Source organism: Drosophila suzukii, chromosome 3, assembly GCF_043229965.1.
Source record: "Drosophila suzukii chromosome 3, CBGP_Dsuzu_IsoJpt1.0, whole genome shotgun sequence".
NCBI classification, from domain to species: domain Eukaryota; kingdom Metazoa; phylum Arthropoda; class Insecta; order Diptera; family Drosophilidae; genus Drosophila; species Drosophila suzukii.
In genome coordinates, this window is record NC_092082.1 from 7,151,340 (window position 1) to 8,177,319 (window position 1,025,980).

Below are 1,025,980 nucleotides of genomic sequence, written 5' to 3' on the forward strand. Positions count from 1 at the left end.
GGTTTCATTTTCATTTTCATGGCTTGTTTTTTAAATTTTTTATTAATTTGTTTAAAATTTGTCACTTTTGCCGTGGTGCCTCTCAATGGCCACTGATTATGATAAATGAATGCCGAATGATGAAAGCGCGCAGTGGGATGGAAATTTTTGAAGGGTTTCTAGGGAAGGTGGTGAAAATTTTAGCACTTCAGATAGACGAGTTGAGTGCTGGAGCTGGAAATACTTGAAAATGTGATAAAAAATTTAAAAATAATAAATAATAGAATAAGCCTTATATCTGAAAATGATTACAATCACGTTAGCGATTCCAAAATTGAAATAAAATATATGGTCTTAATCCTACAAACCCATTTTTCATTCAATATAGTTTATTAAAAATAATTGGGGTTCGTAATTGTGAGGTTCAACAATAGAACTTTGTTTTTGGATAAACACGTAATCCCTACAACAAACGGTGAAGCCACAAAAGCCCCTAGCATTTCCTCATTCCGGTTAAATTCTCGGAAGGAAATGGCTTAATTTTTGCTTGGCAAGCACATTGATTTGTCCCGTGTTACAGGACCCGAAACCAGTCATCCTGACAAAGGAAGAGTTGCAGATCCCCAAAAACTGGAAACGAAGAGGGAGGACGAACAAAACCAACAACTGCCACAAGGCAAACAGATGAGTCGAGGGACCTAAAGAGTTTGGTACCCGGTCTATTATGACATAATTAACTCCTCGAATTGGCCCGACAAGCGATTACATAACGCGTACTAAACGGAGGGCGGAGGGATTACGCAGCCGATTACGCACAAAACGCAAACTGTTTACATTTTTGGCAAACAAGAAGCGGAAATGCAGGCTCCCGGCCAAACAAATAACCCGTACACTCTACACGACTCCGAAAACTGGGAAGGGGGGGATTGATAGGACAAAGGTCCCCTCACAATGGACATCCCAACATCATCATGAGGCCATCTGCTCCCGATGTCGATGCGACACATACCATGCATCCCATGTATAGATCCAGAAGAAAGCCGGACCCAGAGAAAAGAAAGCAAAACATCGCTAAGAGTGGAGAAACAGCAATAGCAACATAAATAGAAACAGAAAATAGAAAAGCAGTCTTTATCGATAACTGCATTTCGCCCATTGTCAGATTCCGAACAGCTCAATGGGTTAAACGCCACCAGATGGTATGGCCCCTCTTCTGTTAACTGCCAATAGCTTAGGATTATAACTGTAACCCTCGACCAGGCCAGAAAGAAGAGTCTACTTGGGGCAACGGAATTGTGCTCTCTTTTTTGTTAGGCACTAATCACATTTAATAACAATTTTTTTTGGCAACACTTTGGTTGGAAGGGGGGTAGGGTAGGGGCAGAGGGGCGGGGTCTGCTCAACTCATCAACACCTTGACGAATCGTAAACAAAACCAAATTTGAGTAATCAGCTTCATTCAACAAAAGTTGAAAAGAGTTGAGAAACGTGTAGCAAAAACACAGACGGACAGAGGGACTAAGAAACACAGGGCGGAATAACGAAAATGATATTTTTTCTTAACTTAAAGAAAATGGTAGAGAACTGAATACTCTTAAAATTTTTTAAGAAGTGTAACAGGAAAATATAAAATCAATTACTTTTTTGTAACATTAAATAGTTGTAAAATATGCAAGAAATAGAGAGATATATCTGTATTCGGAAATTCGAAGTATATATAATATTTTAGAGAATGATATAAAAGTAAATTTTTAAAAATGTAAGTTTTAAAAAATAGTATAATTATATGTTCTGCTTATTGAAATACATGACTTTATATATATTTTGAAAAAAATCTAGCCAATCCTAGAGATGTTCATGAATATTTGAAGGTATATAACGCCCTAAATTTATTTTACTCCATAAAAATATTGACAGATTCAAAATATATATTATAAGAAAGATTGAAAATAAATATTCTAAATTGTTGAAAATATTGAAAATATTTTTTGAAGTTGTCGGTTTTTCTCACACCCATGGGGAGGGCATTGGGAGGCCAAGACCCCGGTCTTTCCCACCAGTCAACACCGTAGTGGGAGCTGGGTGCGGGGTCAAGGGGCCGGGGGTGGGGTCATCGCCGCTGAGCTGGGGGCCCCACAATAATAACAAAACGCAAACAACAAAAGCGCTTAAATGAAACAAAGCCAGCGGACAATGGGTGCGCATTATTTTCTAATTTATCGGCATTGTCTGGTGGAAGCCCCTCGCTTTGGATCGGTTCGGATCGCTTCGGATGGGATTGGTTCCTATATACTGGGGCTTGTTCGATTTGGTGTTTTGATTTGGCCTTTTTCTTGGCCCGAAAAGCTCATTGTTGTTGCTTGTTTTCATTATTGATTTAAACAAATCGAACAGCAAGTGAAGAGCGGTATTAATGCGGTTTTAATGAAGTAATAAACAACGACGGCGAGTCATCTTTCTTTTTTTTCGGTTTTTTGCTTTCGACTGATGCCTGATTTTTAACTAAATCGCCTGAAAAAATCTGTGAAATAGCAAACCGTAATTAGTTTTTATCTCGCAGAACCTATCTATGAACGGACAATCCCAGCAATTAATTGCATTTTGTCATTACAAATTATAAAACAGAAAAACTGGGGAGATAACCATTTCTGGTTGCAATTTGGCACGCAAAGCTATTTGGCCTAGGTTTTGGGTTGGGTTTTTAGGCTTGCGATTGTCCGGTTCTGTTGGGTTGGGCCAAACACTTTCGCTTCGAGCCGACTCCATTCTCTATCTCTCCATTTGTGTGACAAATGTTACGTTCCAATAATTATGTAAAGAGCAAAAACGAAAGGTTTGGCCAGTGATTGACCCAATTTTTCGGTCATTTATGTCGAACAAGTGATTTCTATGAATAGAAGTTTTGGTTTGCAAAATGTATTCTAAACGAATTTCGATTCAATGCTGAAAGGGGTGAGATATTGTAAAGTGATTGGCATAAAAGCAATAAAGTTTCTATCATCTTAGGCTAAATATATGTAAAATCATAAAAATGTGAAGTAGTAGAAGTATACAGTTAAATACAATACATTTTTAATCTAACTCAAGAAAACTAGAGTGTCTTATGAATATACCCCCAAAAATTATAGTTTCCTTAAATCCCTCTTTTTTTTCTTTACAACTGAAAATTGCTAATTAAAAATCATTAAATATCCATAAACAATTGATATTTGGAATTCAAATGAGCAGTAAAAGGACACCATACAACCAAAGACAAAACCCCTGCAGAGTCCTAAAAGGATTCCAATATTTGTTCAATCTGTGTTGGCGTTACCCATTATCTTTGCACTCCTGTCACCGAACCCTGTGATTACCGGGAAACGGTATGAATTGGTAGTATCTCCAGCGTCACGAGCTGTCTCCCCAGAGGCCAAACAAAGTCGCGACAAAGCCAATTGACAGAGAATCCTGGCGAGCCTTGGAGTCTTGGCCGAATGTTAATTACAGAAATAACTGAACCGGCAGACAAAAAGCGAAGCGACAGATTCCAGTTAATAGTCGAGAAGAGAACAACGCTGCCATCGTGTGTACAAATCAATTAGCAATAGTTTGCGATGCACCCAACTCACGACTATTACAAGGGCCAACTACTGTGTGGATCCGTTCGATATATGTACGCTATATTATTTGACTTGACTGCTGGCCACTAAACGATGGCAAACAGAGGAGCAACAGGCCCGATTGGCTGCCAATCGGCTGTGGAAGCGTCAACTGGATCTTGCAACTGCAGTTCCAAAGTTTTAATAGCCAAAAACATCTATGGGTATATTGGATTTAGTTACAGTTTAAAGGGGGAATGTATTTTTAGCATTCCTATTATGAAAGTTGTAACCTTCAGTTAATTAGATATACTTAAATATAAGGAATAGATTCACCACAGATTTTTTATATTTACTATAATGTACCTATTCTTCTAATCCCACAAAAACTTATGATCATCATCTCCTATGTTTCATTCAATAAATGATCCCCAATCTATTTAAAGAATTGACTGATTATAAATTTTTCTAGTGTCATTCAAGTGGATTCTTACTTTAGGGTGAACAGCTTTATATATACGGATAGTACGTTGAACGACGAGACCCCACTTAAGTAGGCCACAAATTTCAGGAAAACCTAATAAAAACCGGGTATCCTTTAGTCGAGACAATCATTTACACCGCATTTACTTGTTCTTTGCTCTAATATTCAAATGAGCCCCTACAATGGGAGTAGTTTTCTATCTGTTTGTTTTGGGCCATTTGTAGTTTGACTTTGTAATTCGTAGCTTCGCTTAACACTCGATTGGTTTTGTTGTTTAGCACGAGTGCGAGTACCTATACTTATGGTCCGAAAACCCTCAACACTCCATAACAGCTGCCTGGGTGCCCCTGTTCGATATCATTAGGGTTCATTATGTCGATGTCCAGGGGAAAAGGTGTTCTACTCCCCGCTGCATTTCGTTTGATTTGGCATGTTTATTGTTTGATATTGTTTTTGTTTACGCTCGATACCATTGCAAATGCTATGGCGCAAATTCTGTTGCGAACATAATTACGTTAATTCTTTGTGCCCATCATCATCGTCATGAGGGTAGCATCGGATCCGATATCGCTAGAGGCTCTCCACCCCTCCCTCTCGAAAATACTCGGATATATTTTGCTTGATTTATGATATGACGGAAGTGTAGTGTTTCGGAATTTATTAGACAAAACATTACGTCTGTCCGGTTTGGGTTACGCAATATCAAAAAAGATCTCCGACATACCGATGTCCACTAAGATGCGCATTCTACACCTAGGAAAATTGAATTTGTAAGCGAAAAAATCTCTTATATCGTTGGTAAAATGGAGGTAGTTTTTGTTCGAGTGCACGGAATCTCCTCGTAGCTGGAAAACTTTCATAAAAGGACTCGAAACTGTCACAAAAAGGAGCAGCAGCCTGGCAAGGAGCAGCCATTCGGCAAATGCTGTCACACCGAAAAAAGGGCTTCGATGGCATCGCATTCAATCGAGTGCGAGTTCCATGCGAAAAAATTGAGAGAAATGCAAACTTTTGACGAGACATTTTTCGCTGAATTCATCTACAAAATACAAGCAATATGGATGCCAGTGAGGCTGAAAAAAAAATGGGAGGGGAAAATCGTGGGGAGTGACATAAAGGATTGTCGCCAATCGGGGCGTGTAAACCAATTAGCGGCCGACAAAATTGTTACTATGGCAAAAGGTTACACAACGCAAATTATATTCCGCACATGCGAAAATCAAATTGAAGCTGTAATAAATGTCAGCAACGGATTGTGGGTATATGTAATAAAATTGCATTAAAGACTTTAAAGCCTTTGTTGTTTCATATTCACAATAAAAGATTTTAATAATTTTAATATTGCAAATTTTGTATACTATTTACCATCCGCCTGGTCTTAGTTTAATTATTATCACGTTTCAATAAAGTGTGCCTATATTTTTGTGTATTTTAAATGTTGATTTAAGCCAATGACGAAAGTAAACGTAAACAGAAGTCTTTGCCCAGTCCAAATAAAAAATTCCTGTTCAAACTAGTGCTTAAAGCAAATAATACTTTTTAAATAGAAGACTATTGTTTTAGCAAAAAAATGGCACACAATTGGCGCTGTTATTACTATAGAACAATTGATCATTTTAGGGAATTCCGAAGTGTGTTTTATATTTAGCAAAACTTTAAACCAGATGAAGCCCTATTAAATTTATTTGGGTTTTCCTTCATATTTATTAGAACAGCTTTAGAGTTCTTTTGAGTACTGCATTCCTCAAAATCCTTTTGCTTGCAAAGGTTATACTAAAAATAGCCTTGAATAAGATTGTTTTTCCTCGAGTTACTGGTTACTGGGTTAACCTTTGTAGAAACTTTAACCTCCGTGGAGAGTATTACGCAATGATGTGGGTAAACAGAGAAAAAAAATGGGTAACTGCGTCACTCGATTGGAATGGTATGTGGCAGCAGCTGGCGATTGCACAGGTGTGTCTAGATCTGTATAGAGGTATATATATATTATAGCCCGGATCGATGGCGTTGTCATAGAGGGTTTTTTTTGAGCCTCGCCTGTTGCTGCTGTTACGCATTTCAACGGGTCTAAAAAAAGATATAAATAATAGAAATGAAGCACAATTAAATCGAAACAATTGCGATTACAAAACAAGTTGGCATTGTCTGCTCTATGATCGCTATTTGTGTTTGTTTCATTTATTTATTTGTTCTATTTGTTGTTGTTTCATTGCTCAAATGGTGCGAAAACTGCGCTTTCAGTTCTATGTGTTCCAATTCTTTATGTTTTTTTAACCCCTAGAGAGTATAGCCTTAATAAATTTATTTACACTTTGTTGCGTTTTTTTTTCTATTTTCGTTTTTGTGATTTGGGGCGCGAGTCATTTGTTCAAGGATGATTTCCGGACCTACAGTGCAACCCCTAATTGTCGTCCACTTGAGAGAGCAAAGTACAGGCCTTCAGCTGCACTTATCTAAACCGAACCATCAGTTGTTGGGTTTCTCAAGCTAATTCCATGTGTTTATCGCTGGGGTCTCATCGAAATTATGCAATGGCCGAAGGGGCGGTGTGTGTTTTAGCTTTTTGCGGTGGTTTGTCCTTGGCATAATACCCTTATCACACTCCCCGCTAATTGGTAAAATTCTTTTCACACGCGTTTATCACCGCCACTCGCTGGTATTTTGAACGATTAACTTAGCTTGTTTATTTGAGCACTGATCTGGTTTACTGAATGGTCCAAAAATATTCTGTTGGTTCCCATTGAGCAGCTTTTTTTTTCATTCAGCAAATCACATATTTCTGTGTCTATTTTGGGGATTTGAATTTATTTTCCATAATTTGTGTTACCCCTTTTACGTGGTACCTTTTGTGGTGTGTTACCAAAAGCGCTAATTTCTGGCCACATTCTTTTGTTGCTGTAGACCGTGCTATAAATTTGTTTACTATCGTAATCATTGCTAGCTGCTTTAGATTCAGGGCTAATGGCCTTCATTGTCTTAGCTTTGAAGGGGATTTAATTTTTTGGGCCTCAATATTTAAACAGCCTGTTTACAAAGTGCGTAAAAGTATTTTTAGGGTTTCAATGAAATGCTTTTATTCTAAAGATAGAAAAATTTAGCTTTGTTTCTGTCAAAACAATTAAAAAAAACCCTCTATAACAATCTAGTTCTCCAGCGTGTAATTTCTGTATTTAACCCACCTATTTAGTTCTTCCAAATATTCCAATGCTAAGAGCACGTCAAATTCGATTTGCCACCTCCGAATCGATCATCACTTCGCAATTGTTATTGCCGATTGTTGCATTTAAAATTTTCCATATTGTATTGGCCAACGATTGTCGGCGATTCAGACACAAACTGAGTGTGTTTGCCTATGACGATCGCAATTTGCGTTGCCAATTAGCACTGGTTTCGGCCAGAAATGTCTGTAAAGCGATGGCGACAATTGGCCTTTGTGGTCAATAGATAATTTTGCAAGCCGTATTTTTCTCTTTGATTATCTGTATCAATTTCGATTTTCCAACCGCGATTGAGTGGGTATTTATCACCTGTTGGCGCTTTTCATTGAACTTTGTGCTTGGCTCTCGGGTTTACCCAATTTTCAATGGCAATCCGGTTGGAAAATCTGTTCTCACAGGCTGATGGACTTAAGTGGGCGGCTTTATCGGCGGCCCACTTCAGTCGTATGCTCACAATGAAAATGTTTTGCCCCGGTTTTTCCACCCCGCCTTTTCCAAGCCCTGCCACTCCAACGAACCAAAAATCGCTCGCCCATTAGAGCATGTTTAATGTTATTTATTCATTAGGCTCAAGTGTGCGCGAAAAATAACAATTATCAAAAAAGCAAAAGGAAACTCACCATTTTTTTTCGGCTCGCATAAAAAAGTACAAATCCGTTGCGGGGTCAGATTTCCCGAAAAACGATAATTGAGAGGCTGAGCTCAGCAGAGGCTGTGAAAACACGAGCACTTAACACAGGGGCGTATGGGGGATTTTATTTTAAAGGGATTTTTAAAAAAAAATTTCTAGGAAAATTGGCTTGAACATATGAATAAAATTATATTGGATCAATCTTAGACTTTCTACATACTTAATAAATGTTTATCTGGAAATGTATAAAGCTTAAAATTTTTTTCTTATATAAACTAAAGTACCTAAATTAAAGTAACCTAAAAACATTAGTTATTATAGTTATTTTTAATGTTTATAATATTTTTTTTTTATGGCTACGCCTCTGATTCACTCACACTTTCCATCTTTTCCACGAACATATTTTTCGCGTTACTTTGCTGCAGCTGTATTGGTGTCATGGGCGGAGGGGGGTTGAAGTGCAGGATGTGAAATTCGCCAAAAGATTCTGTGGTGTTTTTTCAGGGGCTGCGGCTCGAAAGTCCTTGAAAACTTGAAGGGGGCCAGCTGTGGCAGGCACAATTAGACAGACAATTGCGCTTACTCAATCGGTTAAGCTATAGGAGAACATTTAAGGGTTATATTTTTGTAAAAATGTTGAAAAACTTATTGTTGCTAAATGGGAATAAAAAATAAACGATTCTTAATGCTAAAAAGGCTTTAAAAGAACGGTTTTTAAAAATAATATATTTAAGGGTTACATTAACCAAAACTTGTATGGGATTTTTAATTGCGAACAATTTATTGTTTGCATAAGATTATTGCTTTATGTGGCTATGATAATATAAGTATTATGGTATTGGTGGTAAGAAAATGTATTGTTTACTTAGAATACTAAAAATCGTTGACCCATTTCCGATATCAATAATTCCTTGCATTTAATTTTAGAACTTCCCAAAGAAGTCAACTAACAAGCTACATAAGAAAGGAAATAAAAGCACCGATACTTTCCTCTCATTATTATGACCAAGTTTTTTGTCTAGGATATTGTATAATTTTTCTATTTGCTATTCAAAGCTTAAACTAACATAACCTACCCCAAGTTGGCTTACAGGTATTATGCTCAGGTGTTGGCCACCAACACACATGCCAACACACCACATCCATTTGAGCCAAAGGCTTTTGTAGCCTTTGATAATTATGTGCCCCTGCGAGCGGAAAACAGAAAACCCAGCTATTACCCATGCCACATGTGGCAGAAAGAACGTCAACTAGCGAGAGTTCCAGCACTTGTGGGGCTTTCATTTAATTAGCCACAGCTGACAGTTAGCCGAAGAAAAGAACAACGCACAGTCACCGTCAAAAGTTGACACATGTGAGTTGGTCGCGACTTAACCCGAACTCGACTTAACTCGAGTTGCCGGCGGCGAAATTTTCGCATTGGAGTTGGGAGGTTCGTCGAGTTGAGTTTGCCATTTTCGCCCACTTGACTTGGCAGGCGACCAGCTGGCAGGGTAAACTCAAAACCTTCCACACAAAACTCAAACCCAAGTTCAGAGATGCACTGGGGAAAATTGCAAAAGAAACTTAAGCTTCAGAACCCTGTAGACATTCTAACTTAAAAAGTTATGAATCAATGAGCTTTCATATCTGTTGTGAGAGAAGAATTTTCATTATAATATTTTTAGAAATGGTATAATATTATATGCTACGTATACGGTTTATCAAAAAATTGTATTTGTTATAGTTGTGCTTGAATCCTGAAAACATACAAACAATTTTGTTTATAACACATGGTTTGAGGTTCCAAAAGTAAGGATTAAATTGAATTTCTAGGGTTTAACCTGTGACTAGCATTTTTGAAAGGTATGAAAGATCTTTTTATCGCAGGAATATACAATTTTTATATTTTTTTCGGTATTAAAAGTAAGGTAATTTCGAGTAATGTTTTTGAAATCACCACACCTTTTCTTTCGGTGCATCATTGAGCTTCCGGAACGGGCCGAACCACTTGACGCTGCTTCAATGGCTACAAAATGCAATACATAATGACATTTCACTTTGCAATTACAATATAATATTGCGCGGGCATTAAACGGCTTCAACTCTGTGCCCAAAATGCACTCGAAAACATTTCAAGTGAGTTGTTGAGCATAAAAACGGAAAACGAAAGAATTATAAATCAAAATGTGGAAAAAAAAGGAAAGAGTGAGTAAAAGTAGAGTGAGAGAGTACCGAGGGCAGTCAAGCATTAAAAATTAATTATGAATTTTTGAAATTCTACTGCACTTGGGCCAAGGCATTTCTATGATTTATGGAGTAGGTAGAGGAGTCATAAATTTGACTTATTGAAGAAGAAACCTCTGTGGTTCCTGAAGAGGAAAACACACCCTATTACCAGCCCATTTTCCATTACCATTTGCTGGAAAATTTCCTTGAAGGCGCCAAATGTTTTGGCAAACAAAGCGTAAATTATGAAAATTATGAATTGCCCTCGGCGTAACCATGGATATAAACCATTTTTATGGCTCACACAGACTGCGATCTACCCGTTTAGGATTGTATCTCATGGCCCGATTGTCTCCTATGGCCAATGACATCTTTATTAGTTTCCACAACACTGCATCGCCGACACTCGAAAAAGTGTCAAAAAACTTATAATGAATTATGATGAATTGCTTTTCGTTCTCAGCGATATCAGAAATAAAGAAACAATCCCGACTTGAGGCCAACCGGGCAACAACAATGCGTTCATAACAAAAGCCAATTAAAATCTTTAATTAAGCTTCGACTGAATGGCAGAAAACTTTTAAGCTGACACGGCGGTATTTTAAATGCTCTTTTAGATGGGTTTCTTGTAAATATAGCTTTAAGATCATTAAGTAAATATAATATAAAAGGATTAATCACCACAGTAAGCAAGATCTTTACATATGTATTTTAAAGAACCTTTATTTTTTTAATATCATCAGATCATGGTTAATAATTTATTTCATAATATATTTTTTTTTATAATCAACTGTATCACATATGTGGAGAACTCCTCTCAAAAAAGTCCGAAATCCGAACTTCAGAGCTTCCTCATGCGATGACTCAAGGATTGTCTTCGTGCCAAAATAAGAGCTTTAGACCCAAAGACATTTCGGATCCCTAAAGTATGAACCGCCCGCTGTGAATTATCTGGGGATCAGCTCGGAAGCCGACTGGGCAGTAGCAAAAAATAGTTTTTAACATTCTTTTTGGAGCGGCCATTTTGACTTTACGATTTTGTTCCGTGACATGTTCAGTGACATTTGAAAGCGCTTTAAGGCCCCAATATTCATACGCATATGAATACCTTTTGACATTAATTGTTTGCGTTCCTTAGCCCTTGACAATTCGAAATTCATTTCAGATCGATGCCATAACAATTGCGTCAAATTAAAAAGTGAGCCAGGTTTTCTGAGCTCGGACACCGAATATCTCTTGTGTGCTTTGTTTGAGTATTTTTTGTGTCTTCAAGTGGCACGTGCTTTTGTGATCGGTGAAACCGTTGCTCGCATTTGTTTAGAGAAAGGTTTCTTTTCAAACGAATCTTATCATATACATAACAAACTGTGACAATGCAACTGAATGGCTTGAGATTGATTGGGCCCTGAAAGTGGGGTCTTATTTATAAATAGATTAATTCGGTGGGCTGGCTTCAAAGGGAAAAGATTAAGGTCAAAGGAACTTGGCTTAGCAGCTGAACAAAGATAATTCGATGGGTCGGTAACAATTTTCCCAAATAAAATCCCTAAAAATCATTAGCATTAATTAGCTAAAATCATTAGTGATGCCAAACAACTGACCCGCAATTGTAGGATAGTAAAAGAACAGATATTTGGGATCCTGGTGACCATTCACTAAATGCTGGTAGTCAGATCATCAATAAACTGATTGAAACCATGCTAATGACGATGGTTTTTTGCTGTTCAATTGGATTTCATTTTTTTCCTATATCTGGGACTATTTCAGATGCGGGAAAAAACTCAAGGGAAAGGGAAGCAACAACCACTGACCGTTAAGAGATCACATTGAAAATATAAAAATGAAACCAAATCGATCGATTTGTAACGTTCGAAATAAATTTTTTATGTGCCTGCCGCGCCCCCTTTAACTGCATAAATTTCTGGGGGAACAAAAAAATATATCTTCAAACCGAAAAAGGTAGCGAGGGCCCCGGCAATAAAATTAACATCTTTGACACTAAGCTCTGATTTACTTTTGTTTTAATGTCGCGGGCTTCTTTTGTTCACTTGGCCCGAACTTGATTTTTATTCGATCTGATCGCCGCTGAACCTAACACGCCTACCTGTCTTGATCGCATTGGATTTACATAAGGCATTAAATCGGAAAATATCTCTCTAGTTAAGGTCGATGGAAGCACCACACTTTGATTGGCCAAGAGCGAACTTCAAAATTAACACAAATCTGTTTAGTTAAGTTGATTTCCATGACAGCTGTGTGAGATGGTTTAAATTTGCTTTACATTTTTATTAAAATGGAATATGAACAAGTTGATTGGCTTATATAAATTAATATGGAAGTAACTTTTAATAATCCCTATTATGGTTTTTATATTTTAATGGAATTAAGGAAATGGGTAGGATGTATTTTAAAATAATACTCTTTATAATTTATGAATGTGGAGCAAATGTAGTTTTGGATTTACAAGGCTTAGTAGAACAATAAAGACAAATATTTAAACAGTTTTAAAAATGTTTTAATAAAAAACACAAAATATTACAAAATTTTTGAAATATACAAAACTTTTTTAAGATATATCTTGGAAATCTTGGCAGAAAAGGCTTAGAGCCTTTAGAAGAAGGCTTAGAGCCTTAGAACCTTCGATGCTGACAATTTTAAAGTTTTGGATCTACCCTGCAAGCTTACCAATCAGAATCCTGTGGAACCCTTTGTCATGAGAATGGAGAGGGGGCTCATGAGACAGGGCTAAAGAAAACACGGCAAATCCTTGTTTAACCTTTGCCCTCTAGCCGGCAGCTATTTAACTTTGGCAAACACATAACATGTCCAAATTTTCGCACCGACAAACTTTTCGCACAGCCCGAGATTTCGCCCCGGGCAAAGGTTCGCCTCAACCCAACCTCCCAAGAAAAATGCGAGACGGAACGGGTTGGACTGGAATTTGAATTTGGCAAACGGAGGGGGAAAGCCAAGGGACGTGTCGCTCATAATCTTCACGCAGTCCCCAGAAAACCCAAAGGGGATAATGGAACATTGATTATTATTTTGATACCACCACTCAAAAGTCTTGCAAATTAAGTACGCATTTATCTCAAGTAATTTGGGTTCAAATGTGCCGCAACTGCGGTCAAATTGTTGCACATACTTCCGACGTTCTCAGACGAAAAGCCCGATGACATTAAGCATATCTACAAGATACTTTGCCTGGGCAAAACAGGCTGGCATCATCTGGCCACTTTGCCCCTTTGTGAGAGTAGCCAAATGCGGATCTTCCTGTAGCAAATGGGCCGTCATTGGGTTCGGTTCGGTTCCTATGATAAATGGTTGTTCGGCAGGACCAACGAAAACATCGCAAAAAGTATCAAAGTTTTTTCGTCTTTTTTATTTTTTGGTTTGTGATTTTATGCTGGTCGAGGGTTGTCCCCGAGATTGTTATAATTTGGGATTTTCGTGTTAATTACTCTTCTATTATGTTTATGGGGTGGAACCGGAAGTTTGGTTTTGGGTGTAAGGAGGTACCCTAATGGGGGAAATGGAGACGGGGTTGGACAATTGTTTGTATGGTTTAGTTTTGGGTGATGATTGTAAGAAATGAAACAGTTTTGTATTTCGGGTGGATTTCAGTGGACCAAACATAGTTATTGAACTTTTGTTCCTTAATATATTTTTAGATCAACTTTATTCCAGTATTTCATGTTTAAATTATTAAGATTTTTGGTATAGCCATGTTTTTCCTCCTTAAAGTGTATGAATTGTGTTCTTTGAGATATAGGTAGTTTCGTTATCATTTAATGTCCAGATTGAACTCATTGAATTTGCATAGATCGCTCAACTGGCAATTATTCAATTAGCACGCCGAGTGACGCGTAAAAATAACGCGTTCTAAGCCCCACAACATCAACACGAACTCAAACTCGAACAAAGGTGAAACAAGAGGATGGGAATCAGGAGGATTTATCCTCTCGAAAGCACATTGAACGCTGGCTTAGCTGGGGAGCTGGGGCTCTTAATTACGTCGGACTCATACGGTTATGTGTGGGAAACCAGCATTGGCAAATGTTTCCACATGCTTTGGCATTTCCGTTTCCGCTTGGCGCCATCTCGCTTCTCTCCTGTTGCCAAATCGTTTTCAAAACTCAAGTGGCGTAAATTAATTACAGCACCCACTGTACGACTGTGTGGGGCCTTCCTGATATATCTACTTGTATGGCTTTGTTTTTATACCAGCCAACATTCTGTTGCCAAGGCCTTCTAATTGCTCTAAATGCTAGGTGGGCTTCGTTTCGTTTTCGATTTGGGTTCGCTTAGGTGGCTGGCATTGTTTCAAAAAATTTTAAGAATTGTTTTTGTTCAGCGAAATCATGGCGAAATATTTTAATTGCATATTCGAAAGGGTGGAGATTAGCAGTTGGATGTCATTAAATAATATTAAGAAAATTGCCAGCTACTACTGCATAAGGGGCTATAAAATATTTTCTTTGAACATATGGTTTCGCGGTAGAGTCAAAAGAATGTCATGAATAAAATAATATTTTTTAAGACCTGGTGATTAAAAATGTAATTACGAATTATAAGACTATTTTCTGAAAAAATAATTGAGCTGCAATGTTAATATTGTATTATAATAATCTTATAGATATGGGGATATAAAATAATATCCTTATGAAAAGGTAACATTCTTTATAGAATTTTAAATACCTTTTAACAAACCGCCGCTTATTTAATTTCCATAATCCTTGGATGCACAGGCTCAAAGGGACAATTGGTTTAATCCACTGATGCTTTCTTTCTGCTGACATTATTAACTGTGATATTGAATATGAAGAGACAACTGAAGACCGAACATCTGGCCAGTGTGCTGTGGTCCACAAGTGGTTTAGAAAAGAAGGATTCCCTAGCCTATTTTGATGAGCACTTACCACTAAACGCTGCTCATTGTCCCTTTTGCAACCGAGGACCTCCCAATATGACTTTATGTGGTCTCTTTCGCTTCCTTTCTCCCCGTATACTTCCTTTAGACAAAAAGACAATTCTTTAACGCAAAATTAAAATTTTAAATACGCAATTGTCCTTTTTGTCCTGCCAATGCCGATCCACTGTCTCTATTCCAGTGTCTTTTGAAGCGAACCGCGCGGCACAAAACAACCAAACAATTGACAATGACAATTGTCCTGGCTTGGAACTCGGTACTCGGGGTTCAGTCGAGTCTCCCTGAAATTAGCATTTTCGACCAGGTTGCGTCGCGACCCATTCCCTAGAAGTAGTGCCATAAGAAGTGAGGAACTGAGACCCACCGCAAGGCAAAAATGAGGCTCATAAAACTCTCGCAACGAGACGAGAGTCAGGGCGATGGCAATAAAAGTAAACCAGCTTGAGAATCGCGTGCCTTGCAGCAATATTTGCATTGCCTTCTCCTGCTTCTTCCTCTTCTTCGGCGACCATCACCATCACCCATCCAAGTGTAACTGTTGCGAGGTGTGATTTATAACGTTTGTAAAAATATGACAGACTTGTCGTATAAATTTTCATATTGTTAGCAGCAGTGCAAAAATGCCACCAAAAGCATCTCCTCGAGCACCTTTTGTGTGGCTCCCCCTTTTCAATTCTGGTCTTTATTTTTGGTTTTTTTTGCAGGCATCCTCTTGCGCATTTTTGTCGATTCCCGATGATCTTGGCCGTCGGGGTCACCAGCTTTTTGTTCGCTTTACAGGCTGCACGTGCTTTTTGCGTTTGGTAATAAAGCATTCCCCATTGTTTCTCTTCAACGCCAAGTGTCTGAAACTGAATGGGTCCATAAAAAATATATATATACATTCATAAATATTCTTGTTTAGATATTATTATTATTGCATCGGACGCGAGTCGCAGGAAGTTGGTCTTGCAGTGGGCGTTGAGTTGGTAATACTATTGGCGGGGGTGCTCAGAGATTTTCAGACTGAAAGCTCCTTAAACGGGAGCTGAAATTACTTTGCCTTCGAGCAACTCTAGAAGTGTGAATTTTTCACTTATTTTTGCTTACTAGCTTTCCAGAGTTATTGGGTCTTAAAAGAAGTATTCTGGTTTTGAATATATGTATAACACGTGCTAAATTTAACAAAGAATATTCGTGAATATATTTTCATAATATCTTAGATTATAATTAAAATAACGGCTCATAGGAACCAAAGTTTATTTTTAGTATAAACCTTTCTCGCAATAGAAGTGTCTCGGTTTCATAAATGGAATGTTTTTAAAACATACTGTCAAAATACCATCTATCCTAAGTATAACAACGATAATGAAATGACACAACTTCGATTAGTTCTGCCACTCAGGACTGTCATGATGAGAAGCTGAAACATCCCTCCCACCTTAGCCTCCTACTAAAAGAGGTCTATCATAAAACCCCTATCCCGATTCTGATCCCAGGTCAGTTGTCCTTGATCAGCAGTCAGTGCTTCGGGTAGGAGTGATTTCGAGGCGTTTTCGGTGAGCTAAAGTTATTAGGCAAACAGTGTGACCTTTATGACGGCTCAGCACTCAACCTTTTCGCGATCAGCGATCGCAGACTTAAGATCAGCATTAAGCCTAAGTAGAAACAGACGCGAGAGTCGCGCGATCTGTTGTGGGTATTTCCATTTTTATCGGTTGGGTGGGAAGGTCGCGTGTCCAGGGACAAAAGCTAAATGCCTGGCCCATTCCATTGTCCGGCTAATGCTAATACCACTCGGCCAGTTTCTTCGGCTGTTTGGCCCTATTAGTGCGGCCGTTTTATTGAAGGCAGGAAATTCCAAAATTAACCCAATCCCAACTTCCGAGAAGGCGAACGATTAGCGCTTCTCTGGGCTGATTTTGGCCGTTTTGCCTCTGCGCTTCTGTGAAAATTCCGTGGAAATTTCACACATCCCTGCGAGGGCGGGGATCAAGGTTCGTCCTGGGATATATGCTTCGACCTACAGATGGTTAAGTGTATCCGATATTTGATACTTGATTGCGTAATCTCTGAACTCCGAAGGACCCCCCTGCCCCATCGCCATCGGATGAATAATATATCCTGACATATTAGACAATCCCGGATACAAAAGGTAAAAACGCAATACAAAAACATTAGGAAACAATTGAAAATGTTGAAACATAAATCCCCTGCCCTCCCCACTCGAGACTTTATGTATATCCTTGTGTATCCTGCGCAATATATGTGTTACTCTTGTTGTTGTTTTCGTTATTGTTGCCGCCTTTCATTGTTGTCTGGGTGTTATCTAGTCAGAGTGAGAGGGATAGCGAGAAAGAGGGAAAGAGAGAGGGACAGAGTTCGCGTCATCGTTACGTTGTTTTTTTTTCACTTTGTTCGCGTTCTTTATTTGTTGTACTCCACGGCATTATTATCCCTGATATTTCCTTTATATTGAATGGGAATTGGAAGGCATTATTTTTTATATATCGAGCAACAACTAAGTGCGCATTATGACAGCCTTTGCCATGGGTTAATTGAGCGACTACCCCAACTACAGCTAAATTGCACTGAGGAAAATGTGCTCTTAAGTTGTTCAAAACAAAATACAAACTAAATTTAACACTTTATTTTACGTTTAAATCCTGTACTTTAAATGAATAAAGTATCAAAAAGGTTTTTAAAACTTTAAAAATATAAGAAAGTTAGTTTTTATAACACAAACTAAATAGAAAAAAACATTATTCAAAATTAAAAAATAACATTTTTATGTATTAAAATAAATGATAGAAGAGAATAATATTTCATCCTGTTTGTAATATATTTACAAACAATAATAATTATTGAAAAAAATGTATTGGCAGTCTCTCAGTGTATTGATAAATAGGCATAACTGTACCTAATCAATCGAGACTGACACTCGTGCAACAATGCCACTACCCACTCTCCAAAAGTCTCCTGAGGATGACCGGATGTTCTAGAGCATGTTCCACGCTGATCTAATCTGACATTTGGTAGACAATCAATGCATCGCTGCACAGATTTACCAATAAACAAATTTGCACATGGAATAGATACACGCACTCATGGATGCAGGCCAAAAGATACATAGACATTCTGCGGCGGAGATTAGCGTTTTACGCTCGTTTGAATTTTTATTATACTAAGCTCGGGGATTTAAAACTCCCCATTGTCTGGCAATTGAAGAGGGGTTGTCCTGTCGATTGTTTTCGAGAGAGGAGTTTTCAGATTCTAGGGTCGCTATATCGGGAGGGTGGCTCACAAAAATGTTGTTGGGTGCGGAGATATGCGTCAAAATGTAACTGTCAGAATGGATTGGTAAGCTCTGATCCAGAGATGACACCTGAGTGACCCCGAGAGACCCCTTCTTCCAAGTGAGCAGCCTCAAAAGAGATCCATTTAGTGAATTATCATGGTCCAAAGACATAAGGTGGTTAACAAGCCGAAAGAGACGAGACGACACACAAGGTGACTCGAACCAGTTGGTCATGAGATCGAGATCCTGCCAGACAGTTTGTCGCCACTCCAGGGCCCATTCAACCATTCAGACGGTCTGAAAAACAGAAACAGCAACAGACACAGAAACAAAATGCATATAAAGCATTTAAAAGAAAATAGATTATACCATGAATGAAATGAAACGAAATGAAATTTCAGAATGATCTCAGCAATTCTATACTAATCTACAGAGGAGGGTCCATTGTGTCAGTCCGAAACTGCTGATCTTGCCAGACATGCTGGCGACGGCGATCGTCCAACAATAAACCATCGGGTGGCAGGTAGGTACTCCTACTCCTACTCCCATTCCTATTCCCATTCCCTCAGAAAAAGAGGAAGTTCAGACGTCCCTGGCCATTGTCCATAGATCTTAGTTTATGCGTCTGCCACGGATCCGATCCGAAACGATCCGAACCGAACCCATCCTATCCCATTGTTGGCCACACGCTTTTCGTAGAACAGTGTGTGCGACAAACAGTGGAACAAAAACGAAACACTGAGAGAAACGACTTCTCTACAGTCTTCTATTCAGACACAGAGTCCCATCTTTCTGTTCATATTCTTCCCATTATAAGCATTTATTTCGCTGCCTTTATGCCCAATGTGTTTGCCTGCTTATTAATGTGGAAATGCCTCTCCAAATTGGAGTGTCATTTGGTCTGATAGCTATGGCCAGAGACAAAAGGATCCACCGTCAATGCCCAACCGAGTTGTTAGGGTAGAACTTCGCCCCGCTTTATATCGCCCTATGGATGTATACCACCAGACCCATAAAAAGAGTGTGAAAGGAAATATTCAGTCTGATAACAATGAAATTTGTTACAATTCAAGCGACGTTCACTTTATCGAGGTTGACATGCTAAAAGTGCCACTGATTGAGGGGAAACCATGATAATAGAAAACTAATATGTATGGGGTCGTATAACTATGTGTATGATTTTTCTTTGAAGTTCTACTGCAATGACGAATAATATTTTAGACGTGATTTGGAGCTGCACCGAGAAAAATAAATACTGAATTTACCAAAACCTGATAAAAAAGGAATGGAAAAAATATGTTAGGTCGTTAGACATATTAAGACTTAAAATGGTTTGCAATGCAAAAATAATATATATATAACTCCTTAAAAACGAAAATCGATCTGAGAATTTGAATATATCCTTGCTGATAATATTAAAATTTTTGGTAAGAACTTTGTAATAGATATCTTTTGATAGTTTTTTGGTGTACATTTGGTTTTACAAGAGCAGATGTATGCAAATAACTCTTCCTGTGTCTTGAAACCTTTTTTTTATTTTCTAGTATGTTTATAAAATTATAATTAATATTAAAAAATCCTTTAAAAAAATGTCATGTATGTAGAGATTTCAAGGAGGCTGCCTCGAGGTCCTATTTTCATTCCCCAGTTACTTATGATGTTTCAGGGATTACTTTTGAGTATGAAGTCCATTTATTTCAAACTCATTTGCGGAAGATTTGTGCTGAGCTCTGAACTTCTCTTGCCTCATTTAACAATCGAAGCACAATAAACCAAATCCTGCTCAATTCAGATCAAAAGAATTGTTAGGAAAATACAATTCTCATGGATATCTATAAGAGCACTCGAAACTAAATCAATAATCCCATAATATAAATGATGTCAGATCGAGAAATGGAAAGGAAAGAAAGGTACGGGCGCATTTGCTTATGTAAACTCCTGGTACATAAAAGATCAAGTACATATAAGGTGAAGCCCAGACGCCGACGCGCCAGACAGTCTGTCGCCAGAAGAAAGAAGAGAAGACCCCGAAGAAGAAGAAGCATGGAGAGGGGCTACAAAAGAAAGAACCAAAAAGTAGCAGGCGATCGACAACAACACGCACAATGAGAGCGGGACAAAGGTATGTGCACTGCACAAGAGGATCACTTACAAGAGCGGGAGAGAGATACATATGTGTAGAACAATGGCCTCCTACTCAGTAGTGGTAACTGATCTCGTTCAGATCCCGGATCCTAACTCTACGATCTCTCAGATTCTCGGGCCCGTGCCCCGCGGCCATTTGACTTTTGTTGTGCCCTGCACTTTATTTTCATTTGTTTTGGGAAATTCCCAAATAAAAGGTAGTTAAAGCCAAGACAATGCCAACAGAGGGACAGGTAGAGCCCTCGGGCGAGTACAGTCCTTTGGTGACATCGGGTACCGAAATGGGAAAACACCTGAAGCACACAACGGACTTTCCCAGGCTCGATTTTAGTCCAGCTGGTGTTTCTGCAGGAAAAACAACAACCATCCTTAGACAGGAAGGAGTAAACCGCTCCCTAAGCCGGCTTTTACTTATCAGCCCAAAACGACAGATCCCACAGATAGGATCGAACGGACTTGCCAAGTTAGCCATGGCCAGATTTAAATGACCGCAGCTCAGTGGCGATTTGTATAATTAGAAGCCGCATGCAAATTGTGGGAATTTCTGCCTAACTGAGCCGCCGACTATTCGCCGTGAAATTGGTGGGAGGATAGGAGGAGGGGGCGTTAATATAATACGAACCTAATTCACACTATGCTAACCCAATTCAGACATAATACCGTTATTAAACCAGCAGTATCAAAACTGGTAAGTAGCCTCAGACAGGTCTATATAATGCCATTGATGGGCTCTTAAAAATGAAAACTAATATTTATTTGTAAATTAAAGTCATATAGTTCAAAACCAATCCTAAAAGACAATCGAAAACAATCTTCAGTCCGTGTTATATAGATTTAATACCAAAAATGTTCACCTATTCCTAAAAATTATCAATGTATATTATTTTTATGTGAGAACTAGATCATTTCTCAAGTCACCTTTAACCTTTTATTACTGCCAAAACTCTCATGGTACAACTCCAAGTTCAGTTCCTTAGACAACCCAGTTGTCAAGGTCGGCAATAGGTTAAAGTTCTACAAAAATGATTTATGAGTTCCAAATCGAATTCAAAATTATTTTCGGAATCGAAACAATAACCCAGAAAACTCAGACAAAATGTCAACCGAAATTAAAGAAAATTGCAATATTCGCCTTCGTTAGGGAATCGATTGTCAAAGAAAGGTCGCGGATCGCAAACCCCTTTTTTTCGCATTCGTATTTTTGTACTCGCCGTCAAAAAATCAAATCAATGCGCCCTAGATTCATTTAACCCTTCGGAAGATGTTCGCCAAAGCTGATCCCACCTGAACGTTTGACAAAAATTAAAATTGAAAGGGGAAAAGGGGTCACGCACCTTTTTGCATTTGCTGAAAGAGCATAAAGAAGTGAAAGGGGCCGGGGTCTCGGGGTCGAGGTCTTGGGTTTTCGACTTGATTGAGTTTTTGCGCTCGCTGATCTTCGATCGAGAGTCCTGCCCTTTCGATCGGATCAAAAGGTGCAAAATAATTGAGTTCGAAAGGTTGCGAACAAAAAATTTGCAAGCATGTAATTGTCAATTCTCTCCTCCTAAGATATTTTTTTTGGAAAAGGTCGCACCATCAGCAGTAGACTTGAATTTAACTCCTTTGTTGTTTATTTATTGGCATCAGATCTTGGCCCCGGGATCGAAGTAGAGCAGATCAGTCTGAGAATCGGCAAAGGGTTTGATTTTTGCATTCGAATGCGAACAATGAAATCGTAATTGCAATAACATGCAAAGCGAAAAGAAGAAAAACAGAACTTTGTCCTCGAAAAATGGCGCCAAAGGGAGAATTATGACATTCCTTGGCAAAAAAATGAAAGGATATGAAAGGAGTTATAATTATGATTGGATTGTAGGGGATTTCCTAGGCTGATCTTGGCTTTATGTAGGGAATAATTGTAGTTAATGCAAATTACTTAAATGATTTAAAAATGTAATGGGACTCTGATTTCCAAAATGTAACAAAATGTTCAATCAAATCAGAACCTTAACATTCTAGAAAGATTTTAAGGTAACACCCGATGGCCTTAATTTGGTATGGGGCGGGAAAAATCTTTCGTTACCTCTAGATCAATGAATAATCAAAAATAAGAGATCAATCCAAACGATCACTCAAACTTTTTATAATTCCGCAACCAAGAACTGAAAACCTTTGAAGCCACTTTGAGGATCTATTTCAACTTTAAAATAGATTGACGATCAAGATCTTTGCAATCATTTTTGCGATCACTTAGAATGTCGTTAGCGGTTTTTCCCTTAAGAAATGAGCAATGGCCCTGAGGCAGATGACATTTTACTATAAGAACACAGGAATGCTACTGAAGTATGGCAAAAAAGAGCAATGCTAACTAACAATTCAATAAAGTATCACTTTACCCCCCAGGCTGGAGTCAGAATTTGCATTGATTTCTATGACCATTCAAAACCAATCGAGTGTGAGTGTGCGATCTTGCCAAAGCGATCTATATGCAAATGTTGGTCGAGAAGTTTATACAAAGATTTAGTTTCATTGCACAACAAAGGGCGAATTGCAACCGTGGCGAAAATCAAAGAAAGAAAATCGTCTCAGGAAGGGGAGGGAAACTACCACCCGTCATTCGTTTCAAATCGGGGATCGATCGTGTGACATTTGAACTCGATGCGCAGTGAAGACGGCAATTTTCCCTTTTTGCAAATGCCGATTGCGAATCCAAGACAATTGACATTGGGCTCGCATTTGCATGCATCTCAAATTCATTGACATCGATCGTCTTGACTACTGTTTGTTGATTTTCAATTTATTTTTTTTGATTTTTTACCTTGGCAGCTGGCGTTTGCCAATTGCGGTTTCCTGAAGTGCAGCACACCATCAAAGTGTCATCCATCATTTTGATGGGTTTTTTGCATTTTGCGTAACATTTGTGTTTGCTTGTTTACATGATATGCCTCCTCGAGGCAAAGTCACACGGATCTCTGTAATTGAATCTTTTATCCTGACTGAGAGATCGCTGGGAAACTTTGCATACGCTTTGGGAAAGGAAATGTATCTTGTTGGGAGGCGAAGTTTAAAATACCTTAAATTAAGTGATACAAATTGAGTTGATAGACCTAAATTCATAATGTTAGCCTCCAATAAAATCAAGATAATATATATTTTGATAAGGTATTATTTTTATTTTATTTTTAGTGTATGTATAATATAACTTTACAAGCTAAAAAGTAATCTGTAGGCTCTGAATTCGACCAATAAAAATAAATAAAAACTTATTTACTTAACACCCTTTATTTAAACATGCAAATTATAGTCTCCAAGATATTCTTCTCTGCCCTTTTCAAACTTCTCACCTTAATAACAACACTTTCAACAAGGGCATGCCAGAAAGTCAAATAAATTTGCATGAAATTCGCCCTGCGTGCGTGGATGCGTGGGGGTCTCTATTCACAATGCCAAGGAGCAGCCTAATGGGGCAACTTGAATAATAATTTTCCACTTAGCCAGGCCTGTACGGGTGTCGTGGGTCTTGGCCGGGTATTTTTTGGGATCAGTGCCCCAACTAATCAACTGTCAGGGCCAAAATAACTCAATTAACTTTATCTCGCCGGCGAGTTCCACGGAATTTTCAAATGCAACTGTCAAAATTGTTGTCGTGCGTTGGAAATTCGAACGAATTTCGAGATCAAAACAATATGGAAATGCATTTCTCAAAGACAAGAGCCAGACCGAAGCGATCCAGCCATTGATCAGCCCCACATAAAGTGGCGACTGTCATTTCCACAACGGCCACGATGACTTTGTATGAAATGCGTTTCGATGGCAGTTAAGTGGAGTGCACAGAAAATTAAAAAGGGTAAAAAATGCATAATTTGTTGAGGTATACAAAACTGGTAGCATTTTTAAAGAACATAAAATCAAACATATTCCAAACTTTCATCTTACAATGGTCAAAATATGTTAAAGTATACATCGTTAATATAAATATTTTAAAAACTCATTTTAATAAAATGAGAATTTGAAGTGATGTAATATTTCTTTCTGTGTGATTTGAAAAGGGGGAAAAAATACACACACGCAGCTGGTGGTTCCAGCCTGTCTGGTCTTGGCCAGACCAAGTGGCGACCCATCCACCGACAACCACTTGTCTTGGAATGTTTTCACGGGGGGAAAATGATTTCTTTCTTTCCGCTGCTTGTTGCTGCCTGCCTCGAATTAAAAGGCAGCACCAGCAATCAATATCCAATAATCAATAGAGCAGCAACATTTCCATTTTTCCAACATATATTCATGCATCTGCATCCACACAAATGACAAAAGCGCATCCACAGTTGTTACTGTATCCGTATGGGCAAACAATGCCAATGCCAACAACAACCATACCCGGAGTCACTCCTTCCCAGATACAACAACAATAACAATGACGTTGCCGCAAAAAGTTTCTTATGAAGGCCCCCAGAAGAAGAATCGAACCTAATGAGTTGGAGAGCAGCACTTCGGGGACCGATCGACTGGGACCGGTTGTTCAACATGCAGTGGTATGAAAGGGGTAAAATTATCACAAAAATTCATGATATTAATATATCTCTACAATATACCCCTTTATTCGAGTATATGACGTGTATATAAATAGGTTAAAATTTGTACCCTCTTTTAAAATAATAATTTTAATACAGAATGTTAGAGAATTAAACCACAAGCTCGTAGAGGTATTATTCTTCAAAATCGGGGTAAAATAACCCAAGTTATAGATTTTAGAAGTGCAGTTTTTTGTCCTATTCTGGAACCCAATAGAAATACGGAAAAATCCGACATGTAAATAGGCTAAAATTTGGACCCTCTTTTAAAAGAACAATTTTAATACAGAATATTAGAGAATTCAACCACAAACTCATAGAGGTATCACACTTTAAAATCGGGGTAAAATAACCCAAGTTTTGGATTTTAGAAGTGCAGTTTTTTGTCCTATTCTGGAACCCAATAGAAATACGGAAAAATCCGACATGAAAACAGGCTAAAATTTGGACCATATTTTAAAAGAAAAATTGTAATACAGAATATTATAGAATTGAACCACAAACTCATAGAGGTATCACACTTTAAAATCGGGGCCCAATAACCCAAGTAATGGATTGTAGAAGTGCAGTTTTGGGTCCCATTCTGAAAACCAATAGAAATATCGAAAAATCCGACATGAAAATAGGTTAAAATTTGGACCCTCTTTTAAAAGAATAATTTTAATGCAGAATATTAGAGAATTCAACCACAAACTCATGGAGGTATCACACTTTAAAATCGGCGTAAAATAAACCAAGTTATGGATTTTAGAAGTGCAGTTTTGGGTCCCATTCCGGAAACCATTGGAAATACGTAAAAATTCGACATGAAAATGGGCTAAAACTTGGACCCTCTTTTAAAGGAACAATTTTAATACAGAAAATTAGAGAATTCAACCACAAGCTCGTAGAGGTATCATTCTTCAAAATCGGGGTGAAATAATCCAAGTTATGGATTTTAGAAGTGCAGTTTTGGGTCCCATTCTGGAACCCAATAGAAATACGGAAAAATCAGACATGAAAATGGGCTAAAACTTGGACCCTCTTTTAAAAGAACAATTTTAGTACAGAACATTAGAGAATTTAGACACAAACTCATAGTGGTATCAGACTTTAAAATCGGCGCTCAATAACCCAAGTTATGTATTATTTAAGTGCAGTTTTGGGTCCTGTTCGGGAAACCTTTGGAAATACGGAAAAATCGGACATGAAAATAGGCTAAAATTTTGACCACCTTCTAAAAGAACAATTTTAATACAGAATATTAGAGAATTCATACACTCATAGAGGTATCACACCTCAAAATTGGGGTCCAATTACAAAAGTTATTATTATGGAAGTGCAGTTTTTGGTCCAATTCTGGAAACCAGATTTAAGCCAAAATTTAAGTTTTTCATCCCACTGTATCTCTTGAACGCCTGTGCCCCGGCTGTCTCTGATTGAATCCACTATTTATGCGCTTAAGGTTAATCAAAGCCCATTCCAGCAATGCCTTAACACTTGGACATGGAGAGGGAGACGGCAACAGCGACAGGAGAGAGAGAGACGGGGAGACAGGCGGACTAACAGACAGAACGGGAGGCCGGCAGAAACAATTGGAATCTTTTCGGTCGTGTCATAAATGCCAATGAATATATGGGGGAATATGAAAAGAACGGCCGCAGGATATGCTGGCCCAGTGCCATCCATAAATAATCAAATTTTATGACTTTCGCGGGTTCTTCTGGGGATTAACCAAGAAAAAGAATCCGGTGTACACATATATATTTATATATGGGGCACCATGGGGCGCCAACCGATTGTCCATACTCAACGGCCTGTTTGTTCTTATTAAAAGAGAAGGTGCCCGCTACACAAAAATCTAAAAAATGTTAATGAAAATCCACACCAGCGAGTTGAGAAGTTATGCAGCTTAGGACCATCTCTCAAATATCATTTTATTAGGGATGGCATATTATATTTAATCCAAAGTTCAAGTATGATATTTAACAGTATGGTGAGAACAAATATGAATAACTCTTAAGGTATTTCAATGAAACAATCCAAAAATATTCCATAAGTGTACACAAATGATAATAACAAATACAAATGTTTGGTAATTGATGAGAAATAAAACTCGATGGACAAATTTTAAGACTTGTGTTTATCGTATTTATAATCTAATATTTAACTTAATGTAGATATCGATTGTTCATCCTCGAAATGCATCCCTAATTCTTTGCGACTCCTTCCCCTTCATATCTATAGGTAGAACTATAGGCTGGCACTTATTTATCACAACAAATCAGTGCGAGCACCCACACAAAACCGATTCGACACGCGCCCAAGGTGGGCTACCCTTCTTTTCCCCCCTGGGATCCACAATTCAGGGCTCCTCAAGCCTGTCCACACGATCAGTGCAATTAAGAGTCGAATCGGATCGGATCGGGTTCGGCTTGGGCTTTTAGTTCCCATTTGGGTTGGGTTGGGTTGGCTTGCGCTCCTTTTTTCGGGCTCTGTAACAAGGTGCTAAATCATTGGCACGACATTAACCCCAAGCTATGGCACACTTTATCAATGCAAAAAACCAAAAATGTTGCGCCTATCAGCGCCAAAAAGGATAATGTCTGACTGCAATAACAACACGAACAACGGCAGCATCAACAACAGCAGAAGAAATCTGGGAGGCCTGTATCTGGATCTGGATGCTGCCCATTTGGGTGAGCAGCTAATGAAAGCGAAATGGCTGAATTACGACTGCCACAGAAGAAACCGTGGGTCTATAGAGTTGTTTAGTCAAAAAATAAGTGAGAACCAAATAGCCACTATTTTTGGCTCTTTATATAATTTATTTGTTGACTTTTTCCTGGCCAAAACTCTCTTAAAAGTCTGTACACTTAATCATCCTATTTAGAATATATTAAGTCATATTTAAAAAGCTTAATAATGATAGGAATACAGATCTGGCGATCTTAAATATACGAAATATATAAAAAACATTTATGTAAGGGAATAAATTAAACAATAAACATATAGTATAAACTTAAATTTTTTTAAAAAAACCTTATAAATTTTTTTCTTTGATGTCTGTATATTTATTCCAATGGTTTTACCTTTAAGTTTTGGTTAATCTTGCCCCACTGTGCAATCCCATTTCGCTCCTCATCCGAAGTGCGACAAAATAAAAATGCGCAGCCAATACAACGACAACAACTTGAACGGAAAAATGGCTAGAAAAAATGTGTAAAAATTGTTTGGATTTTTTCACGCAGCCGCTTTCCCCTCGTTCCCGGGTCCAAACCCTTTACCACTTTGTTACCCCACCATTTAATGGATATTTGTAGTTCATATGGCGACCATCGGTAGTTCATACTGGGCCCAGCAGTTGCCAGTTGGCAACATTGTCATGGCTGGAAATTTATGGCCAAGTATGGACATTGAATAAGGGGGATATGCAGAACAGAACCTTTGAGCCAAGTCAACTGCCTTTTTTGCTTAAATAGCAACTTTTTTGAATAGCACATGTTTGAGTGTGTTTGGAAATTGCCATTCAATGCCAAATGTTTGCCAGAAATTGGGTCAAAAAGCGTTTGCAATAATGACTGCCGAAAAATAAACAAATAAATGATAAAATAAATAATGATTGAAAAGTAATAGCAATAATGAGACCGAGCGACAAAATGATCAAAAGATATAACAGAAAAAAAAGAGAAAAAACACATATAACCATTTATAACAACTGTAACAACATTAACAACGAACAGTGGCAGCAGCACGAGAAAGCTTAAGAAAACATAACAACAAATGATACGGAATTCGCAATCAATCAAATATTGCTTAATAATTAAACAATTCAATAAAATCAACAACAAACACGAAGTAGTTATAATAGCAGACACAAAAGCGAGATAATGGGAGAGCTAAAATAGATTTTTCGGAAACACTGACCGAGCTATACTCTTGAAATTTTGCAGAATTAATGAGGTATTATAATAATTATTATATAATAGATAATACAATAGACAGCGCAAAAAAATATATACACTAAGCTAAATATTTTGGAACATCTTGAGATGGAAGAAACGTACAAAGAATGCAATTTTTAAATTGTAGACAGTAAGGATTATATTCTCCCAAAAAAGGGCGAGTTAATTAAAATGCAATGATCTTAGCAATACTTTTTTATTACATTTTTTGTAATTATTCCGAATTTTTCAAAGTTCATGATCTGTTGTTAGTAAAAATTACTTAATTTAGAATAATACACCAGAATAATTGGCTCAGAAGATGATACATCAAACTTTATTGGAGGACACCGCTATAAAGAACGGAACCGTTTTGGGAATCTGTCGAAATCAAAAGTTGTTGCACCTCTGGTTTGAGACCGTTGCTTTCGGGGCTCCAGATAAGAGTTACCCTCTTTGGCTCGTTTCTAAGCAGGGCTTTGATGGCATATTACTGGGCAAAATGACAAATATTTGTTGTTTAGTTGTTGAGCGGCATGAATAGGCTTCCCTGGCCCGCAATCCGATTTGGGGGCTTTTGTCACTCGATTGGTTTGCTGTCGCTGTTTTGTCTTGCCTTTCTCTGCCGGCCTTTGTAACATTCGTTTCGCTACTCTTTCTGGCCGTTTCTTTTCCCAATCGAACTGCCTCCCCTTTCGGGTTGTCGCTTTTCTTCAGCCTTTGTTTGTACCACGAAGTTTTAATTATAAGCAACTTAATATCGAAAGAAAAAGCCAATTGTCATTGTCGTTGTCGCATTGGTAAGCTCATTTATCAGAGCGACCGCCGATCAGGGTTCTCGAAGAAGATAAACAGAGAAATTGTTGAGCTATGGGAAAATGTGGGAAAAGTTTGTGGCTTTATCTCTGGTACCCAATATAATCTTTATGGGTAAATTTTAAAAAATTTTCAATACATTTTTGTATTTATATATATATTTCTTACCATAGGTAATACGATTGAAGTATTTAGTATTAAAATAGTTCTGGGTGAGGGAACAACTATAGATTTTTAGGAAACCTTATTTATTTATATATCGCTAACATTTGTATATTAACAGTTGGATCTAAACTATACGAAACAATGAGCTTTAAGGACCAAAGAAAACATTTTAAGAATGTAAATACAAAATTAATCACACACATTCCTCTTTTGTTTTTATAGTTCCTTAAGAATAGGAAACCGTTTTCCCATGCAAATTCCAAAACTTGAAGATAAATGAATTTCCAAGCTTTAAAACCAGTCTGGTTTGTAACTCTATTTACAGCTACAACCGTTGTCAGACCTTGACCACGTGATCCACCCCACTTCAGTTGGCTTTTTGTCTCAAAAACAGCGTGAAAGATGGAAATTATTAATTCACAGCAGCAACCAAGGCAAATCCGCCACCCTTTTCCCCTCAACAAAATGAGCGCATTTTACAGATACAAATCACTTTCGCGCTGCATCTTTCAGCACGTTCGTACGCATCAATCACAACTACTTAAACAGCATATGAAAATATGACCAAAAAAACAAGACAAAGGCAAGAAACAAAAAACCAACAAAATATTTACGACTTTTTGTTGGGCTTCACGCCTTTAAGCCGACAGATACAGGGAAGAATAAAAATGAAAGAAAAAGGTTGAATAATGAAAAGAAAAGCCCTGAAAAATAACGAGTATATCCCTTGTTACATTGATTCAGAAGTTTCGGCATCTTTTGACTGACTGAAATGCATAGTAATTGTGAATACAATACAATTTATAAGCTTTGTTCATACGTTACTAGAGAATGAAGTGTAAATATTTTATTAAATATTTTTGGAGGTCCCCTAAATTCACAATCTTTTTTAAACAATCTAGTATTCCTTTTGTTTGCCTTGTGTTTTAAAAAATAATGATTCTATGGGTAGATACCTAATTAGAAAAGTAATAGATCTTAAACTTTTTACAACCTCGAGGGAGATAAGTACTAACAGCGTTCATTATCATAAAATAATATTATTTACATTTCATTTTTTTGGTATTAAAATTTGTTATTGATCATTTAGCACATACATAAACACGCAGATGTGTATAAACTAGAAGTTTTATTATATTATTAACTATATTTTAAATGTTTTTTAATATACTAAATTTATTTAATAGTCAATTTACTGGAACATAAAGTTCTTAGCTCTCTAAAAATATTTTTGTAATTCCCTGTAAACATTTTTATTAGTAATACTTTACACCATTCGAAAATAAGCATAACCCCATAAAATTTGCTATGCTACCAGACGGGTTGCTTTTCCCACTTCCTTCCAACCCACGGACATTCAGAGGCCTTTATAAAATTGCTACAAATTTCCTTTACAGTTTTTATCCCTTTTTTTTTTAGCAAAGATGTCAACTTGCCGTTTGGGTCAGTCAGCCAGTTTGGTTGTCTTGTTGGAAACTAAAACTGGGCTGGGCAGCAACCACCGAGGGAAAACACATTTTCTCAGCTTGTAAGTTGAAAATTTTATGGGCCTTGACTTGGGGTAGCAGCGTCATTATCATTAAATTAGGGTAAAAGAAAGGAAATTTATGAAGGCACCGCAATGGGATGCGCTAAATTTTCGTTTGACTCCTTGCACCTCTCTCCTTCCCATTTTTTTTTTGATTTTTTTTTTGTAACATTGGCAAACTTGTAATTTATGAGGCTGAGAACGGAGAAGGGACAGAAAACTGTCTTGGTTTTTTCAAGGTGTGGCCAATTAGTGGCAGCAAATGGCAGGAAAGGAAAAAGGGTCCCAAGAAGCCGGGGAAAACAGGAGGTAATTTTCCAGCCCAACCACCCACAGAATCTGCAACCTAATTGAATTGGGGACAAGTGCCAAAATCGCTTTTGGGCTAATCCGATTTGCGGTGAGGTTTTGTGGGGGGAATGGGATGTATCTGAAGAACCCTCCAAGGAATCCCCACCAGACTGGACACCCGCAAAATCTTGGCTTTTTACTTTGATAGCTCACAGAAAAAAATTGGTCATCGCAAAAAAAAAACTGGACAAATACTCATGTGCACTTGAGTTTCCTTTTTCCACCAGCCTGTCCCTTTGTGCGCAGATTTTCTTTCATATTTTTCCGTTTGTTGTCAGGGCAAAGAGATGGTTGAGCGTAGGTGGAGCTCTTTTGGCTGGTCACTCAGGCGCAAATTATAAAGGAATTAATGGCAGATCCAGGGAAGTAAAAAGGCGGCACAATAAGCATAAGAAAAAACCGCACAAAGGCGGAGATTCGGGACAAAAGGGAGTTTGAGGTTTGGGAGGGATTATGGCCTGACAATCTTGGCGCAAAAATTGCCATTTAAATATGCACATAATCGTAATGAAACCCAGGCTGTCCCGGAGCTAAGCTGATTGATGGCTCTGGCCAAAGATGATGTAAGGACTCTACTCTCTACCTATCCATCAAAACGACTGCCACGATTTCAAATTTCAAATGCAGATATAGTGGCTCGAGTCTGCCTGGAAGACTAACCCACTTAAGACTGTCATTATGATTATTATTGATCATCAGCCGCGAAGAGGATTGAATGGAGAACTGGATCTCGGATTGTCTTCATTTGCATGACGAACAAGTTCTGCAGATTAACTAGCCAATGTTTTGGGAAAACTTTTCAGCAAACAATCCACCCAAGGGCAAACACTATACACACGCACACCCAAGAAATGAAAATGAAATTGAAATGGAAATGGATAGGACATGGCATTCAGAGCTTACCGTTTGACGGGATTAGCGTTCTTGCTTAATTTTTTCTTCGAATACTGTTTTTTTTTGCCATTGCCATCTTGAGAGGGGACTGCCAGCTGTCAGCTTAGATGGCTAACTTGATCTTAAGCTGTTTTGGTCATGTGAAAATTATGGAAAGCAGGCAAACAAACTTCGGACTCTGCCGGCGGACAATGAGTAACAAAAAATTGCACAAGATTGCAGCGATCGCGTTATCGCATAACGATCAACACTCGCCAGGTAGGACACATAAGAAATACGTATAACTACCCATAAGGATTCCCACACGGGACATTGGGACGACCTGAAGTGGTTCAACTAATCAAAACTGACAAGGCAGCAGAGCGGTTCGAGATCAGTTCCCCAGATCCAGATCCCTGCGATGATCCAGATGAGAAGAGGCGAGGGTTACGGAGGCTGGCCGGAAGTGCGAGAGGAGTTCATCAAATGGTTAGGTGACAAAAGGGTTGCTCCGAACTTACAAGGACCAGATCCCGACCGAGGTCAGGTATAAGACAAAGACAAGGGTCAGATTCATTGCCCCCGTTCGTCAGCCGATTGACAGACACGGGGTCAAAGTTTAAATTAAATTAAATTCATAGGTTCAAAAGTTGACAACAACAATCTGGTAGAGCCAAAGGGATAACCTTAATGAAGCTGGGATGCGTGACGACAGGATGGACGAGATATAAACTGGTCAGCTTCACTCGCAGATCAACGCCGATATGGTCTAATAGGCAAAGCAGTTCCTGGGAATGAAAGCTGTTAGGAAAAAATCTGGATCAGGGGTTAGTAATTTAAGAAAACTACAGGGCTTCTTAAAAGTAATAGAACTTGTTTACAACTGAAGATCGGAATAATATTTGTTTTAATTATTTTAAGCTAGGTGTTAGTTTAACACACTCTTAAGTTTTCGCACCAACTTGGAAAATATAGTACATTTAAGCCACATCGTGTTCCGTAACTAGATATCTATTTCTACATTTTTTGGTAATCCTATAAAAATATATCTATATATATGTATTATCAATTTTGGGGGAAACATTGTTTCTGGTTATATTTTATTATATTTTGTCATTCAAGATAATTAAAATGTAACAATCATTTGTAACCCAAATTGCTTTCGATTAACTTTAAAAACTTCCTAATCTTATAATCTTTATTATAATTCAATCAATTGTAAACGTTTCCCTTTTGGTCACAGTATATCCAGAACAAATTTCATGGTGATTTAGCAATGATATGTCTCGAATTCTAAAATGTGCCACAAGCCCCATTCAGTTCATATTCCATTTAAATTCCATTCAATTGAAAGTTTGCTATTTTTTATGTTTTGCTGAGATGCGTATCATAAATTCGCATAAATTATGGCAAGGGATGGCAAAATCGATACGCAAATTTTCCAGCAATGAAAAATTCGCAAAAAAGGCGGCGAGTAAAATGTGACACACGCGGACAAATGGAAAACATTTGTAACGGCCATTAATCGATGTTTGTTATAACCAAATGCAAATTGTATTAGCGAAGGGGTTACAGTTGAAAGGGCAGACAGGGGCGGGGAAGGGGTGACAGGGGCTGCAGGGGGGTGAGTCACCCGTTTAATGAAGCCATTAAAAGGATTTTTTCGATTCTTGACATTTGTCAATCGCTGGGCGTTGCCGATGAAATAAAAAATTTGTGAAATTTAAAAATTGGCAAATTTTTAATGGCCTACAAGGATACGCCTCCTGAGATCGACAGACTTATAAAGGCAGTCATTTCGTTGTTGTGTTTTTGGACACTGCGGGGTTGCTAAAGGGTTAAATGTCGGTTACAACTTTGGTTTCTTGCCATTCTATTTTTTTTTTTGGCCGCGTGTTCATAATGACAAAGTTTAGCCATTAAAATTTGTCATGCGCCCTTTAAAAGTTTTCAACTTTTGTTAAATTATAATTGCCAAGTCTTGTCCAAAAATGTTACAAGCCGTTAGCCAACTCACACTTGTTATAACCAAAATACAAATCTAGATTGGGCAGAGAAACAAAACTGGAAATGGAACCAGAAGGCGAAAATAGAAGGGACTGGAACCGTTTCAACTTTAATTTGTATTCAATCAGACCCCTTCTTCGGGTCTCGGAACTTCAGGTTCCTCACGGTCACTTTTGCCCTGGAACTCCAGATCTTCAGAACAATCGATGCTCATCAGCATTCGAGGATCCTCCGTGATTTGCATATGGATGCGATGACCCTCGGCCCGACAACACAAACAAATAAACAAAGAGTTGCTACACTTATGTCGCCTTGGGCAGTTCATCATTCTGCGGCAATCGGCGGCGAGATGATCATCCAGATTGGAATTGGGATCGGGATCTTCATGGGGATCGAGATGATCGCGATGTGCAGCTGCTGATTCCGCAGTTCCCGGGGTGAGTCAGCCTCATCTCTCAGCTCGCGATGTGTCTTGTCCTTTGGACAACGAGTCCTTCGAAGGTTCGCGCGCTGTCAGAAGCAATCAAGCCGACACACTCTTGACACAAAACGATGCGTAACTCTTCGAGAGCGAATTCATCATCATCATCAAAAGGATCCGTGACCAGGGCCGAGGGCGCGCTAATTTACTTGACTTGATCTCGCCTTCCCCCGGCTCCTCAGTTCCTCTATATCTTACCATCTTCCATCCTCTTCCATCTTCTTCCTCCGCCGATCCTGATCTTATTCGTGGTCTCTCGAGTGGCCTTTTAATGCCTGGCAGCTGCCCGGTGGTTCCGATCACAATGGTGCCCGCTAATTGCTGACTAGTCATTGTGAACTTCGAGGATTGAAATGTTAACTAAGTTTACTTTAAGCCGACCCGGAGAGTGAGTTTTTAAAGGGGGTATAAGAACCACCTTTGGCTCTAAGGTCTATAATAATATAAATATTAAGGTGATTAAATCGTTGTTATTTTACATTAAGTGTAAAAAACACAAAGTAATGTAGTCTAACAAAAATTACTATAGTTCAGTTTAGATGGGCCATAAGATCATTCTAAAGAAGAGAGATCCAGGGGTAAAAAATATTATAATTCTAAAAATAAACATTGACAAGTTATTTTGTTAAAATTAACTCCAATTTTCATTAAGGCCAAAGCCAGAAAAATGACGTTCTATGAAAATCCCTTGACATCTTCAGGATAAAAAAACAAACTTCGCCATAAAAAGGAATAATAACTAGATTATAAAATTCTATTAATTCTTAGATCCTTTTCTTTCACATTTTCTTCACATTCTTTTTTACAATTGGCACTTGATGCCTAATTCGCTTAATCCGAATCAGCTTTAAACGATTCCCGATAGAACCCTCTTCAAGAAGTTACAAAATATATGACCTCAAGAAAGAACACCATTTAACTCAGCCAACCGGTTAACGCCTCCGCCAAGAGTATGAAAACTAAGTGACAGACAAATCATATTATGTACGAACCAAGAAACCCTTCAACTTGCAGATTGTAAAGGAAAAATCAAAGGAAAAAACTGAATAGAAATTCAAAGAATCCGATGAAAAGCGCAACAAGACACAAAATAACAAAAATATAACAAAATATAATACCTGACCGGGCTGCCAGGAGAATGCATGTAATTGACTTTTGTGCCCGACCATTCATGAGGTGAGAAGAGATTCCACAGAGTCGGAGGCGACAATTCATTGAGCATCATCCAGACAAACTGGCGGCAGTGGCGGCGGAACCCAAGGGAACCCACATCCATACCATACCATCGGTTCTTTTCAGCTGCTCATTTCCTTAGGATCCCGAACGAATCTCTCAATGGCGCAACGTCTTTGCACTCGACACACCGCTCGGCCAAGGATACTCCGAAAAAGTGTCAAAATTCCTATAATCCGCTTTAAGGTGTTTTAATGCCCAAAAACCCCGGGACTGGGACGTGGTCAGCACAGCCACCTTGCTGGCCTGCCTCGTTTCACATGAATGAATTTTCAATTTGCTGCATGTCCATTGTCTTGGCAACCGGCCCGCGTCCTGCCATTCAGGCCATTCGAGTCATTCTGTAAATTCTGTCCATTCTGGCCATTCGATTCATTCGGGCACGTAGGTGTTTTTTGTCCGCGTCATTGTTTCTAACCCCGCTGCCCGCTCAAAGGACAATGGCCCAGCGGGTGGGGGCCAAACGGCAGGGAGCGTTACGAATGGCCGACAGGATAATGCCACGAAAGGGGAAAAGGACAGGCTCAGATGCAACTACAGATACAGATACATTTACAGATACAAAAAAAAGAAAAACAGGGAGCCGTGAAAGGCCCTGGAAGACGCAGGAAGCCGTTGAGTAGAGCCACCAATAAACGCTAACAAAGTGCATCCGACGCCTGCATTATGGTCAACAACGCGGGCAAGGTCAAGTGGCCAATGACCAAAGAAAGGACACCAATATAACCCTAAGCTTATCTAAAATTTAAATTTGAATTTAAGGAGGCAGAGCCACATCTGCTCTGAAACCATTTTTAAATTAATTTATTCACTATCATTGCGGTGTTACAAAATGGTTTACATAACGGATAACATAAAATGTCTTTTGGTAAGAGTTGAGTGACTAGAAAATTTTCATTGTGCGCAACATTGTTGCAGAAAAATGACTTTCAACCTTTTTATTTATTTTTAACTTTGTCATAAATGATGAATTTAAAGTCTCAAACAGGTTTAGCTTCCAAATTCCATGCTACTTCCCAGTTATCTCGCCATCTTTCCCATGCATGCAAATCCTATATCATCGTGTCCTTTTCTTGCCGCGTAATCGTCTGCATTCAAATCGATCGATCGACAGGCAGTCTGTCCTGACCAAGGCTACTTCCCCAGACTACCAGACTGCGTGTCCATTAGTAAAGACCATTCGAATACCATTTTTTAAACATGTCTGGGACATTAAGCAACTGTATTTTGTTGTACTTTGAAAGCCTGAGAACAACATGATTTTGCATTTTGATTTCATTGGATATGCAATACAAAAAGAAAGATAAGGTAGCTGCGCTAATCAATTGGTCAGCGCGACAGGCTGTCTGGGTAGATTATAAATTCTTATCGGTGTGATGGAGATATAAATACGCAAGATTGTTTTATTTGAATATATATATATTTAACCAAAAAGGATTTTCATTTCTTACAAGTAAATCTTTGATTTTCTATGTTTTGTAAAACATTTAAAGTTGGTTCTTCAAACTTTATCTGAATTAAAGTAATTTATTTTGTTTAAGGGTTTGTAGATAACTTAAACTCTTGCACAAAGAAAAACATAAAAGAAAATTTTGTTCAAATTTCTTCTCTTTTTTGTCCAATTCTGACAAGATACTTCAATTGCTGTTCCTAATCAACAGATTTTTCCGGAAGAGAATGGTCCAAAAAACCTTTTTGTGGTCTTCCAATGAAATTCTCCACCTATGCTCACATGTCCCAAGACGCAAACCCCAGAAACCATATGAGTTTCTGTTTATCTGCTATCTGGCCTATCAATCGGTATGTCATAACTGCATTTGGTTTTGTCAGTTTCCGTACGGTTTTTTTCCTCCTGCCCTTTATCAATTTGCTGCAAATCTGGGCTTTGTTTGGGATGTGTCTCTGGAAGGATTCGCAAGGATTAAACGCACTCAGGCCCGATGATGGCAATCTCATTTGTTTGCGACAATTGTTCGGCCATCGATGGATCGATGCTGATTTCGATGCTTCGATCGTTTTTTGAGTAAAATCTGTTTGCCTTGTGGCCTATGAAATTGTATCCGATGTTTATCTAAAGGGTAGTGGGAATCCGTATACGGTAAAGGGAGTTGTGGAACGGGGAAGGTGGTTATTTTTTTTAGAAGTCCCAAGCGGTTGCCAAACACGACCGAAAATTTGAATGATTTTCCTCGTGCTTTCTGCTTTTTGATTAACATTAATGAGCGACAAAAAGTGCAAAAATCTACATGGCAACGGCGGCTTCTCTGCCCCCATTGTTGTTCGGGTCTTTAGAAAATTTTCAATTCAGCTTGACAGGAGCTTGTCAGGAGTGTGTGGATGCCCCCATCCACCTCGGCAACCTATCCATCCCCAACAATAACGATTTAGGCATTAGAGCTCCATTGAAATCTTTTTCGTTGGGATTGTTGAGCTTCTTTCTGCATATTTAGGGCCCCGACAAGATGGTGAATCCCCCATCAGGCTGTTCATCACATTATTCTGTATCTAAGTTGCAGTCGGTGCATTGTCAGCGCTTTTTGTCTAACTACTCATTAACATTTATTTGCAAGTGCAGAGAATGCAATGGCAAATGCAAAAGCAACTGCCATGATAAATATGACAAACAAACAATGGCCAGATAGACAAACAGAAAACAGAAACACACAAAGGCGAATATGCACTGCGAAAAAAGTGGGTAAAGTGGTGGCAAGGGAAGGAGAATGGTCGAAAAGGTGGGAGAAAAGCAGGGATTCTAAGTTACCCTGCTATTTTATGGAATATACATTTACCAAAACGTTTGTTTATTAGAAAAAAAAAAAAGAAATACTCAACCAAAAAATCCTAATTCTAAATTCCTAAGAATAAGATATTAAAAACAAAGAGGTATAGATTATTCAAAGGAATTTCAATTAATTTATATTCAAAAAGGTGCCTAAAAGTATGCTGTTCAAAATGTAACTGCTTTCGTTGAGCAAAATTCGTTTGTATTACGGATTCAAAATATTTCATAGCATACTTTTAAGCACCTTTAAAGATTTACGGTCAATCTTGTAATGGTTACTCTCCATAAAGGTATATTAGAAAATCCTTATAGGAAAATCTAATTTCCTTTTAACTCTTATTTCCGACAAACCCCATCCCATAACCATTATAGCCATTTTAGTCATTCAGGTGAGTGCAGTGTATAATTACAATGGCTGACTAACTGAGGAAGAGAGAGGGAAACAAACAGCGAAAGAGAAGGAGACATTGCCAAAGACAATGGACAATGCCGAGTACATAGAGTGCGAGAAGGAGGGGGAGAAGGCAAGAGCGAGAGGCAAGAACCAGGTCCAAATAAATGGAACAGTTGCAGTCCATCCAGCCATCCATCCATCCATCCATCTCCCCCATCGTAACTCACTCAGTTCGTCAAGTTGGGCCTGGAAAAATGTGCACCATTGTTTTCAACTTGCAATTGTTGACTGACAATTGGCAAAAAGGCAGCAAAGACCCCCCACTTTTTCTCAGACTTTTCCTCTATCCGCCATGTAGGAAAAGCTCAGGTCATTAGAGTCAAATTAAATTAGAGTGTTAGAAGGTAGTTTCTTCTTATACTAGATATACATATACTGTTTGCATTTGTCATTAGTTCGTTGTTAATTAAAATGAAGCCCAAGTGCCAGACGACAGAACTCGACTCGACAGAATGAGTGAATGTAAATCAAAATGCGCTAAAAACCGCCCTGAAACAATGGCAACACCTGCGTAATGCCCTCGCCCTCGTTGTCGCCCACCCAAAACCCGTCATACAAAAAGCCCTGGAGAACAAAGCCCGACCAAATGCGACTGGAATTGTTGGGACTCCGCAGTTCGGAGTCCGGAGTCCGGAGTTACGAGCCGTTGTCCTGGCAACGCCACCTACACCAAAGCAAATTAACAAAACAATAATGTAGACATGAAAAATGCAATGGCAGGTACTTTTCAGGACTTCGTACAGCTAGCCGTGACATAAAGCGGATGCAATACTGGAATGAATTATTTGGCCAGTTAAGAAATATTGAAGTTAGGGGAAAGCTTTCTCAGAGGTGTGAGAAAGTGGACCTTTTCTAATTTTGGTAACACCCATTGTGAATTTTTTTTCAAATCTAACGAAATTTTTAACAGGAAAAGAAATGGTAACACACTTTTAACAATACCGTTATAGATATTAGTAAATGTAAACAAATCATTTATGAAAATGTTAAATTCAAGTTGAAAAATTTTTTTTTATTTTAAATTATATACAAATTAAAAATTGTATTTAAAGAAATTTTAACATCATAAAAAGGGTGATTGAAAATAACAGAATATAGATTGTATGTAAAAAATTTAAAGAGTGAAGGATGCTTAAAAATTACTTCATCCCAAAAGTTTGATTTCCGCATCAAAGGAATACCGTACCACATAATCAAAAAAATCAAAACAAATACTAAACTAATGTATTTCAAGATAATAACTTGTTACATTGGGACTAAAAGTAGGAAATGGCTTTGGGCTTTAAAAAAGCTAAAAATAAACATGACCCAAAGTGGTCTGTCGGGACCCATTTTGGTTTGTTCCCACCTTGGCCAACATATCCACCATTTTGAGCTTAGAAATTAGCCAAAGGCGATTCGCAGTTGCGGCCAAGATGTCAGTCTCAGATCTCCACAGTTCAATTCGATTCAGAAATAAATGTCCATTAAGATTAGTTGATTTTGCTTTCGATTTTTTGTTTTTCTCGTCGTTTTTTTAAGCGCTCTTTGCAGGTCTCTAAGCAAATGCGGTAAATAAACGACAAACACCCGAAAAGCTCACTCCCAATGGTGGGCTCTCCTCCCGCTGTAAACCCCCCATAATACCCCCCGATTTTCATGTAACACGAAACCTTCCCCAACCAGAAGCATTCCAATTGGAAACGCCCATCATGGGACTCGTTGCTTAGAGTGAAATGGCTATAATGGGCATGGGCTACTCTGTTTGTCTCGCTCGCACGCCCACGCAACACCTGCTCGTGTTTACTGCCCTCCCTCTGGATTGTCCATCTCTTTCTATCTGACATTCTTTGTCTCTGTTGCTCCGGTTGTTTGGTTTTTTTTCTTCCTCATATCCCAATTCTTTCGATTTTTTTTATACCTTTTCCTTACCGAAATGTCACCTGGTTGTTGTGACTCTCTCTCTCTCACCAATACCAAGGCATTTTCGCTCTCACTTTTGGGACTTTTTTTTGTAAATGTAGTTTCTTTATAAACAGTCTTATAAAAAACATTTAACAAACCAATAAGAAAGAAAGCTCCCGGAAAAAAGTTTCAATGCAGAGCGAGAGAGAACACAAGCTTTTGCAGAGAGGATTTGCTACGTGCTGTTGTTGTTGCAGTTGTGTGTGTGTGAGTGTTTGTGTGGGGAGCGATACAGTTACATAGCAGCTGTCTCAACCGCCCCACCTGCCACGCCCCCCGCCCCTTTCCGGGGGCTAAAAGACTCGTTTTTTGGCTCGTGTGTTTTTGAAGAGAGCGCGCGCCAAGTTTTTAGTTACGCGTCGGAACGGATCCGTTGAATAGCCGCCAAAGCGCGCTTAGATGCAGCAACAGCCAACTTGGCCAAGAAGAGCCGATCAGCCAACAGCTAGCGACGGTTTTAGCCCCCTCACAAGAAACGGCAAAAAATAACAGATAACCGCAAAAATATACATATACAAAAAAAAAAGGTATTGCCCAAAAAATATAAACAAAACTTTTCTCGGGCAATTCTACAAAGTCAAAGTGAAACATCAACAAGCTAAACTCTTCTTCGCCATTTAACAAAATAGTAAGACCTAACCCAATCCCCAAAACAGTGCTCATATGATATCAAATTTCATCGACCGTAAAGTGCTCACAACAAACAAACAAAATAGAAATCAAAACATAGCCCAAGCGTTTAAAAACAACAAACAAACCTAGTAAAGGTTCCCCCCATAAAGTTGTGAAATCCTAAGCTACTTACTTCCTCGTTAAACTTCAAATCAAACAAGCCTTTTGCTTTGTAGCATCAAAGAATTGGAGGCCCTATAAGTATCTTATCACTGAATGGATACCAAACACAACACAAATCAACATTAACTATGATATCCCATATGTAAAGTGTTCGTCAAACATATTCGGTTACGAAACAGCTCAAGATCATAAAAGTCAACAAATTCGACATTTTATGGCAGTTCGGAAAGTGGAATTTATAAACGACAACAACAAACTATAAACATATATTATCCAGATGATTCGGTAGTATATTTCGCTATCGAATATTTGATTACAATCGCCGGGAAACGGGAAAATACAAAGGAAATGCAGAACTTTTCGAGGTAAGATTTGGGGACGAAGAACCTAGCTTTATTTAGACCCCATATCTTGAAAACTGCTTTAAATTTAAATAATTTGTTATAATTTTTATAAGTTATGGTTATTAATTACGTTGCCAAACAAGGATTCCAAAATTATTCATCGAATATGGATTGAAGATAGTTTTTGTTTTTCAGTTTCTTACCTTTTTTGCTAACATTTTGTTTTTGACCTTTGCTTCAAGAGTCTCTTTTCTGATGGCCATTAAGTTATTAAAGTTTTGTGTGTTAATAGTAACCCAAATTATTTTAAAGTTCAAAAACCAATTAAAAACCCCATTCATCTTTTTAAAGACTTGAGTGATTCAATGCCGTTCAGAACGTAATTTGAACAACTTTTCCTGACCATCAATTAGGTAAACACGAAGAGAGCACCTCAAAATGAGTCTGAGTGCCCAAGATACATGCGGAATCAACAGATTTTATTGTTTGGATAATTTCAGGATTTTCCTCTTTTCATTTTCTGCCCAATCATTGTCGGAATCTTTATGCCCCCACTCGAGGTGTGTTTACTTTTGCTTTCGATCTTCCACTTGAATTAAAGCAAGCTCTTTTTCTTTCTCCGAGAATCATTCAACGATGTTTGGTTAACTTAATTTCGAACTATAAATGAAAACCGACTCAAGGAATGTTAAAAGCTGCAATGAAAAGAACTAAAAACCCCAGAGAATAGTAAATGACGCAATTAGGGCAAATAATAGTAGCAGAAATAAGAGAAAACAATATATGTTTAATAATATTTACACGAAATTTGTGACAACAATTGAGTTGAATGTGACTTGCCCTCTTCATATAGAAATCGACTTTGGAGGAGCTCACAAAAAACCAACTGTGCAAACAGGGCTATGCGAAATTATTTTGCAACCAAATGGAATGGAATGGTAGCTGAACCAGATGTCAATCGAATATTTTTGCGCTATTGTTTGGGCCATCGTGTTTGCCTAATGAATTTGCTAATAAAAAACCAAAAAGTACAATCCCAAGAATTCTAATTAATATTCGGCTGTATCAGCATCTGTTTCTGTACCTCCGGCTGACTTTGTATCATTGCTTTTTCTTCTCGATTGCCCTTGGCACGAACTTGACACTAAACCTTGGGGGAGCAGGGGATATGGTGATACTGGTACGTTTACGAGGCGATTGTTGCGAGTGTGAAAGTTCTTAATTACAAACATTAGGGGGCCCAGCGGCTTAGGGCCCTGAGAAGATCCGATCCCAGCGGGCGGTCAAGACGACACTTTTGAATGGAGGGTCTGCTGTTGGGACCGAAAACCCTGTATCTGCGATACATTTCAACACAAAGTGGAGACACTTAAAGCTCTACCTGTATTGAGACTACGTTCGAAGACTGGAAGACTGCAGACTGGAGATTGCAGACCGCGAGACTCCTCTCCGCCTTGGGGAATGAAGAATCTGGCCGGGGGAGAGATCTCGAGCTCAGCATGTGGCTAAGCCGATCATAATTCTTGTTTGACACACCAACAAACGGATGAACAAATGAACGAGAAGCAGCAACAACAAGAAGACCCACTTGGATGGGGGTTACGAGTGGGTCTATATGTATGGCACCCGAAACTCAAGTGGCCAGCGGGTTAATTTTTACTCCTACTGAGATACGAAACAGAAGAACGGTCTCAGCACTCGATTTGCATGAGAAAAGTTGGACATAAACTGTCTGCTGGGTTATCTATTAAGGCTACTAGATTAACACCCTGAGAATACCCACGCTTTTAGGCTTAACGGTCACATTTCCGTTAAAAATAAATATCGCTGGAACATTTTGTCTATATGGAGGAGCGAATCAAAAAAGGAGGAGCTGGCATATTCACAGCAAATAAAAATATCTGGAGTGCAATTTGTGCACAGCTGGTGGTGCAACCGTCGAATCGGACGGTGGCCCTGTGGTGCAACTGAAACTGCAACTGCCACACTGCACCACATCAAGAAAAAATTCCAGTTTCACATTGTCATTTACAGTTTTATTGCATTTTTACTACTGCAATAAACCCAAGTGTGTCATGTTGAGGTAAAATAATAAATAAATAAAAATTCGTAAAATAACATCTTTGTAGTTAGCTAATAACATGATCAGACGTTGATCTGGTCTTAAAAAAAAAGGATTTTCAATTTCCTTTGACTAAAGCATTCAATCTATATAAGTTGTTACCTGGTTACATTTCTTTCTTTAACAAATATTAAGATTTTTTAGATTCCATCAAGATATGACAGTTTGAACATTGTTCCCCAGAATTTTGTAACTTAGATATACTTTTGCCCTCCCGAAAGCTTGTTTGATAAATTCACATTTATCATAATAATGAAAATTTTACAGACTTTAAACAATAATATTTGGCTGTGTACCATGGCAATGCACAACGTGAAAAAGAGGAGCAAAAATAAGGAGGGCAACTTGACAACACAGAAATTTGTTTGCACTCCATAAGGATTACAAATATGCGTGTCCCCGGGCTCCCCGCTCACAGCTCCTCTTTTTCTTTTAAAATAAATTTCATGCTTAATACGCATGCCTGGCAATTTTTACTTTAACACCAAGTGGTAATGCCCGGAAGCAGTACAGATGTCGCCTCGCATAGCCCAACACAAGTTATTGACCACGAAGTGCTGCATGGCCGGGAATGCCAATGAACAGGGCCAAAAAATGGAGAAACTGCGGAATATGGCAGCAGAGAAAAAACAGTCGATTCGGACAGATAAAGATAAATGGTTTCAGACCGGGTTTGATCAGTTCATAAACCCTGGAATATCCAAAAATTATTGGTTAAAAATAAATGTATTAAAGTAATTTAAAAGCCTTTTTGGTTCGAAGTGAAAAATATATTATTTTATTATTATAGGTAATACTGAAATTAGCTCTTGAACTGTTAGTTGGAAACTAATTGACCTCATAAGTCTGTTCTTACAAGCCATGTGTATTAATAGAAAAGAACACAATGGTTTCCTACCGCGCCCAATCGACTCTAATTAGCTGACTAACCACAAAAAAATAATTATAATATTAATTATTCCTGTTTTCACTCCCAGACGTTGCCCCCTCTTTCGCCTTGTGACCCCGTGCCCAATGGGGCATTGTTAATCAATTAACTAATTGATTTGAGCTCTTAAAAGTATGTCGTCTGAAGCCCATTCTTCGGGGACAAAAAAAAAACAATGCCTAGTGGAGTTGTGGACTCCTGGGCGAAAACCCAAAACCCAAAACCCACTTGCGAGCCGCGCTGGCGGTTGCCACCTCAACTCGACCGGAATTGGACTCGAAAAACCCTCTCTCTTACTCCTTTCACGCCCATTGTGTGGGCCAAATGTCAACCCTTAAAACCTACCAGGATGCACAATAATACAGCAACACAACAACAAATGAGACGACTACGACGACGTCGTCCATCCTTTCCATTATGCGACGGGGCACTTGAAACCCATTTCTTTCCCATTTTACATTTTTGTGTACTTTATTTGCACCCAAGCCGCTTGTTTTGGACACGGTGGTATGAGCCGGTCATGTGGCGGTTGATAGGCTTCGATATTCTGGATCTTTTCAATACCACATGTGCGTGCATTATAAGCGGGATTTACGTGGTCCACTTGATGCCCATAACCCCGCCTCCATCTCAATTTCGAACCGCAAACGTGTTAAATATGGCAAGGCAGGGAAAAGGGTCAAGAAGCCAGCGTCCGGCTAAACGCTTTCAATTTGTTTAATGGTCCCTTTCGGATTCGCATTCGGATTCGGATTTCCTCCTCCTCCAGATCCTGGGCAGGATCTCTCGAGGACAATCGAGTCCGGGCGTGCCGGGGACATATGCCCGATGTGAGTGCTAGTCCTCGTCCTACTTGCACATATATGGCCTGCTATTTGCTCGCATTATCCTCAAATGTGTCATCTGCAGTGGATATTTGCATGGATTGGACTCTGGTCTCATCTCGAGACCATTCCAAGCCATTAGGTTAGCCAGATGGCTTTTTTTCAGGGGTGTTAGAAAACATCAGGTAATGGAGCTGAATTTTTGCAGTCACTATCTGATTAATTAATAACAAAGACAGCTTTTTTGTTTCGATTTATTGTTCCTAAAACAGTTTAAAAAAAAACTAAAGAACCTTTCATAACTATTATTAATCGTCATTAAAGATTAATTGTCTTTATTACTTAAGACCTTATGAGACTTTATTAAGGCCTTATGACGTTTGCTGGATTTTTTACTAATTGAATTGATTTTACTTTTAAGAAAAATTGGCAATCCAATCATGGTACTATATATAAATTCTAAAACGTGGTAAAGCTTTAAAACCTATCTCAGAAAGTTAGTACAAAATCATGCTAGTGAATCATGCTTGAAAGTGAAAAAAACAATTTATATTTATAGTTATAAATCTGAAAACTGCCAATCAATCTTTACTTATATTCAAAACTTGTAACTCTTTCCCCAGCTCGACGCATCAACAACTTCTAACCACCACCAGTTCCAGCACCACTAGTTCCAGCACCACCCAGTCCGCCCGCCGACTCGAGGGCCACAGATTGAGGCACCGCGGAAGCCCGGCTCCGTCTGCGATATGATGGAACGTCTGTCCACGCACCTGTCGCTCACCGGCCTCTCGCTCGCTCATCCCCTGCAGACTCACCTGGGCTCCGGCGGCGGATCGCACCACCTCGGCCAACTGGCGGCGGCGGTGCATCATCAGCAGCAGCAGCAGCAACAGCAGCAATCCGACCAGGGACTCGGCCACTCGCACCACCTGCACGGCCAGCAGTTGTCGCTGAACCACCAGCATCACCATCCCCACCAGTCGCCGCAGCACCAGCAGCAGCACCAGCACCACCCGTGCAGCAGCAACAGCAGCAACGGTTCCCCCAACGGCTCCACCGGCCTGGGCCTGCATCCCCACTCGGCGCTCCACCTGGCTCACCACCACTCCCAGCTGCACCAGCACCACCCGGCGGGTCAGCAGCAGCAGCAGCAAAGCCAGCCAGCGGTGTCCTCGTCCTCGGGTTCGCACCACAGTCAGTCCCAGTCACTGAGCCACCAACCGCACAGCAACGGCAGCTCCCAGCTGGGCGGTGGTTCGGCCAGTGGTGCCGGCTCAGTGGCCGGCGGTTCGGCCAACAGCCACCACAGTGCTCCGGCCTCCAGCAGCGTAATGGCCGCCGCAGCAGCAGCCCACCTGCACCACAATTCGCAGGCCTCGCCCATCAGCAATCTCCACCAGAACATGGGCAGCCTCATGAACAGCGGCAGCAGCGCCAGGTAAAGTTCATTTATATTTTAGAAGTACTATTAAAATTCCAAAAACTGTATTTTGTTTGAGATCTAATTTAGAAATTTTGATTTTTTTAGACTTTTCTAAACATAAAAAATATATTTTTTAAATATACCTTAAAGTCTATCCAGTTTTAGGACAATATAAAACACCTATACTCTTACAGTAGCGAAGAAACTATCAGACTATTAAAAAGGTCACAAAACTGATATCAAATGTTTTTTGAGAAAAGGTTTTTAAAGCATTCTTTAGAAAGTTCATTTAAATAGAGTTTTTTTTTCATTTTTTATTAAATTTGAAGTTTTTCACTAAATTCTGTTATTTTCTGATCCCACAGCGATGTCTTCTTCAGTCTGATGATCCAGAACACAACGAAGCGACAGAACGAGGAGCACATCAAACGTCCAATGAACGCTTTCATGGTCTGGTCCCGTCTTCAGCGACGGAAGATAGCTCAGGATAATCCGAAAATGCACAATTCAGAGATTTCCAAGAGGCTAGGTGAGTTTTGATAGAATTTTTGTTTATAAGGAGTGGGCTATGGAAGAAATTCTATCGATAATCTTTGTTATTTTAAATAAATCAAATATTTTACTAGGATTAATGGAAAGAATCTTATGTGATTGAATCTTAGATTGCATCTGATTCTGTATTTTGAAATATTACGTAATTTTAGTGTTTGAGGCTGACAGGCTTAATAGAAAAGTTTTTGTTTCATAGTGCTTTGTATGATGTATGAGTTTTTGGGTTTTCGGCTTGCAGACTTGGAACAGAACATTGTTCAAGAAAACTCAACCAACCATGAGTGCCTCAATTGCCTCCTTCAAAGCTGTTATTTCCAGAACAAACAAACTATTTAAGTCCCAACCAAGCTCACTTCAGTTTCTATTTTTGTGTGTTTTGTGTAAAGTAAGCCGCGAAAGCCCCGGTTATCTGGTGGCAACGTTTCTTTCGAAATGTGTATAATCTGCGGACAACACAAAACGAAATTAAAATGCGGCACACGACCTGCCAATCTCTCGCACCCACTCACTCCTCCCTATCTCCATCTCTATCGCTCGCTTATGCAAGTTAAACTAATCAACGTAATACCCTACTGTACAATGGCAATGACAAACCAAAAACACCCGCCACTCAACGAAACTGTCAAAAGTGACAGGCGGCTGTCAAACAATGAGCAGGAAGAGCGGCTCAGGAAGCTGTTGATTACGCATGAAGAAGGGGTTCGTTCTTGGGATCGACCTTGTCTATAGGGCACCACCCACCCGATTAATTCTGATTTGCCAAATCACGAACAGCTTTGTCTCTCACCCGCTTAACTAGTTGCAAAGTTAAGTAGTTTATTTTTCGGAGGGCTCTGAGCGTCGTCATATAATCCCACGCAAGTCTAATCGGATCTTTGGGTCTCGAGCCTTTTCGGCCTGCAGTTTTTGAGCCAGTTCACTGAAAAAAAAATCTAGTATATTTTTAAATTTGATATATATCTATATTTTTAGATTATATAAAGTCGTTTTTACTAGTTCCTACAAAAGAATTTTCTTAAGGGTATTGTAACTAGCTTTTTTTATTGAAATATGTCGAGTATTAGGAAATATATTTTTAGTTTTTCTTTTACATTCTAAAGTTTTTTAGAATGTATGTAACGGTCTATAATTTTTTTTCTCTCTGTAGCCTTTGTAGTAAATTCAATTTCTATCCAACTTGCAGACACTCGACACGTGGCAGCTGACAGGCAAGTTCTTTAGCATAACAAAGCCAGTTCTTAGGACTACCTTTTTTCGATCAGCTCATGCATATTGGATGAGAGTCCTACATAGATTGGGGGACTAATCAGTGGCTGCTGTCATAACATCGATAACAAAAAATCAAAAGTAAAAACCAAATCAAAACCAAAAGACAAACTCATCTTGGCCATTATCGATCTGAACTTTGAGGATTTTGCCGGCGTTTTGTGCAATTTTTTAATAAAACTCTCTGGGGTTTCCCCTGGTTGAGCAATACACCCAGAACTCCCCCGAGTCAAGCACTCGTTAAATGACTTTTTCTTGCATTTTTATTTAACCATTGTTTTCGTCGAAACAAAAGCAAATTAAATGCGACTCACTTGCCATCCAGTTGAGCGAACCAAAGAGCAACAACAGGGAAGTTCGCTGCATCTGAAGGATGCGAAAAAAAGGGGTCTACTTTTGGGGAGGGTTTTTTCGCCGCCCCCCCACTCCCTGGAGGAACCCTTTCTCCTTATAAGCCAGCCCGTATTGTACTTCCATTTAGCTTTCCTTTCCAATGCCAAGAGTTCAAGTAAACATATCGATGGGATCCTGCAAACTTAAATACAATTTAGAAGCAAACTTGAATTTCGAATTATTTTCTTTCGATTTTTTTCCCAGCCCCGTTGTTGTTGATATTGTTGAGCTGAAAGCTTTTGTTCGCCTTTCACATTTTCCTTTTTAGTCCGCTTTTTGGCAAATCCATTATTCGAATTGACAGCTCCTCTCGCTCGTCCTCTCTTTTTCAGTAATATTTGCTGTCAGTTGCAGTCTTTGTTAAGTTTGTTTAGAGCGGGTGGAAAATGGGGGAGGGGGGTTGATGGAGGGGCGGGAGCTGGGAAAACCCTATTGTTGGAAAAGGTGGAACTGGGACAGAGTGGGGCAAAACTGAATTGGCAGCAACCAGGTTAATAAAAAGTATGACCGCGAGTGCAAAGATTGTCCTTTACAAGCTATTTATGTATTTAACTTTTTGTGGTTTTCTTTTCAAAAAAAAAGGTTCTTTTATATTTTTTAAAATAAATATTTTTGTGCTCCCAAGGGAAAAACATGTACTTTTTCGGCTTATAATAGTTATGTCAATTTAGTAAGTCGAAATCGGAGATTGCTTATATTTATCTCTACTGGATTAGTTCGCTTTTGTAAGGAAATCTTAAATAATCAAGTAAAAAGCGTTAAGGTATATTTTTTCAGAGTGGCCATATATTTTGATGACGCAAATCCCTCAGGCTAATTCATAACCTCAGTTAATCTATCCTCACCAGCTTTCACTGTACTTATCACTTCTTCTATGCCATTAATAATCTCGAGGACAATTTTGAAAACTTTCATTACACCACAAAACCGAACCAAAACGATTTATTTAAATAAACAATGCTAATAAAATGAAAATAAAAAACACAACAGGGGCGGGCATATGAAAAAAGGAAAGCGCAAGCAAACATTTGCCACATTTACACAAAATGTCAAAGTTTTTTGCACTTGAAAAAGTTAAGCCAGCATTCAATTAAATGAATAATTCAACAACAACGACAAAGGCCGCGCTCATTATGAGGAATTGCCAAACAGAAAAGGCACAAAAAGCGGCAAGATGATGGCCGAGCAAGAGGAGGGAAAATAACTGTGGCATAAACAAAGGCGCAACAAAAAATGGCGGCGCGAAAGCTACTTTTTCACCACAGTGCGATAGAGACGGCCAGAGTGCGGCAGAAAGAGAGGGGGCGAACGGGTGCGAGCGAGAGGGCCGCATAGACTGGCTACAGTGGAGAGGCTCTTCAGCTTCAGACGCCGTCGCCGCTGGCGTTGCCATTTATTTTATTCGCCAAACAAAAAACACAAAAAGCCCACAAAAGGCTGTAAAAAATGTTGTATGTATATATATATATGAGTGGGTAAAATAAAATAAAATGAAATAAAAGTGAATGTTATAGAAAACAATTCTGTGCTGCCGCGCGGGCTTAATTGAAATTGTAACTGTCATTAATTACTGTCTGGAAATTTGAATTACCAACACAAACAAAGGGCGACAACAACAACAATGCATATGCCTTTCGTCTGAAAGTCGCTTTTCTGCCGTGTTTTGTATTCTCGCCAATAATTGAAAAACCTGTCGAATCGACAATGTTCTTTATTTTTAATCAAAGCTGCTGCTGCTGCTGCTGCTCCTGCGGGAATATTTAATAATGCAGACAAAGCTGAGGAGAGTTGGATGAATGGGCCGTTAGACCCGGCGGAACAATGGGCACAAGGAGCAGAAACGGAGAAAAAAACAATCACAAAAGGTCGAACTCAAGCCTTTTCCCACCCCCTCGATCACCTTTTGTTGCTCAATAAAATGCAAACAATTGATTAGTTTGCAATTGGAAAAAGCTTTCGAAAGGAGTTTTGCGTGGGCGGGGGGCTGATGAGTGGGCGTGAAGGTTACGACGCTGCCTTGCAACTGACAGGTGGGCGCCGAGTGTTTAATGGGCGGAACCGAAAAATTCAGGGGGATTTTTAGAAACTTTTAACAAAGCTATGATAGGCCCGAAACTCGTTAGGTAAAGGTAAATATAAGTATACTCTGTAATAATACTGTGATTAATTGTCTTATTTAGTGGAGTAGGCTAAATTATATTTTGAATAGGATATTAACGGAATGGGATGTTAAACCTTGATCATAATATGGCATAAGGCCAATCAGTCTTTTTGTCAAACCCCTTTTAAGTATGCTACAAAATGTTGACGTGAAAACTAGAATATTCCATTTTATCATAGAAGAAGAAGTTAAGACAATAATCCTTATATGCTCACTGTACGTAGAGATAAAGATCTGCATAATAAATTATCTAACTAATTTTGTACATGCCCTCCTAAAGTCATAAATATTATTCTTAAAGATCTTTTAAATGTGTGCTGTTTTTAATTTTGCGATTATTTTTATTAGAAATTTGTAATGCTATAGATCACTTTGACAATTTTTCCCCTTTTTTTCATAGTTTCCAGTCGTATGTCGTATAAAGCGTATAATTAGCAATCTATTTGCAGATAGTTAAAACAAAAGTTCACATTCTAAACTCCGTTGGAAGACATTTTTTAGTAAATCACTATATAAATTCCAGACCCAGAGGTTAAGACTTCTTCTCACGATTCCCCCAACAAAGGGAGAGCAAATAAGCCAGATTTCAACTGGTCAAGTGGAGGGTAAGAAAAAATGGAGAAAACTCCCAACGCTCCACCTAAAGCCATTAAATTGCTGGGCAAACAAGTTAATCTGTGGCCGCGTTATGAGTGGAGCACCAAACAGAACCCAGCAGAACAGAACAGAGGCGAAGTAATCCCATAAGTAGCCCGATTGTTCGAATGACTGGGAAGTGTAACTGCAGAGCCCCAAAAATAAAGAATGAAATCCCAAACTGGAAACTGCAACTGGTGATGGTCAAATATTTGCTCTGTGGGTTAGGCGAACGTGCAACGTTTCCAGGCCGGAAAAACTTGTTAATTGTAACAGAAAGAGTCTCGGAAATATCTAGCAACTGCCAAGTGCTGACTTGTTTTTCGTATCAATTATTAAGCCGGTCAACCAGCCGGAGAGGAGAAAATTCTCGGAGTGGTCTATTTGGCCAAGGGGCGCCAACATCATAGACATTGGGCAAACATAGACATTGTCATTGTCATCCTTTTGTGGGTCTAGTTTATTCAACTGCTCAACTTGTATCTACAAGTATGCCCCCCTTTCCCATCGTTTAATGCTGCTGGTCTTGTTTATTATTATGTCCAGGGCGCCTTTCCCCAACCTTTCTTCCCACATCCACAGCCCCAAGTGATCCATTCTCTTGAAGGTGTCGTCCCCAGAAGGAGAGTTGCTCATTTGATGGCCAGTTGGGACTGGGTACTGGGTACTGGGTACTGGGCCCTTGGCTCTGTCAATGTATCTATAAATTAGTATTTTACCATTATGAGTGGGTGGAAGTGGAGATGGAGGTGGAGGTGGGCTACAGCAGGCTTTTGAGCTTTTGTATTGGCCTTATTGTTATAGTTTTCCTTGCCTGTGTGGGCCTCAGTTCAAGTCTGGTTCTGACACTCGATATTCGTTTCCTCCTTTGGCCAAGAAGCGACTTCCAGTTGGCCCTGTCATCGTTGTCTGTCATAACAATGCCTCCGGTGTGTGTGCGAGTGGCTTTGTGGCCCACTGTGTGTATGTGACATTATTCTGGCTTTTTGTCCGCATGACAAGCCACTAAAATTACACGTTATAACTAATTAGCGACTTGCCCCCCACACATACACTTCATCAACCAATTTACTTACAATATGTCAACATTTTCTTGGGTTTTCTTTGGTTATTAGGAAATTACTATTGTTGGCTTGAGGCTTTGTGAAAGCAAAACAAATGTAGGAACTAGAATCTATCTCCCAAAATGTATTAATCACTCAAAATAGTATTTCCTAACTATTCAAACCTATCTTATCTAAAAGTTCTTCATTGGATATTGCTTAACTTTAACTTAATCAACTCTCATAATAAATAATTTTCATAATTTAATTAGTTCTATTAAAACCAAGTCAACCAGTTGCATTAATTTCTATAACCAGCAATTATATAGCTTAATCAGGAAACCAACATAATTTCCTAAACATTCTACCCAAATGGTTAAGCTGCTCAGCCAAGCAAATACAGTCTCACCTTTAAACAAACTCCCCAACCGGTTGAAAGGTCCTTGTTATTGTCACAACTCCATCGTCATATTCTCTCCTTGACACCACATCCCCTCTTCAGACGTCATATGACACATGTCATTATAACGTTTTACATTAACTTAAAAACATTTGCAATTTCCAAACGCACAATGGACGAACCAGAGCCAGAATGGAAGTCCTGGTTCCCCGAAAGCAACCACCATCATGTGCCACTTATAGGATGTGTCCTTATAGTATGTGTCCTTGCCTGTCTATCTGTGTGGCACGTGTATCTGTGTGTGTGGGTGTGCCTTGTACACATCCTGGCCAACGCCCTCAAGAACGTTTCTACGTACCTCCAGCGACCCCTACCCAAAATATAAACCCAAAACCACCTGCTGGGGTTAGCACAGAACTCGTCTGGATCGAAAAGGGGAACCCCGAACAATGGCGGGCCAGAAAGAGACGGCTAGTGGGTGAAGAGTGAGACAAGAGACAACCACTGACAACGACATTGTTGGCTGTTATCCTTCTTGCACAGACAAGACAAGTTTTTGGGGTATCTCCCGACCCGTCCTTATGCCTATGTGCCATAGCTTCTCGTGAGTGCACTCCAATTGTTGTAGCCAGATTTTCGACAAGAGCTTTGAGAGCAAATGTATCTAATGGATTAACGAGAACTATTTCCATTTCCAGGTGCCGAGTGGAAGTTACTCACCGAGGAGGAGAAACGTCCGTTTATCGATGAGGCCAAACGTTTGAGGTGAGTTCTAATTGGATAGTTTTCTAGGATTATTCATTTAGGGATTGCTTTTTCGCAGGGCCATGCACATGAAAGAGCATCCGGACTACAAATACCGACCGCGACGGAAGCCAAAGGCCCTGAGACGCGATGGCTATCCCTATCCAATGCCATATCCTTCGGTGCCCGTTGAGGCGTTAAGAGCGGGTAAGTTCTAATATTAGGACTATAATTTTTAAACAGTTTATATAGGAAATGTTATTGTTTTATTTTTAACATTAGTTAAAAAAAAGTTAGTGTCAATACTATATAATACTTAAAACAAACTAATGAACCCTAAAGACTACAATTTTTAACAGTTTATATAGGAAATGATATTGTTTTCTTTTTAACATTAGTTAAAAAAAAGTTAGTGTCAATACTATATAATACTTAAAACAAAGTAAAGAACCCTAAAGATATCTTTAATTAGTACCATTTCATAGTTAAAGAAATCCCTAAATTATTCCAAAAGCTAAATTCCACATTGAAACCCTTGAAAGCTATAAAGCAAAGCACTAAGCAGAATAATAATTGAGTTTTATGAAAGCAAGCGGCAGAAACCCAAGACAAACGCAAATTTGACACGATATAACTAGGACTTGGTGGTATGAGCTCTATGCCTATGCCAAAACTATCCCCCCAATCTGTTATAACCGCAATATGGCACCACCCATCTGGCTGACAAACTGTGAAGTCATCATCCTGGCTTAGCAACTCATTCGAGTGACAGGAGGAAGGCCAGACAGTCGGGGAAGAGCCATGAGACATGAGCCATAAGCAGGAGCATAAGTTTCCATTCATGATTTTCTATGCTCATGAAACGGGGAGTGGAAGTGGGTGGGTTGTATGTAGTTTTTGCCGCTGGTTGGAGGTTTTAAATTAGCATTTGTCACGTTTTTTGTCTTTCACCCCGAGCGAATGTTATCCCGGTCCTGAGCATGGGCCCTCAATTTAACGCAAGTTTTCTCGGTTTAAGTTAGTCCCACGTCCTCCACCGTCTCCTTTCCCTTTTACGGGGCTGGATGATTTATGCCCACCGGAAATGATAATAAAAATGCTAGGAAATGCGTAATAAATAAACCGAATTAGTCTATTTAGTTGGCTCGTGGCTTCCCCATCAGTGCACTTTGTGAAAAGAATGGGATTTGGAAAGCAGAAAGTGCAGCCAACTGTGGAATTATTTAAACATAAATATGTTTTAGGGAATTTATGGTAAAACTTTATAAAGGATTATTGAAAGCTGAGAAGAAAAAGGCATAATTTTTCTAATAAAGTTTAAGATTCTATAAGAAGATATACACAACTTCAAGTTCTCATAGGATGGAACTCATTCCACTAAAAAGTATTGCTTGAAAATTTTTAAACATTCCTGAGCTTCCGTTTGATTACTGCAACCGGTCATTACAAAAAGTTCCACAACAATGGATCAACTACCTAATCCGCTATTATCATAATAACAATGATGATGGCATACGAAACCGTCGCTACTTGAAATGGCCAAAGAGTTGAAAAGAAAGAAATCTTTCAGATAAATACATTGTATTTCTAGTGGTTGTGGCTGATGGAAACTTTGTTGTCTAAGCGAATTTAATTGCTCGGTGGAAGATCCCAATTCGGTTGGACTCTCAATCAAATCCATAGCGCCATCAATGAAATAAATGCTGAAGTCTTTCAATAAGCGGCGCCTGTAATTATCAACTTGGCCACAAAAGGCCAGGAGAGCAGATGGACGACTACCGTTTAGGGCAATTGATAATGACTTCCAGGCATCGCATCTACCAGATACTCGAACGCACATATGTGGATACTCTCTTTACATCACACGCATTTCCAAGTAAAATAGCTGATTCAGCGCCCAATTAAATGGCGATGGCGACCCCGAAAGAAAAAATTATTATTTAAACGAAATGAAAGAGTTGGCCGAACAAAGAACGCAAATATTTCGAGTGGCAATTATTTTAAACACACACCAAGGCAACCTCAAAACTGATCCAAAACGAAGCTGCATTTTAAGTCCAAGATGTACAGTGGACTTAACTATTTTTCCAAGATATATTTAAATACGAATAGTAAATATTGAAAAAACATTTAAAACAATGACACATTCATATTATGATTTTAGTTCATTTATTGTTAAAAAAAAAAAGTGGAAAAATTCAAGGATAACTCGGGTTTTGTTGGTATTATTATAATATATAAAGGATATATATAAAGGATAGGTTTTAATAAAAAGTCAGAAGTATTATTGTATTAAGTATTATTGGTGTAGCCATCATATGCTTTGTATGTAATGTAGTTACCATTTATTTAATAACTATATTATAAATATTTAATAAAACTCTGCTCCACTGTTCTTGGCTCACGGTGATAATTGGTGTAAACTCTTTTCCTTAACCCTATCCTGACCCCCTGTAAACTGAAAACTGAAAATTGAATTCATCTTGCTCACTTCACTTGCAGGCATTACGCCCGGTTACTTTGCGCCCGGTCCCACAGCGGCTGCCTATCACCTGGGCAGCCATCTCGGCCAGACATCCACGCCAACCACGACGCAGGTGAGTTTCGCTGCCCAGTGCCCTTTCCACCTTTTGACCCCCTCCTCCCTCCTCGCGGGGCTCAAGTGCCACGACGTCCATCAAAAGGGCTGAACGGTAGCGGAGACCAATTACAGACATATATATAGTGTGTGCACATGGGCGGAGGTTACTGCGGGGTTGCCTTAATAACATAATTACAAACTCCTACGGAAGACGCCTACTTTAAAAGGCGGAAAACATGCGGTCCGTTGCACAGAGAAAAAAAAGGTTTAATATCCAATTTCCAGTAAAACTTGATTTTCTACAAATTTTTTCATAAGATAATATTTAACTTTATCATTCATTCACATAAAATTTAAAACCAGTCAATGATCCCACGTCTAGTTATAAACAAATATTTTTCAGAACTTCTTGTATAATTTTATTTAATAATGAATCCCCTTAAAAATATATAACTATTTTTTCTGTGTATCCGTGACTAAGCAGGCGAGAAAGCGGTAGATCCTGGCCCAATTGAGTTTTCTGACATGTCATGCCAAAGGATTTGGCCGGCAAGTTGTCATTACATATTTAGCGGTTCCAAGGAGTGGGGGTACCTCGTTTTGGGCAGGAAGATCAAATTGATAAACAAGGGCAGGCGGGCAAACATAAAAACAAACAAAACTGGACAGGTGGGATGGTTAAACGGGAATTGAAATGTCCTTAAAAGTAGAACAGCTGCCCCGAGGAAAGCTGCAAGGAATCCCGAGAATGTTCAACAAATAGCCAAAAGTTCGGACCTTTGTTGCTCCCATCAGGTGGTCAGCTACCCATGCCCAACTTCAATTGATTAACAAAGCCCATTAAAAGCCATGACTCTCGGTTCGCGACCATTGTCCATTCTGTTCAGGGGCATGTAATTCTCGGGGCGATGCCTATTTCACTCCGTGATTGATGTGGCGTTGCAGATGCGATGCGGGTGTTGAAGGCCTGGCATTAACATGGCCCGATAATAACACACCTCGCTCCTCCGCCATAATAATAGACTAAGTTTAAGCCAAACAAATCTCGATTGAGTGATGGAGTGAAAGACATTCGGGGCCTAAAAGAAAATTGCATAGTGGGCGGGATTCAATCCTCTGACACGGCAAATTGCTGACAGCATTCCTGTTCATATTTGTAAAAGACTTTTTCCTTCGGCTAGTGGTGTTCTGGGAGTCTTCTTTGAGTACTTACTAGTTTAATAAACCAAGAAATATTTTAGAAACATAGAAGTAGAATGAAATCTTTTGGTTATCACTGGTTAAATCTTTTCAAAAGAAAAGAGGACTATACCAAAATTCATTTAAAAGAATGTTATATATTAAATACTTCACAGTTAAGATATTTGACATGTTCGAACACAAACAAGTTCTGAATTTTAATACTCCGGTTAAAATGTGGAACCCTGTAAAATATTTGGGTGAAACATTTTTCCCAGGTAGCTATACCCATTATATTTCAATTACATCCATAGTTCTCTCTTTAAAAAATAATTGTTGACTCAGCTGCTGTGCAATCCTTGACTAAACACTGAACTGTCATTCCCTGTTCACCTGCTCTTTGGAACCCCGTTGCATAACCCACTCAGCCAACAAGGGGTTTTAAATCAATTAACTGCCACACGGATAAGTAACCGGAACCCAAACGAACCGAACAAGACAAACAAAATATCCACTCGTTAATGCGATGGATCACAATATTTACGAATCCACACTAATTCCCAATTGGGTGCAAATCAAATCAAATTGTAATCCAAAACGCTCTCGGCACCACGATGCAGAGACAAGCCAAAGCCAAAGGGAACTGAGGATTGGGGAGGCCAGGATGACGAGGAGGATGGTGATGATGATGTGTTAACAACATAATTATAGCCCAGAGCCAAGTGTTCGGTTCGGAAAAAAAGGGGAGCGCAGTGTACAACCCCTCGGCCAAGAGCAACCACTCAAAACAAAACGGAAATGAAGCAAAACAACCCTCTGATGTGCTTAGTACCCGTTAACATTCACATTTCCATTCCAATTCCCATTCCCATCCCGACAATCTCCCATCATCGTCAACGAGAAGAACTGGCAACTGGTGTAGCAATGAAAAACGTATTGCAAATCAAATAAAATTAAATTGAGACCGTTTCGGTTTGCATTACGGGGGAGGAGGTGAAGGGCGCAGCCGGGGGTTGTTTTCCACAGCCTTAGCCACAATTAGTTGGTCAAATAAAGCCGCAAAAGTGTTAGGCAATTTGCACTAATCAGAAGGTTAAGCACTCCAGGTATCTGCGGTTGAGTCTGTTCGAATTAAGTGGGACAGCTTGAGGTGCTATCAGGGGGCTATGGTTATGGTTTCTATGGTTGCTAAACACATATCAGATATGCTATGCATACACCATTTACCAGTAATCTTTGATTGATTTTCCAAATCAATTGGTAAAAAGGGAAAATTAATAAGGTGGTTTCCATTTGCTCTGATAAAGATCAGGAAAAGAGCTTAGTGGGAAGCTCTATAAGATAAGTGCATGATTGGCGACGAGAACCTTTTCAAATAAATTTTCAAATTATCAGGGGTATCTCAGAAAAGTCTAATTATTTTTGTGTCAGTTGATTTGAAAATCTTTATACATATGGTTCGGCCCCGAGTTAATTTTTTCTTAAGGTTCTTAAGATTTCCTAAGCATAACGATTATCTTTTCGGTTGGTTTTTATTGAATAAGATTTAAGCTTGTATGAATTTTTAAACAAAATATTAAAAAAGTCGGAAGCTAAATATATTATTAGGATTCTAAAGTATGGTAAACTTCTTTTCAAGGTCGAATAAGCTCTGAAAAAGATCTTACTAAAGTTAAAGAAATTCTTTAACACATATATCTTAAGTTACAAAAAATCTTTAACACATATGTATATGGAAATAAATGGTTTGGGAGAAGTTTCCTTTGTAGCTGTTTTCAACTATATCTTTCAAGTTATTAAGCACCATTTAATATTCCAGGCCACCCTCTCCGGTCAGATGGACAAGTTCGCCCTGGAGCGCAGTTCGTATCTGAGCAACTCGTCGCAGGCGAGTGCCTACAGCGCCTACTTGGACCCCAGTGTGCTGACCAAGGCGTACTTCGACTCCAAGATGTACCAGGATCGGGCGGCCAACTATGCCTTCGACATATCCAAGATTTATGGCGCCCAGCAGCATGCAGCCGCCCACCATCAGCAGCAGCAACAGCAACAGCAGCAGCAGCAGCAACAACAGCAACAGCAGCAACAGTTGCTGCTCAGTGGCGGAGGAGGAGGGGGAGGGGGCAGCGGTGGGGGCGGCAGTGCCAGCTCGCACAACAACAACAGCAGCAGCGGACTGGACGACCGCGATGCCACGCCCCAACTGGAGGCGGTGGAGGCTAAGCCCCATCTGCATTCGCCCAGCGATGTGGGTCTGGATTATGCCCAATATGCTGGTCAATATGGCGGTCAGTTGGCCACGGCAGCGGGTGGTGCTGTGGGTGGTGGCGCTGCCGCCGGTGGGTCAGCGGGCGGTGGTGGGGGCGGTGCCACCGCAGCGGACTTCCGGCGACCGCTGACGGTGATCTTCTGACCACCATCTTCCAATGGCAGCGAGGAGTTGAACTTGTCTATGACCTAGGAGAAAGAAAGGGGATCACATTCGTTCCGTTGCCAGTTCTGAATGGGCTTACCAATTACAATTGTTGGCAAAATGTTAATCATATTCCTAACTAAAAAATCCTTAAGCCCTATGGGGGTGAAATAACTTTTCAATAAAGTTTTAAGTGTCTAAAAGTATGCCATAAATAAACCATAGTCGTTTCTCAGAATGAATTCAGTTACTTCTGAGCTTGAAATATTTTGTTGCATACTTTTAGACACCAAAAAGTACTTTAAAAAGTGATTTAAAAGCTCTGGTGATTCGGGTTTCCCCAAAATTCCAGTTTTAACAATTTGTAAACCCTAATATTCAGAAATATGAATGGCCAACGAGAACCATGGTGTAATTACCCCGAAAAGGATATATCGAAAAGGGTAAAACGAATACAACCGAAAATGCGAGATTAAAGTTAAACGTAGCCAACATTTACATTTAAGTCTCCAGTTGTAAACTAAACTTAAGCTTTGTTAAAATAGAGCAAGCAAGAAAATGGAGAGGAAACCGATGGATGGATAAGAAAAAGGATTACAGAGAGGCAAAATCACTTAGCAAAAACGAGAAGAATATTTCAACAAATTGAAACAACAACGAGCGGTGCAATTTTTTTATGTTTTAAACGCAGATAGAAGTGCATAGCATAAATTTAAAATTAAATTTAAATGTATTTAAATTCTACACTAAACACACACAAACAAAGCAAAATACACACAAAATATATACATACATCAGAAACCAGAAAAAATATAAAAAACAAAAAATAAAAGACGCATTGTCATCAGCAGCAAATATTTCGATTGATTTTTGTAACGGTGGGAAAGGGAAATCATATTAAGTTCCGTAATTGGGATGATATTTGTCCTCAATTTTTTTTTATGTGGGTGCATAAGGTCGGCTGGCAAAAGTCAAGAACGCTAAACGCTTCCTAATGACGACAACTTCTGGCCAATCAGGTTGACAGAATGCAGCGGCGCAAAATAAATTGCTCAAGCAGCCGCGGCAACTTAACGCTCAAGTTTGAACCCCGGCGAAATTACCGTTGGCCACTAATTAATGGGCGCGCGCAAGTTGAGGTGCAAAAATCCAAGTAAATTTAATTAATTTTACGCTCTCTTAGGCGCCGGCAATTAGTGGTAATTGTGGAAGTCTCCAACTTTTGGGGGTAGGTTGCAACCAATCATTGTGGCAATGGCATTATTAGACTAATAAATATGTAATTAAATCAATTCAAGAGAACATCATACAGCATTTTAATAAACATTTAAAACTATGAAAAAAACAATACAAAAGAATTTATAAATTTTTAAATTGAATTTTATTTTTTCTTCTCTGCTCCTACACTTTTATCAAGCTCAAAAATGCAATATATTTGAATCAAGGCGCCAAGTGTTCTTCCTCTTCATGAAATGTTAAGATGCAACGTTTTCTAACAGAAATGTTAAGGTGTTCTAAACAGTGCTGCTTAATTTGAATACATCTTAACATTTCTGAGAAATTTTAAAATATGGTTTGTGCCCAGGCTAAGTTTAATAAACTTAAGGGTTTTTATCTACACGGTTTATACATCCCAAACTTACAATAGCGGCACCTAGCGGATTTTTCTCGAACCTGATTAATTTTTCGACAGCGCATCTAAAATTTACTTACCGATTTCTGCCGATAGGTGTCACTGAGCATCATGTCATGTAAATTTAACTTGTTCTGTGCGCCGCCGCAAGGTGTCGCACATTTCATCAATAAACCATGTAAATTTATTTTAAGTACAGTGAACTTTCGATGTATTTGCAAAATTAGCTAATTTTTCACAATTTTAATCTTTTTTAACTTTGTTTTTTAATTTTTATAGCAAACAATATGTTTTAGTTGCAAAAGTTTAAGTTTTGGTAATCACCTGTATTTTAAATGATTATTGTTATTATTATAAAATGTTATTTTGAATCAAAGAATGTTTTCTGTAACAATGTTGCACATTTTGGTATTCACCAAATTATATTTTTTCACACTATCGGAATGTAATAAGAGACAAATGTACTTAAAAATAAGATTTGGTTTTATTCCAAGACTTCTGTAACCTTTTAGTATGACTGTTTCAAATTCAATGGTTTACTTATCGTAAAATAGTTGCCAAAAAACTCGCAGTTCCAAATTATTTTTGTGTCTACCCTATTTTTTTTACCTTTTTTGAGCGCTCCTCTTTTATCAGCCTCCTCATTCGACCGCTTTGCATTTGGCCTCATTTAAAACACAAATCACGATTAGCGCAGGCACATTTCCCACTTTTGGTCCACCCAAACCAAAAAGAAAGCAGGAACAAACGAGATAGAAAGACTCGGGTATGCCAGAGTTTGCAAAAAAATTTGTGCGACGTTATGCTGTTAAAATCCCCGCCATAAATTATTGCAACTAAACGCAGGCAAACAATGCTGCGATGGTCTGCGGTGGGTCATTTAAAAAAACAACCAAAAATTATGAGAGCAGGGAAAAAAGGAATATGGGGGATGTGTTGGTGGAACAGTATTGAGAAGTTAGCCATAAAGCCTTTTGCTAGTTTTTTAACGTTCACAACACTGACAGAAAAAAATAGTTTTGTGTGGCTATGATATTAAAAGAGTAGAGGAAAATAATCTTTAATTTATATTACCACTGCTCTTTATTATCAGCTACTTGTTTCAAATTCCTCCTGAATATCCTTTAGAGGAAGGTATATATGTACACCCAACTATAATTTTTACTGCCGGCACTTTCTGCTCTTCATTGTGCTGGGAGATGACCGCATAATAGGCCAGTCATAATGTCCATTACTAGGGAACAAATAAAGGAGGGTCCAGGGTCCTCGAGCCGAATATCCTGCTGCTCTGCCAGCGGAAGATAAGACGATTCTTTAGGCAGGCTCTCACCAAGGACCACCAGTTGCTGGCGCCTTTGTTTCGGGCCCGTCTGTTCTGGCTTTTGGCCAATAAAATGCATTCAATTCGCATGCAAAACAAAAAGCGATAAAAAATGCGTCACCATTGAGAACGCTTCTAAGCAGCGGGCCCCATTCCCCGGTCCTCACTTCCCGGAGCATTGTCTACGCCATTGGTCCAAAGCGCCTGAAATCGACATGCGCGCAGTTACAAAAGTGCGAGGAGGGGTTGGCAGTGGGTGTTGGGGGTGTATTTTAGGGGGTCTCAGGGTTGGGTGTTTGGGGATTGGGGTTCGGGGAGCACAGACACATTTCCAGAGCGCTGCCATTTTTATTGTTGGTCGATGGAGAAGGGGGAAGCCCGCCAAATGCGTTTCCCACTTAGCATTTGTTTTGGTAAAGTAAAATATGGAGGAGGGGAGGAGAGAGGGGTAAGTTGGGGGTGGCGGGGATTGAAAGTCTACAACAGTTACGACCATTTGGAGAGCGACGCCTGCGCAAAGCAACCCCCTTGGCGAGATATCTTTTTATGGCGCCAACAGTTGTTTTTTAAAAGTGCCGCAGGAATGCTTTGCCAAATTCATAATCTTTCGAGTGTTAACGTTTTTAAAAGTTATTGAAAAACAAAGTATACTGTTTAACAAATAAATAAAATGGATTTTTGATGATAACAGAGCGTTCTATTAAGAACTATTCTATAATAACTCGTATTTTAATACTAATCTAACTATTACAAAGAATCCTTATTTTAGAGCATACCCATTAAAATATATTTATTACTTCAAAGAAAAAAAGTTATACATTTTATTTATTTTAAAGATTTTTAAACATTTTGCAGTCTATTACTTCCGCTTATTATCTTGGTATATTTAAGTCAAATGTATTTCGGCCGAAAAATGATTAGCCCGACAATATTATTAGAACACTTATTTGTGTAACCCCTAGAACATTACATATTGTTTGTTGACACTACACTGTTAACACAAGGAAATATCCGACTAATTTCTAAGTACTCGGAAAGGGAACTTCTCTCTTTAAGGAAAATTGAACCCAATTATAAAGAGGGTCATTTATAAGAAATTTTAGCAAATGTACAAAGGTTGTTCTACTAACGGATCAAGGGATTTTTTATGGTTGCAATTATACAGAAACCGATATTAGTACAACAAAATCGGGAATGGGGAGTTTCCTGTGTGTGACAAACAAGGAGGGCAATTGAATGGAGCGACCCCGCCAACAAAAAAAGGGCCAACCTTACCAGCACCAAAGTTTGTGGCAAACAAGCCAAATGAGCCACCGATCGATTAAGGGAGCAAACACCAAATTAATACACTGTGAAAAATTAAACCACAACTATTAGACTGGAAATTGAATATAACAAACTGTAGATTTTATCTCATTATGTATGAATAGTTGCTTTTATCTCAGGAAAGATTTAAAATAAATTTATTAGGACTTCATAAAAGATCTGTTACCCCATCAAACCAATTTCAAACACGCCAATCCAAAACTGTGACCCTTTTGAAATATTTACTACTCAAAGTAATATTTTGCAAAATTATTAGTTATAAAAAAAAGGATTATAAAGATAACTTTATAAAAAAATTACATTTACACGGTAAAAAAGTCCGAAAATATTATACTGGTACAGTAATCTATCTTAATTAACTTAACATATAATTAAGTGGCTTATGGATGGCGATCGCAAAGACACGAAATTATTTTTCGATTGATATTGATATTATAAACTGGCGAGGAGCGCAAGGAGCAGCGTTCGATAAACAAGAATTGGAAACGCGCACACAAACCGAAAACAAACCCGAGACAATTGTCAACAAGATACAAAACGCAGATACAAAGATACAAAGTAGCAGCAGCGAATTTTTATCACTTAGCCGCCACGTTGACGCGTCCTCCGAAGCGAAGGTGTAAAAAACTCTACAAAAAGTGCGCTCTCTCTCGCTCCCTCGTGCTACCCTTCTCGCTCTCGCTGTCCTATCTCGCTCTCCATCTCGCTCCCACTTAGTTCAACGCAGGAGCGACCAACCACTACAGAGACACCCCAACACTCACACACAGATACACCCACCGCTCTTCTTCTTGCCCCTTTTTGTTGCGTTTGTTTGCCGTTTTTGTCGCAAGTTTTCGAATGTGTTTTCAAATCTAAACTGTCGCGCACTCGAAACGGACGCGTTGCGCTCGGCTAACGGTGAAACGGCATCTAACGGTTAAGATACTCCCCAAGTTCGTAAATTGAGGACTCCAAAATTATTGAACTGTTTGGAAAATATTTAACAATGCAAATCTGTGCACACGTGTATTTTTAAGACTTCAAAAAGTGATCAAAAATTGAGAGCTAAATCTTTATAAATAAAAAATACGATCGCATTATAAACTCTTGTGAACTTTAATAGTTGGTTGAGTGGAAACTATCTACTGGAATTAAAATTAATAAGGTGTAAAAACAGAGCTTTTTTAAAATTTTACGGTAAGTTGGGAAATCTATATAAAGGTTATACTCAAATTAGGGTTTTAGAAACCTCCCAAAACACAAAGGTTTTTGTTATCTAAGGTGCTCTATAAAATCGTGTTGAATACGTTTATTAAACACGGATGAAGTAACTAGTAGAAGATAAGCCATTACTTTTTTAATAAAGTTCCAATAATTTCTCTCATAGGTAATAACAGAAATTAGGAACCTGCCTTAATGATCTTTTAATTAGCTTAATTAAATCAAATTGAACCAAATATAAGCCAGTTAAAAATGGTAATAACCTCTGCCTTCTTTTTTTTTAGATGGATTATTCCAATCAAAAGATATGCATATACATATCGTAATACCGTCTCATTTAAATTTCAATTTGATAGATCATACCTTGTGCAGTTAAGAAACTTCTTATAAAAACAGGAATTTTGTAAAGAACAAAAAAATTTCTTGGCTTTAAAAAACTAGAAGGTATGAAATGTTGAAACGATTTGAACTGGATTACTTTTCTCATAGCTATATTCTGTTTCTTAAAACTATCTGGTCAAATTTGCATACTGTACCCATTTTAATTTAAATCTGAGACCTATCAGAGTTAAACAATAAATGTTTTCTTATGTTCTTATAACCCGAAGTACTAGGTAATATTCAAATGGTTAAAGAAGCATATTTTCCCCGAGATCCTTTTAAGGGAAATCCCCAAGATAGCAAAACCTGGATCAAAAATCAAACAAATATTTGTGTTGATTCGTCATCAAACCGAAATGCCTTCTTGAGCCCCCTTTAATGTACATTAAAAGGGGTAAAAGAAACGACATTGTGAATTTTTCGGAGAACTATTTGCAGTATTTGCCCCACACGAAAAACGTCGAATCAAATGACTCATGCGGGGAGCAGCAGTCTGCGTCCCCAAGCTAACAAGGCATATCTATTGAATACCATTTCCGTTGGCATTTCAGGGCTCGAGGAGCAGCAGTACCACCTGATAATTACCACCTGCAACCCCGCATTGAAGTCCCATTTGGTCCCGCCGCCATTGAAGAGCCCCCCGGAATCATGGCGAGCATCTCGGCGCTGCTCCACCGGAGTCACAGCCACAGCAACGGTTACACGAGCAGCGGGAGTAGCAATCACAGCCACAGCAGCAGTCTCTCACCGCAGTTGCCCGGCATCAATTTGGGTCTGGGCATGGTCGGTGGTTCGGGATCGGGAAACACCACCCCGCCAATATTGCCTCCAGTTGACCTCGCCATTTCCACGGCGGCTGCTCCACCCACTCCAGTGGCACCACCCAAAATGCACCACCAGCACCAACACCCGCACCACCATGCCAGCGCCCACCAAAACTCCCACTCGAATTCAAATCCTGGATCCCATCACAACAACAGCAACAGCCACGACCACATTAAGCGACCAATGAACGCCTTCATGGTATGGTCGCGGGGGCAGCGCCGCAAAATGGCCCAGGACAATCCAAAAATGCACAATTCCGAAATATCGAAGCGCCTGGGCGCCGAGTGGAAATTACTCACCGAAGGACAGAAGCGTCCATTCATCGACGAGGCAAAACGATTGCGGTAAGTGCTGTTCACTGGGCCCTGGTTAAAATGCACTGGAAAGAAACAATCCAGATACTAGGTTCCTAACTCATTTCTAACTTAGCTAAACTTTACAAAGGGATATTAAATTAAGCCATTTTTGTGTGAGCTACCTATTTATACTAAAAAGTTTATAGGCATTAAAAAGAAAGAAAGGAACTACCATTTTCATGCATTACCATATGAATTTATGGGTTGTAGATTCCGTTCTTTATAATATTAGGAAAAATGAAAATTGAATGGGATAAATTCTACTTTTTAGATTATATTCTTCTTTATTGTGCAAGTATTTTTCAAAAGAATAGCTATAGAAAATTAAAGTATTTTAAAAAAGCTTACCACAAATGTAGATATATTAAAAAATTACCTAATAATATATTTCATCTTAAGGAACTTAGAAATTATGTTCCCTTTGAATTGTATTAGATTGGGATATCATTTTCAGAGAAATCGAATTTTCAAGTATATTAACTTAAAACATTTAAGCAAATCTTTTAAAATTAGAAATCCTTCAATTCATATGATTGTTTTCTTATTATTTGTTTCTGTGTAGGCTTAGTTGGGAGTAAAAAAAAGAGGCTAAATGGGAAATTCCAGCTTGGTTTCGGTTACAGTTTTCCCAGTTGGCAGCTCATTCTCTCCCGGTGCCGACTGGCCACAAAATTTGATCGATTAGCTAAGACAAAGGCTCCCTATTGTGAGGAGCTCCTGCTGCATTGTGGAGCTCCAGAGCCGGGGATTGTGTCCGCTCTGCTTAGTCAGAATTTCATTGGCACTGGCATATCTTGGGTAAACATTTCAATTCAAGTTGTCACACAAAAGAGAGACGACACGTCGCATGAAATGCTTCATTCATTTTGCATTTTGCTTCTTTTTGTTTACCCTTAGTGTACCCTATCGAAGGGGTTTTAGCACCTTCAGTTTGGTTTAGTTTTAATAGAGATATCTGTATAGATTAATGTATAACTTAACTACTTATCTCAACAAAGAAACCCCTTTTAGAAAATATGTGAAACATAGTTTTCATAAATTCTTTAAAGACGGGTTTCAAAAGATTTCAAAAAAGGGATACCTGATGTGAAAAATAAAGGATTGAGAAAAAGGACCTTCATAATTGTATTTTCTATAAAAACTAGATTTTTAATGTAGTTGAAGTTCTTTTAGTTCATTCCCCTACAAACAACAAGAATACCTAGAAAAGCTATATCTTAGAAATAAATGGGTAACCTTCTTGCTTTTTTTACACCTTCTTAGATAGTGCGGTCTTTGACGATGACGAACCTCCGTGTTTGCACTGTCATAATCCTTTTATTGATTGGATTGGCCTGCCAAAATGGAAATGTGAAATTTTATGTACATTTTATGACAATAATAAATGAGCAGGGCTCGTCTGAAGGGGCTTAAACTAATGGCCATTCGGGGTTTTCGAGCGAGCATATCGAATGAAAAGAACCAAAAAATTCTGTACAAATATTTGCCAATGCGCGATGATAAGGAAAACAATATTTTTTTCGGGACCCGCGATAAGGCAGACATAACTGACCAAAAAGAAAGGAAAACCAAATAAAGAAAAGCGAAAGTAAAACAAGAGGAGGAGGACCCAAAACACACCTTTTATCAGGTTTTATCGTTTTGTCAAACAAATGTCAACAATTGCGCATTGTTGCAGCTGGGAAATCGGAAAGGGAATCGAAGTTGGTATCGGTGAGGAGGTTCTTTGCTAAATACACAACCACATAAACTTGTGCATTTTGTATCTCCAAGTTGGGGAGGGGGGTTGGTTTATGGAAGGGTTCCGCTTCTTTCTTATGGGGGTTTACGACCAGAGATGGCTCGCTGGCTTTATGATATCATCAAAGTTTAAATCGTTCGATCTTTTGATCAGTGTTTCAACATTTGCTCAATTTACAGGGCCCTGCACATGAAAGAACATCCCGACTACAAGTATCGACCACGTCGCAAGCCCAAGACGCTCAACAAGTCACCAGTGCCAGGTGGTGGTGGTGGTGGAGGTTCCAATGGTGGTGCCAATGGTGGTGGTAATCCTGGTTCTGGAGGTCCAGGATCGGTTGGCTCTCCCAAGGACATGCAGCCCCAGCTATCGCCTTTGGGCCAGAACATGCCCCATCTCCATGGACATCCCCACCAGTCGTCTTATCCACCGCATCCACACCATCCGCATCCCCATCCCCATCATGTCCAGCTGGCCGCCGCCACCCTGAGTGCCAAGTATGGATTTGGTTCGCCACTGGAGTTGTCCCTGCCCCGCCTGCCGAACGCCTTTCCCGGCCTCGCCCACTATCCACTGGATCCCACGTTGGCCCTGGACCTACAGGCCCGCCTCCAGGCCATGTACGCCGGCTCCATCTATCACCCCTGGCGGTATCTGCCGCTGATCAGCCCGGAAACACCACCCTCCCCGCCCAGCAGCAGCGGCACCGGCATCTCATCCTACGGATGCGTCAAGTCCGAGAAGTCCTCTCCCAATGCGGTAGTTGCCACCACGGCCAGTCCGCCCAACATCATTTGACCGACTCCATTGCGCTTCGGCGCCGGCACCTCCTCATCCGCAGAGCATGTGGTCTAGGATGGGTGTAAAACAGAGGATTTGGATGGTAATCTCTATCGATCCCATCCAAAGATCCATTCCGGAATCGGCCACTTGGTCACCCCGCCCCGCAAGTTAAAAGTCCTAATGTTAGAGCCTAGTGTTAGTCGAATATTTGTGCGTGTCTTTAGTTGCTGCAAGAGTTATGTTACGGGTTCTGATTTCAGTTCTGTTCAGCTAAGGTTCTTATTTAAATATGGTATAGGTAAGCGACTATGCCGATTTATTGGTAAATATGTTTTTTCTGGATTTTAATTGAGATCTTTCTTTAGAAGCTCGACGAGAAACTTTCTGGAATGTTATTTAAAATCTCAAATTCGTAAATTTAACTTGTGGAGTTTCTCAGACTTCATCGATTTTTTTAAACGATTATTTTTTTTTTGAAGCTTGACTTTAAAATGTATAAGTCACGCTATAATACTATGAATGAGTTTCGTAAATTTGTTTATACATTTTTTATAAATTATAACATTTACTTTCCTTAAACTATTAGTATTACTAATTAATTTTTCCTTTAGCGCTAAGAATTTGATTGATTTGTTATTTGATTAATAAAATCAAGTTATTGGGCTTAAAATAAATATCCCTATGAGGTTATTAAAAAAGATTACGTTTCGGTAAATCTTTAAATTATTGCCATGAATTGAAATTCATTCATTTTTTAATTATTTTTAGGTTCCTTAAACTTTGTTATCAAATTTCGGAACCCAAACAATTTGCTTTTTAGGTCTTTAGTACATTAGATTTGTTAAGGCATCAAGAACATGTCCAATTTTATGTAATATATGATTGTAAAACTATACTTTAATGTGATAAACGAAAAAGAGCAGAAAATTAATTAAAAACTGTGAGAAAATAAACGATTTTTAACTAGCGCTCTGGATGAAAGTACGGCAATTCAGACAAACAAAAAGCAAAATGCTATATGTGAATTGATGGATGGATACATGTGTAGGATAGCTTAACCCCTGACCCCACCTATCTGGAGACCTGGTGAAAACGTAAGTGAAAATCAGTGCTCGCAATCTGTCGAGAGTCACTGCCAAACGCCACAGGCCTCTGAATATAACGACAATGTTTGCTGATGCGTTGATTATTAGTTTAAATTGCCGACACGCCGCGGGGATGAATGGATGATGATGTGGCGATGCGATGGCCAGGACTGTCTGCCGCTCTACGGAAGGGTGGCGATAGTCCTTAATGGGATTCCTTCACGCCCACTTGTTTAAGCGACCAACTGTGAACCGCTCACCGTTGAGGCGTGTCAATAATTCTCGGCCCAAAAACAATTGACACTTTTTTTTGTCTGAGGCAGGACAAAACAAAGCAGCAACCACCACTATGATTGTACTGGGGGGAATATGGGTGGTTGGGTGGTTGTGTGGTTGGGTGGCTGGGTGACTTATAGACTGGGTGGCGGTACGGAGGAATCGCAACAGCGTCGTAACCAGCTGAAAAGCCGCCCATAAAAGTCACACAAATGCCACGCTGCAACGCAACGAAACTGCTGATAAGAAGTGCCAAATACCAAGGATGGCATACCCAACTCAGTCACCTTACCCCACACACCAACCTACTTTTAACTTTCACTAAAAAAAAACCTTTTATAAATTCTTAGTTTCAAAACAAAGAATTTGGTAATTCTTTGATAGCATAATGATTTTCTACAAAATTTAAATAAATATCAAATAGCAGTCAGATCTTTTAGAGTTATTCTAAAAATACAAGATAGGTACTTCTTCAAAAGCACTAATTTCTAGAAACCTTTAAAAACAAATTGAAAATTGAAATGAATTTTGAAAAAAAAAAAGAAAATAAAGTATTAACAGTTTGAGATTTAAATAAACAAGATTCCGAAAGTTTCGCTTTATAAATATAAGGGAATTTTATTTAAATTTGTATCTACCTCTTAAAAACACAAATCAATTAAGAATTAAATGGTCATATAATGACAATTTTTAAGTTAAGCAGCTATTGCTTGTTTCCTTCAAGTTTTTTACATATATTTTTTTAAGTGTTGATTGTCTGCCCATTTTCACAATCGCACAGACATCGTGGCGTGGTGCCTTGTGCCTTTTGTTGCCCGCAAGGTCGTTTTTATAGTGTCCTGGCCCTATTCACAGAAACAGTCACAGACTCGAACTTGAATAAGCATTTAATGTTTGCATTTTGACCTCACCTAAACACAGACAAAAGAGCTGGCAGCAGCTTCCATTCAGTCCGAAAATCACTTGTGCGAAACTCTACGAAATGCTACAACAATATTTGCCCAATGAAATTGTGAGGGGAAAGTGAGCAACCCCCAAGAGGGCAATCCATGAAGTTGCTGGACTGTGGGAACTTACAAATTGCCGAGATGCTGTGGAGATCACGAGGTAATAATTGAATTAAATTGACTTTTAAAGACAGCCCCTAAAAGTATAATGGATTTTATTTGGAAAAAGTAAGCGTTTAGTTAGGAAGTTTTCTATTGAGATATTAGTAAAAGGTTTTTACTAATCATCATGCATACTTTTTTAATGTATTTGGCATTTCTTTCCATTTTTAAGAGTCTTTGACCTATTTGATGGTATTATAAATGTTCTTCACTGAAATTGGTAAGGTATATTAATTAAAATTTCTTAAATAGAAAATTTCTTTTAAGTCAAAAATATAATTCAAAATTTATCTCCCACCCCAAAAACTCAGAAATCTAATGTAGCAATTATCAAGAAATTTAACGGGTCAACTGCTTGGGTGGGATCCAGAAGCAAAGTCAACTGGCTATCAAAACTAACAGACACGCGCAGCACGTGCGACCCTTCACCTCCGAACTCCGATCATCAGTATCATCTCGCTATACTCACTTGTTTCAAGACAAATAAAAACATTGAAAGCAGTCAGTGAGGGAGAAAAATAGCAGAGCGAAAAACGTGTGAAATAAAAGTTTGTTTGAATTGCTTTGTGTGAAGGAAGTGTATAGAAAGGGGGTTTGAGAACTCTCGGAATTGTGGTGACAAAAATACACAGCCATAAATTATATCAACTTAAATACAGATGAATTTCAACTAGAAGAACTAGAACTTTTCTAACTTAAAGTGTAAATAAGGTGATATAGTTAAATTACCAACTACTTTATGATAATTAGGATAGTGGGTGGGTATGCCTATACAACTTATTCTATATATGTCGGATTCTTCATAACCTAACATTAAAAAATTCAAATTCATTTTTATACAAGAATACCAAAAAGGATCACATTGTTATTATTGAATTTTTTTACACGTTGAGATTAGTAGATTTTTTATCGGTGTAACCGAAAAAACAGCGAATACTATGCTCTTCCTTTCACCATTCAACCGAACCAAGTACTAGAATCTCACTACTCAAGGCGTTGAATTTTTTGTTTTATTTGACAGGATGCTGGCGGAGGTAACCCCAGCCCCCAGACTCTATCACCACTTCCACATCCCAAACCCAACCCCAACCCCACCTCCATCTCCTGTCCTTCCACCATCCTTTGCTATTTCAGTCCTGGCACACTCACATCCGTTGTGATAAAAAGAAATATTTTCTTTTGGCAGCAGACTTTGGCTTTTCTTCTTCTTTTTCGCCCAATGCTTCATTATTACTATATTTATATTTATTTGCTGTACTTTTTCTTTCATTCCGGGCCACCATTCACATTCCATTTCATTTTGCTGACGTCTGACTGTTTAAGGTGGCCCAGAAAGACCATTACGCAAAGGATATTGTGTGGCCATGAATCAATTGGCCAATGTCCAAATGAAAAAAAAAACGAAGAAGTTATGCCCGGAAATATGTTGAAGCGCCAAAGCGATGACATTCCATTTGCATTTTTTAGGCCATTCCACTCTAAAAGGTCGAGAGGCCTTCGTAACCAACTTAATCGCATGTAATAAATTTTAATTTTTTAAGCATTTGTAAGCAGTTTTATCAGCCCAACAAAGGACGCACAATATTTTTAATGCCAAGCCAGCCGAAAAAAAGGAAAACGCGAAAAGGATATAAGATTAAGACGGCAAGGCAAAGTTGAGACATAAAAAAAAACAACGCCAAGCAAATTAGCAGCCCAGAAAGTGGGCGGAGGTGGGTGGCAAAAGGGAGGATGTGGTTTATCACGCCCACAGCTCGTCGAACGGATTTCCGACGCATGGAAGACAAACAAAAAAGGCATTAAATCGCATTTAAGTCAAAGCGAGCGACGACAAAGCCAAAAAGCGAAACCCAAACCGAGTCCCGAAACCTAGAATCTGGAACCCAGAAAAAAGCCAGAAACATCCACCACTTCGACTTGACTTGGCTCAGACTTCAACGGGATATCAAGGACAACTGGCGTTCGAGGCAAGGATGTGTTGTCTATTCTCTACAGCTTATCACTCGGTGTTTCTTGAAGAGGGTTTGCGATGCCCAAATTCAAAGGGGAGTTATATATATTGAGCGGTGGCAATTCTTAATTAAATGAAAAATTCAATGATTCTCCTTCACTGTGTACTAAAATTTATCACAATATAATAAGAAGAATAATTTAATTAATTTATAACATGTTGTTCACCTAATTATAGGATACTTATCGGTTTTGCCTCTATAATAATAAACCACTTGAACTGTTTACTCATATACACAATCACTTGAAAATGTTTGTACTGATAGCTTCTATAACTTCTATAATCCATAACTTGGGTAATTGGACCCCGATTTTAAAGTGTGATACTTCGATGAATTTGTGGTTGAATTCTCTAATATTCTGCATTCAAATATTTCTTTTATAGGAGGGTCAAAATTTTAGCCCATTTTCATGTTAGATTTTTTCGTATTTCCAATGGTCTCCAGAATGGGACCCAAAACTGCAGTTCCAAATTTCATAACTTCGGTAATTGGATCCCGATTTAGACGTGGGATACTTCTATGAATTTGTGGTGAAATTCTCTAACATACTGCATTTAAATTGTTCTTTTGTAGGAGGGTCCAAATTTTAGCCCATTTTCATGTTCGATTTTTTCGTATTTCCAATGGTCTCCAGAATGGGACCCAAAACTGCAGTTCCAAATTTCATAACTTCGGTAATTGAATCCCGATTTAGACGTGGGATACCTCTATGAATTCGTGGTTGAATTCTCTAATATACTGCAGTCAAATTGTTCTTTTATAGAAGGGTCCAAATTTTAGCCCATTTTCATGTTCGATTTTTTCGTATTTCTAATGGTCTCCAGAATGGGACCCAAAACTGCAGTTCTAAATTTCATAACTTGGGTAATTGGATCCCGATTTAGACATGGGATACCTCTATGAACTTGTGGTTGAATTCTCTAATATTCTGCATTCAAATAGTTCTTTTATAAGAGGGTCAAAATTTTAGCCTATTTTCATGTTAGATTTTCCAGAATGGTTTCCAAAATGGGACCCAAGGCTGCACTTTTATATTCCATAATTTGGGTTATTGGATCTGTTTTCATTTTGTTTCTTTTATTTTAGGTTTAATATTCTTTAACTTAACAAATCACCTTAGTTAGTACTCCCTGTAAGCAAGCGCTGTTTTTCAAAAGGTGAACTGCGGACCGTGATAAGAAGCCAATAGGTAAACTGCTTGGTCATACTTTGATAGCCTACAAATCTTGCAATTGCCTCAGCGAAACGCTTGGAAACAGCAGATCTGGGTGTAATGAACGGATAATTGCAATTTCAAAATATGATGAATACGAACATCGAGGAAGGAATTTTACGGGTTGATCAAAAAAAGGATGAATTTCATTTTTTTCAAGCGGAAATCGAGGTCAGACAGTAAAAACCCCGGGTGTCCATAATGTAACTTTTCCATGGATAAAAACGGGGAAGTCCAATGCACAAGTGGCAATGGCATTACTATGAGCATAAAGCGCATTCCAGTCAATGTCCGAGGCCGGGAGCAATTAAACCGAGAGGCAGCAGTCGACTCCGCCGTAAATGCAGCAACTCACAATGCCGGAATGTTTTTTCAGGCCAGGCACAGGGACAGTGGGTGCAAAAAGGACACCCCTGCGGCACAAAGGAGCAATTAATGCGAAATTGTAGCTGCATAATTGCTGAACATGCAGCAAGGGGCGAGCGGCATAAAGAAGCAATTAATCATCACAAATGCGCTTGGCATGCATAAAAATGTCAAGTTGGAAAAAAGCGCGTGTAAAGTGCAGCAGAGGCAAATCAAAGTTGGTTTTACTGCCCATTTGCTGGCAGTAAAAGCTGAAAGCTAAAGCCTGAATTCCCGAAGCCGGAGCTGCCAAACAATTGCAATTACATTAGAAAAAGGCAGCAGGGCAGCAGCAGCAACAATGATTACATTCAGGCCAAGATAGGGATGGCCAAAATGCTCATTTATCATTTACATATCTATATTTAAGGTTAATAGGCACAGGAATTAATATGTCAAGATGATATATTTTATTTGAAAGGGGATATAAAAAATATATTTAATTCAAACGTATTTATTATTCGAGTTCTATCTATCTTGTTGAGAAGTAAACAATCTGGGCCTTATGACACTTGCTTGATTTTTGATAATAAGCTTGTTGAGCTCTTGACCCCTAAGCCAAAAATACTGCAAATGTCATAAGACCTTTCCCAATTTATTGATAATTTTAAATATCATTAAAATGCAAACGTTATTACCTCTTCAAGACTACTATCGATGAATCGAACCCTCACTTTCTTTGCGATATAGTACATCCCTAGGAAGATCTAAGCTATGGCCACCCACGTAGCGCTTTTCACTTCCGTTGCATGCCAGGCACGTTGCAAAATTGTCGCAGCGCAGACAACCGAAAAAAGGCAACAAAAATCGTTTGGCGAACACAAAAGCCACGGACAAACGAATTGCCAATTTAAATGTGAATAGAAAAATTGCATCGACTCGCCGCATTGCTCACCCACCCACAGCAATCCTTTATCCTTTCACAATCGCCAATCACTCACTCACACGAACAATGCCGCTGCCAAATGCTACGTGGCCTTCATTTTGGGGCTCACACTCTGCATTCGATTCCCCTTTTGGTTGCACTTGATGTCTATTTACATGGGAATTTGAAGAATTTATTTTAGAATTTTTAGATAGGATCCGGAGAGACCAGAATTTTTTACAAATTAAAAAAATTATCTCTCCTTAAAAACAATGTTTTATAATACCAGTATATTTACTTAAGAAGAGACATAATTTCTTTAATTATAAAAACAATCTTGAATCTAAATTATTAAAATTTCAGGGGAAATCTTTTTGTATGTAGAGCTTTCAACCGTTTTAAAATTTCTAAATAAATATCATTAAACATACAATTAGCAAAACATGGGGCAAACAAATTAGCTGCATGATTAGCAATATTAATATACTAATTAGTCAAACAGGTCACCAGTACTTGAAATATGCTAATTGTTTTGTACATAAACAATTTCATAAAGTCTTTCTTATCAGCTGGAAGCAGAATTCTTCCATGCTCAAATATAGTCTTCCTTGTCCTTATCAGCAATGGAATTTTTATGATGAAATCCATTCATTTTTTTATAAACCAAAATTTAGTTTCTAATTTCGCTACCTATTGCAACTGCAGCTTACACATTGTTTGTTCTAAAAATATGCCAATCAAAATTGCCAGCAAACACATATGGCAAACAAAAGTCAGAAGATCAGGTGGTGGCTTGCAGAATCGCAGATCAATGAACCAATTAAGATAGGTCGACTGACAAACAGAAACCAACCGGAGTTACGTGCCCGATTTAGTCCGATTCTCAAGTGGCCCCACCGATTTCGGGAACAATCTATGAGAATACATTCTTAGCTGCATAATGAGTGAGCGCTTTTCAGCAGACTGATAAACATATTTTCGCCCTCTCTGAAAGGCATTCAACCCAATCGAAAGTCAAGCGATAGGCCTATGCGATGCATCCTATAGGATGATAGGAACTTTTAGGGTATAAAAGCTGCAGCGAACTCAAAGAAAAATGCAGTTGCCTGCTGGTCTGTGTTTTAGCAAGCTAAATCCTCCAGAGTTCTCCAGTCCTACAATCCCCCAGTTTATCAAGTGATCAGTGATAAGTGATCAGCAAGATGAACAGAATCCTGCTGTTGATGGCCTTTTCGGCCGCTCTTGTGGCTGCTGGAAGGATAACCGTGAATCCCTATGGGGTTCAGGGTATTGGTAAAGTGTTTACACCAAAAAGTAAGGATTTCTTTATGAGTTTGTCACTCTCCCTAACAGATCGCATGTCCTTGGAGGATCTGCAGCGCCAGAAGTTCATCCTGGACATCGTTCAGAACATCCAACAGCCTTTGCAGCAGAGTGATCTTATCCAACTGGACCAGGGTCTGATTGTGGACAGCCAGCGGTATCGCGGCGGCATCGATGTGGTGATGCAGCGCGTCATCGATCTGGATCGCCAGCGTCGCCTCCTGGACGAGCACCAGGTGTACTCGGTGGGTCGTCTGGAGGATGTGCAGCAGCTGCGTGGCATTTACCGCCTGCTGGTTCGCGCCCAGGACTTCGATACCCTGCGCCGGAATGTGGTCTACCTGCGCCGGAACATCAATCCCGTCCTGCTGGTCAATGCCTTGGCTCTGGCCATTCGTGATCGAGAGGACACTCGCAACCTGATTGTGCCCGCCGTACAGGAACTGCTCCCCGAACTCTATCTGGATGAGGAGGTCATTGAACAGGTTCGTGGAGTCCTCAAGGAGCAAACTCAGCGTCCCACGCTCATGGACATTGTGGGTCTGCGCCAGAACACCATGAATCCCATGATGAACATCCTCATGCCCTGGCGGCAGATTAACATGCAGATGGCTCTTCTGAGGCAGCAGCAGCAGCAGAATCGCCTGAATGTTGTGGGCCAGAAGCGAGTGGTAATCCGTGCCGAGAACCAGGGACAGATCGAGGGCACCTCTCTGCTAACCGACGACATTGAGCTGACCAACCTGGTCCAGAATCTCATCCAGGAATTGGCCCTGCTGGAGGATGATTCGCAGGAGGAGCAACAGCAACGCATCAGCAATGTGCAAGGACGTAACCAATTGATCAACAGCCAGCAAGATGATGAGGATCAATGGATTGGCCAGTCGCAGTGGAACACCAGGCAGGGGGAGCTGGGTCAGGATGTGAACACTGGACGTCTGCTCCATGTGAACCGTCGCCGCCTCCAGGAGCAGCAGAACCAGGAACAGGGTCAGAACATCTATGGCAGCCAGAGGCAGCGTTTCCAGCAGCTTCTCCGCCGGGATGAGGACAACGACAACGATGACGATGATGATGATGATATCCGCATGGGTCGTGTCCAACTGCAGCGTGGCATCAGCCAAGGGGGTCTCGGCATTGGCGGTACCAATGACCTACCCACCGTGAGTGTGAACAGTGACCGTCTGCTCCATGTGAGCCGCCGCCGCTTGAATGCCATCCAACAGGAGCAGCAGCAGAATCAGCAGCAGTATCAGCAGACTGGTCGCCAGCGATTCTTTGGTTTGGGAGGTCGCCTTAGTGAGGGTCGCCGAGTGGGTCAGCTGGATGAGGTGCGTCAGATGAACGACTGGCAGATGAAGCGTCAGCGCCAGATGTTGGGACTCCAGGATGACCAGGACCAGGACCAATACCAGGACCAGTACCAGATCCAGACCCAGAAACAAGGTCGTCGCTTGGGTGTCCAACAACAGGGTCAAAGCTATGCCGATCAATTGGAGAGCGTGGAGCGCGATGATGACCGCTTGGTGCACATCAACAGGCGTCGCCTAAACCAGGACATCGAGCAGCAGCAGGAGCAGCAGCAGCAACAGCAGCAGCAGAGGATTACCCCCCGCAGAATCGGCTCCATTGGCGAGGGTCGCCGTGTCATGGGCGATCGTCTCATCCAGGACGAGGACATTCTGAAGCTCATCCGCAGCGATAACCGCTTGACCCAGATGACCGACGAAGAGATCCTTGAGATGCTTCAGAGGAACCGTCTGCAGAAGCAGCAAAACAACAATGACGACGATGATGATGACAACGATGATGATGATGATGATGAGGTTGTGGAGCGTCGCCAGGGACTTCGAAGCCGCCGCAGCCTGACCAATCTCCGCCAGCAGAACAGCCGTCGTGGCGAGATCATCCTGCACAATCTCCGCCAGCTGGTTGCCCGCCTCAACCAGGAGAGCATCTCCCAGGGTGAGACGATCGACCAGACTCAGCAGCAGCAGCAGCAGTTGCTCAACAACCCCCGCCTGACACAAACTCAGAGATACAACCTCCGCCTGAACCAAATCCGCATCGATTCCCAGCGCAACCGTGAGATCCTTGGACAGATTGGCCAGATTGAGCAGCAACTCCAGCAGGTTATTGCTCAGGTGGTGAACCAGGTTAATGTCAACTCGCTGCGTGGCCAAGTGGAGGATCAGCGCCAGGTGGAGACCCTGATTGCCGACGTCCTGCTCGGTCGCCTTGGCCAGGTGGGCATCATCAACATCATCCGTCAGGTGGTCCAGGACAACAAGTACAGTGGCCAGCAGATCGATCGTACCGGCCTGGGCATCCGTCTCAGTAATCCCGTCGTGCAGTACACTCTCCGCCGGATTGTGAAGATCGTGGACCAGCAGCGGGAGCAGATCCTTGGAGCCTACCGCCAGGAGCAGCTGCAGATGCGCGGTGTTACCATCAACGATGTCCGCGTGGACAAGCTGCGCACTCGTATTGAGGAGAACGATCTGGATCTTAGCAACTTGGTGGAGCAGCAGCAGCAGCAGATTCAGGGAGTCCAGCAAGGGATTTTGGGACGCCAGCAGATTCAGGGAGTCCACCAAGAGATTGTGGGACGCCAGCGACGCCTCAACAACAAGGACTTCACCATTGACCTGGAGATTACATCGGATGAGGATCGGGATGCCATAGTTCGCGTCTTCCTTGGACCCGGCGAAGATCAACAGGGCAGGCAGGGTGTTTCTTTGGAGCAGCGCCGCCGTGACTTTGTCCTCCTGGATGCCATCAATGTGCAGCTGGAGAATGGACGCAACCGGGTCCAGCTGAGGTCCATCGATATCCCCTGGACCAAGAACGATGTGACGCCCCTGGGAGAGATCTACCGCCAGGTGATGACACAATTGAAGGGTCAACAGCAGCTGGTTATGGGCGGCATCCAAGAGTTGGTTGGCGAGAACGGACGCTTCCCCCAGCACTTGCTGCTTCCCCGTGGAAGGCCCCAGGGTCTGCCCATGCAACTCCTGGTGGTCGTCTCTCCTCTGGTGGAACAGGAGGTGCAGGAGATCGTTCCTTCCATCAGCATTGGCATTGGATCCGCCTCCCTGCAGGACATCCGCCCCTTGGGCTTCCCCCTTGACCGCCCCATTCGCAACGAGCAGGAGCTCTTGCAGCTGCCCAATGTCCTGCTCCAGGATGTGACCATCGTCCAGGAGAACTAATTCCCCAACCAGGATGTTTCAACCGAACGTCAGACCATCCGCTTTGCCATGGACCCATCTGGAAAACCCTTTACGAACCCTAGTTTAAGTCTATCGAACCTAAAGCAATTTACAATAGCCAAATGTTAAATACTCTTTGTAATCCATTTATCTATATTTGTAATTAAAATCTTTGCAAGAAATGCAAACAAGCATTAAATACCTATGTTTTTATTGAATTTTAGTATACCTGAGGTATTAGGATTCTCTTTAAAGAAATTTTCATTATATTGTCGAGCAGCTTATTACGGAATGTTCATGTATTGTGTGGATTTATTTCTTGAGCAAGTTTGGTACCTCAACGGAAACATTTTAGGCATAAAGGTACTACCTTTCATCATTAATGGCCCTCCCAAAAACTCCAATTTGGTCCTTATTGAAATTGTCACTTTTCTCGATTTTCCCCCACAAGATGGTTTTATCGTTTTATCACACCTCATCATGCCCACCCTCTCGGTTTCACCTGACTGGCTTTTCTAATTTCGAAAAACAATTTCAATGCAAATTGCATGTCCATCGGGGAATGGCGGGGTATGGAAAAAAGGGGGGCAGGAGCTGGTAGGGATTAAAGATAGCAGCCACGCCCCCAAACAATGGCCGCCCACAGAACAAGGATGGCCAGACAATGCAGCGACCAAATAGCTGGCAGGCAACCCATCCTGGGACTATAATAGACTTTTCTTATTCTTGCCACACAACTCAATTTGCAACAACGCCGGGGATATATACACAGATCCCCAGATATATATCTGCCATGGCGCAGACGCCCAGCGAAGCGTCAATTGTCAAATTAATTGGCCGTAAAAAATTGAAAATGAAAATATAATCACACTTTCCGTTGTCGAGCTCACGTTGTCACTGGCTGGCTCGGGTCCAAAAGGCTCTGGCTTTTAACCCTCTATATATGTGTCGGCTATAGAAGCTTTTTCTCATCAGAACGGGATATAGAAGAGGGTCCTGGGGAATGGAGGGCAGGTTGGAGGTCGACCAACCAAGGAACGGCAGACATTTCACCTCAGGCGGTTAAACGTTGCATTTTTCCAGGTTGCCTTTCTCTCACACCTGAGGTAATACCCTGTGGGATTTGTTTTTTATAGGGGTAACATCAAAATATATGCTAAGTAATCCAAAGTATTACAATATTTCGACAAGATTTTACATTTATATTACATTTTTTTTTTAAGATTCCATTTTTGGTATTATTTTTAGTATTTATAATATAAGGGTTCCAGAAAAAGACTTGTTATTGTGATGTAATTTCTGTCATTAACTAATTGAAATTATGTATAATATATATAATATATATAATAATATAAAAGAAACAAAAAACCATAAATAAATTATTGGATTTTAAGGGTAGCGCTTATAAAGGATTTTTCCAATAAAAATATTCGAAAGATGCCCAGATGATAAAAATAAAAAAATAAATACTAATAATAACTCGTATTTTCATTATGAGTTATCATTTACATTTTATAAGGGTCATCTTCACAGTGTTTAATTTTCATAGTGTTGATTTTAAAAACTTGAACTAGAGAAGGATATTTTTAAGTTCATCACTTTTTTTTGTTTTCCTGGTCTACCTCGTCGAATGCCAAAGAATGTGGCACGTTGCATAATGGAAAAATGTTCGCACTCGACCTGATACTGTTTTCCCGACTTTTCCCGCCTCAATGCACTTTCATTATCTTCGAGTGGTTTTGCCGTACATTTCATTTCATTTTGCTGCCACCGTTGTTGCTGCGCCTTTTTTGTATTTTGTAATTTGAAATTTAAAATGTTGTTTTCTTTAGTTTGTTGTGTCTGATGAGCTGATTAGAGGTTTCTGGCAGTTGGGGAATTACACGAGCTATTAGGCAGCCGCTTAATGCGAAAGTAATTATGTCTTGTTAATCAGACTGAGGCTGTGTGGGGCCAAAGGGTATTTAACCCGTAAGTTTATCGGCCCCTTTCCCCCTTTTTCCTTCATCTCCCGGGTCAGAACTGAAGGTGGCTTAAAACCGAAAACTTTTGTGATTAGCAAGCGCCCCTTGCTGCGGCGAAGATAGCGTCTTGAGAAAAGCCAGAATAGGACACTACAAAAATATATCTTATAGATTTTACCAAAGTGTTATTATTATAGTACTTACATAATTTTTAAAGCGACGAAATCTTGAAAGGTTTAGATATTAGAAAAGACAAAAAAAATATAACTTCATATATAAGTACCTAAGTTTCATAAATATAAGAGAAGTATATAGACCTCGTTTCAGTTTTTGCTAAGATTTATTGCAAAAGATTTTATTTATACCGGATCTGAAATATTTTTGAAAATAATTTTTGAAGTGGTCTTATATTTAGCAAAGTAAAACATCTGTCTAGCAATATTATACATTTTTTTCTATGGAAGTCCCCAAAAAAACAATTTACAAATACTTAAAACCACAAAAAGTTTCAAAAATAAAAAAAAACGAAGTTGTCAGAACTCGATAGTATGTTTTTAAAACCTACTTTGAAAAATATTTCATATCTTCCTTATAATATTACCTAAATTTCTGTGTTTTTGCTGAGTGCTCTTGATGCGGAAATGCTCATATAATTTATGTTCTGCCTTGGCGCTCTGGCAACGGAAATGCCGTCGCGTAGTTTTGCCGCGCCTACGAACTCCTCCTGAATTTGGCGAAATTTCATAGCATACTATTCAGCGGCAAAAGTTTTTGGCACGCAAATTAGCGGCCACGTTTGTTTCGCCAAGGGAAATGGCGGGAGGCATCTGGCGAAACTTTTTCAGTTATGAATATAAAGTTTATTTATTAAGCAAACAAGTTGGCGGTCTTATCTGTGCCGTGTTCTCTGATGGTCCTTTCTCCGTCAGTTCTTTTTGTGGTTGCCAAACAATTTCGCAGTTAGTTGAGCTTTCTAGTGGAGAAAGGCAATGGGGGACCTGCTACAATCTGCAAAAATTCGCTTGAGTGGTGAGAGAAATTAACTGGACTCTTTTTGGTAGTTTTGAAGAATGGAAAAGTGAAGGGTTTTCCGTCATTTACTGATAAATTCTTTTCAAAGATTTTTACCGAGAAGTTACTTTCAAACGGAGGCATATTTATTCAACTTTTATAGAAACAAGAACATTTGTACAAATAAAAAGGTTCAAAAAAGTAAATACATTAAATTTAGTTTAAGGTTAACCAAAAGTAATGGAATCATTTATATTTAACAAAAATAGCTTGATTAATCATAAGTGTATGTTTAACCAATGGGAAATAAATCAAAGATAGCAAATTAAAAAGACATCAATATAGCAAGTGACCACCCCCAACCTTTGTAGCATATACAAATTATTAAGAACACCAACCGACTAGATGTGGGCCAAATCAATTCGAGCCTTTTTGCTTTGGCCACCTTTCCTGGGTAGACGTGTGGAAAATATTGGACGGAAGGGTGGAGGCGTGAGCTGTTTCCAAATCAACTTGGGCCAAAACCCTTCCTTCCCACTCCCACGAAAGGCATTCAAAAATATACAATAAACATTTTTACACGCTGCCTCTGGTTGGGAGGCTATCAAGTTGAGCAGAAAACTTTTCGCTATTCATGCAGAGATGTACACGACAAAAAATTGCTAACAAACGGAAATGTGATATACGCGCGACAACCTAAACATACACAAAGGCTAATGGAGCAGGGCGTGGAAGGGGGCGTGGTGGGATCAGAGGCGCCCAAGGGGGTTCTATGGAGCTAAACTAAATCCAACAATCATAAATTGTAAGTTTTTTGAAATTATTTTCCAGAGTACATTAGGCACACATATTTTTTACGGCCTACTTTTTAAGGAGTGCTTATATTAATCACCCCTATATCATATTAAAATTGGAAACATTAAGTAGGTAGTAAAACAACTATTATTACTGAAATATAAATATACATTTTCTCAAGACATTCCCTTTTAAAATAACCCTGCCTACGCCACTGATAATAGACCAATTGCTTCTGAAAAATGTATTCTGAATATAAACGGCCATACTGTATAGGTGAGATCTATGGCTACGTGGCAATCGCCTCGTATTCTTCTCGCTCTCTCTAGTCTATTCAATTTGTTTGTGAATTAAAATGAAGGTAGAAAAAAAACGAGGAACCGGCGTAAAGAAAATACATTCATGCATTGCATTGTCAAAAGGATTTTTTCTCTTCTCTGGCTTTTGTGTGATTGAAAGACACCCATCTCAACGCTTCAAAGCCCCCCTAACCACCCACTATATTCCATCTTAACTGACACGCTTTGGCGCATCGCTTGATAAGCGCAGGAGGGAAGGAGTTCTTACTGGAGGCTTTCCTTCGAGTGGGATTAAAAAAATGTTTACATTGAGACGAGCAGGACATTTTAATACCCACAGGAATTTAGGGTATTAAGGATGGGACTAGATACTACCATGACCATTAGTTCTTACAAAAATATAACATTAAAATATATAATAAAATAACCTTATCGTCCCAATATATGATAGTCATTAGAACCCTAAGGTCTATTTAACATATTCAAAATGCCATTTAATATTAGTATAATATTGAATATGCTATATTATATGCTATAAAAGCCATTTCATTATTATATACAACTTATATTATAGCTACGGTATTTAAAAGTCGTATCCCAGAAAAAAGTACCATCTTAGCATAACAGGAAGATCCGGATCCTGTGAGATGATGAAGAGATTAAGAGAACCGGAAGGGATGCGGACACAGGTGCGGATGATGATTTGGGGGAGAGCTCTACCCCCTTTGACTTGACACATTCCAATGACAAACTAATAGTTAACAACAAATATTTTCAATTACTGTTGCTGTCACAGCAAAATCAATCAATTCGCAGCCACAGACACGAAAGCCATTTAATTTATATTGCCGCACTTTTCCATTTTCCTTATCGGTTGGATGTATTTTAAACGCAAATTGATTTTGTGGCCACAGATTGCAGCGGTAAATGCATTTTACCCAGAATTTCTATTTAATTTTTATTTTTTACAATTTACGTGTACCTTTTCCAGAGCCACAGATGGGTTTTGTGATTTTGCCAACTAATGAGGTGTGAAAATGTGGAAATACAATTTATGCTGCGTTGGCTATGTGGGCTGCAATTAGAATGTATTTATGGGTTGGGGGGATTTTGGATCTCTATGTGGTTAGTGTTAAGGGTAAAGAGAAGCGTCAAAGTATGCTATAAAAATGGGATTTGCTGGAATTGGTTGCGGCTTATTTGCTATTCACACCACAACAATGTAAACAATACCCGGCCCGAGGACTTCCCACCCCAGCCAATCCGCTCGGCTTTATCCCCTATATCTCACCACCCACGATCTACGGAGAACCCAGAGGCGACAGTGAAAAGCAATAAAACGCTCTGCCCAGAGACAGAGAAAAACTCACAATGCCAAAGCAAATTTGTTGCAAATCAAAACAAATTCCAAGCCGTCGACACGCACACAAAAAAGCCACTATCTGGTTTTTTTTTAACTTACCACGAAAACTCTATACTCTTTTACATATTTTCCAGAAATAAGGATTAGTAAAATTTTTTTTTTAATTTATTTAAGAATCGGTCCTTGAGCCAATTACTAAATATTAGAGATTAGTAAAATGCTTTTTTTGAATTCTATCTTTAAAAGTTGTAATGGGGCATCAAAAACCATTTCTAAAATTTTTTAAGATTATCTAAGAAAATATTAACTAACTAATAAAGGCTGCGGTTTATGGCTTGGTCTGTAGACTTAAAAAAAATAAATTTAAATAATTTTCTTGATTTAGTATTGCGTAGTTCCAAATTTTCAGTGTTATGAAAACATTTTCAAAAAAATATTTTGGGATTAAGACACACACTTTTTTATATTTTTAAAAATAATGCGATTATACACAATTTAAAATTAAATTTAAATTAATAAGATAAGTTAAGTTTAAAAATTAAATGTCAAAAACAATCATATCTTGTTTTTTTGTTTAAAAGCAACGAAAGGACTGATATAATACACTTCCTATACCAAGAAGTCCAGTTCCCACCGAAAACAAAAGTCTCACAGTCTAACCGCATTGCCGTCCGCCCACTCACCCTTTATAAAAAGACTTCTTCCATCAACTTGATAAAATTCCACAACAATTTATGCAATCAGTTGGACACAACACAACAAAAAAAAGGGAAAAGGAATAATACAAATATGATGGGTCCACCAAGGAAAAAGCGCTTCATGCTGCACTGCAGGACCAGGAAATCCCTCCACCAGAATACCAACACCCCAGGACAATCCCTCTTAAGCCTTTTTGAATATTTTTGACACGTGCGCTGCAATTATTTTATTACCCAAACCGCCCTTCACCGCCCAACCGCCCACTCTATTGGGTCGTGTGTGCAGTGTGCCACGCCCACTCGATTGCAAACAGAGGGCGGTGGGAGGATATACAAAAAAAAAAAATAATCGTATTGAGGGACCACCAACAATGGACCGGCAATTGATGCAATTCATTGAAAATTTTGATGGCAACTGTTTAGACTAAAATTGCATTAAGTCACCAAAGGCTTTTGTTGCCCAAAAAGTGGAACTGAATGGTAACCCAAACAATTGCCAATCATTTTCGCTTTCGCGCAATTGCATTCACAAATTCTGAACGTGCCTACCTAAATAATAAAAAAAAAATGTCGACCAAAATGTTGTTTTAAATACGCGTCTATACTTCGCGCTTAAATAATCTATGGAAATTATGGTCGGTGTAGGCACACACACATTTATACATATTTTAATAATGATGCCATTTGTTTGGCCATAGAATTTTTGTTGTGGCTGCTTGTGTTGGCAATAAAATTTGGCTTTGCCACATAATTCAAATTGTTAATCGCGTTTAATGGCGGGCATTTATCAATATTTTCTTCATGTTGCTGAATGCAAATTTCTGGCTGAAGAGTGGGACAGCAAATCAGGGGGAAAGAGAAAGGGAATGGGGGGAGGGGAGAGAGCTCAAGGCCTCCTAAAGCCACCCCAAAAATGGGGACTATCAGTCCAATTCAAATGGCTCCTTCATTTGGGGTTTCAATGCTGTGTTGACAAAGCCAAAACAAGAATGGCGGCTAATATGGCTACACAAAAATGTTTGAAGAAAGGTAGGGGTAAGATGAGAATTTTACTGGAACGAGTAATCCTATAGAGAACTTATTTATATTTTCTTAAGATGACCAATCTGCTGGACAAATATTTAGATATTTAATTTAGTGTTGTTTGGTAGTTATACATAATAAGAATGATAGTACCATCAAGAGACTATATAAGTAATCAAAACACATCTTAAAATTCTAGACAAGTAGCTTTGCGATTCGGGATTCCGGTTTCAAAACTAAGATGATCTAAAATTGGAAGAAAATACATTTTTTATTATATAGCATTGTTACTAATATTCTCTAAAATGTACCAATATAACTAAAAATACTACAAATATGGAATAAAATATTTTTAAACCTTATCAAAGTGGATTTTTAGTCAAGTATTTATGGCCAAACTGCAGTTCCCTTAACGTCAATACATCATATCGCCATATTCTTGGCCAAGTACATCCCCACTTAGAACGGGGCGGAAATAAAAGCGCAGCGGTCATAGCTGCAGCTGATTTTGGGGGATGTCCTCAGCTCCCTTCGACATAAACCGCCCTTAGTTGTGAAGTTCGTCCTGCCCCGGACAAAACCCCCTCCCCCAACGTGCTTTTAATGCGCACCATTGTGTCAAGATAAAGAAACGGAAATTAGCACGATAGCAGGAAGTTGCCATCGTCGTCGACGTTGTTCTTGTGCTCCTCCTCGTCCGCCCCCACAAAAAGCCAAGAAAAGAAGGCCAAGACTGGTGCGATAATAAAAAAAAAAGGGGCAGCGGAGACAACAACAACAGAATGGGGGCGTGAACAGCCACTGGGAATCGGAATTGGAGTCAAAGTCGGACGGCCACAAATAATAATGAAAACGGAAATGAAATACAATACCCGAGGAATGCCACAAGAATGGAAATGGCCTTTAAGCTTGACTTTCACTTATCACAACCGAGATTTTACGGCAGAGAAAGCGGAAAAAATACCAGAGGAAAAACTAAATCAAGAACAGGCAAGAAAAAATAAAGTTTAATAAAGATTAAAATATTCCGTTTTCAAACCATTATTTTTGTCCAAAGGTATTTTTTAAAATTACCAATATAATATCTTGAAAGTTGTAATATTTTAAAATTAATAACACTTCAGTAAACTTGAAATAGATTAAGGGAATTAAAGGATTTCCATGGTTTTTATTATTTTAAATACATTTTTATGGCCCTACTCTGTTGGGTCAGCGGAATTCCAAAAGCATTCCAGCTAAGCCTCATCCCGAAATCCCAAACTCAATTTGTTCCTAACAATTGCGAAATTAATAAGCCCTAAAGTGTGAAACAACTTTTCGCTTTTTCTTTTTTAATTGTGGGGATTTTGGTGGGGAAAGAGGCTTTCAGTTTTTTCGTCTTCTGATAAACCACACGCAAATTAGGCGCAAACAGAATGAAAAGAAAGGCCAAGAAAAGCGAATGCTGATTGTCGTCTATTCAGTTCATTTTTTATCGTTTATTATATTTTTTGGGGGCTGTGGATAAAAACGAAGTCTAGCACTCACACACAAAGTCAATTAGGCAAAGCGTCGCTGGCAACAAAGTGAAAACAATTCGCATTTAAATTTGCGCATTCTTAGAAAATTTCGTCGCGGAATGGGCGTTCAGTTGGGTGGTGTGATTTGGTGGGCGGGGCTGTGTGTAAGTTGCCGTAAAATACGTGCATATTATGGCGCTTATCTAGAAACAAACACGCCCAGGACTCCATTTCCCGGCCTGGACCCACGGATGAGGACTGCTCCTTGATGACGATTCCTGTCTCGCTTTTCTCTGCTTTTTGTTAGGGGAATTGAATGGGATTGTTGGTGGTCGTATTGTGTGCATTTGTTTTTATGCGAATGTGCCAGTGACAAACCAGCCACATCCCCATCCACATCCACATCCCCATCCACATCCACATCCTCCACCACTTCAAACACTTCGCACCCGCCTAAGCAAGACATCCTTCCTTAAACGTTTCTTGCCTGCCAAATGTACCCATCGCCTGCACGGAAAGAAATAACTATATACTTCTTTTACCAATTTTTTAATTAAAAAATTAAAAAACAAATTTATTCAACTTAAGCTCTGCCTTAAAACCCCAACACTGTTCTATTATCTAATTAATTACCTACTAAAACATTTGATTTATAGTTTTAATGTTTGAAGCCAGATTGATAAAGTGTTTTTCTGTTAGTCAAAATGGTGACTAACAGAAAAACACTTTATCAATCTGGCTTCAAACATTAAAACTATAAATCAAATGTTTTAGTAGGTAATTAATTAGATAATAGAACAGTGTTGGGTTTATTGCAGTTTCATAAATATTTTTCACAGTGTATTTATGATTGTATGGGACTTGGTTGTGCTGGGTTTGAGTGTGGTTTTATGTGTGCATTGTATTGGCCTGGCATAATAGACACATTTAATTTTACTATTATGCCTTTTTGTTGTCATCGCATTCGTATAATAAACCGTTTTCCTTCGTTTTCAAGTTTCTGTTTTGGGGGCGGTGAAATCCCCATTCTACTTGGTATATCATTTTGTCAGTCATTTATTTGATTTTCAACAAAAAGGATACTAAAATTCTTGTGCGTTTGTGTATGCCTTAATTAGAAATGATCAAGTAGGAAGGTTAAATAGATATTCTTTATTTAACTTAAATAAAATAATTAAATAAATAAATACATAATATAAAAGCAATAGTTTTATTTTTTATAAAATTTGAAGGAACATATACATATATAAGTGCTTTAACTCTTCTGCGATTAGTTATCATTTTATTCGTATTACCATACGAGTATATAATCAGGAATTCGTGCGTGCTTGGAAAACTATATTGATATGGAACCCTCTCCTTCATAATCGTGCGTTCCTATGAGCAATTAAGAAGTTTAAGCACTTAGCATGTATAATCGCATAATAGTTTCAGGCCTGGCGATGAAAGATTATCACATCCTTCAGAGTTTCGGCCAGGACAGGGACAGACACCCCATCAAACTCCAGCTCCGAGCCAGTCCAAGCAGTGAGTTCCACAAGTAATTGAAGTTTGAGGCCATCTCTGGTCCCCCTTGGCAATAAAAGATGTGGGGGAAACCGGCTGGAACTTGTCACATCTGTTAATGGGAAATCGGCCTCATAGAGTTCGCTTAGAGTGGGTCCAGTATTGGCTGATGGAAACAGGCGTTCAAAATGATGTATTCCCTTTTTTAGAGAACATTTAAAGCTGTCCAGGTGTAAACGTGTTCCCAATTGTTTTGGTAGGGTTAAAAACATCCTTGTTTGAAGAGTCATATCATCTGGAGCTATTATATCCAAACTAATACTAAATGGATCGTGATTAAGACGACGTTGCCTGGCTACAAGATGGCGACGCAGGAATTGTAAATTATTTCGATGCGACTGCAGCAGTTGCTGGTCAATTAAGTTTATGAGATCTATGTCAACTTTTTCCTCATAAGTCACCAGGCGACTCACATTAATATTAACTATTTTTGGGGACACCATTCCTTCTTCAACTTTAGATAAATCCAGATGTTTATAACTCTTTAAAATTTCATTTAAGCGAAAAAGCATCGATCGATAGATGGGATCTCTAAGGTTAGCCGTCGACAAGCCCAACATGTTCGGTTGATTTATATATTGTCCATTAACAGCTAGACTTAATTGGCGACAAATATAAAGGTAGTTGGTAGCTATTATTAGTCCCGCTATGGATAAATTACCCATAGAGTGGTTATTATGTTTCACAGCCAAGTCAATTTGGATTTTCAGGTCTTCTATGGTCAAGTCTAAGATGCGTTTAACAGCTTTGGTATTTAAGGAGGTACCTTTATAAGGAACGCCACCGGTTGTCACTAGGGGTGGATCTATCAGATCCAAGGATTTCTCTCCTGTTGCCAAATCTTCCATAGTCAAGACAGCCACAAATTGATGTAGGTTGTGTAGAAAATATTGCGAGTCATGTGGTCCCGTTGCCAAATTATTTATATAGTTGTCTTCGTCGAAGGATCCTCGAAAAGCCATCAAGCGATCGCCATCTATGATAATAGGCTCATTTATCCGCTCCTTTCCTTCTTCTATAGCTATAACCAGGCGATTTATCAGATTGCTCCAGTGTAAGTTAAGTTCCAAGTCCAGACTTAGGTGAGCCAACTGCCTTTCATTATCAATGATCAGGGGATCCGTAGGCAAGGGTTCCTCTTGGGTCCAAGGTTGACTGGGATTGAAATGTCCCAAAAGGATATCCTTCCATCTTCGTTTCGGCGTGACCATCCTGATGGGAGTCAACTGATGCCAGGCGATTTCCTGGGCCGCCAGGATCACCTCCTTCTCGAAATAGAGCTGTGGTAGTACCTCATACATGGCTGGCATTTGCAAATCTTTGGTTTCCTCTCTGTCACTTAATGCCATCTGCAGGGCATTTACGAAAAGCAAAGGATGAAAGTGTATCCTGGCATAGCAGGCGTTTCGCTGAAAGGAAGACCAATCCTTGGCCATGGTCAAAAAACGATAGATTCCCAACAGGTTCTGGGGCATTTCATCATCCAGCTGATTAAGTATGACAAAAGGGCGTGGCACTTGATTTTGTTGAATACGCTGATGAAAGTCTTTTATATATCTCCAGGTGCCCTGTAAGAAACCATATAATTAAATATATTGTTACTTCTTCTCTACGCACTTACTTCTTTATATTCTTTCGGATCCTCGTTGAGTTCATTTCCCATTGCAATGAGTTGTTCATGAAGCAAAGGTTTGTGTACTTGGAGTAGTAAATCTAGGAGAAAATGCTGACGATCTTGCCTCTGATTGTATTCCTTTTTTAATAGCCTTAAGTTCTGTCTAAAAGTGGGCAACATCCAAGGATTGCCAAAACATTTTATTCCATCACTCAGAGCGACTAAACAAAGGCAGACATACGTTAATCTGAACATTTTGTCGCGGAATGGTCAGTGACTTGAGGTGACTTCTGTATATATAAACGTAAAATCTTATACGATGTTCTGCGTTAAAGGTTGTCGTATTGTTTGCAGATAACAAACCATGCACTGAATTATCTCTGTTTTTGCGACTTTTTTGGGCAATCACATTGATTAATGAAAGAATGAGGAGATGAGTTTACTTATCGATTAATAAATGGTATCTAACTGCTTAGTTACCTAGAACTTAAAAGTATGTATACTGCTCCTTATTTATCCTGAAAGGCCTTCAAAATAAGTAGCACTAGAGTCTATTAGCCAGCACTGTAGCATTATCATGTAGATGTTCAGAGACCCGTAATCAGAAAGCTATAGAGACTGCAAAATAGGTACACTTGTATCCTAATAACAAAATAACTTTGTATTAAAACAAATTCGTTTTTATTGCCTCAACATGAAAAATTATAAAATATACAAATCCCAAAGACTCCAAACAGAACATTACTGATATACAAAGAGACATGTGAAGTGAGTTAAATAATGAGGGTGTTAAGCTAACTAAGTCTTTGTCCATAAGCCAAAATCGCGAGTTCTTTGTTACGTTACATGTCTGAAATCGGAAACAAAGTTAGTTTAACACCGCTTCTGCGATAATTTCTTTGGCAAATTTCTGGGATGAATGGCGATGCTTTGATGGGATCTGGTTGACTCGTTGGACTTTCTTGGTTTCCTTAGACTAGGGACTAATTAAACTTATAGGTATACTGGTATCTAAGCGGAGAGGTCTCCCGGAATGTTTCGGCGTCGGAGCCATCGTCCTCATCCCCCGATGAGGGCGGCGTCTCCAACATGGGCATGGAGAGGTCGAGATAGGCGTCGTTTGGATTGCTGCTCGCCTGCTGCAGGATCGCGTCGAAGCTCTCCACAAGCTCCGTGAAGGTGGGACGTGCACAGGACTCAAAGTGCCAGCACTGTCGCATTACCACGTAGATGTTTAGGGAGCACTTTGCTGGTTTCTCCATGCGCTGACCCGTAATCAGGTAGCTATAGAGCTCCTCGGCGGACAGAATGTTTGGGTACGGCTGATCCCCGTAGGTCATGATCTCCCACAGCAGAACACCGTAGCTCCAGACGTCGCTCTGCGAGTCGTACTTCTTCTCCTGCAGCGACTCGGGCGCCATCCACTTGATGGGCAGCCGTCCGTTGGTGTTCTTCCTATAATACTCCGTATCCTGGATATCCCTCGCCAGACCGAAGTCGGCGATCTTCATCACGTAACCATCGCTGACGAGGACATTTCGGGCCGCCAGATCGCGATGAATGCACTAAAAAAGAAAAATCAAATAAATATATTGCACTTTCCATTAAATAATCAATTTAAGAAGCATCTATTCTATAGTTTTGTTTATAAATAAAGGTTTACTTAAGGCCCTAGTTGAATATAAAATAGAATATACAAATAAGTAGACAAGATTATAAGTGTTAGTAAATGAGGTTTTTAAAAGGATTAAGTTATGCAGTCTATCATAATATTAACCCGTCAAGCTTAGTTATCCCCAAAAGCACATGGACTTACCCGTCTGGAAGCGAGGTATTCCATTCCGCGAGCAATTTGAAAAGCGAACTTGGTGAGCTCCTTCTCGCCCAGTTGCTGTGCCGGTATCAGAGGCTTGTCGTCCAGATAGCCATCGCTGTCACTCCGACGCTGTGGTGCACCCGGACGATTCTGCTTGAGGAAATCCTTGAGGTTTCCGTGCGGAGCAAACTCCACTATCACCCACAACGGTCCACCCTGACTGCAGCAGCCCAGCAGGTTGATGATGTTGATGTGTTTGCCGATCATCTTCATTACCTCCATCTCACGCACCAAGCTGGCCATGTCCGTATCCGTGTGCTCCTCCTTGACCATCTTGACGGCCACGATGGTCTCGGCCAGCTGTGGACTCCTGGGCAGCCCTTCCGCCTCCGCCATAACGACACGTCCAAAGGCTCCCTCGCCCAGGATGGAACCCAAGTTGAGTTGCTGCCTGGGAATCTCCCAGTTGGAATCCAGCGGGAACTCGTACTCATTAAAGCCCTGGGCGGGATCAGCACCTCCCGTTCCCGTTGTGGAAACGGTGGTTCTCTGCTTTTCTATCCTGATCACGGGCATCTGAAGATCGCCGGAGCTGCACCCACTTCCTTCTTCTCCACCTGGCCGGTAGATGATTACCTTTTTGGTCCACTGATGAACTGTTTCGATGCGGAGCTTCATCAGCTTCTCCCTCCTCAGCCGGCGCAGCATGAACGTTGTGAAAGCACTGCCCAAGAGAAACAGAGCCACGATAGTAATAGATGCTAGTGTAAACCCAACCGGATGGGCGTGGACCAAAGCGTATATCTCCAAGGGCGGCAGAGGACTCACTACTCTCAGGTAGACACTAGAGTTGCTACTTCCCAGGCCACTAGAAGCCAGACAGGTGTACCAGCCCTCCTGGCTGTAGGTCACATTGTGCAGCTCCAAAACAACGGAATCGTTCGTCACGGTAAAGTTGAGATTTTGGATTTCTACAGATTGAAGACCGTCCAACGAGGCGTTCTTAAGGACAACCCTTTTCCAGCTGACGGTGGGATGAAGATCGGAGTACACTGTGCACTTCATCACCAAGCTGCCATTTACTTTCACTGTCTGATTTTGCGGTACCACGATTATTGGCTTGGATCTGGTGCGATCGTTTATCTGAACGCTGAAGTCAAACTGGATGCAACCCCAAGCATTGCACACCTCACAGTTGTATTTCCCCGAGTCCTCGCTGGTGGCCTCCACGAATCGCAGTGTCCAATTCTTCTGGACATAAACGCCAAGCTTGCGGTCCAAAGGTTTTTTGTCCTTTGTCCATGTGATGTTTGCCTTGCCAGCCACTGGACAGGCCAAAGTCACAGTATTTCCAGACAATGTGTGTTGCAGTGGCTTAAGTTCCTTTCTAAACATGGGCGGACCCTCTCCGACGGGTGCATTCGCATTATCCACCTCCTCATCGTTGTCCTCTCCGGTGGATGCAGTGGGTGTTGGGGTGCTCGGGGTGGTGCTAGTGGTTCCTCGATCAGTTGTGGTGTCCAAAGGGCTGTACAAATTCAAGTAGGCGGCCGCCACAGTGCGTCCAACTTGGTTCTCGGCTATGCAGATGTACCATCCTCCATCCTCCATAAGGACATTTCCCAGCCGAAGAACCTGGGGTTCGTCCATTCGGGTAATCAAGCGGGTAACGCCCACCGGTAGTTGGGACTGCTCTCTCAGCCGCTGCAGGACAAAGTCAATGTTGTCCACTCCCTCCTTATGCAGCCACGTGATCTTCGGCTCCAAGGCAGAGTCCTCCAGGAGACACTCTATGCTTACATTGTCCTCAAGGGGAATACTGGCATTGCGGGGATATCCCGGTTTCAACACGGGCACCGTGTGACTCCGACTTACCACCTCCAACTGAGTGGGATTGCTCTTGTGGCAGTCCTGCTCCACACACAGCTCACAGTAATAGCTTCCGGCATCCTCCGGCTGCAGTTGCCCCACAGTCAGTGACCACCTCTTCAGCTTTATCCTTCCACGTCCGCCCAAGATTTGCTTGTCATTGTGCAACCAGGATATATTCACGCCCGTCGCCTCCGGATCTGTGGGACTGCAGCTCAGCTGGAAGAGACCACCCGCCGTTCGTTGGACGGTTTCGGGGAGTGGCTGCAACAACTTTAGGGATCGGCTTTCATTCAGGGGCTGAAAGAAGAGATCCGTCTCCGGCATTGGTCGAGCAGCATCCACCTTAGCAAAGCTGGCTATGTCATTGTCGACTGGTTCCTTATGACCAACGAGCAGGGAGATATTATACCATCTCTGGCCATCCAGGCAGCCGTATTTTCCGGAATTCTCAGACTGTGCTCTATCAATTCGATAAACCGCCGCCTTAAGTTGAAACTTATCCTGGTAGTACCACTTGGCCGTGGGACGCAGGCATTCCAACGTGATGTCCATGTCGGGGAGAAGGTGCTGCTGGCGGGTACTGTTTTCCGCAGTCACATCGATGGAGCAGCGGTGATGGCCAAAGTCGCATCCCAGGTCCGGAGAAGCAGAGGCGAGCGCAATGATCATCAGCATGATCGGCACTTTTGCCATGGTTCAAGTGGATTCTCTTGAGTTCAACAGCCACCAAGAGATCGTATCTAGATGGGCACGAACATGTATCGATATACAGTTGCGGTTGCAGTTTAGTGTTCCTCAGCTGTAAAAAAATAATAAAAAAAAAAATGTTATAAAAATAATAGCTCGGAAGCATCAAAAAAATTAAAAACGAAAATTTAAAAATATATTATCTATTCATTTTATTGTGGGTTTAACATATTACTCATAAATATTATGACTAAACCAAAATTTTAAGAAATATTGGCATATGCCTTCAATGGTATTTTGAACACTCATCACAGAATATTGCAGATTATAAGCAGTTTCAGGCACTTTCTTAAGTCCAGTCCGGAAGGAGTTATATTAGAAACCAAAATTTCTTAAATGTATTGAGTGATCATGTTACTCAATTTTAGGGAGATTGTTAATAAATCATTTTTCGTATTTTGAAAGTACTGCTTCTTTTTTGACCGCTACTGTATGTGAATCAATAAACATTGCCAAATCTTCGGTTAACTTGTTCACTCCCTCGTGGTCGCCCCCCTTGGATTGCCTTTTTGTGTCATTTTATTTATTTATTATTATTGTTTAATATTTTATTGCCAACACGGCACACAGCCAAGTCAAGTCTGTCCGCACCAATATGCAAAAATCCAAAGGAGAAGCGGCAGAAAAAAACGAAGACTGTGTGCCCTGCCTCCGTAATGAGCTCGAAGACGTGGTCGAAGCCGCTGGATTGCCGGACACACTCGTCGCCACCCACTCCCAAAGGGGATCTCCATTATAACTTGTCTATATTCGACATTCGCCAAATGCTGGTGTTGTTGGTGCGGCATGCGCTTCTCGATTTCCATTCAACAAAAAGCCAAACAGTTAGAAAATCACTTGAAATCACTCGGTACAGTGGGCTCGACACTTTTCAATTATTTTAAAGTACTTGCATTCACAAAACAAACAGTCGAGGTGCTAAAGAATTGCAATAGCAAATGGAGAAATACCCAAATGACGGTACACATTTGGAAATATCAACTAAGGAAACATTTAAATGCTCTTTAACACTATACATGGGTTTAACTTTTTCTTAAAAAACATCTTGTTCGAAATAAAACTAGCAGAGGTTAGCTTAATCAGTTCCTATTATTAATATATAAGTTTAAAATGTAATTATAAATGATCTTAATAGTAATCAGGAAAAGGCATGTACTTCGCTAAAGTTCTCAAATGTTTTCTTAGTAAACTAAGATTTATTTCAGGTTAATGATGTCTAGCAATGATATGCAGGTTAAGGGTAAAGCCCCAGACATATTGACAATGTGAATGCAAGTTTTTTAGAACTAACTAATCTCAGGCAACATTTTTAGAACACCTTAAATATTGAACAAACTAAACAAAGGTATAATGGAAATATCTAATTTGCTTTTATTTTTTTAGATTGCTATTATTTTTAAATTATAAAATAAATTTGTTATAACTTCCAAGCCACTGTGCCGTTAATGAAATGTACTTTATTGTCTGTAAGGCTTGGGACAACCGTTGTGATTGTCATTGTTGTTGTTAATATTGTGCTAGTGCTACCAGTAATTGTGGGTTTTGTTATAGCCGATATTGCCGCTAGCCGTTTGACTTCAGGCCCGATTTATGTATGTATGCACACGCGTCGCAGGTTTTAATTTATTCAATTCCTTTTTTTCCCCATTTGTTGCCAAATACGAGTCGATCGCTGTATTTGAAGTATGTATTATTGCTTTTCTTATTTAATTTTTTACTCAGTTTGTCAGTCATTCAATATTATTCGATTCGAAGCCAACGCGCGCACATGGCCAAAAACGTTTGGCTCACACCTTTTTATCTTGTGAATTATTATCGAGCGAATGAATCTTTTTTAGCATACTCGATTTGACATTTCAACTTGGTTGCTTAGCTATTTCGAGGACAGAATTAATTGAAATTTCGCATATTATTATTAGTTAATTTTCTTTTTGCAAACACTTCATATGACAATCGATTGATGGGGTTCTTAAGCTTTAGAACCAACCAATTGTTAATTATTCAATTGGAAATCCCATTAATATTTTTGTTTCCTGTTTTGTCAAAGGGGTTTTTTTTCTTAAATTAACGAAGCAATTCATTGAATTTCTTCTCTTATAAAATTTTACTTTTATTATTTGATGATTATTGTATTATTTTATTTATCTCCTTTGTCTTCACTTAAGATCTTATTCTCAACATTTGTTTTTTTTTTGTTTTTTATTTCTCTGTTGATTTTGAACTTTTGCGTGCACTTGACATGTTTTGTATTTATTTTACTTCTGGAACATTTCTCTCTTAAATTATTTTTGTTCGACTTTATTTTTGTTTTACTGCTGCTTGTCAGTTCCAGTGGGAATACAATTCTTCGCTGCCAAGACACAACCCCAAATCTTTAACCAAAAAATCACGTTCTTTGTCTTTTATTTGCGAGGAGCCGGGGAAAATCAAATGAGACCACAAAAAAATATTGTCACCATGTTTATTCGCCTGTCAATCGCGAAGGGGGCTTGGATAAAGATCTTAAATCTGGAAGTAGAGGGCAAGGCGCCTTGCATTTCCGCTTCGTTGCCAACTTTTATTTGCATACACCAGGCAAAAGGGCAAAATGTTATATGAAGGGTGGAGGGTCCACTTCCGTTGCACTAACCGTAATCCGTAAAGTTTTGTGGGAGGAATCGAGCGGAGCCAACCGATTGGCTTGAATGTGCGCAAACAACTGAAAGTAACGATCGAACGGAAGAAACTTTTACGAGGTACAATCCGAACGTGCCCGATTCAACCGATCGTACCGATGCGAACCGAACGGGCCTCAGCGGTTCTCTGTGATAATAGGCTTTGCTAGGATCCTTTGCACAGGGTCTGTGGATGGGATGGTTTGGGATCGTATCGGCCATGGCTACCTGATCGAGGTGGTCTCCCTCCCGCATGTTGCAATTGTTTTCGCTGGTAGTTTTCCTGAGCGGTTTCCTTTCTTTTTATTGCCAGGGGTCTTGTTGGTTTTATTCTAAGCATGTTTGCGGTGGCTTCGACTCGTTGAAATTCTTTATTATCTGGCCTTCGGGTTCCCTCCCTGTTTGTTTGCTTGGCTGCTTAATTTATGCAAAAGAAAATGTGTCCATTGTCTTAGTGGTGTGCAGTACGTGCGCATGCGCGGTAATCGCATATCAATAAGGAAATATCCGTTACGTGACTGATATCCAAAAATCTCAGTTTCTGGTTGTGGCCACAACTAGCTCCCGCATACACAGGTCCAAATCCTGATCCAGATGCCACGCACGTAAACTACCCAAAAATAGTTAAATGCATTTTCGTTGCACTTGCTGTGTCTATGGGAACAAAAATTAAAACGGTAGGTAAATGGGAGTGTTAGTTTAACAGTCCAACCTAGCTACCAAGAACTTGGCATAACTAAGGTGATTTCCGGTGAATGCAATACCCAACTCACCTGACGTCCTAATTAAGCCGGTGCCTCCTTAACCGCCATCATGTTTACCGAGGTCGGTATGCTCCGGATCAATCTCAAGGTAAAATCTATTTTAAAATGTTCATTCAAATCAATCAGAATAAATATCCATATCATGACATAATTAAAACAAATTCGTTTTTTATTTCTCAACAAAAAGAGTTTTGAAATATGCACTACCCAAAGACTTACGTCTCCCAACAAAATTTTGCCGATTTACAAATATACGAAATACAATTAAAGATAATGATAATGCTAAGCTAATTAAGTCTTTTTCTTTAAGCCAAGGTCGCGCGCTTGGCTACAAACTCCCTGGAGGTCTTCTCCTTGTTGGTAAAGCGAACATACCTACCATGAGACATTTAAAATAAGTGAAATAAATATAAGCAAATAAGGTAAGGCTACATACGTTTTATGATATTTTGCCACATCGGAGGCGCTCAGCGAAGGCCGTGTGGTTTGGAAGGACTCGACAAGGTGTTTGTGCTTCAACAAGATTTTCTTTGGCAGTTTCTGGGAAGGCAATAAAAAAATCGATGTAATTTTGTTGGTCGTCTGCGACTAAGGACTTATGTTAATAAATAAATATATGTATGTTTCGTGATCCCTGTGGCCGGAAATTGAATATATCACAACATTATTTACAATGCCAAGCACGTAAGCGCACTCTAAAATAGTTGAAAACATTTCGGTTGCACTTGTTACATGAGAAAAAAGCGGAACATGACAAAAAAAGGAATGACATGACTACCATGAACTTCTTATACCAAAGATAGTTTCGGTGCAGAGCGTACCAGACTTACCTCGTGTCCAAATTGGGCTAGCGCCTCCTTAACCGCTGCCATGTTCGCCGAAGTCAGAATGCTCTGGATATCAGCGCCAGTGTAGTTCGAAGTTCTTCCGGCAAACCAATCGAAGTCCACGCACTCATCGAGGCTGAGGGTTGAGCTGAGGGCCTCGAAGATTCGTACCCGGGCCGAGGCATCCGGAAGAGGACACTCCACCATGCGATCAATGCGACCGGATCGAAGGAGCGCCGGATCCAACAGCTCCGGCCTGGAGGTCGCTGCTATGACGGTGACTCCCTGCAGACCCTCAACGCCATCCAGTTCGGTAAGCAGTTGATTTACCACTCGATCCGTGACCCCCGTTGAATCGTGACCACGCTTCGGCGCCAAGCTGTCGAACTCGTCGAAAAAAAGCACACAAGGTCGTGCACTGCGTGCTCGATTGAACAGGTTTCGAACATTCTCCTCGCTCTGACCAATGTATTTGGCCAAAAGCTCGGGGCCCTTGACGGAAATGATGCGCAGGTTCCAGGATGTAGCCAACTGGGAGACCAAGTACGTCTTTCCTGTTCCTGGTGGTCCGTACAAGAGCACTCCGGCTTGATTGCGCAGGGGGGAAGCATTGAAAATGCTGGGATACTGTAAGGGAAATACACATTTTTTAACTACAACCTTTAGTTAAATGTAATTGGCTAAAAACTCACTCGTGATGGCCACATAAGGACCTCCTCCAGCACGCCCACAACTGACTCCAGGCCAGGCAGCTCCTCGACGCGCATTTCATTGGCCTCTCCATCGCTTCCAGTCTTTTGATTGCTCTGAATTCCCTGCAGGCAGTAGGAGTTGGTGTGCTCCAAGGACTCTATAAGCTCATCATTCGTAAGAAGTGGCTGGGCCTTGCCTGGAAAAAAGATAATAAATAAGAAACTTTAATCATGAATACAATAAAAGATGGGTGCCGTAATTGATAGCTTTTCTGTAACTCATAAAAATAGAAACTTAAATTAAGGAGTTTTAAACTTCTTGAAAATACTAAAAACTCGTTTTGTATGTAAATTAAAAATGTAACCAAATACTCACTTATGCGATAGGCATAAAATATTGCACGCTCCACAAACTGGACAAGATCGCACTTCCGGTATCCCTCCGTGAGGTTGGAGAACTTCACAAGATCCAACTCCTTGGAGGCATTGATGTGGCTGCAAAGCTCTCGAAGAATTATCTCTCGATCAGCTCGCTCCAAACTGGGCAGTCGAGCAACAGTCTGAAAGACATGTCGTCCTCTGGGTGAACTCAATCGCTTGTTGAGTGTCTGCAGCTCATTTACAGTGGCTATCACGGCAATAGCATTGTTGCTGGTGTACTGGACAATCAACTGGTGCACGGTGTCCGCCATGCGGTTGTAGTACTCGCCATCCTGACTGGACTGCTCTCCAGCGGAATGGGCCAGCACGTCTAAGTTCTCCAGCACCACGATGGCAGGTGCATGCTGCAGGCAGCTGGTGAAGATGTTGCGCAGATCCTTCTGGATGGACTCTGTTTTGCGTCCCTTGTGTCGCGATCCGTAAAAGAACTCAAAGTAGCAATAATCCGGCTTGCCTGATAACTGGTCCAGGATTCGCTCAACCAGAACGGATTTGCCTGTTCCCGAGGCACCAGTGAGTAAGACATTGCACTGCCGCATTACTGAGTTATCGGCATTTAGGCATAAATTCATTCGCAACTCTTGGACTACCTGGTCCACAATCTTATCATACTCCGGTAGCTGTATGAGATCCTGGACACTCAGTGGCGAAGTCGGCGGCGTCTGCTCCTTGATAATCTCGCCTACCGGGCGCACTAGATCTGCCGCATAGATCTTGGACTCCTTTAAGAACTGAGCGTCCACCGTGCAATAACGAAAGTGTTCTGGTAAAATGCCGACAGTAACCAGCAAATCGTCCTCCAGCCGCACCACCTCCTCCTGGTTGAAGAGCATGGGCTTCTGCTGAGTTCTTTCTATCACAAACCGCTTAAATGCATTTTCCATGATCTTGTAGTGTGTCTTCTTGTTGGCAAATAGCTCAATTTTCTCCACAAAGTTTACCACGGTGGTTTTGGGCCTCAGCACAACTCGCTCCAGTTCCTTGATGCCCAGCAACTTCATTAGATTAGCATTCAGTTCGATCGAGGGATGAATAGTTCCAGGTATATCATCCTCTATATCCTCCTCCATGGTGCGCACCCTCACATAATAATCCTTGTCACCGGCAGTGTGCATGCAATAGAACAGATCCAGATCAAAGAACTCAGGTAGATGCTTGCGGTTGATAAAGACATCCGACTCCTGGGCCTGTTCCCGCCAAAGACCTCGGATCACACGGAACTCGAAGCTGCGCGAGCTTTCCCCGCGCAGATCCTTTTTGAGGCGCTCCATGTGATCCTGTCGCTTGTTGCGCTGCACGGTGTTCTTCACATTGGTCACCGTCGAGGAATGAGTCAAGGGCGTTGGCTTCTCGGAAAGTTCATCCTTAACTTGGGCAGTGGTTTTACTCCTAGAGAGTTTTGAGTTCTCCTCGACAGCACCATTAGAATGCCCATTGGTAAGTCCCTTGTAAAGGTTGGGAGCCACCACGAGTTCGGTGTTGTGATCAATTCTGCCATAGTTCATGTGCGGCTTTAGGCGATCTAAAATGGTGAAATGGAAATGAATATAATATATATTTATTGGATGGCAAATATTTACCCACTGTCAGCGCCACTTGCATGGACTTGTTAATCCAAACTATTAATATCTGGGTGGAGTTCACAATGCGGGTTTGCTCCAGCACACTGCCCGAGATCTTTTCGGTGCTTAGTTCCTGCGAAGGCAAAAATATTTCAATAAAAACGCTGCAAAAAGTTAGACCAAAAGATTTTCTATAACATTTCTCTTGGCAATCTTTTTAATAATATACCCTATACAAAATATGTTGGCGGTTCTTTGTAGAGCTAAAATTATATTTAATGACTAAACTTTCGTCACTATATTACTAAGACAGCCAAAATAAACGGTCGTATTTTGTTACATTTCTTTAAACAAATAGCTTTAGCTAGAGTCTTTTTTACTAAACGGACACTTAAAAACCTCTAATTTAAGTTTATGCATATGACACACATTAACACATTATTAAAGGAAATCTTTTGGTAGTAATAAGAATACACAGTAATTTATGATAAGTTAAGAATTGAGCACTCTTTTAAAGGTTAACTTCTAAGCTCTAAAATCATATTATTGAAAGTAATAGAAGCTATGATAAGGAACGCATTGCAATGTAATCGAAAATCTAATTGGCGCCAAATTAATAATTTTAGAGATAATTTAGCTCGAACTGTTCTATAAGGGCTAGAACTCTTAATACGTCTAATGAAAGCAATTAGGAACATATTCCCATTTAAGCGGAAATCTGCTTAGCGCCTAATTAATTGGTTAATCCAATCAAAATAGCGGGTCAATGGCAATGCCGGCCAAGCAATGGCAGTATAAATAAAGACCAAGCGTACGCCCGCGCCAAATGCCAATCCGATATAAACGGACTTGTCTATTTTAAGCTGACCGCTGATCGCTGACCACGCCGCAAAGCAGCCGAAAACCGTCACTCACAATGATCTCCCAGTCCTTGGACGAGACGGGGGTAACGTGGACGCTCTTCAGGTTGAGAACGTCAGCGATGAGCGCACACTTGACCAGATCATTCTCGTGCAGACCTACGGCAAGAATGGATACATAAATGGATGAGTATGTGAGCATGGGCATACGAGGTACGGGGCAGATGGCCGGATTCCAATATTACGGCACATTGGCAACCGATGCACATCCGGTCGTTAAGTAATGTCTAATGGCTTACCGATCTCCTTGGCCGCCCTGGCATTGATCCCAATCTCGGTGTCTTTGATGCCGCCTCCGCCCGCCTGTGGCGCCCAGGAGGCGTAGTGCACCCGCCCATTGTACTGCAAACTGAGGCAGCCCGTGTCCTAATCGAAGAATGGTTAGCCGGATTAATCTTTCGCTTATCTAATCCGCATGGAGGCGGTTGGTTGTGGACCTTTGGACACTTACATAGGTCGAAACGACGCCGTAGTACTGGTCCGGCAGCACCAGAAAGTTGCTCCTGACTGGTCGATAAACCACCTTAAAAGTGCGTTTGAACATTCTCGACGTGGGCGTGTGCGAAATTGATGTGCTCCCGGTTTAAATCATTTTTGCACTAAACGAACGGCTGCTCTCTGCAGAATTTACTTTTTGCTTTATTAGGGATGGGAAAGTCCGCGACAGCTGAGCCGATATTTGCAACAGGTGAAACAGCTGGTTAGTGATGGACCATTTTACAACCGTTCCCACTGGACGCAGTTGCTGCTGCGGACGTTGAAAACGAACTGTTTCAAGAAAAAGTTGGTCAGGTTCAATGAATTTTTAATATATAATTGGTTTATTTATACCAAATATGAATATTAGCCCCGTGTTTTAAAGCCGGGTATCAACCATTGTAGACATACCAAAGACATCCACATCCTAGGACCTGAAACGTTTAGCAAATATCTACAAGGTCTATAAAACGATTTTACAATTTTCAAAAAAACTTTAAAATAAATTAAGGATTGGTTTTCCTTTCCATAGCGTTCTTTTTTTAGGATCTACATATTGGATTCCTCTTACGTCAAAGACCACAATACCGATAAAGCCTTTACTATGCGAATGTAATTCCACTCTTTTTAATCACTATCCGAAGTTTAAAAAAAATAAAACACAATTTCTTGTTTTGGCTAGTTTATTGGGTTAATAATAATTTATTTAAAATAGTTCGAGTGTTCAATATAGTCGTGTAAATGTGTGTACAAAAAATCTTGCATTTTATATTTTATATATCGTTTCCCTTCTCTTTCGATCGTCGTATACCATGCTGGCGTCTTATTAAAATAAATAACACAATATTTAAGAACTAACAATGCAGAGCGTGCTAATCGTGTAAGTTTGCATTAAAACGCCCTCGTCTTAGTTTGCGCTATTTCCTTCTTTTGGCAAATTAAAGAGAACAAGATATTGAAAGGATATGCATAAGGATGCCGATGGCACTTGTAATATGTAAATACAATAAAACTGTGCTTATAGTTCAACTAAATTCGTTATTGCATTTTTTAAATATATATCTAAGTATATATCGAGAGAAGACACTATCCGAAAGAGATTACAAAAGCTTTTCAATAATTATATTTGCGTGTCTTTTGTTATTTCTTTGCTGCTTTATAGTTAACTGCTTCATATCAGTCTTCGTCAATTTGTTTGTGGCTCGTGAGAATAAATTGGCTTATAAATGGAATATCTGTTAATATAGTTGTATATATCCTTTGTATAAAAGTTCTAATAAAATTTTATAAAATGTGTAGCTTTTTAAGTGTAAAACATTCTAAAAATGATTCATCTGGCTAGCAATATTTTGGCGCTTCGTTTGGACTTTCGTAGCTGGCTGTGTGCGGAGTGGAAAAATACAAATAAAATTAAAGATAATTTAAATAGGAAAATATACAAAAGTTTAATGCATCATCTCTCTTCTCGTACAATTCATTGCTTATATGACTTACTAAAAAGATACAATTAATTAAAGTGCGGAGTTTGGTTCTCCATATTCATGCGGTTTTGCCATCTCGGATGGATGCAGCAAGCTATTCCAAATTTGGTTATAACTTAAGCGTAAGAAAATAAAATTAAATAGAACATATATAGTTATATATATATGCATGTATATATATGTACACAGATTAAAATTTAAATCATTATTTAACAATAAAAGATTTGATAAATACACCATTCGAATTTTCAAGTTCAACTTAAGCTCTAAGCAACCAAATTAAAATGCGTTTTTTAAAACAAAATTTTGGCGATAAAAAATGTCTCTCAAAATTTAAGGCGAGATTCACAGAAGGGATGGATCTTGTGCTTGCGGTTGTCGATGCTAAAAGTTCCATTGGGTATTGGGATTTCGAGATACGGTGGGCCGTATCCTACTGGACTTATAGTTAAATTGGAAAATATTCGAAAGTAAAAGGTTTTGTATGGAAGGGAATGTGAGTTTGTGTTTTGTGTACGAGTGTGTCGAAAACAATTTAATCGCCCAATCACATATTGCAGTATCTGTAAGTTCTCATTTCCGTTTTTCTTTCTGTTTTTTGTTTCAGTGTGAATTTTGATTTTCGATTCGTTGCCATTGCCCCGTCGTCGTCGTCGTCGTCATTGCGTCGATCTTGGTTTCCTGCCTAGCAATCCATTTCCTCCAGGGTGCGCGACAGACGGTTATTGTCGATCCTCCGGCGCTGCGACCGCCGCACTGCATCTGCCCGCCGGTACGGCTCACTCTTCAGCCCCAGCAGGATGTCCTCCAGGGCTCCGTTGTACACCTCATCCTGCTGCAGCAGCTTCTTCTCGCGCACCGAGTGCGCCTTGCTCTTCAGCTCGTTTATGACCGCTTCCTGCAAGGATAACGCGCCGTTTGAGGGCAACTGTTTGCATTTTGGGTTTTTGGGAGCAGAGCATGGTCAAACCGGAAGGGGATTAGAAGAAAAAGAAACAGGTTAGCATTAGAAACGGTAAACCAACACCAAGGAACACAATCTTATAATTTAAAGTGCAGTAGAATAATTTTGGATGGGGGGTTTTAAAACAATTTAAAGATTATATAATATACAAATACTTTTTTTAAAGGTTGGATTGAACTTTGAATTGTCAATAAACTTATAGACTTGCTTTAATTGGTTTCTGTGCCGGTAATTTATAAGTTTATTAATTTATTTGTGTTATTGTTCATAAAATTTAGACCGTTCAATATGTTTTAGCTTATATATTCCCGAACTACATCCGGAATACAATTTGAATGTATTATATAAGTAATTTAAATGCTTAAAGCGTTTAATGTCTTTTGAAATGTTTTAAAAGCATTTTAAGGTACAAATATATAAGCTATAAAAAATATAAATAACATCAAAACATTTGGCTGCGTGCAAGTTCTGGCACGAATCCAAAATGTGGAAAGCCACACATGTGAGGCCACAGTCAAAGTGGATTGGATTTATCAAGGGAATTAGCGGGGATTAGGCAACACAATAGGGGAGGATTAGTTTGAACAAACACAGTGTTAAGAGACAAGTAGAGACAAGCCAGGCGACTTACGCTAATGTGGGAACTTTACACAAAACAAATCCCGTCACATGCCGCCCACAAAGGGCAACAACTAGGTGGTAGAGGATGGTGGTTCGATTTTTTTTTTTTGGTTTTTGTGATGGATTTTACGGGGATTTGGGGCACAGGCTGAGACCAAGTCCCCCTCGAGTTCCTATCCCCAGTTGAGTATTAGACAGAGGTGTGTTGTGATTTGTGTGAGTCAACCAAATAACCAAGTTAACGTGCTTAGACTGAGGAAGTTGCCGGTGGGTGGATGTTACGATTGGGCAAGCTGCTTCTGTTGCTGATTGGCAAAGTCGAGCAGGCAATGTATTGGCTGCATAAATCAAATCAAATGAGATCAGAAGAAATCATAACAGGTTATCAGGTGCAATGAGAGATTAGATTAGATATGGAACCGATTCGAGGGACTTGGGCCACCCTGAGTTGTAGGGACTAATGGCTTTCGCTTCGTGGTCGATGTCCGTCACTCACCTGTTGCTTCTTTTGGTTAACCTTGTTGCGCATAAGCACCTGGTCGCTCTCCTTTTTGGATGCGGCCAACGCAGCGGCCTTCTCCAGTCGCAGGCGCTGCTCGTTCTCCTGGTCGAGTTGCTAAAATTAAAGTTATCGCATAAGTAGGAGGTTTTTAAATATCTCTTCATATATACCCACCTTAAACGCTCTTGTGAAGCGCACGATAAGTGCGAAGAAGGCAGCGGCATCGGCATTCCGCGAGGAGTCGCCAAAGTACTCCACGCACTCCTTGAAGGCTTCCTGTGCATGCCGCAGGTCGCTCTTGATCTTCTTCAACTTGTCCTCGCTGTTATTGAGGAAGTCGCGCAGTATGTGCGTCTGGGCACCCTTCACCCGTAGCTCCGCCTCCTTGCGCACCAGATCCATGCCCTTCTCCAGCTCCTGAACATCGGCCACCACATTCTCCAGTGCCACCGACGCAGCCTTGTCTGTGCCATACAGCTCACTCTCGAAGTTCAGCAGCTCCGGGAACTTGGCCCGAATGGTGGCCACTATATAGTGAAGCAGGGATGATCGCTTATCGGTGGATTTCGTGTCGATCAGCGTGTCCAGCGATTGCAGTTTGAAGCCATAGGCTGGTCCCCGCTTATTGCTGTTGAGATAGTTGCCAAAAGCTAGGACGATTTCCAAAACCGCCTTGAATTTCCGCGATTGTTTCAGGGAAGTCGAAGCTCCAGCTATCGATAGCACTTGCTGAAATAGATAAAATAAAATTAGCAATCGTTTTTTTTTTTAAACAATATTAATTATATCTCTGAGAAGTGCCTGCTGATAAAACTGCAAATTTATTGACTTTTATATTGGCACATTATACGTTTTTCCATATTGTGCAAAAAAAATAATAAACAAACAGATTAGAGAGACAGCTGACAGCTGACTAAGCAAATGGGCCTCAGAAATCTGATGTTTATCCTAGTTTTAGATTTCACAGCTAGGGCTCTTAATATATTTTCTTCATAATAAACCCATATATCTTATTGCTCACCGGGCTAATGAGATGAACGCTATCGACAAAATTGCCCATGTAGTTCATGATGGCCAGCTTGGACGAGATGCGCTCCACCCGCGACAACTGCAGCATAAACTTGTCCTCTTCGGTGAGCAGCTGCTGGTCCTTGCGCTCGATGATGTACTCCTTGTAGGACTTGATCTCGGCATCCGTGGGCACCATCTTCTGCAGCAGCTCGACGTTCTCCAGGGATAGTTTCTTCAGGTCCAGACTATGGATGGCAGCGATGACATCGTCAATGGGCATACCCAGTTTGCGACGGGAGATTGCTAAGGGTAACAAAGGAATTTCAATTAACTCACATATTATAACAGATGTATATCAATTACTCACCAATGTTTCTTAACCTCGTGTGCTCCAGTAGAGAGACATTGTCGGGCCTCTTGAAGCGTTTGCTGGATTGCAGCGACCCATCGACTTCGGTTCCACTGCTGCCATTGCGCAAGGCGCCGCCAATGCCGATCTTGAATCGCTCCTCGAACTCGTTGAAGTCGATTTGCTTGAAGATCTTTTCGTCATCCAGCTCATTGAAGATTGTGCCACGCACCTGGAAAAATTAAAAGTTTATTAGTGGAAGGGTTTCACGACTTGATCATTTTTGATCTTACCTGATTAGGCTTTAGAGCTATCCAGTTTAAGGTAGGTAGCTTGTATTTGGTGGGCACCTTGCGCTTGATGGTCATGGCACCATCGGGAGCGGGCATAGAGCCGGCCACAGGCGGCGGTGGTGGCTGGAAGGAGCCAAGCATAGGCGGGGCATGTGGTGGCGATTGCACCGTCGAGGTGAGACTGCCGTTCGGACTGCCCAGCGGACTGCTGCCCGGCATCATTGGCGGTGGTGGTGGAGCCGGTGGGGCTGGTGGCGGTGGCGGCGGAGGAGCAGCTGACATGGTGGGTGAGGCGGGCATTGGAGGCGGAGGTGGTGGCAGGCTAAGCGAGGCTGCCCCCAATGAGGAACCAGCCTGGAGGCCACCGTTCACCAGAGAACCATCCCCACTTGAGGAAGATCGTGGCAAGGAGCGCGTAAGTGTCTGCAGCTCCATGTTCTTTGTGTGCAGAAGGGTGTCCCGCTTCTTTAACTCCTGTTCGTTGTGCTGCAACATCCGCTGCATGACAGTGAGTTCCTCCTCCAGCTTTTGGCGAATCATCGCCAGCTGCTCTCGCTCCGTCTTCAACGTAAGATTCTCGGACTCCAATTCCGCATACTTGTAGAGGAACTCAGAGTTACGATCTATTTCTCGTTCCAATTGATCCTCCAGCTCCTGGACTCGCTCTAGAGCCGATGTCTTCGTCTCTGAGTCCTCCATCAAGGCGGCCACGTCGAAGACGTTGTCCAAATAGGCCGAGATCTGTACCTTAAGCTCCTCCGACTCTGTCAGTCGAATCCGCTCCAGATACTTGTCCAGCCCCAGAGCCGTGAACTCGTACTGCAGATGCACCCTGTAGTTCATGTCCTCCACCGAGTGCACCACTATGTTCATGAACTGCATGCATGCAACCATGAAATCTATGTTAAAGGCCTCGAAGTTCATGAAGTACTCCATGAGGGTCTGGAAGCGCCGCTTCTCCTGACACACATCCTTGAAGTTGTCGAACGAGCCCAAAATGATCTCGTGTCCGCCCTTCACCAGGCAAATGGCCGCCAGCAGCTCCAGAACCAGGGCCTTCGTCCTCAGCGACTTGTGGATGAGACTCAGTGCGATGCAGTTGATGGCCTCGCGATGCTGGATGACCATGTTAAAGCCATACTTATTGTTCATAATGGCACGCAGGCACATAATGGACACATGGATGTCGTCCGTGGCGGCGCCCATATTCAATTTGGCAATGTGCCTTGACCTCCGCTTCAAACTGGGACTATCGAGGGCATCGGAAATGGTGGGACGCAGGAATCCGTAGGACAACGTGATCCCGTGCTGTTGCCTCGAATCCAGAGTGCCATTGGCCAGACCATGACCCGTACTGCTCCCGTGGGACATGACACCTCCTCCGCCGCCGGGACTTAGGGAACTACTGTTGCCGATCACCATCTCACCGCCATCGCCCCCGCTCGTGAGATTCAAGCGCTCCTCGGAGGCACACAGTTCACCCTGGAGGCGCTGCTCGTGCCGCATCATCTGCAGCCGGAAGCTGAGATATTCAACCAGGGCATCCAGGCCCTGGTTTGTGTCATCCAGGAACTCCTTCACCCACTCGATGTGATTCGTGCGCAGCGAGATCTCCAGATCCCGGAGCACCTGGGTGGACGTGGACTCGCCGACCATTTTTCGTTTCTGACAAAGAAAGTAGAAGAGATAAAGCTGTAAGTGTACAAAGAGAGAGAGTGGAGTGGAGGATGGGAAGATTGGAACACGGGTGGCCGGAAACACAGGCGACAGGATGCGGAATCAACAGCGGGAGGACCATGACGAGGATCGTTTCGGGATAGTGCAGGTGCCAGGAGGTAAACAAATAGAGACAGATAAAGATCGGAAGAAACAGGAAGAAAGGAGAGAAGAGTGTGGGAATTGTGGATCGTGGTGTGTTGTCAGTGTTGTGAGTAGAGAAATGAAATTTACACATTAATATTGGAACAACAGATTTCGATTTTAAGAAGGGGTTATTAACTTTTGGTTTTTCATTAGCTAGGCCTAATAGTTGATTAACAGAGTTTTATGAACTTTCTGCACTTATTTTGTAATTTAAAAGACAACCAGAAACCACACTATAGAAACAACTACAGGAAGCTAGAGATGAAAGAGGCTTGAGAACTTAACGTACCCGATGACTCCGTGATGCCTTTGGGTCCAAATATGTTCGCAGTTTACTCAAGTAATGTGAGGGCGGATCCTTGGCCTGCACCATTTCCTGAAAGTATTATAGAAATGTAGGTGAATTAATAAATTATTACCAGAAGATTTTATAAAACTTAGAATTTAGTACAAGGCAATATTCAAGAATGTGGGTACAAAATGGTACTACCACATTGAGCAGAAAAACTTGTTGAACGACTGAACTTTATATTAATTGATTTAATGTTACACAGTTGACTGACAGATGACAAAGGTCAAATGAATTAAACGAACCACAATCTATCTACGGTAATACCAAAATCCATTCATATTTTGAAATCGCAGCTGGATTGCTTTAGCTGCTTTTATCTTTTAGATTGTATATTTTGACGCTTTTAAAAAATTTTATTAACAGCTATACAACTCCAGAAATACTATATTCGCTTCCTAATTACTAATTGCTCCCCCTATCACATTAATTGCCACTAATATCATCTTCAGCGGAGTTACCCAAGTCGCTGTTCAATGAACTGCCAGCGATCTGGGAGGAAACTGGCGGAGTATCGGGGATTTTCAAGCGATACCACATGCATTAACACTAGACCGAGACTTGGCGGCTTTTACTTTTGTTTTTCTTTCTGTGCTTTAACTGCATATTTTTGTACATGTTTATGGTTACCGCAATCCACACCCCTCTGTAGTATCTCTTGGATTCCCCCCGCTTTCCTGATCAAATAAGCATCGATGGCTTGCCTAACTTTAAACATTTTTAAGCATGAAGCGTGGTATACTTGTTTTTGGCTTTCGTCTGTTTGTTGTTGTTGTTGCTTTGTTTTGGGTTTTGTTTAACTATGCCAACAACTAAGGCAGCCACCAAAAGCCACAAAAACAGCACCAACAGCCAACGCATGACTACAACCGAAACTATGTGTGGGTTTTGGGTTTGGGATTGGGTTCGAACTGCAGCTAGAGCTCAAAAAACCAGTTTGATTCTTTTCCCCAGTTGAGGCAGGAGGCAGGAGGGGTAAGAAAAATATCAGCATTCATACAAGCACAGATACTCCTATACGTATACGGATATGTAAACCGCTGCAAGCGGCTCTCCAACGATTAAAAACTGCAATTTATCGCCGTCATAATAATTTGCATTTTGTCACTGTGAGCACGAAGAGCAACTGGGGAGCAGAGACAGGAAGACGAGCGAGGACCGAGTTCGAGTCCATGGGATTGGCCTCACTTCGTTCCACGTCCTCGAGTGGCTAGCTTCGCCTCCACCAGTCCACCGTTCCACCATTCCGCCATCCCACCGTCATCACCGGACCTGTCCGTCCCATTGTCTGTCCGTCCGTCTGTCAGTGGGCTGCGTTTTCATTCATTTTCATGACTAGACTACGTTAGAGTGGAACAGTGGACCAAGGATATGCAAATCTAACTAATAAAGCTAAACAATATTATAACTTTTTGAAGAAGAAAATCTTTTATAAAAGTTAAGGGAATTATTCCTATGCTAAAAATAAATATGATTGCAATCAATTAGGTTTCTTTTACCTTTATCCCAACACTCAAAAAAGTTTTCTATAACTGAGGTAAACTATCTAATCCTGAAAAACATATGATTCAAATAAAGCACAGAAATTTTTTTCTTAAATAAAAACACCCTATGGTATTTAAATTCAGTTCAAATACTTTGATAAATGTTAAATGTTTTTACATAGTTCATTTTATACTTTATTATTCTTAAAACAGTACAGTATGAATCATACTATAATTTCATACCATTATAAGTCATCGTAATAAAATTGGAACTGAAATTAGTTTATACTGAATCATATAATTAAATTTTGATTGCTAAATCATTGTAATTAATAATTAAACCCTTAATGATGGAATATAAAAACTAATTGAAAAAAATTCCCTTGAAATCATCGGCTTGAAGTTGTTACCCTTCTCCCATTAACAAAATTTGTAAAGCCCAATTTCCCATTTGCTAGTTTCACCTCTATAGATTTAGTTTACCAATTTCCAATTCATGGTCCACAGTGCAGTGGGCCTGAATTATGGAAAACAGGTCTGGGTTGCAGGCATGCAGGCGGTTAAGGAACCGGCGACGTCGACGGAGACAACAACAATAGTCGTAGGAACAACAGCAGCAACAACTTTGGACCGTGTTGGGTGTTTATGATATTTTATCGTATGGCAGAAAATGTTTGACGCGAGTACCAGGTTTTCGAAGAGTGTTGAGCATTCCTTCCTCCATTTTTTGTTGTTGTCTTATTTTTTGTATTTTTTCGAGAGCTACTCCACCAAAATGCCGATGGCGAATATATTATGCTTGGCGTCGCCGTTGTTTTCCGTTGTTATTTTCCTAGGTGCAGCTCTTGAAAATTCAGTGACCCAGTTACAAGTGAGATGGATAGATAGCTGGTTGGTTGGATGGATGGATAGATAGATAGAATCCACCAAAGAGGGGCACGCTCTGGCGCACACGTTAATAGTTTCGTCATATTCCAAAAACAGCAGTAGTGAAAAAAACACGCAATCTAGATTTGTCCATATAGCATATAACACTCGTACATATACAATTTACTGCCCAATTCTAAAGCAATTTAGAGCCGCGATCTCATTGCCGAAATGTTTCGGTGTTTTGGATTCAGCGAGCGAATTTAAATCATTAAACACTCTGGTGTGCGAAGCGGAAAAAAACAACCAAACAAAAAACATCAAAAAGCGCGAGCGACAAAACAGCACGCACTGCATAATGATTGAAAAAGCTGATACACAATGCATATATATATAATTATCTATCTAGACAGACAGAGACATATATTTAAACACATGTCCTACAATTTATAAATGCCAGGTCAGCAATCATTGTTAAACGACTGTCGGATGTTAACAATGCAAAATACTAAAGTTAAGCTTAAAATTGAGATATAATTTAGTCTGTTTTTAATTTTAGTCCAATTATATGTTTAACATATCATCTAATGCTATTTCTTATAAGGCATTTATATTTTTGATCTTCAGTATTTCACAATACAAGTTTTCTTCAACAATTATGAGAACATAATATAAATAAATAAACTGAAATTTCTAAACTTCAATTTAAGTCAACACATACTTCAAGTACAAGTTCGTCAGCTTAAAAGAATTTTTAAATGTTTGAGCTTTCGTAGAAATAAACAGTGAAATACCTGATAAAACTCTATTTACTTCTGCTTGAGCCTATGTTATCATCACATATGAATGTGCATTTCGAAGAAATCAATTGTTTAAGAACAAACTACTGATAGCTTTCCACTATTGCAAATGTTTTACCTTCTGTGTACCTTTATTATCAAGATTTCTCATGCGTTGACCTGCCTGATCTATTCGCAACCCAGTTGGCAGTTGCTAATTGAAAGAGAATTTCGTAAAGTTTCTCAACGCATAAACGCCTTGGGCATTCCAACTGGCCTACGAGCACACAATTTTATTGCGCAAAGCCATTTGGTAGAGCTTAATTAGAGCGGCGCCCGCCCCAACCGACCCTCCCCATCCCCACAATTGTGCAGCCTAAAGGTCAGTGTTCAAGGTGTCGACATCAACATGATCCCCTCTCAAGTCATACCCATGTTTCTAGTGTAACCCCTTCTGAACTGCGCCCAAGAAAGGGTCCAAAGTGCTCAGCTGGGAGTAAAAATACTTATAATCTGCAAAACGCTAGCAGGAAGTTCAGACTTTGATAACAAAGTGTTGTTAGCAAAACTTGTATTTTAATGAGTGTTCTAAATGCCATTCCAGGCAATAATATTTCTAAAGCTCCAAAATTTAAGGTTTTATCGTAATATTTATGATTAATAGTCAAAAACAATAGTACAGTTGTGTTATGAGTAAATTAAGTTATTTTGGGAAACACATTATTTAATCTTGTTTTTCATAGTGACCCGTCATTTGGTTTTTATTTAAAAAAATAAAAATGAATAATGCACTGATTTGTGTTCATAAAAAAGGTTTAGATTCTTGGGCATCTATTCTTAGTTATCAAAATTTAACCGAAAAAGCCCTTTTTATAATATATTTATTATAATATTTAAGGTACATTACTTACTTGATCGCATATCATGTCCCATTTCTTCTCGTCATCGTAGTTACGAAGTAGCTTTGCTTTATCCGGTGGCAAGTCCATCGAAGCCTGCAAAAATATATAGAAAGAAAGGAAAGCAGTTCGTAAGTCTTGATCCTCAGATAAAGCAGATATATGAACAGAGTTATTTCTATAAAATGGTAAAAGCTTGCACTCAGCGAATTGGAAAGCCCATTAAAGCCCTAAATACCCCGCATATTATGGCCCATTAGGGTCTCCAGTCTTGCATCTCTAGAGTTATTTCTCCGGTGCATTGTTTGCCTGCTCATGTAAATATTGAATTACTTCAGCTGCTGATGGTTGATCAGAAGATTAGTGAGGAAGAGTCACCAGCCCATAAAGAAAAGCCAACAAAAAAGGAAAATTATTCAAAGAGGCGACAAAGTTTTGCTCTAATTCCTAATTTTAATTTAAAAGAGAAACTATCGTAAAAGCTTAAACATTAAAATGATCAATAATAAGGATCATAAATTATATATTCTTGTTAATAAAAATAACCCAGTCAATTGTGACATGTTTTCCAAATTGAAGCTGCAGCTCACTGAACCACAAAGAAAAATCCAATACTCAGAACCAATTTACCTGGTCAACTGCAGACAATTGTGTAAAATGGTTAAATGTACCATTTAACGGGAGGGAATGCACAATAATGAAATCGGCAAATATGCTTACGTGACTTCAATTTAATTTTTCCACTTTTTCTCCTTTTTTATGGGTGCAGCTGCAGTTGGAAGTTCTAATTAGAGACACACACACTCAATAATGGGATGAGAGCAGGAAAAGGGAGTGGTACAGATGGAGGGGACTACGGAAAAAATGCAAAATGTATACCCTCACAACATTGGAAGAACATTCTGAATAAAGTGCTATTTAGTGCGTTGAAATGCACAGCGCATCAATAGAATTAATTAGAACATATGAAGCCAACAATTGGAAAACATAAACAAAATCACTTCTTATACTTCAAAAAATGATTTGTTTATGGAATCTTATATTATAAAAGCAAAGATTAAAGGTCAGGTTGAATATTTTAATTTTCATACAATGATTTGATTTATAAAGTTTAATATTAAAATTCCTATTAAGTTCGACAGAAGTGTTTGCGAAAGTAAAATAAAAATATTCCCATAAGTAAGCTTGATCAGATATAAGCCTCTAAAGATTATATAAAGATTAAACCTGTAGCTATACTAAGATTTAATATCTTTTCTCAGACTCTGTACTCAATTTCCTCATTCATTTTATTGCCCAAGTTGATAATGAAATTCTCTTTTTGAACAATATTTTTTCTCATTCAATTACTGCAAATTTACATGGAGCCCCGCAGTTTATCCCAGTGTTAATTAAGCTAAACAATTATTACAATTATCTTAACATTTGGCATTGTTAATTTTTTTATACGTGCTCATTGCTGAATACGGGTATAATATATTTGCCATGGCCAGGGAATTGTGAATGAATGCGAGAATGATTGCAAAATTTATTGATTAATTAATTGTAATGTTATGGGTGAGCCACTGGGTCCCAACTCCCTTGATCCTCCCTGGATTCCACACCCACTCCCAGTCCATTGTCCGTTACGGTCTGAACCCATCAGACTGAGTGATTTGCCTCGACGCGCTTTTCATAATAACAAAACAATAAATAAGTAAATAAAAGAGTGCATAAAAAAGAGAGAATAATAAACAAGGTGACAAAGACGGGAGCTCTCTTCAATATTTATGCCAGGGCAGACGGGCCCAGAAAGCGAAAATTTACTATATAAATTGGACACGATATACATATACCGGTGTACATAATGAATTACTTGACCGTCATACCGGATACGCATTTTAAATTTGTTTTATTTTTTGTATCCCTCTATCTGCGTTTGTGTGTATCTGCATAATGGGGCGCTTCGGATCGTAAGCCTCGCTCCCCCCTTCAATTTCAATCTGTCTACGCTCATGCCAAATGAGTAAGCTCTGAAGGTACTTGTTATAGAAAAACTACACAATAAATGATGTACAGTTAATACTTGGTAGTGACTAAGGGAAATATTATACAGTACATTAATGGCAGTGAATGATTCAAAAAAATATGGATTTGTATTTAAAGAGCAATAAAAAGTTACTCACAATTTCAAAACAAAGAGTGAAGCTTCTATTTTTAAATCTATCTATCAATTTCCTTCCATATAAAGAACAAACCACATGGGCTGTTATAAAGTGATTTTCATGCGAATCATGAACACCAACAGAGAAAAACGTAAACACATGTGCTAAGTGAGTCAATCAAACACGTCATTTTAGTTTACAGTAAAACCCATCTTAAAAAGAATTATGAAATTAAAATGGTAAACCCTTTGGCGAGCAACTATATATTTAGTCATTCTTTTTTTTTCAATTTATAACGAAAATTTTCCAGTCATTTTGTGAGTAATGACTGAAAAATTTTCCAAAAACATTTAATGTGCACACATGGTTTTATAAAAGCAAATACTTTCTTCTTAGAATCTAAAATCTTTTTCTTATTTCCTGTATAAAAAACCAAAAGATACCGATTCTGAATGCACGTGCCAAACACAATGACTAATTTTTTCTTAGGGAAAGGTATAAAAAGGAATATGACAATAATGTTTCTTTAGTTTGGGACGTGTTATCTCTTTAAGTTATGAAAGATCTGCAAACTACCGATTTTCTTTGGTTCACTTTTTTATCACACAAAAGATTCCCATGAAGTCTAAAGTCGATTACCATTTATCCACTATTTTCCGCAAAAAAACAGATGGTCCTATGTTTTTATCATTAGCAGCTCTTTTTCGCTATGGTCTTTTTGCCGACCGCAAAGGAAGTGAAAAGATAAACTTATGTTTGCCCTATAAGGCAGATAAAGAGGCTCTCATAATGTGGAAGCCACATTTTTTTTTGCAGAAGCAAAGCTGCCGTTAGATAAAGCCAATCCAATCCAAATGGACAATGCGTTGAACAAAGCCATCAATTTATGCCATTGAATGGATGTTTCTTGCATCGAGGGATGTCACAAGAGTTTCAGATAATATTCAGAAAATAAGAAATAAACAAACTATTAATATAATAGGACCACAAAAATGTCTAAAGATTTTAAATGTTCTAAAAATCTTTATAATCCAAAAATTGTACCTTTTTATTTGTTCAAACAATTGAACCTGCCCTCGCACGGGCAAGTAGGGCTTAACAATATTAACAATAAGTGTTGTGGTTCACTGCCTTGTGGTTTGTCAGCCATTGAAAATGTCATTAAGAGAGACGGCTAACCCTGAATCACCCCACCTCAACTACGCCCCTGCAGGCAATTGTTTATAGATATAGATTCTAGGCCCAAGTCTCTTGGGCAACAATGATTAAGCGAGTGAAAGTTGGTTCGCTTGGGAAAGCTGGTAAGCGATCGGGGATGAGGATTTTATGCGGTTTAGTCTTTGTGTCTTTCACTATATTTATGCCTATGTATGTGAATAATGACACCCACAACATAAACCGCAGATAAGTCTCTTGAAAGTTAATGCCTCCAATAATGCAATCAAATTAACATTTTTACTCATTTATACATACATTTTAAGCCGGCTCTGTGGCGTTGCAATAAATACGCTTTTACTTTCAATTGGATAAACTATGGGGATTTTATTGGCTTGATGCCAATTTTAAAGCAATTAAAGTGAATAAGTAAACAAACACCGTTAAACTCTCGCCTTTGTGGTATAAATATCTTGATGGGGTATATAATAAACATCACAGCTTGATTCTGGTAGAATTTAAATCTAGGGAAATATTCCATAGAACTTTTTTGGATAGGAATAAAAATCTTTAAACATTCAAGGATAAACTAGTTTCTTACTTTAAAGAACATTTATACTATTTCTTGTATTTTTATTCATCTTCTAAAGGTCATTTTAAATATTTTAAAATATGACAGATCTACATTTCCAAGTATTTGGTTTGTACTTAAGTTCAACCATGATTCTATTGTTGGATCAGCTTGAATGGTGCTCTATATAGTGCACCCCTTGAGCATAGAAGATTTCCTCTCCCTCTTCAAAGTTCAATCAACCCACGCGGCAGAATCGGAATTTAACCGGAAACATATGCAGGCAACTGCGTCTGATTAGATCCAGCCAAACGCAAATTATTAGCGGCAAAATTGTCGGTCCGTTGTTATTTTTAAACCATGAATCAGACAAACAATTGCTTTCAATCGAAAGGCGACAGCGCGAACTTTGGCGCATTGGATCTCTGGCGGTCTCCGGTTTGTCCAGTCAAGTCCACTTCAATGGCAACGGGCCAGAGAGCCAGCTATCCGCACATTTGACTAAATTAAGGTAAACACGAATTAGCCAAGCCGGAGACACAAGGCAAGGGCGAGGCCACCAGGGCCCGGTATAGAGCACCTCCACAATGCTACCGAAATGGCAAACAAACAACAGATGGAGGGGCAAAAAAAAATGAAGAAAACAAAAAATAACAACCAAAGGTAAACAAACGAAAACACACATTTTTTGAGTGCGAAAAGAAGGCAATGAATTTTGAACAAACAATATACCAAGAATACAAATAGGTTAGGGGTAAAGCATTATCTAAGGTCTGTCAATATCTTAAACACCCTTGAATTATCGAATAGTGGTTTCGATTACGACAACGGAATCGATATTACGTTATGTGGTAGATAAGATCTGTAAACATAGATTTCTTTTTGGGAAGAAATATTATAATACAGTTAAAAATATTTCTCTATTACAGATATGCTGGTAAAATACATGTATTCTTTTGAAAAAACAAATGAATTATCAACTTAAAAATAAAGATAATAAATCTTCAAAATGATAATCCTTAAAGGGATTCTTATTTCAACTTTAAGCAATGACGTTATAACTTTTAACGACTTTTACAAACGAATCAATATTTCGTGTCACCACAAATGGAATGGCTGTAATAAAAACGTGCTTCCTTATCGAGATGCGCACGAATATATTTCAGGCCTTAAGATCATATAAAAGATATAATGCCAAACAAAGTAGCAGAGAAATTTACTGAGAAGATATATAATCAAATTAATGTACCACTCAAATCAGCTCAGAACAAAATTTACAGCCGTGACATAAAAACAAAAAAGTTAGTTTTATAAAATATGTTTTTTTATAAGATCTCTAATAAATCCAGAAACAACTTTTCCATAACGATAATGTTAATAACCTTGTCCATATGATCAGGACAGTATTTACAACCTTGATATCAAAACAAAAGATCTTGAGAATGGGTATAATGCCAAAAATGATCAGAGAAGTGGGAAACCCGTTGGGGGAGCATTTCTCATATTACTGACTGACTGACTGCCGATAACTGAGAACCCAAGCTGCGCCATATAAATAAAGATTTCTGCTCTCGTCTTCCCCCTTTTGTTCAGTTCGTCAGAGAGATAAGCCGCCGCAAGATCTCGAATCCATCCCATCCAGCAGCTTTACCAGCCGCAGAGTGCGGGAAAGAGAGGGCAGGCGAGCGGACCCGTACCGGCGGTACTAGTGAGTCAGCACTGCAGTGCGAATGAGAGGGCGACAATCGATCAATTCGCTTTAATTGCCATTAGCATGCCGAATTGGAGTGGCTTTTTAGGGGGGGGGAAATGGGGACGTAGGACCGAGGGAGCCGAATCAAATGGCGGCTGTGGGTCACAATCATTTGTTACAGTTTTATGACGGTCAAAGCTGAAAGCTTTTTCGCTCTATTCTTAGTTTTATTTTATTTTTTGGCAATATGTTTACTCGTAAAATCTTAATTACGCAGTCTTGTTCGGAGAAAAAAACCATCCAGTGGGATGACAAACATTTTTAGATGGCACACGCCTTTTTTAGCACAGTGGTTCTAAAACACATTCTGTGAGAATATTATGGATTCCGATTTAAAAGTCTCTAAATTCTTATTTACATTTATGAATAAAATTACAGAGCTATAAAATAAACAAATTTTGAATAAGATTAGAACATATTATTTTAGAACTCAGATAAAATATTTTGTGTTTAGGGTCGGATTCGGAATACCTTGATGTTTAGAACCTGTTATATAGCTTTTACCACCTGGAAATCGAACTCCCCTTACATATTTCTAAGCAATATGATATGATAAACGAAAACTAGGTGGGGCCTTTGTAACTCCAACTCCTTTTGGCCTTTGAGATCTTGGAAACCTACAATTCCACTGTGCTTGGGGAGTTGTGCAAGCCGGAGCAGAGAACAGAACGGAACAGAATCGAGTAAAACTGGGGAGAGGCGCAGATACAAACCCAGAGATACTCACGAACACCAGCAAACACTCGCGTTCGCACATGTGTGAGTGGCTGACAAAAATTCAAGCGAACAAGTCGCCGCACACTCGATGAGGTCATCAATCACATGCAACAAATGCGAGGGCGGAAGAAAGGGGGACAGGGGCAGGGGCAGGAAGCCAATCCTTAAGTCTCTATATACCAGCCACTGCATATATTCGCTTAGTAAACTCAATTTCCCAAAAAGCTTTTATATAAACAAACATTTCTTCCAGCGAAATTCAAATATTTCACGGCTTTAAACAAAAAGGGTGTATTTGTTTCTAAACATTCAACGTTTGAGGCGAGATAAAAAACATGGAAGCAAATCAACTGGATAGCTCTAAATTAAAAAAAATATTTGCAAAGGTCAGTTTGATTTTTTTTTAATAAATCATTAATACCCTTATAAGTGGTATTTTTAAAATGTTGGGTATACAACTTTTCTGAAAATCTAAGATCCATCTGACAAGCATTACGGCCAAAATAAGAATTTTGTATTACTTTTCGCACATTCCTCCAAAATATAGGCAATGTTTTTTACAAATTTATTGTTACATACTATTTGGTCTACTACAAATATTAAATATTTTGTTTTTATTTTGAGATTGGTAATACTTGTTTCCTTGGAATTTTCAAAACAATTTTTTTGAAAAATTTGTTTTTGAAAATTTTTGATATTGAAAATTTATTGTTTGGATTTTTAAAGAAACCCTGATGATAGATTTTTATAATAACTTAAAAATTCAAAGACAATTTTGTATTTATTACAAAAATGTATAAAACACTATGTACATTCTTTTTTTTAAATTTTTAAAATTGGTTAAAAAAATGTAAGAAGTCATATCTTTCGTTCAATTGCTAGATGTTGTCATCTTAAACGTGTTGAATTAAAAAAGTTTGACCTGAGCCGCGACAGAGGGTTATATCCAACATAAAAAGCAAGAGATTGGGGATCTCATCTTACCAGAACTTTGGCGAATCGCCGGTCCAGCTCGTCCGTGGTCGGCATGGGCTGCTGACTCCGGCTCCGCAAGCTGGGCTGCCGGACGTGTTGGTACTGGGAACTGCAGCCGATGTCATAGCGCAGATCCTGTTTCTGCAGCGTGCCGCTGGAGATGGAACCATTGTGCTGGTGGCCATTGCGCATCGAGTGATGGTGATGTGATTGCGAATGCGGATGGGGATGCTGCAGCTGCTCATCGGCGTCCACATCGGCGCTGGTGATGGTGCGCGACTTAACGGCGCCCATTATGGTGGCAAAGCGACCCGAGCTCGAGCCGGAGACGGAGCCTCCACCTCCTCCTCCTCCGCCGCCGCCTCCTCCCCCTGGATCCTGTAATCCCCTGGATCCGGAGCCGCCGCCGCCGCCGATGGCGTCCTCGATGGTCGCCGCTTGGAGCGCTGTGCTAAGGGACAGCGAGAGGGTACCCCATACAGTCCGGCAAAGGGCACGGGTGCGTTCCGGGCAACTTGAAAGTTGCTCTTTGATTCCGTTGAAGATATCCAAAGCGGCTGCTGCCTGTTTCGCTGCTCCCAAACGCGCTGCTCTCACAACAACTGGGCCAATCGAAAATTACTTTTGTCTGCCTATGATTTTTTTTTTTTTGGTTTTATTTTCTTAATTTATTCTACGTTTTGGAAAGAGTAAAAACTGCTGTGTTCAAATTTTGATAATTTAATTTACTTCTTTCTGACAATGTAAGCAAAAACACAATTTCTTCCTCTTGTTGTTGTTGTTGTTGTTTTTGGTGGTGCAACGGCGGCACACACACAAACAAGCACTACACTCACACACAGAGAGACACACACACGAATGCAGGCGAACAAATACAGACAAAGGCCAGAGATTTCGATGAAAGGCTCCTGCGGCAGGCGACGCCTCTTTTGTGCTCTGTTCGCAGGTTTTTCCGATCGAGGGGCGTGCAAATTTGCTTACATATCGCCTGGCTGGCACATTAGACTCGGACTGGAAGCGTGGAGTGTGGGAACCGAGAGCAACTGCAGTTAAATGCACTTTATTTTAACCGACCGACCGCACGACGACCGCGCTGCTACGAATTATTCCGGAATATTAAAGTGACCGTGGTGGGTCTGTCAAAGGAAGTCAAAAAGTCTGTCATGAAACGTCCTAAATTATGACGAAAATAACGTTTAGCCAAGTTTACCACCATATATTTGCTGTATTTCTTGGCTACTGCAAAACGGTCATACTGAAAACGTTTATTAATTTTGTTTACCATTTTTTTTGACAAAAATGCAAATAGCAACTTAATAAGTCCGTGAAATACTCCAGAATGAGCACCCCTCGCAAAAACTTCAACCACCCACCGCCCTTCTCCCCGCGCGGTGGGCACTATCCATCGCAGTCCGCCGACTACAGATCCCAGCAGTTTGGTGGCCAACAGAAGCCCCAAAGTCCCAACTTTGGCTTTTACGAGGACAAGCAGGGCCAGCCGAATACTCCGCACTTCTACCAGAACAAGTCACCGCAGGAGGCGCAGAGGCATCGGCCCTACGGACAGGGCAGGAACTTCGGACGAGGCGGCAACTTCAATCGCCGGAACCAACCCAACTGGGACCAGAATCAGAGGAACCACCACCAGAACAGGGAGCACAACCAGTGCGGAGGCTCCTCTGGACAGTACTTTCACCCCTCCATGCTAGAGGATCCATGGCGGGAGCTAATGGAGCGCCACGAGGCTATCCACGGATCGAGCACCAGCCAAACTCCACCCAAGGAGGTGGAGGCTTCTTAGGTTGATTATAGTTCAAAGACAAAACTGTATCATACTAGACTCAGGGCTAGCACTTTGGTACATCCTTATAGGATAAGTAGTTTTAAAATTACATACACCTTTTATAACTACTTAAGAAATTACTTGATATAAAGTAAAGTTGTATGTAAATACCAGAAAATCAGCTGGTTTCAAATTGGAATCAGTTACGCCTATCATATATGTAAAGTCCCAAGTCTTAATTAAGGGTTATTCCCCGAATTCAAAAAACAACCAATGCTCCAAAAAACAACGACCGCTTAGGTTGTAACGTTTTATAGAATTAAACAACAGTTTCCAGTATATGAAACTCGTGTATACAAATAACTTAAGGCTACCGCATTCCTTCCCCTGAGTGCAGTGGGGCTCCCCGTTTGGGCAGCTAGAAGTGCTGCTGCTGGTGCCGCTTCTTCTCCAGGTACTTCTCCCAGTCGGCGGCGATGCGATTGTAAATTCCCATGGCGGCACGTGCATCCTCCACAGAGTTGTGCTCGCCTGTCTGGATCTCCTGGCCCAGGACGGCCATGGTCAGGCGCTTAAGGCTGGGTGTGTGGCCATTTGAGACGAGTTTGCAGAGCGGCTTGTAGCGCGACGTATCGCGGATGTCGTCGAACGGATGGCGGATGCTCAAGACGGCGAGATCGTTGCCCAGGGCGTGTCCGACCAGGATGCGGCCGTGCAGCAGTTTGACCACCTCGTTCTGCACGGCGTCGAACTCCTCACCGTTGGCGATGTCCTGCGGACGAATGCCCGAGACGCTGGTGCGGTAGTCGGTGACCTCCATGCGCGGCTTCACATGCTTGTCCAGCAGCACCTGGCCCACGCGATTCACGATCGACACGCGGGCCAGCATGTCGTCCTGCCCATTGTGTCCCACACCCACCATCTCGCAGTCCATGGCCAAGTAGCGATTGCGCTGTGCCTTCTTTTTGATGCGCATGCGTGCCGATTTCGTCAGTGGCGGCGACTCCACACTCGCCTCCTGGTTCTCGCTTCCGGCAGCTCCTCCTCCAGCGGCGGCCATCCAGTTGGACCCGGCCGCCCGGCGACTTGTGTTGGCCTGTTGCACCTGCAGGCGTTCCATGGAAGTTTGAAGCTTGCGCTGATTCGGGGAAACCACATTTTTCGTGCTGACAGCGGCGTTGCTGTTGTTACTGGAACTACTGCTGCCGCTGGCTGTGTTAGTCGCACGGCTGCGGTTCCTGTCGAATTGTTTCTGGCGTTGCGTAGTGGACATGGTGCCGGGTCATCTATATATTCCAGCTAAATATCCTGCTTTTGACAATCTCAGTCCCGAAATGTGTTATTTTGTTCGAATACACCTGCCAGTGTGACCGTTTGGCATGGCCCAAATATTACTGCCAGCGGGATTCTGGTATTTTAATTGCATAAAATGGGCGTGCTCAGCAGAACAGTGACTGGGGAAATAGTCACGGTCTTTTAATATATTTATTAATTGGAAGACCTTAACAAGACGTCGCAGGTTCTTACTCCTCACTCCTCCTAGTAAATTGAACTAAATGCTGCCATGAAAATAACGTAATCATAACGTAGTATAACTGATCCATATTTAAAATTAACCGGAATTTTGAATGAGCGCGGAAAACAGTATTTTAGTGCGAATTTAATTAAATAATAAATAAAGCTGTGCTGAAAAACTCAATAGTCGTTAGAAAGGAGAGTAAATTTCATTTGTAAACATTACTTTAAAGCAAAAAATGTTATATTTTTTAGAAATATCAAAATTACTAATGACAATAAAAACTGATTTGATACATGAATTACTGGAAACTGAGGGCTTTTTACGCGATCTACCATGATCAATTAACAAATAATAAGAAATACGTAATAATTATAAACAAAATAGGTTCCCCCGTCATTATTTTTTTTAGTGTAATTAATAATTAGGAATTCTAACTATCGATATGTGGTGATGAGCTATAAGTTTTTCATAAACATCGCAAAACGGTCATACGAAAAAAATAAATTTATTTATTTGTTTATTTTACTGTTGGAATTTCGTAGACAATGCATAATGCATAGATCAGACATCGGAAACTTCATACCACGCCGTCAGAGGTTGTCTGCCCATCCCCAGAGCCGAGCCAGTGCATCGCCCACAGCCGATGAGCCGCATTCCGCCCGTGTGCCCATTCCGACCGTCCATTGATTTGTACGGCAACAAGCGGCGGCGGAGCCGAAAAGAGCCCATAGAGCAGAACTGGAGGAGCAACCATGACCGGCAGAGAGGCCCAGTCCTTCCACACGCGCTGTGGCCGCTCCATCCGGCTGTACAACAACAACCGGATGGCCCAGCGCTCCATGCGGGATTTCAGCCATGCCCTGGTGTTCAGTGCAGAGCCCCTGGAGGACGATGTGCTCTTCGAAGTCGTCATCGAGAAGAAGGTAAATAACAATTGGCCTCTACGTCGAGCATTTAATAACACCCAATCCGCAGAACACCTCCTGGGGCGGAAGCATAGAGATAGGAGTCACTGCCGAGTCGCCGGATGACCTGGAACTGGTGGCCTGCGCCACTGCCATGCGAAACGGCACCTGGGTCATGTCGGGCATCGATGTGCGTAAGGACGGACGTCGCCTGTTTGAGTTCTACGGCACTGATCTGGAGACCCTCAACGAGAACGATCGGGTGGGCGTCATGCGCACCTCCGGCAACGATCTGGTCTTCTATGTCAATGGGGAGTCCCAGGGAGTGGCGGCCAAAAATATGCCCAAGCCACTGTGGGCCCTAGTCGATCTCTACGGGCGTTGTGTGCAGGTTTCATTGTGTCCCCGCGATGGCACCGGCTCCGGAGAGGTAACTATCAATCCAAGCAACAGCATTCCAAATACCTAGTGCATACTGACAGTACTGATTGTTCCTTTAAAAACAGCTTTTGGATTCACCACTCCAGCAGCCGCTGCAACAGGTTGTCCAGAATCTTGACGTGGCTATGAACGTGAACATCGTCGTCGATTCCGACGCCTGGATGCAAGGCACTGGGGCCAGCTCCGGTGCAGACGACCGACTATGCTTCCACACCCGCTGTGGATCGCTGGTCAAGCTCTCTCCCAACTTCCGATCCGCCGAGCGACGCCGACCTCTGGACGAGTTCAACAACGGCGTGGTGATGACCCACAGGCCGTTGAGGGACAACGAACTGTTCGAGATTCGCATCGACAAGCTGGTGGACAAATGGTCGGGATCCATCGAAGTGGGCGTCACCACGCACAATCCCACAGTACTGCACTTTCCTGCAACCATGACAAACATGCGCTCGGGCACCATCATGATGTCGGGCTGTGGCATTCTGACCAACGGCAAGGGCACACGCCGCCAGTACGGCGAGTTTAATCTGGACGAACTGCGCGAGGGCGATCGCGTTGGCATGATGCGCAAGTCCAATGGCAACCTGCACAACTACATTAACGGGCAGGACCAGGGCGTGGCCGCCACCCGAGTGGCTTCTACTTTGTGGGGAGTCATCGATCTCTACGGTATGACCATCAAGGTCACAATAGTTGACCGCGATGAGCGTGAGCAGCAGAATCTTGTTACGCGTCGAAACAACATAGTGGCCGGCATGACCGCCTGCTCAAGCGGAGCAGGTGCCCAGCACAATCAGCACCAGCAGCATTCTGGAACTCCCACCCTAAGCCTCCTTAGTCCGGAAAGCGAGATGAATGTGGCCGGAGCTGCTGGCGGTCTAAGTGAAACCATTTCAAGTACGCGTGCCATAGCCAGGAACGATGATCGTCTAACCTTCCACCACATCTGTGGCACCCACGCCACTGTCACCCAGAGTGGACGCACAGCTCTACGACCCAAGTGAGTTATGAACCCCTTAATAGACAAAAAAAGGGAACAAATGTATAAGGCTTCCATGATCTTTTCTTTGATGCTTAAGGTATTTTGCAAAATATATTTAAACATTTTTCCCAACCTCTGCAGCGCTGCCGATGATTTCAACAATGGTGTGGTGCTGACAAGACGACCCCTTCGTCCAAACGAACTTTTCCAGGTGCGACTTGAACGCGTGGTGACCAAATGGGCGGGCTCTGTTGAAATGGGCGTGACCACTCACAGCGCCGACGAGCTTGACTTTCCCTTCACCATGACTAATGTGCGGTGAGTTCTGGTTCCCTAACCACTTAAGCTATTTCTAAATGTAATGTATCCCCACCAGTTCCGGCACATGGATGATGACAGGGAACGGGGTCATGCAGAACGGCGTCACAGTAATCGAACAGTATGGGCAAAATCTGGATCGCCTGCAGGTGGGCGATCGGGTGGGTGTGGTGCGCAAGGATGACGGCACAGTGCACTTTTGGGTGAATGGAGTAGATCAGGGTCCAGCTGCCAGCAATGTCCCGGAGCGCGTTTATGGAGTAATCGATTTGTACGGACAAGCAGCACAGGCTAGCATCGTGGACACTTCGGAGTGCGGTAGCCCGGACACCGGAAACTCCACCATCTCAAACACGACTCTGTACAGTGAGGTTCCTCTGCGATTTCACAGCATCCACGGCGCCAATGCGGGCATCTCGAATAGTGGCTTGACTGCATCGCGTCCCAATTCCCTGGCCGAGTTTAATGACGCCATTGTGTTCAGTAATCGACCGCTGAGGCAGCGGGAACTGTTTGAAGTTGAGCTGGAGACAATGGTTCGACACTGGTCGGGCAACATCGAGATCGGGGTGACGGGCACACGTCCCGAGGACATTCAGCTGGCTCCAAACGCCACCGACCTGGAGGCCAGCGACACCATCATCTTATGCGGTCCCATGATTTTTCACAACCGCAAAACCATACGCACGAATATTCTCCTAGACTTGGATACCTTAGGTCCTAGCACTCGAGTGGGTGTGATGCGCAATGGTGACTTTATACACTTCTTTGTTGATGGCATGGATCAGGGACCAGCCTGCGAATGCCATGCACCTAATATTTGGGCTATCATCGATCTGTACGGGCAGTGCGCCCAGGTGAGTCTTACGCAGACCCAGCTGGACATACGGGCTCCGTACGCAACCAGCGAGAATTCGCAGAGCTGCCAAGCCACATCGGTAATCCAGCATCCGGCCATGGAGACGAAACACCGCTGGACTTGCGTTTCGGGGAATGTAAGTCTTACGAAGGACTGGACGGAGGCCTCGCGCTTTACGGGAGCGGCGGCACCGCTTTCCCATTGCCTGGTATTTTCAGAGCATCCGCTTAGCGTGGGATCACCCTTTGAGATTAAGCTGACCTCGATTAATCCCATGTTTGCGGGTAAGTAGCAGGGAGTGACTTCTAATCAGTATTCCAAGAAATGTAAGCATTGAATATAAATCATTCTTAGGATGCCTTAGTATTGGGGTCACGGATCTGAATCTCAGCGACGAGAGTGTACGCAAGAAGCTGCCTACCAGCCTGCGGCGGATCCCGGCAAACGTGTGGTACGTGAGCGGTAACGAGGTGTGCCTCAATTCAAGCTGCCTCCAGCGCTCGCTGGCCTCGCTGGAGTGGCTCAGGGTGGACGATCGAATAACGCTGGAGCGGGTAGAGAACTCGTTAAACATTCTATTGAACTCGGAAAACGTTAACATACAGTTTCACAACGTGCCCAACGATGTGTATGTGGTGGCGGAACTAAGAGGTTCGACAATGGGTATTCAGGTGATTTCTGCCCAAGGTCCAGCCTCACCTCTGCGTCCCTGCAGTTTGCGACTGCAGGACTCCATGGACTTTGGAGTGGACCCACTAAATAAGCAGGACAGTTCCATGTTGGAATCAATTGATTCCGAGGCACAGAACTACGAATTTTTAGATGTATCACAAAAGAACGCACGGCTAAGCGAAGATCGCAGGAGTGTGACCAGGATCAAGTCGTATAACCAGGCCATTGTCTGTCTGAATAAACCACTGTGCAAGGGGGAGAGCATTAGCATCAAGGTAGATGCCCTCAACAACAAGTGGAAGGGCACTCTCAGCCTCGGCGTTTTGTCCGCAAGTCCACAGACTGCGCCCATTTCCCTGTTGGACTTCAAAAGGAGCTGCTGGTTGGCTACTCAAGATTACGTGAACATCAACGGCCAAGTGATGGCCTCCAAATACGGCGAAGCCCTGGAGCAAATCCAAGTGGGAACGGTGATCACCCTAACACTAACCCATGCTGGAATGTTGAGTGAGTTTACGAGAAAATCTAAAACTTTAAGAAATACTCTATAAATGTAATTATTATTTAGTCATAATGGTTGGTTCAACAAATCTCGAGGATCTGGCCAGCGGTCTACCCAACCATGTGTATCCGGTGTTCGATGTGTACGGCAAGTGCGAAAAGATAACCCTGATTACGGGCAATGATGCCGGTCGCACTGGTAACGCCAATGGCACTCCAATCCTGGAAGCTCCTGAGGCCCTAGAGTTGGACAACGGAATGCCCCAGCAGTGCGAGAAGGCGCACCTGGAGATGCATGAGAAGGAGAAGGACACGGAGCAGGTGTGTGAGTCTACCAGGGATGGTCCGTCCACCTCCGGAGCTCCATCAAATGCCATGTAAGTAATAAAAATAAATTAAAATCTGTTTGTACTTTATAGAGACTTTTTTTTAGGACTCGGTCGGTTATGGAAAGCGTTTCGGAGAACTTGCTGCTAAACATTTCTATCAAGAATCGAACTCTAGAGCAACAGCGAAACGAACTGGGTGGATCCTCGTCAACTTGGTAAGCTACTCTAGTCAATCACGGCCAGATAAATTATATTGCAATTGAGATTTTAAATTACTTTCTCTTGCTGCGTTCTTTCAGTTGCCTTCGCGAGTCTCTCCAGCTGCAGCACAACACCAACCTGAATATCCAACGCAGTCAGAGCACCCAGAGATTCCAGAACTCGTTAAACACTTCAGCCACTGCAGCGGGATGTAGTGGACCCAGTGGCTCCGCAGCCAATATTCAACACCTGAGTAACTCGGGCGTCTATGATACGAACAAGGAGTACGATGACCTGCCCAATCCTCCCAACCCGTTGGCTAGTTCCATGGACGAAGGGCCTGGGCCCATAGCAACAGTACCCACAACGATGGATCACAGCGAGAACAATGCGGAGGCGTTGGAACTTATTGCTAGCAACGAACGCGAAATATCCGGAGATCAAATCGCCAACGATAATGTTTTGGAGGACGATGAGATAGACTACATGAACCACCTTTTGCTACTGCAGCAACTACAGCAGAACGAATATACGCGACACCATCTTATGCCCGATCAAGCGTCTCTACTGAATCTCGACCTGCCCTCGCTTAATTCAATGGAGTCCGACTCGAATTCTCTCGGACCAAGGCCAGGTGGTGGAACCGATTCTTTGCGATCCACTGCCACGGGCGTCAGTGTGGAGCAGAATGACTGCGAATACCTGCGACAGGTGAGACGCTTCTGTGCCTCGCTGGTCCTGCCGCAGGCCTTTTTTGATAGCCGACTGGAGCCAGTGTGCTTCTGCCTGAAGTGCAGTGGTCCGAGCAACGGCGGAAATGGCGATAAGCTGGAGGGATGGGTTTATTTCAAGCTAAACCAGCAGACGGTGAATGTGCTGAGCACTTCGACGACAACTGCATCGACATCCTCATCGAATGCGCCCCAAGTGCACTTTGATCTCAACGGCGACTGGCTGCCCTTCTACTACATGACGCGGGTGGACAAGATTAGGGCCATACTGGATCGTGGGCAGCCGCTGCCGCTGGAATCGGATCCGGACGAAGAGCCGGCCGCCGCAGCACTGAAAGATGAGCCTGGCACCCGGCTTGAGCTTTACTACTCGCCCAATGCCACAGTTATCGAGCCCGTGCTGCCCCAGCACCACTTTGCCTCCGAGCAGGGTCTGCACCGCATCTCCACCTCCTTCGAAGTCTACGTCCGACGGCAGTCCATCTCCGGAGTGACCACTGGCAAGGCGGCAGCCGAGGCCAAGAGGCGCAGCATGGGTTCTGGTGATCACGATCACGGTGGATTGGGTCAGGGTGCCGAGGGTGTGGGTGGGACGCCCTCTACAACTCTTAACGAGTCGTCTGTGCATCTACTGAACGATCTCTGCTGGTTCACCAAAGAGGCTGGAGCCTGCATAATCAACGCATTGATAATTAAACTGGATAGGATCGAGGAGCACGAATCTCATTAAGCGCACAACACCACCTTCGCACTAGTCACGGCCGTTTTAAATGCATAGCTCCTGCCCTATATTTCGTAACATGACATTTTAATCACGCTCAGCAACTACCCACACCAAATCGCATTCGCATTCCTCTTTGTAAACGAGTTTGTATTGTATTGTAAGCGCCAATAAAATAATCGCAAAGTTAATCATATTACACTTCTGGTAGGTAATAAATTGAAATTGTCACATAAATATATTTTTGTTTTTATTTTATTGTTAGTGTCGTCTTATTCCCCAAAGAAGATTCTGGAATCTTCCAGAAGCTTGTCAAATGTTTACGCCCTTACCATCCCAAAAATCAAAACACAAAATGAATACAATAAATGCTTAGTTGGAATCATCATTGTTTTTATTTGATTATTTGAATTCCATTCATTTAGTGTCGCATTGTTGATTTTGTTATTCAAATATATGAAAAATGGTCGATTAGAAATTGTTTTAGGGTTGTTTCTGTTCCGTTTTGCATCATCCACAGGGCAGCAGCAGGTGTGTAGGGTTCCTTTTTCCTTCCTAACCATTTCTTTTTCTACTATTTTTTAGCCCGCATCCATTCATCCGTTTCCGGATCCATCAGCGGCTGCAGTTACATTTTATCATATTCTTACACTTGTATATTGGTTGGTTGCATTTTGTTTGTTGTGTTGATTTTGTTGGATTTTTCTCTGCTAGTCCTGAAGCAAGTGCATATACAAAAATTGTTTCATATATGTTTACCGTTTAAGTTATCATTATTATTATCATTAATCGTTAGCCAATACCGTTGATAGCCGGGGACAACCGGATAGCGAAAGGAGCTGGCGGCGCTCACTCCACATCCATGGAGGGATCATTTCCTGCCGCGCTCTGGGCATTGTTATCCACGTCCATTTTGTCGCCGGCATTGGCAGTTGGCTCGCCTCCGTTCTGTTCCGCATTAGCCTCATCCTTGGGCGGTGTCGCCGTTTTGGCCGGAGTTGGCTTTGGTTTCGCCCGGTTGATCACTGAGCTGACGCACGCATTAAGGGTGTGCACCTCCTGGCGTATAGCGGAAACCTGGACGGGACTGTCGGCAGTTCGTGGCGACTGTGTGAACTTGGAAAGATTGGCATCCAGCCACTTTTGCGCCTTGTCCGCCGTCTCCGAGATGTTAATGAACTCGGTCTCCGTTAGGTGATCGTACTTGGGTACACCCTTGCGGAACTCGGCCACCGCCAAGCGGGCAATGGCAATGGTGTTCTTCAGCTCATCGAAGGCAGCCGGGCCCTGCTCGTAGTCGCTGGCACGCAGCTTGATGGGATCCGTCTTCTGGTGCAGGGCCTGGAGGCGGTTGGTGTAAGTTTCGCGCTCGCAGTCCTCTCCATCCTCGTACAGCCAGTTCTCGAGATCATTCAACTGAGCCACAATAGCCTCGCGCTCCGCCTCCACGATGAATCGCTCCAAAGGTCCACCCTACAAACAGATGGTAGGATGTTTAGGAAGAGTTTAACAGAGATGTATTATCTTTTATTTACCTGCAGTTTATTACGCATATCGTAGACAAACTCCTCCAAGGCATTTTTGGCATCGATGCGTTCAGTTTCCTTCTGATCGTTGCCAATCATTTTGGACTCCTGCTGTGTGTAGTTGCCCAGGTCGACGGGGCTGAAGCCGTGAGTAGTGCACTCCAGCGGCAATTCGGTGGCCTTGGAGGCCTTCTTCTTCTTATCAGCGCCCTGAGCAGCAAAAGAGAGGTAAATTGTTTAATCGAAATGGGAAATCAAAGGTGTTTATACTAGGTTCAATTCAAGTTTTCCAATAGAAAGAGAAAATTGGAGCAGCAACAATACATCATCAATAAAGCGAAGAGGAAAAACAGCTCCAAGCGACAGCCTACAATATGAGCACAATAAATTGTCAAGGGTCGGTTGTATAACACAGTTCATAGGACACTGCGGGAATTGGTTTGTTTTTGAATTTTGAGCAAGGGGCGCGCGTTTTTCTCAGGTGTATATGGAAATAATACGAAAAAAGCTTGTGGAAATAATAAAACGAATTGGCAGATTGTGTAAGCTTTTTAAATACATTTGTTTTTTTTGTTGGGAGCACATAGGGTAGGCGGCTTATGAGCGGTCTTCTTCACTCGTTTCATTTTTGATGGAAAGGATAAAACATAAAAATTTCAAAAACCACAAAATTTCTTATTTCGTGCTTTTAATTTTGTTATTAATAATATTCCAATTTCTTGACACACAAATGTGGGAGCAAAAAATTTTGACTTGGTCTTTTTTTCTTTTTTTGTTGGTTTTGTTTTTGAATTGAAATTTGAGAAATTTGAGGAAAACGTACCGAACTAAACCAGCCCTTGACCCGCTGTGCCCACCCTGGTCCGCCAGGTGATGAGGCTGTTGATGTATTATTATCATCCTCATTCTCACAATATGCCTACGAGAGATCAAAACGCGCGCGTTCGCAAACATATCCAAAACAAACAAAAACAAATATTGGAGTGGTATATATTTATATATAAGAATGATTTATATCAAATACACATTCATGTGTCTATATATACGCAAACAAGAGCGATACAGCCCCGGTTTCCACATGTCCGATTATGGTAACGATCGAAAAATCTTAATGAGCAATTTATTGTACTAATGCAGTGAAATAAATCTCTTACTGACATTTAAAATAAAAAGTTTAAAAATAAAAAAGGAAAATAAGATGGTGGGCGAGATTTACTAACCAGACATTGAAAACCGAAGCTTTAAAGAAATTAGTCAAGAAATGTGGGAATATGAATAAAGCCATTTTTCTCATTTACATTGTATTGATCTTGCAAGCTGAAGAGTACCATGTATTATGGCTTGAGTAGCTTATGAAAATGAGAAAACAAATCATCGATATTCTGTTAGCCAATCAAAAATTATTTCAAATGGATGATAAAGTATGAAAGTTTGCATCACTCTACAGTAAAGAAAATAATGTAAAAAATTTTGGTAAAAAAATTCTCCGAAATAAATACTGATTAGATTAAAAAAGCTTTTATATTAAGATCTGATACTAAATTGTGAAAAATACATACAGACGGACAGACGTTATGAAACAGTGTTACAACAAACAAAATCAGCTAGAGGAACTACACCCTATTGGTTTAAGCCAGAAAGGCGGTTAGTAGAATACAACTAGAACAGAAACGAGAACAGCAGAGCAACCCCTATGCGTAACAGAAAATGATGACAGTGATTGGGTTAATTGGGTGGGAGATGGCTGACTCACCTCCTGCTGACCATCTGTAGGTTCGCCAGCGTTGTTTGCCTGCTCCCCTGCCTTCTCCTCACTGGCAGCCTGCTCGGCAGCTGCGGCAGCCTCCTCCGCTTCCTTCTTCTCCACCAAAGTGGCCGAGGAGATCAGCACGATGCCATTGTTGTTGATGCGCACCTTCAGTTTAACATCCTGGCCCTCGCCGCGCTCCGTCGGCTTCACATCCTTGACCTTCCACACGCCAATAGTTTGATCCGGATATGGCACCTGCTGGCCATAAACAATCGAAACGTTGAACGGTCCCTTGCGGTTGATTGTCAACAGGCGACTGAACGGCGACGCATGGTACTGCGGGAAGATCTCGATCTCTCCCGGAGCGGCGGAGCCCTCACTGTCCCACAGCACCTTAACGGCGTAGTTCTGAAGGTCGGTGACACCGAATTCCCGGACGCGCACAGCCGGCGACATGATGGCGCACTGAAGGGCTGCACCGCGGGACACAGCCTCATCCTGGTTCAAAGTGGTGCTGGCTGGCTTGTTAAAGACCTACGTAAAAGAGAGATACAATTATTAAGGATCTTAATTAAGGTCATGGTGTGGGCACGCACCTGCTCAATAAGCTGCTTCACGGATGGAATGCGAGAGCTACCGCCAACGATCTCCACCGAGTGAATGTCGTCCAGCTGCAGCTTTGACTCGGCCAGCAAGCGCTTGAAAGTCTGCTCGACGCGCTGCAATACCGGGGCGCACAACTCCTCCATCTGTGAGCGCTGCATAGACGACGAGACATCGATGTCATCCAGGAAGCATTCGATGTTCAGTGGCAGCTTTGTGCTGTTGGCCGACATCTGCTTCTTCAGCTTCTCGATTTCAGTGAGCAGGCGCAGATTGGCACGGGCATTGGTCTTGGCGTTGATCTTGTAGCGCTCCTGGAACTCCTTGGCGAAGTAATCGCCTAGAGCCAAGTCAATGTCACGTCCACCGATCTGATCCCAGGTGCTGGCCAGCATCTTCAGCTTGCCCTTGGTAAAGGCACAGGCACTGGCCTGCAGTGACGAGTGCCCAAAGTCCACGAAGATCACGTTGCGCGGCTTGTCCTCGAACAGGTCGTTCTTGTAGAAGCCGTAGGCCAGCGCAGTGGCTGTCGTCTCATTCATTAGTCGCAGGACATTGAGTCCGGCGATCTGGGCGGCATCCAGAAGAGCCCGGCGCTCAGCGTTGGTAAAGAAAACGGGACAGGCGATGACGCAGTCGTTCACCTGCGTCTGCATGGCCGCCGCCGAGGTTTCCTTCAGCTTGGTGAACAGCATAGCCGTCAGCTGCTCGGGACCGAAATGCTGATCCTCACCAAGGTAGTTTACCTTGATGCCGATACTGCCGTCACCGCGCGCCTCCACGCGCGCTGGAATGCTCTTGAGTTCGTGTTGTACATGGGGATCGTTGAATTTGCGACCAAGCAGGCGCTTGAATCCGCCAACTGTGTTTTTCATGTTTGTCACCTGCTGGTTCTTGGCCGCCACGCCGATGATTCGCTTCTTGCCATCGAAGGCCACAAAGGAGCTGCAAAAGGCAGGGCAGGGATTAAAATAGAACACCGGGCTAGTGGCTTAGTAATGCAGGTCATATAAGGCTAAAATCTCGGAGTTGTCAGTATTAGGAGTGTATGTCTGACGAACAATCAAGTTTAAGCCAGTAGAGTGGGATGTGGCCTAAACCGTCTTCTATATTAAGTAGGCAATATTTTCGTCCGCATGTTAAATGAAAAAAAACTTAAAATTCGCATGTTCTTTAAGTTTAACCCATCTTTCAAATTAAAAAGACCCGTAAATAACCATGCTTTCTAGGTTTAAGGTTTAACCCTACTTTTAGTTTCATGCGTATTTTGCCTTAACATACTTTTATTTTTAAAGAAATCGAACCTAACATTAAAAAAAAATAATTGCCCATCATGAAAATCTTATAACGTTTTAAAATAAAAAAAGATTATTTTGTATAAGACTAAACTAGATTGTTAAAATCTAGGACCCATTTAAAGGGTTCAACATAGGCGGGCTCCACTGTGTCTGCATACGCGAGTGTGTTTGTGTTCCGTCTGTGTTTGCCGGCTTTGAATTTATTTTTGACAGCTTTGCACACGTTTTTCCTTCTTTTTGCCGTATCTTCGTTGGCGCTCTTTCTCCCTCTCAACCTCTCTCTCTTCGCAACCACAACAGCTGCTCTCACCTTTGATGCTGCCTTCTTGACCGCATGACGCATGCATCGCCAGGTCTTTCTCTGTGTGTGTGTGTGATGTGCCAAAAAAGTAAATTCGGACAAATACAGGAGGAGGAGAGCGGTGGAGTGGGAGTGTGGGGAATTGGATTGGAAATATGTAGGGGCCCACGCAGTCGATGGTATCTGAATCAAAGGCACCCCCATACATAGGCAGCGGCGATAAATTGGAAAAGAGAGGCAGTCAGTGGAAGGGAAAAGATATGCGAGGTGCCTCTGCTGCCTCATTAAAATTGCAATTTGCAACACTTTTTATGGAAGTGCAGTCGTTGGCCAAATTTAGGCCTCCGCCAAAGCACACAAACAACAATTAGAACATAATGAACATAACTGGGGATACACGTACGTATGTTTTACGGAGCGTTACCCATAACAACCATGGAATTTTCTAGGCGCGCTCTCTTACAAACACACAATCGCACGCACACATATGCGGGCCATGACTTACAAATTCGACATAACCCCAAAAAAAAAACGGGCAAAAAGTGGAACGATTATGTAGACCAGACCCTCTAAAGCTTATCACTATATGAACTGGGCCATAATCCGGGACAATTGAATGGGGGGGAGTGGTACTTACGGCGTGGCCCGCAGACTGTAGTCATTGGCCAGCGTCTCGATGCCGCCGGACCTGGCCGCCGCCACATAGCAGCCCTCGTTGCCAAAATCGATGCCAATCACGGACATTTTCTAAACTCCTCCTTGTCGTCTGGCCGCTATTCCAATTCAATTGATTCAGTTGCCGACACACTTTTTGGTGTTTGCCGTTTCTTCTTGTGTTTTACTTTTCTTTTTTTGGGGCGGAACAACGCGATCGCAGAGTTCTCGTTCTCTTTGTGTTCCAGCTACTGCAAAATATACAAGTTTTCAATGTGAGTGACGGAGAATTAGATAAAATGTTTATTAAACACACGGCCACGCACGTGTCGGCTTGCTATCTGCTTGTTTCGTTTGACAAACAAGTCCAGAACATTCGATTCGATATATGCTTTTCACATTCACATCAATTATGGATTCGCTTTTCGCCTGCGAATGGAAATTTCTAGCGTTCGGAATTCGTCGTTCGCCTCTCTCGCTCGCACGCGCAAACACCGAGGAGGGAAAAAAGGTGCGGAAAAGCGCTGGCTAACGTTTGTTTGGCTCTTCTTGATTTTGAGTTATTGGTGCTCGAGCAGATTAGCTACGCACGTTTTGGTTGATAATGGAAAATCACCTTCGGGTTCACGGTAAGTCCTAGCAATTTCAATTCGACACCGCACGTTTTTTTACTAATTGTCCGCAGTATGACCAATGCCAGAAAATGCGATAATACCAAGTCAATTCATAGTACTAAAGCTTTAATCGATAGAATACCAACTGGTTCTTGGATACGGGCACACTCTAAAACGTCCGTTACATTTTAATTAGATGTTATTCGATTTTAAAGTTTTAAAAATTAAGCTTATAGTTTCCCCGGGCTCTATATATTTTTCAAGGAGTTTTAAAGCAAAAAGAAATGTCGTTTATAAACTGACTTCTTTTAAATGACATTTTTAAATCTTACTCCTTAGATCCTTTAAATCCAAATTCTAGTTTACAATTAAAATTTTTTGAAATATAACAAAAAAACCAAATAAACCCTCCACCTTTTTACCCGACGTGCATTGGCTAGTTTTAAGCAAGGCCTGAAAGTTTATTAAAAATTCAAAAAGTATTAAATCCGTTACAATTTATAATGTTTCTTAAAGAGTTGAAAATTTCTGAAAAGACTGAAAAGAAAACTGGCCAAAAAATATTTTTTTTACATTTATCATTTATTTATTCACCAACTAACTTGTTGTAGTAGCCAAATTGAATGCCCTAAGAAACATACATTTATTGCACTTCTTTAAGTATCCCCGTCCCATCAGCAGGTTTAAGGAAACTTCTTGGATCCCTGCGACGGGACTGGCCCCTCCACAGTCTCCTCGATCAGCAGCGGAGAGCTCCAGCGCATTAGGAAGTAGGCCGATCCGGACTTATCGTTTGTCCCGGACAGCCTATTGCCACCGAAAGGAGTCAATCCGTAGTGGCTGCCGGTGCAACGCTCATTAACGTAGAGATTGCTGGCGGACATGCGGAGCTGGTTGAGGCAGTGCAGGATAACCTCATCTCGGCTGGCGAAGATGGAGCCGGAGAGCGCGTATCTGGACTGGTTGGCAGCCAGCTTGAGAGCCTCCCCAAAGGAGTCGTCTGCGTAGACGAACACGGGCAAAAAGGGTCCGCTGCAGGGCTCACAGAGCAGGGGATCTAGTGGATCCACCACCCGGACAATCGTTGGCTGGACAAACCTACCAATGCTGTCGTCGCAGCTGCCTCCGCATAGCACCTCCATGCTCTTAGTGCGCTCCACGAGTCTCTGCATCCGGTGAAATCCTTCTATATTTACCATTGCCCCCATATCCGTTTCCGGCTCGACGGGATCTCCAACGTTCAACTGCTTTGTGGCCTCCACAAGCTCTTCACGGAGTCTTGGCCACATGGATGAGGGCACATACATCCTGGACAGAGAGTTGGCGTACTGACCGGCAAATCCGAATGCCGCCTGGATGGTAGCCGTCACCACGGACTCCACTTTGGCGCTGGCATGGACAAAATGGAAGTTCTGACCCGGACACTCGGCCACCAGGCGAGGAAAACAGATGTATCGATCCATCCGATCGCTCACCAGCTTGTGCACATGCCTGTAACCAGCCGCACTGCCCTGGGTATTCAGACCGGCAAAGTGGACGGCATCCGTGATGGTGTCCAGAAACAGACGCTCGTTGGCCGGCACAAAGTTGACCACACCGCTGGGCAGGCCCGCCTCCTGGAAGGCCCGGTGGATGAGAAAACTGGCTGGTGCCACCTCCAATGATGGATTCCACAGCACCGTATTGCCCATGAGAGCCGGACAGAGGGCCAAACTGGTGGACAGGGCCACCGATTCAAATGGCGCCAGTGCAGCCACAAAGCCATCCATGGCCCGCAAGTGGAAGCTGGGGAAGACATTCATATCGCCCTGGATCTCGAAGCGCAGTTCGGACAGGTGCTCCAAATAATCAGCATTTGCCCTAAGCGAGCTGAGCAGTCTCCTTATGTCCCGCGTGGCATCATCGGACGTTTTGCTGAGGGTCAGCATCAGGAACACTCGTAACCGCAACTCATCCTCCTGGATAATATCCGCCGCCCGGCGCCAAATAGCCAGGCGCTCTGCAATGGGTACCAAACTCCAAGTTCCCTGTGTCGAAAGAGCCGACCTTATTGCCGTCTCGATTTGCTTGCGGTTGGCATAGAACACATGGGCCAGATTCGTCTTGAGGTGATGCGGGCAAGGGACCTGCTGCTTATCCATGGTATAAACGGGATCGTCGCCGATTATGGTGGGTACCTCCAGTGGTCTGTGTTTTATCTCGTGAACGGCATGATTGATCAGCACACTTTCATTTCTCTGCCTCTTTGGAGAATCTTCAGTCGCGTCTACTTCCGACTGCTTCTCTTCCTGCTCCTGCTGTCTGTTAGTTCTCTCCATGCCCACAGAGAGTTTCGCCTCGCCTCTGATCCCAGCCATTCCCAAGTGACGCCATCTGAAGGACCAACGAGTGGGGACCGCGACTCCCAGCTTGAGCATCGCTTTTACAATTTCAATTTGAAGCTTTTAACAGGAATTTATTCTACATCTGCCAGTTTTATATGCGTTTGCTTAAGTGTAGAAAAATATATGTGTAAATCTGTGTTTAAACAGTGCGTTTCGCAGATGTAAGACAGTTGTGGAAAAGGCAGTCTGTGTGCTAAGTTTGAAAGAGTATCAAATTATAAGAGTACAGTCTGGAAACGCACTGCATATTTTAGGATTTGCGTAAAACAAATTGTAAGGATTGGTAAAAAAATATAAATTAGAATAGACATTAAGAGTTTACAATCGTACATGTAAAATTAAAGTATTTCGACACATTTATGAGGACAACACAAATTTTAAATTCTAATTATCACATCAGTTTTGATCCGAATGAGAAAGGTTAAAAATACGAGTACAAATTAAAGATTGGGTATACAGGTTCACAATTATCTTACAGTACGTAAACGCCTGTTTAATTCGTTGCCGCATTATTTAAGTTTGAAACCAAGTGCGCAAAACAAATTGTAATTAGGAATGGCTCAAATATGTCAAAACATACAATTAGTGACTAACAAAACTTAGGACTAGGTGGATTTCGTTTCCGAACATCGATGCTGTTGCATTAGGAATAATTTTGAACACATGGAATTTACGTTGATGATGAGAGGACAGAAGCAGAAATCTGCACTATGCCAAAAAACTCATCTGGATATGTGGTCTCATGGGAGTCGTTGTTTGCTTGGTGCTATCGCTTGAGCATTTTAGTCAGATTTGTGTGAAGGTAACGCGTTTCTAAGGTCACTAAGGTGCTAAACATGCCGAGTCCATGTCCATCCAGCGGGGGAATACTTCGGGGTTACGTCCTGGCCTTCTATTCGAGTCTTGGATTGCAGGTTTCTAGTAAAGTACTATGCAGTCTTGCCGGTTCAATCGTCATCGTCGCTCCTACAACTGTGCCGCCAATCCGGAGGCGGATATGTTGTCGCCAGCCCCAGCAGTTTTCCTGGCCTCGCGGCACACCAGCACCGGGGCCACACAAATCTCCACCTCAAGGCGTTGCCGCTGGCGACCGTACTCGATATACTCCCGCCAACAGGGCACTGGACTGGCTGCACCGATGCGCATCCGAGGAGCATTCGTCTGTGCCGAGGTGGCGAAACTATCGTCCAGGACCTGCAGCACTGCCTCCGGATTGATCTGCAAAACGATAAGAAAGTAATTAGAATACAGAGCGAATTAAAATCAGAAATATAAGACTCACAAACTGGGACTTGCAGACGTATCGGTGAGCAGTGAGAGCCGCCTTGGCCGCCGCAGCTCGGGTGTTCTTCCACTTGGAGTCCGCAGTGGTCAGAATAGCCTGGTAGGCCAAAGTGTGCACGTGGATCCGCGAGATTCGACGTCGCCTGGGATCGGTAACGCTCCGATCGCCGTAATCCTCGAGCAGGCTGATGAAGACCTGCCGCATCTGGTCAAGGGTGTGGGCAATGCGGGGATTCCAGTCGGTGGCCAAGGTAGTCCGTCCGTATGCAAGCACCTGCTGCAGGTTGGACAGCTCCTGTTCGTTCATCCCCAGAGAGTCTACGTAGGGAAGGACATAACGTCGTAGGTGCTGCAGTAGCTGCAACTCCACGTAGGAAGCCATCTCAAAGTGATTCAAAGTGTCTGCGGGCTGGCTGGTTAGTTGTCTTTGTACTTGCTGCAGGCGCGCCTCGCGCTCGCCAGGATTAAAGGTGAACATGTCCATCATCTGCAGTCCGCTGACAACCAGCAGCTGTGGATGATAGATCTTCAGGGCATCCGTTAGCTGCTCTACGGCCCTCAGATGCGGATTATTCCGGTCGTTGTGTAAAATGTACCGATTGGCCCGAGGCGCCACGTATGATCCCCAGGTATCACCGGCTTTGTACTCCAGAATAAGATGTATATCATCGTTTGGGATCTCGTCGCCAGCCAAACGAATCTCCTTTGGCAGCAGGGGACGTAATCTGGATAAAATTTAAGAATGAGTTCGGAGGAACAGAGACTTTAGAGATTGGTTAATACTTCTTGGACATGTGTGCGCCCAGTAGAACTTCAGCTCCCTCCATGAAGAAGCGCACAGCCATCAGCGGAGCGTTTCCACCCATGTACCACTGGATCCGCTCCTTATCCATTACCTTGGCGTAGCCCACAAGCTGTTTGAAGAGAGTACTGTTTGCCATCACCCGTCTGGAAGAAGGTTAAAGAAAGATTGTTGTATTACACGGATTTTTCATTATTTCTTATAGATTTTTTCACTAAAAATAGTTTAAAGGACTTTTATTATGAGAGGGAAACAATTTCCCTAGATAAGGATCAAATTGGAAATGAATTTTATAAGTCTAAAAACTAGAGATTAGAGGTACTTACTCCGCTGCAGCTCCGTTCTGAAAGTAATAGGCAAATGATTGCAGCAGCTCGTCCTCGTTGTTGACGATCTCCCGAGATCCTGTAGTGGCTGCCGGAATGCGACGGCTGTAATAGCGCTCCAGAAACTCGGTGGCATTTATCTGCAGGTCCGTGCAGGCTCCGTATCCGATGGCTACTTTTGGCGCCGGCTCCAAGGCGGGACGCTTAAGGGATCTACAATTCATAGATATATGGTATTTCTATAGATAATATTCCATAGTCCTCACCCCTCGATGGCCAGGAGACCACTTAATAGGACAGTGGTCCTATTAAGCGTCTGCAGCGAGAGAAACGCCTGCCAAATAATGGAAACGAAGGCTGTGAGAACCGAACAGCCGGTGACCCATCCCATGTATCGCAGGGCGGTCATTGTGGGCGTGGTTTGTGTGGTTGCTCCTCCTTAGGTTGCCGTTTTCCAATCGACGACTCCAAGCAAATTTATCTGTGACTTTTCGCTGCTCGGCTACTCCAAATTCCTTATCAGCCGGAATATCGCCCTTTTTCCTTGGTAGTGCTTTCAAGCCAGTGATGACACTATCTACGGGTTTTCCAAGATAGCGATAGTATCGAGCTACCAACGGTTTTTTTTAATTCTATGCTACAAGATTTTTAATTTTATTCATGAATTGTGTTATTTTTACTGGGGGTGCCAATGAAATAGCCGAAAGCTAAATTGGGTCATAATTCTTACGTACATCAATACAAATTTTACTCCATTTTAACACTAAGCCAATATTGTGGTTCCCCAGTACAAATATACATACACAGTCACCGCTTCACATTTATTAAGGTCCATTATAGCTGGTTTTACAGAAATCTCTTTTGAGCAAAGACGATTGGAATTTGTATTTATCTTCCGAATTTCAAGTTTAACGGTCACTTTGTGTAATCGCTATCGATTGCCATCGAGACTGGCACCCCGATAGTGTTACGCAAAGCCCATCGATAGTATCACGAAAGGTTACTCATCTCTATCATCTCTCAGCAGCGTCTGTAATGTGTTAATATAATTTTACTTTTGAATCGCCTTGCCTTGAGACTTTCAACCTCACACAATATATAAAATTCGTGTAGCGTAACAGCCTGATTTAGTCGAACAGCGAGCATTTTCCCCAATTGGTTGCATTGCGAATAGCAGTGAGGTCCGCTAATTGGTAAAACCGATTCGATTCCAGGGAAGGAGGCGCATAAGCAGAAGGGTGAAGAACAAAAGGAGGAGGAAAACAACAGTTAATCGTCAAATTTTACAGGAAAAGGTGAGCAACTACGCCTTGCACACACACACTCGCAAGTACCCGCATCGCCACACACACTGGCCTTATCGCCTGCGTATGGGTGCATATAAAAAATTAAAACAATATTTGCACATCCGATTATTACTATAATATTTCGCGTCCATATATTTAACAAGTGTGCGTGCGCCTGCCCTGGATTTGGTGCCTGTGTGTGTGCGAGCTTCGCGTGTGTGTGTGATGAAATGCAATTTTATCTTGGCATTTTGCGCGCCTCCGAATTTCGTTGCCCCTGTGATTCCTCCCCATTTTCCCCCCGCCTACTTCTCATTTTCCATGTCGCCATTTTCGCACCTTCGCCAATCTCAATCCAATCTCCGACTTGCTTTTGTCCCACAAGGCAGTCCACGATGAGCTCAGCGGAGGAAAACAGCAACAGCCCGGCCACCACGCCCCAGGACAACGAGGCCGCCGAGCAGGCCAACCTCACGGATCTCGAGAAGATCGAGGAGGAGAAGCTCAAGTCCAAGTATCCCAGCGGGATGCGCGTACCCGGCGGGCACTCGGCCTTTCTACAGAAAAGGCTGCAGAAGGGGGTGAGTGTTTAGGACCCCTTTGTGACAACATTTACAGTGTCATAAAACCCATAATAATGAGTGGCATATACTACGGTGTTATACTAATCCCATTTCCAATCAGTTTAAGCATAGTAGCAAAAAATAAAATAATATTTTAGTGGTTAGAGTGTAGTTAACTGTTTTTTAGATCCAATCTTTAAGAAACCTTTTCGTCGGCACGCCAAACGAATGACAAAGCAAACAATAAAAACATTTCCATGGATGGTGTCATAGAATAATCTCATCCCTCGGTAAACCAACCAAAAATCGATTCAAATTCATTTGGAACTTGGTAACAATAGATTCCTTCCTAAAATCAATGAAACTTAACGATTCCCAGAAGCAACTTAGTCGTTCTTTCGGTACACTTTTTCATTTTGTAGACAGTTTCCGTACATTACCTAGGCTTACATTGTAAAAATCAATAAATAAGTAATATATATAGTGATAGCTTTGTCATTTACAAAATGACGTAGACATGTCGTAAGCCGCACTCTAATATGCAACTAATTTCTTCCACGCAGCAAAAGTTCTTCGACTCGGGAGACTACCAGATGGCCAAACAGAAGGGTGGCGGCGTCAAGCAGGTCTTTGCCAACAAGAACACCACCGGGGAGGCCATTCCCACGCCCGAAACCGTGCCGGCGCGCAAGACTTCGATCATCCAACCCTGTAACAAGTTCCCCGCGACGAGCTAATTTACTCACCTCTCACATCTACTGTAGCCACAACCTCAACTGCATCCTGTCCCAAGATCCCACTTCAAATGCTCTGTATGCCTAATTTTAAAGATTACCCTAATGCTAAGATGGCTGCTGCCGGGTTGTGCAGGCATTTCGCGAAAAGTTTAAACTGAGTTTGTAGTTCTCCGTTCCGTGTTACCCCGAAAACTTTAAACGCCAATCGCAAACGCACTGGCCAATCTCAAGATCCATTTCTCAGGCCGGGGAAGCGATGATGGCGAGCCTAGCAACGCGAAATTTTTCTGCAAAAGTTATATATATCTCTATCTCTGTAACATTAACATAACTTACCCTGATCGTACGTAGCTGTAAGTATTACGAGCCTAATAAATTTAAGTTTGGAGCCAGCCACACACACACGGTTCTCGTACATTACTGGGATTCCCTCAACTTCTTATAATTTATAATAGTTTCTAAAAAAAAATTCAATTTTGCATGGGAAATATTTCAATTAAAAAGAGCACCCAATCATAAGCAGTTGAAGGAATTTCTCGAAATAAAATAGGTCGCTGCTGCTTGCAGAGTTAAATTTTTAATGCGAAAGCCAAACTGTCGAGTTAAAAGCAATTTGTAAATCAAGCGGAGCAAAAATAAATGTATGTACGTACTACTTAAAATTGTGATGATTTCCTGGGGCGCTAACCTAACAACTGAATCGGAAGATGTGCCGGGCAAATGTTTACTTAAGTGATAAGTGCCTGGGTGGCAATGCGCCTAATTAGTTGGAAAACATTCGGATGAGGGAATTTGTTATTCAAATTGACTGGCAGCCGAATTAGATTGCCAAAATAATGGGACAGTTGTAAGTTCTGAAGTTTGTTAAATTTATTGAAACAACAAATTATTTGGAAGCCAATATCTCGCTTTTTAACGATGTCATGCCCTATAGGATCTGTCCGAATTACGAAGATAAGGGCGTTATAAAGATACAATCTTTAACTAATTAAAATTTTTTATTCAAATAAAGACTGTTCGTCCCACTGTGGGACCTAGCCAAAGTTCGGAACCAGGAACGAGTCCTAGCAAATAAATGTACCCAAGTTCTCAACCAATTGTTTGTTGAACAATCGATTATTCCAGGATATATCGGATTTGCGCAATTCGGAATATATCGATAGTTTGTAATTAATATCGATTTCGGTTCCAGCTCTAGACGGAAGGCACAGCGGTGATAAAAGAGAAAAATTGAAGTTTAAATGCAATTTTTCCGTTTTAAATTGCATCTGGAATGCACTTCGTAATAAGGACCGTGCCAACGACCGTTTTCCGAACTGCGCGAACGGGTAAAACCAGCGCCAAGACGAGAAAACACGCTGAAATGTAGATGCCCACGAGCAGCCGCCGCACCAGCAATAACAAAAGCAAAAGTGAAATTAGCGCCGCCAAAGAAGTGCAAGTGGCCAAACAAACGGCGGCGCCATGGAGAACCTTAAGATAAGCGAAAAACTGTTCGAGGATGTGATATACTTTGTGCTGGGAAACCTGGACGAAGAGGTAAATCTGCGAAAAGAATCTTCGCTGTTGCTGTACTTGCATTGTGCGTGTGAGTGTGTGTGTGTTAGTGTGCGTGCGTCTGTGCTCGTCCGCACAGGGTGGTTCCAGGCGCGGGCGGACAGGGTGACCCGGGCACCTTGCCGAATGCGCGCCATAAATGTTGCCGGCAAATTGCCGTCTATGTGTCTGTGTACTTAAGGTTGTATTGGTGCGAAATCAACTGATTTTGTTTTGATTTTTCACAGTGAACAAAAATATGGGGTTTTAATATCCATTTAAGGGGTCATAACAGAGGTTTACAGTGCAAGAAAAGAATTGTTTCTTCAGCCTTGATACAATTTTAGCATCTGCAAAAGTCAAAATAACAGAAATAAATCATTTCTCATTGTATTATCAAATGGATTTAAAAATATATCAAACTCAACAACAGAAGAGAAGTAGAAACTAGAATACATGTTTGGAAAAATTTAAGGTTTTAGGCAAATTTTCTCATTTATCTGTCCAACAATGATTATAATTGTTTACTGTTTTCAAACAATTTAATTTCAAAGTTTTGCTTACCATTAAAACTTGTTTTTTACCTTTCAGATCGAGCGCTTCCTCAAAAGCGGTGGCGCCCAGTCGAAGCTCTTCCTATCGGATCAGATTACGCATATGATATGCGCCACCAACTACAACGAGGAGGAGTTGTCCATGAACCTGGACCTGTACAGTGCAATTCCAGTGACAGAGCAATGGATCGTGCACAGCGCCAAACTGGGACGAATGGCCTCGACGAGAGCCTTCGATCCGAGTCCCAATCAACTGCGACTCATGCGGGGCATTCGGGTGGCCATCACCAACGTGGTGGCAGGTGATCGGAGGCGGCTCTACGCCATGCTGACCTACCACGGTGCCGTGGTTACCCACAGCTTTGGGGCAACCAATACGCATCTGGTATGCGGAGCTGCCAACGGTGGTATCTACAACAAGGCGCTGGCGCTGCCCAAGAATGCCATCATTATCGTCACCCCCGACTGGGTGACGGACAGCCTCAAGTACAAGAATTGCATGCCGGTGGAGACGTATCATCCGAGACTACTGAAGCCCATTGAAAAGCAGAGAACGCAGAAACAGCATACCACGCAACAGCAACAGATCCAGCAACAACAATTGCAACACCAACAACAGCTACAGCAACAACAGCAGCAGCAACAACAACAGCAGCAACAACAACAGCAGCAACAACAACAGCAGCAGCAACAACAACAACAACAACAACAGATTATCCAGCAGCAGACCACTGTTTCAGCTACATCCACACTGTCGGACATCCTTGGATTTGGCGAGGACAGCGCAGCTGCCAAAAGTATTGCCAGCATTAAGTCCCAGTTACAAGCCTCAGCCGAACAAATCCAGCAGCAACAACTGCCCGTGCCCGCCCAGCAGCAAGTGGTATTTGTGCGGCCCCAGCCACAGGCACAAGCCCAGCAGCCAGCACAGCCATCCCCCCACCAGCTGCAGCAAGGCGCTCCCCAAGCACCTGGACCAACACCACACCCGCAGCATCAGCAGCAATTAATAATTCAGCAGCAGAAGATTATCCCCGCCAACTTGCAGCAGCATCCACCAAATCAGCAGCAGATCAAAAACATTATACAGCAGAGGCAATTGAAAAACACGCAGCAGCAGTCTCAGCAACAACAGCAAAATCAAATGATTCAGCAGCAGCAACAGCAACAACTCATGCAACAGGAGCAACCGCAGCACTCGCAGCCACTTCCACAGCAGCACCCTCAACCTCTTCCACAGCAGCATCCTCAGCCGCTTGCCCAGCAGCACCCACAGCAACATCCACAGCAGCTTCAGCAACAGCAGTCGCCCAGACTGCCAACAACTCCAACGGGTCGACAGACACCACGTACTCCGTCCACAACGCCACAGCCCGTGCAATCCCCCCAGCACCATCAGCAGATAGTGCAACAGCAACAGGTGGTCCAGCAACAAGTGGGTCAGCAGCAAGCGATAGTGCAACAGCAGCAGATTGTTCAGCAGCAAGTTGTTCAGCAACAGCAACCACAACAACCGCAACAACAATCTGTACCCGTTTCACCGCAAATCATACACCAACATCTAATGCGACAGCAACAAATTTTGAACCAGAATCAAATGCAACTGCAGCAAATCGTTCAAAGCGGACAAGCGCTGACCCCACAACAGCAACAGCAGCAGAGAAACATACAGCAACAGCTACAACAAGTAATGCAGCAGCAACAACAATTGCAGATGCAAATGCAGCAGCAACAACAGCAACAGAATTTGCAGCAACAGCAGTCGCCACGGATGGTACAAAACCGTTCTCCGGTAATGCCACCAAGTACGCCCTCGCCATCGTTGCAGCAGCAACAACATCATGCTACTAGCAATATGTTGCCACCGCAGTCACCGCGCCAACTGCAGTCGCCGGCTCCACAGATGACCCCGCCACCTCCACCATCGCCGCAAAGCGCCCAGCAACACCATTTGCGCCAGCAGCAACAACAAATGCAACAGAATCGCCAGCAACACATGATGGGATCGCCGCAGCAGCCACAGCCGCCCCCTATGATGTCCCCGCAGCAACAACAGCAAATGCAACCCTTTCAGCAGCCCGTTCATCAACAGCAGCGCATGCAATTGCAGCAGCAACAACAATTGGCCCAGCAACAACAGCAGCAACAGCAACAGAGTCCGCAGCACATTTCTCCACAGTCGCCCCAGATTTCGCAAACTCCTCCAATGCAGGCAAAGCTGCATCAGCACCAGGCTGTAGCCGGACATGCCGCACAGCCGCAGCAGTCATTCTCGCAACAGAAGCCTATCGACCCAACGGATCCTGTTCAAGTGGCTCAAGTGCTCAGCCGTTCTGCATTGAGCAGTAACCAGGACTCGTTAATAATGAGGCAGCAACAATTAAAGCAACAACAGCAATTGCAACAGCAACAACAAATGGCACCGCAACCACAGCAGCAGACTATGGCGCAGCAACCGCAACCGCAGCAGCAACCACAACAGCAGCATACCCCGTCACCACGGCAATCTCCACTGCAGCAACAACCTACAACGCCGACCTTACAACAGCAGCCACAACAACAAAATCCCCAGGTAAACTATACAAAATTACCAAAGTCCGTATACATTTTAAAAAAAATTAACTTTTTTCGTTTCAGCAAATTCAGCAACAACAGCAGCAGCAGGTCCTGACACAGCAACAACCTCAGCCTGGACAACAGCAACAAGTTATCACCCAGCGACACGTTATAAACACATCCACGGCCCAAGGACAACAAATCATTCAAAGCCATATGTCTTTGGCTCTGCAAAAGCAGCAGCAGATGTTGCAGGTTCAACAGCAGACACAACAGCAACAACAGCCACAGCAGCAACAACAACAGTTACCTCAAGTACAGCAGCTTCCCCCGGGTCAACAGCAGCAGATTCCTCAGCAGCAGCTTGCTCAGCAACAACTTCCACAACAGCAGCTTCCACAGCAGCACGCGCAACAGCAACAAGTACAATTTACACAACAGCAGCAAATCGCTCTTGGAGCTGGTGGTCAAGTGCGAATAATTCAGCAAACAATTCAACGACCACCAACCAACGTTCAACAACAGCAACAGGTTCCACAACAACAGCAACAGATTATTGGTCAATTTTCACAGCAACAGCAACTGCAACAACAACCTCAACAGGTATGCTTTTTTCAATTTATTATATTCCTAGTATCAACAATTATACTCGGAACTCCGTAAATCGTCTGAGATTTCTAACACACCTCAATTTAACATCTTTTTAAACCGTAGTTTTCTTATTTTATACCTATACTAAGTTTCTTTTAATCCAAATTATCTCAGCAGCAAATTCTTGGAGTTCAGCAGCCGCAACAACAGCCGCAGCAACAAAAAACCTTTATTATCAGTCAGCAGCACTTTAATCAGCTTAGCGTTCAACAGCAACAGCAAATTCTGGCGCAAAATCCGCAAAGCCAAAACGTTTACGTGGTCAATCAGACGCAACAGCAACTTGTGCAGCAGCAACAAATGTTGCAACAACAGCAGCAGATTATACCACAGCAGCAACAACAGCAAAGGATGCAAATGCAGCAGCAGCCGCAACAGATTGTTGTGAACCAGCAAATTCTTAGCGATCCGCAGCGCTTGCAGTACCTACAACAACAGCAGTTGATGCAAAAGCAACAGCAACAGCAGCAGCAACAACAACAGCTTGTGGGACAGCAACAGCAGCAAATCCTTATACAACAACAGCAAGCCCCCCAGCAGCAGCAGATTTTGCAACAGAAGCTTTCCAATGATCCCCAGCAACAACAGCAGCAGCAAATAATGCAGCTTATTACGCACCAACAACTACCGCAACGCACTCCACCCCCGCAGCAGCAGCAACAACAACAACAATTGCTGCTCCAGCAACAACAGCAATCTCCGCAAAACCATCAGCAAATGCAGCAACAGCATTGGTCGCCCCAGGTGATTGCAACTCACAAAATTCTCATTAACGTTGTTATAAGCAAAAAAGTTTTCTTAAAATATCAATCCAACAACATTTTTTAATCGGATTTTAGTTGTTGATATGTGTTTTTTTAACACAGAACAATGTAATTTAAATTTTCCCCTTATTTTTTCAGAGCCCTGCTGGCCAGGTTGCGCCCAGCACTCCCGGAACACCAACGAGCGTGGGGATGCAGTCACCGTTGCCCTTGCCCGGCGGACCAACTACGCCGCAGCCTCAGACACAGCAGCAATTCGTTCCACGAGGTCTGCGCCCGCAAACCTCTTGGCCCGGCCAGCCACAGCAGCAGCAGCCGCAACCTCCTCAGCAGCAGCAGCAGATCGTGCTGCCGCCACCTCAACAACAACAACAGCAGCAGGTTGGCCAGCAACAACATCTGGTATTACAGCAGCCACAGCAACAGAAAATAGTGTTGGATGAGAAAACGCACTCGCACCTGATGTCGTTGGATGCTCTCAAGCGAGCGGAATACATCGCCAAGTTAAATACGCAAAACAAACCACGGGTAATGCTTCGGCAGCAGGTTGCCTACCAGCCACGACCCGGGGCACCGGGCAGCATAGTCGCCACACGTCCCACCGGTCCAGTTCCGCCGGGGCACATTATTGTCCAACACCAAATGCCACCTGGTTTAACACAACAGCAACAGGTGCTCTGGCTGCAGCAGCAGCAGGGCAAGCGACAGGTTGTGGTACGCGCCGGGACTCCTGGTCTGAGTCCGATTCAGCAGCAGCCGGGAGTGGGAGCTCCGCAGCAGCAACAGTCGCCACAGCAACAGGCCTTTAACCCCAATGATCCTAACCAGCAAATGCTAATGCAGCGCCAACAGTTGCGAGTTCAGCAGATTCCCATCCAGCAACAGGGTCCGCAGCAGCTGGGTAAGCAAACGGTGCAGCTCATGACTGCACCCAACGGTCAGCTAATTGAGCAGCAGACAATCGTCCAACAGCCGCAGCAACAGTCCACCCCGGGCACGCCCACCACTCCAGGCGCTGGAGGAGTTCTGTCAGGAAATCCCAACATAATGACACAAACCCTGGTCATGACATCAACAAGTGAGTTCAATTATTAGTTACAACCTATTGCAAGGACCCAAATTTGTTTAGGATGGAATAGCAATAATTTATTATTTTAATGTTCGTATAATAACCCGCACCTTTATACATAGCTCCCGATGGACAGCCGCAACAAACGCCGCAGCAAATGAACCTGAAAACAAAGACGGCCCTGGCCAACATGTTGAGCAATCGATTAGGAAACAATGGAGCTCAGACCCCGCAGCAGCAACTCATTCAACTGACCGATGGGCAGCAACAACAGCAGCCCCAGCAGCAGCAGATTGTGCAGCAGGTTGTGGTAACCGGAGCCATTCAGCAGCAACAGCAACAGTTGCTACTACAACAACAGCAGCAGCAGCAGCAACAACAAATGGTGGTCCAACAGCAACTGGCGCCTCAGCAGCATGTCGAGCCACCGTCGGCAGCTGGTGCCCTTAGAATGATGGGCCAGCAGCACAGCGCCTCTGCCGGAGTGCCTGGACCTCCGAGAACCCAGCAGGAGTTGCTTATTCTGCAGCAGCAACAACAGCAGCAGCAGCAACAACTGCTCCAGCAACAGCAAATGCGCAGAGTTGTTACTCTTCCGCAGCAGCAGCAGGCACCGCAGCAGCATCTGGTTCAACAGCAGATAGTTGTGGCTCCGCCACAGTCGCCGCAACAGCAGCAACAGATGGCTGTGGGTGTGGGCGTAGGTGTGCCAGTGCAGCGGACACCTCACGGATACATTCAGGCCCGTCCCGGACAGCCGCCTATACCGATGCCGCAGTTCTACGGTCACAATCCAAACTTAAAGCTGCCGGCTGATCTGTTCCTGGTGGGATGCACGTTCTTCATCGTGGAATACGACGAAACAGACGGCGATGAGCTTCCAATTTGGCTAGATACGATCAGGCAGTTTGGTGGCGACATTGAGCGAGTCTACTGCCCCCGCGTGACCCACGTTATTTGTCGCACACAGCGGCACGGTGTGGTGATGCAGGCGTTGCGGGATGCTAAGCGCTGTGTCACAGCCTACTGGCTGAGTGATATTTGCTTAAAGCGGCAACTGATGCCTCCGTGGCAACCACTTCACTTGCCTTTCCCCAGCCAGTTTGGCTATCGCAAGCCGTTGGAACGCTACATAATCACCTCTGAGGGCTTCGAAGGCGAGGAGGTGGTCCGGCTGCAGCAGATGGCCGAGGAGTGCGGAGCCATCTACACCTCCTATCTGTCCAAAGTGAACACGGTGGTCGTGTGCAAGCAGCTCGAGGGCAACAAGTTCAATGCGGCCAAGGAGTGGAACATCCCGATGGTCAATGCCCTTTGGCTGAGCGACGTCTGCATCGGAAATCTTAGTGGACTCTCGCAATACGACAATCCAAAGTACCAGCAGTACAATCTGGTCGCTCCCTTCCGCATCGAATGCAATTTGGTGGCCCATCTGCTAAGTAAATAGGAATTTAGTTACTGCCTTGGTGTATTGTAATCTGATTTTGGTTTGATTTTGTTTTAGCTGCTTGGAAAGCGCCAATTAATCTCACGCAGGAGGCGCACGAGCGGGTCAAGCGTCATTTGTCCGATCCCTATGGCAACGAGCACAAACTTAAGCGCCAGAAGATGAACTCGTTCCAACAGGAGCAGCTGCCAGAGCAAATTGTGTGCCTGGAATATCCCACAACCACAAAGCCACCGAAGGTTATTTTCTCCCAGGTCGCAGATGCCGAGGCACTTAAAAAGGCAGTGTTGTAAGTATAACACATAAGTTTGAATACTTTTTTTTGACTTTTTATAACTTCATTTTCTTTCTCTTTTAGGATTTTGGGTGGAATTGTGGTGGACAGCCCCGCAGATGCCACTCACCTGGTCATGACACGCGAGAGTCGTACCTGCAAACTGATTCAGGCCTGCTGCCATGTGGACTATGTGCTCAAGTCGAGCTGGATTGCGGATAGTGCCAAAGCTGGTAAATTTGTACCTACCGATTCATATCGCATCCAGCACATACCGGTGGACGAGAACCTGCAGTTCAATCTGAACACCGTGCTTTGCGCACCCACTCGTTCCACGCTATTTGCGGGAAAATACTTTTACGTGACGCCAGACGTTTTCCCTGCGCGCGAGGAAATAATCCGAATGATTGAATCGTCCGGGGGCAAAGTGGAGCCAAAGCGGAGAAGTGGTGCAGCAGTGGCGGAAACACACATTCAGGCGCCCGACTCCTACTTCATCGTGACCTGTCCCACAGACATGCATCTCTGCGCCGATCTCACGCGTCATGGCAACCCAAAGTGCCACATTGTGTCCACGGAGTTCGTCATGAGCTCGATACTCAGGCAGCAGCTGGAGATCGAGCCCAACCTGATACCCTACTTGTATAACAACAACAACATCAATAGCTGCAACAGTAACAAGTCCTAGCGCCGAGTGTTCTGGTTATTGTAGACCCAAGATATGGTCTCAGACTTACTGTATAGTTACAAATGAATTTATGCGAGCTGTTATATAAGTATGTAAGTGTATGGCAGTGTGAAAACTGAGCTGCTTTAAAGAGGCATCGATCGACTAATGCAAATAATATAGCCTGCAAATTCTTATGATATACCAACACGAAACTAGTCCACAGAATTCGTCAATTCATAAAGGCTTTGCTAGAGCCGTAGAGTTTTTAGGGTCTTGGGCACATAGGCATATCGGTCATCGTAAACGTAATGCATCCCTAGATATTAAGATTATTTTCGTCTACCATTTACCTTTTCTTTGTGTTGTAAATATTTTTAAAAGAATTATCTTCTCGTTTAAATATGATAATAAATAGATTATATGTTCAAATAATTTTAGTTTACTTTCTGACGACTACTTCTTACCATATTAATTTTTGAACAGTTTTTGGACGGCCCTTATCGTTTTGAAAATTATTTTTTAAGAGCTCGACCGATATGTGTAGAAATATATAACGTAGCACGTAACAAAGAACTACCTTAATAAGTGTTAGGATAAAAGATGCATACAATCATTTTATATATTTTTATAGGTTCAGGAACCTTTAGCTTTAGGAAGTCACACAAATATACACATATATTTCCTAGAGTATACGAAACGTTTCACAGAAATTGATATTGTCGGCTATTAGTATGTTAAGTACTTTTCAAATAGGTAAAGCCAATATTTTCCGAATTAATATTAATACTAGTTAGGCATTGTACGAAATGTATGAAAAATAAAATAATGTTAACTCAAAATCTATTATTGTGGGTTTGAATCTATTTTTAAATTGAACAGACTGGTACTTTCTTATCGTTTGCACACAAGATTGAAATTCCCAATAGGTTACAGTGACGCATTTTCCCAAGGATGGAACGGATAAAGAATGAGTCATCTTGTGTTTTGGATTGGCATTAGCCTGGATGACTTGATCTGGCTTTCAAGACTTGCTCTTCGTTTTTTGGAAGAAACTGGACTATTAATTGCTTCTTACCCAGTGAAAATAGGAATCGTAAATTATCATCAGCAAGGTGTTAACTTCTAATCACTTTTCCATTTCCCTTTGCTTTTACCAAAATGTATTATATCTGATGAACATATGCAGCCATATTTTTATTCCAATAAGTATAAATTAACTGCCTAAATAAAAAACATTTTCTATATTTTCATTTTATTTTCGTTTTATTTGTGTTTTTCGGTTTTTTGTTTATTGGTAAAGAATCTTATGAATTCATTTGTAATGTATTTTACAGACGAAGCTTGATTGCCGACTTCTTTAGGAGGCATGCTTGTGTTTGTGTTTAGTAAACAATTAACGTATTTAATTTACATCAGTTAAACCAAGATAGACTTATGACTAAAACCATTATGCTTAGACTTACAATTCAAATTCGCACTTATAAAGAATCTAGGTTTAGAGTAAAAATTATTACGAGTAGGTATTTTTCTTTCAAATAAGTTATAAATAATTTCGTTTATGTTTTATGCTAGAACTATCAAAATCTGTATTACGAAAACTACGAATTCTTCCATCCATATATATGCTTTACAGATAACTATAAATAGGTTTATAATAGGTCTTGTTTGTATTGTACAGCGCTAAAAAAAATTAACAACATACGTTCCATAAAATCGTCTTAGTAAACTTCATTGAATATATTACACTATTAAAGTTGCGTAGGCATATTTACAGAAATAAAAGTTAAATTTAAATTAAAAAGCGCTTCGCCTAAGACCACCTGCATAATTTTCTTATGTGGTTAGTGTAAGAAATAAAATTTCATATGTACAAAGTTATATGTATACACTATTTTTCCACATAGTTCTTAAAAACAGATTTGTAAACACCTTTACAACTTATTCGCAATTTTCTGTCTAGTTTATTCTCAATAACTAATCCTTTCTGAATTGATAGTGACAAAATTTTTTTCACAGGGTCAAAATGAGTTGAATTTCTTTTTTTTAAGTGTGCACATTAGTGACAAATGAAAAATGCAGCTGCAAGGAACATATACAAAACGGTCAATGTACAGAGTTTTCGTATACATTCCTCGATGTGCATTGATCATAATAAAATCCTTTAAAACTAATGACAAGCTATAAAAATAAAATATGTTACTTAAATAATTCGTAAATGTTTTATTTTATACAAAATTCGGAAAAGTTAAAAAAAAAATTAAGCCTAATTACGAAAATGGCTTCGGAAACTGTCCCCTGCTGCCTCTATTTACATTTTTTACGCGTTTCATCCAATTAACCCTCGCTTTGTACTCTTTTTAACTTACATCACTTGCTTAATAAGATAACAAGTATTTTTGTATTTTCTCCATTTGTTTGTATCTGGTATTTTAAAAATAATATTTACAGTGTTTTAGTCCCGGATTCTGATTTCTTGGTCTTGATTAACGTTCTTATTTTATATTGTTTGCCAAGATCTGCTCTAGGTAGTGGATTTTTAAATATTGCTTGCATTTTTAAGTCTGGCTAATTTTATTTGGGTAGATATTGTAGGTTACCGAGTTAAATATATTTTTTCTTTTATTTCTACGATTACAAGTAATTCAAAGTTTAAACGAAAGTAACACAAATTATAATTTGTAGGGATGGACACATCCCGATCTACTTCCGGCTCCTCGGCGATTGAATAAACTTAATAACTAAAAATACATATTCAATTACTAAACGAGCCAAGAGTGGTTTCTAACATCTCAATAACTTCAATTTTGGCTGCCTAATATAATTACATATTATATTGTATTATAGGTGTTAAGCATGTACACGTGCATATATATTGTAGGTTTCTTGTTTGTAAGTAATTTAAGCGGCTTGTTTGCTGTGACAAAAACGATACTATTAAATAACTAAGTAGTTTAGTAGAACGTTTATCCTCCTCTCCCGGATTTCCCAAATGGTTTTGCTAAGCAAAATGTTCTTCGCTTTGAAATATACATCCATTAATAGCATTCGCTTTGCTTGTTGAGCTCAATCGACATGTATGCAGGTCATACTATATGCGCGTTGTTATTTTCTTTAATTTAGTGTTTAAAATCAAGGAACGGTTAGCTTTTGTGTTTGGTGTGGGAAAGGTATCATCTAAAATAGCAAATTGGAATCCTTCTGCAGTTTAGCTTTTGTTGATGTCGGATTATTATTATTTCGTCATCAGTTTGTAGTTTGGTTTTCTGTGGATAATCAAGTGTTTAAAAATTACTTTTCCTTTTTAAGCTTTTTTACTCACCTCTTCAGATGCCATCTCGCCTGTTTGCCGCCGTTGTCACCTTTTCCAAGGCACTCGCAGCGGCGCCTGTGCCCAATCGATCGATAACCCGCGAGTCACACGAGATAGTCCGCTGCAAGCACCGCGATCGCTCGCTCATCTTCTCCTGCTGTTGCTCGAGAAGTGTGGGTGCAGCATTAAAGTGGCCACCTGCAGATCAGAAGCGATTTTAAACCTTACACTTGAGATTTTTAAAGACTTCACTTACCTTTTGGCTTGTCATCAAACATGTGCAGCTTTTGAGCCGTGCTCAGGATGCTGTTGACCGTGCTCAAGGTGGTGGCTGCTGGATCTACTAACGCATTCTTGGACGGCATCCTTCCGCTGGTGACGCCTAGAGCGTGCTGCAGATGGATACCGCTAGTGGATCCGCTCTTGATGCTGCTGCTGCCCTTATTGTTGTTGAGATTAACGTTCAGTTGCGGGTGGTGGTGCGCACTGATTGAGTTTCGCCGCTCCCGGATTGCGGCCTGGAATCGCTCCGGCGACTGCAGAGAGCACTTATTAATGGTCTGCGGCTTGACAAAGCAGCGATCCTTGTTGGTGCCCGTTGGCGTGGTGGGAGTAGTCGGAGTTGTGGGTGTTGTAGGCGTGGTGGGTGCCGTATCCACAGAAGGGCGGTGTCGCATCCGGTACTCGCTGATGGAAAGCTTACGTTTCGGCATGGGCGTGGGATCTGGTACAGTGAGCATGGGATTCAGTCGCGGGTCATGACTGGCGGTTCGCGTGTACAGCTTCAGTGGTGTGGTGGCCGGTGGCGGCATTTCAAGGGATGCAGCTGCCACTGTTGCTGCGACTATGTTGCTACTAACTGGCGTAACTGCTGCAATGCCAACAGGTTTGACTGCCGCTGTCGCTACTGCTGCTGCTGCTGTCTTAGCTTTTGTAGACTCCAGATATTCGGCCAAACTTGGCATGGTGTTAGTGATGGGACTGGGGTTGCTGGTTGGCGTCGGAGGATCCTGCAGCTTGCCGTAGATGGTGTTATAGAATGGCAGCGGCGTAACCTTGGTGGAGCAGTTGTTGACCAAAGGTTGGGGTGGATGGATCGCAGTAGGAGTGGGCTGGGTTATCAATACTGGGATGGGAGCTGCCTTTGGGGTGGTAACCGGAATCGGAACTGAAACTGGAGTGGCAGTCGGCATTGGAGTCGGATTGGTAGCAGTGATTGGAGCCGGTAGTGCTGGCCTCTGTATGTGGTTTGTCTTTAGCTTGCTGTCCTTCTCCTTGTCCTTTTCTCGTTCCTTGTCCTTGCCCTTTTGCTTCTCGTGCTTCTGCTTCTCCCGATCCTTTTTCTTGCTTTTCTTTTTCTCCTTTTTTTCCTTCTTCAAGGCTGCCGCAATAAGTGCCTGTTGCCGGCTGCCACACATGGACTCCCTTCGCCGACTGATGGCAGTCAGTTTTCCGCTGGCAATGGCAGCAGCCAGGCTCATGGGTCCTCCACTGGCGGGATGCGCCTCCTGGTGGTTGTTCTCCTTGCGATGCTGCTGCTGTTGAACCACCGTGGGCATGGGCATGCCAACCACTGTGGGTGGGGCGAGCGGCAGGCCGAGTCCCTTGCTGCTGTTCAGAAGGATGCTGCTGCTCAGGATCTGACTGTTCGGCTTGGTAAGCTCCTGCTCGAAATTAGTCTGCCTCTTCTTAGCTGTGGGCGGCGTACCCAGCAGTGATGAGACCATGGGCACCGGAGTAGGGGTGACTGGTGTAATACACATGGACATGGTGCGACGTCTCATTTGCTGCTGCTGCTGCTGTTGCTGCTGATCAGCATTGTTGTGTGCCATGTGTTTGGTCTTCCCATTTGCCGTAGCAGCCGGTAGACTAGGTGGCAAAAGAACCGGAGCTGTCATCGGTTTACTCTCTGGCTTTGTTGGCTGCGACGTCTTTTTCTTCGCCTCAACGACTGGTAGAGTGGGATTAGCAGCCGCCTTAAGCTTGTCCTTTTCCTTAGACTTTTTCTTGTCTTTCTTTGATTTTTTGAGCTGCTTTTCCTTCTCTCGCTTCTCCTCCTTATCCTTGGACGATTTTTTAGACTCTGCGCCACTGCCGCCGCTGCAGCTATTGCTCTTCTGACTGGAGGACGCGGATGCCGAGACTGCTGTAGCCTTCTTGTTTCTGGACTGCAGGTAGGAAATGTTTGCTGCATGGAAGGATAGCAAACGTTCCTGTATATCGTGTTCGGTGAGATTTTTGGTACTCGGGGGAGCAGTTCCGGTTGTTAATGCTGCGGCCGTTGAGTTGGCTGTCGCCGATGGAGTTGCATTTGATGCAACTGCTGCTGGAACCGGAAGTCCCGAAAGTGGTGGTGCTGCAACGGCTGCCGATTCCAGTTTAGGCTTTTTCTTTTGCGGCTCATCCTCCAATTTAAGAGGTGGCTGTCGAGCTTTGACTGCCACTTTGCTCACGTCGAGCAAAGTGGCTGCCGCAGCTGCGGCCGCTGCCGATGCAGTTACAGTCGCTGTCGTGCGCAGCAGAGATTCGCCCGGCTTGGGTTCCACTTTCGCCGGCTCCTTTTTAGGCGGCACTAGCTCTGGGGTTGCCTCCACTTTGGGCACCGCTGTGACAATGTTATTTTCAACTTTCGGTTCTACTACGGAGGGTTCAACTTTGGGTGCCTGCTGCTCCGACTGTTCAAGCAGCTGCTGGTTTTGCTGTTCACGTTGCTCCTCCTCCTCGCGCTTCACCTTGACCATTTCCTCAAACTTATCGCATGCCTGGCTCTCCTCGCGTTCCACGTCAATCTTAACGTCATCGGCGGCTGCACTCGTGTCCTCTGGCTCGATCTTGACCAGATTATCCTCGGCCACTATTTGATGGGTCCCCGGACTGGGCGAACGCAGGATGTCCACATCGTCGTCCTGCTCTTGTTGATTTTCTGTTTCTACCTTAAGGGCAGGCATACTGCCAGACTCCTCTCCCTCCTCCTTGGGCTCTCCGATAACATCGATGTGCGGCTCTTCAGATTCCACATTCGATCCATTGCTAACGACCACCAGTCGCCGCTTCTTTAGCGGTGTACTGAATCCATTCGCCAATGGCGAGACGGTTGGTGCCGGCTGAGGGGATGGTGTGGCAGGAACTGTCTGGTTTAGCTGCTGCTGAATTTCTTCAACCGGAGTGGTCTCTTCGCTGATAGCCTGTCGCAGCCAGCGCTTCTTCACAGATGAATTGTTCTGCAACGGCAGATGCAGTTGCTCTCGGGCAGCGACTGAAGTCGTGGACTCCGCCTGATGAATAAACTGCTCCACCTTAAGTAGTGCCGGCGCTGGCGAGGATTGGCCTTCGGGTTGATGGTGTAATTGCTCCCGTTCGCCGTTGATTTCGCTCATAGCCGCCTGTACGAGGCTATCCAAGCCAGAGGCATGCTGTTGCTCCGCCTGCTGGAACCAGCTGGACATGAGCGACTTCTTGGTCTTGGCCCCGCCGGGCGGGTACTTGAACTCGCCCAGCGAAGGCGACGCTGTCGCCGGTGCCGGCTGTTGCTCCAGAGGTCCCATGGCAGCCTCGATCAGCAGGCAGGCACTACTCACAGAGGCTGGAGTTGCTGGCAGGGAGTGCGATTGGGATGAGGGCGATTTGAATGACTCATTCGGCGAAGAGTTGTTGTGAGCCAAAGCTAGAAGAAGTCCTGCGGCCTGATCCTCTGATCCACTGTGATGCAAATGTGGATGCTGCACCTGGTCCTCCGATTCCGAATTGGTCAATGCATGCGACTCGCCATCTGACTCCACCAGGATGCTCTTCCTCCGTTTGTTGTTGCTGCCTCCCGGACCCAAGCCATTGGTATTGTTGTTGTAGCTGCGACTCACTTTACGCTTCTTCTTGTTCCGACGCTGGGCAGCTGCCGCCGCGGATGTGGTGCTTGTTGGCGTGTCCACATCCTCGCTGATGGAGTTGGAGCTACCACGCTTGTTGGGCGAGGCGGGCGAGTTACTCGCCTGCCGCTTGCCACCGCTACTCTGACGTGTCTCCTTCTTACCGCGAGCTTGCTGTTTCTCCATTTTTTCAATCGCTCGCAGAATGGCTTCCAACTTGCGATCTTCGCGCGACTGCTTCGGTTTATCCTTGGCCGTCGTTCCCGTGCTGGGTGTCGTAGTAGTACTAGACGAAACATCCTCTTCTCTGGAATCGGCTGACGAAGGAGATGCGGCTGGAACTGAAGCGGCCGAAAGAGGTGTCGATGGCTGCTGCTGCTGTTGTTGTTGATGCTTGGCAGGTGTCTTCTTTCCACCAGCCACCAATGGTTGGCCACCTATACTAACATTGTTGGTGGTAACCACAGGAGCCGCACTCTTCGTGGGTGAATTCAATTTGGTAGGCGTAGTCGCCGGGATTGCCTGGGCTCCGGTTGAAAAGATTATCTGCTGCTGGTGTTGCACTGGCTGAGGTTTTTGCTGACGTAGGGGCGACTGCGGGATGTTCATGTGCTGAGATTGTTGTTGTAGCTGCTGTGGTGATTGTTGTTGTACCCCTTGTTGCTGCTGCGGTTGTGGTTGCGTTTGTTGCTGCACTGTTGCCACTTTGATTGGCGTCACTATATGCGACGTGGGGGCGGCGTGCAGAGTTTGCAATGCACTCACTGCCATTCTAGCCTCATCCGCCATTTTCTGCTGCTGTTGTTGTTTCTGCTGCTGCTGCATGAAAGTTTGCTGCTGTTGAGCACCAGCCACATGTGGCTGCTGCGCCACTACGACATGCGGCTTTGGTGATTGCTGTTGCTGCGGTTGCCGGACAAAATAGGTGGCCATGGGCTGTTGTGCAGCTGCAGCAGCTGCGATAACAGCCAACGGCTCCTGACTTTGCTGTGGTTGGGGCTGCTGCAGCAAAGAAGATTGCTGCTGTATCGGCAACAGAGCATGTGGCTGCTGGTGCTGTGCCTGCTGTGCTGGTTTCGGCAATTGGGGGGAAAGCATCGGCGTAAGCATGGGTGTAGGCAGCGCAGCAAGGATCTGTTGCTGATGCTGTTGCGTGGGACTACGCTGCAGAAGCGACAATTGCTGCTGTGGTAACTGGTGAGAGTGCTGCTGTAAGGTCGGCGACTGCAGCTGGGTGGGTGTGGGCGATGGAATAGACACCGACGGCGAAGAGGACGACGTGCAGATGCCAGAGTCGTGCAGGACACTGGACATGGACACAGAGCACGAGTTGTTGCTGCTGCTGCTGCTTCCACCGCTGTTGTTGCAATGCACTCCGGGTACAGGTGCCGTCAGCGAAGCTGCCGTCGGAGAGGGCTTAAAGCCCAGATTTAACTGTCCAAGTTGCGGACTATTAAGACCCATTTGACTGCTCTCGCCGCTGGATGATGTAGAACGATTCCTGGAGTTTGGCAAAACACCCGCTGCCGCCGCTCCTACGCCCAATCCCATTGTTAGCTGTATGGCTGCCGCACTATTGGCCGCAGCTGCCGCCGCTGCTGCTGCTGCCGCCTTGTTTCGATGACTACTTCTTGGCTGGGTCGGCGGAGCCTGGAGCTGTTGCTGTACGGCCAGCGGTAGGGCAAAGAGACAGTCACTGCCCAAGTCGCAAGCGCAGCGGGTACTCGTCGGCTGGATAACGGCAGCATGCGACTTCTTCTGCTCCACCGCCGCCAGGTCGTGCGGCTCATGGCGGACCGTGATTTCTGTCTGGGCACGTATGTGCGTCAGTGCCACTATGTACAGGTGCAGCGTTCCCTTCTCAAAGTAGTGCTGCAGCTCGGCATTCGGCCGGCAAGAGCGGCGCACGAATCGTGCATCATTGCCATATGTCCTCGTATCCACGCACACCTCCGGTCCCTTGAGATACGAGGGCGGTTGCTGCGCCACTTGTGGCACACTTCCGTCTGGCCGCAGGGTCTGCATGGGCGCCTCTACTCCGGGCAGCTGGTAAAAGAACACAAACTGACCCGGCGTCTTGTGCGCCTTGAAGCTGTTCAGGTAATTACTGGGCGGGGGCGTGTTCATGTTGACGGTGGGGTTCTGGGTGCGGAACTGGGTGGTGAGCATATACTTGCCTCGTAGCTCATGGATGGGGGCATGCGGAGCCAACTCCACACTGCTGATCAGCACTTTGGCACCCGCATACGGGATGAGCTGTGCCCGTTGCTCAAGCTCACTGCTGCCGGCGGTCGACAGTTGTTGCTGAATCTGCCTCAAAGCCTTGTTCTCAGTGTTTTGTATGCTCTGCAACAGACTGGGCTGCTTCTGGATGGCGTGTAGGCGGGCGCGAAGTTCTGGCGAATAGTGATTGGTCACCGCATACTCGTAATTCTCGATCCACTGACGAAGATTGGCGGCATGCTTTTCGGCGGCCGTCAATGCTGGACTGCTGCCACCGCCACAAGATCCATCTCCACTAGACTTGCTCTTGCGTTTGCTGCTCTTCTTGCTGGATTTGCCGCCGCTGCTAGAGGGAGTACCGCTTCCGCTGCCGCTCTTCTCGCCACCCATGCCAACACCGCTCTTCTTTGTTTTCTTTAAGGCGGGGGTACTGCCCGCATTCTCTTTGGTTTTCTTTGACTTCTTGGACATGCCGGTGCCCGTGGCAAATCCGCCATTCAGACCAGAAGCCAGCCGGTGCTGCAACTCCTCGGACATCGGCAATCCACCACCGAGTCCACCGCTGATCGTCGTTCCAGCCGCCACAGCCGCAGCACCGTTTGCCGCTTGCGTAGCCACCAGCAGCATGTGCTCCTTGCGCTTTTGACGCTGCAGGGCTCGAGCTCTCGCCTTGTCCACCGCACGCGGTTGGCAGAGTTCGCACATGTACTCCTCCGGGATGTTCTGGCGGTCAATGCCCATGCAGTCAACATGTTGCCAGGCCCTATTGGAAAATTAAATATTTGATTAGTATTGATAAATCTTGAAACATTTTTAAAATTTTGGCAGTTTGGCAATAGACAATCTTTCGCGTAAAGGTATGTGGATAACTACAGGATACTTACGAGCACTTGTCACAGCAAATCATATACCCATCGTCATGGGTTAGTTCGCAGATGCAGCGCGTCACCGAGTCGTCCTCGGCCTCAGCTTCGGGTGCCGTTTCCGTCTCCTCGCCGGGATCAATGTCCGCGCTAGCCAGTCCCAAACGGGAGCTGCTGCTAATGGCAGAGTGAGCATCATCGTCGGCTTGATGGCGAGCAACTGAGTAAACAAGAGTGAAATAAAGAAATATTAGTGATTGAATTAAACAACTTTTCTTAGAAGACTTTAAATTATAAAAGGTTTATACTCCATTTTCCTTCCCATTTACTTACTTTGCTGTCCAAAGTAGTTGCAATATCCGCCTACCGCCGTCGGTGTTGGTTGACCACCAGCCACCGTGACACCGATTCCGCCCAGTGACCACTGCTGCGGCTGCTGGACCTGCTGTGCTGTTCCAGAAATCGTGGAATCCCCTGCAGGTGCCTGCGCCGGTTGCTGTTGTTGCTGGGAGGCATACGTGTGATCCTGCATTATAGCGTGCAATTGTTGCAGTCGTAGATCCTGCGTCAGCACTGGAACCGGACGCACCTCCTCGATGTACAGCTCCTCATCGTTGGCACTCAGCTGGTTGTGTCCCAAAAGATGCGGCGTCTGTTGTGGTGGTTGCGCCGGCGCCTGAGACGTACCCTTGACCAGAGCTGGCGAGGACTGTGGTGCTGAAGCTTCCACGTGGACTGGCACGTTCAGGGGCGTTAGGTGAAGAGGTGCAGCTGGCGTTGGAGTGGTGGTCGTGGCGAATCCGCTTGCACTGCTACTCCGCAGGGCTCCGAGATTACTCATGCTGGCGCTGTGGGTCAGGCTATTGCTGCTGCCAATTATGCTGTTCACGCTGGAATCAAAGAATTGTCTTGAATAGCTGTCTTGAAAATATCACAACACAATTTACGCTTCGCCATTGACGAGGCTTATTCTCCTACTGCAGTAGAACTGACTAGCTGGCCGATAGTTGTAAATACAAATTGTTTGACAGTAGTAAGAGCAAACTATCGATGCTTTGTAGAAAATTGACAATCGATCATCCTAGACACTCGTGACATTAGACTAACAAATCGATTATGAACGGTCACAATTAAAAGCTGGCAAATCGGTCCAAATATTTTAGCTCTAATGTCACTTATGTCAGTTAAATAGTAAAGGTTTTAAAGTAATTATTATTTTAATCAAAATAATACTTTTGGTAAAGAGTCAGAAATGTAGCTTTTGAATTCTAGAAAGAATCTTTTGACATTTCCCAACATTATTAAGTTTGTTATAATATATTTAACCTGTATAATTAAACTCTCCCTTGAATTTTTAGAATAAATAAAGAGCCCAAACCAGTAAAGATAAAAATTCCAAGATTTTTCTAGGTAATCTTGCTATAGTGTTAATTTTTGCTATTTTCTGTCGTTTTTTATATCAAATATAATTTGTTTTATTCCCAACTTGTTGCACTTTGCAAGACCAATAATTGTACTGCCATGTTAAAACTTACCCGTGCTTGTTGTAATACTCGATGACCGTTGGAGCCTTGCGACCGCCACCAATCACCTCGTGCTGCAGTTGCTGGTGTTGTTGGTGCTGCTTCCGTTCCAAGGACACTGACCTGCTGCTGGGCGCACTCACAGATTGACGTCGCGCCGCCGTCGCAGAGGACATGTAGGAGGAAATGGCCGCACTACCACTGGCAAAGCCATGTGACGAGATGCTCACCGAGGGCGTGGATGCAACCGTAACCGGCGGCGTTCCCGTGACCGTGAGGAAAGAAGCCGAGGATACCGGCTTTGAGCCGGCTGCCTGATAGTGGGCAAGCAGCAGGTTTCCCGGCTGATTTCCACCCGGACTACTGGCGGTTGTCCCATTGCTACTGCTGCTGCTGTTGCTGTAAATTATCTGGGTGGGAGGCGGCATGTTGCTACTGCCCGAAGCAGGAACATGCTGGAATCGCTGCTGCTGCTGGCTAAACGACTTCTGAGCCATGCTCTGCAGGATCCGGGCGGACAGTTCGTCGGTCATCTGAGTGCCGTTGACAATCATCACATCATCGGTGATCAGTGAAGAGTTGGCCACCCCATGCTGTTCATTGTCGCTGCTTCCGCTACTATTGTAATGGGTTCGTTTCGTTGCCTGCTGATGCTGTTGGGGATGCTGCTGGATGACGGTGCCATGGGAGTTGACAAACTTGATAGTTCCTCCGCCCGTGGCCTGACTTTGCTGCAGCAGATATCCTCCTCCTGCTACATTCGGCGACGTTTTTTGCTGCAATTGCGTGCCCTGCGGCAGGCTGATCTGCTGCTGCACATACTTGCTGTTCAGTTTGGTGACCTTCGCGGATGTGGGAGTGGTGACCATTGGCTGTTTCGCATAGGTAGCCGCTTGTTGTTGCTGCTGCTGTTGGGGCAAAGCGGCAATGGACAAGGCGGTCGATTGTTTCACAAACTTTGCCTTGGCTCCCGCCTTGTAGGTTTGCTGCTGCTGCTGCTGCGTGATGAAGGTTTTCAGCTGCTGGGCTTGTAACTGCTGCTGCTGTTGTTGTTGCTGCTGCTGTTGCTGTTGCGACATATTGCTCACGCTCTTGACCGTGATCTTTTGATTGGCCTTCTTCAGAAGAGCAGCATTTCCACCTAACGCTGTTGCCGTGGCATTTACATACTTTGGCTGCGCCGGTTGCACCATAATCTGCGATGGACTTGCCGGCACATAGGACTGCAGGCGGGTAGCGACTCGGGAGCCCAAAGTCACTTTCTGCAGGGTGGCATGCGGATGGTGTTGCTGCTGCTGTTGCGCCTTAAATGCGCTTATGCTGCCGAACTTTTGAGGCTGCTGCTGGCCCTTGGCCGGCGATGCCGTCACATACGGCAGACTCTTGGCTCCCAGGTAGTTAAGCTGCTGTTGTTGCTGCTGCTGCGTGCCTCCTCCTTGGACTGGTGCCTGCTTCGAGAGCACCGTGAGATTGCTAAGCAACAGTTTAGAGTTGTGCGGAGGTGCAGCAGCCGAAGCGTCGATGATGACATTGCTGGTGCTACCGTCAGTGGTCACAATTTTGTAGATCTGGGGATTGATCAGCTCTTGACCGGAGCTGCCCGACGAAGCTGACGTCGCGCCTAATGCTCCGGTTCCGGCTGCTGTACGCACCGCGTACTTTTGCGTCGTGTTCATCGACTGGGACTGGCTGGCGCTAAGGATTTGGCGCGTACTGATGGACATGCGACGCTGCATGATGCGTTGCAGCTGGGCCTGCGTGGACAGGCTGCTGCCATCGATGACGATGTGCGGGGGCGGCGGCTGGGGGCCACCGGCTATTCCCACGCGATTGATGCTGCTGGTGCTGCCGCCGCCACTGCTGCTCACGGCGGGCTCCACGAAGACCGTGTCGTGGCTGGACATGGGCATGGTGATGGTGCTGCTGCGGCAGTTCGGACTGCGAACTAAAATTAGACGTGTATTTAGAGGGGGGAGCCTTGATTCGGCTTGAGAGTTCACTCGCTTGGTAGAGTTCGGTTTCGGTCTCGGTTTTAGTTTCTATTTCACAACACTACTTCACAGGCAAAGCCGTCATGTTGCTGCCGGTTCTGCTGATGCAGTTTCTGCTCCTGCTGACGCTGGGCCTTCGTTGACGTGCCCCCAAAACATTGGGGGCTCAATGCATAACCTCTGGCTCTGGCACGGAGGACGGAGGCTGAGACTCCCAGTGGTAAAAATTGTAGGCGTAGGCGATGGTGCGCGCTTGATTTGCTTAGACGGTGTCCAACTCTGTGCCACATCACATTGTCAGCCATCACAATCATAACGCTGCGAAAGATTAGACGACTTCCTCCGCGTGCTTCCTGGCTCCTTCGCTCCTGATTCCTCTGATTGGCACCCTGTTTATGGATCCTTATCCTGAAACTGATTGTATCTTGTGAAGATGATAATCCCGCCCTGTAGATTTTGCGTTGTTGTCCGTCGTTGTATGTTAAAACTTGTATTTTGTGGATACGGTCTTCACATAAACGATCTTTCGTTGTTTCTGCAATGAGTCAAAAAAGAAAAAACCAATTAAATATATGAAAAATAATTCGAGTTTTATTATAAACATATATTTGCAGTTCAGATTTACTGGTTTTCTTCAAAATGAATTAAATTTCCAGATTTCTACTATGAACTGTAAAAATGTTTATTACTTTTCTAATATCGAGCAAGCAAAAGGTACAAAAACATTTGATTATTGAAAATTGAATTATTCAATTTCAAACCTTATAGAAGAGAAAATTTTAAATTTTATATACAAATTTTCAAAAAACTCCTACTGGTATTATCGATAAAATCAAGGGAGGCGCTCATCTCTAACATCCAGGAGTGGCATTGCCAACTGCAATTCGGATTTGTGTTATGTAATAAAATAAAAAGCACAGCGCTGCCAACGGGCGCCAAAAATACGCATGCGCACTTCAAACGTCAATATCCGCGTTTATTCTGCGTATGTACTTTCGTCTATGCTTTCGGAATGTGCTTCGTGGTGGCTGCTGCACTTGCTGTAAACTTGAACGCAGCATCAGGGAGCGGAAAAGCATTTCTGCGAAACGGCAAAGCGAAAACAGTGCGAAAGGTGCGCCAAAGCAAAGCAAGGGATTGTGCATTGTTTACACTTGTGTGAGTGTGTCTGCTTTTGCATGTGTAGTGTGACCCCCCTGGCCAATAAAAACACAAACAACGTTTGGCACTTGTGCATTTGGCTTTTATGGAAACCAGTTTTTCTCTATTTTGCTTTGTTTATGCGCATCGCTAAATTGCCAATGCAGTTGCCCACTGTCAAAAGCGTCCCAAATTAATTGACAAAGATTTCCATCTTTGAATTTCTTTTGGTATATGACGTTATTTCTAATTTAGATTATGATTTTTAAAGTTTAGGCTATTTTATTTTCAAGACATTTTATAGAATTCGTTTGGTTTTTAGAGTCAAATCCGTGTGACTAGGGCTTATACACAAAATTTTTAACTATCTAATAAATGTTCAATTAAATATAAGTTTGTTTTGACTAAGCATAAAGGTATTACCTCCCTAATACCAATAACAACTTATTGCAACTAACCACTGACCTCCTGCAAGTAGTCAATATTTTGCCATGTTTTGCTAACAATTTCTCTAATTCTCTAATTTATTGCACATTCCGCGCATTTGCCCCGTCTTTCGCATTGCAAAGCAGAGAGCCAAAGCAAAAAAGCAAAGCGGAGCGAAAAGTGAATGCACTAATTTCGCCTTGGCATCCGGCGCGGCATTCATCGCTAGTTGTAGTTGTTGTGGTGGGGTTTTTTGTCGTTGCTTTTGTCGCTGGCTTTTCAGTTTCTTGTATCTATTACACATTGCACTGGCAACTTGCACTTGGATATCCCACCTGCGTGCCTGTGTGTGCGTGTGCGAGAGTGATTGTGCTGGTTGCCAATTTGCGCCTATTGTAGATACAATTTCTAATTGAAACAGAGAACAGGGAGCAGCGCAATTGATTCCCCAATTGAATAGTGAATCTGGGAAAGCACAGCCAAAGCTTATGTAACCTTTTGCCTATTTCCTGTAGATACAATGTGCAATTATGTAAAGGCCGCCGACAGGTTAATCGATAAACGGATTTTACAGCTTCAAGCTGGATTGTATGTGTACGACCCAGGAAGTGGGGCTCAGAACTTTATCGATAACGATGGTAGGCATTTCTCATTTCCGTTTTGCTTTAGATTTCAAAATTGAAACAAAGAGAGGCCACAAGATAACGGCACAAATGGGGGCCTGCAGTAAATTTTGATTTGGGTTACTTACACACACACTCACTAGCATCGGGCGCTATATCTGAACTTTTACAGCAAATCTTACAACGCTGCTAGTTAAAAATACCCAGGCGAGAGAGGGACGGAGGAGAATTTGAATTTGATTCTCTCATCCTCGCAAAGGTGAAATATGTACACGCACACACACGTGTGCGAGAGCCAACCCTACCCCAACCCCAACAACAACATCATCATCGGCGAGTAAAATGCGCGCCATAAACAAATTACACACAAGCTCACAAAATAAGCCCCATTCGAGCCCATTGTCGGGTCGTGGGTGTGAGCAAGACAGCAGCAGATCGCCGTAAATCGTGGCTGCAAATGCACGTTGGAAACTTATCGCACACACACATGTAAGAAGAGGCCGCGGTGTTTTTGAGCAGGGGCGGATCCAGGGGGATAATTGGGGATTGTTTACCCCCAAAAAAATATGTTGTAATATCAACAACCAAAATCATAAAAATAATATACATTTTCAAACAGTTTCCTCTCGATTCATAAAGCTCCCCTTGCGATTCAGCCCCTGCTTTTTCGTGTCATTGTTGTTGGGTTTTTTGTTGCATCGCTAGATGAAGTAGAACAAATACAAAGCTTATCGACAAACACACCTACAGTGTGTCGAAAAGAGAAAGACTCCCATTGTGATCTACTGAATAAAAATGAACCTGCAATTAAAAATAGTAATGTTGCTCATATTAGTTTGTTGACCAATGGACTACGTGACTGCACAATAATATTGGCTGTATGTACTTTCATTGACACAAACGCCGACCGTATAATGGGCATTAGCTTTTGCATACGGGCTATTCGCTAGTTTGTAGTGTCTTATTTTAGTTTATTTTTTTTCTCTATTTCTGCATGGCTAAAGTGTGTGCATAATACGATATATTCCCCTACATTAGTTGAGATTTGATTTCAAAGATTTATGAGTACCATTGAAATACACCTTTTTCAAAATTTGATGGAGGGTTGGGGGAGGTGTTTTTAGGGTTGCTCAGGGGTCGTGATTTTGGAGCAGCGACAACCCTTGGAATTATCGAGTATGAGGAGCTTGCTTTCGCGAATTTACGTTTATCCGATGGTCTGGTCTGCGCTGCGCAGAAAATAACGCAAAACGAGCGCAGTGCAAAAAGTTGTCTATCAACTTTTGCTTTCATTTTGTGGCGAAAATTCGCGCGTACAGAGCGCAAGGCATAAATAACAATTGCAAAAATCACGTATGCGCGAGGAGCAGAACAGGAACCTTCGAGCAATGTCTGTGTGCAAGAGCGGGACAAATAGACCTACCGCTCACACACACACACTAGCCCACTGTTAACTGCGGCCAACTTCGCGGCGTACAAACGTGTAAACGAAGAAACACGCAATAAAATGTTTGACGAAAACAAGAGGAAAGAAAAGCGAATACAATCTATATTTGTGCTAACATTCTGGATAAGAAACCAATATGGCGACGTCAGCATTGTTAAACTGAATTGGAATTATCAAAATGCACTTTTCGCTGCACTTTGTTGATAATTTTTTCCCGAATGTCTTATGCGCATGTCAAAACATTGGAGGAGACAACAAAAACACTCCTCGGCATACACATTGTAATGAAAATGCGGCAAGGGTGTGCCTCTTTGAATTGTGATTCAAATACTGCATTACTTTGGGCACTTGAGCAAAACAAACTGCAAATAATTAACATTTAACAAAACATTTCCGTCGGGCTGGCAACTCTGTGCTTGGGGTATATTACGCACATCTAACTTCACGTTGCACAAAACGGAATCGAAAGCAAAACAAATGAACCCGCGAACGTGTGCGAGCGAGCACGCTATACTGACGGCCAGTGGGGAGAAGAATATGCAATCAAATATGGCGACACACAGTACACAGTATGCAAAAAAAAAAAGAAAGCAAGAAAATCAAGGCATCAACAAATGGAATATTTAACTTGCTCGAATCAACATTGAATCGGAATTACATTAGTTGGGAACTGATTTATTTGCATGACTTATTCGGGGATCTTTTTATCGATTCAAAGTTACTTTTCGATTTGGGCGCGCACTCACACACACAAGCACATTGGTTTTACTCACCGTTTACTTTGTTAATATTTAAGTTTTCACTTCATTTTGCACAATTTATGTAGTTTAATTTGACGGCAAGCTACGTGGTTTATTGCTTCTCAGAGCTATTTATTTCAATTTTTCGAAAACACTTTGTATTGAATTGTACACTTGTTTTTTTGTTCTGTTGCACATTGTTGATTCGCAGCATTCAAACGATGGCGCGACGCTGTTTCGAACGTTTACTACCTGCACAAATCAAAATGTTTCTACTTTGATTAATCAATTTTATTATTATTAATACCGTATGGCACGAGAAACAGAAGACAAAACGCGCAAAGAAAACACATACACGGATGGGGCAAAAGACGTGTGTAGGAGCGAGACGACTGGTCTGTTCGGCCAGGCGCACAGCTAGTGTGACCGTTCTGACTTGTGGCCGAGCCTATTATCGGCTATTTTATTTTGTTCGCCTGCCCTGCTTCTTCCTCTTCTTGGTTTTTGTGTTGCTCTGTATCCCCGCTTTAGCCTATTACCACTGCGCCTGGCCATTCCGAAATGCTGTACGTACATATTTCGATTTCGCCTTTCCGCCTATTCGTTGATACCCACACAAACGTATATCTGTGCATGCCTTTCTACGTAGGTATGTGTAAAATCTATACACACGGATGTTGGCGCACATATACACAAAAAGCAAAATAGTTAAATGTTGTTAACTATTCGGCAACGAGCCAGCTACTCACATTCCTAACAGCAATCAAACTGTGCAGACTACCGAAAAAATGTAACAAAAAAAACAGATACACAAAAAATAGAGAAGAAAATAGACAGGGAAAGTGACAATAAGTCGAATTCAACTTATTGGCCACCTTTCGGCCAAAGACTATGAAATTAATTCAGAAATTGAGCGCACAGTCAAGTAAACTATACTTTTTGTACAATTCTTTATACCTTTCCTACACTCACACAAATACTATATATATGTATATATAGACCGCGGCTAGTACACGTTTAGCGTCATCTCGCTCCCACCTACGCTCTGCTCGTATTTTGCCTCTCACATTGTGTGTGTTTTCCTCTTTTCCAACACGCTAATAAGAAATCGTCAAATTAAAAGTGATTTTGCAGCCAAACTAACACGTTTCACGGGGGAATTTCATAGTTCTGCGATTGCCGCGCTCGCATACTACGCTCCCAGCTATTTTCACAAATTTATTGTTGACGTTTTGAGCACAATTTTCACACGTTTTGCTCACAACTTTCCGCTTCTTAGAAATTAGCGACTGACCAACCGAAGACGGTCACACTACAGCGGGCGATGAATCGTTATCGCGCGACCAGGGCTGCGGAACGATAACGATTGACAAATCGATTGATTTCATAAACTAGTTCCATGAACCAGATCGATTACTCAGCTGGCGGTAAGACCGTGCTTTGTTTTTTCTTTAATTTTAATACTGGCTTAAAACAATGTTTTATAACTAAATTAAAAAGTGAATATTCATTTTTATTTAAGTATCTAAAATTTTTTTTATCGATGTATTTTAAGCGGAATAATAGACAGCCACACTGCTGCAATGCAGAAATAAAATAAAAAAATTATGTTATTTTATATATGTTAACTTTGCAAGATATATTTTATGAACTCAACTTGAGGTACACTTAGAATAGATGAAAACCTGTCCAAGGTGTGGCTGGGAGATAAAATGGTTCCGAAATTCCATCTGGATTTCGAGGACTGACCCTGACACCAGCTGATTATGAAAATATTCTTACATATTTTTGTTGTTACTTAAAGATAGAAGAGAGGTCATCTCCAACTTTCCGCCATGGACACAAATGTCAACCCCCTGGCTGTAATCCTCGTTTACTTCGATAGCAAGGGAGACCGGCTGTTGTATAGATATCCCTACCAAACACTTGGCCAAACGGAGGAGACCAGCGATGAGCAGAGGAAGTCCAGGTGAAGTTACTATTTCAAACCTTTTTCACTTCGATTTCAACTTGTTGATATTGATCCCACAGGAAGCGCAATCCCTATGCCGTGGCCCATGTGGACGACCTGCTGCAGACGCCCACCCACTTGGGGGCTTCCCAGGGCCAAGGACAGCTGCAGGGATTCGCCGATGAGGTGCTGTCGGCTCTATTTGCTGTGAAGCCACAGCTGTGTAACCAGAAATTCGAGCTCAAACTGAACGACGTGCGCTTCGTGAGCCACCCCACGCTGATTCCCCAAAGGAGTGGAGCCATGGCCAAGCAGCAGATGCTCATCAACATCGTGTTCGCGCTCCACGCCCAGGCCAGCTACTCGATTGTGAAGTGCTACCATGAGCTGAGCAAGCGCCTGGGGCTGGCTCTGAAGTTCGAGGAGCAGCGCAGTGGCTATGTAACCGAGCAGACGGCCCACATGGCACGCACCCACGACGAGCAGCAGCAACAGCCGCTGGAACGGACCCTGGAGCTGATTGCAGAACGTTGTAGTTTGGCGCAGGCCCTGCGCTCCATCTTCCACGATCTGTGCACCACCGGGCTACTAAGTACCTCGCTGAATCACAACCTTACGCTGTGTTTCTGTCTGCCGGCCAAGGCACACCAGCTTCACAAGAAGGGAAGCATGGTTGATCCGGAGACCATTGATCGTTGTCTTCGTGCCCTGAAACCCTATCACGGCATGCTGTTGCTGGTCGATTTTGCAGAGCTGCTGGACTGCGTTCCACCGACAGGGGCTCGGATGCTGTGGCAACTTGTGGACGCCTACAACCCACTGATCAGCCTCCAAAGCATGGCCTCCAAGGCGGACTTGAGCATCGAACATGTATACAAGCTGGTCTCGCATTTAGTCTACTGGGCCAAGGCCACTATCATATATCCTCTGTGCGAGACGAACGTTTATGTGATCGCGCCAGATGCCCCATTGCACACAAAATCTCATCTGGTGGAGAAGTTCTCCGCTCGATTCGCTGGAATGTCACTGTTCGAGGTGATCTCGGATTTCTCGTTGCCCACTTCGATTGGACATTTGACCACGCCACTGCAACAGCCGGCGCGGCAGGGTATTCTCGCACAGATGGTCATTTGGATGCTGCAGCACCATTTGCTCATGCAGCTACACACGTACGTTCAGTTTATGCCCAGCGAGGATGAGTTCGGAGACTCGGCCTCCTGCAGCAATCATCTGAGGGATGCCGTTAGCGATGAGGAGGGAGAGCAGGAGCAGGATGCGGATGAGTTGCACGAGGGCTCCATGTTGAGCATGTCCAGTCAGCCGCTTCCCGTGCCAGCGGTCTCAATCGGTGGCCATCGACGTGACGCCTCTGAAGACCACTCTTCCCTGGCCTCCGACAACATCGCCGTGCAACCTTCGTCCAGCCATAAGTCCAACTTCAGCATCACCGCCTCGATGAGCACGGATAACTGTGACAGCCTGGACTCCATGGAGGACGAGCAGAAGCTAAAGGAGCTGCTACAGGTCTTCAGCGATGCGGATCGAGCCGCTATTCGGCGCATTCCCGCTTCCGCCAACGTCGACGATCTCTCGCTGCTGGTAAAGCTCTACCAGATGGGCTACTTTAAGAGCGAGCACCACCTGGAGGAGATCATGTACTTCGAGAACCTTCGCCGTTCGCAGCTGCTGCAATTGCTGGACAAGTTCAGGGATGTGCTCATCATCTACGAGACCGAAGATCCCGCCATCGCATCCATGTATAACAATACCAAGTAGATTTGGTCGAATTTTGCATTCCTAGAAGTTAATGTTGAATGTTTTTGTTAGTTAATTAAGATATATAATCTATTAAATAGAAATGCATACAGTTTGTAAAGTCTTCAAAAGAAAACCAAATTAATTTTCGGTTGCACTAGCAAAAATAAATAATTATTTACTATTCTAAGCGAAATCCTTTGTTCATTCAGTTTGGCTCATTTAAAATAGGATTTTTTTGTTTTTTTATACATATTTTATGTGTCTAGAATACTTTGAATAAAAATAAACAATACAATAAAAGAAAAATTTTTTTTTATTCCATTCTCTTGAAAGAAACAAAGAAATGAAAAATTTCAGCATATTGCTAGATAAAGAACTATTCGGATCAAAATTTTCATTAAACTAAAAATAAAAAGTAAATTTAATCAAAAACAAAGAAAAAAACATGTAAGCAAATAAAAAAAAAAACAATGAAATGCAGTTTTGGTATTTTTGGTATATTTTGATGAATAGTATTTTTTCGCAGCTGGCTTTGGATAGTGCTTATCTTCCAACCTTCCTGGAATTTTTAGAATCATCTCGAATTTCAGCAAGATGGACCTTTCGCAAATGTGCCGCGTTTGCCGGGACGAATCCGACTGTCTGGTAGACTTGTTCGCGGAGTCGTGCGCCCTCCGAAGGGATCAGGGGCAGGAACCGCTATTGGCCACCATGTTAAAGGAGTGCACCGGATGTAACGTGGAGAGGGCGGATGGAAAGCCGCAGTTTATTTGCGTAGAGTGCGCGGAGGCCACAAGGAACGCATTCCGGCTGAGACGGCAATGCCGGAAGAGCAATCAGTACTTTGACCAGATGCTAGAGATGATCAAGGAGCTGGAGAGCATCGAGGATCGCCTGAAAATGGAGTCTGGAGGCAATAATTCGCAGAAACCCGAGTCCGGCGTCCAGGATGGAGAACCTGCAGAACCTCAAGGCTTGGAACATCTCTTAGTAGAACTCGTGGAGATGAAGTACAAGTCGCTAGACACGCAGGAGCAAACCAATGTGAGGAGGTCGGGAGAGCAAGAGCCAGAGGGGAAACGCACTGCCATGAAGAGGGCGAGGTCCTATTCGGAAAGTGAGTCCTGGAGTCCGGAAAGTGACTGCGCCAAAGACGACGATGATGAAAACTGGCCGGCTTCAAAGAAGAGCAAGGTCAAGAAGGGACGCGATTTCTTTGTTTGTCTCGATTGCAATCAGTCCTTCGTGCATAAGGTACACTTGCAGACCCATATGCGTGTTCATACGGGCGAGCGTCCGTACAAGTGCCCCCACTGTCCGCGATCCTTCGCCCAGAAGGGCAATCTGCACACCCATATACGACTCCACACGGGTGAGCGTCCTTACCAGTGTCCGCATTGCCCCAACCGCTTCCGGCAAATCGGGCAACTCCGTGTCCACATCCGGGTTCACACTGGCGAACGGCCGTACAAGTGTCACGATTGCGGGCTTAGGTTCTCACAAAAGAACAGCCTGCAGAAACATATGTTCGTTCATACAGGAGTAAAGTTCCAGCCGCAACAACGAAGGAAAACAAATAAAGTTTAAGATGCATAGATGTTAAGACGTTCATTATTATGTTTCCGTTGTCTTTCACTTCACTACTTGTTTATCAACATAGAATAAGTGGCATGCCCATTGGCATATTATTATTTTATTCGTTAATATACTTACTATTTCTTATAGTACATACTATATATGTATATATAAAGAATGTTGCTCGAATGATTTTTTTTCGAATAATACACAATGTGTAAACGAGTTAACAAGATCTTTGTGTGAATCTATATTTAAGGATAGTGTTAGACCGTCAATACAATTCTCATTTATGTGCGGAAAGCCATTTAAAACAAAGTTTAAATATTGTACATCTTCGAAATTCTCATAGCTTTACAGCCAAAAAACTTGCAGCTAGTGCAAAACTCATCATTAACTAGCTTTAAGTGACTTCCATTCTGTACAACAATAAATCAATATCTTTTGTTTTCAAACTGCTTTGAAACCCTTGCAGAGTTTTTTTCCTATTAAAGATTTTTAAATGTAACTTTTAAAAATGTCTAAATGTAACTACCACATATGAGGTCTCTAGTAGTACCGCTTACCTAAAACATTCAAGAATAAACCAAAGTATTTCGTTACAGATTAAGCATTTTTAATCCACTCGTATCAATGTACATAGTTGGTCATTTTAATATTAGTTCTTATAAAAGCCGATCATAACATGTTTTTATTTTAGCATGTCTTAATGAAATTCTCTTTAACAAGGCTAAGAGTTAGTTTCGTGGAAGTTTGTGTATGTCATAATGTGGTTAACGAGATGATTCTCTTATATATCTAGACGTCGAATGCAGTTGAACATGTAGCAACATGATAATGTTATAAACATGCATTGAACATTTGGCTTGTCAAGCGCCTAACCTAAAGATTCGCGGTCCGGACTGGGTACTACTTAATAGATCGACGTTTTGGCTTTCCTTTGGAGTGGGTGCGGCTGTGCATGGTCAGCTGAGCCTTGCCGGTGAAGCTCTTCGGGCAGTCGGGACACTTGAAGGGACGCGGCTTCTCCTCCTGCTGCTTGGCCTTCTTCGCAGCCGGCTGCAGGTCGTTCTCGTCCCCTTCTTCGTCTTCGTCCTTGATGCGATCCACCAGACTCCAGTCCTCGGCCTCCAGCAGATCGCATGTCTCCTGGTCCTTCTTCTCCGACTTCACGCGTCCCAAGCACTCAACATTCCTGGCGTAGCGCTTTTTGAACAGTAGAGCGTCGCGCAGTTTCTTCAGGCACGGCTCGCAAATCTTCAGGGGGAAGCAGTCGCCGGAAGAGACCGGAACAGAGCTGCAGCTCTGCATCAGGTCGGCCGGCGTGGGTTCCGGCTCCTTGGTCTTCTTCAGCTCGGCGGTCAGCCCGTCTCCGAAGCTCTTGTTGTCGTAGATGTCCAGCAGTTCCTCCGACTCGCCCATGCAAACGCGGCACATTTTCACAAGATCCTCCATGATTCGCTTTCTAAATTCGCGTCGAGTTAATTATTTTTTTTTTTTTTTGACTTTTGGCAATGAAGGCCGGAATCAAATTTTTTGAAAGAAAGAACTGCAGTGGAAGACCGTATTGCGACCGTATAAAAATACCGATTGGCGCCATTTTAGGGCTGCAAAATATTTAATCGATAAAGGTTAGGCATAGGGGCGAAAAATTTAAAAATTTGAGTTAAGGTAAATTATATATCATATTTGAAATATAATTTATATAAATTAAGCAATTCTGGGTAAGTATTATATACTTTTAAAACAATATGTCAATAGCTTGTAATCAAACACATTTATATTGATATTATACATCCCAAGGAATAAATTAAAATACATCTTTTGGCAGTTAGTACCTTTGATAAAAATCAAGTAAGCTGCATTGAGTTTCTGAACACTTGATTTCCAGAAGCAATGGCAAGGACCCCATAAAACTTTTGCAACATGCACAAAGATCAAAAGAGCACTGGTCATTGCCTTCTAAGCTTATCGCAACCAACTAATAGTAAATACTTAAGCAACATCTTGGAACCACAAGACTATAGTACAAAGCTATACTTAGCTGCATCTCTGACCAACCGCAATAGCGATAAGACTCAAAAGACATGGATTACAAAAGAGTTCATGAAGTTTATTGCATATTTAGCGCCCTCGGGGCGTGATAATAGAAAAAATTACATAAGATAAGAAATAAGAAAGTGCGGGTTCATTTACATCTCCACGTAAGTGGGCATGGTCATGACACCGCAGTTGTTCTTCTTTGCCGACATCAGGATGTAGCCATCGTTGCCCCAGTAGGTGGACCACGAGTTCTTCACCAACCAGTAGTCCTCTCCGTTAATGCTTCCATATCCAACTGCCAGTACGGCGTGATCCAGACCATCCACATCATTCTTGCACGTGGGCTCATAGTAAACTCCGTGCGAGTAGAAACTAAATGTCTTTGGAGACGCATCGATGGCCACCGAAAGAGGTCCGTGCTTGAGCAGGGCCAGCTTGAAGGCATTGGGATCGTTGGATGTTACGTTCACGAATCCCTTGATGGGAGCCACCAGGGTCACATTGTTGGCGTGACAGTAGCCATCCTGTCCCAGATAAGGGCCGTACTCCTCCTCCGTGGGCACTCCGCCGGACTGCAGCATCCACTGGTACACGCGGAAGTCCTCGCCACCATCGCAGCCATTGTTGCCGAAGGCCCAGGAGCAGTCAATCAGGGCCTGCTGGGAAAGCCGGACGAGATTGCCGCCGTTCTTCAGGAAGAAAGCGCCCTCCAAGTGGCCAATGGTGCCGAAGGACCAGCAGGATCCGCACACAGATTGATCTGAAAGGAGTTCAAAGATCAAAAGTATAATTAAATTGGTGTAAGATGAAATAGTTGGCTGACTTGCCATGGATTATTGTATAATATATGTACGGTTCCTTAGTAAATAATTAAAATTAGAACTTGCACCCACCTTTCACCGGAGTGACAGCGCCGTATAGTCGCCAATCGTACTGGTCGGGGATGTCATCCTGGTATTTGGGCACATCGTAGGGGAAAGGCTTGCCGGTGTTGTAAACGCCAGAGGATTTGTAACCACGACGAGCCTTCAGCTCCTCCTCGGTCTTATCGGCCAGGTGATTCACGGCCAGCGTGTAGGTGAGCTTGGCTCGGTTCTTGGAGTGAATGTAGCGCAGGTTCTGGCGGAAAATATTCTTGCGGTGCTCGTGCTCCTTGTCGCTGGGATAGGCAACTCCATGCTTGCGCTTGAAGTGGTGGAAGGCCTTGTCCACATGCTCATCGGTTCCGGTTATGAACTCCTGCATGGGATTGAAGGTGGCATAGTGACCGGTGCCGGGACCTGGGAATCCAACGCACTGCAGGCTGTCATCGATCTCGAACACCTCGTTGGGGATATCATCATGTTCGTAGCTGTCGTAGTCCAGGTAGTAATGATCGTAGTGGGATCCCAGCAGGGTGTTATAGCCCCGCATCTCGTAGCGCACGGGAATGGGCATGCGACTGGAGGGATAGTGCGGCGACTTCTTGTACCTCACCCACAACGTATAGACGTTCTTCTTCTGGCCAATGGTCTCCTCCAGCCGGAACTTGTCGCAGGTGTAGCCCAAAAAGCTCTCTGTGCCCACCAGACTGAAGGGCTTCGCGTCGGGCAGGATGCTCTGGATCTCGACGGACTGGTCGGCGGTACCGTTCACTTGCAGGCAGGTCAGCTTGTTCTCCTCCGTCTTGGTGGTGATCGGAGCCAGTTTCAGCAGGGTTCCGTACTGTCCCTCCCCGGCCAGCTGGTACGTCTTCACCATTCCGCCGTAGTAGTCGATGCGGGATCGTTTAGTATTCTTGTCATACCAGGCGTAGAACGGCTCTGCGATCTCGGCGTATGGAATGTATAGGGTTCCTTTCACAATATAGTTGGGATCCCATTTCGGCGGATTCGTGGCATCAGCTATTTTTTCGGCGAAAGTAGGGAGAGATAGAGAAGGGAGAAAATAAGCGGGAGTTTGACAAAAACAAACGGTAAAGGGCGGCCATCAAGGTTTGAGCTCACGCCATTGCTTTGGTGACATACATACATACATATGTATATAGGTAATCGCCAATGTACAGCTTCGTTCAAGATAATATGTGTACTTTGAATAGCACTTCATTTGAATAATTAAAATTAATGCAATTAATGTGTCTAACAAGTGGCGAATAATTATTAAAATCTAAGATATACAATTTTTTTTTTTAAATTAAATTTTTCTACCTAATTTTAAAATTATTTATCTTTGCGTCACAAAAAATTGCTTAATTTAATTAAAACAATAAATTCTTCCCAAAAAGAAAACAAATCCCAATCTAAAGCTTTCCTTTTTTTTTAAATTCATGAATTTTAAATTTTGTAAGGTTAGTTAAAATGCTACTACGTTGCCCTCACTTGTTTTTTCTATGCATTCGTTTTATTCAACACACACACGCACAAGCAATTATTCTTTGTTTTGCAAAACCTTTTTTGCAATCTAATGTTTGTACTCACCCGATAAAGCTAGGCCTGCAAGCAGGGCAAAAGCTAAAAACACTTGCATTCCGGAGAATTCCCTACAGAGTTGTCTGGAATATTATGAACCCGGTTCCACTTTACTTTACTTCCAATCTTTCTGAAGAATTAAACTGTTCTGCCGGCTCCAGAGTCGGACTGCTATAACAACAACTTTCTAAGAGTGAGAAATGGGGAGATAACGTCGTGAGAAACATCGGTATTCATCGGTTAAATTGTTCTCTTATCGGGTGAAAAAGCTTCTTATAGGGTGCTTAGTGTACAGTCTACACTGCACACAAATCCCAGTTTCTAGCAATAAACATTAAGCTTAGTGTTTTGAACTAACGAGGAAAGTTAAGAGAAATGTTGATTTAAACCGCTTTCCAAACGCCAATATAATTTTTTGATGATAAACCATTTAGTCGTTGTTTATAAACAAATATATTTTTGTTCAAGCTTACACCTAAGTCAGGTTTGTAGCCAAATAATAATTGTCAGTACCATAATACAAATAAATTAAAGTGGTTTAATAAAACCGAAATTGCAACTTACAGCATGTATTAACAACTAGATTAACATTAATTTTTTGAAACACTAGCAATCCAGAGCTGTTTTCCAATCTGCTTTATGCGAAACGGTTTTTTGGGCGAACATTTTAAACTTGTGAATGTAACATACTTTGTTTATGGAACTTTCCCAAAGAATACCGAGTACATCTTTTTTCGATTTTCAGTAAATGATATGATTATATAATATTGAACTTATCGGTTTGAAATGTTAAAAATAATATTTTTAAGGCCCATGTAATAATTTAACCCAGATTAACAAGACCGTTTACCGGTGAGTCTTTTCATGATTGGCTAGGTATTCGCCATTATCGAAGTACAAGGGACAAAAAGAGCATTTGTGTGGACCCACTTTCTTATGAGTAAGAAAATGTTTTGTAAGAAGCGAGTTTCGACTAAATATCTCAGGGCAGTGAGGACACTTTTTCGGTCGGTAGACGTTATATGTTATATTTTCTGATTGACTTCTTATGCAATAAGAACGCTTGTACTCCTCCGACAAGTCACTGTGCTTCAAGATGTGGTTCTTAAGAGTGGACTTGTGGGAATACGTCTTATAACATTGTGGGCACTTGAAAAGACCGTCGATGTGTGTACGTATGTGTTGACTAAGAGTATTTGCGTGTGTAAAGCTTTTTGGGCAATAGGAACAGCGGTGCGGTTTATCCTTTGTGTGTCTGTTTGTTGTAAGGTGTCTCCTAAGTATGGATGAATGGGTATTCGGGCAGTAAAGACATTTTAGGTCGGGGGCTTCTTTCGGTATAGGTCTTTTTCTTGCTTGTAAAAGCTTATCACTGCAGCCCATAGTCTCAAAACCATCCTCAATTTTCACTTGGCTGTACATTTCATCAAATCCAACATCTTCCTCCGGGTACTCATCTTCAATAGGTTCGTTTTTCACTTGAGCGTGGATCCATTCCCCATTCCCTCCTGAACCTTCTTCCCCGACATTCACTAAAGATTCCAGAACAGCATGGCTTTCACAATTGGAAGTTTCAAAATCTTTCCTCTCCTGCAGATCGACCTCAATAGCTTCGAAATGGCGGGGTTTCTCATCGAAAATAAATTCGCTTAACTCTTCGTCTTCATCTAGGAACTCTTCCTCGACGGCTTCTTCCTTTACTTGGGCGTAAGAATGGTGGGGTTCCATTTCTGCCAATCCTTGATTAAGAGGATTTCCTCAGTAGAGTTTAAATTACGTTCAAATGCACTTTCCCAGGTAAACTACTTCCTCTATTAACCTTAAATATAGTGCGCATATGTTAGTGTATTACATTGATTATAAAAAAAAATAGCTTTAATTTTTGTAAAGTTAACATTTACCTTTTTGTTTACTTTTATCTAGTGCTGGCAAAAACCTCGATATAACATCGATACATTAAGGTTTTCATCATATGTTTCAAATTTCTAGTGTGACCAGATCATGTTGCTAAAATAGCACCACAAAATTCGTTATTTATTTATCTTTAATAAAAAACCGTTGCAAAAAAATGTTCTAAACATTTTTTATTATTACAATCAATCCTAAATTAGATTTGTTTTGTTTTTACTTATGTATTGACAATGTTTTACCATAAAATATTATGTTTTATTATAAAATATTCTTTAAAAACCACTTCGTTTAGGGGTTCTGAGGGTGAAAGAGATAAATAGCTGTTTTACATGATATGGTTATAGTCAAAACAGCAATATATTTATACCGGATTCTGTAATATTTTCACAAAAATTTAAAAATTGTAAAGTTTAAACATTTTATCGGGAAAATCCTGGTAAACAGCTGACACCATAGAAGTGGACAGGACATTATTCTCTGGACTCTCTATTTTCTCTCTGAGTCCTGGTAAGCGGTATAAAAGTCTCATCCCCCTTTTTGGAATTTAAACCTACGTCAAGTTCTCCTGCATTGGGGAGCTCTTCGCCGAGCCGATAGCTCGAGATCCCGAAAGGACCCCGAACAGATGTCAAGTAACCACCAAAGGAGCAGCATCGTCGTCGTCCTCGCCCACGCATCGTTCTTTACCGTTACTGGTGTGGGCTCGGCTCAGTTCAGTTCCGTTTAGTTCGCCAATCGCACGAGTTCGATTCCCAAATCGCATGGATTTTTTTAACAGCCTGAACTTAGACATCAGATACTATGGCAATGTGTAAGACGTGGATTAATGTACTGCAACCCATACAAGTGCGCGCTGAAAAGTCGCAATTAAAATTGCATTAAAAATTAAAAGAATAGTGTTTGTGTGCGTGTCCGCGATGCGGAAAGTTTCACCCTGCGCCAAATTGGCAAAAGTTAAATGATTAAAACACCAAGTTTGGCGAATTATGTGAAAGTTTTAACTCGTAGGCGAGCACAGTGTTCCGGTAATTTGTAGTGGAGGAAAAACAGCCCCCGAAAAAGGTAGAAACGTTGCTGAAAATCAAATCAAAATTTGATTTATCGCTGATTGGTTCCTGCTTGGCTGTTTGGCAGGCCATTTGAGTCCGCACACAAAAACAAGAACTCCCAGACGAACATGTATATATTTTCCACATAGGTACACTACAATACATATCTGTGGGTATATCCATATACTCTGTACGAATCTGTGTAGTATTATGGGCCTAGAGGAGCACTTCCTGCCCTTGTCACAGTTGTTACGTTTTCCCTATGCTGCTTCTCTCCAACTCACACAGACGGTCATCAAAAAGTCAACAAAAACAATATAAATTATGTTCGTGGAGAGGCACAAGGAGCAGGATAATAGAAAGCCTTGACTGTTTTTTAGGTATAATTGGAAATTGAAGAACGAAAAACGAACGAACATTAGGTTGGTTAAAAGAAGTCTGCTTTGAAAAATAAAAAATTTAAAGCATTTTGGTTCAAGAGGAAATTTATATATTTTGTTTATGACATAAGAATAACATTAATACATAACATTAACCAATAACCAATTAATTATTTTTTTCGTTGATCAAAGCATAAAAAGTCTTAAAATAGATGTATATTTTTATAAAATACCTCATTCCAAAACTTCCTAGTCTTTTATGGATTTAAAATTTGTCTAGGGTGATGTTTGATATTCTGAACACATGAATATATCATGGATAAGTACCTTGATATTAGCCCCATAAAACTAGACAAGTTTTAAATTTGTATTTGGTCCTAAAAGTATGTTCCTAACACTTTCAAGTATGTTTGGTCAGAATTTCTCAAAGAAACAATGAATAGTTCGTTTTTGGTAGCATACTTTTACGGGTCAGAGAGTCCGTAACTTTGATTTTGTGGGAACCAAAATCTGTACGGCCCAGCTGACTAGGGACCCAGCGAAAGACAAAGGCCAAACACACCCAGATGTGTCTATATGTAACCGAAAAATTGTAAAACTTTTATTACCTTAGAGCAGGACCCGCTCCGCAGGGAAAACGGAAAGTCCTGAAAAATATTGCACGTATGCACGTGCAAGTGTGCCCGACTCTCTATGTGTGTGTGTGTGACTGTTAGTGTGATTGTGATTTGTGTGCGTCTGCGGGTGCTCTTTCGCTGTGTGTAACCTACATTTTAAACGGCATCGGCGACACATAAGAAGCCAAAAGCCGTGGCCCAAACCAAGTGGGCGGCAATCGAGGGGGGTGCTTTTCGGCGTATATATGTACGTACGTATGTAAATTTGCCTTTATCAGTGCCTAAAAGTAGAGGAGCCCACACACATACACACGCACACGAGTGCAGTCCTATGTGTCCGCAAAGTCTTATGTACCGCTAGATTCAACGGCACTCTCTGGGGGCAGGCGCGCGGCTCTCTCTAACTTTCTCTTTGAAGCGAGAGAGAGAGAGAGACTGCGAGAGCCGAGCTGCGGCGATGCAGAAGTGCAGGATGATGTTTGCGTTCGTTGCTTCCGTTACCGTTACTGTAACACTACCCCTATCCCTTCCACCCCCTTGCATGTCCTTGCACACATACATACATACAGCCGCACCAAGACGTGCGTTCATTCACATCGCCGTTGCAAGTGTGTGCACTCTAAAATAAGCTCTTTCAGTTTTAGAGAGTCTTAAAAAAGTATATAGTATATTTATCTTGAAGTTTATTAAAAATAGAGATGTAGATTTATTTTGTATCTTTTTAAGCCATTGTTAACTAATTTGATTTGAATCAGTCTATTTTTGCGATTACTTACTTTTAGAACTCTTTTTGAACAGGGCAGAAAAATATATTAGATGGTATTTTCCTAAAAAAAATGGTATCTTTAGTACAGAAAATCAAACGAAAACAATATATTTAAATAATCCTACGTATAGATGATTTATGGAACTATACTGAATCTTAAGTAATAGAAAGAGTTGTAATTTTATTATTTAATTGAATTTCATGAAAAATTTGACAGTTATAAACTGGTTGAAAACGAAATCTGGAATGAAAACAATAATAATAAATACAAGTTCTGCCTCAAACTATTTTTTTTTGAGTGTTGGCAATGTCCACTAAGCTTCTGTCTATCCCTTTCACCGAGAGGGGCTCTCAAATCCTGCCGCTTGTTATTGGACTTGCATTTCCGCTATTTCGCTTTTCAGCCGGTGGAAATTTATATGCAAAGTGCCGGGGCGGAATTGCATTATGCACATTTTAATGGTTCGCCGAGACATAAAAATATCTCGCACTTACATAAATTGCTCTGCTCTTTGCTAGTTACTCGCTCACTTTCTCCAAGCCTTTTCCCTCTGGCCCGCCGAAAAATCCAACTGCCTTACAACGTGTCTGTAATTACATAAACATTTTGCCTACCGTCAGGTTAGAAATATGCACGTATTTTTGTTTGCCAACTAAATGCCTTGTTAGAGAAATTTTCTTTCGAGTGCGGAAACTTTTAGTTTCCCCACTCTCTGACGCTCTGAAGGAATGGAAAATAAATTGCCCTCAAGGAAATGCAAATTGTTTTTCAAATTATACATTCCACAAGGAGGAAGTTTATGTCTTTGTTGGGCGTTTAAGATTGTTATCAAAAAGTGAGCAATGGAACATTCTAAAAAACATTTGATGGATGGGCTAAACATTGCTAGAGATATCAGTTAAGATAGTGCATTAATTGAATATCTGTTTGAGATACCATCTTTAATTATTTAATTGATTAGCTTTAATTTCAAAATCCTTTTAGGAATAGCTTGTTCCAGTACATTGATTGAACGCTTTTATGCCTGGAAAGGATTTAAAACTTTTTTAGGAAAGAAAGATTTATAATAAAAACAGCTTACAGCAGGGCCTAATTACCATAAAAAAAGTAATTTAATATGCAAGTTTAAAAAGTTCCCCAACCAAATATTGAGGTTACCCCCCTCCAAACTGCTCTAAAAAAATTATAATTATAATTTTTTGATTCTCAACATATCATCCTCATATGTCTAATACACTTTATTCAAACCTAACCCAAAGCCTTGTTTAAGGAATCGGCTCTGTGCCAAAGCCTATACATATTTCCAATTCATTTAGCCCCAATCTTTGCTACTTGAAATGTTCGTTGCAAAACATGTAAATGTCAAAAGCAGCAGATACAATCTGACGATCTGCTTCTCAACCATCCCAACCAAACCCATCAACGTCAGCAGCGACACCTACAATCTGCATATATCTGGCACTTGCCATCATCATCATCGTAAGTGCCAACAAGACCAACACCACCACCCACCCGACATCATCCTCATCGTTATCATCCTGAGAGCCAAACACATATTCCATTATAATTCCCGCCGCTACGTCCCACTTCATATCCCACTCCTGGCTATTTTTATGCCATTTCTGCATTGTTCATTGTTTAGCGCACATTATCGCATTTTCCTCTTAAGGCATCAGCCACAGATATTACAGCAGCCATATCCTCCGCCGCCACCTACATTCTACGTTCTACAATTGTAAATGGTGTTAGCTGGGTAACTCATGGCTACCACGGGGATATACCCTGTAGATCCCGCTTAAAAGATTAGGGAGCTTTAAGGAAGCTGGTGAAAGAAAATGGAAAAATTAAATATGTAGATGTGAAAATAAAAATCCATTAGTTCATATGTACCATAAAGAACATTATTTGTAAAAAACTTAGGAACGGAAAAGGGTGTTGAAATAAGGTGAACTTACTCCCTATCCCAAGTGAATTATCAATTTTTATTTATTGTATGTTTCAATATGATTTGAATTCTTCTTTACTAAAACTACATTGATGCATGGAGGTTGATAAGATATTTGTTCAAAACAGTTAGGGTTAACAGTTGGCAAAATAAATAATATATAAACACAGTTCCATGATTTTCTATCATAATAATAATTTAAAACCTCACCCTCCTAAGTCGAGGAATAGAATTTTAAAAGAATAAGTTATAGTCCCAATGATATACATTTTCCATATTATTATTAACCCCTTTGTTGTTCGCTTGATGTTTTATTTCTGGTGCTATATCAATTCTTGTAGGTATGACCTACGATTCCCGACGAACCCACCATACCCTCTTGATCTTGGTGGGATGGCAAGGGGGAAACTAAAACGATGATTCAGATTGTTGCCACACTTGGCTCACTAAGCTGCCACAGCGGGTGTCATGCTGGGATACGTGTGGGTGGCTGTGGGATACCCAGATACATATATATCCACCGCCACCAACACACTGACAGGACGGGTATCTCTCTGGGGCATACAAACACTTGGATGCGGAGTGGCTTTTATGTGCGCCGCAGTGCACTGGATACACGGGATTTCTGTTGGCAATGCCACTGCCAGAATGTCGGCTTTGAAATCGAAAACAAAGGACCCATTGTGGCCGCCGATGGCGGTGTCTGCTCCTCCCTTTTTGTTATCCTTTTGCCATTAAACAATTGTCGCCAGTGCGCATCAGTAATTAAGTGTCCCAGTGCATTTATGTATGTGTACATGTATGGGGGCATAGTTACTATTTATAGATGATATTGGCTTACGTCTGAGCAGCAACACAATGGGCCAAGCGCATTAAAATGCAAATGTGAACGCCTAAAAGTAGGCAGCAAAAAGCGAAGGTGGCTTAAAATCTATGATTATTTTAGCATGCGGGCAAAAACTTGTCTGTTTTTCTCTGCACTGGGATTTCCTTACTTTTTTGGTGTGTCAATCTATGCCCCTTAGGTTTAAAACACAATTTTTTCTTGGCTTTGGTAAAAGATTTGTGCCCAAAATTTAAGTTCTAGTTTTATGTGAATCAACAAATAAATTTTTTCTAAAAATGTGTTGTTTTTAATGGATATTTGATTATTCAGATTATGTAAGCAGACTTTTTTATGGACAGTTTCTTATACGTTTGAGGTAAATATTATTGGTGTAGGTTCTTGTCTGTAGAACCACATTATGTGGTTCGTTATTTTATTAAGGATTTATTAAAGGTATAAATAACATAAGATTTTGGTAATTCGCGGGCTATTTAAGATTTTTTTTTATGGTGAATGTTTTGTATATATCAGAGTGCAGTGCTTATAATGATCTATGTAGTTTTCTTTAAATAAACTTGATCTCAGTTGTGAGACAAGTTTGGTTTACTATTTCTGTGTTCAATTTTTACTATACTGTATAAACAATATAGTTAGGAATGGAATTCTTTTGATTAACCGCGCCTGCGCTTGTTGGAGGCACGATTGGTGTTCTTCTTGGCGGCCACAGGGGAGTTCCTTCTGGCGGCCGCAGGGGGGTTCCTTTTGGCAGCCACAGGTGTTCGCCTCTTGGCTGGTGTGGCAGCTGCTTTCTTGGCAGCGTTGGCTCTGCGTTTTGGAGCCACAGTGGTGCGCCTGCGCCGTCTATTCTGTCGAGCTGCGTTTTTCTTGGACTTATTTGCCTGGGAGGAAGTGGAATCATCAGTGGCGGAACTGTCATCAGAACTGTCATCAGAACCCTCCGATGAGGTAGCTGCAGTGTCATAATCATCTGAATAGTCAACTGTTTCACTTGCATCCTCTACTGGACTGGCCTCAGTAGTGGCGGTACTATTATCACTACCGTAGTCGTAGTAATCGGAATAATAGTCGTCGGAAGTTGCAGTGTCATTAGCACCCGACACGTAGGCAACCAATATGGCCAGACTTAAAACCAGCAACAGCCTCATTTTAGCGAGAGTAAAAGAACAGATCGGTTACTTGAAATATAAACTTCTGAGGAGAAAATACTTAAGCACTGGGTATTTATAGTCAGAAGAAATATAAAAATTTATAAAGCTTTTTTTACATTTGCTTTTAATCTATTTACATTGTACACAGTACATACGCACAATCTACATGTTTGGTTTTCCAGTCGTCATTTTTTTTTTCGTTTTAAGACATGAACACCTGTGTGTGCTCTACATCTTTGTATAATATTTTTGGGGTTTTTAAAAGTTGGGCTTAAGAAATGAAAAAAGTTAATTGGAATAAAAAAATAATAATAAGAACGCACTGAAAAATGAGTCAAGGTTATAAAGCTTAAAATTGCAGCACTTTGTCGCTTCCGTATTAGATCTCTTAAAAAAAAAATTAGGACAAAGCAGTAGTCAAATAATGAAGAAATATATATGCCCCGAAACAAGACTTAATAATCATGAACTCTTTGATTTTTGACAGCATTTTGTTTGAAAATATGATATTCTGATCCCTGATGCATCATTTTAATGTCTTTTGTAACAACACATACAACTTTCTTTTAAAACAATAAGTTTTATTTTATAAATACAACATAATCAATGTGTAATGAAGTAAAACCCACAACCTTTTACGCAATGAAACACATGGTTTTAATTTTTATAGACTGTAAAAAGACGTCAATTAAATAATAATATTTGAATTATCCAGAGCGCCTGAGTCTTTTGGCCCCAGCCTTTGCCCGCTTCCTAGCAGCAACAGGTGTTCGGTTCTTACCCTTCTGTTTTTTATTTTTTTTATTTTTGGCACCGTTGGCCTTACGACGTTTGGGTTTTGTCTTTTTCTTGCCATTCTTTTTATTGTTTTTTTTCTTTTTGGCTCCACCTTTCCTCTTTTTCTTGGCTTTTGGAGCAGCAGTTACTGCTTCCTCATCATAATCGGAATCGCTTTCGGTATCAGAGCTGCTTCCAATATCGTCTTCAGCATCTCTATCGTCTACTGCAGTATCATCTTCGGAGTCACCTGTAGTATCATCTGCAGTATCATCAGCGGTATCATCTACAATATCATCTAGGTTATCATTTGCAGTATCATTTACGGTATCATCTGCCGTATCATCTGCAGCATCATCTGTAGTATCATCATAGTCATCTGCAGGAGGAGTTTCAGTTGTTTGTGCCACTGCCACGTGGGCTATACATAGAGCCAATGCCAGGACTAATAGAACTTTCATCTTCGTATTTGGAAGATTTCTAGCCGAAGAAAGCGCATTTCATTGGCTTTTTATACTCAAATGAAAAGTAAATATGGAGAAATTAAAAAAGCAAATACACACATGTTTCGTGAGTTTACTTTTGGCCAGCTGTGTATCACTTTTCAATTTGTTTTAGAGTTTTTGGATGGTTTAATGGGGTTTTCTTACTAATGTTTGGGTGCATAAAACTGTGTCATTTATGCACTAAAAACTTTATAATTATTCATTAGTTATAGAATTCTTAAAAGATTTTCTTGGTAAGCTTTTGCAGCCTGTCCAGTACGAGTATTTATAGAATTTATATAAATGCCCTAAAAATCTTAACTTAACACTCCACATTCATAAAACGCAAACCCTTAAAAACGTTTAATGGTTGTAATTATTTGATATGAAGGCACGCACTGCTCGAATTATTTATGGTTATTTTAGTGCAAGAACAAATTTATATGTTTGACCTTTTTGCGTGCAATTTCAGCTTGGGATAACGAGGGAAGGAAGACCAAGAAGACCCAGATTTTCAAAGTTCGTGCCATAAATCTGCAGTTTGCATGGAATTAATACTCAGCTAGAGGAAGGGGGCGGCCAAAAGGAGGTGCTGCACATGCAACACACATTAGTGGGTCACCCGAAGATGATGACGCTGCTGACCGCAACAGCAATAACAACCAGAAAATTATATAATATTATCATGCAGGGCAGGCAGCTGGCTAGTTGGCCCCACAACAGCGGCAGGCGGGACAAGGCTAAACATCAGCAGAATCAAAAGCAGAATCAAAAGCAAAAGCACCAGCTAATGGCGACGTATACGTAATATGCGCCATGGCGTATACGTAATGTGCACCGGGGGTTTGGCCAATTTGTCCAAGCGAACACTAAACCAGTGAGCCAACGGAAACGAGAAGGAAAACTGAAACTGAAACTCTAGCTGCTGCAAACTATAGCAAAAAAAAAAAACTGAAACCGTTAACGACGGCAACGAAACTTCTTGGCCAAATGGCGAAAGTTAGCAAACAATTGCCTATGTGTTGAGAGGACCGCCAGCCGGTGCAAAAATGACAAAATGGCGAAGTTAACGTTGCCTTGTCTACTGCGGCGACTGCAGCTGGTGGCGCTGCAACTGCAATTGCAACAGCAACCGCAACAACAACAGCAGCAGCAGCAGCAACATCCACACGGCAGCCACTTGATGGCCATGCAACTGGGCCAGGCCGTGCTCCTCTACGGCTGCCTCCTGCTGCTCCACGCCTCCGTATCCGCCTCTGTGCTGGCCACGTCCTCGGACGCGACTGGTGGCCTTCCGGCCCTGGTTAATCTCTCCAACACGTTGGACCTGAATGGATCACCAACGGACCAGCAGAAGCATGAGCATCTCGAGAAGCGCCCGCGGAAGCGGGATGCCGCCAATGTGCCTGAAGATGACGAATATGGCAGCTATCCGGACGACGTCGACGAGTTGGAGGCCTTGCTTAATAATAAGTCAGGTGAGAAGTCTATTCGATCGAAAACTTCCATAAAATCAGCGAACTCTCTGATATATCCAAGCAATTATAATTTCACAAATTGTTATAATTTTTTAAATTTGATACTTTTTGGTATACAAAAATATAATGTGATAATACTTAATAGCTTAAAATTGTTTTTCATAAAATCGTAATTAGTCTAATCTTAAATCCAATTATGGATCATTCCAAAGGGTTTAAGCAATGATTTTATAAATATTCCGAGGTCTACTTATCGCTCTTATAATTGTAAAAGTGTTGAAATTTTGTTATGATACATATAATATATATACATATAATTTGTTATATTTTGTTATCAAAAAGGATTTATAAATTTAAAGACAAGAGGTATTCTGTCTACTCAAGATTAAGACAATACAACAAATAAATATATATAAAATAATTTGTTTTATTTTGGAATATCCCCAAGCTAATCAAGTATCAACCACTATTTAAGTCTCAACATTTTTTTAACAATTTAAATTATTAAAAGTTCAAAATTAAATTTGTTTCAAAATGGAGGTGTACATTTTAAGGCATGTTCGTACTACCTAACTTTCAACAATCTACTGCAGAACTCGTCGTTAAAGCGATACAAAAACAATTAGTTTAGTTTTCAAACAAAGTTTACGTACTACCTTTATACATTTATTCTGTTTAATATAACAAAAGCTACAATTAATTCAAGCTTAAACAACAGTATCAGCCAAAACAAATTTATTCCATTTATACCATTTAATTCATGAATAAGAGCATTTACTTTGAAAACTTATCTGTGCACTCCTTTGTATAATCCCATTTCCTAAATGAATATTTGTGGCTGCAGCTGCAAACGCAAATAAATGAAAACTGTGTTGATAATGCACTTGGCACGGGGTCTGCGTTTCGTTAGTTTGCATTGACCTTTGGTCAGTGCGGAGTCCCAAACCGAAAGCCCCAGAGAGCATGATAGCCATAAATTGCACAACATCCACTAGCCACGCGGCTACTTCGTTGTTGTTTAACTTTTATTTTGGGCCACCTGGCACTGCAACATCTGCAGCATTCGCATCCCGACCGAAGGACCATGCAGTATGATTCACCAACTCATCCATTTTATTTTGGCCATGATGCGGGAATTACAAAATACCACAGCATGGTTGGTGGCATCATCGTATCTAGCCAGTGGCAAAAGGAAACTCAATGAATGTGCCAGCAGATAAAATGGGATTTTAATGGAATTGCATTGAATATTTTGTTTATAATTAAATATATATTTATCCACGCTGTTGCAAAGATGCAAATCATGTTCAGAGTAATTTGCATGTCGACAGCAAGCTGATTATTATATTCTAATAGCTGTTTATAATGGGACTGCACATAATATTTGAACACCATATTTATGTATTACCAAGAAATGGTAATTGGTGAAATTCATGTGCAAGCAGATAATATTAGATTTGAAGAGGATGGCATTAAATATGTAGAAATATGCACATACTTAATAGTACAAATGTGTTCATCAATTTTTCTGAAAAATATTTAATGTTTGTTGTATAATTATTTCACAAAATAGTTATTCTTTCAGTGAATTTGCTAAAGCAATTTTAATGAATCAATTAATTGTGTGTTTATGTGTACTCATTAGTAAATTCCTTATATATTATATTGAATTCCATATGAATTAACTCGTCAAATTATTAGTAAATTCAATTTACTGATTCCAATATATAGGAATTTCTTTTTCTCTTAAAGTTGATAGGTAAAATAACACAACATGACACTCATTATGTATAAAACTGCAACCATCAATTCTGATTTATCAATGGTTTTTAATTAATAACTTTGTTAGCCCATTTCTAAAGCTCGATAATTTAATGAATTATCCTTTCGGATTTTCCGTTCATTTTGACTGTTTGGCATTCATTTAATTTGCATTCTTTTATACTCGACTTAATTGTTAATGCAAATTGGCTTTGCGCATTGCAGCTAAGGGGAAATATATTGGAGCACCGTGCAACGAGCTGAAGTGTGACGTCAAGCTGCTGCACGTGTCCTGCGACAAGGAGTCGCAAACCTGCAGCTGCGAACGCAACTACCCCGTGCAGCTCGGACTGATAAAGGGTTGCGCCAAACGTAAGTGGCTGCGAAATAACACAATGGATCTCTTCTCTATAATATATTTCTATGTAACCACCCTGGCAGCTAAAAAACTGGGCGATCAGTGTTTCTACGACGAGACATGCATCTACAACGACGAGAACTCCCTTTGTGTTCAGGTGCGGCACAATGCGATGTGCCAATGTGCCAGCGGATTCCACTCCGTTAGCTACGTAAAGCCAACGCGACGCGTCTTTTGCACTCCAGGTAACATATAACGTCCGTATTCCCAAAGGCTTTCAAATTGGGAACCCAAAACTGCACTTCTAGATTCCATAACTTCAGTTTTTGGATCCCGATTTGGTCGTGGGATACCTCTTTAAGTTTGTTGTTGAATTCTCTAATATTCTACATTAAAATGTATCTTTTAAAAGAAGGTCAAAATTTCAGCCTATTTTCATGTTTGATTTTTTCGTATTTCCAATGGTCTCCAGAATGGGACCCAAAACTGGAGTTCTAAATTTCATATCTTGGGTAGTTGGCTCCCCATTTAGACGTGGGATACCTCTATGAATTTGTGGTTGAATTCTCTAATATTATGCATTCAAATAGTTCTTTTATACCAGGGTCCAAAATTTAGCCCATTTTCATGTTAGAATTTTTCGTATTTCCAATGGTATCCAGAATGGGACCCAAAACTGCAGTTCCAAATTTCATAACTTCGGTAATTGAATCCCGATTTAGACGTGGGATACCTCTATGAATTTGTGGTTGAATTCTCTAATATACTGCATTCAAATTGTTCTTTTGTAAGAGGTTCAAAATTTTAGCCTATTTTCATGTTAGATTTTTTCTCATTTCCAATGGTTTCCAGAAATGGACCCAAATCTCCAGTTTAAGATTTCATAACTTGGGTAATTGGATCCCGATTAAGGCTTGGGATGCCTCTATGAATTTGTGGTTGAATTCTCTTATATTCTACATTTAAGTTTTACTTTTAAAAGGGGGTTAACATTTTAGCCTATTTTCATGTTAGATTTTTTCGCATTAACAATGGCTTGAGTGGCAATCGCAAAAATAAATAAATTATAACATGCACTAATTTTAGGTATAAATACAAATAATATATATTATTGCAGATCTCAGCGAACTGAGTTCAGATCTGCCCACTTTGCTGGGCGTATCCACGGGTATAGCCGTACTGGCCGGTCTTATCTGCATGGTGCTGCATCTGTTTAGCAAAACGAAATATCCGCGGCATCGAAATTACGGAGATGCCAGCATTCCGCCGCCCATACTCTTCTCCAGCGATACAGGTGAGTTGGAGTCCTATCAATGATACACTTATTACTATTTGCTGTAGGTATTTTTTATATTTATTGCTTATTGTGCTTTTTCTTACAAAACACTATGTTCGATTGAGTTTCCATTGAAGGCTCTTAAGATTTTATATTGTACCAAGATTATTTATAGATTCGTTAGTCTGTTATAACATATTTGTTAAAATTAGTTTTAGGTTTCTCTAATTCCACCCTAAGGGCCATTAATGTAATGGAAAAGTCAGTTTCTGTTAGGTTTCATCTGAACTCTCATGAAAACTCTCAACTTGAGATCATCTTCTAGTTAAAATTTGTCGAAAAGTCTTAATGCTCTACATCTTCAAATTTATCAGTCCATATTCGCCCATTAATTATGTGATAACAGACTCTCGAACCTAAACATGACATTGAGAAATCGGCTGTTACTTAACCTGCAAATCTCCCTCTGACCCGTTTACTCATGGATCGATTGCCTTGATTTCAGGGATACCGCTCACCGTTCACTCGGCGCGTCCGTCGTCGCGTTCCAGCATCCGGTCGACGGGATCGATTGGATCCTACGGCAATCGACGTGCCTCGTCCGGCGGACTGGTCGGTGGTGCCGCCGGAGGCGTGGCAGGCGGCGCGGGCGGAGGAGGAGGTGGAGGAGGAGGAGGAGGAGGTGCGTCAGGCAGCGGCTCGAAGGGCATCCTGGTGTCGACGTCTCGAACAGGTGCGGCTAGATCGGCCGCCATATTGCTCATATCGTGTCACATAGCGGCGGTGTCCAAACAGAATTCCCGGGCCTCGTCGCGGCACACATCCGGAGCGGGCTGCAGCCAGCATTCGCGGGACGACCTTGACGATGGTGGTGGCGGAGGCGGAGGTGGTAGTGGGAGCGGTTGCCGCAGCTGCGAGAGCACGCTCTCGATGAACCGCCACCTGCAGAAGCAACTGAACCATCAGCGGCATCTGCTCAGCTTCGAGCTGTCGCCGGCGAGGTCGAGGAATCAGGATAGATTTAGGACATTGTTGGGCATGAATGGCATTGACAATTTTGGGGGCAATGAGGATGTGGACGATGAGTGCGGTCCGCATAGCATAGATCCCAGCACCACAACAACAGTCCCTCATGCACATGCCCATGTCCATGCCCATGGCCACAATAGCGATCCGGCTGATCCTGATCCTGGTGGCAATGGCTTTGGCTACGGCTATGGCCATCTTAATATTGTTGGTGGTGGTTACGGCGATGCCGACACCAATGGCGGCGACTCCAGCGGCGGATATGCCACTGGCGCCGAGCTGCATCACCTGCAAATTGGCGCACTGCCGACGCCGGCGAGTGAAACGCCACGATTTGCGGTAAATCAACTCAAACATCAGTCATTCAGCATTCATTGTTCGATCGCGTGGTCTGCTCATCCGCATCCCCATCCGCATTCCGTATCGCCATATCCACCCCAGACAGTTCCACATTACAACAGAAACAAACTCAACTATGTGCTTATCGTATCTGTTCGATCGTTGCATCCTCTCTTGGTTAGAAATACTTTAAAGTCCATGCTAGCCCTTAGTTTGTACTGTAATTTTTAATTTCTCTAAGTTCCAGATCTTGCAGTCCTTAGTGTACGAACTTTAGATCGTTGAAAAGTATTAAATTCTGATAAAATTCGCCCATTCAGCAAAAAAAGACTACCCAAAAATGATTATTCATTATTTTAATTTCACCATAATTTTTTGCAAGAACGATTTTTCTTTATATTTATGTAAATGCTCAACTCATGCCAAATTAAATATCAAAAAAGTTTAAATTCATGGGAAATTCATTAAAACTCATTATAATACCAGCGTTTAGATGGGGGAAATGAAAAACTCGCATCTCTCATTAACATGACCTAATTTAAATACATTTTTTCATAGAATTTAATCATAAATTTACAATGGTAGAGTGAACAGTCCACCCCGCATAATTATCAGACTCTGTATTACAAACATGTCTCATGGAGCCATAATTAAATCTCACAAATTGAGTTATTCATGCAGTCACATATCGTAAATTCAGCTCAGTTTACTTACAGTTGGATACTTATTTTGTGTACATTGGCGTTGGTTATCCCTATTCCCCTGCTTGTCTAATTAGTGTTAAAATTGACAACTCTGTCTAGTTAAAAACGATAAACTACAAACAAATTTTTGCGTTTTCTTGATGATCGATGTTAAATGTGCTTCCGAGCTCCCTCTGTTTCCAAATACCAAGTTGTTACATTGTTTTACTTTCTCTATCGTTACCCAAGAAAACACACACACACACACAAAACACAACGCAACACACGCGCACTAAGCCACAAAATAATTTTATCGAGATTATGATAACACCAATAAATAACTGAGAAGAGAATTAAAGGAATTTATTGTTATAAAACACAGATTCTAAGGATGCTGACAGATACATTTCGACAAGATGATATTGAAGCAATATGGCGGTGACTATGTTCAAAGAAAATCTTTCCCAACTTACACAAAAAAAAAAAACAAAATAATAATATAGCATAACCGTACACGATTTTCTAGCTAATATATTAAACTATTGCAAATTAAGAAAATTATGCCACACACTCACATGGACACACTACACCCACACACACACACACAATTGCAATTGCATGCATCCTGCCAGCAGCAAAGGACACTTGTCTGCCGGCAGGATTGTTCACGTCACTCAACCTCCGGCTGACCTTTGCCTGAACTTATTCGGTTGAGTCCCTAAAGTTTCCACACCCTATCGCATACACACCCAAACACACAAACACACACTAATCGATAAACGATATGAAAATTTTCTTCTATATATGTTAATCCCGCAACTTTATATGTGAATGTCCTTCGCTTCCTGCTCTTCTTCAACGTCTTCTACTTTTCTTCTTGTGCGCCTTGAATTTTCAACTTAAGATGACTGCATTTCGAGACAAACAAACTTTTCGTATATAAAGTTCTTCCCTATCTACATTCTTAACCCATAGACTAGTAAAAGGTTCGCTGGCAAGTTTTGTGTTCTGTAAATAGACATCTCGCGATTAGAACTAGGAAAAATGGTCGTGTTTGTACCACCCGGCGTATGGGTGACATAGAATCACAAAAGTTTAAGTATGTTTGAACACGAAGGGGTAGCAAGATGTTCCCAAGAAAAAAATGGAATAGATATTACAAAATGCACAAACTTACTTTACATCGGATTGTTTAACTGATTAAGAAATCAAGTAAAGTAATAAATATATATATTGCGAGTGAGATAGAGCCATTTTTAGATATAATTTATTGAAACTCATTTTTAAGAACGTTAAGGATTGCTTTGAACATTACTAAGATAAAATAAGATAAGAAATGGTACGGAATAGGAATATTTTACGAAACTAACATAAAATTGATAATAAGGACGGTAAAAGAACATAGTTAGGAATTTATATCAGAATGAGGGCCCCATAAATCTTTTTTAATTGTTTTCCCAACTCAGTAATACTTCTCTACTTAAGACTCTTCAGCTGCTCGCACTCGCTTAGCTTGCTTTCCAATCGCTTCGGAATGATCTTTCGCTGTGGCTATGCATCTCTGTCTCCTTTCTTTCTCATATATATCTTACTACTATCTTTCTCTCCGCCGTTTCTTCTAACCAAAAAACGCTTCGATACTCACTCAGTTTTGATACAGCAACCCCATCCGACAAACCCCATATTGATTAACCTGGCTGACACCTGTATTATGATTGCTTCGTTTATAGGTTCTCGAAGACCAAGTCTAGCGTCGGTGCACAGCACCAGTTCCTCGGTGCGCAGTTACAGCATGATGCGCTTCGAGAAGGAGACGCAACAGAAGGAGATCCGTCAGGAGATGAAGTTGCGACTGGCCCGTTTGCAGCAGCAGCAGCACCTGACGCAGAACAAGCCACAGATTGTCATCGGTGAGGCACTGATGCAACACGGAGCCCTAAGTCGCGTCACCATGGCCACGCCCAGTCCCCTAACGCCCAACTCACTGGACGAGCTGCTGCCGTCGCTGGATGAAAATCAGGAGGTGAGTTATGAAACCTGGAAACAATAGGTGTTCCTGACTAAAAACTATACTAGAGACAGAGATTACAAATTTGTTTCATTTGAAAATTTTACAAATTCAAATTTTCCTAAAGAATTCGCGGCATACAAATTACAAAAATTGGCATATGACCGAATGCTGAAGAATTCGCGGATTAAGTTTGATCGTTTTGATAATGATGTGGCTTGATAAATATATGTATGTATTACAAGATTTTCTTCCACCACACTCAACCTTTATCCACAGTATCCTCCCAGACTGGAGACGACGCTGAAGCAGTTCATACAGCCTCAGGTTGGAGGAGCAGGTTCCTCCGGAGCTGGAGCCGCATTGAGAGCAGCTGCTTCCCAATCATCCCCGGGCAGTTCGAATGGTTATCACGGCCCGTGCAGCTCTTCGACTGAGGCCCTCTAAAGTTAGTTCGTGCATAAGTAGGCCCAAGTTTAAAATTAGCTCGTAAGTAATCAAAGATCTATCATCTAATTTGCGTAGTAGGCAAGGAGTTACGTTATGAGACCGTTGCTAATTAAATTGAATTCAAATTGAACGTCAAACGTGTTGTAGTCAGCTTAGATTATGTGTAACATAGTAAGTAAACCAACTAGGTTAAGTTTAGAACTAATACCAGGTCATAAGCGAGTTCTCAAATTAGACAGCCTTAGTGTGTATCATAAAACGTAGGAGCTAATCGAAACATTTTGTACGTGTGTGTATATTGTCATACAATTTTTTGTAGAAGTTATACAAGCGAAATCCAGCTGTTGAGAAAAAGGCAAGGCCAAGCCAAGAAATGGTAGAGCCCGATTAGAAAGCTACTGAAGAATTGATATACCACTAGGCTTTTCACTTATGTAGATCGACATGAATTGATTAGCTTAAATTAGTCTAGTGTTTATCGTTAGTGTGAGATAGTACTGATAAAATATACGCAAGATGAATTTATACAAAATCGGTTTATACAACAGTAGATTCTTGTACATTGTACTCACGATGATAACTATATCGGAATATGCCAGATTGTTCTAGCTAAATCAATAATTATGTTAAGCCATCGTCACGAAATAAATCAAAAGTGTTAATAGAGAAAAGTAAGTCAGTTTAAGTGAGGGAAGAGAGATACTTATTTCGTTCTTTGTAGAAATAGGAATCTTTAACGCACATTCCGGTCGCTGGAAGTGCTAGGTCAATTTTAGTTTACGACTTACGAATTTTTCTACAGAGGCGTTTCAAGTGAATACAATAATCGAAAATGTGTAGATCAAATGTACATTACTTACTCGATGGCAATATTATTTAATATTTGATACCAAGGTTGTTGACTGTAGTTGATGTTCTCTACATCGTTTGGTTCCATGATTTATCGTATCCTATCTATAGATCCGTTCTCAATAGTACGAAATACAGCAGCTATTAAAAAATCGTTAAATATACACCTATACAAGCGTATACCTAAGTGTATGCAAATTTGTACTTAACTATGCTATACATACGATGAGTAGACACATATCTGGAGTTCAGTGTTGGTTGATGTTGGGAGTATAAATAAATGGAATTTTGTGTTTTCAACAACTAATGGATGATTATTTTTTTTAGATTGTTATGGATTTGTTTAATAAAAATGGTAATAGAAGAAGTATTAACCATGTACTAACATTCTTTACCACCATTGTCTTAAAACTCCAAGAACTTAGAACGTAGAACTTCCATACGTTTGTGGATGTAGTCAAATTCTTGGAAGAAATTGGAAGATTCAGAACTGTATACGATAAATTTATTTGAGCTAAGAAGGATTGTAAATGGCCTAATTTGGACAAGGTTGTTCAGCATCTAAAGATAACAAACAATTTTGAAATCAACGAACAAGAATCCTTTAATCCACCTCCTCGATAGTGGGACCAGAGCCGCCAGTTGCCCCCGAACTGGAGCCTCCGGTGGGAGGCGGAGGTGGAGCCATTCCAGAGCCCTGATACAGTCTCGTGATGATCGGGCTGCAAATCCTCTCCAGCTCCTGCTGCTTGTGCTCGAACTCCTGCCGTTCGGCCAGTTGATTGGCATCCAACCAGGCGATTGTCTCGCTGGAGCGCTGCTGAATGGTCTCCCGATCCGCAGGAGTGAACCGGCTGCTCAGCTGCTCATCATCCAGGGTGGAGCGCAGTTGGAAACAGTAGGACTCCAGTTGGTTCTTGGCATTGATCCGGTCCCTCTGCTGCTCATCCGCCTGGCGATAAGCCTCCGCATCGTTGACCATCCGCTCGATGTCCTCCTTGGAGAGACGACCCTTGTCGTTGGTGATGGTGATGCGGTTCTCCTTGCCTGTTGACTTCTCCAGCGCAGTCACATTGAGTATGCCATTTGCGTCAATGTCAAAGGTCACCTCCACCTGGGGCACACCACGTGGTGCGGGCGGAATCGCCGATAGTTCGAATTTACCCAGGCTATTGTTATCCCGCGTCATGGCCCGCTCACCTTCGAACACCTGGATGAGCACACCCGGCTGGTTATCCGCATAAGTGGTGAAGATCTGCGTCTGCTTGGTGGGTATGGTGGTGTTCCTTTTGATCAACGTGGTCATCACTCCGCCAGCGGTCTCAATGCCCAGGGACAGAGGTGTGACATCCAGCAGGAGCAGATCCTGCACAGCCTCCGACTTGTCGCCATGGAGGATAGCTGCCTGCACGGCTGCTCCATAGGCCACCGCCTCATCGGGATTGATTGACTTGTTCAGCTCCTTGCCGTTGAAAAAGTCCTGCAGTAGGCACTGCACCTTGGGAATCCTGGTGGAGCCACCTACCAACACGATGTCGTGGATCTGCCCCTTGTCCATCTTGGCATCGCGCAGCGCCTTGGCCACAGGCTCCATGGTACCTCGGAAGAGATCTCCGTTCAGCTCCTCAAAGCGGGCCCGTGTTACCGAGGTATAGAAGTCCACGCCCTCGAACAGGGAATCGATCTCGATGCTGGCCTGAGTGGAGGAGGACAGAGTTCTCTTGGCCCTTTCGCATGCGGTGCGAAGGCGCCTCAATGCCCGCTTGTTCTGGCCCAGATCCCGTTTGTGCTTGCGCTGGAACTCTTGGACGAAGTGGTTCACCAGCCGGTTGTCGAAATCCTCACCGCCCAAATGAGTGTCCCCGGCGGTGGCCTTCACCTCGAAGATGCCATCCTCAATAGTCAGCACGGATACATCGAAGGTACCGCCGCCAAGGTCAAAGATCAGGACATTCCGCTCACTGGTGCCCTGCTTATCCAATCCATAGGCAATGGCAGCCGCCGTGGGCTCGTTGATGATGCGGAGGACATTCAATCCTGCAATGGCTCCAGCATCCTTGGTGGCCTGACGCTGGGAGTCATTGAAGTAGGCCGGAACAGTGACCACTGCATCTGTGACAGAGCCACCCAAGTAGGCCTCGGCCGTCTCACGCATCTTGGTCAAGACCATCGAGGACACCTCCTCCGGATAGAAGCTCTTCCGCTCGCCCTTGTACTCCACCCGGATCCGGGGCTTTCCGTTCTCGGCGACCACCTCGAAGGGCCAGTGCTTCATGTCCGACTGGACGGTGGCATCATCGAACCGTCGACCAATCAGCCGCTTGGCATCTGTAAGTCAGAATCACTCAGTCAGAATCCAATAAAACAACATCAGCGCACTTGGACAACAGATTCGCTTTATTAGCTAACATTTAAGGGGGTGGTAGGGTAAAGGGTATGTGGTGTTGAGTCTGGTAATTGGATTTGTATTGTGTGTCTGGGCAGTTCTAGGCTTTCTAGGCGGATTTCTATGCGGACCCTGAGACTGAAAAAAGAGAAGAAAGAAGATTTGCATTAGATCTGCTCAGCAAATCTCTGGGATGGGAACATGGAAATATGTGCAGAAAGGACTGAAAACGGATGCGGAATAACTATTTACAGATGTTGGCATCACTTTTTATTAAGAAGGAGTTTTGAAGATTAAATATGTTATACGGATTAGTTTCGGCTAGCTATACCCTCAAAGTTTCTCGGTAGACTTAAAAATTGAATGAAGATTTTACAGTATTTGAAGTATTAGCTGTTTGGTGTCATATCTAGGAAAAATATTACAATTTCTGAAATACCATGATTTAAAATCGATTCGGAATAAGAGAAGAACGAAGCTTAAAGGACTGTGTTATAAGTTATTCTATAACTTTTTAAAACTAAAAGATCATGATATTTTCGATAGAATATTCAGAATTAAAGCTATCATATTTTAGATTGCAAATATCTAAGTCCCGGTATTCCTCTTTTATGATATATTTTTTTATTTTTCTTAGCTTTCAATAGATTTTCAGAAGTCATAACATAGAAAAATCTGCGACATTCCGCAGCCAGCATGAAAACTATTTATGCGAAAGCAAACGCTTCTGACAATCCATAACAACTTGCACTGAGACTTATTTTCATTATTTCTGCCGACACAAATGATGCCAATAAGCATGGCAACAATTTTTGTTGGCACGAAGCAAACAAACTTGGATGCCATTGGGAGGATGGGGAGCCGCATCAAAGACCGCGCCCCGGGAGGCGGGAAAAAGAGGCCGAAAGAACTGACACAACAAGTGGAGGTGTCATTAGACCAAATTGGGAGAATGGGGGGAAAGCCTGAGGAGGTGGATGTCGACTCAAGTGGGAGGGAAGATTCTCTCGCAATGGGAGGAAAATTGCTCGACCGCAAATGGGACTGCATTTTGGCGCCAGCGAGTGAGAATTTTCTTAAAATAAACCCAAAAGCGAGATAATAAACAAAATGTGCGCACAGTTCATTCATGAAAATTTGGCCAGTAATTAGACGAGATCTTCGCGAATCCCAGGCAAAGATTGCAAGATCTGTGGCAAGGACATGGCAGATGAGACTCACCGAAGATCGTGTTGTTGGGATTCATGGCCACCTGGTTCTTGGCCGCATCGCCGATCAGACGCTCCGACTCCGTGAACGCCACATAGCTGGGCGTGGTGCGATTGCCCTGGTCGTTGGCGATGATCTCCACCTTGCCATGCTGAAAGACGCCGACACACGAGTACGTGGTACCAAGATCAATGCCAACCGCTGGTAATTTGGGCATCTCGGCTGTGGCTTTAATTAGACCCCACCACCACGTCAAGGTCCCGCAGAGAGAGAGATCGAGAACGAGGCGAAACGAATCGGATTCGGAATCGAAAATGAAATTAAAATCACAGTCTCCCCCTTTTTTTTTTTTGTTCTGATTACACAACGGAGTGTTGATCCTCACCCAAGTTCCCCGGGCAGTCAGCGCTTATCCTTTAGAAGGCGAAACGATATAGATACAGGGAGATGATCAGGAACAGCAGCACGAAGGTCAAGACTCGGAAGAATTCGAGCGCCTTCTCTCTTTGCAGCTCCACAGCGTCTTCCGTTTATCCTCACGTTGCCACAATGAAATCCAATTTGATCCTTACTCCCGACCTCGTCTTCAAGGGGGTTTTCTTGGTATATCTCAAAGTATATCGACCTCGGAGAAATTGCAAGATGCACGCGCCACGAATGCCACCAGACAACTGGCGGGCCGAGTGTTGCGACAACCGATCCCTTGCCAAAATCGTTCGATCATCGACAATGCTCATGCTCTGCAACATAACATCGGTATTATTCGGTTCTGGGATTGATTAAGGTGTCTCACCTGGCAGTATGTTGTCCTACATCTAGTAATAATAACCGAATCTGATCTATGCTGAGGAGATTTGGCACTGAGCCCCGAAGACCTACGTCACCTTAAAAATAAATATAAAATGATTTATTATAAAAATTAATCTCCTAAGCCTGGTACCCACAGACCAAAGAAAATACTTAAACAGAGAAAACAAAAGATATACAAAATAAAAACAGAAAATTCATTTTCTTCTTGCTGTTTAGTTTTTCTTAAATTAGTATTGGTCTTTGAATACCCTTTAATATATGTATGTATTTACATGGAAATACTTTTACTCCCCTAAAATATTTTTTTATAATTAGAAAATTAATGTTGGATATATTTTTAAATGCTTACAAAAAATGTATTTAAAATTTTTTAAATCAAAATAGTTAATACATTGAGGTATTACTGAAGATTTGATAATACTTTTTTTCGGTTTCCGGTATTTTGATCCAAGCAAAACTGCATACATGTTTAAATTTACTTTAACTATCTTAAGACATCTGTGTTAATATATAAAAGTACAAAGCTAATACGGTAGTCAAAGTCAAGGTTATGCATCGAGATATAAACTGCTCGGAACATCTCATATCTTACCACAAACCTGCAGAGTCTTGGCCTTGCGAGCAGATGTTATTGTACGTCTATTGTAGTGACAAATAAAGAATAAATAAGATATAAGTACCCGAATTGAGTGGCTTAGAATCATTAATTGTTTTTAAGTCGGTCTACAGACAACACCTGCAATGAAATACTTTGTGATCTGTGCTCTTGCTGCTTTCGTCCTTCTTCAGGCAGCATCGGGTTTCAAGCGAATAGTCTATGTGGTGCCGGTAACCACCACTAACACGACCACCACCACAACTACGCCATCAACATCAACGAACTCCACATCCTCATCGAACTCTACATCCACAACGAACACCACCACAACCGTCGTGACTCAGAGCATAGTCTACTGCTCCTGGAAGAACAACTGGTGCCGTCCGACCTCGAACACCGCGAGTGTTTGCAAATGGGGCATTTGCAATCTCTTCGGTTAAATCAATAGTCAATAAAATACGTTTGCCATGTTTTAGCACAAATTTTCTTGGGTTTTATTTGAAAGTCTGGCTTGGTCAAAAAAGAGACTTGCTGGAACGGTTTCATTCTTAACTTGATACTGGGAAAACCACACGGATCTGACCCGCTGCGTTATAAGGCTCATATATGAAAGCGTTAGCAAAAATAATAATCCATACTAGTCTTAGTGGCTAACTAAATTCGATTCATGCAAATCATCGCCTAATAGGGTTAAAGCTTAGTGGGTTAGCGCTAGGAGATAAAGTAGAGGCGTGATTTGGGTTACTTGTGTGAATATTAGTCAGTTGATGAGGGTGAAACAATACTTGACCCTTCAGAGGACCTTTACAGATTAAACTAATTATACACTAGGGTTAAACGATGCGGACTAAACTTAACTTAGGATATGCATATGTGATGGACAAAAGCTTCGGTAGATTGAAGATTTTTAGGATAATAATTCTCGCACAATGCGGCATAGTTTTATTAAGAAATTTTGCGGGTAACTAACAAAACATTAGTTTCACTTTTTAATTTGGCAACATAAAAATAACTAAAAGTGAATGTTTTCAGATGTTTTACAAAAATGTATATATTATGTACATTTATAGCACATAAGTAGAGCCGAAGTATTTATTTTCGTTTAGGATACAATGGAAATAGTAATATACTCTGCACCTCAAGAAATTACGAGTATATAGCAAAATATAAACATGTCATAAACCTTTTGGTCTAAGTATCTGATGAGACAATGTATATTGCTATCGTTTATTTTTTTTGTTTTTGTATATATATGCGATAATATTAGATAATATTGTAAGTTCGATTTTTAACACGTTTCTCAATACTCTTATCAGTTACTATCAATTTTAGTTTGGTTTCTTTCGTTCTTTTTTTGTGGTTTCGTGGCCACTGAGCAGATCTTATTGTATAATTTTTAATTAGTATTATGTATTCGATTTGCTTTCTTGATTGCCGCATCACTTGGTGCGTCCACTAAGTATAACGTTCGTAGAATTTTTGCATCGCTTTTACAAAAATATACAGTTATTATCATTTCTCGCTTATATCTCCTCCTACTTTTCCCCTCAATCGTTTGTATTATTATGATTCGTAAGGCAAAGTTCGTGTTTATGTATTTGTTCTATATATAAATGTATGGGGTGCCTAATTGTTTTACAAGTCGCCAAGTTCTCTGTTTCTGTATCGTTCAACTAAATGCATAATTTGTCGTAATATTAATTCATAAAAATAATTGCTAGTGCCTCGAAATCACTAGGCAAGTGGAGCTTGTATGCGGGGATGATAAACACATATAGAGAGCTAAACACAAAGTACAAAAATGATAGACTATTTTAGGGATAACATGGAAATTCGGTTCAGGCGGGGGATGTGACATGGGCGTACAATCGGCGGCGGAGAAAGTGATCTGCTGTTCTCAGCGCCTAACAATGCTGGAAGGTCTTGGCAGACCGCTGCGCTTCATTTGCGAGGGTGGCCGCAAACCCGAGGGCTTCGGTATGCCAGTGGCTCCCGTGGTCACCTGGGTAAGCTTCGAGGAGAGCGCCTGCATGTCAAAAGTGTGCTGGGGATTCTGCTGAGGAACATTTCCGCCGTTTACCGGTCGGCCGGAGTCCTTGTTTCCATAGAGACTGCCACGCGAGGAGGCTGACGAGAGGCTCTGGAATGGGTATCATCGAAATTACCAGAATGTTGACATCAATAACTTAACAACTAATAAAAACTTTTATCATATTATTACAAGGATTAAATAAATTTACAGAAAACGAAATCTTCAACCTTGATCTTGATTTTAACCGATCAAAATTGTTTTTCTTATGTTGACCAACCTCAGGAGTTTCCGCCTCTGGAGCCGTTTTAACACTCAGACTGTAATATCCCGACGATGGACGTGCCAGTCCATTTGCCCCTGCTCGTTTCGCACCAGCAAGACCAGGAGCACGCAGTCCGCTTACCAACTTGGGTACTTTAAATACACCGGAGTCATCCTGGAAAAGTAAAAAGGTAAGAATTAAAAAGGGTCGTAATGAAACTATTGCAAACTCACCTCCTGGGTCGGTGTTGCTCCGCGCAATCCGCTCATCAGCTTGCTAGGCTGCGCACCCGGTCGACGTAATCCACCACCCAAACTTGGTCTTGGCAGGGCTCCAGCACCAATGCCGCTCATCGTGGAGGACAAATTGTGGAACGATTTGGACTTAATGCCCATGGGACTTTTCAGCTCTCCGCTACCGGTGGCCGGCACTGTGACAGTGGCTGGCATGGTAGCCGCGGGAGTGGCGTTCAGTCCGGCTCCGGCGGATGTGGCTTTGCTCACCGTGGTAAACTTTTGCAGACCACTGATGTAGCGAGGCCGGGAAAGAGAGCGCGGCTGGGGAAGAGTCGACGCAGGCGCTGGTTCCGCTGGTGGAGGTGCTTCCTGCTGCAGAGGGCGTCGTTGAAGCAGGCTTTTTTCCTTGGGCTTCTTGTAGGTCAGATAGTTACTTGCATTACTCTCTGCCTTGTTGTTTAATACGCTGTTCTGATCTCGACGAGAAAGACGACCAGGTGGAGAGCCCTGCCGCTCCTCCTCCTCGTGCTGAACATCTTCCACCAACTGCTCTTGCTGTCCCTCTAGGTGTTGTGGTTCATCGTCTATACAAGGCACAACAATCTCTTGCTGGAGTCGCATCTCTTTTGAAATCTTAATGGTCTTGAAGCGATCCCGATCCCGTTCCCTTCGCTCCGGCAGCTTATAGCTGGACGGATCAGTCTCTGCAGTCACCTGGGACTTTGGAGGCTCCTCCGCTGGCTCGGGATCGGGTTCGGGTGCTGACTGCTCCGTGTGTGGCATATCTCTCCGTTGGACGATGAATGAGGCAGAGCTGCCGCTGGCCGAGCTGGCATTGCTGCCGTGCATAGCACTCAGGTTGACATCGTCGTAGAGGCGACTTCGACGACTGAGCAGCCGTTCGCCACCTCCACCGCTGCTGTTGCTGCTGGAGTGGCTCTGGTTGAGAACTGGAGTTTCAACCTTTTGAGCTGTCGCCTGTGGCTGCTCCTCTTCCCGTTCCTCTGACTCCGGCTCATCCCTGTGGAAGCGACGCTTGATGGTTTCCAACGACTTCTGCATCTTTAGCTGCTCCTTGTTTAGCGTGTTGACCTTTCCCAACTCGGAAAGCATGTGCTCGAATTGCTCCTCGTCGCCCTGCTGTGCTAACATCTCCACCTCCGCCTCGGCCAAGTCCATTACGCACTGCATCTGCTTGTGCTGTTCGGACATTTGCAGGCTGTAGGTGCCATCCAGCGGCTGTTCGATCTGCTCTAGCAGCTCCATTGTGTCCAGCACGAACTTCTCGCCATTGAAGGGAGCTGTCTTGGCCGCAGGCTCAAAAGTGTTGTTATGTCGCCCTGGTGCTGCACTGACTTGTTTTTGCGGAGTAGCGTTAACAATCGGGGACAGGTTCATGTCACCACGTAACTTCAGAGTGGGGGTATATCCCGTCTTGTTATTATTATTGTTGTTGTTGTTGTGGTAGCAGTGGGAGCGCATGTTAGTGGTCAGTGGGGTGGAAGATTCCATGGTGAGCAAGGCCAGCTTTCGGTCAATATTCTCGGGCGTTTCGCAGCGGCCCTCTGGAGTGTTGCAACCTTCTGTAAAGGTAGTGTTCATCTGCCGTCCTGTCAACACCTGAGTTTCGTCAGCCTGAGCAGAACCCGCATTGGGCTTCTTGAAGGTCGCATTTCCATCCACTGGCAGGGACTCAGATTCTGACTGCAGGGCGGAGGTTGTGAGGCTATCCACCAGGTTAAAAGTGGTGTCGCCAATCATTTCCTCGCCCAGAATCATTGTACGCTGAAGGGCAGGACAAACAACTGGCAACACTGCGGGCATCGTTCGATCCGCTGCCAAGGGGATGGACATGCTGTCTGTGCTGTTGTCCATGGTGCTGCAGCCGGAGGCGGTTTTGCTCAGTGTCAAAGATATTTCGTCGATCTGGCCGATGTGCGAGTCCTTGATAAGGGTGCCATCTTCCTCGCACATGGTCAACGACTCCAGCGCCTTGCGATCCCGGATCATGTCACTTAGCGTATATCCGCCCAAGCCACCGCCCATTCCCATGTTATCTGTCGTCTGGTTGGTAAGTGTGGTGGTTAGGCTAGGCTCTTGCTCCAGGCCGATTGTGGATTGGAGGAAGTTTAGGTTTGTGAAGTCTGCCGATGTGATAAGCGAGTTGTTCATTCGCTCCGTGTTCATGGAGGAGCATATGGAAGACGGGGGCGAGGTGTCTTGCAGAAAGGATTTGTGCATATTCGTCGTGACCAGACCGCCAATTTCCAACTGGAGCATGGCCGGGGTACCCGAGACCGCTCCGGTTCCAACTCCGCTATCATTTCCTGCTCCATTTTGGCTCTGAAAAATTAAGGGTTCTAAATATAATAAAAAGTAATCTAAAATTTGCGATTTCTACTTACGAAATCCAGATTCCGACGCTTTGGGCGGGTGAAAGTTTTCGAATTGTGTTTGAAGGCTTTCGTAAAAAATAAGAGTTTAAAATAAATTAGATTCTTGAGTTTCGCACTCGGTGAACTATATACTAATGAACATGATGATGTCTTAACCTAATCAAACGTTTTTAGCTTTCTTATTGCTATTTATTTGTGTTTTATCCCATGTAGTTGTTAAAAACCATCTCCTATTAGGACATCCTCGTCGATGACGAGTTCAAAGATATCCTCATCTGAAATCAAAGTGTTCTCGATTTCCTGTTCCAAAGAATCGACTGGCGCGGCCCTTAATGGAGTGATGGCAACCAGTGGAGGCATATCATCAAAGTTACTGGAAACTAAGTCCATCTTGGAATTCGACAGTGTCATATTCTCCACCGCTTGGTTTAAAGGATCCACCGCATTCAAGGGGGGACTAAAAGCATTCTTTTGAGCCTTTGTCTTGATGCTTAACCCTTTAACAAATCCGACTGCAGGGTTGGTTGTTTTTTTAATCGATGGAACGCTATTTAACTTAGCTACTTCCGGTTGAAATTCGACTGGTTTTTTCTGCTCCGGCTTAGCCGAAATTATGCACAGCATGTCGTTAGTTATTAGCCAGCCAGGACTATTGAGAAGGCGTAGCACAAAGGTGCGTTGGAAGGGCCTTGGTTCCCAGCCATCGGAGGTGATCTCCTTGAAGTATCCTGTCACAGTAAAGATGCGCAAAGTCGGAGTAAACACCTGGATGTCCAGCCCGGCATTGTCGCGGCTTGTCATCATTGAAGGCAAGCGGCTTAATGCGAGAAGAACAGCCGGGCTGCCCATTTGTAGCCTGGCATTGCGGGCAAAGGTTGAGCAGTGGCGCTTCTGGTTTCTGTTGTACATTTGATAGGCGCACAAAAGATCCAGCTGTACGGGAGCACTTAGCGAGAACATGGCTTCGTCGTGGTAGTACTCCTTAAGCTGTGAGCGATGTGCTGGTTCGTCAAATATATTGTAGTACAAACTAATGAAGTTACTGCAGAACTTCAAGCCATTACTTCCACCACTCTGGAATTGTTGAAACTTGGGTAGAGTTTCAGCCACATTTACATTTTCCTCAGGCTGGACGCAACCATGAACGTTTTTCAATTGGGGTAGCATCTGTCGAATGTCGTCCGTCTTTAGCTTAGCCAGACCGTTTCCTGACAAGTACATGGTTTTGAAATGCAGTCTCTTCAGGTAATTGAGCTCGCCCAAATCCTTGATCCTATTTGCGCTTATATCCAAGCGCTCCAGGCTTGCAAAGTTATGGGCAATGCCTGCAAAGCCCTTCAGAGTGCACAAATAGTTGTTGCTCAGTACAATGCCGGTCAGTTGGGGAAACACGTGTCCTGCTAGGACGAGCACGCTCTCCAGCAACTTGACCACATGAAGCGGACAGAAATGAAGGTGCAGCTCAGAGCTAGCGTGGAATCGGGAGAGATCTAGGGTACGTGTGGCCGGTTCATAGCGCGATTTTATAGCCGCCTCCATGGCAGTGGTGAATTCCTCAGTTATCTGGGCGTTAATCACGGATTTGGGCAGACCCGGTGTTACCTGCACATCGATCTTCTGGCGCGTGTAGAGAACGGCCACTTCCTCTTGCAGGCGCTTCAAACGGTTGGCGCTCAGCAGGTTGTCCACCAGGAACTGACCACGTGCCATCTGGTCCTCCGGTCCGCTGCGCTTGAAGTTGAATATCTCTACCTTGACGGGCATCAGTACCCACTTGAGGGCCAGATAGATGGACGAATTGGAGACGCCGGCGCAGTTGGCTATGTTCACCGTGGACCAGCCGGTGACGGTGGCCAGGCGGTGCTCCTCTTCGGTGGAGGAGATCGTGTCCAGCACGGAGCCCATGCGCTCCTCATCACCGAGCATCTTTTGTACATACTCGCGAAATCGGGTTTTGTCATTCAGATTCTTGCGCAGATCGTTCAGCTGGGACTGCGGATTCGCCTGCGTCTTCAGGGTCACGCTCAGTCGGTTGACCGTATTGCAGGATTTGGAAGTGCCCAGGACTCGCATGGCGGCAGTTTCTCGTAATTATCAGAACACAAAAAGCCTTTCGCAGAAATAAACTTCGCAGTTGCCAATTTCCATGCACTTTGTCTAGAAGTTTACCGTTTGAGCAGTGTTGTCAAGGGACGAAAGGACGCTTTGGCACGTGGAGTTTTGCAACACTGCCGCCAAATAAGATCTGGGATTGTGAATTTTACCGTTATAACCGGAGTACTAATTTAAAGTCCGATAATTTCTTTAAAAACTATCAATAAGAATTTAGTTTAGTGGCAATAATCGATTGTAAAGTGAAGTATCACTTAAATCATTACCTAACAATTATGGGAAAAATATTTGTTTCGGTTTTCAAAGCTTTGCTCGTTTTCTAAACAAACGTATTAATTTTCTAGCTTGAGTAAGTTTTCAACTATCAGATAGCACATAGATAAAAATATATGACGTATTGTCAATGAATATGACCTTCCTATTCAAATCTTATCGTTCAAAAATAATTTCATGGGTTTATAACTATTATTATACTACATGTATTACCCCTGTATTACTACTGAACGTTGAACTTTGAGCATATGATATTATTTTATTTGATTACTGATAGTGCTGACGCTCATTCCTGTTCGAAAAATCATTAAATAAAGCTCGGCATGACCGCATTCGCACGCATTAAATCACGCAATCGATTTTTGATCCTCTCCTCCAGTTCGATAATTGTTTTATTTAAAGTGTTTTGCGTATCGCTCGATTGACTTTCGCTGGCTGGGCAGGAAGTAAATTGGATTTATATAATGTTGGCATATTATGCGAGATTCTTACCATATTAGCATAGCCAGTTTTTTATTTTTCTTATTTTTGCCGTACCACGCACAGCTGTTCGAAATGGGAGCGTGTATGTGTGTGTGCCTTTGAGGCTTGATTAATTACCGTAACAATAACATTGGCGCTGATGCCAATTATGGCAATCGGCCACTTGGAAGACAACGGTAAGTGCTGGCCAAGTAATAAACCGCCCACATGCGACCCGAACTTCGTCAACGTAGCCGCCGGACCGCCAGAGTTTAACCCAAATTTGTTTTTTTTTTAGAAAGCGCAACTGCATAAAAAGTGCTGCACATGTGTGTGACTTTGATTGTGAGTGCCAGAGCGAGTGTGTGGGTGCATCGGTATGCGTGTGGAAAGGCTTACCCTCGTTGTTGTACTGCAAGTGCAATTGCAACGGCGGCTGGTTGTTCGTCTTCCACTGCTGCAATATGTTGGAGACATCGTCGTGGGTCTTATCCGCCAGAAATCTGCCAAGGAGTACCAGGCATATATGAGTATTTATAGCATCGCTGTCTCTGCTGTGCCAGCAACATCAGCAGCAACAACAACACAGAAACAACAGGAGTGCATCACTCACATATATGAATCATCCTTTAGTGCCTCATCGATGTCCAGGATATCCATGTCCAGCGATGGGATAAGTGAATCTTTATGCTTAGTTTAAAACACTTGGGTTGAAGACCTAATTCATTGCGAGGAACGACAACAAAAAGGCCTTCGCTCGCTTGTTTAATACAAGATACCAATTTTGCTCAACGCAGATAGAGATGAGCGATATCCGCGAGTTCGTCACGAGTCACGAGTATTTTTATCCGATGAGTCACTGAAGTGACTGAAAGCGAAAGGGAAGCAACAGAAGGTGAATACAAACACGAAAAATACAAACAAAATACAAATTTGTGTTTTATAAGAAGTTAATATTTAATTTCAGAATTATGTAATTTTATAACAAACGACTGTTTGAGTATGGATAGTAGGTTTTTGTTTCATGCTCTTTTATAGCGAAAAAATTAGTTTTTATATGGGTTAATTTTGTAGACCAGAAAAAAGTTATTTTATTTATATTCCTATTTTATTATTTATTATTTATTGACTATTAGATCTGATCACTTTTTAAATCTGATCAGTACTGTTCACAGTCACAGTTTCCCTCTCGAAGTTACTAGAGATGCAAAATGAAGCGACTGGTACTATCGGCCAATCATCGCGAGCAGCTGACAACCCTGCTCGGATACGTTCACATTAACTATTTGGCAGAAAGTGCAAAACAGTTCTTGAATCTTTTGAAATTCTGGCCGTTTTTGGTTGGAAAATCATTGTGGAAAATGGATAGATCATCGGTGGCCACCATGGGAAAGAACTGTCGCGCCTGCGCCGAACACTCGCCCGTACTGGTGGACCTCTTCTCCACGGATATCTGCGACCCACCCGTTTGGGAAATGTTGAACTCCTTTCTCCCCGAGAACTGCCGCGTCAACCGAGATGCGATGCCGCAGAAGATCTGTCCCTCCTGCCTTGTTGCCACCCAAAACGCCTTTCACTTCAGGCACAAGTGCGAGCAGAGTTTCCAGTACTTTACCCGCCTCCTTCAGCTGCACAATCCCGCTCCCACTAACCAGGGTAGAACTCGGAGCAGAAAGGGTGATAAGAATCAACTAGTGGATTTCGAGATGGTTGGCTGCGAGGATCCGCTGGACACGAATGTTTCTGGAAAGGAGGATGATCGGCTTGTTTTGAAAACGGATAATGATTTCGAGCCAACGGATGGCTTGCCAAATAAGGAACAGGACGGTCAACCGCTGCAGGAAGTCTTTGAAAGTAGGTCTATCAGATATGTAGTGGTAATAACACTGCTTTGGGGCACCCCTTGAATCCTTTTAGGTTAACTAAATAAGGTTGTGTTAGGTAAACTAAAATATTTTCTCTTAATGTTTCAGTAACTATGAGCGATATAAAAACTGAAGAAGAATTGTCCAACGGTGAGACATTCGAAGATGCCTTTGCAGAAGACGACAATAATGTTGAAGAAAGTGAAGAAGAATCTGATGAATGGTCACCTAGCTGGTCGGACCAAGAGGACGAAGAGGAGACCTGGATGCAAGGCAAGGGAGAGCCATTAACGACCGACGACAAAAATCAGTCGCTGCTGTGCACAGAGTGTGGAGTGACTTTTTCGTCGCAGAAGGCGTTGCAGAAGCACATTGCTAGGCACAAGGCGCAGGATGATCCACAAAAGCCGCACCTGTGCGACTTCTGCGGCAGAGGATTCCGTACCAACGCCCAGCTAACAACCCACAGGCGCAAGCACACCGGAGAGCGTCCTTTCAAATGCCCCCTCTGCCCAAAAGAGTACACCCATGGTCCTACCCTAAAGTCGCACATGCTCACCCACGACGAGCAGAAAGCTCACAAGTGTCCACAGTGTGATAAGACCTTTTACACTAGGGGCAACCTTAGGGCCCATATAAAACGGCACACTGGCGAAAGACCATATGAGTGTCCAGAATGTCATCAGACCTTTACGAAGAACTCGGGCCTTAAATTGCACAGTCGGCTGCATAAGGAGGAAAAGCCCTTTAAATGTGAGCTCTGCGGCAAAGGATTTGTCCAGAACCAGCATTTGATCACCCACTTGCGGGTCCACAACGGGGATCGGCCGTTCAAGTGTCCTGACTGCGACAAGTCGTTCTTCGAGAAATCCAACATGATAAAGCATCAGCGCACGCACTCGGGTGTTAAGCCTTTCAAATGCGAGGAGTGCGGCCAAGCATTCTCGCACAACCATCACCTGAAGAGTCACCTACGCATCCACACCGGAGAAAAGCCCTACAAGTGTGATCAGTGTGGCAAGGGCTTCTGTGCGAATCAGTCTCTTGCAAAGCATGTCCTTTGGCATGTGGAAAACAACGATCGGCCCTTCAAATGCACCAAATGCCCCAAAGCCTTTGACTCACTGCAGAGTTTACGGGGCCACGATAAGGCGCACAGAAAGCCCGTTGAGCCGAAAACGCTGCATCAATGTCCACACTGCGATGTGAGGTTTGCCTTAAAGAAGACATTGGACAAGCATATTGGTAGTCATAAGATTCGGCCCCACCCATGTCCGCATTGTGACGAAGGATTTTTCTCTGAGAAGAGCTTTAACAAACACCTCCGCGTGCACAAATCGAAGGAATAAAAGTAGCTTCCATTTTGACACGAAATGTATTATATCATACTACCATGTTCAAATATTCTTCTACAAACGTGGAATCAAAAAAGATAATTTTTAAACCTATTATAAGTTTTAATAAGTTGTTTGTTACAAGTATACCTAAGAATTTATTTTTAATGAAAGGTCAATTGAAAAATGTATGGAAAATATAAATGTCAAAAATAAGGTTGTAGTATACTCGTAAGTTTATTGGTAAGTTATGTTATTTAAACAATCTAAAATTTCATTGTCCGTTCATTAAGGCAAGTTTTGTCTGCTGCACAGTTTCTAACATTTTCTGCGCTCCTTTCGATTGCCAGCATGATGAATATTTCTATTTGCTATAACATAAATGCCTTGCTTACAATTATATTTGCTTACGTACAGATTTTGATTTTCATTTCACTTTGATTTTAATGAATCGCAACAGTTTCTCCCGAGAAGTGCTGGCTTTTTAAGCCTTCAACATAAAGGCGCGATATGTTTTCTTTTTTTTTTGATTATCAGTTAACAGTATAGACCTAAACGGACCCAACAAGTAACGCCTCAGGTCCTAGGAAAAACATAAAATTTCTTTAGCGATTCCGGATTACTTGTGGGGTCCATATGAGGATTTAAGAACAATTCTGGACAAAACTAAATAGAGAGATAGAGGGGTAAAGCGTTCGCATAGACAATTTGTCTTTAAACGTAGGTACAAATACGGTTACATTACAGTAATTACAATAGGTACAATAATCATATCGAATATGCGGTAAGTGTTTAAAATTAATAAAGCGTAATTAGATAGATTTCACTACGAACAGAAGAAGGGCGATGCTTCCAGTATACAAATAACAATAAAGTACAATACCTATAATGCCTAGACTCCTCCGATTTGTGTGTGTTGTTTGTTGTGTATAAATATAAATATTAAAAATATATAGATCTGTCCTACATTAAGAACAGGAGGGTGGCATATACCTTCCAGCGGGTAGTGAGGTTTGTCCAATTACCGCTGAAATAAACTCCAGAGTTTGTAGCTGGTGACCCGCTTGGCCAGATTGGCGGCGGCACTGCTGGGCGGCGATGGGGCGGATGACTCGGCGGCCATCGCCCGCCGGTTGTTGATCAGCTTGGAGCGCATCTGCTCGTCGATCAGCTCATGCATGTCCATCTGCCACTGTTCCAGCTGCTGCGACAGCTCCACCTTCTGCTGAATGGACTCCAGCAGCTGGCTATTGGCCTGCATTAGCTCCACCCGCGTCTTGGCCAATTCCACCTCGGCCTTGGTGCGACGATCATTCGCCGCATCGCGCTCTGTCTGCGCCTTGGACAGCAGCTCATCCCGATCCGTGTTGTCTTCCAGATCACCACGGGCCTGATCCCGCTCCTCCTTGACATTCTGCAGCTCCACGTCCGTCACAGTGACCTTGGCCTCCAGCTGCTGGATGAGCTGGTGACTGCGCTTGATCTCATCCTCCTGCTCCAGGACCAGATTGCGCGTCTGGTCCAGCATCTTCTTGAAGTTGCCGGCGTCCAGGTTGAGCAGCAACCGGGTCAGTTCGTCGGACATCGATGAAAGCATGCCTTGGCGGAACTCGATGGCCAGGTGACCATCCTCGTGGCGCTCCGAGCTCGAAATGGTGTTGTCCATCGACTCCAGCTCCAGCGATATGTCGGAGTTCAGACCTGGAAAGGGAATACCCATTTAAAATTTGAGATTTCTTGTTCTTAGGGAATATTTAATATTTTTATTTCAATACTATCCTTAAGATATATTTACCTTTAAGATAACTAACTATCTTTAAGACATTTTATTTTCGACTCAAAGAAGTCTATTATATCAAAGTTAATCTTTGTTCGAAATGATATGAATAATTTGATATTGATATTATCCTTGAAACATGGTTTAAAGTGCTATTAGCATCAAAAGTAATCTTGAGTTAACGATTTATCATGAACATACACTAAGATAGCAACGGATATTGATAGTATTTTTATGAGGTTAAAATATTTATCTACAGTTAACATTTACCCACCTGAATCGTCGTCATGGCTCACTTTCAGCGAATCCACCAGGGATTTAAGTTGTATGTAGACGGATCGGGCCTCCACCCACATATGATTGGGCTTCCCCGTTTCAGTATAGCTGCCATCGTCTTCGTCGCATTCCATTTCGAATTGCAGACTTTTTCTGCCCGGCGTGCTCGAGTTTGTGTCCTGTGGGCAAGGATTGAAAACGGGATTTTATTTTTAAATCAAAGTAAAAGTAAAATTTGATCTGAGTTTTTCAGTCAGAACCGATTGATGTAAGGAAAAAATGTATGTTGTTCGGATAGGCCCTTAACAATTTCCTGTAGACGAATTTAGATGAGGTTAGTAGTACTTCCTTAAGGAGCGCATAATGTTTGGTTAATAAATGAGGAATTATTAACTTAAAGAAAGGGACAACTTACGGCACCCAAACGTTCACTGAGTACATTGTTTTCGCGCTGGGAGCGTTCCAGTGCTTGTAAGGTGGTCTGTAATAAGAGAAAGGTATTTTATATGAAATTGCTGCATATAAAACGAAGTAAAACTATAGAAGAACATTATTAATAATTTGTATTACCCTTGACATTGTTTTTAATCTTTTTAGTAATTATTGCAAATGTGTTTTCTCGTATAAAACTGATTAGATACCTTGCCTGAAGACTTCATTAATGAATCCGTGTTAGGAAATATTTATAGAATGGAGTTTAGTCTTTGCTCTTGGTAGAGAAAAAAGAAAGTTGTTGCCGGGGAGATAAACCTGGAATAGGTACTCAAGAAACTGCGCAGTTGGCTTTGCTGGCCCATAAATAATCTTCGGTTGGTGGGTAAATCACGATTCCGTTGACGCGACGTGATAAAGCCAATTCTTATTTCCCTCCTCCGTCACCATTTCCCAATAAAAACTGTTGCTGACTTACCTCTAATTTTGTTTCCTGCTCGCGTGCATGGCGCTCCAGCATGTGAATTCTGTCGGAGGACTCCTCCAGCGATGAGGTGAGGCTCTCCTTCTCCTCCTGGGCCTGCTGCAGGCGGCGCTCCAGCTCCTGACGCTTGCCCGTCGTGAGGTTGAGTTCTGTTTTGATGGACTCCAGGCTGTTGACATGTTCCTGCAGGGAAGATATTATTTAAATTGAATTATTATTTAATATAAGTGCTCAATAAATAAGACGTTTCATATGAGGCCATTCAAGATAATATCATTTATATTTAAGGAACCCAGATTAAGGCTGATATTTTGTAAAAAAAACCAAAAGGGCATCCGCTTCAATACTTATAAAGATTGATAGAATATTACAGATTTGAATATGATTTATGTTCTAATTTATTCCCGTCATCTGGAACCATCTCAATGGTTTTTTTGTTAATAAAAGTTTTGCTTGTTAAGTTTTAAAATTGATTTCATATTTCTGATGATGTTGCTATATAATGATAATTTTAAAATATTAAATATTGTTAATTTTCATACTTATATGATAATAATTGTTTTGAATATAAAACCCACCTGCAGGCTGCTGTTCCTGTAGTGATACTGGTCCTTCAGCTCCTGGATCTGTGCGCTGAGCTTGAGCTCGGTGGCATGGGCCTCCTGGATCTGTTCGGTGAGGCGTGTGTTCTGGTGCTGCAGCTCGTCGATCAGGATGGTCTTCTCCTTCTCCGCCTGCCTGATGGCCGTGTCCTGGGTCTGCAGCTTGTCCTTCAGCTCGGTGAGATCGGACTGCAGCTCGAGGACCCGCTGATCGCTCTCGTCCTCGGCGATCGCCAGCTTTTGGCGCAGCACATGCTTCTCCTGCTCGAGTTTCTGCAAAGGGGCAAACCAAAAAAAATGAAAGTTAATTGTGTGTTCATTTGGCGTATTGTTGGTTCTATGACGTGTTGTCAATTATATGGCAGTCAGTCAGTCAAGACAATGAAAGTAGAGCCAACAATGGGCACGTACACAGTCGCAAAGCTCGATGCCAGGCAAAACCGCAAGGTTAACTCAGCTCTCAGCTCTCGACTACTAATTGTTTAGTTATTTGCATTTACAATTGGCTGCAGGCCGGCAAAGATGCAAAAATAAAAGATAAAAAACAAAACAAAAAAACAAAAGAGTTGCTAGGCACCACCTCTCACTTTATTTGCCATATGCACCAATTTGCCGCACTGTGCCGGCGGCCAAGAGACTCCCAAGCCCCCAAAACAATGCCAACGACTTTTGACACCAACGACTGCAAAAAGCCAGCCGTCAAAAAGAAACAAATTCCCATTATTCAAATTAAAATGCAATTGAATTTTCACTTCTCCGCTTTGCTGAGATGCGGTTTGCAGACAAATGGCTGGTGAAAAATTAAAAGCGCATCAGCCACCAAGCGTTTGGTAGTTTTCAGCCAATTGTGGATGCACTTGGGAGTTTTAAGAGGGTAGTAAACATTCTTCAATGTAAGTAACTTCCACTATTATTTACCCGGCAGTAAAAAATTATTAAGTGTATATTTGATTGTATTATTTTTTGCCAAAGCAATTCATTAGGTGCAGGTAAAATAAAGTAGCATCTGAATTTTATATTAATAATCGTTTATTGCTATTTTTAATTGAATTTATGTAACATTTACTACAAAATACGTGTGTCACAAATAATTTATTTTAATTTAAAACAATAAATATATTTTTCCAAAACGTGACAATAATTGTTTTAAAAAAAATTTAAATAAAATGTTTTTTTAAATTAAATGTATTTATTTCTTGACAAGGATTCTTTTGTATTATATTTAAAATCACTATTTTGGTTTTAAAAATAACACCAAAGAGAAAAAAAACCCCAAAGCTCAAATTGGATCAAAGTTCTTTTAAGATCAATAAGTGTTAGATCATAAGGGACCTAAGTACTTTTGTATCATCCCTCTTTATTCTAACATCAAACAAATAAAAACGAAGTAGAGATATCCTAGACCGTTTCAAGCTATCCATTCACATTTTTAATAACCTTAATTGGATTAATGTCTTTTCAGATCGATAAGTGTTAAATCATAAGTGACCTTAGCATTCTTTTATCATAAACCTCTTTATGCTAACATCGAACCAATAATAACTAAATAAAGACATCGTAAACCGTTTCAAACTTTTCAATCACATTTTCAATAACTTAAATTGGATCAAAGGTCTTTTCAGATCGATAAGTGTTGGGCCACAAGTGATCTAAGCCCGCTTTTCGAATGCCACTTGGACTTATCGGCGCGAGAAACGGCAGCAATTAATTTGCATAATTGACAGGCGTGTGTCAGTCTTCGCCAGGTAGCTATGAATAAGAGGCTCTAGCTCGGGGCTATTTGTGTTTTTATAACCCGACCTTTTTGGATCAAGGCTTGCGGAGACATTGAAAATTGCATGCAAAGTTTAATCGATAATTGGACCTTCAATTGGCAAACACTGGCTAGCACAGGCCAAAAGGCCTGCAAAAAAATAAAAAGTAAAGAAAATAAAGACGGCGATAGAACCCGTCAAGCCTTGTAACCAATGCAGCTTCTTTATTTCACCGCAACAACTCGGAAGGCGGAAAAGCCAATGCGACCACGTATCGAGCTGGGGAAAATCACGAGTTGGCAATAAATCTGAGAAGTCAACGCGATTGTTTTGGCCTATCAGCGAAACAGCTGCAAAACCAAAGAAACAGCACAAGATACATATAAGCGACAACCTAATAAATTGGAGCGACAAAACTGTAAATGAAAAGCTTAAATAAAATTACGGGCAATTTGCATAAAATGCAAAAGACGCCAACGATGCCGAAAAAACCACAAAGTAGTTGTCGCTGCACAAAAGCCCAAAAGCAAAAGGAAAACTGCAGCAAGTTTGCAACAATGGAAAACTTTAATAACAAAACACAATTGCACTCGCAGAGTTGGATTTTTAAAGTCAGAGGAGACTGAGCAGCCAGAGATAAAGCGAGGCACAAATAAAATTATTGTACATATTGTACTTTCTCTGTTTCTATTTCACGCTCAATGAAATGTGTTGATGATGGCAGCAGCACCACTACAACTGCCACCAGCAGCAGCAGCAGCAACAGCAACAGCGGAAGTTGCCATCAGCAACTACACGGGGAAACAAATTTACAAATACTAATTAAATATCTTAAAGTGTCACAGCTTAAATTAACTAAGTTTAGTTATTCAAAACCATTTATTATTAAATTTTACAAGAATCCCAACCTACTACAAATAACCAAAACATTTTGAGAGCTCTTTTGTCTTGATATCAAGAACGTTTTTTTCGATAAAATGTGAGAAAATGTTCTTAACTTGACAACAAATGATCTTGGCTTTATTCTGTTCACATTATTTCAGGGTCTTCTTCACTTCGTCTTTCTAAGTAAAGTATCTTATAAAATAATAAATTGAGAGCTCTTATGTCCTGATATCAAGAACGTTTTTTTTATAAAATGTGAGAAAATGTTCTTAAATTGACAACAAATGATCATGGCTTTATTTTGTTCTCTTATCTTATCTTATAAAATATCCATCTGAATGCTTGTATCTCAAAAATTAATGAACACCTAGGCATGTACATAAAAGTTCTTACTGTGTTAAGCAGACAAAAGGCAAATTAATATATTTATGCCTTAAAATTGTGTTTACTTAATGATGGGACATTGGGTTTTTGTTAATTATGGGACATTTCAAGTAAATTTTTCTCTCTGTGCATAAACTAGCCGCCACAACAGCAGCCGCTGTGCCGCAAAAAAAATGAGTTCACATATTCAAAAGCAAAATCATGTGGCAGACTTTAATTGTAGGAAAACTGAAGACGAAATAACAAAACAAAATCAGCCTCAAATTTCATGATGGACAAGCCAGTTTTGTTTTTGCGTTAATTTTATTACGTATTTGTATTTCGGATCTCTTTTTCATCCACGGCTAATTGCATTGCATGATCACCTGAAATGGGATATATGTATGGATCGCATCCAACTCTGTAAACAAACCCGCCCATCCAAACTGGCAACATGTTGCCAGCTCTTTTTTTGTATTTTGCCACCCGTGGTCTATGTGTCTTATTCAAATGCGACGTAACTCGACCCACTTTCCAACTAAACGTTCCGCGGCAATTGTTGTTCATTCGCTGCCATTTTCGAGGTATGAAAATTATAAATATTTGTGCAGCGAAATTTTGTGCAGGAAATGTCGTAGCAATTGACACGCTTAGCGGCATAGACAAACCGGGCGACAGGTGCTCAAAATGCTAAATGACTCATCAATGGGCCAAGTGCTTTCAGGTGCACTTATGCAAATACCTCTCTAATGCTGCCTGAAGTGAGCCAGGTAAATAAAAGGAAATGAATGTGGAGGTCTGATGGTCTCTTTGTTTTGACACTTTATCGCTGAAGAAGTAAGAACTACATTTGATTGCTTTAGAATATAAGTAAATATTTATTATATATTTTTTAAGTGCATGAGGGGTAAGTAAAAATACGCCTGAAATGTGAGCTATTTATATCATTACTTTGAAAAAAATGTATAAAATAAAAATTAAATAAAAACCATCCCTATTCCTAGAGTATTGAAGAAAACTTTGGATGCTGTAGCTCTAGAAGTTTGATTTTTATATATATATGAATTTGAATTTTATATTTATCTTACAGATACATTTTTATAAATTCTATATTCTAACTACCGGAAATAGTAAAAATGATTTTTATCGATCTCTGATTGCTTCTTTATTTTAAGTAACCTCAAGTTATTTTTCTTGCTTGTCAGACTACAATTTCTGGATATTAATTTTCAGATTGCAGAAAGTTGTTTTGTCTATTCTTCAGATGTCTAAAGTGTAGAAGTCATCAGCTTCAATAGCTCCACTGATGAGTTTGGTGTTGAAAGCGGCGTGCCGCCATGTCGGCATAATGCATTCGATAATTGTTTTAAAATAATTAACTAAATTGCCAGCCAAGTCATGTTGGCCCGGCCAGAATCGTGCCAAGGGGCGGCAGGAAGGTGGGCGGGGCTGCTGATGACTCGCTTGAATGCGCTTTGCCGAAGCGATGAGTTGACAAGGCTCGCTTCTTGAGGACGGATGCAACAGGTAAACTGCAGTTTCGAATGTCAAATGAATGGGAATTACCTCAGAAGTAAGAGGGTATACAGAGAAATAAATCACTGCACAACTATAAAACAAAATTAATTCTACAACTTTGCTTAATCAATTCAACAGAAGACTTTTCAAAAATATTTATAGATTTTTATTCATTTAAAATATGCAAAAAAAAAAGAGGATTCAAATGTCAAATGAATGGGAATTACCTTAGAAATTATAAATTATAAAATTAATATAAGGTACTATTTAACAATATTAATCCAACAATTTTGATTACGAATCCTTTTTAGTTTTTTAAGAGCTTAAAAACATTTAAAACATGAAAAAAATAACTGTTCAATATTTAAAACTTAACCAAATAAAGAGATTTAATTTTAATGAGCTATAAAAATAGGAATTCATTTATGTTTTCTCAAATTTGTTACTTAAATATTCTAACTATTTTGAATTATAGGTAATAAAAAACCTTAAGGTAATAAGTAAGTAATAACTAGGTTTTACAGGTTTTTCTTGAATTTTAAAGAACCTTTTTCCCAGAATTTCATAATAAACTTTGAGTATTGTCAAGTTACTTGAAGTACTAAACCAATTTTTCTGAATTTCGTTCTCTGTGCATTAATAAACCTTCGGCTGGCTTAGCTTTTGAATTGCTAAACACTGCAAATAGCAATGACTCAGGCCGGTGAGCTCAGCCGAGTCCGGATCTTTTGGGCGGTGAGTCAATGGCCCGGTTAACATTGGTAGATGAACATTTCCAAATGCATTTTCCACATGCCTAGCCAGCATTTTTCGCAAAGGCAATTTTCTTCGTTGTGCGTATTTAGTCTGGCCGTCTAAAACAAAAACCAGAGTTCATAGATAAATCAGCTGCACTTCGTTGCACAAAATTAACTTAGACGGCGGGTGGAAAGCGGGCTGGCCGCCAGGAAAACTTGCAAACTTTCCGTTTTCACAAGAGTTTTCCACAATTACAATTTTAATTGGCGGCACTCACACATTATTGCAAATGCCATAATGCATTTCATTGGCATGCAAAACGAAATGTAGCGCAAAAATTATGCAAATTGCACGATTAGCCGCAAGCATTTTGACTAATTTCAGCTCATTTAAATGGAAACCGATTAATGATCGCTGATAACAAAGAGGGAAGTCTTGTGAAAAAGTCTCTACACTCGACTAATTGTTGCAGCTCAGTTGCAAGTTGGCCAAGAAGCGAGAGCAGCCATTTGGAGTGGAGTGTGAAATGCAGCCATTAGCGAGGATTGGCCCACAATGCAGTTGCATTGCACATCGGCCATAAATCAATTCGGGTGCCAAGCACTATTGACCAACCAGCAATTGAATTGTCACCAGTCAACAAAGCATGGCAGATGGCCAAAAGTTACACTTAAGAAAAAGGAATGTCAAAAAATTAGATGTTATTAGTTTTAGATTTGAAAATAAAACATTAAGAGCTATTAAGAACGCCCTTTCAAATGACCAAAAGTTACACTTTACAGAAAGGAATATCAAAAACATTACAAATTAGTTTTAGATTTGAAAAGGAAATAAAATCAACTATTATAATAGTGATCTTAACTCTTTCTTCAGTGAAAGTTAAAGAGAAGATTTATTAATGAAACCCCTTATCACTGGTAATTATTTACTTATGCATGTATAAATTGATAAAAATGTACTAAACTTAAGTTGTTAAATTTAACCGCCAAAATGGTGAAAAGATAATTCAAAATTCGAAATGTCATGTCAGATAAGATTGAAATAATGACAAGAATTGGTTGTATATTACTGAGATATCTTCAAGCTTTAATCTAAAAATATTTCACAACAGTATGATCTATTATTGTGAAATTATATTATATTATTACAGATACAAGGATCGTTTTATTGAAGTAATGAAATCCAAAGGAACCTTCTGGAATATACGAGTATCTCTGTTCCCCAAACCCATTGACAATGCACCAAAGTGCAGCATTGACCCCACCAGCCCCATTTTATAGTGTACCCCAAGCACATTGAGAGCGTCGCAAACTGAATTTAAGCTTTGCAGCCATAAAAAAAGATTATAGACCAAGTCCTAAAGAGCCAAATCGTGTGCTTGTGCCAAAAGTTTGTTTATGCGCCTAAGGTCATGTCGCAGTCAGCGGTGGGCGTGGCACAACTGGAGCCTCCGCCACACTTGACTGACTTTCAGAGCTCTCCCCACAAAAAAAAAGAAGCAACTAATAAGTATAATAATAAAAATAATGCCACAATAAGGCAAAAGCCAGATCTTTGCCATTGTATTCGGTTCGGTTTGCTCGTCAGGCAGTGCAATTTCGACTGCCCTTGGAAGTGGGGGAGTGTAAGCCATGCAAGACCTTTTGCCAACTTGGTCATGGTGAGCTGCCGAGGGATGACAACTATTGGGGGACTTACTTACAGATTATTACTCCACACAATTGCCCAGATGAAAAGGCAGTTGACACATTAGTTTCGAGAAAATAGATATCGTATTCAAGTGTGTCAATAAATTAACCCTACTTCGAACTTACATAAGTATTTTAAAATTGATATGTGGTATATAAGTATATCATTTTTAAGTCAAGATATAAACTAGAAATACAAATGGATCAAAACTCTCCCGATTCGTTTAAATATTAAGGCTCTTAAAGCTTATCTGCCTTATAAGCATTTAAGTTCATAAAATTCAACAGTAGCTAAGTACATTTGCCCCACCTTTTAAAACTACTTTAAGTATCGATAAACCTATTTTTTTTTGCTACCTATTTTCTGCTCTATTTTAAAATTGTATTATTTTGCAATTACATGCCAAAGAAAAGCCCTCGAATTACAAAGAAAAATGCAAAAAAAATCGGCATTCACCGTCTTTAATTTCAAGTGTTTGGCATTGACAATATTGTGTGCCGATGATTTCCAGACATTCCCCTAACCATTGTTAAGGAAATTGTGAAAACGTCGAAGAATTGGGCAAGCAAATATTTTGTATCTTTTATCTCAAACCAAAACGAAAACGATTTCGAGAGCGTAGAGCCGCAAGACAGTTAATTAAACTGAATTTGGGATGAGGGGGCTGGCCTCAGGTGATTGCCATTTTTGTGGGCTTGTTTTGATTGGCAAGACGGAGAGCAGAGCCAAAACTTTAAGTGTCGCAATTTTCGGCCGGTCCTAAAATGTGACAAAAATGTCGGAAACGGTAATTATGATTAATTAGCGCCTCTTCGTGAGACACAAAGAGGGAGTGTTTTTTGTTTACAAAATATTTATAAAAAATTATTTCCAACCAGAGACTGAATGATTCATTCGTGAAATGAAATCGCTGTACTTGCTTAGGGGTTTTCGCTTTTATCTTATCACCGGCACACGCAAAACATGGCCAAAATGAAGTGGAAAACTTATCGCACTTCCACCGATAAGAGCTATACAGATAGTTGCTCTGCAGTCGGAATGAGGTAAGCAGTTATAGAACTGCACCAAAATTAACTCATTTCTAGATCTGATTGTGCTGCCACGAACGCAGGCCAAAAATTATTAGGCCATAAATACTTACGGCAAAATGTAACGCCCACTGCGCATGCGCACACATCTGAGACGATGAAATGGGGCAGGGAAAGGGAAATACCCGGGTTACGTTGGATCCCAAAAATTTCTTTCACTCGGAGCTACAGTGCGTGGGTTTCTTGACTTGTAAAGTCAACAAGACTTACAAAATAACAAAATAAGCTTTCGAGAAGAGTCATCAAATGCGAGGTAGAAAAGATGCTGGAATTGTAGGCAAAGACACCTGAAGAGGAGGTCTTAACAATTAGTCACCGTTGCGCATAAAACGATTACAAAGTCAGGAAAGTCAAGATCTTTAAAAGAGGTAGGAGAAAAAGAATGCTATAGCATCTAAAGACTCATAAAAAATACAGTCAAACTTCACTAAGATTTCTCATCCTTAATTCGAAAAACTTAATCAGGTAAATTAAATCTTACCTTACTTAATTATTACAATGTCAGTTTATAGCTCTTTTTTTATTACCAGACATTATTAAGACTAATTTTGGAATTATAATAGCTTAACCTCCCGCTATTATTCTCTAACAGAATCCATAAAAATATTTGTATTGCTTTAGACATTCTAATTCCCCAACAACTCATTAAATATTTCAAAATAAAATACAACTAGTGTTTTTCAGCTGTTGTTCTCTAGGTTGTTTACGCAATTTGAGGTCTCTTGTTTTTCGACCACAATTCTTTTGTCTGCATCCCCAAATCCCCCCGACCAAAAAGAGCACCCTCGACTTGCCAACTAAGAGTTTTTTAATTATGCTGCCTCCGCTAATGACGCGCTAGGCCAAAAAAGATTGCGAAAAAAGTATTATTAACAGCGAATATATAAAAAACATACTTGGCTATATAAAAACAATTATCACTGTGGCACAAGTGGCCGAGTAAATGAACTCCAGACCAGACAAAGGAGAAGTTTATTTAAACAGTTGTTGGAATAAAGCAAAAAATTGATGATTATTCAATGGCCAGAAAAAGTTTTAAAGCTGACGAGCTGAAAAATCTCTTAAGGTTGATAACCAAGCTTACCACTGATTTATTTGAAATTTATTAATATCATTAGTTGGCAAATAAATTAAAAAGTATTTTATAAAATTACTATAATGCAAATCACTGCTGTGATTTAAATTAAATTATCACTTGGCCTGTGCTTCCTACTATTTAATTAGTCTTTCCCCACACCTCTTTTTCTTTGGTTTCTTTTGGTATATTTACAACTTCCGATTCAGATGTAAATTAACCATTGGAAATCTGGGGACGCTCCCCAATCCGTAAGTGGAATTAAGCACCTGTGAGCCATCGGCTTAATTTCACTTTCTCAGAGAGTTTATAAGAGCTAAAAATGAAACGTTTAAAAGTTAAGATATATTTCTCCCCAAGCCAACTTCCTAGTTATACGACAGATGTTTTAAAAAAATGTCATTAATCTTGCAGTGGTTAACTAGCCAGAAGCATACGAAAATTTAACTATGACACAGAAAATAACAAAAATGTAAGCAAACCATTAAGCCAAGAGCAGCGAAGCGGTCATCTCAGGGCCAGTCAAAAAGACTTCAAAAAAAAGAACCATCAAGATCCCAACTATATGACTTGATGATGAGCGAGGGTAACTAGTTGGAGATTTAAGAATTAAGATTATGACTCCCCGGCTACTGTTGATGATGAGCTCAGCCCAAGAACAATGCCACCATTTGCCAAAAGATTATTTCCATATAATTCCTTGGTTGTACTATAGTTGAAGGAAAATCTTTAAATTTATGGCCCAATTATGTACGGGTAAGACATGTTTTATGGCTCTTTTTGTGTCTTTGGCTTTGTTTATGTTTTGCTCGTCATAAATACAAATAAATAAACATTTTTTGTGGTGGCAAAGAGTTTTCATGAGGGTTGAGCAGCCAGTCGATATTGATTAATTTATGGTATCCAGAGGAAGGTTTATTTTCGGTGCTTTCGTCATATGAAGATGGCTTAAATTATGACATATAAATAACCTATAATATTGCAACAGTTTGGCTGTTTTCCCAGGTAATATAAACGGTGTGTTTATGCATCTCCATTAAAAACTCAGCACGGTAGTGTAATTTTTTGCCAACTCGTTCAACACCTTAAAACTTAAACCGCAAAAAATCACAGAGAGAAAGACTCCACTTACAGTTAAAGAAATATATGTGGCAATCTGTCCATAATTCAAACTGTTGGGCTTACATGATACCCGTAATACTGCAACAGCAGCAGCAGCGGAAAAAGCGACAATAACAGTCAAGAGCCGCCACCTTTTACCCGGTTAAAGCCAAATTGGAGTGCAACAAGACAAAGTGACAGGCGACTTAGTTCTCAGGCTGTAATGCTAAATGGTTTCCTGGGAGCAGGGCATCACCATTCGCACACCTGCAGAAAGAGACACTCACCTGGGCAAAAAAGGCTTGTGGGTGAAACATTTACGCAAACAATGGCACAAAAAATGCAAGCGCTAATTGCAAAAGCAGGGTAAGGTGCAAGAAAAAGTGGGAAAAGGCGATGCAGCGAAATATAAGGGGGATTCCAGAAACTGAATGGCACAAAAGAAATTAAATTTAAAAATTTTAAATAGCCGTGTTGGGCTCCACAAAGAGTTTCCAAAAAACAAAGAAAACTATGTAAATAATATAAATTTGTAAGCTATTAAACCTTGAACAAATTAAAAGTTGATGACCTAATTTCTTTTGACTACTCCTAAAATGGGCAATAAAGAAATACCATATAATTAAAAAAAATTATACCATATAATTAAAAATATAAACATCTTCAAATCGAAGTCAAATTATTTCTGTTTAATCTAATATTTATATATATATTTATATTTATACTTATTCACTTTTTAAATAAAATATAAATTGGTTTTAAAAATTAAAATAAATTAAAATACTTAGTTTTTAAAGCTGTATAATTTTATATCATTTTTTAAAACTTAAATAAAATAAAACGATATTAAGTAAAATGTTCATTAGATTTACAATGCTTGAAGCCAATTTCAACATAATTTAGTATATCTATCTTTGCCAATTACTTTTAATTGAACGCTTAGTTAGAGTACCCACAATGTACTCTAAAATAGGCGAGATACTCCAAAAAAGATACAAATTCGCAAAAATAATTCCGCTTAGCCGAAAGAGCCGTTACATAACACCTGGGCACACACACACAAAGGCACTCTCTTAAACAATCAGATACAAAAACTGTTTCGATTGCAGCTTAAAGCATTTCTACTTCTATTGCTCTAAGTCCCTCTCTTTCCATCTCCATCCGATTGTCGTTGCGCATGCGCAGTAGATCGTCCCACTATTTCTATCTCTTTTTTTGGCCCAATCTCAACCTGAGTCATTCACCAAATAAGTCGAATTCGATTTGTGCGGATGCTCAGCTAATTTTAATACGATTGTGCAAGGCAAATGATCACAGAAATGTGTAAACAAAATCAAAGATTCATCTTAAACTATGTTTTGGTTGGGGTTTGTGACTGATGACATGATAATTGGCCATTAAATTGGCTATTAATTGTATCTGTCAATGCTGACCTTGTAAACTAAAGTTTACAATCGGTTTAAACCGAAAAGTTGTTGAAGTCGTTGATCTTGGTAGATATGAAGTTTAATTGTGCGATTAGCTAAGGTGGAAAATTGTAAATAAATGTAATTGATGTTTAAATAAAACACTTAAAAAAATATTCCCACTTAAGGAATAGCATTAACATAGTCTTATATTATGCTATATGATATTATAAAAAATGTTTCATGTAAAAAATCCATATTTTTGTCATTGTTTTGAATTGTTAGGTTCAGAAAGCATCAAAGTTTGACCCACATTTCTGGTACATTCTGGTTTCCATTGATAACTCCCTTTCCCTCTATTGAGTCCCACATACATATGTATCTATGGGCGATAACACACTCCCATCGGACAGTTTTGCAATTAACAGATCCCCCGACCGTAGTTATGGTTTAGTCATTTGAATCGAAAGTTGGGTGCATAAATTACTGCCATTGGCAGGAGACTGCTGTACCAAAGAGCCATCCTCTAACACCCTCTACCATCCATAGTGCTCCTCCATTTGCGATGGGCACATTGTTTATGCCACTTGGTCTGACACTCGAATTTGTTATCTGATTTGCGTGAGCCTCTGAAAAAGTTTTCGCCCTGCGGCTCGACTTTTGGCCTTTTGGGTGGGGGGTGTGGTTCGGGGCCATATCGTATTTTGTGAAATCGTCTATTATTGTCATCATGCTAACGTTCGATGGCCATATACATATATGAATATTTTCTGTATATTTCATTTACATTTGTATTGGCCTTTGAAATTTGCCAATTGGCCGTTTCGATGGCTGGCTCTTAGTCACACAAAAATCGTCTAAATGTGACTCTGTGTGTATATATTTTTATTGTTGCAATGAAAGCTGCCCAATTAGCAATGTACATACATACTTATATCCACATATAGATATGACAGATATATGACAGCGAAGGGAGTGAGTTTCTGTATCCACATGTAGGCTCTGGGGATATTGTTAATTAATTGTCAATGAGTCAGCTGGCAAGTAAAGGGCAAATTTTCGTTTGTGGTTAATGTTCCAACCCATTGGCTGTGGTACTTTTCCCTACTCATCAAAAATGTATCAAACAATTGATTTTTGTAGGTTGATATCGTGAAGTATGTATGCCGGAATGTCCATCCATAAAGTAGTAAAGTAAATTTATTCCACAAAAGGTTATATTTTTCTAAGTGCAATCGAACTTTATAAACTCGATACTTTGAAGATATAGACTACATAGAGTCTTACATATAAGAATATCTTTTTTATCTGCTAAACAACGATTTAATATTATTGAAAGATTAGTTAGAAAGTTAGATATAATAAACATCAAATTGGATACTAAATATAAGAAAATTTTCCTTTACAAATTAGCACGAAAAGTAAATCACTTCTAACAGTTTAATTTTTAGTAAGGGTTACAAACAATTTTTGATTCATTTTCTTAAAGATTTCACAGTATAATAACCCAGCTCAACTCGCAGTAGCTACTGACTCGATTTTATTTAATTTTGTTTACGATTCAGCTCAGACTGTGACTTTGGCGACATTGCCAAGTCGACTTCTATTGTTCCCAAGCATCGCTTTGACACCGAAAATTGCTTTTGGAAAGTGAAATTGCTTTCACCTTCTGCAATTCATTAAAAATCATCATTTGTGAGTGTGTGTAGGAAAGAAGATGGTAGAAAAAAAAATTTAATAAAATTATACCCATGCAACATACAAACATACAAAGGTTTAGGTATGACAACAACAATGGGTTACTCGAAGATGCCGCATTGTTGCGGTAGTCTCAGACTTCGCTCTCTTTAAGATCCCTAAGTCAAAGTCGGGGAACCCGATGGATAATACTTGCAATTTAGCTGTCAGTCGCGGTAAAATTCGAATTAATTTCCCAGCAGTTATTAATTTTCAGTTGTTAGCAGTAATTTGCACATCAATAGACTTTGACAGTGAGGCGGTACCGTTTGCTCACGGACTCTACCGCATTTAACCATGCAGCGATTATGTAAGGCCTGAATCAATAGCAACTATAATTTGAGCTAGATTCGCTTCCTGCCAACTGCTCTTCGAAACGATTAACTAAGATGGTAATGGAGCCGTGATTACCACAGTTTGTTGATCGTGAACAGAGCCTGAAGGCCGTTGCCTCACTTCTCAACTTACCCAAACTCACGCTCAGGACGACCAAGTTCCAAATGACCAAAAATTTGAGTTAATTATCATCGCTAAGCATAAAAAAATATTTTTTTTTGGAGACTTTGATTTTTAAAGAAAAAAATGAGTACAAAATTTAATTTAACAAAACTAAACCTAAGTTCATATTTTTTTTATTAGTTTTACATAGTTTTATAATTTTTTTGTACATTTTTGAAGGTTACATCTTGTTATATTTGTTGGAACTACGTCCTTATATGCTGAAGTGGTATCTTAATTTAACAAAGCTAAACCTAAGTTCATATTTTTTTTATTAGTTTTACATAGTTTTATAATTTTTTTGTACATTTTTGAAGGTTACATCTTGTTATATTTGTTGGAATTACGCCCTTAAATGCTGAAGTGGTATCTGCTGGGCGTCCCCTGCTATGGATCTTGATCACTGAAAGTACTTTGGTGGTAAAGGCGAGAGAACGTTCCTCTTAAATCCGTAGAAGTCCTTTACCATCTGCGACTGAGATCGAACCTACTCTCGCATTGGTACAACCAAGCAAATTCTGGCCGCTCTGACGATTACGCCATGAGCGGCCGAAAAACGGCAACGTAAATTGGTAACATCAAGTAGGACAAAATATTTGTTCTTCCATACACTATTTGTTATGAAAAATAACCCTAAAACCTATTACACACTATTTAACTAGGTGTAAATTTCATAAAATGTTAAGATAAAACACAAGTATGAATGCTACTTTATACCTTGCCAGGGATCGAACCGGTATAATTTTCGTATAATTACTTTGAGAGTTTGGCATTCGACAGCTTAAGCACGTTTACCAACACTGGATTAGCTCAAGATGTTTTGCAACACTAAATTACGGTAATTTGGCCACACTGATCAGAATTGTGGCGGTCAAGTCAAATACATTTGATTTACAACTAAAAAAAAGAATGTCAGCTTGAGAACACGCACATACAACCACTACAGAGAGAATTTTATGACCGTCCAAACAATTATTCAATTTGATTGCGGAAACCGCTAACGTTAAAAAAAATATTGGGTGGGTCAATCAATATCTTTTTTCTGATGTTTCAAATTAAATCACCTTTTACTAGACATATTTTCCTAAAGGAATGAAGAAATATGAATAGGATGTAACTTTATTCTTGAACTAAAATTGATTCAAATTTTAAAACTTTGAAATTTTATTATAACTTTTGTATATTTGGCATTTGGCGGCTTTAGCGTGCTTACCAACACTTGACTTTCTTCGGAAGCCGAAATTTTGTAATACTTAATGGCGTACTGATTCTTCGCAATTAGCCAACACTGCACAAACTTAACATGTGGCGGTTAAATGTTAAGTTTGAATTTGAAGCGGTTCTTCTGTGAGCTAATTATTTATTTTTAGAACTTTATTCTTGTTCAATCATTGCAGTCTTTATTTAGTGTGTTCAGTTGCCAAACTTCTAAGTAAAGAATAAAATAAACGAAAGTGAAGGCTAATGTTAAATGGGGTGATCATTAAATGAAATTTGAATTTCTAAGAATATTGTAATTCTTGGAAACCTTTTAACGGAAGAGCTCGAACCCCGCTTAATACAGTTTCGTTTTTTAGAATTTCCATAAAGCTCATTACCAGCTGAGGAAGCTAAATACAACCTCTGACGCCCCCGGAAAATCCGCATAAAAAACTCATGTTTCCCTGATGACACAAAAAGCCAAACGAAGAAGGTGGGAGGAAAATGGTGACAGGCTGGCCAATAAGGAAAGTAATTTCCCTGGGCAAAAAGTCACAGAAGAAAACAAAGCACTCACCGTGACATTTTGCAGACCCCATCCATGCAACATGGCCAAAGAAATGCTATTACTGGCCAAGAGCCAATGCGAATGCGAATGCGAATAGGGTGACGCTGACGACTAATGTCCAATAATAATCGTGGCACACTATGTTGAACGACCTCAATTTCCCGCCTAAATGGGGGCCAACCCCAGATCATACACCCCCATTTATGAGGAAAGACCAGAATTTCATCGACTTCGAATCTGAAAACCTTTTGGCCTGACCAAAATGAAGGCCCAACATTTTTTTCGTTTGCAAACGAATGAGCGAATTTGCATACCCGTCCAGCTAATGGGGCCAAAAACTTGTGGATTGGGATTTAACTTTGGGGTACTCGAAGAAATGCTTAGCAGGTAAATGAGCTCCACTCAGTCTCAGATTCACTTTGTGACTCACCAAAGAAGATTACAACAAATAAACACTTTTCGTTGTTGTTTTGAAGATCAATCAAACTGGTTTTCAGCAAATGAGATGGACACGGTTCAAAATATATATGTATCTTGCTATATAAACCCGTATTATTCGCATGCAAATTGGTTGATTTTGAAATGCTTTTTTTGCAAAAAAAATCAAAAGCAACAAAGCCAGCAGTCGACAATGTGTTGATGACTTCACCTCAAGCCAAAAATAAAAAAAAGTTGGTCCGCAAACGTGAGGAGAGTTTTATTTTGATTTAATTTTTACGTTGGGCACTCTGGTCGAACTTTTTTCCTATTCACATTCGCATGTAGAACGCGTTTGGTTATCTAACTCTAGATGAAGTAGGCGTCCAGTAGGTGGCTTCGATTGAGAGGTAACCATTATGGGTATAATATGTTCTTGGGCGCCTCGAGAAGTCCGCCCACCTGGCATGGTCAGTTGAGTGAAACGATGGGCATTGTGGGCGTGGGACTTGATCGAAAGGCGGAAGATACCTTTATTTGCATGATTCATGTGGATTGGTGGATAAATAAATATAAATATAACTTGGATTGTTGACGGTTATTAAAATAACACAAAGGAAAAATCATATTTGAAAGACTTTGTTTTAGTTTTTGCTTTGTTTTGAATTATATGTTTTAATTATATAAATTAAATTTGATTGAGTAACATTTAAGGCATTGAAATTAAAAGCTTGGTCTATACTAGGAAATGTTTACCCTAATTGTAAAGCTTTTTAACTACTTCGTCATCATTTCGTTCTTAGTGAAACTACAGTATGGTATGTAAATATTCCCATCTCTCAGATCCCGCAGCATTTCCTTTCATTAAGCACAAACCATAGTTCTTCACTTCCATTTTCTATGGTTAACCATATCCTGTTTACACAAAGACCTCAACTAACAACCATCAAGGCTAATCAAAGAACGTTTAAATGGAATTACCTTTTCATTAGCATTCTTTGATCGGGGAAACGGTTGAAAGTTTCAATTTAATATCGTAATTGATCAGAGAACAAATTGCCATCGGTTGTGACTTGCCGTTCTACTAAGAGCTCTTAAAATAAATTACTGAAACCAGTTGGCCCAATGTCAGAAATAAATAAAAACCAAACAACAAAAGTTATTAAAGCCGTAAATTCAGGGGTGTAGACTTTCGAAAAGGCCAAAGGGGGTCTAACCCAATAGTAATGTGAATTATTTAAATGCCTAACCGTAACAGACGCCTACGTACCAAATTATATATTTTACTCTCGGCTGCCATTTGCAACACTTCATCCTCTCAAGTTGGGTTTAAATTTCCTAACCAGTAATAGCAACAATTGTCTGCAGATCGTGATAAACGAGCGACTTAAAGCGAACTACAATACCGCGCCAGATTCCAATTGATTTCCACTCAATTGTTCTCCTCGACCAGAGAGCTGAAAACTGGGCTTGTAGTCGAACCTGGGCGAAGCAAACACGTTTTGGCAGTCAGACAATGACAATGGTCAACTATTTGGTCGATTGTCTGTGAACTAGATAATATGGAGTGGGCTTGGAAAATTCGTAAACGAAATGAAATATGGCTGAGAACATATTGAGAATAAAAGACTGATTCAGAGCGGGGTATTTATAGTTAAAGGTGTTTTGGTCGAGATTGAAGAGGTTGAAAACTGTGAGACTTCGTTTATAAGGTGGTATAACAGTTATAAAACTAAATTAACAACATGAACATATAATCGAATTTAGTTACTAAGTAAACGTGAGATCATGGAACCCCTTTTATATTTAGCTCAGGATTACAACTTGAATATATTTGCGCAGGAACCATTTTCCAAGTAATCCCACTCCCTTGTCCATTGCGTAAAACCCTAAAACTGACCACTGCTCAAGCCAAGGCCTCTGAACTCATTAGCATGTGAGAATTGGGCACAGAACTATATTATATTATGGCGTATATAAAAGTTAATGCAAAAACAAATCGGAGCTAAAAATACAAGCCAATGCTCGTAAATTGGCACACACGCTTCAACAGACCGCGAAATAAAATACAAAATATGGGCGAGCTTCGGACCACGACAATAACGAAAACCCGGGCCAAAACTACTGCCATTTTAGCCAGAACCAAAACACCTACAACGCAGCAGTCTAATTACGTCAGTCCGCAACAGACCGGACTCATATATATATAGTATATATACCATGGGATGGGCCTGGTTTAGCTGACCACTGGCTCATCCAGTGACATTGTGCGCTCCAAAACGCTGAGGAAATTAATTAGATACGCGAACAGCAATTTTGCATATTGCCAAAAACACGCAAATAAAAGTGAATTTTGGCAGACGCCTCACGTCACATGCTAAACAAAGACCAGAGGTAAACTCAAGGTGACCAAATCCAAGAGATTTATGCGACAGGCCCACGACAGAATTCCCTAAACCATCATCATGACTTAAAAAACAAAAACTAAGCAAATAATTAAAATGACAATTGGCGTGGTTCAACTGTCAGGAGTTGACCTTTTTTGTTGGCCTGGCCCAATTTCATTAGGCTAAAGCGATTTCCGTTTAATGACTAATGGAAAATGGAACATGGGAATTCCTAGCTTTTTGGGTTTTTAATTGGAGCGCTCTATAATAAACCTAATGGTTTCTGAGATGGCAAATGATTTTAATTTAAATTGTTAATGGCTATGGAATGTGTGAAGTAAAGTGAGGTGAGGAAACTATAATTTTTATGGGAATAGGGTTTGAGATACAGAAAATTTTTAATCTTATTGGATTTCGTTTTGGCTGAGTTTTTGATTTGAAAAATATTAATAACTGTTGTTGTAAATTTTAGGCATTTTAAACTGTCTATTTTTTTTGAGCCTTTTAAAAATAATAAATTACTGTTGTTAATATGTCGAGTTATATACCCCTAATTTAATTAACATTTTTTTAAAATGAATATCAAGTTTAGGGTTACAATTCCCGAGATTTATGACTTCAATTCAGTTTCCAAACTGGTTGAAATTATCATATCGATTCCCCGGTGACATCATCTGACAGTTTTACCAGGATATTACGCGGCTAGCCCCACAGCAATTGGCCTTCGCACTTTCATTTCTCAATGAAGATGAAGTCACTCAATGTGCTTAAAAATAAAAACAAAACCAGTGGGAAATAAGGCGAATACCAAAAGTGAGTAAAAGTGACTAAGCCAACTATGTAAATATATCTCAAACCCACGGAAAAATTTTGTACCAACGAAATTATTCAAGTTCAACGCATTGCCGTGTCCTCTGTTTGGGTTACTGACACCATCAGGTGGTCCCCGAACCATTCCAGCATTTCCTGGTATTTCCGTGCATTGGATGGCCATTAAACGGTCGGCGGGAGCGTAATTGATAAGACTACATTGTGTCGGGTTTGGTCAACAAAAGTACATTAGCCTAACTATCGGTTGTGGGTGGAAAAGCTAGGAAAAGCCAGCTAATCGGGGTAAGTTTGAGGTAATGTCGTTGCTAGCAATATGCTAATGAACGGCCACGAACTTGAGCCTCGGCTTGAACTTCACTTGGACTGATAGCTGGAACGGGTGCTTTATGTTTACCTATCGGAAATTCTTTCTCTTGTCAGTTCCCCCTGAAACTATGTGTATGTGTGTGAACAGGTGACAGGCGAACGAACCGCACCCACCCACACAAGCCACCCATTTCAAGCGGTTCAAGGTCGAGCGGCAGACAGAAACTTTGGAAACATTAGGTGGTGTTAGGAGCGGTCTAGGCTTTTCTACCATGTTATCAGGAAAGTGCTTGATAAAGCCAATTTTCGGAGAGAGACTCCAGAAAGAGCTGCAACTACAACATACATCATTTTTACAGTAGAACATGTGCCGAGGTAGTAGATAGACACTGTAAAAAATCGATACCCCTACGTGATATATGTAGTTTAGTAGTTTACTGCGCACACTTTGTCACCGTCCAATAAAATGACATGACCCGTACACTCGCAGTCCCAGTTCCAGTCCCTTTTTTGTTTGTCTAAATAGTTAAAGTGCCCGCTCACCTTTCTCCCCCTGCCATTAAATTGCAGCTGACAGTTGGGGAGAAGTTGGGTTTACAGAGCTGCATTGGATGTGCGGACAGGTGCCGTGTTTCAGCTTAAAAAATCAATATCCATATGTATTATTTAATTCACGACCTGGGAATGCGAGCAATGCGTGAGGGGTCATATTATAGATATGTACGGACACATGTCCGCAATAATCAATGCAAATCACCAGGTGAGTCCATCAAAATTCAGATAATACGGTATAACTGCCATTTCCAATTTGATAATTGCGAGGGCTTTTAAGGATAACCACTTGATTATTTAGGAATTTTTAAAATGGCAGAGTGAAAATAGAAACTGTGAATTATTTAGTAAATAAACTTATAGACAATGCATATATTTTTTCAGCTCTGCAAATAACACTGTTAAGAACTCTCGTTTTAAGAAAAATAACTGCTGTATAGATAGCAACAAAGTAATTATTATATTTATTGCGCACACTTTGCCAAATCAGATAGCAAAGACGTATATAGAAACATGGAAGAATTCCATTAGTAATAATGGCTAGGCAGCTTACATTTAAAAGACCTCACATATTATATCTCAATATTAAAGAGAAAAAATTATTTTAGGAAAGGCAGCTTAAATGAATTTAACTGTGGATATGATAGATATGCTGAAAAATATCTATATAATTCGATTTTAGATACTAGTATATTATTTTAGTTAGATCTAAATTTGAGCCTTAACTCGAAAGAACTTATGACACTGGTTTGATTTTTGTGTAACTGACTGGATTTCTTTTTAAAAAGTCCTGGTAAACTAAAGATGTTAAAATATATAGATTCACAAAAAGTTGAAGACTCTTTTTTCTATGGGTTGTCCAGACTTAATTAAGTAAGTCCTGTCAGTTCGTCAAAAGTGAAAATTAAAGCAGTGTCATAAGGCCTTAAGCCACTTGGTTTCCAACTCAAAATTCTCTATAATTTCCAGATTCTCTTCCCCACAAATAGGTATAATATTTACTCCCATAATGGGTTTTCCACCTGTTAACTTTTTAGCACTCTAGGTAATACACGTTCATGACTCACCTCAATTTTGCTGGAATAGTCCTCGATGAGCTTCTCCTGCTGCTTGACCAGCTCCTCGTTCTTCTCGAGCAGCGCCTTGCCCAGTTCGGCGGCCAAAAGGATGTCCGACTCCTTCTGCTGCAGCTGGGCCCAAACATCCGGCTCCTGGTCGTGTCGACGTGCCTCCATGGCGCTGATGTAGTGCTCTAAATCAATCGAATCCCCAATTAGTGACGAATGGTCGAGGTGGTCGAAGCCGGAGTCGTCCGGCCGGTGGAGGAGACCCAGGCCCCCAGCTCCGGCTCCAATCGAGTGTTTGCCAAATTGACGTGGTCTCTTGGACTTGTTGCCACCGGAGCTGCTGCCGCTGTTGTTGTTGTTGTTGGTGGATATGGATGAGGCAATGGCGGCAGCGGTTATAGCATTTGCTAGCTTTGGTTTATGCATGATCGTTAGCGGGCAGGCTTTTGGATTTGGTATTGGTAGGTGTGGTGTGTGGTGTGGTATTACGGGTACGGATTATAACAACGAACCAAATTTACAGACATAACACACACACAGTAAGTAAGATGCAGTTTGTTTTGCAGTTAGATTATAGTTTTAATGCGATGCAGAGATCGTTTATTTCGGAGGTTAGGTATTCAGATTGCTCTGATCTGGTCGTAGTATTAGCTTTAGCTGGCGCGGCATTACGATGATATATCCGAGCATAGTTCCATGGGCACCATCTGCCCCCAAAAGAGCAGAACCGATGTTAAAGCGACTGATGTTTGAGCTGCAGTTGATTTCGGTTAGATATATAGTATAGTAAGTACACAGGCCGTAATGAGAATTAGCATTAAATGTGGGGTATATATGCCCGAGAAGACGGGTCTAATCATTAGCCAAAAGGGAGCGACGGTCACGTTGAGCATTTTCCAGCACGTTTTCAGTTACTTGTTACTGCGTTTTTTTTCGTTTTTTTCGGTGGGGTCGGGGTTTGCTTGGTTAGGGGGGGATGACATATAACTACAGTGTTAAGCAAGAGGGTTAATATAAACGGAATTTGCCTTTAGCCCGTCTTTAGTTCGTCTTTAGTTAAGCTCCATGCGGTTTGGTTATCAGAGGGTTAAGCTTCTTGGGGGTGTATTTACATGCGGGTATATTTACAAAATGTTTGGGAATTTCCATTGGTGGAGGGTTATGTATTATAAGGATGTTTCGATTATCCAATTTTGGGGCAGTTCTATAGAACTAGAATTAATTTTTAGTGGTTGCCTTAGTAAATGTGGAGGTTAGTTTATAGATCCGCAATTGGCTCATAATATATACAAAAGATGTTAAATGCTAAGTGCATTATTGGCAAGCTATACACGTCAATAAAGCAAAAAAACCATGGGAGCCAAAGTCCCCCAAAAGTCAGCATATATCGTCTTAATTTTAGACACAAATTTCTAACTGATTTTTATATATGTTCCCTTTTTAAGTAGTTTCGCATTTGTTATATAGAAAATTCATTTGGCAAGCACTTCACGCTTTGCTGCTTTTGGTAGCAACAGCAACTGTTGTTATAATATATAATACGCTTCAGGCTAAGCTTTTAGCCAACATTTATTTATTTATTTATGTACTTTTTGTGCTTTTTATCTTATTTTATTCGTTTTTTTTGGAAGTAACACAGACACAGTTCACAAATACACAGACTTTTGGTTGTTCAAATTGTTGGTATTATTGTTTTGCATTTCCGCTTTTGTATATGTCGGTTTTGGCCAGAGTTTGGCATTATTATTGACAAAACAACAAAAATAAACGCGCGGATTGCATGGGATATATTGGTCTAATTAATTCCCCCAAACGGAAAGTATCCAAGTATCCAAAAGATACTTTCCACTTTCGCGCTAGAGTCTGGCCCTATATTTTTAGTTAAACATATAACTATATATATATATAGCAGTTATCCGTATATGTATGAGGGCAGAAACCTCGGTCACGACGACGCTGCTCCACTCCAAAGCAGAACTTCCGATGTCCGATTCGATTCTCCGCTTCTCGGATTCTCCGATGCCGTATAACGCGCGCTCGCTTCGCTTCGGTTACGATTTTCTGGCTTTCCCCAGCTTTTCAGGGGGCGGCAACGCGTGGGCGTGGTATACGTCTGTCTGGCGCGAACGTTCGTTACTAACTGAATAGCTGTAGCGCCGTGCTACGAAAATTGGCAAAACAAATGAGTAACCAAGCGACGACTGACCCGACTGGCTAAGCCTCGTATCTTGGCAACAACAACCAACAACGGCGGTTGCCTCTCTTAAGTTTCGGTTAAAAGAGAGTTACTACTGCCCCAGCAGGGTTGTCGAGTTATCGTCCTATGCTAGATAAGATTATTGCAGTGGAGTATTAATGGTTACAAGGTAACTCAGATAGCAAGGCAGTATTAAAATGTAATGTAGGGGGTACAGATAACTGATGGTTAAATCTCTGTGCAAAGAGTCCGGTTAAAGTTATCTTCTTAAGGTCAGTGGGAGTTTTGGGTTTTGCTTTCCTGGCTTCTAGGTGATAACCAAATCATAATAGAAGCAGTTATCGGAGTCTACCCATGTAAAATGTCATGTTTATAACCAGGTTTTTAAATAGAATTATCGTCAAACTACATATATTCAACGGTAGTCGGTTCTATAAAATAATGTTAAACGACTACCACAAATGCTTTGATGAAAAACACGTTAGTAAAAATTGTATAAAATAATCTTATAATAAACTTATTTTTAACCGTTCTGAAACGTACTATTCACTTGGCAACCCTGGTAAAACCATAACACAGCTCCAAAGGTAAGCTCCATTTGGCGCTCTCTTGCTGCGACTTCCCTTTTAACTGGCATATGGTTGATTTGGCCTCGCAGTCGCTTTCTCTTAGCCGAAATACGATTTGTTTATTCTCCCATCTCTTGACTGCTCTTCGCCGTTTGTTTTGCATTGAGACTGACTTACGAAAGCGGCCAAGTGAACAATAATGAAACGGAGTGACGCTTCGCATAGGGCAGGGGTACGGTACTGGAACTGAAGAGGGGGCTAAGGGGCCAAAGAGGGAGGGCAGGAGACCTGGACCTCCAAAAACCACGACGTGCATACACACATGTACCCAAATGTACATATTTCAATGCAAAATTTACATACGGCAAGAACACAAACAATGGGTACCCAAGAATGGCAATAACAATGGATGTACACTTAAAAACACAATCATGATTGGAAAACGAACCCAGAAATAATTAAAATTATTTAGATTCTTAATTTTTAATATATTCTGGATACCTGAGTTTTAAGATCTGAAAAATAGAATAATAATAAGAATGGGCCTGATAAGATATGATATCCCAATCTTTTAGGATATTTATAAATATTACACATTTTATTTGGTTTATTATTGAACTTATTTTGTATTAACTTTATTAATCCTAAACTCAACGATTTTTGAAAAAATAGAAATTGGTTCCAACGTTATTCACTTTTTCAATACCTTACCAAGCAATTTAAAAATACCAAATATAAAAGGAATTCAATATTATAGGTTTGAGGATCTAATGGGCCTATGGTATTTTATATAAACAAAGATCACTTGATAGAAAGGTTAACAAAGTCTTAGTAATAAAAAAACCTCTTAATAGGTTCTACTATAATCCAATCCTATTTATTTCAGTGTAACAAAGGGGGAAGATTTCTAAAGGGGGCTATAGACATGGTCAGACCGTCTAGTGCGTGGTACTAAGACATAGTCTTTCTAGACCTCCTCCTGCTCCGCCCCTCTGCTCAACTTCAAACAACATGCACAATAAGACACTCAAGTGGCCGGGCCAAGTGAAGATGAAGATGAGCTTCAGACCGACACCAGACCATTGTTCTTGGTGGCCATCACCATCTCCAACTCCATCTGCATCGCCGTCTCCGCCTTCTGATTTATCCATAATGCTGATGTTGCGTGGCCGCTTGTTTATGTTGGCCACTGTATGGGCCACTGTTTGGCCATTTCCCAAATTGAGCTTTCGGATGGCGGCCTAACCAGGCGTAACTAACTTTTTGTGTTTTACCTGGTTTTCCTAATCACAAGTGAAACTTCCGTGCTTCCGCCGCAGCCCGATCTATAGTTTTTTTTGCTGATGTGCCTAATGAGGAAGGGTTAGTGGAGTCTTCCTTGAACATTTGTGGGGCATCTGCATGGAATTCTTCGTGGATCTTTTCCATCTCCGGTTTCCATTCCTCAGTTCTTCAGATCTTCAGTTGGCTGTTCACCTGCAATCGAGTGTTCTTGAGCTGCCTTATTGTCTTACACTCTCGCTCTTGTTGGGGTCCGGACTCCGACCATCCATTCATCCATCTTGGGGGTACGGCTACCATACCGATCCGTACTATAGCATACCCCACCTAAACTGGTTTCGGTCTTGCTCTTGCTCTGCATTGTATCGCAGTTTTTTTCTTTAATTATTTCTGTTATTTTTTGCTTTGCTCTTATGGGAGGTTGATTAACTTTTCTGGCATGTTGGTGTCACTTTTTTTTAGAGCTAATCGGAAAGAACAGAGAGATTCCAGATGACCATGAAGGTTGTTACACTTGAATAATTTTTAATAAAATAAAAAACTAGATATAAGAAACAAATTAATTTTTAAAGGTTACGTAGATATTAATAGTTGGACAAAAAAGTTTTAATTATATAGTGGTTTTGCATAAGAAGTAATCTTAAATGTGACCTTCACAAAAATAAAGATCCAAGGATTCATGGTATTCGATTAAAAAATATGTCAAGAGAATAACAATATTGATAGCTCTGAAAATATCACTTTGATAACAGTATATTTTGTGACGTTTATAGAATTTATCCCTTATATAATATGAACACAGTTGAGTGTTACTGTATAACGAACATGTTATTAATGTTCTTAAATATCCATATATTCTTTCGACTTAGGGTATACCACTTTTCGTTTTAATTACAATTTGGTGCACACATACATCAGGTTTTTAATATGTACAATAATTATGTTGTTTTTAGTGCTCGGCATGAGTCAACAGCAACAAGTTGGGGCACTACCGGGCGTTTTCTGGTCAAAAGTTTTGGTTTCTGCGGCCACAAAAGAACTGGAAGTGGAACTGGAGCTGTAGAAGAATAGTTACGTTACCAGATATGTGTGTCAGTGACAGTGGTAAACTGGTGACTTGGTGAAGGATCTGTCACTTTGGCGGTCGCTGCAAGCAGAGCGCGAAGTCCGGCTCTTTGAGCCGCTTGTTGCGCTCTGGCCCCTCGAAAATGTTAAAGCCCCAAAAGGTAAACAGCAACCGTATTACAAAACCCAGTGCCAGGCCATAAACGAAAAGGCAGGCGGACAAACTACCGCAAAAAGGTCAGCCCCTGGCCGAGTGCTGGGCGTGAGAATGGCTTTATGGGCCGATGGGGTCCGCATCCAAGGCGACACACATCAGAAGTCGCTCCATAAATGTAGAGCAATCGGAGCGCTTGGGAGCTAATTCTAATTGTTTGGCTATTTTTTCCACGCTTAAATACCAAGCTTTTTTTACGAAATAAATGTAGTATTTGTAATATTATCTGGAATAATAAACAAGAAAGTCTACAGATTTGATTATGAAAAAATGATATATATATAAATAATTAACATTATAATATCATATCATCTTTCAATCAATTTTATGAGGGAATTACCTGCCCTAAGGGTAAGGTTTAAACCCTTTATTTATTTAGTGAACTAGAGATACAGTTTCTAATATTTCGATAATAAAGAAGCAATTTTTGATACCTATATACCTTAGCGTTTTGGCTTACTATCTTTATTAGTTTATTTTCTGAAGTCGAGATTCAGTTAGATACAATTTTATACTTAAGATTAGATTTTTTATGAGAATCACATATTTTAGCGTTCCAATTCAAACCCATTTTCAGTTTGTTTTGTGAACTCGTGGTCTAGTTGGTTAAATGTTAATATAAAAGATTACATTTTGCTTATTTAAATCTCTTTATAATTGCAAATGTTTCCATCTTCATTTATGCTTGCCGCGGAGGAAGAGCTAAGCTCGAGAGGTCAAGCCACAGAATGGGGTCAAAAGAAGCACCAATTTCTGGCCAAAAGGGCAGTGGCGATGCCAAGGAAAAGCCCAGAAAATGAAAATTATTTTCAATTTACATTTCAAGCAGAAGGGGTTGTTGAATGGCCAGTTGACCGAGGGGAGGGGGAAGGTAAAGGGGGCGGCTATTTTGGCCATCATGGTTTATGGCCTGGTCTAATGTAATAGTTTCTTGCTATTGCAGCTGTTGTTGTCATTGCTGGCAGCAATTGTTGTTGCTGCAACCGAGCGGCATTGAAGCATATTGCCTTTGTAGTTGTTGTTGGGCAAGTGGACGGAAATGAGTTGTAAGAGAGTTGCATTTAAGAGAGCAGAACTCTCTCTTAGAGCGAGTGGATTCCAAGTGGATCTCATTGGGATCGTATCTTTCTTTATGGTTCTTTACTTGGCTTAAACAAATTTCAGTTGGCTCTAAAAAATTCAACTAAGCTTGGCTTGTGATTAAAATAAATTAGGTATATTATCTTGAATGATGTGAAACGAGAATATCTTTTTGTTTGGGGAAGGAATTTTAAATATTTAAGTGCTGGAAAACAGCTGGGTAATTATAATTACCTTGATGGTACTTAGAAGGAAGTGAAGCATATGAATGCTTTTCTTAACCGGTATTACAAATCAATACTTTTTAAAGGAATTATATTAATAACACGGATTAATTATTTAATTTTTTATCTGAGTTTCCATCCTTAAAATTAATAATGAGTAAATATAATCCAATAATCATTTTTATAACATCTTCATTCACCCATATCCCAATAAAATGCATCTTTATTTTAAGTTATACAACATCAGCAAAATATATTTACTTTATATATATAATGTATTTATTATTCTCATGTATGCAAATTAGATTTGTTTCTCTGGTTTAGTTGTGTCTTTCACATATTTCTCCCCTGCCATAGACTTCATAGATAATACCGGTATTAGTTCGCTTGAGTTTAGTTTCGAAATAGGCTTTTTTGGAGTTAAACACAAAGTTAGTATTACAATAGGAATATAATCTTTATACAAAAAACATAAATTAAGTGTAGAATTATAATTTCTCAGTTGCTCTTTGTTTAGCTATCATGTTAAGGTCTCATCACAGGAGCAGGGAGTCTTGAGGAGTTGTGTGTTTTGGGTTTTTGGGGAAGCTGCTTGTGCGAGGGAAGATTGCCCCCGGATCCGAAATTGTGCTAGCAGTACAAATAACATTATAATCTATTCAGATTGCCCCTGGCCGCGATCCCATTGCCATGATGAATCCCATTTAAATCTGCAGCACGCGCTTCACATCGACGGTGGGAAAGGAGGCGAACTGTCCGTGGGCTGCGCGATGCGGCTTCCGTTGCAGATACTCCGCCAGGATATCGGAGGCTAGCTGAGAGGCCTTCGAGCTAATCTCACCCTTGAGGGGCACTGGCTGGTTGCGCCTTTGCAAAGCCACCGTGTCGATGCGTGTTCCGGCATTGACAGAATCCTGAGAGCGCACTTGCAGCAGAGACAATACCCAGGCGTGCTTCATCCTGGTCAGCTCCGACTCCATGGCAGTGATGCGCTGATCTTGTGGCTGTGGCACATATAGCGGTTCAAACTGGGACAGCTTGGCACGCATATCCTGAGCCTGCAGTCGCAGTCGTTCGTTGCGTTCCTGGTTGAAGGCGTTCTTCAGCAGTTGCACCTCTTCCGCCACAACTGGAGCAGTGCCTGCGGGAGCAGTGTAAGATACAGTGGTGATGCCCGGAGCACTGGAGGCTGAGCCAGTGACCGAAATATTGTGCGGGGAGTGGGAATCCGAACCAGACTGAACCTTGCCCGTGGTCGAGTTCAGCTTCAGCTTGTCGCGCAGATCGCTCTTCTCGCTTTCCAAGGCGTCGATATCGCTTTGCAGGTGGTCCATCGTCTCCTCGAACTCCTTCTCCTTAAGCTGCAGCTGCTGGCGCGTCTCTTCGTACTGCTGTTTCCACTTGTCCACCGCGTGCTCGTACTCGTTCTGCAGGACGCTCAGCTTCTTCTCGGCGAGATCCTTCCGTATCTGCATCTCGCTCAACTCGTTCTGCTTCATTTTGGCGGCCAGTTTTAGCTGTTTCACGTCCGCCTCGCGATTTTCCAGCGTGGCGGCCAGCACGTTCTTCTGCTCCAGCTGTTTCTTGATCAACTGCGCCCGCTGAGTGATGGGCGTGCTGTGGGCACCCGATTTCTGTTGACCACCGGCATTGTTGGCTGCCGAGATAATCTCGTACTCCTTGTCCAGCAGGTGTTGGGCAATGTGCTGCAGGTCGGAGTTAGCTTGGGCCAGCAATGTCTTAAAGTTTTGCGTTGGTCCACGGTCATCCTGCTCGTAGATGCGTTCGCACGCTGCGGACAGCAGGGCCCAGTACTTTTCCTGGGGCAGCGTATGCTCTGCCGCATTGTCGCTCTCGATGGTAGTGACAATGGCGGCCAAGGATTGCTTGGTGGCCTGATGCATCGCCGACATGATGCGACTGATGTTCTGGGCAAGACCACGCATCGCCTCCACTTTGTGCTGCGACAGACCGCTCTTGATCACATGTTGGTCGCTCGGCAGGCGCCGCTTGATCAACTTAACCTGTTGCCGCACGCTTTCCATGTTCTCGTTCAGGAATTGTATCAGTAGCACCGAGTCGCTGGTAGCACCCGCCTCCTGAATAATCACCTTGGCTATGGCCGTATCGCTGAGAATGCTCTCACAAGCTGCGCCCAAGGAAGCCACACAGTCGCGAATCATCTGGATCTCGTTGAGGAGCTGTTCTCCGGCCAGCAACACGGAGTTCATGGCATTGAAGAAGGCCACACATTTCTCAATATTATCCGTGGTACTGTTCTCGTCCAGCTGATTGGATTTCAGAAGTTCAATAATGCCGTCCACTATCTTTTCTTGGGCAACCATTTCGGGAAGAGAACTTCCAGCTCTCAGAAGGGTATCCGGTTGGCAGCTATTGAGGCCGTAAAGGATCTGATGAAGGGCACACTGCAGGCTGTGGACGTAGTGCAGCAGGCGGCACTTGAAGGCATACTGCTGGACAGCATGGCCCTGGGTCACTGCCTCCCTGGTGATGGCCTCCACAGCTGGGAATCGCTCCCTTGTTTGCGAAACGACAATGCCGCACTTGAAGACAATGCGTGAGATGAGCAGGACCACCAGGATGGAGTCGTGGTCGCCGCCACGGCTCATGAATGATTCAGGCATGAAAGCGGTCAACATCTGGACATGTTCGTTGGCCTGACTGAGCTCAATCTGGCGCAACTGAACGTCGATGGCTCGCGTGTATGCCTTGGATTCGGCGAACATCTGCTTGTAGTCGATGGTTTCGGTGGCCAGCTTCAAACTGGGGTCCTGCAGCGACTCCTTTTCATTGCTGGAATTGCGATCCCTCAAATCAGTTAGTTGATCGTTCAGCTTCTGCACCAGTTCCCTAAACTTTGTGATGGTTTGGTCGCGATCATAGATGGTCTCAATGGCTGCATCTCGCTCCCGCAACACTTCCTTCTTGGCCCCATTGGCCAAGTCCAGTTCCTCGCGCAGATCCAGCTCCAGTTCGTGGTTGCTCTCCACCAGCTGTTCGTGAACCTCCTCCAGAGCCTCCAACTGGGCGATTTCCTCCTCGAGCAGCTTAACCTTATCCTCCAGCTCCATTTTCTTCTCGGCTAGCTGTTCAACCATTTCTTCGGCTCCAAGTGCAGCATCGACTTGTTCCTGGGACAAAGATAATTTATTTATTTTGCTCATTTTTCAAGTTAATTTTAATGCGAAATGGTTTGGGAAAATGTTTTAAATTTTGCCTGGGGAAATGTTAGAAATATACACAATTTACCTCCTTGGACCCCGATAAATATTATTTTTAAGGCAGGCCGGCAAAAAGAAATGCAATGGAAAAGTTTATGTTTAGATCGACCTTGAGCAAAATATATTACACATGTAAAAAGTAGATACCGGTCAAAAGATGTTTGAAATTCCAGGCTATAAAAGCAATATATGTACTAGGTCTTAAACCAAATGCTTTAGATTAGGAAAAAACAAAATGCGAAGAACTATGAATGGATATACCATTTTGATTAAGCTTTTAACCGATATGTTCTTTTTTTAAGCAGCGAACATTTACGTAAACTAGCAGAGCAAGGAAAGCAAAAAGCGAAAGGAGCGGTAAAGCTGTGAATTTTCATTGCAGTGTGGATTGTGGAAAAACCAATTGGTGGCGGGCAGTGAGAAGGGCTTATGTCATATATTAAGACTAGGATGCTCACCTGCAAGTCGGCCACTGTGGCCTCCAGATCATCGATCTTGGCACTAAGCTTCTCCTTGGTGCGCTCCAATTCGGCGACCTCGGATCTCTTCATGTCCAGCTCCTTGCTCAGCTTCTGGATGTCGTGCTTGTCGTGGGCAGAGAGATCCCTCAGTCGCACCAGTGTTTCCTTCAGACGGATGTTCTGCTGCTCCAGCTGTTTGAATTCATAGGTGGAGAGGCCGGGGGAATCGCCATCGCCGGAGATGCCACCGATGGCGGACTCGGCCTTGTTCTGCATCTCGGAACGCAGAAGCTCTAGGTCCACCTGCAGCTCTTCAATCCGCTCCTTGGATGACTCCAGCTCCAGCTGAAGCGTGTCGGCCTTCTCCTCGGCCATCTCTTTGTCTAGGGTGATCATCTCCACGTTGTCCGAGAGATCTGCCATTTCCTGAGCATGCTGCTCCTTGGCTTCTATTGCATCCTTGGCCTCTTGCTTGGCACGTTGCAGCTCCTTCTGCAGCGAAGCCTGCGCGGCCATGATCTTTGTGCGGAACTCTTGCAGTTGCTCGAATTGAATCTTCATCTTGTCGAACTCCCGCAGCCTTTCCTTATCCTCGTTACGGCGCTGCTTGAGAGTCTCTAGCTTCTCGGTGAGATCAGCCAGCTGTGCCTGCAGTTCGGCGCTTGTTTTCTGCGCCTCCAACAAGGCAGTCTTGTCCTCGGCACTGGAGTTGGAGGGCATGGTGAAAGAGGGCGAGCGCAGAGGCTGCGATGGCGTGAACTGTGGCTTCAGGATTTCCAGGAAACCAGTTTCCACAAAAGAAGCCCGCTTGGAGGAGGCATGCGAACCAGCTCCGTTGCCACCGACAGCTGATACTGGTGCTCCCTCTGCCAACGAAGTGCTGGAGGATTCCTTATCCTTGCTGCTTTGCGGGGCCAAAGATTTCCTCGGACCAATGCTGCTGCTGGAGGCAGTGCGTTCACTCAGAGAGTTGGTCAACTGGGTGCGAGAGCCCAGCAGCGATTGGCGGCTGGAGGAGAGCGAGGTGCGAGAACTGCTCAGCCGCGCCTTTGTGGGTTGGGCAGCCGTGGGCGTGGCACCGCTGACATCTTCGATGCTGCGCCTGCTGCCAGGAGCCGGCTCCAGCAGGCGCAGCTGCGTGGGACGCACGAACATGCCGCAGTTCTCCTCGCACTGGAAGTACTGCTGGCCCTTGATGGAGCCACTGTTCTTGCCCTTGGGCTCGTCCAACACGACGCCCACCCACTTGCCGACGGCGAAGCTGGTCATGCCCACGTAGGCCACCGTGCCGAGCAGATCCTTGCCGGTCAGCTCGACGCGGGCGCCCACCTTCAGGTTCTTCTCGGACATCTCGCTCTCGGTGTGTGCGTGTATGTGACCAGGATGTGGGTTTGACTGATGGGTTTATGAATGCTGTTCGATGGGAATGAAGTTGTGGTTAGCGGGTTCCTGGCCCTGGAATTTTAAGCCCACTTACTGCGCTGCACTTGCTCGGCTTTCTGGCCAACAGTCACGTCTTAGCTAGCAAAAAATGGCCGTCGGCTTGAGGAGAGAAAACAGAAAATGTTGACATCATTAGTCACCCATACAGACAGCACAGGTAGCTCCAGTCTGCCTCTCCTCTAACTGGTCTTGTTCTCCGTATTTACCTGCTTTTCCAATCGGACAGGTGTTCCTTTCTTTGTCTCCGCCGCCACGCTTACCATTTGCACTGAATTCCTTTATTCCCCTTGGAGGCTAATAAAAATTGCAACGAAATAGTTTTCCTAAAATATTTGCTATGTCTGCAGTGTGACCGTGTGATAAAACTAGAGATGGGAACAGCCACTTGTGGTAATTGCAAAAAATATCGTGACCCGAAGCCGTGACTGCTAACGTGCAATAAGAATATAAAATATTAAAAACAAAAAGTTGATAAAAACTAATATGATACAAATTAATCAAAACTAAACTATAGAGAGATTTATAAGCAACAGTTAAAAAAGTAATTCAATATGTTTGATTCAAATAAAGTATTCTAACTACTTTTAAGCCTTTTATATTTTCCCAGTGTTTTGTTTTGCAATAATTCTCTCAAAATATATCGTGACTCCTACCGATGTTAAAGGAACTTTTTTCTAATAAACTGTGACCAATAAGTGGACAGCCCCATCAGCTGATTTAAATACCTTTTTGTGGTGTGCACACACTGGCACCCGGACCAAACAAATTATTTCGCCAATATATGATTTTTATATTTTTACATTAAAATGGACGAGGAAGAACACCTGCACAGGTTTGGCACACCACTGCCGGCTCTAGAGAAAGGTAGGTATTTTTAAAACTCAATTGGAACCCTGACAGTAGTCCCAAACCCCTTTTGCAGATGTTGTGCCCGCCAAGAAGCCAGTGGCCATCGAGGATCAAATTGTAAAGGATGAAAATGGCAAACGACGGTTCCATGGTGCCTTCACCGGCGGCTTCAGTGCTGGATTCTGGAATACCGTGGGCTCTCTGGAGGGTTGGACGCCGCAGACCTTTAAGAGCTCGCGGGCGGAGAAGGCCACGCCGAGGGTTCAGCTGAAACCGGAGGACTTCATGGATCAGGAGGATCTGGGTGAGTTTGGCATCGCACCGCAAGGAATTCGCACCCGCGACGAGTTCGCCAAGGAGGACGAGCAGGAGCAGCGTTCCGGTCAACGGCGTCGCAAGCTGATGCAGCCGGAATTAGGATCAGGACCCATACCAGGAGTTCCTGTGCTAGAGAAACTACTTCGTCCGGTGCGAGACAAGGTGGCCGTTCGCATACTCAAGAGCATGGGCTGGAAACCCGGCCAAGGTGTGGGACCGCGGCAAACTCGAAAGGAGAAACGCCTGGCCACCGCTAGGAACACTAGGGAGCAGTATCTCCTTGAGCACTACGGCGCGGAGGGCTTACCTCCCCAAGCAGAGCCAACTGAAGAAGATAGCAATGACGAGGATGACGACGACGAGGATATTACATTTGCGCCTGACGACTACGAACCCATATTCTTCACGCCCAAGGAGAATCGCTTTGGCATGAGCTACTCCGGACTCAGCCGCGATCCCATCCTCTCCAAATCTTCCTCTAGCACTGCCAAACCCATGGAGCACATTAATCTCTTTGGCCAGTTGGAAGAACAGGCCAACAAAAAGCAGCTCTCCATTCGGGGTCAAGCCTTTGGTGTGGGAGCCTTTGAAGAAGAGGACGACGATATCTACGCCCGCGATGATATGACCCGCTACGATTTCTCACTAGCGGACAAGAAGCCCAAACAAAAGAAGCAGCAACACGTCCAGCAGCGTCACGTCATCGATGGCTTCAGTGAGGATAAATCAGGGGCAGCTCTGCAGAAGCCCTATGCCATTGATTTACCAAGAGATTTCCAGCCCAGGAATTGGCTACAGCGAAAAAGCCGCTTTGCTCCCATGGACAAGGAACGAGCGAAAAAACTGGAAACAGCCACGGAGTACAAACGTTCGGGTTTGGGAAGGCATGATCTCAATCCTGATCAGCGGGCGAAGCTACTTGGAGAGCAGAAAATAGAGGAGAAAGCACAGGAAGAGCAGCCCAAACGGAATCCTTTCAAGGATCGAGGACAATCGCTGCTGGAACGCATCAATGCAAGGACTGCGGGTTTTACCAAGGGCGGAGTGATCACCGAAAGTGGCGAGGAGAAACAAACAGAATTGGTTAAAGAAGTAAAGGAATCGAATGCGGCCATACTGGAGAAAGCTGCTCTCAAGACCAAGGATTTGGGTAAGAAAACATGTCGCCATCCCTCGATTATAAAACTAAAATATCTTTATTTTTTTAGCTCCCGCAACATCATCTTCAGGGGCTTTTAAACCCTTTTTGGCTGATGAGGCGAAACAGCTTCGCTATGAAAAATTCGTTGCCTCAAAGCTTACAAATGACACAGAAATAACAGAGCTTCTGGCTACCATGCAACCTGTTACACTTTCCCTGTGGGATAGAGAGATGGAAAAAAAGGAGTTCATCCAGGCGGCAAAGATCTATCGTCCATTGGACGGCCTTATGAACGACAGATTTATATCGGAAGGCAATGTACAGGAAGAGAAGGTCAAGGAGCAACAGAAGACGCCAGAAGAGCGAAAGATCGTGATGGAAAGGACAAAGACCATGTGGAAACCCACCTCGTTGCTATGCAAGCGGTACAATATTGCTGAGCCCTTTGGCGGCGCAATGCTAGAACCAGAAAAGGAACTCAAAACCAAGCCGAAGATCTCGGTATTTGATTATCTGGAGACGTCAGTTAACACGAAAGCGAACTTTCAGACTCCTTCCATTATACCCAAGCACATAGAAAAGCCCAAGGAAGTGAAACCACCAACTCCATCTCCAGCTCCTCCTCCGGCAGTTGAGGAACAGGATAAACCCACTACAAAAGAAGAGCCATCCAAGTTTACTTTCGTGCCCAAGACTCCCTTGGAACAGGCGGTGGATGAATCGCGCAACAAACCCATTTCAGAGAAAACGGACCTGTTCAAAAGCATCTTCGATGACAGCGACGAGGAGGAGACAGTTGCAGAACAGCCAGAGAATCCAGCTCAGGATAAATTGGCTGCTCTTCAAGAAGCTCTAGGCTTACCCTCAATGTCCACAAAGTCAGCTGCCGCTCATAATGTCCTGCGGAATACTTCTCCCCCCAGAGGAATATTTGCAGCTCTATTTAAGCCCAAGGAAGTGGCGGCTTCCGAAGAGCCAGCTCCACCCAAGTTCACTCCTATTGAGGGAAATAAGTTGAAAATCTCTTACAAATCAAGAGAAGAACGACTGAGAAACGATAAAGAGTTGGCAATGGCTGAGGTTCCGCCCGAGGATATCTACGGGCCAAAATTGCCAGGAGCAGTTCCCCAGAAACCTGAAGCCCCAGAGGACCATGCAGAAGTCAACATTGATGAAAAGCTACAACAGCTTTGGCAGCAGCACGCCCCTAAAAAGCGGAAAGCTGAAAAGTGGGTCGAAAAGAAGATCATCTCCAGCAGCGAAGACAGCGATGATAGTTCCAGCAATGACTCTTCATCTTCAGATTCCTCGGACGGCAAGGCAAAGAAATCCAAACTTAGCAAAGCCAAGAAGTCACACAAGAGCTCCAGCTCAAAGAAGTCCAAGAAATCAAAACTGAAATCCAAGAAAAAGTCCAAAAAGGGCGAAAAATCCAAACATAAGACCAAGAAGAAGAAAAGCAAACACTGATTTTATATACTTAATAAATAGTTACCGATTTCTCTTTTCTTAAGTCAATCACTTAATGGTTAATTAAACATTGTGATCGGTTAAATTTTTTTGCAATATCCAAAAAAGCCATTGGAATTACGGAAAAATCGAACATGCGAATTGGCAAATATTTGACCCTATTTTTAAAGTAATATTTTAATGTAAATTCACAGAGGTTTCCCACGTCTAAATCGGGGTCCAATTAACCAAGTTATAAAATTTAGAATTGCAGTTTTGGGTCCCACTCTGGGAATCATTGCAAAAACGGGAAAAAGAGCTTGAAAATAGGCTAAAACTAAAGAACATTTTGAATGCAGAACATTAGATAATTCAACCACAAATTCATAGAGGTATCCCACGTCTAAATCGGATTCGAACTACCCAAGTTATGAAATTTAGAACTGAAGTTTTGGGTCCCATTCTGAGTCCCATTGGAAATACGAAAAAATCTAACATGAAAATAGGCTAAAATTTTGACCAACTTTTAAAAGAACATTTTGAATGCAAAATATTAGATAATTCAACCACAAATTCATAGAGGTATCCCACGACTTAACAGGAATCGAATTACCCAGGTTATGAAATTTAGAACTGCAGTTTCGGGTCCCATTCTGGAAACCATTGGAAATACGAAAAAATCTAACATGAAAATGGTCTAAAACTTGGACCCTCTTATAAAAGAATTATTTGAATGCAGAATATTAGAGAATTCAACCACAAATTCATAGAGGTATCACAAGTCTCAATCGGATTCGAATTACCCAAGTTATGAAATTTAGAACTGCAGTTTCGAGTCCCCTTCCGGAAACCATTGGAAGTACGAAAAAATCTAACATGAAAATGGGCTAAAATTTGGACCCTCTTATAAAATAAATTTTTGAATGCAGAATATTAGAGAATTCAACCACAAATTCAAAGAGGTATCCCACGTCTAAATCGGAATCGAATTACAAAAGTTATGAAATTTAGAACTGCAGTTTTGGGTCCCATTCTGGAGACCGTTGGAAATTCGAAAAAATCGAACATGAAAATGGGCTAAAATTAGGACCCACTTATAAAAGAACTATTCGAATGCAGAATATTAGAGAATTCAACCACAAATTCATAGAGGCATCCCACGTCTAAATCGGGATTCAAATACCCAAGTTATGAAGTTTAGAACGGCAGTTTTGGGTCCCATTCTGGAAACCATTGGAAATACCAAAAAATCGAACATGAAAATGGGTTAAAATTTGGACCCTCTCATAAAAGAAATATTTGAATGCAGAATATTAGAAAATTCAACCACAAATTCATAGAGGTATCCCACGTCCAAATCGGGGTCCAATAACTTAAGTTATGGAATCTTGAAGTGTAGTTTTTGGGTTACTATACTGAAAGCCATTAGAATTCAGAATTTACTTGTATATAGCCAAGAGATTTTGGAATATCTTTACTAGCTTTGCAATATCGCTTACGATATTCGCCGGATTGTTTTACCATGGCTCTGTGGTGCTGTTCACCCAGGTAGATCGTTTGGTCAACAAATCTGAGCTACCACGATTCGCTCAGTACCTGATACCTGGCTCTCTGCTGCAGCGGCTCTCACCTGCCATTGTTAACTGGCGAGAGAGAGGCTCTTGGCCGGGCCAAAAAGACGGGACCAGCTTCAGTTTTGAGTTCGGCGTGTGTTTCGCCAGTTGCTCGCACCTCAGTCGCAAACTACGTGTAACCAAAGATAGACGAGTCCGAGTTCCGATCCCAGTAGTCCCAAAACCGCTCCAACCATTTTCAACTACCGCAGCAACACCCGCGAGCAACAACAATATATAGATAGATATAGCCATCATATCGCTGCTGGCGGATTGCGGATGTGGATTGGGGGTCGCGGATGCGGAGCGTGGCTCGTAATGTCTGCCAAAGCGTAACGAAAATTTCCAGTGCTCAAGACAACAACATCGTATCATTAATGGCATTTTCTGTTTCGAGTTTGTGTGTGAAAAAAAGGTGCACAAAAGTGGCAACAACAAAAAAATAATCAAGCAGCATGAAAATCTAAAAGGTATACAGCAAAATCCCTGCCTTTTTTTGTGGCTTATCGAAAATACCCAATCAAATAATTACCATTAATTGTGCAAATTACTCGAAAGTATAAATGTAAAATTTTAACAACAAAAAAGTGCTTATATATAGTATAGTGGAAAAAAATTGGCATTTACACACCTGCAACACTTATTTGCTTTTGTATTGGTGTCTACCTAGAGACGCTGGCAAGTGTGTGTACATAAATATATAGCCGCGAGTGTGTGTGTTTGCCGTTGCATAGCTGTAAACCAGTTGCCAATTGCAACGTGTTTTTTTGAGTTGTTGGCCCAAGAGATAGCCAACAAAAAAGTATACAACAAATAACTAGAAAATTGTGAAGCTGTCGTGGAAAAATCAACGGGAGTTAAGCATTACTAATTTGGTGTAAAATACATTATTTGATCGAAAACAAGTTCATAACGCTCAAAAGGATTTCTAAAGAAGAGAAATCTCAAATACCTTGTGTAATTAACGGAATTTTGCTCCACCTTAACGACATAATAATAAAGTTAGAAACATGACAAAATTCATCAGAAGATAAATTGGTATCAAAAGCTACCATTTTATAGAGCTGCTTGCGTGTTACCGCCGAAAAACACGTTCGAAACGAGTGTTAAAGTGACAAAGACGAAATCACAGAAATGGAATCGAACAAAATAGGGAAGACAACGAAAACTACGAATTAAAAAAACTTTACTCGGCAACGTTCTTGCCTCTTTTTTTTTGGCTAATAAAGCAATTCGATATCGTAAAGCTAAAAACACTGAGAACTACAACAGAGTGAGATCATGATTGCAATAGTAAAAAAAGAGAGAGGTAGAGAAAAAGATACGAACGGCAACAGCAACAGAGAAAAAGAGAGTGGGAGAGAGTTAATTTAGTTTAAGCCAGGCCAAAAAATAAATGGCAACGAAGCAACCGACTCAGAATTTCCATTTGTCAATACTGCCCAGCAGCAACAAAAGCAACAAAAGGTAGCCCATATATCACCGGGTCTGGAACATATATAAATATTTTTATATCGTTTATGGATCCAAACTCAGCTGTGTGGAGGTGTAAGAAACAAAAAAGCGAAACGAGAATACAAAAAACAGCAACCAATTTCGCAAAAAGCTCGCCAAGTTGACAGAACGGCAAAAAATTGGAAGAGAGAAAGAGCGAAACGCTGACGTAGAGCAGCTTGTTTTAACTTTTGTTTTAAATTTAAAATGCTAATGAATTGATGATGTCTTATGGTTCTAAGAACTAACTAAGGGGAGAGGGGGCGTATACAGGGATTGAAAGAGGGAGATCCACAACTTATAATTAAGAGCTTAGCTTGGCATTAAAGCTGCACAGTAAGAAATTTGGTATGCATCAGGTACCATACAATATTTGTTAAATTATTTTTGTATTTCTTCTTTAAACTTAGTTTTGTTTTGAATATTAAGATACATTTTAATATTACTTTAAGTTCACTTTTAAACAAGAAACAGTAACTTCAATATTTTTCTGTGTACCTCATCTTTTTCTTCTTATTTATGGGGTTTTGAGAAGGGTCACTCACAGCTCAAGGTAATCAAGGTTGATTATACTTCAAGTTTTGTTTGTGTTTGAACAAACAAACTTGCCCCTAATGACACTGAAATGTGAATCTTAGGATCTTTTTAAAAAAACTTTTTAAATTGAGCATATTAATGGGCGCTCCAAATATACTAAATGTTAGAAGAAATATAATATTAAAGTATGGGTTATTAAAGTTATCTTCAAGCCTACAATGAAAACTTGGTCAAGAAGTTATAGAAGTATAACTTTATTTTTTATTATAATACTTTTTAAAACAATAGGTGGTTATTTGCCCTTTGGAAATTCACTTATAGTACCAAACTCCGTTTACGATATTCGTTCCAAAAACATCTGATCGGTTCTGCGTTCTCTCTAGGTTCTCTCAGATTTTGTATCTTATTCCGATTCTCCCTGTGCGTTTGGCAGGCCCCTAAGTGTTGACGATATTCGTCTACCTGTTCTTCGTTTGTTTTGTTTTGTTTTCTTTGGCCAGGTATTGTCTGGCCAAACATTTTCCGCATTTTTTCATGTGTGTCTGAGCGAACTATCCAGAACACATACCATGCCAGCGATCCAATGCGAACAGGTAGAAGAGCATAAACTAAAAAGACAACAAGCTGCAAAAACTTTCATTAATGTTTTTGTTTCGCGTTAGCTAAATATTTCGAGACGAGCCGCTATCTTTTGCCCGGCTCTTTCCCCTTAGAAAAAGGGGTAACTGCGATTACGAGTCGTAAAAAAGAAATCCATCATTAGGTGCTGTCAGGTCCACAGCCAATGTCACTTGCTTAGATTGGCACAGTGGGATGTGCAGAGCTTCTTCCAAAAAAGAATTGCAATTCCTTCGGATTTATCTTACCCACTTTTCCAGAACGTCGTAAGCAATATATTTTGGACTTATGAGAAATATGGTGAGAGAATGCACTAATCATCATAAATGTCTGCAAAATAAAGGCAGGGAACAATTATAAAATAGGTCCATAGTACTGAAAAATACAAAAAAAAATGTTAGTTAAACCTTCTAAGCGTTATATTGAAGGCAGGCTCACCAACATAAGTCAGAAGAAGCGCAGTCATAAATAATTCGATAAGATATTCATCTTCCTTAAGCAGGCCTCGTGGGAAATTCACATAAGTAACTAACTGCAGTATACACAAAAGAATCCCAAATACCAGGGCAGCCCACAAATAGGCTTTAACCAGTGTAGAGTTCTCCTAAAAATATTGATTGTAACAGTTTAGTTGTAAAATATCAAGTTATACTTGCCCTTATCACACCCACCAGCAGGATGGTGTTGAAAATGAAAACCACTACCCAACAAATCAATATGGCGAATATAAAGCAGTCAAATACTCTTATAGCCTTGTATATATATATCAACTCGAAGACTCGTATGCCGAATTCCAGAGCTCCTACAACATATATAAAAAATATGGCGACATAACAATTACCTCTTTTATCAAAGCACATCCCTGTAATAAAAATATTTTTCACTTCAATCCAACAAAATAAATTTATGCTAAATGTGACAGAAAACTTTACGACAATGAGACGTGGTTATAGGCTGGCATTATATAATGTAGGGTACTCCCTAATAAAAATCTTGGATGATTAGGCCAAAATTAGGAAAAATTGAAACATTTTTTACGCCTATAGCGAATACCGAAAAATTATTTATATTTTTTACTTGCATTGTAGTATTATATATGAGACTCTTTATAAGTCCTTAAATAGTAGTATATCTGAGCAGCAAACCCAAATTGAAAGATAGATTTTTGGCGAAAGTGGTTTTGTTGTGATACATTCCACTGTGGCCGTGCAGCGAATATCGTAAATCAGTTGCGCGCCACGCTCAAACCGCATTCATGATATTCCACTTCGGGTTAGTTGTTGCTGGGCGGTCGATGGCGCTTGGTCTCCGCGGTCTTGGCTTCTAAGTCTCTGGAATGCCAACAATTTGTGTGCTTTGGGTTTTGATTCATTTTTGAGTGGTTTTTTTTCTTGTAAACTTTTATTGACCGTACTGTCGCACTTTCCATTGAGCTGATATGGTTTTCACCCGAATGTTTTGTCGCTTTCTTGCAGTTTGTTAACGTAATGGAAAAGAAAACTTGAAATTTGTGTGCCGATACGATTGCAAGTTTGGTCGCGTATCTTGCAGATACATCCGCTTGGCCGAGCGAATTGCACAACCCCAAAAGAAATAAATAAGTAAACGCGTTACACGTGTCTGCCAAAGTGTGTGTCTTCGAGTCTTTGTTCGTCGTTAGCTGTGCCAAGCCAAAATGCGCGTATCCAACAGATACCAGTCATCACTATCATCATCCGCATCTACATCACCACCACCATCGGCAATTGCATCGCACCAGATTTTGAGCAGCACGCACCTTGAAGTAATTGCAGCATCTGGCCATCGTCAACGCTGCGGAATATAATGAGTCAAAATGTGGCCGATAGTTTGGTGAGTAGCTAACATATTATCTCGTACATGGTACTCTCTAGTATATAGCGAACGTAGAAAGTAACAGGGAAATGCATAGAAAGTCATTTTGAAAGTATCTCGCAGAGCGCCGAACTTTGTGTGGAAGCTTTTGCTCAAGTCTGCTAATTACTTGATCAAATATTTGGTAGACCGAATCAATGTGAACCCGGAATTGTGGCCCTAATAGCTGTAACATTTTTATTGAACCGATTTCGAAAAATCAAAAATTACTTATAAAGTGTACAAGAGTGAATAAGCAAAATAAATTGTGATACACTTACATAAAAGTATATTATAAGAACACTTTAATTCTAATTCCATAATCTATTTTTGACATTTCATGTAGGGTTTTTTAGTATTACTAATTCAAGTTCACAAGAAATCTTTTGTTATGACTAAACTTTTTGAAAAAAATTGGTCATTTAAAAAATATGCTCGTTATGAGACATTTTTATTTTTAAATTCTATTCCTCGTTGTTTAATCTTAAATTTCGTTTTTTAAGACGGGTACAATATATGTTTAAAGTTATATAAATTATGAATGAAATAAACTAAATAAATTTTAAGCTTAATAACGGAGTTCCAACTTAATAACTCCATTACATCTCCATCTTCACTTGATCTCTTTTGATTGCGTTATGCAACAATCGTTTTCAGCATCCCCAAGTGCATAACTCATAGATATGTATACATATATCACCGCCCTTTGTCCTAAAACTTGTTGCATTCGCTAATTGATCAATTGACGTGCTTTCGGGGTCCAATGTTTATCCAACGTCTACGAGCAACAAACAAAAAAGCAGACATCGTTTGATTGGCGCTTACGTAAATGTACGTTTTATTAATATTTCTGCTTATTGATTTCCCCGCCAGCTTTCTTTATATCGTTACCAAATACCAGACAAAACTCAGGTATTCCCATTTCCATAATTATGTCATTCCTGTTCACATGTTTGGCCGGCTAGTCAATAGATAAACCAAAAAATCAAACAAAACAAGTAGGAAAATTATTTAAATGTCTTCTTTGGCATTAATCAAAGACAAGGCAGGTATTAAAATTTAAAGAGGATCATAAATTGTATTGATAAATGTGAACAGATAATGAAAACAAATGATATTGTGGGGGTCAGTGTGAAGTTGCCCCAAAAAATACTGAAAAAATACTAAACGTAACTGAGAGAGAGTGGGTGAGAGAGTTCTGATGAGAAACAAACAAGCCATTCAATTGCTCATCAGAAAAAACATAAACAGAGCGAGAATGGTTGGAACAAGCTAAAAGTTTTTTGTATGGGTGAACCGACTACGAGATACCCTTTACATATATTAATTTAATTTAAATAGAAAGTCAATGTCGAAACTCAAGTCAAGACGAATAAGTTTAATTTTTAATAGAAAAATAATTATTAAAAATTTTATAAAATAAGGACTGTATTGAAAAAGGGGTTGTCTATTTACTGGCAATGGATATTGGAAAAAATACAAGTTACGTGGTTTTTGAGAAAGGACTAAGGAATTCTTTATTACACATTAAAAACTTTAAGACTTAGTGTACCTCTTCAATTTCTTCATATTTTTAAGCGTGTTACAAAAACCGTAACACTTCCAATATTCCCTTATATAAGGTGATGACTTAAAAATTCCCACGCTTCAAAACTGGAATACCTGGGAGAACGCGAAGAGAGCGCGCAGTTGGGAGAGCGCATCACGGGGATGCTACAGTTACATCCGCCGAGCGTCGAGTAAGAACAACCCTCGCCAACTACTTGTGTTCTTGTTGGGAGAGAGTGGATCCACCAGAGATGGAGAGAGTAATAGAGAGGGCTGGATCCCAGCGATGGGGTTTCGGGCGGTCGTTTATTCTAAGCGGGCAGAGTTCGTTTTCGACTGTTGTTGGCGGCGGTTGTGTCGCGTGTCTCTCTGCTGAGAGCTTTGTGTGTTTGTCTCGCGCGCGTTTTGCGCCCCCCTCATTTCCAATTGGAGAAACCACCGAATGTGAATTTTGTATAATGTTTTTGTAATTACATACATGGATATCTCATGTTGAGATTTTCAGCCAAGCGAATGAAAATGCAAGCGGTATCCCGAAAATCGGTGTTTACCTGTGTGCGAGTGCAAAATTAGCAAAAAGAAAAAAAGATAAAAGTGAAAACAAATAAATAGCAAGGAACGGCGTGCTAAAGCACGAGAGCAAAAGGAGACTGCAAAGCAGACGCAGAGGCGTAGTGCAACGAACCCTTTCTCGCGGACCAAGGATTCTCCACTTACCACTAGCCAGTAATAATAGAAAAAATTTACCAAACCCTCCCCCACCTACAAATATTGCTCCTGGGTGTGTTTTCCTATGTCCCGTTGACTCATCGTTCCCAGGAAGCTGAACAACGGTATAGCTGCTATAGCAGCCCACAGAAGCTCAGAATAAAAAGAGCAGCAGGAATATCGATTTTACTTGCCTTTACTTATACACCACCCCCACTTCCCACATCCATTGAACTGCACTTGGGTGTAAAAATAAAACATCAGAAGCCATTAAAGGAGCCGTGTAAATTAAGGCAAACAGAGGAAAGGAGAAGAGGATAACGGATAGGAAAAACCTAGCAGTGCATCACCGGGAATCTCAGCCACATTTCTCAAGGAACAAAAGCCAATCTCAAATGGTAAAAAAATAAAGCATCGTAATCCATCAGGGCTAATAAAAAGGGGCGCTCTCAAGATCTATGGGTTCTTATCCTGCCCTTACAGTGGTCACTCATGTGTTGATTCAACGAAATCTTTTAGTTCCCAATATGTTGAAAACAAATATATTTTGTATTATAATATTCTATTCATTGATTCAGAGTTGAAAAGTTAAGATAAGATAAGTGCCACCACTGTGAGGGCATGTCAGTTGTAGGTGGTTTATCTGGTTCATTACTATTGACCCTCGCCCCTAAATCAACAACATGGATACTTATCGATAATGCGCACCTTTTGTAGTCCAACAATTCTCAGCCCTCAAAACTAGTTGCTTTGTACTTGATCTGATTATGTGTGTAGAGGGATTACTGTAGTGTCTTGAGTGTCGAATCACAAAGAAATGCCAACAACGATTATGGGTAAAAGGCAATGGCATGGAAACTTTACGCCTTAGTGGAGTTCAGAAATAAAACTCGTCTCTGGGGGAAGGACTTGGAATCGATAAAAGTTGATCATTTTGATAAGTTAAAAATAACTCACATGAGGTCTGACACAACTAAAGAAACGTTCTTATAATCCTGAGTATCAGGGGATTAGAAAATGTATGATTTTTAACAAGCATTCAGTATAGTAAAGTTTTGTATAAATGTATTTAGGGTATATTTAAGTGATGAATAATGAAGGTATGAAGTTTCTGTTGTTCCCAGGCACCGAAAGTTATGAATTTAAAAATGAATCATTTGAGAACATGCCACATATTATTTCAGTTGCAGTCTCGGTTTGGGTTTTGTTTCTTTATCATTCGTTTATGTTGGGGGCTCGGGACCCCTTAAAAACATTTATCAGCTCCCATTGTATGCAAAACAAAAGCTCCGCCCTCTTCCTCTGGAAAATGATGGAGAGTGCATAAAAATAATTTACGTGGAGAGCTATGCTCAGTGGCTCAAGCTTTAGTTCAAGTTGATATGTAGGTTTTCGTATTGTTTGTACATCATCTCTGCCGGCCGACGGATGTGGTTTGATAATAGTCGAAAGAGCGGGACGGAAGCTGAGTAGTAGATACAAATAGGTGCACAAGCAGAAAAGATTATTCGGATATAATTGTTTTTGAAATTAAAAAAGTTTCAAAACAGGATGTGGTAGCGGTTAGTACTTGGAAGTATTCAAATTGCTTCAAATGGAGGAGCATGAAAAATGGTATTGTATCTACCCAGGATAGTATGTTGGTATAGGTTCCATTCAAAAAACATGTTTAAATTTGAAAAATATATTTTTTAGATTTCTTTTTGAAAAATATTTTTTTTTTAGTTTTTGTAGGAATGTAAAAGTGGAATACAGCCATAAAAATATGTCGAAATTCCCTTAAATTTTTTACTGTATACCGGGGGGAGCAACAAATGTTGTCAAGCTGACTGCGTCGGATGCAGTCACATGTAACTGACAGTCAGTCAGAGTCATTTAGCCAGTCAGTCAGAGATGACAGAGGGGAGAGTGGTGTTTAGTTTCAGTTTCTTTTTCCTTTGGCGTTTTCAATTTGGTTTTGCGTTGTTTTTTTGCCGCTGCTTCTGTTGCTGCAATTCACAAACTCGTGCCAGGGGTCGTCCATTTAAAAATAGATATTTGTGCCTACAGTTGTGGTCAATATTAATGATTTCTAATATTTTACAAAATAAACGAAATTTGTTCTTAACTTCTGTCACCTAATTTATAGCTCTAGGAATTGGGCAATCATTTGGAAACTAGTTTTAAATAGCTCCATAGTTACTCAAAAAATGTAAACTCTAAACTAAAAAAAGTAAAAATTACTTACCATTAAAGTTTAAAATTTGAATTTTTACATTGTATATAAAATGCCTTTAATATTATTTCAAAATCTCTTATATTTTTTTGACCTCGACTGTATAGATGTTTGTTGAAAAATTCACCCCAAAATGCAAATGCAAAACCAATGGCCATCCGCTTTGATGTTGTTGTTCGAATCCCCTTTGTTTTGGTTTCTGGCTTCTGGCTATTTTTGCAGAAATCTGTAATTGAAAGAACCCCCCCTGCAGAAAACAGAAATCCCACCACCCACACGCTTTTCTGGAGTAAAGGTCACCTGATCTATATATAGACAGATGATGTGGGCCGTACCAATTAGCCGCCCCATCATACTTGGATGCTATTTCTTTATAATTGAGCGGCTTGTATACACAAACACGAAAAGTTTGACAATTGCACCGTCTGGCATTATAATACTATAATATTTCAGTACTTAATGAGCTTTATTTCTGCGTCTGTTTTTTTACTGGGCTGGGTATTCTCTGATGATTCATTCGGACGCAAAAGGTAAAAACTCAGGCGTATGCAAATGTCGTTTCCTCCCAGAGTCGTGTTCTGTTTCCATCGGTCTCGTTTGGCATTCGTTGTAATAATAATCGTGAATGAAATGAGTGTGTTCAGGTTCTGGGGCTTGGTACGAATCGAGTGCAATATATGTGCATATTGATTAGACGAAGGCATCTCAAACAAAACAATTACAAATATGTATGCGCCTATATGTATGTATCTAAATATGGGTCTGGGCTGTTGGTTCTGAAGCTTTGAAGGATTTTCTCTAATCAGTTCTGCGCTCAAAGTTCGACTTGGAAAAGCTTTGTTGTTTTCTATTCGAGTAATAAGCTAGCATATTTTCTTATCGCCTATAGTTTAGCGGGAAATATTTCATGGTAATTAGTATGCAATCTTTAGGGTAAGCGTTGCTAGTGTGGGAAAATATTGAAGGTTTTCTTTAATAGATATCTGTTCAATTTTTACAAAGTGTTTTAAAATGTTTTTATTATTTTCTATAAATGAAATAAATTAATTTAAACAATAGGTATATGATAATAATTAACATAAATGTGTTGCCTTCAATAATCAAAATATTATTTTACTTCATCTTCATAGGAGTTTTGAATTGTTAAAAAGAACTACAAATGTTATGTACTCATAGATATATTTGCTAGTTTTAATAGAAATAGAAAATGTTTCACTTTGTTTATAATCCACAATTCTCAAATATTTCATGCTCGACTTAGGAGATTGCATCTAGTTTATGGCTTCGCCTCCGGGAAGAAATCCTAGACCTCCCCTTGAAGAGTGAATCATGCCAGACAGACGTGCCTCAATTATCGGGTGGCATTCGGATGTGGGTTATATTCGATTGCTGCTCGATTTGATTTTCGTGATGCGTATTTGATTGTTTGGTTTTCGCTGCATTTCTTGGTAATTTAATTTCAAGGCATCACAAATAATTTGATACACTTGGCCACGCGAGGCACGTTCCAGATTCGAGACCTCTGGACCCGACCTTTTCCCCCTTCCTCACGCACGACCAACCACTGACCTCTCTCTGAATAATGTGTTTTCCTCCTAGCCGAGATTAACTGGCTCAAAGACCTACCGACCAAATGACATTTCTCTTCGCACGAATTTGGCCAGAAACAAGTTATGTAATTGGCAATGTAGCCAGGCCGAGCTGTAATTGAGCAAAAAAAAAGAAATACTGCAAAATGGTCGGAGTTGGCCTGAATTTATGGCTAAACTCAACATGAAATGGGCTGGGCCAGTTCATCTCTGGCGAGGTAAATGCCATAAAACTGATGGAGAAAAGGAAAGCGCAACGCAGTTTCCATACCAGAAATAAGAAAATATTTATCTAGGCAAAATATTGCAGAGTTACGGTTGATTTGAACGAAGCGGAAATACTCTTTGAGACAAGAAGTATTTAGTTTTATCAAAAAACCAAAGCAGATCTGATAGATTTATTATATGTATGATAAATAATATGGATTTTTCTCCTTATAATATGATGTAGATTTTGTAATATCAACTTGATCTTGATTATTTTGTGGGTGGAAAATCTTCCGGTCGCTTTCCTTTGTTAGAGTATTTTCGGATGAATATTTCCTTGGCGAAAACTGTGCGCAGCTGTCAATAGGCGTGAAATACTAAGGCCTAAAAACAACAAAAACAAACTAGTTGCCCGTAATAACTTCCTGGTAAAAGTTGAACACATCTTGAATGGGGGGGCCTGAATGATCATACTTGGGATGTTGTTTACGATTAAAGGCCGGGATGAACAACGCGCCTAACTCAATGTGAAATTGTTAAACAAAGATTGCCGGTAAATTTGCCCCCGGGCATTGGGGGTTGCGATAGGGGTTTTTAGCCAAATATGGAGGGGATGAGTGAGTTGTGAGCGCCACTTGAAGTACAAAGTCGCTTGTCAAAAATACACTTTTCGTTTGTTTGTTTGGTGGATTGTTTCTTGTCTATTTTTGGGTGTTTTTTTTTTTTGGTTTTTGTGAGTAGCTCATAAACATCAAATACAGCTGAACAATGCGAGTGGATTGTGTTCGTGTGTGTTTGTCTTTGGAGTCAAATCGTAGCCAAGGTCAGGGGCTCTGTGAACGAACTGTGAAGACAACTCAAGTGGGTTGAGGGTCGCAGTCAATCAATGAACCGCAGCCGGCTGCCAAGATCAAGTACAAAGCAACCTCTTGAGAGTTTAACACCCCCCAAAAAACTATTTGAATCTAAAGAAACCCCCAAAAAACTTGCAGAATTTCACAAGTCGCGCCAACTGCAAATGCCCGCATAGCCAAAAGCACCAGCAGAAGCCCACTCTGATCAAGAGTCACACCTGCGCCTATCAGCTGCAGGATCTGACAGGATATAATCGCGCCCTAATGCCTCCGCTGGATAATACCGATTTTAGTAGTGCCTGGCGGCTGGTGAATAACAACACCACCAGCCAGTCCTGCGCCTACCATCAGCAGCAGCAGGAGGATACAAAGGATCAGAAGAGGCAGTACCACCATCACACTTGTCCAAGGCAGAGGAAAAAGTCCCTGATCACAGCTGAGCCAACTCACAAGTGCCAAAAACACCAGGAAACGCCGCAGCGTCGATCTCGATCTGCATCGGCCAAACCGCGAAGGAACAGCTCGTATCACTCATATGATGATCTGGATGTTTCATCAGCAGTCCTTAATGCGGAACGAAAAGTGGTGGCCAGTTTGAAATACCTGTGTGCCTGCACGGGTGCCACCCTAAGGAATCTCTCCAAAAAGACCAAGGATCTGCACGCCAAAAACTATACCTACACGAAGGTAAATTACATACAAAGTTATGATTCATCCGGTTTTCCCAACCATATTTTTTAAATATCTAAGCAAGCGTATATGCTTAGGTATATTTATGCATGCCCAGACTTTTATAACCATTTGATACTAATTTTTACAAATACTATAAAAAATTTCACATTTGAAATGAACCTTATTTTGCAGCATTTTAATTATCGGATTATGTTTACCCACAAATAATTGTATAATACACTTAATTAGGTTTATATTTATAAAATTCTTTTATCTACAAATTTTTTTAAGTTCCGAAACATAGCTATATTTTACCGGATAGAGTTAGAAAAGTGTTAAGCTTAAAAACTTTTTTTGACAATATTAAAAAACAAAACAATTTTCTTTAAAAGGTCACGTATACAATACAATTTTCTTGAAAACACCTATTAACATATCATGTCTTTATTTGGTGTGAGACACTCGTTGAGTTACAGATACCTGAGTCACATCCGGCTTAATTATGTTTGCCCAATTGATTAACTAATTGACACTAATTAATTGCTTGAATTGCATGCAAGAATTTCAGTCATGTAAGTTGATGCAATAGACTTCTAATTGAAGCAAAATTGCTGGTTCATTTTATTTGCCAATGACCAGCTTGCGTTGAGACATTTGCGTAAATAACGAGTAGCTCAGAAAATGTCTTAAAGCCACTATTTTAAATACAAAACCTCAAATTTAGTTATTTACTTATATACAAATGTACCAAGCCAAACATTTGTCTGATAGCAAAGCATATCACTTAATTGTCTGTGAACTTGAACCTGGTGATAATAATAGACATGTGCGATTCACAGACGGAAGTGAATGAATGAAATTGGCGCTTGAAAACCGTTTAATCTTATTTTCCCAGGAAATGCCAATAAAGCTAAAATCTTTAGAAAATAATTTGATTGCATAGTTAACACTAATTGATAAAGATCTTAAAATTTTTCAATCCTTGAAGGACAACATTTGAAAATTACTCAATTTTTCAGCTTGCAACTAATAAATCAATGTCTATTAAAACATAATTTACTACCGTATATGTGCCTTTAAATCATTTTTAAGTATCAGTACTAGTATTTCCTTCAGTTTTTGACGCAAATGGGGAATTGAACTGAGCTGCCATAATGCGTCATTAATTAAACAGTAAAAACCAAATGATCGCAGCGCGTATAAGGCATCCGAAACAAAAAATGCCAAATAAATAACAAATAAATTAAATAAATACGTATTCGCTATATGTACGTGTATCTCAACAATGCGAATCAAGAAGAACAGCGGCAAAAGTTTTTTTGGCAGATGCTGCTAAGCAAAAGTCGCCGCCGGCGTCGATGATCGTGGATCGGAATTGATTAAATGTTGCCTTCACATTGTACATATTTATATTATATACATACACTGATAAAAACAAAAACGTAGTAAATCCAGGGATTTTATATTTAATTGAAATATTTTTTGGTATATTTTTCAAAATATTTCATATAAATATGACTAATGTCAAAGTAATATTTTTTATCTTGGCTAAATATTTTAAAATTAAAATAAGCACTTTATTCTGCTGTATACTGATTTAATTCAAATATTTTATTTTTAAATTTCGAACTCAAAATTCAGATTTTTATATTTTATAATTCATTTTTTATCAGTGTACATTGTACACTGTACATATATGCCAAATGATTTGGGGAAGGGGAAGTGTGTGTAAATCAGTCAGCCGAAAAATAAAACAGAGAGCGGCAATTAAGCTCAAGCATGCTACAATTGGTTAAAAACAATTGCAATTTTGTTTCTTATGTTTTCGAATTTTCAGCAGGAAGCAGTAGTTAAACATCATTTTTCCCAGCTGTTGTTATTGAATTTTGTTTACTAATAGCCGGCAAACTTTTTTTTTAATGCAAATGGATTGCAAGATAGCGCTACTCCAAATGCCCTTACATTGCCACATCGTGTCTTCTATTTTCGCAAGGCCTTTTCGAAATGTTTCAGCTGTTTCCAGATTCATCTTAGCGCAAACAAAAATGTATGCACAATTACACAGAGAAAACAAATGGCCCTCCCATGTCCGCCACTTAACGCCCTGGGGGAAAAAGAAGTGTGGGCTCATTTTGTAGTTCCATGTTTTTACGAAATATTAAAGTACTTCAATAAAAAATTACGAAATGCTGGCGAAGTGAACTAAACATTGAAGCAATTTGGTTTCGACTTTGTTTGTTGTAATCAAAGCGCATGCGGGCAATTAATTGGATCAACATGAGATTCGTGTCTGTCTGTCTAGGATGGATGACCCCGTGTACGTGTGAGCCCCCCCCCCCCCCCCCCCCCCCTCTCCCCACCCATTAAAGATTGTTTATGTTTTTGCATTCCTTTTCACATTCTCATTTGGGGTCAGCTGGATGTTGTTGCTGTTGTCGCCCTGTCTGCACGGGGAAAAAATAATTGAATTTTTTATTTAATATTCAATAAATATTTAGCCATTTTTGTATGTATTTGCTGAATTTATTACATAAAAAAAATATTTAAATTTTGTGATCCTTACGGAAAATAAGAATTTATCTGTTATTTATGTGGTTATTTATCTAATACAACTTAAGATTATAAAAGAGCATGAAATTTTTTGAAAATAATCTTTTGATGCCTACAATACATAAATAATGTAAGATAATAACTCGATGATAATAAGTTTTGTTTTCAAAAACATGAAAAACTTTAATTTCTTTTAAAAAATAATCACTTTTATGTTGAATACGTATATATTTTATGTAATGTTCTTTTTATTTTTTATTATTCACATATTGTTTTCGTATTACAAAATTAATAAAATGTCTTTTGTATTTTAAATACTGTCATGAATAATTCTTGGAAGAATACTTATTTTTGGTTTATTTATAAAATGTAATACGACGAATACATCTCATTATATTAAGCTTTCGGGGCATGAATGAACATATTTATTTATTTATACATCCATTATAAAAACAAGTATCATTTAACATTGACCCAAAGAAATATTAACTAAATAACAATGCATTAAAAATATATTATTAAACATAAAGCAGAACAATAAAACCCCCCAATTGATAGGGATTTTCCGATAGTATTTTCTCTCTGTGCAGGAAAATCTTTTTATAGTGACTCGGGTTAATCCGCAGCTTTGTTGTAACTTTTGTTGCTGTTTATTATTGGGGGGCGCCAACAGTCACAAACGAACTTTGCGTGCCTTTCTCCTTGTGGTTGCTGTTGCTACTCGTTTATTCATTCACTTCTCGTTTAATGCTTTTTCACGCTTTTGGCATTGCTGCGAGTAAATTTCAATTTAAACACTCATGCACTCACTTTATGTGGGCCCTTCTGTGTGTGTGTGTGTGTGGTATTTACATAGTTTTTACATAAACACAAAAGGTATTTTGTAAAGCGCTGCCATTGTGTGTTGCATGATTTTCTAATTAGAATTTTAATGCTTTGGCGTTGATTAAGCGAAAATATGTTAGGCATTTTTCCGGACGCCTAGGGCCTTGGGAAAATTAGTGGTATAAATACAAAAATAAGTGCGTGTGAAATTAAAAAGATATCTTGGCAGCACAACTTATTGTCTTCACATTTTAATAAGCTATTTGGAACTGCAATTTGAAATTGCGCAATTTTTCATGTCGCCTGTTCGCCTGCCCTTTCCAATTAGGCCAAACAATCGTAAAAACATTCTCGTTTTCATCTCTTTTGAAACACATTTAGTTTTGCTTTGTCCAACAAATTAGCAAAGAATTTATGTATCAATTAAAATACCACGACTAGACATGAACAAATGTTGTTTGGGCCTTAACATTGCCAAAGATGCCACACGAAACGGAAATGGAAATGCCAGACAACCGAATTTCCACAAAAACAAACAAATTTCGGATTGAAAACAATTTGCAAATATCTAAAGACATTCTGTTTATATTGGAAATATTTAAAAATTGTTGAACTCGAATTAAGGGGAAATAAATTAAAATTACGTCGGAAACTAAAGCTAAATTTAGATGCATGATACATGTGATTGCCTATAAATTAGTAATGATCTTTGGCTTTGACACAGATTCTAAATATTGTTTATATACGTTTTTATTGAATTTTTATTCATATTTTATTAATAGTTTTCCTAAGGCTTTCAAAAAATATTAAACCTGTTTTGGCACTGTCAAAACAAAGTTTCCACACAAAGTTCAAGGAAAATCAGACAGCTTAGGAAACTAAAAAGCAATCAACAAGACGAAGACTAATCCACTTTCTTTTTCCATTATTTTGCAGCCCACGTGGCGCCTTTGGGGCGAAGAGCACGAGAAGAATGCAATTTTCACCGTGTACCTGAAAAAGGTGCGATACCACCGACCCACGCCAACCGCCAGCAATGTAAGTAATCCCCAATATCAATTACTTAGTAGGACGGAAACGTTTGGTGAAACCAATTTAAGATAGAAAAAACAATATCAAGCATTTAATTTCATTTTCTTGACTTTAAATCACAAAGCAATTAGTATTTCAACTTTAAAAAAGAGTTTCAGAATTAATGCTTTAAAATAGATTTTTTCTTAATTAAAGTATTAATTGTGTTTGATATTTGGTTTATAATAGAAACGATTTTTCAAGTTAAGAATTTTTATTTTTTTGGCATGGGGATTATTTTAAAACTAATACATTGAGTTATAATTTTAAGGGTTCAACATTTTTTTGAATGGTGGTGTTTATTCAAAAAAATAAATATTGAGCTGGGATTTTGAGGATTGATATATTTATTATTTTTAGAGTTGTACGCCTTTAAATATAAGTAATTTTGTAAAATTTATATATGAAATAACTAAATAATACGATTTTTCTTTCTCTAACAGGACTCGGATGATGAGATTTCCCATTTGGAGTGGGAGACAGTGCGAGTTCGCTTCGTGAAGGCTGCCACATTGGCCCGATTGGTAGAGGCCCTGGCCACCGACGATGGGGAGCTGGAGTCCACTTTCATCAATGTCTTCCTGTCCACATACCGCACCTTCTCCACGCCCAAGCAGGTGCTCAGTCTGCTGACACAGCGCTATGATACCCTGCACGAGAAGCACCTGGAGGAGGTGGAGCAGGCGCAGCAGAATGGCCAGGCCATGGATCCCGCCTATGATCCCCATGCGTCCATCCATGAGCAGCACAAGAAAACCCTAGTCTCGGCGCTGCACGTATGGCTAGATGGATTCCCGGAGGACTGGCATCAGGACAATCTGCAGCAGGTGAGGATGTAGTAAACTGTATTTAATAATTGTTATTTACTTATTATATATTTGCATCCATAGATCTTGACCTTTGCCTCCAAGCGACTGAAACGATCCGATCTGTACGTTAAGGTGGTTAATCGTCTGGAGCGGCTCCTCCGAACTGCCTATGGAAATGGAGGAGGCGGCGGCGGTGGTGGCTCAGAGGGCAATGGTCTTTCATGGCTCTCTGCGGCGGGTTCGCAACAGATGCAGCAGTTTATGATTCCCACGCACTATGGCTCATCTTATGACCTGCCGGATCAGTTCAACGGCATGTATCTCACGCCAATGGTCCATGGACCCATCTACCGCGGACCCACCCACTTCCTGCAGGCCTTCCGTTTCCCACACGTACCCGTGCGACACTTTGCCGAACAATTGACCCGGATGGACTCGGAACTCTTCAAGCGACTGATCCCCCACCAATGCCTTGGGCACACTTGGGCCCGACGGGATAGTGGAGGATCGGAGACTGTGGTGGCCACCATAAACCAGTTCAATGCGGTGCTCTTCCGAGTGGTGTCCAGCATCCTCATTGATCGCCTGAAGCCTCAGGTGGGTGTCTCTATAAGCTCTCAAGAATTTTATTGTATTAATATATGGTTTTTATCTAACAGGAGCGCGCTCTAAATATTTCACGTTGGATTGATATTGCCCAGGAGCTGCGCATGCTCAAGAACTTTAGTTCGCTCAAGGCCATTATATCTGCCCTTAATTCCAATTCCATATACCGCCTCTCCAAGATCTGGGAAGTGCTGCCTAAAGAAAGGGTTAGTTTTGGTTACTTACCTATAAATAATATTCTTAATACTAACCTTTTCTATTTTTTCCTTAACAGATGGAAGTCTTTACGGAGCTGGCGAATATTTGCTCAGAGGACAACAATGCGTGGACCCTGAGGGAAGTGCTGAAACGCGAGGGTACTGCCAAAAATCCCGATCCTGGAAGACAGAGTGACCAGAGCGATAGGCACCTTCAAAAGCTCATTCTGAATTTAGGAACTCAGACATCCCACGGAACGATACCCTATCTGGGTACTTTCCTCACCGATCTGACCATGATCCATACGGCCAATCCGGACTACCTCACCGAGAATAAGCTTATTAACTTCGACAAGAAGCGCAAGGAATTCGAGGTGCTGGCCCAGATAAAGTTGCTACAGGGAGCAGCAAACACTTATAACCTCCAGGGAGATGCCCTGTTTGATCATTGGTTCAACTCGATGCCGGTTTTCGATGAGCGGGAGGCTTTTGAGCTTAGTTGCCGACTGGAACCACCACCGCCGGCGCCCCGGAAATCGGTGGTCAGCACTAACACGTCGTTGACAAACACAACCGCCTCATCGACGGCCTCTATAATAGGCCACCGGAAGACTGACTCCATACACTCCAACTCGAGCAGCGGCGCGGGATCGCAGTTCTACTGCGAACTGAACAGCAGCACCAGCTCCAGGCACAATTCCCTGGACAGGGATGCCCACCATCAGCACGCCTCCTTGATGTCCGCCTCGAGTAGTGTGTCCAATCTATCTTTGGATTCCAGTAACTCTGGCGGTCGTCAGTCCGGCAAACTGACGCACTCCCAGTCGATGGGAAACGGCCTGAAATCGCATGGGAATGGCACTACGAATGGAGGATCCCCCCATATCAACGCCCAGTTGGTGCAGCCATCAAGTGGAACTCCCCAGTCCGCTCCGGATTTCTATATTATCCGGGTGACCTACGAAACGGACAACATCGAGCTAGATGGAATTGTGTTGTACAAGAGCATTATGTTGGGAAATAACGAACGAACGCCGCAGGTGATACGAAATGCTATGCTGAAATTGGGTCTGGAGGATGATCCGGATAGGTATACGCTGGCCCAGGTTCTACCCGATAAAGAACTGGTAATGCCGAAGAATGCGAATGTCTACTATGCGGTAAACACTAACTACAACCTCAACTTTATCTTGAGACCGCGAAAGGAAGAGGGCGTGGCCGGAAGCTAGTCCACAGCCGTGCCCCTGTCCCAATTATGGTGTCTGGGATACGAGGGCGAGGAGTGAGGTTTAAGGATTACATTTTGGTAGGATGGCGAAATTGTATGTAAATAGCTAGAGCTTGACTCGCCCCTGACAAAACTGGATAAACCAATTTCTATTTAGGTTCGTAATTTGTTTAAGTTATTTATTGAGAAGTGAAGGAATAGTAGAAGAAATTATTTCGAATACTGATTATATTTCGATTTATGTCTTTCGATTCAAACCTGTCAATTAGCACTTAGCAAACTTTTGTAATCTCTTATTTTTCCCAGCCCTAGAGTTTATTGTATAAGTATATCGAAAATCCAATCCAAAACATATATTATATAGAGACTCTACTGGAATATTTGCTGATATTTACAAACACACACAATTGATATTCTAAATGTGGTACAATAATTTGGGATCTTGAAACGGATATTGAGTTGGTTTAAGGATCCTCCTTGTCAGAACTTTACTTTGAGGTCTTTCAAACACAAACAACTAAGCTTATTTGTATAGATGTTTTTACCCACTGTACGTGTATTATAAATACAAATTAAACAATAAGTACTATTAGTAACTGTTTCCGTGTGGAGTGCACAAAAACAAATAATAATTATCGATAACTTTAGCCGGTTAAGATACTGTATTTCAGATTTTGTAAGTTATCTACATTGAAAATTAGTGAGAGAGTACGAAACAATTATACATTTATGGTATACCCTAAGAATCTATTTTGATTTATACATATTAAATATGCTAGTTATTTAAATGCAAAATGAAGTAAGCAAAAGAGGAAAAGCAGAGAAATATTGTAAATACATAAAGGAAAAGCTATAATTTGCGTTCTTCTGAAAAATAAATTGTACCAAAAGAAAACTTAATAATTTACTTTTTGAATTTATGATAAATATTGCGGGTAAAGTAAGTAACAAAAATCAAGGGAATGAAGGTAAAAGTATTCTAGGCTTATTTTATTTTAGGATTAACAAATCCGCATAGTAAGGTTTACCAATTTGATTCGAAACCAATGGAAATATATCAAATTTAAGTAAACCTTTTTAGGTGTCACACCATCGATTTCAGGGCTTTTCTGATGGTGATTTAGGATATCCCCAAGAATCTTTCCAACCCATCTTTGTCAGGAAATTTGTCATTCCATTAAAGGTATTAGTAGTCCAACCAAACTGATTCCCAACTTTGATTAGCCTGGCTTGTCTATGGGAAAACTTAACCCCCAACAAGTCGACGGAAAAAGTTTAACCCATTTCGATGTGAAAAGCGAAGGAGGACGGAAAGTGGAAAAATCTGATTATCAAGCAGCCGATGCCAAGAGAACTTGGCCAAGGCTTCAAACCAAATCAGCGTCCGCAAAGCTGAAGGAAGGGGTTAGAAGAAAGGACCAAGTTAGCGGGTCAAAACATCTCATTACATTTGCAGGCTGACACACACAAACTCACACAAAAACACACAGCCGAGATGAAGGCAGTAAAAGTGAAATAAATTACTTTTTTTTTGTTTTGGCTTTTTAACAACTTTTTGGTCGGAAACGAAAACAAGTTGCACCTCCGACTGGCGTGACTCGCCCCCAAAACTTTCGCTGAAAGCAAATTTCGTTATCCTTACCCCTTTTTCGGCGCGTATAATTTGTCGGCCCACACAAACTTTAATTAGATCACTTGAATGACAAATAATAAATCTCCTGCCGCAATAATAAAATTCACAGAGGCCAACGAATGGAGACTTTAGGGCGAGGGAATGTGGCAGTGTGGCGGGAAGAACTGGAAAAGCTCTCGAAAAAAACAAACTTTCTCAAACTAGTCGGTGAAAATCCGCATCAAGCATCAAATGGAAATGGAAATAAGTTGACTTGACTTCAAGTTGAGGCTGCTCAAAAGGGCTGAAAAGTGGGTGGTGACATCAAAATTAAGCGCTGCCAAAGGGGGCGTGGCGGGGCGCAGGATTGGGCCATAGTGAAAGCTCCGGGGTTAACAATGACGTCATAGTTGTGCAAGTCATGAGCACACAAAAAAAATTAGAGGTAACGAGAACTATTCTACAATGAAATCCATTTTTTTTGTGGTTGTATTAGCTTACTTTAAGAATTTAAGAATATCCATCTTAAACCACATTCGTTCTAAGTAAAATCGTATGTTAAAAATATTTTAAGGTAAATCTAAGGAACTAAAATCTATGTTAATTTTGTTTTATTTAAATTTGAGAATTCTTATTTACATGTGTAAATGTAATATAATATGGATGTACTAAGCCAAAAAAACCCCACAAATTATTTTTCTATGCATTTTTAATGACATTTTTCTCCGTGCAACGGAAGCAAAATTTTAGGGGGTGGGGATAGTGAACGGGGTACAACCAATTTCTAGCGTACAAACGTGTTTCGTCATAACTGAGAAGGAATAATCGATAACCTCAAGCAGACACAATGACGCAGTTGGAGTGACATAATTCAACACATACCCACAGAGAAAATTGATAAGACAGGGTCACAACTGCAGGTCAAAACAAGAAATTCAATTAGAAAGTCCTAGAAGTAAGAGGGGGATTAAGGGTGGGCTATATCATGACGACAGTCTAGTTTGGCCTTCTCCATTCCTTCACACCACACACAGGCGCCCCCCACCCTCTGCGGGTTACACCCTCTTCCTTAACGATTCCCTCGACCATATACCCACCATATAGCACGTGTACATTTCCATCGACACCAGGTGAAACCTTCAAACAAAAAGCAGAGGAACACAAAAAATACAACAAACGGGAAATTAAGACATGGGGTCTCAAATACCCTTGTGAATCGAATGCTTTTGTTGTTCGAATAATCTAATAAAAAATATTGGCTGGATATTTAACTAATTTCTTTAAGAGATGTTAAAATTCATTATTATCTACCTAAAGTTTTTCAATACCAGGTTAAGGTTTCAGGTAAAGTTTTTTTGAATACAAATTAATTTTAGGTAGAATCATATCCTATCATATCATACAATTTTACCAAGTAAAGACTAAAACTATATAGTTTTTTATCACTTAAATTAATATATTCAGTATGACTTAAATCATTTTTTACCCTCTAATTTACTTTAAATTTAAAAGCTGCTTTAAGAATGTAAAACAGAAACCTATTCCAAAGGAGTAGGAATTTAGATATTACCAGCTAGAGTGTGAAAGCACCAAACCATAGGAATCAAACCGTTATTTTCAGTTGCCTGCTTTTGAGCATTTTTCTCTGGCAGGCGAAAATGCAACAACGTGTCGGGCCCTCACTCACACCTACATCTCTCCCCTTTCTCACACTTTCTCCTTATCTCCTACACACACACACAGATACAGCCTCCCCAGAGAGAGAGTAAAGGACCTCTGGTCTTTCTCTGCCTCTTCTTCAGCACGAAGCTCCTGTCACACATTTTTGACGTTTCTTCGCCAGCTGTGTTGAGTTCCTGCGTGGGAGAGTTGGCCAACAAATGAGAGAATTCACGCAAGCTTTTCTGCAAAGCTCTGGCATTACCTGGTTCTTTTGGGTCTCAGCGGATGGGCCTCAGTTTGCTTTTCGGACTATTGAGTGAGTTGCCTCTCTTCGGGGAAATTGGAGAGGGACAGGAAAATAAAGGAAAAGGTGGGGGCGGCTGGGAGGGCTTTTGTTGGGCGCGGGTTTGTTGGATGGTTTTTATGGCTACACCAAGACACTTAATTGGGCAAAAGCTTCAATAAAATGTTGCATTAAGCCATTGAAGCTACTAGACCGTAAGCCGAGTAATTGTAATTTGAAACATTTTATTTTAATTCTTTTTATTTTGCTTTGATTTCGGACATCTGAGAAGCTTTGATCATTCATTCAATTATAATAAATACTACCACAGTAAATATAATAATATATCAGCTCATTTTATATAAAAAAGGTATTTAAAGTCACATTTTTCATAATGCTTTTTAGTTTTTCTGTGTATTGGTAGAGAGCATTTGAGAAGATTTCGAAAGACTAATATTTTATTTTCCTAATACTTAAGCATATTTTAAGAATTAAGATTTTAAGTTTGAGGAATGTATTTACTAAACTATCCTAATAGGTTCATACTGTTCTTTGTAACAGTTTAAAAAAATGATATTTTATACCACACATTTTTTGTAGTGCACAATTACGTCTACATTTTAGGTGCATGTGGACCTGGTGCCCATAACAAACGTAACAAACGTAACGAAAACAATTACACGAAAGAAATCCTCCAAAAGCACACGGGAAACGAGACTGAGAATACACACCCCCTCTCTCGTATTCCCTTTATCCTGTCTTCCCCTCCATTCGTCCACCTGCTCAGGGACTGCTCAGTGAACATTAAAATAACAAAATCCAAACAACGCAAACTTTGAGTGCAAGACCAACAAGAGAGCCCTAGGACCCAGGGCCAGAAAGAGATATACCTAGAAAAAAAGGATACAAGTTCAAAGTTTAATGGAAGATTAAACAATAAAACTAAAATTCCGAACCAAGTATTAAATCATATATCTCATATATCATATCATGTTATATCATAAAATATTATTATTTTTGTTTGCCACATTATTTTATTTGTGTAGGGAATTTGGGAAGGATAATTATGTTTCTACTGAAAAAGCTTATTCAAATGTTTTTAGATTTTTTCTAAATTTATTAATAACGCTTTTGGAACAAAGCTGAGATATGATATTATAATATTTTGATATAATGGCTAAACTTAATCGTTATAAGCAGGACAACAACATAAAATAACGTGTTTATAGATATATAATAAGAGAGTTTTGATATCATTGCTAAAACTAATCTTTATAAACAGGGAACATTTTAAGAAACATTTTTCTAGATGTAGAATCAGAGAGAGCGAAGCTCGCCAGGACGTCGCCAGTCAGTCTCGGCGGGGATTCCGCTCTCGCTGCCCTGCTCTCTCTGTCTGCACGGAAGCCTACAAAATCGGGGAAAGCTTTTGGGCCGAGGCCTCTGCGAAAGCGAAGCCTCCAAAGTAGTCGGAGAAGTGGAGCCAAACGGTCAAGACGCGGAGCTCCGCTGAAAAATTAAAACAAAATACACAAGGAGAGAGCGAAGGGAAAGAAACTACAAAATCGCAGCCCAAATCGCGCTTCGTGGAAAAGAAAAAAAAAGTTGGCTAAAAAATAATTGCACAGGGCTCAGCCAAATAACCCGAAAACAAAAAACAACCAAAGTAAAAAGTGTTTAGAAATGCCAGTTAGGCAAATACGCCAATTATGGGCTCCCTGAGGCGAAAGAAGGAAAGAGACAGGGCAACTCTGGCTCTTCCATGTTGTTGTGTGTAATGTGTGAAACGATTTTCCTCCTCCAACAATTTTTTTTTTTGGCAATATGCATGGGGCATGTAGATACAGCCAAGAACAGGCCGAAATAGAGCTAAGGGCTCTTCATTAAATTGGTAACAGAAAGAAAATACAAAAAAAGAAAAACAGAAACCGAAACAGTAAAAGATGAGGGTTACAATTTGAGGCAAACCACCAAGGAAATAATAACCTTGAAGGCTTCTGGCCAAGGCTCTCCAAACTCGAACTGTTCGAGGGCTCGCGTACACCATGGCGTATGCTTAATAAAACCAAAATAATCGCAAATATGAAAACATGTGCAACAAAGTGTGCGTGCGCGTGTGTGGGTGCCAAATAAAATATTAAGCAAATAAATAAGCGATTCGAGACGACTCCTCCACTCTACGCGATTCCCGATGACGCATTCGAGAAGAGTAGGGCAGAAGGTTAAATTACACAAAACGTCAAATTCGCCACGTACGACAGTCGTTTCGGAGTCGCCAGTCCGAAAATCGGTTTGGGTTTCGGACTCCTCGGTCGGGATACGGAGTATCCAGATTATAGGCGTGCAGAGAGCACAACCTATAGAGCACATAACATTACCAAAAACTTTCCAACTACTGCTTACCAAAGATCTATAAAAGAAATACAAGATATGCAAAATATATATAATAATCTAATAAACAAGCCTTAAACAAAGTGTCTCTGTTACGGGAGAAATATCAAGAAAAATATTATAAAGATTTACTCAACCAGAAAATGTGCCTAGCTCTCTGAGCGAGGGAGAAAGCTTGGGGCCGAGCGAAAGAGAGAGCAGAGCACCCCCAATCCGAAATTCACCACGATAAAATACAACAAAGGAGCCAAGAAGAAGAAAAAAACAGAAAAAAATACTTTCACTCTCGCCACAACGTGGCGGCATCGAGAGGCAGGAAGCGCATAGAGTGACAAACAGACAGACACACAGACAGACGAACGGCGTTGGAAAACTCAAAGGGAAAACTTTTTGCATGCCACAAGCAGCAGGAGCCTCACAATCAGCATCAGCTGACTGCTGCAGGAAGCCTGGCAGCGGGACAACTGTGTTGCGGACAGGACGAGCATCCTATCCAGTTGCCATCCATTCAATAGAGGCCTCCTCCATCCGCAGGATCCTCTCACCAACACACACACACACCGCGCCCAAGCAAACGGCACTTTTAATGTATCCTTAGAATTCCAAACAGGTGAGCTTGCAACCCGAAAACTGAACACAGATAAGGCACAAATAATGTGCGGTGAAAGGACCTGATACTCGTATAATAAACCATTGTGATTATAGTTTTGAGTGGGCGATAAGTTTGAATGTCCCGGCTCGCAAGAGTGGGCTACATAAAAAGTTGCAAACTTGTCGCAAGGATACAGTGAATAAAGTAGTCTCATTGTTTCAGCAATTACTTTTTGCTCGCTTTTGTGGCATTTATTTGGCAGAGAACTTTCCCGAGGAGCGTACGATTTTAGAGATTTTAATAGCTGATTTGTCTAGTAAAAATGTTAAAAGATACTTAGTGATAAGTTCAGTGCCTGGGAAAAGTAGTGAATATTCTTAATACTTCAGTGAACTTCAAAATAATATTTTATTCATCAGTATCACGATAAAAATGTGCTAATTAAATGATTTTTTTTACAGTTTTGAATAAACTAAAACTATTTATCATATATAAGAAGATATTTTAATGAGAACTATTAAGTTTTCTTATCGTTGTCGTGAAAATTTATCTTTTGAGCATTCGTTTTGTTTTCTTTTAAATCCATACATACATAAGAATTCCCATTACAATTTTGGTAGAACTAATATTAAATGAGTTAGGCAATATCATTAATATTGAAATAAATAATAGGTAATTTAAGTCATTGAATAGGTTTGTAAAAGTGTTTTTTAAAGAATTAAACCAGATTTTATTCCCAGCAATATAAGTATTGCCAAATAAATATTGAAATATTTTGCTATAACATTTATTTCTTCAACGGATCTATTTTTTTGTGCTTTAATATGAATGCATAGTCTTCAATAGGTTGATCAAATGTTTTGTCTATATAGCCTGACTCTATTTCTAATTGTCTTGGAAAGATAATCGAGGGCTACTTTTATTGTATGCCTTAATCAGACGTATCTAAAAATACTTCTTGTTATAATAATGCCCAATTAAATGGAACCCAGTTCATTAGTCTAGTTAGGGACTATAAAATGAATGTCAATTGTGAAAGGTCGTGCCAACTTATTCTCGGAAATCTTATTTTCTCCAAATAATTAAAGAATATCCAATCGGCTAAGAAATCCTCGACCGAAAAAAAACTCCCACGCCTTCAAGGACGCCCTTTCCTTTGCTATCTCAAGCAGCGTTCGGCACTCGCACCCTTCAAACGCTCTTCAATTACAGCACTTTCATTCTCTTTCTCCGCTCCTCAGGATGCAATTTTCCTTTAATTGCGACCGCCCTCGGTGTAGTCTTAATTTGCATAAATTTCTCCGCGATTCAGCCCCTTCTGTGCGTTACACTCATAATAACCACAATTCAGTTTCAATTAAAAGCTCAGCCATCAATTATGCAGAGCTAAAATGATGGTAACGAACCGAAAAAAATTGAAAAGCAACAAAAGTGTTGCATACTTTTAGGCTGCCCAGCGCTTGGTAGGGCTTAAAAATAATAATAATTCTGGCATAATTGAGAGAAATTTAAACGTAGAAATCAATGATGCAAACTGCATATTGAATGTGCTGACCACAGAAATGCGCAAAAATCAAATTTTCATTTTCAATTAGTGTGCTGAGCCCCAATCAAACAGCAGAAAATTTAAACGGACAAACATCACTCATACGCCACGTACACCCAATGTCCTGTCAGGCTGTGCGCTTCCATTTCGGGCATTTTTCGGTAATTAATTAGGCGCAAATTTTAATTAAATGGCGTCAGTGGATGGAAGCGTTCTCCCGATGACGGCAGTTGGCACTTGGTTCACGGCCAAGTTACTTTGTTCCCCGCAACAACGCCGAGCTGTGACACAAACTCATTAAATAGTTATTACTCAGCCTCAGCCCATGTCGCCGGCAAGTGTCAACCACGAGTGTGTTTTTTGGGTTATTAATATCTTACTCGAATTTTTTGTTGACACTCTGTCGTTAATAGTGGCTATAGTGAATAACTATATATCTTTAAGGTCAAGGTGGGCGAGTTTGAAGGTCTGCAATTTTTAATCGCTACTTAGATATTACAAAGAGTTAAAGTCATTGCTGTGGTAAACTTTTTATCTAATGAGTTCTAGCATTTCAAATTATTTTCTTTAAATTACACTAAAATACCTATTTTACAATATATTGGAGATCGCAAGAAATAATAAAGTGATTTCTCATATTTTGTTATATTGGAAAATATACAAAATATATTCAAAAGTATTCGGTAGGAATTTATATTTATATGTAAACCTTTAAAATTATTATTTCATGATATGTTTTTTATTATTTATTTTGTTAATACGATTTTTTTGATACCTTTTTTATAATATTAGCTAAATTTCTGTTTATATTATAAAGTATTATAAAAAAGGTATCGAAAAATCATCATATCCAAAAAATCATATGATATTATAGCACTAGTATTATGTTAGTTATGGTATGATGATTTCTTAAAACCTTTCTTATAATATTAGATAGACTTTCGTTTATATATTATAAGGTATTATCAAAAAACGTATCAAAAAATCATTATATCAAAAAAATCTGTTATAGACCTTGTTAACACATTGTTAGTTCTTTGACAGTCATAGGTTAAAATGTAAATCCATAATTGCTTTTTATGCTGATATATCTGCTATCGATTTGAAGTTACGTGACCCGCTTCCCATTCCCCAACTTTAATTACACCCATCATATACTAAGCCCAGAAAAACCCAACCCTACGCAACGAAAAGGGAAGGTGAAAGAAAGAAATTCCAATAATTGTTTTATGGTATAACTCAGGGTGTGGGTGACACCCCCCTCCAGAGAAAGCACTCCTCACACTCCAACTGACCTCTCACCATCCACAATCTTTTGGCTGGCAATCATTAAGTGGCCCCAAACCCAACTAAAGCAAAACCAAGGAGCCGAGCCCTTTCTGCGTTTAGTTTTCGGTGGCATAACAATCAATCTTGAAGCCTAAGGGTGGGTGGATAGGGTGGTTGGTGGACACAGGTGTCCAGCCAGAAGGAAATGCTTAAGTGGGAGGAGGGGCTGCCATATCAAATAATCCTTTTTTGTTCATGCTCGCACAGATATATATGTATGTATGTATTTAGCCAACTCAAACTTGAACACTTCAAGAGCTCATTAAGTGGGCTAACCTTGATGGAGGACGGTCGGGGTGGCTTGGGGTTGTCTTAGAAATGTTGCAAGTTTTCCTCTTAATTCACTTAAGACTTTCGGTTTGAGTCCTGCCAGGATACACACACACATTATAAATGGCATATCCTTCATATCCGAATGGTGGCAATTGAATGTCGGACTCCGCCTCTTTCTGCGACCGTGTGCGAGTCCCTTAAGTATCTTGTATTAAGAAAGTTTCTTCCACCTCTAGCCATTGAATTGCGTCGAAAAGGAGGTCTTGATAAAGTAAGGACCATTCAGCAGTTTTCCATAGGCAAATAGAAAAATATTCATAAAACTGGAATTGCGATTTGTCCTTGCAACTTTTCTTCCTTCTCTTTTTCTTTTTCTTTTTTTTTCCAATTTCAATTTCTACCGTAGAAGCTAAAAAGGATGTAGGATAATAGATTTGCGTCTGTGCGAGCGCCTCGCTTAACCTTTTTTTTTTGTTATTCTCTGCATTTTCAAACCAGGGAAAATTGCTTTAAATGGGTTGAAGGCTTTAGCTTTAGCTTTGGCTTTGGGCCATGTTTCTGTTTGAGTCTTCAGCGAGTCTATGGTTGACACTAATTGCTGGCTTATTATCCTTATTTGTGGTGGAGCTCCTCGTCTGGGGCTTTCCCACGCAATTCAACGATTATGATGACTCCGATAAAACGCTCTATTATTTATTGCATTGCTGGGTTGCCAAAATTCGAGAGGCAATTCTAAACTGCACAAACGTGAAGGATATAAATAATAAATATGGTTCTTTATGTTCTCCTATTAAATATGCCTCTCAAGATAAATTCAGAACACTTTAAAATGTTTCAACAGATTTTATTTTATAAATAAATATAGAAGTTTCCGCTTATGTGTGTTCTTCTGAAAGCCACTTAAAGTAGACAAAGCTTCTTATGGCATGGAACTCTTTTGAAATAAATAAATAAATATTTTCCTAACATATTTTTCATAGAAGTTTTAAGCAGAATGGACATTTTAATGCACACTTTTCTAAAGAGTGTGTTATGCATTTGAATTTATTAGTTTTTGCACTTATATTGAAGAGTATTTCATAGCTCATCGTGGTAATGGTTTTTCTTCTGTCTTTCTTCTGTGCACCATTGTTTGGCCTGTTTATGTATTTATTATTGATTTGGGCTCGTGCCCCATTTGGTCTGGCAGTTTATTTTTGGATTTTATTTTCATGACAATGGCTGGTTTATTAACTTTCAGTTAGCTGACACAATAATTAAGGAGCTTACAGGCTGTAGTTTGGCATGCGAAATCCTATAGATTTATGGAAAAATTAATAAAGCCCATCAGCACTTTAATGCAAAGACAAACGAATGACAGGCCAAGGGCTGAAGTTGTCGATAAAATTGATTCATAATTGAGATATATGGTAATTTAACCCTAGGTCAACATATAACTTATATCACACTCTCAACGCCTCACCGGTTCCTATGTAGGTCTCTTGTTATTTATGATTATTTATACCCGTCATAAATTTTAATTTTCAAATGCACCAATTTTGTAGTACCAGCGCAACATCGTAAACATGGCCAACGAGGCAAAGGAAAACAACTAGAATTCCTTGCCCGGCATAATATGTTAGTGGGGTGTGTGTTTTTTACCCCACCTTTGGGTTTGGTGTGTAAGTTGCGTGAGTTCTTCATTCAACTTGAGACTTTGTCGACTCGAGAGCTTCTTGCTAACCCGAACCCAGGGCATTCAGCGGTACGTGTGTATATTGCGCTGCTTTTTGTTAGTTTTTTCTGGCTTTTTTGTCTTTGCCTAGACCAAACTTTTCGTGACTGGACAAAATGCTGCTCGGCGTTTTGTAGGAAATGCCAGCCCGTCCCGGCTGTCCTGTCTCTCGTTGGCACACACACTCCCCGGTTAGTCCCCGGTCCTGACTTCCCCAGTTAGTTTCATTTGCCTTTTACATTTCCACACATTTCCGACTTTTCGCCCCTGTGCACTGAGGGAAAACTATAAGTATGTCGAAGCTAAACTTAGTTTTTCAAACCTAAAAGATTTTTTATAGGACCTTCCTTGTATAAGAGATAAATGAATTTGAGATAGATAGAATTTGAAATTATTAACTTTGAAAGTTATATATATATAAATTTGTTAACTATGTATCTAAAACTATTTCTAAGGAACTTACATTTTCATTGTCATAAGGTAATGTTCTATGAAATTTTGGCTTGCCTACGACTAATCAATATATTTGTAATAGGTGGTTAAAATAGAATACTAGTTATACTTATAAATGATAAATTAATTTGCTAACAAAAATATCAGTTTGTTTTGATTGTTATTTTTTAATTTTACACCTTGTCTAATTTATAGACATTTTCTAGAGAAGAGTAAATAGAGTTTTGATGGCTTTTCATAAGGCTATCTCTTACACCATTATTAAGGAATGACAAAATGTTATTCTGTACTTCTAAAAGTATAAATCCTAGTAGTCCTTCAAAAATGATAATGGCTAATAATGATTATTTCTGCTTCCTTGCTTAAATTCTTCTGTTATTAAGTTTTATAAATATTATAATATTACCGAAACTCAACATAATTTTGTTATCAGTGTAGTTGCGTGTCTGTGCATAGACGACCTACTCAAAAGAGGGAAATATGGGCGGGAAAAAGGGTGGGGTGGTGGTGGTGGGGACAGCGAGACGACGCTTTGCATATTTATTTTATTTGATTTCTCTTCGCTTTTTCCTACTTTATTTTTTTTTAGGTTTGGCGGGGTCTTGATATTCCCGCTTATGTAACAAACGCGACGTGTGATTAAAAATTCGTAATTTGCCCGTATATTTTGTATACCCGACCCCCCCCAAGCACACCTGCTACCCTCTTTGTGCGTCATGTTTTTTGTAGCATACCTAAAGGCGTTCCACTTCCCTGCTCAACTTTTTCCCTTCTGCTTTTTTCGAGCGTGTTTTGTGCCATTTTTACCGTTGCTGTTTGCCGTTCTTCGTGCTTCATTAATATTTAATTAAAAAATCAATAGTTGACATGTAAGTCAACTTGGTTTGTTCTTCTTTTGGGCCTGGTTTGTTGTACCTTTTCCACGTTTCGGCTTTCTTTGGACGATTTTCCTACGGTCCGTCCTAACTTATGCATGTGCATTTGTGCATATCTTATTATAGCAGATTTTCTTCTGGCTTCCATGTCGTCTACGTGACGCTTCAGTTGAAGGAATATCTTAAGAAAACCACACCCTCAATGCTGGCGAAAGAAAATTGAAAGCCACCAAAAGGGGCGAAAAGACATGTGGACAAATTCTTATGTGGTGGATGTACATAGTATACATACTAAAAAGTAGCTGACAAATATTTGGGCTTTCTTGTTGATTTATCTTTAACGAAAAATCATATTCGATAACTTACCAATTTCTCTTTAATTGAGATAATTTGAAATCAAATTTGAATCTTTAATTTTTAATCGAACAGGATTATACATAAGGCGTACACATTTTCAAAGACTTCAGGTAATTGAGCCACAGCATTATCAAAGCTGATTCATAAATGAACAAGTGCATTGCCATTATGTATGCGAAGCTTTGTTTTGTTGTACTACTTGGCATCATTGCACAAGGAGCAAAGCCATTGTTCAGAGTTGAGTGGGTGATGTCCTTGGAATATCTTCCATCTGCGGGCCAATCAATATGAGTTTATGTTGGTATAAATGTACATGAAACTTTGTCTTGAACAAGGCTATGATTTACGGAATGTCCCACTTTAATTGGATCAAATAATAATTTCAAAATCTAGTAGAGTACAATGACAATATATTATTGATCAATACTGGAAATAGTATTAGAGTATGCAAATCAGGAAACGTAATTCCTGATTTAACATTAAATACAAGAGGCAGTGGGAAAAATCATAAAAATTGCCTTAAAACATTATAAATTATAAAACAAAAAACTTTCAATATTCCAAAACCATGTTTTCATATAAATTTTTACAGTGCAACTAATTTTTTACCATATTTTTTTTAAATCTCAAAATGACATTAAAGTGAAATGATTCATTAATACCATAGCATATATTGCTCATTTATCAACCAGCACGCTGCTTTCACTTATCACCAATTTAACAAGAACAAAGCTTGCGGAATAAAGTGAAAATGCACATATATTTATTCAAGTCGGTACGCAGAGTAAACAAGACAAAGTCACGTAACTCAAGTCTTACGCTTTGCTTATCAAAATGCCCCAAGATCTTGTGTTCAAGATTTATTGACAGCAGCACCGGAAATGGGAAATGGGAAATGGGCGAGGCACATGTTCCCCGTGTGCTACCTGCCTTTTATTTACGCGCAATTAACCCAGTTACAAGTTCGACATGCCGCTTCGGCAAACGGCCCCCGCACTCGTGTATATCCTGCATTTATCATAATTACTTCCCCAGAAATTTACCGCCAAAAAAAACAGGGAGGAGAACAAAAACAAAAAAAAAGAGACCGCTGATGATGATGATGAAAGTTGATGAATGCCCTGGGCCTTAGCGAAATTCTGCAGCTTTGGTTAATGTTTTAATATGCCTCAGGCACTATTAAGCGCACTTGAAAAGCTGAACGTTAAATGACAGGCGCATATTAAACATCAATTATTAATGCCAAAGTGAAAAAGGGTTCGCGCTGAAATAAAGTCTTTTGCATAGCATACATTTGGGGGCCTTCCTTTCTTCCTGCTCCTTTCAGTCTGTGCATATGAATGTGTGCACTTCGTATGCAAATACTCAAACATCGAAATGTGCTTAGCAATTATTTTAAAAATGCACACAACTCGAGGGAGAACAACAACTACCACGACAATTGCAATCGCAGTTGAGCTTTGGACCAAAAAGGGCAATGCATAAAAGACACATGCCCACAAGGACACAGAAAAAAAATGTAAAACCATTTTTCCTAATTTGCATTTGGTGTATAAAAATAATATAATATATACATGATACATAATATTCTTCGGAAATTTTGTTTGCTGCCAAAATAACATTTGTATTCAACATGTTATAAGATCGTCTTGACCCTTATTTAAAAGCTTTTTTCCTGTGTAGACCCAACTAGATGGAACATGCAATGCAACATGCAAACTACCTAGGCTCGAGTGCCATAAAAACTGGAGTGAACAATATACAAAACTTATTTTCAAATCAAACAACAGCAACAGCAAAAACCAGAGTCCATGTCGGAATAGGGGGCGAAGAGCAGGGGGCGTGGCAGTCACAACAGCGAAACAGTTACAACAAAGTGCCAGATGCTGGTAGAAGACAAAAAATGTGAATTGGAATTCAGAACAGTGGGATTAGACTTTAAAAAAAAGTCCGAATTTTTAGAAAACTAATAAGTTTACATAAAACCTATCAAAATTGTACACTTTTACTGAATGACATTCGATATTAAAAGGGATAATTGGTCTCACGATTTTAAGTACAGCTTATAGGCACTTTAAAATATGATAATTTAAAATATGAATATGATAATATCATAATAACAAGTAACAAATATGATAATATCATACTAACATTATTTAAAACCATTATACTTGGTACTAGGATTTAGAGTTAAGCTTATCGGAACTTTCAAATGGGATGTGGTTTTAAAATAATCATAATTTATTTGAGCTTGATTTCTCATTTGATATGTGTTATATTAATTTCGCTATTGTAAACATTTTTATATACCTTTTTAAAGTTGTAGTTTCTTAAGAAGGGTCTGAAAATAAATAACAAAATATTTTTGACCGAAAAATCGATATTTACAGATAGATATTCCTTTCAAAATATGTATCTTTTAGATATTTCTTGAGTGTTTAAACCATTTACTGAGTTCACCACTTCATGACACGGTCCATCCATGCACTCTCGACTGCCTTTCACAAACCAGAGTCAGACTAACAATTCCGAAAAATGTCACATTGCGCACATGAAAAATGTCCTTGTGACAAGCGCCAACGCCAAACGGCGGCAACTGTGGTTGTGAATTGTGTGTGTGGTGGTGTGTGTGTGGTGGTGTGTGTGTGTGTGCGATCCTTGGACAAGTGTGTGAGTGCTGGCTGTGCTTCAGCAAGGTCATGAGTAAATACGTTTGGAGCATGCTGTTTTTGCCGTTTATTCCCTAACAAAGCCAAGGCAGCAACAAGAACACAAAGAAAAATAAATAAAATAAAAATGAAATACATGAAAAAAAAGAAAGTGGGAGAAACAAAAGATATGGTAAGAGGGAGAGAGAGAGAGAGCAGAGAAATTTATTGTCATATCTATATAATATAGGGAAGCTTCTGCTGATGCTTCTTATTGATATTTATACAAAATACATTGGCACAAACACATATGTTTTCCATTGCTGCCCGTGTATGTGTTAGCCTTATTTGTAATGGCGTCTGCTTGCCAATTTGTTGTGTGGCAGAAAGAAATGCAAATGTGTATCGGTAAATCAAAAAGGACATTATTGGCTGCTTGTTAGACGTAAGCACAATTGCCAGCCATTACGTAGTTAGGTGTCCCTGTGTGTGTGCGTGTGTGTGTTAGTGACTTAGCTGAGCAAGTGTGCGTGTTTGGCATGTCCTGTTTGTGTGTTTGTATTTGTGTTTGCCAATGGTCGACCGCTAAGTGCGCTTAAGCGTCAAACCAAATTGGCCGGCGCTTTGTTCTTCGGCGCTTAGCTGAAAGTGCACTTTACCTTTCTCCACCCCCACCCACATTTCCCACCCCTTTAACACACCCCCACAACTTTACAACTCACACAAATGCAAAAAAAAGGAAAAAATGAATATAAAAATAACTGCAAACACACACGCACGAGTATTTGAGTACTCGAAACTTATTTGCTATTCACACTCGATTAATCGAAAGCGTTTCGTTTATGGCTTTGATGCAACTTTTATTGGCATAATCGATGGGCAAGTTTTTTAATTGAACTCGACGGCCTGATGGAATGTTAAGGAACTTTCCTTTAAACCAGCTAGTTTCCAACTGCTTATTTATGTATAACATTTTAACTTTAACTTTTAAAAGTAAATTGTGCCTTATTTGAGGGTCTCGTAATAAATATTAAATTAAGAATTCGGTTTATATAGGGTAGACCTTATAAAGAACTTAAGAGTTTGTAAGAGGTTTAAGACGAGTTTAAGCAATTTTAAGTTAGGGATCGAAATTTCCAGAGTGAAAAATATATAATTAAACATTAAACTAAAGCCTGTTTTATCTTCCTTATGTTAAACTTAAAGTAGATTCAAAAATGTAAAATTCAATACATTTTCTAGGTTAAAAGTTAACTAACCATTTTTTTTAAATATTAAAGTTTTAAATAATAATTTCTTAAAATACTATTATTTTATTATACACAAATCGTATCTTTGACTAAAATCTGAATTTCGTAATCTTGACCAAATTGGAATCCGAATTTTTCACCATTAAAATTCAGTTTTTTGGCTGCCTTATAAAAACTAATAGTCAGATCGAGGAATGTCATACCTCGTTGAGTTCGTTGCTTAATTTCCAATCCACTGACATTCAAACCTGAAAATTTTTAATTTTTCGCATTTTTCGCAAAAAAAGACGATGCACCCCCTTACAAAAAATGCGAAAATTGGTCAAAAAATAAATTTTTCTTAAAGTGATTGGGATCGTTAGCATAGGTAGCAAGCTGTTCAAAACAGTCGGTCTTTTGGATGTACTCCTTGATTTGACTTAACTACGACTGAAAAACTGGAAAGAAAAATCGTATTTTTGACTGAAATCTGAATCTATTATTTTTTACCAAATTAAAACCCCAATTTTTCGCCCTAAAAATTAAGTTTTTTGACTGCTTTAAAGAAAATAAGCATCAGTTTGAGGAATGTCATACCTCGTTGAGCTCGTTGTTTAATTTCCAATCCATTGGCATTCAAAACTTGAAATTTTTAACTTTTCGCATTTTACGCCAAAAAAGACGATGCACCCCCTTACAAGAAATGCGAAAATTGTTCAAAAATAGTTGTATTTCTTTAGGCTTATAATTTTATCTAATGGTGAAATTTTTGAAAATGGAAAATATCTTATATAATTCTTTTAGTAAGAGATGTTACACCTGTTTTTTTATCCCATTGATCTTTTTTTGGAATAGCACTCACTTCTTAAGGGTTTTTTTTGGTTTCATCCTGTAAAATTGAAAATATTTTATGGCCAGTGCCGCAGAATGGCTATCGTGTGCACGTCATTCCTGATCCTAATACCAGGGCCATGGCTAAGTGAGTGGCAATGTGTGAGCACGGCAATTTTCAACTATTTATGAGTACAGAGCTGGCCCCATACCATCGGAACGGTGTGAAAATGTGTGGATGGTATACGGGGAAAGCTCTCCTCCTCCGGGAGTGTGGTTCGTGTAGCTGGTGTTGCCTTTGTGCTAGCCTGTTTTTGTTTTGCCAACCAAAGTTGGCACATAAATAATGAAGCACGGGGCATAAGTTCCCATTGATTTCGCAGTGTGTGCAAATGAGTATGTCTGTGTGTGTGTCTCTGTTTTTACGGCCATGATGGAGGAGGATGAGGGACGGCAGTATACCATATGACTCTGGAGATTAAGCCATTGTTTGCACTGAATGTGGCGCTCAGTCTGAGCCGCGGCTTAGCGGCCTGCATACGCAAACAAAAGTTGTTCGAGGGATTGCAGATTGGATGGAGGAGCGGCTGTGTTAACCCAATTCCGGATGGATGGTACCTGTTACGAGAGCAGGGGTCGATTAGGCCTTTATAAACGCATACTGAATAGACTCATGTTTGGGAATCCTAATTTTAAAAGGTTTCCTTGGTTGTAGTAAAATGGGAGATGAGGATATTAGCACTTTTGTCCTGGGCAATAAATATAAATATATTTTTTTATGAATATATACTTACAAAAAGCCCGATTTTTAAGTTAATTTACCTATCAATAGATACAAATTTAAAGTTCATTACCAAATTATTTTAACAATATTTAAATGTCTTAGATTTTAATAAATTCAGCTGAAAATTCTTCATTCTAGAAAACTACTACTATCTTTTCTTGTTGCATTTAAAAAAATATTTACCTAATAAAAAAATATTTAGAAATGCTTACAGTGTTCTTCAATATGTTAAAAATATTTAGAAATTAATTCAGAACTTATAAATCTTAATATTTGGGGACCTTGAAATGCAAATTCCAATAGATATAGCTTAAAAGTCTTTATAAACTGAGATAGATCGATGACAGCTGCATTTAAAAGACACTTTATAGTCAGTTTACCCTATATTTAATGATATCCTCTCTGTTCCAGCTCCAGCAGTGTAATGCGCCTTGGGGGCAGTGGCATTCCATACGACGGCGACCCCCTGACAATGAGCGCAGCTGGCAACGACTATGCCGAACTCTGTGATCTTGGACCCTCGCGATGGAGTGCCCGACCCTACGGATACAATGCGACCGCAGCGGCAGCCGCCGGCTTTGGCCTTGGGCCCAATATGGGCGGGACGCAGTCGTCGTCGAGCGTGCCGACGGGCGGTTCATCGGGCCTCAGTGGTCACCACCTGCGCGGTAGTGGAGCGCCGGGTCCGAGCAGCTTCGAGGCGGAGGATATTGGTCTGGCCTTCGGCATGATCAGTCCGCCGCCGGGCAGCGGACCCTATGGCGGATCTTCGGCGGCTGCGGCGGCCGGAGGATCACGCGTTGGCAATAGCACCAGTTCGCTGCGCGGTGCCGGCGGTCGATCCGGACTCTATTACTCGCCGCCGGGCACCTCCTACACGATCATCGAGCGCCCCCACTCGCCGCACTACTACTTCAACTCGGCGGGCGTGCCCACGAAGGGCGGTTCGCTGCCGGGGCGTGGCAGCGCCTATCTCAGCTCCTCACCCGCCAGCCACATGGCCGCTGGAACGGCGGGCACCCTGCCCACCTCGACGGCGGCCAGCGGACGGTCGATGGGCCAGCACGCCAGCAGCAATGGCAACAAGAAGCGGCCCATCTCGCCGGAGCAGGTGCTCCGCATGTTCGGCGCCACCCAGTCGTCATCAGTTCCTACGAGTAGCTACCACTACAGCAACGGCGGCACGCGGGATCGGGATCGCACCGGCAGGCGGAGCCCCGCCAGCAGTCCGCCCTCCACCACCCACCAGGTGAGTGTCTGTCTTACCATCTTATCCAAAGCCATACGGGGAAAATTTCCAAGCTAATCCCTTTCAAATTCTGAACAAAGAGTATTACAAAATTTTAGAATGATATCATTCCCAATTCTTAAAGAAAAAGTGGCACAAAGAATATATGAAAAGGGTTAGCGCTATCATGAAGGAACTTGCAATCTGTGAAGCAACGGTAGTTAAAAAGTTATAGTACGATAGATTTTCGATCTTTAAAGGAAGATTGTTTAAAAAGTTCTAACATGAGATCAGTATCAATCTATTTAGAAATCTTATATTAAGTGGTATGATATCAGTTTCAACCTCAAATAGAATGATATTTAAAAAGTTCTAGCATAAACTATAGGAATCCCATAGATTGAAGTCTGAAAACAATAATATCATCCTGATTATACTAATTATATCAAATCTTTTAGTTCGTATGTACTTGTATGACATTTTAATAATTCCCCGTGTGGACTTTGGTTTTTCCTTCAAGAGGGTTTTATATGTTTTTCTAATATTTCTACATTTTTCAGATTTATCGGGATCGGGAGCGGGAAAGGGATCGCAGTGTCCCGAATATCCACGAACTTACGACGCGAACCGTTTCCATGTCGCGCGACCAGCAAATCGATCATGGATTCGGGATTTGCGTCAAAGGAGGCAAAGACTCAGGTGAGTAAGGGGAATATTTGATAGACCTTGATATCAATTTACAAATTTTGGTTTGGTAAAAAGTTAATATTCATTAATTATGAAAACTATTTGAGACCTATGTGTGATTTTAGTCTTCCGTATTAGTCCTTGGTAGACATTTTTTATGTATTCAAAAATGTTATTCGGGAACTTCAAGGTTTATATGTACCACCTCTTGGTATTTATTTTGGGTTTCGTTGATATATTATCATCTAATGCTAGCTTAAGTGAAAACGATATGTTGAGCCCTCCGCGTCGCATAAAATCCATCCCACTGAAATTTCCCGAGACCTCTTTACCCATTCAATCTATCTGGTGGCACGCCCCTTGATGTTTGATTCGATGTCACGCCCAGTCGGTTTGGGTTTCTAGTTCGTTTTTGGCCTGGGAAGCTCTTAGGTGCAATTTAGTTTTCAATTTCGTTTTATTGTCCGGGTCTCCGAGAGCCGTGTGTCCGTCCGTGTTGCAGTAACCACGTGTATTGGCGTGCATGTTTGTGTGTGACAAACCGCCAGCAGCTTTGACATTTCCAAGTGCATTTTGCACCTGACTACCTTTTTGGCTAACCAGCTTTTCCTGCCCCTTTTCCTACATTTCCACCTTTGCCTACCTCTTCCTCTTCATTCCCATTTCCTGCTGTAGAATTTATTTTTAGTTTGCAATATGCGGACGGCTTTAAAATCGATAAAAATCTATTTAAGTTGCCCCCGTATGCAGGCCTTTCTTTTCTCGCCTCTGCAGCACCCCTTTCTCCCACTCTCTCCTCTTTGGTTTTCCCCTCCTTTCTTTACCTCGCCGCCATTGTGGCACACTCACACTCATTCACACAGACACACGTGCTTTATAAATTAAACATAAAATGGCTGCCGCACTCCATCCTCAATCCCCTGCAAAATGGCTGAGCTTAATGAAAAACATGGAAAAAAAATAGGAAAATCACAGAGGCTCTGGCAGAAAAGGGGTCTGGGTAATTTTGGCCTGCGGGGTTTTGGGGGAACTTTTATTAAAAATTGAGTGTGTGAGCTGGGCTGGCTAATTGATTTCCCATCCTCTTCTATTTTTCAAATTTTTTTGTTGGTCTAGGCTTAGGCGTCTACATCTCACGCATCGAGGAAAATTCGGTGGCCGAGCGCGCCGGTTTGCGACCCGGTGATACAATCCTAGAGGTGAATGGCACCCCCTTCACCTCAATCAATCACGAGGAGGCGCTGAAGGTGAGCATCCAACAGAATATTTACGCCCGCATAAACATTTATATCTCTTTTGATCTTTATTAAATATTTTGTAGTAGCTAATGTTATTTATACTTAGATAAAAATCGATCAAAGCATACAGCAAAGTGGGAAGTAGAGTAGATCCTTTGAACATTTAAAAATAAATGTTTGTCGTATATTAAAATGTATTGACTAGGGGATTGCTTTTCCTTTGACAAAATATTACCAAAAAATGTCACTCTAATATTTCTATAAAATATGTATATGGAAAAAAAAGTGTACATGGAGAAAGTTATTATATAAAAATCCTTGCAATGTACATGGACTGGAACCAATTAAATTCAAGTTTACTTTTACAAATTCTCAGGAGAAATAAAAATGAATATAAATACGGAGAGCAATTTTCAATATTTTTAGAGAGTTTTGGCAACCTTAATCTCTCTTTTTGTCCACCCTAAATCTCAGCTGCCTTTCGTTCGACCCTGACAGCCTTGTCAAAATTATTTCTTCCATCAAAAAAATATCTAATTTTATTGTACACTTTATTGATTTTTAATGCGATTTTCTAGCCAGGCCGTCCTGGTGTATCGACAGCCTCAGTTTGTCAATCGCTGGCTCTTAATAGTTGCCCATAATGGGGTTCTATCCATCAGGCGTGCAAGCATGCCACACATTTATATACCCGCACAAGGAGTAAACTGTATTCAGTAGGCCACCATCGTCTTTTATGGCCGACACTTGACAGAGTAGCCAAAAGAATGGGATTTTCTCAGCCCACCGACGGTGGCAGCTGCCCAAGAACGAAAGTCAATTTATTGTGGAATATTTTATGTGACACGTTATGATAGTCAATATAATTCATTCTCAAACATATTACTATCTGGCCAAAAGGACGATGGGCTTTGGCATGGCACATGGTGTGCCATTTCTCACGCTTTCTATCAATTTAAACTTTAACCGTTTTCGACAGAACTTGTTTTGGCAGCCAGCAAACACACACACATCGAAGTTAAGCACAAATGCAAATATATAGATTGACATTTTCCCCATTTTCCGGATCGATTGCTGTATGCTTTGAGCGATTTTTCGTAGTTGTTTCCTATACAAGTATATAAATCTTTATGCACTTGATACAGTTTTGTATGAATATTACTAAACCAAATACGAACATACATTTGAGAAAAACCATGAAAATAAAATCAATAATACACTAATACAAATATACACCGAGAAAAAATTGGCAATAGATTAGTCGCATTTTGTATTCGAATTTTTTTAAGTATATTTGGTTTTTGGTTCTATATTTTTTAGACTTTTTTCAGTTGGTAGTTTTAGTTGACCGGACTGGCAATTATTTTGGCAATAAAGTAGACGACTTTGCTTTGCTTTTGGCTTTTAAAAATTCCATTTGAGCTACACACATCCTTTTAAATAGAAAACTAAGCTGAAAAGGATTTCACAATAAATTTATATCCCTGCTGAATGACAGGGAATTCAGCCATAAAAGCTTATGGTGCTGCATTTTAGATTGACAGAACTTTACAAGATTATCAAAAATGGGTGCAGTGGGGTGAAAAGCCCAAGGAAAGCCGACCGCAAACCGAAAAATCAAGACTCTGACCGAAGCTTGAAACCCCTGAAAGCGGACAACACCTGTGGGGATTCACAGACCAATTTGCACACAGCACCCGCACCTGCCCCCTCGTCCACGTCCTTGGACCAAACACAATTTTGCACATTCTCACATTAGTTTTTTGGTCAGAAACAATTAAAATAATGACGGCAAATTGTGGCAAGCTATAGTACACCGAAAACTGACAACAAAACTAGACCACGAAAGCCCGACGACAAATAAAAGTCAGGGGGGGCCTTGGGGGTTTGTCGAACGGGGAAACGAGGATTTCAGAGGTCACGTCCACCGTTAAAGTTAATTAATAATTTCGAGAAATTTCCGAAAATTTCGCCACCACTATACGTACACGTTTTTGTCCTAGCAATTTGCGAATTTCAATTTAATTTTATTAATTTTCATTTAGTACTTTGCTCCTTTTCCTCGCTCTCTATCTTCTTGTTGGTTCATTCCGTTCCGTTCTGCTCGCATCTGTCCACTCTTTTTTGTGTCTCTTCTATTGCCACATTTTTTCTTAACGCAGAGATGTGTGCAGATATTGAAATCGTCACGTCAAATCAGTATGACGGTGCGAGCGCCGCCCACTCTGAACTCGACCGCCCCGCTCCACGGCTTCGGTCCGCCCTCCCGCGATCCCATGTACGCGTCGATGGCACCCCCCCTCCACCCACAGAACCAGGCGGCAGCAGCGGCGGCAGCGGCGGCGGCCTCCGGAGCGGGTCTGCCCTTCCGCCAGACCTGCTCCTGGATGGACCGCCACGGAAGACCCGCCTCCCCGCCCATGGAGTACGGGGGCAGGCGCAGCGAGCGACGGGATCGGTGAGTACCCTAAATAATACCTATCATTTCTATGTTACCACACACATATCTCTTACAAACCCAAATCGGACCTATACATGATGGGTTATTTTGGAATTCTTGAATACTGCATTGAGGACTTAAGTCTTTTGAGTTCATTTCTAACTTTCCACATGCGTATCTCTTGCAATCCAAATAGGACTGATAAATTATTGGTTACTTTAGAAATCATTAACACTTTATTGGGAACTCAAATCTCTTGAGATTAGGAACGATTATTTGTTTTAACATATGGTATCAAGAGATTTTTAAAACCATTGAGGTTAGTATTCCAGTGGTCACCAGCAGAGGCAGAACAATTAATAAGTATGATGTTTTGACATACATTGGTGTGAGGAATTTCGGTGCCGCGTATGCTGTACACTGTGCATGTGTCGGCAGAGCGTCGGCATTGAAAAAGCGTAACCCCTGATATAGGGCTGCTGTTCTCGCTGGTGACTATTTTAGTATTCAGAAGTATATGCTCTAGTATGAAAAAAAACGAACTCCTAAAAAATACCCTTAAAAACAAAAAAACAAGAGATTATTAAGGACACCGAATCCAATATCGCTAGGATATCTTAAAAAACCTAACCCCTTACCAACCCATCAGGATACGTCGTGTGGAGCTGCTAATCGAGCCGGGTCAATCTCTGGGTCTGATGATCCGTGGCGGCGTGGAGTATGGCCTGGGTATCTTCGTCACCGGCGTGGATAAGGACAGTGTGGCGGATCGATCCGGACTAATGATCGGCGACGAGATCCTCGAGGTCAACGGGCAGTCCTTTCTCGATGTGACGCACGACGAGGCGGTGGGTCAGTTGAAGTACCACAAGCGCATGTCGCTGGTGATACGTGACGTGGGCAAGGTGCCGCACTCCTGCACCTCCATCGAGATGGAGCCCTGGGATGCCTATAGTCCAACGGGCACAAGGTGGGTCCATCTGAGGAGCTTACGAATTCTATTAGATAAGTTCTTTTGATACCATACAGAGCACGCCGAAAAGGTCAAATTGCGACCATGGTGGAGGAGAAGGCGCGCTCTCTGCTGCCCCGTCATCACTTTGCAAGCCTTTCCTACTATATTGCCGAATATAGTGCGAAAGCAATGACCATAGATGCCTTTGTTGCCGTCTTATTAGAGATGTTAGATACGTACGAGAAGGTGAGTTTTCAAGAGGATTTCTGAGATCTTGGGGAAATGAGAATTGAGAAGGGGTACTTGTTACCCTTTTATGACAAATATTTTAAAAACAAAATTGTTTCTTTACTTCCAGCACACGCTAGTGACGGAAATACGGGAACTGGTGTTCCCCGAGGATCGCACGCGATACGATGAGCTCGTCTATCGCAGAGAACGCGATCCTTATAGCGTGGATAGGCATAGGGTAAGTCCCAGTATAACCATATTTTCGAGTATACCCTATGTAAACCCCTCTATCTTTTACAGCGTAAGGGAGACCCCGCCCGTGATTTGCCGGTAAGCTTTTTAGAAGATTTATTCTACGACACAGACACAATATATACTTAGTTAGGAGAGACACTTCTCTACCCCAAACTATACACACTGAGCATGTTCAGCCAAATAAACTCTAACTAAACGTTGACTACTGTTCAACCGGTCCACTGTCTACTATTCTTCTATATCTACTCTACTTATATCTATCGCCTACAAAATGTTTATTGTTTAGTATATCTTTCTCTTCTTGCTGTTGTCGTTGATAATTGTTGTCACTGTATGTTTGTAACTCTTACATTTAATTTATCTGTTTCAACTGTAGACGAAATACAAATAACACTCGACAAAAGAAAATCCAAACAAAACTTGTAGTTTAATTGTTGAACGAGATACACTTGATACTTTCTTTAGCCACCCAACTCCAAACCAGTTAATGCTTCTTTCATTTCCCCAAATGTTGCATGTAATTTTCGTTTATTTTCTTTTCGACAAAGCTTTCAGAATTTCGCTTTCATCTGATTCGGCCCTTTGCAAGTAAAATTGCATTTAAAAACAAAAACAATCAAATCGAATGTCAATTTTTCCAAAACAAAAACACTTATACATAGAAACAACTTTAGTTACATTGTAGTGGCAAAGTTTTTACATCATTTTTAGCCATAAGAAAAGAGGCCTTGGCGGATTAATGTAAATTAAGCAAAAACGAAAGAAATTCGATCGCAAACATTGGGAAATTCGAGCCAATTTGTGAATATTCAAACGTACAGTTGACTCTCATTGAGCTAAACTGTAAGTGTAAATACAATTGTGGGCTGTGACAAAGTGTCACTTAGATAAAATAGTTATTTTTAAATTTAGTACTACGTTTAAGTAACAAAGTTACTGTAAAATATCACATCGAATCTATGTATTCCCACACCGAAAATGCACCTAAAGGATAACAAAGAAACCACAACAGTCACCAAGAATCAGCACCAATATATGCATATATACCAATCAATATAACTATCGACCGAACTACGAATGCACTCCCAGACACTCTATCTCTGTCGCTCTTCAGCTCTGACTCCTAGACGCTATCTCTGTCTAGCTCTCTTTACCTCTTTCTGTCTCTGTCTATGCTCGGTAGAATTCTACGGAAGCCTAGATTAGAACCCCTCTCACTCACTAACTCACTCTCAAACTGTTCAGCTGTCACTGTCTCACTCACTCTCGCTCTGAATCGTATGCAAAACAAATCGATCGTTTCGTTCCATTCCGTACCATTCCGTTCCGCTACCCAACAGGTAACAGCCGACGATTTGGAAATAATAGCCGCCACCGGACGGAGTCCTTCGTCGGACTCGGGCCTGGGCATGACCGTAACGGATATACACAAACGGTACCTAGTCAATAACCGAAAATGCCTATCCCATATTCCAAAGTATCCCAATCCCAAAGTATCCCAATTCCATCCTGAACAGTGTTGGAAAAGGTAGTTATTATTATATCCAAGAACTATTATCCCAGTAATAATGAAGAAGCTTAGAACTTGAGTTAGGTCAAATGATGAAGCTAAAATTTAATTCAACTACCTATTTCTCAGAAAGATCTTTTTTATCTCAATACGTAGTGAAGCTAGTTTCCACGGTTATTTAAAGTCAGTATATTGTTTCTCAGTTTAGCTATATAGCTAGGAAAATATATCTATATAGAATCTCCAACACTGATCCCGAACCACCCACCATCCCACCATAACTGTTAACTGACCTGTGTATATGTATACGATAGACCCGCACTACAGTTGCCCCATCGGCCCATGTCGGCGGGACCCATACTGCATCGCTCACAGCCAGCATCACATTATCAGACAGCAAGCAACCAGTCCTCATCATCATTATCGCCTCCACAACAACAACAACAGCAGCAACACCAGCAGCAACATCTGAAACAGCAGCAACATTATCCACCCCATCATGCCTCATTGCGTCATCTGGGCGGAATCGGAGGCAACGTGGGATCTGGTCGTCATCATCACTATCCGTTGGGACCAAGTCAATTGAAATTCAAACAGGCCAAAGACAATCAGCAACAGGTCAGGACCGAAACGAGTAGGGCGAATAGGGTAGCAAAGCTATTTTCACTGTTCCTCAAGCTGTTCTGTTCTGAAATTCTCAGATCTGGAATAGATCTCTGTTCCAAAGCATTCGATTTTACGCTTCTATATAAAAAGTACTTACCGAGTCTTCTAAGAAAGTTTTCCAAAACTTACCTATTTCTATAATATATTCCGTAGGGTTTTTATATATTATTTTTTTATAGGTTTTTAATTAAGCAAAAAATTGACATTCGGCTATAAAATCGCCGAGATTTACGTTTTCCAGCTCTTTGTCTGTCTGGTGTATCTGTTTAACTTTATTTTGTATCTTTAGTGTGTTTGTCGCTCTATCTCTATCTACTTTTTGTATCGTTGTCTCTCTTTGTGTGTAACGTCTATTGTCGTTTTTTTATAGTTTTAAATCTTTTTCCATGTTTGTCCAACTGCTCAATGTGGTTTATGTTTACGTTTTCGTCTCTGTTTCCGGTTATGTTGTATTTCCTTTTTAAATGTTGTCCAATTGGCTATTGAGTGTTGTAATACTGTTAAGTCGCATTAAGACCAGTGCCAAACTGAATTGGTCAACAGCAGAAAAGCATTTAAGCCGCCGAACAATATATATACTATGTAAATTCTTTTATCCCGGCTTAGGAATACGGCTGTGATGAGCACAGAACTCGCCGGGGTAGCGAAACCCTTTTACCGGAATACGAACCAGATGCGGTGAGTAAGCGAAGCGATCGCGATTTTATTGTAGGATTTCCATGGGGATTACATAAAGCTAGAAAGATTCTTTTTTCTTAACTCTACACTCTCGAAATCTTCCATAAGACCATTTCATGAAGTTTCATTTCATGATCAGCACACACTTCTTTGAACTTACCTCTTGAAACTGTACCTTTAAGGAAATGTCCACTTATTTTTGTTGTGTACTTTATTCTTTGTATCTGTAACTGTATCTATAATATGTTAATCTAACTATCACTAGACTTAAGCACTATAACCTATATGTGGGTTATATGGGGCAGCATGTTTGCCTAGCCAGTAAGACCTCCTCACATCTTGTCGTGCATGGAGCCCTCGGCCACCATGGGTAGATGGTAATCGCGGGGCGGCGTAAAGGGTCGCACAAAGTGTCGCCACTGGCGGTGGTGCAGGGGCGGGGGCGGCTGGATGGGCGTGGTCGCGGTGGTTGCCACCGCATGGTGGTGCTGCTGATGGCAACTGTTCGGCTCGAATTTCGGGCGTGGTATGCGCAACTGTTTGATCTCCGTCAAATAGGTTTCCATGTTGTCGCCAGTCGCCTGTTGATGTTTGATTTGTTTAAATGATTTGTTGTTCTTTGGCCAAGTTGCAATCAGTGTGGAGTGGACTTTGTTTGACGGTCTGACATTGCACTCGATGGGGAAAAGTCAGGGAAAATAAATAAAGGGTTTGGGGGGTCCTAGGTGTCCTAGGACAGCGAGCGTAAAGTTTGCCAACCAGTTCGATTCTAATTGCAGTTCTAATGAAGTGGTATTTTAAGCTGATATTTACATGGTTTTATTTATGACCCTCCACTAAGAATACTTACAAAATACTGTTAAAATGAGGTTATTGTTTTGAAATATCTATAGGATACTTCTAAAATTGCTACTTCATTTTCTTTATAAATAATAAATGCGAAACAATTTTAAAGTAAAACTAATTTATTCGATTATTTAACTCACTGCTAGTCATGACATTAATAAATGATGGAAAATTCCAAAAGAAAGTGCTTAGTAACTCAAAGAATCCCCAAAGATTCCGTAATTTATTTGCAAGCAAAACTCCGTTAAAACTCTTTCCTCAGAGCAAGAATCACTCTGCAATGAAGAACTATTTTAATGAACAGCCAACTTCAGTTATTCACTTAAGTTCTTATTTGATTTAGAGGGAAACGTTTCGTACTTGAATCTTTTGATGAATGTTTCCCCTTTGAGCAAACTTCGCCGACCAGGCCACTTGGCTCTCACCCACAACTTGTTGAGTAAGTGCAGGAAAAGTGAAAGTAAACTCACCGCCAAAACCCCAATGTACGGTATGTGGTATATTCGGGCTAGAAGACAAGACAGGAAAATTGCAATAATTTCCGCAAAAGGCGTTCAACCGTATCACATGCAGGCAGTCAAGTTCAGGGCAGGATTTTCATTTGGTTCGCACGAAAATTGATTTGGATTTGGTGGTGGGGCAGTCGGGGAATCGGGGAACTGAGGAGCTCTAAACGGCTTGCGATCCGCTTGCTTAGCCCTGTTTACACAGCTGACACCATTTGGGCCAGCTTGACCGACCGATGAACGATGGTCCAATGGCCAATGGTCGATGGACGATGGACGACGGACGATGGACGGAACCGACCCAGACGGCAGCTGAGTAACCAGTTTGATTTCAACTACAACTGACAAACAACTTTTTGTTGGATGTCGCTTGTCTGGCTTATGGGACACTCACTTTTTCGAATTTACAGGGACCCAGAGAAGGGGGGATAGAAATCGAGGTGGAACGGCAATGGGAGCGGGAGATCAGCCGGAGACCAAAAACTCAAAAGTGGGTCATTAGAGAAATGTACTAAATAAGGTACAAAACTTTGTCAAGACCAAAACGAAAACGTAAATGGAAAGTATAAATTGTTGTAGCTTGTACATGCTTCAAAGTTGTTTATAATGTAAATAAACCATTTGGATGCGTAGCGAAAACCAGTAAGAAGCTGAAAACAAAAACAAACCCAAATCCGGTCTACAAATTCAATGGGTGTGAAATATAATTATGAGATTGGGGCCCAGTTGGTTGGCTGTCAGATTGAAGACCCATTCTGTCAATGGAGAACACTCTCTTACCCATCATAATGAGAACCTTAATTGAGGCGAAGGGAAAGGTTTGGGGAGGTAGGGAGGTGTGAAGTCTTGAATCTTGATTAACCGTTATGACAAACTCTTTTACGTCTATCCATTATGTTGTTTTAGCAATCCGGACAGCTTGTCATCTTTGACATTATTCATTATACTCGACTGGGTTCCCCGGGGGTTAGGTAATTAAGTTACCTTTTAGATACCCTAAGAAAATTTTCAGTTTTTGGGTTGCTTCAAGGGGGAATTCGAAGATAGAAGGTTATATTTATAATCATTCATTAAACAACAATTCAAATATTCTTTAGCTATTCATATACTTTAATTATTTATTAATCACTTTAAATTTAAAAACTAAACTCCAAATAAATATAGCCACTCTCTTTGAAATCCTATTAATTAAAGTGGTTAATCTTTAAATATTTTTAAATTGACTTGTGGCAATATCTTTTATAGCATTTGACATTTTTCATTAGGTGACAGTTTCGCAAGCCTCAATTTTATTTGAATTTAAAAAACCTAATTTGTTCGACCTTGCAATGGCATTAATAAAATCCAGCTTTGGGGACTGAAAAACGTTCGGCAACTCCATCGATGCGGTGGACCAATGTTGAATTCGAGTTCGGTTCCCCCCTCTATCTTCATTGCGTATCTAATGACAGGTCCCCAAAAACCCCGCCAGCCTCCGATTGAACAACGAGGTCAATGGCATGTGCTTTGAATGATGATTGCCAGCTTTTCGATTCGAGTTACAAAAATTGAGCTACTACCAATAAGATGTGGCTACAAAAAAAAACATCATCATCAAACACGACAACACAAATCTTGGCTGCAAAAGTTTGCAAAGTCATAGATTTGATTGATTTTGAAATGGTTGCCCTGAGCAGCTTACCAAGAGACTCCAAAAATGATTGAAAAATGCTACGAAAATGATGTGTGCGTAGGGAAAATACAGTTAAATGGTCTGACAACCTTACAATTGACTGAAAGTTTTCATTATTGTCTGGAAAATTCTCTTTCTCTTCCACGTGAAAGTTGTGCTTCCCGGTTTTTAAACGTTGAAGTCGAAGTTGTTCCTTCTGGTGAAATTTTTCTGGTTCTGCCAGTCGGAACCTTTTTTTCTCTTTAACTTTTCCAAACACTTAAACAAAAGGTGAACATTTAATTTGTTGTCGTATTCACACTATTGTTATGCCAGCGATGAAGTCAGAGATGTTGGAGCTCTTTGTTGTGACACTGGGATATGAATAATTTTGGTTCACATTCGGGTCTAGCTCATTGACCTAAAAAGCAACTGACAGGTGACCGAATGTCTAAGAATAATTTATAAAATCTCTTAATTTGATTTTGTCGATCGGCCGGGATGAGAAGTGGGTCAGAGTTGGCTGGAAATGATTGGTTAACTGAAACCAATTTTGATGAATGCCTAAAGAGCGGTCTTTCTGTGAATATGCGGAACAACGTTTTTTATTGGAGCAATCTCCATTAAGTTTCTCCTCCGGAAAAAGGGGTATTCTTATTTATGCCTTTTCCAATGGCAATTACTTTAGTCAGTTGTCAGTGCCCTTAGGCCCAGAGACACTCTGAAAGGCTGTCCAAAAAGCCATTAAAAGCATTTCGTTCGTTCTGTGTTTTATGCGCATTTCTTCTGAACCTTTTTGGCTTTCCCTTACAGCCGACAGCCGATGTTCTTTTTTTCTGGGTCGAAATGTTTAGCAACTATTTCGCAGTCTTAACCACCTAGAATCCCCCACCCCCCTCCTCCATCATTTCCGTCAGCAACTTAATTGCAAAAAAGAAAGACAACAGATCAACCAAAACGATTCAACTTCATTGTGGCAATTAAAAAAGGTAACAAAAAAAATGGAAAACAAAGGAAATTAGCTCAGCCGAAAAAGGTGAGAAATAGAAGTTAATTGAATGCAAAATGCAAAGCAATAAAACAGTGTTTGTCTTCTGACAACAAGGCCCCAAAAAACGAATTGCGATGATATAATCAGACAAGAGTCAGGCAAAACTTCTGCTGGCTTACTATAATAATATTTATGCAATAATTCGGTGGCAAACAGAGCGCGAAATGTAACGAAACGCGAGATTTGTCAACTCCACAGGCAACTTGTTTCTCGTTCAATTTAAGCCTGGTTATACGCACTTTTAGCTGATGCTCGTTGGCCGCACAAAATTGTGGTAAACGTATATTCAGAGCCCTCTGATGACTGGGATTTCAACCTCACGCTCGAACCGACGACGCGCGACTGAAACTGCAGACTTTTCTGAAGGTAGAGCTGCGGCTCAGACCAAAGTTGCTGCTGCCGGTTGTAGTTGCTCATGTTGCTGCTTTGCTGTTGCTGCTGCCAAAAGCCAACGATGCCCAGCCAGCCGCAGCAGCAGAGCTACTCTTTTTTGGCCAGAGTCGTGGGCAGATGGTAAATGGTTTGACCAAAATATCAGAAGACCTTGCAATATGATATAATTAGTAGTGGAGTTGAACTTCCACACTGTAATATCCCAAATAAATCGAAAAAAACTAACTACTCAAGAAAAAAGAACACTTTCCTATCTTTTAGAAAAGGTATGATAATAATATTAGTACATTTAAACGTATTCAAAATTAAGCTTAGTAATTAAGCTTTTCTACAAAAATAATTGAATTAGCATTCAGATTTATGGCATCAATTTCTTTTTCGCTTCTTTTTCGGGGTATAAAAAAACTTCTGGAAACATCAAAATTAAGAGTAGGCTTTCTAAACAAACATATGCACGTAAAATAAATTCAGAAATTTTTGAACCCAACAAATATAAATTGTGGACACTTAATGAAAACATTTTAAAATGTAGCTAAATTAAAATGGAAATAGGTCTTAACTTAATTTAAGTACCACATCATTTCGATTATTTCAGCTTACATTATAAGAACGACACTAACACCCAGTGAAATGCAAACATTTAAATTTGCTAGAGCATTTTCGAGTTGGCTTGGCATCTACACAATTTTCATCCTGGGGTTTTCGTTGTTGCGTTGGATTTTGCTTTCTTTGACGTTTTGCCACTGAACGTTTTCCCACTACTTTTTATGGCCTAGTAATGTAAAAAATTACCCGCAACGACGACAGAAACAATGGCAGGCGATTTGATAAACAAAGACTGTCAATATTTATGACTAAAAATTATACTGCAATTATATCGCCAAGATATAAGTGCGCGATTTACGCAATGCTCGAACTGGAGTGACAAATAAATAAAATGTATCCGTGGGATACTGCAGCTGACATCGACTGCAGCTGTGCGGGGTTTTTAGTTTCTTTCCTCCGGCCCCCTATTTTTTTTTGTTATTTATTTTTCTGTTTACCCCTTGGGCTTTGTATTTGTTTTGTTTTGCTTGAACATGACGTAAATGGAAAATTTGTATTTTCTGCCTACTGACTATGACTGGCGGAGTTGATGGCCAGAAAGACGCTTGCATTTGGCATTGAAAAGAGATGATGCTCATTAGCAACTAAGCGGAGTAATTAATTTTTCTTTTTCGGTTTTTCAATCTTCTTTTTTTTCGCCACCGTTCCACGCTGCGTATGCGCAATGGATGGAAATCGCATTAATTGGATACAGGAACAGGTAAGCTCGATGTTCGCTGCATTCGCCGTTTGTTACACTTTAAGCACTTTTCGAAACTATCTTTTCGACACACTCACACACACAGAGCCAAACACACACACCAAAACACATATAAACATATAAACTCCAATAAATATATATACAAACGTACATACTTAACAAAGGAAAAACAAATAAGGAAGCAATCGTAACCAAAGAGCAACAAAAACTCTTGTAAATATTTAGCTCGCTACTCTGTTTTAAACCATTTCTTTAACTAATTTCGCCTCTGGTGATTCGTGTGCATAATTTTCCGAATGCAAGAGGTGGGGACGTGTATGTGGGCGTATTGCAGGCCCAGGCAATGGAGCTTTGGTGAAGATTACCTCACAAAATTTTGACATAACCAAAGATAATAAGCAAATAAACGCGTTATAGCGGGTGTAGTTTAAAACCCAGATTATTCAGTTGAGCGAAGGAAATTTAAATTGAGGCCTGAAAGTATGCTATTAAAATTTACACGAAGCAAGCAACATTTTGTTTTAAGCAACATGTTGGTTAGCAACATTTGTTGCCAAGAGCTACAAGGAAAATATAGAAATTTCTTTGAAAACTCATAACTTATCCTGAAGTTTTTAAATCATAAAACTAGCTAATTTAAAAATTAAAAAAAACGTAATTAGACCTATAACAGCGGTAGCGATTGTAGAGAAACCCCATTCTATAGTTAAGACATTAGTTATATAGTTAGGTACTCATTTTCAAATGGATCATATAAGTAGTTGTGGTTACTACGATTAACAGTAACTTGTAACCTCCCGTAAATCTTCAATAAGTATCCAGTTCAACTATATAACCAGTAAAATACTTAAAAGTAGCTTGACTAGTTGAATACAAATATATAACCTAGGAACCCCACAAAGACCCACAGAATCCTCCTGTTCTCTATTACTTTCTCTCTCTATTTAAACCCAGCACACTGATTTCCCCCTTGATTTCCCACTCGAGTCTTTCATTTCACCCCGGCACCCCTCACCACTTTTGTTGTTCCATCAGATCCATAGACTTCCAGATCGCTTTTGAGTTTGGATTTCCGTGACCTCTTGTCCCGTACTCCCCGAAATTGTTCTTGTTTGTTCATTTGTGTGCATTTCAGGGCGGCTACTTAGATGGACTGCGTTCACATTTGGGTGGTTTAACACAACGTGTCAAATCATGGTATTGGGGACGACCTCTAGTAAGTGCCAATGTATTTTTCGTTAAAACGTTAAAAACGAAAACAAACAAAAAACAAATACCTAATAATAAAAACGACACCAGCAACCACAAAAATAGAAATTGTGTTCGCAAGTTGAGTGGAATAATATTTGTCTGCGAAATGTTTTCACCAGTCTGCATTTTGTTTTTCTTTTTGGTACAGACCGTTCAATTTGCATCTCGTTGCATTCAATTTAGCCTGAACTACTTAGTATTGTTGCTATCTCACTATCTCACTCGCTCTCTATATCTCTCTCTCTCTATCTCTGTAACTCTGTCTCTCTCTATTAACTAACTAACTTAAATAACTTAACCGTTTTGAATGTGCATTGCAACGAAAGCCACTGCAACTGCAAGTGCAAGTGCCATTAAAATAACAAAATTAAAAGATTTCTTTTCTCGAATTCGGTTGCATTTCAAGCATTTTGTGTTGTATTCGTAGGAACTGTGTTTTAGTTTTGTGCTCTCATTCCAAGTCAAATTTTGCTTGCCCCACAAGTTAAACAACCACATTATTTCCATTGTGTTTCGTTTCTTTATTTCTTTCATTTTTTCGTGGCGCACTCGAAAACGTTTCATATAGATTTCCTTAGTCTCTTTGTAAAGTAATTGTCAATGTAAGTATTTTAAAACAAAAGCTAAACAAGACACAAGACTAAAAAGCCAACAATGCCTTAAAAAGCGAAAGGTCAAGCCTTTAAGACAAAAAAATGAACAAAAAGTGAATATAAAAAGAGAAAAAAAACAAGAAAAAGAAAAGCTTGAAAAATACATTTGCACATTTACGCATGAGTCACCCCGATTTCTAAACACACGCAAAATATCAATATCAATATCCGTATCAGCATCGAATAATTTGGTCATGGTTCACCGCCAGCCATAACTCACCGATTCACCTCTCACACATCGATTTGTAGTGTTTCTACCATTTCTTTTCATTTGCCCTGTAATTAGTGTAAATCCCGATTTATGTTGGCCTTCATTTTAGCTGCTGCTCTCCTACACAACGACACCAATTAACAAAAACAACACACGCACCCCAATATCCTAGTTGTAGTTAGCAGCTCTTAGTCCTGTAAAATACTCGTAAGTTGAAGTTTTGAAGTTTTAGTTAGCGCTACATTTGGTCCCACCTAGTCCGACTTAGTCTAGTTACCAAAATCTAAGTGTCTTAGTTGCCAACTCTTGCCATTAGCTTTTATAGACTGTATAATTATTGTACTATATAGTTGCAAAGCCTTAAATTGCACAAACTCGAAGACAAAACACAACCCAGCCAAAAACACAGACAAAATCCACAGATACGCACACAGCACTCGCATATTCATAAATTGCACTCTTGAATTTAGTCCAAAATATTTAATAGGTGAAAAGCCAATTATCCAATAATAAACAACAGTGGCTTAAAAAACTCATTTTATTCGGTGTTAACTTAAAAGTGCTGAAAAAAAGGTTTATTCAGCTCAAAAAACTACCCAAACCGTTTTAGGCTTCCCAAAGTTTTAACCCTTTGTATGGTAACAAAAAAATGTTTGTAGGATGTTATAAAAAATATTTTGTGCTTTTAATGTTCACTGCTCTTTTAAAATTGATTTTTATAAATTGGTTTCCATAATAAATATAGGTTAAATTAAGCTTACAATACTGGTGTTTGTTTCAAAAATCTTTAACAATAAAAATAAATGTTTAAAAACTTAGGATTCAATTATAAATAATACTGAGATTAAGTAGAATGTTGAAGCTATGCAATATTGTCATACAAAGGGTTAACAACCACAGTAAATTTAAAAAATATTAAGTATTCATACTACTTTTTGCCCTTCTTTTCCGATTGTACGATAAAATCCGAAATATAAGATAAGCTGCACTCTCGCCAGTGACAAACTGAAAAAACCACTGCCAAGCCAATCAAGCAATCAAAGCTTACATCAACGAATAGTCCAAAATGGTGAAAGGTAACCAAAAATCGAATGCAAAAGGAAAAATGACAACTCTGCAATCCAAAGCAAATCAGCTCAGTTCAGTTCACTTCGAATGCCAATCGATATCCAGAATCTCAGACTGTCCCCCTCTATCTCTATCTATTTCTCTCTCTGTTTATCTCTCTCTGAAGCACGCTTTGGCATATGCTGTCCCACAAGAACCACCCATCCACCGACCCAAAAACAAACCCACCACTCAATTTAACCCACCGTATAGTCAACTTGTCATACTTTATTCAATTAAATTTCTATCTGTATGTTTGCAAGTGAGCGAAAATCAAAGCCAAAAAAATAAAAAAGAAACAAGCAAACACTTTCTAAAGCGGCCACAATCAAGAACCTTATAAATATATTCTAACCATATTTCACACGCAACCAATACAGTCTACCAAGAAATCAACTATGTTTTTTATCTCTACTACAAGCAACTACAACGAATTCTTATGCAAATATCTCTACTATTTTCATTTTACATTCAACTTATTGTACGACCAAAAATCAATCAAATGTTTGCTCACTATGCAAAACCCAAACAAACAAACAAACTCATTGCCAACATACAATGTGGCCAAATCTGAAAACCGAACATAAAATTAAAATGAATAGGAGTTGGCCACAAAACTCTCACGAAGTTTCGATATGAAGGAAGAAGGCGGCACATTGCTGGGCGATAAAGGTGTACGAAGGCATCAGGTGAGTGCTACTCCAAAACTAGTGCAATCACACTAAAATAACAGATATCTATATCTACAACTAATAACTGAATACAGCACTTGAATGCCAACAACAACTTTAATATAACTAAAAACAGAAAACAAATGTATGAGAAACCAAATCAGTTACGGCTCGAAATGATCAGAGTTAATATTTTCGTCGGTTTTTCTAATTAAATTTTTTACAATTCGGTCACCCCAGAACATTTCATGATTCATTCCAAACAAATCACACAAAAGTTTCTACTTTCTCTCTATCTCTCTTTAGCTAACTCCAAAATATACAACTATGCCATTGAATATTTTTAACTAGAAATATTTGTAAATTTGAATTGGCCTACCTTTCCATAGCTTGAACCGTTTTCTATTGTTTGAACCACACGTAAATAAGTACAACAACCCAAAACAATACTTACCAAAGTCCTTGAATCAACCAAATGTTAAATTGCTTGCCTTAACCAAATCACAAAATCTATTTTACCAGCTTGAACCAAGTTTTGATTAAACCCAGACACAATTTGAACTTTAAGCTAAACTTAGAACTAATGGATATCAAAGAAGTTTTAATCAAATGGGAAATATTAAACAAAATAGTTTACATATTTAATTGATATTTTATGAATTCAATTTATTTGTATTTCAGTCCATGCAGCGTCTGTCAGCGGAGCAGAATGGTGGTTCAACGACTGAACAAACACATGAACACAATCCAAACGTCGTACCTGATCATAGAGGCAACTTACACATTACAGTTAAGAAAACCAAACCAATTTTAGGTATTGCTATCGAAGGTGGTGCTAATACAAAACACCCGCTCCCTAGGATAATCAATATCCATGTGAGTATGCCAACGATCATTTAGATTACTTTTATGCTAATGTTGAACTTGCAACAGGAAAATGGTGCAGCATTTGAAGCGGGCGGCCTAGAAGTCGGGCAACTCATACTGGAGGTAGATGGAACCAAAGTGGAAGGTCTACATCATCAGGTAAAGTTCAATCTTGAAAGGAGTATTTCTTTAAGCCCCTAGTGTTTTAAAATCACAATAAAATGTCATTAGGTGTCCAAAAGTATGCAACAATATATTATTAACTCAGAACTTCAATGAATTCATTCGGAAGACAACTATCCTTAAATCGTTGCATACTTTTAGGCACCTAAGACTTCATTTAAAAGTGCTTGCAAAACCCTAGTGATATTTAATACATCTCTGCTAACTATTTCCTTGCTTTTCCAGGAGGTTGCTCGACTTATAGCCGAATGCTTTGCTAATCGTGAAAAGGCTGAAATAACCTTCTTAGTTGTCGAAGCAAAAAAATCAAATTTGGAACCGAAGCCGACGGCGCTGATATTTTTAGAAGCCTAACATTTGCTTGCCCTGCCGGCCAGTGACCCATTGGAACGCCAAAAGCTGGAGTTCCTCTACGAATGGGGCATCGATTTAACGGAGACGCCAAAACCAATGCCAACACCAATACCGCTAACGAAAGCCAAGAATCCGCCGCCACTGCCCCATGAGATGCACAACAACATCAGTGCCCATTATGGTGGCAGTGCGGCGCTCAGCAATCATCAACCTCATCCGCATACGCATCCGCATCCACACACTCACCAGCAGCAGCAGCAGCAGCAACAGCAGCAACAGCAGCAGCATCAGCAGCATCAGCAGCAACATCCAAACACTAAAACGCCCAACACGAACAACAACACACAAGCAACACCAACCGGAGGAGCAGCAGCAACAGCTGCCAGCAAACAACAACCACCGGGAAACACCAACACACCAACAAAAGCTTCGCGTGAGGCAACTCCCACAAGGGATCAGCATCAGCAACATGCCACGCCCACACGCGAACACCAGCAGCAAACGCCCACCCGCCAGCAGCAACTGCAACGCGAACAACGCGAGCAGCAGCAACGCGACCAGCAGCAACACCAACGCGACCAGCAGCAACATCATCGCGAACGGCAGCAACATTATCGCGAGCAACGCGAACAACGCGAGCGGGAATACCAACACGAACACGAACACGAACAACACCACCACCACGAACAACACCATCACCAACACCATCGTGACCACCACGAGCAACACCAGCAACACCAACAACACCACCACCACCATCATCATCATTCATCTGGATCACAGCAGCAACACCAACGCTACAGCAGCAGCAACAGCTACAAATCTCATAATAATTCCGTTTACCAGTAAGGAGAAACCGAGAAACAAGAGTCAAGAAATGCAATTCTAGCAATTGGAGCAACAATTTTTTGGAAACATTCTTTCAAAACTGCAACAGCAATTCAATCAGTAAACAGTTTAATTGTGCTACCTATGTTTAAAACATAAAATAAGACCTCTGCCCCTCATGCACGCCTCTTTCTTCACCGAACACAACGCGCTTGACAGAATATAAAAACAAAATTGACCCAAAAATATTCCGGCTTTGTCCTAATTAAACTGTATTCTATGAGTCGCCATATCCCGCTTTAGTAGGCCCCCTAGAAATGTGTTTATTTGTTGTAGCTGAAGAGATGCCCTAACAAAAAAAAAGAATGTTCAAAGAAAATGGAGTCTATGAGACCTGTTTGTAAGAAATCCTATATAAGTTTTTCTCTTTTTGTTAAATATATTAAACAATTTCAGAAATATCAAATGTAAAATTTTAACACTGCCGAGGTTAAAGTAAAAAAAAAACCAGGGCATCTCTCTACCTCACTTGGCTTTCCGTTCTGCATATGTGTCTCCCTACGAAACTATCCTAATACTAGAACCAAGAACCACTCCGATCCTCAACTAGAATATCCAGTGACAAGACCTATCCAGACCTTAGGTATCCTAAGAACCTCTATCGAACCACGCGCTAGTCGAATTGTGTAAATCTGTGTAAACTCTAAAACATATTATTGTATGATTATAATTACTATTGATTATCAAGCGAGCAACGTAGCTTAGACCGTTAGTCATTACTTGTTTAAACTGGTGACAAGACAACAAGTTTTGGTTCACGAGATTACTGTAAGAGCAATGTTATTTGATGATAAACCCACAAAAGCCCCCAAAGGAAAAGCAACCACAACCCAATAAGGCATACATTAAGAAAATCAAGAGCTTAAAATGTTTAAAATGAACAAGTAAAATATCTAAAAATCCCTTAAACAGTAAGCAAGAAGAAGATGATGCAGAGATGAAATATGAAAACAAAGATTAAAGGCACAGACACTGTAAAATATAAAAATAACCAGAAAACTAGTAACGAATTATCGCTTTTGTTAGATTCAAACACACACTAACACACAAACATACACGCATGCACGGCACTCACACACACACACGCATGCATATTGCCAAATTGATTGTATTTACAGCAGCAAATTGAAGAAAACTATAAAAAAATACCAACAACAAACAAAAATGAAGCCCACCTAAGCAAAAAGATAATTTGTAAAAATTAAAAATAATCTTAAAATTAAATCACAAAAAATGTAAAAAGCTATAAATATATATTTAAAGAAGGAAGCCACAAACACACACACGATAACACTTACACTAACACCCACTCAGAAATAATTAGCCCAAAAAGCGCATCAATTCTAAATTTTAACCAAAATATCAAATTATATACCCGCAGTGTTGTAAGGTTAATCGAAGTTTCTACATTTTGACATCGACTGAAGTTTTCTTATGTTTGGAATTTTTTTCAAGACTATATTTATAGTCCATCCATCATATTCCTTGATCAATCTGACAACACCGCAAGGCATATCCCTGTTATTAGTACAACTTAAACTGCACACTGCACAATTTTTGAATGTTTGTTAAATGTTTTAAAGAGCAAAAGCCGACACCAGGAAAATCCGCTGCAAAATTGTATTCTCCTCACCACCAAAATAACTAAGGAAAATCCCTTGCACCCCAAATCGATCCCCAAAACCAACTCCAACCCTGAAAAAATGGTAAACGAATTATGAAACTGCTAGGGCAGAAGGACATCTATGTCTGCTCTGCCACTAAAAATGCAAAAATAACATTAACGCTGTAGAGACAAGGAGAAATTAACGCTTAAAATTTGAGGTTGATTGGCATTAAGTAAAAGTTAAACGATGTTGAAGCAGGAAGAGCCGAGCCGACAGGGCGCGATCACGAGCAAGTAAAAAATTATATAACAACTTAAAAAACAGGCACGATGAACAACAGATTGTGCTGACTATAACTTCATACGTATTGTGTAAAATATTAGCAAAAGACGAATTCCTTTTTATAGATCAAAAACAAAAAAAACCAACGTATTTTTCGCTCTCTCTATCTTTCACTTTCGATTATACGATCTACGACCTACGATCTACCTATTATATCTGTCACTCACTCATTCAGTCAATCGTTCAGTCAATCGTTTCGGCAAGTTTGTTGATTTCGTTTGTTGTGTGTGATAGTGTTTGGAATTAAAATGAAACTTTTGCATGTCACAAGAGCAATTTGTTCACCCTAAGTCCCCCAAAAAAGTTAACTTTGTGTCTAATGATATGTATAGGGCATGGTTTCTATGCCGGGCTTGTTTTTATCATCTCAAATCTACGAAACGACGACTATTCCTCTGCTTAACTCTCTCTTATTAACTCTCTTTATGTATGTGTCTGTGTGGAAAGTAAATATACAAAATTATTAAAATTGAAATTGAATCGTTATATGAGGTATTGTACTTGTATTTTTGTTGACTATTATGTAATTAAACGCTTTACTGAATATCAGTTATGTACATTTTTTAGCTAAAAGTAAAAATTAAAAACCAAATTCAAGCAAAGAAGCTTATGCTGTTACTTATTGTTAGTGAATTTACCACAAAAAGAATGAAACAAAAATCTAAGAAAACCAAAAAACTCAAGTTAAATTTTCAAAAATTTATAAAAACTATAAAATCATTTTGCAACGTTTATGCGTGACGAAAAGTATCAAGGGGGTTGCCTTGTGGACGCACTTACGCCTTTGTATATTGCGATACATTTTGATGAGAAGGCTAAACTTAAACTTTGAGAACTACCAGATAAATATCTATTTAATATAATATTTATTAAAAATATACCGTATATAAAACGTATGCTAAACTATATCCAAATTGTAAACGACAATGAGAAGCAATTTTAAGCAAAATGAAGAAACCATTTCAATTTCAACTTCAATACCCCCACATGCAAACACACTCGGATGATGATACCATTTATGTGAATTAATATGTATAGAACTATATATATAACTATGATTACAAACAGCAACAAGGCTATCTATATGCTATGCTAATGAAAGGGTAAACGGCATTTAAACTCATTCAACCAAAACAAACAGAAACCGCATCACACGGGAAAGAAATGAAAGCTTATAAATACCATATAGAACCGTATATGTACCATACCATATAGATCCACAAACCATGTACCACGTAAATATCGTATCGTAAATAGCAATAGCAGTTAGTTATAGTTAATATGGATAGCTATATTACCGAATAGCAAAGCCTCAGCCGAAGCAAACTTGTTGTACGATTAAGATTGAGCTAGACTTTTAACCAGAGATAATCCAACTTGTAGATATATCGATATATCACATATAAAGTGTATGATTGTGTATATTACCGGTTAACAAAAGAACTCTTATGATTTCCAGGTCTCGCTTTTGAGTTAATCCTCCTTAAGGGCCCCAACAAATATATATCAAGTCCCCAAAAACCCTTAATGCATTCAGACCAGACCACAAAAAATACTACTAATAACCAAATACAACCAAAACAAACTGTGCCACCTAGTACATACATAACAAGAAATGCTCACTTTTATATTTTTTATCATACATACATACTTATATCGAGAATGCTAATGAAAAGTACACATAAAGAAGCACCTTAAGAACCACTGAACCACAAAACCGAACAAAACATAGAAAAATTCTCATGCCCAAAAGAATATATTTATATATAGTGTACAAGTTCTATACGCCTAGATATTCGTTCCATTGCTTTTTAGAGCCAATTTGCTTTGCTTGCGAGACAAAATCCCCTGGAAAGACCCATACTTCAATTTTATTTCCACCTCCGAAACCCATTCAAAATGACAATTAGGAACGATAACACCAGGCATAAACGCAAAAGATCGAGCTAAACTAGTGCTTAGTGTTTAAATATAAACAATTTCAATAAAGGTATTTCAGTTGTGTATATTGTAAAGAACAATTATAAATGAACAAATATAAAGTTAAACATTTAAAAAATAATTCAACAATTTATTGAAACATTAATAAAAATAATTGTATTTATCAAAATTAATACAAAACAAATCTAAGGCATTAGCATAGCAAAAGATAATGGTATACATAAATTGAAATGAAAATGAACACAAAAAGCGCTGATTTAATATTATATTATTAATTATATTATTGCAAACAACAAAGTGAAAAACAAATGATATTGTCCTTGGTATTTACATATACATAAAGAAAAACAGCAAAAAACAAGAAAAATAAAAAGAAAACGTTTTTTTATATAACCGATGGGTTGGAATTGTTTCATTGATTTAATATTATTTTTGATGGTATGGGTATCCTAAAGATTTCAGGTTTTGATTTTTAACAAAAAATACTAAAATATAGATATTTTCTAACAGAAACCTTAGATCATTTGGGGTAAGCAAAGATAACTATGGAAAAATATCTCAAATGGGTATGGTGAACTAGTTTATTAGCAATAAACAATATTTTACAAAATATTTCAGTAACATTACGTATTCTGAGTATTTTATTCGAATATTTTTTCAAACTATGGCGCCTTAACGCTCTCATATGCGATGAAAAATCGTCTTATCGATAGAACCGAGCGAGTTCGAATTCCCAGAGAGAGATGGCAAGACATGCCGCACTGTGTGTTTATAAGCGAGAACAAAACTTGGTTCGGCAACAATTTCAAACAAGACGTTAAAGGCGACCGTGCCTGCCAGCGACTGTCCAGGAGTTCAGAAAATCCTGCCAGGACATACAGCCCAAACACCCGGTTCAGTTTCAAACTAAAGAAAAATCACTTTCATTTTAAAAAGTGCGCGCTTCCTAGCCGAGTTTAAATAACCAAAAACAAAATTAAAAATAAATAAATATCTTTAAAATGCCTTTCGCAAACGAGCAACTTAACTTGGTGGCCAGCGAGCAGCTAAGCAAATCGGAGACCATCCAGCTGCGCAACCAGCACATCGGGTAAGTCATATCCTTCCGTAGTCCTTGCTCCTTGTTCCTTGTTCCGTAATCCGTAATCCCTGGTCTCCGGGTCGTGAGCCTGCGACCTTGCCTTGAATTCGCTGTGGCTGTCAAGGTCAGGCGGCATCCCCCACCCGGCCCACTCATCGCCTTCCCTCTCTGTTGCTCGCCCTACAAAATAGCCAGCCCGCTTTTCTTGTATTTTTGGCACTGTTGCCAACAGCAGCCCCCCAGCCCCCAAAAAAAGAAATAATAAAACAAAAAGTACAAAACACACACCGAAAAACCAAAACATGCAGCAGAGCGGCTTTTTTAGATTTTGGCTTTATTGATTTTTATCGCCTGACTGCAAAGTAATGGGAGCCCTATATTAGGAAGGCTTATAAAAATAATTTGAAAAGTTTTACAGGTCAAAATAGGAGTTTTTTCTTGATATAGGCTTCAGAAAACCACTTAATCGAATTTAATTAGCAATTTTGGATTGATTGGGGGCACATTATCTAAATTGTCAATAAAAAATATTAGGTTGGTCAAATTTTTAATTTCGCTTTCCCATTTTATGGAAAGTGTTGTAATTTAACAAACCTAGAAATTAAAAAAACAGGAACAATATATGGGTTTGTTTTTATGACTTTGTACTTTTACTTAGTACGTCAGCTAAAAATTGAAAACTTTCGATTCCCCAAACAACAAGTAAAAATTTTATAGGGACAATTTAATTTTGCTCTTCTTAATGATTTGCAATTTCCTTAGTTATAAGATCAAAGTGCATTTATTTGTCCCCGTTAAATTGTTAGCAGCTGTACCCCCGTTTTCTTTGTTTGCCTAAAGTCAACCATAAAATGTTTATCAAACACGGCAAGAGGCCTTGTTTTTGTCTGGCAAACACAAATACAATAACCATTAAATTCGGGAGTGGGCACGGGAATAATCTTAGTGATTATAGCCACAGCTGAGGCAGATAGTTGTGAATTGTTGAAATAGGCCCCGGTTAATAGTGTAACTAGAGTGCCATATACGTCATTGCATTTTACACTGTCTCTGGGACTTTATGGGTGTTATTAAAACTTAACTATTACCAAGTTAATACATTTTAATTTTTTCTCTCTAGGCAAGCCTGTCAGCTTTTCTATCGTTCTGACCCCCTGAAAATTGTACGCGGCCAAGGTCAATATATGTTCGATGAGGAGGGCACCCGGTATCTGGACTGCATCAACAATGTTGCTCATGGTAAGTGACTCTACCTATTACTAATATTAAGAGTAAAAAATATCACAGTGACAAATTTTTAGGGATTTTATGGAAAAAATAAGTATTACTAAGATATTGTATTTTTAAAGATGGTATAATATTTTAGAAAGATGATCTTAAAAATTAGTATGATACAGAAAATATGAAAATAATATTTGAAAATTGAGTCTTATAATCTTATATATTCAAAATCAGTTGGGTTTTTTTAAGATTGTTGCTATGGTCTCTCGATCGATTGCCTAGGCGGCAAATTTGGAACCGGGGCCTGATGACGTATTATTTTGGACCTACCGTCCGGACGTCGACACTTGGTCGACGACAGATCCTATTTCTGTTTATGCTGATTAGCAGCGGCACACGCCCAACAAATGGCAAAAACGCTGGGCTGCAAAGTGCATACCATATACGAGTAGTAAAAAGCATACTGGGGAACTTGAAGAGGAATGGGCGGACTCTCGCATTTGGCAACAAGTTCAAGGTTGGCCGCACAAATAGATATAGAACGAGTGGCGGGCCAGACGTCGGCGGCATGTTCAGGCCCCGATTGAGAAGCCCTCTGCCACTGAGTCAGCCTTATCACATCGCCCACCGGGCGAATTTTAGATGCTGCCTGGGAATAATGGGAATGTGAATGGGAATAAGGCGGGCGGGCCTGGCCACTTGGTTCTGATTTCAGATTTCGGGCCCCGACACAGAGCCGCAGAGCAATAACTGGTGATTAAGACAACAGTGTCATCGAGACAATCACAATAATAATAATAGCAAATGACCACGGGCCCATTTGCGTATAAAATATACAACGCGTATTACGGGCACATATATCATCATGGGGGGCCAGTCAAATCCAGTGTAACCATATCAACAATAACAACAACAACGAAGATTGACGTCGGCAACCAATTTGCCAATTTGCTTACTCTGGAATCTAGGTAGCTCAAATTGTTTGCGTCTTGTTTGTATTTTTCCAAAACACTTCCTAGAACGGAATTTTCCATTTACAAGGTTGAGTCGACAGGAATTTCCTTAGCCGAAATGGACAGTTAATATTAATACAGTGCCATCGCAAAGAGCTTACTATTATTACAACGTAATATTTTCAAATCAGCCGATCTATTTTAATCAGTTTAGGTGCAAGCTATTTATATGAAGCTTGCCTTTTGTTCATTTAGTTTTTCCGAATTAGATCTACCCCTTGCTGATAAGCTGAGGCCATTGGCATTGCGAATGCACTGAAAAATCATGAAATAGAATTAGAAGTCCAATGAGACTTGATAACGCCAGCCATTGTGCTCTTCAAATAAATAATAGCGTCCCTTTGGGTTCTGCCTACCTATAAAAGGGGGCTCATCAACCAATCAAAGGGTTATCATGCCCAGGGCAAATGGTAAAGTTGTTTACAACTGAGTGATAGTCACCTGATGATGTTTGCCCCTTTTAGCGTTATCAAGTGAATGGATGGAATAGATCATAAATATTTTTGAAGCATTAATCAGATAAATAAATGGATACCTTGTTTTCAAACAATGGCCACTTTTATGAGATGAAAACTGGGTCAATTCTAAACTAGAAATCAGTTGGAAATAATTGATAGTCCCCCATTTGCTCCACTAAGCACTAAGTAATCGTAATATATCCCTCTGATTTGGAGACCCACTTAGACGTTTGCACATTTCTTGAACGATCGCAAAACTTAATCAACCCCGAACTGACGTCTGATAGTTTGCCACTCCACCTCCAGAACGTAGTATTTCTAATACCCGTGCTGAGTCTCGTAACTGACGGCTATACCCATAAGTCATCAATAACAAAGTAAGAAATCAGTCCGCAAGCAAACATAACATGGAACTGGCACTATAAACCAGATAACGAGTCGAGTGCACGTGTTGACGATCTACGATCTGAATAACAAGATGTTATGAAACTTGGAACCACGTTCCGCGTAATCTCGTGCTACTTTTCTACTCCGGGGCTCCGAGAACCAGCAACATGTGAACGTCTCGTGCGAATGGAAATGTACTCGAGATAGCGGCTAAGCACAATGCAGGAAAAAAGGGGGAGGAACCGCCCCGGGGAGAGTCCACATCTATAAGGCGTACAGTCTGCCCATCCAACCGTCCATTGCTCTGTGCCCGTAGTCTAGTTCCAATATTTGTCTTAGTGCCCCTACCCCATGAGATCTGAGCAATCAGCTGTGCCACTCGGCACACATTGCGAGTGGAAAATTCTGACCAGATAGTCGGAAAAACACTCCGAGCTGTGAGAACTCGTACAAACAGCCGATATAAAAGCAAGAGCAAGTGGAAGTGATCATGTCATAGCGACCACTTGTAGATTGGCGACAATGTCGCGAGGTGCTTAGGAAATTCGCACATTTTGGGTACACAAAGGGAAAACGAATAAAAATAAATAAACAAGTGTGCTGTCTTTGTAGGGAACATAAAGATCATCTGGGGAATGCTCTAATTTAAAGATTATTTTAAGGATATTATAATTAAAATATTCCACTTTTAGTTTGAACTTAAACTTAGCTTAAGTCAAGATTCTTTATAATTAAAAAAAGGTATTGATAACGAAGGTTCTGAGATATTATTCCCATAGTTCTAAAAAAAGATTGTTTATATCTTGGGAACTTCATGTCACTTCAGTTAGTAACCTTTAGTTAGTAAATACCTAGTCTTTCCCAACACAACTGTACTCTTGTCTACTTAAGAAAATAAGAAACCCAAGCCAAAAGACTCCCCCATGGTCACTTGCAAAACTAATCAGCAATAGGGGAACATAATACTGCATTTCAGGGCACTGATACAGAAACTAGAAACGTGAAGGCATCGCGTGAACTTCACGTGATTTCTGGCTCGCCGAGCACTACGTCTTATCAGAAGGCGTGAGTCCAAGTCCAAATACTACTAATGAGAGTACGCGATAGAATTAGAATTAGTTGACCCCCAAACGACGCAATCTGTTGCCCGTGTGGACGGTGGCGGAGTGGTCTGGGTCCGGGGCTTATCGCCCATCAGTCGGGGCCTACGGAAAAGTGATATACTCATGGGTGGCGACGCCGTTTCAATTGGATCCGGGCCTGTCTGAAAGCGTTTTATTCTCGGTGCCGAGTCGGATTCGCCTGCTTATAGGCGGTGCGATGCGCAAACGCCCGGGCAATAAAATGGGCGGAGGAAAATCACGTGCGCGACTCTCTTATTTTTAGGCACGCCCGAAGACTGGCAGTACTTAAGTGGGTGAAGTTTGCCCAAGCTAATCGCTAGTTGGCAGACCTATAAATAAGATTTGATAATCGACACTTCAAGTTGACGACCACCAACAAAATAATTATTTCTGGGGGTTTTCAGCACCATAAGTTTGACTGATGGTGCCCTACACGTGCCTGATTTCACTGTTAAAATTATTGGTAATATTAAAAGATTTATTGGAATGATTTCCAATTTGGGCACTTATAGTTTAGTGGCTCATCATTAAATATTAAGTGCAAAAGTACCCAAAAACGTCATAACATTATATTCTTTATGAGTTTGCTAAATTTAAACTTCACTCTTTAAGACTTTTAATGATTAGATCAAAACCTAAGATAACCATTTAAATATATTTTAAGCGGCTTTCTTTTCTTCTTCCGTTTCCTGAATTAGTTAAGTTGTATGCTTAATCTTAAAATGCAGTTATTTTTTGTGGTTTAAATCTAAGATATTTATAAACCACTTTTGATGTATATGATACAAAAATATAAATTTACATTTCACTTTCCTTTCTTGCAGTGGGTCATTGTCATCCTGAGGTGGTTCGTGCTGGAGCCCTGCAGATGGCCACCATCTCGACCAATAACCGCTTTCTCCACGATGAGCTGGTCCAATGTGCCCGTACTCTGACCAGCAAAATGCCGGAGCCATTGTCCGTGTGCTTCTTCGTCAATTCCGGATCGGAGGCCAATGACCTGGCCCTTCGTCTGGCACGTAACTTTACAAAGCGCCAGGATGTCATTACTCTTGACCAGTAAGTTTCTTTTCTTACTTCAATACTAAAATATATTAAATTTTATTTAAGCAAACTTACTGATCTTTAATTTTCTTTTTTCTTATAGTGCCTACCATGGTCACTTGCAGTCGGTGATGGAGGTGTCACCATACAAGTTCAACCAGCCTGGTGGCGAGGTCAAGCCCGACTACGTGCATGTGGCTCCGTGCCCGGATATCTATGGCGGCAAGTTCACCGACAAGATGTATCCGGATGCGGATATGGGTGCACTGTATGCCCAGCCCATTGAGGAGATCTGCCAGAAGCAGTTGGCCAAGGGCCAGGGCGTGGCAGCCTTCATTGCCGAGAGTCTCCAAAGCTGTGGTGGCCAGATTTTGCCACCAGCTGGATATTTCCAGGCCGTATACGAGGCAGTACGCTCCGCCGGTGGCGTTTGCATCGCCGATGAAGTCCAGGTGGGATTCGGACGCGTGGGCAGCCACTACTGGGCCTTTGAGACCCAGAACGTCATCCCCGACATCGTGTGCGTGGCTAAGCCCATGGGCAATGGTCATCCGGTGGGTGCAGTGGTCACCACCCCGGAAATCGCCAAGGCTTTCCATGCCACCGGAGTGGCCTACTTCAATACCTATGGCGGCAATCCGGTGTCTTGTGCGATTGCCAATGCCGTGATGCGTGTCATCGATCAGGAGGGTCTGCAGCAGAATGCTCTGGTCTTGGGAGATTATCTCTTGGAGGAGTGCAATCGGCTGAAGCAGGACTTTGAATGCATCGGTGATGTTCGCGGCGCAGGACTCTTTGTGGGCATCGAGCTGGTTCAGTCGCGGGAGGAGCGGATTCCGGACAAGAAGGCCGCCCACTGGGTGGTTAACCGGATGAAGCAGCTCCACCGGGTGCTCGTCTCCTCCGACGGTCCCAACGACAACGTGATCAAGCTAAAGCCTCCGATGTGCTTCAGCCGGGAGAATGCCGATGAGTTCCTCCTGGCCTTCAGGGAGTGCCTGACCGCCGTGATGCAGGATCGACTGACCAGTGCCGCCTCCGCTGCCATGGCTGCCACCAGTGGCGTCATCGCCACCGCCGCCGAAACGCTGGCCAACAAGACGAAACTCTTCGAGCGACAAGATCGCCTCATCAAGTCCGTCTGAGGCAGTGCCTGCTGGTTGGCCAATGCCACCATCAGTACCACCAACGCCTCTCCGCCCGGGCACAAAATAGCTTTAGCCACCAAGGATATTTAAATTATTCCATGATCCCCTTAATGTCCTTTTGTCCCTTGTCCATTTAGCATTGACCCCCCTATTCTCTCAAAAATTTTGATTTGTTTAGCTGTAATGCCAAAATTTTGATTTGATTAGCATTAGTGCCATTTATCCGTAATCTACATATATATATTTTACGCTGTATAACCATTATTCTGTACGTCAAATATCTTCTAGTATCTAGAAACGTAGGGAGCCCCACACGAATTTCTTCCATTGTAATATGTATATATACAGTTTTGACTATATTAAGTATATTATGTTAAAAAATGTTATTAAAAAAGTTACGTATATTTTGTAATCTTACGATGTTTCAATTTGTTACATGGTTTCTGTACTCTTAGACTAAAAAAAAAAGAAAACGTTTCAGACTCTTCAAGTTATATGTATATGAAAGTATATTTTCTTGATCGGGGATCTTTTCAATTTTGTCCGTGTTTCAGTCCGTCCATGTGAATTTCAATTGCGTTTCCGTATATAAACAATAAGCCTATGAGTATGCAACCCTTTTCTTCGGTTAGCGAGCTGATAATATTTTTGAGGATTAACCCATTGTTAAAACCAGTTTGATTTTTTTCAAATTTTTATTTTAAATGTTCGCTTTGCCTAAAACTAATTAAATAATTTTCCCAGAAAATCGATTATTTGTTAGTGCCCGTGGTTGCCAAGTAAGTGCAGAAGTGGGGACTGCACATCCGGCTGCATTCGCACATCGATCACGGCATCCGAGAATTCCGAACACGGCGAGCAGCCACAATTGGAAGGCACCTCGTGCTGAAATAAAAATATATTTTAATTTGTTGATTAATTTTAAATGATACTCCTATACCTTCTGTGTAAACGTGTGGCCATCCTCACAAATCATTTTCACTGAGATCGGATGATAGGATTTAATGCTGCAGCAGGTACAATACTTTTCGTGCATGTCGGTGATTGTATTGTACTTGGAACCAGAGGAACAGGCACCCTCGCAGTCGGTGAAGCCTTGAATAGGTTCGGCATTCACACAGGATCCATGTCCTTGCACCGGGAACTTGAGTATCTCCTTAGTGTGTGACTCAGCCAAAGAAACAGGTAGGCAAGTTGCTGCATAAACCGAAGAATCTTTTTAGATCGATCTAAGGAATTAGGAATCTACTTACATTTATCCTCAATAAGTGGCTCCAATTTGCATCGCTGACAGCAGCCATCTTGGTACAACAAGTGGGAAAGGCAATTACCAACATCAGGACACACTTCATTTGAGGTGGTAACCAAAAACTGATCATCCTTCTTCAGGCAACTATAGGTAGTGCAATTATCAACCGATTTCCAAATGGCATTGACTTCATATAGCTTTTGCTCAAAAATGCAAGATGTCTGGACACATTTTCCACAGCACTTGGTCTTGTCCGAGTTCTGATAGCTGAATCCTGGGGCACAGTCTGTAATGCACTGCTCCAAGGTGCTAACCACCTGGGCATTGCCATCGGGACCATAAGAACATGTCTCCTGCTTACAAACATCCTTGGCATGCGTCCATCTATCCCCAACCTGCTTGGTGAACTTAGAGGACTCCTCGAGCTCATATTGAACAATGCACAGGTCCTTGGGAGGTACTGAAAAATAATATGGGTATTTTTAAAGATAGGAAATTGTATCATAAACGATCCCTTGCATACCACATGTGTGTTTGGGGCAACATGCTCCGCCTTCCTTGGTGGTCTTGACCTCGTAGAATCGCTCTTGACAGTTAACAGGTGGTTGGGGACACAACTGTGGTTTACATTCAATGCTCTGAGTGGGACAACAACCTTCTTCAACCTTGACAACCACTTCGCCTGGTAGCAATTCTCGAAGCTTGACAATCTCACACTCATCCTTGGGTTTGCACTCTAAAAGCAGTTAAGATTGATTTGAGATCTTATCTGTAGCGATACTAACTTACCGCATATGTACTGGGCACAGCCATTAACATCCATCTTCTGTTTCTTAAACTGTCCAGGACCACAGATGGGCATTAGAGGAGCCAGACACTGCTTGGTGGGGTTCTTGGTCTCTGGAACACATCGATATCTTGGGCAGCATTCCTCCACGCTGACAATTGTCTCTGGCTTGTAGCCCTCGGCACAGATATTCTCCTCCACCTGGCACTTCCTCTCCACACAAGAGGTCTTTCCTCCCTGATCGCACTGGCATTCGGTGCATTTATCCTTCTGCCATTTGTCGTTAGGTAAATGAATTCCATCATCGCATTTCGAGCAGGCTATCTCAGGGACACACTTGCCACCATCCATTACCTTTCCAGGGGGACAGAAACAGCCCTCAAAACGCTCCGAGCTCAAACACATTTCGTCACTCTTAACGGTGTGAATCACCGCCTGGCTTTTAAGACTCACTGCATCGAATTCAGACATGGCCTTAATGGTATCACAGTTTTTGGCACAACCACATGGCTCGTAGACCATATCACTTGGGCACTCATAGGGACAGAGCTGGGGCCTCCTCCAATTGGTGCATATGCCATGCTGGTTGCACTCCTTGGCATAAGCAGCCAAGGCCACGCAGACTCCTTGCTGGGTGTTGCCAGGCTTGCAGATGTCCTGCTGACAGGCGGAGACATAGGAAATGGGATCCACCGCCAAAGGACACTTGCCAAACAGCTCTGCATTGTAGAATTGCAGGCAGGGATCCTTTTCAGGCGGCAGGGGAATGCAATGCTCCTTGGGCACATTCTCACTAAGACACTCTTCCACCAAACCCAACTTGGGTTCATCCGCTTGCCAGCTTTGGATCACATCTAGCCCGGCTTTCTTCTTTGCCGGATTAGCCTGAAGATCATTGGCCGCATTGCCATTACAATCGCCACAAAGTCCCTCCATCTTGCTGCCATACTTGATACTTGGTACGCCCAAGGAGAAGATCAGATCTTCAAAGGAGGCAGTCAGCTCCACATGGGATTCGGGAAGGGAAAGGACCAATTCCTTGCCCACCACCTGCCGCAGACTAATCCAACTATCCTTGTACGGTATCTTCTTAACTTCGAATCCATCGACCAGGACCTGTAGCGACTTCGGTTTCTCTGGAACGCGCTGGACATGAATCACATGATCACCATTGAGGATGTGCAGGGATTTGGCGCAGCTGCCGCCCTCCACGGGAGTGGGCTGCCCCAACTTCTTGCAGTCATCCATGCTGACGTACACCTGGAACGTGTGGACACCAGGGAGAACCACATCTCGCGACAGAAGGTATGTGCAGTTTCCATTGAAGCTGAAGCTCTTGCGGTCGTAGGTCATGTACTTGGAGGCACCCAACGCGTTGCACACACAATCCTTACATTCCGAAATGGGTACGCAGTTGGGACCCTTACGAACTGTTCCCTCTGGACAATAGCATCCCGGGAAGCAGGCATCTGGAAGCACCGGACAGTCGTCCCCGTGAACATTGTCGCAGGATGGCTCACAGCGTCGCTTATAACAGTCTGTATGAACCAACGGCGCAGGACAATTGATCTCGCATTGGGCAACGGCTCGCCAAGTGGTCAACTGCACCAGCGGATTTACGCTGAGGCACTTCTTCACAAAGCTCTCCAAGATGTTGCACTTGCAGGCCGCTGGATCCCCATTGTTGGCCATCATGCAATTGCAGGCAGCTTCTAGGCAGTAATTGTTAAGGAACTGCTTGTAATTAACGGCCTTGTGGCACCGGGCAAAGGTTGGATGACTGTGGAGAAAAACGGCCATATATCAAATCTCTGAAAATCTTGAGTATTGGAATTACACATAAATTGTCTTGAACACAGTTGATTCAAGCTGGGTTCTATTAGTTACTTACTGGATGATATTACACAGCTGCAAAGCCTTAGCCTGCATATCCCTGGAGCACTTGAGATCTCCACACTGGTTCTTGGGAATCCGTTTGTCATACCAACTGTCGCCGAACTTCTCAGTATTCGGAATAATTTCACCCTCCGGCGATCTCTTGTCATCCTTTGGGTTTCCATTGTAGTAGCCACACAGACCGTCGACAGTGCGCTTAAATTTGGATGAGATGCCAACCTTGACGATTCCGATGTCATCGAGCTGTACCCAGAAACCATATTTAGTGGATACGGCCAGTAGGGTCTTGCCCGGCTGGGAAACCACGAAGGAAGCCTTGCAAATCGGTGAATTGATCAGTTGCTGAACTGTGAACTCGAAGCCATTGAACTTGAGCTTTAGATGGGGCAAAAGAATCAACTCGTTCCCCGCCTCAGTGTCCTGAATGGTGATCACTTTGTGGCAAACCTTGCGGCTCTCATCGGTACATTGCTGATGGACTGGAAAAATATGAAATACATAAGTGGTAGGACAGTAAAGAAGTTAAGTAATAAATCCTACCCGATATAGACCAACTGCTCTTGTGAATATCTCTGGCCAGGATGTGGCTGCAGGGTCCATATTTGAAAACAGTTCCATCGAAGGTGGTGAAACTCTTGCCGCTAATCTCACATACATCATCTTTGTTTGGTCGAAGGACACAGGCGTATCTCATGCAGTCACCCACCTTAGCCGCACTCATGTCCAGCTCCACATCGTATTTCTCAGGACATTTGGGTTCCGTACATGTGATTGTCTCGGTCTTGTTCACTTGCTTGTTGGGAGTGGGTACACATGTAAACTCGTCGCACTGCTCCTCCAGTTGGAAGTCCAATTCCTGGCTGGGCATTGCCAGAATTTGTTCGTTGGACGAGATGAACTTGGTCTTGGTGATGGTCGTTCCATCGTCCACTATCGACACCTGCTTTGAGAAGGTGAACATCTTTGACATTTTTCTAGACTTCTTTTCGGTTATTCTGATCGTCATTTGAGGCGGGCAAATGGGCACGGGACATGTGATGATCTCAGCTGGAGAAGAATATACAAATATATTATACAGATCATATGGTATTATGGTTTACCCAGCTTAAACTTACACTCATTCTTTTTATGTTCGAATTCGGGCTCCACCGTAAAGGAGTCACTGCAGCTGGAGTCCTCATCGTCAGCACAATCCCTCACTCCGTTGCACCAAAGCACCTCGGGAATGCAATCTCCACTGGATGGGCACAATCTTTGGTGTTTGGGACAGGCCTCGCATTTACAGAAACAGTCGCTGGTAATCACAGGCCGCAATTTGGGATCCTGACAGGGCGGGCACTTCTTGGGCTTGCAATTCTTATGACCACCGAGCACGCAGACGCAATCCTCGCAGGCCGAGTTCTCAAACTTGCTACCTATTGGATAGCTAACATAGTTCTCTATACAAGGACAGAGATTGTGTTGAACGCAGTCACTGCCATTCCAGAATTCTTGATCCTGGCACTGGCATACGGTGGTCGAACTGGGAGTAGAGACCCCATCACAGATGTTACACTTTGTTGGCTTGCTCTCTTCCACAGGCACTTGTCGTTGAATTTCAGCTGTTCAGAAGGATAAGAAGGATACGAAACATATACACCCAGAAAAATTGAGAACGGAAAAAATGCGAGATCAAATGATCTCTATCTGAGAATTCATCTCCCCACTTATTATGAAGAAAAGTCCTTCAAATCAAGACCTAAGTACTTTTGAGTCAAAGCGCTTCTGAAATTGAGACGAACGTATTCTTGATATGTTTTTTCGAGGCGAAAGTGGTGTTTGCGAGATCGAAATCCTTTTAGGGACGCGCTTATCTGAGATCCTATGTTAGCAAATACTTACGATATGGTAAGAAGCATCCCAGGGGCTCAATGCGCATATTTATGTTTCTCTCCCAGTAAGCCGGTACAATCTTTATGTACTGCGTCAGTATAGGGTTCTTAAAATGATGTCTGCGCTCAGACTCAGCATCGATATTGGCCTCGAAGATGCGTGGCTGTCCGTTAGTTGAGAGTACTGTGTTCCAGGTGGGTTTCTTCTTCGAGAACATCACCTTGTAGCCAGTTACCCATCCATCCGGACCACCTTTGGTTACGAATCCAGAAATATTTCGTGGCTCCAAGAAATCAAACTCAATGAACTGGTTTTGACTATTTGCCAGGGGACGCCAAGCCAATGGTGTTGACAATTTTAGCAATTCCAGTAGCTGTGGTTTCTTGCCAAGTTTGGATTGCTGCCACAAACTGCTCGATTGCACCTGGTCCTGATGCATCTTACCCTCATCCACTCCCATGAGATCGATGCATTCTTGATCCACCAATTTAGCTGGGCTCTCGGTTATGGGTGGGCTTGTTGGAACAGTGGGCAATGGTGTAGGTGCCACCTTATCTCCGCATACCAGCAGTTCCACACGCATGGCGATAGAACCGTGCCATTTAAGGGGATAAATGCGAAGAGAGCTCGCTTCGATGGGAATCTTAAATAGAGTCTGTACTGGAGCCCGTGAATCCAAGGGACCATTGAACATCTGAGGTTTTTCTGTTTCGTCCACCAGATAATGATAAGCGATTCCATCATGGCTGTGAAGGATCTGTAATTGAAATCAATAAAAAATAGGATTTATTTACATTGTAAGGATGGACTCACCTTAAAAAGTGTAACGTAGTTATCGAAATCAGGGCTGCCGGCCATTATCACACCGTAGAAGGGTTCTGGCTTTCCAAAGTTCAGTTCCAGATATTGCATTTGATCGTTTATGCTGGGGGACCAGCTGCCCTTCGGATGATCCTTGGTCAGACGAGCCATTTTCGCGCCGTGTTCGGGTGCCAGCTGAGAACTTGCGTTGAAAATGCTGTCAGGCTCAGAATTTTCCGAGTTTTCTATCTTGGAAATGAGGCTGAAAAGGAAAATATCTTAGCTGGCTGGGGATTCTAATAATGATAGGGATTTCTCACCGTTCTGGGGCACACTGTAGAGGTGGGGTGAGGGTAACAGGCAAAATGGGAACCAGAGGTAACACATCCCTTTCACCATCTTAAAAAAAGCATTGAATATTATATATGATATATGATTTTTAGCCAGTTACAAACCATCTTCCTTGGGAACGGGTTCCGGTTTATTGGGCACACAGGTATAGGAATTGTCGATGCACTGGCATACCTCAAACTCCCCGATCACGGGTTTGTGAGGCTGAACGTAGTGCTCAGCCTTGTCCATACAAGGACATTCATCGGCATGAACACAGGTGTCCTCATCTCGCCAGAACTTTCCAAGTTTAGGACAATCTGGTCGGAGTTCATCCACACAACCTGGCTTACAGTGCTCGCCGATCTGGCAGAGACCACGCTTCTTCAAGATGCTGCCATAATAATGACAGGTGTGTTCACATTGATTGGCACAATCTGACTTTACTTTGCCGGGAGGACATTGTTTAATGGGTTCGGGCTCAGGTTGTGGTTTGGGTTTCACGCCGCAGCTGGGCTTTATTTCTGAGACAGTGGCTATGTGATCACATATAAACATAGTGGGGTTAAACATCATGTACTCCCCGCAGGTTTGCTCCACATAGATCCAACCACCCTCGACTCCTTTGGGCTGGCAGTGCAGGAACTTGTGGCAATCTCCAGGGAATTCTTTGTACTCCACAATCCCTGCATCGCAGGCCAGGCCGAGTTGTGGTTTCTCGGTGGGTTTGGGCAAATCAGGAACTTGCTCCTCATCGCACTGGCAAAAGGCACGCAGCTCATAATCGTGGCACTTGCCAATGCACCTCAAACCCTCCTCCAGATTGCAAATCACATTCTCGTCCATTTGTTCAGGGGCTTCATGGGTTCCCTTCACCCTGCACTCCACCTTGGTCATAAATTGTTTCAGACATGTTCCATAGACATTCTCCATACGATCGTAACGAGGCACCTTCTCCTCATCATTCAGCCGCACACTCTTATCCGAGGCATCCCGATCCTTGTCGCACCATCGTGTCCATCCCTTGACGCACTTGGTCTGATTTTGGGTGGCCATAGGAGTTGGTGCTGTGGTGCCCTCGATGAGGGGAGCCGGATGTGCTGTCGTCAGGGGAACATCGCATTTTACTCCGCTGCAAATCTCCTTGCGCTTGGAGCATCGGCAGGTGGCACATGAGTCCGTGAAGGTAATGTCACCCTCGTAGAAGGTCTTGCCCTCCCTCACCATGCAAATGGGCTTGCAGTCGGCCTTTGGTACACAATCCCTATAGGTGTCGTTCAGATAGATGAATCCATCCTCGCAAGGCTTGATGTGGCAACCCTCCAGACAGTTCTCCCGGTTGCACATGCGCTCTGCGATTCCCTGATCGAGGAAGTTGTCACAAGTCTCCACAGCACAAGCTGGGGTACAGGCCTTGTAGTCCGAGCAGTGGGGATCACATTGCATGGCTAAATGTAAAACAAGTAAACGGTTCAGGTTGAAATAAAGTATTATATAAAGTATAAAATTAAAAGAAAGTCAATTCAAACTGAATTACTAACGGCAGAAATGCTGGGACCTCCATCGAATATTGATTCCCTTTTGGGCACAGGCATCCGCGTAGGCTGCCATGGCGGTGCACAGGCACTCGCAGTCGCCGCCCTGATCGCAGGCACAGGTGTCGAAGATGCAGCGCTTCCAGTAACGCTCCAGGGGGACCTCGGCATGGCACTCCTTGAACAGATCCGACTTTAGAGCTCCGCACTTCAGTTGAGCCCAGGTCTCACGCTCGGGATGCTGTTTGCAGGCGTCGATGGGAGCCACCGGAGCCGAGCAGTGGGGTTGCAATTTCCAGGCATGGCCAAAAAGCATGGGACTAGTCTCCAATCCCAGCGAGGGAGTTTGCATATCATCCAGACTATTGCCATTATAGTTGCCGCACAAACCACTGACTTTCTGACGCCACTCATTGCCCAGCTTTACGTAAACCCGAGTTCCCTCGTCCCATTTCACTTGCAATTTAAGGGGAATCACTTCCACCACAACGAAGACTCCAGCTTTGTAGATGTGGAAGGCATTGTGACCTTTCGAATTGACACTATCACGAAGTTCTAGGGAAATATAAAATAGATATCACTTAAGATGTAATATAAAATGGTATATACTCACTCTTAATAGGAGTCTTGTTGGGATCGATGCTGTAAGCAGAATCCGCGCTCAAAAGCAGGGACTCTTCAGCATGGCCAGTCAGTGTGATTTCCAGTGACTTGGAGCAAGTCACACCCATGGTGCCACATAGAACATTCTGGATGGTTATGCTGAAGCCATCACCATTGTCGAAAACTCCCTTGGCCAGAACATAGTCGCAGGCTCCCTGGAAGTCAAAGTCATGGCCATCGAAGCTGGTGAAATGGGAATCGCCCCAGACGCTGCACGTGGACTCGCAGCCATTCTTCGAGCATTTCCAGTTGCCTGCCTGGCACTCGCAAAGATTACAGTCCTCCTTGATCTTCTCGCCGTCATCGTAGCTTTTGCCGGCATGATGACAGGAACAGTTGGAGGGCTGGACGCAGGTCAGGCGGGAGGTATCATAGACATAACCCTCCATACAAACGCATCCGGGAAGACAGTCCGAAGAATCAGCCACATACTTGTCCATGTTCTTGCACGTTTTTGGCTCCTTGGGTGCACATTTTGTGAACTCGGCGAAAGGTTGCTTGGCACATTTCGTGCGCAGTTCCGATGAGGGTGGATATTTATCCTTGTCACCTGGCTCCGCGTCCTGGCAATCCCACACACCATCTGTACAGGTGCAGAGATCCAGGAACTTCTGTCCTGGCCGCACCTCTTTGTAGCCCGGCCGGAAGGACATTCCATCAAAGTTGCAATGGCACTTCTGCTTGGGCACACATTCACCCTCCTCGTTGACATATTCGCCATGGGGGCAGCGACACCCCTCAACGCACTCCCGCTTGCAGGATCCTTTGCCAGGAAGATCGTCACAGGACAAGGCGCATCCGTCGCCGCACTCGTCGTAGATCTGGCCCATGGGACATTTCACAGCTGGGGAAGGAGTACAATGGAATAAGTTGTATTAAATATGGGCTCAGTTTTGTTCAAGGACTAAGGCTTATAAAACTCACCGCATTCCTTGACCGTCATGCGCCAGCCCGTCTTAACACCCTGTCGCATGCATTCGGTACCGTAGGCCGACAGGATGGGGCAGAAGCACTTGGACAGATCGTCCTTGCAGGCACAGGTGTCGTACAGGCAATCCTCGTAGAACTGCTCCGGTTCGACCAGAAAATGGCAGTCCTGGAAGATGTCCTGCAGAATCCAGTCGCAGTACTTCTCCGCCTGAGCTTTTTTCTCCGGACTTAGAGTGCAGGGATGAGGGCCCTGATGGGTTTCGGCCTTGAAATCGCAAGTGTCCTTGGTGCGCCACTTGTCGGCAAAAGGCTCTACAGCCGTCTCCACATCGCCCTCTGGTGTTAGGAAGTCATCCTGTGTGTTCGAGTTGAAGGTTCCGCACAGACCCTGCGTTTGGCCACGCAAACTGGGAGGGGCATCGATATAGACCCGCGAAACTCCATCCCACCAGACGCGAATGCCATCTGCAAACTCCACGGTCAGGAAGGTGGAACTTGCCCGACGGATGAGGACCTCGCCCAGCCCCAGCATCTTGGGCAACTTGACAATCGGTTTGTCGTTCACGACGGTGGTCAGTCCCTGGTCCAACTTGATCACCGATGGAGTACCATCGCGGAGGACGAATCGGATGGTCACTGACTTGGTGCACGATGGGTCATCGGGAGCGGCGAAGTTCATTCCCTCAGAAACGGCTCCCGAACAGGCCACATTCTCCGCCTCCACCGACATATTTTCGGTCTTCAGCAGATGGTACGAGCACTTGCCCATGAAATCGTAGCGTTTGCCATCGAACGTCTGATAATGCGGATCTCCAATGGCCCCACAGCGGGCGCCACATTTATCCTCCGTGCAACGCCATTGACCGTTCTTACAGGTACATGTGTTGCAATTTTTCTTGACCGTCGACTCCGGCTTGAACTCCTTGCCGCGCAGGGAGCAGGGGCAAAGTTCACGGGTAATGCAGGCCTCCTTGTACTGGACAGTTCCTTCCGGACAAAAGCAACCCTCGTTGCAGGAGCCCTTTGAGGCTGGTATGGCCAGTTCCGTGTCACAGGTGGGTTCCACATTGGGACCGCAAGCCTGATAGACGCGTCCAAAACCGCAGCTGATGGCTGAAGAGCACGAGAATAATTAGATTATATTCATTTTTTTTATAATTATCCCGTTTTACTTACGACATATCTCCAGATTTCGCCATCCATGCTCCAGCTTGATGCCCTTGAAGGCGCACTCCTTGGCCAACATGGCGATGGCATCGCAATTGCAGCTTTCCGGATGCTCACGATTGGCACAATTGCAGTAGTCCGCCATGCAGGTGCGGATCAAGGCGTCGTAGTTGAAGGGCTTAATGCAATCCCCGAGCTTCTCGTTGCCCAATAGACGCTCGCAGACGGAGACAGCCTTTTGGAGCTTAGATTGCTCACAGGAGTCAATGCCAAATTCTAGCTCAGCACTGTTTTCCACCTGGCACAAATCACTGTGATCCTCGACGCGCCAGGCATCTGCGAAGGCCTTTACAGTTGCCAACTTTTTGCCCGTTCTGGAGGACAAGTCCGTGTTGTAATCACCGTCCAGGGATCCGCATAGACCACCCACTTTTCCCCACATCTGGGGGCCAGCCTGCACGGCGACATACTGATGATGATCCCAATCCAGCTTCAGACCAACGGACTCCAGGTCGATCTGGACATGCTGGGCCACGGGCATGACCTTCATGCCCATAACCTGGACGGGCATGGGTAGTTTTTTTACGGGAGTACTCAGCTGCATGGTACCATCTGTAAGAAAAGTTTGGGTGTACATCATTTTAAGTGATCGCTTCTGTTTATAGACTCTTACTTAGATTCTCGAAAGTGTACAGAACCGATTGCCACAGAATTTTCAGGGTGTGGGCGCAACCATACCCGGAACCATAAGGACAAGCCTTCAGGATAATGTCAAAAGTACCCGAAACCTTGTCTGTAACCAGCGTGTGGGAACATGAAAGAGGAGCCCTGTGGGGAATATATGATTTGAAAAGTGCCAATCATTTAGTTTTATCACCTGCACTTACTTGAAGACCAGACCATCGAAGGTCTTCATGTTAATACCACCCCAAGTAGTACAAAGAGCCGGTCGCGGGGTCTTGTCAATAACGACTTCTAAGTCGTTGCTTTGGTAGAGGGAATAACTACTGAGGGTGACAACCGATTCCTCCGATGACCACCATTCCTAATTAAATATTACTCAATTAGTATAAGTCGAGACCACTTTATGCACATTTACTATTAACTTACACTTCTTCTTTCCAGATCTCGATACTTCGCCAGCAAAGCCAAAAGCTTTTCCCGTTCGGTTTGGATTTCGTAAGACATTTCTCCACTCACACCGTGTTGATAGATCCCTGTCTTATGCATTACACCATGCATGGATGATTTCGAGCGAATGGTATATCCAGAAGCTGTAATAATATTTTTTTTAAAATAATTTTTTTTATATTTTGGTAATATAACTTTTATAACGCACGACAAGAACAACGTCGCATAGCTTGTGCTATGTTCAATCGTCCTTATAGTTAAGAAGCTTATTATATTCATAGAAAAATAATTGAAACTTACGAAATATGCACTTTGGAATTGGTTTAGGGAGATACTGTCCTTGCTGATAGCTACACTTGTACTCAATGTCTAAGCGACCTTCGATCTTTAATCCCGCTACCTGGGGGCAACTGAATGTGCAACGAGCCTCCTCCATTTCATAGGCACACTTATAGTTGCCATTAAAGTTTGTATTATTCACACTGCATGCATTAATATCTGTAGAATTGTAATAATGAATTGAAGTGTTTAATATTAAAGAAAAATAATACAAAATACGATTTCAACAGAGAGTGGTTCTCTAAGAGTATTATTCGTCGAGTACCCAAAGTACTTATTTGCAAAAAACCTATAGATTATATACTAACTGTATTGACAATTGGCTCCCCGAAACATCTTGGGGCATTCACAGACATTGAAGCTAATGCATTGACCTCCGTTCTGACAGGCAGGCGAACAAGTAGCTGAAAGATTAAATTAAAATCAGAAGAGTCCCAACTTTTCAGTGGCTCTACCCACGGGCACAGTCAGGGGCCTTGGTCAACCCTGTTTTGGTGTGGACCCACTGGCCGTTGCGGCATTCAATGTTGGTAATACCACTGCCATCTGGGAACTGGAATCCTCTCATGCACACGGCATTGCACATACTGAAATGAAAGTAATTTTTTGGGACCCATAGCGCATATAATCGTATAAGAACTCACTTATTCATGCAAGACACTTTGGAGTTCTTTGGCGGACTTGGAAGGGAAGCACATACTGACTTCTTTTGCTGGCAGAAAGGTCCATAGAAATTCTCCGGACACTGGCAAACTCCTGCGGAGATGCATATACCATTGTTCTGACATCTGGGTTGGCATTGGGCTTGGCAAGGAGGCACCTCTGTGTACACAGAATTGCCTATGATCCATCCATCATTGCTGCAGAACAACTCCAAGAACTGTGTGTCCTGGCCGAAACTGTAGCCAGCTGGGCAGAAGACCTTGCAGCGTCCATTGTGGCACTCGGACTGAACATTGGTGGGCAGTTGCATGGCCGAACACTTTCCAAAGGCTGCCAGAAACTGACCACCACCTCCGTAGAAATTTCCAGGATTTCTATATAATACAGAAGATACGATACACTAGGTTGTATAACCTTCATGGCTCCTACTTACCCCTTCCCAATGCCAAACATTCCCAAGGTCTTGGTTAGAAATGCTCCACTGTAATAAATTGTTGTTTTGAAGAAAGTTCACCCGATTGGCAGATTAGGCTTACCCAGCTCCAGCAGAATGAGACGTCTTTATAGCGCCGCCATATCCTGCGCTGCCGCCATATCCTCCACTGCCGGGATATCCTCCACTTCCGGGATATCCTCCACTGCCACCATATCCTCCACTCCCGCTATATCCTCCACCTCCAGTGCCTCCACCACCGTAACTGTATCTCGCACTATAACATAACACAATTAATCGAGTTATATAATTCCCGCTGAACTTGGCGAATTATCGCCCTTTCTTCCGACTTATCATTACCTAACTGCGGGGGCTTGGAGGATGTTGAAGCTAATGTGGCGCTGGTCGCGTTCACTCTCCTTATCGACGGCTTCCGGTGCGGCCTGGACCAGCGGGCTAAATTTGCGAATAATATATGGGTTTACTAAGGCACAAAGCTTATTTTTAAACAGATAAGAATTTTAAATCTTTTCGTTTTTGTTTTTTAAAGTTTATTTTTAATTCCAAATATATATATACATTTGAGCAGTTAAGTTTCAACGACATATTTAAAGGACTAGGATAAAAAGGATATTTAAAGGAATGCATTTTGTTAGACCTCGCTAGATGTAAAATGCTAGTACTTATATTAATTGAAACCTAGGAATTAAAGTCAGTTTTGACCTAAGCCATTCATTTAAAACTCTATAAAACTTTAATAAATCTTGAATACGTTATTATTATGGTTGCTTTTAAAAAATAAGTTTACTATTTAACGAAGGCAAGGGTTGATATAATTGGCATTTTTTAAAAGTTTCTAGACTTCTTAACTCAAATTTAAAAATATTTTTTTCGTGCGACTGTCTAGTACATAAATAAAATTAGTTATGAAAGGAGTTGAAATAATGTACTTTTATATATTTTATGTCAAAAAAGACCATTTTTCTTCACTCAATTTATGTCAAAACTTTTCATTATTTTTAAACTTGTTACAATTTTGTAAGGAGAAACAAAGATCACATTCCATTAGTAAAATTATTGTACTTGTGGCATTTTAGTAAGTTTTTGAATGTAAATATGATTATAATAAATTTGGCAATCCACCATTGTACATTGCTAATCACATTAATTGATTAAATTCACATAATTTTCCACATTCGGTTCCACTCACTTTATATCCTCGTCATCACTCATTATAATGTCTCCATCCTTGGCCCACACAGAGCACATAAGTAGCAGCCACAAGGATACGAAAATCACTTTGTTTGCCATTCTGTTTGGCTAATAAGTACGTTTTATGCTCAATTTTTATATACAGGATTATCCTGTTAATAGTTAGCACTGGTAATCCATTACTGCCAGGACACTGCTGAGTTGTTAGTCCTTCCTGAAGATCTGGCTCCAGACTATTAACACTTGTAGGCACTTTTCACTTTATATGTTATTATTTATATCCACTGAACTTGACGATTTCGAAGCGCGATCGCGACTAATGGTGCCTATGGCTGGGGATCGCCTTTTATAGCCTGGTGGCCACGCTGTTTTATCAAACGACTCTGAAAAGTTAGGGTCAAGCCCACCACTTATCCAGAATCCGCAATTAAAAAAGCACCGTCTTCAGCTTATCGGCGTTGCTGTGCTTAAATTAGCATCGCGAATGTACCATAACTGTGCCAAGTTTATGCTGATGCCAATGCCTGGTTGATAATGCCACTTCCGGGACCTATATATGTCATAACTTTACGGCGGTCCACATGGGGGGTAAGACTTTGCTGCCTTGGGGAATTCCAATCTAGTGTTACGTCGCCACTCAAATTATCTGGTCTAGCAGCAGCCTATGAATGAAATACGTACTACGCAGAAGAATGCATACTATCATTGAACTTGAATGCTGGACTATAAAAGACTTAATTTAAGACAAGGCAAGTCTTTTGATTTGAATTCACAACGGACCGCGAGACCGTTAAATGTTATCGGTTCAAGCAGTTTAAGTTATAGTAAGCAGTGCATCTATTTGCTATCTACTTGAACAATAGGGGGCGCCACTGTATCCACGTTTTTGGAGGAGCATAAAATTCGTTTTGGCCCATGACCTCCAAAAAATCAAATAATTATGTTTAAAAACTGTAAATATAGTTTTTCAATGAAAATGTATTTTCCTAAAAGAACAAAATTAATAGATGCTCTAGGAATTTTGTAATAAAACGAACGTTTATTTTAATTTTTCTCTAAATCAAACAATTTACAATTCTCTCATTAATTTGTTATATAGCTACCATATTAGAGTAAGTACTAGTTAAAATTAAATATATTCTGATAATTAGAACTGTATATCCGTAACCACGAAAGTTAAATAAAGAATATTTTATACAAGTCACTTATTCTGTCAACTAACTTACCTTATTAATTATTATTGAGCGGTATTACTTTTTTAAAGGTACGTAAAACTCTTAAGTTCTTATATTAACCCATGGACAGTAAAAGTTTACACCAAATAATTTCTCATTTGCGGTGGACGGTCGACAGGAATGGGTTTTCCTGTGCCCAAATGGTGTTGTCTGTACAGGTCCCTCGGCTTAATGTACAGCTCTTTGAAATCCTCACTGCTGACATGCCGGCTAGCTGGTCCCAGATATATTCCTTCGATACTGTGACTGGAATTTTCCCTGAGTTCCACCTCGGGTTCGTATATGTTTTCTATCAGAGTTTGTCGAGACTTCACCTTTTGACCTCTTCTTTCCTGAGTGGGTTTCTTGAGTCTGGCCCGTTTTGAGGCCAAGCCAGTGCAGCTCATGATAATTGCCAGCAGGACACAGAACTCAATGAGGGCCAAAATTAGACTGCCACCAAGGAAGACGCTATACTGTTCCCGGTACCAGTTGTCCAGATGGGGGAGACAGGACTCTGTGTTGCGCTCCCTTTCGTAGGATAATCGCTCTAGAGACTGGCACATGGACTCATTGGCCGGCTTGGGATCCAGAAATGATAACGGGTGTTCCGAATTTTCCAGCACACAACAGCTGAGAGGAACTGGCCAATTTCTTTGTCCATAGCCCTGCAATCGCCACAATGATGTGTCGTAGTCCAGGGAAGTCTTCATCCCGCAGCAGCCGAAACGTGCCTGTGCCAAATCCATGGCATTGGTGAACTGTTCCTGTCCAGGAACTCCATAGTTCACCTGCAAGGATCGCACCATTTGACTCTCATCCAGGCTAATTCCCAGGCAATGGGGCCATAATGTAATGGCCAGGCACAAAACCGATTCGGTCAAAAGCAGCACCACAACGCTCAGGAAGTATATGGTCAGGAAGCAGTAGGTGTGTAGACAGCTGGCCCAGAAACCCACGACCGCAGCCAGAGTGGCCACAAATCCGGCAATGGCCACGCCCAGGGCTATATAGAACAGCAAGGGCTGGGGAAGTGAGCTCAACCGATCGCTGGAGGCAGCCAAAAGCCTTGAGAGAAGAATGCGCTTGTTATCCGAAAAGATATACAAGCCTGATGCAATCAGCAGCAAGCCACATATCTAAAAAAATAGTTAACATCAAATATGATTTACAGGATTCACCGGAGAAGGATTCCAAACGGAGGAACCAATGAAACTTTCACTTCAACTCACCAAAAACAGAAAGTTACATAGATTGAGTACCAATTTATAATTAAAACAGCAGCCCATGTTTATATTAAAGCGGGCGTGGTCTTTTTTAAATAAATTAGAACCAAATCTGTTATGACGAAATGCAATAATTGCGACATGGACAGCGATCAGTAAGGGCAGTGCACTGCATGCTCAATTATGTGGGTATGCATATACTCCAAAGCCTAAACTTATAAAACGTATTTAAACTCGCTTTTACTCGATCCGGCACCGTAGACAGTAAAATTTTAACTGAACTGTTGGGAGAGGCAACATTCTGTGGCAAGTTCAAAGCAGCGAAAGTAAGAGACCACAGAGAATACATTTAAAACTCTCTACGAACCCCTCTATGGGTTACTCTCATCGAAACTTTTCAAGCGTCTCGCTTAGCTTAGCAAAACAAAACTGAAAACACTGTCCATCCACCAAAAATTTTAAAACAGAGACTGGAAAAAGAGAAACCCATAGATGGGGGCGCAATGTTCGTTACTCTTATTTGATCACTAGCACCATCTCCAGCCATATGGAACCGTTTTCAGACAATAGCACCTACGAGCAACAAAACAACTCCACCAGTTGAAGTTTTTTTAGACCTCGAAGTTGTTGTAAAATTATCTTTGTAATTGATGAATTCAAATGTTTTTGGATTAAATTATATGGATGGGACCGCTTTTGGTAGTTCTTATCCATTCACACTTATTGTAAACATGTTCTGCCTATATCTAAATTTATATATATGCAAGTCAAAGTAGGTTTTGCTAAGCACTTCACCTCATTAGTCTTAGCCTCGGCATTTAAAATTTTTTAAAAAATATTTTGCAAATAACCTATATCATAAATCATCAGTAATTATAGTGGCTTTTGGAACGCATACAATTCAAAATTATGCTTAAGATTCCAAACCCGCTCAAGATGCCTATTTCTGAACAACAGCCTCGTATCACCAAGATTGAGCGGCCAACTCCAGGAAAAAGACTTAATCCCTTGAAACTATCAATGATTCAACCATACAGAACAGTGGCGAAAAACAACCCAAATGTAACTGAAGATCTTAAAAGTCGGTTACTGGTTCTTCAGAAGCGAGTCAAGGAGTGGAAAGCTACAAACAACGTCTAAGATACAATATAAAGCTGGGGAGTTTGCAGAATAAACTTTTAGTAACTAATTGGACAATCAAAATATATTGTTTTAATTTTCTAGCAATATTAAGTGATATTCAGTTTGAATTTCGCTTAACCTCAACGGCAACTTAACCTTAGGTTAATGAGGTGTAGCGTTAGTTCAAAGCTTTGTTTGGTATTTTATCGCTAATCTAACGTAGTTCCTAAAAGTCAACAGCGGAGTCATTTGAAGTGACCCACTTTGCGGCGCGAACTCGCAGCAATCAATAGTGTGTTTATTGCTATGGCTTCTTCATAAGGTGGTTGTGTTCTTTAACGATTAGAAGCCCAGCGGCCAGTCACTCAAGTTTTAGACCTCGGTTGAAAGGTATCATATGGAGCGCTGGTGCAACAAAGTCGCCGTGGTTAGCGGAGCCAGTGCCGGAATTGGTGCGGCTTGCACCAGGACTCTAATCGGGGCAGGAATGGTAGTTGTGGGCCTGGCAAGGCGACAGGAGCGAGTGGAGCAGCTCCGTAGTGAACTGAGTCCCGAACAGCAGTCCCGGTTGCATTCAATCAAATGCGATATTACGCAGGAGGATCAGGTACTAAAAGCCTTCGACTGGACAAGCCAGAATTTAGGAGGTGTGGACGTCTTGGTAAGCAATGCCGGTATTATAGGCACCGGAGAACTCAGTGAGCGGAAAGACGGTGCCGCTATGAGGTCCACCATAGAGACAAACATTATGGGCACTGTTTACTGCGTTCGCGAGGCCTTTCATTCGATGAGAAATCGGGGATCCGAAGGTCACGTGGTTATTGTCAATAGCGTGGCGGGTTTCCAGGTGCCCAACCTTGGTCCCCAGCTCCCTTCGCTCAATATCTATCCGGCCACCAAGTTTGCCCTTCGCGCCATGAATGAGATCTACCGACAGGAGTTCCAGCGGCACAAGACCCCGGTTAGGGTTTCGGTAAGTTAATCCTATGATCCTTAGGACGAAATGCCTAATTTGTACTATTTTAATAGACCGTAAGTCCTGGCATGGTTGACACGGACATCCTACCGGACCAGATACAGGATGTTGTCAAACAGCACATGCCCATGCTGCGAAGTATTGACGTCGCTGATGCGGTAATGTGGGTTATTGGCACTCCTCCTAACGTTCAGGTAAACTCTTTGCGATGACGTGTTTTTTGTAATCAAACATTTTGTTTTGTTCATCTTAAAAATTTCTTGTTAATTAGTATTTTTATTGCAATTGGTTGATATTAGCGATATTACATGTTGTACCCATGTTAATCCAATTAATTTTTTTACCATTGCAGGTCCAAAACATAACCATCAAGCCTCAAGGCGAAAAGTTCTAATCCGATCTATAATTTAGAAAAATACAATCGACAACAAAAAGCGGAAATTTATCAAGCTGTAATTTTTTATGTTTATAACTGCTTCCCAGCACCTTACATATAATTTTTGGAAAATTTTTTTCAAAATTGGTCATGTCATTGTTGCTTCAACTCGTACTTTTCTCACTTGTAAGGTTTTAGCCAATAATGCAATATTGTTCAATAGAAGGAAAGGAATAAAAAGAGATTGCCATATTTTAAATTTTTCTTAAAATGGGTTTATGTTATATATAGTTTTGGTCCTATTTCTTGCTAGGGTAATGAATCATCTATCTTTAATATGGGTAGCTGCTTTGGTGTCTTTATCACATTTTCGAAATAAGACTATAAAATTGGTCCACTAACCATTTCTCGGCGAATTCAAATCCCCAACTGCGGATCTTACCCCACTGCAAACACCATTTCCCACCTTCATTTCTGTTCTCTCTGGCAAAGACTCTCCACATCGTTTTCAGAGTGGATTTAAGAGAGCTTCGGCTTGAAGGACTCGAAGTTGTGTTTTATACGGTCCTTTACCATATCGTTCCGAAGCGGTTTCGAAATGCTCAGCACCGCATCCTGGCGATTCAGTTGTGTGGAGCCAGTCGCTCTGTAAACATCGTCCTTTGTTCGCTGTGGGCCCTTTTTATCATTTCGCTTCATATTTTGCATCATTCGCCATCTGTTGTCGCGTGCATCTGTTGATTGTGTTTTTACAAAAGTCATTGAGTACGAATTGTATACTCTTGCTTTCGTTTTTAAGTCAAATAATTCCATTTTACAAGACTTAATACGAACTTTTCAAAATTGTGACAAATTAAATATATTTTTATATAGTTTTTGTTTTTATACTTTCAATCTATATTTAAATCAGTCCACATCAGATGGTTTTAAAAATCCAGTCCGCAGGATGGGAGACATTTGTATACCTACTCCGTCAGTTTTAAAGATATATGCCTGGAACTTTCCCGAATATCTTATTTTTATTGCAGGTAGTATATAACACGAAGGAGAAGGGATTGTAAAACTTTATATTAAGTCTGGGTATATACAAATTGCGGTATTAACCTAAACCTGAAATCAATAAAGTAAAATTTTTGGACTCATTAAAAGAACGTAGTTTTAAAAATATATTTTAATATTGTAGGTACCTGTCTCTGTACCTCTACCAGTAATTTTTTTTTGTTCATACCTGTATCCCACGATATAGTTAAGAAACTCAATTTAAATGCACATATTACATTTAGTCCAAGCTGACCAACCGTTCAACTGGAGTTCCCGCGTCACATCATTTGATTTCGTAGGAAACTCCTTTTATTAATATTCATGAAAGCTGAAAAGTTTTTCGGTTATTTATTTAATGGGTACTGGATTCCGCTGAGTCCATTGAGGATTTTCATGGTTCTGTGCTTAAAGAAGCGGGTTGACCGTGTGCATACATATAAATTACAACGCTTTTATATATGCGCCTTTCGTGTTTTTATAAATTATTCAGGGTAATCGTAGTCCCATTGCGTTAAGTTCGCGAGCCAAAGTTTTAATCGAATTGTTTAGGATATTTACATAAATAGATTTTTGTTATTTTTAATAAAAAGATACACTCGACTTCGACTGGATTAGAATAAATCAATCAAATTTATCTCAAAAATATTTTTACCCAACAAGAACTAGAGAAAATTTTAAGAATTAAATAGGAAAGCAATAAATTTCAAGGCTTTAAAAAACACGTTGTTCGCTCCAATAATAAAATTCAAATAGAATTAACCATAAATAAATGCTTAGCGGCTAATTGGCAATGTAAGCCTAAATTTCAAATATATTAGCCTGTTTCCATATAAATTAGCGTAAGTCCCGTCAACGATAAGGCAATCAATGTGTGGAGAGCAGCAAGCCGCTATGCAAATGGTCATATGTTAAACGCCAGCCACCGAAGTGACATCCATGCGAGATTATAACCCAGGGGAGGTCCGCTCCTGTGGTCGATGGCAATTCGAGTACTATTAAAAGCCATGCCGATGAACCTCTGTTCCCATAAATCATAAAGGAGCGCTTTCTCAGTGTCTACCACGGCCTTAGACCTTGCCTTTATTGTTTTGAAATTTATGTCCTGGAGTGGCACTACGTATTCGGCATTGTCTTGGCTTGGCTAACTTTGGTCCAGAGCTCCTGGTTTTGAGGGATATGAAAATTAATTTGGAAGACAATTTTTATTTGATTTTGTTTTATGCCTATTGTCTTAGTGATTAAATATGAAGGCATTCATTAATAAGATAGCATCATAAGCTTGCATGAAGTTGTGAACATCAATCGATTAAGATTTTTGAAATCTGTATACGAGCTTCAGTCTGCTGCCTTTCGAGACAATACCTGGTACACTACGTTTGTGTGCATATAATAAATTCACAGGATAAACGAAGCTGACGTCATTGACTTCACAACAAAGACAAACCGATTGAATGGAGGGGGTGCATTCAGGACACTTGCCTTGATGACAGGCTGGCTTTACACCCACTGCGTTGGGCTCAATTCATTCAATCAAGTTAAATAGAATCGGTAGGAGTTTCTGGAAGCATCAGCTGTAGCATGCTTTCACTATGGGAAATGCAACCTTATTGTCTTCTTGGTCAAATATAAAGTGCGGGGATCAAGAATGAATTTTTTAAGGAGTGTCTTGATAAATACCTTTAATAATTCGACCTATTTTACAAAATTTCCAAAGAGGATAACATAATTTAATCTAACGACTAACATAGTCTACTAAATGGGTTCTATTCGAAAAGTTCTCATAGATTTCAAGAAAAGTAAGATATTAATAATCTAAAAAGATATTAACATCGTTGATTTAAGACTATTAAGGCCAAATAAAGTAATAGGCCAAAATAGTATAAACTTGAAGTAAAATAAATTGGAAATTCTCTGTGAGAAAAGCCTAATTGAATTCGCCCAGCCATATTCTGGGAAAATAAATTCTGTTAAAGTTTCAGATTACGAAAACAAGGATGTTTATGGCACACTAGATTTCAATAAATAATGGTTGATTCGGCAGCACATAATTTGTGTGGCCTGCACAAAATTCCCTGACTCTTCTCATGACCGCTCGCAACGTCCGCACCACGGCTCATATGCTTTTCATTTTCATTGGTTATTTGTCGCTTGAGTTGTTTTTCGGCCATAAAGATTATAATCTTTGTATGCTGTATGGACAACAACAATAACAATAAAAAAGGAATTTGTTATACTATACCCAAAGCTCTGAAGGAATATTTTCCAACCAAATCGGATGAAATTTCTTTTGGGATGATGAAAGAAAGTCGGGGGAAACGGTAAAAGATAGTGGAGCATAAAGTTTATCTCGCATAAACAAACATAGAGGCACTTTGGAGAATGTTTCTCATCTATGATTGAATACATTTAAGCGTACCTAATAGTTAAAATATTGCCCTTACCCAGTAAATGCTTTACAAATAAATGCCATGTGTTTTAATTTGCGTAAATTTTGTTCTTTATTTTATAAATTTTGTTTTAAAATTAATTTAATTATATATAATTTTGAATTGTAAGTTTTTGGTGACTCGATTTTTTCTCCTAGTATCATTCTCAGGAGGATTTTTTTAAGATTCCAGTAACGGAAATCTTTTTATAAATTGGATGACATCTTCCGACTGGCGATTTATACGTTCGGCTCGTAGCTTTCGGTCATTGGTTATGTCCCTTAAAAATGTGGACCAGTTTGAGGCGAGATTTGGCAATTTCTCAATAGATATCTCAATTGGTGTCATCGTACTGTTCTTAGGATTCTTCGGCTGTCCAGCGGAGGAATTTTCAGCAGATGAAACGTTTACGGCATTCGTCATTTTAAAATTCTTTGAAGTGATGCGATGGGGAGAAACTCTTGACGCAGAATGATTTGAAACTATCCGTGCATTGCTTTATATAGATCTAAGCAGGTAAATTTCTATAACTTTCCTTCATAACTCTTCTCTTTGGTGCAGGTATAACCGGTGGAAAACCCCACGGATCCAAATCCATACCTAGAAAGGTACAGGTAGGGTAATGCCATCTGGAATCGAAAGCCTGCTCAATAATCTCCTAACAGATGTAAGAGTTTAATAATGCCATAAAAGCCCTAGAAAAATATACCCAAAAAGAGGTACCTATGATTTACTAAAATAAAATCTTCTGAAGATATACAAAAAAAGAACAGGCGTTTTTAGGAGTTTTTGGTTCAATGTTTTAATATTCAGCATTCAAATGTTCTTTTATAGAAGGTTCAAAATTTTAGCCCATTTTCATGTTAGATTTTTTCGTATTTCCAATGGTCTCCAGAATGGGACCGAAAACTGCAGTTCCAAATTTCATAACTTCGGTAGTTGGATCCGGACTTAGACGTGGGATACCTCTATGAATTTGTGGTTGAATTCTCTAATATTCTGCATTCAAATATTTCTTTTACAGGAGGGTCAAAATTTTAGACCATTTTCATGTTAGATTTTTTCGTATTTCCAATGATCTCCAGAATGGGACCCAAAACTGCAGTTCCAATTTTCATAACTTCGGTAATTGGATCCCGATTTATACGTGGGATACCTCTATGAATTCGTGGTTGAATTCTCTAATATACTGCATTCAAATTGTTCTTTTATAGGAGGGTCAAAATTTTAGCCCATTTTCATGTTAGATTTTTTCGTATTTCCAATGGTCTCCAGAATGGGACCGAAAACTGCAGTTCCAAATTTCATAACTTCGGTAGTTGGATCCGGACTTAGACGTGGGATACCTCTATGAATTTGCAGTTCAATTCTCTAATATTCTACATTCAAATATTTCTTTTATAGGAGGGTTTAAATTTTAGCCCATTTTCATGTTAGCTTTTTTCTTATTTCCAATGATCTCCAGAATGGGACCCAAAACTGCAGTTCCAAATTTCATAACTTCGGTAATTGGATCCCGATTTAGACGTGGGATACCTCTATGAATTCGTGGTTGAATTCTCTAATATACTGCATTCAAATTGTTCTTTTATAGGAGGGTCAAAATTTTAGCCCATTTTCATGTTAGATTTTTTCGTATTTCCAATGGTCTCCAGAATGGGACCGAAAACTGCAGTTCCAAATTTCATAACTTCGGTAGTTGGATCCGGACTTAGACGTGGGATACCTCTATGAATTTGCAGTTCAATTCTCTAATATTCTACATTCAAATATTTCTTTTATAGGAGGGTTTAAATTTTAGCCCATTTTCATGTTAGCTTTTTTCTTATTTCCAATGATCTCCAGAATGGGACCCAAAACTGCAGTTCCAAATTTCATAACTTCGGTAATTGGATCCCGATTTAGACGTGGGATACCTCTATGAATTCGTGGTTGAATTCTCTAGTATACTGCATTCAAAATGTTCTTTTACAGTAGTGTCAAAATTTTAGCCCATTTTCATGTTAGATTTTTTCGTATTTCCAATGGTCTCCAGAATGGGACCGAAAACTGCAGTTCCAAATTTCATAACTTCGGTAGTTGGATCCGGACTTAGACGTGGGATACCTCTATGAATTTGTGGTTGAATTCTCTAATATTCTGCATTCAAATATTTCTTTTACAGGAGGGTCAAAATTTTAGACCATTTTCATGTTAGATTTTTTCGTATTTCCAATGATCTCCAGAATGGGACCCAAAACTGCAGTTCCAATTTTCATAACTTCGGTAATTGGATCCCGATTTATACGTGGGATACCTCTATGAATTCGTGGTTGAATTCTCTAATATACTGCATTCAAATTGTTCTTTTATAGGAGGGTCAAAATTTTAGCCCATTTTCATGTTAGATTTTTTCGTATTTCCAATGGTCTCCAGAATGGGACCGAAAACTGCAGTTCCAAATTTCATAACTTCGGTAGTTGGATCCGGACTTAGACGTGGGATACCTCTATGAATTCGTGGTTGAATTCTCTAATATACTGCATTCAAAATGTTCTTTTACAGTAGTGTCAAAATTTTAGCCCATTTTCATGTTAGCTTTTTTCTTATTTCCAATGATCTCCAGAATGGGACCCAAAACTGCAGTTCCAAATTTCATAACTTCGGTAATTGGATCCAGATTTATACGTGAGATACCTCTATGAATTTGTGGTTGAGTTCTCTAATATTCTGCATTCAAATTGTAATTTTATAGGAAGGTCAACATTTTAGCCTGTTTTCATGTTAGATTTTTTCGGAATTTCCAATGGTCTCCAGAATGGGACCCTAAACTGCCGTTGTAAATTTCATAACTTGGGTAATTGGATGCCGATTTAGACGTGGGATACCTCTATGAATTCGTGGTTAAATTCTCTAATATTCTGCATTCATATTGTTCTTTTAGAAGAGGGTCAATATTTTAGCCTATTTTCATGTTTGATATTTCCAATCACTTTCCTATTGAAAAAAGGAATGACTCTCTCATCCGCGGTGTTTAAAAGAAACTGATGTCCATTGTTTATTTTTTGATATCTTGACTTCTTTAAATAGTTGTGTGCAGACAAAAGTATTTTGGAAGGTGGGTAAGTTGTTTGATATACTGGAACAACCACATAAATTTACAGCTTAAGATGGATGGAATTCTTTCAGGAATGCAACACATTTTTTTCCACGACGCTATCATTTTTATTGTTTTTATTTTTTGTCAGAATATTCATACGCATTCCATTCCAGCATACTGTCGCCTGCGAAATTGAGCAATTTAATTATACTCGTATGGAAAAATAATGATGCTGCCTGTGCACATTCCCTGGAAAGGTAAACATTGACATCCAATGAAGGCTTCAAACTGCCGGGCGACAATTGCAATTAATTGCATATTTTAAGCCATTCCAGATTGGAACCGCAGACACCGTGAACAACAACAATTGCTCTACAAAAAGAAAAACAAGATATATATATGTTTAATGTCCATAATAAAATGTAAAAACAAAAGGATCGGCTTGGGCGTTATCAAAGGAAAGAAATTAATTGGTCTTTATGCCAAAAATTAACAATTATGACAATAAAATGCATTCTGTTTATTATAGGAATACCCAAACTGTAATTTTAAATTAATCGTGGCAATAAAAGTTTTAAAATAAAGTTTTAAAGGGGCATGCAATTGTCCGAACACCAATGCAAGTCTCATATTTTTTGAAGGGAACGAAAATGTACTGTACGAATTTTGACAAAATTTAAGTTTGGTTAGTTTTTGTGGGCCCCCAGATAAAACGAGTCCTCGCACATAGACTGTGCAATTGCCTATCTCATTTTCCCACACAATTTTTGGAGAGTCCTCTACGTGAATATTCGCGACTTTTACAACTTTTTGGGGAGGCCCAAAAACAGGAAACAAATAACAGATCGTAAGGGAACTCAGGAAAGGAATCATAGCCAACTTGGCGTGTGTGTGCCACTTGACAGTCGTTTAAATGCATTAAAATATTACCTTCTTCAACATGAGCAAAACAAAACAGAGGCAAGGGCAAACATGACATCCGCCAAATTTTCACATGCGATAGACTTTTGGAAAGTCAGGGAAAAAGGGAATGGAGGAATGGAGGTCTATGGGGATGTTACGCCCACTAGCAGGCCGGGAAAAATCAAATCATCAGCCAAGGACGCGCCAGCCAATGACTACAACAATGGTGAAAGGATAACTTTGGCGTGGCTGTCTGTCTGCCCGGACAGGAAAAGGGTTTGCCACAGTGTTGCAGAGGAAAGGGCCGAAATGACTGAGTCGACTAGTTAACACAAATTGAAATTTTTGAACCAGCAGACCGAAAAATAGGAATGCTAGATTAAAGCTGTTGGCCACGTTCCTGTTTTCGAATACTTTGTAAAAGATTTCAAGCTACATTTTCATGAAATTTTCGTTTACATTACCTGCGTAATTTTAAAAGTAATGATGTAATCTAAACATTTTCGTAACTCTATATTAAGGTTTTTTGTGAGTTGGTTGAAAAAAGTTTACCACATATATGAATTTGTTCACTTATGTATATTTAAACTAATAAATACCGAATACAATGTCCTTGTAATAAAGAGTTTACAAGGCACCTTGTAAATTTGATAGGACTTAAGTACTCCATGAGAACCAGAACCAAGTAAAAGATTGAAGCTACCGAAACTGAGCGGAAGAAAAATAGAGGAAGCACTAGAAGAGGCGGGCGGAATCGGGAGTGGCCGCCGGAAAACAAAATATTCATGAACACAGCAGTCTTATAAATAAATTTCAGGCCCCAACACAGAACCCATCATTGGCACTTCCACCCCTAACCTCAGTCACACCCACATCGCCAGCCTCGCTTGTCCTCTGCCGCTGCATCGTCTGGTGGCCACCAAAAGTGGGTAAGAAAGTGGCATTGGAACGGCTCGAAAAACTTAAAAATATGCTAGCAGAGAAAGAGAGAAAGGGGAACAGAGCATCAAGCTTTTATGATGGTTCGATTTCGTGGAATTAGCAATGAGCAAGAATTGCAACAGGATGGAAGCAGTAAGAGGTCGACCATTTGCCACCGAAAGGTAGTCGCTTATGCAAGAAGCGAATTTTTAATAATACCAGCGAGGTTGGCCAAGGACTCGGAATGCTGGCAAATGGCTGTAGAGTGGCGAATACATAATGCAGCGGCCATCAGGGTACAACCAGTAAATACACTCGGCAGAATAGGTTCAGTATCGCAACTCTGCGAAGCCTTAAACAATAAGTGGGGCACTTTCAGAAATAAACAAGCTTTCATGTTCCCAAATATGGCACTGGATCTTACATAGATACGATTTAAAATTCTATGTAGCTTTTAAATCCCTCATTAGTGTGCCTCCTAAGAGGATTTAAAAGCTAACTTAGTTGTGTAGTACCTATAGATACAAAAAGATCAGTATTACTAAATCTTAAAAAAAATATGTTATTTATTATTTTTATTTCTAATTACCTTAATAAAATAAGATTCAGGACTAATAAATCTAAAAAAATTATTTACCTATTGTAAATCTTTTATAAAACCTTTTTCCAACTCCAATCAGTGTAAATCAAAGTGAACGTGTTAAATCCATTCTAATTAATTTAAGCCATTGACATTGACAGGAAATCCCGATTATATGCAATTTGCCGAACTTTCAGTTCCAGTAAGGGATCGTTAAGTGAAGAGAATCGTCAGCCGGAGGCGGTTGGCGACAAAAAGCCATAAAATAAATTATTTCAAGAATCAATTACAACTAATAGCACAGACCAGCTGGAAACCAATTTAATTCACTTGAGCTGCATACGTAGCGCGTTTGCCAAAAGGACGAAAGGGGGGGGTTTCAAAATCGAGGACCCAGTGGTCCCAATGCCTTCCGTTGATTTCCAATGTCTCCGGGTGGGTGGATGTGTTCGTTCTCGGGTCTGGCCGCCTTGGGTGTATGTATGTAAATCACATATGCGATGATTTAAGCCAATGCATAATTGATTGTAATGCCTGGGAAGCCGATTTCGGTTTGCATAAGCACAAGGCCAAGCACAGCATCCAGTTTTCGGAAATTAGCCTGTTTTCATGTGGCCCGGGGTGGGGTGCAAGGGTTATTTGAAAGCTTTCCTTTGTAAATTGACCAAATACTAATCAGTGACTTGGTCCAGTTGAAGTACGGCTGTGGAACTTGGAAATAAAAATTACGATTAGGAGTGGTTAACCATCTTGACCTGAGCTTGCCAGTCATTGATATGTTCATAGTAGTATGCTCATTACAAACTGTACAGTAGACTATATTAATGCTAGGAATTTAATGACGTGACTTAAGATCCCTTACGAAAAAACTGTTCCTCCGACCATGTTTATTTTTTAATGCTTTAAGGAAAAGCATGGAAATCATTTAGAAAGATGATTAGTCAAACTCTGCCTAACGCAGTTTAGTTTTATATCTTTTATTCCTCCCTCTGGAGTTAGTGTCAAAGTTTACCAGGATGCTGGACATGCTTGGTTTAGGTAGGAGAGAAAAACCTGGCTAAAAATACGTTACGGCTGGCACGTGAGATGGAAAATTCATAGATAAAAACAAACTTTTAATAGTCAAAACAATAAAATACCCTAGCCCAAAGCTATTATATCTATACTTCTAATTTTTGAACTTTATGGAATATTTTAAGCTGAAAATTTTTTGATTTTCTGCACAGATTAGAATTACATCTTTTAAGGGAGGCATAAAACTATTTCGACAAGATTTTTTATAAAATACTTCTTCAACTGTATCGTAGTTAAAAACCAAAACCTCTAAAAAATGTTAATACTTTATTAATATAATTGGCTCTTTGGTAGTTAAAAAAGATATGTTTCCAAAGAAAATAAGATTTGTGTGGCACCCAGATTTGGTTTTTGGTGGGAATTCGGTAGCCGTGATTCTGGTGGCAAGCAGGATATAATTGTTGGCTAAGTCTGAGTGTCCTTTTTACCTCTTTTTCCGCAGAGTACGTTGGCCATCCGTTAATGACTCGGTGGAGCTGCTGACTTCCGACTTTAAGCTGCTGGACGACACGATTGCGTTGCTATGTGCACGGAATTCTCAATTAATTTTAATTTCATGTCAACACCTTCGCCCGACAATTGCAGGATGCAGTTGTAGGCAGAAAGCTGCAGTTTCGGAAGTGTAATTATCCTTATATTCCAATCCGATGTCCCTGCTGCCTTCTCCTATCTCTCTCAATTAACCAAAAGAATGTGAGGTGGCACTCAGAGTTTCCCCAGGGAGCGTATGTAGGTGGACATGTCCATTTGAGGACATTAACCTGGCAGCAAAGGTACACGCACGTGTGCGGAATCTGCAAGAGGTAAAAACCTAGAAAAAAGGACAACAGGAGCAGAAGGATTCACAGGACGGCCGACGATGACAGCTTGGTATTTGACATTTGCGTGATGCACATTAAAATCGAACAGGACAACAGAATTTCTGGACAGACCGCAAGTGTAAAGGTGGCATTTTAATAATTTGATGAATTGGCAGAGGTTCCGCTTATGACAATCAATCTCGTTATGATTAAATTGCCTGTAAATCTGTATATCAACTAAGGTGTATTCAATATTCATATTCTGAAAGTTAAAGGTAAATTCAGTTATATCTTTAAAGCATTCTTTAGAATTACACGTCAATATCATACCATATAATTTTCTCAATTTGAAAAATTAGAACTATAATGTTTATGGTAAAATATCCAATCTTTAAAACTACAACATTAAAGGTCCATATCATACATATAATATTCTCAGTTTCAAAAACTAGAACTATAATTTTACGTTTAAAACAAGTACTTATAAGTAATTACCATTTAAAATGCCCTTTGCAAATCGACCTACATTTATAAGTAGGCTTTCCATTTACTTCCGTTGTTAAGTTGAAGGGACAATTCATTTAAAATGTGCTTACCATTAATACTTAGTACCTCTGCAAGGGGAAAATTCTGAGCAATTTGAAGTTAATTTATGGCAATGTCCGCAACGGTTGAATTTTCTCTGGCTGCCCAGCCATTCATATTGTTGTGGCACCTCTCCTTATGATAAGTTGACTCCCCATGAAAAGTTGGCGGACTTCTGAGTCCGACTCTGCTCTTAACCGTCCTTGCATTTGCATTTCAATAATTAAGTGTTATTGTGGGTAGTTTGCTTTTTGTTTGCTTTTATTTTCCCCATATTCACATGGACTGAAGGTGCATGCGTGCCATTCAGCTGCAGACAGAGGCACATTAAAAATATAACAACAATGAAGTTCTGTGGCTGATATTAATTCAGTTGCAATAACTTGAACAATAAAAGCAGGGTTTGCAAAAGAAAGAAGCCCGCCGGCACTGCACTTACATATATGCCGGGCAACTTTTTCACATTCTTGCCATTTTATTTATTGTATGATTCAACAATTTACCTAGGTTAGGCGACGTGAATATTAAATTATCCTTTTGTGCGACGGCCAAGAAAAAGGGAAGGACTCCGGCGGAACAAAGGAACACGTACTATTTTAACCGGCACAACTAGCCAAGTGTAAGCAGTTATAGCCGTCTTTATTTTTGCCAAGATATGCATAATTAATTTGTCTTCGTTTAACTAGAGAAATTTATTTACTCAACTATGTTCTTGAATAGAAATGGACGTTTCGATGTAACGTTATAATTTGTCTGGGTAAATTCTCTAAAAACGTAAATTTCTGTGCCAGTCAAACAAGGAAAATAATACGCCTATAGGCATTATAAAGATCCTCTTCTATTTTGGTCAATTTGTATCCCCAGGGTTATATATTCACCCTCTATTTAAGAGGTATAACATTCACATAGACAGACCAAAAAATATAACTATAATTCTTGCAACAAAAACGGCAATAACAATAAGAGCCAACAACACAAAACCCAAAACAAGTAAAACCCACAAACTGCAAACTTAACGTACAAGTTTTTTGCTCAAACACAAAATTCTATATGTATAAGGAGGAAACTCCACCATGTGATAATGCAATTGTTATTGTGGTCGTAAATGTGTTGCCTTTGTTGTTAACTCTTCACGTTGTTTGTGGCAAATTTAAACAATTTGCACATTGTTAACATTTATTTATCATTGTCGTTACAATTTGAAAATTGTGTAATAGTTGTGTTATAGGGTAACTATTTTAAGTGGTGAGAGCGACAAAGTGCATTTGTGACATACACTTCAGGCCAGTCAATCAAATAACAATAAATATCCACATTTAATGTTATGGTACTGTGAAAGTGAGTGGTGGGAATACCAAATCAATAAGCACATCCTAACTTTTTCTAGGTTTTTTTCGTTTCCCTCACCCTTATTCCCTATCTTACCAACATCACTGACAACAGCTTGCTCCAAAAAGCATTGCAATGGAATTTTGTGCATGCGAAGAGATAAAAGCATAGCATATGTACGTACCAGTGTTCGTACGAATTTGCACTGAAAGAATAAACTAGGGAATATGTATTTTTATTATAAACGATTTAAGTGTAATGATGAGTCAAGATAAGCCAACTTAAATGATCTGAACTTAAAAAATTGTGCATATAGAAAGTGCAACAACTTAATAAAGACAATACACGAAATACGAACTTTTCCTTTAAATTTTTACGTGCAATTTTAAACTTTGATTTTTGGATATATTTTTAGCTATTTAAAAACCTCTGCTTTTTAATAAGAAATATTTTGACATATTTTTTGAAATATATTTAAGTTTATGGCAATCCTTTATCATCTTGTTCAAGTAATTTGATCCTTTGAACGGGTTCACTCTTTTGCATATTAAAGTCATTTACAATTAGCTATAATTTAAGAACTTTTTATTATTTACAGTTAGAATTAAGCTTTTAGACTTACAACTTAATTATGCAAATTGTTTCAAACACTTATATTTCTCTCAGTGTACACGAATGTGCGTGATTTAGGTGCTCTTCGTGAGTGTGTGTATTTTTACTATTTATTTATCAAACAATATGCAGCTGTTGCACTTCCCATATGCGTTTCCCACGTATTTTGAATTTAATGGCAAACTTAATGTGTCTTGCCTCTCGCTCTTCCAAACTTCCCACCGGAAATAGGCACCCACGTGTGTGTCTGTGTGTGTGTGGGTGTCTGTCTTAAGTACAAAAATGGCAATTCAGTCAGCAGAAGCCACAAATTTTCTTGCATCCTTTGAATTGCCGGCAATTTAACAGTTGCAACTCGGTTTTAGTACTCGTAATCCTTGTGGCTCAAAATGTGCACCTTGAAGTATGCCAAACTTTTTCGACCAATGCCCATAACTGTTATCGTTCTGTTGGGGGCAAAGGCAATTGCTAGAATGCCAGTTCGAGCCCATACCGTATAAATCATATTTGTGGTCTTATCTCCAGGGGAATGCCTGTGATCAAAAGGCAAAAGTCAATGACCGATGGCTGGTTCGGAGTTTTGAGAATTCAGGTGAAATGCCCAACTAACCAGCAGTTTTCATATGCTGAGTTATTTAGTCTGTCACATCGAAATTAGATAACCAGATGAGCTTAGAAAGAATTATTCGAAAAATGCTGGCCAAGGCGAAAGCAATGACTTTATGGCTGCGCATTTGTAAGAGCAGCTGTTGCAGCTGCATAAGCAGAAGTACCCCTATCTAAACAGGCACTATATAGAGTCGAGAGTACTGAGTCTGTGGAACAGCTGTTGCTGGCGACGAAGACTTAAAACGTCGCTCGACATAAATCCCACCCAGAGCCAGGGCACCCTTGCTTTTTGAACTCCTCCCACACCGAAGCACATTTGTATTAAATCGAACGTGTTCGCTCCCAGCCTTCCACTTTGCCATTTCCAAGACTTCCGGCTGCTGCCTTTGCTACTTTTGGAGCCAGTGGCGGAACAGGGTGGCTCTAGGGGTTCTCAAAACAAATATATGAGATAATAAATACATTACCAACTAAAATTTATGCTTTTAATAACATTTTTGATCACCTAGCTTGGGTTATAATTTTGTCCCGAATTCTTTAACGTATCTTATCTTAAGCAATGTTAGGCAATTTAAAATATATTTTATAAAGTGATAAATAAAAATATATAGCAGGTCCTAGACACAAGAATTTTAATTGGAAAATGGTTTAGAGCTTACAGATGGTTATCCTGGTATATGTGCAACTTTATTTGTATGTTATGTTATCTCTAAAATATATTCTGAGTCCGCTCCTGGCACATGGTTCTTCTTATTTTGGTAGCAAAACTGCACAACTGTTTTATTTATTGACTACACGTAGCACATATCCTTATAATTTTTGTATGTGAGCTCTACATACGTCCGTCTGGAGGTCTAGAGAGAGAGCTAGGTCCCATACCATCCCGAAAGATTGGGTGAGGTCTGTGTTCTTCTTTGCGCTCGACTGCACGTCCAAATATCAACAACAACTTCTTCATCTTTGTGCCGCTTTCTACGTATGCAATCTTCTGAAATTGAACCTGCAACAAATGGCCATGTTTGACTTGGCCGAGTCCTACTCTTTTCCCACTTCATTTCACTCCCCACCACCACGGGGCTCCAGTCCTCAAGACGATGCCCATTTGTACATTTTAACGGCTCTTGAGCAAATAAACGATTTTTGCATTTTAGATTTTTAAGCGGCATACGGCACTCTACCTATCTACATGATATTTAGGAAAATTGCATATCGATTGAATCTCATGCCGCGTGTGTGTGCGCTTGCATCTCATGTATCTCAATAATACGCTTTTATATTCTTGGGTTTGTAAATATCTGGTAGAAGGCCATTTGGTTCGTCATTTCTCGCTCAAGATTACAAAATGAAAAAAAAACCTGATGCAGGATAAAAGTGGAGGTAAAAAACCTCCACAAGGTAGACGTCATTGGAGCTTTTTAATATATGTAATTATTTAACTGATTGAATTAAATTTCGGTCGGAATTAAAGGCTCACTTAATAAGGCGAATATTACAAAGTTAAGAAGACAAAGCTTTAACTTTAATACATAAAACTTGTAAACATTAGTAGTTGTCATTGTAACTTTAATATTAATCAAATCTTGCCCCCTTCTCATTTCATTGTGTTATTTTAAGCGCTTGCCCCAATAAACAACATTTATGCATGTTTACAATTTAATATGTTGGGTAGTCATGTGTGAAAACCGTGTTTGCTGAAAGCCGCCGGCTGCAGAAAAACAAAAAACAAACATTTCTGAGCAGGAAGGATAATAGCCCTTGCAGATGTCTTAAAGTTCCTGCTTATGGCTGGAAAATGGCCAAGAAATGCTTTCCACTTTTCCTGTTGTTGCATTGACCACAAATGTGAGATGTATGTGGTTAAATTGTGGCCAAAATGAGTGTTTATGAGTGAGTGTGAGTGTTCATCATCTTAATGAGGAAACTGAGATGCGTTTTAATGATTTATCATTTAGTAAGCAGCTATTAGCAGGGATATGTTCTGGCCTACACATATATGTTATGTCAAGGCCATTTTTGGCGATGATATAAGTAGCCAATTAAATCCATATTCATTACATTAAGCAAAGGATAAATAAGGGAATTTCTTATAAATAAAATAATATATAGCTTATTTACCTGATTATTATTATTTTGAGAAACAAATTTAGAAATGCGCTAAGTCGGCATTCAAATTAGATTCTAAAATTTATTTTCGACGGGACTTAGCTTTCAAGCTGGGTTATTTATTCGAAAACAAACTGGGAAAATTAGAAGCCATTTATAAAAGTCGCAGATAATATTGACAAATGACTATCCTAATTAATTACCTCGTGGCGTCTGAAAGATTTTGCCTTCACGTATAACCGTTGTGTAGACAACATTCAACTTTGCAGCCACTTTTGACTTTTCGTGGAAGGTATTTCAGTTTGCCACAGATTGCGGGTTGGAGGCAAAATTTCTAATTTGGCTGAGGCGGCTGCTTATGAGCACATTGCGCCCAACTAAGATGCTGGTAAGAAATTCATTAATTTTCGCTTATGATTGTAATCCGCTTTGGGCAAGGTCCACGACGACCAGGCTGGCGAAAGGACGAAGGCGAATCCTTGTGCTATTTGCACAAGCGCACGAAACTTTAGTTAAACATAGATGCAAAAGGCAAAGGCCCCCTGGCTTTCCATCTGCGGCTGCCACGCCCCCAATTTCCACGTAGGCCCACCGCCTCCAACCCACCAAAATGCCCGCCCGAGTTTAACTCTCGGAAAACGGAGTGCAAATATTTACAATTTCAAATTTCCACTATTGTTTACTTAAGCCAACTGTAAATGTGAGAGTGGGCGGTCGGGTTTGGCCTCTTTCGTGGGCGTGGCCAGGCTTGGGGGGTTATCTTTTGTTTAAAGTCTGTAAGCCTAAAACTGGTAAAAGAACAAACTTGCCATGCGTCTGGTCGTGTGCCACCAAAGGGAATGACCGAAAAAAAAGGAAGTGCCAGACAGACCAGTCAGTTGGACATACACCCCACCATCCACCCACCATCTAGCCCCCATTTCAAGGTCAAAAGTTTTGGATTAACTTTAAAGCTTAGGCGGCTACGCAAATATGTCTAGCTAACATGCAGGCGCAGGATTGTACAGCTCATGCGGGTGAAATAAATTAAAACACACACACGGATTGGCAGTGCGAGTGAGGCTCAGGGAATACGTGAAAGATATGCGCTGGAAGGATGTTCGAATTGGGTCTGTGCGCACTTTTGGGACAGTCAAATATATCGTGTGCGTCCTAAACCCAACTCAGGCTTTACGATTTACAATCGGCGAGCAATCGAATGGGTATTTCCGTTCCAGAAGGTTTACTTTGGCTTAAGGGTTGGGGAAGAAACAATTCAACTCGATTCTGAATTTTCAAATAACTTATTGGGGTTACCTTAAAAGAAAATGTTATAATGTTACAATAATTTTTAGAGCTCTGAAGAAGCTTTAGTCATTTCATTTTATTTTACTTAAATTTCGTTTTTAGTTTCACAAATCTGTATGGCTCTGAAATTACCTTTGAATTTTGTTTAGGTGTCTAAAAGTATGCAATGAATAATCGCCTGATTGAATTCATTAAGCATCTGAGTTAAAAATATATAGTGAAGCATACTTCTAGACACCTTAAATTAATTAAAAAAGGTATTTAAAAACCCTAGTAATTTTCATAAAATATATATTTAATGCCAGTCTAAAAAGTGTTTAAAACATCATTTACTATTTTATAGGCCTGTTATTCCCCTTATTAACTTGTCAAGATTTTTATTATTAATTGAAAAAATGTTTTGACTTGCATAAATTATTATGTGTTAACCTGTCACTTTATAGGCAATATTTTTCATAATTTCCGATGGTCCCCTGCTGGCCTGTCCTTTCAGCGGGAAGGGCGTCACATGGCAAGGGCGTCAAGCCACAAAAATTTGCCAGCCAGCCAGTCGGCTTGGGATCAGAAAAAAAGCTGAGGCAGACGAAGCAAACGAATAAAAGCAGGCACTCTCGACGATGTCCTGGAGCGCATATTTGCATCAGTTTTAATGTCAACCAGGACGAGGACAATGCCTAGGCTGGCTGTTCAACGAGTTGAACTTTTGCGCTCGGCCGTGTTAAGCCTAAAATCGAAAATCCCTGCCCTGCCCCACCACGTTCGCCTGTGGTCGGTGGTGCTCCCTAGCAATCCCAGCCGTCCTGGCAGGCCACCCCATCCGAATCCCAAACACCACCGACACCACCTACACCACCGTTCATACGATGATGCCTGGTGCTGGTGGTGCTGCTGATGCACAGACGGCTGTTGCAGCATTGGTGGCAAACTTGGCACTTGGCCAACGGAATTTTGCTGGCATAAAATACAAAATATTTCAAACTGCCTGACTATTGGCGACCTGTTACCCCTCGATGCTCGCTCCTCGAACATCCTTCGGCATCCTTCTGCTCGCACAGATCCACCATTTGAGGCTTAATTCTGTCCGCTTGACACTCGCAGCACGAGCTGCAAAATTTGTAGTATGTGAAACTCGTTGTGGCATCGGACTCTATTGCACATATTCTGTGGACGGCAGGGTGCCTCCTCTGAGCACCCCAACCATCAATGCTTTGGCACCAATTTTCTGGGGGAGGGTGGTCTTTAAGGGGGCCTGGCAACTTTATAATATGCAAAATAATGTCATAATTAAGGATTTATATGAAAAGTTGAGCAATAAACCCTCCACCACACAAATACACACATTTGTCACACATTTTGAACTTACCATCCAACACCCACAAGCCACCTCCTTCCTTTGATAGTATGCATATCAATCGCCTGTGCTCTTCTGTCTCACGCCGAATACCATCAAGAAATGCTAGCGAAAAGTTTTTCTTTTTTATTTTTCTCTATTTTTTTTGCAAGTCTTCTGCGCCCGCACGCATTCGCGGAAATGACACTGTGGGGCATGAATACTAATTCTTAATTTCGTTGCCCCGGCATTGCTTCTAACTCTGCTGCCGCCGCAGCTCTGCCTCAGCTCTGTTTCCCGGCTGCAACACGTTAAGTTGCCTCCAGTCCTGGGCCGCAAAAACTTATCTTCTTTACCCATTCTTTATACCCGGCCCACGCAAGAACTCCAACGACGACGACGACTACGACGAGTTGCAGTAAACTAAACCAGAAGAAAAATGAAATTTTCCCTGCGCAGAGCATATTTTGTGGTTGCTTAGGGGGAGTGGTTTTTCGGTCCTTGGGAACGGGATGTGGCCGTGGCGGGGAGTTACGGCTGCAGTTGACAAAAGTTATGGGTTTGCAAGCCCGTCAACTACAGAAACAAGCAAAGCGGAAAAGAACTGGACATGTTTGCGAGTCTGGGAGAGGACTGGATTAAATGGTCTTAGAGGTATGCCATCCCCCTTCCCATCCCCATTCCCATCCCGCGCAATGTCCTTGCTGATTTCCATGGAAAATGAATCTGAACGAGTTAATTTCCCGATGCACTGCATAGCGCTCATGTGCCTAAGCAGTCCAGTAAAAAGATTTTGACAGTATATTGTAAAAGCTGTTTTCGAATCTTAGACGAATCATAGAGTCGAATCATAGAGCCTAATCATCGACTCGAATCACAGAGTCGAATCATAAAGTCGAATCATTGAATCGAATCATAGAGTCTAATCATAGAGTCGAACCACAGAGTAGAATCATAGAAACGATTCATAGAGTCGAGTCTTAGATTCGAATCATAGAGTCGAATCATAGAATCGAATCATAGAGTCGAATCATTGAATCGAATCATAGAGCCTAATCAAAGAATCATAAAATCACAGAATCGAACCATAGAGTCGAATCATACATATAATCGAATAATAGATTCGAATCATAGAGTCGAATCATATAGACGAGGCATAGACGAATCATAGAGTCGAAGCATAACCAATTAGAATTTTAAAAGACTTGTAGTCGCCTTCCTATACTCTCCTGGTGCGCTTCGTCACTATGTGGACTGCTGTTCACAGTGATTAAATAATTATTGAATTGTATGTTCAATAAAATATATTCAAGTTTTATACCAAAAAATATAGAAGACTTTAAGCTACACAGTAATGTGCGAATTGATATCGTCTTGTCGATACCTTACAATCAATTATGCATTAGCTTAAATCGTCACACATGCGATACATATACGTTCATTGAAAACACAGCATATATGTAGGTATATATGTTCAGGAGGAAGCGACGAGGCTTGAACTTATTCCTATCCGCTGTGGTCCTCCCTGAGTGCTGCTGTGTCTGCCTGTCAAGTGAATTGAATTGATTTCCATTTGGGCTATGCTATTAGCAATAATTGAATCTTGAAATAATTTATTTCATGGCTTTTTGTGGCCAACCGTCTCTGGTTCTCCCCACCAACATGTGGATATTATCAGTTAAACAAAAAGTGAGAAAAGATATTAAGTAATCTTTAATGATTTTGGGTTGACTAGGTTTCAAGTTCCAAAAATTAAATTCAAGTTTGTTTTCGGCAGATTAAAAAATGTTTTTTAAGGTTTTTTGTGTTGGAAAAATATTTTCTTATACATATACTATTTTGTAATCCAATTAAGGTTACGGCTTACATGATTTAGACCCATTTTCAGTGACGTGCCAACCAAACATGAAATTCATCATAATATAAACTTTTGCCAGTCCGCTGCAAAATATTTACATGCTAATTCAGTCATTTAGGACTGAAAGACCTGTGTGTTCCCAGGCCCCGAAGGCTATTCGTAACTTTTTTCTCACCTCTTCATATATTGCCATGGAATAAAGCAATTTTTGCAGGTTACATGAACAGACTGCAGCGGGTCGAAAACAGAATAGCACAGAGAGTGAGTCATATGCAATGGAGGTAATATTTTTGTACGGCAATTTGGTCGCTAGACCCGTTTCAGCCTGAACGTGGTTATGGACTTGGTTAAGCCTGCTTGGGCAATTTTAATGCAAAGGCGTCCACAAGCCATAAATAATTGAAAACTGCAAAGACGTGCAAAAAATTGCAAGACCAAAGGTCAGCGCAAGTCGGACATCTAAAAAATGTCTGCCAGTCTCGCTGGTAAAGTATGTACACACGAGTATATATGGGGAAAGTTTCCGTAGTCAGGCATGATAGTCCCATTAAGGCTAATAGGCCCAAAACGATCTAGCATGAGACAGCCTCGAAAAGCGGGCCAGGATCTTAAATAAGTAATGGGGAGGGAAGGTAATTGGTTTCCAGCGACGACGGGATAATTAAGCGCAGATGTAAGCCTTGAAAAGTCTAAGAGCTCTAAAAAGTACTCAACATTTTTAAGAGCTTTTGGCTGCATATCTGCGGATTAGCTAAAATATATATGGTCTAGAAGGACGCGAGGCGTTCACCCACTTTGTGATGCGCCATTAGTTGGCAACATTTGGAATACTTGATTATTTCCTGGGCAAGGAAACGCAACGCATTCCTCATGTTTCACTTCCTTAATTAGTCTGTGTCTGCCTTTCTGCAAAAATCGGAAATTATTTTGCTTGCTCAGCGCAGATTAACTCTTTTCCTGCCTTGTCTCTTGGCAGAACCCATGCAGCCCATTTTCGGTTTTATTTTTATGCAATGCCATGAATGAAAATACTCTTAATTTAAAAAGCTGAAAGTTGAGTTAGTCAATATTTTTTTTAAGTTATAACCATTTGGTTTTTTATAAGTTTAAAGGAATTTATATATAAGACACTATCTCTATTCCCAAAAATGTAGAGCACTATTTAAAAAATACAGCACAACGATGTACAAAAAAACATTTTAGGTTTAGGTATTTACTTAGGAAATCTCCTAAAACTTCATAACTTTTGAATTATAATCTAATATTGTTCAATAAATTTTCGTTACAATACCAACTTTGCATATTTGTACTTTTCCCTACAGTTAATCTCTTAATGTTACCAGGATACAACAGTACAAAAGTGAAAATAAAGCCTTAAAAAGTGAAAGTGAAACTGAAGTAGAACACAATACAGAAACCAACATAATAACTATATTTAAGAAGGCGAAAGGCGAAGGAAGAAAATACTCAAGCTGGGATAAAACAAAAAGGGGAAGGTCAGCACTCGCATTTATTGAAAAATCGTTATTAGTGACTTTCCGGAGATGACTCTTGCAAAAAGTCCTTGTTTATTTCTGTTTTTTTTATTTCCGTGGCCAGGTACATTTTCGACAGGGCTTTCGCTGTCGTTGTTTATGCCTTAACAGGTGATGTATGTATTTATGTTTGTGCCAGGTAGTTTTTGTTTCGCATGCGGGTCACGATTCTCACCTGTCACCTGCTTTTACAAAATGTCTAAGTTAACTCGACTCGTCTGGGACTTTTCACTCAATTGTAAAGGACATTATGAAAATGGCAAGAAATTCGTAAAACGTTATTCACATTTTAACAAGTGTTCTGAAAAAATAGGGTCTCTCTTTTAAAATGTAAACTTGAGATAATTGGGTACTACATCTCATTAGCCTGTAATATGTTTATCCTAAGGCTGAAAAATAAAAGTTCGTGCAATAAATCACCTTAAATTTAGGGTTTCAATTATACTAAAGTTTCTTTTCTTGTTAAGATTGCCTTCTTTGGATAGTAGGTTTATTTTCAAAAATCGTTGAAGGGCACTCTAACCATGTAATTATAAAAATGTCACACGAAAAGCACAACGCCTTGGGCTGTTGACGATTTCCTATGGTCCGGTTGGAAAATGTAGTTTTTTGTAGGAATTACTTTCACTTCTTTCATTTCGGTTATATTATAGATTGCATGCTAGTTGCTCGAAAGTAATTTTTCTTGATAAATATAGAGCTTCTTCAACTTTATTTCACGGGATGGCAGTCATGGCATTTCAATGGTAATTATCACCTTTCATGCGATTCAAGGTATTTTAATTTGATTATGTACTTAAAGACCGTGTAAGTCCTGATTCTAGATGGTATTTTCTTAATGGTAAGACCATTAATCAAATGTGATTCACCCTGCTTCTTAATAATTCAATTAGAAGTCAAGATTTTGTTTGGTTTGGTCATGTATTAATTAGTAAGTCCTTCCGTTTCTAAGTATAGCTGTGCTAATAACTTTGAACTACGAATTCTCACAAACACAAGTAGGGAATTTCACTAAAGAGAGAGTTCCGCAGAGAAATTTAGAAAGCAAAAGAGAGAAAGCGATTCCAAAGAGACTCATGTGCTTTTGGCTACTGCTTTTGCCTCTAATTTGCCTTTGTTTTGGTTTTGCATATTCCGCAAAGTGCTCTAAACTTTTGCCTCCTCAGCATTTCTGCCTGGTGGGGTGGTGCCACCCCCTAAAGCCACCCACCACCCACCACCCACCTATAAACCATCACCACCCACATCCCCTTTCTTTTTGGCAGCGACTCAAGCGGCGTGTGTGGGCTGCACTTCTGCTTAATGTTGATTCGCTTAGGCCTATTTTCTAGTCTAGGCCTTTTCGTCCTAGGACGAAACTATATGTGTGAGGTCCTGGCGCAGGCGCAGGATAGCCAACTATATTCGTGCAAGTTTGAATAATTCATTTGGCTGTTTTCTTATCTTTATGTTTACAAGTTCTAGAGTCAGAGTTTTTGCGGTAGGTTAGTTAGCCGTCGAAGCGAATTCCCCACGACCAACCCCAAAAAAAAAAGAAAGGGCTGGGGGCACCCACCAACCTCGGCCGGCGAATTCATTTTACCCAAACCCTTTCCCGAAATAAACCCCACTACCACCTAATTCGGAAAAGCCCCGCACCATCACCATCGCCATCACCATCCAACCCATGAAGAGTCCTTCGGAAAAGCCGAAGTCGTGTTTTGACTGCTCCAATTCCATTCGTTCCACAGCCGCCTGTTCCAGCCAGCCAGTGCATCCTGTCGCTTCAGTTGTGTGGCAGTAGCCGCTTTGTAAACATTTATCGTCGTTCACCCACCGCGTCGTCCTTGTTGTCGCCTCCTCCGTGTTTGTGCTACGAGTTTTCGTCATCGGCGTCATCGGTCTCCTCTCGGTCCAGATCCTGCATCACTTGTTTTGGCCAAACCCATATATATATATATATACCCGTGTACCCATACCCATATACCCATATAGCATCTGCCATCCCGACGTTTCGGGTGTTGATACATTTTTGGCCCGTAACTTTGACGAGCGTCAAAGAGAATTAAAGCCCCTCCGCCATTACGACCCCCCAGTGCCCCCCCTCCAGTGTTTTGTGATTCCAGTGAAAGTTCTGTGCTCCAAAAAAATTCGACAACATCTTGCTGATGGAAAGCAAAAGTATTTCGGAAAATGCAATTAATTACCAACTCATTTTAATAATGCTGATTCGCAAAAGCTTTTTACAACATTTTCCAAATTGAAAGCATTCCCGCTTTGGACTGCCATTAATTTAATATTAAAGTTGTCTTATGTTTTGCATTTTTATTTGTCGCTTTTTCTTTGTTGCTCTTTTATTTGCATTAATTTAAGGCTTTATAAGATGTTTATATAGCCTCTTAAGTTAGACTACAAAAGTGATTCAGTTTGATAGAAGTCTTTTTTGGTTGTCTTCACTTAACTAAGCAATTTCGAGTGGCTTTCAATTGAACGCTATAAAAATGTACAATTTAAACAGCAAAGAAAACATATAAATAGTTTTACTATGTCCAAAAATGGCAGCCACTACTTTTTCGATTGAACTCCCACCTGTTAAACAGACATTACTCATACGCACAGTGGTCTGCAGTTTAAGTTAGATGTGAAAGAACCCATAAAAATGTTGATTACATTTTAAACGCTGACCTATGACCGTGTCTACTTCGGGGGTCCTTTCTTCCTGTTAGCACTGAACCTTTTAAAGTTGTCCACCCATGGACTTACTATAAGTTTTATGTGTGAGTGCGGCAACTGCTGATTCTCTCAGCCGCCACAGCCATTATTTCTTCCACTTCCGCAGCTTCCTTGGCCAGCATCTTAGTTTAGGTGTGTGGGTGTGTATGTGGGTGTGTGAGTGCTGTGTGTGCCCAGCTGTGCAATTGTTGACACCCATAGAACATATAGCCACGTACACGTGCGAAGGCGCTTGTTTTTCGATACAGCTGCAGCTGCCGGCCTGAAACGCTCCATTTGTGCGGCCAATCGCTACAGGCGGCGGCCTGTTATGTATACCCTAACTTGTGATGATGGAATATGGATTATCCCAAACCAGACTTCCAGAATATAACCACATACCACTTAGTCAAGGCGTGACATCATCTTAAGAATGGGTGTTCTGTAATAAAACCAATCATATATGGTGTTAGAGTATTAAAACCATATACCACTAAGTCAAGGAATATCAAAATGGTATTCAGGCAGTAGAAGCTATCACATATTGAGCTAGAACAGAATATCCTGATAACTTTTTAGATTAGGAGAAAGTGTATTATAAGTTCGATAAATCTCGTTGATATTTTCCTAACTTGTTTTAGCCTACCCCTTTAACGTGGGCTTTCCCGCCCCCGGCTAACTCCCGCGCATTGAGTTCATTACCCCGTTGTGGCTAAGAAGGAGTGGCCAGCTTAGGCAGGGGTTAATGTAATATTTAAGCTAAAGAAATATTCACACAAAAGTTGTTTTTATCGCCAGCTGCATCTGTTGCTATATCAACTTTTTCTGGGCATTTAAGTATAGCATCAAAATTAACCGAAAGCTTCGGAGCCTGCCCCAGGGGAAAACCAAGCCCGAAACCACTTATTGCCAAAGTTTCGGGAAACTCCTTCATTTTATTATTGATTATTTTCAACCTTTATTTTCTACGCTTCATTTTGATACAATGCCCTGTTCAAGCTCCGTAACTCTGAACTCGGTTTTTTACGAGTGCTTTAAAACTCCTCAAGCTGCTCTGACTTTTTGCCAACTTTGAAGGCTGAGAATCCACAGATGGAAAGTGTGGAGATGACTAATTAATGTTATAATTTTCTCTTTCAAGGATTTTAATAAGTAGATGTGCTCAAAAAATTAGTAGAAAAAAATGGTTTAAATTTTTATTTAATTCTTTAATTTAATTGTTGATAAATACTAATAGAAGCTTATGTTTTCATAATAATTTATTTAGTAAAAAAAATAAATTAGAAAGTAAGGTAAAAAAGTAATCTGCTTATTTTAAAATTAACTTTAGATGGGGTTGTAAATTCAAGTCACTTATTTTTGGTTAGTAAATATTACCATCAAGACAATGGTTTCTTTAATCAATTTAAAAAAATATGTATACTTTCCGTATCTGTTTAAGGCTTTTTAATTATTAAAGCTTATATACTTAAAGCTTATAAAAACGATCGAGAACATTAAAAATCCACAAAACAAGATACGATTATACGCCCATTTCCTAGTAATTTAATCATAAAATAATCTTTAAAATATTTTAAAGATCTAGTTCCTTCTACCCTTAAACTTAGCTTCAAGACATTTAAGTAACACAATAGCGGGACAATTTTAAAGGATTCTCTCTCAATAAATCTCTCCATAGTAGTGTGATCTAAGCTCGTTTTGGAGTTTACAATGCAGCAAATGTCGTCAAATCCATACACAGAAGTAAACATCCACAAACACAGACACTTATGGGCAAACTCAAAAAGCCACGGGCATTGCCTTCTTAGACTCGTCCTTTTTACCCCACTGTTGTCCTTTTTATTTATCTCGCTTGCTCATTTTTTGTATTTTTGTTTTGCATTTTCAACGAGGCCAAACCGCACACACGCACGCCCCCATGCAAATAGCGCCGCACACATAGACATGGTGAATGAGAAGAAGACAAGGCGTGACAAGTGCAGGCTTCATCCCAACGTGCCCCCTGACCCCTCCTCCTCCTCCTCCTGTTACCCCATCCCCCCCCTCCCCCACCCACCATGACACATCCAAAAAGAGGAAAAACTTTAACTAGATGCATATATAGATTGCGTTCTATATATTTATGCCCTGACACATATGCAAATGCATCATGACTGCTGGCACAGCTTCTATTAAATATGCTTATTATGGCACAAATACATATCTACTTAATATTTATTTATATTTATATCTTGGCGCTGAGTTCGGAAGAAGATAAAAAATCTTTAATTGATAAATTCAATTTTTAAAAATAAAAACCGATTGATTTATTGGCCTATTTAAAATGGCTCGAATGAAATTGGTTTACGTTGTTTTTCAGCTTTTTATTATTATAATTAAATTTATATGACTTATTTATACTGATTTATTTGCACAAAGAATACGATGATGCATGTTTAACTAAGGCTTTTATGTTTCTTTACTAAAAAAAAAGACCAAAATAAACATTTATATTTGTTTTTGCCTAGCTTTTTGAATTTTGCAATAAAAATAGGCCTCTGATTAATAGCTCCTGTTTTCTGCAGACAATACTCGTATATAAGCTTATTTTAGGCATTTTATTTCCATGGATGTTTTTGTGTTTAACTTATCCTCTTCCTCTTTTGATGTTTTCTGCCTAAGGCTTTGGTCCCATCTTAACTCACAGCATTCCCTTTTTAGTTTTACTGTCTCCATTCGTTTTCCCTTCCATAAATAAAATAAATGTAGGTGAAAATATACATAAATAATGGGCACAAGCGCGGCTTTTTTATGAAGTGTTTGAATGTGCGAGTGTCAACCCAGGGCACTTGAGAGTGGGAGATTGCGAGGGCGACGTCTGTGAAAATTATAAAACAGGCGACGCAGCCATTCTGGCGGGTAGAAGATATTATGGCCTCTGAAGGTTGAGGTTCGCCACCCGCCATGTAGGCGTGTGTAAATAGCAAAAACCTAGTCGGGCGTACACAAGCAAAGTCATCATGGAAGATATATATATATATATATCTGCTATATGGCTAAACAGAGAGGAACCCAGGGAAGGAAAGATGGAAAGATAACAGGATAGAAGGCATGACAAATACGTTTTCTTTGCCTTTTTTTTATTACAAGAACAGGCCCTGAGGTAGTGGGACGTCTAAAGTTCGACCTCCAATCAATAAATCACATTAAAAGGGGATTTCCGAAAAGTGACAATGGCGAAAAAGATGGCCAATAACTGACCCATAATTGTTCAGTGTCACATAATTGTCTGCATTGGGTTTTCAAGATGAAGAATTATATGATACACCTCTAAATTTAGGCTACTCTAAAAGCAATAACTTCATCAAGACAAGATATCATAATTTCCACCTTGGAAGGAGTATATACTGAGCAGCCAAAATGAACACTTCCCCTTTAATGGGTGAGGTATAACCTTTTTGTATCATTTTTATCCGGGCTTTCGCCGCTTTTCTCTCCATTTTCTTCTGGGCCAGTCAGGTCTCATCATCCGCTCGACTTTGTTTTGCTTGCGCTTTTTTTGCTCAGCTCTTGGCTTGATTTTCCTTTTGTCGCTTTAGCCAGAGTCCTTTTCCTGCGCGTTTGCCTTTTACCAACCCAGACAGCTCCCACATAGACACATGTACATACATATATGTTTTTCCAGCTGCCAAAAGGCTGCGCTTGGCTTCTTTGCGTCTTCTCGCCATCCAGCCAGTGTTTTGTTTTTGGCTTCGTCAGCCAACTTTAGCTATTGACAGACCTTGCCCGCCACCTCATGTTCATGTCCTTGCTGAAAACATTTCGCTTTCAACGTTCCGTTTTCCGGGGAGTGGGGAGGAAAAAATTTTAAGATATTTTCTGTGGCCTACACTTCGTGCCCAAAGGCCATAATTATCACGCGTCCACGTGGCGTATACGCGATTTTGCTGTTGTTTCACCATTTTAAACTCTTAACCGAAAATTTATGCTTTTGCTGTTGCTAATTGTACATTTTGTTGTTCTTGCTGTTTATAATGTAAAATTTATTGTGTTTGTGCATGTTTATTATCGCGTCCCTTAATTCATATGGCTGCGCAACACCACCACTCTTATCCTTTTTAAACATCACTGTGCATTTATGTTTTACAGCGTCTGCAAAAAATATTATCAAAAGTAATAAATGAATAACAAAATACAAAACAAACGCCATCAATAATTCATGGAATAAAAAACAACACAAACAGAAATAACCAAAAATAAAAGCTTGCGGCGCGTCGTTCTTTAAATATTTTATAAATTAATTCTGCAAACAGCATAAACGAAATTACAAAAAAAAAAAGATTACAACAAAAACATCAGGAATTAATGTAGTGCCTAATGCAATGTGTAATAAAACCGAGTAGACCAGGAGGTGCAGCAGATCATTAAATACCCGCAAACACAGTTACAAGGAAAAATATGAAATACAAATTTATATTTATTATTGAATAAATGAGCAGAGTAAATATCGCATATGCTACCCGTGAAAGCAAATTGAATTATACAGCAAATTAAACAACAAATACTTGCCGTCGTGTTATTGTATGTTTGGCTATTAAAGTGTATACAACTTAATTGGGGGTTACAAAGTGGTAAGTGTATTTTAAGGATTTTTTCCTCAATGTGATATTAAAAAAACAAAAATATTACTATTTATATTTATTTACCAAAAGGATGGAAGAAATGTAAATATACATTATATTATTCGATTGATTTAATAAATTATGGTGCGGGGGGTGTTGACTTCGATTTTAAAAATAATTGTGGTAAATAAACCAGGTTTTGACTGTTTACTTAAATTTACTAACATTCTTGCTTATTAATTTAGTTGATTTACCTTAAAAAAAAGACAAATTAATTAATGTCAAAATATTCTAGAATTTAGTACATTTGAAAACCAAACAATATACAGAGATGAGTATGAAATCTATAAATCTAGCATAACTATTGTAATAATTAATAAAAGTATACATTAAAAACCATTCTATAAAGTTCTACCCCTAACACTTTCTCACCTTAAAAGAAAATTACCAAGTACTAACAAATCATTTTATTTAAATAAGAATGCAAGTCACCGTATCTCTAATTCAAACACGCATATAAAACCTGGTTTATTGCTTTATCAGCAGACGTTGCTGATGCAAAGATATCTGTCTACCCTCATCCATCAACAAAAACTCAACCACAAATGTCACATGCAAATTCTGTTCGCCTTGTAACGGAAGTGCAAGCAAAAAATAGCGAAAGATTTTTATACATAACTTTTTATGCTACTCATTGTTGGGGGCCAGAAACTTCCTAGGACCGGTGTGTGGCATGGTGCACTTTTGCGGTGAGGTGACTGGGTATGTGCACGTTTTTGCATTTGCACCACTTTATTTCAATTTTATTCGCCATTTTCCTCCTTTTGCGTGGGACATTTCCTGGGGACGCGACGCAGCAGTGACTTTTGCTCTGCAGCCGACTCGACTCCAGTTTTCCCCATTTTCCTCACTTTCCCCATCTTTTCCCGCTTTCCTCATTACCCTCTTTACATTTATAATTACACGCTCATTTTAAACTTGAAACATTTGCAAACGGATGCTAGGTTCTGGAAGAGTCTGCGATATTTAGGTAACAATTTTCCATTCCCCATACCATGAGATTGTAGAAATATTCCTAGGCTCTTGGGTCAGAAATGAAGCTGCCCAGACTTTCTATTAAGGGAGCCTAACTAAACGTCTGACCACAAATGTCTGCTGTTGTGTCTGGATTGCAGAAAAGGATTGCACAGGACGTCATTCGAATTGGCTTCAGAGAACACGTACTTTATAAAGAAACCTAAGCTCTGTTTCAAGAAAATGTTGTTATCCCTATGTATCTTAGAGATGTTCAAAAATAATTGCAAATACATTAGATATGTGCGATTTTCTGCTCAGCATTTTCAGATTTTAAAATCGAAAAAAGGGTCTACGAATTTCCCGCTCCATAGACATACCAAAGGCGTGTTCATTTTGCTAAGTAAGTTACTCCAGAAGGCTGTAAAAATGAAAACAATGTTGCATGTCCTTCGTGCATGTAAGGTAGCATTTGCACCCTCAGTTAATGCGTGGGTGAATGTGAAGTTTTGCCCATTTGCGGACTGCACTTTGTTGGAGTTGTGTTTTAATTTCCATATTACGTGCAGGCCAGGGATTTATCAATAGGATTTACACAAGCCATAATTTCACCTTTCTGGAAGTAAGTAAGTAAATAATTGCAAACATTTGCAACACCAGTTTGGAATGAAAAGTGCAAGCTAGTTAAGCAGACTAATACAATGTAATCTTAGGTTTTTGCTTGGTACATAGTTATACCATTTTATTGGAAAAAAAATTGAGAAATGGGCTATTGATCTTTTTTCTTTTATGCTTTCAGACATAAGGTCCTCAAATTTCCAGGTCAAGCTTGGGACCGATAAATCCAACTTGTGGATATTCTTTATTTCCGACTGCCTTTCTATTGTTCATTTTTTCTGTCAGCCAGTGCCACAACTAAAAATCAACTCAACAGACCAAGAAAAATCTTTCCGTGCTTTTTGTCTTTATATGGTGAGGTTTATTTGATTTCTATAAGTAAGGAGCAAGCGTTGACCTTCCGTTGTCATTTGACCTTTTGAGGCGGCCTTAAAAGGGAACTGAAAATCACTAGATTAGCCATTGCAAATATTTTATTTAGTGTTGATTTTTGAGAAGTTTTTTTCTAATTGGTACAACTTTGCAAAATTTATTGAAAAGTTTATTTAAATAACCTATAACACTAAGATAAATAGCCACTTTTCGGATATACATGTTTGAAATATGGCTCATACGCAGCGTGTGCCCATTTATTGAAGTTGTAGAACTCATGCCAAGTTAGTCCACACCAAGTTGGCCCAAATCAGCCAATGTAGGATGCAATTCAAAGACATAAATCTTAAAGCCATAAGGCGGAGAAGGTCCCAGCATGGGACCATTTTATTTAGCATACCAAGCTCCTAAAGCCAAACTGGTAACAAAAAATATACTTTTATTCCTTATATTGGGAGACAATAAAGAAATTATCCTATAGAAATAATAGTGTCAAATAAGACGGAGAAAACTACTTTAAGAAATTAAAAATTTACTTGCTTCATAATCACTTAAATGGCTTAAAGTATTTCAACTTCCTTTGTAGCACCTCTACTTAAACATTATTTTATTATTTATTTCTTTCAATCTTTATCTAAATATTTTTTCACAGTTTGAACTAGTATAGTTGGTGCTGATCAAGAAAGGTCGTATAAATGAAATCATTTATTTAGCTTTAAAAAACATTTCCCTAGTTATAAATTACCCTTCCAATCTTCGTAAAACAGTGTTAAAAATACAGAAGTATTTTTATTTGGTACACCAATACTCTCTGAGAGTACCAGGTAAAATGAAAAACAGCTTTAAAGAAAACAAACTTTAGAGCGGCTATCAACTACAGATTTCGCTGTTGGTATTGCCAATTTAAGCGAAAATTTAATTGGAATTCGCAATGAATATTTGAACAAACGTACACAGACCAAAAACAGAGTGTGGTAAGCGAGCAGTGGTAATGGGATCGAAACGCGGGGCTGGGATAGGCTGCATAAAATGAACACAAGTGTTGAGCAAAGTGAATGCGTAATGCGTTTTTGCACCCAGTAGAGGACAGGAAGGCCAACAAAAAAATGTCGGACGCTGTCAGTCACCGAGGTTCGTAATTTTCAGTTCTCGGCATCCCGTTGAGTTTTTCCCGTTGCGGTTTTCTTTTGATATCCTAACAAAAAGGATGAACCTGTCGTGAAAAGGATTTGTGGTTCTACAGAAATAATAAGCTTTTAATTTAATTATTAAAACCAAAGTTATGTATTTATTGAGCTTTATTAATTATGAACTTTTTTTTGAAACCACAGTTTTCGAATGTCATCTATAGTATATATAGGGATGTTAGTATATAGGGATGTAGACGACACTTTTCTTAGAACAAGAACTTTTGTACAATTCAAAACCAATTAATAATATTTTTGATATTCGTAAAAAATAAAAAATATACCTATACCGTGTAGTACACTTTTGTTTCAATTTATAAAGAAATTTGGGTAATGAAATTTTACTTACTAAGACAGAATTGTATTGAATGAGGTCGCTATTGCCCGAAAGTTTTGTTTCGCGTTAAGGAAGTTCAAGTTATGAAAGTTCGAATGTGAATGGAAAGGTCTTCAAACTCAGGAAGTCCTGTTCTTTAAATTTGAAGCTTGTTCAATAGAAATTGGAAAAAGTGCACCACTCCCCAGAACGAATCCCATTTTCGCTGCTGACCTCTTTGGATCGAACGCCAGTTGCAGTGGATTTGATTTTTCCCTACTTTGCCATTGAGCGTGACAACCACGTGGGCCTTCACGCTTTCTCCCGCTTTCTCCCGCTTCCGCTTTTCTGTCACATGTGAAATTGGGCGGCTGACATGTTTGCCGCTGCTTTTTTCCTTTTCCATTGCTCATGTTAGAGTAGGTAATTTTTTAATGCATTTAAACGGCTGTCAAGTGGCCCACACACGCCACTTCGCTTCTGAAAACCCCTCTTTGCCCTTTTTGCCCCCTTTTTGTTAGCAGTTTTGCAAAGTGACGCGAGTTGCCCAAAAATATGCAAAAACCCGCGAGCACTTACGACAAGCTCGTTCCGACGGCAGAAGGACTATATCAGGTTGCGGCCCTCCAAAGCAAAATTTAGACATTCAGCCTACAGTTCTGTGTTCGCTTTTCATTCACCAAAAAGTGAAACCAAATAAAAAAAAAATATTTTTCCAGGGAATAGGGCACAGTCGATGGGAAAGCGATGGAGAGTTTTGGTTCTGTGATGGGTATTATAAATTTTTCAATGATCTAAAACTCTTTGGTGGGGTTAAAATATAAAAAAAATTTAAAGGTAGGGATAGTACATATATTGGTTCCTTATTGGGTATTATTTATCTCTGTCTTGTAGGGGGACCTTCAGTTCGGGTCAAAACAATATGTTATGTGTGGAAACTCATCTTTGGTAAGGGAAAAGTCGATTGAAATCCGAACGGTAGGGATAGTACATCATGGGTTCCTTGATAGGTGTTATACGTCTTTCTGTCTTTCGGTTCCAAACAATATGTTAAGGGTACAAAACTCATGTTTTTAGTTAACGAAAGGTTGATTGGCAACTGATTGGATTGGATACTACACATGTTCAAGGACAGAACATCTAGGATTCGTGGTAAAATGCTATCCCACATCCCTTTGTTTTGAGCACTCACAACGTTGGCTGGCTTGTCGGAGCGGAGTCAAGTAGAGGACATACAAAATTGAAATAAAGAACAAACATGTTGCCAACTTTTTGCACAGCGGCAACAACAATAACAACCACTGTCTGTCATTCAGTCTGTCGGTCTGTGGGATGGTTTAGGCCCATAACAACAGTGGCGGAGAGGCAGGAAAAAGTTTTAACTGATTACGTTTGCTGTTGATAATGTTGAGTGACATTTGGTTTGCGTATTAACTTAAGTGAGCGACAGCAGCTGTCCCCCCCCCCCCCCCCCCACCAACATACACATATGTACATATATGTATGTGGAGCCACCCCCCTTGGATCCACCCCATTGGGGAACTCTGCGGATTGCCAGGAGGTTTGTATTTCAATTAAAAAATTAATTTTTTAATGTGACCCGCTGATGTGTAGCTGCAATCCAGTGAATGCCAAGTGCTTTTAGAAATTAAGTTTGGATGGAAAAAAAAAATGGTGGCATAATGGATTGTAAAAGAAATTTATACTGGTATCATATTACCGATATTACCAGGTTTTCAGCACATTAAAAGGCTTACCCTTTACCTTAGACCTGTAATTGTATACATGAGCTCCGGCTAGAATCGCTCAGGGTGTATTTTTGTCGCGTTGCCAAATTCAAATATCTTTTAAGTCCTTTTGCCAAGCCAATAAACCAGCACTTAACCGCAATTACCCCCCGTTTTTCGGCAAACAAGAGCGTCGGGCAAAGAGCAGCGTTTTTTATGCCACTCTGGTACTCGTAACCTCTCCTTTATCCTGGGCCCCCCTCTTCATGTGCACTGCAATCAGTCTTCATTTACACTTTGCACCTGGGGCGCTTGGCTTGCTGTTAGTCTCTCAACTCTCGGCTCCCAGTTCCTCACAGTTTAGAGTTCCCATTTTCCACTTTCCACCTCCCAGTTCCCAGTTCCCAGCTCGGCAACACGAACGGGGTGTTTTTTTGGGAGCTACGGGAGATGGAATGGGGTTTTTAGGTGGGCCATAGGTAAACCTAAACCAGGGACCCCAACAACTTTAAACTCGCATGCAAGCTCGAAGGCCAGACCAGAGACACAGTATGAGTTACACCGAAAAGAGTTTGCAAAAAGCCGGCAAAAACAAAAATCTCTGTTCGCCCTGAAATCTGTTACAAGCTGTTTACATGTTTATGGAGAGTATAAGTGAATGGGGCAGGATGGACTGACTGCACATGCCATTACAATTTCGGGGCGATGATTAACAGTCGGGCGGTGATTTTTGATATTACAAGGCCAACAAGCTGAGGGGTAGCTCAGCCGTCTATCAACACGGTTGCCAGTTGCTGGTTACTGGTTACTGGCTGGATTGCTTCTGGTTTTTATTATAAAACTGTGTACTGGGTTTTGTTGTTACAAAGTTGCCCTTTCATGTAACGAACAACAACCAGCCAAACCAACTCACGCCAAATACAAGTCCGGTGTTAAGGGGTGAGAGGTTGCCATTCTGATAATAGGTGTAGTCGTATTTCCGTTTCCCCTTTTCTACCCCCTATATATATGGTCGCACTCTGAGTGAGTGAGTTTCATGTTTGGTTTGCCGCTTTTGCCTTTGCTGTTGTTGTTTTTCGAAGCCATTGTATTCACTTGACTTTTATTTCATCATTACAATTGTTGCTGTGGCATTGTTATTGTTAACATTCAGCCCCAGACTTTGCCCAGACCCCTGCCCTTTGCCCCAGCCAACTACCTTTTCTCATTTCAATTGTCTTTCGAAGCCACGTACACGTTCAGAATGAGGAAAACGAGGTGGTAAAGGTACATGTTAAGGCCAAAATTACATTGTTAATTACATTTGCAATTCTTTGTGGTTTTGCATATGAGTTATAGTCAGTCCATTTAGACAGTGGTCAAAGATTCTTGCGGTTAGGGTTCCAATAAATGTAGAAAAAAAGGAATGCCAGGAATGACAATCGTTGACATTCTCCTTTTGAACCCAGAATTCAACTATTGATATGGAAAGAGAATTGAGTACAGAGAAGTTCAGACTCTGCAAGTGACATACACGACAGTAGAACCATCCTTTGTTACGTTGTTACAATATGTCAAATTTATTGGACCCGATTCCTCTTTGCTCTCTTCTTGCTATCTAGTATACCTATTCCTACATTTTGGGTCCAGAATTTTGCCTCAGTTCTGGCCAAATGGAAAACCGCAAGTTAGTTACATCTCCATCTAGCCCGAATCGTGTTTGTATGTAGGTGTCCCTTAAATATTCATGTGCACCATCATCATCCCTTTGGCGTTGACTGTCTGGGATTCGTCTGCTTTTAGCCAGAAGCGTAAATGACCAAAAGGTCATCTGGCCATAATGTCTGGCCTGCCAAGAAAGCAAATTACAGCATGATTAATTATTAATTTTCGGGTATGTCTTGAACAGACCTGAGTGACTTCGCTTCGTGAGCCCAGTTAATTCCATTGGCTTGAATTGGGTGCGAAGTTATTGAGGTATTAAGTGAATTCTCATGAATTTGTATATATATATGCCATAAAAATATTATTATTATTAAAATTGGCTTATAAAGATAACCACTAAACGCATGAAAAGAACAATAAATCAATTTTTGAATCAAAAAACTTATTATTAGCACAGTTTTTGTACTTCTTTTATGCGAAGTGTATGTTTATGCCATACTTTATAGCATTGTACTCGTTTTAAAGCATTTTCTTTCGCTGCCACATCTTCAGAAGCTCAAAACTAAAGTCTTACTACCCACAAAAGCACCATTATCTCACACTTTATACTCACATAAATGGTGAGATTAGATGCCATTTTGTTTGCTTTGTGGCTAGCCAAGTTGTTAATGTGCATCATCATATTCTTGAGATGAAATTAGGTGGCAAGAATAATGCGCAAACAAAGAGAGTATTAAGGTACACTTCCGCTTGAATAGAGGCATTTAGTATCAAACTCAAAACGTATTGGATTGTGAACAAAATGTCTTTTTAAACTGTTTATAACTTTGCCCTTCACTTAACAATATTTAAGGTAAATGGAGAAAATAAAGCAAATTACTGCACTCTTTCCTTCTGTTAGCCTAACCTTGTTTTTCAAATATTTACTTAATTAAGACTTAATTTTCATCCTACATGAACTCAATTAAAATGCTTTTAAAAAGTACTTTTATGTGGCACCTGCCATCTTGGGCATGCCAACAAAACTAATTGCAGTAATGTTAAGCCTTTATATGGAAACGCTTTAGAACTAAATGCCTTTTCGCTTTTCTAATTAAAAGGAAGCCCACCAACACAAAACACATTCACCGACACGGCTTAATAGTGTAGTGTTTATATATGTATATATTTGCAGGTATGGTAAATAGGAAAGCGAAATGAATTTAATTTAAATTCATATACCTACATATATTTCCGGGAACAACAGCTAAATAAGCATATGCCAGACAATTCTGTTTGGGGCAGGAGTCAAATCTAGACCGGGGAACTGAGTGGCAGCGACACTACGAAATTTTTAATTACTCGTACTCAACTTTCAAAAACTGAACCGTGGGCTTGGAGAGCTCAGGACGAGAGCTCATTTTGAAAATTTTCATAATTACTCGCCGCCCCAACGACGACGACTTGTTAAGTCAAACAGAGAAAGGGAAAATCGGTAGAAAGGTGGGGGCCCACGGAGAAAGTCAGTTGAGTTTCGTGGACGATTGCGGACGAGGTCCTGGTGGCAGGATAAAAATGAGGGGTGGGTAATGGGGATGGGGGTGCTCCTGATTCAGAGCACCACTCACATGAACGGCGACCAGGACTAAACGAACTTGCACACAGGAGCCCCACTCTCACACACTAACACAGCATCCAATGCATAAGTGTGGCTTCGCTTGAGCACCTGCACCCTGTGGGTAGGGGGATATAAAACCCCCCTTATAAAGAGGGGGTTCCGGAGAGGCCATGCACTTGAAACTAAAGGCTAAGTAGGCGCATTCACACAAACATTCCGGCACAACAACTCGGTCTATCTACGTGTTGTGTGGGTAAGTGGTTGGCAGGATGGGCGGTTGGAAGGATGTGCGGGTGTCCTGTGCCACACTCACACAACCGCACAGCCACACACACACCCACACACTCACTGGCAAAAGTTGAGTATCCGGCTTGATGGGACCTCTTCTGGCTGGCATTGGGCTGGTTATGTAATTAAATTTATTTAATTTGACTTATTATGCCCATGCATGTACACCCGCAGATACACAGGTTACAGTTGTTGAGATCTAATTGGAAACGCGAGTAAGCTGCTACCTTCTGCTAAACAGAAATGGAAATATTACCTCTTTTTAAGCTTTATAAATAGATCAAAAAAGTTGAAAAAAATATTTAAATCATCAGTATTAAAGTAATTCTTAAGTTTGTGAGTGAGCTCAGCTCTTCTGTTTTGTAAGGAGGTATGTAGTTAAATTTTTTTGTATGGCCAAAGAAACGGCCTTCCGGGCTTTTAAATTTTTTGGCCGAAATTCTGGGCAGCTTTTTTCTTAGCCAGTCAAACTAATTAAGTTCAGTTTGGCTTAAGTAAATTAACACCTGGACTTCAAGTGAAGCTCACATTTTTTAAAGAATTTATAAAATATACTTCAGAGCTTTAGTATTTTTTTAAATGCATTTATTTTTCTCCCAGTGTTTGTGTTTATATGCTCATCTACTCGGCAATATCTCTTCGCCTCCTATGTGAGAGTGTCCTCGCTTAAGCTCATAAGCCTGACAAACAGTTTCACACAAGGACAAAAAGGCAAAATGAGGGTTTACGGAAATTAATGGAAAGAAAGCTAAGCAAAAAGGTGACCAACACATTAGGGCGGGTTATTCGCAAACAAATGATTAAAATTGCTCTATCCCAGATCTCTCAATTATAACCTAAACTTCTACAAAAACTTGATGTGTTAATTGATTAAGTCAATTTTTCACTGCAGAGATTCTTTCCATTTACCAAACCATGTAAAATAAGGTGAAGCTGAAAGCATGCAAATTGTTTACACGAAAATTCCATTATGTTTGCCGAAATTCGGCGGATGGGAAATGAGAAGATAAATGCGGGCTAAACAGAAAGCCAAAACAATGGAATTTGTTTGCCATGCTAATGGGCTACGGTAAGGGCATACTAAAAGTATTGCAAACTTCATTTAACATAATTCAACAGTAGTTAGCCAATAGCAGGGCAATCAAATTGCCAATTTATGCGGAGAAGAATCATAGCTATCATCATTAGGGTTTTTTAAATCGAATGTCTACTGCAGGGGGCGTCCTAACATCCAGACACATGTATGCCCCAGCTTATATACAGATAAACCAATTGCTTAGGCTTCTGCATGGGTAAAGTGAAATGGTTAGGGGAAAACGGGCCTGTAGACTGGTAAATGCAAATCTGAATCCTACACCCAAAGTTTTGTGTTCTGTACGAAGAGCCAAACAAGCATGAGAAAATACATAGACCGTTTCTTATCGAACCAGAAGATACCCTGCTTAGATAAGCTGATCTGACTTTGCTTAGTCCAATATACCTTTTTAAAGTTCACAGTGGTGGCTTAGAAAAACAGCCAGCCGAGGCAGGAAACTCAGCAAGTCAGGAAGTCTGTCGACGTGAACGTCGTCATCGTCATCGTCATCATCAACCTCATCCCCACAGTAGCAGTCCTTATAGTCCTTGGGAGCCCCCTCCTCCACTCCCTTTGTTTTTGCTACAATGTCCCGGACTATTTTGGTTGAATGGTCAGAAAAGTTGCAGACAACACAAACATAGCCGGGCCAGCAGAAGGAAAGAACGAGCTGGAAAGCTCATTGTTTTTTGGTTGAGGACAAAAAAGGAGCAACTCAACACTGGCCCACGTGTGTGCTGTCCTGTTGTTCGGGGGCAGGAATAGCAATAACGAGCAGAAAATTAGCAAGAAAATAAAATCGATATTTACTTGGAGTGCGTTCAGGTCCCTCATTAAAGATTTACCAGACGCATTTAAGGGGCGGCAGATGGAAAGGCCCTATTTTCGTCACACCTTTTCGACTATTATAAACAAGTTTACAGCTCTTTAAGCTTTTTTTGTTAGCTTACAAAGGTTTTTATAATATTTAGATTAGGTTGCGAATTAAAGCAGAACACATGGCAATATTTAAATTCCAGACACAAACTTTGTTAGCCACATGTAAGAAGGAATTCTTTATGGCCCTTTATTTATTTAAAAATGGCTTGTGCATTGTTTTTCAATTCCAGCTTGGAATTTCCAAGTCATTTGGACCCTCGCAATTGCTCCCTTCCATTTCCATTAGCTTCCGTTGCGGAAGCGGAAATGCCACACAGTTGCGCAGTCAAACTTACTGAGAGTCTAACTAAAAATCAAAGGGTGACTACTCCCACCCTGGTAATGGCGAGCTTCATATTTGTACATATACGATGGTTTTTGGCGGGATCTTAAAAGAATAACAAGATTTAAAGTCAACCGAATTGAACATACCCTGAGATTGGCGGCGAATAAATTGCTAGATCTAAGCGAATTTTTAGAAAAGTATTTTTATTACCTAAATTAAAAAAATATAATACATAATAATATATTTTAAAACTGATATTACAAACAGACCATAATAAACTTAAATCTCCTTTATTTTTTCAGGTCTTAGCAACGACTAAATTCAGAAAAAATCGAAGTGTGATATTGCAGGCGCTAGAAATATCAGGAACAATCCTAAACATAATTTCGGCATCGGAAATCTAAGAAACAGTACCAGAAAAAATATCGATCATGTTGGCCTTTCACAACGAACATATTGCCAGTAAGTATAAAATATAATTTAATTTTCAAACTCTGTAATAAAATAATTATAACTTTTTTTACGAATCTGGGAGTTAAAAAGCTTAAGCTACCCTAATACTAGATTTCAGTATAACTACTAAGTGAGATACCATGTTGATATGACCCAAAATCCATCAGCAAAATCAATTTGCATTTGCAAATTTGTTAGGAGAGCTGTAATTGCTACAATGCGCACTCTGTGCCCGAGAATCGGGTGGTTAGGGACTTAACTACTTGTGAGCCTCAAACTAATCAATTATTAAGCGGGCTCCATTTAACATTTAAAGGTTGCCCACTTACCTCCGACGGCCATAGACTGGGAAAAACCCATTAAGTATAACAATTTCCTGTGTGATGGAAATGGAAGGCAACGAAGAATAACAGCAACTCGAGGCTGCACTTAAGATGTTTCAACGAAGGCAGCACTGCTCCTTTGTGCTGCCAGAGTGGTGAGACAGTTAAATCGGCCTGTTACATGGGCCCAGCTCTCAATAAACAATAAAAGCACAGCCACGGCTGGCGTTCAACATCTGAAGCCCCTCGGCATTATATTTAGGTTTAAGCACATAATAACTTAATACCATAAAAAGAGGCCAAAAAGTACACTGGCGACGGGCTTCCTGCCTCTTCTTGAAAAAGTGGTATCAATTATTTACCTAGCCGCCTGAGCCATACATATTAGAAAATTTAAGCTACCCTTGTTTGCTGCCTTTGTGGTTTACTTAGAAGTGGTGTATAATTCAGTGGTGGCTAATAAGTCTGCAATTTGCTTAAGAATAGACACACGACTTTTAGGGCACTTGCCAAACTTTGTTCACGAAAAATATGGCATGGAAATATGGTAGGGAAATCGTTTGTGGCTCTTCTAAGTATATATTTTCTTACAAAGCGCCAAAAATTGAGTGGAGGTAACCGTGTCTTTAAAATTTCTTTCTTTCTTACAAATATCAAAAATGAAATTTTCAAACATCGTCAGATGTTGATGAACAATCGATACAAGAAACAAACCGCCCCAAAAAGTATGCTTTCATTTTCTTAAGGACACTTGAGTTAAGTATCATTTCTTAGAATTCCAAGACAAAGATGAGAGTTGACTGTTTGTATTTGTCGGCAATTTCGATATCCTTTGGTTTTTCTTTTTTTATAATTCACTTTCATTCAACTTGTTTTACCATACTTTCTGCTTCTTTACTACTCCGTCTGAGCAAGTTTAATAGGAAATGTGCAAAAAATAGTGATAATTAAATTTTGCAGTCAGACCTCTAGTCCTTTTTCATATCCGGTCTTTCATGTTCAGTCTTGTTTATTGCTTGAACAAGCCGCAAACATAAATTTGGCCTCGCCAAGAACCACTAATAAATGGTGTGGGGTGGACCAACTACCTTTACCGACTGCGGTCAGTGGGCTGGCGAAAATGATTCATTAGCATTCAGTTTGAAAGTTGATTTGCCGCAAAAGAGATACCAAACCGCACTTTCCTCTTGAAAGTGAAAAGTTTTAAAAGCCTAAAGCAACTTATAATATTGCTTCGGAGGCACATTACGAAGGCCCCATGAGCAACATTCTGCCAGGAATGTGGTTAATGTGGGTTAATAAATTTAAGTAAATTAGGGGAGGCGAAGCAAAGAGCAAGAGTTTGAGATTTTCTCTGGCAAAGTGAATTGGCAGAAATAAGGTGCAATTAAAATATATTAGTTTAAGGTCGTTTAATGAACGACGACTGGAAATATCTTGACTCGTTATTAAAGTTGTTAAAATCTTTTCATAGACGTTAATCGTATTTTGAATTATATTTTGAAAGTAAGCGATCTTAATTATAGAGTATATAATTTTTCTTTTTTTCTTAGTCTTACTAGGTTCCTAAAATCTAAAACAAGCTTTACGAATTTTCAAAACATATCATTTGGTATACAAAAGAAACAAATATGATTATGATAACCAATTTTTTGTAATTTTCTTTAAACGTTACCAAAATATTTCAACTTTTTTGTCTTTCCTGCACCTTTGCTATTTCACTGCACGCAACTGTACATTCATGTATATATGAGAGTGATTTTTAATTAATAAACTCATTAGGCGCGAGGTCTGGTCACTGTTTTTGCCGCTACACTGTGTGAATTGCTCATTTTAATTACTGGCAGCTGTTATCCCCCACAGCTCTTTCGGCTTTCCTTTCGCCATTCGTCCTGTGGGGCTGCACATAATTTCCTGGCATTTCAACAATGTGCCGACAATTTTTATGTTGTTAGACGGCGCTGACGTCGACAGTTGGCAGGTTGTTCAGTTGCTCGGTTGTTCGGTTGTTGCTCTTGCACTTGTCCCTACAGTTGTTGTAGCTGGTCGCTTGTCGTTCAACTTTTGACGTGTTGCATGCTGTGGCCTTTTGAGTTGCCCAGACAAAAGGCCACGGGAAAAGGCTGGGCGACAGGGAGACGGGCTAAAGGACTACTCCTGGCCTAAACGTGCGCGCGTTTTGGGCTAAAAGTTAAATATAATTGTTGCTGTTGCAGTGGTTACACGGTTAAAAAAGATCTTACTTTGATATTCTGATTTTTTCAATGAATAAAAACTGTTAAAAATAATCTTATTTCTCAAGTAATCCATGAATAGTTGTAGGGCTATACTCCGAGCCAAAAAAAAGGTCCAGGTTCGATCACCACTACTGGTATATATAGTTATACCTATAAATATGGTTCATTATCACCACAAAGTAGTGCAGTGAGTAACAAAAAGAAAACAAATGTTTTATAGATTTACTAAGGCACCTATAACTCTTTGTGGAACCTATTCTACTATTTCAATTTTTTTTTATCAATTAAATCAATTTACAGTAATAAAATGTATGGATAAGAAACATGTATATTGCCATTCTTGTGTTGATTCTTAGTTTCGAGTAGATAGTCTTATACCAAAATTTACATACCTTAACAAACCAATTTAATGTAAAAAAAAAATTACATGACAGGACATTTTAATAGTGTCATTTAAGTGGGTTCTGCTAAGCAAGGATTCTCAGTTTTGAGAGGATAGCTTAATAAACACATATTTTAGACTAACATTTTCAAACATAGTGATACCATTGCTGAAACTATACGAGCAATCGTTATAAAGATCACCTGAATCATATTGTATGCCTTATTTTTTCCCGTGTAACCCGGGGTGGGAACAGACAGTCAATGGGGGAAGGCAGGGTGCTCCTGGTATGACCACATGTCAGGGGCTGGCTTCGTGCTGGTGGAATATGTGTTGCTAAATCGGTTTAGGCTGACACGAGCCTGTCGCCGTGCAGGTGAAATACGGGGCGGCAGTTGAGCAGTTAATGAGGAGCAGAGACAGGAGGATCCCCCTGCCGTCCTTTAAAAACAACACCTAGCGGGCCACCACAGGCAAACAATGGGAAAGCAAGCGGTGGGGAAAATTACACGGATTTATGAAAATGGCCACAAAACTGTGCTAAACACGTTGACGCTTTGCACACGCAAACCGACATGTGTGTGTGTGTGTGGTGGTTAGTCCTTGCAGTCCCTTTCACCAGGACATTCCACCCGACAGGGCTTTAATTGTGAAATAAAACGAACATGGATTTAGCGGGTAAAATAGATAAAATTAATCTAAGAGATAGTTTGGAAATCATCCTTTAAACCATGAATATACCCCGTTTTACACTTGCGTTTATTGATTGATAATATAATGATTGTCATTGCAGGTTGCGCTTTTCTGACTTACTTCAGTCCGGAGACCTCCGCCACGCCTGCCACATCGCCCACTTCGGGGGCACAGGCTTCGCTCCACAATGACAAGCAGTCCATTGCAGGGGTAAGTGACCAGGGGCAATGCCCTCAATTTCATCAATTAAGTAGCTAGACATATAATTTTCCCATAAATGCACATTGTTTGAGTGTTGTTCTTATAATTTGTTGTGGTATCTTTCACTACTCTTTCCCCCCCAACTAAAATATTTAGGGAAATAAGAAAAATATATGTTTACCACAAGGATTTACTCTTTGATGTATTTCTACCTGTATGTTGTGCTCTCAAAAAAAATTCGAACTTGCATGCCCAACTGAAAATTGTGCAAATCCCCTTTGATTGCTTTCGATTTCGATGTTTGTGGATTTTGCTGCCACTGTGCTAAATTATTTCTGCAAAAACTCTGACAATCCTTAAATGCGTTGGTCGGGGCAATTTTATGACAGGCCGACAAAAGAGGGCTTGAAAATTGATTGCAATTTTCACTGTCCAAAATATATAGATATATTTCTGTTTTGTTTTGTGATTTATGTTTGTTAATGTTTGCCCTAATTGAGTTTTAGTTTTAAATGCCGAACATGTGTAGCCATGTAAAAGCGTTTAGGGAACACATGTTTCAGCGTGTTGATTATCCCCCCACCTGCTGGGTATTATGGCCATGTGGTTGGAAAAGTAATTAAAATTTTGTAAACTTATTTGAATAGCCCAAAGAAAATAAATAAAACATAATATTTGTTTCTCTGCAAATTGGTGGCCCTTTCTCCTGACCCCCACAACTATTTCGATTGTTGGAAAAAACAACAAATCTTGATTGTGTGCCCGCCTCTAGTTGTGCCTGGTTCTGGTCTAAAAACTCATAACTGAAATTTAATTTTGCTTAGGACGACACAAAAAGAGTCTTCAAATAGAAATCAAACTAAACACAAGTCGGCAAGAAGCAGTTTATTGAATATGCAAAATGTTGTGAACTGCAGCCAGAGTTGTACAAACCGGAGGACACCCTCTGCCATTGCTTTTCCAAGATAGAAGAATATAGATAGGCTGGTCCATTCCATCCCCAGCCATCCAAGTATTCTTCTCTCCTTCAGCCTTTTGTTTTCATATTTTCCTTTGTTTACTCTGACAAACACTGAGAGGGAAATTTGTGGCTGTTTTTGTGTGGAAATTTATTACATTTTCTTAGTCTAGGCCCGGCTTGGATGCGTTGGGAAGAGTTTATCTTTCTTCTCTTCGGCTTCTTTCAGAACTTTCAGACCCGACTTTTTCTATACTTGTTCTTGTGCTTGTTCTTGTCTCTGGTTTCTGTGCACTTGCCAATGTGCCACTGTGTGTGGCAAGAAGTCGACTGTTGCTGCATGTGTGCTACTTATTAAAACTTGGGGGCGAGCCGGAGGAATTCCACCTTTGTTCTCCGCCTTTGTTCAGCCGAAGGAAGTCACTCTTCCTGTTGCATAATCAAGAGTTGTTTTATTAAATCGAGACGGCTTCTAACCCGTTCAAGGCTCGGAGAAAATCCCCTCCTGATCTTTTAATTAACGTATCGAGTGCTTTGATAAGTGAAGGATCCTTCAACTCGAGGCCCCGGAGACTTCAGACCACTTCAACAGGGGCAACAACTTGCGCACAGAAAGTGCAGTAATCATCCGGAGGACGATATAACTTCCGGTTTCCTCTTTGTGCCACAGTTTGGCAGCCAGTTTTTTGCGCCAACGAAATACGGCCTTTTGCAGAGAGGAAACAGTTTAGCATAAAAATAAAAAGTCAAGCTGCGGCCTCACAAGGCGGCGGTCATGGAAAAAAGCCTGAAACACCGCTCAACTTTTCATGGCAACTGGCAGTTTAGCTTTATCTGAATCTTATGCGCCGCTTTGTCGTATTCAAATTTCCCAAAACGAGGCGAAAAAGGGGGCGGTGCCGGGCATTGGGTGGGAAAAGTCATAATTTTCTTTTTTCAAAAATGAAAAATATCTGCTGCCAAGTAGATAGAGAAGGCAGCAAATACGGCAAGTGGGCAGAAACTTTGCACATATGCCGGGGACTGGCCGTCGCTGATAATTCAAAAGCCTTAGGAACGGAAGTCGAAGAAATGCCAGGCGGAAAGGGTCAAGACTCCCGGTCTGGATTTAAATTAAACCTCTTGTTCTTTCCTTAAAAAAGCGTTACGATTTTTAATTTGTAAAAGATTTGTATTTATTAAGTCAAAAAATACATTTACAAACCTATCCTAATTTTCTGTTCTTCCTGCTTTCTTAATCAAACTAACTTCAACTGCTTTAAATTTCCCTGAAAAAGCATAAAATTAATTGAACCTTTCTTAACGTGGAATTTTTGTTTACCTGGCCACAAGGGCTGTTGTATATTTTTTCCTATGTCGCTACACTTACCCAAAGAGGAAGGGAAAGTAAAAAGAACTAGTCGAGTTAACCTGGAAAATTCCGAAATCAGGACTAAAAAGGATTTAACCACAGCCTGCAATTAATCACGCTCGCCCATGATGTAGCACAATTCATGAATGAATGGATTTTGTGGTTAGTTGTAGCTCTTCCGCAATTAATGAATTCTGAATACCCTTATTATAGATGAGAAATAACTATAGATATTTGTAGTCTCTACTTTTAAGGTGCAACTGAAACTAGAGTTTAGCTCAAGATAAGATTGCTTATAATATAATATTATAACATTTGGTCCAACACTTGTTATCCACACTTGTTTTAACTTTGGAAAGTGTATCTCTGTGCTGATGAATCCCTTTGATTTTATAGCACACCTTTCGGATGCCACTCCTCTTTTCATTATTCACCTAAACTTTGTTTCGGCAGGGAAAAAAGCAAAAATTTGTGTTGTTATTCCAGACGAGGGCCAAAGCTGACCATACCATCCATTGCAGGCCTCTGCCGAAACGAACTGAATCGAACCGAACTGAACCGCAACTAACTGAGCTAAAAGCCAAGCCATTCCTATTGGGCCCGAAGCCGCTTTTGGTGCTGGACGCTTCAGTTTGGCAATTTATCTGGCCCCATCTGCATTTGTTGACTTTGCGCCAGCGATTGGGCCGCAGTGTACACTATTGTCCCGCTTTGCATAAGAGCTAACGAACTAGATTTTTTCCGCATTCTTTCCTTGGATCTCTCCCGTATATCGTCTCTGGTCCCTGGTCCCTGGACCCTGGGATCCAGATATGTCTGGCCATGGAATAGGAGCCCTGAGCTCGGCGTTCGCTTCATTGGCATATCAATCAACGGCCAAAAGCGGGAAACGAATTCACTTACTCACACCACTGGACGCGCCGGCGATGGATGGTCTACATATACATCCATATAGAGGTGGACGATGACGGGGAAGGCAGTGGCATGCTGGGCCGCTCAGGATTTTTTCCGCCTCGGCCGGATGCCATTTTAATTAAGTGTTGGCGGATGCCAGTTTCCAGAAAAACAAGGACCACGGCCACTCTGCCCATGGCCAGGATAGCAGGAGAGTAAGCGAGATGGTCCCGTGTCCTGGCCAAGAGGAATTTGAGATAAGAAAAAAATATATATATATTCGCCACATAGTATGTTGAATCGGACAGGAGATTTCAGTCGACTCTCTCTTGCGGCTGACAGTTTTATTATTATTTTTGCAAATCAGTTAATTAATTAAGATAGCCAGCTGTGCCAGGAAGAGTGTAACGAAAGATTTAGCAAGTCGGAGGGAATCAATCGTCAGACCTTAGATCTAATGCTCTTGGTATTTAGTTACATGACATCTAAAGACTTTTACCATTAATAGAAAAAAAATATTCTATATATAGATTTTTTTAACCAAGAAAAACTAGTCATTCTTGACTTCTTTATAATAACAAAATTCAAAAAAATATGACCAAAATTATGTTTTCAAGCAAATTTATACTAATACCCCCTAAAAGTTGGCCCCAAACTGAGATAAAGAATTTGATTAATGTTTGAAGAACCAGCCTCCGACTATACTCTTCTGTGGCCATAAAAACTGTCTGAGCCATAGAAGGAACAATTTTCAACTTTATAAAGCCCATGAAATATTGCCGACACCGACTACAAAGAGAATATTTTATGCATGCGCATGTGTAAAAATATATTTTATTAGAAAACTGGTAGCTCCTCAACTCGAAAATGTTCCGTCACAAAAGGATGGAGTGGGAACGCTTGAACATTTTTTTGCATTTCAAAGCCGAATGCGCGACATTTTTATTGTGGAGAAAGGAGCATGACGTATTCCAACACCGTAATAAAAATGTCGATTTACATTGCAGTCGTATATCTGGCAGTGCGTCTTTGTGGGTGTTATGCTACCTCGTCACGGCATTCAATCTCCAACCAACAAAATAAATCCGCAATGATGACAGATCATTTTATGGGGATTTAGGAGTTCTAAAAACATGTTTGAATAAATTTGTAGTTCCTTGTTAATTTTTTTTTTAATGTCACTACGCTTTGTCGGAACTCTTCGTAAAGGGTTTCTTTCTTATTTCATTTACATGTTATATTTTTTGATAGTATATGTATTACCCCTTGATTGCAGCACCAATATCATTTGTTTGGTAAATGTTACTACTTGTGCATGAGATAATCTAGTTGTACTTTTAGCACATTATTTACGTCGCCTATTTATATATATAAGTATAACCTTTAAATAAACTAACCTGTATTAATAGGAAAAGGTAAGTAAAATATATATTTTTAAGTGTGTCGGAATGTTCCTTTCTTGAATGTCTCTAAGTCTCTACTCAAATCCTAAAGTGTGTGTATGTCTATTCTTTCAAGCTGGGTAAGAAAAAGAAAGACACATATCAATTTATATTAATTCCATTATATACTGTTGGGGAACGCAAATAAGTTATAAATTATAAGAATCAATGTTGTTACTGACTCCAATATATTGATGTTGTTCTATAATTGATGTTGTTGTTGTTGATGTTGTTTCTACTACTCTACTGCTACTACTACATACTCATAAGCCTCTCTAATAACGCAAGACCACTATCTGTAATCATGATTTCCATTTAACTCATAAATATAACCATTTACCAATCGATGTTGTGCTCCCTGCTCATTGATGTTGTTGTTTCTTGACAGTAAATATGCATTTGTGTTTTTTTGTATTATTTTCCGTGTGACAGCTTCTTCGGATGTCTGTCAAACAATTCGTGTTGTGTTGTGTTCTTTCTTGAATCTCTCATCAATTCTCTTGCAGGTTGCCTATCCATGTGGCGCCCTAAACGTGCGGCGCTTGCGCTGGCAGCAAAATCCCCAATCCCTTGGATATCCCTACCCTCGTCTGCAGCTGCAACGCCACCAACAGCAATTACTACAAAATCAGCCATCCAGTTCCGGCCGCCTCAGTTTGAGCAGCCGACACAATTTGCGCGATTTCTGCAAGACCCAAGCAATTTGCTAACAGCAAGTGCATTCCGCTGCCAGCGATGCAAGTGCCACTTCAGCAACAACATCATCAACAACATCATCATTAAGAAACCCAACATCAAGCAGTCCAGGAACAATGTCAGGCCCAACAGGTCAACTCCTGCAATCGCACAAGCTGCAAGTGCAACTGCAGCAGATTAGTCACAGAAAATTGGTAGGTGACTCACAGTCTAAGCCAAAACCCTGAATCACATAGAGCAATCACAGTAAAAATGGGGACTAATAATCATAAGAATGAGTAATGGGTGTGTCACACAAATGAGGTGTCTAAAAGTATGCAATGTATAAATGATAGTCGTCTGTCTGAATGAATTCTTTGTACTTTTGAGTTAAAAGAATAGTGTTGCATACTTTTTGACACCTAAAAAAACAATAAACTGATTTTAAGGTGTTTTTAAATTATTGGATGTGACCTAAACTTTAAAAAAGAGGTTTTAAACCCCTAGAGATTTGATGGCACCACGAATATCTGACTTAAATATGGTTGAATATTTTTCATTCAAATGTTTCAACTTGTTAATTTTTGTGAAGCATATTTTCATTAGGTGGGTTAAAATCTATTCTCTCTATAATCTCAATATTAAAATGGTAGGACAAGCCCTTTTTAGTTGAACACTTTTAAAACAAATTATGAAAACAATTTTTAATAGAATTTCTAGGTCTCCCTAAACATTTTAAACCTTACCTGAGTGTTGACTGACATTCTTAATACATAACCAAATAATTGCTTTATGATCCTTTTATCTGGATGTTAAATGACATTCTTAATCCATATCCAAATGATTACTTTCATAATTTATTTCATTTTCAATAGCTTGAAAAATATTTAACAGCCCAATCCAAGCCACATTATAAATGAGCCTATTAAACGAATGTCAAAATTTTTGGCATTTCTATCAGTGTTCTGCAAAATGATATGTACAAGGCTTCTTAGCCAAAACTCTCGATAATAATTCAGCAATGCCGGCTGGCATTTCCGCTCCCATTTCAGGCTCCAGCATATTTGTTCTCCAATGTGTGCGGCAAACATTTAATGCCTTAATACAACGTGCCACAAACTGACTGGGGGCGTTCCATCTTCATCGTCGCTTCGTCCCCGGTTTGTTTGAAGTGGGTGTTTAGGTGTGTGCTGCTCTCGTCATCATTTCCATCAGGCTGGATAGCTTTTCAAATTCCAAATTTATGCAAATTTTGTCTGAGCCGCGCGACGGGAGACGAGCACACGGCATTTTGCTCATGAATATTTGTGCCAGCCCGAAACCACCTAAAACCCCGCCCACACATTCAGCGCCGCCCACTCAGAAACGAGTGTATATGTATGTACACATGTGAAATTGCGCTTTTCTCCCATTCGGTTTTCCCTCTATATCAGTATGTGGATATGGATGTCGATGTGGATGTGGATGCACCTTTCCCCGGGAAACGCTCATGTGCGGGAGGCATACGTCGCCCTTTTTGTATTGCCATCAATCATCAATCAATTTTTTCAGCAGATGTGCGATTCCCTGCCGCTGCTCCCAGCATACTTATAGACCCGTCGCAGTCGAGCCAGAAATATTGGAGGGCGCGCGCTCACCTAGGCGTGCCTTTTGCCTTCAGTCTGGCCATGCCAATTTAGCAAACTGTTCGAAAATCCCATACCCATACCATCTACCTCTACCATCCCCTCAACCCAATCTGTGAACTCCCAGAGCTGCAGCAGCTCCAGACCCGGTGGACGCATAATTCCGGTTGCTCACCCGCGTTTAAATGTACATCACGTAAATTCCAAGCAAGATGTTGTTGCCAACAGGATGGGGCTCATCTGCCACCTCCCAATCTCCATCGTGTATGTAGCGCCGGAGCACGGAACTGCCCTCCAGAAGCGCTGGACATGACCAGCTCAATGCAGTTTAAGCACTTTAAGTTCGTTGGACACTCGCCCTGACTTCTTTGTTTTTAAACACACTTAATACATTGAAAAAGGTTTTCTGAATTAAATTGCTCTATGTTTTTAAGACATGTTTATAATGTTGCGTTAAACATTTAAATATCCGTATCCAAACATCGATATATTGATGATTCATTGACTGGTAACTTAAATAAGATAAAACTAATAAAATGAATAGGTAGATAAGCGACAGTTTTCTAAATATGTTCAAGCTATACGAATAAATGATCCATATGAATAGATTACATCTTTATAATCTATCGGAAACTATTCATAATAAAGTAAATCTAATATCCACTTACTACAAGAAATCGAAACCCAAAGTAACACATTAAAGCCCTTCTGAAATTATTGGTTCCTTAAAAAACATTAGGTTCTAACAATTCCCACATCATCAACAATTGACAGCTCTTGCGGCATATTTCTGGCATGCGAAGAACAGATCCAGAGGTGAACAAATGGCAAATATGCATAACGGCCCAAACCTCGAAGTATTTCCGTCTTTTCCCCTTTCCATTTTGGATATCCCCTTTCTAAGACGAAAACAAAAACCGATCCCAAGAAGGGATGGCACAACGATACATGTATAAAAATGAGGAAGGTAGGATTTCTGGCACAAGGCCAAACTTGAGGCATCCACACGGTCCCAAACAACCAGACAAACACGTCACGAACCAGGCAGGGAATAAATACTGGCTGAGGGGCAAAGGAATTCCTAAGTATTTTGTATTGTTTTCAATTGTTTGTTGGCAGCCGAGCATTAATATGATATTGATGAGAGTGCACACGGAATCCTTAACGTTGCTTTCAGGAAACAGAGTTAGACCTTTGGCGACCCTTGGGACACTGGTGTCCCTGCCTGGGACAACGCCTAACTAATGATTTGTTTACACCGTATCAATATATTCAATAAACCATAAGGCAGGCAAAAAGTATAAGTGCAAAGATACCACTGCTCTCTTTAAAAGCTTAAAAAAAAAAACTTTTTTGGTATAATTTGTTAGAAAGGTGTCTAATCAACACATTTATATTTATTTAATAATTTCGTCAAATTGACCCAAAGACCAAAGGCCTAAAAATAAAATGTGTAATCTTATCAATAATAGATACATTCATTACATATTTATCAGGTTTTAGGAAGTGTGAAGCTTTTTAAATTTCCTGCTGTCAAACACGCTCCATTATAAAAAATTCAATGTCACAAAACCGTGCTTGTCCTACACAAAAAATTTAAACAAAATTTAAAGCCTTAACCAAATAAGTAATATTGGTGTAAAATTGTAAAGAATTGCACAACAAATTCATAAAGGTATCCCATGTTAGAATCGGGATACAATAACTCAAGTTGTGAAATCTAGAATTGCTGTTTTGGGGTCCCATTAGAAATACGGAAAAATCGAACATGAAAAGGTTTACAATTTTGACAGTCTTTAAAAAGCCTAATTTAAGTGCAGAATATTAGAGAATTCAACCACAAACTCATAAAGGTATTCCACGTCTAAATCGGAATCGAATTACCCAAGTTATGAAAATTAAAAGTTCAGTTTTGGGCTCCCATACCGAAACCCATTGGAAATACGGAAAAATCAAACATGAAAATGGGTTAAAATTTTGACCCTCCTTAAAAAGGAAAATTTAAATGTAGAATATTAGAGAATTCAACCACAAACTCATAGAATTACCCAAGTTATGAAAATTAGAAGTGCAGTTTTGGGTTCCTATACTGAAAACCATTGGAAATACGGAAAAATCGAACATGAAAATGGGTTAAAATTTTGGCCCTCTCTTAAAAGAAATATTTAAATGTAGAATATTACAGAATTCAACCAAAAACTTATAAAGGTATCCTACGTCTAAATCGGAATCGAATTACCCAAGTTATGAAAATTAAAAGTGCAGTTTTGGGTTCTTTACTGAAAACCATTGGAAAATCGAAATGAAAATGGGTAAAAATTTTGACCCTCCTTTAGAAGCAAAATTTAAATGTAGAACATTAGAGTATATATCCACAAACTCATAGAGGTATCCCACGTCTAAATCGGGATCGAATTACCCAAGTTATGAAAATTAGAATTGCAGTTTTTGGTTCTTTACTGAAAACAATTGGAAAATCGAAATGAAAATGGGTAAAAATTTTGACCCTCCTTTAGAAGCAAAATTTAAATGTAGAACATTAGAGAATATATACACAAACTCATAGAGGTATCCCACGTCTAAATCGGGATCGAATTACCTAAGTTATGAAAATTAAAAGTGCAGTTTTGGGTTCTATACTGAAAACCATTGGAAAATCGAACATGAAAATGGGTAAAAATTTTGACCCTCCTTTAGAAGCAAAATTTAAATGTAGAACATTAGAGAATATATCCACAAACTCATAGAGGTATCCCACGTCTAAATCGGGATCGAATTACCCAAGTTATAAAAATTAGAATTGCAGTTTTTGGTTCTTTACTGAAAACCATTGGAAAATCGAACATGAAAATGGGTAAAAATTTTGTCCCTCCTTTAGAAGCAAAATTTAAATGTAGAACATTAGAGAATATATACACAAACTCATAGAGGTATCCCACGTCTAAATCGGGATCGAATTACCTAAGTTATGAAAATTAAAAGTGCAGTTATGGGTTCCTATACTGAAAACCATGGGAAATACGGAAAAATCGAACATGAAAATGGGTTAAAACTTAGACCCTCTTTGAAAAGCAAAATTTAAATGTAGAATATTACAGAATTCAACCACAAACTCATAGAGGCATCCCACGTCGAAATCGGAATCGAATTACCCAAGTTATGGAATTTTTAAGTGTAGTTTTTGGTTCCCATACTAATAGCCATTAGAAATACGGAAAAATTAAACATGAAAATGGGTTAAAACTTAGACCCTCTTTGAAAAGCAAAATTTAAATGTAGAATATTACAGAATTCAACCACAAACTCATAGAGGCATCCCACGTCTAAATCGGAATCGAATTACTTAAGTTATGGAATTTAGAAATGCAGTTTTGGGTTCCTATACTGAAAACCATTGGAAATACCGAAAAACCGAACATGAAGATGGGTTAAAACTTTGACCCTCTCTAAAAAGAAATATTTAAATGTAGAATATTACAGAATTCAACCACAAACTCATAGAGGTATCCCACGTCTAAATCGGAATCGAATTACCCAAGTTATGAAAATTAGAAATGCAGTTTTGGGATCCTATACTGAAAACCATTGGAAATACGGAAAAATGGAACATGAAACTGGGTTATAATTTTGACGCTCTTTAAAAAGGAAAATTTAAATGTAGAACATTAGAGAATGAAAACACAATCTCATAGAGGTGTCACACGTTAAAATCGCGATCCGATAACACAAGTTAAGAAATCCAGAAGAGCAGTTTGATGTTCCATTCTGATAATAAATATGTTTAACCTAAGCTGGATCTTAAATATTTAAAACCTCGCATATCCCAATCTGCTAATCCAGCTAGTTCCTATTGGTCGACACTCAGACTCAACTGACTTTTAGTCCGCCGGCATTATCTGCTCAAGCCCATTCCTTAGCTGCTTTCAACACTTGTAAAGTTACGCAGGTAGGAAACTTGTGCCTGGATTCATTTGCTGCCCGTAGTGAAGCTCGTGTGATTTGTCGAGCAAGTCAGTTCAGCGAGTTGCATGGCCAACTGAATGGCGAAATGGGAAGGTGGGCTGGCTTCACACGAGTGAGTGCATTAGTTTGTTGTCCATGCTGTCTTAGGAAGTACATACTGCCGCCAGTAGTTGTTGTTCCATGTGCAACATGCAACAAACTACACGGCCAACTTGCAGGCACTTCATTTATGTGCGACCGTGTGCGTTTCCAACTTTTGTGTGACAGTCCTTTTTGCTTTTTGCTGGCTGCTTATCACGCATGCTAAACAAGCAGAGGACTCTTACTCGAGGACCCGGCGACGAGCAACGAAATACAATTTGAATTTTGATAAAATGCAGTTGACTTTTTGCGGTGCTCTGTGGAGTCCTTGCATGTGCCAAGGACATCCCGCCCACCATCTGTGCGCTTTCTCTCTGGGCGACATTCATTGATATTTTGGGCAAGCGTAGCGTAAATTCAATTTAATTTTGTGTAAATTGGCTGCAAATGCAATTTACAAGTCCAAAGATGCAGCTGCCTGGATTGCGTGTGCAGGAGTTTCCTCTTTTTTGTTTTGGTTTTTTTTTGTATGCTGTCCAGGATGACGAGGACTTAAATTTTATTTTTATTTTGGCTAGTTTCTCTTGGGCCAACAAGTTTTTTTTTGGAATAGCATGGCAGGGTTCCTGCTTGAATAAATATTTAAGTTACTGGCAGTTGTATGACTTTCATGTTTTAATAGAAAAGATCTCAGTTGTGTGATTTACATTCATCTTATTTTTATCCCTTGATACTTAGTTATTTTCGTGATACCAACTAACACCAAGTTTTCGTTCTCCGCCTGGGCCAATACAATCGATCACAGGGGCTTAATAAAACGCCAAGAAGGTCTTTTGCAAGGTACCTGTAAGACCGCCAGTGAACTTCGGGGAACTCCTCAAGCTCCCATTAAAACTTTGGCTTAGGTACGAGTTAACGCGTTAAGCTGCAACAAGAAGTTAGAGGACTTGGAATGGCTTTCAGGTTTGCGGGGTCATAAAGCAGCCAGGAGTATTCGCAGTGCGGCTCTGGAAATAGTGTTGCATATTGCCCTCTGTGATTTATGCCAGTCATTCTCAGACGACCAACCCACTCATACACTCATTCACTCCTACTCCTTCAACTCCTCCGACTTTAGTCCTTCCTGGTCTGAGCTATAAATGCCAACGCAGAGTAGAGTCCAACTAAACGAAAACTGTAGGCGGGACGACTCAGAAGCCAAGTAGGAAGTTAGCCAAACAAAAAGAAAAAATGTTGATTAAATATGCAAACACGCAGACAGTTTAGTTAAAATGGAAAACTAAACGCAAAGGTAAAACAAACTTTAAAAGTCTGTAATTAAAATATAGCCACGAAATCGACGGCCACACGTATACATGGGCAAAACACCTTTTAACCAATTTGTTTAGTTGCTCACGAAAGTCATTTACAAAGTCATATCTATCCAATCGAAAAGCGCCAGACCACGAATTTTCAGGAATTTAATGAACTTTCCACTAAACCTAGTCGTTCGAGTAGACTCCTAATTTCTTTAACTTTTCATGGAAATATCTAAAGGTGAAAATTCGTGAATTCTTTAGTTTTACACCAAAAATTTAATATATTGATCGATATAATATTTGTTGTATTTATAAAAACCTTAAGACGATATCAATACCGAGAGATTTATTATTCCTATTAAAGGGACGAAAATAAAATATTGCTTTCGTGTGACTGACCTTCGAAGTCTACGTCAAGTATTCTTTATATATCCCCCTTCAATATCATATTTATGTTTGGGTGCCAACAAACAATTGAAATCAATATAAAACACTTGGAAATTCTGTTGCTCCCCTTGTCCATTCAGAAATATTTTATGTCTTGCCTGTGGGGAGATTCCACTCTTGTCTGTTTTCCTTGGCTCTGTTTGGGTGTGTTTTCTCGGCATGTCCTTGTTAAAGAACTTCAACTTTTTCTGTATATGGTTTTGTTATCGCCTTTCGGGTTTTTTCCTTACAAGTGGAGGTCGATGTGGTGTAGGCATTGTTTTTGTGATCGACATCGACTGTAATACATTATTGTCATTGGGATGGCCTTTCTTTGGTTCTTTGTGTGGAGCAAATAGGCCTCATGTGCTGTCAAGTTTTTGATGATGTGGAAATGGGTTTTTGTAGGAATATGCAAGAAGCTTTAAGATTGGTTTTGGTTTAAGAACAAATTATATATTTTTTATTAAAGAACTAATTCTACTTTTCTCCTTTCTTTTTTTAGGTAAGTATAGCTCACAAAAATAAATTGAAACAAGTGAGTAGCTATTAAATTAATACCTTAAAAGTATCTGTTTGTGTTGCTCTTAAGTTCTTAAATTTCCACACATTATTTCCTAATTGCTGAAAAATGTGCGGGCTGGCTAACACATTTTTTTCTTCCACTTAAAAAAAGCCAAAAAATAACGTTAAGGAAAGAGTCAGTCCGAAGGCAATAAATCAATCCATATCGTGGCTTAATATGTGGTCTGTCAATTTAGGGCCTGGCTTTTTATCTGCAACTGAAGACTCAGCATCTCTGCGTCTATGGTTTTGCTGCTTTTTCCACTGGCATATGGTATATCGTGGCATTTTTTTTTGCGCCCAGAGCTTCTATTCCGCTTTGAACTAATTTTTTGCAAAAGGACATTGATAAACATGTGTCCTCGTGAACCCTGCAGTTGTCTTTTGTTTACCGCAATGATTGCGGGCTGAGCCTTTTATTTGCTCGTCTCCTTCGGCAACTCAGACAGGGATTGCTCGACAATGCGTTCTAAATCAAATGTCAAATGAAATCGAGGTGGCAGACAGAGAATAATGTTCAGCTGGCTTTAAAGGACATTCACAGTGCTGAATTGTGATTCCAGCGGCTGTATTAAACGATTGAACGGGAAAAGAGCTATAAATTGGCCGACTCATTAATTTGCTTTTATTATTGCTCATTTTTGGCGAGTTCATTGTCCAAATCCTCTGACAGCGGTTACATGTTTTCGGTCCCAAGCGCATAATTGATTTAAATTACACACGCACAGAGCGAGTAGAACAATGGACATGTTTCGCAGGACCCTGGTCAGATCAGTTTCTATCGGGCCAGATAATAAAGTCATTATGGCCCCAGCTCCACCTCCTTTCGTCCTGCCAACTGTTGATTTGCCACATGCATTTGAGCCCGGCGGAGTATGTATTATATGCCACAACCAGAACCAGAACAAAAACAAACAGCCGGGAAACGCTATAATTATGTGGTGATTGCGCTGAAGGGGAAGTTAGAAAAACGAACATTGATTGAATGCCAAATCACTTAACCCAATTGAAAGCCATTGGCAAGCATTTGGCAACAGGAAGGAAGGAAGGAAAAAAACGATTCTTGCCATGGCCTCCTTCTTTTTTTCTTTTTTTTGTCGTGATGGTCAGAGCTGACAAATGGCCTATTGGAAGCTTATTGGCAGCCACGCTCCACGTTTCATTCTTAACCCAGTTTTTCAGCGAAATCGACGAGATGCAAGAAGGCATGCTAAGTACCAAAAATTCAGAGTTCCCCAAACCAACAATGTGCTGAAGTCAGCATCTGCCGCGTTTGGGCTGGCTATATAAATTTTAATTTCCTCTGTCTGGCGGCTGGCCAAAGCCCAGTCCTAAGCCCAAACGGAGTCACAGCGACGCCAAAAGCCTGAAACAGATATGAGACCAGCTTCCAATTCAAACAATTGTTGCTGATTTAACACAAACTGCAGGCAATGCCGTTTGGGCAATTGTGCTCTGCCTCCGCTTTGAATATTTGTCAATGTCCGATCTACAGTGGTCTGAATCGAAACTTTGTCATATCATTTCCGTAACTTAAAAATATGCAGAAAAATATTTTGTCATTGCCGCAGAGGTAGATGTTTGCCAATCGAAAAGCCATTTTCCCTATCAAATTCATTTGCCAAAGTGAAGTCTTGACTGCGACCACTGTCAATGGCCAAAAGGCCGTGCCAGCAACCTCCAACCTCAAGGAGAGTATATTTATCCGGTTTTTCCTGGCAGTTTACTTAGAAAGTCAATTGCAATAAGTAGTGTATTTTATCTGTAACTGTGGCCAAGAAGTAGCTTATAAATAAGACATAATTTAATTTCACTTTGATTAGTTTTCTTTAGTTAGATGCTGTTAAATATTTAAAATCCTTTAAAATAATTTTAGTTTAACCTACATTTTTTTAATAACCTTAAGTAACTATCCACAGGGTATCTTGCAGTCGATCGTCTCGAAAATATCCCTTCTATTTGTTTTTCCTGTTTTTCATATGTAGGCGGAAACTCCATCTTTCGCTGGTTTCTGGCCTGTAACTTGCAGCATATACATAAAACAAACTTTGTCGGTATTTAATGAAGCTGAAAAATGCCTCGGTTTTATTATTTTATTTGAACTCAGTTTCTTCTCAATGCTGTTGCATTTTTCTCCACTTTTTTTTCGCTTTTTCACTCTTCCTGTCTATTTGTTCACCTAGCATTTTTTTCACTGTCAGATTTTAAACGTCGGTTTTTATGTGCGTAACTTGTGAAGTACATGGCTATATTGCACTGGTGCAATTTTATATAACAGGCGGAAAAAAGTTGTCGGGAACTTGTCCCTAAAAAATGGGAATGCCAAAGTCGAATTTCCGATTGGCGGTTCCGATTGTTACCCCATAAATTAATTGATTTGCTTGAGAGCTTTAAAAATACCTGGGTCATATGTCTTGTTTTACAATAATAAATAGATTAGTCATTTTTTATTTTGGAGGATTATGGCAATCATTAGCCCTTTCCAAGTTTTTAAATAATACCTATCTGACTAATTTTACACCTCAACAAATCTTACAATACTTTGAAACTTTATTGAAATATGTAATGACTACCTATTATTTTTAGAGGCTCTTCATTTATTAGATCCCTTGAAGCCAGTCATTGCAAACTTTTATCAATTCCCTCCACTTATTATATGGGTATGCAAACTTCGGTAAAATCTGATTAAGGCCCCTCATGTGGCCCCACTGACGTTGTGTGTTTGAGGCCAATAAGTAATGACTGCTGATTTGTAAATGTCAGTAGCCAGTCGTCGCCTCCGAACCGGACTCGGCTGTAAATCGGCTGGAACTGTCTGCTGTGTTTGCCACTTCATTCATCTGTCTTAAGGGCTTACCGCACTGACATTATCGTGGATGTCCTGCGAGTCCTGCGATTCCAGCGATTCCTGCGACGGCGTCGTCTTGTCGCCATGCAAAGAGCAGCTGTGCGGTGTATGCTTTGCTAATTGGCCACCGACCACTGGCGCCATCCTTCTGCCCAACATTTTCCCCCCGTGATTGATTTGTTTGACTTAAGCGACGAGTGTATGCCCGTGAAACGCAGCGATAAACGGTGTAAAATTAATTAGCCACTACCTAGAGTCCAGGACGAAAACGAGTACGAAAACGTGGACGTGGCACGTAAATGGATTGCCCCAACAACGCTTCCTGTCTGTGTGCCCCTGCTCGATTGTGTGCTTATAAATAAATAAATGACTCAGCTTACGCCTTCCATAGCCGTTTTAAGGACTCCTTAGGCGACTCACCCATTAAATTGAATCTTTTCACGGATAAATATGTGAGCTTCGGCACCTTTAAGTTAACTGGTGTATCAGAAACATTTCTCAATGTCATGTTAACTTTTGACGTTGGGTTAAATTGTTTTTTTTTTTTAAAACAATAATGTTGCAACTTAAAGTTAGTTATTTTGTAACTCGAAACTCGTAACTTTAATAAATAACCTATTGAAATTTCAAAATTACAAGTGTTTACAGCCGATTTTCAACGTCATGTTAACTTTTGACGTTGGGTTAAATTGTTCGTTTAGAAACATTCATGTTGCAATTGAAAGTTAGTTATTTTTTAAATCAAAACTTTTAACTGTATTAAATAAACTTACAAAATTCCAAAATCAGAATTATTTACAGCAGATTTCCCAATGTCGAGTTAACTATTGACATTGGGCTAAATTGCTTATCTGTAAAAATTCAATTCACTATAAGAAATTTTTAATAAATTTAATTGAATTAAAGGTAACTAAAAATTAAGAAATTCTTAAGTTACTTTTCAATGTCATGACAATTTAAAATGTTAATATTTGTTTAACCTCTCGAGCTCGGACTGTGGTAGCACCAAAGTACCCTCCGGAGGCAAATACTCAAGGTAGATCTGCAATATAAAAGCCTACTCTACTAAACTGGGTATCTGGGAACGACTGTCCGTGGGGCAAGCTCCTAAACGTGCCTGCCGACGATGAAATGTCTTTTTTTTAGCGTAAAGTGGAATACTAGAGTAAGTACACCTCTTAAGTGCTTTTTAACTGGCAGCAATTTAGTCAACTAAAGAAGAAAACTGAGGCATGGACCTGGCTCAAGTGAAAAGCCGCTTGGGGCTCTTAGGTACAGCAAAACACAAGTAAGACCGCTGATGTCGAGTGGATTAACAATAAGATACTCAGTAGCCAGTTTGCGAAATAGAGGATAAACGGTAGTGATTTGGTTGCCAATTATGTTACATTTGAATGCACTCTGTTTTGCATTTGCAAGAGTTTTTAAAGAAATAAATACCAGACAGAAAGAATGACTTTAGGAACCCAAATAAGTTACTCAAATGGCTATATTTGACCGTCTTCTAAAGCTTATAAAAATATATATGTTCACTTTAATATTAAAAAAGAAGAACACATCCCTCTTCCTTCATTGGGAAAATCTGATTGAGTTATTTGACTATATTAAATAAAAGTTACACGTTTCTGTGAAAAAATGTGTGCTTTTCATAATATTTTAAAATAATCCCATGTAGATTGCCACATCCATCCACTGCAGGGTTTTTACTCCTATCTTTAGCCAAACTTGACAGCTTGGCATTGTATTATCGTGGCAATAAATGAAAATGAATGAATCTGATTGTGGAACCAGATGCATGCTTTCAGCCTCTCATACAGAATGAGAATAGGAAAATCGAATTTTCCTGCCAGATAAATTTCTGCGTCTGCCTTTTCTTTCTGCCCTGCACTCCCCCATACAGCCTCTGCCACCCACTCGTTGCCACCCTGGAAAATCAGTGAGGCGTGTTCCTGACATTTAACAAGCCAGTCGTCCAGCAATGGATTTGACATCAGCTTGAATTGCACCAACTGACTCTTTTTCTCCGGCTGGCTGGCTCTGCCTGGATGGTTCGAGTTGAGGCGGAGCAACTCAAGCCAAAATCCAGTTAATTAAAAAATAGTTCCTGGCCAACTTTCCATATTTCGAAGCGAACACATTCCCGCATCCAGGGACTTAAACAACTGGTAGTTGGGAGCCAGACCTCGGGCTGAGCCTGCTGATGAGGACACCGGATTGCAGGCGACGACATGTGACATCTCATCGGGACACGCACGCACAGGGATGTGTCGTTCGATTTGTTATCCGGATGTTACAGGGCACGTCCTGTCCCACTCATTATCGTAGTTTGCAGTAGTCGAGGTATACCTTTCTCTAGTATCTTTGGTAAAATATGTCCATATAATTGGTAAAATCAAGGGAAAACATTGAAGTAATTAAAATAATGCATATTAAAATCATTTGAGCCTCAACTGTATAAAAATACTTACTGTTATGGCATTTGTATTTTAACTTCATTACTTAATCTTCAAATATTTAAAAATATTATCAAGTAAATATTAATAATATTTGATATGAATAAAGTGATCCATAAATTGGAACTTCAATTGCTTAAAAATACATCCACTTAGGTGGTTTAAACTTACCCTCACTGATTCGCTATTTAATTATTAAGAAATGTAGCTTGTACTTTCAGATTATATTAAATTAATTTCATACCATTGAAATTTACTAATTTTTTGTCTAACTTCAGACTTTAAATGCAGTTTGCAACCATATTTGATCTTTAAATTAGATGAAGTTTGTAATTTACATGCAGACAGATAGTGGCCCAGAATATTAATTACCTGTTCAATTGGAAATGCTCCCCTAACTACTATAAATCTAGTATGCCCCCGAACAACCCGAACTCACTGGGTAAAAAAGCAAAGCAGGACAAACGTTGGGAAAAAAAAAGAAAACATATTTTTGATGTTGAAAAATATTTGCAAATAAATTGCCAAAGCTAAGAGCGTCAGATGGAGGGGTTTTTGGAATAGAGCAGCCGAAAATGGCCGGCCAACGCAATTGCAGTTGCAGCTTGAGCCCCCCAAAAACCCGTACCACCCCGACTTCCGAATCCGTACTACCAAATGCCGTCGTCTGGCAGTGACGTAAATCTATTTCAGTTGAGGGATTTGTGCATCAAACACACCGGACAGTTTTGCATTGCAGAGCTGCCATTGGAACGGCATTGTTGCTGTTGTGGGCTGGCCAGCAGTCACAGTACGTATGTGTAATTTTTTGGTCGTATTCCCCCAGACCCACGCCCACACTCCCCAGTGGTGAATTTTTAGGAGGAATATTTTGGTTTTTTGATCACACTTTTGCTCCAACGCAGCTTTTTCCCTTTTGATTAAAAATCTCAACAAAAACGTATTTTATTTAATCTCTGACTGCACTTGTTAGTCCAATATGCAGATATATTGGAATTTTAATTTGCTCTGATCGCATAGATACCACTCGCCTTTGCAATAAAGTTTAGCTCTCTACAGTTTTATTTCAAATTCAATAGCTTTTGGTGGTCTATTTTGAAAGCCCGTTGGCTAGTTGCGCCTGCTGGGGATTTTTTGTAAGTAATTGGTTTTTATTTAGCCAACCGGTAGGGCCAGATGGTTATGTTGATGGTGGAAACTGTTTCGAACGCGAATGAACAGCGTTTACTGTGAGCTGTATATAAAGACGGGCCCTAATCCAATTTAAATCAAGAATTAATAGCGGATGGGTCTGTCGATTGGAAACCATTTTGTTTTTGTATTAATTTATAAACCTAAATTTGTTTTCTGTTGTTAGAAAGTTTGATCTGTTAGCTTTAAATGGGACTCCAGCTGCAGATTGGTTACTTTTACGTAGTATTTTAAAAGATTTTATTACAAAATCTGATCTTCTAAAAGAATTTCTTAATGTTATAAATTTAGGTTCTTACACTATTATTTACACTATTATATTACGTTTGTTTATTAGAAATGAATGAAATATTATTAAAGAATGGATAAATGGTTAGCCATTAAAAAGGTTAGGTCTTTCACTGAAAATGCTCAACTCCTATTTCTGTTCGTTTTGTTTCATTTGGGGACTTCCAAAAATAGCTTGTGATATAAATATAACCAGGAATCATGCCCGCTGGTTTTGTTAGCTAAATTGCCTGTCGAGTCGCCCATTGGAGAAGCCCTGTCTGACCCTTGCAAACTTTGATCAATTGTTGATCAGCCAGGTCCTAACCCCCGGCAGTTGCTAATTTGTCACCTTGCGCTCCTTCAGAGGCCATTTTGCCAACCCCACTGGCCACCCAACCACTCTGTGTTTGGCTTTGGCCCAAGGACCTGACTGGCCCATGTTATGCACTCGATTTCGAATGCTTAGCGCGTTACGGCTTTAATAGAATTGCCAACCAGCTGGCCGAGCCCTCGTCCTGGCCGAGTCATGGGCCCCCTGGTGACTAAAATGGCAAATAGTTGGGCATTTTTTGCCATTTCCATTGCCGTTGCCGTTGCCACTGCCTTTGCCTCTTTGCATTCACACAATCACACCGAGATAGACGAGGGCGTAAATTGCGTGTCTGACCATAAAATTGCCTGCCCGGCGCCTTCCTTTCCCTGACCACCGCTAAAGGACCTTCTCCGACCATTCCGAGTCCTGTTTGCAGCGTGGCAGTCCTTTGGGCATTGGCACTGATTTCTTCACATTTATTTCATACATTGCTTTTGATATTCTTCGCTTTTCCTCCTCTCACCCCCTGCAGTCGGGTGTTTTCGTTTTTGTGGTTTGGCAAAACTAATTTATTTTAAGTAAGTTGCTTAAAAAAATCGAAACGAGTTGGAAAATTTAACTACGTGACCCAAATTTCAGCATATACAACCGTCTCTCTCTCAAAAAAAAAGAAAACTAAGCTGCACTACAGGTTCTGCTTTTCCAACTGGGGGTCCTTTTTCACTCTTTTTTTTCTTTTGTGGTTGTCACAATCGCATACAATTTGCTCATTTCAACCGCACCAACAGAGAAGGCAAAGGGGCAAAGGTTGAACTGCGAGGGGGGGGGGGGGGAGGCACTCACATAAATAGCAATTTGTGTAGTGCGTTTTTGTGGGCGCAGGTAGGCGTGTGCTTACCGTTTTAGCCAAATTGCCGCCGTCCGGGGCAGTTTTCTCACACACACACAGCGATACCCATACAGAGAACACCCGCACTTACAGGGAAAAGCCGCTTAAGTTGCAGCCCAAACAGACGGTGGCGAAAATCGAGGGGGAGGGTGCGGATGGGGGGTCATGGGTCATGGGTGGCGAAACAGGACGATGACGAACTCTGATGGCGACGACGACTGCAAAATGTACAAAATCGAAAATGTAATGAAAACCGCAGGACGCCTACGACCAACTGTGCCGACCAGGCCTACAGGCAACTTGAATGGATTGAAAAACAGACGTTGCACGGTGGGGTCACAGGTGAAATGTGGGAATATCCCCCAAATAGAAGTGCTGTGTTTCTTCAAACACTTAAAACTTACGTTTATTGCTCAATTATTGACCATAAAATACCAGCACTCGGTTCGTTAAGGCTTTGCCTTCCTTTTGGGTTTCTACGAGTTTTATGCAGTAAAACTTAGTGGGAGTAGGGTAATGTATGCTTCATCGATTAGAAATGAATGTAGTTGTGTCGAACACTTAAAAACAAATGTATTCCTTTCACTACTTTAATCTCTTAAAGTGAAAAAATAGTTAGAAACATTTTTATGGCACATTTCAATAATCTCTCTGGGGTGATCAAAAATCTCTAGTGCTTAAACCTACTTTTATAATGGTACTTAAAAGTATGCTTTGAAAAATAAATTCGAAACTTTTCGGTACAAGTCCATCAAGAATTCCAACTAAACTTTATTTTAGCATACTTTTAGGCATCCTTTTAAAATCGCTTTATGTTTCTTTAGATGCTACGTTTATAAAAATGACGAATGTCAATTTATTTTAAAGATAGTTCATTTTAATTACATTATCCTCCCTTTGTTTCTCTAAATTTAGGAATTAGGAATTTATTTTAAAGATAGTTCATTTTCATTACATTATCCTCCCTTTGTTTCTCTAAATTTAGGAATTACTTTATTGAATTCGCCTTCTTCAAATATACGAATGGCAAATAACAGAATAAATCTCATAAATTCATAAATATCTAGCTCATTGCTGCAATTGCATTGCCAAATTCCGAAATGCATAAATCAGCCAATCTCATGAATGCAATTGTGTAAACTCATTAGTTGACCCACTGTCCACTGTCCACTGACCGCAGGCAGGGCGGCCAGCGTTTTGACAGGTGGTCCTACTGACAACACCCTCATCAACCGACGGCCAACTGGCGTAAAATAAACCATAGGCCACAATTGATCAAACCTCGAGTGCCGAAAATTTGCGCAAATTAATGCCAGCCCCCAAATTGATAGTAAAATATTTTGGCCCTTTTTTTTTTTGGTTGGCTGCTACTGGCTGTGGCTTTCGTTTTTTAACTCTCCATGCATACTTTAGCCGTAATAAAGTTGGCCGCCCTAACCACAAATAGAATTTTTGGCGCTTTCGGTGGCTCCTACGTGGGTATTAGTTTGTGTGCGAGTGTGGTAGTGTGCCAGTTTATGTGTGTGTATCTGTGTTTGTGCAAATTGCACTCCCATCGTGGCATCATTACATATTCAAAAAGGCAGCGCACGTAGAGCATTTTTATGAAATTTTACTCGCTTCTAATGTAATCGTTATGCCTCAGTTCTCCGTTCTGGGTTCGCCTCGCCGGCTGCTGGTTGGTCCTCATCCTGGGACTGTCATTTAAGAACACATAAAGTAAATGTCCTGTGTTTAAGCTACGGCTACAGACGCACTAACGAGATATTGGCTGCCGGGTGGTAGGAAGGGGGATGTAAGATGGGGATCCACATTCGGGGTTCCAGGGGCTACGCACAATTTGCTAATGTCTGTTAGCCTTTTTTCAGTGCTAACAATTTTAGAACACTGTTAAAAAGCTCATGATAAGTTGTTAGAACAGTGTTAAAAAGCTCAGGTTAAATTGTTATACAAACTGAAAAGATTTTAGAGCCAGGACTAACACTTTCCGAAACTTTTAAGGACACTCCCAAAGTTTTAAAAAGCTTTATCCCGTCCAATGAGCTTATGGGAGCTTTATCATTTGTTGGAAGTCCTTGTAAAGCTTGCTTTACTCTACTTCAACATATGTGCCACTTAATTTCATTCGTTACTATAAAAGTTGTAGGTACTTTTTATGGATTGAAGCCAGTTACAGAGAAAGCTAGTCTTAACTATTTTTTCCTACCCAACTAAAAAAGCTCTTAGAGGACTTTTCCAAATAACTTGGACGCTTCCAGATTAAGACAAAAGATGTCCTTTTTATGTGAAAAAGGTACTTATAACTATTTATAGAAATAATTTATTAGCTCAGCGTGCTGCCGGAAATATATTATGTACGTTGTTTTTTCTATTAAAGGGTTATTGGGAATAAGTTTCAATTGAAAAGAACAAGAACACCCTTCGGTGGTTTTCTTGACATCAAGGCTCAAGGACGGTATTTGGGTTTCAAATAAAATCGGCAATAAATTAAATGAAGCGCATAAACACCCTCTGAGCCAAGCAACTGGTTTTCCAGAATCCCCGAGACCCCCCATATAAGGACACGCGTGCCAGGCTTCACTCCCTCAAATGATGCGAAAGCAGCAGCTACAATAAATAAATATGAAATCCCCACTAATTGAGTGCGATTTTCGAGCATCAATTTCATAAGGCACACACAAAGCAACAACAAAATTGGAAAAAAGTTTATTTTTATATTTTCTCCTCATGACAAAAAGCAAAGCTGGTTGATGGGTGGTATGAGGTGGAAAACATGGAATATAAAATACAAAAAAAGGGACTCACTGGCACTAAAAAGCTGTTGTTGCCAATCATATATATATATATATATATACTTTTTGCGGAGGCCTTTCTCGGACCCAAAACCAACAACAAGGATAAGGGCACTTATGACACAGGATCCCATACTCTATCGCTAGAAGTTTTCACCCCTGAGGTATGATTAAATTCTCATGAACGAAAGTTCGGCAAGGGGTTTCTACGAAATGCTGCCTATTTTGGGAGGTGAAAACCCATGTTTATGGGTAAGGGTAACTGCTCTTCGTATATGAAATAAATGCCTTTGCGATTTTTGTTTACTTTTTCGCATATTTCCCACCGCCCCAGCTCAAACTCTCGTTTCTCGTTTTTTCCTGCATTTTTGCAGCTGCTCTGAAGAGAACTCAATAACAAATTATAACGTATTATAGCCATGGCAAACTGTTGCGTTGCTAAGCAATCGGCAAGAGCGCCCTCAGCTCCCCCCAGTTCCCGGCCAAAAACCCAACCCCAAGGAACTTTTTTTGCTGCTGCCAACTATGCTGCCAGCAACAAAGTTGCCATGGGTGATGTGGATGATGATGATGCTGGGCCACCCAAAACCCAACCCACCTTTTTTTTCTACCACCCACTTGTGATATTTTTGCTCTTAAGCTGGAGTTGTTGACGAGGTCGTTTTGTGTTGATTGCCCAAACCCACCGACTTTGGTTTGAGTTTTTGGCTCGAAAACGAACGAAACGTTGGAGGAGATAGGAATATGAAGTGCTTCATAATTTGTACCTCTTATTTACCTTGTTTTTTAGTTGTTTACCTCGATGTTTTTTTCTCCACCTCCCCTGATGATTTTTCTCCTTGTTTATCTGCTGATAAAGTTGGGTTTTTAATTATGTGGCATATATAGGTTTTTAGCCAACAAAGCCGGACAAATGATTTTACAAAGTTAAAATTAACTGAGAGTTAAGTTTCGAATTGAGAAGGATAATGATTTGTTTGTGATTTGCAAGAGGCAATTTTCGTAGAGGGGGTAGAAAAGAGGAAAATCCAACGCTTTTCCAAATCCACAGCCCAAACAAGCAAAACGCGCTCAATAAATCTGCCAGCCAGTGAGCCGTAAAACGATGCTCGATGCTATCGATGACTTTGCCACCCCTCCTGCCGCCGCCCCTGATTAAATGATGAATTTATGAGTACGAGCCCACAACACATGCACAAAGGAAATGGGGAAAAGCAAACTTTAACTATGCATTTCTTTTCTCGTCTCGTCTGCTGGAAAAGCCAAGCTTTGGGCATCGCTTACCTGGATTTTACCCCCCCTTGCACCCCACCCATGCCACACATTTTCCAACTGCCTTGCAATCCTTCTTTGATGCAGTTATGCGTGAAAATCGTAGAAATATGAGAAATATTTGATTTGTTTATGGCACAAGTGGCCAGCACTTTAGGTTTTCGTTTCGAAATGCCCCTTCTCCTCGTCGCTATTTCGATTTAGATTTGCAGAACCCAGAAGCGGAGAGTCAGAGTCAGAGTCGGATTTTTACTTAAAATCAATAAGCCGAGGAGCTGGCTGGCTGTGCGCAATTTGGCGTGTAATTTAGCATGTAACGATGATGGCCATAAAGGACGATGACGTTGGGGACAAGGACGAGATCGCTGAATACTGCCCCTTTCATTGTTGAACATTTATTAGTTTGACTTGCCTTTGGCATTATGCATTTATGCTTCATTGATGCGCGATTTCAGTACAACTTTTTCGCTAGTTACTCCCCGGTTTTTGCCTCTACTGTGCCATCCCAACTTAAATTGTCAATTTATGGACGTCGTAGTCGGCGAAAGTATTTTCTCATAGTAATTCTATGCTCGGCTGGCTTTTAGACAACTTTTCTTGAGCTGAGCAAAAATTTTAATAAAGTTAACAACTTTATTGAAATCATAAAAAGTTGAGCCCCCCCCCCTTTCTAGCCTCATCTCTTCGGCTGACTTTTTTCTCTATAATTTTTGATTCATAACTTTTCGTATTCCTCTGTGAGTTTTTATTGCCGGCTTTTTCAACACTTGGTTGGCTGTTTGGACCATTTTGCACATTTGATGAGAAAATTCTTTTGCTAATTATGTCTGGTTAGTTGTGCATACGCCGTCCCAGAAAAGGGATGGTGTATATCCTCATATTTCCACTGGCTTTACCTCTCAATAAAATAGCAATTTGTAAAATTTCAAACATTTTTGCGGCTTGTTTGCCGTTGGCCGTTCCTTCTATTTTCTCGGATGTTTGGGCTTCTCGAATGAATGCAAAGGCTGGAAGCAATACGAGTGACTGGAGTCTGGTCGTTTTAAGTTTTCCCCGTTCAATGGATGTTTGCAGATTGAAAATAGAATTTTTAAGGAAACCAATAAATGTGTTTCTATTGGTCCTTATCGCGGGGATCTTGACTCCTTGGGCAGAAAATTCTAGACATATATTCCCAATTAAAGCAACCCGTCAGGGAGTGACTTCTTCTACTATCAACTGCCAACTCTGAAATGTGCCACAAAAATTTAAATTCGATCAATCAGAGCTGCGCAGACAGACGGGAATAAAATGCCGAGTTGAATAGAACGATGCGCGTCAAGGCCAGAAATGCTGTGAGGAAGATGGTGCTGGAGCTACCAAGTAACATTTGAGAAAATTGATTTGATTTGATTTTAGATTTGCCACTCGCCCTATATAGCAAACACAGAATACTCGGCTATATACATGAGTAATTCGCATTTTCAATCAAATGAACAGACAGAGGGGTTGGCTGCGGGAATCGGGGAAAATAAATTGCTGCATATTTTCGTGCGCCTTCGTCCGGGCCCAAGAAATTTCAAATAAATTGATTTAATTTACAAATATATCTCGCATTTGTGTGCATTTGAGTGGAGTATGTGAGTGTGGTTTGTCAAAAGAAATTAAAGTAATATGTGTCTGTGGGCGGCAGATGAATGAGGCGTTGCCACTTGATGACTTTGTCTGTCAACACTGCGTATGTGTAATAATCTCAGTTCCAGTCAGGCCTAAGCAAATGTAATTAATGTACAATTGGGTTTTTCATTGCATAGAGTGCTCATGCATCGTTCATTTCCTGTTCGGAATTTTGTTTACCTTTGTTGTACAAATGAAAATGCATTTAATTCATTTGTATTCTAAATTCTCTTGGTTGTCTGAAGCCCGAGCAGCTCGTTAATTTGCGTAAAAGTTTTGTATTAAGTTTCACAAATTAAATGAAATTCCCTGTGTATTTCGAATTACAGTTGATCAGTATTTATACATCATTTTCATTTATTATGACGGTTATTTAATATTAAAATATAAGGACAACAACTTAAAGCTTTAATAGCTGCTCGTAGTCTGAAAACGAACCGAAATGCTTGCAACTGCTAAGAAACATCAGATCACTATTTTTGATAATGGTAGAAGAAAAGTAAAGGAAAGAAGAAAATGAGAAATATTAAAGAATAAATTCAGAAACCCAAGATAACCCAGGCCTTATTAAAAATTATAATTTTTAAATATCAAAAGTCAGCTTAAATTCATTTTTATCGAAACACTAAATGTTAAATTAAACATAAAAGACTTACTTTCACCAGTATGTATTATGATATATGTACATTGGATTTCATGTTTATCTGTAATTTTTCCGAAAGCTCCGCATAATTATGCTGACGAGGATTTTTCGTTGATGAGTCAGTCGCATTTCATTTTGTAATTGATCTGCTCCTGCGAAGGCAGCCCACTGGGTAATGGCACTGTAACCGCAGCCATATGGAATAAGGAATAAGGAATATTTGTGGCAAACAAATCTGCATGTCACTTTGGGGTCATGTCAGCCCGGCAGGTTGCAGCTTCCATTGCTCAACTCATCTGGCAGTTGCTTTTAGCCAGCTTCCTCCCTTACGCAATTCGCCTTCCGTTTGCCAGCTTTTTTCGTACTTTCCCTCAAACGCCTTGCAATTTCTCCTGGCCCCAGCCCCCCTCCCCCCCAGACCAGCCCAAGTGCCCTCCGCAAAACCCATCTTCATCTGCAGCTTGGCTGTTGCTTTATGCATGACATTTAATCAAGTTGACGACTGCATTTGATGCCACAAATATTTCAAAATGACGCAAGACAGCTAGAGGTAGGTAGGTGTGTGTGTGTCGTGTGGAAAGTTGCATATTAAACGCAGACAGCAAACCCAAAGGCTGCCAGCGACTTTTGCCACAGTTAATGCAATTTCCCGTGGCCCCGCCCCCCGCCCCCAATCGCCTGCTGTGCGCGATAATTCAAGCGGAAACGGAAGTGCCAACGTCAAAAGCCGCAGGCAGCAGCAGAAATTTAACAAAATGGAAACTATTAAATGCACTGAACTCCAGACCTCTGAGATGGTCCATCAAGGTCTTCGCTTTTTGGCTCACCTTTTTTGGCCTCATGCATTAGCCGTGACGAACTGAAGATGCCCTGCCCGAAAAAGGAGATTGACCACAGAAGGATCTGGCCAGGACCCTCAATTCGCCTTGTAGTGCATCTCCTGGTAACTGGGGTACGAGTAAGCTTATTCAAATGCCTGCTCCTGCATTTAATGACAGCTGTCCCAGCGAGTCCTGCAAGTCCTTTGCTCCTGGCATGCCACTCGGATAAATTATTTCATATAATAAACTCCCAAGTTGCCAGTGCAAAAGGGGCGGGGAAAGATGACTTAATGAAAACCGCAAATTGTTTGAGTTTGCCTCCAAGCACCCACCCACCTTATACCCACACACACAAGCTCAGTTTACCTCAATGCAAATTAAAAAATACCTGCTAACAACAACAACAACTGCAGGCGAAGGACCATTGCCAGGACGAAGGAGCAACTGTTAGCTGCGGCTTGTTATTAATATTTATCTTTGGTAATTTTAGGAATTTTTTAATAACAAAAGCCAAGTGAAATGTTTTCTGCATTTTGCCTTTTGTTTGATACCAGGAATTGCCCCCATCCCCCCCGCCTGCAGAGTTGCATAGTCCTACCTTCGTGCACCTTGAAGTAAATGCGCCTGCGGCCTCTCCACCAAGAACCGCCTGATCCTGGACCCGAGCGGACTGCAGATGCTGTTGCCAAAGTCGAAGGGCAAATATTTGCCCAGTTTTGCATTGGGCAAAGTTTTGCGGCTGCTGGAAACTTACTTTTCTGCGGTTTAAAATTTAAATTCTGCTCCTGAGGGCAGGGAAAATCGGAAAATGGCCCTGAAGGTGGTGGGTAAATGAGTGGTAAAGCGGTGCAACCTTCTGACTACAGGAAAAAAAATGCAAGTTTTCCTGATTGCGTTTACGCTTTTTTTTCACATCATTTTCCACTTGACTGCAACCTGCCACTAATTATCCACGGCATCTGCAATATCAGTTTATCAATACTTCGGTTTGGCTTAGCTCACTGAGTTGGCAACACACACACGCACACACACACATGCAAAAAGAGCCAGCATTTTCCACTGCACTGCACTCTGCCAACCCAAATTTACTCGAAAAAAAATGCGATAGTTAATTTTAGAACTTTTTCGGATGGGAGGAAAATCGTAGACACTCATAAACTCAATCATATCACCACCACTTGCCTGCTTAATGTGCCATGCAGTAAATATTCGCCACGCAGTTCAGGGAAAATTTGAGGGGGTGATTAAGGGGTGTGAAAACCGCAATGCACTGTGAAAAAAATTGTATTACACTCAGTGCGTTCGAGTGCCGCATGTGTGGAGTATATATGTATGTGTGTGCATCCTTCGGCGGGGAAGGACGAGGAGCCGCATGGAAGACTTCACAAAGCGCTGCAATTAACGTGGCCGAGACTCATTCGAGCAGCAACCGCAGTCCAGTCATTGGCATTGGCTTAATTTCCATGGACTCCATGGACTCCATGGTCTCTACGGCCTGGCCTGTTTATCTTGTGCGCTGAGTTTTCGTCGAAAATACGCATGGCAAAAGAGCCATTGCGTATACGCAATGTGCGCCAGCTTCCGGCGGGGCAATAATCCATAATAACAATGGTTGCGACGGCGATTCGGCGGAAAAAGGGTAAAGGGTGTGTGGTAGTACGAGGTCAGAAAAACAATACTCGGCATTGATTGTGCGTTTCTCTCGTTGATTTTAAATGCCACACAAGCCACCGAAGAGCACTTGACTTTTGTTTCATAAACAAGCCAGGCGGAATGCCAGGATCATATCAATTATATGCACTGCTTATTAATTAAGTTTCGAACTGTCTGCTTAAGTTCGCTGGATATATTCCCTGAGTTCCCTTACTCAGTCTCAGACCTTTTCTAATTAACCCCTCCTCTCCTTTCCCAGAGAAAACTATTTGCGGCAATTATTTCGGTATTAAAATCTAACCGCACATGCAAACTGAACTATTTTGGCAAAAATCTGCAAGTTTATGTGCACCAGATCAAGGGCGGCTCGTAAATTATTCCCAGTGAGCAATCCTATGAGTACTAAACGCCTTCCCCATTGAGAGTTTTCAACTCGACTCGACTCGATTTGGCAAGTCGAGCAGACATTTGGGTATGAGCCAGAGCAAGCATGTTAATAGGTCTTCATAATAATTCAACTTTTGTTGCAGAACTACCGAAAAAAGGAGGGGATAAATGTCTAAAATAATATGCAAAACAAAATTAGTAGGAAAAATAGTTAAGCCGCTTTCTACTCCACTGCGTTTCGAGTGGAGAGAATGCAGGAATTGTTGTGGCTTGGGAAAATCTAGCTGGGTACTAAATTATGGCTGCCACATTAGCACATCACGATTTGTCTTGAAAATCTGGGATATTTGAATATATGATTTGGGGTTTAAATATTAAAGAAGAATGAGCTTATTTTTTGGGGTATTTGTGCTTCACAAGGAATTAATGGTTTCAGCCCTTTTCAAAGTATTTTAGAAGTATTCTATTTTAAGTGGGTCCTAAAGTTAAGCTTCTGATTAAAATTATATCACCATCTAAACGAATATCTTATGCAGTCCAATCTATTTATGTCGGTCTCACAATTGAGGCTATTTCGGCTTATATACTCCACTTTCGAGCTTAATAATTATTTTCCCCAACTTTTCCATGGAATGACCTACCATAAGACATTCATGAATATTTCTATACCTATACCAAACTTGTTCTTTCCTTAATGTTCAATGAAAATGACAGAACAACTTTTGTAATCGCCCAAAACCTATTTCCGTTTTCGTTTCAGGTAAGTGCCGCGCCGTGCCTATTCATTAACAAACTGTAATTAGTGGCCCAATCGTTGGACTCGGTTTATATGGATGATATTGTTATGTCCCTCGCCAGGCCTCTAAGTATATGCAAATTAAAAGGCAATTGAAAATTTATGGCCCACAGTCGCGTTAAATTTATAGCCGCAGGAACTTATGGGACCGATTCGGTTACCATCCTAGGTATTGCTCTTCTTTTAGCGAAAATGTAATTAAAAGACAATTGAAAAGTGCTTAAGCACATGAGACTGGGGTGTATAATTAAAGGAAAAGCCCGGAAAATGTTGAAGGTAAAAGGAAATCGAAGCCAAAGACAGCAAGAGAAAAACAATTCGTGAGGGACTGCAACTTGACACGCCTCGAATAAATAAAATATTGAATATGCCAAAGTATTTATGGGGTCTGCCACCCACATTGTAAACATGTCTAGTCTTATCGGAGTGTTGGAACGTGTGTGTGTTTAGTAAATTAATTACTTCACTCGAATATCAAACAAATGGAAAGGGATTCCATAGAAATGAACGCGTGAGTTGATCATTCTAGTTTGTGAGGGATCACGTTTATTTGGAAAAAGGAAGATATTTATTCAGATATAAATAGAAGTAAAAACATTTTGTTAAACTGCCAAACTCCCATTGTTGGGGCATCCCAAGAATAAGAGGAAGACCAAGAAGTTGGACCATAACAAGCCCAAGCCAACCAAAGCCATTGCAATTAACTTGTTTTTCAATCTCGAGGCACGCCCGGCTTCTATTTGCTTCCTGCTGTTGTTGTTTTTTGCAACCCAACCAGCCTTCTCTCAGTCTATTTCTATTGTTTTACAGGTGCCTCTTACCCTGTGTTTTTTGCCATTGTTTACCTACATTTGGGGGTGGCGAAGGAAAAGGGATTCATGGGGATTCGAGATGGGGAAAATCTACAAAAATAATTGCCACGGCAGGCAGCCATTTGCCATTTGGTGCGCTTTTAAGCTTCACTTAAATGAAATTGTAATGAAATAGAAATGAAAATGAAAATGTATTTCTATGGCTTGATGTTTGGCCGCCTCCTTACGGCAGGCCGACGCCTGCCCTTCTCATCCACTCCCGTAATTGCTGGGGATAAAAGTTGCATTTAGTTTTAATTCAATTAGTTCTGTTGTGTTTTCCATTGGAAGTTTTTCGGTCCTCTCCCCGAGTCTTGTAATGCACTTTGTTTAAGCCTTCCAGAGTAAAGGCTTCAAGGTGAGTGCAGAACGTAAGCCGACGCTTATGCTTAGATAATAAAATTCAAAGTTCAAAGCCTTGATTGTCCTTCAGATATTACAATTGTTGTAAAGAAAACAGTCTGGTATTTTCTAAATTGCGATAACAGCAAAATCCAAGTATGATAAGGATATCATACTTGGATTTTGCTGTTATCACCTGGTAGGAACCAGGTATTATTATATAATTATTATTTGAACATTGGAAATTGTGTAGTTAAATTATTTAAGTGGGGGGATGTTATATGGGGAATAGAAACCCCACTCGGGGTAATAATATATATTCCAAATATTTTATTTCTACTCAACCCATTTATTTTGTACCAGCCACAACCAAGTTATGGATTCGCTACTGTATGTAACCATAACATATTTTAGTACTAAACTTTTTATATTATTTTATATTGGGTGTCAATTAATTAAATTATGTGTTTAGAATAGGATAAATAACCTGGTAAAATGAATTACCTTGGCAAATGCAACTGAGCATTAAATCATTTTTGGGTGTTCCAAAAATGGTTTATATAAATGATGTAAGGCTGTTGGAACAAGATATATCTAGATATAAATCACATAATAAATGATGTGATATAATATATGGATATGAAAGATAAAACAATACCTGATTAATGGTCTATGGAATTGAACACTTCATATAAAGTGCGCATATGAAGCAGTTGGTAGAAGCATACATTTAAATTAGATTTCAGGGATCAATTGGGGCTGCCTTGTCTGAATTAAACTCCATGAGTTGCCTACGTGTGCAGTTATTAACATACACACATGCCACCCCATCCTCGCACACTCACACATGCAAGCGCCGCACCCACACAGATGTACATCATTAGCATGGCCATTGTTTTCGCACAACAATATGCTTATTATCTCCAATTTCCGGGCAAAATGCATAACAAATAAAAACAACAACAGCACACAAGAGCGACAGAGAGGGGAGAGTGCAGGGCGGCAGAGGGAGACGGCACGATGGTTTATGGATAGTGGCAGTCGAAACGTAAAGTTTGCATTTCATGGCAAGCGCCTAACTTTAGGTACTTAAGCCTAAGCCTCCTCGCAGTGGATGCCGGGCAGATCCGCTGAAAGTGGGGATGTGCCGGGGACTTTGGGCCAACAATAAGCGCGCTAATTGAGGATAATATGTGCGCATGCAATCCTGGCGAAGGATCCTACACTGACATCAGGCCAAAAGACTACTCCCAGATATAGATATACGTTGTATATATGGCATGCATTTCATGTACTCGTGCGTGCGGTAGATTTGGGCCACCCTAATCCGCCTTAATTAGCTGCAAAGAAATTTGTTTGATGTCGATGGAGATGGAGCCACCAAAAAAAAAATTAAAATCCCATTAAGTTTGCTCGCCAAAAAAAAAAAAACCAAAATATGAAAATATTTGTAGCGACTAATTTGCGTCTGAAAATTTGAGGAGCTGCCACCAAAATTCCTGAACATCTGCCAGAATTCCCAGGAAATCACACGAACCTTACATAGCTTTCCTCTAAAGTAGACACACACAAGATGGTGTCTCCCACCTCGTCGTCAATATCTCATTTTTCCAGCCCATGGGCGACAGGCTCATCAAACTGTTTTACAGCTCATGTGACATTTTAATTGAAAACCATACGCAAATTGGCTTTCCAAAAAATTTCCACCGGCCGAGCCTTGTCCATTAATATGACGCATACGCCGTGTTGTCTCCACCGTTGCCAGCTGCCCTTTGCTGTTGTCATAAATATTTTGGCAGACTCCTCCCGGGCGTTTAATTTTCAACGTTTTTGGGCCGCCCCGTACAGGGCCATGTTTGCTGGGTTATCATTGCGGTCAGGGCATAAATCATCAGTGGGCCAGTGGGCCCTAGGGCGCAAAAAGCTGGACCAGAATCGAGGGTCGGATTTCGTCGTCAACAGGCCTCTCGCATCATTTTATTGCAAAATTCTACCTGATTTATTGGCCAGAAAATCGGGATGAACTTCAAGCTCATTCCTGGTGCTCAATTTGATATTGAATAATGCTTTTCGGGGCAGCCTGTTTAATTTGGAAAATAAAGAAATAAGCTAAGCAAACTCAATATTTAAGTCGATTAGGCCCTGGAGAGGCCTTACTCCTTCGACAAAGAAATAATAATTGATATGATTAAGGCAATGGCGTGGGCAGAGGTTGTTTCAAGGGCCTGATAGTCGAGTCATGGCACTCCAGGCTGCACTTATCGTGAGGTAAATAAGCCACTTGTAACTCAAGTAGAGCCCAAAACGAAGCTCTCGTATGCTCATGTATTTTTAATATACCACCTCAAGTGTCTTGTTCAAGGGCCACAGATATGTGTGGGTTGCTTACCCAGGAAACACATCCTTTTCCTCCTTTTTTCGGTGGTCGTTTATGGGCCTTAAAGTGTTCCCAGTTCCTAACCAACGAATCGGAGAAGCTAAAGGATCCAGCGAATTGTTCTTCCTGCGCCCACGGGACTCATAACCATAAACGCTTCATTGTGCGATGTCCTGTTTGTGGCTTTCCCCACGCAATTGGTGCATTTAAAGGCTTCTGGAATCGGCCTTAAGATCTGTTTGGGCTAATGCCGTGTTGAGTGGGGGTAATATTTAGCAATCCCTGGCTAAATGACAGCCCTTACACTACTTATATATATATAAGTAAATGGCTTCCCTTTGTCATTATGAATCAATGTTTGGCCCCAACTCGTTGAGTTCTTAGCCCACCTTGACATTTGGCTTTGGCTTTGGGCTAACAATTGCAATGGCTGCACCGACTGCCAACACAAAAGCCGGCAAAAAAATTAAAAGCAACGATAATATGGCAGTTGATGAAGGCAATCATCGCTACTGTAGTATACTATGGTATAATGATGATGGAGATAATGCTGTTCTCAGCAGAAGCGCTGCCAATTGAAAAGTCTGCTCCTGTCTATTTTTCTTGCTTTCTTTCTAACGTTTTTTTTTCCATATTCTTTTCTTTTTCTTTTTTTTTTGTGGTAATACTCCACGACTTGGCTTTGTTGGGCGAGAGCTCAATTATGAAAGAAACGTTTATGCGAAAATTGCTGGTTAATTGCGCTCCGAAAGCCAGTCCCCCCTCCCCTCAGCCATTACGAAATTGAAGTGGCCCGAGGAGTTTGGCTCAATTAAATTACTTGTGATTTAAATTTTAATTGTAGACGATGCAAATTGTCCCGCGGCTATCACTGTCAGTTTTCTACGCTTTTTTTTTGGGGGGGGGGAAAAAGCGAGGAGAAGTAGAGGAAGCTCTGACAAAATTTGCATAATAAGCATTGAAAATGTTGTAGCTGCCAGGCATTCGGAAGGGAGTGGAGCTCCTAAAATATATTCCTTCGATGGCGACACACGACAGGTTTTTTCGCCAGAAGTCTGGGAAGATCTTCGATTATGGCAGACTCGCTGCCGGTTGCCCATGTGCCTTCATTTTCCAGCGGACTGAGCAAGTGTGTGGGGTGTGTGTGGGGTGTGTGTGGGGTGTGTGTGTGTGGCTCCTGAGTGGAGTTGCCACTGACAACAAGTGGCTGGCTGGCGGAAGGCTGGGGCAAATTCATTATAATTTATAATAAGCAACAACGCTGACAGGGACGACAAAAATACACATATATGGCGGCAACAACAGCGGGTATATAACCAATAATGAAGCTCATCATTATCCTGTGCACAAATCCAATTTGATTATGTTAATACACGTGGAAAAGGAAAATGCTTTCGCAATTGCAATTGCCATTGGCGCAGCTCTCTAACCAACAACCCACACTGCCATTTGTAAGCAGACGCGATTCCCCAGACACGAGATTTACTTCAATTTTGAGCTTTGATTGAAGTCGGACTGCCAATCGAGAAATCGAGCAACAATCCGTTGTAGCGGAAAAATAAAAAACGTAGAAAATGTTTCAAAATAAATGCATGGCTTTGCCAGTGACCCTTTCAGCCAAATGGCCTGGCCCAAAGGCACCAACCGCATTCTAATTAAACGCCCTGACTTTGGAGCCTAGACACATCGCAGGATGTGGCTGTGTGACCAATGTGACAGAGCCTTAAATGTCAGACAGACAAAAGCTGCAGACTGCAGCCGAATTGCACTTTGCCTCCATGGGCCAGGCTTATATAATCCTGGAAGCCTTCTCTGGTCCTTTGCCGTTGCGTAAATAAATTATATTTACGCAAATTCGCACTCCAAAAGCGTGGGACATTGCAACTGGACGTGGCCCATTTGCTGGTGGAAGATGGGGCTTTTGCGGGGAAAAGTGGAGGACTGGGTGGCACAATGACGACGACTGCGAGTGACATGATAACATTTTGGCCTAAAATTGGCAACTACAACGAGCCAGGCTCAGACAATGGATGGGTGGGGTTTTTGGGTGGCTGAGTAGGGGGTATAGGGGAAGTAGCCTTCATTGTTAGTGCCCGTAATTGGGTAGCAGCAATTTATGCGACGGCTGTGGCGGTGGAGGCGGAAAATGCGACGGCCTAACATGAATTACAATTCTGTTTTCCACATGTGACGCACAAGTCAAAAGGAGCTCAGCCTCTAATCGCCCATACCTTGCTGCGATTCTAACTCATTTAAGTCCGATTTCTCAATGTCAGGTTAACTCTCGTCATTGAGTTAAGTTAGTTTTTCGTAAAGAGTTGGATTCTCAATATCATGTTAGGTGTTGTTTTTTCTCATTTGTAAGAAACTTTGTCAAAAGTAACATCACATTGGGAAAACGAATTTGTATTTCCAACATTTTAACTGTCAGTTAACGTTTAGGTACCAAATTAGAACTAAAACATGACATTGAGAATCCATTTACCCTTCTCATAGCTTATTCCCCCTCAATTACTTCTAGCAATTGCTTTCCTGGTATCAGTTTTTAGGCTTTTGCTTTTATTTTTTAACGACTGCCTATCTGCGGGTTTAAGAAAATTTTTACATTTACCAAAATTAAAACTTTAAACATATCTTTCCCTTTTGCAGCTGCTTGCGACAGTCTATAGATATCTTTCATGGTTGAGCTTACTCAATATATAGACCAAAATTGATGTCAAAATTGCAACTGCAAGACTTAGATGCTGTTTGCGTTGTCTTTAAGCGAGTTTTGTTTGTGACACAGTTCCATTTAATCGCTTCTTTGGCGCCAACACTGCCATTTGAAGCAGCCGGCGGGCGGATTCTGGCTGCAGGATGGCAGTTGGGCGAACCCAGCAATTGGAATAATAATGAATGCCTTCATTATCATAGCCCTTGTTGTTGTTATTGTCCCTGTAGCCCCCCTGCCTCCTGCCACTGCTTTTGGCTTTGTTTACCCCTTTTTGGTGGCGTCGCTGCTGGCCTCATCCTGTCTGCATTTGCTCCTGGCGATGCGACCGCGAGGGAGGACATGGTAAGGGTTAAAGGCCGCCGGGGTTCCGGTCAAAGTAAATACATATCTGATTTTGGTCGCTTCTATGGCGCCAGATACACTGAGAAAAAAGTATATGATTCTAATAATTAAATAGTTATTTTTTAGGTTTTAATAGGTCCCACTAAAAGCACTACAGACGACAGCAGAGGCCACAAAATTAATATCAACTAAACTTTTAACTGCAAAAATTGTATGATTGTTAAGATATTTATTGTAGTTATACAAGTAATAGAGTGTCCACTGTAGAGCCCTGACTTTGGCTGAGATATGAGGGTCCTCCGAGGAAACTGCCTATCAAACCGGTGTGCCCAAAGACCCCTGAGTCCCCGGCTTTACCCCCCTCATAACCTCAGCTGCGACCAATGCATTTAATTATAATTCAGATTGCCGGAGTGTGTGGGTGTGCGTGTGTTGCCTTAGTGGCATTTAATATATGCACACGATGCATCACAGCAACAAAAGCAGCAGCAACAGCATCAACTGCAACTGAGGTCGGGGCAGCCAATGCAAAACAACGCGAAAGGCGCAAGCGGATGCAGCGGAAACGGATGTTTGGGTGTTGCACATTGTTGGTGAGTCCCGTGAGTGTGTGTTAGTTTCCTTCGGCATTGTGGGTAGAATTGCTTACTAGGTGTTAAATTTATGCATTTCGGATGGATGACAATACAACAATGTAAACGATGCATGGCCATACATATGCGATGGCCTGGTATGCGTGGAATATGAATATGTAGATCTATTATATGCCAGCATACCCATTGTCACTTAAAGAACTTAATAAACTGACAGGATATGCGGCGGTGGTGTGTTAGGGTGGACCAGCCGATGGTAGCAGTGATCCTGGTACGTGTGCTTTCAATCATCAAAGAGATAAAAAGCAAAAGACGCCGGCGTCTGCCAAATTGCAAATAAATTGCAGAAATTGAATCAAATACGCATGCAATTGCAAACAAATGGAGGGGGGCGGATGGAGTTGGACCAATAGGAGTAGCAAATGGCAGAAGAAAATGGGCGAGCTGGCTGCTAGACAAACATGCCGGGTCTCTCGGCCGTCCTGCCTGCCAGGATATTTGTTGCAAAAAAGCAATTTTATGCTTGCAAAGGCATGAAAAGCCTTTGTTCGTGTCTATTTCACGTTAGTTTGGCGTCTGCGGCGGCGACTCGCATCCTCTGCCCACTCCGTCTTGTGCCGAATGCCTCTGACTGTTGCATATGTTGCGCATTCGCCACGTAGCCACAGGAAAAAGAAGGGGACCTGGTTACCAATTTGGACTGAAAGGTACCTCTCTTGGAGTAAAAGGTAACCCTTTTTTAAGTACAAAAAAAAAATCTTACTTATTTATTTAATAAATTTCTGAACATTTAAAATTCAGTAAAATCAAAAGACCATCCTATTATATAATCAATTAATTTAGGTCCATTTAAGATTCAGTAAAAAACTTTGTAAAAGATTTTCAATCAAGTTCAATGACTATCCATTAAGACTAGGTCCTAAAAAAAGAACAAGAATGGCTAAGGACAAAGATTTTAAGAGCATTATAAGCCATAAACATCCATAATTCCAATGAACCAAATATAGCCACTAGCTATTCTCCTGGAAAAAAAGCAGATCCTAAGGGTTTTCCATCTCATCTCTGCTTCGAGCACTCCCCTCGAATACAGGATATCCTCGTAAAAAAGGCTGTTCAAGTTAAGTTAGCAGGCGGGAAATGAATTATTTATGAAGTGGTTGGCTTGCTCTGGTTTTCTCCGCTGCCTGCGATACCCATGCTGCTGTTTTTCCCCACTCAACACTCGACTCGACTCGCAACTCACTCTTCGGCGGAGTTTGTGCCTTTGTTACAGGAGTGGGCCCTGCGATGCCTGGGGGCTGGTGCAGTTTGAAGTGTTTTTTACTTTATCAATTGGTTGCTTTGCACTTATTTGCTATTTGTTCTTGTACACATACACATAGACACAAGCGCACACACACACACACGCACTCAGCCACACGTACACAAACACACGCTGCATTTCCGCTTCCGATTTGTTAGACGAGCCTCGTTCTTCCTTTTGCCCGTTTCCCTCCCAGTTTATTGGCAACTGTTGCGCTCTTGGGGAAGTTATTTATTTTATTTGCCCTGCTCCACCAGCGGCTACTTGCCCACTGCTCGTTTGCTAAAAATCAAAGAGGAAATTGAATTTGTTGTGGAAATTTATGTGTTCGAATGGAAATGTTGTTTGCCGTTGTTGCCGTCAATTTCCTGGACTTCATCTGCTCATATTTTCCCAAAGCCCTTCTCCCCCCCCCCCCCCCCCCTGATTAGTCGTTTGGCCAGCGAGTCATCATACTGGTTCAGCCATCCTTTTTCCCCTTGAAAAGGACCAAGATAGAGGAGCAGTCTAATCTGCAAGTCGCCAACAATTTTTCATGCCAACGCACAGAGCCTTCTTTCCCGCGTCCCATTAAGTTGACAGCAGTTGTTGCTGGCATCTTATTGCCGGGGAATTTATGCATGCAGAGCGACAAGTGCAAGGGCACATATCGAGGGTCCACAGTACGGGCTTCTGGAGTTTAATGGCTTGTGCCTTGTTGGATGTCATGCGATAGTATGTTATCGATAAGCCGCTTTAGTCAGCTGTGAAAGGCTTTAAGGAATGGGGGTTTTCCTAGGAACTCCAGGGAGTAAGAAGGAAAAGCTGGCTTCGATGGAGAAGGCAGATCAAGCTGTGTGTCATCATAGCTTTAAGGAATTTTCGACTAATAGAGGTTTTTTTTGAAGTAGGAAATTTTTTTATAAATTGATATGCATATTTACAAATAAAGTGGACTTAAAATAAACAATACATTATACATCACTTAACTTTTATTTTTTTTTTTTATCGAAAATTATTCTTTAAAGTGATTTTAATAAAATGCAATTATTTTGTTTTCCTTTAAATTTGACCAGCCTTGATGAATTTATGTAAATCAGTCATTTGTCATGCATCACTCGTCAATTACTGTACCACATAGCAATATTTTTTCCTGCCGCCTGGTTCTGTTTTTTGTTCGCAAAATTAATTAAACTAAATTAAATTTGATGGCGTTTACGCAACAAAATTACATAAAAAAACAAGGAAGAACGCTATAGTCGAGTACCTCGACTATCAGATACCCGTTACTCAGCTAAATGGAGATATGCAAGCAGCAAAGCGAGATTAAAATGCGCCACCTACCGGCGGTATACAGATTTAAGCGTTATGGGCGTTAGAGTGGGCGTGGCAAATTTTTTTTTGGATCAATCGATAGGTATCGACGAGACCAATACATTTCAGTTACAATTTTTTATCTAGCATGAAAATTGTGGGCGTCACAGGTTTTTGCGGTTTGTGGGCGTTAAAGTGGGCGTGGCAAACTTTTTTTTGAGTCAATCGATAGGTAATGACGAGACGAATACATTTCAGTTAAAATTTTTTATCTAGCATAAAAATTGTGGGCGTCACAGGTTTTCGCGGTTTGTGGGCGTTAAAGTGGGCGTGGCAAACTTTTTTTTAGGTCAATCGATAGGTATTGATGAGAACATTACATTTCAGTTAAAATTTTTATTCTAGCATCAAAACTGTAGGAGCCACAGTTTTGGGCGGTTTGTGGGCGTTAGAGTGGGCGTGGCACTCTACTGAAACAAACTTGCGCTGCGCAGGAATCTCAGGAATCTGCGTGCCTAATCCCAGTATTGTAACTCTCATAGTTTCCGAGATCTCAGCGTTCATACGGACAGACGGACAGACGGACAGACGGACAGACGGACAGACGGACAGACGGACAGACGGACAGACGGACAGACGGACAGACGGACATGGCTAGATCGACTCGGCTAGTGATCCTGATCAAGAATATATATACTTTATGGGGTCGGAAACGCTTCCTTCTGCCTGTTACATACTTTCCGACGAATCTAGTATACCCTTTTACTCTACGAGTAACGGGTATAAAAATAATCGAGTCGACAAACTTTTGCGATATTAAATTAAATTAACATGAGGCGAGCTGAGGCTAGGGACTGGGATGGGTATTGGGAATATATATTAAATTACTTATTTATCATTTTGCTGCAATTTGTAAAATTCACTCATTAATTTAATTAAAACCAATTAAATGAAATTGTCACTGTCATTTCGGGCATCGATTTTCATCGCTGGCTTTTGCCGAATGCGGTTTTTCGGTCGCTTCTTCTGCGCGCTGCCCAGCCAGTTGGTTTGTGTGATTAAACATGAAGCCAAAAAGAGACGGACCGCCAAATGGACAGACGCCTTGACAATTACATATTTCACATTGTGCAAATTGCAGGCGACTGTTGGTCGGCTCGATGGTTGTGGTAATTTAATAACTTTGCCGTTTAATGAAGCGACATTGGCGACAAACAAGAGTAAACAGCTGATGTCGAGAGATACTGGATGCTGTCAAGGTATTTGCTTCATTATTTATGACGCTGCATTTGCGAAAGTATTTAAATAAAATCGAATTAAGCCCAGGCACCTTCTCGCGCACACATTAAGTATACGCCGCGTGCGCCGCGTGCAATTCACACTCGATTTAAGTTTATTACAAATGTAAGCGAGTACAAACAATGCCCCGGGTGCAGACTTCGTTTGCATTTTGATGGCAGCGGCTGGCGAAACGTGAAATCTGCTGCATAATTCAATTTCACATGAAAGGCGAAATGTGGAGAAGAAATCAAATCGAGTTGGAGCCAAGGAGAATTTCCTTTTATTTTATTTTTCTTTTTTCTTCTCACCTACCAGCTTTTTGGCACTAATGCTAAGCGAAAAGGTTCTCTTAGTCAGGGATAAGCTTACCCCAAAACGCCAGCTTAACTCAATTAAGCTCTTGGTAAAATCCATTTCCACCCCCTGGTTTTTTTGTTTTTTAATTTTTTTTTGCACAATTTGATGTCTTAATTGAATTGTACAACTTTTAATACAATTTTGTGCCCCGGACATGGCAAATAGTTTTGTTGCGGCATTCACATTTATTTGCTTATTTATTGCATTGTTTATTTGCTCGGTACTCTTTCATAGAGAAATTCAGCATTTTGATTTAATTAATCTAATTTAGCGAGCTCGCTACATGTAACCATATTTGCACCGCAATGAAAGCTAAAAACTGTCAGGCGGGGGAAAAAAGTGAAAAATAAAATATGCTTTTTTACAGAAATACTCTCTTTGTGGAAAAGAAAGATACGCAACAGAAATATTCCGTTTAAAGGGGGTAAAATCATTGCAAAATGTATGACAACTAATTGAAAGGAATTTATTTTCGACTCTTGTTATCATTTAACTCCTGCATAGGTTATTAAATATTAAGTAATACTTAAATTTATAACTTATACATTTTCTAATTTTGATAAAATGCAATACATGCTCTGGCTCTTAAGGGTATTTTATTGTCGAGTCACTTGACACCAGCGTTTTTCTCCTTTTTTCTGGCAACACCCTCATTACGTGGTTAGGGTATTCAACCTGGGGAAAAAGGGCTCCAACTGCTGCTCTAAACCCATTTGGTGTTTGCCTGGCTGTCGTGTGTCAAGATGGCGAGGGAGTTGCTCCAGGAGCAGGCCCTCAAAGGCAGCATTGCTTGTGGACACACAGACAGATTGGGGGGCGGGATGGCTTTGTTTGTTTGGTTGCCCCCCAAGGATGGGTTATGCATGCATTTTTTTATTACGCTGACAGAACATAAAAGAAGAACATACATAAAAGTCGGCGAAGGTGTTTACTGATGCCTTCCGCCCGGCTGCCTGTGAGGCGGCTTTTGTGAGGTTACCTTTGCATCCAAAGAGCGAAGTTCAAGCTGCGGCTGCTAGTTTGCCTCTGACTTTTTCCCGAAGCCTTTAGCATACACCCCAACCCACACACATACACGCAAACACACACGCACACTCTAGCATGCTGAAAATGGCCGCCTCAGTTGCACACTTCCGCCACCGGAAGTTGTATATGTTATTAGCCAAGCGAAGAGCCAAGTTTGCCCCTTGACAGCTGGACAGACGGAAGCGTCAAGCTAAAATTATTGAATGAGCCCTATGAGATGGTACTATGGGTACATGTGTGTGTACACGCCTTAAAAGATCAAAAGTCCTAGTCCTTGACTTGCCTTGACGCTTTTGTCAAGCCAAGGATGCCTCCGACTTTCCCCTGCCTGCTATAAAATTAATATCCGGTGTAAATAAAAAATAAATTTTTGGCCCCCTGCCGCAACGCTCCCCTCGCGTTTTAAACAAGCAGCGGCAACTTCCGCCGACGGAGATGCTCCGCTCGCACTTTCGCAGTACATTTGTTTGTCTTAAGCCGGAAATTGAAAAAAATTGCACAAATTCTGGTGTTGTTCTTTGCTGCTGCTGCTGCTTTGGCAAAAAGTTTTCGGCTTCAACTTGGCCGCCTGCAAACGCACTGACAACGTTTGGCCATATAATTATAAAACCACTTTATTGTATTTTTCAATTACCTTTAAAAATTGACAACAAAAGACCCTCGTGGGAGACAGCGTGGTGGAGTTGGGCGCCCAAAGAGTCGCGCATAATAAAAATGCAAGAACGGCGAATGCAAATTACAAGGAATATTTAATTACGAAAAATTCGCATAATTATGTGGACTGGCCAATGTGTCGTCCCTCCCACTCCCACTTCCCCTCCCAACGAGGGACTATATGGCCACATAAATAAAGCGACGTTGCGGCCACTGTCGTCCTTCGTCCTTCATCCTGGCCGCCTTCTGTGGGCCTGACGTCAGCGTCAATAAAAATGAGCAGCAAGCCATTGAAATGGTCAAGGGTTCCGATGGGTCCGGGTGGGGGTGGGGCAGAAAATCCGGGAATCGCAGCTCATAAAGCATATGTGGGGCTCAAAGTTGTGCTCAGAGAAAGACAAATAATATAGGGTATATAATGTAGTTGCCAGCTGAGATAAAACAGCTTATACCATAAAATTTAGGTCTTAAAAGTCCTTAAAAATGGATCTCTAAAATATATCACTTCCAAAAGATTGGCTTTATCAGTTTTTTATAAATCATAATATTAAAGAATTAATTAATCAATCAAAATGATACAATATAGTATAAATAATTTCAAATGTAAATTAGGGAACCTTTATTTGTTAGATTTTTTAGAAAATTTAATTTTAAGAATAAACCTTGCAACGAAACCCCAAAGCTCCAGTTTCGACTTGCTGCCTTTTCTCTGTTGGCCCACGCGTCGTATGCGCAATAATATATCAAGTTCGATTGCTCGGCCCGGCCTGTTATGGTCATCTGTTCGAGTGCTGGAGCTCATTATGATAATTTTGCGGTGAGGACGAAACACTTTCGGACTGGCAATTAAAAATCTGCCATTATGCAGACATGTTACAATCTCATTCGCTTGCAGTTTCTCTTCGATTTTTATGCAATTTTAATTTGCGTACACATTGTCATATAGTCCATATAGCCCATATAGTCCCCAAATGAGTAAAAGCGGCCGAGAAGATGCAGATGCAACGATAGGAGGGAAAATTATTTAAAAATTTAATTAAGGCAGCTGCAGGAACCACAACAACGATGGCGCAGAACAGCAATCACGTTGTTGACGAGACGTAAACAACGTTGATGTTGACGTCGACTCTATTAAAATTTTCGCTTGATCAACAAGACAACGACAAGACGAGATGAAGAGAAAGCCTTTCCCCGTGTTGTTATTGTTACTTGTGGCGTCTGCCGGCGACGCCATTTTGTTGTTTGTTTGTTTCACCTTGTGAGTGTGCTCTCACCATTGTGTACACAGAGGTCACGGGACACGGGGACACAGGTCACGGGGGAAAAGGCGGGCTCGAACAAATAATTATGAAATTTCCCTTGCCTTTGAAGCCCTCCAAAAGGGTGTTAGCTCCGCCAATGTTGTTTACGTCGGCAGCGTGAAAAACAACACGACACAAAAGTCAACCATTTTCGGCGACTGATAGCATTATAAACCCCAAACAAATGGATGGGATAACATGAGCTTTTTGATAAAAAAAAAAGGTTCACATGGCAGCAGATTAAATATGATCCTTCTGATAACAATCGTCTACAAGGATTGGGTAACATTTAAAGAGAGGTAAATTCAATTATATTTTTTTTTTTTTTTGGTATTTATTATTTACTGGTTTCGATTTTAATTATATATGAACTTGATTTTTAACATCTGTTGGCAGTTTATATACCACGAGTAATCAAATACCAACTGCTTTATTTATATATAATTCCCTTTTTTTTATAAAATTGTAATTAATTTGAACCTTAAATCTATTATGGCTTCATTAAAATATGTTTAACCAGTCAAGGTTCTCGGAAAAAAGGAGATTTAAATAGTATTTATTACTATTTTCAAATATATTGGCACTCAGTATTTTATAAATATATTGCTTAATCCGACGTCTAGCTATTACTCGTTGCTAACAATCCTGTTTCATTTTATCTGTGTAGACGGGTTCCCCTAAATGTCGAAAACCAGTGGTAAATCATGCCCAAAAAGCCGGGGACAACTTGTCAAAAGTGTTGAGCTCACCCTTGAGCCGCAAACCACTTGACAGCAAATTGTTTGCCTTCCTACGTTTTTCGGCAGCATCACAAATGCTGCAATTGCCGGTCACATAGTGTGCCATTCGCCTCAAATCCATTCCCTCATTACCGATCCGGGGCCAAAAAACAAATTCCAAAGGCGAAGAAGCCCGACAAACAACTTCTTCTGGCCAATAAGTAAGCGAAACTTTTTCCTTATGTTTTGTGCAAACAAATGTGCAAACGGAAGTTCTGCTACTTCTTTGCCTTGCAGGTAGCCAAAGTTTGCCAAAGGCCAAATTGATTTGCAACATTGCAGGGGTCGCCCCTGAAAAAGGGGGTGTATGGTATGGTTTGGGCGTGATTGTGCGAAGGGAAATTCCGAATACCGTCTATAATATTTCTTCATTTTGGCTGCCTTTGACGTGGCGGGTGGCCAATTAAATGGCTGCCATAAGTCAGGCAATCAAAGACGATGTCGGGCGAAACTCTGCAATTAACTGGAATTGCCAATGCAAATAAAAACAGAATGGAAAATACTCGCTAGATCGCAGAAGGTTGAATGCTCTTTAAAAGGCAGTTCAAAAACAGGTGTTCCCAACAGATATAGCTCTCAATTCGCCGTCGACTCTGTCAATTGCCAATAACTGTTGAAAAGAAAAATTAGAAAAAATGTGGCAGATTAATGCAGTCGCCTCACCTTGGCCAGGTGCTACTGCCTCTGACAGCCAGCCGACTTTTCCCCCTCAACCCAATCAATTTAATTAATTTTTAATGTCATTTTCTGCAATTTCAATTCAATTTCGAAAAACACACTCGCTGCTCGGCTAGTTGGATTGTTGCACACCTGAAAATCCATTAAATTGTCGCCTTGGCAAATTGAGAATTACGATGGCCGCCTCGGCCACGCCCCCACTTCCCAGCCTGATCCACGCCCACTTCCGTTGACTTTGGCAAAAAGCTCAAGACAAAAGCCAAAGTGCCATAAAAGCTGCCAGGCTATATAAATGTGGCAACAATGTAAACTGTGTCAACTCTGTGGTGGCGGTGCACTCGGAAAAAGGGGGGGTGCCGGTGGCCAAGCCACAAAAATGGCCAGTGGGCGGGGTGTCCTGGGATGGGTTCGTGAGCAAGGAGCCACATACACATTCTCCCCTGACGATCGTGCCCAGCGTGACAAAGTGGGTCCTCCCTACACCGATGAAAAAGATTTTGATGTCAACTTCACACGTGAAATTCACCAAAAGGTTTCCCACCTTTAAAATAACTTCAATGTAATTTAATTGTAGTTTTGAAGAAATGAACTTGAAATACTGTAATAAAACGGTTGACACTTTGTCTATAAGGTTCTTTATGATAACAAGCACTCGGGTACTTACTTTCTTATGCTTAGAGTAACAAAGTAATCCTAAGTTTTTTGCAAAGATAGGGAATTGCTTTCGAGAATTAGTTTCAAGTTATGTCAGAAAAAAATATTAATTCTCTTCTGATTTTTTACCAAACAATGTACCATTGCAAAGTTCTTTAAATTAAAAAAATTCTATTATAAAAAAATTCTATATTATGTAAAGTTAAGGGAAAATTCTTTTAAATGTGTGTTAATGGTAAAAAAAAACCTTGTTTCCTTGATAGTTAAAATATATGGGTTATCGGTGTTCCAAAGCACGGATATTCTTGATCTTATGAAAGAGAGAAAAGTTCGCTACCCACTGCTGTAATATATATTTATTTTTCTAAACTTTTAAGCCACAATTTTCTTTAGTGTATCGCATCACGCACCCATCCCTCGCCTCGCAGACGCAAAGTAATTTCTTAACGCTGCGCTGGAGCTGCGCGAGGAGGACAATTTTGCAATCGCCATTTTGTTGACTAAGAAATATCGAAGCCATCTTGAAGTGCGAATATGCTGGCATGTCAGAACGCACACACACACACCAAACATAGTGACTGGCACACCCACAGGATACTCGTCCTGGCTCGCAGGAGCGTTGGTCTTGGCCTGCGGTTGTCGCTTGTAGCGGTCTGCGGATTCCACGAGTCCTGGGAACCCGACCCCCCGACCACTCGAATTGTCCTGCCTTTGGCATACATTTCCTTGGCTTCCGGCGACTTCCTCTCGGTCCCTCGTGCGCCTGTCCTTCTGGTTACAAATTAAACTTCCGTATTTGTTTAGAAATCCATTTGTTAAATTACTTTGCCCAACAAACACAGTACAGCACATCACATATATTCCGAGGGGCCAGGCAGGGCATTTTTCTCTTGGCAAATATGAAAAATGAATTGCATTTGACTGCTGCCGGATCAGGATAGGCCCTATATATAAGCCGATTCCTTCAACTATTTGCTAAACAACAATAATTTATTGCCCGGCCATAATGCCTAAAATGCATTTGATAACTCCACAAAAGCCTCGTCGCCATCCATTCAACCACTCATTCCCATCGATGTGTGAAAATTGAATACTTTTTTCCTCGACTTTTTGCTGGATGAAAAAGTTATAAAGCATAACTGTAAATAACAAATAGAGAATGAAAATGAAAACAAACACAAAATGGTTACACAAATGTTCACTGAACGCGTGTTTAGGCCCCGATAGCAGACCAGTTGGATTTTCCGCGGGGCGGGAAAATGGAGGGTCGAGGTTTTCATGGCCACCCAAAATACAACTGCAGTTGGTCCATATGTTTTTATAGATTTTTTTGTGCCACCACTCTGCAACGCAACTTTTTTATGTGGAAATTGTTGGCACAGCCATTAAATAATTCAGCTTCCAAGTTGGAAAATTATTAAAGTTTATCAAAAAAAATAAAAGAAGAACGTAATCAGGAAAAATGCTATGCTCAGAAGTTATCTAATAAAATTATTCGCGTTATCAATCCGCTGGCAGAAACAGAAACCATTTGGTCCATGGTCACACTCTGCTGCAAATTCTTATTTTCGTATGCAGTAGCCGCAGATTTATTCGCAACATTTGGGGGCATTTGAAGGGAAAGGAAAGCGGTCGCAACGCTTCCATTGTTTTGGGCGAGATGGGGTTTTATTTTTCAAAACGGCTACGACAAATGTCCAAACATTGGCACGAACACAAACACACAGGCAGATGACAGGGGACAGTCGGAGCCATGGGATTTACAGCGCTTTGACCCCTCTCACAGTTCACGGGCTTGCGTGTCGGTTCAAATTTCGTTTAGAAATAAACACCATTATTATTCGGGTGTAGAAATCGAATGCATTTCTATAGCAGATCTAAAAAATCAGTGAAATCGAGATGAAAGTGCTTCCCACATTCCCGAGCTGCTGGGCAACCATCACTTTAAAAAGGGTAAACAAACTAAAAAGTGATAATTTTTTTAGAAATAAGCTAGTAAAGATAAAGAAAATACTTTTTAACAATAAAACATCGAGTTAGATTTCTTCAAATTTCATATTAAAAATTAAATATAATTTGTTGATATGAAGGAACTATAAAATATAATAGTAAAGAGTTATTATGTGCAAAATACTACAAGGTTTGATTTGATATCTTTAAGATACATAAATTACAGGGGTATTCCTGCTTCGACTACCAGTATTTCGGTTTCTATACGCACGGCAAAGTATTTTTCTAGAATACCCGCAGGATCACGGTATTCACATATAACATTCATTTATCTTCCATACCGGTATTAGCGATTTAAAATTATATGTTAGATGTGCTTTCATCACCAGCTAGGGCTTAAATTGGTCCTGTGACCTTTGACAATAATATATATACTTGGCCCATTCTACGCGATTGGGGATTATTTTCACATGGATTTTGGTTATCGTTTTGGTTTTGAATATTTTTTGTTGTGGAGTTGGGTTTCACTATTTCGACATTCCCGTTCATGTTTGCCCATTGTTGGATACGTGACTAGAGTGATATGTGCGAGGCGTGTCTACAAATGGTGTAAATCAAATAAAACGTATGAATTTGCGTATATAAATTGCATTTGATAAATGCATTTGAAAATATCGAATGTTTGTCCGCGGCAAACAAGAGATCGCGTGTGTGCCGAAAATACCTGGAATGGATTGTCGGGGATTTGCAGAGCAATTGATGGGAAAATCATTTTAAGCTCTGGTTGGGTTTTCCTGGGCTGCTGGGCTGTCTTCAAAGGATCCCTCACTCGATTGGCAGTATGTCTGACTTGTTAAGAACCACGTCGTTTACTTTCCCATATATTGCAGCTGCCGTTCCGCCCCGAACCGAGAAACCCTTTGATGGCCTCAGCTGGTTGGGCTCTTTTCTTTCCCATCGCTGTCGTTTTCGCCGCGTGAAAATGGTCCGCTTTGTTTGCTGTTTGTTTGTCGACATTGCTCCTAGTGCAGGGGGTCCTGGTACAGGTCCTGGAAAAAGGATCTCCTCATCCTCACCACCCGCCCCTCGAATGCGTTGGCATTTCACTTAGAGCAAACACCTTGGCTCAGTCCTTTCCGCTTTCTATCGGTGGCTGTGTGCATTTTTATGCTTTGACATTTTTACGGTCCGCTTTTTTACGGCACTGGCAGCTGACTGACTTCAGACTAACTGCTGCGAAACTGTTCCAGCTGGGATAAAAAAAAAGATATAGAAGAGTTCATTCTAAGGACTCCGGAGTTGCTCCCCGTTTGCTAATAAAGTCCTTTCCGTGGCCTTCGGATGGGTTTCTTTACTCATTTTTGGTCTGGTTTGCATTTCTTGTCTTTGACTTTAATGCGCTTTCAATAAAACTTTATGCGATTTTTGCTTGCATGCAAGTTTTATAGTCCTAAGGACTTTACAATATAAAAAGAGAATAAATACTAAAAAAAAATGACAATGCAATTCCTACATTCTGCTTGTGTTTGTCCCCGCTGCTGCTTCTGGTTGTTCTATTTTCTTTTCTTATATTTGGTACCTTTAGATTATAAAGGGTATGTTATATTTACATTTCATTATAGGACGATGTAAGAAACATGAAATACTTTAAGTTATTTGAAGATATCAAAAGGACAAGCCGATGTATTTGTTGAAATAAGATGAAATATGGAAAGCGACTATTCGGCATGTTTCGAGGTTTGGAACAATCGTAGGCATAAGTTTATTTTATCGGGAGCGGATTACTTTAAAGGGGATGAAATTGATTTTAAAGAATATTCATGTTAAAATTCACCTTTCTTTTATATACCACAACAAAATTAAAAAAATATTTATAAATTGGCTTATGAAAAAGTGGCCTTCAAGGGTACCCCTGGAATCGGTTCCAGAGATGTTACACACCCTGTGCCCATTTTTATTTTATTTCGTTTTCTATCGCGAACAAATTCATTGCAGTTGTAACCTTTTTTTTGCTATTGTCGCTTTCCTCCTTGCTGTTGTTGTTGTGCGACTGTAAATTGCGCTTGTTATCGATAAATCATGCAACCATTATTTATGGTGTTCTCATATGTGTGTGAGTGTCGGGATTTGAGTCTGTGTGCAGCTGCCTGCATATGTGACTGCCACCCCCTTTCCACAGGACCAAACCCCCAACCTATCCCCACCAACATTTGGCGCTGTCTATGCTTGAAATTATTTTTCAGTTTTCGATTTTTCGCTTTGAAATACCCATTTCATGTATAGCCGTGTGTTTCGTTGCCTTGATTCCACCTCGTCCTCTTTTTTTTCCTGTTTTTCTTTTTTACTTTTATTTTTATTTTTATTTTCCTTTTCTTATTTTATGGTTTTTTTCCCCCTCGTCCGAATTTTCCGTACTGCATGCTCTTTAGCATATGCCATTGGCCGTCTGTTGGATATTTTCCCCCACACCGCCGGCAGTCACCAATCTCGCAGCTTTTCATTGTGTGTAAGGTTTTTCACTTTGGATTCGCCCCTTTCTCCTCAATTTTTGTTGCTGTTTTTTAGCATTTAATACAGTTGAGTGTCTGGCACAAATGTTTGGTAGAAATCGATAAACTGACAAATTGCTTGTTGGCCATATGCATGTGCATGTGTGCGTTGGATGGTGTGTGGTAAAGAGCCTTGGTCCCTGGGTCCTTGGTCCTTTGGCCACATCGAGTGCAGCTGGAATGCCAAAAGGGGACAAATTGTACAACTGTAATTGTTGTCATATTTAAAATGGAAGGCATTTGTTACATTTTTGGGGCAGGAGTTTTCAAAATGCGAAGTCGGAGAAACTGCTTAAAGAGGGCATTAAAGTTTTTGCAGCCAGCAGCCAGCTTATTTGTTTTGGGCAAATCGTTATCAAAGCTTGATTGGCAAACAACAATCGCATTTGTCAAATTGCTTGCCACCTAGGCATGCTAATCCCCTGACCAGCAACTCGAATGCCATAAATTCCACTTTATGCAGCATCATTAAAAGAAATTCTCATTGAATGTTGCACAGTTCGTTTTTGTGTGCGCTTCGGCTCCCAATATTTTCATTAGGAATTATATTGAAATTTATTCAGCAGGCTGAATTCATCTGGCTATATTGGTATCGCATAGACTTTGCAAATTTGACATTCAATGCAGTTCAATTCACCATGCAGTTGCAGCCAATGCAATGTGAAACATTTTCTTGCTAAAAGCAAATAATAAACAAGCAGGCTGTCTGTCTGGATGGTTGGTTGGTTGGTTGGGCTGGTTGGCAAGGGGCAAAGGAGATACCGAAATTAATATTTCAATATTAAGCATGCATCGAAAAAGGAGAAGGCACAAAGCAATACGTGTCCTGCATCCTCGCATCCCCAGGACACCCACACCAATGCGAATACCCGAAAGGAATGCATCCAGCATCCTGTTTCCTGCATCCCTGCGTGTCTGTCTATATGCGAGTTGTCAATGTTATTGACAGCTCTTCGATGGCCGCTGGTGATTGTCACCAATGTATTGAAGACAAATATGATATGCTCGTCAAGGTAACGACTGTCTGCCCTCGCCCCCGGATCTGAGCCATATTTTAATAAAATGCATGCTTGCGTGCACAAACAAAGGCCGCAATTTCCACCTGATAAAAATGCGAATGGCAAAGCCAATATGTTTTTGCCAGGCAAATATTTACCATTTGCTGCTCTGTCATTTCACCGGCTGCCAGGCATCTAATTAAAGTGAGTCTATCAGTACAAACTGAAACCGCTTTACATGACATTTACATATTTCATTCTTCAAATTCATTCAGAATTTCGGTTTTAATTTTAGATTTCTATGACAAACAGTTTTTGCTGACGATTGGTCCTCCCATTTTTAAAGTCTTTATTTTATAAAAGTAAAACTAATTAATATAGTTTGATAGGTCAAAAGATATCCAAGTTTTCTGCTTTGTCATTTTTTCAGCTACCAGTCATCTAATTAAAGTGAGTCTAACAGTTCAAACTGAAACCGCTTTACATGATATTTACATATTTTATTCTTTAAATTCATTCAGAATTTTGGTTTTTATTTTAGATTTCTAAGGCAAACCGTTTTTGCTGACGATAGACTTTCTCGTTCTTAGAGTCTTTACTTTATATTAGTATAAAATGAGGAATCAGTTCCAACGGAAACCAAAATTTCATTAAAAAATAAACTTAAATCACATATCCACTCCTTGTTTTCCTTTTGGGACTTTCGCTGGCGGCAAGTTCAATGCTTCAGCTGGGATTTATATGCCAAACATGCCCCAAGTAGATTAATCTATTATCGATAAGTGCAAGCATCGAGAATTTATAACCGTAAAAAAGGAGGAAAAAAGGATAAAGGAGCCGGAGCCGCCTGCCTGCGGCTAGAAGAAATCCCCAGTCAGACCCAGCCAGACTGCACTTAAGTGCTCGAAAATTGTTTTCGATATTATTTGGCTGTTTGTGCTGGCTTTCAACACATTTGGCCGTTGGCATTTGTCTCCTGTCTGAAGGCCAGTGGCCGAGCGCAGAAAAACCATTTGTTGCTCGGCTCCCGGCTGCTCGAATGTCCTGCGCTGTCCTGTCTCAGCTGCACTGGATTTAATTTATTTGAACGGGCGGCCAGTGTTATCCTTAGGCCAGGCCCAAGGACCTCGTCTTCGTCGTGGGCCAACAGGCCTTAACTGTTATTTATGTTTATATTTTTGACTTTGCACTGCATTAGCCGCTGCTCCGTCATTGTTGTTGCGGTAATTAGGCAGCTTTTCCCCGCTGTAAATCTCATTCAACAGTTATTGGACAGCTTTCGGGGCTGTGTGTGTCTTAAATGTGGTAAATGGACAACAAAGGCATCGGGATAAGTGGATCCTGGATTTTGATGCATTAGCTGCTAAAGTGTTTTTTATTCCCCGTCGGTGGCTTAACGGGCAGAGACAGGAGCTGCTGCAGCTGGCGGGATTAAGATAGCACTGCATTTACGGTTAGTAAAGTTTTATGGTGCGGCCATGACTTGATTTAGCCGTTTTACGATCGTTTCATTTTCGGTTCAGCAAGCCCGATATGAGGTGCTGATGGAATGGAACTGGCTACGTGGGATCGTTTCTAGCAGGGTTAAAGCCATAAACTCCATTAGGTACTGCCTTTTTTTTCCAGTTCCAGCCATTCCCTCACTTCCTTTGAGAGCTTTCAATCCCATTCTGGCCAGCTCCTGCAGAGGCATTAATTAAGAAATATTTTTAGGGCTTTTCCGGTTCTTTTTTTAGGACCCTTTCATATTGATCCCCAAGCCAAAGCGTAGCTCTGGACAGAGAGGCTTAACTTTTTTATTTACACTACTTAATTCCTTGCATATTCAGCACACACACTCACACACACACACAGGATCAGCGGCAGGACCAAAAACCAGTTGTCGCCGGGTAACCACAAAACTAGACAAGAGTCAATGAAAAAGGCATTGCATGGATATCGGGGTTCGGGAGTACAGGACTCCTGGCCAGGACTACGTGGAACGGATTTGGCTGCACTCTCATTCAAGTTGTGAATTTTCCCTTGGCCCTAGTCCGACTTTTTTCCAACCAGTATATTGAAGTGTTAAAGAAAAATGCAGTCGAGTGTGGCGAAAGGACATTACTGGCTTTTAGCGACCGTCGGGGAATGGGAACGGGAATGGGATTGGGAATGGGAATGGGTATGGCTATGGTGAAGGGAGCGTGCACATGGGATGGCTGGATGGCAAATAAAATGAATGTTGTATGGCAGTCAGCGAGCATATTGAAGTGTTGAAGTCCCCCATGTTTCCCCACAGTACCCCCAATGTGCCCCCAATGGAATGGCATGGCATGGCATGGACTGGAATGACCGGGCGGAGGACTCTGGGTTCACGGACAGGAGCTGAACCGGACGGGGAACTGGAACTGGGCCGATGTCGATGAGTCGATGACGATGAGCACACGCCCCACTGAAGTAGTAAGTGCCGTTCGCCAGTGGATGACAATAAATTTCCATTTAATCGGATTTATTTGAAAATCTTATTCCTCTTGCTGCTCTCTGGGCACTCGCCCTACCCATTCCCTTCTTGAGGTCCTGCGGTTTTCACTCCGCCTTTTGCCATTTGCCCGAAAAAATGTCCTCCCAATTTTATTGTTTTTACGATTCCTCTTCTCATCGCCGAAAGCCAACGACTTCGTTGAGAAATTGTATTCCGAGCTCGTCATATTTTCTGTGATTTCAATTTAATCTCGTTCGATGAAGTGTATAAATTCAAGCCGCCTATTATTAAAATTCGATATATGCTGACTTCGGCAAGCCAAGGTTGTTAAGCGATTGTAGTTATCGATGGTTTTTTAAGAATTCTGGTTATAAATATCCCATTATTAATTAGTATACAAATTTTTCGCTTGCACTTTTGTCCTTTAATGCGTCTTAGAATTGATATATTTTAAAAATCCAAAAAAGAAGCCAAAAGAGTTGTTATCGATAATATCGAAAATCTATCGATTGTTTTGCAAATAGAATTAAGTTGAGATCTTAACTGTAGGTTTCTTAAATTTTTTAAAAATGATACTTTAATATAATCGATATGAAAAGCACAAATCATGTCGAAATAATCGAAATACTTTCGATTGTTTCTCCAACCCAATTAAGCCTAATCGAAATGAAAAGGTTACCTTAAGAAGCCATTAATTAGACTAATTAGAAAGCCATTATAGCCAAGAGCCTTGAAGCTTAAACCCGCTTAAGGAAATTGTCATCCATCAAATTTGCAAATGACGGGCGGAAAAGAGCAGCCGAACAACAAAAGAAAAGCGAACGGAATTATATGCAATCAACTTTGAAGTTGAGCGTCACTTTCAGTACAAGACAAATGACGAAGGCGTTAATGGAAGGATGGTTGGTGATTCTCTGAACAAGTATGTCAACGCGTTGTCCATGAAAGTTGCCTTGTTTTCCCACCGAATGGCGCCAACTCAAAAGGGGTATATCAGACATTCTGGTAAACCAAAGCAAACTGAATGTTTAACACCAGTACATTTCAATTTCCGTCCATTTAATGGTCATCATTTAGCCGATGTTCTTGTGTGTAATGCATTTTTGCTTTTAGTTTAATTAAAATTGTTGTTTGTACTTGGCTGATGTTTGCTGTTTGCATTAATTACCGTGTTGTCCATCCATTTGGCGAATTATGCACATGGCAAGTTTTTAATTAAAATATATAATGTAACCTTTGATTGGCCGAGGAATACGTACTTATTGAGCGGCCTAACTCCCGCTGCCGTAAAACTAAATGAAAACCCATCAAATTGATGGGTTGATGGGCAGACAGGCGCACACTGTAATTAAGTCTAATCAGAAATTGCAACAAGCAAAAATCATGCGTGTCCAGTGCAGTCAAGTCGAGTTGCGTTGCTGATGCCGATGCCTTTCCCGCTGCCGTTCCCCAGCTGAGCTCGCCCCAGGGCCAGATCTCTCGGATCTCACTCACGTCCCCATCCCAGGACCCTGGTAACATGAGCTTCATTAGTGTATGCAATAATGGCAAACATTTTTTGCCTGCCAGGCCTGAATGGCGGCGACGCTGACGAGCACTGTATAGTCTGTCAGTGGCCACTCGTGGCGTATGCGTAATGCGAATACGTATACGCAACGTTACTTTCAAGGGATAACTAAAAGTCACAAACTTTAAAAATATTACATTTTATTTACCCCATTTTTTTAATGTAAAAAAAATTAAAAATTAAAAATATATATAATTCTTTTTAATTTGATCATGTATTTCCCAATGTTTTTATTAAAAAATATTTATGAAAGTAATAAAAAAATGTTGATAAACAGAGCATCAGAATGATCTCGTCTAGTCAAGCACCTACTTTAATCCATAACTTAATAACTATTTAAAAAAGGAATAATTTTGAAAAAAAATTTGACAATAGCTCTTAAAAATAAATCATACTATTGGTTGACTGAATAGAGACAAATTCTTAGTTTATAAAGAGTAAAAAATCTGGAATAATACTTTTACCTATCTCCTCTATTCAAAATTGCTTTGAGTTCTTTGAGTAAATATTTCCTTGATTCACAAAAAGGTAAATATTTTTGTGAAGCAGTCACCGTGACTGGGCCTTGCCATCATCACCGCTTCGAGTGGAGAACAGGACACGCCTGGACGTGGGCTGATATTTGATAGCCGAATATGTGAGTTGGCTTGGATGGGCTGGTGGGATGGCAGCATGATGCATGTGCATTGAGTTGCATGCCACACAGCAGTAGCTGTGCAGCTGCAGTTGCGACGACAGGGCCTTGTGATTTTGAATTTCGTATTTTTCGAAATTTGAATTTGGATATGATTCAGGCAGATGGACTGCAAGTGTGCAAAGGGGGGTGTGTGGGCCAAACCTGTCATGGGTTTTTAATTATTTTGTTTGGTTTTGGGTCTGCGTGCTCCAGTGTGTGTTCGTTTGCCCAGTGCGTGGGTGGGTTTTGTAATGCGCAGTTAATTGATAGCCAGAACAGCACGTGTCACACCAGCAACAGTAGCGACTTATTATCCCCAGACAATGGCCAGATATCGAATGGCGAATTCACTGCCAAGCTGCAGAATTTTACATTTTGTTTGGCAGGCAGGCTCCTCCAACTGGTGATTATTATTCGGTATACGTAGCCTCTAGACATTCGTATTTCTAATTTAAAACTGAGTGTTTTCTTCAAAGAATTTTTTATTTTTAATTGACAGCCTTTGTGTTCTAGTTATAATTTTGTAAACCTCTTGAACTACAATTGTTTTTAATTCAATTGTCTTAGTGACAAAATTAAATCACCTGCCTAGAGTTCAACCCCAAATAAAGCTTTCTTCTTATATATAGTATAAAACCAAGTTCCCCAACGATTTCTTTCGTGGGCGGATCAGTTTGCTGTGAGCTGCCAAAGTCTAATTGCACGGAACGAAACAAACGACTTGGATAAGAAGTGCAGGGCGGGCAAAAAACTATTTTACATGCCAAGTGCGTGATGCTGGGTGGTTGCTGCGATGCCATGGCAAACTTGGGCCAAACCCACTTGGCATGTCACTGCCAGGAGACGGGGAATTCGGCAGGGGATTGTCTGGCTACATATCCTGATATCCTCCCAACCAGCCATCCTCCCATCCTGCCATCCTGACTCTGCCTTCGACGTTTCGGCGTCGTTTCGCTGGCGAATTGTTGCATAAAAGTCAAAAATCTTCAACTTGCAGCATCAACTATATAAACGACGCGACTGCGCTGCTCAAGTCGTCAATGGCAACGGGGCACTTGAGCTGGTGTGCGTGTGTGTGTTTGGGGATGGCAAACACACACACGTACAATCACACCAACACAACCAAACGGTCACATCCTTGGAGAGTCTCAGTTGGAATCATTGCCGTTCTCCATTTCTGCACTCCGCAGCCCTCAATCTTCTGTCGTCGTCTATCATGGCACAAAAAGCGCTCATATTTGCTCAGCCCTCGCATCGCATGTCCTTTTTTTGTCCTTCGACTTACCGAGCAGTAGCTGGTTACTACTCCTCCTCCTCCTGCTCCTGCGACTGGTTATGGATATGCCTTTGAGCGTTTTAAATTTCATATTGCAACTGCATCGTCTTCTTTCCTCATTGAGCTTTCGCCTCGTGTATTTGCACAGAGCCACTCAGCAAGGAGAAATGGAGATCAGGGGAATCGATTCGAACGGCAGCTACCCAGCAATCAGTAGGACTCACGAGATGCATGGCCACCGGATACCATTAGGTATCAGCGGTTCGTTTATCCCATACTCGATTCTGTGGGGTACATGCAATTATGCTGCCGAACCAAATGAAATCACACTGACCAGGCCCTAGAATCATTTTTCAAAAATCATTCACAGCCAAGTGTGCATTCAATCGTGCACCACTCTTTGCCTCCCCCGAGTTCGGCGAAATCTCCTGCCCCATCCTTTGGCGTAGAGTGCCAATAAAACGTGTGTGTGTGTGGATGGGGTTGGGGATCCCTATCCCTATCCCTATCCCCCTGACTGTGGACATGGAATATTCAATTTTTCAATATCTCATGCCCCCGTTACGCCCCCTTTAGCCCGTAGGCAGACTTTGCAAAAATCAACTGTATCAGTCGAGCCGACTCACTGCAAGGACACCCAGGACATTCAGGACTCCACTCCACTCCACTCCTCTGCACTTCGGGCTTGGGTTTGGTATGGTTTGGTTTCGTTTGGTTCGGTTTCGGTTTGCTGCTGTCCTGTCCTGTGCATCACAGTGATTAATGTCTGTGGCAAATGCATTAAATTCTGTTAAATGTATTACAATTTTGCCAGTCCCCCCCATCCAAGCAGCTTCATAGCCAGCTGAAATCCCCCTTAAGGCCCACCTCTGCCCGACTACCCGTTTTCACACCAATATCTGCGTCTGGCTGATTGATGGTCGCCTCGTCTGCTCCAGTTGTTGTGTTTGTGGGCGGACCTCTTCCATGTAACTGTTCTTGTCTGTGGCTGGATCTCCTGGCTTGGCTACCGTTTGCCAGGAGAAAGCTCCTTCCGCCCTGAGTCGGCTTATGAATTTGAGCATTTTTAATTTACAGTGCTTAAAGTTCAAAGTGCCTAGAGGTTTTTGAAAAACTTCGTTTTTTAAAGTTAAGAAAAATGTTTTAAGTCTATATTTTTCTATTGCATTCTAAAGAATTCGCGTTTTAATTTATGTCTCTCCCTTTGGTCGAAAAAATCTATCGAATCTTCAGAAAGCTCTCAAATCTTGGTGAACCATATAAGGACGAGTTTTCTTGAGATCTTTTTTATAAACACAGTCGTTATACGTTGTATCGAAAGCGTGAAAGATGTAAAAGCTGATTTGGATAAGATAGTATTTTTCTAAAAAGCAATGCTAATTGAATTGAAAGTCTACCATTTATTAGCATTCATTTTAGGAAATATTTTCAATGGCGTTCTTATTTTTAAATTCCAATGAAATGTTTTTAAGTATAAGTACTCTTTACTTTTTGTAATGCCATTTATATTTGTTTTCAGCATTCTTTTTTAATGCTTTTCAATCTGATACGGAAAAATATATAGAAAGATAGTCATATACTCAAGATAATTATAAGCCCCTTCTTCCTTTTAAATACTATTAAAATAATATGCTTTGTTTAGCACTTAAATTGTTTTATTTGTTTTAATACTCTCTATAAATCCAACTTAAGGGGATTTATTTATTATTTTCCGATCAACGTTATACCGTATTAATACGATTACACCTTTATCCGAAGCAATTTCAGTCTCGAGTTGGTCCTGCTATTTCACTCTCAGTTCTGGCTTAGGATTCAAATCCGGCAACTTAGACCTTCGAGCTCCCCTCCGATTCCGATTCCGATTCGGAATCCTCACCCAAAATCCCGGACAGGCACTTCAAATGCCAAACAGCACAACAATCTCCGTTTCTGACAACCCAGGGAGTTAACTCTTTTTATAGCATACTTACCAGCGCAGCCTTATGCTTAATGCCAATTCAATTTATAAATTTGATTCTCTGCGAGTTTTAACCCTCCGCCGCCGTTGCCGCCGCAGCTTTTTGGCAAACAAGTTTTGCACACTTGAAATTTTTGTGATTGATGTGCTTTGCTTTTGCTACATTGCCACTGCTGCCGCCGCCGTTTGACTTTGATGTCTTATTTTCTGCCAATCCAACTGCAGCATCCCCATGCCCCGCCGAGGAATTTCTTGGAGCCAAGCGCTGTGGGTAGGTATGTGCATCTTGGAGTTGGCGAAAGTTTTAATTGCTTTTTGCAATTAGAACTATTAGTGAGTGTGGCCGGGTTACAACTGCGTAGCTGCATCAGTTGACTGCACAGCCGCAGAAGAGTAGAGTAGAACTTTTAGACCCCCTTACCCCTAGTAATATCTAAGCAATTCATTTAATTGCTTTGCAATTTCCATGTGAGAGGGTGTGCGGTTCGAATGATTTGTGCAAATATTTTCACTCTGCATTGGCCAGCACAAAACATTTTAAAGAACACACTCACTGGCTGCCATTGACGCTTTCCCAATTACATAGGGGGTAACTCGGATTTGGTATTATTTTATTTCACATTTTTTATAAACGACGACCCCCGTTCCCCTACAATTTTTTGTAATTTTCACACACAAATCATATTGTGCTTGAAGCTGAAGCTGAAGCTGCATTGACATGGCCAAAGCGGGGACTTCCTTTTGTGGCAAATCGAACCCAACTCGACTCCATTGCCACAGCAAACGATTTGTTGTTGACTCGCTCTGGTCTCCCATTTTTCCCCCAACATTTTTTCCCCTGTTTCTTTGCAATCTTTTTTGCATGTAGCAAAACAAATCAACTTTCCTGTTTGCCGCTGGGCAAAAGAGAACGCGTTACAGAATCGAACGCTGAGCTGCATTCAATGGCAATCACAGGGCCAGAAAAAGGGGCGTCTGCGGTGGGGAGTTGGGGATTTCAAGAGGGGTTCGGTCACCTGGCAATCAAGGGACACTCAAAAGGGAAAGTTATCCCAGAAATCATACTCTAACCACTCAAATGAAGGGAGCTACAAGTTAAGTTCTGCTTTTAGCTCCCCCCTTGGAAACCATGCCACTGTTTCCTTATTTTAGTTCCTTCCCTGCTGACCAAAGCCCCTTTGACTGTTTGTATTAAAAAATTAAACTAGATTTCCCTTTAGCTTTGCATGTTTCCCAGCCGCCGCGGGCAGTCGCTTACTTTGTGCCCAGAACCCAGGACCCAGGATTCAGGACCCAGACCCAGACCCATTTTCAGATCCAAATCCATATACCCACACCCCAGATGGTGCCAATGTCGATTGCATTTCGAAGAAGCAATTTCAATACGCCTCAGAGCTGCTGAAGGCGGCCAAAAGCGCCACAAACGCGCAACGGTTTTTTAATTGCTATGTGCCAGGATCCCGACAGCCCGACGGCCCATCCAGCATCCAACATCCGCAGGAGTTGGCAGGAGTTGAGTGTCCTGGCCGAGCCAAAGGCTCTAAATATGAATCATAGCTGCTGCTGCCGGGGGACACGGCCAATGCCAATGACTAATTATGAAATGTTTGATTTCCCCGGGGACGGAAAAGCGCGACGGATATTTTCACACAGCTTTCTACCTGACTGGCTGGCTGGCTGGCTGGCTAGATGGCTGGCTGTCTGGCAGGACGATGAATATCCTCGATATTGCGCTTTTTTTTTCGTTACCATTTTTGTTATGCTGTGATGAATTTTTGGCGCAGGGAGACAATCAACAAGGAAGCGCAGATGGCACGTGCCTTTTTCGGAAGGGAATGTGGGTGGCCTGGGCCGCTGCGCGAACAGCGAGCTCAAATTCGTCACATAAATTCGTGATGAAATGAAATGAAAAATCAAAAACAAATTGCACAGAAATGTAATGAATTTTAAGCATCCCACATGCACATGCATACATATATGCTGGATCTGTTGGATCTGGTGGGGGTAGTGCTTTTGACAACTGTCTACTAAGGCCATGTCACACTGTACGGTCATGTCTCTTTGCGGTTGGCCACAGGGTGTCTCTGACGATGATGACGACGACGCCAGCTCAGGCGTCGCACAGTGGGTCGAGATATGCTGATCTTATGGCAAAATGTTCCTTAGGCTAATGTAGAAAAAATGATTATAATTGATACACCATTTTATGAACCAGATACAACTGGCAAAATTTGGTATGTCTAAATATTAATTTTTATAAAGATGGCAAAATTTATGAAAAATAAAAAAAATTTCCATTGAAATTACTTGATTTGATACTTAATGTAAAAGAAAATATTCATAAATCTCATAAAATGTTATTAAAGTTTTTGTTTTAAAATCTGCTAATAAAAGAATTCACCCAGAATTCAGAATTTTTACACCTCAGCAGTGGGTATCGAACCCAGAGCTTCTTGAAAAAACTGGTGTCCTTTTAATTGTATTCACTCCTGAGGCATTTCAACTGAAAATATATATTCGAACTGAGCTTATAATATTATTATAGAGCTTTCTTTGTATCATGAATACATTTATATTAGGTTTCTTTGGACGGGTTCACACTGTCGACCACGGAGACTTCTTCGTGTGTCCTGTGTCCGTGCCAGGCATGACAAATATTTTGCAACTTCTCCGCAACCCGCTCTATCTAACTCCGAGTCCGCCTCCCTGTCTGTGGTTTAAGTTTAAAATATTTGTGTTGAAATTGCACTTGATTTAATTGTTGTTGCTGTTGCCGGCCATAGAGGCCTGTTGACTCTGCTCGCCTCGTATCATTTACAGGCAAACGCCTTGTGTTTCACTCATGTCTGACTGCTGTGCGGTGACTTAGGCAAAAGTCACTTGCAGAATTTATTGGGAAACCGTATTTTGGAAAAAGCCAACGCAAATCTGGAGCCTTAGTTTCTGGATGTGAATGTGATGCTTTAAGCACGGCAAATCTGGACACAAATCAAAGTGGAAAAGAACCGCAAACAAATGCTGCCTGCCCTCGAGTCGTAAATGTCTAGTCCAAGTTTGGTGGCTGGGGGGACTGGGACTTGACCAGCAAATAAGAGCTCAACAACTGCTGATTTGCAGGGGCTTTGATTGAATTGTTAGAGCCACGCCCCCCAGTCGTCGGCCCCTTTTTCACCCAAACACAACGATGACATTTTCCAGTGACTGAATTTTATGTTGATTACAGATTAAGATTGCAACATTTCGTATTTGTCAATAATGCCTTTGAGCACTGCCCTTTGGCCTGAACAGCCGTAGAAGGGCTATCCAATTGTCAATGCTATCCAATCCTAACCCGAAGTCCCCCCACCCTGCCGAAAGTTCACTCCCATGACGCTGGTCTAAAGTGTTAATTTGGTTGAGTGGGTTTTTGGTCGCCCGATTTGAATGGAACGCATTGAACGGAGATGGAGCCAAAACCCAGCCCAAAGTGTCGATAATAATGAGCTGACAGCTCGGCATTAGTTGTATCGAGGGTATTCCCAGACCACTCCCATCATCGCAGCCAGTGTTTAAGTAAATGTCTCGGGCTTAGTTACAATGTTGTCAACATTTCATGTTCGTCTGAGGAGCAATCCCAACATCGATGGCACTCTGCCTTTTGTTGCTCTTGTAGCTCTGGTAATTAATTTTAAAAAGCGCCCCGGGCTAGTCAAACAAAGTGTAACAGGATATTACATTTGATGACTGAGGAAAACGGAAGTGTTAAAGTGTGTCTACAGATGATACAATTGATGGAGCGACACGATAAGAGCATCAGGGCACTTTATGTGTGAGGGTGGGGCTACATTCCTCCCAGGAAGCATCCAATTCATCTCTTTGTCTTGCCTTTATCACCCAGAATACTCTGTTAAATATAGGTACTACACCGGTAAAACAGGATATTGAAGCCTCGCCAGGTGTTCGCGGACATTGCTGAAATGGAGTGTCCATACACAACTTTAAAATTCGATTATGTCAACACACACACAACAACAGGCTACAAAGGAAGCAGATGGGGGGAAAAAAAACCAAGAGCGAATTACAAAACTTTTACATCTCGCCGTATAATTTTTTTCCTTCAGCCCCGTGCCGGGCGTAATGAAAATTCAGTTTTCATGTACTCAACTGCTAATGACAGTTTTTTAATGATGTTCGGATGCTGACCAGCTACAGCTACCGGGACCAGCAAAAGCGGGGAAAAAGGCAACAAAAATATTGCAAAATTAAATGGCTGAAAGTTTTGCGAGCAACAAAAGCAAGGACTCACATAACAAAACGCCAAATGGACATTTAATAGGATAGACGTCGACGTCGCCGCTGATGCTGCACTCGCGTAATTCTATTTTATTTAATTTTCGTATTTTTTCTCTAAATTATTTCAAACATAAATCTGGTTGAGTGTTGTGTGCCATGCATTTACCCCACGTGTGCGGAGTGCCCTGCATTGTAATGGTGAGGTATTTGCGAACTTGCGAAAGGGTTCCCGAGTCTTTATAACTCAATTTATTATGGTGACTTTCCAATAACATTTTACAGAATAAATTTAAGTGTCCTTTAAAGACATCTAAAACTCTTAAATATTTAAAAATTTTAGAAAAGTTTTTAGAAAGTAAAATTAGAAATTCATTTTAAAAATCTTTTATCTCCTAGATTTTTGGTTTTTGAAGACATTTATCCTGTTAAAACAATTAAAAATTTAAAAAAGGGTTTCTTAAATTAAACATTTGTTGTATTTATAGTCACATATTTTGAAAAATCAAAAAACTGATTTAAAATTATATCTCAAAGTAGATTTTACAATCTTCTGAATTTGTTCTTCATATTTTTTATACTTAAGCATTTTAAAATCAATTTTTATACAATGATCTTGTTCTAATGGAACCAACGATCTTAGTCTAGTGCTGTTGCCAAGGCTACGGGTTTGATTTGACCACTCTTGGCGGATTTCCTTCGTCCTTTGGCAGGACACTCTCTAAAAGGGCCAGGTATGCCCGCTTTGGCAGCGGCGCAGTCAACCTCAGCGCAACTAAGCTGCGGTCCGCACAGCACTTACCCAAAGCAGACCTCAAAAAGTTTTCGCACCCACACATACGGGGGACTGCTCCGTAAAAAGGTGCAAACTGCCAGGAAAAAGGACCAACGCAGGACCTCGGCGGCGTCGCCGTCTCCGTCGCCGTCGACCGACACTAAGCCTGAGTGCATTTTCTTGTTGTTTGTGTACGCGCGCGTAGTTTTCTGTTTGCCGTGCGTAAAATCCGCAACGTTACGCCATTTTGTGTGTGCTTTCTTTTGTGCGCTGCCCCAGCACTCATCCCCATTGCCACGCCCCCGCCTCCGCCCCTGCCTTTTTTATCACGCCCCCCCTGCAATGCCTGTAAAATGCAAAAAAGGTGCGAAAAGTGCGGCCAGGACCAAGGAGCGCTCTCTGTTGTGCGGCAGTTTGTCGATGCTGACGCTTTGATAGCGCCACAAGGAGTCGAAGGGAAAGAAAGGTGCCCCAGATGTGGGTGCGCATAAGGAATATCACCCGGCTAGGGATGGCAGCGTGCCTGGGAGAATTCGGGATTCCACAGCGATGTTTTGAAGCTTAAGAATTGGGAACTGTTGGAAAAGAAACATCAAACAAAATTAATAGCTCTCAATGCAGAGAAAAAACATTAAATGAGGAAAGACCACTTAACTGGGAAAATCTATATTATAAAGTAGTTTGGATTATTTAAAAAAATTCATCTTTACAAAAAAATTAAATTTCAGATTTTTATTACTATTATAATGTAATGGATTTTATCTTAAATATTCAGGAAATGGTTCAATCACTCAATTTATGTTTTTTGTTTTAAAACTTATGATGACTTAAGCATTTGATGATTTATATGACTAAAATTAAGGACGATAAGAAAATGAAATCGTATCCAATGCGTGTAAATATAAAAAGAACTCTTCTGAAAATATATTTCTCGAAATTTTATCGACTTCGATTTGTTTTTGAATCCGTTTTTATAAATAAATATTTTAAGTGTTTTTAAGATGAAAAAATTGGTTGCCATCAGTAGATGAAAATTTTTGCAACTCGAATTTAAGAAAAATACTCGAAAGTAAAAGCCGAAACAGGCCTGAGACGTTTAAACATTTTTTCTTTGACCTTCAACTTGATAACCAAAAATCCTGAATAGAATTTCACTTTCAAAATATGGCCGCGAATTGAATACCATTTATGTGCCGGATATTGAAAGCGAGCTGCTGCTGCTCCTTTGCGATTCCATCTCTGTGGTCCTGCCCCAACTACCAACTACCATACCAACTGCCTCATGGAAACCTGCCCCTTGCAATCCTGCCTCATCCCCCCTCCTGGCACCGTAAAAATAAAAGCCACGTTATTAAGTTGAAAGCACGTGCAACTTGTTGTTGCTTTCCTGGCGAGTCGCAGGCAGGCGCAGGGTCCTTTTTCTTCCACGGCCAGAGCCTGTTGGCAGTTGCTTTTATTGTTATTACTACAATACATTTGCCACTTGCCACTATTTTTGCCTGCTCAACTACAGGCTTTCGGTTGTATTTCTTCGCCTTCCCTTATTTTGAGCGAATGTATTTCTCACCTTCGCCGGGGTCGCTTTTTAATGGTCTTCTGGTGCTCCATGGGTCCTAGTCTCTGGCTGTAGTACTATTTCATGATTTCCATGGCCACCGTATCGCAATATTCATTTGGCGATCTTAAATCAAAATGTTGGTGGTTCGTTCTACTGTAAATGTTTATGCCTGCGCTGGAGCCATAAATCTGGTCAGCGGGTATATTTGGTGGAATGGCAGTTGGTTCTCGATTCCTTCTCCAGGGTATTATACATTCCAGCTCCTCTAATAATCAACGTAAAGCCAACGATGGCAGCATAAACAAGAAGTGCACAAACAAAAAGCCCAAACTGAAGCTGAAATTGTTTTGCCCTTAATGGCATTTTAAATAAACTACGCTAAGCTGTAAAAAACCATTTCCATATATGTATGCATAGCACTTTTAGCCATTTTAATGGAGCTAAGTAGATTATTGCCCTGTGTTAATGCGCAAATAAAAAGCTTCGAATGGCCGAATATATGGGCCTGGATAGGCTGGCGGATTTCGGGACTCAGGGACTAATACAAATGCCATGAAAATGTTTTAATGATCGCGAGTAAAACTAGTGGGATCTGTTGTATGAAAACTCTCATATGTTATGACACATAAAAACCATCTGAGTTACAAAACCAAAATGCATTTCATAGAGACTTTAGAAATTTAAGGTAACCTATCTTAAAGACTTCATTTAAATCAAGTCGCTGACGCGTAGCCATTAACAAGTATCCCCAAACTGCCAGTTATCGTTTCGATCAATGGCAGTGGCATTGATGGAGCTCAAACAGTGCAACTGCATAAACAAATGCAAGACTCCGATTAAATTGACAATAAAAGCAGCAGAGATAGGAATGGGTATATACCACCCGTTTTCCCCAATCGAATGATGTTGCCATTTGCTGATAGCCATCTGAAACCGGGTGGCAAAACATGGCCAGGAAAGCCCGAGAGACGGAGAGTTGGGGGCCTTGAATGGGCTCCTCTTCAATTGATGATGATTATGAAGCGATAATAATTAAATTTGCATAATGTTAAGTGATTAAGTTGTTGTCAACTCGGTGCATTGAATGTCCTGGCGGGATTCAAATGCAAAATCGAAGCCAAAGTGCAGAAAATTTTGTGGCCAATGGCCATCCTTTCCTCGAATCCTTGCCATGTCCTGGCTGTCCAACGAGTGTGCTCTGCGCCGTGGGATTAATTTGATGATGTTTTTCTAAACATTTGGGATGCGTTTCGTTGGTTGTTAAGCTAATTGAAATGGTGACAGTGTCGTGCAACAGGCGATGCGATACGATGCGATGCGATACGACACCCTTGCCACCTTCTAAACCGCTATGATGGCCCCATTATGACTCATCAAGTTTTCCCGCCAACCAACCCATGCCAACGCGTTGAGGTCTTCTAATTACAGCGCTTATGTATAATTGATTTGCGGCAATTTAATTAATTTGAATTTAACTATTTAATGAGGATTACCAGGACCTGTTCCCAGGACACGGCTGCGTTGAAAGCCGCATTTTAGTAGCCAGTCAACTAATTAGCTGTTGAATTTTAGATTAAGCCTGTCCAGCCTCCAAAAAAAGAACACAGCTTGGTTTATGGGTTAATTGGCAGGCCTCAAATGAAGAATCGGTGGGAATACAAGGACATAAGATTCCCGATTTAATTTTAGATCAATGCACAATCAGGTTTGGCTCCATCTGGCATTAATGTTAATGCATTTTGGTTGTTTGCTCTCGAAAAACATTATTCACTTGATTGGCCAGCAAATTAATTGTCATTTAATATGCCAGATAGTTTTTAGGTGGTTTTATACGTTTTTTTTTTTGCTGCCTCCACTAATTGCATTTGAAAAGTGCATTAAGTTGGGCATCGAAATGGATTTTTCGCTGCGGTTAGTTAGTTAAATAGATTGATTAGGGGCAAATAGTGACACGCTTAATTAAAATTGAATTACGTTGTTTAACGAAAAGAGGTAGCTCGCTTGTGGGCGTTAATTTGCCATGATGATGTGTTCTGACACCAAGTTCGAAAACTCTCCAATAATGGGTTTCGCATGTTTATAGGTCAGCAACTACGTCATCCGCTTTCTGCCAACTCAGCAAAGAGTTCACCCCTTCTTTGTGCCATCGCCACAATCATCATTGTCAGCATCCGCAACATAAGGCAAACAAAAACTATTCTTTCGCCACCGACAAAAGAAGGCCAAAGCCGGAATAAACTTAGATCCTAACAGACCAACCGACCGGAGAGAACCCAACCCAACCCAATCAACCCCTAGCACATTTATTTGCTTAAGTATGAAATTTACATTCCATTAAACAAATTATTTTCTCAAACTGCAAGGATACGCAACAGTGCACAGGGGGTTGTCTATATGTGTGTGTGTAGAGAGGGGGAGGACATCTAATACTTTTTGCATGGCAATTATTTGTTTACTTCCAAACCCCACTCCCTGGAGAAAAGCTCTAGTGTCTCCCCACATTCTCGCTATCCTTTCTCTTCTGTTTTAATAACTTAAGCCAACACGTCGCCGGGCGGTGTCCTTCGTCCTTCGTCCTTCGCCCACCCCTCCGCCCCCTGCCGTTGTCCTTTCTGCGCCATTGACAACACAGCACGGCTAGTATGGCGCACCTGTAATGTCAACATGACCACGCCCATTTTGGCGCCCACTGCCCACCTATGTCATGTCTTCGCACGCCTCAACGGTTCAATTGTCTTAATTTCTTGTCTGGCGTTTTGTTTGTTTCCACTTTTGCCAGGGCCACACATTCGCATTCACATTTCGACCCAAACCCCATCTATAGATCCACTACCATACCCATCGCAATCCTTCGACGACGACGACGTTCGTTGTCATCATCCTTGCGGTAAACGCCGGCATCTGCAGCTGCTTCCCGCACCTCGGCCCATCCACGTCCTGTTCCGCCGGCAGGTCCTGCTGCCTTTGCTGCTCCTGCGGCTCCTCCCGTACGTTTTGTGCTGCGGACAATGTGGCTCCAATTTTGACACATTCAAGCGGCGCCAGTCAGCAGCAGAATCTCTTCTGGCCAAGGACAGTGGCTAAAAGGATGCCACGAAAGGTCCTTCAAGGCGGCAAAGGGTTAACTCTTAAGGCGAGATAGCAAAGCAGACCATTATCAGTTCGATATCAGCAGGTCTAATAGGTATGAGGAGTGCAAAACAACTTATCTTTCTATAGAAAACTCTCCTAAGTCGAAGAATGTTGGTACGTAGGCACTTAGTATTTTTGAACATTTTATATTCAGCAAAAAAATTTCAGATATGATTTTGAACTATTGTAATTTTAGGTGATTTATTTTGAATATTAAAATATTAAATGTAATAATTAATGCTAGTTTAGGGACTTACAAATTCAATTTTAAAAAAAACCTAATATTACATGTTTTAAAAGTGTATAAAACACTTTAACCAAATATGACTAACAAAGTATCTTGAATTTAGCTCTATCCACTTTCTTTTTATCATTGTTGGTATAAGTATTTTCCGTATTTTCCTGTATCAACTGATGCGAATTTCCAGCAGTTTCTTGCTATCATTGATCCACTGTGCCGTTCTCATGCGTTATGGTCCTGCTCCTGCTCCTTTTTGGCCCTGGTCCTGGCCAGCTTTCCACGCTCCCCTGGCTCTGGCCATTCATTATTTGTCAATGTCAGTGGGAGTCAGTCCGTCAACTGTCCTGGTAACCCCCAACCCTACCCCCTTTCTGCCCGCGCTGTTTGCGTTTTGTCAAAATGGAAATGAAGAAAATTTGCACGGTCGCTGCATTTGTGGCATTTTTCCTCCTTCGCGACGTTTTAGGTGTTTGCATGTCCTTTTTAATCATTTTTGTTTTCCCAGTCCGCATTTCCCTTTCCCATTTCGCCTGCATTTTTTGTGCAGTTTAGCACATTCTTGTCTGCGCTTCCTTTGGTCCTTCCCCTGGTCTCCTTTGGCTGGCTCACCATTTGTCTTGCATTTTTATGCGTATTTCAGAATGTCCTGGCCCGTCCCGTTTGGTCCTTCGCTCGTTTGTTGCGTGCAACCATTTTTGAAATGCGACAACTTTTTGCCAATGGACAACAACAATCGCTTCCCCCTCGTTCTTGCCACGTTGTTGTTGCTACGTGCAGTTCATTTATTATGTTGACACTTTGAAATTAACTAAGGAAATGAAATAAATTGATGTGACTTTATGAAGTGAGTGCGCGGAAACTGTACAACTGTCCCTTGCTTCGCCAAGTCAATTCCCTCTGCCAACTTCCTGAACCCTCCGTGTCACCAGCAGACCCCTAGAAAATGATCCTTGGGGAGGGGAGAAATGTATGTAATTAAAGATTCCGATGCGCAAGATGGGGTAGCTGTTCTAAAAGGATTTCCCTCCCAATGAGCATCAGCATTGGAGGCCGCCGCCCTCCAATCATATCAATAACTGGAAAAAAGTCTCAAGTTCAAAGTCAAAGTTCAAAGCGAATGAGAATGGCAACCTGGGAAGCTGAGGCGGTAAGTGGGAACTTTGGGGTCTGGGTTTGGGTCAGAGGTTCTGCAAATGCCACAGCAATTTCCCGTTGCGAGCTTTTCACGCCGAAAAACAGGAAACCCACGGAAAGCACGCGTTACTAATTAAATTCGAACAAGGCAAGGACCCAGCTCCTTTCTCCGCCTTTCTTCACCGGCAAATGTTTGAAATTTAAATTAAGCCAAAAGATGTTGAAGCTGGCAAACAATGCCTCACACGTGTGGGCCAAACGGGGGACCAAAGTCTGAGGTTAAGTTTTTGAGCTGACAAAGCAATTGCAATTGCAGCGAAGACGGCGACGACGTCGGATATCCTGGCAACGTGCGCGGGATACTCTGCCGTAGCCAAGGATATGCAGGACCTCACTCCCCCCCCCATCCCCCCTTAAGTGATTGTGCTGGCAAAAGGAAGATGAGCAGGGGAATGGGGGCGGTGGGAAGGCAGCCATTAATTCACGACTTGTAATTTCCTCACTTCAACTGCAGCGCATCGAGGGGTTGCGAATTGTGATGACGATGACGATGACAACAGCACCGCCGCCGAACGAGACAGTTTTTGACTATCAATTAAAGCCAGGAGCGGAGCCAAAAGGCAGCTCCCGTGCTCCCTGTTTATCCTGGCTGAAAATTTTGCATGTGTCTCCTAATTAAAATTTTGCTCAAGCGACCATTTCAAGTCTATTAATTACCTACACTTCCAGGAATCCTGGCCAAGGAGAAAGACAAAAGTTTTGAAGTCCCTTTTGTTCGGCTTTGTGGGTGGAGTTGGGAGGTTGGGAGGTTGGCAAGGGGCAAATGCAATCACTCGCCTTCAATTTTCACACCCATTGTCAACAAAAATCTGTGCAACGACTATACCGACGACCATCATTATGCCCCTTGATGAATGTGTGTGTGTGAGGGGGTGGTGGTGTGGAGGTGTGGGTCTGGGTCTGGGCAAAGTCAAAACGTCATTGTCCTGCACTCTCACATACACACTCACACATCCTTCTCCGTGTCTCCTCATGCAATGCATGCAACATTTCAGTCGTCGTCATCGTCACTTGCAGAAGTTGGCAGTAATTTTGAGTTGCACACCCGAGAGGAGCGGGAAAAGAAAGGCTGAAATCGGGGTCGGGTCACACACATAGGCCAATGCGTGCAGCCGCAACATTTACGCAGGCGGACAAGAAGGAGCTGCAAGTGGGTTCCTCATGCACTGAGAGAAATATTTTAGGAAGGTGATCCTACGGAACTGCTATGAACTTGCTCTTACCCTTCATTACAGACCTTCAATAGGATGGTTTGAGCTCTAAGTACATGATTTACAATCTGAAATATCCAAAGAATTATATTATAGGACTTCTATAGGATGTTTTTTTGAAATCATCTACCTAAAAATGCAAAGATGTTAGTTTAAGATGAAGTTCTTGAAATATTGGTATTTTTACCGAAATGCTATTTCAAGTACAACCAGAAGAAGAACATTTATATAAGATTATTTTATTACTGCCAGTTTGTCGATCAAAAATCGTACGTGTCCTGCATGCGTTAAAAAATTAAAAAGAGTATTAGCTTCTTAACCTATTTAACAAATTTTAATGCTGACATATACATGTTCAGCCTTTTAAAATTAATAACAAAATATTTATTTTAATTCTTGCTTTCTGTTTATATTATTCTCTACATAAGACTAGGTAATGCAGTTTTATGGACTCTAGGAATTTCAGGGAAGTCAGGAGTTCAATTGAGCCTATGGGATGTTTGATCTTGATCTTTCTGTAATATCTAAATAAATTTTTACAGTGCCCTTGTGGCAAATAGGGAGCATAGGGTCTTGTATGGGCCTCGGTGTTTGTGTTGCCAGTTGAAAATGTGTCGGTGATTTACAACAATGTCGCCTACACAAATTTTCCAAATGTGTTTTTGCCACGAAAGCAAACCTAGGCCAGTCAGTCGCCGCACACACAGGACCTCTTCTGCCTCTTTTTCTTTCCCTTTCCCGCTGCTCGTTTCCTTTTCCTTTCGCTCTCGCATTGACACGCATGTTGCAGTCGGCCTGCAACTGTGTGCGGAGTTAGAGGTCCTGGCACGATCCTGACTGCCAGCTCCTGCTGTTGTCACCCACAGAGCCGCCACCCCGCCTGCGATAGAGAGAGCTGCCGAGTGCGACTTTATTAGCGGAAGTGCTTTATTTAAGCTACAGAGAATCGGGCAGGACACCTCTCCACTCTGCCAGGACAACGCATACTCGTTTGTAATACGGCCACGTAGCTAGGGGCGCCCTCGGAGGGGGGTCATGGGGGTTGACAAAAGCGCATGGCAGGCATTTTACTTGAAGGAAATTGCATTTTCGACATTTTTCACACTTGGAGGGGAGCTCCTGCAGCAGACAGGAGGTGGAGGACGGCACAAAGCATGGCAAAAAGCACAACAAACGGCTAAGCAAGCAGGGGAGGGGGTTTATCCACCCACCTGATACTTTGCATGCAGCCTGTGGCCTCCAGGACAACGCCAAATCAGTCCAGAGGTGCGGGCGTGACAGGACTCCACGGGCCGAGGAGCAGGGATCCTCCACGTGGCTGCATCACGAGCTCATCTCTGACTGCGACTCCTTACCTGCCTTACCGCCTCCCTTTTTGTCACACTTTGGCCGAAAGGTGTCAAAGGTGCAGTCGTCCTTGTTGTTGCTGCCGTTGTTGTTGTTGTCCTGGGTGCGTGTGTGGCATTTCCGTTCATTTGTTTTACTTTTGCCACACAACCCACCGCCGCCCTGCGGAAAAAGCGCAATCAAAGCGGAAATGAAATTTGCAGGAAGTCGAGGCAAAAAAAAAACAGGAGAAATTCTCCTTTGCCATTTTGTTGTTTCCCCCTTTGAATTTTAAAATCACACACACAAAAGAATCGCGGAATCGAAAGAGCGGGGGTCCCTTGGGATTTAATACAATTGCGGAATGGTTTTGCACTAGGCCAATTTGCGTAGTCGCAAGGCGGCGTTTTCCTACTACCGACTGTCAACTGCATGACAGCGATAAAGGATTCGAGTGGCGGCTGCATTGTTGCTAAAATTGCAGTTGCATTAGAAACTAGTGAACCGTTTTCTGGGCTGGAGATCCATTTTGGAGGAACCCTTTTGTCCCCGGGTCTTAATGCCTAATCGAAATTGGAGTCCAAATCTCCGGCATTCATAAATCACATATTCAGCCTTCCCTAGTTGGTACACAAAAGCAATTTGATGTCGTGAGGTGTCCTGTCAGCAGCATGAAAATTGCATTTAGTTTTGTCGGACCAAACAATAAACAATTTTATAATTCCAAGCAAACTGACAATTTCGCCCTATTATTCTCAGACCCCCCTCCCCCCCACTCCTTGGGGAGCTGAAGAAAAGAGGAAAAGCGAGGGAAAAGTGAGAACAATAAAAAGTTATAATGAAAATGTCACACGCATTAATGACACTCAAGGTGTCAACCCAATGTTTGTTATAGCAACAATGCAGTCAGTCAGTTAGGGGGTGGCAAAGGACGAGAAGGGGGATGTAACCCTGTCTCTGACAATATTGCTGCCAAAAAGAGCTTTTTGTGATGGCCTGTCCCCCTTCGGCGCCCTTTTCTTTCCTCGTGTGTTAGCATTAAACCCAAAAGATAAAAGGATTTCATAAATGCAACACGATGTTGTTGCTGTTTCTGCTGCTGACAACAAAGTTACACGATGCGCCCGGAGTCTTCTTCGCCCCTTAACTCCCCTTATATGGATAAATAAATAAACGTTGCAGCTTTGAAAGAGAATGTCCAACCGACTTCAACATGCCTGTCTGTCGTCTGTCCGCCTTGAATTCCCCTAAACAATGCAACCCGATCCCCCCTTTTGTGTCAGTTTGTTTGCCATTTAACTGCATATGAATTTTATGGCCGAGAAGTGAGGGGTAAGCAAATCCAGTCCGAGGCTGAAATCAGGCTGAAAGCAATATTAGCAAACCCATTTCATTACTTTAACATAATTTTTGTTGAGATACTAGTCATACAGCGAGAGTACACGCAAAATTCGGATTCTTTAGAAAATATATTTCATTCATTTGAACCATGAACAAAGAAAATTTTTTATATTTTTTAAAACTACCTACACTTTTTACTGTTCCTGAGATCGAGAAACTAATATAGATGTCATGAAAAAATGTATTAAATTATAAATTTAACCTGCTTTAAGTTGATCAAATACTGACTATTTACTAATTTAGTTGTTCATCTCTTTATCTTTTCAGGTGAGTTTAAAAAACATTTTTCCTTCGTAAGTATTAAACTCGGCAATACTTCCTATTTTTTTTACCTTTAGAAATTCATTCATCATTTTAATTGCTCTAGACGGAGTGTCCTTTACGCTTTATTCTTGGCACTCCTTTCAGTCGTATATATGTATAAAAACTTAATTAGCTTTTTCACAATGATGGAAATCAAAGTGGAATGCATAAAGTCCCATAAATAATGCATAGTGGGAACATTCAACTGACCGACCAATTACTCTCCCAACTCCGCTTGGCAGCATAGTACCCCGTTCCCCCAGCCGATGGCAATCTGGATCCCAATCCCAATCCCAATCCGAATCCGAATCCAACTGGATTCATCCATCAATAGGTGAAAGACTTTTCAATAGCATACAAAAGGCATTTAGCCGCTGTTTGGCATCGCCCATTGAACCTCGCATTGAATAGGCTTAGCGACGACTCCGCCACCGCGACCACTTCTCCTTTGGATTTGGATTTGGAGCCAGTTGAATGGCAGTTGGCAGGAGGGTCGAGTCGAGGATCCCTGAACCCCTCAGCATTCAATATGCGATGCACTGCAAGAAAATGGGTCGTTTTATTGAAGACAATCCAACTTACTAGAAGTTAAGTTGGGCATTACACTGATGATAAAGTGGGAAAAGTGCATTAACGCCTAGTGAAATAACGCCCATATGGTACATATGTGTGATTTTTATGTTTTTGAAATGCCAGATTAAAAAATGGGCGTTATAAAAACGAAAAAAATGGCAGGGCTTACTGTAAACAATCATATATATATTGTGTACCAAAAAAGTAGATAGAATATTATCATACGGGGTTTTTCATACTTTTTTCTTAAATACATTATAGAAAAGAAGAGAAAAACTTTTATTCTTTTTATCATTTACTTATTTTCAAACATTTAATCTGTTTTTTTCTGTGCATAGATGGGTTGTAAAGCTGGCAATCAGTAGATGAGATGTTTCTCCGGGTGCACGCATCGCATTTCCCTCTCCAGGACCTCATGAATGGTTGTTATCGTTACCCGCTTTTGCCTTATACTTTATGATTAAACTATTGACGTCGGCAGTTCAGTTTGGTTGTAGGTGTGGGCCTGAGTTCGGGTTGGCTGGGTGACCATTATGCATGGGCCGCAGAGCATTAAAAACGATGATGCTCGGCTAATTAAAATGGCCACTCACCCCGTGTCTACGTGCCCGTGTCCAGTTTTCCACGATCCTGTGCGTTTTTATAGCCCACTTCGGTGCAGTATTTTTTCCCAGCTAGCCATTGCCTTTGCCATTGACATTTGAAAAGCGGCACTGAGCGGGAGATATAGATATGATGCCTTCTCTGCCGCTGTGTGTGTGTGTTATACATTTGTTAATTATTTCGCTTTGATGCGCACAAGAGTATGCGAAAAAATTGTCATTTCAAAGGACACACAAACACACACAGAGAAAGAGTTTTTGCTGTTAATCAGAGTTGAAGCTTAATTAGTTTCCTTATCATGTGAGTGTAGCATGAAATTAATTAGCGTTTTTCTCTTGCTGCTGCTGTTTTTCAGCAAGCAACAAGCTAAGCTGCCGAAGGACACATCTCGCCGGACTTCAATCCTTTCTCCTTTCGGATTCTCTAACCCCATGGATATGCACACATGAATATCCCGATGGATTGGACGGCCTTTTTCGGGGCGAACAATAAGAGCCTTGATTTTGCAAAAATGAAATTTAATTATGACTCGACTCGACTTTTTATGGGTGAGGACTTATGGCTACGTGCGTGTGTGCGGTTGATAAATTTGTTTATTCAATAAAAATGCATTCCTCACGCCCGGAGAGCGACTTTAAAATGTTGTCGCTGTTGGCTGTCAACCGCAGCAAAGGAGGAAAACCCCAACTCCAGTTCAGAGTCCGACTAAAAGAAAAGTTTTCCAGCTCGGAGGAGTAAGAGAGATGGCATGTCAGATGCCACGGGCTTGTCAGATTTTCATGCATTTGTCCTCTTACTCTGCCCGCTCCATTTCCCCCGAATCCTCTGCTCCTGATGAGTCCTTTGTTTTTATTTTCTGCAGCAGCTGTTCCATCCAGTGGGCGTGGCTCTGCAGGAGAAAAAATAAAAAAAATTAAAAGAAAGAAAGCCAAAGCCAGAGAAAGTACGGGAAAGGGAGCATTTTCATAAAAATTGCGGCTGTTAAAATGCTGCGGTCACTCTTCCTTCAAGCTGTCAACCCCCTTGGCCCCACCCATTTCGTTCTGTCAAATTAATAATTTCATTTTTATTGTCTTTTCGTGGCCAGTACTGGCCAAGTTCGGTGCCCCTTCTCGGCCAAGTTGGAGCTGTACCAACGCGTAACTGTTGCTGACGCATATATGCTGGACACTTTTATTTCATTTTATTATCACGTATGCAATATATATTGGCATACCCTATTTTTGGAGGGTGCTATTGATTTAACCAGAGGCTGATTTGTGATCTTATTGATCTACAAATAAGTACTAAACCAATTAAACTTAAATTATATAGACTGGTTATTATTTTCTTTATTAAGTATACATGTTATTCATTAAAAATTACGACGAATAAGGAAAGAAAAAGCTTTCATATTAGGCTTTCCCGATTAATCTATATTTCCAGGAGTTGAAAGCTTACTATATTTCTAATAAAATATTTCTAGAACACATATTAAGTTCAAGTTCCAGTTAAATTGGATTAACGAGAGACCAACTCAGGCTGAAAGTATAAGATGAGAATTCTATTGGCAATAAATTTAGTTCAATTTCTGCTGTAAAAGTACCTCCATTTAAGGGAATTCGAACTTCACTATACAATTTCGGTAGTTTTCATTAATTTTTATATTTTTTCCTTCATATTTTTTATTTCCTTGCACGCTGTTGTAGTTATATTTGTGTCCTTTTTTTGCCTTGGTCACTCATACGGCATGTTGTCAGCGGCGTTGCTGTCGTCGCGTTGTTGCTTTTGCTGCCTTGGGTTTTATTGAAAAATAATTACATGTTACAGTCATGTCGTGCGTGGGCCCCTCCAACTGTCTGATTGTCCATCCAGCCCCCATCCCCCTCCCCCTTGCCACTTGGTGCGGTCTATTTGTGCCGCCTTCTGTCCGTCTGCCTGTCCATCCGGTGCAGCAGATTTACCACCCACCACCCACCGCCCATTTACCCAACCACCCACCACCCACCTCCCATCCGCTGCCTGTCAAGTGCAGCCAGTGTGCATGTGTGCGTCCGTGTGGGAGTGTCCTGCGCTGACAAAGGGCTATCATAAAATAAAACACGTTCATATATATGTTTTCACAGCAATTTTTCTTCTTTCCCCCCGAAAGCCACCCCCTTCCGCTTTCCTTTTCTGTAGATGTTGCATAGTTTGTGACAATTTTTATTTAATTTTAATTGCTTGTTGTATATTAAGTTATATTGTCAGCAAAAACGGTTCGCCTGTCGGGGGTTTCTGGTTTGGTTTTTTGTGCCACTGCATCAATTGGCATTTCCGTTTCCGGTTTGCTTCAGAGCAAGATGAGAGGTTTTAATCAAAATACGTTTTGAGATGATTTATTGTAGAATCCCTAAGGCAGTATAACTAATATTAATATTTAACTTAATTAGTGACAGCTTTTAAAATCTGTTTATTCTCAGTAAAAAAGAACAAAAAGTAATAAAAACCACACTAAAATATTTGACACATTTGATCTTACCCCTGTGCCCCTAATTATTTGAGTGACCCTTGTATTGCCCAACCAATTAATAAACTTTAGAACATAAAAAAGGACTTCAGCAGTGATTTCCCAATATGCTACATTTGAATTCATTAAAGAGAGTCTCCTTTGCAATTAACACAAAATATTTTGCCATGCAAAAGGCAACTTTTATGGAGATGTTTATGAACCTTTTTCGGCAAACCCAACCCCGCCCCTTTCACCAAAATCGTATTGCATTCATTTAAATGTGTTGAAATGACCGAAAAAGATAAACAAACATCAAAAATACAGACAATCTCTGAGCTTTTGCCAGGTTTGTGTGCATGTGTGAGTCACAAAGTGAGCAATACGTAAGTGTGTGTGTGCGTGTGTGTTTGAGGGGACAAGTGTGTGTGTCATATTTGAGTGTATCAAAAGATAAAAACGTTAAAACAAACAAGCTGGCAGGGGTGGGGGAGGGGGTACAAGGGTCAGGGGACACAAACACGTAGCAAACAGTAATAAGCATGCAGCAGAGCATACAGGAACTGACCCCTCTTCGCCATCCCCCCCTCAAGCACGCCCCTGTGCGGGTGCAAAAACCACAGAAGGAGGTGGGTGGATGGGTTGGGTGGCTTTGGACTCCGCATCACATCACTGCCTGTGCCTGTGATGAATGACTCTTTTAATTAGTTGCCGCAGGAAATGCATGAATTGCAAAATGACTCTGTTTGTTTACCCAGCGACGTCGACGACGACGACGAATCCTGTCGCTCCTGCCATCGCTCTCTGGGGCACACACACACACACAAACACACCCTCGAACACCCAGCTCTCCTGTATCTCACATGGTCGTCCTGTTCCTGCTCCTCCTCGGTGCGCTCATTTATTAAATAGTAGTTTTCAAGTGTCCTTCAGTGACATGTTGTTTGTTTGTTGTTGCCCGTGGTTGCCGTCCCCTAAGCCAAGTCCATGTCCTTTCTCCAGTGTGTGTGTGTGCCAGAGTCCTTTCTCCTTCATCTTCTCCCCTCTTTTTTTATGGTTTTACTTCATTATTGTGCATACATGAGATGTTCCTTCGTCCTTCGGTTTTTCTCCACTCGCTTGGCCATTTATTTGCCCGCCAGTCGCCCGGCAAGCTTATTAATAATTTTTGTCAAGTCGTGTTGAAAGTATAGGGACAGCTAAAATAACTGGTTGGCATTAAGAAGCTGGCTACAGGATACATGATATATGCCTGAGCCGAAGGGGGAAAAGCTTTAATTAATACTAATGAAGGAATTTAGCCAGCAGAGCACAGAAGGCATATGTTTCTTTTATTTATATTCAGAACATATACTGATAGGTATCTATTTTTAAAAATATTTAATTTTTATTAAGAGCTATTGACTTGAAGTGGGTGAAACTTGACATAATGAATTCCATTTATTTAATATTAAAAATACTCAGAACCAAAAGTTAATACGAAATCACCACGCGGCTGCAGGCCATCCAAACAGAAAAAATATCACGCATACGTCATGTGTGACCTTAGCGAGAACGGCATAAAATTAAATTCAGAAAAAAAACAGAATCAAGCTGGCCAGCGCCACGCCCACCTCAGACAGCTCCGCCCACCTGATGCAACAATGCAAAAGAAGAAAGGGCAAAGTGCGGCGAATAATTTAAGTCGACTTTTGCGGCTTTAAATTCTGGAAAACTTGAATGCGGCTGTCGCTCTGTTTAATAAAACTTTCAACAAACTCAATTAACAAAACTTTCTGCTGGCCGCAGCAAGAAATGCAAGAAAAGTGGCATAAACAAGGCAAACAAACAAGGGGCGACTGGCTATGGCCAAAGGACGAGGCATCGGGATTCCAGTGAAAAGGATTCCCAACTAGGCGCTGATTTATTGTAGAAGTGTAAACGGATATTCCGAGGGATAAAGAGAGAGGGACTCCGCTGCGGAGTCATCTTCGCTTTGGCATTGAAAGTCCATTTAACATTTTGTCATTTACAGTTTTGAAATAGTTTTTGAAAACTTGACACCAAACAAATCTGCACCCGACGAATGCAAAAACGGGGGGCTGGCGGCAATAAAATGGCAGGAAACAATTGCTGACAGACGGGCAGACTGGACTGCTGAAAGGACTCTGGGAACTCCGTATTAGGATTGTCAACAAGCGCGTTATAAACTTTTATTGCAACAACAAAGGAGGCAAACAAATCCAGGATAAAGGGGGCAATGTGCCGCAGGATACCCTCTTTTTTTTACAGCCAAAGTAATCGAAAATGATGCGTCCTGCAGGACAGCGATGGTAGCTTAAATTGGCTGCAAAATAATAGAATGAAATGAGGCTCTTGATGCAAATTGATTTGGATTAGAAACTTGAACAAACACATGGGGAAAAACCAGTGGAAAATTCTGTCTCCCACATGAGCTCTAAAAACATTTGAAGTCTCGTCTCGAAAGTGCATAAAAATTTATCACCAAACAAAGCTGGAAGTGCAACCAATGGATTCGGACTCGGAATTCGGAACTCAGAGTGACTTTTATGCAGGTGATTTGATTTTAAGGATATCGCATGTTCGAGAAACGGAATGGCTGAATTTAGCTGAGTTTCCAATCCAGCTACGAATTGATTCATTGTTCAATCTGGTAATTGAATCTTTAAGTTGGACTCGCAATTTATTTATCTCGGGTGCACTTAATTAAGCTTTATAACAAACAGACAGACCATTTACATGGCAGCGGGGTTTTTCGGGTTAATAATAATACACAGGTTGTTTATAAATCAACAGCGGCATAAATCAGAATCCAAACGAATTTACCAAACGAGGTTGGCAAAATGTAATTTCATCCGCACGCTTCAATTGCCTTGAGCATTGCCATTACCACTCCCCCACATTTGGCCGTGCAAACAAATTGATGTGCGAAATGGGAGCGACTGACCGACCATCAATATAAATAAATAAATCTTTGCCAAGCCATAACAACAAAATCAGTTGCAATGGCACGCACAACTACAGACAGCCGCTGCCACTGGTACTGCAAAAATAATAACAATTTAATTAAAATATTCAACAAAAACACACGTATCCACATGCCAGATAGCGCCACAGAGAAGGAGCAAAGTTGACAGCTTATGAAAATGCAATTTTTATTTTTTAATTGATTTCTTGTTCGGCCAATATTTACTTATATATCTCTGTGACCCCCGACACCACCTCACCTCCTCACCACCTCACCCCCTCTTTCCCAAAAATTCTTTATTGCACTTTTTTTGCGCATCGAGGGGTTTATTTATTATTTGCTTACGCGTTATTATTAACTCCCCGGGGCATGCATACTCGTAAATATTCTCCATCCATATGCTACCCCAGTGTATCTATATGTGTATGCGGTTGTGTTGGAAATGTTTGCCAACTTTTAAAGAATATTTGCAACATTTTTGATTAGGGGCTTGTTTACAAAACTTTGGTTGAGTACACAAAACCATTTTATTGAAAATACCATCCCCCCGCGCACTTGGCCATTTTTACCTAATTTCGTCAGTGATTCATTCGGTGAACCTATCAAACCAGCAACAGCCATGGCTACAGAATGTGTCATTGCGAGGCTCTGACATTATTTGGCTGTTTTATGAATTTTGTGGCTTTCGCATTGTTCCCAGGACTCGCATGTCCTTGGTGGGGATGCAAATGCAACTGTGGACTGACCGCAATATCCAGGACGACAGCAAATCGCAACAGAGCAACAATGCCTGGGTAATGATGACAACCAAAAACCGCAGTCCCGCTACGTGTGCATGTGCGTGGATATTATAATTATATTAGGGGTCCAAAATGTAAGCAATCAATTCAAAATTAATGCAAATGCAGCAACAATTTCCATCCCCCCCCCCAAATTTCGGAAAACACCCAGCCCATCCGGATACATGGTTGCGTAGATGGCGCAGATGGAGGAGATGGCGTAGATGGCGATCCATGGGCAAACAAGCCCGGTGCACGGAAGTCCTTGGTTGCGGTTTTCCAGAGCTGTCGATGCAGTGGCTGCGGCCTTCCCGCCCATCCGCAATTGCCATGGCAACTCTGTATGTAGCCAGCTGTCAGCGCAAACGCCCACAAACTGTCAAATTCATCAAAATCACACGATTGCAACCAAGCGGGCAAAACTAAGGGGGTGCGGGGGCAGCATTCACATGCACAGTAACACACGAATATATATATATGGATATATGGACACAGATACAGATACAGATAGATAGACAGGTGGACAGTTGTCGACTGTCAGCCACCTGGAAATGTTTGGTACTGTTATTCTTGTCTTTGCACGCAGAAAAACCAGGGTTGACTTGAATGTATTTGAACTATATAGTATATAAGCCATTTCAAACGAAGAACATTTAAACATATTGTGCTCTAGAGTATAAATATTTTCTTCGTACATATATTATATCTGAAAAACTATCATAATAACAGGATTTTAAGACTAGTTTGCTAATAAAACTAAGAAAATGAAAAAAAAACTTAGAAAAATATCATCGCCTGTGGGAATTGAACCCGGCACACAGAGGACATTCTTAATTACGATGTCCAAAATGTTACATTAAAAATATTTTACGTCCCAAGAAACTTCAATTTAATATTAAGCACTCAAAAAATTACATCTATTTTAGTGAAAAACCTTTTAAAAGATATCTTTTTCCTCCTCCCAAAATTACTAGATTTTTTTTGCAGTGCATTATGGGTCACTGGTCAGAGGCTGCACACTGAATGCTCTGTCAGCTGAAGCGTTTTAGTTAGTTGAAGTGATTAGCATCGTTAGTGGCTTTTTCGTTTGCACCAAAGCGGAAATACTGATTCAAAGGCATTGGTCAGCTAACCATTTATGAGTATGTTAATATAGCCACTTCCCTATCTCTCTATCTATCAGTCTGCTGACTGCCCCAATACCCCACTCCCAAACCATATACATATCTCATGCTTGGCTTGCTTTTGTGGGAAACATTTTCTAGCTAATTAAATGAACTTTAATTTGGGTGAAAATTAGTTTTGGCAGTCCTTTGAAGAGCTGCCACTGTGCACCGAAAGCTAATTTTGTTTGTCCTCTCGGCAAATGTTTTTCTGCTTTTCATCAACTGGCTTATTGCTTCGGCACTGGCTTTTTCTGTAGCCAAGTAATTAATATGTCACATGTCACCCAGGCAACGTCGCCCGTAGCTATGCAACGCTTTTATTATCGCTTACCGAGGTCACAAAAATTCGTTTGCCCGACATATATCCATCCGAAACTTTGCGAAAGCTACATTTTCGCTTAGATTGACTTAATGATGCAAAATTATTGTGGCTGCCAGCATTTCAGTGCATGTCGACTCGCTTATATCCTCTATCTATTTGGGTATTGAATTAAGCACAGCAATTTTTATACTATTTCAGCAATCAAAAATTCAGCGTATTAAGCTGTAAAAAAATTTAAATAATTATTTCCAGCTCTCATTTTTGAATTGAAAAAAACATTATTAAATTTATGCATTTAGTACTTAATTTTTGGAGTTTTGATATGATTATAATTTTTTCATACCGCTTAACACACATTTTATGGCCCAATTGCCTCGAAAATATTTTTAATTCTATTTAAATGGTAGTCTAATAATAAGGATTACATTTTTAATCTCTAAATGCAAATGATGATGATTATATATAAATCTATATAATATTGATTCAATGCAAGTAGACTAAAGCTTTCCCTGCCAATCGAGACCTTATTGTTCCCATTTAGCGCACCTCTTGATATAAAAATGCCCCCTGGTTCCCTTCGATCTGCAGTCCCATATTCCCCAAAGAAATTTTCTTTTGATTTCCCGCCGTAATTGGGTGTCAAACGTTACTTTGTTACTGGGTTTCCGTGCCTTTTTTACGCACTCTGTCTCTCTTCCACTGTGGCACTTATTGACATCTGCCACCTTGTCGCTTTGTCTCTGTTGCACACGTATATAAATTTATATATGTATATATATTTTTTGCACAGATTTCCCGGTTTCGCACACACTTTAGATGGAAATCAGCTGTATGGGGCCGGGCAGCAAATGATTGTCAGGGCTTCGATAGAGACAAGCAAATTGACAACGAAAAGGACGCCAGAGAGCACCAAAGACAGACGGAAAAAAAGATACGGCAAGAGTGGGGAATACTAGATCAACATTATTCGATTTTGAATGAGTGACAGTCCAACTGACAGAGTGACACGCATCGTGGCCATATCGGTTGCCGCCTGATAATTCGATAAAAACTGGAACAGATTCTTAACTTTAATTCGGGGACAACCATTAAATTTGGCTTTGAGTGGCCAGTGGTGGATGGAGCTGTTGGCAGGACATGGTAATTTAAGCAGCATTCTCCGGCAGCGGATGCTAGCCCCAGAAACAGGAAGTCATAAATCATATATGTGTGTGCAGCGGGTCTAGAAATCCTCCCATGTATTTGCGCTTGTGAACACCCTTCTGAAGTTCCACAACCGCAGGTGTTGGCTTGCTGAGCTCCAAAAAAGGTTGCAACAAAAAGTGGGAAGTAGAAGAAAGATAGGTGGGTTTGAGTATTTTTTCAAACTATTTTGGGATCTGTAGAAGTCTATATTAGTATGATAAATATCAATAAGGAAGGGATGCAAAAAGAAAAGATAAAAAGAAACTTAAATGAAAAGTTTTGCTTAGGTTATTAGTGAATACTAACATATATTATATTAAATGAAACCAACTTTAAGGAAGTAATCATACAAGGTTGGAAATCCATACCATTTAATTAGTATTATACTTTAAGGAAGCTTTCAGCTAAGATTTTAAATCTAAGGTGTAAATTACAAATAAAATTTTGTAAACTTAAAAAGAAATATTTTGATTTATTTAATCTTTGAAGATTTCTAGTAAGGAGTGTTTTTGATATTGGGTATGCAGTGTAGGGTATTTTATAGTCGCTTACTCCCCATTTGCACCAAGTGCTGAGATTCGGGCACAATGATTTCAGTTGGTTGCGCAGTTAGTTTTAAATTTAATTTTCGTTAGCATATTTTAATGCTCAGCCACTGTTTGTCGTTGGGGCTCCAAACTGGACGGCAGCCCCCTTCGGCTTACGCCACAAACGGAAGCACTTTAAAATTATATGAGGCCTCTACCCGGGACAGTACCCAAGCCCCCACACTCCAAGGATCCCAATCCCTCTCCCACTCATTCTGTGAATCCTCTTGTGTCCTTCAAGCCACAAGCCGGTAACCAATGAAAACTCAACTGAAAAAGTTTTCCCTGCACTCGCCTGTTTGTGTGTGTGGTGAGTTGAGGCGACACTTCTATCGCTTGGCTGGGTCGTACCCCTATACCTCGGATCCTCGTAACCTCACATCCTCGGCACCCATTTGATACCATCCACTACTAGTGCATTCTTTTCTGCTCTCTCCTTTTTTTTTTGGGGTTGGCCAACTATTTTTCGGTTAGTGGCACTTTTTGATGCAACTAAGCGTATTTATTACTTATTTATACACAGAAGTGCCATCCAACTGTGGGCACCTGGGACGACCAGCCACGCCCACACGTATGTAACGTAAATTATTGAAAAGCCAAAAGCGAGTAAACAGTTGTAACAGCAAAGTGTATTCGAGTGTTTGCCTCTATTTACAGCTGGGCGAAATGAAATTTTCAGTTGCTCGAAATATTAGAGATGAGATTAGTGTACGGCTCTGGGGCACTTAAAATTCCCCAAGTCATCTTCCTTCTGGTATCATTCCAAGGACTGCCATGAAAGACAATTAATTAACTAGACTTTGGGCCATGCATTCCTTTTCCATCAACAAACCTCTCCACCCCAAGGTTTTTATTGTGTAAACTCGCAAATAACTGGATTAAATGGCATCAAATACTTTTAGTTGAGTCTTAAACAGGTGCAACCTCTGTTCTACACCTCGAGTCATTTGAATGTAGACACTCGCAGGAAACCATGCCCACTATATCAACTGGGCCTAGACTTGTGGACGGCACTGTGCTGGACGAGCAGAGGCGAAGAGCATTTACAAGCCAGCGAGCAACAGTGTTAAGCTGCTTAAAATTTATTACCTTTTGCTTGAAATAACTTGCCAGGAACAACGCCAACACGAGCACTCATACACCGACAGCCGGAAGACACACACTTAGAAAGAGACGTAAAACAATGCACAATGATAGTACAATAAAATTCCGACTCAAAGGGATGCCAGCGTGGGAGGAGCGTGAACTATTGCCATTGTTATAATGCAAACAGGGCTGCGAATAATTCTCTGGCAACCGAAGGTAGAAGAGGATTTTGGAACCGAGGGTCAACTTTTAGTCCGATTATTTTTCGATTTTTCAGTATTTCCAACAGTTTTCAGAACGGGACCCCAAAACTGCACTTCTAGGTTCCATAAATTGAGTAATTGGATCCCAGTTTTGAAGTGGGATACCTCTCTGAATTCGTGGTTTAATTCTCTAATACTCTATATTCAAGTATTCCTTTTTAAAGAGGGTCAAAATTTTAACCCATTTTCATGTTCGATTTTTCCGTATTTCCAATGGGTTTCAGAATGGGACCCCAAAACTGCACTTCTAGATTCCATAACTTGAGTAATTGGATCTCGATTTTGAAGTGGGATACCTCTTTGAATTTGTGGTTTAATTTTCTAATATTCTGCATTCAAATTTTTCTTTTTTAAGAGGGTCAAAATTTTACCCCATTTACATGTTCGATTTCTTCGAATTTCCAATGGGTTCAGAATGGGACCCCAAAACTGGACTTCTAGATTCCATAACTTGAGTAATTGGATCCCGATTTTGAAGTGGGATACCTCTTTGAATTTGTGGTTTAATTTTCTGATACTCTACATTCAAGTATTCCTTTTTAAAGAGGGTCAAAATTTTAACCCATTTTCATGTTCGATTTTTCCGTATTTCCAATGGGTTCAGAATGGGACCCCAAAACTGCACTTCTAGATTCCCTAACTTGAGTAATTGGATCTCGATTTTGAAGTGGGATACCTCTTTGAATTTGTGGTTGAATTCTCTAATATTTTGCATTCAAATTTTCCTTTTTTAGTAGGGTCAAAATTTTAACCCATTTTCATGTTCGATTTCTCCGAATTTCCAATGGGTTCAGAATGGGACCCCAAAACTGCACTTCTAGATTCCCTAACTTGAGTAATTGGATCTCGATTTTGAAGTGGGATACCTCTATGAATTTGTGGTTGAATTCTCTAATATTGTACACTAAAGTTTTTCCTTTTAAAGAGTGTCAAAATTTTAACCCATTTTCATGTTCAAATTCTCCGTATTTCAACTGGGTTTCAGAATGGGTCCCCAAAACTGCACTTCTATTGGATCTCGATTTTGAAGTGGAATATCTCTATGAATTTGTGGTTAAATTCTGTAATATTTTTCCCTTCACATTTGCACATAATCATTAAGCTCATGCGCATATCAATCAGTTGATCATTGTCCGACATTACCCAGCCTGCGGGCATTATCCCAAAGGAAATCTTAGAGCAATCATCATAAATTATAAATTACCAACATCTCAGCACGGCTTGCCGGGATGGGAGTGCCACGCAAACGCGTTGTTAATATCTTATTATTATCTATAGAATAATTTTTTGGCACGCACTTCCGCAAGAAAATGGGGTCTTTACTCCCCCAAGTAACTGTCAGACTGAGAGAACATTTTGCAGTGCATTTCCTGCCCCACTCCTTGTTTAAATAATAAATTTCAATTTTTAAAGATTTTAACGTGTTATTGAAAAGCTTTGGCTTTGTCTTCTCTCACTTTTGTTCCCTTCTGTCTTGCCATTCTTTTCCTTTTTAGCCTCGCTATCTGGGGCCACCCTGAGGGACATGATTTTCGCTTTATTATGTGTTCCGTGTACTTCCATCATGTATATTATTTTTGCTTTTTGTTCATATGAACATAAATAACTTATATATTTGCTACACTTTGCTGAATCCTCGGTTCCTGTCGTTTTTAATACACTTTGTTTGCAAACTTTGCTGGGGTGACTTAAACCAAAGAGAAACAATATTCTTTTTTTTACAATACATTTTTTTTACATTTTTATTTTTCTTACTTCCGTCAATTTTGCTTTATTGAATTTGATATATTGATTTTTCAATGCCAGGCTCAGAATAAAATTAATTAAAATGTGTAAGGCTCAAGGTAGAAATTGTAGTAAAATTGCTTGTAAACCAGAAATTCTTTGTAAAAGCTTCAAGCCAAAATAAAATAAGAAGAAAGCGAATATTTCTGTCATTTGCTTGCATTTAATGTAACAAAAGCGTTTTGTCATGCCAACTGCAGAATGCAAATACTTTTGCAGAATACTGTACAAAGTGCAGATTGCAAAGGAACTTGGGGAATATAAAGAAGTCGAATTTCAGAGACTCTATCAAACATGATATAATTCGAAAGGTGGTTTAATATGCGTGATAGAAATAATTTTATTTATTTGATGGCATAGGAAAATTTTCAAAATTTTATAAGGCAACTAAAGTTAGGAACACTCTCTATTTTAAATGGTTTTTATGGTTAGTGAATCTATCAAATTTTTGCCTGAACTTGGAATGCCAAGAAGCCGACTGAATTATGCACGAGTATTGGATGGTTTTTAGCTTTTATTTGTCATCGTTTTGCCCTACCCTCGCCAAAAAACGAGTAGAGAGAGATGTTGTTGTTGTTAACTTATGCCAACTCCGAGGATAATTTGCCATGGTAACCAACTGAGTAGCTGGCCACCAAAGGGAGGTGGATGTATAGGTATGGTTTATAAAGGGGGTGTGGAGCACCCAGCAGCACCAGGTAACTCTTAAGCTTTCTCCACGCTGCGGTTTTTACGTTTGTTGTTGACGCTGCCAGCAGTTTGCGAGGATTGCGGGAGGGGGGGGATTTCAGTGGGTTGGGAACTCTTTTGGTAACGCTTATCCACTTGTCTTGTGATTTTAATGCAGTGGGCGGGCTTTGTGTGAACATGGCTAAAGATTGCCAAGGGCAACCAGAAGCACGAGCAGCTGCAAATACTCAGTTGTTGTTGTTTGTCTCTTTCAGATTTGACGGAATGGGCGGTAAATGTGTGGGCTGAGCCCTCGAAGGCGGTCCCTGGCTTAACCCCAATGAAAATTCTTATGCAAAGATGGTTGCGAAGTCAAGGTCTGGGGTTTTTGAGAAGTTATTAAAGGGGTTTTTTATGCTTTCTATCGGTAAACCTTAGCTTTACCGAGTATCTGCAATCTGCAGCTGACATTTGTTTGCTTTTATTTGTCCTGCCATTATGTCTTTATGCTTTTGGCTAATTTTCAACAACAATAAGTTGCGGAGGAGGAGCGAACCGAAAGATAATCAAGTGCATCAGGAACGATCTCTTGTCATGGCAACGAAAAATTGTTCATAAATCGCCTTAAGTCGTCCTTGGCTGCGTTTCCGTGTCCTGGGCCAGGACCTTCATGGCCAGCCATTTGTATGGAATTGGCTTCTTGAGGCCAGCATCCTTGCTTGTTGTCCTGGGCACGTCGTAACTTGAATTGAAATTGAAGTTCGCTTATGGAATCGGAAAAATATATTTCGGCTCCTCGCTGCGACTCTTGTAATTTTCCTCACACACTTCATGTCCAGAATTAATTTAATATTAATTTTATTTTGTGTGGAAACGCTCTGTTGCTCCCTTTGCTGCCCGGTTGCAACTTCATCTGCCACTTGAGTGCTCATTTCAAGATTTCCTTCCCTTGGCCCTCCATAAAGTGGGTGGTGGTGGTGGTGTAGGACCTTGTGTGGACACCAGTGGAATTTTAAATTGTATTAGCTGAACATAATTTCGAATTAAATGTAAGTAAGGGCCTTGGGTCGACAGCGAAAGTGTTCAGCGGAATTGGCAGAACCTTCAAGAATAGTTCTGGGCAAACATCGAACTTATCGATACTTAAGGCCATGATATTGCCCTAGCTTAACCATACCTCATTTCACCCCGTAATAAGGATGTATTCCCCCGCCAATCAAATCACATTTGGTCCTTCCTCTACCTGTATCCACATTTAGCCAAACCAAACTAACCCGAAAACCCCCATTCAATGGCCTAAAAAACCGCAATCAACGTTAGGCCTTTTATGTATTTCGGTCACGTGTTCTGTCCATCCAAAAACACTCCTTGGACATGTTCAATGTCTCTGGGCAAAAAGTGTCATTTGATAGTTGACCAGAAAGTCCAGAAAAATATATACAGATACATTTGCGGAAGGCAACTTAAAGCTTTTCCCCAGATTCCAATTTCCTTGAGCCCCAAAGTTCAAACTAAGCCAATTAATTAGGCCGGCTTTAGTTTCGGGTTCGCCGACCAAATATGTCAAGCAAATTGGCCTCGTTGCGCCTGTTGCATTCGTCTGAGGACAGAAAAAAGGTAACGAAATGCCAGAGCCAAAAGGCCAAGAAAGGAACTAAATAAATCAGCCACCGAGTAAAAGTGGCCCACGCACAAATTAAACCCAATGAACTTGCATAATAGCCATCAGACCAGGCCGAGCAAACTTTCCCCTTTCTCCCAGTCCCCCCGATTTTCCCTTCTCTGAGACAATATGGCGGCATTAATTAAAGTAATTTATCATTTGGGGTCAGGGCGAAGCCAAGGGAGAAAGAAAGGCAGCCAGGCCAACCTTTGATTTCGCCAGGAAGCTGTATAAATATTTGCCTTTTGTGACGATCAAGTAACAGAAAACCCACAGAGAAAAAGTATATTTAGATGAGAAAGCTGGGGAAACTAAACTGTTGGCATGCCATATGGAAATCAAACCCACACAACCCCCGATAATCAACCCCCGCCCTTTCAGGGCTTTTGGCCACGCTTCATTTCGTGTCAGGCTTTAATCTTTTAGCACGCATCCTTGGCATTTTTATTGTAATTTGTTTCGATTGGTGGATGTGTGGCTGACGAAGAGGGAAATTCCCTAACCGAAATTCTCAAAATGATAGCTACATGGTTGGTCTAAGCCCAAGCAGAAGTCACGATACCTTTTCGGGAAACGCGGCAGTCTGCGTTCCGTTCGTCAGCACAGGAATAAATTATGCGTGTAATTCAACATTTTATTTAATGAAAACCTAATGAAATGCAAAATGCTAACACAAATGAAATAAATTTTCCTCGAGCTCGTTCTTTCCCCCACATTCCGCTGCCCCGAAAAACCCCGGAGTTCTGTGACGTTTTCGGGGAAATTGATTAGGCGCAAAAATCGTTGTTACAGGGTGAATTTTAGGAGCAGTGGGTGTGGGAGTACTTGTGTGATGGTGAAATCGTGGTTCTGGGTTCGGAGGGCATTGCTGCATTGACTTTGATTAATAATGTACGCTTTGGGCCAGGTACAAGTTATTAGTTCGCAGAGACAGGGGGTAGCTGGCAAATGAATGCGGCGCGTAAATGAGCTGCATAAATAAAATTAAAGCATTTTCCCCATATACCAATATGCCATTAGATGGCCAACTTGTACGGAATCCTTCTGCATAACTGCTCGTAATTTTGTTAATTGTATTATCCAATTGCATTTCCCTGTGACTGAAAGGTGGCCAAGTGGTCGAGCTGAAATGTAAAATTCATGCTGATGCCACATAATAAAGCATGCGAGTGCGCAGCTATTGTTTAAAAGGCGGCGAGTTGAAAAATCCCAAGTCAATTAGAATTAACAACAGTTTTGACCACTGTATGCCGAAAAAGTACGGAAAAAAGTCAAGATAAAAAGTCGATGCAGTGATACTCTTCTAACAAAAAAGACATATTTTTTATTGTAAAAACAAGGAAGAACGCTATAGTCGAGTACCTCGGCTATCAGATACCCGTTACTCATCTATATGGAGATATGCAAGCAGAAAAGCGATATTAAAATGCGCCACCTACCGGCGGTGTACAGATTTAAGCGTTATGGGCGTTAGAGTGGGCGTGGCAAATTTTTTTTTTGGATCAATCGATAGGTATCAACGAGACCAATACATTTCAGTTAAAATTTTTTATCTAGCATGAAAAGTGTGGGCGTCACAGGTTTTCGCGGTTTGTGGGCGTTAAAGTGGGCGTGGCAAACTTTTTTTTGGGTCAATCGATAGGTATTGATGAGAACAATACATTTCAGTTAAAATTTTTATTCTAGCATCAAAACTGTAGGAGCCACAGTCTTGGGCGGTTTGTGGGCGTTAGAGTGGGCGTGGCACTGTGCTGAAACAAACTTGCGCTGCGTAAGAAGCTCAGGAATCTGCACGCCAAATCTCAATAGCCAAGCTCCCATAGTTTCCGAGATCTCAGCGTTCATCCGGACGGACAGACAGACGGACAGACGGACAGACGGACAGACGGACAGACGGACATGGCTAGATCGACTCGGCTAGTGATCCTGATCAAGAATATATATACTTTGTGGGGTCGGAAACGCTTCCTTCTGCCTGTTACATACTTTCCGACGAATCTAGTATACCCTTTTACTCTACGAGTAACGGGTATAAAAAATACGAGATAATTATACCCGTTACTCGTAGAGTAAAAGGGTATACTAGATTCGTCGGAAAGTATGTAACAGGCAGAAGGAAGCGTTTCCGACCCCATAAAGTATATATATTCTTGATCAGGATCACTAGCCGAGTCGATCTAGCCATGTCCGTCTGTCCGTCTGTCCGTCTGTCCGTCTGACCGTCTGTCCGTCTGTCCGTCTGTCTGTCCGTCCGGATGAACGCTGAGATCTCGGAAACTATGAGAGCTAGGCTATTGAGATTTGGCGTACAGATTCCTGAGCTTCTTACGCAGCGCAAGTTTGTTTCAGTAGACTGCCACGCCCACTCTAACGCCCACAAACCGCCCAAAACTGTAACTCCTACAGTTTTGATGCTAGATAGAAAATTTTAACTGAAATGTATTGTTCTCATCAATACCTATCGATTGACCTAAAAAAAAGTTTGCCACGCCCACTTAAACGCCCACAAACCGCGAAAACCTGTGACGCCCACAATTTGCATGCTAGATAAAAAATTTTAACTGAAATGTATTGGTGTCGTCAATACCTATCGATTGATCCAAAAATAATTTTGCCACGCCCACTCTAACGCCCATAACGCTTAAATCTGTCTACCGCCGGTAGGTGGCGCATTTTAATTTCGCTTTGCTGCTTGCATATCTCCATTTCCCTTTGAGTAACGGGTATCTGATAGTCGAGGTACTCGACTATAGCGTTCTTCCTTGTTTCATGTTAATTTTGATTGTTTCTAAAAACACTTGATTTTTATTCGACTTTACTAATTAGCGACTATACCCTTGAAAAGGGAATTGGCTGAGCCCCAAAGAACCGGCAAATATGCTGCCATAATAACTGCTTCCGACAGCCATGAGAGGCAGAAAGGCAGTGCGGGTGGTTGGGGCATGGCAATCACATTCATTTCATTTCGCACAGAAATTTATTTACACACACCAACAAAAGTCAGCGAGAGGGGCGCGCGGGGAGATCCCCGGAATGCGCTGTGGCAGCCACTTCCGGCGGAAACTAGCTTTTAACCCCATGAACGAGTCTAGGCGTTAATACGGCGCCCAGCTCTCCAGCCCCACATCCTTATCCCCATTTCAGCTTCGGTCCCAAACCTAGTCTGTGCGTAATGAAAAATGCAAATTCCCAACGGCTAAATTCTAACAAACAAGCAAAGCGACGCGCCGCGTCGAGAGCAACGCGTTTCATTTTTCCGCTCTACACTGCAAGAAGCTCTAGAGGTTGAATTACAAGTACAGAAAAATATAGTGATTTGTTCCTTAATAGCTGTTGCCAATTATAAGTTAACCCACCCAAAAATGCCATTTATTTTCATCTCCAAAATGGTTTAAAATGTTAGATGGATAGCCAAATAAATGGACTATTATTAAAAATCATTTTTAACTTTAGCCTATAAAATTTATGAAAGTTTGGAGTTCAAAGCCAAAATGACACTTAAGATATTTGATAAGATATTTAAAATGTTTAACCATTAGATGGCAAAAGCGGACTTGAAAGTATTTAACCAGAGGTTAGTAAAAATCTCCACCATCTCGATTAGTTTTGAATGCTTGGTTCATTAAGTGGATCATTGGTGGAGTAAAATTCCATATATTTTCAGTTATAATATATTTTATGGATTTTAAAGAGTTACACTGGTTCAGATAATGTTGATTAAATTTACATCTACTCCCCCTATTTCTGCAAGTGTACACAAATAGACTTGCCTTGGCAGCAGCATTTGGCCAGCCCACTTCCCCAGCTCCCGACCAAGATGCAGCAGCTGGATCCTGGGCAAGTGCAGCTGTTGGAAGGAGCACCACCTTCTGCTCCTCCGGCTCCTCATCCTGCTCCTGATTTTATTCTCTGCCCAACCAGCGTCCTGCTCATCGTCGTCGTCATCGTCGTGGCCGCTCTCTGGCGTATTGTGTGGCAAATGACAGGAAATTTAAAAGGATGCCTTTGTGCCGAGTCCCGTGCTGCCCCAGTAGCAGCGGCAGCAAAAACAAATACACTCGCAATAACAAAGTCCTGTGTTCGGTTGTATTCTGTACTGTGTAGTCTCTGGTATCCTGGTATCCTTCGCTGGTTGTGCTCTTGTGTCTAGCTCGCGGCCATAATTTCAATGCTCAACTTGATAAGCAGCTTAACCCACCAGTGCCACTGCCAGTGGGCCTCCCACTTGACTTGACCCTGCTCCACTTCCACTCCCCATCGCAGCCCGTGAATCCCATTTGCCTGTTGTTTGCCGAGCCTTGGCATTGCTTCAAAATTTCACGCATTTTAATTAATTAACCAGTCCCAATAGCCGCTTTTCTCCGGGAAGTGGGTGGCAACCTTACTTGGTTTATCCTAGGTTTTTCTCCATCTGGAGCTGGTTGTTTTGGCAGGAAGAATGGTTGGTGGAGATGCGTTGATTGGGTTTTCGAGGCGGAAACCGTGACAAAGGGTACTTCCTGTTATATTAAATACAATATCTGAAAACAATAATCAACACTAGGGTGTTCTTTAATATATCTAAAATAAAACTTAAAACTGTGGTTGGGTCTTTCAATGTCATGTTAACTTTTGCCGTTGAGTTAAATTGCTAATTAAGTTAGGTTTTATCTTATTGAAAATTCTAAGCTGGAGGCATTTATCATGGCAACTTTATCTGACATATAACAAACTATAACCTTAACTTGACATTGAGAAATCGGACAAAACCTATTGTTCTTGCACCTGTTTTTTAGCCATCTAACTAGCTAAAAGGAATACAAATTAAGAATAGTACAAGCTACAAATGTTTTATAAATGATTTAAATTTTGTCTTGTCTGGCTGTGGTCTACCGCCCATCTTCTTGCCCCATCCCGACCTTAAACGAGGGAACCTGGAGAAGAAATCAGAGCTTGCCATTCGTTGTGTTTTGAATTATTTTGAATTATGCATTCTGCGAAATTTGGTTCCGCGTTCGTTCGCTGCACAAGCTAAATTTATTATTAGATGCCGCATTACGTGGAAACATTTTTGGGTGGATGCCGCCTGCACCACCTGGCATCCAAAAGGTGCAGTGATTCATCAGAATTTATGCAGCCAGCTGGCAGGGAAGGGGAATCCTGCCAGTGGCAGTTGCTCCTCCGGTGTACTGTGCATACACACACACACATTATTTTTTTGTGGCCGCCCATATAATTTGATATGCTGCCTTGGCAGTTGCATTTTGCTGTGGCTCATAAATTTGCGAAGCCAGGCAGCAGGATCTCTACAGGATCTCCAGGAGCCGAATCAGCTGGTGTGGGCGGGGCAAAACATTTGTCTGCTGCTCTGACATGCATGGCATTAACTGCGAGCTTTGGATTAATGAAGTGCCGCCCAGATTAGGTGGCTGAGGAGCAGGGGGATGGGGCATAAAAGTTATTGACAAAACTGTTGTTGGCCATAAATTTAGTTATGGCCTCTAGCTGGCGTGACTTGGAACTGCAGTTAAATTAATTGCCTGGGCTCGTAAACACCTCCGAAAGTCCACCACCACTATCGCAGCACTCACATGCATGTCGTCTGCATATTATTCAGGCAACAATTTCATCATGGCTGCTCTATAACAGGGAAGTTTGGATGGGACTATCATTTGGAGACTTTGATTTGCAAATATGAGAGCCATATTTATAAACTATATATAAACGTATATATAAAATAGGTGAAGTCACAGGCTACTGTGAAAGTTCTAGATGCTTTCAAAATTATTTGCTAATGTGAGTAACTGAAAAACAAAAAAGATTATGTTTTATTATAATATTTATATCATTTTTTTAAGCTTAGAATATTGACAGGTGTATAAAAAGTAAAAAATGCTAGATTAAGTTAAGCAAAAATGCATGTGTGAAATTATTTTCATTTATTCACAAGGAACTCTTGTAATTCAACTAAAAAAATGGTTTTTTCTGTTTATAATTAATATTTATGATGCTGTAAATCATTTTTACCTCACAAAAAATCGTTGTTTTAATGAATTGCATGATAATAATATTTTTTTGACTGGATCACCATAAAGTTGTCTTCATAAAGGGTATCCCCACATATCATAGACCTTTCCCGCTCGCCTATTTAACGGCTTTTTAACACTTTTTTGGCTAAACAGCTCACGTGCAAGTGCCGCACGCAACTTTTCCGCCCGAACGCGGCACATAAAATAATAATTATAATAAGCGAGTCGCTTGCTGCATAGACCACCTCTCTAATCATAAATCCCGGGGCCGAGGGAAGGAGCTGGCAGGCGGGAAAAGCATAGCCTTTGCCAACTTCCGCTGTCGAGTTGTTTTATGCTTCCGGCCAGCGGAAGTGTTTGCCTAGTTGGCGCGCTAGTTTTGTCGCCTCGCCAAGGGGAGGTCCTTAGATTGACGACAACTTTGATTTGCATACTCCTCGGGGCTGGGTTTCAGGCCACCCACTCTGCACAACCCACTCCCAGTTGATAGTTCCAGGCCCAGGATCAGTCCATGTCCCAGTCACAGTCACACAGACAGTGGGAAAAGCGTGACAACAATGCAGAATCTTGTGTCGAGCCAATTACCCAGGACACATTAGGTCCTGCGTGCCATTGCCACTCCGGAGTCGAGGAAATCAAAATGCAATTGAAGCCGCCCGGCAGTCAGTTTAGCTGCAAAAGGCTAAGCCATCTTTGCATGACACTGGTTTGGCAGCTGCAGCCCGGCTTTCGAGTCCCAGTTCCTGTCGCCGTGAGTGGGAAATCTTGTTGAGCTGCTCCCAACTGGATATCCCCTCCTTGAAATGATGCGTTGTGCGATGAGGAGATCCTTCTTCTAGCTCTAGCTTTTAAGAGCGACTCATTTAAAGCCCTGGGAGTCGTCGTCGTCGTCTCGCACAGAAAAAAATAAGTAAAACGGACAACTTTTTGACGGGAACACAGTAGCGCGAACAACTTTGTAAGTTTTTCTGCAAAATTGCTTGGAAAAAATTGAAAATTATTTATGCTGTGTGCAGTTTGAAGCTGTCAATAGCCTTGCAACGACCCCCCTTGCACCACAGCCCCCCCTTAAAAGTATACAAAGTTGTCAGTGCCCGCTGGCGGCATGCGCTTGCATGCAAAAGTCTACTTTGTTGCCTTAAGTACTTATGTCGGGGCCAGGGAGGGGGATGACAGGGGGAACGGGGGTGGGAAGTCAGCCAGGACGAAGATGCATTCGCCTGCCCGCCATCGTTGAATACTTTGTCTTTGTCCGGGCTAGAAATGGTCTGTTTTCACTCCTGCTACACAGATAAAAAATCCAGCTCTGTATCCTTAAGATATTCGATGGTCAACTATGTCATTACATATGCGTATCTCAAGTCAACCACTCCTAAATACCACTGTAAGTTTTTTTTAGTCATTTAAAATAATAATATTTTTTCAGACGCCAACTTTTATGTGTAAAAAAGTTTGTAACTACTTTTTACCTAAAATCATAGTTTTTATTAACCCTTAACAAATCAAATGTACATATGAAAAGTAGAACTCTCAGAAATCACTGGTAGTTTTTTATATGTTAGTCAGGGACCGTACTGATTATAAGTTTTATAAGAAAAATCATATAATATTATGTATTAATCTAAAATAAAAAAAATTAATATAATACAATTTGTTTATCATAATATATTTTGTAGATCTCGGGTTTTAGTTAAGTGTCGAAGGGTCATATAACATTTTTAAAAAATCCTAATTGCTTTCAGTTTTAAATAAATCATGGTTTTATACAAAAGAATTTTTACCAGTCAAGGAAAACGGATTTAATGGATATTTAAAAAATGATATAAATCTACTCCATCTCTTAAATGTAATTATATTTTAGTTATTATATAAAATGACTTTGATATAAATCTATTAAATTTATCTGAAACCGACAAAAAAATATTTCAAAAAACCATATATCTCCTAAATTTCTCTCTGTGTACTGCTCTTTTCTTAGCCATGGCTGGCACGGCTTAGCATAATTTTAGGCAAACTCACGTTGCTTAGTTTATAGGCAGCTGCTGCTGCTCCAGCTCGTCACCGTCGCCGTCTTTGTCCCGCTTCAGTTTGCAGAATGTCAACTGTTTTTAATTGCCAAGACAGGACAGCCAACATTGTCTGGGCCCCACACCCACACCAACGCACCAACACCCCTTCAACTTTCTCCTTTCTCCTTGCCTTTCTTCGGTTGCTTTGGCACGTCCGAGACGACAAAATTAGCCTTCCCTCGCAGCCCCTTTCCTGCCCCCTTAAAATAACTGTAAAATTGTGTAACAAAAGGATTTTCATAAGCTGCGCTCATAAACTATTGGAAGGGATCGTGGGTGGATGGCTGCGGGGCTGGAAGTGTTTGGAGGCTCGATTTAATGGCGTCGAACTTTGTAGAAGGCGACTTGCCGAAAATGCTCGCCAGATTTCAGCATAAATATTTTAAGGCCACTGCTAATGCCTTTTGTGTAACGAAGCTGACCAATGAGGGTGGTACAGATATGGGTAATAAACTTTGTAGGCATTTGCGCCGATAGACTGGTAATATTCAATATAAGGTCAGCGAACAAAAATCAGTTAACAAGAAATTGCTAACTTCAAAAATAGGATTGTTTTTATTGTATCATTATATCATTAAGTCAATCTTATAAATCTGTTTGAGCCTTTTCAAAATATTGTTCTTTTAGATGAATTTGAAATTTGCCGTCTCCAAAACAAAACAATTCTTGATAAAAAGTTCTTCCTTAAAAAATGTTCTTATACCTTTTTTGTTTCATGGGATTTTTAACAACTTTTATTTCTTAGTCATGAACATTTTTAGAGTTTAAAGTTAAATATCGTCCTGCAGTACTTAATAATTAAGTTAAATTAAGAACCATAAAAAGGAACCTTGCAAACGTCTTTCATTATTTATTACTACCGACCATCGACAGTTTTTCTTTGCATCCTCCCCGATCGATGTAATTGCAGCACTCCACCAACGTTTCACATTCACTGATTTAACTTGCATATGGCTAATTGTTTTATCGTTTGCTTTTTTCCTTGCAGGTAAGTCTGGCAATTCATTCGGCATTCGGTGAAATGATTTCCTTAAACACTTTTGCGATTCCCGGGTGAGTTTTTCGCTCGTCCGCTCCATCTCGAGCCCCAATTACGAATATTTACAGTGGGATCAGAGTAATGGTCGATGATGACGTTGAGGCAGGGTCGAAGGTGGCTTGCGGTTTGTGGCAAGCTCTCCCTACGCGATATACTTACTTAATAAAAATTTCCAACAATTCAATATCATTTTTATTTGCACAGCCGTAATATTGAATTTCGGCCGTTTTCAGTGGTATTTATTCCCATCTACTCCGGGACCGGAATAACCACGGCCAAAGACCCCCAATGCCACCCTCATGTAATCACACAAACATATAACTTTTCACTCAATTATACACAACAATAAATATTGAATACAAACAAACATGGCGCACAGTGGGCACTTTATTTAATAATAAACTCCTCGGGAAAGCACACATCTCCTGCTCCCAGAATTTTTCCACCAGGCATCCTTCGCATTCGCTTAATATGCATTAAAGTGCAATTCATATTTATTTGTGCAAATTTTTCACATGCTCCGTGAATCGCTTGCCAAGCCGCGTTTCATTTCACTCCATTCCCTACGATTCCGTTCCGTTTCATCTGACTCCCACCGCCCACTTTCCACGTTAATATGTTGGCAGGAAGAAGTTCGAAGTCCTTGATGGTGATTTCGTAATACCCTTAAGTCATAAGGATACGACTAATATGGGAAGCTGAAAGCTATGATTCGAAAAAATGCTTTTTTTTTAGGTTTATTTGTCATATCTGGTTTTATAAAAATGGTTCTGAAATTGAAAGGTTTAGGTTTCAATATAATACAAGGATTCAGATAGGATCCCGTTGCTATAGCTATAGTTCAGTTCTCTACAGCCGAACCAAGAATAATAATAATACTAATAACTCAAACAAGTGGTTTCCATTCCCGCTTTAAATTAGTATATTAGGTAACTCGCAATATTTTAAATACTATCGTATAGGTGTTTAAGGATTATGTTTTCGATGAACTCCTTAACTATGAATTTTTATATTGTATCATTATCATATCATTGATATATTTCAATATCATAGCTTTGCTTTAATATTTGAACCATAGTTTTGTGATGAACTCGGATCGATCATCTAGCTGATCTATCCCTATTTGCCCTTCTTGAAAGTGGATGGACAAAAATTACAAGTCCTTCCACTGGCTCCCACTTTCGAGCGCTCTGCATGAGCTATGCGCACGCATAAACAATAAATAAGGCTTCATAATTTTCCTTCATTGAACTTGCCGAGCTGAACACACTCGTCCTCCGGCTACGACCGCCGCCCACCGCCCACCGCCCACCGCCGTGACCCCTGACCCCCGCTCCCCCCCGGCAGTGCTTCATCATGCCTTCTGCTGCTGCTCCTCCTTCTTCTCCTCCTCGTCCTGATGCCTCCTCCAATGGCCCGCATTGTTGTCATTGGCGACCCGGAGAGTCCGTAGTGCCGATCCGTGGGCCGTGCCTTGCACTGGAGTCCGTAGTTGCTGCTGAATCCTGTGAACGTGCTTTTGTCGTAATCCTTTGAATTTCGTTGCAATAATTCCACTTGAATGTTTATTTGTGTATACAGGCACCACGCCCACACCCCCCACAACCCACCGCCCACAATGATAAGTGGTGAGAGGGGGAGGGAGGGGTTCGGGGGTTTGGGGTTTATAAGGTTATTGTTTGCGTCATGGGCGTCAGTTTAAAACGCACTCTGCCATCGCCTTGAAATCGTAGGCCATCGTAGCAGTTGCCGTGTAATCTTAGCCATTTGTTTGCTCTCCTTTGGGGAGGGGGTTTCGAATGCTGGTGAATATCTGCAAATACGCGAAATGACAGGTGGCCTGTTGCCAAGAGAAATAGGGAATGAAATCCATAAATTTTTTGCCATTCCCATTTGCCATTCGAAAAACTCGAATCCATAAGCCATTGATGCTTTTTCCATTAGTGACAGCACCCCGGTGTCCTTATACTCTGGGATCCCCTGCATTCGTATTTCCAGGGTCTTAGATTTCGAAGTGGTTAGACAGTAGACTGCTCTTTCCATATTCAATTAGCTGGGCATTAATTTTTGTAGTGCCGATAAGGAGGAACTCCCACGTGCAGCATGCATGTAATTAAAATTGGTTTAAGTAGGACCTGCAGGAACCAAAAATGGGCCCACAGAGATTAGAGAGTCCTGCAATTGGGAGATTGAGGGGTACGAAAGTCGGTGAATAACTTTCTGGGTGCTAAACAGGACTAGGACTGTCTGGTGCATCATCCAGCCATTTAAGCCCCCAGCTTTTGCCCTTCCTGCTCTGGAGAGTGTTCATTTTTCGATAGCTTCAAAGTAGCTTAGTTATCTGCCGTACCCCAAACCCCACATCCTATATGTCTGCCAGTCAAATAATCCAAGTCAAGCCTAAGCAAAGCGCATTCCATGAAAGTTGGCCAGGCGTTTGGCTGGCTGGATGGCTGGCTGGGCTGTGTTGTTGGGCCGAGCAAATTAACAAAACAAAAGCCATTGCCCAACAATAGGCGCTGCAGTTCGGCTGTTCTGGCCCTGTTCTGTTGGCAGTTGGCGAAACAAGCCAAATCCAAATACAAACAGACAGTCTTGACCAAATACCAAAGCGAAAACGAAGAGCTCACCGTTTCTGAGAGGGGCGAGGCTGGCCAGACTCGATGCCTGAATTTATGCAGTGTTTGGTTTGTTATTACCAAGCGAAGGTTGCACTCGGTTTTGGGGTAAATGCATCAGCAGCAGAAGCAGCAGCAGCAGCAGCTCATTTCCTCCTTTATGGCCGGGAGGATTCCACTGGAGAGGGCTTCGTTAGAAAAACCCGCATGCAAAAGTTGCCCCGTGGCCGGTGTGAAGGCCATGCCAGCTACAGGGTAAGCACTGCGAGAATCGAATGGGTCAATCCATCTTATTGCCAAATCAAGAAAATTACGTTTCCTATAAGGCCATCTTATTTCAAATGGTTCTTTGTGTTCAAGTGCGCAACATATGGAGCTCGTATAAAAATAAATAAATAAACCAGAGTAGTCTTCAATTCCCTGCACGATCTTGTTCATTTTTGTGGACTTAAAGACATAATATTAATCAAATTGGTGGAAATATCGGAATTGATTGCATTTAGAAACCAAGAATTTTTTAGTTACCAATTTTTGGTTAATTAGATCATTTCTTACAACCCTCTTACGGTTAGGATTTCAATTGATAGCTAATGGGGTACAATCACAAGGGCTTTGAGATTAATTTCAAAATTAATTTAATTTATGTCTAAATGTATCCAGTGAATAAAGGATAGATGCTTTTCGGAATGAATTCAATATACTTCTGAGTTTTAAATATATTGTTGCATACTTTTAGACACCTGAGGTACAATTGTGATGTAAAGATCTTTGTGATTTGATTAAACGATCCCGTACTTTTTTGATAACTGGTTGTATTAGCTCCTGAATTTCTCCCTGTGCTGCAGATTGAACGCCTGTTTGGATGCAATCCCAATCCCAATCCCGATCCCTTTCCGCCCATCTCGGCGCTTGCAATCTCAGTTTGTGGTTAATATTATGCTGCATTTCTCATTTCGCGCAGGTTGCCGTTGTTGCTGGGCCTTTTGCTACCGTGTGATGATGTTGCTGCTGCTGCTGGTTTATTATCGCTGGCATTGCCAGTGCAAACACCTTCACTTCACCCCACATCCGGCACCCTTTTGGGACTGCATTCAAGGGTTTATCTGTGCGATGGTTTTTGCCTTCCTCCTGTCATACACCCCCCCGATCCAGGACCTGATCCCCCGATCCTGATGTTGGTCCTGCTGCACTCGGCCTGTTGTCCCTGTTGTTATTGCAATGTTTTTGACAAATAGTCAGGGAAATGCACACGGATGTCTGTTTATTGTGCCGTGCATGCGGTTTACGTTTATCTTCAACTTATGCAGACAGTTCGCTTCAGTTCAGTTGAGTTCGGTACGGTTTGGTTTGGTTTGGTTTTGCCCGGGTGCAGTGTTTCTAGGACAGGCTGTGGTCTGAGACATTTTTGGGGCAGATGTGGGTGTGGTGTTTGGTCCAGACATATTTTGTTGTGGTTGCCGCTCCTCTATTCTCTCTGGCCCCAGACCACAAGATCAACTCACTGCGACTGTGGACTGGCTTAGCTTCTGGTCCATTGTTTGTTCCTTTCGTGCCTGCACATTGCAGTAATAATAATAATCTAATTAGGACCCGAATTTATCGGAAATGAGATAGCAACACATCCAGGGTTTTTCCAGGGTAATTAACGAATGTGAGATAGAAGCCATTCGAGTTATCAGCATGTGGAATGTGAAAGGACGTTTTGGGGCAAAGGAATTCTCGGAATCAATTCCCAAAAGACCCGCACTCAAGGTAATCCTCCAGTGGGCTTCACCAATTGTCTCTGGCAGTTGGAGATGCAAAAATTAATCAAACGGCAGGGAAATCCTTCAGCTGGCGTTGCTGCTAATTAATAAACTTTTAAGACTTTCAAAATCCGCTTAGAGTGCAGCTGAAAGGCGTAGGCTTTTAAGGACTTTTCCCTAGGATCCATCGGAAGTAAGAGCTTGTTCGCTCTTGTTCGGCTGCCTAAAAGTGTGCAATAAATCATTGATGCCGACTAATTGAGTCGGAAGTGGAAGTGTGTGGAGGCACTGGACTGACTGCAACTAATTGGCAGGTCGAAAGTATGCAGGACGAACCGAAACTAATGCAATTAGCCAAGAAATGTGAGCATCTTCGAGGCAACCGAGATACACGTACTGAAAGTATGCAACAAAAGCCAATTACAGCATGAACAATGGCAAATTATGCACAGAATTTGACATTAGATTAGACCTTATGACAGCAGCAGCAGGGCCATAAACAAAAGGTTCGAAATTCTCGTCGCCCGAAAGTATGCTAAAGTAAACTTTCTCTTCGTCTCTGTGTGTGTGTGTCACTGTGTGTGTAAATGCCATGCCTAACTCAATTATGGCAGGGCAAATGTTTTGGCGCAAAAAGCTCAAAAGCCACAGGAACACGGCCCATAAACAGAAACACAAACGGGCGACCTGGGCTCGAACACCAACCCACTTTCTCTCCACCTTTCTCTCCATGCAGCAGCTGCGCCTAATTGCAGGCAACATCAACAACACTCACCCATACACACACACACACACACAAACAAAGTGGGGAAAACTCATTTAATACATGCAATAATTTGGTTTATTATTGGCTTCCCCCCTCACCATTTTGCCCCTTTGCTCTACATTTGCCATAACTTTTAATTAAATTAAAATGCACAGCTCAATGGAGGCAATAAGGGGCATGCCGTTTGGCCCCAAACGTTAATAACCAATTCGCTTTGTAACCGCTCGAAATGTTGTCCTGCGTTAACGGCAAACATATTTATGAATATTTGAGCAAAAGGCCTCTGGAGTGGGCGAATTAATCAAGTTAGCGCTGCTAAATGGACTGCCGAATGAGCGCTTAACTATCGAGTGTGTTTTCCCAGGGTTTTCCCCCCAATCTTGTCACCACTGCCATCTCACACCTTGAGTTTTCCCCTTCCCAAAAATACTCAATTTCCATCTGCTTGGCCAAATCCTGCTGAAAACCCACGCCACTGCACTTGTGCCATATGGTTAGCCAACTTCATAAAAATGCAAACTTATGCTTTTCGCAACTTTCACTGTGCGCTGGTGTGTGTGTGTGTGTGTGTGTGTTGGCCAACCCTCGTGGACATTCACACACGCACAGCCATACACCTGTAATCCAATTAAAGGTAGCATAGTAGTTGGCTTTTAGCGTGCGGTGCCCTCCTTTATCTGGGCACCTTAAAAGCTTTTACCAATCGACAACTCGCCTTGATTTTCAGCTGGTGGAAGAGATGGAGCCGCTTCGGTTCGGTTCGGTTGCTGGGGATGTCCTGTCGCAGCTCGCGTTTTACGTATACTTAATTTGATTTTTCACACAGGTCCCACACCGCACTGCCCCCCTCCCCCTGACACACACACACACAGCCAGTGGTCATGCTCTGATTTTTCCGGGAAAAACGAGCGGGGAAAAGAGAAAGAGCGGTGCAGGGAAAGTGAGCGAGGGAGCAAGAAAAATCTAATTTCTGTGCAATTTAACGAGACATTTACGTTTTTTCATTTGATTATCTCCACAGTCAGTTTGGTAACTGGGCAGCTGCCACGCCCCCTCTAAAAAACATATAAAAAAAGCGACGGGGAACCCCAGCGTTGATTGTAAAGATTTGCAGCGCGCTCCTTTCTTACCCGAAATGGTCTTACCTGGTCATTGTACACGGATTCTTTGGCATTACCAGTGCTAGGATGGACCAGATTTTCTACCCCCCTCCCCACTAAATTGCTGCATTTTGGGCATCCAAACCCAACCAAAGCGAACCCATCCTGTAATGCAGTTGGGTACTTGCATTTTGTAGCATACTTTTGTGGGCTTTTGCAGCTGAAACTTTTCATGTAATTTGTTTTATGTGATTGTCCATTGGCTCCATTTTCGGATTCGCATTAGCCACGGCACTCGGCATTCGGCCTGTAAGCCGCAAAAGCGCACACACGCTGTCCTGCCGCATCCTTTTGCACCTCCCCCCTCCCCCCTGCACATCCCTTTGACCCGAAAGTATGCAACAAATAGCATATGGACTGGCGAAATAAGAGGAAATAGGGCGAATGGAACACTGGCAGCCCCCCAAAAAAGCACACACACCTTTTGTGTACGTGATGTCATTATGGCCAAAAGGTAAATTTCAACTGTCAGGGACTCTAAACGACTCTTTCGATCTGCTTGCCACCACCCCTTTGTGGCTGGTTGTGCCACCAAATCGCAACTAACCCCAACGCAAATGCACGTTTAATGTATTTGACATTTTGAAAGTCAAACCGAAAAGCAGAGCAGTGAATACAGCCAGGCAGCATTTAAACATATTGTTCACCGGTAGCTCTTGGGCGGAAAATGCATTGCCCACTTTCCCATTTCGGGAAAAACACCCACCTCCTCTTTTGGCCCAGCACATTTGTCATTTGAGTTGACCCGATTTTTGTGGTCCGCCGTCTGTTTTTGCGCCTGTTTAGAGTTTAAATTTCCAGCTAACCCTCCTGGCCGAGTGTCCTTGTTGTTGCTGCGAATTTGTAATTTGAATAATGCGTAATTACAAACTGCCCAGTGGAAGTCATTAGAATGGCCAATGCCAATCGTGTTTGTGTACTGATTTTTTTTCTCTGCGGTGAATGCACTGGAAAATCCACTTTTCGAAGCTTCTCACTTGTTTGGAAATGCGTTAATTTGCCCCAATTCCAAGGCTCGTTAGTAGGCTCTATAAGGCTGAAAAAAAATGACAATGGGACAGAACATTTTGTCTTAATTAGAAGCAAAACAAATGCAAAGGACAATTAATAAGCCACACAAATTTGACATTCATTGTGGCCACATCAGTCCCGGTTTTTGCCCCCCGATGAAAACCACCACTTTTCCAGGCTAAGAAAACATTTGTTTTGTTTATGACCGCCTCATAGAGAACAAGGCTTGAGCTTCCATTTCCCACCTACCCACACCGCTTTTTTGTTTCTTTTCTACATGCTGTCATTTATTTGCTTTTATTTATGCATTATTTTTATGGGCCGCGCTTTTTTATGGCCAAAGTCATTATCCGGACTTGTTGTTGTGTTTGCCTTGACTAAACAAATATTATGGCCATTAACCAAATTGGTCAAAATGTTCGGGAGGTATGGCATTCAGTGGGCGGGGCAGATCGACCCCCTGTCAACCATAAATGTCAGAGACAATTAAAAAGAAGGCGGCGCTTCGATCTCGCACATGTCCATAGTTGTCCGGCAAATGAACTCGCCTAATTGCCGCCTAATTGAGCCTGGCACCGCGGTCGAAAGCAATTAATCAACGATTTTGTCAATTAAAAGGGCGATGAAAAACACTGAGCCGCCGCCGTCGAAGACGAAGAAGAAAAATCGGTGCAATTATGCAAATTGGTGACACTTTCTTTCCTTCGTTTCTTTTCTAATCTTGGCAGGCCAACCCTTTCCGCCAACTTTGACCAACTGTGACCTTGCTTTGTTGTCTCATTAGACGCGTAATTACGGTGCTCTGGCCGTTTGAAAAATGCCTATATGGATGGAAATTAAAAATAAATTACATGGAAATCCGTGGCAAGCCAAAATCGAAGAAAAACTCGAAAGAAAACAGCGCGAGTGAAGAGGAAAGCAAACCCAACCTCCAGGATCCTGTCAAAATTAGCGAAATTAATGCGCCAGCGTGGCGAAACTGTCAAACGCATAGAACAATTAATGTGGATGTTGGATATAAGTCGACTTTGAAAGTTACCTGTACATATCATTTTTTCACAGATCAAAAAAGATCTGTCTGTTAGTTTACGGGTCGATTTCTCAATGTCATGTTAACTTTCGAAAAAATGTGTCTCTCAATATCGTGTTAGGTTTTATCTGATTAAAGATTCCTAACTAGAGAGAATGTATATTTGTCGGTCGCCTAAAGGAAATAAACAGCAACAAGTTCGCATACTTTTCTTCTTAGGTTTAACAGACAGAATTAACCTCCAAGTCTTGTGATAACAAACTATATAAAAATGTATCATTCGTAAAATAATCATCAGTGATATTACATCACATTGAGAAAATTAATCTTTTTTTCTGAACAATTTAACTTCATGCTAACTCTTCCTGGCAGATAACAAGCCAGAACCCTAACCGGACATTGAGAAATCGGCCCTTAATAATAGATTTCAAGATGTATTAGGTGTGCTGTCATAATGCTTTCTTTTTACAGGGTACTTGTGGTATATAGGGTGCACATAAGACCTAACCCCGCAAACAAAATGGCGGCTTATGTGTCAAATACTTACCGGAGGCAAACAGGCGAAAAAGGTTCTTTCAACAAAATTGAAACATTTGCCGCGTCGCCTGAAAAATGTCCTCCTCTCATTAAGCGCGACAACCCAAAACTCGGTCTTCCCGCCCCCAAGGCCCTTTTCCCATGCAGATTGAAATCCAATTAATGCCGCTCAAAGCTTTCAACTGATTTCTTTCCCCCCGGCCTTTCTTTTCACCCACCTCCACCCAATACTCTTTCATGAGCAAACGACTTGGAAAAAAAGGGAGTCGTCAACACGTCCACCTTGTGCTGAGTTAAAATCCTTTTTTCAACCGCTTTGTTTTTCTTTTTTGTGTATTTTTTTTATGTAAATGCAAAACGCGTCGTTGGTGGCCCTAATATGCAAAATTTGTCAGAGGCCGTGGAAAAAATGGGGAAGGTTGCCCACGGCGAAAGGAAAGGAAAACCCACGTTGGGTACGGAAACTGTCAACGCGGTGATTGCGACCGCACATGCTGGAGGAGTAACTTCGGATCGGGCGAAAAGTTCGGTAATGCGATAGTCGCGGGCCAATCCAATTGGGGCTTAATTAGAATGGGGTGGACCATTGCGTTGGCGAAGGCCCAGGCAAATTGGATCGCAAAAAGTTGCGGCCCACGACTATAAGCTCTTTGGCCGAATCAAAAGTTATCGATGGCTGAAACGCAAGGGGAAAGTTTCCTTTTCCCCGGTTACGTGATAGTTATCTGTCATTCGAGTCCAATTAGAAAATCCCACCTGTAAATATTTGGCAGCGGAACAATTAACTTTGACCACGGCACTCCAATTACGTAAACAGCCAGGAAACAACCACTCCAGGATATACGCCAGGATACACCGCACCACCACCCCCGAAAAACCCATTTACCAAAAACGCTCTGTTGATTTAGTCAGCGCTTATAATACAAATTTATGTGTGTGCTTAATAAATAAACATTTTCTACGCTATATAAACTCAAATACACCGAAATAACATCAGTAACAAAAAGGCAGGAAAAAACAGGAGGAAAATGTTCCACTTGGCAGCGAAAATATTATGCTAAAATAATAACAACAAGCGAAGCGCCGGCAGAAACAACAATTAGTGAGGAATGTTTACACTGTATGCAACTTTACTTAATTATTGACAAATGCATTAGCACAGGGAGGTGCGGGCGGGGAAAGGGCCTACGAAATGGAGGAGCATTCCAGGAAAGAGTTTCCGCCAAAATCTGGTTTAAAACTTCGCTAGGACTTTGAAAGGGATAACAAATAATCTTCTTCTGTTAATATAAAGTTTTCTTTGCCTTTTTAAAATCCACAAGCTCTTCTTTTTCGATAGGAAACTAATCTTTTAATACCTACGTTTTTTTCAGGATCCTAAAACATCATATCAGAAAATTTACTTATAAAAGCTTGGTTTTATTTTACTGATCTATGCCTGCTTGAAATTCAATTTCTCTTAGTACTTAGAAGCAAACTAATCATTAAGAACCTTTCTTATAATAGAGCAGTTTTCTTTTATAGAAATGTTAGCATTCGAAATCCATAATACCTCTTAATACCGAAAACCAATTTTCGTTATTTTACTTTTTTAGGAAACATGAAATGCAATTTCGCTTTGATCCGTTTGCTCTTTTTGGAAACACCTTTCACAGGTTACTCTCATTAGCATACTCCACTCCCATACGATTTTATCTACTTCTGCAGTGTTGCAACAAAAAAATGTAAATTATTTTTCCGCTAGCCAAGCGTATTAATAAACAGAAATTATATGCATTTAGTCCCCTGCTCCAGTCTGCCGAAAAATACATTTCATATTTTGTTTGCAGTTTGTAGAGCATAACTTTTTTGGCTTTTGGTTTGTTCAAGTGTGAAAAGTACTGAAATGAGAAAAAAAATGGAAAATGGTTGCATGCGTGACTTTTTAGTGTGAGCTCACAATTTATCTGCTCCTTTCTCCTTTCTCCGGCACTCCTGCTCTACATACATATACGATTCCAATCAGATTTTATTGTTTTGGTGCGATGGCTGTTTGAATTGTTTACGATTTCACTGCTCCTCTGCAGCGCTCTCTTTGCAACTTTCTGTCTTTTTTAATTGTTATTGTTGTTGTAATTAGTGAAGCGCAAACAAAAGTCGCTTAATAATGGATTTATGAAAAAATGTATGGTGCACTCAAAAAAAAACGATTGTAGAAACATTATAATAAAATAGTTAAAATGCCAAAGTTATTAAAAGGTTTATTCTACCTATGAAATATTTATAAGATACAGTATATCATATCTATAAGATACGCACATCATTAATTAATATTTAATAGAACATTTTCAATCAAAACAAAATTTATAACTACTTCATTATGTGTAAAGCCCCAGAACACTGAAGTTTGCATCAATCAAATCTCTTATATAAACTAAAATAATATTTAATACATGTGTGGCTTAATAGTTTTTTCGTCGAGAAATGTTTTTTAAACATAAAATTATGTTATAAAAATTAAAGCAATAGTTGTAACCGGAATTCAATTATCATTAAAATAAAATTAAAAGGTTTCACACTCAAAAGAGCAGTATAAGGCTTTACATTAAACAGTTATCTTTTATTAATATGTTATTGAAAATATTAAATAAGAGATTCATATGAATGCTAAATATAAACATCCTTTTCAAACAGTTCTTATATGCCTAAACATCTAAACGATATAATTCGATGTCCAAATGTGATAGTACAAGTATAAATGTCATTAGTCCTGGGAAACTGCATTAGCAAAGACGTTGCCAACTATTATTCCTTTAAATAATTATAGACACAGTGTAGCCACTTTAATGGCTTCCGGCTTTAAGGCCAACCCTCTGATAACCTTGACGAAATTTCGTTTGATTGAGCGCTCGGCAAATGACCGCAGGGAAAGCCACACAAACACAGTTATGCCGATACGGACACGTACATACATATATGGATAAGTCCGCCCGGCCCAAGTTCAATAATAATTAGTTTGAGATTTAATTTTAATTACTTTGAGCTGAGCTGAGGAATTTGCTGGGCGCTTCCTTCTGTTCTAGCCCAAGGCCTCCTCACATGGACTGTAATTAATATGAGCGAAAGCAGGACATGACAGGATTCCCGAGTGTGTGTGTGTGGGAGAGCTGTTTATTTACTTATGGCCAAGGCTATCTGGCTTTCGACGAAGGGTTTCTTGGTTTTAGTTTCATTAAATTTCACTGCTTTTGCCGGACAAACAAAAAAGTGCCTCAGGGCTGGCTTGGGCTGCTCCTTGGTAATGGTCATGTGAAGTAGGGGGCGATTTCCTCGAGCAAACTTCCCCCACATGTCAAACATCTAATAATCGCTTACACCTCTCAGTATTTACGCCTTGACATTCCCTTTGACCCAACCCTACCCTCAAGTTCAACCACTCAAATCAACTTGGCCAAGGCACCGAGCATTTATCCATCCATCTACGTCCAGGACTCAAGCATTTCATTAGGGAAACTTTTCCCTGACATCTTCATTCGCTTTCTGGGACAGCTGTTGGCGGACCTTTTCATTATAGTTTTTCTATATGCTCATAATGAGGCGAGGTCCCGACCTCCTTGATGATGATCGGACATATTTCACTATGTTTCGGCACAAATTTGCTGCAATTTGCACAGACACAATCCGCATACCCCCCATCTCCCTCATTTTCTGATGAATTATTATGCGTTACATAATTTTCGCCAGCTCATGACACGACCTCGATTCGATGAGGGAATTTTTGGGGGCAGGGGGCGGAAAAAAAAGAAAGCACGGAAGCCAAACGGAAAAAGTTTTGCCGGCTCTGCCTTATTTATGCATGCCTAATTTATGAAAATTTGATGTACTTGTAAGCTATTTCGGCGGGATACTTTTATATTTGTTTGCTCATAACCGCAACACATGCTTTTGGGGGCTGAAGCTGTCGATGTGCCATCATCCCCCGGCTTTACATCCTTTCCCTGTCTCTTTTTTTATACACATATTTCTTTTTTTCACGGTCTGACCGCCTGCGAGATGGTGGAGCTCCGGGAGTCTCAAAAACTTGCGCCTATATAAATTACTTGTAAAACTTTTCAAATACTCGTAATTCTACATGATGTTGTTGAGGTCGTCAACGCAACAACGTTGGATGCACAGAAGCTGGGCCATCAGGCCGCCAATCGTCCTTTCCCAGGATCCGGATCCTGCAGCCGGCTCTTGAACCATTCAGCGTTATCGTCAAAGTTTACTAAACCAACATAAATACCATTTACTGCAGAAAGTTGCCAACACCAACAGCAGCAACAACCAACGACAACCAAAGGAGGCAACTTTGGTAAAAACTGCGAAAAATGAGTGGCGATTGTTGGAATGGAATATGGGGTGTGTCAAGCGAAAGCTTAGATGCTCTTAGATACACAGAAAGAAAAATGATGATCGATTGGTTTTTAATAAGGTTCTTGAAGGCCTTTCTGTTTACGATAGGAATGGAATAGGAATGGAATCGATTGACAATTAAATATTGAATGGATATGTGAATGAAAATGGCTAGAACCGGAAAAATAATCATGTATCTTAGGAACTTTACAATGATGATATTCGTATATTATATTAAAATACATTCAACTAGGTGTAATTATAGTAATCGTCTAACATTTGTACCCCCTAATGTTGGGTCTTCATCTATAAACAAATCTTATTAATTATCCAACAATCCCCAGATTATATATTGATTGTCGATAAACAAAGCTCACTGTTTCCTTAAAGTATTATAATATTCGGACTTTTCCCAGATGCCAGGGTATTTCAGGAACGCATTCCCCGGAAAGTATTAAACTTTGATATGTATGCATAATGTGTTGCCTATTTTTGGTATGCCACCCCTCCCCCAAAACTCCTCTTACTTTCTTTGCCCGCAAACATAGAACGTTTATTTTATTGACTTTCCACGCACACACCCACGCAGATATCCCTGATTGCGACTGTGTGTGTGTGTGAACTTTCTAATAAGTTGCCGCCATAGCCTGCGACAGCAACAAACAACTGTTCATCAATACTTTTGGTCTCGGCAAACACGGGAGAAGCACTGAAATTGTGGGGTGACTTGAAGGAGAAATCGCTTTCGAGCGCTTTTGTATTTGGGGATCCGGGCAAAAAAGTAGCAACAAACTTGTAAATTTGTGTGTCAAAGTGTCCACATGAGTGTCTTTCTTTCTTGGTCCGCCACCCCCGCACTTTCTCCTTTTCGTAGATTTTCATATTTGTATTTGGACTACCTTTTAGACCCCATATTTACCCCTCGGCCAGGGTACATTTTATATTTCAGTATCAATATTTCTCATTGTGTTTCGACGTTCTTGTTGTGAGCCTTGTTTGAGGAGCAACAAACTTTTTTCCCAGCCCCAAAAAAATGGGAGATGAGGGGAAAAACTTTTCCAGCACGCACCCGAAAATGTGAGTGGGCAGATAAAAAAGGTGGAGGTGGTAAAAAGGAGCTCTGCAGCTGAGAAAGCACACTTAAGACTCCTATGTTTTGTATGGAAAAGGAAAATCCGAAGATGGGAAAGCGGACTTTGTTGCACAAATGAGTGCTTAGGGGGGTCGAGAAAATAAGGAGAAGAGTTTTATTCTTGGACAGAGCACGGAAATGTTTCGACTTCGAATGCAGATCAGCCACGTTCTCTTTTCTATGAGCCTTTAAAAGAGTTTAAGATGTGAAGGTATCCCAAATTTGATTTTAAACTAGCTGTTTTCATCTTTATATTCTTTAAATATATACCTTTTTGCAATAAATATATAACCTTCATTCCTGTTTTGAAACATCCCTTGAGGTGCAGAGCTCTTAGCCTTTTCTCCCATACAAAATGTGGCATTCAGATTTCCTTGACTTAGTTTCCACACCCAGCCTGTTGCACAACTCTTGAGCAAATAAAATTCAATAAAACCGAACTGTCACCAGCAGGCGGATGGAGGACCTGCCATCCAAGTCGATGGCACAGGGCCAATAATAACATTAAAACATTTTCTACATCAATGATGCACAACGTTCATCCATACATCATTGTTGGTGATGGTGGTGGTGGGGAGTTGAGATGGGTCCTCGCTGAGAACTCTTATATAAGGCAGCGGCCTTTGAGAAAGGCACGCCGAACTGATTGATTTACATGGTTTGCCACGCGCGACTCCATCGAAGTCCTTTGACTTTGACATGAAGGAATGTGAGCCTGGATGAACCAAAACTGGGGGGGATGATATCTTGAGGCCTGCTCGGGCGCATAATGAACTTTGGATTCTGTGGAAGGGAAAGGGAGGTCAGCTAAATCTTACTCGGATTTCAGTTGAATTTAATGTCAATTTGGGAATGAAAGAACGCCTATTAAATATCAATTTTCGTTTATCGGCGAACGCGATGGCTCCCACTTAGTTTTATTAGACACACCGAGGCTTTTGGAGCCACAAAATTGCCCAGCAATTTCCTTTATTATCCTGTAGCCCCCCGTGTATGTGTGTGTGTGTGTGCGTGCCATCTGCTTACAGCAATGTGTTGCCTAGCCATAGGCGTATTACTATAAATTTTTAAACCACTTCCCTGCCACGGACTACAGGTGCAAAAAGGCTCTTTAAAGAGCGGGAGGGTTTTTTGGGGTTTCATTTTATGGCTGCCCAAACAATATAATAATCTGTTTTGCTCGCATCCTTCCCCCCCTCACCCCACTTCCGGTCCTAAGAAATCACAATTTTATTGACAACTCAAGTTGTTGCTGATTACATGACCGTGCGTATGAGTGGGCGAGCTTGGGTATATGTGTCAGGCACAGACATCCTCACATGCGCACCCTTTTAAGTTTATTAAATTTGGCAATTTCTTAGACCCCCGAAAGTCTCGAGCTTAAGGTAGACTCTCGGCCTGGCCCATCTTATCCCATTCTGACCAGTCCGCACAGATCCAAGACCCTCACTCCACCCAAATCCCTAGTGAGTGCGTGCTTTATTCTCTGATGTCCAATTTTTTTCAACGTTGATACTCTAACTAGATTTTTGGGGATATGTATATTTTGACCAGCTTAGTATATACATTTATGTGAGTTTTTAGGGGAAAGTCCGTCATAATATATTTCATATTTTGTCCTTTAAGTATTAATAAATTATGTCTAGAAGTACATAAATTGTATTTTATAACTGGCAGGGTAGTTATCCCTAGTCTTTAATAGTCATGTTTCCTGATTTCTGGCCTTCTACATTTGTTTTTCCTCTTTTTTATCTTCCTACCTCTGACAACCCATCTTGACTGACTGACTAAGTGGGCAAGGGTCGAGGTTGAATGAGGGTGGCTGGCTTAGAAAATATTATTAAAAAGGTTTTGCCTGCTGTCATACGTACATCTCAGACAGACTTCACTTTGTGTTTGATTGATTAACGCTTGTCAAATAGTTCTTCCTGCAAATTCAGTCAGGAAGCAAGAGTGTTCGAATTTTCCAGAGGTGTTGACAATGGAATTTTTCTCGGCCTGGACTCAGCAGTGCATTCCGAATGGTTGATGCTGTTCCAAAAAATACCTGACAGTCATTCAGTCAAGAAGTTTCACAGTCGGCGGAGTTTTCAAGGCTTTAGAGAGCTGCTAATGTGGCTACACTAATCAAAGGCATTGAACTGAGTCCCCCATATATTTCCTCCTTTTCCACCTCTACTTGTCTTCCTGTTTTGACTTGGCCCAGGTTGCTGACCAATTTGTGCCGAGCCAGCATAAAGTATCTCGAATGTCGCCTTTTGATTTATATGCTTATTTTTGGGGCAAAGGATGAAAGTGTTGAATTATATCTTTCTGGGAGACAGATAGGAGGAGATGAAACTATTTATATCAAAATAGTTTGAGGACAACAACAAATAATAAACGTACTCGATAGCAGATCAACAAATTGGTAAAGAAAATTTCTTCAGTGTTATCTGAAAAGTTTGTAAAAATTTAAATAAAATTTACATCATCTTTTCAGAATTATTAAAAATCTTTACCTCAAGTTATATAAATCCTTTTAATGCTGCAAACTGAAAGTGCATTCAAAATGTTTAAGTAAGGGATTTTCCTTTTACGCGATGGTCAAATTGTTTACCCATTTTCATGTTCGATTTTTCCGTGTTTCCAAGGGCTTTCAGAATGGCGCCCAAAAACTGCACTTCTAGATTTCATAACATGAGTTATTGGATCCCGATTTAGACGTGGGATACCTCTATGAGTTTGTGGTTCAATTCTGAGTTTGTGGTTAATATTCTGCATTCAAATTGTTCTTTTATAAAAGTGTCCAAATTTTAGCCCATTTACATGTTCGGTTTTATTCGAATTTTCAATGGTTTCCAGAATGTGACAAAAAAGTGCAGTACTAAATTTCATAACTTGGGTAATTGGATCCCGATTTAGACGTGGGATACCTCTATGAATTTGTGGTTAAATTCTCTAATATTCTGCATTCAAATAGTTATTTTTTAAAAGGGTCCAAATTTTAGACCATTTTCATGTTAGATTTTTTCTCCAGAATGGGACCCAAAACTGCAGTTTCAAATTTCACAACTTCGGAAATTGGATCCCTATTTAGACGTGGGATACCTCTATGAATTTGGGGTTGAATTCTCTAATATTCTGCATTCAAATAATTCTTTTGTAAGAGGGTCCAAATTTTAGACCATTTTCATGTTAGATTTTTTCGTATTTCCAATGGTCTCCAGAATGGGACCCAAAACTGCAGTTCCAAATTTCATAACTTCGGCAATTGGATCCCAATTTAGACGTGGGATACCTCTGTGAATTTGTGGTTAAATTCTCTAATATTCTGCATTCAAATAGTTATTTTTTAAAAGGGTCCAAATTTTAGACCATTTTCATGTTAGATTTTTTCTCCAGAATGGGACCCAAAACTGCAGTTTCAAATTTCACAACTTCGGAAATTGGATCCCTATTTAGACGTGGGATACCTCTATGAATTTGTGGTTGAATTCTCTAATATTCTGCATTCAAATAATTCTTTTGTAAGAGGGTCCAAATTTTAGAGCATTTTCATGTTATATTTTTTCGTATTTCCAATGGTCTCCAGAATGGGACCCAAAACTCCAGTTCTAAATTTCATAACTTGGGTATTTGGATCCCGATTTAGACGTGGGATACCTCTATGAATTTGTGGTTAAATTCTCTAATATTATGCATTTAAATAGTTCTTTTTTAAGAGGGTCCAAATTTTAGCCCATTTTCATGTTAGATTTTTTGGTATTTCCAATGGTCTCCAGAATGGGACCCGAAACTGAAGTTCTAAATTTCATAACTTGGGTAATTCGATTCCGATTTAGACGAGGGATACCTCTATGAATTTGTGGTTGAATTCTCTAATATTCTGCATTCAAATAGTTCTTTTATAAGTGGGTCCAAATTTTAGCCCATTTTCATGTTAGATTTTTTGGTATTTCCAATGGTCTCCAGAATGGGACCCGAAACTGCAGTTCTACATTTCATAACTTGGGTAATTCGATTCCGATTTAGACGAGGGATACCTCTATGAATTTGTGGTTGAATTCTCTAATATTCTGCATTCAAATAGTTCTTTTATAAGTGGGTCCAAATTTTAGACCATTTTCATGTTAGATTTTTTCTCCAGAATGGGACCCAAAACTGCAGTTTCAAATTTCACAACTTCGGAAATTGGATCCCGATTTAGACGTGGGATACCTCTATGAATTTATGGCTCAATTCTCTAATATTCTGCATTCAAATTGTTCTTTTATAAGAGGGTCTAAATTTTAGCCTGTTTACATGTTCGATTTTTACGAATTTCCAATGGTTTCCAGAATGTGACCCAAAACTGCAGTTCTAAATTTCATAACTTGGGTAATTGGATCCCGATTTAGACGTGGGACACCTCTATGAGCTTGTGGTTTAATTCTCTAATATTCTACATTCAAATTGTTCTTTTATAAGAGGGTCGAAATTTAAGCCTATTTTCATGTTAGATTTTTTCGTATTTCCAATGGTTTTAAGGAAGGGAACCCAAAACTGGACTTCTAATTTTCTTAACTTGGGAAGTTCAATTCATTAAAATATTACTCTTAAGAAAGGTGCTATTTTATATAAGAACTATATCGTGGAGGGCAAACTTAGTAATGGTAATAAAAAATCATCATTAAAATAAAATCTGGGGATTCTTCTTTAATATCGCCTTTTAGAAAAGTTTTTCTTAAAGTTTATTGTCCCTTGGATACTTTCTGACTTGGTCTTCTCCAAGAGCCAGCCGATTTGACTCTTTTGTTTATATTTATCTGCGCGTGCTTAGCAGCTATGCAACGTGTTTTGGCTTAATAAAGTCAAAATAACCAAGGCTAAGTGAATAGAAGAAGCCAACATAAATACCCACGCACACAGTGCCACACCCCCTTTTGCCGGGCAAACAGTTATAAATTTTAGCAATGTTGTTGATGTGATTTAGTTGCACACCTCGCTTCTACATGCCTCTTACCACCCACCGCCCACTGCCCATCGCCTGTAAGATGGCAACAAATATTACAACAGTCGCAGTCTCTCCATCTGTCTGTGAGTGTGTGAGTGGGGGTGTGCCAGTGTGTGTAAATGACTTTATCTATGTCTGCGTCTGGGCCAAAACAGTGGGGGGTGGTGGAGCTCTATGCGTGCAACATGTGCGCTGAATGTTGACGTTAATATTAAGAAAAATAAATAACCAAGCTGTTTGTTATCTAAGTTTATATAAACCGAACACACAGCGGGTGAAAGCGAGAAAGCAGAAGTGGGTGGTTGACTGGTTTGGTTGTATGTGTGTGTGCTTTTGTTTTATTTATAGCAACTACAAGAATTGCGTTTGGGGGTTTTCTCTTAAATAACAACAAAAAGCATCGCAAACTGGCGCAAGGCGCTTATAAATTTTTGTGGCACGAAGGGCAGACACCATTCCACCACCGTTCACGCAGTCCCCGTGCGGTTGTCCAGGTGAAAAATATCCTTTGCCGCCCACCCACTCCCCTTTTTTGGCCGAAAACAAATGTGATGAAGGAAACTATAATATGAGATGCTGTGGCTGCGTCGACCAAATGAAATGGAAACGGCAATAAATTCAAATGAATGCTAAAATGCTCGAGATGGATAAAGTCCCGGAAGTAATGAAAAGGCCTATAAATCCTATGAGGAAAGTAGAACGAGTAGCAGATATAATAATTGGGACGAAATCGTAGCTAGGTATATAATCTTTAGTCAAAACTGTTATGGAATATTGTAGCAAAAAATAAAACCATTTAAAATATATGATATATTTATATTATTTTATACCATTTACTTGCTAAATGTGGGCTATACCATCATTATACAATGTTGTTGCTTCAATAACATACATATGTTTTTTTGAGTATCTCAAAGATAGATCGGGTAACAAAGATCATTTAAATATTGTCTTAAATTTTTTTCCAGAATATTTCTGTACTGCGTTCCAAGGATTAGAATTATAACAGATCATGTGTTTATTTGTAAACAAATGTTGCAAGCAGTGTTTTGAGAATTGTCGGTGGGCTATTCAGATCCCTAAAGTATTTTTTGATTCTTTAAGAATCCACTACATTTGATACAGTTATCCTTAGATGTAAGGAAAACATAAGGCATAAATTGGCCTGTGATGGTCCCCTGATGGAACGAAAGCTGGCCATCTTTTGCTGCCATCTCAATTTCTAATTGGATTGGCCCCTACCTGCCGTTCCCGGTGCCTCCTTTCCCGCCCACGGAGGCTGTCCCTTCATTAATCTTGCTCACTTCGCCTGGAGAATCGCCTCGGCCGGAGGCGCTAACTATTTGCGCACTCACGCATCCAACCGAGAAGCCATCAGGAATGCAAAGGCAGAAGCTAATTTTTCATCATCATCGGACGCTGAGGACGCTGCAGGCTGATCCTGGTGCTGAAGGATATGCAGTTTTCCCCTGCCTCAGACCCTTCCAACCACGTTTCATTGCCATGTGCAATTCATCAATATCATTTTATCAATTTTCACCGCTGTCCAACGGCAGCAGGGAGCCAAGGACAACGCGGCCATCAACTCAACTGTATATCACATTGCAATTTGTTGTCTATTTGCTGAAGGATATGCAGATTTGACTCGCCCGCCCCCAAAAAAAAGAGGAGCCTTTTCCCCGCCTCCTGTCGTTTTTCATATGCGTTGACTTTTCCACTGTGTGTTTGTGTGTGTGGGTGGAAGGGCGGTGTGACGCCCTGGGGGGCGTGGCAGTGTTTGCTCTTTCAGGATTCAGCGTTTTGCAACTGTAATTCAATTTTAACAATTTTTCAACTGCGTTCGTTATTGACGTGACGCATCGTCAGATGATGATTTGTTGCCCCTTGCAAAAGGATGGGGATTCCCCATTTCCCTCTCATCATTGCCCTCTGTTTGGGTTTGTTTGGTCATTTGTTATTTGCACTGATTTTTTGCCTTGTTCGTGACCTGGGCAGGTGTATATATATCCCCCCGTATATCTGCCATATCGCTTTCCATAATCAAATATTGAGTTGCAAAATATTGAATTTCGTGTGACAGATTCGCTTAATTACTGCTAGCCAAAACGGATTTCGTGGCTAATTTGATTGGATATTATTTAGAGTGGGGTGATAAATGTGTACATATATACCATGTGTGTGTGTTATCTATTTTTTGATAGATGGCAACAGCAGAGCAATTTAAAGTTCTAGTTCACCATTTTTGAGTGCATTAAAAGCGAATTTAAAAGCCGAAAAAGTCGCTGACCCACAAAAACCAATCTGTAAGTAATTTATGTGTTCGGCGGGAAATATTTTTTTGTTTCTAAACCATCTCATGGCTCATTTCACGTTTTGTTCAACAAATTTCACGCTTCGTTCTTCCTGGGCTACCTACATACAAAAACGAAAGAAATAAATAGATGGGTGAGGGTAAAGACTTCAAAAATGACAGCCCACAACTTTGTTATACAAAATACTGGCAATTTGTTGTGACGTTGTTGTGATTTGTATGCTAAAAGTATCTGCCAGATACATTCCCACTCGCTGTTTGTTGCTGCCTTTCCTTTTACTTTTGCTGCAACCGCAACCATATGGTGTATCTTTGTATCTTTCAGTTGCCTTCCCTCGTTTGCATCCACCGACTGGGGTCAACAGCAGTTCAATTGCTCTTGCCTGCCTGCCATTCCTATTCACTATTCCCATTCCCAATGATTAGAATAATTAGCCGCCTTCGTGGTAGCACGTTCCCCTGCTCATTTTACCCATCTCTGCCTGTATTTCTGGTGTAAACAAACCAAGGCAGCACACAAAAAACGATCTATTAATAGAGCCCAAAGTACTTCCAACTTCCAAACAGGCCAGTGAAATGCGCGCTAGTGCGTGCAATTGCTCGTTTAATTGTTCTCGTTGCCGCCTGTGAAATATTCATGGGTGCCCGTCCTCCCCCCAAAACAAAAAAATATAACCCACTAGCCAATATCTTTTGGGGCCAACTGATAAGACTGATTTTGGTGGTAGGGTAAAGTAAAAAAGTAAAACCAAAGTCACAAATGAGGGGTAGCAAGGAACATTCCAGCAGGGGTAAAAGAAAGGAAAAGGGGAAATTTCCCAGGAATCATTTTACGAAAATTATATTTTAAAGAAAAGTAAATCATTTTTTAAAATATATTATTTTTTACTCCTATAATACTAACAATTTTATCTCATAAACTTAATAAAAATCCCTTAAAACACATCTTAAGTGAGGAAATTATGATGAAAACACCCCTCTTGAAACCAATTCGCCTCGACAGAATCCCTTCAAGTTGCGGCGAATTGAGTGCCATGGCTACAACACATGCGCATTTTTCCGACCACTTTTCCACGATTTTCCTAAGAGCGTTTTCCGCCCAAAGAGAACGCGGGGCAGCGACAAACAAAATATTCGGATGGGGAGTCAAAAGCGAACAAAGGGAAACAAACTTTTATTTTTCTGACGATTTTCGTTTTTCTTTGATTTTCCTTCTACGGTTTTTCTTTTTGATTTTTTTTTTGCAAATTCAGCAAAAACATGAAACGACATAAGTATGTCAAAATGCATGGAGAGATAGCACAACACGGATAGGGACAGGAAGTCTGGGAAGCGGGGCACGTACTTATATAAGGGCCTAGGAGTACTTTTCGCACACATATCCGCCTTCTCTATATAGGGATATATCACACACACACACATAGACACATTGTAAGGCAGACGAAGGGCAAAATGAAATGTGAATGTTTGGCTGAGGCTTTGGTTGCCGCCCAGATGATTTGGCCTCAGTTTTTTGGGGAGGCCGAGGGATCTGGCTCGGGATCTCAGTAGCCGGGTAGCTAAGGCAACGTCAATCACAGGGCCGAATGCTGCGATATATGGCCAAAAGCAAAGCAAAAGCAAAAGCAAAACAAGGAGCGAGCGAGAGCGCAGACAAGACAAATAAAAATACGGAAATGTTGGGCTAGGGTGGGCCACACATGCATGTATGTTATATGTATATATTTTATTCAAGCAAAAATCCATATAATTCAATGGATTGGCTCCCCGAAGAACCGGAGAGTTCTTTGAAGAGGGAGAGAGACCAGGCGACAAACACAAAATGAACACAACAAAAAGCAAACCGCAGATTATGCGACAACGAGGGGAGTGGAAGGAGCCAGGACCTCGGCGAGCAGGACGACGCGTCCTGTGGCCAGTCAGACATATTAATGACAAAATGATTATGATGACACTAACTGAGGTCTGTCAATCCAGATAGATAGAGAGACCGGAGCCGAGGGCCCCTGCTATATGTAAAACAAGATTGACAAACAAACCAAATACTTTAAATGATGCTTAAAGTTGACACAGCTGTCGACCAGAAGGACGAATCTGTTCAAGTGAGATTAATGGGAAAGAAATGGTAGCAGGAAGATGAGAAAAAGTGTGCTATGAAGTAGGTGGAAGATGAGGAACCAAATCACATGCATACCTTTATTGTTTGCCCATTATCCTTAGATCTGTTCATATGTCTTGGCGAAACCTTTAGGTACTTTACAATCAGTAGGTCTGTAGAATCATACAAAATCTCATTGAAATATAGTTCTTTAAAGTCTTTTTTTAATCTTTTCTTGGTACTTGCACAAGAGGTTCTTTATCTTCTAAGTTAGTTTTTATTATAAATATTTTTATTTCACCTCATTAAAGAATCTTATGTAATATACCACATTTCATTACTTATTCGACTTAGTACAACATAACAAATTTCGATGTCAATTTAATGAATATAATAGATCAGTTGTATATACATTCAAAGGAACAACAGGTCCACATTTCTATAATTTCCTTGTTTCTCGCTAACTTAATGTAGAAAATTTAAGGAGATATAAGACACCTATCAATATGTTAAATATAATAATGATGCCCCCGCTTATTTTTGGAACTTAAATAGAATTTGAAACTAAAGTTTCCAAAAATCTCCTTAAACATAATATCCCTGAAGATGATATTCAAAGAAGTTTGCACGTCATTAAAGAAGACATCGATCCTGTGGCTTGGCAGCTTGTTGTTTGGCAAGGTTCTTGGTTGTCACCTGCTTGGAAAACACTTTCGATTTCTGGGAATGCCTTTTAAAACTGCTGCTCAGCTCCTCTTTCCTCTTTTGGCTTTTCCTGTTCCAGCGGCTAAAATGAGAAGAAAGCGGGAAAGAAAAGGCCCCGAAGCCAAATGCCAGGAACAGCAAAAGAAAACCCGCGCTAACCGCGCCACCTCACAAAACTACCTCCGCCCACAATTGCCGCCCCCTCGGGCAGCCACGCCCCCTTCTCCAATGGCAAGACCAAGACCAAGCGCCCCGTTAATTAGATTTTGCGGTTTTTGTGTTGTGCAAACTTCAAAAGCAACAGCAACACGCAGATGATGGGGACCAAACCCCCTACCATCTACCCTCTAACCCCACCCACTTAGTCAGTGGCTGCCAAACGCCAAAATGTATGCTTTAACAATTTTTGATACAACATAAAATTGGAATTGAAATGAGGCATGGGTGGCGAGTGGAAGGGGGCTCTTTGGTTGCTGCGGGTCGCAAAACAAAATCGATAAATAAAACTTTTTACAATGCGGCAACACTTTCACGCACTTTGCAACCCCCACCTCTTTTGCGATCCTTTCTCGCTTGCGGTGGCATTGAAAAACCGCCTGAAAGTATGCAGCTACAACAAGTTTTTTACGCAATTAGTGTACAATTTCTTAATTTATACCCTGTCGCCAATTTATCAACACAGAGCAGACCAAAAAAAGGGGGAGGGGGGTTTGGAGGAAGCGGAAACCTTCTCTGTGGGACCAAAGTGAAATATTATTATGAGTACGTGTTTGGGCGAGTGAACTGGTGGTGCCGCCCTTAAGTTTCCGAGAGCCAGTGCCCCAAGGGTCCGAAAGGGTTGCTCGACGGCCTTTAATCCACCACCCCCCCTTTGGCCCAACATATGCTACTTTGACATAGTTCTTTGGGTCGAGAGCGTTGGTAGTGAAATATGAAATACTATTTATAACTTGATCAGCCCTAGATGGGTCAGATGCAAAGCAGGGGATGACAGCGAATCATGCCCAGTATCTATCACTGCTCCGGGGTACATGGGGTCTTCGAGGGGGTTGGGTTCCAGATTGGATTGGATTGGATTGGACTGGCTGTTGGGATTGATATTGGCCTAGGGTTCGGGTTTGGGTTTGGGCTTGGGCCTGTGCTTGGGCTATGCGGCTGTTAATTAAGTTATGATGGCAAACCGCAAACACTGCGATGGCTTCTGGCTTGCCTGAGACAGATAACACAGATACATATACATATACATATAGGCCCCGTCAGTTTATGAAATTTTCATTAATTTTCGACCGCAGAGAATTTCTGCTGATGCCCAGGATGCTCTGGTGGTGTGCCCTCTGACCCCTCCGGCTGACAGCGTAACGAAAACTTGACGACACAGCACTAGGATCGAGCAGCAGTAGCAGCAGTAGTAATGAAATTTTGCGACATGTATGACAGGACACTGTTCGGTGGCCAACTTTTGACAGGCATCTGGAAAAGTATTCCTCTCGGCGACCTTTGCCCCCGCCCCCACTGCCTACTGCTGATGGATCATGACAAATGTGGACCAGCTCACACGAAAGTTCTCCTAATTATATGATAATCAAAATCTATCAGCATTGCCTCTCGTTTCGTTTTTAATTAGGCCATTCGAAGGATGCCTAATCATCATAATAATACTCCTTGTGTGGCTGGGTTTTGGGGGGGGGGGATGTGCGCTATAAGGCTGGAATCAGGAGGAGCAGAAGCCAAGGCTGCCCCGTCATGGCATTAGCTTTAGCACTGGCATATAATTTAGATTTATCGCTTGATTTTCGCATAAATATCGACCATGTGGTGTGGGCAGGGGGCCTCCACACTTTTGTGTGCTCGTTGATGCATAAAGGCAATGGCTCTGGAGCTGAGTGCCCGACTCGGCCTAACGACTTGTTGTACGTATAGAAGATGTAAAATCCAAATGACATTGAGGCGGTGTCGGTGTAAGTGGGCATGTGGGTGTGCCAGATAATGTCCGACTGCATAAAGCCCAAGTAAATGGCAGAAAAATCATTGGTGATTTTTCGTTTTATTGAATTTATTGCCATTTCTGGATTTAATAATGTCGTATGGTAAAGTTCCTCGGCATGGAGGGGCTGAATATATGTTAAGAGCGATAAGTTGAGTGTATTTAGCCCATAACCGGTTGGCTTCCGTTTCATAACCGATACGTAAAATATCGTAAGTCTTCGGTTTTCATGGCAGCTCAGTTTCGCGTTTACGATTATGTTCCATTTCCTTTACTTCCTCTCCATAATAATAAGTTAATGCATATGGAACTAGATGTTTAATACTTATTCCGGGTAGTCTGGGAACTAGGTCGAATATTTTATTAAAATTTAAAAAACAATTTCTACCCACTTATCAAAATCTTATCAGTAATGTGCAAATATTACTGATACAGAAAAGATTATAAATACCCACCCCATTATACCCATTTTATTTGTATACTTTGTATTATAAGCCCTCCATTTGAAGCCCTTTCGTAAAGTTAAGTCTTTCAATTTTCTGTTACAATTCTGTGAATGATGGATTCACCGCATATCTTCTGTTACCAACGCATAGCCAAGAATTTCTCTGTCAGCTTTGCGCATAGCATTCCATCAACTAGCTTCCTCTCCTTGTAAAATTGATTTCATATCATCGTCGCCATCTTGACACTGATTATATGCCTTAACACTTGACTGCCTCCCGGGGGCCAGGAATCTGGATTCTCTGGCTTGCAAAGCTTGGGAGGCATGGGAAAAGCGTTAAAAAAAAGGAAAATATCAACACACCATTTAGCGCTAAATACACAGAAAACTCGGACCGACGAGGGCCTCTCGGGATGGAGGGAGTAGCGGCTGTTGCTGTCCAAAAATTAACGCAAAATCAAAGTAAAAATGCGATAAATTGGCGACGACAAGCGCAACGCGGAGAAACAACAACAACAGCGGCGGACTGACGATGCTGACAACGTTGTCCCGCGCTTGAAATGAGCGAAAATCGGTCGAGCATATCAAATTGAAAAACTCCAAGACAACGCGCCACGCTCATCGGGGAGGTTGGTGGGATGTGGGATGTGGATAAGGATGAGGTCCTGACGGGTCCTGAAGCTCCGGTTGCGACTGCTCTAGTGGTTGTTCGGCGGTGCAGGGGGTGGTGGCTTGGCGCGTGATGCTTTTTGCGTATCCTAGTGACACACAAATACATCGAGAGATAGAAACAGACACCCACGCACAAAAAGAAGCGAGAGCAAAAAGCGCGTAGCGAAAATAGCAGGGAAAAAGAATAACAGCTAGCTACAATAATAACGCTTGAATGGAGTGCCGTGGGGTGGTTGGGTGGTTGGGTAGGTGGCAAGTGGGCGGTGGTTCGTGTCACGTGGGGTGGTGGCAAGGGGCAAGGGGCAAGGGGCCACGGGACACGGGGAAGCGGCCCAGATGGACAGGCAACTGAGTAGACGACATTCATTGCTGCTTTGGCAGGTTGTTAGGTTTCCGAGTCTGTCAAGGGCGGAGATTGTTAGCAGCTTGAGTGAATGACTGACTGAACTCAACCGAACCGAACGCCACTGAATTGAGCTGACTATTGATGTATTTTGGCATATTAGCTGCCGGATTAACCGACCTGGCCAGCGGTTTTGGGAGGGACACCATGAGTTCTAGCCACAAACGTTGGCCAGCCTATACGGAATCCATAAAATGGTGGTCGAAACATTTACGGAAACGTTAGAAATCATACCTGTTCTATAAACAAATCTCAGCGAAGGTCCTTTTAATAGTCTTATATCTAAAATTCTTGATAACTCGATCCTTACAAATTAACATCCTTTAATCTTAACTTTTTTTGATAGGAAAAACATTAAGTTTTTTGGAGAGTGTTACGTGTAACTTAATTCACTTTCACTCACAGTAAATATCTTAACTTTAGTACAGAAAAAAATTCCTTAAGGAAAAAAAACAAAATCAGCTTTACTTATTGGGATCATAAGTTTTCTTTTTTATAAAAAACATCTATTCTTAGGTTTATCGATAATATTAAAAAAAAAAAACATTATTATATATAATATGATATGATACTTTTCTGTGGTTTCCTTAAAAAACACTTCCTTCTATTTTACCTTTCACCACCAATAAGCGCTTTAAACAGTTTCGTGACCGAATCATTTTCCTAAGTAGCCGTTTTTAAGAAATTACCTTGGGAAATCAATCACAGCCACAACCGTTTCGGAGTGCAAGCCAAAAAAGTGTGTCTCGACCATAAGGGGGAGTCTCCTCCCCTTCCCGGGAGAAAGCACAACAAGCCGCGCCCCAAACTTGGCTGGCATTATTCAATGCCTCGCAGATGTTTTCCCTGCTGCTGTTATTTTTGCCGGCTCTGAGCCATACTAAAAAAAGTGCTCCTCCATCTGCTGCTGCTGTTGTTATTGTTGTTGTTATTGTTGATGTTGTAGTTGGCAAAAATTGTTGCGTTTCGCATATTAATTTCTTCCTGTCTTCGTGCGTCGTCATCAGCATGGAGTTCATGATGATGAATTTGCCAGCGATTCGGTGAATGGGGTGCTAGTGTGGGTGAGTTCCTGCGTACCAACCCATTCGCTCTTCGCAAAAGGACTCTCTCTTCGTCCTGGGCAAAGGACTCTCTTCAGTGCTCTTATTGGCGTAGCTTTCCAGCCACGTTGTGTGTGTTTTTGCCTTTTGGGACACCAAGGAGGCAGCCTTAATCACATTGTGAGTCATGTGTTTCATAAATATTCAACAGAAAATTATCATCGCAATGATGAGCACTTCCAGTCAAAACAGAAAATGCAAAAACAAGTTCTCGAGCCGAAGAAGAGGGGCAGTGAAACGCACATGTTTTTGCGATTCTCCAACCCGCTCGCGGTTCGGCCTTTCCTCATCATCATAACACCCTTGGCCACCCCCTAGAATATCAGGGTCCAACCATCCCGACCCCCCCAAGCACCCTATGAATACCCCCTACAATCGGCGGGCAGACAACCAGCCAGTAAGCCCGGCACATGGCTCTCGCGCTCTCCCACTCAGATGCACTCCGCTCCACTACACAAGACACCTTACATATCTAGGGCCCAAAACTAACCGTCTGGCCGTCTCGCTCCCACTCGGTATTCATACGATGGGGGGTCTTGAGAGCGAGAGCGAGAGGGCGCTAGCGAGAGAGCCTCGCCTGCGCGTGAATCGGCTAACACGAGTCACGATTTCGACAGTTCGGGGATTTTCCCTTTAGGCCTTGTTGGGTTTTCCAGCCTGCTCTGCTAGAGTGCCGCTATTCGGTGTGATTTTTGTGTTTTTGTTATGCTCTACGAGGGTTTCGGGAGTACTACGATTGGGTCTCGAAGTCTTCGAAAGGGGGATGGTTGTAATTAGGGATCCTTAAGGCGTACTATCGGAACCCTTAGGATAGAGGTTAACAAGCAACAAGCTAGCCATTATCAGTGGGAATAGTTAGGTTTACCCACACCCCTCCTGGGTGAAACCACTCCGGATCTTATAGAGCATACGAAACTTCGTCTATGGACTGTGGCCGGTTCGACAGCACACATGTTCGATCCAACGCTCGGAAAATGAGCCGAGCGGACGTGGGGGTGGACCACCCACCCCCACCACCCATCGCCCACCAAGAACCTGAGAGCGTTGTTGTTTTGCCGGCGAGTTTGGCTGTTGCGTTCGCTGGTTCGAATTGGTCGGGTGGGCGTAAGTTCGGTCGGAATCGGGTTCGGGCTCGGACGAGGAAGTGGTTCGGGCTCGGTTCGGATCTTTGGGGCTCCGGACGCCGTTGTAAGCGCCGTCCTTTTTCAGTATGATATTGAGTTCTGTGTAGTTAAGTCGGAATATTTCGTATAGTTCTCGTCGACTGTCGTGTGACATTTGTTCTTCAATTCAGAAACGCATATTGAAACACAGCGATAATACAAATTACGAATATTCAATAAAAAAAATTACAAAAAATTGAAAAACAAAACAAAAGAAAACCAACCAATTAAAATTAAAAATTCAAATTCGCTTCAAAAATATATTACAAATATAACAACCAATTTAATCAAATCAAATTCGCCACAAAATCCCAAACAAAGTTTACAAAATTCGTTTACTCAAACCCATAACACAAAAAAACAAGCTACAACTAATTCAAATATATAACTGTTAAATCTGTAAGCAAGGGCAATTACCACTAAGATCATCCTGAACTTATGCTCCAAAATATTTCACATAGACCTTCTCCCCGACTCATTAGAACTCGATTTCTGTTAAATCTCTCCATCAGCCTCATTAAAATTAGCTCCAGAAATAGACCGACTGCCACGATAAACAATGCCGAAAATAATTAGAAACAATTTGTAAACAACGAGATTTCCAAACAGAACTGGGCGGAGAGGAAACCCAAATTGCCGATCAGGATGTTTTCCTCTCTTTGCCTGGGGTTTACAATACTTTTTCCGATATTTATCCACGCTCTGTTTTATTCTCGATGTATTTTTTTCAATTTGCCTAGATAAACAAACGAACGAAAATTGTTTCACGCTCGCAGCACACGAAAACATTTTCAATTAAAATTTTGGCCCAAAAAGCCAACCAAACTAAAGCAAAGCAAACCAGAGCGGAGCACCGAAAACGTTTCTCACATCGAATTTGAATTTGAATATTTTGAGCATTCCATAATTTCGTTTCCATCTCCATGGCATTCCGATTCTCCAGCACTCGAAAACCATTTTTCGCCAAAAATCTGTTTTGTTTGCTGTATTTTGTTGTATTTTAAGTGTAGTTGTGCCAGTGCGAGCTGCCAATATATATGGCCCTGTTAATTGAATATGCAGTGCTCTTAATGATTTTTGGCCAGCAGAGCATGATTTTCCTTTCTTTGGCCTGCGATTTGCCACATCGGTATATGGCTAAAACGTTTTACGGCCGCTTTGATGTGGCCGGAATGGCCTATATTTACAGTAAATTATTTTCTCTGGCCCAAAATCGAAATTATTTTGGTTCTCGATGAGTGTTAAAACGGTCGTAAATCGCTTGACTAATTTTTTTTGATATTAACATCTGGAGTGATTGAAAAAAACTGTTAGCAAATGAGAAGTTTTGAATTTTTTCTATGCTGCATCTATGTGAAATTTTTTTACCCAAAATGCTTTTTTCATATTTTCTTTAAAGTGCTTGAAATTGTTCGCTTGGTTTTTATTAAAGTGTTTGGAAATTTAATTTTGTGCACTGTGATAACTTTTATATAATTTACACCTTTTCGAAAAATTTCCATATTTTCCAATTTGACCTTCCAGAAAGCAAAACCATAAATCATTTGCTTTGCCAACAACAATAAATATTTACCTAGATAGATTTTATTTCCATTCCCGGCGTTCACCTCAATTCCAAGCAATTTAACTTATAGCCAAAGATACATTTTCCAAGCGAACTGTACTTGGAAAATCATTAAATTACCCATGCTTACAGCAAAATCAATTTTCACAACATTTTAATTCGATTTTAGAAACGAGCAGAAAAATCAGAGAGAGAGAGAAAGAAGAAAAAAGAGATAGAGACACGCGTGTGTTTAAATACTGGAAAATACAGATAAGATAAATTATTATAAACACTAAGCCATACACACATTAAAGCAGGCTAACCACACGAAAATACATTGAAATCCAATAAGTAACAAAGTACAGAGAAGACAGTTCAAGTGAAAAACCGAAACGAAACTTTCCAAAAAAAAGTGCTTAAAAATTAACCAAAACAAAAAACTTAGACAAATAAACAACGGCCATTTTTCCAGAGGAAGATAACCGAAAAGCTTCCAACAAAGAATCGGTGAAAATCGTTATAAAATTTTTTCTCGCAAAGGCGCCACGTCCAAGAGCAAATCGTTCCATATGGTTCATATTATTGAATTGGTCGGCCAGCCGAAGGTTGAGTTTGCTCAACAAGTTACTGTGAGTATCAAATCGAGAGTCAAAATGAATTTCCACACCGCAGGATGTGGGGATTGGGGAGGGGGGGGAGTGCTGGGAAAGCGGGAAAATGTGCCCGAAAATGATAATAAATCTTGTTGTCCGCAGTCACGTAATGACAACTTAATACAAATACATATGCATACATCGCCCCGCACACACTAACGCACTTTTTATTATGTTGTTGTGACGCTTTTCCTCTCTTTTTTTTCATTTTCTTTTTTTTTCCCTTGGCTTTGCTCAACATATTTTGACAATTAATCATTCCCTATGTCTGTGTGTGTCCTCCACTGCGTGAGTGTGAGTGCGAGTGCGAGTGTGTGGGTGATTGCGGTTACATTTTTTGTGCGAAAATTCGAAATCAGTGCGTCTGTGTGTGTAGGTCAATGTGACTCTCGTTTTGACTGTCTGCGTCTCTTGGCCATTAACACACCACAATCTTCACAATGACCAACATCTCCGTTTCTTTGTTACGAGTTTATTGGACCCGGCTTTAAGAGCTCGGCTTTTTTTGGTACTCCAGGGAAAAGAAATGCCAGAAAATCCAAAAAGTAGACTACAATTCGAAACATTATCAAATTAAAGACAAGAAAATGCAGATAAAATGAAATATGTTCAGATTAATTTATTGTATTTCAAAAAATTAACAACAAAAAGACTTTGGTTACTTATTATAACATATTCTGTAATTAAAAGTCAGACTTCTAAAAATCCGATGGCTTATAGATTATCAAAAAAATTAACCAATATGTATTACCCTTTTTCAAAAGATTTTAATTGCCTAAAAAAAAATTTCAAAATTACAATTTGGTTAAAAATAAATATAAAGCTTAATCTTCTTTAAATGTCCAGTTTGTTTGTAAAGTAAAGGAAAAAAAGGTGTTTAAACAGAAAATCTGAAAATATTTTATTAAAGTGCGCTCTGTTCTTCTTAACATAATGGTTTAGTGTACCAATTAAAGAAAACGAAAATATCTATAACTAAGATCATAAATCTCGCAATACATCTATAAAAGATTAGCATTTATTTATGTTCCGCTCTCTAGATATCCTTTTATCTGTCCGTCTATTTCCAACCTGATAATTCTCTTTAACCATATGGACGCGTCTTTAACCCACATATTGATTTATCAACTTTTTCATTCACTTGCTGTTTAGTCTCTTGATTCCCCCAAAGTTGTCAACCAGCTTTGTGGAATTTAGGAAAAAGAAAAAAACTAAAAATTCTAATCGGATTTACATTTATTTCTGTTGCGTTGAGTAAGTACATTCGGCCCTCTCATTTTCCCCCCATATAAAGTAGATATATCTATGTATCTGTTTCACTTTCAGCTGACTGCTTTATCAGTATCTGTGTGGCTCACATGGTTTTGTTGTTGTTGTTGATGTTGCTCCAGTTGTCACCCTCTTTTCTCTTATTCTCTATTTTATATATTCTATATTCTCTATTTTTTTTTGATTTTATTACAACGCCAAGGCAGAAAAGTCTGTTACTCGGGTAAATTGCGTAAATTTCATTGTGTATTTCAGTTTTATGGTGGTGGCTGTCTAGGATCGGGCTTACATGGACGTAGATGGGGGTTGCACAGAGGGTGGTGTTGGTGGTGCTACATGGATGGGTGGGTGGGTGTAGTTGGGTGGTGCGTTCTCCGTGCTGCGTTATATGACGTCGCCGGCGTTCTTTGTTGTCCTTTGTGCGTGCGTCCCGCTTTTATCCTTGGCAGGGATGTTCGAAAGTCCTCTCGGTTATCCTGGCTCTCCTTATTCTAATGATGACACATGCGTTCTCTGTTGCTTTCCTGCTCTCCCCCATTTGCTGTTCAATATTTTGTGCCACTTGTTTTGAATTTTTCCACATCCTTTTGTTGTTTTTTTTTTTGGTCTCCAGTTGTTGTTGTTGCTGGCATTACGTGTTAGCCAACTTGCTCGTTAAATGGTTAAGTGGAGCAAAGTCGTTGACACAGTTCTTTTGGGGTCCTTTTCTTTTCATTTGATTCGAGCAAGGCGCTTGCATTTCGGGCCATGACTCAGAGACACGAACTTTCCGCTCGAACTTGTATCCTTTGGCCGAAACTAAGTTTTCCTTTGAGCAAGCAAGGCAACTAAGTAGTCTGATTTTAGTGGAAAACTGAATATATTCACTTAGTAGATTGGTGTGCAAATAGTCTTAAAATTTACATTTTAGTCATAAAATTAATTTGGATTCAACTTTCACCCTTAATTTTTATAGACAAAGAAATTTTTTGACGTTCTTATCTGAGTTGAAAATGTTCTTAACAAAGAGAAAAACATTTTTGAAGTTGAAAATATTTTCATTTTGCTCGAATCAAGTTGAAATGGCGGTATACACATTGTATATCTCGCCAAATAAACTTTTAGTCCCGTCAGTAGTTTATACTTATCAACAAGTTTTTAAATAAACACAATTTAACTTTTCTCTTCTCACCATTTCTTTCTACTATTGAGAACATTGATACCAAAATGTACATAGGAGGTTATTAAGAACGAATGTTCTCAATTTAAGAACAATGTACTTGAATAATTCCCTTTGTATAAAGCTTTTAATTTTTCCGAGTTCTTATATGTCTATAAAATCGATATCTGCTCTTATATCTTTCACCTTTTACCCTTTAACCTCCACCCTTTAATTTCCTTTCATCTTTGCCGTTCCACTCCTAATCGCCTGTCCTTTGGCGGCGCTTCCTTGAAACTCGCCACTTGGCACAATCATACACTTAATTTTCCACTTCATTTCATAATTTTACCCTTGAAACCAATAATCTTGAGGAGCGACCGAAGGAGTCTCTGGCTTGTCAGCCGCTGGCATAATATACCTTTTGACGACCCCACCCAAAACAGCCCACCTGGGGGCGCATTCAACAGCTCCACTTGGCCAACACACACACACACATCAGCGCTATTAAATTACATGCCACTGCAAATTACTTGGGAAAACAAAGCGGGAGAAGAAACAAAAAGTCGCTGGGAAAACAAGACAGACCGCATAGCGAGAACGCCTTGACGTATGCAACAATAATAATAACGGGTTGTGGTCGCCTTTGTTATGCTTGGCTCGGTGTTTTGTAAGCCGTCAAGCATTTACATACCATTAGACGGGTTGGCCAAGCGAATTGGGTGTGGTGTGGGCGACAGGCGTATAAATATTGAAAAGCGCCAACGCCTTTTGTTGGCCTGCTGGTAATTGCTTAAGTCGGCAAATTGCCCAGCCTAATAATCATAAATACTACCTAAGAAGGCAGGGCGAACGACGAAGCGAAAATTGCTTTGCCAATGGGAATTTCTTAGGAAGACTTCGTACAGGGTTAAGACGGTGCTTCAAATTGATTAGGGAAAAGACATGGAATTAGTGCTCTGTAAATTAAGTACAATGTCATCTTAGTGTATAATAGAAATGCAATTACCCGAACCACAATCTATCGTAATTATCAAATACTTCAGAAACTAGTTTGACTTTTGAGTCAGGAACATTTGTTATATAAAATCCAACTGATTTCATAAGATACAGTGAAATTCTAAAAGAATTAAATCACGTTTCACCATCTCAAAAGGGTTTTTTATCAACACTTTTAGTTCACAAATTTACTTCCTTTACTTTGATATGCAGTATTTTACGATTATATATCTCAAGAAAGAAAGTGTTGGTAGAAAGTTGTTATATTGATATTAGTAGAAACCATTTTTGATAACATTACGATGATAACTTTTATAAATGATCCAAAGATCATTCAAAGAAGTTAAGGAAGTTCACATCCAAAGTTATTCATCAGGTTGATTACTTTTTTTAGAGATTCCCCCTTTGAGGACTTTTAATAAAATCCTTTTTTGTTCTCAATTCCGCTATGCTTGGCTGAAGTTACGTGAATTTTTACTATGTATGTCAAAGGGCACGCGACTCGGACTTTGCTCCGGGCCTTAATTTGAGTTTCTTGATTATTAGAGGTGACAGTTTTATAGCTTTGTTAACAGGGAATGCTGAATGCACCCCGAGTATCAAGCTAACCAACAGTTTTTGCTTCTTTTGTTGTGCTTGGCATGTTCAGTGCTGATTATGCTTTGTGCCAGGGAAAATGGAAAAGCGGGAAACAGGAAAACTCACCCCCAGGCAGGGGAAAACTTATCGCAAGGGGGGCACGAGGGTCGGGCATTAGAATTACTTGCGTGATTAACGCACACCCTCGAGCGTGTCCATACCCCCCGCCCCATAAGGCCAGGTCTTATCTATGGCTGCCTGCCTTAATTGTGGGTCTTCCATTTGACTATCGATCGATTTTCGATTCCATTCAATTCGATCACCGTAATGAGGCAACTTCAAAAGCTGCACAGCTCATTAGGTTTCCCGCTGAACAAGTATATGGCCAGCTATATATATATTAGTTATATATTTTCCGACTTTCGACTTTTCCCCCCAGCTCCGATTTCTTACTTTTTCTTGGGCTTCTGCACGTTTTCCTTTGTTTTGTTTATGGCTTCTCAAAATAGCTGAATCAAAATGTAAACAAAAGCGCAAAAATACCAAAAACGAAAATGGGCAAGCAAAGGAAAATCTCGCACTTCCCAGCGGCGGCAGCTGCGTGCGTCATCATGTGAACAAATTTTCCAGATGCTTTTCCCAGTACCAGTACCACCCCTTTTCTCCCTGTGCATCCCATATATACATACATATATCGTATATACTTTGCATACTTTTTAATGCCTTCGCCAAAGTGCAAAACCGCATGAAGAGGCCTTTAGCTTTCGACTTTTCGCTCTCTTTTTTTGCCGGTTGAACAATAAATTGTATTTCTGTTTATTATTTATGTGCCCCAGCAGAATGTTTACGGTCTTCTACGTACATATATAGCCCAGTTTTCCTCTGCATTTTCCATTTCCAGCTTTGTACACTAATTATTTCCTCTCACAACGTCCTTAACCTTATTGATATTTGCCACTTCGAGTGGCTAGCTCCTTGAGAATACGGCTTATTGTTTTTCTACAGAAGTTTACTTGCCAAATAAATCAACAAGGCACAAAAAAGAAAGAGAGGAAGCCGGGTTACATTATGTTTACATTATGCAAAAGGAAACTCAGCAAACAAAACCGCTAATTGTCGATAAACAACCAATAAAATACAAATTTCCCAAAAACATTTATCAAAAATAATATAAATAATAACAATAACCGCACAACCACACGGGGCACACACACAAAACCCAAAACCAACCAAAACCAACACTCGGGGGCGATAAATAAAAATGGCAAAAGGAAACTTGGAATGAGCCTCTCGAGTGGGTGAAAAGCGGCCACCGAAGGAGAAGAAATGTATGGAAAATAGTGTTTGACAGCTCATAAAAAATAATGTCGTATTCATTAAGGGTGGCACAACCTGTCCCCGTTCGTGGTGGGGGGTTGCCAAAAGCGAATTCGTTTTATTTACGACAGGAAGTGGGCCAGAACAGCAACAGCCACTTGAAACGCACGCATGCAATGCGAATGGGAAGTGGAAGTGCCCCAGGTTGAGGTCGAGGGTCTGGTTCCAGCCAGGATATAAGGAGTGGGCCTGACAGTCCAAGTCAAGCCAGAAATATTTAATTGAAACCCATAGAGACACTTGGGGAACCCTCGAAATACCCTAACTGGAATGGGGAGTTTTGGTTTTAAATGATTTTAACTTAAATGTTTAAAAATCTTAGGGATACATATTATTTTTTATATTTACCTGTGTTTATCATAATTTTATAAAAAGGCATTTACCATATTTCGGAGCCAAGATATGTATTTAATAATATAAACATAAAGACATCCCCAAATTTATTTGTTTCTTATATAATAAAAATATTTGTTTTACAACTTGGGGTTAACTTTTACTACAACTCCCTAAATATAAAGCTGTTCTCTCGAATCAACCAATAAATACCAGTGAAATCCCCTGAAATGAGGGTAGTTTTCTAGTAATCAGAACTATATTCTATATTTGGAAACCTTTTCAATGGAGTGACTTTCTTATAAACCCAACCCAAACCTTTTTTCTATAAATGGTCCTTTAAAGTCCTTTTATTTCCTTTGAAAAATGTAAATACCCTATACTTAAACTACTATCGAACCACGCCTCATGACATTGACAATGTCAGAGACTGAACTAATGAGGGAATGATTGAATGACACACTGACAGAATGACAGAATGACAGTTTTCCCTTTTTTTTGGCCGGTGAGTGTGCAGGTGTTTTACGTTTGTAGTAATTTCTGTTGTTGCTGCCACTGCTTTAGTATTCAGCGTTAGTTGTTAAAGGTTTGCGTGCTGAAACTTTTTGAAAAGTTGTTCAAGTAAACACGATTCGAGGATGGGATGGCAAATGAGGGGTTGCAGGGGCAAGTTTGTTGGTTGAAACATGCAAATGTTACAAGGTGTTATGCTTTATGTACATTTAATTGAGACTTATTAGGTAGTGAAGTGTGCGATAGTTAAATGCGGTTGCTGTTGTTATTGGTTGTTTGGCTTGTTGATGGTGTCGTTAGTGAGGCAAAAAGAGGGGGTTTCCGAACTTAAAGATACTCCCCGGATCGATAATTCCAAACTTCTCAGTCTGTCCTGAAACTCAAACCTAATCAAAAGTGTATCTTCTTTGTAATACGAAGAACAGCTCTTGCAAATCTTTCACAGGGAAATTGTGCTACCAAAGTGCATATCTTACACTGCAAACAACCGACAATATTTTTGGGGGAAAAAAGAAGCCGGGGAAATAACTCAGAAATGTGTATAGTCAGTCCGTAACCTCCGCCCCATTCATTGCCCCTTCAGCTGCATTAGACGCCTCCGCCACTTCAATGCGCATTTCAAGTTTATTTTCTCGATTTTCTGCGTTCGAGTTAGTTGCATTTTTCTATTTTTGGGTTCAGAAATACAAAAGCACGAACGGATTCCCCGACCCCGCGGAATGCCTTTCAGCATTTTGCTTTCTATTTTCAATAGACGTCGTTGTTGTTGCTGTTTTCTTGCAGCCGACAAACAATAAAAATGATGCGTTGTATTGCAAAAGCGCTGCTGTCCACACCAGACCTGCCCCGCCCTCCCCTTTGGAAAAACACCCCCAACCGCCCACTTTTGCAGCATAGCATATGTTGCAACTCTGTTGGTGAAACACAACAAAAAAAAAGCGGAGGAAAAGAATGAGAATGGTGGGGAGTGTGGAGGAGATTTTCACCCATTGATATTGATGAAAACGACGTCCAGTTACAGTTCGTTGGCTTTTGCTGCATTTTTCAAGGGAAAATGTACGAAAGGATGGGAAAGGCGGAATTCTGGGGGCCTTGCAACAGCTGAGGATATGCAAATGGTATACATTTTGTCAAAGCATAAAGACTATGTTTGGCAGGGGATATAAAAAATACATGACACATGTACCTCCCAGATACAAATGCCGTTCGCGACGGCGAGCTGCACAGATGCAGATGCATAAGGAGATGGAGATAGAAATGCATATGCATCATTTATCCACCGACAGTGGCAACGAAATAGTCTGAGATATCCCATCCGAGGCGAGCTGACTCTCCAATCTCAACTAATGTTGCATTCCTTTTGATTCCGTTTGTCCTGGACAGGGCTGTAGAAGAATAAGTTTGTCTAGCTGGGAACCGAAAAATAATAGGGCTTAGTGTGTCCCATGATTTTATTTTGAATATTATTTTGAAAATTGTAAGTCATATACTTAAAGCTTTAAAAATCGTTTCTAAAAGTGTCTAAAAGTAGGCAACAATATAGTGACTACAGAGTCTCAAAGTCACAGACAAATTTTGCATTGCAATCTTTTAAGCAGCTTAATCAAAAACTTAAAAAATTAGAGCTGTTTTTGTTTACACACTTAATCATTTTAAGATTAAATAATTTTAAAGATAAGAACTATTTAAAAAAATGTTTGCATGCATTTGAAAAGCATCTTAAAGTATGCAAATGATATGTTGAAGGTTCATATACCGAGATTTTTATTTTTCACAGCATACTTTATCTCAAAACTATATCTCAAAACCCAGCTCTTTTTGCTAAGAACTTCTTGTTCTGACATTCAAATCCTCGGAAAAGAATAACCAAATTTTATGTGATCTTGGCATAGAGCATTGAGATCATTTGGTAAGTCTATTCCCTTGGACTCCAAACCTCATCCACTGGCTCACACCTAATCCACATTCAATTTTCCGGCTTTTTTGCCACTAATCTTGGGTCCTCTCTCGCACCTTCTATTGTCCTGCTGGCGGGCTTAATTTAACGCTAGACGCACACGCACAGCCGCCTATTTTCCTCGTCCTGGCCCCAGGACCTTCCCGCTAAATTGTCACTAATATGCCGCCTTGTGTTCGGCGGTGCATGCCCTTGCACATAATTCACACGGAGCGGAACCTAGTGGGCTAACAACTGCAATTGTTGGCAAGAAAAAGAGAGAAAACTTAATAATTGCCAGGGCGCAACACTTTAATGCCACACATCCACCGGCAGTCACATGTGCTGTCCGAGACCGAGAATTTTATGCAAATCTTGTGCCATTCGCTGGAGGTGGAGACTTGCCAAGTGACAATGGGGCACCAACACAGATACACAAAAGCAGGACACTCTAAGCCGGGGAACTCCTCCTCCTTTGCTGGTAGTCCTTTTTTTTTTGCTCCCCTTACATTTCATGCCTTCGTTTATATCCTTTTTTTGTGCTCTGTGCAAGTTTGTGCAACTATTTTCCATGCGCATGGGCACAAAAAGGCAACCACTAGTGCTGCTGCCAACTATGAGACTGGGGACTTTCCCGGAGCCCCCGAAATGCCCCCTTGCCACAACCCTTAGAGCCCAGAATGTGGCCAGTGGCAGGCAGCCAACCAGAGCGTAGAGCAAACTGGAGCATTGCAACTATTTATTTGTTGTTCGCCTCCCCAGGAGGCAGGGATTTTTTCTATTACGCGCTCGTTTATTACGGGAATTCCAGCTCACGCCTAAGTGAATGCAGTTCTGTTTCCTTTTTTTTTTTTGTTAGTCTGGCAGTACCAGGGGATTCCCTTTAATCAGTTATCAGCCACAGAGATCTTGAGTCCTTTTTGGTCCCTTTTAAATTCCTGGGCTCTGCCTTTGCCACCGATTGATGGCCAACTGTCAATTGCTAAGCTCCCCAGTCAGAGCCTGAATCACAATCAAAGTCGAAGTCAGTCTTTGGCCGGAAAGTTGCCGAGAAAGCCCCGGGAAGAACTGCAAAACCGGAGACAGAGACAGGGACTGAGAAAGAGAGCAAAAAAAAAATAGCGGAGAAAGCGAAACTTTTTAATGATGTAAAGTACAAAGTTTTCTGTCTTGTCGCTGGCGCAAGTAACTTGAGTAAACTTTGAGTTATGCCCTCCCAGCCTTAAATGCGAATTGCGAAATCCGAGGCAGCGGCGGCGGCGACGACGACGACGACCTCAAAGCGCAGGACGACATCCTTTTGCACCCACAGGCAGGACATCGATCGATGGCAGGGGGATGGTAAGGGTGAGGGGATTGCGGCTGGTATTTGGTCGTTTGTTAAAAGTTTTCAACACTCATTTTTATTATGACATACGCGAGAAGTACGAGCCAAATTAGTGGTGTATACTGTGTGTGTGGCAGCAATGGTTGCGCTAATAAAATGCCAATTTGCTGCCATTGAATGGCTGCTTTATTGGCCGCCATTACAACTCGTACGCATAAAGGGCGATGTTACATCCTGAATGAACCCATACCATACCAACCATCCATTTCGTACTCCCACCTACACACATGCGTGCGAAAGGACCTCTTCGAGGAGGCATTTTATGACGGCAACATTTACACGCATAAAATATGCATGATAAAACTTTGTTGTTGCAATAAATCAGCCACCCCCGAAAAATGTTGCAACTCCTTGGCCAGCCTGATGTGATTACAAAACCATTCCGAGCGGAACAGGGTTAGTATATCCCTTCTTATTTATGTCCTGCGTGATCCGAGTTCATCGCGATGCGGTCGTAATGAGTTCCTGGCGCAAATCAATTTCCCCCGGTCCCTTTCTCTACCTTCTTTTCACCGCTGTCAAACTACTTAAACTGCCATTAAACTATCGAGAGTGAAGGATGCGAAATATACATAGGTATAAAAAAAGAAAGGAAAACTTTTGCGGGTTCCTCAATCAGAAATAATATTAAAAAAAGAAAGTAGGAAAAACCCTGCTTTGTTAGAGGTGCAAATGCCTCACAAACAGACAGAGCAAGTCGCCTTCACCGAACTTTTTTGGCCATTGTGTTTTGACTGCCTTTGTTGCATGCATAAAATATTTATGCTCTGGAAAATATGCAGCAACAAAAAACGGAGGGGTTTCCTTTTAGAGCCCCCCCCACCCCTCCTGAACTTTTCGCCATGTGCGTGCAACTTTTCACACTCAAATGAAATTACGAGTAAAAAAAAAAAGAAGAGGAAAACTTTGCTACTTAAATGTAGCGCTCTCTCTGGCTGCTCCCATTCTCCTTTTTATTGCTTTCTGCACTTTATCAACCATTTTGCCATGGCTCAGTGAACGCTCAATTGCCGGCTTTTCACAGAGAGAGAGCGAGGGAGATAGACGTAAACTTTTCATTAATAACGATTTTCCATTAACTATCGATTGATTTCGAGTCCCCAGGACAGCAGCATCCCAGCAGTCAGCCGCCAGCGGCAACAACAATGGATCCCTAGTAGCAAACGCACTTCAGACAATGCCTGCAACCGGCAGCTACCAACAACACTTGAGTCTATTTAAAACGCAAACAACAATAAACCGCCAGGGGGGTGCGCAGGGGGTGTTGTTGTATTCAAAGGGGGCTTTTGGGACAGTGGCTGCGGCAGGGGGGGGGGGGGGGGGCTCATAACCGAGGACGACGCCGCCGACGCCGACAGGAAAAACTCATTGAAAAGTTTTCCTTTTTTACACTTGGCGCGCTCTCCCGTTTTTCCAGGACCTCCTCCTCCTTTTAGTCCTTGCCCCGCGATCCACACACCTAAGCGGTGTATCGAAGGAGGAAGTTTTTAATTTTTTATCGCGCCACAGCCAACTTGGAACGATATGCAGCGAACCTGGTTACGCTTGTTTAGGGTCGCGGGGTAGTCGAGATTTATCTGGGATAATTTGCAAGTTTTTGGCTCAACGATGGCTTCGATTATCAAAATTGAATTTATCATTTCGTTAGAACATCGAAATAATGGGGTAGTAATTGTGGTTTGCCACTATTACCACTACGAGGGGATTCGAACCTGGGTTCTTTAAAATAAATGGTAAATTATCCTAAAAGAAATACTAAAAATTTAATATTACACATTTATTAAGGAACATATAACATAATATAAGCAGTGGGTCACGAACCTGGGACCATCTTATGATATTTTGAATTATGGTTTTAAAAAAGAGTATCATTAGTCATGAAAAAATGGGGACAATATTTAGTATCCTAGCAAATACCAACATAAGCATCTTACTATTCAAAATACTAAAAAGTACTGACTTAAAGAAACCAAAAAATCATCTGAAATTTAAAGAAAGTCTGATTTTTCTTAACAACCCAAAGTCCCATACCAAGTTCACAAATATCTCTGTTTTCCGGGGTAATGGCCGTAAAGTTTTGCAAGATGCTAGACAATAAAGTTTTAAAACCTTTCAACTTGCCCCAGTTCGACGTTTATTTATATCCATCATCTGTTATCGTTGATGATATAAAGAACTTGATGCTAAAAGTTTATACTATTTGTGAATTCTCCAGAGTATGATCAGTTCGACTTACCAGGTGGATGATGTCTTTCCATCAACTTCTTGTGCAGTTCCTCAACCCTCGTCCTTTTGGCTGTGGGGGTTCCTTCGTCCTTTGTTTGCTTCAGCGACTATTTTAGGTAATGCCTTTTGTGTAGGTCGTCGGCATTGCGTTTTCTGGTCCTATATTTATTTCCCTTTTTTGTATATTGTTTTCCCCCGTTTTGTTTTGCTTTTACCATTTTTATATAGCCGAAGACCGGCGCTCGCCCAATATATATAAATTATTGCATAAAGTTTGGCGCTAAGTTGCAAAAAGTTTCCTTTCATTGCTGCCGCTGCTGCGGCGGCCGCGTGAACGACACACAATAGTCTATAAATCTTTATGGTCAACAGAGATTACATGGGCCTGGGCCCAGACGCGGCGAAGAAAGCCTTCCATGTAGTTTACGGCCCCCAGGACCTCGGACCCCTAACCTCAGCAGCTTTTTAGGCGCTGTGTGCGTTGTTTTGATTTGTGTGCCAGTGCCCAGTTGTTGTGGCTTTTGATTCTGCTTTTGCGTTTTCCCGATTGTTGTTACGGCCATCGAGGGCAGAGTTGAGCATATGGCCATAAAAATGCGCTGCAGACGTGGCGGATGCTAGATAAATCATGCCAAAGCCCCCGAAAAAGTATGCAATGCTGGTCGGCGAATGAATAGGAAATTCTTGTAAAAATCAGCCACGAGAATCCTGGAAGCCCCACACCTCTTCTGGCTCACCTTTAATTGCTTAAATTGTTCTCGTGCCGCCCAGGTTTCGTGAAACACGACCAGCAATTCGATTTCTCGTGGCCCCATAAACAACTTTTCAAAAGTATAAAATAAAAAAGGGAGAAACGTGTATAGGTTTACCGTTAGGATCATTTTACATAAAAATGCAATAAATAGCTGGAAGGAAATTTATGGTTCCCGTGGAGGCAAGGATGTTAGGAAGGAACTGGACTCACTCGTAAATGTCAAATATCGTGTGCCGGGGGCGCTAAGGGCGCCTCAAAGTATGCTTATAAATTGCTCTAAATAGCAATTTTGGGCTGCTCCACCTCGAGAGAGAGCGCCCGGTGTCGTGTCATTTGTTCGTTTTCTTTATTAGTGTCATGTATTTTTATAGTTCAAAGGACATTTGAATGATTGAATGAACTGTTTGCCCCAAACCTACGAACCAACCGTCGTCCATCCACCACTCCCCATTTTTTTTTGTGTGCCGGCTTGCTTGACCGAAAACGAGTTGCGCGCATGATTTCATCCCTTGCAGCCAAAGGACTCGCTCTACGTGCGGTCAGCTCCTCCGGCTCCTGATGTCCTGGCCGATGTCCTGGTCAGCAGTGGCGGCCGTGGCGGTCCCAGGCACGTTTCATCATGGCCAGCTTGTTGTTGGTCTGGCGACTATATCAAATAACGACTATTGACTACGCCTGTGTGGCGCTCCGTGATGTCGTGTCCCCGTGTAGGGTTACATACCACCCAGCCCCCATTCCCTATACCATCCCCATCCCCATTCCAAAACCGAACCACACCAATCCATCCCAGTGACCCTGTGGTGCTGATGATGATGTTGTTGTCGCCAAGCGTCGCCATCGCCATCGCCATCGACATCGACATCGTCGTTGGCGATGACGAATGAAAATCAATATTTATTAGATTACTTTCGAAATTTTATACGAAAATAGAATTTTTATGACATTTTTTTTCTCTGGTTTTCGCCCTGGGCTAACTTTGCCCTGTGCCTGGGCGTGTTAAAGTGTTTGCAATAATCAATTTTTGGTGGAAACTCGAGCTTGAGCTTGGAAATCGTGACCCAGACTTTAAAGGGGGTTTTCTTTCGGTAGTTTATTCCTGGAGGAAATATACTTTAGTCTTATCGCCCATCATATCTAATTACAGTTTTCGTTTTCCACCCCCCAGCACTCATAATGACTTAATTATACTTTAGCCAATTTTCCTACCCACTCACTGCCATATCACTTAATATTAAACATTTCCGTGTTCTCCCTTGTCTGTCTTTGCAGGTAAGTTGCCATCATCCATTAATACCACCAGCCATCAAATTAGTAAGTACACAAAACGAGCTGCTAACACTTTTTATGTGCGTCTTTAACTGTATACACCTCCCAGTCTATCCCAGCTATCTCTCTATATATATATCCTTTTTGCTCCATTGCCATGCCATTTCCTCCACCAGGACCAATATATATATGTTTGTGTACAGGAATATAAAGCAAATGCATTTTAGTGCCCTCAGTTGACCTCGTTTGGGGCTTGTTTTTATGGCGAAGCCCAAGCGATGATGCTACTCACGTGGCTCAAAACTAAAAGCTCCCCCGAGTGTCTACCGTGGACGCCTTGCCCCTTCCCCGGAATCTTGAGCTAGTTTTGGGTGGGGTTTGAACCCATACCATCCCGTAACATCCCATTCCCCACGGGAGTCACTTAATTATGAAGCTGCACATGAAGTAAAACGTCATAAAGCGTCGAGCGGAGGCCATATACGGTTGACTTGGGTAGCATCATCATCAGTCCCCGTCTGTCTGCCAGTGGCTCTTACACATTCTTTTTTTTCCGGGGGCTTGGCAGCATTCTGCAGTTAATTTTCCGTTGCTAAATAAACTGTTTATGGCATTTATGCCAAAAATTTTTGGCCAAAGGAGAGCGGGGGGGAAAATCCCTGGATGAAGGATGAACCGTCTGAGTATGCGTGTGTGAGCTGAGCAATTTCTGCATAACCCACACAGAGGAGCGCTGTGTATCCTGTTTATTCGAAATTGCCTTTTAATTGTGATTTTCGGACGAGTTTAAGCCTGCCAAAAAGGAGTTTTCTCCCTGTTTGATTGAAATGGAATATGGCCATTATTGGCTTGCCTTATCAGTTGGATCTGAAGAATTCGCGAGGGCTAACATTTAGTTCTGCTCGTAAGGCAAAGTGACTTTTGTGTGTTCACTGACCCCTCAAGAGAGAGAATATTTACATTTTATGAACGCACACACTGGCACAGCAGGCACACCCACGCGTATACAGACACACTAACACACTCGCCTTTATCCACTGACAATTTGGCAGTCACCGCAATCATAAAAATTTCCACTTTCAAGGAGAGGAGCGAAATGGGAAATGGGAAAACAGGCCCGTCAGTCAGTCGCCTCTGCGCCTCATTTAAATGCAAATTTTTGACGAGCGGTTTTAACGTTCTGCTTCTTCTTCTCCGCTGGCGTTGAATGAAAACATTAAAATTAAAAATAAAAAAATATTGTAGTCTGCTTTTAGGCGGAACTCTCGCTGGCGTTTCTATATGTGTGTGTGTGTGTGAGTGCCATTGCTCGTGAGAATAATTCAAGGTGATAGCTTAATTGAAATATGCTTTTAGGCGCTTTGCCACACCACCCACAGACTCTACCCAGTTTTCCCTCCATTTTGCATACTTCACTTTGTTGTGTGTGAGTGTTTGAGTCTGGGTGCATATTTTATGGAGCTGCGGTCGACCACAGAGACCCACAAAAATACAAAAAAAAAAACTGAACCCAGAAAGTAAAAGAAGCGAGAACGGAAGGGAATCTGAATCGAAATAAAAACTGAAGTGAGGCTGCTTAATGTTATGCAAAGTGTTTGAGCCTCCGGCATGCGTAAAACCATGGAAAAATGGCGGGGAAATCGGGCGTTAGGACAGCAGATCCTGGCATAAAAATTTACCCACCATCACCTTTAATTGCTAGCCATTTCAGTTCTCATTACAACTTCAATTGACTTTTGCCGGATGTTTTTTCTCTGCCTCTCCTAGGGTAGCAAAGGGTATGCCTTTCGTATGACTTATCGTATCGTAATCCCTCTCGGATCTGCCATAAACATTCATATGCATAAATTTGACATTTGGCTGCTCCATAAAAATACTCGCAGCCGCAGGGCCTTTTGCCAGGCAAAAAAAGTCTCCCTGGAGTCTGGGTTCTGGGGAAATTTATGCACATAACATCCACTTGACTCCTTTTCGAGAGACAGACATCCTGACTGCCGCACCACCCTCAAGTGCAACGTTTCAAGTGGAGTCTCAAATGAAAAGCGACAGCCAGCAAAGATGTTCGCGAAACGAGAGAAATCTGGTTTGCAATTTACAAATTGCGCAAAGGCGGAAGAAAAACAAAGGGAATGCCTTATATTTTATGCAATATGCCACACCGCGTTTTATTAAGCAAATTACGATGAACGAGATGGTGGAGATGGTGGTGCAGATGGGTTGGGGGAATCTCGGCAAGTCCTACTTATGACCTTGGCAAACAGCCCAACGCCTCTGTCCTTAGCCATTTGGCAAACAAACAGGCTACACTCTGCGCCACTCGCCTCTCATTTTGCCGCTCTTAACGCACATTTTCCTATATAAATTATTAATTTCGCATGCCTGCCTGGGCCATCTCAGTTCCCCCTCTCAAAGGACGAAAGAAAACCGCACGCCTAAGCAGTCGAAGGATCAGAAAAGCGGCAGGAAAGCAAATAAGCAGGAGAGTGAAATGCATTTTGTGCTCCATTAAATAATAAAAGCAAACGTGGCAAAGATAGCGTCTGTCTCGGAGTCCCAAGTCCTGAATCCTGAGTCCTGAGTCCTCTGTGTGTACACAATAAAAATCTCACACGAAGCGCATAAAAATAAAGCAAGAGATACCCCAAAGAGGGATTCCCAGACCATATCCCATCTAATGGCAGAGTCAAAGCCCCCATTGTGATTTTTAAGTTGCTAACCTTTATGGGCAAAGGGAGTTCGAGTGCGAGTTCGAGTGTGAGGAGAAAGTGCATAAATAAGTAAACAAATGCCTGTCGCTTAAGATTACATGGCAAATAAGCTGGTGGAGAGCGGCAGGACAACATTTGAATGTGGAGGCCAGAAGGAAAACCTCGCCGCTTACTTACTTATTCATAGCCAGACCTGGGCGGCAAGTGTGTGTCTTGAGGGGGCATAAAAATCAGCATAAACAGCAATTGTTATGGGCTGCGAATGAAGCCCAGATCAGCTCAGAGCTCACAGCCCACATCTGTTTCACTGAATTGTGGTAATTTCGGTCGCCCAAAGCACACAAATCAATGGTTGGAAAATAAAGCAAAGGATTCGAATTGCAGCCTAATGAATTTTGCAACTTCCAAAAAACAAAACCTCTTTCCCTCCGAAATGACAAAGATATTTTTACATTTTAATTTAGCTACGAGAACAACTGGGGGTTGGGTTGCCAAATGCCGGATTTCCAAACACCGGGCTTGCAGCCCGTTTGACACGCACGTGTCCTTGCCAATGACAAGGGAAATTTTACAACTTTCAAGTTTAATTTGCCAAGAGTAGCAATCAACCAAGAGCCAGGACTCTGAACAGAGCGGTAAAATGGGGTGGCTGGGCTTAGAGGACCAACCCTTTCGAGCTAATTGCTTGGAAGTTGTTAAATGTAAAAATTAAAATGTATAAAATGTGTATATTTTATATTAAACAGAGGAGGAACTCTGCAACTGTCAGTCACTCACTCGGGGGCCCCATTCGTTCATCCAGTCATTCACTCATTCAGTCATTCATTTATTCAGGCAGAACGTAGCCGGTTTTATGAGGTGTTAAGTGGGCTTAAATTAAAAGTGGGCGTGGGCGGAATGTGACGAAATGTTTGCATATTTATTTAAGTTATGGCAAAAGGCGAGAAGAGCCAGCCACCCGGAGAAACCAGGGGTGGCTCTTCCACTCATTTCAAGGGGGGGCCCTGCAAACTTGACTTCTGTTTGTTTTCCGTTTGACAAGAAGGGGCCACATGTGCGTGTTATAAATTTATATTTAATAAACTTTCGGATCTCTGCGAGGCTCAAGTGGGTATCAGAGGGAATCAGTGCCAGAGAACTCGAGTTTTAAGAGTAAAGGACGAAGGGCAAAGGACAAAGGGCAAAGGACAAGGACGAGAAGGTGAAAATGAGGCAAAGTGATAAACAAATGTGTACGAGATTATAATGAACCAAATATAATGTTTCTTATAGGGCAACAGCAGGCGGTTCTCAAGTTCCATTTGTTCTCTGATATCTCGAGGAGATAATCTGATTTACCATTTCCCCCTGACTTCTTTGCCTCGCACATTGCACTTTCTCACCGTCTGCACTTATGAGTCCGCCCCTTAATTATAAATACACAAAAAACTCCAGTTTTGTTTGCCGTCGACACACCAACAAAACCCAAAACTAAGACACCATGTCACAGGACACGTGGCAGCATTTTGAGTAGCAACATCGAATTGCTTATTAAAATAATAACAAGGCCGAGCGGAAAAAATAAGTAAAGTTCAAATGCAGTCAACCCTCGTAGAGGAAAAACTAACCCCAGCAATTACAGATGCGGAAACCAACCCCGATAATGAAGGCCTAAGGTCAAAAGAGGGAAAACCTTAAATCTTAAAGTTTTAAAGCCCATCATATCTAAGCCACTTTGATCATAAAATCAAGTTGTACGCACTGTAACGTCCTTAATTTTCCCCACTGAGTTGGGTTTTTGTCTCTCGGAAAAGGAACTATTACTGACCCTAGGGACAGGACTAAATGAAATCTAAATTAATACGATTTTCGGGTCGCTACGCCTAGTTCAGCAGCCTCTTTCTGCCATATTGACAGCCTCCGAGATCAAAGACGTGTTAAGAACTTGTGCTCGCAAGGAATTTTTGGGGATCCTAAAGTTTGAGGAGGAGGAGGAAAATTGAGACATGGACAGGAACCAATTTCGCACATATATGAAGACCGGGCAGCAAGGCATGGCAAATAAAATAAATGGCAATGAATGACTGAGCAAATGAATAAATGAGAGAAATTTTTGCTTTGAAATTCAAATTTCAAAAGTTGTCATGACATTGTGTTTATGACATTTAGTTGCTAAGGCCAGAAAGAGATGACGAGCTGCAGAGTTTGAGATAGAAAATATATAGAAGAAGAGGAGAACTGCTGTCAATGCTTCGTTTTTATTTTAATGTTTGGTCAGGGGAGGGGGTTTCCAGAGGGGACTGCATATTTAAAATTGAATATTTGCACGCCTTGAGCATTTCGGATTACAAAGATATACTTCACTTATGCGCACACAAATACACACTCACACGCACACACACTGGAGAACTGAGCATGTGTGCGTGGGCGTGTCGTGTTGTCATTTGCATGCGCTCAATGCGTTTGTGCTATTTGCACTGCTCAAAGCCATGTTAAGCGGTTTATTTTTTGTGTTGTATGCTAAGCACACAGAGTTTTCTCTCGGAAAATTAAATTTAAAGACCCATGGACAGGGAATGCTGGGGCTGAAGGATCTGGACATAAATGGGTTGGGACTGCTCGAAAGGGTGAATTATTTCAACAGATCCCTTTTGCTGGATATGATGGGAATTTTTAAATTTAAAAAAAATCAAACTGGGTACTTCCGTTTACTCAAACATATCATGTTTTATTTCCAGTTCCAATTTAATAAAAATTTTGTTGGAATATTTTGTATAAATCCATTAAAGATCCAATCGAAATGGTATTCAACCACACTATAAAAATTATATATTTCGCTTAAATCCTGTTCATTACAATTAAAGCTTTAGAAAAAATTAAAATAATTGTAATTTATTTTTGTACAGCCCTAGCTGAATTTTTAAATATTCAATATACTATTACAATTTATTATAAATAATGTTCAAACATACTTTGAATACCTACAATTCCCAAATAATCAATTCTAATTAAGTAAATTCTATACTTTTTCTAAAATAGTTTTCATATTTAACAATTTAAAATACAGTTCATTATATTTAAAAATTAAAAGGTAAAATTCAAAATTAAAGTGTGATTATTTCTGTGCAATTTCCATTTCCCATTTGAGTTGCATTACCTCCTGGGCTATGATCCTTTCTTAGCCGCAGTTTCTCTCGAATCCCCGACCATATCCCTTCATCGCGCCTCGGGGCAGGGCTTTTAAAATTTAATATGAAATATGAATTCGCCTGATTTCATCAACTGCCGCTGCGGCGGTAAGAGTTGCAGTTACACGTACACTATGTGTTCCACAGATACATTTTCAAGTGTACACAGGCGGCCTGCTGAGAAACGTACGCGATTGCTATTTACAAAAACACGCTGCCGTATGCCGCACACGATTTTCCAATTGAACTCACACGTGTACACACAGAGGCGGATACACGGATACAGGGATACGCGGATGCGGAGATACACAGATACACAGATACGAGTCCTGGCGATACGGATACATGCAGTCCTGCGAGTCCTGTGATGCAGTCGTGCATTCAATCGCTGCGTCGTCACCTCGACGAGGAGAGTGCGGACCGCAGGGCGGGCTTCGACTGCCCGAAATCATTTCAAGTTAATAATAAATGTAGCATCATCATCAGACATCAAACCCGTAGAGCAAATATCGAGTATCCTTTTGCTCTGTTTGCCTTTGTATTTGCGTTTGTGTTTGTGCCTGGGCTTGTGTGCTGTTTGCATTGCCATTGATTTATTTTTTTTGGCATGGGTTTTTCAATTTGCTGCAACCCGAGCATCGGCGCCTTCATCATGACATGTAATGAGCTGCCGCTGATGCCACTCCTGCGGCTCCTTGTGCGGCACGAATCAATTAAAATACGTGCCGGGCATTAGGATAGATGGGGGGGGAAAACCTGATTCCGATTCCGATTCCTGACTTGGCAATATTTCAATCAAATTTTTTGTGAGCCTGCGAAGCTGTCCAAATGGATATTTATGCTTATCATGCTTATGAGGAATTCACATTAGACTGAAAGTCAAGAGGCTGCCAACATGCCAACTCAATTGACAGTTGGCCAAGGCGGGGCACATGGAAAATATGTACATGTTGGGGTGGGCGTATGGGTCCACACATGTATAAATTTAGGTATATATAGTATATATACTGTCATTCTGTTGACAGGCTAGGTAGCCCACGCTCAGACACTGACACACACTGGCAAATACACATGAGTGCGTGTTTGTTGCCCTTAACAGACATTTTCACAGTTGAGTGCGTTGTTTGGGCCCAGCTTCGCCCCCTTCCCCTTCGCTTTCACCAATCCCAACCCACCCACTTGAAGGACCCCTTCTGCTCATCCTTCTCCTCGATGCCTTATATAATTTGTAAGCATTTCTAGCGCGCCTGCTGGTATGCAGCAAAAATTCTCCATGTTGCCGTTTCACAAGCTGATGGGTTTTGGATGGGATGTGGACGGGACTTGAGGGATGGGCTGAGCGTTTGTTCGTTCTTCTCGATTGCCCTTAAAGGTATGCGTTCAATGCTGCCCCATCTGAAAACCAAAGCCATCAATTGGGTCATCGCCCCAAAAATACAGGCATTTAAATTTCGACAAACCAGCAAGTGTAGTTCAGGAATTCACTTCCCATGTGGCTTTTAATTAAAGCACGCACCAAGTAACTTACAATTTTTATGAGGTGATGATTGAATAAATACTCCTATTTTAAATTTAAAAATTTGAAGATGGGTTGCTTAAAAATATTTGGGGCTTGAAATCCGCTTTGATTAAAATGTTAAATGTCTAAAAGTATGCAACAATATTTTTAGAACCCAAGTGATCCAATGAACTCATTCAAAAAGAAGCGTTTCATTTATTCCCTGCATACTTTTAGACACCTAAACATAATATTTCAAATGGATTTTTATCTTTTAAAGACCCTTTAACACATTACGCAATCCAAATCGATAATATTAACCCCTCCTAATGGCACCGCACTCAAAAGCAACTGACTCGACCGTTTTCAGGCTAATTAGTAATTTTTGGAAGAGGCTCGTCTGCCCACTGAAAGTATTGATTAGCTTTCGCTGGGCATTCCGGCCTGCTAATAAATTACCAAAACTAATGTTTGTCTGACCTGACATTGGGCTCGAAGTTTGGCTAATTAATGGCGAACCTTTCAAAGGGCTACACCTTGTTTCATATTTCGTTTCCTCTCTCGTTTTCGTATTTTTCGAAAGTAAACAAAGTATTTTTTGTGGGGCAGGACCGGGCCTAGATGGTCATTAGCATGCGTTAAAATGGCGTTAAATGTGTAACGGAAACCCGGAAAAGCCAGTGAAAGGACATGCTCTATATGGAGTTTCCCTTTCGCTTTCATTTCCATTCCCTATTTTTTTTATCATATTTGGCGTAATAAAAATGTCATAAATTTCTGGCACTGCCGCGTGTTTTTCTCGTTTTTGGTTCGCTTTGTCGGTGTGTGTTAATTTTTTCTAATTGTCCGAAATTTAGATAATTACACGCCATTAATTATTTACATAATAATAACGTTCCTTTGCCTATACTTTCTTCTTTGCGGGACGAACGCGCATTTTACAATTTTGTGGTTGACTTGACTGTGGGCGTGGCCGTACATACATATGTACACGTAGTATATACTTACATATAGATGCCGCGGTGGGGGGCGTAAAATTAAATTTACATAATTTATGACTTGCTCAGCAATGTTCATGGGCGTTGTGTTGCATAATTTTAGGCATTTTTGTTTATTGCGGCGTAAAATTTGAATTATGAATCAGGAATACAACTCGCCCCCCTAAAATACCAACTGCTTCCGTGCAAGGGTTACATTCTGAGGTTATTAGTAATTTATTTGCATATTTTGTGTCAGCCAAAAAAGGGTGGGGCGACCACAGGCTGATGGACAGGAGCAGGAACTCAAGTGTCATACGACAGTCAAGTGTCGTGCCTTGAATGAAATACGCTGTGAGTTGGGAAACAGGTGTGGTGTGGGTTTTTTTAAAGATACAACTTAAAGATTTATTAAACGATTTCTGCTCTTTGTTTCTTATTCTTTCGCCACTTATTAACAGCTTTTTGTGTCTGGCCCACTGGATAATATATGAACCAATAAATGCCACAACTTTAATTGCCACTTGCTAATTGCAAACTCCCACCAAGGGAAAGCCCTGCAACAGCCATTATATAGACTACCCATATTTCATACATTGGGATACATAAAGAATATAGATATTTTCCATTGAACGTGGCCCCGACCAGGCCAGACAGCATAAAAAGTGGAAGAAGCAGCCACTGATTAGTATCAAAGGAATGGGAGATGGGGAATGGGAGTTTGGGAGCCTGGGAGCAGGATCACGAAGGATGATACAGTTGCGGTTGTTCAGATGGTTGGATGGTTATGGCTGCTTGCCCTCCAGCTGGAGCTGAATCTCTGTGGCTGAGCAGGCAGTGAAAAACTTTTGATTAAGCTGCAGTTATGGCAGGTTGTTAGAGCGGAGAGTAGCTGCTCTACAAGCTTTTGTTTTCCTAGCTAGCTCGTTAGTTTGTTTTGCTTTTACCTCCAGCTGGTGGATTGTGGGTTCTGCATTTTGGATTCTGGAACAACCTCTCTTTTCCGCCCACTCCGCACACATGACAGATGCTTGAGGCAACATTGTCTACTTTTAGGTGCTTTGCCAGTGACAAATTTCTCCAAAGGGAGATAGAGGAAGAAATAGAGATAGAGAGAGAGAGAGAAAGTATCTGTGTCCACAAGCAGCAGCTCGAAAAAACTTTTGCATAAAACTTTGATGATTTTTGTTAGAAAAGAAGCGAACCGAGCGGCGTTTTCAATAAGCAAACCTATGAAACCACCAGCACCACAGACAGTTTACCCTCAAGCTAACCCCATAAAATATTACTTTTCTATCAACAAAAGTTGCCGGGGCCACTCAATTCGAAACCATTTTCCAAACTATCATCATCATCGAGTGGAGAAAGCATCATAAAAATCGCTCTTCATGTGCGCTCAGTGGAGAAAGGCGAATGGAGAAAGGCGAAAGGACCGTCCGCCATAACAAAGCCATAAAACGTAGTTTTAATTGCATTTTCGTTGTTCCGTTTTATGTAGTTCGACCAGTGAAATGCATAAAAACAACAACACACCACTGACCAAAGCGTTCTGAAAGCTCTTTCTCCGGCTTTTTGTGCTCTGGGTGGTTCAATCCGCCGCATTCTAATTGCAAAGGCTAGTAGTATGGGATGGTATAGGATGGTATAGTATGCACATGGAAAAACATTGATCGGATATGATGAACATTTTGATTGAATTCAGTATTAATTCTTTGAAGATAGGGGTCCTTTTTTCTATTTTGGGGAGTTCATAATATTCCTTTTCTCATTTTAAAGAATTTTCAAGAACAGGAAATCTAGGAAATACCATTTCTCAATATCAAATTTACACTATTCATTAGTAACAAATTTTTGATTTGAGAGTATTTTTAAAGAGAGGAAATCCATGTAGCTACATTTCTCAATATCAGTTTAACATTTTTAGTAATAAATTTGATCCGTACCTGTTTTTTTTCTGTGTAGAGTTGTGTGGGGATTTTAGGAAGGCACTTACGGCTTGACTGGATCTCTGGATCTCTGGCGCTGTCTCTCTGCGTATTTCGCTTTGCTCACTTAGCGCTGGGGCATCATAAACTAACGCAGTTTATGGGTCCATGCACCCAGGGCAGCCACCCAAAGTGGGGAGGGCCCACAGAGCACTTGGCCAAGTTGGCACTTTCAGGCATTGGCATTGCATATGCGTAGGCGGCGACACTGCGGCTAGTCTCGACCCTCGGCCCCTCGACCTCTCGACCCCTCCACGAACCCTCGAACTCGTCATGCTCGACTTGCTGGGGCGCTAAAATTTGCGGTTTAACGTTGCCACTGGCGCCTGTCGACTCTCCACTGTCGACTGCAACATCTTTGCCACCCAAAAGCCACCCACAACGACACTTTGTCATAAGCAATTGTGAAGGCTAATTGTGTCGAGGCAGGCATCTTTTGATTCCCGCCTTCCCCCCCTCCAAAAAAAGAAGGGAGAAAGAGAGAACCAGATTTAATTAACATTTTGACTCTCAAAGGCTTCGGCTTTTGGCAACATTTAAATTTCAAATTATGTGCGCTAATTACGCGGCCAAAAAAAGGAGCAGAGTGTGGAAGCCCTTTCTGGCTCTAATAATTAGCCAGACTTTTGTGCAGAGTCAGAGATGCCTTAGAAGGCAGTCCGAGCAGCCAGAGAGAACAAGTTAAATTTTCAGAAATTTCCACGAAATTTGCAGCATTTTTTTTCTGACTCTTCATAAATGGCCAGAAGTTCATTAGCCTAGGGTAAAGCAGACCAGGCCCAATCAATATGTAGGTATATGTATGTGCATGCAGGCTGCACTGATTTCGCCAGCCAATTGATGTGGCAGCCAGCTGCGGGCTTCCACAGCATTGATAAAGCCTTCACAAAAAATATAAAAAAAAATTCAAAGTCGGTAGTCGAAAGCCCAGAGAATGGATAGTGCTCGTCAGAGGGCACAACCTGCATTTAGCTTAGCTCCCTTTGCCTTTGAGATGCCGAGCTCAAGTTGAGCTGAAAACATTTTCCAATTTATTAAACCGCGCCACATCAATCATTCATCAGCAGCAGCACAAGGACGAGCATCCCTCTTGCAGGACGTGCGACTAAATGAACATTTTTCGGTTAAACATTGGTTTAAATTCTGCGGCGTCACCACGTATCCCCTTTACCATTCCCCGCTGTCAACAACATGGCGTATAAAATCAACAAGGCTTCAGTTCATCGACCACTTAATTTATCCAGCTGAGCTTTGAGCAAAGGCAAAAGCGCATTTGTGTGTTGTCTGGCCAAGAGGAGTGATGGTAGCTCCGACATTCCCCTGGTCAGACAGAGAAATGCACTTAATTGCCGTTTGGCCGTGTTTAGCGGACCCCCAGTTGCAGTTGCCATTAACAAAAAAAAAAAAACGACATCGAAGCACAGGGCCTCCTCTCATTCATTATGCATTAATGTAAATACGGTAAATGTTGTCCAATCATTAACATAATTGAATTACAAACAAGAGAGCCCCCAAAAACTCGGCTCCATGCGCGTGCATAAATCGCAATTTTAATTACTCGCCTCTGACTAATGGATTGTTCCGAAAAAAAGGCACACGAAACGAATCCGCTAGCGAACTACACCATTAAATATTTCATAATACACTGAGGCCCTTCGTCCTCGCCCACACCCACTCACGGTTATATAAAGCAATTGAATTTTGCAGTTAAAAGCTTCAATCATTTTCAATTGCCGCAAACTAATGGCTGATTATAAAATATTCATGCGACAAGCGGCAGGCGATGAGACGACAGACTTCCATGCGGTTCCACGTGGCTAATGACAGGGACTCGAGCCCAGGACCTCTGGTGATGAGCCAATCTAAGGCCAGGAAACAAAGGGGCGTGCCAGTAGCCGCCCCTTTTGGCACTGCCTCGCTGTGTGTGTGTGTGTGGTGCAAATAAATTACACCTGGGAGAGAGATATATGTAGAAAGGGTCTCTCCTTCTGGCTGATTATTGATTTGCTCGGGTTTCTGCGGTTTTTGGGGGGTGGCCAACCAACCAACCATCCGACCAACATACCAACCCATCCGAACATTCCGTATAAAGCCCTCAATTAAGTTTTATTTTAATGCATTTCATTTGAACGTCTTTTAATGGGATTTTTCGTGCTCTGGCACGGGCATATTACTCATTTGCCATAAACCAAAAGGTGACCACAACACGTAGCCGTCCCAGAACCATATCCACCCTACTTTGAGGCCCAATACCATTCTGATTCCCATTCCCTTTCCCAACTCCGATCCCAGATGAGCAGAGAGAGAGAGGTGGACGTTAAGTGTTGGCTGGCCAGAATCGACATGGGTCGCTTGGGTGAGATTTAAGCTTTAATGATGCATGAAGCGGCACAGGATGTGGCTGCCCAGTCGTGGGTAAAAGGCAATGAGCGCAAATGTGCAGGATCGGGATCAAAAGGACGAGGACGGGGCGACAGGAGATGGGCTTGCATATTGAGTGGCATTTAAATGCTTGAAAATGCTTCGCTGGCCAAATGTGTTTTGGGAGAGGTGTTTATGAAGAGGTCCTCCTCTCGACCGCCAACGAAAGTTGATTGAATTTGAGGGGGCCAGTGCCAACCACCATGATTTAATGGACTTGCCAGCTAACACGGCTAACGCAAAATCTCTTTCTACAGAGAGAAAAATATGGATACGATATGATGCTCATTTAGATCAAATTAGGTACCGATTCTTTCTATCCCCGCCATCTTGCTTTTTGCTCTCTTTTCCTTTTCTAGAGAGTTGCCCAGAGTAATTTAGGCGCTATCACGTTTTTTCTCTCTTCTTCAATTTGAGAGAAGTTTAAAAGAGAGGATATCAAAGACATGTCCTTTCTCAATATCAAGATTACATTATTCAGTGGTAAACCGATTACTTCATAAATTACCATGCGAATATCAATTGATCCCTATGTGTTTTTTTCCTGTGTAAACATGTATTAATTTTCTCTCTCTTTTTTGTCTTTGCAGATGAACCGTGCTTTACAGCTGAAGCCAGCTGAAAATGAAAGTCGCAGCGGTAAGTAATCACCTGCCATATTCATGTTTGTCCCCCCACCGTAGAATTCTCGACTCCCCGCCAGAAAATCAATTTGTGAGTCTCCATAGGTGACCCAAAACAAATAATTACGAAAAACTTGACCCGTCTTCTTCGTCTTCCTTTGGGGGAAAGTTTTTGTGCCAAAGCACTCAGCCGAAAAGTGCAGAGCCAGCCAAAGTTTTTCCCACTCACACCTAAAACATGCCCATGCTATTTTCAACACCTACAACACACGTCAGCAAAAATTACGGGCGCACTTCGATAAACTGTCAAAACTGTCTGCAAAAATTTGACATTTCACAAAAAAAAAGAAAGGAGAGCAAGAAAAAAAACCAAAGCGAACCTCGAAAAAATACTTTGGAAAAGGTAGAGAAAATGGGAAAAGCGTATAGCAAAACAACGTTGAACTGTCAATGGCAGTCAGCCGGGTTTGGGTTCGGGGGTGGTGGAAATGGAAAAAGAAGAGGGGGCAGGCCTCGCTGGCCAGGGCGCCATATTGTTTTTACTGGGCCCCCTCACACAGTTGTCGAGCTTCACGCTTGTTTGTGACAGCCCATCGAGCCAAGTCCCCTCGACTCGCTCCCCAAACCCCTCCAAGGGCAGAAAAAGAATGATAAAGATTTGCATAATTTACACAGCACTTCAACTTTGTTTTTTGGGTCAGGCCACGGCCCGAGTAGTTGTTGCTTTGATAAACTTATTGACAGGCTCATTATGCAGCAGCTTCAAAGTAATTTCAATATTTTCCACCCGCTGTGTGGGCGAGAAGCCCTCGAAATCAACCACCCACAGAACCCACAGAATTCGCTCTCCCCAAACTGAAAAAGGTACAATCGCACAAAAGTATGCTACACATTTCGCAATCATCGCAGGATGCCTGTGGGGCTGAATTGGACCGAAAGTCAGTGCACTCCGCAATCTTTTAAGACATTTTGCAGCTGGCAGCGCTTATCACAGAATGGCAGCGCCCGAAAATGTCCATTGCACAAATTGCTAGTGCACACACACATATCTAGGAGGTCCTGCCAGGACTTCGACTTCGGGGGTAGGGTTTTAGAAGCCATTGCTCATAACAGTCGCTGTCGCTGGTGGTGCAAAAAACCTTGACAAAGTTGATGTGTCAAATCAGCAGCGAGCGCAGGACCCTCCTCCGGATGACCTTTAAACTTTGGCAAAGGACATGAAAGCACTAATCGTTACGTTGCTCCCTTTATTCATCCGTTTCTTCTTCTTTGGCTGCTTCGATTTGGCTGCTGCCTTCGCTCCCTGCCGCCTTTTTCCTCCTCGCTTTCTCCTTTCTATCGCCAGCAACAATTTAAACTTTTCTAATCCGCTGAGGATTGGGAACTTGAAGCAACTCTCGACTCAGCTCAGCTCAACTTGCCGGCAATCTGTCCGCACAATTGTGGACCTGGTCCAAAGGACTGAAGCTCCCATCTCGGACTTGGAGTCCTAGAGCCCACCAAACCATCAGCGACGCAATCAAGTCGACATTTTTGTTTGTTACTTTGTTTGCTGCCTCTCTGTTGGAACAAATTTCTAAGAAATTAAAGCGCTAAACTTTTTGGGCCGCTATCAGCAGAGCACTTGGCAACTCGGCACCGAGTCCTGCGACTTTTGACTTGTCCTATTTGTGTGTGTGTGTGTGTGTGTGTGGGAGGGGGGGCAAGGATCTTTGGCTTTGGCCCTTTGGCTTAGGCCAAAATGCAATTAGACAAGGACAAGTTTAATTGCCGGTCTCGAGCAGGCCGGCTGCTGCAAGTTTTCACCCGCTGACATTTGCATTTTTCAGCCGCCGCACAAAGAAATCTAATTTATTTAAACTCAAATCAAGCATGAAATGTTGGGGCTGAAAAACTGTCAGATGAATGGGGTTGAGAGGTATGTATATGAATACATTTATTAGTGTTGACAAGTGCTGGAGGAAAAGTGATTTAAAAGGGTTTCTCGTGCCTGCTAACTTCATCAATTTTAACTTACTGAGGCAGGCATTGTTGACATGTCTGGGCTTTGACCAACAGCAACCCAACCCCAAAAAACCGAAGCCCAAATCCCAAACCAACCAGAACTGTAGTAAAATTTGTTGCCTTTGTCTTTCATCTGGTGTCCTGAGTCCTGAATCCTTCGTCCTTAGTCCTTCGTCCCGAGAACGTTTGTCGCATTTGCAATCTACTGTGCCATATCTAAGTCTGATGACTTTTGTTTCATTGGCACACACACATGTCCTTGCTTAGTTATTTATCTTGATATTCCACCCACACATAGATACAGATACACACACTAGCACACCATGCTTCATCATTATCAAACTCATATTGTCGTCTGCTTTTTCCCTCTCTTTCCCTCCCCTTTACGCGTAATTTGTACTTGTCTAACACGTAATGATGTCACGTAAATTGCATACGTACGCTTACGTTTACGTTGACGTGTTACGTTTGCCATAGAGAGCGACTTAAAGTCAAATTAATATCACTCATACGACCCGTGAGCGCAAAGAATATCTGCCTTTAGCCGGGCAAAGGCAAACATAAATTGTGAAATCCCCGCCATTTCCTGCTGCTGCCTCTGCAAGGACGACGCACAGATTTATGCTTCTAACTACGCATTAATTTCCTTACCTTTATCCTTGACTCCTTGTCACACGTCAGTAAATCAGCTGCTGCTCCACTCCTCTTCCACCTGGGGCACTTCCCGTCTCGCCTCATCCATCATACTTATAAATATTCATTTCCTCCTGCGGTGCTGCTGGGGGGTTTTTGCGGGGATAGCGATTGCGAAAGATTAAAAATCAACTCCATAAAAATTTCCACGCATCCCTCACCTCTGATGATAAATGACAGTCGAAAATTAACAGAAAAAAAGCTCAAAAAAACCCAGCCAGAAAAATTAAAGAGGAACCTTATATGTAGACCGCATATGTATGCATGAAAACCCTTGGTAAAGGCAAACTTTCTGGAGAGCTCATTATAGACAACGTCTGATCAAATTGAAAAGCAATGAGCTATGAAACAGAAACCCCTTCCCTTTGCTAATAAGCAGGCTGCGAAAAGTTTTAGGGCCGCAAACTAATAATAATAATAATACGCCACGTTGGCCGCCCCTTCGACCTCGAAAAAACAAACTTTTCTCATTTCGTTTGCTGCCATTCACTTTCCCCAGTCCCCCAATTCTTACGCCTGATTAGGCATTTGAATTGTATTTTCCCACTTTGCGCGGGAATTCTTAGCCCAAAAAGTGTATATATCCTTTTGACCATAAAGAAGACAACGACACTTTCTTTCTCTACCTGAAATGACGGCCTTATTAGTGTCAACATTTTTATGGCAGCCCTGGCAATTTGATTAGCGCAAATAAAGAGCGACAAATTCAATTGAATTTGTAATATAGATTGACTGCCAATGATGATTGGCTTCAGCTGAGACCGCCACTGTCTCTTTTTATCTGTCCCACATGTGTTTTCCCCTCTTTTTTTTTGTGGGGTGCAAATTAAAAGGACGGATATTCGCCACTAAGCCCCAAATAACAAAGCCTCCGAGCCCAGACAAAAGGCATAAATAAAGCCAAGGCAGCATCTACGCCTAAAAGCAGACATCAATTTCTGCCTTTCTGCGTTTTTCTTCTCGCCTTTCTCCTCTCTTTTTCTCTCTCCCCTCTTCGTTTCCTTTCTTCGGCGGAGGAGCTCAATTCTTTAATCAGCTTAAATTCACACGTACCAAAAGCGACGCACAGCCATTGATTGGAGGCTTACCCTCCTCGCAGGACTTCCTTCCCCTCTCGTTTTTTTTTTTCGTCCTGCGGCTGAGACTGCGTCGCTTTTATCAAAGCCAGTTCAAAGGCTCGTATGTGTATTTAGGCTTTTATTGTTTTTGACCTTTTTTCCCCGAGCAGACGAAATAAAAATCGATTTTTTTCGCACTCACTTTCGCACTGACAACTCACGCACAAAAATGGAAAAGCGAAGGAAAGAAAAGGAAAAGCCAGCTCAAATAAAAGTAAATCACAAGCATCGCTGCTGGCAGCATTCGCAAGTTCGAATAAGCGATAATAAGTATTTATGGGCGGGGCAAACAGATTCGCTTCCCTATATATAGAAAGTATAAACATAGAGGACCCAAAAAACAGCCTGCTAAATGCGTTTTAATGTTTTTTAAAGTTTTATTTCGGTCTCGCACCCCCCGCTCGCTGTTAAATATTTAAGTATACTTTTAGGCGATACCAATGGCCATATAGTTTCCTTTTCATTTTCCCTTCGACAGTTTTCCTCGGCCATTCTGCGCATCATTTTTCTTCGTTGCTTGATTTTGTTTTTACGAGCGACTGAAGCCTGTCAATTGGCTGAATGCCTCGTAAAAATGCCAGAGGCCTACAAGGAAACTTCCCCATTCCTTTTTTTCGCGTCGAAGGGAATACGAAACGGGGCCAGAAAAAAGAAGAAAACGATTTGTTATGTTTTCGTTTTCCCAGCGCAGCGCCAACAGGAAACGGAAAAGCTCACGAAGACCATGCTCTTCGTCTCTTTCGCTCTCTGTTTTGTTTTTAGTTTGTTATTCTGCTATTTTGTTATTTTGTTTTCCTTGGGCCGCTTAGGCCTGCCAAATGTCATCATTAGCGTTTCAATTGCCATTTTAGTCCGTGACACTTGAAGCATTTGCATAAAATACCAAAAGTCAAGTTTGTTGACGTAGACGTTTTTGATGGGAAGAAGCCGGCTGATGTTTACCTCTGACAGGAGACTGAAAGGCAGTGATGAAATAGCCCAGGGAAATGTGCTCTAAAAGGTTACAATGCCTGATTTTTCCAAGACTTAGAAGGTTTACCAACTGAAAAAGGCTTAAATCCAAAAATAAAAATCCAGCTTTAGTGAATTTCAAATGTAGGAAATATTTTTTTTAATTTTATTTAATATAACATGATATAATAAAATATTTAAAGTGATGTTTTTTAAGCTTAACTAAATTTTGATATAACATAAATGTATTTTTAACATTATGTGCCCAACAGATCAAAAACTAAAGCTTGCTCGAGATAATTATTTCATTTAAAGAGCTCTATTTAAAAGGTCTCTTAGGGAATTCGGTCGAATTGTGTCCCCCATTTCCTTTTCCCCATCCAATTTATGAACCATTCCGCCTTATTGAATAGAGTTGACGCGGCTTAGCCACGATTAGGGTCCTTTTGGCCTTCATTTCAGTCAGGTGGTGTCCACGCTGGACACCACACACAAAAACATTTCTCTTTTCGGCCGATCTTATCGGTGCGGCAATTGTCTGACGCTTTTTGCCCTGGCTTTCTGCTTTTTGGGGTGTCTTCATTTTTGTTTTGGCCAAGAGCCAATGATAAGCGACACGCAAACGCGACACTTTCGTGTGATGATATTATATAGGGGGGAGCATGGGGCCAAAAAGGTGAAATTGTGACCGCAATCAATAGACTTAGATGAGTTCGGTGGGTTGGCGGGGTCAGCGGGGCGTATGTGTAATATAAAAAGTAATTATTTCTTATGCAATATGGGCGAGCGGTCTGGATAAACATCTGGAACAGCATTTTATTGCCGTGGAGCCGGCGGGACGCAAACGGAAGATGGAGGCGCATTGTTTTTAATTGTTTGTCGTGGCAGAGTTGCCAGGCTTCTTTTTGCAACACAGAAAATGCAATATAGATCGTAATCTTAATTGCATTTAGAGTGCCCCGCATTGTAGGTTAATAATCATAAATGTTATGGTAATAGTTACGAGTGCTGGGTTGGCTTAGTGGGGAGGGGGGAGGGATATAATACCTGGGGGCGTGGCAGGTGCAGGATATTTCAGTTATGGTCGAGCGTTTCAGTTACAGTTTGTTGTGGTGGCCACAATGTGAGAGTAGGTAACTGATTTAAGGCTTAAAAGGGGAAGTAAAAAGTAATTGATTTATTATTATGGCTTGCATTTATATGTTATTCCCCAAAAGAACTGATTTTCAGCACAGATACAATATTTAATTGAGTTAAAAGAGTCAAGTTTCTTGCTTAACTCTGGCCAATCTAATTTGCCATGTTCTTTTTCAAATCCTGGACCGGCTTCCTTTGCAGAATCCCTATTCCTCCTTACTTTGGCGTGATGTAGAGTGATTGACCTAGCTCAGGGCTATTTCTGTTTATGGTTAGGGGTAGAGAAAAAACAAAGAAAGCAGGACAAACCAAGGAATATAAGCTCCACATACTTTAAATGCAGTTGGCGGGAGGAGCAGAATCCTATAGAATCATGCACATGACTTTGAAGCGACTTTGAGCAGGGCAACTCTGTGGCCAAAGGGACAGGCGCAGGACACGTAAGGAACATTAATCTTTTCTGCACCACCGGCAAGTCAAGACAGTCGCCGCTCCTTGCAGTTATCCCTGCTTAATGAGCTGTGGCTCTCTGACGGGGCATTAAAAATTATGAAAAGATGGGCAACACACAAAAAAAAAATGCATTTAAAATGCAATAATAAAAATGATAATGGCATTATAATAATAAACAGACAGGGCAGCTTTGGCATTTTGAAACAATGGCCATTGAAGGCAGCAGAGCGCATTTGATGACAGCAAGTATGCTACATTACTTGCAGCTCGTTAATTTTTATAGATTTTCCCTCAGTCCTCCTGCTGCTGCCCTAATATAAAATGTTGTTAGAACGCCACCTACGCCACCCAATATTGATTTCACCTAAATTAACACACGCCGAGAAAACTTGTCGCCAGACTAGAAGCAAACAAAATTCGCCCGAAAAACTTGTATCACCCCTGTTGCGGTGGACGTGTCCCCCGTTGTTATTTTTATGAGACTTTTCATATTATTTTACTTTTTGGCTTCTCTGACTCTTACTCTTGGGCTTTAATGTGCCAAAATTTCCACGCAAACACCCTGCCACCCGCCGTTCAGCCATCAGCCAACTGGCCAAAACATGTCTTTGCTTTCTGCCAGCAGCGTCTTCTATTAACTTATCAAGATTTGTAAAGTATATGAGCCGTATATACATGTATTTGGAAGTAGAGTGTGGTGGGGCAAGGAACGCATAAAACTGCTATCTGTCTCCTTTACACGTCCCCCGACTGGCAATGTTTTGAAGATATGGCCAAATGGCGTGTTGGCAGGCCACAAGGAGCTGTGGTCGGTTAATACATTAGAGCCAGAGTTGCACAGGATATGGAAATTATTGGGGCCACCCCGTGTACTGCCCACTTCCCATTGAGGAACCCGATCTCACGTACGTGTCACAAAAACTATGCAACAATATTCGCCAGGGACTGCTTTAAGCCAAGTCTCTCGTCATCGGTCAAGAGTAAATGCACTTGCAACTGCATCAGCACGGCACATCAATGGCCTGACGGATAAGGGAGCTGGACTCTAGACTACATGGCCCAGGGGATGCACTGAAAGAAATCTATAAAATGATTGTAGAATGGAGAAATTATGATTTAAGTATCTAAAGTTGTAGTTACTTGCGATATATATTGCTATTGTTACTATTTGAATCATATGTAATAATCATTTTTAGCTTCCGATTTCCAGTGATACTTGATAAGTTTGATTTTAGAAGGACTTCTAATGCGATGGCTACAGATCAATAATCGCTTAAAATAACTTAATTTCATTTAATCTAAGTTTTTCTGAAAGAAGTTATCATTTCAGGAAATAATACATGACCAATTCTAGTTTGGATATTATAAGTTTTATCTACTTACCTCATTTAAGTAACAATTTATTATTTTGTTTTATGATAAGGAATCAGTGGTAGGAGATATATTGCAAATGAAGTACTACTTCAGTAAGCATTTATATTTAAGATCAATAATACCTTTTATAAGTATTATGTTTCTGTAATCCACTTTGTTTTCCGTAATAAATTCTCTTTTAAAGGAATTTATATTTTGTCAAGTGCAATCCCAGTTCAGATTCCTGACTGACGACCCATGGCTCTGCTGTTGTTTTCGTCTAGCGTTGATTTTACGTTAGATGTGTGTGTTTGTTTTGTTTAGGGGATACCGGATGGGAGGTGTGGGTATGGAGGTTCGGCTCCTGCTAACTAACTCGACTCGGCTGGCAGGACGCTTAAGCCTTCAATAACAGGAGCCGGCAGCAACTAAACTTTTTAGCCTTTTTGTTATGGCGCAGGATCAGGAGAGCGTGGCCAGGACCAGAAGCGAAAAACAACAAGCAGCCAGAAGAATTTATATGATAAGCGTAGGACAGGCAAAAGCGTTACGGGGTCCGTCACTGTGAACTCCGGGGTCGTCCTGTATTTGGTCCTATTCCTGTTTCTGGACCCTCCACGGGAGACTCCTTTCAGCAAGAGTGGGGAATCACGAAATATGACAGCGGCAGGAGGCCTTTTGTTCTCCTCCTCGGCAGACAAACAACATCAAAAATAACAACAGCCAACAACAACTATAAGTCCAATATGTACGCTTTAAGCATAGCATATTAGTTTGTTCTAGAGGACGGCTGTTTTGGGGAGGGAGGGGGGTCTCTGAAAACTGAAAAAGAGGATTTCCAAATAGCCAGCAGAGTCCTGAATCCTGAGTCCTGAGCCTGATGTAGTTTGTTGTGTGAAGACAACAACAACCAGGGCCATGGCAAATATTGTTTGTAAAGCCAAATGCATGCAGGATCTGCAGGATAATGGGAGGAGTGGAGGAGGACCAGGGCCAGCAGGACCAACAAAGGCTTCATCGTGCGGGTCAGCGAGCTCCGCTGCATGACTTGCTGCACTGCATAGATGGATGGATGGATGGATGGATAGATGGATGGCCGGCTGAATGGATGACTTGCCAGCCCACCCTCCAAATAGATGGTTATATAGATGGCCGTATGACTCGATGACTATGTTTTGTTGCCGGCCGGCCACATTTGCCCCGGGCAAATATCCCCATCCAGGACCCAACGAAAACAACAACAGGCGATTTGTAGGAGTAAGTGCATTGCTACCGAGTGGATTGCCGAGCTTTAAGTTTACTTTTGCATAGCAAACAAGCGGAATGCCAACGGCCGGTTCGATTAGCCCACCTTATCAGCTCATTTCGTAAGGATCCAAGGATCCCACGACCACCTGACCAGGCGAAAAACTTATTTAATGAATGCCCGTAGTTTGCCCTCATCCTCCTTTTAACTTTGGCTATAACTTGCAATTTGTGCCAAGCAATTATGAGTTTTCTTCAAAACAGTTTTCATCTTCTGGCCGGATATAATGTTGCCAGGACGAGTCGAGTCCTTTTCTGTGTGCATTGTTTTTAATGTTCTCTGGCAGAGCAAATGTAATGCAATATAAAACAAAAAAAAAGAAGGAAAAAGGACGAGAGGAAAAAATGAGCAAAAGGCATTAAAAGGAAATGCTCACTTTCAAGTTGTTTGTCTCTCTGTTTCCCCAGCCCCCCCTTTGCGCACACAATTGTCGAGCAGAGTCCTGCTTTTCGTCCTCAATCTCGTACTCGTCCTGTTCTATCTTGTTTGCCTCGAGTTGCACATTTTCTTGTTGCACTGTTTGACGTAATTATAATTGAAGTGAAGTCATGAACGAGTTTCAGTTTCTGTCTGGCTTTCTGCCTTTCCCAGGCCATAATGAGCATGTTAACAGGCAGACAATGGCACTCAAATGCGAGTGTGGTCTGAGCCATAAGCTTCATCATAATTTTATTACCCTTCTGTGCAGCGCGAGGGACCGTTTGAATGTCGTTTCAAAGTCAAACGCAAACGCAATGTCGTCTTCGCCGCCTGCCAACTTTCAATTAAACTAGCTCACATATATTTTCAACGAGCAGCCAATAAAATGTAATTTTTATCGCAAGTACTGGAGGGTGACCTTTTTATATACCATATACCCCATATACCCCATAACCATCAATCATTTATTTATTAATTGCCGAACGCATCTTCACTTTCATTCGATTAAGTTTCTGACACTTTCAAGGGGATCAAGTACAAGCACATATTTTTTTTTCCTCATTATCCTAGTAATTTTTTTTTTACTATCAGACAATGTGACGTTCTCGTCCTTCGTAGCTGACTAACGTTATCCTTCATCTCGGCGGGGCATTATCCAGTTTTTGTAATTAAAAACATGCGCGTTTCGCTCGCTTATTTGATGGACTCCTCCTCTCTGACTGACTAAATGGCAAATTTCATTACGCTGATGAGTTTATAGTGCTGCCAGCTTGTCTCTCGGCCAGAAATGATGGCCAACCCCCAGTCCTTGGCAACAGTTGTGCTTTATAGCCACCAAGCATTTGGCTAATTATTATTTGGTATTTAGTTTCCGAAGACCCATTCGATTGGCCCAACAGCTGTTGCCACTCGAAAATTGTCTCCATTATGAAAGAGAAAAACTGAGGCCGAATCCATTTTACCAACTCATCCCCAGTAAGGGACATGTGGGTGGGGTTTTCCCCGAAAGTGACATAAATATGCAAGTAAGCTCCTTAAAACGGCTCCTGCTCGTTGGCCAGCCCGAAGCGAACTGTGAAAACTTATTAAAATTACACAGGAAGAGTGGATGGCAGGACTCGGACTCAGGACCCTCCCTTTAAGCCCGTTCTGCATAAGCAATGAGCCCCACTGGAAAACAGACGATAAATTTCTGCCCAAGAGTTACGTCTGCTGGCAATAATTGCAACTGTATTTTAAAAGAATTATGCACGTGCAATTAAATAAAGCGACAGCGCTTGAAAGTGTGCAACGGATAATGCAATAATAACAACAATAAATGCTGCTTTTAGGGTGGACCAACACCACTGACAGTTATTGTTGTGTATTTAACTGTGGGCGCCTTCCATCGGGCAGCGCATGCAAATTAACTTTCAATTTCCTAGCCCCTCCTCTCACCAACCAACCAGGGACAATCAAAACTAATTTGCATAAATGTTGCCAAAGCAAAAATGCCGAAATAGCCACGTTTGTTGTTAGTTTTGGCCAACGACCCAGAGAACTGAGGAGCTGTAGAGCTGAAGAACTGAAAGCAGGGGCAGACAGACGAGAATTTGCGAAACAAAAAGTCTAAATTAATAAGTTTCGGGGAACAGAAAAGAGGGTCAGGGGGTAGCAATAAAGAAGAGGGTTTTCGGAGGGGACTCCCCTGAAATAAATTACTGCTAGAGATCTTGCCCCGTCATCTCTCAAACTGACAGCAGACGCAGCAGGCAGTCTGCCGGGGCAGGAAATGCAGGCTCTCTCCCTCTTTCCATATTTTTCCATTGTCCGAACCCACTTTGTCCTGGTCCATGGTCCTTGGTCCTTGGTCCTGGCTGTCCTTGCTGTCCTTGGTTCAGAGTGCGGCGTCAAAAGACATCAATAAAATGGCGACCACTGGCGGCATTCGCCGGAATGCAAAAATATCCCTGCTCTTTAAGCTCTGCAGTCTGCTGAATTTAAGAACTGCCAACCAGGTTCACCAACATGTCCTTGGCAAAGGGCGAATATCGACAGCTATCATCATAAATCCCCCGCCAACTCTTGCATTCATTTTCCAATTTCCAATTTTTTTTTTTTCTGTGCTCTTTCCATGGCCGCGGCGCAAAAATTTCACAACTAATTGAATATTTAAAACTGCCAAACCGCAATTTCAAATTTATTACCCCAAAGGGGTGGTCACTGGGCCATTACCTCACTTGCGACTCGGCCTGTAGCTGGGTATAAAATGTCACTTAATTGCAATTTAGTAAATTGTTTTCCATGTTGTATAACAGCAGCGGCAACAAGCCGTCGGTGTGGTGGGTGTGGCACACACACACACATACATGCACGCATATTAAAAACCATAAATTTTGCGGTGATTTATCTTAATTTAAATGTTGCAACAATACATCGGAGCAGCAACGTCGCTGGGCTTTTGTTTAAATATAACAAAGCAACTAAAAGTATGCAACGGTGCACATTTTTTCCCCCACACACATATATATATAGAATTTTCCATGTATTGGTAATGTAAATGTAGCGCATTTCATGTCTACGGAGTGTAGATGTAGATGCGGCCAAAGAATGTTGTAGCTTTTGTTATTTGCCGCCATGCTGTGTGCGAAAAATCAATTAAAAATTCATCAAATAATTAACAAAAGCAGCGCTCTGAGTGCCGGTGGCTCAGGGGCGAGGATGGGGAAAGGGTTTAAAAGCTGGGCCACCAAGGGGTTAAACAATAGCCGTCTTCTTCGCCCCTCTGGGGAGTGTTTAACTTGGCCTCGACGGTGGGTGGAATTGGGCTGTAATGCTTTTGGCTCCTTGTGTTCCATGTGTGCGACGCGCAAAACAAATTAAATTCAATTTAGTCAGCAGCAGCCGAGGAGGCAGGATCCAAAAGGATGGGGCAGGAGCAGCAGCAGCAGCGGCATCAGGAGCAACTCCTCCTGCAAGAAGGTGCAATTTTGATGGATTGCTTTTGCCTCCTGTCGAGTGCACAGGAGGTGGGCAGGACCTTGTTTGTTGCTTAGCTGCAAACTTTGCCTGCCATTTGCATATGTGTGTGCGTATATGAGTTGAGGCCAAGTTAACGCAGCTGCATTTAAACTTTGTTTGCCAAATGGCCAGGAGGGGCGTGGCAGCTACATGAAATTAAAAACTTTCTCCCAGCCTAATGACATTAAGCATTAAAGCATGGCATATTTTTCAAAGATATCAATTTTTTTTAAGTAATAGAAGTAAATATTTATTCAAGACCTAATAAATATACATGATTTGTATTTAATTTTAATTCTTTCATGATGATTAAGGATCCGAAGTCAGGGTTTTCCATTAAAATGAAAATCACCCTTAACCCACATATTCATAATTAATTGTTTGCTTGCCTGGGCAGACTTGTAAGTGAATTTCGTTCCCTTATTAATGGCCAACTACCTGGGGCTGTCTGTTTTGGCCCGAGTGGCTAATTAAACACAAAATCAGATCCCGACCGGAGGCAACAATTTTTCTTTTTACCTCAAGCCCCACCAAAAATCACAAATTTCCGTTTTTTAATGAATGCTACTGGCTGAAACAAAGGGGTGGCAATTGTGTAAAGGGGCGTGGGTAGCAACGATAACTGGAAACGGGGTCTGGAGTTGAAGGCGAAGCGCCGTGACATGTCAGGTTTTCCAGGCATTCGGTATCCCTGCCATCCTTCGGCCCCCCCCTGAAGTATGCAACTTCATTTATAACAGAAATAAAAACCCTTTTCAGTTCTGTGCTCCTGCCTGACTTTTGGCTTTTTGTAATTTATACGCGCTTAAAGGCGTCATGTTGGCAACACCTACACAAATTCCTTCCGCCCCACTTTTCTGAGCTTTTTTGCATAACGTCAACGTCTGACAAATGTGCCATAAGCAGGGGTTTTTTTTTTTGGTTTGGTTTCGAAAAGGGGGTTTTGGGAGGGGGTCGCAAACTTTTGCGTGCGGTTTTTGGTGTTGGCTTGCTGGGCAGCGGTTAAAAAAGTTGTGGCCAAATAAATGGGCAAATGGCAGAAAATGACAAATGACCGTCAATCATGACAGGCCAGACGGACCCAAAAAGGGGGTTTTTGTGGGGGAAAGGGGGGTTTTGGCTGCCGGTGATAACGCTAAGCTCTGTCTGGTCGGCACAAAACACACCTGCTGGTCAATGACAGTCGAAAGCTCATAATTGGCTCAGCCAATTTCTGTTCTTTGTTTCGGGTGCCATCTAAATGAGTGTTTTCAGTTAGATAACTTGACCGTTTCGAATTTGGCTAGAAATAATATATGGCTGGCAATTAGTTGTCCTTAAGATATAAGTTTTGTGATATAGGGGTGTCGCACAAATCACTAGGGTTTTGAAATGCTTTTTAAAAATGGCTAAAAGTATGCAGTGAATTTTTCTTGTAAGCCAAAAATATTTCGTTGCATACTTTTCGACACCTAAAATGAAATTTTAAGTGATTTCAAAACAATAGTAGTTGAGATTTGAAACTTTTTTCTGGAAAGGCAAATTATGGCATTTTTTTCGCATTTCCACCCTGGTATTTGCAAGCTTTTAAAGCTGGCAAAAAAGAAAAACCTCCATAAAAGGGCGGGAGAAAAAAAACAAATTGAAAACGCGGCAAATCACTTTTTAAATTTAATTTGACACTTTCTTTTCTTTCTGAGAGCTGTGAGCATCAAAGACGAGACTACAAAGTGTAAACTTTTCGAAAAGAAATTTCATTTTCGTTGCCCAAGGGCTTCGAGTCTGCGTTTCATGGAGTCGGGGGATGCGGCATTTAAATTCTGTCGCCTCCTTTTTGGCCGAAAGTTAAATGTTTTGTAGTTTTCATTTAAGTGCAAAGTTTTTCTGCGCTGCATAAACTTTGCGTTATTTCACACGCAGGTATTATATTTCCAAAGCAGCGTACAGAAAAAAAAACCAAATGCAATAAACGTTGGACGGAGAAAGGCAAAATGTTTGCAATCTCATATTAAATGGCATCAACAACTTTGTCTCCGTTTGGCAGAGCTAGAGCGCACAGAAACTTTTCCACTGCTTATTATATTCAATAAAATATTTTACAGTGGCACTTTGGGGGATAACCAACCAACCAACCAACCAGCCAGCCAGCCAACCAGCCCCCGACATCACGAAAAACTTCGCCAGCTTGGGAAAAATTTGATAAGATTTTCTTTTTGGCTGTCGGAATTGTCTATCCTGCCTGCGAGCAGCTTCTTTTCTATTCTCTGGCTGCTGGCGAGATTGCAGAAATTGCGAAAACTAAAATTGTAAATTTTAGACGGCGAACGGTTTTGTTTACTCAGTGAAGTTACTTGGTTTTTAGTGCCCCATTACGCATACGCAACGTTGGCCGCGTCGAATTTATGAATGGAAATGCACTGTGTACTATGTGCAGTATGTAAAGTGCGTCTGAGTATCAGCCACTTGAAGCCACTTGCTCTTGAAAATCCATTTTTCATTTTCACAGCCCGAGCTGCAATCTACGCGGCGATCAATAGACATAGAAGGTTCTCCATTTCCATGTCCTTCAGGTGCGTGTGAGTGTAAAGTCAACGTTTTCACGTTTGACTTGATTTGAATGCCAGTGTACCAGTACCAGTAGCAGTACCACTACCAGTACCAGTGGATTTTCCCCGCTGTGTTCTCCATTCATCGATTCATTTATTTCGGTAGGCACTTGTGCACCTCGTGCTCGCTTTCAATGACACTTTTTTGCCTTGTCGCCGGGCGAATCGAACGAACGGCGTTTGATTGAGTGCCTTTTCCATTGGCAGGCAACAAACTTAATCAATTTCAACGCCTGTGTCCAAACAAAAGGCGTGCCCAAAGGCTGGAAAATTGCTCGGTTCCCGATTCTCCACCTCCATGTTGCCACTCTGAAGAGCTTTTTGGGGGTTCTATTGCATAGTTTTCCGAGGGCCAGCGCACTGACTCACCGCCTTTGGTTGTCTGCCATCGTATCTGTGTGTTTACCCAACGCAAACGCCATAAAATAATTTTGTTTCAACACAAACACACAGACAGAGATAGGGTGGGACTCGAACACATAGACATATTTGCCCAGTGCAAATACGAAACACAAATGTATATATTTAATTTGAGCAAATAACTATTTTTGGCAGCAGACAGACAGACGAATCCCCTTCCTAAATGTAAGGGAATATTTACCCATCCGTCAGTTGCCGCCGCCGCCGCATGCAAAATATTTGAAATAATTAGTGTAAAATATTTGCATAGAAATTATTTGTTGACTTGCGGTGGTGGGGCGGGTTGCCGAAAAATTCTTGGCCGCCCTAATTGAGACCCGCTGAGGTGGGTAAATCAAAGGGCAGGGTTAGTTTGTGATTGGGCCATTACTCGTCGGCTGTGTGGTGGGTAATGCCAATATTTCAGGGCAAAACACTCCCGGGGGAGATCAAAAAATCACCTTCGATAAATAGGTAAAACCAATTTTAAAAATATATAAATTTCTCATTTTTAGTAGGTATCCTTTTAAACTAGAACAACTCTTGATATTCAAAGAGAAAATTAAAACATTCCTTTGCAATCCCCGATCAAATTTTTTTTAAAAGATGTTATGATTTTATGGCCTTTAATAAATTCAATGAAAAGAATATATTTATTGAAGTTTAGGCTAGGAGTTCAATAGGGTTGGCTAAAAGGATCGATTTTTTCTTAATATTTATATTTTTAAAAGTGATGTTAAAAAAATATTTTTTTCTTATAAGCATAAGAAGCTTAAATTGTTAAAGTTTCTCTTACTAAAAATCTTTTTTTATTTTAATTAAATATCACTTTAAAACAACCTATAAGGCAGTACTTAGATATTAACCACCAGCACTTTTATTGAAAGATCCTTGGGTTTCAGAAATCCACCTTTGTAGGCACTCTACCTAATGTCGCAACCTCGAGTGTAAGCAGCATGACTGTGACAGTCAGACCTTTTAATTAAAAACTATTTTGCTTTGCATTTTTAAGGCCTGCGGTGGAGCTTGAAAGTGGGTTGGTGGAGGAGGTCTGTGGCGAAGGGGCGTGTGTACCAACGCCCACAGCTTGAGCTGGGAAATTTTAGCATTTTAATTTTAATTTAATGTGGGCGTGGCATGGCGTGCAACAGTTTCTGCTGCCTCTTCGTGTGGAGTCTCCACTTCTCCTATATATATTTTTTCCTTCCTCGCTGCCCGACTGCATTAAGTCAAACGTAATCCGCACATGGCCAGCCACAAACGGGCGAAAAGGAAAGCGGAGAGACAGGACATAGGACGCAGGACACAAAGCAAGGATATCTCACCCTGGCAATGGGCACTGGGTACCAGGACTCCTCTTACTTTTTGACTCTGCTGGTGCTGTTGGTTTTCTGGTTAGCAGCTCAGCTCGGCGCCCCTTCTAAACCTCAATCTCGAGGTCGGTTTGCTACGGTTCGGGTTGGAAAGGTTCAGTTTGGTTTGGTTTTGGCTTTCGGTTTGCTTTGACTGGTTGCCCAGCTGCTGCTTTGGCCGCTTTTGCAGCTCAACTTGGCTCTGCCCAACGACGTTTCATTAAGTTATACAATTTAACGCCCTTTCAGCCAGTCGCAGTTCTATTTACATTTGCTCTGGGTCAAATTACACAAATTCTACGGGTGTTGTGGCGACAGAAAGCCATCGACATCGACCGTCGGCGTCTGGGTTTCATTCGCCGGCTAAGTCTGTCTGTGTTTGTGGCCCGTTCCCCGAAAAATATATAAATGTTTGCCCAACGTCTCTTGGTAATTTAAAACTTTGCTCCTTTGTTTTATCGCCGAGGCAAATATTATTGAACTCGGGGATTCTCCAGCTCTTGCTTCTGGCCAGCTTAGATTTCCTTCCGCCCTGACCCAATTAGACTGCTACCTGGCCTGGCTTTGTCCAGGTCTTCGTAGGCCAAAACTTTTCCAGGCAGAAGACACCGAACCTTTGGCCAATTTTGCATGCTGCCATTATCAAATTGAATTTCGCATGCAAATTGTTTTCGGTCTTTCGAGAAAGCTTTCAAGTTTTATGACACGGAAATTGGCTCTTGCAAGTTTCTGCTTTTCAGCCAGGATGCTGTCTTCCTCGCCCGTGTCCTGTCCTGGCCTGGCCTATTCCTATTCCAGTCGGTGACTCACCGCCACCCCCTGTTTTCCATTTTCCAGCACACGTTTTTGCACTTTTTAACCTTTGCCACACTAATTTCGAGCGCCCAATGCTAATTATGATGTCTTTTACGTGCCAACAAACGCTCAAGTGACTTACCCCAGTGGAAAGGAGTCGTCGTTGTGGGCACAGGCTCCACTTAAATATTTATTTTACTGTAAACTCAACCTAAAAACCGTAGACGACGACGACTACGAATGCCAAACCCCATTCAAAATTCAAGTGGGCGTGTTCTGATGACATGCTGCCTGCTTACCTTCGGCACGTAATGCGCTGGGGATTCGCCAGTATTAGCCGGGCCAACGAAAGAGAGCGACTGGTAGGACTCGCAGGACTCGCAGGACCCGCCGAGCCAGAGACAGAGGGAAAAAACAATATTAATAACAGAGAGCCAGCCCACAGAGCCCAATCTAGAGGGCCATAATAATACATCAGCTGTGGCAATGCCCCCGCAAGGGGTTGTGCCGAATAGAGAGAGGGAGAGAGAGTGAGGACAACGAGGACATCGAGGACATCATCCCAGCTAATAGTCCTCCGCCTCCCGGAATCCTTGACGAACGGAGCTAAAAACGGGTCTGAACGATCCGGCGAACGAACCAACGAGCAACGCTTCATTGAAAAGTTTCAGCGTAATGGCTTTTGTTTGGCGTCGAGTCGCTGGGGGAGATGGGGACTGGGATGGGAATGTTACTGGGAAGGGGGCTTTCTTCCATAGCATTAAGTAATTGATTACATCTCGAGGGACTTTTAAGCAAGCCGAACCAACACGAAATGGCACGACACTATAAACCTCATAAATTTCTATAAAACTGCTCGGCGCAATACAGTGTAAATATTTTCTTTCTCTTTTCTTTTTTGCGCTAAACAGTGGCAGCTTGAAAAGGGGTAGCACAGCAGATTGTGGAGGGGGTTGCACAACCAATTTGACTAGCCGTCGACCTTTACCGTGTTTTACCATAAACAATAACCATAATTTAAGGCTCTTTCCCCTCGAAGTGAGCGTTAATGTGGTTAGCAAAAGCCGGTCGATGGAAGGGAGGTTAATGTTAATGGTATATCTCCAAAGGGGAAACTATAAGTAGCTAAAGTACCATTAAACTGTAATTGCATTTGTCTTTGCATTGCAAACGAATATATGGAGTATATTGTGATTGAATTCTCTAATATTCTGCATTCAAAAATATATTTTTATTTAAGAGTCAAGTTTTTACTCGATTTGTCTGTATATTAAGTAATTTTCCGAAAATGCACTTCTTAATATTCATAACTTGGGTAATTTCATCCCGATTTAGACGTGGCATACCTCTTTGAATTTGTGGTTGAATTCTCTTATATTCTACATTTAAATTTCACCTTTTCAAGATGGTCAAAATTTTAACCCATTTTCATGTTCGATTTTTTCGTAGTTCCAATGGTTTTCAGAATGGGAACGCAAAACTGGACTTCTAATTTTCATAACTTGGGTAGTTTTATTCCGATTAAGACGTGGGATACCTTTATGAATTTGTGGTTCAATTCTCTAATACTCTACATTTAAATTTTACCTTTTCAAGATGGTCAAAATTTTAACCCATTTTCAAGTTAGATTTTTCCGTAGTTCCAATTGTTTTCAGAATGGTAACCCAAAACTGGACCTATAATTTTCATAGCTTGGGTAATTTCATCCCGATTTAGACGTGGGATACCTCAATGAATTTGTGGTTAAATTCTCTTATATTCTACGTTTAAATTTTACGTCTTCAAGAGGGTCAAAATTTCAACCCATTTTCATGTTCGATTTTTCCGTAGTTCAATGGTTTTCAGAATGGGAACCCAAAACTGGACTTCTAATTTTCATAACTTGGGTAATTTCATCCCGATTTAGACGTGGCATACCTTTTTGAATTTGTGGTTGAATTCTCTTATATTCTACATTTAAATTTCACCTTTTCAAGATGGTCAAAATTTTAACCCATTTTCATGTTCGATTTTTCCGTAGTTTCAATGGTTTTCAGAATGGGAACCCAAAACTGTATTTCTAATTTTCATAACTTGGCTAATTTCATCCCGATTTAGACGTGGGATACCTCAATGAATTTGTGGTTAAATTCTCTTATATTCTACATTTAAAGTTTGCCTTTTCAAGATGGTCCACATTTTAACCCATTTTCATGTTTGATTTTTCCGTAGTTCCAATGGTTTTCAGAATGGGAATCCAAAACTTGACTTATAATTCTCATAACTTGGGTAATTTTATCCCGATTTAGACGTGGGATACCTCAATGAATTTGTGGTTAAGTTCTCTTATATTCTACATTTAAATTTCACCTTTTCAAGATGGTCAAAATTTCAACCCATTTTCATGTTCGATTTTTCCGTAGTTTCAATGGTTTTCAGAATGGGAACCCAAAACTGGACTTCTAATTTTCATAACTTGGGTAATTTTATCCCGATTTAGACGTGGGATACCTCAATGAATTTGTGGTTAAATTCTCTAATATTCTACATTTAAAGTTTGCCTTTTCAAGATGGTCCACATTTTAACCCATTTTCATGTTTGATTTTTCCGTAGTTCCAATGGTTTTCATAATGGGAATCCAAAACTTGACTTATAATTCTCATAACTTGGGTAATTTTATCCCGATTTAGACGTGGGATACCTCAATGAATTTGTGGTTAAGTTCTCTTATATTCTACATTTAAATTTCACCTTTTCAAGATGGTCAAAATTTCAACCCATATTCATGTTTGATTTTTCCGTAGTTTCAATGGTTTTTAGAATGGGAACCCAAAACTGGATTTCTAATTTTCATAACTTGGGTAATTTCATCCCGATTTAGACGTGGGATACCTCTATGAATTTGTGGTTAAATTCTCTTTTATTCTACATTTAAATTTCACCTTTACAAGATGGTCAAAATTTTAACCCATTTTCATGTTCGATTTTTCCGTAGTTTCAATGGTTTTAAGAATGGGAACCCAAAACTGGACTTATAATTTCCATAACTTGGGTAATTTTATCCCGATTTAGACGTTGGGTACCTCAATGAATTTGTGGTTAAATTTTCTTATATTCTACATTTAAATTTTACCTTTTCAAGATGGTCAAAGTTTTAACCCATTTTCATGTTCGACTTTTCCGTAGTTCCAATGGCTTTCAGAACGGGAACCCAAAACTGGACCTACAATTTTCATAACTTCGGTAATTTCATCCCGATTTTGATGTGGGATACCTCAATGAATTTGTAGTTAAATTCTCTTATATTCTACATTTAAATTTCACCTTTTCAAGGTGGTCAAAATTTTAACCCATTTTCATGTTCGATTTTTCCGTAGTTTCAATGGTTTTTAGAATGGGAACCCAAAACTGCATTTTTAAATTTCATAACTTGGGTAATTTGATCCCGATTTAGACGTGGGATACCTCAATGAATTTGTGGTTAAATTCTCTTATAATCTACATTTAAATTTCACCTTTTCAAGGTGGTCAAAATTTTAACCCATTTTCATGTTCGATTTTTCCGTAGTTCCAATGGTTTTCAGAATGGGAACCCAAAACTGGATTTCTAATTTTTATAACTTGGGTCATTTCATCCCGATTTAGACGTGGGATACCTCAATGAATTTGTGGTTAAATTCTCTTATATTCTACATTTAAATTTCACCTTTTCAAGATGATCAAAATTTTAACATATTTTCATGTAGGAATTTTTCGTAGTTCCAATTTTTTTCAGAATGGGATCCCAAAACTGGACTTCTAATTTTCATAACTTGGGTAATTTCATCCCGATTAAGACGTGGGATACCTCAATGAATTTGTGGTTAAATTCTCTTATATTCTACATTTAAATTTCACTTTTTCAAGATGGTCAAAATTTAAACCCATTTTCATGTTCGATTTTTCGGAGCCCCTATGGTTTTCAGAATGGGAACTCAAAACTGGACTCCTTATTTTCATATTTAATTGTAGAATTTTGCGATTTCACAGTGATATGAATTTATAAAGCAATCATTCTTGATCATAAAAAAGTGAACCAAGTGAATATTCTGACCTTGTTACCCACTCACCCCACTGTGCGCCACCTAGATATTTCAATGAACTTTTCCACCGCCAACCCATCTGGTCTATCACTCTTTTCTTGCGCTGCTCACGTTTCGTTGTGGATTTTAAATTAAAAATACAGCGAATTTTGTGCGGGTTGTGCGGGCTGCCAAACGAAACAAATAAAAACAACGGAAAGAAGACAAACAGTCCCGCCCATCTGGGGCGGTTAGCCATTTTTATGGCGCCTAATTGCACATCGTTCCCTGGGAGAAATGGGTGGAAAGGGGGCGGTGGTGGAAGGACTCGTGGGCGGGGCGGGACCGGGAAGGACTCGACCGGGCCTCGGCTGTTATAATCATAAAATTGCTTTTGTGGCATACAAACCGGTTATATTGCTCCCGTGTGATATTCGCCCCCTCAGATCCCAGAGCTCCCAAGTCCGCTTCTTCATTTTCTATACGAATGAAAAATGTTGCGGTTTATTTTCATTTGGAGTTTTTCCCCGAGTCCGCGCGGTCTAAACATAATTTGTTGCATTAATGTTGGCCACATGCACAGGAAAATGGGAAATGAGCTACTTTCCCCTCCCCTAAAAACACCCACACACTCATAGTTTTTGTTTAATTTCAATGTAAATTGCTTGAGAGGGATGTAAAGTGGGTGGGTGGTTGGTTTGATATGTGTGTGTGTGCCCTGCTAATTGCTTGGAGCCCTTGAGCTAGAAATTTTGCGCATAATTAGTGGCAAATGTGCATATGGAAAATGTGTTTGCAAATTGCCCCGAAACCTGAACGGGTCCTGTGTTTCGGTCTCTATACATTTTAGATTTATTGCGTGACATGGGTTAAACTGTGGAAGCCCCGAACGAAAAACCCATAGAAGAAGTACAAAAACAATTCCACTTTAATCAATGTTAAACTGCCGCCAAGGAACCATTTTCCCCTCCTCTACGCCAAAGAAAAGTTTTCATTATCATTTTTTAAAAGCGAAACGCAAAGCTCCTGGCTGTCAAATTTGCCTGTCACTCCATAAACCTACATTTTAGGACTTCAAATGCTAAATGCCCCATAAAATATACAGGCCAAGGCAAGGTGAATGGACAAACATAAAAATGAGAAATAATAATGCCATTGACAAATACAAAGCCATAAATTATAAATGCGAAATGCTTACTTATACACGAAATCTACTTTTCCTGCCGCAAAACGGTGAGGGGAAAACAAAAAAAAAAAAGAAAGCCCAACTGACAGCGCGAGGGTGGAAAAGCCCAAGGAAATGGGAAAAACTGAAAACGCAACAGAAATACAAACCGCAACTTGTTATAAAATTAGTAAAATTTTCTCAGCATACATTTACATTAACTACGAGGCCCACACGCACACACAAACACACACAGAAGTACTCCCAGGACCTCCACTCTTCGTCCTTAGCCACCCGCAAGGACTTCAAAAGACCCATAGAAGCGTAACAAGGAATACGGAGAAGAAAGCAAAGCAGTTGCAAAAATAAATAAAAAGCAAACGAGACCTGAGCCTGGTCCCAAAAGTATTAAGAGAGCAAAGCAATTAAAATATGAAAATGTACAACTTTCATCTTTTTGAGCTCATTGCATAAATCATTTCGAATGCCTGACAGGGCATTGTGGGGGGTGAAAGTGGGTGGTTATGGGTGTTACTGGGTGCTTTTCCCCACCCATCCTCTGACATTCAAATTTACTGTGTCGCTTTTGCTACTAATCAGCATAAGTCCTTGCCAAGCGCCCAAATGCTGCCCAGTGAAAAACCGAACCAAAAGTGATTTATTTCGAAATTGCCTCATCTTTCTCCTCGCTTTTCCTTACCTGTAGATACTTTTTTGGGAGCTACAGGACGGCCACACCCACTGTCGCTACAGTGGAGAACATAATTACAATCATTGCAGCCACCGCGGTCTCAATTGTAATTATAAGTAGGAAACTAAGCCAACGGGGAGACCTGCCTTGATGTTGTCAGTTGTCCCCACCAATTTCCAATGCCCTCGGGTCTGTGTGCTCAAAATTATATATATATACATACGTACAGGGGGAATTCCCTTATTCCCTTACTAAGTACATGGATGTGTGTAGGGGGGAAAGTCTCTTCATGTCGTCTTCAATTAAAAGTTTGTACAAATTGCCAGCAATTTGTGCGCGACTCGGTTAATTGCCCAGGCCAACTGCTGGAAACGTATCATTAGATTAGATGGGGGCTTTTCCCAAAAAATAAAAAGGTGTTGCTCTGCAAAGTTCGAAAAACTTGTGGTTCGCATCGCTGAGCCTTAGTTATATTTCAATTTTCATGTGCAGCCCGTGAAAATTAATTGTTATCGAAGAGAATCAACATTTAAATCGAGGCAAATCGGTTAACTCGGCAGAAATTCAACAATTTGCCAAAATCCAGATCAGACTGTTCGAGCACATGACGAATTTGCATATTTCGCCTGATTTTGTTGTAAATTCTCAACTTACATCGTGTAACAAACTAACGAACATGAGAATCAAAAATCAAATTTAAAACCAAAATAATTGAAGTGTAGGCAGCATTTTGAACGATGCAAATATATATAGCTATATTTATTTTTATATATTTTTACAAATAAATACTGTGAATATCGAGGGGGGAGAGCAGTTGAGTCGAGGGCTTGATCCACCCAAACGAGATGTGCGTATATAAACACAAGTATAACCAATCAAAAATCCAATTAAAATTGAGGAAAATTCGATTTGCATGTAAAATATGGAAAAAAAGAGACGAGAAACGAAAGGCGGAGAGAACTCTCGTTTCACACACAAAAACCGGGGGTTGTGGAGGTGAAAACATAAAAAATATTTGGTATATGCGAAATTGAAAAGCCTGAAAAAAGGGCAGCTCGACACCAAGAGAACTCTGTTAGCATTGGATTGATGTGAATAGGGATCTGGCACCAAGCAAAAAAAGCAAATTCGGCAGAGGCGAGCGGTAAAAAATGCAAATAATAATATAAAACAAATTGTGTTACCCATAAACGTGCGGCAATGGCAAATATAGTTTGCTATCTCACAAATTGATTTGTCTGGAGGAGCTTATCCCCATAAATTTATTTATTGTCTAATTCCTGAAATGCTTAAATTTAATTGGAATTTTTCTCTATCTCCTTTCAGGTAAGTTCAAGTTCTCTCTACCCGAAGTTCTAGCCTTAAGCTCGCAGTAAGTTTGTGATCTACTAACAATACCATTAAACAGTTTCATATAGTTATGCCAAGAATATTTTCAACTGAATTCCTAAAATCTTCACTCTGCAACCCAAGAATTTCTGTCTCTCTTTGTTGACATTTTTTTTTTATTGCTGATCCTGTATTTGAGATGCTTTTCCAAAAAGGGTTTAACTTCAACACGGAATTCGGCTTGGTTTGGCTCTCATTTGTGCATTTGACACTCTCATTGAATTGGCCAAAAAGCAATTTATTTAGCAAATTATTAAGCACATTACGTATATAGAGGCCTCTGTCGATTTAATTAGTTTATTATTTGCGTTACTGTGTGTTTGTGTGGTAAAATTGCGAATTATTATTGTTTAGCTGTTGTTAATAACTTTAGCGACTACAATTTTAATTGCATATTTTTGTGTGCCCTTTTTAGAACAATGAGGGTGTGTGTGTGTGTGTGAGTGTGTGTTTGTGTGTGGCTGAGTGTTAATTAATTTTGTGCTTGAATCGCCGTCAGTTGCATTTGCAATTGACTGCAAAAGTGCAAAGTGACCCCAGGATCGTTGCGTCGCCGTTTAATTAGTCCTTCATTTCCAATTAAATATTGCTCTTGCACTAATTAAATTTCACTTTTTGTAGCTCCCCTCCTCCTCCCTTTTGCACGACACCCATGTAATTTGTACAAAATTAATTAGAAATGTCCCCACCGCTCGTTTTTTTTCCATCGAAGTGAAGGCGAGCACGCAAAATCAAATCAGAGACTGTCGCTGAAAGCGTGGCTAAGAAAAATAACTCAAGGTAAATAAATAATTGAATTCATTAGGCAAATGAAAAATCCCGACACGAAGAGCTAAAGGATCTCAGCCAAAGGATATATATATAGATAGATAGATGGATGGGGAAGAGTTAGCTCGCATATTGACCCAAATCGGCAGGACAACAAGACAGTCGGAGCTGTCGGAGGGCTGTTAAAAACGTAAACACACAAATAAAGTACACACACACTGGACACCAGTGACCAAAGGACATTACCTGCGTCACGCCCTTCTCGAGTTCACTGCTCGCCTTTACTACTGCTCATTAGTGACGAAAATCGAACAACCGAGCTAAAAACTAACAACGAAAACAAGCCACACACACACACATGGATACACCCATCAAAGGATCCTGGATTCAGGACTCTGAAGAAGGCGCTGACAAAAATACGAAAAATAACAATGGCAGTGACAAGGAAGCAAACAATACGACAAAAATAATACTGACAGGGACAGGTAGATAAATATATGTGGGTGTATATATATAGAAAAAACAGGACGAACAACCATAATAATAATGAAGCACACACACATAGTCTCACATTAAAGGTGTATGTGTGAGCTGTGGTTAGGAGCTTTTCCCTGGGATTTTTCGTTAGTTTCAGGTTAACAAAAGCAGAGCCAGAGGGTTGTTGGCCGGAAAAAAGAGGAGATTATTGATTCTAGATGAAATGTCACAGCGGTCGCAGCTGCGGATGTGGAAGCGTCGAATATGTATCTCATTAGGTTTAGGTTTCCCCACCCCCACCAACCAACCTGATGGATGTTATCCAATTATCTAGCTTAAATACAGCAAATCCCTGACAAGCACTAAGAATATTTCGCACACGAAATTGCAATGCAGCCCGAAACAAAACAGGAGTTGGGAGTTTCAGAACCCACTACACGCTTCATTATGCAGCAAATTAGGCCCGAGACGAAAGGCAGGAATCCTTGGCAGCCGGCAGCCCCGAGATGATGAAACGAAATTATGCATTATGCATGGAAAACATGCAGTGCCAGCAGGCCAGATCCTGCCAGGACCAGGCCCCATTACACGTCAAGATGCGACGACAAACTCCGCCACTCCTTCGTCCTTCGTCCTTGCAGCGACCCCAACTTTATTATTAAATCCGAAAACTTAAAACCAAGAGGTAGCTCTCCGGAGTGCACTCGTAGCACAGTGAGTTATTAACACGCCTTGCCACATTTGCTGCCGAGCTAATGTGGCTTGGTTTAGTGGCTGCCCCCAGTCGTTGCACCACCCTAAAGCCCCTGAAACCACCCAAAAACCCTCCCAGTAACCCTGTCTCCATTTCGGGGCCATGCTCCTGTGCCTGTCATTATGCTAAACTAAACGGCTGGCAGTGCTAGAATTTGCACCCGCAACCAGGATGCCTCATGCCTCATGCCTCATGCCACCTGCCACGCCCCCATTTTCTGCCCACCGCCCCTTTGCACGTGCTTCTGCACAGGTATAACGGTAACATTTCCGTTGCAGCTTCCGCCGCTGCGAGCGCTTTATAATTATTTCGCCTGGCGGGCCTCCAGTTGATGGCATATGCTGCCTGTTGCCTGGATTGTCAGGACACGTACGTGTTGCACAGGCTGCAACTGTATGGGTGCAGAGAGTTATAAGCTTCATTAAGCATATGTACAGCACGTTGTAAGCTCCTCGGTGTGAGTGTGTGTCTGTCTGCTGCAATTAAGCATATTTAGCATAGGGATTTGTCATCTACGCTAAACTCACTTCCGCTGGTAGATAGTTTTGGCCAAAAATAGATAATAAAATGAGGGCTTAATAAAGCCTTTAATATCCCATAACCAAAGATGCCCATCTTAAAGCCAGACTGTCTGACATTTCTATTAAAATCCACCAGCCCTTGGTAGCCTCAAATTGCTTTGACCTTTGAGCACCAGATGGGTCCCCCCCTCTGATTCATAACTCTCTGGCTCCCCAGGAGCGTAAAAAATTCTTACACACGCACATTAAGTCACGTTTTCGCACCATTAACCCATAAAGAACGAGAGCCTGGTAGCCATTTTGGAGGAGTCGAGCGGGCGACGGCAGAAGATTTACAAATATTGAACTTTTTTTTTTTTGTACATAGCTGCCGCCTTTCAAGTCGTAAAGCAGTCACAAGCATATTTTATAGATTTTAATATGCGAGCTACATAGCCTGACTTTTAAATTCAGGCCTTATTTTCGGGCAGGTTTGCCATTCACCCTTGTCAGACTTCCGCGTTCCGTTTAGTGACTTTTTCCCATCGAGTTGCGTGCCCCCTGACAGAGTGTCAACGTTCTTGGGGTTGGAGTGCAAAGTGTGTGTGCCTGGTAAAAAAGAGGCAGCTTGATAAGGGTTTATCAATGCGACACAGTAACTCAGTGATTTACTCGTGTGTGCGTTGAATTTTCTCGTTTTTTTTTAATTTTGAAAATTGAAAAAGTGACTTTTGCCTTTCTGACATTATATCCTGGGGGCTGCTCCCCAGCTCATCCTTTAAATGTAATTGAATACGCCTTAGACACTGAAAACATAGATGTATCAATACAAGATACAATCCTTACTTTCCCTCTACCTTCAGCAATTTGCTTTAATTGTCATTACCTTTGATTGCATTTACCTGTTCTATATGTACTCCCCATCCAATCCCGCCTCTTTCACTGCCTTCCACTAACATTTCAATCTGCCAACCCACAAAGTTGCCAAAAATTGTTGTGGTTTTTCCTGCCGGCTCGTTCAAACCTCTCCACACAAAATATTGTGGGAAAAGCGCTTTTCATCTTATGAAATCATTTTTGGCTTTCAAGGATTTCTGGGCCAGAGTCGGAAGAGGAAAGATACACCTTGCCAGTGCTATTTAAAATAAATACAGTCCTTCGCCCTCTCTCTCTATCCTGCGCATTGGCAAAGCAAATAAATTGGTTTCGCAACCGCAAAAGCCAAACGAAGGGAGTTGGGGGCGCGGGGCAGTCACTTTCTCACATCAATTCAATTCAATCAGACATCAAGCATATACAATTTTCACTCGCAACACAGGAATTATACAATCAATGGCTTGCCAGCGAGCAAAATCCCCCTGCTCCAAGGATCTGCCACCTTAACCCCCCAAAAGCGCCCGGCCTTAACCCCCTTGAATCCTGGGTATCTGGCTGGAGAGGAAATAAAATGCGGCAGGCACGTTGCAACACTATTACTTATTTCGCCGGCACTCACAGACAGGCAGGCGCAGGACGACAAGGACGACAAGGACGACGTCTGACTGAAATGAACTACGTTTGTTTGTGATTGTGCGGCTGTGCGCAGGTGGAATCCAGCAAGCCAGGTACTTTTCCGGGGCAAAGGGAAAGAGGGGAACCCGAACCCGGAGTCTAAAAATGCAATAATCTTTCAGCGCCGTCGTCGTCAGCGTTTAAACGTGACTTTTAAGCATGATGTTGTAATATTTTAACTTGACTAAGAAAGGCGAAAAGGGAATGAATTGTGGGAGGAGGGCTGAAAGGACCTGGGCTTGGATCCTCCATTGTGTGCGGCTGCGAAATTGTTACAAATGCCCCCAGCGTGCATTTTATGGCCAGTGCGATAAATAAAATGTTGCAACAAACAGGGCCAACACACACACACACACACACACATGCCCAGAAATATGTGCAAATAATATGGGAGGAAGTTCCAGGACCAAGGTACGAATAGTCCTTCCTGCCCGTAGCTGCCAGGCAGTCAGACAAACAATAACATAAATTTCGTTAGCTATTTTATTTTTTACCCTCGTTGTGTGTGAGTGTGTGTGTGTTCGTGCCAAGTAATTGTGCAATATGTTTTAGAGGCTGGCAGGCGAGAGCCTTGACCAGGATGTGGAGTTCCTTACTACTGGTCGCTAAGTAGTTGAAAGTCAAAGGAGATCCGGGCTTTAAAGGGATCCTGATGCCAGTGCTGCATCAGGTTAAATGTGCGTTAAATTGCTAAACGTCTTGCCAACTTTGTCGGCCATTACAATTACCGTTGGCCGCTCTTCATCATCCACTGCCGTTTCTGTCTTCCCCTCCATGCGTAATTGTAATTGCAGGCGAAGCATCTCCACAGGCCCCGTCTATCTGTCTTGGCCGAAAGCTTAGACAAGTTTGCTGCTAAGCCAACATAAGACCCGAAAGCATTTCATATACCAAAACGGGAAAGGCAACAAACTGCAAAACTTGTGTTGCCGTATTTGTCCGAGTGATTGTGCAGCTTAGGGTGGACCTTTGTTAGATTGAATTTAAGCAATCCGCTGGCTAAACTAAAAGTAGGTTGCAGACTGTAATTTTCCATGCGTTTTCTAGGCTTAAAGCCTTCTTTAAGTTTGGGAAAAAACAGCACTGAGAAAAGTAAGTTCTTACCCTTAGTTACCATAAAATGTACACACAACCTACAACATTTTTTTGGATATCTTTTCACTAAATTCGACGAGTAGTGTTAGTGAGAAGTAGTAAAAGTAGTAAAAAAAAAGTTACTCTAAAAACAATTAAAAATATTTTAAGACAAAACGTCAAGAGCTTCTTGAGACTTAAAAAAGTTTCATAAAAAGTCTTACATGAATTGAAAAAATAGGTATATCTTAAATTTCACTTAGAGATTATGTAAGCCAAACTTCTTTAATTGATAATGCAGTGTACAAGTTCTTAAGGTAAAATGTTAAGGTCTATAGACCTAACTTTCCTTAGTTGTTTAAACTTTGTCAGGGGCTTGTGCTTTGTTAGTTGGACAGGGTTCATGTTCGCCTCCTTAATTTAAAGAAAAACTTTTTTTTTTAATTTTTGTTTCTCGTTAAATCAAATGCCTTATCAACTTGGTGATTATTTAATTAACTTTTTAAGTAATAACAGCAGAGCTTATATTTCGCAGACCCAATCTCTTCTTGTGGTATTCCTGTAATTTAACGAATAAGGTCCACCCCATAGTATCTGTGTGTGGCTCAGTCCGTTTCTGTTGTTTTCGTTGTGGTGTTTGTCTTAGTTAAATTCCGAAAGGCGTAACGGGTAACGAGCGGGGTGCATTGAGTGCGGCTTAAGTGTTCATCGACTCAACCGCAGCAGCAGCTCTGCTCCGAAGGGGAGGTCCTTTGGCGCTCCTTCCTTCCGATCTTTGCCATTCCAACGGAACCCCTTTCCACCGCCCCCTCCCCCCTCAGCTGTCAATAGTCTGAGTCTGCTGCAAGTTCAATTAATTGCGCGCAACGAACAAACAAACAAACAGCAACAACTACAACTACAGCAACAAGGAAAAGCAACCACAAAAATTAAATTAAAGTAGAGCGCACCCCCCTCTATATCATTCCGTCTCCCTCTCTCTTAGTCTACCCGTCTCTTTCTCACTCTCTACCCCTTCGTGTAAATGAGTGATGTGCATGAAGAGCGCTAAAACACTTTTGTTTGCCTGTGTGAGTGGGGCTGTGTGAGTGTATGTGTTCGTTTGTGTTTGTATTTGTGTTTGGGGCTAGATGAAGACGTATGGTTATTGTGATGACTCTTGGAAAATTGATAAATATTGCAAAACGCACTAGCACACACACACACACACATGCAGGGCTATAAAGAGTGTGAGAGAGACGGATAGAGGGGTGGAAAATATAATTTAATTAAAATGTTTTATGTAAGACATGTTTATTGAACCATTTTCTGTTAAAACTTCCCAAAGCAATTTGATTGACGAACTTGACTTGGTTGCAATGTCCTTTCTCCCCCATTTCTCCCCCTTTCTCTCACTTTGTTGATTTTGTTTGTTGATTTGTGGCATCAGCTGCTGTCAAGGTGTTGAAGAGTGTGCTACGCCTGAAGTTTTGCATTGATTTGCTACTTGGAGAGTGTTGTTTTCCAAGGGTTAAGTCAGGCAATATGTATTCAATTAAGGCAGTTTCGGGGAGGCATATATGATGGAGGACTTTGTTTTTCAGATCTATAGAGGGCATCTAGTTTAATTCGCACCTAACTTACGAAAACCTATTGCTATTGTGGTAATTCTTTGGCCATAGAACTTTATACTTTGCTAGCATCTAGATTAGATACTTTTACTATTACTATATATCGATATGTAACCACCATTATTTCCGTATATACGCCTATGCCGTCTGTTGTTGTCGTGTATTTTATAATATTTACCTAATTCTTTATTACGTATCAAATAAGCGTAAAATATCTCCATTAAATCAGTGACATATCAAACTTTGATGCTCTTAAATATCAGACAAAATGTACCCGTATATATATCGTACTTTAATAAAGTTTTAGCTCAATTTTTCCGTTTCCATTCTAACACCCATATATTTCCCGACCCCCGCATATTTATCTTAATTAAATTTTCTGTTTATTTTGCCCCCAATAAAATTTTATACCTCTGTGTTGTTGTTTTTCGATGTTGTGCGTACAGTTTACCACTGAAAATAGTCGACACAATTCAAGAGAGACTTAAACGATTATGTTAAATGTTGTGATATATCTACTTTTATTTACGTACCTCTTCAAGCGACTTGCCGCAGAAATTTAAATAGCAATTTTGTATTGTTGTGCCACGTAAACATTTGTTGTGCATTGTTTTCGTGTTGCTCTTTTCCGTAGTATAAAAATACATCAAATTGAAAAAAAGATACTACAACAAATAAACCAATTAATTAACAATATGCAACAACATTGACAAAGTAAATATTTTACTACAATAAAAAACCCACGCCCAATCAGAAAAACCCAAACAATAACAGAGATTATAAAACTTTATTTATTCTTACTTTTCTCTTTCTTTTTTCTGCTCTTCTCTTTTTTTGCAAAAACTTTGAAAAACATCCAAAAATACGAAAACCAAAACCAAAAATCTGTACACGAATTTAGCTACCGCCGTGAGAAGCATCGAAATGAAGGCGTTCAACTAAAAAGGAGTTCACAATGGAAGCTTGGAAAATCTATACGATCCTAAGTACCAGATAACTCGACGATTGCATAAATGCAAGAGGAGATTCCCCGGCAAACGTCCATTCAAATTAGATCTAAAATCTGTGCTTTAAGGGCATCAAAGTTTGTTAATGTCAACAGTTTCATTAGGCCGTGATAAATAATCGTAATAAGCCGTGCCTCAAGTAGACAGAGCTTTAAGCCCACCAGTTCAAAACGAAACGAAGTGCTGAACTACAGGTCAAATTAAAAATAATAAAGTAGCACCTTAATTTAATTAACAATGCTCCGTTACATTCCAAGAATAATAAAATAAAAAGCACGGTACTCAAAGTTACTAAAGCAAAGCAGACAAAGTCTAATCATACAACCAAAAAGTAAGCATAAAATATTAACATAAAGTCTAGCACTAAGATGTATTTCTTATAAGCTTTAATTTGAGTAAAAATTTTAAGACTTCAGTGAGTTTAACGGCCATGTCTTTTGGCCATTTCCAAAAATCCAGAGCCAAGAGTTATAAAACGGAGGCAGACCATATAATTATACAAGCGTATGCAAGACGAACTCCGTCTAGCGCTCATAAACTTTAAATTCCGCTTTATCGTGAGATGCCCCTTATTATACCCACATATCGTGTACATATATAGATGAAATAAAAAACAAATCTGTACAGACATAAACGACAGCCACAAAGGGGACATTCTCCGGCTGACATTTTCCTTTTTCCGTCGACTTTCCTTTATTTTTTCCCTCTTTCTTTAAGCATTTCACGTGAACTGCGGACACTTTTATGCGTTTGAAATGAAAATGCCATGTGCCATTAACATTATCCCTGACGCGTCACTACTTAAAATAAAAATTTCTATATTTTTTACACATTTATTTATATCAAAAGGAGCAGCGATGGCGAGCACCTTTTGGTCGTCGGTTGTCGGTGGCCTTTTATAGCCAATTTCTGGTTACCCACAGTGTGCAGCCAATTTCATGTCAAGCTGAAGCTGAAGCTGCAGCCGCAGCGAAACCAGCGCAAAATGATAATCCCGGGGTCATAAAAAATTTTTACTTTATATTGACTTTTAGTGTGATAGTCAAGCCAGCGGAAAAAAGCGGAGACAAGGTGCACATGAAATGTTAATGGCTTGTCAAGATTGCCATTCCAAGTGGCTGGGGATGCTGTTGGTAAAGAAGAAGTCCAAATTTATCACCGACTGCAAAATGGAATGCAAATGCTTTGTGTCCCAAGAAGGCACGAATCACGCTTAAAATACGGCTGATACTGGAGATTTTAATAGTTCAAAAGGTGATTCAATTACCCAATGAAAACCCTTTTCAATCTTAAAGTAATTCTTTTTTTTTTGTTAGTAATTTTTTCTTTTCAAAGCAACCCCAAATGGCTGTGCTTTCTTCGCTACTCAGCAAGTCAGACAAAAGTTTATCCCTTTCAATATTAATTAACACTTCAATACCACAGCAACGAAGACAAAGTTTCCGCCCTCTTCCTATTTCCGGTCTCGGTCTGCCTTTGACTTTTGGCCCTTTTGGCCAGAACGAAAACTTTTGTGCCTAAAAATGTGACTATGGAAATGTCTGGCACTGCAGCCGCACGCAAATTCACGCTGACACTAATTAACAATTAGGCGCATTTTAGCGACTCCTTTTTAGACCCTTTCCAATTCCCAGAAACTCCGAAACTCAGAAACTGAACTGTCAGCTGGCTTAACTTTTGAACTACTTACAAGGCTAATAACTAATTTACTTCTAACTTTGGCTTGGCTCTCGCTTCTCAGCCAGTTTGTCCCCAGCCTATAGTCGAGTTTTACGCTTATTACGGAAGAATTTCAAACTGACAAATAAACTCGAAAGCTCAAAAGTCGCCGGAAGGAGGCCCAAAGGATTCCGCGACACAATGGCAACAAAAAGACGGGAAAACTGGGGAATTGTTGTGGAAGCTGAGTTATCTCTAGCCATATTTAAACGTCAAAAGACTGAGGGGAGACTTTTGACAATTGCCACACAATTGTCGGGCGACGACGACACCAACTGTTTGCTAAGGGACTCATAAAGGGAGCATTTAGCTTATTTGCCATATAAATACTGACACCTCCATGGGCTCTTCAGGGGGGATGACTTTCAGACTGTCTGGGTGCCATAAAAATGGGATGTTGTCGACTATCCAGTAGCGCCTGCAGGCACACTTGGCCAACAATTCAGGGCAATATTGATGGGGCAGCATAACATTTGCCACAGCTGATGCCCCAGATTGGGCTTTAGCATATGGCAGAAGAATTGATTGCACGCGGAGTAATTTACATTTTAATCAAAGGTTTGGTGGAGGATGAACTACCCACTCCCTTTGAATTTCACCCCTTCTTTTATCTTAAGAAGAGATTCCGGAATATTTTTACATTAGCCTCGTTACATGTCAAATGAGTGTCACTAATTACATATTAATTAGTTTCCTTTTACCAGTCACTCAGCCTCACACTCCCCAAACGAAGCACATCATCAATCACAACGAGTAGAAGAGGGCTCTAATAAAATCTGGAAAAATGCAAATGAAAAACTACTTACTCTAGGCTTAAATCAAAGTATATATATATACATTTCTAATTAAATTTTCATTACAAGCTGCTAAGAAAATCGGGCATATCAACGTGAAGAGCCAGTTGCACAGCATTAAGTATACGATTTGGTGCTCATTTACCCATTTCCTGCCTAAGTAATTAGAATTTCAATAATTTATAGCAAAATAAACGTGGTCAGACAAGAGATACAAGCACATAAATACAGGATACAGGCTATGATTTTGGGGGTTGATTCGGGGGTTTCGTTTTCAATCAGTTTTTGCCAAGCAAATATTATTCCAAGACGGCTCCCACAAAGTTTTGTAATTATAACGGAGAGCTTGAAAATCCCCTCAAAATAATTAATAACTTAAACATATTTACATAGCAGTTTGAGCTATCTGCCATAATCAGATTAAAACATTTTGCAGATATGAATTGGTCGCATTACGGCAGGATCTTCATTTGTAGCTTAGTTAGTTCACAGAATGCTGGCTAAGCTGTGAAAATTAATGGAGTATTTATTTGTTTGTTTCATGATTTATTAGCTGCAATAGGATACGAGAGCCTTCACAAGATTGAACGTAATCCCTGAAGCAAAGTCAGCTTTTGAGTAGAGAAATTCCATCATAATACGCACACCTGATTCATCTGAGATCTATCTACTCCTCTTCCACCGATGTATTTAGATATTCAAATGGGTACTCACACTAGCCGGGAAGAAGAACTAATCCTCAGACGCTCATTAGCAGCCATTAAACGTCAATTTACATGTCAATTGGCAACAGTGCCCAGCCAGCCAGGCAGTCAAAAGGAAGTACAGTGAAAAAACGGCTAGAAGAACGGTCTGCGGAGGGAGTTCAGGGACACATGAGCTTTGAGCTTTGACTTTCGCTTTGTCAGCGACTTTGTGTTTAGTTTTTTCCCCTCTTTCTTTTTTTATTTATCCTCTGGCGCCGCTGTCTCCACAATTTTTTGTATTATTCATAGACGCGACTGGCTTTTTCACCTTTGGCCAGGACTTAAAATACAATTACTCTCCCCCGGGAGGGGTTTGAAAAAGCGTTGAAGATGCAGCTGGATGTTGGCTGTTGGATGCTGTATCCAGGGGATCCCCAGGATGGGAAGATAAGCAAAAACATAACGTGCAACAATTAGTGGCCTGTCCTCGTCGTCTGCCGGCGCAGCACATGTATAGCACAAAAGTTGCCATGTGGTTAGCTAATTTAATTTGGCTTTCTTCTTGCCGCACTGCCCCCTTTCACTTAGGTTGTTGGCATCAAAGACAACGACACGTTAATGACTTCTTTTGCCCGGGCAGGCATAAAAATAAAATCTAAAAACTGCCACACACACATGGCGGGCAAAGGAATCACAGGAGGAGCAAAGGACCAAAAGGACCAAGGACCCAGACCAGGAGCCACTTAACTTGTCTATATGAGCCTAATGGCCTTTAATATTATTTTCACTGCTCTTTCCTTTAGCTCAGAGACCGAAAAAAAAGAAAGTAAAAACCAAAAAAAGAAAGTATAGAAGTGGAGAACAAGCAAAAGGGAATCACTGAAAGCCCGGTGTGCATTTTATCCCTGCCGGTCTGTGTCGTTGTGCCCCAGGTAATTGTAGAAAATTGCTGCAACGCCAGGCTAAACATTGTGCAAATCCTTTTGTCCTGCCTGCCTGCCACCTCCTGACCTTTTTTTCCCCCCTTTTTTTTCGGCTCGGCCGCAACTGTTAACAGCCAGTTGAACTATGCCATTTCATATGTACAACAGCAGGCGCCGCAAAGTATGCTGCACTATTTTTACCTTGTCCTGCCCTCCGTTTCAACGTGCTTTACATTTTTATTAAGCCAACCCTTCCACTTTTGCCCCATTCCTGTTGTTGTTTAGCATGCCAGGGGCGTTGTTTGGCTTATTGCACGTGCTTGGGAGGGTAAGAAGAGAGTGGCCAGAACCTGGAACCAGGAACCTGGAACCCAAATGCCATTAGGCTTAACCCGGACACAAGACAATTGCCTGCAGGCCATGTGTGTGCATGGGGCCAACGTGTCGTATTAGTTATTTTCTACTTCGATTGCTTTTGCCACTTTAACGCGACAGCAGCAGCAGCTGGGGCGGACTGGCTTGGCTTGGCCGTGCTGTCTGTGGCAAGTGTTTTGCCAATTATGTGACGCTCAATTTTCGATATGATACGAGTGAGAGTGCGATTGTGGTGTCCTTGGATCCAGCTTATATGCTTTTGGAAAGCGAAAAATGTGGAAAAGCAATGGAAAATGTGAAATTGAGAGGCAGGAGTCGAGACAGCTGCCGTTTGTGCCAACTTATCCATTTACCAGTAGATATATTGATTAGATTTTAGAGAATCTCCTGCTGATCACCACCATCTATCGCTCACCCACCCACTAACCTTAAACCATAGACTCTAAGTACTTTTAAGCCATATATTTCCTCATGCTCGCCCGTAATTTTACCAATTCTTTTTTCAAGTAGTGGCATAGAGTGTTCAATTACCTTTCAATGTCTATCCTTAACTCAGTAGCTCTGTGCGTGGCCAGCTTGTATGTCTGTGTGTGCGAGATGGTTTGCGTGTGTGTGTTCTATATATACATACAAATATCATACTTATATATTACGTATCTTATGAATAGCTAATTTCAATTCTCGTAAATTGTAAGTTAAACAAAAAACAAATTGTACGACAATTTTAACTAAATATCACCCATTTTATCTTCTTTTCTTTCCTTTTTATGTAACACTTGTTCGTGCTCTATATCAAATATATATGATTGAAACGAAAAAAAAAAAATAAATACATCAAAATTGGCAAAATTGGAAAACTGACAATTCTTCTCTTATTATTTTCTAAAACTGATTTCACTTTTTTTGTGGTCTTATTCGTATTATTTTGATTTCATTCGGTTTTTTTCCTTATCGAAATTTCTACCTTCTTGATGCAACAATTTCAACAAAACAAAATTCGTTCCGCTTATAAAATCAAAATTTGTACTCCCTCTTCCCACCCAAAAAAAAAAAAAAACAAAAACGAAACCTAACCACATTAATAAATGTTGTAATTGTATTTGCTCTATTGGTGCCCAAACTATCCACCCAAACACCAACGAATTTCTTCTTAACTAAATGTTGTTGCTTTTACTTTCCTTTGGGTATTTTGCGCCTGTTGAAATTTTGAACAAATTTACCAAACAAAAAAACAATTACGTAAATGTGCCTGCTGCGTTCGTTACTCGTTACAAAAAAAAAATGTTGCGTAATGTGTAACCCTGTTGCATTTACATCTCTCTTTATACGACACACTTACACATTATGATCGAGAATATATATATATTTTGATTTTCGGTATTCATTTTTCGAATTTCAATATTATTTGATGCGAATTTTCTCTGGCTATGGCTTCTTGATTGAAAACTTATCATTTTCACACACCAAAAAACCAAAAACACCAAACACGATCACACGAAACAACAAAACACATTGCCACTTGTCCATTTTGCCGTCTCTTTTGGTGCAACAATCAAAATCGTAAATCAATCGTAATCAATCAAATTCAATCGGATCGATCGAATCACATGACATGAAACATGAAACATGAACAAACCCGAAACCAAAACAGAGCATTTAGATCGCAAGCTGTTCGTTGGCATGCTCAGCAAACAACAGACCGAAGACGATGTTAGACAAATCTTCCATCCGTTCGGCACTATAGAGGAGTGCACCATTCTTCGCGGCCCGGACGGTGCCAGCAAAGGTGAGTACAGCCCATCTTTCTTATAAATAATTATAGTACTTACTACCTATCTACAGCCTATATATCCATTTGAATCTCCCCCACCTAAGATACTGTTCATATTAAGTATACGTAACGTGTTCGGCTCGTTATCTGTTGTATTTTCCAGTTTTTATGATTACACTTAAGATTCTGTTGATCGTTACGTTTTTTGGCATTAGCTTGGTTGTGCGTAGACGTGCTAAGAGTATATTAGATTAAAAACCCGGCTGTATTTTTGTCGTATAGCTTGTGCAAAACCCTAGCTGGGAGGTTATTAAGGGAAATATTAAGTATACGCAATGTTAACCCTGTAATAAAGAGTATTTTGTACAGCTTCTGCCCTCCCTAGTTGCAAATTCTCTGTGGTCTGGCAACTGATAAACTGGCTTCCAGTCAACTGATAATGTCCCAGCCAAAAAATGTGGGCAGCTGTGCAACGAGCCAAATAATCATCACAAACATAACCATAACAATTACACAGAGTTTGCAGTTTGGGGGCCTTGAGGTGGCATAAAATAAAAATCGGGTAAACAGTTCAATTAAAGTTGTTTGCTTTTGGCAGTGCTGCTCGTTTCACACGCCGGCCATTTGCATTTGTATGCGGCATTTGCAAGTAAAAATACGCGCACACACACACTGACAGAATGGTTCAAAAATATAAAAAATACAGCAAAAATAAATGTGAGATAGAGGCAGTGGGAAGTTTCGTTTGTTTTAATATGCAAGTAACTTTTTTAACAATAACATTCCATTTTATTATGTCAAAAGTTTTGGTTTTACAAATACAGACACACACACACAGCTCACAAATACACTGGCAAACAGTCGGTCTGTGAGTGTAATTGTGTCTTTGTTGTATATTTTTATTTTGCTTACATTTGCAACATTTTTGACTGCCGCCTTTTGTCGTCCTTTCAACTGCGTGTGTGTGTGTGTGTGCGTGTGTATTTCCATGTTAATGTTTGTTATTGTTGTTCTTTTGTTGGCGTTTATTGTTGCCATTTTGATATGCATGAAAAGGCAGAGGCGGTCGGCCTTAGCGGTCGGAAGGGGGCGTGGCCCATTGGCCATGTGACACTTTGCACAGGAAACCAAATGTTCAGGGGTTTATTTATTATTTCTGTTTGTTTTTGTGTACTCTTCTGTGTTTTTCTTTTTTATTTGTTTAGGGGTGGTTTTTAGATGGAGGGGGGTGAAAGCTGCACTTAGGCTTTAAAAGCCTTGAGTGGGGTCCTGAGATTCACGACAGCCATCAATTTCCAATCAAATTGATGCCTGAAATATCCGCACAAATTTGAATAACTGAAATATTTCACGCATATATTTATTTGCCAGCCCATGCAGGAATGTCAAACGAATCGTAGACAAAGCAGCGACATAATTTGATACAAATTTTCATTTCTCATTTTTTTTTATATCCTGTTTTTTTTTTGACTTCCTGTCGAACAGGAAAACTTGTTGTCGATGTCTTCGCCCTTCAATTTCGACAGTGGCTGCGTGCAAAGCCGCGAAAACTGTCAGTCGATGTGGTTAAATTTTAGGTGGAGGGGGTTTGGAAAATTGCGGCTGCGATGCCAACATATCATTCTTCATTAAAATGCGCTTCAAAGTCAGCTCAACTGGCGCTCCCTTTTTTTCGGAGTCGCATTTGGTGTTGGAAAAGTGACAGGCGCTAGCCTGTGTAAGTGCCAAAATCCATCAACGTCAATGCCCTCCGTCTCCGCACTTTTCCCCACCGAATTATATTCAAAGAAAATCGACTTTACTGGGGGGTAAATGGGGAAGGGTGGGGTAATGAGGAATGAACATTGACTGACTGGGCGAACTGCAAATGTATGCAAATGATGATGCATGTGGCAGCGAAATGCGGTGACGCCGAATCCGAGGGCGAACAATAATAACCCAGCCCCACATCCTTGGAACACCGATGTCTGTGCGCCTGACAGGCTGCGGGAATAAGCGCAACCATCATGTTAAATTATGCAAATTCGATTTCAGTGAGTGAATGAAATGAAACGAGGTAAAGGAAAGGTTTTTCTGGCCGGGGACTTGGGCTGACTTTGAAACTTTTGCCCAGCACAAAACACAAAGCATGTGGCGCAGCACTGAGAAAAAAAGGGCAAGGAAAGGAAAGAAAATATTAAATTATTTATCTTAGAAGGTTAGGATATCAATAATAATAATAATAAGAAAATTTTTATAAAAAGTCTTGGCAATCTACAGCACATATGTATTAAAATTCCTTGGTCAGTCTTATACCTCTTTTTCTCTACTCTGCCTTTATTTTTTTAAATCAATCTAGTAAGTTAGTGGAAAGTTTAGCAAGTACTATGAGGCCATTAGGAACCTTTTTTCAATGATAATATATCTATTTGTTTATTATGAAACTTTTATTTATTTTGCATCCCAGCCACAGAACAAAAACCATACAAAAAGGTTTTTCCAAAAGAGCATATAAAATTAAATGTGGAAAAAATGTTTACGAAGTACTATAAATCACAGTGAGCTAAATTTGCAATTTAAATTATACAATTGACCATTTTCAAATAGTTGGTATAATTAATTTTATTTATCATTATTATTTATTGCCTTAGGTAAATATTTAACCACACAAAATACATTTTATGAAATTCTTTATGGGTTAATTTCTTTTTGATGGCAGATAGGCTATTTAGTTCTGAAATTATTATGTTTTTAGACTCTTTTTTGAATGTGTAGTTTTTTTAAGAGAAGATCTAGCCCATTTCTCTTTGTGTAACCATGTGGCGGAGGCTAAAAATTTTACATCTCGACAATGGCAGGACCACAGGCAGAAGCCAGGAGGTAGAAGCCAGGAGCTAGGAGCCAGGAGTCTGAAGCGGCTGGCGGCTCATTTGATTAGAATATTCATGCATGCACTTCATTGTCATCAAGGCTGGCAGGCAGCAAAGTTGTCATCTCGTCCTAGGTCTTGTCATCTGTGCAATCAACACAATTGTGTGTCGCCCACTGTTCCGTTCCCCCCCTGAATGAACCCTGTGTCCCACTGTACCGCCCTCCGTTCGCCGGCAATCAAAGCTCCCATGTGCGTGTATATATGAGCAGCAACGGGTGGTGTCGTCTAGCATTTTGCATAAGTAGCCGCACGAGTGTGGAGGATGCCAAAAGGACTCCAGGAGGACTCCAGAATGCTCCTGTTGCTGACATAAGTTGACATTGAATGGGCGCCCCTTTTGGGCTTAGAGCGCTTTCCGGCCTAATCACCGCCACTGTGGGCTGTCATTAAGTAATTGGAGTGGGAGCCACGCTCTGGAACTCAATTAATTTAAAGAATACACTCGCTATTTACCCAGATTTTGGCATCGAAGACCTTGAGTCAATCGACCCACTCAATTGATGGCATTGTCAAGTTGTGCTGCCAAAAACATAAATTGAATTAAAGCGTCGTTTAGACTTGAAATTAATTCGAAATGTCTCGCTTTGTCAAATTAACTTTTAATTGCCGCAAAAGCCAACAAAGAGCAGAATAGTCGACGTCTTGCAGCTGACACACAAAAACAAATTCCAATTAATACATGGCACACGCACACACACATGCATAAATTTCTGTGCGGCTGACACACGCATACAAGCACAACAATAGCGCGCCGTAAAGTAGACTTCAAATGTTTGGCCTGCATTGTCGTCTATCATATCAAAAGCGGCGCAAACCCCATAAATGCCAATAATTAATGTGACATTTTCGGCGTAATTGAGGCAAGTATGCCGCATGCAGCATGCAGCAGAAGCAGCAAATGCAGCAGCATCGGTAGCCTGTCACAACCGCACAACCAATGAGCAAATGAGTGTATCTGAATCCCAGTGTGCATGCGTGTATTTCAAAGCATTCCCCAAAACTGTCTGGCATGCCAAGTGGCAAACTGCTTCCATTTTACCCCCCAAAAACCAGCCACGCTTGGCTGGCTAATTGAATTTCAGCACATAGCTCTGTCAAACTCTAGAAAAAAAGTGGGAAAAAACACCGAATGTGCAACAAAATTGTGTCGCAGCAAACTCAGGTGCGTGCTCTCCCAGCTCAGTTTAAAGAGCAAATTTATTGCCTGCAAAAAAGTTAAGTAGCCTTCACATAATTGCTCAGAGCAAAAGTTTTAATGCCCCATCCCCTGGCTCACGGGGCTTTTGGCTCAAACTTTGCAATGACAGTTTAAGTTGTTTTTCAGGCTGTTGCTGCTTTGGCTGTGCTCCACTTGTTGTTTGGCCAACAAATTTTTACAGCCAGGGGATCGAGGGAGGGGAGGAAAAAGGCAGCTTCCGCCGGTTGTCAACTCTCACTTGCCCACATTCACATTCACATCCCCCCATTCACATTCACATCCACATACTATATATCACCGTGGCAGCTCTGGCATCATCATTTCATTTCAATTTCAATTTATATGAGCAAAGTTTTATGAAGTGCATGTCAGGCTGGCTGTCGCTTTGCTCTACTCCTGTTTCAACCATCTACCCATCCTCTGGCGCACTGCATTTATTAAATTTCATTTCATTTCAGCTCTATACTCATGTTTATTTTACAGCACACTAAAAAGTTCTATCAAGTGCTGATTGAGTGCGCTGCAAAAACTGTCAAACAGAACCGAACAAAAGCCCCGAACCGCGGGCTCTGTTGTAAAACTCAAATTGAATTTAACGCTTATGACATGCGAGAGCTTTGCTTTATTTGATTCTTTATAATAATGACTGAAAAGTGTGATGAGATTTTGGCTATTCGTCAGCTCAAAGGCTGCTGATTGGATTGGAAATAAAGCGACCCGCTTTGGGGGTATAACAAAATAGCCAACAGATAACTTTACCCAATATTCCAAGCCCTGTCATACCGTAAATCTAATTTATCCAAAGTTTCCTTAATTAGAGCTTCACATCACCCAGTGGAACCATAAAACACTGCACTTAATGCGCCTTAATTAAAACAAAACTTCAAGTGCCCGCCGGAGTCTATAACTATTTATTGCGTGCCAAGAAGCGGCATTTATCCAAGCCTAAGAAAAAATCGGAGTAATAATAATAATGTAAGTTGTGGCATAAGCTCATAAGTGCCATTTAAGCCGCAGTCATCCTTGTTGCTGTTGTGCCGCCGGCAAGCCAAAAGTCCTGGACTGCAAAATGGCACACAGGCTAAGGCATTAAAATACATATCAAAAATGGGGCGGTTGGCAGGGAGTAAGAAACAAACGCGAACTTCTGCGTCTATAGACCAAAAACCGAAACCAGAAAACCCAACAAAACTTTGCCGTCGCCGTAGTTGTATAGTCGCCATGGCCACAAGTCTTTTGTGAGTCCTGATCCTGATCCTTTTCCTGAGCCTCTCCGGACCCCAAAAACGTGTATGTGTGCGATGCAGCTTAAATTTAATTGCACTATAGCCAAAGTTTCATATGCAAGTTGAGGGGGGGTGGACATTTGGGCCAACAGGCAAGTCCAATAAATTTTTATCACATATATGGTACAAGTAGAAAAGGCGTTCCGCTCCTTGCCCTGCTTAATGCTAATTAACATGCAACACGCCCGAAACTATGCAGTGAATTCTGAAACACAGCAACACACATACACAGGCGAAGGTCAGAGCAATTAAACGTGGCCAAGGAAAGGACGAAGGAGCAAGGAGCCGGCTGACGAGCAGGAAGTGGCTGAAATTTGATGCCGTCAAGCCGGGCCAACGAGTCATAAAAGAACCACAAAGTGCCAGCAACTTATGCCACTCGCCACCAGCTTAGAAAGAATAGAAAAGAAGGAATACAGCCAAGCATATTCATACCCTGGCCATATCACTGGAGTCCTGTATCCCTTAGATACCTATCGTTTTCATTGGAAATAAAGAAATATAATGGCTTTTATAGAAAGAAAAAGTTACATTCTTTGTCTAAATATCAACAAACGTTTTTTTTAATACCAAATTCCACAAAAACTTTACCATAGGTGAATTTATATAGGCCTAATCAAAAGTTTTTAGCCTGCAAATAGTTATTTTAATAAATCCATTTAAGTTTCATAAACTATCTAACCTGTGATTTAATATATATCACTCATATTTGGCCTGTGAAATATTTAATCAAAAGAAATGAAACATCAATATCTAAAAATTTAAAATCATTATATGGCTGACTTGTGTACATAGTAAATCTTAGTAATCATTTTTGAATTATTTCCGAATTTCGGTTTTTGTTTGTAGACATCTATGTTGAACCTTCTGCTATATTATCCCCCCATTTTAAATACCTTTTTTATAGTATTAAAAGTGATATTCACGTAAAGGCATCATATAGGAATACTCCTTTTAATATTCAACCCCATGTGATACCCTGTTCCCATGTAGTAGCAGCTATATTGCTGCCGCCCGCAATTTCGTTTCATTATGTGGCCATGTTGGTGGCAAGTGTGCTTTATTAACACATTTCGTGGCCCGCCCGCACTCAAACACCCTACACACACCCATATACGTAGGAACATAACTTTTTTAATACCCATCGCCATTGCCATTGCCATCGCCATCGGCATCGCCAGCTGCCTGGCAGGACCAACAGGACCAAACAGGACGGGCTGGCTTTAGTTGTAATAGTTTAATAAAGTAGTAAAAGCTGCGGAAATTAGATTTGACCGCAACACACGGGCACAGGAGACCGTCGGAGCCCAGACGAAACTTTGCCGCAGCCCAGGAGAGCAAAAAATGTTGTACAAGCCGCACGGAGAAGCCGCTTCCTTGGGGTTCCTGGATTCTTGTCAATAAAAATGTCAAAAAAGTTTCGGCTAAGCATTAAGCACAAAGTTTTTGGCCAAGTGGACGGGGCAGGAAGTCGGTGAAAAGGGTTGCCCGGCGATGGCTGATGAGGATGTATCCAAAGGCTGGATAAGGATGAGGATGTGGATGTGCTTATTAAAGGCAAGCGGATTCCCAGAGGCCGCAGGACCCTCTGCAGCAAATTTAATTAACTCAGTTGAGCGCGCCTTCCCCTATCAATAAAAGATTAGTCCTATCAGCCATGAAATATGCCACTTTAGATATTTGTTATATAGTTCCCAAGGATTATTGAAAAATTAATTCAATAAGGGGCAGGAACTCAGTGTTGTTTTTCTTTAGCTTTTTCTAGATAGTTATTGATAGAGAATAGCTTGGCTAACTTAGGCTTTAATATTTTTAATAAGCCCCATAACGAAGACAGCACTGGGGAACTTATTAAATTTCAGACAAGGAGCTGCTGCTCCTGCTGTTGCTGTTGCCACCACCTGTCAGTTGCACATATTTTGTTATTATCAGGAGGTTATAAGGAGAGGCGCCCAACCGTATGCCACATACATATTCTGCAGCTCATTTTCTAGCTCATTGCCGGGGCCAAGACATGAGCTAAATTAATTTATTCCGCTTTTGTTGTTAGACAATATCCTTTTCAGCCTCCTGGCTCCTTGGATCCTTGCTCCTTGGCTCCTTGGCTCCTTGCTCCCCGTAACAGGATACATGGCAAAGGCAGCTCGAGTCGAGCCGCGAAGGCATTTAATGAAAATGGATACGTCTAAGGCCCAGCCCCCCAGCCAGCTATCCTTTTTCAAAGCTCCGAGGCCAGAAAATAAAATAATATAAAACTGACACTGGGTTTTCTGAGCCTGTTTTGGCTTGTGGGTTGCTAAGCCGCGTCAAGTGTCGACAGCATGCCTAGGGATAGGGTCTTAAGTTCTGGTTTTCACGGAAAGGGTAGCCCTAAAAACATGGTAACAATTCAGCAAATGAGCCGAGAGAGATTTTAAAATTTGCCCCCTTTAGAGTTTCCTAAGTTGATTTTATCCCTTGCTCGATTCTTGCAACCCCACTTATCGAGTTCTCCTTCTTCTTCTCTGTTTTAGGTAAGTGCCCCAGGCTTCATCCTTACAGCAGAACACGTGATCCACGTGGCGGTAAGCAGATGAAAATCAATATATAGTATTTACCTCCAACCCATTCAGAGAATATTTCTAAGAATTCCCCAGTTCAAATTGGCCATTTACCACAGCATATGTTATTCACCGCAGTAGCAGCTCTGTTGAAATGCAAATGATCCCTGTGATGGACTCTGTATCGTTGTTAACCACAAAAAGTGTCGACTATCAGTAATTTGACAGGAAACAATGCATAATAATGAGTACAAACTGCAGTGATACACATATGTGGTAGGCTTTTGTAGATTTTTGAATAATATAATCATTACCCCGTTTCCTCGGTTAACCACTTTGGAAGTTAACTTTGAAATCTCACTTGCAAATCTGATGTAAAATTATGTAGGAAGTGACTTAACCAGTAGAATCACAGTAAGAAAGAAAGTTAACTATACCAATAAAACAGTTAGGGACGATTACTCAATGTTATGTTAAGGTGTACTTTGCTATATGTCAGAGAAAGTAAACCTTAGGTAAAGGCTTTCGAAAAGACAAAGCCACTTTCTCCAGGTGATGTTACTTAAATCTTAGTTGCCAGTTTTAAGTAGAACATTGTCATTAGTGCTTAGTATTTTTTAGAAAATTTTGTTGTTAAAAGAACAGCGATTTAACTTAATTAGAAGAGTTAACTCGACATTGAGAAATCGGAATTAAATGAATAAATATATAAATACTTCAAGTTCATTTGGGATCTTATCAGCCAGAGTTAAGATTACAAGCTTCCCTTGGTGCTATAAATAAAAATCATAGTCGAGTTTGCCACTAATTTTTCCCAGTGAAAGCCCAAGGCGTTTTTGCTTCGCCTCATCTCATATTTTTCCCCTAGCCTTTTGCCACCGTTGGTCGGCACTCAATCAAAAATCACATTTCCGTGTCGGCTGTTTGGCGCAAAAAGCAAATAGCACATACACCCGCACAGATGAAGCAAATGTAATTAAAATTCGATATACTTGTTTTCACAAAACGGCCTGCAGAGAGATCGCCTGGCAAGTGGGGAAAGTGGGGAAAGTGAGGAAAGGAGTTAGGCCTCGGTTTGACCATGTTTTCTATGGCCTGGGGGTGTGGCTGAAAATGGGTAAAATGGGGGGCTAGAGAGTTGCATACATCATCATCATCATCGTCATCGTTGCTGGCAACAGCATTTGGCAAAAATTTTAGCTTCAATTTAAATTTTTGGTCAGATTTGCACGTACTCAGCTTCGCTTCGTGTGTTTTTGTAATTACATATACACACACGCACACAACCACACAATTCATGCAAATTGATGTTGCTTTTAGCACACACACACTCGAAGAATATTGTACTTAAAATTGGGATGGTAAATAATAATACATTTTAAAGGAACATTTTTTTAACGGAGTAAAACCAAAGAATTAGTCGATAATCTTATTTTGAGGAATATTGTTTTTAAGGGAGAGCTTAAGTATTTATTTAAAGGCGACTTACATTTATGTGCTTAAGATATTATTCTTGAGAAACAATAGCCAAGATTTTAACATAATTCCCGCACACACTTGAAAAATATTACACTTAAAATTAGAAAAGCAAAAAATAATAAATTGTTAAATAATAATAATACAAAATAATTCTTATGATCAGATTTTAGAGAATATTATTTTTAGGTAGAGAGAATTTGTTCCTTTTTTAAGATACGGCTTTTGAAACATTTTTTTAGAACATTTCCAAAACTAAAAATCATTTTTTCTGAGTGCACAAATCCTGGAAAAAAGCAGAAGCAGCATAGGAAATTTTCGGCTGCTGCCTGCGCTACTTTACAACACTGCCCCACAACAATGAAGATTTATAATGCCCTTCTGGCCTCTAGCTCAACTCCCGTTGTCATGGCGATGCTCGGGGCCCAAAGTACTGTATGCCATAATAGCCATATATTAGGGTTCAGCGGCGATTTGGCCGAGGCCGACAACAATCGAAGGGAAAAGTGGTAAGCTGGAAAAATGGCAAAACAAGGCAGTTGCGAGGAGTGTGTGGCATTTATAGCTGGTAATTGGAATCAGCTCCACAAAACCAACCTCACGTAAATCAGGCGGATGTATTGCCACAGCACAGAATATTATTCAAAGCATGGTTTTAAGCTGCTGCCGGCATTGTATAAGTTATGCCAATCACATAACAAAATATATGTTTTTGCCCGACTCAAATTAAATAAGAGCCGTACTGCCACCACCACCACGGCCAACAACAGCCACTGCAAATCGCACACTCGAGCGCAGAGCGTAACAAAATTCAATATCGCTTTTAATTGCATGTTGCCGGGGCAACAGCAACATCAACAGCAGCAACAGCAACAGCAGCAACAAGCGACAGACATTGTAAGCCCCTTGCAAACTGAACCGTCGAACGGATGAAGGGCGATGGGCTGGGGATGCTGGCCACTTATATAAGCCTGAATGCCTGGAACGAACCTGTAATTTAGCAAAATGTTATGTAAACTTTAAATCGAGTTATGCATTTTAATTGGTTGTTGTACAATTTTGCAAGCGGCACGTTTTGTTTGCCACATCACAGAGCACGAAGCTGAGCTGCCATTATGCATATATATATCGTATACACAGATACGGAATATGAATATATAGATGGGGCCATGCCATGCCTCACAACAATTGAAAATGCAATGCTTCACAGATTTTTGCGTAATGCAATTGAAAATCTTGTTCAATTTGCAATATTATTTTAGAGAATTTATGCTTTTTCCTCATGGCTTTCATAAGTTTTTCATGCCGCAAGCTTAAGTTCTGTAGTGCATTTTTTATCGAGGAATTATTGTTTTCTGGTTTATGGCCTCAAGGGGCAAATGGAAAATTGCCATTTCTCGTGAAAGGCACTTCTGGTTACAAAAATTTCCGGTTAATTAAATAAATTTCGAAGTGAGGAGACTGAGTGAGAGAGTGCAGATGCAAGTGCATCTATCCCGGCGGCAGCTTAATGTTAATCTACCCTATGGCTTAATTGCTGCCACTGCCACTGCCACAAATTGCGACCAAAAGGTCTCCGTCTCAGTGGCAGTCAAAGTCCCAGGACTCCACTTCCTTCGTCTGGGAAGCTAACTCATTTTAATGATGCTGCTACCTGTATAAGGACCCCAGTGCAGTTGGCCCCGGCTCACGGTGTCTTCGGTCTTCCGCCGGTTTGGTCGAGGCAACTTCGAGGCAATTATGGCCAACTTGGCTGTGCTTACATGTGGCCAAATTGTTGTGGCCGTCTATGTTTGCGTCTACGTCTCGGTGGCATTAAAAATGAATAATGTGCGCGACTTGGGCGCACAATTTATGCACTCACTGTCCAGATGGTTACCCAGCTAGCTGGCCCAAAGGCCCTTTTCAATCATGTCCAAATCCTTGCAATCAAATTCCCTGGCTCTGGCAATACAATTAGCTTCTCCTTCTGCCGCCCGTTGAGAAGGAAAACAAAAATACATTTTTTGCATGCTTTCGGACGGGGCAGTTTATTAGGCTTAACTTAGCCACCTGTCCAGGTTTTGTTCCTTGCTCCTGGATCGTCCTGCCTACGCTTTGATGTCCTGGCTAAGCCCGGTAAAATTGATTTTCCACGCTGCCCCTGTGTTTCTTTCTTTATTTTTATATTTTCCCCCCCGGCAAAGTCAGCAATAAAGTTCAAATGAAGCGAGTTGCCATTAAGTTATGCGGCTTTAGTACTGCCTGCCTTCATTTCTCGAATTTGTTTCGTCCTTCGGCTAAATAAGTGGACGCATAAATCGCCAAAGGATAGCGAATGAAATGCTGCGGAATAAATGCTGAAAACAATAAAGGTAGTAGTAATAGTTGGCCATTCTGCCAGAGAGATTAAAGTTCATTTCAGGCTCCTTTCCATGTTTTTTTTTTGCCCTTTTCCCGGGTGCGGAAAAACCTCGGCGCCCCAAACTGTGCTGCGGTTTTAGTTGCATTTGACTTTGCGGTTTGACGTTGTTGCGTTTGGCTTGTTGTTTTGTATGTTTTTATGTGTGTGTGCTTGTTTTTTTTTTGTTGCCCCTTCTGCAGCACACGCAACAGCTTTTTGTTCACACTTTCGCCTGGCAAAACAATTTTCCTCCCAAATCTGGTTGGGAAAAAGTGGGCTGGCGTCGCCTGCCCCGCATGCATTGCGGTTTCTGTTGCATAATTATTATGTTGCGGTTGCTGTGCCTCCACCAGCAGAACCCTGAACCCTCTCCTCAGATCCTTGCAATTCCTGAGTCCTTGCCACCAGTTTCGTGTTGCTGTTGCAGCAGAAGCATTTACCTTGTTTGTGGTTCGCTGAGCGCTGGCAACAGTTTTTCAGGACCTGAAATTACTTTGGTCAGGAGCGGTAGCGGGGCGAGGGCTTTAAATCTTTGACGGTGCAGTTTATTTAGGCGGTTAAAAGGTACGTTTTCCTCTGATTTTCCCCACTTTAACGAGTTTTAAACTGGAATTTGCGGGCAATCGTCAATGATTTGATGCCAAAAGTAATTGAATTGGTAGCAGAGACAATGGCTTTTTAGCTTTATACCCTAACTATGTCGAATTCCTATGATGTTGGGACCCTCCGCCCCTCTTGACATGGGTCTGTTCGGAATGCCAAGGATATTCGCCAAAGGACGGGGGTAAATAGTAAATAACAACAAACAGCAGAAGGGCAAAACTGACAAGACAGGAAGTTCCAGAAGCAACATTTTTCGGCTGCGCCCAACAAATGTTACACAAAACTGAAGCTGGAGGATAAAAAGGGTTCGGGGGATGGGTGTTGGTGACTATTTGGCTTGTCCTTCGCAGGACGACTGCTTCTTCTTGGTCGTCTGTTGGTGTCATTTGTTAAAGAGGCTTGTCAACATGCCTTATAACAAGCTGGCTCGGACTTCAGGCCCAGAGAGCCACTGTAAAGTGGTCGGGTAGCGAAGAAACTTTTGGCCCGTAAGTCGGAGCAGAAAGCAATAATATTTCAGCTTTTGTTATAGGTTTTTGGCTCTCGCCTTTTGGGATCGTAGAGGCGATGCTGTGTTGCTGTGTTTGTGGTGCCGGTTTGTTTGTTGTTCGTATTTTGTAGCATACTTTTGTGCACTATTTGCACAGCACTTGTACAAAACTAGGGAGACGAAAGCTTTGGCGTTGGCTTTTCAATTTGCCAGAGACATTTGTATGTACACAAAATATTATTTTCTTAATTGGTGTTTATTGTGTGTCAAATGCACACATACACATGCGTTGACAGAGCGAGAGGGAGCATACTTTCCGGCCAACTCTCAAAGGGCCCATAAAAATGTCAACAATTCCAGACCATATCTAAAGCCACTCTCATCTATTAAACGTAAGCCAGAAAATTTTTGCCTTGTTGAAATGTAATTTTCATTTGACCCTTTGCTTGCTTTGGAATCCCCAAAACAGTCCTCAAAAGACAAAAAGATCTTGTCCATTGGCAAATTGCTTATGAAATTGCAATTTGAGCTGACTCTGGGCACTGATTTTTATTTAATTTGGCCTGCAGGATGTCCAGTCCTGTAAAAAATGTATCACATTACACGTACGAAGGGCTACTATTCTGCATAGCAGATCCAAATCCAGAGCCCAACCTAGCATATGAAGTGAGAGTCCGGTCTCGAGTTTTATTTACTGAAGTTGCAAATCCTCAAAATGCCTCAGGCCTGGTGGGCCGAAACTTTTGTTGTTTATCAACTGGCAAAAGGTAGTCGAAAGTTTCACTCTAAACCTCTGAGCCCCCCTTCGAGTGGCCTTTTTTCGGTTCAAAATCAAGAATAATGGTCCCATCGGGCATTCCAACTACGTGTCGGCCGAGTGTGTGTCCTGGGATCCACTCCAAAAAGTCTATATGATTTGTATGCAAAGTGCTGGGGCCTCTCGCCTGGTTGCAGAGTTCAATTTCAGCCGTTCTGGAGGGGGGACTCCAATGTTTGTGTTTTGCAGTTCGTAGTTGGCCATATTGATAAGTTCTGCCAGCGACAGATTTGATTAGACATGCTGGTCAAAGTTTTGGCAAAACCCACACACACTCACCCATATAGTTTTCAAAACGACATTAGCTACCTGCCCCGGACATCATATGTTGCATTCGGATGAGTTTATTTGATTTCTTCTGCCATCTGTATATATCTACATCTCCCGAGATGCATTCAACTGCGAGTGTCATGCCGCAAATGCAATTTGCTTTGCCATGGGGAGATGGACATATAGCCATAGCCATTCCTATTCCATATATGGCCGAACTCTACCTGGCTCCCTGCACATGCATCAAACAAATTCGATAGCCTTGCCATCGCATAATAAGCGTAAACGTTGGCTAACAAGATTCATGCTACGCTTTTGCGCCCAAGAGGCAAACATGCAATGGCCATCAGTGGACCAGGGACCAGAAACCAGGGACCTCCACCTCATTGCCATCCTGGTATCCTGGCATCCTGCCGCCCCCGTCCTACTATCCTGCCAACAAATGACTATGACGCGACCGGTGGCCAGCGAATGTCGCGCGCTTAATGCAACTTTGTTGCTCCTCCTGCCGTCCAGCTGCCTTGGCAGTCCTCTCATCCTGGTCGGCAGCGATTGAAAAATCCCACTAGGGCGTTTTTAATTGGATTTTAAAATACTTGTCCCATGCAGCAGTGCCACTGGAAGCGGCAGGCAACATCAGGCATCACCGGCAGATGAGAGGGGGGAGATCCTGGCTGGCCAGCATTGCTGGCCTGGCCAGAACATGAGCCTGCCCCTCCAGGCGGCGACCGGCAAGGCCAACATATCGACCAAAACCCCATTTGAGGGAAGGGGATGGGGGCCTCAACACGCTCGTTATCCTTGTTTCCTGCTGTAGCTGCTGTCCCAATGTCCTGCTGCCATTGCTCCTGGCTACTGCTCCACATGGAGCTCCTCCTCCTTCTCCTGCTGATGCTGCCGCTCTGCACAATTTGGTTACGTGTTTGACCAGCGGCGATTTTTCATGGCAAGGCATTTTTTTTGAGGGGCGAGTAAGGGAGTTTTTCGGGTTTCCCATACATTAATGGCATTGCAAATTTGTATTGCAAATGTGCAAGTTGTGGCCAAGCATGAATACGGCCCCCTCAGATTCCACCCATAAATTTAATCGCATGTGTTGCCCCGAAATCTCGTGCAACTCAATTGTCGCAGCATATCCTTTTTTTGGCCGGTCAAAAATTGACCCATTAGGGTCAAAATGTCGCCTGGCAAACATGGATGGAAAGGTATGGCTTAAGATTTGGTTGGATTGCACACAGGGAAACGAATTGATAAGATAAGATGATGAATTTGATCATAAGATGATACAGTTCTCAATCTTGTTTGCTCTCTTTTTCTACTCAAGAGAGTTATAAACATTGCTGTCTTGCTCTCACCCAGATTAATTTTAGGCGTTCCCTCGCTCTTTTCTCTCTTTTTCAAATTAGCAGAATTTCCAAAGAGAGGAAATTTAAGACAAGTCCTTTCTCAATATCAAGATGAAATTATTCACTGCTAAACTTTAATGCTTATTAAATTTACCTTGCTTAATCAAATTGATACTTAGGAGTTTTTGTTTCTGTGCTCTAAAAATCGAGATAAAGCGATACAATCAGCAAGCTGGTGATTAATATAAACTTATGCTCGAAGAAGTCTAAAGAGACTTGCCATAACTAAGACAGACGGACTACAACTTTGCCTCACTATAATTTTAATGACAGCTCAACTTTTGCATTAGCATTAGCATATTTGATTAAAAAGTGTCATTAGGCTCGGCTCCTTAGCTCCTCAGATCCTCAGCTATTCTCTCCACCAGGAGCAGCTGGCTGCATCATTTCACGATTCACCGGAAGTTGCACAAGACGCTAAAAACTTGGCGCACTTGCTCACATTTTAATTTCAACTAATTGCCGAGAATCAGGGAATCATCATCATCATCGTTTCGCCTCTCCTGGCCGTTAAGTAATTAAGGCGTTGCACTTTGTTAGCTTTTCAGAGATTGTCCTGCAACCTGTCCTTCTGCACTAATTGTTAAAAGTGTTGTCCGCCGACTTGATTTGTATGTAGATTCAATTTTCCTGCTCCCGACATCAAAGCGACGCTGATGAGGTCGGATTTGGACTTGGCCATCTGAGCCAACCGTCTGAGTCACCTCTTTCGCTGACTAATTTGCTTTTAATTAATATAATGACTCCAAGTTTGACAATTATCCGTGATGTTGAGCGAACGCCTGGAAAGGGTAAATAATCAAATGGTTCCCAAGAAAGTCAACTTAGTCGAACTTCACTCAAAGACATACAATTAGCCGGCTGGCAAAGAATCCACACTGTTTGTTCAAGATGCTAATGAATGTCCAACTTTAGAAGGGGGGGTTAAAGGAAACTTTTCCATAAATACAAAATGAGATATAGAACTTACGCACTTGCGAACAGCTAAGTGATCTGAACAATGGAAACATTTATAAAGCTTTTTCTGATATCTTGTTGGGGCTCTCTTGTTCGAGGTGTTCGAACATTTTAAGCCTGCCAGCCCCCAAAAAGTAAAGTTTCCTCTTTACACAGAAGTTATGCCAAGAAAAATACATTTCACATAAAGCGGAAAAAGCCTTCATCAAAATATATACAGAAAAAACAAAAACAAACACAAAAGAAACAAAAAGGACACAACAGCAACAAAAAAATGGAAAAGTAAAATCAACTTTGATTTAAGTTTACCAAAATGCTTAGCAATTGCCGTGCTTTTTTAACTTTTTGTTTTGTATTCATTTTTTTTCAGTTCGTTGTTCTCTTTTATTTTTCAGCTGTGTGGATTAACTGGCAACAAAATATTTTATTTTTTATTGCTTAGCAGCGCTGATTTGCACTCTTGTGTCCCTCGGATTCAGTCGCCCCCGAAAAACCCAAACCCGGGGACAGGAAAAATTCTGGATTTTGTTGTCACTTCAACACACAAAACATAAAATACACAAGAGTCGCGTCGAGTCGGGCCGAACAAAAATCCACTTGAATTTTTTACACTTTATTTTTTGTACATTTGCAACAAGGCGAATAAAAAGAGGAATTTTCCCTTACAGCCCCCCGTTTCATTTTTTTATTTTTTTCGCTGTTGCTCTTCGCGCTGTTTGCACGCGAAATTTGTGCTTGTCTGCCTTTCGGCTTGTCAGCTCGCATGTTGCATGGTTTTAGGCGGGATTTGTTTTGCCGCACCCCCTTTTTACCCGCCCCTTTGGAATAGCGTCAACTACAAAGGCAACAACAACAGCGGGAATAGCAACAGCAACAGCCCAAGCCGCAATTTGGACACCCATCCTGTCCGAACCCTCGACGGACTGAGGGTTCTTTCTGGTTCGGGTTCGGGAATTAGACATTTGGCAGGGTTTTCAGACCGGGGAACCCCCACCCCCAGGGCTTTCCCAGCTGGAGGGTCTTAATTTTCAGCATTGTTGATGTTTTGCGTACAGCACAGAAACAACAGATGAAGAGCCGTAGAGCAAGGGTTAAGCTAGGCCTTAATTAATTCCTTGGCGGCGGGGTTAAAAGGTAGAGAGAATGTGAACATAGAGGCTGTTGTGCTGGGGAAAGAAAGTTTCAGTTTAAGTATACGAGGTTTAGAAATAATATGCCCGTCAAACACTAAAGAACCTAAAGAATTCGCGTTAGCCCATAAAACTAAAGAATTCGCTTTACCGTCTGGATCTAAAGAATTCGCGCTTTTATTCACAAATGCTTTAACTGAATGAACACAGTTTTGTTTCCACATAAACAAACTTTTTAATCAAGGGTTTAATTATTAAAAATGGCTTTTAACTAAACTTATATCGCGAAAAGTCCATTGAAGCTGTATTTTTGATAAATATGTTATTTTCTAACGAAAATTCCTAGCATTTAAGCATTAAATATATTTTGAATAACATGTCAGTGAACCAATGCAGGCATCTATATAGAACTATACAGAATACGAACTCTCTTAATTTGTTCTCAATTTACAAATGTAAAACAATGCTCGAAGCCATCGAGCATTACCGCATTTTTAAATCGTTTTCAAGCACCGGCTTACATGTGGTATAAGCCCCGTTTATTCCCGCCACACTACGCTCTTTGGCGAGGCCCCTGCTGCCGCTTTTGGCCCTGGAAGGTCCTTACTTTTTGTGGTTATTACTGTATATTAAATTAGCATAAATGATTTTTAATAATTATGCCATTGAAGCCGGGCGCCCTCCACCTCGAGTCCCCCCATTCTCCACCAACAGCTGGCACCCACAAATTACAATATAATGAGCGAACAAGTGCAGCGGAAATTCCCTCTCTTTTTTTCCTGTATATTTTTCGGTTCAGTTTGAATTTTACATTCCATCCAGTAACGGGCAGCGCGGGCCGACTATTATTTTTATATAATGGGCGTTGATGGGCGCTGATTCCGAATCCCTGATGCCGCCCACCGATGTCGATGTTGATTTTCATGCAAGAGTGCACGAAGCGATTCTTGCAAAAATGTTTTTTAATTGCACTTAAAATTTTATTTAAATGCCCCGCACACACATGTCGAGGCAACGCAGCTGTAGCCACACATCTGAACTCTTCACCGAGGCTTTCGAGTCGGTATTTATGGAATGTTTACTGATTTTTAAATTCAATATTCAGTATTGTACGAATTTTCACAAGTGCCACTGATTGAAGTGGCAGCCACACTGAAGAAATAAGTCATATGCAAAAATAAATTCCCTTGATAACCATTGAAACACTAGTCACTAATCATGCCTTATATTTCATTTGCAGGCTGCGCTTTCGTCAAATTTGGTTCGCAGCAGGAGGCCCAGTCAGCAATAACCAACCTACACGGAAGTCAAACTATGCCGGTGAGTAGGGGGATACCAATTTATTTATATAAACGACTTTGATGGTTTATTCGAAATGGGCTTCCAGCACCCTGGTGAAATTAGAAAATTGTGTTTTTCTCTTGGCCCAGGCATCGTTTCTTGATGGCCCTTCTGTGCGAATAATACGAAAATAATGAAATTTCAAACCTGAAGTATGCATACTCAAGTTGTTGTACTCGACGTTTGGTGTTGTTGTCGATTCTCATCGTTGAAAAGTACTTAGCCAACTTCATTTAAGCTTTAAGTGCCCGCCCGCCCCGAGTTTCCGTGATTTATAAATAAAACAAGGAAGAACGCTATAGTCGAGTACCTCGACTATCAGATACCCGTTACTTAGCTAAATGGAGATATGCAAGCAGCAAAGCGAGATTAAAATGCGCCACCTACCGGCGGTATACAGATTTAAGCGTTATGGGCGTTAGAGTGGGCGTGGCAAATTTTTTTTTGGATCAATCGATAGGTATCGACGAGACCAATACATTTCAGTTACAATTTTTTATCTAGCATGAAAATTGTGGGCGTCACAGGTTTTTGCGGTTTGTGGGCGTTAAAGTGGGCGTGGCAAACTTTTTTTTGAGTCAATCGATAGGTAATGACGAGACGAATACATTTCAGTTAAAATTTTTTATCTAGCATAAAAATTGTGGGCGTCACAGGTTTTCGCGGTTTGTGGGCGTTAAAGTGGGCGTGGCAAACTTTTTTTTAGGTCAATCGATAGGTATTGATGAGAACATTACATTTCAGTTAAAATTTTTATTCTAGCATGAAAACTGTAGGAGCCACAGTTTTGAGCGGTTTGTGGGCGTTAGAGTGGGCGTGACACTCTACTGAAACAAACTTGCGCTGCGCAGGAATCTCAGGAATCTGCGTGCCTAATCCCAGTATTGTAACTCTCATAGTTTCCGAGATCTCAGCGTTCATACGGACAGACGGACAGACGGACAGACGGACAGACGGACAGACGGAGAGACGGACATGGCTAGATCGACTCGGCTAGTGATCCTGATCAAGAATATATATACTTTATGGGGTCGGAAACGCTTCCTTCTGCCTGTTACATACTTTCCGACGAATCTAGTATACCCTTTTACTCTACGAGTAACGGGTATAATTAGAATTAAATTAAATGTCGTATTATTATTATGTTTTTTCCTTTTACGCCGCACTTCAATGGCAAATCAAGAAGCTCGTTCTACTCTAATTTTCTAAAAAAAAAAAAAAGGAAAACACAAAGAGAAAGTAAATCAAAATAGCTTTGGGCATAGGAGAAGAAGAGAAAGCCGAGGAGAACGAAGCAGGGTTTCCCGCCAAGTGACTTCATTATGCTCGAATTTTGTAAGGAATCACCATATATAGCCGAGATTGCGGCGCTATATAACCGAAGCCTTATAGAAGAGCCTTTAGCTCTATGACAACGTAGCCCGGGAATTATTTCTCCTTTTTTTTTTTCTTGCTTTGCTGCTTGCGAAAAATAAATGAAATTTGCATGACACTTGAGTTATTTTGCACGTAAATTGCTTCTTTTGACAAACAAACAAGCAAATACACAAACCAGCTGCTGGGGGAATGGCAGTGGTAGTGGCTGAAACGCTGCCATTGTTGTATTTTCGGTGTTTACAGCCAGGCAGGCAGTCAGTGCAATCCCAAGTCTCCTCCAAGTCCCAGTGCCAATCCCAACCCAGTCCCAGTTTTATCCCTGGCCAAGTCCTCGTCCCTTTTCGCTCTTCACTCTTTCAGCAAACGAATTTTACATTTTGGGTTTTGTGTGTTTGCGGGTTGCTCGGCTCACTCAAGTCGACAACTCGTTGGCGCATTTAAATTCAAATTCAAATATTGTTGATGAAATTTGTTGCTTAATTTGCAATTTAGATGCGTTTTTAAACAAACGCCGCGGCGCTTCCACAGAAATCATGTGTTTACTTAGGCGGAAGTTGATGATGATGATGATGACGAAGGATGAACGGCTGCCACGCAATTACAGTCTTTAGTTTGGTTTGTGGATGGGTAGGTAAGCCCAATGACACTTGCCGTTGGCCAAAAGTTACACACTCACCCAAAACGGACTTCAAAAACTTTAAAAATATAGCCGCAAGTGAGGAAAACAAATATGTAAAGATGGTACCAGAACAAACAGAGAACTCCTTAAGTCAATTTCAATTTCAAAGCACAAACCGTCACATTTTATAGCTGATTGCAGTTGATACACAACAAATCAAAGTATGGCCTCCGGGCAAAATTCGATCGAAAAGGCAGGCTAAGATGAAATCTGTGTAAATTGCTATCTACCCGAGCATTACCATAATTTTTGTCTACCCTTCGCACTTTCTCCATTCCACCTGAATGACATTTTTAGGGGGAGAACAGGAGGGGAAATATCCGCTGGAGGCCTACAGCCAACTGCACTTTACCTCCAATTACCCAGGAATGTGCCTCACACACATTCCTGCACCTTTTGCCCAGGGCGTTACACGCTTGGAATGTCCTGTGCCCCTTGACCTGCCACGCCCCCTGGACTAACACAACACACAGCTGCAATTTTTCACCTGGCCAATTTTTAAGATGAGCAGGACCTCCCCAAAAGACGACGCTGGCAAATTGCTGCTCTGGAGGAGGAGAAGAGAAAAAAAGACGGCTGCAAAGCAAGTTGTACATTTTTCTACTTGCTTTTTTAATTTTAAGAGCAAGTAATTTCTTTTTTTGTACCCACCTTTTTTATACCTGCCTGCATTAAGCACTTTAATGTCAGTTTTGCCCTCGGTTCCACCCACTAACCCTCTGCGCGGCTGTAATTGCAATTTGGCATTACGACTGCGGTGCGGAAGGGACTTGGAAGGGGTTTGGAAGGGGTTCTTGGAAGGGGTTTTGGAAGGAGGTAATTAGCGCAAAACGACGCCAGCTGCTGTGTTGTATAAAAATTTTTAGCTGCCACGCAAAAGAATTCCACACTTTTTCCTCTGCGTAGCATAGGTACATATATACATTAATTATATGGCCAAGTGCAGTGGGTATAGAGTATTTGGGGGGTATGGGGGGGTTTGAGGGTCCGAATTGATTGCCTACCTGCAGGCGTCAAAGTTGCGCCAGACAAAACCGCAAGTTAATTTTAAGCTTAACAAAGTCCACTTCCAACACCCCGGCATCCTCTTTGGCTTTCATGTTGATGTTCTGTTCTGTACTGCTCCGTGCTGTTCTGTTACCACAGAAAGCTTTTAAAAAACGAGATGCAGAGGAAGAACATTTTTTGATTACGCCAAACCTTAAGCAGCTTATGAACGCCCCCGGTCCAGGAATGGAATGGACCAAGCGCTCATTAAAAAGGAATTTGCAGGGCGAAAATGGATGGTCAGAATGGAAAACACCTCCTCAGCCCTCACACGTTCAGTCCCTTGTTAATCTCTTGGCACTCAACATGTTATAAGTCGCTTTTAGTGCGGTTGGCAAACGTTTTCTAAATGCAAAAAAAAAAAAAAATAGAAGTAGATACAAAAATTCAACACACTGTGTGTGCGGGGGAGACAGAGCGAAAAAAGTTTACAGTTTACAGTTGTAAACAATAATTTCGTATTCACTCAACACCCACACACACGCACACCGCCATTTGCATAAGCCGCTGATGCGATTTTTTGCTGTCCATGAAGTGGGCGCGGCTTAGAAGTGGGCGTGGCCCGAACACTTGTTAATGAAAGCGCGCGCATGCATTAAAGCTGCCTTTTCCTCTAAATGCTTTTGATTGACGAAGCGCAAAAGCCGCGCAACATGCATAGCCAGCAGGAGGAATAAAAAAGTATAAAACGAAAATAGAATTTAAAATAAAAACTGTCACCCTCGGTGAAAAGAAATGGGAATGGAAACAAAAGCAACGCCCGTAAATAAATTCTTCAAGTTACTGGCAGAGTTACTGGAAATGAGGACACACAGCAGTCCCGCACCTTTGACAGCGTCGGAATTCCGAATAAATTAGTCAATTAGCATTTCTATTTTTATTTGTTCAGCTGGGTGCAACCACAAATAGTGGCCAATATGGTTTGGGTGGGAAGAGAACCTTGTCACACCTTCTTGCCAAACAGAAACACATGTTCCCAGCCGGCGAACGCAGTCACCATCATCATCAAAGACATTCTTCCCCGTTTGCTTGGTGCGCATTTAAATTTCAAATTAATTTCTCGCCATGTGAAGCTGAAGCAAACAAAAAGTAAAACAAAAAAAAAAAAAAGAAAGATTGAAAGAAATAAGAAATCTGCAAGCTGACAACGCACATAGCGGAGTGCCAGATAAATACGAGGAGAGTCCGCGCTGTCCCAAAAAATGATATGCCACCTCCTTCCAACCCATCAAACCTGTTTTCACAGTCATTTCGCAGAACGGGCGCCGTAAAATATGCAAAAGAAGAAACATTTTTGCGCGCAGCTCGATTTTTTCTTCTCCTACTTTCGCCGCCTGGCTCCTTGGTCGTTTTGTTTGCTCTGCTCATGGCTGGATTGACGCAACATATGCCACATGCCAGTGCCATCGTCGAATGTTGTGCGACTGCTTGTTGTTCTTCTCGCTTTTTGTTTTCCTCCCCAGCCTTGATGTGTGTGTGCTGTGTGTGTCTCGCATCAATTATGCTTTTATTTATACAACAATTTTCGTTCTGCTGGCCGTTCAATTTTCGTCAGCAGTCGACGGGCAGAACGAGCAAGTCGAATAAGAGCGCGCTGCCTTAATGCGACTTGACAAAAATGGCGCCCAACGTGGGGCATTGCTGTGCCGTACAAAAATGGCGCCCAACGTGGGGCAGAGCATTGCGGCTGCTCTTGTATATGGTAGATGGGGGTAGCATTATGGTGGAATGGGACTTTCTTCTTCTTAACGCTTGAGCGACGCCCACACACACACACACACTCGTATCGCACCTTGGCGCGTCAAGCTGACGACCAAGAGAGCGTCGGTTGTTCTGGCCCGGCTTTCTATTTTAATTCACACGCCATTGTTGCTCAGCGCCTAAAAGAAGACGAGGCGAAGTTGAATTTCTAATGTGCAGCAGCTGCTAACAATGGAAGTTGGGGCAAATCGGAGTGGCAGGTGGACGGGATTGGAGGGCGAGCAGGGGAGGGGCTGAGCTGATTGTGTTTTGGCTGCTTGTTCTTGCTGTTAGTTGTTGTGTGTGGATGCGTGGGTATTGTATTCTTCTTTCTAAAGCATACTTATGTGCGCGTTTAAGCAATTTTTAAATCGCTGTTGTGCCTGTGTGGAAATGGTCGAATAACAAGCGACGCCACCTTAGACGTGGCAAGTTGGGGGGGTGTGGCATTTTCATGAGATTGTGGCTTCCAAAATACTTGTAAGTGAATTTTAAAGCCAGCTGAATGGGTATACTTACTGTAAGATATTTAACCTAATTGAAAACCATTTCCACTTGCCATTAAAAAGGGCACTTACAATATCTTCAAATGCTACAATTAATGTCTTCCATTTTTAAAAAATGTATCCAAAATTTGAATATTTTCTGATATGAATGTGATTAAACTAGGTATTGTATCAGGATAAGTTCATTATGGTTTTTCCCTAAGTGTTTTTTGGTTTTCCCTCGAGAGAGTTTGGAAAGTGTGACCGGAGCGGATTAAAGTATACTGCTCTTTTGACAAAAACTGAAATAGTAAAAAAAAATAATTTGAGTAGAATCATCAATCTAACTGCATGTTCTGAGAATAGATAATACCGAAAAAAGTTAAACATCTTATTTTCAGAAGATTAGCTCTCTTATTTATCCAGAGTGTGGCACATAAATCATGGATAGATCGGCTAAGCCTGGTCGACTCATCCACCACTAAATCATGCTTGAAGTTTAGCATATTAGACACATGCACAGGGTGGCAATGGTAACCCATGCCACACCGTCTTAATATTGATTTGCAGCCAATCTGATATCCACTCAGTCGCTGGGCCCACCCCTTCTGCTTTCAGGCTCCATCAATTTCAATTTCACTCCGGCGGCAAATCCAAACAACGCCTGCCTCATACAATTTCTGCCACAGCCTGCAGACAAGTCCACACCATCCAACCATCTCAACTCTCTCTTCAGAAAACCTTTGCGTTTACCTTCGCCTTGGCCAGGGCATCGGCGTTTTTAGGTAAACTAATTTTCTTGCTCAATATCTTGACAGTGAAATTGGCACGCGGCAGAGTTGCCAATCAAAGCCCACACACGGGGCTTTCTCCTCTTCCAGAAATGAAGGGAGCCCGCTGTGGCACCTGTTTTGCTATTGACATCACGTTCCATGGTCCATCCATGGACCTCCTACCGACTTCTAGCCTTAACTCTGGATGGAGTGGACATAAATTTTTGGTTTTTAGACGCCGGAAATTGAAGCAAGTCGTCGGTTGGCAGTGCAACGGCTTTAAGAGAAATCTCGCATTTCCTTGCCACATAAAAGAATCACTGGTAATGGCTTTCTTCTGGGGGCCTTCCGCTCATAAAACGAAGTCATGGCTGCTAAAAGCACAAAACTTCCGGCCTTTTTGTGTCCGAATGCGCGTGCATCATTAAAAGCGACATTGGAGCCGAAAAAAGTGTGTGCGAGTGTGCAACATAAAAAGTGCTGCTGCAGCTGCGTCTGTCTTTCCGTGTTATAAACAATTTTAATAGACTTGCTTAAGGGCAAACATTTGCAGGTGACTGGGCCGTCCTGCCTCATTCTCCGGAGGGAAAACACTCCTCCTGCGAAACATTGTGAGCTTGCAGCAGCTGCAGCTCCATCATCATCCATGATGGACCCCCATTGTCTTTTGCATTTCTTCGTCTGTTTCGGCTACGTGCTTCTGCTGCTGCTGCGTCCAATGCGGCGGCTACTTAATTTAATGCACGTCTGTTTGCATAAACCCAAACCTTATTGAATCGACGCCGGCAACATGCAACGAAGCAGCTTGCAGCGTGAAGCTTGCAACGCAGCATCATCAATGTATGGGCACGTTCGGTTGCCATCGAATGATGAGCAAACTTCAATGCTCCTCCTTGTCTGCTGCATAAACTTTAATGAGCCACACGAACTGGCCAGGAGAAATTGAATGCTGACGTGATTTTCGGCACTCGGAAAAGAGCCCTGCGAACTGGGAAAAGTTCAGGGAAATGGCTAAAGGAAACTACAACCTTGCCTTTGTTTGTTGCATACCTTGAGGGGCTCTGTCAACCATTTGGCTTTTGCATTTAAGAGGGAAAACCCTTTCCAAACAACCCCCCAGAAGAAAAAAAAAGAGGAAAACCCTCAAGGAGCAGGAAGGCTGCTTTAGATTTCTATCACACACCGAGACCAAGCCAAACACTTCAAGCCAAAAATGGGAAGCCGGGCCCAGCCTTCTTCCGCCTTACGTGCCAATGATGACAATTGGTTTTCTTTCTTACCCTGGCTTCGATTTCTGCAATTTCTTTCCTTCGTTTCGTTTCCTCTTCGGTGTTTTTGTTTTGCACGTCGTCGTCAGTTTTTCGCCGCTTGTCTACAATTTCAATAAAATTTTATTAACGAATTCCGGCGAATGGTCGGCGGAATCGGCGATGACAAGGCAAAGGAAAAGCCGAGCAGACTGCACAGACTGTGGACACTTTTATACCTCTTATACCTCCGCCATCCCCCCCAAAGGAATCGATATTATTATTACAATAACAACGAAATGGAGAGTGGGGAGAGTTGGTTCTTCGAACTGTAGCAATTGCCTGTCAGCATTGTACTTGTCGATTTTGCAGCTTACTTTGCTGGCATTGCATACTTTTAAGGCGCTTTGACAATTCTTTTTATCTGCGCCCAGGACGATGCCAAGGACTTGGCTTGTTTGTTTGTCATTTACGCCGCCTCAGAACCGCCCTTTTCCTTGGCCTCCCTGGCGGTTTCAGTTCGGTTCGGTTTGGTTAGGGCCAAGTTGAAAGCCCGCAGTTCAATTCTCAATGGCGCAGCAGTTTTTCTTTCCTTCTAATGGCGGCGTTTCCGTTTCCCGCCCCCTCGTTTTCCTTCGTTTTTTTTTTGCCGCCCAAAAGTTGACATCAATTTTTGTTCAATTTTATTATTTTCATCTTCATTTTCACAGCGCCAAATCTATAATTGTATTTATGTCAACCACTTTTTTTTTGCTCGTGAATAGATGATGTGCTTAGGGTCTCCCTTAGTGGCTCTGCGGCATTATAATAATGACTTTGCTTTTGTGATAACGACTTACGGAAATGTTTGGGCATGTCATTAGCGTTTCGTAAGAAATTTGTCTTCAAACGATATTATTAATAGACAGTGGAAAACTGGGGGGCGTCGGTTTATTTATGGGGGCGCCAGCGTGTATGCAAAGTAGTAACTGGCTGCCCGGGAAATTTATATGCAAAGTTATAAGTGCAATATAAATTAAATGTAAGTAGTGTGTGTGAGAAAAGCTAAAGGACAAAGACAACGTTGCATGAGTAATGTCGTCTTGAAAGCCCCGATATGCCCAATATGAAAATGCAATCTCACTTAAAGCCGGCACAACTTTTTCCTCCCTCGGCCTAAGTCTAAACATTTTCGACTTTCAAGAGCATAAAACCAAACAAGCCAGGGCCAAAACTATCAAGTGTAATCAAGTTGGCTAGCCTGGAAGCAGCAAGTACCAACTACCAACTAGCAAAGTAAAAAGCTGCTAAAAAGCATTAGGGCACTGCACCTCCGGGCAAAACTAAAGACGGAAGTCGGCAGACATTAGTGCCAAAAGTGCGTCACAAACAATATTTCCGTATCAGGGCAGTGGAACTAAAACGGAGGCAAAAGCCTAGACACTTTTTAAGAGATTAAATTTTTCGGTCCTCAGTTGTTTTTCCCCCAATCCTTCGAATAAGTGTGTGTGTGTGTGTGTGTGTTATTGTGTCTGCCCTCCAACGAAACTGTAACGAAACATTACGGCCAACACACATACATAAGAGCACATATACGGAAGTTTTCCGAAACAACAATGCCGGGTTTTTGGTTGGGTTTCAGGATTCAGGACCCGGTGAAAGGGGTTTTGGGGTCCGGGGTTTTGGGGACTCCAGGACTGTGAAGGAACCTGCAACTAAAATCGCCAGCAGCATTTTTGCGTTTGCGTTGTTTAAACATGCGCAAAGTTCAGGGTTTTGAACTTTTATCAAACATACGGCAAGCCAAAATGTAGGGGAGTGTGTGTGTGTGTGGGGGGGGGGGGTTTCAGGACCTGCCCAAGAGCAAGGCGAGACATGCAGCATACTTTTGGGATGGCCCGCAAATCTATATCGTCCTGGCAAAACCCACCTCACCCCCCTCTTTCAGGATGTAAGAGCAACTATCAGCGCCCTGGGGCCGGGCTCTTGTTATTCCAGCTTGGCTCGCTTCCTTTTTTGGGGAAATCACCCTGCCAGATAGAACAGCCGAAAGGACATTAAGGAAATTACCAAAATTAGTAATAGCATATAAATTACCCAAGGGCTCTGGCTCTAGCTCCGAGGAGTTATGCAATAGATAGAAATTAAAATTTTACTCTACGCCTTCGCTATTGCATAAATATTTCATGAGACTCGCGGCTGTTGCCGCAAAAAAAAAAAACTTGACAGCTGTCAAAACTTGGCGCGTTCTGTTTCAAAATTTACATTGCATACATTTCCGGGCTGCTCCTTCAGCAAACGGCCTTCAATTTTCATTAAACTGGGAGCCACAGCAGATCCTCGAGGACTGTCAGAAGTTGTCCTGGTTCTGGTCCTTGGTCCTTGGCCCCTCCTTGGGCGCAACAAATAACGAATTTCACAATGGAATCTCTTAATCCCAATGAACTGCGGAGATCCAGGTCCGTGTCCCTGTCTGCTGGCTGGAAAAACAAACGTTGCAGGCATTTACTTAATCGACAAGGGATTAGGTCTGGCCAAGAACCATCCGCTGTGTTGCTTTGTTGCCCTTCGGTTTCGTGCCCACTTTAAACTGAGAATTATTGTCGCAAACAACAGTTGGACTGTCTGGTATTGGGGGTGTTCCAGTTCCCTCCCCCCCTTTCAGATAAGGATATATTGTGTCTCACGCAGTTTGGACAGCTTTAATCTCGGTCCAAGCTGCGGACTGAGCGCGCGTACGTGCTTAATTTTGTTTGCACTTTTAAGCCAGCCCCGGCTTTGGCCATTTGGCCATCTCCTGACTAGCCACGCCTGCAGTTGGCCTGCAAAAATCACGCAATACGCAGGAGGGGTGTCGTGGCTGTGTGGCGGCAGAAGTGGGGCAGCCGCCGCATGCGCTTGGCCAGGGATTAGCGCTGATTGAAATTGCAAATGAAAATTTATTTTTACTGTGCCCGGGTCGAGAGACCAGACCATTTCCCACTCTCCAAGCCCCCAATGTTAGTTTAGCTTAGCTCCTCACCAGAACAGCAAAAATGGTGGACCGCCTGCGGGTCAGAGCTCTCTGACCCCCTCATTCCCTCCCATCGCCTAGCCCATTGTATTAAAATTTAATTGAGTTACTGACATTTTATTTTTGTATAATTAAATTAAGCCCCAGCTTAGCGTTTGATTTTAATTTGTGCGACATTTGCCTGGTCAGTCAGGCTGCTTCCTCTGCATTAATGTGTCACAACAACAGATGCATACCCCCGCCAATTAGATGGCCATAAATTTGTTTTGTATAAATATTAATGCGACTGCCGCAGGATTAGTTGCAGAATTATGTTCGCCAGTGTTGTGTTTTTTTTTTTTGGTTTTTTTCTATATACGTCTGTTTAAAGCCTAGGCGATGTGGCATAATTTATTGGCAGCCAGCCAAAATGGTCAACTGAGTGGTGTCTGTTTGCACAGCTGTGTTCGGCCAGGAGCTTAACAAATTGATTGGGGATTCCCAGCTTGGGGGGATGGGGTCCAGAAATTAATATTCCCTGGAAACACAACACAAACACCGATAGGAATCTTCATTGATGTCGGGCGAAAGTTTCGCTAATTAAGAAATGCCGGGTGGATCACAATGTGAGGGAATGCTCTTCGCATTAGCCATGGCTTGCCTAAGCAAATATTAACCATCCGCCATGTAAGCCGCGCTTTTGCTCAGCCACTTTTTTAATAATAAAAATTTCATTATTTCAACAAAACCAGGGGGTGTGCGAATCGCCCTTTGCATGTACATACAACGTTTTTAATTAAAAAATCCTTTGGTCAAGCAATTACCGGGGCACATTAAAATAAACACGGAGCCAGGAGGATGCCCAAAAGAAAGCGGACCCTTGTTGCCACATTATTAAAGCGAAATGTATTACAAGCTAAGCTTTCATCTTGCAGGGGGTTTCAGGGGTTAGTGGGGAGGGTCAGTTGCCCCCAGTCTGACCTAAGTAAATATTAATAATACATATTAATAACGGGCAGGTCAGGCCAGGCGCTGCCCTTTCGGCTATTTGCACGTAATTCCTGTAGTGCATAATTATGGCCACCAGATGCCAGAGACCAAGGCTTATTGAGGCATTAGGCAATTACAAATATTTGCCATTGCAAGTCTAATGCGGACTAAGCTGGCTGGTAAGAAAAACGCACGGCTTACGACCTCCATCTACATATCTCATACGCCCCGTTGCCACACAAACACACACCTTTTCGCCCAAGATTTATGGCACACTTTTAGGCGCACTGTCATTAGAATCGGTATTAAGCCCACGCAACGTCATTGCTTTCCATAGCCATTGCGGGGCTTACTTAAAAATTACATAAATTTTGCTTTATGTGCCTCGGGGCCGGGCCTAAGCCTAAGCCCAGGCAATCTTTTAAAAACCCATCCATAAAGTATGCAATTAAATTTTCACTTAAACGATTATCACATAAATCCCCACACAGTACACACACACATACACGTATAGAAGGAGAGGCCAGGACGAAGGACCAGAGTCAAACGTGTTTGCATTTAAATTAAAAGAGCCATTTTTCTTCGACACGGCTACGATTAGAGAGGAGTGGAGAGGTCCTGGTGCCGAAGGACCACAAAGAGCCCGCCCACCTTATGATAAGACCATTACAGCGTCTGCAGGAGAGGCCACGTATGTCCTGAACCGCAGCACGCCCCTCACGTACGGCCAGGACATACATACATGCCATACGAACCCCAGCGAACCCGTTGTATATATATTTGCTTATGTTAATTGCCGTTGAATCCATTTCCATTAAGATGCAAGTCCTGCCGCTGACGATAATTCCACACACACACACAGATCCTGAGTCCAGGGCAAAGGACCAGGAAGGCTGGTGGCATAATTGCTTACGGTTAAGGCAAGAGTGGTGGAGGTCCAAGAGGACCAAAAGTATGCCTTGACCAAGGAGCGAACGTTAAGACCGACCCATCCTGGCTGCCGTTGCCTTTCAATATGCACAGCAATATCCTTGGGTAAACACAGATCCTGGTCTCTGGTCCTTCGCCAGCCTCAGCCATTTTATTATACAATAACAAAAAAGCTCCGGCATACCAAGTGGCGCACTAATACCGAACCCAACACCCATCTACGCCTGCCAACCAACTGGAATCTCCGGAACGTGCTCTTACATATTAGTAAACTTCATAATTTTTAATTGATACATTAAATTTCGTGCAAATATTGATCGAGCTGAGTAGTGCTTGGATCGGTTTGGTTTGGTTTTGGTTATGGTTTCGGTCTAGGGGCATCGTCTTAGTTGAGTGACAGCTTAACGATGTAAAGCCCGGTTTATTATGCAGGGCAGGCTTCTGCCGACTGGGATTACTTGGCCAGGGCTCAGAAAGTAGGCAATGTTTGCCTACTGGAAATGGATGTATAATGTATTAATAAACTGTCTTTCGGGGTTCTATTTCAAGTCACACTGGGTTATCCCCCGCCTCATGGGTTTCTTTAAAAGGCCTCCACAAAGTTTACCTCATCTTTGACTCCGACAATTCATATTTCGTAGGTAGACAATCCCTCTGTTTGCCGTCTGGGGGCCAAAACACTCAAAAGCAATTTGCCCGCAGAGCCAGTTTTTCAAGCTTTCCGCTCCTTTTACTTGACTTTTTTCGGCACTCTCTCTCTATCATCGCCAGGCAACGTTTGGCACTCAACCGCAAATGCATTTCAACGTAAAGTTTTTAAACAAATATTTGCCCAACTTGCAGTCGAGCCGTGCTGGGTTTCGTTTTTGGGGTTTCTTTTTCTTTTTTTTGCGGTTTTTTGGGGGCGGAGGCCGTCGTCCTGGCATTCAAACAATGCGCTGGCAGGAGGGCAGGAGTCCTGGCTAGCAGTCCAGTCAGTCAGCCAGCCATAAAATGAGCAACGGTGCGCCGTGCGGTATGCAACAGTTTTTTCTCTGTGAGTGTGTGTGTGTGTGTGAGTGTATCCTTGTGCACGCTCTTTTCATATTTGCAAGCGAGAGCTGGCCAACAAATGGCACAAGAATTTATTTGCAACTGTTGCGGCAGGTCCTTCTGGCTGCCAGCAGGCAACTCTATAAATGAATGTCCTTTTGATTTTGTTCAACGAGCCTAGCGAGCGACTCAATTCAGCGGTGGCTCCTTTGTTTTCCTCCTGGCCCGGCATTCTTTTAGGCAATCCCGGACCGCCTACAACTTTCCGGGGGCTTTCTTTCATTCCCAGCTGGAGAAATGGAGAGCAGGATGGCTGGCTGGCTGGATGGCTAGTGTGTGTAGGAATGTTTTAATTTGTTTTCCTATCCGGCAGCGCTCAGTGTCGCTTTCGCTTCGCTTTTTTATTGCTTTATGCCACAGGCCCTGTTTGATTGTTTGCCTCTGCCACTTGTTTATATGTGCGGCCGCTTCCTGCCCCTTGCTGTGCTGTTTGCATTCATGACACACACGATACGATAGGATGCGATGGGGAAACGCGGCATGCCATGGACATTTTCCGCTTATTTCTACTCCGTATTGTGTTGCGTTGCCGTTAAATTTCTTCCTATTTACACTCATATATATTTCATTTATTGTTTGCCCGAATGATTAATTGAAGTCGCTGGGATATGGCGGGGAATTTCAATTTCATACGAAATATTTAATTAAAACATTTCCCTCTTTTTCTTTCCAGGTAAGTGACGTCGTATTTTGGTGTCCTGACAAAGCCGTAAGTCCATTCGCCTAATGAACACCAGTACCATAGTATATACCCGTTGCCAAGCTATATCTATTGACTGGGATTGTGGACCGCACGCTTTTGTATTTAATTACAGAAGCAACTATCTTTCAATTATTTACACCTGCAACAAAAACCGTGTCTGCTGTGTCTGGCCTCAATGGGGCTGCACTTCTGGCCAAGCCAAACAAAATATATATCCGCTCTTTACATTGATTACCCCGTGGAGCCATATAGCCCTAGACCGTAGTCCTTCGTCCATCGTCCTTTACACTCCTTGCACAGCCGTGCACAGTCACTTACTTTCGCCCACTTGACGACCGCGCCCACTTTCGATAATTAATTGCAGACATCAGTTGCAGTTGCGGGTATTTTCGGGAGTGGGTTTCAGTTTTTGTTGGCTATTTTCGGTTGCACGGCCAGGATGAAGGACGCAGGACGAAACGGGGCAGCAATGAAGCATGCCATCAATTTGTCTCTCCGCTTGTAGCATGCTTTTAGGTGGGCAAGCAATTGTTCTGCAGACGCGCGTCGCGAACTGAACTCAACTATTCCGAACTGGAGTGAAGTGCAATTACAAATGCAACTCAAGTAGCAGCTGAAGACAATAGAGCAAGACAGTTGTTGGGCTGAGGAAAAACGCCTGAGGAAACGCTATTAGTTGGAGTGACACAGGCAAATAAGTGTGAGCAGGTGGAGAGGTGACTCAAACTCAGTTCTGCAGGATTTGTAAATTTATTTATTTTAAATTTTGTCTAGAAAAAAAAACGGTTGCAACAGAAACAGAGGGGATTTTGAATTCACTCCAAAAGGTGTCTAAAAGTATGCAGTGAAAAAAGGAAATTATTTAGAAGTATGATAATATATTCTTGCATACTTTTAGACACCTTTTAATGGGTTTTTTAAAAGTCTAGTGTTAGTTTTGGCCAATGATAATGTTAAATCGTTTCAGACCTAATCAACACTTATACATATTTCTAAAAATATGGAGTTAAAATATATTCTTGCATACTTTTAGACATCAATGAAATTGTTAATTCGTTTCCCACCCAATCAGCCTAAAAGTATGCAACGAAAAATGGAGGTTGTATTGCAAAAATAAAGTATATTCTTGCCTACTTTTATACACTTTATAAAGTTATTTCAAATCCTTTGTGATTTTCGTGTCCCCCTTGATAGAGAAGTCAATAAAGTTGTTTAATCGTTTAAATCAGGCAGTCCTCTGCCAAATTCAGACACCTCTAACCCCGAAGCTCCTCGTCCTCGACAGACAAAGCCAGTGACCGCAAATGCAATGAAAATAAATAACAATTAATAAATGCTTTGTGTCTCGGCTTTGGCTGCCTCGTCTCCCACAACGCTTAGCGCGGTTTTTAAAAGCTTAAACGTGTTGGGATCCCGCACCCCTCGACTCCTACCTCTCGGAAATTAAGTTGGAATTTCAAATTACCCTCGCAGAATAAGAACAGAGACGTGCCGGAACGTACTCCAGTGTTTTGTGCTCGCGGAATTTAATTAAAAGAATTGCAAATGTAGCTTGTGGCACTTTCGCTGGCCAACTATAGTTGGGATCCCCGACTGTCTAGCTGCAGCTTTCTGAGCTGAGCTCATAAATGGCCCAGTGTCCAGTGACTAATTGCATTTTATGAATATTGCATTGCATTTACCCTGACACGACAAACGAGCGGCGAGTGGCCAAGTGACTAAGTGGCCGCCTTCGTTTTTCGTCCTTCGAAAAAGCTAAAGCCAAACCTCAGGTGTGTCCCGCTGCAGTGCATTAGATTAATGAAACGCTGGAACGAACGTTCCAAGGGGAACCCTTTTCCAATAAATGCCAAATTAATTAAAAAATACAGCAGCTAAGTAAAGAGAAGGCCAAACTCAAGCAACCCGAAAAGGAAAAACTTGAGACACACAATGAGGTTTTCCTTCTTTCTGCCCTTTCTTATACTTTCTTTTTTCCTTTTATATATATGTATTATATATATATATATATTTGGTATCTGCGTGTGCCTGTGTTGTATTTTCTTTTTTCCCGCTTCCGCTGCTCAACTTGAAAGTGTTAATTAAAAATTGTTTCACAGTTTAGCTGCGAAAATGAAAATTGAAAAAGGCAAAGGGAGTCAGTAGTCGCCCAGACCTCATATTTTCCCTTTTTTTCGCTGTCCTTGCCTTATTTTTTCATTAGCCGCCTCAATTTAAAGGCCAGACCAGAGCAGAGTGTATTTATCTTGGGTTGCCAACTTGGCCAACTTGTACTTGCAGTTGGCCATATCACGGCACTTGGCCTTAAAGTGCTCCAGAGCTCTATCTGCATCGGTTGTAATTGCAACAACTTAAACCGCTTGGCTGGTCGCTCAAGATGCCAGCTCAGGCAATTGTCCAACAATTAGGTTGCATCTACAGCTCGAGAACCAAAAAGGTCCCATTTCTCTGCACTTCATCCCACACTTTTTGCCGGTAAATCCCGAAAAAATCTATGCTGGCTAAAGGCGGGGTGGTGAAAAAAAACATAGAAGCTTTTTCATCGAAATGGTCGGACTTTCTATTTGAGTTTTTCATTTGATGCCCGAGTATAGAGCTCCAGCCGGAAGATTTGCCTCCGCCCCGCCCACTTTTCCGGCTTGGTTGTTTGTCTTGCACTGCGTGTTTTTAATTTTGCGCGTTTCGCTTGTTCTAATTGAAAGCCGCGTTGTGTGTACTTGATGGGTGAAAAATGGTTGGGGGAGTGGGTGGAAAATGGGTGGAAAATGCTTGGAAATGGGGGGCAATGTATGCCTTGCCTGTCTTGTGTTTGTCTTAACATTTATACGCAACACACAGAGAGCACTTCCTATTTCCCTCGTAGATAAATAATTTACTTTTTGCGCACTAAGGCACAAACAAACATCGAGGACCCAGGATTTAAGGGGCGACAGGAACAACTAAAAGCGACGACGATGTCGGCATATCTTTTCTTTTGGCAAATATTTATATGTATATATGTTTGCTTATAATATAATGTACATACAAACACAAGCCAAAGAAAAGCGAAATTTTTACCAACATTTTTTTGTGTGTTTGTTGATTTTGGGCAAACAAAACTTTGCACTTCCTCCCGAAAAGAAAAACCCTTTTTCTTGCCTCCCCCGGGATTTTGAAAAGTAAGGGGGAAAAGGCGGAACTTAACGCATTTTTCTTTGCTTCTGCTTTTACTTTTCATATTTTTGTTTTCCATCTCCTTCCTTCAGGGGGCGAAATTAAAAATTAAGTTTATTTAGTCCTGGCCCAAAAAAAGAAAAACGAAGGCTGAGGGGTAGACACATCAATTTCGGGTTCGGTTTTTCCTTGCCCTTGGGCGGTGACCTTGTGGGCGTGGCCACATGCACTTAAACCATGTGATTGCCCAAAACTAAAAGTATGCAAAAATTCCAACGCCCAGGCATAATTTATAGTCGTGCAAAAAACACAACAGACAATTTGCCCTGTGTAAGAGCATGTGATTTGTCTTGGTTTTGCGCTGAACTTTGCCAACATGCAGGATGCCAAGGATCCAAGGATTCGCAAAAAATGAAGGGATAAGAGATGGGATGGCTGGCTGTATTTGGTTGGCTTGGTAAATGTCAACAGCAGACCAGACCAGACCAAACCAGACCAGGCTGAAACCCCAAACGCCTGTCGACCATTTTGACGAAATAGACAAATTTGCGTTTTGTTGCAGCCAAATGTCCTGAAACTGGCAGGACTCCGAAACAGTCAGCTTTTCCCACTGCCAGTGGGCACATGCATTTCCCCTGCAATAAATCATATGCAGAGGCGACGGCAAAGGAGCAAAAACAATGTTGCGGCAAAAAGTTCCACTCGACTCGTAGGTATTTTATTTCTTTTTTATGTTTTTTTTTGTTTTTTGTCCCTACAACAGCAATGTGACAAATACATAAATTTGCCAAAAATGTCGCCGCCTTTCAAAAAATTTGAGCTGGCAATTTGAAATTGTTGTGTGCTGGCCCGACTTCGTCCTAAGCCAAGAAGAGTAATTTCTTAGCCGGCAATGTCGCAGCGCAGGCGAGGAAAATTCTGATGCATAATTCACATGCCAAAACAGCACGAAATGTTTTGCATAGTGGCGTTCCGGGTGTCGCGACGACGACAACAACAAAGTGCGAGCCATTAAATTTCATGCATGCAACTGGTAAAAAAAAGAAAATATAGAATATATATATATATATGGAGAAAGGATAACGGTAGGTGCCACGCCCACGCGCTTTTTCCGCAGGCGGGCCCAAGAAATGAGTTTGCACTTTTGTGATGCAAAAATGCGAAAGGAGGCGGCGGCGCAGAAAGGATGCGGATGCCCCATGCAATGTTGCACCTTAAAAAATGCTGCTGAGACAGCAGACGCTGTCAGGCGAAAGGCAGGAGAGGTGGGGGTCGGTGGAAAAGACGTTGCCCTGAAAGTTTTTAGCATGTTTTTCATATTTATCCTGGCAAAAAGGAGCCGGGCAGACACATAAACAGGTAGACAGGCAGCCCGGCGGGCCACGGGACCCACTGAAGGGTTAAGATGCGTGTGCAAAATTATTTAGCCAGAGTGTCAGAATGCCAGCTAGCTGCTTCTCGCTTAAGTACTGCCCCTTCTGCGTCCTGAAATATTTGTCTGCCTTATTTATTGCATACCCCCAGGCGCACAAACACACACACACACTCGTGCAGCTGTGTCAGGTGTCAGTGTGCCTGCAGTTATGAAAATACTTTGTAAACATTTCCTATTTCTATTAGCGATCTTCCCTTTCAAAAAATTGCACCCCCAAAAACTATGCAACAATGTTTTGCCAGACAAACATATATATATGATATGGGTGTTTGTTTGAAAGTTCGCCCATAAGTGTTTGGGGTATCCCTGGGAAAAGTACAAATATCTTGCCACACTTCATGCCACCTTATCGATGCCTTGGCTGAACCCGCGGCTATGGGGCCATAAATTATATTTTTGAAGTCGCAACCAGAGACAAGGGACAACAACAACAGTAGCAGCTGAAAACTTTTTGGCAGTTATTACCAAGTGTTTTGTCTTCCCTTCCCTTTTTCTCCCTTCGAGTTGCATATCTGTAAACATTTTTTGCGACTTTGAAGCACACCTGAAAAAGTTGCGGCGCTCGCTTACCTGGGCCAAAAAACTTTGACTGCACTTTGTGCTAAAAAGTTTTTGAAGGTTGCCTAGACCTTTAATTATTTTGTGATAAATGATGACATTCGAGTGCTTCTAGAGCGCAGCCAAAGGCAAAAACAATTACAAATAGAGCGGGGGAAACTGCCGCGTCAGAGACCAACACTTCATTAGCACCTGTCGTTGCAAAAAGAGCAAGGATCCTCCGTAGAATCCAGGCTTTCAGGGGTCCTTTGACAAAGCCAAACACGAAAATATTAGAGCAAACAACAGCTGAAAATGACATGGGCCCAAAGACAAAGCCTCGTATCGCTCATCTGCTTAAAAGCGCTCTAAACTGAGCAACAAGACCGCTGGAAAATCCTGGCAAGTCCACCTTGGGCAGTCCTGTCGATGATTGATGATGGCCTGTGACACTAATGGTGATTGTTGCTTTTTTGTCACACATCCTAGTCGATGTAAAAAGGGGGGTCCACCTGCAATTTGTTGCCAGACTTGAGCTACTTTTTCCCAGCCTATCCCCACATCCTTTGCCAGTTTACATTATAATAGGGCTTTATGGGTGAGCGCCTAAAACTATGCAACAGCTTTTATGATTTATGACATGACCCCAACATGACCCTAAAAACAATTACTCAAATTTCATATTTACTTCAACAAGGGATTCGTGAGCAAGTGTTTTCTGGTAGATTAAATGTGTACATCCTACGGGCTTCATTTTTATTATTTCGGATTGATTAATGTTTGGTAAACTGAAGAGGCTCAGTAGCCGATGACAGCTGTTGGCCCTTTAATGGTGAAGGTTTGTTGGGTTTATGGCTATAAAATATTGCATTTGCGACTTTATCCACTGCCTGAATGCTAATCCCCAACAAACAATCCATTAAAATACATTCCCAACGAACCGCAACAATCGCTCTGTCTCCATGTTGAAAACAATTGTTAATTAACTTTAGTGGAAAACATTTCTCCGACTGGCTGAACATTGGTTAAATTCCAAAAATTGTTTCGCTCGCCACTGAACAATTCACACAGGCGGAAGTCATGGCTGAGCATTGAACAAATGCTATTAATGTAATTTGGCATTTATTTATGCATTGCCATTAAAACAAATAGACACGCGCGGGCAGCGAATTATAATAATAATATAATAATTATAATTGTGCTGACAGACAAATGATTTTGCACCGCAAATAACAAAAATTCTGCAACTCGATTGATGAGCTGCTGTGCACTTGATGAACACTGAAAATGCATTTTTACAGCCTCATTTGCATTCAGTTGGGGGGGGGGATTTACATAGATATATCCAATCTGCATATAAATCATTTTAATTTATTTGACTACCACTGTTTGGTATTATTCCCCATCAAAGGTTTTTGTTTTCTATGCGAGTTAATCTTGTAATTGGCGGCTTTTCCTTAATGGACTTTCTCCGCCTCGCCGACGGCCATTTTAATTTTAATTAAAAATCAAAAATAATTAGCTATTTGTATAATTACATGAAAATCATTTGCGCCTGGTCGCAGACATTAATATTTATTTGAAATATATTTCTACGTTTTCGCCCCCCGCTCACGGTGTCCATGGCTCCTTGTTTGTTTGTTGCATTATTTATTTACGTTTCAAACATGTGTCAACATGGCCGCTGGCTAAAAATATATGCAAATATAAATGAGCTCTGAGATAAATATATTGAAAATGGCATGGCATAGGCATACATATCGGATATACACTCACACGTGTGCCAGTACTTTTGGCCGTGGCAGATGAATTATGTTCGCGCCAGGCCATAAATGCATATTTAATTACAAAATTAATTAACATGAAAAATAACTAAAGCAAAAGGTATTATGGCGCAAAAACACTGTGTATACTGTGTACGAATAAGGTTATAAAAAGCCGTTTATAATACAGAGTTCAGTCAGACATTGAAAAATTAAAGACAAATAGGCATTTTTTTTCGATAATATTTAATTCAATTAAATGCATTTATGGAAATTTGTTTACCATCTATTCCGGCAAAGTTCTTTGCGCTCCGTTACTCCCGATCCCACACAGCTCAATCAATCCAGCTAGCCTGCTGCCAATGTTCTCTAATCAATTTTAATTAAATTAATCCTTCAAATTGAACCCACATTTGGGCCACAGAACAGTCAAGGGAAAGTTTTTCCTCAAGGGGGAAACCTGTAACCCGACCGAAATGAGTTAATATTTGGCCTCTAACCGAACCCCCTGGGCAAATATCACTTACTTATGTTTAGCCCTGGTTGGTAATAACTTCTGCCTCTTGGCCTCCTGCGTCTTGGCTGCTTTTGGCCAAGGGCTGTGGCGCCTGCTGTTAATGACACAACCGCAAACAAAGTGCGAAGCACACACACATAAGCCCAGCTTGTTGTGTAATGGCAAAGCTCATTAGCTTTGCAGGCAAACAAGTTTTAAAGCATGCATTTAGGCGCGTTGCGGTTTGACAGCCGCCCGCCTGCAGCCTCTCTGTGTGTGTGCGGGTGTGCGAGTGTGTGTGTGTGTTGACACAACAATTAAAAGCATTTAAAATAAAGCATGGCACACTCGTAGGCGGCTGTAGGCGCCAGGACATCCCGACCAGGACATGCCCGACCAGACCGATCCAAACCAAACCTACCCAACATCAGCAAATGCATAAATTCTGCCTTGCAGTTGTGTGCGTGCGAATGTGCGTTGGTGCGTGTGCCTGTGCGTGTGAGCCACTAATTACCATGTCTTTAGCTCTGGCATGGCTTATGGCATCGCCACTAACTGTTGTTGCAGCCATAAACTCTATTGAGCAGGGGCAATTACCACAGTTACATCACATTTGCCGCGAGATGGCAAGACATCTTACATCCGCACTTTAGATTTCAATCGATATCGTTTCAATATTTATCAATAAATAATATTTTAAAAAAATATTGTATTTATGTAAAAATATTTTATTAATTTTTGAAATTAGATATAGGTAAACATTTTTAATTTCTAGAAAATAAGAATGAAACAGTAAGGCGGAGCCTCACAAATTAGGTGTCTAAAAGTATGCAGTAAATAAAGGATATTCGTCTTTTTGATTTAACTTCTACGCTAAGAAATTATTGTTGCATACTTTTAGACATATAATATAATATTAACAAGTGATTTGAAAACTCTTTTTATTTAATTTAAATTAAGTCCTTTAATTCTTTCTAGACTACGTTTTTTCAATAACCAAATGATACATTACATGGGTACATCAAAAAGGAATATACTTTCCATTAAATCTCTATTCTTCAGAAAGAGTAACCACTGTTCGGTCTCTTATAGCATGTCTTGCTGCCACAATTGTTATGGCTGATGTCTAACCAAACATTGTTTGGCAGTCGTAATTATGTCCTGCCAGGAGGCATTTAAAATCGAACATTCGCCTAATGCCTGGCCACCACCCAGTACTCCTCGCTTGTTACTCCTTACTCCTTGCTCCTTACACCTTCTTGCCACGGGGCAGACACATTAAATTTTCAAGCCATGACAAACAGCAAATTTCACTTCAAACAAAAGACAAATTGCTAGAGGGCCAGGGCTTTTTCACCGCTTCCTATCAGGCGACGGCAATCTGCCGTTCTACCTTGGCACTCGCAACTCAACTCGACTTCAGTTCGCGTCAAGTGTTTGCCGTGGAGAACGAGGCGAACTTATCGAGTTTGCCCCGTTGTTTGCTAAATTGCAAACACATGCTGCTGCCAAGGATAAAACTCCTGGGCGGAGTGCAGGACAATGGCCAAAGTTAAATCAGGCGTGAAATCAAGCAGGTGTTTCAATTTTTACCAAATTGACTTGACTCTGCCCGACTGACTGCCTTTGTACCTTTTGAATACACCCGTCAACTTGATGAATCGATCTTGGGGGGCCAGGTACTTTCGTAGTTGTCAGGTCGTCTCATTAAAGCGATTATTATGCATTGCATTTCTGATTATGAAACCAAATTAAAACTTATTTATGCAGTGTATGTGTGGCGAAAAGCAATCATTAAAATTGTTTTAATTTTTATTTTACTGTGTGGCATATAATTTTTCATATTTACTTTCTGACAATGGACAATGGCGAATTCGAATGCTGTCAGTCCAATGTAAAAATCAAACATACAAGCGACAAAAAATTAATTATATAAAAAATACTCAATAATAATAACAATAATCTGGTCATGCGTGTCTCAGTACATGCATTGATTTTCGGATATCCCTCAATTGAAAAAAGTGTAATTATTATATAATCATACGTACATATATGGTCGTACAAAAGGACTGTTTGTGTGTGTTCGGTTGATTTATGAGCGAAAAGAATCGGATTGAAACCAAAAGTTGAATGGAATCATCCTCGCCGGGGATTGTCCATATTATTGCGCCTAGGACTGTGTGCATTCTGTATCTGTTTGCTGTTTGTTGATTCGTTTTTTCTCGGTATATTATGTCAAGCATAAATTGGCATTTTCAACTGGATTTGCATGTTAATTAAAATGGCGCACGCACGGACAGTTGAAAACAAATGCAGACAAGGCATTAAAGCTCCACATCCAGTTATCCTGTTCGGTTCCACCCAGAATCCTTGCCATTACCATTACCATTCTGGTGCGGATCGATGACAGGGCCGCCTGCACTTCACTCGCGGCTGGTTGCATTTCATTCTGAACTCTATTTACTTGAGTGTTCTCGCCGAAAGCGGGAGTTCCGCACAGAGAGCGAGGTCCCTGGAACACACAGGACCATAGGGCCAGAGGACCAGAGGCCCCAGCGGATCCTGAACCCGACCAACGACCTACTACCACTTGACTTAACCAGCATTGTCGATGGCACGATGCCACGCCCCCTTGGCAAAAATGTGGGCGCTTCGGCGGGACTTTAATGATGATTTCTTCGGCGCTTAAGTCGTTTAAACTTCGCCCCCAACTTGGTGTTGCTTTGGGCCGACCCGTCGTCATGGACTTGACGAGTGCCTTTTTGTGTGTGTCTGACGGCGGAGTCCTGTTCGTCCTGCCACTCTTCTCTATTTCTTTTTTTTATTGCTCAAGTCTCCTTTCATGTGCATTACGGCGCACTCGTCCTCGTCTTCGTCGCTCCTTGAGCTGCTTTAAGCACTTGACTTGGCCTACCCCCAGGATGCACGAGGCCAGGATCCACGGAATCCACTTGGTTGACTTAAGGAAAGATTGCGCTCGTCTAGATGGAATTATGGCCAAGTGCATGGTCGTAAAGTTCAATATTTTTATAGCTCAGTGTCTCGGTTGCCTTGTCTAAAAGCTCGTCTCTCACATTGATCCTTTTTGCCGTTTTTCCCCGCAGCAGTTATCAGCTATTGAATAAATGTTCGGCTGCATTTTATTTAATTCATGTGGCTGCCAATTTCATAATTTATTATAAGCAGCCTCTGCCTGTCAGCGATTGTCTGGCCACGCCCACCACATCCCGCCTTCCCCGGCAGCCGTTTAATTGACATATTTAAAATATTAAACTGCATCCGTGTGCGAAAAGTATAGTGTGCATTCTTTTTGGTTTTCGTTTAAATATTTTTAGAGCTAGGATGATGGGTTTCAGTGTGTGCAATTATTAATTTTTAATCACGTACATAACTTTGTGTTACAAATAAAATTTTAAATTAAGGTAACAGGAAGCGAGCTCCCAAAAAAACTACAAATTTAAATTTTGAAAATGGTTTAACTATACTTTAAGGCTATCTTATTTTATATTATTTAAAATATTTTTGTACAATTTTTATTTTTAGCTTTTAGCGTTTATTAGTTAAACCATTTTTTGAAAGTACTATTTATCCCTTTCACTTTCGTTGACCACACATAAAAGCCGTAAAGCCTCACACGTTGATTGGGGTAAAAAGCGGCTGGTTTGGAAAATTAATAACCGAATTTCCAAAGCCATCGACAGGACAACAATCAGCCCGAGGACATCGGCAATGCAATGGCAGAATACCAGCCGGCGGGCTTTGCTGTATTATTAATTAAATGACGCTTAAAAGTATGACAACAAAAAAGCGTTTAGGGCCTTCGGTGGGGCAGTCGACCATATTTCCATTTTTTGCCTCATTTTTAGTTTTTTGACTGCTGCCGGAAAATTTATTATCAGTGACAGGCAGACAGACAAACAGCATCAGTAGCCTTGCAGCAAAAGGACTCGTTGACAAAAAATTAATAAACTAAAAACCGCAGGATATTTACACTGCACTCGATTGCATAAAGGTTGTGTCAGTTTCAGCCTTTCAATGCACATATTACCAAATCGTTGTAAAATTAGTTTGTGTATTTTTGTTCAATTTTATACATTTTATATTTATTTTTTGTGTTGACAGTGAGAACTGCCTGGAAATTAGATGCCTGTTTATCGCATATTTGGCCATGCATAAAATCTGCTGATTTGTGTTGCATAATTTTGGGCGCTCGAGCTGTTTATTTAACGGCTGCGCCTGTAGTAGTGGTAGTGTGCCCCAAAGGCAAACGCTTTGATTTATTATACAGCACTTATGATTGCCACTAGCACTTGAAGAATTTAATTAAATTCATTAAAAAAAATTCTTGTTCCTCCCAACAGCATTTATTTTTTAATAAGCATTTTTAATTTAGCTAAATATAAATTGGAGAGTTTTATAATAAATCAACATTTATCATTTATTTATCATTTAAGGTGTCTAGAAGTATGCAACAATATTTCCTAAGCTCAGTCGTGTAATGAATTCATTCAAAGGGACAACTAACTTTATTCATTGCATACTTTTGGACATAACCTTTAAAAGTGATTTCAAAAACCTAGAAATTAAACTTGTTTTGCTTGCATGTAAATATCTTTTACCAATATTTAGGGACTATGTACTTTTAAAATAGAAATTCTCCAGACTTTTTTAAATCTTGTTCATGCCCAATGTAAAATTTTTATTCCATGTAAATCTGGTCCTGCATTTCAACCCATTCTTCCCATTTTCTGACCCACGTAATCGTCGTTTAGCTTTTTGGATGCCTACTTTAAAATTCAGAAACTCTTTAGCTTAAAGTTGCAGGAGCAATTAGGGCATGCTTCATTGGCTGCCAAAAGGTACATAAACTCCGTGAGTGTGCCTCTGTCTGTGCGAGTGTGTTTGTGACCAGTTCCTTTCTCTTTCCCTTTCCCTTACCCTGCTCCTTATAGATCCCCCACCAAACCCAGAGCCATAGACCAACTCAGCTTTTCATGTAAACGCTTGCTTTGCCATTCGTTCCGAGTCATTTCATTTTCACTTTGTTGTTGGCGCTCTCGCAGATGGAAATGGGCAGAGGGAAAAGGAAAAGCTGGGAAGGGATCCAGAGTTCTACAATGCCATTTGCGCCGGCTGCCTTTGGCCCATAGTTCCACCTCACTAGCCACCCATGCCCCTTACACCATATTCCATACCCATGGCACTGACTTAAAATGACAAACAACATTGGGAGTCGTCGTCGCAGGATCCCTGAGAAGCGAAAAATGCTTTCCCAGCACACACACACATACACCCAGGGAAATGGGAAAAGGGAAAGGGAAAGCGGGGAAGGGGGGACGCGTACATGCCATTGCACAATCATTGGATTCCGAAACATTTCTAGAATATTTAATAAGAAAACTGAAAATCGTTGAAATGCCAGCAACACTCATAATATCATCCCAGGCTCGCCCTTAAAATGGTGTGGGGGATTTCCCGATAGAAGGCTAAGGTCAAAGACAATATTGAAATGCCAATTGAACTTTTTGCTCTTATTAAAATTTTCCAGCTTCAGAGATGAGAGGGAAAAGACCCAGTAAAACTGTCGTTAAGGTTGGACCCTTAAATGATTCGGCAATTGATTTTGGGATATAATCTTAATGGGAGATGGAGTTGATATTTAAAACCATATAATCTAACTATCCCATTGAATTCGAAACTAACCATAATTTTCTTTTCCTCTTTGTCTTTACAGGTACGTACAAAAAAAGGTCTAAGCCCCCAGGATAATCAATCCTTAAAGTGTTCCGTAAGTTCAAGTGCCTTTGTCCTGTCCAGTCCGGCTCAATCCGAGCCAATCCCAGCCGAACCCTTCGAAGACACTGAAAAATTTGTATAGCTTATTATTAATAACATTGTAAGGAGGCAAAACCCCATCAAGTAGCTAAATCTTGGCAAGCATTTAAGCAGCATGTCAGAAACAAAACGATGGAGAAAAACCGCCGGGGCTGCTGTCCTGGCTGTCGCCGTCGACGACATTGACAGTGATTACAAGCTAAAAGTATGAAAAACAGCAGAAACTACTTAAGCACAAGAAATAACAAAAGCCCTGACCGAAGAACCAGGCCAGTTCAGTTCAGTTTTGGTTCGGTTCGGTTAAGTTTGGCTGGTATGGGGCGCCGGCAGACTGTAGACAAATTTTTTGCATAAACACAGACGACAAAGCCAACTACTGACTGCACTTAAAACAAGAGTAAGACGAGCAAAAGGGGGATAAATTGTGGGAAGGACGAAAAGACGAAAGGACCAAGGCGAATCGAAAAGCCATCGAAGCCATGGAGAAGGAATTTGCCTTCAATTCCTGATGTGAGATGCGAATTTTTCAATAAGTGCAACCGTTTGGGGCACGGCAAAAGGACCGAGGGTATTATAATTTCGGACGGGCCAGGACGAGCATCGTTTAAAATATGCCTGGGCGGGGCAGGATTCGCCCCCGACTGAGTCCTGGGACTAGGAGCAGGAAGCACATAAGTAGAAACGGCTCAAAATGCAAAGTAGACGACATCCGCTTTGAGATTGGATGACGTTCGTCCTTGCCATCGTCGTCGTCGCCTTTCGACATCGCCATCGCCTTCGTCCTCGCCGTGAAGTATTATAAGCAAATAAGTAATAAAAATAATAATGGAGCATTTTTACCATTTTTTGCCCCTGCGAAAGGGAGCAGCCCACAGAGGAAGAAAAAAAAAAAAGAAAGGATAAGCATCTTAGCGCAATTTCTTGCTGCCTTCTCAATATAACAAAAGGTCCTTGCGCCCAGGCAAATGTGCCGAAAATATTGGGTAGAGGCAAAGGCGAAGCCAACCCAGCTGCTGGCCCTCGTCCGCTGTTGTCCTTTATTTCCATTTTTCCTTGGCCCGCTCATATTTCGCCCTTCGAACCCACAGCCCCGGCTATATCCACTTCCAGTTCCCAAAAGGGACAACAACATAAATGCAGGAAATTTGAATGGACGAGCGCAGTGAATGAAATTTGCAAATATTTTTCAAAAATTGAACTTTTCTGGCAAATTTTTTTCTCCAATGATGATGGCGAACAGAAGGTGGTTGGGTGGCAGGAAGTATGGTTATGGGTATAAGGGAAAAAAAGGGACTGCGCCGGGGTTTATGAAAATAAGTGAAGAAAATTGATTTGAAGTACTTTGAAGTGCAAAAACGCGTAGCCAGAATCACTGAAGAATGCTTTGGCATATTATTTCGACTTTTTTCATAGTCCGCCCCCCCCCCTCTAAAACTCTTTCAGACAACTTTTGTTGCGATAAGCAAGTCGAGCAGAAGCGGCATGTTTATATAATATGAGGAATACTTGCAGATGCAACTGCATATCTGCTTATGTTTGAATAAAGTTGCAAGGCGAAATGGAAAAATAACTGAGTCCCAAAGCAAATCTCTGTCGGCTGGCGACTTAAAGTCCTGGCTGACAAGTTTAAGGCTCACATAAGCAGGTAAATTGCTTTCTAGGCTTAGCCGCATCCCGACTCAGACAACAAAGGACCAAAGAGGCGACGGCAAGTGTATAAATCGCCTAGAAAACAAGCGACTACCGACTGCCGTCTATCATTTCCTTTGGCAATTCGAGAGTGGCGACGAAAAAAGAAAACTTTACCTGCAGCCGGGAAAAATTGTCAAAATATAAACCGCCGTTCCTGTTACCGTCTGTAACCAGGACTACTCTCGTTTATCAGCCAAGGAGCAGCAGCAGTCCTCCTGGCTTTCCTTAAACACTGAAAAAACGGAATAGTAAAGATAAAAATTTAAAGGAAATACAGAAACATGAAATTTTACACAAAACATATTAAAATGCAGAAAATATTAGGCAGGTAGTAAATCACAGTTACTATAAATCACTTCTAAAATTTATTTAAGGTGCCTAAAAGTATGAAAAGAATAAAGGAGAGACATCTTTCTGAATGATTTCATGGCATGTTCGAGTTTACAATATATTGTTGCATACTTCTAGGCAAACACGTTCTAGTGATTTGTGCGAATAATTGTTAAAAACCACAACGGATGAATACCACAGCGAAAAATGTTTAAATTAAACATGAAGTCCTTACATTATCTACGTTTTTTTTACAAGTGCACCTAGATTTTTTTGCTTTCTGGCAAAGTGAAACGATTCACGCCGCCAACGCCTAGAAGTGTGCAACATTTTTTCGTTTCCCCATATCCTTGGCTTGCTCCTGCCAAATATATTCATTGCAAGATTTGTTGTCTGTGGGTGGAGCAGTTTGCATATGAGGCGAGTTTCCTCTGCAGGATGTGTGTGTGGGCGCCGGAGAGACTTACGCTTGAATTGCAAATAGTTAGAAAAGATTTGCCATGATTTGGGCTGCCACTCTGGCCCCGGAATGCACTGGGATAAAGATGGAGATGGAGATGGAGATGGAGATGGTAGAAATGGAGTCCTGCCTTTCAATTGCGAGGGACAGCAGGCATGCCAGCGATTTGTGCTTACTGCATTTGGGCGGTTCTCTGTGGGTTTTCCGGAGTCCTCAGAACTACAGGACTGCAAGGACTCACTGGCAATGATTAAATCGAGTCTGCCAGACATTGATGGCTTCATTTCGGTTTCTGTTTAAGCGATGGTGGTTTTTTTTTTGGTCGGCGTGGGGTTTAATTTTCAGCTGACATCTCTTTCAATGCGGGGGCGGCCATTTCAGGCATTAAATAAAATGTGAAACAATCAGAAATCAACGCATAACGCAAGCAAATAAAAATATAAAGCATTTGTGGCCAGTTGCCGTTAGCCATTTGGCCCAAACACACACTCACACACACGCATATAGTAGTCACATCCGCACACACACATATTAGTGTGCAATTTGGCCAAATGTCGCCAACGTGGCAGCCTGTCCTCCGTTCGCAAAACTTTCACAATATTTCCGCAAAACAAATTGCGCGTAAAAATGGCAATGCAATTTTTGGTCGTTTGTTGCGGCGGCCGTTGGCCAACTGGACGCCACATTGCATCCACATTCACATATGTCCTGTCGCCCCAGTCTCAATGTGTTTGTGCTCGTGTATGTGCGTGTCCTGGGTCCATGTTTCTGTAATGTTTGCCCAATTGAATTTAATAATATTTTCATTTGGATTTTAGTTTAGTTTTTAGTCTAGGGGAAAAGTCCTGCTCCTGACATGTCCTTCGCCGAAATGTTTTGTGCGTTCTGCGGCTGCAAAATGGCCAAATGGCCAAGGGATCTCTGGTCCTGTTACGGGGATAATTGGGTTCGCGTGCTGTGCGGTTAATTGTGATTTCGACTCGAATTGGAAAACTAATTCTGATTATTATGTTTTCTGCATTATTGGAGTGTCGGACGGAATTTAAGTGGCTCTGAAATCCCTGAAAAGGAACTCCCTCTCTCGGTGTGAAGCTTATCCTCAATCCCTGTCATGGACCAACTATCGCCTCAACAGCTCGTAAAACCAAGGCAGCAAATTAAACTCCAGCCGTAAAAAGTTCCCCGGCTCCTTTTGCATTTCCTTGACCATTACTCTGACCATAAATACAATATTTGATAATTTTATTAACAATTTCGACTGTAAATTGTTTACGACTCGGCAGTGGCTGGTGGTCGAAGAGCTATGGCAAAAAAAAGGGAAGAGCTTTTTAGGCGTCTGCCGGATTGGTGCACTTTTTGTGCTGCCACAGAGCCGAGGCAAATGAAATATTCATGTTCACCGACTATCTCCGTCTTATTCCCAATTCCCCAACCCCGAACCCGAACCCTCGCCCTCAACTCGTAAATTAAATTTAGCTTCCCCCCGAACATTCTGTTCAATCAAGCGCAAAAAACGCCGCAGACAGACATTGCCAGGGGGGGCGGAACAGGGGGCGTGGCAAGTTATCCTTACTATCCTGCAGTAAGGATCCCAGCAGTGGTTTAGTTTTTGTTTGAGCGAGTATGCTATATGTGTGTGCGAGAGGACTGTGATTTTAACTGCATTAGAGGCCCAGTCCTTAGTGCTGAATTCAATTTGTTGCAATGCTATGCTAAAAAGCTGAAATCAGGCGGCCAGCTCGAAAGGATCTTCTGGCAGCCCGGCCAGAGGTCCTTTTTGTGCAGCTTTTCGCATTAAATTTATGAAATTGTGCGCTTCCTCTTTTTCGGTCGTGTTCTCTCAAAACTCAATCATGCTTGCATGCAATATCCTGCCGCCTTTGGAGTCCTGAGTCCTCTTCTCGGTGTCCTGTGTCCTGTGTCCTGTGTCCGCTGCCCCTGCTCGTTGAGCCCAGCCCATTTGTTTGAGTAAGCCAACCCCTCGACTCCTGGAGACATTTATACCCAACAATAACAACAATGTTGACACAAACACATTCAGGACCTTCGAGTCCTGACCCTCCTTGGAGTTCTCGAAAGTATGCAAGACAAATGCAGTCGAGCCGTGAAGCGAAAGCGGGGAAAGGAAGCCACCTTTAACTATGCTCTATCTATTTCCAACTTCTTGGGGCGAAATTACCCTTAAACTTTTCTGTCACATTCCAAGCATATCCTCGGGAAAGTTGCCCTGAGCTCGATTCCAGCCTGTTGATTGCCCATTTAGCAGGCTCTTTTTGGGACCCAAGGATCGATCCTTCAGTTATCCTTTTTAGCAAACCCATTAGATACTGCGCCTTGTTTCAAAGGGTTCTTGAATGGCGATCTGCCGACCAAGTCTTTGACAAATTTCAAAACCGTTGATTGCCTTATTAGGCCCTGTAGGAAAAGGACCCTCAACTCTCAAAAAAGAACTCTCGGCGAGTAATTGAATTAAATGGCCGGCGCTGTGGCAAAAAGCAAAGTAAATTAAATAAGTTTTTCATTTTGGCCGCGACCAAGTTGCATTGTCAACGCCGTCGTCTGAGGCCAGAGTCCTTCGTCCTTCGTCCTGCTTTTTGCTTGCCCGCATTTTACGCTTCGCCGGCGGCCCTTTGTCGGGTCGCCTTTTTTGGTGGAGAGAAGTAGAGGGATGGGACTGCCGATCCCGGCCAGAATGCAATGAGCCAAAAGTTGTTTAATGTATGCATTGCCCTGCCCAGCCAGCCAGCCAACATTCCCCATCCGCCCCGTTGTCCAGTTCAGAGTTGCGGTTAACAGCGCATTGCAACTTTTCCGGGGGGTAAGTAGTAACTTTTCGCATAGTACGTAAATTTCCGGATTTTTTTTTGCCGGCTCCGTTAATGCCGAGCATACTTTTAGGTAGCTTAGTGGCATTTACACTAATTTCAAACTGCGACTCCCACTGGCAATGGTGTGATTTATTTGCCGGAAAAGATTACTTACTCGGTGATGCGGTTTTCCAGGCGGCGGCGGCGATGGCGATGGCGGCGTTTTTGAGCCACCATTTTGACATGACTCTCTGCTTTAGACAGCGAACGGAATGGAAAGCTGGAAACGAATTTGTAATTAGTTTTACTGCCACTTTTACCCGGTTGTACTTTGGTTCTATTGAGAGTTTTTCGGCTACGGTACAGGTTTGTCTTTTAAGTGAAAATTAATTGGAAAACTCGTTGAGAACTCTCGCGCTCATTGTGACGAGTTTGCCATGCAAATGAAGGGTCTATCCTGCTACCGTTTATGGGTTAATTTATTGAAGACCTGGAAAGTCTTTAAAGAATTTCCCGGTGGAACAACAGACGATAATTGAAGTGCACTTCCTTTTAATTTTCACCCAACAAATTACGGCATATCAACAGCATGCACGAGCCATAAACATGGAGGTCCTTCGTCCTTCGTCGTTGAGCACCTCTTCCTTTTCCTGTTCCTGCTTAATTTCATATTTCGAAACATGACACTTTCACACTTTGGCTAATTTAAAAGCATACAAAATGGTCGCTCGACACACACGCACGAGCTCAACTTGGCTGGTGATGTTGATGTTGCCGCTTCCTCGTTTCGTGACGAATGTGCTTTGTTGCAGGATGGTGTTGCATGCGGCACATGCCACATGGCTCCGCGAGACAGGGCCTCCGATTCGGGATCCGGGACCGGGATCGGGCTCGGACAGGGGATTCCTTTCCGCGCATACGTGTGTGCAGCGAGGCTGCTCGTTAAATTGTCGCCTGACACCTCGCTAATGTCATCGTCATTGTGCCACATGCCACCACTGCGAGTCGAGTCTCAGCCACATTATTACTGTAATTATGTTGGCCGTGTAAACGTCATTAGGCGTTTTAGCTGGCGGAACGTGCCGCAACCAGAGTGTTGAGCTGGTTTATCTCCCTCTCCACCATTTTGGCCGAAACTACTTTAGCCGCTCTATTGACTGGCTTTTACACCAGCCCCTGAATCAATTTCACGCATTAAAAAGGCTTAAATCCATTTACTGGCTAAATGCTGTACTACAAAAAATGGAAACACTGACAAAAAAATTGAATAGTAAAATAAATATATGCCTACCTTGGGAACTTCGAATTTCATATTCAATATTTGAATTAAATACAGAAACGCATTATTCAACACTTAACACTTTAAATTGCATAATTTAATTTGATAATATAATAAAAAATTTAACATGTAATAAATTTAATACTATAATATATTATGAAATCTTTGGACTTCCTATATTTTTTGATCAGTGCGCCACACCATCAACAGATGGCCCAGTAAAAAAGAGAAGAAATGTCCATTACCATTAGGTGGAAAATTTATGTGCTTGCATTTTGAATACATTTTCCTGTCGCTGCTTTAATTGATAGATAAAAATGGCTCACCATTAAACAAATGCCGGCCCGGCCTGCTGGACCAGGCCAATTCATTTAGCAATTAAAACAAGCTGCGGCCAAAACGAAAAGAAACTATAAAATGCAAATCAGTTGCATATAAAAATATATATAATTCATTTGTTAAAAACCATTTGCCGGCCATTTGCTTTCGCAGGCAGGGTTTTTTTATACAATTTTTTATACGCTGTGGACAAGAAATATGTTGTCCTTTTAGGCGTTGACAAATAGGCGCTCACACTCGCGCCTAAAAGTATGCAACAAGCAAAAAGCAGCAGGAGCGCCAGAAAAAGCACAGATGCAAAGCCAGGCAGCCAAAGGCATTCGTGGCGAGGCGGGAATAATAATTTTTGGCACGACTGCCATGTTAACATGTCCCCAGACACGTACTACCATCCCATACCACACCACCCCATACCATACGATCCCATACCATACCATACCCACCCATTGAATTCGGTAAACGTTGCATACTTCCCGGCGCGAGTTTATTATGTAGGGTGGGGGGGAAATATATGTGTGTCCTGGCTGCATTTCATCGCCCCTGTCTCCTGTCTCCCGTCCCTGGGCTTACCGGCTGCCCCTGTGGCTTGTAGAACCATTAGTGAACACGGGTTACTGTGATTACCCCGGGTCGACCTCTGAAGCCCCCAACCCCCCTTTTCTGACACCCAAAAACCGACAGGTTCACCCTGGGATTGCAGTATTCTTGGCGCAATTTCCATTCGCATTTGCATTTCGCATTGAAATATATAAATACGTGCGCGGCTTTTGGGGCGGCAGACAAATTACTTTTTAAATGCACTGTAAGCCCCTCAATTGTAATTGGCCGCCGTGCGGTTTCGAAACTTTGCCAAATAAAAAATATAGAAAAGCCCTCCCGAATCGAAGAGAGGAGCAGAAAACTTTGAGTGAGCCGCATTAAAAAACAATAAAAAAATATTGGGCCGAGGAAAGGCTAAGGACTGTGGGCCCATCGTCTAATGGCGTCACGTTTGTGCCGCCCCGAAAAGTGGCATGCAACATGCGATTGCTGCCAAAAGTGCCGCCTGGCACGAGTCCAGGACCAAGGCCCAAGGACCAAGAGCGAAGGACCTCCTCTGGTTAGTTGGCTTGTTAGTTGGCAGCCTGCTGCCTGCTGCCTTCTGCCTGTTGCACTTGCCACTTGCCACTGGAGCACGACTGCCATTCGTTCTGGTTAGGCGTGCTGCCAACTCGAGTCCTTTCAAGGATGTGTCTCTGTGTGCCGTGTTGAATTTTTCATTTCATTTGGCGGCAGCAATCCACTTGAATGGGAATTTCGTGTCGTCGCAGTCGCAGTAGCAGTCGCAGACGTTGTCGTCTTCGTCAAGCGGAAACGGAAGTGAACAGGCCAAACAACTGCACATATAGAGCACATAATAAACGTTCAAATTGAGTGAATGACTGAATCTCGACCCCATAATTCCCCCAGTGAGCCACACAAATTTTGTGGTATTCCTCTTTTTTTTTGGCCATCAGCCAGCAGGCTGACATGAGCCGGGGATTATTAGACAATTAAATTGACGTTAATGAATTAATTTATGAGCTTCTGCGGCAGTCTTTTGGCCTGTTGCATGGTCCTCTCTCTCTGCAAGGCCAGAGAAAGACAATTAGGACCACAGATTAGCCTTCGGTTAATGAAGGTTTATCGCCTCCGATGGCAGGCAATTGAGAATGAAATACCAAATGCACCTCATACTAAATTTTGATGGAATAGTTTTGGGTGTTTAATCTGCCCATAAGCTACGACTACAAATAGCTTGAGATTGAAATTAATTTTCTGGCCAAACCGGATCTCATGTTCAGAGCAGCTCATTAAAACTCATTACAGGATCTACGTAGCATCTCCAGGCCATATAACAGGGTAAACAGGAATAGTTTCGCCTTGACAAGGACTCCCTCCGAACGACCTTTTGCATAATCTCGAGTTTCATATTTCATTAATTAAAATTATGTTCCAGGCAGAGCAGATAGCCGTTATAGTTGAAGCACCTGCTCGGTTGTAGACTCATTAACAGCCCTCCCACACACACATTTATATATATATTTAGCCAAGGGATGAGTTGTGCAACACAATATCATTGTTGCTTTGATTAATGATTTGCACAAAATCATAAAAGCTTTTCTGCTTCCCTAAACCCTGCCCACCCACTCCATCCATCACCATCTTCATCATCGTCGTCGTCGTTGTCGACGGGAAAAAGGTTTCGCATTACAAAAACGTTTCTAATTAATACGAAACAGAATGTTACCGAATATTGAAAATGTCTATTCAATTCGAAATTGTCATACGTAAGTCGAAACCTCTCGAAATGAAAGGAGGGTTGGGGTTGGGGGGGTTCGTACGTAATGTGAAGCCTGCCATTATTATGCTAATTAATTGACATCAAAAGCAAAGAAAATGGAAGAGCCCAGGCCTAGAGGAGCAGCTCTTTGTTAAACTTATTTATATATCAAAATCAATGACAGACGACAATAGATGGAATTGCTGGTTGGTGGAGCCCATAAGCCGCTTTGAATAGAAATGCAAATTGAAGTGCGCGTATGCCAATTATTTTGATATATATTTTTTGTATATAATTATAATAAGATAATAATGAGCAGTCGAACAAAGGAAGCAGGTGCTTTACGCAGGTACCCAACGCTGTCATCGCAAAATAATGGCCTGTAATAGGATTTCCTGTTCCCCAGAGATGATGAAAGATGGCGGAAACGAAAGGAAAGAAGAGTAGAGCGGAAAAGCCGCCTATAAACATGCAATTTCGATACAACTCTTGACTCAACTTGACTCCGTTCACTCCACTTATTTTTCCAGGGAGCATCCTCCAGCCTGGTCGTCAAATACGCCGACACGGAGAAGGAGCGACAAATACGGCGCATGCAGCAAATGGCCGGTCACATGAACCTCCTCAATCCGTTCGTCTTTAATCAGTTCAGTCCGTACGGCGCCTACGCTCAGGTAAGACCGCCACCCCCGACCCCCCTTTAAATGTATACTACATATAAAGCAGCTCCCCTCTCCACCGGAATTGCAGCAGCAGCAGCAGGCCGCCCTGATGGCAGCCGCTGCCACGGCGCCCGGATCCGCTGCCTACATGAACCCCATGGCGGCCCTGGCAACGCAGATACCTCACGGCCTCAACGGCACCGGCCAGCCCCCCTCGCTGCCCTCGCCGACCATGCCCAACTTCAACATGGGCGCCAACACGCCCAACGGACAGCCCGGTGGAGCGGCTGCCGCTGCCGCTGCGGCGGCCGCTGCGGACGGCGTCTTCACGAACGGCATTCCACAAACGGCATTCCCAGGACGTGAGTATATTATGAATTATTAAAAAATATTAAAAAAATATTCCTGTCATTTTGTTTAATTATATACCATCCAAAATATAAAAAAAACGTTAAATATTAAAAATTTAAATTTTAAAACCATTTAAAAGACCCTTTAAAGATCATAGTTTTGCATGTTATTTAAAAATGTTATCTGTTTTGCATTAGCTTTCACAATCTTTGGAATAAATAATCGAATTTTGAATATCTATTGAAGATATATTAGTTTGTCAAATTTGAAAAATGAACTACTTAAGATTTTATTTTAGTCCATTAGTATTTTTTATAAAGTAACAATACGAATTCAAGAAAGTACTTAGTTTAACCCAAGTAAAACCACCCAAAAACAATTTAACATTTAAAAATCTATTTTTATTAACAATTTAGAAGATCCTGATCAGAACCAAAGTTTTTTTATCTACACAAGCAGCATAGGTAATTAATCAATATTGTATCATTTAAAATTAGATTTAAAATTTTTATTTCTTAATTCAACACCAAATTTTAAATAAATACTTATTTATATAGTTCATTTAAGTTAACTATACAAATTTACATGGTTTATTTATTTTTCAAAAACAGAAAAGTACCTTATCATTTTTGTAAACGTAACAATCAAAGTTAAGAAATTCAAGTTTAATAAATAAAACCATGCAAAATAAAAAAATAACTAAGAAGACCCTAATCAGAGGCTATGTTTTTTTGTAACTTACATTAGAAATATATCGAGGGCACTGAAACTTTAACAAATTTTAGCTATACAACGTTTCTTATTTAAAGACGAAATCAGCGTAGAACTACTTAAAATTAAAAAAAATGGAGTTAAGAAACGGGGGTATACTTATACTTTACAGTATAACTTTATAATTTCATTTAATATAATAAATATATATTTTCTATAGCCACTGAACTCCTCCTTGCAGATCCACTGCACTTGACTATACCGCCACAAGGTTTGCCAAACGGCGATGCTGCTGCCCTGCAACATGCCTTCCCTGGTCTGCCACCGTTTCCAGGAGTTGGTAAGTGTTTTCTAGCCGGATAAGAATAAGCTTTAATCCTAAGTATTAGATCCAAGACACGCTTGGCGGCAAAAAACAGAACCGCCAGACAATATTTGATTGCAATTTGCTTAATTTTCAAAATGTCATTGAGACTCCATTCACCCGAAATGAGTAATTTTGCCATGTCATTTGAATCGCGTTCAGTTACACATTTAGCCCCATCTGCATCATTCATGGCATTGTGTACCATCCTATCGTCACCACCATCATTTTTATTATTAGCATCGGATTATGTTCCAATGAACCCCAACCACAACAGCAAAAAACAGCCCAATCATTCATTACTGTTTTTATCGAATAATTAATAATTGTTGTGTCATGCCATAAATATTTATTGTTAGTAAAGTGTTACATAACTCTAAAAAATAAACTTGATATGATTTTTTCTTTGTGCAAAGGAAGACAAGCTTCCGATCGTTGGCTTTTGATTTATTCGATTTTTTTTTAAACCTAAAATATTTTTAGAAATTTGTTTAAATCGGTGAGCTGTTTTGAAAACAGCGTTCTAACCCCATTCTCAAATCCAGCCGATCTACTATGGCTGGTTAACAACATTTAGTTTGATTCTTTAGAAATTTGTTTCATTGTCTGTGGATTACTAAAATATGAGAACTATTTTAAATACCTAAAACAAATATATATATATTTATACGTATTCTTAATTGTTGTGTTGTCTTTATAAATGTTTCGGAATTTGTGTAAAAACCAAAAACAAAATTATTTATATATAATGCAGCCTTTCCCGCCGTCTATGGACAGTTTCCACAAGCTTTACCACCTCCCCTAGCGGCGGTTGCACCCACTCAGCGTGAAGGTAAGCTTTTCATTATAATTTCGTTTATCACCTATATTCCCATAAACCCAAACTTTCCCGATTCCCCCCAATACACATCCGTACGTTTGTTTCAGTTCTTGTTAAGCGATATTGCATTTGACCTTTTTCCCAATATCGAATGATTTCGGGTAAATGCAAATACTTATCTGTTTACATTGTACATGTTTCTCCCGATTCAGAATTTTGTTCGATTCTTTGTCATCGTAAACATGCTATACACACACACACACACAGATACACTTACACTCGGAGAAAAAATGGTGTGATATCGCCTTCGATCTAGCCGACAATGAGCAGTAATTAATTTTATTTGTTGTGCGGAGAGAAATTAAATTTAAAACAAAAGGCCATAAAAATTAATTACTTTGCATACTGCGTTTCCTTGGTCCTTATTTTATTTTGATAAACATTTTATCCCTTTTGTTGCCACCAAACACACCCACTGCCAAAAAGTAGAAAGGATGCTTTTTCGGAATGGAATGGGCCTTCAACCCTTTTGTTTGGGGCTGGCGAGCAAGGCGTAAATCGTTTTTAATGGCTGCATTCAACGGCATTTTATGCGATCGTAAAAATTACATATAAACTGCTTAAAATCATATAAAGACCGTCGGCGTATTTCGAAGACATTTGCTCATAAAATTTTATGTTTCTTTTTCGGTTCGTTTTGCTCATCTTTTTGCCTTTCGGCAGGGCCAGAGACACAAGTAATCCATTCTCTTCCCGTAAAACAAAGTGTGTGGGTGTGGTTGTAGCTCTGTGTGTGTGTGTGTGTGTGTGTGCCTGTGCCATATTCATTTGTATTGGTGTGTGTATACTACCTATATGCTAACTATAAACCTAACTTGAGTGTAAAGTTCGTTTGGTTCCATTTCGATATCTGTGCGCCGTAGTCTGTTGTTTCTCTGTGTATCCTCTAGACCTTACCTGCATGACATACACCCAGTCACACACACACACACACCATCTAAGTGTGGATCCCATATAGTAATAATACCCACACATAATACACCATAATACATCATATGGGAACTTGGGCTAGAGCTAAGCTAACCACTTAAGTATATTCATTAGGCATCTCTAGAGTATATGCATAGAAACCTCCTTAAACAGTATGTCATTTAGACTGTTCGTTTGCTCATGGTTTTGGTTTTGGTTTCCTATATTGCGCCCTTAGTTTTAGTTGATTCAGTCCAGAAACAAGATCAGCCACAGCCACACAGACCACAAATGAGAAATTCCAAAATGAAATCAGACCAAGTCAAACAAAAATCGAAATCAATGCAAACAAGACAAGAACAAGCAAGCAGACATAACTCATAAAATTATGAATTATGATTTTCCTCATTATTAAACTTAATTTGTTCTCTACTTTGTTTCTTCTCTTTAAAATGTCTCCCTTTAAGATTTTCTGATGTTCCCAGGATGTTCGATATCCGGACCCGAGGGCTGCAATCTCTTCATCTACCATTTGCCCCAAGAGTTTGGCGATGCCGAGTTAATGCAAATGTTCCTGCCCTTTGGCAATGTGATCAGCTCCAAGGTCTTCATCGATCGTGCTACAAACCAGAGCAAATGCTTCGGTACTGTGATATATTACTGGGAATTTTCTGAATTTTTTAATTACAACGAATACTTTCCCGGACAGGTTTTGTTTCATTCGATAATCCCGCCAGCGCTCAAGCGGCCATTCAGGCCATGAATGGCTTCCAGATTGGCATGAAAAGACTGAAAGTTCAATTGAAGCGGCCAAAGGATGCCAGTCGACCCTATTAACAATCGGAGTTCCTTAAACGCAATTCACAACAACAACAACAATTACAACTACAACCAACTGGGGCAACAACATCAGCAACAGCAGCTTTGCCAACAACTACAGCATTTTCCGCAGCCACGCCCACATCGGGCGGACTAAGCTCCGCCTCCGCGACAGCAACAACAACAGCCCACTATAATAACCTTAGCAGCAGCTTTAGGCCAACTTTGCCCACTGAGAGCTCCACCCACAATGCCCATATGCCCTACACATTTGCCAGCTGGCGCAGCGGTACCTATTGCTATCGCAACAACAATAATAACGACAACTGCAGCGACAACAACAACAGAAACGATCCAGAGTCTCAGTCCCAAAACGATCCACAACAACCCAATACCAATTGCTCCAAAGTGGAACTGGTCGAGAGACTATTCATGTGGCAACAGCAAAAGCGAAAGGCCTAAATGCAACATCAACGGCAACCACAACAGCAACCAGAACAACTGCAGCTACAATAAGGAGCAACTATTGATGGGGTGAGCAGAACTATAGATTAAAGATCGAAAAGGATTTTAAGAAACATCGATACGGTATTGAAATTGATTGAATTTTGATTATAATATCGCGTTTTTGATTGACATCGCTCATTTACTAAAAGAATAATAATATATGTTATGATATCCATTTATCATACGATCTTAAAAGCTATCACGTTATACTATATTTCAAGATATCTCATATTATTCTAGTAACTGAGCAATATATCATACCTGACCTTTCCATTTCTTATAGATCCCCACTTAAGACTTCCTTACTAATAACATTGCTTTCCCTCCATTTCAGATGGTCGTCAGCCATGCTATGTGAAAACGATTATAGAAACTAAATACATGCAAAGAGTATGTAACAAAAAAAAAAATAAAAAATAGTAAACAAGAAAAATGTAAATTAAAAAAAGAAAACACCTTAGAGCTGAAAAAAATGAATAGATTTATATATATAATATATTTATATATATTTATCCGATTATACATTCAACTGAATGCAGTACAGCAGTACATACAAAATAATAAGAGAAAACCAACCACAAACAAAATTATAAAAATTGAGAAAAACCGAACGAATGACAGAATTTTTGCCAAAATATCGATTTAATAAAAGTATATATTTATAGAAGCAAGGAACAAAAACATTGATATTGATAGTTTTGTTAACAACTAAAGAACAAGAACATTGCACACCAGTACACTCCCCACACAGAACACAAAACTTGAGACAAAAACTGACTGGCAAGAGACCAAAATTATCTGGGTTTTCAAATAAAAAAAAAAAACAAAACAAAAAAGAATAAAAACAATTAAGGACGATAAGAGCAGCAACCATTTTATATGAGTAATTGGTGATGGGAATTTATAAAAATTAACAAATCTGCGCAAGGAAAATTAGTTGAAAAACAAAGCAAACACAAAAGAACAACTATTAAAACTGAATTTGTTAATCTAATGATGAACTCGATCGGAGTTTACAGTTAATCGAGTAATTAGAAGGCAGCAGTTAAAGGAAAGGGTTAAAATATAGATGGGACGTAGAGGAAGTTAGGTGAGAAAGAAGACAAAGTAGGTCTGCAACTTTTTAGCATTTAGTGGTAAGCAAAACGGCAAAGATTCAACAGATGCATAAACAGATTATATGTACACATGAAAAATTAACACAAAAATTCGAATTTAATTAATTTTAAGTAAAACAAAACGGATATAGGAAGTTAGAACTAGGCGGGACAGAGCAAGCCACTTAATATATGCGACATGCTTTGAGGGCTACGTCCAACCCCAAAGGGTTCGACCAGCCTGACCACGAGCAAAGATATCATTTTTTATAATACATAAATGAGTACTAATTTTAGAAATATTATAATATGGATTTGTTAGAACTATTGAAGAGAATCAAAGTGACGAAAGCTAAACAAAAAACATTAAAAAGATTAACAAAATACAATATCTAAAGCGATCATTTATGTTGGCCCATATTCTCGGAGGGAGAAAATTCTTGTAATTGTTTAAACTTCTCAACTTGTTTGATTCGATACCGTTTGGTTTATCATTATATTCAAGAAATCGTAAACGATTTTATAGAATAATAAACAAAATTTTGAATAAAATCAAACAACAACTTTACACTTAAACTTAGCTGCTTTCAACAAAAACAATTACAGGTACTTACAGATATACATGCATATATATATATATATATACATAGAAATATATAATAAAATCAAGAAAAAAGCAAAAAGTAAATAAAAACACAAGGAAAAGGAAAGAAAATATAAATAGGGCTACTGAAAAAATGGAAAACATAAAAAACATTTTGCTATGGAAGTATTCCTATAAAAAATATATACAAAATAGATATACAGAACAGCAGAAAACTGAAAGTTTTGGCCACTTATTTTCACAACCAGCTCCGAGAAAGATACCGATACAGCTAAAGAATCAGATTCCGATCAAGTTGACCATAGCGCGCCCTAGCCAGACTAAGCAAACTATTTAACACTAAGCGTATATTAATTATTATTGATTGTTATTATAAACAAAAACTTACCATTAGAATTTTTATCACAGTCAAAAAGGAAGCAAGTATTTTTTAGCAAAACTAGAGAATTTATCACGGCCTATTAAATTTATTCTAGCCTTTTGTTTCGTTTTACACCCTGACATAGGACGACACAATACCCCCGCACACCTACACTGAAATCTAACTAAATATTATTGTCAATAAAGAAACGTAAAAATGAGATCTTTATCCGACATTTACTCAACTGTCTGTTGAATCGAATCATTAACAATTTAGCAGCAAAATCTGTACAAAAGCAAGAAGAGGAGAAGGACCGAAGAGTCAAATCTACAGCTAAATATGCCAAAAAATAAGATTATGGATAGTGAAAAGATAAAAAGGAGGAGGGTGGAGAAAAATTAACAATTATTTAGAGTTTGTATAGTGAAAATGATAAGTTTAGAGTCGCCTAGTCTGTGGGTCCTGCAGGGGAATCCCCATCTGCGGGACGTATTTGATACTAAAGATATAAAATTTAAATATTAACAAATACAAATATAAAAAATATAAGAAATATTTAAATATGAAAATAAAATTGTTATCAGAGTTAAAGTTAATTTTGTTACCAGTGCAATAAATACTTTGGTGCAGATACTTATGGGTTCCCTCTCAACCAATATCAATTTCAACTTCAGTTCCAGTTTACATTTACGTTGTGAGTATTGCCAGTCGGATCAATGAGACAGTATTAGAAATCTGTGGAAAACATTATATTCAAGGTCAAATCGAATTAATCTGTTTAGTTTTTCCTTTTTGTTTGAATCACAAAATGTTAGGCCTCGACAGGAGAAATATTGTAAATATAGAAAATGAAAACTAAGGCGGATGAAAGTCCCACACTGAGAAGAAACGAATGAAAATGGCAGTTATTTAACGACACATGCATACAAGCATAATTATATACATACCTACAAACATACAAGTACATAACATATATATGAAAATTATCAAACTGATTTTAGCGCCTATTCAAAAGTAGTTCAGCCAGAGACACCCAAGAATTTTGACAGCTTTGAATTAAAATGCTAAACTAGAATTTTACTTCGGAAAAACTCATCCAGATACACGAACACACTACATGTATTTACGATCTTGTATGAATCGATCTAGTCAAATTCAAGTTAATTATTGCATAATGAAAATTAAACCTTAATGATGAATAAGAAGTATAAAAACCAAGTCAAACTATTGAGATAATAATAATTTACTATTATTATGTACTATGATTATGATTAACGAATTATAATTTATTTATGTATTGAAAATACGAACACAAGTATTTAAATTAATATATAAAAAATTATTATTACAATTATTATTATTATTATTATATGCTATTATACAAACATTTTTAGATCATATACACTATACTATAAAACATACGGAATCAAGCAAAATAATTCATTTTGTGCTAAACTGATTTTGGCAAAATTATGCAAATTATATACCAAGAGGAAGGATACTAAAACCCTAAATTATCGTAACTATTATTTCTAAAGCATAACACACAATAAAACTAAACTAAACCAAGAGAAGCAGAACAAATAAAAGAGAAAACAAATTGAAAAACCAAAATACAATGCAACCAACTTGTTTTATTTTCTCATTATTTTCCGCGTCTGTGACATCCGGCTTTTGAATCATTTCAATTGGCAGATACCAGGACAGACTAGGTCACATACCCCCGAAACACACACAATCCCAACTTGCAACAGAGGACTGAGAATTTGGCATAATCCCCAACCCGATTTAAATATCGTTTTCCCATGTTCTCCCTTAAGTATCGTTTGATAAAAACTAAAAACAAAAAACCAAAACACGAAAAGGGCTGTGACACGAACGTTTAACAAAAAGTGTGAACAAAATCAAATTTATTTTTTGTTTGCGCTTAGTTTGATTTTAATGTTAATTTTAAAGAGCGGTGATAACAAGAAACCACTAAAGCCAAATCAAAATTAACTCGATAAACGAATAAAAATACAATATAAACGAACAATTAAGTCGCTTAATTCAAATTCGAAATGAAATGTGATGAAAGCAAAAAAAAAACATAAATAACTAACAAAAAAACATGTCGAATTCATATTAAACATTAACGAATAGAAAAAGACAATTGTACCTTGAGCATAAAGTGTAAAAATTGGAACTCGTAAAAATTATAGTATTCCTAGAAATAAACCATAGATAACAACCACATTAACTGAAAATGGACAGGTTTCGCCCATCTGCTTGAGGGGATATGAAAATTGGCACATTTCTTTGCAAGTTTTGCCAAAATCCAGTTTAGTGCCAGAGAAATCCTTTAGAGCTACAATCTGCATTTAGCGTCGTCATATTCCGCGTTTTCACTGTCTCTCAATTATACGCACACACACAACGAACTCACCACCATATACATGTACACACCCATCATATCAAATGCGCGGATATGCGAACCGTAGTCTATAACTTGGCACCTTTCTCGGCGATTCTCAAGTTGTTTAGCTAACGGCGAAGAGATATGAAATCGAAGGGACCCCATTGGCATTGCGTTTACTCCTGATTTGTTCGGTTTGTTTTAAATTTCCATTTTCCGTTCGTAGCCGGCTAAGCATAGCGCTAATCTAAGAATAAGCATTGTACATTACTAATGAAAATGAAGTCTCTTATCGATGATCGTTCCTTAAACTTAATCTATATGCGAATAGATTTTGTCCTACGCATAGTGTATTTTTATTATACAAAGTGCGGAATGTGGCATTCTTATAGAATGTTTATTACTCTATACAAAGCATTACTAATAAAAACTAACTTCTTTATTTATTATATATACTATACACAAATATATTATATACTAGTTAATGACAAGGTTAGACAAAGTAGTGAATGAAGCTTACAACACTGACACGGAAACAAAAGAACATGAACAAACAAGAAGAACAACCAAAAAACACTGGAGTCCAAGTTTAGAACTTACTAATCAAAAATATATTTAGATACACTTTTCTGCAGGTATTTAAAAGAAAGTAAAAGTAAAGGTAAAACTAAACTAAAGCTAACGATAACGATAAATAACGATAGAGACAAGCACTTAACCCCACCATAACCAAGGACTTACCAAAATTGCATACACTAGTTTTCTAACTACACCTACAAGGACACCCAATCAACACTCCAACTAACACACAGACACAGTTACAAGGGCCCAAAAAGGCGAAGGGACGAAGGATCTAGTGTAAGATTGATCGTTAGAAAAGGAAGGATAGGGGTGCATATCTTTTTGCCAAGCCTAAAACATTTTGCCTTTAATATTTATAACGCATTTTTGCTTTGGTTTTAATAGGAACACAAGAATGACATATTGGATACAGGGTAATACATGCAGTTAAATCTAAATACATAGTAAACTAAACCTATCAAGTAACTATGATAATTTCGTATTGATACCGAAACATTTCAATTCATTTGTAATATAATTTCCCCCCAAAGCTTTCGCACTTTTTTCGATACGATATTTTTAAGCTCGTGACACACTTTTGAAGCTTTGCTTACCAAATAGATTTCGCTTGGATAGGCATAGGGTTAGATCCTTAGAGTATCATCAACCATGGGCATAGATGGGACAAGGAAAGGCGGTAGTAGCCATAGGAATATAACAAAACCAGCAACAATAATTGGCGGCGCTTGTAAGAAAGCTCAGAAAGTGCATTTAAAATACAACAAAAATATGAAAACAAAAGGGAGGAAAGAAAGGAGAAATTTAAACATTTTTAAAAGCAGAAACTAGTCGTACTTATATAGACGATATATTATAATACTATTATTATGACAATTATTACTATTACTATGAACAAAGAAAGATTTATTAGCGAGCTAAGGTCAACCAAGCATTATATAAACCAATTTTGCAATTATACAAACCGAATCGGATGGAATGATATGGGAGGAATAAGTGTACGGCTGGAGATATTGGCGTTGAAAAGGCCCAAAGTTATTTTTTGTAGATAAAACTGTTATCTTTTAGTACTTAGCCAAATGTTAGATCGAGGTACGAGATACAGAGATATAACTCATGTAGTTGGCAGCAGGCTAATCGAATAAAACCAAATGGTCAAAGCGAATTTATATTGTATATAGTATAAAATCCCTCAAACAGAAACCCGAACCAGGGGGTTGAATTATTGCATATTATTAAAAAAAAAAAACATTAAAAAAAAGAAAGCTAGTCTAGATTTTAGCATCAACACATCAGAAAAATACATACTTATGTACACTTGGTATTTTTTGAGTGTAGCTTGAGATGCGTTTTTAGAAACTATTTCTCAGATGCAGTACTACAGCTACAGCTTCTTTATACACTCTATATACTTTTCGTTTAGAAATCCGTCCGTATTTAGCATTATGCAAACACACAGACACTCACACACACGTAAGCAACGGCATGTGTTTTGATTTTGGAAACTTAGCCTCACTTTCAATTGATTTGCTATTGCCCAAGAGTTATGTAATTACATTCGTCTTTTCCGAACCCCAGAACAAGCCCACACAATACAAGTACTTAGCCATGATTACATCAATCCATTATTTGAGATTTTTGAAGAGCACCTTTAACGAAAACAATAAGAAATTAGCAGCAAAATGTGAATGAGAAACACAAACGAAAACTAAAATAAAAACCTAACATTAAAATTCAACAAATGACATTTAAAATTAAGAGAACTTGCACTTAATATTAGTAGCATAAATGTATAAAAAACAGAAAATGCAGATATAGAATTCTTATCAATTTAATTTGAAGCAAAGCAGATTCCAACACGATTCGTGATCAGTTCCTTTAAAATCTGTCAAGAGGAATTTCGAATTCGGAAGAGAGAACAAAACCAAAACCAAAACCAAAACCAAACGAGACGAAATCAAGAATAACAACACATGAATTAAATGTTAAATGTAAAATGGTTTCAGAATCAAAAAGAATAAAATATAAATAGAGCATAAACAGGATCACTGGCACTGTGAGCCCGGAACAGTTCAGGAGTTTTTCTCTAGTCTTTCGTCTATCATTGACTTTGATTTGAATTCTGACATCGAATGCACTTTGTACACAAATCGAGCATTTCTCACTTTACGCATTTTTTCAACTACATCACAAAGGAAACGGATATAAGGCAGAAACATGCACACAGCTATTACATGCATACTCACATATATTAAATATGACAAAATTTATATTTACACACATAAAATGCCGAACTAACGAGATGGATGGTAAGGATGTAATAGTCAAAAGTAGTTGATCGAAACAGACGGACAGACGTGAAGAACAATTAAGTAAATCATTTATAATAGCAACAAAAAGGTCTTTATATAACTATTTATAGAAATATACGCTATATACTATACATATATGTACATTAAATACAATCTATGAATAATGAAACCAAAATGGCGAAGTGTGTAAAATTGTGCATTCGTTCATTAAAACAAAAGGATGAAAGTAAACACCGAAAAAACAATACAGATATATATCTATATATACTCAATCGGCCTTTTCCGCGATGTTTTGCCACGCGGAAATCGGCTGGAAGCCCACAACACAAGTAAATGCTATCGAACAAGAAAACTATTAATTAATTATGGACAAAACTATAAATATTTTAATACTTAAAGCATTATTACAAGAAGTATATTTTAAACATTATTTATGCGACTTACTGCAGGATACCACATAAATAAACCCAGCATAATAATAGACGAGTACATACTACAGTAACAATAACTACCGATCGATTGAGGAAGACACCATCCCCACACCAACCCCAGGTTAATTTCTGATCAATTTCTTTCCCTGAGATCTGCTAAATTCCGGAACACACTGAACCAACCAACTATGAAAACACAAAAACTGATGCAGTAGGTGCAAAAGCCAGATTAGTTAGATGCAGATCGCGGCGAGGGGCTAACAATAAGGAGAGATGGAGATGGTATAAATCGTAATAACAGAAATATCAAACACCCTAGTATTAATTATTGCCAGTTTCAAAATATGGGCAAGCAGTGTACATTTTGTTTCGTTTGCCAAAAAAAACTGGGCGTCGCTGATGGGCGACATTGATGATAAGGATGATAGGGTTGATAAGGATGATAAGGATGCGGGGACTTATAGTAAACGAGGAGCAGGAAATTGGATATAGAGAGGGGGAGGAGATTATAAACCAAGTTATAATTACAACAATTAAATTATTATTAATAATAATTATTATACACAAAAACTTATGCAAATGTGTAATAGGTATATAAACAAAGAACAACTGGCAAGTTAAATAAAACAAAACAAAGCAAAAACAAAAAAAATTATGAAAAATTAAAAAAAAAAATAAACAAAAAAACCACAAACCACAAAAAATGCAGAAATATATATTATATATACTTTATAGACATTTAAACATGAAAACAAAAACACAAAGAAGAAACTAAAAAATAAAGTTGCAAATAATAAACTTTTACCATAAAAATATTATTGAGTTCCCTTGTTTATTATTCTTATTCCAACGATATGGCAGGCCTGTCTTGAAAGTATTGGCCACCTGGCCAAATTGGCTAACAGAACGAAAACGAAACTGATTTGAATGGAAGTCGAATGCGGCGGCAGTTCGCATTTGCATATGGAATCGCGAGTTCTAACCGGCTGATCATAATAAAAAATCGAATTTTGACGGGAAGACTGTGATAACCTGCAGTGAAGTGAAATAATTCCCAGTGGAATGAGAACAACTTTCGATATCGGCGGGAAGAGAGTGAACTTGAGGCAAGGCCAGACTTAAGACCTGGTCGGTAGAATTCGCAATCGACATGGCCAACACACCGAGCAGCGTGGGCGATTGAAGTGGCAGTTATGGCCATAAATACAAATATGTACGTTCGCGTAAGCAGGTATTGACTGTGAGATATCAGCAGCAGCAGCAGCAGCAGCAGTCGCAAAGTCGCAGCTGCCGAATAGATGTGCAATACTCAAGAGCTACCATACGGATCCGTAGGTTGGACGCCGCTGGCCGGTGATGTAAGCTCCGGTTCGGTTCTGGGCTGCCAATTACCGCTTACCGCATACCGCTTACCGCCGTCTAACCGCCGTCTAACCACCGTCTAACCGCCAACTTGTAGAATGTAAAGCTTCTGCAGGTCGCGAAAAACTCGCCCACCCACTGCCGCCGGCAAAGCGTCATCACCATCGTTGCACAGTGATCTCTGCGAAGTTCGATGCGAAACAGTCGAAAAAAGATCGATGGGAAATGGCATTCCATCCAGCTTAAATCGGGTAGGTATTTATTATCAAGTGATCTGCGCTATAAGGCCTCTTATCGACTTGGAACACCCAAATGAGTCGCTTGAAGAACGCTGCCCCAAAAGGCGGGTTTTCGATTGTGCTTTGCATTCTGATATTCCGATATTCCAAGTATCGTCGGATTGCGCAGCAGAGAAAGTGATTAGTAGTGACTTAACCCACTGACTCTTCAGCCCATGACCTACTATAACAATACTGCCCAGAGGCATTTGAAAAAAATACAATCAGAACAACCAATTACCAGAAAAAATAACATTTAACCACAGCTATGGCGTCATACTTGTTTGTACGTTTTTTATACTCAAATTATTTGAATACAATTATGACATCAAGTTTTTTTGTATCAATCATGGTTGTTAACACAGTAAATATATGAAATTAATCAATTTGTTAGTGGAATATTGGTGTGTTATTTTTACTAACCATTTTTGTTTACTAATGTGGTATAGCTTATATTGTTTTGTTAGCAATACAAGTACAGATATACAAAGTTTTTGAGATATAAGCTGTATTTATCTTTTTGGGTTCGGTAGAACACAAACTTTTCACTTTTGGCTTTTACCTAAGGAGTGAATTTTTTTTTTAAATTGTATTATTTCCGCTATTTAATAGTCAAAATTCAAAAAATAAAGATTCTTAGGAAAGAGAAAGTTGATTTTAATTTGTAAAACAATTTAATAGAAATTATCATGATGCGACTATGAGAGATAGCATTTAAGGTCATGCTATCTTTCCAAAATTTAAAATATTTTTTTTTTAATATTTTTAGTATTTAGTGAATCAATTCTCTCTGTGTACCCACTCCAGGTAGAACCGGAGATGACCTATATTGCCATGTGCGCTGCCCGAAATAGAGGACCCGCCTCGATCCGTTGTCTATTTCGGGAGGTGTTTTTCTCTTCCTTTCCTTACCTTACCCGACAAATCATAATCCGAAAGAGGCGCAGGCGATTCTTAGTAGCCCTAACCCGAAGTAGCCAGGTGCTATAAATAAAATGCCATCAAAACTGAGCGATCGCATGTACGCATAACCACCAAGAAAGACAGCTGGCAAACTAAGTGATCGACCAGGTGATACCCTCTATAAGAATTGGGGAAACTGCTACCTAAACACAACCAATTTGTTTTCACCCTGATCCGTTGATACAATAAACAAGCTGGCGGGCAGAGCCCATGAATGAAAAACGTCGGAAAATACATCTTTCGAAATCGCTTTCTTCTTTTTGTTTTTGGCCGCCGCATTCTGCGTGGCGCTGTGGATATGGGATGATGTTTGTCCGATCGGCCAGAGAGGGGGTCGGTTGGGTGTTCTATATGGCCGGCAACAAGTTGGATTTTTCTAAAAATGAACACACACGAAATAGCTTCGTCTTTGGCGTTAAATACGGACCACGACATCCATCGGTGTGTCGAGCAGCGAAAGCGACAACGCATCTCGGAAAAGTCGAAAAAGAGCGAAGGAATTTGATTTGATTTTCCCTCTATTTTCCTCTATTGTGTGTGGGGCGGCGGTACAACTGTGCTCTCCGCGGCGGTCCATCTAAGGAGCATATTCCGAAGAAGCGATGCTTTCCGCGACTCGGCTTTCCCGCAACTAGTTGCGTTTTGGATGTCAACACGATGTACACGCGCACAGCGGCGATTCTGGTCGACCAACTGCCACTGGCAGCGTGAAGTGAACTGTGGACTGTGACGAATTTTTTGGAGGTGATCCGGCTGGGATTACCCGTATATCATCTTGAGCCAAGACTGAGAGACCGAAGACGGGTCCGTCCGAAAGATATACGTATTCATCCGGGGCACCTTGACCGTACAAATCGTGGGAAAACTAGGTAATAGCCATAGCCCATACCACTAAATGATATCCTATAACTGGCTGTTTTAGATTTCATTATCATCCATTCAGGCCTCCTATTTAAACCTTTTATGGGCATGCTTTTGGCCCAGGGAATCGAATTTCATGCACAAAAACAACACATTTCATTTTCGGAGCGCAAATCGCGGTGCGTTTGTGTGTGTTTGGCGGAGAGAGCGCCACTTGCCAGTTCCTCGTAGACATTTTAAATAGAATTCCCGTGCTGGCCACCGATCTAGAGAGAGATCAGGCCTGCTCCTCCGCCTCCGAGTCCATCTTCCCCTTCCCCTGCCGGCGATCATCAAAATAACAACACAACCCGAGGAAAAACGTGTGTTTCTCACATCGCGTATACGCAACGTAGGGCTAGTTTCATATTTAACTCTAACTACTAACTGTTTTTAGGCAGGATGTATGTTATTAAAACTTATTTCTATTTTTTTAAAAATTCCTAACTTACCAGCTTCCTAATAACTCTCGATCATTGGAGCATCCTTTTCATCCAAGTTTCATGTTGATAAACATTCCTCATCTCTTATTAAAATGTTGCATTCCAGTCCGGACCAATGCTGCGTATACGCAACATATTCCTGTACATTACGTATTCGCCTCATCTTCCTTTGCATTTACCAACTAACTCTTCCTTTAACTCCCTCTTTTAGCCAGGATCAGAATGCAGGAACTGACGAGGGTCTGCGACCTGAACGGTAATGCTGCCAAAGCTGAGTTGGATCCCTCAGCTCCGACCGCCAGTAATCTGGAGCAGCTGCTGCCCAACATAAAGTTGGAGCACGATCCCGACCTGGAGTGCTGGCTGCCGCCGGAGCACCCACAACTCCGGCTGGACCTCAATAGCACCCGGCTGCTGCTGCAGGGCTCCGACGACCCACTGATCTCGCATGGCGCCACCAATGATGGCCACGACGAGGACCATCCCTTCAAGACGCTACTGGCCCGCAAAAGCCTTGCCCACGAGACACCGCACAACGGCACCTGCAGTCCGCTGACCAAGCAGCAGCTGAAGGCCAATCTCCTGATGGGCAGCCGGAAGGCCAACAGGCAGCCTGTGCAGCTGGAACCCTCTGCTCCCACGCCACAAAAGACAGTAAGACCAGTGCCGAGCCAAAACCGATCCCAAAAACGCGGCGAGGCAGGGGCCATGAAGCTGCGATTCCACCACCAGGCACTGCCCGCCGAGTACGCCGCCCACTACGAGGCCACCCAGGGTAGGAAGCCATCCAGGCCAGTGCTCCCGCCACCAACTGCTCCTCCTCCTCCAAGTCAGGCGCACGAGAACGTGCGCAGCTGGCTGCGGAAGATTGCCGAGATTCAACGCAGTGCGGAGCGCCAGCAACAGAAGCAGTCAGTCGCTCCTCGACCTCCACCTGGACCTCCCACCTCGCGATCCTCACCTATTGCAGCCACGTCTGCAGTGCCGGTTAAGAGTCCTGAGGTAGCCACCGCCTCCAAGCGCAGCTCCCTGAAGTACGCCGACCTGCCCTACATGGGCGAGATCACGCTGGATAACTACAAGCCACGACGCGGTCGAAAGCCCAAGAAGGCGGACATCTGCCACCTGATCTACAAGAACTACGGCACTATTGTTCCAGCTTCCGTGGCGGCCATGCCAGTAAGTGCTGCTCCGCCGGCGTTAACATCCACGGTATCAGTGCCGCCCGAGGAGCCACTGAATCTCTGTCTGCGGGACCAGAGCGGCGATCGCTTCTCCATCTCCAGCGGCGACAGTGAGAAGCCCACGACGAGGACCACGCCCACAACGACCACGGCCACGACGGACAGCTCCTCCCACAGAACCACGCCACTTGGTTCGGGGAAACCCTTAACTCTAGAGCTGGCCGGAAGCGAGGATCAGTCCTTGTCAGCCGCCAAGTTGATGCTACAGCCAGGAGGACTCTACTATCAGCAGCTGGTGGAATCCTGCAGCCTGGGCGGGATGCCTATGCCGCTGGAGACTATTGAGAAGGACAATCAGCTCTCACTCAAGATACCCATACCAAGTGGTTTCTTCACCAATGAGACTGCGCCGCTGGCCATGCGGAAGCGCAAGCGGTCGGCCATCTTCATACCGCCCATGCCCGCCGAGCACTCGTCGAGTCCCTCCAACGAGGTCAGCATCTGCAAGTTCAAGTTCACCGGCGGGGCCAAGCCCACGTTGCAGGAGAAGAAGATGCTCTCGGTGGACGCGGAGGGCAACTACCGGTACTACAATGGCACTGGGGATAAGACCATGCGGGGCTACGAGTTCATATCGCGCGATCAGCAGCAACAGCTCCAGCAGAACCAACAGCAGGGACAGCAGGAGAAGCTGTTTGTGGATATCCCACCACCATCCACCGATCTCAGTCCAGAGTTGCTGCACATTTCGCCGGAGTCGCCCACATCAACGCTGCTCCTGCCCAGCAGCAACCACTTGATGACTGCCGTGGCGCCACAAAGTCCTGCATCTCAGTGCTCCAGCTCCCAGAGTCCCATGCCAGGCCAGACGCAGGCGAAATCCTCCTCGGATAGCGACCGCAAGAGGCGATCCTCGAGAAGATCCAAGCAGCGCGAGAAACTGGAGAAGACCTTCAAGGAGAAGGGCTTCCTCATCCAAACCCAGCAGCTGCAGTCTGCCGAAGGAGCCACATACTGCAAGTTCAGGCAGCTGAAGAAGTTCACGCGATACCTCTTCCGCAACTGGAAGGATCACATACCGGAGAGCGACCTGGCCAAGCACCAAAGCGGTGGTCGCGAGGACAACTTACCGGGTGGGGAGACGCAGACCACGTAAGCCATCCGGCAGGAGATCCGGGAACAAGCCACACACAAAGCACTGCCAAAGATTTAAGTTTAAGACCTGACCTGATTATGGCCGGTCCATCACCGGTCGGCGTTGCCAGTTGAGGCTGGAGCAGAGCAACCCATGCCGAATCCGATTCCGTCCATGCGGGCTGCACCACAATCCGATCAATGATCCTCAGCCGCGCTTCCTAGTCGTTCATCAGTTTTTCTAGTGCATAATAAAATGTTATTGTTAATAAATAAACTCAATGTTTAACCATACAAGATATAACTTAGTAATTTCATATTAAAAATGGTACAACCAATTGGTTAAAGTATACAAATATTCAAATTATAGGTAGTCTATGGTAAAAAGGCATCGTTGTTTGTATTTTACAAAATATCCGTCAATACAGTAACGTGTTAGTACAAAAGATAAACTCCAAATTGGGCGATAAGTCTTTTAGGGTTATGCTCGCTCTCAAGGTCGTTTCAATGCCATTGCGAATACTTCTCGTTATCATCGTTATGCTTATATAGAAGATGTCATTACATCCCGGTTCCAGATTATCCTAAATGTTAGTTACAGTTAATATATAAAAAATTCCAAAATGTTTGCTGGTATGCTTAGGTAGACGATTGAATTTTGTCTCGAATTCGATCGAAAGATGTTTGGAAGGTGGGGCGAGCCCGTGCTCAGATAAATTCTCACTAATATTGTCGCTCGATTTGGGGATTTGGTTGCTTGATTAGTTCAGGTGGCAGTTCATTCATTTGGGTATCCTGGGCCAGGCTTGGGCTTACAACTAAAAAACACGTTTCCTTTTGCTTGCAATCGATTTGTGCGTCTTTCGTCATCAATTCGAACTCATTGAGCTCTCATGGTCCTTGGCCGTCAACACTAGAGAGTACTCCGGCACCCTGGCATTCATGGGGCACACGTACTCCGTCCAGTCTACGTCGCTCTGGCCCTTGGAGCTCTTGCGGCGCTTCAGCGAGAACTGTGTGCGTTTCACCGGCTTCAACTTTGCAGTGATGTTCAGCGGCTGGTAGCCGGGTGCCGATTCGGCATCTCGCTTGCTCAGGATCACCGGCCGACCCACTAGCTCCTTGAAGTGCATGGCCAAATGGCGGCGCAACAGGGACTTGCTTGGCGGTATCGACAGCAGGTCGGCCAGCAGATCCGCATTGAATCGCGGCTCGTACAGCATCAGAGCCCCGTGGACACCAGCACCACGCAGATTGGGCGTGTACTCGGACAGGTCGATGGTCTGCAACCAGCCCATTATGCGATGGGCTGTCCACAGCTCCACGTTCTCCTTATCCGGACTGGCTGCACCCTCATCCTCGCTGACCACCTTGATCGAGCGCCTTATCAGTCCCTCTGCGTTCCAGGACATGCGGCGCATGCACAAGATGCCCGCTCGAAGCGAGGCTATGTGCAGGCAGGAGCTAACATGCAGCTGGGACAGATCCTCAAGCGTGAGGCGGTGCAGCATTCGGCCGTCGACCTTGGCCACCATAAAGTAATCCTTGTATTGGGGCAGACCAATGTCATCCAACCACCGCAGAACCCAAGCCACATCCAAGCTGGATGCTTTTAAAGTAAGATCGTCGAATTCCTTTCCAGTTAGCTCATCGACGGCCAGCATAATCTTCTTGCGGTGAAGCGGCAGCTTTAGGCTGAGCTCTCGTTCGATATCAACAGGCGAGGCGGTGAAGATTGACACAGAGGGACTGGCCTTCAGCCATTTTCTGGGGGCGAATACTTGATTTAGTTATTTGTTTTGTGATTACGGACTGCTGACTCACCGGCAGTTATCTTCGTAGCATCCCAGGCCCATGTAGGCCAGCCAATTGCACACCTCCTGAACTCCCCAAGTGGTCCAGTGCTTTTCGTTCTCACCGAAGAGGGGCGTCTGGGCACTCCACTCAATGCGTCCACCGGCGGTGGATCTGGATCCTCCGCGTCGAAACTGCGGTTCGGCCTGCTCCAAGGCGGTCAGTTCGCAGTTGCTGCTATTGCTGCGCCGCAACTTGCCGAGTATGTTGCGCAAGCCGCGTGCAGATCGTTCCCTCAGCTTTGGTGAGGGCGTGAACTGCGACATGAAGCTGGAGGTCATAACATCCTCCGCCTGGTGAGGATTGTCCTCGATCAAGATTTGTTCGTTCGAGGCGAAGGCCACGTTCCGCTGTTTGCCGCTGCTGTTGGCATTCACGTCCAAGGCACGGTTGTTATTGTTGTTGGCCAGCTTGCCGTGCGACCTGGGCAGGCTGTGGAACTGCGGCTTGATCTGGTGGCGCAGCGCCGACGGCGGCGTCTTGGGGGAGCCCATGAAGGCCTTCTGGTTGATGTTGCTCAGACTGCCATATGGAATATTGGCGGGAATGCCGCCACCTCCATCGTTGGCTTGCTCCAGGGCAGTGCGATGCAGCTTCAGCTCACTTAAAGCACTCATCAGCTCCAGCTTCTGTGTCTCCAAAGCCGATCGCGAAATCATCTGGCGCTGCAGCTGCTCCTCCTTGTTGCACAACTGCTGGCTCTTCTCGGTTATCAGGCCCTCCAGCTCGATGATCTTGTCGGCCTGCTCCGAGACGCGCTCCGCCAGCATTTGATATTGCAGAGCCAGGCCTTCCTTGTCCCGCTGCAGGCGACGCATCCGCTCGTCGGAGTCCTGGCGCGGTATGTGCGTCTCCAGCCAGTCGCTGATGATGGCCGCCGTCACAGGATCCGGGGCTGGAGCAGCCAGGCCGACCTGCAATGGTAGACATATGAACTGTTAGCTCCCTTGGTTCTTATCTTGTTTTGAGTGACTCACCTGTTGCAGAGCGAGAGCCAAAGTTTTTGCTGTGGACAGTACATTGGTGGCCGAAATCAAGTTGCGTTCGTTGAGGGTCAGGGAAGCCCCTGCCCCTGCTACCGATACCGATCCCGCCTGGGTGGCCGTGCTGGAGATGAGGCCGTCCATCTGCTGGAGCGCCGCCTCGAGCATTTTGCTGCCCTCCGTCACTGACGCCATGGAATCCAAATCGTAAGCCTCGCTAATCCCGGGTGATCGATGTGTGTGGGCCGTCTATTGCGCGGCTAGTGCATCGTTATGTAAGCAGCTCAGGCAAGGCACGTCATTTCGCACACATTGGTGGCAAATTGGCATCTATGGTTATTAATTTTAGGGCTAATGGGGGAAAATATCACGAAAATAGTTTAGGCCTATCGACTTCGATATCGCCAGGCGTTGTTTGTCGAAACCTATCGGTCTATCGGCTATAGCGAATACACCCACCGGATAGCCAGCACACCCACCTTATTGTTTTTATTATAAAGATATTTTGGTATTATCGATAGCCATATATATATCATGCTTTCGAAATTCGATAGAACAGTAAACTGGGCCAGGCGATTACATTTTTGGACAAAAAACTTGTTTATACAATAAAAGCATCAAACATTAATAAATATGTATAAAGGTAATTTTTATGAACTTTTCAAAGCATTCGGTGAAGAAGTTTTCTTTATCATACTTTTTAGAAATTCAATCACAAATTTATAGAAGTACATATCTCACGCCTAAATCGGGATGCAATAACTGAAGTTATGGAATACTGAAACCCATTCGAAATATCCAAAAATCACACATGAAAATGGGTTAAAATTGTGACTCTCTTTAAAAAATAATATTTAAATGTAGAATATTAGAAAATTCCACCACAAATTCATAGAGGTATCCCACTTCAAAATCGAGACCCAATTACTCAAGTTATAGAATCTGGAAGTGCAGTTTTGGGCACCCATCTGGAAGTCATTGGAAATGCGGAAAAATTGAACATGAAAATGGGTTAAAATTTGGACCATCTTTAAAAAGGAAAATTTAAATGTGGAATATAAGAGAATTCAACCACGAACTCATAGAGGTATCCCACATCAAAATCGGGATCCAATTACTTAAGTTATGGAATCTGGAAGTGCAGTTTTGGGCTCCCTTTCTGGAAGTCATTGGAAATACGGAAAAATAGAACATGAAAATGGGTTAAAATTAGGACCCTCTCTAAAAAAGAATATTTAAATGTAGACTATTAGAAAATTCCACCACAAATTCAAAGAGGTATCCCACGTCTAAATCGGGAGCCAATAACTTAAGTTATGGAATTGGGAAATTTAGAACTTCTTTAAAAAAGAATACTTAAATGTAGACTATTAGAAAATTCCACCACAAATTCAAAGAGGTATCCCACGTCTAAATCGGGAGCCAATAACTTAAGTTATGGAATTTAGAAGTGCAGTTTTGGGGTCTTATTCTGAAACCCATCGGAAAAATCGAACACGAAAATGGGTTAAAATTTAGACCCTCTTTAAAAAAGAATATTTAAAAGTAGACTATTAGAAAATTCCACCACAAATTCAAAGAGGTATCCCACTTCAAAATCGAGATACAATTTCTCAAGTTAAGGAATCTCGAAGTGCAGCTTTTGGATCCCATTTTGAAACCCCATTGGAAATACGGAAAAATCGAACATGAAAATGGGTTAAAATTGTGACCCTCTTTAAAAAAGAATATTTAAATGTAGACTATTAGAAAATTCCACCACAAATTCAAAGAGGTATCCCACGTCTAAGTCGGGAGCCAATAACATAAGTTATGAAATTTAGAAGCGCAGTTTTGGGGTCTTAATCTGAAACCCACTGGAAATACGAAAAAATCGAACATGAAAATGGGTTAAAATTTAGACCCTCTTTAAAGAAGAATATTTAAATGTAGACTATTAGAAAATTCCACCACAAATTTAAAAAGGTATCCCACGTCTAAATCGGGAGCCAATAACTTAAGTTATGGAATTTAGAAGCGCAGTTTTGGGGTCTTATTCTGAAACCCATTGGAAATACGAAAAAATCGAACATGAAAATGGGTTAAAATTTAGACCCTCTTTAAAAAAGAATATTTAAAAGTAGACTATTAGAAAATTCCACCACAAATTCAAAGAGGTATCCCACTTCAAAATCGAGATACAATTTCTCAAGTTAAGGAATCTCGAAGTGCAGCTTTTGGATCCCATTTTGAAACCCCATTGGAAATACGGAAAAATCGAACATGAAAATGGGTTAAAATTGTGACCCTCTTTAAAAAAGAATATTTAAATGTAGACTATTAGAAAATTCCACCACAAATTTAAAAAGGTATCCCACGTCTAAATCGGGAGCCAATAACTTAAGTTATGGAATTTAGAAGCGCAGTTTTGGGGTCTTATTCTGAAACCCATTGGAAATACGAAAAAATCGAACATGAAAATGGGTTAAAATTTAGACCCTCTTTAAAAAAGAATATTTAAATGTAGACTATTAGAAAATTCCACCACAAATTCAAAGAGGTATCCCACTTCAAAATCGAGATACAATTTCTCAAGTTAAGGAATCTCGAAGTGCAGCTTTTGGATCCCATTTTGAAACCCATTGGAAATACGGAAAAATCGAACATGAAAATGGGTTAAAATTGTGACCCTCTTTAAAAAAGAATATTTAAATTTAGAATATAAGAGAATTCCACCACAAATTCATAGAGGTATCCCACTTCAAAATCGAGATCCAGTTACTCAAGTTATGGAATCTAGAAGTGCAGTTTTGGGGTCCCATTCTGAAACCCATTGGAAATACGAAAAAATCGAACATGAAAATGAGTTAAAATAATAAAAATAAAAACAACTTTTCTTGAGAAACCACAACTTAATCATAACTGGAGTTTGGACTATTATTGTGAGTATATGCTGGTATTTATCAGCAGTGACCTTGCAATTATTTAATGTGCGTATGTTTTTCTGGCATTCCCTTTGTAGAGTTTTTTTTTATTTCTTAAAACCAAATACATACAAATGTGTATTTTGACAATTGTAGAGCCAATGGAATAGGTAAACAAAAGTGAATGGCATTACTCGATTCCGAGAATATGTTTATGCTATATTTGAACAACACATCACAGATCCGATCGCTACATATGTTGCTCCCACCTGCGTTTCACTGGATGTGAGAATGGGGCATTGCTCCAGTGACGATTTCTCCAAATTGCTCCCCGTTGTTGTCGTGCATCTGGTGGCAGATGTATATGTATATATTCCACCGATCGTGTTGTTCTACGAGGGAACGCAACGCATCGCATTATAGCAGAGATCGTGGATGCCCCTCCTGCTCCACAGCCCACTCCATGGGATGCTCCATCCAACAACAACCGATTATTGGCCATGGAAAACCACTATACGGCTCGTATTCAGTCTCCGGCTGCGAAAGCGAATGCGGCGGGATCCGTTCGGATCGCATTTTATTTTCGCTTTTTCCCATCGTACATTTACAGTTATTTCTAAAAAACAATAAAATACGGGCAGCGGCGTGGAAAAACGCTACATATACTCCAACGATCCGCATATCCCACCAATCGGCCGTATTCGTGTTTTTCCGCTTTTCCGATTTTTGTTTTGTGTGTGTGGCAAGTTCACCGATTCTGGTCTATATTTTGGAAAACGCATCGGCGCAGCCTCGTAGTTGGAACGAATATTCCGAGGCGATCGGTTCGTGAGATAAAGCTGATCAGATCAGATCCTATAGACACGTACACCCCGAAAAAACAGCAGCAACATGAGCAGCGTCGTAAGCACTTGAGATCCCTCCAGTTCCAAAGGATTACCACTAAGGAATACCTTTTTTTTGTTTATGCCAGGATGAAGATCTTACCCCCGAGCAGATTGCCGTGCTCCAGAAGGCCTTCAACAGCTTCGATCACCAGAAGACTGGCTCCATCCCCACCGAGATGGTTGCCGATATCCTGCGTCTGATGGGTGAGTCCTGGAATATGGGCTTCTTGTATAAGGGTTTACTAATCCTTTTGGGTTTGCAGGTCAGCCCTTCGACAAGAAGATCCTGGAGGAACTGATCGAGGAGGTCGATGAGGACAGTAAGTAAAAATCACTATATACATTAATCTAATGATTTTGATTCATTTAATACAATTTTATAAACACCTTCAAAAATAGAATCAAATTTTGTAGCTGAAAAGTGCACTATTTATGTCAAATAGTCTTCCAATTAAAATAATTAGCTGAAAATAGTCTATTTACAATTCGAGTGGCACACATTTAATTTAATTCGGTTTTAAATAACTATAACAGTGTGAGTTTAAATTGCTATAAACAAAGGTGCTACCTAAATAAAATAAAAAGTGCGAGTAAATACTAAATACAAAAACATCAAGACTATTAATAAATTAATATAAAAAGTCATTTAAAAATTATACTTTTAATGTTCCGAAATAATCTAAAATTTTGTTTGTGATTTAATCGATAAAGTATTTTTATAAATAGCCAATTATGCTCAATTGAACTTGTGCAAATGAAATCGACTGTAACAATGTGCAGAAAAATATCATATTACAGCTAGGAACAAGCAAATAAATATTTAAGTACTTTAAATAAATCAGGGAATCTGCAATAAATTAAATCAGAGCATAGTATTCAGCTACGTATACCTTGATAAAGATTCCGCTTGATATATAGAAAACTATTAGCTTAATTCTAGACTATTTTCTATAATCAAAAAAGCTATACATCTTAAGCTCAGTCTAACTTATCTCTTGCTGATTATTACACCAATTCAAAGATGATTCACTATCGGCTGATGATCATATTTCAGTTCCTCACTGTCATTGATTTATGATCATCGCTGTTTCGGGGCCCCCATCATTAGCCAGTGCCTATCATTCCAGTTAGCTAATTATATGCCACCTATTATTTTTGGCTTTTTTCAGAGTCCGGTCGCCTGGAGTTCGGTGAGTTCGTGCAGCTGGCTGCCAAGTTCATCGTGGAGGAGGATGCGGAGGCCATGCAGAAGGAGCTCCGCGAGGCGTTCCGTCTCTATGACAAGCAGGGCAACGGCTTCATTCCCACCACCTGCCTGAAGGAGATCCTCAAGGAGCTGGACGACCAGCTGACCGAGCAGGAATTGGACATCATGATCGAGGAGATCGATTCCGATGGTTCCGGTACAGTGGATTTCGATGGTGAGTCCATATACCATATTCTAGTGGCTTGCCATCGCATCCACCCACATAGAATATTCAGCATATAGTGATCATAAATTGCGATGATCTTGAGATCGCGCGCGATCGCTCGATTATGACAGCTTGATCACCGCTCCCATGGAGCATATCGGTCGCTATTTTTAGTCGCGACACACAAATTCGATTCCGAACATATTCCACACGCATTTTTCATTCCCCTAGCATTCTCGTATATCTACATTTTTGTTTTCGTGTTTATGGAATATTTATTTATAAATGCATATAGCGGTTGCTCTGGGGCTCTGTGGCATCGGTTTAATGTCTGTCATTTTGTTTAATTTACAGAATTCATGGAGATGATGACCGGCGAGTAAATAAACGCACTGCGTCTGCCACCCACTCAAAACACCCACACAACACCCCCTCCCCCCACGGAAAACCCCCTGGAAACACAAAAAACACACACACTACACACACACCTGTTGGGCACACGTTTGTTTGCTCCTATTTGCACACTTGTTTCACTTTTTATTTGCATTTTCCCCCCGTTTTCCTTTTTTTGTTTCAAGGGAGCAAACAAATCCACGTACTTCAGTTTGACAATGCCAAACACGAGTAGAAATAGAACTTTTGTACTACTTTTTTATACTAAAAGAGCAACGGAATACTGTGTATGCGAAAAAATAAATGTTATGCCATAGCAAAAAAAAAAAACCCAAAACATTTTGTTTTCCTTTGTTTTGGGATTACTTTTTCCCACCAGGCAAACAAAACCATATATTTCACTTTGATAATGCGGGTAAACAGAGGGTACTAGTAGCTGAGTCGTAAATCTTATTCAGTCTCAAAATATGTGTAGGATTTCCTCACGTTTATAGTACACTTCTAGGTTTATTCTCCTTATATGAATGTTATTTATACTACCACTGGTCTTAACAAAAATCAACACTTGACAAGTATTAAATGCCAACGAGCAACGGAACTTAAAATTAATGATCAGACAGGCCATTAGTCACACTTTTCTTTTCGGAGACAAATTTTTATTTATTTTATTTTCTTGTCGTACTAGTATTTCCTTTTGCCACAGATTAACAATACCACTTATTTCGCTTTCTTTGTATGAATGAATGTAATAACTTTTTTTTAAATAAGAAGAACCACTGCTGTATTTTTATAAGCCCATAAACAATGATTTAGCATGGCTGGATTAATATAATAGCCAGTTTGGTTTGCTTTATTCTCGATTTTATTATCCAAAAGCCGCAGAGCCTTATAAATATAAAAATCAATACAAACACTTCGATTATTTTTAGTCTAGACTTTTATTGCCCAACAAAGATTTCCCATACATGGGAACTAAAAATGCAATTTATATTAAGGTTGTAAATTCGTTTATTGACAACATCAAATAAAGTTGTAAGCTCAACCGTTAGCTTTTTAAGGCCTAACTATGATTTGTTTATTTTCCTGTTAATATTTAAACAATATAGAGATTTACAGACAGAATAGCTTAATGACTTTTACCTTATAGCAAGTTTGTATATTTGACTGCATCGTAAAAAATGTAAGCCTAATTTGCTTATAGTTTTCCAAGATTTATAGCCAATATTTAATATAAGTTTCCCAGAAAACAACCTAAATTTTAATACTTTCTAAAGATTAGATCTAATATGTCTTAATCATCGTGTTCAAAGTGACAAGACTAACCTCATGGTTATTATTAAGTGGAGCATACATAGTAATCTGTTTGCTCGACCACTTTTCCCTTATTAAATAAATAAATATTGTGCTCTTTACTGACTTCTTGTAGCTTAGCTTCGATCTCTGAAGAGAGACGCCTCTCTCTCCGTCTTAACCACGGTAACTCTACAGGTCTACAGGTCTACAGGTCTACAAAACGAGCATTGGTGGTATTTCGTACCGCTGAGTTGAGCGCTGGGCGTCGAGCGTCGAAGTCGAACGTCGTACCGCTTCTACGATTCTACAACTCGGGGGCTCTCCCTAACGATACGTGAATTGAACCCCACCGAAAACTGAACTATCCGCGAGTTTTCCGCATTTTGACACAGAGTCTCGTGATTCGCGGTTCGCGATTGATAAAGAAAACAAGGCCTCCATATATAATATATATCCAATATGCCGCAGAGGTAAAGAAAGTGATATTTATATAACTAATAACAGTGGCCAAAATTTGTTTGTTTTGGCTTATGCGGTGTGTGAGTGTGTTTGTGTATGGCCAAGAATCAAGAATAAAGAATGTGAACGTGTTAAAAGCCGCAAAGCCAGAGCCAATGGTCATGTCAATAAAAATTTATGATGGCATAAAGTTTTTGGTAGGCACCTGCCTTTCATCGATACTCTCTTGGCCTTTTCATACTTCTTGACATTGGCTTATCAAATAAATTATAAAACTAAATTGGACCTGATAAAGACGTCCAGTCGGGCTGTTGTAAATTTGTGCGTGTGTGAATTGAGGTGTTTCGAGTATTTGTGTGTTTCTTGAGGCGATTGTCAAGTTCGCTTGATAAGCGCTTTTTTTGTGGTTTTTTTGTAATTTTAGCCATGATTGAAAACAAAAGCCATTGCCACCGGTTTGGATGACACGCGCTGCAGTAATTCTGTGGCCAGGGAAGGGGGTTTTATGAATTTTTAGCTGGCTATACGGGAAAATTCTGCAGTTCAGCGGCAGAAACCAGACGCCGACGTCAGCCGCCTGTGACGTGAGTCACAACAATGGGCCACCAATTAGCACTTGACTTTGAATCAAATCAAGCCGAAATCAGTCGCAAACATGATAACGAACAACACAATTGTCCGATGCGAAGAAGAGGCAAACAAATCGCGTGTAATTCGCGTCTAACCAAGACTAATGGGAGTGTTTCTCTGCTTTTTTTGAAGTTCCACGAACAACTGGTCGTTCCAGCCTCTACATCGCCAGCGAAGCAGCAGCGGGTATCCCCAGCATGTCCTCAATACGGTGCCGGAGACCGCAGTGCTCACCACGCCCCCGCCCACGCGAAAACGTAAGTAACATAGTTTTTCTATTCTTTCGTCATTTGAATTTGGCGCCCAAGCAAGCAGTGCAGAAAACAGTTTACAGTGGCTGTTGAGCTTAGGAAACATTTTTGTGTAATTTGGGATCTTGTATGTAGAAAATCATTTTAGAATTTGGTATATGTAAGTCCTTCTTGTAATTCTTTAACTTTCAGTCACCTTTATTTAGTTTTTGTCTGATTTGTACATATTTAGAGGCTTAACAATAGATACTTAACAGTTGACTGTTACACCTTTGCGCTTACCATAACTGTGTCAAGCAGTATTTTAAGCAGGGTTGCTAGGTTTGTGGAATAAATACTAGATTTATCTGGTTACATTTTTAAAAAAATATATTTCTGTGGAAAGTTTAAGGCAAACTCTGTTTTGGTTTAATCCACCCCTTTTAGGTAGGTACATAATTGTATATCATAATTTAATTACTTAATAAACGTCTTTTTAAACGAAAAAAAAATGCAATAAAATATTTAAACGGCTCATGGCAAACGAAAAATAGACTTAATTACCTATTAAAAGAAAAAATAATGTGTAATAAAATATTTGAATTATTAAAATATAAGAATTAATAAAATAGTAAACATTTTTAAAAATATGTTAAGACCATATACTTGAACACATAACACACACTTAGGTTTTTAGTAAAACTTTAAAACAACTGCCATATTTAGTTTTTCGGGATGATGCATAAGTACAACCTTTTTTTTAAATTACGCGCCCTTCTTGCCAAGTTTAGTATTTAAGTAGTATTTTTAGGGGATTTTGCCTACTTGCAACCCATTGAGCGCTTGGCAACACTGTCCACTAATTAAAACAACAACAACTGAAATAAAAACAAAAATTACAGCGCTCACAATACAAATTGCTGGCGTTGCTGCTGCGGAAAGCGGACACAAGCGCAGATTCTTAGCAGCGCGGAAAAAGCCGAAAAGCGCGATGAAAATGCTCGCGGACACAGAGCGTGAGGAGGCCCTCAACTTGGTGAGTTTTCCGCAGGGTTTTTGCAGATATGCGAATGCGAATCCATGACAACGGCATCGCAGCAACAAAAACAATAACAAGCCTGGCGAAAAACCAAAACCAAAGCGATTAATTTCGACCACTCTGAATATTGACTAATTGATTATCGATTATCGCTGATATGTTCTGTTCTTCTTCCTGCTTTTCCTGCCCACCCACCGCCCACCGCCCCCTCACACTCGGCTTTATTGATTTGTACACGGAACGTGCTTTGTTTGGTGGCGCTATCGCAAAAACACCAACCAACCAACCAACCAACCGACACACATATATAATCTCTGGCTGGCGGAACCCATGAAAAACACAAAATACCAAATACAATATATGGAACGCGAAAATATGCAAAACCCACATCATGCCCGCAGCAAATTGAGTTCGAATGGGTGCTGAGGCAAGAAGTACACGCGATACTGAAGCAACTAAGGACCATTCTGGTGGTGAGTAGGGATGGGTTATGACAAATTCCCTATAACTAACATGCATATCTTAACCCACAGGAATGCGCCCATCGGTTTCCGGTGCCCCTGTACGAGAACGAGGGAAAGAAGACTGAGAAGTTCATACTCACCGTGTCGCCCGATCAGCTGAAGGCCGTGCTAACACTCACGGGCGATGCCATCACACAGGCTGTAAGTCCAGTAACCCCCCAAAAGTGTGATAAGAAAACAACCCCCACTGGATCCCCAAGCTCGACCTCATTTCTGGGGAAATAACTGAGCTTGCAGAGAGATTACAGTTGTGGAATAGATTGTAACTACCTTACTAGTTCCCCAAACTGAGAAATAACAGAGGGCTTACAGTTCTAGAATAGATTGTAAATACCCCGAAAGTAACCCCTTTAGATCCCCAACTAAAACCCTATATGTAAACCAATAACTACGGTTCACAGAGCATACGGTTCAAGAATAGTTTATTACTTCCGCCAAGAGTAACGGGGAAATACCCCTAATAGTTCCCCAACCGGAACCACTGCTTTTCTTCAAAGAAACTAGTAAAAGTCTTGTACATCTAATAGAAAAAATGCCTTTAAAGCTCGTTCCGTAAAGATGATTCAGTCGTTAGTATATGGAAACTCCCCCAAGAGCAATAGGAATCACCCCCAGCTGTGCCATTAAACAAATCACATATTAGTGTGAAAGAACTTAACTAGATGAAATTAATGCTTGGAATGTTTGATTGACAGAGATGATTCAGTCTTAACATCAGTTAAGATGGGTAATCCCCTACTCACCCTTATTAAAAGAAGATAGCTAGAAAAATTGTATAAAAAGAAAAGCATCAGAGTTACAATCCTAATAATTTCCCTATGAAATTGTTTAAATTATTTTGTCATTCTATTTTAACTAATTTATTTCTTAGCGTCTTATGTTACAAAGTTTTAAAAAAAAATTGCTTCAATTCAATTAATAACATTCTTTTTCTAAGCAAGCTTTCATCCCTTCGTCCTATTACGTCATTTTGTTTTTAGTACATGAAAAGTTTTAGTAATCATTTAGCAATATATTTATTTTCCTTATCTGGTAATAAAATGACATATGTGTATATTTCCTATTAATCTAATAACTTAGCCAGCCACAACAAGTGATACCTCTCCCATCTGTGCCATAAAATCACCTACCTAATACAGAACTCCCTTCCGCAGGACATTAGCTTTAAGCTGTGCAAGGCCCCGAGCCAAACGCAACGTACCTCCATCACACATGACTCGCCCTGGAAGCTGCAGCAGGTCCAGGATGCGGCCAATCATCTGCAGACCGCCATCAATCACATAGACGATGTCGACGACTCTTATCACTTCAAGTGAGTCACGTTTTGTTTTGCATGAGATTTGCGACTGGAGGTTGTATTTATACACCATGTTTTTTTAGAACCTCCGACGAAGTGCTGCATGTGATAGGCAACATTCTGGATGCCCTCCAGCGCGGAAGAAACAGTCTGCTGGTGCCCAAGAAGAAGCCCATTGACGAGCTGATCAAGGGGCGCAACATGAAGTCGCTGGTGCCCAATCTGCCCGAGGATTTGGCCGTGAGCTTCTACCTGCAGAGCCACAAGCTGATCATTGCCGTCTATCAGCTGCTGAACAACCAGGGCACCATGCGCTTCGATTCCCGCCAGGCGGAGGCCTCCGTCCAGTGGCTAAACGATGTGCTACTGCTGCTGATGAATGGCCAGAAACTGTGCCAGCAATTAAAAGACAAGGTGAGTCGCAGGTGAAGCACCGGAAGTGGGCAAAAGAACGGTCGGTTTGTATGGCTGCACACAAGCCTACAAAGTTGTAGAAACGGAAAGAGGGGCAGTCACGTATAGTAGACAAATATAGAAGTAGTATTAACTAATTATCATTCTTTCATGGCAATAATTAGTATAATATGAAAGTGTTCTGAAGAATGTTGATTTCATCATCCGACTGTCTGTCTATGCTCAAGTTTTGTTTGAAAAATATGAGTATTATATCATGTACGCCCCCCAAGAATGAAATCTTGTTCTCAGCGGGTGAGAAGTATACACAGAAAAAGTCAATTATTTCCTAGCGAAACAACAAATGTATCTTTTGCCTACACAGAAGAAAAACATGTTTTGATATCTACAAAAGACTGGTATAGACTAAAAAAACAATAAAATTTTAAAATCTTATATTTATTATCCTATTATTTCCGGAATCATTCCGCTTTATTCTTAGCTGTATAATAATAGAATAGAATAGAACGAGTCAATAATTTTTTATTTATGATATATCATTGCTTTTCGCTTGGTATATCTTAGGAAAATGTAATAAGAAAGATATTCTGACAGCTGGCTCTTGAGAAGATCAAAGTTTGCCTATAATTTATAGGTCAGAATATCTAGAAAGCATTCAGCAATTACTATCCGCCCACAAAATCACTTCTACTTGAAACACACCCACCCAAGTGACGTCTATTTTTGGAATTAGCCGGCACTGATAAGGCGTCTGGTCTTGAAATGATATCACAGCGATTCGCACCGCCGAAGCACATGTGCCGAGAGCCACAGATGCTGTCCCATTTTCCGCACCCACAAGATGCTGCCAAGTTTTATTTGGTTGCTGGCCAACTGCCAGGGCCACGCTGCAGTTCTTGACTGTGACGCAAGTCGGCAATTAAAGTGGCCAATATGGGGATTGGCACAACTATGGGAAATATGGGGGATTGGGATGGGCCCTCGAATGAATAGTGGGTGTATTTTTAATTCAATATTTCCACTCTTCCGCAGATATCTGTGTTTTCGGTGTACAAAGATTTCACAGTTGGCTCGCGTTCGCCCTCAGCGCTTTCCTATTGAGACGGCGACGGGAAGTGGAACCAAAATGGGAATCGGAATCGGGAGCGGATACCTTGATGGATGGCAACTGTGGAACGGCGACAGAAACAATAACAACAATAATAGCTAATAAAGAACCGTACTTGTAATAGCGAAGTAAATAATGTTAGTTGAAATGTTGCTACTGGAAAACGGCACACCCATAATACCCATGCAAACTATACGATACACTATACAATACTATACCATACCACACTATACTGATACATACAGTACAGAGAGTTATCTATACATACATACATACAACTAGTTTAATGTACACAATCAACATTCATGTTAAATTACGATTACGTAGAACCTGAGTTCATCGCTTCACGTCACTCCAATTATGCATCAAAATGCAACTAAATAGCATTAGGCTGAGAATTGAAAACGGAAAATGTTTGTGAAAACCAATTGTGTTTTGTATGTGTAACTAAATGAAATTGCTAGATAATTATAGTTTACTCGTACGTGTAATTTAATGTAATATATTATGTCCTATTATTTATGTTTGCGAAGATGCAATGTAATCCACCAAGCAGTCGGCAGAGTCAATCGGTACTTACAACTTACAACTTATATACACCCCAATAGGCCTCCATAAACCTAAGTACATACACACGGAAGGGGGCGCCTACATCGGCATTTACATGATATTGTTGTAATAAACCAAACCGAAATGTGAACAGAATTTTTAATTGTACTAAACACCGTTTTGTATTCGTAATTGTATATCCGTAATTGTATTCCCCGTACTCGTTAATGGTTAATGGTTAAGCGCGCCTAATCCTAATCTAATCCAAAGTCATTTGTATCAACGGCCTTTACTTCTCGTTTACTTTATACATCTACCAGAGAGTTTATAAAGATATATAAGAAAGTTATTGAATGAGATGCAACGAAAACAATTACCACTGTACTTATTGAATATTGCAATTGCCTAAGCACCCCCAAAAATGCATGGGAAAAGAAGACAACTATTTATATAATCACTAAGCGTACTTACTGTCCACATTCATTTAATTGTTGTTGAATAAAAATTACCTTTTACCAAAATGCCGTGTACTTCGAAAAGCTTTCGATTTCTGGCGCCAAAAGCACGATTGCTGCGATCGATAGCAGCGATGTCGATAGCCCGGCGGTTTGGCAACGCTCGCTTCGGTCTTATCCAGTTTTGTTTATGGCCAACAAGAGACAGTTTCAAGTCAGCAGGCAAGCCCAAAGGTTTGCCCACCAAATAGAGCTCCCTTCATCTGGTAAGCGGGGTTTTCTCCCCAATTATAGTTAGATTTTCGGTCTTCTAGGTGGACAAGTGCTATTACGTTAAGTGCCCAAAATGGCCAGGCAAAAATGCCAAATTTGAGTGTTGACTTGACGTGCATGTCGAAATAGACACGGAAACCAGTTCGCGGTAATTGTTATGATGCTGTGTTGTAATCTAAAGTCAGCCCTGCGTCAACATTAGCACATTTAGGCATGTTTCTGGTGTTGCTGCTGAGATGTTGCTGCTGCAGATGTTGCTGTTGCAGATGTTGCTGCTGTTACCATTTGTGTTTTGTTTTTTTTTTTAAGTTTGCTCAACGGCCTTAGTCGCTGGACTGCGTCTATTAAAATCATACAAAAGTTGACCGTGGCCAAGTAACACACTAAGGGGAAGTAGAAATCGAAAGCCATGGAGCCAAAGTGTCAATGGACTTTCGGATGTATCTTGATTTTAATCAGCATATGAGTTTTCTTTAACTTTTCCCTTTTTCTAAAACAAGTTAATTGCCAATCTCTGACCTTTTCGGCAAACTTTTTAGGCAGCTTGCAAAACTCTTCTGTTTCCCCATATTTTGGTTTGCTTAATTAGCAAGTTACCAGTCAATTTTGGCAATCTAAAAATATGAATGCAATTATTACCATAATAAATAAGGTCATGTTTAAAAAGAAGGTAAAAAAAATTGATTTGTGATTATAACTTGATCTCAAGTAGTAATTTTTTGATAACAAATTTAATATTAGGAATATTTTTTGGGGTTCGATTTTTGATTTTAAAGTTAAACTTTTGATAACAAATTGTATGTTAGGCTTATATGTTTTTTTTAAAACAAAGTTAATACTTAAAAATGTTTGATTATGATCAATGCAATTCTTTTCCTTAAAAGTTTTGGTATAAATATCTTCTAACAGACTATATATAAAATCTTGGTAAATATTTCCAGTAATCTAAATAATGTAGATTTCACAAATCATGAAGATATATAATTTCAGTAATCAGGAAAACTTTGATTACACCAACCATGAGTTATAAGTGCACACATATGTATATTAGCCATTTTTATAAGCGGGGCCAGGCCTTCACGTAAGCCGAGCATTTTGAAAACGCGCCGAGTCACTCGGAAACCTGCTCCGCTGACCCCCGAAGAAGGTCGCCGGCTGATGATGAGCCAGTTTATGTGTGATATCAAAGTGGCCGGGTTTATGGGGCTGCCGACCATAAAAGCCACTCTCACGGAAACTCCACTTAACTACTCGAGCCAGTTTTAAACTAACCTGCAGTCCGTCTCGTTGCAGTTAAACCAAAAGGCAGTGCACTTTGAACCCCGGACACAATGAGCAACAAAGGCGGAGAAGTGCTGCTCGTAACCGGCGGCAGTGGATTTCTGGGTCAGCACCTCATCAAGCAGTTGCTGGAGCGGAAGGAGGAGCTGGGTATCAAAGAGATCCGCTCGCTGGACATAGTGCCCTACAAGAACAACATAGGGCATGAGGAGACGCCCCTGCTGCGCACCTTTGTGGCCGATATCTCAGGCGATCGGGAGGCACTCAATCCCATTTTCAATGGGGTGGACGGGGTTTTCCACTGTGCCGCTTCGGTGAAAATCGAGTTTCCCCCCAACTACGACGAACTGGAACGCGTGAACATAAACGGTGAGTGAGCAGACAAAGTACCCCATAAGAAAGGTAATTCGAGGTAAAATTTCTTTGATTATGATGGGCCTCAAACCACTTTGATATGATCCCAAGTAGGTGAACAACTAAAATTAGATCAGTGAACCACTAAACCTTTTTTCAAACTCATCATGACACACAATATTTTATTTTTGTCCAATTTTAGGAACCCTGGCCGTAGTAGATCTGTGCATTCAGAACAATGTTAAGCGATTGGTCTATACTAGCTGTACATCCGTTTGTTTTGTGCCCTTTAAGGGACGTAGTACCTTCTCTGCGGTAATTAACTCCACGGAATCCAAGACAGATACTCCCACACTCGACAGTTCCAGTCTGTGGGAGCAGGATAACCAGTTCCTGATACCAGGATACGCCTCCAGCAAGCTGAGGGCGGAGAACATAGTGCTCAACTCAAATGGGGCTCCTCTACAGAACCAGCATGGTGAGTTCGATCAAATAGATACGGAAATACTTAGAAGAAACATAACCCATTAAGTATATTTTAAAGTAAACCAGATAAAATAGTTATTCCCAAGTTTAAATAGTAAACAAAGTTTCAAGGAAATATACAATTTTATTGAGTAGTTTAAAGCCATAGTCTCACATAGTAATTAGCTTGATTAAAGATTTTTTAACACGTTAGCTAGTTTTAAAATATTTTTTTAAAAGATGCAATCATTAAATATATTATATATTTCCATTTCTTATAGAGTACCTGGCCACCAGCGCTATTCGAGCTCCATTGACATATGGCGAGTGTGATTCGCACTTTATTACGGAGGTCTTTGAGTACCTTTCCACCCGAGGATGGGTATTCCCGAGGATCGCGGGCGTAGGAGGCAAACAGCAGTTAGTATACGCTGGCAATGTGGCCTGGGGACATATCTGTGCCTACAAGGCCCTGAAAGTATCCGATAAGGCGGTGAACGGACTTCCCGTCTTCGTCACCGATGACACGGGCATCAACGATGTCTCGCGATTTGTCCAGAAGATGGCGGTGCTGGGCGAGCGTTTCAAGGTGAAGACCAGCTGGTGGTACATTCCCCACTTCCTGTTCTTCTTCCTGGCCTTTCTGCTGGAGGTGGTGGTTCGGGTGGCATATCCCTATACCAAGTACCGCCTGCGTTACTCCCTTCGTGCCCTCGCCTCCTATACCTCCTCAATGTTGATGTACAATCGGCTAAGGGCCTCCATCCACATGGATTACATGCCCCTGTTCGATCCGGATGCGAGTGCCGAGCGAAGTGCCAAGTGGTATGCCAAATGGTGGGATGAACGGCAGCAGGCCAAGAAGCTCAAGAAGTCCAGCTGAGTGGCGCTAATCCCGCATTACGATAGTGTACTACCCGATATCCTGAGTGGATTTGTGGTCACTGCCCCGCTTGATGTCCTGTAAATATCCTGTTAAATAAAATGGTTGTTGTTTGTTTTATAAATCCGTGTTTTAGTTTTGCAAAAGAAAAGGAATCGAAAAAGTTAGGAAAATAAAGAACCTCTGAGCTGTAGCTTACATTATGGAACAACTACTGGGATAAGAGGTTTCTGTTTAATTAAAATTAAATAATATTAGATATTTGACCAAAAACAGACGGCATTATTTTTTTACCTTACCTTTAGATCGTTAAGAATCCATTTAAAATACCCCCTCGACAACCCAGTAAAAAACACTTGGACAGCTTATGTTTTTGAACAATGTTCATATTGGTTTATTTATCATTATGAATTAATTTATTTATTTCTCAGTTATTTCATTATAATTTTTATTTTATATATATATATATATTTGTTTGTCTTGGTTTTCTGTTCTTCTTGTTTTTTTTTTGTTGCTCTAGAGCGTTTCTTGCCGTTTGTTTTTTAAACTTATGTACCATTAGCTTAACTTATTATGCCATTATTTAATTTCATTTTTGTTTAAAATCATGTTTTAGTTTTCTGTTCTTTTGTTTTTTTCATTTTTTTTTCGTTTAATATGCGGTTGCTGATCTCTGTTGTTGCTGCTGATTCTGCCGATTGCACTGCCGATCTTAACCTGATCGAGGGGACAATGGATAATAGTCCCCAAGAACCTCATCTATATCCTCCCTGTACGTGGCACATTGTGAACAAAGTGATTTTTAATTTGCTGCTAAAGTTGTTCGCATTTTTTGTTGCATATACATATTGCGGGTTGAATGTGTGAGTGGGGGTGTTCAATGTGTATGTGTGTGGGTGTGGGTAAGGTGTGTATGGGTGTTTGTTAAAAACTTATGTAATTTTGTGTGTATGTTGAAAGCAACAATTTGCCTTTTGTCGTCTGTTAATAAATGTTGCACTTGCTGTTGTTGTTTTTAAGGATGTTCATGGTATTGTTGTTGGTGGCCGCATAGTTATGTTCTTTTCGGTTCGAGGGTCCTTATACATAATTGAATTTCTTTTGCCACCAATATGCGTGCCTGTCTGTCTGTTTGCTCATCGAATGCTTAACATTATTGAATTTAACTATATGTTATTTGTTGTTCTTGGTTATATAACTATGTATATATATGTATATATATCATTTTGGGTTTTATTCTCATATATGTGTATACGGGCATATTTGCTGTTCTCAGAAAGGTTCGTCGGCCTTCGTATTCTTTTTTGGGTCTGTCCTCCCTTTAATATATATCTTTTTGTATATATTCTGGGATTTTGTTGTCTTTTGTTTTATGCGTTTTCTCGTAGTAAATATACAAATTCGTTACCGGATTTCTTTATAGAAATGAAAAACTGTTTATTAAATTCTCGTTATGCTTCTATTTATGTGTATGTGTCTCCCGCCGTCTGGCTGTTAATTATTATGTTCTTTTACCTTGTATAGTTTGCTGTAAGTGTAGTACTGTACCAGTTTATGTTATGTTTATGCTTATGTACACACATTGGCAATCTCGCATCCCCATTTTCGCATCCAACATTCATCATCAACCCATCCCCAATGTGTCCGATTTCAAATCACCCGAACCCATCGCAACCACTCCATTCCATCTGGATTCATTTGTGTTAAAGTATTCGCACTGAAAGTTGCCAAAGCTCTCGGCTCGGTGACTTCGTAGACAGTATGTATGTTTAATTGATTCTCGTCCTGCGCTCCTTAATTACTTTACTTACATAGTTAGAATACTTACAAACTGGACGCCCTGCTATGGCGCATTTTATAAATGTATCTTCATCTTCATCTTCATTTTCATTTTCATCGTCTTGTTGTCTGTCTTGTAGTTGCATATTCATCTGCCGCCTGGTTTTGTCTCTAAAGATTCCTTTGACTTTTATGTGTATAAAGTATTAAAATGATTTCATCTTGCTTGGTTACGCATTTCTTGTAAATACAATTTTAACGCCACTCACGCCGTTCGTCTTGCCTCAATTATGTATTATTTGTTTTTGGTTTTCCTCATTTTCTTGTATATATTAATATATAATTTTCCATATAGTATAGTGTAAAATATATAAGAGATATTGTCAATATAGTAAAGGTGTTTTGTCAGCAGGAGTTCTGCCACTTCCGACTGACACATTCCTGGGGGGAATTTCTTACTTATAGCAAAAATAGTCAAGTGATCGTTCGTATGAAGGTTCTTTTGTATGTGATCTCCATCGTATATATGCGTGTGCCAGTGTCTGTGTCTGTGGCTGAGTGTGTATTGGTGTGTGTGTGTGTGAGTGTGTGTGGTTTATGTGAGTGCCGTGAGGTGTATGTACACATGTCTATAAAAAAGAACCGAGGATAGAAATGTCTCGTGTGAGTTAAAGGATTGCTATCGTATAAAAGCACGTCAAAGTGTAGAAGGCCCACAAGTCGTAAGTCCTGCCAGGCGCCCTTTTGCGCCGCTCTCTGCGCTTCTCAAAAAGGCCAGCTGGTCGGCTTGTCTTACTCATCTGTGTGGTTATTGTTGTTCTTGGTTTTGGTAAACAGAAAGTTTCTTCGTTCGTTAGCGCTAGATATTAGTTAAATTGTATTTCATTATCGTAATCGTTATCGTAATTGTAATCGTATTTGTTGATGTTGTTGCTATACTCATACACATAATAAGAACTGATATGTTTGTAAGTCAATAATAAGAGAAAAACGGAAAGCAATTCGTATATGTAACTACGTAACTCCGCCTACACCCAATCCTCATCATCATCATCGTCGTCTTCTGGTGTTTCGCCAATTTAAAACTATTTTACATTACACTTTATGTCTTTTCGTTTATATATTTAACTTTTGGCTTCCTACCCGGCTTCGACCACCAATTGACTTTTTGACCGAAAGTTGCGTATAGCTTAAAGTATGGGGTACATTATTTTTAAAAAATCGTTACGGCATACTTTTTATACACTCACTTCTCCGTTCTCGATATAAAAAAGAGAGCCCACCTGTCGAATTCTATAAATTGTTCTCCTTGTTCGTGTTATTCATATTTTGTTCAATTTAAAGCTTTTGCGCCTGCGCCGTCAAGCTCTCGCGATCTCATCCTGTATTCCCTTCGCTCTGACGGCGCATCAGTAAAAAAATAATGAAAAATGTTTGTTTTTTGTTATGTCTTTGTTTGTTCGCTTTTTTTTTTGGTTTTTAAAAAATGTTTTTTTTTGTAGCTTGTTGTTGTCTTTATGTCTCTGTGCCTGGTTGGTGTTGGAAATTCTCTAATTGACTGAAATTGATTTTGTTTACAAGGACGCATTGCTTGTTGTTACGGTATTCTTTAGGCTGAAGTTGATCCGGTATACCAATAGTTATATGTCTCTGATCGGCTATAGCTTCCGCAGAAGGTTCTTATAGAATACATAGAGCACTACAAAACACAAACAGAAAGCCTAGAGTCGATCGTTAGCGGGGAAATGCTGGGGAAACTTCTAGGAAAGACTCAACATTACACCTAAAGCTGCATCGACTTACAACGTACTATAAACGTAACGTGGGACCTGGGATCCCGAGACTATCTGGGGTACCCCCATCCCTCGTCCACCTACACCACAAATAATACGAGTCCAAACGATTGCCGGCCCACTGATCGTGGATCGGGGCTCTAGTTAAAGAAGTGTAGCAACACAGGCTTAGCTGCCTGCGAAATGATTTCTCCAGACTCAAGCTAATCGCTTTCTTTAATATATATATATATCTGGTATGCATGTATATATTTACGTGTAGGTGTATATATCTTTATGTATATTTATATATTGGTGTATATTTTATGTATTCCTTTTGTGGTTTTTTTTTCAATTTTATTCTGCCTCCGCCACGCTGGTTGTTGTTTTGAATTATTGCTTTTAGAACATGTCTTAAAAATATATTTATTTATATATTTATATATGCCTTAGAAGTAGGTTTAATATATATATATATATATATTATGCAAATATAACATGTTTGCCGTTGCTGCCCTTCGCTAGCTTTCCCGTTTAAAAATATCCGCCCCGCGGGGCAGAAGCTGCATCTGGAATTCTCCCCAATGACCTGTGACCTTCTAAAGTAATCCACTCCCGGCAAAGGTCCTCTTCCAAACTCCCATGGTCTGATCTTTGTCTATCTAAAATTGAAGATTTCTGTCTTTTCGCTTCCTTAATTTGTTACCTTCTGTTTTCTTTTGTTTTTTGATTATTTATAAGTGTGATGCACATGGCAAAGTCGCAAGACGCGATCTTTGGAAAATCTGAAATGATCGGTGTGTGTGTGTGGGGGGCTCAACACTTTAGGGTTTAAATGTACTTTATGTTACACTGCAACTATTTCTTGTCCGTCTTTAAACATCGTATATGGTATTTGTCCGGCTCTTTTGGTTTCGGTTCCCGCGATTTCCCTCTACTTTATAGGTAATGTGTAAGTTTGTTGGTCCGAGACTCGACAAAAGTCCTGGAGAGCGTTGGTTTGACAATTTGGCAAAAAAGTTATGAAAGGAACATTTTCACTGTTTCGGCATTTGCTTTGTTTTTCCACTGGCTTTTCCTGTCTCTGTCTCTGCTTTTGTTTTTGTTTAAGTTTTATTTTTTGTATCTGGTTTTTACGTCGCCTAATGCAAAAAATCTCAGACAGAGAAAAAGCGCAACGTATTGTTGTTCTGTCAATTATAGAATATTTCCCTCTCTCTGCTATTATTTTTTTTGGGTTTTTGTGTTGCTTGCAATTTTCCCCCACTTGCTGTGTGTAACAAATGTCGTTTACTTATCTAGCTGATAGGTTTTGTTTGGTTTTGCTTTTCCAATAATTTAATACTCCATATAGTTGTATATAAATATATTTTTCTATTACGCCCCCGATTGCATCGTCGTCGTTATCGTCATAATCCTCAAATATGCCTAGTACATCCATCGTCCGGGCGATTTGCCGGACGGAGCGACTAGAAAAAAATTAATTGCACATTGCGTGGCCTGCATTTCAACTCGACATCATGATTTCCATAACCATATTCGCATTTCCAATTTTCCACTACCATTTTTATGTGGCTCATCGCTCATCGCTCATCTGTGATCCTTTTTACACGCTTGTTTACAGATATATTTAGTTAAGTGTTCAAACATTTGCGATTTTGCGCGTTTGTTTTATAAATATTTTATTTACTTAATCGTACTATATGTTGTATGTATAATAGTTCATTGTTATATTTGCATATGCTCTTACCAACTAATTTGTTTAAGTGTTTCTTTTTGATTTATCCGTAAGATCTGTGTCCTGTCTGTGTGTGTGTGTGTGTCTGTGAGTGTTTGTATATGTGTGTGTGTGCTGTGTTGTATCTGAAAAATGGTGTGTTTCTTACATATTTAGGGAGTTGCTTTCTGCAGTTTTCATTGTTTTGGATTCTCCATTGTTTTTAGCAAATAAATTGATTTATGCCTCGAGCTACGGAAATTCACTCTCTCACTTCGCTTTCATTGTCATATTTAATGCTTTAACATATTTGTCTAACTATCCACTGTTTAATTAGCATTATTTACCATTTTGCTTTCAATGTGAACACAAAAGTTATAGGTTTTCTTCTTTTTTTGCCTCTAAGTTCCCCTGATTCGATTGAAATAATGAGAAAGAGAACCTCAACATAGTTAATAACAAATTGCCTTCGACTTTTGCTCACATTCGCTTTTGTTTCTTTGTTGTTTACTTTGGCCAATAAAGGATTTGTTGTACTTTAAAATAAATTCATAAATATAATTGTAAGCACAATTTTGATTTGATTCACCCCCAACCCAGTCGAGAAATGAAAACTAAGCCCAACCGATACCGATTAACGTTTTCAAGCTCCTCTGCACGCCAGTGTTGCTAAATCGATAATTATCGTTGAAAGTACAATAACTTGTGGTTGGATTTCGCGTTTTGATTCAAGTAATTCCCTTTGTATATATTGCAGTTTAATTTACGTGTATAAGAGTGTATATTCTTGTATATATATGTATACATATATATATATATATATATCGATTTTAACTTTAAAAGTTACAACTTAGATACGTTAAGAATAGCAATAATAATGGTAATAATAATTTGCCTTTAATAATACGCAATTAAATAATAACATTTTCGCTATTATTGCAACATTTTTGCTTTATCTGATTTGTTTTTTTTGTTTTCAACTCTATCGTTTTATTAGTAACCCCCTTGATTTTTTTGTGATTTCCTTTTTTGTGTTTTTTTCATTTTTTGCCTTCGTTTGTTGGTTTCTCATTACTTAAAAGTGGTTACGCCCCTTTTGGCCTGGTTGTCATCCGTGGGCGGTGGGCGGTGAGTGGGCGTGAGGCCTCTGGATTTTTTGCTGTGTGAGCAGGGCCACGCCCACCGGGCCACAGCCGCCCACCGCGATGGCACTCCACTCCAGTTGGACGCGCAGTTTCCGTTTAATTTGCATTTTAAACGATTTTTGCTGCACACGTTGCATCTTTCGGGGCCGAGCGTTGTTCTTGCCGCTGTTGTTGTAGTGGTTGTTAAATTAAAATTAATTTTTTTGTTTGTGTTCGCTCGTAGTTCGTCCTCATCGTTTTTTTTTTCCACATTTTTACTTTTTTCATATTCATTTTTTTTCTTTTTTTTGCCATGCGTTAATATGTACGTATTTGTAATATACGTTAATTAATTAATTATAATATGTGTGTGTTTGGTTTATTGTTTGTTGCTCTTGCAGTTGTCTCGGTTTTTCTTGCTTAACGGATTTCATTTTTGCCATTTGTGGGGAATACACAAATATGTAATATGTACTTTATTTGATTTATATTTTTATATATATGCAGGTATATATAATTTTAAATTATTTTTTCTTCTTTTTTTTTGCGCTCTGTGGTTGCAGCACTGCAGTTTGTAAGTGTGTGTGTGACTGTGTGTGAGTGTGTGTGTCTGTCATTTGTTGCTAAAGTTGCTGTTGCATTTGTTGCTCCTGTTGCTGTTGTTTTTGTTGTTGTTAATAATGCTGTTGTTGCTGCTGCTGCCTTTTGTTGCTGTTGTTGTTGTTCTCATTGCGGTTGTCGGCGCCACCTTTTAATGGTATCCATTTGTAAATGCCGCAGGAATTAGTGGTCCCTGTAAATAAACGTTTCGTGGAGAACAAAACAAGCAAACACCAAAAATTATTCAAATAAAATGCAATTTCTAGTTGCATAACTACGCACACACATACATGTATGTATTTATATAAGTATAGGTATATAAGTATTGATATATAGAAAGTAAACATTAAGAGGTATACATATATATGTACTGAATATAGAAGTAGAAGTGGCAAGTTTTCGGAAGAAGTAAAGTCTGATTTTTAAGAAATTTTCAAATCGATTGTTAAACTAAAAAAGAGATCTAAGAATTTTTAGATACGGCTGGCGAGGCTTGATAAGGTGGAACAATCTGAATTTTCATTGTAAACGATAGAAAAACTTCTCCAAAAATTTTATATTTCATAATAAAATACAAAACTGTTCATAAAGTCAAATCACTTTTTTTCTCTTATCCCCAAATTAAAATTTATTGAATAACAAATCACAGGTTAGATAAACATTTTTTATCAAATTGCTCTTTTTTTCTTACTGCTCTCCCAAACATAAAAGCACTAATTTGATTAAAGTGCATTTTTCCAGAGAATTCCACTGATTGTCAGTCCTTTATCAAACCTCGCCGACAGCCATGGATAATAAATATGCTTCGATATGATTTATTTTAGTTTGCAGCGAGGCATGGGAATATTGAAATACTGAAGTATGAATATATTCATATATAATACATATATGGTGTATACAATTTAAATAAATAATAATAGTTTAATTGAAACGGCCTAGAAAACTGTGCTTGTGACGTGCATACATATTTTTACGTTTATTTATTTTTTCTTTTTTTTTTGTAATATTTTGTTTTTTTTTTTTTTTTGTTTGACTAGTTGTAGTTAAAAGAATTTGATTGTTAATAATTGAAATCGTTTAGTTGAAAAAAGAAGAGAACACGCTGTAGTTTTGTTGGTGTGCCTACCTTGTGCAACTGCGTTTTTGTTTATACTCTTATTTCTTTTGTTTGCTTTCGTTTAGCTTTTATTTTATTTGTATCTTTTTTTCATATATTTTTCGATTTAAATATATAATTGGTTTCTTTTACTTTTTGCATATCTTTTTTGTTTGTTTTTTGTTCTCTTGCATTTATATTTTTGGGTTATCAGTCTTTTATATATTAGCCATCGCAAAGTTCAACGAATAAATCTGTACGAAATGAAAGAGAAATACATACAATATATAGAAGGATAACGCAATAGTTTAGCTCTACATCGGCAGTCTCTCCTTATCGCTACGGTATGAGTATGTGTGAGTCGTGTGTGGGTGTGTGTGTGTGTCTGAGGGATTCAGAATCGAATCGCTAATCTTGAGATTCGAGGTACTTGTTGGATGTTTTCGTATCGCCGGCTTAGACTCTAGCTGTAGGCCCAGGTCCAGAGATCTGTTGGAGATCTCGGAACCCGGCACTCCTGTCCACAGGACCAAAAGGACGACTCACCGGGCTGTAGTTCAACGGGGCTCGGCTGACGGCGATGGGAAAGCCGGACGGCTGCGGACTGGTGGCCTGCACGTAGCCCACGTTGTCGGCGGCCGCCGAGCTGTACATGTCGATGGTGGGGCCGGGCGAGTTGGTCGACGGGAATCCCTGCCGGGTGGCCGTGTTGGCGGCGGCGGCGTGCGGCGAGGCCGACGGTCCATAGCTGTGGGCGGCCGCGGCAGCCGCCTGATAGTTGTTCATCACTGCAACAGGAAAGGGATAACAGGAATATAACATCAGTAAAAAAGTTACACCATTAAGAATTTTTCAAAAATTTAAGCCAAGGCTTTTTCAAAAAAAAAGTATATATTTCTTAAAAGGAACTGTTTAAGCCCGCCGTTTCTTGAAAAAAATATAGTAACTCCTGAAAGAACAGGGTTTACCTATAATTAGATGAAATACATGTAAAAAACTATTTTTGTCAACAATTTTTAGTAATACTTTACTGGTTACCAAATTTTTAGTAAATATTATTTATTTTAAATCTTTATCAAATTATATAAACAATTTGCAACCAGTTGAGAAACGTGGGAAAACAAATGTTTCAGAAATGATATCACATATAATCTGAATTCTACTAATTACATTTTAGTTATGATTACTAAGTTAAAACTTGTATATACTACTTTCGAGGCAAAGAGAAAATTTTTAAATAAATTAACTATTAATTTTGGTACGTATTAGCTATATATTTTAGTATAACGTAGGATAGAAGTAAGTCTTGGAATCAATTCTACTTTAATACAACATATCATTTTATAGATAACAAGAGCTATAAGCAACAATGATAGTACTATGTGTATAGTCTTCAACGAAGTCCAATAAAGTATTTGTCTTATTTTTAGCAAGACCTAAGGAACAATTAAGTCTAATCGAGCAAAAATGTTTGCCAATCAAGTATGATATTTACTTTCTCCCATATTTCACTCCTAAATGATTGACGGACATTTGTTTGTCCAGCACCCAAAGTATTTGATACTAGTAAATAGTCACAGAAGATGACTTTGACTAAACAGGTTCGAACAGCTATTTAAATTAACTATCTCTTCCACTTGAACTTTGGACCCCCCGAACCCACCAAACATTTCGCAATGGGGTCACTCACCTGACAGCGCCTGGGTCAGCAGCGGTGTATTGTTGTTGGGGGTCAGCTGCCCGTTGGTTAGATCAACTGTAAGTGGCAAAAGAGGGCGAGAGGCGTGTCATTAGTGGGGGCGTGGTGGCTAACGGTGGATCGTAACTAGGCGAGTAAAAGTCGGGCACCCATCATAAAGAAAGGTGCCCGCGACACAAGAGTATACGAAAGTAATCAAGGCTGAGCTCTAAGGGGGTATAGTATGTATGCACGAAGGGGAGTTGGGGGATCGAGTATATATAGTGGGCATATATATATTTATAGTGGGTATGGAGTGAGAGAGAGTATTCGAGTATGCGATTGTAATACATGTGGCCATATAGCCATGTAGCTATAGCTCTGTTATATCGGTGTGCCGAGGAAGCAAACAATCAAAAGCGAAAGTAAACAACTCTAACTAGTCCCAGAACAACTACGATGCCAAATGCAAACACAAAAGACGAACCAAAGAGCGAAAGGAAGTACCTACATATATAAAGTATAAATGGATGTCTGGGGGATGGGTGGATGGGGGTTTTCTGGGAGGAAGCGCTAACTGGAACGCAGGTTATGAAAACACAAAGTGCTCGGTTATTAAACGAGCTTTGGTGGGGTTGATGGGGGGGTGGGATGTTGACGCTACAGTGACAAAACAAAGCCAAAGCCAAAAACTAAACCAAACCAAACCAAACCAATCCGAACCCATCCAAACTCAGTTACTACGCTTGGTTTGCCCAGTGATGTGCACTTTCCTTTGGGCGCTCCTGTTCGGATTTTTCCACCCCCTCCCCTACAGTTTTTCCCCTTTTTCGCCCCGTTATCATTGTTATCGTTTTTTTTTACCCCCATTTTTTTGTGTTTTGTGGCTGCTCTGCCTTGTTATGGTCACAGCTGCAACAGCAAGTAAAAATACGCCAGCGCCAATATTGAAATGACAACAGAATGCGAATGTGAATGAAGGCAAGCGAAAAAATGGGTTGTAACGGGTTATGGTTGGGATCGGAATAGGGATATAGTGGGAATATCTGGGGTTCAGAGGGGGTTTCAGAGGGTTTTGAAGGGGGAGGAAACGTAGCAGTTGCATTTCCTGCGGAAACACAAAAATTGATGTAACGTAACGTGACGTAACGTAACGAGGCATGTCCCTGGCAGTCCTTCGCTTATGGCACCCCCTATAAGCCCACTTCCTATCGACCCACAACCCTTTAGCACCCACCCCAAAACTCACCCCCACGACCTTCGCCATCGCCGTTGTGCGTTTTATGGCGCCAATCAACTTTGGCTTACGTTTAGTTTACGTTTTTGTGCGAAATCTCGGTGCGCCATGTTGTTTTCATTAGTGTTGAGTCTGGGAACTCTGATACAAAGAAGCGCCCGAAAAACCCGGATCCCAATCCGAACCGAAATAAAGAGCCCGTAAAAGCAGCAGCAGTTGCAATAGCAATCGCAATCGCCATAGCAGTTGCCTTTTGTAAATAAATAACTTATTTAGCCGGGGATTCTTTCTTTTTTCGTGCTGCCATTGCATGAAATGCGTTTCCGCTGGGAAAAAGAGGTAGGGTTGTGGGTTTGTGGGAAAATTGCAATTGTCAGTCTTGCGGTTGCGGAAAAACAACTGTTACCAGCTGTCGACCTGGCAACCCTGTTACGGCCACAATAAAAGGTTGAATTGAGACATTTCCACAAACAAAATCGGTCAACAGAAGACATTTACATGATCACTACACTGTTTTGAGATAAAGTTTTCTTCAGGCAGCGGGTTTGTATTAAAACTAGGGTATACATAAAAATAGATACTTATATATGTGTGTGGGGGGGTTATACATGTTTAATGGTTACAGCTGTTCGCTACTAATGAATGTGTTATGCGATACATTTTTCGGTAAATTAAATGCTATTTCGAGCTACTTTTTCGTCCGACGCTTGAGCTAATTTGGTATTGTTAGTTTTTGATGTGTGTGTTAAATGTTTCATAAAACAAAGTTTCTCAAACGGAAGAGCACTACACAGGAATATATATATGTGTTCGTCAACTACGACTGGCGCCCAACGTGGGGCGTTCAGTTTACAATTTTGTGTGTTTTTATTGCGCTCTTTGCTAAAACTTTTTCTATCATCTAACAGTTTACATACAGTTAATAATCGTAAAATGTGAAAATTTATTCGGATATGGAGCCAAAAAACGGTTATAGGTTCAATATAAAGATGAATATACGTATATAAAAAGAGTATAATGCTTGTACGAATATGCATTGGAACAATAAGACGACCATTAGCTGACCTTGTTGACTGAAGGAGTGTTCTTTCTCGCAGTTCTTTTCTGGTTCCTGCCGATGCTTCTTTCGTTGTTGCCGCAATGTCCTTGCCAAGTTGCTGTCAGAATATTACGCATACGCCCCGATGGCCACTTTGTCACTCACTTGGCCCCTTCGATGCCACTCCACTCCCCTTTGAATTGCTAATAATCGGGGGCTTGGAAATGGTAGCCAATGCCTGAGGCCCCAAAAGGATAGACTTTTGCTTGGGTTTTTTGGTTTCGGCATTGCATCCGTATTTATTTTATTTTCACTTTATTTATCTTAGTTTTGTGCATTTATTTAGTTAATAACTTTTCGATTTCGATTTCGTTTTCCATTTCGATTTCGGTTCTGCGCAAGCAAATGGTATTCTTGTTCTCGTTTGAAGCGTTTTCTTATAAATCACAGTATATACGTGTAAAATACATATTGGAATATGCGTTTGGGTGTGTGTGTGTGTCTATGTGTGTGTCTTCGTGTCTGTGTTTTTGCTATATAGGTTTTTGTAAATAACTCGCAAGCGTTTGGTAATTGTCAATTTAAATAGTTGCAAAATACCTCGAAGCGGTTCCCGGGCATCCGGATGCCACAGAGTTGCGATAATTGCATTCAATTAACTAAGTAACAGCTTATCCATCTATATAGAGTTATTGACCGATCTGTGTGTGTTTAAATAGCTAGGAGTGTGTGTTTTTGGGTGAGACTTACATGGAGAGGACGTAGAAAAATTGAATTTTTCATCAACATAAGAGAGATTTTTGGTTTTTCATTAAGTTTTTTTTGTTTTTTTTTGGCGCTGCTAAGTTGCTCTTCGAAAATGGATGGACATTAATATTGTATTTTTCGTTATTGTACAAATCAAATCGATTCACGCTTCACGTATAAAATGAATACTCAACTTAGTTTGTAAACGTCGTATATTAAATATGTATATATAAATATTCATGTATATAAGGTATAGTATATAGGTATGTATATAGTAATGTCTATATGTACTTTAAATAGAAATGTCGAAAAATTTCGCTCGTATTTTTGGTTTTCTTGTTAGCCATTTTTGGAATTCTTGCGATGCACCGATGAAGGAAGGAATTTATATAGTTTTGAATGCTTCAAGGCTTCAATTCGTATGTGGGCCAAATGCGGTTTGCAAATACATATGAAACGGAATAGCACATCTACGGATAATGGGCAAATCTACTAATTAATGAACTTTAGCTATGGCAAAAATCTCTGCACGTTTGCTAATTATCTAAAAACTCATGGGACCACCGACAACAACGGAAGCAAAAACAAAACGCAAACAAAAACGGACTGGGAAATGGATATGGATATGGTAAGCGCTGTGGCAAATGGAAAAATTGCATACATAATTTGCAGCAAATTAATTAAAGGATAATAATGGCACTACATGTGACAGGCCTGCTAAAATTTGTTGTTATCTAAATGTTTTTCCATGTGCACTCTCGCTGCTGTTGTGTGTGTGTATGTGGGAGGTAGCAACTAATTTATGCATACAGGGACTACAAATGAAATTTGCATTTAAATGCTACGGTAAAATAGTTTTATAAATAATAGATATGCGTCCCCGAAACGGGACACAAATGGTCACAGGTCAGGGTGTAAAAAAGCGAGACATTCTAAATATTTATTTTCGAGTGGGTGAGTGGGTGAGCATGAGCGCATGAAGATCGAGTATAGTTCGCTATAAACTTTCGTTATACAAGTACTGTGTCACATTTCTAATTAGGGTTCTAGAGACAAATACTTAAGTGTACGCATGTCTGTGAGTATTTGAGTGATTATGCTGGCCTAGATCTAAACGATTCTAAGTACTCGATTACATCCGATTACGGAACTGCACTAGGATTGGTTAGTACGGGTGCTAGCTGCTCTATAGATACGATATTATAGGTTTTTTATAACTTGGGGATGCCTCTAGTCACTACGGATACTGCTGCGGTAATTGGTTAACTGCTCCAACAATACGAGTATATGGGGAATACTTTTTGGGGAGAGTCTAGTACGTTAGTTTCGTATGTGTGGTTGTTTGTGTGTCAGCTATAAAGACTGCACCTCTAAGAGTGTGTTTGCGTGTGTGTGTGTGTGTGTCGAAGATACATTTTCTATGTAGTTCTTTTCAAATCTCTCGTTAGTTCTTTGCATGTTTGCTCCACTTTCGAGTATTTCCGTGGATTTAACAGTGGTTTTTACTTTGGTTGTTGCAGTGGTTATACCATTTACCGTAGTTACAAGCTAAACTAACGCTCTGGGTTGCATATCTCTTCCAGCTGCTGTTGGCATTGGAGTTGTAATGGCTGTACCTACTTGTCACCGTTCAAATGATATAGTTACTTGACACAGAAAAGAAGGCGGCAATGTAAACGGAACTCTGCATCTCACATTCTCATTCTCATTAGCATTCTCATTCTCAATCTCAGACTTGTGCGATTCGATTCGATTCGATTTGGTTTAAGTTCTCGTTTAGAAATTTATGTTGCCCAGAAACTGCGATTTGATGGCCGCGGTTCGAGCCGTGAGCGCCGTGGCCAGCGGCAGGGTCAACGCCTGTTGGTGGTACGCCGACTGGGCGTGGCCAGGGGTGCCACCGGAGGGGGCGACACCCGCCGCCGCAACAGCAGAGGCGGCGCCAGCGGGGGCAGCTCTGCTGCGGCCCGGGGCAGCGCTACAAGCGGTACCATAACTTCTACCGATGCCGCAAATAGTCAAGCCTACAAAATCATACGAGATACAAGATAGATGAAGAGAGATAGACAGAGAGAGGGGGCAAACAGAAAGGTACAGTCTGCACAAAAGGCTGGAGCCGTAAAACTATCGATAAGAGATGAAGTGTATAAAGGCTCAAATTAAAAAACCATACTAAAACATAAAAAGACCTTAGACTTCCTGAAAACCTGTACTCTTTATGTATATTTATTTTTAATTGATGCAAGAAACTTAGGGACTCTTTTATCGATATGAGTAAATAATCGATAACAAAAAACAATGGCTCAAATTCATAAAAGTGATTTCATCTTGAGTAATGAAAAAACTCGTGTAAAATATAACAAAAAATAAATCGATTTTTTCGATATCCCTATCGATAGTTTTACAGTTCTGGCTCGGACAGAGGGTTTTCGAGGACATGGGATCATTTCATATCAGCTAGAAGCCCTAGTAGCCAGTGTTGGGTCAGTGTGTTCAGTGGTGGGCAAATGATAAACTCAAGGCCAAGCAGCGTCAATGACATATATTTGCAGGATGCGCAGGACTCAATTCTATGGGGTACTAGATGTCAAATGTAGTGGCTTATGCTGTGAGAGTTTTCGATTGGTTCCGATCCTCGGCTATTTGTGCATTGATATGACGAACGCTTTGGTATTTTTCTTTTTCTTTGGAAAACAGTGATTTATTTCAATAATGATCATGATCTCTGAGTAATACTCGACAGATAGTCATGGGGCTGGGATCGTCCTAGGCCATGTAGTCGCCAATCAGTATCCGATTCTCCGGCACTACGCCCATCACACCCGCTGTAAAAGCAAACACAAAGACAGAAGAGAAATAATAAAGAGTAAAGCAAGCGAAACGTAAAGAAACATATATGTTCGATTGTATCTGATGATGAAAGAGACACGAATCGGGCAAACACATTAAAGGCTAACGAATCGTCACAAGTTCTAGTTGAGTTAGTAATGCTAATGGTTGTTATCGGAGTGACTCGAGGCCTTTCGTCATATCAAGTGGCACAGACGGTTCGGTTCGGTGGGGTTTCGGTTTCAATGGATAATGTTGGGTTTTAGTAGTCACTGGGGTTGCTTCACACTCTCACTCACATACAAGTAATGAACAGGGGGGCCGAGTATGTACGAGTATGTGTGCAGGTTCAGGCTTGTGTGGGTGTGCTGATGGTTGTCATTGTGTCTATGTGGTTGTGAGCCGCACTTACCAGTTGGATAGGGCAGTCCAAAACTGGGATAGCCCGAATATCCGCGACCAGCGGCATAGGCAGCATAGGCAGCTGCCGGAAAACCTGTTCCAAGATATATACAAAATATATTAGCTATTGGATCATATCGTATATATCATTTGTAATTCTCACCTTCGGGCAATGTCCCCAGTCCCCACATGATGTTATCTAAGGGAGTCGCATGGAAAACAAGAGAGAGCACAGAAAAGAAAGGCATAAAAACAGATAATTACTGACACTCACACGATTATATCATAGCTAATGAATTCAAACAAAAGAGTATCGAGATTATATCAGGACTAATTGTTATAGAGTGTAAATATGAGCGACTGCTTTACTATTCGTAATCGGTATGTGTACTTAGAGTTCTAGTTAAGTAGTGTGAGTGGCAACTAAGGAACTGCCGCTATATGTAGATACTAGTTATATATGTTTCGAGTTCTAAGAAATGTTCTGCGACTGCACTCGATTCTTTTTTAAGTGCATAACTAGTGGGGGCGAATAAATTCAGCCCCATTTTTGTTATTTTCTGCATTAACAGCCTTGATTTGAGCTATGTTTATATAGAGTTATATGTAGAGTTACATTTGTTCGATATACCGTAGATATGACACAATTCTAAACACTTATTAGATATGTACGTAGTTATAATCTAAGACATTTAGTATCTATGCTAAGAGTATAAATTTGAATAATTCGTCTAATTATAAAATGTTTTAGAGTTAATCTTTGAGTGGGGGCAATTCTAAGGCCTGCCGTTGTGCATTTCTACAAAAATGCTCCATATCTCCAGGCCATTGCCCCGCACCGCAACTAATGATTTAGGAAAACTTAGGAAAAGGATAATTAAAATCGAAACTCAATACACAGAAAACTATAAATATATGGGCTAGATAAACACTACAACTCAAGGGGGGCATATAGGAAGGTTGACAGCTATTAGATGTTAATCAAGAAAATTTGTATAAATTTTGCTTCGGCCTGGGGTCAGTTCCGTTCCGCTTTCTCAGCACTTTCCCCATCACTTTCTCGTTCATCTTGGGCATCGAAGGACTGCTGACGGCTCGTTTCCTGTACATATATCATCATCCTTCAACTGTTGCAGCTTAGGCTAATGTTACACTGGATTTAACTAGAGTTGAATTTGAGTTTGATTCGAATTTGAATTTGAATTTGAGCGCTTAATGCGCTTATCGTAATGCAATAGATGTGTGTATGTGGTTATTTATGCATGTATAATAAATAGCTAGTTTCGAGTTTAGTCAAATATTAATGGCTATGGGCAAACAATATGTGTTTGTATATGAGTACTCGAACTGGGAGCTGGGGGAGTTGGCCATCAGCTGTCTGGGCCGTAATTTGCCAGGGCCCTGTAATTGGACCGAATGCATTGCCATTGCACACATCCATTATCCATGATCCATTTCGGAAAATTACACTCCGACAGCTGTCCGGCCGCTACGATGGCATCTGCCCAGTTCGGTCATCAATTTTTCAAAACTATAGTAAACTTCGTTACACACATCGCATTTCTAATACTGGCTCGGCCTCCTTCGGCTGGTTTACTTAATCCAACTTAATCGCTAATTCGATACATTTGCTAGGTTTGAATCCGATTCTCTTTTTTGGCCACGATTCTAGGTTAATACGCCTTTAAACAGCTATTGATATGAGTTTACGTATAAGTTGTAAGAAAATGTTTGATATACAAGAGAATCCGTTTTAAAACATAAATGGAGTATGTTTCCTATGGAGCTGATGACTTTTTTTTTGTTATTTAATTTGAAACATTGTTCGTAATTTGTTACATTCTTAAGTTCTAGAAAAAGTCGCCAGGTGTCTAAGACATATTACGATCGCCGTCTAAGGTCTAAGGTTATCGATGGCCTCGATAAAATCTAAGCAGCTCTCTAGGACCTGCACTTAGCCTAGATATATCTTAAGTAAGTCAAGTTCGCTTAGAGTCTAAGGAAAGAAAACGAATGCGCCGCTATTTGAGTAATTTAGTTAAATAACGCATACGCCGCGTGGCCTAAACGCAGCTTAGACAGTCACAAAATATAAGTTACGATATATATAGTACATGTGGCATAAGTAAGTACATGGCTAATTGTAAGTAAAAGTACACGTAATCCTAGGCCTAGCCGCTTAACATATTTTTTGGACATTGAGACGGAATGAGAGTCATATATATATAGGTGTAGTTGAGTTCTGAGTGTGTCTTGTGGGTGTGTTTTTGGTAGGATAGGGATTGGCAGAACTATCATCTGATAGTGAAAGTGTGGGAGAGCCCTGAAATCTTTAGGGATTTCTGCAGTCATTTAAATTCATTGAAAGTTAAGTTTGCTAAAGCCAGAACGAAAATTTTAACAATTCCTTTTCTCGCCGTTAAATATAAAAAAAGTATTTGTGGTCTATTAAAAATTCATAGAAAATTTATATGGTTGCATTTTTAATGGATATTGATTTTAAAGCTATTGCCTCAAATTTAATTATTGGCCTATTAAATGTTAAATAAAATTGATGAACTGAAACTTATTTCAGTTGATTATTTCTTTAGATATTGCGCATCATTTAATATTTAATTTAATCCGATTACAGGCAGTAGGAGCTTCTAAGAGCTTTTCAATGCAATAAAGAAGGGGCTTGAATAGAGTTTTTAAAACAACATTTTTAGCTTAAAACAAAATTCTAAGATGTTGTTAAATACAAATACTGGGATTGAATATTCCAGTATAAAAGCCTCATGAACTCCCTGAAGTTCCTCACTTCTTAAAGGACTTTTAAATGCTGGCGTAGCTTGAATGTCTTTGGATATTGAAGATTCGAAAGGTATTTCTGTGATAAAGTACACTCTTTAGAGGGCTCACTGTGGCCTGGGCGGTCAGATTCCGGGCAGCTGGTACAGTGAAGCCGCTGCTGCCGCCGCGGAATTGGCGCCCGCCCCCATTTCCATGCCTCCCTGCATGGCCAGCAGTTCGCTGAGTGGATAGTGGGCGGCGGCCAGGGCGGCATTCTGACGCAATTGCGCCTGCTGCAGTTGGGCGGCAGCGGCAGCGGCGGGATTGTTGGCAGCGGCAGCTTGCAGGGCGCCCAAGGCGGTATTGGTCGGTGCCCGAAGACCGCTGCTCACCGCCGCTGCTGCCAGGAGTCGCTTATAGCCCACAACTGCAGCTGCATCTGCATAGAGGGAATTGGCCAGGGCGGCATTGCTCTGGCCCGCTGCAAAGTGCAGCAAAGAGGGCGTGGCAGGCGGAGCGGGATTGGCGAGCGGTAGAAGACCAGGAGCTGCACCAGCTGCAGCGGCCACCACTTGGGCCAAACTCTGCTGTTGCTGCTGTTGTTGCTGCTGTTGGGCGGCCACAACCTGCTGTTGTTGCTGCTGCTGTTGCTGGTGTTGCTGCTGGGCGGCAACTGCAACTGCTGCCGCCGACAGGTGGGCGGGCAGCGGATAGGGCGTGTAACGCAGCGAGCTCAACAACTGACTGTGCGTGTGAGTGTGCGGGTGGTGGGCGTGGGCGTGGCTGTGGGCGGGTGACTGTGGGTGTGTGTGGTGCAGCTGTTGCTGGTGGTGCTGTTGCTGCTGCTGCTGTTGCTGCTGCTGCTGCTGTTGGTGCTGCTGCTGCTGGTGCTGCTGCAGCACGGACGCGGCAGCGGCTAAACTACTCGGCAGCAAGCCTGCGGCGGCGGCGGACGTGGCCGCCGTCGAATGGGCGTGGCTGCTGCCCCAGACTACCAACTCACCGTATGCGGAGCGTCCGGCAGCCCGCGTCTTGGCCAGGTTGGCCGGCAGCATCACCTCCTTCGGCTGCGCCTTCTTGCACTCGACCTGTAAGGATAGAACAACATATTAAAAAATACCTCTTACATTTTCCAAAATAAATTTTTAAATTATAAAGTAAGCTAGGCCTAAGTTTGTCCTATTTCTCAATGTCCTGTTCAATTTTTTCCATATCTAGTAAGGTTTTATCTGACTAAAAGCTTTTAGCTAGACTCTAGCCTCTAGTTAAAATTTGCCTCAACCATGTTAACAGAATGTGAAACGAAAGCAGAAAATAACCTTAACTTTACATTGCAAAATCTTCTCTAATCTAACTGATAGTTGCAAATTACCTTTAAATAAACTTCTAAATTGCCTTGATTTATACAAAAGACCAAGATTCTTATATTTTAATTAAAGTCTTAAAACTGCTTAGAAATTCTATTACCAAAAACAAAGAGATCTAGATTTGCATAGTGTGCTTTTGACCTTGCACTTGCTTGACAATATTGCTTCTATACATTTTCCAGCAAAATTTCAGAGGCACATCTAATCCGCTTTAATAAAATCCCAAATTGATGGCCGATTTAGGGCAGTATTTTCCTCTATATGGCCAAATAAAAACTTAAAGCTGAGTGAGGGGATAAACCTCCTCGGCTGCGATTCAGACCGCCACGCTTCACTTACCATTTTGTTGTTTATCTCGTGGAAATGAATTTCGCAAACTTTGTCTACCACATCTTCGCTTTGAAATGTAACGAAGCCAAAACCTGCAAGAGAAAAGAAGCAAAGTGAGTTTGAGTGAGAGTGGGCAAAAAAGTTTAAGGGCTGCAAAAATTGAACGAAATATGCTTTTGTGTGAGCGAGCGGCTAAATAATTTACTCAAGTGTCGAGACCGAGACAGAGGCGGTGCCCCCTTTGGAAACCCCCCTCCGAACCCCTTCCGAACCCCTTCCAAATCCCTTCCAAGCCCTCCATCCATTTCAGGACAGGATGGCTGTCCTCCGGCTGACCTCAATATGCATCCCCTGCAGGGCCTCAAGTGGCGGCTGGGCGAGTAATTCAAACACTGGCCGCTCCGAGTTTACATAATAAACTTTTGCCAGCGGACACTGAGCCATGGCCCCGCCCCCTTTAACCCGCCTCCTTAACCCCTCGACGACCGCCTTGGGATCGGGCATAATAACTTTGTCCTAATGGCCGGCCAGTGGAGCTATTTTTGATATCTTCCAATTGGAGGCTGACGAAGAACTTAAATTCCAGGAATGTCAAGTCATTCGGGGGGTTTTTACGGCCAGAATTGGTAAAGGATTTATTATGGCTTAATTAAATTTCTTCCATTTGTTGCCGCTGCAGTTTGTGCTGGCGAAAGTTTAAGTTGCTTGACTTTCTTTTCACCAAAGGGTTTTTCTGGGAATGGGTTCTATGGCCATGCTTTTGGCTAACTGTCTTAACTTCTTTAAGTGCAAATTTCTTTTAAGCAATTATATCTATTTTATAATACATTCCATTCTTGGGATGTTAAATTGCTATTTATAAGCTTTTAAATACCTAACTCCATCACATACTATTAAACTTAGTCAAAGTAAATAATAGTTTGGATCCAAAAACGAAGAGGCAATGGCTTAATTATATATTTGATAATTGCTACTCCTTCTAAAACCCGTTCAAGTCACTCCTTGAAAGAGGCCAAAGTAAGTTGCAACTTCCCATCTGATTGGGTTCTATAAAATTCCCTTTCAGGCTTTCGCTATCCTCTTAAGGCCCTGCTCTCTCCTCCGATTTCTCCCACCCACGGATTTCACCACTTCGGTCTTATCGGGGCTTTTCAATTAGCGCAATTGTCTGAGATTTCACATGGCCGAAAAAGAAGGGCTCTGGCTCTCTCTCTGTGCAATTAGCAAGGCCAAGTGCAGACACCTGATGCCCCGGCGCCCGCATTTTGTTTGTGTACGTGTGTTTGCCTTGTCGTGCGGGCGGTGGGCGGTTGGGCGGCTGGGCGGATGGGGGGGCGTGGCCAAGCTGGGCGTAACTGACAAATTAGTTGAAACAAGTAACAGTAAACACGCAGGCTTATTAGCGACATGTGCCGAGCTGAAGAAGCTCCGAGGTCCTTTTCCTTGAGACAACGTGCGGGCTGCTTCCTTAGCGCCTCGGAGTGTGTTTGTATTTGCTTTAATTATATAAAATTAGCGCACGTTGCAATGTTGCACGTTAGCTACACGGTGAAATATTTTTTTTTTAATGTTTAAAGGGATTATTATTTAAAAAATTCGAAGCCCCTCTACAAGGATATACTTATGGAATATAAAATGTTAGAAGCCTTATTTCGCACACCTTGATTATACAAAATTTGGACTTGGTGATTAATTTTTCTCCAACAGTATAAATTGTTTCAAAGCGTTATTATACGGTGGTGCCACACAATTTACTTGGGTTTGAAAATCACTTAGGTGTCTTAAAGTATGCAACAAAATATTTTAAACCCAGAAGTACAATAAGTCCTATATTCACTGCATACTTTTAGACACCTTATGTAACACTCAACATTTCTGAGGTTTCAAAGGTTTTCTAAGCTTTTTGCTTTTAAAGTAACAGAAAGTTCTGAAATTCTTTAAACCCTAATTGAATAGCCCATTTTGCTCTGTGCCTCTCAAGTTTCATAGGGCTTCTATTACGCTGCAACTTCATAAATCAGCAGCGGAACAAATGGAGCCGGCCATTTTCGGTTAGCTCCGCGCTCCACACGTAACTCAATCAAAAATGTATCTGCTGGATACAAATGCGCCCGGGTTGCATGAGGAATGAGGCAATGCTCGTTGCCCAGTTAATTTCGTGGCTTGAGGCTTATGCCTCTTGGCCCAGAGGTAAGTCAGAGTTTTGAGCCCGTCCGCCATTGCCATTTTTACCTGTCGAAAATTTCCCGCAGGACGGCGCTGGAGCGATAGGAGCTGACGATGGTCTTGGCAACTGCAAAAATTGCACACTCATGCATGTTATTGCCAAGAAGCGGACACAGATATATGCTCTAGGCAAAAGGTAGAGGGGTTTTTGGTGGGGGCAGGGCTGAGGGGGGTAGGAGCCAAAGCCAGCTGCTGTTATGACTGCGCTGCGCCGGCTTGCCAAAAAGAAAAATTACAAAATTTTCAATTTTAATATTAGTGGCGGCTGGCGACGCCAACTGCCAGAGCCGGCCCCCAAAAGTTGCCCCGATCCTCTGCACCACCACCAGCCACTCACCCACCCAACTAAAACTACCACTACCACCACCCAACCACCCACAACGGGCTGCTTAGGCGCACGTTGGGCATGTCCTTGGCTTGCCAAATGAAATTCATAGCATAGTTTCGGTCGCAGCTCGGCTGTTTTGAACTCTATATTTGTACAGCGAAGATTGCCTAAGGGGAACTTTAATAAGGACTTTAAAATTGTTCAGCCCGCTGGGAAGTATTTTCTTATTGTAAAATGTGAATTATGTTGTTTTAAATGAAAGGTACTTTTGAATATGTCAATACAAATATTACAAAAAATATGAAGACGTTCCTATTGTATCTCAAATATAAGCTGTTCCCAAAGGAAGTGATTTTTGGTTAATCGCTTCCAATGTTATAAATAAATCTGTTCAACTGAAAACAGTTCAGATGTCCTTTCAAGAGTGACTTTATGATAGGCTTTTGTTGCATTTCAATTTCTCTCAATATACAGATTTTTTCAGTTTAAATGTGGGACCCAAAAGGGTTCCCCATAGCTTGTCTCCACTGTAATTGCAATTGCCCTCGCCCGCGTTGTTGTCATTCCCGTTGTTGTTATTGCTTTTCGGGCCTGCCTATATTGTTTTATGGCATATTCATATATCGCTTCCTATATCTTGTTATTTTTTATCCCTATGAAACGGTTGTAGTTGTAGTTCTGGGCCAACTGCTGCCGCTCTTGTTAGCTGGAAAAACGCCGGTGCAATTTTCAGTGACCAGGCTCACGGATGTACATGTGTGTTGGGTGTTTGTGAGCTTGGGATTCGGGTGAGTTCTGGGCCACCATGTTAGGATGTCTGTCTATTTGTCTATCTGTCTATATGTCCGCTCGTCCATTGGTGTGTGTGTGTGTGTGTGTGTGTGTGTGTCGCTGGGCTGCACACATGATTTATGAATGAGTAACAAACTTGCTGCCGTGTAGCTGCCGGAGCAACCAACGACGTCTTTTCCGCTTTTCTTTTTATTTTCTTTTTTCCGTTGCCCCTTCTTTATTATAGTTGCCGTGTGTGTGTGTGTGTGTGTATGTGTACGTGGCAATTGCCATACACATACAGATGCAGATACATATATAGGGGGCTCTCGGATCGGATCGATAAAATGCAATTACAGGCATATCGCAAGTGCCAGTAGGCAACGGACTCCGACTCCTCATGGCAATAAGGTCGTACATCGTACATCGTCCGACTGTACAAAAAGTCGCCATCGATGTCCTCGTCCTGCTAAAAACCCATCCTCCAGCGAGGGGGCTCCTGCTACAACTAATACCCTTTGATTAACGACACACATTTTCTATTGACTTGGCCGCTGGTCGGTCGCCTGTGAAGTTGGGCAGTTGGCTTTCACCGCTCGCCAGAAGTAACAACCTGCATATTTCATCCGGCGATCGATGCACGCAATTGTAATTTGCAAGGCTGACATGTCCCGGCCAAAATGAATTGCTCAGGCAATGGGTCGTGTCAGTGGCTAAAACTGTCCAGCCAATGCATTTTTAATTGGCAAATTGGCAAATCACAATATGCGCCAAAGCGGGTAATTCGTGGAAATTTTCTTTCAAGTGGTTAGCCAGAGTCATTATGGTTTCTTGGCCAAAACGTTTTGATTTAATGGGGCTTCTTTTTTGTCCTAAGCCATTATGAATTTATATAATGCAAGGGTACAGTAGTAATATACTGGGTACTTTCCTTTTCAATACGGTTAGAATTTAACCAATTCTTACTGTACGATGAAAAAATCTCTGACCATGTACTTTTAATTGGAAAAGTCGAAAAAAGCTGGCCGGAAATTCGTTAAAAATTTGTGGAACTCATTTATATGGCTCTTCGCTGCTGCTTGGTCCCCAAGTGTCTAAATCTTTAATGCGATGACTGGGCGGCCTTCGCATTATTTTTAAAATGCCTCATATTTGTTTTTATTGGCTGCCGACGCCCACTTTCAAGCCTTCGTTTCATTTTTTTTCGGTTTTTATGTATGTATGACTGCATCATCATGCAGTTTCAGCGTACTCCAGCGTCCAATTAAGCGAAATGTTCTGTGGGCCCACGGCTCTATCTCTGTAGCTCCGCCCCCCTTTCCACTTTTCACGACCCCCTTTTTCGACGCCCATTCTTTTTTGCGCTTATCTGCGATGCGGCGCACAGAAGTATGCTACAATTTTTTATGGGCCGCGCACAAGCAAAAATCATGTTTTCTTATTCCCGTGTGCGTAATTTGAAGGGCGCAAAAGTTAACAATGTCCGGTGGGGTGGATAACGGGGGGTGGCTGTGAGGGGGTGGTGCCGGGCAAGTGGCGCAATGATTGTGCACCCACAACTATTGATGCATGCGGCTGTTCGTGTATCCGTGTGAGCTAATTACTTTTGAGCAGTGGCAAGGACCTCTGTGGTTGTGAATGTGGATGTGGGCCCAGCGTGTGTTTTTGGTTTGTGCAAAATTGGGCACATCAATCTTAATGCGCCGTGTCTCAGGTTGTTGTCGGATCCCCGATAGGACCCACCTCCTCGGCCAGAGGGACATGTCAATGGGATTCGAGACGGGTCCCGGTCGCAATGCGAAATTCGGGGCGTCATTTAAAACTTTAATAAGCAAAATTGACAACGACAAGGCTTCGCAGGACACAACAGGACCCCAAATGTACACGCACTGGGGAAAAAGCCACAAAAAAAGAATACCAAGTACAACTTTGTTCACAGCAAGTTATAAATGTGACATTATAACCTATTGCAAGTATACATTTTTCATCTTTCTTTATATCATTTTTCATGTCTACATTCATTGTGAAGACAATATGGAAGTAGCCCTATTGTCTGCTGTTTTTTTAAAGAAAGTTTCATTGATTTAAACTAATTTTATCCAAATATTCCTCAAATGGCCTTAGGTAGTTTATAAAAACGTTCTAAATGTTTGGAAATTTGACTAAAAGAACCCCTGGTTAGCAGATTTATACCGGTTTTCAGAGCTATTTCCAGATCTCAGTCGACTTTTCTGGCAGTGCACGACAAGCCGGACATTCTGACAGCCAGTTGGATGCCGGACGGACAGCTGGACAAACGCAATGGACGCAGTCGTGCGCTACAAGTTCGTGTAGCGGATGTACACTGGAGATTTAAGCCTTCTGCCGGCCAGCGCACCTCAGCTGCTGACCTCGCTCGCCTGCACCGCCCACTGGGCACCTTTGAACCACCCACCATCCAGCCATCCAACCAACCACCCTCATCCTCCATCGCAAGAGGATGGCCCCGTCTCTTATGGCCCTTATATCCGGTTGCATTGGCAGGTAATCTTTTCGGGTCCTTCTACATCCTGTTGCCCGGCCATTTTAATGCCCCGACAACGTTTTAAAACTGTATTAGCCCCTTGCTTATGAGCGTCCTGCCATGCATGATACATTGACATTGTGAAAGAGTGTAGGAGTGTTTGAGTATGTGCATTGCTAAGCTCTCGCACTTCCGGCTCGTTAAAGTCCGGAAACGGGCTAGCAAATGCTTTGTGGCATTGTTGCGCACCACCAGCGATGGCGATAGCGATAACGATATTAAACAAAAACTCACCTCTGTGCCGATTGGTCTGCTTGTCAAACATCAACATGGCATCCTCGATCTGCAAATAGTCAAGTGGAAAAAGGGGGTTTATTAGATATGTCAGATGAAAATATTAAACTTAAATATATATTTTCAACCGTGTTTTATATGCCACCAGTAAAACTTAATACATTTTTCAACTCTACTTTTGAATATATAAATCAGAAATTTAGGTTTATTTTTTTAAAGTAAGCAATATTTTTAATTAGTTATAAAAGGCTTAGATGGTCAAAAAGTTGTATTGATTTGATAAGTATCAAGTATTTTTTAACAGACTTCGAATTGCTCCTTCCACTTTTCCCTTGGCAAAAAGAAGTGGCCATTTTTCATTTCCCAACCCATTTTCCGCGACTTTGCTGCACTTGTTCGCTTCTTTGTTTCAGTTGGTGCATAAGCATTCGAAGTTTGCCTCCTCGGTGCGAGCAACTCAATTAATGGCCTGAATAAATGTTCGCAGCAGACAAAACTGCTGCTAATTGCAAAGTGAGTGCGCACAATGGCCAACACACACACACACACACACATATATATAGAGAAAGGGAAGGAGTGACCAAACCATCCGCCCTATAATACTCAACCCCTTTCAACGCCCACCGCTTTGAAGAGGGCGCAAAACTTTTACCCATTATGGCGCAAAAGAACTTATAATGATAGTTGACTGTCAAACCAGCGCACTAACTAACTAACTAACTGCGCTGACTTTCCACTGGCTGACTGGCTCATTACAAACCCGCTAACTGGACATGAGGGAATGATGAACTCCCCAACTGGCTGAATGACTGGTTGACTGGTTGACTGACTGACCCAACGACTGGCTGTCATTTGATATTTTAATTGACGCAGAAAATGAATGCACCGAATGTGCTGCTAAATTGGCCATCACAATCAGATTGAGGCTCAATTGCATTGGCCAACGGGAATTGTGCATTGGTTAAATTGAGGCATTAATGGTAGATGACAGATATCAAATGCATTTGGTATTCAGACATTAACGTGTCATATTTATTTTCATAATATTTTGTTTGGTCTTAATTAAGGCTATTATTGATATTGTTTAATTGGAAATTATCGAATGCCTTTGATGGCTTAAGCTACTTGTATTTGCAATTAATACCATTGTTCAGATGTTAACTTATCTATGCAACAGATTAGAATTCGCATTACGAATTTGTAATGTAATGTAGTATTATTGTCGAATTGACTTTGATTTCGTCTGACTTCAGCTTAGAGTTTAAATGGTTTTTAATTTGTATATTTTTTTTAATTGCTTACAATTTCCCAATAATTACTAATTAGTTTGTTGAGCTGCTAAGGAGCATCGAATTCTTAGAATTCTAACTTTCAATTAAAACGAATTATTTGTAATGGATTTAAAAATGGTAATATGATAAACCGAAAATAATTAACTAGGTAGTATGAATTTTGATTGCCTAAAAGGAGATATTTTGTAATTCAAATATGATTAATATCTCCTAAAAATATGGTATAGAGTTGCGTCTAAAATCTATAGCTGAAACCTTTGCCTTTACAATACATTGAAATAAGCACATTTAAAAAGGCGTCTGACAAATTGCCCAATTAGCCGATAAACGTATTAATTTCAACGCTTTAAATTTAGTGTGTGTGATTATTGAAATTATAAATGCTTACATTGATTGCATGGGTAAACGTAATCTTTGAGCAATTGAACTAATACTTTAATGACAATTTTAAAGTGATTTCCAATTGATCCGGTGACAATCCGAATAAGGCGAATGTCTTATAATGCCACCTCAATTCCTTTGGCTTCCTTTACTCCTTTGGCTCGGTCCCAAGGGCTTTCTTGTCTGCCATTCAATATTATAATGTGACAACTTTGCCTTCATCCCACTGCTCGCTCGCTCAACTGCTAATTGCACATTTCTTGTCAAAGTTGCGATGCGGCCTTTAACGAGCTGCAAGATGACCCCGGATAACCACCAGCCCCTCCACCTGCCATTTGGCCAATCTCCTCCTGCCTGACTGCCTGCTTATGGGCCATTGATTAAACTTAATCAATGCGCTTAAGGCAACTCGCAACTCCTGTGCACTGTAATTAAAATGCAGCCACGATGCCAGCGAAGGCGGCCTTATAAAAATTAATTAAGCTTGCGCCGCACTTTTCCGCCCTCGACCCCAGCGCTGGGAAATTCTACAGCTTCAGAAGCTGCACAGGAAAAAAGAATCGGTCCCTTGGGTATCAAAGTGCATTTATTAATTTTTATAAATAAAATCGCATTGTATCCTTATTGAAATGATGATGGCAGTTACTCTAAGTAGCCAGAAATATGTATTTAACATTCAGGCAATTTGGAAGAATTAATTAAAGTCTGTTTAAATTATATTTTTGTTTATGTCACACCTTTTTTCTTTTAAGAAAAATAAAATAGGGATAAACAGTTTAAGACTTTAGGTAGATCTATGTATTTTTCTGTATTTTTTAAACGCACATTGTAATATGCTTGAACAGTCGTCTAAAAAATATAATGATATATTTTTACCTAGTCAAAAATTCCGTATAATTCATATTACATACAAAAGGATTATACCCCTTAATCCCATATTTTTTCCCGTGTAGTGCGGCTGTTGTTCGCGCCTCGCAATTCGCAGCTCTTCAAGTGCAGCCGCCGATGAAACCAACTACAACATTGTTTTTCAATTAACAATCAACAACAATGCCGCAACACAATACAAACGAACGGCGAAGGTTACACGCGCCAAATGACACAAAAATTGCCAGCTCAGGTGCTGCAAGGATAAGGGGGCGGTGGGCCGCAGGACTACCGGATGTGGGGGGGGGGGGGGGGGGGGGCGTGGCAGTACAATTGCAATTGTTGTTGTTAATTAAGCGGGCAAAACTGGAAACGCGAACACTGCGCTCGAATTGCGGCCTGTTGTTAATGTCCGCCCATCGATGGCCAAATGGCCGAATGGCCCCTTTCGCCCCATCGATAGCTGTCATAATTACACTGCCCCCGGATCGGTGGCCAGCTCATTATGCCACCCATTTTCCCGATTTTCCAATTTCCCCACTCCCTACCGCCATTCCATTTCCAGCAACCGCAAACTTTAATTCTATTAGCAAACGTTAAATGAACAGCAACAGTAAATGGGGGGAGGTGGTGCCCGATATGTATATAATTTTGTTTACAGTAGCCGTTGATATAGTAGCAAATCCCCGCTGTGGGAATATTTCGCAATATAAACGGCTTACAGAGAAAAAAATATAGGATCCCTATAATATTTTTAAGCTGTTTGTAATGTAAGCATTATACTAAAGAATACCTTATACTTAGGAACAATACAAATATAGAATTTTATGTTTTTATAATAAAATATATATCAATGTGTTTTTAAGTTTGTAGTACTTTTATCATAGTGTTACATATAAGATTTATAAAAAACCTTTTATTAATGCACTTAAAATCACACTTTTAAACAAAAAAGCTTGACACAAGCAACGTTTACTTAAGGGTCCACAGATAATTGACCAACTTTGGCAATTAAAAGAACCCAAATGTGCTATTATCTTGGCCGCAAGTGTATATAAATGTGTGTGCCACTAACAAGCAGGCGCGCGTAATTTTATTTAAATCTGAATTCATTAATTCGTCATAATCCCCAATCATTGCGCCGCCTGCCAGTGCGGAGAACTTCAAAAAGCCATCAACGACAGACGTTGATGCTGTACCGCCATTGCCGCCCAGACCGCCCCCTCCGCCCACTCCACCCCGTCCGCCCACCTCCCATCGAACCGCCCAAAAGCCGGGCCATTCATTTGGCTCATTTTGTGTACAAAAATGCTGCGCTCAGTGGAAACGGCGACGCTTCATTATCGTAATCGTTATATAAAACAGCGGGCAGGCTACAGACTACAGACTACAGACTACAGAATACAGACGGAATTCAGAAATTCAGACGATGACTACAGTGTCAGACATCTGTGTATGTACGTGCCCGTCTGTATGTATTTTATGCGTTTTGTGGCACATTACAGTGAGTCCTAGACGAGGCGACTGCCGTTGACATTAATGAATGTGGCCGACAAAGAGTGCTGCGGGTGATTTTTATTTGAGCCCCCGCCCACCGAAGAATTAGGCAGTGACCACCAAAAAAAAAAGAAAAGCAGGCTGGATAGCGGAAAGGTTAAAGTGCCTCACAGTCACTTTTTCACAGTCAAGGGAAGCAGTTTCACTCTTTGAATATTGGGTAAGTACATACTTTAAGTCAAGGAAACTCTACTGGATATTTTTATCTGAAGGAAAAGAAAGGAGCAGGATTTCTGTTAAAGATTTTAGCATTTCTAATAGCTTTAATCAAAAAGAAAATATGAATTTATCATTATTATATCATTATAGTCTATAGCAAATATTTTTATGAGTAGAGATCGAATCGAAACTCTTTCATGGTTATATATTTAGCTTGGCTTATAAAGTTAATTATTTAAACATTATTTGTTTCCAGTTCTATGATTGGGAAAATTCAAAATGGTTGTTTATTCCTTGAGATTCATTTTCTTTTAACTGGAAAAAGGGGGTAGTGGATAATACGTCGCTCTGTTCTTTCCCGGATGATACCCAAAATTGCATAATTATTTGGTTTTCCCCGGAAATTAAAGCTTTGCAACTCAAGACTTGCGGCTTATGCGAACAATTGTGTTTGTTAGCGATCCAAAGGAATGCGCTACTTTGTCAGATTCCGGGAATGCACATCCTATCTACACCCGTATATGAATGCAGCGGCAGATGGATGAAGCTCTGCCCGGCCACTCGTTAAATCGTCAGCAATTCCCACCCTCTTCCGCCCGTCTGCGGACCGCTTTATCCTGCCCATCCACGCCTTTGGTTTTGTTTCAAAGTCCCCGAAGTTCTAACTGGATAATTTGCAGTAATTCATCTTGCCGGCGGTTTTCTCGATTCTCCTTCGGACGCTTTTTTCCTTGGATTCTACTCATAGCCTCCGTTTTTTGGGCTTCCCGCTTTTGTATGCCTGCTTGATTGCGACAATTTATACGGCGTCGGGCTTGTCAGGATTTGGTTTTTGGTGGCTGTGGTGGCAGCCGCTGCCTGTAAAATTGAAATGAAAAGGGGGAAAACTGGGAAAAATCCCCGAAGCCGACGCTCTTCAAAAATGCTGAGGATAGGGAAGAAAAACGCAAACACTCCGGCGATTTAAAGCTGCAACTGAATAGTCATACATCTAATGATAGTCTGTCCCCAGCACTCGGCACTTACTTATTTTTCGTTTGTGCTAGAGCGAAAAAAGCCCCAGTAGATAGATATTGTTGGGGGGATACATGGTGACTGGGAATGGGTATAGAAAAAGTAAACTTTTACCGAGCTGGACGTGTGCGATGCCGGCGGGGGGAGGAGTTTCCCGGGGGTGGGACATCTTTCAAAAAACTTTCGCAGGGCGACAGCAAAAAAACAGCATCCAGTTCTTATGTACAAAACCCACCGACTACCAAATATACATATATGCGTTATATGTGTGTGTGTAAGCACATGACTGCGTGCGGTTGAAATATAGATAAACTTTTTTAAGCTCGTATTTATTACATATTTGGCTGTAAGTAGAATTTAAGTTGCTTTTTGCTGCCGACACACGCTGCGTATGAGTAATGTCCAGACCCAAACCACTCAATTTCTTCGCTCACACATTCTACACAACTGGGGCTGAGATAATAGTGCTTACAAAATTATATATCTTAAGTTTTTTAAAGTGAAATATATCTTAAAGCCCCACAAAAATATATTTTAAATTGAATTTCCACATCAAATCATTATTTCTCCATTAATGTCAGTATACCAAATTGATTTCCACCATTACATCGATTTCATATTGCTCTAACCAAACTAATTAACATTTTGACATGTCCATTTGACAGGGAAATGCTATAATTTCAACCGCAACTGTGCCACATAGCCTTGCAGTCGGGCGATCTGTTTGCGGTGAACTTGCAATCAAAAACGCATCAATCGAATCCTTTCAGAGACAAAAGCGAGGGAAGGACGGTCGAGTGGCGCATTAATGAGGCGCACTCGTGCGAGTCGAGGCACAGGATATATATTTCAATTAAAAAAGGATTCCATTTATAATCCGCAACTTGATTTGTTATGCCAAAGCAGCAACAGCAGTGGAATTGGCAGTGGCAGTGGCAAAACCGAAACCAAAACCAAACCCCGACATTAGCTGCACGACTGGAACGCAAGTATGAATATTAAATTGTTGTGTATAGAGTTGTGAAATGGGGCAGTCGAGGAGATGAGGGTCGAAAGATATAGAAACAGATGCAGAGATACAGATACAGATACAGATACGGAGAGAGAGAATGGCAAATGGCCAATGATGAAAAACGCTTTTGCATAGCTTATGCCTCTGGCTTAGTAGATCAACTATTAATGGAAAAAAGCAAATGAAATGGCTCAAAATCTAAGGGCACGCACTGTGAGCAAGGGGTTAAGGTTCAAAAGGGACAGGACAGGACACCTCAAAAGGTCAGGGCACACGCAGCACGAAAGAGTTAATATTTACACAAAAAATTCCTTTGTCACAGGGCCTTTGCTTTTTAATTTGATTGGATTGACCGGAAGTCTAATCTAATATTCCCCAGATCATTACATCACACTGTGATGGCCTGCCAGCCGATATTTTAAGCATTTTCAAATTAGTTTCTGGCCCGGGATTATCCCACTTATCAATTTGCTGGACAAGCAAAAGTTTGCTTTGGCCATGCCGAAAGATAAACTTGCATTTTAAGCGGCGTCAATCTCCATTATAACCCTAATGAAAGCAGTTTTCGCACACAGTTTTCTTTTTGGGCCACAGCTTGTCATCACTTTTAATAAGCTGGCCGCAAAAACTTTGTCACTTTTCTCTGCTTTCTCTTGGTTCTTTTTTTGTGTGACGGAGATTTCTTGAGCTCTTCGTGTGAGCTACTAAAATTTAATTAATATCGATTTCGGATTTGAAAAGGTTCGCCTGCTCGACCCAAAGGACCTCCACCCCCCCACACACACACACTCGCATTTTGCGGCAGGCCAAACAACTTGAGCGGGTTATACACATAAAAAAAGGCAGCAGCAGAAAAAAAAAGAAAAGGCAAGGGCGGGTTAAAGGGGGTCCATTGGGGCCATACAAAGATGTTACAGCTTAGGCAAGAACTTGCACTGAAAAACTTTTAATCTTTGCGAGCATAAGTAAGATATATGTACTCCTCCACACAGCGAGTGTGTGTGTGTGTGTTTGAATCCAAGAATGGAAGCAGCTGCTCAATATTTTTGCAGGGACTTGCGAGTGGAATTGAGATTTCTAATGGGATTGGTTTTCTCAGCGAAGGGTAGTTCCCAGGGACCTTTCTTTCTATACCAATCTGGCAGCAGTTAAAGTTGCTCTACGGCCATATAAAACAACTTGCAGAACAATTTTCGTTAATTAAAATATTTTCAATGTGTAGTTATATGCTTTGCGTACTGGCTACTGGGTTCTATGTTCTGTGAAGGTCCTGCTGCTCCTTTTGGTCCTGGCTGGCCCGTCATCGCTGCTAAGGATGCTCGAATTACAAAGCAAATTATAATTTCATGAAAGTTAAACGAGCAACTCTCCACCGCTACTGCTTTTGCTGCTACTGCACTGAACCTGCTCCTTCCGAGGGTCACTGAGCTGGGGATCCTGCAGGAGGTTGCCAAAGGGGGCGGGGCTCTCTGGAGTGCAAAGGTGGCCAGGTCGCCGAGCTGTGCCCGAGATTGGGAATTAAACATGCTGCCAGGGAGCGAGCAATGCAAAATACATAAGAATAAAAAGTGAATTGGGCTGGCTGGGAAAATAGGGGAAAATTTCCAGCGGAAGTCGAGAGCTGAGAGCCCAGAAGCCGGCAACAATAAAAACTTTTTTTTTGGTATGTGCAAGTGCGAATTTATGTCTTCAATTATTCAACGCCTCATTTGTATGCCCCGCTTCCTCTCTTTCTCTCTCTTTTGTGTGTGTGTGTGTGCGGGCGGCATGCTAAAATGGCAGCGTGCATTTCCGTTTCCGGCCAGTGCATTGCATATGGCTGCACATGTGCCATGTCTCTCGCCTCCTCTGCCAATTGAAATTTCAACTGGCGCAAAAGTAATTCAATTCAACGTCGAGAAGCTGGACCCGAAAAAGCCAAGCATCCAGCCGGTCCTTATATAACTTTTGGGGGGGTTTTTTTTTCGTGGGGTTTGGGGGCTTTGAAGATTGGAGGATTGCAGGGCCTTGGCGGAATCCACTCCGAGAGCCCGACGACAGCGGCAAGAACAAAGCATTTAAGAAGTTATTGTCATAAATGTTTGAGTTTGTTTGTTGTCGGCACACCCACACCCACAGGCCCACCCCCACTCAAGTCCACATGACTCCACCCATGGCAGAGAGACACAACTTTTATTTAGCCATGTTGAATGCCACCGCCGCCAATTTGCAATTCTAATGTAATTTTTTCGCGAATCATAAGTTAGAGCCGCAATTCGGTTGAGGGGGATTCACTTGAAAATGTTCCACGGCTTAAGGCCTGACCAATTGTAAAGTTACCCAAAAATGGAAAGGGCGGTCCTGTTTTCTCGTTAGTTACGCGGCCCAAATCGATCAGAGTGCAAACAAAAACGAAGAAATGGCTGAGGAAAACAACGAAAATATGTTAATTTTCCTTCATGTTTATTGCGGCACGATGACGAAGAAAATTAAAACAAAATCGAAGAAGGAAATTCGATTGTGCAAGTAAACGAAGATGGAATGCCCTTTTAGAAAAGATTTATGGAGCTCAGTTGCAAAAATAAATGAAGATAAAATGAGCCTTTAAGTAAGATTTTTTAGATGAACAGAGATTTTTAAAGCATTTTTCAACATTATAAAAATATTTTGCCTTTAAAAATATTTCCTTCTAAAATATAATTTCCAAAAATGCCAGTATGGGCCCTTATTAATTCATTCGATCAAAGAGAAACAATCAAGGAATTCACAATCACGAGACCCACGCAATTAAGGTTGAAATGCCTTTGGCAGCATAAGCAAAATCTCTGTTGTTTTATTAGGGAATTTATTAGCGTGCTGTGCCAACTGCGTAAGGATTCGCCGAAGCCCTGCCATAATTACCAGCTTATAAGGAAAAAAGGGATTGCACGGATACAGAAATCAGCGAGCGGGAAGGACAAATAAATGCGAACTCAAACAATGGCAGCGCATTTACATTTGCATTATTTAGCATTTAAGCGTCACGCGTTGCGTAAACAAATTGTGCAAACAACAACAAGAAAAGGCAGCACGAGCTTCGCGTAATTCATTAAACAATTTGGTTTTTATATTCGAGAAATCGTGGGGGGGGTGGCGTTTTTTTCGGGATTTTGTGGGCGGGCTTTTTGCCCGAGGACGAAGGCTTAGCTGAAGTGAAGCTGCAACTGAGACCGGGGATTTAGTTGGTCAGTTTTTAAAGCCACACACTCGAAGGGTTCGTCCTGGCCATCGTGTATATCCTTTTTATACACACCAATGCACTTATTGGTTTACTTGTTTACATGGCAAGCTGCTCGTTTTCACACTCTTTCTTATTTGCTTTAACATTTTCGCATGCATATGCAAGCAGCCAGGACGAAATCGAGGACGAGGACGAGGACGAGGACGTGGCGGAGGACCTGGTCCAGGTCCCAGGAGTGCAGCAGTTTGTTGTTGCTCGTTGTCCTGCGGTGGTATGTGCATGTGTGTGGGTGTCCGCTTTAAGTGCGCCTGTATGCGTGGCAGTTGTTTGCAATGTTTTTACATCGAATGTTGATTGTACAAAACCACTGAACAAGAAAAATTAATTATACAAAAACGTCACCGCCAAACAGCTACCGAAACTGTTGACCCATTGGTGCTGGCGGGGGCGTTTTGAGGGGGCGGGAATGCACAGAGGAAAATGGGACCCTCTTTTATATATGCATTTTACCTTGATGAATATTTTAAGGTCAGCAAAGGTCGCTGGTATAACGGAAATGGTAGTGATATTTATAAATTGATATCTTTTAATTAAATATTGATTTATTTATATTCTGATTTAAAGAGAAACTGACCTTTAAATTTCACATCAAACTAGATTTTTGGAATATTTAATTATCATTATCTATTAAATCACATTGGAAAAGTATTATATTCAATTATAGTACATTAAAAATATTACTTATTTCCTAATTGAGATGATACTAATATTTTTTGTGAGTGCCTTATAGACAGCAGCTATTTTGGTAACTACTAAATGGTTGATAATTTTTTGCCCTGTGTAGGCAACCTTTGTTTTGATGCAATTTTCGTTTTGCGGCTCCAGATAAAATGAATTTATGCCTAACCAGGAGACAGCCAGACATGCACTCGGTCCACAGCCCACACATATATTTCATTATATTTATTTATTATTTAACGTATTCCGCATTAGGCAGAGGGGAGCATTGTCCATTTTGCTGGCCAGCAACCACAGGGCTCGAAACGAGTGTAATAAATCAGACCCAACTGGCAGGCGGACCAGAAGAATTTAGAAGTGCAGCTGCTGCTTTTGCTGGGGGAATCAATTTATGCAAACGCCTCGCAATCAAATAATCCCTACGAATCGGTCGAAACAGCTTTTAAGCAAATGCGAAATCCTGTAGCATACTTTTAAGCGCTGGCTTAATGTGAGGCGAAGGCTGATGGGTTGATGGGTGGTTGGGTGGTTGGGTGGTTGGGTGGTTGGGTGGTTGGGTTGGTTTTTGGGTGGCTTGTGGGTGGTTTTGGCATTGGCAAGTCGAAGACGTCGAATGCCGCGGGCTCTGTACGTGTTTAAGTGTGAAGCTGGTTTGCCACGCCCCCGCAGTACGCCCCCAAATCGACGCTTACACTTATATTATGTACGAGCATTTTTATTTTATACCAGCTTTCTGCTTTTTCTCTCTCGCTATTTTTGTTTTGCACGGAAACTGCGTTTTTGCATTTTTTCTATGGCATTGCATTTAGATGTTGTACTTGCGTGTGTGTGTGTGCAGCTTTTGTTGCGGTGCTGCAGTGCAATTTTCTCAACCCCCCACCCAGCTTTCCCCCCTTTTGTATGAATCAAGCAAGTTTTTATTTCAAGCAGCCAGCGGAAGTGTGGCCCTTGTTGTTGCTCAGCTAAGAAGTGGAAACTGCCGAAGAAGATGAAGAAAGGGGGCTGGAAAAGCTGAAGGAAAATCTCTGGGAAATATGGGGTGGCAAAAGGCAGCAGCATTCACAGTCGCACTCGCACTCGCAGTTGCAGTTGCAGCTGAAGTTGCCTTCTGTGCAACATTGTGGCACATGGCAAACTGATGACAACGACAATAACTGTAATGAAACCGAGATAAGCTCTGGCCACCCCACCACAGTATCCCTGAAGTTGCTGGGGGCGTGGCATACTACTATGATGATGATGATGATGCTGCGGGGCTCCACTGTACCGCTGGACCTACGCTGACACAAGCAAATCGCTTGCTCATTTGTTGTGCCATTGTTGCCAGTCGACGGGGCAAATTGTGGGAAATTGAGTTTTATGCCAGACCAGAGGCGATTATCGCGGTCACGGATTACAGAGTGCAAGGAGCATTATAAATGGAGCTTAGGGTTAGCTTACGCAGCGGCCAAAATGGAAGCCCTGTTCACGAGGAAAGCTGCCACTCGGGGGTTTGTTTGTAATTAAATTAAACAAAATATTCATAAGCTTTTTGCTCAATAGAGTTTAAAACAAAATTGGATAGCAAGATATAAATATGTATTAAATTCTTGTATATTTATTTACATTTCCTACAATCACAGAAATTATAGGGTTTTACTGTTCCATTTTAGAAAGATTTTCGTTCTAATTTTCTAATTGCTATAATTCTAGTACTTAAGACTTCTAAGACTTCTTTATGGTAAAAGCTTGAGTATGGGGTAAATACTTTTATAACTTACAGAAAAAAATTTGTTAATGACTCCAAATTTTAAAATTAATAGAAAAAACTATAGAAAACATTTCCAATACTTGTTATATAAATGGTTTATAACAGTTGGAATACCTTTTGACATGTCTAAAATACAATGGGTTCCGCATTAATAAGGGCCTTCATAGAGTGTCAATTCTTTTCCAGCTTTTAAATAAATTATTTAGACCTGCCAAATGGCTTGCTACGATGTCTTAACATTTTAAATCCACTAAAACTGCGTATCTAAACTTTTATGGCTAGACAATGATTGATAGGCGATTTTGCTTGATCTCGGAAAGTGCCTAATTTAATATTTAAATTGCTTTCCCAAGATTCAGTCATGCAAATCGATTAAACTCCACTCCGATGGTCTGTCAAACCCACTTGCGTTTATTTTTTGTCTCTGCCGTTTTTGAGAAATCTAACCTCTCGGCTGGCCACTGAATAATTAAAAAAAATTTGCCACTCAGTTGGCTCAGTTCCCGCCCCTCGAAAAGTCAGGCGTTGGATGGATGGAATGGGCTTCAGCTATCCCGGGGAGCAAACAGTGTGACAGCCTCAACCGCTGGATTTTCCCCGCTTTTCCCGCTTTTCCCGGCGTCATCGTTGCTGTCAGTTTCAACTACGCTTTCGTTTTTACACCCCCCCCCAGTCACTCAGGCCCTTTAAACACACACAGACGCAGAATGTTGAAACTGTTGATGTTGACATTGCGCCTGGCCTGGAATACCCAAAATATATATTCTTCCTTCTTTTGTTTTTTTTTTTGGTCGTTCTTGGCCTGTCAAGGCGGCCGAAAAATAAGAGCCAGACCCAAAACCAACCCCCCTTCCAGTAACAGTTCCTGGTACGCCCCTGCAGACGCTCCATTCCTCATGTTTGGCGAGTGATTTATTTGACTGACACTTTTTCTGCGTTGATTGCATCGTAATCCCAACATAATGAGTACTGTTATATTTCATGGCCATTCTCGTTTGGAGCGACCCAAATGAAGTAGACAATTTTTCAAAAACAAAGACTGTGAGGATTTTTTTGGGGGGGGGGGGATTGGGGACTTTCGTTCCATTGTGCATGTGGCACACGTAGGCGGCCACTTGAGAGCGGCCAAGTGCGATGGACAAAACGCTGCTCAAATTCTGATCATTTGTTAGCGTCATCAGCAGGGCAGCTGGAAATGCTAAAGGAAAAGCGGAAAAACAGCGGAGAGCCATTTGGCATAGATCAAAATGGAAACGTTTTCTGTTTCAGTTACCATAGTTTTCTTCTTTACATATTAAGGAAATGAAAACAGAAATATTTGTATTAAATATATATTTCCTAAGAATGCCGTTTAATCAGTCTGATGCATTCCCCGAATAATGTATGCTTTTAATGTTGCACTATAATTGAAATAACGTTCTTTGGAAGTGCTTACGGCCAACTCTGATTTCAATTTTCAAAGAAACCACATGATTAGTAAGTAATGAAAATTCATATTAAGGCAGATGTGAGTTTAGCATTTTATTATTTGATTCAGTTGGTTTTCCTGGTTTTCTTGCAAAATCTTATTTTCTATCGTTTTGATAAATATGCATTCACATGCAAGTAAAATAAGTATGTAAACAGTTTCTGGAAGTTAAATAGAAAGGCATTTTAAGGTTCAAAAATAAATTGTGTTTAAGTTTTATGGGAATTTCGGAGAATTTTTCTTTAACTTCTAGGATTGACAATTGCACATTTAACAAAAATGAAAAAATGAGTCATGATTTCAGAGCTGTGCCTAGTTTACTTGCATTAAAATTTTTCTTTTAAACATTGGTCATATTTTTAACCATAAAAATGTTCGATTTTTTCTTATTTTTAATGGCTTTTAGAATGGGACCCCACAACTGTACTTCCAGATTCCATAACTTGAGTAATTGCATCCCGATTTTGAAGTGGGATACCTCCTTGAGTTTGTGGTTGAATTCTCTGATTACCTACATTTAAATTTTCCTTTTTAAAGATGGTCCAAATTTTAGCCCATTTTCATGTTCAATTTTTCCGCATTTCCAATGGCTTCCAGAAGGGAGCCCAAAACTGCACTTCCAGATTCCATAACTTGAGTAATTGGATCCCGATTTTGATGTGGGATACCTCTATGAGTTCGTAATTCAATTCTCTTATATTCTACATTTAAGTTTTCCTTTTTAAAGATGGTCCAAATTTTAGCCCATTTTCATGTTCAATTATTCCGCATTTCTAATGGCTTCCAGAAGAAAGCCCAAAACTGCGCTTCCAGATTCCATAACTTGAGTAATTATATCCCGATTTTGAAGTGGGATACCTCTATGAGTTCGTAATTCAATTCTCTTATATTCTACATTTAAGTTTTCCTTTTTAAAGATGGTCCAAATTTTAGCCCATTTTCATGTTCAATTTGTCCGCATTTCCAATGGCTTCCAGAAGGGAGCCCAAAACTGCGCTTCCAGATTCCATAACTTGAGTAATTATATCCCGATTTTGAAGTGGGATACCTCTATGAGTTCGTAATTCAATTCTCTTATATTCTACATTTAAGTTTTCCTTTTTAAAGATGGTCCAAATTTTAGCCCATTTTCATGTTCAATTTGTCCGCATTTCCAATGGCTTCCAGAAGGGAGCCCAAAACTGCGCTTCCAGATTCCATAACTTGAGTAATTATATCCCGATTTTGAAGTGGGATACCTCTATGAGTTCGTAATTCAATTCTCTTATATTCTACATTTAAGTTTTCCTTTTTAAAGATGGTCCAAATTTTAGCCCATTTTCATGTTCAATTTTTCCGCATTTCCAATGGCTTCCAGAAGAGAGCCCAAAACTGCACTTCCAGATTCCATAACTTGAGTAATTGGATCCCGATTTTGATGTGGGATACCTCCTTGAGTTTGTGGTTGAATTCTCTGATAACCTACATTTAAATTTTCCTTTTTAAAGATGGTCCAAATTTTAGCCCATTTTCATGTTCAATTTTTCCGCATTTCCAATGGTTTCCAGAAGGGAGCCCAAAACTGCACTTCCAGATTCCTTAACTTGAGTAATTGGATCCCGATTTTGATGTGGGATACCTTCTTGAGTTTGTGGTTGAATTCTCTGATAACCTACATTTAAATTTTCCTTTTTAAAGATGGTCCAAATTTTAGCCCATTTTCATGTTCAATTTTTCCGCATTTCCAATGGCTTCCAGAAGGGAGCCCAAAACTGCACTTCCAGATTGCATAACTTGAGTAATTGGATCCCGATTTTGAAGTGGGATACCTCTATGAGTTAGTGGTCGAATTCTCTTATATTCTACATTTAAGTTTTCCTTTTTAAAGATGGTCCAAATTTTAGCCCATTTTCATGTTCAATTTTTCAGCATTTCCAATGGCTTCCAGAAGGGAGCCCAAAACTGCACTTCCAGATTCCATAACTTGAGTAATTGGATCCCGATTTTGAAGTGGGATACCTCCTTGAGTTTGTGGTTGAATTCTCTGATAACCTACATTTAAATTTTGCTTTTTAAAGATGGTCCAAATTTTAGCCCATTTTCATGTTCAATTTTTCCGCATTTCCAATGCACTATGGGGAATTTGACCACTTTTTTTGGCCAAAACCCATTTTTTAAAAGTCGTTAAAAATAGGTTTTGTTTATCAGAATGCATCACGATAACATCAATATCTAATGTTACTAACAGAAAAGTTTAACAGTACGCACCACTGTTAAGTTATCAGCTGTTAAAGCCTGTTTTTATTTCAACGAGGTGGCAGCGCTGGTAAAGCGCCTATTATTCTTAATAGTTTAAATTGTCAAAAAGTGTAAAATTAAACATAGCTCTGAGGTTTTTGAAATACCATCCAATCAGAGGGACTTGTAACTTGTGTTTGTGACCTTAATATTGTATTTATTGATTGTGGTGCTCGTATATTCGTGTTCTAGTTCTAACCTCAAAAAAATCAAAATCTTTAAGTTAATTTGTATTTTTAAATAGAGCTACAAAGTGATTCCAGCAGTTTCCACCTCTGAAACCTTTTTTATCTTGTAGAGAATTTAATTCTCATTGAGCTCGGTTAGTATAAAAGTGCACTTTTGCGCACTTTCTCTAAAATTTAGCTTTAAAGACCTCTACCTAATATGGTATATTTTCCTCATTTTTGTCTGGTAAATGCCAGTTTCGATGTTATCTTAAGAAAAACAGTGTGCAGTTATATTTCTTATTAAAAAACGATTATTTTAAAATTATTTTACAACATCATTTCACTTACTTAACGTTGATATATAGGATTTTAGTATTTTTGTTAAGAATTATAGTGATCACAATACAAAAAATTACAATTTCACTAAAAAAATGGGAAATAAAAATAGGCAAAATTTTTTTTTCAAATCAGTTTGGTCTCTTAAAAAAAAATTCAAGAAAAAAAATTTTTTTTATTTTATTGACAAGAAAAAAAAATTTTTTTTTCTTAAAAAAAAGGCGGGACTACGCCCATCTTTTTTTAATTTACTTCCTTTAAATTTTATATACTTAATTCTAAAAACAAAACTTTTAAATGTTGCTTTGTTCTTAAGATATTAATTAATGCCACAAAAAGTGAGCAAATTCCCCATAGTGCAATGCCTTCCAGAAGGGAGCCCAAAACTGCACTTCCAGATTCCATAACTTGAGTAATTGGATCCCGATTTTGAAGTGGGATACCTCTATGAGTTAGTGGTCGAATTCTCTTATATTTTACATTTAAGTTTTCCTTTTTAAAGATGGTCCAAATTTTAGCCCATTTTCATGTTCAATTTTTCCGCATTTCCAATGGCTTCCAGAAGGGAGCCCAAAACTGCACTTCCAGATTCCATAACTTGAGTAATTGGATCCCGATTTTGAAGTGGGATACCTCCTTGAGTTTGTGGTTGAATTCTCTGATTACCTACATTTAAATTTTCCTTTTTAAAGATGGTCCAAATTTTAGCCCATTTTCATGTTCAATTTTTCCGCATTTCCAATGGCTTCCAGAAGGGAGCCCAAAACTGCACTTCCAGATTCCATAACTTGAGTAATTGGATCCCGATTTTGATGTGGGATACCTCCTTGAGTTTGTGGTTGAATTCTCCGATAACCTACATTTAAATTTTCCTTTTTAAAGATGGTCCAAATTTTAGCCCATTTTCATGTTCAATTTTTCCGCATTTCCAATGGCTTCCAGAAGGGAGCCCAAAACTGCACTTCCAGATACCATTACTTGAGTAATTGGATCCCGATTTTGATGTGGGATACCTCCTTGAGTTTGTGGTTGAATTCTCTGATATATTAAATATAAATTTTCCTTTTTAAAAAGCGTCTAAATTGTAACCCATTTTCACGTTTGATTTTTCCACATTTCCAATGGCTTCCAGAAAAGGGAGCCCTAAATTGCACTCCCAGAATCCATAACTTTTGTTATTATATCCCGTGATACCTGTGATACCTCTATGAATTTGTTGTTGAGTCTCCTTTCCTTTTTGTAAGGAGGTGCACCTTGTTCATGTCTGTCCTTTTATGAAGATAGTGTTGTAGCCCTCAACTTAATGTTAATTGAATAAGCCAAAAGCTCATAAGCCATTCCAATCTTTTAGAAACTTCCATTTGCTGTATCTTCGATGACTGGCTACCAGTTAGTCAGAGGCCAAAAGTGTTGGCACCTGAGTGCCAGGAGAGGTTTTCGCAGGGGAGGCTCGTGTTATCCTGCTCCTGATGGACAAATGTCCTTTGGGCCATCATTGTTTTGCGAAAGCCCAGCGGACTTATTGTTGTCAGCGGCGGTAGTTGAAATGCGGAGATTCCAACGTTTTGTGTTTTGAAAAGTTTATGGAAGATAAGGGCGAGTATGGGAGATTTTTCTATGCATAATGCGGCAGTCGCACCCGAAACGGGGGCTAATTTCTCTTTGTCTCCAGTCGTTTTCTCCAGTTTTCCCTCCATTTCCCACCCGTTTGTCAGTGTATCTGTGTACCCAGTCGCATCTGTGTGCGGCGGCAATAAAAACTTTTATTGTTGTCACACGTAGCAGAGTGTAGTAACAGTGAAGCCAGCAGTTCCTGTCTCCATTCTCCATTTACCATCTCCTGGCCATTTTGCTGGTCCTCCTGTTGTTGTGTAACCTGCGTACATACTTCCGTTTCCGCCTCCTTTTTCCTTTATTTTTCCTTTTTTTTATTTCGGGGCCAGCCAAATTGAATAAAATGGCCTCAGTTAATGGTTTTCGGGCTGATTCAGTTAGCGCATAAAATGAGCAGAGCTCTATCCACCATCTCCAACTTTTCCTTTTGTGCCCGCACACACTTCCTGTATATTTTCTGTATATATTTTGGTCACAAATGTGGCCGGGCCTAAATCTCGGTTTTACGAGCGCATTCTTTTGTTTCCCAACTGCCTTTCCCCTCGCCATCGCCATTGTTTTGTTTATTATTTGTTTTATTTTTACATACATTCTTCTGGTAGCGTCAGTCTTTAGTTGGCCCATTATGTCGGGGCTTTCGGTACAATGCGAAAATCAATGCTAATATATTAAACATGATTGTTCCCAGCGCGGGTATACAGACTGGAATTTTTATGACGCTTTGACGTTCCGAAATTGCAGCAAAACGCATGAATAAATAGATTTTAAGTTTTGTGAAAAAACAAAAAAAAAATAGGAAAAGCAGTAAGACAACAGCCGAAAAATTGCAAAAGAACGAGCGCTGCATTTAAATGAACGACGGCAAAATGCAGACAGTTGGACATGCAAATGGCAGTGACGAGAGATGTAGGTGCTCCTCCGGAAAAGGGTGGGCTGTTGGGTTTTCCAGGGGGTTTTCCGGGGGGTTTTCGGGTGGCTTTTCGATGGGTTCCTGGGCTGCAGTTTCCCATTTCTGCTGGAATGACGAAATGCCCGTTCGCTCGCTGACTGGTTGTTCGAGTGTTTAAAACGGCTATTGTGCAGCTTGTGGTTGCTTTGCAAATTGAATAAAAGTTCATTCGAGTGTAAGGCAACCGATAGCACACCCACACACATGGAAAACGCTCGTTGGGCTGCAAAAAAAAAAACAAAAAAAAATTGCAGAAAAAAAGAAGAGGAAACTGCGAGCGAACCAACGAACATTGAATGAATGTGAATGTAATCGTTTTGCAAATGAAAATTGATTTTTGAATTGTGGGTGGCCGGACCCGTTGAACCTTTCCCCGGGCTCCAGCTTCCGGAGCTCTATCACTCCGGCAAGCAACTAAATGAAATCAGCGACTGGACACGGCAACAAATGGCAGTTGGCAAAAAAGAAAATGTGCACGGGCAACAATAGTGAAAGCTGATTTTTCACATTTTTTAAAAGAAAAAATGCAATTTTTAACCTTTATTTTTGTTGCTTGAAAATAATTTTTCCTATTTAAAATTATATATGGATTTTAAAACTCTGTTGTTTTCCCATATATTACTAATTAGTGCATTTGTTTATTAAGTAATTCTTTAAAAAAACTTTCTAGCTTAACTTTTCTCTCTGTACAATGTACAAAGAATATATGTGTCCATTGCTCACAGCGATGTGCAATTTGGTTTTTAATTTAAATGCCAAATTTAAATATAAATTTTAATCTCGCAATCGCATAAAAAGACGCGAACAAATGGCGGGCAGATAAAGAAACTAAAAAATTGTCATTAATAATGCAAGGCTTAAATATTTGAATGCCCCTGCGATGGTGTTGGTGCGCTGCTCTAATTGCGCACTGGTGTTGGTGAGCACTAAATGCGATAGTATGTGTGTATGCCAACGCACAAAAGTGCGCTATACATTTTTCATGCGGCCATAACAAAAGCAAAAACATACGGAAAATGCTCAGCGCTTTTCTTATGCCACAACGACCGTTTTCCTCGATTCAAAGACACTGGCTGGGAGAGAAAGAGCAATATATATTCGCAGAAAAAGAGATAGAGAGAGACAGAGCCAGATAGACGGGCAACAAAGTGGATTTGAATTATTCAAAAAATGCGATTGTTATTTGCAAAATGTGCAGTGAATTGAGACGCTCGCAGACAAGCGACGACGACTGCTGCCGCTGCGATTTACGTTGGCGAAATAATGTTGTATTTATGAGCCAGAATAGTTGGCTGAAGAGTTTTATGGCAGCACAATTGATGCAGCAAGGCGATGGAAACTTTAACTGAACGTTTGAGGTTCAGTCCCGTTGGCAAGGGCCGGGAAATATGAAATATTTACTCACATAAAGTGCTGGTAAAATGATATTTTTCACGTTCAACTTGCCATCAAGCCCGCAGCCACATTTGCATTTAGGTGTCTTTGGGAAAATTTACTTTTAAATTTAAGTGAAATCAGTAACTGGCATTTTGGAAGAGACGAAAATTCAGTAGTTCTTGGAATAATTGGTCAGCAGAATTTATTTATTGGAAAATTAATAAAGTTGTTTCTTGTAAAATTCATGAAAAAATTGTAAATGTTTGTTTACGAGCATTCATGTTTAATATGTCCTTTTTTAATTGCTTTTTAAATTGTATATATAGAGTTAAATTACGACGACATAAATCCGGACTAGAAATGACTTTTATGATCCAATACTTAGCATGGAAAAATCACTGAAAACACAACAAATTATATGAGTAGTAAATCAGTTATTATCTTAAAAATATATTTAATATATTTGCACTTGCTCGTCGTTTTTGTCCATATACTAACAAGATATCGGTAAGTTTTACTTGTATGGTTTGTACATTCTCATGGGATTTTATATAAAAACAGTGGCCCAACAAATCCCAGCTGTGGATGGTTTTAACCCAAACATAATTGACAGCTGCATCATTTTTCCTTGGCCCAGCGAAAGCCACTCATGCTGCAGCTATTTATCATCTGCGACCGAGGCGTTTTCAAAGGCCAAAGCTGCACCACCCGAAAGCAACGCACCACTGGTGACATTGCACTCTTCTGTCCATTTTGGCTTCCCAGAGCCGAGTCATTATAAATGAAAGCGCAGCCGGCTATCCAAAACCTATTCAATCCGCCCACAGCTACTGGAAAAAACATAACAGGAAAATAGAGGGAAAATAAAAGGAAAACTCAAACCGAAAATGGTTTTAATCAGTTATTCATGAGACGGGGGCGACGTCAAACAAAAGCCGCTGCCGGTTGACATTGGAAGTCGACTGACTGAAAGATGAGGCTGCAGATGATGATAAAAAAGAAACGCAGTATGTGAAAAAAAATTTATGAGCTGGAAAAAGGCTTCGAAAAAAAGAGAGTCTGAAACTCCAGCCGGCAACAACAATTAGCTGCAACTTAAAAGGAAGGCGCAAAGGGTTTGTTTATTTAAAGAAGGGGTAGGAATGGAGGAAAAGGGGGTGGTTTTTTTTTTCAACCATTTGAAAGGGGGTGAGTTCTAGAGACGACAACATATCTTCTGCTTCTTCGTCTTGGTGTCTTGGCGTGTTGATGGAAGCACTCCAAACTAATGAGTATGCACATATTGTATGCAAGTGGCAAAAAAGGGGTAGCTTTGCCGCCTTTGTTGCAACAACTCTAGATGCACTTGGTGCCCAGGTGGCATGTCTCGTCAAGAGGGGCTTGTCGTCGCTGATTTTGTTTTGTTGCCCGGCCAAAGAGCCTTCAAATTAGTTGGCACAAAACATAAATGCAAATGAATGCATGCATTTTCGCAAAGCCCACACCCCCCCCTCTACTATCCACAGCCTCATTAATGCAGGCCTGATTGGACTTTTGTTTGGGAAGGGGGAAATGGTGGATGGCAGGACCGTATCCAGTGCACTTAAGTAGCTGGGTTTTAAACAATTACATTGGACGCCTTTGCACATTATGCTCTATCTGCTTTCACCTTTCTCCACTCCCTTAGCCGTGGTGTGAATGAATGTTGTCTGCTGATTGAAAATTCTTGTGCAAAAATGTCGACGTCGACGTTGCTGTTACTCTGACATGCTGCTGCTCATTACATTAATTGCTTTGGCTTGTCTTTGCGACAGCCACAGACGATTGCAGTGCACACGGTGCGTATGCGTATTATGCATGCAGGAGTGTGTATCTGTGAGTTGCATCCGTGCGCTGGATGTAACCGTGTGTCTGTGTGTGTGTGTGTATGTGGAGCAGCAGCAGAAACAGCAGCAGTCGCATTTCAATTTCAATTTTGCAATTTTGGCAGCTGCCAGGTGGCACTGTCTCTCCAACTGTCTGCCATCCCTTTCCCTCTCTGCCCGACTGTCTGTCTCGCTGTCCCTCTCGCACTGTCTGTCTGTCTGTCGGACGGGCAGTTTCCCATATCATGGCAGGCAGGCAGGCAGCTTTTCCCATTTCCCATTCCGAGGCTCAGACCAATGCAAAAGCCTTTTTATCGCTTTTGCCCCTCATCAATTCACTGGCTAACAGATTTGCGCAGCTGTTTCCCTCGCCCTTTCTCGTTCCCTATTAAATAACTGGGAGAAAGCAGTGGGTACTGTACCATTTCGATCTCGGAATAACTCTTAAAAATATCTACCTATGAATTAAGTGGCATTACAAATAAGAAGAGATATATCATTATCATATATATTTTCATTTTTATAGATTTTCAAATTTTGTTATATTTAATTCGGACTTTCTAGACAAAGTAAACCCATTTTTATACTTTATACAGAATTAAAAAACCTTATAGAGCGGTATTATTAGTTTTTTCAATGAGGTTCCACAATTCTTATCAAAGGAATAAGATATTTAAATTCAAGCTGAATAATACTTGATTAAAGACTTTTTCATTAGTTTGTTTGTAATATATACCACTTGATATTTTTTATATATGGCTTGAAAAACCATCAAGATTTTCTCCGCGTGCATGGATGTGGGTGTGCGCGTGTGGCTGTTACAGTGCATGTGTGTGCACCCGAAAATGTATGTCGCCTGTCAAATTACTTGAATCTCTGCTCTGCAGTCGCCTCCTCAGCTCAGCCAGCTCAATGCAGTTGGACCCACATTTGTGCGCTTGGTTTGTCGTGTCAGTCAAGCATAATATGATTATGTAGATGCTCGCACACACTCTACTACACACGCACACACATACACACACAGCGGAAACGGAAACTGAGTGGGCGGTTTAACCACCACTACCGATACCACTGCCACCCACACATTCCGCAAAAACTACGAGTATCTATTGGTTACACAATACAGCTGCAGATATCCACAGAGCGCTGTCAAATCGTATTTATTATTTTATGTTTTCATTTTGAAAATTGCCAGTCGCCATTGTTGTTACTTTGGCTGTGATTACAGTGAACAAAAAGCACTATCTGTCCATAATGTCCGACTGTCTATCCGGTTGTCTGTCTGGCTAACTAATCGACTGTTGTCGGATCGCGTCAAGTGCCAGGGTTCCTCGGGTTTCCCAGCTTTTCCAGGCTTTTCCACCTTTCCTGTCCCCTCATTCATTGTGTTTGCGGCTGGCAAACAGTCAAACGGAAAGCGAGAGATATCGAGAAATGGGGGAAAACCATTGACTTTTACCGGCAACTCTCAGGATGTGTGTGTATGTGGGTGCCTCAAAGTCCCCTAGCAATCAGGATTTGGTATGCAAATTTGTAAAATGGAATTGCATAAATATTAGAAATCAATATTGGTCTCGATTCCCTCTGTCCATCTGTGTGTGTGTGTGTGCTCCGGTGTGTGTGTGAGTTTTGCCAGGGTGATGAATTAAGGCAAGTCGATTAAAAGATAAGCGCTCAAAGTGCCCCTAACTTGACTAAATGCCTTCAGTGTCAATTTGCTTAATGTTGATGAGAAAAACACAACGCACAAAGTTTGCCCCCTGCCCCTTTTGCCCACCGAGCTGCCACTTCGACGTGTGCTAAGCATGCAGAAAACTCCCTTGACCTGATGATGATGAAAAACAGTTTGCAACTAATTAAGCTGCACGCACAATCTAACATGCAAGTTAACACCCGGCCAGCAGGAGGCAGCAGCAATAACAACTCAGTTCTCCTCGGCACAGTGCAACAAGGTCCGGTGAGCTGGCCACCGGATGCGGAAATGGCAGTGCGGATATGGGCTGCACTCCATTGTACACTTTGGCAAAAATACGGAATTTGAATTAATTAACTTAAGAACTTGTATATTAATATATACCATTTTATATTCCAGATCTAACTTGTGTTATTTAGTAAATCTCCCTTTAAGCCAATGCTTTATAATCTTAAGTTGCTGGAAATATTTCCACTTCAGTCCTAACAAAGGAAGTGTTAATTTTCATGATATCTATTTTAAACTTTGTAAAAAATTAAACATTTCAAAATAAAGTGCAGAGTATTTTAAACTTTTTTTTAGGATTTAATGTTCTTTGGAAATATTTTTATATATATTTTAACAGGATCCCTAAAAAACAGGATCAGGAACTATATTTATAATATTATAGGACTGCAGATAATAACGCAGTAAATTTTTATTGGTAAAATTAATAAATCGATTAAAATATTATAATATTTTTAAGCATCTGATTCTTATATCTCCTCTCTTCAATATTATCCCTTTTAATTTCTGAGTGCACATTTGTGGCTGAATCGGCACTGTGATGGATATGTGATGTGCACTAATGGCAGCATTATGCAAGCATCGAGCATTAATTCGCTCATTATCCGGACAACCACAACCGCAATTCGAATAACCCTTGCCCCACTGTCCCCTGCATGAGTGTGTGTGTGTGTCTTCGTGTTTGACAAGGTAATATGCAATAAAAACGATACCCCGATCCTGCGTTGGGTTGCGTGGTGCGTTGCCACATTTGACCGCAGTTAACAAAGGCGTCCACACGAAGGCACCAACACCCATTCACCCATCACCCACTCACCCACACAGATAGATAGAGTAGATGTATCACGTGCCCGGTCGCCTGGGGGCGGAAGGATGGGGGCGTGGCCGGACTGGGGGCCCATTATACGTATATATAGGACCGATACCGGGGACCCTAGCTGGGGCACAATAATAAGTGACGCATTTAATCTGATTTGCTTTATGACATGTTCATGACGAGAACAATTAAAATGTGCGGTTGGCTAGGCAGCAGAGAGCCCATGTTTGGCATTTGGTGGGTGGTGCGATGATGATGATGTTGGCCGGCGTAAAAAGCAAATTGTTTAATGTGCTGTGAATAAGTGACAAAACAGCTGAGCCCGGAATAGGCTCATAGGCCATAGGCCTCCGCCTCCGGTCTGCGCTTTCGGTCGTGGAACTTTATCGACGACGCGTGCCGAAATCGAGATGGGAATGGGCATGGAATATTATTTGTAGTTAGGATGGGCCTAAATAACAGGCTTTGTAACATTTTTGAAGGTGTCTGGATTCTTATTCGTGTTATTTTTAGGGTTTTCAAAGTATAATACTTTGGAGTATTTCTGATTTGTAAACTATATTTAATATGTTCCTTGTACTAATACATTTAGACCTTTAAATTTGTTATTCCTAAACATAATTACATTTCTTTTTACATATGAATTTTAAGATCTTCATAGCTGTATTGAATTCTTGTCTTATCAAATTTTTAAAATATAATAAAAATGGTAATTATATAAAAAATATACCTATCAATTATATATAATACTTACTGGAAAATGTTTGCTTGTTAAGATCCTATAATAGTGATTTTACTCGGCTAGTAGTTGAATTCGGGAGCTCATTAAAAGTTGTATTTAATTTTCAGGACCAGTATACCACATAGACTTTTCCCCAAGTGCAGGAACAGGAGTTAAAGTGCTGGTGGTGGTGCGATTGGCTCCCCAGGGGTGACTTTGTCTTATCGCACGTAAGGGTTTATCCCATTAGCCGCAGTTGACTGGATGAATGGTGGGTCAGATCGGATCGGGAGAGGGTGGGCTATATCTGTGTATCTGCTCTTGATTAGCCAGTGGGTTATTAATGATTCGACCATGGCCGCAGTGTCAACAATATGCGATATCCACATGCGATTTGGCAACTGACAATCTGCCCGGTTTTCTATTTATGTGCCAGGTCCTTTTGGCCATAATCGCGACAGTAATTGGACATAATGCGACAAAGCTTTCTCTTCAGCTCCAGTTCTCCGATTCTCCGTTGCCCGTTTCTCCATTTCTCCATTTCTCTGTTTCCCTATTTCGCCAGTTGTTTGGCTTACACACGCCTCACTGGCTCGACTTCTTTTTGCCGGCTAAAACTTTGTTGCAGTTTGTTTTTACCATTGTTTTGTAATGGCGAAATTATAGACCCCAGCGACCCTTGAGCTTCATTTCACTCCGAAAAACCCCATAGACCATTACCACCCACTCCTGGCCCGACTGTCCTGACTGGCAGCGACATCCTTCGCCTTGTTCATCTTTGGCATTATCTACTTCCGCCATAAACAGCAACAACTTTTCATCTTTTGTGCCAAGCAGCAGCAGCAACATTTTCCCTCTTTGTCTTTCGCTTATGTTGCCGTCTCTTTCGCTGGCTTACCACGCGCCACGTTCTGCATTTTTATGATTTTTATTTTGATTTCCTTTAAACTAACTCAAGAGTGAGAGAGAAAGATACGGGGAAATGGAGAGAAATCGTTGCTATTTTTGCAAATTGCCTACAATGATGGCCGCAAGTTCGCGTCCTGTCTTCTTGGCTCCTCGTCCTTCGTCCTTTTTTTCAATGTTACGCTTGAAGTAATGTAACAGCCTCCTGCTCCTCTTCGCCTGGCACCCGGAAAATATTATTTCGCTTGACTTTTACAACAGCCCAGGCATCGAGAGGTTTTTCCCCACACTAGGCCCTTCCAACCCTCGGAAAATCTAGACCCCCCTGCAGCTACTTTTATTTTATGTTTTTTCCGTTTAGTTGTTGTTGTTTATGTCGATGTTGCTGGCGACGTTCCGTCCAAAACTATTTTGCTATTTGTTTTGCCTAACTCGATTTTTCACTGGTTGCCTTTTGTCTGCTTGGCTGGTCCACCCCTCGTTTTCCATCCCTCCGTCGATTTTTCCAAGCCACCCATTTTTCCCTGGCACTGACACATCTGAGACGACACACAAAAACACATTTGACAAAGTATGTACACTGGGCGAAGAAATATTATTAAGATATCAGCATCACTAATAGTTCTTAAGAATAAAATAATACATAATACATGGAATTTCAAGTGATATGGCCACAAAACAATTAACTTAATAAGGGTAAAGGTCTATTTAACATTATATCTTAAAGTGTCTGATCTCTTATGAAGCCTTTAACCTTTACAAGCTCACATATCCCCATTTTCAATTCAAATTTCCGGCGTCTAAGACTTATTTTCGTAGTTTTTATCCCTGTACAATCAGCAACTTAGGCAAAAACATTCAGGACACTTTTGGCTTTCCTATTTTTGGAACTCGCCTCTGTCAACTTTTTTTTTATGTCACTCCTGCCATTTATTTTGGTTGCCGTTGTTGATTCTCCGATTTGCCATTCATTTTGTGTTTGTAATGATTTCCATGCTAATCACAACAATTGACGCGTGTGTGCGGCTTTGACAGTCAGTTCCATTCGATTCGATTCAGTTAGGGCCCGAATATCTCTGGAGTGGGGACCACATAACAAATGATGGCCATAATTGTATGGGAATCTTGCTCCATATTCATTGATGGCCCGCCGACATAATGGATTTCTATGCGGGCCCTGGCCCAAACAATCAAGAAGGAACCAGATAGTTTTTGCCCCCAACTCCAACAGCTGAGCTCGTTGATTATTTTCCGACTTTGATCTATTTTAATGCTGGCGCATTACGTTATCATTTATTTGGCGGGGGAAATTGAAAGTATTTATCAAGCTGCTAATAAATGGATGGCCCGACGGATTCATTCGATTTCGATCCCATGGCCGGGTGCTAAGCTGCTCAACAATTTTTCAAACTTGAAATTAATAACGATTTTTTCTCGCCCATTTTCCCAAGTCCCCCCCCCCCCAACCATTTTCATTTTGCTTGCCTTTAATTTTTCTTTTATCTGCCATTGAACAATGGCCGGGCAATTTCGGTAGAGGAGAAAAAATCGAGAAAAGAAGAGAAAAAAAGATGGCAAAAACGAGGAGCACGGAGGAAGGACAGCCAGTAGCTGGCATAATAAATTAAGCGCTGCTGGCCCGATGGCTGCCACTTGGCCAAAATAAATTGCACTAAGCGAAAAATAACAACTCAATCCATGGATGGTACGGAACGGACGACAAACGACAAAAACTGCCGGCCAGAAAATTGAAGTAGCAGCAGCAGGAAAAGCAGGAAAAGCGGGAAAAGCTATAGCTTCGGCATATAGCTCTCTCCTATGGCAAATGGAAAAAGTGCGCACCACAATGGGCCAAAAGGAGAGGAAAAGGGGATATAAACAGATTACGTCGTTATTGGTGCTGCTACTGCTGGGGCAGCTCCTCCTTCTCCCCCCATTTTTTTTGACCAGCACGTGCCCACACATGTCCCCAGGATAGATGGCGATGGCAGCTCCTCCTGGCCCAACCGGCCACCCACCCAACTCCCCGCTCGATATCCCATATCCCATATCCCATATAGCCCATCGCGTATCTATGCATGACCAGAGCTCCCTCGATTGATTTTGCGTCCTGGCAGCACCTGCGGGCTAAGCTGCTTTCCAGGATTTGCAGGACGACGACGACAGTGGAAAAACCATCGGAGCGTTAACGTAGCCTGTCGCCTTTGTGTCCTGTTCCCCGGCTCCGGTTTCCAGCAGCAGCCAGTGTCCCATGTTCTTCGCCTGCATTAATTTATTTCCGTGTCCTCCGACAATCGTGCCACAATTCACGGCTGCGTTTTGTTAATTAATTTGCTCATTTATTGCCAGGGGCTCACACGCTCACGCAGCAGGACCTGGCAGGATCCTCTTGATTGAGTCCTTAAAAAGGAATTGCAGTTATCTTTGGACAGCAGCTGTCTGCTGCTTCTTTTTTCTGTTTTCTTTAGACTTGTTTGAAACTTTTTTTTGGTTTTAGAAATATACAAACGGAGCTAAGCAGTACCTCTAAAAATTCACTTCTAAGAACCATAGCAAAATATCAATATTGCTTATTTTTACAATATAAATATATTAATGTTTCTAAATTATTATGGCCAAATATATTTTAAGCCACTCTGCTGTTGTCTGGTTCTGTGTTTTTCAGAAATATCAAAAATAAATTTTCCTTAATAATACATTTATTAAGGATCAAAAAACGATTTTTACCATTTAAAGTTTTATTTTCATAGTTTTATAACTTGTTTATCTCCTTAATTTTTAAACTGTAAGCCCAACTGCCTATTTTTTTGCTATTAAATTTTTCAATAAGCTGCAAAAAGGGAAACGGCAGTTATCTTCAGACGACAGCTGTCCCTCCAGCTTTCGTTATTTCCCATTTTTCTTTCAATTTCATACTTTTCACTCTATTCATATTTTTCGTTTAGGGTTTATGGAACACAATAACAAAAACATAAATCAAGAGCATCCCGGGATAATTTCTGTATGGCGTTTGCTATTTTTATTTGCTGAGCTAGCATCTGTGGTTCTCCTAAAAAAGAAGGATTTTCCACTGCTATTATGTGTTGAGAATTCTTTAGCCTAATCGCAGGGCTGGTAGTATTTTCCTGTACATTACCGAGATAGTTTCCATAAGCCACCCTGAACTAGTTGCAATTGCCCTCTAATCCTGCGTAAATCATTGCACTTAAGGGGGTCTAGATGTAGAGCCACCTTGGCCACTAATTTACCATTATGTCAAGTCGAGAACTGCTCAAGATGTCGTTCATTATGGGCCCATTCTTCAGGGGTTTTTGCCCGGTTACTTGCGGCCACTTATTATTTATTGCGCCTTAGGTGAACGCTGCGTTTCGCTTTTGCCTTTCACTCAACTTGCATTTTTCATGCACGTTCATTATTATCATTGCTGGCCCCCAAACTGCCATTCTTTAGGGCCCCAATCTCTGGATTTTTCCATCGCCTTTCTGCTGATTTTACCTCCACCCCCATCCCCAGCTGGCAATTTCTCAAGCCCCGTCCTTTTTTTTTCCGCCCAGCGTTAAGCTGCAGCAGCCGTTGATGATAAGCGACGAAAATGTGCAGAAAGCTGAAAGTTTCGCACAATTTTTTATGCCAACGGTTGGGTATGGGTTCGTTGTAGGGGGCTGGTGCATGGAAAACGCAAAAAAATTTATCACTGCAAGAAGCCGGATGCTGGCTGCCGGCTCCTTGGGCAAATAAAAGGCGAACGAAACTGCAGCGCGCCATTCAATTTGATTACTTGCGTCATAAATACCGGAAGCGTCAGAGTATTGAGGCACTATCACCCCCATATCTCCGGCCCCCCCCCCCCCCTTTTAAGGACCTCCCCCGCATATGTGCGTGCTGCTAAGGAGGCGGGGAATATGAATGCGATGTCGATGAATGACGGCGGTAATATCCTGTGCCGTCAGCAATTGCAATGGCTTGGCTGCAGTGACGCAGCAGCTTGCTCCGGACTTTCGACTTGGCTTTTGGAGGGGGAGAGGGTTTTCGAACAAGGGGTTCTTCGAGGGGATAATGGGGTAGGAGCCTCCACGCTTTTTATGCACTCTAAAGAATCTGCTCGGCAAGAAAAGGCATTAAAATGTCGACAGTGAAAGCGTCGATGGCTGGGGCGAAGAAAACGTATTAGTAACAGACTATTGAGACGCAAAGCGACTATAACGGTGGGTGGGTATCCTTTTTGGGGTGGTCCTTTGGGGTGGTCCTTTTGGGTGGCGGCACGATTGAAGGCCGCAGCAGGCAGCCAGTGCAAATTCTTACAAGTGCCCCGTTGCCGCTGCCGCTCGGCAGCCAAATGACTTATGTGCTACGGGCTAGCACTCAGCACTCGACAGGCAGGATGCAGAATGCAGGACGCAGGAAGCAGGATGAAGGACATGGGACGCAGGATGCACGCGGAGAAAATATGAGACTAGGCTTAAATATGGTCTTTTATGTATAAGACCTTCAACAGTAGCCATCTGGTCGCTAAAGATTTTTGAACATTTTTGGAAGCCTCAAAATATTTAATCTAATCTTATTTTTTAAGCAATTTTATTTAGGATGGCTAAAGCTTTTTATAGAAAACCTATAAGAATTTAAAATGAAATAACTTCTTATCTATGTAAGTTCATGATAATCGTAGATAGTTTTTCAACCTTTTTTAAGCCTTATACTCGTAAAGTGAAAAAGAATGCCTAATCCGTTTATAATATGTGCAAACATGCTTAGATCCTTAAGATGGTTTTGGGATCATGTGTTCTATATCGAGTTAAGGATAAAATATACATTTCTTGATATATATTTTTCTCCGTGCAGAATCCTGGAGCGATGACGGCGACACTATCGCCAAATCAGCAGCGCAGCTTGCATAAAAAAATTGTAAAAGCGCAGCAGTCTCGGCGATAAAAAGGAGCTGCTACAGAGGCTGCAGGATGCAGGAGTCAAAATGACTTTGGGGCACACACAACATAAGTGCTTATATATATCAGATATAAGCGTTCCCGCTTCTGTATGGCTGTGTGTGTATAATGACTGATCGTGTGATTTTTTATGCCACACACACACACACACTCAGAGAATTGCGTTGAAAGACGATTTATCTTGGACTTGGTTGGGTGATTGCCTGGCTAGATGACTCCAAAGAGCACCTACCACCGCCCAGGCCGCCCACAAATCAAACACACACACACACCCGCACACTCTATGATAAAAAGAGAAAGAGACGGGTAGAAAGCATAAAAAGTGGCAGCAAAATAAACAAACAAACGAGTTTTTGCTCAACTCTCTGTGAAAATGTAAGTTGCGGTTGCATCAAAACGAACCCGGGGCCAGAAAGAGACGACGAATCGGGCAGCGAAAGAGATGGCAGCAAAAAATAATAGCAAAATATCTAACCATGGGGAAAAGGGGGCTTCAAGCGGTTGGCAGAGATTAACTTTCGGGTCGCTCAAAGCGACCACAGCAAGTGCTTTACATTTAAAACACGGCAAATGGTAAATGGCAAATGGCAAGCGTGCGACAGAGAGGCGATTACTGCACAGAAAGAGACGGAGACACAGGGCCCAGATGGGATAGAGCTTGTTAGTGGACAGTCGGATGATGGTCGACGGCGTTGACAAAAGCGCATATGCGAAAGCCGCAAGCCGGCCAGATTAACAATTAGCTGGCATTTTAATTTATTTAATATTTATAAGCCAACTAAATGGGAGTTTAGCTATAAAAAATACCAGCATAAATGAGCAGTAGGAGAGCCACATAAAACCCTTTTGAAAAAATGGCCAACATTTTCTTATCGAGCGAACACAGAAAGCAGTAAGACATCAAATAAAACATTGAATAAATGGCTTAAAAATTATTTGTTTAAATAATAATATAGAAAAAGATTTCAATCCCGTGATACTATATATATTTTAATATTATACTTTTAGTAAGATATATATATATATATCCGGGCTACTAAATTCCTCTTAAATTACTTATTTAAACAAGCCCAAATTCGTTTTTAAATTATTTTAAGATGGATCCAACTTTCTTAATGCTTTAAAACACATTTCTTTGAAAATAGGGAACAAGTTTTTCCCCGGTGTTGTACCTTTTTTGAAAACGAGCGTCTTTATCTTTTTTATGTTTTGGGCTTCAGGCCATTACGCATACGCCGCGTTGGCCATCAGTCCGTTTTCTGGGCTTATCAATGGCAAATCGATGGTTATTGCCTTATAGGCAGTCGTGTAATGTGTTCCCCATCGGATCGAACATAACAAAATGCCTAACAAGCCCGAAACGATTCTGGTGTATGTGTTTCTGCCCTTGGCTAGCGAAAATGTTGTTGTTCTCCGTGTTGAATATTTATGTTTTCACGCAGCAGCCAAAAGCAAATAAACCAAATGGAACCAAAAAAGAAGTGAGACCGGGGTGCTGGTGCAGAATAAAACAAGGCAATGAATTATGATACATGTGTTTGCGACTCCAGTGGCCCAAAAGCCAACACCAAAAGCAACGAAAAGGCAGTTAGCTGGAAGCACAGCCAGCACTCATTCATTTAAATGCCATTTTAAACTTAAATGAAAGTTTATGGCTTTTTATTTGCATTGTCGCATATGTTGGCTTATATATATGGCTAAGGCTGTCGCTTGTTGCTGTTTCGTTGCCTAGTTGATCAACAGCCCCCGAAATTGAGGCAAGTGCAACGTACACATGGCCATCGGGTTTGGTCAGAGAGAGAAAATCTGGGTAAGGAATGGTGAAATAAACAAACATAAAGTCAGTAGAGGTGAAATTAGAAATGTTCTAGAGATATTTTAAAAATACATTCATATTTTCTTATGCCATCGTTATTGTAGCATTCAAATCCTATGTAAATAGTTCTTAAATATATATGTTTATTTAAAGAAAATATATTTTTCTGCAGTTGTTTTAATTGAATTTAAAGTATTTAAACTTTTCATAGATACAAATAGGATAGACACTTAATTGATTTACTTTTATCTGTTAATTTCAAAGTTTGTGAAAGAGGTATAAATATATTTTTTAGATTTATTATAATACTGACTCACCCAACTTCTAATAAATATGGTAATATATTTATCTGACGTTTGTTTCGTGCAGTGTAGCTTCTTGTTTTATAGGAGCGACGTGAACACATATGCCACGCAAAACTCGACACTTTACATTTGCCATGGCAATAATTTATTTTTATTTTCGTTGTTTTGCCAGAAATTCGTTACCTGCCAGGACAGGACGGCTGAAACAGCAACAGCTACAGCAACAGAAACAGCAACGAGCCGAACAAAACAGCAGAATAAAACAGAACTGAACAGGTAACACGACATGGCAGGTGCAAAAGGCAACTGCGAACAAGCAACATTCAGATGGAGCGGCGTTCATAAATCAAATTAATTTTGTAGGCGAGCCAACGTGCGCCATTTTGTGGCACCCCCTCTCTCGCTCACACACGCTTTTCCTGTGCCGTCTCACTCGCACACACACACACATGAGATACTTTTGCATGGGGGAGGGGGTTTCGAGAGGCGAAAGTGCGTTTTAATTGCAAAGATGCCGCCGCGTTTGGCATCGCGATTCGAGGCTAATTAGGCGCACAATTGGCACGAAATAAAAAGCCAGAAAAACAAAGGAGCGTACGTGACTATCTCAAGCTGTCGATCCGCCGTTGCCACGCCCCCACGTCCCCCCTCCCAACCGCCAACGCCCCCCCCCCCCAGTGCTGCGATAAAACGTACATTTAAATTGTCGCCAAGGGGGCGGGGCAGTGGGAGGCGGGGGCGGGCGGCAACCACATCGCACGTGTAGCACACTCGTATTCGTATCATCAAATGAATATTCGCTTATTTGCATCTCCCGAGAGGTGGTAAAAGATACCCCCACCCCACCAGCCCACACATTTGCACTTCAGAAAAAAACCTTCTTTAAGTGAGAGCAAATTGTTCTTGAAAATTACATTTTAAGCTTGATAAAAGTGTTTTAAAGTCAAATTTTATTTTTACAACTTATTAGTTTCACATTACTAACTAAAAGTTTAAAAAACATCTAAGTTGCATTTAACATAAAGCTTAGATTCGCTTTTAAACTATTCACAAAATGAACTTGTTCTTGAAAGTGGTTCTTGAAATTATTTTGAACATTTTCTTGCGTTGGTTAATTATTTTATGAGACATATAAAACGTTGTTTTAAATATTACAATATTATTTATATTTTTTTAAACGATGTTAGTAATGTATACTCACTAAATTTATAAACTAAATATGTTTTCACCCTTTTATGAGTATTTAAAAATGGTATTTTGCTATAACTTCGCTCTAAACCCTTTTATAAATGCCTTAAAAATCTCGTTAAGTTCTATATCCTTAAGGTCTAACACCTTTTTCTCCCTGTTCACACAAGCAAATGAGTCTCAGCTGCTGTTTTTTCAAAAAGAGTCTGCATGTGCGACTGTGGATTGATGGCAGTTGGGTGGTTGGCTGATGGCTGACAAAATGAGTTTTCCAGTTATTTTCGTTTTTCTTTTTTTTTTTTGTGCGAGGCAAAAAGGGGACAACTGGGGGCACCGGTGGGTTAACCTTTGATTCAACAGCTGGCTTTTAAATTAAGATTTCGCCTGCCTGCCAGCCCAGGGAGCTCTTGTACAATTTCACCAGCTGGAAATGAGAAAAGTTGCCCCGTTGGCGAGCGAAGTTTTCAGCTGGCTGGCCGCTTGCAAATTTCTCCATCTTGGAGAGTTGTTTGCCGAGAGTTTTTGGCCGGCAGAAGTTTGCTAGTCTGGTAAATATGGGGCTTTTTTAGGATGAGAAGGAGGAGGAGAATCTAATTTCGAATGATTACGCAGGAGGAAACTACTTCAAGCCGGATTATGTTATTACTTGGCCTTGGTCGGCATGCATATCCATAGCTCTGGTATCTGGGCAGCCCAGCATGCGATGCCACCTCATCTGCATCTAATGATATTGAATAAGCACTTGAAAAGCTCATATAAAGTAAACAATTGATTTCCATTACCCCGTTGGGCAATCGGAGATGGGAAGCCAGAGTAGACTTAACAACTTGCCATTTGCTTAGCCACCGTTTACTTGCACATTTTCCCCATCTTTTCCTGTATTTTTTCTCTGCATTTTTCTACATTTTCCCTCATTTTTCCTGCCCACTTGCCGAGCGGATATCTGATGTCTCAGTGTGTGAGTGTGGAAGTTTCTTGCGAGTTATTTTCATATTTGTTTAAAGTCTATTTACCGCAAGTTGACAGTGAAATATGCGAAACTAGCGCGTAGCCAAATAAGTGCGACAGTTTCCGGTTACAACTGTGGCAATGCCAATGTCTTGCGGGTAGCAGCAGGAGATTTTTCCTGGTCCGCAGCGCTTTTCCCATCCCACCCGTGGAATTTTGCAGAGTTTTCTCCCCTTCGTCAGAGTTGCCTGCATGTCATTGCGGTTTGTTTGTTTGCTTGACTTGCGCCCGGGTAAGGATTTCATGTGCTTGAGCCGCCAGATGGGTTGGGAAAAGGGGGGTTTTTGAGAAGGGGTTTTCCGAGAGGGTAGGGGGGGCTTTCCAGAGGGAGATCAGCCCGAATAGGACCAACCGCAGAGCCCTATGTGTGTGTGTGTTTGTAAGACTGTCTGTGCGGGCTGCCTGCCTGTCCGCATGACAATTTGTTGTGCATGAAATCTGCTGCTGCCTCTGCTGGTCGCCCCATCCTGCATCCTTCTTATTCCTGCTTACTGGCACAATGTTTTTTGCGCAATTTGCCAAAGCCATGCCAGGCACGAAGCAGATATGCAGAGCAGCTCGGAGGAGCCAGAAGGAAACCAGCGACTCCGATCCGAATTCGAATCCGACCACGACTGCAGCTGCACTTGGAAAATAGGATTTTCTTAAAATATACTTTCCACATCTTAGTGCTTAAATAAAATTCCAAAATTGATTAGCTGAAGCCATTTAAATTAGTGCTCACATACGGTAAGGTCAGTAAATTAAAATTTTTTGAAGTATTTAGTAAGGTAGGTTGTTCTTTTAACTAAAGGTTAAAATCCGTAAAATTTTTTCGATATGAATCTTTCTTGTACTTATAAAGTTTTTAAAGATTTCGAAGTGCCTTGATTTTCACTTTTAAAAATAGCATTGGTTTCTAACTGCAAACAGGTTGGGGACCGATTTCTCAATGTCCTGTTAAGCTTTCAGTTATACGTCAGGGAAAGTTAACATAGGGTCCCAATGTGATGGTTATTTTACTGACAAACCTTAAAAAGAAGTTTAGGTGAACTTGTTATTGTCAGTTTCGCTTAATCATCCCATAAATTTAACTGGAACATGACCTCTGGTTAAAAGTTTTTGGTTATATAAAAGATATCATGACATTACAGAATGTAATAATATGATGTAGGCTGGCTACTTTCCAAGCAAGAATGTGTAGTGTCACGAGTAATACCCAGAAGGATTACTTTTCTTTTTAAGCCATAGTTACACTATCTTTTTTTCAGTGCCCAACTGTGGCTGTGGCTAAGCTCAGTCCGTTCAAATAGTCTGGGCTGTGTAAACAAACGGTTATCCCTGCCGAGTCGCTCGCTTGCAAGACATATTAGATTTCCCTTCGCCCCTATATCTCCCCACAGCCATGGCTACATTGGTAGTTGTAGTGGCGGTCGTATAGTACAGCCGAGCCTAACCACTGAGACGGAAGTAATGTGTCTATCAAAGCATTAACAACGAACCCGGCCAACGAAAGGAAACCAAAGCGAAACCGAAACGTCTTCGTTTCAAATAGAGTTTTTCGCATACCCTAATCGCAAGTAATGGGGGTGCATCGTATTGATTTCCCATCGGTTTTGAGCTCAGCCGAAGATAAGGCTTTTGTGAAAGGGTATTCGGATCCCAAAACCTCAGATGACAGGCTATGAAAAATGTGTATTGCATTGTTTAAGAAGGGGGTTTTTTAGGGGGAGGGGGGATGGATGGTACTTGTTTGCCAAATGCCTTTTGCATTAAACGCCTTTATGCCAAATTGAACACAATTAAATTAGTTGCGGCCAAGGGATTAAGGTGGAAATTGCCATCGTTGCTGCTGCTGTCTGTGTTTATGTATAACTAATTGGCTATGTAAATGGCAGCTGAGTGTTTGTCCTGTGTGTGTGTTGCGTGTGTGTGTTTGTTCCGCCTACACATATGTACGCTGTTAATTACGGGCAGAGGCAACCGCAGCTTATAGATGATTGGGCCGGTTTAGAGTGGCTCGAAAGGTCCTAGGGTGGCTCCGATTCTGGGTTTGAGTTTGAGTTTGGGCCTGCTGTTTGTCAAGGGGGCTGTGGCACATCAGCCGCCCACATTGACATTTCGAGCAGCGTTGTCATGAAACCTTTTGCTAAGGATTATGCAAATCTGCCACTCATCGTGCACTCACTCACACACACTCACACACACACACACAGCTCAAACACACTCACTCACACACAGAAGCAATGGCGTGCCTTCATTTACATTTACATTCAGCTAGCTGAAGATTTGCGCATCATAATTTATGCCCCTCAAGCCCCACATTTCCCCGAAAGAGACAGCTGGATGGGGCAGAAAAGAAAGAGAGAGGGCGAGACACTTCATTCAGAACGCCTCAAAAATTGCCCACAGTTATGACAGCCAGGTGAACTCTGACAGAATCAGGAACAGCAGCCAGGACTCACTCGGATTCTTATTCACTGGGCTGGGCACTGCGAAAAATATTACCAGGAAATAGGCTTTATAATACCAGGGTTCCCAATAATATAGCTATTCTCATCTAGTTGTCTATTGGAACTTCCAACAATCTTCTGAAAACTTAATAGTATTAAAATATATGAGGTTAACTTAACTCGTTTTTGATCTTTAAATAAAAATAAATTATGAACAAGTTACATTTATCTTAAAGAGTTACGTAGATAACCAGAGAAGTAGAGCTGCTAAAACTAATACTCTCAATAAAATCAGCCCGTTTCGAGGTGATACTTACGGCTCAGATTTTTACTTCGCTATTCAACCTACATATATTTTTTCTATTCTCATGAATATTACGCTACAAGCGTTGTAATAATATTATTCATCACACTTAATCTCGAATTTCTATTTGTTATTTTTCGCTACAGTGTACTTTAGCCATCGCTCACTTGCCTTGCCATAATTAAATCATAAAAAATTGTTTTTTAATGAAATTAGTTGGGGTTTTTTCTGAGCTGCTGTTTTCGTTTTGGCTTTGCTTTGCATGATTTGTCATAATTAATACCGAAGTGGGCGGGTCTCCGCAGGGAGTAAGAGAGTTATCTGACATTTGAGTGCCCTGGCCAACAGTTTGGCCCAATCCCTTTGCCATTCCCCTGGAGATGGTGCACTTTTGGCCATTTGCCTGGCGAGGTTCAGATGGTTTCGGGGTCCTGGCCCCCATAAAATGCTTATGAAAAGCGCTTAAATTTAGTAACCTTTACGGTGCGGAGGACGAGGGGGATATCTGAAAATGCAAACACCGTAAACACCTTTAAAAGCCAGTCCAAAGGAGACCGGACTTGGCTGCCAGATCCTGATAGTTGGCTGGGCAATTTCCATGCGGAGGGACTTTACAAAATGTGTAGTTTATTTGCAATTTTTTAGCCAACGAGCTTTACGTTTCTGTTTTGATTCCCACTCCCCGTTTTCCTCCGTCCCCTGCGAATGTGGAATTTTCGTTATCGCCGAGCTTGCAGCAGCAGCAGCAGCAGCATCTGCATCAGTTGCAATAAAATCAGTGGCCAAAGGTTGCAGCATCTGAGGTCAGCTGGGTGGCACTTTTCCACATTTCCCCATTTCCCCATTGCCAACTCCCAGCCCCCTTTTCCATGTATGTGTGTGCTTGTTAAATAGAACATTTGCTGGGAAAACCTGCGCAGGGAAAATTTGAATTTCAGCCGTTGTGTTTTGCTTATCCTGTTCGTTTTTTTTTCTCAGTTCTCTTAGTTCTTTTGATTTGTTTTCGCATTTAGAAAATAGTTTTCTGATTTGCATTTAAAAGGGGCTTTTTGGTGGGACTTTAAGGGCCCTAGATGGTCTACAGATACAAATGTATAAATTGGATGTCTAAGTAAAATAAATGTTGAGGAATAGTTTCCTTTATAATAAAGGTGTTTTGAGCTATATTTTAAATTCCTCTAGAAAATCAGGAAATTGCATATATGGAGAGGAAACATTTTTTTCTAGTTGTCAGTTATAATTAAGTGAATTCTCCTATTACAAAATGCGTGTTCCACACTAAACATGTTTGAAGGGCATCCGTGAGTGGTATTCCTGCACCGCAAACTGGAAATGGAAATGCAACTAAACAACTATGAAAACATTTGAAAGCGGCACTTGAAAAGATACAATACACGGCAAATGGCATTCGCCGCAAACTGATACAGAAAAGGTTGCCGTGGCAACATGAAATTGGCTGGCAGGACTGCGCCATAAATTTCTATCTGTTATATCTATATAGAAAAACCCCTCTGCTGTTTGCGGGTGCTACGCATGCAACTATTAATCATATTGAATGGCGCACCCTGACTTGTCCGGCTAATCAATCTTGCCAGTGGCAATCTCTCCGCGCTCATCTCATCCAAAAAGCGGAAGAAAAATGGCCGCTAAAGTCATTAACGCTTCGCTGGTCACCTGCCGCCGAAAAACAGGGGAAAATCAGGGGGAAAACTGGGTGGAAAACTAAGCCGCCGCTTGCCAATTTTGCTATTTTGTTTATGGACCTGGCGAAAATCGCTCAACTTCCTCCCCCGCGCATCAGATTGTCCCGCCCCCAGCTTTTCCCAGCTGCCCAATGAGGCGGCAGGGAAAAGCCAAAGGGGATTAGTTGTAATCAATAACTTGGCTAAGGGCAGGGGGGAAAACTGGTCTTGGGCTTCTGTTTTGTTTGCCTGTCGAAAGTTTCGCCGCACAGCTTATGGCCAGGCTTATACACTCGCAGCCAAGTTATTATTATAATTTCCTTTGCCAATGCGGATTAATTGAAAAGTCTTCCATTAAGAATTCGCGCTTGGTTAAATCGACCGCCGCCTTTTGTTTCACCTTTTTGTTGGGGGGGCAGGTACACATAGCAAATCTACCTATATATATAGTATCTTCACTATTTGATCGTTATGAATTTTGACAGGTTGGCCGGGCACGATGAAAATTACTTAAAAGCATTTCGTTACCCAGCGCTGATTTGATTGATGGCCGTTTATGGATGCTTCACCCTCACTCGTCATTATATTCGCATTATCAAGTGCTATCGGTATATATATATATATTTTTATATATAGCTTTAGTGGGCGGGGCAATGGGGCATTGCAAATGGCAGTTGACGTCTTGCGGCGAGGAGCTGACAAAAAGTTGCGCCAATTTATGTCAATTATCGGAAGCTTTACCTGCGGAGTTGAATTTCTTTTGGGGGAAGGGTGCTTTTCGGATGGGTTGCGGGAAATCGAGAAAAATCGTTGAAAATCCCCTCGAGAGCTGGCTGTGTAATTTTCTGGGGAAAAACAAATAATGGCATTTTTAGCTGTTACCCGATACAGCCAATTTTTTTTTCATCATTCAAATTTGTCACTGGGTGACTGGGAAACTTGATAATGTTTAAGGGTAGCATCCTTTTTTCCCTGCTGAGGATATTGAATGTGAAGTTGGAGTTATTGGGATTAAATATTGGCTGGAATTGAATTACCAAACTGTTTTATATTTTTTGCCCAGAAATATACATTTATTTTGGTCACATTAAAGGGGTTCTATAGAGATTGCCGATATTATTTAACCCTATATTTTAAAGGCTTTTAAGAGCTGTTCTCCCCTTTATTTATCTTAACCCTCTTAAGCCCTTCGCTTTCCATATCTACCTAGCACCAACCATTTAGTTCTTAAACTCTTCTCGACATGTTCTATCCTCTTGTAAAATCCCCTTAACATCCGATAGCACATCGTTAATGAAAATCCGTGTTTGGGGCTTTTCCATATTTTTTTTTTGCCTTTCGACAGGATCGACAGGAGAGTCGCTCATTAAAATCGGCGGCGGGAAGGCTGAAGAGCGTCTATCAAATCGATTTTCGTTTAGTATCGTAATCAACAACACGGGATTTCTGTGCTCGTGCTAAAAATTTGTGTTTCGCGCTATAACAAGTCTGGCGAGGGCCCCGTTTCGGCCTTTTGCCCAACATGGCTGAATGGAGAACTTAAAGAGCACTCGAACGGCACTCAGCCGCAAACACACACACATACACACATTTGCACACTCGATATGCATATGTGTGTGTTTAAGTGGAGTTTTCTTCTTTTTTTTTTGGCGGGGGGAGTCCTGGGCTTTGCAGTACTTGTCAAGATTGAATTTGGTTCGATTTTTTTTTTAGAGTTTTTTCTCTTTCATTCGCTGGCTTCGTAATTTTTTCTTTTTTTATTTTTTTGGCGTTTTTATTGATCAAACAAAACGTAGCAAGTGGCAGCCAGTGAAGGTGTCACTGCTTACGGCAAGAAAAAAGAGGAATATATATACAAATTTACCCGTAAAATTGTTGGGGGAAACACGCGCAGTGCGAATAGATTGCATGATTTGCTCCACTGCCTGTCATTCTGATTTTTTATGATTATTATTTTGCTTCATTTCGTTTAGCATTTTGGCATGTGACTGGTTTCTACTTCCAAATATATGTAGCTATGGATATTATAGGATATGGTATATAGCGAAATAGGAGTTCTCCACTTACCGGACCAAACTGTTCGAAGTAACTTTTGACATCCTCCAGTGTGGTGGGCGCCGAGAGGCCGCCCACAAAGATTTTCTTCGTTCTCGTCACCATCTGCAATGGGGCCAAGAAAATGGCGAAAAACGGGTTAATATATATATATGCATAAGAGTAATGAGCGGAAAGGTTAAGTTGGGCGGTATTTAAATATGCATTTTATACGGGACTCTACGCGGGTTACTCCGAAAGTTATGACCCCTCAGACGGGCGGGAGTCGGGAGCCCAGGGACTTTGGGCTTCGACCTTCGAACCCGCCCGTCTTCCACCCAAGTTCCTGTAACTTATGGCCACCAACTTTCGCCATGAGTCGTTCGACCATTTTGTGCATTTTATGTACTACATGCATGGGGCCCTTACTCTCTTTCTCTCGCCTCTGCCTGTGTGTGAGTGTGGGCTTGAGTGTGTGTGTGTGCAGCTGGCATTTTTAAGCTGACAGTTTCAAGTGCCAACTTTACGCAGTTAGTGCAGCAGAAGCAGCAGGAGCAGCAAAAGCAGCAGCAGCAGCCGTCGAGCACCCAGCACCGAAAATGATGGCGAGACAAGGACGAGCAGGCTGCCTCAGGCTTGCATACGTAGGTGCACTCGAAAAAATTAATTTGGAAATAGAAACACTATTAAAACTAAGAAAGATGAAGGTTAAAAGAATTTAATTTCCTCTCAACTATTTTTTTTTAACAACCTTCTCGTTTGGTATCATAATTTCTATACAAAAATGTTGTTTAAATATTTCCCCAGAGAAAAAATATTTTTTCCCTTCCATTTTCAAGCCAAAATATTAAGATATCTAAGGCTATATAAAATCTTTTGTTGATTTGTCAGGGAGAAAACAAACAAGTGATCCAACATGCAGATCTTTTCCTATATTTAAAGGTACATTTTTTACCAAGACATATTCCTTTATTCAATATTTTCTTAAAATGGATCATCTTGAAGAAGGTTATCATAGATGAAAGTATTTTTGGGTCACCGTATAGAAAAGTGAGAAAATAAACATAAGACCGTTTTAAGACCTAATAATATATTAGAAGTAGGTTTTAGATCTAGAAATGGACATTTTGGGGCTAACCCCTACTTTTAATTCAACATGATGATAAGAAAAATAACATTTTGGCTCTAAAATTGTTTGTTCATCTAAAACTGCCATGTTATGTTTGTAAAGCTTTACCCGTTGCATTTTAAAAATCACACAAATCGCGAAAGGCCAACGGTTATCAGAAATTTCCCCGCAGTGCACTCGTGTGTGTTAGCTGCTGGCTGTCTGCTTGTGTGTGCGTGTGTGTAGTGCAACGCCAGCCTTTTTAGCCCGCAGGCAAGCGTAAACTGTTAACGTTAAGTGACGGCAGTTAAGGCACAGTGGGCCCATGGCAGAGCCCCACCAATTTTAATTTGTATAATTTTTAAAAAATTACCCACAAGCTAAGTAAACCCCAGAGACCTCGGCTAAGTTCAGAGGCTGTCACGGTTGGATGGGAAAAGCCGAGTGGGCGGTGTGGCGAAGAGGGGGCGTGGTTCTTGACGGGATCAGCGAGGAGCAAAGGAGGCGGTGCGGGGCCCACGGTTCGAGGGACCCTCGAATAAACCGGATGAAGCTGATGACGCTGATTGCACTGACGCTTGCAAGCTGCAATTTATGAGCACGGCACAGACAACGGGGGCTGAAGGCCCCCCTTTCCCACCCCCTTTTTCGAAGGGGGGTTCCGTGCGGCGGAGGCGATGTGGGATATGTCCGTTAAGGAAGCTAACGATATGTAACAGCGGTGCTGATGTTTCTGCAGTGCCAGCAGTAAAATTCATACAATGTCGTAAAATTAAAACACTTGTGCTGTCGCACTCACTCGCACCGACAGAGACGGGTATAGGAATAGAGACAGAGATAGAAATAGAGAGGGGAGGTTTAGATGTTACTACAAAGTTGGTCGTGCAGCTTTTGGCAAGGCAAATCGCTTTGGCCCAGAGTCCTGTCTTCTTGCTCAGCAGCTCCTGGCTTCTGTTTTTGGTCTCCTACTTCCTGTCGCTTTTAGTTTTTCCTCCTCCTGTTTTCCAGTATCTATTTTTTTTTTGATTTTTTTTTCGTCTGTGCTGCACTTTAGCCAGGTTGAGTTAGCAGTGGGTCCTGTGGTTGGGTGGTTGGGTGGTTGGGTGGTTCGGTGGTGCTGCACTCCGCGGGCGTTCCCTCTAACAATTTGCAAAAGCAAAAAACGAGCAGAAATCAAGTTGAGAGTGCGCTGCAAGAAAGTAACTGTAACAACATGACGTCCGAGACAACGTCGAACCCGGCACTACCCCAGCACAAGCCCGGCTCGCCAGCCAGCCCCCCCCTTGATGCGCCGCCCATGTGGCTCATCATCACCAGCCACAAAATGGGTACAGAAATTGCAGCGTTGTTAAAAAGCGATTCAAACTGCAGTGGCCAGCACTTTGAGTGTGTCTGTGCACTACCAAAAAATTATGATCGCAAATGGGTAGTGCCTTGAAATCACCTAAAAGTGGCCCATGAACTTGGAATAAATTATATAATTTTTTGAGAACCATATATAAACAGATTTGGCAGTAATTCCTATTCAAAATATTTGGGAACCCACTCATGATTAAAAATGTCTAGCCAGCGGAATATTTAATTGAGATTTTACCTTTAAAAAAATCAATCAGTTAGTCAAAAAATAAAAAAAAGGTTATAAGCCTTTAACAAGAAGATATCCTCTGAACTTTACTTGATATTATCATGATCAGCTGATTGATGATAGAAAAGGTATGACAGTGCATTGATATGGCACATCATTTGGTAACCTTTAATACAAAACCTCACTTTTAAGACAAGATAATGGATCACTTTCTGCAAACCAACATTGTTTCTCTGTGCGGTTACAGGCTCTCACTTAACTGTCGACCACAACGCTCTTCGCCCTGCACTAATCACTCCCAAAATGGAGCTACTTAAACTAATAAACTGGAGCCGGGAGTTTGATTGCTCGACCAATGTCGGCAATGTCATCATCAAATATAAATGAACCAGTTTGGGAACACGCCCAGTGCTGATAGCGGGGCATGAATCAAAAACAAAACACACCCAAAACCGAACCGAACGCGACCTCAAGACAAATACACATGCGGCTACGGGGGCAGCACGGATATTCAGGATACAGGAGCACAAGGATACGCAGATACACAGATACTTAGATGGCCAGATACAAATGGCACCACACACGCATACTAACGAAGTGACACGGCATTTTAACGGCCACCGCAGCGGAGCACAGATTAGGAATGTCAATATTAGCCACAAGGACTGCGATGAGCCGCCGGATGTCCTGGGGGGTCGATGGATCGACGGGGTCGACGGGTCGAGTGGGTGGGGCCAACAACTGGCACAATGTTTGGCCATGGCCATGTCTTTTCGGCCGGGTAATGCCGAAAATTTGACAAATGACGTCAGGAGTGGGCGTTATCAAGCGGTGGGCGTGGCATCGCAGGAGGGAAGAAGGACGAAGGCCGAAGGACACACGGAAGCGCAAGAAGGCGGACCAGTTACAATGCAGTTGACAAGAAAGTCGCCCTTTGGATGGATGTCTATTATAAAATAGACGCCACAGGGACAAGGGAACTTGTGTCCACCAAAAAGGGGTGAAACATTTAGATTCCAACTTTAAAATATTTACATATTATCATAGCGACATATTTTAAAATACTTTAAAAAACCGAAAAGGTCGAATATTAAATATGTACGATTAGGAATACTAGAAACAGATGGAAGGACTAAGTCAATCCCAATTATTTTTGTACGTTTTTAAACTAGACCAGTCAATTTGCCACCTTTTAATCAAATGCACTGACTTTCGTTCATGTTTTATAATAAGTTAGAAATTTACAAAATGTTTTCATTGTCTTCTTTTACGTAAATTGAATTACTTTTGTTGCAAGCCCTACTTAATCATTCCATTTAATCCAATCAATAGATCAGATGAGTAAGAGGAATCTCCGCCCATCAAATAAAATAAGAGGCAATCAATCAATTCAACACCTAGACTGCTTATTTAATAAATAGATTTACGCCTTTCTCCTAGCATTACGGATTTTAATGAGGCGTAGCATATAAATAGGAAAATACAATAAAGTCGACACTTTATCACGGCCTTTCATCGATACGCAAGACGGTTGACAAGTCGCATGCATATTTCATTCTGACATCGCTGCCATATCGATAACCCCGACTTATCCGGATTCCAAGATAGCATCTTTGGATTGGAGGATGGGTGGGATGAAAAGCGATGCCGACACGGCCATCATCTCCATCATCTCTTGGGGAGCAGGCGATGTCTGTTGTGTTAGTGGGTAAGGCCAAATCAATTTAACACTTTCAACTAAATTATTCATTTTGCATAATAATTTTCAAATCTGTCAAAAATGTACACACACCCACACTCCCTCAGATACTCAGGATTTTCGAGGCGTCTGCACTTTCACACGCTCTGGAATGGGGGGCGTGGCATTTTGGGGAGATGGCGGCGTTTGCGAAACGCTTCCCAAAAAGCACTCAAATAATTCCCGGGCGTAAGCTAAACCAGCGCAAAGTTGCCGAGAGCTCACAACAATGGCAAACGGAAATTGGGGGAAGGGGTTTTCTGTAAGGCAATGAAATCGGGGGGTTTTTCTGGTGGAGGGGGTTGGGAGTTTCGGGAAAATGGAAAACCCTTTAACCGTGCGTAGGCTCCGCCGCCGTCCGCCAAGCGTCGCAAATTCTGTTAAGCGAAAATTTCATCAACGAGCCAGAATTTTCATTCGCCATTCAGACGCTCGAGCCACCTGCCCTTCCCATCTCCCCCAACCCCCCCTCGTTCGTTGTCAAAATGAAAGGAAAATGTCTCATAAATCCTTTTAATATTAAATGAGCTCGTTCTACGCGACAGCGACAGCCCAAGCCCAGAAAAGTGGGCTGGGAAAATGGTTGGAAATTCGGGCAACGCACACACTTAAAATTATGTGGCTAATGGGAGCAACTTGCCTGGAAATTGCTCGCGGAACTGCGGAGATGTCTCGAATCGGCGACACATGTTCAGCGGAAAAGTGGGAAAATCATGGGGATGGGGGGCAATGCGGGGCACTTTGCCAATTGTCATTAAATGTAATTTTTAAACCTGTTAGCGCATGTGTGCCATAAAATGTGAGGTTAAAAAGGGTTTTTCCTTTTGGGCCTCCCTAGGATGTCCTTTTTTTTCTGTGCTGCCATTTGGTTTTATTGTGAAATTAGTCCGCAAAAGCGGGTTTATTAAAGTTCGCTCCGAAATTCCTGATGCGTTGCCCGAATTTCCAGGCTGGGCGGCCAAAAACGGGTTAAGGGGTGATTTTCAACGACAACAATTTGTAACATTTGCCGCACTTCCCGCAAGAATTTCAGCCGCAGGGTTTGAAGGTGGGGGGTGGGAAGAAAAAAGAAACGGGATTGGTTGTAACCCACTCGAAAAAAGAGCTCCAACATCATTCAAAGTGACAAATTATCCATGCAAATTTTATACAAAATAAAAGGGGGAGGCCAGCAGAACGCCCGCCGCCGTGGGAAAAAGTGTTGCATACTTATGAGTGTTGGCGAAGAGCTCCGGCCTGAAATATGAGCATTAATAGAAAGTTTGACAAATGCCAAAGGATGCCATTTCAGGATGAGAAAAGGAAGGAGACGGAGGCTATATATGTATGGAGGCTGCTTATTCAAGCATTATCTTTGTTCATTTCCTTTTACACTTTCAGAAATAAAATGCTACCAAGATATATATTAATAATGGGTTTACTTTGTCGGGATTCTCAGGGAAAGTGAATTAAAAAATGTTGTAATAAATGCATTGATATAAAATCTTAACTTCTTGAAATTAAATAAAGCACTGTATAAACTTTAATGATGATATACTAACTTAATTGTTCAGCAAATACTTGCAAAGTAAGGAAAAGTAAAACCAACTTAAATCCCAATCCATTTTTTTTGGATTTTCTTTACTTATATCCTCTATCTTCAATTCCTTATCGACATCCCAAAACCCACATTTTCCCAGTGCACGTTTTCGTATCCTTACTTATGCATAATTCGATATGCTCCATCAATGCCGCATTTTCCGTTCTCGGTTTTCTGTTTTTGTCTGGCTTTTAATTGAAATGACCATAATCACACACAGTCACAGACAGGACATAACGCACTCACACCCTCAATACGTACACAGATACACACACACACATGTGGATCTGATCCCAGTGCGTTGAGCCCAAACAAAATTTGTGCAATTTCCGTTACTAATACTTTTTGGTCAATTTCCTTCGAAATTTGCTTGGCCAGTCGAATCGGCTGGACAAAAAGCCTTCGTTCCTTCGTCCGTCTTCCCTGTTGATTTATTGTCCTGACAGAAGGAAGTCCCATCCTCCGGTCGCTCCTTAATTTCGTTGATATTTATGCGGCAAATGTCCCAGCGAACATAGCCAATAAACACGTTCCTGTCCTCCTGTCACTGACAAGGGATAATGGGCCTGGTTCATAGAGAAATCAGCATTTGAATATGCCCCTGGGACGAGGGCCAACGGACTGAGAGTGAGCATGGTGTACGCCCTTCAAAGGGAATGCAAATTCCGACTGAAGTCGTGCTTTTTTTTCGTCCAGCTTAAACTTGTAAATCAAATGAAATATATTGCCGGGCACATAAATACATTTTCCTAGATTGATGTCGAAGAGTTGAGCTGCCCCAACTGATCTGAACTCAGCTGAGTTGGCATTTTAATGAGCTCCATAATGCGACGGTGGGGCCAGAACTAAAATAAAATGGCGCATCGCTCACAAATTGGTTGCGAGTGGGTGGCAAAAAGGATGGCAGAAGTCCTGGCAAGTCACCTTATTTATGCATAACAATAATGAATATTATACAACAAGCCCGAAATGTAATTCTGTGTAATTAATTATTAATTTATGCGCATACATTTAACTCACACGCATTGTCGTCGACAGCAGGAGCAAAAGGAAAGGCAAAGGCAATGGCAGGACCAGGACACATGTGTGTGTCCCTGTCACCCCTTCACTCCTTGCATTCGTGTGTCTGTGTGTGCCTGTGTGTGTTTGGCATTGGCATCCTGGCACAATGGCGGCTGGCGGATACGGAAACTGTTTTGCTGCCGTTGATGCCGATGCCATAGAGAAGCCCCGGCCATTGTTGTTGCCGATGCCAGGCTTACCCATTAATTGGTGCTATTTATGGGTTGATTGGATTTAAACATATTCGAGTTGGCGCTGTAGTTTACCCCTTTTTTTATATCCTTTCGAGTGCACTATTTTAAAGTCTTGATAAAACAGGCAGAACAGCTAGGTCTACAGAAATAGTTTAATTCTAATCTTTGGTGTATTTTGAAAATATTTTGTATTATTTTATTCCTTTTGCCCAACTTATTTTATATTTATACCAAAATATCATTATGATTTAGAAGTTTTTTATTTTTTAAGCAGTTTTAAAAATGTGATTTGATTTTTACTTATTAATTTAATGAAAAGGGTCATCTAATTTTGGTATATTTTCTAAATATAATAATTTGTTTAAACAAAGTTTTAAAATATCAAAATACCGATTAAAAAGTTTTGTACTTGACTAAAATGTAATATATTTTGTTTAGTTTTTGTATAAATTATATGCAATCATTGTTTTATTTTTGAGATACCTATTTCCTATAATATCTAGGGGCTTATTCTATATTATGTTAAAAACTAATGTTATTATTTATATTATATTTTCCAAGGGTATATCCCAGTCGAGTTTGTCTCCTCCTAACCCTTTATTGCCGCTGCTGCAGCGACTAACGACCAACAAAGTCGTTCCTGATGCTGGTCGCATGTTGCTGCCCCTGTCGTTCTAATGTTAAGTTGAATTGTCATTAAAATTGTCGTCCATAATTTCGACATTAAATACACACACGCAGCTAAGGCTGCTTCTGTGTGTGCATGTATGTATGCACACACACACACACACATGTAAATTGTGCGGCTGGCCCCCCGATGTATGCAACACTTTTGGCTTGGCGAGCAGAGCATAAATGCTTGCCTCTGCTTAAGCAGATGTGTGAGTAAGGTCCTTGTGCGCCTGTGTGTGTGTGTGTGAGTGTGCGGAGCGTGGTTAAAAAGTGCCAACGCAGCATGTTTTCAACATTGTTTAAATTTATATGGTAGACAAGCGAGCACACACACACACACATTCTCCGAGGACATGGATGGGACATCCTGGACGGCCGCAACTTGTGCTTAAAGTTTTAAATTTGCATAACACAGCAAAGGGAGCAAAGTAGCAAAGGAGCACGAGGCTCAGAGCATCGAGTCAAGGAGGGTCAGCCCAGGACATTCGAGTCCTGGCTCTCTTACGTAATTGCCGGGCTCATAAACTCCAGGACCAATCATCATTAGGCGCTCGGTCATTACATAATTATCGCAATCACAACTTGCAGGTAATTGAAATTGTGTGTATGTATTTGTGTGTGGTGTCCATTCGGAGTCAATTTCGATAAAGTTTTCCCTCGATTCCGATTCGTATACTGGCTACCATTTAACGCTAATCACTTGCAGTCACACACAGCCAACTCGAAACTCAGCTTGAGCCAAATAATTTGTCTTTCTATTTCCGTTTAATGGCCATCGGAAGCGTAGAGGGCCAGAAACTTTCCCTCCTTCGTCGCTGGCATAGATTGTTTTTGGCCAAGGTCAAAAGCGCGGGCCACTCGGGGCGGGCTAGGTGACGGTTTTGCTTAATTAGAACATTCATTAATCAAATCAAAACCATTTGCCACCCCGGGCTTAGGCCTAGCCAAAAGGAAAAACCAGGCCAGACAAAGAGGAAAAGCGGCCGGCGAACAAAACAAGAAAAAAAAACTGAAAGAGGAAACTTTTGGCGAATGGCGGCCAAACACGCACAGGGCCAAGAACTGGCTAAAAGGAGGAGAGTAGCAAATAAATTCGGTCGCATAGAAAAACGACAAGCGGCATAACAAAGCGCACAGATTCAGACAAGGGAATGGAAAACGGAGCCACAGGATGAGCCAACGTAATACAACAAAGGACGAGAAACGGAAAAAATGCGACCATTAAAACACATTTGTATATCTATTTTTGGGGCGAAACAAGCTCAACCTCAAACTTCAGAGCTAGCGGGCGGTCCGCGAATGCCACAAAAACCCCGAGACCCCGGGAACCCAAGCCCCGAAAAACCCGAAACTCTAACCGAAACCGAAAGATACAGAAATGGAGAAAAACGGGAGCCCAACAATGGCCAGCACACAAATACTTAAAACTACTTTAATTTATGGCGCACGCATTTCTGCGTTTAGCTCAGCCCCTTTTCCGTTCATTTCCGCTACTGTTCATGGGTGGGGTTAGAAAGGGGGAAACGACGAGGTCGGAGACCAAAGCAATCAGTCAGCAAACAACATGGCTTTGAGCCCTGCCTTCAGTCACTCTTTCAAAGGATACTCTCTCTAATAAGTCCTCTTTTTTTGGCCCGCAAAGAAATACACCATTTCAAAGGCATCTCGAGACGAGTATTCCGGGTTTTCTTCTATCAAATTTATAAGTGCAGACCCGCCTCATATATGAACCAGCCGGTTATCAGTGTACGTGGCTGAGATTTGGCTGGGAAATTAATGAGAAATCATAAATCAGAAGATAATTGGAGGGCTCTGGCGGCCTAACAGGATTTTTTTTTATTTTTGGTCGGCTCTGGCGTTTTACAAAGTCAAAGCGATATCGCCAGTCACTGGGCTTCCCTGCGCTGCAGCCAGTTGCAACCGCTTCAGCGCCCTCATGCACTGAGAAAAATGGGGAAAATCAAAAAATATATATACAATCAGTTTGTGGAATCTTAAAGTAATAGGGTGAGTTTTTGAAAATTACAGAACAAATTTGTGTAGTAATTTATTAAAGAATTCTTAATGTATGACAGAAGAAAAATCTCTCTTTAATATATTTTAAGCATATTTAAATAGATAAGATAGTCAATTTTAAGGAGATTTTATATAACACTCTTTTTCTTGTGCCAAGTGTTTACAGGCCAATGTTTTTGGAATCATTTTTAAAAGAATTCTTTCAGGAAGAACTCTCTAAGAAATATTAGCTTTTAATATATCCTAAGACTCTATATATGAGACTCTACAAAAAATTCTTAAAATATTTAGGATATCACAAAAAGGAAAAGCGTTTGAAGACCCAAACAAATTTTAGATACAATTTATTATCGCCATAAAATGTTAATCAGTATAAGCTGAATATAATCTAGCACGCATTTACATTATCTAGCTAAATATATTAAAAACAACTGGATCCTGTTTTTCTATGTTTTTTTTATCCGTGTACGCCCCTTTTCTGGCTTTTCTGCCAACTGCTGAGTGGGTAAATTATGCATAAGCGCACTACGAGCCACATTATGACGAGGCAGGCGGACGTCTGATGCAGAACGCAGCTGCCTGGATTATGTATGAGTGGTTTGGTGGTAAGAGAGCTGGAGGGATGGACGGACGGATGGATGGAAAGGTGCGGGGACTTGGGGGCTGGCAACTCACTTGTCAACGTGCTCATCACATTTCTTCCCAACCAAACGAAACGAAACGAAATGCCCCCTTACCACCGCCAACCAAGCCACCCATTTTGCCGTTTATGCGCACCAAGGCAAACAAACAGCAAAATATTTGTATGCTAAGCCAAACACATGCGAGCGGCGAAGCCCTACAATGCCACGCCCCCCGCTTCCCAGCCGCCCCCCTTTTCAGAGAGTCAGCCCAACGCGGCTCAAGTATTTTGCATTGCTAAGCAGAAATTATAAATCAGGGCAATTGTTGAAGATTTGCAGCCCGCACAACTAAACGGGATGGCAGGCGAGGGCGAATGAGAACCGGAATGAAAATGGAAAATGGGAAATGGGAGCGGTAAAGGTGGAGGGTGGCAGGATGGTGAGGGGAAAGTGGAAAGGGGGGTTCTGGGATTGCGGCACGCACGCCTCGCTGGTTTCCCGCTACACGGGCGCTTCTGCCGCTGCTGTTGTTGACTAACTGACTGGCTAAGTGACTGACTGACTCGCTCAGCTGTCTGTCCTGCACTTCAAAAATATTACACAAAAATTTTAGATATACAGGAATAAATTGTGAAATAATACGAAACTTGATTTCTTATTTAAAGCACCCCGTAAGGTCTCACGAATTTTTTTCGTTCTAAAAAAATAAGATGAAGAGAGTTCTATAAAACTTGATAAAAGGTGATTCGGAATCGATAAACCCCGTAATTAATGGATTCAAATCGATTCTTTTATTAAAACCTCTCTATGTGGAAAATATGATATTATATCTATTTTCCTAATTTCTGAAGTTTATTTATCTTAAAAATACTTTTATAAATTGTTTCCTTTACTAGAATATCTTTATGTTGAATTCATAAAATCTTAAATTGTTCTTAATTTTCTAAATAACTACTGAAATAACTGGATAAATATCTAAAGAACCTTTTTTTCACAATACAATCTTATATTTAGTGCTGAAAAATATATACATCTTTTCATATATTATAGGTATACAAGTATAAATATTAAAACATACTATTTTTTGCTCTAAAATATAGCTTGCTTCCAACCTCAATTCAATCAAGGAACTCAGGCCTGACCAAAATATTTTTCCAAGTGTTTTTTGAGCCTCGTCTGATGAACGTGCACAGGCAGTCAAATATTTTGCAAGGACGAACGTGAAAAAATAAATAAAAAATTCCCACAAAAATGAATTTAACGAATATGAAAGCAGACGCGCGGCGAGACAAGTGGGGCGGGGGGAGCTTCAGGGAGGTGGAGCCAGAAAGCTGAAATCATAATTTAATTTAACGTATTTTTCGTTGCCAAAAGACAAGACGCGAATCACACACACACACACAAACACACCCAGCGAGGAGCGACAAAAACAACAGATGGCAGGACGTTGGAATGGGGAGAAATTGGAAAGCATAACTGTGAGGCAGATTCGGATTCAGGGATCCTGAGAGTCACAATCAGCGGCAGGAACGGAACAGAAGCCGGAGTGGAAGTCCTGCTGCCAGACAGGCTAAAAGCAGCGGAAATAACACGCTCCGCAGCGCCGTTTAAAAGTGTAAAAGCCGTCAAGAAGAGAGAGTAGAAAAAAAAAATGGTATAGAGGAAGAAACAGTCGCGAGTTTTTGCTACTCGCGTGGTATGAGTCACTTTGGTAATAGAATCGCAGCGCGTTTTGCATGGATTTTAATTTTAGTAATGGAAGACAATGGCAGACTAAGTTGCGGAGAGACAAATAAGCTTAGCCAGCAATGCTGCATCGCGATGGGGGAAAGCACTACCAAGATTTTGCCAGATTTATTGCGCCACGTTGCAGTTTGAAGTTGAAGTCGGGACACATAAATCTATGGCAGCGCACAGAGGGCAAATTTACACATGATTGTTATTATTTAATGCTGTTATTGTAGCGACTGTGGCCGCTGCTGTTGCTGTCATGCGGTTTTTTAAACGATTTTTATTAGTGGAAAGGAAAAGCGGAAAGCGGAAATAACAGCCACGCGCCGTAAAGTAGACAACACATTCTGCACACATTTCTCCGCTTTCTCCTGCCCTTTCACCCACACTTTCCGCGCACGACATGCAATAAATGCATTTTGCATGGTGTGCACGTAAATGACCGCCGACGATTTAAATTGTTACGCTGTGGCCGGCCGAGCGTTGTCTGCCATCAAAATGCATTACGTATACGCAATAAAAATTACGTATACGCCACCGATGTGTGCGTGTGCGTTGCACGGGGGAGTGACTGCATTTTATGCGTGCCGCGCATTATCATTTAACATTTCCGGTCCTGTTCGGTTCACGAGGTCTTTTCTGGGCGGTTGTAACAATTGGCTAAATAGTTTATTGTGCGCTGTGCCCGAGTTTGGTATGATGATGCCGGGGCCATCGATTGATTGGCCATTGAAATGCACGGTGAGTGTTTGACCGGGAGTAAATCATGGTGAATTATGCAATTATAGCGATCATCGGGGATTAAATAGGTAATTGTTTTTTCCACCTGCTTTTTTAAATCTCTCACTGTCATTTTATCATCTCTATCCACAGCGAAACCATTTCCATTTCAATTTCCCACTGCCTGATGTTTTTGAGGTAAATATTTACCTTGCCTTTGCTACCTTTTGGCGTTTTTCATCACTCGTCGAAAAATTGCAGTCGTTCTGCTCTGTCAACTAATCATACAGAAAGCATTTCGCCCCCGACCAAGTTGACCAAGCAGCTTGGTCACAATAATTTTGTAAATTATTGCGCATACGCCGCGTGTGTTTGTCAACGCAAAATAAAAACGTCAGCTGGAAAAGTTTTAAGCATATTTTCCTCCCGGGGTTCGCTGAGGTTTATCCCGAGCTTGAGTCAGGCCCTCAGCTCATTTCCAGCTCAAATAAGCGTAAGTAAATTTGTAAGACAAACAAACAGGGGGGGGGAAAGAAAAACAGAGACCTGCTGTTGACGATGCCACCAGCAGCAGCAGGTGGAGATTGGGAGATTGGGAGTGGGCCAATGGATGGTGGTGGAGGCGGAGGTGAACAGGTGGACAGGTGTACAGGTCCTCGAGGAAAGTCTGGCCTGTGTCGCTCATCAGGGGCAGCTCCCAAGCGCCGAAGCCAAGTCAAGCCAAATAGCTCCGGGCACCAGAGAAAGACAGAGAAAAATGAATAGCAGAGGAGCCTCTGCCTCTGGTCCGGGGCAATATTCATTCCGGTGGCAAACAAACACGCAGCAGCAACAATGGCCACAACAGCAGCAGCACACAGGGAGAAAAAAGTGTAATTCTCTAATGACAAAGTATGTACAGGAGCTGCAGCTGCTACTCCTTTAAATGTAGAGACCCTCTGTACAAAATATATTTAAAGAAAAAGAGTACAGAAAGTGCTTATCAGATTATTTGGGCTTTAAAATCACTTTTAAATATAATTTTTGGTGTCTAAAAGTATGCAACAAAGTTGTAGGCTCAGAAGTAATATGGATTCATTCAGAAACACAACCAACCTTTATTCACTGCATGCTTTTAGATATCTAAACTTACGTTGAAAAGTGATCTCAAATCCCATCCCTATTATGTTTAATAGATTTCTATTTTTTTAATATTTAAAATTTGAATAGTTAAGATTAACTTAGGAAATTAAGAGTTAAAGAAACTCCTGTATAGCTCGTCAGATGGAGTATAAGCACTTGATATCAGACATAAAATGAGTTCCAGAGGTACTTGACAAAGGTTTTGTCAAGCTAACCCTTCCCGGATAGAACTTCTTTATATTTAACTTTAAGAATTTCAATCTTAAGGGACTGTAATGTACCAAATGCCTGGTTTTTCCACGGAAATCCTTGGATTTTCCCTCACTGCAGTGGACAACAACAACAAGCTGACTAACGCCTCGGACGCTGCCATTTGTGGCACTCCGCCGCCCATCTCCACCCACTAGCCCAACGCCCCCTCAAGTTAGTTGATGAACTTCGTGTTCAAGTTGTAGCACAAGAGTTGACGCCTCGCAGCCAAAAACTGCGACGGCTGCTGTTGATGGCCTCGCATCTGGATGGTGGTGGTGGAAAATGGGTGGCTGGATAGAGGAAAAGCGGGGGAAATGCCGCCGCCAGCTGTAACACTGATAGCAATTCCAAGAGACAACAACGGGCGCCGAGGAAACTCCTGAGCAGCTCTTTGCTTTTCGTGAGTTTTTGTTTTTCTTTTAGTTTATTTTACTTTCGTGTGCCGTGGCGGCGTCGGCATCTTCACTTTGGTTTGATTTTATTATGTTTTTCTTTGGGACCGCACTGGCCCCCATTTTCCGACCCGCTGACCCCGCCCACCGACCACCGCCCACCGTTGCTTTTCCCTTGGCCACATGCTGCCAAGAGTTTTCTTTGGCTATATTTGACTTGGCCCCGACGACCTTTCGAGAGGTTGAGCAGGTTGGAAAACAGAACAGAAGCAGCCGAAGTAGCAGCAGCATCCCGAGCCCCGTTACAATATCAAGTTAATTGTTTGAAATAAGTGTTGGCCCACCCACCGCTTTTCCATCGCCTGCTTTTTCTTTTCCACTTTCCAGCAGACCTATCTTGTTGCTGATGTTGCGGTTTCTTTTGTGCCGCCTTTGGAAACTACCCACATTTATAGTGTTGTGGTCGAAGCTTTTCCCTTTTCCTCAGCTGGTTGTCAACGCCAGCCGCAGCCCCAAGTTTCCCTTGTTTTTCCCCCATTTTTGGGGGGAACCCTCATCCCATTTCCCATTTTCCTTTACTTGTCTTTTTTGAACTTTTTTCGCATTCGCATCTCTTTGGCTTATTTTACTTTGACTGACTCTCGCCACGCAGTCTCAATGTTTGGAGTGCACTTTACCAGGCCAACTTGAAATGAATCTAATAACTTGGCCCACACACACACATACAAACAGGAAGCAAAAACAATGCCCTCTATTCTGTTTTCTTTTGGGGTTGGGGTAAGGGAAAAGCTTGTTGAAAAGCGGATTTTGTTTTGCAAGTTGCTCGAGTGCTTCGGCGGTTTCTTTTCCACACTCCACACTTTCCGCATTGTTCTCTGGCAATTGGAATATTTTACTTGAGGAATTTCCCGATGCGAAGTTATAAGTTTGCAGCCTGCCAATGTTAACAGCTCTATTAGTTCAATTTATTTGTCTGGCAAAAGGGAAAACAACAATTTCCAGGGCGTAACGAAAAGAAAGCCTGTGTGACATTGCCAAAGACAAAAGTGAAGGCGGGGTGAAGGAATTCAGCTTGATTGTGTTTGCAATTTCATAAAATAACAATTCGCCAGCGCCTTGGCATCTTTCATCCTTGTTATTGGCGCCCTGATTGCCGCCGGCGGTTGTCGCTTTTCCTGGCTTTTCCGCAGGATCAGTGGGGGGATTGGAATGCGTTCGTAAATAGCTGGCAAGGTGTGGGGCCGGCATGCGAAGCCCCAGTCCCCTTCCACCAATCCCATACCAACCAAGGCAGGACCCCAATACGATGGAAAGTCAGGCTCCCGCTCCTGGGGCATGCCAAATTCAATTCACACAAAATACCCGTAATTCAACACCCCACGGATGGAGATGAATATGCCACTCCACTGACTGATTGCTTTTGCCTCCAAAGCAAACTCCCCCAGGGCGCATTGAAATGAGTTAAACCAAAGGCTGCCGCTCAAGTTATCCTCGTTTTCCTCGATTTCCCTGATTTTTCCCACCCATTTCTCGACGACTTTCCCGTGTCTGAGATTTCAGCAGCACTACAGCTGAAGGAAAAGCAGCAGCAGAAGCAGCAGCGACATCTCAAGCGACTCGTTGACATATTTGTATTGTATTCAATCGATGAATTTCTGCAGCTTCTTCGCCGCATGGCCCATAAGGGAAAATGACTTATTTTGCTTACGCACACACTGAACAAGTCCTCAAGCAGCAGCTTGCCATCCTGCCATCCAGGCATCCAAGTATCCTGGCATCCTGGCATCCTGCGCCGGGGTTGATTGCTCTCCCGCTCATTCTTTCCCTCGTATTTTGTCCCTCTCTCTCTTTACTATACACAGAAAACATATTATCTTTATAAAAATTATTTCAAAATTAATATGGAATTTTTATTTCTCCATAATATCTGCCTTTTTAAGCCAGTAAGCTTAAGTTTTGTAAACATCTCTTACATAAAAGAAAAAAAGAATACAATAAATAAAATTTTTCTTCTGGTTCACTAGCACCCCTTACCCATTTTATAAATTCCTGTGACTGTATAAGTATAAAATAAACCATCAATATATTATTTAATATAATATCAAGATTATATTAAATCGAATAAAAATATACAGTTGTAGTCTGTGCCATTTTTATGGTCACCTTAAAAGAAAACTTTTTTTTGGTTTTCCTATATACTATGTATTGTAAATTATATGATCCATAACTTCCCTGGTATATTTTTGCAATAGTTCTTATGATGTTATACCAAGTTTCTAAATACTTTAAGTCTTAAAATAATATTTTTTAAATGGTTGATATTCAGAAAATTTCATCACTTCGAATGTTAATACCCATTTTAAAAATGCAATTTCAATCTAGTTGCCAAGCACATATTTTTTCTCATTGTGTATGCATTGACATTCGTCCTGTTTGGGCTCCCGCTCCGTTTTCCAGCGGAAAAGTTTGCGCTACACATTTTTTACTTGGCTGACTGTCGACATTCGCGTTGATATTAAAATTTTAATAAACCCCTGCACGTTGACTGGGGGAATCTTCTTCTTCAGCTGGTCCTCCGTTTTGAGCTGCCGCCTTTGCTTTTTCAGTTGCTTTTCTTTTGCTTTGGCTCCATCACCATTCGGTTGCGCCCCGCCGTTTTCCGCGCTTTTCCCAGCTTGTTGCACTTGACGGAAACGCGTCAGTTGGGCGCTTTCGCATTTCCCCACCAAACTCACATTTGGGCCCACAGTTGAGTTCCCAATTGGTTTGGCACAACGCACATTTTCATGCGGCGACGAGACGAAGAACGAAAACGCCATAATGCTGGAATTGCCATATATATCCTCGAGCACACACACTCCAACTCGGGGGTCCCAAAACCCAGTCCCAGCTGGCTGACAGCAATGATTTCTTTTGCCTCCACGTGAAACATGTTGATAAATCAAATCCCAGCCCAGTCAATGCCAATGCCAATTTGGTTGACAATTGCTTTTTTCGGTTTTCCCGCATGAATGACAGCTAATTGCTGAGGGGTCGGAGGTTACTCCCTCTTTTTTTTTTGTTTGTTGCGATTTTGCCATTTTGCAAAACTACAACAGGCTGGAACTTTAAGCCCTTTTGAAAAACCAACTGCCTGGCTGGCTTCCATGTCAGGCAAAAGCCAGACATTTGTAATCCATGTAGCTGTCTCCGGAATTGGCTTTGCGGCATCGGACAATTCAGAGAAAGGCTGGCTGAAAAGGAACTAAGCGCGTTGCCCGGAATGAAATCAAATAAAATAGTTAGTAAATAATAAAACAGTCGAGCACTGGATTTGGGCTTTCGAGGATTTTCGAGTGGAATAGGGACTTTTAATGCCCGCTTAGGCAGCCGCTTGCCGCTTTTATGGCCAACGGCAATAGACGAAAATTTTATTATAGAAAACGTCTTTTGGGCTCTCTGAGAGCTGAGTTGCCGAGGCAGTCAACAAACCATTAAACTCAAGTGTTTACCACAAGCCGAAGTCACTAGACACAAATCTAAAATGGCAGTTAGACAACTCGAGCGATGTGGGACAACGGCTAATGTGGTTACGAAGATGGGTTCGGCTAGGAGCTCCTAGGTGAGCAGTCCTGCGAGGTCCTCGATCTCGGGACTAAGTGCTTCTAGCAGTGCAATTTGGCCGTTTGATGGCGAATTTATTGCCAAACTGATGAAAGGCGCTCATGGTTTAAGCTGGGCTTGAGTAGATGGGTAGTTATCAAGAGATATGCTTTTTAAGACCCAGGAAGAAGGTTTATTTAAGACTATACGTAGAAAATTAATAGTTTTCTTAGGGAAATATGAAAAAGAAGTAGGTTATAGAACAATATGATATTATGTTTGAAGATATTATTAGTTGTATAACAGAAAAAAGTTAAGAAATATGGTTTAACGACTTTCTATATAAAGCATACAACTTGATCAGAAAGTACTACATATAAAAACATTTCATGTTACTCAACCCATCCCCTTTTATCCGTTGAAATAAAGTCATTGGCCTATTGAAACATTCATCAACAAAAAGTTGATGGAGGCACGGACCGCTCATCAGAAGTTCTAACCAAGTTGAAACCGCACTATAAATATATTTCAACTTATTTATGACCACTTTTCGATGAGGGTTTATTCGCGTTTACAGCCGGGTTATAAAATTTATGGGTCCGCTGGTCAGAGGTCGAGGATCAGGGCAGAGAGACACGCGAATTCCGATGCCGCGTTTATTTTCCTGGTGCGTAATTATTTTTATGACATTTTTCCCTGCCTTTTTGAGTGGCAGAGGTGTGGGGTCTAGATAGCCGCGGCTATGGGCCATATGACCGAGGTCCTTTTGTCCACCGACCGTGTTGAAGTGTTGGCGTTTGCCAAACAAATTAAAAGCAAATTATAACGAAGCAACGAAAATGAAACGAAACGAAACGAAGCGATATTATCAGGCAGCAAGGACACAAACTAAATTTTAGAGTCCTGCCGGAGGACTTGGACTTGGAGGATTCCGGATTCCGGATTCCCCCCGCTCACTGATGATGGTCGTTGGAATTTTAATTTCTGTGTTGTGCTTTTCACTCGGGCAATGCCACTTAAAGCGATTTACTTGCAAATCTTGGTAATGGATGGCAGGCAAGGTGAGAAACGTGCCCGAGGACCAGAAGTCCTGCGGAGGGTGCGAAACGTGCCTGACGTTGGACATAAATTAATTTATTGCGTGCGCGCCTGGCCAAGAAAACAGAAAAAAAAAACAAGTACTGAACGGAAAAAATGGGAAAACGCTAAGAACAAAAAAAAAGTGCTGAAGAAGGAAGGAAAACAAAAACAAACGGCGCGATTCGTTGAATTGTTTGAGCTGCCAGCATAAAAATAATTCATTGCATACTTTTTCGTTGGGACGGGACCCAAAACTTTCATTAAATAGCATTAATAATTAAGAGATGAGGGTGGCATTTAGAGGGTATTTAGATATTTAGAGGTCTTACAATGGGCTGCTTTATTGGCTCGCTGGCGTTAAATATTATATAACCAAAACATTTAATAAAGTCATTACAATGAGTAATGTTAATGAGAGAGAAAGTAATTTGTATTATTCTTTAGGGTTACGGAATTTTAACTAAAGGGGGTAAAGGTTTTGAAGCATTGTAGAGGATGTTACTTCGATGTTCTTCAAGATTTTTACTTTTTATTAATTCTAAAAAAATGTAACTGTGGTGGGTGTCACAAAAATCCCAAGGGTTTTAAAATTACTTATAAAGGTGTCTAAAAGTATGCAGTGAAAAATTAACGTCACTTTGCGAATTGATTGAAAAAGTGTTGCATAGTTTTGGGGGCCCTTATAAGAGGTTTTAAGACCCCAATGATTTTTGTGGCGCCTTTCACAGCTTTTAAATATTTTTTTAATTTAGCCAAGACTATTTTGTGATAGATTTAGATATCTAAGGGACTTACAACTAGCTTCTTTGTTGGAATTGTGGCGGCGGCGGCTGCTGTCGTCGACAGCGGCGCAAACGTCGACTGCGGCGGCGGCGGCGGCGCTGCGACGGCGGGCGGACTAATCGCTTTAATTGTCGCCTGCGGAAGCGGCGGCTGCTGAAATAACTCCGCTGGCTGCTTCACGTAGAACAGATTTACTCCAAAGTGTGAAATCTTGATGGGTTTTATAGCAACACCTTCGACAGGAAATGTGGTTGTGTGGGCCGACTTAGCTGCGTCGGCTCGAATGGCTAAGATCGGCTGGCTGGCTGATCTTGGCAATATCTTTTGGCTGGCTGGCTGCTGTATCTCTGTGGCTGTCTGCTGTAGCGGATTTTCCCTGTTTTCGTAGGTTCGTTCACAACTTTTTGAGAAGCTCTAGTTTCGGTTTTATGTTTTGTCAGTATTTGCTTAATATTTTGTTGTTTATTTTTTGTGTATTTAATCTTTGTTTTTTTAACACTACTAAAGCTCAACGTTAGACAGCGCGACAAATGTCCTGCTCCTGTTTTGGATTTATGTTTTTTTTGTGGATTGTTGTTGATTGCACTTGAACGCGTTGGTTGCCAAAAGCACACGGTGACAAAAATCTCAGGACGCGATTGCTAGAGAGTTTCTTTACTTTTCAATTCAATTTTTTCAAAGGCGGTTCGACTTTTTGTGGATTAATTACTTGGCTCGATGACTCGATTGGCTGTCGGCTGTGGATTTCTTGGTTTCACACTAGGCTACTTGCACGGTTTCAATTTGCTGAGGAACAGAACGCAACGACTGCTGGACTCGCTTGTCTGATAACGACTGAAGGACTCTCGCGAATTGCGTAGGATTTTTAGCAACAGCCGAGCGCAGCGGGATTCTCCTGAGCGTCGCTGCCGGCGTCGCAGTCGGCGCCGTAGTTGCTGTAGCTGTTGCCTTGCCGCCTTTCCTTTCCGCTCCCCTCCCCTCCCCACACCCCCTCTTCCCGTCCATCGACGGGCGGCCGGCGCAGAAGCATTACAACAGCGGAAGTGGTTAACAGAGAGAGCGAGCAGGACAACGGGCCGGGGAGAGAGAGCGAGCGAGAGCGAGAGCGCAGGATGCACCCCCACTCGGATTGGAGCTCTGTTAACTGCCAGCCCGCATAACAGCCAGGGTTGTCGAGTCGACTCAAATTTTCCAGGATAATACGCAGCAGAAGCGAAATCCTTACAAGTTTAAGGGGGGCATCAGCTCCACATACTAAGTAAATGCAGTAATAACGGTAAAAAGTATTGCTGTGATTTCAAATCACTTTGATTGCATACTTTTAGGTACCCATTAAGGGTTGCCCTAAATAACTATAAAAAATATATAGTAGAAGCGGAATAGTAACAAGGTTTAGAAGGATGATCAGATCAATCCTCGAAATAAATACGCCCAAAAAGAAGTAACTTACGAATCAATTTCAAATCACTTGCTTTCAGCAATCAAAAAATTCATTGCATACTTTCATGAACTATATTAAGTTCATTTGAAATCACAGCAGATCTCTAGGGCTTTTCTGATTTAAAAGAAAATGCTTTTAAATAACAACCTCTTAAACCTATTTAAATACACATAAAAGTTAAAAAATCGATTGCTTTCGAATTTTGTCACATGCAACACATTACTATTTTGTAAGCCTTAACATTTACTTTCCCCAATCCACAAAACTTTTACCGACAATGTTGCAATCGAAAACAAACAAACAACAAACATTAGACATACACCAAACATTCACTTTCAGCAGCAGGAGAAATGAGTTAACAGAGCCTGAGAGAGAAAACTTTCTCATTGCAATGGCAGGAGAGAGAAAGGATAACGAGAGACACTTTTCTCTCTCTGAAGAGAGAGATAGAGTGAAAGGGGAGGGAGCTCAATCGAGAGAGAGCTCGGTGCTCCACGCGCGTCATTGTTGCACCTTTATGTTTGTTTTCGTGGGTGGCCCGCACTCGCTGGAGAGAGAGGGAGAGAGGCGGAGAAAGGACGAGGAAAAGGAGCAGGGAGCAGAGAAGAGAGAGAAAGGGGGGCATGAGACGATGGCGCAAACAAACAACAATAGCGATTCGAGTCGGCAGAATGTCCATGTAACCTCTGCAGAGGGTGTCGCTGATGTGCCGATGATTATGTTGATGAATAAGGATAATGCCGATGTAGCCAGGTGAGCCCTAACTCTTTGTCCGAGGAATACAGGATGAAGGGTTATAATGGATACGTCTCTTATAGCCTGGTTTAATATTACTTGCATAATATAACTTAAGAACTAATGGTAATTATTGTAAGATATTATTAAGCATATAATATGATTTTTGAGCTATTATTTTTATTTTTTAATTTGTTTTTAATTCATTACTAATAACACTAATATTTAAAAGCAGTTATTATGAATGTCTCCTAAAATAACTATCTAAATTTATGTCCCTAGTATTGTTATATAAATTGAAAAAGACTATATATGCCGTAATCGTGTGTAATAGGATTAATTATCTTATAAGTACTCATCGTTGAAACTATCTATGTTCAATCGTCATTGAAATCATCTTCAAGCGAACGAACATCAAAGTGTTCTTAGTCTCAGCCGGATTGCAATCCTCGGCATAAGTATCTTTCCTGGTCGTATCTTCATCATAGGCAGCTGTATCTGCATCATAACCATCCTCATCATCATCGTTATCATCATCATGGGCACCGACGTCCTCGTCGTTCCCAATCTCCTCCATTGTTGTTCGTCGTGTGTCTCGTGCGTTGGTGAAAGTGTCAACTTGACATTGCCTGGAGTGCACGCGCCACCGCTCTCTCTCACACACACACACACGCACTGGCGCACACATACCCATGCAAACGAGGACTCTCCAGGCACACATACAGTTACAGCTACATCCTTACAATCCGCTTGCGTCAAATATTTTGTTGGCCCCGGGGCAATTGTTGTTGTTCCTCGCTGACATGCGAATAATGCTCGCAGCTGGGAATTTTGCTCTCGCCGAAAAAGGACCTGCTTCCGCTCTTCCTGCTCTCTCTTTACCATGATTTTCGGCTCTCTGCCTTCTCCCGCTCTCTGCGCAAACGCAGTGAAAGCCTTTCCCCTGGCTCCAAAAAGGAAAAGGGACAGCGCAGTCGGCGGCGACAGAGGCTGCTGCCATGGCAGCTTTATCAGTGCCATGAAATGTTGTTCCCGGAAAATAACCCAAAGGAAATGCTGCACACACACATGAGTGCTGCGCGGGTGTGTGTGTGTGTGTGGGTGTGCAACCAGCAGCAGCAATAACTGTGTACATGTAAATCCTGGTTTGTTTCATTTGCCGATTTGGAGCACCGTCCTCCACAGCAACCCGCTCATCCGATCTCCCCGCGCCGAAAAGCCCGCCGGCACTAACTTTGTACGCTTGATGATGATAATAATGTTGCCCCTTGCCAGCTTCACTGAGAAAAATAATGTCCTTTCATTGATTATTAGGAAGATTTGGTTTCTAAGAAGGTATACTTTAACAGTTGTATTCCTAGCATGGGAATTAAGCCTTTAGAATCTTGGTCCCACTTTTTGTTTACCTAACTTCGTAGAGCTTCGAACCCTTATATTATGATATCAATTATCATATTAATTATAATATATTATAAAATACAATGGTTACTTAATCAATGTCCTTGGGTCAAAGATATAAATATACACTATTATAACAATCCTAAAGGATTAGAATTGTAATATGATCATATATTTATAACCAAAACCGTGGTTCTTAGATAACTATAATGAGGTACTTATAGAACCCAGTATTTCTTTCCGTGCCTCAAACGAACCAAACCCAAGCCAACTCAGCCCAGTCCCAATCCCAATTCCTATAGCAAACCCAAACCCAAAACCCAGCCCATGCCAATCCAATCCAATCGCACGGCCACACCAGACATCGTCTATGGAAATTCGCATGCCGATTTTCGAGCGATTGCAATTGATTTGTAATGTATTTCATTGTTGTGTGAGTGTGTGTGTGTGTGTGTGTGTCGTTGGGGAGGGGGGGTATAAAATTTGTATTGATTATTTCTATTGCCTTTGTTCGCCGCTCGTCGCTTTGTTCGCCATCTAATGATAGCTATGGGGGCATTAAAAATGTCATATACAATAGTTTTTTGTTTGCAACGAACGGATGGCATATAAAGCAGGACTTAAAGACCAGGAAGTGGACCAAGTGGCAGGTGCATGGCCAGGGATAAATTGTAAACTTGGCCGCAAAACGCCGCATGGACACGCAGCGGCGAAAAATGGACAAAATGGGAGCAAAGGGGCGGACATCAGCTGGGGAATTGGCATGTGTACAAGTCAATTATGGGTCAAAATCCTCACAGGAGTCGAGTTCAGTTGAGTTGAGGCGAATCGAATCGGGCTGAGCTGAGTGGCAAACACTTGAAGATGACGCCAATGCCAATGTCGATGCTTTTCTTAGCTTTTCCTCGCTTTTCTTTGCTTTCCTTGTTATTTATTTTCCCCCGCCACCAGCTTTAAATTCGGCTTCTCAGCGCAGCTCAGCGTAGATTTTTATGAGTTTTTGGCTGCGCTCCTTTTTATGCTCGGTTTGGGGACAATGCAGGGGTATATGAGCTGTATAACGACCACATACTTTTAGCTAATTTTATGAACCCAGGAACTAGCAGTAATAAGAGCAACAAAGTTGGTAATATATTCTGCTTAAATCTTGTTTTAAACCTTTTCTTCACCCACACTCGATGAAATCCAGCCAATTTAAAGCTGGAAGTCAAAGGATTTCTTCAGTTTTGTTATTATTCACAACATAGAATATTATTTTCTATTCAAAGAATCACAAATTGGAATATATTTATATATTTAAAGCTCATAAAATGTAAATATTAAGTTTTTTCTTTAAAATGTTAACCACATATTTTGATACTAGATCATTTTTCCCTTATTCCTGCTACCCTGAATTGATTTTGACTTATTTATGGTTATTGATATTGACAGGATGGGTGCTACCGGGTATCATGCAGTCGTAGAAATATAAAAAAAATATATAATACAATTCGTAATTTCGCATTTTCCTCGATATCGCTGCAAGATGTGTGCGAGATGAAAGAAGGCTGGTAAGAAATTGCGGGTTTTGGATGGAGTGGTCGGGGTAAGCTGAGGCGGCAGCCATTGGCCATTGCAAATGAAACATGTTTGGCTTTATCGCATTTATTGACGACTCCGCTGGGACGTTTTGCTTGCCTTTTTCCTCAGCCACCGAAGCCAGATCAAACAATGCCACATGGGAGGCGCTGAGGGGGGTGGACGTCTGGGAAGGGATTCCGCCTCAAATTGCGCTATCGAACAGCTCCAAACAGACTTATAAAAACATTATTTTATATGCATGGGTGTGGGGCAGATTTAAGCGGCGGCGGGAGAACTAAAATCACTTAGAAAACCAGTCAAAGATAAACAGCAAGAAATGATGAATGTGAAGGGAATCAATATGTTAACGTTAAATATTAAAACGCTTGTGATTTGAAACTTCTTCAAAAAATACTTAAACTTTTAAAATATATAGGCAAAACGGAAGGGATAAGTAATATTCTTTATTATTCATCCTTCAACTTTAAGAAAAGTTAAGATAAGAGTTAAATAGTGCAGTTTTCTCTTAGTAAAATTTGAAAGTCAGCATCAGATGACCTTTAAAAATCTAAAAGATTTAAATATACATTTTCCCTGAATGTTCCATTTTTGTATAGGCAAGTTATTGCTCTAGTTCTTCAATTTCAACTGCATTTCTCAACAGAATATGAATAAGTTATGACCGAAGTACTGGGAAATCCTCCCTGGACGTCCGGTCACATTTAAGCATTCTACTTGTTAAGAGCTTACTCCGCGCACTTGGCTTTAAACCACGCCAACAAATGCCACTTCATTCGGCTGATATTTGTGGCCAACACACACACACACACGCGGCAAAAATAGCAAAATCACACACATCCTTTTACCATCAATTCTCTAAGCAACAAACAAACACACGCACAAAAATATCAAGAGGGGAAAGCAGCAGGAGATGCCGCAACACGCAAAGCTCTTTTCACTACAAAACGGAAGTACATAGAACCAGGAACAGCCGAAAAGGAGGAAAAGCGGTGGAAAACCAAGGGGGAAAAGCAGGCCAACACACACACATGGCCACGAGCTTAGAGAAAAATACTGTGGCAAAAACTACACACCATCGCTGAGGGAACTGGAAACAGGAGAGCACGAGATATTCATTCTATCGTAAAATAGGTGAGCCATGCGAGTGTGTGCGAGCTGGCTAGTGTGGAAAAAACAAGCGCCAATGCTCTGGTCAACGGATAACAAAACATAAATAATAACGACAGCAGAGTCAGCCAAGGATGCTGGGGAGAAGGCGCATGTATCTGGGCTATAAGTCCGGGTATCTGGTGCGAGTGGCCCAAGGGCAGCGGCACCTTCTGGCCCAAATCAGATCGCCACAGATCCACGGAAGTCATATTCAGCAGTTGTAATATCTCTGGGAATTTAATTAACTCATTTCGATATAGATTTGCATCCATTAAAGCAACTTTAATTCGAAGAATGAATTTTGAAGTATTCCGAATCTTAAATAGGCTTGTTGATAGGCATTTTATCAAGAAATATTTTACTGCCAAATTTATGATATATATAGAAATTATTATTTATTAAAAAGTCAACATAACAGCCGGCAATATTAAAATTTTATGTATAAATTCAAGCTCTATGCAAAATTTATTTAAAAACTATCTTACATAAGCCAAACGTTAGAAATAGTAGGTACTACTTAATTAAAAACTGATTAGAAAATAAAAAATCCCTATTATACCTTTATGTTAAGTGAATGTAGGTAAGTTTAATTTACGAAATGTATTACAAAGGTTGTTTATCTATCTTCAATGAACACAAACTGGAGCTTATATGAATTCTCCAAAAAATTGGTTTGATGTAATACAATTGGTTTTCTTTTAGTTGTCCATAAATGCAAATGACAAAAGCCTAATTAAATAATTTAAAATTACTTAAGACGACACTATTAAACAAGTTTAAGAAAGAAGGCAAAGTAGCACTTTAAACCTTCTGAAAATGGGTAGAAGATCGCTTTCATTCATCAGCAAAATACTCCCCGTTCCGGTGGCCGTTCAATTGAAATGGAAAACGCTTTTGGCTCGGCCCGGCTTGGCTTCCTGGAATATCCTTAATCGCCATGTCCTATCGGTTTCCTGTGAGCCAGAACAAAAACAACCGAAAACCCAACCGGACAGGGCCCAAAAAATGGAAAAGCAGGATAAGGATAAATCCCCCCCGAATGGCTGCAGAATAATGTGAATGTGAACGCGCATATAACTCATTTATTCATTTACTACATATATATGAGAGCAGTAAAAGTTGTGGGCAAGGAAAACAGAGAAGAAAATACAGTTTTGTGAGAATTTATAAATACGAAAATATGGAGGGGCCTTTAAAGGGATGCCAGCTTCAAAATTTCGAGCTCCCTCCCCAATAAATATATAAAGGGAATTTGTGTGCTTGCGTGCATTGATGCTTGCGTTTGATTTAATAGTTTATTAAGATACGAGCACCAAGTGCAGATTACGGCAGGCGAATTTGCTTTGTGGTTCGTTCGTTACCACCCAAAATACCCACCGAAAAGCCCTCCCCCCACTATCCCCCGAAACCAACTCCTCTTACTATTACCCCCCAGAAACCCTTCAAGACACTTAAATGCGACGACCACTGGATTTTGGCTGTGGTTTATGGGCTTGAGCTGGGGCATAAATAGATTTCGGGTTTCTCGCTTTCCCAAGGAGTCGCGCGGAGGAAAACGTGAATTTCCGCCCTGGCCGTTAGGTACACGACTAGTTTCAGCATAAAACTGTTGAATTCAATGGATTTCACGCGAATGAAATCCGTTTGAGCATGGCTTCTCAATCAATTCATTTATCCGCCCGTTTAGTATTTATACATCGGTTTTCATTTGGTATTTACGCAGTATTTATTTTCATATTTATCTCATTGCTTTTCCGCTGTAACTGCTTCATTTTCATTGCCAATTTGTTGAGCTCACCGAAACGGGCTCGTTTAAAAGGCTCATAAATTAATATTTTCACGCTTTAAATGCCACAACAGGCGTACAGGATACGGGAATACATATTATACACATTATGGGTTTGTATGTGCCAGCTCGCTAGACGATTAAAATGGCTGTTAATGACAAGTGAACGTTATAAATTACAGCAATGAAGATATATTTTTTTCCTCCACCCTCCACACGATGACGGTGATGTTGGGATGCTGTGATGATGATGAGCATGCGGATGGTTGATGGGTTGTATCTGCCGGAGACACTGAAGTCTGCCTAATTATTTAGGATCAAGCGGCAGGGAAATGCCAATGCCAGTGCTGAACAATGGAAATTAAGGCCAAAGCGTAGACAAAGTCGCAGCTCCAGCTTCGATCTAATGATGTTGTCTTGGCCTGTTCTACGCCTTGCTGTTATTAATGATGCCCTATATGACATACTCCCACACGAGCTATATGTATATATGTATACGTGGGCACACCTTCCACCGCCTGCGGCTAAGTTGGAGTTTTGGATATCATTGCCTTTAAATTAGGTATAGGCTATATTTTCCTTCAGTTCTCTCAAACTCGCTGCACAGAGGAAAATCATTTGAAATAACTTGGATCTTGTCTTGGGGTACTATTTCCCATCTTTCGAAAAAGAAAATACCATATCAGATTCCTACTTATAATAATAATAATTATTTCAAATATTTTAGTTAGGCTTTTTTATGGTATACTAATCGGATAACCTGGAATCGTTTTCACAAAATTTTATGAAATATTGTTTTGGACTCGTTTTAAAGATCTATAATATATAATATCATAACAATATATCTTTACAAAACCTGTTTCCATATGAATAAATAAATATCGATTCCAAAAACAAAGTATTTTATAATATAACGATGATCATATTTTTGGTACACAACTTTGGTGCTTTCTTTAAAAAGATTCCTTAAAGACTTAAAAATGAAAAATCTTTTCTTATTTCTGAATTTCTCGTTCCAGATTAAATCCCATTTCCGGGAACATTTCTTTAAATAAATAGCAATGTTTTCCGGTGTAGTTACTATATTCGCTCTTTACATCTCTCGTCTTGTTCAGGCAGATGTCGGATGTGGTGGGTGGTCGAGAGTGGGTGGGGTTTCTGGGGGGTGGAGTGGGTGGCTGGTGGGCGGGCTGCAGTGAGCGATTGAACCAGCAAACAACAACAACAACAGCGAAAGCGGCAATAAGGATGATGACGAGGACGCCAGCACACGGCAAAATCAATGTGTGTGATTTGCCAATTATGTGGGTTATACTGCCAGCGTTTTGGGTGTGTGTGTCAGGGGGTGTGAATGCGAGTGTATGGGTATGCATTAGAGGAGGGGTGTGCGTGAGTGTGTGTGTGCGCCTCGTCATTACCGCTGTTTCCATTTCCGGCAGACAGGCGAGGCTTCGATGTCAATTTCATAAGCAATTTACCCAGACAGCGAGGGGAGCGCAGGGACATCGAGGTGAATCCCATTCGATTTGCCAACTGTTGAGGTTGAAATATATTTTTCGTGGTGGGAAATTGAGTGGGCCCCCTAATTAACCAATTTTCTCCCGGCTACATGTAAAAGGGAGCATTTCACACGTTCCTCTGGGTGGCGGTGACGACCCCACTGTTTTGTCCTAATTATTGTCCTGCCATAAACAACACAAAGGACCAAAAGGAGAGAGACAAAAGTAATGGCCACCATAATTCACAGTTACTTATTGTTTATCTGTTCGTTTGCCCCGGCTCAATGTGGGCCATAATTTAACTGGCCCAAGCGAATCTTTTGCCTGCTTTTTCTTCGTTCGATTTAACGGCAGCCCCAATGATTTTCCCCTTACCCCCATTAAACTCTCTGTGATTTAAATGATGCGAATTAATTTGGAGAATTTTCAACTCCCCCACATTGGCAACCTGGGCAACAACAACAGCAACAACAATGAAAAGGATAAAGCGGAGGAAAGCAGGAAAGCCGGGAAAACAATTGCCAGGCTGGGAGAAAAAACAAGGCCAAGGAAAATCTCAGTGCACATAACCGAAAGCCAAAATCGTGGCCATAACTATGTGCGGCTACCAGAGAAGGAAATGGCAAACAGACAAAAAATAAAAACACAGCAAAAAGTGTATGCGGGGAAACAAAAGGAAGCGCCCGGAACAAAACAATGCAACTGGGGGCCTTTCGATGTGTGAAGAGGGGGTCTTTCGTAGAGCCACAGCAGATTGCATAAAAAATAGTTGAAGAGCCGGACAGCAACAACGAGAACAGCAACAAGAGCCCACCACATTGGTGGGAAACATCTCTTTTGGGTGGTATAGCAACTGGTGAGGGGGGAGGAGGTTCTGGCGTAGGCGAAAGTTTAAACAACTATTTATTATAAAATACAGAAACTACAAAATACTCAAATGAAATAAGCAAGAGAAGCTCGGCGGAGTTAAGGATTATTTGATGACCTAAAATGGCAGTAAAAAATATTTATGGTAAGAAAACAATTGGATAAATGTACATAAATATTAAAATATGATTAAATTCACTTTAAGGAATTAAAGCAACAAATAAAACAAATTATTTACTTTTTTAATCAGGATTAAATCCAGTTCAGGAAAAATAAATATTCTAATATTATAAGAGTATATAGTAAAATCCTTAAGATTGTAAAAGAAAATATTAATCACCTTAAGAATGTATCTGTTAAATGCAAACAGTTCAAACCACCAGATTAACAAGTAAAGATTCAACCTTCTTGGTATATTACTTAAAATGGGAGAGATAATTTAAATTTTTGAATGAAAAACAAACGTAGAGTCTCCTTTGAAGATCTTTTTTATCTGTAATCTCTCACCTGGCCTCGGCCCTTTTTTACAGGGTATTAAAACTATTAAACTCACACAAAGCGAGATAAATTCAGGCAGACAACAGCTGAGCATGAAGGTGGCATCAGCTTTTTTGAGACAGCAGGAGGTCCGACCAGAAAGACCGAGCTCACCCAAACCAAACCAAAACGAGCGAAACGAGACCAAACCAGACCCAGACCCAGAGCCACCGATCCGATCCGGCCAGAACGGAACGGAGCTGGCCATCCAATCCATCCAGCACAGATGAGAGAGCATGGAAAAGCGGGAAAATCGGGAAAAGCGATGCACTGAAGCCCCAACAGAACCGAGCCGAGCCAAAGGAGCAACTTTTACGTGAAAATGTTCAAAATTTAATCAAATTAAAGTGAATGCGCCGCAGGCGAACATATTTCGCACGCCGAACGAAAGAGACGGATATACGGCGAGTGAAAGAGACAGAGAGAGAGAGAGAGGCGGGCAGGATGTGCGACGAGGATAACAGGCTGGCAACTCGGCGCAAGTTTAATATGTAAATTGTTTTCACTCGGCTTTCGTTGCTTTCGACATTAAGTGGTTATCATAGCCATTTATGAGGCTGTTAAAAAGTATCTCATTAAACATAAATGTCCGCCCGCTCAACTAGAACCGCATAGATAGACAAAGTATTGGAATGGTTTTTCGAAAATTCGAAATCCAGAATTTCGATGGTCGCAGCTGTTTCAGCGGTTTCCGTTGGAAAACCCCACTAAATTTCCCTCATACACACGTGTGTACATAGATATTCTATCCGAATTCCGTTTACCTGTCAAACTTTTGCCATTTGTGGCCAACATATTTTGAAGTTGGCCCGCACACACAGCATTCTTGTTAGCCAACACCACCGCCACCCCCCACCCAAATTCTCCACTCGCAGCCCCACAATTTTCCATCCCCCCCCCACCCCCTCACAAGTTCCATAACCCCTGAGCAATTTTGCAGAGACAGAGCTACGTTTATGCCTAAACTTTGTCAATTATTTGCGGATTTAACATTTGTAGCTGGTGCGGATTTTGATTTTTGATTCGAGTTTAAAAGGCAGCATCACAACAACAACAAGAAAACCAATAACCGTCGGGAAGTTCATAAGCTCTGCCAAAAATTACCATGGCACACTTTAAGAAAACTTTGAGCGGGCGAATACATACATTCTAATGCAAATTGAATGGCAAATTGAAGAAGAAAACATGCAATTGATGGACATTAAAATTCATAGATACATTTTTGGGGAGTATGTTGATTTTTGATTCCAAGTTGAAACTTTGATACTGACAAATCGAAATGGTAATGCAAATGGTAAGCAAACGAATCAATTTTTTGATATTTTAGCTTTAACAAAACGTAGCTTTTATTGGATGATTAAAATAAGGTTAAAACCCAAAATTAAACAAATAAAGAAATTGGAAAATTGGAAAAAACTGAAAGAAAGAAATAACATTTTCTGCTTGGCAATTAAAATCATTTTGTTGTTTTAATGGTGCCAAAAATAACAACTTGTTTATTTTTAATGTCATGCAGACATTTAAATTTCCTGTACAGCCCACCTGACTTTCGCCCGCGTCATTAGTGCCATTTTTTCAATCAATAATTTTTTGCTGATATTCATGCTTGTATTTATTTTTATTCGTATTTATTTTTTAGCGAGCATTTGGAATATGCATATCAAATAACTATCAATGACGTCCAAGGCCTGCCACTTGCAAATGCTGAAGTCTCGCAACAAATTATCAGCACAGACGTCAGCGGCACCTGTCGTGTGCTGTGCCACGCCCCCTTCCCCCCTCCCTCGGAAAAATATCTGCCCGCCCTTTATATCACCCTCTTGAATCTCCGAAACTCACATTTCAATTCTCTTCGCCGTCTGTCCGAAAGTTATAAAAAAGAAAGCAGACAACGAGTATTGGCATAGAAAATCAAAAATAAAACACGAAAGAGATAGGGAATTCCGGGGCAGAAAGAGGTAGATATACAGCTGAAGATTGTCACAGAAAGAGATGGCGAGAGTGAGACAAAGAGCAGATGATATTCGGTTGACGTTGATGGCAACACTTGCCATTTTGCAATTTGATTATTTTGGCAAAGGCTAAATAAATATGTATGCAAAGTGGGTGATTGAGGTGGCTTTATTTTTTTGTGGGTGGAGGTCATTCGGCACCTGGCGACTGAAGCTGTCTCGCTTGCACCCACTTCAGAGCCTCTCGCTCGCACACTCGTTTATTATGCGTAGCTCGGAGAAAGTTTCGCAAAGTAATAACGCCGCAAAAGTTCAACTTCAATTGAAATAAATTAATTTCAACATTCGGACTGACAGCGCCAACTAACTGACAATTACACACACTGCCAGATAGTGTGGGTGAGCCGGGAAAGAGCAAGTGAGATGGGGATATGAGTGAGTGGGACAGACTCACAGCGTGCCGCCCGTCGTATAAAATAGTTGAGTAACTTTCCGATTTTTTATTTTTTTTGGGTTGGCTTTTCGACTGCTCCTGCTGCTATCTTTTGTTGTAAATGTAAAATAATAACGACAAAATTGCACTTTCAACTTTTTGACTTTTTCACATGCCATTGTCTGCAGCAGAAAGTTGAATTAATCGACCCGACCGCCCCCTGAACTTTCACCCCCCAGAACTCAACCCACCAAGAACTGCAGTCAGACGCATACTTGCCACATAGTTTGGCTGCCTCAACGACTGTTCCATCTTGATTGATTACATATTTCACAAGTTATTGCACAGGGCGGCAAACGGAACCGGAAGTGTGTGGGAATGAACCAAAGGGGGGAGAGGGGGTTGGAGTGAAAGGGGTGAGAAACACACGTATTTATTAGATTTATGGCCTGGCTTTCATGTCTGTTCTGTTCAGTTCAGTTTGGCTGGGTTATAATGGATTCTGGCAAGTGTATTCACACAACTTTTAATGTATTGGAAATTTCTCTGTCTCCCCCCCATTTCACTCCACTCTCCACTTCTCCATTTCTCTTTCTAAAATGCGCCAACATCGCATCCGTCGCACACCCGAAGGTACTAAAAAAGTAAAACTCATGTCGAAAGCGGTAAGCTGTGGCAATTGACTGAAACTGCCGGTTTAAATTAGAAAAGTTTGCACAATGTAAGTGTACAACTCCCCCTCGCTCACTCACACAAACACACTCACTCACTCACACACTCATACAAGCAGAACACACACAGATACAGATACCCACACATGAGCAGCACATTTGAGCGTGTTAATTTAATGGAAAAAACGATGCCAGGACACAGCATTTCCCATTGATGGGCCCTCGAATGAAAGAGATGTCTGCGCCTGGTCAGGAATTTGTCACAAAACTAGATCCCCAATGGGATGGTTCAAAAACTATTATTCGTTGGGAAATCTATGGGCCGAAGAACTGCTTACGACTAATTTGTGGGGCAGGATAACTTGACAACTGTGGAAATAAAAGCACAAAATTACTGACAGTTCTAGAAACCTATGATATTAGGGAAAGTTTTTCCAATGATATACCATGTAAGCTGATACACAATATATTTAGTTTTTTCTTGTACTTAATGTTACTTTTGAAAACCTTACAAAAATAAATAATTTTAAAAGTTCCAATAATTTATAATATCGTATTGTAGTTAAGAGAGGTTCGTTAAAATATTACCTACTAAGAAGAAGATTCCTTCGTATTAACCATTATATAACCATTATCATCAGAACGCATTACCTTCAATATCAAAACATTCAATATGTTTTTAATAGTCCACATAATTTAACCTTTTTAAGACAGTGCTATAAAACTTTATTGAATAACTATAATAACATCTTATTCGAGTATGTGCAAAGCCTTTCTGTGGTTATTTATTTCGGCTATAATTTGGTCCATAACTATGCGGTTCAAGTTGATAAAATAACCTAATCTAAGGCAACGCCATTTCCGAAATCCGATCTGTGCGTATAATCCACTTATACGACCTGTTCGTGTACGCACCTCAACTCGACATTAAAGGATTTACCCAACTCAACGAATCCGGTATGTTTTTTGCCCGCACACACGCACTCCAGAGGAATAAGCCAAGAGATTCATATGGGGTCCCTCCACTTTTCTTTTGTTCCGAACAAACAGCCATAAATCCTAGCCAAGTTCAAACTATATCTGCTGCCCCGGACCGTTCTGGAAATTCATTTTTTTTATAGCGCACTTATATGGGACAGGGCAGCGTAGCCCAAAAATCCATTTCACTTATTCCCATGCACTTTTATGGCCCTAGTCCGCCAGCAATTTTGCACATTAAAAGCGAACTTTTTTACATGACATATGTATGCCACTGCCCCTTCCACGCCCCCATTATTCTATGCCTCCCCCCCAAAAAAAAAAATATAACTAACACAAATATACATTTCATATTCATGGAGGGGAGTGCTTAAAAAGCGAAGAAATTAACTCCATCTAAAGTTAGGGGAAGAGTTTTGCGACATGTGTAAAAAAGCCGAAGAGAAAGTAGAAAGCGGAAAAGGGGCGAAAGTAGGGTATGCTGCGAAAGTAGAGGCCTACTTAGCACCCCTCAGCCAGCCCCTAATGCAGAGAATGTCCCCTCTTCTCCAGCTGCGACACTATTTTCTGCTTAGTCGGCTCATCTGCATTTTATGGTCCAAAAATATCATCATCATTTTTTCGCATTTCATTATGGCGCGGTATGCGTGTGTGTGCCAAAACACTGAGAAAAAAGTCTTTAGATTCAATTTTTAAATTTAACAAATTGCCTTAGAACATGTTAAATGCTTTTTTACACTACTTTGTGATGTAAATGCTTTATATTGTTGATAAGAAATGTTATTACTAGACATTATATCTTATTATAATGGATTGTAATAAGACTTTGCAAATACAATACGATCTCTAATTGTTATTTATAAGTAACAAAAAGGATACAGATATTTCTTAACAGAGTATTCAAATCAATTTCATAAGTCCCAGCGAAAACTTAGCAGCGTCATTTAGTATGCTTCATTTCATTATGTTTCTTCCCGTTCCCCTCCGTTAGCCCCATCCAGACCCAGAAAAGTCCCCAACTGCCTACGTCTACGCTCCTTTTTTAAAACTCTTAACTTTCGCTGCAACCGCAAGCATTTTGGGCCGCATTTTGTGGGCAATCCTTCCTTCTTTAGCCCGGTCCTCGTTTTTTTGGTCCTGGCAAACGGTGCGAGAAATTGTCCTCCCTATCATTCTGCCTCCCCCTTTCCCTTTCTTTTCGGGGGTTTCTCCCACATTTTTATACCCGTTACTCGTAGAGTAAAAGGGTATACTAGATTCGTCGGAAAGTATGTAACAGGCAGAAGGAAGCGTTTCCGACCCCATAAAGTATATATATTCTTGATCAGGATCACTAGCCGAGTCGATCTAGCCATGTCCGTCTGTCCGTCTGTCCGTCTGTCCGTCTGTCCGTCTGTCCGTCTGACCGTCTGTCCGTCTGTCCGTCTGTCCGTCTGTCTGTCCGTCCGGATGAACGCTGAGATCTCGGAAACTATGAGAGCTAGGCTATTGAGATTTGGCGTACAGATTCCTGAGCTTCTTACGCAGCGCAAGTTTGTTTCAGTAGACTGCCACGCCCACTCTAACGCCCACAAACCGCCCAAAACTGTAACTCCTACAGTTTTGATGCTAGATAGAAAATTTTAACTGAAATGTATTGTTCTCATCAAAACCTATCGATTGACCTAAAAAAAAGTTTGCCACGCCCACTTAAACGCCCACAAACCGCGAAAACCTGTGACGCCCACAATTTGCATGCTAGATAAAAAATTTTAACTGAAATGTATTGGTGTCGTCAATACCTATCGATTGATCCAAAAATAATTCTGCCACGCCCACTCTAACGCCCATAACGCTTAAATCTGTCTACCGCCGGTAGGTGGCGCATTTTAATTTCGCTTTGCTGCTTGCATATCTCCATTTCCCTTTGAGTAACGGGTATCTGATAGTCGAGGTACTCGACTATAGCGTTCTTCCTTGTTTTGCTTTTGATGTCGCCTGCAATTTTTTTCCACCCAGATATCTTGTTTTTTTTTTTTGGTCCGTGCTGCGTAGGAAAACTCCTTCGGGTGTCCCTGCCATTTGCCTCGCACTAAGCCGCCTGCCGTCTCTTTCTATACCCCATTTGCCGTCCCGCTCTGTCAGTCATTTTTTCCTCGTAATTTTCATAAGCAGCCGTTAGACGTTGGATTTATGTTTTTAAACGCCTTTTAATATGCGAGAGGATATTCGCGCGTAGCAGCAGATCCCCAGCAAAACACAAAGCCACTCGCAAAATGCCGCATAGCCAACGTCCTAGCCACGCCCCCCGGCTCAGCCTCTTTGCACCCTAAAACCTTAAACCACCGAAACCCCCTCCCCACCCTCGAACATCCTTTTTGGCTCCTTCCTTGTGGCTGTCTACTTCTTGGTAACGCCGCGCAAATCCAGTGAGAATGCGTTTAAAAAAATATTATAATAATAACATTACGTAAATAATTGTTGGCTGCTGCTTGAGGGGGTGGTGTTTGAGGGGAGGGGGTGTCGGATGGGTGGTGGGGCTGAAAATTCTTGAGGGGTTGGGGGCCGTGTTTGGGAGGCACGCGCCTCTGGAATAGCAACGGAAATCAGCTGCGTGTTGATAAGCACGCATATAGCTCCAAGGAGAGTTGCCGGCAACTGAAGGATCAGAAGGTTTGGGTGGCCGGAAACAGGAGGCGGTGCCTTCGACTTCGTTTCCTTGTCTTACGAGTGTGTGTGTGTGGGTGTAATATGAGGCAGTGTGTGTGTGGGTGCCATTTGCGTGCGTATTTTTGGTGTGCTTTGCGGTTTGTCGTTCAGCCGAATCGGTGAAAAGTTACTCAGAATATTAGGTCGAATACCTATATATACTGGGTTAGTTTGGGGATTTAATTGGAAAAAAAGTCTTTAAAACATAGCTCAAGTAATGCCAACTTTAACGTCTCTATGAAATGTTTCTAATTCCCCATATATTCCATTTCAATAGATTTAATCAGAATGCTTTTAACAAATAGAACAAATACAGTCTCTTTTAATATTATATTTGAAAGGTTTTTTTCAGCATATCATTTCTTCATAAAATATTAGAAGGTGCAGCCTCCATTCACAGATAACATTACTTATATATATTAATATATATATGACATGATAATGTGATATATGATAATTTAGGAGGTCGTTTGAAACCAATAATAAAATGTACCCAGAAATTATAGTACCAACCAATTAAAGTAATAATATGTGATAAAAAACATTTCCCTTTTCTTAGCTATAAGCCCTTTAAGATTTTCGAATGGATCTGTTCCTGTACAAAGGGTATACCAGCATAAAGACGACAGTAAAAACCGAAAACAGAGGCACATTTGTAACGCGCTGTCTAACCGGTAGAAAATGTGCGTGTGGCAAGTGGAGAAAGAGAGGGGGAATCGGCGGAAGAAAGAGAGGGGGAGTCGTCGAAAGAAAGAGAGGGGTGCGATGGCTGCAGACAGCAGCAGTTCGCAGTGGTTCCCCTTATGTCTTTGCTTTTTTTGCCGAAATTCTGTTGTCATCATCACTTTAAGAAGAGCTGGTGTTAAGGTGGCATTTTGGGTGGCCCAAGGGGGCGTGGCGGTGGGCGGTGGGTGGTGTGATGGGTTTGCAGGAAGCCAACGCAACCGACGCCTGTCAGACACAAAGTTATCTTCGCCTCGTCCTGGCAGCTTTGTTGTTGTTGTCATCTTCCGTTTTTAATTTCATCTGCCATTTACTGCTACTTATGACACATCCTTTTGCCATCCCCACCTCGAACCACACACTCCCGAAAAAACCACGAAAACGGGCGACTTTTTTCAGAATGATTTTTTTTTGATGGTTTGTATCTTCTTTTTTTTATATAGCCTTTTAAGGGAGATTATTTATCTGAGTGAGAACTGAATTTTGTAGGAACTTAAAGAAGGCATGACCAAGGTAGAAAACACTATTTCTTCCAGAATGGATTATTAAATTTCTTTAATTATTATTGTACACTATTTCCAAAAGTTAAAAAGTAAAGGTACAGGGAGGAATCGGTCATAGTTGCTAGGAAATGTCTTTAACGTTGGATATATAAATATATATATGTTTCTTAATGACTGAATTTTAATATTCATATATTATATGAAAAATAACAATCGTCGGAAAACAGTTTTAAATGGTATAAAGAGAAATAAGTAGGGATTATTTGGTTTTTCCAGCAACCCTTACCTTCAAACAGTAAATTTATTTTGCTGTCTTATTTTCTTATATTATTATAAAGGGATTAATATTATTTTTTCGATTTTCTCTGGTACTTACCTTGGGATGTGCTCGGCGCGGAAAAGCTACTTTCGGATCGACCTGCGGGCGAGAGGGAGATAGACAAAGAAAATTTACCATGAGTCGATGGGAGATCCAAAGGAAATCGTATGCTTAATGACATTTAAATGAAAAGAACATTTCGCACAACTCTTCATATTAATAGCCGCGCATAAATCTTGCATAAGCCTGCACTGCACATTAAATGAAATTGCCCCAAGGGGAAAGTGGGGGGGGGGGATTTTTGGTATGGGTTTTGGTTGGATGGTTGGGGTGGTACCATGGGTTGGATGGTATGGATGCTATGGATGGTGTCTGCTAGCGGGTGACTTCAAGCTGAGCACGCACGAATTAACGCGTAACAAATTGCTCGGCCAGCGGGCGTAAGGAGCAAAAAAAAAATCGAGCAGCTTCTACCCAATAAGCAGCGTCATTAAAAATAATTAAAAATCATAAAAATTCAATTTTAAGCATTTTCGCCTGGTCTATCTTTTCAGCTTCTGACAGCGCTTTTCCTGATTTTCCTGTCTCGCCTTTCGCCATTTGGCGTTCGAGCTGCGGCTATCATATTAGTGCAAGGACACAGCTCGTCCTGACAGCCGGAATAAAAAATCTGGTAGCCAAGGGTGGCACTAAATCCTGTCAGCTGAAGTGCTGCTGTTGCATTTATCCGGCTATCTTAAGCCAATGAAGGCGCCGGGAAAGGCGAAGGAAGCAACGCAATATCCTCTGGCGATAATAATTCGCACATACAGTGTATATATATACACAGGGAAAATCTGTCACAGGATAGGCAGGACATGGTGCGACCAGCTTTGGTTGCCATTTCTGTTTCTGTTTTTGTTGGCGTTGTGTTTTGCCGTTTGCCGTGTTGATTTCCTGTGTGCAGGACGAAAAACAAGAGAAGCCGCACGGCGGGAAATTGATTTTTAGATTAAAATTAAAACTAATCAGCGCTGAGTGCCGAAACGGTTTACGGTTTTCGTAGGTTGTCGATGTCGATGCTTTTGCCTTTTTGAAATACATCAGGCCGAAAAACCGTAACGAAATGAAATGAATTCGTTTCGTTTTGCGTCGCTGTGCAGCCAAACGGAAACACGGAAAATCCCTGACCATCCGAAAGTCAGGAAGACGTGTATATAGTGGATACACAATCTATATGCACATAGATATAAACATTACACGTACTCTGCATGTAAATGCAGTTGCGGAACAAACAAAAACGGCGGCTCAAAAAAAAATTTCCACATAAATGCTGGCTGCGCATTTTATTTACAGTTGGCGAGCATAAAAGGATGATCGGATGGACATTGGACATTGGACCGCAGGACGAAGGACCAAAACAGTCCGGCTTCACTCAATTAGGCTAATGCCCATGCGGCGTATGCGTAATGCGTGGGCAGGTATCATTAGCGGGTCTCCACTGTACTCCCGCCGGCAGCTAATCAAATGCGATTTCCACGTATTGAAAATGCGGAAGGAAGGCGCTTTCGGAAATGTATTTATGCAGAGGAATGAACAGCGCTTGCCGAAGCCGATTAATTAAATGGATAAAATGGAGATACGACATCTTGGCGGAAAGTTGACTAATAACGTGGATTGGAAAAGAATTGGATATACCTAACTAAGGTATAGAAAATAATACATTTTATATTCAAATGTTAAAAAATTATAAGGATTTTATCTACTAATTCAAATAAATTCTTATTATTGTTTTTTATCGCTCACTTAATTTTCTTTGATTTTAAAAAATATATGCGTTTATATAAGTTCAAATCTTGTAATTTTTTCATTTTCAAAAATAAGTTTGCTCACATATCTGGTAGAAAATTAAAAACTAAAATTCCTAAAAGTCTAAAATTTCACAAAAGCACAAAAAAATGAACGATTGCAGCTCATTGATGTTCATCGCGCCTGTCATATCAGCTAATTAAAAATTGTTTGGCTTTTTGGGCCCTATTTTTTGGCAACTTTTGCATGCCTCGTTTTTTTTAGCCATACTGTTATGCTTTGACTTTCTAATTGCTGTCAATAGAGGGCTGGGGAAATATTGGGGGTATGATGATGATGCTTTTGAGCAAATATTTAGCATAGTTAAAGTGGAGTTTTGCTGTTTGAAAAATAACGAAAAAAAGCAAAGAGTTCGTGTGTAACATTTACCTTTTTGCCATCCAGCTCGTGTGTGCCTTGGGTGAGTACCTTATCTACGCTATTTGGATCGCTGAATGTGACAAAGCCGAAGCCTCTGCAAGTAGATTTGGAAGGAGATGTAAACAGGAGACGGTTAGCGAGAAGTTCAGCAAATATTTACCCAAGCCAGGAGCCAAGTAACTGAACCTGAACCAGAAACCAGGACCAAAAAACCAGAACGGGGACCAGAAAAACAGAAAGAGCGAAACAGGAGACCCGGCCCAAAGTTGAACCTGCCATCGTCAGTTTAGCACGTGCGCCAATTAGGCGCTCAAATTACATCAAAATATTGCTGGCAAAAGGGGGGCTATAGGGCTAAGAGACGGGGCCAAATGAGCAGTCTAAGTCCCCCGGAGTATCTCCCATCCGCCAAATGCCCCTTTTTCCGAACTGTTCGAAGGCAGACGCTTACAAGCCATTACACGCCGTACCCCAACTCGCTCTACAAAACGCTGTTTCTGTGCCCGTTTCTTTCCTTTCGTGTTGTGATAAACTTATTCTTGTTAAATATTTAATTAAAATGCTTATTATCTCGCACTGCATTTTAATGAGTCTCCCTTGCCAGCAAAACGAAACGAAACGAGACAGGCAAAGACAACAAACCAGCTCAGAGATTTTGGGCTGTGGCAAGGCTGTGCTGCCCCCCTTTTAACCCCACTTTTTGCCACGCCGCCTGTGTGCACGTTTATGTTTATTTGAGTTTTGCCACTTGGCAGCAACGCTTAACGATGCCTCCGCCTCCTTTGCTGCGAAACTCACAACTTCTTTCAGAGCCCAGGACCAGACACATGCTCGTATTTGTCTTGCTCTTTTAAGCCCACCATTGGTGGCAACCACCCACTCCTACCCATCGGAAACCACCCAACCTGCACCACCACCCCACTCAATCCGAGCCCAACGAGAACCGCAAGCACAGACAGTAATTAACGACGATTCTATTGCAATTGTGGCAATTGTTACGGTCCTGATTCCACTCCGTGTGGCCCAGAAACCAGGATGGGATCACCGGCCAGGCCCAGTTAACATATTCAGGTCCAAATGGTCAACTAGCGATGGCTAAGAGCTAAACAACCCGTGATGAAAACACACATATACCTTCGGTTTCAGGTGTGTCATGGGTCAAGATAGAAATGTTTAGTGTAGAAATATAGTATGGAAAGAGGTTCCAACGGAAATCAATTAGATAAAGAAATACATAAGATAAAGAAATAAGTAATACGGAATCCTAGAGATCCAAATCTATTAAAACTAAGACTTATAAAAAGAGAATGATTTAATTAAAAGATTTAATCAAGAACTTTATAGAACTGAGGATTGCACTTCTTTGAAATGTATAACATCCTATATATGAAAATCATTAAATATGCTTTAAATTAAGTGACATTATAAAATGCCAGTGTATCAATATAATTTCGCAGAACAGTTCTATATAACATTTAGCCCTGACCTTGCGATAAATCATAAATACAGGCTATTTCCAAATAATTAACTGGCTAAAAGCTATACTCTGTCATTAATGGCGGAATAAGTGCAGAGCAATTAATTTGTACAACTGAATTTATAATAAGCTGAGTTACTAGTTCAGCTGCTTGCAAATGGATGGAAATAACTCATATAGTAGTTGGCACTTTAAATTGAAATTTAATCAGCATAGAATGCAATGCACTTGCCAAATGGCAATTTCCAAATTAAAAGCACAAATGTAAGCTCAAATGTTTTTCTTTGAAATCCTGAAACGCCAAGCTAGTTAATTCCATTCCAATAATGCATGCGTGTCATAGAAATTCTCGGTAATTTCCATTTACCCCCACCCTTAACCCACCGAACCCCAATCGTATAGCTGGCTTAACCCATCTCAACCCCATTTCTGCTCTACTTTTGACATACAGTTTTATTGTTTGCGTTTTTCCATACAATTTACTTGTCAGTTAAATCATTTGTAATTGAAAGTTAAACAGATAATGCGGACATGTAATTGTTTCATTGAAATTTTATTGCCTACTGAAGGGCAATTATTCATAAGCAAGGATTAAATTTGAGGTTGTGCTAAATTTAATACGGAAAATCAAAGTTTTTCCTGAGGGGATTACCCCCCACACATTTCATAATCCCCCCCCGTAAAATGTGTTTGCTGCTCTCCATTGGACATTCTTTTGGCTATATTGTATCGGTGTTTTGCCATATAAATTGCTATTCAACAACGATGGCAACAAACAATTGCTTGTTGCAAATTTATAAAAACAATTTGCATATGGAAAAGGATTGGACCCAGGACAGGACCGAGTGTCTTTGATTTTCCACCGCCCCCACTTTTTTCCAGCCCATCTACGTGCCATGGATAAGTCATTATTTGTTGCTGTGGCTGTTGTTGTCCTGGTATTGGCTTTCTGGATTCTCGTACAGCTGGCACGGTCTGGTACATATTAAATAAACATTTTATCGTATTTATAGACGAACAATTTGTGCAATGTGCAATTTGCGAAAAAGAGGCCTGCACCTATTAATATTGATTTAAATGGGCGATTTTTTGGGGTGGCTGGTTAGCTGAGAGCTTTTCCCAGAGTGGTTCGGTAGTAGGCGTAACTTCAATCCAATGTTCAAGTGGGTCACACAAAATTGCCGAGCAAAAAGTAGGGGGAGGGCAAGTGCCACAAAGTTGAGGACAGAGATTGTTGCAATTTCTGGGGTGGCGCTGGTGGGGGGGCAACTCAAAGTGAAAAGCCACAAATTTAAAAGGCAAAACTCAAAAATAATGTGTCTCCTGTGTGCAATTTACTCACAAATTCAGATTCAATTTATGCAACTCGAGGCAGACCGGCATCCGCACGATAGACAGAGACAGGGATAGCAGCTGAGCGAGACAGAGCGATTGGGGGGGGGGGGGGGATGGAGTGCTCAGGATAACAACAGAATGTGTGCAGGCAACAACAATGAAAAAACGCACACACAAATACACAGGAAAAAAAGGAGAGTATAGCCAGGACTTGGTTACCGACATAAGCAAACATTTTATAATATTTATCAGAACTTTAGTCCGCCTCCAAAAATAAGAAAACAAAATATAAAACTTTACATTAACTTTTTAATTGCCTTAAAAATCAAATGATATAAAAAAATCATCTATATTTTGTATTAACTTTACTTTGGTATTAATAAATGGAAAATCAAGAAATAAATTAAAATATCGTACGTTGTTAAATCAAATATTTCATTTTAATATTCTGATCAATTATTAAATAAGCCTTACCAAGCTTACGAAAAAAGATAAGTCAGGCGCTCTTCTGGTTTTTACTTTAGAGGGTTTTACTGGAATACGATTTGCACAATTGTCCATATTAAGTTGGCTTAAAAATGTTTTTCTTAAATACAAATTGTTTATCAACTATATTAATTTTATAGTTGATCAGAGAGTATAACAATATTGACAAATGGTTTTCCAAAGTCAAATTGAATTCTACAACATTTTTCTATAATCAAAATCAGAAAAGGGGCGTATATTAAGTTAGGAATTTTAAAAAATATTATTTATAACAAAGCTGCTTATATAGATTCTAAGAAGTATTTAAATATTATGTATATTCATTATTTATAAGATTTTTAAAGATGTAGTTCTTAAGATTTCTTGAACTTAGCAATAGGATTTAGAAAGTGTAAAGGATATTTGTTCGCCGTGTGCAAACTTAGACAAAGAAATAGAAACTAGGCAACAACAAGGCAACAGCAGAGACATGCAGCCTCCGACAAGAAAGGGGGTTTTTTGTGGCGTTGGTGCAGAATGGGCAGTGGGTGGTGGGGTGGCTGTATTACGCCCACCCTCCCCCTACTCCACCCTCCTAGCGAACATGCAACTTGGGTTGCTTGTTGAATTTTATAAAGCCGTTTCAGAATGCTAATGAGCGCACGCACACAAGCTGCCAGCAGCCAAGGATGATGCTGTATATCCCCCCCTTCCCAAGCGAAAAAAAGGGGGTTAGAGTAAAGGTGCGACAGGTGAGCCAAGCCCAAGCCAAAGCCCAAGGAAAAGGGGGCGTGGCAATCATGTAACACATACAAACACCGCAGACACGTACCAAAAAACAGGGCCAAAAGGAGAGCGGGACGGCTGAGAGCGAAATAAAAGTGTTATTTGAATTGGCATGGCAGAGCTTGAGAAACTTTCCCGAAGATCCTTGTTGCTGCTGCTGCTCTTGAGCTTACGCACAATTTAGCAAAACAACTTGCATGTATTTAGCCCGTAGATACTCATACTAATACCCATTCCGGTGAAAGGATGTAGTAGTTGGCCCGAAGGGGCAGCTGGAAAATAAAGGAGCCATGGTATCCTGGCCAACAGAGAGTGTCTGCAGTTAAGTTGGCGGTTGGCTTGTGGCTGGCGTCTTGGATTACCGTAAATAATCTAACTAAATGAGTTACCAAAACGGTCAAAGTTCACATCAAGCTGTTGCCTCGTGTGTGTGTGTGCTTGTAATGGGAGCAGATAACAGTATTAGAAGTCCCAGCATATGTCCAGTGATCAGGTGCACGATGATGATGAGGTTATTCCGCCCCCAGGCAATTGCCAAAACTGTAACCGAAAGCTCATTTAAGGCCAAATGACGGGGGGGAAGGGCTGGCACAGAGTAAATACAATCCAGGATATCCAGGGCAAAGATTATTTGAAATTGAGTAAGGTTTAACGGCACAAAGTGGAACAAGAGGATTGAATTGCTTTCCCACACACGGAGGAGATCCTATTTGAATATCTGTTCCAAACTATGTAAATTTACAAAAGGTTACATTTCAAGCCAAAGGTTTACGCTCCTTATAATTAATTGAAATTCGATTTTCGAAAATCATGTTTGATTTTTCCATCCCAATTGCTTTCAGAAGCGGAACCCAAAACTGCACTTCCAGATTCCATAACTTGAGTACTTTGATCCCAATTTTGATGTGGGATACCTCCTTGAGTTTGTGGTTGAATTCTCTGATAATCTACATTTAAAGTTTTCATTTTTAAAGAGGGTCCAAATTTAGCCCATCTTCATGTTCAATTTTTCCGCATTTCCGATGGCTTCCAGACCGGGAGCCCAAAACTGCACTTCCAGATTCCATAACTTCAGTAATTGGATCACGATTTTCAGGTGGGATACCTCTATGAGTTTGTGGTTGAATTCTCTGATATTCTACATATAAATTTTCTTTTTTAAATAGGGTCCAAATTTTGACCCATTTTCATGTTCGAATTTTCAGCATTTCCAATGGCTTCCAGAAATGGTGCCCAAACTGCACTTCCAGATTCTATAACTTGAGTAAATGGACTCCGATTTTTAAGTGTGATACCTCTATGACTTCGTGGTTGAATTCTCTTATATTCTACATTTAAATTTTCCTTCTTAAAGAGGGTTCAAATTTTAACCCACTTTCATGTTCAATTTTTCCTTATTTCCAATGGCTTCCAGAAAGGGAGCCCAAAACTGCACTTCCAGATTCCATTACTTGAGTAAATGGACTCCGATTTTTAAGTGCGATACTTCAATGAGTTCGTGGTTGAATTCTCTTATATTCTACATTTAAATTTTCCTTTTTAAAGAGGGTCCAACTTTTAACCTATTTTCATGTTCAATTTTTCCGCATTTCCAATGGCTTCCAGAAAGGGAGCCCAAAACTGCACTTCCAGATTCCATAACTTGAGTAATTGGACTCCGATTTTTAAGTGCGATACTTCAATGAGTTCGTGATTGAATTCTCTTATATTCTACATTTAAATTTTCCTTTTTAAAGAGGGTCCAAATTTTAACCTATTTTCATGTTCAATTTTTCCGCATTTCCAATGGCTTCCAGAAAGGGAGCCCAAAACTGCACTTCCAGATTCCATAACTTGAGTAATTGGACTCCGATTTTTAGGTGTGATACCTCTATGAGTTCGTGGTTGAATTTTCTTATAACCTACATTTAAAGTTTCCTTTTTAAAGAGGGTCCAAATTTTAACCCATTTTCATGTTCCATTTTTCCGCATTTTTAATGGCTTCCAGAAAGGGAGCCCAAAACTGCACTTCCAGATTCCATAACTTGAGTAATTGGACTCCGATTTTTAGGTGTGATACCTCTATGAGTTCGTGGTTGAATTTTCTTATAACCTACATTTAAATTTTCCTTTTTAAAGAGGGTCCAAATTTTAACCTATTTTCATGTTCAATTTTTCCGCATTTCCAATGGCTTCCAGAAAGGGAGCCCAAAACTGCACTTCCAGATTCCATAACTTGAGTAATTGGACTCCGATTTTTAAGTGCGATAATTCAATGAGTTCGTGGTTGAATTCTCTTATATTCTACATTTAAATTTTCCTTTTTAAAGAGGGTCCAACTTTTAACCTATTTTCATGTTCGATTTTACCGCATTTCCAATGTCTTCTAGAAAGGGAGCCCAAAACTGCACTTCCGGATTCCATAACTTGAGTAATTGGACTCCGATTTCTAAGTGTGATACCTTTATGAGTTTATGGTTGAATTCTCTTATATTCTACATTTAAGTTTTCCTTTTTAAAGGGGGTCCAAATTTTAACCTATTTTCATGTTAAATTTTTCCGCATTTCCAATGGCTTCTAGAAAGGGAGCCCAAAACTGCACTTCCAGATTCCATAACTTGAGTAATTGGACTCCGATTACTAAGTGTGATACCTTTATGAGTTTCTGGTTGAATTCTCTTATATTCTACATTTAAGTTTTCCTTCTTAAAGAGGGTTCAAATTTTAACCTATTTTCATGTTAAATTTTTCCGCATTTCCAATGGCTTCTAGAAAGGGAGCCCAAAACTGCACTTCCAGATTCCATTACTTGAGTAATTGGACTCCGATTTTTAAGTGTGATACCTCTATGAGTTTCTAGTTGAATTCTCTGATATTCTACATTAAAATTTTCCTTTTTAAAGAGGGTCCAAATTGTAACCCATTTTCATGTTCCATTTTTCCGCATTTGCAATGGCTTCCAGAAAGGGAGCCCAAAACTGCACTTCCAGATTCCATAACTTGAGTAATTGGACTCCGATTTTTAAGTGTGATACCTCTATGAGTTCGTGGTTGAATTCTCTTATATTCTACATTTAAATTTTCTTTTTTAAAGAGGGTCCAAATTTTAACCTATTTTCATGTTCAATTTTTCCGCATTTCCAATGGCTTCCAGAAAGGGAGCCCAAAACTGCACTTCCAGATTCCATAACATGAGTAATTGGACTCCGATTTTTAGGTGTGATACCTCTATGAGTTCGTGGTTGAATTTTCTTATAACCTACATTTAAAGTTTCCTTTTTAAAGAGGGTCCAAATTTTAACCCATTTTCATGTTCAATTTTTCCGCATTTCCAATGACTACCAGAAAGGGAGCCCAAAACTGCACTTCCAGATTCCATAACTTGAGTAATCGGATTTCGATTTTAAAGTGTGATACCTCTATGAGTTCGTGGTAGAATTCCCTTATATTCTACATTTAAATTTTCCCTTTTAAAGTGGTTCAAAATTGTACCCCATCTTTATGTTTGAGTTTTTAGAATGGGAACTGCGATTCTATTAATAACACTACATTTTGATACGAATATTTTGTTTTGTTAAGTATATTCAAATTTGTATTCATTTTTAAGGGACTTCCAATTTTAATGATTTTGTGCTACGTACACTACTTAATATGCGCATCAAATGAAAGCCATTAGATGGGCACCTGAAGGAGCTGGAAATGGAAATCCTGACCCTCGAAACCCCGCCTCAAAGCCCAAACCATTTTCTTATATCTCTTAATTGCCTCAACCTCAACTGACCTCAGTGCCAGACAGAATGACAAACTACTGTGAATTGCTCTTGAAGTCAGCGGAAGTAAGAAAACAATTGTCTCTGTGTCTCCGGCATCCCCCCGTCCACCCCCTCCCTCTTAACCCCTCCAGTGACCCCTCCTGTTGGCCCCGCCCCCTTTTCCCCTCAGTATTGTTAATATACAAGTTGCAGTCAAGGCTGGAAATGCAGGCGAACATTATATTGTCTATGCGCGGCTAAAAAGCAAAGAAGCCGCAAGCCATGCCCTCAACCTTACGGCAAGGGGGCGGAATTTCACCAAGGGGGTAGGAGGGGGAGGGGGCTCAACGAAAGTAGCTGACGGCTAACAAAACTTTCAATCCGAGGAGGTAGGCAACGCATATTCAAATGACTTTTTCGTGTAAAAATTTCGAAACAACAAAACAAAAGCGCCCCAAACGAACAATTGCGAGAAGGAATGCAACTTAAGACGACGACAGTGGAGTGCCGCGTGGGTTGAGAGGGGGGTGGCGGCAAGGTGGCAGGGGGCGTGGCAGGATGAAGAGGCCGAGGATTCTGGGACTGAGGCTGGAGCTGCAAGAGAGCCGGCTCTTCTAAGTCCTGGCTACAGCGAAACGTCAAATCCCGAGCGCACTAACAAGCACTTGCAGGCGGTCCAAGACGCCGCCTTTGAGCGGTTCGTAGAGACTGGTTTAATACCTTTGACTTATAAATTCACAAAGAAATAATAGATAATTCTCAAAACTAGAAAAAGGAATTGTCAAATTTTTTATTTTTGATTTTTATTTTGGGTTTTAGCTGAATAAATTTTGTTCAAGATGATTGAAGAGACTAAGAGACTAAGGGTAGTAAACCAAAATTACCAAAACTTATTATATTTATTTCGACTTGGATCGTTTGTTCTATATAGGATACAAGTTTAAAAATATTATTTATTTAGAAATTATTGGGGATAAAGATAGTACAAGTTAAGACCATTAAGGTTTTTATTAGCTTTTTCAGAAACTTTAAAGTTATATGGTTCATAAAATCGTTACATCAAAATCTTTTTGTTTTCTTTCATAAGCATATATTTTGAAAAAGTGAAGAAGAAAAAAAATGGAAGAAAGTCATACAATCACCTTTCATCTTAGAAGTGCGTGGCATCTTCCATTCGATCAGTTTCCTTCCTAAGATTTTCCTTAGCCAACCCCCCTTGGCAGCGCTCCCGATCCCCTTCGCCACCCCTGGCTGACTGCTGTCGTGTGAAGTGGGGCCGCGTGCATGAAACTTTCACAAGTGGCTTCCTGCCTTGGCTCGCCTCGCACTTTATAAGCCTACACAGGCCGGGCGGAGGGCTCTGCTCTTTCGAGGGGAGCAAAATTGGGATGTCAGAAGCAGGGGCGGGGCCAGGAGGGGCGGGGGATGGGGTAAGGACAAAGTAGAGGCGCCGCCCACGCCCATTTTGCACGTTTTTATGCCTTTGTCTTTGTTTCGTTTCGTTTTGTGTCGTGTCGTTTTCCTGGGCACAAAAATGCATCCTTGAACACGCACACTTAACTGGGCCTGCGTGAGTGGCAACCTCACCCCCTTGGTCTACTTGGGCCCACTACGCCCCTTCTACAGGCGGAAAAAATATTCATAAAATTGGTCAGGATCGCTTTATACATTAGATTCAGTAAGAATGTATTTTCTATAAATATATTTTACTTCGTTATTATGGTAATATCCATATGCAGATAAATGCATCCCATTTATAAGACTGTTTTGAAATATCTATGGACTTTAGATCTCTTGAAATTAGTTTGTGTCTTGATAGTACTATTCTTGTTGATAAAATATGATATGATATTATGATATTATATATGATATGATATAAATATTGTTATAATAAAAATAAACATTGGTTTGAAATACGGATTAAACTTCTATGGAATCTTAGTAATGACTGTCTGATTATTTTATGTTTCAAAACAATATATCATTTTTAAAAAGCAAATCAAAACATTTTCTTTTTAATAGTAGTTAGTAGTATTTTTTTCTCCGTCTTCTTGTTTTATTTTCCTGTTTTCCTTTCTAGCGCGCTGAGGCTACTCAAGCCTGGCATGGAGACATTTAAGACGACTATGTCGCCACCCCGTCAACGATGTCGAGTCCACCTCGAGTTGTGTGTGTGCGTGCCCTTGCGTTGATGTGAAACCCCCAACCTTTCTTCAAAAACCCCCCATAACCTCGACCCCCCACCCATCTATCCAAAAAGAAACCCCCTTGCTCACCCCATTTTCGCTATCTATGCGTGGGTCTTGGGTAATTTTATTAATCCAGACACAAGAACAAGGCGCTGGCGAGGAGACCCGAAAAGGGGTTTTGCCCCAACATTTCGGCTAAATATTTAAATGGCCCGGCCATTATGAAAATTTATCGATTTAGTGACAGTTTAAGGACACACATTATGGCCGGCCATTTGTTATGTTTTTATGGTTTCGTCGTATGCCTGCTGCTAATGTCAATTTTTGAGTGTCGTTGCCACATTAAATTCTGCGGCAGCTGGCTAACAAAAAGTCTCAGGTCCCCGCAGAAAGGTGACTTTATTTTATAATTCATTTTATTATTATTATGTAAGAGTGCGGTGCGCAAAGCAATTACAAGGGAGTGAGTGATTAGGGGAGTCTGTGGGGATCATAAAAATATTCCCTCCTTTATTCTGCACTTTTTTTTCGTCTTTCTTTTATTTTTGGGAGGCTGGGTTTTTCTTTTCATACAAATACGAATACAAACATAAAATGCGCATAAAAATGCGCGGGCAGAGAAAGCGCATGAAATAATCAACAGTAACAATGGCGGGGAAAAGTGAAAAAGTGGGGTTGACGTTGACAACATACAAGTGTGTGTGCACTGGAAATAAAGGATATAAATAAAGGGTTGTTTGCCATAGACTTTTTATTTGAGATTTGTCAAAACGAAAACAAGAATATTTTGTAAAACAACAAAGGTTGTAGATCATATGTTTGAGGATAAAATAGGACTACTTGTTCTGAGAACGCCTGTATCTTTAAAAATTAAAACTAATTGTGATATGAGAACCTAAATAAATTTAATTTTAATAGTGCCTTCAAAACGACTTAAATCTCTTTATAAACCATTCAAAGGTATGAATTCGATGCACACGATAATAAATCTTAGATTTTTTAGGGGGGTTAAACTAATTTACTTTCATGGTATTGATTAAGAACCCTGATTTTGGACCTTTCTATAGGAAAACCCTTTGGGAGATGAAAATAATTAAAAGGATCTTGATCCTTATGAACCATTTTTTGCCGTGTGCGTGTGTGAGTGACATCTCAACCAGCTTGGCCGATGACTGGGACGTCCTAATGGTCTTTTGCCTCCTGTAACTGACTGATGTTTGGCCCACACAGACGCGCACTCACACTTGCCCAGCGCCGCCATAATTAATGATGAAAAATTGCTACACACACACACACACACTCACACACAGTGGACACTCAACATATGCAACAGCAAGGGGAAAAGCGAGGGGGGGGGATGGGGGAAAATATAAAGCCATTTGGTTTTGTACGGAGGAAATTAACATGAAAAGGGCAAAGCGCAGCTGCCATTCGCGTTTGGCCGAATATGTGAGATCGGTCTAAAGTACCAACCCAAACCTACCGGAAACCCCCCCCCCCCCCACAGAGTGGTCAATGCCAGAAGGTCGCCGGGAAACAAGAAAAATCCCCTGCTTCACCCAAAAAAAAAAAAGGAACCCCCACTAAAACACATAAAGTGGCGCACTAAAGCTGCGAGCTCGGCAAAGTGATTAAATTGAGTTAATTATGTCCACCGAGAGGAGTGCGTTAGAGCGAGACAAATACGAGTTTGAAGTTGTACATAAATTATTACAAGGATATTAAATGTGCCGCACAAAACGGGGGGGATTACCCAAGTATTAAGTGCATATTATCAAAGGCCGTTAAATGCCAGATAAAACATTTGGCCTGCGCGAAATTGCTTTAATCAACCCTTAATCTTCATTTGCACCAAAAACACTTTGTCTTTGTTAAATCTTTTTAAAGTTCGCTGCTTGTTCTTTATCCAAAAAAAAGCATTTCTCATTTAAAAACCATTTGGCAGCGGGTTTTTATTTTTAGGGGAGTGAGTTGCCATTTCTATTGAGTTATGTCGCGAAAATTTGCCTTACGAAATCGAACTTCTATCCAAAAGTTTATCAAAGCCAAAGCATTTAATGGTTGTGCAAAATGTTTCCACCATTTTTTTTGCTTTTTTATTTGGCTTATCCCTTTGGACCAGCCCGCTTTTTATTTTATTTTTTTATATATGGTAGCCCGGCTCTTATCTAAAAACCCGTTAAATTTATTATGCAACATTGCGCGCGGGTGGAAAATGCGATTTCTCATTCGATACAGATTCAGGTAAACATTCGCCGTGTGTGTCCGGCAAATAAATAAAAGCGAAAATTTTCTGCTGGCGCGTGTAACGCCAAATAAAAACCGAAAAACATTAACAAGCGGCGGCGGAAAAAAATGTAACTTAATTGTCAAACACACACACACAGATACCCACGCACACACACAAAAGGGTGTTGTGCTGTTGCTGTGGTTGTGTTTTCCGCGTGGGGTTTTCCGTGGGTCGGAAAATGGGGGGCGAACCTTTCTGCTCTTGGCGTGCGTGCGCCGTGCGATATAATTTATGTTTCAATAACTTTCGAAACTCATTGAAAAGTCGCTTATGTTTGCTTCAATGGCAGCAGCAACAACAACACCAAGAAAAACAACAACGTGCACAAGAAGAATGCTAAAAGTACAACAATAAATTGTTTGGATTTACTTATGCGAAGGAGAAAAAGGAGGTGGTTGGGCGCTGAGTTTTCCTTAGCCGGCGCTGCCATTTCCCATTTTACTCAATTTTTTATTGTTGCTGCACTTGAGCGACCCCGCTTTGTCTTCCCACCCGCAAGAAAATTCCCGCTCAACTTGCAAAAGTTTTTCGCTATTTTCCCTTCTCAGTCTTTTTTCTGTGAATGTGTTTTGTTTGCCATTTGCTTTCATTTTGTTTTTCCCGGCTATTGCCTTTTTTCCCAACTTTTTTTTTGGATTTTTCCCCCCGCTGCCAGTGTTGTTCATTTTGTGCTCTTAAAATTTATTTGCAAGTTTTCTAATTTGTACTTCACTCCATTTTATTGTAATATACAATCTCATTTGAAGTGAGATATCTCAGGGCATCTATCTAACGCAGAAATACGCAAGCAGAAAAAGGAAAAGGGATGAGTACAGGGAAAGAAATTAATACATTTCATTTAACAAAATATTAACATTAAAACTTAAGAGAGTTCTTATGAATTTGTTAAATATTTTAAAAGGTTAGATATTTTTTTAATATTCTTAATTCATAATCTGAATATGCACAAGAACTAAAATGAAATGGAAAGAGTACAGAGAACGAAATTAATTTGTTTGAATTTAACATTTAGAACTAACAAAATAATAGTCTGTGAAATACTCAAAAATACTAGAATAGATTTTATAAATATTTCAAAAGGTTTGATATTATATGCTTAAATTGAATAATCCATCTTCTTAGAATTTTGATGTTAGACCATGAACATGAATTTATTATGTTCTTTATTTTATAACTTTTAGTATCCTAAAATATATTATTCATAGGGATTTTTATGGTTACTAAAATTATTAAAATATTGTATTTCTCAACTCTTTTTTAATGAGAAAGTGTTCCAGGGCATAGTTAAAAAGTATCGGTGGTATCGCAACAATAAGCAAATCTAAATCCTCAATGATCTTGCTACCTTTTTCTGGTTAGAACTTTTTATCGCAGTGTAACAAGTTAGCGGAGGTGGCCTATAAGTATGCATTGCCTGCTGATGGCTGATCCTAGCGGCGTATCCTTGTATCCTGTTTCGGGACTGGGGCGCATATTTATTAACCACACTGTTGACTCTCGCTGCGGCAACTTTGCGTGCAGCTTGTTGCTCAGACCCCCCTCCCCCCCTTTTTCCCACCTCTGTATCCTTCCCTGTCTTCCGGTTTTGAATTTTGTTGTCGCACCTTCTCAGGAATTCTGTTTACATTTATTACTTTGCGCAAGTTTAAGTGAAAAATTTCCATAAACATTCTTTTAAGCGACATAAAGTTTTTATTAAATTTTGCTAGAAATCCCTGACACGATGATATCAGGCAACAGAACGGCACAACGGCGACGGCAACAAATAGAGCTGCGGAATTTACAACTACCAGAGGGCAGAGAGCACCTGCCACCCTTCGAGATACTTTTCCACGGGGGTCGTCGGCAGTAGGGGAAGTGCCAACTGTTTTACTGAGCTGGCAGTACGAGATACTGCTTCCAGCTTCAGCTGCACGCAGTTCATAAAAATTTTGCCAGCCAACATGACATGCACAAAGGCGAAAGGACACACGACGCCTGATCCTGCGAGGGGAAAGGAGTCGGGAGCAGCAGGTAAAAATAAAAGGAGAGAAATGCTGGAAGGTGGCATAAACTTTCGTCGCTTGTTAACCTGAAAGCTTCGCCGCCACTCCACTGACATTAGATGAAATTCAATTAAAACAAAGATATATTTCTCGTTGGACGAATTCCAGCAGGAGTTCCTTTAACCAGGCGAACAAAAAATACCAGGAAAAAAGGACTTCCGCGCATTGTGTATACGCCCTATAAAACGCTTAATTAGTGCAAAAAGAAACAGGAACATAAACACTTGCTAGTTGGGCGGTCTTTAACTTTCTTTGTAGAAAATGGAAATAGAATCCCTCAAACATTTAAATAACAAGCAAGTTGTTAAAGGGAATGCTTCTAGATAAATTAAATTAAAAACTTTAGTTAATTTGCATTAAAAAACTTTCAAATTATAGCGTCTGATACAAAAACTTTTAAACGGATTCATAAACAGCTTAATTAGCTGAATAAGAAAGCTGAATTTAATTACTTCCGCGTTGAATGGTCTCAAATTTTATTTGCTGTATATTGAAATTGAAATTGACTCGTTTAAATGCCATCTCATTATTCATACTGTCCGCAAAAACCAGCTAATTTACGTTAAGCATTTTTAAATAAGGTCAAAGTACACGATTGGACGTTGGGGTTCCAGGGGTATTGGCCACGTTCAGCCAACTGAAAGTTGATCGAAACCGCAACAAATGACAAACGTTACGGGGAAAAATACACAACACAGAAATCCAAACACACACACCCACACATGACCAAAGGAAAAGCGGGGGCGGAAAAACGGAGTAATAGGTAGAGGAGTAACACAGGGGAAAAAAAATAAAATCAATGAAAATGAAAACCAATTAGCGGTTAACCAAACTGTTCAAATTTGGAAATGGATGCAGCCGTGCATGGCCATAAACAACAACGGCAACAAAGATGGCACAAACGTATAGGGTCGGCAGATGAGTGATAGAGAGGTCAACAGAAAGGTAAAAGGTTGCCGGGGTTACAAATTTATTACACGAAAATAGGAAATAATTAAAATCAGTTCGTGTTCGGATACTTTTTGGGATAGAATGATGAGGAACTTTTTGATTGATAAATCAAAGGCCGTTTCTAAATGGCCAGGAAAATGTGAACACATTAAAGAGAAACCAGATGTACAATAAAACTTACAAGATTCTTGTAATATATGGAAAAAGGAGATAGTAAGTGGAGATTTCAATGATGTAAATTTTTCAACCTTTGCCACATTTTGATTTTACAAAAGGGTTCTATCTCTTTTAAATCTTTCCTACAAAATTATATAATTATATATTATATATTATAAGTCTTTATAATTATCCCAGAAAATCTTCAACATTTTATAGATTATCCCCCAATTTCCACCAAACTTCTTCCCAAATGACTCACCTGGATCTGCGCGTCGTGGGATCCTTCATGACCATAGCCTCTGAGATATCACCATATCGTCCGAAGTAATCGCGTAAGCTCTCTGAAAAAAATATAAACAAATGCAATGAATAATCAATCAAAGCAGGTTTATGAAATGTACTGGGGTTACACGCAAGTACGGCCATCAAAATCACGATGCCAAAGTTACTAATTTTGTTATACGCTTAATAAAAGTAAACTGAAAACAAAAAATAAAAGGGAGAAAAACGAATTTCGCGTGATGCCCAAATAAACAAACTGGTTGGGGACCCCGAAAATTTCTACTCCCTCCCGACAAAGGGTCGTCTCCTTCCTAAAAACCCCCTTTCCACACCCTTTGCATACGCAACTGGACATTATTCACATGCATACTCGCAGGATGCACTAAGAAAAATATATCTTTAGCATCCCTTAACGATTCAAAATATTTTTAATATTTCTGTTTATAATATTTATAGGTAGATGCACTCATTTTATATTAAAAATAACACCATCCATTCACTTTAAAAATATTTTGACTCTAATAAGATCCATACTAGAGTTTAATTTTCTGAAAATATAATAGACATCCTTTTAGTTTCTGAAACTTTCCTGCCTAAAAATGTTTATTCTACTGATCCTAAGATCAACGACCTTCTATACCTCTAATATTTTTATAACAAAACATGACGGAATAGATTTTATGATATTTCTTACATTTGTACCCTAAGTTTTATCGCATTTCTCTGCCTGTAAACACACACAAAGTACGCAGACCACTTCAGACTCGCTGCTTTGGTTGCCAGCGGCAGCTGTTGTCTGCGGTTTTGCGAGCTAATCTGACTCTGACTCCCGTTCGGAGGATGCGGATGCGGATGGAGGATGAAGGATCACGGATGGTGGATTGGGGATGGGACTCCGTCCGGGTGGAAGCACTTCAGCGGCACGTACGCACACAAACGCAACACTGAAGTTATTCCAACAAAATTGCCAGACAAACGCGACCAGGGTCGGGGTACTGGTATGGAAAGGGGGGGACCGCACGACAGATACCAAGGCTCGTTGGCTGCGATTTAATGCAGCAAAAACAAGCAAAATAAAACCGATAAAGTCATCTCTCTCGCCCGTCGGCTGCTGGCTGAAGAACCCTAATCCAGTCGAGTCTCGACGCTGGCGTCATAAATTCAAACTACAATAAAAATTCAATAAAACAAACGATTTTGCCGCTCACGCCGCGTGGCCAAGACGCTCCGGCCATAAATGTGGTGCGAGAAATCGCACCAGGGAACCAGCTCCACCACCACCACCATCACCGCCATTACCATCGCACCACTACCCCGTCCCAGAAATCGCAGCACCGCCAACACACACGCACCAAAAACAAAGCTAGAGCAACTAGTTGCGCCTTGTGTCGATGCAAAATGCTACACTTAAACAAAGAAGGTATAAAAAATTAACTAATAATATGTATTTAAATTAAGAGGTGACCTTAAAATATTATATTATATATTAATTTAATCTATTTCTGGTTTCTAACATAAGTTCTGGAAAGAATATCATTTTCTACCTATATGAGGTAGTGCTTTGAAAGATGTCTTAGGAAAGGAGAGGTATACCTACATAGATCTAAAGTTCTTGTTGTGTAATTTTTTGATTATGTGTAAACTATTTCTGGATAGCATATAATTTTCTTGCTTTATAAGGTAGTGCTTAAATAAAAGTTTTAGGAAAGGTATACGCACACAGGACCGAAGTTTCTATGGTATTACATTTTCATTTGAAGTATTTCTGGTAAGTATAATTATTTATAAGGTATGATTCCAAAGCAGTTTTGGGAAAAGGTATTTTCTTTTCTAAATTTTTTTCAGAACTATTTACATAGGTTTCAAGAGCATATTTGTAGGATGAACAATGTAAAAACAACATTCGTGTTCACTATAATAATCGATTCTACCAATTTTTAAGTAATTATGACCAAAGAGTAAACCTTACTCAACATTTTTTACAAGTGCATGAATAATGTGGGTGGAGGAAAGGGTTTAAAAACGGGTGGGAAATGGGGTGAAAAATGGGTGGGTAGGGTGCCATACACACCCAGGCAGACAGTCAAGTGGGGGCAATGCAACGCAAAACGCGAAGCTCGTCGCGTGATTTACATAAGTATGCACAATAATTATGAACAATAAAAAACAATTTGTTTGCTTATGACAGTTTTGGAACCATAAATAACAACAGCAACTGGCGCAGCGGTTCGAGTGGCATGTGGATGTGGAAAATGGTAGATGGAAATGGGGAAATGGGAAAGCGGGGCCGAGTGTGCGTGTGTGTGTGTGCGTGTACGGCATGCAAATTGATGGGGCAGCCAAAGGGTTGCGTTCCATTTCGTTACGTTCGTTGCGTATGTGGCGCTGCAAAGTATGCTACACTTTAACTTTTAATGGCCAATTGCCGCTCTATGTCCTTGGAAGAGGGGTCTTTGGTGGTGAGGAGGGGTCAGGTGGGGCGACACTATTCTATGGCAGGACTTGGCCATTAGTTGAAGTTGAGGTGTAAATAAACCAGTTGGAGTAACCCATTCTCCATAGCTGTGATTGAGTGGGTCACCGGAAATGAGAATTCGCAGTTCATTCGTTACGGTCGCTACTGAAGTTAGCAAGTCGTTTGACAGGTCTTTCTTATAAAATTTAAAAGAATTTCAAAATCAATCATACTCTAAATTAATGCTTATTTTATTCAATGATTTTAAATTAATTTAACTTAATATTTTAATTTTTGCAATGCTTTATTAAATGAAAGTATTATCACTTAGTTGTAATTATTAAAGGCAATAGCTTTCTTTTGGAAATATATAATTCCCCTCTGCTTTTTAATCAATTAAGCAGTTTCAATAACTCTCTTGAATCTTTACAACTTTATCTTTAGCATATAATAAACATAATTTTAAGAAATCCAACATGTTTAATAAATTTAAAACCTTTTTTTTAAAGAGGTAATTACATCTCCCAATAAACTCCCATTTGCACTCATCAATCTCCTATAAGAACCCCGATTTATTTTTGATATACATGTGACTCCCTGCTCTAAAACCAGATTCCCGGTGAAATGCCAGAATGAAGTCATCATCAACGTGTCAATCAGTGCGCTATATCCCAGTGCCGCACACAATATTTCACACACAGAGCATACCTTTCCGTCCAATTAACCCCTCGCCGTTTCTCACAGTGCACCCATACCCCTCCCCGTTTTGAAGAGCCCCCTTCTCCACCGCCCTTTCTGTCATCCAATGCGACGTTCAGTTTTGAGTGACAGCTGCAAAGTTTGTTTTGCATTTCATATTTGCGAGCTCGTCTGCAGGCCCCCCGAAAACCCCTTTCACCGCCCATTTAGCAGAGCTCAGTGCCAACTGTCACTTGACCGGCCAAAACCCGCCTCCTGCCACGCCCCCGCCTCCGAAAGACCAACATGGCCAATAGAAAAGCTGGCAAACAAAATAAATGTGTAAATGTGAAGAAGCAAAAAGCTGGTAAAAATGAAATGAGAAACAAAAAAAAAGGAAATGGTCAACAAATTAAAACGCGGCAAAATAAAAATAAAAATAAAATTAAAATTTATTTGCTACCCAACGGATGGGAAAAAAGTACAAATAAAATAAAATACACATAACAAAAACGGAGGGGAGATGAAAGGAAAGACGAAAGGAGCAGCGGCGACAAGAGCGAAATATATTGTAACGGGCCAAAAGCCAAACTTGGATTTAATTAAAATGTTTACCACAGTCATTTCATTTTCATAGCCGGCAAACATAAATTTTGAGAGGGAAAAGCGTGTGCGAGTGAGAGGGAGTGAGAGGGTCCGGGACCGCAGAGCGAAACAGCTGCAAGAAAATGCCAAAAACATTAAAGTTACCACACCAGGCCAACGCAAAAGTGGAAATTTTGATTGTTGCATTTTTGGTTTGGGGTAAAAACAATAAGCGATAAACAAAATAGGTTCAATCTGGGCAAGAAAATGGATTTGCAGGTAATTAGTTCAAGCAGGCACACAGAAATACACACACTCATAGGCAAATTTATCCCGAATCCATTTACTGGGATTATTTATAAGAAAACTCGGTGGCGCCCCCCAGCCATTCCACCCAAGGCAATCCGTTTTGCGGTTGCAGGCATATTAACCCCTTATCGTTCTGGCAGCCCTTAACCCCTCAACGCCACACCGCCCCCCAAAAAAGGTCCCCAATAGGCCACCGCACATGTTGTCAAAAGCACAATGCTGAAACCATAAATTTATGTGCTTTCTATTGTTTTTGCCAAAGAAAGCGGAAGTTGTGTGCTCTCTGCGGTGAGCTTAGGCGGCAGAGGGGGTGGCAGGGGGCGGCAGGGGGGGGCTTTGGAAAATGCTGGAAAACTACACAGCAGCAAAACAGCAACAAAAAACAGAACGAGTGAAAAAGGTGTGCGCAAAGGGATTTCAATCAATTGTGAGGCGAACTGAGGCAACTGGCAGTCAGAGCAACAAAAACTAAAGCTCAGCTTCTGTTCCGTTCGGTTTAGCTCTGCCCTGACCCACACTGAGAGAAAAATTGGGGTAAAATTAAAATTCGAAAGGTATCTTAATATAAAATCATGTCAACCTAACTTCTTTTTCTTTTTATAAAAAGTAAATCAATACTATTCAGTTTTATAAATCAATTTTGAATATAATATATCATAGAAAAGATGTACTAGTAATTATACAAATGTTTAATTTTTATTTATTTATTTATTCTCAGGCTAAGAGGCAATTGAAAAATTACCTAGCTACTGTGGCCTTAAAAAATTTTTTGTATTTTTTTTTTAATAATAAATGTAATATATTAACATACCATATATAGTATATCATAGAAAACTTTGATTAGTCATTATAAAAAATCTTTAATCATAAAGGTAAAATATTACAAAGATATCATCATCTGCCACTCTTATCACTTATAGTTTTCTAAATCCAAATTCAATTCTATAACTTACTAAAATATACCGCTTTGCCATCTTTACTTTTCCCACAGCGTATCGTTTTGTTGGAAAACGCAAATTGCTATTTTGTCTGAACAGCAAACGAGATGGCAATTCACTGGAAGACAGAGATACACAGAACGAAGCGGAAAGAGACGGGGCTATAGATAAAGAGGGAGACGGAACGAGGGGACCAGTAGAGCCTGTTGTAACACATCCCGGTTGTAGCATCATTTTTCATGCGCTCCAACAACTTTTGACAAAGGTCGGTCAAGCAAGTCTTAAAAACTTTGCGACAAGACAACGCACGTTCCGTTCCAGTCCCCCTTTGACCTCCTGGAATCTTCGCCCTGCCATCGGCCTGCCTTTCGCTTAGTGAATTACGCCGGCTTTAAGGGGTTAAGGTTGAGCCCCCGAGGGCTACGGGTAACAGTTGTCGCTGTTTGCTCTTCGCCCTAAGCCGTAAATAATAATATTTGGACAAGTTGCCAGGGCGAGATATCAAAAAGATCGAATATCCAATGCTCTAAGATACTTTAAAATATATAACAGTGATACCAAAAATGTCGATGAAAATATTTTATCTTATATATTTATTTTAAAAGCAAATCAAAGCCAGAGGGAACTTTTATCAAACCATAATACCCAAAAGGTTTTATCTTAAATCTTAACATAGCCTTATTCTAAAACATTACCAACTTTGAAATCCTTAAATAACCCAAAAGCCTTTTTTAACTACATTACGACTTAAATAAAACAATAATTGAAATAGTTTCAGCCTTGGCATTTCCAAACCAAACAATTATACCCAGATAAGACCCACTTTGATCTCTTTACCTAAACTGGACCCGTATAAGGAGCAACTGTTTTAATTATGATATGCTTAGAGGAGTTTCAAGCCCCTTTTGAAACTTTCGCGGTAAACATCTTCATGCATATGAAACTAAGCTCTCTGATTTGGGATAGATAAATATATGGGAAAAACTTTACCATACGCATAGCACTCCCCTCTTGAGAACTCTGCTCCCACGCAAAATCCCATAACCCTACTCAATGGCTCAAGAATGGAAAACTTGTTTACAAGCGTCAACATTTTCACCTGATCTACGGTGAATGTTGGCCCAACTTAGTGCGATTTATGGCAATGGCAAGTCATAGACTTATGGATTGCTATAACTTGCAAACGGCACTTACCATAATTGCATTGGATATTGGAGATTTTTGGGGGGCGGTGGGTCGAATATATCTGAGTCGGCAACTTTGAATAATTTATGTTAGCTGCGTTCAAAGTTGAGACGCACAAATTAAAATCAACGCACCAAATGATTGATGAATGGCCGGGGTGCTCTGGACGAGTGTTCCGTATCTGGATCCACCTTTGTTCGGGTCAAGTCATTTAAATACGGACAATGGGTCACCAAACACAAGGTAGGTAAACTCCAAACTAAACAGAATGTCAAAAATCAAAGTCCAAACTTGATGGAAAACAAAGGCCAGAAAGTAGGCAAGTTGAAGAAGCGCTGGTTAAACAAAAGGCGGTGAAAACTTTCCACGCACACAAAGCCAAAACTTTCGGACCAGAAAGTGGAAGAAAGTGGAAGTGGGTGGTTTTTCTTATCTCTGCACGACACAGGGTCCAGGATTCAGGATCCAGGACCCAGGGCAGCATCAAAAGCATGCTAATGTCCAGCCCTGGCCGCAATACGCCCACCACGTAAACAACGGCGCATAAAAGGGGGTCCAGTGGAGACAAAGATCCAGACAAGAGCCGAGAAGTCAAGCACAAAAAGGGTCAAGATGGTCCTGAAAGGGGGGTCTTAAGTTCCCCCCAGCAGATGTCCTCCACGCAGGATATGCGACGAGGACGACTGTGAACGCATACGAATCAATTGATTTGGGAGGTGCGGCGGCAGGACGAACCGAACCAGGATGAAAGGTCTGGGTCTCGGGCTCAGTCTCCCACTGAATGCAAAGTCTCCTCAGCTCGTTTCCTATTCCGTCTCTGCACTCGGACTTTTTTGTTGCCAATGCAGCCAAGTGGAATAAATTTCCAGAAGTCAAGGTAAATCGTCGTGGAAATCACTGAAAGCAAATTAAAAAGTAACAGCCAGGAGAAAGGGCAAAAGGATGACCAAAGTCAGGTGAAGTATGTAGATAGATATGCCACCACTCACTCAATCACTGGAAAAAATAGAGCCTAACTTTGTGGCGTTCAAAAAGTTATTAAAAAGTTTTAAGTTCTTTTATTAAGCGTTATCTACACTTTCATTGTATTTTCCTTTAAATAATAAAAGCTTACCCCATTTAATAAATATGGGTAACTATTTTCAAACTGTACGTGAATCTATTAAACTAATTTAAAATATGTAAGCTTATTTAAGTAATTTCTAAGTATATGTTATTATAAGTCATACGTTTATCCTTTAGTATATATTATTATAAATTGAATATTAAACGAGTAATAAACCCTTTATTTTTCTCTCAATGCTCGATGATATATTTTCTATATAGAAAGACAGAGTCAATAAGGACGATGGGTATAGAGGAACAAAAGGGTCAAGCGTTCGACGCAATAAACCAAAATGCGACTATCGGGCCAAAAGGAGGCGGTGCCCGGAAAGATGGGGGAGCTCTAAAGGATTTCCTTATAAATTATTGTGAATTTATGCGAATCACTTCCAGTTGGATTGCCACCGCGATGGCGATGACGCAGCCCCCATTGGAAAGGAGGGGGCAACAGGATGAGCAGGAAAGCCGCCGAGGATTTTAACTTTATAATTGAATCCATTACTTAAGAACGTGCGTCCAAGATTTCGACGTATTAAAGTGTTGGCAACCCCATCCCCATACCCTTCTTCCTGCCAAAAAAGCAACCCCATCCATCCAAGGAAATCTCTACCGCTGATTGCCAAGGGTAAGGCGAGTTAAGTTCTTGGTTTGTTGGCTACACAAAAACCCCGAAATAAGTTTTAATTACGGGCATATGATGGTGGCCGATAATAATAATAATAATAACGGCAAGAGAGCGCACGAAACGAAACCAAACCGAACCAAACGAAACGTTGGAAAAACTTTTGGCGCCCCGGCAACGAAGACGGACTGAAAAATTCTATTATAATTAATAGCAGAAAATTATGAAATTAATGCAAAACAACAAAAACGGAGTATGAAAAAAAAAACAGAAAAAGTACGCACAGCAACTCAGCCAGAACAGCAGCCCGAAATTGGATTCATTAAAAATTGAAGTGGGTTTCGTGGCAGCGCCGAGTGGAAAGTGTGCTCGAGCTTATCCCAAAAACTTGGAATGCAGCGAAAGGGTTGCAGAGGGTCGTCCTCAAGGAGGCCCGGCAATAATTGAATCTCCCAGGTCGCTTTGGCCCCCAGTCGGCATAGATTTCTCCAATCACATTTCAGCTGTTGAAATGTTGATGAGGGACAGATTAGAGGTTACAAATTTGACATTCCACCGGATGGATAATCAAGAAAAAAGGATAATAGAGTTGGAATCTTGGCAGATACATTTTAACAATATCAATTTGGTTCTAGAATCAAATCATTTCATCTTGACCACAAAATCTTTATTACAACTCAATAAATAAATGGTACCTTTTTCCTTATTTTCTAATATTATGTTGAGGCTCTTTTAATTATATTAAATATAATATCATATAATTTAAGGCCCAGCATATTTCAAACATCAATTACATTTCAAATTAAATTTAAATTAATTTTAATTTGACATTTGCCAGCGTGAATATTATTCCATTGATTATCGTTTATGAATTGGTATTTGAAGTATGAATTTAATTAGCACAAATTAAAGGGAACAATAATATTTATTCGGTTCAATGTTTGTAACTGAATAATGTTTGCTGAAACTGATCAATTTAATTGATTTTCAAGCTGAGATATATGGGTAAACCAAGTTTGACTAGAGCTCTTTAAACCTTGAAGCTTATGCTATTCCATAACGAGATACATCAAACTAACCACTTTTCATTTCATTTTCCAAATGGATTTTCCCTCGCTGGGTTTTATTTTTTGCCGTTGTTGTTACACGCAATTTTTCATACTAATTACCAAGCAATTTAGTTTTGTGTTTACACTCGCTGGCTGCTTGCCCAGTTGATTGGCATTGGCAGCGGCAGGTGGCCGCCTCATTAGTGGCTTAACTTGCTATACAAAATGTGTGGCACTTATGGCAAACAGAACTGAGCAGGGCCCAGAAGTGGTGGCAACATGAAACATGAAAAAGCAGCAGCATCAAATTGACACTTAACCGGAAAGGCAGGTGGGGGCAACAATAAGCAGCCACACGTTGACCAGCTGAGTGGATGGGGATCTGGATTGGAGATGGGGATGGGGATGGGAAAATGCGGAGTGGAAAAGGGGAAGTGGGTCCAAGGATGGGAGCTTCAGGAGCAGCAGGAACAACAGCATTACCAACTGTGTAAACAAAAACGACGGCGTCGAGGACAAGGCAACAGCGCTCACATACACTCGTGCACGGAGAAAAAAAGAGGATTCGCGTAGGCTGATCCTTAGAAAACTAGAAATTGCATATCTTACTATAAGATGAACCTAAAAAAAATCCCTAAATTTGCAAGTCTATGGGTCAGAAAACAAGTAATCCTTATTTTAAATATAGAAAAAGAGATATAACACATTTTGAAAAGAGGTAGATTAAAGTGTTTTATAAGAATTTAATATCCCAAAATAAATCTTATCAAATTTGATTCAAATTCTAAATGAAATATCGTGTTGTTTTGGAATGTATCCTGTTTATTTTATTTTATATTATTTGTAAAACGTAAGACAATTTAAAAGCATATATCTTACTTGTAGTCTTCTTTTAGTTACAGACCTGTCTTAAAAATATATTTTACACTTTGCTTATAATATTCCATAGCATCCTATATATAATGTAATGTGGTATAATGACAGTTCAAAATAAATATATTAAAAAAAATATGAATGAAAAATGGAATTCTTAAACAGGATATTCTTCTAAGCCTATACATTTCTCCCTCTGCACAAAGTCTGAGGAGAAACCAGGATGGGGAAACGACAGCGACAAAGCCTGCCACATATCAGTCAGAGATGAGACAGGGACACGGACAGAAACGACGGAGAGACTGAGAGACGGAGAGTCCTGGGAGCCCGAAAGCCGGCGAGAGATCCTTTAAAGTCGACCCGGGCACTTGTTGGTGTCCATAAGCTGGCTGGGCAAACAGGCAAACAAACCCAACTAACAAGCCATAAGATGACAGCCTGCCAGTGACAAATTGTGCCAAATCGAAATGGTAAACAAATGCAAGCCAGTGGAAGAGAAATGCCAACGGAGAAATGCCCGGGAAAATGCTGGGGAAACGGAGAAAGCGACAGAACAGAGATCTCTGGTCCCGAATGGAAGCAACAAATATGCAAATTTTGCACATCTGCTAATTTGCTAAGCTGAAAAATAGGAGCAACAGGATGGGGGAAATGGTCAAAGGCCGAGTGGGCGGTTTGGAAATATTGATGCCGAGCAATCAAATGTGCCACGGGGCGTATGCGCAATGTGGGAGAAAGGGGGGCCAGTGGAAAAGTGGCCACAGATCATAGCTCACTTCGGTCCACTTTGTGCGGCATTAGCTAAGCAAATAATCATTACATTTTCCATTTGTTTTTTGAATACATACATATTTATCTGTGTCTGTTGGTGCGTTATTTTCGTTTTGTTTTTTTCGGAAGTGTATCGATAGCCCCGCAAATAAAAATCTCTCACGCATTCCCAGCACGTACCACATGATTCCCATCCCCATCCCCAAGCCCTCTCATCACTCGGGCCCCCCACTTGACGAGCAAACAGCTCTTGAGGCATAAGCCACCCCCAGAACCAGAACCCCCACAAGAATCAACGCCCCCTCTTCTACCATCGACCACCCTTGGAAAATCCCCCGCAGTTTCCTCCATTTAAAAAAGTATCAATTTCATTGTTACGCGAGCTCGTTTTTTTCCCTGTTCCTCTCTCTTAGTGTTTTGGTTCTTTATTATATGGTACATCCTTGGAGAAGAGTCTTATGAATACCATAAGAAGCTGATAAAGAATAACACAGTAAAGTGAAGTGGGTACGGACTAAAGTGTGGAGGAGATTATTGAATAAAAATCAAGCACTTGGGTTGGAAAAACTTTACACAGGAAATTATGATTATGGTGAAAAAGCAAAGTACCAAGATAAAAGCAAAAGTCTATAGAAGATATTGAATAGGTTTTTCTTGTCGTGAAATTTGAATAGCTAAGAATAAGTTTTCTATCAAAGGTAGCTAAGTAATTATCAAGGGGTTTTCTCTTAGGCATACAAAAATTAAATAATAATTAAAGACTTTAAAAAAAGGTAAATTACAACCTCTATATGTGCTACAAACATAATATCTTAAAGGTTTTAAGAAGGAAATAACTTAAATATCATTTAACGAAAAGTAAGTCCAGTTCAATCAACTTTCCAAGTCAGGGTAACAAACATTCGATTTTCTTCCATAGGTTTTCCGATTTTCTCATTTTCATTTGACTGTGCAAAGTGAAATAAATTTTGAAACGGCAATTGCACGAGGGCCCATGGCAATATTAGATGAACATTTTCCGCAGGACCCCGGAAAAGGAGGAAAATTTGGGGCAGGACAACAAATTATTGCCCAGTCATGACATGAGTTTTCATTCGACTTTGAGTTTTTGCATAAAATTTCAATAAGGCCAAGTAAGCAAATGAGTTTTCTTCGAACGCTTTTTCTTTTTGTTTTCCAATAGTCCCTCCCTGCCAAGTTTTCGGGATAGATAAAGTACCAATAGTTTGTTTTAAGACCCTGTCCCTAGTGTCAAATTGAGCTAATCAGGCTCAGGTTGTGCCCGGAAAGTTATCGTTACTGGGTATAATGCATCATTTTGTGGTCAAAATGGCAAAAACGTTAAGTTTTTATGGCCAACGACTTTTTGGATCTAGACCAAAAATAATCTCCTGCTGTTTCAGACCGAGTTTTGCTTGTTTGTTTGTTGGGAGTTTCGCTCGTTTGCTGTGTATTTTATTTTATCGCTGTTGGCAGCCAGACCGAAGGCAAACCGAAAACCAAAACAACAATAAAACCAGTCAAAAAGCACTCGAAATGCCAAATGAGTTGAGTTGGCCCCGCCCACCTTTTGCCTAATGGCCAACCCACCCGCCCCCTTTTGGATGGGCGGGAAAACTCAGGCTTTTCTCTGTGTGTGAGAGAGAGGAGCTCACCTTTTGCAATTAATCCGTGGCTGGAAAAACCGTAGCCTCCTCCGCCGCCTTCGCCTCTGTGTCAATGGAAATTTTTGGCCCAAGAAGCGCCAGAATTTTCCACCTTTCCGGCCCCGCTTGTGTTATCTTCGTTTTTCATAAACAAAATGGGGGAAAATCTGCTTTGGCTGCCAGCGGGAAAAACAACAACTTCCAGCTGCAATTTGGCAGCGTTTTGCGGCGCGGATTTCACCGCCCCCCGGCCCTCCCAAAAAGCCAAAAGCCAACTCCCAAAAGCCCTACCGCAATTGCTACTGCCATTTTTCGGTCTCAAGTGACAAATATTAGAGGAGTCTTTATCGCTAATTAGACTTTGTAGCCGTAAATCTGTTGTCATTTGTTGTGCTTGCCATTTCTGGTATTTTTGGTCGGGGCGCAAAGGTCCTGCTGTGCGAATGCATTTTGAAGTTTGCCAACTGATGCCGGAAACATTCGAGACTCCAAGGAGTTTGGGGATAAGAAGTTAAGCCGGGGAGCTTGAGAGGCTCAGGGCTGCAGGAAGCGCCAAGGGAATAGGGATCAGGACATACAGAAGTAATGGCCTGGAAGTGACTTTTAAATGAGTTCAGAAATTGTCACAATATGATCGAAGCACTCCAGCTGCAGAACATTTTGTTTTTATATGTCCTCCCGCAGCTGATGCAAGCAGAAAAATATTTTATTTATATTTTAAAAAATATTTAGTTTTAATAATATTTCCTTTATCATATATACCAATTCCAATCATTCATTAGTACCTATTAATAGATTTAAAGCTGTAAAAAGATCTAAAATTAAGATGACTTAAGCTTTAAAAAGCACTATAAAAATATATACCAGAAGCAAGAATGAACATAAAATAAGAACAAAATGGCGGCTTTGAAAGTTAAATAATTTATAAATTATAAATTGTCATATAGTTATTAAATTAATATTTAAAAATATTTAATATTAATGTAAAATATTTTTAAAGTAAAAATAATCCTTTTTCGATTCTCAATTTAAAGTTTACTACCTTATCAGGCCCCGTAATACCAGAATTTTTGTACTGTACTATTATGGCTATTTCTGGGGCACCACAGGCGGCCATGGCAGTGGCTAACTATGGAAAACAATGGCCTTGGATTGCATCCAGCTGCCATTTCGAGCGGATGGCAGACGAAAACGATTTCTGCGGATGCGGATTCACCAGCGAGACAAACGACAAGAGACAGCAATGGAGATGGAGATGGTGACAGAGGGGGTGCCGCAGGCTTTCTACGATTATACGAATTTTTATGGCACATATGAGACTAATAGAGATTGGGCGAGGGGCTGGAGCAGCTGGCGCATGCCAAGAAACGAGGCGAGGCCAGTGGCAATTTATGCGGCTCAGTGTTGCATTAAATGTACAGTGAAATGCTTGAGTTAATAAAAAAAAAAGAAAACAAGAAAATATATAAAAAACAGCCGGGCAAAACCCAAAAAATAAAAATGAAAAGGGAAATGAAAATGAAAAAGGAGCCCGGGCCCAAAAAGAAATCCTTCAGCCGCATCTAGCTTGAAGTGTGGCCGGAAATGAAGCGTCCCCATTTGGAGGTAATAAGTGTTTTTGGGCTTTTGTTTCTGACATGCCCATGATGAAGTGGGGTATCAAGGTTTCGTCGTGCAGAATGTGACCAAATGGGGATTTATCTTTAAAATAAACGTGATCAAAATGGATTATTGGCAGCGACTTTGATGACAGGGGATAAACGAAAAGGCAATCCCTGGGGAGTACAAGAAATAAATCATTAGAACCTTAAGATTCAAGTGTACTAAATGGTTTTTAAATAAATTGTAATATATAATTTGTAAATGTTTATAAGATTGTTCTCATCTACCACTTTTTAAGAAGGATATCCCTGTAAGAAACTCTATTTCTGTAAACACTATAAAGTCTGCAGGTTAATTGACTTTCACTTAAATTAATCTTTGGTTAATGAATATAATTTTTTTTAATGTATGTCATCAAAGAAAATATTAAGACACTTAGAATATGGTTTTTTTTGTGAGAGAAACTCAATTTCCACAGTAACCTTGCGTGTAACCCTTTTCCTGCTTAATGGGCGTAATCCCACTGATCAATTTCGTAGCTCCAGCCTTTCATTCCGTGTTTTTCGCTGCTCCGGAATAATTCTCCGAGACGAATTGTGAACGAATCCTGGGCCTAACCAAGCGCAACCAGAAACTTAGTTAACATACGCACGCACACACACAGCCGCACACAACTCACTTTCCCCCGGTGAAAGTGTGTGTGGCATGTGTATGATAAATAGCTTTCAATTTATATGCCTCGAGGGCGGTCAGGCCAAAGTTTTTGGCTCTGGGATTGCGAGTGAAACGGGCGAAGACTTAAAGGTGTTCAAGGGTCATTTATCAGGCAGAGCGGCAACATTTAGCGCTACCTTCGAGCCCCCAAACTTACATATGTATTTGGGTGGCAGGATGTGAAGGTGTGTCTAAATATATACCTGTGCATATGTCTGTAAGGCCGGGAAATTTATGCGCTCCGTCTCCAATGGGAGGCTGCCTGGGGATGGGATGGAGGGCAGCAGCTCCTCCGACTAGTGGAGTATTCATTTCGATCTGAAAGTGAAAATCATTTGCAATTGTGGCAGTTGGCAGTTGCCAGTCGGCGACTTGTAATGGCTTCGTAGAGCGGTCGAAATTACTTTAACCCGCCAGCTGGGTCCGCAACTAACTTCTCTTTCTGTTATTTGCACAGTGAAAAAAGAGGCAAAGTTGTAGTTTAACATCGAACATGAAGGGTTACCAACTGACACTGCTGTTGTGGCAGAAAAATAATTAGTTTTTGTTGCAGCATAGCCTTTCTTATTGCCTAGAAAAGAAACAAATTTAAAGTATAATAGTAATTACTTTATTTTTGCCCTGTGTAGCTCCCTGCCCCCTCTGCCTCTCCACTAAATGAGTGAGTAAATGTGTGTAGCTGTCGACAGGTGTGCAAGTAATTACACTCACACCCATCATCAGCAGCCATCGAAGGGGGCTGGAAATTAGGGGGCTGTTAGTTAGTTAAGGGGGGGCGTGGCAGGGCTCGGCATGGCCTTTTGCATACCCCGGCACACAATTTATATTTGCCAAAGCTGCCGCTGACGCTGATGCTCGGGCATCAGGGCTTCAAGGCAGACAGGCAGTCAGTCAGGAAAAATGGTTGCCATTTCCTTGGTCTCGTCAAAATTAATTAATTTGCAGCGCTGCTGCAGAAACGACTACGTTGTACATCGGCCGACGGCAGACTTAGCTTCGCATTCCATCTATCCTATCCTGCGGTTATGCCTTAGAAAGCCACCTCTCAGAACCCCACCCACACACAGTCCACAAATCAAACCGAGCAGGCAGCAAACGATTTACACTGTCCAACAAGATGATTGACGGTCCGAAGGCACTGAGAAAAATTATGCTTCCCAGTTGAGTAATTAAACTGGAAGATATAAATGGATTACAATTGATATTAAGCTTCAAAATGTGGCAGATAGGTATATGATATGATCTTTAATATTAAATAAAATATATTAAATCAAATGACACTTGTAAATTTAAAGCTTTTAAAAACACATAGATATGGTTTTATGAAAGATTTATTATAAAAGACGCTTGGGCAAGGATAAATATCTGATTAGGTCGTATCTTCTTTTCTTTCTTTAAGAATTCTTTACTTATTGCTTAACAACAAATCCAATGTTCTTCTATTGAGCTACAAAAGCGATTTCATAACAAAAGCCCGGTGTTATATGTATAACACTTGGATTTGTATTGCCAACTTTGTTGCCGAGTGAAATCAAATCCTGGGGTCAGATGCTATTGATTACCAAAGTGCGAGCCAATTGAATTGAATTTGTGCTACAAATCAAGTAAGCAACTTAGCAGCTAAACAACAACAACAGCAACAACAACAGCCCGGGGCACAACCACTATGCCACCCCCTTCCCCAGTGCCCTGCCACTACGCCCCTGTCAATAGCTGACCCCAATCAGAGGGGGCAAGACACGCACACAAACGAAACATGGACGTGGACGAAAAGGGGGGCAGCAATCAATTGCAAGGAATGCGAGAGCAACAAAAAATGCGAAACAGGAACAGCAGGGGTTCGGGGGTTAAACCTGTCTTCAAAGGCCGAACACTCCACTACCCTTGGGAAACTGTGGTTCTCTTGGCCGTCAAGATTATTGCTATATTTTAATATATTTTCCGAATTTCATTTCTAGAAGATTAAAGTTGCAAGATAAGAATTTCTCAGGATTCCATGTTGATTTTATAAGATAAATATATCATATACTATTGAAAAGAAATCATGGATAGTACCATTCCAAAAAGAAAGGGTGCAAAATAGGAGAAACATTGCCAAGAAGAAAATCGAAGCAGGAACAGTGCAGGATCTGCTCGCTTTTTGTGCGTTGGCTGCCCCACGTGGCAGTGAAGTGCAGCTATAAAATACTAATCCGCATCAAATGAATGCTACATCAATCTTGTGTCGGGCGCAGGCGGTGGCGCTGGATGATGCGTCGCCAGGTGCGTGAGGTGAGGAGATCGAGGAGGACCTAGGGATCCTGGGGAGCCAGGACAGCAAGGACAGCAAACGACAGCTAGGAGCCATCAACCATCCGCCGAAAAGGATGCAGGACGCACGAGCGAGCCAGCGACGACTGGTGGCAGGCGCAACTTTAATTTTGTTACTAAGCCCGAGCAGGGACAGTGCTGGTTTCCCAAGAGGAAAACGGGAAATGGGTGCACAGGAAGAAAATGTAATAACATAGGTATCAAATTGTAACAAAACTAATCAATTGGTCCCTCATTTTCTGAATGTACTTATCATCCAACTTCATTTTCTATTATTTCTTTGATGCTGAACTATATCAAACTGAATATCTGAGATATTGTTGTGTGTTTTTTTAAAGCTTAGATTTTAAAATTAAGTGCTAAATATTAAAATGACATTTCACTTAAAACCTTGTAAAATATCTCCCAACCTTACAAACTACAATAATGTTAATATAAAAAGTCCTTTGTGCTCCTTATGTATTCTTTTTCTCTGAGTGTAAATGGTCATAAAAAGGTGTTAATTAAAATTATATTTTAAAACATTTATTTGATTTGTTTTCAGCTAAATTGGTAATAAAAATAAATATAAATCTCAGTTGGTCTTTTAAAAAACTTAGGTCTGCTGAAAGGTCGATACAATATAAAATTCTATGACTTTAAAGACTTCGTTTAAAAAACACTTTTAGATTTAGTTTTTCATTACAAAATTATTATTAATAATTATTAAGGCATTGTGGTAGTCTCTGTAGTGTTTTGATTGATCAAAAAAACATACATAACTACTCAAATATTTCTTTCTCTGTAAGGGAAGCGGTAGGAACGACTGTGGCAGTGTCGGTGGCAGATGCCGTGGAGGAACCGCTCAAAAGTCATTTCCGCAAATGTTGTCGGCATCGTTGTCGGTGTCGCATCCTCGCTTCGAGGATTGCGGATTCCGGAGGCAGGAGACAAACGGGCAGCAAAAACTAGGGATTAGGGATTTGCGTGCACATAAATGAATTTCGTGTACGCATGGGAGGCGCTCTGGTTGCGTTTGGGGGTGTGGAGGTCCTTGAAAGGGGGTTAAAGGGCGACGGCGGGTTGAGTGGTTGAGCAGTAGGAGCCACCTAAGCCCTAAGCAGCTGCTGCCGCAACAGTAAACGTTATCTACACACGTGCAACGTGCAATGTGCAACATGCAAGCAATGAGCTGGTCCCTCATTTTCCCCCAAACCCCGACCCCAAATGCCATTCCGCACCCCCAGCCCATTACAATCCCTCAACTATCCTCCTTTCTATTCTCCAGCCCCATCGTCTGTGTTTGCATTGGTGTGCAATTGTTGGCATTACGTGCCACTCTCGATTGCCATTCAATGCCAGGAGCAGCAGGATCCAGCTTTAGGACGGGAATCCTCGGAATGGAGGATGAGGTACGAGGCTGGGCGCAATCCACGGCCCACGCAGAGCCGCCAACTATTGAATTACTTTCAACCTGCGACTGAAGATTGCACTTGAAATAGGATTCACAGCTCACTCGCTCTCCAAAAGCTTCAGATTTTCAATTTCCGTTTCCTTTTTTGCGCTTTTCCAGCCCCCTCCCAACACCACTCCCCTCGCATTCCCATTCCCCTTTGATCTGTGCGTCTGGGATTTGAACTGGGATTGGGATTGGGTCCTCCGCCTTTTTTCCCCCGTTTTGTTCATGTCTAAGCAAATGGAATAAGCGCGCTCATTGCTCGGGCTTGTTGCCGATGGATGGATAGATGGATGGATGGATGGATGACTCGGGGGCGCAGGATCCGGGAATGGGGAGCGGACGGATGGGTGCACGGATGGATTGATGATTCCCACCATGAAACTATGGCAACTACGGGCATGCCCTTCGCAGGGGTCTCTGCCAGAGGTCAAGAGGTTGAAAGGGAAAGTTTACACCCCTACCTCTTTTATACAAAATTTCGGAAAGCTGGTATTTAACAACACATTTTTTGTTGAGAGCAGCGTTCAGGCATTAGTACTCTTATCATATTACTTCCTCAGGAATAAAACACTTAATTATAAAGTATGCCTATGTTTATTTATTCTACAATATAAAACCACCGAGGTACTAAGGTATACTCAAAAATGTATAAGGCATATTTAAAAATTTAATTGTTAAAAAAGACCATAAAAACCTTTGAAAAATATTTCAAAATCACTTAAGTTTAACATTAAATATTTAAAATTTTTCATATAATATTTTTGTAATCTTCAGGAGATTCTTTTTTGGTACAGTTAGTGCTTGTTAAAATTGCTGTCCTTCTTTCTTATTGTAACTTCTAATTTAATTTAACGAATGCTTGCTTTACTGCTTTCCAACTATAGTGTATCTATCTTTTCAGCCTATAATATTCACGGCAACCATTTTTCACTTAACCATCCCATCGAGGTAGTGTCTTTTTCTGCCCCCTAAAATATTCATGGTAGCCACTAAAAATTCCCACTTATTTGGCAGTGAAAATTGCCGAGTTTTTTGTGACGTCCCGGGCAGAAAAAGTGAGGGGATCGCAGTGCCTTTGCAGTGGCAATGTTGATGGTGGCAGGATAGATGCACGTGCATCGCTGCAGTGGTTGCCCTGGGCAACTGCTGCCCCCACTTTCGGATCCACTTTCTCCACCCTCTCTACACACACCCCTTCTCGGTCCTCCAACGGCAGTACATCAATCCTTTAAGACGCAACATTGAGTGCCAATCAACAAGTGCGTTCCATCTTGGACTCAACCTGAGCTGGAAATTCCCTCTGCCCCGTTTTTTTCAGCACCACCCCACATGCAACAGTACGCTGAACACTTTTATTGCTAACCATTTCTTTCTTTTTACCCACATATTTTCCTCTTTTTTTTTGTGTGAGGTATGGCGAATGTTCTGGCAAGGATTTGTACATACATTTGTACGCTCTACACACGTTTTGCAGTGTGTGTGTGGGTGAGTTGGGGTGGCAGAATCGGATTGAAAAGAACTCGGCACGTATTTGTCACGTATTATATATTTATAGCAACCAATGAACCGTTGAATGCATGGACAGACTGCAGGATAGGATGTTGAATGCATAGAATGCCTCCCTGAAAACCCCTCGGACATTGCTCATACGCCGCGTGTACTTGAGAGTTGGGCTTAGTGTAAATTGAATATTCCTAGGGCTGTCTGCGCCGCAGAGAAATGAATAGTGGCCATACAGAAAGGGGGAACTCTAAAAATTATTATCGTGTAAAATAACCTTGCTGTGGGAAATAATTAAAATACATATTATATTTATTTGCTTTAGTTCTTGTAAGAAAAATATAATCATATATCTTAACTATTGTAATTTCGAATTTTATATTATGTAGATGCCTACTTCAAGAACGATTTCTTCTTAAAAAAGACCCCTTCTTATTTTCCCTGTGCATACCAGAACTGGAGAGTTGGCAAAAGAGGGATAGAGGGACAACCATCACAGTTTAATTATAATTTTAATCACTTTTGCAGCAGCAGGAGCAGCGGCGACGGCGGCGCGGAAATGAATTTTATGAAGCGTGCTCCGAACTGTCGTGCCCAACATAAACTGTTGTCAGTTCCTGGGGATCCGTGGCAGGAGCAGGAGCAGAAGGATGTGGAAGTGGATGTGGAACTGGAGCAGTGAACAGGGAACTGGGAGCAGCAGCTGGAGAAGGGACAACCGACTGTCATGTCAATTCAATTTTTGTGCTTCCGTGCGCGGCGACAAGTTTTAGCCAGTTCTCCAAGGCCCCTACTCCCCCTGTGGATCCCCCTGATCCCCTGACATTTCAGCCAGCGGCACTTTATGTACATCATCATCAACACCTTTTGCCAGGGACCATTTACACGCCGTCGTCTATCCTCGTCTCTAAGTCTAATCAGCCCAGACAGCCATCAGTCGAGGGTTTGCCTTCTCTTTCTGAAACTCTGTCCCCGTCTCTTTCTCTTACTCACTCCATCCCTTTCGCCCCTTCCTATTGTTTGTCCCCTTCCCCCGAAAAGTGGGTAAGCGAATCAATTTTAATGCCGCATTTGTTGCTGGGATTTTCGAGGAGGGCAAAACGAAAAGCTGATAAAAAATTGTTTAAGCCAAAGGGGAGGCTAAGTGGTACCCTAGAAAATTATACAGGTCTTTACAGGAATTTTGTAGAATCACAAAAAAGATAGTGTATAATTTTTTAAAATTTAGGTTTACCGGATATATTAATGAATTTTATAAAATTAATTTTAATTATAGATACGAATTTTGTAAGGAAATTTCAAGATATTTTTAAAAATTTAAAGAAAATGTTTAATAAAAAATATTGTATGTAATATACTTAATTAAAATCCAATTCATAAATCCTGAAAATATTTATCAGTATATTCTGAAATTCATGGAGTCAGAAAAAACTTTATAATGTAAAGTCAGTTACAAAAATCAATTTAATAAATCCCTAAAATAAGATTAATAGATTTGAATCCGTTTAATTACATGCAAATAAAAATATATTTATAAAAGCTTTTTATAGAATTCAAAAATATTTAACTAAATATTAATTACCTAACCCATTAAAACATTTTTCTCTCCGATTTCATAGTTCCATTCAACCCATCGCCCTTTTAATACCCCTTGGTGTGCCAGAAAAAAAATTATGAATTATATTTCTTTCTCGCCTCGTTCGCCGGGGCAGGCAGAACAAATTGAATCATATTTTTAACAGCGACGAAATGGGAAATTATAATTGCCAGCTGAGCATTTGCTTTAGACTCGACAAAGTTTGCACTCGCGGGCCTGCCACACTTCACTTCATTCATAGAGCGTTATGAATTAAGGCAAGTGTAGATACAAATATGAGTGTGTGTATTTGTGTATCTATGTATATATAGATATGCGGATGGGGACGAGGCTGCTGACATGTTTTGTCCACAGGCACGCATTCTCTTGCGGCCTGGCTAACTGGCGAGCGGTTCTTGTTGGCCCAGCTTTTGGCTGGCAACTTTCCCAACGGCACGCGCTGGCTGCTTCCTGAATTTTCACTGTCCCCCCCTCCCTTCTTTGCATCCCTTTTTTGGTGACGACAAGTCAGCCTGGCTGTGTCACTCATATGAGCCGCAAATATCCCACTCAAACCCCAGGACCTCACCCCAGACCCCTCTGGGTGGCATTTCACGTTGATGCCACGCACGAACGCTTACTTTGTCGCATGCCCAACTTTTGGCTATTAAGTCATTTTTTGGCTTTTTAGATTTGCGACAAATTCCCGGGGTTGCGTCCACTAATTGCCCAGAATCTTGTGGCGGCGATACGGAATGGAGATTCAACAGGACAGGATTTTCCGGACAGCACTGCACTGCACTGCCATGTAGCCCTCCATCATCGGTTTGGTCAAGTGTTTGCCACTGGCGCAGACAGAATCGAAGCAGCTGATGTTGCTTCTCTTGGCCACACAACTTCAACTCTTTTATAAGAATTTTACTTGAATGAATTGTGCAGAGTTTCGAGTGGGCCAGACGACGTCGGATGGCAGGCATCCGGGAAAATCGGAGGGAAAACCAGGGTGCCCGTAACAATGACAAGACAAGATGGGATGAATGCAGTGGCTGGCATGGAGTGATGTCCTCGATGGCCACTCAAAACTCTATGGAAATCAATAAGAAGTGGTTGAAGACATTTTCATGGGAGGGGTACTTATATATTGCGAAGATTCTTTATTTAAATTTAAAGTAAAAAATGGGACCATTGATAAACAAAATATATTACTTAAATTATGTATTGCAAAGGTTGTAAACTAACATTTAAAATTAAGAATAATCGGAAACGAGGAACATCATCTGTAAAAAATAGTCTTACGCCTTATTAGGTTCAAAAGATTATTATCAAGACTATATCTTAAACCAACACTATTAAATTTGATAAATCTACAAAGAGTATTGCTAGCAATAAATGAAATTGAACATATGATAAAAACCATACCGCTTTTTTGTACAATATCCACAAACTGCAAAAACCGAATGCAATGTAAGTTTGCAAAAAAGCTAATTTCATTGGCAACAGCTTGTGTGCTTGCTGATTTATAGCTGTTAACATTTTATTGATTAAAAAACGCAGCCAAACAAATGTTGACAGAGCAATGATTTCCAGTTAAAAGTTTTTAACAAAAAGCCAGCTTTGTGGGAGTTTCAAATCGTTTGGTTGCCAGAAAAAAACAACAGAAATCTAAAAATAAAATCCAGTTCGTTTTTTGGCTTTATCTTCAACAGGCTAAAAAGTAAACTTGAATAAAGCCAGTCGCAGTCGAAAACGTATAAGAAACTTAACTCCGCAGAAGGCAAACAATGGGCACGGCCCAGGCTACTTAGCCACTTGACTGCACTTCCACTTCCACGGCCAGTTTTCCTCAACTCCAGCCCAGGGAAAAGTGAAAAGCTAGATTTGTCACGCACTGATGCGTCTTTAAGCGTTTTAATTACCCACCAAACGAAACGAAAGGCAACGAAACTTGAGCATAATATGCAAACCAGGACAATAATTCACATTGTCCCCGGGCACAAAGCCACTAACTGATCTGTCCCTCCTCTTCCTCGAAAATGGGGCTTACCACTGCAGGTGCACTGAAAAAAACTAACTAGATTTGGATAAACATTTATAAACATTTTATTTGTGCATTGGTCAGAAGAAAATATTTCAGACTGCTATTTATAATATTGAAATTCAACCTTTAGGACCGGAAACAAAATAAATGTGTGATTTAAAAAAAAAAAAAATTTTTATTGATTATAACAAATTTTTTTATTCATTTGTCTTTGAAATAATATTTTAAAATTTTCGTTTAAATAATATTTCAATAATTGTTCTTTAATGTATAATGTATAATTAAAATGTGCTAGAATATGTTTAAAAGATTTATATTTTCTAACCTGCACAGTTTTCTGAATTTAATTGATAAAAAATCGGATAAAAAACCTTAAATAATTTCCCCCTTCATTTATACCCAATTTCTTCCAGTGAACCTGCAGTTACTATTGCAGTTGCAGTTGCATTTGCAATTTGCATTTTGGACGCTCGGGCAATTAATAGCGCACACGTAAACAAAACACAGCAGAGTCCAAGGCTGGGAAAAGGGGGCGGCTGGAGAGATCCTGCAAACGGTGGGCGTGGCCGGGGTTGGGCTTACGACAATGACGATACTAAGGTTAGGGACTATCAAAATGCAAAGCAGCAGGCAGGTAATGAAAATGCTTAATGGCTTGCAAAGTGTCACAGTGGCTGAGCGCCTGTGGATAGGCAATGGAAATTGGCAAGAGGGTGGCTGGTGGAAAGCGAGGGAAAGCGGGAGAAAGTGGGGGCAAGCCCAACCAATACGAATGCAATTGGCAAACTTAAAGCGCGTTAAATTCAACTGCTTCGGGGGCAAAGGCGGGCAGAGCGCATAAAAAGTCAATTAAAAGAGGCAGTGCCAGTTGCTTTTGCAGCTGCGCTTCTGTTTGAGTTTTTTGTATTTGTACATCCAGCTGTCTGAGTGTCTGCCCCACGCCCACATTTCCGCCCATTTACAGGCAGAAAAAATGTTTGCGTTTTATAAAGAATTTAAGGTGCCTTTCCTAACAATACCCCCGACTTATGAGAATTTGATATTAAATATAATAGGAATATTTATTATTATTGTAATTGATTGTTCCTATATTTCGGGACCCTATAATGGTTTTTATAGCTTGTAGAATATTGTATCTGGTAAAAATAATGATATACAATATATGATATGTATATAAAATATTATAAATAATTTTATAAATGCAAAAATTATTTGAATTTCAATTTTATTTAAAGAGGTTTGTTATGTGACCTTCAATTCCACATTCTAATTTGCATTTTGTGGTCAAAATCATGGGACCAGCCAAGATTTCTTAAAGGACATTATGACAAGTGGGCAATTTTATTTCTGGTGCACTGTCCAGACTTTGTGTGTGTGTGAGCTGGTAAGTCTTTCGAGTGCATGAGTGTTGGCCAGCGCTTTTAGCAGAATAAACAGTGAAAGTTGCGCAAAAAGGACACGGCCAAGACACAAGTGAAAGAGTCGGAGAGAGACACGGTGGCCAGAAGGAGCAGGAGCAGAAGGAGCGGTAGAAAGAGATGGCCATAAAAATGGGTGAACGAGTCTGAAAGAGTGTGAAGCATGTTGGGACCTTTGAACGTGTTGAACTTTCAAATGGCTTTGCGCGCCGCTGCCAGCTAATGGCATTACAGTTCACCCCGTTCCTGGCCAGCCCAACTCCCCCCCTCGATCCCCCCAATCGTAGATCCACCATTTGCCAACCCCCTTCACTCTTCGCCCATGGCCCATCTCATCCCCTTAACCCCTTTGACTGCATACAAAGGCCGAGAACGAGAGGGAGCGTGCGAAAAAGCAAAGTGTAACTGCAATGTGTGTCCAGTCTGTCTGCACTGTGAGAAAATCACCTGTAATGCAAATTAAATATATATTTACTTGTGTAATAATGATATGATCGTCGTTTAACTGAAAATAGTATCTGGTCACACTTGAAAACAGTCCAGTTTCTATTTGTTTAATCTTAGTAGATACTAACCTTTCAACCTTTTTATTAAGACCAACGATATTAAAAAAGAACTGAAATATTTTTCAAAGTACGGAATTTTCTATTCATTTCGATTATATAATTTTTCTAGCCCAATATAAACCTCCGTATTAATCTCTTAACCTTTGTATTGAATCTTTGGATATTTACAAAATTTTAATAGTTTTCAAAATAGATCAATTAAAATACTAAAGTAAATACTAGATCATTGATATTTTAGTAATCTTTACTATTATATTATAAAAATTTTAATACTGTTTTTAATTATAAATATAAACACATCCTGGACAGCAATTTGTATTACACAATACTTGTTTTCATTTTGTTTTCTTTTTGGGTTTTAAGAACCCCTCCGGAATTTTGTGCACTCTATGGGGGGCAAGTGCAATTAGAGTGACGTACGCTTTATTGATGCCCATAGCCATTTGGCATGCATTAGGGCACAGCACACACACATACATATGTGCAGCCAAAGACGCACATACAGACACACATAGAGGCAACTTGGAAACAGTTCCAAGGTAAAAATATCAAAGTTGAAGTGCACTTTTTTATTCGTTTGTCACGCAGCACTGGGTCTATAAATTATTTCTTATGATAATTGGCTCAAACGTGGGTGAACAAAACAACCAGCAGTAAACTGAGTTTACCGAGTGGGAAAATGGGAAATGGGAAAATGGGTGACGGTGGCGAGAGGGGGAGCAATCAAAGTGCAGCAACAATAACTGCAATCAATGGTTGTTAGTTAGAGCGGAAATCGGTAGAATACTGCCTGACATTTGGCCCGTAATTACCGTTATGCCACTGCAAACTGCAACTGTAAGCCAGGTGAAGTGTGTTTGCTCAAAAAAAAGGAATAAAACTCAATTGTGGTAAGGTTTGTGAGTATTAAAAGACTCCAAGGATGTTCGTGTCCTGTTAAATTAAAGTAAAGAAAGTGTTTATAACCACAAAATGTGTTTACATCCTTGGCAAATAACGTTGATCGGTCTGACCTGGTTTATTTATTCCAGAAAATATTATTTCTATCTATTACAAGGAGTATTTTAATTTGTTTACATTAATTTGAATTTGAATTTGAAACAACGAAAACATTTATATTAACTTTATATTCCTGATAAGCAGTTTAAATCTGAGCTTTGAAAATGTCGCATATTTTTAACATTTAACTACACAACTCAAAAGGCATTTAAAATAATTCAAAGATTGCAGCAAAGATTGAACAGCTTTTGTCTATTGACTGAAAGCTTAAGTCAACTTGCTAAAAATTAAATACATTTGTCGTTTGAAACATTCTTTTCAGTTAACAAAAATAAATCCTTTTTTTACTTAAGATGACTTACACAGATTTGATACTTTGAAATGAAATGAAAAATAGATTTCATTGAATAAAGTGCAGTATTTATGAGAGACTTTTCATAATGGATAAACTTTTGCTGTCGAATTATATTTCTTTGAATATCTATTTTGATGCGTGCGGAACTCACAGATTATTTCCGCTCGCAAAGACAGCAATTAAATGCATTTAGGAGATTATGCCGTACACTTTTCATCTTGTGCCATAAGCCTCGAGCAATTTTTGTGGCCAAACCAATTTTTCATAATCTCTTTTCCCACATATATATTATTCTCAATATGCAGTCAAAGTGAGTCGAAAGTGTGAGTGTGAGTACGAAAAGGGGGAATTATATTCTGGGAAATATGCGAGCTACTGTATCTGTGAGATATGAATTGCATCGTATGAAAATGTGCTTAATTTAACTGCTGCCAGAGTTGCTACTTCGTCCCCCCTTTTGTCTTTCCGTTTCCCTGGGTCTTTGTCGCTGCGTAGATGATTTAAAATGTGCATAATAAGCGGCACTTGGAGAAGAATGAAAAAGAAAAACAAGCTACATATAGACTAGAGAATCAGTTGGAGAAGCTGACTGGCGGAGGGCAAGGGATTCGGGGTCTGGAATACATTTGAATCACAAAACTAACAAATAAATAACACAAGCAACGGGAATGTGTAAGACAAACACACTAAAAAAACAAAGTGAAGGGAAAGCTAGTTTTGGGCACCGATGATTGCTATACTCTTAAAGATACATATTACTTCATGGGAAGAAGTTTTGATCTATCATATATCATAGGTACAAACTGTTCTCGTTTATTCATATATTTTGGGGACAATATGTGGCAAATTTGTTACTAAAACAGTTAAAGATACTTTTTAAAAAATACTTATTTTATGGTTAATTACAAACACATGGTCACATTAAAAACCTGTTAGGGATTACCAACTCCAAAGAAGGCAAGATTTTTGACAGAATAGAGGATTCTTCTTTCCTATTTATAAATTTTATATGAGTTAATAATTAAAAGATCATTACAATACCCACTGGTAGGGCATTAAAACAAGGAAAAAATCCGTAAAATCCAAAACGAGCAGACAAATGGCAAACTGGATCGTTGGACAGCCAACAAGAAGAGATAGTGCGCGGATGAAACTAGAGGAGCGGCGGATGGAGAAAGTGGTAAAAGTAGATGGGTAAGAAAAACATATTCAAATTTAAAATTTCGCCTGATTTTCCCGCTTTCCCCGCTTTAGCTGTTTTCGTTTGCATTTTCGCCAAAAACAGCGCGAGACGTGGAACTTTTCACACATGCAGCCTTGTATCTGTGTGTGTGTATTTATATCGAGTGTGTTAGTGCTATTGTGCTAGTGTTAGTGCCAGTGCCCGTGTGCATATGTATGTGTTTACAGTTAGCGGGCGCCAAACCAAGGTGTCGCCGTGCACCCAAAATCGTTTCAGCGTGAATACATTTGCCCCGTCTCCATGTGTCAAACCCCCGGCCACGCCCCCCTGATCCGACCTGCCGCCCCCTTTTGCATATCCTGCAATTTCGACAGTGGTCCTGGCACTGCCACCACAGGCTCAAGTTAACTCCATTTCTCCCCGGCATAGTAATTTAGTTAAAATATTCAAAAAGTTTGCGCAAGTATTTTTGCAATGCGTACGAAGAAGATGGAAAAATGAATTCGATTTTTTGGGGGCCGTTTTTCGGGAGGAATGGGAGTTCAATTTACCCATAAGTTATTTGTGGGTGGATATTTTTAGGCGGGTGGGTATGCGCTCTGGAATGCCTTCATCGGTATTTATGCTGAAATCTGAATTTATTAAACATGCATTGTTTTCGGGTTAAGTATTTGAAGAATTCGCATTCAATCATTGTGGTTCACAATTTTTGAATGAAATATTAGCTTTAAGGCACTTTCCAAATGGATAAAAATTTACTTGTTTTATATTCTTAATGATTATATATTTATATATGCAGTATTATTACTTATAAAGCCTCAACTAAACCACTTTAAGATATACCAAGAACAGCCTTTTTAAAGCACCTGCAATTTTTATGATTTCTATATGTATATCTGTTGATATTTAAACTTCAGATTAAACATTGGATATACTCGTATAAATCGAATCTATAAGTGTAATACTTTTCCAATTAGGTAATGCTAGACATTTTCTTCTAGCTTTCTTCTACCTATCCATTTCCTCTTACCACTTTATAACCAATTTGGTGTGGTTTCGATCCACTGTCCTTGGCCAGGACATACCTTGAAAACGTTCGTAGCTGGCGAAATGTATTCGCATTTTCGCAAACGCGCTGCATTAATTACCGCAGCAGCCTCCAAGCTTGAATGTGTATGTTTGTGTGAGCTAACACGTTAGCCCGGCATGGTTTGGTCCTTTCCCCCCTTCCCCCTCCCCATCCCCGCCCATGGCAGGTGCTTTAGGCCGCGCAGAGGTGGAGAAAAGGGGGACTAAGAGGGGGCCTTCAGAACTACGGAATGGAGCACGGTCAGCGCTTCACTTTGCTTCGTTTCGTTTCGCTTGGCATCGCTAGCTGGCGCTGATATGTTAAGCTGCATTTTGGCTTACAAAAATATGGAGAACAGTTCGCAGTTACCAGCCAGCCAGCAGTTCTGGGCACCTGCAAATCCTTTTACCTCGTTTGGACATTTTGTGATGTATTACGTAAGTGCGGCATTTGTGGTCTATATAAAAGAGAGTTGCAAAATAGCCTCCCCGTCCAAGCACACAGCCACACTGAGCCATACTCACACACAGGCCTGGTCACACACAGACGAAGGGGGAAGAGGAAGAGTGGAAAAGAGTTGGCATTGGAAATGCTTAAATGATGAAGCGAGTTCGTCCCTTTAAAGTTGGCAATGAAAAAGTTTCATATTTGTGAAATGGATATGGAAAAGGATTGAGCAACTTTGAATGGTTATGATGAATGCCTGTGGCGTGGGGTGGGGGGGGGGGGGGGGTTAGAATTTCGGGGGATGTGAACAAACAGCCGCCAATCCATTAGAAGCCCAGACAACTTATCAAAATAAACAAATTTTAATTCTGTATAAATCCATTTAAATAAGTAAGTTTTGGGTGACTCAATTCGTTTGGCATTAAGTTCGGTTGGTAATTGATTTATGATTTTTTGTTATGGGAGCTTACTTTTGTCAATAATTTAAGTCAGTCAAATACGACTTCAATACTGTTTATAACTTTTACCATCTACTCAATAAGTCATAAAGTAGACTTAAAATTGGTTATTTCAAATTGAAAATTTATGTAAAGGATTTCTGTATCTTAGATGTTTACTAATATTCATTGATTTCCGTTTGCCATTCCCATTAAAACTGATTACAAATGTCTCTCTGCTTAAAAACAGTAACGTTCCATTACCATAAACATTTTTCCCACTATTATTTCCCTAATTTTCCCTATTTTTGATCTTTAAACTTATTTGAGTGGTTAAGCTGAGTTTATCGATTCCCTTGGGTTTTATTTAGAATGCTTGTTCTTGGTCTTTCTAATTGATTCTCTACCATAGCTTCGACAGCACTTCCTCCTGTTGTTTACCACAATATCCGGAACTGGAACTAGAACCACAACCTTGTCACACACATACTTACACACGAGTATCCACACACGCAAGCAAGGAGCTCACACACACATGAGCATACCACAAACTAAAAGGTTTTCGGTGCGTCCAATGCATAATCAACAAGCAGCATATATTTATGGCCTTGCCAGACGATGGCAATATAAATCAAAAGCTTTTGCAACTCCATCCATCATCCGGCTCGCAGCTTGCCTTTGCCACGCCCCCCACCAAAACCCCCTTCGCCAACCCATTCTTGCCACAATTTTCGCACGAATTAAATGCACATTTGCACCTCCCCCGCCCCAAAATCTGATGCTACTCCAATTACCAAGGGCTGCAGCCCCTCGGGCGGTTACATTGCACTTGGTCGCTCTGGGCATAGTTACGTCACATTGGGGGTGTGGGTTCCTACAGAGGGGACACATATTAAGGCTCCATAGGATTTTCAAGCAACCCCCTTAAGTTCCAAAAGATTTTGTATAACATGCCGTTACAGTGAACTGAAAATTAAATAGAAAATAATTTATTCTAAGTTCCGTTTTAGATTTTTAATCTTATGAAAGATAGGGACGAGGTTATAGATTCCAAAAAATATTTCTTTTGGAGATATTTAAAATTTAAAACCATAGAAAATAAATGTAATATTTTGAAAGCTGAATAGGAACAAATAAGATGGTGATTATTGAAATACTTCTTTGAGATACTTCTCCTAGAAATATATTTTTTGCGTTCATTAAGAATTTTTAAATATTATTTTTCAAAGGCAGCTTAAGATATTTTATACAGAAAAAGTAAGCAAGCACCTAACTTTTAGACAACATATTTTTTACCACTGCATATGTAAATAAATACTGCCAGGATAAGCGATTAAGGAAAACCAAAGCGTGAAACTAGGCAAAAAGGATGCAGGAAACTGGCTCAAAGGCAGGTGGCATGCCAAGGCAAGATGCCGAGTCGAGTCTGAAGTTGAATTTGAAGCTGAAGTTGTCCTCAAATTGAAGGCAGCAGGCGGATGCAAATTGGGGAAAAAAAGGGAGTAGAAAATGGAAAATAAGAAAACACATAAACAGCGGCGAAGGCGCTCTGGCAGTTTAGAGAGCATCCTTGTGCTGTTGGCAAATTCAATTCAAATTTTGTAAGCATTAAAAATTGTTGTTGGCCTGACTGCAGAAAAACTTGGGGAAACTCGCCGAAGGAAAGTCGCAGAAAGCGACGCGAAATAAAAGTGATTGTAAGTGCCAGCAGCAGCGGGGGAGAAAGCGAAACAGAAGGGCATGCGGCGGGTTGGGAAAGCGCCAGAGAAAGAGGCACAAAAGCGGGAAAATTTATGAAAAGATAAAAGACGCAGGCGTTCATTCAAACATAACACACACAGATACACACGCCCCTCACACACCGAAAAACCAGGTGAGGACAAGCAATTTTAAATGGCGGCAGGCGGCCGAAGTACACTACAAGAAATATTTTACTAAAAAACATTTAAAGAGCTTTGAGTAAATAATACGATTTATTGAACAAGAGGGTGCATCAAAAGTTTCTAAAGATTTAAGATCCCTCGAACGAGAGTTAAACATATCGTATGTGCTATTAGTTAGACAATTCTACAGATAAGGCAAAAACAAAGGCATATATAGCATACTTGTCGCTACCTCTTAAAAAGGTTTTAAGCCATTGTTGATTTCCGCTTCCTGAAGTGTAAAAAAAAATTTAACAGATTTTATATCTCGAAATATTTTAAATATTTTTAAATTATTTGAAATTTATTTTAAAATTCAGAAATCTCTTAAAAATCAGTGCCTAAAATATTACAATTGTTCTTAAATTTTTTGAGTGTATTAATGGTGAAGAGTGTAGGAGAACGCAAAGCGGATTCTCCCCGTTTGGTGGCTGCCACTTGAGGCCGCATTACTTCAACTCTGAAGATGCTCGAACGCCTTGTGCCTTGCCTTCAACGCGGGCGACACCTAGCGTGCACAGCTGGAAGCTGCATTCGGTGGCAGGACGAGAAATTCTGGTTGGACAACTCCTGAGGGGGGTGGTTCTTGGTGGGGAAGGAAGGTCCTGCGACCCACTGTCCTCCTCCAGCATCCCCAAACATCTATGCTATGTAATATGCAAACAGATTTTTTTCACTTTCATTGGGGATGTTGTAGCTCCCCCCCCCCACCACTCCACCGTCCCCTTTCTCTGCCCCTCCTTGTTGCTTGTTTGCGGCAAACACAACACCCAAGCCCGCTCCAGCCCCTCTTTTAACCACAGAACGTTTGCTGAAAAGAAGTTTTTTAGCAACTCAGCAGAAAAAGAAGCACGATGAATGAGAGGGGTGGAGGGTTTCGAAGGCTTTGTCTGTGGCAGCACATTTTGAAAATGTCCTCGCCAGTGGGACAGTGTTGCCTAATGTCATGTGCACTCCATCCCACAAAACCCCCCTTATCCCCCATAACCACCCCCCTTCGCAGCCGTCCCTTTGTTTGAGGGGTGGCAATAAAAACACGCAACAAAAGCTGAAAGCTGCAACACACAAAACATTTAATCACACTTTGCACAACTAGTTGAAAATGCAAGCTTGCAACTACCCCTCCACGAATTTACCACCATCCGCCTCTTTTCAGCCCCCTTTTCCGCACCCCCTTTTGTGCTGGGAGCTGTGGGACCAATTGGCAAATTAACTTTCAATTCAATTCAATGGCAGCATTTGAAAGATACATTAACACCTGCCCCATAGAGCAATTGAAATTGTGTACAGAGAGAGAAAAAGGTTTGGCAGTACAGACATAAATTTGACAATCAAAATAAAGTTAAAGTTGCATTAGGATAGGGCATTTCCAAATATTTGGTTAGCTATAGGAAAATCGTAATAATATGTCAGTTCTTTAGATGATAATGTTTTATAAGAATGTGAATTCTTATTAAAGAATAAAACTGAGAACTGATTTAGTATTTAGATCATTTGTTTTCTGAGTGTAAAGAAAAAACCGGAAACTGAAAGAGAAGGAGAAACTGATAACGGTATAGATAAAAAGGGGTTTAGTGCATGCCACGCCCCCTTCGGGCGATCTCTCTAGCCTTTTGATTTGGTTTCTTGTAAACTTGATGGCCCGTTTTATATTTCCCCGAGTGTGTGTGTTGAATTGAAAAGGTTAATCGAGTCAAATTTGTAATGATAGTTTTTTTCCACACTTGCTAACTTCTTTTGAAACCAAATGTCAGCTAGCTTTTTGATAAAGCCGTTTAAATAAGCAACAACTAGTATATTCTAATTGTTTCGGCCAAAATTATAATGAATGATTTAAAAAAAGGAATCAATTTGGATATCTTTTACTTTTTCCTACTTTAATGAAACCTATAAAATGTTTAAAGTTCCTTATAGATGGAAAGACTTAAAGTTTCTATTACTATTTAAATATCTTCTCCTAAAAAAATAACGCAAGTCGAGCCTTCTTCTTTGGGCCATTAAACGACGAGTAAAATTAACTTTATTACTTAATAAATACATAAAAATGACCATCTTTAAGTACAATTCTTAACTGATTGTGAGTTATTCCCTTATGCACTACTCTTTATTCCTGTAGTACAGAAATTAGTTTCCTTTCCAGCTATACCCCCCAAAAACTAATATCTTCAACTGTGCGTCCTCAGCCATTTCCGCATGTATTGGCCGTAACTCAATTTCCCTATAGCAGTTATTATGATGGCTCCGTGGAGGAGGCAGTCCGCGCGGCTTATCAACGACTGAGGCACTAAATCAACTTCTGCCTCGGTGCCCCATTAACCCCGCCCCTGGAAGACAGGCACAGTTGTTACCTATCCCAGATAACCCCCAGATGCCCCACCTATTGTGCAATGTCACCAGCAACATTCTGCCAGGACGAAAGATAAAGCCAAGCCAAATCCAGGACCAAATCCACATCACAACAATTTGCCGACGCTCTTAAGCCGTTACGAGAAAGGACTGCGAAAAGCGGCAGGGAAAAAAATAAAGAACAGGATGAATAATTGCCAATATGCCACAAATTATTTCAAATGAAATGTGAGTCCCGACCACAAACGAGCTCGTAAAATATGTATTTATGATTTATAAGCACACACTCATAAAACACAAAAAAAATTCCCCAAAAAAAATATAGAAGGCAAGCTATATAAAAAAACTCGTACAAATATATATTGTGCAGGGCAACCTCGTAGATAAAAGTTTGACAGCATCGGGGGCGTGGTTGGAGGCGTAGTTGCACTGAAATGCAAGCGAAAGAGTTCGGGGTTCGCAGTCAGAAAGTTGGCACAGCCAATGAGATAGATTTTGACATGGACGGAGGCCAAGCAGGAGCCACTTAAGCAACGTCCTGCCGCCCTCGCGTCCTTCGAATCGGAGGGCCACTGATCCGCCGGAGTAGATTGCCAAACGTCAGGACACGGCGGACTCAAAGGTAGCAAAAACCCCAAAAGTAATGGGTACTTGGTTGGTAGACGTTGCGGCGATACCCTGGGGAAGCCTCGGATCAAATGCTTCAATTATCTGAAGGATAGTCGAGGTTTTAGCTGAGGTACAAATCGGGAGATACAATGTTTGCTTGCTTTGTGAACGACTTTTTAAGTGACCAATACAAAGAAATTCAATTGGGGGTACAAGACTATATGTCTAAATTATTTTGTTAAGCCTTTTAAAAATATTTGAATATTAAGAAAAGTAATAAAAATGGTTTAAAAATGTTATATATCATAGATAACCCTGGATTGATTTTATGAATGGAATTTATTCAGCAGTATATTTTCGTTTTAAGATGAATTTGTGATGTTTTTTTATTTCATAAAATTATTGCATCAAAAAGAAAATCAGGAATATTATTTTATTAAAAATTAGTAATGAAGGTACAAGTAAATATTACAAGAAATACATATTTTTGGTTTATATAATGTTCATACTATTTGGTTTATGAGTTTTATGTTTTTTACTAACTGAATGCATTATGGGCAAGTAACTTTGTTAATTAAGACATTTATAGGTCCCTAAATATAAAAAAAAAATTAATTAAAAAACCAATAAAATATTAATGATATATGTTTTTTACTATTTCATAAATATTGATAAATATTATTGACTATGGATCAGAAAGCCCTAAATGGATAGGTCTTACCATCCTAGAGGGTATCAATAACTTAAGCTAAATAGAACTGCCTGCGTTTGCGTTTCCGTTTCCCAGAGGTATGTGCTGCAATGTTTGCGGCGCACAAAAAAGGAAATTTGAAAGGTAGCCAAGGCGGGAAAGTGTGGGGAAAGCAGTCGCCTTGGCCAAAAGGGCAAAAAAGGGACGGCGATAAAGCGGCCGAAACTCGACAGAGCATTTGCAATAATAATAAGTTGTTTACGGCGCGTGAGCTAGCATCAAAACAAGCGCTGACATTTAGGGGCGGACACGAACACGAACACGGACTTGGTAAATGGACATGGAGTTGTGGACATGGCCGAAAGGATGTGCAAGGAGACATGCAGTTTCCTTTCTTTTTTCTATCCTTTTGGCCCATTTCATTTCCTTGAAGACGTCGCCGAAGTGGCGCCAGCTGGCGTGGCTTTTCCGCAACTCGACAAAAAGCTTGACGCCATTTTTATGAATGAAAAGCGCTTTCCACGCGCCAAAGCTTGAAGAGAGTTTTTAAGAGAGTCCTAGAAATAAGAGAGAAAAATGAGCGACACGAGAGAGAGAGAGTGAGAGTGAGAGAGAGAGCTTGGCAGCAGCAGCTGATTGGTGTTGCAGGTTTGCGCGTTGCACGTTGCACGTTGCTGCCGTGTTTTAGTTTTAGTCACGTGCCAGGCTTCAAATCAAACAGGATGATGGCACATTAAAGGACCATTTTCCACCACTAACGAGCTGCAACTTCGTGGCTGCAACTTCGTGGATGCAATGATTGCTGCTGCTGCTGTTGTTGCTGCGGGGTCATGCAACTTTAATATGTAAACAACACCTCCACCTCCCCCCTTGTGTCTGTGTGCCGGTGCGAGTGTGTGCGTCTACCGGAAGCAGACATGTTGTGACACTCTTTGACTTGACCTCAGCAGCAGCAACACTAACAACACTTGCAACACAAGCAACATCTGCAGCAGCAACACCAGCCAGACTAGAGCCATAAACGCATGTCAATCAGAGCCAACTGCCAGCTGACATTATAACAGAGAAGCAAGCAAAAACCGAGCATAAACCCCAGTTAAAAGCCAGAACAACTTGCAACATCAGGAAGCAACAACAGCAACAACAAAACCAACAACGATCCGTGTTGTCTGCAACAACCGAAATAATTTTCGGTTATGCAAAGGAGCTACACAAAATTTTTGGTCTGACCCAGTTTAAGGCCAACAGCGAAATGGAAGGCTCACTCACACAGACATCGGGTTACGTGAGGTCCTGGCCGATTGCGGGTGGCTTTTGGCTAGACTAAGACCCACGTACACATATAAATATATATATATATATAAGGCCATAGGAAGCTCAGGAAGTCGGGAAAGAAGTGGTAGTAGACTCAGCTAGGAAGACACGTAGCGCACAATTTCGTAATAACTTAATCGATGTCGACTCTGGGAGGATTTTTACCATCTCTTCGATATTTTTTTTGTGCCGCATACCCTGAAAGTAATTGAGGGTTCATTAGTTTTTGATGGAGAAGAGGCTTACAGGATAAAAAGGGAACACTTTGGTACCAATTATGGGGAATTTAAAAATGTCATTGAACCCTTTAATATCCTTATTATTACTAATTTACAATTTACAATTTAATAGTAATAAATTAATAAAGTATAATAGATTCTTATACTATATAATTATAATAATAATCAATGCTTGAAAATAAGTAGCTCCTTAATATTTTGAAGTTAAAAATGTAGTAAAAATGTAATTGGTAACATTTAAGAAACAATTTAAATAATTTTTATGTAGACTAACAATAAATAAGTTTTCCGAAGAACAACTTTAAAAGTAACTAAGGATTGTTAAAGAGATACATTTTAAACCGTTCTTTGAACGTTCTTTAACATGGAATTTTTTATAAAAAATCCAATTAAACCTTATCAAAATTCATATAAATTCCTAAGGCAGCCAAGGTAAGGGTATTCGAGTGTTCAATGCTCCCAATCCGTCTTTCGCCGGCATTTCCTTCATTTTTCCGCCGTGTGTGTGCGAGTGTGCGAGGGAAGCCTATCAAGTAGGAGCTTGGCTTTGGTAGCAGGCAGGAAGTTGGCAATATATTTGACTGCTCTGCGAACGGAAGCGCAGCTAAGGCCCCTGACAATGGTGCGGTGACTTGCCCCCTAATGGGGAAAAGTGGGAAAATGGGCAGACTGGCTGAGCTGAGCGGTTAACAACCGTTGGGGAAAATGTCACTTAGAGGCACTGCAGCCGGCAGAGACTCAAAAATAGAAAGGAGAACGGTGAAAATGGGGCTGTAAGGGAAAAAGGGAAAAAACAGGAGCAACGAGCTGGAAACAATGAAGGCAAAAGTTGTCGCTGTTCAGTGGTTTTCAGTGCGAAGAAGTTCGGTTTGCTGGAACTTCTAATGAGACTGTGCTGGCAGCGAAGATATAGAAGTGGCTTTCATTATTGAACTCGGACACTCGAGGATAAGAATATTTACCTTTGCCGTGTCAAAATTGCCTGGCCTGGCACCAAACAAACTGGCCACGAACAGACGAAAAACTAGCAGTTGTTCAAAGAAAATCAGAGCCGCAGAACCAATATAAAGGTTGAAAGGTGCACAGAAAAAAAGGGTGGGGTTTATCCCGTTCTAAGGATTTTCACCGCCTAATAAATACTTCCCATATGGCTTTAAAATAATGAAAATAAATAACTACCAATGTTACTTTTTCTATGAACAGCAAACTAACACTACGTTAACCGTAGGTTAAAATAAACCATTCTGTTAACTTATTGAAAACATAAAAAATATAGTATTTTGAACATACTATTATTTCAGATGATTTCTTTCTTGTGAACTATTGTTAACACCTAAATAATTGATTTTTTTGAAATGAAATTTAACCAGAGGTTAATAAATGCGGTAAGCTTGGTAAACATTTTAAAATACGACTATGGCGTAAAGTATTCTGGCATATAATTGGCTTTAAATCAGTTTAACGATCTCCCAAATCGAATTTACCTGGTGAATACAACTTAGAGGCCAATAATAATGCCTCACCAGGTAGTTCAGCTATTTTCTCTGTGTGGGAGACGTGGTTCTGCAATTGAAATGGGCCCAAAGACACACCGAAGGCACGGCCCAAACAACAAACACATAAAGTCGATAACCCGGCCAGGATGGCGAGTGTGTGTGACGTGAATCGGAGGATATATGGAGGAGGAGCTCCAGGAGCTGTGTGTGCTGCAGTGGCTCGACTTTTGTGCCCGACTGTCTGACTGCATATTTGCTCGTCTGCTTTGCCTATTTTCAGGTTATTTTTTTTTTTGCCTCACTCGCCAGTTCAGAACTTGCGACTTATGACTTCCCGAGCCGACAAAAAGCCAAAAGACCCAAAAAAAAAAAGAAAGGAGGAGAAGGGGGCCGAACAGACACTCACATAGAGGAGGGACTCCCACAAGTTTGGTGTTGACATTCACAGCGCTCATTAAATGTTCTGCACCCAAGCATCTCTCTATCTTTTGCAACTAAAAGTTGGTAAACTTCAGTATTTGCTCGACTCATAATGTTCTTGTTAAGATTTAGCAAATTGAAAAGTTAAGAGGCGGCATGCCGGGCTTTAATCTATATTTTAAGGATACATAACCGCCCCCCCCCCCTTTATTCTCTTTACCGTTATAATAATAATAATAGTTTGTTGTTATTGCATAATTTTAATGTGTCGTCCTTAATTTAAATGCTTCCGCTGCACACGGAGCACGAGGCGAATCCTTGGCAACGTCACGACATGGCCTCGTCTTGTATCCTTTCCACCTACCTCATCGTGCCGTCTCTATCCACTGCCCTATGGCCCTCCTTCTCTATCTATCTATATATCTATCCCTAACCCTCGCTGTCTGCATTGTCGTGTTCCGTTTTTGGCTGCCAAAAAATTGTCTATTAGTTGGGCCAGAATGAACATTCCATAATAATGGCATATGACAAGCGCCACATGCGGCTGCAATTGAAGGAGAAAGCTGGGGGGGGAGAAAGCTTGGGGGGGAGAAAGCTGGGGGGCGGAGATCCTAGATGGTAGGTACAGGATAAGGCTGGATGCTTATTAATTTAAAATTTACGTAGCATGCACTTAGGCGCCGACTTGAAATTGCAAGGCCCCCCAGTAACCCCGCCTGAAAATCTCCGCTTCCAAAACGGTTTTAGGGGCCCAAAGGCTACACGACATTTTGATACTTCGTACAAGTTAATTAATTGTTGGCAGGACCAGAACGAGGAGCAGGTCCTGCGTCCCAGTCCACAGTCGCCTCTCCATGTATATATACACTCGCATACACTATATATATTCAGTGTCACTTGTGTAAATATTCAAACCAGCAACGCCCCCTAAAGTTGATAGCCAACACGAGAAAGCGGCGGAAAGATGAAGGAGCCGTCCGTGCGGGTGAAACAACAACGTGTCTAGGACCAGAGCCAAAGGCACAACAACATGGCCAGAAGTCCAGGACATTCGCACTCACAACGGGAATCAAAATAATAGTTACAGGGATGAGATTCTTTTATCATATAAGATCTTTATAGATCTGTAAAAAAGTTAATTAAAAGTTAAACATGACTTAAATATTATACTAAAGGAATATTTTATTAATATTTGGTTCCGAAAATGTACATAAAAAACCAATGAGAAAGCCAATATATCTAAAACCAATTTTATAAGATTATATATTTGTAAAGCCTTTGAAAAAATAATACTGCGAGCTTCAGTTCTATATTAATATTTCTCCATACAATTTTAAATTAACATTTATCTGTATAGAATCCAAAAACATAATCTTCTTTATGTAATTGTTGATTTGGTACCATCATCTTATCTCTCATTTAATATTGATATTTATTTTAATTTTTTCAGTTCCTTAAGACGACTATCTGAAATCATGAAAACCATTTTATTTTCTTTAAACTTTACTGAATCTAGAAAGTAAAGAGATCTTAAACCATAATTTTAACCTATAATTTAAATTCGAAAGCAAAAGTAGGTATATTTAGTTTAATTAAGAACAATATTATAATAAAACTTTTTGCATAAAAACATTAAAACTTGGCCTGCATTGCTGTTATTCTGACCGCAGCTGTTCAGCTGAAAAACGAGACGTAGCGAGCTGCATGTGTGAACTTTTTAACCAAACTCGTGCCAAAGTCAACAAAACAGCGAAACTGGAGACACAAGATGGGCCAGGGGAAGGAAAGGCAGGGGGATGAAATGCAGGCAAAGGGACGAGAAGCCATTGGCCAACTGGCAGGACATTAAATGCAATGCAAAGGCGAACGCAGGATGGTCGGTGTACGACAAACCATTCTATCAGAGCCAAGATGCGGTGGCCACAGCCTCAGGATAATCACATTCAAAAGAATATGAAGCGAGCTGCAAAAACATCGCCGAAGATAGAACGGGAGGATGTGGGTAAAAAACGAGTACACAGAGAAATAAAATGCAATTTGCTAATAACAAATACAAAATAATGAAAATATTTTTAAAATCAATAAACCTATGATATTAAATTGAGATTGTTGATCCCTATTGATAAATAGTATTCTAATTTTACTGTTTAAAATACAACACTTAAGCATTTTTAAATGATTTACAATAATTTGGGTTCTCTCCAAAAATTAAGAGGTTTAAATTCTCTTATAACAAAGCATAAAAGTATGCTACTATTATTTTTAACCAGAACGTCTGTAGAAATAAGAAATTCTTAGACCATTTTCACGTTCCCGATGTTAAACTTGAAATAGGTTTTGAAATCCGAATTTCTTAACGTGTTCAAGGTTTAAAACGTATCTTAAGTTTATAATTATAATTTTTTCGAATGTTTTTATACCTTGAGATTATAAAATTTCACAATTTAAATTTTTCACCTGTAAAATCTTAAGAAATTTTCCGAATTTTGCATTGTGTAGAAAGAAAAGTAAGAGGGTGACAGTCAACGACTGTGAAAGAAACAGGAAATGTTGCACGGCAAATTCAATGCGAAGAAAGGGAAGCACTGAACTTTGACTGATGGACGCACTGAGTGACTGGCTGAGACTAGGAAAAAGGGCTTGGGATTCGGATTCAGATTCAGATACGGATTCGAATTGGGTAAGGGCGGGATGTGTTGTGAAACATCTACGGAATGGGTGGCAATGGGCAACCAGCCGTCCGGCACTTATTTTATTGACAATTTTATTTTCTTCTCCTCCGTTTTTTCGCCTGCCAAGTTGAGCTATTTCAATTTGACGCTTCTACTTGCGGCAAATTGTTGCTAACTGCCTTCGTCGCCGAGTGGCATAAATTAATCAGGAAATCGAACGAGGCGACGACAGCGATGATGACGATGGTGAAGGTGACACGCCCCCTTTGGCTACACCCATGTACATCCTGAGGTGGCCCCGCCCAGGCGTGTTTCCCGAAAATTTCACAAATTTTAGATTTTAAAAAACCAGTGGCAAAAATATTTTTCATCATCGTTTGTTTCCTGATTGAATTCCGACTGGAGGGTGGCAATCGACTGGCGGTATTAGTTGACAAATTGAAGAGTTATAGAGTGGCGCAAATCTAGTTTAGAATGTTAGCTGAAACTTTAATTGCAGCGCGTAAATGGTTTTCGCACTAAACCGTTTCTTAAGTGGTCTATTACCGGTTGGAGTGATTGAAGATAAAAAATCATAACAGATATTTCAGTGGGTTTTTAGCTTTTGCTCTTAGTACACTCAAACCAGAAACCGTAAATGGCTGTTTCTAAAAATGACAATGTTATAGGAATGATAGGAAACAATTATTCCAGAATTTATATGTATGTCAATTTTATATATATTTTATATATACATATAATTATTTTCTTATCTTGATTAACTAATGATGAAAGGCAGTTTAAAATATACCCATTCTTGTAATTACTTTGAAAATTCCTTCCTTAAACATTAGATAAAATCAAATAGGTCATAAAACACAAGTGAGTAGAAATAGGTGGTTATGAATCTGAAGATCTAGTGGACCATAAACAAGATAATTTCTATCAGTTACCATAAGAAATGCATGTAAAATCTTTTTAAAACTTAAGAGTCTAATAGTTGATTAAGTAATTTCTGAGAAACTTTATTGTTTAGCATGTAAATTACATTTTTGGGAAAAAAAAGTCATTACCAAAAAAAAAAGCTAGCCTGTTTCCGTTTCCATGACCCCCTCCACATGATAGACAATTCCCCTGCGATGTTTGCTCCAACCTTTTGAACTCTTTTCAGTTTCAGCCATCTATTGACTTTACCTGGACAATTTGGCGGCGTCAAAAGGAGAAGCCCTGCCAGAGAAATAAGCCCGGATGTGCACACAGCCATAATGCTCGGCGCAAACAGAAGCTCTCCTTGGAGCTGGCTTCATTTTCATTTGCATGACACAAGCTGACAAACAAACAAACAAACAAACAAACAAACAATAATAATAATAGTAATAATAGGAGGAGGCGAGGGGTAAATCGAGAAGTGCATATTTATTTGCTCAAAGTATCTCGGGGAGAGTCTGGTGCCGCTTTTTATCGCTAAGCGGCATCGAAATGTGAGCGATATGCATGCATAGATTCTACTTGCTTTTTGTCTTCTACACTTGGGTTTTCTTTTCTTTTCTTGTTTTTTTTACCCCCGATCAATTCACTTTTCTGGATGTTTTTGCCGTCGCTTTATTTGGTTATTTGTTGCATGAGTAATGTGTGCCGTACCGTTCTGCAGATGCAAATGTATCTGTATCTTTGGTGCATATATAAATAGTATTTCAGTTGAACGCACATCCAAAATAGCAAAACGCGGAGCGGGTCGCGTATTGTGTTTCAAAAATGTTGTTAAAGTTGACACAAATCACGAGGCGGAGACAAACAAAAAGCCAAGCGACGGCCTTTCATCCAGACATATCCGTATGCACATATAGATGAATGAATGGAGAACTCTTTGACTCTGACTCTGGCCCGATCCCAGGCCAAAAGCCCCCAAAGTCGAAGTCGAAATCGGGCGACGAGTGTTTCTAGGCGATAGCAGCAAATACATTTTCAATGCATACAATTACTTCCAGCAAACTGCTTGTGAAATTAAAATTAAATTACGTCGTCGGGGCTGATTTCCTAGAGAAGTGGATGGGAGGCTATGGAGGCTGAGGAGGCTGATGAGGCTGACTGCAGACGGCAAAGTTCATTAAGTTATACGAGAGTATATGACTTGCTAGTTGACACGAAAGCATCACAAAGGCGGCACCTATCGGGGGCGGTTGCCAGCACTCGAGAACGTCATTAAGTAGCTAAGACAATCGTGCCAATCATTAAAAATCTTGGCCCAGCTAGAGTCAAACGCTCCTGAGTGCTTTCTGCGGCCCCCACTGCAATGCGGATGCTTCTATTCCACTGCCCCTCATCATTGCCATCATCATCTCGGCAGTTATCAACACGTACGCAGTAGGCAGACTCAGACTCAGACTCAGCTTCATCTCCCATATACCACATACCATATCCCATAGCCCACATCCCATATCCCGCCTGCAAGTACGACCTGTCTAAAGCAGCCCTAACTATGCCGTTAGACCCTGTACGTTATACGTTATACGTTATGCGCTACTCGCTAGACCCCAGCGCATGTTTATAGACGCCCTAGATTAGGTCTTTGTCAGCAAATTTCGAGTGTGTACTGTAGTGCGGGAGGAGACGCTGGGCATATAAGGAAACAACTGAGGATATAAAATAATGGCAAACATTATATAAACACTTTTATGTTCTGGAGATCATTAATATAATTATTAAAAAATTTTGCTATATGTGTGTACTAAGTTAATTTGTAAGTCTTACTTTTGTAAGCAATAATAAAATTATAAAAAAAAATTTTAGTAGATAAAAAAAATTTTAGAACAAGTCCTTTTTAAAACCAAAAAAATTTTTTCCATTAGAAAAGTGAAAAATCCAATTATTATTTTATTAATTACTCAAACGGTCGGTAGTCATAAATATTGTGTCTGAAATATAACAAATTTCAAATCAAACCCTTTTTATGATAAACAAAAAAAATAAAAATTTCTAATTGTACAACTTTTTTAGAACTATAATTTTGTTTAGTGTTCTAAGGTTCGGTATCATGGCATTAACAGATATTATAATAAAATCTAGCCCACAAAAATCATTAAATTTTTTATTTTTTCTTTATTTTTTTTACCAAATTTGAGATATTTTCTTGACCGCAGCTGTTTATGCGACTGTGTGCTCGAGTGGCGATAGCTGCGAAAAATCCAAAGCATAAGCTTTTGGCGCGAGTGGAAGTGGGAGCCACTTGAGCCGGGCGTTCTGGTGTTCTGCTGTTCCGGCCTCTGCCTTCAGCGCCAGAGCTGCAACTTGGCTAACAATAATACAACTAGTAGTGCCCAAGAGCTGGGCGGATGGAAGTGGGATGAAAGGGCCAGAAAGAAATAGACGGCCAGAGCATCTCTAAGCTCGGACTTGGGCAAAAAGCTTCTTTCCCTGCGCTCAAACGGCAGCTAATTGAATTGTTTGCTTTCCTCTAGACACAAAACGAGGTAAAGATGCTTTATTTTGGGACTATTTACTGAGTTTTTAAATAGCAAAGTTTTGTAAAACGAATTAAAAGTAAATATTTGAAGAAACAAACATTCTGATTGACTTAAAACGGTTATACAAAAGGTAATGTTTCAATGCTTGTTAAGTTTGAATCAAGATATTATTTAGCACCTTTTTAGGGAATTTTTACTACAAACTAAGGGTTAGCTAGGTACATCTAATTCCAACCATTTTTCGTAAACATGTTTTTAGGTCCCCTTTAAAAAAATGGATTGCCATAAACAAATTGTATGAATCAGAGTCTTATTACTAACCCGAATTCATACTCAAAACCTAAAAGCCATTAAATATTGCCCGTTGCAATGCTGTTTGATCGACTCACGTGCCACTCATTGACCCTTCGCTGCAATTTCCATTCCAATTGACTTCTGCTCCGTCTCGAATTCCACCAAAGACACTTTTTCTACTCTCGGAGCGATTCGTTTTTGGCCCTGTGCTGAGTTTTTGTGGGCCCTTTGGCTTTTGCCTAATTTACCAGCTCCATGGGGCCAACTGGCGGCTGCCAAGAAGCGAAAATAAAAATTAAAAAAGAAATAAGACACACACATCGGACACCGAAATGGCAAAAGATAACAAAAGAGCCGAGCAAAAACACACTCATACCGAAAACTAAACGAGGGAAGGGGCAATCGTATTGAAGAAGCCATTTGAAAATTTGAAAATTTTTTGGCACAGGTACAGGAAACCGGTCCCCGCACGCCCCCAAGCCCGCCCTCGAAAAAAATCAAAAAAAAAAAAAAAACCCCCCGAACACGAGGGAAACATTGAGAAAGGCTAAAATAAAGAGACAAACCAAAGACCGCATTGACTCTTCAACTATATACGTGAATACAGCCGTAGATACAGATGTGTGTTTGTGGATAGATATGCGCTATAGGTTATAATATGTTAGCGTAATGCCGAGTGGCACTCTGATGATGGGCGGAGCCAACAATTTCGCTAAACAAAAAACAAGCGGGCCCGAGAGCAACAACACAAAGCAGCGATATATACAAATATGTGCTATATGGGGTTTTCTTTACCCCCCTTTTCCATTTTTTTTTGCTTTCCATATTTTGTGAGCACTGCAGATACTACATATAAGGGCTCCCAAAAGGCAAGCGCATCTTGCCAGACGGTTGCAATCTCTACTTTGCCGACCTTTTTTTCGAGTGCCATCCAAATTCGGTTAATATGCATGCCGAGCTTTGATGGCAAGTTGCCTTTTGATTAGCCTAATGAAACTATGCGGTGGAAAGGGGGTGACTGCAATCTGATAGAGATTCATCTGCATCCCCTACCCGCAGCTCTCGTATCTCGGTTTTCGTATCTCAAGTCGTTCCACAATTGACGTGAAATTTAAATTCGAAAAAGGGAGCAAATCTCAAGCATTTGATCAATTACAATTTCCAATTTATACAAAGCCCCGCCTCTCGTTTCATTGTTGTCGATGTGAAATCACATAAAACACAAACCGAAACCGAATCAATTCGTAGGCCATTCGAATTGAGATACAAAATTCAGTAACACACAAATGTACGTTGTACAAACATCTCCAGATGTTGAGAAATTTCCTTCTTAGATGAGAAATCAAATGGGAGTAGAAAGAGGAAATTAATTTGGGATTGTATCATCCAAGGACCGGCAAAAAAGAGAGTCAGCATAATAACATTCTAAGTATTGAAATAATGGTTCTTTTAGAAGAAGTTAAGTTGTCTAGATTTATTAACAGACTTTTTATTGACAATTGAAAATAAAATTTCATCTTAAAAAAAATATTTGCCATCAATTTTATCGCCCTTTATAAGAAATATAAAATCTTAAAGACAGTAACTTAATATACATTTTATAAATTGTTTTGAAATATATGCCTTCATTGCAAAATAGGTCTCGTATTATTTATTTTATTTAATAAATAATCTAATTGATCCTAGTATATTATAAGAAAAACATGTTTATTTATTTACACCTTCATTACGAATGGACCGTTTAAGAAATTGTTTTCCACCACTCCAAGTTTGTTTGTGACTTCCAGATTTCCTGGTGCCTTGTTAGCGCAGGATTGCCATTTAACTCGCCTGCTAATTGACCTCTTTTATCAGACCCAAGCCAATTTTTAGCACAGATCCACTTATTTTCACTTAACTCGTTTTTCACTCACCTGGACTTGTCTGCCAACTGAGGCCGCCAATGAACATTTTTCTGCAACGAAAGAGAGCCAAGAGAAGGGAAGTATAAGATAAATGAAGCATTAGCTATATGTATGTACGAGGCACAAGCAAAAAATTAGATAAATGTTATGGCCTGGCCAAAAGACAACAAACAAACAGAAGGCGAGCTGAGCGATCTTTTATCAGCTCCAACGTCCGGACACTTCCTCAACCATCTACTTTGGCTCCGGCGAAGGTGGCTTAGATTGCATTGTCGTAGGTCTGCCAGTTGGCCCATCATCCTCCCATCCCCCCCTCCTGGTCATCATTATTACCATTATCTCAATCATCATCAGCTGTGGCACTTGCAGTTCCAGTTGCGGTAGCCGCCGCCACTGCCTGTTGTCTGCCGTCTTCATCATTATTTAAATCATAGAAAATAAGCCGCTTTCCCGGCATTGTTTTCATGCTGGAAATCTCACCCACTCACTCTAAGGTTTTCCACCCAGTCTCGTTTGTTTCCCCGCCCATCCCCTTCTTACCCATTTTTCCAGCCAGCTTATATAACAAAAAAGAAGATAGGAACATGGCCCTAATTAGGAGACTGTTGAGATGCACTTCTCATTATGATAAAATATTACTTTAAGGAAACTTGCTATCATTTTACTAACGATTTTTTGTCAACTTTTGTTAGCTTTAGGTATATTTACCATTTTAAACTAGCAAGAAAAATTATATAAGATCCGCATTTACCATCTACACTACTTTCAAACAGTTCTTTATTAAAAATTTTCATTTAATATAAATATATTTAATTATTATAGGTTTACCAAAGACTTTTTAATGAAATATATTAAATTTTAAAATAAAAAGAAATATATAAGAAAGGAAGCTGTAGAAGGTTCCCACAAAAAACTCATACATTATAAAGAAATTAAGGACGTAAGTAAAGATAATTAAGCGATAAAGCATCTTAAAATGAACTTATGAACCTTCTTATCTGGCAAACTGAGCCACGATTGGAAATAGGCTTTTCCCCGGGGAAAGCGTGTGGAAAACAAAAGGCAAAGGCTGTGCCCGAAACGAAAGTAGGCGGTGGAAATACAGTAGCAGTAGGAAAAGCAGCTACGACGACGACAATGATTATGAAAACTTCAACAAACTGCAAAAGAGCGCAACAGTGGCATAAAGGGAAGTGGACCGGGCTAAGAGGGGGTGGTGGGTCAGTGGGCGGTGGGTGGTAGGGCGGTAGGGTTTGGATAGTGGGTGGTGGGTGGTGGTCCGCCTGGAAAATGCAGTTGGTGGCAATGTTGCTGGCGACACGAAAACGAATGTAAAACACACACAAAAATGCATAGGAACACAAATTGCAATGAAAAGCGAAATAAAAGGGGGCGCAGGGAGAGAGCGAAAGAGAGAGAAAAACTAAATGAAAATGTTAATAAAATGTGCTGCAACAAATGCAACAGCGGTGGCAACAAAAGCCTAAAGTAAGCTAAAAGAAAAACTAAACCAAAGAACGGAAGAAGCGTCAACAACAACAGCTGGAAAATGGGGTGGCAGTTGGGTGGGTGGGAAAATGGGGTGGCGCACTGGGTGCAGGCAAGGTAGGGCAAAAAGTAACAGCACTGCAGAACCGTTTCGGCCTGGGTTTTGCACAGTTTTCCACAGTTTTCCCGTTGAAAATAGGCCTCGAATTGCAACTCGACAGGAAACCCAAAACTTTTTGCACGTTAGACGATGCCAAACAATTTGTCATTAATCAATGTTTGGAATTTTCCTGTTTCTCCACTTGGCTTCGATTTAGGCCTCTGCCTTTTGCAAATAATCAATCTTCATGGAAAAGTGGAGACAATACGAAAAAATAACTGATAAATGGCAGAGGAATTTTTTAAACAGAAATGTGATTATCCTATGAAAGTTCTTTTTAAGTGCAATCAACATTTCGACTTATCCCAAGTTAAAAAAAAATTTAAATAAAATACATATAATTTCCTAAAGATATTGTTTCTTTAAAACAGCTAGCTCGATTTAAATAGGACATATATTAACGTAATCTTGATTATTTTGTCTAAGCTTAAAAGACTTAGAATGGCTTCAGTGGACTTAGCAAATAAAATTTGGTTATAAATGGGAAAACGAATGTTTTCTAACAGTCTTCAAAATGTAAATTTAAGAAAAATGTAAAAATGTTTATACTTTCTTTGATTTTATGACTTTCTGGATAAGATATCCAGTTCAAAGACCTTTAACAAATTACTTTTGTGTGTACAAATCATGTTCATTGCAAGTGTAACAAACAGAAACATTTTATCGTTTAACTTGGGGTTTCCATTCGATTTCTTGGCTGAGACCATCCATCACATTTCGGTTTCCACTTTGTCACCCAGTTCCCCCCATTGCTACCCATTGAAAACCCCCCTGGCCCCACCCATCAATCGCAGAATGACGCCCCTGACTGATCCGCAAATATTTGTATTCATTTCATAATAATTCAGCACTGGCAACATTGTCTGTGAGCATGGGGCGCACTGCAGGTGACCTTCGGACTCAGCGTGACAGAACCCCCCCGCTCTACAAAAACCCCCTTAACCACACCTCTGGCCAATTGCAAGTGCACCAAATAAATGCGACCTTGTCCCACACTGCAAATCTGTGCACTGAGGCTCTGGTTTTGCATTCGCAGTGTCCAGCTGTGTGACGCGTAATTTCAAACAAAATGGAAAAATAAAAAAAAATAGAGAAAAAAATATAGAAATCCCGAAATGGAAAACCATCGAGGGGATGGGATACTGGGAAAGTGTCAAAGTCAACGCTGAACGCTGAACGCAGTTTAAAGAGTTCAACTGAGCAAATTGCACAAGATTACGCATACGCAGTGATGTCCCTCGTCAATTGTTTTATGTTGTACGTTCCTCGGGCCTCGCATTCATTCTCCCGCGGGTGCCAACTTTGATGACATTTGCCTTTGTCTATCCCAGATCCCCAGGCTTTGGGTTGTGGAAACCCGGCTTATGCAGTTTTTCGCAGCTATTTACAGATTTCCCACAAGTTCGCCCCCTCAGACAATTCATTCTTGGTGGGGTGGCTGGGTGGTTGGATGGTTGGTTGGGTGGTTGGTTGGGCGGTTGAGTGGTTTAGTGTGCGTCTGCTAAGCCCAGAGTCATAAACAAATCAGCGCAACATGTCCGATTAGTAGAGCAACCACCGACTGACATTTGTCACCCACTGCCTGAGCCTAAGACGCAACTCTAATCTGCACTAGGAGAAATAAATCTGTTTGCATATCCTTGAAGTAGCATGGAATTAAAGGGAATACGTTTCACGTAAACATATGAGCCCCACATTAATCAAGTTACTAAGTATTGGAGCAGATTATCTGGGAATTAGGCACTTAAATGCTAGTTTTTAGAAGTCCACAATAATACTTTAATTAAAGTTCATACATAATGAAGAACTTTCTTTAACATTTTTATTTTATTCAATATTAAAATTACACAGTATGTAAATTCCCCTAAAATCTAGGCGCAGAATTTCACTGTTTTAATTGTTTTCCAAAAGCGGTAGTATACCATAGAGAATTTCTCAGTAACCTGATCAAGATTTCTTTGGTGCACTTTAAGGCCTAATCAATCAAGGGCAACCCAATTTAATCAGAAGCCCTCTTTTTTGAGTGTACTGAGCTTCTATTGGCGCTTTTCGCTCTTTACTCTGCTCGGCTCGGTCACATTTGCTTGCATTACGAAATAATTGTAAAGCGCACGTCACTTTTCTATAGGCCTTCGTCTGTCTATCCGCTCGCTCTCTATATAGCCCCTGTCCAACCCCCTATATCCCCCTGAAAATCCCCCTATACCCCCACCCTCCGGCAGGCAGCACACTTGGGCCATTCATGCGCAAGTCGTCAGCGCCCATTCACGGTCTGTCCCAGTCACACACTGGGCGAAAAAGAGCTATCAAATATCAAGATTAAAACGCTTCATTGGAGATGACTTGGTTCTCAAAGTTACATTGCCAGAAAAATTGTAATTAGATCGATATCTTTTAATAAGTAGGTAATAATAATATTACAACAAGCCCCCTGTTTCAATAATTAAAAGTTACATTGTCAGAAAAAGTTACACAAAGTGGCAATTATGTTCGATATTACTGTATAATAATAACAGTTAATTGATAATCAAAATAAAATTACTATTAAAAAAGTTTCAAAAATTAATAGCTCAAAGAATTTCGGGTACAGAAAGTAATATTTAAAGGATCGAATAAATTGTTGGTCCTACTACTTTTTTGGGATAGTTAGTTTTAATGGCGTTTACCATGGCTTCAATGAATAAGTTATTTTTTAATATTTTAAAGGTTTTTCAGTGTGCTTGTTCTGCTGCAGACCCGTACCCGTACTCGTACCCGTTCCCGGACCCATTTCCCGGACCCGGCTTGGCTAGCTCGGTTTGGCTTTACCCTGGGCTGGGCTTTATACTTGGCGCCCGCCGCTGCCGCAGCTCTGCCGCAGCTGCAGTCGCAGTCGCCGTTCGCTTTGCCGCTTGTTTGCCATTCAAAATCCGTTCAGACTTTGTATGCACATCAAGTGTTGCCCTCTCGCTTCTGCATTACATTTGCATCTAATACTATCTCTGTCTGCCTTTCTTTTGCCGCCCCTCGAAGCCCCGCCCCCTCTAGTTTTCCCATCCCCACATCTTTTCTCTCTGTGCACTAGTTGACGTTTTCTATTGTGGCTTCATTGTTGAATAGAAAAATGTGCAAAATAGTAACGAAAAAAAAGGAAAATAGCAAAACAGCTACCCCTGCCTGCCTTTCATCCTCCCCGCTCTCCTTAGCTGTCCCCCTTTATGCCACACGCATGCCTCTTGTTCGGCTTACAACTCCCCTAAAAATTCCCTTTCCCACCTACACAGGGAAAAAATTGTCACCATAATTAAATATAGTATCTCTGGCTTTATAATACTTTTGGAAAGGTAACTATATTTTGTAGAGGTTTTTGTTGGTTTGAAGATCATAAAACAGTGGTACAATCGTACTGGTATATAAATCGTGGTAAAAAGTGGTTAATCGGAAGATTATAATAGAAAGATCTTCATAACTCTTATGTTTCTAAGCAAGAAATAAGTCTCTTCAACAAGTCTCTCGGCAATTATAATCCATTTCAATAGGATATTCTATTCCGTTCGGTTTAATTTACAAAAATTAAAAATTTCCCAACCCAGAAGGCCAATTAAAAATCCTTGAGATGGTGATATGACTCTGTGTGATTTTCACCGTGCATCCCCATCACCATCATCATCATCTCCGCTGCGTGGACTTGCCGCTTACATGGAAATAAAAGTGCAGATCTTGTAACTTTAGTAATTTTTCACATGACAAATTATGTGAGCAGCGACAAAGCGGGAAGTGGGTGGCATGGGTTGTCAGGGGGTTAGGGGAGTGGCAGGAGGAGGGGGGTGCTGCATGTCGAGAGGCCAACAAAGGGGCATGTATGAAGATACACACACCCATACAAAGGCACTCGCACACACACAGATACTCGAGGGGTCGGGAGAAGAGTCTATCCAAAAGGTGCCGAGTTGTGGCATTTTGAAAGCGGACAGTTCGCATTATGCAACAATGTGGCGCCCAGCAGTCAGACTTTTAAATTAAGTAACATTAAAGATGCGGTTCTGGGATTTTGCGGCTTAATAGCTCATAAATCTGCACTGAAGTTTCTTAATCAAATTCTAGTTTATAATTGTTTAAGCGACAAAAGTTCTTGATTATAGGGAAGGATTAAGTGGTTCCTTAAGAGATAAGTCGACTTATATCATATAATCTATTAAAAATACCTCCATATTCTGACAAACAAAAATGTGTACAACTAATTGGCAGCGGTATAAAATTGTAATACAATATTAATTTGGCTTATGATATGCAATAGTTAGTTTTACATCACTAACGATATTTAAGAAAGTTTTTCAGAGCACATACAAAAATGTAAGCCACCGCATTAAATAATCCCTTTTATTTCCTACCATTTCCCTAGCAAAACTAAAGCTATGGAAAGCACTCAAACCTTCAATTCATAAATACATGCTACACTTTTCAAACAACAACAACAAACGGCAGCACTTTCCTAACAGCCCGTAATAGTTTTAACCTTTTATAAAACGATTTATACAAGCTGGTAAGACCCGGTCTACAAACCAATGCACATTTCATTACTTGCCCTCTGACCCAACACACCCGCAATCCTCATCCGCATATGAAGGAGTATCCAGAAAAACCTCTGGACAATTTGACTCCCGCACAGCACAAAAGCAACAGCAGCGGTGACAACCACTGGGGCAACAGGACCAAGAGAAAATCCCTATCCACATCCTGATGACTATCATGTGCGGCTATCAACAACATCATCAAAATGCACCAACATCCAGCTGGAGATACAAAAGGAATAGGGGAAGAAGTACTGCAATTGCTTCGTGGTTACAACCTTTTCACTACGAAATCGAAGGGTTGACGGGCGGGAAAGGCGGAAAACGTTGGACACAGAACTATAGTACGAGTAAAAACTAAACGGTGAACGCGTCTGGAGAAGCGACACCCCTCTTACTCCACTGATCCAAAATATTTTAAAAATATGATTTATTTTTCGTTTACTATTCGAAACTAAAAGCATTTATATTGGATTTAGCATTAATCGTTGTATTGTAAAAATGAAAATATTTTAGTTTTAAAAAAATATACCTTTAAGCATACCCCCCTCGGATTTTAGTTTAACATCAAAACTTTGAAGTACTTCACTACCAAAATCACTTTTAGTAAATGAAAAATTGGAAATTAATATGATTTGACGTTGATACTAATGAGAATCGACTCCCAGAAACCTTGAAAATGGTTCTGCGAATGTAAAATCAAGGAACCTATAAAAATCAAAGTGTTACCCTAACTAAAGGAACCAATAAAAATCAAAGTGTATAAGTATAACCCAAACATATTGACAGCAAAGGTTAAGCAATTTTTTAAGAATTAATTATGCCAAGTACGAACAGGATCCTTAAAATCCCTAATTAAAATCACCATTGATTTTTACTGTGCAGAGACAGACGCAATGTTGTAGAGCTATATATAGCCTAGGCTGGAACTCTAGCTGTAGAATTGTGAAAAGCTGGGCCAGCGCATAAATATGCTGCCGACAATTGTCTGAGACATTCGAAGGCACAGCCCATGGTGAGTGTGTGAAAGCGACACGGGGCACCAGGGGGTTAAGGGGGCTCCAAAGGGGGTTTCCCAGAGTGGGTGACATGGGCGTTCATATGGGGGGTAGCCAGAACACGCAAAACAGAGCAGAAATATGTAGGCGAAAAGGGGGAAGGGTCGCTTGAAAGCGGTAAGCGAGCCTCAGACAAAGCCAGCCAACGGCGGCTAAAAATGTTGGCCAGGCGGAGGCAAATGTTTTATGTAGCACCCACTGAGAGATAGCCATGGGAAATGTGGAAACAGTGGTAGAAATATATCCTAAAACCCTTTAAAGGTAATACGAAGAGGGGCTAGTTTCAGAACTTAAAGAAGTCCAGGCATGTACAAAATGTTATGGTAGTTTGTTGAAAATTATCTCATATTTAGATTCAGATATTTATATATAAATTATTATAATAATGCTTGTCTTGATACCGAAACAAAATCATCGCATTAAATGGGTTGATAATAGCCATTTGATATCATCAACTTGGTAATATACAGCTCATTTGCCTAGATATCATGTTATTTTTCTGAGAAAACCTAACAAACAGCAGAGAGCTGACCCACTTTTAAAGACTTAAGAAGATTTAGCCAACCAGAAAAACGAAGAGATTAAAAATCTATTGCAGACCATTGAAATGCTTTTTTAAATATTCAATAGCTTAGAAAACTTAAGCTAAAAGAAAGTAAGAGAAATAATTTAAGACAATAAAAATGCACTGAAAACTATTTACATATTATTCCACTGTGTGTGCGTGTGTATGGGTGGGTGCGTGTGGGTGTGTGTGTGTGGGCTTGATGGTGTGCGTAATGCGAATGTGCACGAAAAAGCGTAATAGAAAAAGAACTTTACAGTTGCATCGATTTAATCGTGCGGAAAGCTAAATATGAAGGAGGAAAAGATAGGGGGAAAATGTGGGGAAAACTGCGTCTGGAGCATCGATGGTCGGTGGGCGGCCAAAAGGGGGGAGGGGGGTGGCAGTGGGTCAAAAAGGGGGCGGGGCAGTGTGGCACAGCCTAAATTGGGATACGCTTCGTTCGGCTCGGCTCATTTAAAGCAATTCTACTGCTGCAAAACACAAACACAATTACCAGTACATGCAATTTATAATGAATTGCGAGCCAGGGGCGGCGAAAAAAGGGTCGCAGGGGGTGGGTTAGGGGGAGGGGGAGGGGTTGGTTTGGGTGGGAGGCCGTAACCCGCTGCACTTTGCGGTTCAAAGGATGCATTGTGGCCTCGTCTGCGATACAGATAGCAAAACTTTTGCGCCGCCTTTCCTTTCCTCCGTTCCACTAGGTTCTTCTTTCACATTTCTTTCTCCCGTTTATCGTCTTATATTGCATAACATACGCCTCGTCTTAACAAGGGGCGGAGGCAGGAAGGGGGCGTGGGTCGACAAACAGGCGACCAATATAATGTTTGCTACAGAGAGAAAAAATGCGAGGAACTTTACGAACCACAATTAAATACATTCCTAGGAAATAATACCAAAAAGAGAACCTGATTTATCTTAAAAATTTACAAACCTGATGTTTTAAATAATCTTGAAAGTCTTGAAAAAAACATTAATGTTTGGGATCAATTAGTTCCGAAAACGTATTTTATGAAATACAGATGAACACATTTTTTACTTTTTCTTAAGCCATGAATACTGCTATCATCAAAATTTATTAAAATATTTTTTTTTACTTCATGTAATAATATATTTAATTGAATTTTGAAAAGAAAGGTTCCGTTCCCACTCAGTACTTGTAATATATATTTTTATTAAATTTAAAATAAATTAAATTTTATTTCGAATATATCTTTATAGAGAAGAGGGTCACTATATATAGTAAAAAGATAGATGATCTCCTGATTTTTTCCCACTGCATGCACCTATCACTCCACCCACTAAAGTCATTTTCTAATGGCGGCTTATACTTCCTAACCGAAAAGAGTTTACGTTTTATTCCGCTGCCAAAAGTTATGACTGCATTTAGCAGAGGGAAAACTTTCTTAGCCTTGCATTGATTTCAAAGGAGAGAAAATATATGTACACACACATGAGATGGTGGGGGAAATATACTTTTAGGCCAAGTATTGTGCTCGAGGCAAACCCCCACTTCCCGCCCACTTCCTCAAGTCACTCCATTTTAATCGAACTGTTTACTTAAAAGTGCAACTAAAGCAAATGAAAAGTTTCTTTTTCGGCGTGTCAGACTCCGAGGAGATTGTAAATTGAATTTTGATAATGTCAGTCGTGGGACGGCACAAAAGTTTTTGCCATTCTTGCGGTTTAAGTGGATCGCCCAGTCCCCAGATTTTTTTTTAAACATGTCCAGTGGATATTATCCAGCCGCAGATACCATAACAACTTGCAGTTGGTGCAGACAAATGGCCAATTTACATATGCACAAGGCACAACTCACCCGCAAACAAACATTTAAATCCCATCGAGAGGCTATATTTCGCAATTTGTTAACATATTTAAAACACTTTAATGGCAGCAAAAGGACAACTGTTGACACTTGAACAAACAATGAGAAAGGATTGCTAGGAATATTGGTGAATGCTTGGCAATTATAGGCTACTTTGAGTACTCCCAACTTGGAAATATAAACATTTTTAACAATATTCCATTAGATTCATTCTTAAATTGGTATATTAGCCTTTTGAGCAGCCAATTAAACACGAACAATTATTTTGTACTAAAAAAGTTTCCTTTTTTAATCAGCTCTGTTTCGAGAAAATTGTTTTAACGTGAGTGTTTTGGTCGTAAAATAAAATTCGCCTGGGAGAGATGCTAGCCAACGGGGCTGGCACTTTCAGCTAATGGCTGTCCTAGAGTCAAATTGCCGCAGGCCTCATTATGCATACAAAATGGAAGCTTATTGGCCGGACGGACAGGCGGCACAAACAGCCGGACATACGGACAAACATACGGACAAGGGACGACGGACAACGGACAACGGACAATGACAGTTGCGTTTACGTTACGGGCAAACAAACAAAACTACGGGCAATATGAAAGTGCGCACACAACGACACAAAATCATTTGAAAGCAATTATATCGGGCAAACACGGGGGACATTGGGTAGTATGGATGCTACTATATATGTATGTATGTAGGACTGGGAATGGGTCAGTATTCAGTCCGTGCTCAAAGCACGGCGTACAATGAATCAATTTACGGTACGTAACAAAGCCGCAATTACAAGCGCCGGTAGAGCGACAGAGACGAGAAACAAAACGACAATTATGAAAAGAGCAGCGAGTGCAATTGCAGTTTGCAATCGCAATTCCACTGACAGTCGTCTGTCGATGCAATGCACAAATTTTTTTGGGGCCACGTTAAATGACGCAGGGGCCTGGACCATTTTTTGTTTTGCATTTTTCTTGGTGCCTTTCCCTCGACTTGGTCCCCGCGTGTCGGTTCTAATGGATAATTGTCGGACTCGCATGCCGATGAGAGGCATTCTTGGACGGATCGAAAGGGTAGCGGCGGTGGGATTAGCGATACGAAGGTGTGGGAACCGCTTAAAAGCACTTGTTGATTCCACTCGGCGGTCGGAAAATGTGACAGGATACCGATGGCATTACAGGAGTTTTCCATTACTCCTCTTTAATCATTGTACATTGCAATTCCAGTAGATAAAGGATTTGGTCCTTAGTGCACATCGTATTATTATATCCCAACTTTAACTTTAACTTTTAAAATAGCTATAGATGCCAACATAGAACTTAATGCTTGGCAGTAACGGGTATTTTTATTAGCTAAATTTTTATCAGAAAACTTTAGTTCCCACGAGTTTAATATTAATATTTAGAGTTACGAATTTAATACTAATATATATGGGTTCCATTAAAAACCATTAAAATTCATATACTTTAAATACGCATAATAACCAATTAACACAAATTCATAAAATTGCTTTTTAAATGCCCATAGATTGCTTTATAAATGCCTAATTTTTAAAAAGAACGTGTCAATTTATTTATTATAAAATTTGTATACGTGATTTCTGAGTATCTTGGGACTTTGACTATTTTTGTGACTAGTTCATAATGATCGTACCCATATATGGTATACAATAAATAATTGTTAATTATTAAACATTATTAATTGTTAAATGCCAATCTAAAATGGAGTCCCAAAGTACAATTAAAAGATCTAAGCAAGGTATCACCCTGATCGATCACTCCGCAAAACGATCTCTCTCACTTCATGTTTGCTGCATTTACACTAAAAATACATTGGCAAAGTGAATTGTATTAATAGCAGGGCATTTATTTAGTTATTTCAAAGTTTTGTGTGTTGTTTTTTTTTTTTTTTGGTTTGGCTTGTTTTATTTTCATTTTCATTCGCCTTTGTGTTTATTTACTTTGCCATTTTGCGCCGAGCAGGCAGCTCGTCTTCTTTTATTTTGTGGCCCGTGGGCCCTTCAAAAGATTTATAAAGTTTGCCAAAAGAGTGGGAGGCAAGGAGGGGGGCGTCGCGAGCGGGGGGGCGGTAGCGTTCAAAATTACTGAGCCGTGGCGATCGCCGCGCCAGTCAACGAAACTGTGAATGGAATTGTATTCGCATGTTTTCAACGATATTCGCCAAGTTGCACAACGAAAATAGAGAAAGATACAGAGACACAGATACCAGTGCAGAGATGCGGATGCATCTGTATCTGTGTATCTGGGCAGCGTCATCAAAAGGTATTTTGAATTAATTCAAGATTTATGAATTCAACATTCGCTAGGTGCCACATTTCCCATTCGCATCGCCACAAAACTTTTACCCAACTTCATGTTGCAGTCAGTGATGGGAAAGGTATTGGATTTACTTGGGTGGAAAATAAATATTTGAGTGAGATCATCTGAAGGTATAAAAACCATAAAACTAATTTATAAATTAAAAAAAAGTATATTGATGTTTCAACATCGATACATTCGATATAAGAGAAACTAAAAACATATTGAATGAAAATTAAAGTAAATGGAAAGGGTCATATAACTATAAAATAAATGTGTACTAACAATACTTCGGAAATATCTAAATCAGATCAAAAAAATGATTAGATTTAACCCCTTTTAAAACTAAAAATATTAAAAATCCAAACTAAAACCTTCAGTACCTTTAGGTACAACCGCACTCCATCACTAGTTGCAGTTGCAGTTGCAATAGTTGCACCAGTTGCCGGTGTTTCAGTTGCAGTTGTTGCACCTGCCAGCATCGTCGGAGCTCAGCGAGCAGCAGGTGATCCATTTCTTTTATCCGGTGGCCTCCGCTTTCCCGCCACGAGAAATATGGCAAGGGATTTGGAGGGAAAAGCGAATCCGGCAGCCCAGCCCAGCCCAGCCTATTTTTGCTTGCTGTGTTGCTGCGAGTTTGGCAAACTAATGCAAATAGACAAGATGAGCTGCAATCAGCATCCGCGCCCCCCTTTGTGGAGTGCTGAAATTCACTTGGGTTATACAATTTGCAGCATTTCGATAATAGATATATTTATAACCGTACATCTATGTGGATGTATATGCATGAACTGCATAATTTATGGGCATTGCGTGTTCAATGGATTGCGACGGCTGTCCGGGGCATATGGCTGTACCAATGTCTCTACTTTTCTATACATCTCTTGACTTTTTCTATTTTGTGCCGGTTTTTCTCTATGGCTAACTTCAACGACAAAGGGTTCACCTGGCTTAATTTGGCATATATCAGTTGGTGAGCCCTCCTCGGCGCTTCTCATAAATATTAGCTAAGTGAAGTGAGCATTACAATGCAAAAAGTAAGAGCGAACCTAACTTGGTACTTATATTTATAATTAAAATATAAGCCGCATAACAACGTTACCGTTTGCAATGACTGCTACATAAGGAATAAAAGTAAATTGATAACCTATTAAAAAAACTATTTAATATAATTTATTGCTTATCAGGTTAAATTGCAATGACTTTTTCTTTCCGTATAAAAAATGCAATTTATTTTACTTACAATGATAATTGGTTCATTGAAAAAACTACATTTAAGATAAGATTTATTTAACATGCTTAAATGTAGTAGTTGACTTTTTTTTTAATTATTGCTTTATTTAAATAATTAATAGCATTTGAAAGATTAGATGCCAGTGTTTGAACACGACTATTTAAGTTCCCAATATTTGTTTTATGGTTTTCGAGTGTTTATCACAACGTACTGTCGCAATTAATTTATATTCTGTTCCCACTCAAACACCATATTCGATGCATCGCCCTAACAAAACCCTAATTTGTTCACTTTATGGGCTGCGTCAAAAGTCCATTTCACCACTACCTACAATCAGTCCACTTGCCTGCCAATCACTGGATCATCCATTTGTTAGTCTGACTTTCTGACAGCAAAACGGCACTCAGACCATCAAGAATCCAACTGCAAGCCGATGCAAATTATCAGCAATGCGGCTGGCAATTAATCTGCTGCATATGACACCGCAATCACAACTTAACCCATTTTGGCACAAATATAAATGTTGAATGAGGGGCTGAAAGCTGGGGAATCGGACTGATTATAAACTGTAGCCGGAAGGATGAAAGCGAGCCGAGAGCAGTCACTGCATTGCACTAAAGCACTAAGCCGAATGGCTTTAATTGAATTTTGATGTCCTTGGCAAATTGTTTTCTAATTAGTTTCGCAGACTTGGATCCCCAGCTGGGTCGTCGTCCATTTCTGGCCAGTTTCGGCCAGTTCCGGTCCTAGTTGACATAGAAAACTTTCTGTCAACAACTCTAACTGCCTTGACACCACTCCCCAGGCCACGCTCCATTCTCTTCCAGCGCCCTGCGCTTCAATAATGACAAACTTAAAACTTAAACAATTAATACCACGTCCACGACCTCAAACTAAATAAAAAAGTTTTCGTTTACTTTGGCACTTCGAAGTTGGGATGCCCTTTTAGAATGATAAGTAATGTTCTTGAAAGAAATCTTTCGAATTGAAACATTGTATTTTTTGGATGTAACAAATTAGTTAAGCTTATCTTATATGCTTTAAACAAATAAACCGATTTCTTGATCTTAACAAATTTTCAGTTTTAATATCTTTTAAGTTAATATTTTAAAAACATTTAAAAAAATCTGAGATACTTGCTATCAAAAAATATTTGAATATACCTTGGTTATTTTGGAGATTTGCGATGATATGATATGTATGTACCTTTAAAAGGTATGTTTTAACTACTTCCTCTCATATACCATTTACTTTTAAATGACTTTACGAGTACATCATTTAGGTAATAAATATTTCTAAAAAATGAAAATGCTTATTTTTCGAACGTTCTAGTTTAATTATTTGGTTATAGAAATCTCTTGTTAACATAATCCACACCTATATATACTAATATTAATTTTGAAAGAAAACCTTTATTGTGTAAAAAACATATAAAAAAATGGTTGTTTTAACAATTTTTAAATGCCTGTCTCTTTTTAGAATTACAAAGTCCCCAGGATGTCATTTGAAACGGTTTGAAAAGTATTACTTCCTTTTACGAAACACTTAGTATTTCGAATACAATACCAGTACACTCACCCGGGATCATTGGGCACCTCCGAGGGGGAACAGGGTCCCAGCTCCACTTGCTGCTGTTGCTGCTGCTGCTCAATCTTGATGTCCATGTTGGGGGTTTTGGCTCGTGATTGAGATTGAGTTGGAGTTGAGTTTGGAATTCGGGGTCTGGAGTTCGGAGTTTGGTGTTCCGGGGTTGGGAGCTGAGCTGCGCTGATGTGGTTGTCTGGCTGTCTATTCTACAATTGTTGCTCCAACGCCTTCTTTCCGGGCATCGAGGGCTGCGAGGGGAGGTCAATCGGTTCTGTGTTTTGGCTGAGTGGCTGTGTTCCGGGTATTGTGATGTGTGGACGGGGATGCTGCTACTACGAGTTGGCTAACAAAGTGTTCCCTTAATCATTGGCCAAGTTGGCTGCTAGTTGGCTATTCGATTCGCTCCCGGATTCCTTGATTTCCATTTGGCCTGGCTTTGGTTTTCCCGTTGATTTTCCACGGCTTTTCCCTTCCCTTCGATTTGGTTTTGTTGTTTTAGCTTTTTACTAATAATTTGGTTACATTGCACACTTTGAATCACATTTCTTGGTTGTTGTTTTAGTTGCTTCGTTTTGCAGGCCACTTTTGGTTTGGTTTTAATTTAATTTTGTGTACTTTGAATTTATTATTTGGTATTTAGACTTAAAGTTTTAGAAACGTTGCGTTAACTTTGGTTGTTGGTTTAAAGGCAACATATTACTGCAAAAGATCTGTTCTTTTCTGTTTTGTTTTCGGTTGTGTTTGGTGAAAATTAATTAAATTGCAATTTTAAACTTTGCCCAGGGAAACTTTTGAAAAGGCAATTTTCCCCCTCCTCCCGCGCCCATCCGCAGCTGCTGCACCACCCGCAAAATGCAATGATTCGCAACGAACAATCGTAAAATGCAAAAAAGTGCAACCGATGGGGGGAAAAGCGAGAAAAGCGGTGGAAAAGGCAGGTGAGGAACGGGCGGAAAAAGGGGGCGGCGACGTGACGGCTGAGTGACAATTGGGATGCGCTACTAAGAGTGCAAAGTGATCTTTGTTTGAAATAAATTTGAGTCACTTTATATGGCAGCAGCCATCAAATTAATTTCTTAGAATGAGCCAAGTATCTCTAAAAAGAAACGATGCCGTAAAAAGTCCATTTCAAATACAAATGAAACTTGTGGGTATTTTACCGTTGAGAGTTTTCATTTTATTGAGTAGTACAATTTTGGTTGGCAGTTTACGTATACGTAATATCCAAAGGGGAATTAGAAACCTTACTTTGTATAAGAAAATATTATTCAAAACTTTAAAAGCGATTGGTTTAACTATATAGAACTATTAAAAACTTGAAAACTTTTAAAAATTCCAAGAACTATTTTTCTTGAGCTATTGAGTTTTTGGTCTACGTACGCGTAATATCCAAAGACAAAGTAGGAAATGCCATATTGCTAGAATATTTTAGAAACATAATATATATTTTGCAAAACTTTTAAAACTCTTTAAAAAACTTGAAAGTACTTTTAAAGTTTAAAAATTTTTTGGAACCATTTTTCCTTCCCTGAGAGAGGCACACCTGAAATTCCCACAACTTTTTTTGGTTAAGGCAAAAATTCAGGCATTCAAGTTTTACAGCTTTGAACTTTCGTTGTTAATGCCATTATTTGCCGTTGCTTTCTCCCAGAATTTTTTGGTTTTCCATAGATATATTTTTTTTGCATTTTCCGCGTTTAATACGCGCCTTGATCTCTCCCACACCCACAACAACAAATAATAGAGAACGATAGAGAGAGATGGAAGCGAGAGCGAGTGCAAGTGCGAAAGGGCAAGAAGAGCGTTGCATGCAGTGACTCCCCCAACAAAAACAAAAACAAAAACAACAATATAATAACGCGCAGCATGCAAGCTTTCACAAACAGACACTCACACACACACTGTCGCACACCCGCACCCACACCCCCACACGCAGAGAACATGCACCGTTACAACGAGAGCAGAAGTTAACTGGCGGCAGCAACAAACACGTGACCCGACAATTGCGACAATTGGCAGCACAAAGTAAAACAAAATAAAGGCAAAAACTAAAACAGAACTAAAATAACACATGTGTGCCCGGTGATCGCCGATAGGGGGCGCTCTATTGATCGGTAATCGAAGTTACCGTTAGATTGCCTGAAGACAGCCATTTTGGATGAGTGATCAAAGCTTTGTGCTCAAAGATAGATCTGAATGAGATACTAGATACTTTTAGTATCTTATAGATATGGATGAAAGATAGATCTAAATGAGATACTAGATACTTTTAGTATCTTATAGATATGGATGAAAGATAGATCTAAATGAGATACTAGATACTTTTAGTATCTTATAGTTGGGGATTGTGATGTATCTTTATTTGTACTTTATATTATATTTTTTATGATCGATTCTGTTAATACACATCTTTTTATTGAAAAATCAAATAAAATTGAAGCTTAACCATAACCATTTTGGAATTTATAATAATAAAAGAGAACACTACAGCTTTAAGAAACTCTTTTGTTTTTGTTATTCCTGCCTAGAATGCAAAATCCTTCATAACTAAGTATATTTCTTTATTCCAATCCCATATTTCTGTTAAAAATAAGAAAAGAAAACCCCATAACTCAGAAATATATCCCCAAATTTATGACTAAGGGGTCTGTCTCCCTTTCTCTATCGATCAAATATTAATGTTTCCGTTATTTTGCCGGCCGGCAGCCATTTTGCAGGAAAGATCAACACAAATGCAATGAGGGGTGGCCAGTAGTGAGCGAGAGGGAGGGAGGTGGGGCTTTGGGGCATGAGTGAGAAGGTTGCGCTTTAACTCTTCTTCTTCTTCAGCGGTTATTGTAGTTGTTCGCAATTAAAATCGAATGCCGCGCACATTTATTTGTTTTCCTTTATTTTGTATTTTGTTATATTATATAATCGTCAAATTGCACTCCACACAGCCATCGAGGTAAACAAAATGCAAATGCCCTACACAGCAGGGTTCTTTTTCCTCCTCGCCTCAAACTATTCTATATATGCCTCTTAAAATTGGTTGTAGGTTGTATCTTGAACGCGATTCGGTAGTTGTTTTGTTTTGGTTTTGGTTGTGGTTTGGCTGAAACGCACGCACTTGACGGGCGGCGGCGGGGGAACAACTCAGAAATCGGGGGACTCGAGGAATATATAGAGGAATTGCAACTGAAAGTGCAACTGTGGCGTTCCGTTTTTCTCAGTGCGCGCACACGAACGCGACAACCAACAAGACGACACTGAGCGGCGAGACCCCAAAACCCAACTGACGGCCCCAAACGACCGGCGGCAGCGACGTCGACTGCACTGCTGCACTCTCTGCTGCCGCTGTTGTTGTTGCTGCCTCTGCTGCTGCCACGGTGGAGCTTTGCGTCGGCAGCGGCAGCGACTGCGGCAGTTGCACTATTTACCGGCTGCACATGGCGCATGTACTTCAGCATCACAGCTGATAAGTGATAAGCCGGAGCGCGGAAAAGAGCGCACGGCAGCCGGCTAGAGAGCGAAAGAGAGCGGGCGAAAGTTCGAGGAGAAAGCTCGGTGAAAAGAGCAGAGTTCTCTTAAACTGCCAGCAGCTTTCAAAGCTTACACTGCCACAAACAGCAGAGTGGTTTCCAATAATTGCTTTTGTAATGAATTGGTTATTTCATTAACTTTAAAAATAGAAATGCTAATGAAATTCAAAACGGTATTGCTAAATAATAAATGAAGTACTTGAACTACTTCATTAGCATTACTTTTACAAAAGTAATCAAATACTTAGCTTAACGTGTTTGATCATAATTAAAAAGTAATGATAACACTTATTGACACAACACTGACAAATAGCACGTGAATCTCGGGTAGTAACGAGAAGATAGAAACAAGAGCAAATTTAATTATTTAAATTTAAATATATTAATTAATTTAATAGTTTCAGACTTTGTATATATGAAATATTAAAAAAAAAGGAAAAATAAAATATTAATCATCCGCCATGTTGGTTAAATGCTGGTTCATTTGAAAGAACTTTATAAGGTTATATGTTATGTTATTACTTGGAGTTATTAGCCATAACGATTTTGAGTACATGTTTTATAAACATGCTTCACAAGAAGGTATAATTTTGTCCCTAGAGGGAATGAAATTAAAATTTGTTCATTACAAATCGAAAATTAACCACTTTGGTTGGATTCTAAGGCAGTACTCGACATAAAGTCCATGAATGTTTCGTATTATTACACTTTTAGTTTATGTATACATTTTTGTTGTTTTAAGTATTGATACTTCAACAAAAAATTAATAAACTTTCAAACAAACTGTAATGCAGGTGATTAATAAAAAACCAAAATTACTCTGAACAAGCGGTTCAAATTCCAACCTTTTTTAATTTTGCACAACATTAGGCACTAACACATCTCCCCAATAAAAAATAACCATTTTAACGTTTTTTTTCGACTTGAAAACATCGTTTAATTTCGTTTTTCCACACTGACAAGTTTTATCCATTTTTTATTGCATTCTGAAAATACGGCATACGGGAAATTTAGTACAGTCGCTTATATGCTCAACACTGGAACGAGCTATCTATCCATGGGGCTATCTTAAAATTATGCAAAAACAATGATGTACGCGTCGTGGAGAACTGGAGCTCTAGAAGATCTAGGAACTCCTTCGAGCCCTCTCTACGCATCGCAGGTCGGGGCCTTCTCCGGTCCGCAAATGGGGATGACAACAAAAACAAAGAGATGTCGGCACCCTCGAACTAGCACTACAAAGTTCCCCATAGACCAAGACATAGAGGAACTCTAGCCTAGCTGCTCTGGGCAGTCACGGGCTTGGTGGGCGGCGGAGTGGGCGTGCTGCCGGCGTCCAGGGGCTCGGGTCGCTCCTTCTCCTTGTTCCAGCTCTTAAGGCCTTCGGGCAGAGTGGTGTCCTCCTCAAAGGAGCCGGTTCCCTCGACGAACTCCTCGTACGTGGACTTCTCCTTGAAGGGTCGGGGTCCCAGCAGTTCGATCATGTCATCTCGACTGAGGACTTCGTTTGCCAGCAGTCTCTCGGCCACTTTTTGCACATCCTCCTTGTGCTTGGTCAGCAGAGCAGTGGTGGACTGGTGGGCGCATTTGATAATCGACCTCACCTCGCTATCGATTAGTTGGGCTGTGTCCTCAGAGTAGGGCTTGCTGAAGATGGGATCGCCAGCCTGGCCCACATCGAAGCTAACCTGTCCGACCTTCTCGTTCATGCCGAAACGCACCACCTGGGAGTAGGCAATGTCGGTGATCTTCTTCAGATCATCCTGGGCACCCGTGGTGATTCGGTTGAAGAACAGCTCTTCGGCCACACGGCCACCGAGGGTCATGCACATGCGATCGAACAGCTGCTCCTTGGACAGCAAGTAGTGGTCCTTGGGCAGATACTGGGCATAACCCAGACCCTTGCCGCGGGGGATGATCGATACCTTGAGCAGGGGATCGGCGTGCTCCAGGAACCAACCGGCTACCGCATGGCCAGCCTCGTGATGCGCCACAGTTCGCTTTTCCTCTGGCGCCAATACATTGGTCTTCTTTTCCATGCCAGCAATAACACGCTCAATGGCCTGTTCGAAGTGCTTCAGGACAATGGAGTCCTTGGAGTCACGGGCGGCAATCAAAGCCGCTTCATTACACACATTGGCTATGTCGGCACCTGTGAAACCCGGCGTCAGAGCCGCCATCTTCCTGCTCAGCTCGTTCTTGTCCAGCGTCGTCTTCAGGCTACCCAAATGCACCTTGAAGATGCTCGCCCTGCCCTTAATATCTGGGGCTGGAACATAAATCTGGCGATCAAAGCGACCCGGTCGCATCAGAGCCTTGTCCAGAATATCCACACGATTGGTAGCAGCCAGCACCACCACATTCGTTGTGGTATTGAAGCCATCCATCTCCACCAGAAGTTGGTTGAGGGTGTTCTCCTGCTCAGAGTGGCCGCCGAATGTCTTGCCACCACGCTTTCGACCCACTGCGTCGATTTCATCGATGAAGAGGATGCAGGGAGCATGTTTGCGGGCCATGGCGAACATATCACGGACACGAGAGGGTCCCACGCCCACAAACATCTCGAGGAACTCGGATCCCGACACGGTGATGAAGGGCACATTGGCTTCGCCGGCGGTGGCCTTGGCCAAAAGCGTTTTACCCGTGCCGGGTGGGCCAGTAAGCATGGCCCCCTTTGGTATCTTGGCGCCCAGATCGATATACTGCTGCGGGTTCTTCAGGAAGTTCACAAACTCCATGATCTCGATCTTGGCTTCCTCGCAACCGGCAACGTCCCTGTAAAGGAACAACCGCTATTAGTTAAGAATGTGGATACAATAAGTGATTTGATCTTACTTGAAACCTACGCCAATCTCTGTGGGATTGGTCAGCTTGGCGGTGGACTGCATAACGCCTCCGAAGAGGCCGCCACCCTTACGTCCTCGACCACCGCCCATCATATCCGCCGACTTGCGCATCATGTAGACCAGAAAGCCGATGATGAGCAGCGTTGGCAGCAGACCCGTCAAACTGGAGGCCTCCACCTCGTTGCGGTAGATCACGGGCACAAAGTTGATGGACTCGGTTCCCTGCTCCGCCTGCGCAGTCTCCAGGTTCCGCTCGAAGCTATCGACACTGCCGATGTTGAACCACAAGACTCCGCTACCGCTGTTGCTGTTCTGCTGAAGACGCACGCGCACCCACTTCTTGTTGACCACCTCCAGCTTCTCCACCATGCCCTTGGACAGGTAGCTAGAAATGGGCGGGAAATAAAACATGTGTTATGATTAACAACTATAAATATAGTAAAGGTTTCTTTTGATTTCATTTTAATCAGGTCATGGAATACTGGAACAGCAGTGATTTTGTGCTTGCAATTTGGGAATATTTAAAATGGATTTGAATAAAAATGAAGTAGTCTTAATAATTGGAAGTATAAATGTTAATATTCTCAAGGAGTAATATAATTAATATCTTAGTGTTATCGTTTCTTATAACTTTTGTACGATAAAAAAGATACAAAAAGTTGAAAATTCACATAATCTGTTGTTTTGTGTCAGATTTAGCTTTATAATCATAGAATAGTTGAAATAACTTCCTTCTATTTAAAGTTAGGTTAAAGTTAAGTTAAAAGGTGACTTTAGGAATATAGTTCCAACCTGATTAACTCAAAAATGATATTGTAGAAGAGACTTCTATAGAGTTTTGATCAGTTTGCATATCACATTCCTTGAATTCAGTATGAAACACAAACTAGTTCTTATAGAACCTCACCTGTTGACGAACTCCTTCCAGGAGATCTCCTTGTATCCCATTTCAAAGAAGGCGAATGAGCCGACCAGGACGACAGCTCCGATGGCGCCCAGGAGGATCCACCGCTCCCTGTCGCCGCCGCCGCCTTCGCCCAGCGGCCTACCGCCTGGCGTGTTGCCGCTCCTGCCCGCCGGTCCACGCGTGCTGTTGCTAAACATGCCAAAGTTCCAGTCCGACTTGGCTTCCGTCTGGGCTCGTGGGGGCTTAGCCGAGGCGGGTGCGGATGTGCTGGGCTTCTCCGCGGCGGATTTACTGGAACCCGATCCCGAAGGAGCCTTCTTATCGCCGGCGCTACCCTTGGGTTGGCCCGAGGATTTGCCGCCTGCCTCGAAGTACTTCTCGAAACCCTTGGGCGGCTTCTTGCACAGCAGCTGGATCTGTTTGACTATGTAGCGGAGCAGGGGTGAAAGCTCCGCGGGCAGTATGTAGACCCCGGCGCCCGTGGCTCCCATGGATGTGCGTTGGACCTGTGTGGGCAAGAAGTGTGCTATAAATTTGGACTCCTTCAGGTGCGAAAAACCCACCTTTCCCGTCAGCGAGCCCGCCGTGTAGTTGCGCCGCATCATTCCGGCCATCGTTTTGGCCGTGCCAAACAGCCGGAACGCCATGACTACGGCGGATTTTCGGTTTTCGCTAGGTTACCCAACGATCGGTCGCCCGGATTCCGGATTGCGTGGCCACCGCTTCCACTGACACAATTTTGGTTTGAAAAAACTGGCTTCCTCGAACTGTCACCGAAAGTAGCCGCCTCGCTTCGCCTGTTTCGTTTGGAATTTTCTCAATTCTCGCAAATTAAATGGTGAAAACGTTCTTATTTATTACGCGGAGCGGTGCGCGATTGTGAAATTATCGACAAAAATACCGTCTGTAAAACGGCCACGCTAAAATGTCAGGGGGGTGTCCTCGCTGCCATAGCTTACGCGCCACGTTCTAGCCGACACACCCACCCTGCATAGCCGATACACGATCCTCCTAGCTTTAACATATGTTAAAAGTGAACTTAGGCTATCGAGTACTGTTAACGCTAGCGGCAATGTTACCTTCTTTTTATCGGCAATTTATCGAATCTAATTTTTTCAAATATTGTAACGATTGGAAAAACATTAAGGCAATAATAATAAAAATAATATTTTCGTATATTTTACAATATTTTAATACTTCCGATCTACGAATTGAATGTAATAAAATATGATACGACCATATTTATTATATATTATTATGAATTTAAAAACATATTTATACGTAATTTTTTTTGAAAAAATCTTTTTTTATTAAAACCAAAAAAAGAGAAAATCCCAGCACTGGGAAAATATTCGGGTCAAAAAGCATAAATCAGGTTTAAAAAAAATAATAGCTCCGTTTTTGTTGTCTATTCAAGACATAACTTTTATATATTTCTTTAAAACACAGTCAAACACAACTAATCTCAAAATAAAATGTTTGGAACGGGGCACAATGGATCCATGGATGTCCATATGAAAGATTCTCAAGAAAAGGAGCCAGTTCGATTGACGGACTTGCCAGTTGAGATCTTGGAGATGGTTATGTCGCATTTGGGTTTGTACCATCATAAATTATTGCGTATGGTATCAGAGGACATGAAACACATCAACAATTCTTATATAATGCACCGCCACAAATGCTACGAATTTGCCCATCGGGAAAAGCCAACTGAAAGTGATCGGGAGTACGGTGTTAGGATGATGCTGCAGGTGGGAATCCTATTGTATTAAGGGTAATTTCAAAAAGTCTTTTACAGGTAATCCGGTGCTCTACGTGTTACTTTGCCGATAAGGATTACGAGTCTGTCCTCGCCATCAGTCTGCTTTTCTTCCATGATTCGGTATACCAGACAGTTGACCATCTAAGCCAATTCCTTGTTCAGTTCCTGTTCCGTTTGGAAGACAGGGTTTTCAAGAACCCACTTCAAGTTAGACGCCTCCAGTATACACTATCTCTGTTCAGCCTTCTGCGAGTGAGTAACTTTTTGTTTTAGATATCCAATCTTACCCGACACTGTCTTTGCAGCAATTCCGAAATTTTCGGATCCTGCGCTTCGGATCGACCCCATTCCACTGGACCCTGGAGGTAGAGCTCAACAACACCTTTATCGGAATTATAAACAGGAACGAGCTAACTGGCGGTGCATACAAACGTACCTACTTCATGGTCATCATTGCCGAGCTGCTCCTCCACGAGAAGAAAAACCAAAATTTTAGGTAAGGCTTTTGTCGAATAAAGAATTCCTTGTACTTTCCTGGTTTTTACAGCGCTCAGAAGGAGGCTGATGGTACCCTGTACACCTATGGTATCCTGCCAAACTCAAAAGCCAAACGCAATTCACGGCTGCAGCTGAAGTTCTTAGTACAGGGTCCGCAGAACTTAATCGATTTTCTGCAGAATGTCATCACCGGAAAGGACGATCCCAGCAAACCTTTCAACATGCCACCAGAATCCGTCTTCAGCGGTCACATCACAACCAGGGGCTTGCGAGGACCACAATTTGTGTATAATGGCGACATGGACATTAGTATCTTGAAGTTTTCTGAGCTGGAAGACTGGAGTGATTCAGAGGCTTCACTATAGTGTATTGCAATAAAAATAAATGTAGTGCCAATATATACAATTTCCATACGACTTAAACGGCTAGCCCTCCGTTAGAGTATACAGAGTCCCATACTGAAACACATTTAAATACCGAAAAATCGAACATGAAAATGGGTCAAAATGTTGACCCTCTTAAAAAAGGAAAACTTAAATGTAAAATATTAGAGAATTTTCCCACGAACTCATAGAGGTATCACATTTTAAAATCGGAGTCCAATAACTGAAGTTATGGAATTTAGAAGTGCAGTTTTGGGGTCCCATACTGAAACACATTGGAAATACCGAAAAATCAAACATGAAAATGAGTTCAAATTTCGACCATCTTAAAAAAGACATATGTAAGTGTAAAATATTAGAGAATTTTCCCACGAACTCATAGAGGTATCACATTTTAAAATCGGAGTCCAATAACTGAAGTTATGGAATTTAGAAGTGCAGTTTTGGGGTCCCATACTGAAACTCATTGGAAATACCGAAAAATCAAACATGAAAATGGGTTCAAATTTCGACCATCTTAAAAAAGACATATGTAAGTGTAAAATATTAGAGAATTTTCCCACGAACTCATAGAGGTATCACATTTTAAAATCGGAGTCCAATAACTGAAGTTATGGAATTTAGAAGTGCAGTTTTGGGGTCCCATACTGAAACACATTGGAAATACCGAAAAATCAAACATGAAAATGGGTTCAAATTTCGACCATCTTAAAAAAGACATATGTAAGTGTAAAATATTAGAGAATTTTCCCACGAACTCATAGAGGTATCACATTTTAAAATCGGAGTCCAATAACTGAAGTTATGGAATTTAGAAGTGCAGTTTTGGGGTCCCATACTGAAACACATTGGAAATACCGAAAAATCAAACATGAAAATGGGTTCAAATTTCGACCATCTTAAAAAAGACATATGTAAGTGTAAAATATTAGAGAATTTTCCCACGAACTCATAGAGGTATCACATTTTAAAATCGGAGTCCAATAACTGAAGTTATGGAATTTAGAAGTGCAGTTTTGGGGTCCCGTACTGAAACACCTTGGAAATACCGAAAAATCGAACATGAAAATGGGTTCAAATTTTGACCATCTTAAAAAGAAAAAATGTAAGTGTTAAATATAAGAGAATTTTCCCACGAACTCATAGAGGTATCACATTTTAAAATCGAAGTCCAATAACTGAAGTTATGGAATTTAGAAGTGCAGTTTTGGGGTCCCGTACTGAAACACATTGGAAATACGGAAAAATCAAACATGAAAATGGGCTAAAATTTTGACCATCCTAAAAAAGGAAAATTTAAATGTACAATATTAGAGAATTTTAACACGATCTCATAGAGGTATCACGTTTTAAAATCGGAGTCCAATAACTGAAGTTGTGGAATTCAGAAGTGCAGTTTTGGGGTCCCATACTGAAACACCTTGGAAATATCGAAAAATCAAACATGAAAATGGGTTCAAATTTCGACCATCTTAAAAAAGACATATGTAAGTGTAAAATATTAGAGAATTTTCCCACGAACTGATAGAGGTATCAAATTTTAAGATCGGAGTCCAATAACTGAAGTTATGGAATTTAGAAGTGCAGTTTTGGGGTCCCATACTGAAACACATTGAAAATACCGAAAAATCAAACATGAAAATCGGTCAACATTTTGACTCATTTAATTAGTGACTATAAGGAAGGAGCGTCACTTAAGAGAGGGACTCAAATGTATACAGAGAAACTATAATTTCTCTTTGATCGAACGTTTCGTTGGAAAAGCGTGGAATTATAATCGATTCTGAGGAAACCGATATCCTACCTCGACTTTGCGATCTCGATCAGTCGCTTTTGGGTTCTTGAGACGAAACAACGTTAATTTCCGCAATTATTTGGACTTATCTAAAATAAAAATCAAGATGATGACATACGCAAACAGCAAGCCATTGATAATTGCAGTAAATTCGATATTTTTTATTGTTATTATTTTGTTAGTCATTTATCATTGCGGCAATAAATATGATAAAGTTTAAAATAACTAAGAAGTAAGTGAAAGTTGTGATTACGTGAGACCAACAAAATATTCGACCTGAGTTTTAAGAATTCTAAATTATTTTGGATATGATAAAAAAATGTTTAGTTGTAGAGCAAAATTTTGTTAACTTATTCAATGTTCTTCATATTTCTTAGTTCAGAAAGAATATTTTTTTGTGTGCGTCCTCGAAACTCAACAATTGTTATAGCTACAATGTAAATAATTCCGTAATTGTTGTATTTCTTTTAGTTACTGTATTATCGGTGCCTTACAATGTCAATCACACATCGCTGTTCACCAATAAGAAACGGGATACTCAATTTATTGTTATGGCATAAAAGTATGATACAAAAAATAATAAATAAGATGATCCGATGAACAACATTCCCGCTTGTGTTTTGATGTGATTCCCCTTTTATAAAAAAAACGAAAAGTGAATCAGTGAGGTAGGTCTGTTTGCTCGCAGGTACAAACATAAACATACAATTAGCTTAGCTTTTTTTTTGATTGTATTATTGTATGTTACATTTTTGCTGTTTTTATGTTTTTATCGTTTTAAATGAAGAGTGAACAAATGTGTTTATCCTAGAATTAAAGTAAATATTTCATTGACAATAAAAAAATGTATATAAGACGTCATTAAAACAACGAATCATGTAGTCACCGTTGAAACCACAATCATAAACCCAGTGAGGTATTTATTTTATCAATGGTAGACTGCAGTGATAACTGTTCACTGGGTCGTTCTTATCGGCTAATGAATGAAATGTACAATCTAATATACACGGAAGCGTTTCGATTTGAATGATTTTTTTTTGGTTTAAATTAAATTCTGAGCCTTATGTTTAAGATATACAAATTCGTACATGTCTTTTTTCTTTGTTAGACTTTTGTTTCAAAGAACTCATTGTAAACAAGTCAAGAACTTCGCGATGTGAAATATTTTTAAAAAGAAAGCTCAGCACTTTTGGCTTTTTAAGAGAATGATGCTCAAAGAAGACATATTTCAAAAGGGCTTGCTCAGCGTTGGATTGATGAATCATATTTTTAAGTGTGAATGTTTTTTTTTTGCCTTTCTGAACGTACGTTCAAGGTTTCTACCCACATTGATTGGACTTTAATTTCGATGCGACAGGGAAATGGGTGAGTTCCAGGGGTGCCAACGAGTGTCGGCCTTTTAAACGATAATTAAAATGCATCAATTTATTGCCGTGCGCTGTGCGATGTGCCAGCAATAATAGCCATTTAATAAATACTCTCAATCAATGCCTCGCGCCTCCCCGCGCCCAAATAATGAAAAGAATTGCGGGCACAAAATATTTGCTTAATTAAAGTAATTATGGTTTCATATTTCATGCGGCGCGAACCTGTAGCTGTTGTCCAGGAGTCCCAGGCTCGGTCTGGCCGGTAATTACGTTTTGTCATAAATTTAACATTTATTTTAAAATGTCATTAAGTGCTTAACATGCTGTCCCTGTCTCGCTTTCCACTACCCATTTTCCCTTTTCCCAGCATTCGATTACACACTTTCTTGATGGCTGCGCATCATTCAAGTGGCCAAAAAGAAAGGACTAAGAAGTGCACAGTTGCCAGAAGAGATGGAAGCGATTATTTTTTCTTAGCAAAAATAATAATATTTATTTTATTTATATTTATTTATATTGTTATTTTATGTTTATGTAAGTCAATTTAAACATTTTACCATTTATTTTCATCCATTTATTAATTAAATTTTTGAATATTTAGGGATTCCTAATTTTGATTTTATTATAAAATTGTATTTCATATATAAAAATAAACAAAATAAATGTAAATAACATAATATCTAACATTTTTTTACAATTTCTTAAATATTTTCAAATGAAATAAGGAATATTAAATACAACTTACTATGATTTGTAATGAATATTGGATTTTTGTACTTAATTTAATACAAAATGTTGATAAATATTGGTATTTACTTTATTGTTTTATCAGTAATCAAGATTACATTTTTTTAATATGTTCTTACTTTTTGGTCTTAAAAAACTGCTACATTTCCCATCACTACTCTCGGCGGATCTATGGACACATTGCAGATACGTGTCTGCAGATGAATGTGGCATGCAACAAAAGGAGGGGCATAAAAAATGAGTGCTGGAGAAGTGGTACGAAATGTGACAAGAGAATCCAACACCAAAATGAATAATGTAAATACGCCAAGTGTACAAAGTTTTAATTGTTATCATGTTTTGTTTGAGCGTTGCTGTGTGAGTATCTGTGTGTGGCACTCACACACACACTCGACTGCCGCTGCCAAGATGCATCCATATCCATTTACGGCTGGCCAAGTTCTACGTTGCGCATACGACACATTGGTCTCGCCTCTCCAGTTGGCTGAGTGGCCTGCGGCAGCAGCAAAGTTTTCATTTTGCATATGCGCCTCGAGGCCCTCTGTCATTTCACTACCCGAAACTGGGATCGGGTTTTTAATCCACGTTTTATTCCAGCACACATAAACTACTTTTTAAATCAAACTCCTTTGTCTGGGGGATTTTGCAGGCAGATTGAGAGACACATTCGGCTGGTTTTATTTATGTTCGTTTTTATTTTCTTATAATTTTATTTGTAGGCATTAAAACTCACAGATAACAAATTTACTGCAGGATTTATTATCCATATAATTCGCTAGTAATTTAATTTAAATTTAAAGTATTTTTTATAATGAGGTAAGATTTTATCAAAAGAAATTGTTGAATCAAACCCCCTTGAGCACAATTTGTATCTAACTTAATTTAAGTTCATCTATTATATCTTTTAATTTATTCCACACATTATTACCTTGAGTTTGTCTGGCCATTCTGGGCAATTTTTCGTCCTCTTGATGGCTTCAATTATTTAAAGTTTTCTTTAATTTCAAACGTTTCGCCTCGACCATTTAAGGCATTTATGACCATTAAAGTTTAAAAATGTTTCACTTGCAGTTAATTTGCATAAATATTTAAACTTGTTTAGCTTGCATAAGCATTTTTGCCTCTGACTTTTACCATGAAAATCCAGCATCCTGTGGCTTTTGCCGTATATATTTGTTTGGCACAAATTTTAAGTGATTTATGCTGGCCGCAATTGGGGCTGCCCAATAAATACGTAGAACGCACTGAGAGCTATGAAAAATGCAGCAATAGGGATGCATCCGAGTGTGTGTGTGTGGGTATTTGTATCTGTATCTGCATCTGCATCTCCGCACGGGCATGCATATTTATTTGCCAACATTTACTTATGCTGCATTTGAGGCAACTCGGGTTTTTGGCCAAACTCAAAGGCTGGTCCAGACAAAGTTGCCAGCCATAGATTTGCCATAAGGACGCACATGAGCTATCAGTTTGTGTGTTGTGGTGTGTGGCAGTAGAAGTAGTTGGAGCACTTGAAAGTTTTTCAAATCGGCTACGGCTACGGCATTCTGTTTACTCGAGCACTTATTTATTTGATAATAATTCCAGGGGTTTCTTCCAAAACAAACTATTTACGTTGGCCTTTCTGGCGAAGTCCGAAGTCGGAGCTCTCCATAGCTTTATAGCTGCAATATAACTAACAAGAAACTCAACCGGACTGGCCGACTCTTTTGTCTAAATAAATAATCAAAATGTCATAACAAGTGGCGTGCGTCCAGGGGCGGAGTGCATCTCATCTGGCCGGCATGTATTTGCAATGTTTATGCAAATGCCGTGCAGCCACTCCTTGAGATCCTTGGGCCATGCCGTGCTCCTGATTACGGATACGCACGCAGCCAGATCGACCCGGCTACCCCCGGGATGCATCAGTGCAATATAAATATTTTACATAGATTTTACATAGCTGATTGAAGTCCGTGTGCATATGCTAAGCCAGCCCCCCCCCCCCCATTCTCCTCCCACTGAATTTCCTGTAACTCATGCTGTGAAATTATCCTCTGCATGGCAATCATATCAAATCAAATTTAAAGTGCCCCCCACCAGGCACAGTGGGTGCCTCGGTCTCAAGTGCCAGAACTTTAAAGCCTTCAGTCTGTATCGCCTTAATATTTGTTTATTATTTCTATTGCAATGCTTAGTTTGTGGCTATTAATTAAAATGGTTTTTGATGAGCCGCTTTCATCTCATTACTTATTTATTTTGTGATATTTTTGTTGGGGCAAATGGTTTCATTACATATCTTTTAAAAAGCAGTGAATTCATTGTAATTAAATATTAAAACTTTTATTAAATGCTATTAAATCAATTAAATCATGATTTGATCACATTTTTATGCTCTTTGAATGTGGAGCATGACCATGTATCAGTCCATTTAAAGACTTATTAAAAACAGAATTTTTCACAAATGCAAAATTATCAAAATCCCTTATTTCCCCCACAATAAAGTGGAACAGAAAATAATATTAATTAAAACAACATTCATTTTTATATTACACATTTACAAAATTTTAAATACTTAAAAAAATTTTAAACCATATTTAAATTTTGTAGACTGCTTATACAATTTTTAAAAAACATTTAATGATTAGACAGTTCATAATAGACATTTTTTAGTAGGTGCGTATCTAAGGATAAGGTATTATTGATTGTAAGCTATTAGGTATTATTTTTCGATGCTTAAAGTTACTTTACAAAGCTGACCCAATTAAAACGACTTTAATTATGTAACCATTTATTGTGAGCCAAATAAATATATATAATGACCAAAGGTCACGGTACTCAGGAATTTCCTGTTCTATCCCTCATCCTAAGTGAAACCCACATCCCAATCCAACCCATAGTTCGCACTTCAACGAAATACGAACCAGCAGTATGCTAATATGGCTCAGCATTTGCATACAAAGGCGTAAGCCTAATTGAACCAGCTGTGATTGGAATGGCCCCCAAGCCACCCACAAATGTGGGTGGTGTGGGAGGTGGGTTAGTGGGCGGTGGGTGTGGTTTTTGACCCACAATGCGGGTGGGCATTAGCGGTGACGGTGGTGCAATTAATAGCTAATTTAGAGTCGATGTTAAAAAGGCAACATTATTTATGATTATTTGTTTATTGCTTGCGGGTCGTTTGCCGCTTTCCACCTGAGCGAATTAACACCCCACCCATTGAGTCACCCCATATCCACCCCCCACTCACCCACACATGCAAAGCAAAGCCGCTGGCAGCATTTAGCTGCAATAGACAGCCATTTTGTGGTGTTGCCTCGGCGATAAAGTAATAGCTGCTATTTGGGTTTATGACACACATACATACACAGACACACACACGGACTCACGGGGAAGCTACATGTGTTTTTGGAAAATTTTCTCTGCTTCCGGCAGACACAAATACAGTCGCAGGTCCGCCTTTGTTGTCCTTTTCCGCCAAGCCAAAAGCAGAAGCACAAGCCAAAGGCAAGCTGCACATGCCTGCACAGGGAAAAAGTCATATTTTTTATAAAACTAATATTTAAGAGTGATTAGAAGAGCAACTAATATCGATTAGGGTTGACTTAATGGTTTCAACAAGGAGATGTGGCCAGAAAACGAAGAAACATATTTTTCCGTTAGCAGTTTTGGTACCATAACTCAGTTTTTACTAGGCAGATTTTTACAAGGTTTAAATACTTGTCGAAAAATCTAATCTAAAAACAAGACTAAAACAAGTTTTTAATCTTTAAGTAATATAATCCTCTATCCTAAGTATTATAATAAGATTAAATCACTCCCGGTTGGTCAAGTAATGGTTCTGATATTTTAGGAAATATAAATATCTATCCTTATATTTTAAAAACCTAAGTGAAGGTTAATAAATTGTCCTGTTATTAAACAGAAAACAAACTATACTCTCGGCATACTATAATATGTGGAGATGATTTATTTCTGGACTACAATATACTAGACTTCACATAGGAATTCTACATAGATACATCTAAATACATTTTATTATAATATTTATCATGAAATTTCTTCTAGTGAGTGTTATATTTAGGATAATAAATTTGGAACGGGTAATATTTTTTACTTACTCTTAAAAAACATTTGTTTCTTTACTTGTTTTGACAACTGTCTTGAAATATCAAATAATTTTCTCCCTGTGTAGGGGAATATGTGGGCAGTGGTTGGTTTATAAGGCGGGGAGGCGTGGCAAGGCGTCATTTTGTCTGCGGTTAGATGCGCGTACGTTTTCATGTTTTGTTCGCATTTCTTTTCTCTTTGCTCCCCGCTCTTTATGCTCTTGTTAAGTTTTATTTGCTATTTTTTCCCTTTTTCTTGTGATTTTTGTTTTGTTACAGCCATGTGAATTTTTTCGCGCTGGCTTTCGGCTGTTGCGCTGCCGTGTTTTTGGCCATTCGCCGTTGTTGCGGTTGCAGCACGTCTGAACGTGTTTATGGCGCGCATATCCGCAAATATGCAATCAGACCATAATCTACTTAATGTCTTTTTCGCCGTGGGTGGAGTTTGGATTCGGGGATCCCCCACCATCATCATCATCGTGAAAAAAAAAAGTGCGCATTGTGAATGAAGTAATGCAGTTTGCCACATTCCGGCCAACGAGCACACACGTGCTGCGCTTATTTATGGCCAAAAGCAAAGGACACGGCACATTAACCGAAATTAGGCTGTCACTTTTTGGCCATTCGCGCATTAGCTTCCAAAATAAAGTTAAAAGTGCGTGCGCTTCTCGGCTTTTCATTATCAAGACTTTTGTTGCCTACTTTTTGGCGCCCAGCGATGCGTGCAATGCTTTGAAGTCCTTGGAAAGGATGAAGGAATTTTTTGGATAACGCGAGCATTAGCCCATGTGTTAAAGGAAGTCTTAAATAGACCATTAAAAATTTTTTCAAATTGTATCTCAGAAAATGTTATAGCAGGAAAACTGTTTCTATCAGATCTAGAAGTTTAAACATAAGCCTAACTTAAACTTAAAGCTATGTTTTAAAAGTCTATTACTTGGGGCTCTCACGAATCACTAGGGTTTTTGAATCCCTTTCTTATTACATATTAGGTGTCTAAAAGTATGCAACAATTTATTTTAAGTTCAGAGGACTAACCTTTATTCACTGCCTACTTTCAGGCACCTAAAAATATATTTAAAATCGAATTTTTAAAGCCAAATGATTTGTGAGCCACCCTTCGAAATTGTTTTCAAAAGTTTTTAATATTAACTTTTAAGAAATAACTCGAGCAAATTAATAAAGTTAAATTTCCTTAACCTAAACCTTAAAAGGTTGAACGATTTTTATTGGCACTAAATGAAACTTTTAAATGGAACTTTCTGAGCCTATGCCTTCACCATTTTTCTGTACAAACAACACTTCCCCACCCTGACTTAAATTTACACAGCCTTTTAGCTAATTTTAAAGACAAGTCGGAACACAAAAGCCTGAAGGACACAAAAAGCGGGCAAAACAAAAAGACGCTTGCAAAATATTTTGCCGTAGACAACATTAGATATTGTTTTGAGCTGTGCAGACATGGGCTGGCATTTTAGTTTTAGTTTCTGTTTCTGGTTGGAGTTTTGTTTCTGGTTCTGCAACTGCTACTGCTACAGCTCCTGTTTCTGTTTCTTTTGCCATTATTGTTATTGGGGTATGGGTATGGGTATGGGGATGGGGATGGCTGACAGTCTCCGACTGGCCTGTTATTGTTGGCCCGGCGCACAATACGGCCATAAAAAGCTGGCAAAGGCAAACAATTGAGACAATAAAACGGCTTTAAGAACGGGGGACTGCGAAGGCGAGCCTCGCTTGGTAGTAGTAGATAAAGGCAATTAGTGGGGGAACTGCAGTTTACTCAAAGTTTGAATCGGAACCGGATCAGCTAGTTGGTTGGGATAGGTAGTTAGAACAGGATATTGCCTCACTTGGCATTGAACAGAGTCTTCACTGTCTCGTCCGTGGTGTCGATGATCAGTTTGTAGTAGCCCGATCGCCGCAGGAGTCGCTCCTCGTCCTCGGCCACGCCATAGATGTCCTCGATGGGCATCAGGATCTCCGACTCGTTGGGCAGGATCAGCTTGCGTGCATCCTTGCGGAACAGGGCCACTGCCTTTACCATATTCGTATGGGCCCTGGCATAGTGCTGAAAGGTGAGACTCTTCCTTTTGGCCGACAACTTGGACTGGATGCGATCCAAACAGGCTATCAGCCGGATCAGGATAAAGCGGGCATAGCGATCCTTGATCTCCAGCAGCGACATCTCACCATTGTTATCGATGGTTGGGCGCAAATACACGCTCAGGATAATAAACACGAAAATAGCATTAATCGCGAATATCACCAGTAGAATGGCCAGCTGAAAGAAGTCAATTTCCTGCGAGAAGGCCTCCGCCAAATGCTTCCAGTACATCAGATCGTAGTGATGCATTTTCCACTGGTAGTGCAAGTAGGCGGTCATGGCCACGCCCATTCCGCTATATAGAGCTATATAGGGGTAATTCACGTAGAAGAAGTCGTTCAACTGCACTCGCAACTTGTGGCACAGCTCCATTATATCTTGGGTCCTGTGATTAGGGTCTCCAGATCTGTGAGGGTCCTGACTGGCAGCGGTTAGGTCCGATGGGTTTTGAATTTTCGTTTCGGTTAATTTTGGTGCGGTTGTTCCGAAAGGTTGAGCCTTACTTTGAGTCTTCCGGCGGGTCTACTTAGTTCGGGGTATCAATGCGATCAAAACTACTAATTGGTCCTTTTAACCTCTTTAATTTTATATAAAACAAGGTAATGCTAATTAAAAAATGTTCAACTTAAGAATGTTGGCAATTTTTATGTTGCATCCATCTAAGGAAGAAATACCAAAAGTCTTCCCAAATTTTGGTGTTTATTTTATATTATGTTTCTAAAATTTCCATCGATTTTTATAATTGTGAAATGTTGAATTCATCTAAAGCAGGTTTATCAAAATTATGTGTTTTTACATATTATTTTAATAATTTATTTATTTATTGCTACTACATTTTTTTATCACTAAAGTTTAGCCATACTTTCATATTAACATGCAATAAGTTAAAATATATTAGGAGTATTGTATTTCGTAAAATACATATGTACATACTTTAAAACATTTTTAAAATTTTAATGTAATTATTTTTTAAAAATAATTTCTATTTACCTTTTTAAAATATCTATTTTATCTCAAATATGTTGAGTCCGGACAAAGTATAAGAGTTTTTTATCCTCTTAACCCTGCAACCTAGATATTGTGGATGTCAAACAAGTTGTTAGATCCGAAAGGCTGGGTCGAACTAGTTTGGTCTCAAAGGTTTGAGCTTTTCTAGAGGCTTCTGCAAAGGTTTGAGTAGCTTTTGGCTAGGCTCAAACACATTAAAGCTCTTCCCCTGGAACATGCAACCGTTTTGGGTTGCCGCAACTCGCTTGGAACCGCCCACGATTGCAACTCGAACTTCCTTATAGTTAGTGGATTGCGTTTTATTCTTCCTTTTTTTGTGCTGCAGGCCCTGAAAATTGCGAAAATATTCAGGTCCTTGTTGGGCGACAATATTTCGCTATCTTGGCTAACTTTTGCCACTGCCCCATCCCAAAACCCCTTTCCCATCAGCCATAACCGATCTGAGACGTTGATAAGGTGGGCAAAAATAAAAACCATAGCATACTTCCAAGCGCAATGCAATTTTCCATTTTCCACGTTCCTTGGTTTTCCTTTTTTCGCCGTGTTTTTGCTGTTTTTCGCCCTTTTTTTTGGTTCCGTTCTTTGTGCTGTGCACTTATTATTGTCTCTTTTCGGTTGACTTTTTGCGCCGAGGCCAAAGTGCATGCAAAACTGCATTTTGTAGACAAGCCGAAAACCGAAAACTGCCAGCCAAAACGGAAATATTCAAAAATTGTCGGCAGAGTGGGCGGTTGTGGGTGGTGGGGGTGATGAGGTGGGGGGTTACTATCTGGCCGCGCTCGGCCTTTCCCTTCTCTGTATGTGTGTGTGACTGTGTGTGTGTCTGTGTGCGCGCTAATAAAAACGTAAAATTTAATGGTTACGGAAGGCACTAAAAAACAGGCTCACCGACAGCACCCAAGTCGTTGTTGCTGCCTCTGCTGGTGTGCACTCAAAAAAATGGGTACACTTGATCGATAAGAGCAATAAGATTGGGGTGGGCTATTGAAAGATCGAAAAAAATTTTTAGATAAACCAATAAGTTCCTAAACCTACAGCTATAATTATCTCAAAGGAGTTGGTCCCTAAAATTGTTTTAGCTCTAAAGAAGTTGGTTTAAATATGACGAATTTTCAACTATAAAAAAACTTACTATATACAGTTGCTTAATAAAAAATAAACCAAAAATCAAAACAAAATTAACGTAATATTTTTCAAAGAAGAATTTATGGACTAGAAAACTATATATATTCCTAAGATTGTCAGTTCTCAAAAATTCAAGATATTCAATAACACTCAATTGTAATAAATCCAAAAAAATAATAATTTTGACAATGCCGAAAACTGGATTTTAAGGTGTTTAAAATCGTACCATTAAAAATAATATATTTTGGATTACTAAGGAACATTACAAAATCAAGTTGAAAGTATTTAGAGGCACTTCGTCTTCCATTCCGCCAGTATCTTTTGTAATAAATAAACATTTTAATGGAAAAGACACAGTTTATTTAATTTCAAACTAGGCTATATATTTCTCCCAGTGCACCTGCAGTTGCCGCTGCACTCGTAGTGGTGCAGGCAGTGGTCTTTGGCTGTGTGAGTGGTGGCGCTGGCGATAACCAAGCAACGAACCACAACCGCACCAAGGAGCGCGGGGAAAACCAGTCGATGGGCAAAACTGTAACTACGCCAACCGCCGCCGTCCTTGCCGCTCCGCCACCCCCTGCCACCCCTCTGCCACCCCCTTTTGCCACCGCCGACGCAGTGGAGCGCCCATCCGTGCACGTCAAACGCAGACAACTTGAAAAATGTAGAGACAGCGCCGCAGTATAGTTGAAACACGCCAAAAAATATGCAAAAGTAAAATAAAACAGGCGCAGACACAGCGACAGACAAACGCATTTGGGCCCGTCGAAAAGCAGGCCCAAACCAGAAGACTACCAATACCAATGCCAGCTAACAACTACCAACACAGAGAGTTCGACAGTCGAGGGTCGAGGTTCGACATTTGCCGTTAAAGGTTTTTCGTTGTTGCTGTTTACACTCGATGTACTCATCTCCGATAAAAAAGGGTTATAAAGGGGTATATGCGGCCAGTCGGACAAAAGTTAACTGTATCTTCAAGATATATTTTAATCAGCATGTTATCTGAAGATTGTTTTTTTTTCTTGTTTTAAGAGATCCTGTTCAAAGAAATGTTTAAAAATTATTTAGGAAACATTTATGTGTACTTAATCAAAAAAAAGGGGAATAGTTTTCACATTATAGACTATGCCATAAAACCCCTCGTTAACCTTTAAGAAATCTAACCAGTTTATTTCTAATATACAAGAAGTGTGTTATTTGTCTAGTAAATACCCCTTATATAGGTTTTACCCATTGTTTAAAAATCGACACTCCGCCTTCATGTTTCTGTTAGTGCTGCCATATTGTCTTTTTTTTAAAGAAGGTTTTTCCAGAACGATATTGCCAGAGATAAAGTACCCCTACCAAAAAACATGTGAAAGTCCAAAATCAGAATGAAAAATCTTTCGTAACGACGTTATTGTCCAAGCCGATGTTACCAAACAATTAGCAGTAAATTATAATGATAGGTAAACCCAAATTGGAAACAACCTTCAAGTTTCTTATTAGTATCTTTAAATTAGGCCCTTTTCTCTGTTTTTAAGTAAAGGACATGGCCCAAAAAGGACATATTTACACCATATTTGTATTTTAATCAAAGCTGCCTTTTTCAAAACAATGTAAGCCATTTTTATAAAGAAAGGTTTAAAAATAACTTTAGGTAATGATCACAATTTGTAGCTTGCATTTTCTCTTTTCCTCATTTTTAGTTTGTAAATTTCTTGCAACTTTTTGGCTAATCTATTCAGCTTTTTATGTTATGTTCTGCTGTGCATCTCTGGTCCCCGGCAACTTTTATTTTGTTTTGTTATTTGGCAGCGCATTGCACAATATTTTGCAGCAGGCAGTTTTTACCCACTTTTTGCCGGAGGACCTCCCACTTGACAGCGGGCCCAGGGAAAAGGAGCAGTTGTGTTTTCAGCCGGAGTTGAAAAGTCAGTTGTCGGTGGGATCGAAAGTTATGTGGCCCGGCTGTTGAATTTTTGGCGAGGTGTGCGTGCGGCAAAGGACTCTAAAAGCTAACTGAATGGACAGCAATTTGCGCGGGTAAACGAGTGCACAAAGAGGTTCGGGGTACTGGGTCGTGGGTACTGGGTCCTGGGTCCTTTTGCCCACGTCCAAATGGTTGCCGCCTGCTACTGTAATTAGGTTTGTCGCTGACCAGACTCGCATGGTATCGCCTCGAATCGAATCGCATCGAATCGAAACGAATCGAGTCAAAGTCACCGCGCCACTCGCCCAAAGTATGCTGTAAATAATTCACAATTGTGCGACGCATTCGAATTTCGCACTCGCACACTCGATGGCGGAAATGTTTGCCTTGTTTACAGCGCAGTGCATAAATTTGCAATTGCACGCATACAGATACTGATGCAATGGTGCGTGCATTTCCGCTGGATGGGCCAAAAAGGGGGTGGCATTTCCGGCCAGAAGTCCGAGGGGCGGCAGTCAAATTAGGCCTACTCCCGGGCAAAAAGTCCGACAGCAAATTTTCGTAGCTAACAGCATTTTCAAGTTATATCGTTACGTGTGAGCGGGCGTTTACGGGTTTGGGGCCGCATTTGCGCTGGCTCCTGCTCCTCGATGTCCTTGGCACAGGCGTTGCATTCAGCGCAGTCCCTCCAGCAGGCGCACGCATGCACTGCGAAAAGCAGGTGTTTCTACAACTAACTAAAATCTTAATAAATCTAAATACGAAATAAATAAGTATGACATGTAACAAAATATTATTTTACACCTTACTAAAGTCTCTTTAAATCTAAACATCAAAAAACAAAGTTTCAAAACTAAACACTTTATTTCTTTTAAATTAAAAATTACTAAAAATATGTACACCTTTCAAAAAAAGAACAAGGAACGATAATTTTAAATATGGTTTAATTTTAAATTCCTAAATTTTGAATTTAATATAGCAGAATCTGTAAAACCAAGTGCTACGTTTTACATTTTTCATCCAAATATTGTTTTTTTTATATTTAGAAAAATAAATATTTATAGATAAAGTTGTATTAACATATTTATTATATTAATAAACTAAATATTTTTTCTTAGATGTATGTAGATTTTAGAATGCAATGCGGTTATTAACAATATATTTTCTGTAATTCTGAAATATATTTAAAAATATATATTATAATATATAAATTAATTATTCGAGACGAGTTTGGTTTCGCGCGGCGATGACCGTCACGATTTATTTCCAAAATTCAACTAACTCATAAGTACATAAATTCTTAAAATGTAAGCTAGCCCTATGCTCTGAAACTGCTGACCCGGCGACTTGTGCATTGGGTTGGGCAACCGCTGCTTCCGTCGCAGTGCATTGCCCGCTGATTGCGCTGACCGTAGCACCGTCGTTGTGCAATGTCCGCAGGTGTCGCTGGCCTTGCATTATTCCCGTCTCGTTATGCGGGATTAGCCTGGGAACTTTCTTGTTGCTGGGTGATCGTGTTAACTCCTCCCCCACTTAGATGAAGGACGTCCTCGGACTTTTTGAAACCGTCAATAATAACTTGAAGGTCATGCTGGCGACGGACCCGCTGGCGTCTCTGATAGAGCTTGGAAATAGTAAAGCATATGGCCAAAAAGGCGATCGCGGCCAGGCCAGATACTATCGGCTTTTTTACCAGCCCCTTTTCCATTTCACCAATGTATCGTAAGTTTTCCATATTTAATTTTTGCAAGTATGGTAAGCTCAATAATTCTTGGTGGCCCGTAATGTTAATGACCGTTGATGCGGCTGGCGCTGGGTATTTCTTTACGTAGTTCTTTACGTTGCGGTAAATGGTGTTGTTTACTTTTGCTTCTTCGTCGAATGTAACGAGAAATGTTCCAGTTACAAGTTGTCCGTTGATCGTAGCTGTTCCGTCGTTGAGAATAATAACGCCGTCATCGATGATTGTTAGCGGCTCGAGGTGGCTCGTGCGAGTCGAACAGTGTGCGTTGCCCCCTGAGTGGAGTTGTTGTGCGCATGTTGTGTAGGGCATTTCTCTGCAGAACGTTGTTGTAAGGGCAGCGGTGCAGTTTCCAATCGGCATAATTTTGTTACCGCAGTCAGCTATAGTATCGCCTTCAGCAAAATTAAGAATAGTGCCGTTGTGTTCAACGGGGTGCAAGATTATTTTTTTACATGCTATGTAAGGCTTAGGGTATTTTAATATAAAGTGTAAAAAATTATTATCTAATAGAACTTTTATTTGAGCGACTTCCATTAGGTCAGTAATAGTAATATTTGTAGAATGTTCATTGATTAAATTTTGTAAATCGTTTGAGTCTAAAATCGCGGGGTTAATTATTCCAATTTTCGCAAGTGTAACTGACAGCATCAAAGCTTCGAGTTCGGAAATAATTATTCTATTTCTTGATAGCAAATTTTCATATAAATTTTCTGTATTTATCTGTTTTGTTTTTGCATTTTTTACCAAAATGTTTACCGCGTTTGTTATGCTGTTTATTTGTTCTTGGGTCTTTGTGTTAATATTTATTTGCCTGTTTTCTGATTCTATGAGTTCTTTCTGTGTAAATTTTATGTTCTCGAAGTCATCGAAATCTGGAGTACCCGCTACAATTTTTAATGCAGTACCTAATAAATTAATGCTTCTTGCGTGTCTATGATGAATATTTACTGTACCTATGAGAGTCCTAATGTGTCGTAAATCTGAATCTAATATTTGTCTCATATGTGACTGAGGGAAATGGTTTCTCATTTCTTCTGTTTCCTTTACTAATTCCGAGAACAAAGTTAGGTTACTTGAGTGCTTAAGGTATTGGAAGTCTTTCCAAATAGTTACATCCCCGTCCATGATTGGTATGTAATTTGAAGTCGTGTAGTCGGTCATTTTTGCTGTTATGGATACGGCGAGAAGTATTATTGTCCAAAACCTAGTGTGTTGGAGAAAAAAGAAAAATAAGATTTATTTAATTTACCTCAAGTTATCCTTATGGACCACCCTCCCTTTTATTAAGACTGTGGTCCCCAAGTCTGCTTCTATAATTTCTTCAGAATACAAATTTGAGAGTTTGTTTCCCAATCTCCTGTTTGATTTTACAAGGACCCTGTCTCCTACCTGAAAATTTCTGTCTTGTCTTGTTTTATTTAATCTTTCCAGTTGAATATTTTGTGCATGTAAAACTTTATCCCTAATTTCTGTGTTTAGCTCTATGGTCGACGAGTGTATTACGTCGATGGGTCGTTTATTTGTTACTGAGTGAATGGTTTTATTATATTCTATAGTCGCGAGAAGTATTAGTTCAACCGTGTCTTTAATTCCTCTTTCGATTTTTAAGCACCGTGCAATTTCTGCCAGTGTACTGTGGAATCTTTCCACTTGTCCGTTTGACGTACTATGATGTGGCGGTGCATTAACAATTTGTATGTCAAACTGGTTACTTAGAAGGGTCTTAATTGTTTCGGATTTAATAGAAGGCTCATTGTCGCAATATATGGTTTTTGTTCGTCGATAGAAATTAATAAGCTGTAAAATCGCGGTTTGTACGTCTGCAATGGTTCTGGAAGCGATTGGTTGAACAATTGAAAATTTTGATAATTTGTCTACACAAGTAAGAAAGTATTTTTTATCTGTAGAAAATATGTCGTCAGTCGTCATCTAGCTTTCTTTGCGTCCAGACGTGCTTAAATTCTCGCTATGTTACTTCCCCGCTGTCCCGAGTGCAAAACCGATGTTACATTGGCCCAGCTTCGCGCTTCGGATGCTGTTCGCTGCTCTTCTTTGTGCCGTCGCGCCTATCATACTTCTTGCGTAGCCCTACCGGAGGATGTGCTCAAACTCTTATTAAATCCAAATATACTATGGCAATGTGATAGCTGTGTGGTTGCGAATGATTCGCATTCTAAAATAGATGAATTCGATGAAAAATTGAAAGCCCTGGAGCGCTTATATCAGGGCCTTCAAAATAAATTCATGGAGGCGTTCCCCCCTAAAGATGATGCATTGCATCAGAATGTAAATCCGAAACCTCGTCTACCGAGGCCTACCAACGTAGCTGCAGCTCCCCTGTCATATGCGGCTGCTGCTGCTACGGCTTCCGCGGTCGTTGACCCTTCTAATCATGCTCTGGATATGGAGAGAGGAAATTTCATACAAGTACGAAATAAGAGGAGAAGGAACAACAACAAGCCCAATAAACATGTTGTTGGAGTGGCTCCTAATGCTGAAGACCTTCATGTTTTGCCGACCAAGAAATTTTTGCATGTCGGAAAGTTTGCAACTGATACAGATCCGAATGCTGTTTTAAAATATGTGTCCACCAAGCTTAAGGTGGATGCTAGTTCTCTCACTTGTGCAAAGCTTGTAAAAAAAGATGTCGACGTTCAAACTTTAAAATTTGTAAATTTCAAGCTTGGTATCCCTGATCAGCTTTACGATATAGTCTTCAAAAACGATTTCTGGCCGAACTCAGTTAAGGTCAAAAGATTTATTCATAGAGAGCGGGCCACTGTGGTAGGGGATGGAATTTTATCTAATTTGCCGGAGCCTGGACCAACTTCATCATCAAGTCAGCCGTCAAAAAACCCCTAGTGTTCGACGCCACTGGCGTCGATACTTTTGCGGGACATCGTCTGCAAGCCTTTCCTCATTTGTCGGAGTCGTTTTCGCAACAACATCGGCAGCTGCTTGCGTTTCTCACTGCGCTCTCTTCATCTTCTGACTCTCTCCTAACGCACCATCAACAACATCAGCCGGAGCTTTTGTTGTCCACTTTGTGCGACATTCGCCGTCCGCCTGGCTTGAATATCGGCACGCTCCTCGGAGTTGCGCTCACATCACTTTCCGTGGCTCTCCTGATGCTTCATCAACAACATCAGCCGGAGCTTTTGTTGTTTGCTTTGCGAGACGTTCGCAGTCCACCTGGTTCTAATATCGGCGCGCTCCTCGGAGTTGCGCTCTCATCATCTTGCGCCTCTCTCCCGTTGCACCGTCAACAACATCAGCTGGAGCTTTTGTTGTCCGCTGTGCGCGACATTCGCCGTCCGCCTGGCTCTAATATCGGCGCGCTCCTCGGAGTTGCGCTCTCATCATCTTGCGCCTCTCTCCCGTTGCACCGTCAACAACATCAGCTGGAGCTTTTGTTGTCCGCTGTGCGCGACATTCGCCGTCCGCCTGGCTCTAATATCGGCGCGCTCCTCGGAGTTGCGCTCTCATCATCTGGCGTCTCTCTCCGGAATTACCTAGAAAATCGGGTGGATTCTTACTCTTCATCGCCTAATAGTCATGCGCTCTCCGTCTCTACCTTTCTGACGTTCGACTTTCTACAACAACTCTCTCAGAGTGCTCTCTCTGAAGGTGCTCTTTGGAGATGCTTTCGCCATCAACAACAACAATGGACTGCGGCTGCTGTAGAACGTTCTCGCTCATTATTACCAGGAGTGGATTCACCTGCGTGCAGTTATATCTTGAATGCTTATATTGACTGCCCACCTAATATTTGGAGCGCCGATCACCAGCCTATTCGTATCCGTACCACTACTTTACTGAAGGTTCTTACAAATAATTTTATTAATTATGATAAAATCCCAGCGAGGCCTCTTACGGATTCGGGCCATGATGCTGGACCAGTTATTGATAGCATGACCATGGATGACCGGATATGCGCTAACAATACAAATTTCAATATTTATTTTCAAAATATCGGTGGTATGCGTACGAAAGCTCAATCCCTTTTCCAGGCAACGTCTCATGGTGATCATGACGTCATCATTTTTGTTGAAACCTGGCTCAACATGGATTTCTTCGATAATGAATTCTTCGATACAAATCTTTATCATGTGTTCCGTAAGGATCGAGATTCCGTTAAAACACGATGCTCCAGAGGTGGCGGAGTTTTAATTGCTGTGCGGCGTGAGCTGCGTTGCATTGCTATTTGTCTCCAGAACGAGGATTCTCTGCTCGACCAACTCTGTGTATCTCTCGCTGGTCCGATGGAAACAATTTTCCTGACAGTATCATACATACCCCCAAGCAGCAGTTTTGATTTATATAAAGCGCATGTTGACAACATTGCCCACCTATACCAGGAGCTGGAAGATGGCCAATATATATGTGTTTTGGGCGACTTCAACCTATCTTCGCTCGTGTGGGCTCATGATCTTGAGTCTTCAGCAATGGTTCCCAGTAATCTGCATCTTCCTCATGAAATCTTAGTCATCGATGAGCTTCTTAGTATGGGATTAGTCCAGATTAACCATGTTTTTAATAACTTAAATAAGCTTCTAGATCTAATTTTTGTACACCCTGATTTATGCCTTACTCTATGCTGCAGCGATAATCCGCTAGCCGCGTGTGATGCTCATCACAAGCCCCTATTAATCTTAATTACTTGTTATATTTTCTCTCCAAATAATTCTCGCTTGCCTCTTACCTATATTAATTCTAGCAGTTTAGATTCTATCCGTAGTGATATTTCTAATATCAGATGGGCGGAAGTCCTCTCGCATGCGGATGTGAATACAACCTATGAAGTTTTTATATCTTTTCTCTCTACTATTATAGGCAGATATGCTAAAACTAGAGTTCAAAGTTCTTATAGACTACCATGGTACACACAAGGACTAAAAAAATACAAAAATCTCCGAAATAAATTCTATAAGCGCTACATAGAAAGCGGTGAAGCTGCCGACTTTGATCGGTACAAACAACATAAGCGTGAGTTTGAGTTCCTCAATAAATTCTTATACAGCCAATATATTGCTGATATAGAGTGTAAACTAATTACCAATCCTAAGTCATTCTGGCACTTTATCAATTCTAAACGTACAACCTCCTACTTTCCTTCCCATATGTCATATGAAAGTCTTTCAGCTTCTTCTGATATTGGGGTCGCTAATCTATTTGCTAAGTATTTTGTATCTAACTTTGAACCGAGCTCGCTGTGGAATGACGATGATTCACTCGGTGCCATTGCCACGATGCTAAATATTGGGTGCTTAGATGTTACTGATTTGGACTGTCATATGGCGGCTGAGAGTTTTAACGACTCAGGAAAATTAGACTGCGATGGCCTTTCTCCATTTATTTTGAAAAACTGTATAGGTGTTCTTTGTGAGCCCCTAAAAATGATCTTCAACAAGTCTCTTTCCACTGGCGTATTTGCGCATAGATGGAAACTTGCCACAGTTTCTCCTATATTCAAGTCTGGTCACAAAAACATTGTTTCAAATTATAGGCCAATTGCAAAGCTAAGTAATGTTTCAAAAATGTTTGAACGAATTGTAGCTAAGCAGCTAACTTTTCTTGCTGGTCGGATCATCAGTCCTAACCAACATGGTTTTATGCCTGGAAGGTCAACTACCACTAACTTAGCTACGTTTAATCTTTTTTGCATCCACTCGTTTATCAGTCATCATCAAGTTGATGTAGTCTACACCGACTTCGCCAAAGCATTTGACAAAGTCTCCCATAATGCTTTATTGGCAAAATTGCAGAAATTGGGATTTCATTCATCAATATTAAATTGGTTTAAATCTTATTTAGATGGGCGGATTTATAGAGTAGAGTGCAATGGTGTTTTCTCAAACCCGTATGTGGCTACTTCTGGCCTTCCTCAGGGAAGTGCTTTGGGTCCGTTTCTATTCATCATCTTCATTAATGATTTAAGCTATTGCATAACAAATTCTGAATTCCTGTTGTTTGCGGACGATCTTAAAATATTTAGGTCTGTGAATTCAATCTCCGATAGTGAACTTCTTCAAAATGACCTAGTAAATGTGGGAAATTGGTGTTCTCGTAATAAGTTGCCTCTGAACGTGTCAAAATGTTTCTACGTTAGGTACAGCAAACGATTAATTAATGTCCTTAGCTCTTATTCCATTAGTTCCCATGTTCTTTCCTTAAGAAATGAATCACTGGACCTAGGAGTTATGTTTGATACCAAATTTACTTTCATGGATCACATAAACTACATAATTCCAAAGGCATACGCTATGTATGGTTTTGTAAAACGAAATTCCACGCAATTTAAAGATCCGTACACGAAACTAAGCCTATTTTCTTCGTTCATTAGGTCCAGATTGGAATATGCTTCGTTTGTCTGGAGTCCGACTGGAACTACACACATCAATCGTATTGAGCGTGTTCAAAAAAAATTCCTATCTTTTGCCCTTCTTTCTCTAAACTTTAATGACCCGGTTCCCTCTTACTCTGCGAAATGTCGTCTTGTGCACCTTTCTTCCCTACAAGATCGTAGAATAACTAGCGCACTAGTTTTTATTTGTGACCTGCTGTCCTCCAAAATAGACTGCCCTGCATTGCTGAGTAGCATAGGCTTTTCCGTACCTGGTAGGTCTTTAAGGTCATTTGAACCCTTTTTTATTCCGGCATATAGAGCTAACTATGCTTTTAATGAGCCTCTGTGTAGAGCCTTGTTCTACTGGAACAAACTTCCATCTCACATGCGGCTGGACCCATGCTCTCCTAGGGAATTAATTAAGAAAACCCTTTACAATTACCTTTCGTCCCTTAGTATTTAGTTTAGTAATATACAAGTAGCCAGTTAAGGTACCAACTGTTGGCGAAATAAATAAATAAATAAATAAATAAATAAGTATATGAGGGACTCGGTGTTTCTCCGAGAATCTGTTTCTGAGGATGTCGATCATATTTTGCCTTTTGGCAGGTTTTACAATTAACGACGACCTCATTTGCCATATGAGTCATTTTGGGGAAAAAATAGTCTTGCATAATCTGCTTCACGTTTTCCTGAGCGGCTCTATGAGCCCTGTTATGTTCTGACACCGTAATTTCTTTTTGTTCATTTTTGTCTAAGATGTCAGTCACCATGCGGTTCGTGTAACGGAATATGGTTGTCGGGAATGTTTCTATTAATTTATGCTGAATAAATGCCAGTACTGGAAGCTCGCATAAAATTGCATTGACTACGTCTTTCTTGACCACATCGCATACTCTCTGTATAAGTGTTTCTCTATCCGAGAAATACAAGAGATGTCGAGTCTTTTCACCGAACATAATGACCGTTCTAACTGAGGCAGTTCCGCTTTCCTCTATTATTATTTGGTTCCGAAAGCAGTTGACCGGCTTGTCTGTTTTTTCGATAGTGTAGGTGAGTGATAACTCGCTATGTATTGTGGCAATATCTGACTGCGCATCCTCTTCCAGTGAGTGGATGTGCTGTCGGGACAGCGCGTCAGCGACGTAATTCTCTTTTCCTGGCTTGTAAAAAATTTGGGCGTTATGCTCGTCAATAAAAGCTTTCCACCGCTTAATTTTGGCGTTTGGATTGCGATCTGAGACGGCAAAAGTGAGTGGTTGATGGTCAGTAAAAATGTTCAAATTTTTCACGCCATATAGGTAGTTCCTGAGGCTCTTTAGGGCCCATACAATTGCTAGTAACTCCCTTTCATTCGTTGCAAAGTTTAGTTCCCTGTCTTTTAAAGTTCGTGATATCATGGTTATGGGTTTTCCGTCCTGTGATAGGACTGCTCCCAAACCGAAAGACGAAGCATCTGTCGTTAGGTCGAACGCTCTTTTGTAATTTGGGTATAATAACATTACATTTTCAGATGCGAGAACATTCTTAAGCTTCTCGAAAGCCTGGCGCTGATTCTCATCAAAGTTAATTGGTATTTTCTTTGATTGTCCAGCACCCACTTTGCCGTTATCACCTTTCAGGATGTCACTTATAGGTTTTGCAATAGACGCGAAGTCTTTAATAAAACACCTATAGTAACTTGCTAATCCAAGGAATGACCTGACATTGAATAGTGTGGTTGGTTGCTCGTAGTTACGAATTGCATCTACTTTGTTTGGGCATGTTCTTATACCTCCTCGTGAAACTACGAAACCTAAATACTCTACGCTTTCTTTAAAAAAATTTGATTTCTCACGCGCAACCCTCATATTGGCCTCATATAGCTTGTCCAAGACCCATGCTATGTGTTTCACATGTTCATGCATATTTTCTGAAAAAATTATTACGTCATCGACGTAGACATAGCAAGATTTCCCTATTTGTTCTCTGAGCACATCGTCGATGGCTCTCTGAAAAATGCTGGGTGCATTCTTCAATCCAAAGGGAAGTCTACAGAATTCGTATTTCGCATTTCCTACTGAGAAGGCCGTTTTCTCCCTGTCGCTTTCGGCGAGTAATATCTGGTGAAAACCAGACTTCAAATCCAAAGTGGTAAAGTACTTTGCCTTGCCCAAATTGGCCAAGATGAAAACTACATTCGGAATAGGATATTTGTCGTCTACTGTCTTTAAATTAAGTTTTCTAAAGTCTATTACAAGGCGTTTTTTTGTGTTTCCCTGTTCATCAGTCCCTTTCTTATCTACAACCCAAACCGGGTTGTTGTATGGAGACCGAGATGGTCGAATTATGCCGTCCCGTAACATAGCCTGTGTTTCTGTATTTACAAAGTCGGACACACCCATCGGGTATGGGTACAATTTTGAATATATTGGGTCTTCATTCTCCGTCCGGATAGTACCGATGATATTAGTGTTGTAAGGCAGCGCCTCATTCGGTTCTGCAAATACACCCGTGCGGTTTTCTAACATTGACTGGAATTTTTCCATAATTTCGTGGGGTACCTCGATGTCATCAACTTTTGTAAAATTAACATTTTCACATTTCAAAAACTTAATTTCTTCCGAATTGCTGTTAGTTATTAACTTTCTGAATTTTAGGTCAAGTACGACGTCGGTTTTTTTTAACAAGTCCAGTCCAATTATTCCGTCAAACGTTGTTAAGTTCGGTAATAAGAAGAATGTTGTAGTTGTGTTAAATAGGTTTAAGGTGCATTTTTTGTTTACAGTGTTGTACCCATGGATTGATTTTACAGAAAATGGCTTATTTACGAAAATAACGTTTTTTAATTCTTTCATAGGTTTAATATAATTTTTGGAAGCCCCCGTGTCTATCAAAAGTTTGATTTTTCTCCCTGCGATATCCCTTTCTATGAACGGGAGCAGGGAGTCATGCCTAAAAAATTTATTTCGTCATAATCTACGAGGTCATCATCTATGTCTTCTACTTCCTCTTCGGCTACTGTAGGGTATTCGTCATTGTTTTCGATAGGTTGGTCATTGTTTAACGCCAAATGGTTTATTCTTTGATGTTTCGGTCCCGTGTACCTTGCGCTACTATTATTGGGTCTTTTATGCGCCAGTCCATGGTTACTATAAGCGTTGGGTTGATTATTTTGTTGATTGGTCTGCCACTGATTGTTTTGGGTTTGTCTATGAAACAGACTACTTTGTTGATTTTGAGTTGGTTGTCTAAAACGAGATGAACTATCGACGTCCATTGGCTGGACTGGATCCTGTCTGAAAGGCTGTCTTGGTTTTTTATTAAAATGGGGGTTTTTACCCTCCAGGTTAGATCTAGAGTCTGTTATTGTATTTCTTTCTCTGTCCTGTTGTCTCTGTTCGGACCTTTGAAGTTTTTCCTCCGTGCTACGGGCAAAACTACTTGCGAACATATATCGCTCGTGATTAGCCTCTACCTCTTGTGCTAAGGCTAGAGCGCACTATGGGGAATTTGCTCACTTTTTGTGGCATTAATTAATATCTTAAGAACAAAGCAACATTTAAAAGTTTTGTTTTTAGAATTAAGTATATAAAATTTAAAGGAAGTAAATTAAAAAAAGATGGGCGTGGTCCCGCCTTTTTTTTAAGAAAAAAAAATTTTTTTTTCTTGTCAATAAAATAAAAAAAATTTTTTTTCTTGAATTTTTTTTTAAGAGACCAAACTGATTTAAAAAAAAAAATTTTGCCTTTTTTTATTTCCCTTTTTTTTAGTGAAATTGTAATTTTTTGTATTGTGATCACTATAATTCTTAACAAAAATACTAAAATCCTATATATCAACGTTAAGTAAGTGAAATGATGTTGTAAAATAATTTTTAAATAATCGTTATTTAATAAGAAATATAACTGCACACTGTTTTTCTTAAGATAACATCGAAACTGGCATTTACCAGACAAAAATGAGGAAAATATACCATATTAGGTAGAGGTCTTTAAAGCTAAATTTTAGAGAAAGTGCGCAAAAGTGCACTTTTATACTAACCGAGCTCAATGAGAATTAAATTCTCTACAAGATAAAAAAGGTTTCAGAGGTGGAAACTGCTGGAATCACTTTGTAGCTCTATTTAAAAATACAAATTAACTTAAAGATTTTGATTTTTTTGAGGTTAGAACTAGAACACGAATATACGAGCAACACAATCAATAAATACAATATTAAGGTCACAAACACAAGTTACAAGTCCCTCTGATTGGATGGTATTTCAAAAACCTCAGAGCTATGTTTAATTTTACACTTTTTGACAATTTAAACTATTAAGAATAATAGGCGCTTTACCAGCGCTGCCACCTCGTTGAAATAAAAACAGGCTTTAACAGCTGATAACTTAACAGTGGTGCGTACTGTTAAACTTTTCTGTTAGTAACATTAGATATTGATGTTATCGTGATGCATTCTGATAAACAAAACCTATTTTTAACGACTTTTAAAAAATGGGTTTTGGCCAAAAAAAGTGGTCAAATTCCCCATAGTGGAGCGGATGGAAGATCGGATGGTCTAGCCGAAAAAAGAACATCGCTTAGGGATTTTTTTGTTCCCGAAATAAATACGCGAAGCGCATCTGCTCTATATTTTTCGTTCATTGACGCTGCTACGGTATTGTCGTAGGTCATAATTGTCTTGTTTATTAATAGAGTCAGCTTTTTCTCCACTTCGTCGTAGTATTGCAAGAGAGTCATGTTTCCTTGGCGAAGCGTTGACATCTCCTGTTCTACTAAGTATACCGGTCGTTTGTCAGCGTATGTAAAATCTAGTCGGTTTATTATGGCTTTAAAGTTAAGAGGTGTGTCGAAAGACGAAAGAACCATATCGGCTGAACCTTTTATTTTATTTCTTAATATCCCTAATGCCTGGTAGTGCTTGGAACTACCGTCGTATTTTTCGTACACTTTATATGCTGTGTGCGCAGCTTTTCTCCATGAGACGTACGTCTCATTTTTACCCTCAAAGTCCGGCAGGGACTTCATAATATCTAAGGTCTCACTACACGAAACACTTATTCTGATCTCAGCATCCCTATACGTTTCTACTTCTGGTGTGCTAATATTTACACCACCTAAGCGCTTCTGAACCTCTAGTAACTTTTGATCAAAACTTCTTTCCTGCAAGGCGAGGGCGCTTGCAACTGCGCTTTCTACAATGGCCTTTAACTGCTCGTTAGTCATTGCCATATTTGAATTTTTTGGTTTTTCCAGACAATCTTCCGCGCTTCTGAGTTTTCGAAATTCCTTTAGCAAATCTTCTATTTCACTATCACTCATATGTTTTAACACAAAGAACAAAGACTTTTTGTTCCTTTTGTATTTAATTTTTTCTCGAAAATTTTTCGAAAATTTGTCTGAACTTGCGCCTATTTTTTGTCAGAGACTCTTGGAATAATTTATGAAAATTTTTGATTTATTCTTAAATTTTTGAATCGCTTTTTATTTGGGCCAGATAAGGGGGAAAAGTATCAATGAACACTCTACTTACATGGTCTTAAAAAAAATTTTTTTTTTTTTTTTAATTAAATGTTGCTGCTCCTGGTACTTCTTGTTGTATCTTCCTTCTTCCTGGCGTATTTAATTGTGTTATGTTATTAATGCTGCTGCTGGTGCTTCTTGTTGTAGCTTCCTTCTTCCTTCTTCCTGGCGTATTTATTTATTAATGTTGCTGCTGCTGTTGGTTCAGTTTTTATTTATTTATAACAAATTTTATTTTTTAACCGTTCGAGGGTCTTACGAACGCGTTTTAAAATTGTTTAGCTAAACGACGGATCGAGGGTCTTACGAACGCGTTGGGTGCCAATTAATTATTCGAGACGAGTTTGGTTTCGCGCGGCGATGACCGTCACGATTTATTTCCAAAATTCAACTAACTCATAAGTACATAAATTCTTAAAATGTAAGCTAGCCCTATGCTCTGAAACTGCTGACCCGGCGACTTGTGCATTGGGTTGGGCAACCGCTGCTTCCGTCGCAGTGCATTGCCCGCTGATTGCGCTGACCGTAGCACCGTCGTTGTGCAATGTCCGCAGGTGTCGCTGGCCTTGCATTATTCCCGTCTCGTTATGCGGGATTAGCCTGGGAACTTTCTTGTTGCTGGGTGATCGTGTTAACTTATATATATTATATATTTTTAGATGTTCCTCATGATATATTTTATATTTAAGATTTAGCAATACTGCTTTATTTGTTGCTATATTTTTCTATAAGTGCTGATACAAACGCGAGCATGAACGTCGCCTAGCCTTGTCTATTTAGCCGTCTGCATACAAAATGCACATAAATTGTCATGTTCCGAGAGCAGAAGAGACACCCTGCGGAGGGGGGGGCATAATGGGGATGGGGAGGGGCCCAGGGGCGTAGGGGCCAGCAGGGGCGTGGTGGCTCCATGGCCATGTGCCCAGCATATTTATATTGATTTTCGCGCCTGGGATTGGCATTTGGGGGCCATGCGTCGGCCGCCAGCTTGTTGTTATGTACTTTGGCTTTTCAATTTCGGCTCGTTTTCCTCGTTTGCTCGCCCCATTCACTTTTTTTTTTTATTGTGTTTTGTGGGTGCACAATAAATTGAGCCGAAATTGCATCAGCGAAATTAACAGTTTCATGTACGTTAATAGACTTTTGCAGTGTCCCAGGCCCAACCACCTTCCACTTTCCCCTCTCCACATGCCACCGGGGAAGTCGGCTTGTGGCAGTGGTTACGGCGAGTCGGGGGCAGTGGGCCCATTAGGTTGGGGCTTTTTAATTATGGCCAAAAGAGCGTTTGGTGCCGCTTAAAATGAAATTTTCAGCTGTTCAGCATGGTTAGCATGGCTTAAGTAAATCTGCTGGCTAGTATATCCCGCCATTAATAACCAAACCTTACTCCTTAATTCATGAAACATTTTAATAGATTAATGAGAAGTTTAATCAAGTCGGAGAGTAACCTAATACAAAGGAAATTAATTAGTGTAGATCTTAAATAAAGTTTCTCTAAAAGTCTATTTATAAAGTTACCACTTCCCTAAACTGTTGATTGAGGAAAAGACTTTGTGAAATATAAGAACATTGCTTATTAGGTTGTTAAATATTTTATCACATTTAATGAATTTATATGAATAATCATAATTTTACTGACTTTTAAGTGGATATTTTTAGAAAAATTCTCAAACATAAAACTATAACAACAATGAAGAAAATTGTTTTCTGCTTAGAAAATAAAAGTTTACCTTTGTTTTTGCTTTTTAAAAACTTTATAAAAAAGCCTGAGTTCCGTAAAGCTGATCTAAGTAAAATATCTCATGCTAAAAGACCAATAAGTAATACTCCAACATGTTCTTGCACTCCTTGTTATATGGAAATTCCTACCTTGTTTTAAACCCACCCAAAGTGCGTTTTCAAATCGACCTTAAAGTCGCAAAACAAAGCACAAATGGAACTATACATCATTCGAAACTCATAAAGCAAGAAGTACACACACAATGTGCATAATAATGCCCAATGCAGTTTGGCTCATTAGGTCGCCGGGTATGCCATTTGGGATATTTGGACCCAAACTGGGGTCCGGACTTACGGCCCCCCGAACCAATTCACTCTCATCCGCCAGTGGAAAATTTTGCATGGGTAATTAATCTGGTGGGATCCCTTGGATATCGTAGCTCCTGCCCATTAAAAGTGCTGCAGCACGGCAATTTCTGAAATTTTAATATGGCAAACGAACTAACAATAAGCAAACCACTTAGTTACTTCTCACAGCCATGGCTAATTTGCTTTGTTCAGCTGCTTCTTTGCAGCTGGAAAATGGAAATGAAGTTTTCCTTTTGTGCGAGCTAAAAGCAAGTTTTGGTATCCACTTGAAATATGCAAAATTTTGTAATAACCCAAAGAAGGAAGTGGCAGGAGATTGAGATTGTGGGCAGAAACTGAGGAAGGGCGGTGGAAAGGACGAAACCGGGCAGCCAACGCACGCAATCGGCAACGTGTCGCATTTGTAGTTAGACATAATTGTTAATTACCCGAAACCATTACCACATTAAAGGCCATAAAATGCAACACTAATTGCTTTATGCCACCTCGTCGAGGCAGGACAGTGCACTGAGAGAAAAATGATAGTAGCTACTATATAAATGGTTGAAAATATTTAAATTATATGAAGGGAATATCAAAATATTCTGATACACTTTTGAAAAACAAAAATTTTTTTTGGGGTTTTTAATTATATTAATTCTTAGTAACCTATTTATTACCCTATAAAATATTCTTAGTTAAGTTAAAATTAATATTTTATTTATTAACGGGTGATTATATTATAACCAAAAAATCTTTGAATGAGATACAACAATAGATTCAATGTTAGATAGACTTCAGGCATTACACTTCATTTAAAACATACTTTTAATGGTCTCCAAATAATACGTAAGGCCTAAGATAAATATGAATACTATTTTTGTTTTATTTATGATATTTTCCATTTTTTCGCACAGTGCACTAGGCGAACAGTTTCTATTTGATTATGCAGCCAGTGCTCCTTTGTTATGGTTCTGGTCGGGCTCTCAGTTCAGTGTGTGCCGTAACGTAATATGCAGCAGCAACAATAGTTTCGGCCTCATCATCATCCTGTGGACCCGGCTCCTACTCCTTGCTCAGCTCCAGCTCCATTCCTCCTCGGGATTCCCCCCCAAGAGCTCATGCTCATGCCATGCCAAGCAAACATTGCCATTCGGCGGCAGTCATCGTCACCAAAGCTGCACATGCTATATGATTAATATTTCAAAATTACACTGACATGCAAAGTGTCAACTCATTTCGAGAGACGCCGCCGGCAGCACTTGGCACTTGGCACTAGGCACTCCGGCACTTTGGCACCCGGCTGTCCGGAATATGGTGGACTATACGGATTCCGGACTCCTGACACGCCCACCTTTCCACACATTTAGAGCACAAAGCGCTGACAATGTGCGAGCAGGCAGGAAAAATGGTGAAAACGTTTTGTTACAATTCACTCACAGGTGGCCCAGAGAGCAAATAGTAGGCGTGAAAGTCGTGAAAGTCGTGAAATAAGTGAAATATTTATTAGCCGAGGCACATCGCTAGTCACGCGTTCGGGACACGCGATTAAAAAGGAATTACCAGCTCGGTGGAAAAAATATTCGAGTGGGTGTGGCACGTAATTTAATCGAATTTATAAGCACCTCTATACGTCTTGATAATCACAATCACAATCCCATTTACTCATGCGCAGCAACCAGTTCCCACAGAAAGTCAATGAAAAAAAATGGGAAATATATGGTGTAGGACAATAATGAAGGAACAAGGACGAAGGGCAGGAGGCACAGGAACAGGAGCAGCTACATCAATGCCAAGCGTTAATCGATTATGCTTGCTGACTTACATAATTGCATTTTTCCCAGACCAGCAGTTGTGAATGGCAACTAACAGCAGATCGAACCATAATCGAATCAACTAAAGTTATGGGTTAGGAAGTTTTCGTATACCCTTTATTAAAAAAACAAATATAAATGTTCCAGATTTATAGTAAATCAAAAATAAAATTGAAAATCAAATCAGATAATAATGATATCTGAGAAGAAAGAAAACAATACTTTTAAACGCTAAAATATTGAAAGTTATAAGAATACAAATAAATAAGAATAAAAATTAGAAAACAAATATATATAAATATTTGTAAAAGAGAGGGGATGAAACGGAAACAAGGTTAGCGAATAATAAATCACTGTTTTAAAATTGTTCAACATTTTAATGGATTAATTAATCATTCATTTATATCATATCATTTTTAAAATTTTAAAAATGACATTATATTGTACTTTGTGCATCAAAAGGGGGTATTTAAAAATTGATACCCAGACACTCAATCAATTAAGGCCTGTGAAAGTGGTGAATTAATTTGTAGAATTGCAACCACAAATCACAACGTTAATGTGGCATACGCATCGATTATTTCTATATGCCTATCCTGGATGGACAGACCATCCTTATCCTTATGGCAACCGAAGGAGCGGCAACCACGACAAGGAGAAAATGTCTGGCAGAGCAATTGAAGCGTTTTTAATTGATTTCTCCTCTCAAGTTTCGCCACACTCGCATTCATCAGACCCCCCCGTTTGCGGCTTGTCTTGCGTAACTGATCAGAATTGATGCCACTGATTTATATAATCTTGCCCAAATAATCTCATCCAGTAGTTGTCATGAGCCGGCTCGCAATTAACACGACTCAACGCGCATACACAAAACGGCGAAATACCAAAAATGGGAAATGCTAAATGCTAAATGGTAGATGGTAAATGGTAAATGGCAAACGGCACAATGTATCCCGATCCCAATCCCAAACCCAATCCTTTCGGGTCTGAAATATTGGCCTAGCGATTTGACATATTGCCAACAAAGGAACTCATTATCTGTGCATTAAAATGGGACACGACCCGCTTTGGTTGTTGGCCGTTTTCTGTACGCTCGGCATTGCTCCCCATCCACGGTGTGTGTGTGCCACGCTTATAAAACACATTTATCATAACTAATCCTTTGGGTTTTCGGCTGCCATGCCCCCGGATCCGTCCGTTCCGGGTCCGCCCCCACCGCCACCACTGCTCTGTCACCGATAACACTTTGAATAATAAATAAATACAAACAACGACATTTTGGCAAAGGCAACTGCCAGACGGCCAGACAACGCCGGCCGATTTTTAATGCAAACGATTATCATGTAAGGCAATATAAAAATAAATTGCAGCCCCGCCAACAAAAAAAAGGAAAAATCAAGAGCAGCGACAGGACATGGGGAAATGGAGGGAAAGCTGGCCACATTGGTACCCTTCGAGTATACACAGGGAAAAAAAATGTGAGACATTTAGATTTTAAATAAAAATATAGCATATACTATATCACAATGAAAGACAAAACATTTTTTGATATGCCTTTTCAAACCTCCTTGGAATTCTCCTATGTAATTTTTATAAAACCTTTTTCTGTTACGTCGTAAATCATCAAACTCATCTTGTTTAATAAAATAATTTATATAAATAATCTGAAATTTATTAATGACATTTATGACAACTTAATATTTTAATTTTCATCAGTTAAAAGAATAAATTTGACTAGGCACACAAGCAGAAGTTATGCACCCACAAAAGACATTATAATTTACGACTTCTTTTGGTGACATTTCTCTCCGTATACCTCCTGTTTCTGATAGGCATCGGAGTCTAGGCCTTACTTGCTGGCAAGGACCCAGCCTCGCCGCTAATAACACACAGCCAGGACGACACTTTAGCCCCAAAAACGGAGGACACCCGGGTGCCTCCTTCGGTTGCGAGTCCAACTCCGGCAGTCTCATCAGTTCCAGTCCCCAGATCCTGTACAGTCTCAGTCTCAGATCCTGCTGTTGCTGTTGCCTTTTGGCAGCATTTAAATAAATTTCACACGTACATATAGACCAGCGGTTAGTGTTTGGGGTCGGAACGGATCGGGAATGGATGGCCCGGAATACACACAAGGCCCGATGCTGGGCTGTTGCTGTTGGCGACAGCACTTGGCTCGGACTGCCCTGGTAGCCATTAAAGCCAATTGCCCACAAAATCATGCCCGATATCATAATTGCTCTTCGTGGTTTTCATACCCTGTAATACCACAGCAGAGCAGGGGTATTTGAGGCTTGTAGTGACATTTGTAACAGTTTGTGTTCATAAGAATAAACTATTTTCTAAAAATTAAGTTACTAATAAAACGTAATGTTTTCTTTTAGATTTACAAGAAACTTAAAGGAAATATGTTAATATGTGCTCTATTATAATACAGAATTGTAGAATCCCAATTTTACCCTAAGGGATTATGACATATAACTGAGTAATTTAAAACATAAAAGAGACTTATTGTAGTTACTCACACTAAAATTAATTTACTGAAATGCTTCTGAACTTTATAAAAAGTTTAAGGTATTAAATCAGAACTACAAAAAATTAAACTTATTTTTGTGGTTAATCTGTAATTTTCAAGAAGATACCAGAAAAAATATAACATATTAAGGAGGTTAGATCTTTTGTCTTCTTGTTATTATAAAAGTAGGTTTAAAACATAGAACGTTCATAGGTGTTTTAAAAAATATATATGTCGTAAGGCCTTATTCCTATCCGCAAGTTTAATTAAAAGTATGTTTTAAGGTATACGTTCTTATCGATTTACGTTTTAAAACCTATTTTTAGTTTAACATGCGAAAAAGGAAAGGTTCTCAAATAGTTTAGCCAGTTTTAAAACCATTTTGTTCTTCTATTTTTTAATTGTGGAATTTAATATTTTTAAAAATTAAAAGCAAGGGTATTTTTAAGTCGACTGCTAACTAAAGTTCTGAAATCGATGTTCAGCATCGTTTAGTTAGCGCCAACGGGCAGTGCAATGGTTAAGCGAGTTTGGACGAGCGCACCCCGAGCTCTGGGCTCATATAAAATATTGTTTATTCAGTCCGAGGGAGACTGGCAGTGAAAGGGAGGTCGAGAGTCATAAGGGGAGTAAATCGCAGATGCGATAAATTTAAACACTTGTTGTAGTTGCTGTTGCAAAATTTATTAGGAACACTTTGTGGTTGTGTTGGTTTTTTGCATGCGTAGCCGATGCTCCTATTAACGTCTCATGGCCAGTTGCAGTTTTATTGAATTTGCGACACTAAGCCATCTACATCTCTAAAAGAAAACAAATACATATAAATTTGCAGGGATAATTCCGTATCGACCATGTTATGTTGCCAAAGGAAGTTCAAAGTGTAAGCGGGATACCCATTTCGTTTGTTTTGGCCACTTGAAATCGCGCCAAGTTAATTAACACTAACGGCTCCGGTCCAAAAGAACGGCCAAACTAAACAAGGATTGCTGTTCCGCGCGGAGTCCTCGAATGCTAATGAAACGTTCGCTGCATAAATTTAATTGTTTATCTGCCTTCTGAGCTGGCTGAAGGCCAGGACCCTCCAAATGCCTTTTGGCCAGCATCGTGTGGGGAAAGAGCCATCTGAGAGACAGAGAAACATCCGGAAACTGGAGTTTTGGGCGGGGAGCGAACATATGGCGCACGGTGTGTTTGGCAAGTCATTGGCAGTGCCGATGCCACGATGATGACTTTTAAACTTTCTATTAAACTATAACAGCGATGATAGATGAATAATAAAAGCGCCAAATACATAATAAAAAAGTTTAGCGTCATTGGCGACAGGCGGCTTGGCTTTTCCTGCCAGTTTGAGGCCCATCAGCAAGCATCAAATCAGCCAGCCATATTTGTTCACCGAAGTACACATGGAGAATACGGTTATATTATCTAAATTTTATCTTATCAAATAAAATATGTTTTTGGAGAATGCCAAAAAATAGGAAGCATTATTTTTATATATGTATAGCTTAACCGATTACGTAATTTAAATCAGAATTTTGCGAGGATCATTGCGAAGGGCATTTGTTTAGAACATTCAATAAAGGAAAGGGGTAAATAAAAAAAAGAGTCCAAAAAGTCTCATTGCGAGGCTTATTGCGAGGCTTATTGAAAGGCTTATTGCGATGCTTATTGCGAGGCTCATTCCAAGGCTTATTGCGCGGCTCATTCCGAGGCTCATTGCAAGGCTCATTGTGAGGCACATGGCAAAGCTGTTAGCAAGACTCTGCTAGGCTTTTGGCAAGGCTCTTTCCCAGGCTATTTGATAGGCTGTTGGCGAGGATCATTCCGAATAAGTCTTATTAAAAGGTTTACCTCATTGCGAGTTCTATGCCGAGCCTCTTTCGAGTCTTATTGTGTTGCTTTTTGCCAGGCTCATTGCTAGGCTTTTTGCTTGTTCAATATTAGCTTCTAAAAATACAACAAAACAAATATTATTTTCTTTTGGTGCACAAAGGAAAATCGTTGTATGTGTTTTGATGCAGACGAAGACTGATGCTGCTGCATTTGCGGTGAGAGTGCGTGCCTCGCATAAGTTAGGAACGTTAACCGGCATAAGGACGAAGGACGCAGGACGTACTGACAGGGAGGAGTTGGAACTGAGCCTGGCTGGCAAACTATGGCCGCATAGCAGTTCGAACAGATTGATGAGTTGTTGAAAAATGGCAAACTTAAACAACAATTCCGCTTCGCATGGGAATGACTAACGATGAGCAGAGAGTGCGGCCCCTGTGCGAAATTTCGCATTTGCTTAGCACATTCAGATCAGGAATAGAGAAAACAAAGGGGTGGGGCGAAAGTCTTACAATACACAAATTCCTTTTGTTAAATGTTTTATTGATATAATCTAACTTATAATAATAAAATATTTATTTGTTTAATATATATGCATTACATTGATGATATTATTGAAGAGGGAATAATCTCACTACTTTGAATTATCACCTGAATACTTATAATATTATTTATTTATTTAAGATTCTTAACAATCTAAAGTTTTGAAATTTCAAAGTTATCTTACAAATATAACAAAGTAAATATACTGGGGATTTTTAAAGATACCTTTTGGGTTTTGAAGAGGTTATGAAATTTCAGATCCAGTTGACCTTTCGTTCAACTTCCAGAACCTTGCTTCAACAAAAGTTTCGCACCGTAAGAATATATATATTATATTTTGAGTAGCCGGATCCGAGACCATGAGCCTGGACTACACAAGCTGGCTGCTGAACCGGCTGGCGGCCTTCTACCACTCGATCTACTTCTACGTAACGCTCTTTTCGCTGGGCTACTGCTTTGTGTTGTACCAGGCGCGGGAAAGGATCTATGGAATGGAGTTGTCCTGGGGCAGGATATCGCTGGTGTACAGCTGCGCAGGGATCCTGATCTTGATGTTAACCCTGGCAGTTTACTACGCCTGGATGGCCATAACCCTGGTTTGGCGGCAATATTGGGCACACTTTAGGGCCTCGCAACGGACTCGATTCCTGTTCGATTTGTACCGAATGCAGCAAGTCGGGGAACTGAAGTAGCAGCCTATGTATCTCTGGCATTATGATCTGATTAATCCTCGAATTGCTTTCAATAAATTAATCAGTTTGGCACTAAATGGGAGATGGTGGCACGGCAATATGCAAATCGTTTAATCAAAATGTAAATGCAAATGCGAAAAAATAAAATGTTCTCTCGTCAGAAGTCGCGCAAACAGACATTTTGTAAATATTATTATTACATCCCCATATTATTATTATTTATTTTTTTTTTGCTTTCGGTTGCGTTTTGCGTGTGTGTCCATTTATTTATATTTTGTGGGGTCGTTTATGATTTTTTGTTGGCTCCCCTGGCTTTTTACTGCTGCATGGCGATAAATTTGCATTTAAATCACCGCCACCCCCACACAGCCAATTGGTTGTGTGAGCTGTCCTGGTTTTTCGGGGCTTTCGGCGAGACAATGGTAACAATGGTATGAGGACCTCGAACATATATATGCATGGCCGGGCGTTATTAACCACAAAGTGTCACATGATTTTATTTCGTTTCGCTACGTTCCGCTGGCCGTGCATTTTACCTGCAGCTTGCTTTTTGTGCCCATTATTTTTGGGCTGACTTCTGTCCGATGTTAAACGCTGATAAGCTCCAAAGGACATTTTCCAACATAAAATAGCCGTAAGTAGCACTTGTCTAGCGAGTGGCAAGGAGTCGGGAATCAGGAGTCAGGAGTCGAGAGCCAGGACTCCTTAGACGCCAGGACTTCGGGACTGCACTGCAGTGCAGTTAGGCGAGTGCAGCTGGGATTGCAATCGCCATAAAGTGCGCCGCCGGTCGTCGTCGAGGGCAAAATTGAAGTGCAAATAAAACGCCGAGCAGTTTGGCTTCGTTTTTTTTTTGTTTTTTTTTTGTCATTTTGGGACATGGCGAGGATACTCCGGTTTTCGTCGCATATTTCAACAAATTTTTTACTGCACTTTGCAGTTTGTGTATATTTTTTTTCGACCAGTTTCCCCTTTTTGTGTCGCTTAAATGTCACTGAAACAAGTCAACGGAAATGGTCGGAAAGTATTTTGTTTGTTATGCTAAAATTTAAGGGCTCAGGAAGTCGTATTAAAGAGCAGCAAGCCAAGACAACAAAAGTAAATAAAAAATTTCGGAAAAAAAAACATTAAAAAGATATAAAGCAGTGTGTCCTGACAAACGATTCGTAGTTCGATTTATTCGCTGTATTTTCATTTATTTCACGTTTGATTGATTATTGCTAGACATCCGTCCGACCAATGCAAACGAGTTTTTGTTATTTTAATTTTTGTGCATTTATTTAATCTTTTTTTATTCTGGCCCCAGCTTTTGTTGGGACCATTTTAGATTGCGAAAATATTGCGTGATTTCTCGTAAATTTCAATGTTTATTTTATGCAAATTTCTTAAATTAAATCGAATGCGAAAAAACTCCTCTCGAGTGTATAAATGTGCAAATTATTGGCGGAGCTTTAATTAGCTGCCGTTTATTATGATATCCAGTTACATAATGTGCACTGATTTACGCTCCTCGGGCGATAATCTTCAGTCATAAAAACCCACACATCTGTTCATTTGCGTTATTGTCAATTTGAGGGTCATACTTTATGATTTCCGGGTTAAAATCAACTAATAACACAAAGGAGTGAAACGGTTGAGATATTCCGGCGAATTAAAATGAAATTCAACACCATCACCAAATGATAAAAAGGGTTAAAGTAAATTTAATCTTTCTTAAATTGCTTAAAGCATGGCAAAATGTGATAATGCAGGAATATATATACGATATATTAATTTAAATATAATTAAACCAAGTGCTCTTTCGACGACTAATAAGAATTCTGCATAAACGAAACGGGCTTACGTTTCAAATATTTCTATGGAAATTCGAATATTAAAACAGAATATTAATATTACAAACAATATTAAATGCGGCAAATGGAAAACCAATCTCGTCCTATAACCAATTTGATTTCCATCCTAGAGACTCCTTTTTCGGGTCTTCCCGTTGCCATGGCCATTGCCACTGCCATGTGGCAGTGATGTTTATCAATATATCAGAATAAATAAGCCATTTTCGATTCGCTGGCATATGCACTTGTCACCCATCTGCATCGCAGACTGCCAGCGTCTTGGCTTTGGCAAGTCCAATCTAATGCTGCACGATTTGACACATTGAAAAGTCAGCAAAAAGCCTACCAGGATAACCCAGCCAGCCAGCCAGCCAGCCAGGATGTGTGTGCGAAATTGAGTTGAAGCAACCAGGAAGTGGAAAAGGGATCCCATATAGGACCCAAATATATGTAGAGAAAAGGGAGAACCCGACTCATATGTGCCCCAAAACTATGCGCATCATTTTATTTGGGCACGTGCTGCTCGTCATTTAAGAGTTTTGTCTGCACTTTCGTTGCTGGAATTTTAAAATATTTTCCGTGCCAAATGCCTGCGTGGCTTTTACTTTTCGCCCTTTTGTCCCAGAGCCCGCTCGGGCACCCTTAACCCTCTGGTGCCCCCCAACCAGATCCTTCAGCTTGCTCGCAGGCTGTGTGGCCACACACAATATGACTGTTGCTGCATACACATATATACCAGATATATATTTATATATATATATAGTGTACAAAGTCCCTAACAAAGTGCCCAAGTGGAATGCAACATTGTTGCTCCACAGCATTCAGATGTGGCGGCATTTTCTATTTCCATTTTTGTTTTGGCATTTTTTAGTTGCCTTCATTTCTCTCTCGCGCCGAGCGCCGTCATTTCCACTGACTGCGTTTCATTTGCCTTTTGCAAGGACTCTCGGCACAGCCTCTTCCCGGGGCACAGGACCAAAAGCCGACTGAGACAGACGCTTCACCAGTAATTTGGTATGCCTTTTGTTGCCTGCCACAGTTCCTGTCCCCAGTCTTCACACTCGCCGGAAAAATCACCCCGAAAGCTGGGAAATCGAAGTAAAGACAGTAATGAAATCAACTTTATGGGAATTTGTTTTTAATTTAAAGAATAACAATTTGAAAACTAAAATAATGTTCACCAAAGTCGTGTTCAGTGAACCAACTTAAAATGAATGAATAATAAGTATGCATCAGCATAAGGATTTTATTTATCTATTTATTTATTTATTTATATTTTCTGTTAAATTTTAAAATTTTTTAAAAATAATGAAATGCTTCCAAGTGTTTTGATTAAAGCTGAAGACACAGTCAGGAAATTTACAACAAATTTAAATATTTTTACAGAGTTACAGAATTTTTTAAAGAATTTTTCAAAGTGCTGCCTCCTTTTTTTTATACCCCACTCAGTCCCCTCCACTGATTGCTGAAAAAACTATTTGCGCTTTTTAATTTGAATTACAAATTTTGTTCGGCTGGAAAAAAAATGGAAAAAATGTAATCAAATTGGCGGGCATATGTAGACGTGTTTATCCGCCGGCTTTTAGGGACTGAGGCCAACGGGCTTCGAACTGGCCGTCCTGCTTTTCAGCGCTTTAACACTCCCGAGTTCGAATTTAATTGACTGTTGGCCATATTTACATAGCCCAGCTGTCTGGCCGCTTGCCGTTAATTGTCCCGCTGGCACATTATGGCCACTGGATACCCAATGCCCGCAAACACACTCAAAAGCTCCCAATGGCAACGTATTAAACTTGCATGGGCTATGACATCATTGTTGATGCTGCAATTACCAAATCACTGAGCTCTATATACACCCAGACCCTAAAATGCGTTTGCACATCATGGCAAATACGTCCGTGGAGTTTGCAAATACTCGCCTAGTTCATGTTGGCCAAAAATCGTTTAGATTGCTAAATAATAGTGAGGGACCTTTTCCAATCACTAGCTGATATTGTCAATTGTTTGCTGTAGTTCGTGCCGGAGGCTGTTAAAAAAATGGGATGGATATTTCGGTTAAAGTTTACTAAGCTGTACTACACACTACAAAATCTGTTTATTAGTTGAGCTCCCAAAATCGATTGAAATTTTGTAATAGCTAACAATTAGTTTTCCTTGTTTACAAAGTATTATTTTATGGTTAGCTCATGGATTAGCAAAGTTAGTTAATTACAATTTACGTAACATTTTAAAGCGGTTTTTATATTAGCCTTTTTAATATATAAAGGTTACACAAGTTACAAAACATTTATATTGCCGTTCTATTAAAAATAAAATTACATACATGTATTTTATAATTATTTTAATTTATGGTTTTAACGATTTTTAATAGATTGAATTTGAACTGGCAAGTCGATTTGTTAAAGCACATAACTTAATATATTCTTTCTACCACAAATGCCATATGTAAAATTAAACAAACATGGCAAAAAATGTCCTCTTTAATTAAAACAAAAAACCAGCTGCGCCAAAAAACCACATAGAAAATGTTTTTGCTCTTACCCACAACACATTTTTGAGAAAAATAATAAACTAGCCTCTTAAAATATTTAAAATTCCCAAACATTGCAATGTCATTATATTATTGGCTGCTTAAAAATATCATGGCTAAGGCTGAAATCTACTCCATTTAAAGAGCTCGGTATTAAGCTTATAAGCTAAAAAGTTATTATAATATAATATTAAGCAATTAAATTCTATATATAACAAACTAATTTTGTAGTTTCTGTTTGACATGCAAGAGTCCCTGAATTCCTATCAATTCCTAATGCTTGAGTATCGATAAAAGATAAATTTGAAGTGGTCGCTTGTCTGGTTTCGAACAAGGCCTGTTTACCGCCTCAAACCCTGCGTACATACCTTTTTTCCACATTTTTTTTGTAGGGTGCTGGGGGCACCCGGAATAAACAGTTAAAAATGCCGCAAAAGTGCGCATACGACACGTTGTACGAGAGCCGCTGTCGTTGTGCTGCGAGCAAACAAGCCCGAACACTTCGGCCAGGACGAGCGACGTGCCCATCCACCCTCGCAGAAACCGTAACAAGTGTCGCGGCAAACAAGGATACCAAGGATGTGTGGGTGGGTGGGTTGCTGAGTGGGTGGTCGATTGTGTGTTTCCAGGCCTCAATGTGGGAGAGTCCTTGTCTGCAAGCGAACCGAGCAGGTTCGAGTTCGAGCTGAACGACACAGGACGACACAGGACGAGGCTTCGTCCTGGCAACGGTATTCGGGCTCATCGCACAGTTGGCTGTCGTCCTGCGGCAGCGATGGTTGTGTGCGCTCGTCCCTTGGACTCACATCCGCCACCAGGACTCACACACTCAGCTCCTGTCGCCTGTCCGCCCTCTGAAAAGTGTTTAGTGTGCAAATAACATAAAAAGCAGTAGAACAAAAAAATAAACTAAAATATAACCACCGCAGGAGTGTGGTTAAAGTGACAAAAGCTGAAACTGTTCAGGACATTATTGTGCGAGTGAGATAAGGACCTGCCGAGACATTGGCCCGATGACTACGACAATGGCTACGCCCAAGGCCTAGGCAAGTTGAACGCCCACACAAACGCACACAGGACGAACAGGACGAGCAGCCTGGCAAATGACTTGTTTTCGGTTCTTAAATTGTTTTATTTTTCCCCAGCCCATTTTCCTTTTCTTTATTATTTAGCGCATTTGTCCTGTGCCAAGTGTGGACATTATGTGGCCAGGATCTTCTGCCATATGTTTACTCTGTGTGCTTTTGTGTGGGTGTTACGACCAGGCCCTATTTAAAATGAAATAACACCAAAAAAAAAAGAACAAATAAAAACCATCGACATGCCTTTAAGAGCGACTGGAGAGCCTTATCACTGGATAATGGTAAGTATCCTTTGACTGGCTTAAGCCGCCTGTCATTCGCCACTCATCGCTAATTGATATGTGTAATTAAACCGACTGTCAGGGCATTTACCGCTCCGGCTGTCAGCTGCAGCGTAATTATAATAAATCAACTCGATCGCTATCCGCACCATGCAAATGCACTCGCCCGATGATAAATAGTTGCGAACCCAAGCACCTGACACTCTTTGCAAACATTGCCATGGCGAGGCAAGCCTTTAAATTAATTATGTCCCACGCAGACCGTTTTCTCGGCCCCGATTTTCCCCATTTTCCGATTTCCCAATTTCCCCCTTTCTGGGGATGGGAAGTATGCGTGTTCAGGCTGCCATTTCCGTCGCTTCTCGCCTCTCGTGCAACAGCATTTTGGCCAAGTGTCGCTGCTTTAAACGCCAACGGCTCACGGCAGACCATTGGGTGGATTTCCGACTCCCGATACCCCAGTCACCAATCCCCCGATTCCCGATCCCCCGACACTCGATTCTTGCCCCAACCCGAATGCAATCAACTGAAAACTTCTGCGCGGATTCCTAGCCGAGGGTTGCAAAGGGGTATATCCGGTCTGTTTGGGTCTGCAATACAGTGAGGGGTCCTCCCAAAGACCCCTTAAGTGTTATTCCTCGACCTAATGGGGCTTGTACATTTGCATTCCTAACATGTTTCTCAAATATATAAATTTGGGATGCAATTTTTTTAGAAATTAATTAAAAATTGTTTAGAATATTTAATTTTTTTTAATAAAATATTAAACACATTTTGTTACAATATATTTAAAAAAGAATGAAGGGAAATATTACAAATTAAACACCCTTCTTGTTTTTAATTTTTAGGATAGGTTGAAAATGTTAAACTTACATATTTTTCCTATATGCACCTAAGTGTGTCCTTCCACAAAAAAAGGTGTGACCATATGCAAAAAAATAGATACTTATCAGATTTTAGGCAAGCCTTAGTCATAAATTGAACATACCTTAAAATACCATTATAAATTTAATTAGAAAATTGCAGCTTAAAATCATTTAGAATGAACTGTTTAAAATACTTGTTAGCATATAATCACAGACTTTGAATTTTGGTTCTCCAAAACCATTTTGGGACACACAACAATGTTTTCTTCGCCACTAGCAATTTTCAACAAGAAACCGTAGGTCAAGGAACCCTCTAACTGGCAACTCAGCCCTCTAATTTTCAGTTAAAGGTGTTCTAAAATCGAGGCAGCTACGTCGCAATGTGCAGGCCCCTTTTGCTTGTCACAGTAGGCGGCTGATAGCATTAATTACAGCCCGGTTGGTACGAGAATCGCTGCTTTTGGGCTTGCCATTAGCATTTGCAATGGCTTTTCGTATACCAATACCAATGGCCATGTGCACTTAGAGTGGGGCTTTACGGCTTGCGATAGTAGGCTGTCAGTTGGCCAAGACAAATGGCCAGAGGTTTTGGCTAAGACGACGACGATGATGAAGAGGAGAAGCCGTTAACACATGCTCAGACGCGACGACTGACGGGTAAATCTGCTACAGATGCCACTTCCCTACTTTAGTATCCTGCTATCCTGTCGACCTGCTTTGCTCATCCTGCTGAACCCGAAAAGCTGGGCCTGGGAATGGGAATAAGTTGAAACTGCAGATTGAATTACGTGCAGAGGCTCGAGTCAACGTTTACCAATTTGAGAGCTGTGTGGGCTGGCGGCGGCTGGGGCACCTTTCAAAGTTGATTCCAAAGGTGTGCCGCTGTCTGTCAGTCTGTCAGTGGCTGACTAGCCCACCCAACGAAGGACCCAGTAGGCCAACCACCCAGCCACCCACTGCACCACCTGGTGAACCACCTAGTGCACCACCCACGTAGCCACTGCGGAGGGCCCGGCGAACGTCACCTGACATTGTTTGCTCTGCGGATTTGCATTGTGGTTAGTTGGCGGTGCAGTTTGTTGGCTTGGCTTGGCTCGCCCAGCTTTTCCTTGCTGGTCCTAGCCATCCTGTGCTGGCTCACAGAGAGAAAAAAAGACCTTAAAAATATATTTCATATAAAAGAAAATTAAAAAATCACTTAGAATTAGGTTACTTATTTTTATAAATTTTAGGAAAACAGATTCTCAAACATCTAGAATTGAAAAATAGCCATAACAAATGTTTTATTATAATTTCTCACTATTTTTTCTTATAACTAATTTGTTTGTGGCATTTGTTTGGCCCCGCTCTTTCCCTCAGTGTGCTTGTGGGCTACATAATGGCATAGTTGCCTTTCCCCGGGCAACTTAAATAAATGTTTTCTATAATCAAATGGTAATGCAGTCAGGGCCACAGCATCGCAACCAACCAGCCAACGGCTCCTGCAACACTGCCCGAAAACCCAGCCGAGCGTTCAGGGCGGACTTTCAGTTAGTTCATCCTAAACTCAGCTCAAGGCTTCTGCGAAATCCAAAACCCTAAAACCAAAGAACCAAAGAACCCTGGAACAGAGGGAGGTCAGCAGCCTCGTCTTGTTTTGAAGTAATTACATTGTTCGCTGGCATCGTAAAGTGAAGTGAAAGGCGTTAAAGTGTTAAGTTGCTTGTTAATTTTTTTCCTGGCATCCTTGGGATTCTGGTGGTTCCTGGTGGCTCCTGCTCCTGCTGCTCCCGGCTACCAGGATTCCCAGAGCAGTAGGTAGCCCGATGCTTGGTTTTGTTGTGGCTTATAGTCGCGTCTGATTAATGAACCATGGCTATGTAGCCGGATTAAGCTCGCCGCTTATGTTGCTGCTGTAGATGTTGCTGCTGTTGGTGTTGCTGCTGCTGGTGTTGCTGCTGCTGCTGTCAGAGGAGCGATGCCTCCTGCGGCTGCTGCTGCTTGTAATTAAGTTGAGTGTAGTATAAATAACTGTATTTGCACAGCCAGGGTCTGGAAATGTTTCATTAATTCTGTTATTTAGCTAAGTATGTCCAAGTTTGGCGAAATGCTTTTTGGGGTTGCCAGCGAGAGCCCTTTAAATTGTAATTAGTTTAAGCTTGGGTTCAGAGCGATGCAAAAAACTATGCACACAAAGAAACTAAGGAAGAAAAACACTGATTTTATTCAATTAAAGCGTTAAACACTGTAAAATATGTTTAAACAATTGCAAAAACGTGTTTTGGTCAACTAAATTAAACTTAAAAAATAGTGAAATTATAAAAAATAATGAACTTGACCATTTAACTTTATAAAAACATTTTATTAAAATGTGATTTTATTATTATTGCCTATTTTAAACATTTAATTTAAAGCACATCCCTTTTTATACTGAATATTTATCAAGTGTTTTTTGATGAAAAACGCCGAAACTAATTAATTTATTTAATAAAATCATTAAAATCTACTACAACACTCTTTAAGTGCGGAAACTAACACTTTTTCTATCAACCACTTCAATATCGTTTGCCAATTAACAGCCGTTAAACCATAAAAAACCATATCCACAAAGTGCAGCATACTTACAAGGGCATGTTCAGGAAAAAAAAGGTGGGAAAAATAACCACGCCTTGTTGCACACGTGATTTGCATTATTTGCTTGTAATTTAATAAAGTTTTCGAATTATTCGCACCAAAGTCACGCACTCTGCCACATTGAAATGCAATTAAAAAAGCGCGAGACGCGCAGCAAAAATAATTTATTGAATACAATAAACAATGTGTTGCCATAGTTCGATGGCAATCTTTTTTCCTTCTCCATTTTTTTTTGCCCAGTTTTGTTTTGTTAATTATATTGTAGGCCCGATGTGCATAAATCCGGGGAGCGTGTTGCCATGTTAACATACTCACACTGAACGCCCGAATAAATTATGGCTAGCGATTTGTGTGTTTATTTGCAAACAAGCGTTGACATCGGTGCACCCGCATGGAGCATTATCGTTGCATAAATTTATGGCACATTATATGTTTTTTGCCTTAATGGCTACAAATTGCATAATTGCAATTAGATTTGTGAGCCTGCTTAACGCGTTATGCGGTTGGCAAATGCAATTAAGCTACATACATTGGCTTCGATGCCAAAATCCCTACTAGAGATCTATGGCGGTATAACCAAAAATTTTCCACCAGAACCGAAACAAAGGAAAATGGCAGCGGAAAATGCAAACAGAGGAGAGAGAGAAAAAGAGACTTACACGCTAAAAACGCTATAAACAGATAAGACTCGTGGCCAAAAGGAGCGACTGGCGGTGGCAGAAAGTTGGCAAGTGGAAAGTCAAGTTGGGCTCACGCTATTTATAGGCAACGCAAGCTTTTGTTTTCGATGGCCTTTTCATTTGCAGTCGGAATTGCACAAACACACAAAATACAAAGAAAAATACTACGAAAAAAGGCAAGTTTGGCTAGAAACAAAAAAAAGGAGCAAGAAGAAAAACATGAACAAACTGAACGTCAGTTAACTTTGGGCCATGCCCAGCGAATGACAATGGAGCCCTAGGCACTGCATTGTTTGCCGGACTTTTCCCCTCTATATATATGCCATTCTGGGCTCCCCTTTTTGGCCCAGAGTATCTGGCCATAAGCCCCAGTGTGTAGCCACTAACTGCCTACGGCTCAACTACTCTGAAGTTGCCGCTTAAAGTTGTCAAATCCGTTGCACAATTTAAACGTTCAATATACAGGTAGCCAAACAAAGCAAAAAAAAGAGATGGGTGAAAAAAATGCTCTGGAAAAACAACGACATTGTTGTTCGCCTGCAAATATTTTCGTAATTATTTTTGCATGCAAAGTGAGGATTTTTCCAATTTTCACTTATCAAAGCGCACATGGCCAATATGCAAAAATGCGGAGGCAAAAAACGGAAGCTGTGAGGCGAAATATTCCGTTCTCCTGGCAACGAAACTAAAATACGCTTCAAAGTTTTGTTTGGCAAAACTTTTTATACGAGTTTAATGGAGGTGATAATAAGAATAATTATAGACTTTTGTTCTTAGAACTAATGTTGTTTGGTGGAAGAAGGAGAGGGAAATTAAACTTTTGATAGAAACCAAGAAACAAGTACAAGTTAAGACTCTCCAGTCTGTTTTAAAAAATTTCTTGGTATCCTTTAAATTTTAATTGGCTACAAATTTAATAGTTATTGATAATAATAAAATATTCTTATCGGTAGATACATATAGAAAATAAATGAAATAATATTCGTATAGTTCTTTTATATTTTTAGAGTACACTATTTTTTAGAAATAAAACTAATTTTCACTGTTTTATAGAGGGGTAACTCCCTGAGAGTTGTCAATAAATTCGTGGCTGCCCATCTGAAGAGTATGGGAAATGGCGAAATGGCAATGCAAGTGCTTAAACTGTTGTATGCCTTTTGGCCGGCATAACGTTTTTACGTCCTATCCATTTCATTTCGCCCCGAACTGTTAATCCCGGCCATCCCATGGACAGCTGGGCACTGCGATTGGCCATCCGTTTTGGTCTCGTTTTGTTGGAATCAGATTGGTTCGACTGGATTGGGTTGGGTTCGGCTGACTTGGCCTGGTTTGCCATCAATGCTGCACACTTTTGTTTGAAATTACATTGGCGAACACCTCGTGCACGTAGCCTTTCATATGTGCCACTGATGTCATGTATTTTATCCCGACTCTGATTCTGTTTCTGATTCTGATGCTGATGCTGATGCTGACTCTGATTCCGATGATTGCAAGTTCTGATGACAGCGATTCGTTTTGCATATTTTTGCATTTGTCCGATCCTGTCTCAATGACTTCCTGCGGCGGTGACTTCTGCTGGCCGCTGGCTGCCAATCTCTGGGTCCTTAAATGTGTGGCACACATATCCCCATGTCCACACGACATGCTGCCGCGCAATCACACAGCTCATAAAAGTCGCCTGCCTTCGAATGCCGGCATACTGGGTCTTTAAGGGTCATTAAATTTTAAGCACATGCGAGAGTCCTGCTGCATAAAAGCGAGCTACGATTTACGGCCCGATAAACGTTGGCCATTTCCATCAGCTGGTGCTGCTCCTGCTTCTCCTGGCTGCTTGGCCCTCTTCTCCTCGGATAAGTTCCAGTTTCCTGTTCATTATTTGAGTTTGCCGCATGGCATAAATACTTATAAGTTATGTGAAAGCTGAGCAAATATGCAACCAGTTCGAGTGGCAATCCGGGTTTGCTCTTTCAGAATCGAACAGTGGGCACTAACAATGCCGAAAAATCTACAAAGGAAGATGGAAAGTTCTTAAGTATAGAAAACTTATTTTTTGTAAACTTATTATAAACAGCAAAAGTTTTATAGTTGTTTTAAATTAAAGCCGAAATGAAAAAAAAAAATGTATCTAAGTTTTTCGGAATATTCGGGAAATCATTTAACCCAAAATATTTGTTTAAAGAAAGCTTAGCTAGAAACGAAGATAAACATAAATGTACTCATGTGATTTTTAAAAAGTGTTAAGTCCTAAAAGTTTGAGATTTTATTAAAAAATGTGTCATCATTTTAAAATAGTTTTAAAATGGTTTTTGATTTACCTTAAATTGATTAAATATATTAGCACGTTGTTTTAAAATATACGTGACTTTCCGGGTTTAAAGAAAACTCTTACTTTGAGTTTCTTAGTCAAAAAATATCTTTGCTTTGTAAAAACACTAAATTAAATCAATATTTTTAAAATAAATTGAGTCTTCCTTAAACAGTCATTACTGTAGCCCCATACAATGCGGCGCAAGCGATCTATTTAGCCAGCCAAGTGCCTCGTTGCCGTACTAAAATTGAATTTATAGTTTATTTATGCAGCTACTAAGAAATTAAAGACATTGTTGCCAACGAAGGCGGTGGATTGCAGAAGGGGCAGGGGGGATAAAGGCCCAGACACATGTCATGCTCAGGGCAGACACCCACCCACTGCCAGATTTGGAAGTATATAACTCAGGCCCATAAAAGCAGCGCGTGGTTTATTGATTTCCAAGGCACTCTTTATGGACTTCAGCCATCCGAACGCGCTGGCAAATTGATTTCTGTTTTGGCTAAGCTTTAAGCTCAAGGGCCCAGGATCCCAGAACCACCATAAATCTGTCAACTAAACCCGGCGCTAATCAAGTGAAAGTTCAAATCGCATGATTTAATGCCAGCAATCGACTCCCACGCACATGCAACATTTACATAATAATAATGAATAGATGGTGGATGGTATGTGCTGCACATGGGATGGGTGCTTTGGATGGTTGGATGTTGGGTTTCCCCTGCATAATTCAATTAATTTATGCGGTCGGTCAATGTTTAGTTTTTACGTTGTGCGGTTTTCGCTTTTGCCATTTCGCTTATAAATCATTTTGCATAATTTATGCGTAGACCAAGAGCCCCACCAAATGCCGGCTAATCCGGTGGGCCAGACATCCTCCACCGTTTGTAAAATCCTTTGGAGCGTAAAAAAACGCTGGCGAACAATTGCAAATTGCAGGCGCAATTTATGCCAGCCAATAGTTCTTAATATTTAATGTACACAATTAGCTAAAGTCCGCTGGGCCAATATTGCTCATACGCCGCATGTGCCAACGGACCGCATAAATCCCACAATGGCAGCGCATAAGCAACTTTATTACAAATTTATAAGCGCACTTCAGAGCCAACAAAAACAATGCAATGAAATGGGCACATAACTTGCTCAGCCCGTCAAGAAGTTGGCCATAAAAAAGTGAGCTGGGCAGAAAAGGCTTGAAACAAAAAGCCGGCTGCGCTGTGTGTGGTGTGTGTGTGTGCCTTTTGTGTTCCGACACGACTGTCAACAGCCATTAAATGCTCGAAGCTGGGCTCATAACCCAGTTATATGGATGGGATGTTGGCCAGACTGGAGTGTGGAGTATGGAGTATGGCAACCTATGACATGGCACAGATATCTTGATATACGCCACAGGGCGTATACGTTATGCTCACTCCCCGGCAGCTGCGACTCAGTTCTCGGTTCAACTCAACTCAGTTAGAAGGAAAAAGAGCTGAAATAAAAACAGGCTAGAGCGTTTGCGATTGTAGCTACCAACTTCTGACAGCGCAATTTATCACTATCAAAATGGGGGATGTGTGCGGGTGTGGGGTTGGTGTATTGCCTATATAAAACAACAACAGCCTACAAAGTTGAGGTCGTAAATCAAAACTTAAATTTAACACATGCAGCGGCAAATGGCTGACACTGCCAAACGGATGTCGAGAACTGTTAATCGTGCCCTCACTTGGGATTCCATAGACTTTCCTATAAACTTTGTCAAGTTTTTGTGGAGATAGTGGGTGTAGTTCAGGGAAAAATATCATCATTTTTAAGAGGCTTATAATATATTGAAGTTGCCATCTTTGTCAATCTGTCAATTTTCATTAGTAACTTTCTAATAAAAACTTTGTAAATGTGTATAATAAGTTTGGAGACTTGGAAGGTATTCTAAAGAAAAAGTTTTATATACATTAAATAAGTAAATATGGTAACATGATATTTAAAATCTCAAAAAAAAAATATGGTTTTTACCAAAATTATAAGCTTTTGTTTTGCTGAAATATTTTATTATAATGATTAAAACTTATAATTTTTATAGAATATAATAACCAGAATTCAATTTTCCAAAATGTATCTTAAAGATATTTTTATAAATTAAGAGCATTCTCTGTTCGATCTTCATCTGTTGAATTTCGACTTCATTTCTGTTGGTATTTTACTGTTTGCATTTGTATTTTTATGCGCGATTTCTCTGGCTCAGTCTGAGTCCCTGGAACCGGATGTGGATCTGAATCTGAATCTGGCAGTGACTCCGTTCCGGCTGCTTCTTCTCCGTTCTCTGTTTCAGTGGGAGCCTAGAGTTTTGGCCAGGCAGTGTCCAGTTTTTTTTCTGCCTGGTTGTTTGTCAAAGCTGCCGGCCCCATCAACAATTGACAGATGGGAGTTGGGCAGTTGGGAAGTTGGGCTGTTAGGCGGAAATGGGTGTTGGAATGAGTGGAAGTGTGGGTGGGCATGTTGCCGCACGCGTGAGTTAATCTGTCAAAATAGCTCAGCGGCAGACAGAATTCGGTAGAGGAGGAAGATGCCCAGGCCACTTCACATGCCATCGGCCCTGATTGGTGGGCCAAACTCTCTGGCAGTGACTTGCGTGAGTGCAGAGATATCAGGCACATCCCCTGGATGCCGACATCCCCTGGATATCCACATCCTCACATCCTCATATCCTTACATCTCCATCTTCATCGTCACCGTCATCGCAACGTTTCGTTTTAATTTGGCCTCGGCTGCCTTTTAAGTTGATTCCCCAGAACGAAATGCCATCAAGTGCTGCCGCTTGCCACTTCGTTTAGTCATTTGCCTGAGCCATTTTATGTTTGCCCTTGTAATTTGGCCTGATATGGTGATTTCGACTTCATATCCGCTGCCAGCAGGAAAGCAGCAAGAAACCGTCTACATCCGGTGGGTGGGAATACGAATACCCACCCTCCATTTCCAAAACCACCCACTTCCTTTGTTGTCGTTCGGTTGTCATGTGCGAGATTTGCGTGTGTTACGACGATTAATTTAAATCATTGATGATGCCCCTCCAGCTCGAAGACTGGAATGTCTACGGATTTCGTTTTACTTTTTATATGCCTCTGTGAGTGGCAGCCAGGCAGGCAGACCCCGCCCTTTTTCCCAATTTCATCTAGCCTGCTCGTTAATCATTGTTTTCGACATTTGCCTGCTCGTCAATTGCCTTTATTGTCATGGTGATGGATCTGGGATATGGTATCTGGGATGCTGGAATCCTGGAATCCTGGATTCCACTTTCTGGGCATTCTTGTTTTAATGCGGCACTTAAGCCCCTGCAAATATGTATATCGACAACGATTCCTCCTGGCCCAGACTCGGCCAATTGTTATTCAAAAACCATTAGCCATAAAATGCAGCAGCAGGCAAAAGCAAATTAGCCCAAAGGCTCGAGAGTTCGAGCCTAATTTATGGGAATGCAGCAGCCATTTCTCGGACAGGCCATGGGCATAATTAGTTTTCGAACTTTAAAGTTATGAGTAGAGTCCGCTATCTTTATGGCCAGGCAGGCTATGCCCCTCCTCCTCCTCCTCCATTGATTGTCTGCCTGTCTGGTGGGGAAAAAAGGGAAAAGGGAGGAAAAGCCATGCGGCTTTCCGCATATAAAGACATTTTTCTGCTGACCGTGTAGGTGCAGGGAATTGGAAAACCCGGCTGCAGCAGCAACAGCAGCAGCGACAACCTGACGCCACGGAAAATTCTGCAGACGCGGACAAAAGTTGGCCAAGTTGCAAGAGTGTCGCCAGAATGGCGCCTATAACACTCCCACCCATCCCCAGCCATTCCCCTCCAATGTCCCATCCCATAACTCTTAATAATCTTATGAGTAAGAGGCATTACCTTGACTGTACTCCCGCTTAATAGAGCCATTTCCATTTCCAGCCATTTTTGGGCAACGCCAACTTTGTTTTTGCTAAAGTTTTTGGGCTAAGCAGCCAAAAGTTCGCTCTAGCATCCACATCAAATTTTCATGCGCATTGTAAACATTTTCTAATTGAGTTGAAAAATACATAACGCACTTTCAAATTGTTATTGTTTGTGCAAAAATAATGAGGGGGTAGCTGCGCCCATGTTTGCCTTAGCCATTAAGGACTCGAGATGTTCTGTTCCCCCGAAGCTGAGCAAACAAGGCCCAAAAAGGCGGATGGTGGGGGCGGGCTAGAAAAACACTCGCAAGCCAAGGCACACAAATTAATTTTCAGCTGGGAAACAATTTAAAGGCTTTCAGCTGAATGACTAACTGAGTGAGTGACTAACGGACTGACTGACTGACTGTCTGACTGCATCAACAATAAGTGCGGAAATTGCAGCAGACGATGCCACTCGACACTTGCTTTAGTGCTCAGAACTTGGTTCTTAGTACCGAGTCCTTAGTTCTGAGTTCTCGTTGTGCAATTAGGTGAAAGGCGGGAAAGGCTGGGGGCTTCTGGCCTGCCGAAACAGAAGCGGAAGTTCCCGGGCACAGGAAGTGCAGCAAAGGCGATGAAGGACCTTTCCTTTCCTACTCCTTGCTCCTTGCTCCTTGCTCCTTGCTTGCTAAGCAAAATCAATACATAAAGCATGCGCCACGTTGTCCCCAACATGTGTCGAACGTGTCCTTATCTGGCACTCTCTCGCCACTGCCGTTTGCCACCTTAATTGGCTGTGGCCAGACAAACGCTGCCCGGGCCTGAAAACCCCAGCAGAAATAATGAATGTCAACAAATTGTGACAAGAAATCAAAATTTCTAAAGACTATGCCAAGTGACAGCGCAAAAGCCAGAAAAAGTGAGACAAGAACATGGCAGCAGCTAAAGGTGGAAAGGCGAATTACCCAGGAGGAAAAGATATTTAAATTTATGGAATCAAATTTGTTGAATTAAAAAACAACTGACAAATACATATTGGTTTTATACAATCCACACCAAAAATCAAATTACGACTTAAAAAAATAGTTAAATTTTTCTAAAATATTTATATTAATAATTAGAATAACATTTATAACATATTGTTAATATTTAAACCCGTTTAAATGTTTTAGAATGAATTAAAAAGTACTTTCCATTCTAATCATTGCAAAAATGTTAAAAGAAAAATAAAAATCAAATAATTTTTTAGTGGTTTTCTATAATAGTAAATTTATTTCTACCTTCCTCTTGTAAATACACATTTCTAAAATCAGCATCCTTCGTCTGATATACTTCATGACTCACCTCATCCTCTTTCCCTCCTCGTTATAGTAACGAGCTGTGCCAAATTTATGAAGATATTTGATTTGAATTTTAAACAGCGGCTCTGGCCAGGCCAAAAGAGCTTAACAATGACAAGCAGGCAAAAAACAGAGTGACGTGAAAACACCGTCGGGCGGAATAGGAATCGGAATAGAAACAGGAATGGCAAATGAGGCTGAATGTGGCGTTACTGGTGGGGCATAAATTACGCAAATAAATAGAAAACAAAAAATGCCCTAAGGGTGTGGCATTTGGGGAACTTCCGGCTGTTGCTGCTGGTCGAAAGGTAACGAGATTATCTGTGTCAAGACAATTATTTCCGCCGCATCAGCAGCGTCGTTTTGTTTGGCCAGCAATCGTGCGTGCCAGCAGAATTGAATGGAATGGTATGCCAAAATGCCGAAATGCTAATGGGAACGACCTGGTGCCGTAGATCCCCCCAAAATCAGATGCCCCCTAATGCGGCACAATGACGATATAGATGCCGCATTTGCATGATTGCCGCATTGCGTTTCCGGCTGCCTATCTGCGAAATTGTCATGCAGGCCGCTCCACTTAAGTAATTCGCAATTGAGTGACGCAAATGCCTCTTGAGCTTTGGGTTCGCCTAATATAATTAATTCTTTGGGGAATATTTCTAAGTTTTTTGGGAAGAAAACCACTTCCATTAACATTTTTGATAACTGAATCCCATGAAAAATCAAGATTCCTTTGAATAAAAAATACTCAGCCTTGTGCCAATTTGTAAATTGTATCAATATAATGCTTAATGAGAGTTAACTAAGTTTAATTTTATGTTATTTATTAACTATTTACTAGTTTAATCTATGATACGAAGTTTGGTTTTAAAGGTATACAAAAATAAACAAAAATATTTGACTTCCATAAAAAAACATGACGTTAAGTACTCTTATTGAAAACTCCAGAATGTTATTACTTGAAGGACTACGCCTACTTACCTTGTGCTGTCAAGGGGTTAAGTTGTTCCTTTGCAGCTACTTATCATTCAATCCATCGCTCATCTATGTATATTCGCTATTTCCTATCTCCCCCAGAGCTTTGTACTGCGACCCCCACACACATTATCATTCACAACTCATCCGATTGTCATTGTCTATGTCTTTCCGACATCAACGGGGGCAGGAGTGGAAGGATCCGGAGGACGAAAAGAGCTGGAATGGAAACAGAAGCTCCATTCCCGCCCGCCGTCATCGCCATCTCATCCTGGCTTACGATTTTGCGCTTGCATTCATTTTTAAAAGACCCCAGGACCCAGGGGCATGCTTATGCAGGTATGCAGGATACAGGAATACAGGGATACTTCCCATTGTGTCTGCAGGACACCGGCAGCATCCTCCAAATCAAAGCCAAGAGACCGTGCTCGTGCTCGGGTTCCATCTTCTCCTCCATCTTCATCTCGTCATGCGCTAATGGCACAAGGTGAGTAGTTTACCATTCCATCCCAATGACTCCCCACGTTTTCTACCGCGTTGGGCGCCAAAAGTGTTGAAAAAGTGACTTTTAATGGGTTTAAATCAAGTAAAAGTTGTTGAAACTTGACTTGATTTGAGCGATTCCCATTCCCTTACAGCTTGGGGGGTGTCGGAACGGAATCCGTAGCATCTACGGTTGGACGACTGCCGTTTTATGATGCCTCGCTGCTGATGCCCTCGATGCGACCGTAAAAAGTTTAAGCTGCCCGAGATCAGCTCAAGTAGCTTACTGCCACTCGGCCTGACTTCCCCGTCGACTTCTACTTGCCTCAAAAGCTGTAGATGTGGATGCCATCGAGGCGGAGGTGGCTGCGGATGCCACTTGATGGCGCTACTCGTTAGGTAATTTGGCTTTGATTGGGGTTTTGGGTGCATTTCGTGCTGCATTTGTTTCAATGACAAACACCGAGCGACATCAAAGTCGTTGGCTCTACAAAGTTACCCGGCTGATTTACTGGCTTTACCTCAGGAGCGGATGGAGCTTAGGAAGCTAGAAGAATATAGAAGACATCTGACGGGGATTTTCCTAATTCAATCTGATATATTTTCATGAAATTATACCATTTATTGGCGCTAAGATGTTCATTCAGGTTATAAGATTTTAATTTTATTAAACTTAAACAGCGTAGCCATATGGCATATATAGACATATAAATATAAATAAGTTAAAGAGAAATAACTATTAAAATCTATTTATCAAGCATCATAGGATATGGAATAAAACAAAATATTAGCTTTTATAAAAAGAAGCTAAATAAAGCCATTTTTAATTAACAAAATAAAATCCTGTGGGGTAAAAAGCGTTTTCGAGTAAACCAAAGAAATCCTTAAATAAATCCCTGACTTCCCTAAAATACCCACACTTTCGTCCAAGATCCTTGGAGATAACTGTTTTTCAAATGCTCACTTAAAAGGACAATTATAGTTTGACAGCGGCCAGGGCGACAAATGCCATTTCAACTCGTATTTTATGATTCGATTTGGGTCTTAGACGTTCCTTATCCCCTTTAAATGTCACGTAGTGCCCCACACACGCACCCAGCATATAAATATAATATATACATGTCTGCATCTTATAGATATCAGGCCAAGGCAACCCGACCAGCTCCCACGCAACTTCCAGCTAAGATTTTTATTACTTTATTTTATGCTCGTTCTGCTGCGGTTTTGGTTCTCTACCAAGTTCGTAGAGTCCTGTGTTTTTTGGGGAGGGGGTTTTTGGTTTGGTTTTCTGGGGGCGTGTGAATGTGGGTATCCCTAAGCCAGGCAATGAGACTCTAATGCGCGTAAAACTAATACAAATGCGTTTCTTATCCGGCACCACCCACCACCGCCCACTCTTGGCCAGGCCAAATTGCTTGTACTTTGCCACAAGTGACGGCTTATGCGGCAATATACATAAGTAATATTGCCCCTGTCTTCTTTTCCCGGCCATGGGCGTAGTCTGGCCTTGGGGGCGGGGAAGGGGGCGTTAGATCTATGCGAAAAGGGGAGGGGCATCTGCCTGGGGAGCTTAACTAAATAACCGTTTGATGCGATTGCAAACGTTTTATGTTCTCATCACACTAATGCGAACACTTTCCGTCAAATGTCCATAAAGTGAAGCCAAATCTCATCCCTAGTTCAGATACTAAAAAGAGATGAAATGTTTCCGATATCAACTCAACTGCCTTTCGAAAAATAATTGATATCCAAAGACAAAAATTAAACTCTAATCACATTAAAGATACCTTTTAAAATGTTGTTTTCTAAAAGCAACCATCTCAAAGACCAATTAATAAATAATTTAAAAGCTAGCAAGTCATAATTAATTTCTTATTATGCTGGTCAGAGTTTATTGAAAATTTGCAACCATACAAAAATATAAATCTACTTTTTATTTCCCTTTGAATCTGGCAGCTTAAACAATTTTGATCGAGTAATTAAATTAAATTCAAACGATTCCGATGGCGTAGAATTTCATAATTTACTTCAAACAAAATCCAATTTGTGTCGGCATAATTTACTTACAATATTTTCATTTATTTGTGTAATCGTTTGGTAAGCGTTTTTGTCCTCTACATTTTTTATATGCATATTTATGCACATATGTATGCTTTATGAAAATGTCATGAACTCAAATTAGTTTCATAAACTCTGCGGCGATCATAAAACCAATGTCAGCTGCAGACACTGTTTTATTTAAATTTATTTTCGCAGTGCCTTTTTTTTCACGATTGCAGGCTACATAATTGCCCGAGCATTACCAGAGAGTGCAATTCAATTAAAATTCCTGATAAAAAAATGGGAAAACATCGAACTTCAAATGACACTCAGAATGCAAAACATATATATATTTTTATTACCTCTCCATATTTTCGGTGTCCTTTTGAAATTTTTTTCATTTTGAGGTGGACAATTTCCGCTTTTGACTGCAATGTCGTATGAATTTTTGTGTGAAAAATGAGGAAAAATGTTCGCATAAAGCGGAAAATAAACTACACAGTTTGATATATGACCGTTTCCGTGTCATGGCCATGAATGGTGTATTACAGTGGAGCGTGGGCCATGACGATCCAATTAAATCAACGCCCTGATTGCAAAATGAATGACTTGTAAAATTGTCCCCGCCCTATGGCAACTAAATATCAAATTGCGAGCATTTTGCCCTTTTCGGTTCCTTGAACTGAAAGTGCAGTTATAGTAAATATAGTAAATAGTCTATTGATTGATAGAGCTCACGCACACACACACACACATCCTTGGATGTCCTTTAAGGGACTGGAAGTTTAGCTGCAAAAGTTGGTTGAGCCTGAGAGCCTTCGGCAGGCGAATCAATAAGAAGGCAGCACACAAATGGCCACAGATTAGATGGCATTCTTTGTGTGTTCCGGTGGTAGTTAAATTAATTCCATGCTAAACTTCTCCTTTGTACAATCGGGTCACTTTGACCAAGTGTGGGGGGAATTATTGGGGAATTACTGGGAATTGTTGTGAGATTCTACGCACAGAACCGCCTTTTGGTTGCCCAAAAATTGTTTCAATTAATTGTCATTCTTGTTTGCCCTGTGATTTGACAAAATCCCTGGCAAATTAATGCAAATCATATACGAGTTTGGGCTTACGGCTGGGGAGCTTTCTACATTAAGTGCTAAAACAAATCACCGAGCATAGATGAGAAATCAGAAAGTAAGCAAGCCACCGAACAAAAGCCCCAAATACCGGACATAAAAACTTTCAACTTGAAAACATTTACTGCCATTCCGTGTAAGTCTTTCAGCATGAGTTTGAGTGCTGTTTGGATTATTAAGAAAAAAGTTGAGTGTTGAATATAAAAGATACCCTTGAATAAGCAAAAAAGTTTTGGAAGGGAATTTTAAAAAATGTAAGGTATATTCCATTCTTCATCGCCAGAGCTTTAAGATTCCATTTAAACATATACACATTCTAATATTTTTAAGGGGCTGTTAAATAAACCAAAAATGGTTGCAATGAACTTATTATAAATGCTATAATAGTTTTTATAAAATTTCCATTTTAGGATTCCATTTAAACCTATACCATACTTGTCTTTTTTACCCATCTGAGTGCAGGTTTCCCTATTTTTCCTAAGGGGTATCTGATGAAAAAACGAAAATGACTTCAAACGCTTTTCAAACGGCTTAACATGCCGTTGTCACACACGCGAGGACGAGCCAAAGCCGAAAATAAAATCCTCTCCAGCTGTCGGTGGTCCTGGCAACTCCGAGCCCCATCCATCCCCATCTGGAAATCCTCCAACTCGGTCCATCAGCATCCGCACTTCGTGGGATGTCCTTCGCATAAAGCGCTTACCCTGTGTGGCAGATTGATTTGTGGTCGAGTTCATGCCAAATTTAACTTTAATAGTTTTTACTGGATTTACTTTTAATTAATTTTGCGGGACCCGGACTTCGGCCACGTCCATGTCGTACCCCCTTTCTGTCTTTCTGCCCCTTTTCCATTTTACCCCGATCCGGGTTTCAGTTACGAGCCAGTTCATTTGTAACGGGCCGAGTAGGGAGCACAAGGCTCGGGTTCCCTGGCTCGAAGTCCTTGCTGCAGTGTTTATCGTGCTCGCGTAAAGCGCAATTAATTTCGTGTCTGTTTTGAGCAGCAGTGCCACGCCCCCAGTCCCGCTGCGCCTCCTCTACCAAGCCCAACAGTCGCCGCCATTAATTATGAGATAAAACACTAAAATGTATCAAGTTGTTGCCTTTCTGTTGTTGCCTCTGTGCAAGTGACAAAGTTGCCGCCACAAATTTACGTCTGGGAATTTAATTTTCACCCCCTAAGAGCCGCCTTGTTTTTTGCGTTATCAGTTGCCATTTTTAGTGTTCTGCCAATGCAGAAAGTTTGCCATAGTTCTAACCAAGAATTATTCTTGTCTTTTTAGGTACGGAAAAGATGAAACCATATGTGGCTGGATGAAGTGGTAAGTATTTAATTGAAGCGGGAAAGTTGTTAAAGTTTAAATATCAAAGATATACAAGATATGCATTTATAAACAATAAATCAATTTAAGAGCCAAGTTAAATAGTTTCAAAATAGAAGAACCCCTAAAAAAAGATCATTAAAGGTTTCCGAATAAAATATTTAGTTAAACCTTGACTTAAAATCTCCTAAACTTCTTTAATGAAAAGTTTGCTTGCAGTTTTCCCGACATATCTTCATGCAGCTATTTTAAGTCCCAAGTTTCTTGAAAACGGGATTATTAAGAGAACAAAAGCGCACAATTAAAACGTCATGAAAACTACGAATTTTCCACAAGATTTTGGCCTGTGCATTGTCTGCATTTTGTGGCTTAAAATACACCAGGATTTTGCCTCTCACAATGCAAATTCTCGTTAAGGGCAATTTCACATAACCTGTGCGCATTATTTTGCAAAACAATGCAGGCTAGTGAACAATTAACTTTTAAGGGGCCATTAATTAAGCCAAAAGATTACAACAATGTGTGAATGCAATGGAGCAATCGCTTACCATCGCCATTCAATTTGATGTCTATATATGCCATCTTCAATTTGGGGAACACATGTCGCCGGCATTTGCAAATCAAATCCCCTGAGCATACAATCAAATCAGCTCTGATGATGATGATGATGATGGCGATGGCGATGGCGATGGCAACAAAGACTACGACTACGACTTCCGCTTTAAGTTGCTTAAGAGGAATCTTATGCAGGGGGATTTCGGTGGTTTTCGCCTGCATTGAATTGCAGATTCTTGGGACTGTTTTAAATGCAGCCCACGCAAACAGAATCCCTGGGGTGAAAAAAAAGAGAGGGAGTTACGAACTCTGATAAGATGTGGGGGTAGCAGCTCAAAAGTCGGTGGCAAAAGTATTCAGAAAGAAGTGCAGCTGCAAAAAAGTTTACATTTCCAGATGCCATTCTACTTTACTTTGCTGTTCGGCTTACATGACCGTGCGAAATGTACCTTCCCTTTGGTGGGTTTCTTTTTTTTTGGGTGGAGATGGGTGGTTTTGGTGGGTGGTTGGGTGGCTCTGGTCTTTGGGCCGTGTCCTTGTGTATTTTTGTGACTTTTGGCGCCGCCTGCAAAGACAACATCGTCGCAGAGTTAAGCAACTTACTTAAGCGAGGGGAAAAGCCGAGGCAAACTGGGTGTGGGAAAGCCGCTTTCAGGAAATTGTTGCATTTCGGTTTTGTATGTTGCCGCTGCGAGCCGAAAAATATATACTTGACTTGACTTTTGGCCGCACCGCAAAGGGGGGAAAAAACAGGGAAAAACAAAGCAAAGACGGTGGCAAAAAATCGAGGCCAAAATGTAACGAGACACAAGAACCCGCCCACTCACTTCTTAACTCTGTTTGTACATATATAATATATGTATATATATACAGATATACAGATGTGTGTAAGGGAGTTGCGGCTGTGGCACGTATTTGTTTTAATAAAAGTTTTGCAGCAAAACTTAATGAAATGTTGGCAGGCCTCAGCCACAGCCGCAGCTACAGTCTTACAACTCCTCCAAGGACCTGCAAGGACCTCCGTTTCGGGCCTAGCTCGTTTCCCAGACAGGACCAAGACATGAACATGTTTCCCTGTTCCTACAATGTGTCTACTGCAAAGTTATGTCTGCGCAAATGGGGAAAGCGAAACGAAACCAGGACCTCAAAGGAAGTTGTTGATATTTTCGCTCGAGGAATTCGGAAGAATGCCTTTCAATTAAAACAAGTGTGCAATAATTTAAATGTATGCCTTGCGGTTGGCAAAAGAGTCCACACAGAGTTGCAAATTACACGATCCGTTCTCGATAATTGACTGTTCCAACATCTTAATGTCTAATTGCCACTTAGCCGGCATTGACAGTTTTTGTGGCTTGAAAATATATATATATGTTATATAAATGCATGCCACAGAAGTGAAAAAAACGCTTTACACAAACATGGCCAAAACCAAAGACAGCTTGTTAATTGGAAAGTTTTATGCAATTATAAAACTTTTTTCATTATTCTCTGGCATTTTTTTCGTGTGTCCTGTTGATATTTTGTCGCTCTGAGCATACAATTCGCTGCAAGTTGCAAATGGAAGTGGAAATAGAAGTGGAAATAGAAAAGCAAGGTGGCCAAAACGATCCACTGGAAACTGTAACCGAGACGTACCCAACTCATGTGTGACCAAAGTTAAAATGGAAATGCACAGTGGCACAGGAAAGCCAGGATACGATGGATGGGATGATGGGTTCTACATGCTATACAGGATGGATGGGTTGGGATGCTGGTCACAAAAACTGCAAAATGTCACTGGCAGCAGGGCAGCGTGGCCAGCATGTCGCATGAGTGTTTTGTGCTAACTGCAAACGCAAAATTAATTTCATTTTGCAAAAGTCCGCCCTCCGTCCCCAAAGTGACAATTGCATGAGTTTGCAAAGTGTTTAGCATGAATTTCATTAAAGGCCAGCGGCCAACAATTTAAGCAACTTTAAGGGGGGGCGAATGGGTGTGCCCAAATGAATATGTAAGCGGTCCCACTTGGCCATTTACGTGTACAATTGATGTGGTTTGATTTCGTTGGGGGCATTTGCCAACTACATAAACACAATAACAAGCATCGAAGTCGAAAGGAGGAGGAGCCCCGGCCCATTCAAGTCGACATCGCCGTCTAAAAGCAGTCCCAAATGGCCTCCGGCGGAGTTTGCAGGCCAACCATCCAGTCAGCCAAATGAAACGAATGAATAAATGAGGCCAGAGGCCCAGGACAGTTCGATTCGTATTCCTATTTCTATTCGAACCTCGCTGACTGTCAATCCGTTGGAGAGGAGCATGTGCACATAATAGCTGCTAAGCAACTGCACTCGAGTATATTTGTATCTGTCGTACATATTTGTATCTGGTTAGCTGTGTATCTGTATCTCTAGTTGTGTGTCTTTGTATCCGTATCCTTGAGCACTACGGCGGTAGCATGTCCCAGTTGGCATGTCAGCCACTCGTTGCGCCGCGTTCTTCATTTAAATGGTATTGAAATTGATTTCATTTGATCGCAAATTATAATATTTTACTTTTCTATATACCCTCGACAAAAGAGATGTCCTATATAGATGCACTGGAAAAATATATTTAAGGATTTGATTATCTTATGGTGTGTTTTTAATACTAAACTAATAGAAGAGGTTTATAGGAATATATTATAACTTATCACAACTTCAAAAGTAAATGGGTCCTTTTTTTATATATTGTAGAATTTGATAAATTTAAATAAATTATTAAGGAAATTAAACATTTTATTAAGTACGAACAAATTTTTTACCTAAGTGAAACCAATCAAAATCAAGCACACAAGTATCTCGAGTACTATTCATGCTTATTATCCTTGGTTTGGCTTTAAGACGAGCCCAAAACTTGAAGGATTCACTTGGCAGTGATTGTTGTTTGCATGTTTATTACGGGCCTGGCCAAAGGACTCAAATCGAACACAAAATGCCGGCCAATCGGGAGCCATAACCGAGTCCCAGGAGTGCGTAACGGAAGTGCCTCGTCTGAAGAACTGGGGGTTTGGGTGGGTTGAGTTGCAGAACTAAGAGGATACAGCCCTTTGTGTTTGCACTTGGGCAAATATAATAAATAACTTTTTGCTACTTTTCGTATTTGGACAATGCTCGACATGGGTCCCGTTTCTGCGCTTTAAACTTTGTCTCTCTAATGGCATTTCGATTGCCTCTCGGCTACTTTTCTGCAGTCATCCAACTGCGAACGGAAAATCAATATACTATATGCGGTGGGTGGATCGGACCACAAACAGCCATCACTGGGAATGGCCACCATTTGTCATGTCACAGTCGGGGCCTAATTTATCAATAATTATACTTTATAAACATTAAATGCGACCATTGTGCGGAATCAATCCGGATGTGGTCAAACGCACGACACTCCGTAATCTATTAATAGATAATCTTTTTTTGCCCGAACGCGTTCTCTGGCATGTCATTAATTACGCGTCGATCCGTCCTTCCAAACCTTTCCATCAAAAAGAAAAAAACCCCTCGGGTCCAGGGTCCATCCAGTGTCCAGTGTCCAGAGGCCCCAATCTTATCGGGGCAAACTTTTTCTTCATTTTTTTGCGGCCGTATTTTCATTAAATGGATTTCAATTATGTTCAGCACACAGCCAAGAGGGGACCGAGACGAAATGGAAGGCCTTCTGATGGGTGGCAAACTTATTGCATAAAAATTTACAAAAGCAGTTAAAATAAAAGCAGAAGGGGGGAGCAAAAGAAACGAACAATTTTTAAAACGAATTCATTAAAAGTAAAAATCAGCGATGGCCAGAGAAGAGAAATCACAGCGCAAACAAGACAGGACTGGAGTCGGGATTCCTTTGATATTAAATGCCGGGCCGCGTCGTGCTTAACCCATAACCCTTAACCCTTTGTTGCCGCGCTTCGTCGCGCTAGCTGCACTCTATTTGGCAACTTAATCGCCCAACAGGCCGCATTTTAACAGGAATTTCCTGCCCCTCCGCGGGATGAATTGTCGTGTTTTATTAAATTTCACGGCGTTAAGCAGATGTTTCCCTTCTTCTTCCGGTTTTTTTTTTTTGGTTAAGGGTGATAATAACAATGCCAGCAAAGGCCTTTATCTTAGCACTTAATAAGGTTTTCATTTTTATTCTGTATTGTATGAAAAAGGTGGTCTTAAATGATTAAGAAATAAATAAATTATATTTTCCTAAGACAACTAAAAATACAATTTGAAACAAGGAAGAACGCTATAGTCGAGTACCTCGACTATCAGATACCCGTTACTCAGCTAAATGGAGATATGCAAGCAGCAAAGCGAGATTAAAATGCGCCACCTACCGGCGGTAGACAGATTTAAGCGTTATGGGCGTTAGAGTGGGCGTGGCAAATTTATTTTTGGATAAATCGATAGGTATTGACGACACCAATACATTTCAGTTAAAATTTTTTATCTAGCATGCAAATTGTGGGCGTCACAGGTTTTCGCGGTTTGTGGGCGTTTAAGTGGGCGTGGCAAACTTTTTTTTAGGTCAATCGATAGGTATTGATGAGAACAATACATTTCAGTTAAAATTTTTTATCTAGCATCAAAACTGTTGGAGTTACAGTTTTGGGCGGTTTGTGGGCGTTAGAGTGGGCGTGGCAGTCTACTGAAACAAACTTGCGCTGCGTAGGAAGCTCAGGAATCTGTACGCCAAATCTCAATAGCCTAGCTCTCATAGTTTCCGAGATCTCAGCGTTCATCCGGACAGACAGACGGACAGACGGACAGACGGACAGACGGACATGGCTAGATCGACTCGGCTAGTGATCCTGATCAAGAATATATATACTTTATGGGGTCGGAAACGCTTCCTTCTGCCTGTTACATACTTTCCGACGAATCTAGTATACCCTTTTACTCTACGAGTAACGGGTATAAACATCTTTCAAATGTATATCGAACAAAATATTTGTTCAATGAATCTTACTTTTTTTAATACAATTTGTATATAAAAACAAAACAAAATATTTTTAAGAGTTTATTTAAAAAAATATCTACCAAATTTGCCGTAGCTTACAATTTAATTTTTTTAGGGATCAATGTCAATTACTTTACAAAAAATCAAGTAATTTATGTCATCAACTCTTTCAGTACACATTTTTTATTGAAACTAAAAGGCTTAAAAAGGTTGATGCTGTCGTCTGAATGGTTTTGCATTGTTTGTGGGTGCCAGCCAAAATGGAATTAAGCATTTTTAAGTGTTTGGCAGCCGTAAAATGTTTATTTAGCATTTAAAAAAGTATTTGCTGCGGGGCACGTTTATGGGGCGTTAAAAAAGGGCATCATCAGGAACTGGCATCTGCGGCCTTGTCGAAATCGTGGCCCATGAGCCGCAGGAGCAAACAGACAAACAAAGTGGCTGAAATTTATTTAAAAACCCATTTAACAGGCTGGCCCAGTGGGAGGCAGTCGAGGCGCCGTCGTTGCTCTAAGCCCACATCAAACAAACAGCGTGGAAATCGGGGGCTGGGGACCGGGACTGTCGCCAGGGGGCGCCACATCAAATGGTCAATTAAATTTCTGGGCATTTCATCAATGTCGCCATTGTCAGAATTTCAGGGAAACGTATTTTTTATTTATACGAACAATTTGTTATATTGTTGCGGCATCATTGTTGCTCATTGTGTTGGTGTATGGGGATAATTTAAGCGGTACAGATCTTGATGTTTTTTAAGTACAATTCAGGTTTATTTCTGGTTTTTACGATTTGTTAAACTTTATTATTAGAGCAGTTTTAGAGTACTTAAAATTACTGGTATACCATTTTGTTTAGTTTCTGGTTTGAGATTTTATTTTCTAATTTTTTTAAAATGGAACCCAACTGGATTCATTATATTTTCAAAATAGGTAGTATATAACTTGCATGTTTGCTTTTGATATTTTGAGATTTCTTCAATTCATAGCAAAAATTCTTCATTATATTAAAGGAAAACACCATTTAAGAAAACACTTTTAAGGTGAGGACCACCTAATGTGTTCTTGTAATATCTTCAGATTCGTTTTACCCTTCCTTAATACCTAATGATACTTAGGCAATACTTAACTGGATTATTTTGCAATATTGAGGGTTAACGACAGCCCTCATTTCGCAAATTAAAACAATTGAAAACCTAATGCTAATGCAGCCGACGTCATTAGGGGTGTGGTCGCATGGCATCCTTTTTGGGGTGCTGCAAGTGCCCTTGGTGAAAACAATTTTCCCTTCAAAACTGGCAAATTGCTGGATTCGCAGCCAGATGCCCCCGCAGCCCCTGGTGAAATTATTTTAATTTTTCACGCAACCGAGAAGCGGAAATTCCAATTAAAACGCATCAGCGCATTGAGATACTCCGCATTCGGTTCGGCATCTGTATCCGCATTTCGGATCCGCATCCGCATACGCATCCCCATCCGCATCCGCATCCGAAAGAGAAACAGAATCAGAATCAGAGTCAGGATCCGAATCCAAACAAGGATGGCGATGAGCAGTTTTTTCTGACTGATTTTCCATTTATTTGCGTAAATTAAAAAAAAAGGAGGGGGGAGGGGTTTAAAAAAAGAATCAGGATCGCATACGCAGGATGCAGGACTCGCGGGCTCCAAAATAAATAAACTGAGATAAAGTGAGACGAAAGCGAAACGAAAATAATAATGTGCATATGTAAATAAGAGCGGCGTGGCCAACAACAAGGATGTCAACGTAATTGGACACGCGCGCTGGGAAAATGCGCAGAATGGTTAAAAATTGCGAGGTGGTTTTGGGGAAAATGTCGCTGATTGCTGTCCCGTCCATCAGAGCGTGTGTTTACTGTAAATAGACGGAGTGGCGGAGTGTGGGCGAAAAAAGGACACGGCTCTTTGGGGGCTGAAATGACATCACAATTTCTTATTATGCAACTGTCATATGTGTTTAATTTGTGCCGCCCAAATGAATTTTCCGATTTTGCTGATTTCAATTAAATTGAATTTCAATTAAAATGCTCACCATTGTCGGTCTTTATATATCAGCAGGCATATCATTCAATCCATATCTGTAGCTGTATCTGTATCTGTATTTGCAACGGCTTGCTGCCAAATGTCCTTTGCATTGTCCTTCTGGCATTGTTTGCGTTTAAGCAATAAACAACATTTCGTTGGCTTTGGCATTTAAAATGTTATGCGCAATTAGGCGAGTGCAAGATGAATGTGTTGAATGGCTGCCGGCTGAGTAATTACAAACTCGGCACACGTGACTCGGCACACCACGCATAATGAAAGTCCAAAATGCATTGGCAATCTGCAAGCTGCAAAACAAGCGAAATTATTTTGCTGATTTACCAAAGACAAACATAATTGAATTACGGAAAGAGCGCACGGACATGGTTATGAAAACGGACACGTTTGCGTACGTATTCGTATCCTGGCAAGGACCTCGGTCTACGTTGCGGATACGTAACGTGCTCCTTAGTTTGATTCCGAGTGTGTTTGTGTGCACTCAAACAATGTGCATTAAATTGCCAATTATTTGCTGTTGCTCCCTGATCGCATTTATACGTTTTTATTGATCCAGTTTGAGTGGTGCAAACAGGAAAGCAACACCTACCTCCTGGCAAACAGAGAACTCATAAACCCAAGCAAGGCCCTTCCCCCCTGCAATACAAATTAGAATGGCCAGGATAATTGGCAGATGCGATTAATCCTGATTCGATTATACATGCAAAAACAATGCAGATCGGAAGGAGGATAAACAAACAGGATGCTGAAGCATCAGGTATTCGGTAAATGGCTTAGCTCATTTTACAGAAATTAATTCCGCATTTAAGTCCAAGCAGCCTATTAAGTCTAACCAGCAATTTAAACCTGCTTAACTTATAATAATTTTAGAAAAATCCTTGAGAAAATGATCTGTATGCTATTTTAAATTTATAAATTAATTTGATAAATACTTTTTTAATAACAACACTTTTCATTGAGATAATGTTTATTTAAATAGTTTAAAAAACGTATTTAACATCCACTTAGAGTCTTACATTTTTATTATACTTTTATCTATTTCAATTAATTTTATGCTGACATAAATCGTAGAATTTATTTTGAACAGGGCCATATTTTATTCAGCAACAGCCAGTGGCAGCCAAAAATATCAACAATATTATTTGCCTGCCTAGACAAGTTTTTAATCAGTTTGTGATTTGTGGATGAGAAAAAACTAATCTTCGATGCTGCCAAATAAAAGCCATAAATTTAAGGGTAAAAATGCAAAAACAAAAAATGGGAAAATGCCCGCAGGTCTGACGTGGCATAAAAAATGGCCTCAACACCCCGTTTCCCCCGATTTTCATCCCGCTGCCTCACTTGAGCGATGGCCAGAGGACATGATTTGGATCCGGATTTGGATTTTGGATCCCATATACATATACAAACAACCGGAAATGGGGAAACGCAGGCGGTGCCAACTGAATTGGGGGCGTGGCCAGGTGGTTTTCCCACTGATTCGATTCATTTTTGTAATTGTTTTACCCCGGAAAATGCGGGTGGAACGGCAGTTGAATTGTTTGCCAGGGCAAACTGCAATCAAAAATGGGAATAGGAAAAAAAATAGAAAATTTAATGTTTGTTTGCGTTTCAATTCAATGTTTGTTTGTCTGCCGCAAGGCAGTTGTTGTGTGGTTGTGCCTGTCACACGTGCTGCTGGTCATTGATTTAAGCGATTATTTTATTTGATTTCTAATTAAAAATCATGGCAGCAATGGCTGTTTTTTTTATTCATGCGTTCTTCCTATTGTTGGATTTGCACTTGCTTTTAATTAAATGCAAATAACAAATAGCACAGCGTGTTGGCATAAATTATGCCAAAAAGGTACAACCGGAAGTAGAGGGGGGGGTTTATAGTATAGTACATGTGAATGTGGCTGAGTTGGCCATTATTTATGAGTGCAATCATTCACATGATATTCTGCGGTTTCCCCTGCATTTATCACTCGACAAACTTTTATAACACTTGCTTAACAATGGGTGTTGCCTGATGATTAATGCCTTCCGTTATTGAGGAAAGGGTTCCGCTCCACACATTCTGACACATATCTCAAAAGCTACTCTAAAACTTCCATAAATTCGCTTTAATTTGCCACTCAGCCTGGAGTTTTCCCAATCAAGAGATGGCTTATTGATGTCTTTCCACCTGAACTGGCATCAAAGTGTAATTAAATTTTGATTTTGGCCATGGTCTTCAATCCGATCTCTATGAAAGTCAGTTGCTTTAATTAATTTCTCGATAACTGAGCAGTTAAGGCCACGCACAGTTGGCTGGAGGGGCACAAGCGTAAACAGAAAACTCATTAAAATCATAAAATGCATTTATGACAGCCTTGTTTGCACTGCGGGGCCATAAAGAGGTGGCTGAGGCGTTGCTGAAAAGTGTCAAAATCAAAACCAAGGCGGCATGTGAGTGTGTATCCTGGCTGCATCCTGCTCCTGCCTCTCGTCCTTTTGGCTTTGCTTTTGCCACTGCTGCCGTTGTCACACAATTATGCGTACAACAGTCCCGGGCAACTGTTGTTGTAATTATGTTGCCGGCTGTAAAACAAACTGCCAACAACGTCGACGAACAAGAGCCTCCAAGAAGACGAAGGAGCGAGTCTGCCGTCGCGGCAGGACAAAGACAACTACGCTGCCAGGCAGGACACAAACACATGCACTGCGAAAAAATCCTTACACTGAATTAAAACATATATTTTCACATAAAAAAATATTTCCCTTAAAATTACAATTCAGATGTTTAAACAATCTATTTTTAGTTTCATTTCTTATAAACTAGAATCTTTAAGAAAAACCTTAACTTATAGAAAAATTGTACAGACCTTTTATAAGAAACCATTGGTGTTTGAATGCCTTTTAAATCACAACTTTCCATATTTACTCACCCATAAACATTTAAGCACTTTAATTGGGATACATGTACCACATGATCTATAGGTAATTATTGTTGAATGAAATCTAAGTGCTTAATAGTTGATTTTAATTTTTTTATCTGGGGATCTTATCATTACATTACATTAAGGATTGTGTTAGACCTTGTTGATCTCAAGAGGTTAATTCCCAAAGAATACATTTTTCATAGGTATACTTTTCATAATTAATTTTCTTCTTTAATCCTAAGAGGTTTATTCCAAAAGTATTTGAATATAGACAACATTATATGTTGTCCTTAATCATTGAAGGTTATTTCCAATAGACAACAGTTTTCCTCTGAGTGCCTTGGAATAGCAGCCAGGATGTGGAGCCACTTCGATTAATCATGGCAATCCCGAGTCTGCTGCAGAGTTGAAATATGAAAAGCTTGGCGGAAGATGCGAAGGCTCTTAAAGAGGAGCGCAGAGCATTTTGCAGTGACAGAGTCACTTCAATCAGGCTCATTCCCCCAATCCCAATGCGTTTGACAAGTTGAAAGTGCGCGGAAAGTGGGCGAATGGAGGGCAGACAACGTGATATTTGCTTGGCCAAAAGCAGCCACTCCTTTTATCTTTATCTTGGCCTTTGTGTACACTTTTTTTGGAGCTCCTTATTACCGCAGCATAGTTGGTTTGCTGGCTGACCACGTTTTCGAGTTACTGCCCCGTGCCCGCCATTCATCTTGCTCTCAACAATTTTTCACTGCATAACTCAGGGCGCCACGTACGCGGAGGTCCTGTCTGCGAACTGCAGAAGTATCTACCCTACTCCCCCCTTATCGGCAATCAGTGGCCTGCACAATTTCACACATGGCCACATGGTTTGATACGTTTGATTAATGCCCTCGCCATTGAGAGCATGTGCATCCTCTGACCCAAACTTCTAAACAGGAGGAACTTCGGCAAAGGAGGAGTTGACTTTTATTTGGTCCTGGCTTAGGGCTGACTTTGACGCTGAATCAACGAAATCAGAACGTGCGGGTCCCGCACACATTTTCATTTCCATCTTCATGCCCCCAAACACAACTCATCCCTAGCCATTTTCCATTTGCATTTTCCATTGCGATTGCGATTCATATTGCGATTCCCCCATTTTCATTGCCGTTCCTGATGCTGATTACCATTTCGCATTCATTCCTCATCATTTGCTCAGCATGTCAGTCAGTCAGTCAGTCGACTGAGTTGAGTTGAGTTGAGTCGAGTCGACTTGGCGGGCTTGGCATTTCGGCTCGTCTATTTAGCTGATTGTCGTCTGGCAGCGGCAGAAATTCCCATCCCCTAGACCCATCCCTATCCCTATCCCTAGAACCATACCCAGACCCATCCCGCCGCGTGTGCTCAGCATTTTTGTTGACATATTCATTGGCAAACCCAATAATGTCGGATTTAAATGCTCGATGGCTGCCTGCCTGCATGTGCGTGTGCCAAATTGAATTTGGCCAAACATTTGCCGCGTTTGTCACGGAAATTGAAAAGCTTCTTCCGGTAGGTAGACCGAACCCCGAACTTCAACTTCAACTTCAAAGTTGCTTTTCCTCCGTTTTTCCTGGGCGATTTCCAGCGACATGAGTTGGCAAAAGTTGTGTAAATTATTTTGCCATTGCACTTGTCAGCAGTCCTTTCTTTCCTCTTGGTCCTTTGTGCATCTCCTTTGACACACTTTGACGTCAGTTGCCAGTGCAGACCAGCTAATTTCCAAGGATCCCGCGTTTCCGCCAGCGAACATTGATGGATGATGGGGGAGGGCACTGGGAAAACAAATTTACTCAATAATGCTTTTGCAAACGATTTTCTAAAGAAAATAAATCATCTCTGTCTAGGGATTTTTTTTTGAATTTTATAAACATTTAATTTATTGCTCTAAGTGAGCAGTTTATTTTAAAAAGCGAGTCACATGATTCGACCTCATTTAAATGCCCTTCTATTATGGGTTAAGCCCTTATGACAATTGCCTATTTTTGGCTGAATGTATTTATTAAATAAAACTGTATATCATATTTTCTTCATACATCATAACATAATTACTTATGCATCTTACAAACTGGACAGCACAGGGCATCCTATCGTCGAACTCAACTCATTTCCGGTATTCTGATTAATGAAAAGTGCAATTTGAAGTCCCCTGCTTTCGCTGCACACTTGATGTACAAAGAGACTCAAAGCAAAGTAGAAGACGATGGGAATGAGTATGGTTATAGTGATGGTTATACCGAGGCGGATGGGGCAGACTCATCATCATCATCATCGGCATCCAATCTCATCGCATTGGAACGCCAACATCCTTGGCCACAAGCCACTTTAGAATCTTATCGATTTTTTCGCCTTGGCTTTTAGCCGCGCTCGCCTTTGAGTCTTTTGGGTGTTTGCCGTTGTTGGCCGCTTTATGCATTTCGGAGCCACTTTGATGACATTACCAGGAGCGATGGCCAGGGCAGGGCTTTAACCCCCCATCCATATCCACATCCACGACCCCCATCCAAAGGCCAGTCTTTCCGCTCCGTCATGGCTTAATGGCATTACGCCCAATGCCCTCCTTTCTTTCTTTTTTTTTTGTGTGCTGGCCTCGCCCTCTCAACTCCATCAATTTCAGCAGCTTTTTACAATAAATTAAATCAATCGATCAAGCCCCGGCAAAAACTGTGCCAATCAATTAGTTTTCCACACAAGAACAGCCGCCGCAGTTCGGGGGAGAAGCACCCACATAGCCCGGCAATAATTTTAATGAAATACAAATATAAATGAAGCGGCGGGCAAACAATGACAGCTTCCGCAGTTGAACGACCGACATGGTCATCAATCGAAAAACTTTTCACAGCGAATTTGCTGAAAATTATTTCGAGCACTTGGCCGATTAGAGATGCCATGTTTTCAGCTGTTTATCTAAGCCATTTTGCGGCAACGACAGCGTTCTTGGCCATGTGCCGGGAATCTCAAGTAGTTCGGATAAGCCAACCTGCGCCAGAGTGGAAAATGCAAAGCAAACAAATAACGAAGGAAAATACAAGGAATAAAAATGGGCGCTACGTTTTCCGGCCTTCAGGCAAACGAAATGTGGATGCTCTTCATTGGATAGTAAAGTGACTATAAATTTGATTTCCTTTAAATGGTCAAACAAGTTGCGATTGTGAGAAAAACCACTTCAGTTTTATTACGACACATAAAAAATAGTCAAGCAAAATGTGGATCTGGAAAATCTTTAAAGGGGTAAGATAAAAAATATATAGTCCTTAAAGAAATAAAAATGGGTGAAGATTGTCTTAAAGAATTATATCTCTCTATTAAAAAGAACATATGAGTTCTTTTATATTAATCCTATTCTACACGTAATATTTTGTTCTGAAATATTATTATTTTAAGAAGGTATATTACCTTATAGATATATAAAAAATACTATAAAAGCTCAAACTGCAAATACTCTTTTAAAGAATAGCGAAAATCTTATCGAGTGGCGCAAAAAAGACAGAGAAACGGCAAAACGAATGACAAATTTTAATGTCAATAGCCGAAGACGTGCAAAAAATCCGGAGATGGTGGCCAGGACTTGGTCTTTTGTGGGATTGGAGGACCAGGGCCATTTGCTCTTTATCTGCCGCCGCTTTTCATGTTCATTTTAATTTGTCCAAATGTCCTTGCAGCGGGCACAAACGATTTGTTTTGGCCTTTCCCGCGATTGGGGAGGCATTCGCAATTCGCTTGGTTTTCGGCCCCTTCCGGGTTTATTTGTATTAATGAAATAGACATTTTGGGGTCATGCTAAAGTGATTTTTCAACGTCTGCCAGCCGGAGCACCCACCCCCGGTGGCACACATCCCTGTCCCGATCCCAAGTTCCATTTTCCTTATCTCCCTGGTAGACCATTGTTGATGTTGTTGCTCCACGACGCTCCAATTTCCACCCCTTCTTTTTTTTCTCGCCGTGTTTATTTTGCCTTTGTCTTGCTGCTGTAACCCGGAGTTTTCCTTCCTTCCGACCGTTTTTTGCATCGGAAAATGTCGTAGCTTTTCAGCAACACTCGCAGCAAAGTGAAACTAATGGCAGTTAGTTTTGTTAAGTCGATAAAACTGTCAGTGATATGGCAGATTGTGTGGCAGCAGCCGCAAGCTTCTTTTTCCTTCCCTCTGTTTTTTTTTTTCAACCTTTGCCCTCCCTGCTTTTGTCACCTAACCCATTTCATGTTTTTGATCCTTGGAGACAAAAAAAAAAAGAAGAAAGAAAGGTTTCGGCAACCAGATACATTTGAGCTGGGTTAAAAAGTTAAATGAAGTTGCTGCAGGCATTAAATTTCCGTCGCCGCGGAACACCAAACCCAAATTTACACCCGAGGAATAGTCATAAAGAATGCAAAAGTTATGCACCACCAAGCCTTTTTTTTTGGGGCGTGGCTGTTGGACAAGTAAGTGGCATTTTATGTTCATTTGCCGCGACTCCCCATCTTCTTCTCCTTCAGCGGGAAAATGGCATTGTGTTTTATGTTTTCGCCTATGCGAAAATGCACATGAATGGGGTGGAAAAAGGGGGGGAAAAGTCACTGGGAAAGTGGCAAGGTGGGTTAGGAAATGGCTGACTTATTTCGGCGACAACCCGACCAAAATGGCGCACATTTTTCGCCTCCTGCCTTGTGCATCCTTTGCAGGAGCATTGTAAATGACTCCGCTGCCATGTCTTCATCATCGTCAAGCTTTCAGCTTATTACTTTTGTGCGGTGACACCGGTGAATACCCGTTTGCATAGGGGATTCTCCTTATGGCGGATTCCTCCATCGTTTCCAGGTAGCTGGGAATTAATTATCGCATATCGCGCAGTGGCGCACGTATCCTAAATCAAAGCGTTTAAGGTCGCTAATCCCCTTAATGTACGACCCCGTCGAGGAAGCACTCCAATTTTAGCCGAACAACACGAAAGGGTGTACCGAAGTACACTACTAAAAAAGGAGATTAGCTTTTCAAATGAGCTTAACGTTCTAAAAAATGAAATAGTATTTGTTAAATTATATTTTAAGAATTAATTGGTATAATGGCAGGAAATAAAATTAGCCTTTTTAGACTCCTTTAAATAGCAAGATATATATTTCAACCCATAAAAACTCCTTAATTGCCTTTGTGGTTCAAATTAAAATTCATTTCAATTCCACCAAAAAAACTAATCCAATTTAAAAATTCCCAACCATTTGAATAAATATAGTTTAATTTTTTCCCGGTGTGCCAAGTTTCTCCCCCAACGTATTTAGCAAATTAAAATGAAAATCCCTGTCCAGGCAAAACCGCAGCACAAAAAAGGAAAAATACAAAAAATAAAATAAAATACATAGCCAAGTTTCAAGAGGGCCAACGCAACGACAGTTTAAAAATCTCCAAGGGGGTGAATGGCAGGATGTCCAGGTTGGAGTTTAGTTGAGGACCAAAAAGGACGACAGCGTGGCCAGGTCAGTTCGCTGTGATTGGCAGGAGTCATCAGGAAAGTTAATTGCCCACGATTTAGCGGAGCGGCGAAAGGAATTCGGAGGGACTTACCAAAATGGCAAGTGTCGTGAGTGGGAGTCGTGACACGCGGTGTTCCTGACGTGAAATTAATGGCGGTTCCAGCTGACCAAGCCATCGAAAACCCAGTACCAGCCACTAAAATTGGTTGCATTTAATGACTCAAAATTGCGAGAGGAAATCATGGAAAAATAGCTCGTCATGTTTGGATTACTACATCGATTCTGATTTTTAATTTAAAGGAATTAATGGTCATGGGTATTAATGTTCATAAAAAAAGGAATATATGTTGTATTTTAAATTCAAACTTTTAAAAGGTTTCTGAATACATTCCCTATTGCTTGTGTAATGAGTCACAAAGCAGTAAGATGCTGAAATACAGATCTTTAAAAAGAAAGAAAACTTTTGAAAACATACAAAAAAATAAAGTAAACATGGAAAACTTACAAGAGACCTTCTGTAAAACTTACTTAAATCGTTTCCATTTTATCAGCAAATGCTGAAAACTTACTGGCTTTGCTTTTTTACTTACTTCCTTAGTTTTCTTTTAATTTTAAATTTCTGAGCTAGGTTTTCCCCCACTTTTGGCCACATATTCAACTTGGTTCTCGGACGATTGTTGTCGACCTGCACTTAATCGCAAGAAGTAGAGCCCATCAATCGAATTGAAGTCCACCTACTTCATCTCCTGTCCCCCAACCTCAGCTGCCAAAGCCACATTGATGTAGGTGACTTTGGAGCCGGGAGTTGGGAGCCGGGGGTTCTGGTCAGGACAGGAGCTGACCCTCGTTGGCCGCCGCTAAATCTCGGTCATTTGTGACGCTATTACAGAGTGGACATCGTCGGTTGCGCTGCCAAACGAGCTTTTTCCTCCTTTCCTCACTGGGAAAAATATATTACCATTTTTGTCACCTAAGATGACGGGAATTTAGACATTATTTAAAAAAAAATTGTACAGCAATCTAGTATCCCTTTATACTTTTTTTTTTTTTAAGATTTCTTTAAAGTCAACCATTATATTTTATTATTAGTTTTTAAAGTTTTCATTATTGACCCTTAAAAAATGGATATGTTTAAAATGAATGTATATTTCTTGAAATTTCCGGGAAATTTATTACATGTTTCTAACTTGTTTAAAGTTTGAGTAATCCTTTACTCATACTTATACAAGTCATTCTTAATTTGTTATTCCTTCGTTCAGTTTAATTAATTAAATAACAAGACAATTACCCAGAGAAGTTAACTTATAATAGCTTTAATTATTTTTAAGTGACGAGTTTGATTACTTGATTGCTTTTCTCCGTGTTGGCCTATGACTATTTGTATATCGTTGCGAACTGGCCATTATCGTCTATGGGTGCGTTATTAACTTTTGCTGCCTGTCAACATTGAAAATTATATGCCAGGCAACCACACGCGCTGGGTGACTAGTCCCTGGCAGCACCACCCCTGAAAGACCCATCCACTGAAGAATCCCATACCATGCCATACCATACCATTCCATACCATACTATAGCATTCTCAATCTCGGTTCCCTTGCAATTTTTTTACGCTTTGGCTTTTCTCGCATTCATTACGTGAGCTGTGTGGCTGATGGCGGCATTGAATGGCCAGGGGGCGTGGCACCGCCCCTTGTGCCATTAGCCCAGCATGAGTTCCCCTTCCCCCCTGCGATCCAAAGAGCATTTCATTTAGCCCTCGTTTGTTTTTTGTTGCTGTGGTTTCGGGGCCAAATAAATCAAGAATTTTTTACAAATTTGTTGTCATCATGTTGACATTTCCGACGTCTTTATCGACTTGTGGACGAGACGGTGACGGTCAAAAGGCCCTGTTGTAGCACGATTTCCATGCAGAATACATAAAGCGTGTCTGGGGATGTTGTACTACACACATATATATATACACCGGGCTAATGGGAAATGTCTGTGAATGCAGACGAAAAAAGCGTACAATTTTCCAAGAGATATTCTCGAAAAACTTGGCTTAGTTCGAAATTGGTTGCTGCTGCTGCTTCTTCGCCGGCAAGCACTTGAATATATTATGAGACGTGCTTCTCGAGAGAAGCTTGCAAATTATGTCAATTACGTTGGGGACACAACATTTGCGATGCGAAAATTCACAGCGAACGCTAAACAACAAAACGAAATTATCGACTAACAAATGCGAAAATGGCAACGGGGAAAAATGGCAGCGGAATGGAAACGAAAAACTAAGGACAAAGTGCCAGCGCCATCCGCTTGACGTTTGTAACTTTCATAAGAAATTCAACACTTCCGCTTCCAGGGAACTGCAACAGTTTCCCGGCATGGTGCAAATTAAAAAAAAAGGGGAAAAAAAAACCAAGAAAGAAAGTTGGGAAAGTCAGGAAGAAAGTAGGAGGTCGCGGCAAGAATCTGGCGTAAATAAAGAATTACGCTTTATGTGCACTTGTGTGCGTATCTATTTGCATTCGCCATAAAACTCGGCGCCATCGAGCGGCAAACGGAGCGACATGAACAGAGCGGCATCATGAACGTCGGCCAAATGACTTCCGTTTCCGCCGCTTAAGATGGCGCGTGCAACACATCCTCACACACACACACACTCATACAGAAAGGCGGAGATATCCGCATCATCATCATTTGTTTGCCCGCTCGGCTGCCTGCTGTGTCCACTGCTGACATGTCGGCTGGCAAGCTGAAAAATTGCATCGAGTATAATGTAAATCGTGTCATTTGTCAATGGCAGATGGTCGCTTTTCCTGCGAACAACAATTCCGGAGCGAAAAGCGAAACCGCCTAATGACAATTGCCAGGCTCACGGAGTTTTCCCACTGAGAAAAACAAAACAATTAGGCCCAAAGAATATTTAAGGAATTTTATCCTTGAGAAAAAGTCGAAGCATATTATTACAATAGGGAAAGTGGATTTTAATATCTTTAAAAATTGACTGAGTTGGTTTTTATTATATTTTTCGCATTTAATAAATACAAACATATTATTAAAAAAAAAAAACTTATGGTTTAAAATATGATACAGAAAATTATGGTCTCTTAAAAATTGACTGTGGATTTTTATATTATTTTTATTAAAATGGTTTTAGGAAATGCATTTTCGCCATTCCTAATTGAAAAAACCTCATATGTATATATATAGGCATAACTTTCTTAGAGTTCTTTTTAATGCACCTTTTAAATTGTAAAATATTTATACAACAATTTAAACGTCAATTATCTTATCTCTAAGACCTAAAAACCAATTAAGTTTTGTTGGGATAATATTGATTTATGAGACCATAGATATTTCCTAATAAATCCCAGCTAACGATAAGCAGAAGGAATTCTTCGTATTTTCTTTTTGTTAATATATAATACTTTTATATAATATATACAAATTTTCTTGCTTAATAAATCAGTCCAAAATCAACTCCACTCTGTGTTATCCCCAGAGCTGAGTGCTCCATATGCCTTGTACATTGCGTTTAATGACTCTTGGCCAAAATAGTTTGCCAACAGTTTCTCCGCGATGGCACATTAACGTGGCCAAGGCGGCAAATAATTCAATAAAGCAACTTTCGGCGAGATTAATTAAATATTTCTGTCTAATTTGACGCAATTTATGCAATGCCTTTGGGGGGTGGAGCGAAACTAAAGTGGGGTAGTGGCTAAAATGAGCAAAGTTTTTTTCCCCGGCAAACTTGCTTATCTATCCGATGAAACTTTTATTAATTACAAGAGATACACATCGGCATTAGCAGAATGGAGCTGAGGAAGTGGGTTCACATTTGTGAATTGAACATGGGGTTCTTTCGAGTTACTTAGCTGCCTTCTTAACTGACTGTCTTTTTCCGTTTGCCCTGCTTTTTTTCTACCTATTGCAGCTGCCTTGACTGCCTTTGAAGGACTGAAAGCTGGCGGGGATTAGCCACAAGGACAGTTGGTAAGTGGCCGTCGAGTCTGGCAAATTATGCAACTTAATGCGCCCGTATGCCAATGTACATAATGCATAATTAATTTGCCCCGACATGCACAACCTGTTGAGCCGCAGAGGCACTCACCTTGGTGTACTCTACTTCACTTCACTTGCCACTACCCTCCAATCCTGTTGCCATTCCAACTGAGCCGCTGCCTCATTGAAAAGTGGCATAACGAGCTCTTGTGCCCCGGCTTAAAAGCGCTTACAAATTGCTACATGAAAATGTCTGCGGGGGGTTGGGGGTTTCGAGGGGGGGGCTGTGGAAAAAGTGAGGAAAATGGAAAACGCAAGGGCAGCGCAAATGAAGCTGGGAGGGGGGTTTCATCAACACTTCAGGGCAGCTTGCAAAGGGCAAGTTGAAAACTGAAACAGCTATTGAAGCGCTTTTCCTCACACACACACACCACCCCGCACACCCGTGCAAAAAACACGGCGGAGAGTGAAAAAACCTCCGGCTTTTTAATGAGTCAAGTGGCCAACACGTGAAACACTCACAAGCTGCACTAAGGAAAACTGATATTCGTGGACATTGTCTTTGTTTTTAATGTTTTTTTAATACTAATTTTGATTAAAAAGATCTATAATTTAAATTTGTAACCGATTTATTTAATTACAATTATAATTATAAAATAAAAAATGGATTTATAGTCATATAACATTATATATTGCAATATTTTACAATAAAATTTAAACAAACTGAAGAGTTTGATATTTTTAAAAGATTTTTATTTGTATTCAGAAATCAGAAAATATTAAGAAAATAATTTTCCCCTTACTTTTACATATTTTATTAATTTTATTTATATTTATTTTAGTAAAATTTTCCAGTGTACAATGGACAGTTTTCCAATCCCTTTTTATCTTGTTTAAGTACTATCTGAGTCAAGGATTAATCTGGTTGCTACCATAAGACCAAGATAATAGACCGAGCATTTTTTTTCAGTGCACACATATCTGTGTGTAATGACGCACATTTCAACTGACTTTTGTGCGAACGTATTCGCACGAAATAAACCGTTTTGCCTTTGAGCCGAATTGAGTTTCATTTGAGTTGGCCCGCTGATCCGTTCACTCGCTTTCGGGCGTCATGCCAACGCCGTTTGAGTTTTTGCCTTGCTTTTATAATTGCATGTCGACTCTTAATGAGCTGGGCGCCATGCAATTTGTACTTTCGCTGAGCAAATAGCGAAAAGCGAAACGGGAGGCTAAAAGCAAAGGATTTTCCATTTTCCTGCCACTTGAAGTTGGGGACTGCGGATGGAGTTCGACTGCCAAGTGGGTGGCTGGCTGGCTGGCTGGTCGGGAAAAACTCTGCGGCAAATAGAACGCAGAAAGTTGGGCTCTTGTTCAAATGGATTTCGCTCGTAAGCGAAATAAAACCGCAAAACTCAAAATGAAATGAGTAAATTGCGGTTGAAGTTGCCAAAAGCTTCGGCACTCCTGGCAGTGTTTTTCTTTTTTTGAATGTGTGGTTCTGGTTTTGTTCCGCCACATCTGTGGCCCACTACACAGAAGCAAATGTGTGATAGCCTTAAAGATTTTATAGCCTCGAATGGCATGCATTTTAAAGATAGTTTTATAAGGCATGCAAAGCCAACTGGGCTTAAAAAAATATATTTTCCATGAAATGTTACTTACAAAGAGGCAGAGAAAAGGATTTTAAATCGAAATCATATGAGTATATTCTTTTTAACATTTTATTTTATTTAAAATTCCATTTAAATTGAAGTAAAATATAATGTAAAATTCAGATCAAATCCAGTAAGCCAGCCAAAATATTTTGATATCTTTTCTGTGCATGTCAGTAAAGCCTCTTCAACGAAACGTGTAAAAAAGCCTTTCAACACAACCGGCAACCATAAAGATTTATCCGATAATAGGATACACAAAGCGAATGCGAATTTTTCAGTTCTTAATGCCGAAACGAAGTCAGGGGCTAAACATAAGAGTCGAAGACCATAAACAATCCTGACAGGACGTGTAGCGGAAAGAACGAGGGGTGGATTGCTTTAAAGCTGATGCATAAAATATTGCGTATACGCCCCATTATGCCTTCCAGCAAACACACACACACATGCATGGGGCCGACGAACATGAACGGCAGACATCTAAACCATATATCGTATGTATAATTGAAAACAAATTTTACTGCATGTAATTGAGTGTGTTTGTTTGTGTGGCACAGTACTTGGAGTATGTTTGAGTATGTGTGTTTGGGTGGGAGGACATGTCTTGATATCGATAACAAATGCCACAAATTGAATTTAAATCATATTACATACAAACAAACAAGCAACACAGACACAAAACAGGCCGGGTTTTCAGTTTGAGTTTGAGTTTGGGATTGGGTTCTTGGCCGCGCCATCGCCATGTTCACTTGTTTTATTTATGGCTGCAACAGCAACAGCAACGATAACAAGTGCAACTGCAACAGCTATACAGAGAAAACAAAACGAACTAGATATAAGAATTTAGTTTTTCATTTTAGAATAAGGCACTAAATAAATCTAAATCTTCTTATGATAAACAAATCCCCAATCAATAAGAAACTTTATCTTAATTCCTCATACAATCACATTAAAATGGAATTAGTCTTTGCTCTCATAAAATGTAATCCGTTTAAATTAGTGAACAATAAATCTGCTTAACCTTATTCCAGATCAAAATCTAAAATTTGAATTGTGGTTTTCTTTGTCTACATTAGACAGAAAATCTAATCAAAACTAAGAATTAAGTTTTCGATTTTAGAAGGCTCAGTTCAGCAAAGCACTTAGATAGAATACCTATATTTTAATAAACAAAATAATGATTTATTTATTTAAATTTCCAAATAACGAGAAACTATGTATTTGTTTAGTCTAATTAAAATTGCATTATAGGCTCTGCTCTCATAAAATGTAATCCGTTTAATTAATTGAACAACAAATCTGCTTACCCGAGTTCCAGATCAAAATTTGAGTCTGAATTGTGGTTTTCGCCGTGTACCACAACTGAAGTCTGAGCAACGCCTTCGGTTTTGCATTGAGCCGCATTTGAATTTGGGGGTTTTGAGATTTTCATTTTATGCATTCACTGCACACGCTCAGCCGAAACAAGCCAGCCAATCTCCTCGAATATCCTTCCAGAGACCGGGACTCCGACGCCCCGTCCTCTTAATTGCCTGCTCTGCATCGGCATGCCATAAATTTATGCATTGCATTCTGGCAGCAGGAATACATACTAACTGCACTCGCTCTGGCCAAGGAATTGGCCAAGGACCTCTGACAATGGCACCCGAAACCAATCCCATCCGGCAGACACCGCCCAGACGGAGGCCGTAAATAAATGTTTGATAAGCATTCAATATGATTTGATGGGGGGAAAGCAATTAAAACCGAACGTTTATGCACAAATTTAAATACTGTCAAAATATGAATAGCACTCGATCGAAATATTTACCCATCAATTCAGAATAAAATCCCTGGAGCATCTTCTCAAAAAGAAATCGCACTCTGAAGCTGTGAAAAATCCATGCGATGTGTAAATAAGCGGCCACTTAGTTATGGGCTCAAGTCAATCCGACACTCGAGGTGGCCATGCATGGTGGCACGATTCAATAGCTGCAAGCTGAATAGAGTCGGACTTGGCTGGGTCCTTCTGCTTAGAGGAACGTGTTTTCGCCTGGTTTAGGAACGTGACGCACGTGCGTGCAGAAATTCAAAGGACCAAAACTCCGAGAGGTGCATTTCATATTGACGCCAACGTATTCCTCGGCACTTGTAACGTGCTGCAATGCTAAATGCAAAACGGAAAATAGAAAAGGAAAACTGAAAAGAGTAAATACCAGGGACAAACTGGGTACAAATGCACGGGGAAAAAATGTGTGAAAAACAGAACCCTGATCTAATTATGGTTAAGTTAAATTTTCTGTATATATTTAATGTATATACTAAATATACAAAGTATTATTGGCCCAGTATTATTCGCACACTTTTATCCTTATTGATTCGGTATCTTCAGTGTTTACTTAACTTCAACTTCATGCTTGATTAAAACATGATCCGAATTGGATTCAAGTATGATCCATTTATGACTCTTACTTGATTTTAATAAAATTGTTAACCAATTTTAGTATGATGCTAGTATACTTTAATTAAGTATGGATTAAGTATAATTATAGTATACTGAACATAAGTATGGATTATAGTAAAACAAAACTTACTATAAATTATGAAATCTAAATATACTGAAGGAACTGAGTATACTATATAAGTAACTGATCAATTCCAGACCTAATTATATCTTTTCACTCGTACAGATTAATAATATTGGATATAATAATACCACAATGTGAAATAATCATAATAATCTTCAAAAATGCCAATAAACGGTTAACTATAAATATGGGTAATGATATCTTATTGCAAATATTTTTTCTGAATACCATATCGCATATGTGTTTTTTTCACACCAGCTAGGATATAATAAATAAGTTTAATGACCGACAAACCAGGCTTAATACCTGTGATTACTTAGTTCTAGTAAATTCCAATTTCGAACCGGAATAGCCACGTGTTTTCTCTCGGTTCGACCGGGGTACACAAGCATGTTGCAACGGCAATCGCAGGCAATGAGGCGAGTTGCGCCAAGGACCCACACCTTGTGCTCGTACCTCACGGCCTCAGACAACATCTCACTCCCGACTTGCCCCGAAACTACTCCTTGCAACCTATAAGTACAGCCGTACATCATGTCCGGGGCATTGTTGCTGCTCCTGCACGCGCCACACGATTTTGGAAATAAATACAAATAACTTTGATTTTGTGCCCCTTTGCAAGGGGGGACAAGGAATCCTTTTCAGGGGGTTGGGGAACGCCCACCAGACAGCCCAATCCCAGTCGCAATTCCTGTCCCAATCCCCGAGCGTGTGACGTTCAACAGAAGCATTCAAATTAAACTTTATTTGCCTTTCCCCCTGTACCTTTGGGCGTCTCTCTCTCGGCTTTCTGCTTAAAATTGCAGATTGCAGGCTTGATCACATTGCTTGCAAATGAATGGGGGGGGGATTGGGAAAAGGAGCAGGAACAGGACCTCCTGCAGCAGCAGGAATTGGGACAGGAGCAGGAACAGGAGCTGAAGCAGGAGCAGTCAGACAAACACATGAAACGTGCTGTGCATGCAATAAAGGAGATTTTTTGTGGGATTTCCTGCACTGATACCAGCCAACGGCACAATATGCTCCATAAATTGCCTTTGGCCTCTGACTCAATACTTGTATATGTACACACAGGCACACGGATATTTTCGAAGTCACCCCAGACAATAGTTTATACTTGTCTATGATTTAGTTTTAGGGCCTAAAAGGGGATGCCATCGCAATGGAAATACCAAAAACTAACCAAAATTATAAGCATGCGCAGAGCAATTATGCGGAATGGCTTTTAATTGCATTTGGCGGTGGCTGAAACTAAGAACTTTTGTAGGAGTTACACACTACTTTCATTTTACAACTGTCTGAAGGACCTAAATTGGGGAGTTACTGACTCGACTCGTTGCATACTTATTTAGTGTATAACTCAATTTGATTGTAAATAACTGTCTAAAAAACACGAAATGTTTAAAACAGTTTCCCAAATTGAAAAAAAACTTGTATAAAGTGTTTAACATAAACAATAAACGCTAAAAACTTTGTTAATAAAAACCAAATATGCACAAAAATAGTTTGCAAAATTTCCAAAAAGCAAACATGTTTTTTTTCTATAAAGCGGTTTTGATGCGGTCCAACTTTTATATTGAAAATAAAGGAAAAATGTAAATTGCTTCTATTGGTTTTTAGTAAAAATAAATACACTATTACTCTAAATAACTAAAATCATATTTTGTGGAGGAGTGCCTTTTAATAAAAGTAACCAATTAGCGAAATCCACAGGATACCATGTTCAGTTTTCCAGGGTAACCAAAGCCATAAAGCGACTCTCCGCTTGGTTAGGTTATTATTATTGTTTGCAGTTTCGTTTCGGTGTTCCCTTTTGTTTGTAATGTGAAAATAATCCTCGTGAAAGTTTTGTTGTGCGGGAAAATCAAAGTATTAGCAACTCCTTGCCTCTCTTTCTGGCCGAGACTCAGATTCAGACTCTGGCAGCGGCAACTTCCGCTGGGCGCCGTCATGGCCACGTGAGCCCAGAAATAGAAAACATGGCTAACATTGAAGGAGGAGAAGGGCTAAACAGTAGTGCTCAATATTATAGAACCTCTTTACCTGCCCAAAAGTTTAAAAATAATTTTTAGTTCACTAAAATACAAATTTAGAAATGAATTGTAAAAATATTTAATATAAACCTTCCCTATTTAAGGTCCTAAGATATATATATATTCAGAGATGGGTTATAAGTGATTATTATATAATATCATAGGGTTCCTTCAATTATAAATTCTAGAGGCTGCTTATAAAACCCATTATACAGACTTCAAAAACCATTAAATAAATATATTTACTTTACATAAGCATAATATAAGTCATTTCTATTTATTCCACGTAATTCTGATTGCTATTCCTGCGACCTCGTTTATAAGGCGTGGGTGGCATGAACCAGAAATTTTCACGTGCGCAATTTGTGTTTGTGTTTGTATTTAGCTTCCTCCTTTCTGCGTTCGCCAGAATGTGTGCTGTTTTATTCATATATAGTACATTATTCGCCCCCGACTTTTTTGCACTGGGTGCTGGGCGAAACTACCCTTGTGTCCCAGCCAAACTGAACAGAACTCAAATTATATTTTTATGAGTGGGGGCGAAGTTACGGCACTTAATGATGTTGCTTAGCAAATTGAAGCAACTAAACACAAACATAATTGAAACAATTTTCTCATTATAATGACGACTACGACGATGATGATGATGGCGATGGGCGAAACTCTCGCTGTTTTCCGGCCCTTTTGAAGGAAAGGTGGGGAAAAGGCAGGTGAACAGGTGCCGTTGACGCAAATTGTTTGGCTGCGATCCTGTCAAGGGACTCCAGAACAGCTCCAGGTAAACAATGAGCACGCCCAATGTCAACTAAATATGCGTCCTTCGGTGTGAGGAAGATGAAGTGGGCGCCAGGAAGTCCTGGCAAAAGTTAAGCGCTCAAATAAAATAAAGCAAAATGGCAAAAAGTTAGATAGTGCGGGGAGGTTTGGGGTTGGGTTCCAGGTACTCAGCCTATCACAGGAAGTGCAGGCAGCGCCGGAAGTTGTAACAAGTTAATGGCAGTTTTTCAAGAAGCCAACTACTGTCAGGTGCACCGTCGGATGAGGCGGCGGCATTTAGCCGGAGGAACAGGACCTCCAGATGCAGGACTAAGTGCATTCAAGTTGGCACTCAAGTGCCGCCAAAGTGCCAGTCGACGTGGCCTAATAAAGTTGCTTAGGCGGGTCTTGGCGGGATTAAGTGGCTGCCTCCCGGCCTCCAGATGCCGTTGTCCTGGGAACCCGAGAACACACTCTCTGCTCCGTGGTATCCTTTGGCTCCTTCAGCTCCTTCTTGCCCGTTTATACATACATTTATTTTAATACTTTGTGCCTTTGTGCCCATCAGCCATTGTATTTGTTTGGCATTGTGTGCCCGAGCCATTAGCAGCTCAATTTACAAAGCGTCGACTTCTGATAGCGCCGTCTATCTGCCGCAAAGCTATCGGCCCAAAACAATATTTGGCATTGCGGGCGTTTGCCTTTCGCCACTCGGTATTGTTTTTGGACCCCCTTCCGCTGTTGGCTAAAAGCACTGGGCGACAAGTGGACGCCTAATGGACCGGCGACCAACTGCAATTCGATACGGATGCCTACGATGCGGATGCGAACTTTTTCGGGAGATGCGTGGGGCTTCATGAAGTGGGATGGTGGTGGGTTTAATTTCATACAAATTACTCTATTCTAGTTTAAAAATGTATTATTAATAATAATGCGAAAAATATCTCAAAGAAAAATAAATGTTCTAAGGTCCTAAGCCATTATGAGATTGCTTAAACTTCGACTAACTGAATGAATTCCTATACAAAATCTTAGTGTTATTGTTTATGCTGAGTATATGTTTAATTTAAAAAATTCTTCAGCTTTAGTAACCCTTTCTTCTCCCTTATTTAACAATCAAAATATGTATTATATGTTTTAGGTAAGCGCATCGAGTGCTAAGCCCCAAATTTATCCTCAGAGATAATTTTCTAAAATGACATATGTACTGTACTCAAACATATCCTTGCTTAATTCACACTCAAGTTCAGACAGCATTAATTTATCTGCCCAAATTAATCATTTCTTTGCAGTGCAGAGGCCTCGCGACTTTGATACATTGGGCAAACAAGAAGGGAATGAAAACAAAATCAAATTGCTTGCAAATAGCTAAATAAAAGGATGGCCCAGGACGACGAGGCTTCGGCTTCAGCTTATTACTCCCCGAGTTTGCCAGCCTCCTCGAAGCCAAACATTTCAGCCAGGATATTGCCGGCGAACAGGGAACAAGTTTGCGCTTTGCAAATTAATAACAACAGCGATGAGTTTTCTTGTGTGTCCTGTTTGCCTTGGTTGTTTTTGTTATTGTATATCCTGCCAGATAGGACACAGTGAGTGTATGTGTGTGTGTATGTGTGAGCGGTAAGTAGGACTAATGCCTGCAGGTTGACGTACGTGCTGTGGCATTTTTATTAGGCATCTCCTTTTTTACGAGCCCTGCGCCGAAGCCCTTTTAATGTCGAAGGCGGCGCCAGACTCCCCTGAATGTAAAAGCTAAGAGGGGTAACGTTTCATAGCCCATAAAAGCAACAGTCCCCCGGAAACAGTTCCCAGAACTTCCTCCATCCTTCCAACTCCACCTCCACAGCCATCGGAATCCCCATCGCAATCTCCATCCTCTGCAAGAGTGAGTGTTACTTTTTGTTTAATTTAATTAGTCACGGCAAAGCCCACACCCCAAATATCATTGTTATTAGTACAGGCATTTTATTGGTCGCATACCGTAGAGGGCCAATAACAATTAGGCTTTAAAAGGGTCGGGCCACGATCCACAAGTTCCCCTTATCAAGATGGTGAAGCCCTTAAGAGCGTAACCCTTTTAGGCGATGAAATACAAATTCCAACCAGACTAGTTATACTGGGTAAAATATAAAATATATTAGTTATTTTTGCTCCTAATCCTATATCAATTCCCCTTTAAATTATTCTTTCTACTACAATTGATATACTTAATATTTTTCCTACCTTTATTGTTCCATTGTTTTTTATTTTAATTAAAAGTCCATCATACCCCAATTGCTACCCCTTAAAGCTCGCTTTTGTGTGCGGGGAGTGTATAAAAATGTAGCTCAATTAAAGTGTAGACACTTAAAATTCAACACTTAATTTCGTGCGTAAAATTAATGCCAAGCACATAATTAAATTATGTTAATTACATACAACAAAGTCTATTAACAACGCACAGGCGGAGCGAGATAGACCATTGAATCCACATAGAGAAAGAGACAGGACAAACCAACTGAAGCTCAATATCCCTTTTGGGGGCCAAAAAGGCCAAACATCAAATAACTTTCAATCAATTCCAATTAGGCCAGCTCCCTTTTGGCATAAAAATTGGATCCAGAATGGAACGACAATTTAATTTCAAGTTTAATGGCAAACAGCAGAAGAAATAACCACAAAGCTTGGGGGTGAAATTGTGGCTTCGAACGGTTTGATGTTGTTATCTCCTCGAAGGCAACCCGTTTTTCAGGAAGGGATATTGTAATAACAGCTGCCCGACACGGACAACGACTATCTGATCCCTGGAAATTGAGGGGGGAAGGCTCAAGGCAGTGCAGCCCCCAGGAAAATGGCAAGGAAAAGGCGAAGGAAAAGCGAAGGAAACGGCCACGCAGCAATGCATTTTGCAGTTAGCAACAATGGGCCAGCGGTCAAAGCCACAATAAAAGCGTGGCGTGGCATCGCAGGAACTCAAACTGAAATGAAAACCACAAAACACGCCAAACCCGAGGTCCTGGAAGCCAGTACAAAAAAAAAAGGATATAGCCGAGGACATACAGCTGTCCGTACGGACGAGTTTGAAGACGTGGCAGTATGCGGGCGAAAACCAAGTTCATTTTCAGTGCAAAAATTTAATCAAGAAGTGCAGTGCAGAAGGCGATCCAAAGTGTCAGCGGTGGCATTTCCCACTTTCTATCTACTTTCCCCCTAAAAATGTCCTGACGTCCAGCCCCTTGCGTGTAATACGAGATTCGTTCAACATTTACAATGATTTTGTGATTCCTCCGACACTTTATGGCCCAAGCCAAGCTGACAGGCTCCCCCATTTCTTTCTCTATACCATACCATATATATATATATAGAGTGTACATCCCAGGGTTGGGTGTGTTTGACTATAATAGAGTGAAAGACTTTAAGCAAGCATCGCTATCGTCATCGTCATCACCATCGCATCGCCATCTCGGTATTAAGTTGCAAGCGAAAAAGTTCACTTGTAATGCAGACGAGCAACGAAAATGGAAAATTGGAGCGCAGCTGACAATGCTCCCATTTACCCCCTTGATTTTCCGACCCTTCAACTTTCCCCTGGAGAGAGTGTCAGTCGATATCCCGGGAGCAGCTTGGTCAGGTTCCCACAGCCATACCGGATACAAAAAGCTTTCGAAGCGGAGCGAAACAAAGTAAATATTTGGTTAATTCGATTTTTAGCTATGATTGTCCAAACGCAATTCTTGTTGATATTCAATACTCAAGGGTTGCGACTGGGCATCGCGGCTCGAAATAAGAATACAACTCAGCAACCAATAATAAATCATCAATAAAGTGAATTATAAACTTAAAAAAACAACAATTTATTTTGGAAAAGGCTGCTTTTAGCCAAAGGCAGTTTATTTATGTTGTCTACATAAGCTCACAAAAATGTAAAATTCCTGAAGAAAATTAATTTAAAATATTATACATGCTTAAAATTTTATACACACTAATAAAATTCAAAGCCTTAATTAAGACAAACAGATTGCTTGAAGCCACTTTAAAATTTATACAATTTTAAATTCCGTAATTAAATATAAATGCAAATAGCCTGGAGACTTCATTTTCAATTTATTTAAATAATAGTCTTGTTAGGGCTGTCATGTCATCAAAGTTTAGTCCTAACATTTTACAAATATTAAATTACAGAAATGCAAATGTAACCAGAGATGGGAAGGAAATTGCCACTCGCAGTTATCTAATAAGAACTTTATAAAATAATCGAATATTAAATATATGTTACCAAGCAAATCGATGCTTTAATTAAAAAACCCAATGAAGCTGAAAACTTTGTTTAATAATATTTTTTGATATTAAGCAACTTTTCTAACCAAGCCACTTGTGAGAAATAAAGTTGAAAGTAATATATTTTATGAGGGGGAGCAAGTCAAGAATTTACATCAGCAAAACTTGCGTTATGAAGTGGGGAAGCTGAGCATAGAAAACGTATTTTGTAACAAATATTTGCCAAGCATCTTTTGACAAATTATGACTAGGGTCCTCGTCCTCGTCCTCGTTCTCGTCCTTTCGACTCTCTGGTTTCCTCGTCCTGCTGCTGCTGCTCTTTGTTTTTTACCCCCGGAAAACTATGGCTCCAAGTTGCCATGACAGCGTTGCCACATTATACAACAAGTGCTCGAAATAATAAAGTTAACAGCACTTTAATAGTTACCGCCTGCCACTCCCACTTTTGGGGGGCGGGGGAGGGGGGCGGGGCAAATGGGGGCGGGGGTGTGGGAATCGGCAACCGAAGGAGGCAACTTCAGCAGCGGCAACATGTTGCCGGGCAACGGGCATAAATGAGGGGCTTATCCTATCGAGCAGCACAACTTGAACAATAAAATTGCTTTTATATACGAGAGTCTGCGCCAAGGATGAGCGGAGAAAATAGCCTGAAATATTCCCGGCATGCTCAGATATACAACCATTATGGGCGGGACCGAAGATAAATTTTCCACTTTGATTTCTGCGCTTAATAAAAATCAAATTTAAATGCGGCTGACAACGCACCGAAAAGCCGTCAAGTTCTTTGCACTGCCATGTGTGAAGAGTACACAGGAAAAAAATGATAAAATACAGAATGGTTTAGGCTTAAGTATAGATTATATAACTAAAATAATAAATAAAAAAAAAAAAAATTAGATTACCTACCTTAAAAATATTCTATAAAAGTTCATAAGCCATGTAGTATGTTGGCTTAAATAGAAGTATTTTATATTAAAGGTTGATGTTGACTAAAATAATAATACCAAATATTGTAATCATCTGAGTTAAGCACACAACATTCTCTAAACAATGTTTGACATAATATCTCTGTGCTGTTAATAGATAAAAATTTATTTTATTGGATAGTCGAAATAAGTAATATTCCCATTTGCTAAAATGTTAATAGTATTTCAGTAACTAAAATTTAATATTTTAATATGATATGATGAACATTGTTCATTGAACAACTTCTCCTAATAATAAGAATATCTTGAGAACTACACTGACATTCGAAATAATAAATATTAATGTTTGCCAAAATGTTAATAACAATATTTTATAAAATTAAACATGATGTTTATATATTTTGAGTAAAGATTTTAGTTATATTATGATTAACATTGTTCATTGAACAACTATCTAATAATAAGAATATCCTGAGAGCAACACTGAAACGCACACGAAATTCTTGAATATTCCTTGTGTAGCAAATGATCTGGGGGCTAGCAGAGAAGGCATTTATGGCCAGCTGATGACATGGCTTCCAAGGATGCCCCGGCTACAGCTCCCGCTCCAGGAATGTAATAAAGTTGATGCTGCCTTTGGTTCCCGACTCTTTGGACTTTATGGCTGGCACATAAAAGGAAATCAAAGCCACCGAGAGGAAGCCATCCGCAGCTGGCCAAGTCAAAGAGTCAGTCGACCCGCTAAATGGCTTTTGGCTGGCTGTACCATAGACAGAGTGAGCTCTATGGAAACTGCGGGGCAGAAGCGCGGCTAATAAGCTCGACGGACCTGCGGGGCGTATGCTTAATATTTTGAGCCAGTTGGCGCTTATATAAATGCCGTTGCCCAGAGCACCAAAGCGGAAAGTTCTGCATAAATTCAATTAACTAAAAACATGCAAATGAAAACTTTTTTCGAGGGCGTCAAAGCCGCGGGGGCAAAAAGCGGAGAAAATGCTAAAATGCAACTCATTCAGATGCACAGAAGTGGCAATTGGAAGTGGCCACCAGGCGCATCCTTTATCCTTTCTCCCTTGCCGCCGCCAGAGATGTTTTCTAATTATTTCGCTCTGGCCGGGGGAACATCCTTTTTGGCCCCCGACTCGGTCAACTATGCGTGTATATCAGCAGTAGGAAATGCAATAATGTAACGAGTAATTGCGCAAAAAAAAAATACAGGGAAAAAAGTAATAAAGAACGCGCAGTTACGCAAAGCGCATGAGGGGCGGTCAAAGGCCATGCAATCTGGCCGGGGATAACTGCAAGGACACCCAGGACTTCGGGCAGTTATGAGTGTGGTAAGCGGTTCCAGGAGGGGTGGGGGGGTCAGAAACAAAAGTTGTCAACGACAGCAATGGCAACTAAAACAAAGCCCTGACCCGTGGGCGGTGGAGCGGATCGGGAGCGGTTTGGGGGCGTGGACCTGCAACGTGGCCGCAGAAAGTTCAAGCGCTGCTCACGCGTAGCAGCCACGTGATTCGACTCTTCGGGCTCCTGTTGTCCTGGCCTCGTGCCACCCAACCCCCGGCCCCCAAAAAAAGGATATTAATTTCCCAAAGGTGCCGTTTTTGCTGGCGAAAATCACGCAAAATGCTACCCAGCCAACGAGCCGGGAGACAACTTAACGGAAGAGCCGGAAAAGTGGAGCCCTTTGTCAAACAGAACATTACACACCCTAGGCTGCAATTAGAAATACAAAGTAGTCCATTCAAGGCTTCACGGATCGTACACAAAATGTTAAGTAGGCGGGTCTACCCCGCAGATTGTAATTCATTTAAAACAGGCCTCGGCGCGATTACGTGACACAAAACCGTAACGTGAAGTTTAACGACATTTCCACTTCGCACCTAATTAAATTATTGTTTTAATTCTTTTGGGGAGACCTCTATGAATTGTTAATTATGTTTTCAGCATAAGCAGATTAAAATAAAATGTAGCGCAAGCCATTAAAAATATATCAATATTTTGCAGTTCAAGATTTAACAATAATAGAGCATAAAGTATTTTATTCTTTAAAAATTCAGAACAAAAACATGCAAATAAAAATAAAACAGCATTTTATTGAAAATCAAATTTTAAATCATGGTTGCCAATTTTAATGCCTGAAATAATTATAATCTTACACATATTGTAAATTTTATGTTGATTTTTAAAATATATAGTTATAGTTATAAGAACCTTTTCTTTCTTATAAAATTTTCATTTAAATATATGACTTTCGGAAGGAAAAAATAACAAAAATTATAATAAACTAATATATTTTAGCTTTATAAAAATAAGTCAAAAGCCCTGCAAAAGTCATATGACCCAAACTGTTGATGAATATATCACCCACGCGAAATAAAATTAAAACGCACGCACACAAATTAAAAACTTTCAATAGCAACAATTTTCATTTAAAAATTCAACACCATGCGCAGGGACAGGCGGTGAGAGTTCTGGGAAATGGGAAATGGAAAAGGGGCTGGGAAAGTGGTTTGGGGAAATGTGCTGGCGAAAAGCGTGGGTTGGAAAGCTGGCATTTCAGCTGGCAACCGCTTGTTGATGGCCATTGAAGTGGGCGACAAACAGATTTATGAAAACTGAAAAATATCCATTGTAATTTGACTGGGCGAGTGGCAAAGGAACGGCACACCAGCGATGGAAAAGCCATGATGGCTGGGGAGCAGGCAACAATTAAAACTATTTTGGCCAAAACAATATCGGGTTGTTGCCATCGCCGCCAGCTTTTCCAGTTGCCAGTTGTTTGCTGCTCGATGCGCGGCTTGTTCTCCACTGGCAACATTTTATTAGAATGCAGGCCGGGTCCCGGGGTCAAACCGCAAGAGGGGCGTGGCAACTGGGAGTGGCAAGTGGCAGGGGTCGGCCAGGAGGTGGCAAAGGGGTAAAGGCGAAAGGACAAGACCAAAGCGAATTGCTAGCTGGAATAGCTGACAGGACATGGGGCCTGGCTATACCCTTGCCGCAAGGTTATTCAAATCAGTTGGATGATAATTTGTTGGTTATATCATTTTGTTAATCCTCTTCCTTAAGAAGATTTTAATCTGACGCTAGTAAAACAAAAATTGAGAATCTTAAAGGTTATGTATTGTATACGATTTAAGTTATATTTACTTAAAGCATTCTTCAGTATAATAATGTATTATTTCCATATTTTAATAGCTTGAGTCCTGTATGGATGGAATACATTAAGAAACTTCTTACCTTACAAAAACTAATCAGATGTCAAAAAGTCCATAAAAATATGCGGACCATACAAAAAACAATGTATTCCTTTTCTTTAACCCAATGTTTCAATATAAAAATCCTTATAAAGGGCATTCAAACTTCGAGTTCCACCTATCACAGCCCTTATCTTGTGTTGTCCTGTTGTTTTGTCAATGCTGCCGTCTGTTTATTGTGCCAGCGCTGCAGAAATCCTGAGCATGTCCTTTGGCCAGGGATAAAGTGCAGTGGCAGCGAACGGAGGACGCTGAGCAGGAGCTTAGCAAAACAACAGCTGTTGGCCTGCGAACCCCTGACCCCTGAACCCCCGGAACCCATCGAAAGTCAGGGTAGCGCGAATTGCTTTCCCGATGGCAGGCGGAATTTATTGCTTTAAAACTTAATCAATGGCTACTGGCACTTCTTCTTGGTCTTCGGATCAGGCAGATCCTGCATCATGAACCCAGGCGGCGGTGGTGGGGTCTTCAAGGTGGTGGGTCCACCCTTGGGCTCACAGGCACATCTCCCATTTTGCGGACCAGCGGGCGGCAGCTTATCCTTACGGAGCTTCGCCAGGATGTCGGCCAGGCTCTTCTCGTCCAGGTCCTCGTACATATCATCATTAACAGCCAGAACCGGGGCATTCACACAGGCACCCATGCAGTAATCCTCCTTCAGGGTGAACTGCATATCCGGAGTAGTCTGGCCATGCACCAGATTCAGTGCTTTCTTGCAGGCCTCAAAGATCTCATCGCCCCCACGCAACTTGCAAGGCGTTGAGGTGCAAACACTGACCACATATTTCCCACGCGGCTTCATGAAGAACATCGTATAGAACTGGGCTGCCTCGAAGGCCTTCATGGGATCCACTTTTATAATCTCGGCCACGGCCTGAACGGCACTGATCGATAGCCATCCCTGCTGCCGCTGGGCAATGTCCAAAAGTGGTATCAAAGCTCCCTTCCACTCCGCCTCCGGATACCAGGCCAGGAGGGCCTTGACCCTGCGCTGGTTATCCTCAGAGAACTCAAACTTTAGCATATCCCTCATCGCACAGGCATCCATCTGGCCTCCAGTTCGGAGCACGGATGACATGTGGATGGAACGGCATCCCTGAAGCAAACGCCGCATATTATCCAGAAAAATATATATGTATTTTAAACCTTTGTGGCTTTTCCAACGACCAATATTGAAATTCCTATCGGTTTGACATTCTGCTCTCGGAATACTCGTACACAAAGAAAATACCTTATCAAAGCGGCTATCAGCGGTTTATTCTGCTCATATCGAGTTTCAAATAAACAATGCAAATTCACATTTATCAGTCATTAAATGCAAACATATGCGTTTAGCATCAAATACCATTAAACTAACGATAATGATATTAAAAATTCATAAATATGAGATTAAGTTTGACAATGATATCGAATTGTCAAGCAATTATATTTATATTATTAATTGCAAATAAAATAGGAGATAAATATTTTGTCAGAAATTGTGACTATTTAAGTAGAAATATGAATTGTTAGAAGCCAATGTTTAATTATAATACATTAATCACAGCCTTTGCTGGTTCTGATGAAGCAAATCAAAATAATAAAAATATTTTATGAGATAATTTAAAATCAGATATTAAATAACTCAACCTAATGGTTTAACATATACCGTGTGTTTACTTTAAATTTCACTTTGTGTTTCTTGATTTAATATTTACTAACCAGTATAATGGAGATGGTGACCACCTTAATTATTCTGTTTTCCCTCTCTTTATAACTTTTCCGTAAATTATAGTGTTCTGGCGAAATTGCAATCAAATTGAGCTGGCCAGCTGCTCGTCATGACAACGTGGAGATGGCGAATCCGCAGGGCGAGGTCACAGCATGCCAATCAAGTCTCCCTGCCGCAAATTGTTCAAATTGCATGCCTTTCTTAATTGTCAATATAAGTGCTGCAGGTCGCTTTTAGGGCAAGGGGCAAATGGATACCATATACCATTTTTCCGAGCCCTTCACACTTTAATTTACATACAATCGCATTGATAGGGGAACTCGCTTATCGACACCTGTCCCTCGGCTCATTTACGTCGTTTTTATTACTGGTTATTATTAATGTGAAAGATTGGATCGTAAAACGCAGGCATTATGCCAGCCCAGTATCCGATCAAAATCCATAATAAACAATTAGGATAATGGCAATTCAAAGTGGCATTCACTGCAGATAGCATAACGTTAATGTTGTAAGAACATGTAATGGGTAAACATCAAATATCCAAAGCACATGTTGCCCCACAAAAACAGGGGGAGTATTTTGTGGGACCCTAGCCAAAAGTCCTACGAATAAACCACTTTTTTAGCCTTACAGAAGGTATTATAATTTGTATGATAACTTACAGGAGTAAAATTAATTAGTTATAAAGAAAATGACATAATAATAGATTATCTCTAGAAAATTATGAATGAAAACAAAGATATGCAGGTAAAAAATACTTCATAAAAAGTAAGATAAGGTTAAAAATTTGGTTTAAACATTCAAATAAAAAGTTTGACATTATAAATCGGACTTTTAAAGTCCAAAATTCGTTTTTTAGAGGTCTTTGACCCACAAGAATACCTATAAATCTGCATGTGAATGTGCATGTTAGCCAGGCAAAAGTTTGGCGGTCCCAAAAAGCGGCAACAAAATGGGAACTGCAATTGGCCACCAAGTACTTTCCAAAGTCTTTTGCATGGCAGTTCACATAATTTGTGTTGTGATAGTCTCGGCCTCGTTTTCCTCCGGTTCTTGGCGGGCAGCAGTTTTCGGTTTTTGTGCCCAAAACATAATTAAGTGCTTTGCAAGTTGTTTTGGCTGTAGGGGAATTTGTCATAACATGGGTGGTTGGGGAAAAAGCCCCGAAAGCGAGTAGCAGAGCCCGTTGATAATGTACTAAGTAGTAATAAATTTTACTTTTATGCGAAGAAACTCTGGGGAGAAGCGAAAACAAACCAGAACAACGCAGAACAGAACAGAAAACCAGAAATCAAGAGTCGGTGAAAAGTGAAATGGGCTGTGCTCCCCCTTTTCGACCCCGTCGACGGGCTCAACAAGTTGGCGAGTTCCCCGAGTTACCGAGTTTACCAGCTCCCCGAGCTGATGAAGTGGCAATGGCCAAGAGCCGGACTTTAGTTGTAGTTGGCCAGCGCTCGAGTGGAGGCTGAAATTAAATCAAACATCAAACTCAATCGCAAAGCCAAAAAGGGAGAAAGGAAGAGGAAGGACTTCTCCGCCGGCAAAATGAATCGAAATGGGGCAGGGACGAAGTGCCAAAAGTGTTAGCAACTTTGCCACATTTCTGTTGATTTTCCTCGCACAAAACTGTGGTACGGCACGCAGCCACGGGCGTGATGGATTAGCAAAGTTGGAGTTTAGCGGCCCGGTTCTCCCTGTTTTTAATTTTGCAAAAATATACGAAACTTTGTGTGCACAACTGCCACTGCCACTGTCGACCACGCCCTCTCCTCCTCGGGAGGTCAAAGGGCGCGAACTCGTCCGGGGGAAGCCCATGTTCCATGTTTTCGATCAACTGCAGCACGACTTTGAGGCGAAATGGAGGCGCACAACCACAGTGAAACCCTTCAGTATCCTTCAGCACTTGGACCTGGAGCAGGAGCAGCAGGCTCAGCGGCTGCAGGCTCATCCAAACACTAGTTTTCATGTCCTGCAAGAATTGTACAAGGATCAAAAGGCTTATGAGCTCAGCACCACAACCGTTAAGCCCTTTCTTGTACTGCAAAAACTGGAAAAGGACTACATTAAGGCAATTAAACACACCACTACGGTCAAGCCTTTTCATGTATTAGGAACCCTGGTAGAAGATTTGATCAAAAAGGATCTTAAAGAGGGTTATCTGGTGGAAAAACCCACGGAACCTCTAGCCGAACACAAAGCCGAGTTGAAACCCGAATCTCGGGCCAAGCAAAGTCAAAAGCGGAGACGGAAACGCATTCGCCGCAGGAGGAAACGAATTCGCCGCCGCCGGAAACGCACACGTCGCCGTCGCCGGAAGAAGCGGAAGAAGAGGCGGAAGAAACGCAAGAGGAAGAAGCACAAGGGTGACAAGGGCGACAAGAAGAAGAAAAGGAAGAAGAAAGGCAAGCGGAAGAAGCGAAAGAAGCAGCAAAAGCCGGAAGAACACGAGCAGCACTCCATTTTCCAGCCCGGTCAAGTGATCTTCGCCAATCCCACAAAACCACCTTATTACCACCATCCCCATGGATATCCCTATCACCCGGCTAACCAGATGCCAGTTCAAACCATACCCACAGCCTTACTGGCCGCCTTGACCACCACCACCACCACCAAAAAACCAAAAACTACCACCCCCACCTTTCGCCCCTTGAGCAAGATCAAGTATCTTCTGAGGCACAACAGCATCTTCAAGAAAAAGAAAAAGGAGTACATGAGCCACGTTGGTCAGGTGTTGTATCCGTTTGTAAAATTCGTAGCCTTCTTTACGGTCCTCAATCCCTTCACACTTGGCGTGTTCCTCTTCACCCTGATCTCTCCAGCCGTTTTCGGATTCCTCGGCTTTGTGGCCCTAAGTGTGCTGGTCAAGCCCTTCTTGCATCTGGTGTTTGGGGTCAAGCGGAATGTAAACGCCTTCGAACACAAGAGGTGGCTGGCCCACAGACAGGAGGAGAAACTGAGGCTGGCCATGAGACCAGTCACCATCCACAAGCACTTCTACCAACAGAATCCGGTGCGTCCAGTGGGTCACTGGCGAAGGGAGGGAGGTGACCCCGGGCATCAAACGCCCCCCCTGCAACCACCACCTCTTAGACCGCCACCCCTGAGACCACCACCTCGGCGACCACCCCTGGAACCACCCCCAAGATATCGCTATAATCCTTTACTGCCTGATGATCGTAAGGCTCTGAAGTACGATAATTCTGATCAGCCTGGCATCTTTCTGTAATATAGATAGATAATGTACTTATACTAAGAAATTAACTTGTAATTTACAGACTTGTTAAATTTAATAGAAAGCTTACAATAAAAAACCGAGTTAAATATGTTTATAAAAAACCAAAAAAAAATACCTTCGACAATTTCGGATCCGACTGGAATCTTTCAGATATGGTGAAATGGTATATTAAAAAAAGATTTTTAGATATTATAGTCAAAACTAAATTTCTTTCTTTCTCTTTATTATTTCTGCATGAGAGACATCATTACCCAGATACCTTAAAGTTACATTTTGTATATAATTTAAAGAGCACATAGATATTTTCTGATGAAACTTTAATTCCAACGAATGCCCAGCTGCCATCCAGGATACATGACATCTGCTCCCTCCGCACTCCAGCGAAGTTTTCTGGGAGGACCTGCCACTTCGGGGACTTTGGACCCCCACTCACATGTGTGTGCTGCATTAAAATTAACATGTTGGCAAAGTGAAATTAACAACAGCCAACCCAAGATTGTTGCCGAAACCCAATTAAAAAGTTTGGCAACTGTTAAAGCGGTTTGTAACAATCCCATCCCTGAAACTCTTTCAGTTTTCGTAGACCATCATGTGAATGTCCAGTTCCCGCAACCGATGTAATTTCTCACCGTAGCCCTGGTGGAGGAGGTCCTTCTCCTGTTGATCCTCCACAGGAAGGACCTCGTGGAGTGGCAGGCAGAGTTGCAGATCCGTGCGTTCGAAGAGCTTTCGAGCCTCCCAGCGAAAGAGCTCTACTGCATCGGAGAAGTCCTTGTGCCTGTCCAGAAAGTTCTCCATTCGAGGGTGGTGATGAATGAGTTTGTCCAAGGATGCAAGCAGGCGCATAATTAGAAAACGGCAGTACCGCTTTCGAACCTGAGTGATGGGCATGTCCTCATTCCTTTGCAAACGCTTCTCAGCTGCTTGTCGAGTATAGCTCCACATTGTGAGTACCAGGATAATGGCCACCTTAACGCCACCGATGTGCAACAGGACAGACAGCGGGGTAATCTCCTCCTGCAGCACCATTTGCCTCCACCAGAGGAGGTCCCATCCGTGGAAGAAGTACCCATAGTCCAGGACACCCAGCACGAGAAGGCAGAGCACGGCGAATTGACCGATCACATCGTAGTGCAGGCGAATCTTTCGAAGGACCCACAGCCAGCTGTCGAGGATCCTGGCCATCCAGAAGGAATATAAACTAATTTTGTAATTTTGAAACTTTCTAGAATAGCTAGAAAACAAAGTACAATTTATCTCCAGACAACTAGATAGATATTAAAGTTACAAATGACTTTGGTAAGAGAAATGTTTTCTTGGATAACTATGTTGATTATAAAAACTAATAAGAAAAAAAATATTACAGACTTTGCCTTCTGCAAACAGGATACCTAAACATTCCATTGGTATTATTCTGCAGATGACTCCTTATAATTTCTAAGTACTTATATTCATCGAAAAATCCCTGACCCACTTTTGTACAAAACAAGCAATGGATTACAATTATTTTCCTAAGCTCTTAAATATAATTGGCTTTTACTGACGCAAATTTCTAATGTTATTTTGCCATCAAGGAACCAATTATTTGTTGACCATTCAAATTATATCGCAAGTTTATGCATTTCCAGCTCCTCCAGCTTGACAATGTTTTGCTCTTTTTTTGTTGTTATTGCTTTAGCTGACGGTATTGACACTTTGTTCACACAATCCACAGAGCCAATATCAATTGCGCGTTTGCAATTTGCCAACATTTTGCAGGCCATCATAATGGAATCGCCTTGGGAACGTCATTTTGTTCGGCTCAAAACAAGTCGTTCGTCGCCGGAACTGCAGAACTGCATTGTGAAGACGCTGGAGAAGATTGGAAATATTGGGGGGAGTTGGGTAGGAGCAAGTGACTGGGATTGAGCCGGTAGAAAAGATCTCCTATTCAAATACACTTTAAGATAATATCACTTAGAAGACATTTTTGGACTGAAAGATATAACATTTAGTTTAAAAATAGATATGAAAATATTTTTTTAACTACTTAGAAAATATTATTCATTTATAATACTTTCTAAAAGGTATTCTAGTTTTTTTATCTTAATATAGGAGTGCAGTCGTTTTGATTATTTGCAGTGCATCCCCTCGAAGTACAAGGCAGCAAATAGAACGAGTAATAATAAATAAAATTGTAGCCAATTCATAAGGATTTCGCATTTTGTCGCTTCAATCAGGCAATTGATGGCCTCTGGAATGGGGGTTTGGCTGGGAGCTTCAGGACCGCAGGACTGTCGAACGACTGGCAAACAACATTCATTCATATTTTCCAAGTGCCGATTGAAGCTGCCTTTGCATTCTACTGATCTCCTTCAACACCGAACCACCTACTACCAGCCCACCAAGCCAACACCCCAACACCCCACCACCCATTTCCACATCCCACCTCCCACTGCCAACACAATGTGCGTATAAATAACGGATTTCCTGTTATAAAATATTTGTAACGACATTTTCCCCGATTTATGTATCCACACATATACACACAGACGGAATATGCATGCTTTCTATATATGGCATCTGTGCTCAAAATAATAGTCTTTGGCATATAAAAAGTGGTAGAACAAATATTTTGAACGGCATTGTATCAAGTTCTTAGGACAAATTAAATAAGAGAATTGTTCTTTCTACCGAAAATCAGTTTCTAAAAATATTTATTACGATTACAAATATTTAAAAGACTATTCACCGTCATGATGAAATAATACTTTCCACACTCAAGAGTTTTTTTTAAGGTTACCATGAATCAAGTCCTATATTATTTCAAAAGCCTGCAATTACATCTATAATTTTGAGCACTGCTGTAAGCGCTGGAAAAGTGAATATATTGCATTGTGCCATTGCTAGTGGATGAGCATGTACTGCGCCCTCCAATCTGTGGATATATGTATATATAGTGCCACGGTATCTACGGCTGCCGCACTCCCCTGCCAATTGCTGCCACTCAGTCATGGCTGACAGTTATGGCTATATGGATATCGATATGGATATATGCCGGGTAACGTCTTCGGATTGCAGCTGTCAACGCAGCAGCAGCAAATTTCGCCCTGTCCTAAATGTGCTGCTTAGGAGTCGAGTGAGTGGAGATCCAGTGGATTGATGATGCTCCGACTGGCAGATGCAGTTGCAGTTCCAGTTGCACTTGGTCCTGCAGTGGGAGGTGCATAAATCACAGTCATGCACGTGTTAATATCCTTGAATGCGCTCGAAAGCTCCATTGTTGTCAGCGGATATCCAGCACACAAAAGGTAAATGGGAGTGGAAACGGGAGGGGAGTTATGCATCCTGTTTTCGGGGCGGACAAATGGCCATGGGTCAGGCCACAAATGATGTCAGGAAACGTATAACTTCCAAATGATTGGCAACACAATTATGCGGGCAATCCATAACCCAGTTCATCGCAATGAATTTAGAAACGTGAAGTAGGAAAAGGGTATGATCTAGGGTATTTAAAACAATGAACTAACTATGGAAATCATCCAACAACTGCACTTCTAGATTCTATAACTTCGGTTATTTGATTCCGATTTTGAAGTGTGATACCTCTATGAGTTTTTAGTTAAATTCTCTAATGTTCTGCATTCAGATTTTCTCTTTTAAAGAGGGTCAAAATTTTAACCCATTTTCATGTTCGATTTTATCGTATTTCCAATGGCTTTCGGAATGGGAACCCAAAACTGCCCTTCCAGATTCCATAACTTGAGTTATTGGACTCCGATTTTGAAGTGTGATACCTCTATGAGTTTGTGGTTGAATTCTCTAATGTTCTGCATTCAAACTTTTCCTTTCAAAGAGGGTCGAAATTTTAACCCATTTTCATGTTCGATTTTTTCGTATTTCCAATGTGTTTCAGTATGGGGACCCAAAACTGCACTTCTAGATTCCATAACTTGAGTTATTGGACTCCGATTTTGAAGTGTGATACCTCTATGAGTTTGTGATTGAATTCTCTAATGTTCTGCATTCAAACTTTTCCTTTCAAAGAGGGTCGAAATTTTAACCCATTTTCATGTTCGATTTTTTCGTACTTCCAATGGTTTTCGGAATGGGAACCCAAAACTGAACTTCTAGATATCATAACTTGAGTAATTCGACTCCGATTTTAAAGTGTGATGCCTCTATGAATTTGTGGTTGAATTCTCTAATATTCCACATTTAAATTTCCGTTTTTAAGATGGTCACAATTTTAACCAAGTTTCATGTTTAATTTTTAATGAAGTTGAGCCCCAGTTGCGTGTTGTCAAGGGGATACACCTGCTTGTAGAGAATTTCCCGCCAATGGTAGATGACATTCTTCACGGGAACCAAACCGAAGTTGAACAGGACCAGCAGATAGACCGTTGAATTAAGGCGCGTGGCTAGCAAATGGAGCTCCAGTTTCTGCGCCACGTAGATTTTCTCATAAAACCTCTGCAACAGGGCCCGAAAGCGATCCTTGTGCCAGGCCAGCTGAAAGCAGCGTATCTGCATTTCCACCAGAATCAGGTACGTGGGCATGCCCGTTAGCAGGCTGTCCATATCCTGCCGAATTGCTATCAGGTAATGAAAGTCCACCTCGTTTTGCTCGCAGAAGACCAGAAAGCCCAGGAAAATCAGCACCCTATTCAGGAAAATGGTCTAGCGACCCGAATACGCCTTCAGCGGCCAGGCTATGTGGTTCAGGATTCGGTATAGGGACACCGGCCAGGGCATCAGGGCCAACTCTCCGCCGGGAAGACAAGGCCTGTAGCGATGGAACAACATGGCTGCTCGACGTCCCACTGGATGGACTCCCATTTATATTCTAATTTTAATTGCCGCCGGCCTGATGAAATATTAAATTCATGACCCAATCATAAATTATTCAGTTTCATTTGCGTTTGTCAAAATAAAGCCGAAATCGAAACCAAAACCAAAAGCCAGTCAGAAAACCAGACCCGTTGCTGATTTGCTTTCGATTTGGAATTCCAATCAAGTGCCAAAGTTTGGAGTTAATTAAGGGGTTATTATTAAAGCAGTGGGGATGGGTTCTACTTTCAAATCAAACGCTGTACAAAAAAATCATTTGGCATTTGGTCAAAATAATTTATCTTAATATACTGAATTTCATATTAAATTTCTGGTAATTTTCAGTTTAATCAATTAAATTTAATAATATTCAGGGACGAAAGCTTGTTGGCCTTGGACAAATATTATTTTACATAAGCTTAAATAACACTATAATTTGAAATAATAAATTAATTAATAACTCGCTCTACATATTTTATTTTACTGTAAAAATCTTCAACGTCAAAAGACTTTAAGCTTATATTAAATGATTTCTGATGAATATAAGATATGATGATATATAAGATGAAATAAGATTGTACCTCTTATAAAATCCTATAGTAGTTATAAACAATGTTATTAAATTAAATGAACTCCCCGGTTTTTTTAGAAATACTCAATCAGCTTATCAGAGTTTGTTTAGATTAAGGTATTCAGCTGCTTAGAAATCATATATTGATTGATTATAAAGCATTAACTTAAAGACTCATTGAAGATTCCAACGCCTTGCCCCACTTTAAACCGAAATCATTCTCCTAATCCACTTGCTTCATTGCTTTCTCCTCTCGACGGACGACCGCAAACAATCATTTTTATGATTATGCTAAAATAACACGGACATAATTCCAATAAAAACGAAAATGCCCTGACACACTGACTGACAGCTCGGCCTTTGTGCGCCAGGTGAGCACCAGGCAGGATATCCAAGGCTCCAGGACCACCCAGAATTAGAGGGCGGGAGAAGAGGATACTCCCTCGAAGTATGCACCTGGGAGCAGCTGTCCATGTGTGGGTATGCCCCGGATCCTGGCCATATCAAAGGTAGACCGAAAGGGCGTCGGAGCAGAGCAAATTCAATTCACTACTGTTGATTCTCCGCCCGTTGTTGTTCTTTTTGTTTGATAAAAGGATGAAAGGCTGAGGAAAGGCCAAACAACAGGAACGAAAAAAGAAAACCCCAAATAATATTAATATGCAAATTGAGTTTTTTAGTTGAGTGATCTAAGCGGATAACCGAGAGCCAAGTCAAGGCGAACGCCAGTCTCAAGGGACCGACGACGAAGGATTCAGATGCGGATTTCGAGTCCGGGTTGCGATTACGGATGGGGAGTCTCTCTTTGGGGCATTTTGTTTTTTGCTTTATTGATTGCCGGCGGGACGGCTCACGTATATATCTGGAGCACCAGTCGGTTTAAATGCGAGTTTCGAATCAATTGAAATCATATTTTATTAAACGTTTACGGGGCCATTTTCCACAGCCGCCGCGGGTGTACGAATCTGCGAAAATATTTACCAGAAGTCACACTCATACCCCAACCATGCCAAAGAAGTAACCGCCGGCAGGGACGAACGCTTCAAATATAAACACATAAAAAACATTATACGTACGGGTACACATAAATCCGTATCTGTATCTGCAGCTGTATCCGTATCTGCAGCTGTGTGGGCCGTGGGCAAACTCTGGGTTATGGAATTCTGCTGATTCGCTCGCTTCGATTTTTTGCGGGAAAACAAATTCCAAAAGAAATTGAAAACATCCAGACGCAGATTGAAAGCAAACGAGCAGCGATGGACGATGGCAAACACAGAGACCTGCGAAAAGGCACGAACTGTCTGGGAAAAACCGCCCGAGGGATTGGCCAAATGTCACGCAACTTTCTGCCATATCTCGCGATTCCCGATTCTCGATTCCCGGTATTCCAACTCCAAAAACTCCCGGCTACAGAAGGGTGTTCAAACGGAAAAGCAAATCAAGACCAATGCCCCTGCCACCAATTGATTTATAATTACGCGCACCAGCATGGAAGACCGGAAGTGGGCCAACAAAAGCCGTTTTGGCGGATTTGCTCAATTAGCCAGCTCAGACATGAAACCGAAACCGAAACTGAGACCCAAAAGTGCCAGAGGTTCCGATTGGTTTGCCTACTGGGAAATACACTCAGAAAATACTCAAAACAATAGCTTAAGTAATAACAAATATTTGAAATATTTTGATTTATGTCTGTTGTTCTGTAGTTTCAATTTAAGCTTTTAAAATGGGGAAAAATTATTTTCAGAAAAGTTTTCAGCACGAAATTATTACTAAGGTGAACAAAACATATTTTAATTTTAAAACATTCACCAAGATAATACTACAAAAAAAAGGTTTTTAATTCCTGTGTCTCTTTAATAATTGTGTATATACTTAAATAAGAAAAAACTATTCTTAGGGCAGTTTTCAGCCGGCATAAAAGCCTCCGCCTTTTCGTTTTTTGATTTTAATTAAGCTGCGCCTTCTTTGATTTTCAACGTTACCTTCAACCTGTGGCACACGCGGCGTATGAGTGACCAGCAATTCTGCTTTCCACGAAAATCTCCGTCTGTCCACCCACTATGTAAAATATATGCAAATTGGTTTATTTTCATATGGCAGGGAAGCCTAAGGCTCAACGGACCTCCGCACGTGTGTCCTCAGCATCGCCATCAGTCTGATAAATAAAAAAACACAGGAAGGTAAAAGAAAATATGATGATGTAGTGAGGGGACTGGTGGTGGCCATTGTCTAGACATAATTGGGAAACAGCTCCGAGATCTGGTCAGTAGAACAAAGGAGGGTATTTACTTTCCAAAAATTCTTTGAATTACACAGGTCTGTGCTGAAGTCATTAAATTTAATGAAAATGGTCTTAATTGCATAAAGCTTACAAGCATATGGCAAGTAATTCTTAGAAATTCAGATATTTTAACAGAAGCTTTTGTGGAAACTGGTTTGATAAAGGATTTTACTGAATTTTATAAAAGGATTGGCTTTTTCCGCTTTAAGGCTTCTTTAAATTTTATTGATCCAGGGCCTGATTTCCAAAAACTATTTATAATATTTTTTTTTGCTTTGAAGAAACGATTTTAAATCCCTTTTCTTAATAATTTTTAATAAAGGGTTGGTCTCTTTCCGCTTTAAAATCCTTTATATTCATCTCAAGTATACGCCCTTAAAATTTATTCGTCATGGTCTTTAAGCAATAACAAGATGTGTATGAATAAATGCTTCATAACTTCAGCTCGTTATATTTTATATTCATATCAAGTATACACAGTGATTTCCTATTTAGGGCATGATTCCCACATTATTAAAGAAACATAAGCGAAGTCACTTGAAGAATGTAAACGGGAAACAAAAAACAGAGTAAAAAAGGGAAAATTAAGGGAAATGTAAACCGACAGTCGAGCAAACTCTTCTCCAAAACCCCTGAATAATTAAAATGTCTATGGCAACGCACATCTCATCCCGCATTTGAGGAGAGACACACACAGCCATGATGATCCGATTGAAATGCGGATGGGGCCAAGAAAGCTGCAAATCGAACACGCAGGTTTACATGCGCCTAATCCCGTTGTCAGCCGGATGGCCCAAGGCTGAGTGACTCCTAAACCATACCCCCCATTTCCACCTTGAAGGTCCTGTTCCTGGCGAAAGGCCTCAAGCATGTCCGTTATTTTGTTTACAAGAAAACATAAATCTCGGCTCCTGCGGCCGGAGTATGTGGAGCATGGTATGTCTGTGTGCGGTCGAAAGGATTGCCGCTGCCGTGTGAAATGGAACATATCATCACATCCCCCAACCCACACATATGCGGGCTTACGGGTTAGCCTCTTCCCACCATCTCTGGCCACCCACCAAAAAAAAAGGACCCAGCATGAGTGCCTTGGGTTCGGGATCCGGTGGGTGAGTTGGTGGGCGAGTTGGTTGGTTGGTTGGGTGGCAAAAGCTTTGGTTTGCACGCGTCAACTGTAAAATCCTTTTGACATGCAGCCGGCTACTCTTTGGTCCGAAACTGGCCATAAAAAATGGGCTTTGCAAGCTGGGAATCCAATTATGAAGAATTTTAAACTACATATGTAGCGTGAACAGGACACTTAAAGTGGGCAAAAAGGGAAACCGAGCCAAAGCCAGGTTATTAGCGGATGTAGCCGTTTGTATATCCTGGAGTGGGCGATTGAGTGTGTGGTGTCTGTCTGTGTGGGCAAGTTATTAAAAGGAAGCAAGTTCTGACAGGTCACAATCAGTCAAGGGCTCACCCAGCTGAGCTCCTCCACCGAACGCCTCACTGTATAAAAATTGACGTGAAATTTATACGGCATTCCCGGGTTTTCGGGTTTTGCCAGTTGAAGAAAAAATATAGCAACAATCCATAAAGTAAATGTAGCATTTAAACAAACAAACCAGGCGACATCAAAGTTAGATGGGTGTGGCAATGGGGCTGGAGGCTCCCAATCCCGACCAGGAGCTGTGACAAAACACTGGAAGGGAAGCCAAAACTGACAGTGACAACTGGCTGGAGTGACGGGGAGCACAAGGAGCAGCGTTGATGATGCTGCTGCCCCATCTCCGAGTGGTAGGAAAAAATTGACATAAGCGGATATGTTACCCAGCGCCTTTCCGGAGCGTGTTGGGGCGTTCTTTTTTGGGATGGGTGGGGATGGTGGTGAAGTGGGCGTGGCACTGCCCCATATAGGCAGCGGCTGCATGAGCAGTGAGCAGATAAATTAATGCGATTTTTCATGTTGCATGCTTGAGTTTGATTTATGCAATTATATGTCTCTATATGTGGGTGCCGGAGCATGTGGATCCGTATCCCCGGACTGCGTGAGTGCGGGTGACAGACAACTTTTGTCAAATACGTCTAAAAGCAGTCATTTTTTATATTTGATATAAAGCGGAAATGCTAAGAACATTTCCGGTTCGTTACCCACGCGCGATGAGAGCTTAGTGAAATAAGTTGCCGTACAGGGAATACTCTTTAAATTGGTTGGGGGAACATGTTATGGTACCAAATATTAATACAATATAAGATACATTTTAAATTTGGCTTGGCTAAAGAAGCCTTCATCTGTTAGTTTTCAGAGCAGTTTGAATATTTCTATTTTAATCTTAAAATTCACTATTTAAATAAATTTAAGATATTGTATTTCCCAAGACTTTGAAGTTTGGAAGTATTCCATGTTCCTTAAAGGGTAATCAAGCTCTACAATATTTAAAATGTAACTAAATCAACAAAAATCTTGAAAAATTACAATTACTTATTAAGGGATATAAACTATTATGTATCTTTATTCCTCCTTATATTTTCGACCCTTGGGGACTTTACTTTACTCCATATAAGGAAGTAACAATCAAGGGTAGTGCATCAACAATCGAGTCTGGAGTGTAGAGTCGTCTGGCCCATGTTAATTTGTCATGATGCCACTTGCTTACTAGTTCTGCTTGTGGTCCACTCATCCGCCGGACAGCCAGGAATACTCGTGCTGCATACGGAAATTACACAACAAATGGACTTTGGAAGCTGGTCCTGGTACTCCTCTTCGTGCTGCGTGCTCCGGGAATCAAGAGAACAACCTGAAATCTGGTCAAATCCGATTAAATGCAAATGGCCCCGCAGCCCCCAATGCACGAATGTATGTATGCACACACATCCATAGCGCAGATTAGTTGCGTAAGTTATCAGTGGGGAGTTAAAGGAGTAGCAGGAGGAGGAGGAGGTGGCCTAGGTGGCCCAGGTGGCACCAGATTTGAGTGGTTGCACTGCAGCAATCGTCAGTCAGGCAAACACTGCAGCAATTCCCAGTGGCCAAGCGGTTATACGACTAATTAATATTTCAATGGCCGATCCGGTTGCATGTCTCTGCGAGACTTTAAGCCATATCCAGTGGAAGTTTGAAAACTGCTGCTGCCAAATAGCTGAATAGTAGAATAGCTGAGCATGGCAACTCATTTCGGCCATTAATGGCCGATGGTTTCTGGAGTAAAAAGGCGAGAGAGTCGGTGGCAGGGAGTCGTGAGTCGCCGTTTCAAAAGGAAATGACAGCCATTTCCATTTTTAGCTCCGCTTGGGAAAGCTAGCAACTGGCGCGCCAGCAAGGAGCTCTCTTTAAACTGGAGCTACACAAATTGCTTGCTTAAAAATATGCGCTTACGAAAAAAAAAAATTCCCAGCCAACATCCTCGCATCCCCAGTATTTGAACATTGTCGCAAGGCATCAGCATCAGCATCAGGATTTTATGTAGCGCGTTTTCCTGCCACCCCAGAAAAAGTAAAGGCCACTAGACGACGGGGAAAATAAAAACGCCACTTCCGTTTTATTTGCGCAAAATTAAATAAACCGAAATATGGCTGACCATATTGGCGCATAATGGGCAAAAATATTTTTTTCATTAATGTCCCATGCCCCAGCGGAGTAGATGGCAAAATAAATAAATAAGCGGAGCCAAAAAGGAAAGCCGAAAAGTAAAAGCTCCGGTCTGCGACCAGCTTATTGTGTGTCAATATTTGGTTGACCGGGCCAACGGATCCAGTTTGGTGGCTAAGTGAGTGCCTGGCCAACATCATGCGGAGGTGGAATAATAAAATCATTTTAATAGTTTCACTGCCCGCAGTTTGATCGGGCTTTATGGAGCTCAATGAAATTAAAATGAGGAGTGGCTCCTTTAATGCTGTCAACATTCTTTTATATCGCAAATGCATTTAAGTTCCCCGACTTTAATATCATTTAAATACGTGTTTTACGGTTCTAAAAAATGGAAAAGTTTAATTTTTCAAATAGTTTACTATTTAAGAATTTGTGCACGCTTATGTAAATACAAAAAAAAAAAAAAAGTCTGCTCTAAAAACCCTTTTAATCATACAAATGTAATTAATTGATATTTAAAATATGTAATTTATTGTTTAAATATATTCGCAACTTTGCTTAAAAAATAAAAAATTCCCTTTTTAGAGCCTTACGATATTGTAATTCTTAGGAAAAGCTGTGAACAATCTTTTAATCATAATTTCTACATACAAAAAGAATATACTTATATGGTGTTATATATGTTATAGCTTTAAAATGTTAAATACTTACAAAATAGTATAGTCATTGAATTTTCAACACATCTCGTCAATTTCCCTTTCATCAGCTGACAAATGTCCCACTCAGACTTCTCCTCACGACCTCATCTGAAGGATAGTTAAGCTGCTTCAAAGCGATATTAGATGAAAATTTGTGTAAGCCGTAAAGAAAAAGCCCATTGAACCAGAGTGTGAGACGATTGCCAATCGAATTTAATACGCATTTCTTTTTAAAGTGCCAACAGCTGGGGACACACACAATCCTCCCCCCAGCCAGCCAAGAAGGCTTCTTTTGTCAACAGCGGGGTATAAGGAGAATCCACCCGAATCCCAGGCAGCACCCACTCGGGAGCAACCCAGCGAGCCGCACTAATCAACACAATTACGGAGCAGTCGAAGGAAAACTTTTCTAATTGGATATGAAGACGCGCACATGCGTTTCTTTAAAGGAATTTCACTCCATCAGCCGAGGGTCCAAATATTGTTATAAGAAAATGGCTCGAGACAAGCATCTCGGCTCCGCGCTGCTCCAAGTTCCAAGTTCCAACTCCAATTCCCATTTTAGGCATCGCATCTCCGCCCGCTGAAATGCTTTGACAAATTATTTTTAAGCCAATTTACAACTTGAGAAAAAGTATCAGGAAAACATATCACACCACACACACAGGGGCGTTAAGTTGGGTGGCTGGGGGTTGGGTGTTTGTGTAGGTAAAGCAAATATAATGCGAGGGATAAAAGTGTAAAGTTGACAACCCAGGCACATTACTCACCCGAGGTGCCAGGCTTCCGACCATCGGGGAGCAGGGGTAGCATTAAAATAACCAGCCAACCGATTCAACGTCAAGCTAGAGCCCTGAAATGAGCATGGCCAAGAGAAATGGTAATGCGGCTGGTCGAGAGGGCCCATCATGCCAGCCAGCTCCTCTCCGGTAGTGCCGGCACTTCTTTGAGGGCCTGTGTTTGCGACTCCTTCATTTCGCACTACTTTAGAGCATTTTCTCAATGTCTCTCACTCGACAAAATGTCGACAGCGTCGGCGGAAACCATTAATTTTGTCACTTTCGGAAGTGTAAAGTGGCGAGCATGTGGGAGTCGCAGGCCGGGCCATTGACCAGGTCACCCAACTGGCTGAGCAATAGTGAGAATCATGAAAGGGCAATTAAAGCCGGGCACCTGTGCACACCCGTCCACGAGTCTATCTTGCCGCCTGACTTCCAAACAAGTTAATTGCACAGACCGCAGGCCGCATGACACCTGATAACCGCGAAACCACAACAGTCGTATGTCAACTTAATAATTACAAATGCATAATTTAATAGTAACGAATGATGATGAATACCTGATGGCACCAAACGATAGTCGAGTCAGGGAAAGATGCTTAGAAATAACGAGTGTTTAGAGGTGAGTAGTAAGTAGTCATAGCCAGTTATCCCGATTAGCGGCCAGCTCAGTCTTCAATGACGCACATAATGTTGATGCCGCTCTTGCCCAGATTGACACACTCTAGCGCTGACTCCTGCTGCTGGCGCATGTAGATCAGGAACTGAATGATCACGTAGAACAGATTGTTCCTGTCGTACACGCAATTGTGCAGCTCCTTGTCGCTGATAAAGTTGAACTTGGGGTTGAGCTGGTTGCTGGTGGTCAAAATAGCGCAGTGGGCCTTGTTGTGCACGGCGTTCACCACATCTTTGGTGGAGCGCTTCTCGTCGCGGATAAGTACGTAGCGGGAATGGAAGGGTCGCCCGCCGCCCTGCGGCAACGGCATCAGTTGGCTATCCAAGTACACGCAGAACAAATGGAACAATATCTGGGGAATAATGACGAGTCGTAAGAAAAACCAAAGCAACTTCCTAACTGGCATTTCTTACAGCTGCATCGGTGGGCAAGTGCTCGCCCCACTCCTGACCATTGTGCGCCTTGCCTGAGTTCCAGCGGTAGTCGGCTATGCAGGAGCCCTGTGCCAGTTCCTTAATGCGTTGAACCAGGTACTCCTGGTTGCTGAAGGTGTCCAGGAAGGGCAAGAGCATGGGCAACATGGGAGCACAGGTCTGCACGAACTGCTGGTTCTCTGCTGTCTTGCGCAGCCTCTCCAGACTCACAGCCCCTATCTTTAGGTCACTCAGACCACGCTGTCTGAACACATCGTCCACATGGTTGATCTCCTTCACCAAACGCTGCAGTATGGTGGTGGAAATCCACTGTAAAAGGTTTAAAATGTAGTATTTTGTAAAAAAGCTCGATCAGATTGCTTACAAATCTCAAGTTGGCCACGTATTGCGACAGTTTGTCAGTGGAGATGCGTTTGATGACCTCCGAATTGCTGTCCCTGAACTGGAAGCCACCAAACTCCTCAATTGAAGTTGGAGCGTTCTCCGTGGAAACAGCCGGTGCCGGCGACAACTGGTAGATGGTGGTTTTCAGCATGTAGGCCGCATTGTTGCAGTAGTTCCAGAAAGAGTTGGCCGAGCCCATGCTCTGGACATTGGGAGCCTCAGAGCTGTCGACCATGCTGCGCTCGCGTTCCGCCTGCTTCATCAGAGCGGGCAACTTTCGGATATCGGTGATGAAGTCATCCCGGCGAACCTCTGCATAGGGGGACATGTACGTGGACTCGTTGCTTAGGTTGCTGGCATTTAGCGAGTTGTTTTGCACCATCGAGGAGTTGTAGGAGGTGTTCTGGTTCGTCTGTTGGGGAGTTCTTGTGGGACTGGGACTGCGGCGCATGGACTGCGACCCCCAGCAGGAGTCCTCGAAAGAGGAGTGCCAGTTGATGATGGGTATGTCGTCCTCCACATCGGTGTCGGGATCGTAACTGCGTGGTTTAGTCACAGCACGGGCGCAGACTGTCCTAAAGGAGTTTTCTAAGGGAAATGAAGGGATTAAGATGGTAAGGTATGTTTAGGTATGATTTCCTAGCGCATCCTCACCTTCCTTGCCGTCCAGCAGGCACTTCTGGGTATCGGTTCCTATCACCTGGTCGCCGCCAAACCATAACCACAAATACTTGCCAAAACAGGCCACTGCACTCAGGGCTATCAAGGCGGTAATGGTGCACTCCGCCAGAAACCAGTACGTCCGAAAGGCGGATGGACATGCCTGGCAGATGTCGAAGAGGAGCACCGAAAGGAGCACCACATTTATGGAGCACCACTTGAGGTAATATCTCGCCTGGGCGCCTCTTAATCGCAAGTCCAGGCTGCGCTGCACCACCGGATTCTTGGTCAACGGCGAGCTGTGGGGACTCGAGGGTTAGTTTTCAGAGTTCTATGTTATGAGCAACGGACCTACCAATTGCTCCTGGTGAAATTCATTGTTTGTATAAAAAATAATGTCAGGAAATGGCGAAAATGCCGGGAAATTGGCGCCTGGAGCTCAGTGTGGCCGGAGAATTAAATACCGTCCGTCTATGAAATAAATACCTTTTGTTTTATTTTAAATACACCAAAAATATACCACTAAATGTAAATATCTTTGTCAGATAGGTGGCGCTAATTAAGGTGTGTAGAAAAGTAGTGTAAAGTTCATGTTAAACGATGTAGATATTTAATTTGAGCAGTGTTGCAGTTCTAGATAGTTTATGGCTATTTCTGCATTGCTGCAGCCAAAAATAACAAAGTTCCAACTGATAAGAAAAGTGGAACAACCAATAAATAGGTTTCTAGAACAAGCAAAAAACGGCTAACTTTTTATATATTATTACGAGTTTAAAAGTTTTAAATTAAACCTAACCTAATTTTAGCGGCTTAAAAACGATTTTTTTAATTTTAAAACAAGCAACATTTTTTTATTTTATTTTTTACATATTTAAAAAAAAAAATTTTTTTCCACTTGGGCTCGTCCGGGAATTGAACCCGGGACCTCTCGCACCCGAAGCGAGAATCATACCTCTAGACCAACGAGCCGGGTTGATCCGCGGGCAGCTAATCACTCAATATAAAACCCGAGGTAATGCTATCGTCGAGGGTCCCGACTATCAGATACCTCTTAATCTGTTAACCAATTTACAAGCATATGCTCTATACGACGGCAACCTTTGTTGACAATTTTTTAGGCCTGTACAAGAGCACCAATTTATCTGCTCTGTCGCTAACGTCACTGGACATGCTTTATTTATCTATAGTTTTATAATAACATTCCACTTTGAAACATATTTCGCGATTTCTTTTTAGAGCAAGCTTGCGCTACGTAGGCAGTTCGGTCTTCACGTTGAGTCATAACTCTCTTGCTATTATACTTATCAGACAAACGACGAACATGGCTGATCGACTCGACTAGTGAACCTGTTTAAGAATATAAATACTTTAGGGGGTGGGAAACACTTTCTTCTTCTTGTTATATACTTTTCAACGAATACAATATACCCTTTTTCCCATGGCTAACGGTTATAAAACGTGTCCCCAGCAGGGGGCTACATTTTTGCAAGTTGCCACGCGGAGTCAGCATGGGGATATAGCTCAGTGGTAGAGCATTCGACTGCAGATCGAGAGGTCCCCGGTTCAAACCCGGGTGTCCCCTTGTTTTTTGGCATTTTTTTCCCTTTTTTATTTTATAGTTTTTTAATACTGTAGGAGTAAAATAAAAAATCATTACTTTTTATACTGAAAGATGATCACTTTAATATGTGTTATGTTTTTTCGTACTTGCTCAAGGAAAATTGCAAAAGATACGACAAATTCATGAAATACTTATTAAAACAGGCGTAGCAACAATTTAGCTTATATAGTTTTTGTTACGATGTTTTATTAATATCCACATTAAATCTATTTCCAGCTTGTTATCGGATCTTGCCCTTCGCTTACAGATGAATCATTATTTTAATTAGTGCATTCAAAATATATTATTATTTTACTTATTCCAACGCCTCGCAAATATAAAATTCGGCTTCACTACATTCACTGTCATACATATAGCCATTATAGATATCCACACAGTGATCATTGCCATGTAAGTTGTTGGGTTGACCGCTCTTCCACTTGAAAAAGGATGTGGGTTTCCCAGAGGCGACCGATACAAACTCCCCCTCCTTGACGACGTCGGTGGCACCCAGCCAGTAGCTAGTGCTCTTCTCCAGCTTTCCGACAATAGCAGTTAGTTCCACATCATGTTTGATACTCGCAAGGTGACCGCCCATCATCCGGCAGGATTCTTCAGCTTCATTCCAGCTCCGACGAATTGCTCTTTCAATGTAAAATAATCGTTCTCCAATCCGTTGGAACAGGGGAGATACAACAGAATTCTTAGCTTTTGACTGTGTTTCCTGCAGGTCCGTCAATTGCTTCTCAAGTCGATCAATTACATTTTTCCAGGTAGCCTCCTTTTTCTCCAGAGATTCCTGAAGTTTGAGTAGGTAATCCTCGATTTTATTCAACTTCGCCTGGGTCTCATTTTGGCTTCCGCAGGCGATCCACTCCTTCTGGTGGAAAGCTATGTGATCGAGCATTGGTTTCAGTGCCTCCAGGCAGAATTCTCCACATTGATTTGGCGGGTCGTGAAGTAGGCATACAGATCGGCCTTCACCCTGAACTTCTGCCACGAATCCATACAGACCCAATATAAGGAATGCCAACGAAAAATAAGTCGCGAACTTAAGCATATTAACAGCAAGCAACCGAGACAAAGGCTTTTGAAGTACTGATTCTGGATTTATTTTCTAATCTCCAAAGAGCCCTGTAATAATGATGATATCGTTGGATGCTATATACATATATATTAATCGCTTACAGCGAATAAAGTGTGACTTTGCAAATAACTGCATTGCAAACTTTTTGAAAGATAAAGATTGCAAATACATGGAAATTGGTTTCATATAATCTTGAAGTAAGAAGTTTTTTTTTTTTAATAAAAACAGAGTTTAAACTTTATTTAAATATTTTATAATACTTCCTGATTTATAAACGTTTAGGAAAGAAAGTACTCGGATTAAGATATCAGAACGAGTAACTCCCTGATCTCGGAACCCGCTTTACAGCTTGTCTTCTCCTTCTCCGCTTGCCAACTGCTGAAGGTCCGATTCCCACTCCCACTCCAATTCCGGGAACGGGAGCCAGTTGCAGCAGGAGAGGATTACTGATCAGGGCGGCGGCGATGCCCAGAACGGTGGCACTGGCCAGCGGAATGAGGAAGCTTTTGGCCAGCAGGGCTTTTGGTGAAAGTTCCGGCGATCCTTTGTGCGAGACGATTTCGTGAGAATCGATGGGATACGAGCTGTAAGAGTAGTCCACAGGTGGCCCAGGGTAGTGACCAGGCTCCGGTCGGGGTCTGTAAACATGGTACGGCACTCCCGCCTCTCCGCTGGAGGAGTAGCCGTGTCCAGGAGCAGGTCCTGGCTCGTAGCCATGTCCATTAGGGGATCCGTAGTCGTACTGATAAGGCTGACTATCATAGGCGTAGCTTTTGCTAGTACTTCCACTGCCGCCATAGTGACCTTTATAAAGATAAAGCGAATTGAAAATGTTGATAATATCCATTTCATTGAAAATGTGACCTCCAAAAGAGGAATACACAATAAAAATGTTGATAGTTTCCGTTGCATGGGAAAAGTAGTTAGCATAAATCAAAATATAAGTATTAACTATTTTAATTTAAATAGAATCAAATTAAAATTTTTTTTTTTAATTTTTGATGCGGTGTATTATGATAAATTAGATAAATGGTTGTATAAAATTATATCAGTTATTATGGCTCTTATATGCACTTATCCCTGTATAGTTATAACTAGAAGTCGTACGATTTACCGCTACTTTTGATTGAGTAAAACTTGTATTCATAAAATCATAATTAGATAATATAGTATGAGATAATCAATAACCTAATCATAGATAATCTTATCAAATTTTAATCCAACAAAAAATTTGTAACCAGCCAGCGATAAGTAAAAATCGGATTACAAAAAACAATTTCACATAAAATCCGACGTCTATATATACATAACTATAGTTATATTTCATGTTATTTGTTTATTCTCTTGACTCACCCACGCTAATCCGGTCTTGAATATTTCCCCCGAGCCTCCACTTGTCGTAGGCTTCGCTGAGATTCTCATGTAGACTGCTGATGTGGGAACCTCCAGGTCCTACTCCTCCTCCTCCAGCTGGAGGCAGTGAACTGATGGGTTTCGATATAAATCCAGCTGCAGTGCTGTCCAACTTGGAGGTCGTTGAACCCGGTCCTCGATAAAATTCCGGCGGAGGATCGTAGCTTTTGGCTGTTGCAGAGCCGAGGGGTTCTAATTTCACGATAGCCTGACGTTTCTGCGGTTGCATGGGCTTCCAGGACTCGGGTTCCTTCGACTTATTCTGTGACTGGGCGGCTGATACGGTTATAAAGAGACCGAGATATAGGCCAAAGGCCGGGAGTAACTTCCCTTTGAGCGCGAACATTTCAACTGAGTGCGCCGCCTACGGATCGAAAGACTTTATAAGGGTTCAAACCCATCACCAGACATGTCGTCACCTGGAGTGGGTGGCATTACAAGCGGTGGCGACAAATTGCAGTTAGACAATTTCAAGCCGCGATTTCAAATCGCCGCTTGGCTGCTGGCATTGAGACGTCTGCAGTGCGTTTCGGTAGCGATTAGTGCCGCCAGCTTGGGAGCTCTTCAAGATACTGCCAGGGAATTCTTTCCACACTCTTTCGTCAGGCATTTCATCAGGTGGCGGCGTACGTGGGCATGTAGTTGCCAATTTGTCCCTCTCGCGGCTTATTGAAATAAAGCGTGCGTACCCAAAATTTGTAACCCCCGAAATTAGTGGAGTTATTCACGCCCCCAGCAAAAAAATACACAGAAGTCACAATCTCCGTTTAATTAAATCATTTATCGCTGCCTATTTCAGGCGTGGGTGCTCAGCCAAGGGGAATGATCGGAGGTGAGGTCGAGAGGGTTGGCAAAAAGTCAACTTTAGTACAAAAGAAAGTTCAACCTATGGAAAGTGATTTAGAGCAATTGTGAATAGAGTTGTTAAATAAGTTACGCAATACTTTAGATTGTTCTTTTCTCTGGTAAAGAGGTACTTAAAAGATTATCTTTAGGATACTTTTAAAAGCATATCTCATGAGATATATGCATGTAAAGATAGAAAATTGGAAAGAAAATAAAAGGTACCAAAACATTTATGTTTAGTACTTAAGTTAAAAATTTATAAATTTATAATTTATAAAAAAATATATAAGGTTCTTTATATATTTTTTGTGAAGTATAAAAGTTCAACCTTGTGATTTCCCCAACTAAACGTACTTTTAAATAACTTTTATTCTTACTAGATTATATCTATATTTCCACAAAAAATCAGCAATAACTGCAGAACAGTATAGTTATATAATGGCAATGTTATTATAGGGGTATTATAATTGTCCCAGTTCTACTGTACGCCGTTTGCGATACATTTCTGGCATATCGTCGGGATCAGAGTCGGATGCCGGTGGCGTGGGCAGATTACCATTCTCGTCGCCGAGAACCAAACGCTCCAGCATCTCAACCTGTACATTCAGGATGGCCATGAGCTTGAACATCCGCTCGCCGCGTCTCAGGTAGTCCGCATGACGCTCCGCGTCGGAGATCCTTGGCTTTGGTTGCTTGTTTAGCATTTCCTCCTCCTGTAGGCTTAGCGTCCATTCCACATTCTGTGCGACAGTGCGACCACGACGATGGTACTTTTTTTGAGTGCATCTGAACCAACGGGTGCACACATCCACGTACTCGATGCGCAGGAACTCCCAAAAGGTGATTTGCTTCACGCCCGTCTGCTCCTTCAAGTCCCTGCCCGTCTCGTTGAAGTAGTCGTAGATGACGGAGGCGAACACGTTCATCAGGAGAATCGCCAGCAGAAAGACCAGCACCAGGTAAAGCATAATTCCCAGAATGCGGCCTCCGTGGAAGAAATCCGTTGGTTTGATGCCCCCGCTAAAGCCCACGGAGTACCTAAGTTTTAATAAAATAAAAGAATATTAATATTGGAAATAACACTGATAAAAAAGATGTATACCGAATGTTTAATATCCTATGCAATAATAGATAAAGATTCGTTTTTGACTACCTTTAAAGTAGTGTATCTGTTAAGACCCCATACCTACCACAAGCAGGTGATGACGGCCTGGATGATGTGATGGAAGACTTCGGCATTGTTCCCATTCGGCACGGCCAGGGCGATGCCGATGCCCATGAGGAGGACTAGGATGATCACACCCAGGCTGGCCACTGCTCGCCAGGCGTAGAAGAGGGTATGGGTGAAGTGCTGGAAAACGGCGGCAAACTGCAGGACCTTCCACAGCCGCAAAGTGGTGATGGCGACCAGGAAGCCCTTAACAATGCCCAGCACCTGATGTAGGACCAATGGGCGCTGGAAGTCGAGGTATTGCCCCCTGGTGTTTGTCTCGATCATATCGGACAGATCGTCCGTCTCAATGTCGCGCATTACAGTCAGACCCAACAGGAAGATATTTAGCATGCAAATTACCAGGTCCACCGCGGTCCAGGCCTCGTGGAGCGCGGTCCGATCGTGCCATATCTTGGAAAAAACTCCACGACCGAATTGGATGACCAGGATGGCGTACACGAACAGGACGAAGAGCTCAAAGGCGCTCCTGGTTTCCACAGAGCCCAGCATCATTACAGTGTCCACATGCACCCGAGGTAGCTGGACGCCAAACTGGGAGTTCTCCACGCGCAAAGTGATCACCGTAAATGCATTCATATCCGCATTGTACATGGTAAAGTCAATAAACAGAGCCGAGGTGTTTTTATTCAGCCAACTGTAGGATTTCAGGTATTCTATCTGCTTAAGGCAGTTTACCTAGTAAAAAATTAAATTTATAATATATATTCTATGTATAATGTATAATGTATAATGTATATCCAACCTTTGTACTCATCAACAGAACTATGTAGCCCGCGAGTTCCGGGTATCTAAGCAAATAGCCCCAGTGATTGAAATTCAGCAGGAGGCCATTGAGAAAGGTTATCTCGAATTGGGCCGGTCGAAAGGGTTCATAAATTCGCCAGAACTTGTCCGTATAATGCAGCCGGTTGTAGGGGAGGCGCCACTCGGGCGAATACGTAGTGGTGTCCCACTCGGGCTCGCCCAGTCCATTGTGGCTGTGGACGGGACGTACCTGGCGCAACCGAATCACCCCGATCTTCTGCCACTGCTCCATGGCCCACCAGCCCTCGTAACCATAGGTGTTTGGCGAAAAAAAGGCTTCGACCATGGTAATCCTGAGATAATAGTGGATCTAGGATGGGATAGGTTGGATTAGGGATTCACAGAAGAGTTTAAGCTAAAAACCTGGTGATTATGGTTTTCTTATATATTATATATAGTTTAAAGAAGGGTAAAATACCACATTTGCTTTAGTATATTCATATTATAAAGTTTTTAATTTCAAGGTCTTAAAACAAGTTTGAACAGTATAGGGATTTTCTTGAAATCGTAGTAAAGGGTCATTAAATAATTTTAAATTTATTTATTCGTCTAATATTTATTATATATATATAGAGGTATCAAAAGCCGGATTTACTTGCGTGTAAATTCCCAAAAAGCTTTACTTACCTGGTAGATAAAATAAACCTCCATCAGGCCAAAGGTGACCGAGGTATTGTCCCTGAAGAGCCGCTGCATGTTGTTGGTATTGTAGTAAAGACACTGGTCCTCTTGCATCACCACCACCACCATGAGGGCCACGAAATACGAACCGTAGAGCAAAAGGTCCCCGGCAATATGTTTGTACCTCCGATTCAGTTTCTCGTTCCGGTGTCTCTCGGTTATTAGGAGTTCGGAGCGCAGACTACGCAGTCGGACCTTTAAGTAGGCAATGTGGTTAGGCTTGGATAAACCCCTCTCTGCCTTGTAGGGCTGATCCTCGTCCGGCCAAGTGGCGTAATCGATGGCCATCACAAGGAACCGGAGGGGTTCGTAGACGAGGTACAGGAAAAAGAATACCAGTACGACGGTCACCATCATCGTCTTATATCTCTGGGATTCGTGTTCGAATCCTGAGAAGACTGCGATCAAGGTGAAGCACACGACCAACACAAATGTGGTCACTCCGAAACACGCCAAATCCTTATGTTTAATATTTTTGAAGAACATTTTAATTGATTTTTTTTATACAAGGAATCTTTGATTATACTTCTTTGACTCTGAAGGTACCGCTTGCTGAGTTTAAGTTTTGACACAAAATTCTCATATTTAAGTTTGAAATACGAATCAAATTTAAATTTATTAAAAGTCGTTCGGCATTCGATAAACATTATCAATAGTTCTAAACTGGTTCAAAAACTTCGACCCATCCGCATTGAAATCCATACTCATTCATTATACTTTCAACGTACTTGTATTTAATTTTGATAGTTCGTAGGTATTGATGTATATTTAAGTATAAATGTATATGCACAATTCATTAACTTAGTTAACGTTTCTAATTTAAAGCGGTATTCTTCGAAAAGGTCCTCTTGTATACTTGGAAACTAGGTGCTAGGGGATTATTTGACTATAGACACACTGATATAATGCGTATAATACTGGCTGATCGAGACGGCGATCCGGATCGCATGTCATCGGGATCCATTTTGACAGGCGAGCGCTTTCATACATTTTCGGAATTGACTTTCAGTGGCCCGGGACCGGGAGAATTTCCGGACAACCTAATGCGACATGGACACTGAGAACGGAACCCCTTCGCAGGGGAAACACACATGCTAAATACGATTAGATACAGGTGGATTAGTAAGACTGGTTAGGTGTTCCTCTTTCGGTTCTGTGCCGGATTAGTTGCTGGGCAGCTGGGAGCGCTTGCCCCATCCGCCGTGGAGCTTCTGCCACTGGTCGCGTTTGCCCCACATGCCCTTCAGATTGTTCCAGGTGGGTTCGCGCTTGCCCCAGGCGCCCCTGAACTTGTTCCAGCCCTGCGCCTGCCGCCTCTTTCCCCAGGCCACATTCATGCTCTTCCAGGCCCGCTTCTCCACATCGGGTTCACCTCCCAGCTCCTCCAAATCCTCACCAGACTGTGATTGTTGTTGGTTAGACTGCTGCTGCTGCTGTGGTGACGTCTGTCCACTGGCCAGCCTCTCAAAGGTTTCCCAATCGATGGTGTTGGTGCCATCTGTAATCACCAGGGGCACAAAGTGTCCGGTCATATAGATATCCGGATCCCCTGATTCTCCACCGGATGAGCGCTTGCCCCACGAACTCTGCAGCGACTGCCAGGCGCGCTTGTTGTTGCCATACAGGTCGCTCTCGCTAAGTTGATCCAGTACTACCTGTTCGGAGAGGCCTCCGCCGCCTGGTTCATTGGAGGCGGCACTGGAGGCACTGCCACTGGCCACCAAACTGCCGCAGGCGCTTTCCAGGATTAGGAGCACCAACAGAAATTCGTAAATTCTCCGCGTCTTCGTGTGAGCCATCACTGTGAAAATAGGAAAATCAAAGGTGGAAATTTAGTCAATAGGTACCCAAATTAAGGCTGCTGTTTCCGTAGTGCACTTTAAAAAAATCATCTTTCAGATATAAGAGAGTTAAACGTTTGAAATTTGTAGGTATTATATTTTATATCATTAAATTTAGCATACTTTCATTTAAGTGGTTTACAACCTTTTTGGATATTCAAGGTTTACTTAGTAATACTATTCATCTTAAAATAAGTGGCTAAATGTCATGGTAGCCTAGATATAAAGTTCCACAGTTCAAAATTTAATACTTCTTATATTCAATCAAAACATTCTTGTTAACAGATATGCAAATATATTCAGTTAGTCGAATTTTAAGCAAGTCTCATATGGCCTTTACAAACCATTTTGTAACTCTTTTGATACTAAAATTAATGCACAATATTAAAATTGTTAACATAGTTATTTATATTTGGTTATGTTACCCAATTAAGAGATTATTTATAATATAATAAAATCCTGAATTTTATGAAAAATTAAAAATAAAAATCCAGCTAAATTGCTTTCAGTGGAAAGGTGTAAATATGAATGAATAAATGCCCGGCAAATGAGTGATCCTGAGGAGGAGTCACAACCGCACTCGCGGAATGCTCAATTAAGCCGCTGCCGACGGCACTCGACTGCTCCCTGGGGGTTCTGGGAAGTCCCGAAAGGTCCTGGAGCGAGTCCTGCGGCAATCATTTCCGCCCGCGCCTCTGAATTACGGAAACACGCGGATGGAACAACAGTGCGGGCAACAAGCGTAGCGATTTAGCTAAATAACCTCTCTAATTGAAAGCGGTGGGGGCCGCTGAGTGGGCGTGAATGGGGTGGCCCACCTCCGCGGGGATAACTGAGGTCATGCCGTCTGTCGACCGCTGCGTTAAAAGGCAGCAGCGCATAACAGTTACAATTTATGGCCTATTAATGTCCCTTTTGGAGGTAGCAACCAGCGGGGGCTTACTAGGGGGTATGTCTATGGAATGCCTATTCCAGTAGGCACCGTGGAATGTAAGTGTGGCAAAACATGGGGGAATTTTGGGGGAGGAGGGGTGGTTAAAAAGCCAACGCAGCAAATGATTGGCAACTCAAGCTGGAATCCCAGTCGATAATGATGCCTTAAAACGTTAATATGCTGCCCCACAGTCAAGATTATGGCTGTGTTTACGCATCGGCCTAAGTGCCTTGCGATTGCACTTGCGGCCACTCGACAGACTAGACAAAGGCGGGAGGAAAATTCACTGAAATTTCCCCGAGTGTGGGTGGAAAGGCAGCGCGTGTTTGCATTTCCTGCTAAAGTAGTTTTTCCTATGCTTTCGCATGAGCATCGCAACCATGTTGATTTGCATACATGCCACGATTAGCTGTCAACAAAGCCACATCCTGCTTAAAGGACACTCCAAGGAAGAGGAACCCATATATGTTTTCATTATTGCCAATTTTCTAAGACACAATAAAACCCTCATAAATAATGCATACGTTTAAACTTACAATGTATGGCTCTGTCGAGTGACAAATAATTATGTTTAAGCAGTGATGGAAAACATATTGAAAAATTCTTAAACAAAATTATTCACTTTTTTCAACTACATTTCAGCATCAACATATTTAACCATATTATTAGTTTTCGGACCTTTAATGAAGGGTTACCCTTAAACATTTCAAAATCTGAAAAAGGAACTATTATTAAGACGCTTTTTTATAGTTACTACATTTCTAATACTATATCAGAATTTAAAAACCATTCGGGAAAAATCACCATTTACAAATAAAAACCCCTTTTTAAAGGCCTTTTTAAATTTTAGCCAGAGTAAAAAACTAAGAAGTTAAAAAAAATCTTTGGTTTAAAATTAGGAGGTATCTTAAAACCGAAATATATCTAAAAAAATATAAGCTGATATAATATAACTGGGAATGGACCCAAAAAAGTATTTGAAACTAAGCCTAATGAGCAAATCTAACCCCTTAACTGCCTCACTTCCATTTAAGTTATCCCATTAATAATCCCAGTCAGATTTTATGGTCAATTGCAAATCAGCAGCAGCTGGTAGGCGCCAACATGGAAAGTCATCAACCAGGAATCAAGTATTCAAAGCCCACCCAACCAAATCTCAAAATGGTATCTTATCTGTGGGCTCGCCTGATTAAATGATGTTGCTGGCCGCCCACTTGGATTGGCCGACTAATTGAGAAGCGTCGGCGGTGGGTGAGTGTCCAACCCATTGGATACGGATGCGGATTTGGATACGGATACGTATATGTTCCCTAGCTCCTGCTGACTCCCGACTCCTGACTGATTGTCGGAGTGCGGAGTTGGCCGATTTTTTCCGGCTTAGAACTTAATTTGTGCGCTTGTCGTTGATTGATTGACGCCGCCCAGATGAAAGTTTTAGCGGCTTTGCGCCAAATTATAATATATAGCCACCGCGATGATAGAGCACGCATCGAATTTTATGACCCCCGATGGTGATGGTAATGGTGATGGTGGTGGTGGGACAAAGGCCAGGCAATCGTGCCGGGTCAACTTGTAATTGAAATTAACTGAAAATATTTATGGCCCTTGCGGCTGACGTTCCTTCGAATTTCTTAGTTGACGCGCTCTACTCCATTATTAATTTGCCAGCCAGTTGCAGAATAATTCATGTGGTGTCAGGATAGAAGATTCCGCCCTGCTTATAGCAACTCCTTCAAGTGTGGCAAACACATTTTCGCGCCAAAATTAAACAGCTTACTGGAAATCGAATTTGCCTGCTCTTCTATTTTTTGCATGTCTCGATAAATAGCTAGGGTAAATATTTGTCAAAGGATGGCATTTGCCAATAAGTATTTTGTTTAAATAGGTTTCCTACCGGCACCCACGCTCAAGAACTCGTCGAATCGAGATCTTCTCGGGGACATGGACATTAACGAAAATTCTTAGATAAACAAAATATCCGCAAAAGAGTAAATATACTGCTCGTCTCAAGCAGGTTAGCCATGGGGTTCTTCTCCTTTCCTCCTTTTCTCGCTTCAATTTAGTGAGTTTGTTTTGCAGAGGAGTTGTGCATAATTTGGCCATGGTAAATAAATTTACGCTGATGAGCCTTTGGATTTTTCAAAAGCAAAACAAAAATAAAAAAAAAAATGTTTTGCTATTTTTGGCAAAAATTTCATCGTTGGGTTTTAATGAATATTCAAGGGGACCCAGTTAAAATTTTTCACAAAACAAAAATTCAGCCAAATGCGTCGACATATGTGGGTACTAAATAATTAATGCATTAATAAGCTTTGTTACACAAAATTAAATCAATGTAAAATAGGGTTTTTGTGATGAGTGGTAAAACTTGTTTAATATAAATCTTTATGGATTACAATATTTTTTTGGCATTTTGAAGTCCAGCGTTATTATTTCACAAAAAAATACTTGATTTCCTTCTTTTACCAAGAACTTTTTTCATTTTCCGCAATTCAAATATTTTTCTTTTGTAATTTTTTATTTGTTTAATTATTATATGTTCTTAACTTTTTTTTCGTGTTAAATTATTTGTAAATTGCATTTTATAAAGATCAACTATATTTTTATTTGGATATTAAGCGAACTTATTGGTACTTATAACGTACCTTAGATTTAAAATTTCTAAAAGTAGTAGGAATTAAAATACAAATTTCTATATTTTGAGCTACCACTTAAAGTTCGCACCATTTTTAAACCTTTAATGTGTTACTAATAATTTAGTTATAAATGAAAACAGTTTCGAAATAAAGTTAAGTCTACTTTGGATGTACAAGCCTGCATCCTAGAGGAATAAATATCTAATAGCTTTGGTATTTCAGTTAACAATTAGAAAACGAACCGCACGAATTGACTTTGGAAATTGGTTTTCCATCTAACACAATCGAATTACGAACATATTGAATATTGAGTCGACCACTCACCTGCGTATATTTCCAAATACTTTTTGCGTATGTTTGTTTTGCGGCCAGCGGAAACTGGGGCCAAGGATTTTGAATATATTTCGAGTTTTGCGGTCACTCTTTTATACAATTTTTTTCCACATGAAATAGCGTTTATAATTGAATTTATGGGCACGACTGGAATTCAATTAGCGCTCTCACTTGACCGGTGTGAAAGTGATTTTATGTGGAGCGAGCAGCTGGATGTCCTGGTTGTGCACAAACCTGTTGATCGAATGCTAATGATACGCAGACCGGCGAGGAGCTCGCTTATAAATCAAAACGGAAACGAATCGCCGCCCGAACGGGAATCCCAATGTCCACGAACGGTACTTCGTGAGCTAGTGTGAGTCTGTGTGTGCTGACAGGACTGCCGGCTGCGCACGCACACAATGGCAGATGGGGGATATGGATATCCGCTTGTCGCCGTTTGTGCAACGGAAGTGGCCGAAAAGTGTGTTGCCTACTTAGCAGGGTGCTTGCAAGAGTGTGTGTGTGAGTGAGTGGGGGGAAGCCCCGAGTTTAGGGCACACATGCGCGATTGTTTACTTAAGCGCCCACCGAATTCACACCCCCCACATCCGACGACCCATAGCCGATCCCCTGGGGTAAGAACCAGCCTTGGACTCATTCAAATTCAGGTACACGCTCTCCTTGGGGCATTTAAAATTAAACACACTCCACACTTACAATGGAGCATATTGCATATTGCATTTCTTTGTCGCCGGGTGGCGACAATTGACCAAACAGAAATACGATTCCCGGCACTTACCATCCACTTACCTTCACATGCGACAACCCAGCAGGAGGACCTAAGCATCCGGACGAGAACCCTTTTAGTGCTTCATGAATATTTATGGCGACACAGCGCCTCCTCGCCGTTTTGTGGCTAAAAAACGTAGGAAAAAAGAGCTTCTTCAATTACAAGAGAGTCGCCACGAAGATGTCAGTGGGTGGGCGTTGTATGTTGTGTATCGTTCACCGTGTGTGGGGGACATCAACAGGTTTTCATTTGCGGCCATTTGATGGGGAGCCGCATAAACGATGATGGGAATATTTATGACACTCCTCTGCCGGTGCGTATAATGAATGGGCCATGAGGCTCGTCGCCTGTTGGAACACCCGCCCATCCCGGCGATAAGCTACGTAGTTACTAATTGATTTGCCCACTGATAAATCGCTGTCGACTCTCAACGCCGGTGACAGCTACATGTGTCCGTTCCCCCGCAACACGGGAAAAAGGATGGATCGATTATAATATACCTAAATTTATTATTTAAAACAAGTTGAATAATAATATTTTTGAATTTGCCAGGAAATAAAGCAAGCTAAACAGTATATATAGATTACAGATATACGAAATATGTTTGGAAATTTGAGAACTTTTTTAATGTGTTAATTCATATTTTTGTAATAAGCTATCTTTTGTTTAAGAAGTACATATTAAAACTGTTTAAATTGAACTTTAAGTCTAAACGTTGAACTTTACTTATGTACATTTTAAGAATGAAAGCAAAAACATCCTATAACATGATTTATATAAAGTAATAGGAAATTAACTTACACAGATTTGGAAAAAATATGTACAAATCACACTCAAAATTAAACGAAATTTTTACCATACCTTATCAATTATTTGGTGACCAATTTTTCTCAGTGCACTTGATGGGTTGTAGACTGCAGCAGCAGCAGCAGCTACAGAAGCAGCAAACGATTGTAAATCATTTCCATTTACGTGTCTGGCCTAATTGCTGGTATCCGACGGAGACCTTTGAGCGATCTATTTGGAAACGTCACCACTAATGTTGCATTTGCATGGTGACAAAGTGAATTAAATGGGGTCCTCTTAAAGGCGGAACAATGGCCGCCCAATGGAAAAACGCAGCGAAGCCCCGCCTTGACCTAACGCCTTCTCCTTTCTGCTTTTCCACTGAAGGCCACGTTTGTATGGGAATCCCTTGGCGCATTGTGAAGATGATGTAGCTGGCACTGTTGGCAGCTAATAATAATTTGTTTGCACTTTGCATATGCCATCTGGCCAACAAAGGGGCAGGGTGTACGAAAGTCATGGGGAACACAATGTCCTAGAGGTCAAGGCAAAAGTTAAATCATACCTAAACTTTAATTTTTTTTAAGAAAAATAAATTTTATTTATGTTTAGTTTTTCAAGTCTTGTGGTATTAGATTTTCTTTTATTTCTGATTGTCAAAAAATTTCAATCGAACATTTTTCAGAATGGGGAAAACCACATACCTAATTTACTAGTATTTATCATTAAAAGTTGTACAGGAATTCTTCAAGAAAATCAAACAGGGAATTCTTCAGAGCAAGGAGATCCCATTTTATCCAGACAAGCATATTCGCTGCCTCTAATTATACAAAGCTCTTAATTCGATTATGAACAAACAAAAAATGAACCTTGTGTTTCTTAAATATTTTATTAATTTTTCAACGATGATATGATATCAAATTATACAACACTGCTTGGTCAATACGATATTATAGTGACATCGATCATTCGATTACTTGTACTCGTGCCGTGAGGCATATGTCACTTGGATTTTGGCCAGTCATTGGAAAGAAAAAACTGGACAGTTGCTTTTCATCATCGTCACAGTTCGTATCGTCCAAATAGAGCAAAAGGTCGTTAACAGCCGGTGTGATGGCGCTATAAGGCCATGGCCTTTAGTTACTGGCCAATAATCTTCACAGCAGCGCAATCTTGGTAAACATCCTTCCTGAAAAGTGTTTTTTTTTTTTGGCAAATCTGGCTTTGGGTGTAATGATTGAGCAGAATCACTTCGGAAGAAATCGCAGTCTGCATTTTTAGCTGTTCCAATGAGCTATTCTCTAGTATCTCGTCCTGCGTGAAGTCTTTCTG

The 1,025,980-nt window shown here is 40.8% G+C and overlaps 60 protein-coding genes, 4 long non-coding RNA genes and 2 other non-coding genes across 131 annotated transcripts; 28 read left to right on the forward strand and 38 right to left on the reverse strand.

The window, feature by feature from the left end:
• The first annotated feature begins 41,902 nt into the window (after positions 1-41,902).
• Positions 41,903-62,226, forward strand: Sox21b (SRY-box transcription factor sox21b). Its single transcript, XM_036815282.3, has 7 exons — positions 41,903-42,717; positions 47,194-48,011; positions 48,362-48,525; positions 55,146-55,212; positions 55,271-55,398; positions 57,694-57,788; positions 60,771-62,226. The coding sequence occupies exons 2-7, from the start codon at positions 47,320-47,322 to the stop codon at positions 61,362-61,364; spliced, it is 1,740 nt and encodes a 579-aa protein (XP_036671177.3). The 5' UTR covers positions 41,903-42,717; positions 47,194-47,319; the 3' UTR covers positions 61,365-62,226.
• Positions 62,227-67,779: 5,553 nt separating this feature from the next.
• Positions 67,780-71,445, forward strand: Sox21a. Its single transcript, XM_070995642.1, has 2 exons — positions 67,780-68,397; positions 70,330-71,445. The coding sequence occupies exons 1-2, from the start codon at positions 67,877-67,879 to the stop codon at positions 70,946-70,948; spliced, it is 1,140 nt and encodes a 379-aa protein (XP_070851743.1). The 5' UTR covers positions 67,780-67,876; the 3' UTR covers positions 70,949-71,445.
• A 7,566-nt stretch (positions 71,446-79,011) lies between these two features.
• On the forward strand, positions 79,012-82,632 carry Fbp1 (Fat body protein 1). Its single transcript, XM_017079149.3, has 2 exons — positions 79,012-79,191; positions 79,252-82,632. Exons 1-2 carry the CDS (start codon positions 79,101-79,103, stop codon positions 82,431-82,433), a joined length of 3,273 nt encoding a protein of 1,090 aa, XP_016934638.3. The 5' UTR covers positions 79,012-79,100; the 3' UTR covers positions 82,434-82,632.
• A 9,695-nt stretch (positions 82,633-92,327) lies between these two features.
• LOC108012626 (larval serum protein 1 gamma chain) lies at positions 92,328-94,536 on the reverse strand. The gene is made up of 2 exons (XM_017078048.4): positions 94,273-94,536; positions 92,328-94,219 (listed from the first exon to the last, which is right to left on the reverse strand). The coding sequence occupies exons 1-2, from the start codon at positions 94,519-94,521 to the stop codon at positions 92,516-92,518; spliced, it is 1,953 nt and encodes a 650-aa protein (XP_016933537.3). The 5' UTR covers positions 94,522-94,536; the 3' UTR covers positions 92,328-92,515.
• A 390-nt stretch (positions 94,537-94,926) lies between these two features.
• On the reverse strand, positions 94,927-101,396 carry btl (breathless). The gene is made up of 3 exons (XM_017079556.4): positions 101,331-101,396; positions 96,083-98,753; positions 94,927-95,831 (listed from the first exon to the last, which is right to left on the reverse strand). Exons 2-3 carry the CDS (start codon positions 98,645-98,647, stop codon positions 95,250-95,252), a joined length of 3,147 nt encoding a protein of 1,048 aa, XP_016935045.3. The 5' UTR covers positions 98,648-98,753; positions 101,331-101,396; the 3' UTR covers positions 94,927-95,249.
• An 866-nt stretch (positions 101,397-102,262) lies between these two features.
• Pex1 (peroxin 1) lies at positions 102,263-107,210 on the reverse strand. Its single transcript, XM_017079522.4, has 9 exons — positions 107,013-107,210; positions 106,801-106,927; positions 106,557-106,660; positions 105,660-105,774; positions 104,015-105,601; positions 103,639-103,835; positions 102,950-103,573; positions 102,556-102,659; positions 102,263-102,494 (listed from the first exon to the last, which is right to left on the reverse strand). Exons 1-9 carry the CDS (start codon positions 107,103-107,105, stop codon positions 102,425-102,427), a joined length of 3,021 nt encoding a protein of 1,006 aa, XP_016935011.3. The 5' UTR covers positions 107,106-107,210; the 3' UTR covers positions 102,263-102,424.
• Positions 107,211-108,458: 1,248 nt separating this feature from the next.
• Frl (formin-like protein) lies at positions 108,459-126,433 on the reverse strand. Of its 7 annotated transcripts, none has more exons than XR_005014162.3 (10): positions 125,825-126,197; positions 118,513-118,596; positions 114,412-114,498; positions 112,260-113,951; positions 111,985-112,198; positions 111,628-111,920; positions 110,781-111,335; positions 110,601-110,720; positions 110,115-110,442; positions 109,276-109,417 (listed from the first exon to the last, which is right to left on the reverse strand). XR_005014162.3 is itself a non-coding variant. In XM_036814846.3 (9 exons), exons 1-9 carry the CDS (start codon positions 126,107-126,109, stop codon positions 109,205-109,207), a joined length of 3,546 nt encoding a protein of 1,181 aa, XP_036670741.3. In that variant the 5' UTR covers positions 126,110-126,433; the 3' UTR covers positions 108,459-109,204. The 7 variants fall into 7 exon arrangements, 4 of the variants coding, with proteins under 4 accessions (XP_036670741.3, XP_036670740.3, XP_036670737.3 ...); XR_005014163.3 differs by having other exon boundaries at positions 109,305-109,447; positions 112,260-113,924; XR_005014161.3 differs by having other exon boundaries at positions 109,305-109,447.
• A 618-nt stretch (positions 126,434-127,051) lies between these two features.
• On the forward strand, positions 127,052-127,752 carry LOC108012465 (M-phase-specific PLK1-interacting protein). Its single transcript, XM_017077855.4, has one exon. The coding sequence runs from the start codon at positions 127,155-127,157 to the stop codon at positions 127,614-127,616; it is 462 nt and encodes a 153-aa protein (XP_016933344.3). The 5' UTR covers positions 127,052-127,154; the 3' UTR covers positions 127,617-127,752.
• Positions 127,753-127,894: 142 nt separating this feature from the next.
• LOC108012464 (RNA exonuclease 4) lies at positions 127,895-128,980 on the reverse strand. The gene has a single exon (XM_017077854.4). The coding sequence runs from the start codon at positions 128,869-128,871 to the stop codon at positions 128,017-128,019; it is 855 nt and encodes a 284-aa protein (XP_016933343.3). The 5' UTR covers positions 128,872-128,980; the 3' UTR covers positions 127,895-128,016.
• A 620-nt stretch (positions 128,981-129,600) lies between these two features.
• Positions 129,601-136,014, forward strand: Neurl4 (neuralized E3 ubiquitin protein ligase 4). Its single transcript, XM_017078583.4, has 9 exons — positions 129,601-130,040; positions 130,093-130,452; positions 130,529-131,463; positions 131,587-131,763; positions 131,822-132,906; positions 132,977-133,801; positions 133,863-134,172; positions 134,229-134,339; positions 134,424-136,014. Exons 1-9 carry the CDS (start codon positions 129,870-129,872, stop codon positions 135,784-135,786), a joined length of 5,337 nt encoding a protein of 1,778 aa, XP_016934072.3. The 5' UTR covers positions 129,601-129,869; the 3' UTR covers positions 135,787-136,014.
• A 135-nt stretch (positions 136,015-136,149) lies between these two features.
• On the reverse strand, positions 136,150-142,675 carry Hsp110 (heat shock protein 70Cb). Of its 5 annotated transcripts, none has more exons than XM_017078584.4 (7): positions 142,526-142,675; positions 141,893-142,160; positions 139,650-140,601; positions 139,057-139,587; positions 138,127-138,222; positions 137,313-137,513; positions 136,150-137,250 (listed from the first exon to the last, which is right to left on the reverse strand). In XM_017078584.4, the coding sequence occupies exons 2-7, from the start codon at positions 141,997-141,999 to the stop codon at positions 136,627-136,629; spliced, it is 2,511 nt and encodes an 836-aa protein (XP_016934073.1). In that variant the 5' UTR covers positions 142,000-142,160; positions 142,526-142,675; the 3' UTR covers positions 136,150-136,626. The 5 variants fall into 5 exon arrangements, with proteins under 5 accessions (XP_016934073.1, XP_016934074.1, XP_016934075.1 ...); XM_017078585.4 differs by having other exon boundaries at positions 142,501-142,640; XM_017078586.4 differs by having other exon boundaries at positions 141,893-142,157; positions 142,526-142,633.
• A 425-nt stretch (positions 142,676-143,100) lies between these two features.
• Positions 143,101-144,944, reverse strand: LOC108013524 (delta-1-pyrroline-5-carboxylate dehydrogenase, mitochondrial). The gene has a single exon (XM_017079420.4). The coding sequence runs from the start codon at positions 144,938-144,940 to the stop codon at positions 143,207-143,209; it is 1,734 nt and encodes a 577-aa protein (XP_016934909.3). The 5' UTR covers positions 144,941-144,944; the 3' UTR covers positions 143,101-143,206.
• A 13-nt stretch (positions 144,945-144,957) lies between these two features.
• Positions 144,958-147,890, reverse strand: LOC108013525 (ADP-dependent glucokinase). Its single transcript, XM_017079421.4, has 5 exons — positions 147,586-147,890; positions 147,320-147,532; positions 146,975-147,139; positions 146,190-146,916; positions 144,958-146,125 (listed from the first exon to the last, which is right to left on the reverse strand). The coding sequence occupies exons 1-5, from the start codon at positions 147,726-147,728 to the stop codon at positions 145,874-145,876; spliced, it is 1,500 nt and encodes a 499-aa protein (XP_016934910.3). The 5' UTR covers positions 147,729-147,890; the 3' UTR covers positions 144,958-145,873.
• Positions 147,891-148,314: 424 nt separating this feature from the next.
• On the forward strand, positions 148,315-150,309 carry endos (endosulfine alpha). 2 transcript variants are annotated; one of them, XM_017078804.4, is made up of 3 exons: positions 148,315-148,614; positions 148,995-149,186; positions 149,732-150,309. In XM_017078804.4, the coding sequence occupies exons 2-3, from the start codon at positions 149,001-149,003 to the stop codon at positions 149,903-149,905; spliced, it is 360 nt and encodes a 119-aa protein (XP_016934293.1). In that variant the 5' UTR covers positions 148,315-148,614; positions 148,995-149,000; the 3' UTR covers positions 149,906-150,309. The 2 variants fall into 2 exon arrangements, with proteins under 2 accessions (XP_016934293.1, XP_016934292.1); XM_017078803.4 differs by having other exon boundaries at positions 148,317-148,614; positions 148,991-149,186.
• Positions 150,310-151,178: 869 nt separating this feature from the next.
• Positions 151,179-160,269, forward strand: Ptip (PAX transcription activation domain interacting protein). Of its 2 annotated transcripts, none has more exons than XM_036816206.3 (8): positions 151,179-151,444; positions 152,033-154,567; positions 154,633-155,154; positions 155,317-155,946; positions 156,105-157,044; positions 157,158-158,474; positions 158,540-158,771; positions 158,841-160,269. In XM_036816206.3, the coding sequence occupies exons 1-8, from the start codon at positions 151,370-151,372 to the stop codon at positions 159,442-159,444; spliced, it is 6,855 nt and encodes a 2,284-aa protein (XP_036672101.3). In that variant the 5' UTR covers positions 151,179-151,369; the 3' UTR covers positions 159,445-160,269. The 2 variants fall into 2 exon arrangements, with proteins under 2 accessions (XP_036672101.3, XP_070853197.1); XM_070997096.1 differs by having other exon boundaries at positions 155,320-155,946.
• A 1,709-nt stretch (positions 160,270-161,978) lies between these two features.
• Positions 161,979-178,859, reverse strand: upSET (SET domain-containing protein upSET). 3 transcript variants are annotated; one of them, XM_017078409.4, is made up of 8 exons: positions 178,720-178,859; positions 177,609-177,827; positions 171,221-173,734; positions 170,019-170,575; positions 169,707-169,905; positions 162,993-169,585; positions 162,746-162,934; positions 161,979-162,689 (listed from the first exon to the last, which is right to left on the reverse strand). In XM_017078409.4, exons 3-7 carry the CDS (start codon positions 173,116-173,118, stop codon positions 162,750-162,752), a joined length of 9,432 nt encoding a protein of 3,143 aa, XP_016933898.3. In that variant the 5' UTR covers positions 173,119-173,734; positions 177,609-177,827; positions 178,720-178,859; the 3' UTR covers positions 161,979-162,689; positions 162,746-162,749. The 3 variants fall into 3 exon arrangements, with proteins under 3 accessions (XP_016933898.3, XP_016933899.3, XP_070853196.1); XM_017078410.4 differs by having other exon boundaries at positions 178,643-178,779; XM_070997095.1 differs by lacking the exons at positions 171,221-173,734; positions 177,609-177,827; positions 178,720-178,859 and adding an exon at positions 170,633-170,750.
• A 7-nt stretch (positions 178,860-178,866) lies between these two features.
• Positions 178,867-181,471, forward strand: Nprl3 (GATOR complex protein Nprl3). Of its 4 annotated transcripts, none has more exons than XM_036815822.3 (3): positions 178,867-179,002; positions 179,380-179,544; positions 179,607-181,471. In XM_036815822.3, the coding sequence occupies exons 2-3, from the start codon at positions 179,411-179,413 to the stop codon at positions 181,300-181,302; spliced, it is 1,830 nt and encodes a 609-aa protein (XP_036671717.3). In that variant the 5' UTR covers positions 178,867-179,002; positions 179,380-179,410; the 3' UTR covers positions 181,303-181,471. The 4 variants fall into 4 exon arrangements, with proteins under 4 accessions (XP_036671717.3, XP_036671716.3, XP_016933901.3 ...); XM_036815821.3 differs by having other exon boundaries at positions 178,995-179,074; XM_017078412.4 differs by lacking the exon at positions 178,867-179,002 and adding an exon at positions 179,087-179,237.
• A 326-nt stretch (positions 181,472-181,797) lies between these two features.
• Positions 181,798-182,871, forward strand: LOC108012407 (zinc finger protein Paris). The gene has a single exon (XM_017077767.4). The coding sequence runs from the start codon at positions 181,879-181,881 to the stop codon at positions 182,869-182,871; it is 993 nt and encodes a 330-aa protein (XP_016933256.3). The 5' UTR covers positions 181,798-181,878.
• A 582-nt stretch (positions 182,872-183,453) lies between these two features.
• LOC108012408 (zinc finger protein Paris) lies at positions 183,454-184,415 on the reverse strand. Its single transcript, XM_017077768.4, has one exon. It carries the CDS (start codon positions 184,312-184,314, stop codon positions 183,769-183,771), a length of 546 nt encoding a protein of 181 aa, XP_016933257.3. The 5' UTR covers positions 184,315-184,415; the 3' UTR covers positions 183,454-183,768.
• A 536-nt stretch (positions 184,416-184,951) lies between these two features.
• CtsK1 (C1 family peptidase 26-29-p) lies at positions 184,952-187,520 on the reverse strand. Its single transcript, XM_017079372.4, has 3 exons — positions 187,359-187,520; positions 185,796-186,785; positions 184,952-185,662 (listed from the first exon to the last, which is right to left on the reverse strand). Exons 1-3 carry the CDS (start codon positions 187,405-187,407, stop codon positions 185,052-185,054), a joined length of 1,650 nt encoding a protein of 549 aa, XP_016934861.2. The 5' UTR covers positions 187,408-187,520; the 3' UTR covers positions 184,952-185,051.
• A 1,185-nt stretch (positions 187,521-188,705) lies between these two features.
• Positions 188,706-189,345, reverse strand: LOC139353079 (uncharacterized). The gene is made up of 2 exons (XR_011604214.1): positions 189,251-189,345; positions 188,706-189,168 (listed from the first exon to the last, which is right to left on the reverse strand). It is a non-coding gene; the product is annotated as an uncharacterized lncRNA (long non-coding RNA).
• A 922-nt stretch (positions 189,346-190,267) lies between these two features.
• Positions 190,268-207,810, forward strand: LOC108013381 (uncharacterized). 2 transcript variants are annotated; one of them, XM_065864588.2, is made up of 8 exons: positions 190,268-190,322; positions 197,748-198,753; positions 200,740-200,886; positions 200,956-201,117; positions 201,990-202,166; positions 202,654-202,881; positions 205,927-206,219; positions 206,484-207,810. In XM_065864588.2, the coding sequence occupies exons 2-8, from the start codon at positions 198,333-198,335 to the stop codon at positions 206,649-206,651; spliced, it is 1,596 nt and encodes a 531-aa protein (XP_065720660.2). In that variant the 5' UTR covers positions 190,268-190,322; positions 197,748-198,332; the 3' UTR covers positions 206,652-207,810. The 2 variants fall into 2 exon arrangements, with proteins under 2 accessions (XP_065720660.2, XP_016934696.3); XM_017079207.4 differs by lacking the exon at positions 206,484-207,810 and having other exon boundaries at positions 202,654-203,513; positions 205,927-206,140.
• LOC108012274 (uncharacterized) lies at positions 195,516-196,010 on the reverse strand. Its single transcript, XM_017077575.3, has one exon. It carries the CDS (start codon positions 196,008-196,010, stop codon positions 195,516-195,518), a length of 495 nt encoding a protein of 164 aa, XP_016933064.3.
• LOC108012273 (uncharacterized) lies at positions 196,607-197,263 on the reverse strand. The gene has a single exon (XM_017077574.4). It carries the CDS (start codon positions 197,249-197,251, stop codon positions 196,721-196,723), a length of 531 nt encoding a protein of 176 aa, XP_016933063.4. The 5' UTR covers positions 197,252-197,263; the 3' UTR covers positions 196,607-196,720.
• Positions 207,811-208,058: 248 nt separating the features above from the next.
• On the reverse strand, positions 208,059-211,790 carry Hsc70-1 (Heat shock protein 70 cognate 1). Of its 2 annotated transcripts, none has more exons than XM_017078446.4 (3): positions 211,484-211,790; positions 211,111-211,326; positions 208,059-209,831 (listed from the first exon to the last, which is right to left on the reverse strand). In XM_017078446.4, exons 2-3 carry the CDS (start codon positions 211,313-211,315, stop codon positions 208,108-208,110), a joined length of 1,929 nt encoding a protein of 642 aa, XP_016933935.3. In that variant the 5' UTR covers positions 211,316-211,326; positions 211,484-211,790; the 3' UTR covers positions 208,059-208,107. The 2 variants fall into 2 exon arrangements, with proteins under 2 accessions (XP_016933935.3, XP_016933934.3); XM_017078445.4 differs by having other exon boundaries at positions 211,111-211,320; positions 211,484-211,789.
• Positions 211,791-212,369: 579 nt separating this feature from the next.
• On the forward strand, positions 212,370-212,982 carry LOC108012272 (uncharacterized). The gene has a single exon (XM_017077573.4). It carries the CDS (start codon positions 212,650-212,652, stop codon positions 212,944-212,946), a length of 297 nt encoding a protein of 98 aa, XP_016933062.3. The 5' UTR covers positions 212,370-212,649; the 3' UTR covers positions 212,947-212,982.
• A 750-nt stretch (positions 212,983-213,732) lies between these two features.
• ssp2 (short spindle 2) lies at positions 213,733-221,076 on the reverse strand. Its single transcript, XM_017078444.4, has 6 exons — positions 220,893-221,076; positions 220,679-220,782; positions 217,442-217,497; positions 215,034-217,379; positions 214,816-214,974; positions 213,733-214,646 (listed from the first exon to the last, which is right to left on the reverse strand). Exons 1-6 carry the CDS (start codon positions 220,937-220,939, stop codon positions 214,404-214,406), a joined length of 2,955 nt encoding a protein of 984 aa, XP_016933933.3. The 5' UTR covers positions 220,940-221,076; the 3' UTR covers positions 213,733-214,403.
• Positions 217,492-219,603, reverse strand: Nxf3 (Nuclear export factor 3). The gene has a single exon (XM_017078447.4). It carries the CDS (start codon positions 219,503-219,505, stop codon positions 217,649-217,651), a length of 1,857 nt encoding a protein of 618 aa, XP_016933936.3. The 5' UTR covers positions 219,506-219,603; the 3' UTR covers positions 217,492-217,648.
• LOC139353303 (uncharacterized) lies at positions 220,057-220,450 on the reverse strand. Its single transcript, XR_011604507.1, has 2 exons — positions 220,310-220,450; positions 220,057-220,252 (listed from the first exon to the last, which is right to left on the reverse strand). It is a non-coding gene; the product is annotated as an uncharacterized lncRNA (long non-coding RNA).
• Positions 221,077-221,544: 468 nt separating the features above from the next.
• Positions 221,545-223,694, forward strand: Meics (Meiotic central spindle). The gene is made up of 2 exons (XM_017077571.4): positions 221,545-222,133; positions 222,253-223,694. Exons 1-2 carry the CDS (start codon positions 221,641-221,643, stop codon positions 223,491-223,493), a joined length of 1,734 nt encoding a protein of 577 aa, XP_016933060.4. The 5' UTR covers positions 221,545-221,640; the 3' UTR covers positions 223,494-223,694.
• On the reverse strand, positions 223,692-250,372 carry LOC108013280 (bicaudal D-related protein homolog). 3 transcript variants are annotated; one of them, XM_017079052.4, is made up of 7 exons: positions 250,170-250,372; positions 248,230-248,983; positions 227,026-227,322; positions 226,442-226,630; positions 225,947-226,012; positions 225,530-225,710; positions 223,692-225,179 (listed from the first exon to the last, which is right to left on the reverse strand). In XM_017079052.4, the coding sequence occupies exons 2-7, from the start codon at positions 248,653-248,655 to the stop codon at positions 224,500-224,502; spliced, it is 1,839 nt and encodes a 612-aa protein (XP_016934541.3). In that variant the 5' UTR covers positions 248,656-248,983; positions 250,170-250,372; the 3' UTR covers positions 223,692-224,499. The 3 variants fall into 3 exon arrangements, with proteins under 3 accessions (XP_016934541.3, XP_016934542.1, XP_070853067.1); XM_017079053.4 differs by having other exon boundaries at positions 248,230-248,414; positions 250,170-250,371; XM_070996966.1 differs by lacking the exon at positions 250,170-250,372 and having other exon boundaries at positions 248,230-249,180.
• Positions 250,373-255,081: 4,709 nt separating this feature from the next.
• Positions 255,082-260,372, reverse strand: DCTN1-p150 (dynactin subunit 1). The gene is made up of 4 exons (XM_017079121.4): positions 260,212-260,372; positions 260,040-260,104; positions 258,560-259,975; positions 255,082-258,011 (listed from the first exon to the last, which is right to left on the reverse strand). The coding sequence occupies exons 3-4, from the start codon at positions 259,910-259,912 to the stop codon at positions 255,564-255,566; spliced, it is 3,801 nt and encodes a 1,266-aa protein (XP_016934610.3). The 5' UTR covers positions 259,913-259,975; positions 260,040-260,104; positions 260,212-260,372; the 3' UTR covers positions 255,082-255,563.
• Positions 260,373-260,722: 350 nt separating this feature from the next.
• LOC108012429 (G patch domain-containing protein 1 homolog) lies at positions 260,723-263,831 on the forward strand. The gene is made up of 3 exons (XM_017077793.4): positions 260,723-260,869; positions 260,928-262,322; positions 262,381-263,831. The coding sequence occupies exons 1-3, from the start codon at positions 260,812-260,814 to the stop codon at positions 263,781-263,783; spliced, it is 2,856 nt and encodes a 951-aa protein (XP_016933282.3). The 5' UTR covers positions 260,723-260,811; the 3' UTR covers positions 263,784-263,831.
• A 1,654-nt stretch (positions 263,832-265,485) lies between these two features.
• On the forward strand, positions 265,486-285,053 carry Rgl (Ral guanine nucleotide dissociation stimulator-like). 2 transcript variants are annotated; one of them, XM_017079146.4, is made up of 7 exons: positions 265,486-265,845; positions 269,500-269,875; positions 282,001-282,102; positions 282,579-282,962; positions 283,026-283,541; positions 283,604-283,756; positions 283,825-285,053. In XM_017079146.4, exons 2-7 carry the CDS (start codon positions 269,849-269,851, stop codon positions 284,974-284,976), a joined length of 2,334 nt encoding a protein of 777 aa, XP_016934635.1. In that variant the 5' UTR covers positions 265,486-265,845; positions 269,500-269,848; the 3' UTR covers positions 284,977-285,053. The 2 variants fall into 2 exon arrangements, with proteins under 2 accessions (XP_016934635.1, XP_016934634.1); XM_017079145.4 differs by lacking the exons at positions 265,486-265,845; positions 269,500-269,875 and adding exons at positions 271,772-272,550; positions 277,156-277,704.
• LOC136116828 (uncharacterized) lies at positions 267,671-269,024 on the reverse strand. The gene is made up of 3 exons (XR_010653881.2): positions 268,681-269,024; positions 268,463-268,628; positions 267,671-268,399 (listed from the first exon to the last, which is right to left on the reverse strand). It is a non-coding gene; the product is annotated as an uncharacterized lncRNA (long non-coding RNA).
• Positions 285,054-289,991: 4,938 nt separating the features above from the next.
• dysc (whirlin protein dyschronic) lies at positions 289,992-329,667 on the forward strand. The gene is given in 17 exon segments (XM_065864102.2): positions 289,992-291,533; positions 303,966-304,803; positions 305,343-305,481; positions 306,586-306,716; positions 308,870-309,165; positions 309,797-310,117; positions 310,177-310,348; positions 310,461-310,571; positions 310,634-310,663; positions 311,929-312,023; positions 312,413-312,716; positions 313,371-313,442; positions 320,331-320,411; positions 323,020-323,106; positions 323,770-323,964; positions 324,022-324,114; positions 324,364-329,667. Coding segments are annotated over 16 exon segments (3,930 nt in total). The 5' UTR covers positions 289,992-291,533; positions 303,966-303,978; the 3' UTR covers positions 325,342-329,667.
• LOC108013062 (uncharacterized) lies at positions 313,643-317,894 on the reverse strand. Of its 2 annotated transcripts, none has more exons than XM_017078681.4 (2): positions 317,736-317,894; positions 313,643-314,023 (listed from the first exon to the last, which is right to left on the reverse strand). In XM_017078681.4, the coding sequence occupies exon 2, from the start codon at positions 314,006-314,008 to the stop codon at positions 313,775-313,777; it is 234 nt and encodes a 77-aa protein (XP_016934170.1). In that variant the 5' UTR covers positions 314,009-314,023; positions 317,736-317,894; the 3' UTR covers positions 313,643-313,774. The 2 variants fall into 2 exon arrangements, with proteins under 2 accessions (XP_016934170.1, XP_036672319.1); XM_036816424.3 differs by lacking the exon at positions 317,736-317,894 and adding an exon at positions 314,759-315,756.
• Positions 329,668-330,063: 396 nt separating the features above from the next.
• On the forward strand, positions 330,064-337,158 carry LOC108013439 (alanine--glyoxylate aminotransferase 2-like). Its single transcript, XM_017079311.4, has 4 exons — positions 330,064-330,360; positions 331,472-331,590; positions 335,379-335,613; positions 335,702-337,158. The coding sequence occupies exons 1-4, from the start codon at positions 330,272-330,274 to the stop codon at positions 336,741-336,743; spliced, it is 1,485 nt and encodes a 494-aa protein (XP_016934800.3). The 5' UTR covers positions 330,064-330,271; the 3' UTR covers positions 336,744-337,158.
• A 280-nt stretch (positions 337,159-337,438) lies between these two features.
• Positions 337,439-352,065, reverse strand: Hml (hemolectin). Of its 2 annotated transcripts, XM_036814632.3 has the most exons (27): positions 351,753-352,065; positions 350,903-350,998; positions 350,646-350,819; positions 350,543-350,590; positions 350,091-350,483; positions 349,906-350,033; positions 349,755-349,850; positions 349,408-349,605; positions 349,087-349,250; positions 348,864-349,021; positions 348,650-348,804; positions 347,986-348,588; positions 346,804-347,922; positions 345,830-346,723; positions 345,223-345,771; positions 343,807-345,129; positions 343,672-343,750; positions 343,364-343,613; positions 342,560-343,307; positions 341,794-342,279; positions 341,219-341,725; positions 340,674-341,157; positions 338,785-340,562; positions 338,519-338,731; positions 338,000-338,455; positions 337,687-337,943; positions 337,439-337,631 (listed from the first exon to the last, which is right to left on the reverse strand). In XM_036814632.3, exons 1-27 carry the CDS (start codon positions 351,851-351,853, stop codon positions 337,506-337,508), a joined length of 11,583 nt encoding a protein of 3,860 aa, XP_036670527.3. In that variant the 5' UTR covers positions 351,854-352,065; the 3' UTR covers positions 337,439-337,505. The 2 variants fall into 2 exon arrangements, with proteins under 2 accessions (XP_036670527.3, XP_070852812.1); XM_070996711.1 differs by lacking the exons at positions 337,439-337,631; positions 337,687-337,943 and having other exon boundaries at positions 337,977-338,455.
• Positions 352,066-352,782: 717 nt separating this feature from the next.
• Tsp68C (Tetraspanin 68C) lies at positions 352,783-354,459 on the reverse strand. Its single transcript, XM_017078108.4, has 2 exons — positions 354,201-354,459; positions 352,783-354,107 (listed from the first exon to the last, which is right to left on the reverse strand). The coding sequence occupies exons 1-2, from the start codon at positions 354,255-354,257 to the stop codon at positions 353,067-353,069; spliced, it is 1,098 nt and encodes a 365-aa protein (XP_016933597.3). The 5' UTR covers positions 354,258-354,459; the 3' UTR covers positions 352,783-353,066.
• A 516-nt stretch (positions 354,460-354,975) lies between these two features.
• LOC108012684 (uncharacterized) lies at positions 354,976-355,427 on the forward strand. Its single transcript, XM_017078110.4, has one exon. The coding sequence runs from the start codon at positions 355,104-355,106 to the stop codon at positions 355,332-355,334; it is 231 nt and encodes a 76-aa protein (XP_016933599.2). The 5' UTR covers positions 354,976-355,103; the 3' UTR covers positions 355,335-355,427.
• Positions 355,428-355,713: 286 nt separating this feature from the next.
• LOC108012683 (farnesol dehydrogenase) lies at positions 355,714-356,918 on the forward strand. The gene is made up of 3 exons (XM_017078109.4): positions 355,714-356,289; positions 356,346-356,486; positions 356,645-356,918. The coding sequence occupies exons 1-3, from the start codon at positions 355,714-355,716 to the stop codon at positions 356,684-356,686; spliced, it is 759 nt and encodes a 252-aa protein (XP_016933598.3). The 3' UTR covers positions 356,687-356,918.
• Positions 356,919-360,063: 3,145 nt separating this feature from the next.
• On the reverse strand, positions 360,064-360,902 carry LOC108012799 (uncharacterized). The gene has a single exon (XM_017078231.4). The coding sequence runs from the start codon at positions 360,556-360,558 to the stop codon at positions 360,316-360,318; it is 243 nt and encodes an 80-aa protein (XP_016933720.4). The 5' UTR covers positions 360,559-360,902; the 3' UTR covers positions 360,064-360,315.
• Positions 360,903-397,442: 36,540 nt separating this feature from the next.
• bru3 (bruno 3) lies at positions 397,443-670,758 on the forward strand. 34 transcript variants are annotated; one of them, XM_065864874.2, is made up of 13 exons: positions 533,518-533,875; positions 535,210-535,651; positions 549,456-549,497; positions 562,799-562,847; positions 601,574-601,708; positions 620,401-620,480; positions 657,494-657,637; positions 657,690-657,987; positions 658,908-659,027; positions 659,806-659,883; positions 661,308-661,484; positions 661,550-662,193; positions 662,501-670,758. In XM_065864874.2, exons 2-12 carry the CDS (start codon positions 535,592-535,594, stop codon positions 661,675-661,677), a joined length of 1,311 nt encoding a protein of 436 aa, XP_065720946.2. In that variant the 5' UTR covers positions 533,518-533,875; positions 535,210-535,591; the 3' UTR covers positions 661,678-662,193; positions 662,501-670,758. The 34 variants fall into 34 exon arrangements, with proteins under 34 accessions (XP_070852813.1, XP_070852814.1, XP_070852815.1 ...); XM_036814462.3 differs by having other exon boundaries at positions 533,520-533,875; positions 657,714-657,987; positions 658,929-659,027; XM_070996712.1 differs by lacking the exons at positions 533,518-533,875; positions 535,210-535,651; positions 549,456-549,497 and adding exons at positions 397,443-397,536; positions 401,263-401,372.
• Positions 670,759-671,325: 567 nt separating this feature from the next.
• On the forward strand, positions 671,326-676,231 carry LOC108013334 (AF4/FMR2 family member lilli). The gene is made up of 2 exons (XM_017079134.4): positions 671,326-671,558; positions 674,103-676,231. Exons 1-2 carry the CDS (start codon positions 671,501-671,503, stop codon positions 676,229-676,231), a joined length of 2,187 nt encoding a protein of 728 aa, XP_016934623.3. The 5' UTR covers positions 671,326-671,500.
• Positions 676,232-676,493: 262 nt separating this feature from the next.
• Liprin-beta (liprin-beta 1) lies at positions 676,494-679,466 on the reverse strand. The gene is made up of 3 exons (XM_017079138.4): positions 679,041-679,466; positions 678,034-678,977; positions 676,494-677,976 (listed from the first exon to the last, which is right to left on the reverse strand). Exons 1-3 carry the CDS (start codon positions 679,239-679,241, stop codon positions 677,079-677,081), a joined length of 2,043 nt encoding a protein of 680 aa, XP_016934627.3. The 5' UTR covers positions 679,242-679,466; the 3' UTR covers positions 676,494-677,078.
• Positions 679,467-682,692: 3,226 nt separating this feature from the next.
• On the forward strand, positions 682,693-684,978 carry TpnC73F (Troponin C at 73F). Its single transcript, XM_017077853.4, has 5 exons — positions 682,693-682,852; positions 682,923-683,040; positions 683,100-683,156; positions 684,006-684,257; positions 684,603-684,978. The coding sequence occupies exons 1-5, from the start codon at positions 682,841-682,843 to the stop codon at positions 684,629-684,631; spliced, it is 468 nt and encodes a 155-aa protein (XP_016933342.1). The 5' UTR covers positions 682,693-682,840; the 3' UTR covers positions 684,632-684,978.
• Positions 684,979-686,207: 1,229 nt separating this feature from the next.
• On the forward strand, positions 686,208-692,705 carry rogdi (rogdi atypical leucine zipper). Its single transcript, XM_017079392.4, has 8 exons — positions 686,208-686,404; positions 687,156-687,280; positions 688,156-688,289; positions 688,694-688,765; positions 688,826-688,957; positions 689,971-690,128; positions 690,197-690,527; positions 691,560-692,705. The coding sequence occupies exons 1-8, from the start codon at positions 686,394-686,396 to the stop codon at positions 691,626-691,628; spliced, it is 1,032 nt and encodes a 343-aa protein (XP_016934881.1). The 5' UTR covers positions 686,208-686,393; the 3' UTR covers positions 691,629-692,705.
• An 84-nt stretch (positions 692,706-692,789) lies between these two features.
• LOC108012633 (3 beta-hydroxysteroid dehydrogenase/Delta 5-->4-isomerase) lies at positions 692,790-696,019 on the forward strand. The gene is made up of 4 exons (XM_017078056.4): positions 692,790-692,905; positions 694,206-694,562; positions 694,750-695,025; positions 695,294-696,019. The coding sequence occupies exons 2-4, from the start codon at positions 694,244-694,246 to the stop codon at positions 695,893-695,895; spliced, it is 1,197 nt and encodes a 398-aa protein (XP_016933545.3). The 5' UTR covers positions 692,790-692,905; positions 694,206-694,243; the 3' UTR covers positions 695,896-696,019.
• A 1,173-nt stretch (positions 696,020-697,192) lies between these two features.
• Positions 697,193-887,304, reverse strand: Rbp6 (RNA-binding protein 6). Of its 7 annotated transcripts, XR_010654125.2 has the most exons (16): positions 886,862-887,281; positions 884,040-884,768; positions 869,288-869,328; positions 822,039-822,120; positions 806,361-806,445; positions 804,201-804,242; positions 764,678-764,770; positions 722,507-722,555; positions 716,394-716,476; positions 715,691-715,775; positions 712,079-712,114; positions 711,926-712,009; positions 705,674-705,739; positions 704,530-704,771; positions 704,014-704,237; positions 697,193-703,080 (listed from the first exon to the last, which is right to left on the reverse strand). XR_010654125.2 is itself a non-coding variant. In XM_036814973.3 (15 exons), the coding sequence occupies exons 2-15, from the start codon at positions 884,123-884,125 to the stop codon at positions 703,039-703,041; spliced, it is 1,116 nt and encodes a 371-aa protein (XP_036670868.1). In that variant the 5' UTR covers positions 884,126-884,768; positions 886,862-887,282; the 3' UTR covers positions 697,193-703,038. The 7 variants fall into 7 exon arrangements, 6 of the variants coding, with proteins under 6 accessions (XP_036670868.1, XP_036670871.1, XP_036670870.2 ...); XM_036814973.3 differs by lacking the exon at positions 704,014-704,237 and having other exon boundaries at positions 886,862-887,282; XM_036814975.3 differs by lacking the exons at positions 697,193-703,080; positions 704,014-704,237; positions 704,530-704,771; positions 705,674-705,739 and adding an exon at positions 710,360-710,708 and having other exon boundaries at positions 886,862-887,295.
• Positions 887,305-888,480: 1,176 nt separating this feature from the next.
• Afg3l2 (AFG3 like matrix AAA peptidase subunit 2) lies at positions 888,481-892,215 on the reverse strand. The gene is made up of 4 exons (XM_017079291.4): positions 891,886-892,215; positions 891,323-891,828; positions 890,405-890,800; positions 888,481-890,344 (listed from the first exon to the last, which is right to left on the reverse strand). Exons 1-4 carry the CDS (start codon positions 891,967-891,969, stop codon positions 888,847-888,849), a joined length of 2,484 nt encoding a protein of 827 aa, XP_016934780.2. The 5' UTR covers positions 891,970-892,215; the 3' UTR covers positions 888,481-888,846.
• A 497-nt stretch (positions 892,216-892,712) lies between these two features.
• LOC108012706 (uncharacterized) lies at positions 892,713-893,998 on the forward strand. Its single transcript, XM_017078133.4, has 4 exons — positions 892,713-893,073; positions 893,121-893,336; positions 893,390-893,580; positions 893,632-893,998. Exons 1-4 carry the CDS (start codon positions 892,798-892,800, stop codon positions 893,945-893,947), a joined length of 999 nt encoding a protein of 332 aa, XP_016933622.2. The 5' UTR covers positions 892,713-892,797; the 3' UTR covers positions 893,948-893,998.
• Positions 893,999-895,554: 1,556 nt separating this feature from the next.
• On the forward strand, positions 895,555-896,366 carry LOC108012792 (uncharacterized). Its single transcript, XR_001767581.4, has 2 exons — positions 895,555-895,992; positions 896,232-896,366. It is a non-coding gene; the product is annotated as an uncharacterized lncRNA (long non-coding RNA).
• A 7,333-nt stretch (positions 896,367-903,699) lies between these two features.
• LOC108012724 (uncharacterized) lies at positions 903,700-904,593 on the reverse strand. Its single transcript, XM_017078156.4, has one exon. The coding sequence runs from the start codon at positions 904,436-904,438 to the stop codon at positions 903,809-903,811; it is 630 nt and encodes a 209-aa protein (XP_016933645.2). The 5' UTR covers positions 904,439-904,593; the 3' UTR covers positions 903,700-903,808.
• Positions 904,594-930,827: 26,234 nt separating this feature from the next.
• LOC108012758 (uncharacterized) lies at positions 930,828-931,337 on the forward strand. Its single transcript, XM_017078191.4, has one exon. It carries the CDS (start codon positions 930,828-930,830, stop codon positions 931,158-931,160), a length of 333 nt encoding a protein of 110 aa, XP_016933680.2. The 3' UTR covers positions 931,161-931,337.
• A 58,875-nt stretch (positions 931,338-990,212) lies between these two features.
• On the reverse strand, positions 990,213-991,080 carry ND-24L (NADH dehydrogenase (ubiquinone) 24 kDa subunit-like). Its single transcript, XM_017078168.4, has one exon. It carries the CDS (start codon positions 990,981-990,983, stop codon positions 990,264-990,266), a length of 720 nt encoding a protein of 239 aa, XP_016933657.2. The 5' UTR covers positions 990,984-991,080; the 3' UTR covers positions 990,213-990,263.
• A 2,055-nt stretch (positions 991,081-993,135) lies between these two features.
• On the forward strand, positions 993,136-994,806 carry LOC108012812 (uncharacterized). The gene has a single exon (XM_017078251.2). The coding sequence runs from the start codon at positions 993,136-993,138 to the stop codon at positions 994,804-994,806; it is 1,671 nt and encodes a 556-aa protein (XP_016933740.2).
• A 307-nt stretch (positions 994,807-995,113) lies between these two features.
• LOC108012680 (uncharacterized) lies at positions 995,114-996,090 on the reverse strand. The gene has a single exon (XM_017078107.4). The coding sequence runs from the start codon at positions 995,998-996,000 to the stop codon at positions 995,386-995,388; it is 615 nt and encodes a 204-aa protein (XP_016933596.2). The 5' UTR covers positions 996,001-996,090; the 3' UTR covers positions 995,114-995,385.
• Positions 996,091-999,028: 2,938 nt separating this feature from the next.
• On the reverse strand, positions 999,029-999,600 carry Or74a (Odorant receptor 74a). The gene is given in 1 exon segment (XM_017077569.3): positions 999,029-999,600. A coding segment is annotated over 1 exon segment (540 nt). The 3' UTR covers positions 999,029-999,060.
• Positions 999,601-1,006,650: 7,050 nt separating this feature from the next.
• LOC108012390 (transmembrane protein 209) lies at positions 1,006,651-1,010,174 on the reverse strand. Of its 3 annotated transcripts, none has more exons than XR_010653969.2 (6): positions 1,010,037-1,010,174; positions 1,009,676-1,009,980; positions 1,009,002-1,009,609; positions 1,008,617-1,008,946; positions 1,008,085-1,008,555; positions 1,006,651-1,007,328 (listed from the first exon to the last, which is right to left on the reverse strand). XR_010653969.2 is itself a non-coding variant. In XM_017077748.4 (5 exons), the coding sequence occupies exons 1-5, from the start codon at positions 1,010,057-1,010,059 to the stop codon at positions 1,008,193-1,008,195; spliced, it is 1,629 nt and encodes a 542-aa protein (XP_016933237.2). In that variant the 5' UTR covers positions 1,010,060-1,010,174; the 3' UTR covers positions 1,008,031-1,008,192. The 3 variants fall into 3 exon arrangements, 1 of the variants encoding a protein (XP_016933237.2); XR_011604016.1 differs by having other exon boundaries at positions 1,006,651-1,007,999; XM_017077748.4 differs by lacking the exon at positions 1,006,651-1,007,328 and having other exon boundaries at positions 1,008,031-1,008,555.
• A 404-nt stretch (positions 1,010,175-1,010,578) lies between these two features.
• TRNAP-CGG (transfer RNA proline (anticodon CGG)) lies at positions 1,010,579-1,010,650 on the reverse strand. The gene has a single exon. It is a non-coding gene; the product is annotated as a tRNA-Pro (tRNA).
• Positions 1,010,651-1,011,191: 541 nt separating this feature from the next.
• On the forward strand, positions 1,011,192-1,011,263 carry TRNAC-GCA (transfer RNA cysteine (anticodon GCA)). The gene has a single exon. It is a non-coding gene; the product is annotated as a tRNA-Cys (tRNA).
• Positions 1,011,264-1,011,457: 194 nt separating this feature from the next.
• On the reverse strand, positions 1,011,458-1,012,386 carry LOC108012640 (accessory gland protein Acp29AB-like). Its single transcript, XM_017078062.4, has one exon. The coding sequence runs from the start codon at positions 1,012,339-1,012,341 to the stop codon at positions 1,011,598-1,011,600; it is 744 nt and encodes a 247-aa protein (XP_016933551.2). The 5' UTR covers positions 1,012,342-1,012,386; the 3' UTR covers positions 1,011,458-1,011,597.
• Positions 1,012,387-1,012,637: 251 nt separating this feature from the next.
• On the reverse strand, positions 1,012,638-1,014,127 carry LOC108012267 (uncharacterized). The gene is made up of 2 exons (XM_017077568.3): positions 1,013,722-1,014,127; positions 1,012,638-1,013,172 (listed from the first exon to the last, which is right to left on the reverse strand). The coding sequence occupies exons 1-2, from the start codon at positions 1,014,125-1,014,127 to the stop codon at positions 1,012,676-1,012,678; spliced, it is 903 nt and encodes a 300-aa protein (XP_016933057.2). The 3' UTR covers positions 1,012,638-1,012,675.
• A 912-nt stretch (positions 1,014,128-1,015,039) lies between these two features.
• brv2 (brivido-2) lies at positions 1,015,040-1,017,866 on the reverse strand. Its single transcript, XM_017077567.4, has 4 exons — positions 1,017,293-1,017,866; positions 1,016,604-1,016,975; positions 1,015,818-1,016,536; positions 1,015,040-1,015,665 (listed from the first exon to the last, which is right to left on the reverse strand). Exons 1-4 carry the CDS (start codon positions 1,017,830-1,017,832, stop codon positions 1,015,089-1,015,091), a joined length of 2,208 nt encoding a protein of 735 aa, XP_016933056.2. The 5' UTR covers positions 1,017,833-1,017,866; the 3' UTR covers positions 1,015,040-1,015,088.
• Positions 1,017,867-1,018,053: 187 nt separating this feature from the next.
• On the reverse strand, positions 1,018,054-1,023,335 carry Mip (Myoinhibiting peptide precursor). The gene is made up of 2 exons (XM_017077954.4): positions 1,023,082-1,023,335; positions 1,018,054-1,019,147 (listed from the first exon to the last, which is right to left on the reverse strand). Exon 2 carries the CDS (start codon positions 1,019,143-1,019,145, stop codon positions 1,018,510-1,018,512), a length of 636 nt encoding a protein of 211 aa, XP_016933443.2. The 5' UTR covers positions 1,019,146-1,019,147; positions 1,023,082-1,023,335; the 3' UTR covers positions 1,018,054-1,018,509.
• Positions 1,023,336-1,025,980: the final 2,645 nt, after the last annotated feature.

Excerpts from the sequence above, each read along its gene's own strand:
- LOC108013334 (XM_017079134.4), top strand. The coding sequence starts at position 671,501 with ATGCGAAACAGTCGAAAAAAGATCGATGGGAAATGGCATTCCATCCAG. Across the intron at positions 671,559-674,102 it reads TTCCATCCAGCTTAAATCGG|CCAGGATCAGAATGCAGGAA; the intron begins GTAGGTATTTAT and ends TCCCTCTTTTAG.
- LOC108013381 (XM_017079207.4), top strand. The coding sequence starts at position 198,333 with ATGGCGAAGTTAACGTTGCCTTGTCTACTGCGGCGACTGCAGCTGGTG. Across the intron at positions 202,167-202,653 it reads ACTCTTCTCCAGCGATACAG|GGATACCGCTCACCGTTCAC; the intron begins GTGAGTTGGAGT and ends CCTTGATTTCAG. Across the intron at positions 203,514-205,926 it reads GTGAAACGCCACGATTTGCG|GTTCTCGAAGACCAAGTCTA; the intron begins GTAAATCAACTC and ends CTTCGTTTATAG.
- endos (XM_017078804.4), top strand. The coding sequence starts at position 149,001 with ATGAGCTCAGCGGAGGAAAACAGCAACAGCCCGGCCACCACGCCCCAG. Across the intron at positions 149,187-149,731 it reads AGAAAAGGCTGCAGAAGGGG|CAAAAGTTCTTCGACTCGGG; the intron begins GTGAGTGTTTAG and ends TCTTCCACGCAG.
- Sox21b (XM_036815282.3), top strand. The coding sequence starts at position 47,320 with ATGATGGAACGTCTGTCCACGCACCTGTCGCTCACCGGCCTCTCGCTC. Across the intron at positions 55,399-57,693 it reads CGTTGAGGCGTTAAGAGCGG|GCATTACGCCCGGTTACTTT; the intron begins GTAAGTTCTAAT and ends CTTCACTTGCAG. Across the intron at positions 57,789-60,770 it reads CCACGCCAACCACGACGCAG|GCCACCCTCTCCGGTCAGAT; the intron begins GTGAGTTTCGCT and ends TTAATATTCCAG.
- Sox21a (XM_070995642.1), top strand. The coding sequence starts at position 67,877 with ATGGCGAGCATCTCGGCGCTGCTCCACCGGAGTCACAGCCACAGCAAC. Across the intron at positions 68,398-70,329 it reads GACGAGGCAAAACGATTGCG|GGCCCTGCACATGAAAGAAC; the intron begins GTAAGTGCTGTT and ends CTCAATTTACAG.
- LOC108012812 (XM_017078251.2), top strand. The coding sequence starts at position 993,136 with ATGGGGCAGGGACGAAGTGCCAAAAGTGTTAGCAACTTTGCCACATTT.
- Afg3l2 (XM_017079291.4), bottom strand. The coding sequence starts at position 891,969 with ATGGCGTTCCGGCTGTTTGGCACGGCCAAAACGATGGCCGGAATGATG. Across the intron at positions 891,829-891,885 it reads CGGGCTCGCTGACGGGAAAG|GTCCAACGCACATCCATGGG; the intron begins GTGGGTTTTTCG and ends TTGCCCACACAG. Across the intron at positions 890,801-891,322 it reads TGGAAGGAGTTCGTCAACAG|CTACCTGTCCAAGGGCATGG; the intron begins GTGAGGTTCTAT and ends GCCCATTTCTAG.
- upSET (XM_017078409.4), bottom strand. The coding sequence starts at position 173,118 with ATGCCCATGTCCAGCCACGACACGGTCTTCGTGGAGCCCGCCGTGAGC. Across the intron at positions 170,576-171,220 it reads GAGTATTACAACAAGCACGG|CGTGAACAGCATAATTGGCA; the intron begins GTAAGTTTTAAC and ends CTTTGATTCCAG. Across the intron at positions 169,906-170,018 it reads CAACTACTTTGGACAGCAAA|TTGCTCGCCATCAAGCCGAC; the intron begins GTAAGTAAATGG and ends TTGTTTACTCAG.
- Hsc70-1 (XM_017078446.4), bottom strand. The coding sequence starts at position 211,315 with ATGCCCAAATTACCAGCGGTTGGCATTGATCTTGGTACCACGTACTCG. Across the intron at positions 209,832-211,110 it reads TCCCAACAACACGATCTTCG|ATGCCAAGCGGCTGATTGGT; the intron begins GTGAGTCTCATC and ends TCTGACTTACAG.
- LOC108012633 (XM_017078056.4), top strand. The coding sequence starts at position 694,244 with ATGAGCAACAAAGGCGGAGAAGTGCTGCTCGTAACCGGCGGCAGTGGA. Across the intron at positions 694,563-694,749 it reads GGAACGCGTGAACATAAACG|GAACCCTGGCCGTAGTAGAT; the intron begins GTGAGTGAGCAG and ends GTCCAATTTTAG. Across the intron at positions 695,026-695,293 it reads TCCTCTACAGAACCAGCATG|AGTACCTGGCCACCAGCGCT; the intron begins GTGAGTTCGATC and ends CATTTCTTATAG.
- LOC108012724 (XM_017078156.4), bottom strand. The coding sequence starts at position 904,438 with ATGGAGCTGTGCCACAAGTTGCGAGTGCAGTTGAACGACTTCTTCTAC.
- LOC108012706 (XM_017078133.4), top strand. The coding sequence starts at position 892,798 with ATGTTTGGAACGGGGCACAATGGATCCATGGATGTCCATATGAAAGAT. Across the intron at positions 893,337-893,389 it reads CTCTGTTCAGCCTTCTGCGA|CAATTCCGAAATTTTCGGAT; the intron begins GTGAGTAACTTT and ends CTGTCTTTGCAG. Across the intron at positions 893,581-893,631 it reads AAGAAAAACCAAAATTTTAG|CGCTCAGAAGGAGGCTGATG; the intron begins GTAAGGCTTTTG and ends TGGTTTTTACAG.
- Pex1 (XM_017079522.4), bottom strand. The coding sequence starts at position 107,105 with ATGTTCAAACGCACTTTTAAGGTGGTTTATCGACCAGTCAGGAGCAAC. Across the intron at positions 103,836-104,014 it reads ATTTTATGCCTATCGCATAA|GCAAGGCCCAGCCACTTCTT; the intron begins GTGAGTATTTGG and ends TCTTTTTTCCAG. Across the intron at positions 102,495-102,555 it reads GTGGCAAAATATCATAAAAC|GTATGTTCGCTTTACCAACA; the intron begins GTATGTAGCCTT and ends GTCTCATGGTAG.
- Liprin-beta (XM_017079138.4), bottom strand. The coding sequence starts at position 679,241 with ATGGCGTCAGTGACGGAGGGCAGCAAAATGCTCGAGGCGGCGCTCCAG. Across the intron at positions 678,978-679,040 it reads TGGCTCTCGCTCTGCAACAG|GTCGGCCTGGCTGCTCCAGC; the intron begins GTGAGTCACTCA and ends CTACCATTGCAG. Across the intron at positions 677,977-678,033 it reads TGCTACGAAGATAACTGCCG|AAAATGGCTGAAGGCCAGTC; the intron begins GTGAGTCAGCAG and ends ATTCGCCCCCAG.
- LOC108012407 (XM_017077767.4), top strand. The coding sequence starts at position 181,879 with ATGGACCTTTCGCAAATGTGCCGCGTTTGCCGGGACGAATCCGACTGT.
- Rbp6 (XM_065864991.2), bottom strand. The coding sequence starts at position 884,125 with ATGGACATCAAGATTGAGCAGCAGCAGCAACAGCAGCAAGTGGAGCTG. Across the intron at positions 869,329-884,039 it reads GAGGTGCCCAATGATCCCGG|AAAAATGTTCATTGGCGGCC; the intron begins GTGAGTGTACTG and ends CTTTCGTTGCAG. Across the intron at positions 764,771-804,200 it reads CGCGCCGAGCACATCCCAAG|ATGGTGACGAGAACGAAGAA; the intron begins GTAAGTACCAGA and ends GCCCCATTGCAG.
- ssp2 (XM_017078444.4), bottom strand. The coding sequence starts at position 220,939 with ATGGATATCCTGGACATCGATGAGGCACTAAAGGATGATTCATATAT. Across the intron at positions 220,783-220,892 it reads CTAAAGGATGATTCATATAT|ATTTCTGGCGGATAAGACCC; the intron begins GTGAGTGATGCA and ends ACTCCTTGGCAG. Across the intron at positions 214,975-215,033 it reads GAGCAACACCGACCCAGGAG|GATGACTCCGGTGTATTTAA; the intron begins GTGAGTTTGCAA and ends TTACTTTTCCAG.
- Tsp68C (XM_017078108.4), bottom strand. The coding sequence starts at position 354,257 with ATGGGCTGCTGTTTTAATTATAAATTGGTACTCAATCTATGTAACTTT. Across the intron at positions 354,108-354,200 it reads TATGTAACTTTCTGTTTTTG|ATATGTGGCTTGCTGCTGAT; the intron begins GTGAGTTGAAGT and ends CTATTTTTTTAG.
- LOC108012464 (XM_017077854.4), bottom strand. The coding sequence starts at position 128,871 with ATGTCCACTACGCAACGCCAGAAACAATTCGACAGGAACCGCAGCCGT.
- Rgl (XM_017079145.4), top strand. Across the intron at positions 282,103-282,578 it reads CCACGCCAACCGCCAGCAAT|GACTCGGATGATGAGATTTC; the intron begins GTAAGTAATCCC and ends TTTCTCTAACAG. Across the intron at positions 283,757-283,824 it reads AAGTGCTGCCTAAAGAAAGG|ATGGAAGTCTTTACGGAGCT; the intron begins GTTAGTTTTGGT and ends TTTCCTTAACAG.
- LOC108012429 (XM_017077793.4), top strand. The coding sequence starts at position 260,812 with ATGGACGAGGAAGAACACCTGCACAGGTTTGGCACACCACTGCCGGCT. Across the intron at positions 260,870-260,927 it reads ACTGCCGGCTCTAGAGAAAG|ATGTTGTGCCCGCCAAGAAG; the intron begins GTAGGTATTTTT and ends CCCCTTTTGCAG. Across the intron at positions 262,323-262,380 it reads TCTCAAGACCAAGGATTTGG|CTCCCGCAACATCATCTTCA; the intron begins GTAAGAAAACAT and ends TTATTTTTTTAG.
- TpnC73F (XM_017077853.4), top strand. Across the intron at positions 683,041-683,099 it reads CGATATCCTGCGTCTGATGG|GTCAGCCCTTCGACAAGAAG; the intron begins GTGAGTCCTGGA and ends TTGGGTTTGCAG. Across the intron at positions 683,157-684,005 it reads CGAGGAGGTCGATGAGGACA|AGTCCGGTCGCCTGGAGTTC; the intron begins GTAAGTAAAAAT and ends GGCTTTTTTCAG.
- Nprl3 (XM_036815822.3), top strand. The coding sequence starts at position 179,411 with ATGGACACAAATGTCAACCCCCTGGCTGTAATCCTCGTTTACTTCGAT. Across the intron at positions 179,545-179,606 it reads GATGAGCAGAGGAAGTCCAG|GAAGCGCAATCCCTATGCCG; the intron begins GTGAAGTTACTA and ends TTGATCCCACAG.
- LOC108012408 (XM_017077768.4), bottom strand. The coding sequence starts at position 184,314 with ATGGAGGATCTTGTGAAAATGTGCCGCGTTTGCATGGGCGAGTCGGAG.
- bru3 (XM_070996712.1), top strand. The coding sequence starts at position 397,506 with ATGTTGGCCTTTCACAACGAACATATTGCCA. Across the intron at positions 562,848-601,573 it reads TGAAAATGAAAGTCGCAGCG|AGCATTTAGATCGCAAGCTG; the intron begins GTAAGTAATCAC and ends AAACCAAAACAG. Across the intron at positions 659,884-661,307 it reads TGCACCCACTCAGCGTGAAG|ATTTTCTGATGTTCCCAGGA; the intron begins GTAAGCTTTTCA and ends TCTCCCTTTAAG.
- Fbp1 (XM_017079149.3), top strand. The coding sequence starts at position 79,101 with ATGAACAGAATCCTGCTGTTGATGGCCTTTTCGGCCGCTCTTGTGGCT. Across the intron at positions 79,192-79,251 it reads CTATGGGGTTCAGGGTATTG|ATCGCATGTCCTTGGAGGAT; the intron begins GTAAAGTGTTTA and ends TCTCCCTAACAG.
- LOC108013524 (XM_017079420.4), bottom strand. The coding sequence starts at position 144,940 with ATGCTCAAGCTGGGAGTCGCGGTCCCCACTCGTTGGTCCTTCAGATGG.
- LOC108012465 (XM_017077855.4), top strand. The coding sequence starts at position 127,155 with ATGAGCACCCCTCGCAAAAACTTCAACCACCCACCGCCCTTCTCCCCG.
- LOC108012683 (XM_017078109.4), top strand. The coding sequence starts at position 355,714 with ATGGAGCGCTGGTGCAACAAAGTCGCCGTGGTTAGCGGAGCCAGTGCC. Across the intron at positions 356,290-356,345 it reads AGACCCCGGTTAGGGTTTCG|ACCGTAAGTCCTGGCATGGT; the intron begins GTAAGTTAATCC and ends CTATTTTAATAG. Across the intron at positions 356,487-356,644 it reads GCACTCCTCCTAACGTTCAG|GTCCAAAACATAACCATCAA; the intron begins GTAAACTCTTTG and ends TTACCATTGCAG.
- LOC108012626 (XM_017078048.4), bottom strand. The coding sequence starts at position 94,521 with ATGTTCAGATTAACGTATGTCTGCCTTTGTTTAGTCGCTCTGAGTGAT. Across the intron at positions 94,220-94,272 it reads ATCCGAAAGAATATAAAGAA|GGCACCTGGAGATATATAAA; the intron begins GTAAGTGCGTAG and ends GGTTTCTTACAG.
- Hsp110 (XM_017078584.4), bottom strand. The coding sequence starts at position 141,999 with ATGTCCGTGATTGGCATCGATTTTGGCAACGAGGGCTGCTATGTGGCG. Across the intron at positions 138,223-139,056 it reads CTACAGATGGTCAGCAGGAG|GCATATTGTGAGAATGAGGA; the intron begins GTGAGTCAGCCA and ends GATCTCTCGTAG. Across the intron at positions 137,251-137,312 it reads ATATGCGTAATAAACTGCAG|GGTGGACCTTTGGAGCGATT; the intron begins GTAAATAAAAGA and ends ATCTGTTTGTAG.
- rogdi (XM_017079392.4), top strand. Across the intron at positions 687,281-688,155 it reads GCCCCCGCCCACGCGAAAAC|CGCTCACAATACAAATTGCT; the intron begins GTAAGTAACATA and ends CAAAAATTACAG. Across the intron at positions 690,129-690,196 it reads GACGACTCTTATCACTTCAA|AACCTCCGACGAAGTGCTGC; the intron begins GTGAGTCACGTT and ends ATGTTTTTTTAG.
- LOC108012799 (XM_017078231.4), bottom strand. The coding sequence starts at position 360,558 with ATGACGAATGCCGTAAACGTTTCATCTGCTGAAAATTCCTCCGCTGGA.
- btl (XM_017079556.4), bottom strand. The coding sequence starts at position 98,647 with ATGGCAAAAGTGCCGATCATGCTGATGATCATTGCGCTCGCCTCTGCT. Across the intron at positions 95,832-96,082 it reads AATACCTCGCTTCCAGACGG|TGCATTCATCGCGATCTGGC; the intron begins GTAAGTCCATGT and ends TTTCTTTTTTAG.
- Mip (XM_017077954.4), bottom strand. The coding sequence starts at position 1,019,145 with ATGGCTCACACGAAGACGCGGAGAATTTACGAATTTCTGTTGGTGCTC.
- CtsK1 (XM_017079372.4), bottom strand. The coding sequence starts at position 187,407 with ATGCAAGTGTTTTTAGCTTTTGCCCTGCTTGCAGGCCTAGCTTTATCG. Across the intron at positions 186,786-187,358 it reads TGCAGGCCTAGCTTTATCGG|CTGATGCCACGAATCCGCCG; the intron begins GTGAGTACAAAC and ends CCGAAAAAATAG. Across the intron at positions 185,663-185,795 it reads CGCTGTCACTCCGGTGAAAG|ATCAATCTGTGTGCGGATCC; the intron begins GTGGGTGCAAGT and ends AACTCCTTTCAG.
- LOC108013062 (XM_017078681.4), bottom strand. The coding sequence starts at position 314,008 with ATGGAAACCTATTTGACGGAGATCAAACAGTTGCGCATACCACGCCCG.
- LOC108012272 (XM_017077573.4), top strand. The coding sequence starts at position 212,650 with ATGAAATACTTTGTGATCTGTGCTCTTGCTGCTTTCGTCCTTCTTCAG.
- brv2 (XM_017077567.4), bottom strand. The coding sequence starts at position 1,017,832 with ATGTTCTTCAAAAATATTAAACATAAGGATTTGGCGTGTTTCGGAGTG. Across the intron at positions 1,016,976-1,017,292 it reads AGGTTTATTTTATCTACCAG|ATCCACTATTATCTCAGGAT; the intron begins GTAAGTAAAGCT and ends ATCCCATCCTAG. Across the intron at positions 1,015,666-1,015,817 it reads GCCGTCATCACCTGCTTGTG|GTACTCCGTGGGCTTTAGCG; the intron begins GTAGGTATGGGG and ends ATTAAAACTTAG.
- Frl (XM_036814845.3), bottom strand. The coding sequence starts at position 126,109 with ATGGGCGCCGTTAAGTCGCGCACCATCACCAGCGCCGATGTGGACGCC. Across the intron at positions 118,597-125,824 it reads GGCGATTCGCCAAAGTTCTG|GCTTCGATGGACTTGCCACC; the intron begins GTAAGATGAGAT and ends ATATTTTTGCAG. Across the intron at positions 114,499-118,512 it reads GGGACATGATATGCGATCAA|GAAATGGTGCAGGCCAAGGA; the intron begins GTAAGTAATGTA and ends TAATACTTTCAG.
- LOC108013280 (XM_017079052.4), bottom strand. The coding sequence starts at position 248,655 with ATGCATAAACCAAAGCTAGCAAATGCTATAACCGCTGCCGCCATTGCC. Across the intron at positions 226,013-226,441 it reads AGCAGGAAACAAAATTAGAG|ACCACCTTACAAGCACTGGA; the intron begins GTAAGTCAGCAA and ends CTCTTATTACAG. Across the intron at positions 225,711-225,946 it reads TCAGTGAACGTTTGGGTGCC|GACACAAACTCGAGCACGCC; the intron begins GTAAGTTGTCCC and ends CCTTGCCCACAG.
- ND-24L (XM_017078168.4), bottom strand. The coding sequence starts at position 990,983 with ATGCGGCGTTTGCTTCAGGGATGCCGTTCCATCCACATGTCATCCGTG.
- Hml (XM_036814632.3), bottom strand. The coding sequence starts at position 351,853 with ATGGCAAACAAAGTGATTTTCGTATCCTTGTGGCTGCTACTTATGTGC. Across the intron at positions 349,251-349,407 it reads AATTCCAAAGTGCATATTTC|CTTCTGGATATACCATTCGC; the intron begins GTAAGTTTCAAT and ends ATATTATTACAG. Across the intron at positions 338,732-338,784 it reads CTGTGCCCAGTACATATGCG|AGTGCAAACCCAAGGATGAG; the intron begins GTAAGTTAGTAT and ends AACTGCTTTTAG.
- Neurl4 (XM_017078583.4), top strand. The coding sequence starts at position 129,870 with ATGACCGGCAGAGAGGCCCAGTCCTTCCACACGCGCTGTGGCCGCTCC. Across the intron at positions 131,464-131,586 it reads CGCACAGCTCTACGACCCAA|CGCTGCCGATGATTTCAACA; the intron begins GTGAGTTATGAA and ends CAACCTCTGCAG. Across the intron at positions 132,907-132,976 it reads GATTAATCCCATGTTTGCGG|GATGCCTTAGTATTGGGGTC; the intron begins GTAAGTAGCAGG and ends AATCATTCTTAG.
- LOC108012640 (XM_017078062.4), bottom strand. The coding sequence starts at position 1,012,341 with ATGCTTAAGTTCGCGACTTATTTTTCGTTGGCATTCCTTATATTGGGT.
- LOC108012273 (XM_017077574.4), bottom strand. The coding sequence starts at position 197,251 with ATGAAAGTTCTATTAGTCCTGGCATTGGCTCTATGTATAGCCCACGTG.
- LOC108012267 (XM_017077568.3), bottom strand. The coding sequence starts at position 1,014,127 with ATGTTCGCGCTCAAAGGGAAGTTACTCCCGGCCTTTGGCCTATATCTC. Across the intron at positions 1,013,173-1,013,721 it reads TCAAGACCGGATTAGCGTGG|GTCACTATGGCGGCAGTGGA; the intron begins GTGAGTCAAGAG and ends ATCTTTATAAAG.
- Nxf3 (XM_017078447.4), bottom strand. The coding sequence starts at position 219,505 with ATGCGAGTCCTGGGCACTTCCAAATCCTGCAATACGGTCAACCGACTG.
- LOC108012390 (XM_017077748.4), bottom strand. The coding sequence starts at position 1,010,059 with ATGAATTTCACCAGGAGCAATTG. Across the intron at positions 1,009,981-1,010,036 it reads AATTTCACCAGGAGCAATTG|CTCGCCGTTGACCAAGAATC; the intron begins GTAGGTCCGTTG and ends GAGTCCCCACAG. Across the intron at positions 1,008,556-1,008,616 it reads ACTTGCCCACCGATGCAGCT|ATATTGTTCCATTTGTTCTG; the intron begins GTAAGAAATGCC and ends ATTATTCCCCAG.
- LOC108012684 (XM_017078110.4), top strand. The coding sequence starts at position 355,104 with ATGCTTAAGATTCCAAACCCGCTCAAGATGCCTATTTCTGAACAACAG.
- LOC108013439 (XM_017079311.4), top strand. The coding sequence starts at position 330,272 with ATGCCTTTCGCAAACGAGCAACTTAACTTGGTGGCCAGCGAGCAGCTA. Across the intron at positions 330,361-331,471 it reads CTGCGCAACCAGCACATCGG|GCAAGCCTGTCAGCTTTTCT; the intron begins GTAAGTCATATC and ends TTTTCTCTCTAG. Across the intron at positions 335,614-335,701 it reads GATGTCATTACTCTTGACCA|TGCCTACCATGGTCACTTGC; the intron begins GTAAGTTTCTTT and ends TTTTTCTTATAG.
- LOC108012680 (XM_017078107.4), bottom strand. The coding sequence starts at position 996,000 with ATGGCCAGGATCCTCGACAGCTGGCTGTGGGTCCTTCGAAAGATTCGC.
- LOC108012274 (XM_017077575.3), bottom strand. The coding sequence starts at position 196,010 with ATGAGGCTGTTGCTGGTTTTAAGTCTGGCCATATTGGTTGCCTACGTG.
- DCTN1-p150 (XM_017079121.4), bottom strand. The coding sequence starts at position 259,912 with ATGTCCGAGAAGAACCTGAAGGTGGGCGCCCGCGTCGAGCTGACCGGC. Across the intron at positions 258,012-258,559 it reads CCACAGTGGCCGACTTGCAG|GAACAAGTCGATGCTGCACT; the intron begins GTGAGCATCCTA and ends TCTTTGTCCCAG.
- LOC108012758 (XM_017078191.4), top strand. The coding sequence starts at position 930,828 with ATGAGCCTGGACTACACAAGCTGGCTGCTGAACCGGCTGGCGGCCTTC.
- Meics (XM_017077571.4), top strand. The coding sequence starts at position 221,641 with ATGGATAGATCATCGGTGGCCACCATGGGAAAGAACTGTCGCGCCTGC. Across the intron at positions 222,134-222,252 it reads GCTGCAGGAAGTCTTTGAAA|TAACTATGAGCGATATAAAA; the intron begins GTAGGTCTATCA and ends TTAATGTTTCAG.
- LOC108013525 (XM_017079421.4), bottom strand. The coding sequence starts at position 147,728 with ATGACCGCCCTGCGATACATGGGATGGGTCACCGGCTGTTCGGTTCTC. Across the intron at positions 147,533-147,585 it reads GGTCTCCTGGCCATCGAGGG|ATCCCTTAAGCGTCCCGCCT; the intron begins GTGAGGACTATG and ends TATGAATTGTAG. Across the intron at positions 146,917-146,974 it reads GGCGCACACATGTCCAAGAA|ATTACGTCCCCTGCTGCCAA; the intron begins GTATTAACCAAT and ends AATTTTATCCAG.
- Ptip (XM_036816206.3), top strand. The coding sequence starts at position 151,370 with ATGGAGAACCTTAAGATAAGCGAAAAACTGTTCGAGGATGTGATATAC. Across the intron at positions 154,568-154,632 it reads CACAACAACAAAATCCCCAG|CAAATTCAGCAACAACAGCA; the intron begins GTAAACTATACA and ends TTTTCGTTTCAG. Across the intron at positions 158,475-158,539 it reads TTTGGTGGCCCATCTGCTAA|CTGCTTGGAAAGCGCCAATT; the intron begins GTAAATAGGAAT and ends ATTTTGTTTTAG.